General features: G+C 38.9%; 3 protein-coding genes, 1 non-coding gene and 1 pseudogene across 7 annotated transcripts; 4 read left to right on the top strand and 1 right to left on the bottom strand.

Annotated features, from left to right (window-relative positions):
* Positions 1-352667: 352667 nt before the first annotated feature.
* Positions 352668-979420, top strand: LSAMP (limbic system associated membrane protein). Of its 4 annotated transcripts, XM_070406237.1 has the most exons (9): positions 352668-353287; positions 676707-676939; positions 749410-749535; positions 929447-929581; positions 938688-938808; positions 939294-939442; positions 946547-946582; positions 965809-965841; positions 971488-979420. In XM_070406237.1, exons 1-9 carry the CDS (start codon positions 353133-353135, stop codon positions 971583-971585), a joined length of 1086 nt encoding a protein of 361 aa, XP_070262338.1. In that variant the 5' UTR covers positions 352668-353132; the 3' UTR covers positions 971586-979420. The 4 variants fall into 4 exon arrangements, with proteins under 4 accessions (XP_070262338.1, XP_070262339.1, XP_070262341.1 ...); XM_070406238.1 differs by lacking the exon at positions 965809-965841; XM_070406240.1 differs by lacking the exons at positions 965809-965841; positions 971488-979420 and adding an exon at positions 952311-952765.
* Positions 560140-560647, top strand: LOC139002164 (selenoprotein K-like; annotated as a pseudogene).
* LOC139004683 (small nucleolar RNA SNORA41) lies at positions 961329-961465 on the top strand. The gene has a single exon (XR_011470530.1). It is a non-coding gene; the product is annotated as a small nucleolar RNA SNORA41 (small nucleolar RNA).
* A 47448-nt stretch (positions 979421-1026868) lies between the features above and the next one.
* LOC139002163 (large ribosomal subunit protein eL21-like) lies at positions 1026869-1027446 on the top strand. The gene has a single exon (XM_070403560.1). The coding sequence runs from the start codon at positions 1026892-1026894 to the stop codon at positions 1027372-1027374; it is 483 nt and encodes a 160-aa protein (XP_070259661.1). The 5' UTR covers positions 1026869-1026891; the 3' UTR covers positions 1027375-1027446.
* Positions 1027447-1055495: 28049 nt separating this feature from the next.
* On the bottom strand, positions 1055496-1152109 carry GAP43 (growth associated protein 43). Its single transcript, XM_070406236.1, has 3 exons — positions 1151900-1152109; positions 1094436-1095045; positions 1055496-1056115 (listed from the first exon to the last, which is right to left on the bottom strand). The coding sequence occupies exons 1-3, from the start codon at positions 1151927-1151929 to the stop codon at positions 1056030-1056032; spliced, it is 726 nt and encodes a 241-aa protein (XP_070262337.1). The 5' UTR covers positions 1151930-1152109; the 3' UTR covers positions 1055496-1056029.
* Between the last annotated feature and the right edge of the window lie 1324 nt (positions 1152110-1153433).

Here is a 1153433-nt window from a genome sequence, read left to right as displayed (position 1 = left end):
ATCTTTTTAAAAAACATTCTCTTTAAATCTTCTCCTAGCAGTAACAATACAAATAAGAAAAGAGATTTTTACTTTTATTGCTAATATAGATTTAGAGGAACAATATAACAAGGGAAATGGTATTATGTGCTTAAAGGAATCATAGTTTGGTATTACCTTAGGGAATTTACTACTTTTAATAATATGGCCACGAGTCCATCAGATTCAGAAACATGATCTCCCAGGAGATGTCTCACATTAATCAAATTCAGAAGAGAATGAAATAGACAGCCAGGATGCTCGTTTACTGTTTATCTCTGAGAAATGTAGCTGTGTCATAGGAATTAAAATATTAAAATACTCATGTAATCTGTCTGTAAGGAGAGCAATGTAGATAAACAAATCACAACCAGATTATAACAATTAGAGGATTTTTTATACACAGGGAAATCTTGTCCCTGGGAAGAATCTCCTGGAAGTTTGTGGAGTAACTCCCCCCCGTACCCTCGCACCCAGTTATTTTTACATAGGGATGTCCTTAGTTGATGCAGTGGACTTTTAACTAGAGACTAGAGCAGTCATGTAGGTAGCTGATTCTGGACCCAGACTGCCTGGGTTTGAGTCCAGCTCTGTCATTTACTAGCTGTGTGACTTTGGAAAAGCTAGTTAACCTACGTGTGTCCCAGTTATAATTACCTCACTTATAAAATTAGGATAATAATAAACCTATATCATAGGATTATTATAAGTATTAGATGAATTAATACTTTTCTGGAAAAGGCTAGAACAGAACCTATAAACATTTTGTGTTTATTAAATACTAGTAGCCTGGTGCACGAAATTCATGCACATTAAAAGGGAATTAATTGCCCTAACTGGTTTGGCTCAGTGGATAGAGCATTGGCCTGTGGACTCAAGGGTCCCAGGTTCAATTCTGGTAAAGGGCATGTACCTTGGTTGCAGGCACATCCCCAGCGGGGAGGGTGCAGGAGGCAGCTGATCAATGTTTCTTTCTCATCGATGTTTCTAACTCTCTATCCCTTTCCCTTCCTCTCTATAAAAAATCAATAAAACATATTTTTTAAAAGGGAATTAATTAGCAGAGATATTTTAATATTGCTATTTGTCCTTTATAATAGAGGTGTGGGAGATGAAAGGAAATTAGTAAAATGTATATGAAAATAATATATAAATTTATTAATAAATAAACAGTAACAAAAGGATATAACAGCAACAGAGGCATGATATAAAAATGACAAAAACATGATATTAAAACAACAAAAACATGATATAAAAACAGTGATGCAAACAATGACTGATAAAGTGATTAAACTTACTCTAATATCTCCCTGTACACCACATTAAGAGTGAAAACACTTTCAGAGTGCTTGACTAATTTCCCTTGTGATGAAGTACTTAGAACTTTAACTGTAACATCACATGCTCTTCAAACTCGAGAGAAAGCAACATATAACTGACCATGTGCAAAAACAGGTTTAGGTAGGAACATGCCTACTCTGTCTAGAGTTTGTCCTTGTGATTTATTAATAGTCTTCACAAATGCTGGCATCACGGGAAACCTTCGTCGAATCAATTTAAATGGGAGGCCAGTGTCAGATGGGGACAAATTAATTCTTGGAATCAGAACAGCCTCTCCCTCTGCAGATCCTGTTAATACTTCAGCTTCGATAATGTTAGGTTGTAATCTTTTGATAAGGAATCTGGTACCATTACAAAGACCCCATTTACTATTGAGATTTCTCAATAGCATGATGATTACACCCACTTTCAATTTTAATTTATGACATGGAATTCCTGAAGGAGTAATACTATTCTGAAATTCGATGGGGAAATTTTCCTTTGTTTCTTTGTTATGGGGTGGGGCCACAACATTAGTAACAAAGAAACAGAATTAAAACTTTATTGTGGGGAGCCGCTACAGTGTTTTGGACAGGTTCAAGCTTTGGACTGATGAGAGGGCACAGTCCTCTCATTGCCACGTGCAAGTCCCAGCTTGCAGGGCAGGGCCCTCCCAGCACAATTATAGCCAACAGCTGTAGTTGAAAGCTTGAACCTATGGTCCTAACATCTGGCCCCATGTGCCTGAGTGATGTAGGCTTGATAGAGTTCAGGTGCATGTAGTTGAGTAGGATTGAAACCCAGGAGAATGTTTGTAAACATCTTGGTCATGCCCTTACTTTGCCTCAAAGCATCTACTATCTAATAAAGGCACGGCTGTGGGTGTGGTTGCTGTCTTTCAGAGAAGCAGCGTCCCACCAAGATCTGGCTTTCATTCTCTTGTCTGTCTATTCTAAACCTTTCAGCAACCCCAATCAGGTTCACCCGCTGGCGCAGCACATTTTAGAAAGATCTGCCTCCATGTTCCCAGGGTGGGTTCCTGCCTCAAATTCTTCCCTTATAGGAAATAGCTCCGGGAAATAGCTCAGGGGAGGGCACAGCCATTGCCAAGACAACCCCTATAGGACTGACTTTCTTCTGCTGGGTCGAGGCTGTTTGTCTGTATGTGATGAACACCACCCATGGTTTTGAGGCCTGATGCATGAAATTCGTGCAAGAGTAGGCCTTCCTTTCTCTGGCTGCTGGCACTGGCTTCCCTCTGGCCACCAGCAGGCACCTGGGACCCAGGCTTCCCTCATAGCCCTGGCTTCGTCTGGAAGGTTGTCCAGAAGGACGTCCAGAAGGACATCTGGTCTAATTAGCACATTACTCTTTTATTATTATAGATATTATATGTTATATGTGTATATGTATGATACATATATATGTATATATCATATATATATATATATATATATTTATATATTCAATGACTGTAACACCAAGCAGCAGCTGTACTGATGAATACATATATATATATATATATATATAGCCTACATTCAACATTAAAACTGCTCCAGCATTTAATTGGACCAGACTTTGGAGAGGACTATCTCCTTAAACTAGTTTTCACATCTCTAAATGAGAATATGTGCAAGAGTATCAATCTCAGAGGGCTATTGTGTAGATTAAATGACCTATGCATGGGGAGCACTAGAAAGTGTTTGCCACATAGATGTTTAATTAATATAAGTAATTAGTTTTCTCCCCTGGACTATAAATAGAAATAATATATATTTTTTCTTTTCTAGTTCTAAGTTTTTAGACTGCCCACCAATTACATCAAAATCTTTTGCTCTTTCAATAGATATGTTATTGACCTTGAATATGCTTGCACTTCAGATTTTCCTCTCTTTTATAGTTTATTCACATGTTTAGTTGCTTACATTTCTACAGCTTTGTCAACATATATACATGCCACTGTATCAAAGTTTCAACCTCCATCATCTCATCTCATCAGTACACATCTCTATAATACAAGTACTTCCTCATACCTCCTGAACTGATGAATAATTTAAGGTTTAGAGGAGATACATTATTTGACCAAACTCTACCAGTTAGAATTCAAGCCCAAATCTTTCAGACCCAAATGGTCTGCATTTTTTTGACATCTTATTTTATTTTTTTTCAATTACAGTTTACATTCAATATTATTTTGTATTAGTTTCAGCTATACAATGGTCTCTTTTTTATCTACCACACAATGGTAAGAAGCCTCACAGGCTCTTCCATGTACTGATGATGGTAACATAACAGTAAAAATTACTCCAAATGCTGAAGAATTAGAGACCATAGTATACCTGAAACTAATGAATCAAGAATTGCATATAAAATAAATATCAAGTTAAAGCAAGGTGAAGTTCGAGTAAGCATAAAGTTCAGATTGAAAAAAATAATTTAGAATTGCAGTCATATTACTTTCTAGCATTATAAATGTTTCAAAGACATAAACTGTCACAGAGCATCAAAATATGGGAAGTTCATGAAGGTCTTATGAAGGATCTCATAGTCCAGCTGGAAAGAAAGACAGACAGTGGAATGCCATAGGGCTGTGCCTACAACAGAGGCATGCTCACAGGACAGTGGAAACAGATGGCTCGAGCCCAACCTCTGTGGGATGATACCAAGTTGTTCCTTTTAGTTGTCGCTATGCCTTCCGTGCCTAGTACTGTGCTTTCCCATGATATGTGGGAAACATTTTATCTCCATGAGGTTTTCTCTACTTTTTTAAACTAATGTTAGAGAGCCAAGAATAAATTTTCTTCTATGGGCTTAGATCTTGTTGGAAAATTATTTAAAGCCCTGAAAAAAAATGGTTGGGTTCTGTATAGCCTGAGCACATCCTCCAGCTGTACTGATGACTATAGTTGATTCCAAATGGAATGATTGCCATTCTTGTAAGAATGGCACTGGAAAAGTTGTCAAAGTAAAAGGACTTTATTAGCATCCAAATATGTGGCTATTAGCTCCACAATTAAGAACTAGAAATTAAAACTTGGCATGTTTTTCCTCCTGTTTAGGGAAATGTCAAACCCATCCTAGAATAACATTTTATAAGCAGAGAAATTATAATGCTTCCTCTCATTTGCAACAATATCAGTACTCTTGTCCAGTTGTCATTTCACTGAGAGAACCTGTAAAGCAGGGCTGAACATTTATTTCACTAATACCTATTTGTTTTTCTAGCTGGAGGCAAAATTATTTTTAACTTTCAACAAGAGAGATAATAATCATACTCTCACCTGCTGGGGGAAGCCTGCTAAGTGAAGTACCAGTTAGGCCTCTCAGTTTTAGAAGGAATGGAACCCCTACACAGCAGCCAGGCTTTCCCCATTTCAATCAGCATCAGCTGAGGCCCCGCAGTGCACGTGTGCTTACCATAGTCCCAGCTAATCTCATGATTCTCCCATTGGCTGCACTTGGCCAGATGCAAGAACAATTTCATTCTCACTTGCTTAAGAACAGGGTTTTGAAAATTACTAGTCACTGCTACAATCAGCCGTCATGCCATATTTTATTCCTATTCAGCTCTAAATTCTACTCAACCCTCACAGAATTTACAGAAGGTGGGCAGAAGTAAAGAGGAAATTGACAGAAACTAAATAGAAGAAGCAAAAGGCCTGAATCCTGCAGCTACCCCTGTTAGGGGGATAACCAAAGATAGCAAGTTCTTTAAAAACCAGGCAATGGGGCTAATGGCTTAACGCTATGAACCCTCAGCCCATGGAGGAGGATCAAGCTGACTCATAAAATGCATTCTGTTCAGTTTGCTGTCCTGCTGTTTCTCAAATGGGCTTCCCTGTCAAGAACCAAGGCTGGGAAGGGAAGCCACATGTAAACACTGGGCGGGGCCAACCCAATAAGCCTGCATGTGAGCAGCTGCAAACAATCCATTTTAATTCCAAGTCAGTGTTTAAGGACCCCGCGTGTTATAGTTAGGGAGGTGGAAGAGGAGGTTGAAATAAAAGTGGAATTGGATTTGGCAGGCATGCATTTTCCTACGGACTGTGCTCAATTCTTCTAATCATAGTTATTATGAATGTTTCTCTCCAATTTATTCCTCGTGTCACTTTGTGCTTTCATGCTCTCCCCACCATCTGTTAGTCAAAGAAATGGAGAGTAGTTTTTGAGCCTACAAATACTAAGGTAGAAAGGTGATTACATTTCAGCCATATGTCCACGTGCACACAAATCTCCCTGGCTCCTGCCCTACTGGGCTAAACAATTGTGGACATTTGATAAAGGTTAGAATTACCTGAAGCGTGTAAGGACCTTAGTCATAATCATGTAATTTGCCAAATAGGAATGTATCTATGAGTGCATGGTGGAATTATCTAATCTACTAGGGGCCCAGTGCACAAATCTGTGCACCTTGAAAGGAACTGTGGGCCGTGAGGCTGTGGTGGGCACATGGGGCAGGTCTCGGCCTATCCTTCACGCCCCTGCTTGGCCCCTTCTGACATGGCACCTGGTTCCCTGTCTGCTGGCAGCCCCACTCCCATCGCAGCTTCCACCTGCTGACAGCACCGGCCCCACTTGCACCCGCTGATGGCGGGAAGCGATTGGGGCCGGTGCTAGCAGCAGGTGTGAGTGGGGCTGGCGCCCTCAGCAGGTGCAAGTGGCAGACGCTGGTCCCAATCACCCTGAGGACTTCTCCATCCCCCCCCCTGCTCCTGAGGGGTGATGGGGAAACAGCCTGGCACTGGCAGCAAGTGCGAGCATCGGCTCCTGCACAGGCTGCAGGTGTGAGGAGGGCCTGTGCCAACAGCAGGTGTGAGCGGGGCTGGCGCCAGCAGCAGGTGTGAGCACCGGGCGGGACCGCAGCTCACAGGAGCAAAGAATTTTCAGTAATCACGAGGCTCACCCCGATAACAGTGACCAGTGCCCCACCAGCACCCCTGCTCACCTGCTCCACCATCCTGCCGCAACCAATGACCATCATGTTCCACGCTCTGCCACCTGCTGCCGATGCACGCCATGTTCTGTGTGTGCCCCCTTATGGTCAGTGCACATCATAGCAACAGGTTGTTTGGTTGTTCGGTTCAGTTTTTCTGATGTTCTGTCTATTTACATTTTATTATATAGGATGTGTGACCTTGGGAACATGCCTCCATTCTCCAGGCCTTAGTTTCCCCTTCAGCAAACCAGGAATAATTTCCAAGGTCCTTTCCAAATATGTCATTATTATTTTCATAGTTAACTTGATAGCAGACCATCTTTACAATAATGTTTGAAATGGTTATGAAGTACAGGATTGGAAAACAAAAGGATATTTGATTAGTTTAATTCATTATCAACCATTTTCCTGCAACTTCTAAACTTCTATCCTAGTAATTCTAGGCTTCTTTTCTTGTTCTATCTTTTAAAATAACTGCCCATAGTCTAATCTTTCTGATCCCTCCCATATTTTTTTTTTTTTTTTTTTTTTTTAGTCCTCACCCAAGGATATTGTTCCATTGATTTTTAGTGAGAGTATAAGGAGGGAGGGGGGAGAGAGAGACAGAGACAGAAGAGAGATATAAACATAAATGTGAGAGAGAGACATTTATTGGTTATCTTCTGCACACACCCTGACCCCTGCTGGGGATCAATCTTACATCCAAGGTACATGCCCTTGATGGGGAATCGAACCTGAGAACCTTCTGTTCATGGACCAATGCTCTAACCACTTAAAAATTCTGGCTAGGGCTGATCCCTCCAATTCTTAATCACTGTAAGCACGTGTGTTTTTTATTGGGGTATGATTAGACCATAAATAAAACTGCTGTGCTGATGGAGAGCATTTCTATTTGTCTATTATTCTCTGAAAACTCAGTTTTTGCTGAGATATTAAGGTACAATTCTAATATAGCTTTAGAAAAAGTTTTCCCATTGTGAAGGGTATTAGCTCTGATATCCTGGCCAAAGTCCAAGTGAATAATTACTTTTCTCCCTGTAAATCTTTCCTGTAGTTTTAATTGGAGATGACATTCTTTATTTCTTTTTACCTCAACTGGGGTCTATTGTTCCTGAGCATCTGTTAAAACTTTGCTGCATTTTACCTCAATGGAGAATTCTTTGCAGTAGTTATCCTGGTATTAAATGGCCTCTTTAAATATACCCTATTTGTAGCTATGTGTGGGTGTGAGCAGGTGTGAGTAGAGACTTAAATACGATGATTTATAAAGTGCATTTGGATCCTGCATGGAAAAGGCAATTTAGACCTGGGTTATCAGCATTATGTGAAAAACATGCTTCTGTAAACCAGTTACTAATTACACAATTACTTTCTGTGGCACAAGTAAAAAATGATGTGATGCTTTTCAGCAAATTCTAGTTTTAAATAAATAACTCTTGACAACAGACAAATGATTAACTGTATTAAGTACTCTTTACTAGATACGATTTAGAGTAAGTAGTTTTCTTTAAAAAATGTAACAATTTGATAAAGTAATTGTAATCTGCAATAAATTTGTCTCCCTAGAAAGAATGTTATACAGGACAAAGCAAAATACTTTATTATTTTGGCATGACAAAAACCAATCTGTAACTTCAGTTTTGAGATTCTAAGTTTATACAGAGCTGTCCCAACTGAGAAATCTTCAAATTAGTTCTTATTGTGTCCAAACTGTCCTGCGGAAACAGGGACACAGTAGACACCATGGGGGATGCAGGTGACTCTGCTAATGTGGGGGACTTGAGGTTGAGACCTTTTGTCTAGTTTTGATTAATAAGTAATACATAAGTAATACATGAAAATCAAATCACTAGCTTCCTCTCTCCAATAGGCAATGAATACTAGTGCTTATTTTCTTGTACCAAAGAAGCAGTAGTATGTTAAGATGGGAAACATTTACTCTTGATTTAGGAAGATGTATGTATATCCTGCAAGATCATAGTTTCATGGAAGAATGAGGTATCTGCATAGCTTAGTGAGCCTGAGTGATAATTAGACAATCTGATGAAGTAAATCCAAAAATCATTTATTCTGGGGAGATTGTCATATTCATAGTTTATGTAGACCAACAGGGAGCCTGTGGACCTGCCTACTTTTAAAAAATGAATGATGTCTCTCTAACCTTACCAATCAATACATATCATAAAATGATGAATTGGGCTATAGCCACCAGAATTGATTGTGGAAATAAGTGAAATTAATGAATTATCTATATACCACAGTCCAGTGTGCTCTTCAAGAGAGGGTTTAATATAGTGTCCAGAACAATACCTCATAATATTGTTTTATAACTAAAATTGAAAATTTGAGCAGCCAGTGGGGTGGGTCAATAGAGAATGTCCCTGGTAGAATTAGCTGCACACTTTCTTGGCACCTGGTGAAAATAAATCAGATTCAACTATCCAAGATTCAAAGTGTTGAAAGCCCAAGCTAAATGGCCTATAGCACAAACAACATTTTCAAATTTGCATAATATTTTCAGAAATGCTCAACTCATCCTGAACCTAAAGGGATAAGGATGTTCTCTGAATATTTTATGTTGCTTTCATTTTTCTACAAAGACTTTGTCTAAATCGCAAGATGGAAATGGATGTGCACTAGAGGTTGCCATGTACAGTTAGCAGGTCTTTCTGTGATGAATAAAGTAGGAAAATCCCAAATGTAACTTGTTTTATTTGAGGTATAGTGACCTTGAAAACTATCAATGACTGTGTTGAAGAAGGAATTTTCTTTTCCTTATTTGTGTTCCTTCTGGACCATTTGACTTCTTCTTTATAATTATAACTAATTGCATTTAAATAGACTCTTCATTCACATTTTGTAGATAGGTTTATTCCATATGTTTTTAGACTTAAGCTGACAATTAGTAGCTTAAATCATATTAAGTTTTAAGTTTCTCCCTTGGTCTGTTTAACTTCCAGTTGCCCTCTTATTACTGATCTATCTGTTTATTTGTATAGCAAACATTCATTCTTTGCCTAATAAGTGCCAGGAACTAAAATAAGGAATAATCCTTATTCTTAATTGCATTTCTGTTCACATCCTGCTTGGTATTAGTACTTTGGAAGGTCATTTTTCAAGAAGCAAACAAACAAACAAACAAACAAACAATCAGTTTTTCTATGAGATGTTTAAGTAATTCAATTAAAGATGGCTTTTTGTAAATTATTTCTGAACAAGGGCTCACATATAGTATTAAGGGACAATTCAAGGTACTTTTTCTTCAAATTAATTGAAAAGTCAAGGAAATCGTTTATGGCCATTTAAAATTTAATGATATTTGGCTTTGAAATGTTAATCTACCAATCCCCATTGGGAAATTTTATCCCACTCTTCTACATTTCCTTGCAGATTCAATTTATTAGGTCACTTTCAGTTTCTACTCTTCCCTGTTGTACAGAGTTGCTCTTGCTGTCTGTTACACAACAATCATAATGTACTCACAGTGTACACATTTCAGTTACCAATAAAGGGACCCTAGTACACAGAACTCAAAAAGTGCTCCTCAGTACCTTTGGGGTATCTGGTGGTGTATTAAATATGATAAATTGAAGGCACAATTATATGCTTATATAATAGATTCAGTATAGTTTATTCTCCTCTGATGTCAGAAATAAAATATGAGATTTATGTAACAAGTCCTCAAACACTGACATCGTTACCCCAGTTTCCTACATAGGCCACCAATTCCAGAACAATGAGATCCCTCAAGCTAGCAGTCAAGACACTTACTCATAGTTTCTCTTAATCCTGTGTATTTCTTGTGATAATTAGTGTGGCCTCTGCCCTTCACAATACTTTATCCATTTATATATTTAGCCTGAATGCTTTCTTTAAATTTTTCTGTCAATTTAATTTCTATATTTTGGTAAGATCCACCTCAAATCTCACCTATTCTAGGAAGTCTTTCCTTAATTATCTGATGCCACAGAGATTCTTTCCTTGTAATTAATTCTATTAGTAGTCTAATCACACCAGCATAATAGACAAACACACACACACACACACACACACACACACACACACACACACACAAACGAAACACCTCTTAGACCTGGAGCATTGGAACTACTCTCTAGTTGCTTTATATTTTATCAACATCTGTCCATCTGTCCATCCATCCATCCATCCATCCATCCATCCATCCATCCATCCATCTTCCACTGAATGCCCCTAGCATGCTCCAGACTTGCTGCTAGGTTTATAAGAAATCAGGAGGGGAAAAAAGCCTATATAGTCTAATGGGGGCCCAGAGGAAGTAAATATTCCCTGCCTCAGCCCTCACCTCACCCAAGGGATAGAAAACAATTTTTTCAGCATCACTGGCTTTCTGTGATTATCCTCAGGGACAATAATAGTGGCCATGGTGGCAGCAATGGTGATGTGGTGCTGCAGATTTTAGTTTAAGTTGTGAGGCTTAGAAAGGAACTGCAGATTATATCCTCTCTTGCCCCATAGTACCAAACATCAGGAGTTATAGAATAACTAGAGGCCCGGTGCACAAAAATTTGTGCACTCGTGGGGGAGGGGAGTCCCTCAGCCCGGCCTGTGCCCTCTCACAGTCTGGGACCCCTCAAGGGATGACCACCTGCTGGCTTAGGCCTGTTCCCCGGGGGATTGGGCCTAAGATGGCAATCAGACATCCCTCTGGCAGCCCAGCAGCCCTTGGGGGATGTTCACCTGCCAGCAGGGAGCAGGCCTAAACTGCAGTCGGACATCCTTAGCGCTGCTGAGGAGGCAGGAGAGGCTCCCACCACCACCGCTGTACTTGCAGCCATCAGCCTGGCTTGTGGCTGAGCAGAGCTCCTCCCATGTGAGAGCACCCTGACCACCAGAGTGCAGCTCCTGCATTGATTGTCTGCCCCTTGGTGGTCAGTGTGTGTCATAGTGACCAGTCATTCCCAGTCCTTCTGCTGTTAGGGTCAGTTTGCATATTACCCTTTTACTATATAGGATAGAGGCCTGGTGCACAGGTGGGAGCCAGCTGGTTTGCCCTGAAGGGTGTCCCAGATCAGGGTGGGGGTCCCGCTTGGGTGCCTGGCCAGCCTGGATGAGGGGATGATGGCTGTTTGCAGCTGGTCACACCCCCTTCAGGGTGGGGGTCCCCACTGGGGTGCCTGGCCAGTCTGGGTGAGGGGCTGAGGGCTGTTTTCAGGCTGGCGGGTGACTGAAGCTCCAAACCTCTCCTTTTTTTCTTTTTCTTTTTTATTCTGGGATTTATTTACCTCCGATGGCTGTCACTGGAACTAAAAGCCAGCTTTAGCTCTGAGGCTCAACTCCAGCTCTGAGGCCTTGGCTGCTGAAAGCAGGTATCTGGGTTTGTTTGGCTTCTATAATTGAAACACTGTTGCAGCTCCAGCTCTGGGGCCCGGCTGGCTGAAAGCAGGTTTCTGGGGATTGTTGAGCTTCTATAATTGCAACATTGTTTCTTAGAATGCAGCTCAGAGGCTGGCAGGGGCAGGTGGGGAACCTTGGCTTCCTCCATCACTGGAGCAAGCAAGCCTCCTGTTCACTTCAGCTGCCTGGCTGCCGGCCGCCATCTTGGTTGGCAGTTAATTTGCAAATTGCCCTGGTTAGCCAATGGGAAGCTTGTCAGAGGTACAGTTAATTACCATGTTTGTCTATTATTAAATAGGATAGGGAAGTAACTGAGAGTTTGTTACTCTGGGGTATTGGGGGCACAGGTGTGGCTTAAACTAGCTCTCTACATTATTCTAGTTCAGTGGTTCTCGACCTTGGCTGCACTTAGAATCACCTGGGAATCTTTTTAAAATCCTATTTCTGGGCCTCATCCTCTGGAATGCTGTTTCTTTGTTACTAATGTTGTGGCCCTACCCCATAACAAAGAAACAGGATTTCTGGAGGATGAGGCCCAGAAATCAGGATTTAAAAAAGATTCCCAGGTGATTCTAATGTGCACCCAAGGTTGAGAACCACTGTTCTAGTTGGATGTGAAGATTAGATGGGCTTGTTACTAAAAAAAGGGACATACATAAAATAAGGTACATATTATTAGAGTTACACATGATTTTCTTTTTATCTGCATTGCAACAAAAGAAAAATGATATGAGATATTCTTGGAATACTTTGGAAATATAAAGATCCAGCTCATCTGGGGGAGTGACTTGACTTGATATTATGGAAGAGTGATCATTTGAGTTGACTTCCGTTGAATGAACATGAGTTCATCAAGTAGATGAGAGGAAGAGAGAATATTTCAGGGGAAGCCATTGCAGGCAGAAGTATTATCATTAATATAAACTTAATTGTTGATGTATAAAAGGGCTGCAAATCTTTGCTTTTGTTGTGAGAACAGGATTCAAGTTAAAAACTGACAAAAGAGCCAATTAAGCAACAATTATGAAAGGCATAAATGTTATGCAAAGAATTTGGGGTATTATTTAGAACAAGCATTTCAAACTTGTGGCCCATGGACCGCATGCAGCCCACACAATATAACGGTGTGAGCAGTTATTTATAATTATGAAAGGAAATAAGTCTCCTGTCAGATCCAGAATTACTGGCATTCACCTTGGGTCAGTTTTGAAAGTAATCACTGTGAACAAGATTTCCCCTGAAGTAGGAAAAGTAGTATCAGAGAAGAGATGCCAAGTGTCAGGAAGAAAACAATAATTTTATCATTGCTCTTGTTCTTTTATTTTAATACTATAATTTTCAAAATAAACCTACGTTTCTATGAAAATTGAAGCTTTTGCTATTTTGCAGCCCACATAAACTTAAACCTTGTTTATTTGGCCCATGTTAGCCTCTGAGTTTGACATGCTTGGTTTAGAAAGTCATTAAAGAACTCTAAGCATGGGTTTTGCCAAGATTGTTTTGGTAGCAGAAATAGAGCATGGGTTAAGGTGAGAGCAGAGAAACCAGTGATATATTCTTATAGCTATCCCATTCTTTCCAAGCCTGCTGAACTAAGAATGAAGTCTTGGAAGAGGGAAAAGAGAGTGGATTTGAAAGATAACTGGTGCTTGGTGACTTATGGGACATGCGCATGACGGGAGAAAGGAGTCTGGAAAAATTTTTAGCTTTTCCTCTTGGTCCTCAGAGGTCTGTGAATGGTGCCATTAAGCAAGATAAGTAATTCATGAATCTGAGCCTGTTTGGGTGGTTTGGGGCATGTATTATTTCCACAACTAGAATTTCATATTCTCAAGGTCAGGGACCTTTTCTCATTGGTTTTATTTAGCCATTGTGTGAAACCCACAAGTTATAGTAGCAATTAATTGCTGAATACAATAAGAAAGATGAGCCATTAGCATTTTACTAAGGGGCACAGTGAAGCATAGGAAATAGTTAGGAGGACTACATGTATATATGCATTAAATATGCATAGCATTTGCATATAATTTGAGTAAATCTGTCAAAATAAGTTTCATTTTTTATGTGCATTTTAATTATTCAAAGTCTATTATCGATGTCTTTTAAAGGAGCCACTATCCATATTAGACAAATGTCATTAGAAGACTAAGGACAAGAAGCAAACCTATTACCTTCTATCCAGATCTTCCAATGGGATAGTCACTCCTCTTCCTAATGGCTGTTTTTTATACTTGTGATTAACACAACATTGGGTACACTTCAGCAAAATTACCTCTCTCTTGCCTCAATTGAATAGAGTAGTTTTGGTGGCAGCCCCAGGACTGGAAGTGGAAGCCCAGAGCGCAGGGAGCACCATGAATGCTGGGAATCATAGTTCTGGTGGTAGACAGATCTCCTAGACACTAGAGCAAAGTGAGCTTGGAGCAAGTTACTATTGTGGTGCGGGATGGAGGGAAAGCAAGGGTGAGAGACATAAGTAAAATTAGAGTGTTTAGGAAAAATTAAAGGAAAGATATCCTAAAACTTCCAGGAAATCTTCATCAGTGAAGCAAAGAAAAAAAAAGCCTCTATTATTCTGTGAGCAACAAACCAAACTGAGTTGGGGTCTCAGACAATTTTCTCATATGATTGCAAAGACAAACAGAAACTCCCATATTGGAGATGGTGCAGGTTGGGCTGAGGGACCCCCACAACCCCCCGTGCATGAATGTCAGGCACTGGGCCTCTAGTGTCTGTATATTTATTATGCACAGAGCCTCTGGGAATCAGAGATGGGTCATCCTAGATTCCAGAAACTCTCATCTGATCATGGTAACAATAGTTAGAAATCTTGAATTTGTTGAGCCAAGCTTGGGCCTTATCTTTAACCCTCACACTATACCAGTATACAAAATGCTTATATTTGTCTAATTGTATTTGAGCTCTTTTTACATCACTGCCAAATATATCTTTAATTTCTTTCCTTTTTATCATTCCTTCCTCCTTTTATCTCTTCCTCTTATCCTTTCCCTTCTTCTACCAAAAGAAAATTCAGAGAGCTCCACTTGATATGAATAGTTTATTGAGCTAGAAACAAATTATGCAAGAACACAGAGACTTCCAATTAAAAGTGTTAAGAATATGGACTCTCAGCAGTTACAGCTCAGTTTATAAAGCATGAATGAGTAAATAGATTTTTTATTGTGATTGATTACTAAGACTTACATTCTTTTTCAGTGAACATGGTTACTCATTTATAGTGTTTATTTAGGAAACTGTTAGTTCACACCAACAAAGATAAAGCTTAAGTTTTGTTTAAGTTAAGAGTCAGCATTTTGGGGAAATCAGGGCAGCTTTAAGTTTAATTACCTGACTATGAGTGCTTGGTCTAGGGGTATACTCACACTGTAGCTTTGTGGTTTTTTTTTTTTTTTTTTTTTTTGTGTGTGTGTGTGTGTGTGTGTGTTTAAGACTTCTTTAACAATGGGAACAGAATATTGAATTAAACATATAACTCATGTTGTTGCCCACTTTCAACCTTGACCTGAGCATGATCTCTCTTATTTTTTTCCCTTCATGCATTTCCCTTATTCCTACCCAGACATAATCACCCATACTAATATGTTAACTGTGTACTGGTATTCTTTGCTTTTTTGTGTGTCATGTTTCATAAATGGCATTATGTTAAAAAGTCTCCCTTATTTTTTCCCCTGAGTACAGTATTATTAATCTATTTATTCCAATGTATTTACATTTAACTTATTTTTTTTCTAATAACTGCACAGCATTCTATGGATTACTGCAATGCATTTTTTCATATTGATGAACAGATACATAGACTTCAATTTTATACTAACATAAACGATATTGATATAAACATTCTTGTTCAAATCCCTTCCTAGATTTGTGAAAAGTTTCTCCAAACATATATCTAGGACAGTGATGGTGAACCTTTTGAGCTCAGTGTGTCAGCATTTTGAAAAACCCTAACTTAACTCTGGTGCCATGTCACATATAGACATTTTTTGATATTTGCAACCATAGTAAAACAAAGACTTATATTTTTGATATTTATTCTATATATTTAAATGCCATTTAACAAAGAAAAATCAACCAAAAAAATGAGTTCGTGTGTCACCTCTGACACGCATGTCATTGGTTCGCCATCACTGATCTAGGACTTATGGTATCAGGAACTTTATGTTTAATTGCTCTAGGTATTGCCAAGTTGTTCTCCATTACTAATAGTTTAGATTCCCCCCAGCAATGCTTGAGATTCCCTATTTATCACTTCCTGTGCAACACTTGGAATCATTCAAATTTAAATGTTGCCAATTTTATAAGTGTCAAATGATGGCTCAAAGTTTCAGTTTTTATTTTTCTCATTGCTATAGTTTAAAACTGCCTTCAAATGGATATAACCATTTAGGGTTTATTCCCTATCCATTTGTCTTATGGGCTTTCTGTCTTTCTCTTTGTTGACTTTAAAGGACTCCTTGGGTACCCAAAATATTAATGCTATATCGTTTTATATAGAACTACTATCTCCTCCCACACTTTCCTCTGTTAATTGTATCAAAGGTATTCTTTGTTAAATGAAAGTTTAAAAAATTTTGTTGTACTCAAAATCATTTTTTATCTTATTGTTTTACTTGTTGGATCTTATTTAGGAAGTTTTCCTCCATTCTGAAAACACAAGATACTCCTCTCCATTTTCTTCTTGTAGCTTTATATTTTTACCTTTTATATTTAGGATTTTAACTAATTTTGGGTCCTATTTCAATATGATATGGAGAAGGGATCCCTGTTTTTTTTTTCTCCATAATTGTAAAGACTTTTTAAAATACCATCTAGTCTGGCCAGCATGGCTCAGTGGTTGAGTGTCAACCTGTGAACTAGGAGGTCACGGTTCCATTCCTGGTCAGGGCACATGTCCGGGGTGTGGGCTCGATCCGCAGTGAGGGGCATGCAGGAGGCACCCAATCAATGATTCTCTCTTATCATTGATGTTTCTATCTCTCTCTCCCTCTCCCTTCCTGTCTGAAATCAATAAAAATATATAATTTAAAAAATCTAAAATACCATCTACTAAAAATTAGTCATTTTCCAGTGACATATATCTTATAATACTTAAAAATTCCCATGATTCTGAACTTTCATTTTTGTTCCAGAGACATCTATCTCTGTTTCTTCATGAGTACAGTACTGTCTTCTTTTTGTTTAAAGTATATGTCTCCTTTTACCCCAATTGAATCCCTGCCCCCCCTCCAGGCACTCCAACCCCCCTGGACAAGCCCCCACCACCCCAGTGTCTATGTCTATCGGTTATGCTAATATGCATGCATACAAGTCCTTTGGTTGATTTCTATCCTGCCCCCTACCTTCTCTCTGAGGTTAGATGGTCTGTTCAGTGTTACCTTGTCTCTGGATATATTTTTGTTCATCAGTTTATGTTGTTCATAATATCCCACATATGAGTGAGATCATGTGATATATATATATATATATATATATATATATATATATATATATATATATTTCTCTGACTGGCTTATTTCGCTTAGCATAATGCTCTCCAGGTCTATCTATGCTGTTGCAAATGGTAAAAGTTCCTTCATTTTATAGCAGCATAGTATTCCATTGTGTAGATGTACCACCGTTTTTTAATCCCCTCATCTGCTGATGGGCACTTAGGTTTTTCCAAATCTTAGCTATTGTAAATTGTGTTGCTATGAATATAGGGGTGCATTTATCATTTCTGATTGGTGTTTCTGGTTCCTTAGGATATATTCATAGAAATGGGATCAATGGGACCAATGGGAGTTCCATTTTTAACTTTTTGAGGAAACTCCATAATGTTCTCCACAGTGGCTTCACCAGTCTGCATTCCCACCAGCAGTGCACGAGGGTTCCTTTTTCTCCACATCCTGGCCAGCACTTGTCATTTGTTGATATGTTGATGATAGCCATTCTGACAGATGTGAGATGATACCACATTGTTGTTTTGATTTGCATCTCTCTGATGATCAGTGACTTTGAGCATGTTTTCATATGTCTCTTGGCCTTGCGTATGCCCTCTTTCGAAAAGTGTCTATTTAGATCCTTTGCCCATTTTTGATTGGGTTGTTTATCTTCCTCTTGTTATGTTGTATGAATTCCCTGTAAATTTTGGAGATTAAACCCTTACCTGATATAGCATTAGCAAATAAGTTCTCCCATGCAGTGGGCTTTCTTATTGTTTTGTTGATGGTTTCTTTTGCTGTGCAGAACTTCAGGCTGCCTTTCTGGGCACAGCCTTCCTTGGCTGTGGACTTAGATCTAGAGTCCCTGGCTGCCAGAAGCCCCGTGGACCCCCGTCCACAGTCGATGTTATGTGTGTCCCCAAGGTGCAGTTTTCTTCTGACTTCTAGTCCCTATTGCATGCCTCTCTCTTTCCAGCCCAGATCCCCGATCCTACCATTCTCCAGGCATCCTGTCCTTTCTGGCCACAGATTGTCTCACCAGCTGTGTTTAATTCACCAATTCTGGGTGGATGTTATTCGATCAGCTGTTTCTTCTGACTGCTCCCTAAGAAGGAGCAGGACAGGTCTGTCTATTCTGCCACCATTTTTTCTCCCCCTCCCGGCCACTCCCTCCCCACTCACCCAAACTTTTTAGGAGCCCATGGCTGGGAGGCTGGAGTCTCAGTGTTCGTGGGTTGGCAGCCGAGGCATCAGGTCCCTGGCTGGTGTGGCTTTAGTGTCCCAGGTAGTGTCCTAGGTCTCCCCCAGTGGAGGTGAGGCTGGGCTTCCATTCACAGCCGCTCTCCCCTTTAAGATGGCATGGTCTCTGCAGCAGAGCTGGCCACTCTGGGAGAGGTTGCAGCAGTAGCAGAGGCTGCCCCACTAGGGGAGCCTGGTCCGCCAGCCCCCAACAGTCTGCAGAATATAACTGACACACACACACACACACACACACACACACACACACGCCCTACATGTGCATGCACTCCCCTTTCGCTCTCTCACTCACTCACACTTCCTCACTGCAATCTAGTCGGCTGCCCAGTACTGTCTTTATTTTTTTTAGTATGTTTCATTACCTGATGGAAAAATTTATCTTCTTGCTCTGTCAAAATTGTCCTTACTAATTTCATTGTTTATTTTTCACTCTGTGTATGTGTGTATCTGAATGTTTGCTAGATTTTGAAAAATACAGTGTTAAATTTATGTTGGGATTTCATTTAATGTATAGGCCAAAGTTAGGGGGAACACTTTTTTAATAGAAATCCATGTTATTTTTTTGCATAATATAATTCTTTAATTAATTTAGTTATTTATGTTCAAGAGAGATGTAAAATGAAATAAGTAAAGATCTTATGTTCTTAGTATGTTTCTATGTTTTTTGTATTCAGCATAAAGTTTTTACAATACAATGTTCTTTATGCTAACTTTTCTATTCCCTTTATCTAATTTTTAACTTAGATTTAAGATTACAGTTCTAATTTGAACATAGTTTTTTATCATCTGTTGAGATATCTATGTGATTTTTTTCCTTTTACACTGCTACATCTTTAATTTGGGGGATAAATACTGTCTGATCTAATTAAATATTTGAATATAGTCATGAATTTGATTAGCTAATAGTTTATTTAAGATTTTCTTATATGTTCTAAATTTAAATGGGCCTATAATTTTCATTTCTTGTACTATTTTTACTTGGTTCTTTAAATTTGAAGAAGACAAGTAACCTTTTCTCCATTTTGTAAAGTAATGTGCAAAATATAAGCATTTTTTATTTATTGAAATGTTAGCTGAATTCTTCTGTAAAATCACTTAGACCTAAGGTTTTTTGTTTTATTTTGTTTTAATTTTCTTTCAATTACAGCTGACACGTAATATTATATTAGTTTCAGGTGTGTTGTATAGTGGTTAGACATTTATATAATATACAGAGTGTTCCCCCGATAAGTCTAGTACTCCCCAACACCATGCATAGTTATTAAAATGTTATTGACTATATATCCCATGTTGCATACACATCCCCATAAATATTTTGTAACTGTCAATTTGTACTTATTAATCCCTTCGCCACTTGGTACAAGATGGATGGAGTTAGAGGTTATTATATTAAGTGAAATAAGTCAGACAGAGAAAGACAAATACCATATGATTTCATTTTTATGTGGAATAAAAAAACACACACCAATAAATGAGCATACAAAACAGAAACAAACTCATGGATACCAAGAACAAACCGATAATTGCCAGGTGGCAGGGGTGTTGGGGGGCTGGGTGGAAAAGGCTAGTGGTTTGTTTTGTTTTAGGGAAGAAAATCTTCATAATATATAATTAATTATCTACTTTTTTCTACTTTCTCTTGTTCTAATTTAGACATTTTCTACTTTTATCAAATAATTTTGTTTAGATTTAGAAATTTATTGTCATATAGTTGTTTTTATAGACATTTTATTTTTACTTCTTTCTCTTTTGTGTCTCTCACTTTCTATTGGTAGCATTTTTCTCTTTCTCTCTCTGTCTATTTGTGAAGTTTTTCTATTTTAATGATTTTCTCAGAACACCAGTTTTCTATTTTTATTAATTATATATATTTATTTCAATAATTGCTGACCTTATCTTTATTATTTCTTCACTTTGTGTTTTTAGATGTATTGAATTCTTGAGTTTAAATGTTAAGCTCATTTTTTTCATATATATATAGATATATATATATAGTCTCAGATAAAAGCACTTAAAGCTTGAAGTTATTCTTTATGTTCAAGTTATCTATACACACATATTTTAAAATCCACTTTTTAAAATCTACTTACATTTTTTCTAATTTGTGTTAAGATTTTTTTCTTTAGCCAAAAAAGTACTTTTAAAATAGTGGGTTTTTTTTGTTTTATTGTGTTGTCTTTTTTTAATTATTTTTGTCATTTCCAGACACACTGTGGTACTTAGCTCTCCTTTTATGAAAAAGTTATTATTTTATTATACTTTTGTCAGAGAATATAGCTGAATGATGATGAATCTTTTGAATTTATGCTTTCTCTGTTTGGTTAGTATGTAATCAATTATCATGAATGATCCATATGTGCTTGATTAGAGTACATGTTCAGTGGTTATAAGAGGTAAAGTTCTATATCTGTCTATTAAATAAAACTATTTAAATATATATCATACTCATACCTTTCCTCCTTTTTTGTCTGCTTATTTTGTTGGTTTCTGGGGAGTGTGGTTTAAATTGCTGAATAAATAGTTGATTTATGTGTTTTTCCTCTTGGTTCAGTCACTTTTTTGTTTACATATTTTGAGAATATATGGTTAGGTCCATATATTCTTATGCTTCATTTATCTTTTCAATACATTCTATAAATAATTCTTTCCGTCCTATATTATATTTTTGATAGGCTCTAATATTATTTGCATGAAATCCCTGGGTTTCCAGAGTCAGGATCCTTTATTATCCTTTTGCTCTTTCCCTGCTCTATTGCTATAACAGTTTCATAGCCAGATATTAACAAAGCCAACCAGAAAAGAGCCTTTATGAATAACTTATTTCTAATTTATTTCTTTCTACTGCCCAGTATTTATGTGCTTCCCAAGTCAGGGAGTAAATTATTCATATGTGTATAAAGAAATGGTTGTATAATTGCTAGTGAACACTCCTACATTCTGAGTAGAGTCAAAAATAGAGGTTCCCCAGAAGGAAAATGGAAAGAGATGCCAGCTCCTGGAATGTCCGTTGTTTGAAGGGGGTTGTAGGACATGGGCTGAATGGATATGAAGTATAAACTTAAGCATATGGCACATGTGTGTTACCACACATTTTCTAAAATCGGTGTTACTTTTCTGCATTTTACAAGTAAAGGAGCTGAGGTTCAGAGAAGAAATTGTATTTACACAATGTCACAGAGCCAGTAAGTGATGAAAGTGAAATGGAAACACGTGTCATTCTGATACTGAAGTCCACATTCTTTGAACTGAGTTAAGCTGTCATTCTCCCTTCCCATATCAAGGATATTTTAGGTACAGAAGTCCCTTTGATCTCAGGATGCTCCAGGGGTTGGATGCCAGGGTGACAAGACCGTGGTTTTACACTTTGGTCTGTAGATGGGTAGAATAAAGCTATACAAAGAAATACAAAGGGGATGGGAACTGCTTTTAAAGAAAGCCTGCACTGCTGACTAGCCCAGCACAGCATTACTGAATGTTTTACAAGAGTTTTCTTTAAAAAAAAAAAAAGAAGAAAAAAAAAAAAAACAGAGAAATTCAAATTATTAAAGTTAATTTCATGATAAAATTGCCATTTGTCAATAGCAATGTAATTTGTATTATAAATTACAGGGCTATAGCTTTCAGGCATATTTTATCAATATGTTTCCAATGATTTAATAACAGTATTTTTCAAAAAATAAGCCAAGACACTTTTTTTCCCCTCTTTTTAAGTGAACATGTTCAGAGGGTTTTCATCAGCGTGCTCGCCAGCTCTGCAAAATTTCTAGTAAATAAATTATCACCAGGAGGCTCAAAATCCATTACCATAAAAAAAGCCATTTTTCCCTCCCTAATCGATTGCCCACTGTGCGACTACTAATGGGACCATACACACATGTTGTGCAGAGGGAATTCATTTTCAGGTTCTCTCTCTTTTCTAGAATTTATTTTACAAAGAATTTCTCACTAAACTCATAAATTAGTCAATGCATAAAATGAACACTTCAGCTTCCAGCAGGAGGAACATTAAGGTTGTGCACCTAGAGAATTTTCCAAGCTGGTTCCCTAGGAAATAGGGGTTGCGCTGGGGACTCTGCAACCACCACAGCACCTTCCTGGGAGAGCCAGCCCTCGGCCTGCTCCCAGCACCATGGTTGACCTGCTTATGTATCCTTGTGGGCGCACAAATTTCCTATATGTGCTGAGAGGTATTCCATCTGACAACTGCACTGAACAGTATTGGCCTTTGAATTTAGAAGTTTTAAAGTGATCTTGGGCAACTACATCCATTTTACCATGTCATCTCAGTTCATCTCACATTCCCATCTTCTGCTTCAATCCATCCAGTCTTCTGTCTTTCACAGATGATATTGCATTTGCATAAATCCCAATTCAAAGCCTTTTATAAGCTTTTGTAAGCCCAGAATGTGGCTGCCAAATCAGCCTTGTCCACACAAAAAATAGCCAATCTTAGGGACTAAAATAAAGCTACTGGTATGGGAAAAGGCTCTCCCGCAAATTTTATTCCAACTGAGATCTGTTAAATCTAATATTTTATTTAGAAATTATTTCTCTTGGCCACTCTGGCTGCCTTTTCTCAATAGCTTAGAATCCTGAAGCTAGAAGCAGACTTAAGTTCAATTATGTGACCACCTTCAGTTCACAGATGGCTTGTCTTGATAAAGGTGACACTCTAGTAAGAGGCCAAGTCTGGAATCTGGTCTAAATTTCCTAACTCTTTATTTTTGAATGACATTATCCATATTTGAGGACCAGTTAAGTATTAGTGGAGTTAAGTCAAGGGAATGCCTCTAAATACTGGTGTGAAAAGAGGGTGGATAGGAAAAAGCAGGCCATAGATCAGAGAATCAGGGGCCATTTAAAGGGATTTAGGGACTAGAAAATTATAATGGGAGCATATTGTGAACCTGGGTAATTTATCTATGTATATAGACCTAGCTCTGCCTATCAATAATATGTCATGATTCTTCTAAGAATAAGATGTTTTAAAAATTATCTTATGGTAATCTATTTTTTTTTCTCATTCTCTCCTTAGGTAAGTTGCCATTCCTGCTTTTAAAACACTATTATCCTGGAAAAAGTCATATATGTGGGACAGGTAACTATTCTATTATGGTTTCTCTACTCTCCATCTTCAGGTAACTTCTTCTCTTTGCCTCATTTTTCTTAGCTAGAGACTTAATTCACAGAATTCAGAGTTTTCATTTACTTGAGTCTAAAGGCCTGGGTCTGATAGCATAATCCTTACAATGTTTGTTTGTACATATTATATTTATTATCTAATTTCTTAGGGTGTTGTCTGACAAATTTTGATGACATTTAATAAACTAAATGACACCCACCTTTCTAACACTTAGTTATACAAAATAGTAATATTCAAATGTTGCAGTGGAGCAACACAGGTCATTTCTACCAGTTACTCAACTGTGTCATTGTGGTTTTCATTTTGCAGGATGATGTCTTAGATGCATGTTGAATGATCAGGAATTCTTTGTATGATTATTTTCTGGCACAGATATAAGTGGTACATTTTAGAAATGCCTTCTCTTTATAATTATTAAGTTAAATTATTCTTTCTGATATCCTCCAGTTAATTATTTCACTCCATTGTCATAAACATAAGATTTCATGATGGATGGATGGATAGATGATGAGAGATAGATAGATAGATAGATAGATGAAAGAACACATATTTACTTATATAACTATCAAGGATTAAGACAGTGACCATTATAAAAATACCATAAAGAATGGAAATTACAAATTGTAAAGCTTGATTTTTTTTTTTACCAGTGGAGATTTTTAATGTCCTGTTATTCTGCTCTGATGGTCATACCATAAATAAACTCATATATTTGTTGTACTTTTTATAACTACAGAACACCCAAACATATTTATGTTAGCTGTGTGTGTGTGTGTGTATTGAGACTGAACCCGATCAAATCAGAATGTTAAATAGAGTTAAGGGAACAATTCCTAGATTGCCATAATGGTGAGCCTGAAACAGAGGAAATACAAATGTAAATCACTGAGTCCTGAAAATAGCCATAGATCCTTAACAGTTTGAAAATGAATAGCCATATTGGGATTAATGGTATTAAAGCTTTGGTCTAATTACAAACATTACTTTTCTTTATTAGCATTGTAATAGCAACTCTATAGCTCGAGGGTCTCAGTCAAGTCCCAAATTATAGATCTTTGAAATTATTTTTTCAGTTATTAACACCTTGCATTATTGAATTTTAACATATTTTACATTCCAATAGGCTTTTCATCAACTATTAATTAATTTTTCTTTTTAAAAAGGTTTCAAACTATTCAAAATAGTGAAATTTCTGGATGTTTAGGTTTTTCACTTTGTTCTCTATTTCTCAGATACTACCGCAAGTTTCTTTTGTGCTTAGGCTTTTCACACCACAGGAGGACAAATTTTAAGAATATGTATTTTCACTGATATTTTCAAAGAAAAGAATTATGGCTGCTTTGGGAACTTGAACAGAGAATTTTCTGACTCCAATGTAATTATAATCTTCGTCTTAATGATACATTAGCATATTTTTGCATCTAATTGTATAAACAAATGCAAAACTCTATAATAATGTAGTCTTGAGTGGCAAATCTAAAACTAGAGAAATTAGACAATTTCTAAACATAAGATTCCTTGAGATAAGAATGGAATACATCTATATCTATATACCTGTATTTATCATAACCTATATTCAGTTTTTAAATAAGTTATTTGCATATAGCTTACTTTAAGTAAATATCTTCATTGTCTTATTTTTTTTCATTGTCTTGACTTATCTCACCAAGCTACACCTTATGCTTTCCTCACCAGGTCCCCAAAATATTTGACCAAGTGCTTTGACCTTACAAACACCTAGCCAAGTGGTGGTTAAGAGCAGAAACTCTAAAATTATTCTCCCTATCATTCAGTCTATTTCATCACTACCCAGCAGTGTAACTTTGGACAAGTTTCTTACTATCTTTGTGCTTCAGTTCCTCCATCGATAAAATGGGTATGAAAAATTCAGAGTTGTTTTAAAATTAGAAAACAAATCAGTATATCTAAAAATACAAAAATATGCTTGGCTCATAGAAGATATATAAATGTTTGATATTTTCATTTAAAAAATTATCTTTATTGTTGAAAGTATTACAGATGTCTCCTTTTTTTCTCCGTTAATCTCCTCCACCCCGCACCTGCGCCCCTTCCCCAGGCCTTCTCGGCACTATTGTCTATGTCCATGGGTTATGCATATCTCTCTATCTATCTATCTATCTATCTATCTATCTATCTATCTATCTAAAAGCTCAGCGACCTTTACTGAGGAACAACCCGAACGGCCAGAAAGACCATGTGCTATGACGCACACTGACTACCCGGGGGGAGACACTCAATGCAGAAGCTGCCCTCTGGTGGTTAGTGTGCTCCCACAGTGGGAACATCACTCAGCCAGAAGCCAGGCTTACAGCTGGCAAGTGCAGCAGCGGTGGAGGGAGCCTCTCCCACCCCCGCGGCAACACTAAGGAGCGGTGAGCCAAGCAGTAAGGAGTGAGCAGGCAGGCAGTTAGGAGCAAGGGGTCCCAGGTTGCGAGAGGGCACAGGCCAGGCTGAGGGATCCCCGCCCCCTGTGCACCAATTTCATTAATCAGGCTTCTAGTATGCATGTTAAGTTCTTTGGTTAATCTTTCATCTTTGAATGTTGAAGTATTTGAAAAACAGCTACAGCTTTTGTTTAGATATAGAGTGTCTTTTTCAACATAAAACATAATTAAATAGATATTATAATAATTCCTTGGAATGAGTGAATAAATAAAATTTGTAATATAGTCATCCTTTGGTATTCACAGAGGATAGGTTTCAAAACTTCTGGTGATACCGAAATCTGTAGATGCTCCAGTCCCTTATGTAAAATGGTACATAGAGCAATTCATATAGTCGGCCCTCTACATCCATGGATTCCCAACCATGGATAGAAAATATTGTTTTTGATACATGGTTGGTTGAATCTATGGATGCAAAATCTGAGGATATGGAGAGCTAATTGTATATTTATTGGAAAAATCCATGTATAAGTGGACCTGCACAGTTCAAAATCATGTTTTTTCAAGGGTCAACTGTGTATATCATGTTCTTGCTTTAATAATCCCTGAGCATAGTATGCATATAAAATACTTTATGTAGAATTGAGTCTGAAGCAGTTTTCAAAGAATAAAGCTGAAGCTGTAGAAATCTTAGCTGCTGTATCTTACTCAGTGTGCCTCTGCCTATAGCTCAATGTTTTATTCTTAGCTACTGAGCTGCATATTTATTCTTCTGACCAGAAATTTTACTTGGGATTTATTATCTTTAATTTTCTTCTGATGCCTCTAGTTTATACTTATATTGATGTTCCTAACAAGTAGTCCTGTGTCCTCAGCTTTTTAATATTTCATTTTGCATGGATAACTGAAAAGTGTATTTAGTGATAATAGGCATTGATGTTGTTTTTTTCATTTTTCTCCAGGGATTATGAATCTGTTAAGTCATTGCAAAAAAGGTGATAATAAAATATTACTTTTATGAATTTGATGGTTTCCATTACTTCCTTTGGCTTTTTTAGTGTAGTCTCAGGTTATTAGTTTCAAGGCTAGATTCTCTTCCAGTGATAGATGTTAGGGATTATCTCATCCTTTCCATGCCTTCATACAACAGAAATATGCCTTTGAGTAGTAATAGAAAAACTTTAGCCCTAACAAAGTGTCCTGTTGTACCCATTCATTCTTTGATCCATCCAACAATGATAAAAATCTGGACTCAAATCCCAGCAGTTCCATTTCTCAGCTGTGGGACTTGAAGCAGGTCATGACTTTGAAAACCTGCTTTTTCAAATGTAAAATATGTAAAGTATCACCTACTTTGTGGTGTTGCTGGAGGATTAAATGATATGTCCATGGCTTCTCATCTCAAAAAGCTTGAAATATAGTTAAATTGAGCTAGTTATTTTAAAAATTTTAATATTGGTTCATAGAAGCCAAACCTAGACCCTGGGAGTAGTATTTTCTGTGGCTAACATTTGTCTTCAAACCTAGGCTTGCTCTTTGATTGTTCAACGAAGTCTACTCCAAATATTGTGGAAATCAAATAATATCAGAATTTTAAAAAATATGTCTCGCTTTTAGTCCAACATCTTTATTAGAATAGCTGATAAAACTATAGCCTAAATAAGTGAAGTTGCCTGCCTACAAACACTCGCAAAGTAGTGGATGAGTCAGAAATAGAAATCAGTTCTCTTAATTTCAACACAGAAAAATAAGAGATTACTCTACTTTTATTTTTCCCCAAATCTGTTGATCCCATACCTTGTATTCTCTTACATGGAAACTTTGACGTTAAGGTATCAAAAGCAAAATGCACAGAATAAAAGAAGACGGATCCACCTGACGGTCCTTTGTAGCAGAGTTTATGGAGAAGGATATTCCCTCTTCAAAATCACCCACAGGTCAAAGAAAAGATACAAGATGGAGAAGAGTTTGGTTCTTAAAGAAAGGTCAATATAAATGAATAATTAGAATTATATGACTACCACATATAGGTTTGGAGTAAATTTAAGGATAGGCAAACATGTCGTTTTTAGTTATAGACAGTCATTTCATTGGCTTTAAATTCCTAGGAGTTATGTAATGGTGACTACCATGCTGGTAGATAAGTTACAATAATAGAAAATAGAAGGGTGTCTCCAAAGGAAGTAGCTCATCCTATTTTCCAACTGAACACTAGTTCTATATTTCCAGTTATGTAGGAGGTATTGCCAAGTCTATATAACAAACTTTCACCACCATGCAGAAGTAATAAGTGAATAAGTATTAGCATTGTCATATTTACTTCTAATTGCTTTCATAAATAAAACATTACACATTGGGTAATGCTTTTCTTTTCTATCCCCTTTTTGTAAATAATTTATTTTCTGCCGTATGCTAATTTCTGTAAATCTGATGCTTGTGGTTTCTACTATTTACTGGGCATATAATAGATGCTTAACAAGCTTTCTGATTCTATTTTGAAAGAAAATGTAACTTTTTAGTGCCTTTTGAAGATGTTATGTCATTTCTGATCTTGTTCTTTTGTATATATTATCTAATGTTTAATATCCAGGATTCTATATAATATTGGAAAATTCATAAAATTAAAAGGCACTGAAAGACTTTTTACATATTCTTACTTAAATATCTCCATTTCTCCTCTGTCTTAAATTTTATTATTATAACTATTCCTTACACAACCATTATTGTTGTCGCTGTTTCAGTGAATTTTAGGATGAACTAGGCGAGTTCAAGCTGAATATGAAGCCTGGATTGCTTTGGTGGTGTCTTATCCAAATAGATAACTTCTTAATTCTAAGTTTTTCTGAAGCAAGAAGGACATGACCTTAGAATGAACTGTCTATACTAACCTTAAGGATAATTGAACAGAGAAATAATAGGAGCCATGGCGAACTACGTATGGGACAAACTCCCTTACATATTTTTTTTGTCATCGTTAAAATAGTCAGGCAAGAGTTCTGATTTTTAAGGCAGAAAGGAAATAATACAATGGCTTCTTTCCACCTAAATGTTAAAAGCTAGAAGAGACTCTGATCTCAGTTTGACATGAAATGTAAGCCCAGTTCTTGAATATAGATCGCGTCCCAGTTATCTGCACTCTGTTATAGCCTACTGCCTGTATGACTGTAATGGGTTGGCCTCAGGACATCTTCAAAGGCCAGTAGGAAGCTGGGGAGCCAGAGCAGGAGAGAAGCATTTGGTCTAGTCTGCACTGAAAGGTCAGGCAGCACATGTGTTTACATGAGTTGCTCTCCTGACTCCCAAGGTAGTATACAACTCGAGGTACTGACAGGTCTGAAAAAAGATATTTATGGTTTAAGCATCAATAGCCTGCGAACAACACAAATCACAGACAGCATCCCATGGTTCTATTCTTTCAGTTTTTCTAATTGCTTGGATTCTGTTCCTGCGGGTGCTTTGTTCTCTCTTAACCTAATACGATGGTATTATTAAAACCAAACTAAAAACCAGGCTATAGTGTTACTATTGAACTCTCTGCCTACACACTCAAGTAATGGAATACTTAGTTTTCGGTTACAACATGCTTTTATTAAAGAGCCACAATGTTCTTTACAAATATTAACTCATTAAATTGTTCAGGCATCCCTCTGTGGCTCCTAGCAAGTATTATTTTTCTTATTTTATAAGTGGTGGAAGAGAAACACAGGCACATTTTGGTAAGTTCACACTGAAATGAAGGCAACAGAGAGAAGAAAGGAACAATTAAATACCTCTCTTAACATCTCATCAGACCCCTGGAGCTACAACATTATTTGTTCCTTTGAGCTTGTCACAATCTAAAAAGCTTATATCTCTCACTAATGTGTGATCTCAGGTGAATGATTTTAAGCCTCCAAACCTCAGTTTTCTCATATTTGAAATAGTGGAAATGATGCACTTTATTATGATTGTTGAGGCAACTATAACTATATTAGATTCTATATGAAAGCTGCTCAGTAGAGTTCTCTTCTGGTATTAGTAAGTGTAAAAAAAATGAAAGCATTTCTTAAATTAAATGGTATTGGTATTGAACCACATTTCAATATTTAAAGTGTCTAATAATGGAAGAGCTATTTCATGAAAAAGGGAATTATCACTCCCCCTCCCCCGTCACTGGCTGGGTCTATAACAGAGGCTGATTTCCATTGCTCATTGGAGTATGTTACTAGGTGGTATCGTAGGTCTTCTTAAATTCTATTATTATAAGTAGTACCAGGTGGTGAGGCTTTATATTGGAGAATCATAAAAATCCATGGTACTTGCTTAGCTCTTTATAGTTTAAATGTACTATTATTATGTCTGTGCATTCTCATTTAATCTTCATAATAACCCTATGAGGAAGACAGAGGAGGTATAATTGTCTTCATATTATATATGAGAAAATATTGAGCATCAGAGAAGTTAAATGACTTTCTCAAGGTGAAATATTTAGAAAGCAGGAAATTATTTTTGGAAAGCTGGAACTCACATCCTGTTTTCCTGCCTCTGTGTCTTTGCATTTTGCATGCATAATCATTCATGTTTCTGTTCATGGATGGGTACCATTAAAACACACTTTTAAAGATTTACCTTCATTTTCAGCATTCCCCTTCTGTGTTCTCCACATCTACTCAATTCTTCCTGCATCCACAAAACACAATGTTGGAATGCCCACATGCACTGGTTGGAGACCTAGGGTGAGATTGAACATTGAAGGCACATTGCCACCCCACCCCTAACCTCACTTTCCTCCAAATTTTGCCAATCTCCAGAATAAGATGAATGCCAAGAGTAGGCACCATCCTGTGTTATTCTCCATGTAGCAATGGCATTCTGAAAAGTCATGGTGAGGAGAGGAACATTTCTTGCTGTGAATTACTCTTGAGGTGAAAACTGTTTTTTAACTAAATCTGTGGGTGTGTAGTCATTCAGATGGTGACTAATTGGGTGGTTGTGACTAGGGAGGCAGCAGGAAGCTACTTCTGGGAGGCTGAGACTGGGCTCTCACCTTGTGTAATTTACTGCCATAATGAGAGGAAGGAGAAAAGTGCCACAAATGTTTAACAACTAAGGAGAGTGTCTTCAGACCTGCTTGCTTTTTTTTTTTTTTCTAGACACATATCACTAGAAGAGATATCATCTGCCATTCCATTTGGATCACTCCAGCCAAAGTTTTTCTTTATTTAAGCTTATTTCATGCTGCATTTTCCCATTTACTGCAACAAATACTTTTCCTGCTTTCTTTAAAATGAGATAAACAATATCAGCTAATTGGGTTTGCTCTTCATCACATCCCCCCATGGCAGTAAAACAAAAAAGTAGCTATGGGTGTTATAGTTGAGGCTGAGAGATGCTGAAACTTAATTCCTCTTGGTCCTGATAAGAAGCTGAAGGTTGAACTGAATCCATAGGAAGGTCTAGCTCAGCCCTGTGTTTTGGCCATTCATCCTGTCCCATGGGCTTTCCCTCTTGTTAAACAGTAGGCAGACAGACTGGTTGTGGTAGGAACACATTAACGTTAACTCAGTTTATATGTATTTGGGCAAGTCATAAACATGTCCCAAGTCAGAATGATTTGTGGAGAAGGCAACAGCCAGTGAGTGGAATCGTCAGGAAATCCTGAAAGGAGAGGTCCATTCCTTGTTCACTTTAATTTTTATTCTTTTATTCAATAAACCCTAACCACCATATAATGAATATACAGAGACACTGTAAAACTTTGAGCCCATCTAGTAACTCTCAGCATTTTGGGGAGACATGTAAGTAATAAGACAATGAACTCGGTGTAATAATAGATGGGAATCCAGGTGTTTCAAAGGCAGAGAAGAGGCGACCCAGACTATGTCTGAGGAGTATAGGAAGTTTCTCTGAAGGTGGAGACTCCTGAATAGTGTCTCAAAGAATGAACTTTTGAGGTAGACTCAGGAAAACGAGTCTTTCTAGATAGCAGGATATACAAATTCATGAACTTGTGCGGGAGCATGTCATGTCCAAGGCAAAACAGTTTGATGTGACTAAAGCAGCGTGTATACCTGAGGCCGTGGTAAGAACTGTAGTCAGAGAGCTATGGAGCTGTAACCTTTAAAAGTCATCAGGTGTCTAGTGAAAAGGTTTGGATTCCAGTTGTGAGGAGAAGTGATCTGGATAATTTTTAGTTTGAAAGAATTTTAAAAGCCACAAAGCTCTAGCGTCTGATGGATGTGCATAGCAGTTGGTAAATATTTCTTTCTTCAGCTTGCCTCCTGTTTAAGCTGAGGTTGAGATACCTCATTCTCAGAACCTGGTTGGTATGGATATAATTTATTTGCATATTTGAGCTGAAATGGCAAGGGACACAAAAGGACTTCATAACCTTTAAAGAAATCCTTTTAGGAGCTGAACTAAGGCATCACAGTAGGGCTAGAGAAGGGAGAGGCTGGAGGGAAATGGCGGGAAGGGAAGAGCAGGACTTTGACAATGACTAGAGAACAATTCAGATTCACTGGCAAATGAGTGGATGATTGTTCTGAGAACAGTAACTCGCATACAGGAGAAAGGACATTTTCCACTCTGAAAAAGGAGCAGGTATGAAGAACAACTGTGTTGGAGGGGAAGCAGTGTAGACAGTGGTCAGCAAACAGCGGCTCGCGAGCCACATGCGGCTCTTTGGCCCCTTGAGTCTGGCTATTCCACAAAATACCGACTTCTGCGCATGGGCCATGAAGTTTCAATCACACTGTACATGCACGCTCACACGTGGTATTTGTGGAAGAGCCACACTCAAGGGGCCAAAGAGCTGCACGTGGCTCGGGAGCCGCAGTTTGCTGACCACTGGTGTAGGATCCTACACTCACTGAAATTGATATCTCACACATAGTTTAAAGCATCTAATTGTCCTTAATGTTTCTATAGCAGTGTTCATGGTAGGTTGTGGATGACTGTTACTTTAGTAACATTGGTAAATGTGTCCTAGATAACCCCTAAACTTCCTTAAAATTGCATGCAAGGCAGCCTTGCAGGAACAAGATCAAGGGGGCCTATAAATTTATGCTAGTAATAAAAATAATTCATAAATAAATATCAATGATATAATAAATAATTATAATGAAATATGCTATGCACCAGGTCTGTATTCAGCATATTTCATATATTATTGCATTGAATTCTCACAACCATCGGACAGAGGATGTAGTCTCACAATTACCATTTTATAGAAGAAAAATCTAAGAGCCAGTAAGGTGAAATGGTTTCTCAGGGCCTTAGGCTAGCAAGTGGCCTAAGTAGGACGTAGCCCCAGGCATGATTAAAAAAAGGTGGAGTACAAGTGTGCAAGGCTGACTTTGTCAGTAATAAAGCAAGAGCATTAGTCAGCCTACCACCATGAAGCTCCCAAACAAAAGCCTTTATGTTTTTCTCTTGATTATTTATTTAAGAAGTCTAAACCTATTAGGCCAGTGAGAGTATTCACAATGATAATTCAGTAGATGGAAAGAGTGAGAGAGAGAGAACCAGACATTTTTTTTTCAGTCTCCAAAGATTTCAAAAGCTACCAACAGAGATTATAAGGGGAGTATACATGAATTAGAAGTTCATGCATAGAGCCACCCTGGAAGCAATCTGTATGCAAACAGCTCAGATGATACTGCAGATGCTTCTATTAATGGATGGTGCTTCTATTTGTTTACTGGAGATGTACCTGAAAGTAGTCTCCAGGCTGTTCTGACAGGCCCGGCCACTGACATCCTGGTGCCCAAACAGAAAAACTAGCTTCAGGCTGCTGCATCAGCTTTCCTCGGAAAGGAACACTGTGGATGGTGCCTGCTCACTAGTACAGGACACCACGGACAGTGAAACAGATATGTACTTGAGCTTTCAAGTATGATGTTAAACTCCTCCCTGTCTGCTTCCTCCCAGTAGACCTTTTTCTAAGACTTACGGTGAGGGGAGAAACATGCTCCCATATCTTGGCCTAATTCCAAGCCAGGAAATTCTATTTGGCTTCCAAAATTGATTTCTCCCAACAGTTTCAATTAGGTAAAAAAATTCTTCTTCCTCCTCTACCATAAAAAAGTGTGGGTGCCTGATTTGCTGTCTTCATTTGGATTCACGGAAGCAACAATGCACATTTTGAGAAAATATATGTGACAACCAGGGGGCTGAAAAATTCTGTAGAGAAGTGAGGTTACTGCCGTATTTCTGTGAAAATATATAGCCCAACCTCTGGCCTTTTAGGGGGAAAAAGTGATCTTTTTACAATCAGCATATCCACTGGTACCATTACTTTCCTGCACAAGGAAGTAAACACATAAATAAAATATTAGTGGTGGTTGTAACAGCATGTTCTATTTTTTAAGTCTGTTATCATTATAAGTAGCTCTTGAGAAATGCATTCTGAAATTCACCGAAGGCATTTGTGCACACATCTTTCTGCAGGAAATTTGTACACATCATTCTTGACGCTTAAAAGAAAGCATTTGAAAGTATTTGACTATAAATGTGGAATATCTTCCTTATGTTACATATACAAATTTTTCACGTCTCCTGACTTTCCTACTTCTATCTTCCTCTTCTTTCACCCTTCAACAAGATCTAGTTGTGAAAATGGATGTGTTTTGAGAGAAACTAGAGATAAATGATAATGGAAAGAAAGGATACCTGGGACCTGAGCAGGAAAGATGTGCAATAGGAAAGTAGTGTTGGAGGAGGATTATGAGAAAATTAAACTGATATATTTACAGGAACACCAAATATTTCTTTGCATGCACTTATTTATCTCTTCCCATTACTCTCTTTGAAGAGCAGGAGCCCTGTAATTCCTCTCTTTGTCTTTCTTGTCCTCCACTGAATCTCTAGGACTGCTAAAACAAATCAAATCAAGAATTAACCTTTTAAGCATGAAATATATCTTTTTGCTATGCTATGTGTGTCCTCTATAAATCATTCTGTGGAAGAAGTCTGGGAGATCGGCACTGCTCCAATTCTCAGGTGACTACACGGGAAATGCTAGCACAGCCCCCTCATTTATTGTGATGACTTTTCTTGGCTGAAATATTGTTCTGCTACAGCCTTGGGTGGGAATGAGTGCTGCAAATAATATCCTCATGCGATATACAGAAACACCACAATTATAAAACTAGCAAAGTGGCAAGGTTATAGGCCCAGAGGAAAGAATGGTAAAACATAATTATTTCAGAGTAACAAAGTCATTCCATGGCCAGAAGCTGTGGAGTTATGCTAAGACTAAATCACAAGGGAAAATAGCAAGGGGGAGAGGCAAGTCCGGGTTCATAGCACCTTTTCCCACCTTGCATGACCCAAGGCTACTCCCCCTACAAGACTCGGAGCTGTTGGTTCCTAGCTATCTCATTACCCCTGGCCACAGCACTCATGATTATAACTATGGCAACCATTTACTGCATGCCTATCTTGAGCCAGACACAGGGCACTGCTACCTTTAATCCCTCCCTTAGCCCTGCATTTTCAGTACAATGACAGACAGTGTCACTGTACAGAGACATTAATTAGCATGTCCAAGTTCACACAGCTAGGATGTGGCAGACCCAGGATTCAAATGCAGGTCAGCCTGACATCAATGATTCTGCTCTTGCAAAACTCAAAGGGAGAGTGGAGCCAACCCATAGGTCTATGGTATACTTCTACTCTCTGTAAGGAGCTATTCTCATGCATAACTTTTAAAAAAGGGAGCATCCCAAAAGAAGAGGATATTCCTCTAAGGCAGTGCTTCCCAGTCTTTCCAATATTATCTATCGTACCACCCCATGAGCCTTTTTAAACAATCCTCCCCCGTGAAATTTTAATACAATAACGCACTGTGTATCTTTTATATACTATGGACCACAAATAATTATAACAGCTAGGATGTTTTTTACCCTTTTGGGAATGATACTGGCCCTGTTGAAATGTATGTGTGTTCCAACGTGGCACAGCACATCACTGAAGCTCTCCTTCTATTTGAAACACCCAACAATGACAGCACAGGTCTTCTTCCCCTCCCCCTCATCTGGAGATGAAATACAATGTGAAAGAACTGCACTGGTGAACATCTCCAGTGGATGGATTTAGTGAAGGACAACTAGAGCATGCTGAGCACTCTCAGATGGGCAAATCTGATGTCAGAGACAGCGAAGCCGGCACACCTGCAGCTGTATAATCAAAACCACTGCCGGCCATTAATTATTTTTCTTGTAATTGTTGATTGATTTATACTTTGATTGTAGAATCCCAGCTTTTATACTGAACCTTGGGCTGAACTACCCAATTAAGAATACAGAATCCCAAAGGAATCCAAACACATGGCTGGATTTACTGAGAGATAGAGGTGATGCTTAGCAGAGGGGCTAATTAAAAACTCCTGAAAAGTGGGAAGAGACTTAGATTTAAATTGAATTAACCTTTATTAAGCACCCTCTATACACCAGGCATTGGCATGTTTGTTTGTTTCTACATGATCATATATCTAGATTTCACAGTAACTCCATGAGTCAGATGGAAACACTCACTGGTGAATATCCCCAGTGGATGGATTGAGTGAAGAAGGGCAACTAGAGCATTCTGAGCACTCACAGGAACCTGAAACACAGAGTTATTCCAAACTTACTAGTTCAAGATCATGCAATGGTCAAGCAACAGGGTAAAGAGCCATGGTCAAACACGCTTCCATAAAATCCCGTATTACTCTTTTTGGTTGCTGTTCTTCTCCACTGTAACAAACCTGATACATGAAAATGCACTTTTATACAAAATAAGACATTGTATAAACATAGAGTCACAAATATTGACATAAATACATATTTAAGAATTACATTCAATTTATTTAGAAAATTTGACATTAACTTTTGTTGGCAATTTTAAAATGAAGAACTTTCAAAAGCCATACATTATTTTATTTTATACCATTTGTATTGAAAATCATACATCTTAAAGGTATTTATAAACTGCTGACTGGTAAGGAAAAAATGGTTTTTTATTCTCTCATCCAGCCTCTTCTATTCTCTTAATTTCCTTTTCTTTTATCTGAAACTGTCACAGATCAAAACTCAGAACAAAGGAGCAGAATATAAATTACTGTGCTTGGTTGTGAGATGTAAGCTAATAAGAATCTGTCTTAAATTGGCTATAACATGCAAAATTTGAGAAAAATAATTCTAAGATCTTGGTTTATTGCTCAGTCTGTGACAGCAGTCCACTCTACTTTGTTTTACTTAACTTTTTGTAACTTGACCAAACAACACAAAGAATAGCTATTTAGAAAAGCAGAGATGATTCATTCATTTACCATATCTTATATAATAAAAGCCTAACATGCTAACTGTCTGGTCATCTGGTGACCAGTCAACTTACCAATCAAAGTGTAATATGCTAATGATATACTAAGGCTGCTCAACTTCTCACTATGACATGCACTGACCACCAGGGGTCAGACAGTCAATCAGTTGACCAGTAGCTATGACGTGCATTGACTACCAGGGGGCAGATGCTCAGACCAGGTTAGTTTGCTGCTGGGGTCCGGCCTATCGGGACTGAGCGAGATGGGCCAGACACGCCCTGGAGCCCTCTCGTGGTCCCTTTTTGACCCTGATCATGCACTGGTGGGGTCCCTCCACCTGGCCTGTGCCCTCTCATAATCCAGAAACCCTCGGGGGATGTCGGAGAGCCAGTTTCGGCCTGATCCCATAGGCCACTCCCCTCGGGAGGGCACCAGACACAGGGCTCACGGCTGGCAAACTCTACTGCGGCGGCCCAAGCATCTCCCATTCGGGACTGATTGGGCATGAGCCTGGCAGTTGCAGTACGGCCGGGATGAGCGGGGGCAGCAGGTAAGAGCTTCAGGCTGCGTTGGACTGTGAGTTTTGACCAGATCCCCACAGGCCACCCCAAGGGACACCACCCATGCATGAATTCGTGCACTGGACTTCTAGTACTTAATAAATAACTAAGATATGCCAGGCTTGTACTAGGCACTGGATAAGAAGAAGTACATTAATTAGACAAGAATCCCTACCTTCAAAGAGCTACAGTCTAGGTCAAGTTAAACAAGTTAAGCAAGAAACACATACATGAATATCTACTTACAATGTTGATAGATATTTGAATGAAAAGATCGGGAATTGATAGAGAATAATGGTGGGGCTAGTGTAATCCACTTAAGAAGAGTCAGCATTAGTTCTGAGGAGATGAGACCTGACTCAGAATGAGAACTCGGTCATGAGAAAAGAAGGAAGGTGGGCTGAAGCCTAGAGGAACAAGTAGGCTCTGAAGAAGAAATAGGTGTGGCATAATTGAGGAAAGTAAGGAGGCCAACGTGTGTGGAGTGCTTTGGGCAAGGAGAGAGTGGCCAGAGGTACCCTGGTGACTCTAGCAAGGCAAACACAAGCAGGTCACTGCTGGCCACATTCCAGAGATGGGGTATTATTCTAAGAGCTATGGGGAAACTTTACACAGGGTTAAGCTGGGGAATAGCAAGGTCTGCTTTATATATTTCAAAGGTCACTTTGATCCAAGGCATAGAAGAAGGCCACAGTAGATAGTCTATAGCAGTGTCCAGACACAAAGCACTGGTTGGCTATAGTAGTATGGGAGCCAAGGCAAATAGAATGACTCAAGGCCTGATCATTGATGATTCATGTGTAAGGAAACAATTCCTAACAGCTCTACCTGGTGAGGGAGAATGTATCTAGGACTACTGTGATCACACCAAGGCTAGCCTGGAATTGTGTAGACCCTACCTTTACTAGGACTATTAATGTGTATCTACTGTCATCTCCTTCTCTCTGGCCCAGGTACTCTTTCCCTGAACATTTGGGAAGTCTGCATGCGACTTCCATTCCCCTAAAGGTAATGTTTTGCTTTTTGTTGGTGGTTTGTTTTGCTTTGTTTTGTTTTCTGGGGAAAAACATTTCTATGTAAGTATCAGGAACAAGGTAGGGGGAGAGGAGTATAGATGTTGATTTTTCCTGTGGCTATTTCTTTATAAACACTGTTTCTTTTTTTTTTTTTAATATATTTTATTGATTTTTTACAGAGAGGAAGGGAGAGAGATAGAGAGTTAGAAACATCGATGAGAGAGAAACATCGACCAGCTGCCTCCTGCACATCTCCCACTGGGGATGTGCCCGCAACCCAGGTACATGCCCTTGACCGGAATCGAACCTGGGACCTTTCAGTCCGCAGGCCGACGCTCTATCCACTGAGCCAAACCGGTTTTGGCATAAACACTGTTTCTAAATTATATATAGATCCTTTTTAAAACAAAACAAAGCACTTTATTTCTCTCACCACAGATTCTTAACCTATACAAGAAAAAAGAAAAAAATACTTCCCTATCACTCTAGGAAAAGTAATGGGAGGGATCAATGTGACAGCCTCTCCAACTGCAATATAAATATGGGTATGCTAGATGTGTTTGCTAAAAGGTGCATTTGGCAGAACTATATGGTCAAACAGAATGATGAATCAGATGGCAACTCTTGGGCCAGTATAACTCCTATCAGTCTGGGGTCTCAAACTGGTTTGCACTTTCCAGGCAACAGCCTGAGGTCCAGCCTTCACCTTCATCCGCCTTCGATGTGATAGCCTCTTCAGTGCCCCACTCTGGCTAAGCAGCAATCATGCCAGAAAGCAACCTGAGAAGCCTGCTTTTAAGGCATTAAGGAGTATCTGCAGCCTAAAGTGCGACTCCTGCAGAGATTCTGCATTATGACAGGAGACTCCAAGAGTGAGGATCCTTAGCCTAAGAAATGTCCATTTCCAGTGCTGAGGAAAGAATGCTATTTGGGGCAGTAGTCTTCTTGGCAGCCTTCTAATCAGACTGCAGAATCAAAGGGCTGCTCCATAGGCCTGAGAGGCCAGCCCTGCTGCTCAGGGTTCTAAATGTTTTTGTTTTTTTTTCTCCTCTAACTTCTGTGCTCGTGACAGCTGCCCCTCAATCCTGGAAGCCGGCCAGCCGTCAGTCAACCAGCAAAATTTGATCAAATACCTCAAAGTGTATTGCCCCCTTGAGGCTCAGTCTGGTTGTAGCTTTACTGTTTTGTGAGCCATACATTTCCTGACATAACTTAGCTCAGGGAGACATTTCATTTTGAATGCAAATGTTTAGGGGTCAAAGGCTTATTTAAGTGTCCCCAGGGTCGATTGGGTGGGAGACCAGCATTGCCTTCTTGACACACGTACTCTGTCTTGAGCCAGTTAAAGCCTGGAGAAATAGCTCAAGGAGGCGTGTGGAAACTTAAAAGATAGAAAGCAATCAGTGCAACATTTTCTGAGAATAGTGTTAAAATCATGATTGAGAATAGAAATAAATATGAGTCTCTTTTTTCTTTCATTTTATTGTCAATACAATTTCCTGACTAGCTGGGATGGTTTTGGGGTTGGGTGAATTGTTAATAGTCATATTTTATACTTTTTTCAAATGTTGTGGAATTACTATTCTCACGATGAGTGGATACAGCTGATGCCTGCCATTGGAGTACCCTAGAAATAGGGCAAGCTCAAAATAAAAACTACTGCCTAACAGTCCACGGTGGTACTTGTAGGACATTCCCTCCTGAGTTGCAGGGCCTGTGGATTTAGGACTGATGGCTGGATGTCACAAGTGCATTGACCTTTCTCCCTGCCACTGCTGACAGAAGTGGAGACAAAGGAGACAACACAGTCCATGAGTGAGTTCGTGAATGTGTGTGTGTGTGTGTGTGTGTATGTATGTATGTATGTATGTCATGCATGTGTGGGTGGGAGTGTGAGTTTCATGGTGACTAGAAAGAGTCTGAGTAGAAGTCTAAAAATCCTGCCCAGGCAAAAATGTGCTGGCAAGGATGTCACTCCATTGACTTGATTCCATTTCATTCTCCTTAATATTGAAGTTGCCTACAAAGTATATCTAGGATATATATAAATCAATATCTCTCATACTTACTTTCTCTTCCTTTCAGTCAGGTCCACATATTGAAGAATTTTTTATCTTTACTATCTTCCAGTCCGTTGCCTTCTCCCAGTTCCTGATATTGTAGTTTCTTATCTGTATAATTTTATAACCTTCCAACTGATTTCCTGACCACCAGTGTCACCTGTTTCCACCTTCTCCTTCTTCAACTACCCAAGTGATTATTCTGAAGCCTAGAGATGGTTGAATCACTTTCTGCTTAAAGTCACTGATTAACTCCTATTGGCTGTAGCTAATATCTAATAGTGAGCAACAATGTCCTTTATGTGGTAGACACTATGCTAGACATGGATTTTGCTCCACATGGATTTTGCTCATTGACCCTTCTGCATTTCCTTGTTTTGGGTGCTAAGTCTAATTTGTATTCTTTAATATGAGGAGTGAGTTATAAGATTCAGAACACCAGGAGACAAAAGCAATCAAATGGTGTTCTAGTGTCTTTTTAGTTTCAACCATAAATGATATTAAACAATAAATGGATATTACCCATATAACAAGCTATGACATTTATTAGATATCTGAATATATGGGATAAATTCTTAAGAGAAATATCTTAAAGGGTTTGTATGATTTTACAAGTAAGACACATATTGGCAGATTACCTTCATAGAAGTTATGCAATTTACATTCATACCAGCAATGTATAAGTGTCTTTTCATTCATCTCCTTGTCCACATAAGCTTGTTGATTTTTGCCAGTCTGATAAATGAAAAATACCATCACCTTGTTGTAATTTGTGTTTCTCATTACCTGAGAGAGGTTATATAAAAGAGGAACCTGGTATTAACTGGTTTGGCTCAATGGATAGAGCGTGAGCCCATGACTGAAGGGTCCCAGGTTTCATTCCTGTCAAGGGCAGGTATCTTTCTGTCTCTCCCTCTACCTTTCACTCTCTCTAAAAATCCATGAAAAAATATCCTTGGGTCAGGCTTAGCAAAAAAAAAAAAAGGGGGGAGGGTGGACCTGGCCAATGGTATCCCAGAATAACTGGGAGATAAATGCTATTATTATTCATCCCTTTATGGAAAGTAAACTGACTCTAGACACTCTCTAGCTTAATTCTTAAATCTCCTATCATCGATTAACTTATTCAGTTAGGTATCAATACTCATTGTGTTCAGTCTTGATTCGATGCAGAACCGCATGGGCTTCAATATCTCCCTCATTCGCAAGCTCCCCAAATACACAGTGTCTTCTCTGTCTCCAGTCTTGGCACTCAGCTCTTTTCTTCACATCCTTCAAATCCTTATCCAAGCAGCTCCTTCACCAGGAAGACTTTCCTGATTTGAATTCCTCTTTATGTTCTGAGAACACCCTCTCTGACTTCAAGCCCAGGATGTAGTACCCTGAATGATAGACTTGTTTCAATGTCAGATTCTTGATGGCAAGACAATCTTTTATTTGACTTTATTTCCCAAGTACTTGGCCCAAGGACAGGCACATAATAAGTGCTAACTATATGTTTGTTGAATCAGCTGAAGGAATGAATGATTGAATATAACAAATTAATTGAAAATTCAAAGAAAGTAAAATAAAAAATACATTTTATATATTACAGTTTTCAAAATGATATGGTACTACTTAATTGTTAACATATTTTAACACAATTTTATTTTCTCCAAGGCTTTATACTTTTCAGAAGCTATTAAGGTATTCTGGTTTATTCTTCATTTGAACAGAAGACAGAGAAAAGGTCTTATACTTCAGGGGGTTCAATTGTCTTAGGGGTTTGGGAAGCCCTCTGAGGGGCCTTGAAAGAGATAGTGGGCATGTGGGCTATACGTCCCATCTAGCCTCCACCTTATCTCCTCTTACCTACCCACCTATTTAAGTAAAGCAAGGTGCCATCTATCTTACATCTTGGATTCCTGTTAAGCTTTTTTAATATAAAAACTTCCTTGTTTCTAAAACATTTAATAGTCTTCAGAAGAGGGAGCCCAGGTCTTTAAATCAGGAAACCTGGGTTCTAGTCCTGCCTCCGCCTTGGGCTAGCTTAGTGACCTTACACTAACCATTTACTCATCTAAACCCCAAAATTTAATGTGAGAGGAGTCCTTTGGTCTAGATGAGGCCAAAGTCCCTTGAAGCTCTAGATCAATATTTCTGTTTATATCTAAACTTTCTCTTGTTTTTGAAAACACTATAGTCAATTTTTTTAAATTTTTTATTCACCACTTGCATTATAGAGCCCTGCAACCCTCTCCATCCTTCTAAAAAGACACTTTTAGTTTTCAGTGCTTCATGTAGTAAGAGTAATTTTCATGTCCTCACCTTCAAAACCTCTCATGGGGGACTCTGTACTAACCAGGCCCTTGGTCCTTGTTGTGTACACACCTATTTCATTAGATGCAGTCCATGAAATCAACTCCAACTGACTACTTAAGGGACAATGTTCATTACTTCATTTTTGTGTTACTCATAGATCAAACATCCTATCATGATAGACCTCATTAATATAAAAATGTTTAATGTTAAGATTTATTTTTTGTGGAAAAGTATCTTTATTATGCAGATCATATTGCTCAGAGACTACAATCTCCTTGAGGGTGAATTTGTTTTAACTACTGCATGAAGCGTGAATAAAACACTTATGTGAATGTGAGTATTCATAGTTTTCTGTGAATGTGAGTATTCGTAGCTTTCTGTGTCTATAAGGACTCAGATTTAAACTATAGGGGTTGGAGGTTCCTAGTTAGGAATAAGAGACACTTTGAAAGCAAAATATAATTTAAAAATTATTCTAAAGGCAGGCTTCTTAGTTCTTTTCTATTATATCTCTTTCCCTGTAAAGTAAGAACACACCTGTTATTTTGTGAATATCAATAATGCACTTTCAAAAGAAGGCCCCTTCACATAGTTAAAATATCCTGGAAAAGGAGAAGTAGTTTGTGGAGTAGAAGAAAAACCCACTTCTGTCATTTCCTTTATTCTTCTGTCATTGTCAAAAGCCTGTAAGATGAAAAAAAGAAAATTTGAGAATCTGTGTCTAGGACACTTTTCACTACTTCCTTTCTCTGAATCCTGATCTTTCTGCTACTGCTTGAAAAACACTAGGACCTAAGTTCTGAAACAGATCCAAGTGGCAAAGTCTCTGATGTGACACATCCCTATCAATAAGCCGGATGGCCCCAAGTGGCAGCCTGGTGGTGCCAGCAGACCTGTCCCTCCCCCACCTCCATCTAATGAGCTGACTCCCTTTATCTGGTTCACCTCAAAGGCCTCGCTTCCCCTGGGCCACTGTGGGGAATGGCTTTCTTGTATCATTTTTTCAATGAGGGTGACACCTCTACCTCCTGTGGGGGAAATTGTTCTCTGAGCTGAGTGTTCTGCCAGTGCATATGACTCTGTCTTTGCTTCTCAGAGAGCAGCAGCTGCTCCTTAAACACTGTGTGGCACCACCTCTTACAGAGCGGGGAACCCCTCCCCTTGTCTTAGTACTACTAGTAGGTTAACTTTTCATACTGTAAAATTTCAGTGGCACATCAGGTGTGAGTAGGCTAGACAATGTAGTCTAGCAATGTAGTGAGAAGAAACTTTTTCCGTAGGAAACTGCCCTCTTTAATAATTTTTAAAAGCCTATATTAATCCTCAGAGTTTCATTCCAACACAAAATGACCTAGCAGACTAAATAAACTCCCAAAGCCCTGTAAACATATGTATGTCATCCTTCTAATCTCCCTGGCTTCAGGTCTTCTGCCCTAAAGTCCTCTTGTCTTGGCATCCTAATGCAGATGGAGCCATAGGAGGCAGAGTGTCATTAGCCCTCGCTCCCTTCAACTCCATCCTTACTCCCTTAATCTGAGGGAATGGAGCCCTGTGATTTTGCAGATTAATTTATTCTACAAGTTTATTTTCACTGGTAAATCAGAAAAGGCAACAGCATTCCACACACATGTTCTAAATCACAATGTTAACTGAGACAGATGCAGAATGCCATTATACTAGTCTGCAGAATTCTGATTACAAAGATGGTGTAAGTGTGGGGGTGGGGTAGGGGGAGGAGGTGAGGGGGAGGCAGAAGAGGAGGGGGAATGGATGGAGTGGGAGGAGGGGGTGAAGGTGGAAGAAGAGGAGGAGAGACAGAGACAGAAATGCATGCATACTCATACAGAGACCTGTCTCACCAATTTCTAGTTCCCTGGACTTGTAAAAAGTCTAGAGTATGGAGACAGAAATATTAGTGGGGAATGATTTGGATTTTGATACTGTCACTTTGTTGAAATTTGTTCACACAGGGACAAAAAAGGTAAGGCAGGGAAAAGATAAAATTAGCTTTTATAATTTTTAACTTGCCTGATGGGAGATTGAGCAATATTACAGACAGGGATTGCAGTTTTATTTTGTTTTGTTTACTTTCTTTTTCTCTGTGTCCCTTGAGCTTTGAAAGGAATTTACCTTGCTTCTGCTTCAAAAAGCCTTCAAACGGTAGGCAGTGTGTGGGCTGTAGGGTTTAGGCCTGCCCCCTTCTCCTTACTACTTGCCATGCTGTAATTTGCTCAAAGGCTGATCAGGGTAAAATGTTTTCATATGTGTGATGCAGAGCCAGGTTGAATTGGTCTCTGGCTACTGCATTTAATCACATGGGGAATATGTTTACATCCATTTATATTTGTTCTGTACAAAACACAGCCTCCGGGATGATGATTGTTGCCTGCAAGGAAAGATTGAAAGGTGTTGCTTGCCCTGGCCAGGTGGCTCAGTTGGTTGGGCGTCATCCTGTGCAGCAACAGGTTGCCAGTTTGATTCCTGGTCAGGGGACGTGTGGGTTGTGGGCTTGATCCCTGGTAGGGTGTGTACAAAAGGTAGCCGTTGTTTCTTTCTCTCCCTCTCCCTTTCTCTCTCTCTAAAAATCAATTTAAAAAGCTAAAAAAAAATGTTTCTTCAATAGTCATTGTGATACTGAAGGTTCGGCCTGGCCTGTGTGTGATAAATTTGTAAGATAATAAGGCTATTTTACCTTCTAGGCAGTGATGTATCAAAGCTTTGTTGTGAGTGTGTGTTTTTAATCAGAAAACTCCCAGAGGCTTCTTCTTACTAATATTTGGTTGAGGTTATAAGATATTAAATATAAACAAAGGCTCACATAAATCATGATGTGGGCCTCCATGCCAGTCCAATCATAACAGCAACATTTTAATTCTTCATGCTCAAAACACTCAGATGGAGGTCATCAAGTCACTCTCTACACAGTCCTTTCTACCTCCAAATAATTGTGAACTATAACAGCAAACATATATAGGATTGAGGGCAAATAAAATTGGAGCACTTATCATTTGAGTTAATATTCAAAATTACATGCACCATGCAGTTGGTTCTCATTATTCACATCAGTTATGCTCCATAAAATTGGCCTGAACACTAAATTAGCGAACACTGAAGCATGGCTCCTAGGGTGAATACTGGATAAGGATCCTGCCAGGCTCTGGTCACAACCTTGTTTTATGTGTTTCTGTTTAAAGGCACCTTATTGAATATATTGTTGGTTCATTAACATTGAACTTACACCAACATCTCTATAACTTATGCATGAATGAAGCTTATCTGATTCACTTTCCGCAAGGCCTGTCACAGCCATCTTGAACTTAGGACCAATAGACAGCCCTTTAGCACTACACTTTGAGACATTTTAAACAGCAAAATTACCACCAGTATCAACAATAAAAAAAAAACACACACAAATGTGAAAGATGTGGCACTAAGTAAGTAAAGAAAAAGGGGGACTGGTTTCTAGTGTGGGAACTGATCAAGGAGGCAGCTGGGCTGGAACATGCATGTATGTTGGGCATTTCACATTGCATGCTGTTCTGTGCATGTCCATGAATGACCTGAAGGTATAGCAAGTATGGATTTGGAGATTACAAATAAATTCTAGCAAGTGGACAGATTTGCAAATAATAGAATCCCCAATAATGAGGATCAATTATAACTTGTAATTTAAACTGAAGGGCCAGACAATGCAGGCTCCCAGAGAAAAGATAATTTCCACCCCATAGACCTGAATGGTCTGATCAATCTCTTTTATCATCAGAAAAACCTTCAAAGGGCAGGGGCTTCTCCAAATAGCTCAGGGTAATAAAGAAAGTTCATCAAACACTGCAGAGCACGAATGGTGGATATCTGTGATTTAACCTTAATCTTGTAGAAGTAACGTTCACCTTTTAGCTGTCTAAAATTCCTGTTTCATAACTAAATGCCTAAAATTTTATTTATCATTGCAATTAAGAATTTTCCTATGGCTATCTTAAAACTTGCTTTTCTTTCCTATTGTAAATAACCAATAACCACCCCATCTTTTGTGGCTCTCTAGAAGATTGCCCTCCCTAGTCCTATACCCTTGGCACAGGTTCAAACTTCCTTGGAGCATTTTAAAGTGGGAAATCCTTTAAAGTACACAAGAATATGTACTTTATAATTATCCTATATAATAAAAGAGAATTATGCAAATTAACCATTCCTCTGCCATGTTCAAGCCACACCCACAAGCCACGCCCACTGGCCAATCAGGAGTGAGTATGCAAATTAACCCAACTAAGTTGGCGGCGGCCACAGAGCTGGAGCGAACAGGAGGCTTGGGTTGCCCCTGACGATGGAGGAAGCCAAGCTTTCCGCCTGCCCTGGCCAGCCCTCGGCTCCACTCGAGGCCACAAAGTTTCAATTATAGAAGATAAATAAATCCTGGAAAAAAAAAATAAAAAAAGGAGAGGCTGGGAGTTTGGGTTGCTGGAGGGCATGGCCAGCCTGAAAACGGCCATCAGCCCCTCACCCAGGCTGGCCAGGCACCCCAGAGGGACTCTCCCACCCTGAAGGGGCTGTGGGAAGCCTGAAAATGGCCCTCAGCCCCTCACCCAGGCTGGCCACACCCCCATGGGGTGAGGGTCCCCGCTGGGGGGCTTGGCCAGTCTGCAAACAGTCATCAGCCCCCAACCCAGGCTGGCCAGGTACCCCAGCAGGACCCCCACCCTGATCTGGGACACTCTTCAGGGCAAACCAGGTGGCCCCCACCCATGCATCAGGCCTCTATCCTATATAATAAAAAGGTAATATGCAAATTGACCCTAACAGCAGAATGACTGGGAATGACTGGTCACTATGACACACACTGACCACCAGGGGGCAGATGCTCAATGCAAGAGCTGCCCCCTGGTGGTCAGTGTGCTCCCACAGGGGGAGCTCTGCTCAGCCATAAGCCAGGCTGATGGCTGCCAGCACAGCGGTAGTGGTGGGAGCCTCTCCCGCCTCCTCAGCAGCGCTAAGGATGTCTGACCACAGCTTAGGCCTGCTCCCCGCTGACAAGTGGACATCACCCGAGGGCTCCCGGCCTGAGAGAGGGCACAGGCTGGGCTGAGGGACCCCCCCAAGTGCACAAATTTGTGTGCACTGGGCCTCTAGTATATAATAAAGAGGGTAGTTGTATTTTCAATAAATAGCAGGTAGTGTCATGAAGTTCTTTCTCCTCATGTGAGTAGTTCAAGTTGAAGAAAAAAAGTTAAGTATACTAAATGATGATGTGCTAGAAGTTCTACCCCATAGTTTTAGGTAAAATGCAGAGTTCTTCATGCATTTTCAACTCCAGAGGAAGTAGAGAGAATACAGAATAAGAGAAGAGACATTAGATATCTTATCAAAACTTCTTTTAAAGGAGTGACTTGTTTTTCTCAAAAGATGGAATTGTTTCGTTATACTTGTCTGTATGTCTCAAGAGAACTTTTATAAAGATTTCAGACTTCCTAATAAAAATTATTTTCAGACTTTCAGCCTCTGCTAATATTTGTTCTGAGTGACCTGCACAAAATAAACATCAATTTTCTGATGCCACTGGTCTTATTAAAATCCATCTGTGACTTTCTGTTTCTAATACATCTAATGCAATTCTACTGCTTGGAATTTAGGTCTTATGCCATTTGGTCAGGGTTTTTTTTGCTCCTTCCCTGTAATACAGCAGTTCTCAAACTTTAACAAGTATCAGAATCACCTGGAAGGCTGTTCAAACACAGATTCCTGGGCCCCAGTCCCCGAATTGCCAGTTCAGTAGGTCTGGGGTGGGCCCTGGGAATATGCATTCATGACAAGTTCCCAGGTCATTGTGCTGATGCTGCCTGCCCAGGGACACCACACTTTAAGAACCTCTAATCCCAACAAAACCCATTTACTACATGTTTTAGTACAATGTCTGCAACATTGTAAATACTCAATAAATGCCTATATAATATCAGTTTAATTTCCTTACTATCGAATAAAAATGCCATTTTCAACCATGTCCTTGCTTCGTTGCCCACAGTTTATAAATAGGCTATTTTTACCCAATCTTTGCCTACTAGGAACCATCTTGTCTTAGGTAAAACTCCAATCATTTTCTTAAAAACTTTTAAGTCATCAATAACTCTTCCTTTTCTGAATGCACATTGATCCATGCCATTTTTTCATTATATATTGGAATAAAGGTGTGCTAATTTGTTTTCTTAGTAAAATTGTTCCTCCATCTAAATGAGGAGAGCAGAAGCTATATCTTGCACATCTACTGTACCCATCACAATGTCCAAAATAACTATTGAATGGGGTAAAATGGATTATTTGCTTTTAGGTACTCGAATAGGCATCTATTTTGAAGATTGTAGAAAAACTCACAAAACTATATATTTGTTTAACAGGAGGGTAGAGGATGTGAGTAAATACTGATTCAATTTATCTTAAAGTACTAAAGGATGACTTGAAAACAACTTTAAAACTCAACTTAATTGCCAAATTAAAATTTATGTTTTAAATTGTTTCTTTTTGTAAAGTTAGAGTGTTTTGAATCTCAAATCCTACTGAACCTCTTCTCTTTAAAAAACACATATTTTAATTGATTTCAGAGGGGAAGCGAGAGGGAGAAAGAGATAGAAACATCAATGATGGGAGAGAATCATTGATCAGCTGCCTCCTGCATGCCCCACAATGGGGATTGAGCCTGCAACTCAGGCATGTGCCCTGATTAGGAATCTAAACATGACCTACTGGTTCATAGATCAATGCTCAACCACTGAGCCATGCCAGCTGGGCTGAACCTCTTCTCTTTATTATAAATATTTATAGTACATATATTATGTAACATTATAGAGGCTCGATTTGCTTCCTAAGCACAAGACTTGGAGAAAGGCGTTTACAAGTAGACAATTTTGCTGATTCTATGATTGAGAACTGAAACATTGGGCACTGAGAAGTTTTTCATTAAACACTTACCCATTGGATTAAGCAACTTCTTTTCAGCAAGGTGTTAAGTCTTTGGAGTTTAGATGGTTGACTTGCAGTTAATTTTGTACAGAAGATAATTACTTGAACACCACTAACTTTTTCAGACACCTCTCTAGAAGTAACTTCGGTTTAGCAGAAACTGTGAATTAACTTGTTTGTTAAGTCATCCAGTGGACATATATTGAATGCCTACATGTTCTGGGAATTGTAGGAAGTATTTCAGAGAATAAAGAAATGCATCTGATATAAATTCTCCTTTCCATCATGTATGGCTGGTAGAACATGTGTGTCCATAAAGACCTATGTCTTGAGATAGAAAGAATTAAGTGTCATCAAGAGAGGCTACCCTGAGAAACAGTACAGACTCTAGAGGACATTAGGGGAAACTTACAGCAGAAGCTTTAGGTTGGGTCAGCAAGGGTGCATACAGGTGTGTGCAGGGGGGAAGATAAACAGCTTTTACAAAACCTGGTCACTCTTCACTCCAGTTGAATTCTAGAGAAAGGGACTGAGTCAGGGGTCAGGGTGGAGGAATGTGAATGTGGAAACCCTTTAGTTCTGTTGGACTGGAGTTCCAGGGGCAGTAGGAAGAAGGTTGGAAGAGCTGGCTGGTGCCAGTTCAAGGAGTGCTGTCAACATCAGGCCAAGGCGTACGGGTTTTATGCTGTGCATAACAGGATGGGAAGTAAAATGAATCAATCTGGGCTTCAACAAGATTAGTTTGGCAATAGAATATAAATTGAATTGTCTATAGTCTTACTTCTGGCCTCTCGTCTATAATTTTGATGAATTGGTATCTTTATGGACTTTTACCCCTCCTGAACATTGAGCCTTGCAGAGATTTCTTGGGCAGTATTGCTTTCCTCAATGAAAGAGGGGCCTAGGGTCTATGACCAACTTGGTGAAAGGGCTTGTCTAGAGGGTTACCAAGTCAATCAAACAGATAATACTCTTCTAAGAAAAACTAAGGCCCAGTTATATGTGTAGTTCATGATTCAACAGGTATAACATGGACTTTCAAAATGTACTGAAACAAAAATTCATAGGTGTCAGAACTCTATAAAAAGATGTAGTATCCAGCAGCAGAGGGGTTTTTTTTATCAGGCCAAATTGCTTGAGATTGTCTTTGGGAGCTGATCTGAGAATGGTGGAGGCCATGTATATACTAGGCAAATATTGGCATCCTGCAAGTAACCTTACCTCTCCTACAGGAATGGAGACACCCAGTAGATATTTTAGACAGCTTACATTATGCAATTATCTGGTGAAATATGGAGAGTTGCTTTTTAGCTTTATATTAATGAATTATGAATACATCCAAAGTGAGAGAAAATATGTACTCCCAGAACACACTAGAATTTTCCCTTCATATTATTTTGAATCTAAATAAAGATGAGAAGTTATCAAACCAATATATCTTCTATCAATGTACTTACTCAGCTGAGAATTGCAAAGTCAGCCTTCTACTAGTAATTTTTTTATTTTTTTAAATTGATGTGGATATGTGGTCGTTAGGTAGGTGTTAAAAAATTACAGAAAATAAATGTTTATTAAACCTGCCCACACACTTTAACAAAACCAAAAAATCACACTATTTGCTGTAAACCTAATACATTTCATCACACAAAAGCTGTTGAGTTTTACGAGTATGTATGAAATATTATTTTGTTCATACTTCTCAAAACTGTTTGGGGCTGCTCTGTGTTGCAGCTTTTAGATTTCCCTGCCCATTTCCCCTCGCCTCCCAGCCCCTTTTTTTATCTGTGTGTCCGCTTTCTGCAGATGACTAGATGACTTAGTGTCATTTAGTTACCAAATGGGATGTTTGTGCAAAAGCAGAGCAATTGCGCCCTCAGCTGGCCAGAGAAGTGGTGACAGCGTGAAATTCTCTGAGTTTGAGGCATAGCAGACAGGAGAGAATCTGTTTTGATATGTGAAGATGTATTTTCTTGTGTATTCTAAAGTTTAGCAATTTCCCAAGGCACACTCATTTCTTTAGATATTATGACCCCTCCCATTGTACTCTGGAATTATCAAAGAAGAGAAGAAAGGTACATGCTGAGCTCCTCAAGGAATACCACTTATCACTGTACTTTTGCCAGATAGCTAAAGGGAGTCAACAGAGGTCTAAGTTCTTAATAGGCATGTTGCAGGCCCATGATAAAAATCTCTGAATGACTCATAACTGTTTTTCATTCGTCTCTCTAACTCATCTGTCTGCTTTTTAGGAGGAAATCAGCATTAAACTGATTTAGTACTTCTCAGTCTAAAGTTGGAAATACGCATTTTTTATTCTCCTGACATCCCCAGACTGAATGGGAAGAAAGAAAATACTTTTCACTCTTCAGAAAGAATACTGTACTCACTGACTATGTATAAGGAGGGTAGGGGTCCTCCCTGAAGCCTGAGGGACCCCAAGCAACCAACTCAGTCCCTTTCACTGAAGAAAAAATAAAGCAGCATTATTTCCAAGAGGACTCAGAATGTACAATAACAGTGGCAACAGCCTGGAGCCTCAGGCTTCTTTGGAAAGGGAACCATAGGCCATTTCTTTATGAGCTAATTGGGTGTAACAGGACTTTCATTAACAGCAGCCAGATATTCAGAGTCTTAGGTGCTCACATCAAGAAATCAATCAATAGCTTTTTTTAAAATATGTTTGTTTTTTTTTAATTGATGTTAGAGAGAGAGAGGAAGGGAGAGGGACAGAGAGGTAGAAACATCAATGAGAGATAAATATCCATTGGCTGCCTCTTTCATGGCCCCTACTGGGGTCAAGCCTTCAAACCCGGTATGTGTCATAATTTTATCTTTTAAATGTTGCACGTATACCCTAATTCATGCATTAATTTGGGCTTGCAATGTTTTCCACTAATTTAGTGACCCAGGGGAGAATTGTGGTGGTAGATGTGAGGGGGGGATAGATCCCCAGTTAGAGATGTTTCCCTAGCAAGACAACTGCTTATGTTGCACCATGTAATTGGTCCTGAGCTGTGACAACAACCATAAATCTCTGAATTACTGTAATCAGCCCTGAGCTAGACCTAAACTCGCAGCCTCCAACAGGATTGCTTTTTTTTTTACCTGAAATTCAGCACTTTGGAAATCAAAATGGCTTTATCATTTTCCTGGTAAATTCACTCCTCTCCTGACTTGTCTTTTCTGTCATCGTATTTTCAGTAACAGATTGATTGCTGACTACTCTTTCTTTCTTGCATCTATTATCCAAAAAGCTCTCTATGCTACATTAATATTCTCAAATTTTCTTCCTTTCCTCATTCTTCCATTCACACCACCTCCACTGTAATTGTGTCCCGATCCCTAACCGGGCTAAGTGGCAGCACTGTAACTCAATTGCCCGCTCTGGGCTCTGTGTTCTATAGTTCACTCTCACTGGATGTTCACCACGTAGAGAATGAAAGTGTCTTCCCAAGGTGGCTTTCAGTGTGTCTTAGGGTCTGGCTCTCGTCTTTGCCTCTGAAGCTCCTATGCTACGATCTTGTATGTGAGCTTGTCCCTCATGTTCCTGTGTTAGCTGGATTTTAGACTTCTGCCCTGCAGTTCTCTCTACCAACATGCCTTCTCCTCCCCTTTCACTTACTGAAACTATACCCATCCTGCAAGGACATATTCACACCCTTCCTTCTTTCCAATAACTTCTTTGAATGCCTTGCCAAGAAGGAGATCTCGTACTCCCCTCATCCATCCTACTATACAAAGTAGGAGTACCATTGGCCAGCCATATGTATGCTATATTATATCCTGTGTCTCTCTCATTTATTTTCTAAGTTGTATGTATTTGAGGCCAGAGACAAGGGCTCATTCATCCTGACATTTTATCAAGCAACCAAACATTCAGTGCTCTGCACATCTGAAATAACTGCTTATGTTGTTAATTTGAATGTACATGTATAAGCATATTTTCCCTTAAATATGCTTATAAATAAACTATGTATACTTTAATTTATCCTTCTTATAAATCAGGAGTTTCAACTAAATACCTTGCTGAAAGATATACTAGCATCTTATACAGAAATAGGTTTTAAGAGTGCTCTAAGGTAATTCTTTAGGGGAATTGCTTTAATGAACAGGTTCAAAGCAAATATAGTTAATATATTAATCACTTATAAATAAATAGGTACTTTGAAAAATAACAATTATATTTTTTCTTGGTTGTTTTAAAACTTACATCCTGAAACATAACAGGAGCAGGTAAACTTAGCAAATCCTTTATAAACACTCTATCCAATCCACATCCAAACATATATTTTGAAATATTGGAGATCAAATTTTAAAAATTCTTTTGCACTCCTTATCTCACCTGAACTGTGGTCTCCTTGATACATCTGACAAGGAAGGTGGTGAGATACTTGTCATTTAATAAATATTTACTGAGCAACCAATGTGTTGGGTACCAGGGAACCCACAGTTAGCCAAATTGATAAGGTCCTTGTGCTCCTTTCAAAGCTTTATGCTGGGAATATGCCTTTTTCTATTTTATCTTCTGCCAGGAATACCAATTTTGGAAGCTGAATAATTGTTTTAAGATGAATTGAGGAATATAAGCTGGTTAGCTACATTTCCCTCTTCTGCTAACTTCCTTCAAACTTAAAAAATTTCAGAGAAGAATTTAATGAAAATTTATTTTTAGTTTTGTTTCACAGCAGGAAAAAGTAACTGAAAAGAAAGCTTATTATCAGTGTTACCAGAGGACATTACTGGGTGTGTTCTGGTTAAGTACATGTAATTTAAACTTTCTTCTTCTCCCTTTCTCTTTAAATCATGTAACACACAAATAAGGTACATCTTGGAGAGATGGAGAAACTAAACAGAACACTTCATAAAAACTGGAATTTAGAGTTCAAAGTGCCTCTAAGAGCATACAATTCAACTACCTCATTTTTCCATAAAGGGAAAGAAAACTCAGAAAGGAAATGACTTTCTCAAGGGTTTGTAGTGAATTAGCCAATCCCGGACCCAAAAAAGTCTTCAGACAACCTGTTCAGTTCCTTTTTCTCTAAACTGTATTGTTCCTGACAGCTACTTTCTTCATTTAGAAATTGCCCACAAAATAGTTTTTCATTTTTAGTATGTCTAGCATACTTTTGCCGTCACTGTAGATAAAGTAACAAAAATACCACTCATACTATCAAGAACCTCACAGCCTGGAGAGGGAGACTGCTTTTTATAGGGCATTTTGATAAATGTTATAATAGGAGATTGCATAGCTTTATAGAAGAGCAAAGAAGGAGAGCATCTAACACACAGCGGAGGGCTAGAGAAGGCTCCCGGAAAGAAATGAAACCCACTGGGCATCCTAGAAAAAGTACGTTCTTTTTAAAAATTACTAATCACTATTGAGAATAAGGCATAGGGTGATATTCTAGACAGAGGGAAGACGTGTGCAAAGGCTCAGAGTGTGAGATTGCATAGCGAAGTGCATAGAACAGGTGTCTGAGGGTGAAGATGAGACTCAAAAGGTAGGTGAGGTCTAGGGCATCGCAGATCTTGGATACTTTCAAAGGAGTTTTTGGCTTTTTCCCTAATGCTGATAAATAACTTTTGGAAAACTTTCAGCAGGGAGTGATGGGTATGTGTATGTGTCAAATAATTAAATCTTCATTGTCAAGAGTGTAGCAGTGTAGAGGATAGAGGTGGGTGGCACTACAGACAGCGAGGCCAAGTAAGATGTTATTCTGATAATTCAAACAAGCGCTGATGAAAACTCAACCTAAACCTCACCCTTATTACTCATGTTGACCCAAAGAAAATAAGGGCATGAGGCACACCATGCACAATGGACGCCCACAGATCCTCGTCTAGAAATGAGCGTCAGGAATGCATAACCTCCTGCAAGTGAAAGCACACTGGCGACCTGTAGGAATGTGCAGCTTACAGAGAAGGTAGGTGCAGTTTATTCTCAAAGGGAATGGTCCCTCCAGTTTTTTTAAAGCTACTGCGCCAGACACCTGACAGAGTTTTTCTGGTGCCTCACTCTCTCCCAAGGAGAAGCTGATCTTCCTGGGTTAGGGTTTTACATGGAAGAGAAATGATTTTTTTGGATCATGTATCTTTTGGCTGAAATCGATGTAGTAGGTTGGTAACTCTGGAGAAGCCATGGTCATTATCATGGCCTCTCAGCAGAACCGGAGCCACAATTCATACAGTTTCAGAGAGAGTGTCTGTCAGTGGCGGGGAGGGGGAAGCATGGAAAATTCACATTTGGGTGGCACCACGTGGTATGATCAGCAGTTGCTGAATCTCTGCAGTGCAGCATAGCCGCAGAGTCCTGTCTATCTTAACTCCTGAGTGGATTATTGGTCTATGTCCTATACTGCTATAACTGCTTAATTCTGAGAAACCAGATGCTATGTGTTTAATTTTTTTCTATAATAAAAGTGTACATATGTATCACATTAATAAAATAATGGCATCTTGTTTTCATCTTTTGTACATTGTAGCTTTTTCATAACTTACATGGCCTTTTCTCTTTGAGCATCAGTATAAACCCCGAGTTGCTCACACTTTCAGTGTGTCCAAAAAGTATTCAAGGAATCACTGATTAGACAGTAGGATACCTGGAAGCCGACTCCTATTCTTTTCTTTCAGTATCATCTCTGCTATATTCAAGGTGTGTGTGTGTGTGTGTGTGTGTGTGTGTGTGTGTGTGTGTTTGGTTTCTGACAACCAGATATTCCAGGCACATTTTGATTCCTCCTATCACAAGAAGTGTAATCAGCTACCTTACATGGAGCCCAGGTTCCTTTCAGTACAGATTAGTATCAAAGTAAGGTCTGGAAAACTTTATTTCTAAAGTCATTGCTTATATTATTCTTTTCTAATTTACATCTTGCTAGTAGCCTCTACTCTTACAATATATGATTCTATCAACCAATAACATTTTCCTTTATTTATACCTTTTAACGTTTTATATACTTCATAGGACAGTGTCTGGCATACATGTAACAGGTGCTTAGCAATGTCGCATAAACTACAGAATCAATGAATCAAGCGCTTGAAGAGCAAAGGGACCTGTGTGAAATGAGGCACCTCAATCTCCCATTTATTTGGTTTCTGACTACAGTCAATGTGAGAAAAAATAATGCCCTCAGCCAGCTGCCCAGAGCTGGGGAAACCTTCCAGCACCGCAGGCGGTGATTGGGGTCTGTTGTCGAAGGAGGTCTCTGTCCTCTTGACCCCATACTCTTTCCACTCTTATGGCTAGAGTTTACTATCTTCTGGATATAAATACTATGAATCCTTTGATATTAGGTTTTGAATTTAAATCCCAATGAAAGATCTGAACAGGGCCTCCAGTTACCTTTTCAGTAAGGCACAACCCTGTGGGGCAGGCAGCATTCTTAAGCCACACCCCTGGAAGGCTGCATGGCAGTCTAAGGATGGCTGGCTGCCTTTGGCTGGGTAGCCATTCCTCATTCACTCAGCTTTGGTAGAAATGAGGTACTAAGTTTAGTGGCCCCTGGGCTGGGGCATGCACATGTGGCTACTGTCAACCTAGACCTCCCAGCTCCAGAATTGCATATCTAGATTGGAAATGGCTGGTCAGAATGGGAAATATACGCAATCAGAATGCTGTGTCTTAGAAAACAGCTTCAAAACAGTAGAATGCCTCTACCCTGGAGGATGTACTATTGCTGCATAAATGGTTTATAAAATAAACTGGCAGGAGTATTCTATTTCAACAACTAAATTGCCTGATCCTTCATCAGAGAATCAATGAAATGTGTGTTTCTTTGGTATGGTTATGTGGTACTAAGTATTGCATGTTGGGTACTGCAGACGTGTAGGAAAAGGTGCCAGCCTGGTGATACAAAATGCACAGTGCGACACAAATGCTACTTTCTAAACGCAAGATGCTCACTGATGGCTTCCACTGCAGTAAGTCCTCCATTACTGAGAATTGTGCCTACAGTATTTTAACATACCTTGTGTTCATATTTTAGAGAAATAACAACTATTAATGCTGAGATTTTACTTTTATTTTGCTTAAATAATTTATGGATACATACACATTTATGTTTATTCATATATATATATATATATATATATATTCTATTAAATTACAAAGCAATATTTTTATTTTATTTTATTTTTTAAAATTTTTTTATTGCTTAAAGTATTACAAAGGGTATTACATATGTGTCCTTTTTTTTCCCCCACCCTTGACAATCCCCTGGCCTCCCCTAACCCCCAGTGGGTAAGAGATCAACCGAAGGACAAAGCAATATTTTTATAATGAATAATCAACTCAAGACCTGGAATATTGCCCAAATTTACATCTATCAATATGCTGCCTTCCGATTTCATTCTCTTTCCTTTCCTCAGAGACAACCATTTTCTGAAATTTTATATTTACTATTCACTTGATTTTTGATAAAATACTTATTCTATAAGTATATATATGCACATATATACACATATGTGTACATACATATATCATATGCATGTATGTATGCATGTATATATTGAAATAATAAATTTGTTTGTTTTACTTGTCCTTAAGCTTTGTAAAATAATATGAAATATATGAAGTTTTATAGTACCTTTTTCATGTAGCATCATACTTATTTGTTTCTCATCAATGTATATTTATCACAAAGTGGATATTCCGCAATCTGTATATCCACATTTTTGCCAGTGGGCATTTGAATTCTACTGTTTCCAGTATCAATGTTACAAAAATGTCTTCATTGCATTTTTGTAGACAATTTGTTATTCTCATTTTCTTTGGAAAATGACAGTGTCTAGATTCTGAATCTACTTTTTTTCCAGGTATAGATACTGACTCTGTCTCAGAACTGGTCCTAGGTTTTGACCTGTTATTTTCCTCCCTGGAAATATACCTCCTATCAGCTCACTTTTGGGCCAGTCACTTATTTTCATGGTTGCACAGTAAAGAAAGAGCAGATGCAGTGCATCCTTGGTGGTATATAGGGCAGCCTTTCTAGAGAATAATGTATTAGATCAAAGACTGAAGCATATTTTTTTAAGACGTGCGTTTGTCACCTGGAAGTAAATCCTTTCTCTTTATGGGTCGTGGCAGCAGTAGTCCTTTGTCAGCAGCTTGGAGATGTTTTTGCCTGTGTATCTGCAGAGTACATGGAGGGGCTTCAGCTCCCTCCTCTGCCTCCTTTGCTTGGAGCTCGTGGATTGGCTGTGTAAGAGAGTGCCTCTCAGTATACTGGTCATTTTTAGTAGAATGTTTTGGAAACAAGTGTTTACGCTGAGCTTATATCATTTATATAGTCATCCCTGGCAGTAGCATCTCCACCATCATCACTATTGCCTCCTTCACCAGAATTATCCATAAGCATGATTCCTGGGTAGTTTTTCTATTTTTGACCTGATCCTAATGTTGACCTTTTTTTAAGTTTTAATGTTTTTTTATTCTAATATATTTTTATATGTGCCTTTTTTATGATATCTTATTGATAAAACCAAGAAGCATGTGTCCCTATTCTTCATCTCCATTCCTACTGTTTTTTTTTTCTTTTATACTAGAGGCCCAGTGCATGGATTCATGGAAGGGGGGAGTGGGTCTCTCATCTTGGTCTACACCCTCTCACAATCCAGGACCCCTCAGGGGATGTCCGACTGCCGGTTTAGGCCTGATCCCTGGAGGCTGGCCTGGGAGCCTACAGATATCGGGCCTAAAACGGCAGTCGGACATCCCTCAAAGGATGTAGCAGAGCACCAAGCAGCAGGCGGCCAAGGAGGAGCCTGAGCTGCACCGCTTGTGCTCATCCCGGCCTGCTGCCCCTGCCGCTGCCACTCGCTAGCGCTGCCAAGGAGTCGGGAGAGGCTCCCACCACCACAGCTGCACTCGCCAGCTGTGAGCCCGGCTTCTGGCTGAGTGGCGCACCTTCTTTGGAGCTCCTGGCTAAGTGGCGCTCCTGCATTGAGCATCTGCCCCTGGTTGTCAGTGCATGTCATAGTGACTGGTTGACTGGTCATTCTGGTCATCGGTTGTAATGGTCACTTAGGCTTTTATATATATAGATAGTGGCCTATCTGCAGTTTTCTGAGAACATCAAATAATTGAACATCTAGAGGCCTCTCCCGCACAGGCAGATGTTCAATGGTAAGGAGGGAGGTGCTTGAACAGTTCTCTGTCCAGTTGCTTACAATAAAAAATAATTACTTTTGAGGTTAAAAAAAGTTTAATTTTAAATATAATTCTAGGCATTAAGTAACACTCAAAGTTGAATAATAATACCATAATTTTTACATTATGAAATGTTATTTATAAGACTATTGGATGTTTTGAATAACAATTTGATCCTCTGATAAATATAAGTAGATGATATCATCAAATATAGTATAAAAACATTAACAGTGATTAACTTTGGTTCTACATTATAAGCATTATAAGCAATAGCATGACCTTGTCCTTTTGAGTAAATTGATGGTAATCACAAGTTTAGAAAAATTGAACACACTGAAAAAACAGTCTTTGTCCATCTATGAATACACTCTATAAGTAGAAATTATTACATTATGATTACAGTTTTCAGGTTCTGAATTTGTGTTTGCTGACATACCAGCACATGATTAAAAAATACAAACATGCCAGATGTGTGGGGGGTGAGGGGGTAAGAGATCAACCAAAGGACTTGCATGCATACATATGAGCATAACCAATGGACAGAGATAGTAGGGGGGTGAGGGCATGTATTGGGGGGTGGGAGCGACCAGGGAGAGGTAAATGGGAGGGGGGGAAGGAGACTCATGTAATACTTTATACAATAAAGAATTTAAATTAAAAAATACATACACGCACATGCACACATACTGCATGCTATTATTTTTCTTAAACCAAGGGACAGTGTGGTTAACTGTCACCTACTCGAATAACCACTGAAGGAGACACTGACAACCACTGAAGGAGACACTGACAACCACTGAAGGAGACACTGACATGGTGCTGGAAAACTGTTCAGGGTGGGACTAGGCTCAAAAATAAATATTCTGAAAAGCTCAGAAAACTGTCCCGCCATGTAGCTGCTAAATATTCCCTAATATCTAAAGTAATAAAAGAGTAACATGCTAATTAGACTGGACGTCTTCCGGATGTTATTCCAGATGTCCTTCCTGATGAAGCCAGGGCTGGAGGGAAGCCAGCTGGGGTCCCAGGTGCCTGTGGGTGGCCGGAGGGAAGCCAGCCCAGTTTCTGGGTGCTGGAGGGAAGCCGGTGTCAGGAGCCCGGGGAAGGAAGGCCTACTCTTGCACGAATTTTTGTGCATCAAGCCTCTAGTCTATTATATTTTCCTTTTTAGCATTTGATCGCATGCTAAGACCAAAATTTTTTAAGTAGACACCTAGAATTTCCATTAAGTTTATTTGGCTTATCTGCATGGCATTATAACCTATATTAGGTATTGGAGTTATTGGTATGTTCTTTTTATGGGGGGAAAAAAACAAAAAAAAAAACAGTGCTTTTCCATGCAGCTTTCTCCTTAAGCTACTGGCAAAGTTTTGTTTTATTATTAGTTTAAATTTGAATTATGAATTCTTTTCTCCCTCCCATTCTTTGTCCCTCTCCAACTTGGCATATACTCACCACACTGCATGGATGTGGTTCTTTCTAAATTCACCAGTGGCCAACATCTTGCAAAATTCAAGAAACACTTTTCAAATCCTGGCTTTATTTCACCTGTCAGCACTTCTAGCACAGCTGCTTTGCCTCTATTTTTGCAACATTGTCTTCACTTGGCTTCCATGGTGCCCTGTTCCCAAGATTTCATTTCCATTTTTCTGCCTGCTTCTCAGTTGCCTTTGCTGGCTCCTTTGTCTCCTCCCAACTTCTAGATGTTCGAGTGCCTCAGACCTCAATTCAGAATCCTTTTCCTTTTCATATCACATTGTCTTATTAGGCTACCTAACCCACTCATCTGGTTTTTATAGACCATGTGTAAGACAAAACATTGCCTTTCTCCCGCCAGCTTTCTTATGAGCTCAAGATTTATAATTCAAGCTTTTATGTGATATGCTCACTGGGATACAGGGACTCCCCTGTAGATTAGAGGTAAAACCCCTTTAATATCAACCTCCATCATCGACCACGTAAACTACATGAGTTTCAATGCTCAGAATTATTTGGATAATTGAAGAGTTCCATTGCAGGTATTTGGCTAGAAGCACCATATAATTCTGAGAATAAATTATAATGACTCTGAAAATACAGGGAGAATGTTGGTTTTTTTGTGTTGTGTTTTTTTTTCCTCAGTGCAACTCTACCATTTTCCTTTGCACATTAGTCAGCTATAATGCTGATGGGATTTTCCCCAGTTAATGAACCGACCAATAATGGTGTCTCTCTGGTATGTCCATACCTTTTCTTTTCTAATTAACAGAGGTTGTTCCCCACAAATTCTTCTGGTTATTTTTTATTCCTGGCTATCCTGGGCATTCGAATGTCTCTCAAGGGAGGTACTAGCATCTACCCCTGTCAGCCTGAAGCAGAGATTGGCATGACATTTTCAGCAATGATTGCTGCATGATGAAGACTATATTGGGAAAGTTGAGAATAAATGCTTCCCCCACAAAACTCAGGCACACGGAGACAGATACACACAGATACAAACACATGAGAGGTGAGGGAAGGGGAGAGAGGAAGGCATAAAATAAATAAATTGTATAAAGTTGGGAGGCCAAAAATAGAGAAGGAAAGAGAGCACATCCGTGGAAAGATCAATAGAATATCAGTGTGAGTCAAAAATGGATGTGAGATGCTGTCCATCCTCTTAATTCTGTTCTCTGTGGCCCTACTTAGGTCTGTTTAAACTCGGTGCTAGGTGGAGGGCTCTGCGTCCTGCCTCTTGAAGTACCAACCCTGGGTCTTGCCCTGCCTCTTAGACTGGCTTCAGGCCATGTCAGCAATGCCCTTCATCCTGCCCAGACATTTGAATTTATTCACAACATCTCATGGCAGATATCCCTGTGGGGAGCCTGGCCTCTTCCCTGATTCCCTGGTTCCAAATCTTATCCTTGTTAAGGTAAGGAGGAGATAAAAAAGATGCTTTGTGATTTCTGTGCAGTGATAAAATTTCAGAAATAGAGTAGTTTACGGCCAAGCAAGGTGACTAAGGAGATACATCAGAACAGACACATAGTCAATCTGGAGAATGAATAGCTCAATGAACACTTAGATGGGCATCAAGAATGGCTGTGGGCTCGAATGTCTCCTCTTCATCGGGACCATATATAAAGCACGTCTTTGCTGAAATTCTAAATGTGGCAGCAGATTATCTGGCTCAATTGTTCACATGTGCCTAAGAGAAACAAATGTAAAAACTCAAAGGGCTGCAAGGAGAAAGATATCAAGGAGTAAATGACAGGAAATCATCACAATAGCATATTCTTTTCATCACTCCCTACCATGCAAGACACCATTTTTAAACCAAACCTTAGTGACTTTTATAGATTCAAATGAGCTGGAAGGCTAGGGGCTTCTACTGGTTTATTTCAAAATCTTGCTTTTAACACAATCACATAATTGTACCTGGATTAAAAAAAGATAGTTTAAGGAAAGATGCTCAGTTTAGTTCAATTGAATTTAACAGACATGGAGTGTGTGCCTACTGTGGATTAGGCATTGTAATAACTACTAAGGAAGCCTCAGAGATGGACACTAACACCATTCCTGCCCGCGTGAAGCTCAAAGTCCGTCCGATCTGCAAGATAGCATTTAAGATGGAATTTCCAGAGAGATTTATGTTAGCAAGGGAGAAAATTCAGCTCAAGTGATATGAGCTATCAAACAAAAGTGGCACTGGGATTTGTTAAATTAGTAACTATTATATATTTTGTCCTCTTCTGGAGAGCCATACTTCATCTTATTACATTTGAAGAAGCTCTAAGGAGAGAAGAAACTCTTAGTCCATTCTGGATGCTATAACAAAAATATCATAGTCTGGGTGGCTGGAGCAGCAAACATTTATTTTTCACAGTCCAGGAGGCTGGGAAGTCCAAGTTCAAGGAGCCAGCCAATTCAGTGTCTGTGAGAGCTCACTTCCTGATTCATAAGGCTGTTTCCTTGCTACGGCCTCCCCTATGGAAAGGGGCTGGAGAACTCTCTGGGATACCTTTTTAAAATTTAAATGTTATTTTTCAATTACAGTTTACATTTAATATTATTTTGTATTAGTTTCAGGTGTATGCATAGTGGTTAGACCACTATATACTTTTCAAAGTGTTCCCCCTACTATTTTCAGTACCCACTTAGTACCATACATAGTTATTATATTGTTATTCACTTCATTTCCCATGCTGTACTTTACATCCCCCTGACTATTTTGTGACTACCAGTTTGTACTTCTTAATCCCTTCACCTTTTCTCCCAGTGCCCCAACCTCTCTCCCTTCTCTCAACCCTCAGTCTGTTCTCTGTATCTATTAGTCTGTTTCTGTTTAGTTTTGTCCATTTATTTTGTTCTTTAGATTCCACATGGAAGTTAAATCATATGGTATGTGTCTTTCTAGGTCTGACGTATTTCACTTTGCATAATACCCTGTAGGTCCACTTATGCTGTTGCAAATGGTCTAAGATGCCATTCTTTTTTATGGCTGAGTGATATTCCACTGTATATAAGTACCACAGCTTTTTTTATCCACTCATATACTGATGGGCACTTGGGCTGCTTCCATATCTTTACTATTATAAACAATGCAGCAATGAACATAGGGGTGCATCTATTCTTTCACGTCAGTGTTTTGGGTTTCTTTGGATATATTCCCAGAAGTGGAATCACCAGCCCATAGGCAGTTCCATTTTTAATTTTTTTGAAGAAACGCCATACTGTTTTCCACAGTGCCTGCACCAATTTGCATTCCCACCAGCAGTGCACGAGGGTTCCCTTTTCTCCACATCCTTGCCAAGACTTGTTGTTTGTTGATTTATTGATGACAGCCATTCTGAAACGTGTGAGGTGATATCTCATTGTGGTTTTAATTTGCATCTTCTCTGATGATTAGTGACAGTGAGCATCTTTTCATATGTCTATTGGCCATCTGTATGTCCTCTCTGGAGAAGTATCTGTTCAGGTCCTCTGCCTAGTTATGTCATAAGGACACTGATCCCATTCATAAGAGTTCCACACTCATTAACTAATCAGATAAATTCTACTCTTACTGTTTTATTTACTTTATGTCACATGTTTCTAATTAAATCTATTGACCTCGCCGCAAGAGGTCAGTGAATGAACCTGAAATTAACATTTATTAACTAGATGATCAGGCCTACTGTGCAGAAAAAAAGTATTCATATATTGCTATATGTTTTACTTTTAATTTTAACAAACCGAAGAAAGTCTATTATTCTCTTTATGTCCCAGCATCAAGAAACTAAAGCTGGTTTCCAAGGTAATACAAGTAGTTGGTGAAAAGAAACCACACTTTCAAAAAAAATACGTAGAAAATTGTAATTTGAACTTGGGTCAGCATGACATGAAAACTGAACTCTTAAATGTTACAGTCTAGTTACAGAAATAAGAAAAAAAAAAAGAATACTAGACATCTAGATGAACAAGCACAACGAAGATAGAGATTAAATAATGCTAAATTATTTATAATAGATTGTCACATTCTAGAATTTTGGAGAATAATGGTGTGTGTGTATGTTAATTAGACATTATCGTAGGTGCTCACTTCATTAGTCTTAATCATACACTAGTTACAAGGAATTAGCAATCAAAGCAAGTTAGAACTCACACTTGCAACTAACCATATGTCCAGAAGAGGGAGCCTCCATCTCACAATTGAGCCTCTTATCACAGAAAGTGCAAAATTCTGTTTTCAAAGGGAGCCCTGAAAAGTCAGGAAAAACAAATTCTCTTCAACTGTATTGGGGGGAAGAATGACGTCTATTTTGAATCATTTCACTGCCTTGATGCAAAGAGGAATGCATAAAATTACTTGCTCATGACCTAAATTAAAGTTACAAAAACCCAATGGGACCTTAGATGTTGCCTCTGATTCATTGTACCTTTTAAGGGCTAGAAATGGTCAGTGTTGTCCTGGCTGTTTCCCCAGGCTGTGTTTTGACATCTCTTGGCTTCATTAATATAGTGATAAAAAATACCAACTAACCTTCAATAGGTCTCCTCCTCCCATATTCTCATTTCTTCTGGCTCTTGAAGGGAGAGTGGGTTAGATCTGGAAATAAGAAAATATAGAGTCAATATGTACACTTACATAGTTATATCCCTATTTTGTGAAAATGTGGCACTAAAGAAATATTCTAAGTTCTGGTAGGTAAAGCAAAACTTAGTTTTGTTTGTTTGTTCATTTTAGTTGCATTTTTTTTTTCTAATAAATCCTCTGATAAGTGACAGGAGGGAAGAGGGGGATGGCACATATTTTTCTCCTTTAGTCTACATTCTAAGAGACTATGCTGTTGCTGATAATTTAATTGTTCTCATAGAATCTATTTCTTTGTGCCATGCATTTATTTTTTCCCTGCTGTTTTTATGTTTTGTTTTCTCTTCATTCTTCTACCCCATTTTCCTCTTTTCCATCCCCCCCCCTCCTCTTTGAGACCCATTATTTCTTCTTTCCCTAACTGCTTCACGTTCTCCAGGTTGTTCTTCCATTTCACACACAAATATACTTAGTCAGCTTTTGTACACGAGCTGTCAGTCATCTGAAAATACCCCCACTGTACTGCCCCTGTCCCATATGATTTGAAATAGTGGGAGGAAGGACCTAGCCAATCCCACTGCTCACTCCAGAGGAGAAGATAATGTATCAGAGGGCGTGGTAGCTTTTGAGCTCAGGGGATACAGGGATGGCTATGTCACTGTCTTGCCTCTGCCTGGGCACAGTAGGAAGTAGACACAATGTTGCCGGGATTTGATATATATGAACCAGGACAGGAAGAGAAACTGAAATAAAGAAAAATGTAGGTATCAGGTATTTAGTGAAAAATAATGCTGGTGGTAGGGTTAAAGCTAGTCTAAGAGTGCTATCTCTTTGACTAGCTGTATTACGGTGGTTTGGTGTCTTACATTCTCTAAGCCTCAGTTTCCTTATCTGTATAATGAAAATAAAAATCTCCATCCCCAAAAAGGTTTGCCATGAGGGTAAAATGCACAAAGCATATAAAATGTTCACAAAGGAACTTGGATGTAACTCAGAATGTGGTTTTGGAAGGTGGTGTGATGCTGGGATCAGAGGTTCTAGTCCCTGCTGCCCTGCTTTCTCCACTATTCACCTGTGGCAGCACGTAGGCAGGTGCCAAGGTTTCCAACCCAAGGTCTGCCTCTGACCTGTGACTATGTGCTCATGGATGAGCCACATAAACGTTGGACTTTCTATTTCTGTAAATGGAAGATGAACATAACCACTCTGCTCTGCACCTGAAACTAATGCAAAATCATATGGAATGTAAACTGCAATTGGAAAATAAACTTTTAAAAAGTAAAGAGTACCCCCTTCAAAGTTGAGAGGCTGGACTGTGATGATCTATGTGGGACATGGCTTCTGTCACCAGGCAGGCTGCAAGTTACCTCTTTCATGCTCCAGCGCCCCCAACCCTTTCCACCCTTTCTTTAAGGGTCTCAATTACTTCAACCGGTCATACAGCCCGCTCTTTGTTGAGCTTTCCAGAATCTAGTCTATGTTCTAGTCTCTGTTCTTGTTGACCGTTCCTTCACTGACTTTCTGCTGTGCGCAGTGTGCCCATGCCCAAACGTGGAACACAATCACCTGTCATGGTGGCTCCCCTGGGTCTGGATCCCAGTGAGTCCTGGAATGAAATGTGAATACCTCTGTGCTCCTGGCTCACCACAAAGTCATTCTGACCCTGCTGTCACCAATGAGGCACCCTTACTTTAGCTCTATCAGATGTCTAGAACCTTCACTCAAAGGCTACTGCAGAGCTTTATTCTCAATATTCCAGTAAGCACCAATTTTAACTGATTCAGGTTCCTGCCTCACTGAAATGACGGAAACCATTTGGTTGACCTCTTCTTTCTAAAAATGTGTGCCTTTGATTTATATACCTTTCTGTTTTCAACCTAATATCTGACCATTTCTTCTCCTTTTTCTTAATCTATGTCCTTTATTTTTCCATAGCTGAAATGTGGACACACATAAAGACTTAGTCATAAGTGCTTCTATTCTCCCAACTTTACTCAAACATTTTAGTAAGCACATTCGTTTTTGTAGAAGCAAAGGTTGCTTTTGTCTAGATGACAGTCTTATGGGCTCCAGTGTTTTTATGTCCTGCTGCCCTCTGGGCATTTCAAGATTATTGTATGTTGGTTACAATATGGTATAGAAAAATAAGAAGTGTATCATCCTGTTTTTAGAGAGTGCATTATTTTCCCATTGCTGCTGCAACACACTTAGCACTGTAAAGCAACACAAATTTATTCCCTCAGTTCTGTAGGTAAGAATTCCAGCACAGCATGGCTGGATCATTTGCTCAGATTCTTAACAGATGATAATCAAGAAAACTGCTGGGCTGTGATTCTCATGTGGGGCTCATGGGCATCTTCCAAGGACACTGATTGTGGAAGGTTTCATTTCCTTTTTTGCTTTCCTATGGCCTCCTTCTTTATACTCAAACTAGCAATAGTGGGTAGAGTCCTTCTCATGCTTCCAATCTCTCTGACTTCCTTTACTGTTTTTAAAGGTTCTTGTGACTATACTAGGCCCAACTGGATAATTCAGAATAGTTCCCATATTTTAAGGTCTATATGTTAGTAACATTAATTCCAGTTTCAAAGTAGCTTTTGCTATGTATGTAATATATTCGCAATCCTGAGGATTAGAAGGTTGATTTTGTTGTTGTTGTTGTTGCGCCAGCAAGAGCTTTTTTAAAATTTTTCTTTATTGATTAAGTATTACATATGGGTCCTTATCTCCCCAATTGCTCCCCCCCCCCCCCCCCCCCCCCCCCGTCTACTGCTCATGTCCTCAACCCGCTGGTGTCTGTGTCCATTGGCTAGGCTTATATGCATGCATACAAGTACTTTGGTTGATCTCTCCCCCTTACCCTCATCCTCCCCTATCTTCCCTCTGAGGTTTGACAATCTGATCAATGCTTCTCTGTCTCTGGATCTGTTTTCATTCATCAGTTTATGTTGTTCATTATATTCCACAAATGAGTGAGATCATGTGATATTTATCTTTCTCTGACTGGCTTTCTTCGCTTAGCATAATGCTCTTCAGTTCCACCCATGCAGTTGCAAATGGTAAGAATTCCTTCTTTTTCACAGCAGCAAAGTATTCCATTTTGTAGATGTACCACAATGTTTTAATCCACTCATCTGCTGATGGACACTTAGGCTGTTTTCAAATCTTAGCTATTGTAAATTGCGCTGCCATGAACATAGGGATGCATATATACTTTCTGATTGGTGTTTCTAATTTCTTGGGATATATTCCTAGCAGTGGGATCACTGGGTCAAATGGGAGTTCCATGTTTAATTTTTTGAGGAAACTTCATACTGTTCTCCACAGTGGCTGCAGCAGTCTGCATTCCCACCAGTAGTGCACAAGGGTTCCTTTTTCTCTGAATCCTCTCCAGTATGTGTCATTTGCTGATGATAGCCATTCTTACAGGTGTGAGATGGTACCTCACTGTTTTTTTGATTTGCATCTCTCTGATGATTAGTGACTTTGAGCATGTTTTCATATGTCTCTTGGCCTTCTGTATGTCCTCTTTCAAAAAGTATCTACTTAGGTCTGTTGCCCATTTTTTGTTTGGGTCGTTTAATCTTCCTTTTGTTAAGTTGTATGAGTTCCTGGAAATGTTGGAAATTGAACCCTTATCAGAGATATCATTGGCAAATATGTTCTCCCATGCAGTGGACTTTCTTGTTGTTTTGTTGATGGTTTCTTTTGCTATGCAGAAGCTCTTTATTTTGAACTAGACAACCTAGAGAAAATGGACATATTCCTAGAAAAATACAACCTTCCAAAAACTCAATCAGGAAGAATCTGAAAATCTCAATAGGCCAATAACTCTGGAGGAAATTAAAGCAGTCATCAAAAAGCTTCCAGCAAACAAAAACCCGGGGCCAGACGGCTTCACAGGGGAGTTTTACCAAACATTCAAAGAAGAACTAAAATCTATCCTCCTCAAACTATTCCAAAAAATTCAAGAGGAAGGAACACTTCCAAGCTCATCCTATGAAGTCAGCATTACCCTAATTCCAAAACCCTATAAAGACAACCACAAGAAGGAGAATTACAGGACAACATCCCTCATGAACATAGATGCCAAAATCCTCAATAAAATTCTAGCAAATCACAACCAGCATTACATCAGAAAGATTGTACCTCATGACCAAGTAGGATTTATCCCGGGGATGAAAGGATGGTACAATATCTGCAAATCAATAAACGTGATACAGCACATAAACAAATTGAAAGATAAAAATCACATAGTCATATCAATTGATGCAGAAAAATCATTTGACAAAATCCAACACCCTTTCTTGATAAAAACCCTCAGCAAAGTGGGAATAGAGGGATCATACCTCAACATAATAAAAGCCGTATATGACAAACCTACAGCCAACCTCATACTCAATGGGCAAAAACTAAAACCATTTCCCTAAGACCAGAAACAAGACAGGGATGCCCACTTTCACCACTTCTGTGCAACATAGTACTGGAAGTGCAGGTCATAACAATTGGACAAGAAGAGGAAATAAAATGTATCCAAATTGGAAGACGCAAAACTGTCATTATTCACAGATGACATATACTGTACATAGAAAACGCTAAAGACCCCATCAAAAATTATTAGACTTAATAAATGAATTCATCAATGTAGCAGGATACCAAATTAAGGCCCAGAAATCTATGGAATTTTTATACACCAATAGTGAACTTACAGAAAGATTAAAAAAAACAACAACCCCATTTACCATTCCACCAAAAAATTTAGGATAGCTAGGAATAACTTAACTAAGGAGGTAAAAACCTGTACTCAGAAAACTACAGGACACTGAAAAAAAAGAGATAGAGGAAGAAATATATCTCAAGAAATTAGAAATACCAATCAGAAAGGATATATGTATCCCTATGTTCATAGCAGCACAATTTACAATAGCTAAGATTTGAAAACAGCAGATGAGTGGATTAAAAAACCTTTGGTACATCTACACAATGGAATACTTTGCTGCTGTGAAAAAGAAGAAATTCTTACCATTTGCAACAGCATGGATGGAACTGGAGAGCATTATGCTAAGTGAAGTAAGCCAGTCAGAGAAAGATAAATATCACATGATCTCACTCATTTGTGTAATATAATGAACAACATAAACCAATGAACAAAAACAGATCCAGAGACAGAGAAGCATTGATCAGACTGTCAAACCTCAGAGGGAAGGTAGGAGAGAGTGTAGGTAAAGGGGAAAGATCAACCAAAGGACTTGTATGCATGTATATAAGCCTGACCAATAGACACGGACACCAGCTGGATGAGGGCATGAGTGTGTGTGTGGGGTGTGGGGGGGGCAATCGGGGAATAACGAAACATATGAAATACCTTAATCAATAAAGAAAAAATAAAATAAAGAGATAGAGGAAGACATAAACAGATGGAAGAACATACCGTGTTCCTAGATTGGTAGAATCAACATCATTAAAATGTCCATACTACCCAAAGCAATCTATAGATTCAATGCACTTCCCATTAAAATACTAATGGCATATTTCAAAGACCTAGAACAAACTCTCCAAAAATTAATCTTGAATCAAAAGTCCCCGAATAGCTGCAGCAGTCCTGAGAAAGAAGAACAAAATAGAAGGGATCTTAATGCCAGATATCAAGCTCTATTAAAAAGCCACTGTTCTCAAAACTGCCTGGTACTGGCATAAGAACAGACATATAGACCAATGGAATAGAATAGAGAACCCAGAAATCAACCCAAACCATTATGCTCAATTAATATTTGACAAAGGAGGCAAGAGCATACAATGGAGTCAAGACAGTCTTTTTAATAAATGGTGTTGGGAAAATTGGACAGATACATGCAAAAAAATGAAAATAGACCACCAACTTACACCATACACAAAAATAAACTCAAAATAGATAAAAGGACCTAAACATAAGATGGGAAACCATAAAAATCTTAGAGGAATCCACTGGCAGCAAAATCTCAGACATATGCCAAAGCAATGTCTTCACCCATACAGCTCCTAGGGCAATGGGAACTAAAAAGAAAAAGAAGGTTGATTCTTATTTAAGGCCTTTTAATTTTCCTATGGAAAACATTGCCAAAGACATATCTACCACCTTTTACATAAATTAGACTTGAAAAGAATACTAGGAACCACTTGGTCTAGACCAGTGGTTCTCAATCTTCCTAATGCCATGACCCTTTAATACAGTTCCTCATGTTGTGGTGACCCCCAACCATAAAATTATTTTCGTTGCTACTTCATAACTGTAATTTTGCTACTGTTATGAATCGTAATGTAAATATCTGATATGCAGGATGTATTTTCATTGTTAAAAATTGAACATAATTAAAGCATAGTGATTAATCACAAAAACAATATGTAATTACATATGTGTTTTCTGATGGTCTTAGGCGATCCCTGTGAAAGGGTCGTTCGACCCCCAAACAGTCATGACCCACAGGTTGAGAACCGCTGGTCTAGACTCTTTATTTTCCAGGTATGGAAAGTTGAGTTTCAGGTCCCATATAGACCTGCCAAGGTTACACACTGTTCAGTGACATCCCAGTGCTCTTTCTACTATGACCCAAATGCAATACTTCCATCTGTTTCCATTAATTTCATCTCTTAAAGTCGTTGCCCTTTTTTTTATCCTGTTGAAATTATATTTGATCATGTGTCTCCTAGCAATTATAACAACTATTCATCTCAGCTTTGAGTTTTTTATTGAATGGAACTATTAATAAAAATATTAACAAAAGACTTTTTGAACAGATTCATGGAGACCTGAATGAAGCAACTAGAGATAAGTCATAATGCAAACTGCAAACAGTAGTATGTAGTGGATACACATGGTTAAACACACACACTAGTAGAAAGTAAGAGTGAGTCACAAAAGTGTCCCCGGAGATGGGCTTTGGAGGACAATGAAAACATATTGGCAGAAGGGGACGAGGGGTTGTTAAGAAGGAAGAAGGCACAGATGTGTGAGTGGGTAAGTCAAGAGCATCAAGCAGATTGGATTTTGTTTCCTGAAATGGAAGTACTGTTTGAAGAATAAGACAGGGATGATTCTGGATAGATAAGGAGATATTTACTAGGAAGCATTGGCTTTGAGTTCACAGGAAGGCATGCAGTTTGGTTTTTGGAAAAGCAAGTTGAACAATGTTTTCCAGCTGGCCATCTGTCATCCCTGGGAGATGGAGTTAGATCCTCCAGAGAACAAACCAGGAAATGGTTGCAGAAATCCAGATGTGCATTATGAAATGAAACAACTGAACAAATCAGGGAAACATGGGGACAACAGGAAAGGACTCGTTGACTAAAAGGATGTAGTGCACATAGAAAGAAAAGATTTCTGGATAATAGATACCACCAGAGATGGGAAAATAAGAATGATGGCTTGTTTTCTTTTAGTATATGTGGGGCCTCATTCCAAGGCTATCATACGTAAACATGAAATACATTAATCAGCATAGGCAGTTTTACAAGTATATTTTTTATTCTCTTTTTCTCACTTTGTTTCCCACAATAAGACCAACCATTTAAGCTGACATAAAAATAACTATGAAAAGGTAAGGTTTCTTATATATGAAGTTAGTGTATGGAAAACTTTACAGAAAAGTGAAAAATATTTTTTAAAGCAGACACTAAGGTTTGACATTCTAGATGTATCACCCAATTTTGATTTGTAGAATTTTCTTGTAAATTGTTTTCTCATTGCTGCCCTGTAACTCTCACATCCCCACTACAAGCAATGCCTATGCCTTCCTCATTAACTGCATAACTGCATTTCCATAGTATTGGCTAGTGTATCTAGTCAGGTTCTCCAGAGAAACAGAACCAATATTGACTTACCTATCTGTTATATATATATATATATATATATATATATATATATATATATATAATCTATCTATCTATCTATCTATCTATCTATCTATCATCTATCTATCTATCTATCTATCTATCTATCATCATCTATCTATCTATTATCTATTTCTGTCTGTATTTATTTATCATTGAGAATTAGCTCATGCATTTATGAAGCCTCATGATCTGCTATCTGCAAGCTGGAAACCCAGGAAAACTAGTGGTATAATTCAGTTCTAAATCCTAAAAGCCAGTGGAGCCAATCAGTGATTTAAATCCTCATGCAAGGGCAGGAGAAGATGAGATGAGATGTTCCAGCTCAGTCTTCCTCTGTCTTTTGTTCTAATCAGGCCCTCAATGGCTTGGATGGTACCAATCCAAATTGGGGAGGACAATCTACCTTACTGATTCAAATCATAATTTCATCTGGAATTACCCTCAGACACCCCACAAAGAATGTCTAATCTGGACATCCCATGGGTAGTCAAGCTGGCATAAAAATAACTATTACAGCCAGTAAATTGGGATAAGCTGACTTCATCCATTTGTTTATTTGTTTGTTTTTGCTAATTCTCACCTGAGGGATGTTTTTTCCATTGAGTTTTAGAGAAAGTGGAAGGGAGAGAGAGAGAGAGAGAGACAGAGAGAGAGAGAGAGAGAGAGAGAGAGAGAGAGATTGATGTGAGATAGACATCCATTGGTTGCCTTGAGTATGTGCCTAACCAGGGCCAGGATTGAATCTGCAACCCAGGTACATGCCTTTGACCGGAAATTGAACCCGAGACCCTCTGGTGTGCAAGCCAAAGCTCTAACCATTGAACATACAGGCCAGGGCTTATCCATTACTTATACTTTTATTTATTTTTTAATAGTTTATTGATTTTTAGAAAGAAGAAGAGAGAAAAGAGAAGTGTTGATGTGAGAGATCACTGATTGATTGGCTACGTTCTGCATGGGCCCTACAGGGCATATGCCTTGACTGGGAATGGAACTGGCAACCTTTCAGTGCCCAGGCCAATACCTAACCAACTAAGCCACATTGGCTGGGGCTCATCCATCATTTTTAATAATCTGATAAAAGCTGCAAAAAATGTGAATGACTGGAGACAAAAATAGGTTTAAAATTTGGGGAAAATCTTATTTGCATTCCATTCCTTCTTGCTCATTTTTTATGATAAACTAATTTCCTCACCTCTGGTCTCTACCTGCTCCAACCTTTAAATGGATTTTCCTAAGATCTCACTTCAATAATATCACTTTGTTAAAAAATCAAACAAACAACTTTTTTTTTTTTTTTTTTTTTAAATATATTTTATTGATTTTTTACAGAGAGGAAGGGAGAGAGATAGAGAGTTAGAAACATCGATCAGCTGCCTCCTGCACATCTCCCACTGGGGATGTGCCCGCAACCCAGGTACATGCCCCTGACCGGAATCGAACCTGGGACCCTTCAGTCCGCAGGCCGACGCTCTATCCACTGAGCCAAACCGGTTTCGGCGAACAAACAACTTTTTAATTTTTCCTCATTGCCTAAAATGCCTAACTCCAATTCTCAATGTAGCCAATTTTCTGAGATATAATTTTCTTCTCCCAGTATGTCCTCACCATTCCATTTCTTGTTTCAAGCAAGTAGCCAGGCTCTGTACTCCTTGGTCTCAGGGGAGGTTTGTGGCAGTGAGGTCAGGAGTTGCCATCAAGGTATGTATTTCCCTGTTTTGTTTTGTTTTTTTTTCCCCAACAGCAAATACAATTTAACTTTAATGTATCTATTTTTTATTTTTCAATTACAGTTGACATCCAATTTTACATTAGTTTCAGGTGAACAGCATAATGGTTAGATATTTCTACAACTTACAAAGTGATCCTCCTGGAATCATGCATAGTTATCCTAATATGTAAAAACCCTGGGTCCATCACATCCACAACAACCAGAGACTAGACCTAATGCTCAGGCTGTGCATGCAGCAGGCTATGGTGGGTGGGGCTTGTGGCAGAGGAGATGGGGATGGGGGAGGCGGGGCGGCACTCACACTCACTCAAAACTGCACACATGCACAGACCACACACAGAGCCCACCAGCTCACAGCCTTTTCTCCCTTTCTTTCCCTTTCTCCCAGCTCGATCTCGAAGCCTCTCTCAGATGAGGAAACAAAACAGACTGGGCCTGAAGAGGCCTAGATGGAAGGGAGGGCCAGCAGAGGGTGGAGCACCTCCCACTGGTTCCGCCCCCTCCTAGCCTGGAAATAGGCAGAGGGACACAGGGAGGCAGGGAGGCCTGGAGGAATGCTGAGAAAAACAAAGAGACACAAAGACTGGGCGAGATCAGGCTGGCAGGGAAGGGCAGTTGTGGGGGGGGGGGGTTAAGTAGGCAGAGGCAGTTGGGGGTGAGATCAGGCCGCCAGGGGAGAGCAGTTAGGGGTGATCAGGCAGGAGGCAGAGGCAGTTAGGGGTGATCAGGTAGCCAGGAAGAGAGGTTGGGGCAATCAGGCAGCAGGCAGGGGAGTGGTTAGGAGCCAGCAGTCCCAGATTGCACGAGGGGTGTCCTACTGCCAGTTTAGGCCCAATCCTTGTGGGGTCCCTGATTGGAGAGGGTGCAGGCTGAGCTGAGGGAATCACTGCCCCAGTGTATGAATTTCATGCACTGGGCCACTAGCTACAGTATAATTGAGTATATTCTATATGTTGTACTTTATTTTTTATATATTTTTATTGATTTCAGAGAAGAAGGGAGAGGGAGAAAGACAATCATTGATCAGCTGCCTCCTGCACTCCTCACACATGATTTGAGCTCACAATCTGGGCATATGCCCTGAAAGGGAATCTAACCATGAACTCCTGGTTCATAGGTCAACCCTCAACCACTAAGTCAGGCCAGCTGGACCATATGTTGTACTTTACATCCCCATGACTATTTTGTAACTGCCAATTTATACTTTTTAATCCATTCAACTTTTTTACCCAGCTGGCTTTGTTTTCTAAAAGTCATAGAAATTTATAATAGACATCCTGGAGGGATGAAAGTCTTAAAAATACCAGGTATGGATAACATTGACAGATTTTAATTGATGTTGAGATCAGTTGAAGTTGGGCTTATGATGGAGTAAGTACATTTATTCTTATAGAGTCAAAAAACTCTTCTGTGCAGATGGCAGGTCAATATCTCCAGCTTTGTTTGCTTTCATAAGCTTCAGTTCTTCATCTCTAACTGCCCACTGGACATTTTTCTCTTTTAGATATCATTGAACAAGTTTCAGAAGTAACTTTCTAGTCCTAACTTGCTAAAATTTTTAGTTATGGGATATTTCATTTCATCCTAATGCTTTTTCTATGTTTATTGAGATAATTATATATTTGTTGTTCTTTTATCTGTGAAAGGAGTTAATTATATATTTACAAATTTTCTAATAATGAATTACCCTTTGGTGCCTGAGATAAAAATTAACTAGAATATGGTATATTATCTTTTTTCACACACTTCTGACTTTTTTATTAGTATTATATTTAGGATTTTACATCTAAGTTGGTAATTGAAATTGGTGTATATTATACTTTCTAGTATGATCCTTGTTTGCTTTTGTTATCAATAATATCCTAGCTTCATTAAATCAGGCAATTTTGCTCTTTTTTCTATTCACTAGGAAAAAAATAGTAAGGTTAGAATGACCTCTTTCTTTACCTTTTAGGAAGATTTTTAATTGTTCACTCTGTATTTTAATAATTGATTATAAGACTATTCAAACTCTCTAGTTATTCTTGAAACAGTCTTTATATATTGTATAGAATATGTCCCATTTTCTTAAATTTTCAAAGTTACTGGAATAAAAGTGTCCACATACTTTGTTTTTATAATTTTAATACTTGTATGTCTATTTTCCTCCATCAGTTCTGACAAAGTTTTGTCTATTACTTAGTCTTTACATAGGGATACCTTTTGCCTTTATTTAATATCTACATTTTATCACTTCCCTATTTTATAAATTTATTATATATTTCAGAATCTTTTTATCTATTTTGGTTTATTTTGATAATTTTTTATGCTTCCAACTAGACAGTTAGCTCACACTTTTAAAAGGTACCCTGTAATTTATCTGGAATATAATGGTATTGTAGATAAGGCTTTCAAAGTGTCTGCTTTGCCATACTGTCCCAAGAGGAAGTCCTTGAAGTATAATTTCTTGAGCAATGGAGGCAAGATAATAACTCTATTTCAGCTACTCTGACCACACCTGAAGTATGATATTCAGTTCTCTTTATATAATTAAAAAAACCTAACAATTATTGGATAAAAGTAAATAAGGTAGTAGGATGTCTGAAACTCATAATGAGGAAATACTAAAATAACTATTGCTTAGTTAAGCTAGATATTAGAATGGGGAGGGGAATGAGAAAGTCTTCAAATTTTTGAAGTGCTATAGTATGAAAGAGAGACTGATTTAAAAAAAAATCCTAAACGACAAAAATTAGTCTACAAATAAAATTCAGTAAGTTGATTTTTGTTCAAGAAATAAACATTACTAATAAGCTACCTGGTGGTAGAAATCCATCAACACAGGCATTGTCCAGAGGCTGTTCATACAACATAACTAAATGTTATGAAGAGATATCATAAATGATTTAGAGAGTTCGATGTGATAACCTCTAAGGTCCTTTGAGATTTGGGGATTTTAATCTCAGTGGTTATTGAAAACAGATCCTGTAACACGTACTGCTTTTGTTTTCACTAAAACTCCTAACTGAGCTTTATGAATACCAAAAATAAATAAATTTATAAATAAATGAATGATTGAATGACTAAAGCAGTCATAATAGCAGTAAAAATAATTTGAGTGGTCTTTTGCTACCTTTCCCATAGTTAATACAACTATAAACTTAAAAAGTCGTGTGTGTGTGTGTGTGTGTGTGTGTATCAAGTGGGAGAAGAAAATCTATTAAAATTCAAGCACTGGAAGTGATTTCTTATTCAGGGTGAGTAAAACCCTCCAATGCTTCAATTCACTGACACCCTCAGAATGTTTTATGGATCAGGTTTCATCACCTGTTAGCAGTAGGGGTGAAAGGCTGAGCTACTTTTGATGGATGGCCCTTCAGAGTCTTGTCTTAAAAACAGTACCCTGGGCCTCACCCCTTCCTAACTACTCCCTTTGTGAAGTATTCTGATAATCATCCTTCTGTTGCCTCCTGAGTCAGTGTAAGGCATCCGCTTTCTCCAGTAAACTTTTGTCTGCCTTCCTACCTGGACTGTAAATTACTTACAGGGCTTATATTTCTGCCCATCTTTCAGGTTTGGGAGGGAATTTTATCATACACACTCTAATTTCAGTCATCACTCTCTCATCCCTGGATTACTATAGCGGCTTCCCAACTAGGCTGCCTGCTTCCGGTTTTGCCCCCTCTCTCCTCCAATTTGATTCCTACTCTGCATGCAGCTGATCTCTCAATAACAAAAATGTTGATGCTGCAACTTACTTATTTATCTCTGTGCAATGCTCCTGCATTACCTGATAAACCCCAAAGCTTTGGCATAGCCTAAGAGGCTGCAAAATATGTAACCTGCTTACCACTCCTGTGTCTTTTCTCAACGATACCTCCCTACACAGGCCATCTTTGGTTCTTGGATATCAACTATTCTCTCTGTCTCTTATCTAGGTCTTTACACAAGTTGTTGCCTTTGCCTGGAACCCTCACTAGTAATGCCACATGAGTTTGATTTGGTAAAGAAAATTTAAATGTTGGAGACATGTATAGAAAGAGTAAATCTTAATCTTGTTATACAAAAGATGATCACTTTTTTTAAATATTAAATGAACTTAATCTCAACTCCAGGGCCACCATCTTGCCACCTTGGTTAGAATTCTATCAGCACCTTGGTCATTTTGCTAGCTGGTTTCTCATCTCTTTATACTGCAGAATGATTCTTTTTATTTCTACAAAAACACTTTTTCTAAAAAAAAAAAAAAGAACACTCTTTCTGAGTTTCAGATATAGTTATGACATTTTCATGTTTCAGATTCTTCAATAACTCTCTGTAGTCATTAGGATAAACTATGCTGTAGACTGCCAATTGTGCTCTCCATATCCAACTTTCCCTTGTTCCTGGAACACTGACTACTTAACTACAGACTACATTTTCCAGCATTCTTTAAGCTACATCTGGCCCTTTGACTAAGATCAAGGCACTGGGATAATGAATTAAAGAGATATCTACAAGTCAAGGTCATCTCCATGTGCCAATAATTACTCCGTTTGCTCTCTATTCTCATATCTTTCTGAAACTTTACACTCTGATAATATCAAACAACCGTGGTTCCCATTGTTGTGTGTTATTGCATGCTTTTGATTTTGCTCCTTCTGTTCACCAGGTATGATATCCTTTGTGCCTTTCATCATCTTTAACATTTAGAACTTTATCTTCTCTAATAAGTCTTCTTTGTCTTTCTCTCTGAAATCTATTCTGATCTGGGATAGATGCTACCCCTGTGAGCTTCTACTATAACAGGTATATGGAAATTTCTCATTTTTCAATTAGGATAAAGTCCCTCAAGATAGCTGCTACATTGTATCCATGTCTATAGCCTTAATGCCTAGCATGTGCTTGGCACTTAGCTGATGCTTAACTGAACTGCTTCTTCTATTGACCCTGATTTTACAAAAATGCAGGTGGCAGAAGGCACTGAAACATCATGACTGGGTGGATGCACATGGTAAGGAGCTGGGAAGAATAACACTCTCCGAGGGGCCCCCAGTGTCTACTTAACTTGGAGATCTAGGAGAAATCATTTTCCATCTTTAGGGAAAAGAATCTTTGATTATGCATTGGATAGCCCCAGATGCATTCTGCCACTCATTTTCCTAGTTTCTCTCTTGATCTTTGGCCATGTCTTTCTTATTCGGCCTTTTTCATAGCATGTTGTGCTCACACTTCAAACGTGGCTACCTAAGAAATGCTTTGTTATCACTATTTCACAAAGTCTCACAGTTGCTTTGGGGCAGAGAAAGCAATATAATTCTAATGTTTTGTTTGCCTCAAGTACACAGGAATGACAGGATTGGTGTGGGAAAGTATAATTGGGTATAGGGAAGAAAAATATTGGGGGGAAAGATTCCTTTTACGGCACAATGTTATAATGTCATGTCACAACTGTCGCAGGACAGTTGTAATTTGCTTTTTTATTTTGTTTTATTGCTTAAAATATTACAAATAGTAGTACATATGTCTCCTTTTTTTCCCCCCTTGACCTCCCCCGGCCTCCTCTAACCCCTGGTGTCTTGTCAGATGTGTACGAATCATAATTCCTGGATGACTGTGTGATTTAGATTGTTCATTATCTGTCAACCCCTCTGCTCACTGAGTTAAGATTAGAGTTCAAAAACTGTCCTCCATGTTCCCTTTTAGAGGCAAGGGGAGTTTTAATTTCTACCTTAGTTTGGCCAATATTTCTATTGGTTGTTATGACAGACTCCTCCAGTGGTTTGGCCATCAGAGGCATTTCTGCTTCATCTTCACACATGTCTTTCTCCCCACATGCATTCTATCACAGAGGCTGCACAAAGCTCATTTTCCTCTATGCAGATTTTCCTGTGACGGCTATTCATTCATGCAAAATATATTCATGGAGCACCTTCCAAACCTGTGCTTGATTGATGTCTTAAATTCTTACCTTTCTTTCTCCTCCTTTTCCATGTTTGTTTGGTTTTGTTTTTACATTCGTGTTTGAGGCTTACACTTAGTCCATGAATTTTCCAGCCTTCCTCAGAGTCCCTGCTAAATTAGGTGGAGCTCTTTCCTTTCACTCATAATGTGGGTGCGTGTCTTGGTTTTGACTTCTACTGCAGCTCTCACTTACTGCCAAGATGCTCCCCTAGCCAGGCTTCAGGGTATGCCCTTGTCTTAGTGGAGGTTACAGAGGCTTATTCCTTCCATTCAAGGTTTGAGTTAACATGTAGGGTTTGAGTTATCCTTTCAAAGACAGGAAGGCTAACAGGGCCTCCACGGCGACCAGGATCTGAGCCTATGGAGAACATTTCCCTCTTTCCTGTGTGCCTGGAGATAAAATGCCCTTCTGTCCTTTTATTCCACTGCCTTCCCTCTTGTGTGGATCTGTAATGATTGCTGGAGTCCTGGGAATTCATGCTAATAATGAGTTCTCAAGAGCGACTTTTCCTTTTTTCTTCTTCTTCTTCTTTTTTTTTCTCTAGTGGTTATCTCTGAAAAGAATAATTTATCAAATAATTTTTATTCAACTTTGGAGGAAGAAGAAAGAGGGAAGGGGGAGCAGAAACCCTTTTTGTGGTTTTAATTGCTTTGCAGCATCTGGGGGAGGCTCTGCTCAGCTTATCAAAGCTCACACAGCCAGGCCCTGAGCTCATGGAGGGGTTGGGCTCTGCTGATGGACGAGATAGGGTCTCCGCTATCTGATGGCTTCAGTGCTTAGGAAGTTAATTCAAGTGATGAGTTGAAAATTTGGTTAGAGTGGGAGGAAAGGGAGAGGGGCTTTTTTCAGGATTTTTTAAAATTAAGACTTAAAAAGTTGAAGTTTTATTTCTCCCTCCTGCATTTCAGGACTTGATAAATTTGTATATGTAAGGAGAAAAGTAATTTCTTCTTTAGTACTGAGGTCATAATATGAATTAGAGTTCTTTGCTTTAATTACCATGATCTTTTTCTAATACTCACAACATCTCTGAACAATAAGACTCATTGAGGAAGCAAAATATCTCTGGGGGTGTTTACACTTGCAGAAGAGAAGACTGAGGCTTAACGAAGTATTCCAATTAAGGTAATGGATTGTTTTACAATATACAAATCTTATAACACAGAAACCCACACCTGAAACCTATATGTTTCTGTTGACCAATGTCACCCCAATACATTTCATAACAAAAGGAGATCACAATCTCTAGGAAGGCAGACTAAAACTAATAGTCAATTCAGTGTGAGAGAAATAGATGAGCTTTATAATAGATGAGATTTATGAAAGCAAGTGTTTATAAAAGTGGTTTGGGAGCAGGTTATGGAATCACTTTCAACAGAAGGACTTAAAAACTGATAGTTTAAAAATTGTTCTTTATATGTGGGAATGGTGGTCAGAATTACCTTGTGATTTCTTTATTTCTTCAAGATCCTATGTTACCTTGAGGAGGTAGAACCGCTTGTGGGCAGGTGTATATGACTGACCAAGGACACACAGAGAAAGGACATACACTTGTTCAAGTTCACTCCCTTATCTATACTTAACCATACCCTTGCCTTCTTCCATGGTGGTTAAGAGCACCAACTTTGAAAAGCCACACAACCTCGTTCACACTTAATAGCTGTGGGTATGTGCCCATGTTTTGTGGATAGTAAGCACATACCCTCTACGTGCCTCAGAGTTCTAATCTGTAAAATCAGAATTATTATAATCACTACACCATAGTGTTTTCATGACAATTAGATGAGTTAATATTCTAAAATGCTTGCAGTGGTGCCTGGCACATAGTAAACCCTCTGTGATGCAAGCTGTGCTTATGCTATGACAATCCATTTTCATGATACAAAATAGACTCATTTATCTTCAGTCCAACTCTACTGAGGTACAGGTATTCAGACCCCAGAGTTTCTTGAATAGAAATGCCATGGCCAATTCACCACTATCTGTGTTAACTAAGGCTTTTACAAATTATGATGATGAAGGTCATCATTACTATTATCTCTCCTTAGTGGGTATAGATATTGTAATAGAAAGTGCATGGATTTGGGGATCTCTTAGGTCTTGTTATGTTCAATCTCAGCTTTTTTTTCTCTGACTATGAGTGATTTACTTAACCTTTGTAAACCCAAGTTTCTTCAATGTAGAAAAATGATTTTCAGGAGGATGGTGATTCAAAATGCAGTCACAGCCGTAGCAGACTCCCTTATAAAGGGAAATCAGAAAATGCCTGCCTATTATTGTAGATTAGGGTAATATAGGTAGCCATCAGGGAAAAGGATACTGTGCAAAAGATTTTTAAAATAGCCTGCTTAAATATCGTTTAAATAAGATAATTTATAGGCATGCCAGTCAACCCAGTTAATATATATTTCACATTTAAAAAAATTAAGAACCCTTTAACTACTATTTCTATTAAATTGCTTAATTGGAGGCAGAATGCAGGGTTATTGCTTGTCAATTATATCTGATAAAGAACCTGTGTTCTCTGGTTAATTCAATTTAAAATAAATCCCATCACTTTAAATATATTAGGAGAAGGGGGAAAAGGCCTTTCTCTCTCCAAAGCAACAATGAAGCGATCTATTATTAAATGTAGAAAATGATGCTAATGCAACCTGATGACTGAGATCTCACAACACACACACACACAAAATTCAAGAGTTCTGTTACCCACAGTAACTACACTCTCTTCCCCTTGAGCATGTGTAACGTTTCATATTACCAAATATGCATTTAGCTCTAAATGATTATAGATGCATAATCGGGCTGGGCTGTAGTCACCATGGGCACCAGAAACGTGAAGTTCCTGACATTTGTATATTTGAGAATATAACTTCCAGTGGTGCTTTTCATTTTTCTTCTTTTTATTTCTATTTTAGTTTAGTTTAGCCTTCTTTTAAAGTACTGTCACTACCTCCAAGCCTCAAGCTTTCATTTATGATGCAATAGATATATTAGAAAGGCTACAATAATCAGGTCCCTCTATGCATGAATTGGGGACTTACTATGCACAAAACCAATTCTGTGCTCTTTAATTGAAAATGTGTGTTTAATGCTCAGGTTCTTCTGTTTGCAACTTCCTACTTGGCCCTACAAACCATCTATTAACATTGACTAAGTTCAACACTACAGTCAATAGTTTTTTGTTTGAAAGTGGTATTTGGAAGAACTCACACTGGGGTTTGATGTCATTAATATCCACAATCTATGTACTTATTTGATTAAGAATGACACAACTAGCCATTTTACCACTAAATTACTTTAGGATATAATTTCACCCACTCTTTTCTCTCTTCACTCCATGTTGATTAAAATAAAAAACATAACAAAACAAAAACCATAATAAACAGTGTTAACACTAGAAATAAGCCAGTCAGAGAAAGACAAGTACCACATGATCTCACTTATATGTGGAATCTAATGAACAAAATAAAACGATGAAGAAAATAGATCCAGAGACATGGAAGCATGAAACAGATTGATAAATCTCAGAGGGAAAAGTGTGTGTGTGTGTGTGTGTGAGGGGGGGGGGGGTGTGTGCAGGGGGGGAGGGGCAGGAAGAGATCAATTATGTAATTCAAGTTTTTAGTGATATTATTCCAAATTAGTTCTTTTGTAGTAGAACAATGACCTGGAGGGAAAGGCAGTTTCTAAAATAGGAACTTTGCTAAAATATTAGGGGGCATTGCATTAGAATTTCTGCTTCATAGAATTTCCCAAAGCATCTAAATAGACAAGAGCACCAGATAGATGTGCAGAAACAAGCACCATAGCATAGATTGTAATGTTAAAAATAATGTAGATGAACAAAATAGCCTTTGATAAGGACTGGTTAACTAAATATTGATACAACACTATAATAAGCAGCATTTAACAATGATAATATATATTAAAGAGTCAGGGTTCTAACGACCATTAGGACTGAAGGCTCGACCAGACTGGAAGTCAGTGCTGGGTTGCTGTGGGTACCCAGCACTGACTGGGGCACTGTGGGTGTCCAGACCCAGCACTGACTGCCTAAGGGGCTGCAGATCAGGCCCAGAGAGAGGCCTGCAGAGAGAGAGAGAGAGGCAGGTCTGATCCATAGCCTCTGTGGCAGCCTTTGATAGAACTTGACTCTCTTTCCCAACAGCCTCGCCTCCATTTCTCTCCAGGCCTCCACCTGGGCTGCTGATCAGCCCTGCCTTCCTGATCAGGCCCCGTTGATAGGCCCAGAGATGCTGACTGGCATAAAAACTGACCAATCAGAACCAAATCTGGGTGAATGTAAGGAGCCAGTGGCTGCCTAGGAGGCAGAGCTTTTGATGCTGACTGGCATAGAAACTGACCAATCAGAACCAAATCTGGGTGAAGTGTGAGGAGCCAATGCCTGCCTAGGAGATGGAGCTTTTGAAACTGACTGGCATAGAAACTGACCAATCAGAACCAAATTGGCCTAGCAGAGGAGGGCAGTTGGGGGAAAGATCAGGCCTGCAGGGGAGGGCCGTTGAGGGCGAGATCAGTAAGGCAGGGAAGGGCAATTAGGGATGATCAGGCAGGCAGAGGCAGTTGGGGGTGAGATCAAGCTAGTATGGGAGAGCAGTTGGGGGCTAGATCAGGCCGACAATGGAGGGCAGTTAGGGGCAATCAGGCAGGCAGGCAGAGATAGTTAGGGGCGATCAAGCAGGCAGGCAGGTGAGTGGTTAGGAGCCAGCCGTCCCAGGTTGTGAGGGCGGTTGGACATCCCCCGAGGGGTCCCTGATTGGAGTGGGTGCAGACTTGGCTGAGGGAACCCCCCACTCCATGCACGAATTTTGTGCACTGGGCCTCTAGTACGTATATATTTATCATTTATCATGAAAGAGTTTCATAATACATTGTTAATTAAGAATTATAAATATAAAAATTTGAATACACAACCTGATCTAATTTGGAAGTTTGAATATATGTATAATTATATGTATATGTACATAGTTGTACAGAACTTGAAAAAATATCTGAAAAACTGTCTATCAAATATTGAAAATGATTATTTCTGGATGGTAGAATTTCAAATAATATTTATTTTTCTCATGATTTATCTGTATAGTTTTAATTTTCCCAATAACTATTTATCACTTCCATATCAGAAAAGTCCATTAAATCACTTTTAAAACAACTATATATTTGTATATGTGTATACAAAAATATGTATACATAGACATATGTGACTAATTTGTTGCCTTTCACTATACTAGAACTAATACAGTGCAACCACAGACTCTGACATGGTAAAAGCTCACACACTTCACCACGTGAACCTTTGATTTCTGACTAGGTCATGACAATTAATTGGCCTCAAGTGAAAAATAAAAGTCACTTAGATAGGGATCCAGGGCTCATAGATTTAAGGTCCAAATTTTCAACATGTTATATTATTAGAAGAGGCTGAGTAAAGAAGTACCTGGGCCCAGCCAGCATGACTCAGTGGTTGAGCATCAACCTATGAACCAGAAGGTCACTGTTCAATTCCCGGTGAGGGCACATGCCCAGGTTGCAGGCTTGATCCCCAGTGTGGGACATGCAGGAGGCAGCCAATCAATGATTCTCTCTCATCATTGATATTTCTGTATCTCTCTGCCTCTCACTTCCTCTCTGAAATCAATAAAAAATATATATATTTTTTAAAAAAAGCAAAGAAGTACCTGGACGAGCCTGGCCATTTATTCACAACTTGAATAAAAGGGTGCTGAGAGCATGTGAGTGTGGGAGAATGAGTAGTGGATGCTGATGGCAAAGCAGATATTAGTGGATGAAATAGAAATGAGCTGAGGGAAGCATTTTAGAGGGACTTGGATATAGCAGAAGATAAATATAGATCTTAAGGATACGATTTAGATTGATTAGCAGGAAGACTGGTTGTCAAAAGCATAGACTTAGAATATAGTTCAGTCAGGATTTATTGAGTGCTTATTTACCAAAATGCCAGCCAAGCACTGAAGCAGAGATACAGCAATCAAGAGTGAGAAAAGGAAGACATCCTGATGAAATGAAGAGATCGTGTGTAACGAATGAGCACTGAACTCATGCCTAGAACATTAAGAAGACAAGACTGAGCCACCTCGGCAGAAACTCATCCATTGAAATTTTGCACACTTTCTTCCTTTCTTTCCTTCATACTGTCATTATCCTAATCTGGGCTATTATTTTTCTTTTTAACTCAACTCATGCACAATTTTTGTGTATCTGTTATTTGTCAGACTTGTGAACAGGAACTCTTCAAGCACTTTAAACCTAATGAATGGAGAGATCTGATAGGAGTGATTAATTCATGCTGGTAGATTGGGATAAGTTTTTGTTTGTTTGTTTGTTTGTTTTTTCTATCTTATTTCCGGATTCCTTCAGTGGCTTCCTAATTGTTAGACTTGGTCTTCATTCCACCTGAAGGATCTTAATGCTTATAATAGATTCAAATGTTCTAAAAAAATTTTAATCTTGTTACTTCCTTGTTCATGAACTTACAATGACTCTATAACAGTTAAACTCCTTCCACATTCTCTGTGTTTCATACTTCTACCCAAACTCATAGTTCTTCATTAATTTATTTATTTAGCTAAGGTATTTGTGCCACCACCACCACCATTATGAGGATCACTGAGGTTGCAAAGATGAGTAAGATATGGTCCTTATTCTCTAAGTGCGTATGGTCTAGTAATACAAAGTAGAAATATATAAAAATGAGTAAAAAGACTGTATAATGCTATGGTAGAGTGTATATAGGACTCAGTATAAAGGAAAGAGTTGTGAAGTTTCTCTGAGTAAAGGAGAATAAAACTAATAGAGAGGCAGAGCTTAAGCTAAATCTTGAAAAAACGAGTTGTAGCTTGCAAACTGAAGAACAGCTTTCTTTGCTAAAGGATGAACATGAATAAGAGCATGGATAAATAAAGCAACCTGTGAATTGGAAGAGAGGTTGACATTGAAATTGAGCTCAAAATACATGAAGAATTAGGCTATGGAGATGAATAGAGGCTAAACCATGGCAGAGTCTCTTTATCATACTAATTAGTTTGTATTCACAAACTCCCATGGAATACTTCTAAGGGAGAGAGTGACATGATCAGATTTGCATTTGGGGCAAATATAGCTTATTGAAGGGTGAGACCAAAAAAAAACCACACAGAATGACCAATTAAGAGCCTATTGTATTTATTTGGACAAGGGTACCTCAACAAGAGTACTAAGACAGTCTGGTGAAGATGGGAAACTGATACAAGAGCAGGTAAGTATCCAACAGCAATAATTTATGGATTAATTTCAAGATTTTTCACTTGGTGCCTAGAGTGATGATTGATATTCATCACATAAAAAAATTCTTTAGGATTATAAGCAGTAGAGGGGATAATGGGAAGATATGAAGAGACAAGAAATTCAGTCTTGGGTGAGTTGAGTTTGTGATGTTTGGGGTGATTAAAACAGACAGTTGAATATATGGATTTTAAGCCTAAGGAAGAGTCCTAGACTAAAGAACCACATTTTCCAACCACATAAAAATTGCAATTGAAATCATGGAACATATCTATTTATTTAAAAAATACTTAATGGAAGCCAGTTATAGTACATAGAGTTGTCTAGATGCTGAGGATTTAGAGTGACCAAAATAACAAAACACTTCCAGTCTTTTTATGCAACTTTCATTTTTTGCATGGGAGTCAGGCAATAAGTAAAAAATAAAAATGTATAATATATCAACCGGTCATAAATAGAGCATGGCAGAGGGACATGGAGTTCAAGGGTGGTAATCATAGAAAGAGTCGCAATTTTTGAAAGGGCAGCCAAAGAGGGCCCCATTGAGGGGATGGTGTTTAAGTAACAATAAAAAGAGAGGCAATAGCTACTACATTCATGGATAGACAGTGTAAGGTTGAAACTATGATAGAAGAAAAACTGATGATATAAATTTTCAAAACACTTTTGAACTTAAAAAAAGTTAAAAAATTTTAATGTAGTTGCAATATTTGGTAGTATTTTTATGTGTAAAATGGAAACGTCATAAAACATTTTTATGCTTTAAGTTTAAAATATAGATTAATTGCTGAAATAATGTAAATTATCAGAAATTTGGGAGGTTTACTTAAACATTGAGAAATGATACTTGAAGTGTTTTGGAAAATTCTTCCAGAATGTACTTTCTCTCTGTATATCTAAATACGTGTCTTTCTGTCTATACACATTGTCAAATAGCTTTGGCTCATGTCTTTAAGTTTATACTCTCTATCGCTAAGCAAGTCTACCATAACCCTTCACCAGGGCCAGGCTGTAATATTATAGGATTCTATACTCCACAAGGGTTGATATGGAAAGATCATGGAAGAGATGCTTAGGACCTTTTAAACATTCTATCCCCAACACCTTATTATAAAGCTCACTTTTAAATTTACTAAAAATTGTGCAGATGTAATTTAATCTTTTCTTCCTGGTAACAACAAAAAAGCAAAATATATGATAATTTGTGATAATTTCATAGAGCTCCAGGAAAGTGTTAACATTTTCTATTTACATACATATTTCTTTAGCATGTGTCTAATGAAAACAATGAAATTATGAAGGCCATGCCTGGAGTAATTTTAATATGCCCAGATACTATATCTCCTGTGCTAACCAGACAGATCAGATTAAATTTCTTGATATAAGAGAAGTTTTTCCAGATATCTTCATCTTTCTTTTTTCTTTTTTTTTTAAATATATTTTATTGATTTTTTACAGAGAGGAAGGGAGAGAGATAGAGAGTTAGAAACATCGATGAGAGAGAAACATCAATCAGCTGCCTCCTGCACATCTCCCACTGGGGATGTGCCCGCAACCAAGGTACATGCCCTTGACCGGAATCGAACCTGGGACCTTTCAGTCCGCAGGCCGACGCTCTATCCACTGAGCCAAACCGGTTTCGGCATCTTCATATTTCTTGCATGAAATCATTCAGTATATGTTGTTTATTTCTGTGAATTGCATTCTTTTTCTACCAGTGTGTAAATATTTATTATTATTTAATTGGGAACTCATAATTTCCTCAAAATATTTGAGGTACTCAATGCACAATTTTTGAATATGAACACAATTGTGAATCTCATGTATTCCCATATATAGAAAAGATTAGCTGTCCATGGTCTTTGTCACTCCCAGAGACAGTACCAAATGTTAAGATGCACTAGGCCAACTGTGCTCCCGAAAGCATAGCGTTTTACTACCCACTTATGCTCTTTACCTATAGAGATGATATTGTTATGGAAATCTACAAATTTCAAGATTGCCGTTTACTATCCTATGTAAATCTCTTATCTGTTTCTTTCTTTCTCTTAACTGGTTTATTTGTGTGTGGGTCTCAGTTATTAAAAACAAGAACAATAACAACTCTCAAATACTCAACTGAAGCTGTCTTATGTTTAATCTAATCTTCCTTTTGCTTTCTCTTTCTCTCTGGGGCAGCACTTATCCTTTGCTCTCTACTCAGTGGAAATGGACAACTGGACACAATTATATAGCAGTCAGTTTCACAGGCATGAATAAAAATCTATTCATTATAGCTCTAAGATAAAGGAAAAAGTTAGATTTTTTTTTTTAAAAAAACTGTTTTATTCTTCCCTGTCAGCTTTTCACTTCAGCTCAACATTGCATTATTATCTATGTAAGGCTATATATTGTTTCCAGTATACACTTGACAGAGTTTCTTGCTACTCAGCTGTATGAGGTGTATTCTCCTTGAATCCACATGACGAGCCCAGTGTGGGCCATGACTTTAATAATTAATCTGCACATAGTTTTTGAGTTAATACATTGTTAACCACACAAATGCTACCTGTCAATGGTGTGGAAAATACAGTGTTAACTGTATTTGCTTTATAATATTTTAATAAATCTCTCCACATTCTCACTTCTCAAGTTGTGTAGAGTGCTTCATCTGCCAAGGTAACCATGGATTTACCCTTTATTAACGACTTCTTGAGTTTAGGTATAAGGGAGCCATGCCTTGATGGCAGTCTGCAAGCTCAGGATAAACTACACCATGAATGCACAGCAGATATCTCACAGAGATACCGTAATTACACAACAAATACCTCTTTGCTAAGCAATGAATTATAGAGCCCAATATACTGTAATTACAAACCATTTATATATCTGTTTAAATTAGTGTGGATGCCACTTAGCATAATCACTTTGGTGATTAATCAAACATTATGTGCAGTATGGAATGTTTCAGAGTTCACAGGTGTGCATATTTTTCAAATGCTTGCCCCAAAGTATCAAACTGTAAAGTTGCTAGCATTTTATTTTCCCCATTTTTTGAAAAAAAAAAAAAAGTTCTATTTTGAACTACCATGGCTTATGTATGCTTTGGAGACATTTAGGAATATACCATCCAGGTTTTAATGGTTAAAAGGCCTTGTCTTAATAGCTACGGTTTTCTGAGCCTTACCATGCACATACTTAGGGGGGTAAACCAGAAATAAACTCATCTTGCCAAGTATTCATTTTGGAGTGAAGCTGTAGAGGTGCATTCTGCTCCTGTTCTCTTGAGTGAGACCTTCAATGGAATAGTCAGGGAGCATTCAAGGAATTGGGCCAAGTGCTTACCAAGGTGTTCCTTGGACAGGGTACAGATCTGCCCTAAGGCCATGAATGGCAGGGATTAGTCCAGGACCAGTGGCCTGAGGTTTTGGCTGCCAAAAACTTTAGCTTAATCTTCCTGGCAACAGTAAGTAAGGGTCAAATCGGATTAGTCTAAACCAATATGAGAATAATTCGAGAACAATAGCTGGCTAGGGAGAGGATGTCATGCAACTAAATTAGAGTAAATTATACAGAGTCTTGCCTTGGAAGGAATAATTTGATCACAAGACCTGCAAGTAACAATTATTCCTGATTGCAGCAGGCCCTTCTTAGCAGCTCAGAGGGAAGCCTCCTTAGGCAATAAGCAACCTGATCTCCTCAGTGTTTGCACATGATCCAAGTATGTGGATCTGCCAATGTTTCTATGATATAGGAACAGTAGCTAACAATTGCCGTGTGGCAGGCACTATCCTGTGTTTTACTTATACGACTCAGTTGATCGTCACAATAACTTATTGAGATACTTACTATCATTGCCCCATTTCATAGGTGTGGAAACTGAGACTGATCTTTCAAGTAACTGGCTCTTGTCTACTAAGAGGCAGAGCTGGCTTTTCAACCCAAGCAGCTTGGCTTCTAAGTCTGTTCTTATAAACACTGCGCTATAGAAGCCTCTTCTTAAAGTCTAAAATGAGCCCTGCTTCCAGTTATATTATGTTGCATCTCAACGGCATTTATTCTCAGAAGTCACAGTCTTCCTGCCAATGCTATTGCACTGCTCTCATTTGTGCAACTGCAGGAGTGTCATAGAGCCCCTAAAATGTACTATGTAGTGGTTCGTACCAACTAACATCGCTGTGTGCTGTGGCAGAACAGATCAAGGATAAATAATGAGCAGGGAACTCATTGATAATTTAGTGTCCAGGCTATCAGATAATTTACTAGCTATATGACTCTGTGCTGCTAACTCTATCGATTGCTTACTTCCTCTTTTTGTCTTCTCCTTTAACTTTTTTTTTTGTAAATAAAGTAAAAAGCATTGTCCTTAGACTATAAACACTAGAAAGTTGAATTCTAGACACCAGGAATTTCTTTCCCCAGCCTTAAAAAGGCAGGAATCTAAAACTGAAAAGCAACAAACTATTGGAAAAGACTTGAAAATGTATTTGATATGGAAACATCACAGAAATCTTGAAACATCAACTAATGGTGAAAAGGAAGGTAAACTGTGGGAATGGAGGCACTAGAAAGAAATGTAAAAAAAAACCCAACAAAATATTAATCAGAATAGAAAATAAAAACATTCTTCTTCCTAATGAATCTTTTCTTGCAAGCCTGCTTTTGACAAGTGTAATAATAAAGCACACTTAATCATAGGATCATAAGTATATTCACTAGGTCATGGTAGACTGACTTATTGAAGGCTGAGGAGACAAGGCCAGTACAGAGCTATCCTCAGAGGGCAAACACAGAAAGAAAAATTTAAAAAGTAGTAGTTATTTAAAAGCAGAAAGTTCATAAGCATGGGGCATTTAGAAAAATACATTTTATTATTATTGAGAAAGCAAAAGAGGAAGAAATTAACTGCCAACAAGCAGGTAGGTTGAAAATGTCTTAGAGTGAAGCCTCTTAAGGGACTTTTTCAGGTCAGGCAGGTCCTAGAAAATAGACTTAATTAATTGATTAAAAGGTTTGCTGAGAAACTCTCAACACCAATTTTAAGTTTGAAGTATACAGATAAAGCAATCCTATTCATTCATTCATTCATTCATTCACTCAAAACAAATTCATTGAGAATTGATACCACATAAAATGCTATGCTGAGCATAGCCTCTACCCTCCAAAGACCAGAATTCAGTGAAGGTGGGGCTTTATTAGAATTAATAACAAAATTGCTATGTTAGAACACACACAGGCACACCAAATGCCAAGGAAATATTGCAGAGGGACAGGTAAAAGATGGTTGGGAAAGACTTAATGATAGAGGTAACATTGAATGGGCCTAGGTAGCTATAATTTTTCAGGGAGAAAGGAGGGTCTAATGCAAGCTGTTGAGACCAGTGGATATGTGCAGGGTCAACAGGGTCTAGTACTACTTCTCTTCTGTTAATAAACATGAAGTAAGTCAAGATATTTTATTTTATGTTCGGTAGTGAAATAGGCTTTGTGTAGGCCACTCAGGACACCAAGAAGATACTGTCTCTGTTTTGAGCATAGTTGTGGTGGAATATGAGACCAATAAACAGATCAATTTATGATACAACCAGATTTGACTGAGAAAAGCAGCCAGAGCATTAGGCAGGAAAACTCTGCCTAGAGGTGACATTCGAACAAGGCTTGAATTGATGAGGGGGGATTTGACAAGTGAAAGAAAACAGTCCAGGGTGAGAAAACAGAACATACAGAGGTCTGGAGTTTTGCTTTAAACCATAATTAGATGTGGATCCCTCATCCCACACCCAACTTCTCTTGTTGGTTTTCCTTGCATGGGCTGGGTTCAAACCTTAAAGGTCTCTGAGGTGAAAATTATTCCCACTCCTCTTACCTTCCGTTGATTCCTTTAGCTCTGCACTATAAAGTGGTATCCCATCTAGAAGGTCAATGATCAGAATTTCCATCTTTTAGCACAATTGCATTCTATTGTACTTTCATTGAACTGTAATTTTACAACATTTAAGACAATAACTTTGAAGTCAACACATGGTATTCTATGTCATAGACTCCATCTATTTAGCTCTATCTTGAACTTTGATTTTGCTTTATTTCTTTGAGGTCAATGGCTGTTATCTTATTGTGTGGGTGCACATGTGTTAGTGTGCATGTGTGTACAGAAAATTCTACGGGTGTGGATAGATCAATAAATAATCAGTTTGAATCAAGTTTTAAATCATGTCAATTTCTGTTGCAATTAATTAATAATATCTCTTTAGTCCTTTTAATCAATAGAATGGATCAGCAGGGAATAGCCCATGAAACAAAGACACTTTATGACCTGCTTTTGCAAACTAAAGTCTTCATTATTTTACATCTTTTCTTTTCATTTTTATTGATTCCAGCGAGGAAGTTAGAGGGAGAGACAAAAACATCAATGATGAGAAAAGATCATAGATTGCCTGCCTCCTACACTCCCCCTACTGGGGATAGAGCCTGAAATCTGGGCTTGTGCCCTGCCTGACCAGGAATTGAATCATGACCTCCTGGTTCATAGGTTGGTGTTCAGCTACTGAGCCACACCAGTAGGACAGTTTACATGTTTTATATGACTGCTTTCATGATACAACTTCAGTCTTGAGTAGCTGGGACCAGAATTGTATTGTGTATAAAGCTAAAAATATTCACTATCTTTCCTTGGACAGAAAAAGTTTGCTGATTCCTAATCGGTGGTTCCCGTCAAATCATTTTCATTTCATTGGGAAAAAAAATTATTCAGAATAAGTCTCATACATGCTTTGACTACCAAGCCTTGCTAAAGAAATGTTCATCCCCCGAAAAAAATATCTTTCTACAAATTACAAACTCTTTGGGAGGGATGTAGAAGAGAAGCAGACATAGGAGACAGCTTGGCTCAGGCTTTGCAAAGTGGAAGTAATTTGCAAAGATTAGTACCTTGGGTCCCCAACATTATACATACTTGGCTTTGTCACCGTAGTCAAAGATGATCAAGTTTTGGGGACTAACTCCTACCTTCCTAACTCAGCTTCTTGTCAGCATAATCATTTGCAGCAACATTGATAAGATTTAATTGGAATTCAGATGTGTAGCTAGCAATGCTCTAAATACTTCACATGAATTAATTAGCTTATATCTCTATTACACACTCTCTGCTATTAATTCCACTTTATAGATGTGGAACTAATGCACAAACAAGTTAATAGAAGTCCCAGGCTGACCAAAAAATCAAATCATCTTGCCATTGTATTCTCTCCTCTGTTAGAAAATCTACATGAGTGGTCAGCTATTTTAATCAGAAGGTTATTTGGGGAGCATTACATAAGAGTAATGCAACTTAGGTAGATTTTCTTAGTGATAAAGTACCTCAAGATGTAATGGGAAAAGTCCACACTCCATTTCATAAATAGACATGAATGTGCCCACCAGAGATTCATGTTTGTTCTTCAAAGAACTCTTTGGCCTGGATTTTGTTAAAGACACATTGACATCATTGACTTTCTCCATGGCTTTCTTTATGAACCCATGAAAATCACTGTTCTCTTTTTCTTCAGGTCAATTAAAATAACATGTTTGGTTTTCATCTTTCATTTTTCAGTTCTTTTTCGTAAAGCTTTTGATCAAGTCATCGTACTTTAACTCAGGTGTTTTCAAATCTGCTTTGTTTCCCATTTTATAAACTATATTTGGCATGTCAGCAGATGACTAATCTTCTACTTTGTGTTGCTTATTGATAATTGCACTGTCAATAAGTAAACTAATTTCCATATTCTTGGAGGCACTTTACATTACCCCTGTCTGCTCAGTAAACTCTTGAGAGGATTAACTCTGCCAGAAGGATTTTTACAGATACTGTATTTAACTTCTGAGTCCATAATAGCACACACCAGCATAATCAGAATTGGCCCTTTATTATCTACTGCAGAAGCAACCACAATAATTACTTCAAAAGTTCATGGATGCTCTTTAGTCTCAGTGCTAAATTTCTAATACAGGACTGATCAAAGATGCAGAAAGACGACTTGCACTGCCAGTGTTGGTATGAGGCTTAGCAAGGACAATTTCTGCCTCCGTGCCTATCAGGTCTCTCTGTTTTTACCAGGAGTAACTAAGAGTAAAAACCAAGAGACTGCAGTGGCACCACGTGGCCACCCAGACAGCCATGAACAACACTTGGTAGTCATTGCCACTTCTCTATTTTACCCCTCTCTTGGCATGCAATGGGAATATGTGAGGGGAATTCAAAAGGTGGGTTTAGAAATTCAGCCTCATGGTAGGGCAAAAGAGTTTAGAATAATAAAAAAAGAAAACAATTATAATTAAATGGAGTCATCATTACCTAAAAACCCAAGAAGTATTTTGGGAAGTGTGAAGTTATATGCTGTGATGTGAAGCAAAGTGGCATCTCCCTACTCAGTTGCTACCCCTAGATATAGTGTCTTACTGTCTTGTGAAAATAATGCCTAGGGTATCATGAAAAAGGATCCATGTTCCATGTTTAAGCCTCCATGGGACAGAGAGACATGAAGAATCAAAGGAAGCAAGATGAGCATGAGACTGAGAGGGCAGGACATAAGGGTGAGAGGGTTCTGATCATGAAAAAGAAGGTCTATGGATTAATAGGAATCTTGGAGAACATCAGTGAAATGTTTCAAACATATTAGGATAGGTTCTGGGCCAATGTTATTTGGATTGCAAATTCCGAAATGGACTATATGAACAATAAAATATGAAAATTAGACAGTGAGGTTTACCAAAATTAGAGAGAGGACTTTATTAGCATATCTAAAATAATAATCTATTTTGGTCCAGTGTGGCCTCTTCTGATACCTTCCTCTATATTCCATATTATTGTGGACTCCTGTCTTTGTGTACTGGGATAGACTGATCCCACTTATGGTGGATCTTTTAATGATTTGAAGAGAATTCTTAACCATTGTGTCTTTAAATGTTGAAAGTTCACTTTAAGTAGAATTGCTTTCTATTGATTCTTATGGATGCTTTCATCTTCCCATATTCTGCAAAATGTTGGCTGTCTGCATTACTTTATAGCCTAAGAATACCTTGTTTTTGCTTACCTTTTCCTTTAAGTTCTGTAGCAACAATTGTCATGCTTCTACCTTGCTACCAAACAAAAACAAACAGAACAACCCCTCATTTCAGAGTGCAAAATAAATGTCCCTTCTGAGTTACCCCCACAGAGTAGAAATGTGGAGGGAGGCTATGATACTTCCTATGTCCAAACGTTAAGTGTCAATCTTCTTTCAGGGTGAGAGATTTATAATTTCATGCTCAATTTTGAGTTTTTATTTTCACTTTTACTACTAGGTATTTGGTGCTTTTGAGAACTGCTTTGTATTAGGGGGAGAAGATGATCACAGCTTTTATTTATTTTTAAAATGTTCTTACCCGTTTATTATATAGCTGTCAGATGCTATAATAAAACTCCTATTTTCACAGTTGCAACAGAAATGACCACTTCCTTTTAGTAGGACTATTTTTAACCATATAAGGTGGGTGGATTCTATGTCTTGTAATGGGCAGCTTTGAACACACAATTTCTCTGAAGGCATGACTACAGGAGACAAATGCTTAGATTTTTTGTATATCAGGATGAGTTGGCAGGCTATAAAGGTACAGCAGATCATAGAGTTCTATGGAGATTTCTATATTATGTTTTCTTCTAGTGGAGAGCTGGAGAAAATGAAACTGTTGCCTGTTGCCTTAACGACCAGCATTACTTGTGACCTTCATTGATGGCTGCATTTTTTAGCAACATTGCTGAGTAGGAGAAAGGCATGGATTGGGGAAGCATATTCTTGGAGACTATTGTGCTCAGCCTAAATAACCATCATAATGCATAAGTGTAAAAAAACACAAAGCTTCCTAATTGTAAGACTTGAGTTGAAAGAGAAATCTGGTGGCTTCAACTGGGGCCTTTGGCTTTAGGGTTGTTGAAAAGGTTTTGCATAGGAAGCACTGATTGGCATGATTATGGGTCCAGAAACCAAGTTGCCAGCTGTGGCTGTGGATGCACAGTGTTTCCGCCATCTTACCTGGGCTCTCAGAGAGGGGACCAAATGGATGCTAGGGACTGGGAAGCAGATTCAGTTTCATAAAGATTGAAACAGCGTGGGAAAATGTCTAGTTCAAAACACAGTGGCTGAAGCACTGCACAACTGTAGCTTCCTAGACTCCTGCTGCTTCACCTCTCCAAGTCATATAGCACTGAAATGACTGATGAACCATCTCCATCCCCATATATAAATGGACTTAGTCTGACCCTGCCCAATGGCATATGGAAGAACAGTTATCATTTCATCCTTTCTCTCTCTCTTCCATTCAGCAGTGCTCCGGCCTCTGCAAGAATGACATGCAAGAGTGATTTCTAAGCTAAACCAGAGAATCTTGTGACTAGAAATAATGGAATTGAACACAACAGGCAGAATTCTCCTATGGTTTTCCTCACCCATGCAGTGAAAACTTAACATATTTCTTGTAAAATTACAACAAAATTATTACAAAAGATGACCCCCATCTATATTACTCACTCTAAGCCTAGGTGCTTGACTACTAGTATTTTAAGAGACTTTTCTTAAAGACACAATTATGATGTGCACAAAAACATGATTTCATTTACACAGTGCTCAGGAACATACACAAGAAATCTATGGAGTTGGAGGGCATAATAAAGGAAGTAATAATTCACAGAGACCTCAGTCTTGAAGAGCAGGGAGTATGACATTGGCAGAAGAACTGAAAAATCAGGCAGATGGGATGTTAGATGCTAGAGAGTTGAGTTTAAACATCATTTAATCTGTTTGTTTAGGGACGTGAGATGGTGAAAAAACTTTAAGTAATGACATCCAGGAAGAAATCACAGAATCCCCCTCAATATTATATAAGAATGTTTCATCTCTTTTATTCCATTCTAGAGAGAATTTGCTCACTGTATATACTTAGAAGTATTAATTTAACTTAATCTTCATAGAAATCACATTCTAGAATAAATTCTAAAAAAATGTAACTTTGCAGTGGAGAGGTTATTTCATATGTTACAAATCAACTGCATTCATGAATGCTCAATTATGTTTTTGCACTGATTATTTAAAGGGAAATAATCTGGGAATAAGAATGAGGTTATCTTGGAACAATTGCATGCATTTATCAAACCAGCTTAAATATACTCCTGATGACAAATAATGGATCAAGTGTCATTTGTCCTATGTATATCTTTTCCATCTGTATTTCCCATGAGTCTATTAAATTAATAATATAATGGGAGACATCTTGTCCACTAAGAAAAATAAACTGAGAATGGAATCTACCACCTGAATCTACACTATGTGTTTATTGTTTAAAATGTTTTATACAGTTCAACACGAAAATAGATTAAGAACTTGATTTCCATTGCTGAGGTCTGAGCATCTCTATCACACAACCATTGGGAAGTTCTGTACCTACATCAGAGTAAATAACAACCTGAAAGTTCTATTTGTAAACTTTAAGTGATTTTAATGCATTTGGTCTCATATCCTTGCCACCTTTAATCACTGATGGTCAAGTCTTTATGTCACTGCTGTGCCCATACTTTCATTCCTATTCTGATGATCTAATTCCTCTCACCTCATCTTCTTTGATTATCCTCAGCTTTTCCTCTATGTATTCTGTAGTGTCTGACCAATAATAATTTAACTCTCAGACATCCACAACCCCCTCCCTGTGCCACTGGCCTTAATTGAAGTCTGATTCACTTCCAAGGATACTGCTTACCTAGGAAACCCCTTAAGTAGAGAATGATCATTTTGTCAATTGATTCATTTGATCTCTCTCGTTAATTCTCAACCAATTGGTTATTCTCAAGCCATATCCTCTGACCTCATTAAAAAAAAATAAAAACAAAACATAAACAGATGTTCTTGCAAGTCTCATGCCATCTATATATTTCTACCAGTTTTGGTTGCTATCCTCCCAGCTAGTTTCTTTCTCATTGTTCCACTCAAATCCTATTATCATCCTATGTTTATTTCAGGTTTCATGTGGCTGACCAGCACAACATTCTGCTTTCCAAATACTTTGGCTTCTTTGATGAATTTCAAATTTCATTTACTTCAGTTCTCAATAGTCACAATATTAATGATTTAACTCTGTCATCTCTTAAAATGTTCGTTTCTTATGTTAAATTTCAAAATTCCATTTTCTAACCACAACCACAATTAAAATATTTTAACTTTCTCATTCCCTTACTCTGACTATATTATCTTTTATCTCATTTTAAATATAGACTCTGGTTCCTTAATTTACTCAAGTATCCCTATAGTTCTCTCCTATTTTTAGAGATGGTGGATTAGGGGAGTTTTCTTTCCTCCCTTCCTGCTTCCCTCCCTCTTTTCCCTCTACCCTTCTTTTCTCTTTCCTTCCTTCCTTCCTTCCTTCCTTCCTTCCTTCCTTCCTTCCTTCCTTCTTTCCTTCCTTCCTTTTTAAAGATGAAAGATACTGAGTATGTTTGAATATAAATATTTTGGATATTCATATGGGAATGGTCTAATGATAACAGAAAGATTTATCAAGCAGTTAAAAAACACACAAAGGGACCAGCCAGTGTGGCTCTATGGTTGAGCATCAACCCATGAACCAGGAGATCACAGTTCAATTCCCAGTCAGGGCACATGCCCAGATTGCAGGCTGGATCCCTAGGAGGGGGTGTGCAGGAGGTAGTTGATCAATGATTTTTCTCTCATCATTGATGCTTCAATCTCTCTCTCCCTCTCCCTTCCCCTCTCTGAGAATCAATAAAAACATATTAATTAAAATAAATAAAAGAGAAAAGTTCTTGAGAAATTGCATGAGGATGGAACTCAGTATTCAGGTGTGGGGATTTTCCCTTTTCTGAGAGAATGAATGTTTTTACACTGAATTAGGTGAGCCAAGATGCAAATTGGTTTTTCCAATTTGTTACTGAGAGTATAAAAATCCCCTGTAATAGTTTGTTTTATTAACAATATATAAAGCAGATCATCAACTTAGAGTGAGGAGGGGAGTGGGGATGAGAGATTTCAGACAAGAATTATGAAATAAATATATTCAGAGAGGGGAGAAGCATATTTATTGAAGAAAGTAATAGAATTTGGCACTGATCAGGGTCCAAATGAGTTTATAGTCATAAATTAAAATGAAACTAGTCAGGCTGACTTTATGTTTTTATTTCCCCCTCCTTCCCTGGCACAATTTAGGTATTCCTTCATAGGCAAAGCAAGGGAGAAGATGGGCTCAGCAAGGGGGTGGGGAAGGTTGAGTAAAGCAAGTAAGATGGATAGGAAAAGGAGTCAGGGAATTGAGGTTGATCATAATGATGACCCATAAAATTCAAGACAGATTATTAAACAGAGCCAAATATAAAATTCCTCCTCTTGATCTAATATTCTTGTTATTTGCATTTTTAGCCTACCATTGTCTTTTACTATTTCAGAATTTTTTGTGTGATTTTAAGACTTACTTATTTAATACAACAGTCTTCTTGAAGAAAGATACCACATTCTATTTTACTTTTCTTTCATCATAAGAACAGGAATACTGTAGGTGCTCAATAAAGTATACTGAGTCATTGAATTGAAGATAAGGATGGGGGCTGAACTCCTTCAAAAGTTTTACATTCAAATTATGTGCCAGAAACTTATCCTGAGAAATATTTGTTTAGTGTGGATATTTACAGATACAGTACAGCAATTTTAGTGAAATTTTAATTTAGGCTTCATGTAGTATTCCCAATCCATCTGTTAATTGCACTGATTACATCCTCTGGCTGATTACACTGAAAATTGCTATCCATGCCTCAGGTCAGGCAATGAGAAAGTTGTGGGTTGAGTTGTGAGTGAGGATAAATCGGTGTGAATTGAAGTAACAAGCAACTGAAAATAAAGGCAGGGGATGTTTGTAGAGAGTATGCTGATTAGATACCACACAGCATTTAGCCTTCAACAAAATCTATCTCTGCTGATTTACTGCAAGACCACATCGTCCTTGAAATGCAGCTACTAACACCCTAAATTTTATTTTATTTTATTCTTAGTTTAAGAAACACACCTCTATATCTACCATGAGGAGTGCTTCCAATTGCAATAGCTGTTCTCACATCATTGTTTAAATTCCCAAAGTGCAAGTCACTGAACTCTCTAATCTGATCTATTTGAATGTCCAGTGGAATCCTCTGGGTTCTGGGAAAGAGGTATAGTGTACTCTCTAAGACTTACTGAAGCAGACTCATAGGTACAGAGGACAAACTGATGGTTGCCAGAGAGGGTGGTGGATTGGAGGATTTAGAAGTACAGAGTGGAAATTACAAAACAGACACAGAGATATAGTTGAGCATGGGGAATATAGTCAATAATATTGTACTAAACTATGTATGGTGCCAGGTGGGTACTGGAAATATCAGGGAGGAACATTTTGTAAAGTATATGATTATCTAACCATTATGCTATACACCTAAAACTAACACAAATTAATATTGAATGCAAACTCTAATTGAAAAAAAAAAGAAAAGACATGGAGTTTAGAGCAAGGGCTACTTAGACTTGAGTCTTATCTCTAGTATTATCTTGAGTCTTGAGTATTATCGTATCCCTAGGAAGGAAGAAAGGGTGAGAACCCAATAGTCAAAGTGAGGATTCTTTTAGGTCTGATGTGTTTCCCAAATGCAAGTCTTGCTTAAGGCCCATAAATGAAAGTGGAAAAGGAGAGAAAATGGAGCATTTATGAAAATCTGTATTTGGCTGATAAAATATACTGACAGTGTCTCCAAACCCACATTATTTCTGCTCTGGGCCTTCTTCCACTTGGTATTTTCAGCAGTGACCAGGATAACAAAATAGAGGGCCTGTTTATCAAATTTTCAGAAGTCTAATTTGTGAGGGATATCTAATATTCTGAATAACAAAATAAAAATTCAAAAGACTGTCAGCTTAAATAGTGAGCTAAAGCTAACAAGCTGAAAATCAATGGAATACGTGTGAAGTCCCACACTTAGATTAAAGCTTCCACAAGGCAGGTTGGAACATAACTTAATATCAGTTTATGTAAAAACAGACATTAATTGTCTGCACAGTTTATGACACAGAGCAGAGTGATCTTACACTGAGCTAATAGATATATAGCCTCCAGACTGTGGGAGGTAAAATTCCAAACTTACTCTGCATTGGTTAGGTTATGCTTAGCCCATGTGTTTTACAGGAGCCATTGAAAAATGGCTGGTAATCAGATGCTGGTAATCAGATGGCAAAAAAAGAGAAAAAAATCTGTATACTACCCTATGAGATGTTAAACTGGAAGAAGGGATATTTTATGGGGACATGATAACCATCCTTTTATTTGAAGAGTTCCTGCGTGTAAGTGAAGTTGACTTGTTTTCCAAATGCCAAAACTTTCTCCTTAAATTTTGGCTCCATATTAAGGATGTATTTTCTAACGATTAAAGCTGTTCGGGAAGATAGCGGGCACCCTGCTAGAACCAAGCCTGGAAGGCAGGCTGGGAGGATGGCATAAAGGGCGTGCTGAATTCTGTGGGGGTCTGGCCTGGATGTGGATGACCTCCAATGTCCCTGTGGTTTCAGGAGAAGGGATTGACTTTGCAAATGAAATCTTGATAGTGAAAGTGTGCATTTGGTATTAGCCATCCAGGCTGTTGAATTGCACATAGGCACTGTTTGCTGTTTGATTAGCTCATCCTTGTCTGATGGACAGGTGTTGTTCCCTAGGAAGCAGGCTCAGCTCTCTTTGTTTTGGTTACTTTGAAGCAGGGAGACTAATCCCCTCTGGAGATATTTGCTTGTTTTTGCTGTCAGAGCAGTCACACTTTTCCCTTTTTTGTCTCTTGGCTTGTTTTTTGAAGTTTAGCTTCACAGAAAAATAGACCTCACGTTTCCTTGGTGATTTACTGCATTTGGACAGCCCCTCCTCCACCCTCCAAAGCAGCCACTCATGGGTCCTTCATCCTGGTTTTCATTTTAGCCTCTAGGAGGACGGATGGAAGAACACTTTTTGGGCCAAACCTTAAAAATTCCTTGCAAAATATATATCTCAGAGGTCAAGACAGGCCAGAGCCACTTTCTTTTCTTTTTATTTTCTTTTTTATTTTTTTGAGTTGCTTTCTATATGAAAAAAGGAAGAAAGCTAAACGTTGTCACTTTGCATTTTAGAAATTCATGCTTTTATCAGAAATAAACATGGCAACTCTATATTAACCCTGTGTGGGTAAAAGCACACATGGTCTACATTGAAGGTCTTTGCCATTGAAGGTCATGGCAAGTTGACCTTTCTGGCTATTCTTCTATAGGGCCCTTTTCCAAAAGAAGATTAGCATAAGGGCATGCACTTAAAAAAGATTCATAAAAAATGAACTTTAATTCGAAGAAGGAAACTGTACTGAAAATATTAATGTAAATAAAACTATAAATATATCAATCTACCTTATTACCTGAGTGCATTTATGAATGCCATATGAAATAGGGAATTTAATGTAAATTTTCCCTGAAATGTATATGGCTAGCTCATACCCATTTTTCATTGCTATGTCATACAATCAGAATGAAAGTGTTATTCAAATGTAGTCTGTGGACCAGCAGCATCAACATCATCATCTGGAATTTCTTACTGATCCAGAATCTCATGCCCAACCCAGACTTATTATATCAAAACCTGCACTTAAATAAAATCCCCCAGTAATTAATATCTACACTAATAAAAGAGAAACATGGTAATTAACGTACAACTGCTACCCTTCCCATTGGCTAATCAGCATATCCTTATGCAAATTAACTGTCAGCCAAGATGGGGGCCGGCAGCCAGGCAGCTGGAAGCTAACAGGAGGCTTGCTTGCTGTGGACTCCAATGTTCCCCACCGGCCTCTGAGCTTCAGTTGGAAACATAGTAACATTTATAGAAGATAAACAAAACTCCAGAAACCTCCTGTCAGTCAGCCGGGATCTCAGAGCTGGAGTCGCAACATTGTTTCGAATACAGAAAACAAAGGCCAGAAACCTGCTTTCAGCAGCCGAGCCTCAGAGAGAAAGCCGGCTCTCAGCTCCAGTGACAGCCATAGAAGGTAAATAAATGCCAGAATAAAAAAAAAGAAAAAAAGGAGAGGTTTGGAGCTTCAGTCGCCCGCCAGCCTGAAAACGGCCCTCAGCCCCTCACCCAGACTGGCCAGGCACCCCAGTGGGGACCCCCACCCTGAAGCAACAAGATGGCGGCTAATTTGCATACTGAAGGCAGGTGGCAGCAGGCAAGGCTGTCTGTGGTCTGGGACCCGGATCTGTGACCCTGCCGGGCGGGATCAGCGGAGCCTCGAGGCCTCCCGGCACCGGGATCAGCGTGACAAGGGGCAACGCCCAAACGCCCTGATTGCCCTGCGGCTCTGTGTGTGACAGGGGGCAGTGCCCCAACCCCCTGATCAGCCCTGCTCTGTGGGTGATAGAGGGCGGCGCCCCAACCCCCCCATGGGCCCTGCTCTATGTGAGACGGAGTAGAGCCATACCTCCCCATCGGCCCTGCCCTGAGTGTGACAGGGTGTGGCACCTCAACTACCCTCCCGCCCCCCCACCCCCGGGCCCTGCTCTGTATGTGACAGGGGGCGGTGCCCCAGCTCCCCTATTGGCCCTACTCTGTGCGTGACAGGGGGGAGCTCCTCAACCCCCTGATCGGCCCTGCTCTGTGCATGACAGGGGGGAGCTCCCAAAACCCCTGATTAACCCTGCTCTGTGCATGACAAGGGGGAGCTCCCCAAACCCCTGATGGGCCCTGCTCTGTGTGTGACAGGGGGCAGCGCCCCAACCCCCTGATCGGCCCTGCTCTGTGCATGGCAGGGGGCAGCGCCCCAACCCCCTGATCGGCCCTGCTCTGTGCGTGGCAGGGGGTGGCGCCGCAACTTCCCTATCGACCCTGCCTTGAGTGTGACAGAGGGCGGTGCCCCAACCCCCCAATCGGCCCTACCCTGAGCGTGACTAGGGGTGGCATCGCAACCTCCCCATATGCCCTGCTCTGTGCATGACAGGGGGCGGCGCCCCAACTCCCCAATCGGCCCTGCTCTGAGCCCGACCAGGGGCTGCACCTAGGGATTGGGCCTGCCCTCTGCCACCCGGGAGCAGGCCTAAGCCAGCAGGTCGTTATCTCCTGAGGGGTCCCAGACTGCGAGAGGGCACAGGCAGGGCTGAGGGACCCCCTCTCCCCCCCGAGTGCAGAAATTTTTGTGCACTGGGCCTCTAGTCTATATAATAATAGAGGAATATGCAAATTGTCCGGGACACTGTAACATCATGACCACTCAGCAGGAGGCATGCACAGCAGGAGCGGATGGGTGAGGACTGCCATTACCAGGAGGGCCTGCACGTGGCCTGGGCCAGGGCGGCCCCCAGCAGAGGAAGCCCCCGGTGGAGATGGCCCCCAGCGGAGGTGGCCCCCGGCGGAGGCGGCCCCTGGCGGAGGCGCGCTCAGGCCTGCCCAGCGCTAACGTGACACTGCCTGTGTGCATCCCCGCCCAGCGCTGACGTGACACTGCCTGCCTGTGTCCCTGACCTGAGATGTGGTGCTGCCTGCATGCGTCCCCACCCAGCACTGACATGACACTGCCTGTGTGTGTCCCCGCCCAGCGCTGATGTGACACTACCTGCATGCATCCCTGGCCAGGGACGTGACACTGCCTGCCTGTGTCCCTGACCTGGGATGTGGTGCAGCCTGTATGCGTCCCCACCCAGCACTGACATGACACTGCCTGTGTGTGTCCCTGGTTTGTTGTTGTTATATCATTTTTTTATTGTTTATTTATTAATAAATTTATATATTATTTTCATATACATTTTACTAATTTCATTTCAACTCTGACACTTCTATTATAGAGAAAGGGCAAATAGCAATATTAAAATATTTCCTCTAATTAATTCCCCTTTAATGTGCATGCATTTTGTGCACCGGGCCACTAGTATATAATAAAGCTGAAGATGTACTGCTCTAGAAAATAGCTGCTCAAAAAATTACAGCCAGTAGGATCTAAAGGGCAGAGTTGGTTATAAGTAGATGTGACTATTTTAGTGATACCATTACAGAATGGCTCTCATGCCAAAACCTTCCCTTTCTAAACTTTTCTTTGCATTTAGAATAAGTCCTGCCATTTTCAAAGTGAAGGTGCAATACTTCCATATTCCCAACTTTCTTATACTGCCTCAGATCAAGTTTTTACATATTCTAGATCAAGGAAACAAATTTTGTGCAAAAGTCCACAAATTCTAGGCTGAAGAGCAAAATTTCTAAAGATCCTGATTATGCAAAGAAGACTCTACTAATTTGGGGGAATTATTTTATCCTAAGGGTATTTACATTTTGATCAATTCTTTCACTTCCTCATAGTTATTATGGAGTTTCATAATGGGTAAGAAATATGTCCTCTCCTTTCCAGCAGTAACAGAGAAAGGTAACAGGAAATCACTGTGTGGACCAGGGAAAAGGAAGCATGAAACAGAGAATATAGTTCACACTCTTTTCTATGCAAAATATGTCTTCCTAGCTTTTATATATATTCTAGGCCAGTTCATCAATGTTAAAACCTCCAGTGGTTTGGACCCACAGCTCTAGTTACAAATAATAGTGTTTATATCTGGTTATTCTCCATGTATATCTCCACTGGAGACCAAGCATGTGGTAGGTAGTTGAAAAAATTCAAGACCTAAAACCTGGCAACAAAATGCAAGTGACATCTCTTAACACAATTGAGCTCCAGGTCCTTAAGAATTTGATTTTGGTTATATAATAAATAGTCTTACAAGGGATGGGGTATCATATGAAGTGGATCTCAACACTTTGCATTAATGAATTATCTGAGTGCTGCAATTAGCAGAATTAGGGAGTGAAGACATGTGAGAACTCATCACCCAAGTGGAAAGGGTAACCAGACAACTAAAGCAGGAATCATTTTCATACTGGGTCCTCTATAACATTAGAAGATTACTCAGCACAAAGCTTCGCTCTGGTAGTACTTCATATTTAATCTACCCCAGGAGAGAGCAGCAAGAGAACAGGCAGAATGAGGACAGAATGTTGCTTAAAATATAACCTGAAAGTAACTTTATCTACATTGTGTGTGAGCATAGTTTGAATTTCACTATCTTGAATTAGATTGTGTTGTGGGAGTCAATGGTTTATCAACACAGGGTTAAAGACGTTTTACTTGTGTTTTTCCTGTTTGTCTCAATACTTATGCAAAATAAACTGCAGCTTTTTCTTATTTTAGATGAATTAATAATGTCATAAGTTCATTGTGATAATTTGATGAGATAAGGCATGTGAAAGCACTTGGTAAACTGAAAGCTACAGCACAAATGTTGTATGAACATATATAAGCAGATACTATTTACTCTCTCACTTGACATTTTCTCAGTATAGGTGAACCCTGATTGTAGGTAAAAGCACGTGATGCAGGCCCTTCTCTTTAGACTTCACATTGTCATTTATCAAATCTGCAATTGCTGAGCACCTCCAACTTTTCACATCTCTCCCATTTTTCAATTCTGTCCTACTTCTCTGCTTTTCCCCTAGACTATTCTAAAAAGTTCCCCCTCTTCTCTTGGCATTTACATTCTCCAAATGCTTATAAACAGTTATCATAAGCCACCTAAGTTATTGCTTTGCCAACTTATTCAGATTTCATCCTTTCATCTTTCCTCATCAGTTATATGCCTCTATCTTTTAATCATTTTTCTGGCTGTTCTCTGAATACCATCCAATTTGTTCATACCTTTTGAGTATGAGTTGCCAAGAATGGAGTGTGCAGTGTGATTAAGGAGCCACATCCATCACTTCTCGGCCAGATGGGATGACTGATACTTCAGAGGACATGTTGAATGTATAGAAGGGCCTGAGATAAAGGGAGAGAAAACAGTAACTCTTGAGAAAATAATTCTACAATTCATTATCCCTAGGGAAAAAAATAAACATTTAATTAAAAGCTGTGTTTCTAGTTTCGTGACTAGCAGATGCTATTTGGGTGAGAAAGGCAGAAAAGGGCATCATTTAATAAGAAGCAATAGCACAATGCCATAAATTAGACTCTTTCTCACATTTGGGGAAATAATGGCAAACTATGAGTAATGCTATCTTGAGATATGTGTTTTGTTATTGTACTCAATATAAAAGCAGAAGGGAAATTTGGATCAAGTAATTTAAAATATTTAACATATTCCTTATACCATGCTAATGGAGAGAATACCCAATTCATAAAATGTGCCCCCATAAATGAGATAAATTCTGTGAATTTATATTTATACTAGAGGCCTGGTGCATGAATTCATGCATGGGTGGGGTCCGGCCGGCCTGCCCTGATTGGGCCAGGTCAGCCGGGGGGAAGGGACATGGGAGGTTGGCCAGCCGGCCCCGCCCCTGGGCAAACTAAGGTCGAACTCCTGGTCCAGAGGACAATTTGCATATTACCTTGCATATTTTATTATATAGGATAGAGTTCCCATTAATAGTGTTTAGGTTAGATTTTACAAGTTAGGTGTAGATTCACTTGCAGGATGAATGAAAGATTAAAGCATGAATATTTGTTGTATAGAATGCCCACGGTTAATATTCTACAGCCAGTATTTTCCAGACTGAAGCTGAGTATAGATATTTCAGCCAGATGCTTTATTGAAGCTGAGTTTCATTGCAGCCCTAATTTATCTTTAGTGTTTTGCTTCATGCTTATGTTTAAACTTTTACTGTACTCATTGAACTGTGCTTGATCATTAATAACAGCAGCTATGTTTAATGAGATTCATGTCACCCTCTAGCAGGTGGTATGGTCTAATAGTCTGAGCATAGAATGATGAGTCAGAAAGGAAATACTTCTTATCTCTGGGACTATTTTGTAAAATAGGAAAAATACAAGCATCTTAAAAATGAAATAACATTTGAAATGCGAGAATGGAAAAAACAGGTTTTCCTGAATAATAATTATGTCCTTTTAGTCCCTAAAAATAGAAATCATAATTCATATACTGCTATTGTGAAATCTAGTAGATTATTGGTCAATAAAATGGTGACATTTTTAGTTGAGATAGCCTATCTATTTCTTTGTGCTATAAGGAAGAGGTAGAGAGATGTACATTGTCTAGCATTAAGCTGCCAGAGACAATACAGGTCCTTACTTCTTAGAATCCTGAGCATATTTCTGAGGTTTTGTTGGCCTACACACTACCTACATGTACACTGATTGTGATTCTCAAATATGGGCCTAGTCAAAGTGTTAGATTTATGCTAAAATGAGGGTTTGAGAGATGAGAATGCAAAGTCAACATTAATAAGCAAATTCACAAGGCCCCAAAGTTGAATTCATAGGGATCAAAGTTTGGGTTCAGTTTACCCAGCAATATGACCTTGGAAAATGCCTTTGAGTTTGTAAATGGAGAAATTGCCCAGGCTCTCTTTAACTCCTAGGGCAATTGGGGTATCCAAGGTGGCAGTAGCATGGGATAACAGTAAGGGGAGTGGTATACAGAAAAGCACAATGCCTTATCATTGTTTTGCACTGTGTGGTAAAGGTTAAGCATATCTCCTTACATTCCTTTCATCTTCACTTCAAGGTTTATTCCTAAAATATGTTAATTTAGAATAAGGATTCAACTCGGCAAATAGATCAATTTTGCTAGTAAGTTTCAGAGTAGAGAATGGGAAAATAAGTTGCACTGCATAAAAAGTAGTACTTATAATTAGAATTTTCTTTCATAATATATTTCATATCTGGATTTTTACAAATTTTGTAGCAAAATAAGAGAGAAAATTACTCTAGCCCTCGCTGGGGCTCTGTTATCTTATTGTATGGTTGTAACCCAAGTGTAAGGTTACCATCCCTTTCTGATCTCTACTTACCACCTTGTCTCCCACTTCATTTCCATTATCCCCTCTGAGTAGTCTTTCCTCTCTTTAGTCATACTTTATTGTGCCATGGCCCACTGCACACTTGTTGCCAGTGTGTCTGAGAGGTCATGGGTGGCAACCCCATGTGTGACTAAAGCTGACAACCTCAAAGTGGTCTCCCCAAGTGAGAAGAATTAAGGGTAGGTCTTACTAACTAATTTTCCTCACAATCATGCGAAACAATTATATGAACATATATATCAGATTATTGAAACATTGTAAAACTATCTTAATATAAAAAATGTGTAGAGAATTTTACCTTGCATGCTAAATAGAATGATTTTTGAAGATAAATGTGCATAAGACGTGAATGCAGACTGATTTATAAAATCACTTCCTTATTCCTTGACCTCCTTACCTTTAGAAGAGGCCTTTATTGTTTAAACCAATGTCAAACTTATCTCTACCCATACTTCACAGGACACTTTGTCCTCTACTCACCATTGCTGTTTTGTTTTTTGTTTGTTTGTTTTTGTTTTTACCATAGCTACATAGTACAGAAAAAAGAGCTCTTCTAGGGAGACGGCTTAAGTTCTGGCTCTGCTTACCGCTTAACTTTAAGATCATGATCAGGAAATTTAATCTTTCTGAATCTTTATATCACCACAATGATGATAATGTTACTCAGATTGGTGAATTGCTTTTTATTCATTGAACAAGTGCATATTAACTTTCTACTGTGTGCCAGAAATTCTTGGTGCTAGCAGAGGACCAGAAAACACAGGGGGGGAAATAGGTGTAAGGATTAAATAAGTATCTGCAATGGTTCCTGGCACAGACAGCATATCATTCCCTACCTATTCTTTTCCAAAACCAATCTCCAAAATCAAGAGAATCTTTGCTCCCAGGTTTCAGTATAGATTGAGAAAAGACAATCATATAAACTGCCAAGAACAAGACTTTGTGAATTTTTTACTAACCAGCCAAAATTCTAAATATTTTTTTTCTTATGTGTCCATCTTGAATGAGGTAAATTATATAAAACAATAAGGGTACATGTATGTGTAAGAACCTCTCACTACACACTTTCCTACAACAATGTATGCAATCTCTTCCTTATAAAATATAGAAGCAACCACAATGTTACTTGTACTTCAGAATTTTCCTATGGCTCTTGAAGGAAAACTACAGATATTTTCCTTTGTTATTGTTTCTTCACGTAAAGATTGGAAGGCAGAGAAAGGGTCTTATGACTCTGATTTTTTACACACTAGGAGTAAGGTTGGGGTAGGTGATTAATCAAAAAAATGTAATATTTTGTTGATCATCATCTCTGAAAAACAGAAAAGGGTTTAAGCAAAATAAGACTATGGGGAGGAGATATTAAAGGCATTCAGGAAAACTAACCAAAGAATTACTTAATTTTTTTTTTATCCCCAAAGAGAATGATCTGTTGCTATTTGGGGGCAGGGAATGAGAATCAATACTTTGCTAGGCCTCTTAAATGTGTTATTTTATTTGTTTATTTCTCACAACACGCAATTCAATATATGTATATATCTGACCCCTTTTCCTAGATAACTGCCCTCCCTCCTCCCCTCCTCTCTCCTCTCTCTGGTATAATATGCAATTAGCAAAAACACACAGTGTAAGTATAATTTTGGATTATGCATGTTTTGCCCTTGTTTGACCAGGAAGTCCATACTTTTTTCCTTCATCGTGAAATTCATCATATCCCATTAGCCTTTGTCCTACGAGTCTTAAAGTGTTTGCCTGGGTTCTTTCTTCAATATTGCATAGAGATCTTTGATGTGGTGACACCTCCCTGAGATAACATTATGGGGTGATGTAGAGGATATTGGGTGAAATGTCATCAAATCTCTATTTCAGGCTTGTCACTAACTAGCTGCAAGGCATGGGATGGGCATGTCACTTGATCTTGTTTCCAGTATTATTTCAGAATACTGGAAATACTTTAAATTATCACCACAGTTCTGTCTCCTCAGAGATGCTTACTATTAATTCTAAAATCCTCCCATACACACCTGTCATTGGCACCTGCTCCTGGCAAGAGGATGGAAAAGGAAACCGGAAACAGGTGCCACAGCTCCACATCTCTTCTTCAAAAACCCTGGATCCAGAATTATGAGAATGCTGCCTGTTCCCCAGTATCTCCTCTCTCTGTCCTTCTCTCCTCTTCATTGCTGATTTAACCTTCTCACAGCTACCTGATGGCTAAACCAAGCTAAAAATTTTCTGAAAAATGTGGCATTATACTCTACATTCCTATAGTGTAATAGTAGAAATCAAGGACTAACTTCCCATTGCAATTCCAAGCTGTAGTGGAAATGAGGGATACTGTGGAGGTAATTTCAGGGAATCCCAGCTTTCTGAGGAGCCCATTTCCTGTGGATGAGGGAAACAAACATTAGTGATTTCACAGATGTAAAGTCCCAACAGAATGCCTGGCACATAGTAGGAGTAAATGTTCTTATTCTCAATATGTAAATCAATTTTGCATTTTACATAATTTATTCATGTTCCTGGAAAGCCTGTCCTCTTTTAAAATGCCCTTGAAGTCTTTGAAACCTGGAATAATGTTTTAGAGATTAATCTAATGTATTAGAACGATCTTTCTCTGGCACTTTCTTTTATCTTTCTCTGGCTCTTGCTAATCCCTTATTTTAGTCCCCATTTCTGTATTTTCCCTCATTCCTTCTTTTGAATGTGTACCTTCTACATTTACAGAATTGCCATCCCCTAGTATTCCTATTATCCAGGCCCCCTTGCTTGTGGCCATAGGGTGAAGTATATTCTCTGGCTCGGGAGAAAGTCTGGTAATGTGTAGAAATGCCTTACCTGAGGCCAGGGGAGCATTTGATACATTTTTTAATCTCTTCACCCTCACCCTCACCTTGTATCTGAGTACTGAGAGTGAGGCAGTCTTTTTGTCCCCCGGTTCCTTTTCTCTGACTTTGTTTTATTTTTATTTGTTTTCTGTCAGCTTGTGGAAGACTGAGAACAGGGCTGTATGATGAGATAGCCTGATAATATTAAGGCAAGGGAACAGCATGGGGAGTCTGCTGCTGCATTCATGCGGACAACCAGCGTTCCCTGCCTAAACAAAATGGATTAATTTACTTTTATTTAAAATTGAATTCAACTGCCTGTGCTTTTATTGTCCCTCTTCCCAGGTCTTGGTCTCTCTTATGCCTCCTGCTCATTTCCTGCTCAGCTTTTTCTTACATCCGCCCTCTTTTCCTAGACAACTGCCCTCCCTCTCCTCTCTCTGGTACTTCTCTCCAGGACAGCATCACTCCTCATCATTTCCTAAAAGACAGGCTAATTATGAGCAATAATGAAACAGAAAATGTGTATGCCTTCACTGAATAAGATTATTTTTATTTTCACATTTATCTAACTCTTGAAATAACCTTGTAAAGTACATATTACTGTCATTCCCATTTTACAGGTAAAATAACCAGATCCAGGCTCTGTATTGAATGGAGCAACTAGGTATTCTGACTCCTGTTAGTATGTCCTTTGCGCAAAATTTTGCTCTTTCCATTTACACCTGTATTGATCTTTCCCTTCTCTGATTTATTGTGGTACTTATACATGACTGTATAATTTAACATTTAATTATATACTGTTTAGGGCTATTATAGAATTTCTTAATAAATAACTATATAACTATATCACTATGTAACTATATAACTGTATAACTATAACTAATTATATATTTAGTTTAGTCTGTCTAACAAGATTGTTGGCCACACAAAAATGGGTATTCTGTTTGTTTTGTTTCTGGAGAACCTGATTCAGTATCAGAGTCATATATGCTTTATAAATATTTTGATTGAGTCAAAAATATTTATCCTATTTTAAAAAGTTATGTATCTTCTTAAAAGTCTAAAAGAATGGATAGATAGTAGTGGTGATGATGGTGGAGATAATACTTTAACTTCCTGTTCATAAACTTCATCATCTTAATTCCCCCTTGAGAACTCTGAATGCTTTTCCTGGTAGGATTCCCATTTCACAGATGCTGCCTATGAAGCAGACAGTAAAACCAAAACAAAATAAAACAAAACAAAAACCAATTCTGCCTGTGCCATCCTTGCCAAAATGAAGACTGCCACCCTTTGGAATGCTTGTCATGCCATATTTTGTAAGGGTGAAGCGGTCATGCAAGCCACAGCAATATTAACCTAAGAGCAAATGCGATTTTCCTAACCAAAGTCAAATGTTCAGAACATCACTTTACAAGTCTGGGTAAGCTGAATTCTATTGTGTTATACTACTTTTGCCTTCTGCAAATATGACATTTACTTAATTCTTTCACTTTTTTCTGCTGTAAATGGTGTAAGGGGAAAGAGCTGGCTTGGATGTGTCTCTAGTAGGAAGAGTACCTCTTAAAGGAGGAAACAGGTGTTGAAGTGCCTCTTCTCTTCCTTACCTATGTCCTACTCCTCATGTTTCCTCCTGTCTTCCTAGTTGGCAAGAGAGGCTGGCTTTTATGCATAAGATTCACAGGAAATGTTTCTTCCTCAGCTGAAGAAATATTTAGACATCTGTAGAGAGAGAGTGAAACTCCCACCCATGGCAGACTTGGTCCAATCCAGTCTTTCACACGGGAGAACTAAAGCAGGAGGGTGTTTTTGAAGAGTTTTATTAAAATTATTTTTAGTAATCACAGTCCTCTCTTCCTTGGAGGCTGGCAGTCTTGTATTTTCTCTCCACTAACTAGAGGGCTGTAGAATACTGTCACTTACTCTTCCTTTTCTCTTTTTCAAGAGCAGATAGGAAGTACCATTCTAGGTTATCATGCAGGTGTTTATAAAGCAGACACTGGTGGAAAAATTCAACGCCTGCTTCATAGTCTAACTGGGAAGCAGTGGCAAAGGAAGGGATGCTTTTAGGACAGTGAGTTTATTCTTTGTCCAACAACCAGGTTAGCATGTAATGGAACAGACATAATAAGGACCACAAAAAACACACACAAAAGAGAAAGAGAACTATATCCCATAAAGGAGAATGAAGGATAAATGAGGGTGGGGGCGCATATGTGATGAAGGCATTATTTTGAAGGTTGGAGACTTTTTGGACACAGAAAAGTGCTACTCTTTGTATTCAGAGTGAGGTCCTGGGATAAGCAGCATCACCCTTGAACGTGTTAGAAATGTAGAGCCTTCAGTCCCACTTCAGATCTTCAGAATCAGAACCTGCATTTGACAAAAATGCCAGGTAAGTCTTGGGCACCACTGGAGGCTTTTATTGATACTTATCTTCCTTTCTGACCATTGCTGCCTTTTTGTGACTGGCCCCTTTGCTTTTACTGTCCATTTATTTCAGCATCTCCTTTCTGAGGATTCTCATCTGACTTCTTGACTGCTGGATCAAGCAGCCCATTTGTAATAAATTGCATAATGCTGTAGAGAGGATCAGTATTTAGCTATCAGACAAAATTCTGATGTCAGGCTAACTCTCTCTGGGGGTGCTGCTTGTGTATGCTGCTGGGTGTTCTGTGGTTAATACATAATTTCACTCTTGGAAGACCAAAATTAGATCAATGTTTCTTCATTTCCTTGAGTTTAGGAGTAACACTCTCCAGGATTAATAGGTCTCAATTTTTTTTTCAAAATATTAAAATTTGTTCTATGTTGTCAGAACAATAAATCATTTATTCCCTGAGTCCTTCATGCTCAAGGAATAGTGAAGTAATTACTGATTCTGGTCACAAGATTAAACCTTTGAAATGATATTTGCTGATGCATTCTTAGCCAGGAAATATCATCATTTTCTTTGCCAGTTACTGTGGATTAATAATGAACTCCTACAACCTGAGCTATTGTTTGTTATTGCTTTATGGCAAGGAAACACAATGAAGGCATCAGGGATATTCTCACCAGCTGTTCTACCCATGGGCTGTGACACCAGGTTTGTTCTGCACAGCCCCATATAATTAAGGCTCATAGCTGCTTTGGTCCCTAAATGTGTTGCTGTGTTGCTGTGGTACTGAGGTCTTCAAGCACATTATTCTCAATATTTAGTTACTAGAGGCCCAGTGCATGAAAATTCATGCACTGGGGGGGGGGGGGGGGGAATTCAGCCTGGCCTGCTCCCTCTCACAGTCCGGGAGCCCTCAGGGGTGGGAGGTGACCTGGCAATCAGGGGAAGGCGATGCCCAATTACACCTCTGCTGCTGCCACTGCCGGCAGTGCAAGCCTCGGCTGGCCCTGGTTACCTGAGCCTTGAGGGGCCCTAGGCAGCTGGTAAGCCACCATCCAAGGCTTCCCAGCCTTGGGCAGCTGGGGGGCTGAAGAGACTGGAGGTCTCTGGAGACAGGCATATGGAGTGGCTGGGCACACCTGGGATTGGACCCAACCTTGCCTCGTGCCTGCCACCCCTGCAGGACTGAGGGGACTGGATGCCGCCATTTTGTGTCTGTGGGCTCTGCCATCTTTGAGGGCAGGGAAATCAATTAGCATATTCCCTCCTTATTGGCTGTGGGTGCCACCATCTTTGAGTGTGGGGCAGTCAATTAGCATATTCCCTTCTTATTGGTTGTGTGTGCCACCATCTTTTTTGACAGTGTGAGGGTCAATTAGCATATTCCCTCTTTATTAGATAGGATAGGGGCTTGTTTGTTGAAGGTCTTACTCCCATTTGAAAATTAGAATAGAAAAACCTTAGGATGCTTTTTCTTCCACATTTGACTACAGAGTTCATATATTAACTGGTGATTTTGGGTAGTGTCTGATTCAAATTAAAATAAAAATTCATTTTGGCTGAGTAGACTCAACTCTGGGGAAATCAAACTTTCTTCTACTCTGTCATGTCTACCACTGTGACTGAATTATCTGTGGTGTCCCTAATTTAGTATTTTTAACTTTTAGTCATTAATTGTACAGCAGAGAATTTGATCAACCTTGCAGAAATTTGAATTGGTTTTTAATAGAATAAAAAATGCCTCTTTCTTTGTGTTAGGGGAACTTCATGAACTCAGTAGGTTCCTCAACATACTTGTTCTATTTCTTAGATTATCAATAAAGATATTGAAATTTCACCCTGTACAGTATTTATGCCTAAAATCAAAGAAACAGAATACAAGGGGAATTGTTTCTTTTCCTTAATATTGTCGATAATGTATTATGCTAAAAGAAAAATTCTAACATCAATAGTTCTTTAATCCATTTCTAAGAGACATGCCTTTGCCTACAGCTATGTTGATTGACCTTCAGGCTAATTTCAAATCCCAAGCCTCACATCTGAATTGAAATCAAAACACTCCTCTTTCTTGCTGAGTACAATATTCTTTTCAATTCAGCAAGAATTTATCATGCACCAGCATTATGGTAGGCAAGGGAAATGTTAAAGCTAGAAAATGTGGTTCCTTCTCTCTCTATGACATATACCAGTATATTATTTCATGAAATAATTAGAATCTCAAAGAATACATAAAATGGATACTTGAGGATATAGATTAAATCATTATCTGTTTGCACCAAGCTGGTTCTTTCCTGCAGGTCCTCTCTTAAAAAGCTGTACACTATCTTTCCAAACCTCAATTGCAGATTTCACCCAAAACCTCTCCCTTTCTCTTCCCACTATATCCCACCAATCCTCAAGTTCAGTTGATTCTACCTCCCTAATATTTCTTGATTCAATATCCTTCCCTCCATCTTTTATGCTGCTGCTTTAAATTGGTCTGCTTTATCTTTGGCTCAGACCAATACTCAGACCTTTGTAAATTTCATCTGTTCTCTGACTCCAGCTTTTCACTTAATCCAGTGGTTCTCAACCTTCTGGCCCTTTAAATACAGTTCCTCATGTTGTAACCCAACCATAAAATTATTTTCGTTGCTACTTCATAACTGTAATGTTGCTACTGTTATGGATCATAATGTAAATATCTGATATGCAGGATGGTCTTAGGCGACCCCTGTGAAAGGGTTGTTCAACTGCCAAAGGGGTCGCGACCCACAGGTTGGGAACCACTGACTTAAGCAGTTTCTTAAAACATAGAACTCAAATTGATGCTCCTTTTTATTAATATTCTCCACCACTCTTCTCTGTTCTAAACTTAGGCCTCCAGTTTTGTCTCTATCAGCAGAGATACTACATTCCCACCAGAACATGCCCAGTTGTTTCAGCATCTGGAGTTCTTTGTTTGTTTTCATTCTATTCCCTGCTAGAATGATCTTTCTTCTCATCTTTTCATCTTTTCTCCACTTGAATATATATATATATATTCAAATTTCCATTTTAAAAAGTATCTTCCAGTTTCCTAAGCAGAACTGACCTTCCTGTCCTTTGGGCCCTGCACTTCCATCCTTATTCCGACTATATCTACTCTCATTTGAATGCTCTTAATGACAGGATCCAGGTATTTGTTTTGCCAGCTCCTAAGAAGAGTCAATAGAATCAAATGAGAAAATGAATGACAAACAAGTGATAAGGAAATGAATGGTCAAAATGTGGTACTCCTGCCCTAGCCAGTTTGGCTCAGTAGATAGAGCATCGGCCCATAGAGTGAAGGGTCCCAGGTTCAAGTCTAGTCAAGGGCAAATATTTTCTGCTCCGTTATCAGGTCAAGGCTTTCCATAAAGATCCCTGGACTCCATATTGTCCTTGGGCTTTTTCTTAAAAGACTTTCTAAAGATGAATCTTAGCTTAATTTCATGAGTTATGGTGCCCAGTTGAAGCTGATTTGCCTCAGCTGCCTCCCATCTAAAAAGGGCTCAGGTTGATGAGCATTCTTTTTCTGCGAGCTCACTTCAGTCTTTTTGAGATGGCAAAGGACATTCTAATCTGTGCTGTTCAATTGCACCTTCAGAAATTGGTTGGAACATGTAAGGTAAAAATAGTTATATCTTTGGTTTGAGGTGGTTGTGATTTTCTAAAGAGTTATTTGCTTCGTTATTTCTTTGACAAGCCTCAGGAAAATTGTCATATTGAGTCTAAGCATCCTCATGGCCTGAAACTTAATTTGCCCAATGATATATTCTTACCTTAAGATTCTTCATCTCTCCTCTAAGGTCACAAGTTTTTGGACTTAGCTTTAAATACAGTTTTTGTTTGTGGATGATTGAAAACTTATTCAAAGATATTACACACCTACATCTCCTTAGTTGAGATAATAGTTAATCAGTCAGACACTGGTTTAAATTTTCTGTTTCTTTTCCCTTGAGACCTAATGGCCCTTATTGTCCCTATTCATCAGCCCTTTCTACACTTTCATTCTAAAATCTCTGAATGTGTTTGTGCACACTCATGTGTGTGTATATTGGTATACTGAGAGTCAAATATGTTTTCTTTCCCCACTTAGTAACTGGATTCAGAATGTAATGAGACTAGGTCCTGAAATATCAGCACTAATCCTCTTGCCCTGAAGGAAATGGTGTTTGAAATCTTGAAAGTCCCTTATCAGACAAAACTATATTTCTCTATAGATAGAAACCACCTTATGTCATAGATATTTATTATTCAAGTGTCAACTGACAAGATAATGCCTTATTAATCATAAAATTTCCAAGATATGCAGATGTTTCCTTATATTATGTTTGCATTATCATTTGTGTATAGTGTCAAAAAAAAGTTGGAAACATAAAAGAGAGAATCTTACCAGGTCACTTCCCACATATACTTGAAAAGTCAAAGGTATGTTCTCACCAGTTTTAAGAAACAGATTGTTATTCATACAAAATCAGACCATGTTATTAGATACTGTATTATGGGGAATTGATGTGAGAGGCAAAAGTGACATGAGATAACTTTCTGGCCAACTCAAGTTCTGAAGTGTTGGCTGAATTTGATTTTTGTAGAATGGCTAACAACCCAAGGGCATTTTCCAGAACTGCCAGTTACATATCAAGGAGTTCTCTGAATTTGACTAAGCTTATTAGGGATAGCATTATCATTTATAAGAAAATCCCAGGAGGTTTTTTAAGTACATGGAGTCCTCAAGCAATATGAAAAACACACACAGTGAACTATGAGATAGGCAGAGCTCAGTCTCAGGAGAATGACAGGTTGTCTTGACCCAGGCTGGATTTGAAGCTCAGGTTTGAGATAGTGCAGGGCTGAGTGTTAGAACACTAAGTAATCCCCTCTGGCTCATCTTCTCTGCTTAGTCTGTGTCAATTTTTTCTTTAAGTACCTGAATTACATTTTTATGTTGTTCTATAAATAAGTGATTGTGACATTTTTAATGCATTTACAGTTCCTGTAAGTCACTGCTCCTTTCATTTAACTGAAAGGTGGGTTGGATTGTTCAAATTTTGTAACATGCTATCAAATGGAGTTAAAATCCAACTCAGACATAAACAAGCTCCTTAACATTTAAGTAAAATGAAGCATTAAGGCTGTTCAAAACTTAATTCAACACCATCTCTATTTAAGGAACCTAAATTATTATATAAACTATTAGAGAAATCCACAACCAAATATAATGAATTGTTGGGTCTTTGAAGTTAGTCACCCATTTTGTTTTTCTTTGTTATTCAGGAGCTTAGCCAATTATTGGGTATACATTTAATTATTCATTCAACAGACATTAATTTATGCCTGTTCTATACCAGGAGTATTTGTGAGTCTGTAGCTATAAGAAAGAAAATCATAGGTCTCTCTCTTACAAAGAGAGATGTAGAAAGAGTTGTGGGACAATGTAGGACAGTTACTTTGCCTATCCTGGGGAATGACAAAAGATGATTCCTGAACTTTGAAAGCTAGGAGGAGGTAGGCAGACCAAAGGCAGTGAGTTAGGGGATGCCATTTTGGGAAGTGGGAAAGCTGAACAGGAAAAGAGTATTCAGTGTAAGGAATGGGAGTGACAAGAGATAGTTTTTAAGAGATAGCAAAGAGACCATTATGAAAATCCTGGTATAACATACTGATAGTTTGGATTCTAACCTAAAATGCATGGATCGATGTTAGAGATTTTCTAGAAGTAGCAAAATATAATGTGATTTGGGTTTTAGAAAATTGACTCTGATGATGTTGTGGAAAATAGATGGGTATTGGGGAATAAATTGTGAAAAACTGTGAGAATGGAGCCCAATAAGAGATGTTTTATAATCCAGAAGATGACATTCCGACCTAGAGAAGGAGAGGTGGGAATGTCGAATGCAAAGTAAAGGGAAGAGTTAAGGATAACTCTTTTTTTAAAAATTTTTATTGTTGAAAGTATTAAAGGTATCCCTTTTTTCCCCATTGACCCTTCTAGCCCCTCGCTGCCACTCCCTAGGCTTTCATCACAGTATTGTATGTGTCCCTGGGTTATGGATTTATACATACAAGTTTTTTGGTTAATCTGTTCCCGCCCACCCACCCACCCCACCTACCCACCCCACCTTTCCTCTGAGATTTGACAGTCTGTTCTGTGCTTCTGTGTATCTGGATCTATTTTGTTCACAGTTTATTTTGTTCTTTATATTCCACATATAAGTGAGATAATGTGGAATTATCTCACTTATATGTGGGATAAGTTTTTGGAAGGCTTATCAAGGATTTTTTCTGTAAGGCTTATCAAGGATAATTGTTATCTCTTGCTTGGACATCAGGGTGGATGGCAATGGTGTTTGCCAAATAGGAAACAGTGGATGAGAAGTAGTCCTTGAGGAGGAAAAGAAGTAAGAGAAGAATGATGTTGAGGTTAGTTGGATGGCACACAATGATAACATTATAAATAAAATATTCTTGAATACCATTGCATTACCTTTTTATTTTAGCAGCCCATAACTTTAAATTCTTTCTAACTATGCTTTGACTGTACCATATTAACATTATCAACCTCCATTACTTCTTTTTGTTATATCTCATTTCATTCAAGTTCTTATCACATTTCCCCCCTTCTTTGTAATGTCCACACTTTTACTTTCCTTTATGGTATAACTTTGACATACCACTTACCTCTCATGTCTTCGTATCTCTGTCCATGTTACAAGGCTAAATATTAGCATTAGAAATTCATTTATAGTCTCTTCCAATTCAACCTATTATTTAATAATTTGGAGATTTTTAAGACAGCTTACCCATATCAGACCTTCTCTTTGTGAATGATTTGATATGCCTTAGTCAGTATCAATTTGACTATAGGAAGGGTCCAACATGGCATCATCTAAGCCTGAACAAATTGCCGAAGGCTAATAACTAACCACCAATTCTGCCTATATATTTCCTTTAAAAAGATTAAGAGATGTAATTCAATGAGCCACGGGACAGAAAGAGCAGCCAGTGTTCAGACTCACCATCTGTTTGTGTATCATAAAAAATTTGAGCACTTGAATTATGTTAAAACACATGGTTTTCTAATAATTATGCAACAAACCCCTTGAGGATTACACTGTAGAACCAATCCCATGACATATCTATCTAAATATTTACATTTCATCATTATAAAAAAAAGAAGCAATAAAGTAAATTATCCAGAAATAAAAGTGGAAAACTACAAATTTGAGGAGAGAATGTGAACTTCCAAAGTACAACTTGAGCTCTTTTTAAAGATTATGTTGCCCCTCAGTCAAAAAGCCCTATCATAAGTAACACAGCATGCATGATGTACATATATATATATATATTTGACTTCAGAGAGGGAGGGAGAGATAGAAGTATCTATGATGAGAGAGAATCACTTATCAGCTGCCTCCTGAACATTCTGCTATGGGAATCAGACCCACAATCTGGAATCAAACTGTGACCTCCTGGTTCATAGGTCGATGCTCAACCATTGAGTCATGACAGTCAGGCAACCATGTTCTTTTTAAGTAAATAAGTAAACCTGATGGGACATGGTATCTGAGGCTCTTCTCACTGCATTTACTTAGATAACATCTTCCTAGTGAGGTTTTCCTGGCCATTTTATTTAAAATAGCCCCACTAACCTACTCAACCCTCCCCATTTTCTTTCCTTGCTTCATTTTACTCCATAACACTCAAATTCATTTAACAAACTACATGTTTAACTGTTTGAATTTTGTTTTATGTCCATCTTTACCTGCCCAACCAGAAGGTAAACTCCTTGAGGCATGAGTATGGGTCTCTTTTCTTTTACAGCTATATTTGTAGCCCCCAGAACAGCACTTGACACATGGTAGACATCCAATAAATATTTGATGAGTAAGTGGTGTGTGTTTTTTAGAAATATTTACATATCAAGATTTTTTCCTAAGAAATTTATTTTCATTATTTTTCCTTACATATAAAAAATAATACTAAAATTATTTTCTAACCATGAAATTGTGAACAGAAGGGCTATTGTAAGAAAGATGAAAAAGACCTAAAATAGTTGATCTTAGGGAATCTCCACTGAATTTCTCATTTGAATTGTTCGGATAATAGTCTCACAGTTGTTCCCCCACTGTCTATTAGATTTAGAGCTTTTGGAGGAGGCCCAGAAAAAAGTGAATGAGTAGGCAGAGTGCTAACTGATTGCATATATAAGCAGAATAATGTCAATCTATAAATTTCTGGTTCATGCCAGCTTTTTAAGGGGGTGAAGAGTAAAAGCATGCTGTGACCAGGATAGGCTGGTTAAGTAGGCAGGAGAGGCTCTGTGACCTCCCCAATTCAGGCGTGCTGTGTCTTGTTCAACCTGAGAATTCACACAGACTTTATTTTATCATTAACTTCAAAACCATAAGGTTGATGGAGGAGAGAAGAGAGGATACAGAGAGAAAGAGGATTGGGCTTTAGTCAAAGACTAGCTTTGACTTCTTCACAAATTGAAAATTCGTAGACGTTTTTAACTTTGATATGTTCTTGTGTTCATTTATTCAACACATAGTTTTTAATTGCTTTCTCTGCATTAGGCACTGTGCTCTATCTAGATAATATAGGGATCATTCATTTTTTAAAATATAAGTTTTGAGCCCCTACTAGTGTCAGGCCCTGTTTCAAGCACTAATGATGGAGAAGTGAATACATCAAAGTTGCTGCTTCCACTGAGCTCACATAACATGAACAAAAATGGCAATAAACAAATGAACTAGAGCAAAAACACAAATATCACCAGGAGCTGACAAATACTACAATGGGAAATAAGACCAGGTAAATGGAATGAAGCAAGGCATGAGGGAGATGAGTCTGAGATGAAGCAAATATAAATATTATTTTTAGGGGTGGTTTTGTGCTTGAGAAAGGCAGCTCTGATGACAAATGTGAGAGCCAGTTTGGATTGTGATGAGATGGGGGTTGCTATTTAGGTATCATTATAATTGTACAGTGCAGATATGGCAATGGCTGTGCTAAGAGTGTGGTAGTGAGGTAGAGAAGAGTATAAGCAAATCAATAGACCTATAAATGTATATTTATCTATCTTGTATGTGTAGATCAATATATCTTATACATTGAGAGAGAGAGAGAGATAAAGAAGGTATAAGAAATATAAGCCATGTTAAAATATAGACTAGACAGGACTCAGTCATTCCTTACATCTTGTACAGCTGCTTAATTCAAGCGGTGTGGTAGCCACTCAGACACACAGTATATGTGTGTGTATAGCTGCATGATATTTTACATAGGAAGGTGTGTTATATAGGAAAAAATATGGACTGTGTCTGCCGCAGAGAATATTTAGCTGTACCCATCACGTTTAATGTGTCTTCTCAACAAAGATAATTACTTTCAAGTGTATATTAGCAAATGGAAATGTATTTTTATTTTGGAGTCATGTTTGTATTACATAAGCACGTCTTTTCCCTCAAGACACAGAGCCTGGTCAGTTCTACTTTACTAAAGGTAACAATAAAGCCATCAGATTTCAGTAAGGAAACAATTTCCTGGAGGATGAGGAATTGTTAGATTAGATATACTACAATAAATTTACTGATTTTTTCACCCACCCTACACCTTTAAGAAGTTAGCCACCAATTATTTATACATGTGCATACACATGCACACACCATAAGAAGTAATTTTTAAAAAGGGTTCTCTAGTAGAAAATGCTTTCTTTTCCCATTAGCTTGATTACTGTGTTGGAGAGTGGAGGGTTTGTCCCTCTCTGACCAGGACACTGATGAGCCTCATGAATTAAAATTTATGTCTTCCAATGTTACTGATGTTCTACCTGGCTCTTTTGAATTATCACAGCCACCAAATGAATTTTATAGTCCATTGAGGGCTGTCCATGCTTGCTAAGGTGATATTTCCATCTCTGGCATAGCATGGAATCTCATCTCCTCCTTGGTAAATAATCACAGTACTGAATCCCCATTCATTATCTTTTGCTTCCTGAAATGGCCTCTATGTTATATATCTCTTACTTCTCAGAAAGTCAGTGCAAAGATAGCATTATGATCAAACCCTAATGGCCCTGTTAATTATCTTTATTGTATATCTTCTTCCCACTACTGGTTTTGTAACATATATTCCTTAGATGGTTTGTTCTATTTCCATCTAGATTTTCCCCATTTCTATTCCCCTTTTTCTAGTTTCTATTATATTCTATTTCTCTTTCTTCCCTATTCTATTAAGATCATTCTGCAAGATTTACTTACATTATTGCATTTAATTCTTTCAAGACTCTCTAAGTAGGTATTTCTATTCCTACATAACAAATGCAAGAAGATTGCCCAAGGTCATGCAGGTAATAGGAAAAAAAGGCCAGAATTCAACTTGAGATTACAGGATTCCAAAGGCTATGCTTTTAAAAATCCAATACTGTTCCTTGAAAAAGCCATTTCCCCCTCATTCTTCTAAACCTCTCTATAGCATTCTCAGTATCTTACAGCAAACTCTCCTGGGAGAAGAAAACAGCACTGCAATATCCACTCTAGTGCCTTTCCAGCAGATTTCTTCTAAGTCATGAAAGCAATAGGAGAAGATAAAGAACATAAAATTTGGGCTTAGGAAATATGGTTTTGAGTGTAGTTCTGATATTAGCTAGTCAGGTGATCTGGGTAAGTTCCTCTCAAGTATAAAATGACATAATGGCCCGGCCAGCGTGGCTCAGTGGTTGAGCATCGACCTATGAACCAGGAGTTATGGTTCGATTCCCAGTCAGGGCACTTGCCTGGGTTACGGGCTCCATCCCCAGTGTGGGGCATGCAGGAGGCAGCCAATCCATGATTCTCTCTCATCATTGATGTTTCTCTCTCCCTCTCCCTTATTCTCTGAAATCAATAAAAATATATTTTAAAAAAATGACATAATGATACTCATAAGATCTTGGGCTCATAGAAAGATAAATCAGACTAACTAGAGGTGTCCATGACAATCTGATTAACTCAAAGGTATAAAATGGATGAAGATCAATTGCTTGAACAGCAGGGCCCAATGAGCTCTCCCAGAGTTTCTGTGAATCAGATCCTAAAGAATGTCTGGGTCCCTATCTTCCTAAAGCCATGTTTGTGCAAACCACTCAATATATTGTTCTAAACTTGTTTTGTTTTCCTAAGGTGTAGCAAAGTCAAGTTTTGCTGTTTACAACACAAGGAATCTGACTAATATCATATCTAATTTACAATTCCTAAGGAGCTTGATTCCCAGGGAATCTCAGTGGGACAGGATTAAAGGTAGATGCTACCCTGGGCCCAAAATGGCTAAATTGAGTAGATTAGGGTAGTTTGCTCATGAGACCATATGTTTGTCTCATTTAGTAAGGGCTTAGGTCAGTGATGGTGAACCTATGACACAGGTGTCAGAGGTGACACACGAACTCATTTTTTTGGTTGATTTTTCTTTGTTAAATGGCATTTAAATATATAAAATAAATATCAAAAATATAAATCTTTGTTTTACTATGGTTGCAAATATCAAAAAATTTCTATATGTGACACGGCACCAGAGTTAAGTTAGGGTTTTCAAAATGCTGACACGCCGAGCTCAAAAAGTTCACTATCACTGACTTAGGTCCTGGGGGTATTCTCATATTCCCCCGTTTTTGGCCTGGTATTCCTAGGTTGGCCATAAAGCTGCATATTCACTAGAGCAGCAGTTCTCAACCTGTGGGTCGCGACCCCTTTGGAGGTCGAACGACCCTTTCACAGGGGTCACCTAAGACCATCGGAAAACACATATAAATTACATATTGTTTTTGTGATTTATCACTATGCTTTAATTATGTTCAATTTGTAACAATGAAATTGGGTGTCGCCACAACATGAGGAACTGTACTAAAGGGTTGTGGCATTAGGAAGGTTGAGAACCACTGCACTAGAGGGTATCCCAGGGCTAGAGGTAACTCAGACCTGAAGTAGATTCTGAGGGACAGTTCTAAATGATAAGGATTCCTTGAGCTGTTCTAGCTCTACTGGATGCCTGCACTCAAGAACCTTGGAATGACATAAAATATGATTTGGATTGCTATTGAAAACAACATGATTCTCAGCAGGGCTGCCCATATTGATAAGGACTAGGTGTGAGGCTAGGCTGTGCTGGCAGAGGGAAAGTATGCCTCATTGCAATACAAGAGCTAATGCAGATTTTTGACTCAGTCTCTAAGTCTCTACCCTTGAAGATCATCAAGTTCAGAAAAGAGATACATTCTAGGAATTTGCTTTTTCTATCATAATTTGTCTCATGAGAAATTCTTTAAAATGTGTGCAATAAGTATTGTTTTCTTAAGGTAAACTTCAAATTTTTACTGGTTTGGTTTTGGAAGAAGTTGAGGGGTGTGTGTGTGTGTGTGTGTGTGTGTGTGTGTGTGATGCTTTGGTCCTGATTTGTACTTACAATAAATTGAAACATTGGAGAATATCTGATTTTCCAGCAATCAGTACCATTACTAAACTGTTTTCTGAATGAATCTCTTTTTTAGTGTTTACCCAACATAAGCAATACAATTGAGACTGTACCATATGTGAAGAAATTAATATTCCCTTCATTTACAGGGATATTTGGCCTACTAGGGGTGGAATGATATTTTGGGTAATACATAAAGTCAAGATCCAGATGGCTTGCCAATATTAAAGATCTATTTTAGGCATATAATTTTCAGGTTTTAACTCATGGCCCCTTAGCTAAATCCAAATGAAAGTTAATTATTATGTTTCTCTAAATTCCCTCAAACAATTTTACTCTTCCCTGTGCTGGGTGGTGGTTCTGTTGCTGCTATTAAACATCTGCTAGGGCCTACCTGAGGGGTGAGTAAATAGATCCTTATCATTACTCACTTACATCATCAGTTAAATGAGACTTAGGTAATTCATATTTTGAAAAAAGTAAAATGAAAGATATTTCAGTCCCTTAATTGAAACCTGGTATAAAATTCTAGCATTTCATAATTTCCATGAAGAAAAAATGTTAGCCTTTACATAGAATGAAGTTAAAGGGGGAGGGGATGTATTACACTTATGTCCATGGACCACATGGCTTTCATCAATGGCTGCACATTAGAATCACCTATAATGCTTCAAAAAAGACCAATACCCTGGTGACAACCTAGACCAGGGGTGGGCAAACTTTTTGACTCAAGGGCCACAATGGGTTCTTAAACTGGACCAGAGGGCTGGAACAAAAGCATGGATGGAGTGTTTGTGTGAACTAATATAAATTCAAAGTAAACATTATTACATAAAAGGGTACGGTTTTTTTTTTTTTAGTTTTATTCATTTCAAATGGGCCGGATCCAGCCCGCGGGCCGTAGTTTGCCCACGGCTGACCTAGACCATTTAAATCAGAATATCTGGAGGTAGGGCCAGAGAATTGATATTTTAAAATAGCCTCTTGTGATTCTAGTCCATAGTCAGGACTGAGTACATTCATAAAATTCCTCTCTCAAGTGACTCAAGGTTGAGTATCACTGTCTACATCTGGTTTTACAATATTAGCCATAGACAAGACAAAATAATCCTATCTAATAAAAGAGTAATATGCAAATTGACCATTACTCCAACACACAAGATGGCCACCCCCCCTGTGGTCATAGATGGCCGCCCCCATGTGGACACAAGTGTGGGAAATCAGGCCAGCAGGGGAGGGCAGTTGGGAGGGACCAGTCCTGCAGGGGAGGGGAGCTGGGAGGGGGCCAGCCCTGCAGGGGAGGGCAGTTGGGAGGAACCAGGCCTGCAGGGGAGAGCAGTTGGGGGCAACCAGGCTGGCAGGGGGGGGCAGTTAGGGGTGACCAGGCCAGCAGGGGAGGAAATTTGGGGACAACCAGGCCTGCAGGGAGGACAGTTAGGGGCAACCAGGCTGTCAGGGGAGGGCAGTTAGGGGCAATCGGCCAGCAGGGGAGCAGTTAGGTGTTGATCATGATGGCAGGGGAGTGGTTAGGGGCAATCAGGCAGGCAGGCAGGCGACCGATTTGGACCCAGCAGTCCTGGATTGGGCCTAAACAGGCAGACGGACATCCCTCAAGGGGTCCCAGATTGGAGAGGGTGCAGGCTGGGCTGAGGGACACACACACCCATGCACAAATTTCGTGCACCAGGCCTCTAGTACCTTAGAAGAAGATAATGCCTTAAATTGAACATGCAAACTGTGTAATTAAACCTAATCTCAAAATTCGTAACCATGCAACCATGCTGTTTTCTCCAAGATATTCTTACCTTCCTTTCATACATTCAGTAATCAATACTCTTTCTTAGGTTGTTTCTATGCTGCATTTCCTTTCATATGTAAGAACTACTATAATTCCAAGCTACTTTTAATCTTGTCATAGCAGTTAATTCTACTTTAGGTTCTTTCAAATGACTAAACAGCCCCCTGGGGGGAAAAAGAAACAAAAGACAAAAAACAACAACAACAACATATTAATTGATGAGACAAACCAGAATTAAAAATGTATTTTCAGTTAGGAGCTTCTGAAGACTGAAAAAGATCAAATGCATGTGAACAGTTATTAGGAGACAATGCCAGGCCAGTTCTGCCATATGCTAGTGGCAGCCACATCTGTGCTTTACCAAGCAAGCCTCTTCTCATCAGATCTTCACTGTAAGTCTGTGAAGCAGGATGGAATTGTTATACCCATTTCACTGATGAGGAAACTGAACTTTAAAGCTAGTTAATGGCTTTCCAAGCAAAATGTTACTGCATTGGTATCTGCAACACAATGCTTCTCTCAATGAGATTTTCCCCTTCATACTTATACTGGCATTGGCTTGTATGTAGAAAAGCTATTGGTTTTTATATGCTAACTTTGCATTCAGACTCCTCCCAAACTTCTCTTATTGGTCTAATGCTTTTTTAGTGTTTTTTGTTTGTTTGTTTGTTTTGTTTTGTTTTGTTTTCCCTCTGCTTTTGCTGGCACATGAACATTGAATCTCTAAATAATGACAATATTGTTTGAACTTTACTATCAGGCACACACCTTATTTATTTATCTTGTCTATTTATAATAATCACTGCTTACAGAAAATGCTAAGTACTGGATAGTCTTCTTGGTACTAATAGGGAATACACAAAAATGTCTCACACCCAAATGCGACAGTGGATTTTAGTTTGCGAGAAAGAAATCTCTATGTATGTGTGTGTGTGTTTATTATATATTTGCTTATGATTTATGCATATATAAACTGCAATATGAGCAAAAATCTAACATTGACAACTAAGTTTATAATACAACTTACAACAAAAATCAACAACTAAAAGACAAACCACCCAATTAAAACAATGGGCAAAAGATTTGAATAAGCATTTCTCCAAAGAAGATATACAATGGCCAATATGCACATGAAAAGATGCACAACATTATTTGTCATTGGGGAAATGCTGTCAAAACCTTAAAGAGATACTACTTCATACACACTAGGATGGTTGTAAGTTTTTATTGGAAAATGAGAATGCTGGTGAGGACATGGAGAAATTGTAACATTCATACATTGCTGTTGGGAATGTAAAATGGTGCAGCCACTGTGGAAAGCAGCTTGGTAGATCCTAAAATTTTAAACATAGAATTATCATATGCCCCAGAAATTTCTCAATGTAAAGATGTAATGGACTGAATTATCCCTCTCCTTGATTCATGTGTTGAAGTTCTAACCCAAATGTATCTAAGTTTGGAGAAAAAAACTTTAAAAAGTTAATTAAGCTTAAATAAGGTTATAAGGGTTTGGCCCCAATTCAACATGTCTGGTATACTTTTAAGGAGAGAGAGATACAAGGGGCATATGTCCACATAGAAAAGGCCATGTGAGAAGACATATTAAAACCAATGAGAGAGAACCCAGGAAAAACCAAGCCTCCTGGCACCTTGATCTTGGTTTTCCAGTCTCCAGAACTCTGAGAAAATAAATTTCTGTTATTCATGCCATCCACTCTACTAGTATAGTATTTTTGTCAAAGCAGTCTTAGCAGACTAATACAGATATTTAAATAAAAAATTCATTTTCTCTTTTTCTTTTTTTTAATTTTTAAATTATTTTAAAATATATTTTTATTGATTTCAGAGAGGAAGAGAGAGATAGAAACATCACTGTTGAGAGAGTATCATTGATCAGTTGCCTCCTACATGCCCCACACTGGGGATGGAGCCCGCAACCTGGGCATATGGCTTGACCAGGAATTGAACTGCGACCTCCTGGTTCATGGGTTGATGCTCAACCACTGAGCCACACTGGCCAGGCAAGGTTCTGCCTTCTTAATCATCAGGAGCTGCACAGGCTCCCAATTCACTTGGCAAATGCACATCCTACTGTGTGGTGGTTCAGTATTTATCCATCTGTGTTTTCTTGCCTCTTATCCATCTTTTTTTTGCCCACACCCCACACTGGAACTATCTTACCTGCCTTTAGAAGAGATTGTGTATATCAACCACCTGAGAGGTGTCTACCTGCTTCTCAATTTCTTCATCCCCAAAGAAGAGACCCAGTATGCTCCCGTGACCCACCTGTGAGGACTTCCAATGAGAGATTGTTTTTGATCTATGCATCTATGAAACAGACTTCATAAGTTTCGGGTTGAAACTGTTGCTATTTGCTAGTTTCACTTCTCCACTCTTCAATTGTCTTTCAGTTTTCAGTTAACTCTGTAGAAAGAAGAAAGTAATCTCTATCCTGCCATCTTCATCTCTGTAGTGAATTGCTTTTATCAGAAAACACAAACCTAATTATTTTAAATATACTTTTAAATTGATTTCAGAGAGGAAGGGAGAGGGAGAGAGAGATAGAAACATCAATGATGAAAGAGAATCATGGATCGGCTACCTCCCACATGTCCCACACTGGGATCAAGCCCACAACCTTGGCAAATGTTCTGACCAGGAATCGAAACATGCCCTCCTGGTTCATAGGTCTATGCTTTTTGGGCCTTAATTATTTTAAACTAGAGGCCCAGTACACAAAATTCATGCATGGGAGGGGAGGGGATGTCCCTCAGCCCGGCAGCCTGCACCCTCTCCAATCTGAGATCCCTTTCAAAATCTGGGACCACTGGCTCCTAACCACTCGCCTGCCTGCCTGCCTTATTGCCCCCAACTGCCCTCCCCTGCCTGCCTGATTGCCCCTAACTGCTTTCTCCCCCACCAGCCTGATCACCCCTAACTGCCTCTGCCCCCTGCCACCATGACTTTGATCAGAAGGAAGTTGGACACCTGAAAGATGTCTGGTTGATCTGGTCTAATTAGCATATTACCCTTTTATTAGTATAGATGAGTGGTTTTAAAAGGTATTTTCTGTTTCTACCTTTTATATTATCATTTAACTAGAGGCATGGTGCATAAAATTTGTGCATGGGTAGGGACCCTTGGGCTGGCCAGCGATCAGGGCCAATCTGTGGTGTGACTGGCGGGGCAATCTGGGGGCCCTGCTGGCACCCTCCTTGGCTGGCTTGGGGCTTGTAGGCTGGGGGCAGCTCCTGCATTGGGTGTATGCCCCCTGGTGGTCAGTACATGTCATAGCAACCAGTCATTCCAGGATCTTTCTGCAGTTTGGTCAATTTGCATATTAGGCTTTTATTATATAGGATGAGGTGATCTCTCCCTTTCTCCCTTGCTCTCTCCCTCCCTCCTAGTAAAGCAAAGGAAAACAGTACCACTTAAATACATTGAGAGCACTCAACTCTAACTTAACCCCATTTATTTAAATTTTCTCCAAATTACATAACACATGCCTGGTTCTTATAACAATTCCTTTTTTTTTTTTTTTTAATCCTAACCCAAGGATATTTTTCCATTGATTTTAGGGAGAGTGAAAGAGAGAGGGAAAGACAGAGAAAAACATCAGTGTGAGAGAAACACATCAATCAGTTGCCTCCTGGAGCCCTAACCAAGTCTGGGGCCAAGGAGGAGCCTATAACCCAGGTACATGCCCTTGACCAGAATCGACCCTTGGACCCTTTGGTCCACAGGCTGACACTCTATCCACTGAGCCAAACCAGCTAGGGCAAACAATTCCTTGTTGACACTCTAACTAAGACAGCCGCAGTTCCTAATAGCTTTATTACTTTGTTGCAATGAATTTATAAACCTAAGCTTTGTTAAGTTTAGATGTTTCTGGTGGTTTTTAGAATAAGACAATGACAAGTAATATATTTCTCTCTAATTCATAAATCTATTCAGGACTATTTATTGAACACATTATGTGTTTGATATAAAATAAATATAATCGCTAATATTGTTATATATTACATATACTTGATAGTAAGAGTTAATTAAACTAACATGTGAGGTTTATAGAATTGTTTTACATATGATTTAATCTTCAATTACTCTTTTTTTTTTTAAATCTTTACTGTTCAGATTATTACATTTTTTCCTCTTTTTTCCCCCCATAACTCCCCTCCTTCCAGCTCCCACCCCACCCTCCACCCTCACTCCCCACCCACTGAGTTCATCCATAGGTGCATGATTTTTGTCCAGTCACTTCCCGCATCTCCCACACCCCTTTTCCCCCAAGAATAGTCAGTCCATTCCCTTTCTATGTCCCTGATTCATTATAGTCACCAGTTCATTCTGTACATCAGGTTATTTATTCACTTGATTCTTAGATTCATTTGTTGATAGATGCATATTTGTTGTTCATAATTTGTATCTTTACCTTTTTCTTCTTCTTCCTCTTCTTAAAGGATACCTTTCAGCATTTCATATAATACTGGTTTGGCGGTGATGAACTCCTTTAGCTTTTCCTTATCTGTGAAGCTCTTTATCTGACCTTCAGTTCTGAATGATAGCTTTGCTGGATAAAGTAATCTTGGTTGTAGGTTCTTGGTATTCATCACTTTGAATATTTCTTGCCATTCCCTTCTGGCCTGCAAAGTTTCTGTTGAGAAATCAGCTGACAGTCGTATGGGTATTCCCTTGTAGGTAATTGAGCCTCTTTCTCTTGCTGCTTTTAAGATTTTCTCTTTGTCTTTTGCTCTTGGCATTTTAATGATGATGTGTCTTGGTGTGGTCCTCTTTGGATTCCTTTTGTTTGGGGTTCTCTGCGCTTCTTGGACCTGTAAGTCCATTTCTTTCTCCAGGTGGGGGAAGTTTTCTGCCATTATTTCTTGAAATAGGTTTTCAATATCTTGCTGTCTCTCATCTTCTGGCACTCCAATGACTCTGATATTAGTCCGCTTAAAGCTGTCCCAGAGGCTCCTTACACTATCTTCACACTTTCGGATTCTTTTTTCATTTTGCTTTTCCAATTGGGTGTTTTTTGTCGAATCTTTGGTTTGATTCTTGTGCTCCTCTGGTCTGCTATTGGGTATAATATTCTTTATTTCAGTCCGTGTATGCTTACTTTCTAATTTCTTTATCGTAGCATCGAGGGTCTCATTAGTTTTCGTGAGGCTCTGCACAAATTTATGGCAAGCCCTCAAAATTGCGATTCTTAGCTCCATATCCTCCATTTCTGTCATGTTTTTTTGTCTCCGCATCTTTATGCTTTCTTGGTGCACCCCCTTGTGGTCTCTGTGCGCAGTCTTGTTCTAGCCAAGCCTTAATTGTTGTAGTTAACACTAGAGGGATTTGACCACCAGGCCGACTGGCTGTGGAAATCAGCTGTGGGAAAACTTCAGTCCTCAGGGGAGGCGCTAGTCCAGCCCTTGCCTGAGGTGATCGGCAAATGGCTGTGCGCAGGGTTTGGGCGGGGCGGGCTCAACAGGGCAGGGGGGAGGGAGCAGCTATGGCTGCTCTCAGTCCGTCTCCAGGGGCTCTGCCTCTCTGTCCCAGCAATCGCTGCAAACCTCGGAGGGGCCGTAGCCAGACAGTCCCGCTTCTCCCGTTTGAGTCTGGGTCCCTAGAGACTCGCCCGGATCTGTAGCCCAGAGTCAGAGACTCGCTCCTGATTGAAAACGACAATCGCGCCCTCAGCCGCCAGCCCGCTTTGCGCGCGCACCCTCACCACCACACCGCCGTACCTTTAAATTTTCCACACTGCGCCTCCGCTGAGCATCAGAATGCTGTTGTTTTTGCTTCTAGTTGAAGAGACTCTCCTCAGCCAGCCTTCCCGTGGTTCTGGTTGATGTCCGCTCCGACTTTTAGTTGTATTTTTGAAGTGGTTGTCCACGGCGGCAGTCTCCGGTGTTTACCTATGCCGCCATCTTCGATTCTCCTCTTCAATTACTCTTTAAAATGAAATTATTTAAATACAAAATTTAAAGCTCAGCAATATTAATTGGAAGCCATCATGTTAAAGCATTGATCTATAAACTTTATTCTTTGAAATAGATACTATTAAGATAGTTATTAATCATTGTAAGTAACTGATGAGAAAACTGAGGTTCAGAAATGCCTGGAACATTTCTAAAGGTCATATAGTTAGCGGGAGGGCACATCTCTAAATCTCATTTCCCCCAGCTTTATTGAGATATAATTTACAGATAAGTTTAAGGTGTACAAACTGTTGATTTGATACATTTATATGTTTCAAAATAATTACCTTCATACCTTTAGCTAACACCTTGTCATATGATGTACTTTTGGCGGGAGTGAGATCTTTTAGAATTTACCCTCTTAGTAAATTTCAAGTATATAGTACAGTATTATTAATTCAAATCACTATGTTGTATGTTAGATAACAGGATCTTATTCATCTTGTAACTGGAAGTTTGTACTCTTTGACCAACATTCCCCTTTTCCTCCGCTACTCAACACCCAGTATCCACCATTCTAGTTTCTGTTTCTATGAGTTTGGCTTTTTTAGATTCCAAATGTAGGTAATATCATGCAATATTCATCTTTCTCTGTCTGATTTATTTCACTTAGCACAGTGCCCTCAAGTCCCAGCCATGTTGTCACAAATGGCAGGATGTTCTCCTTTCTCATGGTTGAATAATATTCCATTGTGTGTATATACCACATATATTCCATCCATTTACCTATTGACAGACACTTAGGTTGTGTCCATACCTTGGCTATTGTGATTAATGTTATAATGAACATGAGAGTGCAGATATGTTTTTAGGATCCTATTTTCATTTTTTATAATATATACCCAAAAGTGAAATCACTGAATCATATGATAATTTGTTGTGCCCTGAGGGATCCCTGGAAAGGGAAGTTACAAGTTACCCTGACATTCCACTGGTATGTTAGCTACAAAAAGACAATAGGATCAGTAAAGATCAAAGTTGATCTTGTCAGGGAAGATACTGGCCTAGGACATGACTACCCAGTATAAACTTCTCTTTAACTAAAATGTTTTAATTTCAGACCATTCTTTGTGGTTACGTTAAGTCTCTTGAGTTTGCAAGACAGGCCTTCTAACACAGGCCTTCCCTGAGTTAGTCAGATTAGCATGTGACTCCTTTACATCCACAGTTATCACTTGTCCTTTTTATGATAGCCGTTCTGGCAAGTATTAGGTAATAGCATCCCAATATGTTTTTTACTTTTTTCCCTCATGATGAGTGATGTTGAGCATCTTTTCATGTAGCTGTGGTCATTTGTATGTCTTCTTTGGATAAACCTCCCATTTTGAATGCTATGGTAATATTTAGATGCTGAGAGAGGGAAAATAACCCAAGAAAAAACAGGGAGACTAGATGGTGTTCTTTGAAGATATGCAGTGCATTTATTATTGCTTGAGTGAATGGTTAGTGAGAAAGAAATTAGAGATGGCGCTGGAGAAGCGAGCTGGACAATGGCGTGTGTGTGTGTGCGTGCGTGTGTGTGTGTGTAAGGGAGGGGTTGGATTATGTTTGAAATAAATTGAAAAGACATAAAGAAGAATGCCATGTAAAACTGTGTGTTTTTGAAATACTGCTCTGACAGCAAAGTAGAAAATAGATTTAAGGAGAGTAACAGCAGTGATAAGGAGACCAATCAGGAGGGTATTTTAGTGCTCTGGGAGAAATATGAAGTTGTCTTAAATGACAGTGGTGACAGTAAAAATGGAGAAAAATAAAAAGATTGAGAGATTGATGGGCTGGATTCCATGGGACTCTCTTATTGATTGGATTGAGAGGATGACAGAGTGATTGGAGTCAGGGATAACAAGTAAATATCAGACTTGAATAATTACTGGGATGGTAATAAGTAGAAGTAAATTTGTTGGGGTAGAGAATTTTAGCTTTGACATGCTGATCTTCAGAAGTGTCTGTGTGAAAGCACTTAATTATGCAGTTAGATATTTATGCCTGGAGCTCAGGAGATATCTGGTGTGTGTGTGTGTGTGTGTGTGTGTGTGTGTGTGTGTGTGTGTGTTAGGCATCTGCTTATATTTGGCAATTAATGCCATGAGACTAGAAAAAAAACTGTCCTGTAATGTTTCTAAGAGTGAGAGAAACAGAAGAGCCAAGATTAAACACCAATATTAAAGAGTAAGTACAGGAAACAGAGCATGCATGGGAGATTAAGAAAGAACAGCCAGAAAAGGTGATGAAATGAAAGCCAGTAAGTCGGAGGTCAAGCTAAGACATGGAGCCAGCCAAGAATGCAAGTGACAGTGGATTCAGTAGAGAGACCTAAGGATGTTGAAAAATCTTCCTTTCCTTTTTAAAAAAATTTTTCCATTGAGTAAAAAAGCATCTACAGTGTCCTCTCAGATCACACTTTTTTTTAATACTTCTTCATGTTTCCCTTGGTCATTTGTTTTTATCCCAGTTCTACCAATGGTGCTGACTTCATCCAAGAAAGCACACCCCAGAGTGTTTGTGGTCCTCAAATTGCCCTGGAGGGGGCATTGAATCTTTATTGTGCACCTTCATTAGGTATTTCTGAAAGATCAAATCCTCAGACCAGTGCATTTGTGGACAAATACACTTTTCTCTTGATAATATTTGTTAACTGACATTGCATTATTTTTGCAAGTTATTATGTGAAAGAAAATGCCTGGTTCCTACTTTGTCTTACCAAAGACACCTTCTTGAGGAGTGAAGAAAGAAGGACAAAAGGAAACAAAGAGAAAAGAAAATTATTTCTTATTACTCTGAACACATATGGAGAGATTGTAGAAGAAATGGACATTGTGGTTAGAAGTGCTCATTCTACTAGTTATTCATAGATGATGGAGCTCACAGACATTATCATCCCCTGACCACCCCCATCCCTGCACCTCTTGGGTAATCACATTGCATTTCCAGATACCTACTTGAAATTATACATTTAAATAAATATTTTTGTTATACTTTAAATGAAATAAAATATATAATAACAACAATAATAATTGGACATTTTTGCTCTGAAAATGCAGATTAAAGCCAGTTCTATGTTATTGTCTAACCTCTAGTTTAACGTATAGGCACTCCAATATAACAATAAACATTTTGCACAATGATGATTTTAACTTAAGAAACAGACATGCTGATATTGTTCTCTTATTTCATATCTATACAGTGCCCACCCTTTTTGCTTCATCTAACCTTATGTTCCTTGACCATCCTGACAGTTTGCATATATGCAGAAGGAGGTGGAGGTGACTGGTACTGCTACTTTTTCCTTCTCTGGGTACTGATCACTTCTCATTTTATTTTTTGCCTTCATTTCCATGGCTTTCCTCCTCCTACTCAGTTTCAAAAATGAAAAATAAAAATAGGGAGAGCTTTTTAATATGCTTTTAAAAAACCTTTTGAAACGATACCGTCTCTGTCACTTCACTCTCACTTTTTAAATTATAAACTAAAATAAAAATTGGCATATTGATAAAAGCTTCTAAGGCTGCTGCCTGCTGCTTTCTGGTGATTAGGTATGAGAAGGTGGCCTTTCTCAATTCAGATAAAAAATATGCAAATGATGATATTTAAACTAAAATGACAGTGTAGTAGAAGAGGGAAGGGCGCAATTATTCTTTTTTTTTGTCTCCACCATTTCTTTTTTGTATGGCTATGTAGGCAACAACTTAAAACTTCATTGAGGAGTTGAAGATTAAGAAAAACTTCACACACAACTGTGAACCAGTTCTCCATCTTGGAAAGAAAGCATTTCTGATCTGGTTCAAATATTCTAAATTCTCTCTTCTTTATTCAGATGTTGCCTTAGGCTTGTGGATTTTCCACATGGACAGGAATCTGGCAAATTTTTAGCTCTTGTTTTGGGCCAACCTTTATGCTGAGCTTTTAAATATAGCTTTTCATTTACTCCCTACATAATCCTTTAAAGTAGACATTGCTATCCTTATTTTCAAAGTGATGAAACTACAATATACTGATACCACACAGTCAACATTAACATATCCAAGATCACTCAGTAGAAAGTGAGAGATGAGAACTATGTCTGTTTGGTTTTAAATTAAGTACTATTTTCATGTGGCAGAATTTACCTGGCGACCTGAAAAAACACACAAGAAGTACTCAGAGGTTCAGGAAAAACCCATTTATTTTTAGATGTACTAGTACAGTGACTCAGGGGAGTCTGTTTCTCCAAAGCCTGAGTGATGAAATGGAGGAACTTTCCCTTTTTACCCTTTGGTTTCTTTGTCTCCCAAATATGGCAGACTTCTGAACCTTTCGTGGGCTTTGCGAAAAGCCCCGTGTGTTGGGGTGGGGGACGTGAGATTATACCCAAAGGCCTGGCCTGGCACCAGCGCGCTGTTAACCTCCTCTGGGGGTTGTGTATGGTTCATAGTTTATGGCCTCTGTACAAGCATTACAGATAAGAGGGATGGGGTTTAATTATACTAGCAAGAATGTGTGGCAGAATACTAGTTCCTGGCACAGATTCAGATTCCTAGTGCCCCCGTCCAACATGTCTTATATTCCCCTTCATTCACCCATCACACAAGGAAAGAGGTAGATAAGTCCAGGGTGGAAACTAATGCGTGGCCAGTGTCTCAGTGCATGAGCTGGTGTCTGAGCACACCTGAAGACTTAAAATATGTGTCATGTTTATTTCAATGACCCCCAACCAACACTGTGGATGCAATCCAGAAGACCATACACAAATATTGTACACAGACTGGAGGGAGCATAGATATAACTTCTTACAGGTATGCGTAGAGACTCTGGCCACTCCGTAGAACCTGAATCTGAGATTTCAAAGTCCATCATCTGCTCTGACATATTTATAGTCACAGTCAATGTAATATGTCACCCAACAAATTGATGCAATCGTGAGTTATAATAAGTATACAGGCCAGGAATTGGGGTTTTCTAGTGAAAACAGGAATCTGTGACTTCATCGATGCTGTGGATGTTTTAAAATTTTATGTGTAAAATAATAGAGTGTGAATATAGTTTACCACAGACATTGGCTAGAAATGATGTGTGAATATTTATGCATGTATTTAGACATGTGATTTTCTGCACAAAATGAAACGAAATGAAGAACTGGAAAACTGGGGTGGGTGAGCTTTTTCAAACAATAGCTACATATATTGAGTGAAAGGCAGCCAGACTGCTCAAATTCTAAATTCCCATTTGTAGGACGCATTAAGCCTTAAAGCAGCACTAACTATGATTCCAAGGACAGTTCAGCCTTCAGGATAGAAGCACTCTCCTGCTGAAGCACTGAGTCACTGTGGTTCTTGCTGGATCTAGAAGCAGCCATGGGACTCATTTTCTCACTTGGAAAGCTAATACCAGCTGACTTCGGATTGAATTTCTCAAGCTCCTGATATCACTTAAAGATTACATATTTCATTAAAACTTTAGGGGAAGGGAGAAAGAAAGAGTATGGTGTCGCCTACAGATCTGGTGGTGTGTGCTCCTTCGGGTAAATGGCCAAATGACTACAGCACGGATACTTCTGATGATGTTTAAAGGGCCACATGTCCCATTCATACTTCATGGCCTCATTATTCAGCAGCTTCTAACGAAACTGCCTTTTTGTAATTTCTTTTCCCACAAAGTACAGTCCTTCAGACAGAGGGAGGTAGCAGTCTATCTCTGTACTTGAAAAGAAAAATTGAGTAGAATTGGACATCTGTGCCTTTCATGTCAGCCATGTGGAAGAGACAAAACAAGGAGGAGACAGGAGATATGGGTAGCTGGTGCTTTGCCTATTGTGAAGACCATGGGAACCCCAGTAGCCTCCTCCAGAGACAACACATCTCTTTATTCTTTTATCAAAGAGAACTCATTGTGTTGAAAGTCTAAACTCCTTTAGCAAGAGGGAGACCTAATGGTGCTTTTTTTTGTCTCTCATCTCTCACTGCTGTTTGAAATATACAAGCCTTTTGAGAGGGAGGTAGCATGAGACCAGAAACCTAATACCATGTCTACTTCTCCACTTGTTCTTCTTTCTCTTCCTTTACCCAAACGCTATGGGAAGAATGAGAATGAAGCCTTGTGAATTTTGACTGTGATTCAGCAAGTTTTATATGCAAGAGAAAAATGGAAGTAGTCATCAGTTATCAAGGATAGCTTCATGTTACAGACTTTAATAGTCTGTGAGATACAAATGACATGTTGTATTGGACAAGATTGACCCAGAATGCTTATACTAACAACAAATTATCTTTTTTGAGGACTCTAAGGGCAATAAGGATGCAAAGCTGCCAAGGTACTCTTTTTCCTTAAAATTCACTTTAGGTCAGGAAAACCACCAGATTTATCAGTAGTTATGCCCTTAACCCAAAAGTCTTGGGATTTACCAGTTTTATATCAATCATGCCCCCCCTTTAAGCCTATGTGCTAAAAGTTAAATGAAAGAAGGTCCTCCCCTCCTTTTGGCATTAGTTACCTCTGACCTTGTTCAAGCAAATATTGTTAACTCTGACAACAGCAGGTATATTCCAGTTCAATTCTGCCACTAAACACTCAGAGTTAGTGTCAAACTTCACAACTTTAAGGCTATGGTCCCCAACAGGACTGCCCTTACTTCAGATGCCAGGTATACGTGGGGAGTTTCCAAAGCACTCACTCTCTGACTGACCGGCCACAGTGCCGGGGTTCCAATGACCCCCTTTGGCTCAATAATTTCCTATGATAACACAAAGAACTCAGGAAAGTGCTATACTTATATTTGGAGTTTCATTATAAGGGATATAAATCAGGACTAGCCAAATAAGGAGACACATAGGGCAAGGTTTGGGAGGGTCTAAAACAGAACTTCAGTTCTTTCTTCATGACGTCAGGGTGTGTCAACCTCCTGGCACATGAATGTGAATACTAACTAGGAAGCTCCATTGAGCTTCTGTGGCTAGAGGCTATATTGGGGTTCCTTTACAAAGACACAATTAACTGTATTATTAGCCTCATGATTAAACTCAATCTCCAGCTTCCTTCCCCTCCCCCAGAGGTAAGATTACCTCAAATTTCCAGCGCTATAATCATAAGGTTTGTTTTCCTAGTGACCAGGTCCCATCCTACAGCAATTTAGGGGCTCACCATGAGTCTCATTAGTGTAATCTTAAGTCTGATGCAAAGGGCTCATGAATAACAAAGACACTTCTATCACTGGGAACATTCCAAGGGCTTCATAAGCACTGTGCTAAGACCTAGGACAAAAAGCAAACACATTTTAAAAAAATATATTCTATTGATTTTTTTACAGAGAGGAAGGGAGAGGGATAGAGAGTTGGAAACATTGATGAGAGAGAAACATCAATCAGCTGCCTCCTGCACACCTCCTACTGGGGATGTGCCCGCAACCAAGGTACATGCCGTTGACTGGAATCGAACCTGGGGCTTTTCAGTCCGCAGGCTGACGCTCTATCCACTGAGCCAAACCAGTTAGGGCAGCAAACACATTTTTAAAAATAAAACAATATTAGATCTAGATGGATCTTAAATATGATCTCTTATATAAAAGGCCCATGGCCATCACGTGGTAACTCTGTCATGACCAAATGAGCAGCAGCTCTCGCAGCGGGCAGGGCCCGGCGCAAGCTACTAGCAGCGGAGAGCTATGAGTGGCGGAGGGCGGGGAGGCCAGCTGAGCTACTCGCGCACAAAATTGTGCATGCTGGGCCTCTAGTGCAGTTATAAGAGTGTTAGCTCACCCTTGATCACAAAACCTGTGAGAGAGAAATAGAATGACTACTATGACTTAGGCCCTGTGGCTGCCTTTCTTGTCCTAGGCTGCCCATGTCTCTCATTTCATTAGCTTACAGTAAAATGCGCTCCTGGGCTTATCTATGTTTTATACGTATTTTGGTATTTTGAAATGTCTTATTTGAAATTAAACACAAGTTCAACATGGAATGGGCTTTCTCTCTTTCTCTCCCTTCCTATTTAACATCCAGAAGGCCCTTTACTTTGTCAAAATGAAGGGATGGCATCTTAAATGTAAACGTTTTGAGGGAAGTAGAGCTATTGAAGCATATTTAAAGCATGTTTTTTTGAAAAGAGTAGTCCAACTTTCAACTGAGGAAAGTTTTTGAATGACCCTTCACAGTTTCTGTCATTTGCCATTATGTGCTGTTCTTATTCAAACCAGCAATCCCTGTGTACAATCCTACATAATGGCTTGATTTTCAAGAGGATAAAGGGAAAATGGCTTGTCCTCAATGGTGCACTGCTCAGAGCCATTTCATCATTCCCTTCATTCTTCTAAAGAGAAAGACCAATACTTTCCAATTTCTGAGAATCCAACAATCTAGTCCAAATGGCTATATGAAAATGGCACTTGGCTTGCCCTTTTGGGATCATCTCTCTAGTCCTAAATGAGAAAAAAAACTGCTTGCTCTCTGTGCTGATTCAACTACAGGAGACACTGAGTAGCAAGCCTTGGTATTTGCTTTCACAAACACATGAAGCCATATTTACACATTAACAGGATTATGAGGTTCCTAGAGATCATTTGTGCTTGAAGATAATTGTGGCTTACTTTTAAGGCCAATTTTGGCTTGATTTCAATTCTTTCTACTTGCCTGCCCTCATTCAGATGCTAAGCCTTCTTGTTTCTCTTCATTACCTTTTTTTTTTTTTTTTTTACTTTATGTCATCCCAGATATTTAAAGTATAGTGAGAGATTTTTAACATTTAATATTATTAAAACCTTAAAAGTGTCACTCTTATCTTACCTAATAATAGACAAACATGGTAATTGATCATACCTTCGCTATGCCTCCCATTGGCTAATCAGCAAGATATGCAAATTAACCGTCAACCAAGATGGCGGCCAGCAGCCACGGAGCTGCAGCGAGCAGGAGGCTTGCTTGCTCCAGTGATGGAGAAAGCCAAGGTTCCCCGCCTGCCATGGCCTGCTCTAAGCTACACTGATAGCAACAAATTTTCAATTATAGAAGGTAAATAAACCCCAGATACCTGCTTTCAGCTGGCCGTGGCAATGGAGCTGGAGCCTTGGGCTGCCCCTGTCAATGGAGGAAGCCAAGCCCTGGCCAGCTCTGAGCTCCACTCCAGGTTACAAAGTTTCAATTATAGAAGGTAAATAAATCCCAGAAAAAAAAAAGAAAAAAAGGAGAGGCTGGAAGCTTCCATTGTCAGGGAGGCTTGGCCAGCCTGAAAACAGCCCTCAGGCCCTCACCCAGACTGGCCAGGCACCCCAGTGGCACCCCAGTGGGGACCCCCACCCTGAAAGGCAAACCAGCCAGCCCCCACCCATGCACCAGGCCTCTATCCTATATAATAAAAGGGTAATATGCAAACTGACCCTAATAGCAGAAAGACTGGGAATGACTGGTGATTATGACACACACTGACCACCAGGGGGCAGATGCTCAATGCAGGAGCTGCCCCCTGGTGGTCAGTACACTCCCACAGGGAGAGCTCTGCTCAGCCACAAGCCAGGCTGATGGCTGCCAGTACAGTGGTGGTGGTAGGAGCCTCTCCCGCCTCCTCAGCAGCACTAAGGTTGTCAGACTGCAGCTTAGGCCTGCACCCCGCTGGCAAGTGGACATCCCCCGAGGGCTCCCGGGCTGCCAGAGGGATGTCTGATTGCTAGCTTAAGCCCAATCCTCCGGGGAGTGGGCCTAAGCCAGCAGGTGGTCATCCCCCGAGGGGTCCCAGACTGCAAGAGGGCACAGGCCAGGCTGAGGAACCCCCCCCCCCCCCCCGCCCAGTGCACAAATTTTTGTGCACTGGGCCTCTAGTCCTACATAATACTGCCACTTATTTTTTTTTCATAAACATCACCAATCATGTAATTTGTTCTCAAAAATATTTTATGATCTTTTGTTACCCTTCATTAACTTTTAAATGAAGTACAAATTTAACCTGGTATTCAAAGTTTTTCATAACAAAATTTATCTGTAATCTTATTTTATTCTATTCCATCTATGTATACTTGATCTGCTTCCCAGCCTGCCTATAAAGTGTTTCCTGGGTCCCAATCAATGTTTTTGATTGCTTTTGTGATTTCAACTGCCTAAAAGACTTTTTCTCAACCGGTAAAATTTCATCTTTCAAGATCCAGCTCTAAAGCCATATCTGCCAGACAACCATTTCTTCTGTCCCTTCTTTTCTTTTTTCCATGAACAATACACTTTTATTGATGAAGTGCTGTTATGTTAGGTACAGCATTAGTTGCTAGAAATACAATGGTGAGTAATTTAGCAATAGGAGCTTTGTGCCTTCAGGATTTTTAAGCCCAAGAAGAGGTGAATGAGTAGCAAAATAATATGCAAAAGGTGCTGTAATGGAGAAACATTAAGGTTCTATGGGGACACATAAAAAGGAACTTAGCCCAGTTTTAAGCAATGTTAGAAGGATTCTAAGAAAAAGTAACATATATGCCAAGGCAGAAGTAAGAATCCAACACATGTCAGGATGATGACTTGGAAGAGGAAAGAAGTTTCCATGCACATGGAAAACTTGTATCAAAGGTGAGAAAAGGCAAATGATATTTGAGGAGTACACAGAATTTACAAATAATCTTAGCATAGAACAAGTCAAAGAAATGATGAAAGCTGACATTGAGAGGAAAGTAGGTGCTTATAATAGTTGTTATCAAATTATAATAGGAGGCTTATCCAGAAAGAAAACAGATTTACAAAAAAAGAAAGCAAGGAGGTATAGTTTGTAAATTTAGATTTGAGAATCTTCAGTATACTGATGGAGTGTGATATCACACAAGATGAGTATGTAGACATGAGAACCTAAAACATAACCCTGAAGAATACCAATATTTAAAGTACAAGTAGTCTAAGCAGAAATAGCTGGAGAAGTGGAAGAAAAACCAGAAGAATATGCTAGCACATCAGCCAGCAAGAAATAAAGCAAAGCTGATCAATTGAGTTGAATGTTTCTAAGAAGCTATGTAAGATAAGGAATGAGAAGTGCCCATTGAATTTAGCCAATAGGCAATCTCTGGGAACTCTGGCAAAGCATTTTCAATGGACTCTTAGGGGCAGAACAAGACTGTTTTGGGTTAAAATGTGAGTGTGAGATGGGGTGGTAAAATGTTGATTCCACAACTGAGATCTATTACAAGATTGGCTTTGAAGGAGTAAAAAAGGACATTGGTAGCTAAAGGTAAATATCGGCTCAAAAAAGGATGTTTTAAATTATGAAAGAGAAAATATGTTTCCATAGTACAGAGAAAGGTCAAAATTAAAAATACAGAACAGAGAAAACTCTTGTTAAGTAAGTTCCTGAGAAGAAGATAAGGTATAGTAAAGCATTAGCCTCAGACAGGAAGCTAATTAAGTTTTTGTAGCAACAGGAAAGAAAGAAGGTTAGATGCATATTCCTAGTATGTGATGTACAGGTTTGGGGGCAGGGAGTTAGGGGAACTTCCTACACAATGGCTTATACTCTCCAGATTTGCATAATATTTCACTTTTGACCTTCTTTAGCACTTGCCCCCTCATCTCATAGGTTTTTGGTTTACTTATTCTATCTCAGCCAGATTATTGGTCGGTGCTATTTAATAAAAATATAATGTGAAACACATATATAATTTAAAATTTTCTAGTAGCCACATTAATAAATGTTTAGGAGATTAAAAATGGCAGCAGAGTAAATGGATGCTCCCAGGAACAAACTGGAATTATAAGTAAAATACAGAAAAACATCCTGAATAATCAACAGGAAACTTGCAGGAGAGAACCCTGATATCCGAGGACTGAAAGTGGAGACCACATAGAGACTGATTCATTTTGTATATTGTAAAAAATAAAATAAAATAATAAAAAAATAAATGTTTAAAAAGAGGAAATTAATATTAATAATATATTTTATTACATCAAATGTATCTAAAATATAATTCAACATATAATCTACATAAAATTAATGGCATATTCACATCCTATTTTTTGTACTGATATTTAAAATCTGATGTATATTTACCATTATATTAAATCTAACACAGACCAGCCAAATTTTAAGTGTTCAGTAGTCACATTTGGCTAGTGACTATTGTATTGGACAGTAAGGACATAGATGTTAAGTACCATGAAAGAAGATACTCCCCTCCAACTGCAATATCTTGCTCAATCAATGGTTGTTGAATTAGAACTCTGTAAAATAAAAACATCTATTAAAGTCATCATAGGACATCCAAGAATTTCCTAAAGAATATTTCATTGATACAATAAGTAAAACTCAGCAGTGCTTATAAGGCTGGAAAAGCCATGTTTTTCTCCTCAAAAGCCTTTGGGACACTGAGCTAATCTTTTTTTGTTTATTTGTTTTAATCTTTACTGTTGAGATTATTACAAATGTCCCTCTTTTTTCCCCTCAAAGCTTCTCTCCACCCAGTTACAGCCCCACCCTAGGCCTTTGCCACCCTAATGTCTGTATCTATAGGTAATGCATATATGTATATAAGATCTTTGTTTAATCTCTTCCTGCCCCCCTTCCCTCTGAGATTTGTCAGTCTGTTCCAGTTCCATGGCTCTGATTCTATTTTATTCAACAGTTTATTATGGTTATTAGATTTCTATTTATTTGATTCTTAGATTCAATTGTTGAAAGATATGTATTTGTTGCCCCTTTGTTGTTCAGATTTTTTATCTTTTTTATTTTTCTTCCTTTTCTTCTTAAAGAATACCCTTCAGCATTTCATATAATACTGGTTTGGTGGTGATCAACTCCTTTAGATTTTTTGTGTCTGTGAAGCCCTTTATCTGACCTTCAATTCTAAATGATAGCTTTGCTGGGTAGAGTAATCTTCGTGGTAGGTCCTTGCTATTCATCACTTTGAATATTTCTTGCCACTCCCTTCTGGCCTGCATAGTCTCTATTAAGAAATAAGCTGACAGTCATATGGGCACTTCCTTGTAGGTAACTAACTGCTTTTCTCTTGATGCTTTTAAGATTCTCTGTCTCTAGCCCCTGACATTTTAATTATGATGTGTCTTGGTGTGGTTCTCTTTGAGTTTCTCTTGTTTTGGACTCTCTGTGCTTACTAGATTTGTAATCTATTTCTTTCACCAGGTAGGGGAAGTTTTCTGTCATTATTTCTTCAAATAGGTTTTCAATGTATTGCTATCTCTCTTCTGCTGGTACCCCCATAATTTGAATGTTGGTACATTTGAAGTTGTCCCAGAGGCTCCTTACACTATCTTGATATTTTGGATTCGTTTTACTTTTTGCTCTTCTGGTTGGGTGTTTTTTGCTTCCTCATATTTCAAATCAGTGATTTCATTCTCAGGATTCTCTAGTCTACTGTTGAATCCCTGTATATTATGCTTTATTTCAGTCAGTGTATGCTTAATTTCTGATTGGTCCTTTTCCATGTGTTTGGCCTTCTCACTAAGATCCTTGAAAGTCTCACTAAGTCCCTTAGAGGTTTCTAGAAGATTCTTGAATAACCTTATAACTGTGGTTTTGAACTCTATATCCAGTAGTTTTCTTTCTTCCACTTCTTTCATTTGTGACATGTTTCTTTGTCTCCACATTTTGGCTGCTTCTCTGTGTTTGTTTCTATGTAATGGGTAGCTGCTAAGTCTCCTTGAGTTGATAGAGTGGCCTTGTGTGGTAGGTGTCCTATAGGCCTCAGTGGCTCAGCCTTCCCAGTCACCTGAGGTGGACACTCTTGGTGCACCCCTATGTTGGAAGTGTGCACAGTCTTATTGTAGTTAAGCCTTGACTGCTCTTGGTATCACTGGGATGAATTGACCTCAAGGCCAATTGGCTGTGAGGACCAGCTGTGTCTACAATGGAAGACCTGCTGTTCAGGAGACACCCTTATGAGGCAGGATTTGCTTCAGTGGGGCTTTGGTGCTCACTGAGTCTGCCTCTTGAGTGTGTCACTTACGGATGTGAAAAGTTGTAATCTGGTATGGTCTCACACTGACCACTGGGTACACTGACTCTTGGGTCTCCAGGGAGGTGGAAAGTCAGCCACTGCCTGGGGCTACCCAGCAGGAGCTACAGAGAGATCTGCAGGTTCCTCCTCTTTGTATAGGGTTTGGAAATGCCCAGACAAGTCCCAGCTGTGAAGCAAGGCAGGCTGGTTCTGGTGCCAGGTCTTGGGCCTTTTATTGATAGATTTGTGGCTCCCTGACCAGCTTCAGCTTGTTTGACAGGTTTTAGCCTGAGCAAGGACAGGCTATTCATATGAAAAAGTTGCTGCAGGCAGCTTGGGTAGGGTTGTAAATTGGATGAGGTGGGGTCTCAGGGAATCACTGGGGCGGAGCAAACAGAAATGGCTGCCAGCAAGCCCTCCTAGCATAGGAACAATGACCACTGAGAGCACCTCTGTCTTGGATAAAGCCACCCCCGAGTTCCAGCCATGATGCCAGACAGTCCAGTTTCTCCTTGTATGTGTCTGCATCCCCCAGAGCCTCGCCTGGCACTGGAGCTCAGAGGAAGCGGGAACTTGTAAGTTGAGTTGGTGAGGCCAGCCTTTTATGAGGAATAGCTGGGTCTCCAGAAGCCTATGTGTCATTGAACCCCAATCCACACTGGTTTTTACAGCCTGTAGTTCTTACTTCCTGTAGGGACTTCTTTTCCCAGCTCTGGGACTCCGGGCTGGGGGTTTGGTTTGGGGCTGGGACCTGTTATTCCTCCAGATGGCCTCTCCAGAGATAATCTCTCTCCAAATCAGAAAAACAGTCTACGTGGGTGCTGGACCAGTCACTTTTGAGCCTCCACATCTCCTACCAGTCTCAGTGTGCTTTCCTCTTTACTTCTCTAGTTGTAGTACTTCCATTCAACCAGCTTTCTGGCAGTTCAGGATGATGATTGTTCTGTATTTTAATTGTAATTTTTATGTGGTTGGTGGGAGGCAGCCCGTATAGGTGTTTGCCTATGCTGCCATCTTGGTTCTCTGAGCTAATCTTTTAGTAAAGAAAATGCTATTTTAATTTGAGCAATTTAGATGGGATTAGGCAACATTGTGCCCATTTCAGATTGTGGAGAGCAGCTACAGTGTTTGGACAGGTTCAAGCCTCAGACTAATGAGAGGGCACAGTCCTCTCATGGCCACGTGCAAGTCCCAGCTTGGAGGGCAGAGCCCTCCCAGCACTATTATAGCCAACAGCTATAGTTGTAAGCTTGAACCTATGGTCCGAACATGTGGCCCCACGTGCCTGAGTGATGTGGGCTTGATAGAGTTCAGGTGCATGTAATTGAGTAGGATAGAAACCCATGAGAAATTTGTAAACCTCTTGACCATGCCCTAACTTTGCCTCATGGAATCTGGCTATAAAATAAAGACACAGCTTGTAGTCCATGGCACTGTCTCTCTTCATCAGAGAGAGCAGCGTCCCATCGAGACCCAGCTTTCATTCTCTTGTCTGTTTTTTCTCAATCCTTCACTGCCTCCACTCAGGCTCACCGAACCTGGCTGAGCTGGCACAGCACATAGGGTGCCCAATGTGGGGCTGAATATGTCATGGCCATGCCAGCTCACCACATCAGATAAGTTGCTATCTTTCTGCTTTTCCAGAAGAGATTCTGATTCCATGAGTATAAATTAATACAGGATTCTCCTGATTTGGAATTAGAGCAATGACCTTTACCATCTTCCAGACAGGTGGTTGATCTGGATTCATGGAGGGACTGAAGAACTGAGGGCTTCTCACTATAGTCTAGCCACATGCAGAAAGTAAATAATCATCAAAGAGTTTCTTTCCTCTACAAAGTCCTTGTGCAGATGGAAATCTACTTTTTCTTAGAGATACAGCTCCTGATAGTGCCAAATGTGCTACACAAATAAATGAGTCATATAATCATAGAATTTAGAATTGGAAGGAAACTTAAAAATCATCTTATTCACAGTTCTACACCCTTCTGTACCAAGTTCTTATTTTACAAGTGAGGAAGTTGTCATAACAGTGCATTTCTACTGATACTGGAAGCAAAATTGAGCTCTTGTATTAAGATTTTCCCTAGGGGCACTAGAAGATGGCCATCAATGAAGTAGGAAGCAGGCTGTCACCAAACACCAAATCTTCTGATGCTTAATCTTGGACTTCCCAGCACCCAGAACTGTGAGAAATAATTTTTAGCTGTTTAAACAAACAAATAAAAAGAAAAGTTTTTCCCTAGAAACACATTTTCTGTAAAAATGTGATCAGACACTTCAGCATAATTCTTGGACATGTGGCTTTTGTATAGACCTCTGATTTTTTTTAAAACATCACTCTTCAAAGACTATCTTCCTCTAAATACCTCTAAATAGTTAAATTTTATGTATCCTTGAAGTATTGAATGTGTCCCTTTAAATGGGTTCTCCCATTTATTTTAAATTTCCTAAAATAAAAAAGATCCCTGCTATGTATTGGCTTCTTTGTCAGTTCCTGCCACTGTACTCCCAGCTGTGGCTACCGAAGAGCTCCCAACAGATTTCTCAGCTTTGCCTAATTCCTAAATCATTAAGATTCAGGCCTGGTGGTATATTAGAAACTAATTCTCTACCAGCAGGAATGAGAAAATTAGTCTGTAGCCCTATGCCAGGTGTCCCTTTTTCCCAAGGACTGCATCAGCACCATGCTGAGCTTTCTTTCTCTCATCATCTCTCCTCCCTTTCCTCGGCATTTCCATTGCATTCTACTGAGCCACCTGCCCCTCTGGGTCCCTAGCAATAAACCCCAAGCCCAAACCCAGTTGTCTAGGGCTCTGAGTTTCCTTCTAGCTCCTGCAGGTCTCATCCTCCAGGCTCTAATTCCTGTTCCCAGCATTGTCGTTCACTGGCTGCTTTCCTGCTTAATTTCCAGTGGAACTCCCTGACATCACGAGGCTCAGTTCCCTCACCTACTTCCAGGTGTCAAGCCAATCCTTGTCTTAAACTCCCTTGTTGCTCTTCCTTTAAATCAGACCTTTTGGAAAGCTGGCCAAAACCTAGAGGATTACCTGTATTACTCTGCATCTAACAATTTGGACTTTAGACTCTCTTCTCTCAGAGTTATCACATCTCCCCTAGGATTGTGCCTCTGAGCCTAAATTACCTTGTTACCAGATAGCTTCCTCTTCCCCACTCCTCCACCATAAGGCATGGTATGCTTCGGGCTAACGTTATGTAGACTATCAAATTCTGGCTAATTTTAAGAAACAGAATAATAAATATATATTTGTGTTATACTATCTCATTTCAGTGGGTACGAGCAGTCTTTCTGCGGGGTTTTTATATTTTTAGTGTCTTTGATGGCTATCTTACTAAGAAAATTAATCATCTATCAATTTCAAACATTTAATTTACAAGGCACTGTCAAAACTTTGGCTGTGGTATAGCATCTCATAAAGATGAGAAAAGAGATTCTAATGCTGTCAGTTCTGCTTATGTGGAAAACCACAGATACTCAGGTGGTTGAGTAAGAATGGAAACATGTCATATAGTACTGTTAACTGTTTCTTTTGATTTTACTGTTGTTGTTTTTTTCTGCTTTTGAGATGCTAAGAAGAAATCCATAGTAGGAAGTCAAGACAGAATTTTTAGGCATGGGCAATCTCTATTACCAGGACTGTGTACACAAGATATATTAGCCTGTGGAGACTTTATCATATATTAGGTTGCAGGGGGAAATGTGTTTATATAGCCATCTTGAAAATTATCAGACTATATATCACTTGAAAGCTATCATATAAAATAAAACATTAAGAAGAAAAGGTATGTATGGGGTTTTGTGCTGTCCTAGCATTACAACTCCAACCAATCCTTCTGCAGCATGTGCCCCTCCCTCTTTCCTTTCTGTCTGTGTAAAAGTTGTACAGCCTGATAGTTGGTTAGAACTTGGAAAGTCACAGGCTGATGCAGTGGTTCTCAACCTTCTGGCCCTTTAAATACAGTTCCTCATGCTGTGACCCAACCATAAAATTATTTTCGTTGCTACTTCATAACTGTAATGTTGCTGCTGTTATGAATCGTAATGTAAATATCTGATATGCAGGATGGTCTTAGGTGACCCCTGTGAAAGGGTAGTTTGACTGCCAAAGGGGTCGCAACCCACAGGTTGAGAACCGCTGGCCTGATGGAACACTGATTTGGAGAGTGTGGATGAAACTGTCATCCTACAGGCTGCTGCTCCTTAGCCTGTGAGCACCAAACTACTTGCATGAAATTAAAACTAGTTTGTTATAAGAAAACTAGGGATCTCCTCAGCCCAGCCTGCACCCTCTCCAATCTGGGACCCCTTGGGGGCTGTCGAACATCTCTTTCACAATCCAGGACCACTGGCTTCTAACTGCTCACCTGCCTGCCTGCCTGATCGCCCCCAACTGCCCCCCACTGGCCTGGTCACCCCTCACTGCCTCCCCTCTGATGGCCTGGTCGCCCCCAACTGCCCCCCCCTGCAGGCCTGGTTGCCCCATGTAGCCTGCTGCTCAGTTGTTTGGTCGCCCCTCACTAACCCCCCTGCTGGCCTAGTCGCCCCACGCAGCTTGTTTGGTCGTCCATTAGGTTGCAACGGTCGCTTAGGCTTTTATTATTATTGATGGCTGCATATTAATAAAAAAATCCAAAATAGCACTAGAAAACTGCAAATTAAAAAGACATGGACCAGTACCAATTATGACATTGAGTAGTTAACTACATCACCCTAGCAGTGGGTTTAAGAAGTGCTTGCTGTTAAGTAGGTAAAGAGTTTATCTAGCAGCTCTGAAGCTCTCCTGCCCTTTCTGGAGATTTCTAGGTCTGTGTTGGTTCCTGAGTCGGGCTCCATATTGCCCACAGTGAGTGGCAAGAAGTCTAAGCAAAAGTCAGCAACTTTTATTCTGATAGCCACCACATTTAAGGTGAAAATGAAATAGTGAATATTTCCAGATGCAATCTCTAACATTCCACCCATGTGGGCAACATTATTGACTTAGAATTCAAAAGCCCCTCTTTATGTTTTAAGTTTTGCTTTGGCTATACTGTAAGGTTGCTGCTGGGTACTCAGTCAGCCAGAGATGCTAATATATTCACAACTTAGAAGGAAATGGATTTGGGTTTTGAGTAACATTAATATTTAGACCAGAGCTTTCACAGTGGGACCCCTGGCTGACACGACAGGCAGATGTGCAGGGCAGCTAGGAATTCAGGAGGGGAGGAGGCATTTTGTCTCTGTATATTAAGCTTTGGGAAAAAAATGGGAAGTACCTTAGGCTTTTATTTTCTTATTCATCTCCCATTTGTAGTTGTTCATTTATACAGAGATGAGAATGGATGTCCTCCTCTTGTTTGAAAATCTCACATCTTCTCATCAAGGTAGCTAAAATAGCAGGTGCAATATGCAAAAATGCTCCCACAAGATCAAAAGAAAGAGATTAGCACCTTATATCTTACTCTATCTTATAAGACACAAAAATAACTAGCATTTTTCTGTGATGTGGTGGATGAACATTGTGAAATCCAAGCTACAGATTTGTAATTAGGACATATTATAACTAATCTCTAATGCAGTGCTGTGAGCATGATCCATATTGTCATGATCCTGCATGAAAATTGTGTATGTATTTCTAATTGCTAATTAATATGCTTACTTCCTGAATTAAAACACATTTCTTGAATTTCAAATTTTCTCTAATTAAGATTACTTCTTTTTTTAAAAAAAATGTGCCTTGTATTTCAAACCAACTTCCTTTGATCAAATTGTAAATTTAGCTAAGTGTAGAGTAATATCCAATTCATCAATATTTATCTTAATACATGAATTGTCAAACAAAATTTGCATATGCAATGTAAAACTGTTCAAATTATATGAGTTTACACGCATTTACAAATTTAGGACCTTTCCACCTAGGAGCCAAATTTGTGATCTCAGAGAAGTTCTTTTACTTTTTCAGTTGGCATGTTTGTAAAATAAAGATCTGATAATAGAATGCTGTTACTCTCAAATTATTATAGAAAATTCTGTAAAGAACTTGACTAAATTATTGTGTCATAACAGTATTATCCTCATGAACTCTGTGAAGGCAAGTGCAATGGCTATAAATTTCTTAAACCTTATGTAGTGATTGGCATATACTAGTAGTAGATGCTTAATAATGATTCTTGAATTAACCATTGAAAGTTCCTTGGCTTTGGAGGTATACAGACCTAAGTTCAAAAAACAGGTTATGCCATGTATGATTTGTAACCTTGAGTGAATTACTTAAATTAATTGTTTTGGTTTTAACACCTGAAAAAAATGAGAAACGGAAGACAGCTACTTCTTAGGGTAATTTTAGACTTTAAATGAAAAGAATTTACATTAATGAGCTGGCACATTTTCAGAGCTCAAAACATATACCTTCTTTCTCCCCTCCCTTCCTCTACATTGATGTGGTAATAATTGGAGTTCAAATCTAAGTAAGAGAAACTTGCTAAAATGTGGCTTTCCAATCTTTACAGCAAAATCTTTCTTTACTTTGATGTGAAGGTATAAAGAGAATTCACCTTAGGCAGAGAATGAAGAATGTAAAGGGGAGAAAGAAGGAAAAATATTAACTTGGCCTTTGGAAATTTGATGGACTGTGGGGCATGCTTGCTTTAATGCCAATAGTATGCACTGTGGATGTCAGGCAAAGCTGTGAAACAGCTGATATGTGTCCCTGCACTCCTTTGCTTCTTCACGGTTGAATCATTTTTTAAATTGAGGCATAATTAACATACCTTTTTTAAGTTTCAGGTGTACAATGTAATGATTCAATATGTGTAGAGATAGCAAAATAATCACACAATAAGTTCCATGAATGTATATGCATCACCATACATGGTTATAAATTTAAATTTTTTTTTCTTCATGGTTGAAATTTGATAGTGGTTGGTGTAAGCTGTTTTAGGCTTAGCTGTTCGGGTCTTTGAGGAGCTACACACTCTAAGGAGGGTACTCTTTCACACTCAAAAATGGAAATAGTTTTATCCACATTTGTTCATCATCAAAGCAATCCATACACATATTGTACCAGTATAGATTACATACAGAAAAAAATCTACACTAATAAAAGAGAAAAATGGTAATTGGCGTACGACCGCTACCCTTCCCATTGGCTAATTAGCAAGATATGCAAATTAATCACCAGCCAAGATGGTGGTTAACTGTCAACAAAGATGGCGGTTAATTTGCATATGTAGGCACAATGCAGGAAGGCAAAAGGGAAAGCACAGAAGAAGCCCCCTGGCACTGACAGTGATCGGAAACCCAGGGGGGAGCTAAGAGCTGGGGGACAGGGCAAAGGTGGCCCCCAGGGCCGCCTTTGCCCTGCCCCCCAGCCATGATCGGAGAATCCTGGCCTTTGCTGCACTGGCCAGTGATAGTGGGAAGTAGGGGTGGAGCCAGCGATGGGAGCTGGGCAGGGGCGGAGCCCGCGATCCTGGGGTGGCTGCAGCTGTCAGTCTCCGCTGCCCGGAGCCCACTATCAGGGAGCAGTTGAGCTGGGTGGGGGGGGGGCGGCTGCAGCTGGGGGTCCCCGCTGCCCGGGCCTAACGCCTCGGCCAGAGGCCTTAGGCCCGGGCAGGGGCGGAGCGCACGATCGGGGTCGGCTGCAGCCTGGCAGGGGCAGAGCCCACGATTGGAGCGGCTGCACCTGGGGGTCCCCGCTGCCTGGGCCTAACGCCTGGCCAAAGGCATTAGGCCTGGGCAGGGGCGGAGCCCACGATTGGGGGAGGCTGCAGCTGCGGGCTGAGGCTGCATGGGCAGCGTGGGCGATCGTAGGGAGCTGGGGGTCCCCTGCCCACCCTGATCTGGGACACCCTTCAGGGCAAGCCAGTTGGCTCCCACCCGTGCACCAGGCTTCTATCCTATATAATAAAAGGGTAATATGCACATGCAATTTTTTTTCCCAAATATATTTTATTGATTTTTTACAGAGAGGAAGGGAGAGGGATAGAGAGTTAGAAACATCGATGAGAGAGAAACATCGATCAGCTGCCTCCTGCACACCCCCTACTGGGGATGTGTACGCAACCAGAGTACATGCCCTTGACGAGAATCGAACCTGGGACCCTTCAGTCCGCAGGCCAATGCTCTATCCACTGAGGCAAACCCGTTAGGGCGGTAATGTGCAAATTGACCCTAACAGCAGAACGACTGGGAATGACTGGTCACTATGATACACACTGACCGCCAGGGGGCAGATGCTCAATGCAGGAGCTGCCCCCTGGTAGTCAGTGCACTCCCACAGGGGGAGCTCTGCTCAGCCACAAGCCAGGCTGAAGGCATCACATTGGCAATGGTGGGAGCCTCTCCTGCCTCCTCAGCAGCTCTGTGGATGTTCACCTGCAGCTTCGGCCCGCTAGCAAGTGGACATCCCCCAAGGGATGTATCACTGCCAGCTTAGGCACAATCCCCCAGGGAGCAGGCCTAAGCCAGCAGGTGGACATCCCCTGAGGGGTCCCAGACTGCGAGAGGGCACAGGCTGGGCTGAGGGACCCCTGAGTGCACAAATTTTTGTGCACTGGGCCTCTAGTCTAATATAAAAAGTTTATCCAAATACATCAACTATTAACATTTTGGATTATAAATAGTTTTAATATTTTTCTTTGCTTATATTGAGAAAGCTGGATTATGTGACATAATATACTTTATTTCCTCCTTTTTCAGTAACTATATTTTGGATAAATTTCTATATAAAGAAAGATAGACCTACATAACCATTTTTTAATGGCTGCATAGATTTGTAGTGCATGTTAGTATCATTATTTGTTTGCTCACTTCCTTATTAATGAGCATTTTGATTATGTCAAGTTTTATGTTCTTGTAACTAACAAGCATCAATCTTTTAAAAAATACAACTTTAGCCCTAGTTGGTTTGGCTCAGTGGATAGAGCGTTGGCCTGTGGACTAAAGGGTCCCAGGTTTGATTCCGGTCATGGGCACATGCCCAGGTTGTGGGCTGGATCCCCAGTAGGGGGCCAATCAATGTTTTTGTTTTTGTTTTTTTCTCATCGTTGATGTTTCTATCTCTCTCTCTCCCTTCCTCTTTGAAATCAATAAAAAATATTTTTAAAAAATAAAAATACAACTTTAACATTAATCTAATTATATGCTGATTATATTTTTAGTTGAATCACTGGGTCTAAGAGGATACATATTTAGAATTATGATTTATTTTTTAAGAATGTTTTGTGTTTGAGCCATTTTTCCTTTCCACTAAAAGGGTACTTAACATATCCAGAAGCTGACATATGTATAGGGTATAATGAAACTCACTTTGGTGTTTGTAAAATGCTTTCACATTCATTGAGTCATTTGACTCTTACCCTGTGAAGTAGGCAGGGCAGCTACACTATATAGTTGCATAAAGTGAGGCAAGCAAGTACCTGTACTTTCTTGATGGTCCGAGGAGTACTGCTTGCAGTTTTCCTTTTATTATTATCTCTTTTTGGAGTTAGGTTTAGTATATTTATAGTTCAGATCTATTCAAAACTCTGTGACCTCTATTAAAAGAAGATAGCAGGTGGCAACTGGCCTTTCATTTGCATATCGTTTGCATCTAGTTCATTGGATGGCATTGTGTATAGAAATTTTCTTAGTCCTTATTAGAGAAAGTCATCTTTTGGGGTAAAAGTAACACTCACATCTTTGAGTCTGGTGCTATTGGGATAGTTTAGCATTGAGAAAGAGGAGCTCAAGCATGCAATGCCACTTTGCCTCTGAGGGCCAACTCCCTATGGACTCCCTTACTAATAATACTGTCATTTTCAAAAATGCCCATAAGACTTTATTTCTCTTTTAATACCATGGTTATAGTCTGAATAAATAACTCTTCATTTAATATCCATACCTCAGCTGAGACAAGTCTGAAATATTTAAGAAATACACTATTAAAGGAAAATCAACAGAGGGCACATGTCATTATTGTGCTGCCCAAAAATTTTGAGAATATAATGTAAATCATGGATTTTCTTACTGATTAAATTACACATAAACAGTAAAACATTTGTATATTAAATAATGAAATTCATGGATTCTCTGGATTCCATACATGGGCCACAAATAATAATCTTAGAATCTTTGCTAGAAATAATCTGATCTGAAAAAATGTATTTTACCTTCTTGGGTCACTGCTGATTTCTTCAAAAACAGTTTGTTGTTTCTTGAGTCTTTCTTTATCTTAGTAGCCAGCAGCCAACACTTCATCCCATATACACCTAGACTTTCTATAGTTCAGAGGCCAATATGTATTAGTAACTAAAATCAGCCCCACCACCAATAGTTGGATGTTTCTTCCCTGACTTCACCTATCAATCAATGCCCTGGTTCTACACAGACATCAGAAGAAGAGGCCTGTTCTATATAACACAGCCATCATCACACACATGCAGCAAAGAGATAAATCCACACAAAGCTTAGGTGGGGAAGACCTCCATCCCTACTCTTGTTTACTGTTTCCCTCAACCTCTTTCCAGTGTTTGATGTACTTTTCTTTTTATTTGCTGAAAGAAAATTTAAAATTCTATATTATTTTGTGTTCTAAAGAATTCTGTGACTTAAAAAACAAAACTATCTCTCAGTATCTAAAACAGTTGCTAGGAAACACTTGCCAAACATCGATAAATCAATAAGCCTGTGGTCTTATGTTCCCTGGAAGTAGAGGGATAGCATGTCCTTGTGCATCAGAGAATATACTAGAGAGAGCTGAGCAAACTACTCACAGACAAGATCTCCTGGTCCTTAGCAGAGGATGAGAGAGAACAGAATAACAAAGATGATTTTCTGAAGCAGGAACTTCTGAGATGAGATATAAAATGGGCATTTGATGCAGAACTTAAGAGGAGAGTTGGTATTAAAACAAAGAAATGGCTTTCTGCAAAGTCGTGTAAAAGTTACACAAGTGAGGTTTTCTGTGTAGGGCATCTTAATAAGATGTTTTACAGTGCAAAGTGTGGTGCTGTGAAGGGAAGAATGCCTCTGGCTCACTTGGTAATTTAGTTGAGCAGCTTTCTTCAGTTTCCCTATGTCTTACAGCTAATGAAGTTTGTTCATCTTCCACCCTTCAAAAAATAAACCAGTTGTTCACTGGGGCTTGGAGTGTGGGTACCTTTTTTAATGTTCCATTGTTTTAGGACTAAACTAGAGCTTTATCTTTATTGTGTGATTTGAGGACCAATAAAAGGATTATAATTGCTTCTCTTTTTTTGTGTGTTCCCTCATTGCCTGTATGACTGAATTTCCTCAATTATAGATTCATTCCCTTTCCTATAAAAAGACTGTGACATGTTAGCCTGGCTGTCGAGGCTCAGTGGTTGTGCATCAAACAATATATCTTCTACCTAATGTCACCCACTTCCAAAAGAGCCATATAAAAATACTCTTTGAGTCTGGCTTTTTGGCTTAGTGGTCCAGCATCAACCTATGAGCCAGGAGATTGTGGTTCGACTCTAGTCCTGGCATATGCCTGGGTTGTGAGCTTGATCACCAGTGGGGGATGTGCAGGAGGAAGCCGATCAATGATTCTCATCATTGATGTTTCTCTCTCTCTCTCTCTCTCTCTCTCTCTCTCTCTCTCCCCCCCCCCCTTCATTCTGAAATCAATAAATAGACTTAAAAAAAAGATGGTAACATGTTAAACACACACAATTGGGAAGGAAGAAGGAAGGAAGGAAGGAAGGAAGGAAGGAAGGAAGGAAGGAAGGAAGGAAGGAAGGAAGGGAGAGAGGGAGGAAGGGAGGGAGGGAGGGAGGGAGAAAGGAAGGACCTGGGTAAAAGGTAATACTTCTGTTTTATCAGCAAATACCTTAGAGAAATTAGTTGCTACAGTCTGAGCAGGAGCCTCAGCAATGTGGATGTTTGGATGAGGGTCGAGACCCTGAGTGGAAAATAGGTTACTTACTTCAGCAATTTTGCCAGAGGTCAATCAGGCCAGACCTCTAAGGATCAAAGAAACTCTGAGAGGCCAAATAAGAAATTTAAATGTCGGGCTTGGAAAGCCAGTTTTGGCTGATCACTTACTCTGGTGCAGTTAGTGTTCTGTAGCTCTCGTCTCTACAGGCGCATTCTACCTCAGTGACCCCAGGTTACTAATGTTATTTAAACTCTACGCTTTTTCAGTAGTTTAGGTTCTTGAATAGAATCTCTTCCAAAACTACTCCACAGAAAACCCCATTACTGTATGGATAGTAATGACCAGAGCATTTTTCAGTAATTATGATACAAAGAAGGACTATTTTGTCTTTCATGCACTTTCAATGTCAGTTCGTAGAAGCCTGTCTGGGCTTGTTGACTTCCACTAACCTCAGCACCAGGACTTACTTGACCCTCAACTACAGGACATCTGCATACTGTTCTCCAGAATATAGCCTTGGGAGAGAGTTGGATTTTAGCTGTGCTGTACTGTCTAACATTGTTACTTTGGCAGGTCACTCCCCACTACCCCCATACAGGACTAAGTTCTGCATTTGTACAAGGAGGATTCATTCACTCTTATCAAGCAGTAGCTCACTAAGAACCCACCTGTGTCAGACCTGTTCCAGACACTGTTCATCTAGACCAGGGGTGGGCAAACTTTTTGACTCGAGGGCCACAATGGATTCTTAAACTGGACCGGAGGGCCGGAACAAAAGCATGGATGGAGTGTTTGTGTGAACTAATATAAATTCAAAGTAAACATCATTACATAAAAGGGTACGGTTTTTTTTTTTTAGTTTTATTCATTTCAAACGGGCCGGATCCGGCCCGCGGGCCGTAGTTTGCCCACGGCTGATCTAGACAGTCCTTAACTCCCTTTATGATCTATGGCAGGGCTCATCACTGAGTCCATTTCGCTGCTGATGATCATGAGATTGTCTCTGAATCCAGTCAAATGATTCCTTATTTCCCAGTGAGTATTAAAAGTTCCACATCTAGCTCTCAAAGACTGGGTGTCCCCATCCCCACCCCTATCATGATCATTACTACTGTGCTCCTACCTCCTAACCCTGTCCTATGAGCTGCTATTGAAAACTCTTTCCTTGCTGTGTTTTTTTCTGCCTAAAAAGACAAGGTAGCTTCTGTGTCAGTGTTCTTGAGATTTGCCTCCTGCTTTCTCTGTAGGTTGGTCAGAGTCTTGATCTCTGCATGATCCACCCAGCCTTGCTTCCAGGCCACAGGATAGGCTCCACTGGGCACACTTGCTGCTGGCTTTCCCTCAACAGAATGATTCCGCCACATTCTTATCCCAGTTCTGACAGAACTCTGATTAAATACACCAACCAAAAAACAGAAAATGCTTAGGGCAAATCTTCAGGCAAATACAGCATACTTGGGTTGAATTGTTTTTGCTGCTTATCTAAATAGAAATGCCAAACAGCAAGAACTTTGTATTCTAGCTGGTAACAAACCAAAAAGGAGCTAACTGCTACATTTCTGTTGTCTCATCTTCTGCTTTTCCTTTATTTCTGATTGTGTCAAATATATGTCTGTGCATAGCTTCCTCGCCCCCTAAGCGTTGACTCTCATTAAAGCTCTGGTTTGAGAAACATGCACACATACATAGGCAATTAAATGCAGGCTTTGACTTTTCGCCTGGGAAACGGGAAGGATAAGGTGAGCTAAGCTTTTAATTACAAGTACCCATTCTGGGAGGCAGGGAGTTTGAGCTTCCAACAGCTACCGCTGCTCAGCCTAATCCCCTCTTTCAAGAAAGAAAAAGAAAAGCCCACATGTATCTATCTACAGAAATGTTGACTTAATATAGTCGACATTTTTTTCACTATTTGCTATTGTAAACTCTGCTGGAAAACCAGAGAAAAAAATATTGTTGTTAAGTGAAGGCTTAATGTATGAATGGGACTTTGATTCCTTTTAGATTCTTGCATTGTTCTTTTTCTGTTTTGCTTAAGGTTGTCTCAAGATATACAGAAATGTGAGTTGTCTGCAATTTTATAACTGCTTTCATCCAAAATCCCAAATCTCTTTACAAATACTAATTATTGTGATCGAATGTCACTGGAAACTGTTAAATATGCTCCAAAGAGGTTAGACATTTTAAATCCCAATTTACAAATTAAAAACTAGAACTTGGAAAAGCTAAGCTGCACTGGGGATTTAAAAAGGTTTTGGTTGAAACAACTGGAAATGACAGCTGTCAAACTAATCCCCTAGTCCAGTGGTTGGCAAACTGTGGCTCGAGAGCCACATGCGGCTCTTTGGGCCCTTGAGTGTGGCTCTTCCACAAAATACCGACTTCTGCACATGGGCTGCGAAGTTTCAATCGCACTGTACGTGCGCCCGCACATGGTATTTTGTGGAAAAGGCACACTCAAGGGCCAAAGAGCCACATGTGGCTTGTGAGCCGCAGTTTTCTGACCACGGCCCTAGTCCATGAACTCAATTGACACCCTCCATTTCTTGAATTATTATACATGTAGGAAGATGGGTTGCCATTGTGAATTCAGGCACTAAAGATCTCTTTTCCTCCAAATAATATATAACACCTAAAAATATCATTGTAGAGTGGTGGCCTCTCTCCAGGTCAAACTCTAAAATATTTCTTTCTGATGAACATCATTAAAACAAACAAACAAACAAACAACAACAAAAAACCAACAGGGATTGTAATCAGTGATTATTTCTTCCCTTTTTGGCAAATTCTAGATATCTACCAACTAGATTCAGTTTTGTGAGTTAAAAAAGAAGAGATACACACAATATAAGTATAGGTATGTGTATATGTTTAAGTATGCATATGTGCTTGCATATATCATATACTAGAGGCCTGGTGCACGAATTCATGCATGGGTGGGTTCCCTCGGCCTGGCTGGTGATTGAAGCCTATGGAGGGTGGGGTCAGATGGCCAAGGGGAGGGGCCACAGAGCGCACTAACCACCAGGGGACAGCTCCTGCGTTGAACGTCTGCCCCCTGATGGTCAGTGTGCATCATAGTGACTGGTCGACTGATAGTTCTGGTTGTTCAGTCGAAATGGTCCCTTAGGCTTTTATATATAGACATATGCATATGTATCTTATAAATATCTATACACATAAAATAAGACACAAAAATTACTCCCATTTAAGACTTTGATATGAAGAACAACTAAAATGAAAGTCTTTGTTTTTAAATAAATTTTTGTTGATATTTTAGAGAAGAAGGGAGAGCAATAGCGAGATAGAGACATTGATGAAATGAGAGAGAAACATCACCTTTTGGCTGCATCCTGCATGCCTCCTACTGGGGATAGAGCCTGCAACCATGGCATGTGCCCAGACCTGGAATCGAACCCATGATCTCTTGGTTCCTGAGTCAACACTCAACCGCTGAGCCACACAGGCCGGCCTAAACCTGAGAATCCTTTATATACTCATGTGTTAACACATTTCTACCACTGCCTTCTTATTTCTAGGGGCTTGTCTGTGTTTAGAGTTTTGGTGAAGCAGGAGGACATAACAGCTGATAGTCTAATTCATCTCAGTATTGCCTTAATATATTTTCCTCTCAAAGACTATTGAGCAAGAGGCGCTTCAGAGACCAAATTTTAAGTAAGTATACACAGCCTAGAAATTGTGTCTAAAGAATAAGGCTGAATTTAAAATAGGTTATAGACGGCAAGAATTTTACTAGGACTTTCATAGGCATGAAGTAAATACATGTGGCATTAGGAGATAGAGTAGATAGAGAATAAGAATGGAAACATGTTCTATAGTGTATAGATAGGGAAATTAAAGGACTGCCATTGGCACAAATGGATTTTTATTAAGATTGCAAAGTAACTTGCTAATGCTACAAGCAAGTGTTACCTCATTTCCTCCTGAACTGAATCCTATAGTATTAGACATTTTGTGTCTGAATCCAAGGAACATGTTTTCCTACCTGGATGTGAATCAAAGAGTATTTAAATTTTTTTAAAAATATACTTTGATTGATTTCAGAGATGAAGGGAGAGGGGGAGAAAGAGAGAGAAACATCAGTAATGAGAGAGAAACACTGATCTGCTGCCTCCTGTACACCCACTACCAGACTTCAAGCCCGCAACCTAGGCATGTGCCCTGACTGGGAATCTAACCACAATCTCCTGGTTCATAGATCAATGTCAAACCACTGAGCAGCACTGGATGGGCTCAAAGAGTATTTTTAGATGGCTCTTTTGGAAGTGGGTGACATTAGGTACAAGCGATATTGTTTGGTGAATGGGTGAGAGGCTAATTAAACATTTCATTTAGTTGGCAGGGCACTTTTTTGAGCCTGTCAAATAATTGAAACAATTTATTTCCTTTTCATAAACATCCATTTATTAGATTTACTTTTATTAATTTTTAAGTCCTCCCAAGGACCCTTCCAGCATAAAGTGATAATTGTAACCTAATATTTCTCTACCAACAATTTTCCTCAAAATATAATTTTGGTTAAAAGATGATCTTGGTTTTTATGTTCTCAAATTCTATATGTGGAACGCCATTCTCTAAATTGATTTGGTTCCTGCCCTAGCCCAATGTTAGGAAAATCCTAAAGGGTTTGCTACAATTCTAGGTTTTGGCACATGATTACAGGCATATATATCCCCATACCTGGAACCTGGGGACTCCTGGGTTCAGGTTTCCTGGATCCTGTCTGATAATTGGATGATTTGGGCAAAGGTTATATGTGAGAATAAATGTTTTTAATCTATTATGATTTATGTCTATATTTATATATCCACATCTGTATATATTTATCTTTATTATGTGAGTTAACAGATGTAAAGCATGAAAAAGTTCCTGGCCCATTGTTAAAAAAACTGTTACCTGTCACTGCTGCTATTGTTACTGTTGTTTCATTTGTTATTTTTGGTGCTTGTTATATGACATAATAACCTTCCCAGGGGAGGGTGAACCTTGATTTGAAGGGAACTTGCATGATTAGCAACTCTTAGATTGGCTCATCTCACAGCAGACACCCTAACTAACTTTCCATCAGGCAGAGTGCTTCATTTCATTTCCAGGGTTGGTTTCTTCCACTCTATAAGGTTCCTCCATGATTGGCACTCTATTTCTCTTGCTGTCTCCTGGGAAGGAGTTGCAAGACCTTCAGAATGGGGGTCAATATGTATGACCTTGTAGTGATCTTTGAAACAAGCACTCTCCATGAAGAGGAGTTTTCAGTCTGGCTGAGTATTAGCAAGATTCAGAGAGTAGGCTACTAGATGTCCTGGGGAAGCTCACCTGGAGCTTTTCCTTTGGTTGATCAGGCCCAAAGGACCTTCAAATCTGGCCCTGGAGGTTCCAGTACTGCCTCATAGATGCAGATCCACATGAGACTGGGCTCATGTCTCCAGTTAACCACTATTCTGACTGAGAAAGTGAAATTATATCTGGTTTGGAACTAAGCTTTGTGCTGGAATCAACTCTGAGTCATACTCCATAAGCCCAGGGTTATTATCTATTATCACACATGGAATAACCTCTCCATCTTGTCACTGCCTACGCAGCATCTTCTCTAATTTTTCTCATCCCTGCAGTTCATCTCTTCAGTCTCCAGGCGAGGCAGCGTATCCTGCCTACTCCCAACATCATCTATCCTAAGAGTGTGTTTTGTTAACAGTGAGATTACATCTGCCAGAATTCCTCAAATCTCCACAAATTAATAGAATAGCATGGCTGTTCAAATCACAGTCTTTGGAATCAGTTCAACTCGAATTTGTATTGCTTCTCTAACTGGCTGGTTGACCTTGGGCAGGTTATTTAACCTCTATGAGTCTTCCTTTTATTGCCCGTAAAATGGTGATATCAATAGCCACAATTTATGGAGTTTCTGTGAGGTCTGAAAACAGTGGATATATATATATATATATATATATATATATATATATATATACACACACTGAGTGGCCAGATTATTATGACTACCTGACGTTTGTAGGTAAATTAACTATAATTTCCTACTGAAGTTTCTAGAGGGCCAGATCACTATAAACATCTGAATAGCACAACATACCTAAGTATCATTGCTGATCAAGTTCATCCTATCATGTTGATGGCATATCTCAATGGAGATGGCTTCTTCCAACAAGACAGTATGCCATGCTACGGTGCTGGTATTGTGCAGGAGTGGTTTCAAGAACATGAGGGAGACTTTACCTTGCTTAGGTGGCCCCCACAATCACCAGATCTCAATCCAATTGAGCATTTGTGGGACGAAGTTAAAAGAGCCATCGGGCAGCTGGTTCCACAACCATCAAATCTCACAGAACTGGACAGTGCAATTCATCAGGCATGGTGTCAGATTCCTTGCATCGCCTTTCAACATCTCATGGAGTCAATGCCAAGAAGAATCGCGCCAGTATTGAAAGCAAAAGGTGGCCCAAAGAAGTACTGATGAGGTGGTCATAATAATCTTCCCACTCAGTATATACAAATATAGTGCTTGGGACTAGCCAGCATTGTTTAATTAAATGAGATGGATATGCAAAATACTTAATACAATATTTTGGTATCGATGAGCACTCAATATATCTTAGCTATTATTAGTATTAGCCCTTTCCCCTCAGTCTCTTCTTAAACCTCTCCCTCCCTCTTCTAGGCTTTTTGGGGTAGAACAATAGAATAATGGATCATCTCTGTCCTTCAGCTTCTGAGTGGGGAAAGGTGTCAAGAGTAGGTAGAAGAGAAGTATAAGAAAATTACTATGGGAATTCTGAATAGGGGGAAATTGATTCCGATTAACGCCGAAGGAGGTGTCAAAGGCTTCACACAGCAGGCAACATTTGAGCTGACACTTGATGGACTAAAACTGATAGCTTAATGATGAAGAATAAAGGAAAGAGAGAAAGACATGGAAAGTGATGGCAGCCAAATACATTTGACCTGCCATAACTTGCCAGGCAGTAAGAGTGAGGTCAGCAAGCCGGCAGCTGTGTGCTGAGAGCCTGGGTATAAGACAAATACCTGTTCAGAGCAGTTTGGTTAAATATTCATTTACTGTTTCTCATTCTGTAAGAGACTTCAAAGTGAGCAAGCAGAAGGCTAACAGTTACATTCTTATTTTTGTTGTTATTTTAAGACCTTTATAAAATCCGTAATGAAATAGATTTTTTTTTCTCGGAAGCACATTTTTCTGAATCAGAGATAAGATGGTTTGCAGTCTTATTTTGGAGGCAGCCTGCTCCAATCCCCCAGCACACAAACACATCTATCCATATCTAATACATTTGTTGAATCATAAATAAAAATAACAATGAAAGTATAAACATTCCTCTTTACAAATATTAATCATGACTAACCAAAAGTTGTTTTGTTTTTTTAAAGCCATAAGAGAAACTTCCGCTTCAAAAATACAGTTGCCTGTGTTTATACATATATCATTTCAAAGAGCATTGCAGGAGCTGGCGCAGCTGGTGAGAGACTGGGAGGAGAGACTAGCAGGACTCCATTCCAGAAGAATCCTTATGGTGATCACGTGTCATTACATGTAAATCCCACTGGTCTTCTTGCCTCAGTTTCACCTTAGACTTGAGTTTCAGTTGAGAAATCACTCTTTATCTTCTTCTTCTCTTCTAGAATTTGCTTAATTCATCTGACTGGCTGCCTGTTTACCATGACTATTACCCACCTTCAGGCTCTTTTTCTCTAAAGCCAGAAGAAATAAATTTTGTATATGTATATAAAATATAAATAGCACATATGCTGTTGTGTTGAACAAGATACCACATATCATGCAAACCAACAAAAGGTACTTGGGACAGCCCAAAGTGAGTAAAATGTCATTGACTCACTCCAGACTATTTAGAAATTCTATAGTCAACCTTTGCAAAAATCCATTCTCCCGAAAATTTGTACTTGGACTTTGAAATAATAACTCTAACCCATATATTGTCTTAAGAGACAGATATTGTCCTTTTCTTTTTTTAATACTTTCTAACTCCATTCTATTTATATGTTTAAAATATAAGTATCCTCTGATATTCTAAAAATGATTCCTTTCTTTTCTATCATTTACTGGCTCATTTCCTATGTGACTAAATAGGTTTACCTCACCCCCTGCATACATTTATTCCTTAATGAAACTTGGCTTTTAAATTAGCACTAGGAGAAAAATCTCAAATTCAGCACTAAGCCCAGTGTTGGACATAAATTTCAGCACCAAGCCCAGTGTTGATCTCAATGTCAATTCATTGAATAAATGAATGAATGAAAATAGCCAGAGATGCTGGGACCTATTACAGAGTAGAGGTACTGTATATTCTCTACTCCTGTTACTTTATGTATACTACTGTGAATCAATAATATTTTTGGAGGGAGGCATGAGTGTCTGTGAAAAAAAACTGCAGAAAGTATTTTGACAAGTACATTAATAAGTTTGCCAATACAACATAAGAAAAAACCTGTAATTTCAGGCCAAAAGTTATTATACTACCATTGTCTTTATCACTCTAAAAGATGTTATATTCCTTTGAGATGCACCCCTAGCTCTCTAGGTATCCTCTTTGAAAAAGATCATATTTTTTTCATAAGGTTCTGCAATAAAAAGTTTCCTGCACTAGTTTGTCACAGATAGTTATCATTCCATCTTTCAGTTAATGAATTACCCCCTGATCAAAATATTAAGAAGAGGGGAACTCACTTCCATTATCAGATCTTAACAGCTTAGCATGGATCTTTTCAGCATAACCTGAGATTTCCTTTCTACCAAAGGAAGCAGGAGACAAATGTCAGTGGATTGATATGTGAAAAGATAGAATTAGGAGTTATGTATATGAGTACAAATGGACCAGAGTTTAAGACTTAAAGGCAGGCCTAGATGTGGAAGTGCAAAATCAGGGTTGGTTAGAATAGGGGATGTGTGGGTTTGGTGACCTGAAAAGTGAAGAAGGCATGAAAAGTGGTTCAAACAGAGAAAGCTATGAAAACCCCTATTTGTCTAGGGCTGAACATAAACACTTCAGTAAAGTGAATTACACTTAGACTGTACATATTAATAAGATAAATATGTTATCACCTACAAATGATAGCTTGTTGAAGTGAATAATATCTTCTTCTAGGCAGTAATTTCTACTGACTTACTATTAAGACAGCATTTCTGAGTAAGCATGATTTGTATCCTACATGACAGATAATCTTTCCTTTCTGTCACAAATAATATACATGACACTCCTTTCACAGATAGAGGCAAGTAGAGCAGGTTTGATTCTGAAATCTTTGAGTTTTCTGCTGATGTGCAATGCTTCCCTAATTGGAATAAACTTTGCACTTTTTCAATTCACATTGTTTCTTAACATTTTCTACCCACCTGAAATAAAGAAGACTATTAAACTATGTGAGTAAGAACAATTTTACTGTATTATGTAACTTTTGCCATAACCTAGATGTTAAAAAAAAAATGGGTATTTATTGAGCATTGAGTGTATACCTAGGCATTGGCAAAACCATAAGACTATAATTTGAAGGCAAAAAAGTGAAGACCAGTAACTAGTCTATTTTATAGCACTTAATTATAGGGTAACTACAGAGGAGAATAGCTCTTATATGCAATTCCTCTTTAAAGTACCGATGATGGCCCTTTGTAATTGTGCTAAATATTCTTACATGTAGGTCACTTAATGTTTTTGGATTCTGCCATCACGTTCCACTTTTGCCCTAATAAGTCCCCTTATCTTTTTCAGTATCCTGAATGTACACCCTGCTTTCAACACAATCAGACCTTTGCTGCTTGTTCATGCTCCCCTGCCCTTAGCCAGCCCTCATCCTCCACTCACAGGCACTTTATTTCCTCTGAGCCCAAACACATCTTTTCTCCTGGAACCTATTTAGGTCTTTCTGATCTAATCACCCCAGGGCTCTATCATTTGACTAATGACATAAATTTGAGACTAAGAAGTTTGTAAGGTTGGATGTCTCTGTTTCAAATATTTCCCCATCCTGTGTTTTCAGATTGAGCTGTGCTTTTTTTTTTTTTTTTTCATTTACTCTAAATTAAACTTCTTTTCAGGCATAAATTTACATTTTTTTCTGTTTTCTAAACCCCTAAATTTGCCTTCTTTGCCAAATTCTTAAACCAAGCTCTACTTGTCTGTTCATTCATTCTGACTTGAGAGAAGGGAAAAGAAAAGCCACCCACCAGACACTTACTTGTTCTACTCTCTCACTTTGTGGAGAAAAAGAGACTTCCTGGGTTAGATTTATTTATTTTATTTTTTTTCAGTAAAACTGTTCCTAGGGAAGAAAGCTTATAATGAATGTGAACTTATAAGGAGTAGGCCACACCAGAAGATGCCATTAGTGCATTTTTTTGAGGTGCTTAAAATATACTAGAGGCCCGATGCACGAAATCCGTGCAAGGGGCTCGGCCCTCGCAGCCGTGGTGGCATGCCTCGGCCCTGGCAGCACCAGCTTCATCCAGGTCATCCAGAAGGATGTCCGGAAGGTCATTTGGCTGTCCAGCCTAATTAGCATATTATGCTTTTATTATTATAGATAGATGTCCTAGAATGTTTTCTCGTCACAATTCACAATGAAAATAATGTGGTATTAGTTATGATATCAAATGCCACTTAGAGAAACATGGTCTTACCTACTGGGAAGTTCTATGGCCAGGATCTCAGGGATAGCTGTAGGTTTATCATTATATAATAATCACATTATAAATGAGATAGTGCAAGCAAGGGTGAGAACAGTGCTGGACACATAGTGAAAACACTCAGGAAATGTTAGCTTCCCTTCCCGTCTTGGTATCTGTGGCTTTTCTACATCTTTAGTTCTCTCTCTCCATCTCTCTCTCTCTCTTTCTCTCTCTCTGTATGCATATATCTTTGAATGTACCTAAATATTTTTATTTAAGGTACCACAATTATTTTCTTTGGAATCTGAGGATATTTAATGACCTGCATAGAACCTATGATATGGTTTCATGTATGTCAAACTCAGGGGTGATGATCAGCACATGGTGAGCTAAATTGCATGATGAAATATGTGATGGGGAGCAGTAAGTGTCATGCATCTGGGTCCTATCATGCATAACAATTTCCAGTAACAATTCTGACTTAGAAGCTAGTAGACAAAGACCTTTGCCCTACATGCTTTTTGATTTTAAAATCAAGGACAGACACAGAAAAAACTTAATATTAGTATAACATTGGTAGGTCAACTAGCTCAGACCTCTTTTCAATAACCTTCCTTCTAATTTTAAACTGATCAAAATTGTGTGTTTCAGTGACTACTTCTTGCCTCCTGCTATGTATATTGAGTTTCTAACTCATTCCTTTCAATTTCTAGGCTAGCTGTTATTTTTAGTTGTTGAATAAACTAGAAGGATGTGTAATAATTACTTTTGCTTAGATGTTTTCACAGCATTTCTATAAAGTGTTTTCATGATATACCTACTTTCTCAAATTACATTTTCATGTCTTTATCTTTAATATCTATCATCTTCCTAAGGAACTTTTTAAAAACGTAGTCTCTGTTTTGCTTTGCCCAATTGTCTTGCCCAGGATGAAACTGTGGTGAAAGGAGCACACTTCTTGCTAAACTCTTAAAGATAAAGATGGATTAGCTACACTCTAACAAGTCATAATTTAATTTATACAATTAAAATAATTATTTATAAAGTGAAGCTCTAAGTAGGTTTAAAAGTACTTTCTATTCAGATCCAAATACTTTAGTTCACTAAAATTAGCATTATTATATTACTATTAGAGGCCCGGTGCACAAAATTCATGCACTGGGAGGGGGGTGTCCCTCAGCCCAGCCTGCACCCTCTCCAATCTGGGACCCTTTGGGGGATGTCCGACTGCCAGTTTAGGTTCAATCCCACAGGACCTAAACCGGCAGTCTAGGCCTGATCTCTGTGGGATCAGACCTAAACCGGCAGTCGGACATCCCTCTCACAATCTGGGATTTCTGGCTCCCAACTGCTTGCCTGCCTGCCTGCCTGATTGCCTCTAACTGCTTCTGCCTGCCAGCCTGATCACCCCCTAACCATTCCCCTGCCAGCCTGATCGATGCCTAACTATTCCCCTGCCGACCCAATTGTCCTCAACTGCCCTCCCCTGCTGGTGCAATCGCCCTTAACTGCTCTCCCCTGCAGAGCTGGTCGCCCCCAACTGCCCTTCCCTGCTGGCCTGGTCACCCCTAACTGCCCTCCCCTGCCAGCCATCTTGTGGTTGTGGACGCCACCATCTTTGAGGGTGGGAGAATCAATTAGCATATTCCCTTCTTATTGTCTGTGGGCACTGCCATCTTTGCAATGGCATGAGGGGCAATAGCATATTCCCTCTTTATTAGATAGGATTTTATGAACATGAATAAATCTTGAATGAACTAAAAAACAAAATATATTTTCTCAGTAGCCCCACAAGCTTTACTGGCACAATTAATAGGTATTTTAAGAACATTGAATATAATCACATGCAAGGCTATAATGAAGTAATATGATTCTTTAACTAGAAGTGTTGTAAATATGCATAAGGTTAGGTTATTCACACTTTTAGACTGTGACCACTGCCTGACTAACATGCATCTATAAAACTCTAGCTGTTCCATTATTAATTCCACATTTATGTAGTTACTTATATTTTCATTTATCCATTCTTTTCCTTGGCCATGCAGTCTATTACTTTTCAGATTACATAACTTATTTAAGATTTTAAAAAGTCATTTACATTGAAGTAATAATTACTCAACCTATGTTTACCAAGAGCTTATTATATACAGCACTATTCTAGATACTGGAAATGAAGAAATGTAATTGCAAAGTCCCTACCATAATAAGTACTCATTCTACTTAGGGGAGATAATTGTTGAAAGCTAAGTATCTAAATTTTATAGTAAGTAGGGTGGTGTTGAGTGCTGCAGAAAAATAATAAAACCATTAAGAGGGATGGAGATTCCTATTCTTATGGAGGTAGTGTTGTGTAGGTGTGTAGGTGTGTGTATGTGCATGTGTGTGTGTGTGTTTGTGCATGTGAAATTATTTCTAATAAGGTTGGCAGGAAAGATTTGATAATAATATGTCATTCGGGCAGACACTAAAGGAAGGAGTAGAAGAAATTATGAAGCTCCGGAGAAAGGCTTTCCAAAAGGAAACAGCAGGTACCAAGAAACTAAATGTTGACTTTGCCTGCTATGTTCAAGGAACAACAGGAAAGTGGAGTGGCTGGAACAGAAAGAAGGAAGGGAGAGTGATATGAGATAAGGTCTGAAAGTAATAAGGGCGGGCCAAGGGAAAGAAGTTCATATTCAGACTCCTAAGGCCTTTGTAAAAATGTTGACTTTTTAACAGGAGTACACAATCTGCCATGTGTCTTTTTATTTTTATTTTGTTTTATTTATTAAAGTATAATTTACTAACAATAACGTACAATGGTCTTAAATGTTCAGTTCTAATGATCTTGACAATTACACATTTGTATATATCCATGCAACTACCAACCAGAATAAGATACAGGCCATTTTTATCACACCAGAAAATCCCTGCAGGCCTTTTTTTCCTTTCAATGCTCCCCTCATTCTGTTCTTGAACTTTATATAAATGGAACCATTTATTATGTACTCTTTTGTATTTGGTATCTCTTGCTAAATGTAATGTCTCTGTGATTCATTCCTGTTGTTATATCAATTTCTTTTTATTGCTGTGTAGTATTCTAATGTTTATTACCCATTTTCCTGCTGATGGATATTTGGGCTGTTTCTAGTTTACATTATTATAAATAAGGCTGCTATGATGTCTTTTTGAGAACATGTATTTATTTTGGTTATACACCTATCTTTGAAACTGGGTCATGGGGTAGAGGTATGTTCAGCTTTATAGTGAACTGCCAAACAGTTCTCCAAAGTGGCTGTATACTTTTATACTCCCACCATCATTTTAAGGGTTGCTCTCCACTGGTATCACGAATATGTTTTAAATTTACTCGTATAAGTGGGTGTGAAATGGTCTTTGTTGTTCTGGTTTGCATTTCTCTTTGGCTCATGATGATGATGAGCACTTTTGCTTTTCTTGCTCCTTTATCTTCCTTTGTGAACTGCTTTTTCAGGTATTGTGTCTATTTTGACAATGAGTGGCTTGGTTTTGTATTGTTTATTTGTGGAAGGTTTTTATGTGTTTTTCTCAAAAAGTGCTGTTTTCACATATATATATTGCAAACATTTTTCCCAGTGTGTATTTTGCTTATTTCATTTCCTTAATGGAATCTTTTGATGAGCATAAATTTTTACTTTTGATGAAATCCAATTAATCATTTTCTTTTCAGATCAGTCCTTTGTGTCCTGCTTAATACATTTTGCAAAGCTATTCTCTATTTTCTTCTAGAAGTTTTACAATATTGGTTTTTACATTTAGGTTTATGATGTATCTCTAATTATTTTTTATATATAAAATGAAGCAGGGATGGAATAGTTTGTCTTTTTCATGTAGCGATTCATATGTTACAGAGACTTTTCTTCCTCAATTGTACTGGTTCAGTGGCTTAATTGAATATCAATTGACCGTATATGCCTTAAATTTTAAAAAGATTACTGGTTCCTATGTTGATAACATACCATGGAAGGTGCTAAAATGGAGGAAGCAGAGTAAACTGTTAAAAGACTGTTGAAATCGTTCAACTGATGGGCTTGGACAACATTAGCAGCAGATCTAATTTTGGACATGTTTTGACAGTAAACAAGGAAGATTTGTTACTAGATTAGATGTGGTTTATAAGGGAAGAGGAGACATCAGGCATGGCTCCAAATTGTCTGGCTTGAATGACTAGTAGAAAGATGGAGAGATAGAATTTCTCTTTACTAAGATGAGAAATACTGTGAAAATAGCTTTGCATGACAAAGTCTGCAGATATACAGACATGCCTATCGATCGCCAAATGGAGATGTTCACAGATGTGAACAATTGTCATTAATTTTATTTTTTAGAAGCCATTTGTGATTTCTCAGGGGTATTTATGGGAATCTAAATCCCTATATCCAACTGCCTACTAGACATTTTTACCTGTGATGCACTCAAGACCTCTATCTTTAAAATTACATTTAACAACTCACCCTACCCTTGCTTTCTACAATTTTTTTAATGGCTGGATGATGTTCAAATTAAACAAAAACTCTGGAGTCCTTCCAGATGCTTCCCCCTCACATTATATCTAAGTCTTATCATTTGCCAAGTCCTAGCAACCTGTATATTAAAAATATACACAAAAGGTGACCTTTCATTTATATCTTCTTTATAGGTGTTGTATAAACACTTTTGAGACCATATTGATAAATATTCTCACTAATTTCAACCCCCTTGTTTTTGCTTACTAAGAAAATCTGGCTCCACTGAAGAATGGTAAATGTAGCACATGTTGGTTAGAAGTTTTGTTCTATCTCTTTCCACCTGTATTGCTTTAGACAAATGAGGAATCATCTCTGTAAAATGAAGATAACATTGGCAATAACCTCAAAAAATTGTTGGGTAGATTAAATTTGTTAAAAAGTATAAAGTGCTTAGTTCTTGGAATAGGGCACTCAGAGTATGTTAGCTGTTAAGCTCATATTTTATTATTTCTAATCATGAAACATCACCCTAACCCCCACAACACCTCCACCCGCTTAAGCTCAGCCATATCATTTCCCACTTGGAATACCTATTGCATTGTCTGCCTGTTTTCCCTGCAACCAAGTGGCAACTATGTCAGTGATCATTTTTCTCTAAAATGGGAACCTGTTCAATTTATCTACAACATAAAAATTATGCAATAACTCAAAATTTTCCTACATAATAAATTTAAATACACAGTGTATACCATTTATAATATTATCTTGCTATCCTTCTCTCTCCCCAGTCCCCAATTTATCCCATTCTAGTCTTGACTCAAGAAAACATTTATTGATTTTCATACATTTGTTTATGCACGAGCCTGTTTAGCCACTGGACAGCCCTCTCACTAAGGACAGATGAAGTATCTTTCCATCAATGGCACAGCAACATGAAGCACAGTTTCTGACACATGATAGATGAGCCATGATACTTTTCAGTAAATAAAAGCTTATATAGATTGTCTGTAATTTTCAAGAGGCTGAAATGCAAGGCTAAAACATATTCTAGTTTTTCTTCCAAAATCTTCTTTGAATACAACTTTTCCCATATTCTTAGACTAAGCAAACTTAGCCCGCAGAAATAATTTGCCCATAATGATAATTCATCCAAGACTGAAATAATTTGTTTTAAGGCAGATCAGAAATATAATTTTACTTCTCTATAAAATAATTCTTTTTAGCCCAATTATCTCATGTCTAAACAATAGAGAAGGGTGGCATTTTAAGTGTCAGAAAAGAAAGCTGTCTTCCTCAGTGATCTTTGTAAGCTTGCTAAGAATTCAAAATCTAGCAGGAAGATAGACATATAAACAAATGATCATCTTATATAATAAAAGCCTAATATGCTAAGTGTCCGGTCGTCTGGTCATCCATTAAACCAGTGGTTCTCAACCTTCCTAATGCCACGACCCTTTAATACAGTTCCTCATGTTGTGGTGACACCCAGTTTCATTGTTACAAATTGAACATAATTAAAGCATAGTGATTAATCACAAAAACAACATGTAATTATATATGTGTTTTCCAATGGTCTTAGGCGACCCCTGTGAAAGGGTCATTCGACTCCCAAAGGGGTCATGACCCACAGGTTGAGAACCGCTGCATTAAACCAATAAAGCATAATATGCTAATGATATGCTAAGGCCACTCAACCTCTCGCTATGATGTGCACTGACCACCAGGGGACAGAAGCTCTGACCAGAAGGCTAGCTTGCTGCTGGGGTCGGTCTGATCAGAATTGACCAAGAGGGACCAGCCATGCCCTGGAGCCCTCCCACAGTCCTTCCCCAGCTGGCCAACCTCCTGCACCTCTCCCTGGTCCAATCATGCACCAGCGGGGTCCCTTGGCCTGGCCTGCACCCTCTCTCAATCCAGGACCCTTTGGGGGATGTCAGAGAGCTGGTTTCAGCTTGATCCCGCAGGCCAGGTCAAGGGACTGCACTGGTGCACGAATTCATGTACTGGGCCTCTAGTCATACAATAAGAAAGAGAACAGACAATGTCATTAGGTTCTCATTGCCTAAAATAGTGCCTGGTTGAGAATAGGTATTTGCTAGGTGAATGTAAAGGAGGCTGATATAAACCTGACAATAATGAAGTTTAATAAATGGCCACTTTCACTTTCTCCTAATGTGTGAGAATTCAATGTGTATAAGCTCTGTGTGTGTGTGTGTGTGTGTGTGTGTGTGTGTGTGTGTGTGTGTGTATCATTAGGACTTCTACCAGGTCTTTCATAAAGGACCTTACTATGTTTATTGAGGGATTAGGGGATCTTCATGTTATACTAGTAATGTTTTGCTGAGTCTCTGTCTGGATTTGGGGGACAAAAGACTATGAAGAGAAAAAAAACTTTCTTTCATTGGTTTTGTTTTATTATTCTCATAGATAACCACTACCTACTGTCCAAACTACACCAGCTTTAACTCCTAGACTCCATCTTATGGCCTTTAATTCCATCTGTTTCACCTTCATGAAATTACTTTCCCTGCTCCTCATCTGCCAAAATCATACTTGCCTCTTAATATCCAACACAAAAGCTCCTTCTACCATGAAGCCTAGTAGATCTCACCCTCCTTCAACATCAACAGCACTGTCTTTTTGGTTCCATTCATAGCACTTGATACCAACTGTTTTAAATTCCATAGTTTGAACACATATCCTATCTATTCCAATGTGGAGAACTCTCAGTAGTGCAAGAGGCATGCACTTTGAATCATGCAGATTGTTGGCCCCAGTCTTGGTTTGGGGAAGCTTATATAATTTACTTGAAACTCATTTTGGTCATCTGTCAAGTGGAGAGAATAACATACAGGAATAAATCAAATAGTATCTATAACGATAACATTAAGATGCTCAATAACCCACACTATTATACCATAGTTTTTTTGTATGACTGTAAACTTCTTGATTCTTCTTTTTCTTAAAGTCTAGAACAGTACATAACAAAGTATTTGTATAACATTCTTTAATAAACTTATTTTTAGATTTACAGAAAAACTGTGAAGATAGCCCATAAAGTTCCCATTTGCCTTGCACTAAATTTCCCATTTTGATTTCACTATACCTATGTAGTGGTTTGAGAATTGTTAACCTGTACACCCAAGGGAAGCAACTTTATCAACTTTCAAAATTATGTAGATCAACACCTTTCCCTCCACCCTCTTCAGTGAGGTTGTTTCATACATTTGTTATACAGTTAGAAGTGTCTTTTCACATTCTTGATTCCATCTGGGAGCCTCAACCTCATAAATGATTTTTTAAAATATGCATACATAACGTTCACTTTTTTTTGCTTTAAAGTTCTATGAGTTTTAACAAATTCATAGTATTATGTATCCACTGAACCACACAGAGTAAGTTCACTACCCTAAAAAAAAGTTGTTTCATCTAATCACCACCCTCCATTCCTGAATCCATGGAAACCACTGACCTTTTTACTGTCTCTATAGTTTTGCCTTTTTCAGAATGTTATATAATTGGTATCAGACAAGCTTCTTTCACTTAGCAATATGCATTTAAGATTCACTCAGGTCTTTTCATTGTTTGATCACATTTCTTTATACTGCTAGATACTATCCCCTTGTGTGGCTATACCACAGTTAATTTATTCACTTACTGAACTAGCCTCTTGCTGCTTCTAGTTTTTGGCACATTCATTTTTGATCAGTATAAGAATGGAGTATGGGATTGAATGAACAAAATAAGTCTTTAGCCTTAAAGATTTAGAAAAGGGAAAGAACCTAACCTATTTCTTTCATTTTAACCTCAGATTCTCTGATACCTCTTCCTACTTTACCAATTTCATGCTCGCTTAATTGAGAATGTATTTCCAATTGCTTGTCACTGGGGAGTGTAGCTTTTGAAGAAAAAAAAGAAGAATATGCAGAATTATTATAGACTAGAGGCCCGGTGCATGAATTCGTGCACCAGTGGGGTCCCTCGGCCTGTCCTGTGGGATCATGCCAAAACTGGCTCTCCGACATCCCCCGAGGGGTCCCAGATTGCGAGAGGGTGCAGGCCAGGCTGAGGGACCCTACTGGTGCATGATGGGGGCCAGGGAGGAACGCAGGAGGTTGGCCACCCGGGGAGGGACCACTGGAGGGCTCCGGGGCGTGTCTGGCCCATCTCGCTCAGTCCATATTGGCTGGATCCCAGCAGCAAGCTAACATACTAGTCAGAGCTTCTTCCCCCTGGTAATCAGTACACATCATAGTGAACGGTTGAGCTGCCTTAGCATATCATTAGCATATTACACTTTGGTTGAACGGCCAATCTGATGATTGGACACTTAGCATATTAGGCTTTTATTATATAGGATAGCCTGAAACTAATCAGAAATCCAAGAACAAAGGAGGCTGCATTATCATGGTCTTTGCCTTGAAGAATGTATGGATAAAGACATAAAGTAAAAATAAGCCAAACATGTAGCCATCACAAATAATTGCAAAATGATTTCAACTATTATATTCTTATTTAGGTGATATATAGTTCCCCATTTATGGGCCAAGACTTTAAGGTATAGAAGTTGATAGGTACAGAGAAGACAAAATACCTAGAGATGATAATTAGATGTAAGCATTTGTTTTTAACAGCAGGTTGATGGAAACTACATATGCTATACTATTTTTTTTAAATAGAATATGTACTCAGGGAGCCTCAAAACCTCTCTAGATTGAAATGCAACATCCCTTACATCTTAGAAGCAGAATTTGTATTGGGGCACCATTTCAGAAGCAGGAAAGAAAACACGCCATCCTCACTGAAGCATGCCAATTCGAAGGCTGATTCACATTCCAAATTGAGTTGTTTTGCCTTTCTTAGCTTTCCCTTGAATCTGTTTCCAAGCTATAATCTGTACACAACTGTTCGCCCACATACCTGTGGTTAGGGCATTGTGAGACAGCTTTGCCTTTATTCTATATTCAATGTAAAAATTACTTTAATGCAGCACTGAGCTAAAAATGCTGTAGGCACTCCAGAAAATAAAAGCAGAAACTTCCAACTTAATGGTCCCGTAGAAGAAAGATCTCAGCTTCATTGTGTATCCTATGCACATCACAATGCACAGTTGACGTGAAGCTGAAAGATAAATAAGATAAACCACTTTCATCCCAACACTTATTAGGAAGGATTAGAAAAATATATCAAGGGCAAGCCAGTTCTTACTTTTCCCCCTGTTTTGCTCTTGTGTGTCTCTCTGAGTAGGGCGTTCTTAAGTCATATTTCTGAGTTGAGCACAGAAGTAGGGCAGAGAAGATAATCATGATCAAATGTACAACTTAGTTGAATGTGTCTTTTCAGTCATAGAAACTACCAATATAATTTTGCACCGAAATAGTTTAATATTTTTGTGTTTCTTTTAATTGTAGAAGGGTGTTTATTTAATCAATAATTATTTCTCAAAAGTCCACTTTGGCCATGGAATGCTGATAAATTTTGAACAGACTCCAAAATTTCAAGGAGGTAGGTCAGATTTATTACCTACTTGGAGAAAATAGACTTCAACTCATAAGATATGAATAATGAAGCGGGATATGATTAAGTACCTGATAAGTGGTACAGACCAGTTGTTACCACAAAAGAAATACTTGTGGAATCGCATGAGAAAATTCTGGTATCTCCTGGGGCTATCGGCACAGTCAGAGTTCTATAAGCACTCAGAAAAAAAGAGAGAGAACATCATGGAACCAGAGTATTTAAGAAAGACATTTCTTAAAAAAAGCAACAAAACTAAGGTATTGATTAGTTTTTTTTCTGCATAACAAACCATGCCAACTTAATGATTTAAAACAACTAATTTATTTAGTTCATGATTTTGTGGATGCCTGGATAGTTTTAGTACAGGCTTCCTGCTTCTGCTCATTTTCATGGGGTTTCTGGGCAGCTGTTGGTTTGGCTGATGGCTGGTAATTAAGGATGGCCTCATTCCATGCCTGGTGATTTTCCAATGTCAGCTAGAGTGGTCCTCCATCATGCTAGTTTAGGGTCATTAACACGTTGTTCTCAAAGTTCCAAGTGCAGTAAGTGTAGGCAAGTTCTAGTGCAAAACCATTTTTTTTATTTGCCAAAAGAGTTTTTATTCTGTATTTGTAACTTTATTTTTATTGTTGATACTATTACAAATGTCTCCATCCCTCCAAGCCCCTTTGTCCACCTCTCCAAGCCCTACCCCTCTTCCCTCTGTTGTCTGTGTCTATGGGATATGGGTTAACCCCTAGAGTACCTGGGAGCGCGATCGCACTCCTCCTGCAGTGTCACTATTAGATGCTAGTAGTTCACTTTTTATTGACAGATGGCACCTAAGTGCAGATTACTTCTGATGCCAAATGTTTGTTGTTCTAAAATTGACCACTGGCATTTATCTGCCTCATTTTTAACAGGTACTATGATTTTATGAGGTTTACTCAGATTTTGTAGCCCTAAAGCTTCTAAATGGCGTCCAGTTCTAAGTCTGCTTTTATTAGTGATGATGATATTGCTAAATTTGTCAATTTTTGCTGTGAAGATGACGATTTTGTGGAAGATATTGGAGAAGGGTGTCCCTCTATTTTAACATTATATATTTTGTTCAATTTTTTTTTCTACTAGTATTTTATAATACAATCAGCAAACAATATATGTCAAAGATGAAAACAAATGTAGTAAAGGTTTCCTTAAGTTTTTGAATATGTAACTTCATTTACTTGTGATTCATAATTTTTTTTCCTAAACTGCTGTAAAATCAGCAAAAATGCCTTGGCAATTTTAGCATAGTTCCTAGGATATTGGTTGGCACTCAAAGGGTTAATCATGTGTGTTCTTTGGCAAATCCCTTCACCTTCTCTCATCCAGTCCCCGCCCCCCCCCCCCCCCCCGCCGCCACACACACACGCACACACACACACACACACAGCCATCAGTCTGTTCCATGTATCCATGATTATTTTGCTCATTGTTTTATTTGTTCATTAAATTCCACATGTAAGTGAGATCATATAGTACTTGTCTTTATCTGACTGGCTTATTTCACTTAGCATAATAATCTCCAGGTCCATCTATGCTATCACAAAAGGTTGAGATTTCATTCTTTTTTTATGTCTGTATAGCATTCCATTTTGTAAATGTACCACAGCTTTATTATCCACTTATCTATTGATGGGTACTTGGTCTGTATCCAGACCTTGGCTATTATAATGCTACAGTGAATATAGGGGTGCATATATTCTTTCAAATTAGTGTTTTGGGTTTCTTTGGATAAATTCCTAGAAGTGGAATTGTTGGCAGTTCCATTTTTAATTTTTTGAGGAAACTCCATACTGTTTTCCACAGTGACTGCACCAGTCTGCATTCCCAACAACAGTACACAAGGGTTCCTTTTTCTCCACATTCTCACCAAGACTTGTTGTTTGTTGATTTATTGGTGGTAGCCATTCTGACAGGTATGAGGTGATATCTCATTATGGTTTTAATTTGAATCTCTCTGATGATTAGTGACATTGAGCATTTTTTCATATGTCTCTTGACCATCTGTATGTCCTCTTTGAAAAAGTATGTACACAGGTCCTTTGACCATTTCTTAATTAGATTGTTTGTCTTCCTGGTGTTAAGTTGTATAAGTTCTTTACATATTTTGGAAATTATCCCCATATCAGATGTATCATTGGCAAATATGCTCATTTTTATTTTTAGTAACTTTATTGGGGTGACATCAGTTAATAAGAATATATAGGTTTCAAGTATAGACTTCTATGGTATATGATCTGTATATTGCATTGTGTGCCAAGCACCAAAAATCAAATAATTTTCTATCATCATATATTTGGCTCCCTTTACCCTTTACTGCACCTCACCTTCCTTCTCTCTGGTAACCACTATACTGTTGTCTGTGTTTATGAGTTTCAATTTGATAACACACATATGAGTAAAATAATCTGGTTTTTAGCTTTTCATAAGTTATTTTGCTAAATATAATATTCTAAAGGTCCATCCATATTGTCCCATATATTTTCTTATGGCTGGGTAGTATTCCATATTATATATGTACCACAACTCCGTTATTCAATTATCTGTCAAAGGACAGTTTGTCTATATGTCTTGACCACCATGGATAATGCTGCAGTGCACGTAGGGATGCATATATCTTTGCAAATCAATGTTTTCAAGTTTTTTGAATAAATACCCAAAAGAGGGATTGCTGGGTCATATGGTGACTCTATTGTTAATTATTTGAGGACCTGCCATACTGTTTTCCATAGTGGCTGTACCAGTATACATTCCTACCAGCAGTGAATGAGAGTTCATTTTTTTCCACAACTTCTCCAATATTTGTTATTACTTGTCTTGTTGATAATAGCCATTCTAACAGGTGGTATCTCATTATTGCTTTCATTTGCATTTCCCTAATAGCTAGTAAAATTGAGCAACTTTTCATATATCTGTTTGCCATTTGCAAAACCACTTTTAAAGTCTCTGCTTGTCATATTGCCAAAGCCAGTCACAAGACAAAGTGAAGAAATGGATGCCACATTTTGACTGTAGAATGTACAAATTCACATCACAAGGTAGTATTTATGTGAGGATTGAAAAAGTATGGCCATTTTATTAATATATTACAGAATATGAAGCAATAAACAAAGATGTAGTTTTGGTGGAATAGAGTTCATGTTGAAATGAAATGAAAAAATATTGTTGGATGACCTCAAATGAACCACTGGAGGAATTTTGCCAATAGAAAGAAGAGATTATTAAATTATCATCTTGAGGACAGTTTGGAAGAGAGAATCTAGAGAAACATTCATGTTTGTGAAAGCAGCTAGCAATATTTGGTACCTAACAGGTGCTCACTATATGATTTCTATACCTTAATCAAAATCCAGATCTGAATTAATAGGACATACACTGTGGTAAGCTATGAATGCGAAAGAGTGGCATATCTGAGATGTAATTTTGAATGAATTATTAGTATGCCTTGATTACTGATGGGTTTGGGGGTTAGGGGATATAAGTAGAGGAAATAAAAAAGATAGCTTCAAGGTTTCAGTCCTTGGTGAGAGGAAGACTGGTAATGCCTTAACAGATACAAAGAAGGAAGGAAGAATTAACTGAAGTAAGGTTTTGTTTGAACACATTAAACTTTCATGGATGGCAACATATCTCATTGATTATGATCAGTGGAGCATTGGAAATATGGGTGTGAAGCTTGAATAAGGGTCAGGAATCTACACTAATAAAAGACAAACATGTAAATTGACCATACCTTTGCTACGCCTTAAGCCAAGCCCACCAGCCAATCAGAGTGACTATATGCAAATTAACCTAACCAAGATGGGGGCCGGCAGCCACAGAGCTGAAGTGAGCAGGAGGCTTGGTTGCTCCAGTGATGGAGGAAGCCAAGCTTCCCAGCCAGCTCTGAGCTCCACTCAAAGCAACAAAGTTTCAATTATAGAAGGTAAATAAACCCCAGATACCTGATTTCAGCCAGCCCAGGCCACAGAGCTGGAGCGAGCAGAAGGCCTGTCCTGGCCAGCTCTGAGCTCCACTCCAGGCTACAAAGTTTCAATTATAGAAGGTAAATAAATCCCAGAATAAAAAAAAAGGAGAGGCTGGGAGCTTCTGTCACTGTGGGGGCTTGGCCAGCCTGAAAATGGCCCTCAGCCCCTCACCCAGACTGGCCAGGCACCCCAGTGGGGACCCCCCACCCTAAAGGGGGTGTGGCCAGCCTGCAAACAGCCAACAGCCCCTCACCCAGGCTGGCCAGGCACCCCAGCAGGACCCCCACCATGATCCGGGACACACTTCAGGGCAAACAAGCTGGCCCCCACCCATGGACAAGGCCTCTATCCTATATAATAAAAGGGTAATATGCAAACTGACCCTAACAGCAGAATGACTGGGAATGACTGGTCACTATGACACACACTGACCACCAGGGGGCAGATGCTCAATGCAGGAGATGCCCCCTGGTGGTCAGTGCACTCCCACAGGGGGAGCTCTGCTCAGCCACAAGCCAGGCTGATGGCTGCCAGTACAGTGGTGGTGGTGGGAGCCTCTCCTGCCTCCTCAGCAGCGCTAAGGATGTCTGACTGCAGCTTAGGCCTCCTCCCCGCTCGCAAGTGGACATCCCCCGAGGGCTCCCTGGATGCCAGAGGGATGTCTGACTGCCAGCTTAGGCCCAATCCCCAGGGGAGTGGGCCTAAGCCAGCAGGTGGTTATTCCCCGAAGGGTCCCAGACTGTGAGAGGGCACAGGCCAGGCTGAGGGACCCTTCCCCCACCCCAAGTGCACAAATTTTTGTGCATTGGGCCTCTAGTCTTACATAATAAAAGGCTAATATGCAAATTGTACCCATGGGTGGGAGTTCAACTGACCAGGAGTTATATGTGTGCTGACCACCAGGGGGCAGCATGGAACATGGCGAGCATCTGCAATGCAGCCCTGGCAGCGGGTGGGAGTGGAGGTGCTGCCAGCCCCGATGGGCCCTGAGGAGAGCGGGACCACAGTGGGATGGTGGAGCAAGTGAGTGGGCAGTACCAGGTGAAGGCAGGTTAGAAGGGAGGCCCCGGCCTGCAGCCAGCAGCCATTAGAGACCCTACCCTTGCATGAATATGTGCAATGGGCCTCTAGTGTATAATTAAATAGAAATTATTGTCTGTCTTCCACATAGAGATAATCTGGAAATATGATAATTGGATGAATTGTCTGAGACAGGGGTAGACAGATAGACATATACGGACATTAAAGAATGATCACTAGAGAATGAAACCAGAAAACAATAAAAAAAAAAAAAAAAGAGCAGAGGAGAGATTGATCAAAAGACTGGGGAGTGGGAGGTGGGGAATAGGAAAGGTTTTTAAAACAATTCTCTGAGTTTTTATCAGGAATATTAGAAAAGAGAAATTAGATGTTGTTTCATAGAAACAATAACAAACAAAAGAAGTTAGCATAAGGCTGACAGCAATGCAGAAGAGCAGTCTATAAAGATAACTGAGGTGCAACTCCCAGTTGCAAATACCTCCCCTGGATAAATGGGAAGATCTAATCTCTAAACTTTTTGGGTTTGGGTTCATCAGCTGCTAGACTCACTATTAGAAACAGAGCAGTTGGACAATGAAGGTAAGAAAATTCTCTGACCTGGGCAGATACATGGGCAGAGTCAATATTTTTTTTCATTCATTTTGTGCTTCTCATTTCTGCTTTTGAAAATGATGCAAAGTTTGTTATTTCCCACTGTTGGATGTTTGTCCAGTGTTTGCTCAGCCACTCACTGATTATGAGATACAAAGTTGGTGGAAATAGACACCTCACCAGAGATCACTGTTTACTTTGTGGTCATTATTCTTAGGATCCCCTAGAGTTGTGTAGCATAAAATGTCTGTGACCATTTGTGACAGCTTAGGGTGAAAGGGAATCACCTTTGCATGCTTTACACTCTCATGTGGAGGAAGACATAAAGAAAAAAACACTGCAATTGGAAAATCCCAAAATATTTCATAGAAAGACCAAAGGAATCAGTGACCAGAGAGAACTGTGCAGGGGATTCTGAGACATTTTTGTTCGGAGGACAGTGATTAGACAAGATCCTCTGAAATAGAGTCCTTGTTGGAGATAAGTAGATGACAATGGCAGAAAGCCAAAAATTCCGGAGTGTGTAGTTTGGATATTATCCCTATGTTGTATAGAAATTTGAGGGATAGGAACGTGTTCAGAAGAATTCAGAGTGAAAGGAGGCAGTTAGGGGATTCTTTCAGGTAGAATAATTCCTTTTGCTTTTTATCTTAAGAATTATGTATATGTTAAACAACATAAACTCCTTTGATCTGCTTGGCTAAGGTAAATATTCTGGGATAAAGAAAATCTATGTGATACTCCTTTCACATTTGTTTTACAATTTATTTCTGGATTCCTAGGGACATTGCAAATTGAATACTTTTCACTTGAATCCTGATTTTTCAATTCTTGTAATATAAGAAAACTTACATATGTACATTGAATAAAACTCAACAGTTATTGAAAATGAATTTACAGACATCAATGCCAAGCATGTTGTCCTAGTATATTATTTTTCTTATTCTTCTCTTTAAATTAAATGATGTAACTTAAGACTGTCATAATCTTGTTGACTTGTTTAATTTGATAAGGAGAATTGTCAAATTGATATGAAGGAATCAATGGCTAATCAGTTTAATAGCAATCATTACTGAACATATTTATGGGAATCTAATTACTATACAGTAATGTCATGTCAAGTGTGAAAAAGCATTAAAATATACTAGGATGTGTCAACAAGCAATGTCAGAAAGTGCAATGGACTATAAACCCATTAAACTTTTATATTTTTAAACACTTTACTTGGACAAATCATGAAACCTCAGTGATAACTTGCAAAATATGCAAATTAGTAATATTGCACATCCAAGCAAGCCACGACACATTCTTGGCCTGTTTGTACAACGTACCACTGGGATGTTGTTATTGAGTTCAGATTTTAGCTTTTTTTCTGAAATTCCGGTGATGATCTTAGGCAGGTGGTGAAAACTACATTGTCTGTTTAAGCAATTCCATATAGATCGCGTGTATTTCCTCACTATATTTTGTACTTTATAATTCTGCTTATTTTAGTGGATATGCTTGCCTTAGAAAGCGGGAACATGATGTATGAGACAATGGAAAGCCAAATATTAATGTTGGTTCAGAGCTCTGTGGCGTGACTAGCATGGTCAGGAAAGATTGGGTCTGAGTTAGGAGTTGAAATGGGGGCTTTGTGAGCAATGAGGGGAAGGAGAAAGTGCCTAAAAAATGTGAGAGGCATATAAAGAGAATTATGCTTATTTCAGAGTTCTAAAATCATTTTAGAATCAGAGAAAACAAACAAATTGATGATAGGAAGTTAACACTTAATAACAGATGTTTTTACAGCTGTCAATTATATCCATCTTTCTCACTACATCTCAGACATAGACACATACACCTGACAGGAAATGAAAAAAAAAAATTCTTCCACCCTTCTAGATTCTTCTCGCTGGTTTAAGAATTAAATTGACATAAGACAGATTAACAGGAGAAAATCAAATTTAATTTTGTACCAATGGTGGTCTCATAGATATGGATCCTGAAGAAATGACAAAGCAGGTAGATTTCATAATTTTTAGACAAAGAAAGAATAACTTTGTTAGGCTTGGATACTAATTAGTAAATAATCTAAGCAGAGTTTATTTACACAACCTGTCAGCCCTGAATTTCCTATGTCAGGTAATCAGGATGACACTTTACGTCCTGGTGCAGCAAGGCTCTCTTTCACAGGGGAGAAGTATGTCCCACTTTCAGGAAGACAGAGAGGAAGGTCAGAGAGTCCTTCTTGCACAGCCAGTTTCTCAAGTACCTTTAATTCAAACTAATCAATATGCTGAAGTGGCATATTTTAGGATGGCAAATTTTGCTTCCCTTCAATCCAACCTTTGAAACTTCCCCAAGAAGTTGAGATGGTAGATTGTGACATCTCACTGAACCAGTCTCTTAGTCTGGATGATAGGTAAGTTCAGGTAAAGGGTTGTGTCTCACTTCAGAAGATGACAATGCTGGAGGGGTCACAAAGCTAGACCTCTGATGCAAGCAATTGGGTATAAGCCATTTCCAGGAACACAAAAGAAAATCAATGATTAATGATTTTGATTTGAGCAAATTACAAGCCAGTTTCTGAGTTCTGAGGGTAGCCTGTGGAAAAGAGTTATAGATGTCAGGATCAAAGCATCCTCTGCACTTGGTCCCAGATGATGTTATCTGTGTTCAGAAAAACTCTGAGAGGCCCACACAAGAGACCCAAATTGTCTACACATGGAATGTTGATGTGATTTCTCTAAAGTTTATAGTAAGTCATCTAGCTTCAGTTTGCAGAGTGTCAGGAAAAAGGTCTGTTTTAGTTCTCAAAGATTTCAGATCAGAAGCGGGGGGAGAAAAATTGGAAATATTAATTTGGAGAGTTGTATATGCACATGTACTTTCCATGCAAAGGCTTGGCAATAAAACCAGTGCTTCCAATTGGGTCCTGTTACAAGAGAACATATTCTCATTGAACTTCTGTAAATAGTGACAATATTGCCATGGAAATAAGAATACTAAGTTCCTAAATTCTGGAAGGATTAGGAAGGGAGAACAAAATAGATAAATGTCTCCATTCTGCTTACACATGTATAATTTACCAAATAGTTATAATCATAGTTAGCTTAAGAGGAAAGACTTTCTTATATCTGGAAATAAACAAAATTTAAAGAACCAGCAATATTTCAAATAAAAATTTATAAAGTTATAATCATCTTGATCAGTTCATTCAATCCTATGGTTTTAATTTTTATTAATCTTGATCTCTTTGATAGTGGTTTATGAATCTAGTTTTCTCTTGAGTTATGTAAATTCTTAACCAGTCAGTGAAATGATCTGAAAGTTATCAGAAACCTGTATTTCTCAGAAGCATTTTTTGAATCTCCTTGAAGATGAAGTACTTTTACATGAACATTTTTTTTGCAAAGCTTCATATTAAAACAATAAATCTTTCAATGACAAAAGACTTTAAAATACCCATTGTTAAAGATCTGATGAGAGTTCATTATAATGCAAATAACAGAAATTTTATTCTTTTTGGGATATACAACATTATGAAAATTAACTGGAACTTTGGTAATATTACACGTCAGATTTTTAGAAATTGCATACAATTTCTGGATCACTATGTTAATAACATGCATGTATACAAATATAATGCAATTATTATTCCTCATTTAACAATGCTTTTCATTAATTTTAACATATCAAGGAATCCCAATTAGTTTAACATCTCCTTTTATAAGGAGAGAGAGCAAATCTTTGAGATACTTAGGGGCACTCTGAAAAAGGTCAAAGTTAGTTTGAGGTTTAAAAGACTATGTAGGGTTTGATTTGGGGAAGTTTGTCAAAATATTAAAAGGTTTTAAAACACTTGGTCAGGTAGGATCATAGGTGATTGTGAAACAATACTTATTTATTTAATCGAGGTGACTACTAGAAACTTCACAGGCAAATATTGAAGGATACATAGTTATTTAAAAAAACAATCAAAGACCTGATGAAAGACAAAATTATTTTGGTAAAACACAAAATCTTTGCTTTCTCGGCAAACTATCCAAATGGCAAGGAAAACCATTCATAATTTTATTAATAGTCCAAGATATCTTTGTCTTTTAATGGAGAGAGAAAACCAAATTCTAATTTTGCAGCAACTTACTCTTGATATTGAAATTCATTCACTCAATTCAATTCATTCCAATCTTAGCCAGCTTGACTACACATTAAAGGTTTTTTCAAAGTTCCCTTTTTTTCAAAACTGTTACAAGTCTCTTTTTACATTCAGGTATTGTCATGTTTTTTTCTCTGTCCTATTCTGCCTCTCTTCTGGATAAAATCACTTTGTTTTTCCTCAACAAAATGTATTTATATTTCTTATACCCTCTTTTATTGAAAACTCACATCCTACTTATCTTGCATTCTTTATTTCTGGTAGCTTTAATCACATATATTAGTTAGAATTCTTAACCCTTAGAAACTTTCATTTCTAGTGGAAACTCAGAAGTACTAGTATGCAATTGTGAACTGTCTGTTATATCAGTGTCCTTTAGATGAACATATTTATGAATACATATAATTACTAAACCGTATGCTTCCTCTTGGTATCATTTTTCAGTGTTGCACAAGACAAGTTTATTGACACACCCAAGTTTATTAACACATCCTCTCTAGTAAGAGGTCAAAAGTAAAAATAATGCTTTTCTAGCAATTAGTGTTTTAGTGTTTTATCTTATTTGGAAATGATCCAGACATTTAATGAATTCCCATCATTTAATTTAACTGAATAAAATGTTAAGGGAGGAAGTTACCCAAGAGGTTTGGAAAGTTATTTTTAAGTAGACATATTGTTGAAACAATCATTACTGAGAACTTTATTTAAAACTTTTTTGTCCCAACTACATCTATTAATTAACTTGTTCCCAACAGCCAGTTCTAGATGAAATGCAAAGATTTCAATAGACATTAGACAACATCAGCCATCATCTTCAGTTATTTTTTGGACTGACAGATTTTGCAACAGAGACAAATGAACTTATTTGACTAATACGCCCAGGTAGAATAAAAGTTATTTATCTGCATTATATTTCATTCGATTACTCTGAAGACATGCCTACAAACAAGCTACAGTTGATTTTTGGAATTACATGAGGGTTAGGGACACCAACCACCTGCACAGATGAAAATCCATATATAACTTCAATTGACCCTCCACAAATAGGGATTCCCAACCACAGTTTGAAAATACGGCTGACCCTTGAACAATGCGGGTTTAAACTGTGTGGGTCCACTTAAACACAGTTTTAAAAAATCTACACATAGCCCTGACCTGTTTGGCTCAGTGGATAGAGCATCGGCCTGCAGACTCAGGGGTCCCGGGTTCGATTCCGGTCAAGGGCATGTACCTTGGTTGCGGGCACATCCCCAGTGGGGGGTGTGCAGGAGGCAGCTGATGTTTCTCTCTCATCAATGTTTCTAACTCTCTATCCCTCTCCCTTCCTCTCTGTAAAAAAAAAAATCAATAAAATATATTTTAAAAAATCTACATATAAGCAGAAATTCAAAAATCAATCCTGCATTGTTCAAGGGTCAACTGTAGTTTTTCTTCACTGAAAATTATCCTAGATAACATGAACTTGAAAATATTCCATTCATAAGTGCTTATTTTAAGCCAATTAAAGATCAGTAACAAATTAATTTTTATAATATCATCTGGAGTTAGAAAAGTGACATATCTGCAATGTATCTACATAGACATACGTATGGACAAACACAGAAATCTTATTTCTATTTTAAAACAATATAAAATTCACTGATTTATAAATAACAGTAGAAATAAATTAAGTTTATTCAAATGGCTACAGCTTTTACTATTTATTGAAAAGACTTTTTAAGATTTGTATTTGTCCCTGGAAGTAATCTTAAGGAGGTCTACCATTTGGGCAAGGCATCCCTTTTAGCAGTTTGTATATTAAAAGAACCTCTTTCCATTTTTTCTTTCAGTCTCAGGCAATTGTGAGCTAGGGTGTTTGTATTTCAAAGACATGGAAAGATTTATATTTTCTCAGTGTTTTGGGGTGCATCAGAAGAAGTCCAGTGTAATTATTATTTCAATTTTTCTTTTTTTTAAGTTCAGGACAACTATACCTCCAATGTTTTGATTTGTATAATATCTGCAAATGTCTGAAGGCACATAGGAAGTGGTCTGAGTAATTTTTACTTTCAGAATCATGCTTTTATTTTTCTAAAGATTCAAGTTGCTAATCAAGAATTGTTGACTCTAACTCTTTTTTCTTTCGGCATTCCTGCAAGCTAGCTTCAAAAAATTGGGTAGCTGCAAAGTCCATTGCATAGGAAGGCCTGAAGCTGGCAAAGCCTGCTTAGACAGCCTAGCAAATCGAGCCTTATTGCTCGTCCCTGGTGCTTTTGCTGAATTTATTTTCCGGCTTTTAGCATTTCCATGCGTAACTTTGAGCCTAGAGATTAGGCTGGAGTGGTTTGTGTAAATCTTAGAGGGAAAGAGGAGTTACAGCAGGCACCTGGGTGTTTAAGGGATTTCCTAGGAAAGGTGGAGGAATTTCAGGGTTTAAGAGAATTGGCTGAGGAGATGGAGCTGGGTTTTGACAGGGACGGGGGTTAGACCAGGGGCCCAGTGATCCTAAAGATCTGCTATAGAGTAAGGGGCACTGAGTTGGGGATAAAGGGGTGTCCAAAAGGGAGGCGAAGAGAGATTTACATTAAATGTGAACTTTAATTTTGTTTGAAGTTTAATTACTGAAAATTTAGGAAGATTCCTAAGAGACTCCCTAAAAGCTAGCTGTTATATTTCTTTGTATCCTTTTTAAAAATGGGTCTTTCTATGGGTAAAAAAAATGAATTATTTAGGATGAGAGCTCTCAAAAACTTTTTTTTTCAATTTAGAAGTTTTCCCAATTCAAAGAAACTATCCTCTGGCCATTGATGAATAGGATTGCCTTAATAGTCACTAAAGCCAACAAGTGTTTTTATGGCTTTAAGCATGGACACAAGAGGGATCCACAAAGTGAAACAACAACAAAAAGAGAGAAACCCTTAAAAGATCCAAAAGATTCACTCCCAACGTTAGTCTAAGAAAGCAAAGGCTTTCCTTGCACAGGTGGTGAGGGTGGTGTAGTAGAAATGGTGTCTCCAGTTCCTCATGGGAAAGTGGGATGCCTCCAGCCACAAACCTGCTGATCTGTGACACTGGGCAGTCAATACAGACATGGGGCATTGCCAGAACTAACAGAGCAGTGAAGGCTGAGATGACAAAGGCTCCTTAGGGACTAGATCCTTATGACAAAGTTCCCTAGGGCTATCACAGCTGGACAGAGTACTACATGACTGTGTGTCTCAAACCCCAGACTAAATATTTGACTGGCTACCAAGCTCCACCCCTGTAAGTGCATCTTCCAGATGGAGGAGACAAGAGAGAATATTCTCACTGGTCACAAAGCCAAGATCTCAGAACACAGAACAAAACAAAAGGAAAAACCTCATCTACTTTTTTATTATTATTATTATTATTATTAGAGGTCCGGCGCATGAAATTCACGCATGGGTATGATCCCTAGGCCTGGCCTGCAATCAGGGCCATCTTCCCCTGGTGCCCACAGCCAGCCCTGTCCCTGCCGCCACCCACCCCCGGTTTCTCCTTTGCCATCAGATGATTGGTGCCTGATGGCAGGAGGAAGGGACCAAGAGGTTGGTCATTCTCACTCGCTCGCCACGGGTTTCCCTCTGTGTGTGGGGTGACCAGTAGGCCAGGGGACTTGGCCTGGCCCTGCCCGCATACCCCGCCACCCACCCCCGGTTCCCTGTTCGCCATCGGATGATCAGAGCCTGCTGACCAGGGAAAGGGACCGAGAGGTGGTTAGTGTACCTCGTAGTGACTGGTGACTGGTCAAGCGGTCGTTCTGGTCATTTCACTCTTAGGGTCAATTTGCATATTACCCTTTTATTATATAGGATAGAGGCCAGGTGCACGAGTGGGGGCCGGCCAGCCTGCCCTGATAGGGGCCCCAGATTAGGGTGGGGGTCCCCGCTGGGGATAGGGCCATTCTGGGCAAGGGGCCATGGGCGGTTTGCAGGCCAACCTTGCCCCCAATCAGGGTGGGGGTCCCCGCTTGGGGCTGGGTCTGGCCAGGGCGAAGGGCCATGGTCATTCTGGTCTCTGGTCATTCTGGTTGTTCTGCCGTTTCGGTCATTGGGCTTTTATTATATAGGATTGTTTAAAGTATTACATATGTCTCCTTTTTCCCCCATTGACCCCTCCCTGGACAAGCCCCCACCACCCCAGTGTCCCTGTCCATGTGTCATGCTAATATACATGCATACCAGTCCTTTGGTTGATCTCTTACACTTCTCCCCCGTGCCTTCCCTCTGAGGTTTAACAGTCTTTTTGGTGTTTCTCTATCTCTGGATCTATTTTTGTTCATCAGTTTATGTTGTTCATTATATTCCACAAATATAATGTGGTAATATCATGTGGTATTTGTCTTTCTCTGACTGGCTTATTTCGCTTAGCTTAATGCTCTCCAGGTCCATCCATGCTGTTGCAATTGGTAAAAGTTCCTTCTTTTTATAGCAGCATAGTATTCCATTCTGTAGCTGTATCACTGTTTTTCAATCCACTCACCTGCTGATGGGCACTTAGGCTTCCAAATCTTAGCTATTGTAAATTGTGCTGCTAAGCACATATCATCTACTTTTTACATAAGGGATCTACAGCCAAGTTTGTCTAAACCAGTGGTTCTCAACCTTGGCTGCACATTAGAATCACCTGGGAATCTTTTTAAAATCCCGATTTCTGGACCTCATCCTCCGGAAATTCTGTTTCTTTGTTATGGGGTGGGGCCACAACATTAGTAACAAAGAAACAGAATTTCCAGAGGATGAGGCCCAGAAATCAGGATTTTAAAAAGATTCCCAGTTGATTCTAATGTGCAGCCAAGGTTGAGAACCACTGGTCTAAACAGAGGTAGATCTAGTGAGAATCATTAACCCATCAGCTTGTGAGGCCAAATCGAGGAGCAGGCTATGCCTGCTTTCTTACTCTGTGATTTTTCTCCTATGAATAGTAATTCAACACAGAGAGAAAGAAAAACAGTGCCTATCTCTAGGAGAAAAACATATCTGCAAAAACTGGAAGTTCTCATTTACCAAGTTTACCAGTTGCTATGCCCAAGGAACTAGTTCCACAAATATTTTGTGCAGTTAATCTAAGTTTAGAAAGATATAAAAAAGGACTTTTACCACTTTCACTTCCTCTGGACCCACATACGGAAATCAGGGATGCAGATGTCATAATAATTCTTACCTTCTGCCAGCGTGTGTGTGTGTGTGAGTGTGTGTGTGTGTGTGTGCGTGTGTGTCTGAGATCCCAGGACCTCTTTCTCTGCAGCAGCCCCAACAGCAAGCAGTTTCAAGCCAGCAAAGATCTAGCTGACTATACTAACTGCCAAGAGGAAAACAAATCTTTATTTAGCACTTCTAGGTTCTTCTTACTGGTTTAAAAAGTAAATTGACATGAGACAGACTAACAGGAAAAAGTCAAGTTTCATTTCATACGTATGGAGGTCCCATAAATATGGGACTTAAAGAATGACCAAAGCAATAGCTTTTATACTTTTTAGACAAAGAAATAATAACTTTGTTAGGCTCAGGCAGTAATTAGTTAAAAATCCAAGCTTAGTTTGTTCACACAGCCTTCTGGGCCCTGAATTTCCTGTCTCTGGCAATAAGGATGACTCTCTAACTCCTGGTGAGCAAGGATTCCTTTTACAGGGAGATTTATGTCCTGCTTTCAGGAAGACAGAGAGGAGGGTCAGAGTGTCCTCTCGCACAGGCTGTTTCTCAAGCAACTTCAATTTAAAATAATCAATATGCCAAAATGGAAAATTTGGGGATTGCAAATTTTGTTTCCATACACACCCCACATGCTGTGAGCATGTTCACACTCAAAGACACACACACTCACAGATACACACACATCCTCTTTTATTTCGTGGAGAGAGACAATAAAATAAACATTATTGCTACCCTTATCTCTTCACTACTTCTTTCCCTGAATGCTTCTGCTGAGCTTTTATTAAAAACTCCATTCCAAAAGCCAGGTCATCAGTTAGAAGAAAAAATAGTATTCTGCTGTTAAATGAAATCCTTTGTCTCCAATTTGGAATCAAAGGTGAAATAGGAAATAAAAGCAATCTGGGTTGGCTTTTTTTTTTTCATTATTTTTTTCCCCTGACAGTCTCTGAAACTTATAGACAAGAGCTCTTGCATCTTGTGGACTTCTATTTCACATCTATTTGTTATTGGTTGGGTATCCTCTGTGTCCCCACATGTTGGTGGAGGTGGGATTCTTGGGGTGCCGTGGGAATATGAATTTCCTGAGGCCCCCAGGTATCGTGGAAAGTTTTATTGGTGATGTAACATTAAGGGAGTTCCCCTCCTAGGTCCCATCTCCCTCTGATCCGCCATGGAAAAAGTCCTATCTTGTCTTCAGCAGGACCCAGTTCCCACTCCATAGCAAAGTTCAGTCTGGTCCAGCATCTGGCTAGCTTAGCTTGTGTTCCCAGCTGCAGTATATGAGGTCCGCATGACCCATGGCCACATGGCAGGCTAGCAAAGGTCATGGAGCAAGTGAGGGCAAGAAAGCAAGAGCAAAGCAAGAGGACCAAGAGAGCAAGAGTTTCTTTTAACAAGGAGCTCATCCAATGAATCCTTCAGGACTTTGCACATTTGCAGTGGCTCCACCTCCGCTAGTCCATTATCCTTTTCCCAGGTTAGACTGATAGACAAGCACTTTCTCTATGTCACCCCAACTTCACGGTGCATGCATTCATTTCCTACTTTGTTGGACCCCACTCCACAATGATCTTTTGGTGATTCCCTGTGGGGTGTGTGAAACTGCAGCTACCAGATGAAGATGCCTAGATGACCATACCTATAATATCTGGCCTCCCCTTTACTTTCTTCCCATTATTAGTGTTAATAACTAGCTAGTTATAATGGTAACATATTCTTTCCATAGTTTCTATAATAGATATGATATTTCTGTATTTTCTCACCTTAATTAAAACAGTCCTTAGAAACTGGGAGGAGGAGTAAGGGAAAGGTAAACGAGTTAATTTTAGTCAGAGAATAAATTTAAAAAGAGAGACCAAGACTTGGCAAGGGAGGCAAAAATCAGAATGCCTGGGGCTGGGAAAGCCAGAAGGAAATAAATTACAAAGGTTTATAAGCCTTAGGCAAAAAGTACAGGAAATCTCTGATACAGGTTTTCTGGTTTCACGTCTTGGCTGCTCGAGAACAACCTCTTGATGGATTGATTGTTGTGACAATTGCACCCATAATACAAAGCTCTTCTTTCCCCAATGTGAGCATGCTAGGGCCACGGGTTCACAAATGCTGGGGATTGCTGGCTCACAGTCAAAGTTAAATTCCCTTTTGCTCCTGAAGAATGAAAATGTACACCATCCTAGCCTGTATACCCCTTTTGTTATTTTTTTTGTTTGTTTTGGGAAAAAATATACAATTGTGTATCTATGTGCTCACCTGGACTATCACCTAAGAGCTTAGCTTAGCATGTATTCCCTCAATGCTGAAACATTTCCAGATTTAGGCTTACTGTAGGGATGAGGACATATTTTTCAATTCTACTAAACTACTTGAAAAAAGAAGAAGTCATACACAAAACAAATAAGGAAGAAAAAAAACACAAGGAAGGAGTAGTGAGAGAGCAATCACACCAAGTTGGAAGTGGGTGGTGTCTTGACATTTACAGTTACTGGACAAACACAAAAGTGAAAATTTTTTATATCTACAGAATTTTCTTACATCAAATATCTGCAATGGTATCCAAATTACTATTACTGCTAAAATATGGGATCAGATAGATAAAGAGAAAAGAAAAGAATTCTGCTAAGTACAAAGAAAATGTGTTCTGGAGACTGAAGGATATTCTAAGTAATATTTTTCCCACTATTTTATACATACAAAATGAAGAGCTAAAGCAGCTGGATATTGAAAGTAGTTGATGAAAAAAAGCTCTGAATCATCCATGCTAACTCTGTAATAAACCAGATTCTCTAGAAAATCATTCTTTTCTTCCTTCTACTTTACCCTACAGATGATCTGATTCTTGTGTTTTGTCCATTTAATAAGATAAGCAGCTCATCCAAGGGAAACAAGCTGACCTTAAAATTTCAGGCTTGTTGAAAACAATCTCCGCTGAGAGGAGCTACTGCTATCTCTCAGACCAAAAGTAGAACACGAAATCCATACGGCTCATTAAAATCCTAGACTTCTCTAGCCCCATCTATAATGATGATAAGTAGTAATCAATGTAATTGCAATGTATACTTAATGACTTCATATATCAATGCATGCACACATGTTGTTTAGTTTGGAAAGGTTGGAAATATTTCAAGATTTCAAGACTGTGCAGATGTCTAAAGATTTCAGAGTGTATCGTGGTTTCTGTTACACAATGTAATTGAAATGGGTGATGATCTTGATAAGAGAGGAAGAGCTGCTATTGGAACTTTTCCCCCCATTGTGGGCTTTTTGGGTTTCAGCAGCCCAACACCATCAGTCCCCAATGTGATACCCAAAGATAGTGAACACAAGCCAGACCACTATCTAGTGTTAACGCCCAGAGATGATACAACCAGCAAATGTTTCCTTCTGGGAGGCCTCTGAGAATCTCAATTACTCTTAATCAAGAGAGAAGTCAGTCAGGCTTGAAGTAAGGGGCTTGCATTTAAAATCAGCAGAGAGGGGAAAGGTGATGAACAGATGAAGTTTCTTGGCTTGTCAGGCCTGCTGAAAACTATTATTGTCAAACCTACCACTTCTCCTCCACCCCCCCTTCTCCTTTATGGTATTGCTAAGAATTACAATCAGATCCATTTTTCTTCATCTTCCTGCAAGAGCATGAGGTTCCTTATTTATTTTCTTTAATGTTAATCCAATTAGTTATTTTTTAGGACAGAATTATGGAGAAACTCCTGTATCTCTCCGCATTCAGAATCAAAACCCTGGGGTTGCTTCATGGGGAGAAGAAAAGAAGGAATATCTACAGCTCTGTCTGCTGCCAAATAACTTAATGAGAAATTGCAGGCAACCACCTTTAATTGAGTTTCAGCTTGTTTCACATATAGAGGAGTCTAGTGGCCACAAGGGAATTATATACAGACACATTGTCCTTCATGGCTACGGAGGCCAGGGAAGTGGAGAAGAGAAGAGTATTCACAGAGATTTTTCCATGCCTCCTTAGAAGGGGTCAGAAACACTGGAGCAGGGAAACACTGGAGCTGTGTTACCAGGATGCATTTGACAGTCCAGCTAGCCAAATGCTACTCATTCTTTAAACATAGCTCCCCTAGTGGTTGTAGTAAGAAAGTGTATAAACATTCTGAGTAAATAATTGCTCCCTTAGCTTCAAAGACCAGCTGTCCAGCTTCAACATATTCAGATATTTTTGGCCAAGTAGAGTTATTATAGATTATGTTATGGGATCTTAAAAATATTTTATATTAACTATGGTAAATACACATAACATAGAATTAACCATTTTGAAGTATACAGTTCAGTATGTTAAATATGTTCACACTGGTGTGCAACAGCTCTCCAGAACTTCTTAATCTTCAAAACCCTGGATCTGCTGAACAACACCCGCCCCCCCATTCCACCCCCTCTCTCACACCCCTGACAGCCACCACTCTATTTTCTGTTTCTATGAATTGGACTACATTAGCTACCTCATAAAAGTGAAATCAAACAATATTTGTCTATGTTTTGTGGTTTTATTTAAGTAGTTGATAGGTTGTTAATACTAGATGAACATTAATTCCACAAAAAGGATTTATTCTGTTCTAGCAAATATAGGAAGCCCTAAGAAATAAGTTTTCACCATGGTGAAACATAAAATATAGTGGCAGAAACTGATATTTGAACAGTGACTACAGTGCTATGTAATATACACATAGCAAAAATATGTGCATATAGTAATATTTCTTCAATTAATAATCTTGTTTTGCCAAAATATTTTCACCATGTTTACAGATCAGAAATTTTCTTCTTGCATTTCTGTGTTCTCACTATAGGTCTTATTCCCTGAAAACTAAAAAAAATTTTAAATCCTTCTATTAAATGTCCAAGATTGCTTTTTTTATATTTTCCACACTTTGTGTATTGAATAATAGGATCTTAAGTCATAAGTATTGTTTGTTACTTTTAAAAATATATATATTTATTGATTTCAGAGAGGAAGGGAGAGGGAGAGATAGAAACATCAATGTTGAGAGAGTATCATTGATCATCTGCCTCCTGCACATCCCCTACTGGGGATCAAGCCCGCAACCCTGGCATGTACCCTTGACCAGGATTGAACCTGACCCCTCAGTCTGCAGGTTGATGCTCTATCCACCGAGCCAAATCACCTAGGGCTGTTTGTTACTTTTTATTCCCTCCTTTCTCTATGAACTCTGTAGTTCTCTATTATTTCTGATATTGTATGAGAAGTTTCCTTCATCTTTTTAAGATTTAATGCATTTTGCCAAGCAAAAGAAATTCTTCCCTACTCTGTGAGACGTAGTGTATACTTTCTAGAAATCCACATTGTTGGTGTTAAAAGCTGCTATTTTTTTCTTTGAAACACCCATAATGTAATATTCAGTTTGACTATCTACATTCAAAAATATCTGCCAAAATAATAATTTTAAAATGTAGAAAAATATCTACTTACATCAATAATTGCTACTCAAGTTTTGAAAGCATAGAATTGAGGATCTTGAAGGTACCCTAAATATCATTGGCATCAATGCTCTCATTTTGAAAATAGGGAAAATAAGTCCTGGAAATAGAAAATGACTTGTCCAAGGTCAAAGTTGCTAAAGATACATTCCAGGTGTCTCTGACTCAACCATTTGTTCCAACATGAATTAACAGAGTGGGTAGCAAATGGATTTGATGAGTCTTGGGAGACACAGTATCACTCTTAGATGAGTGCTCTGGGAAAATAATAAAACTCTCACTGAGTCTTTTCAATCCATATAAGGGCACTTCTACACATGACAGTGCTCATATCTTCCTCCTAATGTCTGCAATAAGAAACCTTTAATTTATTAGTGCCTATAAATATTCCTTAATGTGATGTGGCTCATGGGAAGTAGCTGCTTCTTCAATTGCTATAGAAAGAGACATATAATGTCTTTATTTTAAGTAATACAGATTTTTTTTACCCCTATTGTCTAATGTCCTTTTTCTAAAACACTATGAATCTCCTTTACTCATTCATTAAATCATTAATTCATTCATTCTACAAAAGATCATTTTGCTCCTAATGCTTCCAAGCCATTTTGTTTTGCACTGGGCATAAAATAGTAAGATAGACTTGGTTTCTGCCTTTATGTCTCTGCCTTCAGAACCGTCTAGCAAGATTATTATTTGTTGTTTTTTTTCCACTTGTATTGTTTTTTCTAGGAGACCTTAGGAATACTTTGTTTTTAAATAAATATGGTGGTAGATGAATATACCTCAGGCTTTTCTCCTATTCCCATGCATAATTCGGACACCTCATGCAAGAAAACTAATGATAGAGACTCTAAATGACACTGAAATGATGAATTCCTTGCCCATTCCCTGAGATTTTACATTGAAGCAAAGTTTTCTATCCTTAAAACTACAAGGGTGAATTTTGAGGGTCAACTGTTTGTTGTTGTTTTGTTTTTTCTCCTTGTTCACTAGTGGAGTGCTTATTCATTCAATAATCCATAAACTAGTGCACAGTCTGTAGATAGTAACATGTCTGTGTAATTAAATATTATGTATCCATAACACCTAAAATAGTGCCTAGAACATAGTAAATGTCTTTTAAAATATTGTAGAATAAGTGAAAAGAAAAAGGAATGAATGAGCTTCAGGGAACTACTAATTGTGCAGTGGCTGATCATTTTTCTTCCTTATTTGTAGACCTGCCATTAACCTGAAAAGGATTAGTAATTAGCTCTAATTTGCATGAATCTAGCCACAGTTATATATAGCCTTGGTAAGGAACAAAAACGGTTTTATGGAGTCTTTCCTACAATATCCAGTTATGTTTTACCTACATCCTTTACTCAGCCTCTATTTTGGAGGTGGTTGCCATCTAGAAGTCCTGACATGCGCCCCACCTGATGAAGTCCACCTGGCTGCATCTCAGCAACCTGATTTGGGGCTAAGGCAAGAATTAGCAAGGGGAGCTTTTCGAATATAGCTACTCCCCTCAGTCTAGTACATGCACCCAGTTTGTGCTTCATTTCTCTGCCTGGCTGATGAACTATTTTAGAAAAGATATGAGGCAGTGAATTAAAAAATGCATTAGATTTTTTTCATTTAGTAATTACTGCACTGGAGTAAACAGAGCTGGGTCTGAGTGAATGCTGACATCTAATTTTCAGGTTTTGAATTGCTCGGAGAAAAGCAGATCTCTCTGTTTTCGTCTACTAACTTTTCACTGAGGTAATTACGCAGAACAGAGCATGGTCCTGGGCAATGTTTAACTCAGGCAGGTCAGAACTAGACAGAAAATGGATCCTTGGTTCCAGGATAATTAAAGACCCATGATTTTGGAGAAGCAGTGACTGTGATGTCATTGAACAGACACACTCTTGCAGGGCATTGCATGCTTGAAAGTCGTGTGTTTTTTACTATTTCCGATCATTTACAAACTGTCATCACAATTTAGAAGCAAAGTATCTTTTCTCTGCCTCTTTGTCCCATTGTTGGGGTTGCAATTCTATCTCCATGAGCAAGATTGTGCTTTATGGACATTCTGTTGATTTTGTTTATTTGCAAATGGATGTATGTATGCATGTATTACAATAGCTTGTATTCCTTGGGTTCCAAATGAACCAAGAAATTGGGGAAATGGAAATCTAAATGGAAAGTAGCATGGGATCATGAAATCAAAATTTTAGGAGTATAAAGAACTTCGAAGATCATATTTTAAAGCATTTTCATACACAGAAAAGAGGTGAACTGAGAGTTTGAGGGAACAGTCGCCATGATACTGCCATCAATAGAGACATTGGCCACCCCATTCAAGGGCCTGCAGGGTCATTCTCATTTCAGATCAGCTGGTGACAATTTCAGGGATTCCTATGGCCAGCCTCAAGTTTGATAATTTGCCAGAATGATTCTCAGAACTCAGGAAAGTGTTATACTGATGATTGCAGTTTTTTGTTTGTTTGGTAGCAAAATAATATAAACTAGAACCGCCCAAAGAAAGAGATGCATAGGGATAAATATGGGAGGTTTCAAAATGTGAGGTTTCCATTATCCTCAGGGACATGTTATTCTCTTAGCATCAATACACAGCAATGCATGGAGTATTGTCAACCAGGGAAGTTCACCCAAGCTCTGGTGTCTAAACTTTACTGAGTTTTAAAAACATAGGAATGAATATCGCCTATATAGTTGAACAGTCTTCAGTCGCCCACCCTGACACTTTGAGCACCAACACTTTAATCACATGATTGGTCTTTCTGGAGTGGCTAACCCTTATCTTGGTCATCTTGCTAGCTTTAGCATGAATTTTCTAGGGACCCACTATGAGTCACCTTGTTAGCATAAATTATCAGGTGTGGTTGAAGGGCCTACCATAAATAACAAAGACACACTTATTACTCAAGAAATTCCACGTGTTTAGATATCAGGAAAATATTCCCTAGTTCCTTGTTCAGGATTATTTTTTTCCACTAGCCAAAAGGCTTACAAAAACATGAAATCTACTGTATAGCAGCTGTCATAGTAAAAATATCTTGAAAAATACCAAATTTATAAGGCAATGTAAGGGTGACTATTGATTTTAGACCTGAAGGCTTACTTTGCTTATATGATCTTCTCCAGGTGAGGGTGGGAGCCTAATAAATCAGAACAAATCTGTTACTAAAGAGAAAGGGGTTAAGGATGGAGAAAGAGAAGGTTCTATAGAAAGTAGAGGGGCTTTCTTCTTAGGGACTCAAGAGGAACAACCCAGCATTATTGTTTGGATGGAGGTTAAACAAAAAGAGAGTGGTGGGGAAAATTAGAGAAAGCTATTGCTTTAATTACACTACGAAGATATTGAGCACGTGTAGTTGACCATGAAACTAAAAAGTAGCATATAGTCTGCTTATCTAATTATTAAGAAAATAATCTACAAATATATTAGAGCTGAATAACTGGACAAAGATTTCAGAATTTAAAAATAGGTCACTAAGAACTTTCTTCATCTTGCGCTTTTATCTATGTAATGTAGGCAATAGGTACTCACAAAAATGCTTGCATAATACCAGGATATCTTTTGTCTTATTCACAAGTAGGTTATTATAGAAGCTTACATATTACATGCTAAATTTTATGTAATAAATAAAGGTAAATAAGAAAATATGCATTCATCTGCTTACTTTTACAAGAGAAATGTAGTAGTAAATCAAATAACTAAATAAATTTTTTATATCTACAAAGCAAGGGAAAATGTTTATATATACAAGGGGAGAATGTGATACTGCTCTAACTATAAGTTTTTGTACAGTTTTGACTTTTGGAGTTTGTTAATGTTCTACAAATTCAAAAATAAAAATTAAATCAATAAAAGTAGGAACGAAATAACTGATAACTGGCTACAGCCAGAAACAAACTACCCCAGCCATCTTTTAAATGAAGAACATAATCACACTTAAAGGAAAAAACAAAGAACTAAACAAAATATTTTAATATAAGTATACTTATTAAAATATAATTGATATTCAATAAAATTCATCAGCTTTAATGTCTACACTATCTTTTTTATCTTTATTGCTGAAAGTATTACAGATGTCTCCTCTTCTTTTCCATTGACCCTCTCTCCATCCCCCTCCTACCCCATCTCCACCCCACCAGGCCTTCACTGCACTATTGTCTGTGCCCATGGGTTATACATATATATCCTATCTAATAAAAGCATAATATGCTAATTAGACCAGACAAGTGAATGACCTTCCGGACGTCATTCTGGACATCCTTCCAGATGAAGCCACTGCAGCCGGAGCGAGGCAGAGGCGGTTAGGGGCAATCAGTCAGGCAGGCGAGTGGTTAGGGGTGATCAGGCAGGTAGGCAGAGTGGTTAGGGGTGATCTGGAAGGCAGGCAGGCAGGCGATTGGTTAGGAGCCAGCAGTCCCGGATTGCAAGAGGAGTGTCTGACTGCCAGTTTAAACTGGCAGTCGAACATCCCCCATGGGGTCCTGGATTGAGAGAGGGTGCAGGCCTGGCTGAGAGACACCCCTTCTCCCATCCACAAATTTCGTGCACTGGGCCTCTAGTATGTATATAAGTTCTTTGGGATAATCTACAGTTATCTTTTAAACACAGTTCCTTGAGGCAAAACTGTAAACAAATATTGAACTTTGTTTGTTTGGTTTTTGTTTTTAGTAGAGGTGTGAGGTAACAATTCTGAAAGTACTTTGTGTTCATTACAGGGCTGAACAAATGAGTAAATTCAGTCATGTTGGAGGAAGCCAAGGTTTTCACTGTGATAAAAGGGAATGTGGAAGAGGGAAGGCAAAGAAGAAATGTATGAGGTTAGGCTGGAGTTGGAGATACCAGTAGGAACACATATTTCCTATGTCCATTAAAAGTGTAAGAAGTAATGACACTGCAGGAATAATGAGCATATTTTAAACCTAGATATTGGTTTCTAAACTGAACCAGGACTAATTGAAGATATTACCGAATCCAGGGCTGAAGTAGGAAGGTATAAAATGAACCCAGAACATCTTACTGTTTTGAAATTACTAAAAAAAGGAGGGGGGTTATATTAAAAGGACAGAGGAGCCAGCTTGAAGGAACTCTTATTTTATGTATCTGGGACAATTTCAGCACCCAAAATTAAGAAGCATAATGGATTAGAACAGAGTGAATAAAATAAGAATTTATGAATGGATACTGATATGTAATAGATAAACAAACAATTGAATACATGGAAAATAAAGGAAAGCCCTTCTAACATGCCAACTGATAAATGTGGAGAAAATAGGGAATTTGGAAAAACACTGTCTTCAAACACGACAGAACAAATTGTTTTAGGCAAGAATCACCAATAGATAGTAAATGTAGGGAGAAAGTTTGGTGATAAACAGAATATTTGCATATTCCAAATTGTTTTCTCACAGATTGCTTATTCCTTTCAAAAGGAAAATAGTTACTATACACTGGAAAAATTAGATAGCAATTTGACAAAATTAACATCAAATGAGGGCAGATGGAAACAGTGCCTTTAGATATGACGCCCTAAGAAAGACACATCACTTATGTAGTACTGCATGAGGCATCTATTACCTGAATGGAATTTAGAGAAAATATAAGATGTAACAACAAAATTCAATAAATAACTGTGAACTTCTAGTTCTTATACTGCTGGGGAAAATACTATAAAAGGTATAATTGGGCCATTAAAAATGGAATATAGACTGTAGATTAAATAAACATTGAATTATTGTTATATTCTATGAATTTGAGATATATATGTAAATTTAATATACATATGACATATATTAATACTACATTACGGTTGACCCTTGGACAACACAGGGAGAAGATAACTCACCCCTCCCCTGTGTAGTCAAAAATTTGCCTGTAACTTTTGACTCCTCTAAAGCTTATCTACAGTAGTCCCTGATAGCTGTGGGATCCATTCCAGGATCACCCAGATCCCAAAATGTGTGCCTATGCAAGTCCCTTAAATGAAATATTGTAGAACAAAGCCTAGAGTTGGCCTCTACATATGTGTATTCCGAACCACAAATCAAAAATACTATTTTTCTTTTGTGGTGCTTGAATTTCTGGATGTGAATCTGGGTATAGGAAGGGCCAGCTGTACATTTATGGAAAAAAAAAATCCACGTATAAGTGAACCTGCACAGTTTAAACCCATGGTTTTCAAGCATCAACTGTAATTAAATAGAGAGAAAAAAGATGGCAAAGTAGTGAAAATTGGTAAAACTGGGAAAGGGTATACAGAAGTTATCTATATTAATTTTTCAAACAGTTTTAAATTATTTTAAAATAACACTTTTAAAGAATAAAAGGGCTAAATTTGCAAGGAATGAATCCCTAAATTCTTGACTATGGGATGGTAGAAAAGGAGTTTCTTATTTCATTATCTCAAAGATCCCTTTTTACATAAACCCCTTAAACATATTTCCTTTTTGGCATATAAACCAAGGGAGAGCACAAGTGGTCTTGTGTACAAATTCTTCACAGGCCTGGGCAGATTCCTAGATCATTTCTTCTTCCAGAGGCCCTTTCCTCTTTCAGTTCCAAGTTTTCACTCCATGTAAGCAACTAGATGGCTCTCCCAGCCTCCAAGTGCCCCCCCCCCCCCCCCCATGTAATAGGAACGCACTTTATATCGTGTATAGCTGTTGAGGATTAACAAACCTAACCCACCTCACATACATGATGCCACCAGCAGCTAAGAGAACTTTAGTGAAATCCTTTGACTCTCCCACAATCTTTGAGAGGTAGATAAGGGGCAAATGTCACCTACCTCATCAAACAAAAGAACGGATGTTTGATGTATCATATAAACCCAGGAAAGCCTTCTCTTCAGCAAAAAACAAAAACGAAACATTTCCCCTATTTGACAACAACGTTTTGCTTTGAAATAACATGGTGCAGTTATACGATAAAATAAAATTTGAAGTAAATAATTAAACATATAATTATTAAGCACCCATCTTAGGTCACCATCAATTGAATGCCCTATGGCACCTTTCAGAGACTTTGTATGACCATATGACCTCTAGGTGTATGATGCTTGTGTGTGTGTGTATTTTAATTTCCCTGCTAATTTAAGAAAGATGATGAGATTATCAACTAGATCATTTTTGCTTTGGATTTTGCAGGTTAGATGTTTCTAAATGCTGCATAAAAATAGAGCCAAGAGGAACTTGAGACATTGCCACATTGAATAGGTTTTATTCCAACAGGATGTTTTCCACATGAAGATTACAATCTTCCTTATTATTATTCTAGAGATATAAGAAGCAGTGGGAACATGATAAAGGAAGGCAGTCATCACCAATTTCAATTGCTATATTCAGTAATATCAAACTTCATTTTTTTCCAATATATCTCACTATAGGTCTCAAGCATTGTTTACTCGAGTGTTTTGATTCTTCATTTTGTTCATAATTTCTTAATAATGTTGACTTTTTTTGTCCTCTTTAAATGTCTTTTTATACCCTTTCTTTAGCCTGATTCAGCAGCCACACACTGCTTTCTTCTCAAATGCTTAGTGAATTCTTTGAGCCTCTGTATCTTCCTTTACTTTCCTGTGCATTTGCCTTTCCTCCTTCAAATTAAAGACTGAATCTTTACATTGGACCCTAAGGTCTAGTCTTTCTTCCTCAACCAACAGTTACCAGGTACAACAAAAATTCTGTGATGGTGAAGTAACTTCAAGGTCTTTATTTCAAAAGTTGTTAAGAGTAGTTATCTTTTTAAAATATATTTTATTGATTTTTTACAGAGAGGAAGGGAAAAGGAGAGTGAAAGGGAGAGGGAGTTAGAAACATTAATGAGAGAGAAACATCGATCAACTGCTTCCTGCACAATCCCTACTAGGGATGTGCCCACAACCAAAGTACATGCCCTTGACCAGAATCAAACCTGGGACACATCAGTCTGCAGGCTGTTGCTCTATCCACTGAGCCAAACCAGTTAGGGCAAGAATAGTTATCTTAACACGGCATTAATATTATAGTCCTTAAACATTTTCCTCCATTTTATTGTAAATTCATTTATTTTGTGGCCAAAATTTTTATATTGAGATTTATTAAAGATGAGACTATGGAAGTCATTTAATGGTGCTCAATTTTTAATTTCCTTTTTAAAAATATATTTTTATTCATTTCAGAGAGGAAGGGAGAGTGAGAGAGAGATGGAAACATCATTGATGAGAGAGGCTCATTGACTGACTGCCTCCTGCATGCCCCCAACTGGGGATCAAGTCCACAACCCTGGCATGTGCCCTGACTGGGAATCAAACTGTGATCTCTTGGCTCATAGGTCGAAGCTCAACCCCTGGGCCACACCAGCAGGGTGCTAATATCTCTTTAATGAAATGCACTGCTACCTAATTTGCGAGACACATTCACATACGAGATGCCATTGGGTGATTACAGTTATTCTGTGAGCCAATAATACTTGCTCAAGTTCATTCAGCTTTAAATGGTCAAAGCTGATTTTAAAATAAATCCCTGAGCCTAAAGAGTAGGCACTTATTAGGAGGAAGGAGACACGGGAAAACAGAAATAATGACCTAGAGGCCAATTAAGTGGTAAGGGAATTCAGTCTAGGGTTACCATTTTGTATAGATAATCTATAAAATAATGTCTCAAGCATGAGTAAAAAAGTGGTCAATCCATTTTGTATATTAATTAAAATGTCATTAATGTAATACCTTACATTCTGTTCGAAAAACCATGACAAAGATTCATAGTCAAATTGTGTTCCAAATTAGACTCACACACCACTCATTCAGTGATGCAGAGAATCTGCTATGTTCCATTTTAGACTTACTAGTCTGACATGCATCCAGTCCTAGGGGACAACATGGGCCCTCTTTAACAGATACACAACTGCATAAATACTTCACACAGGGATGGAAGAAGGATCTACTGCCCACTTCAAATGGCATGGAGATCTGGGGTGGCATCAGCAGCATAAATGTATAATGAATGTGTTTCTGTGTAGTGCATGGAGTACTCTTAATAAGCCCTATAAGTTGTTAATCATTCAAGCTGGGATTTGGCTCATGCTCTGGAACACTCCTTCTCCAGCACATCTGTGTTCTCTCTCAGTATAGGAATAGGGCCAAGTGGACCAGAAGTGGCACTAAATAGACTGATGGAAGAAATGTCTGCAACAGAGATATTTTCCTGCATATTGCACCTATGTTTTCTTCATTCTTATCACCCACCTTCAGACAGTATCTCTTTTATTCAAGACATGTGACTCTATATGACAGATACTATCCTTGACTGCCTCCTATGCCTTCAGGTCAATGCTGGACACAAAGGTTACTGACTTACAGAGGAAAGCCTATATTTTGCTCTGCCTCAGACTAAATACAGAGCTGGAATGGCTCCTTGAGCTGCCTTTGTGTTTTTCTTAACCCGAGTTAATCTGAGGCACTGTACAATTGTTGAAGTCTGAAGTCAATCTTTGCTTTCTGCCTCTCTATTTCCTGTTTCCCTCGTTTAGCCTTTCTACTATTATTTAGGATCTACACTGTGCAAGGCACGGTGAAGTAGGTTAAAGAAGACACTGAGAGTTATAAGACACTGTCCTTCTCTAAAGTAACTTCCATCACTGAAATAGCTAATGGGACTATTACTTCTGACATAAAAGTACCTAAGGAGGGCCAATTTACGATGGGGGGGATTCTCCAAATTATATATAGCTGAGGGCCAGCAAGCCTGCCTAGGAGAGATATGAGCACACTCTAAATAAGGAAATGGCCATAATGCATGGCCTCTGGTGGTTTGTCTTTGCAAGAGCCACTGGGTGGACACATCATACTGACTAGCCTTAGAGCATCGCTCACTGTCTCTGGGGAAAGTACAGGTACTCTAAATTAAGAATCATGACTTAACCCTAGCTTACAACAATTGCTCTCTAATATCTGTTGATAATTTGGATCACAAATGCTAGAAAATTCTAACAATAATGTGCTGTACCTCAGTTTGATTTATTTAAACATTTATGCATCCTGGCTCTCTAAACTGCTTCCCAGAATTCAATAATGTAGTTAACTTCTCCAATAACAAATAATGGCCCCAAAGTAAAGAAACTGAGAAATAGGGAGCATGTTTTTCAGCACAGGTTATAAATGAGATGGACAGTCAATAGTGTTTTCTGTATTGCTCCAGTGAGCAGGGGTTCACATACAGAATAGGTCACAGTGTTGAAAAGTAAGAGCATAAAACCACCAAGACTCATAGAGGGTAAACTCCCAGGGCTCTAAATGAGAAGCTTGTTCTCCACCTGTTATACATGAACACACCCGTGCATCCCTACCTAGATTTCAACCCTCTTATTGCAGGCTATCTTATATGCAACTTACATCTTACATTACCTAAAGGTTTAGAGCAGGCAAAATTCTCCACTGCTAGCATTGAATTCTGGGCTACATTCTCATTGACTTTCCTCTTTGACCCAGGTGCAGTGTATTATAAAAACAAAACAAAACAAAACAAAACAAAAACAAAAACTTCCTCTGGAATCAGAAAACTTGAGCTTTAGCCTTGACTTAGCTATTTCTTGTTAGCTCTGTGTCATTTAAAACATTACTTCTCCTCTCTGGTCCTTAGTTTTCTTTATTAAAAAAAAAAGAAGTTAACGATAGCTTGCAAATCCTATATATTAAAGGGCTAATATGCAAATTGTCCCCACGGGCCGGAGTTCAACTGACTGGGAGTTAGATGTGTGCTGACTACCAGGGGATGGCGAAGAACATGGCAGGCACTGGCAATGTGGCACTGGCAGCAGGCAGCTGTAGAGGCACTGCCAGCCCCGATGAGAGCAGGACTGTGGCGGGATGGTGGAGCAGGTGAGCGGGCAGCACCAGGCCAAGGTGGGTGCGAGTGGGGGCCTCGATCGCTCCACTGGTCACCCCACAGATCCGCCCTGATCACTGGCCAGGCCTAGGGACCCTACCTGTGTAAGGACTTCATGCACTGGGCCTCTAGTATTAAATAAACAATTTTTAAGAGTACAGTGCATATCTGAAAACTACAACTCAAATGTTCATGTAATTTGGAATGTGTTTAAGTTGAATGGAATTTAGAGGCTGTTTTTCTGACTATGTTGGCTAGTGTGGAAGCTTTCACATAGTGATTAGAGACTTGAGTGGTGCCCATAAAAGGTAAGATAGGAAGAGAAGCCCATGTATCAGTTCCATGTGTTTAGCTGCAAGTAACAAAAAATTGTGTAATGATTTTTAAAATAAGGATTTGCTCTACTCATAATCAAGAAGGTAAGATGTTGGAGACTATGGCTCTTAGTTTAGTATCTATCTCATTGTTGCCAAGGCTAAAGTATCTGTAATGTTCTTAGGATTTTTTTTTTATGGTTGTAGGCTGATGGCCTCAATTTCTGATATTGGGTTCTATTCAAGTCAGAAAGAAGAGTGGGAATATAACAGCCAGAAATATTCTCTTTCATCAATAAAGCAAAAGCTTTCCCAGGCACCACCAGCAAATAGTCACTTCCGTGTCATTGGCTAGAAGGAAGGTGTTTTAGCTACTTCTTAGTGCAAAGGGATGGAAAGAGTAAGGTTTACCTAAGCACAATGACACTCTGAACCCAACTGGGGTCTTTTAGCAAGAAAGGGAGAGAGAAATAAAGTTGGACAGATGACTCACAAAATCTGTCAAAATTTAAACCTCAATGAAATAATTTAAAATTGAATTATTTTTCCCAATCAGGCACCAATATTTTCTTTACATTGAGACTTCAATCAACAACATCCGGTGTGTGTGTGTGAAACATTTATATTTATCCAAATATGCCACTTCTCAAATATAATGACTACATTTGGTGTTAAATTGACTTTTCTAATTAGTTACTCTAATTGGGGAACATTTAGTTTCTTGGAACAGAAACCATCCTAACCATGTTTTTTCCTGATATGTTTGTAATCACAGAAATAAGCAAATAGGAAGAGCCAGATCAGCAAGACATTGACTTGTGCACAGATCTAAGTTTACCAATAGCAGCTAATTAGTCGTTGTATCTAGATAAATTATAAATGGTGATAACATGGCAAATTAGCAACTGTGACTTCCATGCAGGCAGTTGATCTTAGTTTCATCTGTAAATATGGCAAGAAACAGTATTGTGTTTCTTACACGTTTGAAGAGAAAGATCCTTGCTAATTTGTATACATAAAAATGTTCTGCACATTTGACGATGGTAATAAAGTTATGCCTTTTACATCTCAGTGCATTTACCCATGAGTTTGACAGTTTCTATGTGTATTCATAGAGGTAAATGCAATAGTATCCATGTGGTAGGTATACATGCAATGCTTGTGTGATAAGGATTCTGCTTTATTTATATTTCTTAAAAAATGATTTTGGGGAAGAGCTTGTATTCAAAGGAGAGGACAGCTGGGATGGTGGTGGGAGTGTAGAGAGACATTTGGAACAGGAAAACCAACTACCTATATTTTCCAAAGATCTAGTCTGTAGTCCTTCAGTTCCATTCTTCATCAGTCTTCTACATAGGTACAGAATGATAGGAGTAACACCGAATGCAGCTTGAGCTTTGGAATTACAAAGAAGTTAGACTATGATATGCATACTTTTAGAGTTCTTGATGAGGAACATAGATATGCATGGCCCTACCCAAAATATTTAGGTATTCATCTTTGAATACCTAAATACTATATGAAAATGGAGGTATCTCTTAGCAATTTCATTCTTTTTTTTAAAAAAAGGAAACAAGTCAAAATTTTATCAAAGCTGAAGGTATCTAACATTATAGCAACTTTAATTTTTCATCTAAATCATCAACACCAAAGCACCATCTGACTTGACTTGGCCTAATATATTGTGATTGAAATCATGTCATCTATTGGATTCTGTGGAGAGCTCTTATTAGATTCCTTATAGACTTCTATAGAACATCATCAATCAGAAACCCATGGAATAACAGAATGGTTACTTTACAGTTTACTCTATGACTTTTTCCATAAATTCAAATTGTAGGAAAGTAGAAGTACTAATTCACTTCTAAAAATCCAGAGACCTTTAGAAGATCTGGAAAACTACAGCTCTCCTATAAGCTTAGTTGTCCCAAGAATCTGGCCAAGGCTACTTGATGGGTTTCTGTTCAGCACTGTTGATGCCCAGCCTGAATTGTCCCCATAATCAGCAAAGTGGAGCACTGACACAATAGACTCATTAGCATGCTAGTACTTACACCACTGCACTGCAAGCCACCAGAAGCTTGGAGGACAACACCAGACACATTCCCTGGGCAGCTGGAAAACTTTCAGCTCAATAAGATTATGAAGAGCATTATAAACTCTGGAGAATTTTCACCAGGGGAGTCTGTAAACAAAAGACCTCTTTGGTAGTGTCCATGTTCCCTAACATGAAAACAAGCAAACTGCTTCAATGCAAAACTGAAGAAAATGGAGGTTGTACACTAATCTTCTGTATTAATAAAAGGCCTGTGGCCATGATGCCATAACACGGGACGACCAAACAACTGGTCACCAGGTGGTCCAGAGACCAGAACACCGTGGCCCCAGCAGGGACATGCACCCTGATCGGGGGCATGTCTGGCCTGCAAACCACCAGTTCCTCAAGCCCAGGCAGTCCTCATCCCCCAGTGGAATCAGCTCTAGGGGAATTGGTCATTGGTCAGCTTGCTGTCAGCAGTCTGACAGCCAGGAATCCTATTCACCCACACCCAGGACCCAGACAGGTTGTTATTGTTTATTTATTAATAAATGTATATATTACTATCATATACATTTTTCTAATTTTCTTTAATCTCTGACACTTCTATTATAGAGGAAGGGCAAATAGTGATATTAAAAGATTTCTTCTAATTAATTCCCTTTCAATGTGCACAAATTCATGCACTGGGCCACTAGTCTATATATATAAAAGCCTAAGCAGCCTTTACAACCAAACGACTGGAATGACTGGTCGACCAGTCTCTATGACGAGCACTGACCACCAGGGGGCAGGTGCTCAATGCAGGACCTGCCCCCTGGTGGTCAGTGTGCTCCCACAGCCAACCTCCTGTGGCCCCTCCCCCTGGCTGGCCAGCCAGCCAACTTCCACAGTCCTTCTCTCAGCTGGCTGGCCAACCTCATGTTACCCCTCCCTCACCTAGCCAGCCAGCCAAATTCCTGCAGTTCCTCCCCATGGGCCCTAATGGGGGTCTGGCCGGCCAACCTTCTGGGGTTTTTCAACTTGGCCAGCTGGCCCCCCGATAGGCCTCGATCGCCAGCCAGGCTGAGGGACCCCACCCATGCACAAATTCGTGCACCAGGTCTCTAGTCTAATATAGGACATTATTTCAATATAGGACATGCCTAAGAGAAAACAGATACAAAGTATAGTTTCTATTTGAAATATGAAACCAGGATGAATGCTGGACAGTGATAAACTGATTGACCGCGGCCAGTAAAATAAAATGCAATTTTTTTGCCTGTCAACCATCTCTTTCTTTGAGGAATAATCATGTTTAATTTTCTTATAACTCAAATTAGCCTTATAGACCCAGCAGAAGGTATCTGGCTCAGAACTCTCCAATTAGCACATCTTACCCCTATGCTGACCACAATGATTGTTTCAGGAGTGGCCATGTGATCCTACCTGATGACTCAGAGTCCTCACATTGCCATTTATAGACTATGGGGGTGAAAATCCTTCCCAGAACTTCATGTAACAAACTTTTTCTCTCTGTGGAAAGAAAATGTGTTTGAGAATGAAATCTGTGAAGAAAAAAAACAAAGCTGAGAGATGGAGGGAGGGAAAGAGGAATAAAAGGAAGTGGAGCTGCTGAGGGAGAGAGAGAGAGAGAGAGAGAGAGATCATTGGAGGAGATGGACTCAGCTGTAGTTGATCCTAGATCTATCTTTAGACTTTTATTGCCAATACTTTTTTTTTTTTTTTTATTGATTTCAGGGAGGAAGGGAGAGGAAGAGAGAGCTAGAAACATCAATGATGAGAGGGAATCATTGATTGGCTGCCTCCTGCATGCCCCCTACTGGGGACCAAGCCCGCAACCTAGGCATGTGCCCTTGACCGGAATCGAACCCGGGACCCCTCAGTCCGCAGGCCGACGCTATATCCACTAAGCCAAACCGGCCAGGGCTTTTTTTCTTTTTCTTAAGCTAGTTTGAGTTGGGATTCTCTCATTTGAAGTTTTGAGTATATAGTCAAATACACAAATTTAAATTATAATGAATTCCAGAAACTAGATTTCTTTTAAAAGGTTTTTAGAATACAGCCCAAATGTGATCATACAGCAAAACAAACCAGAAGCTGGTTTAGCTGTGGCCTGGCTGTGTTATCAGTGGGTTACGGAGTGTGGACCTCCTAATACCATCCCACCTAGCTCTTTAAGTGATCTCATCACTATTATTCCAAGTCAGGTCTGCATCAGTCTTTACATCAGTAGCACCATGCTCTAAGAAACCGACAGGAAAACACTTTTCACGATGATTTGAACTCAGAGCGTAGGATACTGGTATCACAGACTGAGGAATACTCAGCAGGATTGAGTAGCACTATGTTTGTAGCTAGAGGGTGGAATTAATTTTACTAGAAATACTAAAAGTTGAAGTTACTATTATAAAAAAAAATCAATGAGCATGAGTTCAGTGCTCACAATATATATGCTGCATTAACATTTTGCAGTGTCTCTTGGTCTAAGGCAGGAAATGGTCCTGTGTTTATCTAAGAACTACAGTTTGTGGGGAGTAGAGTTTTGCTTAGGGGCCTAAAGTTTAATCTTACACCATTGCTTCTCTACCCACAACCATTTAACCATAAGCAATACTGGGTGTAATGACTTATGTATAAACAGCATGAGATAAATGGGAACCCTGGATTGTGAATATAAAACAAAGCCTAAGGAAAAACAAAAGGAACTACTTAGTTGAAGAAAAGATGACTAGCAGTGATTATCTGTCAAAGCTTTTAACTAAAAAGCCCCAAGGCAAAAAGGAAAGGGACATTGCAGACCAGAGGATAAAATTGACTCCAGATCAGGTCGTTTTGCACCTAGCCAGTTCACATATAATAGTCCACTGTTGTTTTCTTTTTTTTTCCTCTTAATAAGCATGTTGTGGGTATCATCTGGAGACCAGAGTCTTGTACACATTGGCTTTTTAACAGCTCCATGAGGGAATTGATCACAGATACTCTCTGGTTGTAACCTCAGAGCATGGGGTGGGCTTAGTTAAGTGCACTCGCTGTCAATATTTCCCCTCCATACATAATGCAGAGCATACGCTCCAAGTGCTAACTGGGTAATTTGGAGTTCAATATTTAGGAGAGTGAGAGAAGGAAAATCTCACGTTATGCTTTATAACTGTTGTTGTTTAACACTTAGATCAAGAGCTTTACAGCAATCACACCTTTGGTGCATTTTACTTTTGCAGGAGTGGCTGGAGGTGATTTATTTCTATTAAAGCTTATTCTCCATGGAAAAGGTAGTAGATGTCAATGGCTAATGCATTAAAAAGTGTCATACTCTGCATGGTTGTTGTGAAGTTAGTGCTGATGGGAATGGAGAGTGCCTGTAGGTCTGTAAGCAGATCATATTGTCACTTTTTTTTTTTTAATTTTAATCACTAGAGATCTGGTGCACAAAATTCATGCATAGGCAGGGTCCCTAGGCCTGGTCGGTGATCAGGGCCGATCTGTGGGGTGACTGGCAGGGTGATCAGGGGGTCCCTGCTGGCACCCGCCTTAGCTGCCCTGGGGCCTGCAGGCTGGGGGCAGCTCCTGCATTCAGTGTCTGCCTCTTGGTGGTCAGTGCGCATCATAGCAACTGGTCATTCCACCATTTGTTTCTGCTATTCGGTCTATTTACATATTAGGCTGTTATTACCTAGATAATTTATAAACACATATATTCTTTGCATGTATAGCAGAAAGGACTTAGAGTTTAGCAGGCTAGTTTGATAGCTATAATATATTCAACACTTCTAAGGAAATTGGGGGCTCGATTAGAAGATTATAACTCAAGTGGTCCTTTACCTGAAGTGAGTTTCATGAGTTAGGACATCACCTTATTGGTTCCCAGAGTCATTAAAACTTTGTCTGCCATAGTTTTGAGGGTTCTCTCCAAAGGGAAGCTGGTGGTGCTATTGGTGAACCAGCATCATACTTAGGGTGGCCCATTTGTACTCCAGGGGCCCTTGTCTCTAGGGCAGCTCCCAGGAACCAGAAAGCCAGGGATTCAGGAGCAATAGGGTTATCTCAGCACAAAGCCCCAGAGGTGTGGAGAGGACTCAATCTTCGTTTAGAATAAATGCTAATTTGACCTCTGCAGGACCTCTTCCAGGACTTTATTTTGCCTAGTAATGCTCAATTAGTTTGAAATCTGACATTTAAAACAGCAGTTGGGCTGGCTGGAGTGGCACAGTTGGTTGGGGTTTGCCCTATGCATTGAAAGGTTGCTGGTTTAATTCCCAGTCAGGGCACATACTTACATACTTGCATTGTGGGTTAGATCCCCGTTCAGGGCACCTTTGGAAGGCAACAGATAGATAAATTTTTTCTCTCACCTCTCTCTCTCTCTCTCTCTCTCTCTCTCTCTCTATCTCTCTCTCTCTCCCTCTCCCTCGGCCTATCCTCAGGTGAGGATTTAAAAAAAAACAACACAGCAGTTGGATAGTCCCAAACATTTGGGTGTTTTGCAAACTCTATGAGTCAAGAATTATTCTGACATATTTCAGGCAATCTACTATTCTAGTTTCACAGAGCCTTTGTCAAATAAGCCAAGTATAATTGTAAATTCACTATTTAAAGCAGCTATGAAGTATTCATTTCTCCATCTCCAACTTGTCCTTTTGAGGAGAGAGAGCATAGAGGAAAGAGTCTGGATGTGGGATTAGGAGTCAGAAACACTGAATTCAGTCCCTGTGAGTTCAGTCATTGGGTATAACGACCCACCACTTAGTTTTCTGAGTCTTAGTTCCCCTTTCTAATGAAAAATAAGAAAAGTTTGCATTTGATCTCATACTAAGTGTCAGACACTCCAACGGTGAAATCTTCTGGGTTCATCTTATTTTGTCACAGCTTGTGAGGTAGGCATTGTCATTGTTCCTGCATTAATGAGGGGACAGAGACACAGAGGTCATATTTGCTGTGTGAAATCACAAAGGTAGAAAGTGGTGCCACCAGGATTTAAACCCGGGAAAATTTGGCTCTAGAGACGTTTCTGTTAATCATTACACTCTAGTGCTGACACTATTAATTTCTTTACTAGGGTGGCCATCAGCATACAATTAAAAGTGTACCTGAAAGCATATTGTAAACTGGAAGGTGATTCATAAATATGCTAATATACCTTTGAAGTCAAATGTAAAAGTCTCATGCTTCCCACTCCTCATTGGTCTGTGTTTCCCAGCGTGCCTGATCTCCTATTGCAGTGACTCACTCCAGATGTTTCTGCCTGCCCATTAATTCATTCCTGTCCCAGTCTCTGAGTTCTACTCCTGGTTGAAGCCAGCAAAGTGTTTTCTATGTTTAGTATATTAAAAGTCCATGATATATTATATGTATTATATTTCAGGTTAATATGAACTCCTATTTTTATAATGTCTGATAGCATCTCTCCAATACCTAAAAACAGTGTATTTTTAAAATTATATAACATGAAAAGCTTAAGCGGGGAGCTTCCCATGGAGAAGTCAATTCTGTGAGTCAGGACATCTCTGGGCCTGGCCAACAGACCACTTGCATCTAAATTATCCAGATGTGCGATCAAAATTCAAACTCCCAAGCCCCACTTAGAGATTCTGATTCAGTTGCTTCAACAGAACCTTAGTTGAATCATGAATACGTTCTAGCCTGAGGCCCTTTGCTCTGGACTTAATTATAGATCCCATTCTGTAAACTCTTACAGATAGTTTTATATACTAGTAGGTATTTCACATGAGCAGTGTCAGGGCCAGTTTGCTCAGAAGAGTGTTGGCTATGAAGGATGAGTGTAATAACATCAACTGGAGAAATGTTGTTTGCATCTTTCCTGAAGGAGTAGATTTGTGAAACATATAGAATGATCTGCTCATTAAAAAGCGTCTTTCCTCATGGAGAGACAAAGGACATTTTCTTGTCTTGGTTTACATAACACCTTCCCTGGAATCAACTGGCAATGCAAACAAAGCCAGCTGCTCACTTAGCTGCAATTTTGTGGACTTTTTTTTTTTTTTGGATGTCTAGTTGATTCACTTGCAACTTTGTTTCAAATTATTTTTCTTTTCCCTGGAAAAATTTTCATAAATATGCAGATATTTATTTTTAAAAGTCTGCTTTTCCCTTGTCCCTCCTGTGACCATATGAGAGACAAGAGATGAAAGAAGCCTTCTTCTAGATCTGACCAAATTTCAAATGAGCAGGAGGAAAGGGCTCATTGGAGCAGTATGTCTCTGACATGGTACTGACTTGTAACACAGGAGCTTTTCCTGTGACGGAAAGGACAGGGGGAAAAAATCAACCATCCTAGGAACATTGGGGTCTACATAACCATGTACTCTAAGCAGCCAGAAAAATCTCAAGTCTTTCATTTCAAAGGTGTTGGAAAACTTTCAAGTGCAAATGCCAGAAAGCTTGGGACCCCAGTTGAAAGAGAGAAGTATGTTTTGTTTGTTTGTTTGTTTGTTTGTTTCCCAAAGGAGAAGAGTGTCTTCTGGAATCAACACTTGTTCTTTTTTTTTTTTTTTTGAGTTTGGGGGGGGGGGTGGTTTCAATTTAGGAGTATCTGAAGCCAAGACAGAATATATGAAGTTGACTGTGACACGGGAAAGCACTCTCATTCCCCAGGGTCTGTCAGTCATCATATTCCATGCCCATTCTCTCCTGGCTGTAGAAATTGGCCCCAGGGTGTAGTATTTGACACAAAAAGCTTCAGTCTCAGAATATTCCTCTCAATCCAATTTTCCTTAAAATTGGTCTGGCTATTAAGTTAGAAGACAGCAAATATAACCTTAGTGAGGGTGATACATTCACAGGAACATCTGCCACTCAAAGCAGCCGTGTTTCCATAGGCAAGTCTGTCGTCCATAAAGTGCTAAAATGTTTGCATCTACAGAAGAGCACAGGAAACAGCAACTTTTTGGGACTGTTTGGAGATGAGGTCATGAAATTCTTTGTACATTCGTTTGTTTGAACAAATTGGGCACTGCTCCCTGGGGACCCCATTCATAGAATTTTAAAGTTTTCACTGTTACAAGAAAAGGGAATGATCTTGTGGTTCAGTGGCTACATTAGTAAATCATTTATTTACAGAGGCTTACTACAAAAAAAAAAACACCTTTAAAGACATAAAATATAAATAGCGTGAAATGTTTCTCACCTTTTGGAAATTTGTGTGTAGACTTGATCCTCTGCTAATGGATGCATTTGGGCAGCTTTGGGGTTTTAGCAGCTCTTCCTCCTTCTTGCACACACACACACACACACACACACACACACACACACAGGAGGGACTGCTCTCCAGCGTGGCCAGTGTTCTGAGTGAAATCAGGAAATCTTCAGGAACACATTGCCAATAGAAATCAGTTAGTAAAATGTAAATGTTCGCCAAATTTCTGAGAGTGACCTTAGGAATGGATCTGGGGAAAACAATTTTCCATGATCTGACAGAGGCCCTAGTCTTCCAAGTTCACCATTTAATTACTAGTATGTTATTAGGATGTTTGATATCTACTTTTTCTCCATTTGGGTTGCAGAGGTATTTAAGATTGTATTACTTCAACATATGCCGATGATATTTCATTGCATGGTTAGTGGGTTGTTTCCAAATTTTCCGCATGTAGGACCTGGTGTCTCTCTGTTAACCATCCCTTAATACCGGGGATAGGGTGGCAGGGCTCATATCTAAATGAGATTTCAGAGAGAACTTTTCATTCAACTAAGATTTAGGGGATATCTAAAGTATGTCAAGCATACTTCTAGACCCAAATCAACAAAACTCCTCTTCTCATGGTGCTTGCATTCTAGCTGAAGGAGAAAGAAAATAATCAATTAAACTAACAAATGTTCAGTGTACCACAGGGTGATGTGGAGGAAAAATATATTGGGCAGGAGAAGTAATGATGTGGAAGAGAGCGAGTAGGGCCATATTACTGTATTTCATCAAACCAAAGACATGAGCAATTGCAAATGTGCCCCTATATTTATCTAACTAAAAGGAAAACAAAAGCTTCCAGTTATAATAGTAAGATGTCATCAACTGTAAGATGCATCCAGTTCTTAGAGATGTTAAAAATTTTAAAAGGGGGAATTTTAAATCAAAGCAATTGTTGGCATTATGGGTTGTCAGGAAATGCTTTGCTAAGAAATTGGTGTTTAAACAGAGACCCAAGGGAACAGAGGGTTCGAGATGTGTGGCTATTGGAGGAAGAGCATTTAAACAGAAAACCAGCAGGGGCAAAGGTCCTTTGAATGCACATGTTTAGGGAGCAAGTAGACTGTTGTGGGAGGGGTACAGGAAAGGAGTAGACCTGTTGGGCCTTCTAGGCCAACGTAAGAAATTTAGATTTTTACTCTGAGTGAGAAGGGTGCCAGAGGAGGTTTTGAGCAGAGGAGAGATTCAATATGATTTAGGATGTCAAAGCATTACTCTGGCGGCTCTTCAATTGGTGGGGAACTAACCATAGAGAAGAAATGGTGAGAGCAGGTCACCAGTAGGAAGCTATTAAAATTATCCACACAAGAGAGGATGGTGGCTTTGACCAATGGGTGGAGTACTGTAGTGAAGATGAGAAGTGGTCAGCTTCTTGCTGTATTTCAAAGTGATAGTTCTTGGAAGCAAGAAGCTGTATATAACCCAATTTTTTAAAGACTATACTATTCTCTGGGGGTGCTAATTATGTTTGTAATACAGTCGATCTGGTATCTAAGGGCATTTCTTAGATAAAAAAGAAAAAAAAATGATGGCAAGTGTTAGGAAGGAGTGGAATTTATAAGCCAGAAGTTGTTTATATCCAAGCCCTTTGGTGGAGGAGCTCAGAGGGATTGCCCATCTGGTCATAGATGCTAGCGTAAAAGAATGGATTAAGAGCAGAATTTCTCTGCAGAGTGAGAACAGCCCTTTTGCCTAAGTAGTGAATGTACTGCAGAAACAAGAAAACAGTTGAAATTGAATGAGGAAAAGTCCTGGGAATCTCTGAACCAACATTTTTATCCAGCCAATTTGAATATCCCAGTCCACACTGTTTTATGGATTCTGTACATGGCAAATGAATCTTTTTATCTATTTTATGATGTATTTAAAGAGAGTGTTGGTTAGTAGAATTTAAGCTTTTATTACTGAAAAGTAAGGGGTAATGGAATTTAAGTGAACAGATGTAATTTTGGGGTTTATGTACCTGGGCTTGAATGTCAGGCTGCGACCTCTTGTTTAGCTGGACTTGGGAAATTATTTAACTTCTTTGAATTCACAGTGCCAACAACTGAAAAATTAGTCTAATAATAGTAATAATAATAATAATAATAATAATGCCTTCCTCATAAAATTGTTGAGAGGATTAAAGGAGATTACATAGTTTTGGCATCTAGCACAATTAGTGGCACATAGTAAGTTTTCAATAAATATCTATCGTCATTATTTGTACCATAAAGGTATACGAATACAAAGAACGTAATGTCCTGGAGACCAACGTGGTGGCAGCAGTCATCCTCATGGTTGGAGAACCAAAGGCAATATTCTAACTCCAAAGGGACCAGATGATGATGAGCTCCCACGATGGTTCTTTCCCTGCTTGGGTTTTCTTCCTCTTATCATACAATGACTTACTGGCTCTCCTTAACCTGGGGATCTCCCTTGAGTTCTGAAGCTCATTAGGATCTCAGTGTTAGCTGCTAAGAGTCACGGAATTAATTAGGTAAGCAAGTGGTAACCTAGAGAAATAATAGAATACCCGCTACTGAGCAGCCCTGTGGGGACTTCTGTGCTGGTCACCTAGGGATCATCCTTTGTTATAATTGTGCATAGTTGTTGGACACTTCAGAGCAGTCCTGCTGAATTAAGCTGTGGTGAATTTGTTGAACGAAAGTCTTTGAAGTCAGTGGTGTCCCTCCTGTTCTGCCTTTGACTCCCTTTCTCCTTCTGTTTCCTGCCTGAAGCATCATCTTCTAGTTCCTCTCTTGCCTCTCTCCCTTTCATTCCCCATCTGTCTGTCTCTCACTTTTCCCCATATTACTTTGTCTCCTACCCTTCCTGTGGCACCTTTCACCAGAGATCCTCAGAGCTCAGCACAGTTGTTACTTAGTAGGCTTTGTAGAGCATTCTATCATTGTTTTCGTCAAAGCACCAATTAGCTCCCCGCTGCCCTTCACCAACCTGTAGCAAGCACCATGCTGTTTCTGGTTAGTTTAAGGCAGTGGGGAGCTAATTGTTCCTCTAGTCAGTATAGTGGTAAACCCTCTTTGTGATGCTTACAGGTTCACACCCTGCTCTTGAAAGAACCTATTTTTACTAACGTCCTGGCTGATTACCACCCTGCCTGTAATCCACTCTCATGGCAGGAAAGGTGCTGTCAAGGCAGCTTCAGGCAGAGCGGGATAATACAGCGCTTTTGACACATTCAGTGTGAGCTCTGGCTTCCTTAAGTAATGGAGACAGTCTGCATCATTATTTTTAAGGAGAAAGATGTCACTGTGTGGCTGAGTTTGTGTTCACTAATGTGTAGATTTGGGAGGCCATCATTTTCTATTTTCCTCACATGCATTGTCAAGAGATGGATGGAGCAGAGCGGGCCCTGCCTCGCACTCATGCTACAGGGCCTTGAAAAATGTAGGCATTTTACCAAGGCTACAATTTACAAACAGTGTGCTCGTACTCACCTAGGCGGTAGTTAACACTGCACGCATTGTGAATGAGTGTTAGAAATATGAGAAATGCGAAGTACAGGCACCACATAGTTCAAAAAAATCTCTGCAATACCTGTGGGGGAAAAAAAACTGCATGTTCTTGACATTATGGAAGCAAGTATGCACAGTAAAAATGTTATCTTGTTCCACAAAGCCCAATTATTGATTAGCGCCTGTACAGCTGGTTCTACCTGTACAGCAAACACCCTATGATACTGCTGGCAATAAAAAAGAGAGATTTGCGTAACAGTACACAGTATACTGTGGATGTGCAATAAATATTAAGCTACTATTACCTCAGTAATTGAGAGATAAAAGAAAATACGGTAGAATTGATTTACTGACACTATTTATGAGTATGATGATTCTTTTAGATGAACCACAACACGCATGTACAATTCTTTTCCTTTTATACCTGGCTCTCCTTTTCTTCTACCTCCTTATTCCCTTTACCCTCCTTCTAGCCAACCTTCACCTCTTTTTCTAACAGCTGTCTTTTCCCTTGGTCCTTTAATATTTCTTGCATATTAAGTTATTTCAAATAGCAACTTCAGAATTGTCTTAATTATTTCTATTCAATTGCTTCAATTCTCTATCTCTCTCACATATATCTCCATCTCTAATTCTCAGCCTTTACTTTAATGTAAGGTTTCATTTACTTTCACTCGTTGACCTCAGACTCTCCTATGTACATTCATTCTTAATACAGCTTCCACACAATCTTTTCTTTCCCTCCCTATACCCACACTCCAGCATGCTTCCTGGATGCCTAATGAGTCACACTTTAGCTCCAAGCCCAGAATTGAACACTCCCTGTCATCTGCCCACACCATTTTTTCCCACTGGCATCACTTGGTACCCTTGCTTTTGGCCTACTCCTATTCCTGTTGCCTCACACCCCTCAGAGTGTGGCCTCAGTTCCTTCCGGTTGCTTTGGAAGTATTACATATGTCTCATTTTCCCCCTATCGATCCCTCTCCAGCCATTTGGAACACTTGCAGGTTGTCCTGCCAGCACCCCACCAATGCTTGGGCTTCCCTTCCTTATGAGGGCTCAAAGCTCTCGCCTTCCTGGAGGTGTTTCTGGAGATTGTCATATATCTTCATATGTGTTCCTCTACTTTGCATCATTTTACTTTACTTATGTATCACCATTGATGGCAGCCAGCTTCCATTTGTTGCTTTTACCAGCAGTATTTCTTAAGGAGTTTCATGCATGCATTTCTTTGTTCCTATTAAAGTATAAACTAGAGCCCTGGCTGGTGTGGCTCAGTTAGTTGAACATCATCCTGTGCACCCAAAAGTCTCCAGTTTGATTTCCAGTCAGGGTACATGCCAGGTTGTGGGCTCCATCCCCAATAGGGGGCATGTAGAAGGCAGCCCATAGATGTTTCTCTTTCACTTTGATGTTTCTTTCTCTCTCTAACTCTCACTTCCTCTCTCTCTAAAATCAATTGAAAAACACATTTCAAAAATTAAAGTATAAACTAAAGCTTATCACTTACCACATTTACAAAATAGTTTATATTTTGTTATGCCTGGTATAGAATTATATACAAAATGGCCACCAGATGAATGCTTCATAAGTAATTTTTTTATTGTTTCAAGTATTACATATATCTCATTTTCCCCCTATCGACCCCTCTCCGGCCATTCCCACCCTCAGGACAAATGCCCACTGTCCCAGTGTCTGTGTCCATTGGTTATACTCATATGCATGCATACTAGTCCTTTGGTTGATCTATTACCACCCCCAACCCTCCTCTCCTTCCCTCTGAGGTTTGATGATTCCCTGTTTCTCTGTCTCTGGATCTATTTTGGTTCCTCAGTTTATGTTGTTCATTATATTCCACAAATGAGTGAGATCATTTATCTTTCTCTCACTGGCTTATTTTGCTTAGCACAGTGGTTCCCAAACTTATTTGGCCTACCGCCCCCTTTCCAGAAAAAATATTACTCAGCACCCCCTGGAAATTAATTTTTTTTAAATTTTAATAGCAATTAAACAGAAAGATATATGTATTAATGTTTCTACCTTTTTCGTAAAATATAGTAAAGAAAGGTGTAAATTAGAAACGTTGAAGTTTGAAATTATGAAACTATTTATTGAACTCAGAATAGAAAGGTAATACAAAAAAAGTTAAAACAAATGCACCTGTGGCCATCACCGCCCCTCTGGATCGCTGCAGCGCCCACCAGGGGGCGGTAGCGCCCACTTTGGGAATCACTGGCTTAGCATAATGCTCTCCAGGTCCATTCATGCTGTTGCAAATGGTAAAAGTTCCTTCTTTTTTTGTAGCAGCATAGTAGTATTCTATTGTGTAGATGTACCAACATTTTTTAATCCACTCATCGGCTGATGGGCACTTAGGCTGTTTCCAAATCTTAGCTATTATAAATTGTGCTGCTATGAACATAGGGGCACATATATCCTTTCTGATTAGAGTTTCTGTTTTCTTGGGATATATTCCTAGAAGGGGGCTTACTGGGTCAAATGGGAGTTCCAATCTTAACTTTTTGAGGAAACTCCATACTGTTCTCCACAGTGACTACACCAGTCTGCATTCCCACCAGCAGTGCACCAGGGTTCCTTTTTTTCCCACAGACTCACCAGTACTTGTCATTTGTTGATTTGTTGATGATAGCCATTCTGACAGGTGTGAGATGGTACCTCATTGTTGTTTTGATTCGCATCTCTCGGATGATTAGTGACTTTGAGCATGTTTTCATGTGTCTCTTGGCCTTCTATATGTCCTCTTTCAAAAAGTGTCTATTTAGGTCCTTTGCCCATTTTTTTTTTAAATTGGATTGTTTATCTTCCTTTTGTTAAGTTGTATGAGTTCCCTATAAATTTTGGAGATTAAACCCTTATTGGAGGTAACTTTGGTACGTATGTTCTCCCATGTAGTGTGCTTTCTTGTTGTTTTGTTGATGGTTTCTTTTGCTATTTTCTCACTTTCTAATTCTATATTTCTTGTGTTGCTGTTCCTTTTCAAGTACATGTAAAAAAAATCTCCCAACCTAGATTATAAACCCACTAAAATTATAGCTTTTAACTCTTTGTAAAATGCTGCAGTCAATGAGTAATCGAAATGATTTTTTAAAAAAAATATATTTTATTAATTTTTTACAGAGAGGAAGGGCGAGAGATAGAGAGTTAGAAACATTGATGAGAGAGAAACATCAATCAGCTGCCTCCTGCACATCTCCCACTGGAGATGTGCCCGCAACCCAGGTACATGCCCTTGACCAGAATCGAACCTGGGACCTTTCAGTCCGCAGGCCGACGCTCTATCCACTGAGCCAAACTGGTTTTGGCTCAAAATGATCTTGACATACTTTCATAATGGAAAATTTAATTATTTTAAAAAATTATTTATTTAAAAAAGTTTATCCCTTTTTTGCTACTGCTACTGTAATTCATCTTGCTGTACGTCCCAATTTTTTAGCTATTAATGTTATCTTAAAGGAAAGTCACAAGCTCCTTGGGGTAGGGTTTATTTCTATTTCTGTGTCTTTATAGTGCACAAAACTGAAAAAGTTGAGCTGAAAACGTAGTAGGTTCTAAGTCATAATTTGCTAATTGACCTTAAAAGAGACGAGACTCATGTAAAACAATTATTAGAGTAAAATCCTGGTGTGCAATAATTGCTAAAGGGTATTTGCTATTATATTTTGCCCTTAAGCACTATCATCCAGTCTCGTAGTTTTCAACTTAGCTCTAATCTTTGATGACTAGAATAATCAGATTCCACTTTGAAGCTTTTTTAATGAATGCATATTATAAAAATATAACAGTACTAACAGTGTCTCATGCTTCCTTTTTTATACTCAGGTATTACTGATAGAGCCTGTTAATATAAACAGGTCCAGAATACTAGTTTATAAGATAACAAAAACGAGTAACAAGGTCAAATAAGTTATTCAGAGAATACACAGAATCTACACCTATAAAGTGCAACTGTAGCTAGTGTTTAAATTGTCACTGCAGTATTCCGAGCTCTTGACAAGAGGGTGTGTATAAATGGTCATTGGCATTTTTGAGGTGATAGTTTTGGAGAGAGGTGCTTTGTTAGAGTTATTTTTGGAAAATTATAACTTGAACTTATGCACTCATGACAATCTGCCCTCAGCCAGAATCCCTTCCTCCTCTCATAACCATCTCAAGCCTCCAACCTAGGCAAACTCTTATATTTCAAAACTCAACTCAGGTGATGTTTTCTAATTCTCTGTTCATCCACTTTTACTTCTACCTCCATAAAATTAATCAGTTCTCAACGCTCCTTTCACACTCATGTTCCTACCGTTGTATTTACTACCTGTGTTCCAATATATTCGTTTGCATGCCCGTCTTCTTTGGGCTCCGTTACTTTATGAATTGGGCTTTGATAAGCATCTATCCCAGATTCCAAGCCGAGTTCTAGCACACTTTAATCATCCGAACATTTCCTGTTTGTTTGTTTAAGTTTGTTCACTGATTTTACCAAATTTAAAGTCATTAAAATGTTTTAGAGTTGTTCAGTGAGAAATTAAATAAAGAGTGCCAAGATCATAAATTCAATATTGATCATGAAAACTCATAATAAATTAAAAAAGAAAATGAAAACATATAAAGCAAAGATCCTTAAATCAAGCATGTCTTCTGGAAGAGACATGTAGAACTTTCTAGTAATGAGCAGTGATGGTCTTTGCAAAGACTTGATGCAAAACAGAAAAATCTTCAGCTCTGTTTTCTCACAGAAAACTAGAAACTTAAAAGCAGAAGTCACAGAGAGCTGAACTAGCAGAGAGTGTCTGGGCAGGGAGCAGGAAAGAATATACTTTAGGATCAGGCGGACTTGGTTTCTAATTCCAGCCCAGCAACTTGTCATGTGATTTTACGCAATTAATATAGCCTTTCTTAGCCTCAGTTTCCTTTTGTGGAAAATGAAACCACCCTGTGAGGGCTGCTATGAGGCTATAATACCCCAGGTTTAAATGCTTGGCCCAAGTTACTGCTGAATAAATGTTAGCTATCACCATCATTAGAGTAAGTAAGATTCAGGTTTATTAGTGGAAGCAATGCAGTAACATGACCATTATCTTAGCCATTCAATTTAGCAAAATTCTTGAGGACTAAATCCATTGAACTTTGTTAAAAGATAATCACAGAGAAGGTGCTACAAGAAATGTTAGTACCATATATTCCTATGCACACTTGATATTCATATACTTATGTACTTCATTTTCTCACTGTGTGCCAATTTATTGTGTGCAATTTGTACTTTTAGAAACATAGTATTTTTAGTACAGAAAAATAATTGTCATGCACAGTCACTCAATAGTACGAATAATAATGAACTGTTTTTTAAAAAACAATATAGAAATGAAATGTTTTCAGTGTTGAGTTTTAAATAATCAAGTATTTCATAAGGTTTTAGATTCATAGTTTATTAAATATATTAAAAATATTAAATTTAAGCAATACCAACTTTTCATTTCCAATGGATAAGCATAAAGAACTACTTCTATATGAACAGATACATAACTCGATCCAGTTCTGTATATGTGATTAAAATTTGAACCCTCTGTCAAGATTTTGACCACTTTGAATGCCCCCTCTTTAAGTTGATAAGACTCCTGAATTGTGACCACAGCTTTAGAAAACATTAAACTTAAGATTTGTTTTCATTCTTCCCTGTCCTTAACCTGTCTCCTAGAAAACCTATCTATATAAAAGCCTAAGCGACTGTCGCAACCAAAACAACTGAACAGGCTGCGTGGGGTGATGAGGCTGGCAGGGGGGCTAGTGAGGGATGACCAAATGACTAGGCAGCAGGCTGTGTGGGGCAACCAGGATGACAAGGGGAGCAGTGAGGGACGACCAAATGACTGAACAGCAGGCTGCATGGGGCAACCAGGCTGGCGGTGGTGGTGGGGGGGGGGCAGTTGGGGGTGATCAGGCCAGCAGGGGGGGGCAGTTGGGGGTGATCAGGCAGGCAGGCAGGTGAGCAGTTAGGAGCCAGGGTCCAGGATTGTGAGAGGGATATCCCCAGGATCGGGCCTAAACCAGTAGTCGGACATCCCCCGTGGGGTCCCGGATAGGAGAGGGTGCAGGCTGGGCTGAGGGGACCCCCTGGCCCATGCACAAATTTTGTGTGCTAGACCTATAGTAAAGATATAAGAATGGTGCTTTTAAAGTCCAAGAGTTTTAGCATATTGGGAAAATTGAATTTCCATTTTAACTTTTCATAACAAGGTTATTTTTAAGGCAGATACATGCAAAACAAAATGAAAGACCACCAACTTACACCATACACAAACATAAACTCAAAATGAATAAAGGACTTAAACATAAGATGGCAAACCATAAGAATCCTAGAAGAAGCCATAGGCAGCAAAATAGCAGACATTTTTCGTACCAATACAGCTTGTAGGGTAATGGAAAATAAGGATAGAAAAAATGGGACTACATCAAAATAAAAAGCTTCTGCACAGAGAAAGAAGCTATCAACAAAACAATAAGAAAGCCCACTGCATGGGAGAACATATTTGCCAATGCTATCTCTGATAAGAGTTTAATCTCCAAAATTTATAGGGAACTCATACAACTTAACAAAAGGAAAGTAAGCAATCCAATAAAAAAATGGGCAACAGACCTAAATAGACACTTTTTGAAAGAGGACATACAGAAGGCAAGGAGACACATAATCAACAGACAAGTGCTGACGAGGATGCGGAGAAAAAAGGAAGCCTGCTGCACTGCTGGTGGGAATGCAGACTGGTGCAGCCATTGTGGAAAACAGTATTTAAATTTTTTCTCAAAAAATTAAAAATAGAACTCCCATTTGACCCAGTAATCCCACTTCTAGAAATATATCCCAAAAAACCAGAAACACCAATCAGGAAGAATATTCGCACCTCTTTGTTCATAGCAGCACAATTTACAATAGCTGAGATTTGGAAAAAGCCTAAGTGCCCATCAGTAGATGAGTGGATTGGAAAACCGTGGTACATCTACACAATGGAATACTACACTGATGTAAAAAAAAGAAGGAATTCTTGCCATTTGCAACAGTATGGATGGAACTGGAAAGCATTCTGCTAAGCGAAATAAGCCAGTCAGAGAAAGATAAATACCACATGATCTCACTCATTTGTGGATTATAATCACCAACATAAACTGAGGAACCAAAATAGAACCAGAGTCATAGAAGCATTGAACAGACTGTCAAACCTATGAGGTAAGGCAGGGGATGAGGAGGTAAGAGATCAACCAAAGGACTTGTATGCATGCATATGAGCAAAACCAATGGACACAGACAGGGGGAGTGAGGGCATGTATTTGGGGTGGCGGGGTGGCAGGAGAGAGGTCAATGGGGAAAAAAGGAGACATATGTAATACTTTAAAATGGTATTGTAAAGTGGCTTCATTAGCAATCTTATCAATAAGGTCAAGGAATTAGCAACCTAACAAAAGCAAATGCAAAATTCTTGCATCTTTCTTCATTTTACATTTCCACTAGAGCAAGAAGGTTGAACACTCCAAGCCTTATGTATGGAGATCTTCCTCCACACATGTGAGAATGAAATCTTACACTGTTCTCACTTTAGCCAGGCAATATTCTTTTGACATAAGATTATTGCATGGGTGTTTCTTCATAGCAACCTTCTATTAAGGATTTTCCATTTTCAGAAAAATCAGAATGTAGCGTTTTAGTAACTTTCTCAAACTCATGGGAGAGCCACAGGAAGTTTCAGAAAGTAAATTGATACATTGTAAGTTTTCCAGTAGTTAGATGAGAGGTAAGTTTTAAAAGGTAAAGGAAATCTGTGCCCACATGTAGTATAAGGATTAGGAAATATTTGAGAACTTAACCCACCCCCCTTAATAATGTACTTCTTTGTGGACACATGCATTTGTAGAGCCATTCATTTCCTTTCTTCATCCTCCCCCACCCTTTCTCTATTACAAAGGGTCTCCAAACAAAGTTTCCCCATAAAAACATGGCCTTGTCCCTCACACTATTCCCCTGCTTGTACACACACTGCCTTAGTTTGACAGCTAAATCAATTAATCATTACCAGGCTCCTCCTGGCACTGACACAGAAGCCCTTTCAGTTGGCAGAAGACAAAAAATACATAAAAAAGGGGAAAAATGTTTTACTAGATTAAATACTTCACTTGTCTCCGTTTATTAATAGAATAAACTAAGATTTCCAACTAACTAAAATTTTCCACTAGCGTAAAAACTATAAAACTTTCTTAAAATATTCAATGCAGTACTGCCTTCTATTTCTATCTAATATAGTGCCCATGTTGAAAGAGTCCAAAGCAATTTAATGATATAAACAATAAACATTAACTATTCCTCATCCATCCTTTTCTATATAATCTTCGTTACATATGACAGACTCTGTTGGGATTCAGAAATAGAAACAGCTCCTATGTTTCCTATTCTAGTTTTCTTAAGATCAATGCTGCTTCATGCCTCACTTTGAAGCTCACCAGAGACAATGTCCCTTTCTTAGGAGCAAAAAATAAATCCTCCCATGAGAAGTTATGAAGAACATCTACTAAGGTTCCAACTTTCTCCAATACCTAGGTGGATCTTGGAAGCCCCAAATAGTTATAGGTACTGGGTAGTTTTGAGATGGATTTAATCTGCCAGAAATTTCCTGAAGTAAAGGCCATGATGACAGACTGCCTTCATGATAGAAGAAGTTATAAATGGACAGATTTCTTTCAGCGTGGGATTTGGGTGGGCCACCGGGTTCAATATGAACTGCTCTCAGATCCAGCAAGTAGTACATAGAAACTTTGATATTTCCCCCTAAATCAACACTTAATGTGCATTTCTATATCCTTAATGAACCAAAATAAATACCAGCATTCTTATGATATATATATTAGAGTTTTCATACTGTCTTTACTTCTGAGGTAGCAGAGATTTTAGGGATGAGGAAAAAACTGGGGCACTGCTTGCCTCATTTGATACTATTCCTGAATGCCATCACCATGGAAGCCCTTCTGATATTCTTACAGTTTGGAACTCCTGGGACTGAAGCTTTGTATTTCTCTCCTTTGTCCTGAAGCAAAAAGAGTCATATTTCATACAACTTTAGAGCGAAAATGCCCCTAACAAACAAAGTTTGCAATTGCATAGTTTGTATGTGTGTGATTTATTTTCCAAATTAGTTTAGAGGTGTCTCTAACAGTATGGAAAAGAAAGGTAGATAAAGATGCAATAGAAGTTAATTTAGAAGGTTAATTAGACCTTCACTTAGGTCTAATGCTCATTTGGATGCTCTATTTATGGTTAGTTTCTAGTTTTAAAGTATTTTGTTTTATCGAAGAACATAGAATGTAGTGCAAATATTACCTAAATCTCTGAATACTCAAAGTACAACAGTTAGAAAATCAGGCAACTTTTATTTATTGAAAAATGAAGATTTTGTTTTATCAGTTTGAATTCAGAACAAGAAAAACATTGATATTTTATGCTTACACTCACAAAGTGAACACTTGGATTATAAACCTTAATTAAAGAATTTCACGTGATCATAAGATTCTGCCTCAGGAAATGTTGAAGTTATCAATTCTGTCCTTTATGGGAAGAAAAACTAAAATAGTCTCCTAAGGAGCTGCAATAGGGAAAAGTTCATTCCTCCACCCCCCTGTCAGGTAATCCAGTGAAGCTGAGATTGCACCTGCTTAGTCCTTAATTGCACCAGGATACTGGCTAAAATTGTGCTCTCCACTGTGAGGCTTTCCAAACCATCTCTAAATTCTGCTCCTTCTCTTTCCTTGAAACCCACCTCCTGCCCTTTCTTTTGACTTCTCAAATAATGCGTGTTGATGAATACAAAGGAAATGCCTATGTAAGAATGAAGGGAAGGTGGTGAATGTCCCCAAAGACTAAGCTTTTTAATTCAATTTCTAATTTTTAAAAATGTTTTTGGTGTGTCCTGGCTGGTTTTGCTTAGTGGTTAGAGTGTTAGCCCATAGACCAAAAGGTTGCAGGTTAGATTCCCGGTCAAACAAGGCCACTTACCTTATACCTCATTTGCAGATTTGATCCCATGACCCTGGTCAGGTGCCTATGGGAGGCAAAAGATGGATGTCTCTCTCTTTCTCTTTCTCTCTCTTTCTCTCTCTCTCTCTCCCCCTCCTCCCTCCCATCCACTCTCTATAAAAATCAATGGAAAAAATATCCTCAGGTGAAAATTTAAAAAGATATATTTTTGGTGCAAACTCTTCCTTAACCACATCTACAGAGCTCTAGTGGATTTGAGCACGAGGTTTCTATACATCACTGAAGCTCTCTACCAAAGTGTACAGGAAAAATGGTCCCAGACACTCTCTGACCACTCCGGAAAAGTTACAAACTCTCAGGAATGCCATAGTATTTTCTGAAAATCCCCAAAATTTGAAAAGGAAAAATAAAATCCATTAAAGAATTGCTGGGAGATTTTGACATTATTCTAGATAGATCTGTAGATACATATGTGACATGTTTGAGAATTTAGTTCACTGAAGTCATTATTTGCCTTATGTCTTAGAGAAATGTACATGATTTATGTATTTGAGACATAAAGAACAAAACATCTCTCTTGTTTTGCCTCATAATTTTAATCTGGTTTGCACCCTACCTTTCCTCCTTTGGGTTTTTGTGCATTTCAGATATAAATATGCATTTCAAATATAAATAGCAGAGAGATGCTTTTAAAAACTAATTTATTTCATATCATTAGTTCATGAAACACTTCTGCAGTAGTCCTATCTCTTTGATAACTTGTGATTAATTTTGTTCTACTCTTCAATAATTTCAAAATATCCACAATACCACTCTCAAAAAATATTATTTAATTTGAGTTGTTTTGACTTAGTTTTTTACCCACTATGTCTAATCCACCCACAAATGCTGCCACTTCCCTGCCTATTTCATTCTTTTCATTTCTGTGTCCATAAAGCTGGTCCTCACTATCAGAGTGCTGAATTCTTGCAATGGCCCCCAACCCCTTGTCTCTCTTTTCTATGTGGCTTCAGTCTAGCCTGCTCCCCACAGTTAAATGACATTTAAAAAACACGTTTCAATGATAATTCACCCATTCTTTAAGCTTTTCAGTAGATCCTTGTTTTGGTAGAATGCTTGGACCTGATATGTAAGGCCCAAATTTATCTGACCACAGACTATTTTCCCAGTTGTTTATTCTGTTATTTTCTCACATGAGTCCTCCTTTCTTGACAGAGCACTTTACAAACCGTCTACTGAACATTCAGTCCTCACCTCCTGCCTTTTGGAGTCTGCTCATGGTGTGCTCAGGGTTTGAATTCCTTGTCTCTTCCCCTTTCCTTGTAAATATGTGAGCCCCTCTTCCTCTTCCATGAAGCCCGCTCTACCAGACTTCTCAAAGTCCCATAAACTCATGCCTTTATCATCCATACTGTCATTTAATTATTTTCTCTCTTGGATTATTATATATTTACCCTATGTACCATCTAAACTGAAAACTCCTCATCATCTCCATTTCCTTTGAATTCCCAAATCAACTAGCATAATTATGGGGGGGGGCAACGGAGAGAATGCATAGATGAAAAGAGATTATTAGAAAAGATTTAGTAATGAGATACTGATATTTACATTAAAACTGCATTTAAAGCTCAAAAAACTACATTTATTGTTTAGATGTAAAATATTAAAAACAATACAGCAGCAGCATTAAAGGTAAGCATTTTGATCATTTGTACCTGAAGGATAAATAAGTTTATAATGGTTTATATCTGTACATTTTTGTTAAATATGACAATATTTAATAAATTGTAATACTATGTTTAAACTCTCCAAAGTCATACTCCAATAACTGCTATCTATCATTTCTTTACTTTTTCCATTTCTGGACCATTTCAAGTATAGTGGTAGTAAATTACTTTGGTCTGATTACTTTATGCCCTCCCATCCTTGGACTACTTTAGCCCTAATTCCCATTCTATTCTATTATACAGATTGCAAGTCCTAGATCCTCTCTTGGTCTCCAAACCTATGTGAAGGTAAATATTTTTCTTGCCAGAGAAGACCAGAATGCTTAAAAGCCACTTGTGCATTAATGTCTAGATTGGAAAAGAGAAAGGCTGGTATTTTAATCCTACCTGCACAGATATGATTAAAGACTAATTTTCCAGTTTTACAATGGAGCATATGGTAGGAATGTATAATGGTACTGCCACAGTAGAATATGATTAAACATAGAATTACATATGGCTCAGTAATTCCAACCCTGGGATTATAACCAAAATAATTGAAAATAAATATTCAAAAAAAGTATACATGAATGCTTATAGCAGCACTATTTTCAATATCCATCAATGGATGAATATATAAACAAGATGTCTTCTATTTATCCATACAATGAATATTATCCTATATAATAAGAGAGGGGTATGTTAATTAGCCTGGATATGCTAATTAGTCATGGTCAGTATGCAAATTGACCGTCACTCCAACACACAAGATGGCTGCCCTCATGTGGTCAAAGATGGCCACCCCCATGTGGCCACAAGATGGTTGTCAGGGGAGGGCAGTTGGGTGGGACCAGGCCTGCAGAAAAGGGCAGTTGGGGGCAACTGGGCCAGCAGGGGAGGGCCGTTGTCAGGGACCAGGCCTGCAGGGGAGGGCACTTGGGGGCAACCAGACTGGCAGGGAAGGGCAGTTAGGGGTGATCAGGCCAGCAGTGGAACAGTTAGGTGTCGATCAGGCTGGCAGGGGAGCGGTTAGGGGGTGATCAGGCTGGCAGGCATAAGTGGTTAGGGGCAATCAGGTAGGCAGGCAGGCGAGCAGTTGGGAGTCAGCAGTCCTGGATTGTGAAAGGGATGTCCGACTGCCCGTGTAGGCCCTGATGGGATCGGGCCTAAACGAGCAGCCGGACATCCCTAGAGGGCTCCCAGATTGGAGAGGGTGCAGGCTGGGCTGAGGGACACTCCCCACTCCAGTGCACAAATTTCGTGCACTGGGCCTCTAGTTAGTACATAAAAAACAATGAAATGCTGATTGACACATTCTACAACATAAATGACCCTTGCAAACATGCAAAATGAGAAAAGCCAGGCACAAAATAACATGTTATGTAATTCAATTTGTATGGAATATCAAGAATAGTCAGTACTATAGAGACAACAATTTGATTAGTGATTGTTTAATGGTGGGGCCAGTGCTACATAAGGGCACAGGGATTATCTCAAAAATGTTCTAAGATTGGTGATGATTGCATGCATTTATGCATATACTAAAACCACTGAATTGTATATTTTAGCTGGAAGGATTGTGTGATATATATTGTATGTTATATGTATAGAACAATTTAAAAATTGAAGTTAGAACAAATTATTTTCTGTTTATATAAATGACTATTTACATTGAGACATTTACTCATCAATAATGGAGGTGTAAATTAAAAGACACACACACACACACACACACACACACACACACAAAAGCAAGTTTCAATACTGCCTCCTGACATCCTCATCCCATTGAAAAGGAAGTGGAGGAGCCCTCACCTTAACTGACATTAGGGTTATAGTTCCTATCTAGTCCAGGGCAGCACATGCTAATATTAAGAAAGCCAAGAATCCTCAGAGAGAAATCTTTGGTTTTCAAGTCAGAGGAAAGACAGGAAGTCTGTAAGGTTGCAGGCAGGTAGAGTAGCATTAGCATGGTCCAGGTGTGCATCTGTTCACCTCAGATTTTACTGGAGAGAAACCATCAGATCTACCCATTGTTATAGGGTTAGCAGTGTATAGTCTGATTTTGATTGCCAGGGGACAGCACTTGACTCTTAAACAACCTAGTCACTTGGAGGTTGACTAGACGTTTAGAGGTGCTGCATGCTCAGGACTCTGAAGATTATGACACCCTAAGTAAAAAACGCTCTAACCCTTTAAAAACACATAGCTTTAGTGCCTAAATTTGAATTAGTGCATTGCTTTTTATTCCAGCTGAAACTTCACTAGCTAGATTGATATCTAGCATTTACAGCTTTTATTTCACAGAATGACCTAGTGATCAACTAAGAAAGTTACATTACACATTGTGTTTACTTAAGAAGATAAGGCCCCAGATTGGGCCAGTTTCAGGGCCTATTGACCAAAGCATTAAAATATTGCCCCACACTTCTGGTTTCTGCCCCTGAATGATCACATTTCACCAGGATGGTGTTCTACAAGTGTATTTCAGATGACCAGAAAAGATGCCATCAGTGATATCTGGGGATGCAACTGTTGCCTGATCCTTTTTTCTTTTGATTCCATTCCCAGACATGAAAAATAAGGAAATTATAAATGTAAACACCACATGTCATTTGTGGCAAATCATTCCCACCCACCACAAGAGACGTTCCTCAAAAACACAAGTTTTCCACATTATGCTATTTTTTTAATTAAAGGATTTAGCAATGGATAATACTAAAGAGTTCTAGATGCTGATTTATTTTGTTTTTCTACTATTGTTTAATAAATAGAAGGGTTAATAAAAAAGCCAATTAAGCTTGACTTTAGTAAAATATAGCCCACAAGTGACATGACTTCTCTTCTCCTTTCACCCACCCAAATCAGAGTAAAAATATTAGCACACTACAGGAGGCTTTCTGGGTTAATACAAGAATCCCATCTACCCTTTCCAATGTTAAAAGTAAATATTTTAATAATGCAACCAAAATATGTCATGTGAGTTTTATACTAATGCTATATTATTTGTGATTATGATAGCATCTATATATGTCTACATCTTCCAGATGAAATATAGAGGCAAATATATACACAGCATAGTTGGTACCAACCACTGCCTTGCTCAAAAATAGTTTGCATTAGTAAATTTTAAAAACCAAATACACATATATGGTATAATTTTAAAAATCTTTCTCACCTCTAAGATTCCATGACTCTCTTCACTCTTGATATATTTAATATAATGTTGATGTACTAGTATAAATGCAAATGCAGAGCTGGTAGATGCTTGTGATTAGCCACAGTTTCCCATATATACCCCTCCTGATACTTCTACATATTACACTATAGAATATTGTGTGTGTGTGTGTGTGTGTGTGTGCATGTTTCTTGGCAGTCATAGCATATGGCAGTGCAAAAAGTGCTGATCTGACAAATGCCTTTATATTTCTCTTGGGAAATATTAAAAATAAAAGCAGATATGTGCCCACATTCATGCTCCTTCTATTTTCTGTCTCCTTCTCCACACTCTGTGCACTATTGAGTGGTGTCTTTGATTAGAGTACATGAACCAGAAAAGAATAATGGGCTCTTGCTGAAGAGAGGAATAGCTCATTGATAACTCTTGGGTTGTTTGCTCACTTACCTGGAAATGGCTCAAAGTATCTCAGTATTAAAAGGAATGTTGGAATTTTTTCTTGTGCTTCCCAAGCTAGGAGTTAGAGAATATTAGGTTTCTATAATCATCATAAGTAAAACTGTTGGAGCTTGCCCAATGTTGATGTTGAGATTAAATCAGGTCCCAGCATAATTATCCATGGTCAGCTCACTGAGAAATAGGCCACTGGGATGAGAGTTATATTGGATCTTTTATCATTTTACCCTTTTCTCATTGTTAGGTTTGGACATTTATATATCAGCCCATTCACTGCTGACTTCTTTCAGGAGTAAGTAAACTCTTAGTGGTCTCTTATAAGAGAAATTTGTTATTCATTTTATCTTATCAAAGATCCCCCCCACACAAATCTCAAAGAGTGAATTAATTCTTCATTTCTATTCAATGTGAAAGGCAATATAATATTAAGCTGTGTTTTCACAAGAGAATAAAATCATTCTCTATGGGGGCAGTAGTAGGGCACTGTGCATCATTTTGTCCTATAAAAAGGAGTATGCTGGGCTCAGAAAAGGACATAAACAGTTATGAATGGACAACACTACCAGATTGGTCATGTAAACTAAGTCTTTATCATAAATAGAGTATTTTTCTAGGGTGAGGGGAATTATATAAATACTTGAAGTGTATGTTTTTAATTTTCTGAACTTGGATGTGAGAATTAAGCCTAGAAAATATCGGTGTAGATTATACTTGATATTTACAAAATAAATATGCATGATTTTATATTGTGGGCAGTTCACCCAACACTTCTTTTTTAAATTTCTTTATTAAGTTATTACATATGTGTCCTTACCCCCACATTACCCCCCACCCCCCCCACTCATGCCCTCACCCCTCACCCCGGTAGTCTGTGTCCATTGGTTAGGGTTATATGCATGCATACAAGTCCTTTGGTTGATCTCTCCCCTTTACACCCACCCTCCCCTACCTTCCCTCTAAGGTTTGATGATCTGATCGATGCTTCTCTGTCTCTGTTTTTGTTCATCAGTTTATGTTGTTCATTATATTCCATAAATGAGTGTGATCATGTGATATTTATCTTCCTCTGACTGGCTTATTTCACTTAGCATAATGCTCTCCAGTTCCATCCATGATGTTGCAAATGGTAAGAACTCCTTCTTTACCACAGCATAGTATTCCATTGTGTAGATGTACCACGGTTTTTTAATCCACTCATACTTACCTGGCAGGGGAGATACCATGATCACCCAACACTTCTTTCCCTCTCTGCCACACCTTCTATCAATAGTAGTGGACACAGTCCAGCCATTGTAGCTCAGTTGGTTGAGCATTGACTATGAAACTGGAGGCCATGGTTTGATTCTGGTCAGGACACATGCCTGGGTTGCAGGCTTGATCCCCAGTGTGGGGCGTGCAGGAGGCAGCCAATCAATGATTCTCTCTCATCATTGATGTTTCTATTTCCCTCTTTCTTCCTCTCTGAAATCAATAAAAATATACTTTAAAAAATAATGGACACAATAGAATGCTTAGATTATTAGTGTGCATTCTTGGATTGCAGACATTAATTTGGTGTCATTGACTCTGGGATCTAAATACCTTTGAGGTCAGAACCATAGATGTCCACTAAGTGGCCAACTCTTGGAGAGCAGGGAGCCTTCTTTGCCTTCCTATCATGCAGAACACAAATGAATTTATTGAATTTAAATTGATTTAATGAAATTTAAGGGAATTTATGAGTTCTTTCATTTTCCTTCTTATACCTCCTTTTTCTTTCACCTCAGGGTGAAATTCAAATGTCATTTTGTGATGTAAATGTAACTGGATTATTATGTAAACTTCCATGGGTCACTTAGCTGGGAAGATGAAGTGAGTGTCAGCCATGTACACATTAGCTCAAAATAGCGGGTTATATTTCTAATAAGAAAGCCCCTAAAGCAGTGGTTCTCAACCTTCCTAATGCCGCGACCCTTTAATACAGTTCCTCATGTTGTGGTGACCCCAACCATAAAATTATTTTCGTTGCTACTTCATAGCTGTAATTTTGCTACTGTTATGAATCGTAATGTAAATATCTGATATGCAGGATGTATTTTCATTGTTACAAATTGAACATAATTAAAGCATAGTGATTAATCACAAAAACAATATGTAATTATATATGTGTTTTCCGATGGTCTTAGACGACCCCTGTGAAAGGGTCATTTGACCCCCAAAGGGGTCGCGACCCACAGGTTGAGAACCGTTGCCCTAAAGAGTAGAGCAAAAAGATAATGATCTTAGGCTACTGCAGTGATGACTGAAGCAGCTTTCAGGCAAAGGGAATGGAGAGAGAAAGGGAAAATATGAAGGCGTTGGATGCACATTGATATAAAGCCTGGCTGCAAAGGGCACAGGGAAAACAGATGTGACCTACTTTTTAATTATTCTTTAGGTGGGCATTCTTGGACTTAGTTTTGGGAATATAGAAACTGGAATCTTTTATTATCAAGTTTTTTTATGGTGAATATTGGGGTAAAAACAAAGAAAAACTATTTTATAGATGTATATATACACATGCATATATAGAGAACATACACATGTAATATATAGAATTTATACATAAATGCATAGGTAATGAGTGGTTCAAAAGATTTTTCTTTGAATAGGTAAGAATTTGACTAAAATGAATAATAATGTGAAAAGAAACAATTCTTGATTAGACAATGATTTTCTATATAGAAACAAAGTAACTCACAATCAAAATCAGCCATTTAAAGCCAGACACTCCATAAGCATAGCTCAATAAGCAAATCAATCAGTTAAACATTTTTTATTCTTGGACTTTGGGGTTCTCAATAGACCTTGAGACTTTCACAGGAAAAAAAAGTCTTAGTTTTTAGTTTTGTTGCCAATTACTTGCCATTCTCACCTCAGAAGAAGAGCCCAAGCTTATTTCCACATTTTCATTTGAATCATATGTGGGAATATATCTGTTACATAAACATTTATTAAGTGCCTACTATGGGCAGGGAACTAAATGCTACACATAAGTTGCATACATTTTCTGCCCTCCAAAACCTCATAGTATTGGGAAGTAGATGTGTAAACACATATATAAAATAAGTAATAACAGTAAGCATATATGCCATGCTTGCTGTATGCCAGACCCTGTTCTATGCACTATCTATCTATCCTCATTTAATCCTCAGAGAAGAGTTATGGGAAAAGGCAGATCATTATCTCATTTCACAGAAATGAAATTTAGGCATAGATTAAGTTAATCTTTCCAAGGTCACATAACTATCAAATGGCAGTCAAAATTTGCATCTAGGCAGTTTAGCTCCTGAGTTTGTTACTTTAACCACAGTTCTACAATAGATAACACATTGATATAATGGGGATATAAATGAAGGAAGTTGTTGGGGGTAAGAAAAGGTGTCATAAAGAGAGCTTAATCAGAATTGATTCTTTAAAAATATGTAAGAACTAGAGGCCTGGTGCACAAAAATTTGTGCACTCAGGGGCGGGTGTCCCTCAGTCTGGCCTGCACCCTCTCACAGTCCAGAACCCCTTGGGGGATGTCCACCTGCCAGCTTAGGCCTGCTCCCTGGGGGAGCAGGCCTAAGCTGGCAGTCAGACATCCCTCTGGCAGCCCAGGAGCCCTCAGGGGATGTCCAACTGATGGCTTAGGCCTGGCCTGTGGCTGAGTGGAGGTCCTTCTGTGGGAGCGCACTGATCACCAGGAGGCAGCTCCTGCATTGAGCATCTGCCCCCTGGTGGTCAGTGCGCATCATAGCAACCGGTCATTCCCAGTCATTCTGCCACCATTAGGGTCAATTTGCATATTACCCTTTTATTATATAAGACTAGGGGCCCGGTGCACGAAATTCGTGCACGGGGAAGGAGGGGTCCCTCAGCCCGATCTGCACCCTCTCCAATCTGGGAGCCCTCAGGGGATGTCCTACTGACGGCTTAGACCTGCTCTGCTCTCTGCGGACCTGCCTGCTTGACGCCACCGTAGGCCTGGTGTCTGCTCTCTGTAGGGGCCTGCCTGTCCTTCGCCGCTGGGGTCAGGGGCAAGCAGCGCCCTGCTGTCTTCTCTCTGGCTCGCCACTGCAGGGGCAAGCAGGACCCTGGTGTCTGCTCTCTGTGGGGGCCCTGCAAGGGACTGCTTGCCCCTCGCTGCCATGGCCAGTGGCCAGCAGGGCCCTGCTGTCTGCTCACTTGCTGCAGGGGACATTCCCACCCCCTTCCTGGCCGCTTGGGTGTGCGCCAGCTTGGAGTGCCTGGGTCCTAGGGATGTTCCCACCCCAACCCCAGCCGCTTGGCACCTGCAAGCTTAGGCCGGACATTCCGGACTTCGGCCGCTCAGGGCCTATGCACAGGCCTACAGGCTCAGAGCGGCCTGGCTCCAGAGGACGCCGTTCCCTGTGAAAGGGCTGTGGCCAGTTTCCCCTCCCCCTCCCCGCCGCTCAGGCGGGTTTCCCTCCCGCTCCCGGGCGCCATGGCGGGTTTCCCTCCCGCTCCCAGGCGCCCTGGCGGGTTTCCCTCCCGCTCCCGGGCACTCAGGCGGGTTTCCCCTCCCGCTCCCCGCCGCTAAGGCGGGTTTCCCCTCCCGCTCCTGGGCGCTCAGGCGGGTTTCCCTCCCGCTCCCGGGTGCCCTGGTGGGTTTCCCTCCCGCTCCCGGGCGCCCTGGCGGGTTTCCCTCCCGCTCCCCGCCACTCAGGCGGGTTTCCCTCCCGCTCCCGGGCGCCCTGGCGGGTTTCCCTCCCGCTCCCCGCCGCTCAGGCGAGTTTCCCGCTCCCCGGCGCTCAGGCGGGCTTCCCCTCCCGCTCCCGGGCGCTCAGGCGGGCTTCCCCTCCCGCTCCCGGGCGCTCAGGCAGGTTTCCCCTCCCGCTCCCAGGCACTGCCCATTCCCCTCTGAGCCACTGCCCCTCCTTGCAGCCGCTGTGGCTGGGCTTGCCCTCCCACCTACCACCTCCCACCTCCCACCTCCCACCTCTGCAGCCTTGGGTCCATTTCTGTCCTCGAGGCCTCTACTTAGCTTTCTTCTGTACCTCTTGGCCTCCATGTTGTCCTCAGTCTTCCCTCGCAACTGGTATATGCAAATTAACCGCCATTTTTAGCTTCTATAATTGAAACATTGTATCTTTTGGAGCTGTTGCTTCAGGAGCTCAGAGCCAGGCGGCAGCAGGGAACCTTGGCTTCCTCCGTCACTGGAGCAAGCAAGCCTTATGTTCCGCTTCAAGCTGCCTGGCTGCCGGCCGCCATCTTGGCTGACAGTTAATTTGCATAGGATATGCTGATTAGCCAATGGGAAGGGTAGCGGTCGTACGCCAATTACCATGTTTCTCTTTTATTAGTGTAGATGAGTGTGGGGCATGGAGGACAAGAGTCAGGGATTTACTTTCATGGTAGACTCATTTTTGTTAATGACTTCTTGTGTTACTAAACAAGGTTTCTGTACAACAGATTTGGCTACTTCCATTCAATCAACTACTTCAATTAAGAATAGGGGAAAAAATTGGTTTTCCTATTACACCACACTTCAATAAATTGAATAGTGTGATGAAGTGAGGAAATAGATAACCTGGTTGTTCAATTGCATAAGATGGGGAGAGGTAGGGCATCATTGATTTGATGTACTATAGAAGTGATAAAAAAAATCTACTTGATCTAGAATATTTCAACTACCAGCCCACTTATGCATTGGTGTTATAGTATTTAAGGCAGTGGATGTTATCTGGAAGGAATAAGCCCTTTTATGGCTATGAACACCACATTACCTTTACTAGTTTCCTAGCAGAGAGCAAGAAGGCTGAATTCTAGGCAAGTGAAGCAGACAGAAGACAAATAGGTTATGACTGGGAGAATGTGGAGAGATGAAGAAAACTAGGAAGAATGGCCCATGTCTTAGGGGCTGTATCAGTCTGAGATAGGCAATGGTGCCCAGGGCAGAGGGGACATGGTCAAGGGCAATACTGAAAGCTCATCTGTATAACCAAAGGTGGCACTCTAACACCAGGAATATTTACCTTGGAAACACAGTTCCAGGGAGAAAGGAGTAACTTTTCCTTTCCTGTGAATGGGGAGCTGGGACATTCATCTACGTCCTGAAGAGGTGGAATGGGGTGGAAACAAATAAATCCTTGGGAACAAATTTCATATTGAATGATTATATGTATAGTACAGAGGTAAGAGACTGTTAGAGCTTAGAGATAATCTGATTTTATCAGTGGCAGGTTTGAAATCCAGGATTATTCTTGTAAATTCAGTCATTCCTCCCAATTATGGCATAACTGGCACACCTTTGCTGTACTTGATGCAGGCATTATCCTGAAAATTCTGATAATCTTCCCAAGAACACAGTGCACCATATAGGTGTCAACCTAAAAAAAGGAGGTAAACTGAGGAAAGCTCAAAATACCAGAATCAAATATTGAGTTTATTCTGTAATAGCAGAGGGATTGAAATTTGGGAAATGTATGCTATAGTGAGCTGCAGGTGAGTCTATTGTGGGTTTGGGTGGGCTGGGGAAAGTTCTGCCAGAGTCCAAGTGGTAAGCTCATTGACTTGAGGATGGGGAGAGATTCTTAGTGGATGCTCATTGGTCAGGAGATACCTTGTGTTCTGTAAATAAGGCATTTAATGGGTTTCTTGGTTCTTAAATTCCATTCTTCTGAGGTGCTTGCATGAGATTCTTTATTTCCTGTCCTCCATTTCCATTTTAAATTGAAATTCACACAGGAACATGCTGACACTGGTTAAGATAGGTGCCTCAATACTCTCTCCTCTTTTCTATGAAGAATGATTTTTTCCTTTCATTGCTTTGCTTCTTCTCAAAGATATGCAGCTGGATCTAGAGGAGATATATGGCAAGGGTGTCAGGCTTTCCAAATAAAAATAGAGGATGTCCAGTTAAATTTGAATCTTGGATAATGATACACATTTTTGTAGAAGTACTAGGTGTACCGTTTAATAATGAGGATTTCGTAATCAAAGAAAACATGATAATTTCATGTGAAACATCAAAAATGCTTTATTCAAAATAATATCTGTCGCTAGCTACACATTTCCCCATCTTTCAGGTAATTTGTGGATACCGTCCCAATAAAACTTTTCTTGTTTTGAGGCAAACCATTTAGAGACCCAATTTTTCACTTCTTCATACATTTTGAAGTGCTGCTCAGAAAGTGCGTGTGCCATCAGTCAGAACAAGTGATAATCTGAAGGAGTAAGGTCTGTGAATACAGTGAGTGGGTTAATACTTCCCAGGAAAGATCTTTTAATGTATCTTTAACTGATTTTGAAGTGTGTGATGGTGCATTATTTTGAAGGAAAATTACTTTGTCGTGTGTTCTGGCACATTCTGGTCGTTTCACGATCAAAGCCAAATTTGATCATGGTTCAAATTGATTATTTGTTGTCGGTAGTGATCAGGGTCTGTGTCTCTTTGTCTCTGTTTATTTCTCTTTCTCTCTTACACACACACACACACACACACACACACACACACACACACAAACACTCACCTGTCTTTGCCTGGAAAAAAGAGCCCATTTGTCCATCTCAAAGAGAATAGGGTAGGTGTTCTAGAGATTTTTAAAAAATGTATTTTCTATTTAGAGAGGAAGAAGGAGTAAGAGAGATAACCCCCAAGAAAGTCAAACTATCTATTTATTTAGTTATGTGTTTGGGGTTGCGTTTTGCATTAATCGCCACCACACACAGGAGCTCTGCAATTTATTATTGGTGATAAGTGTGGACAGTAGCTATTATTTTCTCGCCCTGTTCTAAAATGTGGCATAGTGGGACATTTAGATTTATGGAACATGCATTATTCAAAACTCTAGGTCTGGGATGGCTCAGCAGGAAGAATCCAACTATTTCCATAAGCTTTTCTCAAAATTCTTCCTCACTTGCATTCCTCGTTTCCATACCAGAGTATTAGAAATTACTCAAAATGTAGACCTAGGAGAATTCATCATGGAAATTTGTCAGTACAGTATCTTTCACAAACAGGAATAAATAGGAAGCCCCTATTCTACAAAATCTACTGAAAAGCCCTTGAGGAACAATAGATTTTCATTGCAGTAATGAGATGAGCACCTAATTCTCTAAAATTCCTAGAGGTGTTAAAAGATCCAAATTTGAGTGTCCCAGGAACTAGTAATTGTTTGTCACCAATCTTTCTTTTCACTCAATATTCTAGGGTTTCAAACATTCTTGAAATGAAGAAAAGCAAATTAGCAATCTGAGTGGAATACACAATAAAAAAATATTGGATAAAAATATTTAGAAGATAAGTGCATGTATAGTATCCTGTATATATTAACACTAATATATATAATGTGAATGAATTTGCAAATATAAACCATTTGGAATTGTCCCAGTGCAATAGTGGTAATCATCATTGTATGTGTATAATTTTGTGAGAGGCCCTATATATGTGAACTATGTATAATTAAAGATATTCAACTTATTGGGAATAAGAAATCTATCTGTAAACAACTCTGTACTAATAGGTGTAAGCTCTCACAATGATGAGTTGGGAATCCCACCAATGGGAGAAGTCTGAAAATGGCATTTGATGCCATGGTAATCCACAAAGAATCAATAAGGTAATGTAATTCTTGGCTATAAACAATACAGAAAAATGGGAGATAGTATAGAGATATGGTTAGTAACCTAAGCTCAAGATAGCTGCTCTATAGTACTGAGCCTATTTGACAAGTATTCCTCTAGCTTTCAAAAGGTTCGCTCTCTGCTTGACTTTCTTCAGATTTGTGAGACTATGAATTTCTTAAGGTCAGGAACCATATTTTACATTCTATGGCTCCTAAATACTTAATTTGTGCTAGCAGTCATGCTCATTATGTATGACAAATAACCATTCACAGACACCTAGTATTATGTCAGCCACCAAGCTATATCTGCCTATCTAATGCTTATCTGTCTATTATCTATCTATCTATCTATCTTTTTCTTTCACCAAGATCTTAGTGAATTCTTATAACACCTTGAAAAAGTTTTCTATTAATATCCCCACTTTTACAGATACTGAAAGTGTGGGGAAAAGCTTGGTTGCTGAATTCCTAATTAATTTCTCAATATTGAGGTAAGAGTGAATGAGGCTTTGGTCCTCTGAAACCAGTAATTACCTGTGAGTTAATGCATGTTTTGTTACAATTCTTTCTGGGCCCAACCCAGCAGTGAAAGTACTACCTAATGGGTTCAGGCTGGATCCAAGTTCTGCCATGTGAACTGGACCCCTTCAGGCCGACTGCATAGTATTTAAAACCTGGGAACTAGATGGCTTGGGATTGAGATCCAGTTATTCCATTCACTAGAATATGACTTTGAGCAAGTTACTCAGATGGGAGTAGTGATGGTATGTATCTGAGTCATGGGTTTGCTGGAAGGATAGTTAATAGCTATGTAGTACTTAAAGCAGTGCCTGACTCACAGTGAGTTCTGTGTGTTAACTGTTTTAATACTTCAAAAATATATTCTCCACCCTGGCCAGTTTTTCCCAGTAGTTAGAGCATTGGCCCGAGGACCAAAGGGTTGCAGGTTTGATTGCCAACCAACTGCACATACCTCAGTTGCAAGTTAAATCCCTGGCCCTGGTCTGGGCACAAGCAGGAGGCAACCAATCGATGTGTCTCTCTTTACCCTCTTCCTTCCTTTCCATCTCTCTACAAAATCAATGGGAATAACATCCTGGGGAGAGGATATATATATATATATATATATATATATATTCCATGAGGAATAAGTAGGAACCTTTACACAAGTGCAGGGGGGCACCCAGGGCTTGTAAATTGGGATGGACAGGTAAAATATAACCTTGCTTTTCCACTCCAGGTCAGTTCACAATTATCTAGGGAAACAGGAATGACAATTCAGGCCATTTGAATATCTTGTGATTCTAATTGGGGAGAATGAGGACATGCTATCAGTTAGTTATAAAACAGAATCCAAGGTGACCTCTAAAGTGACAATCTTCTGAAAAGAGCCTCTTCAGAGAGGTAATTTTGTCCTTTCTCAGCTTATCATATCGAAGAATATTCTGCTAACCAAAGTGAGAAACAGCTTTAAAATAGAACCCCTTTCTTTTTGTTCTTGTTTACTTGATTGGTGTGTATGGTTGGGTGGTTTGGGATAAGATAGGATTGATACAACTAAGATATGGTACACTACAGTAGTCAGCCCTTATCCTGGGAGGATACATTCCAAGACCCCCAGTGGATGCCTGAAACCAAGGATGGTATTGAACTCTATGGTTTTTTCTATACATACATACCTGTGACAAAATTTAATTATAAATTAGGTGCAGCAAGAGATTAACTAATAATAAAATAGAACAAGTATAATAATATACTATAATAATAGTTATGTAAATGTTGTCACGCTCACTCAAAACACTATTGTACTATACTCATCCTTCTGCTGCTGATGATGTGAGATAACACAATGTCACATGATAAGGCGAAGTGAGATGAATGACATAGGCATTGTGGCCCAGTGTTAGGCTCCTATAAGAGTTACTTGAACACAAGCTCTACAATGCCACAAGAGTTGACCTGACAATCAAGATAACTCTTAAGTGACTAATGAACAGATAGCATACATGGTGTGAATATGTTGGCCAAAGGGATGACTCACATACTGGGCAGGACAGAATTGGATGATATGATATTTCATCATGCTACTTAGAATGGCACACAATTTAAAATATGTATTGTTTATTTCTGGAATTTCCCATTTACTATTTTCTAGTGATGGTTGATCACAAGTAACTGGAACTGTGGAAAGTGAAAGTGTGGATAAGGGAGGGCCACTGTATCTTTTCCACTCAAATGCGTAGTGATTGGTTTATTTTCTATATGTATTTTATTTACACTCACCTTTTTGCATCATTATTTCATTGTTTTATTATTGTTTGTTAACAACCTTCAGTTTACTAACAATTATTATGAGGCTTTAATAAAATCTATAAAAATAATTGCTGCTGCTTTCTATTTAATCATGATTATTTACCTTCTTTTGAAAACCATAGCTAATTAATGACCACATGCTTTCAATAGTTTTTATTTATTTTGTGAACCTATATTTGAGACATGTCTTTAGTTCTCTCTCATTATTTCTCTCTTTTCAATTAAAACGAGAAGGGGTATTTTAGAATGAAGAGTTGTAATACAACCCCTAGCAAGGTAAATAATTTAGAGAAATAATAATAACAACAACAGCTAGCATCTATTGTGTGTTTCCAATATGTCTGTTATTTAGCTTGTTTTCTAAGCACTTTAAATATATCAAATCATTTAATACTCTCAACAACCTTTACTGAAGCCCAGAAAGGCTAAGTAACTTGCTCCAGGTCTTTCAGCTAGTTACTGATAGAGTTGGGATTCAAATCCAGAGAGTCTGAATTTAGAGCCTGGGTTTTTAACCATTTGCAGACCCTAGCACTCAATTTATTTTTGTATGATGGAATTGAGAGTATATTCTTCATATAGCTATCTTAGAGTAATATGAGAAAAACTATTATTTTTTCCACTGTGGAGAAGTGGATCACTCTACACTATTCTAACTGTGTTGATAGATTGTTGAGTCCCAGAGAAATGTTTCTATGATAAATTTTAAGGGCTCTATTTATAATCATGTCATAATTATAATAATTTTTCCATAATTGATTTTTTTTCAATGAATAACACATGGTAAAGCCAAAATACTTGAACATTAATATAATTTTTATTATGGCTTCTCTTGGGTCTATGTAATTGTTAATCTTGGATTTTTTTTTTACTCCAATTCAGAAATGCCTATCAGGGTTTTTTGTATAAAGTAGGTACTCAAGAGTATTTTCAGGAATGAGTAAATTGCATAAATGACAGATAAATTATTGAATGTTTCCTGTGAATATATACAGGTTTATAGACTTATACCCTCTGCTCCTTCAGATATTACAACTGTTGTTGCAACATTAATTTGATCATGTGTATACATTTAATTTAGCAAAATTAAAAAATTCTTTGTAATTGATAGATGTAGATTCAAAGCCCATGGGTGCCAACTGGGTAACTGTGGATTATCAATCTCCACGAGACTCAGTTTTCTCATCTCCCCTTCATGAATGGTCACTGTAATTACTCTAAGGGATTGCTGTAAGAATTAAGCAAAATAGCCCATGTAAACTTCTCAATACATTACCCACACATAGTTGGCATGACATTAAGACTACTTAAACTATTCGTGAGCAATCCTATCTAATAAAAGAGAAACATGGTAATTAGCCGTACATCCGCTACCCTTCCAATTGGCTAATCAGGACGATATGCAAATTAACTGCCAGCCAAGATGGCGGCCAGCAGCCATGCACTGAAGCGAACAGGGAGGCTTGCTTGCTCCAGTGACAGTGGACTCCAACGTTCCCCACCTGACTTGCCGGCCTCTCAGCTGCAACTCTAAGCAACTATGTTGCAAATATAGAAGCTAAACAAAACCCCAGAAACCTGCTTTATTCAGCTGGGCTTCAGCCAGCCGGACTGCAACATTGTATCAAATACAGAAGGTAAACAAAGGCCAGAAACCTGCTTTCAGCAGCCAGCAGCCGAGGCCTCAGAGCTAAAGCTGGCCCAGAATAAAAAAAAAAAAAAGAAAAAAAGGAGCGGTTGGGAGCTTCAGTCACCCGCCTGCCTGAAAATGGCCCTTAGCTCCTCACCCAGACTGGCCAGGCCCCCCAGTGGGGACCCCCACCCTGATCCAGGACACCCTTCAGGGCAAACCAGCCGGCCCCCACCCGTGCAAGAGGCCTCTATTCTACATAGTAAAAGGGTAATATGCCTCCCAGCACCAGGATCAGCGGAGCCTCGAGGCCTCCAGGCACCGGGATCAGCGTGACAGGGGGCAGCGCCCAAACCCCCTAATCACCCTGCTGCTCTGTGTGTGACAGGGGGCGAGGCCACAACCTCCCTATCCGCCCTGCTCTGTGTGTGACAAGGGGTGGTGCCCCAACTCCCCTATCGGCCCTACTCTGTGTGTGACAGGGTGAGGCGCTCCAACTCCCTGATCGGCCCTGCTCTGTGCATGACAGGGGCAGCGCCCCAACCCCCTGATCCACCCTGCTCTGTGTGTGACAGGGGGCAGTGCCCCAACTCCCCTATTGACCCTACTCTGTGAGTGACAGGGGGCAGCTCCTCAACCCCCTGATTGGCCCTGCTCTGTGCATGACAGGGGGGAACTCCTCAACCCCCTGATCGGCCCTGCTGTGTGTGTGACAGGGTACGGAGCCCCAACCCCCCTGATGGGCCCTGCTCTGTGAGTGACAGGGGGCAGTGCCCCAACCCCCTGATCGGCCTTGCTCTGTGCATGACGGGGTGGTGCCGCAACCTCCCCATCGACCCTGCCTTGAGTGTGACAGGGGGCGGTGCCCCAACTCCCCAATCGGTCGTACCCTGAGCGTGACTAGGGGTGGCATCGCAACCTCCCGATCCGCCCTGCTCTGTGCATGATAGGGGGCAGTGCCCCAACTCCCCCATCAGCCCTGCTCTGAGCCCGACCAGGGGCTGCACCTAGGGATTGGGCCTGCCCTCTGCCACCCGGGACTGGGCCTAAGCCAGCAGGTCATTATCTCCCGAGGGGTCCCAGACTGCGAGAGGGCACAGACTGGGCTGAGGGACCCCCTCTCCCCCACGAGTGCACAAATTTTTGTGCACCGGGCCTCTAGTAGTAGTAATAACTGCTTTCAGATACTGTTGCTTAATCTTTTCCCTCATAGTAAATATACTCTTTTTTTTTTTAATTGAAAACGAAACTTTTAATACGTTCTTGAAAGTGGGTGTCCATTGGTACAGGCACACCTGAATTAGCTGGCATAGGCAATATTTAGCCTTTGCATGAGAGTCCCTCCTCCAGTTCCTCATTGGCTTAGTACTATTGAGTTTACATTTTAACCCATACGTCACCTAGGTCTTATTGTCTCCTATTGGGTTATTAAAAAAAATGGTCTGAGACCTTTTCTAGTTGTCTCCACCTCCCTTTGTCTAGGGGAATCTTCCTGGGTAAATATACTCTAAAAAATAGATTTCTGTTAACTATATTTGCCCAATGTTAACCTTAAGTATTTTCTCTGATATGGCCTTCTGTTCATATATGCATCAGTTCATTGATCATAAGCTTCTTGTAGAAAATGCAGTTCTAAGTGCCATTAGGTTTATAATGTATGTGTTTATATTTTCTGATTAAGAGCTGAAAAATGGTAGAACACATATGCTATGTGGGAATATGTTTTCCTTGTTCCTATGGATCCCCATGAAATATCTGGTGCCATGAAGCATCTGTTCCCATTGAGCCCATGCTGTTTTTGTGAACCCCAGCCTTGCTCCTTTGAGGCTGAAGGGCTGACAGCCTCCTTCTAATACTTGCATAGTGACACATAATGCATGCCCAATCTGCCAGTCTGAATGTGCAGAGCTGACATTCTGGAATCTTCATGTGTGTATTCCAGCCAGTCCTCTAAATCCTGCAGGCACCTCTCAGCACAGCTATTTAGTAATCTGTGAAGAACTATGAGTCAGAATTAGGTGGGCAAAAGCAAAAGGGGTATGGGGCAAAGGAGCAATCACTGGGGTCTTATTTCTGATATTTAGGCTTCAGATTTCAGGAAACTATGAGACACACCTGGGCTCCGATGATGATTTGCCATTCCCAAATATATCACTAATATTTGAGTCAAAATAATCATAAAGATATGGAAACAGTGTTTGCAATGAATGGAGTGGAAGCAAGAATAGAACATATGTTGGACTCCTATAATGGTCTGGATAATAAGCAAGGCATCTGTATATGCATTATCTCATTTAAATCTCACAACAGTACTGCAAGGCAGGTAGCGTTTAATGCATTTAGGATATGAGGATTCTGGCCCAAAGTTCATGTAGTTGAAATCCCCCGCTCCCCAATACTTCCAATGCTAAAACCCACAAGTGTTTTAATGGAGAGCACTGCTTCCACAGGACTTGTGTGGATAAGGATGTGTACCAACATTTAAGGACTTAATTTCTCTTTTGGGAAGACCTAGTAAGAAACTATACATTTCTATTATATAGATGGTTCTAAGATCTCAGTAGAATGAGGTTACCATTACACTCTTCCACTGCAGTCCTCAAGAAAAAGGGATTGATCTCTGAGTCATGATGAAAGAGAAAGGAAATGGTTGAGCAGTGGATGGGGAAGAAATTTGGTCCACTTGACCATGTATTGAAAATTCTCACCTTGAAGTTGTCCCAAGTCTGCCTGAATAACGGGGACTGTCATGAAGGAGACTGATAAAGACTGAATGTCTGACACTGACAACAGTAACATTTCATCATTGGTAAAAATGTTCCACAAGGGGCTGATAATACACCCAGGGATCATGCATGACTTATTCACATAATGGCAGTGGCTCCCACTCAGAATAGCTTCAGAAGACAATGGAATGTGGGCTGGCAAAGCGTTTCTGCTCCATCAGTAAAGGCATCTTTGTCCAGCAGAGAAGCTAATGAAATAGCACTACTTGAACCCTGTCTTTTTTGTGTGTCAGAAAGGTGGAAAGATGAAAGGTTAAGTCAAGATTTAATGGCCCCAGGTACTTTTATGTGAAATATGGAATTTAGTGGTTCTTCTATATATTGGTACATGAAATAGACTTTTTAAAAAGGCAAGAAGATAAAGGTCATTTGGTGTTCTGGAACTGATTGTACAGTGGGGATCCACTTACATCTCAGGCCACGTGTAGTATCCTTTGAACATTAGCATAACCACCCGTGGATTTCGTAGTGTTCAAGTATGCAATGTGATCGACATTTTACCAGAAGAGTTTGATTTACTTTAAACATTGTGTAAAAGTCACAAAGGAAGACAGTGGCTTAGCTTTATTTAATTTCTGAGTGCACCTAAATAATCAGACAGTGATTGGTTGGAAATGAAAATTGGTACAATCATTTTGAAAACCAGTTAAATATACTTATTAAAATTTAAAATGTGGTTTCTTTGGTTCAGCAATTCCTACTATACAACATATACACAGGAATAGTCATACAAGTACCCAAAGACATACCTAAAGGTAGTCATTCCAGCATTCATCACAATATCAAAAATTTGTAAACCATCTCAATTAATAAGAGATGAATTAGATAAATTTTGGAAGATGCATATGTTAAACTATTAAACATTGGATAAAGAGTAAGATAGATCTGTGTTCAGGTAAAGACACATCTCTAAAACACTATCATGTAAACTATATACATGTAAAAATAGATATGTATTTATTTTATAATAAAAATATATATGTATTTATGGAACACTAAAAAGTAAACAAGGGAAAAAGAGCAAAAACCCAGGCCTGGGGAAGCTTTTAAAGCTACTGGTTGTGGCAGAAGTACATGGGCCATACTGCGAAGGTCTCCAGTGTGTACTAAAGAAAACACCATAAAACTCAAACCACAGGTCAAAAATACCTACAATTTAGAGTTACTTGATATTTCCTAGTTCTCCCTAAATAATTCTGAGTGTCTTCATATTTCTCTGTCATTTTCCTATGTTTCTTACTGACTGGTGTTCATAACTGGCTCTAAACGGACAGAGAACAAGCAGAAAAAGTTCCTATACAAATAGAGTAAAACTCAAAGTTACCAGAGGTTTTGATGTCTGCAGCCCAGAAGTTGAGGGAGGAAAGGGTTGATGTCACTTCACATTTATAGATAAATTAAGAAGAATCATGTTCTCAGTAATGTCTACTTATGAGCTGAGGGATGGCCAAGGTTGTTGAAAGAAATTTTAAGAATTAGTGAGAAGGCCCCTGGCTGGTGGCTTAGGTGGTTGGAGTGTCAGCCAGCATACCAAAAGGCAGCAGGTTTGATTGCGGGTGAGACCACATACCTAGGTTGTGGGTTCCATCCCAAATTGGGGAGCATAGAGGAGGCAACTGATGGATGTTTCTCTTTCACATCGATGTTTCCCTCTCTCTTTCTTCCTCTCTTTCCAACATTAATAAAAAACATATCTTTGGGTGGGGAATAAAAAAAAGAATTAGAAGAAATAAATATTTTGATTATTATTATTTTTAAGAGGTTAACTATAAAGAATTATCTGCTTGGAAACAAATTTGCTTGCATTTTTTATCATAAAAAATATATTTGGTTTCTAAAAATGAAAATAATGCCAGACAATTTTGGGAGAGTTTTTGCATAGATTATTTCTTGAGAGTATTGAACTTATTTAGAAAATTGTGAGTATATTTTAACTTAGCAGAAATTAATAAAGAAAGATAATATTGATTCTGAATTCATATGGACAACTTGAGCTATAATTTATTTTTTATTTATGTTTTAATATATTTTATTGATTTTTACAGAAAGGAAGGGAGAGGGATTGAGAGTTAGAAACATCCATGAGAGAGAAACATCAATCAGCTGTCTCCTGCATGCCCGCTATTGGGGATCGAGCCCACAGCCAAGGTGCATGCCCTTGACCAGAATCAAACCCAGGACCCTTCAGTCCACAGGCCGACACTCTATCCACTGAGCCAAATTGGTTAGGGCTACATAATTTATTTTTAATAAGTTGTACATATTTAATATTTACAATTTCTTGGTTTGGGGCATATGTATACACTCACAAAACTATCACTAAAATCAAGATAAATGACATGTCTATTTGAAATGCATTCCTCTCTTCACCCTCATCTTTAGGCAACCACTGATCTTCCTTCTACCAATATATATTAATTTGCATTTTTTATTTTATTTTTTTATTTTATTATCTTATTTTTTTAATATATTTTATTGATTTTTTACAGAGAGGAAGGGAGAGAGATAGAGAGTTAGAAACATCGATGAGAGAGAAACATCGATCAGCTGCCTCCTGCACATCCCCCACTGGGGATGTGCCCGCAACCCAGGTACATGCCCTTGACCGGAATCGAACCTGGGACCTTTCAGTCCGCAGGCCAATGCTCTATCCCCTGAGCCAAACCGGTTTCGGCTAATTTGTATTTTTTAGAATCTTATCTGAATGGAGACACCCAACATGTAGTATTCCTTTTTGTCCAATGAACATAATGATTTTGAGATTCATTCATGTTTTTGTGTATATCAATAACTTCTTTGTTTTTATTGCTGAGTGGTATGTCATGTACAGATATAATCTGTTTATTCGGTCACCAATTGGTGGAAACTTGGGTTGATTCCAGTTTTAAGCTATTACAAACATAGCTGCTATGAACATTTCTGTATAAGGCTTTATGTGGGCATATTTTTTCATTTCTTTGGGGTAAAATACCTATGTGTTGAATGGAAGGATCATATGGCAAGCAGATGTTTAACTTTTTTTTAAATATGTTTTATTGATTTTTTTACAGAGAGGAAGGGAGAAGGATAGAGAGTCAGAAACATCGATGAGAGAGAAACATCGATTAGCTGCCTCCTGCACAGCCCCTATTGGGGATGTGCCCGCAACCAAGGTACATGCCCTTGACTGGAATCAAACCCGGGACCCTTCAGTCCCCAGGCCGACACTCTATCCACTGAGCCAAACCGATCAGGGCCGATGTTTAACTTTTTAAGAAACTATTAGGGCATTATTCAAAATGGTTGTAGCATTTTACATTTCTACCACCAGCATATGAAAATCCCAGTTGCTCTACAACCAATCCAATAGTTGTGGAGTGGTATCTCATTGTGGTTTTAATTTGCATTTCTCTGATTACTAATGATGTTAAGCAAAATTTTAGGTTTTTAATGGACATGTTCAAACCTTTTGTCTACTATTTTGTGTATCTATCTTATTATTAATGAATTGTAAAATTGTTTCATATATTCTATAAACTAGTTATTTGCATGATATATTTTCTCCAAAATTCTGCAGTTTGCATTTTCTTTCTTTTAATGGGATTTTTTAAAGGCTATAAGTTTCTAATTTCAATGAAGTCCAATTTAACAAAATTTATTTTATGTCTTGTGCTTTTTGTGTCCTATGTAAGATACATTTAATTACTCCAACGTTATAAAGCTTATTGCTTTTGTTTCCATATAAAGGATTGATTGTTTTAGGTTTTACATTTAGGGTTATGATTCATTTCAAGTTAATTTTTATAGATGGTGTGAAGTAAGAATTAATGTGTTTTTTTTATATAGATAGTCATTCCATAACCATTTGTTGAAAAAATGTTTTTTTTTTCCCTATTGAGTTTCTTTGGCATCTTTGTGAAAAATCATTTTATCTTATATACATATCAGCCTACTTCGAGTTAATATTGCACTACTTCATATAAAACAAAGAAATTTCATCACCATAAAGAATAAATGTCCATCTCTCACCCTTGCTGTCTTTTATTTTATAGTAGTTATATCTTTTATATCTATATACATTGAAAACACTACCAATGTTATGATTTTTGTTTTGAGCAGTCATATGTATTTTAAATAACATAAATTAAATATAATATTTTACTTCTTGTCACATACTTACCATTTCTGATGCTCTTCATTTGTTCCTCTCACATCATTTGCCTTCAGTTTGAAAAACTTTCGTTAGCATTTAAGTATTTTCATTGTACAAAATTTCGAAACGTTAAATTGACAGGTTTAAAAAATATTTTTTCAATATATTAATAAAGTTTTGTCTTCTAGCTTCTATTTGTTAAAAGTTTATTTGGCCCTGGCCAGTGTGGTTCAGTTGATTGGGCACCATCCCTTGTACCAAAAGGTTTCCGGTTAGATTCTTGTCAGGGCACATGCCTGGGTCGTGGGTTCAATCCCTGACAGGAGGCATGCATGAAGCAACAGATTAATGTTTCTGTCTCAAATCAATATTTTTCTTTCTTTCACTCTTTCTTCCTCTCTCTCTAAAAATTAATTTTTAAATACATCAATTTTGTTTATGTGGTGTACCCTGTTAATTGATTTGCAGATATTGTACCAACCTTGCATTCCAGGACTAAATCCCCCTTGATCATGGTGTATGATCTTTTTAATGTATTGCTGTATCCAATTTGCTAATATTTCAGTGAAAATTTTAGCATTTATGTTCATCAGGGATATTGGCCTATAATTTTATTTTATTTTTGTAATGTCTTTATCTGGGTTTGGAATTAGCTTCATAAAATGAGCTTGGGAGTTTTCCCTCCTCTTAAATGTTGTGGAAGAGTTTTAGAAGGATATGTGTTAGTTTATTTTTGAATGTTTGGTAAAATTCTCCTGTGAAACCATCAGTACAGGACTTTTGTTTGTTGGAAGTTTGGTATTACTGCTTCAATTTTATTAGTTGTAATCAGTCTTTTAGATTTTCTGTTTCTTCTTGATTCAGTTTTGGGAGATTGTAGTTTGTAGGAATTTATCCATTTCTTTCAGATTATCCAATTTGTTGGGATATAGTTGTTCATAATATAAGTCAGTCAGAGAAAAATGAATGCCATATGATTTCATTTACATGTAGAATCTAAAGAGCAATATGAACAAACCAAAACACAGAAACAAACTCAGAGATACAGAGAGCGAAATGATGGCTGCCAGAGGAGAGGGAGGTTAGGGGACTGGGTGAAAAAGTAAAGGAACTGAGAAATACAGATTTATAGTTACAACATAGTTATATAGATATAAAATACAGCATAGGAAATATATTCAATAATATAATACCTATGTATGGTGTCAGGTAAATACTGGAACTATCAAGGGGAAATCTTTGCAAAGTATATGATTGTCTAATCACTATGATCTTTACCAGAAACTAATACAAAATAATATTAAATGTAAACTGTAATTGATTTTTTAAATTAATAAAATAAAAATTAAAAAAAAAACATTAAATCTGTGGTTACTAGAAATATTGTGCCCCTATACATAATATGCAAATTGTCTTTAGTTACTTTTAAGATATTATTAGCTTCAATTTTCATCAGTTTAATTATGATGTGCCTAGACATGATTTTCTTTGATTTATCTTATGTGGGGTTAATGAGCTACCTGAACTTACAAATTTATGGCTTTCACAAGTTGGGAAGGCTTGGGCCATTATTAATTTAAAAAATACAATTGTACCCCAATTTCTTTGTACTCTTCTGACTCCAATTACATTTTTGACCTTTTGATAGTGTCCTACCAAGTTTTAAATCTCTGTTCATTGTTTAAAGCTATTTATCTTTCTGCCTTTATATTAATTTCTATTGATCTATGTTTAACTTCACTGACACCTCTTTTGACTGACACTCCTCTTGAGAATGTCAGATTTTTCTAGTTATTTACAATTTGAGTAATTTTTAATGTGGTGTGTAAAGTTGAATCTTCTAATCTTCTAGAGAATGTTGAAGTTTTTGTTTTTGCAGCAATTTAAATGAAGACTATAAACTTGGTTTTATTTTCAGTGAGATGCTGTTCATATTTCAGTTTAGTTATCTCAGTCTTTTCTATGTTGTATCATGTTCCACCCATGTGTGGTTCATGGTCTAGCCAGCCGTGGGCAAACTACGGCCCGCGGGCCGGATCCAGCCCATTTGAAATGAATAAAACTAAAAAAAAAAAAGACCGTAACCTTTTATGTAATGATGTTTACTTTGAATTTATATTAGTTCACACAAACACTCCATCCATGCTTTTGTTCCGGCCCTCTGGTCCAGTTTAAGAACCCATTGTGGCCCTCGAGTCAAAAAGTTTGCCCACCCCTGGCTAGGCTAAGATTTGTATGGGTTTCTGTACAGTATTTGAGGGTCCCCTTTTGCTATTCTAATCCTTCCAGTATTTTCCCTTTATCTCCAGCTGCTCAGGTTCCATGCTGTGGTTTCTCTGGCACTTCTGGTTCCTTATCACACTGTTAATCATGCCCCTCCCCATATGAGACCTGTTCTTGAGGCAGTGCTACTGGGAAAAACACCAAAAAAGAACGGAAAACTCATCCCATGCAGGTGCCTTTCAAAAGTTTGTTTCCTGTTCACTTTCTGGCTGCTTTTGTGTAGTTTTTTTTTTTTTTTTTTTTTTACTTCTAAGATAGATGGGGTTATTTTATTTTGTTTTATCAAAAGTTTTTAGTTGTGATGACTGGGATCATGCATACCATCGTTAAATCTGTTTTACAATTCATTAGTTTGTGATATTGAGTATATTGCCTAACCTTTGCAACCCTTGATTTTATCACTTGTAAAATGGAGATAACAAATTCATCCTTTATGAGGATTAAAATAGACAGTATTTATAACTACCTCACAGAGTTTGGCACATCATTTTCTTATCCTTCCCCTTGAATATTAGGTCTATAAACGGCTATTTCCTTGGGTTAAACTGAAATTCCTAATTGAATCTCTGGAGAGAGCTGCACTGCTTAGATCCCTTCCCTATTAGCCTTCACCTTTCTAAGTCAGGACTGGCATGGACTTTCTGAGGAAAACTGTTCTCTTCTGCACGAACATCCTTAATCTTGATTTTGCTATATTTGTACTGAAAATCAGCAAGAAACAAAAAACAAATTAGACTTGCAAAGCATGTAAAGAATCATTTAGTTCAGTCCTCATAGAGGGGATTTTTAACTTGGTCAAAGTCACAAATTGATAGGTAGCTGTAGAGCTTAATTTATCCGTCCAACTCCAACTCCTTTGCCCTTTTTGAAAACTGGTATTTATATACCATTTTGATATCTCAAAAGGAGGCCACTATTTTTACTCTAGGTCTAAAAATGTTAAGAGCTCTTTCTTAAATTTTATCCAGGGATCCCAGAAGCCAAACAAAAGTGTCAAACTCAGGGTAAGTGTTCTGCTCAATGTGCATACACAAAAATTTAGCCAAAAAAATCCTGAAAGTATGCCTAAAAACTGCTGTTTTAAAGTGTGTTGATTTCAGAATGTGTATTTTACTTCTGGAGACACAGTGAACACTCCTTGTATGGGGAGGACGTGGTTCTTTCCTACATGCCCGGAAGTAATACTGGTGAGTTCTACCAGCATAGCTCAGTGGTTGAGCATTGACCTATGAACCAAGAAGTCACAGTTCAATTCCCAGTCAGGGCAAATGTCCAGGTTGTGGGCTGGATCTGGTCCCCAGTGTGGGGCATGCAGGAGGTAGCTGATTAATGACTCTCTCATCATTGATGTTTCCATCTCTCCCTTCCTCTCTCTTCCTCTCTGAAATCAATAAATATCCTATATAATAAAAAGCTAATATGAAAATCGACCTAACGGCAGAACAACTGGTCACTATGACGTGCACTGACCACCAGGGAGCAGATGCTCAATGCAGGAGCTGTCCCCTGGTGGTCAGTGCACTCCCATAGGGGAGCACCACTCAGCCAGAAGCCCTGAGCCGGGCTCAGGGCTGGTGAGTGCAGCAGTGGTGGTAGGACCCTTTTCCACCTCCACAGCAGCGCTAAGGATCCCTCTGGGGATGTCCACTTGCCAGACAGTCCCTGAGGGCGCAGGCTGGGCTGAGGGACACCCCTCCTTCCCCCAGTTCACGAATGTCATGCACTGGGCCTCTAGTATATTATATTTTTTTAAAAAGTGACACTGGTGAGACAGAGTTACTTTATTACAGTGCTGCACCATGGGCTGTACCATGGTTTGAGTTCTTGACATTACCAATCTTGGATCTCAGCAAAGACTCTAAATAAAGATTCTAAATGTAATTTTAACTGAATGTATAATAGAGAGGTTTTTCCAAGTGTCACGTGAGAGACTTGTTAGGGAGAATGATTTGTGGTAAGGCTGAGGGATTTCTGGTAGCTGTGAATTCATTTTTGTTCAGACAGGGTGGAGACAATTCTTATATGTGTACCAGCCACATAGAAGTTGAAAGGGGGTTATCTATTAGTATTGTGACAGGACCATATCTTTTTGAACACTCACGGGTAGCCTGGTTCAACCATAGGTAGTAAATATTCCTGCTTTAAATAATGCCTTTCCAAATTTTGGGCTGACAAAAATAACATCTGATGCTGTATAAATAACAATGCAGGTCACATACCATTTTTCTAAAAATTCTAGGTCTGGCGCTACTCTTGTTATTCTTGTGTCTTTGCTTGTCATTCTCCCAGATAGTTTGTAAGCTACTTGAAGGTAGAAATCCTGAATTGTTCATCTTTGTATCCTCAGAGTATAATTTAATGCCTGGCAAAATCTAAGCTCTCATGTTTTTTTGAATGAATCTAAAGACTACAACTTATGACAAAATTAGCCAGCACTCCCTAGAGTAAAACTGGACTGTGGATATTTAATTTATTATTCATGTTTAAAATATCTACATAATTTTATATACTATCTGGTTACAAATATCAAGAAGGAAATAAAAGTAATGCAACTTTTAGTAGTCTCCTTCTTGGAAGATATTGAAAAGATTATACAGGTCTTTTATAGATTTTATTTGATTGAATTATATCACTTCCTCTAGTCTCTTTGGAAGATAAAGTAGTTACTATTTTTGTATTTTGCCAACCACTGTATCTGAGTGACAGTAATGTTGCCTGACACTTAGTAGGTATTTAATATATAATTATTTAATTAATCACTGAGCTTCTTTTGTTGGTTTATACCCAGCCTCATTCTAAAACTTAGACTGTGGACAGAGGATAATGTATAAACCAACATATTTGGTGACTTTGATCAGGTAATATCTGTCACCTATGATCATGATGGCTTCTCCCAATTACATTTGAGGGTGGAAAAGAACATTCTTTAGTCCAGGTGCAGAAAGCTGAAAGCAAAGCTCCCTCCTGTTTATTCTGGATTCTCCATAATTTAGGATTAGGATTATTCCATCTTTGGTCACTTAACTATCATTGCATTTTCAACTCAGTCCTCACCCACCTTTATCACTTTGGTTTTACTCCTCAGAGGTAGGCTGCTCATCAGCTACTGGGTTACAGTTTTGGATGGCATGCTGCTTCCAAGTCTCTTCATACATTTGGTGTTACATATTTTCCTTGTAAATTTATCTTTTAGGATACAATTTGTTAGCATAACCCCTGTCAAGGTAAGCAGGCTTTCCTTTGTTTTCTCCTGGAGAAAGAAAAGAAATAACAAAAAGGATGACATGCTGACACATTGAATACTTAAGCCAGACACATCATTAATGAACCTGGACATTTTTGATCAGGAGTCTGATGGATTGTGCTAGAGCCTTGTGTGTTTGCTGCCTTTGGACACAACTAGTTGTCACATCTCTTAAGTATCTTCTATACATTTCTGGCAAGTAATTATGCTAACTTTTTATATACCACTGTTTCTTTGGCCATCCACTAATTATTCAGTAAAAATGAAAAACAAAATTCCAGAAAAATAAGAGTTAACAAAGAATTGAATGAAGTTAAATGTTCAGGCAATGCTTAGACAACTGAAAATAAGCATATTGTGCCATAGTTGGTCTAGTTATTTAAATTATTTGACAGTTTGTTAAGGGAACCATAGTCTAGCTGTGATTAATTGTTGGGTTATCACTTGTTAATATGTCATGATAAAAAATAAAAATAATTATGCTACCACAAATTAGTTATGTCATATAGTCATAGCAAAAACTTGCATTTGTAGGCTCAAAATGAAATATATTGCTGAATAAGGGTGACTAATCAGTAAAAACCATCTGTGTGGAAAACTCAGCATTTCTCCACACCTCCCTCCCTCTCAACTCTCCCTTTCCTATCAACCCTCCTTTTAACATATCTGAATGTGTGCTATCTTTGGTAGATACTAAAGCTGTCAGTTTCTTTTGAATGATAAATACTATAGCTAAATGATAATGAAGAAACAACAGTTGCCTCTAATTTAGGTAAGGCAATATCATTATGGATCTTACAAAAGGGTAAATTTAAAGAACATAGGTCACAGTTGGAGAGTAGGTGGACTATTAGAGAGGATTTTATTAATAACTAGAGGCCCGGTGCACAAAAATTTGTGCACTCGGGGGGGGGGGGGGGAGGGTCCCCCAGCCGGGCCTGTGCCCTCTCACAGTCTGGGATCCCTTGGGAGATAATGACCTGCTGGCTTAGGCCTGCTCCTGGGTGGCAGAAGGCAGGCCCAATCCCTAAGTGCAGCCCCTGGTCAGGCTCAGAGCAGGGCTGATAGGGGAGTTGGGGCACCGCACCCTGTCACACACAGAGCAGGGCCGATCAGGGGGTTGGTGCGCTGCACCCTGTCACACACAGAGCCGCAGGGCAATCGGGGGATTGGGGAGCTCCCCCCCTATCAGGCACAGAGCAGGGCTGATCAGGGGGTTTGGGCGCTGCCCCCTGTCATGCTGATCCCGGTGCCGGGAGCCTCGCTGCTCCGCTGATCCCAGTGCTGGGAGCCTCATTGCTCCGCTGATCCCAGTGCTGGGAGGCATATTACCCTTTTACTATATAGAATAGAGGCCTGGTGCACAGGTAGGGGCCGGCTGGTTTGCCCTGAAGGGTGTCCTGGATCAGGGTGGGAGTCCCCACTGGGGTGCCTGGCCAGGCTGGCTGAGGGGCTGAGGGCTGTTTTCCTGCTGGCAGTTGACTAAAACCTCCCAACCGCTCCTTGTTTTCTTTCTTTTTTTTATTCTGGGCCAGCTTTAGCTCTGAGGCCTCGCTGCTGAAAACATGGATACAATGTTGCGGTCCGGGGCTGACTGAAAGCCGGTTTTGTTTAGCTTCTTATTTGCAACATAGTAATAGTTGCTTAGAGTTGCAGTTGAGAGTCCGGCAAGTGAGGCGGGGAACGTTGGAGTCTGCAGTTCCTGGAGGAAGCAAACCTCCCTGCTCGCTTCAGTGCATGGCTGCCGGCCGCCATCTTAGCTGACAGTTAATTTGCATAAGGATACGCTGATTAGCCAATGGGAAGGGTAGCGGTCGTACGCCAATTACCATGTTTCTCTTTTATTAGTGTAGATAAGCAGTCACTGAAAACTCATTTAGTGCTAAACTCATTAATAGCCCTCTTTATACCATTTTTCTTTAATACTTACAATAATTTTGACATGAGAACTATAATTATGTATTCTTTACAAATGAGGCAATTGAGGCAGAGTGATTAGTTGCCACAGAATAAATGGTATAGTTAGAATTTTTACTCAGGCACTATATTCCAAACCAACAGTCTCAAAGACCCCTAATACACAGGTAGCCAGGTGAATGTGGCTCAGTACAAAATGAGAGAGGAGCAAGAACAAACTAAAATGCTTCAGAAACTGAGTATATGGATAGAAAGATGTTGGGGTCCAACACTTTCAGAATTTCCAACATTATCAAAGAAAGAATTTCCCAGGAACCCAAAGACCATGAATATTGGATCAGGAATGGCTTGACTCTAGGCATCTAAGTCAGATATTCAAGAAAACCTTATAAACCAACTAAATAAAAAAATAATACTTGTACCATCTTGGTTAGTGTCTTATGAATGATTTCCTAGATGTCATTAGCAATTTAATAATAGTTTCTTTATTGAGACGAGGCCTGTTAATTGCTCAACACTGGCTTGTTTCTGAGTTGCAGACTCACTTCTAGTTTTGTTTAGTAAGAAAACTAGGAATCAGCCAAAACCGGTTTGGCTCAGTGGATAGAGCGTCGGCCTGCGGACTGAAAGGTCCCAGGTTTGATTCCGGTCAAGGGCATGTACCTGGGTTGCGGGCACATCCATAGTAGGAGATGTGCAGGAGGCAGCTGATCGATGTTTCTCTCTCATCGATGTTTCTAACTCTCTATCTCTCTCCTTTCCTCTGTAAAAAATCAATAAGATATATTAAAAAAAAAAAAAAAAAAAAAAAGAAAACTAGGAATCAGAGCTAGCCATCCTAACCATGCGTACTGAACATGGAGCAGCATGCCTGTTGCTTTTCATGTGGTTTTTCATTAAATTTGCTCCAAAGACTGTTTCTATCTCAACTTTAATTTGTTCATATTGGTAAGAAAAGAACAACAACAACAAAAAGTTTTCTTTTGCTACATAACCCAGGAAGCTGTAGAGATAAGGAAGAACATGATTTGTAGTTTGTTGTTGTTGTTGTTGTTGTTGTTTTTAAATATATTTTATTGATTTTTTACAGAGAGGAAGGGAGAGGGAGAGAGAGATAGAAACATCGATGGGAGAGAAACATCGATCAGCTGCCTCCTGCACACCTCCTACTTGGATGTGCCAGCAACCAAGGTACATGCCCTTGACCAGAATTGAACCAGAGACCCCTCAGTCCACAGGCCAATGCTCTATCCACCGAGCCAAACCAGTTAGGGCATGATTTGTGTTTTTGAATAGAAAAGTATTGATCAATGAGCAGAAACTATTTTCATAAATCAATGGATGGGAAAAATAGGTTAATTTATGTGTTGTGACTTTTACAAATGTTTTATAGGAAAAAGAAAAGATTGAGAATTGCTAAATGTGCTTTTCTGGCGGGATATTTGTAATGCATATCTGCCTATATAAAACCCTAATATGCAAATCAACCAAACAGTGGAACGACCAGCAGAACAACTGGTTGCTATGACACACACTGACCACCAGGGGACAGATGCTCAAAGCAAGAGTTGCCCCCAGCCCACAGGCCCTGACCTGCGGCAGCAGCAAGGGGTGGGGCTGGTGAGCAGGCGATGCCAGGCCAGCCAAGATGGGTGCAAGCAGAGGCCCCGATCACCCCACTGGCCACCCAACAAATTGGCCCTGATCACCGGCCAGGCCTAGGGACCCTACCCATGCATGAATTTCATGCACCAGACCTCTAGTTTACATATAAACATTCTTAGAACTCCTTCAGTAAAGAAATCCTATTAATGTTGTTTAACCCTCTGTTTCCCAACCATATTTGACCCATAGAACCTATTTTTTTTAGAGAATACCTTTTAATATCTAATTGGTGAAATATTTCTATGGTTAATAACATCATTTTAGAGATGAAGAAAGTAAGAGGTAATTTATTTTATCTTTTAATATTTATTGTTGAGAGTAGTAAGAGGTAATGATATAGATATAGATAGATATGGATGATAAAGGTATAGAAATAGAAATTTAGATATATAGATATAGATTATATAGATAGATATAGATATAAACATAAATGTAAATAAAATATTTATTGAATCGTCACCATGTACAGGCAGTTTTCTAGGTCCTTGGTAGTGACAAGGACCACAGCCATTATAGAGGCTGACATTTTGGGGTTTTTTTTTTGCCAGTATTGGCAAAACAGAACAACTTTATTGATAATCAAATAACTTAAGTCTGTGGCTTTCAGAGTCTTCCCAAGAATCAAACTGATATTTCAAAGTGATGAAAAACTGAAGGGAACATATGATATCTTTCAAATCCAAGACTAAAGATTTAATGAAGGCTATATCAGAATGAGATATGATTCAGATACCAAATTACATCTGTTGAGTCCAGCACAGCCTAATATATCACAGCCACATTTAATAAATATTTATCTTATTTTAATCGCCCTCTAGTGTGTTCAGTGTTTTCAGCTCTCTAAATGTTTCACTTCAATGTTTATTAGATAAGACTTCCATTTCTAAAGTAATCTATACATGCTTGTTTTATTTTTATAATTTGAATTTACTTTGCTCACTTCTGTAAGATTTAATTAAGGTTAACTTTAATCTCTAATTTTAAAATATAAATTCTTACATTTTCACAATTAAATCATTATACATAATTTTGATATTGATATTCATTATTGCAATAACAAATTGCAGACATGGCATTTATTATTGCTAGATTCAGAAGTTCTTAAAGATGAAGTGATTTTGTGGTAATTATGTCTCCCAATTAAAAAAAAATATATATATATATATATATATAATTTAGAAAAATATAATCAAGAGTAATATTTTCTTTATGCATTTGACATAATTCTCAGATTTTAATTAGTAAATTGCAAATGAAAACACTACACAATTTCAAGGAATGTCATCTATCTAGGAATCTAAGTAAAGAGCATATTAAAGTTTGGGTTCCTAGGCACTTTTGAAATGTAATCTGGTTGAGGATTTTATTGTTACTATGTTGTAATAAAATGTGCTGGGTTTTCTTTATTTCTGGAGCACTGATTTGTGTTGGGAATATCTAGGAAATAAGTAGCTATTGTGAAGTGAAACCAGAGTACTGCAAATCATAGCCCAGAACAAATTCTGAATCAACTTCATATTCTCCCAGAGCGAGGCAGTTTCAAATAAGACTCAATAAATATGTGTTAAATAAGTGAATGGATGAATTGTTTAGCCAATGAATGTAGTAGAGAACCCTGGCACCTTTAATAACATTCTCCAGTCTTCCAGAATTGTGTTTATAAAGTTCAGAATTACAAATTTAGGATATGGGATTCATTTGTTACTTGAACTGCTTGGTTCAGAGAAAAGTAGCTAATGATTTTGAGAGACACTTTGTTGTAACTACAGCCCAGAAAACATGCATTTCCATTCCAGAAGTAATGCCTGAGAAGATCTTACAAATGCCATTTCATCCGTTCAAGCATTGTTCTAAGTGCTGTGGATACAACAAACAAACAAATTCCTGCCTTAAAGAGTTTATGGACTTTAAATAAAAATGTCATGCAGTACAAAAGTTCTATGAATAAAAATAAAGTGGGATAAAGGGATAAGATGGAGAAGGGGCAGCATATCTAAAGTAAGATGTTCAGGAAAGGTCTTTTTGATAAGTTATATGAGTTACGATTTGAAGAAAGTAAAGAAGCAAACCATTTAAGATACCAGGAAAGTTTTCTAGAAGGGAAAATGATGGGACAAATTACTTTGAGACAGTAGGCAAAGACTAGCAAAGAGATCAATGTGTCTGGGAGATAGTAAGTGAAGGAAAATTAATAGGGATGAGGTCAGAGAGAGGTAGTAAGAGGTGGATAATGTGGGACTTCATCTGAAATGGGAAATCATTGGGTTGTTTTAAACACAATGTGAAGACCTGACATATTTTAAAAATATTATTCTCTTTGTTGAGTAGAGAACAGATCCTGGACTAATGACTCTGTTGTGAGAGGAGAGATGCCAGTTGGGATCATTACAACAATCCAGAAAAATAAGATAATGTATGGTATTTGTAAGACATGGTCAGTTTTGGGGATATATTTTAAGAGAAAAGACAACATGATCTATTAATGGGTTGAATGTAGGGTATAAAAGAAAGATGGTGACAGTAGAATTACTCCATAGGTTTTAACATAAGCAACTAGAACAATGGAGTATTGTTTACTGAAAAAGAAAAAAATAAGAAGATTCAAGTTGAGTGGTGGCAGGGTTTGAAAAAAGAGTTCTGTTTGAGATATAGTCCCTTTCAAATGCCGGTTAGACAACCATGTAGAAATATCAGATTATGGATAAAGAAAAAGGTGTCTTGTAGTGATGTATATTTTAGATGTACTAGATAGCACTTAAAGCCTGAAGATCGATGAGATTGCCTGAGAATTAAAATACAAGAACATAAATACAGAGAATAGGCTGATGGTTGCCAGAGGGGAGAGGGGCTGGGGGACTAGCTGAAAAATGTGAAGGGATTAGAAGTACAGATTAGTAGTTACCAAATAGTCATGGGGATAAAAAGTGCAGCCTAGGAAATATAGTCAATAATATTGTAGTAACTATGTATGGCACCAGGTGGGTACTGAAAATATCAGGGGGATACTTTGTAAAATATATTATTGTCTAACCACAATGCAGTACACCTGAAGCTAATCCTATATAATAAAGAGCTAATATGCTAATTAGACCGTAGAGCCAAACGACCTTCCAGATGACCTTCTGTGCATCAGGCCTCTAGTACAAAATAATATTGAATGTAAACTCTAATTGAAAAATAATAATAAAAATCAAAGAGAGAAGTACTTCAAGACTAGGTCTTAGGTCATGAAGTAATTAGTATATCTTATATAATAAAAAGCTAATATGCAAATTGTCCCCTCAACTGGGAGTTTGACTGGGAGCTCAACCAGGAGTTCCACCAGGGGGCGGGGCTAGCCAGTCAACTGATAGGAGGTGGGGCTGGGTGGCCAACAACATGTGGCCCCTCCCCCTTGCCAGCCAGGCTAGATCAGGACCCTGATCAGGGCAGGCTGGCTGGATCCCACCTGTGCACGAATTCATGCACCAGGCCTCTAGTCTACACTAATAAAAGAGAAACATGGTAATTGGCGTACGACCGCTACCCTTCCCATTGGCTAATCAGTGTATCCTTATGCAAATTAACTGTCAGCCAAGATGGCGGCCGGCAGCCAGGCAGCTGGAAGCTAACAGGAGGCTTGCTTGCTGTGGACTCCAACGTTCCCCGCTGGCCTCTGAGCTTCAGTTGGAAACATAGTAACATTTATAGAAGATAAACAAAACTCCAGAAACCTCCTGTCAGTCAGCCGGGATCTCAGAGCTGGAGTCGCAACATTGTTTCGAATACAGAAAACAAAGGCCAGAAACCTGCTTTCAGCCGAGCCTCAGAGAGAAAGCCGGCTCTCAGCTCCAGTGACAGCCATAGAAGGTAAATAAATGCCAGAATAAAAAAAAAAGAAAAAAAGGAGAGGTTTGGAGCTTCAGTCGCCCACCAGCCTGAAATCAGCCCTCAGCCCCTCACCCAGACTGGCCAGGCACCCCAGTGGGGACCCCCACCCTGAAGCAACAAGATGGCGGCTAATTTGCATACTGAAGGCAGGCAGCAGCAGGCAAGGCTGTCTGCGGTCTGGGACCCGGATCTGTGACCCTGCTGGGAGGGATCAGCGGAGCCTCGAGGCTTCCTGGCACCAGGATCAGCGTGACAAGGGGCAGCGCCCCAACCCCCTGATCGGCCCTGCTCTGTGGGTGATAGAGGGCGGTGCCCCAACCCCAATTGCCCTGCGGCTCTGTGTGTGACAGTGGCGGCGCCCCAACCCCCCCACAGGCCCTGATCTATGTGAGACGGGGTAGAGCCATACCTCCCCATCGGCCCTGCCCTGAGTGTGACAGGGTGTGGCGCCTCAACTACCCACCCCCCACGGGCCCTGCTCTGTATGTGACAGGGGGCGGTGCCCCAACTCCCCTATTGGCCCTACTCTGTGTGTGACAGAGGGGAGCTCCTCAACCCCCTGATTGGCCCTGCTCTGTGTGTGACAGGGGGCAGCTCCCCAACCCCCTGATCAGCCCTGCTCTGTGCATGACAAGGGGGAGCTCCCCAAACCCCTGATGGGCCCTGCTCTGTGTGTGACAGGGGGTGGCACCCCAACCCCCTGATCGGCCCTGCTCTGTGCATGGCAGGGGGCAGCGCCCCAACCCCCTGATCGGCCCTGCTCTGTGCGTGGCAGGGGGTGGCGCCGCAACTTCCCTATCGACCCTGCCTTGAGTGTGACAGAGGGCGGTGCCCCAACCCCCAATCGGCCCTACCCTGAGCGTGACTAGGGGTGGCATCACAACCTCCTGATCCGCCCTGCTCTGTGCATGACGGGGCGGCGCCCCAACTCCCCAATCGGCCCTGCTCTGAGCCCGACCAGGGGCTGCACCTAGGGATTGGGCCTGCCCTCTGCCACCCAGGAGCAGGCCTAAGCCAGCAGGTCATTATCTCCTGAGGGGTCCCAGACTGGGAGAGGGCACAGGATGGGCTGAGGGACCCCCTCTCCCCCCTGAGTGCACAAATTTTTGTGCACCGGGCCTCTAGTATATAATAATGAAATTTAATTAACATGAAATAATTAGAACTATAACAAAAACAATGAACACTAGAGAAACAAAATATAAACTTTTTATTTTGAGAACCAAATCACAATCAATCCAGTGATATAATATTTTTTTTTTTTTTCCCCAAAGGAAGGCATTGGAATTAACTATCACCTTTCAAGGCCCGACTGAGCCAATTCGTCTATTACCTCTGTTTCCTTGGAACTTCTACCTATACAAGATCCTTCTAAATTTTTCCTTGCATTTGCATTCCAAGAAGTGTTAAGAACTGGAGAACAGTGGATCCAAAATTAAATGTGAGGTAGCCCTTCACACAGCCGATCAGTCCTAGTTAAGACTGAGGAACAGGGCCCTTGATTGAGCCTCCTCTTGAGTAGGTAAGAGTCTTGACTGCTGCAGAGTCAAGGCTCCACAGCATCTTCTTCACAAGCAGTGAAAGCCTTCCTTTGGGTACTTAAAAGGGAGAAACAAGTATTTGACTTTTCTCCTCTGCTCCTGCAGGATAGGAGACTATGGAAATCACATAGAGCCCAAGGTATTAGTTCTAACTATACCTTGGCTTTACTAAAAAAGAACACATGAAAAGTAAGCTGTCAGAATTGAGTTGACCATAGGGAAGACTGACTTGACAAGGGCTGTTACCAAGCTGAAGTACATCATCATTTTCTAAAAATGTTAACAATTTAAGGGGTTGTAAGCCTCCTTTTTTTTTTTCTTTCCTACAAGGCTTTCAAAAATCACAAGTAATTCTATTCTAGCAGTGTTTTCGGTATAATTTGGATGGAAGGGAAGTGGCCATTCTAAATTAATATCTTCCAAGGTCTCATCTACTACATGATTTTATTATTTTGTTTCCTTGAGCAGTTTAACCTCATTTACCTTCGATGTGGCAGAAGCTTTTTCCCCTTTCATCATATTTTCCAGATGAATGCGCAACCATTAGAGAGATGCATGGTGTATAAGGAATAAGAATAAGGAGGGGAAAGCACAGCCAAGAAAGTACACAAGAGAATAAACCAGGCTAAACAAATAGATTTTGTTTTATGTTATGAAAATCGAACAGCTCTCTCTTTATCATAGTAGGTGAGGAGAATAGGGATCTCAGTGGTAAATTACATGTCCCCTTCTAAATCAAGACAGAATTAGCTATACTCACTTTTTACAGTATAAAAGGAAAATAAAGTTACAATTGCTAAGGTACTTAGGACCAAACTATACAAATGTTACACATTAAAACCTTGGAAGTATATTTAGAATGTAGTAGAATGTCTCACAGTGCATTATTGATGAGACAGCATGCTGCTCTATTTGATTGTGAGTCATAAAAGAATATCGTAGTCAAAAACATATGTATTGTTGAGAAAATATTTCATTATGTGAGATGAATGGAAATGGCTAAACAAGTATTATTTTCCAGGAATTCAGATAGTTTGCACCTAAAATTTATGATATTTAGTGGCAAAAACACTTCACTGAGGCAGATTCCCATTGTTGCTCACCCTGGCAGTTTATGGTTTTATTAGTTAAAAATAAAGAGCTAGTTTAACCCTCTGTTCTTTTCTTCCTTTAAAGAAGATTCTTTTTGTCAGACTCTCTAAGAAGGTTTCTCTGCCCATTATTCATTGCATTCATATTCCTCTAAGAACTTACAAATGACATATAAAAAAATCTTATGTGTGTTACACCCATTCAATGTTATTGATAGATCATCCTAATGTACAATTGCCAATACCAACATTTTAGAATTTATAAAATGTACCAAGGGATTATATTCCTGTCCTACAACTCATAATTAACGTTAACTGACACAACATACTATCCTTTATCTTTTTTCTCTGTGTATCTAAAACATAGCCAGAAAGGATTCTGAACATAGAGTGGGGTTGTTTAAAGTCTTCAAAACAGATTAACTTTCTAGTTTCATCTTCATAGTTTTTCATAAGCCCTGAACAATGAAATTTGAAACAGTAGCCTCTTGGAATCATAAAAGAATCATCATGTAGAGCAGGGGTAGGCAATGCTTGGCTTGCAGGACATATAAGGCCCTAGAAATCATTTGGTCTGGCCCTGTCAAGGCTTTGGGGATGAGTTCATTAAATGCTTGACCAAATATAGTAGGCTAATTTTTAACTTGATAATTTTGTATGTCCCATGAATGATGTTATAAATATTCAAATGGCCCTTGGCAGAAAAAGGGTTCCTTACCCCTGATGTAGAGGCTGATTTTTGGACAACATTATGGGTGGAAGAGGTATAGTTTCAAAAAAGAAAAAGTTTTACCAGCCTCTTCCACCTTCCCTATTTTCTACCTAGCATCATCTAGCTAGCTAGCTATCTCTAGGTATCATCTATTTATATATCTAGCTATCATCTACCTATATGTAAAATGTAGTATGTACATAAGTTTGGAAAACCCCAAAATAGGCATTATATTTGGTACCAGGTACCAGGTCTCTAGCTGCAGGGGAACTGAATTCCTGCAAATTCAATCACAGGGAGGAGAGAAAAGGAGAGAGAGAGAGAGAGAGAGAGAGAGAGAGAGAGAGAGAGAGAAGAGAGAGAGGAAGAGAAGAGAAGAGAAGAGAAGAGAAGAGAAGAGAAGAGAAGAGAAGAGAAGAGAAGGGAGAATGTTAGGTAAAGAGATTATTTTAGTTTTTCTTCAGCATCCTTAGTCCTTGGTAGGCCTCTGATACTAATATCAAAAATATGTCACATAACTCAGAGATGTAAAGCTCCTTAGAAGTCATGAAGAGGTTACATTTTACAGATGAAGAATCTACGGCCTGGACAGTTTAGGTGCTACCATCCATTAATGGCAGAGCCTGCACCTTTTACTCACCTTTCCTGATCTTCAATCAATCACAATCCTTTCCCTCTACCCTTGCTTAATTCTAAAAGTTATTCCTCTATTAAGAGAAAGATAAGTCAAATGTAAATGACTATAAAATACAGAAATATTAACAGGGAGGGAAATTGAAGGGCAAGTACAAATACAGTTTAAAAGTTATCAAGTTTTGATTATTTTTTCTATATTTAATATTTTAACTCTTTTATGAAGAAAAGCAAGATGAAAAAAGCAAGTTTGGTATAATTAATAAATTGAACTTATTTATCAACAGTTATAAGATATATTGCCTATCACAGAATATTTTGAAAACAAGTTGAAATTCCTTTGAAAAGTAGTAGAAAAAACTACTTAGTAAGCTAAGGTTAATGCAGTAATACCTATGACTTCATGATTACCATCAGTGTGGGAGTCCTTCAACAACCACAAGAAGATGGGGTAGTCTTCCCTTAGTATTGAATACATGCTATTTACATTAATTTGCACCAAACAGAAAGTTTCCTGATCCCATGTAATGAAAGAATTGTTACCAGTTTTTTCATCTACTAAAATCACCTTGTAGCCAAGGTTGAAATGCCTTCTGAAGTTCCCAACACAGTAATTGACATTTAGCCAGTTTTAAAGTCATGACTATGGAATGATTTGACTTTTTTTATATATATAAAATAATGAGAATTTTCCTCCCCAACTCCCATACAGTATTAGCATAGGAACCTCCAAAGAGCCAAACCCCTGTCTGCCTGTGGTTTCTTGTGGAGCAAATTCTTTCATAGCATTGTATACATCCTAATCAGGGATGGAACCTGCAATCTAGGTGTGTGCCCTGATCAGAAATCGAACCCACAACTTTTGATGTATGAAATGACACTCCAATTAATTTAGCCACCCAGCCAGGACAGTACAATCACTTTCTTTCTTAATGTCACACTTGGTTTTCCCTGATACAGTTTTGCATAATTAATTCTTTTTTTTGTTGTTCTTGTTTTGTTTTGCTTAATAACTCAAGACATTTATCAACGGAGAAATGATGTCCTAAAATATACTACATAAAAGAGAGGTAGAATATTCCTCCCATGTGTCTTATTTTCACTTCTTAATTCCATTTGAGTAGTAGACTGTTAGGATACAGTCCCACAGTTCTCATGGACTTTAGAAAAATGTTTCTCTTAATTGGTCTCTGGAGCTTTAACTTTCATTAACTATTAAATAAACTTTTTTTTAATTGGAAAGAGACCTAGAAACAAAGTGCAATATTGGCCCCTTCAATAATCTTAATCATGTTAACATCAAGCCAGTTCCAACTGGACCAGTCACTGGATAATCAGACACCAATAATGAGCTAAGGAATGATGTAGGTAAGTAGGGAAAAAAAAACACCTACATTAAATGTCTTGATGAATCTGGTACATGGTAAATGAAGTAGCAAAATCCATAGCAATAACTTGGGAGACACACTTACAAATATCCCAAAGAGAGGATCATAAGCTCCTTGCGGGCATTAAGTTATTGATATTCTTTCTGATTCTTTTTGTAATGAACTAAGTTCACTTACTCAGTAAGAATGCAATAACTGCTAAGAGGGGACTGATGGGAATCCTGTAGGATTAAGTCTTTCTCAGTAGATGAACAATGAAAATTAAAATCATTATTTCAAGTCCTATGTAAACGTTGTTGAACACTTCACCTATTCCCTTTCCATGACTTTGATTGTCTTGCCTGTGTAATTGTAAGAGAAAGTAAATAATCACTAGCTTTTCTAGTCTTTAATGATTCAAAGTTGGGTAAATTGAGCAATTTTAAATTTGCCTTCATGTAGAATATGCCCTCTTGGGTATCCATAACAAGACAAGAAAAATATAACATAAAGGATGAGAATATGAAATATATTTAAAATCATAATATACATCTACTAAAAAGTAAAAAGATAAAGTTATATTAGTCACTGGTCTAACCTATTTTATTGTACTATCAGATGAGTTACATTATATACATTTCATTGACATCCACAGTTAGCAGCTCAGTAGAGTTTTAGTCACCCCATAGAAACATTCATTTTAAGGCATCTGCTCCCAAAGTTGTTGCTTTTATCATCGAGAAATGAACACAGATTTTTATTTTCTGGAGAGTCCCTCACTCAGTTTACTCCCAACTTTTACTTGAATTCTTAACAACTACCAGGTGTCAGACACTATGTCTTAGCCACAATTGGGAATTACAAAGATCTGTTCATTCATCAATAAATATTTAAGTATCTCTCATGTGTAATTTGCCAGGGTCAAATATGAGAAATGAAAGTCACTACTGTCAAGTAGCTTCTAAATCAAGTTGAAGAAAAACAAATGCACTTAGAAATGTGGCACACGGCAACATGGGACAAACATTATTCAAATGTTATAATCAACAAATCTCAAAAAAACCTGAGAGAGCAATCACCTCTAGCTGAAGGGAGTCCTAAAGGAAATGGCACTTAAGCTGTGTTTTAAAGAAAGTGAACAAATTGAACTGATATGGATGTGGGAAACAGAAATTGTCATCCAGGTTGAGGGGATGGTATGAGCAAAGAGATGGACGTGTAGAATGTAAGTGTGTATTAATAGAGCTGAATGCATTAAGAAAATGTGGCAAAGATGAAAGTGTATTAATGAGTCAGTCTGTATGTAGGAAAAGGGTAAGAGAGAAACTGAGAGAAGAATAAGGTAGGGCCAGATCACAGAGGACCTGGGATAGCAGGCTTAAGTGTGTGACCATCCAGGGGCAATGAAAGCTAATGGAAGATTTTTTGAGCAAGGGATTTAATTTCCTAGATTCATTTGGCAGCATTTGTTACCAGAGAAAGTAAGGGGGAGTGAGATGCTGTGCAGAGGACTGGCTGACACGCTAAATAGTAACAAGCAAAGCTAAAAACCTCAGCAGCACAGAGGAGACAATTAGAGACAGTTGCGAAATTAGAGACAATATCAAAATAGAAGTTGGTTCAGGTGAGTGATCCCAAGAACCCTTATTTTATTCATTTTATATTTATTTATTTGTGCTAGCAAATGTGAGGAGAGGTAGAGAAAATGTGGCAACAGAGCTCGTGAGATAAGAAAAAATGTATCCAATGATTGCAGGAAATTTTATACCTAGTTAAAAAATGTATCACCAAAAATATTCAATTTTCTAATTTTTAAAATTCTTTTTGATATAATGTTTGCTGGATTTAATGTTGCCAGTTATATGCATATTTGTATATATATAGATGCATATATATTTTAGAGGCCTGGTGCACAAATTCATGCACCAGTGGGGTCACTCGGCCTGGTCTGTGCGATCGGGCCAAAACTGGCTTTCCAACATCCCCCAAGAGGTCCCGGATTGTGAGAGGGTGCAGGCCAGGCTGAGGGGCCCCACTGGTGTGCAATCGGGGCCAGGGAGGACACAGGAGGTTGGCCAGCCAGGGAAGGACTGTGGGAGTGTTCCAGGGCATGTCTGGCCCATCTTGCTCAGTCCTGATTGGCCAGACCCCAGGAGCAAGATAACCTACCAGTCAGAGCATCTGCCCCCTGGTGGTGAGTGCACGTCATAGCAACTGGCCGACTAGTCAACAGTCTGCTCCCTGGTGGTCAGTGCACATAGTAGTGAGTACTTGAGCAGCCTTAGCATATCATTAACATATTACGCCTTGATTGACCCGATGACTGGACACTTTGCATATTAGACTTTTATTATATAGGACTAGAGGCCCCGTGCACAAAAATTTGTGCACTCGGGGGGAAGAGGGGGTCCCTCAGCCCGGCCTGTGCCATCTCGCAGTCTGGGACCCCTCAGGAGATAACGACCTGCTGGCTTAGGCCTGCTCCTGGGTGGCAGAGGGCAGGCCCAATCCCTAGGTGCAGCCCCTGGTCGAGCTCAGAGCAGGGCCGATTGGGGAGTTGGGGCGCCGCCCCCTGTCATGCACAGCGCAGGGCGGATCAGGAGGTTGTGATGCCACCCCTAGTCACGCTCAGGGTAGGGCCAATTGGGGGGTTGGGGCACCACCCCCTCTCACACTCAAGGCAGGGTCGATAGGGAAGTTGCGGCGCCACCCCCTGCCACGCACAGAGCAGGGCCCATCAGGGGGTTGGGACTCCGTACCCTGTCACACACAGAGCAGGGCCCATCAGGGGGTTGGGGCGCTGCCCCCTGTCACGCTGATCCCGGTGCCAGGAGGCCTCGTGGCTCCGCTGATCCCGCCCGGCAGGGTCACAGATCCGGGTCCCAGACCGCAGACAGCCTTGCCTGCTGCCGCCTGCCTTCAGTATGCAAATTAGCCGCCATCTTGTTGCTTCAGGGTGGGGGTCCCCACTGGGGTGCCTGGCCAGTCTGGGTGAGGGGCTGAGGGCCGTTTTCAGGCTGGCGGGCGACTGAAGCTCCAAACCTCTCCTTTTTTTATTTTTTTTTTATTCTGGCATTTATTTACCTTCTATGGCTGTCACTGGAGCTGAGAGCCAGCTTTCTCTCTGAGGCTCGGCTGAAAGCAGGTTTCTGGCCTTTGTTTTCTGTATTCGAAACAATGTTGCGACTCCAGCTCTGAGATCCTGGCTGACTGACAGGAGGTTTCTGGGGTTTTGTTTATCTTCTATAAATGTTACAATGTTTCCAACTGAAGCTCAGAGGCCGGCAAGGCAGGCGGGGAACTTTGGAGCCCTCTGTCACTGAAGGAAGCAAGCCTCCCTGTTCGCATCAGCTGCCTGGCTGCCGGCCACCATCTTGGCTGACAGTTAATTTGCATATACTCACTGATTAGCCAATGGGAAGGGTAGCGGTTGTATGCTAATTACCATGTTTCTCTTTTATTAGTGTAGGTGATATATACAGGATATATATCCTATATAATAAAGAGGTAATATGCAAATTGCCATCACACCCTCGCACATGATGCTGCACCATGTAGTCACAAGATGGCCACACCCATGTCATCACAAGATGGCCACCCTCATGTCACCACAAGATGGTCGCCACAAGATGGCAAGCAGAGGAGGGTAATTATGGACAATCAGGCCATCAGGGGAGGGCAGTTAGGGGTGACCAGTCCAGCAGGGGAGGGCAGTTGGGGGAGACTGGGCTGGCAGGGGAGGGCAGTTAGGGGAGAATGGGCTGGCAGGGGATGGCAGTTGGGGGCGATTGGGCCAGCAGGGGAGGGCTGTTGGGGGCAATCAGGCTGGCAGGGGAGCAGTTAGGTGTTGATCAGGCTGGCAGGGGAGTAGTTAGGGGGTGATCAGGCTGGCAGGCAGGCGAGCGTTGGGAGCCAGCAGTTCTGGATTGTGAGAGGGATGTCCAGCAGTCGGACATCCTCCAAGGGGTTCCAAATTGGAGAGGGTATAGACTGGGCTGAGGGATCCCCCCATGTATGAATTTTGTGCACTGGGCCTCTAATATATATATAGTTTATATGCACATATATGTACTAGAGGCCTGACACATGAAATTCATGCAAGAGTAGGCCTTCCTTCTCCCGGCTGCCGGCACCAGCTTCCCTCTAGCACCCAAGACCCAGGCTTTCCTGTGGCTACCAGTAGGCACCTGGGATCTGGGCTTCCCTCCAGCCCTGGCTTCATCCAGAAGGATGTCCAGAATGATGTCTGGCCTAATTAGCATATTACCCTTTTATTATTATAGATATGCACACATACTTTGGACTCTAATGAATTTGCTCATGCTACTAAAATTTTTCTGTTTCTAAGTGTCTTTGTCAGTCTAGGCTGCTATAACAAAACAACATAGTCTAGGTGGCATATGAAAAGAGAAATTTATTTCTCACAGTTCTGGAGGCTGGAGGTCCTCAATAAGGGTGCCGGAATGGGTGGGTTCTGGTGAAGGCTCCTTGGTTGCAGACTGCTAACTTCTCCTTGTGTCCTCACATGACAGAAAGAGTTTCCTTGGACCCTTTTTATAAGGATATTAATCTCATTCATGAGGTCTGCACCCTCAAAACCTAATTACCTCCAAAGGCCCCATAGCAGATTGTGCTTTCATCATATACATTTGAGGGAGATATGAGTCTATAAAAGTGTTGAAGGGGGGAAAAGTCTTTATTCTTGTGAACAACTGTGTTAATTCTATTGCATTTTATGATCTTAGGGATTTGATTGTTGATTTAAATAGTGATGATTGAAAGTGTATAGCTAGATCTGTGTTTGTTACAGGAGTGTTAGACTTCATTAAGTAGCACCTAAATCAAGCATGTCAAACTCACAGCCCCTGGCCTGCATGTCTTGTTTATTTGGCCTGTGTTAGCCTTTTAGTTTGACATACTTGACCTAAATCAACCTCAATTGTTTGTGATACATTAGTTCTTCAATGAAACTGGTACAGTTCTAGTTGAAGATTGTCTATAAATCACCAACTGTATAGTCTTAATCAGTCTCTCCATCTTCAAGACTTATCCCTCTTTCTCCTCTCTTCTTAAACACAATCAGTTCACCTATTATAGAGAGAAAGTGTCAGTTTATGGTACCCAGGCTTTAACGGTGGAAAAGTGGGGATTGCTTCTTCTTTCCAGGGATTTGCGTTCAGCAATGTCTTCTTTATCCATGACTCTTCACTCTCTTTCAGAAGACTTTTCATTGTTTTCAGTAAGTTTTAGAGATATTCAGACACCTGTTTTCCTTGATTCTTTGGGTACTTTCTGCCCAGATTAAATGTCCCTCCTTCTCATGGATAATACTATGCCTGACTTTTGATCCCTATGTGTAGCCTAAATACTTTTTCTTCTACTTAGAACCAAGGCTCCTTTGTCATTTTATGCTATTTTAAATGGACTAACTTCCTTTTTTGAGGGTAAGTCTGCCTCATATCATTTTACTTTATTCTCAACCCCATTCCAGTTACTAAGTTCCTAGCCAATCTAAGAATTTGACTCTTAAGAACTCTAGGCCCTCCAAAGAACTGAAGAGCCAGAACCACATTCTAAAATGTGGCAAGTGGAGTAATAACTAATCTCAATATTAAAGTTAATTGATTTGATATGCCTTTGTGATGAGGTAGCAGGGGGTGATTGCTCTTCTTCTTTGTTGATTTACCTAACCTGCTGGTGGTGCTGGTCCTACTCTATTGGGTAGCCAGGGGAATGTATCTCTGATTCTTTTATAAGAGCCCTGTGATCTTCATGATGGATCAACTTCTTTTCTTGAGGTTACATGTGCTTCACATCATCTTCCTTTATTCCCACTCCCTCCCCCGCTCCCAATACCGATTTTCTATACAGTGCAATTTATTAAAGCCACATGCATAACTAATGTGTGGTGCCTGCCCTCAAGATGCTTATAATCTAGTTGGAGGAATCACTGTATATTTACTATTATTGGTTTAATATCTTTCTGACGATCATGTTTCAATGTACTACTGAATAGCCTTTATATTCTTCTTCATTTGCAGAGAAGAAATGATTGACATCCTTTGTCTAACTAATCATTAGCTCTTTCTTGGCTCAGGTTACCAGCTCCTAATACTTCTCATTCTCTTTGCTGAATCTGCCCTTAATTAGCCCTAGAAGTATGACTATCTAGCATCCTATAAACATATATACAATTTCAAAATTATTTTATACCTAAACTCTAGGTCCTTGAGAAATAACAACAGCAATTTTTTTTTTCATGTAAAGAAAAGAAAGGTCATAAACCAAAGAATCCTGGCATTACCAACCAAACTTTAATATGCTTATATTTTAAAGTAAACACTAGTCACCTTTGAAGGAAGAGAGAACAAATGTAATAACATGAAGTTGAACCAATAATAAAAAGGCATTGATATTCCTAATAGTTTTAAAATATTGTTCCTTTTCTACTATAGTCAAAATGTTCAGCCCTAGCTGGTTTGGCTCAGAGGATAGAGCGTCGGCCTTCAGACTGAAGGGTCCCAGGGAGGTCAAGGGCACATGCCCGAGCTGTGGGCTCGGTCTCAAGTGGGGGGTGTGTAGGAGGCAGCCAATCGATAATTTTCTCTCATCATTGATGTTTCTATCTCTCTCTCCCTTTCCTTTCCTCTCTGAAATCAATAAAAATTATATATATATATATATATATATATATATATATATGTATATATATATATATATATATATATATATGCTTTCACTTATTGCCCATCAAACAGCCTTAAAAATATTAAAAGTTTTATTTTTCATTTGTCATTTCTAACCCAGAGTTAAAAGTCCTTTGTTCTATCCTTTCAAGGACTGCTTTTATTTTCTGTTTTAATTTCAATGTTGTATTTCCTTTCTAAACATATTATGAGAGGCCATAAGGCACCAACATCTTTTATGCAAATCAAGTAAAAATGTACAAAGTGTCTGTGTTTGGTTAGGTTTTATTTTCAAAAGTTTATTCATATGTGCTCCCAGCTGCGAACAGTCTACACATGCAGATGCTTAAAACATAGTTCTTTGGCCCTGGCATTCCCACTCTAGTAGGCATGTCTGTTCCCTTAGAATGCAGAGGCCAAGTGTCTCTATTTATGTTTAACAATAAGTTACCACAAGGTGGCATTCTCTCAGAACACAATATTGCTCCTACATTTTGGCAACTGCATTTTGAAGATTTGATATGTCTTAAGTTACAGTAAGGAATCGATGCAAACATTTGTTGTTTTTGTCACTTTGGACATCTTACTGATTTTTTTCACTTAAGTTCTTAGTATGCAGATACTTTAGTATGAGCATTTTACTATTATTTATAGTTCACTTATTGGATTTAAAATTTTATAGACAAGCCCCTACCCCGTACCCCACCCACAACTAATGTTTCTCTATGCTTAAAGTATTTTAAAGCTCTATTTTTGATCCCAGCACCTATAAAATAACTCAGATAATTTATCCACAAAATACACAATAAAGTATGGTGGTTAAGATCATGGTTTTGGTAAACAGGCAGATTGAAGGGGAAGCTCACCACTACCCTCTATAACATATGTGACCTTAAGCAATTCATTTGACCTCTTGGTATTCTTCCTGGATAACATTGCCTCACATGTTTACTATTTATATTAATATAGATAATGCTTGTAAAACACTTAGTACAGGGCCTGCTACATGTTAGGTGCTCAATACATAATAACTATACTTATTAATTGCAGCCAGCATCATAATCCCAAAACATGCTCCCCACAGCCCTACTTACTACTTGAAATCTTTCCTTTATAATAACTCTTAGGCTTAACACATTGCCTGTAGAAAAGCATTGAATACAATATCACTTAATTAGCATGGTTTAATTTGCCAGAAGAGCTGATTTTACCTTACTTTCTAGCATGGCCACAAAGAAATGAAAAGCAGAGAAACATTTTGATAAAATGATGAGGTTGAAAGGATGTAGAAAGTCTACATCCTGGAGTGAGAATAGAACAGGACTTGGAGGCAGCATAGCAATTGAATTCTGGAAACCCAGCAAGACCAGGGTGACCCGGAGTGTAGACTTACTTTTCTTCCTATTTTCTACACCCTTTCATTCTCCTGAAATCCAAATAGTAGTGCCTAATCCAAACTACTTTCATTTGAAACATAGGTTACCTGATATTTCTAACTTACAGTAACATTTACTCAATGTATTGATGACAATAATCACTTTGAATACATGTAAATATGTATACATTACTATGTTAATGTAAATATATATTATTTTCATTTTATAGATAAGTAAAGTTAGGGGATTACCTACCAAGTTCCCATAAGTAGTAAAATTTGTTTAACTAGGTCTTAAAATTAGAAATACTTAATTCAAATTCCAGCTCAGCCACGTACCTGCAATATAATCCGGGGACAGTGAAGGTGAGCTTCACTGGCCTTTCACTGTAAAAAGTCGATTGCATATTTTCTCCCTTGCAGGGTTTTTATGAAACTGTGCATATGAAAGTATAAGATTGCATGTAGAAATATGTAACACAGTGCATGACATATTGTGCTTGTTCAACCAATGCCAGATTCCATCTGTCTGATGCTAAATGCCATGTTCTTCTTGCTACCCCATGGGAAGATGCACCATTATTGCATCATTTGTACTTTTAAGCTGAGAAAACAGTTGGTCCTCTTGCATCCTCACCCAAATGCTAGTTAGCCTTTCCCTCTGTGGACCCATCCATCATCCTACTCTCATTTATTACTTTGCTTGTTACCAAACTGGATTACATTTTTTTCCTTCAGTGGTTTTTTTCCCCCCAGTAAAAATACTTAGCATTTTTGCCCAGCCAGCATGGCTCAGTGGTTGAGTGTCAACCTATGAAGCAGGAAGTCCTAGTTTGAGCAGATGCATAAATTGTGGGCTCAAACCCCAGAGTGGGGCATGCAGAAGGCAGGATTCTCTCTCATCATTGATATTTCTAACCCTCTCTCCCTCTTCCTCTCCTTGAAATCACTACAAATATATGAGCATGAAAAGATTCTGACTTTCGAAGTCTTGGTCTTCTAATCACTACCAGAATGTTTGGCTACTACTATGCACTCTCTATACAAAGCTTGCCCTTCTTGCAAATGTCAGAAGAAATAGACAACCCACCAATGAATGTGATGCTTTCTACATTTGTTAAGAAATATCACCCAACTAAAGGGGTGTATGTAATAGGTATGGCATGTTACTTCACTAGCAGGTGCATAATTTCAATAGTTTAACACAATAGACATGCCTGGATGGGTATTAGGCTGAGCAGAAAAAAATCTACCCTAAGTGGTCATGAAGGGACCAGGTCCTTCCATATTGCTCCACTATCCCACAGAGCCTTCTCATAATAGATATCCAGCCATATAAATAGTAAAAAGCAATCATGTAGGAGACACACCCCATTTTATAATAGCCTTGGTTTGTCAGTGACCCACATAACATTTGCTTATATCAATTGGCAAGACATAGAGAACTAGTTACAGACACACCTAGCTATAAGGGGAGGTTCCTAGTTACAATCCTATTACTAGAGGAGAAAACAAAAGAATTCAGTGGACAGTGAACGATCACTGTTGCCATGGTCTTTTCAATTGTATTTTTCTTTACTCTAAAACAATAACTTTCTACTCCATTGATACTTATCTCATTCGCTTGAAGAATACCTCAAGTGATAGTAATTTAAATGCTGTCTGTTTCTAAATGGATAACCTACTATTTGGGAGTGTATATGGAATTAGTTGTAGAAGGGGCAGGGGGTGATCTTTCTTAATGTAGTTTTAAATAACATACCCAATATAGTGCATACCAGCAAAGTAGTCAATTAAAATCAAATTATTAAAATAAAAATTAATGTTCTGTTGCTGAACTACTTGCCTGAATGCACCAATTAAAAGTTTTCTTATCCCCCGACCCCCTCTCAAATCTTTTTGGGAGAAACATGTACACACAAACAACTTTCAGACTAAATAACTTGAGTCTAAAGATGAATTTTGTCCCTGAAATAATAAAATCTTACAATTGCCTATAGCATTTGAGTCATGTGTAACATAAAAATAAAATTAAAAACCACATAATACAATTATTTTATTAAAACAAGCATAGCCTATATCTTTTTGAACTTTGAAATTTGAAAGTTTATTTAACGATATCTTCCTTCTCTTCCTCTCTGCTTTTTAAAATGATTGGAGAAGTCATAGGAACAGATGGAAATTAGGTGTGTGTGGGGGGGGGGAGGGGACGGTCAGGATAATGACCATGGAAAACCTTAGCTTTAGCAAGGTGTAGCTTCTGAGTTAAATACGTCAGTTGTTTGTTTGTTTGTTCTCCTTCAAGTCTCCCATAGATCAGGAAAGACATCATCCTGGGCCCTAGTGACAAATACAAGACTTCCATGCTAGACGTGCTAGATAAAACTTCCATGCTCTGTTCAACAACTATGAAACCATTTCTTTTCTCCATTAGCCCCTTATTAAAAGTCATGCTCCTATAAAAATAAATATGGGCCCTGGCCGGTTTGGCTCAGTGTCGGTCTGCAGATGGAAGGGTCCCAGGTTCGATTCTGGTCAAGGGCACATGCCGGGGTTGCAGGCTCGATACCCAGTACTGGGGGTGCAGGAGGCAGCTGATCAATCATTCTCTTATCATTGATGTTTCTATCTCTCTACCTTCCTCTCTGAAATATATATATACACACACAGACACACATACATATGTGGACTTAGGTGAAAAAATCAGTGTATCCAAGACTACAAACACAGCACATAAAGTGGTATACGCATCCCAGTGTCGGCGCTGGAGACAAAGAGCATAGGCCAGGGGATTGTCAAGGGCGGGGGGAAAAAAAGGACACATATGTAATACCCTTTGTAATACTTTAAGCAATAAAAAATAAATAAATAAAAATAAATAAAACCTCCTGGCTCAAGGCGGCGGGTGCAAAGGCTCTGGGCTGCACGGTGGCCTCCAGCACTGTGCAGGCAGCCTGCCTCCTCCTGTGGCCTGGGGGCAGTACCAGATCCCCAGGCCAGGGCACCCCCCAGAAGCCCTGGCCTTAATGGGTCTTTTATAAAGATTTCTATCAGAATGACCGACCCTGTGAGTCTGGATGGGGCGGTGCAGTGCTTCCAGGGGGCAGAAGGCGATGTCCACCTCGCCCCTGCCACCCCCTGCATTCGGAACCAATCTGGAGGTGGCAGTCAGGGCTGCGAAGGGACCGAAGAGTGGCTGAGTGTCGCTGCTGCCTGACTTCCTAGTCCGACTGGAACCTGAGAAGGGGCAGCACCTCCACACACCAGTTGAAAAGCTTGCCCCCAGGTGGTCAGAGTTCCTGCTGCGGAGGAAGAACCTCTCAGGACTCTGCAGCCAGGAGAGGTGGAAGCAGATGAAGTTCCTCCGCAGCGCGCAGGCCCACGTGGGGCCTGAGGAAATCCCCGCGCAGCAAGGCCTGCTGGGGGCAGGGCTCGACTTCTGAGCATCCTCTCGCCGATGCCTGCGGGTTCACGCGCTCCTGCGGCTCCACATTGCCTGCTTCTCATAGTCCGTGTCCTTCATTTCTGGATCTTGCCCACCAGCCTGAGTGAGTGCCCACATTCTGGAAGAGGGGCAGCTTGAAGCGGATCCGCAGATGGGCCTTGTGTGCGTCCCAGAGCTTCATGTCCTTCGGGGTCTCAGACCTTCACCCACAGAATAAGGGCCAGCAGCCTGTTCATGGGCTTGTCCCTGCGTGTAGAGCATGGGAATGAACCCCACAGTCAGGCTCAGGCCCGGCGACTTGAACATCTACCCAATGAAGCCCAGCGGGGAGAACTCCAGGACCATCAGGGCCTCTGAGGGCTGCTGGGAAGCGAAGTTTTTCCTAGAACTCGGCATTGGCGCAAGTGCTGGCCTCCAGCTGCAGGTAATAGATGCCTTTGGGCTGCACATACATCCCGAGGAAGCAGTAATCAAGGCTCCTTTGTCCTTTCCTCCTATTTTAAATCTTTCTTTCCACTTTGTTTTACAGGATATTTCATATCTAGGGTCCCTTGAGGTCACATATATAAATGTGCTCTATCAGTCCCCATTCACCTCTTGAGAACGCTGTTACAGTGGGTGTGATTTAGCATTCATTCATCTTAAGGCGGTTTGTTTCTCCAAGAAATATAGGACCTTGTGTATTATGCTGTGTGAAAAAGCCAATCAAAGAAAGACAAATATCATACGATTTCACTCATGTGTGGAATCTAAAGAACAAAATAAAACAAAATTGAAACAGACTTATATAGAACAGCCTGGTGGTTGCCAGAGGGGAGAGGGGTTGTGAGGCTGGGTAAAAAAGATGAAGGGATTAAGAAGTACAAATTGGTAGTCACAAAAATAGTCACAGGGATGTAAAATACAGCATAGGGAAGACAGTGTAGAGACAATGATATTGTAAGAACTGTGTACAGTGCCAGATGGCACTGGAAATATCAGGGCGGGAGACCACTTTGTAAGTATATAATTGTCAAACCACTATGCTGTACACCTGAAACTAATACAAAAAGTATTAATGTAAATTCACTCAGTGGTTCTCAACTTTGGCTGCCCATTAGAAGCACCTGGGAATCTTTTTAAATTCCTGATTTCTGGGCCTCATCCTCCAGAAAGTCTGTTTCTTTGTTATGGGGTGGGGCCACAACATTAGTAACAAAGAAACAATTTCCGGAGGATGAGGCCCAGAAATCAGGATTTTAAAAAGATTCCCAGGTGATTCTAATGTGCAGCCAAGGTTGAGAACCACTGCTCTAACAGGAAAAAAGAAAGAAATATAGGATCTTGTGAAGCAACAAGTTTTCCAGTTTAATCCAGTTTACATATCCCTATCTTCCTTGAACCATTTATCTTTCAGTGTTAGCCTTTCATTCTAATGGAAAATTCTTCCAATTTTATCTGCACAGCTTTGGATTCAGGTGAACATTGATTGTACCTCCACTATTGTATAGCAGTGGGAATAACTATAGAGTTGCAAACTAGCCCTCACGTGTGTGCATTTTCGCATGCTTGTGAACTGCACCTAAATTAAATCTCTCTTGTTTTAAGGGAATCTAGGCCCTCCAAAAACACAAATGGCCAGAATGATAACTGAACTGTTTTTAAAATGTGGCAAGCTGAGTCATAAGTAATCTCAATTTCTAAATTAATCCCAATTGATTTAATTTTGTGATAGGGTAGCAGGGGTTAAAAAAGTACTTACTGATCTTTTTTTTAATGGCATATTCAGACAGCTAACAGGAATGGGCTTTTGTCATATCAGGGTTTAGGAAAAAAGCAGTACCCTTGTAGGAAATTTTGTCTGGAAAGAGCCAATGTCATTATTCACAAACACAGGTGAAACATATACATGCACACCATGCATACAAATACACACATGAACACAAATACACCTGCATACAAAGGCACACCAGACATCCATACACTCCAATGAAAAAGAAAATGGAAAAGAAAATTAAACACAAGAAGAGGGATCTTGAGGCCATCGTCTGAGCTACTTCAGTCTTCTAAACTTTTAGAATCGGGCAAATATCTGTTGAATGGTGGTTTTCAGTGAGGCTACCGTCCCTCATTCTAAGAAACGTATGCATTTGTTGCAGAAGTGGTAAGCTCAAGAGCCATAAAGACTTGCATGGGTTTATGACTTGAAATGCTTGCAAGACACCTAATTTAGGGAAAGAGTTCTTTGTCTTCAGAAACCCTACTCGTGGTCCCATGGTTAACCACTCATCTCACATGAAGACACACTCTCTGTCATCTCTGAAAAAGTAACATGCATCAGATCCTAATGAGTCTCAATTCATGTTCTCTGTATCTGTTTCTTGATATGCTTATCAAGAGCAGGTTCCTTGACACTGGAAGGCACTTTGTGATGAAGTCCCCATCCAGCCATTTCAAGGAGCAACCTTCTTTGTTACAGGAAGCCACTAGGCCACTAGAAGCCAGGAATGCTTTCTGGCCAGACTCCCTATACCACAGGACGCTGCTCAGTCCCTAAGCAAACTCACCCATTCCAGATGACTGTCACCAATAACATTCAGTTTCTCCATTTGACCATTTGTGAATAGTTACATGATGCCTTTCTCAGGGGGTGACTCAATTATTTAACTCAAAAATAATTAAATCACCTTGCGTTAACACAACTTATCCTTTCTAGTTGATGGACTTTAAAAAGAAAAAAATCCAAGCGAGGCTTTATTTTTTAATGTGGTTCCTACTGTAGATGAACAATAATTGTTTTTTTTTAAAGGCTGTATAAACAGATTGCCCTCCCAGTGGAAATGAACTCCAAATATCAGGGAGAGAGATGACCTAGAATCTTGAAAAGCTGAAACATTCCCAAGAGGAGGCAGCCTCTTCGGTGTTTTTCTTCCCATCTTTGCATAGCTTCTCATCCCTGAGAAGTGCACAGTATTGAAATAGGTCAGCATGTGGAGAGATATTAAAGAGGTGTTATCTGCCCTCTGAGTCATGTCACTCAGTGCTTTATGTTCCCCTAGATTCTAGGGCCTAGAAAGTGAGGAAATGCAAGTGAGGAAATGCAAGTGAGGAAATGCAAGACTTCATTAGAGCAAATGAGAGCCAAATTTACAAGCATGTTTTGACTCTCTTGTGATGGATTCTGCCTGGAGCTCAGATTCAGCTTGAGAGAATGACAGAGGATGGGGCTGGGGAACGGCAAGGGGGAATCAGCATGCACCCTCTCTTTCAGATTGTTTGTTATTTACCTGTGCCTCAGATGTCTGTTTCTTCATTATACATAATAGTTGGGTAAGTGTTGCCTGGGATAAAAATCAAGCCTGAGTTATACAGGTACTGCTTTTGAAGAGTTGACAGGAAGGTACAAGGAGAAATGTTAATGTCCACATTTAATTTGAAACACCACACACACACACACACACACACACACACACAAAAGAACGGATGCTAGTTGTGGATATATCTGAGCTTCTGGCATTTTTACAAGGGCTTACTGTATCAGGCACTGTTCATGAATCATCTTATGTAATTCTCACAAAAATCCAGTAAGATAAGTATATGCTTGGTTCCATTTTGCAGATGAGGAAGCTGGAGTTAATGAGCTCAATCAAGGCTGCATACTTTCAGCATCCAGTCTCTTCAGACTTTTAGGTGTTTTGCACACAGTTGCCAGAGAATTTTCTTAATACTGCTTTGATCTGTATGTAACTCCTCACTGACTTTTGACAATGATCTCCACTATGTACATAATAGAGCTCAGCGATGGATTTAAGACCCTAAAGTCAGAGCCCCACTCTGCTGTTTTATTGGCCTCTCCTCTTTTATAGGAACCAGCAGCTTTTGCTTTCTTCTCTTGCTACTTGACTTAAACATTTCAGCCTTTATTACCATTTTTCGAACTCCTTGATTTCTGTAATTCTTCCTGCCACAGGGAAGAAAGGTCACTCAGTGTGTCTGAGTCTCTGCCATGGCACCTGCCATTGGTTTGGATATTTTTTTACCAGGCTGTCTTTCTCCTTTGACATCTGTATCTGTACCAGCTATCTAGAAGGCATCTTCTCAACCTGGCTGCCTATGTTAGTTTGCCAGGGCCACTGTAACAAAGTACCACAAACTGAGTGGCTTAAACAACAAAAATATGTTGTCTTGCAGTTCTAGAGGATAGAAGGTCTGAGACAAGATATCAGCAGTGTTGGTTCCTTCTAATGGCTGTGAGGAAGAATCTGCCCCATGCCTCTCCTCTAGCATCTGGTATTTTGCTGCTAATCTTAAGCATGAATTCACTGTAGAAGCTTCACCTGGACCACTGCCTTCATCTTCACCAGGTGTTCTCCCTGTGTGCATGTCTGTTCTAAATCCCCCCTTTTATAAGGACGTCCATCATATTGAATTAGGGCCCACCCTAGTGACTTCATCTTAACTAATTACATCTGTAGTGACCCTATTCACAAATGAGGTCACATCAGAGATACTGGGGTTTAGGACTTCAATATATGAATTTCAGGGATCACATTTCCACCCATAATACTGCCTACTATGGTGTCCTCTATTTATTTGCAGCCACTGAGTCCTACAGTCTTTTTTATCTCTATTTATTGATTTTAGAGAGAAAGGGAGAAAAAGAATTTGTTGTTCCACTTATTTAGGCATTCATTGGTTGATTCTTGTATGTGCCCTGACCAGAGATCAAACCTGCAACCTTGATGTATTGGGATATATGCCAGATGCTCTAACCAACTGAGCTACCTGGCCAGGCAGCTTACATTCTCTTACCTTTGTTTTTGTAGGCAGCATCTGGTAACTTCTGAATCATAGTAGGAATTGGGGAAATAAAAGCAGTTAGAAAAGATCCTAGGGTTAGTAAATCTGATAGTCCTCATGCAAGAAACTGCTTTATAGCTCAGGACCTATCAAGAAACAGAGAGAGAATTCCTAGTCATAATTATTTGGAAAGGGGTATTTCAAAAAAAAAATTTTAATGATGAACTTGACCCATGAAGCACTATGGCTATGTCTGCAAAGGCACAGTGTAATCATATAGAATGAAGTATGGCTGACTAGTAGAGCTGGAGCCAAGGAAAATGTCATTAAGTCCTTCCAAATGTCATTAAGACTGTTTTTTTGGAACAAATCAGGTGGATTAAATGTTTCCTTCCGGCATCTGGAACAAAAGTGCAAAATAAAGCTTATTAGTGTCTCTTTGAGTTACCATGTAATTCTACAAACACATTGCTTTACCCACATAACCCATCATAGGGCATTTACAATAACATTAGGACTTCATATGGCTACAAGTTCGGCCTGCTAGAACAATAAGATATTTTTAGCTTTTATCAGATGTCATTGTGACTGTGTTTTAAGAATAACCTTGTCCTTTTACATTTCAAACCACTTTTAAAGGTTAAAAAGAGAAAAACCTATTTTTGAACCAAGATTTAAAAAAAAACAACATTTTAAAAGATTGTTTTGTAGTTTTATAGCTAAGTTGTACAAATCTGCTGTAATCCCTATTCCAAAAGGAAATTTATTCAGTATTTACTAGTAAGTAAAAAGAAAGAGAGTGGATATTTTAAAATGCCAAAGGAATAAAAAATGGAGGAGAAAATGAGAGCTTGTCTCCAAGGATTGGAAAGTAAAAGTCAGTTTGTAGGTAATTGGTAGAGAATGAGGACTTAGACTTTTAACTACTTTTAAAATTTTAACCTTTTCTATTTTATGTCTTACCTCTATTGTTTGCTATGGAACTACAACAATACCTAACATTTTTAGGAGAGCTGACTAAAGCCCATCCTCCATATACCTGTAGACAGACACTAAAATTGTTGTTCAGAAAACTAGGAATAATTAACTTGTTTTGAACTTGATATGCAAAGTCAAGTCTATATTTTGAGATAGCCAGTCAATACCAATTATTTAGACCCCACCAACACTATTAATTGCCACAAATACCAGTTGTTTTAATCAGAGTTGCCCAATACTTTATTACATTAAGCTGAAGATGGCCCACAGTGCAGTTTGGGAGATTTTGACATTTGCTGTCAGAGATTTAAGGTGTCATTAATGACAGGGACATGAAAAGTTGGCAGCACAGACAGAAATAACCAGTGGCTTCTAAGCTTTTGTGTCAAAAGAAATCAGGTTAATAATATTGGAAAAAAATAATGGGTATAAGAAGAGGATTAGGAGAAAAGGGCACATAGCATAAGTAGGTAAGGACAGCATGGGACAATAACAAAGGGCAGAGGGAATCTCCACAGGATGACACAGGAAAACTGACAAAGAGCACAGGGAATCTCCATGTCATGACAGGACAGATGTCTCAGAATGGTAGTGTGAGGCTTTATGGAAAATTTTCAGAAATTGTTATGATTTTTAAACTTTGTATACATTCAATTAATGATGAGAAGATTAAAGGACTGTTTATAATTACATTAAAGTAACTAAATGGTTATTTTTTTAAGAAAAAAAATTAGTGCAATGTGTTGTATTTTTCCCAAGAGGCAAGGGGGCTCTTTACAGTTTAAAATGTGTATTTGAACCCTTCTTAATAGAATACAGCAGCTATTAAAAAACATTTCAATATCAGAAGAGGAGGAAAAAAAGAAGGAGAAATTCACAATTGGTAAAATGCCAAGAGGAAGATGAAGACAAGGAGATAAAAATTATCCAAAGCCAGGATTTAGTCAGGAAAGAAAGCCTTGTCCTTAAACAGTTTTTCATAACATCTTGCTACAACTTATTATTTAAAAATAATTGCCAATTTTTAAAAGTTGTTTGGGGCAGGTTTAATATGTTTTCTAACAAATGTCTTGTGTGATATTTTCTACTAAGTACTTAATAAATCAAGTTTTTTAACCTATATTTTCCTTAAGTTTTTCATCTATAAAAGGTAGGTGATAGTAGTAATAAACTCTTGGAGTAGGTTGATGAAATGAATTATTATCATAAGGGAGCTTCAAATGTAATAAATACTCCTTTAAAAACAGGTTTAGCGGTTACTATTTGTAACAATAATATAATCATGTCTTATATGATTTAAATAAGCTAAAAATATTGTCACCTTCTTCTAAATGGGATTATTGTGTGTATGTGTGTGTTATCATTATTCATATATTGTATTTTTGGAAGATTCAGTGAAAACATTTTAAATCTGTGTTTTAAAAATTTCATGTAATATCTTGTCTGAAAATTGTTTTCTGTAATCTTTTTTTTTTAATTTTAAAGGCTCCTTTAGAATATAGTTCATATTAAAGATAGTTTAAAAAGGCCTCTGTAGAAATATGATACTAAGAGTAATGTAAGGTATATACACCTATGTATGTACCTTATTTGAACACAAATGTACACACACACACACACACACACACACAATTCTACCAAATACTATTTAGTAGAATACATCAAAACAAAAAATATAGGGTATTTCTAACCTTTAAATCTTTTTTAATCTATACTTTTTAACTTTTTTTAAAAACATTCTCACCCAAGGATATGTTTTTCATTGATTTTAGAGAGAGTGAGAGAGAAACATTGATGTGTGAGAAAGATCAATTGTTTGCCACCGCACATACTACCACCAGGGATTGAACCTGCAGCCTGGGTTTGTGTTTCAATCAGAATCAAACCTGCAAACTTTTTGGTGTATTGGAAATTGCTCCCACCAACCAAGCCAAAGGGCCAGGGTTTAATCTTTTTTAAAAACTTCTCTTTGAGCCCTGCCGGTGGGGCTCACTTGGTTGAGTGACATCCTGAGCACTGCAGCAAGGTTTCCAGTTAGATTCCTGGGCAGAGCACATGCTTGAGTTTCGAGTTTCAACCCTGGTCGGGGTGCATGCAGGAGGCAGCCAACTGATGTTTCTCTCTCACATTGATGTTTCTCTCTCTGTCTCTCCCTCTTCCTTCCTCTCTCTAAAATCAGTAAAATATATTAAAAATAACCTATTTAACAGTGTAGGGGGATATCCACTCTTTTGATTAGCAAAATCTGTTATTTTTGTTGTGCCAAAACAATTTTGAGATAGTATTTTTGAGTCTGAGCCTCTCCAAGACAAGATATATGTGTTACTCATCCAGTATAGTCCCTGGATCATAGTATAGCATTAAATATATATGATTAAATAATAAATAAATAAATCAATAAATGAATGCATGAATGAGAGAATGAAAGACAACATGTTAGAAACAGATCAAAAGAAATAGAATAATGACCATACCTGTCCTTCCTTCCCCGCCAGGTTTTTTTGTTTTGTTTTATTTTTTTGTTACTTAGGGAGATGAATTTTTAGAATACTGAGAAACTATCTTAAGCAAGAAAGATGTTAAACAGAATACTGAAGTGGTAGCTTAAAGTTAGGCAGAAAGTAGGAGTACTTTGATACCTGAATCCAAGGCTCACTGTATAGCAAATCTAAGCACACACAGGCCAAACTGAAAAGGTTGTAAGAGGACTTGATAAAGAACAATTTTAAAAATGTTTCTTATGCACGGCACTCTTCACTGCTGTATCTCAGCACCTAGACAGCATCTTGGATATATTATTTTAGCTTCAGTAAGTTTTTGTGTAATGAGTCCATGAATAAAATAATGATATTGGAAAAGTATTAAGAATGATGCATAAGGTTAAGAGGTTATGGGTATAGGCTGATGGAGAACAGGATTGATACAACTAAGTTGAAGACTGCACAGAAAGGAAGGAAATTTATTGGATGGATATGCAGGAAGACTGAAAAGCAGAGATGACAGATTCCAAGATAAAATGAGAAGTATGGGATCTTTGTGTAAAGATTTGGTAATGTTGAGTTTGGGTTTATTTTCTCTAATCAAAAAGTGTTTAAGTAATTTGGGAGAAAGGCAAAACTCAAAAATCACAACAAAAGTAAGTTATGTATTATGTTTCTCTGCAGACCTCATAAAAGAGCAATTTACTCTTGTATGTTCTCTAAATATTTACAAGAGAAAATGTTTTATGGGCATACAGATTTTAGATTCCTTCTCTGAATCTTAACTAATTCACATAAAAAAAAAAAATAAGTTTCTACACCTAACTAAGAAGACCTTTCTACAGCTGAATCTTTTGATTTGAAGATTTGAGTTCTGGGTTGGCCACTCTTTATCAAAATTAACATAATTGAAAAAAACTATTAAAGTTAAAATAAAGATAAGACTAGTCAGGTCTCAGTTACTCCAAAATCCAAAATTCCTGTCCAACCCTTAGCTTAATCTGAAAGAATTGGCTCAGTGGAAGTACCATAAAATGGCCAGTAATGGCAGTATATTATGGGCAAGAAATTGGTGCTGTCTTCTTTCATGATAAACAATTTGCCACCAAATTTGTAGCTTTATAGTAAATAGATGATATCATTCTTAGCATATGTAATAAGAATAAATTCCAAGAATGATGTAGGGCTTAAAAGGATGTTGGATAGATACATCCTTTTGTTTTGCAGATAAGTGTATTAAGGATAAATGGGTTACTCAAGGTCACAAAGCTATTTAAGGACAGACGTGAATAAAACTCAGACTCCTCATTTCTTATGTCGCACATTTTAAATATATTATGTACTGAGAAAAAAATAGTTGATTATGTTGACAGTAATGAGGTCTAAGTCTTTGAAGAGCCAAAAAAGGTCATTTAGTGGATATCCTAATTTTATGAGGGCAGAGTTCACTATATCTCTAGTGAGGTGCACAGAACCTGGCACTTGGTAGGTGGTGTGAGTATATTTACATACAAAAAAAAGTCCACAGGTCTTAAGCATTCAATTTGGTGAATTGTGCAATTGGTACACATATAACCATGTACAGAATACAAATATTCTGTATAGGTGTTCTTTGCTGGATACATGCATTAGGAAAGCTTTCTCAGTGTGTGGTTTGCCTATTCTTTTTCTTAATGATGTCATATACACTATCCCAGAAAATTCCCTCGTGCCACTTATGGTCAATCTTCCCTTCACTCTGCCTACCCATGGAGGTGACTGTGGAGAGCGGCTACAGTGTTTGGACAGGTTCAAGCCTCGGACTAATGAGAGGGCACAGTCCTCTCATGGAAAAGCCACATGCAAGTCCCAGCTTGGAGGGCAAAGCCCTCCCAGCACAATTGTAGCCAAAGGCTATAGATGTAAGCTTGAACCTACAGTCCAAACACATGGTCCCACGTGTCTGAGTGATGTGGGCTTGATAGAGTTCAGGCGCATGTAATTGAGTAGATTAGAACATTGTTAACATCTTGACCACACCCTTACTTTACCTCATGGAATTTGGCTATGAAATAAAGACTTGGCTTGCGGGCACTGTCGCTATCTCTCCATCAGAGAAGCAGTGTCCCGCTGAGACCCAGCTTTCATTCTCTTGTCTGTCTTTTCTAAATCCTTCACTGCGTCCCCCTCAGGTTCACCCTTGGCCGTGCTGGCGCAGCACAGGTGACCACTCTTTGATATCTATCACCCATAGGTTAGTTTGTCTATTCTTAGAAGTTATATATATAAAATAATTAAGTGAATGAATTTTTGTGTCTGGTTTCTTTTACTTACAATGTTTTTGAAATTTATTTATCTTGTTACCTAATATATATGAGTAGTTTTTCTTTTTATGTTATGGAGTAGTATTTTAGTACTTGACTATAACATATTTTATTTATTCATTCTCCCATTGATGGACATTTTTGTAATTAGGAATATGAAAGTTGCTATGAACATTCTTTTACAACATTTTAGACATATTTAGCACATTTTTATGAACTTATTGGCTACTTGCATTTCTACTTTGTGAAGTATCTGTTCAAGTTAGTACCCATTTTATAATTGGGTTGTTTGCTTTTTTGTTAATGTTTTATAGAAGTTCTCTATATAGTCTGGATATGAGTTTTTTGTCAAATATATGTATTATGAAAACTTTTATTCAATCTGTTTTTGCCTATTAATATTCTTACTAATATGTATTTTAATGAGATGTACATTTAATATTGATGAAGTTCTATTTTTTAAAGTTACTGATTTATAAAATCAGTTGAAAACATCTGTTTTTAAAATGGCTTAAAACACCTTTGATTATTTCTAAAGTTACAAATATATTATTTTGCTGTGCTTTACAAATTTAAGTCTAAGATTCATCTCTATTTAATATTTTATTTATGGAGTATAAGGGTTGAGGTACTCTAGCGCCATTTGTCAAAGTGACTTTTCTTTCTTCCAATGAATAAAGTTGGTGCCTTATCTTAAAGAGAGCTTTCAGAAAACTCCCTCCTTTGTGTCTTCCCCCTATCTTCTCATCAATCTATGTAATCTCAGATTCTGTCTTGCTTTTGGAATTGTGTTGTGTAGGGAAGTGTCAACAAAGTGACCATAATCTCCTAAATCCTCAGCCTTCTTCATCAACCTCGCCTGCCTTCCATAGACTCTCCATTTCCTTCCAACCTTTCCTTCTGGACATGACTTAAAATCATCTCATGATTTAAAACACATATTCTATTTTACTTACCCATGTGATTTTCCTCCCCAAAGACAAATCATAGATGTATGGCAGGAATTTTTCAGTTCAGAACACATGTCTGTTTTTCTCGGAAGAGAAAGTAAAAAAATTACCAGCTTAAATAACGTGGATGTTGTGCGTGCATCATTTTCAGTAACTATGGCACCACAGTCCCTGCTCCCTAATTAGGCCAACAACTAGCACTCTATTTGGGAGCTAATTTCTTTTCTTTCTCATGTTATAAAAAATAAAAGTCCAACAACAGCTCCTTTTGAACTAAAAATTATTGTGCTTTAGTTTTAAGCCAATGAAAATTTTATTTTGGAAAGTTTGCATCAAATTTTCTGAGTTACTCATGAAGGAAAGGCCATGAAAATGAAATATTTCTGACTTAGGTCTAAAAAAAAAATCAACCTTTGGAATTCCCTTCATTCAAAAATCACTTTAAAAAGAACAACCCAAATTTTTTATGCCCTTGGATTCCCATAACAAACTAGTCATAAACTGTACTTGAAAGAATGTTAAAGTACATGAATAAACTTGCTGGTTGTGTACTAGTGAATTCATAATACTAATTAGCCATCTCTTAGTTCTGCATATTATTAGCTAGGGATACACATAATATAAATACTGGGCAATTCCACAGTAATGTTTATTTACTATCTGAGTATCTTACATTCTGGAAATCTATAATTCTTCAAATAAATAACAGAGCCACATAATAAAATTGAACTCCATGATGCATTTCATCCTTTTTCAAATTTTCTGTTGAGAATAACTTAATAAATTTTATTTTAAAAGTTGAAAAAAAATCAATTGACTTTAAATTTTTATTGATTGATTTTAGAGAGGGGGGAGAGAGAAGAGAAAGAGAGAGAGAGACATGCACTTGTTGCTCCACTATTTATGTATACATTGGTTGATTCTTGTATGTGCCATGACTGGGGATCCAACCCACAGCTTTGATGTATTGGGACAACTCTAACCAATTGAGCTACCCAGCCAGAGCAATATCAATTGACTTTATATTTGTGGGTCTATTTATGGACTCTGTTCTTTTCCATTGATCTGTGTATTATATCTTTAAGTCAATTATACTATGTTGCTTACTATCACTGTATAGTAAATATTTTTTTTTTTTTTTTTTTTACAATTGAGGCTGAATTGCCTGGCATTTTCTTTTTTTTTTTCTTTTTTTTTTTTTCGCTTAAAGTATTACAAAGGGTATTACATAAGTGTCCTTTTTTCCCCCCCACCCTTGACAAACCCCTACCCTCCCTTACCCCCCAGTGTCTTATGTCCATTAGTTATGCTTATATGCATGCATACAAGTCCTTCGGTTGATCTCTTACTCCCCTCCCTCCTGCCCCGCAACTCTCTCTGGCCTTCCCACTGCAGTTTGACAATCAGTTTGAGGCAGCTCTGCCTCTGTATCTATTATTGTTCAAAAGTTTGTAATGGTCTTTATTATCCATGAATGAGTGAGATCATGTGGTATTTTTCCTTCATTGACTGGCTTGTTTCACTTAGCATAATGCTCTCCAGTTCCATCCATGATGTTGTAAATGGTAGGAGTTCCTTCTTTTTAACAGCAGCATAGTATTCCATCGTGTAGATGTACCACAGTTTTCTAATCCATTCATCTACTGATGGGCACTTAGGCTGTTTCCAGATCTTAGCTATGGTGAATTGTGCTGCTATGAACATCTGGTTACATATATCCTTTCTGATAGGTGTTTCTGGTTTCTTGGGATATATTCCTAGTAGTGGGATCACAGGGTCAAATGGGAGTTCCATTTCCAATTTTTTGAGGAACCTCCATACTGCCTTCCATAGTGGCTGCACCAGTCTGCATTCCCACCAGCAGTGCACAAGTGTTCCTTTTTCTCCACATCCTCTCCAGCACTTGTCGTTTGTTGATTTGTTGATGATGGCCATTCTGACAGGTGTGAGATGGTACCTCATTGTTGTTTTGATTTGCATCTCTCGGATGATTAGTGACTTTGAGCATGTTTTCATATGTCTCTTGGCTTTCTGAATGTCCTCTTTTGAAAGGTGTCTATTTAGATCCTTGGCCCATTTTTTGATTGGATTGTTTATCTTCTTTTTGTTAAGTTGTATGAGTTCCCTATAAATTTTGGAGATTAAGCCCTTATCAGATATGACGTTGGCAAATATGTTTTCCCAAGAGGTGGGTTTTCTTGTTGTTTTGTTGATGGTTTCTTTTGCTGTGCAGAAGCTTTTTATTTTGATGTAGTCCCATTTGTTCAGTTTCTCTTTAGTTTCAACTGCCCTAGGAGCTGTATCAGTGAAGAAATTGTTTTGGCATAAGTCTGAGATTTTGTTGCCTTTGTATTCTTCTAGAATTTTTATGGTTTCCTGTCGTACATTTAAGTCCTTTATCCATTTTGAGTTTATTCTTGTGTATGGTGTAAGTTGGTGGTCTAGTTTCATTTTCTTGCATATATCTGTCCAATTTTCCCAACACCATTTATTGAAGAGACTATCTTGGCTCCATTGTATGTTCATGCCTCCTTTGTCAAAAATTAATTGAGCATATTGTTTCGGGCTAATTTCTGGACTCTCTATTCTATTCCACTGGTCTATATGTCTGTTCTTGTGCCAGTACCAGGCAGTTTTGAGAACAGTGGCTTTGTAATACAGTTTGATATCTGGCATTGAGATCCCACCTACTTTGTTCTTTCTCAGGATCGCTGCAGCTATTCGGGGTCTTTTTTTATTCCAGATGAATTTTTGGAGAGTTCGTTCTAGATCTTTGAAGAAGGCCATTGGTATTTTAATGGGAAGTGCGTTGAATGTATAGATTGCTTTGGGTAGTATGGACATTTTAATGATGTTGATTCTACCAATCCAAGAACATGGTATGTTCTTCCATCTGTTTATGTCTTCCTCTATCTCTTTTTTCAACGTCCTGTAGTTTTCTGAGTAGAGGTCTTTAACCTCTTTAGTTAAGTTTATTCCTAGGTATCTTAATTTTTTTGGTGCGATGGTAAATGGGATTGTTTTTCTCATCTCTCTTTCTGAAAGTTCACTATTGGTGTATAGAAATGCCTCAGATTTCTTGGGGTTAATTTTGTATCCTGCTACATTGCCAAATTCATGTATTAAGTCTAGTAGCTTTTTGATGGAGTCTCTAGGGTTTTGTATGTATAATATCATGTCATCTGCAAATAAGGACAGTTTTACTTCCTCTTTTCCAATTTGGATGCCTTTTATTTCTTCTTCTTGCCTAATTGCAATGGCTAATACTTCCAGTACTATGTTGAACAGGAGTGGTGAGAGTGGGCATCCCTGTCTTGTTCCTGTTCTTAGGGGAAATGGTGTTAGTTTTTGACCATTGAGTATGATGTTGGCTGTGGGCCTGTCATATATGGCTTTTATTATGTTGAGGTATGATCCTTCTATTCCCACCTTTCTGAGAGTTTTTATCAAAAATGGGTGTTGGATTTTGTCGAATGCTTTTTCTGCATCAATTGATATGACCATGTGGTTTTTTTCTTTCAATTTGTTTATGTGATGTATCACATTTATTGATTTACGGATGTTGTACCATCCTTGCATCTCTGGGATAAATCCTACTTGATCATGGTGTATGATCCTTCTGATGTACTGCTGGATCCGATTTGCTAAGATTTTGTTGAGGATTTTGGCATCTATGTTCATGAGGGATATTGGCCTGTAATTTTCTTTCATTGTGATGTCTTTACCTGGTTTTGGTATTAGGGTGATGCTGGCTTCATAGAATGAGCTTGGAAGCGTTCCTTCCTCTTGAATTTTTTGTAGTAGTCTGAGGGTAGGTTTTAGTTCTTCCTTGAATGTTTGGTAGAACTCCCCTGTGAAGCCGTCTGGCCCTGGGCTTTTGTTTGCTGGAAGCTTTCTGATGACTGCTTCAATTTCTTCCATAGTTATTGGCCTATTGAGGTTTTTAGATTCTTCCTGATTGAGTTTTGGAATGTTGTATTTTTCTAGGAATTTGTCCATTTCCTCCAGGTTGTCTAGTTTGTTGGAGTAGAGTTGCCCGTAGTATTCTTTAACAATCATTTGTATTTCTGTGGGGTCTGTTGTTATTTCGCCTCTATCATTTCTGATTTGGTTTATTTGGGACCTTTCTCTTTGCTTCTTGGTGAGCCTGGCGAGGGGTTTGTCAATCTTGTTTATCCTTTCAAAGAACCAGCTCTTGGTTTCATTGATTTTCTGTATTGTTTTTTTTGGTCTCTATGTCATTGATTTCTGCTCTAATCTTTATTATCTCCTTCCTTCTGCTCACTCTGGGGTTTTCTTGTTGCTCTCTTTCTAATTCTTTGAGTTGTAGAGTTAGATGATTAACTACCATTTTTTCTTGTTTTTTGAGATAGGCCTGTAGAGCTATAAACTTCCCTCTCAGGACTGCTTTCATTGTGTCCCAGAGGTTTTGGATTGTTGTGTTTTCATTGTCATTAGTGTCCAGGATGTTTTTAATTTCTTCTTTGATGTCATCGGTAACCCAATCAATATTTAATAACATGCTATTCAGCTTCCAAGTGTTTGAGTATTTTGGGTTGTTTTTATTGTAGTTTATTTCTAACATTATGCCATCGTGGTCTGAGAAGATGCTTTTTATGATCTCAATCTTCTTGAATTAGTGGAGACTTTGCTTGTGACCCAATATGTGTTCTATTTTTGAATATGTCCCATGAGCACCTGAGAGGAATGTATATTCCGCAGCTGTGGGGTGTAGTGTTCTGAAGATGTCAATTAAGTCCATCTGATCTAGTGAGTCATTTAGGATTGCTGTTTCTTTGCTGATTGTTTGTCTAGCGGATTTATCCAGTGATGTCAGTGGTGTATTAAAGTCCCCTACTATGATTGTGTTATTGTCGATATCTCCCCTGATATCTTCCAGAAGTTTTCTTATGTATGTGGGTGCTCCTGCATTGGGTGCATATATGTTTACCAGGGTTATATCTTCTTGTTGTATTGATCCCTTTAGTATTATGAAGTGGCCTTCCTTATCTCTGGTTATGGCCTTCACTTTGAGATGTATTTTGTCAGATATAAGTATTGCTACCCCAGCTTTCTTTTCCTTTCCATTTGCGTGAAAGATATTTTTCCATCCCTTCACTTTCAGTCTGTGTGAGTCCTTTCCAATGAGGTGGGTCTCTTGTAGACAGCAGATGTATGGGTCATGTTTTTTTATCCATTCAGCCACTCGATGTCTTTTATTTGGAGCATTTAGTCCATTTACATTTAAAGTTATTATTGAAAGGTACTTGTTTGTAGCCATTTCTTTTTTGTGTGTGTGTGTGGCTGTTTTCTTTCTGAGCTTGATATTTCTTCTTTTACACCAGTCCCTTTAGCATTTCTTGCATGGCTGGCTTGGTGGTGATAAACTCCCTTAGCCCTTTTTTGTCTGTGAAGCTTCTTATTTCCCCTTCAATTTTGAATGATAGCCTTGCTGGATAGAGTATTCTTGGATTCAGTCCTTTGCTTTGCATCACTTTGTAGATGTCCGTCCATTCTTTTCTGGCCTGATGTGTTTCTGTTGAGAAATCATTTGATAATCTAATGGGAGATCCCTTGTATGTTACTTTCCGCCTCTTTCTTGCAGCCTATAAGATTCTCTCTTTATCCTGAACATTTGCCATGGTAATTATGATGTGTCTTGGTGTGGGTCTTTTCGGGTTCACCTTGTTTGGGACTCTCTGGGCTTGTGTGACTTTTTTCTTCCCCACCTCAGGGAAGTTTTCTGATATTATTTCTTCGAATAGGTTTTCTAATCCATGTTCATCTTTCTGTTGTTCTGGCACCCCTATTATTCGTATGTTGCTTCATTTCATGTTGTCCCAAAGTTCCCTTAGGCTCTCCTCCTGTCTTTTAATTTTTTTCTCCATTTGCAGTACAGTTTGAGTGTGTTTTGCTTCCTTGTCTTCTAATTCACTGATTCGGTCCTCCGCTTCTCCCAGTCTACTGTTGATACTTTCAATGGTGTTTTTTATTGCAGCTATGTCGCTCTTCATTTCTTCTTGGGACTTACTTAAGTTGTTGATTTTTTCATCTGTTTCTTCTAGCTTCTTGCATACGTAGTTGAGTTTTTCATCTGTTTCTTCTTGCTTCTTGAACATCTGGTGCATGTACTCTAGGAACCTTATTCTGAATTCTTTTTCCGTCATGTTGCATATCTCTGTCTCACTTAGCTGCTTTTCTGGCGAGTCCTCCTTTTCTTTCCTTTGGGGGTTTCTTTGTCTACCCATGTTTGATCTCACTGACATTACTAGTTGTTGAATCGTTCAGTGGCTGGACCCTGGGTGGCAGTGGCTGCTCCCTGGGTGACAGTGGCTCCTCGGGCTGCGGTTGCTCCTTGGGCGGTTGTGGTAGCAGCGGCTCCTCTGTTGATAGCAGGGCCTCTGATGGGTGCTGTTCACAGTTGTGGTGGCTCTTCTGGCTGGTGGAGGGAGGCTTCAGACGCAGCAACTGTTCCCCAGGCAGAGCGTGTGGTGATCAGGAGGCCGCTGTTGCTTGAATCTTTCCGTGGAGGGGTGCAGGTCTCCCCTTGGCTCTTGCAGTCGCGCTGTTTGCGAATCGTTGCCTCCGGGTTAGTAGCCGATCTCTGGATGCCGGTAAACGCTGCCTGAGATGGCACGGTCTCGCCGCTGCGCTGGCACCCAGAGGGAGGTTTCAGCCTCAATCTCTAACCATCCGCATTTTTTAGGAGTTTTCTGTCTTTCCTGGCTGCAGACTGTCTCTCAGCTGAACCTCCCCAGCTTGATCAGGCTGATCGTTACCCGTTTCAGCTGCTCGCCCCTATCTGGTCCGGGACAAAGCACCAACACGTCCGTCTAAGCCTCCGCCATTTTTTTGTCTTCTGTATAGTAAATATTGAAGTAGATAGAGTTACTCTTTTTTTTTTATTGTTGACAGTATTACAAATGTTCCCCAAGATTATTTTGGCTATTCTAGATTCTTCTCATTTCTACCCAAATTTTTGAATAACCTAGCCAATATCTTGAATATGGCCTGTTGGAAATTTAATAGGTATTGTATTAAATCTGTAGGTCAATTTAGGGGAAAAATATTTCTTAAAATATTATTTTGTTGGTGAACATAGCTATAGCTCTCCATTTATTTGAGTACTCAAAAATGTTTTGCAGTTTCATTGTGTAAATCTTGCATATATTAGATTTTTTCTCCATATTTAATATTTTTGATTATATTGTAATTTTATTTTATTTTATGTTTAATTGCATATATATATATATACATATATATATATATATGTATATAAAACTTTCTTGATTTTTGTGAATTGACTTTGAATCTTGCAGTCTCACTAAGTTTACTTGGTAGTTCTGGTCTCTTTTTGTAGATTCCATGAGCATTTTTTTACATATGCAATTATTTTTCTCAGCAAATAACACAGTTTTAAGTCTCTCCTTTAGATCTTTAAGCTTTTATTTCTTTTTTCTGCCTTATTGCACAGGATGAAAACTCTAGAAAAATAGGAAATAGAAATGATGAGAAAGGGTGTTCTTCACTCTCTGGGAAAGTAAGAGAAAAGCATCCAAAATTTCACAATTAAGGATGATGTTAGCAGTGGAAATTTTGTAGGTAATCTTTTATCAGGTTCAAATTTCTTTCTATTCCTATTTTGCTGAGTTTTTATTCAATTTTGTCAAATGTAGTTTTCTTCATAAATTTAGATGTGGCTTTTTTTTATTTATACTGTTAGTATGGTGAATTATATTAATGTATTTTTGTAATGTTGAACCACTTTACATACCTGAGATAAAATCCTCTGTTCATGATGCATCATCAGTCTGTATGTGTGTGTGTGTGTGTGTATGTGTTTGTATGCAATTTGTTTCTATATTTTTAAAGGATTTTACATATGTGTTCATAAAAAATATTGGTTTGTATTTTTTTTCTTATAATATCTTTGGCAACTTATGATATCAAATTATATTGGTTGAATAGCTTCAATTTTTCCTTCATTTTTTTAAAGAATTTATGTAGAATTGGTCTTATTTCTTACTTAAATATTTCATACAATTTTAGTGAAGCCATCTGAGCTGGGTGGGATTACCTTTGTAGGTAATTTTTTATTATGAACTCAATTTGTTTTCTAGTCACAGGACTACTTAGATTGACCATTTCTTAGTTTAGATAACTATATTGCTCAAGGAATTTGCCCATTTCATCTAACTTGTAGAATGTATTGGCATAAAATTGTTTATTTATCCTTTTAAGATCTATAAAATCTCTAGTGATGCCCTCTTTTTCTCCCTGATGTTGGTAATTTGCATTTTCTCTCTTTTGATAAATCTCACTAGAATTTGTCAAGTTTGTTAATCTTTGTAATGATTTTATATTTTGTTGATTGATGTTCATCTTGATTTTTTCTTCTATTTACTTTGGGCTTCAGTTACTCCATTTTGTTTACTTTCTAAAATATGATTTTCATCATTCTTCTTTTTTACAAACATTTGAACTATAAATGTATAGCTTTAGCTGAGTAATAAATATTTTTATATACTGTATTTTAAAAAATATTTTTTATTGATGTCAGAGAGGGAGAGGGAGAGAGAAAGAGAAACATCAGTGATGAGAGATAATCATTGATCTGCTTCCTCCTGCACACTACCTACCTGTGATGGAGCCTACAACCCGGGTATATGCCTTGACCAGGAATTGAACCATGACTTCCTGGTTTATAGGTCACTGTTCCACACTGAGAGACACCAGCCAGACTGATATACTATCTTTTTATGATAATATATTTTGTAGTATTGTCTAATTTTCCTTGTGACTTCTTCTTTGATCCATGGGTTATTTACAAGTGGATTGTTAAATCAAAAATATTTTAGGATTTCTCTATCTAGCTTTTTAAAAAATTAATTTCTAATTAGATACCATTGTGTTCAGAGACTATACATTATATGATTTAAATTCTTTAGTATTTTAAGACATTTTTATGGCCTATTATGTAGTCTCTTTGGGTGAATGATTTAGGTGCATATAGAGATACTATACGGTTTTGTTGGGGTGGGATTACATACAGATGGTTGTTGGGTAATCTATCTATATAAAAGCCTAAGCAACCATTGCAACTGAACGGACGGCCAAAAAGGCTATGTGGGGCAATGAGGCTGGCAGGGTAGTTAGTGAGGGACAACCAAATGACCGAGCAGCAGGCTGCAAGGGGTGACCAGGCCGGCATATGGGGGGCAGTTGGGGGTGATCAGGCTGGCAGGCAGATGTGGTTAGGGGTGATCAGGCTAGCTGGGGGGCAGTTAGGGGCGATCAGGCAGGCAAGCAGGTGAGCAGTTAGGAGCCAGCAGTCCAGGATTGTGAGAGGGATGTCCGACTGCCGGTTTAGGCCTGATCCCTAGAGGGGTAGCTAAACCAGCAGTCGGACATCCCCCAAGGGGTCTTGGATTGGAGAGGGTGCAGGCTGGGCTAAGGGGACCCTCCACCCCCCATGCACGAATTTCGTACACCGGGCCTCTAGTGCATATATAAAATCTCTGGCCACATATATGGATTTGTTTACTTCTCCACTTAGTTTGTTAAATTTTAGCTCCTGTATATTGAAATTCTGTTATTGGGTGCATACACATTTAGAATTATGACTTCCTGATACTCAACCCGTTTTTAATTATGAAATGCTTCTCTATTTATCTAGTAATATTTATTCCCTTGAAGTCAACCTAGTCTGATATTGAGATAGCTTTCCAATTTTCTAAACTTAGTATGTAAATGTTACATTTAACATAGCTAATTTTAAAATTAAAATTTCTTTATCTTAATGTTTAAGTGGTACATTTTTTTATGCATTTACTTTCAACTTCTCTGTCATTAAACATAAAATCTCTAGAATTGTGTCTTTTTTCTATAACCTTTTATTTTTGACTTTTATGTGGAATGCTTAGTTTATTAACATTTAATATAATTGTTTATATAATTCTGTTTAAATATCCTGTCTTCGTATTTGGTTTTTATTTCAGTTTTATTTGTCTGTTTTTCTTTTCTTTCTTTTTTTTTTGATATAAATTATATATTTTTGCATTTCATTTACTTTTATTTTTTTTAATATTTACTAGGTGTACTGGTTAGTAATGTTGTTTTTGTAATCAAAGAAAACATGATAATTTCAAGAGAAACATCAAAAATGCTTTATTCAAAGTAATGTCCATCGCTAGCTACACATTTCCCCCATCTTTCAGGTCATTTGTGGATAACGTTCCAATAGAACTTTTCTTGTTTTGAGGAAAACCATTCAGAGTCCCAATTTTCCACGTCCTCATATGTATTGAAGTGCTGCTCAGGAAGTGTGTGTCCCATCGATCGGAACAAGTGGTAATCTGAAGAAGCAAGGTCTAGTGAATACTGCGGGTGGGTTAATAATTCCCAGGCAAGATCTTTTAACGTGTCTTGAACTGGTTTTGAAGTGTGTGATGGTGTGTTATCATGAAGCAAAATTACTTTGCTGTGTCTTCTAACCCATTCTGGTAGTTTTACAATCAAAGCGCTGTTCAAATTGACCTGGGCATTCTTTGTCTTTCACATCTAAATCATCACTTTTAAAGCGTTTAAACCAGCGTTCACAAGTATCTTGAGATGGAGCATGTTCACCATAAACTTCCCGAAGTATACATAACTTTCAGCAACACTTTTCTTCAAAATAGTAATGAATTAAAACTTCCCACAAATGCTCTTTTTTTGGCACGAAATTCGACATTTTTAAGCATAAAAGTATCTATGATGTTAACACCTTCATAAAATTTGACATATGAAGTTTTGAAGCTTGTTGTCAATACAACAAAATAGCATACATATCAAATCGCATATATATCAACATATGTGTAACTCCATTTATTGAAAAAAATCCTCGTTATTAATCGGTACACCTAATCTATCTATCTATATATATAATGTTTTTGTGTCATTATTTTAGTTGTTTATCTAGATCAATGTTGTCTAATATAACTTTCTTCATTAATGGGATTATTATATACCTGTTTAATCTATTATTGTAGTCGTAGACATGTGTAGAATTTGATATGTGGCTAGAAAAACTAAAGAATTGAATCTTTAATTTTATTTATTAATTATTTCTACCTAAATTTAAATACCAACATTTAGCTCATGACTGCCTATTGGGCAGTAGAGATTTAGAGATTACAATATGAATCATAGATTTATTACAACCTACCTTCAAATAATATTATGCTATCTCAAAAACAGTATACTTTTTTAGTCCTCTTCCTTCCTTTTAGGCATATTATTTTTTACATTTTAGTTTTACATATTCTATAACCCCCTCAATACATTCAACATATTGTTATTATTTTTATTTTAAATGTTCTATAGTTTTTTTTAAAGAAATGACAGATAAATATAAATGTAGATATAGTATGAAAAATAATTTATAGTTTTCCAGATATTTACTCATTTTATGGCTTTTATTCATTTCTGCAAATCTGGGGTTTTATTTGTATTATTTGTATTTATTTTATTCATTTCTGAAGATCTGGGGTTTTATTGGTATTCTTTCTCTTCAGCCTGAAGAACTTTTAACATGTACAGGGGTGCTGGAGGCAAATTCCTGTTTTTGGTACAGGACAGCCCCTGAATTTGAGAGGTGAAGGCTTTTCCCTTCTTCATTCTTGTGAGTCTCATAAGAAATATTTCAGATGAGTGACACGAAGCAGTATTGTAGCAAAGCAAGTGAATTTATTAAGAAAGCAAGGCAAGCAAATTTATTAAGAATACACTTGTCATAAAACACACTAATCTGAAGACCCCATCTGGTAGAGATTTAGGAGTTTTATTGAAGATTCTGGAATCTTCAATAGATTTTGTTTATATAATAATCATGCCTCTGCTAAAATTCCCCATCTCTTCATTCATGTTGAATATTTTCTCTCCTAGATCCTTTAGATATTTTATTACATGCATTTCATTTAAAGTTTCTCACTGATAATTATTTCTAACATTTGGACTTTTCTGTCTACAGGTTTCACGACTCCTCTACAGGATGTCTTGGGCAATAGAGTATATTTCAAGGTCCCCTTTTACTTTGTTGTGGCTTTCTCCAGAATCTCTGAGAACTTTTGGCAATTTTTATCTTGGCAAGTCCCAAGACTGCTGACTATTTTGTTTACTGGATGAGATAAACCTCCCCTTTTTCCTCCTGTCCCCTTTCCTGTCTTAGCGTCCCCAAAGTGATATTTGTCCTTGGGTTTGGCTGGGGTCTTTGTTCTCTGTTTTCCCAGGCCCGGGTGTTCTAAATTATGTATTCTCTGATTAGGGAGGAGAGGTATTAACCATTTTCTCTGGAGTGTCCTTGGTTGGGGAAGATAAGATCTTGAGACTCACAAGCTGGCTGCAAGCTGCCCAAACTCTTTGGCCTTGTTTAATTTTCTTGTCTCAGTTTCTCCTTCCACTTGCCCAGGAATTTTCCTAGCTTCTAACTTATCCTGCCACATTTTTATTCTCTGAAATGATTGTATATGCCCTCCCTTTTTAAAGGAGAGATGGGTAGCTAGCTTGTTAGATAAATAGTGGGCTATTTTTAGCACTATATTATTGCTGTTTCCAAAAATATAGTGTCCAATTATTTTAGTTGGAAATCAGCCATTATGCATATAGTTGTTCCATTGCAGATAATATGGCTATGGCTATGTTTACTGACTACTTTAAAATATTTTATTTAAATTTGGTTTTCAGATATTTGACAATGAAAAAATTAGGTGTTTTTAGCTTGGTAGTACTCTGCAGGGTCTATATAATATCTTTTTTATTATTTTATATTTTTTTATTGTCTAAAGTTTTACATATGTCTCCTTTTTCCCCAATTGACACCCCCCCCCAACCATTCCCACCCCGGGCAAGCCCCCACTACCCCATTGTCTGTGTCAAGTGGTTATGCTAATATGTATTCATACAAGTCCTTTTGTTGCTCTCTAATCCCCATCCCCTACCAGTTGTCTCTGGATCTATTCTTGTTCATCAGTTTATGTTGATCATTATATCCCACATATGAGTGAGATCATGTGATATTTATCTTTCTCCAACTGGCTTTTTTGCTTAGCATAATGTTTTCCAGTTCCATCCATGCAGTTGCAAATGGTAAAAGTTCCTTCTTTTTAATAGCAGCATAGTATTCCATTGTGTATATGCACCACAGTTTTTTAATCCACTCATAGGCTATATCCAAATCTTAGCTATTGTAAATTGTGCTGCTATGAATATAGGGGTGCATATATCCTTTCTGATTGGTGTTTCTAATTTCTTGGGATATATTCCTAGCAGCAGGATCACTGGTCAAATGGGAGTCCCATTTTGAATTTTTTGAGGAAACTCCATACTGTCTTCCACAGTGGTTGTACCAGTTTGCATTCCCACCAGCAGTGCACAAGGGTTCCTTTTTCTCCACAACCTCGCCAGCATTGTCGTTTGTTGATTTGTTGATGATAGCCATTCTGACAGGTGTGAGATGGTACATCATTGTTGTTTTGATTTGCATCTCTTGGATGATTAGTAACTTTGACCATGTTTTCACATGTGTTTCGGCCTTCTGTATGTCCTCTTTCAAAAAGTGTCTATTTAGATCCTTTGCCCATTTTTTAATTGGATTGTTTATCTTCCTTTTGTTAAGTTGTATGAGTTCCCTATAAATTTTGGAGATTAAACCCTTATTTGAAATAGTGTTGGCAAATATGTCCTCCCATGAAGTGGGCCTTCTTGATGTTTTTTTGATGGTTTCTTTTGCTGTGCAGAGCTTTTTATTTTGATGTAGTCCCATTTGTTTATTTTCTCCTTGGTCTCCATTGCCCTAGGACCTGTGTCTGTAAAGATATTACTATGACATATGCCTGCTATTTTGCTGCCTATGGAGTCTTGAAGAATTTTTATGGTTTACCATCTTACATTTAAGTCCTTTATCCATTTTGAGTTTGTTTTTGTGTATGGTGTAAGTTGGTGATCTAGTTTCTTTTTCTTTTTTTTTTTTTTTGCATGTATCTGACCAAATTTCCCAGCACCATTTATTGAAGAGACTGTCTTAACTCCATTGTATGCTCTTGCCTTCTTTGTCAAATATTAATTGAGCATAATGGCTTGGGTCAATTTCTGGGTTCTCTATTCTGGTCCATTAGTCTACTAGTATATGTCTGTTACTGTGCCAGTACCAGGCAGTTTTGAGAACAGTGGCTTGGTAATATAGCTTGATATCTGGTATTGTGATCCCTCCAATTTTGTTCTTCTTTCTCAGGATTGCTGTGGCTATTCAGGGTCTTTTTTTTTTTTAATTCCAGATGAATTTTTGGAGAGTTTGTTCTAGATCTTTGAAATATGCTGTTGGTATTTTAATAGGGAGTGCATTGAATCTGTAGATTGCTTTGGGTAATAAGGACATTTTAATGATGTTGATTCCACCAATCCATGAACATGGTATGTTCTTCCATTTGTTTATGTCTTCCTCTATCTCTTTTTTCAATGTCCTGTAGTTTTCTGATTAACAGGTCTTTTATGTCCTTACTTAAGTTTATTCCTAGGTATCTTAATTTTTTTGGTGCAATGGTAAATGGGATTGGTTTTTTTTGTTTGTTTGTTTGTTTCTCTTTCTGTGAGTTCATTATTGGTGTATAAAAAGGCCATAGATTTCTGGGTGTTAATTTCGTATCCTGCTACATTGCCAAATTCATTTATTAGGTCTAGTAGCTATTTGATGGAGTCTTTGGGGTTTTCTATGTATAATATCATGTCATCTGCAAATAAGGACAGTTTTACTTCTTTTTTTCCAATTTGGATGTCTTTTATTTCTTCTTCTTGTCTGATCGCTATGGCTAAAACTTCCAGTACTATATCAAACAGGAGTGGTGCAAGTGGGCATCCACATCCTGTTCCTGTTCTTAGGGGAAATAAGTTTAGTTTTTGCCCATTGAGTATGATGTTGGCTGTAGGTTTGTCATATAAGGTTTTTATTATGTTGAGGTATGATCCCTCTATTCCAACTTTGCTGAGAGTTTTTCTCAAGAAAGGGTGTTGGATTTTGTAAATGCTTTTTCTGCATCGATTGATATGATTATGTGATTTTTGTCTCTGTTTGTTTATGTGATATATCACATTCATTGATTTTCAGATATTGTACCATCCTTGCATCCCGGAATAAACCCCACTTGGTCATGGTGTATGATTTTTCTAATGTAATGCTGGATCCAGTTTGCTAGAATTTTGGTGAGGATTTTAGCATCTATGTTCATCAAGGATATTGGCCTGTAGTTCCCTTTTTTTCTGTGGTGTCTTTATCTGGTTTTGGGATCAGTGTAATGCTGGCTTCATAGAAAGAGCTTGAAAGTGTTGCTTCCTCTTGAATTTTTTGAAATAGTCTGTTGAGGATAGGTTTTGTTTCTTTGAATGCTTGGTAGAACTCCCCTGTAAAGCTCTCCAGACTAGGCCTTTTGTTTGCTGGAAGATTTTTTTATCACTGCTTCAATTTCATCGGTAGTTATTGGCCTAGTCAGGTTTTTTTTATTCTTCCTCGTTGAGTTGTGGGAGCTTTTATTTTTCTAAGATGTCCATTTTGTCTAGGTTGTCCATTTTGTTGGAATAGAGTTGTTCACAGTATTTTTCATAATCCTTTGTATTTCTGTGGAATTGGTTGTTACTTCACCTCTCTCATTTCTGATTTTGTTTATTTGGGTCCTCTCTTTTTGATTCTTGGTGAGCCTGGCTAGAGGTTCATCAATCTTGTTTATCCTTTTAAAGAACCAACTTTTGGTTTTGTTAATCTTTTGTATTGGTTTTTTTTGTCTCTATTGTTTATCTCCGCTCTGATCTTTATTTTTTCCTTCCTTCTGCTTATGCTGGGCTTTCCTTGTTGCTCTTTTTCTAACTCTTTGAGTTGTAGGATTAGATAATTTACTACCATTTTTTCCTGTTTTTTGAGGTAGGCCTGTGGACTTATGAACTTTCCTGTCAAGACTGCTTTCACTGTGTCCCATAGATTTTGGATTGTTGTGTTTTCATTGTCATTTGTTGCCATGATGCTATTTATTTCTTCTTTGATCTCTTTGGTAACCCAATCATTATTTAATGGCATGCTGTTTAGCCTCCAGATGTTTGACTTTTTTTTTATTGCTTTTATTGTAGTTGATTTCTAGTTTTATGCCATTGTGATCTGAGAAGATGCTTGATATGACTTCTATCTTCTTCAATTTGAAGAGACTTTGCCTGTGTCCCAATATTTGGTCTATCTTTGAAAATGACCTCTATGCCTCAAACTGATTGTCAAACTGCAGCGGGAAGGCCAGGGAGGGTTGGGGGGCAGGAGGGAGGGGGGTAAGAGATCAACTGAAGGACTTGTATGCATGCATGTAAGCATAACTAATGGACATAAGACACTGGGGGTTAAGGGAGGCCAGGGGATTGTCAAGGGCGGGGGGCGGGGGGGGGGAGGACACATATGTAATACCCTTTGTAATACTTTTAGCAATAAAAAAAAAGAAAAGAAAATGACCTCTATGCACTTGAGAAGAATTTATATTCTGTGGCTTTGGGGTGAAATGTTCTGAAGATATCAATTAATTCCATCTGATCTAGTGAGTCATTTAGGATTGATGTTTCTGTGCTGATTTTTTGTTTAGAGGGTTTTTCCAGTGGTGTTAGTGGGGTATTAAAGTTCCCTACTATGACTGTATTGCTGTCAATCTCTTCCTTGATATTCTCCAGAAGATTTTTTGTGTACTTGGATGCTCCTGTGTTGGGTGCATATATGTTTACCAGAGTTATATCTTCTTGTTGAATTGCTCCCTTTAGTATTATGAATTGGCCTTCCTTAGCTCTTTTTATGGCATTCACTTTGAGGTCTAATTTTTCAGATATAAGTATTGCTATTCCAGCTTTATTTTTCATTTCCATTTGCCCGAAAAACCTTTTCCATCCCTTCACCATCAGTCCGTGTGAGTCCTTTGTTGTGAGGTCAGTTTCCTGTAGATAGGAGATATATGGGTCATGTTTTCTTATCCACTCATCTACCCTATGTCTTATGATTGGGGCATTTAATCCATTTACATTTAAAGTTATTATTGATAGGTACCTGTTTGTCACCATTTTTATTATTTATGCCTGTGTTCCTTCTTCCCTCCCTATTTCTTCTTTTTACAGCAGACCCTTTAGCATTTCTTTCATTGCTGGTTTGGTGGTAATAAACTCCCTTAGTCCTTTTTTGTCTGTCAAGCTCTTAATTTCACCTTCAGTTTTGATTGATAGCCTTGCTGGGTACAGTATTCTTGGATTCAGACCATTGCTTTGCATGACTTTGTATATTTCATTCCATTCCCTTCTGGCCTGATGTGTTTCTGTTGAAAAATCAGTCTATAGTCTGATGGGAGATTCTTTGCATGTAACTGTCTGTCTCTTTCTGGCAGCCTTTAAGATTCTTACTTTTTCGTTGGTGTTTGCCAATTTAATTATAATGTGTCTTGGTGTTGGTCTTTTGGAGTTTATCTTGTTTGGGACTCTGTGAGCTTCTTGGACTGGTGTGATTTTTTTTCTTCCCAAATCAGGGAAGTTTTCTGTCAATATTTCTTGAAACAGGTTTTCTATTCCTTGCTCAGTTTCCTCTCCTTCTGGGACCCCTATTATGTGGATGTTGTTTTGTTTTGTGTTGTCCCAAAGTTCCTTTAGGCTCTTCTCCTGTTTTTAATTTTTTTTTTTTTTTTAGACGCTTCTCTGCTTGGGGATTTTTTTTCCTACCTTGTCTTCTAGCTCACTGATGCAGTCCTCTGCTTCTTCTAGTCTACTGTTGATGCTTTGTATTGAGTTATTTATTGCAGTGATATCATTTTTTTTTCATTTCCTCTTGATTCTTACACATATTGTTAAATTTGTGTTCTAACCTTTTCAGAGTCCTTATTACCATTGCTCTGAATTCTTTTTCTGACATATTGCTTGCCTCCATTTCATTTACTTCCTTTTCTGGTGATTTCTCCTTTTCTTTTCTTATGTGGGTTGTTTCTTTGTCGCCCCATGATCGCTCCTCTCAGCATGTCTGGTTATGTAGCTCTCTCTCTCCTGCATTGACTTTCTGTAGGTGATATCTGACCTTCCCATCCACAGATTGCCTCACTAGCTGTGTTTACTTTGCCAATTTCGAGTGGGTGTTGTTTGATTAGGTGTTCCTTCTATCTGCTCTGTGAGAAGGCACAAGGCCCGTCTGCATATTCAGCGCTGCTTTGTCTCCCCCTGGACAGACTTTTAAGGCACTCGTGGTCAGGGAAGCTGGATTCCTGGTGCTCATGGGTTTGCAGATAAGGCAGCTGGTCCCTGGGCGTTGTGGTTGTAGGGTCCCGGAAAGTATCCGAGGTCTCCCAGGTTGAAGGTAAGGCTGGGCTTCTGATCAAAGCTGGTCTCCTCTTCAAGATGGCATGGTCTCTGCACCAGAGCTGGCTGCTCCAAGAGAGATTTCAGTAGCAATTTAGGCAGCCCAGCCAGGGGAGCCTAGTCCACCAATCCCCAATAGTCCTGTGGAATATAGCTGTCCCTCACTCACAAATACAGACACTCCCCACACGTCCATGCACTCTCCTTTCATTCTCTCACTCACACACTATCTTGCAGCCTGCCGTCCCATCTGTAGCCAACTTGGCTCTCTCTATATATAATATCTTGAACATATGTGTTAATGACTTTTAGTTATTTAGAATCATTTTCCACCATATTTCTTTTGAATTTTGCCATATTTATTTAAATATTTTTTCTACCCTATATTTTTTTTCTTTCTATACTCATGGTGGAGTTGATATTGGCCCACAGATCTCAAACACTTCACTATTATTTTTTCACTTTTTTTTTTTTTGCTTCACTTTAGATGTCTTCTATTGACTTATCATTGAAGAAGATACTTATTCATTTTTGATTCCAACTTACTGTTAAATCTATCTAATGGACTCTGTATTTATGATACTGCATTTTTTTCTGGAATCTTCAATAGATTTTGTTTAATATAATATTCATGCCTCTGCTAAAATTCCCCATCTCTTCATTCATGTTGAATATTTTTTCTACTACATCCTTTAGATATTTTATTACATGTATTTCATTTAAAGTTTCTCACTGATAATTAATTTTAGCATCTGGGCTCTTTTGGTGTCTGCTGCTTTTCATATCTCTCTTGCCCATCATTTACATTTTCTTGTCTCTTTGTCATGTAAATCTTATGAAACTAATTTGCATAAGAAAACAGAAGAAATGGGTGTAAATAGTTTTTATTTTAAGAAAAGATCTAGAGTAGAGAGCTAAATAAATCTGATGTCTATATGAGATGTGTTTGGACTTTGTTGCAACATTGGGCTTGGGGTATGAGCATTAGTGAGATCTAAAGATCTCTGTGCTTCTCAGCCCAAGTAAGCACTAGGTTGTGGTGTTTTCTTTGTTTGTTTTAAAGATGTTTTCATTGATTTGAGAGGGAGCGAGCGAGAGAGAGAAGGAGAGGGAGAGAGAAACATCAATTGGGTGCCTTTAGCATGCACCCCAACCAGGGATTGAACTCAAGAGGAAACCTAGGTATGTGCTCTGAGAACTGGGACTTCTGGGTGCACAGGATGACACCCTATCAATTGAGCCACACCAGCCAGGGCCATACTAGCTTTTTAAAACATGAAGATTTCTCTGCTTATACAGCCTGGCTTCCACCTCTTTTTGTTTCTGGGGAGTTTTCTTTGCTCTTCTTCAGTCTCACCCAGGCTTTTAAGCCTAGGAAGATCTCTCTTTTCCCAGAATGCCTTAGCACACACTTTCTCAAAACTCCTATCTGTCCTCAACTCTTAGAAGCTGAAATCCTGAGGTGAAATTGATCCCTCTCAGCATTTCTCTCCTGCCTTCAAGCATTTAGAAAACGGCCCATAAAAGGACCCAGGCAATAGAATTGGTGAGTGAATGCAGATTTACTCTGTGACTGCAGGCTCAGAATTCAAATCTTTCATGACAGCCTACACACAGGCCTTACAATTTTGTTCAAGATTCTGATGATTTTCTGTCTATGGGGATATTTTTATTTCCTGCTAGTCAGCCAGGGAGGAGAGCAGCTTTGTATATCTTTTCTCCTATGAAGTGTTCATCACTGGGGTTTAGTTTATTTAAAGATTCTTTGCTGGGTCATAAGGCAGTTCCATTTTTAATTTTTTTGAGGAAATTCCATATTGCTTTTCACAGTGGCTCCACCAATTTGCATTCCCACCACAGTGCACAAGGGTTCTCTTTTCTTCACATCCTCACCAACCATCTGTTGTTTGTTGATTTATTGATGATAGCCATTCTGAAAGGTATGAGGTGATACCTCATTGTGGTTTTAATTTTTATTTTTCTAATGATAAGTGATGTTCAGCATCTTTTCATATGTCTGTTGGCCATCTGCATGTCCTCTTTGGAGAAGTGTCTATTCAGGTCTTTGCCCATTTATGAATTGGATTGTTTGGTGTTTTGGACACTAATTTGAAAGAATACATGCAGCCCTATGTTCATTGTAGCAATGATTACAATAGCCAAGATTTGGAAGCAGCACAAGTGCCCATCAGTAGGTGAGTGGATAAAAATGATGTGATGCATTTACCCAATGGAATACTAGTTGGGCATAAAAATGAAGAAAATCTTACCTTTAGTGACAGCATGAATGGACCTAGAAAGTATTATGCTAAGTTAAATAAGCCAGTCAGAGAAAGAGAACTACCTTATGATTTCATTTATATGTGAAATCTAATGAACAAAATTAACTAACTAACAAAGTGGAGACAGACTCACGGATACAGAGAATAGACTGACAGCTGTCAGTTCCCAACCTGTATGAGAGGGGTGAAGGGATTAAACAAAGAACAAAAAAAGAAAGACTCATGGACACAGACAACAGTATGGTGATTGACAGAAGGAAGGGGAAGCAGAGGGAGGAAAAGAAGGTAAAGAGGAGATAAATGATGATTGAAGGAAAGTTGACATGGGGTGGTAAACACACAATACAATATACAGATAATGTATTATAAAACTATACCTTAAACCTGTATAATTTTAATTTTGTCGTTATTGTTAATCCTCACCCAAGGATATTTTTCTATTGATTTTTTTTTTAGAGAGAGCGGAAGGGAGGGCAAGAGAAGAGAGAGAGAGAGAAAGAGGAGGGTGAGAGGGAAGATAGAAACATCGATGAGAGAGAGACACATTGGTTGGTTGTCTCCCACATGCACCCTGATCGGGACCTGGGATTGAACCTGCAACCAGGTATGTGCCCTTGACTGGGAATGGAACCCAAAACCCTTCCTTGCTCAAGCCAATGCTGTAACCAATAAGTGACACCCGCTGGGGCAAAACCTGTATAATTTTATAGGAAAATGTCACCCAATAAATTCAATAAATAATTTTTAAAAGGTTCTTTGCAATGTAATTGCTTTGATGGATTTGCTTGAAATGAGAGAGTTACACTCTTTTGCAACTTCCTACTTCATAACCAAAGGTGGGAGGATCACTACATTTGTTGAAGGAGTGGAAAGAAGCAGGAAGGCATTCTCTCCCGTGTTACGTTTTCAAATTCCAGGTGTGTTCCTAATTTGCTTCTTGCTATAATCTTGAAAAAGGTGTTGTTTTCTTTTAACATCTCTGTTTCCTCAAATGTAAAAGGGGAACAAAAATAATGTCTAAGTTTTAAATTTTTTGTGAGGATTAAATGAGTTATAATATGTAAAGCACTTAGAATGGTGCCTAAAACATAGTTACAATTACGAATGCTTATTTTCATTTTTTATTTGGAATAGTTTTCTTCAGAAAGCATAGAGTTGTTAAAAAGTCTCAGCAAGATAGAGAGAGGATCAAAATAATTACCCCAGACATTGTAGAGGGTAGAATTAAAAACCACTATCAACTATTAAAAGAAAAAACTATTTCCATAAATAGAATTAATCAACCTGAATAACTACTTTCAAGTTGTTGGTGAGTTTGGTCCTTCATCAGTGGAATTAGGTACTTAGTTGAGTGGGGGAGAAAATATACTGTGCTGTAAATGAAATAATTGAAAGGGTAATCAGCCCCTTTGGCTTTGAGATATACACTATCATTACTGGTCTGTACATTTCCTGGAGTTGATGGCATTCCCTAATAAGGGGAATGCACAGCTGATACTGTTAATTTTCCTTTTTTTAAAAAACATCCTGTACATATTTATTGAACACCTTTTACACATACTATAGTGTGAGGATTACAGATTTAGTGTAAGACATTGCCCCAATCTCAGTGAGTTTGTACTTTTAGCTTTTTTATTGAATTTATTGGGGTGAAATTGGTTAATACAATTATATAGGTTTCAGGTGTACAATTTTATAATACATCATCTGTATACTGTATTGTGTGTTCACTACTCCAAGTCAAGTCTTCTCCATCACTATTAACCCTCTCTCTTTACCCTCTCCTACTGTCCCCCACTCTCCTTTCCCTCTGGTATATCACCATATAGTTGTCTGTGTCTATGATGGATTTTTTTTCTTAATATTTTTCACCCAGCCCTCCAACTCCCCTCCCCTCTGATAGCTGTCAGTCTATTCTCTGTATCTATGAGTCTCTTTCTATTTTGTCTGTTAGTTTATTTTGTTCATTAGATTCCATATATAAGTGAAATCATATGGTAATTGTCTTTCTCTGACTGGCTTATTTATGACACCCCAAACTGGCTGACTGTGCCTGGTTCTAGGCTTCTAAGATTTTCTATAAACAATAGAAATAACTTCAGAAGCCAGATGGAACATTATTATAGCCTCTAGTTTTCCCCCTTTTAAAGTCTCTGTCTCTCAAAGTCTTTTCTTCTCTAAAGTCTTTTTATTTCCAAAGACTTTCTTCTTACTTGTTAATACTACTGTGACATCTTTCAAGTATCTTCCCATTTTCCCTCTCCTTCCTTGTCATATACCTCAAGCAAAAATAAATTAAATCATCATCAATCTTCATCATCATCAATATAGTGTTTAAAGAGATGAATGTTTGATATTCTTCAGTTAGTATATTTTCTTAGTAATAATTATTCAGGACTCCAAAACTATAGAAAAATATTAGATATTGAAAAGGGTCTTTAAAAATTATAGAAAAAACAAAAAAGTTTCAGGTGTACAATTTTATAATATATCATCTAAGTCAGGCCGAGCCTGTCAAAATTGCAATCTGGAAAAACTGTGGCTCTGATCCAGGAATCCTTACAATCTGTGACATTTTCAGCTGTTTCTTAGGTCTCCCCGGGCTGTCTTGCATCTTTTTAACAATATGATCAACAGCAAGGTTAGTGCGTTAACCATTGTTGGGAATATTGAACCACCCCATTTTTTCTCTCTCAGGCTCATTCTTCTCTAACACCCCCAAACACATTTTATTCAGTCACACTCCTCACCACACCACTCCCACACTCACAGCTGAAAATAATGCAGTATTTCTATTCTGATGCCTTTTCAGGTTCTGTGATTGCTGGTTCAGGGAGGTATTTCTAGGTAAGGGGCTCTTCCAATATAAATAACATATCTCTAAGTCTGGCTTTGTTCCTAATGAGGGTGCCAAGAAACAAGTGCTTTAAGATACAGTGTGTACATTTTATGAAGGAACAACTGAAAGTGGGGCAATCTTTACTCCTTCCCTTCTGTCCCTCTGTACTTTGCTAGGCCAGGGACAGTCATCGGTCACACAGTCTGATCCACCCACCCACTGATGGATTGTTTCTTTTTGGCCTTGTTTTCCAGGTTGATAGTCTCTGAGATAGACAGGCAGGCAGCTGCAGAGGTCAGGAGCACAGCTCTCAAATCCTTAGATAATTGCCAAAGGCAGCTGAGTTCAGGAGCCACACCTGTTAACGAGCTGCCAATTATTTATATACTTATAAATCACCTTTTAAACACTAACAAGCACTAATAAGCCTTGGCTGCTGGTTACCATGGTAACTAACCAGACCCCAAAGGGGAAGGCTACTGCTGACATATGGACTCTGGGTCAGTGGTCCAGTATCTCCTGGGACTGACATTTTTATTCCTGCACATGAAACTGTTCTGTCCAAGTACAACCTCAAATCACATGATAAAGGAGGCATAGGACATGATGAAATGCCTGCTTTTCCGGCTACAGCTCAGATTGTCTAAAGGGAATAGAATTGTGCCCAACTCCCCACATGCCAGGGAACAAGCTACCCTAACTTGTTAAGTGGCAGTTCCTATGTACAGCCACGCAGCTGGTCTAGTGAGGCCACCTGCTATCATATATTTTATTCCTCAGAGCTTCCTGGGTCTCTAGGCTCACCAGCCTGAAGAGGTTTTCCTTATACATTCGGTTTGGTGTTACAGATAGATAAGAAGATAAGCTACTTGTGGGATGCTCAGTAATATGTAGTGAGATGCAAGGAATAGTTTCAGATGAAAAAGAACATATTTTTGCTCCCAGCAAACTGAAGGCATTTTCTCTCTTCTCTTAAAAGCACAGTGAGAAGGCAACCACCCGTGACCCAAACTCTTTTTATAGTAGAGAGAGAAAAACCACCTTCTGTCTTCAGCTGGTTTTCCAGACTAGATATAAGGAAGCTCTCACCACAAGTGGTATCGGGTATGAGATGATAGCTCAAAGAAGCTGATGGTTACAGGGCATTAGTGAGCTTAGACCTAATCAAACAATAGAGAAATGTGATTGTAATCATTTTGTCATGACTGACCCAGAAATGGCTTTACAATGACTTCTAAAAGATACTAGTTTTCAATAGAAAATTGAATTGGTGATACCACAAAGAGGCTCCTTACCCTTCAGCAGGTGTTCAAATTGATATTGTTAACCTCCCAACTGCCTACTACAGGGAAGAGCATGAGCTTTAGTTCAGGATTCATTAGTATCATTACCATTTATGTGTCTCCTCTCCAGTGGAGAATCAAGGAAATGGATGCAGCTCTTGGCAGATCTTCAGATTTTGATGACAGTTTCCAGTGGTGGGGTATATAGCACCTACTACTTTGTGGTCTTTTCTGGTCTCTACATCCATTAGATTATGAAAGGGGTAGATATCCAAAGGCTGCATCAGATTGATTATATATATCTATACTAGAGGCCCGGTGCACAAAAAATTTGTGCCCTTGGTGGGGGAGGGGGGTCCCCCAGCCCAGCCTGTGCCCTCTCGCAGTCTGGAACCCCTCGAGAGATAACGACCTGCTGGCTTAGGCCTGCTCCTGGGTGGCAGAGGGCACACCCAATCCCTCGGTGCAGCCCCTGGTCGGGCTCAGAGCAGGGCTGATTGGGGAGTTGGGGCACCGCCCCCTGTCATGCACAGAGCAGGGCGGATCAGGAGGTTGTGATGCCACCCCCAGTCACACTCAGGGTAGGGCCCATCAGGGGGGTTGGGGCTCCATACCCTGTCACACACAGAGCAGGGTCGATCAGGGGGTTGGGGAGCTCCCCCCTCTCACACACAGAGCAGGACCGATCAGGGGGTTGAGGAGCTCCCCCCCGTCACACACAGAGCAGGGCGGATCAGGGGGTTGGGGCGCTGCACCCTGTCACACTCAGGGCAGGGCCCGTGGAGGGGGTTTGGGGCTCTACCCTGTCACACACAGAGCAAGGCCCGTGGAGGGGGTTTGGGGCGCCACCCTCTATCACCCACAGAGCAGGGCCGATCAGGGGGTTGGGGCGCCGCCACTGTCACACTCAGGGCAGGGCCTACGGAGAGGTTATGGCTCTACCCCGTCACACACAGAGCAGGGCCCGTGGGGGGAGGGGGTTGGGGCGCCGCACCCTGTCACACACAGAGCAGGGCCAATCAGGGGGTTGGTGCGCCGCACCCTGTCAAACACAGAGCCGCAGGGCGATCAGGGTATTGGGGAGCTCCCCCCTATCAGGCACAGAGCAGGGCTGATCAGGGGGTTGGGGCGCCTTCCCTTGTCAGGAACAGAGCAGGGCAGATAGGAAGGTTGTGGCCCCGCCCCCTGTCACTCACAGAGCCTCAAGGCGATCAGGGGGTTTGGGCACTGCCCCCTGTCAAGCTGATCCCGGTGCTGGAAGGCATATTACCCTTTTACTATATAGGATAGAGGCCTGGTGCACAGGTGGGGGGCGGCTGGTTTGCCCTGAAGGGTGTCCTGGATCAGGGTGGGGGTCCCCACTGGGGTGCCTGGCCAGTCTGGCTCAGGGGCTGAGGGCCGTTTTCCGACTGGCGGGTGACTAAAGCTCCCAACCGCTCCTTTTTTTCTTTTTCTTTTTTTTTTTATTCTGGGCCAGCTTTAGCTCTGAGGCCTCGCTGCTGAAAACAGGTTTCTGGCCTTTACCTTCTGTATTTGATACAAGGTTGCGGTCCGGCTGGCTGAAGCCTGGCTGACTAACGCAGGTTTCTGGGGTTTTGTTTAGCTTCTATATTTGCAACATAGTTGCTTAGAGTTGCAGCTGAGAGGCCGGCAAGTGAGGCGGGGAACGTTGGAGTCCACCATCACTGGAGCAAGCAAGCCTCCCTGTTCGCTTCAGTGCATGGCTGCCTGCCACCATCTTGGCTGACAGTTAATTTGCATAAGGATATGCTGATTAGCCAATGGGAAGGGTAGCAGTCGTACACTAATTACCATGTTTCTCTTTTATTAGTGTAGATTCCCATCTTTTATTTATTTTTAATCCTCACCTGAGTTTATGTGTTTTTTTTAAATTGATTTTTTAAAGAGAGAGGAAGGAAGAGAGAGAGGGAGAGAGAGAGAGAGAGAGAGAGAGGAGAGAGAGAGAGAGCACATTAATATAAGAGAGAAACATTGATACATTGATATAAGGGAGAAGCATTGATTGGTTGCCCCCCCACCCGCCCAGTACACACCCCAGCCAAGGATCGAACCCAAAACCTTTTGGTGTATGGGACAATGCTCCAACTAACTGAGCTGCCCGACCAAGGCTTCTGTCTTTTATATACCTAACGTTGGAGTTATGCATATGCCATTGCTAGGGAACTTGCTTTTTTTTGATACTGTTATTTTCAATAGAGAGTGTCTACTTCATGTTTGGCTTCTACTAGTCCTTCTTCCTGTCTCCTGTGCTTGCTAGACTGAATAATTCAGATAGGCATGTAGAGTCTCCACAAAGGGACAAAGATATGGTCAAATCTTGGATAGTATGTTACAGAGGGGTATTCCCAAAATGAAATATAGTGGCATGAGTAGGGTGACTGTGTGAAAAAAAATCAGTTTGAGGGAAAATGTAGTACTGATGAGGTCAAAAGAGGATCAGTTGTGTTGAAAACATTGTCAAAATTTAAAGGCTGCAAAGAATGTCTAGAATGATAGGGCAATCAACTATGTGGATAGTGGTAAAAAGTATATGAAGGAATGTGTAACCTTTTGGTCTTGCTCCAGCCAGTTAGTAGTGAGGTTGGTAAGGTGAAGGACTAATTTGTAAGTGTTTGCATGACTTATTTAATATGGAACTAAGTCATTAGAAATGTCAAGAGAAAGCACAATAATCTCCCATGCAGGTGGGAATTTAATACATTTCACCATCCAGTCCTTCTCTTCATTTGTAGTGGTCAAATGGGAAGAGCAAAGACTGTGAAACAGAACTCCAGTCCACTGGTGCTTCTAAATAGTTCTAAACCATTGCCAAGTCATTTCTCATTTCAGGGTCTTTGTTTTCATACTCCTATATTGCATTTTACTAGTATAAGGATAGATCAGTTTATACCAATATAATGTATGTGTAAATCTGTGAAAACGAAACGTCTTTAAATAAAATATTGTCAGTGTAGAAGATGATAATATGATAATAATAATAATAATCCCTCATGCTTTTTGGCAATGGACTATTATTTTCAGAATTGATGAGAAAAGGATATTTAATAAAATGCATACAGAAAACTAAAACAAGGCCCCTCTACACACATATATAAAATGCTGGAAGAAGAAAAGAAAATGGGTAGATTTTTTAAAGGAAATAAGTAGATGCCAACAGGATGGAAAGAGGAATTAGAAGATTTGGGTGTAGAAAAGATACTTAGCAGATGAAGACTCTGGAGACCTGGTTCTAATCCTGGCTCTGTCACTAGCTGAGTGATCTGAAAGAGGTTACTGAATCTCTCTCAGACTGGAATTTCTCATCCACTAACAGAAAGATCTTTTATCAAATGAAATTGAAAGTGGGAGTTCAGTATATAAAAGTAGCTTAAAGTTTTGCTTTTGTTAAAATCTTTCTTCGCATTCTGTTTCCTCCCACTCTGCACTGTGGCCTTGGACACCTGTTTAAAATTCCCAAGTTGGAGGATCATAGTTTGAAAACCAGGAACTGGATGGAATGTAATGGCCTTTCTAACAGTATCATTCTCATTTTTGAGATTCAAAAACTAGAGTAACTTCAGTTCTCTTGAGAAGGGAATTAAAATAGATGTTAAATATCGAGTCAAATGGAAAGGGTAGCTAGCTGAATGTTGACTGAGCTTATTCTGACAGACCAAAAATAAATATCTAGAAACAATAATAAAAGAAAGATGAACTCATGGGGAAGCAATGTTCCCCGAATCAATGTGATTCTAAGAAACATTTATATAAGTAGAGTAGAAAAAGGAACCATGAAAATGCTCCAGGAAAATAACTTGGATCAGAAAACTGAACTCTCTACAATTCCTTGATATCCAATGTAGTCTGATCAAGTTTGCAACTCGGAGGAGCAAAATGCCTCAATACATTCCAGCAAAAGGTTGTCAGGGACGTAATCAAAACAAATTTTTGTTCATTCAGGCTCCTTTGTTCCATTATTTTCCTTTTTGACCAATAATTCAGTGAAATTTCTTAGGTAAGGAAATGTCAATGCAGTGGTCCACTCCTAACAAGAAGCATCTGGGCAGTCCAGGTTCATTCAGTGTTTTGCAACCAAGAGTAAAGGAGGATTTGGGAAGTAGGTAGGGGGAGCCACCTGTCTTACTAATGAAGTCATCACTCTCTAGAGAAGATTTCTGCAAAATGCTAATATTAGCAGTGCTTTATACAAAAAAGTTTCCACAACCCTTTCCTCAGTTTCAAAATAGGATTGCTGTTGTTTGGGGTTTTGATGCTTTTGGTAAATCCTAAACATTTTCATCTTTTCTTTAAGGCTGAAAATTCCATTTCCAATTTGAAATCTTACAGTGGTGTGTACATGCACTGCCAGATGGTCTATGGAGTTGAGAGAGGAAATGCAGAAATGGAACTGTGGGTGGGAAAACAGTTATACCATAGTCCTCTGACAGCACTTGTCTGAATATTGTTGATGTAGTAACAAGCCCTTGAGACTTTATATTAAAATAAATGTTTTATCTCAAAAGGAATTTTAAATATTCTGAATTTGAAAGTCTGTTGATACAAATATTTCAATGTTATAACAGCCACTTTTGTTGGTTTTCAGATTAGATGCTCTCACTATGATTTATAAATCAGACATTTGGCTGAAATTTCACTTGATATGCCTAATGATCTTGGAAATTCAGCTTATTTAATGGCTAATATCTGAAGGGTCAAGTGATAAGTAAGAGGAAATAGCATTCTAAAAGTTTTGATGCCTTTTTATCTAAGCCAGTGGTTCTCAACCTTCCTAATGCTGCAACCCTTTAATACAGTTCCTCATGTTGTGGTGACCCCCAACCATAAAATTATTTTTGTTGCCACTTCATAACTGTAATTTTGCTACTGTTATGAATTGTAATGTAAATATCTGATATGCAGGATGTATTTAGGCAACCCCTGTGAAAGGGTCATTCGACCCTCAAAGGGGTCGAAACTCACAGATTGAGAACCACTGATAAGCAGTTGAAGATTTCATTTCTAGTCTCTTCCCACTTTTTCTGTCCTCCTTTTTTTTTTTTGGTCTCCCTTTGTGTTCCCTAAAAGTCCCTGTTAGTTTAAGTGGTGTGTGTGTGTGTGTGTGTGTGTGTGTGTGTGTGTGTGTTATGAAGAGGTGCATGTGAAGAAAATAATAGATACTGCCCTGGCCTATGTGGCTTAGTTGGTTGACTGTCCTCCTGATCAATGTTTCTCTTTCACATCAATGTCTCTCTTTCTCTCTGTCTCTCTCTCTGTCTCTCTTCCTCTTCTTCCTTCCCATTCCCTTCCTCTCTAAAATAAATAATAATAATAATAATAAATTTTAAAAAATAATAGGTACTAGGCTTAGAGGTTTTGGGAGAATATATGAGGAAGCATTTAAATAATATTTTCCATCATTTTAAATTATTTTTATGCCCAGAACTGAGCCAGACCCTGAGGTGAGTATTTAATTTGGATAAATATGTGATATTACACCTTAAATATAGAAAGAAAATGAGGTGTGTAGCACATATGGAGTGTGTGTGGTAAGTCTATGTATAGGTGCAGAGGAATTGTGGCCCCATGATCATATATGCTGTCCTCTAACATCATTACTCCATTCCTAGTTGGTTGCTGGTAAGAGTTAGTGCAAGCCCTCTGTGATCCAACTACTGTGTGTTTCTCTAGATCTCCAGCTCATAGCCTTCTTCTAGACATACTAAACAGCTCGCAGTATCAGTTGAATAGAACAATGTATGACTTCTAACTTTTCCTTTTAAATTATTAAAAATAATTTACCTCCAGCATTCCTTTGAACATAAACCTTTTAAAAATATATATATATATTATTGATTTTTTACAGAGAGAAAGGGAGAGAGACAGTAAGAAACATCGATGAGAGAGAAACATTGATCAGCCGCCTCCTGCACACTTCCCACTGGGGATGTGCCCGCAACTAAGGTACATGCCCTTGACCGAAATCGAACCCGGGACCTTTCAATCCGCAGGCCGACGCTCTATCCAGCCACGGCCATAAAGCTTTTCTTGAAATCACTTACCCTGTTAAGAAATTTTGAGAACATGTAATTCATCTCACCTTTGTGCCTTCACTCTTCTTGCAAATGTCTTATCCCATCATCTCATTCTCTAGTGTGCTAATGTGTTAGTTTGGATGATATTTCCTGTTCTTCTAAACTATGAGATGGTTCAAGAATATAGCAAGCCTGAACTTCTAGAAGGGGGCTGGCAGAGGATTAAGCTGCCTGGGGCTAAGTTAGTGTCAACAAAATGAATTTGTGGTGACATTCAAGGCTTAAAAACTATAACTTTACAGAACTATTTTGCTAAGACCTTTGGGCAGATTTTAATTTGATCCAGCAACAATATCTGCTTGGCTCCAAACTGATGGGCATCTGCTAATTTTTCTAACTGCTTTAATCATGTTGGGGGCTCTGCTTTAGAATCTCTCCAAATCTCCTCTTCTCACTAACGCCTAAAGTCTTCAAATTATATGCCAATTTTCAGAAAGGTCTTGAGGGATCACCTTATGGTCTCAGTTTAGCATTCCTATGTAATATTCCACCCTTTGTCTCACTTAATATATTTAAATACATAGGGGGAATTCTAGACTTTCCAGGAGTCAGTGACTTACAGAAACAATATTTGAAAATTCAATCTAAGGTCACATAAGCAAAAAGCAACTTGTGCATGTGTCTGCCTTATCCACTAGAGTGTGATATTCTTGAGAACAAGGACTTTATCTATTTCAAAAAATTTTCCCAGTTCTTAGCATAATATTTGCCTCCTTCTTTTGTTCTTTTTGTCAAAAGTAAATATTTACTGTTTTAATCTTCAAACACTCCTAATCAAGTATTCTTGGTAACTGGAAACTAAATCAGAAATTAATGGAAAAAAATACAGAAGCAAATGTTAGGGTCACTGAAGGAGGAACGCAAAATGCAAAGTGGTAAGGAATTATGAATTTATTAGGTCATCTGGATATCCAATGTGCTGAGCTCCAAAATGGCACCAGCACTCAGAGATGGGAGTCAGAGTTTTTTAATGGATGCTAGGCGGGCTTTTTCTGGGCAGAGAATTCTCTGTGCAGGTCCAGATCCTGGGAAGGTCCAGAGGGGAGAGACAATGGTTTTAGCAAGTGGAATGTGGTCTAAGAGAAAGGGAATGTTCATTGTGAAGTGGCCTAAAGGTGAGTTCCCAGGGGAGGGGTATAGATTCAATTATTTGATCAAACCTAGCAGTCTTCAGTATTCATATTAGATAATTTTAAAACTTTCAACTCCTTTTTTATGGTCCAGTGTGAAAAGTGAGGATGAAGAGGAAAAATGAGATAGTCTTAAAAAGAGATTAAGGGGTGCAAATAATGTAAATTTTAGGAATGGATCCTAACTGAATATGAATCAGGACAGTAGGGAAGGTGGGAGGAAAAGTGGAAACAGAGAAAGAGGGAAAATACAGAGATGTTACATGTTAAAAAATAAAATAAAAAGGCAAACCCTATGGGAATGACCCCCGCCCAAACTTCCCCACCAAACAAAATATGTCATAGTTTAGACTGCAAGGTTTGGACATATAGCATAGGTTAAATGACCTTCCGCAATCTTTCATGAAAGACATAGCTGAACTCGATGGCTAGCCCTTCTTTGTCCTGTCCTCAAAGCTCTTATTCACATATTCCAAAATTGGAGCCTTCTCTGAATAATCAATGTATGTTCTTACAGAAAGAGATATGATAGTTCATATATTCCCCAGTGGCAAATCTTAAGGCAAGTGAACAGATCATTAACTGAAGCATCACCCACTTAAGAAATTTCAGATCATCTCTGATGACTTTAACAAAATAGCTCTAAATAGATGAGAAATGTTATCTTTACACAGGAAGACAGCAGAAGGTTACTATAGGTCCTAAGAAGTTATTACTGTTTTTTGTTTGTTTCAGAATAAGACTTAATGGGGGATGTAGGTGCCAGTGCTGTTTTGTCTTTCAAGGAAGTAGTTCATTTCATCTAGGTTATTGAATTTGTGTCCATAGGCTGGTGTTGCTTCTGAAAAATAATACCTGGCCCACCCCCGCTATCTTACAAAGAACTTATTAAAGTAAGGTCCTTATGTACTTTGTAAACATTCCAGATGAATTAAAACAAAGGCAGGATGAAGCATAGAGTAAAGGTAAAATTCTTAGTTCCACTATATACTCTGAGGGGTACGGTTTCACTCAACTGATTTAAATGAAATTGAGTCATTTCTGCAAACCCCTGTGAGCACTCATCACCATTAAGCACTGCACTAGGCACCATGCTTTCAAAGGCAAATAGGCTATGGTTCCTATCCTTAAGAACTTCGTGATGTAGTGATAATAGTTCATTACCAGCTCAGAGAAGTAGAAGTATTTGCAAAGAACTCTGATATGTTTGACAATTGTGCTACCCAAATGACTCAAGTGCTCACAAGGAGGATAAAGCAGTGAGTATTGCCTGAAATGGGCCAGGGAGAAGGAAGCCATGGTATTTGAACTGGGTCTTGATTAAAGAGTAAGAATTTGCTGCATAAAGAAAAGTTGGAGGCAGGAAGGATGGGAAGAAGGTATGGTTAATTTCTCCGGAAATAGACTAAGCAAAAGTATACACATACACATACCTGTGCACATAGCATATATGGTATGTTCCCCTATGCCTGTCTGTCAGAGTAGTTCAGAGTTCTGAACTGAGAATAAGAAGTGCTTTTTCATCCTGGCATTGCTAGGATTTATTGTGTGATCTTGAGCAAGACCTCTAAAAAATCTCTGGATCTCAGTTATTCCATTGATACAATTAAGAAGCTAGACTGTATGATAGCTAGGTCTCCATCCAATGGGGGCTGAGGGGAATGAGAGACACAGTTAAGCCTGTTTGATCTAAAACTCATGATTTAGGGAATAAAATAATAGTTTATGAGATGTGATCTAAGCTAGCATATTTTTTATTTAATAAAGGAAAACATTTTAGACTCATTAATAGGAAAATAATTGCAAATTATGTATTTCTTTGCCATTTGCTAACAGAATTGTTAGGGTATAAATTTGACATTTTTCTTTAAAAATTAATGACACCTTTCTTTTTCTAAATTTCAGATAAGAAAAGGCACTGCTAAAAGCACATTGACATATAGTACACTAAAATACTCTGTCTGTCTGGCTCTGCCTAGGGAAGTAGAGATGATAAAGAATAAGTGTCGTACACAGCCCCAAGTTCCAAGTGACAGCGAGATTTAATGACGGGAAATATGATGGAGATGTACCAAATCTTCCGTTCATATCTGAATATCTGTAGGATTTGCACTTGTCAAGTATGAACACTTGAGCTCACAAACTACTTATAATACCAAAGATAGCACCAGGCACATTATCCTTCCTTTTGCAAACATCTCTCATAGCGTTGGAGCTCAAGTTTTCAATCTGCAGTTCTCTGGTACCTCATTTGCCCCACAAACAAAATTAAGAAGCAAACTTGAAATTTAAACTCTGCCAATTACATAGTTAAGTTTTAATTGAATTAATGAGTTATTGTATTAATTACTAACTGGTTAATAATAAGTCTTAATAAGTCACCAACTGTCCAGTTGTTGGTATATTTGTGGTAGACATATTTTTTGCACGTGTGTCTCTATGTGTTTGTATGGGGGTTGATAGTCTATATCTTTTCAAATTGCATTTAAATGTTTCTTGGTTTTTAGTACTGAATAATATTCCAATATCTGGATATATCACAGTTTATCAAGCCACCTGCTCAAGGACAATTTAGGTTGTTCTAATTTTTGACAATTATGAATAAAACTGCTACAAACATAAACAAAATAAATGTTTCTTGGTAAATGATAATTTAGTGCTGGTTATCAAAAGTGATTTTTTTTTCACTTGTAAAATGCTTGCATGATATCAGAATTTCAAACCATATTCGCAAATTGGAGTAACTACTGTAAAGTGGCATTTTAGGAAACAGATTCCATTTCAGTTGTGTACTAGAAAAAAACAAACACATCAAACATGTATTTAAATCATTCCCTTCATAAAGGTCCATCATCTGCTAATGATGAAGTTAGTGCCTGTGATGTTAGAATTTCTCTTGGGAACATGGAAGTCCCATTATACATGTAGCAATCATCTCTCTATTCATCTGTTGATGAATCTCTGGAATCATCTGTTGAATTAGTGGCAGGCCTAATGGGACTTCGGATAAGATGTGGGGTGCATTTGGAGAGGAGACCACCCCCTTTTCCTCAGGGTGTTTATCATCTCATTGCATACATAAGGATGTCCTTTGTTTACCCTGAGTCCTAATTATTCTTTGATATTGATCAAAACCACTTAGTGATGAATATAGGCAGCGCTCTTCCTTCTATTTAAAGGTCTTGAATGTCTATTATTGTTTTTATGTTTATTATCTTAATACCTGACATTTATAACATCTTTCTTCCAAAGAGCTTTCAGGAGTGCAATAGGGTGTCAAATAAAGACAAATGAATATGAAAGCACTTTGTGTTCTACAGATGAAAGGAGATTCATACTGGGCCTGCTGCTTTCCAGGAACACACTCCTTGATTCTTCCTTGTTTTCTTGTTCCAACATGGCAAACTCTACCCAAAGTGCAGTTCTTAGGCTCTGCTCAATCTCTCAGACACACCCACACGCATATCTACTTTTCAACTCTCACCTTGACCCTGATAACTCCACAAATTTTATTTTACTACAGGTCCATATTTATAACTATCTTGTGTACATTTCTTCTTTAATATTTAAACAAATCTAACATTCCCAACATAAAGCTCATTATTTATTTATCAATAGAAAAACTATTTTATAACTTTATTTAATATTCAAAATGCATTTTGAAATGTACAGATTTTTTTTTAAATGGCCTGGCCCCAGTTAGGAATAGATTAGCATAAAGAAAGGTATAAGAAGCTCAAGGGCAGAGGATTATGATGAATAATCAAATATAGTGAACATAGCCTGAATATTTTGGACTCTGAGAGTTTGAGGGTGAGATCTAGTGAGAACTAGGAAAAGCTAGTTAAGGGTTATATTAAGCAGAAATTTAGGGCAATCAAACTTTAGTAAGTAAAGTCCACTTCACCTCAGGTGTTGTGTTTATTATGTAACAAAGTGTGTATCACATTTTTAGAGAGTGGACATTACCGAATAATTAATGCTAATTTATTAATGAGTAATTAAAATATAAGCATCAATACTGAAAAGATCAGATGGTTTCTTTTTGAAATTTTAACTTTCTTAATTATGCACATCTGGGAAATTCATACAGATTGTGCTAATGCAGCCAAATTCATCAACAAACAATCTCTCCAGTAGCAGTAGCTAACCAAATGGCAAGCCGGATGCTTAGGAAGGATTAGTTACTCCCTCTCCCATTTCCCCAAACACTCTGCTCTGCTTTTTAAATTCTCTAATCTCTATCAGTAATTATCCACTCCTCAGAAACCCAAGGGGGATCACAAGACTCATCTTGCATATCTTTCTTTTATTCATTTCATATATTCAATCATCAATTGCATTTGACTCTCCCTTTGTATTTCTTATATATTTCTTTATCCTCACTGTGAGCTCATTATCTTTGAAGCCTGAGTTACTGAGACAATATCCTCACTCCATTTTATAAAGTGCCACACCGAATGTCACTTTCAAGAACTTGCACAAGAAAATAAAACACTCTTGTTTACTAGTGCATCAAATTTAGATATCCCTTTTTGGTATTTTAAAATGCTTTATAATCCATGTCCATACTCTTCATCTACATAAGTTTTCTACTACTACCCAGCATGTACCCTTTTGGTTTGGGGGCACTTTCTTCCCTGCCCAAGATGTTGCATACTAAGTCAGCATTCATCTCTCTTGTTGACCAGTATGAACTTTACACTCATTCCCAGCTGTTAATATCCCAGATATCTTTAAGGTCTCCATCCCCAAGGCCTCTCCTCTCAGATGAATTCTCTTTTAAGTCACAGCTCAGCTACCATGTGGGTACTTGCACAGTTCATACTCATTGTCATTGCCCAACCATTTGCATCTCTTTCAAGGCTGTGCATTCTTTGTGAGCAGGGGTCTTTCCCTGGGCTCCTCTGTGACCTCAGTGCCTAGTGTCCTGACACATAGAAGATTAAAGTGATCTCCACATGCTTGCATTTCTCTGCATTTAAAGCTCTTTTCTCAAAATTTCAGACTTAATTGCATACTGGTTTTGAGTCATTCACTAATTTATTGATTTTCTTTTCCTAACAAGATTAAAATTCCTTATTACAGAGGAATCTTTTTATAGAGACCATACTGAATGGTTCCCACAGATCTTTCAGAGTAAGTACCCTCTTCCAAAGCAACTGATCAGTAAATTTTTGTTATTTAATTAAATTAACAATTATTATTGCTAATAATATCACAAACCCAAAATAATATAAATCAAATTGGTAGGAGTGGAAAAAACATTACAAATCATCACTTATTGCTGTTCCTTAATAGCAAGGTGGACACTTTTGTCTTGAGAAAAATCATCTTGCTCAGTCGCCGTATGAATTGAAATGGGCACCAGCATTAAATGGTCTCACATCAGCTGATGAATAAAAATGTCCTATTTTAGGAAATAATTGATCACATTTCAAGTTGTCCTTTGCTTCCTTATTTTTTTTTCTCTTATTGCCTACTAGAGGTCTGGTGTACAAAATTTGTGCACTTGTGGGGGAGGGGGAATCTCTCAGCCTGGCCTATGCTCTCTTGCAGTCAGGGAGCCCTTGGGGGATGTCTGACTGATGGCTCAGGGCTTCTGGCTGAGCGGCACTCCTCCTGTGGGAGCACACTGAACACCAGGGGGCAGCTCCTGCATTGAGCATCTACCCCCTGGTGGTCAGTGTGCATCATAACGACTGGTTGTTCTGCTGTTCAGTGTATTTGCATATTAGCCTTTTATTATATAGGACTAGAGGCCCAATGCATAAAATTCATGCAAGGGGCTCAGCCCTCGCAGCTGCGGCTGCCTGCCTCGGCAGCTGCCTCAGCCCTTACAGCCCTGGCTTTGTCCAGAAGGTTGTCTTGAAGGATGTCCGGAAGGTCATTCAGATGTCTGGTCTAATTAGCACATTACGCTTTTATTATTATAGATGTTGGCTCACACTTCCCTTGTTCACTTAGTGCTGTCATAATCCAAATCTTTGCACCTGGTTCTCATGTTCTCTATCCTTCTACCTCCACAAACTGACCTTATATCCAAGCTAGATATTTCCTAGATCAAAGCTCTACCTATAACCTATTTTTCCTGAAACAGTGAATAGTCCTCATATCTGGTCATTTTCATTGCTTTCAAACATCACAAAAAAGCTTCTAAAGTACTGATTCTATCCTAAAATCAATACTCTGTCATGCTTTTTGCAAGAGAAAAAGAGAACACCATTGAAGAAAAAAACTCCAATTTTGATTTTGCTATTGAAAATAATAACTGAAAGTTTTAACTGATAAATTATTGTTGGGAATATTTGCTAAGTGTATTGGACATTGTCTATATTTTGAGTTGTTAATTGTCTATATTTGTTTAGGTGTGCATATATGTATTGTATAATATTTCACTATATTCTTATTTTTTACTGACCAATATGTATTTCCTGTACAAAAAGTTTTTCAGTAGGCACAATGCATTGAGTTGATGGTCTAAGTTGAGTTTTCTTGTGTATGTGTGTCGGGGGGGGGGGGGGGAAGGGAAGAGGTATGATTTAATGGGTTAAAATCATGTAGATTATTGTTTTTTTTTATTTTAATTTTAGAAATCTTAAAGTACTTTCAAAAATTTTGGCCCAAAGGCCTTTATCTCATGTCAGTAAGAAATAAAAGTTGCAAAAGGACTCTTCCATTTAAAAATATCATTTTTACATATTTTCCCTATTAGAAAATTACTGGGTTTAGGAACCTCTTTTTGTATAATGTTCATTATCTCTTCAGAGGTTGGTATTTACAAGTCACTCCCACATAACTATAAATTATTTCAATCAGCTTTGTTTTTTTCTGCTAAAAGAGAATGGGACTATCCATCATGAATGGAGATAACTGGAGAGTAGTATGTCAGGTGACTAGCCAGAGAGTTGTAGTAGACTATCTAAGGAGGCCATTAAGGAAGAAGAAAAGAGAGTGCCAGGCAGTCAGGAGGTGAGGAATTCTACTCCAGTTTTGCTGACACAATGTATAATACTCTGGCATCCCTGAAAATCATATCAAACCTTGCCTATGATTCTAGAGCTTCAGGTGATATAAGACCACAGCTATATTCAAACAGGAAATTGGGTGGTCTTTGCCTTATTATCTGTTTGTCCAACTGATGTTTGTTTGTTTATGTATTTATGTATTTATTTATTTATTTCTTACTTGCTTAAAAATTTAAACATAGCTATGGATTGTTTTGAAGCAATGTAGATTAGCCTTAGAGAAATAGGCATTTATTATTGGATATTTCTATTTGTACTATTACTCTGGCTTAAAAAGATCCATGATACCTCATTGTGCAACCACCAGAGGGAGACAAGATCAGATTATATTTCTTCTTAGAACATAGTAGAATCAGTTAATTGCTATGTGCACATATATTTTTAAAAACAAAGTGAGGTTTGTATTATTGACTAATATGTCACTTGATCAATGCTATATTTATATATTGAAGTTTCAAAGAGATATGAGAGAAAGCAAAAGAAAACAGAAGGAAAAGTATGGGAGAAAAATCTTGATTCTGGGGCTTAGTTTATTGCAGAATTCAGAGAGAACATCCTCTGAAGATTGTCATATTCCTGTGACAGCTTCCTGAGCATGTCCATCTGGAGGTACAGGCTATTCGGGTACCAATTTAGGAACCAACCCAGAATTCTAAAAGTAGAATTTTCAAATTTTCTTTGAAACTAGCTTTTTAACTTCGCTTTTCCATTCTATCAGCCTGGTCTTTGAGGAAAAAAAATGCATAGAGGACTGTTGTGCCCTTCCTGCTTCTTCAACTTTTATACCCAGTTAATTGACAAGTCCCATCAGTCCCCCTGTGAAATTCCTCTAAGTCTTTGCCTCTTTTCTCTTCCCACTGTCATTGCCCTGTTGCCTGCTTTTGTCATCTCTTGCCTGTTCTATTTCAGAAGCATTGTAACTGGTCTTCCCTGACTTTGACTTGCCCCAGTTCATCTCCACTCCACTGCCAGTTAGTTATCGTCTTTAAAACACAGGCCTGATTATGTCACTGGCTTACTGAAAACTTGTCAAAGCTCCCTTTTGCATTCAAAATAAAGCCAAACTCATTAATATGCTTGTCAAAACCCTCACTGCCCCCAACTTACAAAAAAAACAGCCATTTTCCATTCTAACTTTTCCCCAGTTCTACCCCCACATCCTTTTCCACAACTTACCTCCACTGCTAATATAACGTCCCCAGGAAGGAATTCATTTCTCATCATTATTAGAAAGCAGTGGTATACATAATCAACGATCTTTATCCCTTTCTCATTAGGTCACCAACTTTGTTAATCTTCTAATTAGTTTTGTTTTTCTTCAGTTTTCTTCTAACCTCCGATTTTTCATTGCCAAAAATAATCTACCTAAGATGTCAGTATCTCACTTCACTATCTGAGGTACCCTCTGTGAGATGATCAGTGTGATTCTTCATGCAGGAATTTAGGATTCTGAATTATGCAGTCTCTCCTCCAACCTTCTCTCTCTCCAACCCACTGCTAGTCAGGTAAGTCTTCCTCTAGTTCCATTGTTTCAAGCTGGGTCTCATGGTTATGCTTTGCATCCTTTGCATAAGATGTTGCCTTTCTCCATTGTCCTTTTACATATCTTCTATTGGCTTCAAGAAATCTCTTTTTTAATTACCTTTTCTAAACTACCTTTATGTTTTGGTTCTGCTTCTTTCTAATTTAGTCCTCAGTCACTCACTAACCCATCGTATTACCTGTCTCATGTGCGTTCATCTTATGCCTCCATCTTGTTTGTCAGCTCCTGTGTTCCTAAGAACAAGTACTCTGGATTTTATTATTTTGTAGTACTGCTCAGCAGCAGAGAGGTTTGGGCATATGTGTTGATTAATTTTGGTTCTGGTCTGTAATGAAGAGCAGGTTTGAAATTCCTGCCTCATAATTGTTCAAAGATGATGTTTGGTCCCTCTTGAAGAGGGGCTTTGATTGACATACTCCTCATGAGATTTCATGAGGTCAGGGTATCAATTTTGTACCTTATTGTTTCCCCAGAGCTTAGTACATGCCTGTCATATAATAGGACTCAAAACTATTGATTATTTGAATGAATTGTTTTATATATGGCAACATGAGACACATTTTTAATCCTCTTTCTTTTATGTAGAGTAGACAATGCTCCTACATTCATGACTAAAAGAAAAGAGGGCTGAAAATAGGAAAGGGAGATACTTTTAAGCAGGCAAACTTCTGGGACCCTTTAAGTAATACCAGGTGTACCAGTTAATAATGTGGATTTTTTAATAGATAGTTACATATACTAATATACTGATATGTATGCCATTTGATATGTATGCTATTTTGTTGTATTGACAGCAAGCTTCAAAACTTCCTATCTCAAATTTTCTGAAGGTGTTAACATCATAGATATTTTTATGCTTAAAATGTAAAATTTCATGCCAAAAAAAAGAGCATTTGTGGGAAGTTTTAATTCATTACTTTATTTTGAAGAAAAGTGCTGCTGAAAGTTATCGAATACTTCAGGAAGCTTATGGTGAACATGCTCCATCTCAAGATACTTGTGAACTCTGGTTTAAACACTTTAAAAGTGATGATTTCGATGTGAAAGACAACGTCCAGGTCAACCAAAAAAGTTTGAAGACCAAACTTACAAGCATTATTAGATGAAGATGCATGTCAAACTCAAAAACAACTTGCAGAAAGATTAAACCTTGCTTGCTCAGCAAACAATTTTCGATCATTTACAAGCAATGGGAAAGATTTTAAAGGAAGGAAAAGGGGTGCCACATCAACTGAACAAAAGACAAATGGAAAACTGAAAAGTCATCAGTAAAATGTTGCTTCAACGGTACAAAAGAAAGACTTTTTTGCATTGAATTGTGACTAGCGATTAAAAGCGGATTTATTTTGAGAATCCCAAATGCACAAAATCATGGGTTGATCCAGGTCACCATCAACATGGACTGTAAGTCCAAATTGCTTCAGAAAGAAGACAATACTCTGCCTTTGGTGGGATCAGGAAGGTGTGGTGTATTATGAGCTTCTAAAACCAGGTGAAACCTTTAATACTGATTGCTACAGCTACTGACAACAAATAATCAATTTGAACCATGCTTTGATCGTAAGACATGGCAAAGTAATTTTGCGTCATGATAACGCACCATTCACACTCTTCAAAACCAGTTGAAGACACGTTAAAAGATCTTGTTTGGAAAGTATTAACCTACCCACCATATTTACCAGACCTTGCTCCTTCAGATTACCACTTGTTATGATCGATGGCACATGCACTTTCTGAGCAGCACTTCAAAATGTATGAAGAAGTGGAAAATTGAGTCTCTGAATGGTTTGCCTCAAAACAAGAAAAGTTCTATTGGGATGGTATCCACAAATTACCTGAAAGATGGGGAAAATGTGTAGCTAGTAATGGACATTACTTTGAATAAAGCATTTTGATGTTTCTCTTGAAATTATTGTGTTTTCTTTGGTTACAAAATCCACATTATTAACCGGTACACCTGGTATGATGAGCTAACAATAGATTTGTCCTGAAACTCAATATTGTCAGTAAACTCTTGAGAAAACATATTAGTGTTATTTACATGATTTATAGCCTCAAGATATGTAAGTAGGCATTCTATTTAGATTTACCAGGGTAGCTACTGCCTGCTAAATAAATATGTAAAAAAATATTTGGTAAATTCTAGCAATTAGTGTCTGCTCATCTTGTGAGACACTTCTTAATATGTAACAAAGCACTTTCTCATAATTACATTTAATTAACATGTAATAAACATATTAAAGGATAAGTGAAGTTATATTTGAAGGACACATTATTTTTTTCTGACTATATGGTATAAATGGTGTTCTACTTGGCATTCTGTCAGCTTTTATTTGATGAGGGTTGACTTTCTACAAGGGAACACCAGTATTGAACTAATACAGTAAGAGAGAATGCTGGTATGTGGAAAACGCTGATCACTTGTGAGAGAGCATGGGTCTTTCCGTCATAAACAAGTCTAGTTAACTCAATCATCTCTCCATTTCCATTGTTGCCTCCCCATCTCCCAATCCAAGCCTGTTACTATTGAATGACTAACATTTTCTTCTATTTGTCTTCTTGTTTCTACTATCATTCTACAATCTATTCTTCATGTGCTATTCAGAGCAATCTTTCTAAAATGTAAATCAGGTTATGCCAATTCCTTGATTAAAGTATTTTACGTACCATTCAAGTCACTAGAATAAACTCTAAATTCCTTACTTCAGAATCTCTTCATTATGACCCCTCCACAATTTCTAATTTCTCTGCTTTTTCCAACTACCTCCCACAACATACACACAAACTCCGTTTTAGGGGTATTATTCTTGTTTAGATCCCTAGTGTGTGACTTACCTATTCCTGCTTCAAGGCTTTTGCACATGCTATTTCTTTGATCTGGAAAGGTCTTTTTACAGATATTTGCATGGCTTCCTTCTTAGATTTCAGGACGTATGTTTTCCTCACCACACTTCCAGGCCATTTTCTCTGTATCATATACATTTTTGTCTATAACCTTTACTTTCCAAAGTAATCTTAATATTTATGTACTTGTTTCATGTCTATTTCTGCCTCAAGAATGTAAGTTCTAGCCTGGCCAGGGTGGCTCAGTGGTTGAGCGTCAACCTATGAACCAGGAAGTCACAAGTGGATTCCTGGTCAGGGCACATCCCCGAGTGATGGACTCGATCCCCAGTGGGGGTCCTGTAGGAGGCAGCCGATCAATGATTATCTCTCATCCTTGATATTTCTATCTCTGCCTCTCCCTTCCTCTCTAAGATGAAAAAAAAAAAAGCCACAAAAACCTGTGTTTTTTTTTTTTTTTTTAAGAATGTACAGTGTCTTGATTCACTAACATATCAATTAAAGTATATTGAGTGATCAACCTACCTGGACATGTCAGTGTATGGAATTGTTCACTCGCCTCCACTATTCCTCATTTCTCTTTGGCTATTTTTTTTCATGGTAGGAATTCAAGTCACTACAGCAACCATAAATAGAGGATATAGATATAATGACCTGGTCACTTGCTTGTATTAACATCTTGCTATAATGAAGATGCTATACCTCCATCTTTCCAGATTTTGCAATATTCTACCCATGTGTGAGGATTATAAAGCACAACAGCAATGTAGATGCAGCATTAGTTAGCAATGGCCATCTTCTTATACATGGTGGCAAAATGGGCAGTCTATAAGAGAGGAAGGTACAAGGGCTAATGAGAATGATGTGTAAGAAATAATAAGGTGTATATATGAGAATAAGTCTTCAGCAGCTCAAGAATTAAAGAGCTTTTGAAAACTTGGACAGATCTAAGCACTGATACCTACCAAAACAGAATGAGTGAACAAAGAAGCAGTAGACCAATATGATAACAATGAATCACAAAAGCATGAACTAAAAAACAAACCATAAGAGAGCAATTTTAATTGTGCAGAGCATGGATTGAGTGTTTTGCATTGCTGAGGGTTCTACAGTAAGGATTTGAACAATATTTAATTGACTTGTAGCTGATAGATTTTGTTAGGCAGTGGGACACATGTGAATGAAGCTACTGTATTCAAAGGAGCCAAATTCCAAAGGAAATTTACGCAAAATAGTGCCATGCTTATGCGCATAAACTGAGATACTTGAACATTGTTAAATTAGGATGAAATCATCGAGAATGTCATAGCAGGAATCCTAAGGAGAAGTATTAACAATTCTGTATTTCTGGTTCATATGGAAATGCTAATACCACTTATGAAAGTAAAGTACAGGCATGGCATTATTATGATTAAGACCTTACAACTGTAGAGATGTAGAGGGGTATATTAATAATATTATAGACAAGTTTAACATAAAATGTAAGCTGTGTAGCTAAATTAGCTGTATATTCCAGGCTGCATCTGGATTTCTTGTGAGCCTATTACCTTACAAAGCTAACAGGAGAATAAACCTTCCATGCTTCTTAGGGTGCTGAGACATTAGCCAGTCTTTGTTTTTTCCTGCAGCATTTGTCCCTGGAGAGTGCCCAAATCTTCTAAAGCCTCTTTTAGAATGGCAGTATGTTATTTTAAAGTAGTAGTTAAGATCATCTTACTTGGGCGATGATGTCTGTTTCCCATGGCTAACAGCCATACTTGCCTCACAAATAACCTGAAAGTATGTTCATTTTTGCCAGCCCTCTTGGAAGAATGTCTATAGTGGTTTAAAGAAAAATAGCTTATATAAATTTCAATAACTCACCTACTTGTTTCTTTCTCGATGTTTCGTAGGGAAGCAAACAGAGGAGTCAATATTGGAGTGGTTTTGGGGGATGACCATTAGGATGAGATAAGTTACTCCATTTATAGTGACTATTTAATTCACTAGAATTTATTAGATTCTATTAGAGGAGAGAAAACTAGGAAGGTTTCTTAAGGGACTGCAAAGGGGAAGGGTTCTGGGAGGCATAAAGTTGAAGTGGAAGTCGCTATTACACACACAAATAGATTTATTATTTTGGAAATGATGAGATAGCCATGTGAGTCGCTTGAGCAATCAATCATTTCTCTATTCTTATATATATTATAGAGTGTCCCCTCTGTGCCAAGGGTTGGGTTTAAAAGTTATACATGAAGTGCCACCTGGACGTAAATGATAAATATTAAATAATTAACTTACATAATAAACTTCATGATTTTGAAATTGTTCAGAAATCCAGTCTGAATTATGGAACAGTCTAAATTAGAGCATTTTAAAAATGTAGTCTTTTTTTGTGTGTCTTCCAGAGCACACAGTAAGTCAATTTAGTTTAATAAAAGTTGGCAGGAATTGGACTTTATTTATTGAAAGTATTAAAAAACTTTAATTACATTATTTGATTTTTTTAGACAATATGTACTTATGATTTTATCCTCTTAAGAATGTTAGGCATGTCTACTACAATTCTGATTATAATCCTGATTAACTTAATACATCCTTTTCTCAGGATGATTGTACAGACAAGCTCCAGATCTCATTGCTTTGCTATACATTCCACATTCCCATTACTTTAGTATGAATTATTTTGTACCCTAGTATGTTAAACTTTATGCTTCATCCTAGGACCAGACAAGTCCTCCTGGAGACTTGAGATTACTGGTATAAGCATTAGTCAACTACCATGCACAAATATCTCCTACAAATATTATGTTACCACCCCACCACACTTCCTCCTTGCCTGAAAAAACATCTTTCTCTCTCATTCAAAGCATAGTCCTCTGATATAAGAGGATACTCTTATTCTTGATATATCTGATCCATCCCTTCAGAGTCTCTATCATTGGGGGTAGAAGGTCATACCATTCATCTAGCATCATTAATGGAAATATATGTTCTAGTAGCCCCAGTCCTTTGTGTCTTTCTTTTCTTCCTCCTGACATTGGTGAAACACCAACCTCCCAAAGAAGGTATTACATCTAAGCCTTTGTCTAAGCCAACCCTTCATCTCTAAACCTCAGAAGAAACCTATGGGTATTTTTCAAGCCTGTTGGCAGTGGTGGGTGGAGGTGGGTGCTTTTTTCCCTGCAATCTTGGCAGAGACTTATATAATTTGCATCTCCACTTGGAAGCTAATTTTCCCACTGATATTGGGAACTACAGAATTTTTTTTTTAAATTCAGCTAACCACATAACCATTTTTTTTCTGTGGAAAAATCCATTCCAAGTTTTGACCATCTGAGTTAAAATTAATGGTGAGATACCATTGGCATATTATCAGCCCCAATATAGAATAGCTCAATTTATATAAATGTAATGTGTAGTACAGAGAAAAATGAGCTCCATCAATCTTGAATTTTTGACAATTCTGTTCCTGATCCTTCAAATTCTTTAAAAAAAAAAACAGTATGTTTTCCTTTTCCCCCCTCTCATAATCTAAAATAGTGTATCTGCCTTTTAAATTGATAAAATGTAGTAGATAAATACTTTGAATATTCTGTGGAGACAAGGCAGGTGTCAGCGTAGTAAGTGCCTGCATATGTCTTGTATTCTGGAGGGCTTGAGAAGAATTCCTAAACATTTCAGATATCCTTGGCTAATCATTTGTGTGAGTGGTGTGTGTGTGTGTGTGTGTGTGTGTGCGCGCGCGCGCGCTTGTATGTAATTCAATATTTAGGGAAAGATGTATAAGAAACTAGATATATTTGTTGCTTCCAAACTGGAGAAATGGGTTGCCTAAAACAGTCATAGAAAAGTTAATTACAGTTCACTCTATAGCATTCTGTACCACTTCATATTTTTGTAGCATATTGATGTCTTAACTATTCAAATAAAATTTAAAAACAAAACTAGAGGTCATTGGCTGGTCCATTTTGTACCCTCAGTGTCAATTCTGAGGGGGGTGTCTAATAAACACTTTGAGGCTCTCACAAGAGTGACTAATAGCTTTAGCCCCTGTGGCCTTATCACTTGGCTTGACTCTTGGAGTAGAAGGAATAACAAATGATGGGAAACTGCCATTTACTGGAGTGCCGTATGCAGCCTTAATGTCACCCTGTAAATGACAAGCCTTCTGATACAAATTGCCTTCCTCACTTATGAACATTTCAAGAAGAAAGTGCCAGTAGATACTTGGGTAGCCACAGCAGCATGAAGTTGAAACAATCATCCTTAATACTGTCCTTCCTGTGTGGGACTGCATGAAGGTTTCCTGGAGAGTGAGGTTGATTTAGGGATCAGGGATCAGCTGCTGAGGCTGGCCCGTGGAAAAGACAAACCAAGCATTCACACCCCAGACCACTCAATACCAGCATTGTCTCTAATCCATCTTTCATAAGGGGGCTCCAAGAGGGGGAGGGGATAAGGGGAGAAGAGAAAATAAACCTTTTTAATCCTGTAAGTGAAAAGGCAGGAGAGAGGCAAGGAGGAACAAGCTATGAGCATGAAAAGTCAGTTGCCAGGAATGTTTAACTTTGAAATCAACTTTGGCTTTTAATTTTAGCCTCCCTTGTCAAGTTTATTCTCTGTTTTGCATGCCTCATCCCATCTTTCAGCACAGGTCCCCCTCGACCCCCCATGCTTTCCTGCCCTTCTCTGTTTCACTCCCTTCCTCTGTCAAGCTTTGCCTTCTCTTCTTCTCATCTCCTTTTCCTCCTTTTCTCCCTCTCCCTCTCCTTTCCTGGACTCTTGCTCCCATTCTTTTATAGCCTGAGTCTCTCTCCTTGTCCTTTTCTCTTGCACAGTATCTCCAAGCACCATTCCCTCTTCTTAAGGAAATCAGCCAGACCGCGAATGGAGCTGTTGTCCTGACAACCTAAAGGTGCATCAGGCTTTCATTGAGGCTGGCGCTGCTGAAGGGGGCAGTTGTGCGAAGCGAGGGGCCACGCCAAGGGGCGGGCGGTGGGAGTGACGTGGAGGGGCTGTTGAAATCGGCGGGGGCAGGGGGAGGTGCTGAGCCGAGAGAGGGAGGGACTGGAGAGAGAAACAGGAAAGGGAGGAGGGGGGAGAGAGGCTCTGGGCTGCTGCCGCTGCTGTGTGGGTTTCTTTACACTCCCTGCTGCCACCCGCCAGCCCGGGAAAGTGGGTTACAGAGGGAAGGAGCTCAACTCAGACAGACACTGGCAAAGGAGCATCCAGCCCCGAATAGACTGGAGAACACCCTCCGTTGGCAGCCTTCTCTTCATCTTTTTCTAGAGGGTTTTATATTTGTACTCTCTCTCTCTCTTTTGAAATTGTGTTCCTTTGACTTTCACCCCCTTTGCTTGGGTTTCATGAGTGCTTTGTTAAGTCTTAGAGGGAAAAGAGACTGAGCGAGGGAGAGGGACAGAGAGAGGCAAAGTGGAAAGGACCACAAACTGCCTGAGCCGTTCTGCCTTTGCTGTTGATGAAAGCCCTCCGTTGGTGAAGCCCCCTCGGCTCAGCAGCGCGCACACCCTCCAGAGTCCAGGACCCTCACCTCGCGTGGCCACCATGGTCGGCAGAGTTCAGCCTGATCGGAAACAGTTGCCGCTGGTCCTACTGAGATTGCTCTGCCTTCTTCCCACAGGACTGCCTGTTCGCAGCGTGGATTTTAATCGAGGCACGGACAACATCACCGTGAGGCAGGGGGACACGGCCATCCTCAGGTAGGGCTCTCGGGCAACTTTTCTACTGTGTGTGCGTGTGTGGTGTGTGTATGTGTATGTTGTGTGCGTGCCCCTGTCTGTGTGATCTCCTTGAACTCCAGCTCCTCATGCTGCAGGCGTGTGTGTGTGTGTGTGTGTGTGTGTGTGTGTCTTTCACTGCCTGGCCGAGGTATCTGCCAACATATTTCAAGGGAATTCCTCGGTCCCTACCAAGGACCAGCAGGGTTGGTTAAATGTTGTGTGGTTCTGAGGACCTTGTTTCTCTCACCAAGAAAAGGCTGGCTTCCCCTCTGGTGTTAATGACTTCTGGACAGTATTCTTGCTTTTGCAATTGCAGATGCTTTGCGCTTCAGAGTTTTGTTGGGGTTCCTTAATTGGAAAGAAGAGTTGTTAAATTATGGCTCTGAGAGAGTGGTACACAGTGCTGCATTCTCCATGGTGTGTGTGTGTGTGTGTGTGTGTGTGTGTGTGTGTGTGAGAGAGAGAGAGAGAGAGAGAGAGAGAGAGAGAGAGAGAGAGAGAATAAGCACATCAGGACTCCCCTCTGCCCAGCAGGAGTCCAATAGGAGACTTGATGTAAGCATCTTCTAATTGACATTGAGGCAATAAATCAATCTTAGAACTTTGGTTAATTACTGAGCCTTTTCTGGAATGTGGATAGAAATCAACAAAAGAATAAAGAGAAGAACAAGAAGAAAATAATAGAACATGCCAAATTGCAGATATTTAAGAATAGGAGTGTTAAGCACAGAGGTTAGGGGAGAATTAACCTGGCATGAAATTGATATTTCAAGTTGGTTACTGACCTCCAAGTCTTATCTCTGTGCAGCTCTACCAAACTCTGAAATATAACTTGGGATTGAAATTTGGAAAAGAAGAGTCCCAAGTCCTTAACAGTTTGACCCCTGTAAGGCACAGTGAGCTAGAGAAACTCAAATAGAACCTAACCATAATTCTAGTTCTAAAAAGCTTCAAGCTTCTTTTCCTGTATTTCTCTTCTTTCTAACCCCCTATACCTCCTGTACATACCCCTTGTCCTTTTTCCTAGCTTTCCTTGAATTTCCATCAGATTCTAACAAAAATTTTAGAAAAAGAAGAAAAAGAATGAAAAAAACTGTTCTCCTTAGAGAGCCTTTAAAATCTCATTTCCTCCAAATAAAATGACCCAGTGTCAGTTTGTCTATCTAGCTAATGTTGCTTGTTGTGGCAATAAAAACCCCAGTATACAATAGCAAATAAACCTCTAATCTGTGTGCAAGGAGCTGATAGTGCATAAACCCTGGGGCATCAGGGAGCAGTTCTGTAGCAGAGCTGCCTACAGCAGCAAAGTTTTCTTTCCTTTTCTCAGAAATAAATTTGGTTGGCTGTCACAGTGTCCTGCTTTGGGATCTCTATCCTTGTTAGAGAGGAGTGTGTGTGTGTGTGTGTGTGTGTGTGTGTGTGTGTGTGTTGCTGCAGATGTAAAAACTCAGGAAATCCTAATGTGTAAGTACTCCTTCATTTCCTGAGCATTGGATGATTATGAATCCCAAAGATCCTACTCTCCAAAGCAGATTTTCTCTTCCAGCTCTCCAGCCTTGTAAACCTGCCTGCATGATTTATCCACATGGAGTAATAAGATTTATAGAGTAATTTATCTGTTTGCAGAGGGATTTGGACATGATGCAGATAATGTTTTTCCAAACACATAAGCATGCTGTCTTCACGCTAGCTTTACACTCCCTGACATCATTAACCCTTTGCTAATAAAGCAGTGTATAGAAATGTGTGCCATCCTAGAAATATTTTTTCACTGATTTTAAGATTGAGTATGGGAGAAGTGAATACCCTGGATGTCTAAGTTTTTATTTAAATGTCCATGAACTTTGTGAGTTCTTCCTACATCAGCAACACCTATATCCTGAGCTATTGATAGCAAAGAGTTAGATAAGCCTTGAAATGTTAATTCAGAAAGAAAAAAGAATTCTTATACTATATGCATAGAAGTCTGTATCTATGAGAGCCAGTCTCACTACATACATATCTATATATAATATACACATTGCTTTTGTGTGTCTACAGCTCAAAAGAAATGGAGGTTTTAAGCTGTACACTTTAGTAGACATTACAGTGTGAACTGGGGGAAGTGAGAAAAGAGAATAAATATAGAAGCAGTTATTCCCGAGAAAAGGGAAGATAGACTCACAGAGCATGCAAAGTAGGCACCTGTGAGAGTCCCTTGCTTCCCCAGACCTCTCACCTCATGTGCCCTCCTTTTTATTTCCCTTGCCTTGGACAAGGCTTTATTTCTGGGTTGGTGGAGCTTGATCAGAAGTAACGAGAGAGAGAGAGTTCCCTTTGTTTTTTCAGCTGACCTTCTTCTCAATCTCTTTAACTGAATCCAGTAAGCTTTGTGGGTCAGTTTCCTGGTGAAGAATGGTGCTCTTGCTTTCTGTTTACAAGTACAGCCTGGGAAAGGCTTGCTTCTACTTTATTTGTGACATTTTACTGAGAGCATGCGCTTCCAGGGGAGGAGAGGAAGCAGAAATTGATTCATTGGAAGCCACAGTGGATGTTTGGCACTGTGAAAGTGAAGGGGGGGAATCCTCCCTCAGTGAGTGTGTGGCCCTGAATAATCTGAAATGACATCAAGAAACCAGGGTGGTTGGTCATTCTGGTGGCCCAATGACAGAAGGTTGGCCAACCGTGTCCCTAAAACATTTAGCTTTACTACCTTATGTCCATGAAACGAATGTGTGTGTTTTTTTGGTGTGTGTGTGTGTGTGTGTGTGTGTGTGTGTGTGTGTGTGTGGATTGATGCTCATTTTTGTATAATTATGATATTTGATGTAAATATCCATCTTGCTAGGAAAATGCACACTAGTCTTGGGGTCTTGTTCTGTACCTTCTATCTTTTGGAGGGAAAACAAAAGAGTATAGAATGAAGGTAACAACACCAGATGGAAAGAGAGATACTCTCATGTATGTAAATCTAACCTTGTTGTTTCCCAGAGAAGATTGTAGAACTTTATTGGGTCCTTTATGAGATTATTTAAGAGCTGAAGGAAACCACAACACCATCCTTCATCTCAAAGGCAAAGAATCAAAGCAGTAGCACCTGGGGATACTTCCAAGGCCTTCTGAACCAGCATTTGTGTTTATATTTGTATGAGCAGTGAAGTATGTAATGCACTTATTCACAGGACTTCATTGGTGGGGAGTCTCGGCTATATTTTTCAGAACAAAGCCCTCCTGCCTCACTGCCACCCCCTATCAGTATAGGAGTCCATCAGTTACTGGATGAGATTCTACCACTAATCTTTCCAACCCTCTCTCCTTGCTCGCAGGCACCCATACAGATTCAGCTCCTGGTTTATCTTGGCAGGTTGAAACTATGTAGCTCTCTTGATAAGGGAAAAGTAGAAACAGATAATGCTCCAATCGAATCTTTAAAATCTAATTTTCAACAATCTCACAGAGTATATTTTCAGTATCAACAGCATATATCTTTAAGATAATTATAAAATACTTGATCTCAATGAATTTGTTTTTAAGGTAACTTAGTCAAAATTCTAAATGCATGTATATCTGAATATATAGCATAAGTACATATATGGTAAAATGCAGGTGTTTCACACTATTGTGACATTCAATATTTTGAATTTGAGGTATGGAAATTTTATTTATTTCACAATTCTGACTCAAGTTGATGTTTGTGGGATATTATAATACTTCCTATGGTGATGACACTTTTCTCATTTAAATGTAAATGTACCTAATAAGTGTTAGCTGTAAGAAACTTAATATCTAAGTTTATGATACTTAAATTTTTTAAGTTTTCAAAAATTCAGGTATTTTCCCCCTGCATCTTTCTAGGGGCAAAAGAAGAATCAACACAAAAGATGTGATTAATTGACCATAAAATGTAAACGTTTTATGCACATTTCAAGGGGAAAAAAGTGGTTTCCCTTCTATAAGGCTTCTGGAATGCCTACATTCACTAAGAAAGTGTCAACACTCAAACTCCTGACGCGATATGTGGTTTTCTGTAACTTATAATTCTCTATGTGAAAACGAACTTTGTGCGCATGGGTCTATAGAGAGAACTTGGAACAATCATAAGGGTTTTTGTTTTTGTAACTACATCATTAAAGGTAATCAAAATATATTGGTTATTACTGGTATTTCAAGAACCATTCATTGTCCATAAAATATTTTATTAAATATATTTGGTAAATAATGGAATATAGCATACTGTGTATTATCTAGGAATATGGCATATTATGTACATGTTTTTAAAGGATGTTTAGGATGTTTATGTTCCTGTGAGTTACATCATTTGTTGTCACTTATAGCCTGAGGAACAAATGCAGATTGTGATAATTTGTTTTTCTGTAAGTACAAAACACCTAAATACTAACACACACACACACACACACACACACACACAATCACATATTAAGATGATTTCTCTGTTTTATGTAATTTGACTTTGAATGAATTATTTGTAGAATTGTGGTGCAAACTATGAAAAGTGACGGACTCATCCACAAAATCAGTTGGTGAGGTTTAAACATTGTGTTTCTTTAATCTGGTTCTATATAATAGCAAACTCAGGCAAAAAAGGATTAGTGCATTTTGCTGTGGTCTCTCAGAGCTCCACGTAAAAATGTCTGTGACTCATCTGATAGGAGGTTGCCCAAATGTGTGCTGGTCCCCTCACTGTCATTACCTGAGCCTTAGAGAGCTCTTCCCTTCAGACCATTACTGAAGGCTTACGACCATTTGCCCTGTTCTTTTCTGAATGCCCTGCCTGTTCATTTGTAAGACTCAGAAGATGTGGACTCCATTTTGGATCTATCCTTGCATGCAACATGACTTTGAGCAAATTCCTTAAAAGTTTTGAGCTTTTTAGTTTCTTTTATAAAGCACCTAAACTATCTATTTTAGTTACTCTATGGGGTTGTTTAAGGAGGCTCATAAGAAGTAAAGTAGGAAAGTTTAAGTATTAGTGGTTTTCCAACCATATGCAGCCAGTTGTTCAGACCTTAGGCGCTTTTTTTTTTTTTTAAATCAGTGTTCTTAGTTTTGAAGGTGTACCAAAGTTATATGGAGTGCTTGTTAAAACAAATGTGACTTGGCTCCTATTTTCAGAGTTTCTGATTCTGTAGGTCTCTGGTAGGGTCTGAGGTTTGCATTTCTAAGAAATCCTTAGATGCTGCTGATGCTGCAGGACTGCGCCTCACAACTTGGGAACCTCTGACCCTGCTACTATGAGTATGTTCTGCAGATGGGCATCTGAAGTATCTCATAGTCGCCTATTAAAATCCAAAACCTTGAGGTCTATCCAAGACCTAATAAATCAGAATCTACATTTAACAAGATCCCCAAATGAATCATAAGTACATTAAAGTTGGAGAAGTACGGCTTTAGACAGTTCACAACTATGTACATTACAATCATCTGGGGACCTTAAAAACACTGAAGCCACACATTTTCTACTCTCAGGAATTCTGATTTAATTAGGTTCGAGCAGGGCCTAGGCATAGGCTTTTACAAAAATGATTCTGAGATGAACACAATGTTGAGAACCACTGTGTTCTCATTGTTTGAGGAATAACATTCCTTTGTGGGCCAGAATTTAATAGCCATGTAGTAAAAGATTGGAGTCGTGTTATATGGCTTGAAATAGGTCAATAGCAAAGATGTAAAAATTCAGTTGGGAGAGAGAAAAGAGATTGTCATAGATCTATTTCTTTACCACATGATCTCCTAACTACTTGTCATGGAAAATGGGGTGACATTTTAATACTAGTGGCCTGGTGCACGGATTCGTGCACATTGAAAGGAAATTAGTTAGAAGAAAGATTTGTTCGGTCATTAAATTACTGCAGAAAATTACATATCAAAATAGTATATATAATATAGTATTATAAAATTAAAATACAAAATATTTTAATATCGCAATTTGCCCTTTCTCTATAATAGAAGTGTCAGAGATGAAAGAAAATGAGTAAAATATATATGAAAATAATATATAAATTGATTCATAAATAAACAATATTCTGTTGACGACATTGCTTTCTTTTGGCTTCAGAGGTATGTTGTGCCAATAGTTGGTCTTCAGATACATTCTGGTGTCGTGTGCAATCGGCACCAGTGAGAGCTTTATGTATATTGTGCATGCACGAGTCAACGTTTATTTTTAAATTGCCAGTGTGCGTCATATGTACTGGCCAGCCGGTTGGTAGGTCGGTTGGTTGGACGGATGAACAGGTGGTTACTTAGCCTTTTATATACATAGATGGATCCAATGTAAGTAATATCTATTGAAATAACATTACATTTAATTTTTTCTCAAGTTGATTGTCTTGTGTTCTGTCTTTCATTTATATTAAGCAAGACACAAAACAGTTCTAGGTATTTTTAATGTGATCACAAGAAAACTATCTTCATTATTAACTTATGCAAACAGGCTTAATTGTGTGTACTTCTGTTTTCATATATAATTTATAAGATAATAAATATTATAAACTATAATAACTAATATGTTTGTAGAATTCATCTCAACTTTTACATGGTGATCAGTCTGTCACTGAAACTTAAAGACAAGTCTGTGTCATAGGTAAAAACTTTCACCAGCAGTACAGTATTTTCAGATGCTCAATAAATACACTGAAGACCAAGATCTAAATAACTTGAAATAATATGATCTATTAAATGAAGATAACTGGCAATTACTTGGCCTACTAATTAACCTACTTTATGATTAAATGAGATACTATATATCCAAGTATTTTGTAAACTGTGAAATGCTATAAAATGTTAGCTCTTAATTAGATTATCATTATATTAGTAGTAGGGAATAACTTTTAGAAAATTAGAAATCTTTAAATAAAATGAGCTTTTAAATTTTATATCTAGGGTCAAGATTGGTCACTAGATGTTTATATCATTTAATTTCAAAACCTTGAAAGTCATACCTATCTTAGAATAGAGTTGAATTTTTTATCAGGAATACAGGGCAAGTGAAACCTTTTTTTGGTAGGTAGTCACCTGTAATCAAAACATAATCTCAAGTTAATGAATGATTAACCTTCACACATACGCACAAAAAAAAAAATATATGGGCTTCAGATTTTGTTACTTACTCTGGGACAAACTTGAAGAAATTTATAGTAAGGAAAGACCTTGGGTATTACACAGTTCACCATTTCATTTGAAAGTGATGTAACTGAGAAGAGAAAAATGTAGTTGGTTGTCCAAGGTTTTGGGTGACCATCTGAGAACTAGAATTAATACCTCCAAATTACCATTATGAACTCTGATATGATCTTCCTGGTTTTCATGCTATCCCATGATGAGCTGTTTTTAACCCAAAATGATACTAAAAATTTCTCTCCCTCTCTTCTCTTCCTTATTTTCCCCTCCCTACTTATTCCTCCCCATGATTTCCCTCCCCTTCTCTCATCTCCTCTCTGTTCTCTTTTCCTTTATCTCCCCTTCTCTTCCTCCTCCACCCTTCTTCCCACCCCCTCTCTTATCTCTTGCCTTCTCTCTCTCTTCTCTTTCTCATCCCAACAAATCAAAGCTGCACTTAACCTGTGGAGGACCATGTAGCTAGTGCAAGTCAAGAAGGAATTTTGCAGGAAATGCTTCACATTTCACATATTTTCTATCTATATTAACTAAGTGGATTTTCTTTCCTTTACTTGCAGGCCCCATGTTATCATATTCTCAAAGCCATTCTTGGCAGAATCTATGCAACTTTGTCTTAAATTTTCTTTTTGCTTCTGGTATTCTGCCTTTTTATCTGAATTCTTAGCTTTCCCCCACCCCGCCAGTACTTCATTTGTGTTCCTAAATCTTACTGTCATCCTATTGTTACTTATGGCCTTCTGCCTGGTTAAGTCTCCTGCTACTTGTTCTTCTTACAGACCCTGATTTGGATGGCTGCAGTGAGATTGTAGTTCAGGTCTCTGACTTCAGTTGCAGACTAGTCTTTGCACAATCTCAGGGGTTACTCTACACCTGGTGGTCATTGTAGGTTATAGTGAAAATCCTTTGAGAAAGGTAGATTCTTTCCCCCTAATTTGCACAGAATTCACTTTGGGCTAACGTAGTCTTGTGGCGTTAAACTGGAAGGAACTGGACAGTGATCTAGACCCCTTTCCTGGGATGGTGGAGAGACTTTGTGATAAACCCTTCTGTAGGTACCTGGGGTTTTCTGGTGTGGCATGCAGAACAAGGTCTCATGAAACCTTCTTAGCAGTTGAACGGTGGAGCCAAGGGAGATCCAATATGTTACAGCAAGAAAAGGACAGAGCACAGTAAGGGAAACAGCAGGTCAGCAACTTTCAGTGAACCCCACGGGAGGCCTGTCAGATCTCAGTAGAGACACAGGCACGAGGCTGAGGATTAGAGAAGGAGGAGAGTCCTTGGGACAAGGGCTGGCTTAACCAGGGCAGAACCTTCAGGAATAAGGGACTCATACCCCAGACATATTCTTAAAATAGGTAACTTAGTGAAATATAAAGTGAATCTCTGTATCAAAACTATTGCCAACAAAGGGTGACATAGATATGAATCTCAGAGTACTAAGCTCCATCTTTTAAAACACTTGCTATGTAAGTTCAGGATCCTAAAACCTGGTCTAGCTAGGTGGGGAAAAGGTGGAGGCAAAGGTCCAAAATGAAATGAGAATTTGGCACTACCTGCTTCTCCCTGCTTTAGGTGCTTTACTGGATTACATATTTAGCCTACTGAGAACTTCCAAGATTCCATATAGTTAGCAGAACCATGGACCTAACTATCTCAGGCCTTTTGTGTTCCAATATTGATCTAGAAATGAGACCAGATCCTTTAAAGCTTCCCATCATCCACAACATAAAATCAAAGCTCCTTCTACAGGCTAATTCTTCATGACATGCTACCTCATTGTGTTCACTAATTCAGGTCCACTTACAGTTTCTGCTCATGAACATGTGAATGTGTGTACACAGTAGTGCTGGTTCTTACCTTTGTTCACGTTGTTCTCCCTGTCTGAAGCCTCCTTTCCTCCCTCACGAAATCCCCGCCAGTATACTTCTTTACTAGGTACCTCCTTGCTGTTCCTTCCAGGTTCAAAGCTAGTTCTGGTAGTTCTAATGCTATTTCATCTAGGAAATCTTTTCTAATTCTCCCATACTGGGCTAAGTACTCTGTATATTATTGCTGATTATATATACACTAGAGGCCCGGTACATAAAAATTTGTGCACTGGGGGGGGGGGGGGGGAGGGGTCCCTCAGCCCAGCCTGTGCCCTCTCGCAGTCTGGGACCCCTCAGGAGATAATGACCTGCTGGCTTAGGCCTGCTCCCGGGTGGCAGAGGGCAGGCCCAATCCCTAGGTGCAGCCCTTGGTCGGGCTCAGAGCAGGGCCGATTGGGGGGTTTGGGCACCGCCCCCTGTCACACTCAAGGCAGGGTCGATGGGAAGGTTGTGGCGCCACCCCCGTCACTCACAGAGCAGGGCCAATCAGGGGGTTGGGGCTCCGTACCCTGTCACGCACAGATCAGGGTCAATCAGGGGGTTGGGGAGCTCCCCTCTGTCACGCACAGAGCAGGGCCCAGCAGGGGTTTGAGGATCTCCCCCCTGTCACTCACAGAGTAGGGCCGATAGGGGAGTTGGGGCACCGCCCCCCTGTCACACACAGAGCAGGGCAGAACAGGGGGTTGGGGCATCGCACCCTGTCACACTCAGGGCAGGGCCAATGGGGAGGTTATGGTAGGGCCCGTGGGGGGAGGGTATTGGGGCGCCGCCCTCTATCACCCACAGAGCAGGGCCGATCAGAGGGTTGGGGTGCCGCCCCCTGTCACACACAGAGCTGCAGGGCGATCAGGGGGTTGGGGAGCTCCCCCCTATCAGGCACAGAGCAGGGCTGATCAGGGGGTTTGGGCGCCTTCCCCTGTCACAAACAGAGCAGGGCGGATAGGGAGGTTGTGGCCCCACCCCCTGTCACACACAGAGCCGCAGGGCGATCAGGGGGTTTGGTCGCTGCCCCCTGTCACGCTAATCCCGGTGCCAGGAGGCCTCACGGCTCCTCTGATCCCGGTGCTGGGAGGCATATTACCCTTTTACTATATAGGATAGAGGCCTGGTGCACGGGTGGGGCCAGCTGGTTTGCCCTGAAGGGTGTCCTGGATTGGGTGGGGGTCCCTCTTGGGTGCCTGGCCAGCCTGGGTGAGGGGCTGATGGCTGTTTGCAGCTGGTCACACCCCCTTCAGGGTCGGGGTCCCCACTGGGGTGCCTGGCCAGTCTGGGTGAGGGGCTGAGGGGCTGTTTTCAGGCTGGCAGGTGACTGAAGCTCCCAACCGCTCCTTTTTTTCTTTTTCTTTTTTTTATTCTGGGCCAGCTTTAGCTCTGAGGCTTGGATCCAGCTCTGAGATCCCGGCTGGCTGAAAGGAGGTTTCTGGGGTTTTGTTTAGCTTCTATATTTGTAACAATGTTTCAAACTGCAAGCTCAGAGGCCGGCAGTGGCAGGCGGGGAACATTGGCTTCCTCTGTCACTGAAGCAAGCAAGCCTCCTGTTTGCTTCAAGCTGCCTGGCTGCCAGCCACCATCTTGGCTGGCAGTTAATTTGCATATCACCCTGATTAGCCAATTGGAAGGGTAGCGGAGGTATGGTTAATTACCATGTTTCTCTATTATTAGATAGGATACTATTTGCCTGGTGCACAAAATTTGTGCATGCAGCAGGGGTTCCCCCAGCCCAGCCTGCATCCTCTCCAATTGGGGACCAGTTGGAGGATGACCGAGTGCCGGAAGATGTCTAAACTGGCAGCCAGACATCCCTCTGGCAATCTGAGACCAATGGCTCCTAACTGCTCCACTGCCTGCCTGTTTCCCCTAACTGCCTCTGTCTGCCTGCCTGATTATCCCTAATTACCCTCCACTGTCGGCCTGATCTCGCCCCAAACTGCCCTCCCCTGCTGGCCTGGTTGCCCCAACTGCCCTCCTCTGCCGGCCAGATCTTGTCCCCAGCTTCCCTCCCCTGCTGGCCTGATCTCACCCCCAACTGTCCTACCCTACTGGCCTGATCACTTCTAACTGCTTCTGTCTCAGCCCCCATCACCATGGCTTTGTCTGAAAGGAAGTTGGATATCCGGAAGATGGCTGGTAGATACAGTCTAATTAGCATATTACCCTTTTATTAAAATAGATAGATTATATAGGATAGGATTGCTTAAATGGTGGGGGAGGGGAGCCTTTTTCAACAGGAGGAGATGCTCGTGGCAGACAAAAATATATAATTCCTATATCTGGACTGATAGCCAGCCATATGCACTATACTGCCAAACTGTTCATTAAAAAAAAATGAATCACTTTCTTACACCTTACACCAAACAGCTGTTGCCCTTAAAACCCCTTCTCAACCCTCACCTTAGGTTCTGCCTTTGCACTTCACCCAGATTTGGTTCTGATTGGTCAGTTTCAATGCCAGTCAGCATGAAAAGCTCTGCTTCTTAGGCAGCCATTGGCTCCTCACAGTTCACCCAGATTTGGTTCTGATTGGTCGGTTTCTATGCCAGTCAGTGTCTCTGGGCCTATTTTCAGGCCTGATCAGAGAGGTGGGGCTGATCAGCAGCCCCGGTGGGGACCCGAAGAGAAAGAGAGAGGCAAGGGCTGATCAATAGCTGCCATGGAGGCTATGGATCAGACCCTGCTTCTTTCTCCAGGCCTCTCTCTGGGCTTCATCCACAGCCCCCTCAGCAGTCAGTGCTGGGTCGCCATGGCAACCCAGTACTGACTGCAAGACTGACTTCTGGTAGGTTGAGCCTTTGGTCATTTTGGACGTTACAAACCCTGGGTTTTTATATATTAGAACTAGAGGCCCAGTGCACAAAAATTTGTGCACTCGGGGGGAAGGGGGGGTGTCCCTCAGCCTGGCCTGTGCCCTCTCGCAGTCTGGGACCCCTCGGGAGATAACGACTTGCTGGCTTAGGCCTGCTCCCGGGTGGCAGAGGGCAGGCCCAATCCCTAGGTGCAGCCCCTGGTCGGGCTCAGAGCAGGGCTGATTGGGGAGTTGGGGCGCTTCTCCCTGTCATGCACAGAGCAGGGCGGATTGGGATGTTGTGATGCCACCCTCAGTCACGCTCAGGGTAGGGCCAATTGGGGGGTTTGGGCACCGCCCCCTGTCACACTCAAGGCAGGGTCAATGGGGAGGTTGTGGCGCCACCCCCTGTCATGCACAGAGCAGGGCCCATAGGGGGGTTGGGGCTCCGTACCCTGTCACGCACAGAGCAGGGCCAATCAGGGGGTTGGGCGCTGCCCCCTGTCATGCACAGAGCAGGGCCCATCAGGGGGTTGGGGAGCTCCCCTCTGTCACGCACAGAGCAGGGCCCATCAGGGGGTTGAGGAGCTCCCCCCTGTCACTCATAGAGTAGGGCCGATAGGGGAGTTAGGGCACCGCCCCCTGTCACACACAGAGCAGGGCGGATCAGGGGGTTGGGGCTCCACCCTCTATCACCCGCAGAGCAGGGTCGATCAGGGGGTTGGGGTGCCGCACCCTGTCACAGAGCAGGGTGATCAGGGGGTTTGGGCGCTGCCCCCTGTCACGCTGATCCGGTGCCAGGAGGACTCAAGGCTCCACTGATCCCGGTGCTGGGAGGCATATTACCCTTTTACTATATAGGATAGAGGATTGGGGGCTGACTGTTTTGCCCTGAAGGGTGTTCTGGATCAGGGTGGGGGTCCCCACTGGGGTGCCTGGCCAGCCTGGGTGAGGGGATGATGGTTGTTTGCAGCTGGTCACATACCCTTCAGGGTGGGGGTCCCCACTGGGGTGCCTGGCCAGTCTGAGTGAGGGGCTGAGGGATGCTTTCAGGCTGGTGGTTGTTGACTGAAGCTCCCAACCACTCCTTTTTTTTTTCTCTTTTTTTTATTTTATTCTGGGCCAGCTTTAGCTCTGGCTCTAGCTCTGAGGCTTCCGCTGGTTTGTTTGCATTCTATAATCGAAACAATGTATAGCTCCAGCTCTGAGATCCCGGGGTTTTGTTTAGCTTCTATATTTGTTACAAAGTTTCTTAGAGTTACAGCTCAGAGGCGGGCAGCACATGCGGGGAACGTTGAAGTCCTCCTTCACTGCATCAAGCAAGCCTCATGTTCGCTTCCAGCTGCCTGGCTGCCGGCCGCCATCTTGGCTGACAGTTAATTTGCATATACTCACTGATTAGCCAATGAAAAGGGTAGCAGTCATACGCTAATTACCATGTTTCTCTTTTATTAGTGTAGATAGTGAAAATAGTGAAATGATTATATAGAGAGAGGTTTTACATATATCCTATATAATAAAGAGCTAATATGCAAATGGACATCATGCCCCCGTGCCTTGCACCCTTGTGCCAGAACTGCTCAGGCACTGAACACCCAGGACAGAGGAATGGGGACTAGCCAGGCCCAAATGAGCTCACAGGAGAGGAATGAGGACCAGCCAGGCTGCAGCCCGGGAGAGGGACAAGCCACCCGCCCCACAGTCCTGGGCACCAGCAACTGCGCCTGTGCCTGTGGCCTGGGAGAGGGACAAGCCACCTGCCCCATGGTCACGGGTGCCTGTGGTTTTAGTCCAGGTGAAGCCGCCCACCCTCAGTCCCCTGCGGCTGCGGCCAGCCTGGGCAAAGCTGGCCCGGGTCCTGGGTTCCTGCTGCCAGCCAGAGAGAGAGAAGTCTGGGTCCCAGGTGCCTACAACTGGTGGGAGGAAAGAATCCTGGGTCCTGGGTGCGGGCTGAGGTGGAGGCAGTTAGGGGCGATCAAGCCAGCAGGGGAGAGTGGTTTGGGGTGATCAGCAGGCAGGCAGAGGTGGTTAGGGGCGATCAGGCATGCAGACAGAGGGTTTAGGGACAATTAGGCTGGCAGGCAGGCGAGTGGTTAGGAGCCAGTAGTCCCAGATTTCGAGAAGCAGTCAGACATCCCCCAAGGCATCCTGGATTGGAGAGGGTGCAGGCCGGGCTGAGGGATGGCCCCCCCCCCTCCCCCGTGCATGAATTTCATGCATTGGGCCTCTAATTTTATATATATATAGTGTAGTGAAAATATTGCTACAATCAAGTTAATTAACACATCCATCACCTCAGATAGCTGCTTTTTTTTTTTGTAAGTGGGTGAGAACACCCAAGATTCACTGTCCTAGCAAACTTCAACTATACAACACAACATAATTAACCATAGTCACCATGCTGTTCATTAGATCTCCAGAATTAGTCATTGTATAACTGAAAGTTTATATGCTATGACCACCATCTTCCCATTTCCACCCCCTTCAGTTCCTGGCAACTACCATTCTACTCTTTGTTTCTATGACTTCGACTTTTTTAGATTTCACATATGAGATCATCAGTATTTCTTTCACTATTTAGCTTTTTTTTTCTCTTTTGGCATAATGCCTTCCAGGTTCATCCACATTGCTACAAATGACAGGGGTTTTTTTTATTTTTTTTATAGCTAAATATTACTCCATTGTGTTTCTGTGTAGGTAGGTAGATAGATAGATAGATAGATAGATAGATATAAATAAATATAGCTTACATTTTCTTTATCCATATGTCCATCAGTGAATACTTGAGTTGTTTTCATATCTTGGCTATTGTGAATAATGCTACAATGAACAGGAAATGCAGCTATCTCTTTGTGACACTGATTTTGTTTCCTTCAGATATATACCCTGAATTGGGAGAGGTGGATCATATACATACCTCAATTGAGTTTTTATTATACTTAAAAAATTATATCCATGCTTATCTTACCTTAAATATACTATCAGTTCTTCAAAGGCAAGCAAGCATCTCATCTACTTTACCTTTTCATCCCAGAATTTAGCTTAGTATTATAGGTGCTCAGATAAATGTTTGCTCACTGAATTGAACAGAGAGAGATAGTCATACATAAATGAAGCAGACCAGACATTGGCTTATAAAAGAGGAAACAAATTTGAAGACACAAGGACGAAGCAAGATATGTTAGTGGTGAAATCAGCCAGCACTGAAGTAATTATGGGTGTGTGGTTGAAGAAGGCAAAGTGGTAAAATCATAGATTGATTTTTTTTTCTGACCACTGGTGGTGGAGGGGGCTAGACCCACTGTCAACATTTTCATTTCAGCTATTCGTTACAAGCACGGATTTCCAGAGAATGAGAAAGGCAAGTGAAGGAATCTGAAAGTTTTTGTCATAGGTGCCCAAACAAAGTGTGCTCCATTCTCTGATTAGCTTTTGACAAAACTAGGAGTGACCCAGGGCACCTGAAGTGGGGCATGGCCAATGTCTGTGAGGCTCAGCATCCCAGGTAGCTCAGCTGTGAGGGAAGGAAAGCACCTTTTAGGCTTTCTCCCTCTAGTGGTGGCTGTGAATTTCCAGGGGCTAAGTTAGGGATTTGGGAGTTCTGTCAAGTGTGGGGATTGTTGCGCAACAAGTATATTTACTTACTAATCTGTTCTACTTTCTTGTGAAATAAGTCAAGGTGCAGATTGCTTTAACTCATTTAACTCAAAATTATTATTTGTACTGACCAATGGAGCCTACCTGGGTTTTGTGATATAGCACACATGACCCACTCCTGGAGAAATTCAAACTTGAATGTACAATGGACTTTGTAAATTAACTCCCTAATCCCCTTCTGTATATCTTGCCATAATGCATAGGGCATTATTTATATGAGGTGATAGAAAAATCTTGTAACTGAAGAAAAATGCAACCAGCTTCTCATACAATCATGCGTGACTTTTTATTCCATTGTAATTTTTTGATGATGCTTTTCTATATTGAATTTTAATACTTTGAAGTTATCTACAGTTAACAATATGCTTTCTAAAGTTGTGCTTTAATCATGCTACTATTTGCCACACTGTTGGGGACACAAGCTAAACATGAAAGTGATGCAGTTTCACATTAAGTCATGCATAGCCAAATGTCTACATGGGAAAACATTGAGAAAATTAATTGGTTTTCTGATTTCTGATTTTTGTGTTGCTTCAGTTACAGCCCATTCTAGCACCTACATCAAGCTGATTTATTTTATTGGGTTTGAGTCACATATGGCTACCAATTTGTAGCTGATCTTTATCGTGAGATAACAAAGGTTGCTGTAATCTTATGCATGTTCATAATGTAATTGTAAGAACATATCTTAAGATCAGCATTTTACATTGCTGAATCATTAACTTAGCAGAAAAAATGGATTTTTCTTTGACTTCATGACCTCTATTCTTCTATATTTTTAGACTGTAATATGATAAACTAATATCTAGTATCATCACCATGACAAGGAACTTCCTAAAGTCTCTATGATATCACTAGAGTAGATAAGTTTCCACATTGAACATCAAGGGTTTTAGGCATTGGTTCCACCAAAACTATTAATGGAGTAAAACTTGGAATTATCTTCTACTCTTTCAACTCCAAAATGGGTATAATTCCTATTTACCTTTTAAACAAAGAGATGTTGGTCTGATGAAATGACATTTTTGTGTACAGTTGTGTACATCAAAAGAAATGCATGAAGTTATAAGTGGAATGATGATATGCTCTAATTGAAAAAAAAAAACACTCCTACATTATCTTACAAGGGTCAAGGTATAGAAACTTTTAAAATATTTTTTTGCATTGATGTTTTGAACCTTGTATAGCAGTAAAATAGAACTTAAAATCCAGTTCTTCAAAAAATAAGACTAGGTACTTATGTACAATCTGCTATATGTAAACAATTTATGTCATGAATATACATAATCTATATTGTATGGATGTGCTTGAACACAATATTTTTTTAAAATACATTTTATTGATTTTTTACAGAGAGGAAGGGAGAGAGACAGAGAGTTAGAAACATCGATGAGAGAGAAACATTGATCAGCTGCCTCCTGCACATCTCCCACTGGGGAAGTGCCCGCAACCCAGGTACATGCCCTTGACCGGAATCGAACCCGGGACCCCTCAGTCCGCAGGCCAACGCTCTATCCACTGAGCCAAACCAGTTTCGGCTTGAACACAATATTTTAATATTAATTTCTTCTCCACATATTTATAATTATGTATCAAAGTGAAAGCATGTATGTCTGTTTTGTACATAAAAGTACATACATAAAATATGAATATCAATATAATTGTGAACTTGGGTTACAGCACACTTTATAGGAACCTAATTAATTTGATGCATCAATGATAGGAATGTTTATTGCAGAGAACCAAATTTTCGAGGTAACTAAGGATGTGGACAGATACAATATATAAAAAGCATCATACAATGGCTTTCTTCATATGTCTTGATTAATATGTTTTATTTTTAATTAATCATTGTTGAAGTGCTAAAATAATTTTGTAAGACAGGTCAGACAGTGTTTCTTGTTTCTATTACATCTTGGCTCCAATAGAGCCCCTAAAGAGCAAAATAAAATCTTATAGCTTTTTTCATTTATTTGTAGTTTAGAATACACACTAATGCTATCTCATCTAAATCAGAAATATTTTTAAGCAGAGTAAACTTTTTGTATTTGCTTCTCAATTCTAGGCTGAATTTCTATTTTCTTTCATCCTCAGACACCATGGGACCTAGTGCTTGTTAACGGGCATATTTAATCAAGATGAGAGATGGGCCACTGAAAGAGAAAAATATGAATTTTAATTAAATTTCAATTTGTTTATCAAATAAAATGATCATAATTGTGCTTTTATACCTTTTTCAATACTTACGATCTAAGGCATGTGAAGAAATTATTAGAGTAATAAGAACAGGTTCAGCTGTAAGATTCTTATCTATCATCCCCAGGATACTGAAACTATTTGATAGCATGATCTTAGAGATACTGTTGCTGACATTTGAAACCTTATAGAAGACAGAGGCATTTCACAGTATTAGTGGCATACAATATCATCCTAGTTATAAACAAAAGGGGCAAACTAATACTTTATCAACAACAAGAGCAAAAGCCTAAGTACTAGAACCTTTTGAAAAGTAAGGGATGATCACTAGGAGCCAACATGGGTTCTCTGGGAACAAATATAACATGGTAAATAGATTTCTTCAAAACAACCAAAATTTCACACTGGTACATCAGGGAAATTTCATGTACCCTGAGTATCTGTAGTTTGACTAGTTTCCCTTGATATACTTATTAACAGATTTTGGCTCCATAATGAGCTAGATTTTGTATTTACTTGGTTGGATAATCAGGCCAAAGAAATAATGCTTGATAGTGGTGAAGCACTCTCTTAGTCTGTGTTTGGCCATGGTTACTATTTGTATAAAAACTCAGGAGGCACAATTCCTACCATGTATGTGACACAGAGAAAAGAGGATTCTGTTTGTTGATAGAATTATAGGGTAAAAATGGATGAATCTATAGGGGCACAAATTGTAGCTCTATATAAAAAAGAAGAAAAAGAATGGTCTTTGTACTTCATAAGTATGTGTGTTTATGCCACATCTCATTAAAAAGAAGGAAGAAAAAAGAGAGAAAGCAAGCAAAAGCAAAGTAAACCAAAGAATATGGAGTGATTTATAATTTAAAGAGGACATGATTTAAATAAGCAAATCAGATTGAATTATTTTGAAAATGAACATTTAAATAGCATTATGGCATAATGGAAATAACAGGGCTTCTGAGCCAGGAGTCAGGGCTCAGAATACCACCTTTACCAATTAACAGCTTTGTGAAAATGGGCCAATCACTTATCCCTGCTGGGCCTCAGATCCTTTATTTACGAAATGAATATGATGATAATAATATTTACCTTCTCACCTCAGGAGGTTATAATAAAATAAGAATATGTGTGTGTGTGTGTGTGTGTGTGTGTATTTTATAAATATCATTGATATTCTGTGAGGTGGAATAGGTTTCCTTGCAAAGAAGTACATTTTTAGTCATTTTAGTAACCACTATTAAGAAATATTAATTTAAAAACAACCTTTATGTAGTAGAAGGTTGAAATAAGTTTTCATATCTTTTCTACTAATAATAATCTATCATTCTCTGATATTCCAAATTTTCAATGTAGTTTACTTTTTGTTATGTATATTTAAATTTTTGCTGACATCCTATTATAAGTTTGTTATGAAGAATGTCATTCAGAAAGATGTTCTCTAATTATTTTTTAGTGGGTGTTAATATTCATACCTCTATACTTTCTTTCCACTGGGGAATTTGCAAACATGTACAGAGATAGGGACCGTGTTTCTTAAAATGGTCTGTTTAGGCCTTTCATCTTTCTATGCAGAACAATATAAAGACAAATCTGTCCTCAGAAGGATACTTTTATATTTACTCACCTTCATAGAAATAGATAACATTGATTAGAGCAAATGGTGATCTCATCTCATATCTCTAACTACTACCTCTATTACTTCAGCACACATGTTAATATAATTTTGCCTGAAATCTACCTTACAGTTCCAGGTCCCACTGATGTTCATCTCTAACTGACATCTTGTTGCTATCTGAATTTGAAATTTATGAAAACAAGATTTCTTATGTTAACCCTTAACTATTCACCTTATCTCAACCTCTTTGCAAATGGCTCAAATTGTTACCTTACTTACTGTCTGAAATGAGTAAATCATGATGCTACCTCCAAATCATGCTTTCTGTTGTCTGCTTTTCTCCTCTGAGGCCTAGAACCTAGGCCTTACACCTTTCTGGCCCTGGCTCCCTTGGAGCCCTGACAGGACTCAGTCAACTCCCCTGCTATTTGATGTAAGAACCTTCCCTCTGTTTGCTCCCACAGATTCATCAGAGATGATCTCCAGTAGAATGGGAGTGGTTAGCAGTGGCCTTGGACTTTGTCTGTAAATCTGTATTCCTAAATTGAGGAATGCTTTATTTATATAATTTGCTTACTTTTTATCTCACATGTCTTCTCCAGAAATAATGAAGCAAAAGAATTTGAATGTCTGATTTTCTATTCTTACAATTTAGGGAACCTCTGCTGTCACTAAATATGAGGTCAGCAACATATGGCATCTATCAATGAATCTAGGCAAACCGTATTTCCACCTCCTGCTGAAACTGATCTCTTTCACCAACTTCAGCATTTTTGCTTTCTTATTTTTTTATGCATCTTTACTTATTTTATCTCTTTTTGTGAAATGATTTTAATTTACTTAAAAGTTCAACTGTTAAAATTTATAAAGAGCACAATTATCAGAGTATAAAACCAGTCTCTTTCCTGATGAGCTGACAGGTACTTAGCCTATTACCTTGTCATTGCCTTAGCAGTATTTATGGTGAAAAAAGCATTGTTGCACAGCTTTGTCTGTGGAACCAGGTGACTTACATACATAATGTGGCATTTTGGGTAATAGTTTTGAAAGAGCTCAAAAAGATCAAGCAAACAAAAGTGGGGATTTAAAGGGAGAAGTGAAAAGACAGAGACAGATTAGGAACAAACAGATAGGGAAGGCTTGGTTGTCAGGCTTGGAGTAAAACACAGATAGCTCCATTCCAAAGTGAGTTATCTATGTGTAAAGCTGATAATATTCCCAAGAATGTTACAAATTCCTAATGGAAATCTGTGGATGTTAAAATTACAATGGAACTTGTTAAAAGATAATGATGAGGGATCCTAAGAATTATCTAACAAAGTCCTAAATATGTCAGAGTTAATTCCATGTGGATAAAGTCTCCTTTTTCTTCAATCTTAGTCCCAAGAGACAAGGTTTAGGTAACCAGTCCCCAATTCTTTGTCTCTTGGGCAGCTACAAAATTATTACAAAAGTTCCAAACTTCTATGTGTACCTTAAGCATTATGTGTATACATTATATATCTCAAACATAAATGAATTACTCTTTTATAAATATGTGTAGACTATTAAAATGAAAAATACATTAATTTTCTCTGAATTTATGTTAGTTTTTTAGTGCTATTTTATCTTTTTTAATAAAGACTTACTCAATTATGAGGAGGTACGAAAATTTAATAATAAAAGAATTCTCTCATTTAGAAAGTTTGCAGGCCATTCTAGATCAGGTAAGGGTAGGTCCAATTAAAATATAGGTAGGAAATGGTGATAAGAAGGCCAGAAGGGTAATAGACTGAGAGAGCCCTAAGTAAGTAAGTTAGACTATGATTGGAAATACAGATGGGGAAAGATAGGGAACAAATATGAAAGGATATATGGAATAAAATAGACTTTTCAAAGTAACATTAATTTAGTTGGTTAAATTGAGTTTGCAGGGCCATCAAGTGTTCAGATAGAGTTGCCTATTGACATGTGAATTGGAGGACCTGGTATTCAGAAAAAGATCTGAGTTACTTAACAAACAACAACAACAAAAAATCTGAGTTACTTAGGATCATTACCTGCTTTCCTAGTAGGGGATAGTTTAAGTTAGTTTACATAAAATTGCTAAGGGAAAGAGTGTAACATGGATAGTGAGTATGTTTGACCCTGTGCTGGACACTCTATGGGGATGAAATAAATGTCCAAAAGAAGTAGATTTATAGTGAAACTTACACTTTGGGGCTCTTTACTCACATGGGTTACCCACTCCAAAGCTTTGTCTCTAATTTTTAATGTATCACTTTGCACTTTTTTTTAAAGTAAGAATCCACACTGTGGAAATTTCAGCCCCCCACCCCAAAGAGATATCATACTTTTTCTAGTTCCTTAAGGAGCTTGTATAAATGAAAAAGTAAGTAACAGTAAAAACAGTGATGATGATTAAGACAGCTTTTTAAAAATTGCTGAGGGCTGATGTGCTGCTATGGATATTTTAAACGAAAGAGCTGAGTCTGAAGGGTTGTGGTGAAACTTGAATAGGAAAAGAGAGGAAAAAAATAGAAAGGCAGGCATTTCAGTAAAGAAGTGAGGGCACAATAAATAGAGTAAACTAATCTTAGGTTGTGTGCTACCAGAAAACCCCCAAGAGATCTTTGTTTTCAGACTTCCTGGCACACTTCTTTACCTCAAGGCAGATTAGCAATTATATTTACACCCCATGGCTCTGTAGACTACTTTGGCTCATCATTCTTAACCACCAGATACAGCCTTACTATGCTGTTGACAGCTCTATGTTGCTTCAAAGTTAGGAAATACGGTGATGAAGGCTCCAGGGCTCAGTGTGATAAGAGAAGACACAGGGAGATCACAGAACATATGTTCACATTTCAGATTTTCTTTCTCAATTGTACGACAGTGCTGTTACAATTATCATCATCATCATCATCATCATCATCATCTTGTTTTTCTTTTTCTTTATACTTGGTAAATTTAATGAGCTGTCTCTAGGTAATGGGACTTTATTCCCATTTCAATCACTCTATTCCAAATCCTTATAAGTGCATGACTGACTTCAGTCTTTCCATGTATTGGGTTCTTACTTTATGCTATGCACTGGATTGAGCACTGAGTGAACACTGAATAATATGGGGCTTACTGTCTAACCATCCATATTTCACCACTGTTTGGAAGCACAGCTTTCATCAGTTCCTTTCCTTGCTCAATAAACTCAAGGCTATGTGTCATCAGCCTCAATTTCAAAGCACCATCAGGCTCTACTGTATCTCTCTGTGATGCTTCTCCTGTCTTTTTGTCAGGAATATTTCCTGATACCTCAATGAACATATTTCCCTTTTTTATATTAGCTAGAGGCCTGGTGCATGAAATTTGTGCATGGGCGGGGGATGTCCCTCAGCCCAGCCTGTACCTTCTCCAATCTGGGACCCCTCGAGGGATGTCTGACTGCCTAAACGAGCAGTTGGACATCCCTCTCACAATCCAGGACTGCTGGCTTCCAACCACTCACCTACCTGCCTGCCTGATTGTCCCTAACCGCTTCTGCCTGCCAGCCTGATCACCCCCAAACCATTCCCCTGCCAGGCTGATCGACACCTAACTGCTCCCCTGCTGGCCCGATTGCCCCTAACTGCCTTCCCCTGGCAGCCTGGTCACCCATAACTGCCCTTCCTTGCCAGCCTAGTCACCCCTAATTGTCCTCCCCTGCAGGCCTGGTCACCCTCAACTGCCCTCACCTGCAGGCCTGGTCCCACCAACTACCCTCCCCTACAGGCCTGGGTCTCCCCCAACTGCCCTCCCCTGCAGGCCTGATCACCCCCAACTGCCCTTCCTTGTAGGCCTGGTCCCTCCCAACAGCCCTCCCCTGCTGGCCATCTTGTGTCCACATGTGGTGGCCATCTTGTGTGTTGGAGTGATGGTCAATTTGCATATCACCTCTTTATTATATAGAATGTTTTATTTTCCATTAGTATGTGTGGTTTACCCCCCACCCCCATCTACCTACATTTTACTTAAGTCCTTCATCCTGTAAGAAATTATTAATTGTTCCATCCTCAGTTTATTATTTTCTTTATTTAGTTGTTTATTTTGAGATTTATACAAAATACCAAATAGAAGAGACAAGTTTAGTGCTTGTCTGCTAATGGTTTTGTGAATTTTAGCTTTGCATCCTCAGTTAGAATGCAAGCTGCCTAAATCATAGAATTAAGAAAGTTTGGAGACCACATGAGTTTATTGGTCTGAGTTACCTCTACATCATTAAATATACTGAGATATTTATTCAAGTATACTGTATTCTCTGCATTTTGAAGAAGAGGAAATAAAGCTCTAGGAAAAAAATAAATGAGTTTCCAGTGGTGAAACAAGTAGTTATTAGGAGATGCTGGTCTAGTCACTGCTACTTCCACAAAACTTTGTCTTCTGTGCCCCACATGTTGCGTAGAACAGAGCTGGGCTACTAGCAGGTGCTCAATAGTTTCTTTTATGGGTAGGTACAGAGTGGGGTGTATTTGTTGCTGTGTTCCATTTGATGGATTATATATGGCCAAAGGTGTGGAGTGACAGTAGAACATCTGTTTTCTCCTTGTCATAAGTGAATAGGGATGGTGAAACCTGTAGGGTCAATGAAAATACCAAATGTGAGCAATTCTTTTGAAATTGTTTTCATGCCATTTGGGGGTGACAGTTGCATTACCAGAGTTGATGATTTGGCAAAGCTTTTTTACTTAGACATGTAGTGTCACCACCATATCGAAGTGCACAGCCCCCACAGTAGGCAATTTATGTGGCTTGGAAAACTCCACTCTGTTTTTCATTAGTGAGGTTGGCCTCTTGGGAATGGCATTTTCCAGAGTAATGCAAATAGCTCCTTTCCTACCAATAAAGCTGTGATTTACAGTATTTAATCTAGTTGAAAGGCAAAAAAAAAAAAAAAAAAAAATAGAAGTCTGCATACAGGAGAAACGAAATTAGAATAAAATGGCATACTCCCCAAAGTTTTCTTAATATGTAGAGTATTAACCTGGCACCCAGCCTTATTTGGTGCATACAGAGCTCCACCAATCAGAAGAATGGAACACTTGGCTTTCCAAGACTCTTATAGGGCATTTGACGCACTAGGTTCTGTGATTTTGTTGGGCAAATAACATATTTAATCCACAGTATCTCCTCTTTTGCCCTGTGTAAGACTGAGTCTCTAAGACTTAGACATATTCCTTATAATTTTTGCTCTGTCCTTTTCCAAGTTCCACTTTTACCCATATACCGCTACACTCTATATCATTATGTGACCCCTACTTGATTATAAAACATTCAGCTTTCATTAGTAAGCGATATCTCTCCCCTCTCCCCAGATAACTGCCCCTTGGAGAAAGTGGGGCTGTGGAAAATTATTAGTGTTTTGTCACTAGGTTAGAAATGCTGGAATGAAATTGAAATCTTTCCCCAATGAACTATAAACTTCTCTCTCTTGCTCAGCTTCAGAACTCGAGTGTGATTTAATGTTTATTCAGCACCAACAATGTACAGCCACTTCCCAAAAGCATTCTGTTTATCTAGCTCTCCAAAGTTCTAAAGACATGTCAGATACTTTGCCTAATTAGTTCTCCCCAGACCCTAGTGAAGAAGGAAAGGAGGGCATACGGATTACCCTCACCACATACCCTGGAAATAAAGCTCAGACTTTTAAACAAGGTAATTAAAGTCAGTGGCCACAGGACATGGATAGAACATGGCTCCCTGATTTGTTCTGAACTATCCAATATACAACAGTACTTTTTTCCCCCCTCTACTTTCCCTTTGAAATCATCTATTTCTACCATCTGATTTAGACCCTACTTTATTCTCATCTTAAGTTTTTGAGAACACTGATTCTTTTTTATCTTGCTGTGTTCTCCCCTTCTTGCAGTAGTATTGTTATCAGTCCATTCCCCTTTCCCTTTCTTCTTTCACTCACAATTGTGGAAGACATCACAAGAGGGAAATATGGTGAAGACATTAAGATGTGCTCCCTCCTTCCCTCCTAACTCCCTCCCTTCGTCCCTCCCTCCCATCATTTCTGCTGCTGTGTTGTTCAGCGCAGGCTCTCTGCTGTCACTGAGGCTGTAGCTTCTTTGCTGAATCACTGCTTTGTATTCAGCCAGGGACCATGAAGTATCCCCAGTGTGTTTATTTTTTCTTGGTTCCTGAGCAGAATGCTGGGTGCTTTTTTGTCCTGGTTCCTTCTGCAAAGGAGTTCAGGAGGTGGGAGACCGAGGGGGAGGAAAGGGGGGAGGGGGAGGACTGCCAATAAAGCTTTCTCTATCCCCCAGAGGAATGTGCTCAAGCATCTTTAACGTGGCTTCACCCAGTGTTCTCCTCTCTGCTGCCCTTGCTCTTAATTGGATCTAGACTCATATCACTTTGTTAATGGGATTGTTAAAGAAAAAGAGAGGTGGAAGTTGGCTGTGCTCTGTTCTGGCAACTAGTCCTTTTGGGAATAAAAGTCTCAGATGCCTGATCTAGCGCAGGGATTCTGCTTTCCTGATCATGGGGAAGGAGCACTTCCCTTCTGCTGCCTTTTGTTTTCTTCTCAAAATGGAAGATTATTCTCCTAAAAAACACGTAAAACTAATTTGTTTAGAAAATATGGGTCCCACATGTATTCAGCTATTTATTGATTCATATATTTGACAAATGACTGTTAAAAATGTCTTTGTGCTGGGTACTGTGCTAAGTTATGGGAATAAAAGGGTAAATGAGAAAAATAAAGCACTGCCTACGTGGGGCTCACATTCCAGTTGAGAAGGAGGACATGAAATGAGTGTTTCAATACGTAAATGAGAGTTACAGCTTGTGGTAGTGCTACAATTGAAAACCAGCAGGATATCCTAACAGAACTATGAGTGGGGTACTTTAGGTAAAGTTTCCAGATAAGGACCCTCTGAAGAAGTGATATTGAAGCTGGAACATAAAAGCTGCTTATGCAAGTTTATCAGCACTACTTATTTATCTTTAGCAGTTTTAATGAGGTATAAGATGTAAAAATTAACCCATGTAAAATATCCAGAGTTCAAGGATTATTAGTAAATGTACAGAGTTGTGCAACCCTCAACACAATCTAGTTTTAGATCATCTCCATCATTCCCAAACAATCCCTCAGCTTCATTTTAGTCAATTCCAGTTCCCACCCCAGACTCTGAGCAATCACCACTCTACTTTCTGTCTCTGTCTATTTGCTTTTCCTGGACATTTCATATAAATGGAATTATTCAATACGTGGTCTTTTTACATCTGGCTTCTTTCACTTAGCAGCATGTTTCGAGGTTTATCTATATTGTAGCATATGTTAGTAGTTTGTTCTTTTTTATGACAGAATAGTATTTCATTATATGGATATAATAAATATTATGTTTAATCATTCAACATTTAATGGACACTTTGGGGCTATTATCAGTGATGTTGCTATAAATATTTGTGAACCATTCATTGTTGTAACATACATTTTTATTTATCTTCTGTAGGTACGCACCTAGGATTGGAATTTTTAGATTATATGAAAAATTTATATTTAACTTGTAAATAATGCCACACTGTTTTTCAATGTAACCATACCATTTTATATTCTCACCAGCAATATATGATAGTTTCACTTTCCAATACTCTTGCCAACATTTATTGATGTTTGTCTTTTTCCTATAACAAAACATTTATTTACATTTATCTTTTTGGGTATCCAGTAGTATCTTATTGTGGATTTAATTTGTACTTACCTAATACATAATGTTGAATATCTTCAAGTGTTTATCTGCCATTTGTATATATTTTAATAACATGTTATTTATATACTAGAGGCCCGGTGCACAAAATTCGTGCATTGGGGGGTGGGGGGGTCCCTCAGCCCAGCCTGCCCCGTCTCACAGTCTAGGAGCCCTCAGTGGATGTCCTACTGATGGCTTAGCCACAGTCTGGCAGCAGAGGCTCAGAACAGGTGCCATGTGTGTGTGAGTGTGTGTGTGTCCCCATTGGTGGCTGCCCCCAGCCATGCCACAGAGCCTTGAAGCAGGCACCCCGGTGTGTGTGTGTGTGTGTGTGTGTGTGTGTGTGTGTCCCTGCTGGGGGCCTGCCCCCAGCCATGTTGGAGGCTCAGAGCAGGCACCCCGTGTGTGTGTGTGTGTGTGTGTGTGTGTGTGTCCACTGGGGGCCTGCCCCCAACCACACCATGGAGGCTTGGAGCAGGCGCCCACTGTGTTGATCTCTCAGGCGCCTGGCCATGCCTTGGTGTTGTTCTCTCCCTTGAGCGGTGGCCAGGGCAGGCTGGAAGCTGGCTTCCTCCATCACTGGGGTCAACCCAAGCCTCCAGCTCCGTGGCCACTGCCATCTCTGTTGGGTTAATTTGCATACTTGCCCTGATTGGCTGGTAGGTGTAACAGAGTAACATCAATTTGCATGTTTCTCTTTTATTAGTGTAGCTTTGGCCCCATTTTTAATTGGAATGTCCATCTTATCATTGAATTGTAATAACTTTTTATATATTATGGATACAAGTCTTTTACCATATATATGAACTTATAAATATTTTAATATAATTGATTGTTCATATTTTTATTCTGAGATATAAAAGTTTTTTTTATTTTAATAAAGTTCAATTTATAAAGTTTGTCTCTTGAATTGTGCTTTTGGTTTTAAATCTAAGAACTTTTAGCCTAGCCTAAAGTTAAAAGGATTTGTTTCAAGTTATTTTTCTAAAATGTTTATAGGTTTAGCTCTTATATTTAGGTCTGAGATTCACTTTTCATTCATTTCTGTGTGTGGTGTGAGGTGAATTCTAAATTAATTTTTTAATGTGGATATATAATTGGTTCAGAACTATTGATTGAAAATAGTATCCTATCCCTATAGAATTGACTTGGTACCTTTGCCAATCTATTTATTTTAAACTAGAGGCCCAGTGCACAAAATATGTGCACTGGTAGGGACCTTAGCGGCTGGCAGTGGCTGGCCATGGTTGGCCAAGTACTCCCTTCCTTCTCCCGGCCCCCTGCCTCAGGCCAGGGCCTCCTTCCCTTCCCCTGTCCAGCCCCACCCCCTGATAGAACTCCTGGAAGGACTCCCAGTCGAGGGGACAGTTTGCATACTATACTTTTATTATATGGCATTATTTTTTTCAGGGAGGAATAATGGCTCAGGAAACTGAAATCTGCTGGTTTGTTATTAGATAAGTCATTGCCATAGGATACCTGAAATTTGTAGTCCTCCATCCCTGTTACAACCTATTTTTCTAAAGGATACACAAGATATGGTTATTTAATTGAATATGTATTGTATTAGGCACAGAGAGACACAAGGACTTTTTCTTTCTCTTGAAAAGTTTTCAATGTAGGGGTGATATATATGCCTTCCCATACATATTAACAAGAGTAGGTACAGTGTCACTTTTAGATGTTATAAAGAGCAAAATGAAACTGTTAGAATGTCAAGTCAAAATTTTATGGCTGGTACATGAAAATAATTTTTGTAAAAGTCACTATGCTTGTTGTTTAGTAAAAGGTACTGTGGTTGTTTTAGTAGAAGGCATTATGATTATTTAATTGTAATCCAAATTCTAATATTTTAAATGACCAATACAAGTAGCTGAGCATTAAGAGTTATATTTATCTCCATGTTGGACAATAAGCAATGTGCCCTACCTTTTCTAGTCTAAATTGGCTCATTTTGTCTTTATATTGTTTGCCTTCACCCTGTTCATTTATGTTCCCTTGTTTCCACTAGTCTGCCTTGCTCCTAGTGATGCCTGTTTTGGATTGCTTAATGATGAATGTTTTCTTTATAAATAAATACCTTTGATATCTTACTTGTCTTCATACTTTGAATCTTGACCTAGCCTGCCCTACTTCACTCCTCTCCTATTTTCCTAGTACCATTGTCTAGACCTAAAACCCAGATCACCCTTTTTTTTAAATTGTTTTATTGCTTAAAGTCTTACAAAGGGTATTACATATGTCTCGTTTTCCCCCCCGCCCTTGACAATCCCTTGGCCTCCCCTACCCCCCAGTGTCTTATGTCCATTGGTTATGCTTATATGCATGCATACAAGTCCTTCGGTTGATCTCTTACCCCCCTCCTGCCCCCGCCCGCCACCCTCCCCGGCCTTCCCGCTGTAGTTTGACAGTCTGTTCGAAGCAGCTCTGCCTCTGTCAGATCACCATTTTTTTAGAAAATAAATTTAAATACTAAAACCAATACTACTTAAGACCTCATTAACTTATTCCCCAAACCTTCCAGAAGCACAATAAACAATCCAATTTTTATAAGCTCCAAATAAAAGCAATAAATGATCTTTGGAATAAGCATTTAGGGAATTTAAAAAGAGGAATCATTTGTATCTTGTATGGTCAAAGAAAGAATCAAAGATATATGACAAGTGAAGATCCTTGAAGGATCATGAGATAAACTCTGTAGAGAGGTAGGGAGAATAGAAAGGTAGGCAATTCCAAAAGTATAGTTTCATTTATTTATACATTTATTCATTCATTCATCACTAGATATAATGTAGAGAAAAAGAATGTATAGGGTGCTTTCAGAGAATATTTATGCGTCATCTACACAGATTGGGAGATAAGTGGACATTGCTAGGAAAATGACATCAATATTGAATATTTTACCTTTAAGTAAGAGTTAACCAATAATGGTTAGAAGGAGAAAGGATATTTTTCAGGATAAGGAAATAATGTGTACAATGGCATAGACATTTAAAGGTGTATGGAGAATTCAGATAATTGAGAGTGGATTGGCATGGATAAAGCACAATATGAATGTGAGCATGAGCAAATGGGTACCTTTGGGAGAGCTCCAGGTAATTTTAGAAAACGGTGAATGTCTGTTGGGCAGGTATAAAGATTGCAAAGGTAATCAAGATAGATATATCTGGAAATATAGAATGGATCAGTTGTGAGTCACCTGGAATACAAGGTTTAGAAATCTGAGTTTAACTTTAAGTCTTTCAGGCAAGGGAAATGATTTGGTAACTCACGTTGTGATAGTTGTGGTCTATGAGCTACTTTGATCATGAGGAAAGGCTGGCAAAAGGGCCATCATCTAGAACCATCTTGCAGTACTATGTGTTTACTAGCAAAGTGATAAGCTTGAATAGTGAGTGAAGTACTGAAATAAAAAAAAGACAAGGAATATATTGAAGAAATTACCAACAAGCATCTGTGACTGGTTGACTTAACATGTCATGGGTGAGTGAGGAGTCAAAGATATCATTGAAATTTCAAGTCTTCAAAACGAAATTTAACAAAGGGAGTATTTTGGTGACGAAAAGGTACTGAACTGGGTTTTTAGATTTGCAGAGTTTGAGAGACATTCAAATGCCTATGGAACATTTCTGCTAGCTCACCGAGATAAAGGACTAAATTTCATGAGTGAGATCAAGGGTGAACTTTGGATTGGGAAGGTTTACATTGTAGTCAAAGAAATAGTAGTACTTTAAAATAAACATAAATGGCATAAAATGCATCTACTTTACTGTGGTCGTACAGGAAAAGGACCATGTGGAAATTCAGGTATTGGTGAGAGAGAATAAACACATTTATAAAACAAATGCTTCAAAGGTGGCACTTTTCAAGATTACATCAGTGATATATCAAGAGAGTTTAGATTATTGAAACCATTGTGATTAGTCCCAAATGTGTTAACTCTGTCTCTGGGATTTAATATTTTCCTCTACAATGTACAAAAGTGCCACGGGTCATTTCTGTGACCCCCTCCAGCAGAAAACCCACAAGATCTACAGGACTTGGAAATCCACAAGACCTACAGGACCTGGGTCCTGTTCCTTAGAGACAAAGAGCAACACTTTGGTACTAATGGAATCTGAAAGAAATACAAAAGAACTGTACTGCCCTCTTGTCATCATTTTACTTATCATAATCAGGCCTGACAAGTGAAACAAAGAGACTCTTTCTCATAAAGCAATAGGAAACCAAGCCAGTTGATTAAAAATAAAACCAAACTCCAAAAGGCCAGGATATAAGCTAAACTCTTTTTTTCCTTCCTTTCTCATCCTCTGGTCCTATTTCTGATTTGTGTTTTCTTGTCAGCATTTTCTCCAACGGATCGATTCCTCTTCAGCTAGCCCCAGTGATTTTAAGCAGAGAGAAGCATACTCTTTTCAGGTGAGAGATAATCAAATTGAATATTACACAGCCCCTGAAGTGCAGGCAGCTGATAACAAGAGCCAAACTCAATATCCTGACAGATGTTGTCTAGGATTGATTAATTTCTGCTCTCACTCTGGTGTAGCCATCCTCCAGCATGGACAGCACAGCCCCTTGGCCCCATCCCAGATGCGTTTCCACGTGGCTGGGACTGGTTCAGAGGAACAACCCTGCTAAGAGCACAATAAAATCCCTTCCTTTTGAGGAGGAGGAAATTAAACCTTAGCTTGCCTACCTCTGTTTTGCTGTTTTGAAATCCACTGTAGTGGAAGGCCAGATTCTGGGCTTTGTTTATGGAACTCAGAGTAAAAGAATAAAGATATTTCTCCTCTGAGTTTTTTTGCTTAGCCAAATAATAATAATAATAATAATAATAATAATAATAATGGACCTTTGCCTCTTGAACTTCAAGAATTGAGGGATGTACATTTTTGTGGTAGAAAAAAAATATGGGGGGGATTAGAACAAATAGGATTTTAAAAGTAAAAATAGAAAAGCAAATAATTATAAGAGTGGTTCCAAATTTAAGTAAGGGAAGAAAAAAGAGGTTGTTTCATTCTTTCACGTTTTGCCTTTTTTCCCTTCCCACTCTCTTCTGTCCTTTCTGGCTGCCGCTTCTCCCTTCCTTCTAAATCTTCTTTGATTCTGTTTAACAACATGCATTATTTATTTTTAAGATACTCTCTAAATGCTAAGGACGAAAAAGTCTCTATCATCAAGGGCATGCCTTAAATTAAGCAGGGGACCCAGGAGGTAAATAAATCACAAAACAGCAATGTGAAAAACCCATAACTGAGTAGCATGCGGTATGGGAGCTGGAAGAAACCAGGGGCGCTTCATGTAAGAGCAGGCTTGTCTTGAGCTTTGAAGGGTGGCTACTTATTCAACATAAGGGTAAGGACAGGAACATTCCAAAGAGAAGAAAGCATGTTTGGGAAGAACATGGTGTACTAGTAATTGAGGTAGTGTGTCAACTCTGTTCCAGCCCCACTACGTATCAAAGTCAGCATGCTCTGAAGCATGGTAGCAACCATGCATGCGTAAAAATTGCTGTTTAATATTTTAACCCTGCTGACTTGGCTTCTGTAATCACTTGCTTGCTAAAATAATAGAAAAGTTATTTTCATTTTCTGAACTTATATAAGTTATCCCATTCGATCAAATACTCCATTGATTGTGGTTTGAATACCCCCATTGATAGTGATCTTACTGGTCTCTCGAAACACATTCCTCTGCACCTGGAGACCATGACAGCACGATTACTCTAAATGGCCTCAGTGGCTCCAGATAATGTGTTTCCGTTGACTCAGTGGTCCCAGGACCTGAAACTATAATTAATCTTTGTAACTAACTTGCTCCATCTAAGCTTCTGTAACAAACTGCTTTTTGCAAACCAGGTTCCTCATTCCAAACCTCGAGATGTAATCAATATTTTGTGATATTTGCCTATATAAATGTGATGTTTCGGCCAAAAAGGCACTACAAGATTTGGAGAGCAAATTGCCCCCTCGTAGTCCCGGATTTGAAATAAATGTGGCTCCTTAATTCGACTTCTTGAGGCGTCCTTGTGTGATTCGTGGGGTACAGTCCAACAACTCTCCACCTTAAAAACTGCAGCAGGTTCACTGCCACATGACTTGATACATTTAGTCTCTTAACTCCACAGTGTTCTTGTCCCCGGTTTGATTCCATACCTTATTCTCTCTCCAAATGTAACATCCCAAACTGGTGATTTAGTGTGCAGGATCCTCCAGCTCTGATCTGGGTGCTTCCCTAAAACCTCCGGCTTAGCAGTTACATTGCACTACAACTAAGTAAAAATATTACTCCTTTCCTAGTCCTGGGACAAAACATGTGTAGGCTCCTACTTAGGGAGGGGCTCTGCATGGTTTAGAGAGAAAATGGTTAGGTGTAGTCCCTGGAGGAGTACAGGGAAGTGAGTTTGGAAACATAGTGAGGGCTAGCCCAGGATAGATGTTAAGAAGAGCTCAGAAATCTGTGGGGACTTGGTGTAGAGTGCTTTGTGTAGAGGAGTTAAACAGAATAACCACGATTATGAGCTCCTTGAGACCTTGTCTGGTCAGGCTTGGGGATCCCAGCCTCAGCACAGTTCCTGGCACTGAGAAGTGCTCAATTAGTGTTCGTTGACTCAATTTATTTCAATAATTCTGACTTCAGGCAAATGGCCCAGAATCATTTCCCATACTACATTGGTTTTTACGGATCAAAGTAAAGTTTTAATCTATGGAAATAAAACCCAAGTATTCTAACGGTTTCTTTGAATTTATGTATGATTCCTGTGCTTAGAATTGCAAGAATATACAGTGAAACCTTTGTGAATGTCATTGCTTTAAGGAAAGTGTCTGAATTGGAATAAACATTTTATGTTAAAATTTACAAAAGTTGCAGAATACATTTGCCCCAGCCCTGCTCCTTTGCCTCCATCCCCCACTAGACCACCTGTCTCCCCTCTAGCTATTTTTCACTCTATCCTTTACCCAAAGCCTTGTTGTCATATTCCAGAGTCTTTCATTTGCATTCTTTGGAAGGGCCTATGTTAATTTGACATCAGCAGCATTACAATGCAGCATGAAGGGTAAGGCACTCTCAGTATTTATTATGATGCTTTGAGTTTACACTTCACCTGTGGGAAGTTTCAAATGCCCTCATCATGCCAGTCTTCAATAATCATCTGTACACATAATTTGAGGGCATATCAGCTCTTTTTCCAAGATAGAAGAAGAACTCAAGACAACCTGGGCAATTCTTCCTGCCACAGTTCCAAAGAGAACAGTTCCCTGCCTTGATCATTTTGATATGTATATTGAAAAGCACCAAAAAACCTATTTGGATTACTTGTATTTATTATAGCAGATTTAACTCTGTCCTGTGGCCCCTGTCAGGTTGGGCTGGTGTATCTATAGCTGTCCACCAGCAATATTGTGAAACAGGAAATACTTTACTCTGTCCAGCAACCATTTTGGGGCACACCTTTCTGTAAGTCTTTATCATTTATGACCTCAGATGATCATTAGATGACCTTATGCCACATCTGTGAATCTCAGTTTCTTCATTTGTAAAGTGGTTTTAATAACTACTGTCAAATAAAAATGCATTTGGAATTAGATAGGGAGAGATTTTAATTAGAAAACAAGATTTTTTAAGAGAGAGAACACTCTGATCTCAGAAATCTGCGAGTGTCTCAAAATCAAACAGAAAAAGGTTTTCTTTTATAGGGTCCTTTATGGGGACCAGAGAGAAGCAGAATCTTTGGAGGGAAAGCTGGACAAGCAAGGGGACATGACCATGAGGGTCTGGCAGGAAAGTATCTCTTTGGTCAGCAATTTCCAGGAGACACTGATCAGGAGGTATGGCTTATGTTTTTTGTTTGTTTATTTGTTTTTGGTATTTGCTTAGTCTTGGGGGTAAACTTGCTTCAGGGGCCTATACCAAGGTGAGAAGCTTGACTAAAGTTTGATCAGAAAAAGACAAAGCAGAGGGTAAGCATTGGGCAGCTGAGAACGCTTGGTCACTACTATTGAGGATTATTTTTTTGGAATTAAATGGCAGTGCCTATGGTAAGAGTTGAGCCTAGTAATGGCAGCAGACCACAGAATGGAACTCACTGAAGTTCCAGGAGCCAATAGGAAGAGTGAGTATTGAACAATGCTCACTTCATTTCTTTCTAGCATCTAAAGGCACTGTAAAGAGTCTAATCAGGCTTTACTGGGAATTAGATGAGTTTTAGCTGAAATATAATTTCCACTGAGATAAGAAGGACCCCAGGTTGAATGATTGCTCCGTCTGCTCCAAATAGTTATAAGATCTTTGAGGGTAGGCCCTTGCTTTTGATACATGTCTGATGAATGAATGCATGCATGCATTAATTAATTAATGAACTGGCTGAAAGGTGCAGGCCAGGCAGCATTGTGATATGCTGAAGGAAGTGTGCAGTAAACCACAGGGGATTGAAATCCACTGTTCTGCCAGGTAGGTCATTTTGCTACTGAATGAGTAGGGGGTATTATAGGGAAAGATAAAAATTCTATGGGCTTTTTTCTGTAATGAATACTTCTGCTACTTTTGCTTTCATTGTGCCTGTATCTGACAGTGATAGCAGTCCCCAGATGACCTATAAAATCCACCCTCCCAAAAACATACATTCCACAAAATGAAAATTGGCAAGATCATCTGACAATGTATAATAGTTTATTATTATTTTTTTAAAATTCCCTTTATTTTATTTCATTTTTTCCAACAGCATTTTTTCTCTAAAAATATAATGTACATTCCTTTATTGGACATTTTTTTTTACCCCAACCCCCTTCCCTACCGCCTTCCTTTACCATCTCCTTAAAATTGATTCTCAGAGACATGCATGTACTATAAAGGAACAAAAACACTAATTTCCAAAACCAGTTTCCTCGGGCTTTTTATTTTATTTTTTATTTTTTGTGAGATTAGCAAGTGACTTTTCAATTTCCTGTCCTTCCTACAGGCTGACTGGATCCATGGGTTTCTTAGTGAGGCCTTTTCTTCTTTCATTGGACTTTCTTTCTCTTGAATTTTCCTCTGTGTTCACTTACCCAGGATGCCCTGAACCACAGTTGATGTCTAAGAGTTTTTCTGTGGGTACTTGGTACCAGTAGTCCTTGGTGCAAAGTGGCCCCTCTGCTTGCTACATGAACATGGGAAGCAGGGGAGGGGAAAGTGCAAAATATTGGGTCTGATCCAATTCAAAGCACAATGACCTTTCTCATGGGGACTGAATTATTTGCTTCGATGAAGGTCTAGTTTATGAACAACCATATTAAACCTCTGCATCTTTCATGACAAACAAGAGAGGAGGCACATCAACACATAGGTAGATCATTTGAATGTCTGGTATACATATTTTAAGGATTATATAGAATATCTGTAAATAATCGGACACTGACTGATGCAGAGTAAATGAGGAAGTGTTATTTTATTAAGCATCAGTTTTCAGGATTTCCAAGAAAGTAATTTATTCTTTGGAAGTACCTAATCCTATATAATAAAAGGCTAATAGGTAAATCGATCTAATGGTGGAATGACCAGTTGCTATGACACACACTGACCACTAGGGGGCAGACCCTCAATGCAGGGCTGCCTCCTGGTGGTCAGTATACTTCCACAGGCGGAGCACCGCTCAGCCAGAAGCCGGCCTCATGGCTGGTGAGCGCAGCAGTGGAGGTGGGAACCTCTCCCGCCTCCGTGGCAGTTGGACATCCCCCAAGGGCTCCTGGACTGCGAGAGGGCGTGGACTTAGGGACCCTACCCCCAAGTGCACGAATTTTGTGCACCGGGCCTCTAGTGTATTATAAATGAAATGGGGAAATACGAATTTATGTATCGCTAACACTATACGATATATTTGTGTGTGAGTGTGTGTATGAGACCAAAAGTATATTTTTATCTTTACAAAAAGCATGATTAATTTGAGATCATTGTAATTTTTTTTTGAATTAATAGCAATTGTGAGATAGTCCTAGTGTCACCAAAATCACTATCTCAAAATCACTATCTCATCTTTTTTTTCCACTGTTGCATAGTATTCCATTGCATAAATGTACCTCACAACTCTTTTACCATTCATCTACTGATGGGCACTTGAGCTGTTTCCAGATCTTAGCTATTGTAAATTGTGCTGCTATGGACATAGGGGTGCACACATTCTTTCTGATTGGTGTTTCAGGTTTCTTAGGATATATACTTAGAACTGGGAAAACTGGGTCAAATGGCAGTCCAATTTTTAATGAAAACTTCATCCTGTTTCCCATGTTGGCTGCACCAGTCTGCATTCCCACCAGCAGTGTACTAGGGTTCTCTTTCCCCACATCCTCGCCAGCACTTGTCATTTATTGATTTGTTGATGGTAGTTATTGTGACTGGTGTGAGGTGATCCCTCATTTTTATTTTAATTTACATCTCTCTGATGATCAGTGACTTAGAGCATTTTTTCATGTCTCTTGGCCATCTGTATGTCCACTTTGGAGAATTGTCTATTTAGGTTCTTTGCCCATTTTTAAATTGGATTATTTATCTTCCTTGTGTTAAGTTGTATGATTTCCTTACATATTTTGGATATTAACCCCTTATCAGATGTGTCATTGGCAGTTATGTTCTCCCATACAATGGGCTCCCTTTTCATTTTGTAGATGGTTTATTTTGCTGTGCAGAAGCTTTTTATTTTGATGTAGTCTCATTTGTTTATTTTCTTTGTTTCCCTTGTGTTAGATGTATCAGCAAACATATTGCTATGAGAGATGTCTGAGGTTTTGCTGCTTGTGTTTTCTTCTAGGATTTTTATGTTTTCATGATTTATATTTAAGTCTTTTATCCATTTTGAGTTTATCCTTGCGTATGGTGTAAGTTGGTGGTCTAGTTTCATTTGTTTGCATGTACCTGCCCAATTTTCCCAACACCATTTATTTATTGCATAAATATTATACAGAAAGAATGGAAATTGCATTTGTGTTTTTATTCCTGTTAAATACTGTTTTTTTATATATATGACAGGTTAAGAAATACTATAATACCACTATCTTTCATATGTAGCCTTTATAAATCAGCTCCATGGATTATATGTATAAGGTGAGGAGAAATAAAAGTAGAATTATGTTAAATTGTATGGCCTCTAAATAGATTACAAAAATTTTGAGTAATTAGTGATTTCTATAGATGCTACTAAACTAGGAACTTGCTGTCAGTGTTTGTTTAATTCTTGCTCAGTAGTAGATTATATTCTCATTAAAAACATGTTTCTCATTGAGACAGGTTCTTGGTTTCTCAAAACATTTCCTATTAAGGGGGAAGAGAGTTCAGCAAACTACCAGAGATGTAGAAACAGTCACTAGTAAAGCAAGTATTTGCAATGCCTTTGATGTGGGAGCCTGCAGTATTAGAATGGCATGTCCCGAGAGAGTTCCAGGTAAGCAGAGCCAAGAGATTCCTCTGTGACTTTTTGTCTAGAGAGTGGATCTCTTTAACATAATACAATCTACTGTCTTGCCTCCTTGTTCATTTCATGTTTTCATCTCCATTCTGGCTGCTGGGTAGTGTAATCATATGAAAAATTGGGACTTCCAGCTATGTCCATCCAAGTCCTTCCGTAGAAATAGCTCCAGGAGAAAAGAGGTAGTGGTAATAAGAGTTTCAGTGATATAACCTTACAGATAGCCACCTATGACCCAGACAGATGGAGCCGCTGTAGGAAAAGGGGGACCAAGAAGGAAGGCCCTGTAATATAGAGAAAGTCATAATAAAACATTTGCCGCACATGCATGGAAGCACAAGTCAGACCACAGAAGGAAAGGCTTGAGAAAACCCCATCTCTCCTGGCAGGGTTACCCCACTTGTGGGGTGGGGAGTGAAGTGAGGAGAGCTGACCTGGATAGGGAGTCGGCACAGCATTCCCCTGATGGACCAGATGACAGCCATTGTGCACTTGTCTGGTCACGTGCCATTTTGCTGTGACCTGAATTTTGCTCTGAACAGTTTTGGTCTGCAAAGCAGTGAAGGGGGGTTGTTTCAAAATAGGAGTTAGAAATAGAAAAAAGCAATGGATATTTGCACCAAAATCAGAACAAAAGTGACTAATTTGGTAAGTCTACAAAGATTTTACAAACCAACAGATACTTTTCGAGGTGAATTCCACCAGGTGATGGAGGAAGGTTGAACGAGCTCTGTAACACTAATCCTTCTGCTCTGCAGTGTCCTTCATCTTTGCCCAAGTCCATGGGAACATCATGGATTATATGTATGGAGACTGGAGGTCTTCGTATGACACCCCCTTATATGAGCTCCTCTCCGCACTGCAACATTTTACTAAGCCTCCCTTGGTGGGGGCCAGGAGTCAAGGGTCTCACATAAACAATTGTGTTTCCTGTTTAATATAACTGTCTATTAAGAGTGCTAGCAATCCTATTACTTAGAGTTCTGTGGTTACTTTAGGTGCCGTGTGGAGATTGAGCAACAGAAGCCAAAGAAATTGCCTTAATGTAATGAAAATCGTGTCCTAATCATGAAAACTCAGGAACGAGTGGAAAGTGAGATTTGCCTGAGTTCCACTAAAGAGACTGCTTTTGAAAGAGACCATTAAAAGAATCCAGGAGTCTTTCCCCTGGCACCAGGCACAGTGAGAAACTCCCTGGCCGAGAAGGGAGAGTTAGTAATCTGAGCAGATACCTACTGGGAGAGCTGGCTTTAAACGCACCAATAACTATTACATTTAGTATAGTCTGTAAATAAAGTGTCTTTCTCCTTCTATTCAGCTCCTCCAAAGAATTTACAGCTCCTTAATTAGACATATGTCTGCTGTTTATTACCTTTTAAAAGGTCAAGCAGTTAATGTCCCACTGTTGAAAATTCCTAGTAATTAATAATTAACATAATAAGCACAGCTCCTCTACCTACCCCATCTTTGGTTGTCTCCCTGTATTTATACATTAGCGTGGAGTCATTAAATCCTGGCAGGAGAAGTGCTTCAGAGCTCTCCAATGGCATCGAATAACAATGGACCTATCTCTCACCCTTCCAGTCTTTATTAGCGCTGTTTCTAAAGGATAGAATGGAAGGGGCTGATTCCACCTGTTGTCTTTACTTCTTAAGGTTACAAGGGCAGTTTCCTGTAGGTGTACATTGGAGCAGATGACTTTAACTTTCATTTTTAAAAGGGAGATGTGATGCGTGAAAACTACAGTCTCCTGCATACAAATCGTAGCATTGATTAAAAAAAAAAATCTACATAAAGAGATGTTTCATGTCTTTGAGATGTTCCTCATCACTAAAGAGGAAGATCATTGAGGGCACTTTAAAGTGTCTTTGCACCATATTTAGCCTGAAAAACTATGCTTTGTCCACACCGGTCTTACATTGTGCCTGAGGTGTCCAGAGGGAACGTGCTTAAGCAAACAGCTGGTGGTTATGCTCATACTGCTCATACTGTGTCTGGTAACAATGCCAATGCTAATCTAAAGCTTTGTACTTAAAAGCCTCTGTCATCTAAGAAACTTGAAGAGCTTTGTACATGATAACTCATTAGCTCCCACCATCCCTCCTAGGTAACTACGGAGCAAACATGATCTTGGCTATACAGATGGGGAGACTGATATGGAGGGAGGGCAAAATGCTTTTATCTATTTTTCACAATGACTCAGCAGCAGTCCTGGGAATAGAAAGTATGTCTCCTGACTACAGTTCCTCTGGGTAGGCACTGGACCACATACTTAATGAGGAATTATTCGTGAGAAACACTCCATTTACAACCAAAGCAAAGAAGGATTTACACTCTTATAGTCCTCGTGTCTGAGAATCAGTAAGCTAACTCACTTTTAACCTGCCAGTTGTTATGCTTTTCTGCAGTTATTATGCTCATGATGTGGTGGAAAGACCACTGACTTGGGAGTCAGATTCAGCCACTTAACTAGCTGGGAGACTTGATGCAATCTCTCTAACCTCTCTGAGCTCATAACTTGGAGAAAATGATATCTATCACACATAGTGGTTATGAGGATTACACACCTATTTTTACTGTGCCCATAGTCAAGATAATATGTTTCTCAATGTGGTGAACATAAATGTAAAGTTGGTACCAGTCAGTCAGGTGTGATTAAATTCCTCGGCAGGAAAACTCAATTTAATACTGCTTCTATATAAAATGCCACGTATGGAAGGATGCTCAATATCCTTTCCCATTCAGCTTTCATTTTTGGAAGTTACACACTGTAGGTTTGTCCATTTCAAATACATTCTCTAGTTTAGTGAATTTCTCCCGAAGAAGAAAGCAAACATTCTTCCAGCACTTGAAGAAAAAACAAATAGTATTGATAAATGTCTCAATCATCCACTTATTAAGTTACACTAACATTTTTTTTACCACTTTACATGTATAATACCTTTATAAATTGCATTTTCCAATTATAAATAATATATACTTACTAGAGGCCCAGTGCACAAAAATTTGTGCACTAGGGGGTTGGGAAGTGGGGGGCCCTCAGCCCGGCCTGTGCCCTCTTGCAGTCTGGGACACCTCGGGAGATAACGACCTGCTGGCTTAGGCCTGCTCCTGGGTGGCAGAGGGCAGGCCCAATCCCTAGGTGCAGCCCCTGGTCGGGCTCAGAGCAGGGCCGACTGGGGAGTTGGGGCACCGCTCCCTGGCATGCACAGAGCAGGGCGGATTGGGAGGTAGCGATGCCACCCTCAGTCACGCTCAGGGTAGGGCCGATTGGGGGGTTGAGGCACCGCCCCCTGTCACACTCAAGGCAGGGTCGATGGGGAGGTTGCGGCGCCACCCCCTGTCACGCACAGAGCAGGGCCCATCAGGGGGTTGGGGCTCTGTACCCTGTCATGCACAGAGCAGGGCCAATCAGGGGGTTGGGTGCTGCCCCCTGTCATGCACAGAGCAGGGCCGATCAGGGGGTTGAGGAGCTCCCCCCTGTCACTCACAGGGCAGGGCCAATGGGGAGGTTATGGCTCTACCCTGTCACACACAGAGCAGGGCCCGTGGGGGTGGGGGTGGGGCGCCGCCCTCTATCACCCACAGAGCAGGGCCAATCAGGGTGTTGGGGCGCAGCCACTGTCACACACAGAGCAGGGCTGATCAGGGGGTTGGGGCTCCTTCCCCTATCAGGCACAGAGCAGGGCGGATAGGGAGGTTGTGGCCCCGCCCCCTGTCACACACAGAGCTGCAGGGCGATCAGGGGGTTTGGGCGCTGCCCCCTGTCACGCTGATCCAGTGCCAGGAGGCCTCGGGGCTCCGCTGATCCTGGTGCTGGGAGGCATATTACCCTTTTACTATATAGGATAGAGGCCTGGGGGCTGGCTGGTTTGCCCTGAAGGGTGTCCTGGATCAGGGTGGGGGTCCCCACTGGGGTGCCTGGCCAGCCTGGGTGAGGGGCTGAGGGCTGCTTTCAGGCTGGCGGTTGTTGATTGAAGCTCCCAACCGCTCCTTTTTTTTTATTTTATTCTGGGCCAGCTTTAGCTCTGGCTCTAGCTCTGAGGGTTCCTCTGCTGATTGCGTTCTATAATCGAAACAATGTATAACTCCAGCTCTGAGATCCTGGCCGGCTATATTTGTTAGAATGTTTCCCGGGAAACGTTGGAGTCTGCAGTCACTGGAGCAAGCAAGCCTCATGTTTGCTTCCAGCTGCCTGGCTGCCGGCCGCCATCTTGGCTGACAGTTAATTTGCATAAGGATATGCTGATTAGCCAATGGGAAGGGTAGCGGTCGTACGCCAATTACCATGTTTCTCTTTTATTAGTGTAGATTATATGAAATGTAAATGACACAGATATGTGTAAAAAAGGACGACATTAATCATATTTGGTGTGTGTTTCTTTAAGATTTCTTCCAAGAAACATATTTCTTAAAGGGCCCATGCTTTGTCTCTAGTTAGTTTATAAGAAGTGTTATAACAAGAAGTTTGTGTGATGGTTACTGTTAAGGTCACCAAAGGAGGAATGCACGAGACCAAAAGGGTAAAGAATTATGAATTTATTAGGTCATCTGGATACCAGATGGGCTGAGCGCCAAAATGATGCCAGCACCCAGAGATGGGATTCAGGTTTTTAAAGGACTCTAGGCCAGCTTTTTCTGGGCGGAGAATTCTCTGTGCAGGCCTGGATTCTGGGAAAGTCCAGAGGGGAGAGATAATTGTCTTAGCAAGTGGAATGTGGTCTAAGCAAGTGGACTGTCCATTGTGAAGTGACCTAAGGGTCAGTTCCCAGGGGAGGGGGTATTGATTAAATTAACAGTTTCCTCAAAGGTTACTCCTCAGTAAATTTACACCCGGCTCTGATGTTTACCTTTTTATCCACCATAGTTGATATACTAGTATATTTTAATACTACACAAAATATAACAAAACTTGTTTAGGGTTTAATTGTGTTCTTAGATTCTCATGACTCTGCAGAGTGTCACTGGAATAGGTCCCCCTGCCTAATGATAGTCAGACCTGGCGTTAGAACACGTGCCATCAGTGGCCACCAGGAAAGTTGGGTTTAGTAGGCACTGGCCTGTGAATTGCTTCTGTCATGCTCAATTTACAGATCCTATCCCGCTGGCGTTCTCAGTGGTTAAGTGTCGACCCATGAACCAAGAGGTCACAAGATTGCTGCTTCCCGGTCCGGGCACATACATGCCTGGGTTGCAGGCTTGATCCCCAGTGGGGTGTGTGGAGGGGGCAGCTGATTGACGTTTCTCTCTCTCATTGATGTTTCTATCTTTTTATTCCTCTTCCTTCCTCTCTAAAATCACTAAAAAACATATTAAAAAAAATTACAGATCCTAGCATGAAGATTCATCATTTTACTTGACAGAGCAAATCAGGAATACAAATCATGCACCACAGTCATGAAGAGTGTTATCTGAACAATTAACAATATTCTGTGGTTGAACAAGCCCAGGGTTGCCTTCATAAGTCACCACTGGCTTTTGTGCAGATCCTCTGGCTAAACTCACATCTTTCTCATAACTTAGGCATCCATTGCAAAAGCATGAAGATAGAGAATATAATCTTGTTGTATCCTTCCTGAAAATCAAAACACAACAACAAAACTAAGTGGCATTGAGTTCCTGAAAGGTGGATAATACCATGGAGAATAATCGTATTTAAGATTTAAAACAATCAGAATTGAGATTTCACTAAGGTTTACCAGTTGCTGCACAGGTCTTTTAAATTTAACTTTAATTTCAATTTGTTTATATGTATGCATCAAATAGCAAATCTATTTCTGCTTTGTTCCAAATGATCTTCCCTCAGTATCTGCCTCACATAGGTATTTGATAGATGCATGGCTGGAAAGTCACATGCATAAATAATACACTGGTAGAGACAAGTAGATGGAAGATGAACAGAGAGAGGGATACATGAATGGATGATGAACTGATGAGAATGTACTGTGTGTTCCCTTCACAGATATGCTGGGCTATTTTTTATCAGCCTTCCTAAAGAACTTGAAATTTGAATTTTAAAAATCTAATTACTGAAGGTAGAAAATTAAATTTCCTTTATACTCTCACAAATGCTTTGAGAATCAAAGACAGGTGGCTTCAGTATTACTAAACAGAGCCATCACATGTCTGTTTCACTGTATTCTTTTCCCCCAATCATTTCTTCTACCTTTGTGTCCTCATTTTTTACCTCTTGCTAGCCCTCATCTTTCTTTTTTTACATTTATATATTCAGTTGCTCATTTTACTAATATTTACTCTCAATCTCCCTGTTTCTCTCTTTGTTTCCCCTGTTATCAGTCAGAGTATGACCAAACACTTATTTGAGTTTTGTTTTTTTACCATGGGAGTGCAGAGTGGAAAGAGAACAGGAGGAGTAGGCCTTTAGAGAAGAGATATGAGTGCTTTTCCAATTTCCCATTTTTCCTCTCTCTTGCAGTAATGAGCATTTTCTACCCAATTCCTAAAAGAAGAATGAGAAGAAGATGCATGGAAATGGGAAGTTAAAGTGGAATTATTTGATTTAAATATCAATACAAATTAGGAAAGGCAGGAAGCAAATGTATGTGAGCAGAGTAATAGAGTAGGTTCAGTGAGGCATAATCAAGAAAGAAATTGCCAAAAAGAGGATTCAAAACGATACCATTTCTCCTGAAAGAGAGCTATGCCTCCAAGAATTTACAACTAATAACTCTTTGATGCCATTTTTTGATTCAAGATTATACTTTATATTTTAACCTTATATTTAGAGTGTGATTTCCAAGGCAAAGAAAGAGTTGGCTTTTTGGATACATCTCTGTATGTTAATTTATTCCACATTGGTATTTGTGGCCTGTATTGCTTAATGCAGTACATCCCCAGAGTCCTCCAAACCTCAAATAAATGATTATTCCAAGTAGGAAAGGATTTTGGATACTATGTTGTTTGTTGACCTTTCATTTTTTAGGCAGATGTACACTTCCAGATTTTAGCCGGGACTAAAAAAGAAATAGAAATTTAACTGCCATGAGAAAATTATGCCATTTGAATTTGCAGCAAAATGAACATAATGAAAACGCAGAAATCTTATAACGTTTTTGCTTGAGAGTCCAGATAATTTTCTAGGCTGAGACACCAACAATAAGCTCAGCTTTAATTGTTTTTAGTTTATGCAACTTCATGTATTTTTTTCTTTGCTCCTCACTGTGGTTCACATAGGCAACCTTACCAAGACATAAGAGCCATGGGTTCTACTCCTTCATGTTTGATTACTAACTGCATGATCTTGTGCACTTTTCAGCATCTGTGGATTCAGTATCTCCAGTGCAGGGGAGAAAAGGATTAACCTGTACTACCTCTAATGAGCCTTATAGATCTAAATATTTGAGACTCACTTTAAAATTATTTTATACTTAGCACTTTGTTGATTACAAAGCATGCTCATTTGAATGGAGTTATTGACTTGTTCATTTGAAGTCAAGGTGCAGCACCACCTCTCCAATTATTTATCATATTGGGAACATTTCACATTGCTGATGTGTTCGTTAATATCAGTTTGTCACTCAACTAGAACATCTCAGAGAGCGGCATTTTTTACAACCCAGACAGGGGAGTCCCCACCACTGTCTGTCTTCCAGACAGTCCCCACCTATCTCCCACCCATATCAGGAAGATAAGTAAATGGCTCATCTTCCCCATACAAATAATTTAGTAGCTTGTCTGTCTAGAAGGTAATGGCATAGCATCTGCAATTTCTGCAGTTTTGATAGTGTAATATAATAGGATATAAGACACCCCCAAGCTGAGACCCAGACAGCTCTGTTGTTAAGAGTGGTAAATTATTCTGACCTCCTACTCACAGAAATATTGTGGTCAGCACCACTCATCTATACTGGTTCTTTGAATTTTTTTGCTTTGCCTACATCTAGGAAGTAAATATCTTATTATTTTTATTATGTAGCCCATAGATATTTCAATTTGAAAAAATACTCTTTGCCTCTGAATGCAATGACTTGGGGCTCTTCATATTGCCATTTCCTATTGATTCATGTCTTTTCAATAAATTCCTGTTTGTTTTGCACAATGCTAACAAACCTGAAATACTGAGTTGCATTATGACACCAATCTCAGATACTAGAACATTTAAAGGGAGATAAACAGAATTGCCATTAGTTTGAAAGTGTATAAAGGAGAAGAAGGAAATTTCTAGGAAAATATATGATTTATATTTCTTCTATAAATACTGAGCATGGCTTATGATATTTAACCCAACAAAGAAAATGTTCTCCCCTTCCTTGTAATCATATGATCTGTCCAAGGATGTCTGATAAGAAAGAAAAAAAGTATATTTTATTCAAATAGAGTATTTTGTGAGCTATAGAAATACAAAATAGTTGTGTTCACCATCATTATTATCAGCAGCATTGTAATAATAATAAGACCATGCCTTCTTTTTAACATACAACTTATTTGCATTCATCCACCCATTACCCATGTATCCATCCATTAATTTTGCATATGTTCTCTGTCCATGCACCCTGTAAAACACAATGCAAGGAACAAAGAACTGATTTACAATGATTATCTATTAAGCTAATTAGGTATAGTAATAGTTTGGCATATTTTTACTGTATTAGAAACTCCAACAGAGCAGGCATACATTAGTATTGTCTATAACATTAAAAACAGAGGGAATTCCAGCTTTCACCATTAGATAGACACTTACATTTAATTTTGTAAGACCCAAGTTAAAACTTGCAATCAATATAATCATGGAATAAATAGACTATTCATACCCATTCTTGCTATTAAAAATCCACAGGAACATTTCAAATGTTTCCATATATTTATTTTTTTATTTATTTAAATGTGAATTAAAATTTTGGAGAAAAATATTTTCCTCTTATATCTCTTATCTTTAACATGTAAATTATTCTAAGCCAAACTTAATTTATGAAACTTTTCATGTGGTTTATCAATCATGTTTGACAGACATTCACTGCATCAATCTGGAGAAAATGTGTAAAACAACAAATTCATATGTATTCAATCCATAAAGTTTTGAGAGCATGCAGAATAATTTCAATTAGACTTTTAGCTGAATTTTATTAATGTGGACTTGGTTAATGCATGCTCTCCAAGTTGTAGATTGATTAGATTTGTACCAGGAGATCTTTTTTAATAGCCTTTGAAAAGAAACAGAATATTTCCCAGATTAATCTAACATCAGTTGTGGATATATGTGTTCAATAAACATGAATTGTAAAAGCAAACTCAAGGGTGCCTATCTGGGTGTCTAAATGCATTGATAGTGATTTTATGAAAGTAGAAATCCATTGTTCATTAATTTCAGTTCTGCAGAGTATTCTTTACCCACCCCCACTCCCAGGAGCACTGCCCACTGGCTCTGAGTGGCTGTCCTGACTCTGCTTTTGGTTTAGACTTCCTTTTTAAAAGAAAAGTTTGACTCCCCTTGTTAACTCAGCTGACTGCTCCTATTGTTATTGTTCATGCAATGATAGTTCTCTAGTCCTTATTTCTAGCTTTCCTGACAGCAGTTATTGAGATAAAAATGGTGTCTATCCTCATGGAGATTTCTTATTAGATATTTTATGTTTCTAAAACCTTCCTAGGTTCCCATTCCTTAGATTAAATATCTCTCATCTCCCAAAGGAGCATCTTTACCTCTAGGAGACTAGATGTTCCTCTTATAATTTCATAATTATTCACATATGCACATAGTTAATACTTGTATGAATATTTGGAAGTAATAAAATTTTGTAATGAAAATTTATCCATTGGTGTACATGTAAACAAATTATCAGTTACTTCTCATTTTTGTCTTACAAAGGAAACTCATTAGAGGCAGACCATGAAGTGCTGAATTTTATTAATTTATCTGTTATTAATTATAGAAGTATTTATTATATTTTCATTGGGTAAGGGACATAGGAGTTACATAAAAAAGTTTTTTTTAAAGGAGACACAATTTTCTCTTAGAATAATGAGTATATTTATGATATGAAAGAATAAAATCATAATTTGTAGTAATATGGAAAAGATGTTACATATATTAGGATAAGTGGAAGAAAAATAGACACATGACTTATTTGCCAACTTGGAAATATTTCCCGTCCTTGGATAAGCAATTTAACCTGCATGGCTGCAGTCTAATTATGTATAAAGTAAGGTATTTGAGCTACAATTCCTCTTGTATGCAACATTTTGCAGGTAATAGTAATCCAACTCTTAGTAGCTTAAGAAAAAAAAAATAATTGTCTCGAGGGATGTGAATGAAATGGTCTCAGGACACAATGGAATCTAAGGGTTTCTAACTTGTAAACACTCTCTGTTATTTTCTTTCTTTCCACTTGTTATTTCCACTTCTCTTGTTTTCTGGCTTCTTTCTTCAGTGCTGCTCATTGGCTTTTTCCACATATCAGAACACTTCAGGGTTGCTGGCAGCATGGGGATATACCCATAATTAAAGTTACAACCATAAAGGAACGGACATTTCCCATGCCAACACCATCTAGAAAATCTCTGGGAAGAAGGTTACCATTGATTACTGTTTATTGTCCAGAACACTGTCTGCAAGCCTCTTGTCCCAGCTAACTATTAAGAACACTCTTTTACTCTCAGAAGTCCAGTTAAGGCAATAAATTATTCAGTCACTCTACCTTAAAGGAGACTGACTGACTTGGTTTAGAATTTACTCCCCCCTTTGCAATAATCTCTGTGGAGTAATCAGAGGAATGAGATATAGTGATTGGTCATATCCGGATTATATCCTACTTATATCTTAAAACTTACAGCCAGAAACTTGGGCAATGTGATTGGCATTTTCTACTTGAAACACAGGTGGATGACAAAGGAGCAGTCCCTGAGGGCAAGAGTGGTTTTCATCAGGGGAAAGTGTAAAGATTTACTGACTATGTAGGTGAAACACCAATATGGCTACTATTTCATGGCAGAGTGCAAGGTGAATGAAGAGAATGTTGAATAGTGGAATGATCAGCATTAGATGGTGTTTTATAGCAACTAGTATTGTATAGTAGATTTATCTTTTAAAACTGCAGGTAATTATAGTGCACACTCTAAATAAATTAACTCAGTTATATAGGGAGTTTTATTTGGGTATAGACACATATATACTTATACATGTACATTGCAACCTTAATTTGGTTTAATGTCCATGAATAGTAATCTATTACAAAACTAATTTAGGATCATGATTATGTTTCTATTTCTATAAGCTACTAAAAATGACTTTTTTGTTTAAACAAAGACATTAGGGGCTTTTTGGTTTGTATTTAAATATTTTATACTTCTAGTGATGGGGATATCAAGATAAGCTATTTTTAAGTTGAAGTGGTGTAAGTGGTACAGAGGTGTCAGTGCACACATTTTGCTTTTCCTAGCAGGCCTTTCCTCAGTCAGCAGTTCCAGAGGATGACAGTTTGCAGGAAGAGTCAAGATTTTTCGTAAATGAAAAGTGATTATTCATCAGAATAGAACTGCAAATAGTACATTAATGAGTGGATATGCTAATGTCTATTTGCTATTTAGACATACTAGCCAAAATTTGGTTTTTAGCCCTAATAGGTGAAATCACAAATAAAAAACATAATTATCACTTTAAAATAACATCATATAAGATGTTTTCATAGTATATTTGGGCTATGAGTCACTGAATGTTCTCTATGATGAGGGAGTGAAGTGTATTATTGAAAAATGTCAGTGGTTGAATTTTAAATTTTAGTTTTCTATATTGGGCAGTAGAAACATGAAAAAAGATCCCTCATTGAGTAGCAAGTGGTTTAATTCCTTTCATTAAAAAATGTTAACTCCTTAAAACATGCCAGGTGTAGTACTAGGCAGGGAGGACATAAAAATAACACTAAGTCTCTGATCTCAAGGTCACAGTCTGCAGAGTGAACAGACTTGTACAACTTAATAAATGTGCAATAATATATCTATCCAATATTATATGGCAGAACATATGGAACCTTGATTTGGTCTGTTACCATGAATAGTGAATGAATAATTAGTATGAGCTACTGTGGGAATAGAGGAAGAGAAAACTAATTTTGCACAAAGGAAGAGTCAGGAGCTGGTTAGTTATGATTTGCAAAAGAAGATTACACATGAGCCCTAAAGGATTAGAAGAGATAATCAAGTTAGCAAAGAGGAGGGGGTTACAGGTTGTTATAAAGAAATCATTCCAGATGTAGAGTACAGTACAATAAGCTTTTACCTAATCAATATTTTCTGGATATTATATGGAAACTCTTATGTGTCAAAGTACAGAGAATACTAAGTGACCACTGATTTTTTTAAGCCAGTCCTTATGTTGCTCATGTCCCAGATGTCCTCCTGAAGGCCATGGTGGGCTCAGGAAAACATTAAGGACAATGCCAAATATTGACACATCTCCCGTGATGAACTAAGGCTACAGCAGAACTACAAACCTAGTGGTGGTGGCCTTCTCTTGGGTATCTATACTGAAATAGTTCTAAAGGGAGAGGGCACATGGGACACTATTGGCTTGTAGGTCTATCCCATGCACTTTGTACCTTTGCACTTAGGTGACTACACCTGTAGGATCAAACCATTGTAGAGATTTAAAGAAAAGCAAGTAAATTATTTAAAAAGGAGTAAAAAATGGATTTGCAAAACATATGTACTAGGCAGGGAAAAAATGGTGTCTAATAGGAACAAGTTCAGAAGAGGCTGAGAGCGATGCTGATGTTGGCAAGCCAGGCATGGAAGAGCACCTGACTTTTGGAACGTTTAAGGATGATGACAAATGTTGACACATCTCCAGTGGTAAACTAAGGCTGTTAGAGGAAAGGGAATTCTCATCAGAAGACTATATGCCAGCAATGCAAAGTAGGAACAACATAAATTAACCATCTCTATAATATATGAGGGAAACACGGAAATTCAAAAGCTCTTCTGCAATTTGTAAAAGTATTAGCCTTACCTTAATCTTTAGCCTACAGATTTTCCTGAGTAGTTCAGAAAAAATGAAGCATAGAAAAAATGGTTTAAGCCAGAATTCAGCCCTAATACTTTAATTATGCACCTTTTCATTGCTATTTCATATCCTTTCTTCACTCCAGCCATCAAGGAACACATACACCTGCCACTCTAAATGCACAGTTTCTGCTCTATCTTGCCAGTGCTTTCTACATGCTAGTAAATGAGGCTGCGACAGAGTCTGGACATGAAATGCAATGAGGCAGAATTGTTTCTCTCCATGATGCCACAGAGCATATGACTTCAACCTGCAGAGTCAAAAGGGAAGACCCAACCTCTGCAGATCCATCTCATCACTAGAAAACAGACAAAACCTGTTCTCTTACCAGTCCTCAACTGGAGTTTCACTGGATTGCCCATTATTAGTGCTGCTCATCTAAGTCTGATTCTAACCACTCTGCCTCATGACCTTTTCTATCTTTTTCAGTGTTTTATACAGTGAGTTCCTGCCAATTTCATTTTTTTAACATCTTTTAAATCCATCCTCCTTCCTCTATCATCACATACTCACGCCTATGCTATTTTTGGTTTGTACCCTTGAAAGAGCCTTCAACTATTTTCTATTCTCCACACTGCCCTCCAATCTATTATACATACTGTAGATAGGTCTGACTGAATGTGGATCCTACTTTAATTACATCTCATTGCTTTTCTTACATGATTTTAGTTGCTCACCACTATTCTTAGAATAAAATTGAAATTTCTTCTGAAGGCAAACAAACCTTTTGTAATTCAATCTACTTGAAATTCAACTACAATGACCTTCGTATGTGTCTTTCAATGTGCCATTTTCTTTTCCACAGTTCTTTTTCCAACCCTTTTTCTGTTTAACCTCAACTCTTCTTTCAGTCTTTATCTAAGTTTGCATTTTCTGTGGGAATCCTTTTCTGACCCACCAGTAGGCTTGCGTAGGTAACCCTTGTATACTCAGCATTGTCTGCTGGATTTATTTATTTCATTATGAGTCTCCTTCCGAAGATTGCCACCTCTTTGAGAACAGTGACATTTCATTCATCTCCAGCTTCTAGTGCAGAGACTGGCACATAAAGTACTTAAAACCTGAATAGTCCTTTTATACTGAGATAATATTAAAGATGTTTAACTTCTAAACTGAAGACCTTTTCTATTACTCTAGCAATTACCAATTATTCTTCACTCTCCTTAAATATACATTTTAAAATGTCCTCCAAATGCATTAATTCTTTGAGTGATTTTCCCATGTAATCTAAGGATTACATAGTCCAAGGACCATCTTTTTTTTTTCCTTCATTAAAATAAACAAAAATTCTTAAAACACTGTATCCTTCATGGAGTTTTATGAGATAAAGAGTCAATTCAGTAAAAGAGACAATGTCCATGGGCATCTTACAGCATCTTTCCTCTCATCCTCTCTTCCCTCCTCAATGAGCATGCACTCTCAACAGTAAGTCATTTTGTTACTTTTTTAAATTATATTTTTGCTCAGTGAACATCTATGGAGCAGATACTATGAACTAGGCAGTGTTATATTGATGATATAATTGTCAAACTTAGGATTATAATGTAGTGTTATAAAGGCTAATTATATCTTTGTGTTTTAAATTTATGGTTCACAGTTTCTTATTTGTTTTTCTGCATCAAGTTGTGAATTTTGGGATGACAGGTGTTATTTATTTACCAATCCTGTGTCTTCAAGTCCACTACTGGATATACAATGCTATGTGAAAGAGATAGCCAACTCTGTTAGAAGTTAACTAGTCATAGAGAAGACAGCATGAGAAAAAAATCACCAAATAGTGGATAAAGCACACAGGTTAATTAAAGGGCTCATAACAAATTTATAATGTGTGCCTCAGACCAGAAGAGCTTCAGGCCTTTCCTAGTGTTTAGTAGGTAACCAGTAGCTAAATTTGGCCTGCAGCTTACCACTCCTAGCCATGGTAGAACACATACAACTCTTCACGCCAGAGGAGAGATGTGCTTTTTTTGAGTAATGCCTTCTCTGAGATATTTTCCAAGAAATTTCTATTTATTTTAAACTGTCCTCATTTAATAAGAACTTAAGCATTTAACAGGAATATATTTCTGCCTGTTTATTCATTCATTCATGTATTCATCAAAATAATTATTGAGCATTCACTGCTTGACTGGTGATATTCTAGCAGCTGGCAATAGAGCAGTGAAAAAAAAAATGCGTACAGAACTGTCTACGTGTAGGAAGGTTATGTTCCATTGAGGGAAGACAGACAACAACAACAACAAAAATAAGTAAACATCTCAGCATGTTAACTGGTTATCTGCACTATAGAGAACAAAATTTAAGTGGAGGGGAGTATCCAAAGGTGTATATGGTGCAATTTACATAGAGAAAAGCACTCCAGGCTAAAGGAAGAGCAAGTGAAAAGGCTCTGGGGCAGTAACTCACCTGGCATATTCCAGGAATAGTAAGGAGGCCAGTGTGCTGGAGTAGATGGAGTGGTGGAAAGATAAGGAGATGCGGTCAAAGAGATAACAGAATGCCAGGTCTAAAAGGCTTTCTAGGTCATTGTTAAAACTTAAACATTTACCCTGTTAAAATTTTGACACTAACTATGAAAGGTAAGGCCATTTGGGAAGATAAATGACATGATCTGACTTATGTTTTCAAAGTACCTCCTGGCTCCTATTTTGAGAATGGGTTGCAGGTTGTAGGATGAAATCAAAGAGACCAATTTGTATTTTGTAATAGCATTGTAATAGGACAGAGATGATGATGGCTTGACAAAAGTGATAGCAATTGAAGTAGAAGTGATGGTATTTTGGATGTATTTTGAAGATAGAAGTGAGATGATTCCGTGATGGATGAGACAGGGAGTGTGACAGAAAGATGAATCCAAGGTGTTTTGGCATGAACAACTGGAAGGATGGAGCTTCCAAAAATTGAGATAGAAAAGCAATGTGATGAACAGATTTTAGTGGGTAAAGATAGAGAAGTTTTTTTTTTACTATAATAAGTTTGATACTCCTATTAGACTCCCAAAGGGAGATGTTGAGTAAACAGATGTATAAATAAACATAGGATCCAGGGAGTGGTCCAAGATGGAGATCTGTTTTATATGATGGAGATATATGAGATATAATATACTAGCTGCACATGTTAGACACATGAAAGTAATTAACAGACAACGCAAAGCAGTAGTTATAGTATGTTTGCAAAGTCTATAAGTACCAAAATGAATGCTGGAGAAAATATGAACAGTAACACCCCAGAGAAGAAAGGGTCCTGAGAGAAGACAGGGTTTAAAGTGGTGCAGAGACATGTGTTGAATTTCAGTAATTTCAAAGGAGAGAGGTGTTCCAGACCCAGAATGGAAGGAGTGAGAACACCACGAACCTTTCAGACGCAGAGGAGATCTTCCCAACGGTCTAGGATGCATGTATGAAAGTCACAGATTAGATGATAAAGGATAGAGTTGTGTAAAAACTGACATAAAGTTGATGTGGTGAAGAGTATTTCTAGAAATTTTTGAGTTAGTGAATAGCATAAATAATGCATTGCTTTTGGTAAATGAATCTGATGGCCACATTGAATATATTTAATTTTGCAAATCTAGCTTTAGTATTTTCTGCAAGATATTGCCCATCAAAGCCCTGGAGACTAATAAATAAAGAAAAATATCTAATTCCATAGCTTTGAAGTGCTTTGAAATAGACCTAACAAAGATATATAAATACTATTTATATGAAATTATGATCATGTTCCCATGTTCATACTTATGACCATTATGTTCCCATGTTCATACTTATGACCATTATCAATCAGACATATTAGTGCTATGAATTTGGATAGTCTGAAACAGTATGATCTATTTGCTCTAGGCAGACTATCTTTCAACCCTGTAAGAAAATAGGCAAGTTTCCCCTGACTAATAAAAAACTACCCTACAGAAGGGAAAGGTAACAATAGGAACTAAAGAGGTTGAAATACGTTAAAACTCAAAACGTGTTCGCCTTCCATGAAGTGGCTGTGCTTGCCCTGTTTGAGTCACACCTTAGTTTTCTAAGCAGACTGTACAATCTGAGTCTTTCTCTGGAGATAACACAGGGTGCAAGCCCCTTCAAAGAAGGGATTTGTGCTTGCTGGCAGCTCCCAGAGCTCTGTTCTGTCGGGTTGTTAAGATCTCTAGAGTGGCTTATGGGCTTTGTGTAATTTCTATCTGCACCCTGACAGCTGGACTTCGTTTCATTTTATTTGCATTTAATAATAAGCTGCCTTTCCTTAGCTGTTAAATTGTGAATTATCAAACACTATCAAATGCTCCTTCCCATATTCCAACTACACTTACTTTGAAACAGACCCATCGGTAACATGCTGGTTCCAGAGAAAAGCTGGGCTTCATGCCCATGTATTTCAGGGTGGGAAATACTCTATTTCTTTTGGGGCCAAAATATGCCATTTCAGATCTAATGTGAACACTGGGAATAGCAGAGCAAGCTTTGTCATGGATTCATCTTTAATTATTAAAACAGGCGAGATCATTCATGATGCTATGAAGTTCTTATTTTATTTTCAGGAAAGTAAATGAACGTACAAGTCACTAATATATGAAGGAGGGTAGATACTGAAGGCAAAAGAACAAAAAGCAAAATAATGACGGAAGGAATAGAACTTAGTAATTGCAAAGGGGAAAGGAATTGTGGAAATGAGAACAAAGCACAGAGATGGCCTGCCTGGTAGGAAGCTGGCACATAGCTCTCAATAATATTTGGAAGTAAGTGGATTTGAGATATTTTTGCTAAGTCATTTTCAGTTAATATAAATGCAACTGGGTGTTGGCAGCCACTGGGCTATGAGAGCTAATGATGAAGGAAGACATGAGGAGTGAGTGGGAAATATTTTACATATTAAAACTTGCTGAGGGATTATGTCTTCTTGCAATGGATTTAGGAGGAAAAGCACATTATTTCAAAAAATTGGGGTAGCTGAAATGGTGTGAGGAGTTGTGAGGAAGAAAGAGTCACAACTAGAATAAAAAGTATCAAGGATAGAAGATCTCAATGTGTGTGTGTGTGTGTGTGTGTGTGTGTGTGTTTCTGCCTAAAATTGTCCAGTTCTGGTATTAGAAAGTGAGCCTAATGAGGGGCTGGACTTAGTCATGCTTTAGTGAGTCATAATTACAGCAGGCTGGCATTGCTTACACCAGCCTGTGTGTGTGTGTGTGTGTGTGTGTGTGCTCGCGTGCTCACGCAGTACGGGGAGAGAGCAGGTGTGAGTTTTCCGGGGAGACTATTACTAAAGCTCCAGTTTATTGACAGAATTTGTCATGGGCCTAGGCCAGAAGGAGCAGACAGAGCACAGGATTTAGGTGCATGAATGGACTATGATTGTCATTCTCAATGCTATTATTATAATCATGGATGATGTGACATATGTAAATTCTAATTATCATTCAGTTGTCTTTCATGCTTTGAGAAGTCTGAACCTTTTCTGGTGAAATAACCATAAGATAAAGAGTGAGAAAAAAAAAAAAAACAGTGAGTAGGAAACCCTGGCCAGTGTGGCTTAGTTGGTTGGAGCATCGTCCTGTGCACCAAAAGGGTGTGGGTCTGGATATAGCAGTCATAATCAGCTGTGGGAGTGCTTGCTGCTTGGGGCTAAAACCTCCATACTCTTCCCTTAGTAACTAAAGTGTTTATGTACCTAAAACCCTCTTTTTAATTCTTTTAAATAACATTTTCACAGGATTAATAATAATTGTATTGACAGTCAATGCTTTCTAGGTTGAGAAGTCCACAGAGAATATCAACACAGATGATATGTTCACATCATATTAAAAGCTGGCACTATCATACCACTGGACATTTCATGGACATTCACCCTTGCTTGTCTGTTTCCCCCCTGATTATGTCATGAGAAGGACCTCCCTTGCTGAGTCTTTTCCTGTGACTCTAACATGTACTTGTAAAGCAAATGATCAAGCTTTAGCAGTACATTTGCTGGCTTTCGAATAGTGAAATGTGAAGAGAAGTTAAAATAAATAATAAATAAATTGTTATCATCAGAGGGACAAAGAATGTAGAATCTGGATAAGATACAGGCCTGTTTTAGAGACAGAAATCATGGTATTAAACAGGTATAAGTGATATGAAAGTGATTACAATGTGAATTTATCCAGCATCTCTGTAACCAAAGCAGGCCCTTTTTGCCTCTCATTCTTTACTGTGGGAATGTATCTTTTCTGCTCTTTACACAACTCTCCATCACCCATTAGGACCTTTATCATCCCTTGCTTATCCTCCCACAGCTAGAAGTTGGCTAGCTTTTGGAATAGACACTAGAGAGCCTGTGTTTGCATTTTTTCCTGTATGCCATCTGTTCACAGAATGAATTACAGTTGCCTCCAGTTAAAAAGCAGATTGTCTTGGCCCAAGGTCAGAAGATAAGTCTCAGCATCCTGTTTGACTATTGAAAACCTCTTCCCCATGCCTTCAAGATGGAATGTAACATCTGCAATTAGAACGTGGGTCCCTTGACTGGTTCCTCTGGCTATTGCTTCATAATCCTCTATTGGAAGTTCACAAAAGCACCTCTTCTTTTTCTGGTCTTGTCTTCTATTTCTTCATCTCAATTTGTATTCTATTAGACTAATCTTAAAAAACAAACAAACAAACAAACAAACAAATAAAAACAAGCCTGCTGTCAGGATTGATTTACCTTTAAATGTGCCATGCTCAGAACTTTCAGAACTGTGGTCCCAATGAACATAGGGCTGGAGAAAAGAATATCCTAATATATAAAAACCCTGGGTCACAAGGACCAGTAATGCCCAAGGTTCCACCAACCAGAAGTCAGTCTTGCAGTCAGCGCTGGGTTGTTAACTGCTTCTGCTGCAGGTGTGGTGCCCCAACACTGACTGCTGAGGGGGCTGCAAATCAGGGCTAGAGAGAGGCCTGAAGAGAGAAGCAGGGACTAATCTGTTGCCTCTGTGGCAGCTTTTGATCAGCACTTGCCTCTCTCTTTCTCTCCCAGTCTGGCCAGCAAAGCAGCCAGGCCTCCATTTCTCTCTAGGCCTCCACCTGGGCTGCTGATCAGTCCCGCCTTTCTGATCAGGCCCCTTTGATAGGCCCAAAGACACTGACGGTATAGAAACTGACCAATCAGAACCAAATCTGGGTGAATGTAAGGAGCCAATGGCTGCCTAGGAGGCAGAGCTTTTGATGCTGACTGGCGTAGAAACCAACCAATCAGAACCAAATTGGCCAGCAAAGGAGGGTAGTTGGGGGGAGATCAGGCCAGCAGGGGAGGGCAGTTAGGGGCATTCAGGCAGGCAGGCAGGTGAGCAGTTAGGAGCCAGCGGTCCCAGATAGCGAGAGGTATGTCCGACTGCCAGTTTAGGCCTGATCCCTGTGGCAGTCAAAAATCCCCCAAGGGGTCCCATATTGGAGAGGGTGCAAGTTGGGCTGAGGGACAGCCCCCCGAGTGCACAAATTTTGTGCCCTGGGCCACTAGTATATACATAAAACCCTAAGCAACCAGTCAACCGGTCGACTGTTTGACCGGTTGCTATGACATGCACTGACCACCAGGGGGCAGACACTCAATGCAGGAGCTGTGAGCGCAGCTGCAGCAGTGTAAGCCTCTCCCATCTCTGGCAGCACTACCGAGCAGCAGCAGCAGATGCAGCGAGGCTGGGATGAGCAGGAGCAGTGCCTGGCCTGGGCTCGGGCTCCTCCCTAGCCGCCTGCCACTTCACGCACTACTATATCCCTCAGGGAATGTCGGACTGCCAGTTTTGGCCCTTTGGCCCAACATTCCCAAGGGGTCCTGGATTGTGAGAGGGCGCAGGGCAGGCTGAGGGACTCCACCAGTGCACGAATCCATGCATAAAAATTCGTGCAATAGTAGGCCTTTCTTCCCCCAGATGCCGGCACTGACTTCCCTCCAGCACCCCCGACCCAGCCTGGTTTCCCTTGGGCTGCTTGCAGGCACTGGGGTCCTGGGCTGGCTTCCCTCCAGCCGCCTGCAGGCACCCGGGACCCAGGCTGGCTTCCCTCTGGCCTGACTTCATCAGGAAGGATGTCCGGTCTAATTAGCATATTACCCTTTTAAATATATATATATTCTATCTGATACTCTTCTCCAGAGCTTTCTTTTGGCATCTAGTAACATAATTTTCCATGTTTCAGAGCCCTTATTTTATTTTTAAAGATTTATAAAAGTAGAAACGTCCTATTGTTAGATCCAAACATTTATAGAATTATATGCTTTATGGGCAATAGGGATAGATGTAAAATGTCCAGAGATGTGAAATGACAAGAGTAGGTGATTTTCAAAAGCCAAATGAAGAAAATATTCAGTATCAATTCCTTCACTTTTACCTTCAGGTGAATGCCCTGGGAATACTGTAGAGGGCTAGTGGACATTCAGACGGGCAGCACAGATTATAACCAGATGGTGGGTTAGGGTTACTGGAATGTCTGTCTAGTATAGTTTAATTTAGGAGGTAGGAAATGTATTCTCATGAAGATTTTTCAAAATCAGAACAGAACTCTCTGACTGAGTATAAGACCTAGTGGAGAAAAGCCTGTCAGATACTTCTTTTACTCCAAGGCCTATCTTAGCCACTGTACAATACCCACTCTGTTATTAGCATTTACTATGCACTAGGGCTTGAGGATGTTCTAACAGATCTGAATTATAAACCTGCCTCTACCGCTTTACTAATCATGTTACCCTGACCTCTCTGAGTTACTTTTCTTTTCTATCAAATGAGGAAAATAGTAAGAATTTAATAAAGTTATGTAAAGGATTAAATTAAGATAAATGGTAGATAGATAGATAGATAGATGATAGATAGATAGATAGATAGATAGATAGATAGATAGATGATAGATGATGATAGATAGATAGATAGATAGATAGATAGATAGATAGATAGATAATTATAATTGCTACAGTTTCCAGTCTGGCTTAGAACTCAGTAATTGGTATCTATTTGTAGTAGTATTAGTATTAATATCAATTATTATAACATCAATGACTATAACTATTCCTTGCTTGTTTTCTTTAATTCACATTTCAAAAAGATTACTGTATAAGTACTTACTAAAATGATCCATCACTAAGACTCTCTTATTATACAAAACACTTCCTATCATGGGCAAAACTGCGCCCCAAAGAAAACTCCTATATTGGTGTCCTAATCAGTGTGACCTTATTTGAAATGAGGGTTATTGTTTTTTTAAAGATATAATAAAGTTAAAGTGTAGTCATAAGGGCAGATACTAATCTAATATGGGTGTTATACGCAGAGGAAATTTGGTTACAGATATGTACAGAGGGAAGATGATGTGAAGACCCAGGGAGCAGATGGCTGTCTACAGGCCTAGGAGAGGGACCTAGAACAGACCCTTTCCTCATAGCCCTCAGAGGAACCAGCCCTGCAGGTACCTTGATCTCAGATTTGGAGCCTCCAGTACTGGGAGAAAATAAATTTCTGTTGTTTAAGGCAACCAATCAGTAGTACATTGTTACAGCAGCTGTAACAAACAAATGTACTCTCCCAGTTTCCAAGGTATCTGTTATTGTTTAAATAAGGTGTTCCATTCAGTGCCCCAAAATAATAACTAGACAGGGTAGATATTTAAAAAATAGGCAGTCTACCATATTAAGTAAAGGCATCCCTATAACACACAGGAAGATTGAGAGTCTCTTAACAGTCTTGAGAGACACAGCCTGAGATCCTTGTGAGTCCTTAAATGTATAAAGACAGTAGTGAATGGAATGCCCCACTGACGCAGCCTCTTGGACTTGGATACTCACCTTTTCTTGCACCTTTGAGAGTGCTCTAAAGGAGTGGGAACTATAAACAAATCCTTGAATGCTGAAGATCTACCTTACATTACTGAAGCCAGTTTAGGTGTATCCTACTATTGGGGACAAAGAAGTTATCTCATAGAATCACCATGCTTTACTCCTTGCTAAGTATTAAAAGAGGATTTTAATCAACTTTCTCATGTAACAAATATGAAAACTGAATCCAGAAGATGGGGAATATTTTGACTGAAGTTTCACAGCTAATTTCAATTCTCCCTAATTTCAGTCTTCCTTTTTAGATGAGAGAGAGAGAGAGAGAGAGAGAGAGAGACAGAGAGAGAGAGAGAGAGAGAGAGAGAGAGAGAGTCATATTAACACAGTATTTCCCCCTCCATTCTTTCTCTTTGGCTTTGTCTATTATTATTCCTTCTTCTTTAGTTTCCCGTAGAAATAAAAAGAGATAGATTCTGACCCTGCCACTGAGTGGAGCCCAATCCAACCAGTCTTGGACATTGCTCAACTCCTAGCATCTCAATAATTAATTTCACATATTCTGGATAGTGTTGTTTTGACACACAGCTTTTGAAAGTAGAGGGAAGGAAAGGGAGGGTTAAGGGAATTCTTCACATGCTGGACTTCTTTGAATTAGGAAAACATGATACTCATAAAATGGTGTGAGGTAAGTGTACTAGTACCTCCTAAAATATATGACTCAAAATTGAATGTGTTTTCTGTGTGGGTGGACAGGTGGTGATATGCAGGAAAAGGGGAAAAATCACAAAACACCCCCTCAATGTTACCTTTTTTCTGCTTAGGATTTTTAGATTCTTCACATGTACAGAGAACAATGTGCCATCTGTCATCAATATTGGTAATAATACAACTGATTTGTTAACTTCATTACTCTATTTATCCCACATCACCTGGGACTTCAGGTTAATGTACCTAAATATATATTTGAAATGCAGTAACTTCCAGCCCTCACTATGAATCATTCTCATCTCTGAGTTTAACACAAATAAACCAACACAGATGCCGAGCTACCACTTCTGGAAATTCTGAGTCATTTAGGCTGGAATGTGGACCATACATAAATATTTCTTTGAAATCTTACCAGGTGGTTCTAATGTACAGACTAGGGAGAGCAGCTTAACTGATTTCATAAGCCAAGGCAACTAGTGACTGATATGGATGAAATATGCCAGTAAGACTATTCCTCAGAATAAAGACAATGAAATGGGAAGCAACCTCTTCTTGAGTGGAAACCTCAGATAGAATCAGCCTAGGAAATACTCAGAGAAAGTCTGGAAAATGTCTGAAGCTGCTGTGGTTTTATGTTCTTCCAAAAATGTATGACAAACCATTTTAATCTGAGGAAGCTGGTAGATTACTGTTATTGGTGAGAAGAGATGGGCCAAATAATTCTCTAGCTCAATTTAATAAATTTCTTCCTAAGCAAGTGAAATGGATTTGTACTTCTGTAATTTAATGAAGTCCCTTTACATGGCTTGGTCTGGGGTTACTAGGTTTAGATCTCAGATGAAGGGAGGAAGTGCTAGTTAGAGTGCAGCTATTAGACACCAATGCACTAATGAGCCAACTATGGCATGTAATCAATATGTGAGAAATGGGCAATTCTCACTAATGTTCTCATAATGATTTGTCAAAGTACTAGAGTAATTATCGTCATGTAATTTGGCCCAAGTTCACTGGAATAATCCTGGCATTGGTGAATAAAAACATGCATTGCCAGTTTGTCACCAACTTTGGCTATATTTTTTTCACATAGAAATCCATTAGGTCATTTTCTATATACTTACATACTCTATTTTTCTTTCATTTTCTTGTTGTTGTTGTTTTTTCTAAGTTCCGTGTTTCATCTTTTCTCCCTACTTTATTTATTTTTCTCTTTTTATTACAAAAAAATAATGGATGGGAACTCAAGAGCCATATGATCTAATCCTGGTTCTACTATAAAGGCAAGTCATTTCATCTCTCTGAGTCTGTTTCTGTGAGTATTGGAATAAAGGAACTAGAAAAAGCATAATGTCCTTTCTGCTTTAAAAGATAGAATTCCAGATATCCCTTATAGGCCTGCTTTATGTTTTTGTCCATGGCATTATTTTTATCAAGTTTATTTATCACCATGATGACTCATTTTTGAGCCATGGTATCTACAAGCCATGGGGCATACATGGGTGCCTACTCATAATCCATGGCACAAGAGGTGTAGTTCACCTGCTATAGAAACTTAGAGAATGGAGGAGAAGATAGAGCTTTTAGATATGAAAACATACTTCCAAGCACAAAGCAAGGTGACACTGCCACCTTCAAACTTTCTCCTAGGGTAGTTATTCTAATGGAAGAATTTTTCATTAGTAATCTCTTAAATAATAAATTATCATAGCAATGCATTGGATCAGTATAGGATGCAGTAAAGAGCTTGATCTCTTCTCAGTTCAGTTTACAATATCCCTGTGAGATAGTTTGGGCAGATAATAATTATTTCTTCTTTGTTGATGGAAAGCAAGCAAGGGGGATTTAGTAGCATTTATAGACAGAGCAAATTTGCATTATGCATTTTCTTTCTTAAGCCACCTTTCCTACAAGATGTGTGTGTGTGTGTGTGTGTGTGTGTGCATTTACATTTAGCAAATGCAACTCAGCGTAGTAAGGCACCTTGCCTTTTCAACCTTGGAGTCAAATTGAGAAAGAGTACACCTTTTACTCTCAGAATAGACAAAAGCCAGAACAAATAAATTTGGAAATTTTAGATTTTTTAGTTGCAAATTCTTTTTTTTTCTTTATTGCAACACTTTACAAATATAAAAAAGATTATCTTTCTTGAAGGTATACAAAAACAGGCCATGGGTCAGATTTCGCCCTTGGGCCATAGTTTGCCAACCTCTCCCTGCCTCAGAGTCATGTCCATGCTGTATGATGCTAAGCCACTTGGCCAGCAGGAACACTGATGTTCACATGCAGGTGCTCAAAACAAGGAACATTAACATATCATGATGCAATAAATTGACATGTGAGAGCCATTCTCTATGCTAGTCAACTTGATGACCATTGTAAACAAGACTCATTTTTTGGCAGGGAAACACTCTCCAATAAGCAACATGGAATCTTGGATAGCAGATTTTCAAATTCTGTCAAAATTTCATCAGGGTTCCAGATAAAGATTATTGCCCAGATTATCTCTAGCTTATACAACTGATGTGATTTTGAAAAGCAATGCTGAAATTGAAAATTTGTGGACTGAATCTTTTTCCCCTTTATTTTCCCTCTCATATAACCAGTGATCAATGTTTTTCCCCTGGATAATACTGGTATTCCATTGTGTAAATGTACCACAGCTTTTTTAATCTACTCATCTACTGATGGGCACTTGGGCTGTTTCCAGATCTTAGCTATCTATAATAATAAAAGCATAATATGCTAATTAGACCAGATGTCCTTCTGGATGACCTTCCGGACGAAGACGGGGCTGTGAGGGAAGCCCAGGTCCCGGGTGCCTGCTGGTGGTGGGAGGGAAGCCAGGGTCTTGGGTGCCAGAGGGAAGCTGGTGCTGGAACCCAGGGAAGGAAGACCTACTCTTTCATGAATTTCGTGCATCGGGCCTCTAGTTGTAAATAACACTGCTATGAAAATAGGGGTACATATATTCTTTCTGATTGCTATTTCGGTATTTTTAGGATATATTCCTACTTTGGTCTAAGCTCAAAGTCCTTGTTCTCTCCAAAGTGTTGTTATCACACAAAGATAGTCCCCTGTAAAGACTCCAAGTGTACAGAGTTTTACACATAGGAAAACCAGTGATTATAGAATGCTGAATCAGAAATTCTGAACATAGAAGGAATCTGCATGAGAACCACAGTTTATGACAATGTCTAACCTTCTGACCCGCATTCCCACATTTCGACGCAAGTAGCTGTCTTCCATTGTGATATTGCATCAAGTTATCCATATTTGACTATTGTCCTTACTTATAACGATATATATAGTCCCTTGTTAACCTGTTGACTACAAATATTTTTTTACTATTCTGATTGCTATGGCTTCTTCCTCTGTCCAGAGATTTTTTCTTCTGTACCCTCTGACTTTCTATTAAGGACTATTCTTAAATATCATTTCCAGTTGGAACACTGTTATTTCCATTCCACATGTTGACTTGATTCCAAGAGACTTTGATCTGAACAATCTTCTAAAAATCTAAGTCAAATCAGGTCTTTTCTGATTAAGACTTTTCAGTCTTCCCAAAACTTTTCAAATAAAACTCAGTTTTCAGCTTCATCCAACAAAGGCCACACATGATCTGTCCTTTTATAATTTCCAATGACATATACTCTCCTCTCCATGACTGAGATTAGCTGTACACTTTTGTTGCAATGCAAGCCCTGAACCTCTGAGTCTGGGTTCTTATTTTTCTCACTTTCCCAGAGAGGTTACTTGGGCCACCTAATCACTTTCTAAACCAGTAGACTGCTTTAATTTTCAGCAAAACACTGAGAACATATACAGATGTATTCTTGGTTAAATCAATTAAAATGATTGTCTTTATTTATAATTACAATTACATTAAAATTTATAATCAATAATACAATTAAATTGTTCACTGATGGTGCTGTTATGTCTTTAAAATGTACGTTAAGTAATAACAGCATTCAGAATGTCTGCAGACAACTGCTCTTTGCAAAAATAATTAGCTTGTTTACATCATGATAGAGCTCACTATTTTTTGGTCTAACGATTACAGATAGTAAAAACGATAGACAGACCGTAAGTTCTGTTACATGAGTTACTTCTACCACATATCCACTATGGGACCTTGGCTAAAGTCAGTTTAATTTATCAATTTCAATTCATTCCCCTATAAACTTAAATTGTTGCTATTTATCTTATAGCCATATATACCATACAGCCTGTGGACAGGAAGCCACAGTCAGGAGAGAATATGGAGATACAGAATGGTTTCCTCTAGGCAATGGTGCCAGACAGGGGTGCATTTTATCTCCATTTAATCTCTATGTGGGACATATATACAAAAAACTAGGCTAGACTACTTCAGGGAAGGAGGAATGAAAATTGGTGGAAGAAATACCAACTTAAGCTAGGCAGATGACACCATCTTACTAGTACAAAGTAGCAATGATTTGAAATGACTTCAGATAAAAGTGAATGAAGAAAGTGCTAAAGCTGGACTGCATTTAAATATGAAGCAGACAAAAATCATGACTACACAGACAATGAAGACATCAAAATTGTAAAAGATTTTGCTTACCTTGGTTCACTCATCAATTCAAATGGACACTATAGCTAAGAAATCAAAAGAAGGCTAAGACTTAGCAGCAGTGGAAAAATTAGGAAAGGTGTTCAAGAGCAAAGACGTGTCATTAGAGATTAAGGCTAAGATCATTTATACCCTCGTATCCCCAATTACCATGTGCCAATGTGAAAGTCAGAAAGTGAAGGAGGCTGATAGGAAGCAAAATGATTCATTTAAAATATGGTGTTGGAGGAAAGCTCCATAGACACCCTGAACCACCAGAAAGACAAGCAAATGAGCCCTAGAGCAAATTAAGCCTAAAACATTATTGAAGGCAAAAATGACAAAACTGAAGCTGTCCTATTTGGGGCATATCATGAGAAGGGAGGGTTCTTTGGAATAAACAATAATGCTGGAAAAAATAGAAGGCAGCAGGAAAAGAGGAAGACCAAGTATGAGATGGTTTGATTCCATAAAGGAAGCCATATAGTCAAGAGTCTACAGGAGCAGAGTAGAGATATGAAGACAGGATATCGCAGACATCTCTCATTCATAGGGTCACCAGGAGTCAGAGGTGACTCAAGGACATTTAACACACACACCATATGGAATAGGGGAGCTGGTTTTCTATTGAAGGGATAGGGAGTTCTGGTGTCAACCTTAGTGCAATTTTTATAATTATAACTGATATTAATTTTGTAATTAGCTTAATTTCTGTTTACACCACTAGACTGTAGGTCTCTTGACCTCAGGAATAGTATTTATCTTGTAAGACTATGAGTCCTCAGCATGCAATGCAGTGTCCAAAACAAAAGACCATTAATAAAAATATATTGAATTCAAAAATTGCTTATGTTCTTATGAAGATCAAATAAGATATGTGGGATAGCTTTTTATGAATTCTAAAATAAATTACAATGTACAGTATTAAATTATTCTTTCCACTACTGTAAACTCTTCTCATTCTTTTTCATATCCACAGAAGAAAGGCCGTAACTAGGGTTAGTGAGCTTTGGGAAAGTACTTTTCTGTGGAGGCTTCTATCTATGTGAATTTTAAAAGTCCTCCCCAAATTAGTGTGTCAACACCATTCTGGTAGCCTAAGCTCTTATGATCCCTTAAAGACATACTTAATCAGCCACCAGGAGCAATCAACGACCAGGCCACCCACCTGCAACTAGGCCTGGCCATGTTATCAAGTTTACTTCATAGTCATGAGCCTTGGAGCTCTCATTAAGGCATTTGGTTGATCCCACACAGAGTAGAGGGTCTAAGGTACTGTGAAGGTTTACTGTGGCTGGTGTTAGAGAGAGTGACATAGACATTTTGAGAAAGTACCCCAAAGTTTAGGCCCCTCTAAGGGAACATGGATCAGGTCACAGCTCTGCTTTCTAAGGTTTGGGCTGGAAGAGCCATACTGACACCTGCAGCATGTTATACTAGGAAATGTGCTAAACTGTGTTCCTGGCTTTAATTCTGCCTTCCAATTAACTGGTTATTTTCAAGTAGAGTATATTCTCTGTTTCTGTATTGGTTAAAGGGGACAGGTGGTGTTTTTCTAGTCTATCAGTAGTATGTGTGTGTGTGTGTGTGTGTCTGTGAGATAGACATACATATTCTTTGTGAAGAAAAAAGAGTTCTGTGGAATTTAAATATTATTAGCATACATGAATAAAGTTAAAATAAAATAAGTGAATGGGCTATATCTTTAAAGAAAATGTGGGATATTGTCCATACATTTAATAGTGAGGTTTTGTGTGGTAGATGAAATAGTATTTGAACTGGTGGGGTGAAGAAATAAGATATAAAGTAAAGGTTTGAAATTGTCTTAGAAATAATACAAATACAGAAGACAGATTCTGTTGATGGCTGTCTTAAAAGATGGCATTGAAGAGTTAAGTTTTATTTAATATCTATGGGAGATTATAGGCTATGGAAATGATGGACAATGATTGATTTGGCATTAAGTAATGGATTATATAAATATTTATAGGTTCTATTGACCCCATGGGGGGTATCTTTGAAATGTGTTGTTCTTCAGCTTCCTTTGTTTTGGCATTTGTAATAATACTTAATATGGAAATATCCAGATATAAAAATTGAAATACTGGTGTTAGTTAAATGTAAAAACTAAGGCATTTGGAGCTCTCATTAAGGCATTTGCTCAGTGGTTCTCAACCTGTGGGTCGTGATCTCTTTAGTGGTCGAACGACCCTTTCACAGGGGTCACCTAAGACCATCCTGCATATCAGGTATTTACATTACGATTCACAACAGTAGCAACATTACAGTTATGAAGTAGCAACGAAAATAATTTTATGGTTGGGTCACAACGTGAGGAACTCTATTTAAAGGGCCATAAGGGACCTGACCAGCTTGGCCCAGCGGCGAGCGTCGGCCTGTGGACTGAAGAGTCCCAGGTTCGATTTGGGTCAAGGGCATGTACCTTGGTTGCATGTGCAGGGGATGTGCAGGAGGCAGCTAATTGATGTTTCTCTCTCATGGATGTTTCTAACTCTCCCTCTCCCTTCCTCTCTGTAAAAAAATCAATAAAATATATTTAAAGATAAATAAATAAATAAAGGTTGAGAACCACTGCTTTGGTTGATCCCACACAGAGTAGAGGGTCTAAGGTACTGTGAAGGTTTACTGTGGCTGGTGTTAGAGAGAGACAGACATTTTGAGAAAGTACCCCAAAGTTTGTCTTAGTTTTACTTAGTAAAAACTAAGTAAAACAAGCTTAAATACAGATTGACTGATAATACAGAAATGTCCTTTTTGGATCCACCCAAAGAACCATTACCAACAAAAATTAAACTACTATAGCTTTCATCAAGTATTTTTGAAATAAATAAAACCCCAATCCCACTATAATTTCCTGATGTAATAAGAACTGCTGTTGTTCATGTTGTCTTTTATTTTTGAAACATCAGGTCAAGCTCTGGTGTACCCTGTGAAATTAAAATATTCTGTTATTGTAATGAGAAGGAACTTCTTTTTCATCACACATTTTATTCGAAATGAGAGACACAAGGTTCTTGTATTTGAGAAATAGTAATTAGATGCAAGAATATCTCATCATCAGTGTTTAAAATTTATCCATCCAGTGCATGTTTTACCTTATTATGATTACATTTATCAGAATTCAAATAGTATTCCTTATAAGGAAGTATAAGCCACACAACATTTAATTGCAACAGCTTTCTGAGTGAAGGAGTGTGCTCCAAAGTTTGTTGGCAAGCATTATTCTAATTATTTTAAAGTTCTGAAGACTAAATCCTGCTATATTAGCAGCAAAACTCCCTGAATATTAATGAACTTAGTATATTGTTGAGTCAAATAAAAATTATAAAAAGTAAATTTTATTCATAGTAAAAATATACACAATAGTTATCCTACAAAGAAAGTAGTCTGAGATGATAAGAAGCTCACATAAATGTCAACAGTTTGAAATATTTTTACTCAAAATGAGTCTTTAGTGTATAGAAAAGTGTATTGCAATTTTAATCTTGAAAATGTTAGAGGATTCAGTGACTAAAGTAATATTCTGGAATGCTCTCAGAGTAAATTTGGTGATTATATTCATTTTCTTTCAACACTTAATTTGAGGATGATCTTATGATCTTCAACTATAAAAGTTAAGACAAAGCCTCATAGAGAAGATATTGCCAATGAACGCCACCATTAAGCATTGTTGTTTTTATAAATAATAAAAAGACATGTGTAAAAATAATGAAGATAAAAAGGAAAGATGCAACATTTATGTATATTATAATAGTCACAGTATAAAATACAAATCAAATTCATTCATAGAAAACAAATCCTCGTTAGTAGTAATTATCATGAGATAGTGGGACTAAGGGTTTTTATTTTCACTACTTTTATTTCTAGGTGTTTTGTGAATTTCCTAAAATTAATGAATTTATTTTCTTTAAAAAACATTAAATTTTTTAATAATGAAATTTATTTTTTAAAAATTTTCAAATACTGTCCCAATAATAAAGAGCAGCTCAAAATTGTTCAGTATAGAATGCAATTTAGAATCCTCTTTCCCAACATTGACTGAAATAGTGGTGCTTTCTTCTCTCAGTAACAATATAATGATCACTAGGGGCCCGGTGCACAAAAATTTGTGCACTGGGGAGGGGGTTCCCTCAGTCCAGCTTGCCCCCTATCACATACTGGGAGCCCTAGGGGATGTCCTACTATCTGCTCCCTGCTCCCCTTGGGGAGCGGGCCTAAGCCACAGTCTGGCCTCCCTTTGTGGGAGGCGACCAGGCTGAGCAGGGGAAGGCACCAGCCCCATCACCGCACTGTTGCAGCCACTGCCAGTCACCGCAGCCACCAAGGTGTTTTCATCAACACGGACTCCAGTCCCTTTACCATGAAAAAATGACAACTTTCTTTAGGCATTTTCAAGAAGTGTCTTTCATAGGATATGACATTTCTTTCTTTCTTTATCCTCACCTGGGGATATGTTTCCATTGATTTTTAGAGAATGTGGAAGAGAAAGGGAAAGACAGAGAGAAACATCAAAGTGAGAGGAACACTTTGATTGGTTGCCTCCTGCATGAGCCCTGACCTGGGCCGGAGCCAGGGAGGAACCTGCAACCTAGGTACATGCCCTTGGTCAGAATTGAACCCAGAATCTGCGTTGGACAGGCTGAGGCATTATCCACTGAGCCAAACCAGCTAGGACAGGATATGACATTTCTTAACCTTCCAGCAGCAGACCTTCCTTTTTTTCTCCAGGAGTGTGGTAAAAAAAACCCTAGATCACTTTTTGGACTCTTATTACCCGTGTTACTAAGAATATTACCAGTGGCATACAGGGAACTTAACCAATCAGCAGTCAGAAAAGGTGTTTCCTCTGTAGTTCAAATCAATTGCTGGTTTGGCCCCTGCCCAGGCCTAACGCCTCTGGCGAGGCATTAGTCCTGGGCCAGGACACCCCCAGCTCCCAGCCACCATGGCCATCAAGGATCGCTGGCTGGCTGCGCCCCGGTTCCAGCCGCCACCACCATCAAGGATCACTGGCTGGCTCCTCCCCGGCCCAAGCCTAAAGCCTCTGGCTGAGGCCTTAGGCCTGGGCCAGGGCACCCCCAGGTCCCCGCCACCGCAGCCATCAATGATCCCTGGCTGGCTCCTCCCCGACCCAGGCCTAAAGCTTCAGGCCGAGGTTTTAGGCCTAGGCCGGGGCACCCCCAGCTCCCCGCCTCTGCCGCCGCTGCTGCCATTGACAATCACTGGCTGGCTCCTCCCTGGCCCAAGCCTAAAGCCTCTGGCCCAGGCGTTAGGCCTGGGTCGGGGCACCCCCAGCTCCCTGCCGCTGCCGACATCAAGGATCGCTGGCTGGCTCCACCCCGGTTCCCCTGCCATCGCCACCATCAACCATCGCTGGCTCAATGATCACTGGCTGGTTCCTCCCTTACCCAGGCCTAAAGCCTCAGTCCCTGGCTTGGAGCCGACATATGCAAATTAGCCGCCATCTTGGCTGGCGATTAATTTGCATATCTTGCTGATTAGCCAATGGGAATGGTAGCAGTCGTATGGCTAATTACCATGTTTCTCTTTTATTAAATAGGATAATAGAGATGACAGACAAAGAAGACAAAGTAACATGTATTTGAAAAGCATAACATACATTTCTATGTGAAAAATAATTTTCACATAGATATCTATTTCTCATGATATGAACTCTGTGAAGTAGATTACTTATTTAACAAAAAGAATCAGTACCTTTTTTTTTTTTAGCTGGGCCCAATGCAGGAGGATTATAGGAGCTAGTCAGCTGGTTGGGGAGGTATCTTGCATCTTGCATGAATATATTCATGACCATTTCCTCATTTTCAGAAGCTCCATTGGTAGCAATTTATACTCTGGGGTTCTAGAAGAGCTCAACTTTTGATATTTTATTTTCTGAGTCTAGAGTCAATTGCATAGCCCAGAGAGAAATTGGTAGGCTGATTGGCGCCAAAAACTCATCTGTAAATATACTTGTTGTCTTTAATGTGATTGCCAAGAATTTTATGATCATCCTCTGTTTTTTATTTGTTTTTCTTGCTGAAATTCTGTACAATTCAGTTTAAAGAGTAAAATACAACCAGAAATCTAGTCGCTAAGGTGAAGATGAACAGAGTTTGGCTATTATCTCTATAGCTGACTTGTTTGATGGCATGGGTTCAAACACTTAACCTCTTTGTACCTCAGTTCATCTCTAGCAAAATGAATTTAATGTTGTAATAATACCTGTCCAGCTTATTAAACCTCTTGGAAGGCCAGTGCTAAGTGTCAACTGGCATTATACCCACACATGACAAATGCCTACCAGTTTACTCAAAGTTTTTCATGAAAATCACATATCTTCAATATAAAACCAGCCTCTTATTTTATTTTATTACAACTTAATGTGGTTTTATTTTAAATGACTAGGGAACCATTGCTATCCTTAACAGAATAAAGAATTTTTATTGTGATTTTAAATGAATTCCATAGTTCAATTTCTATACTGCTGAACTGCCTCACCATATAATTTGAGCACTATATAGATGACACTTTCTTTCATATAACACATTAATGATGGAACATTGAACTAGACATTAAATGTAGGTACCTGAAGAGGTCACTGTATAACATGTGAAAGTTCTCACTTGCTTTGTCTCACCGAACTATGGGTTTTGTAAGAGGTTTGCAGATACTGTCTTTGATCATATTGGTCTACTCAACCTTGAATATTCTTCTTTTATTTTTGTTTTGAGATTTTATTATTTACTTATTTATTTTATTGTTTAAAGTGTTACAGATAGTAGTACATATGTCTCCTTCCCTCCCCCCCATTGACCTTCCCCCGGCTTCCCCTATGCCCCAGCACTTGCCCTCACCCCTGCCCCTCCAGTGTCTTATGTCCATTGGTTATGCTTATATGTATGCATACAAGTCCTTTGGTTGATCTCTTACCCCCTCAACCCTCCCCTGCCTTTCCACTGTAGTTTGACAGTCTATTTGATGATTCTTTGCCTCTGTATCTATTTTTTATAAAGAATTTTATTGTATTCCAGACTTTTTAATGAAAGGATTGTTTGTAAAATGTCTTTGCCCATTAAATATTTTATCATTTTTCCATTAACTAACATATGGCTCTATACACTGAAATTTCTGAAAATAGGGAAAAAAATCCCTTGCATCAAATAGTACTTGTTCTTGTTCAAATATAATGATTAATTTCTCTTTTTTTATTGTCTAAAGTTGTACATATGTCTCCTTTTTTCCCCAATTGACCCTCTCCCCTATCCCTTCCCAGCTAGGCAAGCCCCCACTGCCCCAGTGTCTGTGTCCATTGGTTATGCTAATATGCATGCATATAAGCCTCTGTATCTATTTTGTTCGACATTTTATAATGTTCTTTATTGAATATTATTATCATTTTAATACATAAGAAACCAACCCAAAGTCAAGTACTTGATGAGACCTCAGTATTGACTATAGAATCTCACTTTAGAATCCTATATAATAAAAGCCTAATATGCTAAGTGTCCAATTGTCTGATCATCCGCTCAACCAGTCAAAGTGCAATATGCTAATGATATTCTTAAGGCCACTCAACTTCTCACTATGATGTGCACTGACCACCAGGGGGCAGACACTCAACACAGGAGCTGCACATGTTGGTCAGTACACTCCCACAGGGGGAGCACCGCTCAGCCAGAAGCCAGGCTTAGGGCTGGCAGAGCACAGCATTGGTGGCAGGAGCTTCTCCTGCCTCCGTGGCAGTAGGACATTCCCCCGAGGGCTCCCGGACTGCAAGAAGGTGCAGGCTGGGCTGAGGGACCCCCCACTAGTGCAATGGGCTTCTAGTATATGATAATTCAGATGCAGCCTATTTATCCAGACTATTGGTATCTTTTTTTAAATTATTATTAACTATGTAAAATTGTTCACAATTCTATTTAATAGAAGAAGTTGAGAAGTCTCAGAAGTTGTCTTCAATGTTTCTGAAAATATCTAGTGTGTTATTGGGGAGGTATAGGGGAAGTTGGTGTGGTTATATACTTCTGATAACTTATTTTTCCAATTTTTAATTGTGGTAATATACTTGACATGAAATTTACCAACTTAACCATTTTTATATTTACAGTTGAGTGTATTCATATTGCTGTACAACTATCACTGTCCATCTCCAGAACTCCTTTTATCTTGTAAAATTGAAAATGTATTATAATTAAATAATAACTCCCCATCCTTCATTTCCCCAGCTCATGACAACCACTATTCTTTATCCTGTCTCTATGATTTTGACTACTCTAAGTACTTGATATGAGTGGAATTATAGAATATTTGTCCTTTTGTGATGGGCTTATTTCATTTAGCATAATGTCCTCAAGTTTCATCCATGTCTTAGGATATGTCTTTCCTTTTTAAGGCTGAATAATATTACGTTACATGTATGCATCACATTTTGCTTATTCATTCATTTGTCAGTGGATACGTAGGTTGCTTCCACATTTTAGCTATTATTATTAATGCTGCTATGAACATGAGTATGCAATATCTCTTCAGGACCCTGTTTTCAATTTTGGGGGTATATACCCAGAAGTGGAATTGTTGAATCATATGGTAATTCTATTTATTAATTATTTTATTAAGTGCCATACCGTTTCTAAAGCACCTATACCATTTTATATTCCATCAACACTGTGCAAGGGTTCCAATTTCTCCACATACTTTCCAACTCTTACTATTTTATGTTCTTTTGTTAGTAGTCATTCTTTTTTTTTTTTTTTTTTAAATATATTTTATTGATTTTTTACAGAGAGGAAGGGAGAGAGATAGAGAGTTAGAAACATCGATGAGAGAGAAACATCGACCAGCTGCCTCCTGCACATCTCCCACTGGAGATGTGCCCGAAACCCAGGTACATGCCCTTGGCCGGAATCGAACCTGGGACCTTTCAGTCCGCAGGCCGACGCTCTATCCACTGAGCCAAACCGGTTTTGGCTGTTAGTAGTCATTCTAATGAGCATGAGGTGGTACCTAATTGTAGTTTTAATTTGCATTTCCATAATGGTTAGTGATCTTGAGTGTATTTCCATGTGCTTATCGGTCATTTGTATGTCTTCTTTGGAGAAATATCTATTCAAGCCCTTTGCCCATTTTTGAATTGGGTGGTTTATTCTGTTATTGTTGTTGAGTTTTAGGAGTTCTCTACATATTCTGGATATGAATCCCTTAACAGATATTTGATTTGTAAATATTTTATCCCATTCTTTGGATTTCCCCCCCAAGCCTTGTTGAAATAAGTCTATCAAAAATTTGATTGCCTCCACAAAAGAAAAAATGGGGGGCGGGGGAGAGAGAGAGAGAGAGAGAGAGAGAGAGAGAGAGAGGAGATTTTGGATTGTTTTATTTCCCTGTTGGTGCCTTTTGATGTATAATTTTTTAAAAAATTTTTCATGAAGTCAGTATGTCTGCTTTTTTGTTTGTTTTCCACATATGCTTGATGAATTGATGCTATTGAAGAATTTACTTTGAAAACAATTTACTCTTATTTTCCTAGTCATTATTTCACTTATCTCTATTTATTACTTACTTCTGATATTTTGGGTTTAGTTGGTTCTTCTTCTTAGTTAGGTTGTTGATTTGAGATTTTTTAAAAAAAATATATTTTATTGATTTTTTTACAGAGAGGAAGGGAGAGAGATAGAGAGTCAGAAACATTGATGAGAGAGAAACATCGATCAGCTGCCTCCTGCACATCTCCTACTGGGGATGTGCCCGCAACCCAGGTACATGCCCTTGACCGGAATCTAACCTGGGCCCTTTCAGTCCGCAGGCCGACGCTCTATCCACTGAGCCAAACTGGTTTCGTCGAGATTTTTTTTAATGTAAGCTTTTTATTAGATTTAAATTTACTCCTTAGTGTTGTTTTCGCTGTGTCTTACAAATTTTGTTATGTTTTGTTTTTATTTTCATTCATCTGTAAGTATTTTCTAACATTTCTTCTGATTTTTCTTTGAACCATTGACTCTTTTGACTGTTTAAGAGTGTGTTCTTTAATTTCCACAAATTTGTGAATTTACCAGTTTTCCTTCTGTTATCCATTTCTAACTTATCCCTGGTTCCCTGTCCAGAGTAGACACTTGTTTGATATCTATCTATTGAAACTTATTTTGCGGCCTAACATGTAGTCTTTCCTGAAAAAATCCCCTGTGTATTTGAAAAGAATGTGTATTTTCTTGTTGATAAGTAAAGTGTTCCATTTATGATTGATATATCTAGTTTATAGGTTGTGTTGTTCAAGTTCTCTACTTCCTCACTTATCTTCTTCCTGGTTTTTGTACACACTATTGACAGAAAAGTATTACAATCTCCAACTAATATTACAGAACTATCTATTTCCCCCTTTAATTCTTTCCATTTTTGCTTTATACATTTTGGTGGTCTGTTATTAGGCATATACATGTTTATAATTATTACATCATCTTGCTGTATTGAGTTTTTTATTAATATATAATGCCCTTCCCTTTGTTTTGTAACTTTTTAATTGAAAATCAACTGGCTGATATTAGTATAGCCACCTGCTCTCCTTTAGTTATAATTTGCATGAATATTCCTTTCTGTTCTTTTACTTTCAACCTATTTGTGTCTTTTGACCTAAAGCGAGTCTCTTGGAGACAGTATATAGGTGGATTATATTTTAACATATTCCACCAATCTCTATCTTTTTATTAGATGGTATTTATAATTGTTGTATACAGTTTCTGTGCTAAGGATGCACTTGAGGGCTAAACTTAAGTTGCCTTTAGGTCTTTTCTGAACCTACTTATTTCTGTGGGCAGGTGCAATGATTCTCTAAATTCCCCCGTATATGATGTTGTTTTAAATATCTTAATTTCAATGCCTAGCTCCCAAAAGAGGAAAAAAACAAAAAGGAAGGTGCCAACCCTTTAAATCCACTGGCATTTACTTTAGACAAAGGGGAAGGAGCTTAAAATAATGGGAGGAGATGCAAGAACAATGACCACCACGTCTTTCTCTTAACGTCTGTGATTAGAAGCAGAGGTCAGAGCACACATCTTCACTATTTGGAGGACAAGAGCCTTTTTGTTTACCCTGGCTCCTGCAAGCTATGTGCAAGCTACTCCGGGGACCTGTTACACAGCTGCTTGTCTTAGGGTTGAGATGTTGAGGATGGGGAGCTACTACTGTGTTAAGAGCTAAAGTTGACTAAATTTAAGTGTCTCACCTAGCCTCTGGAAAGGCTTCGGCAGACACCAGAGTTCCAAATACGTACATGAGATAGATTCTGCCAGGGTGATTGTTGCCTAGCTGGGGGAAGACAGATTTCTGATGCTTCCTACTCCATCATCTTCCCAGAATTCTCCTAGTCTTCTGACAACTTTTACAACAAATATCTTCTCTTATTGAAACCTTAATTTTATAATTCTAGACTCCCCCCATTACTGCTGATGTCTTCTCTTGTGTTTCTTCAAAAACCTTTTCTATTCCCCAAAACACCACAACCACAAAATTATGTGAATAGAGTTTTTTAAAGACTTGATGACAATGAAGGGACACTTAACATTACATTTTCCCCACTTTAATATACTTTTTTCATCTTGACTTCAATAGTTCTATGTATTAGTTTGCTAGGTCTACTGTAACGAAATAACGTAGCTAGGTGGATTAATCAACTGAAAATTCTTTTCTCCCAGATCTGGAGGCTGGAAGTCTGTGAGATCAAGATGCTAGCAGGGTTGGGTTCTTCTGAGGCCTCTCTCCTTGGCTTACACATGGCTGCCTTCTTGCTGCCTCTCCCCATCATTGTCCCTCTGGGTGCACATGCCCTGGTGTTTCTTCCTTATCTTATATAAGGACGGCAGTCATATTGGCGTATGGACCCAATCTAAAAGCTTTAATATAATCACCTCTTTAAAACTTTATTCCAAAAGCTACACATATGAAAACATGCTTAAAGTCACTAATCATCCGAGAGATGCAAATCAAAACGATAATGAGGTACCATCTCACACCTGTCAGAATGGCTATTATCAACAAATCAACAAATGGCAGGTGCTGGCGAGGATGTGGAGAAAAAGGAACCCTCATGCACTGCTGGTGGCAATGCAGACTGGTGCAGCCACTGTGGAAAGTGGTATGGAGTTTCCTCTAAAATTAAAAATGGAACTCCCATTTGACCCAGTGATCCCACTTCTAGGAATATATCCCAAGAAGCCAGAAACACCAATCAGAAAGGATATATGCATCCCTATGTTCATAGCAGCGCAATTTACAATAGCTAAGATTTGTAAATAGCCTAAGTGCCCACCAGCAGATGAGTGGATTAAAAAACAGTGGTACATCTACACAATGGAATACTATGCTGCTGTAAAAAAGAAAGAACTCTCACTATTTGCAACAGCATGGGTGGACCTGGAGAGCATTATGCTAAGCAAAATAAGCCAGTTTGAGGAGAAAGATAAATATCACATGATCTTACTCATTTGTGGAATATAATGAACAACATAAACTGATGAACAAAAATAGATCCAGAGACATAGAAGCATCGAACAGACTGTCCAACCTCAGAGGTAAGGCGGGTGGTGGTGGTGGTGGTGGTTATGAGAACAACCAAAGGACTTGTATGCATGCAAATAAGCATAACCCATGGACACAGACAGCATGGGGTGAGGGCGTGTGCTGGGGGGTGGGAATAGCCAGGGAAAGGTCAATGGGGGGAAAAGGAGACATATGTAATAGTTTAAACAATAAATAATTTAAATTAATAAAAATAAAAGAGTAAAAAAACCCAAAAAACAAAAGCAGTTAGATTCTGAGGTACTGGCAGTTGGGACTCCAATCTATGGATTTAGGGTGTACACGATTCAACCTATGGATTTGGGGTGGACACAATTCAACCCATAATGATCTGTTTCCCCGTGACCCCAGACTAACTTTATGTTCCTTATCTGGCCCTTTTCCTCCTCCTCTTTGCCAATTCTGTGTGCCACTTTATAAAACACCATTTCATTCTAGAGCTGCTAGAGGGCAAGCCCACATTCTTATATTTTATTACTTCTTGGTCTCCCTCCCCTTGGGTAGACCTGCCAGGGAATACTGCCAGAAAGTTCCAGAAAGATGTCTCCCAGAATGTAAGAGCAATTCTCTCCTTGGAAAGAATGCTTCTATCAAATTGCAGCCAGGGTTGTAAATAACATTTTCCTCTGACTGCATCGTGTACATCACATTCAGCCTTTTATTAAAACGATTTGCTGCATCTGTCTGCCCCAACCTGAGGGCTGCGAGGTCTTTGTAGGCAGAAGCTATGGCTTGTTTATTGCTGTATTCCTCCCGCCCCTACCTGAAAACCTTCATCTCATAGGACCTGCCTCTTAACCTGCTCTCTTCTTTGTGCTCATGGAAAAGCTGCGAATTCCCTTACGCAGCTAGTAAAATATTCTTCTTTAAAACTTCAGATAAACTTTAATACTTAAGCCTAAGCTTTGTTATTGACTTTGTTTTTAAACCCTACCTATGTGCTTCCAATTGCACAAATTTCCTGGTACTTGTTCTAGGATGTTAATATCATAGCTACCTAGGTTTTAAAAAATATAAGCATTTTTTTTCTGATGTGCTAAATTTCTAGCTTATTGGCTATGAATTTATGTTTTATCTTATAAAATGCCGTCTCTTTTTGAAATGTATGTAGGGAAGATTTACAGCCAACACTAATGGATTTTTTCATTTAAATGATATGTATACACATCTACAAACACACGCATATACATGTTTATACTTATATTTGTATGTATGTATACACAAATGTATATATACATATGTATATACAATTATACACACATAAATATATTTTCCAGAAATAATTGCAATTCTTACATTCTGACTTTTGTCTGTGATGATGGAGGCATTAATCAATCCTCTGAAAATGAAACCCCTCATTAATAGAAGTACTGACTTTTCATACATTCTGTCTTGGTGAAGCATTCAGTCACTAATTTTTCCTTCGCCATGCCATACTCATAGCATATTCTATCAAAGGTGCCCAATAAAATCGTAAATATTGTTTTTCCTTTTGGTTTGAAGGAGCCTACTTGGCTAGCACCAGCTTTCTTCAAACTAGTTATCTTTTAGAGGAAGCTTAAAAGTAGAGATTTAGAATGAGGCTTCTCCAAATACTATTCAGCTAACCTGGGCGTGTTTGTTTTTTTAAACAAATCTTAATTTTATTTTTCTTTCAATTGATCTCTTATCTAGTATCTGGATAATCACTGTCAGTTGTGGAGATTTGTCATAATTTCCCCACTCAATCTTTTCCTGTATTTTACATATACATGTTCTGAGATAAAGGTGGGCTGCAGCAGTATTAACAAAAGTGTTAAAGTGGGGCTTACAGTCGAGTCAGCATGACTCCTGCCCCGCCCCACTTTTGACAATCACCTCTTTTGGAGTTATAAGTGCTAGGTTGCCTTGGGTCCCATTCCACTGTATATTAGCATGGTATTAACCTGTTAGGGCACATTCTCCATCCCTCTCTGTACACCACTCCAGAAGAACACTGTGCCATCCCTCTGAGTCTTACCAGTGCCCTTCTCTAACTTTTAATTAAATGAGAAATATTATTACAGCATTTAAAAGAACCTATCAGGCAGCTAACATTCTCTGCCCACCTGCATTCATCAGAAGCAATTTTGCTCTCACTCGCTCACCTGCCATTCATGTCCTTAGGTTAAGAGAATTTTCATTTGTGCTTGCAGACCAGCACATTCTGAGATGACATACATTCACAGTCCTTAGGCCTGGAAGGAATGTGTGGGGAAGCAGAGATAAGAGAAACAGTGAATAATTACTCTTGCTTATAAGCAGTAGATTTCATATGAAGTGAAAGGAAAGGCAAGGAAATGAATAAATGTAAGAAAGAGAAAGAAATACCTTGTTCAGAGATGAAAAAAATGTAGGTCAGAAAGAAGTACATTTGATAGGAAATGAGGAAATAAAAGGGATTCAAAAACATACAATATATTCAAGTTCGTATGTCTTTGTAATGGATGGCTGCCTGATTTCTCATTTCACATTTTATGAAGTATTTAGCACACTCATACTCCATGCCCTGCTCAAGAAATGGATCCATGACACTATTTTGAAGATGCTAGGGGTTGTGATTTATCTATTTTAAGGATTCAGGTACACACATCACATTAAAAAAAAGAGAGAGGATCTTATTGGGCTATGTCCATATCTTTTACTCTTCTAAGGAAAGGATTCAATTATCTTAACATTAATCTGATCAATCGCTATTTAACAGGTTGTTAATGTCTAATGTGCCGATTAGAAGTATTTAGGTAAGACATAGAGGAGTAATTGTTTCAGGTATAAGATATTACATCTGCCTTATTCCCAAAACTTAGTTAATTAAATCAATCCTCCCCTCTCCCTCTCCATTTATATTTTGTGAAGGGCTAGGCAATGCTGATGACTGAAAATTGACTCAAGAATACAAGGTGCTGTGTGTGTGTGTGTGTGTGTGTGTGTGTGTGTGTGAGAGAGAGAGAGAGAGAGAGAGAGAGAGAGAGAGAGAGAGAGACTATTCAAAAAATATTATGATATGGCAAAATAAAGTGGTTTTTGATTGGTACCTACAACCATACCCTAATCTCAGCCATCATAATTAAGGATAAGCAGAGAGGATAACCCTTAAGAGCACAGAAATGATTTACCATTTCCGAATTCCCAGCCTTTAACACCAGTAGCTGCTCAGAAAGTGATTTGCTAAATAAATAAATGAACACATGCATTGCTTCTTAGGCACTTCCTTCATGCCTTCTCCGGGACCATGTGTCTGGAATTCTTTGATACTGTGAAGCTTTCTTCCATTTTCCTTGAAAATTTTTATTCACTTATGTAAAAATATGTGTGGGGAGGATTCTGAATGACAGTTATGTTTGCAGACAAATAGGAATGGCCACTTAAAGACATAAACAGTGATAAATAGTCTGAGTAGTCAGTGCCAAAAACTATCACTATGGGTAGAAAAATACACTGTTTCTCATCGCCTATCAATCCTGGTTATCACCTTCATGAAAAGTTGATGAGTCTTAGGAAGAGATGCTGTTGATAGAAGTAAGATACTGGCCTCAAGGAAATCTAGTCTCTCCAGACCTACTACACTAGAAAGCCAAACAGAAAAAAGTTTACTTCAAGTAAAACTGGAGTTTATTGTGCAGGATATTGTCTTGAAACTCTATCTTACGGATTAAACTGAAGGAGATTCTTCAGCTGTCTTCCCTGGTGTTTTACTTTCCTATGGCCTGACTCTTCACAGTTCCACACAAAAATAACCTTTTTAGGGGCATAGATTATGCAACATGTACACAGTGTATATACTTGGAGGCAGGTCAACCTCTTACACCTATTCTTTGTTACCAGTATAATGTGATTGATTTAGTACAGAGTGATTCTACAGTGCTATGTTGAAGCGAGGCCAAGTCTATGTCTTTATTATTCTTGCCATTTGATGAGCTTCAGCATCTTGATCCTATTTGTTTGTATCACACCAAAAATTATATTCTTTCGCCACTTGATTCAAGGAGAAATCTTTACATATTGATGGATGGGTTAATTAATTGAAATATATTATACATATAGTATAATTATACCTCAGCTTAGAAAAGAGCTAAATTCAAAAGTAATACATATCATAGTTTCTGTTCTCAATAAGTTTAAAATATAATTTGGAATATAATATTTTAAAATAACCACAATGAAAAGGCTCACATAAGTCTAATTTTCTTTCAGAGAACTTAGGATTTTCTTTGTTTAGCTTCGTATGGCTAAAGAGATTTTGTACATGTTGAAGATATCAAAGGAAGATAGGCAGATACTTAAATAAAACCCAAAGTTTTTAACTTGACTATTTATTTATGTCCTATATAAAATCCAAATGCTCTTTGGTGGAGAAGGATAATTGCTAAATACATTATTCAAATCCATATTTGTTCTATTAACCATTCTTAGAATTTTATTTGTACCTATTACTATTTTTGCAAATGTTATTAAAACCAGTGGCACTTATCATTAAAATAAAATGTTTGAACATCTCACATTTTTATTTCATAGTACAGACTTTGACTCAGTAAACATTTTTTTTTTTTGTATAGAAACAGGTGTGCATAAAGACAGAATGTTTTTCCTGTAATACATCATTCATATCAAACTTTTTTTAAAAAAAACATTCCAACTGGTGAATTTATTATTGTATTCTAATAATGAGCATATGTAATGGTTGTCTTTTTTTTTAATTCTATGAGATGTCATTTGGCATAACAAAGCTTTTCTTCCTTGCAATGTGGGGAGGATCATAGGCTTCTGTTCCATACCCTCTTGTGTGCCCTTGCAATTGTGGTTAGTGCCTTGTTCCTAAGATATCTAGACTGTTGTCGCCCAACAACTCTCCTTATTCCTATATGCTCACACATTAGCTCACTAATGAAGTCCAGGGAATGCCTACATTGAATGAAAGGGTTTGGCCTGGCAAAATCCATTTTCCTTCATTCCTATAAAAACAAGTAGCATTTCCTTTGGGAAACTGCCACTCCTGCATTTCACCTGGTGCTAGTTGGACTGTCAGCCAAGAAGGCTTCTCCACCTCGATTACTGGGACTAGACTAACAGCTCTTCTCATCAGTTTGAATGTGGGGCACACTCATGTCAGGATGGAAGCACAGGAGAATCTCCAGGAATTCCTACCTCCAAGCTTGCTGAAACTCTCCAGTATTTTATTTTCTTAAGTCTGGCTTGTTCAACTCTTTCTTTGATTCTTTGTCTTACTTTATGAAGCCAATCACTCCATTATTTTTCCCCCTCTGATGTTAGCCCCAGATGGAAATTTTCTGTTGCTTTCAATGAAGGGTATGAACTGATATAAATTTGTTTTTGACTCTGTTTTCAGAATTTATTTATTATTTATTTATGTTATTAGCTTTGGAACAAGATAATTGGGCCCAATGGTTGTAAACCTTACCTAAAATCCATGCCTCATATGCATAAATTAGGCTTAAAACAAATCTTTCAGTTTGCAAACTTCACCATCTCTTTGAAAATTGTACACTCTATGTAAACTATTATGTTTATTATCTTGTAATGTACTCAGTGAATAATGATTTCAAATCTCCTAGACCAGGGCTTCTGTGAATGATTTAGTTACCACTGTACATGGTTTTGGATTATCTACTTTAACTACACCCATTGTCAATATTTGGGGTAATCTCAGCAAGATACTCGTTCTTTTTGAACTTGAAAAGGCTTTGATTCTATAAATTTTCAGGTGATTTCACAAAATATTCATATTTGTTAAAGAGATTCTGGTAATTTACTTTTTATTTAATTTCTTTATTGATTAAGTTATTACATATGTGTCCTTATTCCCACATTACCCTCCATCCCCCCCACTCATGCCCTCACCCCCCTGTATTCTGTGTCCATTGGTTAGGCCTATATGCTTGCATATAAGTCCTTTGGTTGATATCTCCACCTACCTTCTTACTTTTCAGGGAAAATGTTGAAAATTATTACATTTAAGAAGCTATAATAATTTTTTTCATTTTATTACATAGAGACAAATGAGTGAAATTTGCTTTATTTGCTTCTAAAGTTATAGTTTCAACACTGATTCTAAAAGTTAATATTGAGGTAGTCAGACCTAGTGATCTCGTTTGGCAATTTGATGGAATTAAAAAATGTGGAGTATATTTTTATTGATTTTTAGAGAGAGAGGAAGTGAGAGGGAGAGAGAAACATTAATGTTAGAGTGCAACATAACTTGGCTGCCTCCTGTAGGCCCCCTACCAGGCATCAAGCCTACACCTCAGGCATGTGTGCTGACCAGGGATCAAACCTGCAACCTTTTTGTGCATAGGAAATGCCCAACCAACTAAGCCATACCAACCAGGTCCAATTTGATGATCCTGATCTAAGATTAAATAAGGTCCATCATTGTAAGAAACTGATTTCCTAAGAAAAACAATTTAAAAAGACCTTTTCAAATAGTATTTCATAGTCATCAGGAATGCTCATTTAAAAATTATCTTAATATGCAGAACAGACTATATGAATTATCTTGTTTTTCCTTTATTGCAGATATTATTCATATCTTAAAAGTCAGAATATATGTGCACATATAAAGGTGGAAAACATATATGTGTTGAACACAAGTTATCTTTATGTAGTGGATTTCATTTTATAGAATCAATAGCTAGTAAAGTCAGCTAATTCTTTGAAAGTATAAAAGACAATTACATATTATATAGAAGCAAATAACATCTATAGAGTAAGGCTGGATAATTAATTAGTCATGCCATTTGGATGTAAATGTTGTGTGACTTTATACATTCAGTGTTCTCAATCTTTTCTTTCCTCAAGGAAATATCACACACACACACACACACACACACACGCACACCACTTTTTCTGCAACCATAGACATCCTTGATGGCTCTCTCCATCTTCCCTATTGGAATTATAAAAGCACTGATGATGCCCACAGTGTTTAACTAGACCTATTTCCTTTGAGAATACATAGGTATCAGACATATGTTTTGTGTCTCCTTTTGCAGATTCTAGGGCAACCTACCATAAAATACTGCATTTACATACAACATCCAATTTAGCTTTAAACTTGAGGAATCTCTTCAATCCCTCTGACCTCTAAATTTTTTTTATGATTCTGTGATTCTAGGTATAGGGAAATATTTAAGCTTTCTCGTTTCCAAGGGAAAGCCACTGGAACTATGATTCTACAAATTCAACAAAGACTGATTCACAGGAAAACTTTTGGTAATTGGCAGAGCCATGATTCAAATCATTGTGGAAACATTCAAGCCTGAGACAGCTAAGCCTGGTGGTAAAGGTGTTTTTAAGAAGGTGGTATAAATAGGATCAGCATCAGGAAAATCTGCAGTTTGCATGGAAGTATCTAATCCTGGGAATGTCTGCTTTGGATTTTGATCCAAGGAGAGTTTTAAAAAGAATCGGAGATTTATGGCTGGAAGAGATAGGACAGTTACTGAAGTTCAGGATATGGGTGTGGAGATAGAACAAGACTATTCTGTTAGCTTAGATCCCTTTAAATCCTCCTTGATCAGTGTTAAATTTAAATACTGATATTTGAAGAATTCCAACTTCAAAGGTTAAAATAAAAGGTTGAAATGGTTCTAGCAGGGCCTGATAATAATCTTTTCAGCCAGATTCTATGAGTGATATTGTAGCTGTTATGTTCAGAAAAAATAAATCATTGAATGGATATTCAGTTGAGGCATTTTAGAAACTCCTTTACAATAATTTTCATGAACTCTCTTTTTATTAGATTCAACTGATTATTTCCTGAAGTGGTGCTAATAATGTATAATCCAATGTTTGTGTGAATGTGCTCATATCTATGAACTTTCAGGGGAATTACATAAATATGGACTATATGACTTTGTTACATAATATCCTGATACCTACACTTACACACCTTTCCTCTTCTCCCATTTTTGTATTGTAACTGGGCTAGATAATAGCAGGAGATTTATATAATCTTAATTTTAGTCTAATTTTAAAGATTCATATATAACAACTCAATTAGAATTATGGGGTGTCCTGTACATGCAGTGGGTTATCTGGGGGGCTGTGGAGGAACCCAAATTAGATGGAAAGACATTCTCCCTGCCCTCAACTAAACTACAGTCCTGGTAAGGAAGTAAAATGTGTGATCATGAAGCAATTAAATAGCAAAATCAAGACAATTTATAATAAAGTGCTAAATTAAATATCAAGAACCATAATTATATGATTCAAACTGTAATTCTAATGGGAAGAACTAGCCAGAGTTAATTTATCATTTTGAATAATTCAGCAAGAATAGAGGAATATAATTTATCTTTGTCTGAATTTTCTCAGTTAGGTTACCCAATCCTTGTTATGACTGAGTCACATTCCCAGGAGTGTGGCATTATTAACCCTCACTCCCTTGTGGTTTGTCTACATCTCTGTTTCATGATCCTCATGTTTTTGCTTAGGTGTGATATCCAGATCAACCAGAGGTAGAGCTAATCACTGCCATTTAGATGTATTTTGAAGATAAGAACAAGAAGAGAAAAATAAAGGTACAGAGTTGAGTTGAATGAGTTTTAGAAGGTGAACTATACTTTTATCTTTACCAGATAGGATATAAAATTCCAAATCCTATAAAAAAGAAACAGGCATTTCTTTGTACAAGGCAACTAATGACAATGGGATGAAACTAAGTGGCTATAAACTTATGATGAGGTTTGAGTCATGCCACATTGGATCAAATAACCTATGTACATACTCTAAGACAGTGGTCGGCAAACTCATTAGTCAACAGAGCCAAATATCAACAGTACTTCTTCAAAATAGACTCTCCCAGGCTGAAAACCGACTTCTGCACATGGGCCATGAAGTCTCAATCGCACTGTACGTGGAAGAGCCACACTCAAGGGGCCAAAGAGCCTCATGTGGCTTGCGAGCCACAGTTTGCCAACCATGGCTCTAAGAGATCCCAAGAAAGTTGTTTTACTGTGATATACAGCACAGTAAAACAATTGATGCTTGTTAGAAATGGAATTTATATGAATTAAAGAAAATAAGTAATTGATATGTTTTATAATTAGTTACAAGAAAAAATTTTAAAATGAAAGCATGTTTTAGAGATTAAAGAGATAACTTTCAGTGATTTGAATGTTTTACTTGGAGGCGAACCACATTCTCTGGAGAGGGAGGTAAGGGAATTATTACTGCATCTTTTATCTAGCAGAATATTTTCATATTACAGATCAAAACTTCAAAGGCAGATTATTTAACGAGCCACCATTTTTCTCAGAGCTGTCTCTGGCTGATACTGTAAACAGGGCCCATTGGGTCTCTCCCCACTCCTGTCTGCACTCATGACTTCTGGGATGCCCCTCAGTTTCTCTCTGCACTGCTCTCTGTGTGAGGCCCTTACTTTCCCACAGAAATGCTCCCATTCTAGTTGGCCCTGACTGGAAATCCCATGCTCTGGATCTGTCTTACCTTCTCCTTTCCCATCCCAGCCTTGTCATCATATACATCCCAGAACTCTATTCTCTTTAGACGCCTTGATAACCGACTCCACTCTGATGTTAAGTGCATATGAATGGAGGGATATGTTTTATTAAAGGATCCCTTCTATTGACAACCTTAATTGTGGAAATGTCAGAGAAGTCAAGGTATTTTTAAGACAGGTGGAACTATCTCTTTCAATTCCTGGAGTAGGTGTCTGCCTTTCCTATTTGTACACATGGCCAAGTATGATTAAGCTTTTAGCTGGATTATAGAGCTAATGAAAAATCATGTCGCAATGAATGAAGAGTTTAGCTAAAATGACCTCTGACATTGTCACTGATATTTTTACACTCTGATACCTGAAAGAAGATGATATTTAGTTGTTGCTGGTATTGGTATATTTAAATAAGGAACTTACTGGTGTTTGTCCCTGAGAGGAAGTGAGATAATGTTTTTTGTTTGGCTTCTATTTAACACTATTTTTGAACAATTTTAAGAATTCCAAATTCTTTGTGAGGCAGAGCAGTCCTTTTGAAGGAAATGGCACAGGATAGCAATAACAGCTTTTACATCTTCAGCAGCAATCCAGATAAGCAGATAACAGGGGGACTATGCTTTTATTTATTTAATTAGTACATCACTGCCATTTATTCACATGTACTTTCCAATGGTAATGAGTAGAATATTCTTCTACTCATTGAATTCTGTTTAGTCCAAGCTGAGGAGCTCTGACTCTAGTCAGTTGAGAAAGGACAGAGGTACATGTAATGTGAGAGGATGGATAGCTTACATATGTGCATATGCTGCTGACTCTGGACAATTCTTCAGGATGCTTTCCCGGCACAGCAAGACACCCTCTGTGCAATCCCTGATGAGGTGCGGAAGCCACTCTCCCTTTCTCAGTGATGCTGCTGAGGTGTCATTCTATTTCTTCTCCCTTCACATGTTGAGCTTTTGATCATTTTCTTGTTTCATGGCACTTCCCCCAGAGGGTAGGTTCTAGGGAAGAAACAAAGGCAAAATTCAAACAAATCAATTGCATGGTGTGTAGGACCCAGCAGGTGTGCTGCCTTCACTGGAAATATTGCAGGTTTTTCTTACATTCTCCTCCCCCAAAACCACACTCCCAAATCCCTCCTTCATTTGTGTGAACTGTTTCAACAGATGCTCAGGCAGTCTTCTGGGCCACAACAGGAGCCTTCTTTACAAAAAAGTATTGAGGGTGTTCTATAGGTACATCCACTGGAGATAAATTGGTATAGACTACAAAGTTGTGTGTCCTTAACCTCTATAGGCCTCAGTTACTTTATATGGCAAATCCTGGAGAATTGAGTGGTATGATACATTTATATTTCTGCTCCACCAGTAATTATTGAGTACCTACCATGGGCTGTTCTAAGGAAATTGATTAATCTGATTTTGGACTATTTTGCATTCACCCATTTAATTTTTATTTTCTCTGATTTTCTTAATTGTTTTTATATCAAAAGTAACTTTTATACCAATAAAAATGTAGGAAGAAGACATAAATAACCTCCCCTTCTTATAACTATGCCTTTTGAAATATTTAAATTTAATACCTTTATATATTCTCTATTATATATTTCTTCATGTTTATACAAAATATATAAACATATGCACATGAAAACACATCTTTCCAAGCAAGCTGAAATATATGGTCATCTACACATCTTAGACTTTCCTTTTCTACTTCTTTCACATAAATACTTCAGAGTCTACTTGAAAAAAGTCTCAAATAAGTGACGGACAGCAATATTTTCCATCTTGTTTACTTCTTTATATCTATCACTCTCTGTCTCTCTTCTCTAATTTGTTTCATTTCCCTACATTGCCACATTCCTGCATCCTCAAAATACAATATTTCTGTTTCTACATGTCAAATTATAAATAGGAGAAAAAAGGTTACCTGAAATCCACTGTGAGTTGCTTGGGTTCTAGTATGGATGGGCCATGGAGCAATGGTCCTGTCCTCTTGGTTTTGACATTACTTGTCCTTTTAGTACTGCACCATTTTTGTTCTTAAAGATGATTGTATACATTGTTTTTAAAATAGAAATTGTTGCAATCCATGAATAAAAATAAACCTAAATATTTTACAGGGAGAGAGAGAGAAAGAGAGAGAGAGAGAGAGAGAGAGAGAAGGAAGAAAGGATGGCAGGGCTATCCTGTTATAAGTGATCAAATCCTTCATCCAGGGTTAGTGTCCTTTTTAAAGATAGGCATCGTTACTGCCTGACCATGCTAACCTGCCTAGAAGTCTAAGTAGAGCCAGTATTTGTTTTCAGAAGCAATTATTTGATTGACCTACCAACTGTGAAAATGCTTCTTCAAGCTAGGGAAGAGGCGAGTTCTGTATACAACATCAAAAATGTGACCTTCGCTATCAAAGCTCATTTCATGGAGACTGAATAGAAGGAAAGATTGTTATTACTATAACTGTTCTATGTTGTATGCATAGCTCTAAGCAAGATTAGAAAGTGCACTTGTCCTGTATTCTTCCAGCAATACTCTGGATATTTCTTGCCATTTTAGAAAGTTGATTTTCTGTGTTAATGTTTCATCATAAATAAGAGCATTACTTGGGTGTACAGTTTTTAAACTGTACATAAACAAGTTATTTTAATTAGTTTACTTATTAACTCAAGGAAATGATTTTAGGGGCAGAGGGATTTGTTGTATAATTTAATGTTACTCTAGTGAGTAAATGAATATACATAGTTAAAGGTATTGGGAGAGAGAAAGAGACACTTGAGGATATGTCAAGAGATCACTGTTTAGGATATATGTAGAACCCAAACCAACACATAATAGGTACTTAAGGAGTATTTGTTGAATGAAATAGTAATTCCCAGGCTGATTTAAATACCTATGTGACATATGGCAACACATATAGTCTCTCTGGTCCTCGGTATCTTCTACAAAAAGAAGGTGTCAAGCAATGTTCTGTATGGATCGTTTTATCTCTAAAATTCTGCAAGTCATAATGATAATTAATAACAATGAAAATAACAATATGAATTAGCTCCAGAGTCCCAGAAACACTCAGGCAAACTATAGATAGTTTTAAAACTCTAATAAGATTCAACTAATCCTTTAAAAATAAATAATCTATTCTGGTTTTAGGGGAGAAAACTCTTTGGGCATACATCTGCACATAAATTCAAAACTCTCAATAATAGTACATCTAACAATGCAAAGTAGCACCCATCTCCATGAAATGCTTATCTGTGGTCATATGGTATTTTTGTAATTAACAGATAATTTTCTTTTTTCAGACGTTTTAACTGAGGTTCCAGAGTCTAACCCTTTTAGGATGTGTATTACTTTGAATAATTTACACTCAGACTTTTTGATTTGTAGAATACCTTCTAGTTTCTTTTTTTCCTATTCTTTTTAATTTATTTTTTAATTTTTTTATTGATTAAATTATTACATATGTGTCCTTATTCCCACATTACCCCCATCCCCACACTCATGCCCTCACCCCCCCTGTTGTCTGTGTTTATTGGTTTCTTCCTTCCTCTCATTTCAAAATGATTCTCCCTTTATATTATATGTGTGGCATACTATATTAATTTATACACTAGCTATGACATTCATAGTAAAGGAATAATCTATAGGAAACAATCATTAGTTATTACTATCCCCATTCTGTTTTCTGCTTCTCTGTTTGTTTGTTTGTTTGTTTGTTTGTTTTGTCACATAATTATACCATTTCCTCTGGGCTTAGTACCTGGACCAGCAGCTGACAGTACCATGATGAATTTCAGGTAACAATTTCTGGGTTTCCTAGGCTAGGTATCTAAGTATTAACAAAACATTTTTTTTCTTTCTCAGATTAGTCAAAGGTAAAACAAACAAACAAACAAACAAACACAAAAGAACAAAACACAAAAAACAGAAGTTCTAAAAAGTAACATTATGTGGAAATTAGGGGAAAAATAAAATATAAAATCTGAAATTATGGAAATTAATGAGATTGTGAACACAGTCTTACTACTAAATATAACTAAATATTTATCCCAGTTTGCCTGCTCCCTAGAGTCACTGGACATATCCCATTTTAATGATTGTAATTCAAATAAGGCAGTTATTTCTCTGTTCATTTACAGGAAAGGGGAAAATGGTGTACCCCAAGACCTAACCCTTGGGATGGGTACCTAGTTCCTCTCATTTCTCCAGGTGACCCCCTGCCCTGAGGGTCCACAGCCATGCAGAATTACAATTTCTCCAATTTTACAATAATAAAATTACTTTATGACTATAACCATGATGATAATCACAGCAATAGTATAAAAAGGTTGATCTTGAGCATGTGGTTGATCTCTTACATAGCTCCATATTTTCCTTTACAAACCAGTGGAATCAACCTTCTCCATGTTTTAAAGCACTTTTTACTATTTGGTTTTAAATAACTTCCCCTCATCAAGCAGAGCAGGCGGATAGGTGGTAATCTCCATGAGAGCAGAAACCATGGCTATTACTTCATTCATAGTACTTGGCACAATGCCTAGCACAGAATTTTGTGTCTGGTAGATATTTGTTAAACAAATAAAATATGTACATGCATGCATATGCACACATATACACAGTTATTGCAATCTATTCACTCACAATCTGAAGGAAACTAAAGCAACTTTTAAGAAATATTTGCAGTGAATGCTATGGAAATCAGAGTGGGGTCTAAATGAATTTAAGGAAACCAATGGATCTCTTTTTCATTGTTTCTCTGCTAGAAACTTTAGAATTAGCCAGGCCTGTCTTTGAACCTTGTGTGCTAAACGAACTGTGTAAGTACATATCCTCTTAGTTTCTTCTTGTTTAACATCTGAATAATAGCACACACCTTGTATGATTGTTGTACGGATTAGATATAGTTCTGAGGTCCTGACATATTTTGTGTCTAGATAAATAGTCATCATTTAATTGTTATGAAGTTGGCATGAGAATTATAGTTGGGGTATTCTGGGGTGGATTTTCTAGATGTTAGCATTAGTTGTGTTCAGATATGACAATTATAGGAGATGGAATGGAAGGCAGAGATTTTTTTAGTAAGTATGATGTAGTTAATGTAGGTTTATGGTTAGAATTAAATCATCTCTGTTGAAGATTTTCATGAATTTGATTGCAAGTCCTCAATGAGCTACAGTGTAGTATCCTATCAACCCCCACTCCACTTTGGCTATCGGTCAGTCATTCTTCTTTGTCTTTAGATTTCTTGTCCCACAAGTCATAAATGCATAGAGAAATTCTGGGTAATTTACTTTTTCTTTTACAATTTCAGTCTTTCTTTCACTCAAATATTTATGAATGTCTGCTGTCTGTATATATGAAATCACAGCTGAGTCACACTAAAAGCACAAGTACAGTACTATGATCTAATACTTGGAGCCAATCCACATGGTACAACTACCTGGCATTGAGTGAGGCATGGTGGTACCACTACTCAAATGTGATCATAGGAGCCTGATAATGTTTGCTTGTTTAGGGTACCTACATGATGAGCTTGTCACTCTATAATTCAAATCTTTATATATTTTAAAATATTGCTTTTTGCAAAAGTGTTACCTTAAAATTATGGGAAAGAAAGAGTATGTAGCTTCCCTCTGACTCATAACAACTGTTACTCTCACAGTGTCTATACAGTGATGCTGTAATTGAAACTAGCCAGGATTGTTTGAAGAAATCAGGTGACTGAGGAATCCCTACCTAGATGTGTTTGAAACCAAAACAGACTCTGCAGGTTGGTTCATCCTACCTCTCTGTGCAGCTCATTCTGCATTTGGCTTTGGCTGTGTTGACCAGGCTGTGCCTCTTGAAAGCTGGAGAAATTTATGAGACGTGGTTAAAATAGTTCTTATGTTTGGCTACTAATAATGAACACAGAGAGTCTTGCTATCAGTAAATGCGAGTGACCTGAATTTATCATAAAGACTGCCTGTGGGCAGAAGTACAGGCCATTTTATATCCAGCAAGGTGCATTTTACTGACCATGTTTGGTTAAACTGGCTGCCTCGGGTGACTATCTTGTTTCCATTACAGCACTTGTATGAGGAAATTACCTGAAACTTAAGAAGCTACTTTCTTTACTATTAGAATATCAATAACAAGTGGACCCTGGTGATTATTATATTGTTTTCACATCCCCATCCATCCCTTCAGGCCAGTCAGTGGCAAATTGAGGGTGGGTGTTTACTCTGCCTGCATTGCCTACTTTCAGGGTCACAAACCTGCTTCTCTCTCTAACTGAGGAGCTCTTTAGTGACCCATGTTTCACTGTGTTTGCTCTACAGCAGATGTCTGACTCTTAAAGTTTCCCCTGAGCAAGATTTCCTGTCTTTCCAAATAGATCACAAGTAGGTGCAGGAAATTCACATTTTCTTCCCTTCCACTCCAGGGATCAGTGACGGATGGTTGCGGCAGTTTGGTTTGACTTTTTTTTTTAGATTTCCCCTTTTTGTTTGCTAACCTTACATACTTCATCACTCACTTTGTTCCCAAATTGTGTCTCCCTGGCATTGTAAATACTTGACACATAATGGAACAACTTCTCATCTCTCACTTTCTCACATTTTCACTTTGGAAAGAATCCATCAATATTGACTCTTGAATCATGAAAATGATCCTACAGTCACTGAATTATAGAGTCTTAGAATGTTAGCCCTGGAAGGGAGCTAGATTATATTTCTCTTGCATCTATGTTTCCAACAGTGCATGCCCTGGCTCCTTGTAACGGCATGGAAATTTCCCCACACAGCTTCACGTTATAAAGCATGTTACATGCTCTTGTTTTTTGTTTTTTTACTGTAAAATTAAATAGACCCCATTCAATCTCTAAGACTATGTTGTATCTATTTTAGCTGCTCAGAATGGTATATGGGGCACTTTCAAATATTTGCACTTGACACTTGAAAGCTTGGAGAATATTATTTGAAGGACACAGGGATGATCCATATCAAAACATGCTTCCCACCTACTGGACAGAGAGACTTCTTTGCGGGGGAAAAAGATATCATCTCTTATGCATGAGAACTATATTGAACTGTTATCTTACAGAGAAGCATTTGGGTATAAATTGGTCCAAATCCTCCATTTTTTCCTCTGCTGTTTCACTTAAAGGGAGAAAAGTTCCTAGAGATGGATGATCAAAAACAAGATTTGATGTGAGTTCTGGAAACAAGGGTGAGGAAACTAAATTATGACTGAAGAGCAGGGTAATAGTGATCAGTGTTAAGAAAGGCACTGATGCTACACAAAATTTAATTGTTCCCACTAACACCTCTCAACTGTTCAAGGTCCTCTACGCTGAGATTTAAGAAGAGTATCTGTCCAATATCTCCAATAACAACATGGCAAACTGAGAGGACTGCTGTTAGGATAGCTGATGTCAGGAAGTGAGCCCCACCACTAAGTATATACTAAGGCTACACCATTCAGAGCCTCTTAGATGTTTTCTTTTTAATGGTGTTTTTATATTATTGACATTTATATAGCCCTTTCCCCTGAGGAAAATGAGACCTTTCAAATGCTGACTTATAGTGCTGCCCCAGCTCTGTCATTGCTTATCCAGCCAATACATATTTTGCTTCTTTCATCTTTTCCCAGAAACACATCATTCCATTTCTTTAATCATCTGTGTTATTCTTTGTGCTCACTCCAATTTCTCAACACATTTTGAATGTCGAGAGGCCTTATGCTATAGCTTAGCCATACCAGAGTCAAGGAAGTCATTTCTCTCTATTTTGCTCTCCCCTAACCTAATGGATCATTGTGCTCAGTTCAAAATAGCATTAGCCCCTTTGGCCATCATATCACACTGCAAACTGATATCTAATTTGTCCTCCATTATCAGCATCAGATCTCCTTTAGTGTTACTTTTCCCCAGGTTTCTCCTGTTCATTGGATGATCTTACTCAAGATGTATTTGTTTTCATATTTCTAAGATGAATCACATTTTGTTATTTTTTACTCATATCACTGCCATCTTTGGGTTCATGTATATATCTTAGAGCTTCCATGGTACCTGCCATACCACTTATGACCTGCAAGTTTTGTTAATGAGCTATTTCCACTCTTTCCTTACTCAGGAGATTATTAACACAACAAAAATAATCATTTTCCAGGTCATTTTTAAAGAGATTTATTAAGCTCTAAGCTAAGAATACCCCAACAAGAAAAATACTCATTAGCACTATTTTTATACATAATAAAAATATTCATTCTGCTCTTTTCCATGTTGAATTGTGTGAATTAATTGGGATAGTGTTCTTAACAAAAACTTTGAGAGTTTAATAATACATATTTTCATAGAGATAACATTTTACCTATGTATGATTTGAATAGTTAAAACAAAAATTGCTGTTGAAAGTGCTTAAATGTCATTATCTCAGTTACTTGAAGGCCATCTGGATCCCTAAAAGGATCATTTAGCTTCTCTTTCCTCCATATGCCACACAAGTAATCACATCAGTTTCTCCTCTTACAGGAGGACTGATAATGAGGTGTACAAAGCTTATCAGAAATATTTTCTTTCTATTAAGTGGAAAGAGTAAAAAAAAACTTACAAATCATATTCCTAACTGTGTATGGATATGTAGTATCACTTTTGGAGAGTCTAGACATGGAGAATTGAAAAGGGATGTTGACTTGTCATAAGAATACCTAGGTTCTGGGGTTTACTGATCAATAAGGACATTATTTTAATAGAGCCTTCGATCTGTATTTGCAGAGTCTTGTCTGTCTGCTGTGTGACAGATAAACATTGCTATTTTTAATATGCATATACAAGCTATGGTTAGTCACAAAATATTTTTCTTACATGAATACTACTATCATATGAGTTTCCATAGTTGTTTATACATAAAAAAGTCCTCACATTGGAAAATGATGGGCTCCTTGACTTGAAAGAAATATTTCAAAAGTATCTCAATGGTACAAGAAGTTTGTTAGGAAGGACCGATTTTGTAATCCTCTTTCCCACCATGAGATTTATTGCCATGACTCAGATGCATTCTGCTGATTTCCCTCAATCATAATGGGTAATATTTTTTTATCTCCACTGAGACATCTATGGATTTTTGATATTTAGTTACAACATGTCAATGATGACAACAACAAAGGTAATAACAACAATTATTGTATTCTCACTGTATTACAGGCACTGTGCCAGGCACATTCCTGCACATCCCTCTTTTAATCTTTACCACAATCCTGATACATACCTTTCTATTCATTTTATATATTAGAAATCTGATCTTTTGGGAGCATGAGTAAATTATGTGGATTCACACAGGTTTTAATTGAATGACAGGAATAATTGAATGACAAAGCCAGGGCTATTAGATTCTACACCAGCCGTGGGCAAACTACAGCCCAAGGGCCGGATCCGGCCCATTTGAAATGAATAAAACTAAAAAAAAAAAAAAAAAGACCGTAACCCTTTTATGTAATGATGTTTACTTTGAATTTATATTAGTTCACACAAACACTCCATCCATGCTTTTGTTCCGGCCCTCCGGTCCAGTTTAAGAACCCATTGTGGCCCTCGAGTCAAAAAGTTTGCCCACCCCTGTTCTACACTGAGTGGCCAGATTATTATGACCACCTGACGTTTCTAGGCAAATTAACTATAATTTCGCGCTGAAGTTGCTAGAGGGCCAGACCGTTATAAATAGGGAAGCAGGTTGTTTACCACGACAGTAGAAGTGATTTTTTTCTGAAGATATGGGTAAACAACGCGATTTAACAGCCTTTGAACATGGGATATATATATATATATATATATATATATATATATATATATATTTTTTTTTTTTTTTGAGTGGCCAGATTATTACCACCTGATGTTTGTAGGCAAATTAGCCGTACACTGCATCGTATGGGATATGGAAGCCGAAGGCCTGTTCGAACACCTTTGCTGTCTGCAGTTACCAAGATAAAACATCTCCAATTTGCACAGGAACACAAGGATTGGACAGTCGAGCATTGGAAAAAAGTCATGTGGTCTGATGAATCACGTTTCCAGTGGCATCATGCAGATGGCAGAGTGAGAATTTGGCGGAAACAGTATGAAAGCATGCACCACACATGCATGAGTACAACCCTTCAAGCTGGTGGGGGCAGTGTTATGGTTTGGGGTATGTTTTCCTGGCATGATTTGAGTCCTTTAAATTCGTGTGGAACAACGTCTGACTAGCACAACATGCTTAAGAATAGTTGCTGATCAAGTTCATCCTATCATGTTGATGGCGTATCCCAAAGGAGATGGCTTTTTCCAACAAGACAATGCGCCATGCCACGGTGCTCATATTGTGCAGGAGTGGTTTCAAGAACACGAGGGAGACTTTACCTTACTTAGGTGGCCCCCATAATCACCAGATCTCAATCCAATTGAGCATTTGTGGGATGAAGTTAAAAGAGCCATCAGGCAGCTGGTTCCACAACCATCAAATCTCACAGAACTGGACAGTGCTATTCATCAGGCATGGTGTCAGATTCCTCGCATCGCCTTTCAACATCTCGTGGAGTCAATGCCAAGAAGAATCGCCACAGTATTGAAGACAAAAGGTGGCCCAACGAAGTGCTGATGGGGTGGTCATAATAATCTGGCCACTCAGTGTATATTCCTTGCTTCTCCCATAATGCCTTGCATGATTTCTGGCCATGCTGCATATTCTACCCCACAACTTGGTCCTGTAAAACAACCCTGTCACTGTGCTCAAAACTATGGGTCAGTAATGTGGGCAAGGCCTGGTGAGAAGAGCTTGTTTCTGCTTCACGGTAACTGAGACTTCAACTGGAAAGACCCAAAGCTGAGGTGACTCAGTAGCTTGGAGTGACTCAGCAATAATGATAGTCATATCTGGAGGCAGCTTCATGCATTTATATGGCCACTGATGCTGCTGTTGGCTGGTTTCTCAGCTACAGAAATCAGCCAAATCACCTACAGTGATGCCTTCTTGGGAAACGTGGCAGCCAGAGACTTTCACTTGGTGGATCAAGGCTCTGAAGGCAAGTGTCTTAAGAAAATCAGGCAGCTGTAGCTGGAGTGGCTCAATTTTTTTAGAGCATTGTCCTGTACTCTGAAAGGTCAGAGGTTCAATTTCCATTCAGGGAACATACCAGGTTGTGAGTTCTGTCCTGGTTGGGGTGTGTACAAGAGGCAACCAACTGCTCAATGTTTCTTTCTCACATTGATGTCTCTCTCTCTCTCTCTCTCTCTCTCTCTCTCTCTCTTTTCCTTTCTCTCTAAAATCAATTTAAAAAATTAAAAAAACATATCCTCAGGTGAATATTTAAAAAAGAAAACCAGGCAGAAGCTGTGTCCTTTTTTAGTGTCACCTTCTCTGTCCTCTGTTGGCCAGTTTTTCAAGAGGAGATATACACCCCACTTCTCCATGGAAAAGTGCCCATTTTTAGACATGTTTAAAACCTTTGTAATTCAGGTTTTGATATGTGTTCTTGAAGAACTCTGTCTTATGAACTTAATATGTGTTCTAGAAAAACGCGTTCTCATGGCTTTGGTCTATTTGCTATGTTTCTCAACCATGGAAGCAAATCACCATCATTGGGAAGCATGATAAACCTTTGAAGTTTCTCCACTCTGAAACAAAATCTCAGCGGGATGGGGAGGGTGGGGCTTGGTAATCTGTAGTATTCTCAAACTGCTCGTGATTCTTAGGCAGCCAGCCTAAACTAAGCACAAGTTTCCTTACACTGCTTCTGTAGGTAGAGATGGTCTCAGAAGCTTACAGCCAGGTCCACTCTTGGTAGGGCTGTCATAGCCTGGTAAAATCCTTGTCATCCCCACCTTTTCTCCATGAAGCTTTCAAAAATTTCACCTCTACATTTGCAAAAGGAATCCTGGAAGCTCCCTTCCCCACCTCATCAAGGATGGGTGACAAGACTTTAAGCAAAACCTCTGCTGAAGCTATCACAGCAGGGGGCATACCAGTTTAGAGCTGTCAGTTGATAATTACTATGCTGTGAATGGCTGGGCTAGTAGCACCCAATTATTTGATTTGCATATTTATAACTTGATATGTGCACAGAAGTGCCACTTTGGGGTGCCACTCTAGCAGCTTCACACCAGTGAAAACATCTTCAAAGAGCCTCCACAGCTTCCTTCAGCATTTGTCTGAAGTTTAGAACCAGAGGAGGGTGGCAGTCCACACATCCGGAGAAATGTCTGATACAATCTCTTGACTCTTTCTCCCCTTAGACACTGCATCTCTCAGCTGCATCAGCAACCAGGCCCCTCAGTGAGAATTCTTTCTCTTAAATAAAAGAGAAAGAATACTTCTATTTTATTGCTTGGTTTCCAGTCTTCTGATTATCAGGAGTTTCACAATCCTAATTTCCATGCATGCCGTGGCAGAGAAGGACCAGCTGGGGAGGATGAAGAGCACTGAGGAAAGAGTGCTTGGAGGAAGAACTTTCTGTAGCTTTGAGGCTGGAATGCACTGGGTAGTTTTCTTGAGCAAGGGACAGGAAACTAAGGATATTGTCCTGGGATTGAACTAGAGAGAATATGATGAGAACATTGCTACATTTATCCACTGGGAAGGAAAGTCAAACTCAGCTTGCTAAGCTTACGGAGGACAGTCTTAAGTCTCAGTCACTTCCTCACAACTTCATCTGAAGAAAGCTAAAGAGATGATGATCAGTAAGGACCATGTTCCCCAAATCCTCCATAAAGGTCAGAGTCTTTGGAAAAAGTAAATAAAACTAGCAAAAGCCAATAAACGTTATATCATATGTTTTGTAGGATTGGGATAAGGTTGTGGAGGGCAGGAAGCAAATAAGCAACATGTTCAGTCCTCTTTTGTGATTTCAGACTGAGTCCAGTTATTTGTATTTTCAAAAGTGTATTTCTTTTTTTTAATATATTTTATTGATTTTTTACAGAGAGGAAGGGAGAGAGATAGAGAGTTAGAAATATCGATGAGAGAGAAACATCGATCAGCTGCCTCCTGCACATCTCCCACTGGGGATGTGCCCGCAACCCAGGTACATGCCCTTGACCGGAATCGAACCCAGGACCCTTGAGTCCACAGGCCGACGCTCTATCCACTGAGCCAAACGGTTTCGGCAAAAGTGTATTTCTTAAACAGACTGTATCCCTTAGGGGTTTTATGAAAAATTATGTGTCTAGGACTGACCTTAGATCTACCGAATCAGCAACTTGGGGGATGGGACCTGGAAATCAGAATTCATAACAAGTTGCCCAGTGACTCAGATGCATACTCAAGTAAAAGAGGCCTTAACCATGATCTTGCCAATGCCAGTACTGGGGAAGCCAGGAAAAATGTTGCTGAAGTTCTCTATCAACATGCTCCAGTTCTTTCTTTCTCCTTATCTGTCAAGGGGATACATGGGCACTAGGAGAGTCTTTTGAAGTTTGATAGTGTTAAGTGGTTGACCTCTATGAAATGAAGTTTTATTTAACATTAATTAGTCATTAGGTCAGCAAACATTCTGAAAAAAATAAAAAAGGCTACCTGCGATGCAGAATATAGTAAAAATGCCTCTATAGCTTTGAATAAAACTTACAGATTATTTTTCTATATTGAATCCAGTAAAATTGTTTGTCCAAGTGTCTACTAAGTTTTCCCAGCAATGGAAGAGCCAGTAGAGGCTGTGTAAAATTCTAATCAATATAAAGATTAACTTTGTGATGTGTTTAATAAGTAAATAGCATACAAAGATCATGTGAGCTAATTGCCCCTTTGAACACATTTCTTGGAAGAGCGATGTAGAAAAATGAAATAGAAAGCAGTAATTTTTCATCACCCGATCTGTGCCAATCACTGTTAGATCATTGGCATTCAAAATTTATTTGTTTTAATGCAAGTAGTAAACTTTATATTTATATGCAAAAGTATTATTTTAAATAAGTTTTAACCAGATTGTTATTGCTTATTTATTATGGATGACACTATTTGTTGCTTCACACACACTGAAAATAAATCACAGAAAATAAAATAGAAGCGACTGGAAAACCATGTTTTAGATATAATGGCATTTAACATTTAAAGTGAAATTAAGTGGTACATTTGTTCTGGCCCAATCTTTACCATTATATCATAAAGTCCACCTCCATAATATTCAGGAAATGTATGAGCACCTGGTGTTGGCAGAATTACTGTTGAATGTTGAAAATTTGGACACTATTTCATTTGTGATTTTTTTTATAAATAAGGATTTGCATATATAGCATCACTGAATTTTAGATTTGGCTAAAATATTTACAGTTTAGATGAAGAAGCCAAAGTCCAAAAATCATATGTATTAAAATAATACTTTTCCTGCTAACAATTTTTAGTCTTAGTCTTAATAGAATAATCAAAGAATCAAAGAATTTCATAAAGCCAGAACAAACAACTATAGTTTTTTCTTGGTTTAACAATTTTCATAGAAAGAAAAAAAACTAGCCCTGGCCAGTTTGGCTCAGTGGATAGAGCGTCGGCCTGAGGACTCAAGGGTCCAAGGTTCAATTCCGGTCAAGGGCATGTGCCTTGGTTGCGGGCACATACCTAGTGGGGAGTGTGCAGGAGGCAGCTGATCGATGTTTCTCTCTCATCGATATTTCTAACTCTCTATCCCTCTCCCTTCCTCTCTGTAAAAAATCAATAAAATGTATTAAAAAAAACTAAACTAAATGTTAAAAGATATGTGTGGTGATTTTTCCACATATAGCTGATATATCTTAGGTGACTATACTTTAGTTTCTTTAACCCTAAAATGGGGATCAAATCGGGATAAAGTTCATTGGGCTGTTGTAAGAACCAAACTAGAAAATGGACATTCAATGCTTAGCATAGAGCTTATTAAAGTTGGATACATTCTATTCTTACTGAAAACTGTTTTATAACTCATACTTTTTAGTAAGTCCAAAGTGCCTTACCCTGCACTACTCTATATTGGGTGACATTTTACTTTATTTATAATTATGGAACCATTTGATGACAATGAAATGTTGCATTATAAAGATATGGAAATTTTAACTTATTTGCATTTATTTCTACACTAGAGGCCTGATGCACAAAATCTGTGCACTCAGGGGAGGGGGGGGTCCCTCAGCTTGGCCTGTGCCCTCTCACAGTGTGGGAGCCCCATGATTAATCACCCCAAAGAGGTAGGCCCTGCCCACCCATCTGGGGCTCCTTGATGGATTGCCACAAAGAGGTAGGGTGGAGCCGCAGGATGCCTGGCCTTGCCGCACGGAGCCAAGGGACCTACCTTTGCACCACGCACGCAGCGTCAAGCCCTCACCCACCTGCGTGTGCACACAGCCCTGCCCACACGCACACGCCCACTGTGCACGCTGCCTCCTGGTGATTGCTCATTGTGGCGTGAGGGCATCACGGCTTGAGGGTGTGATGACCACATAGGCTTTTATTAATAGGATATGTTAAGCTGTTGTCCTATACTGTAGAGCAAAGGAAGTTTACATTTCCATCTTAAATATTAATAATAGTATACTCTTAATTTTCTACAATAAGCATGTAAAATATATTAGTTTTTAAAAATATATCTTAATCAGATAAAAACAGACCATCTTTGAAAAATTATAATGAGCTTATATTTATTGGCCATGTAAAATAGTATCATCCCTTTTCCATTTTGCTTTGGTATGTAAGTGTACAGATGGGTCTTTTTGTTGACAAGGTGGTAATGATGAAGACCCTGTCTCTCTTTAGCTCTTCTCATTTGCTTTTAACCACCTTCATTTATTACTCCTGATTCCCTCATGTTCAGTATATTAAATGCAAATAGATGGTTCTGATTTTACATGATAATTCTAATAATTAATGATTATAGAAGCCAAAATATATTACCCTTAATGTTAATCTCTGATGTGAGTTTTTCTATACATTTGGAATACAATGTGCTATTTACTGGTCACAGTAGGAACACAAATTCACCTCTTTACCTCTTCTCAATTGTATGCCTGTTAATTTAAGTCAGTGAAGAATTCTAAATCTAATTTTTCTTTAGCACTGTCAGACTTGCAGGAAACGTTTCTTAGGCCCAAAGAAGAGTAGTTGAAATTCATAATGGAAAGGGAGAGAAGGTGATGAAGGGAAATATTCTCGGCCTGGTACCTCTTTAGTGCCCAAGTGACTGCGGGAGATCACTTCCTTTGCATGATGCATCACCACTCTTCCCTCTCTCCAGCTTTGGGAAGGAGGGTGAGCGCAGAGGAGCAGGCCTGGGCCCTTAGGTTCTCAGCTAATGAGCATCAAGAGCACCATATTCAAAGCATTGGGAAGGAAAATGCAAGAGGAAGGGAGGTGAGGGAACTAGCACCTCAGAAATAAGGAACAGAACTGAGTAGCTTATAGAGCTTGGTGGCACAGCTATTCCTCACGTGTCCAGACCTTTGTGATATTTCAGCACAAACAGGGTGAGTGCTGAACGGATATCTTCAATGATATTACATAGATTTCAGCCTAATTCACTCTGCCTCTTAAATTTAAAAAAAAAAATCATTTTCAGCACTTTTTTTTCTTTAACCGCTGCCACAGTCACACTCATTGCTAACTGGGTGTTATGGAGTAACCAGAGCATAATAAGCTGTTATTAGGGACTGACATTCTACCTGATCCTCAACTGCCTGATCAGTCAGGTGTGGGTCTAAATTTCAGTATGCTCTTTATACACTACTTAGTTGAACAAATATTTACAAAGTGCTCTAGTATGCATTTCAAAGAATGCTAAAAGCTGAGGATATAGAAAATCAAATGGAGTTCTTGTCCTGAATAACTTCAGCGTCTAGTGGGAAGAAATAGCCACATAACTTAAGCCTTGGTATAAAGATATTGTAGAACAGAGAATAGAGGAGCAACTAAGGCTGGAGCTTTACAAAATAGAATCCTAGAGAAGGTAGTCTTTGGCATATGTCTAAAAGAGATGTTAAAAGAATATTCCTCATTTAGGATGAGCTAAAGTATAGAGTTAGAAACTGCTTGGGTGTTCCTGAAAAACAATGTTTTGTTCTTACTAGAAGGTAAAGTGCAGGAGCACAGGTAGGACATGTGGTGGGGAAGATAGGCAACAGAACGTGGAAGGACATGTAGGACCTTGTTACTCAGTGTTATCTACAGTTATCTACTGACCTTGGCTGGAGCTGGTTGGAAATGTAACTCCTCTGGCCAGACCTACCCCATCAAAATCTGGGTTTTACAAGATCCCCAGGTGATTTGTTTGCACAATAAATCTCAGAAAGCACTGGTGTTGTAGATATGAGCAGATGGAGGAAGACACAACTTGAAGCTGAAAGACCAGAAGTTTTTCTCAGCCAGTATCTCTACTTTTTTTTATTTTCCTCCCTCTACAATAATGGGCTCCTCAGACTAGCTTCAATTTGGGCCTTAAACTTCTGATTTCTGCTGCTTCATTTCAGTGACACCTATCCCCCTTCCCGCCCCCACACCATTGCAAAACTGGGCGTGGAAAGCTTTGGGTATGTGAGGGTAAAAGGAAGGTGGGGAGGATGCTATGGAAAATCTTGAAGGCTAATGTTAACAACTAATATTCTCTCACTGCATAATAGTTGTCAGTTTTTCACATACATGTTCTTCACATGAGCCATGTGAGATCATAATTAACTTCTTCATTTTGCAGTTGAAAATATTTGAGACAGCTGATGTCAATTGTTGAAAGTCACATGACTGAGGAAGAAGCAAAATACAGACTAAATCAACTTTTCTGATGTGAATGAAGTGCAATGCTGCTTTCTCTTCTCTAAGTTGCCCTCTTAGCTCATGAAGCCCTGGCCTGGCTCATCCCTGTTTTTTTTGTTGTTGTTGTTGTTTTGTTTGTTTTTTTCTGCATTGTGTTCTAGCATCATATTGGAATAGAGGCCCCAAGGACACTGAGAGTCAGGAGAGGCTCTGACCAGAGTTCCACTAGAGCAATGGTTCTCAACCTTCCTAATGCCGTGACCCTTCAATACAGTTCCTCATGTTGTGGTGACCCCCAATTTCATTGTTACAAATTGAACATAATTAAAGCATAGTGATTAATCACAAAAACAATATGTAATTATATATGTGTTTTCCGATGGTCTTAGGCGACCCCTGTGAAAGGGTCATTCAACCCCCAAAGGGGTCGCGACCCACAGGTTGAGAACCGCTGCACTAGAGGATGGCTGTGCTCACCTGTTCAAAGGAATTGGACTTCAGTGAAATGTTAAAACAAATGTGATTCTTTCTACCCATATGCAGGACAGAGCCAGAAAAAAATATTTAAATTAACTTTAAATTAATTCTACTTGAGAATAGGGATCAAATCCTGATTAAAGTAGCCTTACTTTTTTTTCTCACTACTCAAGAGTACAAAAGACCATGGCTTTAGGATAAAACCACTCCATTGAATCATGGCCAGTTTAAGGTTTAGAACTCATTTAAATGACTGAATTGAAATGTCTACATAGATGATTTGATTAAATTGAGATCCATCATTATATATATAGTGAAATTGGAAATACAGATTCTACTGAGAAGTGTCTGAATGTTCAAATGTAGATAGAGTAAAATTCCCCATTCCTCAACTATTCAAGGCTTTGATCATACATTGAAAATGAGGAAAAGGGACCTGTGGGAAAAAATCATGAATGTCTTTGGATATGCTTATGTTCTCTTTATTCTATTTTCTCTGAGGGCTTGGGGTCTTAAACCTCTCTTTGGTTAGTAGAGAGAAAGCAGAAAATTTTTATCATCATAATAGAAGTGCTGCTCTGCTGTGGCAGTCCTCAAATAATACTTTGATCATTGAGGGCTCAAAATAGCTCTATATTCAGTTCTTTGGTACCTTCATCTCAGAGGCAAATAGTGTTGCTTAAACCCTAAAACTCTGCCTCTCATCTGCATGTGAAGAGACTATAACTGATATAAACTTAGAGAGCAGACATCACAGAGAGGAAGGATAATATTGGAGAGTTGAGGTTAAGAAAGTAGAAATATGATGGTTAGAACTTCTGTTTGTTCCTATTGTATATTTGATTTTGTTTTTCAGTTTTGGAAATTCTCCTATTTGAAATAAAATCTTGATTTATCTCAAGATTTGAGGGGACTCTATGCCTTCGATGAGACCAAGGGCATTTGATTTTAAGGGAAATATGTGACCTTCCTTGCTTTCCCTGTCATTTATTTCATAAGCACAGGAACACTAGTAAGACAAGGAATAAGGGCGTAACTAAAATAAGACTGGGTTAGAGCAGAAGGCAGCTGGAAGAGAAAAGTGGTGATTCCTTGTTAATATATATTTAAACTGGTTGGATTCTATGTTAACAGAGTCATCTGGGTTCAGATCTTTTAGAGATGGCCAAGAAACATTTTTAAAAAGTTACCATCTTGGACTATGACAGCAAGATAGGGGTTTATCAACACCTTGCTAGCAGGAAAGGTTATGAAGGAGTGCAATAGAAGGGGTGTAGGGGCCTTGGGGCCCGATCCAACCCTGGAAGGACTAAAATAAACTTATAATGAGTATGGCCTATGAAGAAGAAGAGGCACTTAAGAGGGAATGTAATTGACTATAAAATCTTAAATGCTGTAGGTAATGCCAAGGCACACTGGTTATCATGGGCCAGCTTAGAGAAGACAAGCTGCAGGAGGGAAACATGATTTCTCTCACCTCAAGTGAAAATACTATTCAGGGGCTATGAGTATCGGACATAACTTGTAGCAAAAAGATGAATTCAAGGAAACCAAGAAAAGAACATCCAGGGGAAAACAAAGCCTTGTTTGTTGTAGTTCAGATGCCTAAGAGCTCAGAATGACTAGACTGACATTAGTGTTATTAATTTAAAAAATAAGTTTTATTTATCATATACTATATAGATCTTGCTACATAATCTAAAATTATCAAATTTGGGAGGTCTGAATCTTAAGTTAAAACTTAGGTGAATAATGTGTGGACTACCTCTGTCTGCTTAATTTCAATGGCAAAACATATAGCTTAGAAAGACTTTTTATAGCCCAAATATTACGAGAGAATTAAACAGGACAAGCTGCTTCAGCTCGGAGCTGAGAGAGTGGTGGTGAGAACCCCCTTGTCACAAGTTTATTTTTTAAATATATTTTATTGATTTTTTACAGAGAGGAAGGGAGAAGGAGAGGGATAGAGAGTGAGAAACATCGATGAGAGAGAAAGATCGATTCAGCTGCTTCCTGCACACTCCCTACTGGGGATGTGCCCACAACCAAGGTTCATGCCCTTGACTGGAATCGAACCTGGGACCATTCAGTCTGCAGGACAACACTCTATCCACTAAGCCAAACCAGTCAGGGCACAACTTTAGCAAATAAACTCAATAAATCAGTTGAATCCTACACTTTGACTTTTGTGTATAACAATTACAAAAATAGGGAAAGCCCTGGAATATCAGTTGTAGTATCACATTTTTAATTACTCTTGTTTATTCATTCATTTCTTCACTCATCAGTCATTCATATGTTTACTCATCTTATAAATAATAATTGTATGCCTACTGAAGGATCAGGGACTGTTTCTGATACTATTGTCACTACATAGACTCCATCCTTGCACTCATAGAGCTTATAGGCTGTAGAGAAAGACAGATGATTCGAAATGATAAAATTACTATGAAGGAAGAGAAGAAGATGGCATTACGGAGATTCATTCCTTAGATAAGGAGGATAGACTGTGTCATTGGGTGGTCTGGGAAGGCCTCTATGGGGTGTCATTTAAGTTGAGACCCATGATTAGAAGAAGCCAGGCTACATCAGCATTATACATTCACATAGCAGGGTATAAAGACTGTGTAACATTTCAGAATATGCATTTAAGGAACTAAAAAATAATTTTCTAATATGGTAAAGTTTTTAAATTTTTTAAGTTGGAGAAAATCTCTATCTATCTATCTACCTATCATTTATCTATTTACCTAGCTCTAGCTCTCTCAGAAGTGGAAATTTGAAACTCTTTCATATGGGTCTATGAAGGTCATATGTCTGTATCTTCTGGAGTTGAGATATTTCTTAAGCACAACAAGAGGCATGTCTAGACTCCTAGTCAGTCCCATAGGAGTTGAAAGAATTGTCTTTAATTTTAATGCAGTGCTATGTGCATGGTTAGTTCCTCAATAAAAACTAGCTAATGTAAGGAATGGAATTTTGTTTAGTGATGGTAGTTGTTAAATATACACTTGTTGGTTAAAGAATGAAATTGAGTTTAATGAGGTCATATACTGGTTTAATGACTATTTTTCAGGCTCCAACATTCTTTGTTACACATTCCACGAGTAATTGCCATTCAGTTGCCTAAATCAGGTGTTAGGACATTGATGCTAAAGTGTAACCTTCAGTGGTGAGTGGTTCAAAGATGAGATTTGACTTAAAGTGACACCTCTGTCCCTATTCAAATGACACTTCCTATCTAATAATAGATTGATATGCAAATTGACCATCACTCCAACACACAAGATGGCCGCCCCCATGGACATAAGGTGGCCACCACAAGATGGCCTGCAGGGAGGGCAGTTGTGGTCGATCAGGCCAACAGGGGAGGGCAGTTGGGAGGGACCCAGGCCTGCAGGGGAGGACAGTTAGGGGTGACCAGGCTGGCAGGGGAAGGCAGTTATGGGCAATCAGGCCAGCAGGGGAGCAGTTAGGCATCAATCAGGCTGGCAGGGGAGTAGTTAGGGGGTGATCTGTCTGGCAGGCAGAAGCGGTTAGGGACAATCAGGCAGGCAGGCAGGTGAGTGGTTGGAAGCCAGCAGTCCTGGATTGTGAGAGAGATGTCTGATTGGAGAGGGTGCAGGCTGGGCTGAAGGACACAGCCCCTCCTCCAACCCCCCCATGCATGAATTTCATGCACCAGGCCTCTAGTAGGTAAATAAAAATATTAGGGAGAACGAACTTTTTATATAGGTTATTTTTTTTTCAATTAGATTGTAAATACATGAAGATTCAAGCCATTTATTTATGCCTCTTTAGAACTCTAGTTTTTATGACGTTAACAAATGATAGATGCTAACTAATCTTGTGCAGTGACCTGAAAAAAGGGTGGGCTTTAAAGCCAGAAAGGCTGGTTTGAATCCTGGCTTTGCAACTTGCCAGCTCTATGGGCCTGATCTGATTGATATGTTAACTGAGGCTCAGTTTTTCACCTATGGAATAAAGATCCTACTTTCAAGATGGACTTGGAGATTAGTGTGTATATATATATATATATATATATATATATATATATATTTTTTTTTTTTTTAAAAAAGAAACAACTATAGGAAAGCTACTAATATTTAAAAACAAGAAGAAAAATAGGCAGACTGTGCCATTAAGTTCTGTGAGGGGAAGGAAGTCTGATGAAGTTGAGATAATGTTCCAATTGAGGCAGTTAAGTGGTCTCCATGCTCAGAAAGCACGATAGTATATCCTAAGACTTTCTGAGGGCCACAATCAGTCTGCAGGTGAGTCTACATACCTGTTGGAAGAGTTAGCATCAAACTAAAAAGATGGTGGAATTGGACCTTAGGTGGGAAATGATTCTGCTTGTCCAGGGACCTACAAATCTGAGACAAACAGCTCTGCCCTTTACTTATGGTATAAATGGGGAAAGTTACCAAGGAGGAAAATAATTCATCTAGGTACAGAAGTATCTAGGTCAGATGATCTGCAGATGGTGGAAAAAATAATGCTTTCTCTTCAGAGTTGGTTTATAATATTTCAATTAGGAATTTCCACCATGATGCCTACAATGAGCACAGGCCCCTCTGAAGGAAATTTTTTCATCCTGGCCTCTGCTGAGAAACTATCTAATCACCAGATTTTGCCCTCCTGTCTCCTCCTCCTCATGCTATTCTCAATTTAACTCAACCACCATTCGTGGACTAAAGTGGGCATCTGCTAACTACGAAAATTATATATATATATATATATATATATATATATACACACACACACACACACACACACACACACACTCACACTGGCCTAAGGTATAGCCAATGTAAAGTGATAAAGTGGGCTTAAGAAATTTGCTCTGGACTATGAATTGGGGGAGTTACTACAAAATGGCTTAGTTAACAAAGGAAATTGAAATGAAATCACACAGAGAGCCCATGAGTTAAGGTCATAAGAAGATGGAGTTGTAAGAAAACAAAACCTACAAAGTTGAAAAAAAGGTGTGTGAAAATAAGGGAAAAGAATTCACAGTCCAGTTGGCATTAGGAAGAGAGGTGGAGATTTATAGAGAATAGCTGAGTCATATTTATGGTAGATAGGTATTTACCAGTTTGTACTCTCTACAGCCTTGCTTTGTTATAATTCCTATTCTTACTGAGTTTTAAGGTTTCAGTCTTTTCTGGTTCACTGGAAAGAATATCTTTTCAGTATGACCCTATTATTTGTGATAAAAGTACTCTATCAAAGTATCCAGTTAAAAACCTATGTGAAGACTAAGCAGCAAATTTTCCTTGGCACATTCTCAATTTTAGATAACCTGTCCCACTGTTCATGTACAACTAATAAAGTTGATTCTATTTGAGGTTTGAAAAATATGAATAGTGTACTCTTAGCTGGCCTAATCCAGTTTTCAGAGAAGAGGAGAGGGGAGAAAGAAGGGGAAAAAAAAGAAGGTAAGGAAGCAGAGAATGAGGGGACAAAAGTGGGAGGGAGAAAATAAAAGAAAAGAGACTGGAAGATGAAAAGATTGAAATATTTGGATGGGAAAAAATATAATCCAGTAAGTAGTTAGCATATTTTCCTAAGTGAGTTTTCAGTATAAGAAAGCTCATTCATCTATAATATAATAAGCCTTTAAAGTTATCTGTCATCTAGCAAAAGAAATAAGATAGTCGATTTCAAAAATTTTTGCATGTGCAAATATTTAAGTCATACATATTCTGGATAAGCAATATGCCTTCTAATATAATGTAACAAAAATAAACATGCTCAAATTGTGTTAAGATGGGATGATATTTACATGTAACTCATATGCCAAAAATCTATCTACTATTAATATGTAATTTATATACCAAAAATCTACCTACTACTAATATGAAACTTATATACCAAAAACCTGTCTACTACTGAGTCTTCTTACAGAGCCCTAAAACATATTCATGTAAAATGTCTGGATGTCCCTGGTGGAGTTTGTATAAAGGAGGCAAGCATATTTCCATATAACAACTCAATGGAATGGTTATAGCCACTTCAATAATATAAAACAATAAAATTTATTTTTATATTCAGTCATAAAATTACAATACCAGAAGTGGCCAACAGTTTATCAGTTCTCAAAATGGCTAGTGTAGGATGCTAATGAGGAAGGTATAAAATCCCTGAAATGTGTCTAATTACCTGAAATCATACTGCCCAAGAGAAATACTCTCTTGACCCTTTCTGTTGATCAGTTTATGTTATAAACATATGGGTTGATAACACAACATTTTTTTGCTTCAGCAAATATTGTAACTGCAGATCTCTTTTATTGTCCTATAAATAGTATATCTTCCCTTGAAATAGTATTGCATTTGCCATGTGTCTTCCTCAAATTATTTTCTACTGTCATTATTTTACATATTAATTGCACATCACTAAACCCTACATAGAATGAATGGATTTTGGAAAACAACTATAAAAATTACCTAGGAATCAAAGCAGGTTAGCTTGTTAAAAATAACTGGGACCAAATTCCAATTCCAAATTTTGTCTCACCGCCGGCCCATCTTGTCCCAACTGGTTGGTTTTGAAGAAGGAAAAATTTAGAAGCCATTTATTCTTTTCCCTTGAGGAGCTAAGAATGAGTGTGTGTGTGAAAGAGAGAGAGAGAGAGAGAGAGAGAGAGAGAGAGAGAGAGAGAGAGAGAGAGAGAGAAAGAGAGGAGAGATATCTAAAACATCATTAAAACCACCGTAAAAGAAAGTCAGAGTAGACTTAAATTTGAACCCATGTTCCATCTCTTATTTGCTGTGCCATTGTAGCTAATAATCTTTCAATTCAGTGCCCTTGGCAGTAAAACACCAATAATTCATAGAGTTGTGTGAGTGGAAAGAGCCCCGGAAATCCCCCACATGGTACTTGGCACATAGTAACCACCTAGTAAAGCTGAATTGCTAGTAATGATCATGGCTGTTCTTTATGTAGTTACAGTGATTAAAACTGCTCCTGTAAATAGAAGACTTCCTTTTTTAATGACTCCTTTGGAAAGAAAACCTCACAAGGAAATCATTGAGAGAAGGAAGGGACAGGTTTGGGCCACGAAGCTCTGGCGTGAAAGCAAGTTGGAAGAAAAATGCACAACCCAGATGCCCTCACAATGATCCTGAAGGCAGGAGGAGAAAACATTGAAGGCAGATGGAGGAAAAAAATATTGAGAGTATGTTTATCCGAGTGTGGGATTCAGTTCCCTCTTTGCATATGATATGCCACTTGTGTGCTGGTACTGCCATTGTAATGAGGGCTGGGCATGGGGTGGCAAATGGGGAGAGGGAGAGAAATCCATCTGTTTTAAATTGAGATATAATTGACATATAAAATTGTATTACTTTTAGACATACAACATAATATTTTGATATATGTATATATTACCCAGTGATAACCATAGTAATTTTAGTTAGTATTCAGTATCAAGAGGACAGTGGACAAATGAAGTAGAAAACAGGGTAGAGAGAGGCAGGTGAGAGTGAGGATAAAAGGCATTTAAGCTTTGTCTTAATATTTGATTCCTGACCTGTTCTGGGCATGATTTCTGAGCAACACACCCAGCTAGATGCCACTGCAGCCTCAGTGAACCTAGTATTTCTGGCTTGTGTCAACTGACAGGTGTACTAACCTACCTATAGGGAGGGGGGAAAGATTAACTGAAAGTACAGATTAATGCCTCACTTATGCTATGGATTATTGCTATTGTTTCCAAGGGCTGTGATATTGGAAACACAATGGAAGTTTTCTTGTACCTTTATATGAAAGGCTGGTGTGTGACATCATTTGGGAGAACTAGAGGTTGTAGGTTGCAAATATAACATATTGTTTTGCCGACATATGCAAATGTTTGGAGAGTCTTTCAAATTTAAAGGAGAACAACAACAACAACAAAACCCCACATAAATTGTAGCCAAAGAATAAAACAAACCGTTGTTTGGTTTTCCATCTTCCTTAGGGAGCAGCTGCTGATTTCACTTTAATTTGAGCTGCTATTGCTTTGAGCTAAACTTTCCATTTTTATTAAAAAAAAAACCCAACTTTGAGTCTTGTGGATTACAAGCTTCTGTGCTTTTGATTTTTAATAAAAAGCAAGCATTTACCTCTGAACAGTAGCAGCAAGAAAGGGAATTAAACCTGAGGCTAGTGAACTGACCTTTCGAGGGGTGCCGATCCAGGAGGAGACGAGGAGATTAACACACATGCCATTCCTTTCTTATGTACACACTTTCCAGCTAATACTCTTTAAAATATATATATATTTATTTAAATGGGGAAATTATTTTTTTAAATCTTTTTTTCATTAATGTTTGTGTTTCATGAATTGGCTAGATGGAGGCAGGTTCTTCTGAGTGCTATGCTGGCTTTCTGTACATAATACAAATGGTGATGGTGTCAATTTAAGGTATAGAATAGAAAGCGAAATTACATATCCATCTCTATACAGTCCTCTACTGAATGGGGAATCTGGGGTGATGCCTGACATAATGAAAATAATCACTCCAACACAGCTGACAAAATATTACTTGCAACTGGGAATATGTATACCCAAATAGCAGGGAAATCTCATTCTTTAATCTGTTCACTTATTTATAGAGGAAAGAAAGTAAAGTAAATGTAGTCTAATTTGCTCATGACTTTTCTGTAAAACAAGTTTGTGCCTGTGGCGTTAAATGAAGACCACAGCTTAAAGAAAAATGGTCTGTGATTCACCAATTCAGTTTAAAAATTACCATTTGCATTATTCCCCAAACCTTCCCCCACTGCCAGTGCTTTATAACACTACTAGAGGCCTGGTGTGTGGGGAGTGGGTCTAAGCCTTCAGTCGGACATCTTAGTGCAGCCGCGGAGGCAGGAGAGGCTACCACCACTTCAGCTGCGCTCTCCAGCCGTGAGCCTGGCTTCTGGCTGAGCAGTGTTCCCCTATGTGGGAGTCCACTGACCACAAGGGGGCAGCTCCTGCATCGAGCGTCTGCCCCCTGGTGGTCAGTGTGCATCATAGCAACCGGTCATTCCACTATTTGGTCTATTTTCATATTAGCCTTTTATGACTGTGGGATCGGGCCAAACAGGCTCTCCAACATCCCCAGAGGAGTCCTGGATAGTGAGAGGGTGCAGGCCAGGTAGAGGAACCCCACTGGTGCACGATCAGGGCCAGAGAGGGACATGGGAGGTTGGCCAGCTGGGCAACTGGCGGGAGGGCTCCAGGGCATGTCCAGCCCATCTTGCTCAGTCCAGATCATCTGGACCCCAGCAGCAAGCTAACATACCAGTTGGAGTATCTTCCCCTGGTGGTCAGTGCACATTATAGCAAGCAGTTGAGTGGCCTTAACATATCATTAGCATATTACGCTTTGATTGGTTGAATGGATGACCGGACACTTAGCATATAAGATTTTGTGTCAGTAAAGGAACTCACCTATGTCTAGTTTAGGATTAAAATTTGAGCCAGGAGCTCAGCCTTTCACTCCGTTTGATTTTTTCATTCTTCATTCTTCCTATTTCTTGTGGAAAGAGTGTCATCCTGATAGAATAAGGTTTGGAGTTCACATTTTTATTAGAAATTATTCATGGCTTTAATTCTTTCTGTCACATAGATCACTAGTCTTACAGCATTAAATTAACTGTATCATCCCCAAATGCTCTGTTCTCAGAGGAAATTTTTAAAGAAGTCTTTGTTAGAGTATCCAAATATAATGTACCTTATATTGAGTTTTATTTTCATGACTTTTACCCTCATCTGGGTATTGGCATTAATTAGATGTATACATTGGATGCTAATTGCATTATGTTTAATTATTTTTGTTATTTAACTTTTATTATAATTTTTAGTTAATTAAAATTATAACCATGGGATAATAGAAACCCCTCTCGGATCTAATTAGACAACTAAGCATTTGTGAAGGTCAGGCTAGCAGTTGGCTTGGGAAAAGCAGGAGGCTTACTGGGTAAAGAATGTCAGTGATGAGACAGAGCCTATGTAGAGTAAGAGAGTGTCAGACTGGAAGAGCTTCTGAAATGGTCATGCCCAATCCCTTCCTTCTCCTGATGGGAAGACTAAGTGGATATTAGATTCTATGTGTACCTGTGAATTTTTATGAAATATTTAGATGGATAATTTAATTTCTTAATATCTGGTTCATAAATCTATTATAAAAACCGCAACATTTCATTAGCATCATGTAAGTTGTCTGTATTAGGGACGCAAAGGGTTTGATGTAACTTTGCTGCCATCAGAGGTAAGAGTGAGTGTTTTATTATCAAGCTCAAAGAAGACATTTGCATTAACAGGTTAAAGGAAGAGACTTCTATCTTCTTAAAATAAATGGATTCTTGATCCAATTGTTCACTTTCAAACCTCTATCCTTCTGCTAATTGAAAACAAAATTGTGGACTCTATCTGCTGTCTTTATGCTGTCCTTTAACATCATGCAGACTAGACTGGGTTCTTTCTATTAGAACAGTACTCTTGAAATCACTCAAAACCCCTCTAGCCAAGTTGAAATGACCTTGTCCCAACTTTCATCTTCATTGTGGTGTTAATTCTTATACTAACTACCTCATTTTTAAAGTATGCTTTTTTTTTTTTTTTTTTTGCCTGTCCATACTGCCCTGTCCAATTTTCTTTCAGCTCTCTTTTTATACTTTCATTCAACAACCACTTATGCTCATTTGCCAGGGATTTTGCTAGACATGGAGGCTACAACCTAAAAACCATAATAAAGACAGAATCTTGTAACAAATATAAATTATGTGATACAGTATACAATCCTACTCACAAGTAATTTAAAATGATCAGTGGTTTTAATCCAGCATCCTCTTGCTTCTCTAGGACTTACGATGGCTCTATGTTACTTGAGTTATCACATCTCAACTTTTTTTAAAAAAAATATATTTTATTGATTTTTCAAAGAGAGGAAGGGCGAGGGATAGAGAGTTAGAAACATCAATGAGAGAGAAATATCGATCAGCCGCCTCCTGCACACACCCTACTGGGGATGTGCCTGCAACCAAGGTACATGCCCTTGACCAGAATCGAACCTAGGACCCTTCAGTCTGCAGGCCAACGCTCTATCCCCTGAGCCAAACCGGTTAGGGCACATCTCAACTCTTTTTAACTTATGTTCAAGGCCCTGTATCGAGTCTACTTATTTTCACCTATTGGTCCTTATTTGTCACTGGATCTCACCACATAAACCATGGTTACTCTGGTCTCAGTGATTTTATTGAAGTTTCCCCCTCTATCTCAAATATCACACTAGATCTTCTCTATGCAGGCAGTATTTTCTGTTTTAATTCCCCTCTCTCTAAACACTTGGGTTCCTACTTGAATACACTGATTCCCCCACCCCTGAATGCTATTTTCAGTTTCTTAACATGTAGTTGGAATTTCAAAATTTAGCTACTTATCATGCACCAAAGACAGTACATCAAGGACATAAATTCTGGAGTCAGCATTCATCATTTACCAATTTAGTGATGGCTCCATGCTTCTAGTTTCTCCTTGGTAAAAGGAGATACTAATACTCACCTCCTAGAGTTATGGAGATGATCAAATGAAGATATATATAGGTAGGTAGAATGATGATAGATAGATACTGAAACATAGTAAACATTCAGCAAAATAGTAGATAGCATTACTTACTTTTGTAGATATATTTACTTTGGTAAGTAACTGTTATCTTAATATAGGTTTCATTTCTTTAAGCATACATTTTGAAAAGGTAGAGTTACTATATTTTATCTCTTCTGTAGCCAATGGAGAACTATCCATGGTGCTTGTCATATAATGGATACTAAATGGAAGCATAGCTTTTCTCCCTTTGCACTCTATCTACACCCCTATAGATTTCTTTCCTCTACTTATTAAAAATGTATGCCACATGCAGTTTAAAAGACTACCTAGAAATAGTATACCCATAACTAGTACGAACCATGGGGCTTTGGACAAAAACAATGTAGATGAGACTGGGTCCCTTTACATTGGGAGAAATATCTGATTCTTTGAAGAGGCTTCAGGAAGGAGTAGGCATGAGAGTGGGTCTTGGAGGCTTGGTAAGTAGAATTTAGAGGTGGAGATTAGGACATAGGTAAGATCAATCCAGATGGAGGGGCTGGAATGAGCAAAGTCTGGGGGCCAGAATGCCTGAAGACCTATTTAGGGAACTTTCAAATAATTCTGTGTAGCTGATGTAGCACAGTATCGGTGTGAAAATTGGGGTGAAATACTAAAATCAAGAGTCATTCTATCGAAGGGTGAATAATATTTTCATCTGATTTATATTGCTTAAATATAATTGTTTATTAGGTTAAACAAAAAATTAGAAATTGATATTACTTTCTGTTTTCTGGGAATTGTGAGATTTTTTTAAATGGAAAATTATTCATTCTTAGACTATATATATATATATATATATATATATATATGTTTAAATAAGATGAGTTTCGCTTTTTATAAATGTTGACAGCTCTCAAAACAGCAGTACTAATAATGGTCAAGCTAAGTTCTCAATACAGCAGCCCCAGAGGGCTTCCAGAAGCAGGCGGGGGAGCTCTGAGTAAGAAATGGCCCCTGGGCCTACCTTATCTGTTTTTGCCAGTTAAACCCAGAACTATTTTCTGGCATAGCCGGTTTCCGTAGACACCATTATGAGTTTTGTTTTCCTTTTATTAAGGGAGGCTCGTTTCACATTTTACAGGATGGAAGGTGCTGGGCGGGAATTCTCTGAGGTCCCACAGCATTTTCTTTTTACCTTTATTTTAGCATTTGTCATACTGTAATATAAGTAACTGTTTATGCATCCGTCTTCCTCTCCAGCCTATGAGTTCTATAGGAGTTTCTTGAAGTATTGCCATGTTTCAGGCATTGTTCTAAATGTTTTACATGAATAATTTATTCATTTTTATAACAATTCTCTGAGATAGATACTATTATTAATTCAACTTTACAAATAGGGAACTTATGTATATAGAGAAGTGATTTTCAACTGGGTGCCATGGCACACTGGTGTGCCACAAGAATTTTTAAAACATGCAATATTTGACTATTTAGCCAGGGGTACTGACCTCTTTTCCCTTTGATTGTCAAATAAAAAAATGACAACAACCCGTCTGGTGTGAATGAATAGAAATTATACTTGTGTTTATTTTTTGTATATCAGCAATATATATATATTGAAGTGCTGCAGAATTTTAGTAATTAGTTCATGGGAGCCATGAGAGGAACAAAGGTTGAAAATCACTTATATAGAGCGTTAGAAAATTACTCATGTATAATTAGTAGATGTTGGAATCAATCTAATTCCAGCATCTGAACTCTTAAATATCACATCATATGAATATCTGTTGATTGAATATATGAATAAATGGAACAATGTATTATGCACATTTTGATAGAAAGAACATTGGATAAGGAACTAGTTTCAGGTCTGCTTCAAACTAGCTGGTGACCTTGGGTGATTATCTTAACTTCTCTGAGCCTCAGTTTTTCACTGGGTTATTGTGAGAATTAAGGTATGTGTTGTGTGTGAACAGGCTTAGCACAAGGTCTGATACATTCTAAGTTTTTATAAATGCTAGTTTGTCTTTATTACCCTGCTTTGCCCTAAGAGACCTGTGAACCAACCTTGACTTTCTAAGGCACATGACATTCTGTCTCAATCTGCGACCAACCCCCACGGCCAGAAGGTGCTGGCCTCACTTGAACAAGGGAGAACATGGTCAGTGCCAGATGATTATTGAGAGGGCAGAACTGGGTGAGGTTATTGCAGCTGCACTTCAGTGACCCCGTGTGCAGGCACCGTGTGGTGATGCTGGGCGCAGCAGTCTCAAGTCGCCCTGGATCTCTAATGTGAGTAACACATGCAATTATCTGGGCAGCAGGCTGAAATATCTCCACAGACAGCAAAGTTTCATCAGCAGAAAGGCACATTGTGTTTCATGTGACTTCAGCAGAGCACTGCCAAGTGTTATAAAGTTGTGGTGATTAATTGGAGGAAAAATGAGAAAGTCATGAGATAACATGTTGTCCCCATGATCTGGCCTCAGTGGGTTCAGCAACACTGGAGGTTAGGTGTGTACCCGAGACTGTCAGAAAAACAAAGCAAAACAAAAAAAAACAACAAACACAATGTCAGTTTAACAACAGAGTCCTCACTAGAATATCTTTTTCTTCCAAAGAGTTCAGAATCTGTACTTTTGTTACTGAGTCCCTGATGTTGACCAAGACTATCCTCACTGCAAAGTAAGGTGGGGAATCACATTTTGGAGACAATTTTTTTTGGTAACAATAACATGAGTGAAATGCATGTATTCTGTGAGTTAGGTGTGTGCCTACAGATCAAAAGACACACACACACACACACACACACACACACACACACATATGCTTGCAAAGACACACATTGGGTTCTCTTTTTAGATCACTTATCTAAAAAATTTTATTTTTCATTTATTATGGTATCATTGTGGTTTCTTTTATCTCTCCAACTGACCTCAGGTAGCTGAAAGGAATCCACTGGTATGTTTGAGCCCAGAGACCCATCCCTCTCTTTGTGAGGATTATAAGTAACTGCTAAGCCTTGTCTGCTCTGGGGTGCGCAAGAATGCTTGTGAGAATTGGAGATAGGTTCAATGGTGTAGCAAATGAAAGAAAAATGCAAAAAAGGAAAAACAAAATGAATTATGAAAAAAATGCAATGAGGAGAGAGAGGGAGCAAATAAAGGACTATGAGTAGAAAAGAAGGAAAGAGAAGGAGGTGAGAATTGTCAGGAGGCTTGTAAAGGCCACCAGCAGTCATTTTTGGTGCTATAGAATAGCTGACTGGATCTTAGAAATTAATGCTTGGATTTTATGTCATATCCTCTAGAGAGGTCAAATGAAAGTCCAGAGACCATAAGGGTTGCTGACCCAACAATTCAAAAAACTTTTTCAAAAAACTCTTCTCTCTTTACTGCCATCTGTACCCAACCCCTATGTAGACACATCCTTCAAGATCTGGTGCTTTTTTTTTTTTTTTAATTTTTTGCCTTTTTTGGAGGGGGGTTGGTGATGAGAGAGAAATGGGAATGTAGAGGGTGATTTAGTGTGATGAAGCAAAAGGGTTGTAAATGCACAAACCTAGATCACTTTTTATCTGCTTATTGATGGTAATGCCAAATGGAACTGAATCAAAAACATTATTGATTGATAGATTACATCTGTTGCTTCCCCTTTTCTGCATGGCTTGCTACTCTATCTGAGATGAAAATTAAATGACTTGGCACCATTTACTCCTCACATAGGCATTAGTTGTTGTTCAGAGCCTTATTTCTTCCAGATTATTGAAATAGATTGTTTCTTTTTTAGTTAAAAATCAAAGGTGTTTTTTAAGCAGTACTATTAATACTACTACTACTATTGCTGTTACTGCTAATACCACTATCTCTACTAGCACAACTACTAGTAATAGGTACCATATATAAAAACCCATATTGTCATGGTTTGCCTGCTTGGCACATCACCTTATTTGTATTTTATAACAAATCTTTGATGTATGTACAGTTACACAAGCAACTGGGGCTCACAGAAGTTTTGCAATTTGTTCAAGGTCATATAGTTACTGGTGGCAGAGCTGGAATTCAAACTGAGAAATCTCTGGTTCTAAGTCATTTTACAGATCATTATGCGAGGAATAGGGTTGAGGCCAGGCACCCTACCCCCACCCCCAAAAGGAATATAATTAAGCCTGTTCTTTACTTTAAAATTTAGTGGATGAAAAGTCTATCAATGTAACTGGCATTGAATATTCCAAATAGTAATTCTGAACTGATGTACCTGAATCACTTGGGGAATTTATTAAAAATATAGATTCCAAACTGCAACCAAGAAACTTTGGGTTATAACCAAGGAATCTATAATTTTAAATGAAAAACAACAACAACAACAACAACAACAACACACACACACACACACACACACACACACACACACACAATTGAAAATCTTCATTGATTCCAAAGCCCAGCTAACTTTGAGAACAACTACTGTGTTATCCTCAATAGCCATGTAATATATGTATCCCTTCTATGAGAAGGGTAACATAGATCCTATCTGAGAGAGTGGAAACTGGGGAAGGATGTTTGAGGTTGTTTAGCTGACTTTGCAATTTCCACGGTTATCTAAGTCTTAGATATCACATCAAATTTCTAGAAAACAGTTGTTAGTAGCTTTAGATTTGCATGTACTAATTCTATAAATGATTATCCTTAACCCTTAATAGGTTGAATAGATCTTAGGTTTTAAAGGGCACTTGTACTGAGTACTTCACTACAATGATTTGATCTTCTAACCTTCCAGTTTACTGACTCTAGTAATCTAGTTATCATATGATTGAAAATAAAAAATAATAATAATAATCATGTTAAGTTATATTTTTCAACATTTTTGCTTAGACACTATTTGTATGTTTTTGGTCAAGTTACTTTATCTCTCTGGTCCCAAATTTCCCATGTAATGAGGGAGTTGGACTAAGTAAACTCAAAGTTGTGAAAATCCATGAAATTAAGATCTTGGGCCATCATCATCAATACTCAATTATCTTGAGACATTTTTTTTTATTTCCAATTGGGAAACTTCTTTATAATTCAGTAAGTATAGAATCTCCACTTCAAAGGCCAGCTCTTGAATAAGTAGAATCTTGCTGGGCAGATTTCAAGCTTGTGTCTGAAAAGCTGTATGTACAGGAAGCCTAGAGGATTGACATAGTTCAGAGAATTTCTCGACTGGACAGCTGATGAGTGGGCAAAGGTTGTCTCTGCCTCTCTCCGTCAGCTTGTCACTTTAATGAATATCAGAATCACCCACATACCAAATTGGGACTCCAAGGACCTCATCTTGGCTAAGAGTGATTCCCTCCCAGAACCTGGATGAGTTCTGAGAGAGCAGTTACAGTAGCTAAAAGTTTCACTCCCACTGCTGTTGCGAGGACTTGCATTGCTGGAATTTTGTGATCTCTCTTGTCCTTGATTATAATATTGGTGAAAAACTGCCTAGAAAAGATAAAGATATTTTACATGATTTATAGTCTGACCTTAAGATGCTCTTGACAGTATGTCTGAAGGAAAAGAAGGAATGGCTGTTCCCAGACAGGTTGAGATCTTTCCTTATCAGAAGGGTTAAAATAAATATTTCCCCCCTCTGTGCCTTCCAAGTTTTCTCTGGCGGATAAAAGGGAAGATCTGTGTGTTGTACTGAGAGTTATGGGGAAGCACAGCCAGAGACTTTTCTCTCTGTCAGTGTATAAGAAGTGTGTTTGGAGAAAAAGAGAAAGGAAGGACTTGTCAATCAGAAAGGGGGTTGGCCACAGAAAGGAGAGACACCAAAGCAAGGGGAGCCATGCCTGTCCAAACAGTATCCAAGGAAAGTTTTGGCTGGTGGACTCAGTATTCTAGCAATAAGGTCAGTTTTTCCTGTTGTCCACGTTATTATAACCAAATGCCAGTAAACATTTGTTTTGATTCTGTGCCTCCTAAACCAATTTTGGATCACAATGTTCATCTAATGGAAAAAAGACGTTGCTCACACTGACAGTGCGTGGGAGTTTTCTCTCACATTATAAAATAATAAATTGTCATTCTTTTTTAAGTGTTCATTTGCCTAATGAGCAAGTCGTCAGGCTAAATACAGTGACTGGTTAAGACTATGCTATTTAATATAGTAAGTAGCCACTATTCAGAAATAGCTATTTAAAGTTAATTAAAATTAAGTTAAATTAAAATTAAGTTCCTTAGTCATACAGAGCACATTTCAAATAATAAAAAGCCACATATGGTGAGTGGCTGCCATACTGAAGCAGTGCAGATTTTCAAGCAGTGCTATGATCCCAGGCAATTTTATTGGGCAGATCTGGCTTAGAAAGGAATTCTCAATTCCTTTGCCAGACCATCGTTGCTAAATCTGTAATAATACCTTCAGACCTAGCTGTGCCTAATTTTGTCAACCAAATAGGAATCATGTTGGCATTTTAATGTAATTTTTAATTCATGCTTTGTAAACAGAACAAGGAAGAATGTTTGTATATTTAAATATTAATGTGAATTACAGTCCTCATTTTCAGTGTGTTCCATAGGAACTCTATTTAACATTTTTAATCTTCTCCATCTTTTCAACAACTTCTCTGTACAAATGAGGCAAAAGGAATATTGAAAGGTTGTCCTTAATCTTGTCAAAGAATTATAGGCTCTTGCAAATTTGTAAAATATCTGATATTAAATGTCAACTTCTGAATGAGTAAAGCTTCACCAGCAAAGTAACTAATGATGATATCTTATATTTGTATGCTGCCTTTCTGAAATGCTCTCACATGCATTCTCTGTTACTTAAAATAACCTTTCAAAGTGGATGGAGACAGGATGCATATTATCATCTGTATTTTACGTGTTCAAAGTGGTTAACTTATGTGTTCAAAGTCATATGGTTTGAGTGTCAGCAATAGAAACTGGGCTTTTAGTTCCTAAATTTATTTTTGATTCTGTTTTACCACCCTGTTCAATTCTCAGGACAAGTGTTTATTAGGAAAGGCAACAATAGCAGGAGAATAGAAATGTTGAGGATTTGGAGTCATGAATGATGGCAAATATTCCTTATTTTTCCTCCAGTTGAAAGAAGTACACCTGAGCCTTTGGAAATCACAGGGAAAGAAACTGCTGTCTTGTCTTTTCTTCCTCTCTGCTTCACTCATGGAAAGCAGCATTCATGTATTCATTCATTTGTTCATTTATTCATCCAACATGGACTTAGCACTTCTCATATGCCAAGCACTTCGTAGGAGGTGGGGGTACAGAAAGAGCAAGACCTGTTCCTAATCTTGAGAGGCCCTCATTCTCATGGGGAAAGAGACACACTGATTGCCATCCTGTGGTACAGATGCTATGATAGTTTATTATAAAGTGTTCTGACAGTGAAAAGGCAGAGGTGGTTAATTCTGTCATGAGAAAAAGCTTCATACTCTATGGAGGTTACCTGTGAGCTGGGCGTCAGAGGGAAAGTGGGAGCTAAGTAGAATAAAGAGCTTGAGCAAAGATATGTTGATTTAAAACAAATATAAATAGGATTATTTATTGTACTTGCTATGTTCCAGGCATTTTTATAAATACATTAAACATATCTTAATCCTATAACAACACAATGAGATAGGTAGTATTATCTGTACTTTACAAATAAAGGGACTGAGACTCAGATAAGTAAAATAATGTACTGTAGGTCCAATATCTAATCAGGGTACTCTAAGGACGCCAATGTATACAGCCACATTCTTGCAATTGTGCTCTTAACCACATAGTGGTGATAATACTAAATAGTTAATTTTATAACCTGATTTTTCTTCCCTTTTATGGTATATCATAAGCAGTTTCCCAAGTCATTAAAATTCTCTATAAATGCTCTTTTAATAGTACAAGAACCCATCTTATTGATGTATTACAATTTGTTTAACTAGTCCTTTATTGTTGGACATTAAGTTGCCTCCAAGTTTTTACTGTTTTGAATAACAATGCATGACCTGTTTTGTGAGTCAGGATTTTCTTCTCAGGCCTAGCCTAAGGAAAAAAGGCCCCTGAGATTTTCTTGGTACTGTCGCCAAGAGTAAGAGCAGTCCTTGAAGGCTAGAGCACATACTAAATGCACTCTATTTTGGATTATTTATTCCCTTTGGGAATTATCCCTCAGGTATTGCACAAACCAGTTGGTTGCTTCTGAAGGCCTGGGTATTTCTAGGCCTCTGCTTCCCAGTTAGTATATTCTAAAGGATTACAGATTAGAATTAATATTAACCTAAGAAAAAATATAATTAAGAAAGTAAATCAGCTTAAAATACAATTACAAACCCAAATAGAGGTAATCTTTGGATTATCTGCTCTTCCATATTATTTATTACATCACTCTGTCCACTTAAATGAGTGCTGGCAGTTTTTTTATTGCTTTGCCCTAAGTCATACTTAGCAGAGAGAAATGTGCAATGTAATAATTTTTTTTTTCATCTTTAGGTAAAGATGTGCGAATTCCCCCCTCTCCCCTAAATGAGTGCAGTTTAAGTTATTAAGCTTCACTAGACTATACTGATTATACATCTCTTTTTCTGTTTGGTGATGGCATCCATCTTTAGGAAGAAACCCAGAAATGCTGAGCAAAGAACACACCTCCTTCATTTCCAAAAAGGTTCATTTCCCACTTCTGCTTCAGATTGTCAATGAGCTTTCATTCAAAGGCTGCCCTGCAGGGAAGCTCATATACCCTATAATTTAAAGGGCCTCCGACGCCTCATGGGAAACTTGGTAAAACATTCTATTTAGAGACATGCCTGCTGATAAGACATATATTTTTATAGTTATATCTCTTTATTGCTGGTACATAAAACCTGTTTTTACTCAAAATGTGCCTACTTTCAGAAAATGGTGCAAGAGAGTTGCAGAAAATAATGCTCTTGCTATTGTACATTATAAGTTTTGTTTTATAGTTCTCTTCTCCAACTCATTTCATTTCCCTGCAGTTATGAGGTTTTGACAGAAGAATCTTCTGGACATTTCTTCCACAAAGCCTAGGCTATATACCCAGAAATATCGACTTTGAAAGATACCTCTGCAGCCCTCACTAACTTTTTACCAGTCAGGATGTCTTAAGTCCAAATGCAACAGAATCATTCTTTCAATCCTTCATTTCTCTATTCCCATGGAAATAACTATACAATATACATTTCAGGAGTACTAGGTATGTGATAACTATTGTGCTACATGTTGCCAACAACACACACATGAATAAAAGGTCCTGACCATGGCCTCCCCAACTCTCAGAAAATGACTTTCCTCGTAGATTTTTGTATCTGGGAACATTCTTCACTTCCAAACTTTAAACATTCTAATCTGACTATACCTTGATTCATCCCTCCAGTTGCAAAAGAGGGAGAAGGAAAGGTGTGGTGTGCCACCTTTGGTCTAAGGATAATGCCTTCACTTCCATCCTTCCCCTCTGGGTCAGGTTTCAAAGGCTGGAGGGCAAGGACTAAACCTACATTCACATACCATTGTTTCTTCAGGATCTGGCATAATTCTTGGTACATGATAGTCTTTCAATAAATGCTGGTTGAATGGAATGGAATGAATGAATGAATGAATGAATAAATAAATAAGTAAATAAATAAATAAATAAATTTTATTCAAAAGGAGCTAATGGCCTAATATGGAAGCTTACTCATGTGCTGGGCACAAAATGCAAACTCAAAATATTGACTGAAAAGCCCTGGCTGGTTTGGCTCAGTCGATAGACAGAAGGGTCCTGGGTTCAATTCCAGTCAAGGGCATATGCTTGGGTTGTGGGCTTGATCCCCAGTAGGGGGCATGCAGGAGGCAACTGATCAATGATTCTCTTATCATTGATGGTTCTATCTCTCTCTCTTCCTCTCCCTTCCTTTCTGAAATCAATAAAAATCTATAAACAACAACAACAGAAAATATTCCTTCAGGTTGAAATAATGTATGGACCAGTTCCCAGAAGAAAAAAAATGGAGAAGAAGAAGGGTTGGGAGAGAAAAAGATAACATTGATATGAAAGTGCAGATGTCAAAACCCAATGAAACAAATGCCTCTTAATTTCACAAAAAATAATTATATGACTTATATTCATCACAGTTCTGTATATATTCTAAAAGTGCCCTTATAAGACCCACTTTGTAATAGGGTACTAAAAAATGAAATTATCTCACCTGGTAAATGCAACAGAAAAAAGTAGCTTTCTAGGAGAAAGTAGGTATAGTTTGAAGTAAAAACAAATAAAAAAAATTATCTCATCTCTCAGCTTGAGGGAAACTGAACTTTTTCTTAGCAATATTATCTCTCTGTCTCTCATATTGAACTTATTTCTTTAGTATTTTAAAATAACATATTCTTTTTTTTCCTTTAGTCAATATTTTCTGTTGTTGTTGTGTATTTATAGACCCACATTTAATTCTTTGGTGTCGAGTTGGCCAGTTCTTTCAAAGTCTGCTTCTTAATTATTTTTAACTCGAAATAAGCAATACAGTGCATGACTTCCATTTATTTTCCAAACTTTAATGACATACGGCAATATTCTCAAAATCTCTATTTCTCCTAATTATGTTCTCCAGAAGGCATGACTTCTATAGTGTGCTTAATTCAAGTCAGATACAACTTAGCATTTCAGTTAGTATGTACCCTCTTTCAAGAAACCAGGCATTTGCAGGAGATTGAGGAGGCTTCTCTAGTTGTTTCCTTTCTCAGTGTTCATGGGCACACATTAATTCCAGAGTTCATGAAAGCAAAAGTAAAAATACACTCAGGATATATGTAATTTAGAACTTAGGACCACAGACAGCAACCAAATTTTAAAGTAGTTTAGAATTCTAGACTCTCTGAGAAAAATCGTGTATTTATTGGGTATACTGACAAATATATGAATGACTCTCTTGTAGACTAGCCCTTCCCATCTTGTATATCTTTCCTAATGGAAACAGTGGAGACAGCTACTGCTGAACTGTCAGATTTCTCCCTGCAGTGATATCAGCTGTCCATCCAAACATTTATTTATCAAAATCTTTTTAAAAACTAGTTATTGATCATCTGTTTTTTATGCACAAAAGGCATGGAATTGCCTTAAAAACAAACCAGACCTGTAAGTTTGAGTGACCATTATGCTATATCAAAGCAGACACGTGGGAAAACATGAGATCCTTTCAGACTTATGCATCTAATACTATTTATATTTTTAGTGAAGGTTATTTATTCAATAGTCCACAAAAAGCTATAGCATACTTCCTGTGTATTGGGAACTACATTAAGCATTAACATTCTGTCCTTCATGTTTTAGAAAGTTAGCAGAATGGAGGTGGTCTTTACCTAAATTGTGTATGCGAGGATTTTATAGAGGTGACTGCTATTATAAATAACTGTTGGAAAAAGTTATTTTAGGGGTTTAGAAAGATAAAGGCTTGGCACTAATGGAAGGAGGAGCAGATAAAATGAATGTACTTACAAAGGGATTGTGAATTATAGGGGAAAAAAGTTACTTACATACAATTTTCCTAAGGCTGTTCCAGGCCTGCCTAATTGGGAATGTGCTACAATGAACAAACTGAACACATTATCTAGACTGCCACTGGAGATTTCCATAACAAGTGGACCCTTTCTACTGCATTATTGGGTCACAATTGTCAGTGCCTTCATTTCAGAACACTTTCTTCCTTTTTGACAGATTGCCTTGTCAAGAAGCCCTTGAACACAGCCTGTTACAAAAAATAGACCTGAGCTGAAGAATCTACCTATCCTTGCCCAGCAGAGCTGCTCTGAGGAGTGGAAATGTGGGTGCATTTTTACCCTGTCCCCACAGCCACAATCAACCATTTTTCTTTAGGAGGGTTTTGCACCGGGGAGGAGAGAACTACCAATTAAGATCAAATTGCCAGCTCTATCATGACGCCTTTGTGTCAAGGAAATTCTTGCTTGCTATCTTTATAATTTCTAAAATTATATTTTTTTACTTTTATTCAATTTTTAAAGATTTACTTTATAAAGCCTTAATTTTATGGTTTGGCAGGATAATTTTTTTTACTATGAATATATGTATGAGGAATGAGGCCCAGTCATATCTCCAGTGACTCATCCAATGAAATGCATAAACCTCAGGACATTATTGGAAGTACCTTTCAATCCCTTCAGGGTGGGCAGCTTTCTCAAGAAACCATTTTGAGAAAGAAGGATAGTCTTGGAAATCAACAGATGATTTACTTCTCTCTAGGATGAGAGAAGATTAAAAACAGTCCTCTATTCTGTTCCCATATCTGCATCACTAGATCATAAATGTTTATTGACATCTCCCTCATTGGTTTTATTTTATTACTTTTTGTTTGTTTGTTTTTTGACCTCAGATACAGAGGTTGAGTTAATTTTCTCCTGAGTTCAATGCCATTTGTCACTAATGATCAGTTTGGTTATCAGAGAGTCACTTTCAGCTGCAACCTACAAGTAACTTTAGGGTTTATCCTTCAGCCTGGGCAAAATACTTTTAAGTCTCAAGCATATGGGTGTGGCTTTTCTTTGTTATATCCTCACTGATGAAATGTTCATTGATTTTGGAGAGAGAGAGAGAGAGAGAGAGAGAGAGAGAGAGAGAGAGAGAAAGAGAGAGACTTCCATATGAGAGAGAAACATCGATTGGTTGCCTTTTGTATTCACCCCAACCATGGGATTGAACCCACAACTTTTTTGGTGTGAGGGATGATGCTCCAACCAATTGAGCCACCTGGCTGGGGCGGGTATGGCTTTTAATAACATAGTTCCATTCCTGAATTTTCTTTTTCCCTTTAATTTCCAAATGTTAAAATACTGATATAATTTCTTAAATATTTTGAAAGTATGCTCAGTATATTAACTTTTGTCATTTCTGATTGAAATCATATTCTGAGACCTTAGGGTTAGTATTCAGGTATTAAAATATTATTATTATTATTATTATTATTATTATTATTTGTTTGTTTTAGTTAGGACAAACACAGATGACCTGAAAGTGTTCAGTCATTTCCCCAAAATGAGAATCTTATTTCCAGGGGTTAGATGGGTCTTTCATCTTAATGAAAAGTACATGTAACCTATGTGATGAAATAAAAAGTAATGTCTCCACTTATAGACATGGCTTACCATTGCTACAAATTTAAATGATTCTATGCATGATACAGATCAAGTCAATGGGAGAGCAGAGAATAAATTCCAAGACCCCCAAACTTGCCCAGAGCGTCCTCCCTGGGATTATATGATTTCCCATGTCCTATGAGCTCTAGGTTCAAACCTTTGGGAACTGTGGCTGAGCTGTCTCCACGATGGCTTTGTCTGAGCAAGGGAATGGATGACTGAGAGCTTCTGCATAGCTGGCCTGCCTTCTCTCTTCACCTCTCTGCTAAATGGATGTGATCAAAATGTGCCAGGCATGGGAGCCTAAATAATGGGGCTGCATTTCCTTGTGAAGCTCAGTAATATTTACTGAGACCAACAGCTTCATTTTCCTCAGTCCCTGTTGCATTAATGGCTGGCTTTAGGCTGGGAGGTGAGAAGGGAGGGAGTGAAGAATTGCTGAGAGGGACTCAGGTGACATGGTTAACAGATGGCCTTATTAGAGACACTTTCCCTAGGCCTAAGTGAAGCTTTTTTGTCTGAGTCGGCAAGAAGTGGGTCATTTTCCCGAGCTGTCAGGCTCGGCGCTTACTTGACTTGTGGCTGTAGTAGTGGAAAGCTGTGGGTTTCGCCGCTGGCTCTAGGTTTGCTGAGATATGTGAAGGGCCCTGACTCTCTAGCCTTCCCAGAACAGGCCAAGGCTTTCTATAGCCATGGTCTGCTTCAAAACTCTGCATGCCTCATGCACAACAAGCCACAGTTGGGGATCTCTGAGTTGCTACCCCCAAAGCTGGGTCAAATTCTGAGCTGGCACAATGGTCCAGTGGTTCGAGATACCTGGAGGGCCAGGAAAATATTAAAGAGTCTCAAAACCATATGCACTCCAAGAAACATCTATACATAGAATTGAGAGTGAGCCCAACTCATATTTTTATTGCCATCCTTTCTAATGTAGACATGTTATGGTGGGTAAGTTTTAAATTTACTTATAATATTTATAAATTTGTAGGAATCATAAATATTATAAATTTAAAGAATTATAAATAAATTCACCATGCACTTTCTCAATCAAATGGATATTAAAGGCATGACAATGGTCCTGTGTGGTTCTGCACAGTCCTTTTATACTGCTTCCATAATATTTCCTAAGAATTTGCTTTCCGTCAGTACTGTTTCTAGTATGTGACATGCTATCCGCTGTAGGGTCTATCTGTCACAGATTGTACATGTGACCTTTTAGCATGTCACTAATAATCCTTCCCCACTCACAACTGCTGTTTTGGAAGAATTCAGTCATTGTGTTTCCACTTCTCCTACTCCACCAGTTCAAGACCTCATGGGTGGCCATTCCTTACAGATGTTGAAGGGGTAGAATACTTGGGTGGTCAAAATAAAAGGCAATCTCCAGTCTGTTACTTGGCAAGACTTTGTGTTCTGAGTCATTTGCATAAGGCTGAATTACCCTTTTACTTCTGCCAGTTAATTTTTTTTTAAGTTTTGTTCCATTCTCTCCCCACTTCTGATATACCTTTTTTCCAAAGACTCTAAGTGATTGGCAGGTATGCACCACATGTAAGGGTAGACACTGCTCAGATTTGAAAACCTTTATGAAGGTAGGTTGTATTGTTTTGATCCTTGTACCAAGAGTTTGTGTGGCACAGGATGGGAAACTCTAAATATACCAGGAAATAAATCAGTATCACTAGATAAGCTCCTGTGGATTCAAAAATTGCAAATGCTTAATTAAGCCTGACTTAAAAAATAATTTTATCTCCAGCATGAAGAATAGAAAATAAAGTGAAACTGTACCTTGAAATTAATTCTTATAACATATATAACATACTTTAATTGATAAGGAAATTATTTTATGGAGCTATTATTTTCCCCAAAGCCACAGATTCATGACCACATCTTTACAGATTGAGAAGAGAGCACTTACATACATTTTCCACTGAACAATCCTGCTGAGATTTCTTTGTGCCTTTCTGCTTTCCCTCACCCCACCCCCTCTCGATAGCAAACTCCAGAAATCAGAGAAGAGCCTCCTAGCTCCCAGGTTGTTTCACTGTGAGCACATATGTCTCTCAAACATATGCAGATGTGTTGCAGCCAGCAGATACAAAGTTGATGATTTTAACTCCATGGTTTACTTGCTAAAACTGGGCATGATTTGGGGCCAAAAATTAGAGAGGATAACAGAAGGAGGGCCTCTCCCTTCTGTCCATGGATCTGCAGGGATTTCTATTGGAACCAGAAGAGAAGAATCAGACAGACGGCTTCTTCAATTTCCAAGAGATGTGAGTCAATTGTTGCATTATATTTTAGGTATTTGTGCCTGCAACAAACACATAATGGATAGCTAGCTGGATTTATAGATAGATACCTAGATGGATGATAAATAGAAATGGAACATACATTGAGGAATTGTATCACAGGATGCCTTTTGGGAGATTATTTGCCTGCCAGAGATGCCACACATAAAGAAGATAAAGGAGATAGAGCAATAACCAGTAAATCTATTAAGACTACAAAGTTGGATTCTGGAAGAAGAGAAAGGGTGGTAGTGGGAGGTATCACTGGAGAAGAACAATGAAGATAAAATTTGCAAACTTGAGCAAAACTGAAATACTATGCTTTTTCCCCCACCCATGAGCTCAAAGGCTAAACACTTTTTCTGAAAAGATAATATTCAGCCATTTTATTGGTATTATATATCAAGATATCAATCTACAGAAAAGTTAGTTGGCTTTTATCAGTTTGGTTAATGTGTCTTACAATAATCCTGTGGTTTTTATTCTTAATCTATTCAGAAAGACATTTCCCAGCATAGCACTGAAAAGAATATGGCAAAGGGATTAAAATGTACATGCTATATGACAAAACCAAACTTAGCATTAAATGTATCATCACTTAGACAAGTAAAAGTTTTATTTTTTGGACCTCAAGAAATAACATTAAGGATTCATATATCAAATAGAGTTTTCTAAAAATTTATTAAACAGTATTTGCTTTAGCAGACATAATATTATTATCAAACTAGTAGCCCAGTGCACAAAATTTGTGCACATTAAAAGGGAATTAATTGCCCTAACCAGTTTGGCTCAGTGGATAGAGCATCGGCCTGTGAACTCAAGGGTCCCAGGTTCAATTCTGGTCAAGGGCATGTACCTTGGTTGGGGGCACATCCCCAGTGGGGAGTGTGCAGAAGGCAGCTGATAGATGTTTCTCTCTCATCCATCTTTCTAACTCTCTATCCCTCTCCCTTCCTTCTGTAAAAAATCAATAAAATATATTTTTTAAAGGGAATTAATTAGCAGAGATATTTTAATATTGCTATTTGCCCTTTCTCTATAATAGAAGTGTGAGAGATGAAAGGAAATTAGTAAAATGTATATGAAAATAATATATAAATTTAGTAATAAACAGTAACAAAAGGATATAACAACAGAGGCATGATATAAAAACGACAAAAACATGATATGAAAACAACAAAAACATGATATGAAAACAACAGTGATGCAGACAATGACTGATAAAGTGATTAAACTTATTCTAATATCTCCCTGTACACCACACTAAGAGTGAAAACACTTTCAGAGTGCTTGAATAATTTCCCTTGTGATGAAGTACTTAGAACTGTAAATATAACATCACATGCTCTTCAAACTCGAGAGAAAGCAACATATAACTGACCATGTGCAAAAATGGGTTCAGGTAGGAATATGCCTACTTTGTCTAGAGTTTGTCCTTGTGATTTATTAATAGTCATCACAAATGCTGGCATCACGGGAAACCGTCGTCAAATCAATTTAAATGGGAGGCCTATGTCAGATGGGGACAAATTAATTCTTGGAATCAGAACAACCTCTCCCTCTGCATATCCTGTTAATACTTCAGCTTTGATAATGTTAGGTTGTAATCTTTTGATAATAAATCTGTTACCATTACAAAGACCCCATTTACTATTGAGATTTCTCAATAGCATGATTGCACCCACTTTCAATTTTAATTTATGACAGGGCATTCCCGAAGGAGTAATACTATTAAGAAATTCGATGGGAAAATTTTCCTTTTCAGCATCATCTGTGGAATCAATGGAATCATCACTCAAATATGTGTGAAAATCTCCATTGAGTATATCCAAATTTTCTTCATTTAATTTTTTAACATGCTCATTTTTTGGACAAAAAATTGCACGTTTAGATATATTTTTAATATTATTTATAGCAGTGGTTCTCAACCTTGGCTGTACATTAGAATCACCTGAGAATCTTTTTAAAATCCTGATTCCTGGGCCTCATCCTCCAGAAATAGTTTCTTTGTTATGGGGCGGGGCCACAACATTAGCAACAAAGAAACAGAATTAAAACTTTATTGTGGGGAGCCACTACAGTGTTTTGGACAGTTTCAAGCCTTGGACTGATGAGAGGGCACAGTCCTCTCATTGCCACGTGCAAGTCCAAGCTTGGAGGGCAGGTCCCTCCCAGCACAATTATAGCCAACAGCTGCAGTTGTAAGCTTGAACCTATGGTCTGAACACGTGGCCTCACATGCCTGAGTGATGTAGGCTTGGTAGAGTTCAGGTGCATGTAGTTGAGTAGGATTGAAACCCAGGAGAATGTTGTAAACATCTTGGTCATGCCCTTACTTTGCCTCATAGCTTCTGCTATAAAATAAAGGCATGGCTGTGGGCATGGTAGCTGTCTCTCAGAGAAGCAGTGTCCCACAGAGACCCAGCTTTCATTCTCTTGTCTGTCTTTTCTAAGCCTTTCAGCCGCCCCCACTCAGGTTCACCCTTGGCTGTGCTGGCACGACACACTTCATAAAGAGATGCCTCCATGCTCCCAGGGCAGGTTCCTGCCTCAAACCCCACCCTTACAGGAAATAGCTCCGGGAAACAGCTCAGGGGAGGGTGCAGCCATTGCCAGGACAACCCCTGCAGGACTGACTTCCGCTTGGTCGCGGTTCTGGTGGTCATGATGAACACCACCCATGGTTTTTATATAAGTAGATCATAATGAAACTAGGGGTTTCATTAGCCTTTATACCCAGGGCAAATTTCTTTGACAACAATTATGCTGAATCATAGGCAAGTTCAGTGGTATCTCTGAGATTGTAATGATTCTAATTAGAAGAGTATTAACAATTGCTGCTTACCATCATAAGTTGAAAATACTGTAAGTCAAAAATGCATTAATGCACCTAACCTTTTACACATCACAGCTTACCTAGCCTACCTTACATGTGCTCAGAACACTTACATTATTGAGTTGTAACTCCATCATAAGTCAAGGAGCATCTGTAATTGACTTCTTCATCTTCTTCTCACCAGAGGCAGGAGGCACAGATGGGGGTTTTGTAGATATCATGGGATGCTAAAACTCAAAACACAATATCTGAAAAATGCTGGTACGCCAGTATACTGTAGAGTGGAGATTTTTCAACCCTTTTTATCTCATGGAACACCTAAACTAATTACTAAAATTCTGCTGCCACCAAAAAAAAAATAGTTATAATATTGATTCATTCACATTAAATGGTTATTGTTGTGTTGGCTGTTGTCATTTTTTTAAAATTTGACAATCTAAGGGAAAGGAGGTCAATACCTCTGACTGAATAGTCAGGTATTGCATGTTTTAAAATTTCGTGCAGCACATGGGTTGAAAATCGCTGCTGTAGAGTATACATTGTTTACCCCCATGATCACATGCCTGACTGGGAGCTGTGGGTCACTGCTGGTGCCCAGCATCACTAGAGATTATAGTACCATACATCCAGCTAGTACTGGAAATGATCAAAATTCAAACTTTGAAGTACAGTTTCTATGAAAGATGTATCACTTTTGTACCATCCTTGTAAAGTTGCAAAACCTTAATTGAACCATCATAAGTCAGGGTCTGCCTGTAGTGTTCTTTGCCTCTGAGTTTTCTATCTATGTATCTCATCTCTCATTTGCTCACTTCCAATTTGGATACAAGAATTCAGTCTCTTCACTGGGATCCACAAGAAACCCAGTCATAGCATTTTGTTTTGTTTGTAGACTTTGCAGAAAATTGGGAAAGAGCATACTACATGGTGCTCAGGATCCTGTTATCTGTGTTGCTGTACTTTTTATCCCCACAGAACCAACAGATATGAGGGGAAAAATATATGAGAGTGTTCAGTTCAAGCCTGTTCCTTCTGGTTGTATAATCTGGGGCTTGTCATTTAAATTCTCTGGACTATTGTCATTTGAGTTTCTTATCTGTAAAATGAGGACCTTGTACTATTTTTCCAGGTTCTTTCATGGTGATAGATTTCAAGGGCCTCCAAAGCATAAGGACTATGTCTTCACCTTCTTTGAATCCCCCGGGACACAAAGTCTAATGTAGAATCTGTGGGAATAGATTCTTAGAAGGCGTTTAAAGATTTATAAAAAACAATCCTTATTTTGATGTAAGCCTAACGCCTAAAAAACTCTCTGGATGTGAAACGACCTCTCTTAGAGAAAGCAAACACTGCTGTTGTCAACACTGTAGTTCTGGGTATTCTCATCAAATCCCTTTTAGTGTGGGGTGTTTGTGAGATATTTTTTACAGTAAAGTAGAGCCTTTATGGTTTATATAATTCATAAAATGTAGCAGATTGCCTTATTTAACACTTAAGAAGAACATCTTCTTTACATGCGAAGTTCAGTAGAGTATTAACTAAGGGAGTAGAGAGCAGCTGCAATATGTGTTCACTTCAGGATCCTTAGCAATTGATTAGCATGTGATTTGGCTAAAATAACCATGCTCAAACTCATACTCACTCGGATTCATTGCTTTATGTGGCCAGAATGGTTCAGTGCATCCAGCAGACATGTGCAGATATGAACCTTGTAAACTCGGTGGGAATCAGTTATTTATTCTGAACTAGCTTTTAATGTTCCATACAAATTTATGTGAACAAGTACATAGGTTTCCCAGCGTGCTGTTCTAAAGGCACATACACACAAAAATGCTCTGGTTTGCATATTAACCAAAGTTTGAAACTTTAGCAGTGTATTCTGTTTCTTCCCATATTGTCTCATTAATGCATCTATTTTCATAGCAAAATACTCCTAGGATTTTCTTTTTGGGGGCTTGGGGGTAGCAATATGTAATACCGCTTTGTTGCCCTTCTGAGTTCTAATCTAGTTAAGAATTAAAGCACAGAAAACAAGTATTTATTCTGATCTGATGAGATGGTGACTTTGTTACTACTGATAATGGCAAGTGGAGAATAAAGCTATAGAACTCTGATTAAGAGGACATGATAACACTTTGTGTCCACTCTCTCTCCAACCTACTTCATCCCTGGTGTTTAGAAAGTTTAACTCTACAGAATAGTCACACTTACCTAGAATGATAGCTTTATGCTTTTCAAGATGGAGAAAGAATCCCTATAACCTGCAACTTTTAATAAAGATTAGCTCCATCTGTTCAAGAAATGTGACCCTATGGATGTCACCTGGTTTCAATTAACTCAATCTTGGAGAGTCAGTAGGCCAAGGTACAGTGGGGCCTTGACTTACGTGTGTCCTGACTAACGAGTTTTTCGAGATACGAGCCGTCTCTCGGCCGATTTTTGCTTTGAGTTGCGAGCTAAGATTTGGGTTACAAGCCAGCTTCAGATACTCCACTGCTAGTTGGCACAGCCAACATCACAGTGAATGCCACAACATCAGCCCAGCATCACGTGTCTCACTCGTTCACAATTGATTTGACATACAAGTAATTTGAGTTACAAGCTCTGTCACGGAACGAATTAAACTCGTAAGTCAAGGCTCCACTGTATTACTGTAGTAGAAGTCTTTATATGTCCAAAACAGAAACCAAGGAAAAGAGGGTCCCCTCAGCAATACTTTTATTCAGAATAAAAAAAGAATTCCCTAAGATTGGTTCAATAGCTTCAAATCAATTAATTTGTTACACTGTATAAACAAAAAGATAAAAACCATATGATTATATCAATAGATTCAGAGAAAAGCATCTGACAGAATAAAAAATTCCTTTCTTGTTGGCCAGACTTATGACTCCTTGAAAGACAGACAATTGTGTGATGTCAATTCTGGCCACTTTTTATTTTTCCCTCAACTATAAAAATATTATTTTATGTCCTTTTTTTTATCATCGTCTTTCCTCTAGTATTCCATCATTTTTTGTGTGTTCTGCACAGGGGCATTCTTATACTCCCCTATGTCCTGGAGATAAAATCTGTCCTCTTAGTTTCTTGTTTTCTATACCCTTGCCAATAAGTTTCAATTGAGCTTTGGGAAAAGATTGCTGAAAAATTATGCAACAGCTACAGCTCCTCTGATCTGGCTGTTATCAGTATAAATGCTGAAAGTTCTATTGATGACAAATTGAATTCTACATCCTTTGTTCCCCTCACACATGACTCCTCATGTTCAATCACTGCAAGCTTGAAAGTTAAGTGCTGGTTACTTATGCTATTTGATGTTAATAATGAAATGGCTGCCCCTATAATATTCCACATCGGGTATTATCCACAGAACATATAAATTAACCTTTGATTCATAACAGTTATTAATATTTAAATTTAAATGGCAATCTAAGCTTGTAACACTGTTGCTTTTAATACCTGAAGCACAATAGAAAACACAGATTACTATAATGCTGAATCTATATGAATAGTATTTAAAAATCACTACCGCTATGGTAACAAAAAAAAAAATCCTTATTCTTTATTTAAAGAGTCTGTTAAAGATTTTCCTTTTACTTCAGATTGATTTCCACACACTTTTATTAATTTCATGTGAAGTGACTTTTCTGAAATAGAAGTGATTATTTTGCTCATTATTTCTGAATGCGAGAATATTCAAATGCTTTTGTAGATTGTAGTAAGACTCAGCAATCAACATTTGAAATAATTATAGTAAAATCAGGATTCAAAATTGCATAGAAATATTGTTCCCTATAATATTGTACTTCTGGTTTATTTTATAAAATTCAACCAGTAACAGTTGATCATCATCATGTGAACAATCCACTATTCAGCGGTTCTCAACCTGTGGGTCGTGACCCCTTTAGCGGTCAAACAACTCTTTCACAGGGGTCGCATAAGACCATCCTGCATATCAGATATTTACATTACAATTCATAACAGTAGCAACATTACAGTTATGAAGTAGCAACGAAAATAATTTTATGGTTGGGTCACAACATGAGGAACTGTATTTAAAGGGCCAGAAGGTTGAGAACCGGACTACATGGACTGAGTTTAGCCAGCCAGTGTTCACTGTCAAGTGTTTGTGCTTCTGCTGGATTCTTACACAATAGCCTTAGTAGGGATGTGTGCAGGAAGTGTAGATTCAAGATAATATGAATATGTGATGATGATTCATTCTATTGTGTAGTCAATTATTCATTCATTCAACCCTTGAACTAGACAACTAAACAACCAATGAAGTAACCAACAAATATCTACTGATGACATTGTGCTTAGCACTAGTTTTATATTGTTTATCACCTAGGAGGAGAAAAAGTGAGTTTTTATGCATGTGTGTGTTCAAAATAGCACATGCATATAGCCAAAAACATTAAACTGCTGAACAGTCTTCTTCTTTAGCCCTCAAATCCCACTCTCCATTTTTCTGTTTTAATTATGTTGATTAGTTTCATCTATCCCATATAATGCTTATAATTATGCTAATAGATTTATCAATTTTAGATAATATCTATTGACTTCATGCTATAGTAGATAATCATATTGCCATTCAACCATCCCCTAATTTTTCCAATCCAATATGATTATAAATGTGTTCATAATTCTCTTATGAACACTTCTGTATGAATTGTTTGTAGCCAGTTTTAAACATCCATTTTCACCCCAAGAACCATAGACAATATTTCTTAACCCTTATAAGTTGAGAACATTTGAATTTATGCCTGTCCCTCTAGGTTGCTTCTCATCTTAAAAAAAAAAAGTATTTTAATGGAAATAGTAAATTATCACATATTTATATAGCCCTTCATAGTTGCAAAATGTTCAGGTTTGGAGGGTAATCTTCAAGACTACTGATAGCCTCTATTGAGTCATCTGAAAGAGAAATCACCTTGGTGGCAGAACCAGTAACAAAGGACATCCAGAAGAGGAGTGTGAGCCTTATAAGAAAAAAGCAAAAATATATAAAATGAACTCTCTTTGAAGAAAATGATGGTGAGTATAAGAGAGTGAGGGTGTAACAAATGAGGCCTTTGTGTGGATAGTCATTTTTGACAAATAAATAAATAAATGGAGAAATAGTGTTTGTTTGTTTTTTGTAAAGGTTGACAAGAGGGCTGGAGGGGTAACCCTTCCATAGGATATAGACTTAAAAAGTTTATTGTGAGACTTTGGGTTATCAAACATTACATAATTCTGAGCTGTACCCTTACATGCACTTAGGTTCACAGTCTTGTAAACGGACACTTTCTAGACAACAGAGAAACTATGTGAGCAAACTATTTAACCTTGTGAGCTTCAGTTATCTTCTCTGGAAAATGAAGGTGAGAAACAAGGTCATTTGTGAAGTCATTTTTTGGTGCTGGAATTTATGTTGTGGATCAAAAGTCAGGAGGTACACCTAGATGCACTGAGGTTGAGGAAAAGATCTAATAATAATATCTTACATTTGTAAACACACTACAAATTATAAACTCAAATGTCCCCCTTAACTTACTGATTTTTCAGGGAACCCTGGGAAATGCACTAGGTGCATTTGACCAAGATCTTTCACTTAAATAATGACTGAGGGGAGATTAGTAACCTGATTTCCTCTTTCCTAGTAGAATTTTTTTCTCATTTACTCTGAGGTAGACAACACATAGACACACAAGGTCTTTAATCAATATTCATGATTTATTTCTATCACATAACACATTTTGTGTTCTGTAATCATCATTGGAGAAGTTATGGTTGATCTGATCTTCTTTTCATCCTTACATGCTGCTTTCACATAGTGAGACTCAGGATTAAAGGTGAGTTGAATTGATGAGCCGACTATTAATATCTTGGAGAGATTAGGAGCTTTGTTGGTGTGATATTATTTCCTACTTACATTTAATTATAAAATGTACATTCCATCTAAACTGCAGACGTTAAATAAATAAAAGAAGTAGAGGAGATTATCAAAGATAAGTTTTAAATTAACTCAATGCTCTGCAGGTCAGGAAAGAAAATACCTTCTTCTGTACATCTTTTGTGAGGGTTGTCATTTTACATCGATGGTGTTTTCAGAGAGGGTATGCTTCAAAAGATGACAAAACTATAAGTCTTTCCAGGGTTTATTTATCCTTTTTCTTTACTTTTTAACCAGAATCTCTGTTACACAATTTACTTTGAAAAAGATGGTTGAGTGGTGACCTTAGTGTTGGGGAGATCGGTAAAGAGAGATGAAGAGAAAAAATCCGAAAAGTTGTTGCCTAGCAGATTGCTTCATAACAATGGGAGCTCTGCTAGGCACTTTCATGTGTGAGTCAAGGATGATTTTTCTCAGAAAAACTGTAGATAATGTGACTTCTGAAGTCTGTCTGGTCCCCAAGTAGTTGCGTCTATTTCACAACTAGGGAATTCTGCCTAAGGTTCAGGTAGCTAGACTGTCTGAATCATGGTGAGACCAGGAAGTTGCAGTGGGGCATGAGAAATAATTGGGCTTTGGGGGAGGCAAGAAGCAATGAAAGCTTGATTGTAGATTTATCCAAATGTGCCTTTGGATAAATCTCTATCCCCCAGTTCTAACCTATGCCATTTCCCAAGCTACTGTTAGTTGTGGCAAACCAGTGAAGCCAACTGGTATGGCAAAGAAGACATCCATCATGGCATCATAAAATATGAGGAACTGAAAATGCTCCAGGTATCAGCTAAGCCAAAGCACTTATTTTACACATGAAGATACTGAGACCCATGGAGGTTAAGTGTTTCACCCAGAGTTAAATAGCTTGTTAGTACCATATCTGGGATTAGAGCCCAGCTCTAATGACTCCTAGGCCAGTGCTTTTGGTCAAACACAATATAGTCTGTCCATATGGCCAAGCCATATGGCATAGCCTCAATGACCTACTTCTGTCCCCAGAAACTCTAAACTAATCATTTTTCTTTTTAATTCAGTTTTCAATTCTCCTACCCATGTATGTTAACCCTGATTAGTAAGGCACAGGCTTATAATTTAGAGCATCTATGCACATAAGAGTAGGCAGGTTAGATTAAAGTGGCAAAGAGAAATATGCCCAGCAAGGAGAATGACCTGAGAAAAGACATAAACATGAGAATTTGGCTGGTGTCCTTAGCAACTAGGGCAAAGACTAACAGTTTCCTTTACACTGAAGGGGCACATATGTTTAGAGACATAGTTCAGGATATGTAGAGTCTTCAGTAAAATGTCAGAATTTGGAAGGCATCCTGTGTACTAGGAGAGATACTGGAGATTTTCTAAGAGAACAGTTGTTTGTCCTAACCATTATTAATTAGTATAATTCAATAGCAGAAAGTAGGATTGATTATGTTAGGGAGAATTTAGAGGCATAAAGACCAAATAGGAAAATATTTTTTGGTTTAAATTATTTTACATATATCTTGGGAAAGATGGGAGGAAACTCTTCAATGTACAGATTCCAATGTTTAATGTCCACTTATTCTTGATTGTGGTACAGCACAAATGGTGACATTTGATATTTCCCCCACATTGGTTTACTAAAAGGCAGTATACAGGGACATGCCATTTAAGAAACCTTCATATGCAATGTCTAAACCAAAATGTCACTAATCCAGTTATTTAGCTTAAAAGTCGCTATAGGCTGCCTATACAGAAGTATTTTTTTTTTTTTTACTGAAAGAGGGCGTTGTTTATCCAACCCCAAAGGTGCCATTCTAGAGTCCACGACATCAGTTGATACAAATTAACTCCATACAAGAGGAGTTCTATCTGTACTTCGTACAATCGGAGTAGTTGCCTCTGGTGTTTGTCCTAGGAAGTATGAGGGATGAACCAGGAGATAATGAAAAGAGAAGGTTGAAGAAATCCAAAGAGAGAGAAAAATGGGGCAAGTAATTAGTTCACACAGCTGCCTTGTACTATGATAGATTTCTAGTCTAGGTTTAGCTTCAGGCTACACATCTTTACAATAAATCTTTCCTTAAGGTAGCCTGAGTGAGTCTCTGTTCTTTGCAGCCAACCCATAAGCATATTGATCTAACTTTTAATATTGTCAAGTTGATCACTTAAAACTTAATAACTGAGGTTTTGTTGGAGACAGTGGACTAAGATTTTTACTAGAATGTGCTACCAAGTAAGTACCAGTTGGTGAATTTGACTTACCATACAGGAAATTATCATTGAGCTACTTTGGATCCAACAAAGTCAAATAGATCCATTTTTGGATTTGCAGTTGGAAATGGCATATATAAAAGTAACAGAGTAAAAAAAAAGTTAGCGAAATTGATTGCAGTAGCCTTTGCTGCATCATTTGGCTATAGATTTAACTGAGCATTTCCCTGAGTGAGGTGTGACAAGCTAAGGTAACCTATATTATTGGGTAACCCATTTTCCTGAAAAAAAAGTTTATTTTAAGTTAAATACAGGTAGGTAACCCTATTTAAACAGATTAATCAAGTTAAACATGTTTTGGGAAAGTCAGACTTTTCAGAGCATTTTTATATGTTATTATGCATTTTAAATATCTAAAAAAGATACATTGTGCAGTGGTTTTCATATGTTTGATAATGAAAGCCCCTACTCACAGTTTTTTTAGAACTGTTTATTTACATCTCAGGGGGAATACCAGTCTTGGTTTGTTCCTTTCTTTTATAAATTGACAAGTGTTCTTTTGTGTTAGGCCTTCTCTGATCACTTTGGATGCTATTGATTGCCTCTTTTATGCAATTTTATGAAACAGATAAACAAGTAGAAACTTGGGATTTTAATGAGTTTAATTTCATCTCTAAGTGTGCACTGTATTTTATAGTAAATAATTTCAAGCCAACCTAATAAGCCCATGGGATGTAAGACTGGAAAAGCACAGGTCTCTTGACTATGTGTGAACTGGCTTAAGCATTTATAGAAAATTGAATTTAATTCCACTTCATTTATTCTCAAATGAATTAGTCTTATGTTTGTTCATTTGTTTGTTTCTTCTTAGTCTTGATAGGTCTTAAATACTAGGGCAGTTAATTCAAGACCCTAGTTCTTGTTTGAGGCCCCCTTATGAAAAATATTCTACCGGGTGATTTGGGAACAAAAGAAATTTCTCATTGCCTTATGCCAGGAAAATGAATAGTGCTGTGCTGAAGACCCAAGAGACCAGAGTGGATTGGAAAAAAAAAATCAGCTAGTGCATGTTATGGCGAAGTTAGCAAATTGAAACTTCCAGTATTTTTAGGGCCTCATCACAAAAACCTTCAGACTTTGTGAGAGAGAGAACAACAAAATATAATGAAGTTTTCAATTGGCTATTTAAGGTTTAAAGAGTTAGAAATTACACAAGATTCACTCTACAGATCCCCAGTAAAGAATCAACAATGTGAAAGTAATCATAGGTACACCAGCATACAAACATTTTAATCCACTGCCTGTAATGGTCCCAGTGATGGGGGGCGGGGGGGGGGGGGGGACACAGGCTAAATGGCAGTCTTGCCATTTCTCCAACAGCCATACTGTGTTGCCCATGTTTAAATGCCTCCTTTAACCTGTCTTTTCTTTGAGGAATCCATGCAGAGAGGAAAGCAGAAACAACAGAAGATGGGAAAGGGTAGAAAAAATACAAATGGTGCTCAATAGTAGTTTTCATCCAATCCCAGAGGGCATTGTGTATCACCTCCCCACATGCCTTTGTTTGCATTTTTTTTCTTGTTCTTTTTTCCCATTCCCTCCACCTCATATAGACAGCACCAAAGCCTACCTTCTTCTCCTAAAATGAATATATCCTGTCCTATTTTACTTGGTCATGGTATCCTACATCATTTTCTCCTGCCTCTCCTCTGGGGAGGTAGCAGTGTCTGTTCCCGTTCAAGGTTAAAGTTATTAGAAATGAAGAGGAAATGTCACGCGTCCTGAATCTAAGCCAGCTGGTTTGGAATTGCATGAAGTCTGAGGCTCATGCAGTGTTCTTAGCCAGGGAGACTGCCCATTCACACACATAGTTAAAGGCAAACGAGGAGCTGTATAAGAGTTGGCAGAGAAATATGCATTGCAAGGGTTAGTGATTGGAGCATGAAATGATCAGACTGGATGTGGGACTTTGGGACATGCTGGTGATATGAATGATCAAGTTAGATAAATGGCCATTGCTTTTGGCTTCCATCTTTTTCATCTGATAAGGAAGGAACATTTTAAAGTGCCTCACCTTTCCAACATTCATTTTGCCAGGTTTATTTTTCTAATGGATTTTGCTTTCAAAGTCCTCAGTATTTTAAATCTTTACTTTTTTGTCTTTGGAACATGTTCCATGAATCAAGCTGCAGTAAGTGACAGAGCCAGGTGCAATGCACACAAAAAGGAATAAGCACCTCTCGGGCAGCCCCTCTGCACAACGTGCACCAGCGCACAGGTACCATGTGAGAGCCTGCCGATTGTTCCCACCGCCCACTTTGGCAGAGGGGTTTGTGTGGATTGTAAAATTAAGACTTCATGCTTGGGAATGCATCTTCTCATATTACAGGGTCACCTTGTGAGAGCTATACTAGTAAGTGAAAAAGTCAGAGAGCAGGGCTCAGCTGTTCTGACCTCACCTGCATAATGCCCACAACACCACACCAATATTTTATCTGCAAAGATGAATTTGGGGCTCTCTGACTGTGATAACATCCCCACTCTCTACTCGCATACATACACACTCGCAGGCATGCACACATATCACCACGCCAAAAACAGTTAACGTATTTAAAATAAAATCTCTGAAATAGTATAAACTTCAACCAGTTCTGATTATATCTATAAGTGGCTATTATGAGGCAAGCAATGAGAGATGAGGGAATATTCCATCTTAAATTAGATGGCCATAGACAGAAAGGAAGGACATAGTCACAGCTGGTGGTGATTGTATCTTTTTTATAGATCTTTTAGGTCCTAGTTCCCTTTTGTTTTTGAACTTTAGGGATAAATAGACACGGGATAAAAGTAGGAAATGCTGAACAGGGGAGAGTCTCTAACATTCATACTGAACATTAACTTCTTGTGCTGATCAAAACTGCTAGATGCTAAACACATTTTTTTTAAAAATCCCTGATCCCTGGGATTTTGCATGGTACAGATGATTTATGTAATTTTTGGTCTAAATTGTTTAAAAGTACTAGCCCTTATTGAAAAAATATGATACCAATTCCTCTGCTAATCAAGGGAAATGAGCCATAGTTGGATGAAAAGACAGACCAAAAATGGAAAGGAAAAAAGTTAAGGGGGGAGGGGGAGGTAATAATGTTAGAGGAAGATTAAAACCACAGAAGCCTCATCGGAGGACACAAGCCTGAGAAAACAGCATCGCTCTGAGCCTGAATCACTCTGAGAGCTGTGTCATGCCGTCATTTTTAATGCGATGTTATTAAAGACAAATCTGGAGTAGTGAACCCTTCAGTGCTTTCTTTTAATTTATTTATATCTGCAGAAAGAAACCCTGTTAACCCCCGCAGATAATGTATTCAACAGCGTGTAGCTGTGGCAAGGTTGTTTTCTCAAAATTTTATGGGATAAATTTAGTTCAACATTTGCACATATTTACACATGAGGTCTCCATTTCAAGGTCTTTGGCTTAAGTAAGAAAGTCATTCCCAAAGCAGGATGTCTGCCAGGGCTGCAGAGTACATTCCATATGCATTGCAAAGCTCCTCTGGTCCCTAGGACTAGAAGAGGACACTGCGTCAGGTGCCCTCTTCTCTTGGAATTTCATAGCATAGTCTACGACTGCTGCAAACTGTAGGATGCTTTCTACAGTTTAGCCCACTGGGTCACGTCTCAGACCTAGGCAGCCTCCTCTGAGTCTTCGTCCTTCTTTTTGGAAGTCCTGGAGATGAACCCTGCTTCCCTTTCCTCTTTTAAAGAGCTCTGCCTCTTCTAGTTCTTTTCCCCAAAGGAACTTCCTTATCTCCCAAGTTCCCACTGATAGACTCACACAACTGCCTTTTTCTCTTCTAAGGGTTTTCTCGCTAATATTTATAGGAAGAGAGTGAACATTTGCATTTACCTTTCATTGACATCTAATTAGCACCTATTATGCACCTGGCCTTGTTCTAGACATAAGAGATGCCATGGTGTGGAAGCAAAATTGCTGCTTTATGATTCTTACATTCTAGTGAGACAAGACAATACATACCATCATTTGATTTTTATATAAATTTTGGGAAGAAACTGAAGGAATGGGGGATATTTGGAAAGTGATTCTATCTTTAAATATACAATCATCTCAGGAGCAGTTAATTACTGTAGAGCAGATACCTAGAAGAAGAGGGAATGAGCCATGCAAAAGTCTGGAGGCAAAGCATTTCAGGGAGAGGGCGAGAATGGCATTGGACTGATGTGCTCAGCTGCCCTATGTGACTGACAGGATTGCCAGTGTATCTAGAGGAGGAAGAACAAAGCAAGGGCTGGTTTCGGGTGGGGATCACCTCCTGTAGAGCCATAGGTCAATAAGGAGTGGGATTTTATTCCCTGTGTAATGGGAAGGCATTACAGGAGAATGACATAAGATGACTGACATTTTAAAAGGTCACTTGGTACAACTAAAGGTCAGGAAATTGAAGGGAGGTCCCCAAACCACTCAGACATTTGGGGCTAAGCCAGGGGTCCTGAAACTTTTTAAACAGGGGGCCAGTTCACTGTCCCTCAGACCATTGGAAGGCCGGACTATAGTTTAAAACAAAACTATGAACAAATTCCTATGCACACTGCACATATCTTATTTTGAAGTAAAAAACAAAACGGGAACAAATACAATATTTGTATTTGCATGTGGCCCGCAGGCTGTAGTTTGAGGACCCCTAGGCTAAGCCAACCCAAAAGCTCAAACATCAAACCAGCCCTACACAGCAATCCAGGATTTCTGTCTCAACTTTGAGATCAAGACCTTTACTCTCATTGTTCCTTCTGGTATTTGTTCTTAAAAATAGCTAGATCATTCAGTTATTTGCTAAGCAAAGATACTTTACCATAGAGTGAGATATCTTGGGATATATACTTGTCCCTGTTTATTATATTATTATAGTTGTATCATGTTTACTTTCCTTGAATAGGATTGATGAGCAGAAAATATGAAATTCTAGATGGACTTGATTATTTTAGAAATAAAATATTTTAATATTAGATGGAATTGGCCATTTATGGGGATTTTGAAGTGTGCATAATGTCCTCTGCATCCTTTGGATTGGGCATCCATGAGATGGGAGTGCTTTTATACAGCAGGGTGATAGCCTTGAGGGAATTCAGTCGGTGGTTTTCCTTCCTTCAGTACTAAAGTAGCAATGCACTGTGCTGAAGTCAAGAATGGAATACAAAAAAAGATTTCACCTGATGGTAAGAAATAAGATAAGCTGAATTCCTCAGAAATGGTCCACAGCTTCTGTGATATATTAGCCTTGGAGAAGATACAATTTAATTTTAAATTATTGAACCAGGAACATGCAAATGCATTATTAGCAAATTGCATGCCTTCTAGGTCCTCTTGAATCCTAAGGAATATATATGTTCTCTTCTAAGAAAAAGTTCTTTAAAAAATAAAAGAATATTAAAACTATACTGCTAGCTTTACAAGATTAATACATTTTACAATAACCCATGTGGGGGGGAGGGGGTGGGCACAGAACTCTTAATTATAGGACCCAGATAGTGAAATACTTCACATGAGGAAATGTGATAATAGAGAAGCAATTTCAGGAATGAAGAAGTAAAATCACCTTTACAGTGATGGAGCTCTAAAGTCAGACTTCCAATCACCTTTTCCACCTTTATTTTTGGAAGGCATAAATAATGATAATGGTTTCTACATGCTTTTCTCATTCTTTTAATCTTCTCTCCTGAGCACATGTAAAATCACAAATGTGTGTGTGTGTGTGTGCATATGCATAACTGTCTTGCATAAGTTTGGGCTATTCTAATGAGAAACAAAATAGAAACTAGGCAGGATTGAGGAGGGATGTATGGTTTTCCATAGGGTAGACTCCTCATACCATTACAACCTCTATCTGAACCTTGAGAAAACCAGGCTCATGGGTTTCATTATAAACCATCTTTATTTTTTGATTCTAAGTATCTCTTTAAAATGTATTCACTGGGATATTTCCCCCCTGCCCTTGACCAGATAATACAAAGCCCTAAGGTTACTTTAAGTACGAAGTCTAGACTTGATTAAAAAGTAAACTGATAAACTCAGATATTCAATAATTTTATCTGTATTTGAAGGGAGAAAAGGGTACCTACCAGTGCTTCTTTTCTTTTTTTCTTCCCTCTCAGTAACTATTTGATTCTTCTTGTTGTTTTGTCTGGGACAGGGTCTTTGTGGGGAGAGAAGGGGTGAGAAAAACAGGAAACATGTCACCCTATCAGTACTATTATAAAACAATTTTACCTTCTCTAATCCTAGAAAATGGTTAAGCTCTTTCTCTAAAGTATTACCTTCAAGGATTCTTAGGAGACCCCATCCATCTCTGGAAAGTGCTCACCTGCAGTTCTTTGGTCACACTAAATGAATCCCTTCTCCCAACGACGATGGGCTCCTTCTAAAGCCCTATTAATCAAATTATGTAACTTCAATTGATCTTTGCTTAATCCTGCTTTCCTCTACAGATTGCTCTATTGTAAAGGATCTACAAGGACTTAGCCTGGCTCTCTGCCATGTGGGGCATATGTCTAGTACACAGGAACCATCTTTGGGAATACTAGGGAGTGAAGAGGATATAATAAACAACTTCATCTTAGCTCTACTTTCAGCCTATCTTTTGCCCTTCTACATGTTCAGGTATAAGTCAGAGACAAGTCCACTGTGACCCTTAACTGCCTATAAAGCTCTCAGAGTCTTGTTGGAGCTCTCTTGAGGTGATTGGGGAGCCATCAATCAATTGGGAAGAGGGCTATTGCACAGCTTTTAAAAAAAAGAATCTCTTTTCATATCCCTTAGCTTTCAAGCCTTTTATGTGTGTATTTAATGTTTGTGAGAGTTTTAAAACTCTTCTAGCCTATTGTTTTTTTCTACCATGAATCTCACGACTCCCTTTGGTATTTGATGGCTCTCTCCACCAAACGTTACATTGTAACATTCTAATGATCACATGTAGCATGTAGCAGATAGGAAATCGTCCTTATTAATGATTCATTTATTGAGGATCCTTCCATATGTCCTTCCATATGTTTAAGTTTTATCAAAGTCTATAATTTGAAAATATTAATTTTATTTCACCCAACCTACCTAGATAGATAACCTGAATGTCCCTGGCTTTATCCACAGGCAGTTTGTCTCTGTCATAATGTAATAGCTCAAAAGACCTTTATGCCTTGTAATAACTGTCTTCCTGCATCCCACCTCTACTGATAACTAAGGTCTTTGAATGTCCAGCATAAGCGAGAATGTGTTGTGAATTAGAGTCAGAAAACCTGAGCTTGAACCATTTGCATTTCTCCACCCAACACCTATATGATTTTGTTGCCAGTAGTGCAAGATATCACTTCTCTGAATGTGGTTTGTCATATTGATTAAATAATATGTTGACATTTAAGGACAATACAAGCTTAAAGTGTCCATCAAATGTAAATTCTTATAACCACTACTGCTACTGTTATTACCACACTTACTACTACTACACTTTAAGTATGAGAGAGATAGCAGAGAGATGCACCCAGAAGTGGACAGGTGTCTGGGAAGGGCAGATTATTATGGAATATTGACAGGATCCTGGGGAGCCAAAAGCAGGATGAGGGCAACGAGCAGCTTCTTGGAAGAGAGGAAGTAGAAGAGAGTGTAAGAAGCATTGAAAAGGAAACAGGCAAGGAGTCCAAACAAAACATTTCCATGAGCTTGCTTTAGGTTTGTCTTACCTGGAAGAAATACATTGGCTTCAGTTGAGCTCTCAATGTCAACAGTAAAGTGGGTAGCAAATGTATGCTTCTCATATTTCCCTCACAGGGATGTCATTGTGATTCCTGAGTTAATGAGAAATCTGATATAACATCCTTGCTTAGTAGCATTCCAGAGTATGTTTGTTGTTCAGTGTTGTTTGCTTAGCATATAGTTAAAACCCACATGCCAGGAAAGGCAAGTTTCAGGAGACTGGAGGCATAATAGCCATGCACAGATTAAGGAAAATGGGCTGATGCTACAGTTATGTATGATAGATGTAAGACATAACCCTATTCCTGCTATACAGCAGCCCATTACAGTAGTTATACTATGATTTCTTATTTCATAAAGAGATACTCATAAGGAAAGAACATATTAAGAGAAAAAAAGAATATTACAGAGATGGACTGATGCTGAATAAATTACTTTTATGAAAACCTTATTTACTACTGGCTAAAAGAACAGACTTTTTCCCCCAGATTCCCAAACTATGGGTTGTTTCCAGCAGGTGACTCTCCAAGATGTATTTTGGATATGACAAGGCATTCTTGCCCTTGTAAAACTGGGGATGGAAGAAACCAGAGGCAACTAGCTTTGACCCTCACCTCTTGCCCCTTCCATCTGCATCTTATCTTCTGTCCTAGTTATATCAAACCAAATTGTTACGATTTCAATTTGGCCCTGCCCAATACAAGCTCAGTCAATGGTCTAAGCACAGAAATCTATCAAAATTATCTTCACTTTTAGTAAAGAGTGAAGACATTTTTAAAAGAGCATCTTGATTTTCTTATAGAAGATAAGCAAAGCAAGGGCATACACATAACCACTTAAATAGCATCCCTTTTCTTAACAGTGACCCTTCCTATTGGCAGTGTCAGGAGGTTAATTAGGAAGTCTGTTAATGTGAAAAGGATGTTTTTATTTCAGACACTTCTCATAACATAAGCATAGCTAACATTTATTGATTAGTACTGAAAGATGACTTGCACAATGTGGAGATTACCCAGTAGCCACAGGAAATTCAGTTAAATGCTGGAGAGAAATATGTGCTAGACAGTGGTGAGACTCTCAATGAAATCATCTTCCTTTCAAAAGACATAACTAGTGTCTTTCAATTTAACAGAACTTCTGTTCAACATGAAGATATAGGCCCTTGGATTGCATTCATGCTAAAGATAATAATAATAGCATTTTGTTATTTGTGTAGCACCTTTTATTTTAGGAAATGGCTTCTTAGTCAAATTTATTTCTCCCAAGTGTCTCCTAAGGTAGTGCTATTATACATGTTTTTCAGATGGTGGTTTAATGTAATCACTAACTGCCATGTATGACTCTGGCCATCGTCGAGATAAAGTATGGCTCTTCTATATTTATCAGTTAGGATGGCTGACATTCTAGCCATCCTGTCATTCTTCCTCATCTAATTACAAAATAGGTAATTGTTATGAACACTAAGGAAATGGACTGACTCAGCAACTAATAAGCGCGTTTCTTGGCGAACGGTAAGATGTCAGCTCATGTGAAGCTTGAAAAATAGATTGTAAGTTTCCAAAGCTGTATAAACTGCCCTTCCATGACTCTCTTTTACTCCACTTCTGTGCATCTTCAATGTCCTTCTTTTTTCCTTCTTTGAACCTCCTCAAAAATTTCCCCCACAGCCCTAACTGGTTTGGCTCAGTGGATAGAGCATTGGCCTACAGACTGTTGGATCCCAGGTTCAATTGCGGTCAAGGGCATGTACCTTGGTTGTGGGCACATCCCCAGTAGGGGGTGTGCAAGAGGCAGCTGATCTATGTTTCTCTCTCATCGATGTTTATAACTCTCTATCCCTCTCCCTTCCTCTCTGTAAAAAATCAATAAAATATTTTTAAAAATTCCCCCACAAAGCCTATTCAGTCTACCTTCCTGAACCTCTTTTCCTCCCTTGTCTCAGGGATCCTATAAATCTCAGGCCTGTATGGTTTTAGAGCTTGTGACTGCTGGATTTTCTTTCATATTTATTCCACCATCTGCATTTTTCCCCTCCCCTCCCCTCCCCTCCCCTCCCCTCCCCTCCCCTCCCCTCCTCTTCCCTCCCCTTTCCTTCTTTTCCCTTTTCCAGTCATTATCATTTGTGTGTTCAATGTCTTCCAATTTCTTGACCATGGAATCATTTCTTTAAGTATTAGATGAGTATTTTGTTAGGAAAATAAAAGTCACGCCTCCCTGTGGGAAAGAGAGTTGCTGCAGGACACAGGCAGTCACCTAGAAAATGCTGCCAGTTAACCCCCTCCTGTAAGTGCTCACATTCTCAAAAGATGTTTATTTCCAAATCTATACAAGTTTGGTTAGAAACCCCAGTCCCTAAACATCATCCAACAGCATAGCATTTTAAAACTTCCTGGCCCACACCACGGCACTGGGTGCCAATCCTGGGTCTCATTTTTAGTCGACTGAATCCTGACTCACAGCCAAGCTACTGTAGGAAAGGAGAACAATATGGCACGAATAAATTGAAACGTCCAGTCACTGTGTCCTTGAAAATGCCCCTGTTTTTCCAATTCAGCGCTTGAAAAAAGCAGAGGACTGGGGCTTCGGAAACTGGTCTAGGTCCCTCTAGGTCACCCATTGGTCATGTGACCCTGAGATGCTTCACTTCTCAGAGCCTCTATATCTTTAGCTCTAGAGTGAAAAAAAAATCTGTTATGCTTTCCTCACCCAGTTGTTATGGCAGAGAACTTATATGATTTAGCTAAAATATGAGAAAGTTAAAAAGTTGCCTCATGTTGATTGAATACTATTCTGATTTTTTATTCTTTTGTCTTCCATGGTATGTGTTTCTGGTCACATTCCACATTCTCTTTTGTGTTAAGTAACAACAACAAAATAGGTTTACAAGGATTATCAGTAATTGAAGCCACCTGTGTTTAGATTTTTAAAATATAAAGATTCCTTTATAAATGCCTGTAATGCAGGCTCCATATTTGGCCCAAATTCAGATTTCTGAATTATTGTTTTTCTAACCAGGATGGGTCATAAATAATGGTAAATGTTTGGGATGTATTCCTGACATTTACCAGAACAGATGATATTGGATAAAAAGAGTAAATGCAGCTACTCTATCATAGATTATGCAAAACTCATTTACAGCAGAGTTCAATAATCATCAACTGGTGGAATTTGGGGAAACGAGTCTCTAGAAATGCTTACCATTTAGATGAAATTTTCATGTACTATATATAACAAATTTCCAAAATTCAATGCAGATAATATATACTCAGAAGTCAGCAATATACAAGTAGTAATAGTATTATTGAATGTAGTTATATTTCTTCAATAATTACAAGCAATAAAATACAATAACCAGAAATATATTTTCTCTAGATATGCACATAATTCTTTTACTAATATGAAAAAGAATATTATTTCTAAATGTGGAGCCTAGCACAAGCAGAAATCAGCACATGACACAAACACAATTACCAATGGGCTTCCTGCTCTTCCACACCTGGTTTTAGTCAGAGAACAGAGTTAAGCTAAAGAGGAGATATTGATAGAGGGAGAGAAGTATATTCTGGGCAGCAAAGAAAGCTGGCATCAGGGTGTCAGCATTTTGGAAACACTGGGCTGGAATCAGGCTTTTTTGTGAGAAAGAAACCATCTGGCTTTAGACAGTGCTCATGTGTGGTTCTTTCTCATCTGGAAGGCAGACACCTTGTGACCCCTAATTTACAAAGGGGTGGCATGTGTGTTTTTAAGGGCAACACAGGAGGCTCTCCCACTTGCTTAGGGTTTTCTCTGTACTTCCATTCCATAGGGACACATAAAATGTAATGTAACTGTGAAATATAGGACACAATAATGGTGAGTGCATTCCTATGGCAAATTTTGTTCAAGTAGCAAGGACCAGCAAAAAGAATCTTAATTAAAACTCTCCTACAATAAAAGCAAAAACCAGGTACAAAGACTTGCTGACAGTTTTAGAATGAAGGCTCATACATTCTCTGAAGCACAGGCTGAATTGGGGTTTCCTTAGCTGTCCCTGGATGGTGAACGAAAGTGAGAAGAGCTGCCCATCTTGTTAATTAATACAAAAGTATTAACAGGTGTAGCTGGCATGGCTCACTGGTTAGAACATTGGCCTGCACACCTCAGGGTCATGGGGTTCCATCCTTGGTCAAGGGCACGTCAATTGGGTTGCAGATTCTATCCTTGGTGCCCATAGGGACTCAAGCCAGAGGCAACCAATCAATGTTTCTCTCTCTCTCTCTCCTCTCTCTCTCTCTCTCTCCCCCCCCTCTTCTTCACCCCTTCTACCTACCACCTTCTTCCCTTCCATTCTCTAAAACACAATAGAAAAAACATCCTTGGGTGAGGATTAACAAAACAACAACAATAGCAAATGGATTAATAAAGCATTCAATTTGGCAGATATATATTCTAATTCAATAAAGTTTACTCTAATTCAATAAAGATTACTTATCAAAATTTATTCAACTAAAATCAATTGAGCAACAGCCATGTGCTAGGCTTAGTGTTAGATGTTAAGTTAACTTGATGCACATCAAACATGGACATTGTCATTCGAGAGCTAATTTTGATAGATATTTGTCCAACAACAACAAAACAACAACAACAAACCAATTGGTATAGCTACTATGGAAAACAGTATGGAGGTTCCTCAACAAAAAATAAGAATAGAGTTACCATATGACCCAGCAACCCCTCTTCTGGTTGTCTACCCCAAAATTTTGAAAACAGTTAGTCATGCTTTTGTTCAGTAGTATTATTCATAGTGACCAAGACATGGAAGCTGCTGAAATATCCCTAGATAAATGATTGGATAAAGAAGATATGGCACATATATACAATGAAATGCTATTCAGCCATAAGAAAACATAAAATACTGTCATTTGTGACAACATGGATGGATCTTGAGACTATCATGCTAAGCAAAATAAGTCATACAGAAAAAGTCAAGAGCTATATGATTTAAGTCATATATGGGGTATAAAACTGAAAGCAACAAGTGAACAAACAATATAAACAAACAAAAACTCATAGGCACAGGCAACAGTATGGTGATTATTAGAAGGAAAGGGAGGTGCGGGGGGAGGGAAGTACTTAGGGGTAAAGGGGGTCAAGTATATGGTGACAGAATATTTGACTTTGGGTAGGAGGCATACAATGCAATATGCAGATGATATATCAAGGAATTGTACACTTGAAACATATATAATTTTATTAACCAATGTCACCTCAATAAAATTAATTTAAAAAGGAATCTTCTTTACTTTATTCATGGCCATAATTATGTCACAATAGAAGCAACTCTTAGTTACCTGAAACCCAGGTACAGTTAAATCAGTAATTTAGAAGTGACAAGAAACATATGCATGTTCATGTCTCCCCAGAGACACTTTTCTTCATCGCTCCCTCTGCCTTATACACCCCTCCATTCCTCTTGTTTATTTCCCCAGCTGAATTCATGTTCCTGTTTAATTGCTTTGCAGATGACTATGATATCATGAATTGAGGATAATAACTTCAGGTGGAGAATAAGCAGTAAGAAAATCAGCTAATAGTTTCATTTAAATGTCCTCAGTAGTAAAGAGCAGGAAGAGGAACCCTAGACAATATATAATCTAGGAGCTGAATTATTTTCAAATGTGATAATTTTCAGAACTCCACAGAGTGACAATAGCTCTTAAATCACATGAAAGGAAAAGCTTATTTCAGTGTATGTATGACTTTTTTGCTCCCCAAAGCTAGAATTGCTCTGGTAATCAGTACGCAGAAGGGTTGTCCTGCTGGGACTAAATTATAAATAAGAGAAACATTCAGTGACCTCAAAGGATTTTACCTGTGGTAATAGGGCTTTCCATCTTTAATACACTACACTTTTATTATAGGATTATTGCTTTCAGCCCCTCTTCTAAATGTGTGGTTTTGTCAGCACAATATCTCATGGAGATAAATAACATTAAATAGGGTTACAGTGATTATTAAACATTGCAGTGATTTCTTATACATTTGCAGTACCAATATCAAATATTTGTCCAGAAGATAGGGGAAGTATCTTATATTAAGCAACAAACATGATATTTTTTTGGTATGATGAACATGAGAATAGTCTGAGTCCATAAATGACTTTAAATAGTTGGTATATTTATCCCGGGACATTTAGAAACCCTATACCAGGTGACTATTACAGCTCTGACAGAAGTAGACATGAGCAAGTACATATGATTACATTCTTTTTACAAGTATATAAAAATTGGCACAATGAGAACAAGTGGATTACTATATTCAAAGCAAATGTTGACCAAGTATCAGAACAAAATGACCCTGGAATGTCTTGTATCTAGAGTGATACTGCATACTTACAAAGTTCAGTATATTATCTGAATCAATGAGTATTGGCTAATAATAGGCTACAGAAATATTAACCACACAAAATTTCCTACTGGAGTATCATCATTCAACTTTGTTTACAGATCAAATATTGTTTGATCTCTCCCTTATCAGAGGCCATGTTCTCTTGCATGCCCTTTGGTGATCAGTCAAGTGTACAGGCATGAATGATAAAGCAGGCTAAGTGCACAAAACTGCAAGCCCTACCGTCGCAACTGCCTTTTCTTTTTTCTTCTTTTTTAAATCTTTATGATTGAAAGTATTATATATGTCCCCCTTTTTCCCCCATTGACCTCTTCTAGTCCACCCCTGGTCCCCACCCTAAGCCTTCACCACCCTATTGTCAGTGTCCATGGGTTATACATACATGCATACAAGTTACTTGGTTGATCTCTGCATTTCCTTTCAATTCATCTAGCTCTATGTCGTCTGTTCCATGTGTGCTACCTTGTGGGTGGACAGCATCTGCCGCAACCATGACTGTGAACAGATGGAGAACATGAGGGAACTGAAGTCCTGTTCATTTCAAAGTCCCTCCTTGGTGACCATGGTGATTTGCCCATTCAATTACAAACACTCTTCTTGGCTGTCTCTCTCAGCAGGTTGTCTAGGTTGTTCTCAGCAAAAATTGCTCCATAGGGGCCAGCTCCATGTGTTTGGACTCATATTCAGTTCCTCGTGAAATTTCTTTATGGAGTTCAGTCTTTAAGCCTTATATTGGGCCACAAAGACCATCTCTTAATAAAACTTTGTATAGGTGTTGCCCATGAAACTTTTTAACTCTTTATTAAACTACATTTACTTTCATCCTAACTCATAATCCTTAAGTTCTTTGTTGACTAACAATGCATAAAGTAACTTTTTTAAAATTTCAAGTATAAATCTTTTTGAGGACTTTAAAAGGCGTATCCAACAATAACAAAAGAGAAAAAGGTGAATGCATGAACTTTCTTTCTAATCCAAGTATTTACTAGTTATAAATAATGTGCTCTTCACACCACCTTCTCTCAAGATTACGTCCCAAACTATAGATCAGTTAGTACATATAAAAAGAAATATTTCCCTGGAGATATCCATCCTTTATACTTCTAAGTAAAAGCTTCTTGAAGACATCAAATCAATTATCTCTAATATTAAAACTCAGCACCTTCTACATCTGATTGCCTTTAAAATATATAGTCTTCGGAGTGTCTTTTATCTCTTTATGTATGCACTTGTATATAGTTCAAGTACTTAAAGTTTACATAATTTCAACTTTGTGCCTTTTCTCAATTTAGTTTTATTCAGTTGTGTTGAATGATCCTGCCATTATTATAGCTTTCTCCTGTTTGTTCCTTACCGGAATAACATTAATTGGCATATAGATTCCAGATTGTAAGAATGAAGGTAGGAGTAAAAGATGTAAATATAGGGGGGGAGAGGGGGAAGAGTTGACTTGCTCATTATTGCTAGTTTTGTTTTAAACCTCTTAAGATTCAGACTTTGACATTTTATCCACAATCTCTTTCAGAAGTCTGGAAAAACTATTTTTTTACCTGGATGATATTTCTGCATTAGTCTAAAAGTTTTTTTTAAAAAATGAGTTTTTTAAAAAAAAATAGAAAATGCTATGACATCCTGTATGATTTTTTTTCTATTGTTCTGCTTAATAAATAAATAACATTCATTTAACTTATAGACTCCCACCATTCACCTACAGACACACATTGGATTTTTCCAACCACAAAAAATAAGGTGTGTCAACATAGTTTCTTCAGGCTTGGATGGTACTACTTGATGCTATTCCTTATAAATTATGGAAATAGACCTTATATGATCATCTTGGTAACTGATGAATTAACTGAATTTTGCACATTTAATTTGTTAATACTGAGAAAAAAATATTGCAACATGCAAATAAATTTCATCTTTCTCTGCAAAAAGCTTTTGATTGGAAAATGATAAAAATAAATAAACAAAAAACCAACAAGCAAAAAAACAAAAACTTTACCATTTTTTGTTTCACTGCTTCTTCAGTTTTTAACTTCCTAGAAGCTATGGTTTTAAGTAGCTTGACAGATGAGGAAAGCCTATTAGTTCAGTATCTAGTAAATACTCAGTAAATGTGTTTTAAATTAATTACTAAAATTAAAGCACATAGATTGAGAATGTTTATTGCATGTAGATCAATATTTTAAGCATAAAAAGCATATTAATTTCCAGTTCTTATCGGTTCCTGATAAATATATTTTTTTCTATTAGCTAAATTCTAGTAATAGGAGCCCCAAGAGGATAATGGGGGGAAAAAAACCACACACTCAGAAATTACACAATGCTAACATATTCCTATACAAACTACCTGTCTCCCAAATTCTAACACATGGACTAAGCATGGAACCTCTTGAAAAGGAAGTTTAAAGAGAGAAAATGCAAATTTAGAAAATAGTATACTAAATGTGAGACAGACCAGGCTGGAAGACTCTTCTGATGTGATTCATAGTGAAGAGGTGAAGTTTAGTGAGAAACAAAGAAAGTAGATAGAAAAAACAAAAAACAAAAAAACAACAAAAACAAACAAACAACAACAACAAAAAAAAAACAAATAGGAGCCAGAGGAGAATCTTAAACTTGGAAGGAATCTTAGTGGTCATCTGGGGCTACTCTTCTAGCCCATGATCAAAAACGTTTACAAACCCTGATAGGTTGTCATCTAGACTCTTCTGGAGAGAGACTGAAACAGAAAGAATGCATTGCACGTATATGTAATGCAAAAGAAGAAGGTCATAACTCCAAATTCTGAAATAGATTTCTACAAGAGAGCCATAATTCATTTCTATCTGAGACTGAAATGGAAAACCCAAAAGTACTTTTGGAGTTAATATTTTCTATTTTATAGACAAAAGTGCCCAGTATCTGTGCTCAAATACATTTTAGATGAATATTCTACTTCTTTCACTTTCCTTTTTATATTAAGACTAGAGGCCCGGTGCACGAATTTGTGCATGGGTGGGGTCCCTTGGCCTGGCTGGTGATTGGGACTAATCAGGGCTGATCGAGACTGGCCAGCTGCGGGGAAGGACTGCGGGAGGTTGAATGGCCAGGGGGAGGGACTGCTGGAGGTCGGCTGGCTGCCCCAATCAGGGCTGATCAGGGCCAGCTGGCTGCGGGGAGGGATTGCAGGAGGTAGGCCGGTGCACTGACCACCAAGGGGCAGCTCCTGTGTTGAGTGTCTGCCCCTGGTGGTCAGTGCATCGGCATAGTGACTGTCGACTGGTGGTTCAGTTGACCAGTTGTAATGGTCGCTTAGGCTTTTATATATAGAGATGGGGTGGGTTTCTGTCTGTGACTGGTCAGAGGTTACCTAGCAGATTAATTTAGAAGCCAGGATGAGAATGTGAAATCACAAGAGCCCTTGTCCAGTGCTGTGTCAGTCGATGATAGAGTGAGATAGAGATGGGAGTGATAGGGACAGCAGTTCCCCTTGTGTAGCAGGTCACACATGAATTCCCATTTGATATGCTAGTATAGATAAGGTCTTTGGTCCTGCTTATCTTTTTCTGAAATTGTTAAGTGTTTTGATGACCTTTTGAGGAACAGTGAACAATTCTAAGTAGTGTTCAAACAATGAAGGACGATACTTATTAACATCAGAAGGACTCAGGAAATCCAAGGGAACCCATTAGCATGTCATAAAGCTCTAGAAATAATTTACTTGATTCTGAGAGGTAATTTATACTTAAAGCACTGCTTCCATGAATAAGTAAAGAAATTAAACAATAAAAAGTACTTTTTATAACTAAGACTTTTAAGTCAAATAGCAAGCCAACATTTCTGAATTTTTTTCATGTCAATAGACTTTTCTACCACCTATTTAGAGCAGATATCTGTACACAGAGGATGGCTTTTTTTGTATGTGCCCTGCAGATGTGGAGGCCACAGTCATGCAGAAAATGATGGATTAGCCAGGAGATGAATACTTTTTCTTGTTGTCTTTGAATCAAAACAAAGAAAAAACAAAAACAAAAAAATACCATGGCCAATAGAAACATAAAACTTCAATGCAGTTCAAGGTCTTTGCTTCAAAATATAAAAACTCAAGACAAATTACATTAATTCTTCATCTAGAAAATTCATCTCCTCATTAGGCAGTTGGCCATCATATGACAAATTTGAGGAGGTGTAGTGAACTGCTACTTCCATAGCCATTATTAAACTTTTAGCTTGGGAATAATCATTCAATGAGTGCAATTAGACTATTCCAGATGGTCTTTGTATTAAACAATAAGACTTACCTTTCCCAAAGAATTTAAATTCAAAGTCTTGGAGCTGTAGATTTTAGTTTTTCTTTTCTAGTGTTATTTTTGCCTTTCTCTAAATAATCAATGCCTTCAGTTGTATGCTATAAGGGGACTCATGATAAGTCTGTGTATGCACAAATACAATGCTAGACAGAAAGATTATTGAGACACATATGGTTCCTGTATTTGTTTTTTGTTTTGCGCATGTTTGTTTGTGGTTCTATAATTCATAATGCATGTACATGAATAAGTAGTCAGTGCTGTCAAAGAAAGAGAATGAAAGGGCTTCAATGACTCCTTTCATCCTTACAATCATTTCCTTTTTCATTCTGCTTCCTTTTCTGAAATCCAAACTCTCTTTCATCACTTTTTTAATTATTTATTTTTTTCACAACTGCATCCCATCCATGGTTTTTTGTTTGTTTGTTTGTTTTTGGTTGGTTTTTTTTTTGTTTTTTTGTTTGTTTGTTTGTTTGTTTTTTGCCTTTCCAATGCTCAATTCAGATAGAATGTGTAGGAAAATACTCCCAGATACTTTCTTCTCAGTTTCTAGCTGCCCTTCTCTGTACCAGAAAAGAGCCCAAGAATGAGTGCATATTACTGAATTACTCCTCCCACAAAACAGCAATAAAAGTCCAGCTTCTTTTTTTTAGACTAAATGCAGCTTAGCTCATTATCCCTCAACAAAGTGTATTCTATGTTCTGTCCACAGGGCAGATTATACTTCTATGGTATAAAGTGGGAGGTCTAAGTACAAATGTTTCCATTTGTTTCCTACTGTTAGTAAATTAGACTGTTCCTTAGTAATAATTCTAGAACACCTTGCTCTAATTCTTTTCTAATATAATCCAGTTTTTGTTTCTTTTTGTTTGTTCTATCTGAAGAAATCTAAAATATGAAACTAACTGGGAGTAAGCAAATCTAGAGTATTTCAAGTTCTGGCAAACTTGGGAAAGATTTAACTTCTCCGAATCTGTTTTCTCTTCTGTAAAATAAGGAGTACAATTAAGTTAGGTATTACAGAGTAATTTGTAAACTGAAAAACATTATGGTAGTAATTGCATATCTTGTTTGCATGCTATATCCTATCTGAAGGGCTAAATTCTGTTTTTCTTGACTTAGTCTTGAGTTAATTTCCTTCTTAGCCATCAACTCTTTAGCTGGAACCATGGAACATCATTACATCATCCTATAACATTGTAGGTTTCTATCTATTTAAGGCTTTGAGGAATCACTCCTAAAATGGTAGTTATGAAAGGAGTCTCTAGTATATATGACTTAACTCTCTAATTTTACATATGAAGTAACTGAAGTCTGTAGAAGTAAATAGGCTTTGTCACATTCTCAGAGCTAGTGACTAAAACAGCCTGGACTGCACTTTAAAATTTCCTGACTTTAAGTTACAGTATTGTCACTGCTTATTATACATAACTCTTCAAGTGGGTTGTTTTGATACGTAAGGTAGGGCTGGGTTTAGCATGTGAAGATGTTACTTAACATCCTCTGTAAAGTGATGTTCTGTGTTCATAGCTCAAACAGAATAAACAGGGAGCCCTCATAAAAGGCACAGCTGAAAGGTTTTGTGTAACCCTCCAGCACATGTCAAACATTAAAGCACCCTCAGTGAGTCAAAGTTATACTGGGTCCAGCAATTACAGTGTCCATGTGCTTCCTGGAATATATTACTGTACACCTAATTGAGAGCAATGTAACCAATATTATATTTCACTAGAGGCCTGGTGCGTGAAATTTGTGCACTGGAGGGGGTTATCCCTCAGCTCAGCCTGCACCCTCTCCAATCTGGGACCCCTCTGGGGATGTCCAACTGCCCAGTTTAGGCCCAATCTCTGTGGGCCATCTTGTGATCACATTGGGCCTAAACCAGGCAGTTGGACATCCCTCTCACAATCTGAGACTGCTGGCTCCCAACCGCTCGCCTGCCTGCCTGCCTGCCTGATTGCCCCTAACCACTTCTGCCTGTCAGACTGATCACCCCGTAACCACACCCCTATCAGCCTGATTGATGCCTAACTGCTCCCCTGCCAGCCCAAGTGCCCCTAACTGCCCTCCCCTGCAGGCCTGATTGCCCACAACTGCCCTCTCCTGCTGGCCATCTTGAGGCTGCCATCTTGTGACCACATGGGGGCGAGCATCTTGTGCGAGGGCATGATGGTAAATTTGCATATTAACTCTTTATTATATAGGATGCTTAGTACTTGTTGGCTGCTAAAGAGTGAATGCTGCTGTTGATGGCACCAGACCCATCTCTGGTATTCCCAAAGTCATTCTGACAAGCTAAACTGCTAAGACAATTGCAATCTGGATCTCAAATGCAATAAAGAAGCTTTAGGAGTTCATCTCACCCTGAAAACTCAACCACAGACTACCTTGCTTGAGTTGTATGGAGCAAAAGGATATTAATTCTGTGGCCATCGAGGAAAATGGGGTGCTAACGTAAAAGGGAATTGCCCTCACACTTAGTGACAGTCCTCTACTGTTCTATCACCCCCATTAAGGTGACAATTTTTATCACATCAAAGGCCTTGTATGACTAAAAGTGTCCTAGGTGACTAACTGACCAATAGCGTGTTATTAGGACATTTCATACAAGACTCTGGCTGGAGGTGGGTCTTGATTTGTAAAACTCAATATAAAATTTTTAAAAAGAATATAATTTAAAAGCAAATAAATTAGATATCAGGTTTTGTGGTGGGATGGTTGATTATTCAAATTTTAGAACTTATTGCTTTGAAAATGGTTCAATACTGAGATTCTTTAGAGTGTCCCCATGGGAATGTATATGTACTTTCATTTATTAAAAATCTACTGAACACAGTTGATCAGGAAGCAATCCATTGTGCAGAGTAAGGCATATGTGTACAATGTTGGGCAGTTTTCTTGGCTTAAACATTGAGAGAGGCAAACCTGTGCATACTTTCACAATTACAAATTCATTTGTGATCCTGACCAAGGGATCAAGCAAAGAACAATGCACTTAAAAAAAAAGAAAAAAAAAGACACAAAAAACAGTTTATACCACTTGTCCTATAGTAATTATTAATAGTGCCTCCCTTCATTCTCAAAAGTGTCCTGGTTTGGATGATAAATTGTATAGTCATTTTATCAATAGGGTTACTGCACAATGTAGTGAGCTCAATATTAGCTTCAATATAAAATGGAATTACACAAATAAGATTTAGCTAGGACTCAGAGCCTTGCCATTAGGACATTCATTCATTAGTTCATTATGTATTATCCAAACTTTAGCATATATTTATTGAGCACTGTGTGTCAGTAAATAGTTTTGAGCAATTTACTGAGCATTGTATGTAGGGTGCCAGAAATTCAAATGAGAGTTATAGATGGGCAAAGAATATGATATGTGTGTTGTATATATCATTTAGTATGTAATAAGAGAGGTTGCATTTCACATAGTATAAATGAGGAAAATGGTTTGCAGAGGTTATTCTTGCTTATTCTTACACAACTCATATGTGGAAAGTTGAAATGTATGGACAGTCATTATTAAATTTTTTCACTTGTTGCTTCATCATTTTACCTATTTGGCTGAACTGAGAGATGCATTGAAGAACCTTGTGCTTGGGATATAGGAGGGAATAGATAGTGGTGATGATGAGAGAGGCAGAACACTCCTAAACATAGTAGCTTTCTGAGCTGCTAGGACCATTCATTGGGAGAGCTTGTCTAGGCCTTCCATGGAAATTGTGACCCATGTGGATACACCAATAGGGACAGCACAGTTATCATGTCCACTGAATGATCTGATATTACATAGATTCTTCCATTTTCTTGGACTGCCATTTGATTTACTGTTGTCTTCTTGCTCCTCGCTGATATCAATGCTTATTCCATTTGTAATGTTTTTCTTACAATCAGACAAAAGTGATTATGTGTACTTATTCTTGCCATTTTCCCTCTGTCCTAGAATCCTCCTCCTTTCCTCTCTATATACTTCCGTGCTTGCCTCTGACCTCGCCTCTTCATGAAGGGCCAGTCGTATTAGGCTGTCTTGGGAGACTTCTGGACTAATATAATAAAAACTGACAGAGGGCATACATACAAGTAGCTGATCAATAGTTAACTTCCAATGTGCTCATCTTCAATTATCGGGTCCACTAGCAATAATAATGAAAGTTTTCTATTTATTGAACACCTTCTTCCATGTGCTCTGCAATGTGCAAACACATTCCATAGTTTTCTATAAATAAAATCTTCAGATGTCTTTGACTTGTAGTTTCAGCTCAGGTGTTGTTTTCTCTGAGTGATTTTGTTGCCTGACCTTTCTGCCCTCTCCCAAAGTAAGCAGCATAATAAATTCCAGTCTCATCATCATTAACTGTCAACTGGAAATCCAGGGCTAGGTGAAAGGTAGACTAGGAAACCATGTCTTATCATGAAAGCATGCTGGATCTCTAATAGCTCATTAGCATACCATATACAAGCATCGTGCTTTTAATGAGTTATGTGGTATGATGATTAAGTAGTATTTCTTTGCAGTTTCCCCTTATGTGGGAAAAAGGGGGAACAGTATAGGTTGACTAATGATGGAAAAGGGGTGTTAATGCTTAAGTACAAAGTTTTAAGTAATTATCATTCTGGAGACAAAACAGCTAGCAAACTCTCAAGGGAAGAAAATAAAATACTTCCCTTATGTTAAAAAAAATCAAGAGAAAATAACCTCCTTCTCCCGATTCTTGTTGATAGTTATTTGAAAGAAAAACTTTCTACACATTTAAACCAAAAATAAAAACATATGTTGTCTTTGATTTTGGTGCGAGAACACAGCTTATGTTATAATACTAACCCAGTTCACAGGAAGAGGAGGACAAGTGCCAAAGTCATAAGCTGCCTGGGGAAACCTAGTGGTGCTGGATTGTTTAGCACAGAAACATTTTGGAAGCCTCTATGGGAGCCCTAAAGAATGACCAAGATAGCTGCCTTGTTGAATATAATGCTTTCCTCTCACCTCTGTGAAAATGGTGCACCATTGGACTGTCTTTGGGCAGTTGTCATGTGAGGCAGAGCCCTGTGGGGAGAAATTTCTCCTCCTAAGAACTTGATCATCCTGGAACAATTATGTAGATTCCTGTGGCCAGAGCAGCAGGATATATAAACCAAAGCCATATTCTGGTAGAAGATAAACTAGAGTTTCTTATAGGGAAACAGATGGTGGGGCTATGAACGCTCTATATGTGAATTATCATATCATCAAAAGGACAGTTGTAAACCTGTTATGATATAAAGCACCAAATGCAATTCCACATTGAACCTTAATAGAAATGCATTCCTGTAATCTTTTGGAAATTCTATGTGCCTCAGTCAAGTGCCAAACTCCCAATTGAAAATAATTTCCAACATGAACTTTAGCCTTTCTCTAGGTGACCCTTCCTTAGGAAGGAAAATTTGACAGCTCTGGTGCTCTTTAGCATATACTTTTTCATGCCAAAGATGATTTTCAGTCAAATGTGTGCAATATTATAAGTCTGTTTAAAATGAGAGACTGATCTCTAACCAACCTCCTTCAACTGAAAATCAATACATAGGAAAGCATCATTACACATGCAGTACAAAGACATTAGAAAACAGAAGTCAAATTACTAAGGATATTATCAAAGCCAAATATGACTCTAAAATGGAGACTTAGCCCTAACCGGTTTGGCTTAGCAGATAGAGCTTTGGCCTGTGGACTGAAGGGTCCCAGGTTCGATTCTGGTCAAGAGCATGTACCTTGGTTGCCAGCACATCCCCAGTAGGGGGTGTGCAGGAGGCAGCTGATCGATGTTTCTCTCTCATTGATGTTTCTAACTCTCTATCCCTCTCCCTTCCTCTCTGTAAAAAAAAATCAATAAAATATATTTTAAAAAATAAAAATAAAATAAAATGGAGACTTAGAAAATAAGTGCATTTGAAATAGAATAAATGATAAATTTAATACTATTTACCACCATCTTTTCTTCTCTAACTCTTCTTATCCCTCCCCTCTCTTGTTCTCTTGTTATTTTCAGCAAAACAAAAACATTGAACAATCTTCCTTTGAGCCTCCCAGTGAATCTGACCTGAGAAGCGGGGCTGTGCCATCATTCAGCTAGGCTGCACAAAAGCCAGGATTGGGTGAATGCCACCCCCTTCCAGTACATGGGAGATATCCCAAAGCCATTTCATTGCCCAAACTTGGAAGGCAGCCAATTCTAGATCACTCTCTACCTTGATCCAAAGTTAAGTCCAGATTAAAATGTAATCTGAAAGAAGAGCAGATGAAAAACTTTCTTATCTCTTCATCCCAGCAGAGTGAATTTTGGGGGTTATATCGTGTAAAAAGGAAGAGACCAGGAAGGTAGTAGAATATATTGAGAATCTTCCACTTTAATTTACTAAGCAAATATACCTAACTGGTATTCAGTATAATTAGCAGATGACTTAATAGTAAAAGGTGTTTTTTCCCTTTAATGAGACAGGCACATGGTAACAACTAAGTGCAAGCTAACATGCAGGCATTTCTCTTTTTAAATGTTTTTATTTCACCTATTCTGTAGATGTTACATGCACCAAAGAGTGCCTGCCATCTATCCGAAGCCCATAGTGCACACCAGAGTTAGAAAGTAACTAGGCTCAAAAGTCTAGACTCCTAGGCAGGACCTTGAACATTTTGTTGAGTCAGAGATGCTTTTATGGGAGGATGCAAGGCGACTTGGATACAGAGTTAGGGAGGAAATTTATCAGTATTTGTATCAGTTTATTCCCTAAAACCTAGGAGCCTAAGAAGACAGAAATCTTCTCTTCACACCACAAATGTTGTATGTATACCAGTAGTTTATGATTTCTACTTCCCTGATAGTTAAAATCAAATTTGAGATTCAATCTCACTAAGTCAAAGGCACAAAAATGGGTGGTAACTATTGATTCTGCTTGCATAGCCAAAGGAAGAAATGCTGGAAGGTCTACACTTTAAGCAAAACAATCCTTACACTTTGGTGAGACACACCTAAAATCTAAATGACAAATACAATACGAGCATTTATATCTCCTTTGGGTGAGAAAAATAGTGAGATGATAGTAAGGAAGAAGATCCATTCGACTCATTAGGGAAGTGATTTAGTATTTATTACATTTCAAATTATTCTTCTCTTTTATACCAGTACATCAGCCACATAAGGTATTAAAGTGTTTGCTCAATCCTCTCTTAGTTTATTTAGGGAAAAGATGTGAATGCAGATATACATACTCAGATGGAGACTAGCAACACATTCTAGTGGCAAAGAGACTGAACAAAATCAGAGCTTTTTGGAGAGGAAATTTTCAAGATCAGTACATTCTGGGAATGTGCTCACAGTTGGCTAAGAATTTTCTGAAGGACCTAGTCTTCAAAAAGACTGGGTATAGGACACCATGCTAATTTCCTATATAGGAAATTGTTTTCTAACCAGGAAACGGTACAAACCACAGATCACTTCAAGCAAAGCAAAACTGGGGGGTGAGAGGTGGGGAGATGAAACTCAAAGCTCCCAGAAAGATTGAGCTAAAGTACAGGTATGCCATGAATAAGAGGGAATCAGATGACAGCTTTCTAAATAGCAGGATGATATGCTAATAATTCAATGTAAGGGGAAGATAATAAAAATGCAGAAGAGCACTGGCTTCATAAACAGACACAGGCTATCACAGTAGTGGAAAGCTATAGCCTATAGCTCCTATTTATAAGGTAAGGTTGGACTCTATCAGGCAATCCCCTCTAAATCTGAGAGTCCAGGATGAGAAAGATACTGATAACTGGAAATGAAAGAAGAAATCAGCAGCAATGATGATTAAAGAACTGTATGACATATGAAGACAGATTAGAATAAAATAGATCTAGTTTCACTCTGATAACTGGGAAGGAATATGCATGATCACTATCTATAAGTGCTGTATCAGAAAATTGTAAGCACTAAGGAAAAAAAAAGATAGTTTACAATATTGCGATAATAAGGTGTATGTGGCTAAGGGTAATAGGATAGAATTACACTACACAAAACATAATTTGGAAGCTCTGGAAAATGCTTCAGAAAAGTTAATTGTGCACAAACTCTTTCACATGCCCTGAATGTTCATCAGCTGCATCCTCCCCCAGGTGATGCTCTATCTCTGCCTACACTTCTGCCCGCATCCACAAACACTCCACAAGAAGCACTTTACTGAAGGCTGAATCTCCCGCAGGAAATGCCGCCTTGGACTTCGGGCCTGGGGCCCAGGTTCTCCCTCCTCAAGGCACAGATGCACACTAATTGGCTCCCATTTCTCTAAGCCTCACAAATGTTGATTTGGCTCAGGCCAGAGAAAATGAGAATCCAAGAGTTATGCTACTGTAGCAATACAAATGTTCCGCTCCACCCACCCCCACGCTGGAGCCCCCCAGGTGTCTAAATGCGATTACTAATGACCTGGCAGATCATGCACTTCTCAAAATGGGACCCATGACTTAAGCACTGAGAAATATTAGAAATTCTAATTTTTAATCCCATTCATTTTTATATAGTTTATAACATATTAAAGTGATTTATATTAGTAAAGCAGTTCATGGATACTATTTGAATATAAGTATGCATATTTGAGATCATGTGCTTTAAATAATTTTTCAAAAATCTGTATATTACTGGATAGGAGGGAGACTTCTAGAGGGTAAAGAGTCCTACCTATAACTAGAGGTCTCAGTAATATCAAATGAAATAAAGTCTGTTTTTTAAGCCCTTCAGGAAGTTAAAGATGCTATACAAATGTAAAAAAGAGGCGGGTGGGGGGGAAGGTCTTTGTTAAAAGGATTTGAAGGAAGGAAATTTTAGCATCTCTTTCTTTGGAGAAAAACAATCAATCACCTGAGCACTTCTTCTTAAATACAAATTGAGGATTTGACCCTACTTGTGAGGCAAATACTTAAACCTGGAAATGTATCCTTTCAAGCCAACAACCCATAGCTGGGAAATTGCTGATGGAAACTAAGGAGAAAAACTATAGAAAAATGAAATTATTTTGAACTGAAGCGAGAGGAGAGAGCAAGTAGCAATGATATTGGAGAGGCTAAGGCTAGTTGTGATGGTGGCAGGGAGCAAAGAAGTATAAGAATCAAACACCCTTTTATATCTGAGGGTGTTTGTTGCCAACACGATTCTTCAGTCATTTACACACTCAAACAAAACAGATAAACTTATTATTGCAAGTAAATTGACCACAGCATTATAATTTACCAATGCCACCAGCACCAAACTACACCTAATTTTGTAGGGCTTTCTGAATTAAAAAGTTGTTTCATGCATAACAGTATCAGGGTATCAGATTGGCCTCTAGTTGTGAAAGATACGAAAGTAACCTATCAAAGTGGTATAAGCCTTAACACACATATAATTATGAGAAACAATGAACATAAGAAAAACCTTTTGCGACATTTTTCAATTTTAGTTTATATTGTAGACTGTCAGGACTGAAAATGATCCAGTCTAAATTCTTTATTTTACATAAGCAGAATATAGCCATTGGATGCTATATAGTACCTATGGAGCAATATTAGAACATACAAACCATATTTTTATTTGAGTATTTTTAACTGCTATCTGTGGCCCAATGTGTCATGAATAAGCTAAAATAAATGCTTTTGAGTAAACGCAATTGATTGAGTCATATGCATTGTTAGTAAGATAGCATTGGCATTTTAAGATTGACATGTTATTGAATAGCTAAATGTATGTTGTGAAAATTTATCAGCTAAATGCATAGAAACTGAACAATTTTGGAGAATTTTGAATTTCTGTTGTACCAATTACTAAAATGTTGACAGCATTAGTGCACCAATAAACTGATATGCTTTAGAAAAACAACAACAACAACACAATCCTTGTGAAGGGTCAAGCCAAATTCAAACATCTACAGAATCAATGAAATAAGGACAGAATGACTATAATGTCAAGTTTTTTAAAAAGCAAAATTTTTATTGATGCAAAATATCATTTCAATAGTTTTCAAGGGTGTTACATATAACCATATTTGCTAAGAAAGTACAAATTTATGCATAAATGTCACTCTCTCTTTTCTATTGAGTAGACCTTTTGCATTATTATATACACAAAAATAGATCATTCCAGAAGAATATGCTCACCTGAAAATAGTAACTCTGTTTTACTGTTAGGCAATTGTGCTCACCTTCAGGAAGCAGAGCTAAGATATGATATTTTCTTATCATTTTCCTATTGGCCATTTTTGCTTCCTTAATACAAACTGTGGGCCTAGTTGTTACTTAGAATATAAAAAAGAAATTTATAAAAAAGATTTCCATCACCTAATTATAGTACAATGTTTTCAAAATGGTTATTTTTTCAAAAATTCTGTTAAGTTTTATTGAAAAAGAACAACTTGGAAAAAATTTGTTCCTGAACCTCTGTTTAGTACTTTCAAGATTAAGTTTCTCAAATATACTATTTTATTTTTTAATGGAAAGGATCCTTACTCATTTTTTTAAATGGAATGCAGTAAAGTTTCCATATTTAAGTAAGTTATTGTTAATTCTCAGAAAAAAAGACATTTTAAAAGCTATTGAAAATTCAAAGGAAACTGATACAAATGGTAAGAAAGATGATAATGAGGGTTGGAAAACAATTTGGAGGAAGATAGATTTCATCCTTAGATTTACTCATTAATTTTATAGAAAGGCAACCCTGTTAAATTTAGTTCAGAAGGCCACAGGACTGCACATCCTTTATTCTTTTATGAGAATGAGATAAAGGACAGTAAAACAAGATGGAATAAAATAATTAGTTAAAAGCAAGTGGGTGACAAGTTAGGATCAATGAGCATCAGTTTTAATTCCTCCCATTTTACCTGATAACTGTCAGCTTATTAATTTTATAGTGCTAATTAATATTACTCATACTAAATGAGGCACTGCAAAATTCTGAGCTATTAAGGAAAGTCAAAGTATGTTTCTATGTTTACTGAGAAAATAAAGAAATACTTTTAAAAGTTTTCAATAGAATAGCTGAATCAAGAAACAGATACAAATAATCATATTTACTATTCATTGATTTAGCTAATATTTATGGAGTACCAACTATGAATCAGAAACTCTAACTGATGAGGTTACAGTACTAAGACTAAAAATTTATCTGGAGCTTAAATTCAAATAATCAGAGCATTTATATTGTGACACTTAATTCTCAAGCAGATATGTAAGCTGATTCTATGTTCTCTTTTGTTGTTATTGTTGTTTATTTCATAATTGGCAGAAAATATTTAGAATAAATCTATAACTTTATACAGGAAAGTACACTGACACCATGTTTCATATAATTCAAATGTGTTATATAAAATAGTCAGACAGTACTATTTTTGCTTACAAATTGAATACTACATGATTACTCAAGAAATTATCCAAAGACTGTTGCAAAGCAGAAAAGATAGAAGAGAATGAAAGGAAAGGAAGTGTACTCAGAAAACAAAAGAAAATAGTGAGCATTTGTTAGGGATGGAATATTTTGTATCCCCCAAATTTATATGTTGTGATCCTAATGCTAGATGTGATGGTGTTAGGAGATGGGGCATTTGGGAGGTAATTAGATATGAGGATGAAGCCCTCATGAATGGGATAGGTGCCCTTATAAAAGAGACCTTGGAGGGCTCTCTCACCCCTTCTACCATGGAAGGACACAGCAAGAAGGTGGCAGTCTATAACCCAGGAAGCAGGCTCTCACTAGAAAATGAATCTTCTGGGGCTTTGATCTTACACTTCCCAGCTTGAGAACTGTGTGAAATAAATGTTTGTTGTTTAAACCACCAGTATGTGGTATTTTTGTGGTAGCAGCCCATATTAAGACAGCATCCTAGGGACTCTCTCCTCCTCCCCATGTGGGAGTCTGTGCTTGTTTCTCAATAAATTTCCATCTTTTACTAAAAAAAAAAAAAAAAGACAGCATCCCTGGTAGAGAAAGAATGCTTTTCATATTGTGTGTTTGAGGCTTACCACTTATTCTTTCTTCTCCCGGTTTTCTAAATGATGGAGGATATACCCGTAGCTTGGGTATACTCTGTTTGTAAATGTGTACCAGTTTTATTAGTCTGTCAGCATTATCTACACTAATAAAAGAGAAACATGCAAATTGGTGTCACTCTGCTACACCCACCAGCCAATCAGATGAGTATGCAAAATAACCCAACAAAGATGGCAGTTAATTTGGATATGCAGGCACGGAGCAAAGACTGAAGACAATGTAGAAGGAAGCCAAGCACTGCAGAAGGGAGCGAAGCTGCGGAGAAGCAAGCGGGGAGGCGGATACAGGAGTGAAGCCCGCCTCTGTGGGTTTCACTCCCTTCTCTGCTTCGCTCCGGCCGCAGGAAGCCCTATTCTTGCAGGAATCTTACTGAAACGGGCCTCTAGTTTACTATAACTCCAATGCTGGGCTGTCTGCTTTCAGCAGTTACAGCACGGGGCATGACTCTGAGGCTGAAGGGCCAACCTCTGACCTCCCTGTCTAAATTTTGTGCCTTGTTTGAGGAGCACATACTATGGAAACCACACCTGGGCCTTGCCCATAAGTGCCCCCAATGTGGGACTTGGAAGCAGATGGCCCAAATCATAGTTTCCCAGATGTGAAGGACCAGGCAAGAAGTGTTGGCTGTGCCTGAGTACAGCTGTTGAAAAAAGATAACATGGGGCTTGTTTGCTGCTGCTGAGGCCCAGTAACTTGTGCCACGCATAGAAAAATGACTCGATCATGTCAGGGTCTGACCCACCATATTCATCCTTTCTCTCCTTCCTCTTCCCTTGGAGTGAAGAAAAAGAGTGGTAGGAATGGATCAAATTATTCTACTTTAAGAGAAAGTGAGGTGATGAGGCACAGAAGAAAAATTAAAAGGGTACGGATCATGGGAGAAGTGGACAAATTATATTGGAGATTCAGAGAGGATCTGATTTTTTGAGTAGGCTTTCTACTCTTTACTTTTGACCTGGGTATGTGGTATGTAATTTTAGGTGAAGCCATATTATATATTAATCATGCCATTATTGCACTGTCCTATTGCTCCCTCCAACCAATTCTTCAACTTTACTCAAGCTGCAAATCACACTATCAAAAATTAAAGATGGAAAACACCTGTGAGGTCACAGCTTGCCCCTCTTCCTGAGCAGTGTGGGGGAAACCAGTCTTTTCCTCCCTATTTTGTGAAAGTGATTTTCTATCTTCCCACACTGGTATGCACAAAGGTCTGCCCAAATGCTCCTGCCTTGCTGCTTGGTTTTGCAGAGACAGATTTTAAACGCATCAGGGGAAGCAGCTTTTGCTAAATGTTTTATAACGTGTCAGGAAGCCTTTATCGAACATTTAATCCAAAACCTGGCTTTGAACCAGGGAGGCATACCATTCCGTAATTAATTTTTTTTTTTTACCTTCTTTTGCTAATCGCTGATAAAAAGCTTAATTCTATTAACAACTTGACTTGACAAATTGCACCGCTCAACAGAAGCGTTTAGAAATTAATTATGCATTTTATTGCATTAGATGGGATAAACAGGCAAGCGCCAGCAAGAAAAAGGAAAGTCAGGAAAGAAGGAAAATGGTCACAATATAAACAACCCACTGGTGTCTAACTATTTTCATTATGACTCAATGTGTCACCTAAAAAAATAAATAAACACACATAAACCTCTCAAACAGCACCTCCTATTTCAGTATGGATTTGCCTCTAGGCTGTGTTAGAAATACAAATTTTTTATTTTTCTCATGGAAGCATGCATTTCCCCCCCTAAAGCCCAAGCTGATTTAGATTCCTAGAGAGACTTCTTGTCTAATTGTCATGTAAGCTCAATCCTTTTCCTTCTTATATCTTCCAGCTTCTAGTTTTAGGAATCTCAGAGCATGGCCTTCAGGGATTTGACTAAGTAGCAAATTGTAATAGTTGGTGTAATATTGTGCTACCGGAGTATTAAAAAAAGGGGGCGGGGGGTAGAAAAAAGATTAAATTGTCTTCTACTTCACTTCTCTAGTTAAAGTTAAATGCTCAAGCGGTCAGAAGACCATATGCAATTTTTATGGTTCTCTGTCTATAAATATACATGTTTCAAAGTGACTGGTAAAAAGAGACTTCTGACTCCTAATCAGGCCGTCTAGCATGTGGTCTTCTACACTGTGTCTGCTCTAACCAAAGATCTTACCCTGTCGCAAACTCATTGATAAATTTACATGTCAGGCATCACACTTTCTCTCTCTAATACTCTTGCACCTCTCTGGACAAGCTTCCTTTTCTTAACTGATGTGCTGAAATACAATTACAATTTTAGATTTTCTTTGAAAATCTAGTGTTCTCAATTGTCCAGTTTTTTTCATTGCAGTTCCATATTTGTCATATAAGTACAGAAGCATGTTATTGAAATACACATTACCACCAGTGATGATGGGTGGATCAAGAAGAGGAGTGCCATGGACATAATTGCCTACAATAATGAAAACCTATAGAAATTTTTTTAATTTTTCATTTTCCCCTTAGGCATACATAGTCTTTTCCTCCCAGGCAGATCATTCTGAGTGTGCAAGTGTGTGCACACATGTTACAAAGACAACTACCATGTTAATATTTATTCAATTTGAAAAAAAAAAAAAAAAAAAGAGGAGTGCCTTGCCCCTAGCCAGTTTGGCTCAGTGGATAGAGCATTGGCCCACAAACTGAAGGGTCCCCAGTTTGATCCACTGTTAAGGGCACATACAGTGGTTGCAGGCTCACTCTAGGCCCTGGTCTAGTCTGGTCCGGTCATGGCACTGGTGGGAGGCAGCCAATTGATGTGTGTCTCTCACATCGATGTATCTCTCTTTCTGTCTCTCCTGCCTCCCTTTCACCCTTCTATTCTCTCTAAAAATCAATGGGAAAATATCCTCAGATAAGGATTAACAAAAAAAAAGAAAGGAAGGAGAAGGAGAAGGAGAAGGAGAAGGAGAAGGAGAAGGAGAAGGAGAAGGAGAAGAAGAAGAAAAGGAAGAGGAAGAGGAAGAGGAGGAGCAGGAGGAGGAGAAGGAGGAGGAGGAGGAGGAGGAGGAGGAGGAGGAGCGGGACTATAAGAATCAAGACTAGAGCTATTTTGAAAAATGAAATGAAAATATAGAGAAAAATGTATTTTCACACAGAAGTACTGTGTAAGGAAAGACACATTAAGATCAAAGAAGAAAGGAGAAAGGTGCTTTCTCAATGTCCAGCCTCAATAACTGAAGAGAGAGCCCCCATCCAGTCTGAAGAAATCTGAGAGTATATATCCTCTTAGAAATCTCTCTAGGGAAACAGAAAGGGGAAGTCTGTGAGATTGGAAAATAACCAGAGAAAAAAAGCGCATATCCTTGGCAAAAATATGAGTTTTTATTGAGGGAAGTTTGTAAAAAGATATATTATAGGGAAATTTGGGGATTCTGGGAAATAGTGCCAACCATTGGTTTCTTCCAAAAAGATTGAAACTAACAAGTCAAACCATAAGAAATTGTAGCCAAAGGTTTATATACAGACACAGGTTGGCTTTTTTTCTAGTCCTGCTGAAGTCAGTTTGAGTCCCAGAAAAATCAGGCTATGACATTACAGAAAGAAGGGGTTAATAGAGGCACTGGTTTTGTTAATCCATGAGAAGAAAAATGGAGGAAACCACTCTCACAGCTGCTTTACCATGACATATTGGGCTTCCTTCTCTTAATCTCTCTCTCTGTCTTTAGTAATCTATTTCCTTCTCATTTTTGCTCTGGCCACATTATGCCATTGTCCTTTTCTGAAAAGCAAGTAGGCAGTGGTGAGAGAAATTCTATATTAATCTATTTGTTGCGTGAATAAATACAAGAACTGTCAAATCCAGAATTTAGTTATGGACAGACTATTGATTGTAGAATGGATACAGAAACTTTTATCATCGACAGATAGGTTTTGGTTTTTGTTTTTGTTTTTTTCTTTACCTCCTTTGTGTTTGGATAATACAGAGTTTGGGGATACTGAGAGATATACTATGGACCTCATCTTTAGGGAATATTTCATGTATATCCAGGGTATATTAAAAGAGAAACTACTCTACAGGTTATCATAATAAATGTCCCCCATGAAAGATGTGTAGTCAGTATTACTTGACTTTAGAGAATGGAGGACCAGTGTGAAACTGTAGGGAAAGGAAGTGATGGAAAAGAAGCACATGGTATTTAGATTGGAAAGAACTAGGTGGTCTGGAAAGGAATATGCACTTCATAAAATGTTATGATGATTGGGGAATGAGAATGATCTTACCAGGCTCTCTTGAGAGAGAAGAGCTCTCACTTTGACCTTTACAGCATTGCCTCACACCACTCCACTCGGTTTTGCTGGCACTGCCCTCCACTCTTAAACTCAAACTTTGTTGGTTTTCTTTATGTTTCTTCCTTGCTATTTTAAAACTTCTGAGTCTATTGAAGTGCAGCACCTGCCCATGTCCAATGTAAAAGAAGAAGTCAGAAGTGTTCATACTTGCGAAAGAAATCTACACAGGTCCTCCTTTAGACTAGCTTCAGCTTTGTGAATAAGCAAGACAGAATTATTAAGGTTTATTACACTTAAGGTTATGGAGGGCTCCTTTCCCCCCTCACCTCTGCAGTTTTATTTTGGATTACTATGAATAGTCATCTGCAAAGATATGTAAAAGATAAAAGACAGATACTATAGTAATAAAAGCATGTTATATGTATGACACATATGCAATGATCTAGAAAAAGTTGTTTCTTCAGGGAGTTGTGCTGATCTTTTAGAGTAGACCACAACAGAAACTCTTTGGGGATTGAATGTCACTAATAGAAAATACCACTTTCCATTTTCTGTGTTTACATGAATGACATCTTATTACTGCAAATCATGTTTATATGGCTGGTCCGTATGTGCAGATGGTGAAGGGTGTTTTATTTATGTATTTATTTAATTTACAAAAGGTATCCATTTCTTAGACCTCTTTGCAATAGTAATACTTTATCAAGTACATTCCTAGCTCTCTCTGGAGGGAGAAAGAGGATGGAAATGGTGAGGCCATGTGCTGTGCTCTGTAGCTCTGATAATCCTTCAAATCTACAACAGCTCTGGAACTGCTGGTGGAGCTCAAGATAATAGTGATCAAAAACTCTAAAGAGGGATAGACTTATTCAGTATTTAGGTGTTGTTGTTTTTTTTAATATGGTCAGGGCATTGTAGACCAAATAGGCCTTTCTCTTTGTTGACCAGGACTTGTGTCTCCAGTTCACTCAAGGCATCCCTTAATTCTTAATGCTGGGTGTCATGCACTTGGTCTTCCTGGAGGCTGTTATAAAGCAGCAAAAAATCCCTAAGGCTAACTTTATGGTAACATTTGTGAAGATAGCTGAAATCATGCTAATTACAGACATGGTAGTGTTGAATGCCCATTAAGGAGACATTTATTACAGTAAAAATTTCCTTGAATTTTTCACATTCATAATGCTAAAATATTTTCTTCTTAGAGGAAATTTCCATTATTTATAAACATGTTTAGCTACTTAGAAACAGAGCAACTCATGATTACAAGTGCCTGGAAAGATTTTCCAAATGAGCCACCTACCACCCCCACAGTGCCTTCAGATTCCCCCCACAAACTATTGAGGGAAGCGACATGGGAAAGAAAGCAACAATGATAAAATGCCTTCATGACTGCAAAGGGTGGGTAAAGGTCTTCATCTCAGAGGTCAAAGGCTACCCAAAGCCAGTTCTCTTATGCCTAACTTTAAATGGATGACTTGAAAAGTCTCATTTTAGCTGTATCAATTTCAGGAGGGTTTCTTCTTGCTGTGAGATTACTGGTTTCTTTCTCTAGCACATCGGAATTGTCCCCAGTGGTGGCAGAACACACTGCTAACTGCCCTGCCCTCCTAAGTGTATACCATCCGTGTGGCCCTCACATATTGCCTCTGTGCTTGTAGACTGGGTGGGCATTTGTAGACACTTGGCACAGGGTTGGCTGTGTTCTCTGAGGCCCCCAAAGCCCCCATGTGTTTAAGGACAATGCATGTTAATGTTCCAAGCCAGCAGCGGGAGGAGCAGGGATGCTACTAACAAGAGCTGACACAAGGAAAAATACTGGCTTTTTGTCTTCCTTGTATGTTAAACAATTCATGAGGTTTGGGGTTGAGTGAGACATTTAATAAACATTGGCCTCTTGGGCTGCCTCCAGCTGGTGATTTGTCACTATTGGTCAAATGTATGAAAAGCACAATGAGTTTTTCAGCTTTGAGGACTTAAAGCTTAACAAATAATGCAATGCTGTTTACCAACCATTTACATTTAAAGGTACAACATGACTTAAGTGATAAGCACGGAATTTTGGTATGTCTAAATGAAGTAAGGCTCCCGTAGGATGAGCTTAAGGTATTTGCAAACTGAAATATTTTATGGAATCTTAACACTGGAATTATTCTCAGATGTCATTCAGCCTAAGCTCCTGCCCCTTACAGGAATGCCTCCTGAGGAATGGATCAGCTATCTAGTCTTGTTTAAACAGTTCCCTTAAAGGTGCTGTCCTCTACAGTCTTGAGATAAAAGCAGAGACCTACCAGACTTGAACTGCCTTATCTCACCTGCCTCTATCTGTATTTGTGACCTCTCCTATGCTAATGAAACCACCTGCTTTCACTGAAATGAACCTTATGAGTAAACCATTTTCTGGGTGGCTTTGGCCTCCATGATAGACTCCTGTTGAAAAGGTGTTGTTGGTATCAGGTGTTTGATGCCTCTGTCCCATCTCTGCCTTTTATACTACCAATGCCCTCAAAAAATTAGCACTAAACTTTGTTGCTGAATTAGTAATTTTAGATTCTAGAGTCTATGAAATTTGAATGATTTCATTAGAGAAAATTTATAAGTCAAATTGATGCTCAAGTCAGATGTTTTAACCATAAATTAATAATTTGTTCCAGTATTTTATTGTTTCAGCTGATCTGTGCAAATGGCAGGATCATGTTTTATAAAAAGGAAAACTGTTGCCCAGGGACACATGTCCTCCCAAGGTGGTCATGTCTTGGCAAAGAAGGGTCTGAACTTATGCCAACAAGATGAAGGTAGGCACATGTACAGCTAATCTCCTGTCCCTTGAGTGAATCCCACCTAAAGAATAAGCTGGTCATTCCTTCTTTGCTTGAATACTTCATCACAGCTTTAATACCGACACATGGACACCAATGAGTTTACTTCCCCTTTTCTCATATGAGGTTATTTCTTTTTCTTTTTTTCATCTCAACTCTGATCATATGAGGGAGTTTTGTTTTTTTTTAAAAGAAGCTGTTACAGTGTTGGTAATAATTTATGTTTAATTTCTATACAGCTATAGTTATTTTTTGAATATTTTATTCAGATCCATGACTTGAAAACAATTGGAAGTCAATGTGAAGGAGGAGAAAGGAAGCTCTCTAACAAGGGAAGAGCTACCAAGTGTGTAGTCAATAACAGGCTGCGTACTTTTAGAGTAGATAGAATATACCGGGAACTCCTGGTACTCTGTACTTAACATTGTGTTTCAGGCAGCAAAGATTTAATCTCACTTGGAACAAGTATTTATAGGGAAATAATACAATGATATCTCTGTTTAAATGAGATAGGGAGGAAATACCCATGCCTTTTATTGTCAAGCATGCTATTACTCATTTTATTGAATTTGATTCTGTATGGCACAAGTCATCATTTGGGGGCAATAAAAGGCATAGGACTTGGAAGGAGATCTGGATTTTTCTATGGCACTGCTATCAAATAGCTGAGTGGTCCTGGGAAAGTCAGTTATTTCTCTAGATCCCAGGCTCTTTGTTTATAAAACAGGGTTCATACTAATGTTCATCTTAGAGTCTGTGGGAGACTTAAATGAGATAATGCTCTTGGAAGCACTTTGTAAATTATGAATGTTCATTTTAACGGCAGGGGTTATTGACAATATGATGTTGTTGGTAAAACTATAATAAGAATTATAACAATAAATTTATGCCAAAGAGTAGTACTGCTCCATAACTTTGTGAAGTGTGATCTACAGGAGATTCTTCGAGCAATGTTTTCTAAGACCACCCCCCCGGGGAGGATGTAGTGCCCAGAAGAGTAGATATTAAAGGATCTTCTACTAATTTCATCTAGAATTAGATGAAACACATGAGAATTCCCAGGGTTAGACAGAAAAGTGCTTTGTCATCCAGGCACCAAGGCAAAATATCAGCTAAAGGGACTAGATGATTTCTTAATCTTGAAACCAAGGGATATTATTTAGACATACCTTAGATTCATGCATTCCCTGATTCTGTTAATATTAAAAGTGTTAGTAAACTTTAGTCCATTTTTAAATACTCTTCTGATGGGAGTTGAACAAATGCCAGCCTTTCAAACATAAGTCTATACAAACATCTGGATGTGCTCATGTCTACATACATACACAAGGATCTTTGGCCTAACTTCTTGTTCATGACATTCCTATGAGGCATGAGCAGGGCAGGGCAGAGGAGAGCTAGTGGCAAAAAGTACCCAATGTGATTGACCTGAACATAGAAGATAGCCCTGTCTCCTTTGCTTGAGTTTTTCCCAAGGCAAGGTAATGTTTAGCAGCGGTTCTCAACCTGTGGGTCGTGACCCGTTTGGCGGTTGAACGACCCTTTCACAGGGGTCACCTAAGACCATCCTGCATATCAGATATTTACATTATGATTCATAACAATAGCAACATTATAGTTATGAAGTAGCAATGAAAATAATTTTATGGTTGGGTCACAACATGAAGAACTGTATTTAAAGGGCCAGAAGGTTGAGAACCACTGGTTTACAGAATGGAGGATATGGGCTAAATGGCTTACTCTGCTGCAGAGTTCTTGTCCACATATCACAGCTGGTTAGAATGTCCCTTTCTCCACTTCTAGCTGTTAAAATCCCACTTATTCTTCAAGGCCCTGAAGGCTAAAATTCTATTGTCTTTCTGAAGCCATTTCTAACTTTTCCCAGAAGTTGGGCCCTCCTTCCAAGTGAATTACTTGGTTGTGCATCAATCTCTCCTTCTAATGTTTGAGCTTCTAGAGGTAGGACATCTGTCTGTTTTAAGTTTGTATCTCTAGAACTTAGTCCATTACCTGACACAAAGTTTGGTAACTGTCACTACTCAGGTGATTAATGGTTTCACTTTCAAAGAGAATGTCTTCCAGAGTCACCATCCTTTTTGTTATTCTCCTTGATTACTATACTGTGGGACTCAAACTCACCATGATCTGTAGGTCTCTGGGTGCACACATGCCATTTCACTATAATTTAGGAAAGATAAGTAATTCATATCAAACACTCTCAAATAAGTCCATTTGGCCTGAGAAAGATTCCCATTTGTTAGTTTTTATTATCATTGCATGTTTATATAATGCATCTGTGCTTTATGTAGTCAAAAATCAGAGGCAGACCTTAGTTACTAGAGTTCTGCTTTCTAGATTCCATACTTGTTTCCAGGCTAAAATGCAGCTTGATATTCTTTCACGATTCTACCCACAGAAACATTTCTTCCCTGAGTGCACTTGTAAGCTTACCCTCGTCCCCAAACTTCTTTCTTTCCACACTAAGAGTAAACACTTTGTTCTAACAATTTATTAACAATTATTTCCAATTATTTCTATAATTTTATTTTTCTATGTCATATTTGTAGGATTTTCATTCTCTTTTTAAAATGTATATATAAATTTAATATAGATAGATATAGATATAGATATAGATAGATATAGATAGATTTCAGAGAGAAAGGGAGAGGGAGAGAGATGGAAACATCAGTGATGAGAGAGAATCATTGATTGGCTGCCTCCTGCACACCCCCTACTTGGGATCTAGCCCACAATCCTGGCATGTGCAACTTGACCAGAATCAAAACTGAGACCCTTCAGTCCGCAAGCTGACACTCTATCTATCCATTGCATCAAACCAGCCAGGACTTTATTTTTTTTTAACCCTCACCTTAGGATATTTTCCATAGATTTTTAGAGAGAGTAGAAGAGATAGGGAAAGACAGAGAGAAATGTTGATGTGAGACAAACACATCAATAGGGCATATTTTCATTCTCAAATCAGCAGAATAGCTTTTCATATGTTAACTTTCTTAAATATTTCTTCAACCTACTTATTAGTGTCTTAGAGCTTATAGAGGTAGGACATTAATGCCAAATGACAATTTGCTTTATTCCCAAACCAAGAAACTGTGACATACATATCAAAAAAGACCTGGAAAGTATGGAATACATATAAAAAGGTCATGGTCTGATAGAAAAAGGTAATGAGTTTCCTGTCACTGATTGTGAACAAACAGAAGCCAGCTCAACAGAGAGGTAGGGAAATTATGGAAGCATTTAAATATTAGATAATGCTGACTCCCAGACTTATCATTCTCTCAATTTTAACAGCACTTAGTCAAGATCAGAGTTCCCTGACCTCACTTCTGTGTCTTACCTGAAAATGATATGTAAGCCCTGCATGAATTGTTAATACCACATAGTTCTATATGGTTTTTCCACCTTATTTTCTAATATCTTTATCAGTGAGACAATGGCCACAGTCACACACAAAATTGAAATGAGGCTTTCTGATTTTAAAATGTTCTGAAATGAGCATCACCCCCATCCCCACTCCCGTCTCTTCTACCAGGACAATTACAAAATAAGCAAGAATATTTCTGTCCTGTGGCTGCTTTTATTAGTTCTAGGTCTGCCTTCCCATTCCTGGCTCAAGTGTACACTTACTGCCTCTCCCTTTTTCTGTACTACCATAATGCATCCCTTTGGATGTGACATAGGGGGACCACATACCCTCCCTTCACCTGCCCTGAGGTGCTTGTGGGGCTGAGAGAATGGCGTACAGTTGGGCTGTTTATCACCGTGCTGAAAAATGGAAGGATGGCATCGCTACAGGAGCAGATGGCACTGCATACTTGGCATAATTTTCTCAGACAAACTAGGACTAGGGCTGAGAATACTGGCATTTGCCTTCTATAGTTATTCACATCAAAACATAACAATGAAAATAAGGTACTTTTGCAGAAAAAGTATGGAGGTTTTAAATTACATGCATGTCAGTTTCATAAGCTTTCATGGTTTTCATAAAACATGGTAGCACTCATAACACTTATTATGAAGCAAAATTTTGTATTTTTTTGTACTTATCTTTCTATGTAGTTCTATAAATGAACGAGGGCAGTGATATATCAGAAAAATAAGTTTAAGAGAGTAGAGTGTATTTGAAAAAATTAAAACAAAAATTATGTTATAAAGAATAAGAATGTGTTTTAAACTCTGGAAACTAACAATGTCTGAGAGAAAATATGTGTGATGAAAGTGTCATTTATCTTTATTTTAGAAAATGAATTAAGATACTACTACTTATTAACTGGGTGATTTTAGTCAAACTTTTTTTTTCCATTGGAAAAGTGAAGAGTTTGGATGGGGTTACTGTAAAGAAACAACATTGCAGAACACCTACCTTTTGGCCTACTTGTGTGGGGTCTTTTGTTTGTTTGTTTGTTTTTATTTTGTTTTGTTTACTTTAAAGATCCATGGAGTGAAAGTAAAAAGAACATAATGAAATGGCTGCAGGATTTAGTATGTATTTTATTTCTGAAGTACATTCCACTTTTTCTTCCTTCTTTTCTTTCTCTCTTCCCTTAGAATCAGTACTTCTGTGCTTCCATTTTGATTTTATTTGAGAAGATAGACAACTCCCAAGAAAATGGCTATGTCTCTCATGTGTTTGAATTGACATATTTATGTATTCATTCACTCAGCAAACTCTGCAGCAGGCAGGTGCTAGGTTATAGGGATACAGTGATGGTCAGGAAATATGCCCCATAGGAATTACAGCCCAGAGGAGGCATGTTGCCTCCATGTATATGTTGTGAGATGTAGTACGTGCTAAAATAAAACACAGGGAATGGAACCAATTTTACTAAGACGATATAGAGAAAAATACCACAAAAGAGGTGATATTGGGATTGAGTTTTAGAAGAAGTGTTATAATTTTCCAATGAAGAAAGGAAAAACACTTTATATAGAGATAACTATATGTACTAGAACAAAGGGTCATGAAAAGGTCTGACATGTTTGGAGAAAAGAGATAAAGTGTATATCACTTGAATATAGATTATAGATAAAAATGGTAGGAATTAAAAGCTAAAAGAAAAATATGGATCAGATTGAGAAGTCTTTGTATTCCTAGCTAAGACATTTGGATATTACCTTTTAAGCAATAAAAAAGTAGAGATTTTTATGTGCAAAACCAAGTATCATGAGCACATTATTTGTTTTGTAATAGTTAGGATTTTGACAGTAATTTAGAGGATGTTTAGATAGAAACTGCAGGCTTAGCCATTTAGAAGTAGTCCAGGAAAAATAAGGCTAATAATCTTAACTAAAAGAGGCAGGGGAAAATATTTCTGAGGTAGGATCAACAAGATTTGGTTATCAATTGAATAGCTAATGGAATCAGGAAATCATTATTCATTTAATAGATATTTATTGAACACCTAGTATGTATCAGCAATAATAAAAAAAAGACTGAGTCCTTGTTTTCTTGGAGCTTATTTTCTAATGGGAGTGGATAGACAATACATGCATAAACAAATGAATAATATTATCCAAAGATGTAAATGCTCTGCAGATCATTAACATAGAATGTTGTGTCGGAGCAACAGGGCAGCTCTTTTAAGTTTGTTTTGATTAGTGAAGTCTCACTGAGGCAAAGAGGGGAATGACAGTAAAGATCCAGACACACAGGGATTAAGAGGAAGATATTCCAGGCATAGGGATGGATTCCTATTTTGGAATTTAAATTGATGAGAATAAAGGAAGCAGAGCATGTTTGGAAGGGCACATGACTTCATCGAGAACATGTTAGGTGTGACAACATGGATTTGCCTGGTAGGCAGCTGGAAATATATCTAGCTACACAATACAAGATTAGATCCATGTGCATTCATCTGGGAATAACCAAATTGTAGAGGAAAATTGAAGTTATGATTGTGGTAAAGAAAGAGATAAAGTAAAACATTTAGAAGAAAAACACTAACTGATAGAAGTAGTTGCCAGTTGTTGAGAGGACAGACCTAAGTAAGGCCCAAGGTCACATGGACTCCAGGGAGATGGGACAGAGTGCTTCTCTTGTGACAGGGATTTAGTAAAGATGAATAAACCTATAGGTGTTAAAGGAGTAGGAGGGGAAACTGAGGAAAATGTCACCTAGAGAAGTTTATTCTGAATGTGTTTAGGAGATGGATGCTAAAGCAGAGTGGAAAACTTTAGGAACTCTACTATAGGATTGCATAATTGAACTGCCCGGGGACAAGTAAAGGATTTGCCAAGCAACATAATGTTCCACTGAAATTAGACAACCTGATTCTGCTGTTTCTGCTATTCACTAGATTTATAATTTAGAAATATACATTTCATAATTGTGAGTCTGCAGATTATACATTTCATAATTGTGAGTCTGCAGATAACTTATAATAGATAAAGTCTGGCCTTTAAATAAAAAATGCATGTCATAAATTTTATTTTTATCAACTTCTCCATATCTCTTTATTATATCCCTCTACGCATTTATTTTTGTAGCAGCATATGATTTCTGAAATAAATGAAGTTTGCAGCTGTACAGATATCCTATCTTTTCCTTGCCCTGATGTTCCCCAATTTGTATGGATGGATACAGTGGGGAAATTATGTCTATAAGCATATGAGTTTCTGAACCCTTAGTTTCCAAGATAGCTAGTTCAAAGCTAGAGCATGCATTGAGTAATTAAGACTTAGGGGACTTAGAAGCTTTCAAATATTTCAGGTTTGGGTTCTCTTATAAATATTTAAATACTGTTTTGACACAGGCATTGATTATTTGCTAACATACAGGAGATAAAAAATTAAAAAAAAAACACAACACACATGCATAATAATCCATTTCCTAGATAGAGCTGGAGTATGCTAGCCTCAGGGTGATTGCTCTTCATATCCAGGCCTTGCACTGTTCTTCTCCCACTTTGTAGCAGGAGGCTAACCTCCACAGGCTTTGTTTCCAAGGCTTCCCTGCTAAGCTGGGCTCTTGCTGGGCTCAGTCAGAGGAAGTTCTGGTGGAAAACGGGAGGGCAGGAGAAAGGAAACAGCTAGAGTATTTCTCTCTCTTCTCCATCTGGTAACTTGGACAGCCCCTGCATTTCTTCTGTGACTCCAGATCCCCAGGACAGGCCTGCATAATTCCCATTATTGCTCCTAAGTCTAAGTGCTAGCTTTTCCCCTGTCTGTACTACCAGAGGGAAGGAGTAGCTTTCTGGTTTCTAATCTCCTTAGGGCCTAGTGTTCCTTGGTTGACTTCTCATCCTCTTCCATCATCTATTTGTCAAGTCCCTACATTAATTTCCTCTTTTTGTTAAATACTTATAGAGGATTGTGTGTTTTGCTTATGCCTTGACTAACACAACAAATTTAGAAGCTTACTTTAGGGTAAGAGATCCTGGTATTTTAATTCATATTATAATTTCATTTAATAACTATTTGGAGGTTTTCTTCTCTAACTATGATACAAAAGAGAGTGAAAGTGCTGGAAATATTCCTTAGAAGCCAAATCTTAATAGGATTTTTTTCATATTAAAATTCAAGTTAGATAGGTTGAGCATGTTTGGGTACAAAGATCAGTACACAAGGAAAGTGTATTTATAGCAGGAATGTGGAAGCAAAGCCTTGTAGTGACAAAAGAAGGAAGAGAAAAGTTATTTGGGAAAACATGTTAGAAATGATAATGGGCCAGCCAAGAAAAAAAAAATCTAAAAGGAAGAGGAAAAGTGGGAAACCAGGAGACCTAGGAAAGAACACAGTCTTTATAGAAGAAAAGAGATGAAGCTGACACAGATGCCCACCCTGACGCTGCCCCCCTTCCTTAGGATCACTGAGGATCACTGGGCATGCCTAGAGTATCCCAAAGCTTTTTAATTTCAGTTCCTGACCAGCCCTTTCCTTCCCCTACCATCAGCCTACTAATACTTTTGTAATAATTACCATTTTTGAAACTCTTTTGGCAGTTAAAAATGTTCCTTTTAATAAGCTGATGAAAAGAGGCTGCTTATTAGCATAAGCTCTTTGCTGTTCAGCCCTCTTTCTAATTAAAAGCACTCATCTGTGGAAACCTCGATTTTTCCCTCCTCTCTGTGACGCAATTTTGGATATTTTTCCTTGGCAATTTGTTTTATTTTACTCTTATTTCTTTTGGTAGTTTTCTTCTCTTGTATTCCATAGACGTAGAAGCTATTGAGGAAAACAGCATGTGGAAGGGAATGTGCAGTCTGAGTAATTGAGAGAGAAATGAAACACACATCCATGTGGTTAAGTTGGGTCTAAAGAGAAAGTTCTACTTTTATGGTAGTTGTGTCAGATTACTAGGATTACACATTACCAAAAATGACATGTAAAGGTGAAAGGTAATGAATCCAAATCTGTTGTTCTTTACAAAGGATCAGAACTCCAACATCAATAGATATGCCCTTGGGCATGTCCCTTTTCTAGTAGTGATAGTACTAAGAACACATATATGGGAGCTTCCCCATGATCCTTCTAGAACATGGGGATATTCAGTGGATGACATTCACTGATCATAGATGCACCCATCCCTCAGGAAGGGGCCTTAAATATGTGACTAGAGATTAGAAAAACAATTAGACCCCAAATGGTGTGATTTGTGTCATATTTTTATGGGCAGATTTATAGAATAAAGAAAATTGTACATTAATAAATTGTCCCACTGTATGGGAGAATATATTTGGCAATGTACATCTGATAAAGGGTTAATATACAAAATATATAAGGAAAAATCATACAACTTAACATTAGGAAGACAATCCAATTAAAAAATGGGCAAAGGACCTAAATAGACACTTCTCCAAAATGGACATAGAGAAGGCCAAAAGACATATGAAAAAAATGCTCAAAGTCACTGATCACCAGAGAGATGCAAATTAAAATGACAATGAGGTATCACTTCACACCTGTCAGAATGGCTACCATCAACAAATCAACAAATTAGTGCTGGTGAGGATGTGGAGTAAAGGGAACCCTAGTCCACTGCTGGTGGGTTTGCTGACTGATGCAGCCATTATGGAAAACAATATGAAGTTTCCTCAAAAAAATTAAAAATGGAATTGCCATTTGAACCAGTGATCCCACTACTAGGAATATATCATAAGAAATCAGAAATACCTATCAGAAAGAATATATGCACCCCTATGTTCACAGCAGCACAATTACAATAGCTAAGATTTGAGAACAGCCCAAGTACCCATCATCAGATGAATGGTACATTTATACAATGGAATACTAAGCAGTTGTAAAAAAGAAAGAACTTCTACCATTTGCAGCTTTTACCATTTGCAACAACAGGACGTGGAGAGTATTATGCTAAGCAAAATAAGCCAGTCAGAGAAAGACAAGTATTATATGATCTCACTCATATGTGGAATCTAGTGAACAAAATAAATCCAGAGACATAGAAGCATGGAACAGACTTTGGCATCTCAGAGGGGAGGAGGGGATGGGTGGGTGGGTTGGTGGGAAGGGATAAATTTGGCAAGTTAATATGGATGTGTATAAGCCCCAAAGAACTTGTATGCATGTATGCATAAACCTGGACACAGACAACAGTGTGATGGATGCCTGGGGCAGGGGGCAGGGGACAGCTATAAGAGGTCAAAGGGAGAAAAAGAGGATATATGTGATGCTTTCAACAATTAAGATTAAAAAATAAAAATAAATTGCATAAAGAGTATATTAACAGAAAGGGTGGTTTGTATGAAGCCAAGAAAGTGAAAAATATGTGTGTCTGAAATTTGTTTCAGGAAAAGCAATTTCTATATGGATGACATAAGATTTCCTGTTCACTTGGCATGGCATATTATTTAATGCTTAACATTGTTTGTATTGTGGACCCTCTTGAGGATCTGATGTAACTGTTGCCTTTTCACTCCTCAACATTAAACATGTGCATATAAACACACTTTTTTCCCTCACAATGTCTTGGGTATCACAGATGCCTTAAAGCCCAAGAGCTCATGGACATCTGTTCAGAATACTTGATATAACCTATGTAACTGGTGTTGCTAGCTATATAGGTCATGTTTCATTTGACTTTAATATCTTGCTCCTCAAATGAACTTGTAAGTTCAATTATCTATAGTGTTTTCTATAGGGGAGAGATTGTGCCAACCAGATCTAGCATAAATGTTTTGCTTTACTTGGCATATTTCTCAAAGAAAATTAATAATACAGCATTCTTACTTACTATACTTTTTTATTCAATCTTGCTACTCTGGATTGTCTCCGTGAGTCTTTTAACTCTAGGCTAAGTTGCAAGGTTTTGCACTGATACTCAAAAACAGCAGATCCAGATTCAGTGATGTGATCTTCTCCTTAAGATTTTAAGAAAGGCTTATGGAATCATATGGCTCTTATAGGTCTATGGGAACTCTAAGAGACTCAGCCTCTGCATATCTTATAAATGACAGTCATGAGACATATCATTTGTTTAATCAAGCTATTAATTTAATTATATAATTTGAGAATATTGTCTACATTATGAATTTTTTTAAAAACATGAAAAAATAATTTCAGCAAGTTAATATGGATGTGTATAAAATGATTCCAAAATTTATATGAAGAGGCAAAAAGAACGCAACAGAATAGACAAGACATTATTGAAGGAGAAGAACAGATTTGGAGAACTGACACTGCTCAACTGCAAGACTTACTATAAAATGATAGTAATCAAGACAGTATGATAGTGGCAAAATAATAGACAAATAGATCAGTGGGATAGAATAGAGAGCCCAGAAATAGACTAACATAAATACAGTCAATTGATCTTTGACTAAGGAGTAGAAACAATACAATGGAACAAAAATTATCCCTTCAACAAATGGTGCTGGAATAATTAGACATTCATATGCAAAATAATGAATCTATACATAGACCTTATACTCTACACAAAAATTAACTCAAAGTGGTTCATAGATCTAGAAGTCCAATGTGCTATCCATTGTGCCACAGAGCCTAAAATGGATCATAGATTTAAATGTAAAGTGCAAACTATAAAACCCCTAGACAGTAACAGAGGAGAAAACTTGGGGTATGGTGATGTCTTTTTACACCAAAGAAACAATCTATAATAGAAATAATTGATAAGCTGGTCTTTATTAAAATTAAAATCTTCTGCTCTACAAAAGGTAATACCAAGAGAATTAGAAGTCACAGATGGGGAGAAAAAGTTTACAAAAACCACATCTGGTAAATGATTCTTATTTTTATATACAGATAACTTTTAAAACTCTACAGTAAGAAAACAAACAACCTGATTTTAAAAATGGGCCAAAAACTTTAACAGGTACTTCACCAAAGCAGGTATAGAAATGGCAAATAAACACTAAAAGAAGTGTTGTCATATGTCATCAAGAATATTCAAATTAAATTAACAATGAGATACCACTACTCACCTATTAGAATGGTCAAAATTTAGATCCCTAACAACACCAAATGCTACCAAGAATGTAGAGCAATAGGAACTATTTTTATACATTGCTGTAGGAATGAAAAATAGTATAGCCATTTTGGAAGAGGGTTTAGTAGTTTCTTACAGAATAAACATATGATTCAGTTATTATGCTCCTTGGTATTTACCCAAAGGAGATGAAAACTCATGTCTACACAAAAACCTGCACACAGCTTTCTTCATAATTGTCAAAACTTGAGAGCAACCAAGATATCCTTTAGTAGGTGAATGGATGAATAGAGTGCTGTACATACAGACAATAAAGTATTCCATTGAGCTATCAAGCCATGAAAAGACATGAAATAACTTTAATGCATATTTCTAAGCCAATCTACCAGTAAAAAGGTGCATACTGTATGATTCCAACTCTATGACATTCTAGAAAAGGCAAAAATATCGAGATAGTAAAAAGATCAGTAGTTGTTAGAAGGGGATAGGGAGATGACTAGAGCACAGAGAATGTTTAGAGCAATGAAAACAGTCTGTGCAATATTATAATGATGAATATATGTAATTATACATTTGGACAAATGCATAGAAAGAATGATAAACATGAGCCATAAGGTAAACTATGGGCTTTGGGTAATTATGATGTTTCAATGTAAGTTTATCCCTGGGGGAAAATGTGCCATTCTGGTGAGTGATATTAATAGTGGAGGAGGCTGTGTACGTGTGGGGTAGGGGGAGTATATGGGAAATATCTGTACTTTCCTCTCAATTTTTGTTGTAAACCTAAAACTGCTCTTAAAAATAAAGTTAAAAATGAAGAAATATACATGATGCAATGCTCAGTGGCTTCTACATAAGTAACTCTATATATTGTAATCACAAAAATGAAAAAAAAGGGAAAGAGCAATAGCAGCAGCTACAGTATGTTCAACTGAGGGACTCCAAATGTCAGGGTTTGTAGATCACAAGCTTGTTAATGCAAGGAAGCATGGGCTGTAACCTAACTGATTAAATCTAACCTAGAGAAGGGAGACCACACGTGGCTCTCCAAATGTATGAAAGACGGGCATAAGAAAGAAAGAGTATGCTAATCCTGCATTGGTCCAATGGTCAGAACTAGAGTTAGTGAGTATAAGATATATATGTGTGTGTGTGTGTGTGTGTGTGTGTGTGTGTGTGTGTGTAGAAAGATATTAGATTAATATCAGTATGACTTAAAGCAAGTAGATCACCTAGCTGAAGAATATTGAATCTTAAATGGTAAGCTTTCTATCGCTGAACGAGTTTAAGCAGAGATTAGATGACCATTAGACAAGAAGCCTGTTAAATGCATTCTAATAAGTATATTTTTAAGTAAATTTAAATCTGTCCAGCCAGGTGGCTCAGTTGATTGGAGCATCGTCCTGTATACCAAAAAAGTTACAGGTTCAATTCTTGGCCAGAGCACATACCTAAATTGCAGATTCAATCCCCAGTCAGGGCATGTATGGGAGGTAATTGATTGATGTTTCTCTCTCACACCAATGTCTGTCTGTCTGTCTGTCTGTCTGTCTGTCTCTCTCTCTCTCTCTCTTTCTTCTTCTCCTTCTTCTTCTTCTTCCTCCTCCTCTCTCACTAAAACCAATAAACATATCCTTGGGTGAGGATTAAAGTTTTTTTAAAGTTTAAATCTAAAGTGTATGATGCTTTTATGTAACTGTTATATACCTTATATTCCACCACTAATGGTAAGGTCTATTTTTTAATATTCTGATACCTATTGATTGCTTTGCAAATTAATTTATGTTCTCTGCTTCAATAATATAAAAATTTTAAATCATTTGTTTAAGGTTACTGTCAATTTATTCAATGAATCAAACAGCACATTCCTTAATATAGTATCTTATATTAAATTTAATTAGGGATTTAAGAATAGGATTCCTGGCTTACAATAGATCTAGATTTCACCAATCTTTATCTTTTGTTTTTATAAGCATACATTCTGGATTACATATTCTGGGATGTGTGGATATCAAGCTATCATTCTAAAACATAGGGAGCTAGGTAGTCACTTCTGTTTTCTGTAGTTTAGTAAGTGCCCTTTATCAAGACAGAGACATACAGCTGTGTGTGTGCATGTGTGTTCCCACTTGGGCATTCATTCAGCAGCATATCATGATTTGAACCCCAAGCCATCCATTTCCCTCTCCCGATTGGGGACTATACATATATTTCATAGTCCTGTGGTGAGGTCAGCAACCCTCACAGAAGAATATCTGGAATAGATTCCCTTTATTCTAGACTCAGACTATCACAGATGACATGACACAAATGCAAGTCTACTACTCATAGTTTCTAAAGCATAGCTATACCTAGCCACATGGGGAGAACTAAGCTGAATTCACTCTCACCTTGTGAATCATCAAAACCTTGTCAGTTGAGTTATGGTCATAGGATATAGTGTTGATGCATGGAGTGAGGGAGAAAAATAAAAGCACAAAACTCCATCTGTTTTTAAGACTGCAGGTAGTGCAGGTAGAGTGGTTTAGCATTGCTACTTCAAAAAAAAAAAAAAAAAAGATACCCATGTCATCATTTCATTTTTATATTGAGTACATTTTCTGCTGAAGTCAGCAAATACCAGACTAAATTTAGTATTTGGGATGCCTTGCTATCAGGTTTGCATTTCCTTAGCTAATTTTAGAGCGGAGGCAGGTAGACTAGAATCTCTTGGGCTGATTTTATTTGCCACAGGGAAGAGAGATTAGAAAACGGACATGACAATTTAGGGAAGGGACTCTAGTGCCATCCATTAAATGGATTTTGTATAAAGGCATTAGACACAGGTACCTTCTTTCTCTTCTTTGTGTCCTTCCTTCCTGTATATCTTGTACCTGAGTTGGGGCCATGGAGCAAGTATTCCAGACAAGTGGACACAGAAAATGCAGTCTTGTTAGCCATGGTAGCATATACTAGTAACCCTCTGCAGAAGTCAGGACAGATATTTAAGCAGATCACCATTATACAGGCATAGTTAAAATATCAGAGTTTTTTTCCCAAAATTTCAGCTATTTTATGTTTCTGTTCTAAGATCTTAACAATTTTTCAGAAATGTCAGGCAAGATAAAAATAATGCTCCAATGACTAAAAGGGCTTGATTAGCTTAGTGAAAGCCAAAAGGATCATGTTGTTTAGTGAATCTTTGAGGGAGCCAGTCCCTTGGTAGGAGAGAACCAGGGAGATCCAAGCCCCAGAAGGCTTGTGATAAATATTGGGACCCTTGCAGGGTTGATTACTCAGGTGGTATGGTAAAGGCATCATTCCTAGACAGAACTTCTTAACCTTGGGTGATTTTGTTCCCCAGAAACAGTTGGCCATGTGGTTTTGGCTGTCACATCTTGATGGGGGAAGGTGTAGACACTAATTGCATCTAGTTAATAGAAGCCAGAGATCGTGTTCAGCATCCTACAATGCTTAAGGCTGTCCATCACAATACCATTTTGGTATTGTTCATCCCAAAATGTCAGCAGTGCCAAGGCTGAGAAACCCCGATCAGAGCATTTATTTGAACTGGCCTTTAAATGTCAGCCTCCTGATTCTCTATGCCCCCACCAACTTTAAGACACACAGGAGAGCTTGGTTTAATGTGTGGTCGAACTAAGCAGTGATGAAAGCATGTTTTCAGAGTTACATAGCTTGAGTTTGAGTCCCAGGCAGTGTGTTGTGTGACCTCTGGCCACTCACAATTCTCTCTGAACCTCAGCTTGTTTATATTTAAAATAGGGCTAGCAGCGTCTCTAAGGTTTCTTATGAGAATTAAATGCTCGTGTGAGAGTTTAGTAAATGATGGTGAAGATAATTGATGGGGATGGGAGTAGATATTCTGTAATTACAATACCTCCACACTAATTGGGTCAAGAGACATGTATGAAGCCCGTGAACCTGGCTGTGTGGTAGATGTTTCATTCCATACTTCATTACCTTGTATATAATGGGGAAATTTCCTGCGCTCCTTTTTTTCCTGCTCTGCTCATTTATCAACAATCATTAGCATTGTCACTGTAGAGTCTAAGCAAAACAAGAACAAAAACAAAGGTTGAAATATATTAAATTGTTACTGATTTTAATTTTGCACTCTTCAACACACTGAACAGAATTGCACAATTAAGATAAAAGGATACTGTTTATAGGATTTATATGTTATCCCTGATACTGATCTTAGATTCACCTTTGCTTTGTTTGAGGAATGGTGTTCAGTGGTCAGCAAACTCATTAGTCAACAGAGCCAAATATCAACAGTACAATGATTGAAATTTCTTTTGAGAGCCAAATTTTTTAAACTTAAACTTTATAGGTAGGTACATTGTTATTAACTTAATTAGGGTACTCCTAAGGCTTAGGAAGAGCCACACTCAAGGGGCCAAAGAGCCGCATGTGGCTCGCGAGCCATAGTTTGCCAACCACGGGTATAGACAGTAGAGAGTGGATTTTAATAACATGTTACATTAGGACGAGGCCTGCATTCCAAATTAATTATACTCATACAGGCATGTTTTTGAGAAGGTAATCTTAGTGTCTTCAGTTTTATATTTCAGATTTTGAAATGGCTTATTTCAAAAGGCAAATGTTATTTTTGAAATAATATATATTGTGTATATTGTAGAGGCATAGCATTTTGGGAGTAGAAAATGACCTTAAAATGGTGCTTTTTGCAATTATTCTGGTAACTTTATGAAATAGCATATATAATGTACCTTTTAAAAGTGAGTGGCACACAGTATATATTCAAATGTAATTTTCTTTTCTTTTCCTGATATACAACACTACTTTCACTATTACATATAAAAAAACAAATATTTGGAGATTAAATTATTAAGGCTTAGGGCAAAACCAATCTCTCTATCTCTGTCTCTCTCTTTCTCCTCTCTAATTCCATCCCCAGCTTCCTTCCTTTCTCCTTTCATCTTTTCCTCTGTGAATCCATGAATGTGTATGTGTAAATTTTTAAAAGTTAATATAGGCACACTTTATTAGAAAAACCAGAAAGTGAATATCAGCCTTCTTGAGTATCAGTCCATTTTCTTTGCACTATATTAGCATTTCCCAAATCATATCTTTTAGAATATTTGTTCTGCAGAAAAATAATTGTATTACATTTATTTTTTTCAATTACAGTTGACATTCTATATTAGTTTACATTAGTTTCCAGCATACAGCATAATGGTTAGACATCTATATAATTTATGAAGTATTCCCCTGATCATTCAAGTACCCACCTGGCACTATACATAGTTGTTACAATATTATTGACTGTATTCCCTATGCTGTTTCTTTTTACATCCCAATGACTATTTTGTTACTGTCAATTTGTACTTATTAATCCCTTAATTGTACTACATTTAAAAATATATGTTTATGTTCAAACAGTTTGGTGGATATGGATTTAAAGCCTTTAATATGTTTATATGGATTGTGAAATTTAAAAGAGCATATTATTATATAAAATATCTGAAACATGTCCCAAGGATCTAAAACATGTCCCACATACTCCATGAAGCATAATTCCAGGATGTGCATTACACTTCGGAATTGAAAGTGATGGAAAAAGGTCTTATAATAAATAGGAGTTTCCATTTTCAATATCAAGAAATTCAAGTACTCATGCCCTCCAGTCAAGAGCAGAGAATTAAAAATTGGAATGTGGAAGAAAAAATACATTCCATTTTTCAGAAGAGGACTTGTTTTTGTTATAAGTTAACACATTTAGAAAAAAATGTCTTCCTTTTCTAATAATCTACACTAAAAAGCAGTCAGCTCTGATGCTAATTTTATGGTTGAGTTTTAAACAATAAGTCATTTTCCTTTGGTGAAATGGATTTCTTATTTGAATGAATGAATGAATGAATGAAGTTTTGAAGCCTCAAAGCTGACTACAATGTCTTTCACCATGTATGTCCTTTTATTTTATTTCTTATCCTCACCCGAGGTTATTTTTCCATTGATTTTTAGAGAGAGTGAAAGAAAGAGGGAAAGACAGAGAGAAATATCAATGTGAGAGAAACACATTGATTGGCTGCCTCCTGCATGTGGTCTGACCAGGGCCCGGGTGGGGGAGGAGCCGAGGTATGTGCCCTTGACCAGAATCAAACCCAAGGCCCTTTGGTCCACAGGCCCACACTTTATCTATTGAACCAAACTGGCTAGCGCCACCATGTATGTCTTTTGCTAAATTTCACCTTTTTTATCATCAGGCAGGATTTGGTCATCTCAAATTATTCTCTGTGTATGCCCTTTCATTCTTTCTTATTTCTCCCAATATTCTTATCCCAAAAGAAGTTAAAATGAAAAATTGAAAGTGATGGAAAAAGGTCTTATAATAAGTAGGAATTTATTTATTCCCCAATCCATGGGATCTATGATTAGACCATAAAAGACTAAGAAAAGCCCCTATCCATCATGCAAAACAGAAGAAAACTGAACTATCACAGAAAGAGTGTGCACAGAGATAGTCTGTGTCCTGTGCAGCCAACTCCAAGATCCGTGATCTCACTGCATTTGTTTCTAACAGCCAAGCCCTAAAGTATTGGAGCCAATAGTTGTGCACATGCCAGCTGCCAGTCAGCAGTTCTTTGCTCGAACCAGATTGTAAGTTCAGCACTTCAAGTGGAGAGTCTACGAACCATTCAGCAGGAGAATTCTCTGCTGTTCACAGAGCATGTTGCTATGCCTTCTGGAACTAGGAAGGGAGACTCAAATAAACCATGTGACCGTTACACATTGAACTGCAAAGTGAAATTCATAGAGGTCACAGAATATCAATAACTCACCTTAAACTAGTAGTAATTTACTATCATTTCTACTCTGGCCCATTTTCTTCACGCCGCTTCATTAGTTCAAGGTCCATTTTTTCTTGTGTCATCATATAATCTAGTCTATCATTTCTTAATTAAAATGTGGCTGCACATTTTTTTTCTTGCAAACCCCCATATATTTTAAAGGGCAGTTTCCTTTTCTACAAGATTCTAAGGAATGATGAAGGGAAACTGGAAAAATAATCAACTGTGTACTTTAGCTTTGTCAATGCCACACAACTTAACAGCTCATTGTCAGGCATAAAGGCAGGCAGGGGGTAGGGAGGGAAAAATAAATTTCCCTTGCTTACTAATTTCTTACTCCTGTAGTAAAAGGATGCTTCTAGTTGGTACTGGCCTCTCCCTAGTTTGAGTAGTTCAGCAGCTGCTCAGAAGCCCATCTGACATCCATCAAAGCCCAGCTAGGTTCATTTAACCTAATAGCTCTACTTTCTTTGTGTTTAAGCCTGTGCTCATCTGAGATTCAGGACCTTCCTTGCCTCAGGCAGCAAATGTACCCTGTTGCTTAACAACAACAACAAAAAAAATGCTTCTCAAACAGTCCCCTTTCTCAGGCTGAACTACTGGGAGCTAGGAGTGATTTTCTTCCCTTGGAACTTGAGATGCTCTGCAGCCAAGCCAAAGCCTTTACAATGCATCTGGGAAGCTTCTGTGGGGCTCCACAGACTGTCAGCAGGCTTTCCATCTAGACATTGAATGGACCAAGTGAACCTTTTTCTCTAAACATCTTTGGTTGAAAGGACTTTTGCAAGTTTCCTTTGCACAAGTACAGATGACTCACTAAGAGAATATCAACTCTGTTCTTTAATCTAAGGAATCTAATTTTATATTCCGTAATGTCTGAGAACAGACATTAGAGAAGTCGTATGGTCGCATTTACTACCGTCTTCTTGAAAAGCTGTTACCTGGCAATGATAGCGAAGTGGAGCGAAACATGGATGACTGTGGAATTTGGAGGACTTTATTTAGAATTTCCAGGACATCATTTGATGGCTCCCCAGCATCTCCTCTGGTACTAATTTCAAAACCCATGTGGAGAACTGTTGGTTCAATGTGTGTTTCTCTAAATGTGCTTAGTTCGTACACCATGACCAGGGTCTTAACTTTGAGAGATGAACCATATGATGATCCCCATCTATAAACTGTGGGGATGTGTTTCTGGCTGAAAATGTAGCAAAGGCATCTCACAGATTCAAGGCCTTAAGGGGTGGAATGTCCAAGGTGTGACATTGTTAGAGTACAAAAGAAGCCGCCTAGGGTGCTAGATAAATTCCACAACTATTTACCTGCTGATTTTTCCCCCACTCTTGGATGATGACCAAGATGATGAAAATTATGTGTTCTGAGCTGTGTTGAAAATCCTTTCATCAACTGTGTCCTTTTTTCTGCTCCTTTCTTTTGATTCATTCTCTCCATGAAGTCCTTACTCACTTCCATCTCAATGTGCCTTCCCTTAACATAGACTCTCATTTCACTCTGAGCGTCAGAGCCATTAGCCTTCAATTGTCCACTTATAACTGTTTTGTATAACTTAGCTTTCTTTCTTCTAGTGAATGTATTAATTCTTTGACATCAAGGGTTTTTCACTGTGTTTATAGCCCTTGAAGCCCTTGACATAATCCTAAGGTTCACACTTGGATTTCATTAAGCACATGTTTATTGATTAATTGATTGCTATTCCTTCATGAAGTGTAGGGCACTGTTGCATGACACTAATGAAAAAGAAGCTGTGCCCTCGACTTACGGGGGATCCCTTTGTAGCTTATATACATGTCTGACTACTATGTTGTACACCTGAAACTAATATAATACTGAATGTCAAGTGCAATTGGAAAAAAAAATTAAAATGGAAAAAAAAAACAGAAGAATCTGTGACCCTCTGATAGAAATGGGAGGCTAAACTTAGAAAAATGAGTGGAAGATGAAGAACTTGGCTCTCACCAGGCTTGTGCTTTGGGGTGGGGAGAAGTCAGATTTTCTCACTCAAACACTGTTCTGATCAGTGATTGAATTTGACAGGACTTTGACAAATAAAAAGAATCAGACTTTTTTACTGAATCAAGTGTTAAAAAAATCAGGCCTCAGATCTAATTAATAATTACATAAGAGCCAATTTCACAGCTCATTACTTCAAACAGGCCAATAGGAGGAATTTGAAAGGGGGGCTTAAACAAACATGGGTGTTCACGTTTGTAGTCCTCATGGCGACCCATAGCTAACTGGAAGAAACGTGAAACATTTTTGTGTTTCCTCACCAACTGATAGTTTTTGGCTCCATTAGCCCAGACTGTGACACAAAAGAAAAAGGATCAGGAGAAAATGTAAAGCCCAACCCCCTTGGTTTGCTTCACTAATAAGGCTACAAACTTTTAGTCAGTTTCCTCCTCCTCTCACCCCTCCCTTTCTCCTTTCATTTTGTTTAACTGAAGGCAATTCATCTCGTTTTAATTAATTTTTACTTGCAGCATTATCATTCTGAGCATAAAGGCAAAAAGTTTTTCTTTTTAATTACAAAGCTAACAGCATTAATTACCAGTACAGTGAATGCATTGGCGCCTGCAAGCTGAGTGGGTTCCAAGGAGCTGAGGCAGCAATTGGTGAACTTCTCAACAGCTGGAAAAGGCTTAGTCACAAAGGAGAGACCTTTCAATGGCAAAAATCCGAAGGCTGTCTTCATGCTGATTGAGCCACTGTTTAATTGAAAGTGACAGAGCCTATGGACTAGGGGAAATGCTATTTTATTACAAGGAAACGTTATTCATGGTGTCTCTCTGGACTTTTTGCTGGGTCTACTGTCAAATGGGAACCTAAAAATCAAACAAATTTTGAAATAAATGAAAATAACCACAATGGCATAACACTACAGTATGGATGAATATAATATCAAATGCCCTTTTTATACCACCCATGTACTTTTTGCTACAAATTAAGAAACAGTCTCATGATGTGCTAAAATGCCAAAACCCAATACCTAGTACATGGCTGGACAGCACTGGCCAACATTTGCATATTAACCTGCTAAAGATAAACAAAAGTGTTCTTTCCACAAGCTTGAAAGTCTCAATAAGTACACCACAACAGAGCCTTCCAAGTGTTTACCCTCTCGCCACTTATGGGCATTCTCATTTGCCAAACAAAATGTTAGAAAGAAATATCCCTACCACTCTATGGATGGCTCATAGAACCTATTTCTGCCCCAACATTTTCTTAACCTGCTGCCAAAGGATTATGAACAATCCTACACCTCTATCATTATCTGCATACAGTTCAATAATTTCCTCCCAGATGATCTCCTACATTTCTAGACATTTCTACATGCTTATTAAAAACCTTCTTTCCTTGGACAAAAACTAACACCATTTCCCCTAAGAACAGGAACAAGACAGGGATGCCCACTCTCACCACTCCTGTTCAACATAGTACTGGAAGTATTAGCCATTGCAATTAGGCAAGAAGAAGAAATAAAAGGCATCCAAATTGGAAAAGAGGAAGTAAAACTGTCCTTATTTGCAGATGACATGATATTATACATACAAAACCCTAGAGACTCCATCAAAAAGCTACTAGACTTAATACATGAATTTGGCAATGTAGCAGGATACAAAATTAACCCCAAGAAATCTGAGGCATTTCTATACACCAATAGTGAACTTTCAGAAAGGGAGATCAGAAAAACAATCACATTTACCATCGCACCAAAAAAATTAAGATACCTAGGAATAAACTTAACTAAAGAGGTTAAAGACCTCTACTCAGAAAACTACAGGACGTTGAAAAAAGAGATAGAGGAAGACATAAACAGATGGAAGAACATACCATGTTCTTGGATTGGTAGAATCAACATCATTAAAATGTCCATACTACCCAAAGCAATCTATACATTCAACGCACTTCCCATTAAAATACCAATGGCCTTCTTCAAAGATCTAGAACGAACTCTCCAAAAATTCATCTGGAATAAAAAAAGACCCCGAATAGCTGCAACGATCCTGAGAAAGAACAAAGTAGGTGGGATCTCAATGCCAGATATCAAGCTGTATTACAAAGCCACTGTTCTCAAAACTGCCTGGTACTGGCACAAGAACAGACATATAGACCAGTGGAATAGAATAGAGAGTCCAGAAATTAGCCCGAACCAATATGCTCAATTAATTTTTGACAAAGGAGGCATGAACATACAATGGAGCCAAGATAGTCTCTTCAATAAATGGTGTTGGGAAAATTGGACAGACATATGCAAGAAAATGAAACTAGAGCACCAACTTACACCATACACAAGAATAAACTCAAAATGGATAAAGGACTTAAATGTACGACAGGAAACCATAAAAATTCTAGAAGAATACAAAGGCAACAAAATCTCAGACATATGCCAAAACAATTTCTTCACTGATACAGCTCCTAGGGCAGTTGAAACTAAAGAGAAACTGAACAAATGGGACTACATCAAAATAAAAAGCTTCTGCACAGCAAAAGAAACCATCAACAAAACAACAAGAAAACCCACCTCTTGGGAAAACATATTTGCCAACGTCATATCTGATAAGGGCTTAATCTCCAAAATTTATAGGGAACTCATACAACTTAACAAAAAGAAGATAAACAATCCAATCAAAAAATGGGCAAAGGATCTAAATAGACACCTTTCAAAAGAGGACATTCAGAAAACCAAGAGACATATGAAAACATGCTCAAAGTCACTAATCATCCGAGAGATGCAAATCAAAACAACAATGAGGTACCATCTCACACCTGTCAGAATGGCCATCATCAACAAATCAACAAACGACAAGTGCTGGAGAGGATGTGGAGAAAAAGGAACACTTGTGCACTGCTGGTGGGAATGCAGACTGGTGCAGCCACTATGGAAGGCAGTATGGAGGTTCCTCAAAAAATTGGAAATGGAACTCCCATTTGACCCTGTGATCCCACTTCTAGGAATATATCCCAAGAAACCAGAAACACCAATCAGAAAGGATATATGCACCCAGATGTTCATAGCAGCACAATTCACCATAGCTAAGATCTGGAAACAGCCTAAGTGCCCATCAGTAGATGAATGGATTAGAAAACTGTGGTACATCTACACGATGGAATACTATGCTGCTGTTAAAAAGAAGGAACTCCTACCATTTGCAACATCATGGATGGAACTGGAGAGCATTATGCTAAGTGAAACAAGCCAGTCAATGAAGGAAAAATACCACATGATCTCACTCATTCATGGATAATAAAGACCATTACAAACTTTTGAACAATAATAGATACAGAGGCAGAGCTGCCTCAAACTGATTGTCAAACTGCAGTGGGAAGGCCAGAGAGAGTTGGGGGGCAGGAGGGAGGGGAGTAAGAGATCAACCGAAGGACTTGTATGCATGCATATAAGCATAACTAATGGACATAAGACACTGGGGGGTAAGGGAGGGTAGGGGTTTGTCAAGGGTGGGGGGGAAAAAAGGACACTTATGTAATACCCTTTGTAATACTTTAAGCGAAAAATAAAAAATAAATAAATAAATAAATAAATAAAACCTTCTTTCCTCTTATAACTCCATTTCCTTGTAATTCAGTAACCTCCTTTTTATCTCTCTATTATATTTTTTTAGTCAATAACTGATCATTGAAAACCTACCTGTACCACCTGTAAGATCTGAAATTATTTAGGGAAAAAGAGAATCAGGCCTAATAACTACTGAAGGCCTTATAGATCCCCTTATACCTTCTTCAGAAACTACTAGAGACATAAACTCTCTTCTCTTTTGAGTTTTGCCATCCTTTTATCCAATGCATAAAATTTCAAATAAATATAAAATAATACATTTTATTGCCATTTATAATTTTATTATTGAAAGAGTAAAAATTAATTTCCTTCTATAGATATAAAATGTTTCATAATGATTTTATGTAGAAGTAGCATTTGTGGCCTTATGTATGAACTTAACCACAAATTATGAAAGACTTTCTATGGAGAAAGTGTGTTGTCAGTTCCAAATGACTGAATTATAAATGGAATTTTGGAATGTTTCCTTTGTATATTGGAAATTACCTGTAATTATTGGTATCTAGGAGTGCAATTCAGTGCTATCCAACTAGCAAATTTATCTCTAGCCTATCAAAATTTTATTATTTATTTTTTTAAATACAATGTGATTTATTTATAAATTAGAACAAATTAACAATGAACACTTTCAGAAGTTGAAAAAGGACACCAACAGTACTAAATACATAGCCTTTTAATTTTCTTCAAATTCGGAGTTTTAATTATACAAAGATGAGTAGTCAATTAGGTAACCTAAAAATATTTACTTATTAAACTATATTAATACTTTCAATTTGCCTGGGAAAAGGGGAACAAGGATCAAGATGGTCTACATCGAGAACAGACAAGTGTTGGACAGCAGGAGTCAGTCCTCATAGAGATTATCTTTGATAACAGATTTCTTCTGGGGAATAGCTGAGTTCGTGGTTTTGTTTTTCAAAACTCTGCTTCAGAAAGATATGAAAAAGGGAAGAGGCTATGGAAACTCATCTGATTCCAGATATGATGATGGAAGAGGGCTCCCAGGAAACCCTCCCAGAAGAATGGGTGGAATTGATCATCTGCATGGGCTCAGTCCTCCTCCAATGGCTGGCGGATGAGGAAGGTAAATGTCTGCTCTAAGAAGCAGACAACTGGACATGCACATTCATAGTGGAAGGAAACCATCAAGCAGTGGAGGGCTGACCAGGATGGACAAGTAAATGAATGTGTATGTCTAAACAAGAATTACTCTGTGTCCTCACAGACGAATGAGGTCGTGTTGGGAATTCCCTCACAGGGATCTGGCATGACTGACATGCAATTCTATAAATGCACATGTTTGTCTCATTATCTTTTTGTATAGTTTATTCAAAATTTTAAATAAGCATGAATTTCCAGTTAATTTTAGCTCTTTGGTATTAACATTGATTTGAATTTAAATTTCATTTGTAAATCCTCTCAGGATATATTATAACTTCTAGATTTTCTTTTGTTTTTCTTAAATAAGTAAATGAATTGTGTAAAATCTTGAGAATGTGAAAGGCAAATGTTTCTATTCATTTTTTCTCTCAGTATTTTCATTTGGTAGAAAAAGACTATAATCCCCCCAAGAAAACATTTTTAAAAGGAGTTCTGGTGTCTTTTGATTGTGAAATTTCTATGAGCTTACAAACCGTAATGGAAAAAAATTTAGAGAAAATTAAGTGCTGGATTTATTCAACTTCTTATAAAACATGACAGTTATTTGGATTTGAATTTGTCAAATATTTTACTACTTATTAAATTCCACTTAATGTCTTGAACCCTAGAGCAAGGTGATAGAGCTGATATTTCCCAAGCAGTACCTCAGGTTATCATTTGAAAGAGCCTGTAGGAAATACTAGATGAGATAGTGAATAGGCTACCTGCTTATCCTAAAGACCCTAGCTTCCTTCATGGATTAATGCTAATCTTCTTTGGAAAATCTGTGCTAGTTTTCTTATTGTACCCACATTTGCTTTACTTGACATGTTTTCTATATTGATAGCACTTAAAATTGACCTCCCTTATTTTGGCAAATTATTTTCACATTTAACAGGAAAAAGTAATGCAACTGATACCACAATAACATAGTAATGGAGATGAAAATCACAATAATAGTAATAGCTATCATTTAATTGAGTACTTTCTGTATTAATAATTAATTTATTATCTTTATTTTACAAATAAAAAGGTGAGGTTCAGAGAGTTCAATGTTTTGACCAAAGTGACATGATTAGTAGTGAAATCTGAACTAAAACCTAAGTCTATGTAATTCAAGAGCCTGAGCTGTAAATATTCTAGGGGAACTAGTGATGAAGTTGTACATTTAAGTGTGCCTCTTACACACTTGATATACTTTAAGAATTGTTAATGGCCCAGCTGGCATGGCTCAGTGATGGGGGTTCAACCCATGAACCAGGAGGTCATGGTTCGATTCCTAGTCAAGGCACATACCCAGGTTTCAGGCTTGGGTATGCCAGAGGCAGCTCACCAGTGGTTCTCTCTCATCACTAATGTTTTTATCTCTCTCTTCCTCTCTCTAAAATCAATTTTAAAAAAACACCTAAAACAAATGATAGTTAATGCATCACTTAGCCTTGACAACATTGATTTCTCATCAATACTATCACAGGAGGCTCTATGAAAGGATGTTTTCTATAATACTGTGCCATCTCTTCAAGAATTTAGATGAGTATTGGAAAGACTGGAGCCTGCATACAATAAGGAGGATTTGAAAAAAAAAAACACATTAAATTTGTAGAAACAGACAGGAATGATGTTCTCTCCCATTTGAAGGCAGGCTCTACTAATTCACACATCTCATATTTTGTCTCTATGGCCTGGCTTACATTACTTTTTTCCAAGATTGTACTTTTTATGTACAAATATATATCAATGTGTTTAGATAGCTATGTGACTAATATGAATTAGTAGAATGTTGAATGCTCTATCATTATTCTCCTCTGAACCAATACCAACATGACTGAATTTTGGTAAGACTTAAAATCACAGCTGTTGCCAAGCTAAGCAAAATCATATGATTGAAAGTTATAATCTTTAAAAAATGTGAACCAACTATCATTTCTGTTGTTTATATGTGAGATGTCACCCATAAATTTCATAAAAAGGGTAGCAGAGAAGAGAGAAGAAAAGAGGAAAGAAGGGGCAAGATGATAATAAGAGATATAAGAAAGATAGGAAAGATGAAGCAAAAATAGAGAAGAACAGAAGGGATAATTCTATTTTAAGAGGAAAATAGTTTAGAAATAAATAAAAAAAATCAGTTAAGCAGGGTAAACCTGGACTTTGAATGCATGTTATACTACGACAGTTAACAAATATTTATTAACCATTTGATATGTACCTGGTGTATGGAATCAGGTAAAAGAAGTGAGTTTTAACCCATAAATATTATGTAAATACATATTCTGACTAATTCTATGATGAAAACATGCATAGGAGATATTCCTTAGAATGGGTGGTTAGGTAAGATGACTGGTTAAATTGAAACCAGAAAGATAAGAAGGATCTACCTATGTGAAGAGAAGTTCAAGAGATACTTTATAGATATAATTGACAAGCGTGGCATAGATTATACTGGGACATGTTCACAATATAGTAGTCATTTCATGACTCCTAAGCAAGTGACTGATTATTTAGATACCTCACTATGAAGGGGTGGGTGTAGAGGAACTTGAAGCAGAATGGCAAACCCAAGGTTCACTCTCTAGAAGAACCCCTTAAATTCCTTGATGCTAATGAAATAAATAATTAGGATAAAACACTAATGCATATTTTGGGAGGGGGGTATATAAATTTGTTACAGAGTGGAGGGAGAAGAAAGTAAGGGCTACAAAATACTATTCAGTGCTGGTGTGTGGGGCATAAAGTAAAAGGGAAATTTGAGGGGCCTGGTTTCTCAGATTCTTCTTCAGGAGAGGTTAAAAGAGCTAGTCTTCCTATAATAATGCCAGATATGTACTTTATAAAGCCCATCTGTGATATGTCTACATTGCACACACACACACACACACACACACACACACACACACACAAAGAACAACAACCCTGGAAGGGATTAAAACTTCTAACATATACTTTTGCAAGAATGTGGGCTATAAAAGGATGGCCCAGTGATCAAAAGCTAAGATCTATAGGCCAGAGGATCTTATCACTGTGCGACTGTTATGAGAACAGCTTCTGATGATAAAACAGAGTAAATGGACTGCTCTGTTCCTCCAGCAATGGTCAGCAATAGGATAAGAGAGAACCAAGGAGTACCAAAAGAACATGTAATATGCTGGGATCACCTTCTAGTAGAAGTGAACTAAATGGCAATTTATCAAACTTCGGTGTTATCTCTCTGGGATAGACGAACAACTATTTTCAGAAGCTGGGGAGACAGGCTCTTCTCTGAGGAGGGGACTTGACTATAAACCATGAGTGATTCTGAGCCAGGTGCCTAACATTCAGGAGAGTGAGATAAGGGTGTGTAGAGATTCGTGGTTGTCGTTCCTTAGAGCAGCTTATGAAGTTTGGGAGGAGAATTAGAAAAACCTATCAATTGTTTACTGGTCAATTCACATATAAGTGAAATCATATGACATTTTTCTTTCTCTGTCTGACTTATTTCACTGAGTGTAATGCCTTCTAGGTCCATCCATGTTGCAAATGGTAAGATTTTATTCTTTTCTTATGGCTGAGTAATATTCTATTGCACATATGTACATTTTCTTTATCCATTCACCTATTGATGGGGACTTAGTTTGCTTCCATATCTTGGCTGTTGCAAATAATGCTGTCATGAACATAGGGGAGTATCTTATATAATAAAGCAGTAGTATGCAAATTGACCATCACTCCAACACACAAGATGGCTGCCCCCTTGTGGTCAAAGGTGGCCACCCCCATGTGGACACAATATGGCCACCACAAGATGGCCAGCAGGGGAGGGTAGTTGTGGGTGATCAGGCCTGCAGGGAAGTACAGTTGGGGGGGACCGAGGTCCGCAGGGGAGGGCAGTTGGGGGTGACCAGGCAAGAAGGGGAGGGCAGTTAGGGGCAATCGGGCTGGCAGGGGTGCAGTTAGGTGTTGATCAGGCTGGCAAGGGAGTGGTTAGGGGGTGATCAGGCTGGCAAGGAGAAGTGGTTAGGAGCAATCAGGCAGGCGAGCGGTTGGGAGCCAGCAGTCCTGGATTGTGAGAAGGATGTCTGACTGCCCCTTTAGGCCTGATCCTGGCTAAAGGGGAGTCAGATATCCCTCGAGGGGTCCCAGATTGGAGAGGGTGCAGGCTGGTCTGAGGGACACACACATCCCCTGTGCACTGGGCCTCTAAAATCATATATATATATATATATATTTGTGGGGGGTTTTTAATTAGTGTTTTGGATTTCTACAGATAAATACCCAGAAGTGGAATTGCTGAGTCATATGGTAGTTTTATTTTTAATATTTTAAAGAAACTTCATAATGTTTTTCATAGTGGCTGCACCATTTTTCAATTGGGGGTCAATTGTATCCATTAAATAGTCCATATTCAAATTTTCCCTAAATGATTTCTAACATACCCTTTACAGCTGATTGGTTCAAATTACTATTAAAGTCCATTCATTGAGCTAAGTATTTAATCTGTAAGCTGAGAAAATCTGTTTCTGATCAATAAATCAAAAGTACTATAGATTTAGTCATTTAACAAATATGAATTAATACTAAGCACTTCCTAGAGGCCAGACCTACTGTCCTAGTTGCTTGGTATATATGGTGAACACAATACCCAGGGACTAACTTGGAAGGTCATTCTAGGGCTGGCCAAACTATCACAGGGCAACATGGTCTCACAAGTGTTGCTTTAAGCTGAATGGCTAGAGGACAGTGTCTATAGTGATGGATCAAAGGCTGACTTTTCTTTTGTGCTTTGACTTCTGTAAGGTGGACAGGCTTTTGCTTCCTTAGTTACATGTTTACAGGCACTTTATAGACCAGAATGATTAATGAGGAGCTAGAAATTGAACAGGCTCTTCAGATGATAAGGAACATTTTGAGCCCAGAAAAATATATCCTTTTTATCTGTTTGCCTTTTGTTTTTTAAACCAAATGTCTATTGTGTTATCTAGTTCTGGATTCTCTATCTTTTGTCATATTCCGTTGGAATCTGTGAGTGAGTTGAAAAGTTATTAAAAGAAGAAAAGAAAGAAACTGAGAATGAGTGTATACCATTTTTGTATTTTTAAGATATTTTTTAAGGAGGGCCTAAGAAGTATGCTTTCTAATATTGCTCACCTGTTTCTTAGATGTATTATGCAAATGACTGAGTGCAGAAATCTTCACTAAAATGCTTAGCAATCCTTGGGTGAAGGGTCTAATTAAGGGAGCATTACTATTTTTATTATTTTCTGGGAATGGCTTAAAATAATTATGGTTGGATAATATGAATAGTGGTTCCTTGAAAGAGCTAACCCGGCAGCCTGGTAGGGAGGTTATGATCTTGGAGTCGTAAGCCTCATTGAGTCATTAAGTAACAGAAAGCACAATCTAATTAAATTTGACATCCTCACAAGGGGGATCATACCCACAGGTAGTACTACAGCATGACACTTCAGGAAGAATTTTTATTTTTTAAAGAAAGTTCATTAAAAAGAGACTGAGGGGAAAAGTTTGAAAAAGAAAATTTATGAAATCAGCAAAGGAGCCACTTTAAAATATCCCCCTGGAGAAAGAATTAGACCTGTGAAAGCATCAGCAGTTTCCAAAGGGTTGTACAATCATCCGTGCAGTTGGTATGCTGGCAGGGTCAGACCTCAGGCAGCCGCATTGTGGGACTGGCATCACCGTGCACCTGAAGCAGTCTTGGTAGCTAAATGCTATCACATGCACACCGTATCATTAGGGAATGCAGCCCTTTTCTTAATGTTAAACAAAAGTGCTGTAATATTTACATTAAATACCAAATCTTCCAAAGGATAATGTACAATAGCACCACTTTCATAAACCTTTAATTTGTACTTTTTCCTGTTTCTTTCAAACCTCTGTTCATATGAACATGTGTTTTACATGGTTGAGATACTAGTGCGCAAACCCATTTTGTAGTTTGCTGTTTTATGTAACATGATAGTCTAACCATTTTCAGTAACTTTCAATTCTTATATATTTCAGTGTTAAGTGGCTTCATAATATTTGACTGAATTTATATGCCACACTAGAAAATTCTATTTTTGGACATTTAGATTGGTTCCAAGTTTTCACTACTATAAATAAATTTCAATTAATTTTTTGACCCATTTGAACAGTTCAGGTCTAATGTAAGTACTTAATAAATATTTGGTGAAGGGATGAATACAATTATGTTTGTCCTTTCTAGGCTAGTATTACCAGAAATGTCATTCTGTTTTTGGAATTTCTATTACTTATCCAACAAGTTGTATAATTTACAATGTCACCAAATTGTATGAATACCTTTTACTCTCAACCTCTCCAGTAGTTGTTATTTGTTAAACATTAAAAACAAATCTAGGCTAATAGTTTCTTAGTTTGCATGCATTGCATTGTGTCTATTACACAAGAGAGCATTTTACCATTTATGCAGTTTATGTATTTTGAATAGGGGATTTCTGTGGAAGAACCACAAAAGTCCATTCAAAAATGGGTGAGAAGATAAAAGATGAGACAAAAAAAGAGCAGTAGAGGTAAGGAAGATGTTAAATCCCTTCACATAGCCCACCCCTGGCTTCTGTGAAATAATCTTTACTTCCTTTCCCCATGCCCCAGTAGACACTGTTCACAGCACAAAACTCAAATATATTCCTGACACACAACTTCACATCCACACTGAAAGTCCAACCAACATAATCAGAAAGGAAAATAATGAGGTTAATCCTTTTCCCATCTCACATTTAAATAGCTTGATATATAAATGTGTTTATGCCCTAAAGGGGATACTTAAAAATTTTAAAACAAACTCCAAATAAATAGTTATTAAAAAGTAACTTCATCCATGGCAGGCAACTGTCAGTCCATGGGATGCAGCGCTATGGATATAAAAAAGTATCTAATTGTATTTTTGAAGTTATAAAATAGGCATAACATCAGATGCTGTGAGAGCTGGGAGAGGTCTTAGAGATTACACTCATTTTATGAATGAGGAACCACATCCAGAGAGAGACAAGGTTCCCAAATCACACAGCTTAGTGTTGGAGCCAGAGCTAGAAACGGAGAGTTGTACAACCCCATCATTACAGATCTTTCTTCCAGAAAAAGAAGCAGCTGCCAATTCCAGTGGTGGTGAGCCCATGGAGGTGAGACTGTCTCCTCAGACACAGCGCATAATAGATGCTTAATCATTATCTTTTGAATGAATTTTCACATTGTGAAACTGACCAATCAGATTTTTGAGGAAGAGCAACAGAAAAAGGTGAAGTCTGCCTGGCTCATGTGACCCAGTGGTTGAGTGTTGACCTATGAACCAGGAGATCACAATTGGATTCCTGGTCAGGCACATGTTCAGGTTTGAGGCAGCCTATCAATGTTTCTCTCTCTTCATTGATGGTTCCATCTCTCTCTCCCTCTCCCTGCCTCTCTCTGAAATCAATAAAAAACATTTTAAAAAAAGAAAAAAGCGTCAAATGTGCTTACTGCACCCCACCTACACAAACATACAAGGTGGGGCACAATAGGTTTGCAATGGTGAATACCCGAAACAAAATGTTTATTCTTGTATTATTATTGATTATTTTATTACTAGAGGCCTGGCTCACGAAATTTGTGCACGGGTAGGGTCCCTAGGCCTGGCCTGCAATCAGGGCCTATCTTCCCTGGCTGCTGGCAGCCAACCCTGCCTCCCGCTGCCACTGCCACAGGTTGCATTCTGTGTGTGGGACCACTGGCGAGGTAATTGGGGCCCGGCGCTACCCATGTCCGCCACCACCCACCCGAGTTCCCAGTTCCCGATAGGGCAATCGGAGCCTGTGGTCTGGGGGCAGCTCCTGTGTTGAGTGTCTGCCCCCTTGTGGTCATAGCCGACCAGTTGTTTTGCTGTCCGGTCGATTTGCATTATATATATATATATATATATATATATATATATATATATATATTTATATATATTTTTTTTTTCCTTTTGAATAACTGTAAACCTACTTTTACCCCACTTTGTATAGTTGTTCACCAAATGTTACACAGATGTTTTCAGATTGCTCTCTGCAAAGTTATGTGTCTCTTGGCATCTCTTCAGGGTCACAGTGGGGATGGAGGGAATGAGATAACAGGGCCTTTATCAGTGCCTCAGTCAGCATAGCTCTGCTGGTATCTGTTACATACAGCAAAAATCTGTGCAAGATGTTGTGATCCTGAAGGTTCTGCCTCTCTCTCTCTCTCAAATGCATATAGCCCCCACCCCCACCCCATACACTTGCAAACAACTGATCTATGTGAGCTATCTCATTATACAGGCAAATGAGAGGTTCAGACAGGTGGAATGGTTGAGTGGCTTCCCTAGCTGGTTAGAAGGTGAGGTGGGAGACTAGAGAGCGCTGTAATTTGGAATCCTGAGATTCTTGATCTCAAACCTGCCTCCATTAGTTTATCAGATTTGTTAAGTTGGGCAAGTTAATTAACTTGCTGAATGTCAATATCCTTGTTTATAAAATAGGGTCATCAAAACTCTTATACATGCTGTTTTAAGATAAAAGGAATTACTATATGTAAATAAGTAGTTTCAGTATTTTAAACAAATGTTTGTAGTATTTTTGTTTCCCCTTTTCTTTAGTCTCAGGGTCAAAACTGAAACTATGCTTCCTGAATCCCATTTAGTACTCCTTTGATCACAGAATGGCTGCTCATCCTGCTCATGTCAGAGTTGTTCTCCATCCTACTTGATTGCAGCAGTGGATAAGTGACCCCCAAATCCCTTATCTCATTCCTTGGTTCTAGTTTGATAAATACAAATCCTGAAACTCTTAAAGGTCTAATGCCAGAAAAGCCATAATGGCTGTTCATAACCAAGCAAATCCCAATGCCTGATAGAACAAAGATGGTGGTATCTCAAACTATCTACTTTCTTTTTTGTGAGGCAGCATAAAGTGTCTCTAATTCTCTCCTTTCCAATGACTGATAAATTATTCTCTATTACACATTTCCCCACATTGAGCTTCTGTTCCAACTGAGCCCCTTCTATTGTTATTGTCCCTCTTCCTTTGGTACTTTGTTCCTTTTAGAATGATCTTATGTATGTATTTGTATATGTGTGTGCATATATATTACACATAAAAAATATATAGTATATGTCTGGCAGGGTGGCTCAGTTGGTTGGAGCATCATGTCATTCACCAAAAGTTTGTGGGTTCAATTCTTGGTCAGGGAAAATACCTCATTTGTGGGTTCTATCCCCAGTCAGGGTGCAACAGAAGGCAACCAATAGATGTTGTACATTGATGTTTCTCTCTCTCCCTTTCCACCCTCTTCTATTTTCATTAGAATAAATGAAAATATCCCCAGCTGAGGATTTAAAAAAAAGTATATAGTATATGCATATATATGTAGAGATACACACACACACACACACACACACACACACATATATGCAAATAACAGGGAAAATGGGAAAACTTTATTAAAAGGTAATTCCTTTACTACTAGGGTTGGAGGGCAGAAGCATAAACTGTTACTGGTAGAAATTTGAACCCACTCAAATTAAAGTTAAAAAGCTGAAGACTAATTACATGGTTTTAAAAATGAAAGTGGAAGGGAGAGAGATGCAACCCATTTAGGAGAGAGGTGCCTGGTGGTGGGAGGTTATCAGTGAAATCCATGCAGTACTGCTGGGTACAGAGACCTCCGTACTGCTGCTGTAAACACCTGAAGCAAATTTTCCAAATCTGTATCAAGACTGTTGGCAAATAGGGGATGATGATGGGAGAAGGGAGATGCAGTGGTGGCAAGGAGAGTTTTAATTTAAACAGTACAATTGTGAGTGTATTTTCGTAACAGATAACCAACAAAACCCCACTGTTGCTGTACCTTCTAAAACAGCTCATCAGATAAAGCCTGTTATCATCTGTTGCACTCCAGAGGTAATAGGTTGACATTTGATCCATATTGTGTCCTTCTGGGATCAATTACATAGTTGGTCTGCATCTTCTTTCTCCTGAATCTATGACATGTTGGAAAAGTTGGACTTCCCAACATCTATGGGCTCTACTGCTCTTGGAAGGTGACTTCATGGAAGGAAGTGTTTCCATTCCTCTTCTTCCTTACCTCCCCAATTCCCCACATGTACCTCCCACTCCTGAGTACCCAGACCATACGATCCACATGCCTTGGTCTTTCATACATTATCAGATTGCTCAGTAGCATCTTCAAATGCTGGAAGAGTTTCAAACTAGACATGCTTTGCACTAGTTTTCAAATGTGCTGTCCTTTCACCTGAACCTCTCTGGGAATAAACCCTATGAACTAAATGTCACTATTCCCTGTCCTATGGCCTAGGAATGGAGCCCCCCCATGGTTCTCAAAGTCCCCTCCAAACCCCCACCCCAGCACATAGGCAGATGTAAGCAGTGTGTTGCAGAGGCTGTATACAAAAACACAGAATTAGAAATTACCTGATTTCAAAAGGTAACCTAAACAAATTATTTAAACTTTTTAATCATGTTTTTTCATTTGTAATTGAAGATACTATTTTCATAAAGCTGTTATACAAAATAAATAAGCAAATATTATGTGAAACTAGAGGCCCAGTGCACGAAATTTGTGCACGGGGGGGGGGGGGGGGCGCGCATCTTTCAGCCCTGCACCCTTTTACAGTCTGGGAGCCCTTGGGGGATATCCGACTGATGGCTTAGGCCTGCTCCCCCCACCCCCTGGACCTAAGCCAGCAGTCCGAAATCCTTAGCGCTGCTGTGGAGGCAGGAGAAGCTACTGCCACCGCTGCTGTGCTCGCCAGCCATGAGCCCGGCTTCTGGCTGAGCGGCACTCCCCCTGTGGGAGCGCACTGACCACCAGGGGGAAGCCCCTGCATTGAGCATCTGCCCCCTGGTGGTCAGTGCCCATCATAGCAACCAGTCATTCCTCTGTTTGGTTGATTTGCATATTAACCTTTTATTATATAGGTTGTTTAGTACAGTACTTGGCACATGGTAGCTCTTTTGAAACAAGAGAATAGAAAACTATAATCTATGGCTTCTTCCCACTAGAATGTAAACTCCTTAGAGCAGACACTGTGTCTTTATATCTATGCAGAAGATAGTAGACAATGAATTTGGAAGTAATGAATGAAGAATGTTGCGTTTATGAACAAATCATAAAACAGGAGCTCAGAAGATTTAAAGAACTTGCCCAAAGTTACCCATTGTTAGAAGGGCTGGAATTTGAGGCCAGATACATATTATTGTATGTTGCCAGGCAGTCTTCTGAAACATAAATGCTTTTTTCAAGTTTCTTTACTTTGTGAGGCTTAGATCTTACTTTTTCAAGCATAATTTGTTGAGCTCTACAGGCTTGGTGGCGAAAACAACCATAAATCCTTGGGACTTGATAGTAAAGTGTTTTGGCTCAATTACCCGCAGGAATTTATCTGTTTGGTGAAGGTGTGAGCTCATACCCCAACAGCCACCAGCAGTGAGGATTAATCTCCCGAGTCTTAATTAAAAGTCTTTGGGGGAATACAACTGCCTCAGGAAGTGCCAGAAATCACATTTGAAAACTTCCTGATTGTGATATTTCCAATGTCATATTGCAGATTCAAGAAAATTGGGTGTTTGAAATAAGCTTAGGATAAGAACAGCCTCACTTTAAGTGCTTATCTTAACCACCCAACCATCTGTTCTGCTCCCATCACGGTTCTGAACAGTACATAAGAACAAGCATTCTCCTCTCCCTGTCCCATTTTGCATCTGATCATGATCTATTTCCAAAGTAGTTTATTTCTCTCCTCTCCCCGTCAGGTAAAGCAGAAACTAGCTGCGAACGTTTCAACAGAATTGAATCTTCATCTCTTCCTAATACCTACTCCCTAAATATCTTCTGTTTTAAACTCATAGTTATTTCAGTGACTTTTTTTTTCAAATATTCACATCCAATTCATAACTATGCCAACTGATTCTTTTTCACTGAACAGTTCCTTGTATCTCTTCCTTCCTCTTTAGCTCATGCATTAGATTATTATAAAAATGTTACTTTCTGTTTCCCTGCTTTTAGGTTCCCTCATGCCCGTGCCATCTCAGACAAGACGTAAAAGTAATGAGTTTTAGATAATAAAGCAGGGCTACCAGGAAAACAAAACAAAAACCAAGAAGCTAATTTGATCCTCTGCTTTATTACAAGATGTGCATTTCCCAGAACAAGGACAGTGAATGTCCGCATCAGAGCATACCTAGGGTGGTACATTCCGTTCCAGACACATTTAAATAGCATGAGCACACTAGTGGAGACACATTACACTCTGATCCAGATGGCAGTGGGCCTAGAAGTCATGGGGGGTAAGGGACAAGTTAAAAGCCCTGAGGAAGTGTATTTGAAAATAGAGAGGCTAAAGGAGACATGAGAAACTATGACTTCAAGGTGTGTTACATAGTACCAGGATTAAATTTACTTGCAAGGAGAAAACGTGAACCACTGATTGGAAACTAAGGATAAGTGGATTTCAGACCCACCTCAGGAAGAGTTTTCTAATGTTTTATCCATGTAAACAGGGATGATGCTGTGTGAGGTAGTGGCTTTCCTATATCAGAAGCTGTTGCATGGCTACTTATTCCAGATTTTGCAGCATATTTTCATGGTAGAGAAGGAAGGTTGAACACATAACCTCCTGGACTGTCTGAAATGCTTAATGACCTTGATTCTTCAATCATTTGAACCTTGTTATTCACCGTTTTTGTTTGTTTGTTTGTTTTCTTTTTTAAAACAGCTTTATTGAGGTGTGCTTTACATATAAAATCACCCAATTTAAGTGAACATTGGAAGTTTTCAGGACTTTATTCTTTTATAGAAGTTTTACGTTCACAGGAAAATTGACGGGAAAGCAAGGAGATTTCCCAGCTACCTTCTGCCCCAATTCATGCAAGCCTTCTTCCCCCTTTATCAACACCCCCCTCTCCCCCATCAGAATGGTACCATTGTTATAACTGATGATCCTACACTGACACATCGTAAACACCTGAAGTCTGTAGTCTACCTTAGGATTCACCCCTGTTTTTGTACTTTATGTGCATTGGACAAATGTATAGTGACATCTATCATCATCATTATAGTATCATACAGAGTATTTTCTCTGCCTTAAAAATCCTTTGTGTTCTGTCTGCCCCTCCTACCCCACTAACTGCTGATCTTTTTTATTGTCTCCATAGTTTTGTATTTTCCAGAATATTATATCGTTGGATTCATACAGTGTATGGCTTTTTCACATTGATTTATTTCACTGTGTAATGCTCATTTAAGGTCCCTCCATGTTTTTTCATGACTTGATAGCTCATTTCTTTTTAGCATTGAATAATATTCCACTGTCTAGACATACCCCGGTTTATATATCCATTCACCTACTGAAGGACAACTTGGTTATTTATCAATGTCTTAGTGAACACCTTTTGCTTTAGTCAACCAAGTTATTCTCAGCTACCATGGTTTATCCTGATCATAGACCATTGCATATAAATACACTCTCCTGAACAATCTATGCCCACCATCTCCCTCAAAGTCAACTCAAGGAGTTTTATCTAATTAATCTCACCTTTCTAATTGCTTGGCAGTTGAATTAGTGAGGGGTCAGACTGAGAGTCTATAAAAAATATACTGGGGTGGGAGGGAAACAGTAGCACAAATATATTAGAAGATCATTTCTCTCTCAGGTAACGGCTCAGAAATAGGTGGTCTTGATCAGGGTGCCTTCACATCTTCAGTAAGTGCCCTCCATCTCTCTGACCCAGGCAGTTTTCCTCCTTCTCACCTTCTTGCAGCAGCAGGGTCCTGGATATGTGCCAAGGCATTTCATGCTCAATAATTTAAAGAGCAAACTTGGAAGTGGCAAATATCACCTTCACTCACATTGCATTCACCAGAATTTTGTCTCATGGTTGCATCCAACTCTAAGGAAGACTGAGTAATAGGGTCTCCCTTGAATGATCAGGGATGAGCTAAAACTCAAGTACAGATGAAAGGGAGAATGAATGTTGGAAACATCTCATAGTTGACTAGAGCAATCCATCAGCAGTTACTTGTTTGTTTTCTGCTTTATTTATTTTTTTATGACAGTAAATTTTCCTTTTTTCAAAAACAAAACAACTTGCCCTAGCTGGCTTGGCTCAGTGGATAGAGCGTCAGCCTGCGGACTGAAGGGTCCCAGGTTCAATTCTGGCCAAGGGCTCATGCCTGGGTTGCAGGCTCGATCCTCAGTAGTGGGCATGGAGGAGGCAGCTGATCAATGATTCTCTCTCATCATTGATGTTTCTCTCTCTCTCTCCTTCTCCCTTCCTCTCTGAAATCAATAAAAAATATTTTTTTTAAAAAAAAACAACCTTATTTTGATGAATTCATATGCTTAAAATTTGTTCTAGCAATAATTTTAGCATTTTCTTTTTGAGTATGCAATCTCTATACTTTAATGCAAATGCCCCACAATGCTTTTTTTTAAATAGATTTTTATTGATTTCAGAGAGGAAGGGAGAGGGAGAGATAGAAACATAAATGATGAAAGAAAATCATTGATCGACTGTCTCCTGCACACCCTGTACTGGGGATTAAGCCTGAAACCCCAGGCATATGCCCTGACTGGGAATTGAACTGTCACTTCCTGATTCATAAGTCAATGCTTAACCACTGTGCTACACCAGCCAGGCTTCTAAAAGGGATAGACAGTGAAGCTTCAGAATTGTTGAACGTAGTTTAAAAATAAACAAATTACAAAGTGATCCACTAAAAATATTCATATTGCTAAAACTCTCACTGATGAGACTTATATTAAAATCTTTACATTCCCACACAGGTTATACCATTAGTGCAGTAAAGCAGCGGAACTTGGTGCTTAGAGATACAAATAAGTCAGGTTGCCTGCTACATGCTGCTTCCTTTCCAGTGTATGCACACAGAGTGACACTCACCCAGCTGATGAAGCGGGCAGCATGCTGTAAGGAAATAGTACTTACATGAACTTGCAACTCCAAAACCTGTTTTTATGATTTTTATAAGCTTTATATATTAGTTAGATGGTCATTAAATGCTTAAATAAGAATTTATAATATCAAATCAACTTGGAAGGGTGTCTTTGAAGTTAATTTTCCTTCTGCGGGTACTTTGAAGTTTCATTTTGTCTCTAAACAAAATTCTCTAAATTAAATATCTGCCTTAATAGAGCAAATGGCAAAAGTGAAATTGCATGGTGAGTATGCTCAGAAGAATATCATTCTATATGGAGTATCATTCTCAATTACTTGCCTCTCTATAATCTTTAAAATTGGATTTTCCTTTTATTTTGATCTTTATCAGGAAACATTATAGCATTGCCATAAATGAAAAGAAACTTTCACCTTTAGCATCTTTAAAATTTAACTTTCTCATCACTCCTGAATTACTTTGCACCTAGAACTGAATGCTGTGCATCTTTCCAATTGGCTGATCATAAGCATTCTCTCAATTCTAACTTCCATTTACTTGATATCACAGCACACATGGTTCATTATTTTCCAGAAGTACTAGACTGTGAATTTCCTCATGGCTGCTCAACAAATTTTGTCAAGCAATAAAATCCTGTGTCACTGGATTGGATGAGAGCCTTCTTTCTTAGCATTCTTTTCAGTCTTTATCACAATCAGAATCAAATTGTAACTTGACTTCTCTCGTCTATTACATGTGAGGAAGCACAATCGGAATACTGACACGGGCTTTAACCCATAAAACCAAGGTGTCCTGCTGTGATCTCTCTCCTGTTTATTTCTCACATTTGGTTTATGTCTGAAAATAAGGGCTGGTAGATAGCAGAATCCTCATTAATTAAGAAGTGATATGGGCCTCTTTTTTCAAGATAAATTCTAGCCCCAAATTAATTGTCATTGTTTTGCCAGATTGACTCATTCTTTTATGTCTAGGGCCCACATCTGGGACATCTAATAAGAACATAATATCAGCATATTGTTGCCCACTACCAGATTTAAGCTGTGACTAATGGATCAGTTATCTTATCCTCTATTTATAAGAGGATAAGATATTTAAAATGCTTTTGTTTATTTCAGAGAGAAGGAAGGAAGAGGGAGAGAGAGATAGAAACATCAATGATGCGAGAGCTTCATTGATCGGCTGCCTCCTGCACACTTCCCAGTGGGGATTGAGCCCACAGCCGGGGCATGTGGCATGACTGGGAATCAAATTGAGACCTCCTGTTCAAAGGTCAATGCTCAACCACTGAGCAACACAGGCCGGGCACCTTATCCTCTTAGATTCCCAGGTTTATTTAAAATACCCTAGAAGCCCTTGGCTTTCTCATATTTCTGTGTTAGCCAACTATAAAGTCAGTCTGCTTAGTGCAACCTTGGTTATTGCTTCTTGATCATCTGTCTCTGACTTTTCATTCAGTCATTCACTATTAGAAGCATTTTCTACTGCTGGTCTATACTATGTATTTATGTTTCCAAATCATCATCATCATCATAAATAAAACATGGGACACTAAAGCCAGGTACATATTATTTATTTCTAAACAGATTCCTATTAACTGAAGAGTCAAAAAATAAGATTTCAAAATCTATTTGTTCTGTTTGAGACTCTAGATTGAGGACTAAATACTAGCTCACTACTTTCACTACTTTCCTTTGGGTTTCAGCTTAATTTTTTTAGTTTACCCAAATCAGAGCCTCTCCCCCCCCCCCCCCACAAAAAATAAGAATATATACAAATATTGAAACCACAGTGTATGCAAAAGACACCTCAGTTTGAAACTTACTGGCTTAAATAATCACACATGAATGAAAAAATTTAGAAAACTATATGCATGGGGTGAAAAGTATAAATACACATCTAATAATAGAGTAGAATTTGGGGAGGACATTTCTATAAAATTGAGGAAAAAATTATAAACTCTTATGTACATTTATAATAAAAACATTTTCCAAATTGGGATTAAAGGAACTTTTTTACCTTATAAAAGAACTCTACTAAAAATATAGCTAAATGATTAATGGTAAAATTATGTATTGCCTTGAAAATCAGTAATGATACAAAAATGCTCTGTATCACAATATCACATGGGAAGCTTCAGAGCCAAGTCAGCAAGACAAGAAAGAGAATAAAAGGCATGATGATTGGAGAGTGGAAGGCTATTATTATTTGTAGAAAATATGATTGCCTACATAAAACAAGCAGATTTATATACTATTAGAACTATGAAATAGTTTAGGAAAGTGGTTGGATATAAAATCAATATACAAAAATCAATTGTGTTTGTATACTTCAGCAACAAAAACACATGTCTATGTTTCTCCTCCTCGATAATATTAGTGGTGCCTGTGTACAATGATTGGGGCTTGGATGCTTAACTTGCAAAGAGATGAGACTTCCAAGGCAAAAGGCAAAAGTTGCAGCATCCCATGGGAGTTTATTTTGGAGTAGGGAATGTTTTGTAAAGCAGGAGTTACTGAAGCAAGTATTCAGGATGGTAGAAATGAGGCAAGGAAAGGAGAGGGTGGGAGCAGGTTAGTGTTGGCTGATATGATATGTAATAAAGAGATTGAAGCTGGGGCAAAAACAGAATTGCAAGTGTCAGAGAATTAATCAAAGACTCTGGGGGAGAAGGTGAGTTTATTAACTTGCCAGGCAGCACCAATGAGGTCATTCACTGTGTAATTCACTGAGGGGAAATGTGAGGGGTTTCTAAGTAATGGAAGGTGAGAATGCATGGCGTTTATGCTAATTGACCATGAAAAGCTAGCACCCTGGGGAGGATAGAATGAGTCCATTGGTCTCTACACAGTGGGCTAAGGAAAGAGACTTCAGGTTTGGTCCAGTAAAGGTCTGGGGATTGGGGGAAGGAGTCCTTCTGAGTTCATGCACTTCATCTGCTTCAGCTGGTTAGAGGAAGTGCAGTGAACTAGAATGCAGTTTATCTCCTGGGCAAGTGCCTTAGTAAACAGAACATTTTCCTTTTACAGAAGTAATGTGGGGTGACTGGATCAGGATTAGAAGCCATTCTAAGGGGTTCGTTAACCTGTAGGCAACAGGATGTCACTGAAGTGCTCCAAGAACAGAATGGCACAGACTTCTTCTGCCCTGATGCTGGCAGTCATGCCAAGGGTCTTATGGGAATCACAGAGAGGAGTTGCCTACCTGACTCTTCCAAAAAAAAATCAATTTTGTTTTTGGGAGAAAAAACAAAAGACTGAAGTACAAAGATGGGGGAGGCACGGTCCCTGCCTTTCCTAGAAGTGTTAGCGTTTTGAATGTTTGGGTGAGTAGTGTAGAGGCAAGGCTGTTTTAAATCAGTGCAGGCTGGAGCTTCCTGAGCTGGAGCCTCCTGAGCTTTCCCGGGCCTGGAGCGGGCTCTGCTGGGAATGCCAATTAACAGTCTGGGCACATGCGAGGAGCCAATGTATGCAAATGAAAAACAAACCTGAAGGTGGGGTGGAGAGGCCCAGGGAGGGACAGAGAGCAGTTGAAACAACAAACCCACCCATCCAATGAATTCTTCTCTGCTCACGTTTTTAAACTGCACAGGCTTGGCTGAGCGTGCACCTCACTTGTTAATCTCCTTTTTGCATCCCCGTTTTCGTGGCTGTCAGAACTCCACATTATGCAAATTTTGTGTAAGCAATTAAGGCAATAATGTTTCCCTTGAAGAATTTGACAAGGTGGTGGGAGCTTGGGCTGAATTTTGCAGATGGGAGCTTGGGTGTTTACCTACAAATAGAAGAGGAACAAGAAAAGGGAAAACACTGCAACACCAGGCTTACCTGAGCTGCCCTGCTGGCTTTCTTGCTTTCCCTTGGTTGCTTCACAGGAAAACAAAAGGTCACTCATGGCAGGATTCAGTGGTAAATTTAGAACAAATGAACGCTTTTCACACGGTGTCGATTTAACCTGTTGAATTCACCTCCTCAGAAAGTCAAGGAATCAAACCTTTTGCAGGATTTTAAAGGGGACTGTGTGATTTCATGACTAAGAATATTTAAAGCCACTGGGGCTGAGTCTCCTTTTGGGGGTCATGACTGATTATCTTGCAGCTTGAGAGAAACAAGGCCAGAAAGCTGGCCTCTGTCTTCAGTGAGTCAAATTGCGCAGTAGATGAGACTGTCACAGTTACCTTCCTCTGGAAAAGCTGCTGTCATTGGGAAACCAGATATGATGCATCATATTTAATTAGAAATGGCACATTCCACCTTTTTATACTTAGGGGAACAATACCCAGATGATGCTGTCCTCAACTTGAGCATGTGGTCAAAAACCCCCTCCTACAGCTTGCCAGAAATGGTTTTAAAAATATTCTTTATTCTTAAAGTCCCATTACATTACTGTGAATATTTTCCTCCTCCCAATAAAGTGTTTGAAGCTTCCTGAAATGTCAGTTGTAAATGGAGCCCTCTCTCCTGCCTGGCATTTAGTATTAACTGTTGAACCTCTCAGTTGATCAACAAGTGGTTAGAAAATACATGCTATGCATTTAGCAGTGTGTGTGTGTGTGAGTGTGTGTGTGTGTGTGTGTGTGTGTGTGTGTGTGTGTAAAAGAGAGAAACAGAGACACAGAGTGGAAGAAGATAGAGATGGAGAGTGAGATTGAACAACTGTAAAAATGTAAGGTATCTTCCATACTATTCTTGATTATTACCATATCCTTCTTGGTTCCTTATACATGCTTTTTCAGTTTCACTCACATGCAAATCTTTGTCGTTTTGTCAAGATTCCTCTTTCCAAAAAATATATAATCCTTGTCATTCAACATTAACATCTGTCTTTTACTTTCCCTTAATTCTCTAAATTTTTCTGAGTATAGTCACTGGTGGCTGGAACCATTTCCTTCTTTCCATATATCATAAAAGAATTGAATTCTGACCTCTGCTACCTGGAAACAAATTCTTAAAAAAATATATAACCCCAAGCATTCAATTAAATATTATTTGCCTAAGCTAATCAAGTCCTTCTAATCTCATTCCATGTGATTGCTGTATAGCCTTTCACACTGTTAGCCTTCTTGAAACTTTGACTTACCTTCAACCTAGCTTTCTGGTAATTTTCTGTGTCACTGTTCTTCATTCTATTTATTCATTCATTCACTCCTCCCCCCATTTATTCTAGTAGACATAAATTAAACTTCTGCCCTGTACTAAGTACTCTGATGTGTTCTGGGACTACAAAATTGTGAAGACACAGTCCCAGCTTTAAGGAAACTTTATATCAATGCGGATAAAATAGTGCAAAATGAGTTAACATCTAGCAAGTTAAGTGTAATGCTAGTGCAAGTGTGCTATGACTGGAGGCAGAGAGAAAAACTCGGGTATCTGCTCAGGCTGAGCATCAGGAAAGAAAGGCATCCTCAAAGAAGGGACCAGTGAGCTGAGTTTTCCATTTTTAAGAACAAACTAACCATGCATTTTGTAAAAGTAGATGCTGCCCAAGCTTCCCTGCTCTGCTTACTTTCCACTCAGCTCCAGACTTTCTATAGCTTCAACCCTGGAAAAATACCAAAGATTCTACTAGCATGCATCTCAACACTAATTGTTATATTGAGCTTTGATTTTCTTACAGAAATTTCCACCAGGACTTCTAACTCCCTCATGGAAACTTGTATAAATTTTATTCTCTGAAGCATGAATCAGTTTATAGTAAAGCTGGTCATTCATGTCTGCCCAGTGGACTACATCACCTTGGGGAAAAGGACTGGGTCTTATACTCGTGCTTGGTAGATGCCTACCAGCCCATATGTAGAATGACACTATGGTTTCCCTAACTCTCAGTTTCCTAGTGTTCTTCTTAGGAACTAGAATTCTCATTATTAAGAATAATCTAAAATAGATGGCTTGATGTTGGAGTAGAGGAATTAAGATTGTACTATGAGGAAAAGAGTACAATCCCCATGATTGGGTTACAGAATCTGCTGCCCTGCTCAGCCGTGAAATAGGGAAGGCTCTGAAGAGTTGGCACAGTGCTGGCAATCTTAATATGCTGAGTCCATGGAGTTGTAACTTATTCAATCTCGCTGAGTAAGGTGAGTTTGTATACTTCATACTAGATTGTGAACCATGATTGCCTGTCTCTGTAGTTAGAATAAAAATGATGTCTGCATCTTGAAGCAGCTGGCTCTATGTGAATATTTGGAGGTGAGATGCTTAGAAGGATAAGTGTCAAGAACAAAGTTATAAATTCCATGCCTACTGTCTGCATTCATGCAGCCCTTTTGCATTTCTCCCAAACCAATACTCGTCTTTTCCAGGATGGAGAGATGAGGGTAGCATTGAGAGGTGGTTGGTGGACCCCAGAGAGAGAGGAGGGTAGGAGGTAACCTTTTGTTTGAGAGTTGGCCAGAGGACCCTATTATCAGAGACTGCTGCTTAAAAGTGCTTAGTATTTGAAAGAGAGAGATTTTGAATGGTCTAGAGCAGTGATGGCGAACCTTTTGAGCTCGGCGTGTCAGCATTTTGAAAAATCCTAACTTAACTCTGGTGTCGTGTCACATATAGAAATTTTTTTTTATATTTGCAGCCATAGTAAAACAAAGACTTATATTTTTGATATTTATTTTATATATTTAAATGCCATTTAACAAAGAAAAATCAACCAAAAAAATGAGTTCGCATGTCACCTCTGACACACGTATCATAGGTTCGCCATCACTGGTCTAGAGTCTAGACCAGTGGTTCTCAACTTTCTGGCCCTTTAAATACAGTTCCTCATGTTGTGACCCAACCATAAAATTATTTTCGTTGCTACTTCATACCTGTAATGTTGCTACTGTTATGAATCGTAATGTAAATATCTGATATGCAGGATGGTCTTAGGCGACCCCTGTGAAAGGGTCATTCGACCGCCAAAGGGGTCGCGACCCATAGGTTGAGAACCACTTGTCTAGACTCTCCCCTTAATTTAATGTATCTCTTAGGAGGTACAGGCAGCTTGGTCCCCAGGTAAAGAGAGTAACAGAATTAGAGACAATGGCAGTGAAAACCCAGACAGTAGAATGCATTCAGAAGTTAATCAGTGTGTTATAGCAGGGATATTGGCCAGAAAGGGTGTGGTAGTCCAAGAAGGAGGTGAGATCCCAACTGAGAGAATGACGAGAGAGGATGATCTAAAGGAGAAGATTGCTGGGAAGGCGGAATGAGAGAAGGGACAGAAAAGTGAGATTGTAAAATAAAAAAGTGAAGGCATTAAGAAATACAAATTGGTAGTTACAAAACAGTCATGAGATGTAAAGCACAGCATAGGGAATATAGTCAATGACATTGTAATAGCCATATATGGTGCCAGGTGGGTACTAGACTTATACGGGGGATCACTTAATAAATTATATAAGTGTTTAAACACTCTGCTCTACACCTGAAACTCATGTAAAATAATATTGAATATCAACTGTAATTGAAAAAACATTTTAAATCTAAAAAAAAGTAAGAAAGAAAGTGCAATTCCCCCCCTTTAAAATTTTACCCAAGATAGGCACTGGCTTTGTATTTAAACTACACATGATAAGACAGATTTCTAAAAAGGCAAAATTCTTGCTATTTTTTATAAAATTCTACCCCACTCCCAATGTGATTTTCATAGATAATTGAAATTTTATCCTGACAATAACAGCTAAAATAAAGATCCCTGATAATGAACATAATGGCTTAGGTGGTATATTAGGAAAAATAAAACCAATACTATTACTAACTATGACCTATTTGAGACACAACTGAAATGTTTCCATCTGCCTCCTGGTAAATTTGCATGGAATAAGTGGACTTAGTGGAATTATTGTCATTTCCATTCTTGTAAACAAATACTTATTGATAGTTGGACACTGCATTAGGTTCTGTGGATGAGGAGATAAGACAGTATCATAATCAAATATTTACAGAGGACTTGCCAGAGCCAGAAATTATTCTAGTTGCTATAATAATATGGAGTCTACCACCACCATAACTGTGGATGAAATGTTGTCCCCTGGAATACCTCCTAGTAGTCTTAGTCAAAGTATATCAAAATTTAACTAAAGAACTCTGGATATTAAAAGTCAGCTGAAGATCACTTGTAGTTCTAGGAAGAATGAGGAGAAGATGGGGTAAAGGGTATGGACCATTATGTTTATGTCTGTTATTAAAAAAAGAAATGCCTTTACATTTTTGAAATGTGGACTTTGCTTCAACTATCTATTTGTGATTAGATCAATCATTTCTAATCACTAATAATGTTCTATTTTCCTTTTGAGAGCAGTGGCTCTCAAAATTTAATGTACATAAAAATTGCTAAGTGTTTTGTTTCTTTTAAAAGAGATTTCTGGATCCCAACCACTAAATATGTTCAGTATATCTAGAGAGGGACTAGGAATAATCTAGCATTAGCAAGCAGCCTGAATGATTCTAATATAATTGGTCTATGAAGAATAATTTTTAAAAGACTACTTACAGAGAAAGATCTTTATTTGTAAAATTGTCTCCATTTTTTACTAAAATACCTTTCTCCTGGAACACAGTTTAAAAAATGTATTCATTTATTTTGGGGCTTCCATCTTTACCAAAAATGAGTAAGTGCCATTAGATGGTACACTATTGCAACTTCCTCCCTGCTATTTTGTTCTTTGTTTATGCTCCAGACAATAGTGATTACAAAAGGTTGCCCTCAGATGTTGATTCATTATCATGCCAATTTAGGAGAGCATTTAGCAAAACTGTTTAGAGATATAGTTGCATTGTATATACCTATTTAATTTCATTATATTTTTGCCCTATTAATTAATGCTAATATGATAAATAACTTAATAAATTGGAAATATTAAAACAAATTTTAGTACTAGAAAGTCTGATAAAAGGTGGTTGAATCAGTGAAAGAATAGCCAGAGAAACATAGATCACTCCTAGTTTTCAAATAAAGGAAATAAAATGCAAAAAATGTGTTACATGGGTGATGACACTGTGAGAAGCCAATCAGCAGTCATTAAAGCAACCCAGAGATTAGCATCAATTACAGAGACAATGGGAAGGATTAGGATAAAGAGAGCCCAGGATTGATCTCTGAGGAGATATAGGTAGATGATGAGGGAGGCAGAGAAAAGGGGGGAGAAATGCCCTGCCTCCTGCCATGCCCCTATTTCTACTTTTCGGCCAGCCATTCTTACCTATTGAGTGGACTCAGTTGACAGGGGAGCCTGGGAAATGTGTGTAACAATCATCCCCACAGTGACCCAGAAGAGAAGGGGAATGATTGTTAAAAGATAAAGTGAGACATATTAAAATTTTAAGAATTTATTTGAGCAAAAATCTATTGGACTAGAGCAGGGGCAAGGTAGAAGTATTTAGAAGTGCTCTAACAGCTGGGGGAAAACTTTTATAGAGAAGGGGTAGAAGTGAAGTAAGGGAATTGTTGATTGGCTATAGCTTAAAACCTAGTTGACTGTGATTGGTTGTCCTTAGGTTTTGGTTTCATAACCTGAGATATTTATAGGCTCAGATTTGGGTTTGCCACCAAACCAAACTGTAATGAAATGGCTTTAGAGCCATCTTACTCTAAGAGCCTCCTTGTTTAACTAATTTAGCAGAGTAGTAGAGCCAAGAACCAGCAGAGAGGGGCATATTTCCCAAATTTATTCTAATGATTCCCCTAAATTTACTTTAATGCCAGGAACTTTTCTTTGGCCCTGTCAGCATGGTTCCGTGGTTGAGTGTCGATCTATGAAGTCATGGTTCGATTCCCAGGTAGGGCAAATGCCCGGATTGTGGGCTCAATCCCCAATTGGTGGCCTGCAGGAGGCAGCCGATCAATGAGTCTCTCTTATTGATGTTTCTATCTCTCTTTCCTTCTCCCTTCCTATCTGAAATCAACAAGAATATATTAAAAACATAATTTTGTCTTAGATCGTCTTTATAAGCCCCTTTTTATATTGTACCAAACCTGAATCTTAAATGTGATTCAATTGAACTTAAGCCAGGGTGGAAAGGTGTGAGGGGGGGGGTCATTTAAGAATGCCCCACTTCAGCACTGCAGTTTGATTCCTGGGAGTGTGGTTCTTGAGATGCACAGAAGTTGAAAAAGAAAGGGGCATGTGCCTTCCACTGCAGACAGTGTTCTTAGACTGCTCTGTGCACTTCTTGTAAGAGTCTCACATGGTGGCCATGTGCATTTGGCCATCTTCAGCTTGATGTATCCTGATTTAGGCAAAATATCTTGCATCCATTTCTGAATGGCTACCATCACTTCTCACCCCTTACCTCTCTCACTTCTCCTACTTCTTCCTAGTGTAATGTGTCTTTTACTGGACTTCGTTCTTTCCTGTGGCAGGGGCTTGCTTTAATGGGTAAACTTTAGGAGTGGCCGGTTCTAATTGCAACTTGCATGAAGCTACAACAGGTTTTCAGCCCTCTGTCTGAAACTCAGCATGACCATGCTGTGAAAAAAACAAAAAAACAAAAAACAAAAAAACTGTGCTCCACTAAAACAGTGGACTGGGGTCAGCAAAGAGATGACTGTGGAGCCAGTGATAGTGTGGCACTTAATTCCACTCCTGGAGTATTGCACTGATTATTTTGTTGTTTTAGCCAGGGTTTTAATGTTTTGCTTTCATGGCTTTATTCTTCATTTCACCTTAGTGTTTTATTTAGCTGGATGATATGGGCCAAAAGATAGGAAGGTTTAGGCGTACTTTTCTATGTTCTGGTGGCCAGGCTTTCGGGTCTTCTCCAGTTGTTTTTTCATATGAATTTGAGCAAGTTCCAATCCCAAAATGAAGTATATTGTTGCCAAATGGGATCAGCCTTTATGTAGCACAGTGTTTGGCTTGCAATAAGCATTTTCTTTCTTTTATTTTTTTTATAATATACCTGTTTTTACAAGGTTCATCAAGTCTTTGAAATGAGGGGCATTCATTGATATCTGAGAAATCATCACATTATAATACAAATTATACCCAGCTTTTCCAAAAACAAATGCCTTAATGAACTGCATCTCCGCCAGAAATGAATGATTCCAACCATCATGAGTCACCTCTGTTGTGATAACTAACTCCATAGATGGATACTTTGAGGAAGAGACCATCTGAGTTCAAATCATCTAATTACCTGTACAACAAAGAAAAATTGAGATGATCAGGAATCAATTCACCTTCTTTTATGGGAGATAGAAGACTGCCTTATAGTTCCTGGTCAACCTCTAACAAATCAAACGATTGTAAGCTCAGCACTTTGTACAATGTGGACATAGTGCCTATAGTTCATTATTTTAGTGAGGACTTCGTGATGCATGTGTGTGAAAGTGCTTTAGAAACACTAAAGCATTATAAAAATAAAGGATATTAACATCCTCCTCACTTCTAATTGCACAGACACTACTTATCTACTGTGGACTTGTTCTATGTTCAATGGTTAGCATATCACTACAAAAAGTATCTAATTAAGTGGTAGTGGAAGCACCTCTGGTACCAGTGTAATCCAATTACATTTGCCAGGTAAGAGATTAGACTGGACATATAATCTCTGCCTTGGAAAGCCCTCTGTTCATGAGCCAGCCTTTCAGAGCTGAAAAGGTTCTAGTGATCATCTATTCCAATGTCTTAATTGCTTCATAAGAAAAACCACTGAAAAACAGAGGAGAATAGCATTACACTAACCATGACCAAAGTTGTAGCAGAAATGATGGGTAGGATGCAGAAACTTGATCCATTTGTCTGTATTTGCTGACTCTCCCACTTCTCTAATTTTCTGCCTTGCCAGGTGCCCTTTATTGATAATATTTTCATATGCCTTCATATTTCTCCAACTCATTCTCTCTCATTCCATTTCCCCAGCATACTGGGAAATAAAGGAAAAGAGACTGAAATTTGGAAAGCAAAAGACTTAGGCAGAGAGAAGGAAAAGGAAGGGAAGGTGAACTGGAGAAATTTAGGCAGCAGTGGAATGCAAAAAAAGATGAGGAGGATGACTGGGCATAGGGGCAAGTGATTAAAAAGAAGCTGGAGTGCTAGGATTTAGAACTGATTTCTTATATGTCCTCATGTACTTGCTTTTATTTCATTTTCTTCCAACTCATGTTTACTCCCATGTCACCACCATAGTAAATGGGGCTTCTCAAGCCACCTCTCACTGATAGGAACAATCAGAAACTCTGTTAAAGGCTTTGTTTGGCTCATGAATTATTATATTAATATCCAGTACAGTGGCATCTGTTCACATGGAAATTGTCACTGGCTAATTACAGGAATGTCATGCAAGAATGCTGGGACAATGACACAGCCTAGAAAACAGATTCAGACCAGAGTAGCTAAACCAAAAAACAAGACTAACAGAGGAAATGAATCCCATTTCTCGAGCCAAGCTGCCGGGTTGACCCTGGGACTTGGTGAAGCTATTTGGGATCCAAAAGTTGAGTGGAATTCACAGGTTGCTCAAAATCATGTCTTCCCAAGGTTCTTAAGCTTCTTTAGACTGGGGACCCATGTAGGAATTTCAAGAAAAATGTGTAGTCATAAGAACTCACATGACTATCTCATTCAATATCAGGCATTCAAAGATTTCCTAAACCTGACTGTTGATTGTGTTTCTCAGAGTAGTCCCGTTGGACCACTTTATCAGAATCTGTTAGGGTGCTTGCTCATTAAAATTTAGATTCTTGATTCTCATCCCAAATACATGTAAACATTCTCTGTGTATGGTGGCTAGGAATTTGCATTGTTAAAAAGCTGTACAACTGATTCTTATGCAATCTAAAATTTGAGAACCTATGTTTTAAGTACATTGAAGCCAGATAAAAAGCACCCACCTTAGAAAAATAAACTTGAGATAGCTCCACAAACTCAGCCATCCTGTTTCAACTTTCAACCGTGGTGCTATGTTGCCCATATATATTGAAGCTAGGAAGAACACTGCCCCTAGTAAGGGAAGAAGTTCTTGGTTCTTTCTTTTTTCTGCATTGAAGGTGCCAAAGATAGGAGGGCATCTAACTTAGCATGAGCCTCAGAAGGCATATAAGTGTGCTTCCCCATTTCCTAGCACCGTATAAGAGTAATCTAAGCTGTTAATTTCTGTTTACAAAATGTTATTATCCAATTTATACTAAAGCTCCACCCATAATGTTACCCTCCTTGTAACTTACCATTGTCCATGACACAAGCACTTTTCACTGTATCCTTCCAGCTGAGAAATATGAAGCCAGTGTAGTAAAAAAAGTGAATGAGCCGGTCCTGTTTATTCCCATTAAAATGCAGGTACACGGTGTTTGTTTATCTCCCTCTGGGAACAAGCTGAGAAACTGTTAGTGTTGGGGAAAATAATAATAAAGAAAAGGTCTTAAGTGTTGACTCCACATTTTCAGGGCTTGATAAGTCCTTCTGAGGATAGCACTCCATCACTTTTCTCAGCAGGGTATAATTACTCATAACTTGAAGGTTTTATCTCAGGGCTGCCTATAATAAAAAGAGGGGGGGGAGGTAAAGTTTTCACTCACTGGAAGTATAGATATTTAATTAAGTATCACATATAATTATTTCAGTCTCTTATTTGACAATTGCACAGTCTTGGACTTTGGGGTGGGGGGGGTAGGGAGATCATCTAGTGGATTTATGAGGATTTATAAAGTAGGGATTTCTTAATATATTTTGTGTGTGTGTGTGTGTGTGTGTGTGTTGTGTGTGTGTGCTTCTACTACTGCACCTGAGGCTCATTCTGGTGTCTGGCTTTTGAATATCACATTACTTGATACTCATTTATATTCTCTTTAAGAACCCTTCTTAGTAATTTTATTTTTCAATTACAGTTGACATACAATATTATATTAGTTTCTGGTGTACCATATACAGATTAGACATTTATATAACTTACAGATTGATCACCCTGATATGTCTAGTACCCATATGACACCATGCAGTTATTACTACATTGATAGCATTCCCTATGCTATAGTTTACATCCCGGTGACTGTTTTTATAATTGGCAATTTGTACTTTATAATCCCTTCACCTCTTTCATCTAGTCCCCTACACCCACTCCCACCCAGCAACCGTCTATTCCTTCTCAGTATTTTTAAACTATGAAATAATTATTGTATCCTCTGTTCAGCTTCTTTATATTTTCTCTCCTATATAGGCCAATGTCTCTTATATTTAGTATTCATATGTGGTGTATCCTATATAATAAAATCCTAATATGCTAATTGTTCAGTTGTCTGTTCAGCCAATCAAAGCATAATATGCAAATGATATGCTAAGGCTGCTCAATTGCTCACTATGACATTCACTGACTACCAGGGGGCAGACACTTGACCGGTTGACCTGTCACTATGATGTGCACTGACCACCAGGGGGCAGATGCTCCAACCGATACTCCAACTGATAGGTTAGCTTGCTGCTGGGGTCTGGTCAATCAGGACTGAGATAGATGGGCTGGACATGCCCTGGAGCCCTCCTGTGGGTCCTCCCTGGCTGGCCAACTTTCTGCATCCCTCCTGGGGCCCCAATTGTGCACCGGTGGGGTCCCTCAGTCTGGCTGGCACCCTCTTGCACAATCCGGGACCCCTCAGGGTGTGTCAGAGAGCCGGTTTTGGCCTGATGGTGGAATGACCAGTAATTATGACACATACTGGCCACCAGGGGGCAGACGCTCAATGCAGGAGTTGCCCCCTCATGGTCAGTGCACTCCCACAGGGCGGGTGCCACTCAGCCAGAAGCTGGGCTCACAGCTGAAGAGTGCAGCAGTGGTTGTGGGAGCCTCTCCCACCTCCAAAGCAGCACTAAGGATGTCTAACTGCCAGCTTAGTCCCATACTCTATGGGGAACGGGCCTAAGCCATCAGTCAGACATCCCCCAAGGGCTCCCAGACTGTGAGAGGGTGCAGGCCGGGCTGAGGGGCCTCTCCGAGTGCACGAATTTTGTGCACTGGGCCTCTAGTCTAATATAACTACCATGGACAAAATGTAGAAAAGGGAAACTGGGGCTCTGCATTGATAAAACAAAAGTTGGGGGAATCACAGCTCTATCCAAGCTAATACAGGCCACTTAGAAACCTATACCAAATTATGAGGACTTTATTTGTCCCTTCTGGCCTGGACTCCAGCAGCTTTAGAAGTGTCCAGCACTGTAGTGACAGGGATGAAGCCCTGAGACTGTACAATCTCTGCCAGAGATCTTTTCAGGAACAAAGATGTTTTGGAGTCTGAGAAGTAGGCTTTTTCTCTGGATTAGTGGCATTACCCAGACACCGATTTGTAGTGTTTGCTAATTTCCATGCTTCAATGCTCTCATCATGGTGAATTGAGAGGTTCTGCTGTGTCTGTTATGATATTCTTCATGATCCTCAAACTGTCATGGTCATTGTCACCTCAGGAATTGCACTGTTGTTTCTTCTGACACTAGGGGAACTCTTCCCTTAGTTCATCATCTAGCTCTCTCTACTTCATTTTATGTTTCTTCTCTAATGTCACTTCCTCAGAGACGACTTCCCTGACTACACATTAATTTGTATCCACTTTTTCTTCATAGCACATATCATGACTTGAAACTGTAAGTATGTATGTTTATTAATGGTTTCCTTCATTAGACTATAAACTAGAAAATTAGTTGTTTTTCTTCATTATTATGTCTCCAGGACCCAGAATAAATCTGACATGTAGTAGATACTTAGAAATGTTTTGGATTAATAAATAAATACATACATACATACATACATAAGTACATAAATAATTATTCAATAGCCATGAGATGAATACTGCAGCAACCTTTTACAATTCTGGAATATTTTTAACTTTAAATATAACAAGAACTGTTTGTTCTACTGTGCCATCTGCACTTATTCTGTAAAAGTATCTATTGAGTATATGTGAGTTCTGTCTGTTAAACTGGGTGCTTCTTGGAGGAAGGCATCAGTTTGCATTTACTCTTGATTTCCCCATGCCTGGAATAGAAATGAAGTTCAATATATAAATGTAGATGGACAGTATGAACTCACCACACTCTCTGTTTTGCTTATTCCCCATCTCTCAGCAATGATTAGCAATAAATATGTTAGAATGAAAAGGGTCTTTTTGCATCTGGCAGGGCCAACAAGAACTTGAGAGCCAATAAAGGGACTATAGTTTGCTCCACCAACATGCTGGAAGGAGACTACAAAGTCAGGAGATGGAGTGAATTTGGGCAGCTGCCCACATAAAGCAGCTGAAATCCCTGGGGTCTCAAGGCAAAGGGGAAACAGCCCTGTGGCTGAACAGATTAATGGCACCCATGGGAGCCCCAAGAAACTTGCAAATGCCAGGCATTTCTAAATATATTTTAAGATGTCATATTAGATCCCTAATCAATTTAGCCTCCAACGATAGTCTCAAAGCTAACTGTTCCTGGGGAGTCTGCCAGAAAAAGTCACGAGCCTACAGGAGGCCTTATTGAAGCAATGGATTGTCCACATCTGCCTTGTACATAGCTAGACCACTACATGAGACAAAGGACTCTACTAACAAGTATTCAGGATAGGGAGGGTGTTGAAAGACATGTAGCTATGATGTTGACAGCAAGGATCTACAACAGACTTGTAAAGAGCCTATTGTTTTTATGTGTTAGGATGGTTTGTTTAGAAAAATATGTACATAGATAAGAGTATGCTTTATCTAACTATGAAAAAAATTCCAGGTGTGATATACCTTTGGTGTGGATGAGGGGGGATTAAGGAGAAGCTGTGTGATTAGAAAGAAGGATGCTGAAAAAGTCAGAGGACGTTTCGTAGCTTGATAACTTACTGTGTAATTACTACGGAGGAAGAGAATTCCTCTCAAGAGGGAAAGGAATGGGAAAAATACAAAGCTTTCATGTTCTGCTGAGTTCTTGATACTTTGAAAAATGCACAGCTGACATTTTGAGGCAATAGAAATATCACAGTAATTGAAAAAGAGTGGGGGGTAGGGACCAGGCAAAGAAGGAAGGAAATGCTTTTTTTTTTTCTTTCTGGTTCTTAGAGAGTTAGTACTGAAAAGCACATTAAAAGTCAGAAATATAACCTCAACATTTTACTTCAACTTTCTGAGCCGGGTCTCCCATCTGTAATTTGCTCAAAGCTACAGGGATAGATAGATATTGGTAGTTAGGGCTTGGATCCAGGAGGTCTTTGGTTTCCCCTTAAGCCAGTCCACTTTTGCACTATACTTCCCTAGTATCCAGCTAAACTAATGTGATACAACCTACATACCAAGTGCAATATGGAAAAAGTGTGAAGTAGGCCAAGGAATTGTTGTAGATTTAGAAGATGGGAGGGTTGAAGACATTTATAAGAACTATGGAAACCAGAAAGGTCAGGATAAGGGCATGATGCACCCTCTGTGGTACCTTTTATTATCCCATAGAACCTGATTGCTCTTACTTAAACCTGACATCCAAAGTTGCCCTTCTCTCCTGCCCCCACCAAAAATACTCTCATAAAGAGTGGGGCCTTTCTGCTATGCTAACCCGGCTTTGTTCAAAGCCACAGATTTTAATACCCTCAGAGACATATTCAGCTGATGCAAATCCTGCTGGTCACATAGTTTTTCCAGACAATGGAATGGAGTCAAATACCAAGAAAGAGAAAGCAGGAGTAGAGATGGCAAATGAGGTCTTCTGAAAGTAAAAAGAGAGATGGGATGGTATAAGAAGCAAGAATGTGGAGAAAATGGATTGCAGTTCTGGAATTTCATTGGACTAATTGTGAGTCCTTGAAGCTCAATTTCCTCTTTATAAAATGAGGGGATTTGTCCTGTGTCCTAATGGTGTCAATGTGATATAATTAAGTCTATTCAAGAAATAATCCTTATCTTGATTAGGTAAATAGGACTTGATTAATTTCACTCTGAATAACCACTGCTTCTGAAAATGTCTTAGAGGCTTCCACTGATTTGCCCAGCAATTCACCATTTTCTCCTAGCAGAAATGAAAATGTTCTAGTATCCCTCAAGATAGAGATCAAGTCAAGATCCAAATGCTTTGAAACATAAACCACTTCTATAGATGGTTATGGTTTGCCTTGCAAGAGGGATGCCATTGGTGGGACAAGATGATGAGGGGGAAAGGAGAAGGGAGAGTATAAAGGAGAGGTTCCTTTAAAACATCAATAAGACTTTATACATCTTTTCTGCCCTTTCATAAAAACTTCATCTGGCAGCCAGATTGCCTTAATGGTCTGCCTACAAAGGCCCACCCTGGCCTGACATAGCCAGCCACACACTCTCCATCTTTGCTTTGCTCCTTTGATGTTGTCACATGTCCTTCATTTTCTACATTTTATTCATTCTCTGCCTTTAAGCTACAAGGATAAAAGTGCCTGGCATTAAAAAAAATCAGCTTACATTTTTAAAGGGACAGACATTCCATGCAGCCTTTGATTCCCTTCTAGAAGAAAATCATTACTTTTCTTTAAAGAAGAAACTAGAGAGATTTTTCAGCTTCCTTTTTCTTCTTCCCACTCTTCACCCCAACTTTCCCATTTTTAGCAGTAAGAAATAACACCAGGTGTAGTGCAGGGAAGGCATTGTCTCCTAGGAAGCACTTATGCCACTATAGTGAATAAAAAACCCCGAACATTCATTTACTGCTAAACAATGACAAAAGATAATTAGAATGTTTCAAAGCACTGCACTATATTCAACATCTGTTAAACAATGGTTAAGACAGCTGTTTTTAAAACTAGGTGGTGTTGAGGAGGAAAGGTAACCAATTGAATATAATGCTTTTGCCTTTGGAATCTATAATAAGGGTATGTAAGAGAGGTCTAAAGCAGAAATAGAGTAAAAATCCCATAGTACAAAGGAAACACTGTGTGATAGAGTTCCTATATGTGAAAATACTCACTTAAATAACAAAATGTAGCCATAAGGATACACTTTTGACTTTCTCTCCAAAGTAATGAGCATGACCTTAAAATATGGAGGGACACAGAGAATCTATAAGAAGGATAAGTAGTAATACTAAGGGATAAGAGTCAGTCAGATATGGAATGTTGAATACATACATTGAGGGAAAAAGAAAATGATAAGTTTCCCAGATAGGATACATGACTACTTCTACAACAGGTGTTTAGAATTCAAATGAAAAGGAAATGTCTAGAGATACTCCTTAGACTTGAACAAGAACTGATGCAGGAGATGTGTCAATATATTACACATCACACACACACACACACACACAAATTCTGGAGGGAGAGGAAAACATTAAAGAAATCTATCATCCAGCTAATAAACCCCAGGAGATGCAATGGTGCCAAAATATGGGAATTTGAAAAAAAATGTAAAAGGAAACTGCAAAGTTAAATAAACCACAAGAAACCTGGAAAAGTTTAAAATACCTCATAGGGAATTCAGAATAAATGTATTCTGAGGTTCAAAAAGACTAAGGGCTGGTAAAAGTAAAACAAAACTGCCCGATAAACCAGCAAAGTCTCTTGTTGGAAGGAACCAAAAAAAAAGCATCTTTGGGTGGGAGAAAGGCAATTAAGAAGAACTGAAAAATCAACCAACCAGAGCAAGCCCCAAGCATGCAAGAAATCAACATAGGAGGATCCCATGAGAGGCACACAAAATGTAATACTAAAGGTGTCTTTCAATCAGGTAGCTAAGTCTTTGTTAGGAACCTGCTTAAAGCTCAAGTAGTCCTGTCTTCCAAGGGACTGAATCCTTTAGGAAATTTGAATCATCATTTGGTGGTCAGTGTATGAATAATGGGCCTGTGAGAAAAAGGGAAAATCTGAGAAACTCACTGAAATATTCACTCCCTGTATTTTATTGATATTTGTTTGTCAATAAAGCTCCAAACAGTGTTAATGTTCCATTCAGAATAATTAAATAAAATAATGACAAAATCACTGCCTCTTTTATTTCTATATTAGTCTTACTGGTAGCATGCATAATGGAAATAAGACTCAATAAATGCTTACAAACCCTCCTTTGTTGAGAGAAAGGTACCGCATCTTCTATAAGTGGTAATAATGTATAACAAAACTATTAGGACTCCTCTAAATTTATCACATTTTAAAATAACTTTTAATAGTATTGATATTAGGAAAGTATTTTGTTCTTTTAATATAGAGCAAGATCTTAAAAATAGAAAATCCAACATAAAGATAACATACAAAAAAAAATGGCTCAAGACTTCCAGGCAAGATGGTGGTATAGATAAATGCTATACTCTCTTTGTCCACAACCATATCAAAATTATATATAAACTACAAAAAAAAATCATTCAGGACTGCCTGAAATCTGACTGAATGGAAAGTCCTGCGACTGGGGAATTAAAAGAGAAGCCACATTAAGACTAGTTAGGAGGCATGGAGATGAGGAATGGGCTGGTCCCACAACCACATGTGGCAGATAAAAATTGGTAGGAAAATCTCATTTGCAGATGATCCCCTGAGGAGTGAGTGGTTCCAGCACCACACCAGGACCTCCATTCTAGGGTTGCAATGACAGAAAGAGAAGACCCCATAACTTCTGGCTAAAAAAGCCAGCGAGGGAGATGGAGGGCTTCTGGAGTCTCAGACAGTTCCTCTTAAGTGGCCCACACATGACTTACTCAGCTTCATTCTGTCTGAGCTCCAGCACTGGGGCAGCAACTTGAAAGGCACCAGAGACATATGGGGGTGAACTGAACTGTCTGACATCAACATGAGAGCTGGAGGGGCAGCTGTTTCCCAGACAGAAGTGCTGGCAGAGGCCATTGTTCCTTTTCTGGGCCCTCCCCCTACAGAACTGGCATATGGGGAAGCCATATCAACCTGGCTCATGCTGTTTGCCTGCCCTGGTGATTCCCTGAGGCCCAGCCCCTCCGAAATTTCAAGCCCACCCAAGCTGTTTCAAGCCTGGGGGTAAGTCCATCCCATTAAAGTGCTAAGAGGAACCAAGGCTCAATTATGTACACAGCCCATAAGAGGGGACCACCTAAAGTGTCCAGCCTGGGTTATCAGGAAGGCTGTGCCACTGGACCCTACAGGACACCTACTACATTGGGCCATGCTGCCAAACCTGGGAGACATAGCAGCTCTGCCTAATATATAAAAACAAACACAGGGAGGCTGTCAAAATGAGGAGACAAAGAAAAATGTTTCAAATGGAAAAAAAAAACAAAACACAGAACAAAACTCAAAAAATAAAAAAAGAACCAAAAAAAATATGGAGAACAGCAATCTACCAGTTGCAGAGTTCAAAACACTGGTTATAAGGATGATCAATGAACTTTGCAACCTCAACACCATAGAGAAAAAAACCCAGTCAGAAATTAAAGATACACTAACTGAAATGAAAAATAATTCACAGGGAATCGACAGTAGAATAGATGATGCCAATAATCAAATCAGTGATATGGAATATAAAAAATAAAAAAATACCCAATCAGAACAGCAAAAAGACAATTTTAGTCTAAATTTTCAAATTTATTCCTAAGGAAAGTAGATGCATAGACAGAACCTCACAGTCTTGGGTCACTGTGGCAAGAAGGCTGACAGTCTAGTGTTTGAACAATGGCTGTCAGCCTTAGGAAATTGTGATGAGTAATAAAAATAATTTTTTTGGCAAATGCTTTGTGAAAATAAGGGGACAGAAAAATGCCAAGTATCTAGAAGTACGTTAATGTTTTTACTTTGCATCAGTCATACAGATGTCATTATACAATATGTGCAAGGGTTTTGATACTGTGAACCATGGGTATGAATAGGGAATGAGGTGAATTTGGGGTTTCCTAAGTCATTGCAGACATAAACTTTCTCTGTAGATATGAAATCAAATATTTTTTACAATTTGTCAGTTGGAAACTCGTTAGCAGTGTCCTTCTCAACAGTGTCCTGTTTTATTTGAGGCTGACAACTGATGAACTATATATTGAATAGCATCTTTCACTTTGGATTAGAAATCTGTCCTCTACAACTCTAGTGAAGGGAAGAACCAAAGAAGGTTAAAAATAGTGACTCAAATAAGGGTGCTTGACTTATTGGACAGTGTTCTAATTTTTACAGATAAATTATAATTGGATGAAGTAGGCTGACTAGGAAACATCTATATAAATGGCAGACTAAAGGTCTGAATAATTATTTGAAGTACAAAACACTCTGAAAATTATCTTGGACTGTCCTCAGCTGATTTTCAGCAGCACTTATGTCTGTCTTTTATTTGCGCAGACCTCTCAATATTCTGGAAATCATAACCATGGCATCACTTCACTCATCTTCATTGTGCAGCCACCTTTGGGGTAATAGCTGTTTAACAAACCACAAAACACCACATTGATACATTATTCTCTCTTCAAATCTTTAAGGGGATTTATAGCAATAGCAATCATAGTAGCTATGCATTTTATTATGCTCTTGCTTTGACCTACTTATAGACCAGAGGCATGATTCAGTAATGAAAACATGATCATTTCCAAGTACCAAAAAAATTTGCCCAAAAAATGATTGTTCATCAAACCCAGTCACATCTCATCTTTGCTCCTTCTCCACTTCTTCAGCCATGAGGTCAAGTAATTTATTACATCCTAAGGGAATTTTGTGACTATTTCCCTTGTATATTAGTCAAACACAGCCTCATGTTACGCTCCCAAAGTTCTTCACCCTCCTAGAAATATTCCCTATGGTGCAGTTTTTTTTTCCTTAGCTCTGGAAGATATTTAACTAGTTTAGTATCATCTCTAATGCTTTCACTTTTAAGAGAAAATATTATAAAACAGAATTCTAGGACAACAAATCAAAATCTTCAGATCTCCAAATTCTGGTAATACACTCTCATGGCATCTTGTATTTTGCCTGTCTTTCTCTTATCATACTTGTAATCATGTGTTCATTTGAGCAGTTATTTGCATAAAGTCTGCTGCCCACCCTAAGCGCAGTCTGAGTTCCATGAGGGCAGCAACTATGCCCATCTAATCCAGGGATTCGTCTCCAATACAACTCATGGTACCTGACACGTTCATTGTATATATTCTCTCTGAGGTCCTGGGAAATAAACATATGGGTATAATCTTAACAAATATTTGTCATGAAAAAATAAAGGAATGACTGAAATGAACAAACACCTTGAGATCTGAGCCCCAGCTGTTTGTTCTAATGCTATTATAATTATGTAACATGTACTTAGAACAAATGCTACTTCTTTGGTCCATTAAAACATTTCCACCAAGAGCCTGGGAGCTCAAAAGCATTTTATTCTAGCAGCCATTGGTTAGATACTATTTTATTACATTTTTCTGACAGTAATGTCTTTGGGGACTATCAAGCATGTTCTCTGATCAATTGTCCCCTCTCTATCTACTGAAATTTATCTGCCAATGTTCTGATATCAAGCATAGACAGGGTTTTCCCACAGGAGGTGTTTGAGGACAGAAGTTATGCACCTCAGTGCTCTGTTTGCTGAACTGCGGAATTATGCGAGGAAGTGCCTGTATATGAAACTGCTTCCCCGAGATGTCAGCAAAGGGATTTGTGGTTTGTGGGAACTGAGGTTGCAGCATGAAGCAGCAGGAGCAGCAGGAAGGGCCTTGCTCTGTAAGCTCTTATTTTCAACCCGCTTGACTATATTCTTGGAGAAATTTAAACTACGATGCAATCATGGGGGTCATTATTCAGGAAATGGGAGGAAGCCAGTGCTGTCAAGAGGCATTTTTTTAAAGTTGGATAGCTGAGACCCTTAGAAAGGCACTGGATGCAACATCTCTTCATGGATTGTAAAATGATTAAAACTCAATTTGATGGAATCCCAAGGATCCAGACCATTTCAGGAGAGGGAGGGTGGGAAAAAGACAAAAAAAGACAGTGAGGCCAGAGAGCACTTAAGGGAGCTTCAGACAGAAGGCTATTATTAAGAAAGAACTCATAAATTTGTCCAAAAATGCCCCTTTAATAACTTTTATTTGTTTAACTTTTATACTTACTTATCTATTTTATTATCTATATTGGAGACTAAAATAGACAGTCAGGTGAGAAATGGGTTTGGGTCCTCTTGGGCTCCCAAGTGACAGGAATTTGTTTCTTTTTCATTGAGAGCCTTCCTTAGGGGAGCAGAATTTCTATTACCTGCTCCTTCTTAGTATTCATAGTATGCGTCCCCTAATCCACCCTGCCATTTCGGCTCTACCACTTCCCTGGTTTAGGTAATAATGCCTACATTTGTAATCGCCTTCTAACTGAACTGCCTGCTTTAAGTAGTTTCTTTTTGCATCCATGTGCAAGTGTGCATGCCCACTCACACACACATCCACATATGCACAGGATTATCAGAATAACTGCCCAGAAAAACAGGTATTATTATGTATTCACCCTGCTTTCAGTGTTTTCTCATTTAAACCTAAACTGCACTCTCCTACTTTCAAGACTTACACTAATTTCACTCCAGTATCTCTGATAAAATGTAGCAGGATGTGCCATATATCTGCAAGCCATGCTATGTAAGCATTGTCCTCTCCATCTAATTTATAAATTCCCATAAGTCAGAGACAACATTTCTTTAACTTCCTCTTCCCTATAATACTTAGGGTACAATTTTCACATAGCAGGGGCTCAATAGATACTTGCTGAATGAATGGGTGACTGCTTTCAATAATTTTAAGGGTTATCTCATCTAGGTCATGAGACAAGTCAGATGAAAGTATCCCCCCCCTTTTTTTTTCTCCCTCTGAAATGAATTTTTATAGAAACACTCAAGAAGATATATTACACTTGTCATCCCTGGATAATTCTGAGAGAACTGTTTTTTGTTTTGTTTGGTTTTTTTACCTTTTAATTAATGTTTTATTTACACTCACTCCTGATCTTGTTCACACCATGGCATTTCACATTGTAAAAATGCACATAAAACCCTTTGGCTACACTGTGAAAACATCCGGACCTGTTTTACATTTATTCAGTCTCAAGGGGGCTATCTCACGCCTCCCTGGTGCAAGATTTCTTATGCAAAGTGTTCATACCCTCAGTAGTACATGAATTCCTATTAACTTCAATCAGAGTGAAGTGTCTCTCCTTTGAATCTGCTCTAGCTTCTCTTGCAGGATCCAAACACTCCCTATCCTAAATCTCTGAGACATAGTGCAATTCCGAAATGCCAGCCTTGGGAACTACTGTTCCTTCCTATCATCAGTGTTATATACAAAGCAACACAACTGCACAAACACTGCACTTCTTGAATCTTTCAGGGCAGTGGTTTTCCAACTGCTGCCCAATGATTTCTAGCCTTCATAAAAGAGTTCTCAAGATGTTTCCTCTGAGAACAGCTTCAGTGTTTGCCAACTTTGCTTTTATCTATTTTGTATAACTCGGATTCCAAGTAAGACTTTACTTTGGAAAACAGCATTCACCACAACAAAATTTCCAAAGCTTAGAAAAGGGTGAACTTAACTACATTAGGGGATAAATACAAAGCTATGAAACCTGATACTAACTTCAAATGATTCTTCAAATATTAGAAGCTTTTTAACACCCTTTCTCATCTTTCTTAATGCCTATCCCATCTAAAAGTCATTTATGGAGGCAAAATTTTATTGCTTTCTTTCATACCCACTTACCTCTCATAATATAGTTCAAGATTCTGTGTACTGAGTCCCTCCATGTGCCAGATATTAGATATGTTGCTAGTTATAACTAATTCAAACAAACAAACAAAAATTAGATATGGTTCCTACTATAGTCTGAATTTTTGTGTCCCTCCAAAATTCATATGTTGAAATCCTAATTCACAAAGATACGGTATTACTAGGTGGGGCCTTTGGGCGTAATTAGGTTATGAGGACAGAATCCTCATGGATGGGATCAGTGGCTTATAAAAGAGCCCCCAGACAGATCTCCTGTTTCTTCTGCAATGTGAGGATACATGGCAAAGACCTAGAAGAGGGCCTCCACCTGACCGTGGTGGCACCTGATCTAAGACCTTCCACCTCCTAAACTGTGAGAACAAAATTCTGTTTATAAATTACCCAGTCCCTGGTATTTTGATATAGCAGCCTGAATCTGAACAGATTAAAAGAGTTGCCAACCACATGTATCTTATTCTCTATTGGGCATAACATTTTTGAAGTTTATCATTTCTGATACTAAGGAAGAGCCTTGGGTTGATGGGTTAATTGCTTGTTGGTCGCATGATTCATCCTTTCATTAATTTGACAAGTAAGATCATGGCAGTGGTTACTTTGAGAGTGGGTGAGATCATGACATGTGCTCATTGTTCTTAGGTGTTAAAGTGTTTGTCAATGATGCATTGCCTTCCAGTTGTAAACATAGACTGGTGGCTTCTATATTCATCCCATATTTAGCATTTCTCTTTCATTTTTCTCTTGCATATTTTTTCTGCACACTTATTATTGTGCCTTCCTACCTTTTTTGAGGACAGAGATTATTTTTCATCCTTCTGTGAATTGCTCCATTTCCTACTGTTTCTAGTGCAATTACTTTCACATATAGGGCACTTAATAATATGTCTGAAAATACCATTTATTATATTTCTGCACTTCTGACTATACTGGTGAGGAAAATGATTGAAATATTGCAAGGTTCTTTTGAGCTGCATGCCATGTGCTATCAGGTGGAAAACTATTTTAGGGAGGGATAGTATGTCAATAATTTAAGCATTAACTAAAGGGTTAAACTGGGTGACCTCAAAACTCCTTCCACCTTTTTTGATTTTGTGTTATTGCACAAGGGTGCAATTTTATAAGCAGAAAAAAATAAGTTTGCCTTTAGGTGTTAGGCTTTCACATCCTTCAATTTGAGTTTTCATTGGATTTACTATAACCATTAGCACAATGGTCTTTGCTTTGTATTAAAGTACTAAGAAGCTTGGCTCTGATTCTTAGCACAAAAATGCCTTCTGCATGAGCCATTTTGCAAAGATATCTGCTTATACCTATAGGATACCCACTTTGAAATTGTCTTTTTTTGTCAGAAAAAAAAGTTCTAAAATGTATCCAAATGTGATTCTGTTTGAGTATGCTCGTGATGCTACAGATGTGTTTTGTCTTCCTATTCCTTGGGCATATACCTCTCACACATTCATTTAATGAATATTTCTTGAGTACTTCGTGACTTCTAGCGCTGCTCTAGATGCTTTGGGAGAGTCAAAGAAATAAGATGGTACGTATTTTGCCTTGCAAAGCATAATCTAATTGGAGAGACCTAAAGACAAACAAACAAAAACAAAACAAAACCCCACACAAATAAAAAAAAACAAAACCTAATGAATGATCATCTCATATATCTTAGGACAAGTTTGATATACTGTGAGAATGGATTTCCACCGAGGCTAAAAGATAGTTCAAGTGATAAATTTCCTTAATAAGCAAACATTCTTTGTTCTGGATATGTCCTTAGATTGATGGAGAGGATATATTTGAAGGTGGGCAGTAGAGGGGTAGCATAAGTCAATTCAGAAAGGTGAGGTACAAAAGAATAAGGTCAGGTGATGGGAAATGGGTTGAAGCAAAGGCTAACACACATGGTCAAGTTCAAAGACAAGATTGGAGAAGAGAGTGGTGAATGGACAAGATAATGGATGATTCTGAAAGGATATTGGTAGAGTTTGCATGTGATGTGATAGCTAGCAGGGAGCCAATCTACATAATTTGGATTAACTGAATATTGTATTTGAGATAGACTTAGCTCTATATAGAGGAAAAACAGAAAGATAAGAAAAAGGTTGGGCACAAAAATCTCCCCTATGATGTAATAAGGTATTCTGTATCACAGTTGTGGATATGAGATATGACTGGATTTGATGATCCATAATTTTATAGGCTAATTATTTGGGGCTTTTTAGTGAAGTTATCATGTTATCTTTACTGAATAATGCCTCTGGTCTATGAATAGGGCAAATGAGTGAGCATAGTAAAAGGCATAGATTTTATGATTGCTATTATTATAAAATGCCTTGAAGATCAAAGAGAGAATAATAATCTTAATGTGGTATTTTGTGGCCCAGTGCTAAGTTAGACAGCTATTACTTTTTACCCTAAGGTATCTGCATACTGGAGATGGGTGAAGTGATACCCAAGAATATGGTTTATAGAATATTTAGGAATTAGCTCTAATAAAAGGCACTGTATAAATGCAAGGTGTCATCACCAGTAGTCATAGCAGTGTTGGTTGTTATTGTTGTCTTGGGAAGTTTATAAGAACTAATTGCAGTGGTAACTCATACCTGAGCCATAAAGTATGACATACTCTCTTTAGTGATAATATTAACTGTGTCTAAAGGCAGCTAAACAGTCCTTGGAAATAAATGAGACTGCTTTGATTTTTACCTGTGACAATGCACAAATCTGGCATTTTCTGATTTGGAAAAGTTCTGAGTCTGGAAATTAAAATGTCAGAGTTGAAAAGTATGAGAATGTAAGGACCACAAACTGTTTAATCAAAGTGCTAGATACTTTTCAAAAGGGATAGGAAATAGATTGTTCAATAACAATGTAACTGTGTGAGATGCATCTTTGGAACAAGGAAAGATAGAAGAGGATGAAGGCAAGAGAAACTAGAGATTACTTTTCCAGTGGTTAAAAAAGAGAAAATGTTTCTCCCTCTTTCTCTTTTCCATCTATTATGTCAGACAGACATCAGCTGTTAAATAAACTCTGTTTTTACCTTCTATCAAAAATAAAAACACTTACCTTCAAAATTATGTTATAAACTAAATTTCTGTGTTTTTAACATATTGGATGAAATATCAAAAACATATTATACATATCATACAAATTGATGGAAAGGGAGAGGGAAGAAAGGAGAGATATAGAGATAGAGGGAATTTTCCATGTTTAAGTTTAAACTGTTTCTATAATGAAAGTGGCAACAGAAGGTGATAGCAAATAGTTTACACATCTTTGAACTGCTCAATTATTAGTGGACATTTGGCACTGGACTATAAACTCTAGAGTTAATATTAATGTTTTTCTAATGGGTCTTTGTTATCTATAAGTCGATCCGTGTTTATCCATTTAATTAACAACCCAAAAAGGCTCCAGTATATATATCATGATTTGTTAATCCAAGGTTTGGGAGAAGCAAATTAAACAAATGCAGTGGGATTTACCCAAATATGGGCTTCCTCTGCTTAACTAGTTCAGGGCAGCTAACCTGGCCTCTTTTAATGAACATAAAATTATGCACATTGTAATAATTAAATGTTGAGATTTTTGAGAATTTAATAGATAGCACTATTGACAATTTACTTGACTCTTTGTGTGTTATTTGAAAAGGTATTGCTCTTTTCTCTCCTTTCAATAATTTATTTTCCAATAGTCATTGTAGGAGTAGAGACTTTGTTCTGTTTCATATCATGAAGGGTATGGAGGGAGCAACACTTCACTCAGCAATGCCAATAGAAGTAAACTGATCCTCATTTTTAGATTATTGAACAAAGCTTGAATCATGACACACAACATCAATAACACTAATGATTCTGGAAGCAGGCATTCTTGAGAGATTTTGAGAGCAGGTAAGTATTTACATTTCTATCCCATATCCTCTCTACACTATTGCTACCATCTTCCATGGGAGTTTACAAATGCTCTTAAACCTGGGTTTGAAGTTGCCTTTTATCCTCACTGCATTTTCTGCTCTTTATCACACAATTAAGAAAAAAGTATCAGCTGTTTGGAAAGCCCCAGTAACAAATTACAGATGTATCTGGTTCTGAACTCTAGCAGAAGTGTATTCTTACCTCTAGCCGAAGTCAGAGATACTGATAGTTAGGTTAAAAGAACTTAAGAGCTTTCAATAAAATTTGAAAGTAAAACCTTAAAACAATGAAATTTCTAAGTATACAGTTTTATGTTTCACCTACTCTTCCTGGTGAAATGTTAACCCTTTAACCCTTTTTGCATCAAATTATGGAAGACTGTGAACGAACAAACAGCCAGTTACAATTTCTGCCTTGTCTGAGGTCAGATCTTCTTTATTCACCAACCTATATAGCTAGACACAGTTGACCCTTGAACAGTGTAGGGGATAGCAGTACTGACCAATGCCCAGTTGAAAATCCACGTATAACTTTTGACTTCTCCAAAATTTATCTCTAGTTGTTCATTTCTATCTGCTAGTAACTGGTTTTATCACCCCCACCCACATGAATACCAAAATTTAATGCTGATCAATTGTCTTGTATAAAATGGAGTAGAACAATGCATACAACTGGCACTCTGCATCCACAGATTCCCAACCATGGGTGGAAATTACTGTTTTCCATCCTCATTTGAATCCACAGATTCAAAACCTGGGAATACAGAGGGCTGACTATATATTTACTTTTAAATAACTGTGTACAAGTAGTTTCAACCCTTGCTGTTCAAGGGTCAACTGTATTTGCCCAGTACCTGACAAGATGTAGAAAATTAATTAATACTTATTGAATAAATTTTGGTGGTTACATGACTATGTGTATTTTTTCAAAATTAATGGAACTGAACACAAAATGAATGTATTTTCTTCTATGCAAATGTTTTGAATGGAAATATGCTCATTTTATAAAGGATCTATGCATATCCATTCATTCTCTCTTCTTTCTCCAACTGCTCCATGTACTCCTACCTCCCATAGTTCCCTTTTGTTGTCTCCTTACCTTACTAAGGCCCATGGTTTGCGGTTACTTAGAGGACAGGGGGGTTGAGAGGTCCTGGAAGGATTTGGATCCTTTGGGTTCAGAGATACTAGAACAGACTTATAATAACTCAAGACTAGTTTGAAGTCCTGTTTCAGTGATATCATGGGTGACACGTAGTTATACAAATATATTTTTAACAAAATAGTTGCTAAAAATGTTCCACCCGGCCAGCATGGCTTGATGGCTGAGCGTCAACCTATTAACCAGAGGTCACAGTTTGATTCCAGGTCAGGGCACATGCCCACATTGCAGGCTCTTTCCCCATGCTCCGGGGCATTCAGGAAGCAGCCGATCAATGATTCTCTGTCATCATTAATGATTCTATCTCTCTCTCTCCCTCTCCCTTACTCTCTGAAATCAATAAAAATATATATTTTTTAAATGTTTCATGTTCAAAATAATAGGTAAAAAATAAAACCATCAGGTAGGGCACACCTGTATTTCAGTCAATATATTTTTATTTGGGGAGAAAGGTAATGTGGCGATGTTACTAAAAGAGTAGAAGGAGTAGTAAGAGTATTAGTGCATTGAGTGTGGGGGTCAGACTTAGTTGCCTACTTAATATAACTCAATTTTCTTAAAGTTTTTGTTCTCCCACATGATTAAAAAAGTGACTTTCAAGCTAATAAAATCTGACTATTCTAAACCAATACTAGTTTTTAATTTCTATTCTCATTGATTGATTTAGAATTAAAAATAGCAAACACTCATTAAACATTTATTATATATCATGCACTATTCTAAGTGTTTGCTTTGTATTAGCCCATGTACTCATCAAAACAATTCAGTGAGGAAGGTAGTATTGGCATCCTCGTTTTATAGATAAGGAATCTGTGGTACAGAAAGACAAAGCAACTGCCCAGCTTTGGGACTGAGTCATAGCTATCTACCTCTTCAACTCAAGCCACATTATACCAGTTCTCATGTTTTTATTTTGAACACAACCCAATTCTGGCCCATTTGGAAGAGAAGCAGGCTCTGCAAGCTTAATATGTGATAAAAATTTGTTGGAAATTTCTTGCACCTGGGAATTGAACCAAATAGAGGGAGGAAGGACTTATAGGAAGCAAAGTTAGCAATTTGACATACCACCTTAGAGCCTGCCCCACATGCACTTCTAGTTATGTGAGAAAATAAACATCCTCATAGTCTAAACCCTATCTCAGGAGTGTCTCTTTTTTATAGCCCAAAGCATCAAAGTAGTTATTAATGTACTGAATGCTAATCCCATTTCTTGCCACATAGCAAGTGTGTTACATATATTATCTTATGTAACCCTCACAATCTAAAATAGGTTTTATTATACTCCTATCCAGACTGAGGGTTAAAGAGATTTTTTTTCCCCACTATCATTTAGCAAGTCAATGGCAGAGGCCAATATACTGGACGCCAAAGCCATGTTCTTAACACCCTACACCACTGTCTTCCCCAGTCGTAAATATTATTTCACAATAAAATCTTATTATCTAATGCATGTTGTACAAAGCAGATTTTACCTTTTACAATGGGAAAGTACCTATATTCATATCTATATATCTATAACTCTATCTATATGTAAATTCTGTTAAATTAGTCAAAGAGCATTCACATAGCAAGTACATTATACTGTCTTTTGCCACTAAGAAATTAGATTTCATTTTAAATACTGGTCACCTCTGATTGCTTATACAACAAGTTAGGGCAATTCATATATAAAATTTTGACATTTTTCTTGGTTTTAAATCAGGTTGAAAAAAATTCCAAATTGAATTTTACTTAATTATGTTTATTCACATGACTTGTTTTAAATATATACATGCTTGTAATTGTGTTAACTTATTGAAGAGGAACTTGAACAAATTTTAGGCATCTTAAAAATCTAAAAATTATGGTAAAGCACACAGACAAACACAAGAAATAGGTTAAAGATGATCAGAAGAGCTGGCCATACCTATGACCTTCATTTCTCATAGATGAACTTTAAGCCCATCAATTATCCGTAGCTGTGGGCTTTGGCTAAGAAAATTGCCAGTGCCTACCCTTGGTGTTTACAGCCTGTAACAAAAGATGCAAGCTTTACCCAAACACACACCTATTTATTTTAAAAATGTACTAAATGGCAGGCGTTAAAAATAGATGAGTCTAGTTTCACCAGATCCACTGACAGTTATCAACAGCACGAGTGGGAGGAAAATAAATTAGATTTTTAAGACCTTTTCAGCTGAGATCATCAAAGAATGAAACGAATTTAAAGAAATACAGTTATCATTCAGGGGATGTGCTTTTAAAATGAACAACACGTTTATAACAATAAGTTTAACATCTCTAGGGCCTTCCTCCTAAGCAGTGATGACTTTCTCTGCAGGGAGTGGAGAGTGTTCTGTTGGCATTGCTGGGCCCAGACTTCCTGCAAGCACTCAGGACTGTGTTGCTCACTGTGACATCTTTCCTAAGGGAGGCAGACCAAGAGGGTGTCAGTTGGAAGAGAAGCAGGCTCTGTAAGCTTAATTATGGGAAACGCTCAGCCCCTGTGGTCAGCCCTGCCTAAGCCTCTCTCTCTCTCTCTCTCTCTCTCTCTCTCTCTCTCTCTCTCCATATATATATAATTTGATTGGGATATAAACTGGAAAATAGCAAAGGGTCTTAAAGAACTACTATTCTATTACTAGATTCACTATAGAGAGATTAGAGAGAAAAGCAATTTATATTTGGGATTTCTTGCCCTTTTTTGTTTTTCTATAAGCCTTTCCCCAACTTGTTAAGTGTAGAGAGTAAAACTATTTGATCCACAAATTGTTTTTAAATATATTTTATTGATTTTTTTTTTTTTTTTTTTACAGAGAGGAAGGGAGAGGGATAGAGAGTTAGAAATATCAATGAGAGAGAAACATCGATCTGCTGCCTCCTACACACCCCCTACTGGGGATGTGCCCACAACCAAGGTACATGCCCTTGACTGGAATAGAACCTGTGACCCTTCAGTCTGCAGGCATATTCTCTATCCACTGAGCCAAACCGGTTGGGGCCACAAATCGTGGTTACAGCACCATCTCCCATTTATTTATTAAAAGAAAAAAGTTCTGTCATTTTGATGTATGTACATATGTGCTTTATGTGTTTTATTATTTATTTACCACAAGTAAAGTTCAGAAATTGTTATCTTTCTTTTAAAGTTTTTTTACTGTTTCGCTTCATTACTGCTGTGTATGTGTTCCCTGTGAGTGACATAGGTGCTTATGTAGGTGGGTTCTGACTTACGGCGAAAATCGAGTTATATCGCGCTGGAGGAATGGATCTCCGACGTAACCCGAGGAGGACCTACTGTATAACGAATTATACTGTGCTTTTTGCTAATTAAGAAACTGAACTTACAAATATCTTATGTAATCCATAATGGCTCCTTGTTTTCCCCTAAGCATTAACCACTAAGGCTGAAATCTTAGGCATCAGTGGGGGAGATGCGCAGGCCATGGAGGCCGTGCTGCCCCTTCAGCTCACACTGCAGGGCTGCAGGGCAGGCGGGCACAACCTGCATAGCCAGGGGTTCCAGTCAATCTTGTCAGCACTCACTAAGTTAAATGCTCAGAAATCAGATATATGCAGAGGAGAAGCAGAAGAAAATGCCTCCCTCCACATTACTTGCGGGGGACATTCTTCGAGCTTGTAAACATCAATATAATCTCATTACATTTTTATATCCTATTTCTAGGATGAATTTTTATCAAAGGTCTGCTTGGCAGTCACAGTGAAATGGTGGATTGATTAGAACAGAACTGACAATAAAATGAGGTGTGATTTTTTTTTCTCTTATTTCAAAAGGTAGATTAATGTTCTTTGATATTTGGCAGATGCAGCCATATTTCTGCCACCCATCATGGCACACAGAGAGCTCCACTCCAGGAATGTGCTCTCCTGTAACCTGCCAGACCCCTTCAGTCAATAAAAAAATAGAAGTTCTCAGGGTGTCATCCCTCAAACAAACATAGTAGTGATGGGCTGGTGGAGTCTGTTGTATTCCACAGAAAAAGTAACACCTTAAACAAGTTCTTTATATCCAGAAATATATCTTAAAACACTTTAATTTCAGAATAGGAAGAGAGAGGTAGAGAGAGATAGAAACCAGTGATAAGAGAGAAGCATTGATTGGCTGCCTCTTGCACATCTCCCACTGGGGATAGAGTCCACAACCCAGGCATGTGCCCTGACCAGGAGTCAAACTGTGACCTCCTGGTTCATAGGTCAATGCTCAACCACTGAGTCAGGCTGGTCGGGCTATCTTAAAACACTTTTACAAATACTTTAAGATGAGCCATCACTGCACTTGTCCTAGGTACATGGGATCAACCTTCTGAGTTTCATGGAATAAAATTGTCATTCCTTCTTTGATCTGTCCCTTCCTTAGGTCCCCTTACTTTTTTAAATATATGTTTTATTGATTTCAGAGAGGAAGAGAGAGATGGAAACATCAATGATATGAGCCCGTAACCCAGGCATGTGCTCTTGACCGGAATCGAACCTGGGACCCTTTGGTCCACAGACTGACACTCTATCCACTGAGCCAAACCAACTAGGGCAGGTCCCCTTACTTTTATCTCCTGTTTTGTAATTGCTCATTTCCTCTCACCACTCCTTGCCCCATTACCCAGAGTTCCTTCTTCTTCTGATGGCTATGCCTCTGTTTCTATTCTGCCTTTAGTCTTCACACAATAGCTCTGTATATGGGATGAGGGTCTAGGACTGTTGAGAACAATGTATCTCTGAGGGTGCAGGAGCAGGGACAGTATCTGCCTTGGCTATTGCTTATATCTCCTGCTTAAATCACTTGCACAGTGAGGAGCTCATAGCAGGCATTGGATGGATAGATGGATGGCTGAATAGAAGGATAGATGGGTGGATGCATGGAAAGTTGGATGGATGGACAGACATAAAGACCAGGGATAAAAGCTATATATGCTTCATGACATCCTGAGGTCTTTCTTTCTCATTTCAATTCATCTGTATATTTCAATTCACACACACACACACACACACACACACACACACACACACACATTTGGCCTTTTGGTGTTATTATTGTTTAATTGTGCTGAGTTCTTATAGTTACTTATGATAAGGAACTTGGCATTTTTGCAGCATAGAAGCAAGGGTGAGGGGTGATAGCAAATGAGATTTATGGAGTTGAATAGAGCCAGCCTATTCTGTGTATGTTGCTCTCATAGTTAAAAATAACCTACCTGGACTACCCTTAAATTGACAAGGCATAGATAGAGTCCCAGTTTTCCTGAATTATCAATTATCATCTCCTGTTTAGTGGATTTCTGGAAAAATAATTTTATCATGTGATGTCATCACAAGATGTCTACCACAAGATGGCTGCCACAAGATGGCCACATGCACAGTGGAGGCAGGGCCCGGTGGATGCTCCATGTGGTGAGGCCTGGGGGTCCCATGTCTCTGTGCAGTGTAGGGGAGGCTGGTCCCGGCATCTCCGCCACCTCGCGTGGAGGAGGCGGGTCCCGGGAGAGGAGGCGGATCGTGGCAAAGGAGGGCAGTTGTGGGTGATCAGGCCAGCAGGGGAGGGCAGTTGGGGGCGATCAGGCTGTCAGGGGAGGGCAGTTGAGGGCGATCAGGCCAGTAGGGGAGGGCACTTGGGGGCGATCAGGCCGGCAGGGGAGCAGTTAGGTGTCAGTCAGGCTGGCAGGGGAGTGGTTAGGGGGCGATCAGGCTGACAAGCAGAAGCGGTTAGGGCTAATCAGGCAGGCAGGCAAGCAGGCGAGTTGTTAGGATCCAGTGATCCCGGATTGTGAGAGGGATGTCTGACTGCCAGTTTAGGCCCGATACCAGCAGTTCCCCGAGGGGTCCCATATTGGAGAGGGTGCAGGCCAGGCTGAGAGACACCCCCCCTCCCCATGCAAGAATTTGGTACACCAGGCCTCTAATTATATATATATATATATATATATATATTTATGCACACACACAACACACAATCTTTGGTTGAGTTTTTGATTAATCCAGTTTTAATCTATCTACCTGCTTTGCTTTTTTTCTCTTTTTTATCCTTCAATTGCTTCATTTGGCAGGGGGTCTGGAGGGCAAGCATATTCATTATGTTGCCAGCAAACAAAATAGGAATTGCACTGCAGGGGATAAAATTAAATTTACAGCATTCCCTTGTACATGTAATAAACTATTGATTTAACACAAGAGGAAAAAGCTACAATGATGGGGCACAACTGCAGTGTGAGCTGGGCTCTGGCTGAGGAGAGGTCACTACTGGGGACTGCAGATAAGCCAGGTCTAGGCCTCTGAGACCAGCTCCTATCCCCAGACAAAGGGCAAAGGGAGGTAGACATGATCTATAAGATGAGTGTACAGAATCTCAACTGAGGACCATCCCTGCTCAGATGTACTAACTTTATGTCTGGACAAAGTAGTTGATATTGGGAGGGTAGATTCAGTGAATGTTTACATCTACTATTCCTAGTACATTAGAGTACATGAGTCTTTTTAAACGTTACAAATGAGGAGTTGGGCTCAGAGAGGCATAGTTGATGAAGGCCACCCATTCATAAGTGTTAGTCAGAATTAGTTCCCTTTGCTGACACCTCAGTACTAGTTAGGGGCAGCTGCTTCAAGTTCCCCTACAGCCATATGCCTGGCAGTTATACTGTTCCCTGGCATCATCCATCCTTCTCCCTATTTTCTGGCCAGATTCAGTTTCTAGGGAAGGTTCTCCCAAGAACCAGGCAACCTCAATAAGCTGCACAGGTCATGGCATATTGTCAACACCAACCCATAAACAAGACATGTGCACTGCCAATCACAGAATTTCTAAAAACAGTTGTCAAAGACCAATTACCAGCCACATGGAGATGTCTAAGATTTTGGTTAGGAGAGCAGTAATTAGTCATAGACTAACATTAGAATTCATTTTTACATGCCAAAATGCTAATGTAAATGTGCAGAAAGAACCTTTGTCTATAGGGGTAAAGGAGGCAAAGCCATTAATGTGTGTGTTTTTTGTTTTGTTTTGTGTTTTGGGGGTTTTTTTTGGTTTTTGTCAGCCCTATTTTAGTTTTATTTTATTTTCTGTTGGGGATGCATAATTTTGACACAATTATGCACTCTCATTCCAGCATCCAAATCCACTATGCCCCCATCTATTTAGTTTGTGCATGTATTTGTGTGTGTGCAGTTGTTAGCTTTTCTATCTAAATGCTTCTCAGCACAGGTCAATAAAGATAAGGTTTCACATCCCTGCTAAGCCTGGCATAGGAATCCAACTAATTTTTGAAGGAGAATCCACTGTATCATCTCTGTTTGATGCATGAATATTATACCCTGATGCTCATTGATTTAGAATATTTATTGGCACTAATCCCATTCATGAAATAGCTTGTTTCTCAATTTCTTCTATTATGATTTTCTTGGCAGTCAGCATTCTTACTGTTTGCTTAACAAGGAGAGGTCTATGGATTTGGTGAGCTTCTTAAGCCCATAGTGTAGCCATTTTTAACACCTAATCAAGGCTTATGGCCTTACCTAATCAGCCACAAGCAAAATTGTCATGAAGGAAACTGGTGGAATTGCCTCATGGTCCAACAACATACCTACTGTATGCTCTTCAGTCATTTTAAGTGCAAATAAATGCAGATAACCACAGATGGTTCATTTAGTTCACCCGATGAATATGGCATTACTTGCTATTTACAGACTGGGATAGGAATAAAAATGTTGGCTCTGGTAATACTGATAATGTAAAGTCACACTGTTATATGCACTCATGGGTTGAATGGAAACATCCTGCAGAAAATGTTATTTCATGCCATTCTTATTGAGATATAGACAGTCTTGCTTCCTCATAGTGCAAAAGAAAACTGCACACTCCTTGTCTCAAAACAAAATACTAGTATATTATAAAGCTGAACTCTCTGAGATGGCAGTATCTAGCCACATGTGCCTATTTAATTTTGAAATAATTAAAATGAAGTAAAATTTGGTTCCTTATCTACACTACCTACTCTTTAAGGATTTAACAACCACATATGTCTAATGACTACCTCATTGAATAGCTCATATAGAATATTTCTATCATTTCAGAAAGTTCTATTGGAGAACTCTGTAAAATATTATTTTCTCTAAATATGGTCTTTCCAATTGTTCCTTCTTATTAAAAACTCAAATTTTGGGCCCCACTCAAGACCTTCTCAATCAGAATCATTGAGATATGACCCTCAAATCTGCATGTTAACACACTTCTCAAATGTTTTCTATCTGTGGTGAAGTTTCAGAATGCTTCATCATACATACATCAATTACACATTCACATACTAATCACCCAAATGTTGCCAAATATATTTTATTTAAAATAGTCTCCCTTGCCTGTTTCTATTCTATCTTTACTCTTTCTTTCTTTTTTAATTGAGATATGTTCTTCCAATGTATTTTTGGGTCATAAAGTAATTTCCATCAGGAGAGTAATTACTAAATGGTTTGGTTGAAGTGACTAGCCAGAATATTTATCTCTTCTCTTTGTCAATGACTGCATTAACAAACAGAACTGGAGAATAAAGTACAGAACATAGGAGCACCTGAAGAAACTAAAAGGTCTCATTGAAAATCTCATAAATCAAAGCTCTTCAAATCTTCAATGATGGCTTCCTCCTTTTATAAGTTTTGTTTATTATCACAAGAGATTATAAAGAAGAATAGGGCTCTTAGGGATGAAGGGACTCTTAGAAATCACCATCCTCATCCTGCTTAAATTATGTCTATATCACATAATGACCACCTAGCCCTGGGATCCTACACTTTTCCTCATCATAAGAATCACTCGTCTTGGGTCTTGGGTAGCTTAGTAAGTTCTCCAAGTGATTTTGAGAATCTGGCAGGTTTGGAAACCAGTAATCTGGGCTATGATTAATCCCCTCCAGTGGTCCATGTTCACCCTCCTTCTTGAGCCTGCTACCCATCATCACAGAGTCCTTAGGTTACCCTTTCTTAGACAGAGTTGAACTTGTCTTTGAAGAATCTACCCACTGACCCCAGTGCTACTTTTAAAGTCTATAGAGGATGTGCCTAATTCTACACCTAATACTCCTTTCACAAAATACACTTTTCCACTTGATGCTACCAATCACATAATTTTGGAGCTTTCTTTTCTTCTGGTTACATCCTGATAACTTTTTGTAATCATTCTATTTTAACTATTAGTATTGTGTCACCTCATCATAGTGGTCTCTCTCTTCCAAAAGATTTCCAGTTTGCTATCCTTTTGAAATGTAACCATCCAAACTATTTTTTCTATAAGTAAAAGCTGACTTAATTTATAATATTTATAGCCATGTCCCCATCATATCATACTTCCTGCCTACTGAAACCCTGGCATGCTTTATGGGCACTGCTGTTCATCTGGTCACTTCTCCCAAACCTCAAACATGTGTTTTGCTAATCTCAGCACTGGTTTATATGCACACACACACACACACACACACACATACAGATAAATACACTCAAATATATATATATATATAAATACCCTATCTAATAAAAGAGAAACATGCAAATTGACCATAACCCCGACACCCTTCCCATTGGCTAATCAGCAGGATATGCAAATTAACTGCCAACCAAGATGGCTGCTGGCCGCCAGGCAGCTGAAGTGAACAGGAGGCTTGCTTGCTCCAGTGACGGAGGAAGCCAAGGTTCCCAGCCTGCAGCAGCCCAGCTCTGAGTTCCGGATGCAACAAAGTTGCAATTATAGAACCTAAACAAGCTCCATATAGCTGCTTTCAGCAGCTGAGGCCTCAAGCTGGAGCCGGCCTCAGAGCTAAAGCCGGCTCTCAGCTCCAGTGACAGCCATAAAAAGTAAATAAATCCCAGAATAAAAAAAAAAGAAAAAAAAGGAGAGGCTGGGAGCTTCAGTCACCCGCCAGCCTGAAAACAGCCCTCAGCCCCTCACCCAGACTGGCCAGACACCCCAGTGGGGACCCCCACCCTGAAGGGGGTGCAGGCAGCCTAAAAACAGCCATCAGCCCATCATCCAGGCTGGCCAGACACCCAAGCGGGACCCCCACCCTGATCAGGGACACCCTTCAGGGCAAACCAGCCGGCCCCCACCCGTGCGCCAGGCCTCTATACTATACTACAGGCAGGGCAGGACAGCGCGAGCTGCCATCCGGGCCCCATGTGCAGCCCTGGGCAGCAGGGCATAAGCCCCGCCCCCAGCCGGTACCCTATGACTATTGGACAGCAGGAAAGTGCCGCTGGGCCCTGGGTCGCTGTGGTGATCCGGCCATCTGTAAGTAGAAAAGTGCAGCCTGTAGGCAGCCCCCAGCTGTGCCTGATCCGGGAGCAGGAAAGCAAGCCCAGCCTGTGGGCAGCCCACAGCTGCGCCTTCTCCCTGGTCGTCATGAGGATCTGGAAGCAGGAAAGCAAGCCTGGCCTGAGGGCAGCCCCCAGCTGGGCCTGATCAGGGAGCAGGAAAGCCTGGCCTGAGGGCAGCCCCCACCTCGGCTTGCTCCCCAGTCGCCATGGGGATCCAGGAGGAGGAGAGCAAGTCTGGCCTGCAGGCAGCTCCAAGCTGGGCCTGCTCCCTGGTTGCCATGGAGACCTGGAAGCGGGAAATCCTGGCCTGTGGGCAGCCCCCAGCTGGGCCTGCTCCCCTGTCGCCATGGCGATCCTGGAGCAGGAAAGCCCGACTTGCAAGCAGCACCCCCATCCTGGCCATAGCTCAAGGGAGAGTACAACATGCAGTGGAGGCCAGGATCCTGAGAGATCAACACAGAGGGGCTCCTGCTCCAAGCCTGCATGGTGTGGCTGGGGACAGGCCTCCAGCAGACACACACACACACACACACACACACACACACACACACAGTGCCTGCTCTGAGCCTCCAATGTGGCTGGGGGCAGACCCCCAGTGGGGACACACATACACACACACACACACACACACACACACGTCAACTGCTTCGAGCCTACGTGTTGCGGCTGGGGGCAGGCCCCAGCAGACACACACACACACACACACACACACACACACACACACACACACGGGACGCCTGCTCTGAGCCTCTGCTGCCAGACTGTGGCCATCAGTAGGACATCCACTGAGGGCTCCTGGACTGTGAGAGGGGCAGGCTGGGCTAAGGGAACCCCCACCCCCCAGTGCACGAATTTCATGCACCGGACCTCTAGTATATGTATGTATGTATATATATATATATATATATATATATAGAGAGAGAGAGAGAGAGAGAGAGAGAGAGAGATGTCAATAATCAATATCAAATATATTAATACATTTTCAGATAAGGATATCCAACATTCCTTTCTCCAACCTCAACTCAAATCACCAGGGCCTTTTGTGACATAGTTCATTCTTTTATTCAACTTTTAGGATTTCAGCAATAATATCTGTTCCTTCCTGTGATTGTTAGTACAAACTGATCTGATCAGTTCTAATACAAGTTGGTCCTAAAGGCCTCTTTTCCATTCTTTCATTTTCTTTCCTGCAGTGTTGGATTATAGGTTTGCCAACCTCTGCCTGGGAACTCGGAGTGAGACCTAAAGAAAACTGGAATTTTCACCCAGATCCTAAATCACCATTATTAAGTCCAAAGAGCACATCCTGTACAGGAAAATCGCAGCAGCATATGGGCAGCCCTCTGCACTTCATGTGTTATCCATCGCATTACAGAGCCCTGCCACATGTTCCTGAAGCAGCCAGGGAAGAACTTGGCTCAGTGCTGGCTGAGGAGGGCCTCTTAATCTGTTTTACAGCAAACAGTTTTGCAATTACTGTGGGCATCACGGACCCAGCTGATATTTCAGCTTTGTTCTGACAAGCCTATAGCAAATAAATATATGACACAAATATAGTCCACTGAAATTAATGGGAAAAGAAACTAGAAAAATGGAGAAAGGGTTTATTGGTTGTTGGTTACAAACAGAGAAGAAAAACATTTCAGCTCTCCCCCTTTGAAGAGCTTTTCTTTGGGCCAATGTATATATGTACACCTATATGTTTGTATGTTTCAAATGCATACTATATGTTTCAAATGTATATACATTTTAGTTTCACACACAGGCACCCCTATGCTCATCAAATATTTATCAAGTACTTCCTGTAAGTCGGGCAACATGCTATGCATTATGAAGGAAAAGGGTGATTAAAAATAGACCTCAGTGCCTGGTCTCATGAGAGAATCCATTGAATGAGAACAGACATTAATCAAACAGTCTCGGAGCTAAATGTACAATTATAACTACCATAATGCTTCATAGAAGTGTGCTGTGTAATGAGTCTCCAGGGGGAGTTTTTGTCTTAGTCGATTGATAAAGGAAGGCATTCCTGATGAGGTGACAGTTGAGCTGAAATCTGAGGCAGTGGCCTGCAAACATTTTTCATACAATATATTTCAAATATGCATTTATTATGTGTAAATAACCTGTCTATATTCCTGCCTACAGTTATTTTAACCTTTTTAAAACATACTTTACCTTTACTTTTAGGTAAAAATAAATAAATGATATTTATTATTATTTTTATTCCCAGTTCCCAAAGGACAGTCTTTCATTCTTCATAGGGTATATGCATCCTACTGTGGAGACCTCTTTGAGGATATTGATAAGCCGACTAAGCAAAATGAGTAGGAATGGGGGAAGAGTATGTATCAAGGCCCTGAAAAAGAAGGGAATAAGATATGTTTGAAGAGCTGAAAGGAACCCAGTATGAATAGAAGAGAGAGGGTACAGTTAGGAGACACTCAAAAAGATCTTTGGTTCCAGACCAGGCAGTGCATTGTGAAACCAAGTCTTAGATCATTAACCTATGACCAATGGGAAGATTAATTGGCAGGTGAGAAGATTCCAGTTGAGTTTTAAAAAGACCATTTTAACTAATTGTGGAGAATGGATTTTATCAGAGCATATTAAACCTTGGGCAACTGATTTTGTCAGTAAATGTGTTGCTTAAGATAAATCAGAGTTTATGAGAATACTCTTTGTGATCTGAGCTTTGTTATTAAAAATGCCTTTCTAAATTAGTCAAGGTACATAACGTACAAAGTGGCATAACAAATATAATTGAATCTTTGGCCTTTCAGTTCCTCAAGGTGGACCAATGATATATTTGTGACTGATAATTATGACAGTGTTCATAATTATCATTCTGAATCAGATTTCTTTTGGCATATTGTTTTAGTGTCTGAAAATATATAATAGAACAGCAAATTAGTGCTTTCCTTGCAATAACTATTAATCCTAACAACCACACTATGAGGTACATAGGCCCAAGAAAACCATTAGGCTGCTTACGTTATAGATTATTATTACGAGTGATACCATAATACGTGAGCTAATTTGGGAGACTTGTCGTTTTTTTAATAAGTGAAAACAAATTTAGAATGCTTCATTTGCTAGAGCTCTGTATGATTTTGATGCTCTAAAGACAAAGATTTGACAACACAAAAGTATAAAATTTATTTTGGTTTTTCTTTTACTTACAGAGCAGTCTATCAGATCTTGTTAGCTTAGGTAATAAATGAATAGTTGCTAACTACTGTAAATGTGATTACTTAGACTAGGTTGTAGTTAAAGGCAGAGTGTTAAAACTACTCGTAAAGAAATCTCACAGGATTTAAATAAGAGATTTCTAGGTCAAGTGCCCCTTTGCCTCAGGAACTGGGTCTGAGCCCCAGGCAAGAGCTGAGTGATAGAAAATCTAATTATGCCATGCCAATTCTCCTCTTAATAATATGAGAGCTTACTCATAGCTTTTATGAATTTGTAACCACATTATGGTTACCAGCCTATACAACTCCCTATTATACTGAATTAAATTCACTATTAGTTTTATGTACCATCATCATTCTATGGAAAAATAAAAATATATATATACACACTGCTTTTGTCATTGAATTTTTGCTACACCTGAAGTTGTATAAATGGACTGTAGTCCATTTAGTAAAATGGCACAATTTGAGTGTTTCAAAATGATCTTATTCTTTCCCTTTAATCAATAGAATTATGGTTGGAAAATGTGTGTGGCCTCTTCAGTACCAAAGCTATTTTTTTCATCCTTGTTGAGTTCTCCTGCCTAGTCAATTACTGAAGAGATGGCCAAGTTTGATGTCATCTTTTCTTAGGAAAACACTAGCCCTCCAGATCTGAGCCGCTAAATATGGAATTACTCTCATTTTCCTAGAGTCCGGATGAGTCATTAGCTAAGTAATTTAGGTATAGTCTGAGAAACTCCTTGGAATTATCAGGTGGTCTGGGGAGGCCAAAAGTTAGCAGGTGCTTCAACTTTGGAGGAATTTGAGCAAAGCATGAAATCAAACTTAAAAGAACTTCACAAAGGTACATATAATTGTTCTAAACATTCAAAACTTTTGAGAGGAGAATATATTTTTTCACTTTAAACTTTTTTTCTGAATATTTGTGTATACTTAACATAGGTCTTTTTAAAAATATAACTTTTAAAAATATCTGTAATATCATGGAAAGGTAAACACTGATAATATTTTGGCAAATTTACTTCTAATCATTTTTTAAGCATTGATTTATTTACAGAGCTAAGACCATGCTCAGAGGCTCATGCTTCTAAGCATATAAGTGACAAAAATGAGTGAGATGGACTACAGAGACTAGGTTTTAGTCCACACTCTTCTAATAATATCCTTATAACTTTAAATAACTTGTGTGTGTGCATATTTATAATGAATTTTATTTCAGGTCTTATTTTCCTATTTTTCTAAATAAGTAAATTAGACTTGATGATCTCTGGATCTCCTGCAGGTTCCACCTCACATAATCTTCTGTAATTTCAGTTACCACCATTAGAATTTAATCTACATCAGGATATTGACCACATGATTTCTCCCCCTGTGTATCCAGATGCCTACAACAGTGAGCCTAGCATATAGATGTTGCTTGTTCAATATTTACTGATTGATGAATTATTATAATAAAGGACCTAAGTGGGGGTGAAATCAATAGCCTAAGTTATACAAGCTCCATTTAGTACAACTGAGGCACAGTTGAACAAAGTGGTTGCCCCAGTGCAATGTGATGGTTAAGAGGGCAGACTCTGAAGGTGGCTTGCATGGATGTGTACACCAGTCCCTCTGTTAACCAGCTATGACCTTCTTTGCATTCTTTAGCTTAAAGCTATTGGTTAAATCTTAGAATCTGGGTAACAACTGCAGATAAATTTTAGAGTGATTATAGGAATCAATGAATTTATACATGGACAGAACTTAGAAGGTTGTTTGGCACATGGTAAGCCCTCAATAAGTGTTTGCTACTGGTCATAGAGTGTATCACAATGAGGTAAGCCCAAAGAATGTCCTGGCATTTAAAAATTTTGCAACATAACTTTTGCACCAAGAACTTGTGTCAGACCTGATCTAGGGCAGGAACCAAACAAGTTTGGTGAGAAAGAACTAAGTCCAAGGATTTTCTTAGAATAGAGCTAAAAGATAATTAAGTAGGCCAGTGGTCAGGGGCAGAGAGGTCAGAAAAAGGAAAGAGACAAACACTGAACAGAATTATAAGTAAATTTTTATTTCTTTGTCCCCCAATTAGTTGCTGATCTTATTATGGCTAGTGTCATTTATGGATGCTTCACTTAAAAAGGAACAATTTTCTCCATAGGTCTAGCAACAAAAGATTAGCAGAGTGTGTGGAGTGGAAAAGTAGGTGAAGGGAATCCTGTAGACTGAATTATAATGAAGAAATGAAGATAATTCAGGGACTTGCTCCTTTTCAGTAGAGCTGACCAAGTTCCTAGTGTTGGGGCTCCTTGAGCAAGTCCTGGGATATGCCTGATAGTTTGTCCACTCTGAAGTTCAATATTAAAGGCATATTTTCCTGTCACTTCCCTATCACCATGCTCCCTCAACTTTAAGTATCTTAAGGGAAGAGACCAAACTGATACACAGAAGAAGAAGAATAGATATTTTGTGAAAATAAGAAAGTATTCAAAGAGGGAGAGAAAAACTGGCTTCCTTACTGAGTTACTAGAGGCCTGGTGCACGAAATTTGTGCACTCAGGGGAGTGGGGGTTCCTCAGCCCGAATTGCGAGAGGGCACAGGCCAATCCAAGGGTCCCCACTGGTACATGATAGGAGCCAGGGAGGGATGCGAGAGGTTGGCCAGCCAGAGAAGGACTGCGGGAGGACTCCAGGGCATGTCTGGCCCATCTCGCTCAGTCCCAATTGGCCAGACCCCAGCAGCAAGCTAACCTACCAGTCACAGCCTCTGCCCCCTGGTGGTCAGTGCATGTCATAGTGCCTGGTCGACTGGTCGACTGCCCCCTGGTGGTCAGTGCACATCATAGAGCGGGTGAGTGGCTTTAGCATATCATTAGCATATTACGCTTTGATTGGTTGAATGGACAACTGGACGACCGGACTTAGCATATTAGGCTTTTATTATATAGGATAGTGAATTTTATGTGCTTCCTAATCACACCAGTTTCCCTCAGGTCTCTAGGCCTCTGAATAAATTGTTATCTTTGCTTGCAATACCGATTTCTACTACTTTTACTGGGTTAAATCCTACACATCCTTAAAACTCAGTTGACATATGACTATTCCCAGGAAATCCCTTCTCATGTCCTCTCCACCTCAGCTCAGGCTCAGATAAATAAATGTCCTCCTTTGTAACCCAGTAGCACTGTATGCATAGTTTTGTCTATTGCAACATTAGTAAATTCCACTGTTATTTTTTGTCTTTTTAATTAAATTGTAAAATGTTTGATGCCAATGACTTTGCATTTTGGCTTGGTATCCTCAAGCCTGAACTTTACTCAATGTAAAAAAGGATTTTGAAATCATAGAGTTTAAAATGGGCTGTGTAATAGGTAAGCACTAGTTAAGGGTGGAAAATAGTCTGTGCTGATGTTCCCTCCCCCATCTGAGACTTTGTGGAATGACTCATCCAAACCCCTCAAGTGGATCTAGTAGGACACTACCTGGAAATACGTTATTATATAAATGGCAATTCTTTTATATATTTTGCAATTTAAATTTTTACTTATTCAGCGGGCTTCTCTTCATTCCAAATTAGTAGTTTTTATTATATCATAACATCCCCAAATTTTCCCTTTATCTTAAAACTTGCTTCTAACACTTTGGGTCAAATAAAAACTGCTTGTTCCCTCTGTTAGTGCATTTCCAGCCCTTTAGGTAGATAGCTATATGTCTCATTTCAGCACGTCCTTAATAATTCTGGCTTCTATTAACTATGCATCTCTTAACATCAAACTCCTTGCTTGGCCCTTAGCCCCATGCAGTCTTCAGCCTTTTTTCTCCATTTCTAGCTTTTCTTTAGACAGTCTTTTTTATTGATAATAGAAACACCATTTTCCTTTTTCTTTCTGCTACCATGCAGTTGGTATTTAAATTATTTCACCTAAAGCCCCCATTTACAGTAAAAAAAGATATCACAACCATCCTGCTAAAAAGTAGTTCCATATGCTTGAGACTTTTAAATGCTTCTTTAAACCAAATGTCTAAGTATATTTAAATCAACAAGTGCAGACATTAGACTCAATTATCTAACAATAGCTAGAGTCCAGTATAGGAGAGAAGAATTTGCTACTTTATGAATTAGAGATCTATTTATATGTTTGGAATTTATAAAATAATTTGTTGACTTAAACTCTAGGTCTTGACTTCTTGTATTACTTTAATTATAAGTGCTGGTTAAACTTAGGGCCCTGCTGTGTAAAGCATGTGTGTGAAATTCTAACACACTCATGAGGTCAGAGAATTGTAATCTTCTCATTAAAACACACCAAATGGCTTTAATGAAATCCTTATACTTTCAAATCAGCTGTGCACATTCAGTTCAACATTTTCAGTCATCTGATAATTGAACATGTGAATCACAATCAAATTTATGAATGTAGCCCAGCCAGCGTGGCTCAGTGGTTGAGCGTTGACCTATGAACCAGGAGGTTGCGGTTATATTTCTGATCAGGGCACATGCCCAGATTGCAGGCTCAATCCCCAGTGTGGGGTGTGCTGGAGGCAGTCAATCAATGATTCTCTTTCATCATTGATGTTTCTATCTCTCTCTACCTCTCCCTTCCTCTCTGAAATAAATAAAAATATATTTTTAAAAATTTATGAACATAGTTATTACGTTTTCATACATACCCTGAGTAATATTCAGTGCTCTAGATACTTGCTGTTTCAACAATATATATGTTTTTGGTAGCGTTGTGGATAAACAAGGGGTTTTCATATATACATCAGCTGCTGATGTCAGTATGTATATAAGAAATACTTCCAGTCACTAAGAGAGCTCTCCTTTTTAAAAAACGATATTTAAGAGCTCCATCAAAAAAAAAAAAAAAAAAAAGAAGTGCATCACCATCTCAACAAAGGCTCCTTTCCTGAGATCTTGCAGAGTAACAGCACATATTCCGATAAACGGACCATTGAATGCTGTGTGTAATAGCAACAGCTGGCACCTCTCAGATAATGCTGAGCTGCCCAGCCCCCACAGATGAGAAAATGGGCAACGACTAAGTCGAATTTTCATAGATACGAAGTCTGCTGAATACCCATCGAAAGAGAGCAAAATGTGCATTAGACCTTGCTGACAAATGCTCAAGGTTCAATCTCTCAAACAGTTTTGCAGACCAACAAAAACAGGAGTGAAAGGGATTATCTCCATCCTCAAATTTTCAACATGGTCAAAGGGACTGTAAAATCCTTCTGGTGAGCAAGCCAGGTTTAATGGTCGGGAACAAATGCGTCTTTAGTCACAGGCCAAGCCTTTAGGATTTGCTGTAATTTCCTGTTAGGTACAGCAAAGGCAGTACACAACCTCCTCTCCTACCCTACCCTGCTTTCCAGCCTCTTTGCCATACTGTTTTCTCTCCCTCTTTTCTTTCTCTTTCTTCCAGCACAAATCTAACTGTGCTGCAGGGTTTCCCGGAGTCTGTACTTTGAAGGTACGAGAGCCATATTGTGATCCATTCACCACAATTCTACACATGTACCCACTCTCCAGCGAAGTAACTATGTACAAGAACTGCTAATTGTAAACATAATTGATGACTAGGGGTAGGTTTTGAACAGAGTGCTAGCTACAGCTCATTAGGGGCTGAATAGATTATCTTATTCAATCACTTGCTCTGTGTCTGTGCCTCAGCATAGCAGTGGGCCTCCTATTATTACTAGTCTTTTCATAGCCTGTGACATTTTCAATGTTTGCATCTGTGATTGCAAATAACAGAGAGTAGGTGCTATTGTCCAAAATCAGTTGTTTGTTATATATATACACTACTATAAGCAAACTACTAACATTCTTTTGAAACATACCTGGGACTATTATCCAATATCAATTTCACATTTATTCTGAGTCTGGAATAGGCCTCTTTTTGTTTACCAATCGCATGCTAATTACTCTGACAGATGCATCTTAGAAGGCAAGTACATTTAGTCTCTGAGATTACATGGAACAAAGATGTTGGATGGCTTATTATTATCTCCTGGTGTGGTTAACTCACTAGGACTTTTATATCCATGAATTTCTATATCCATAAATTTCTCACATGGCTAGAAACTGCCTTGAACTCATTAGAGGTTCACTATCTACTTCTTGAACACTGGTTTGTGCCCCCAAACAACTCAATTTATTTGCAATTGGGTATGACTATAAAGGTAACATGACCAATATTTTTTTTATGTTGCAGTAATATATAAGGGTTTTGCTTCAAAATATAGTGAGACAAAGTAAATTTATTGCATTGCTTCTCGCTGTACTGACTTGAGCTCTTTATAATAATCATAATCCAGAGAAGGTGAGCAAGGAACACGTGTGTGACATTATGTAAGTATTAATCCAGGTCTGCAAAGTGATTCCCTGTTCCATTTAAAAGGACATTGGCTAAATGCTGGATTTGTGTAAATAAATACTGAATCAAACACAATTCCTTATTCTTTGTTGTTGTTGCTGCTGTTTTTAACTAGCTCTGAGGGTATAAATGCAAATTGGACACCATCCCTCATGAGTAGAAGCAGCATTTTTTTTTGTATAAAAAATATCAAGGATTAGTACATGATGAAGAAGAAGAAAAAAACACCAAAAGAAAAAAATGCCACAAATATCTAAGAAGAGTGTTTGAAACTCTTAAAATTAGAACTAGGGAAACTAGGGAAATGCCTACAGATAAAAAGTTACATATTCATTTCATTCAAAATAAGGGAAAGAATAAATAACAGGTAGGTTCAGACAAAGAGGAAAGAATGGAACCACTTTTTTCCTATTTTGAAATTGTCATTTGTGTAATGGAGAAAGATTTCAAACTAAAAAAGATAAGCTCAAAACACATAGAAATAATGAGAGCATTTAACTAACTTTAGTTCAGTTGTCCTTGGCCAGATGAAATATACTTCAGTGACTGCTAATAAAATTATGAAACTGATTTGAGATTTTTGAAAAATCAAAGATAATGCACCAGAAGGCTAGAGATGAGAAAACTGGGCCCCAATTAAAAAAACAAAACAAAACAAAACAAAACAAACAAACAAAAAAAAACAGAAAAGGAGATCCCAAACCATATACTATAGGGCTTATTACCAATTCTTAAAGACTATTATAGGCAAATTATTAGCTTAATTGTAAGAACAGAAGGTGGGGTGGCATAGGTAGATACAAGCTAGGATAGGGTCACTAAAAACCAGGTTATGTCAAACTGAACTTGTGTTTTTCTGACCATCTTGCAAAACTGTTGATTAGAAGAATGAGTACATGTAGCATAAGTGAATGATACCAAAACACTGGCAAATATATACCATGATACCACTGGTGACAGAATGGAGAGAAAATAATAAAATCTTAATAAACCTGAATTCACCTAGTGGGAATTTCTTAATGTATGTTGTAAGGATCAATGTTTCTGTCAATGAATCATATAAGGATATAAATCACAGAGATTGGGTGTGGCACAAGAATGTAGACAAACATAGACAATGTGCTGTAGAGTAAACCTGAAGTTTTTAAAGTTTTCAGGAATCTACACCAATAAAAGACAAATATGCTAATTGACCATACCTTTGCTATGCCCTAAGCCACGCCCACCAGCCAGAGTGACTATATGCAAATTAACCCAACCAAGATGGCGGCCGGCAGCCATGGAGCTGGAGCAAGCAGGAGGCTTGGTTGCCCGGGTCATGGAGGAAGCCAAGCGCCCTGCCTGCCTTGAGCCAGCTGTGGCCTCCACTCATGGCAACAAAGTTTCAATTATAGAAGAAAAATAAATCTCAGATACCTGCTTCCAGCCAGACTCCACTGGGAGCTTGGGTGGCTGGGGGTTGTGGCCAGCCTGCAAACAGCCATCAGCCACTCACCCAGGCTGGCCAGGCACCCCATTGAGGACCCCCACCTTGAAGGTGCTGTGGCCAGCTTGCAAACAGCCATCAGCCACTCACCCAGGCTGGCCACACCCTCATGGGGTGAGGGTCCCTGCTGGGGGGCTTGGTCAGCCTGAAAACAGCCATCAGCCCCTCACCCAAGCTGGCCAGGCACCCCAGTGGGGACCCCCACCCTGAAGGGGCTGTGGCCAGCCTGCAAACAGCCATCAGCCCCTCACCCAGGCTGGCCAGGCACCCCATTGAGGACCCCCACCTTGAAGGGGCTGTGGCCAGCCTGCAAACAGCCATCAGCCACTCACCCAGGCTGGCCACACCCTCATGGGGTGAGGGTCCCTGCTGGGGGGCTTGGTCAGCCTGAAAGCAGCCATCAGCCCCTCACCCAGGCTGGCCAGGCACCCCAGTGGGGACCCCCACCCTGAAGGGGCTGTGGCCAGCCTGCAAACAGCCATCAGCTCCTTACCCAGGCTGGCCAGGCACCCCAGGGCAGACCCCCACCCTGAAGGGGCTGTGGCCAGCCTGAAAACAGCTATCAGCCACTCACCCAGACTGGGCAGGCACCACAGCAGGAACCCCCCCGCCCCCGAAGGGGGTGTGGCCAGCCTGAAAATGGCCCTCAGCCCCTCACCCAGACTGGCCAGGCACCCCAGTGTGGACCCCCAAACTGAAGGTGCTGTGGCCAGCCTGCAAACAGCCATCAGCCCCTCACCCAGGCTGGCCAGGCACTCCTATATAATAAAAGGGTGATATGAAAATTGACCCTAACAGCAGAACCACTGGGAATGACTGGTCACTATGACACACACTGACCACCAGGGGGCAGATGCTCAATGCAGGAGCTGCCTCCTGGTGGTCAGTGCGCTCCCACAGGGGGAGCTCTGCTCAGCCACAAGCCAGGCTGACGGCTGCCAGTACAGCGGTGGTGGTGGGAGCCTCTCCCGCCCCCTCAGCAGCACTAAGAATGTCCAACTGCAGCTTAGGCCTGCTCCCCGCTGGCAAGTGGACATCCCCCGAGGGCTCCCGGGCTGCCAGAGGGATGTCTGACTGCCAACTTAGGCCCAATCCCCCCAGGGAGCGGGCCTAAGCCAGCAAGTGGAAATCCCCCAAGGGGTCCCAGACTGCAAGAGGGCACAGGCCGGGCTGAGAGACCTCCCTCCCCCTAGTGCACAAATTTTTGTGCACCAGGCCTCTAGTTTAAAATAATGATACAAATCTCAAAAAAAAAATAATGCTCTAATAATATATATCAAATGTAATATTTGGGTATCTGTAAAAACTTTGGCCATCAAAACATCACTGCAATTTCAATTCAAATCAATAGTGTGAGAAAGCTATATAAAAATAAAGGGGAATACAGGTGACATTAGAATTATATGTACATGTCTTGACCAGGAAACATACCAGAATCTTCAGTTTGGTAATACCCTGAACAGTCATCTTGCTCAACAATGTTTATGGTTCATATAAATTCCTTCAACAACACTTCTAATAATAGGGCATCATAATAGGGCATTTTTTTCTTATGTAGTTAAAACTGTCATAAATGTGTTCTTTTGGGCACAAATTGATTTGCCTGTAACTTTTACCAAGTAGATATCATTCTCTTCACTTGAATTGCACAAAAAAGTCCTCATCCATCTTGTTTCCGACAGCTCTTTAGGTAACTAAAAATCCCTTTGTTTTTGCTTTTTTCCCTTCCTGTATAATATATATCATGTCAACATCTCCTCTTTTGTTAATATTGCCATCTACGTATACAACACATCATTACTGTTCCAATTGATGTGCTAGTATTGGTAATAGAAAGAAAAATAAGTCTTTTCTCTGCACTCAAAGAGGCATGTTGTTTAAAAGAGAACAACATATTATTGACTCACTGGAATTTTGTCAACTAAGAGCTCTATGGCCCCTTTTGTTTCTGTAAATAATAGCAGCTGTTGAGCGATGTCTCACCTGTTCTATTCATGCAAATACTAGTTTAGTTTCAAGCCCACTGAAAATGAGATGCTTCATGATCTAGTAATATTAAAGCTTCTTATAGTTTATAAATTCAAAGCAACCAGGACCAGATACAACTCCTACTTTTAAGGTCGCAAGTCTAGTGGTAGATGAAGGTTTATAAAACAAGAATCACATTACAAAGTTATATGCTTTGAAGCATATATGTTGTGAATGGTACAGGAACACAAAAGAAAGATCAGAAAATAATTTGCTGTTTACCATTTCAGTGAAAAAGATTTACTGAAAATTGCCCATGTGGCACTTGAGACTTCTGTTTTGAAGACAGTTGGCATATGAGATTTTATTTTTGAAGAACTGGAGCTATTTCCTGGAGGAGACTTGAAGCAGATATGAAAGCTATCTTTTAGATAATTGAAGGGCCAGTGGATGCACACCCACATGCACATATTTGGTTGTGGTTTTCTGAAGAACCCTAAATAATATAAAGTGACAATTCTAAAATAGATCTAATAGGAGTTTCAGAAAAAGAGAGTATATAAAATGGGAAGAAGAAATATTCAAGGGATAATGGATAAGAAAGACTTAAGGATTTAAAAGCAAAAGACCCAAGTAAAATAAATAAAAGTGAATTTGCACAAAGCTACCTTGTAGTGGACCCAAGGAACACCAACAGAAACCAATCTTAAAAGCAACCAAACGAAATAAGACAGAATAGAAAAAAAAAAGTCAGTTTAGTTCAGCAGACTTTATCTCATTAAAAACAGAATACATAAGAAGGCAATGGAATAAAAAAAAAAGAAAGGCAATGCAGTATTTTCTTCAATGTAGCAAAAGAAAATGATTATTTTTCTACAATTCTATACCCAATTATACTATCATATATAAAATTAATTAAATTGGGTATGTATATTTGTGTGTGCATATATAAGTGCATAAATATATATTTTTAAAAAACCGTGAACACATATAGAAAGATTGAAAACAAATAATAAGGGGAAAAGGCAAATTCAAATGTTTAAAAAGAAGTATGATGTAGTAATAGTAATATATTACAAAATCTTTTTTTACCAACAGAATAAAATAAACTGGTCTATTATGTGGCCAAATAAAAGTTTTAAATTATATTTAGATAACGTTGGCCAAATTACCCCAAAACATTAACAAATATAAACAGAGTGGGGAAGTTAATATACCCTCATTCAAACCTGTAGATGAAAAAGACCAATAAAATAAAAGTGATGGTATGATGGTATAGAGAATTTGAAAAACACAATTAAGGAGCTTAAATATGAGAATTTATAGAGTCCTGTACAGAGCAATTGGAGAATATATATTCTTTTCAAGCATGAATGAGTCATTTTTAAAACTGCCCACATAAGAAATCACAAAAAGAACTCTGATTACAATACAATAACTTCCCCCACTTTCCAACCTGCTATGCTGAGACACTAAAAAACACACTTTAAAAAACATGTGTAAGAAACTTTTATTCGAAGCACAGAAATCATCAGACTATCACAATACTGCCTAGATAGTGGTGTACAAGTTCCCTGACACTTAGTGCCTTCTTCCCAACTAAAACCCCTGTTGTCAAGTCGTCACATAGAAAATGGTGGAGGAATTACTTCTTCACTAAGACTGTAAAAATGGCCAGACCCATCCCGGTGCCTGCCAGCCCAGCAGCAGCCACTCACTCTCTCAGTAGTCCTGCAGGTCCAATCACTGGAGAACGGGCCAGGCACTGAAGGACCAGCACTACTGGCACAATCCTGACAGCGCCCCGGCCTCCTGGAAGTTGGCCTCAGCACCAAGGCCGCTTCCTCTCCAAGCTCTGCAAGGAAGAAAGGATATAAAAGTAGCTGCCAAGCAGCTTCAGACAACCGGTGCGAACATCAGCAGGAAGGATCTGGATCCCTGGCCTGCAAGGGCGTCCCACCCCCGCACCCGACTCCTGCACAAATTTGTGTACGGGGCCTCTAGTTTTACTATATTCCCTTTATGTTATTTCCCAAAGATGAAAATTTAGAATGTAAGGATTACTAGAAGGAAATAGGAGGTAAATTACCTCATAGAATATATCCTGATCAGTACTTATTTTATCAGACAAAACACTAAATTAATTCACTTTAAAAATTATAACCACACCATTTGCTTAAGTAAAATAGTCAATACATTTTTACATGCTACATTACATGTATATAAGAAAAAAATGACTTGTTTTCAATCCTTGCACCTCCAGTAAGAAAAAAAAAATGTTATATTAATGGAAATTTGAAAAATAATTTTCATGATAAAACTAGAAATTTAACTTTATAGAGATAAAAATAATTTCTTAATACTCAAAATAGCCATTTTAAATAAAAAAGACATTGCTAAATTTTTAAAATTACTTTTCAAAAACAAAGACAATATATTTGTAAGGAATTCATAGCTGGAAACATTGTTCATTAAAAAAACAAAAACATGGTTACCCTAAGAACTCTTAATATTGCCAGTACTTTCAGTAGCCTCCAACAATCCATGACAGAGAAACTTTTAGGCTCTAGCCTTTTACAGTTACCTAAATTAAAAAGTTTTGATCTAAACATTATTTTGGATTTCTCTAATATACTGGTAACAGGTCACAACCAAGACATCTGATCTGAATGTGATGGACTATAAGCAAATGTTGCATGAGTAAAAAACACATGTCTAAATAAGGAAATGTATCAGAGCAGAAAATATAGTGGAAAGTCCTGAATATTTAGAACTCCATGACAATAAAGACATTATATACTAAATGTGTTAAGATGCAGCTAAAATAAGCTTAGATGGAAATTTTGGTATATATCATAAATAAATATAATTTAAAGAAGTAAGATTGAAAATTAATGAGCTAAATATTTGGTTATAAAAGTAAGAAAGGAGGAACTAACTTAACCCAAAGCAAATGGAGGGAAATATGTAAAGGACAAGGCAACAAACTTATGAATTTATAGGGAAATCGTAGAGAAGGTGAACAAATTCAAAAGCTTATTCTTTTGACAAGGCTAATAAAATCTATTCACTGCTTGATAAAGTATAAAAGACAAGGCAGAAAAATCAGTGATGGGTGTAAAAGGGGACAATTAAAATATAGTTGAAAGTATAAAATAATAAGAGCAAATAACTTTATGTTAACACGTTTGAAGACTTAGATAAAATGGACATTTTTAGAAAAAAAAATATGACAAAACTAATTCAATAGGAAATGAAAAATTAGTTTCTTACAACTTTTTTCACCATTGTATTCAGTGTGGTGATGAGGACTATATTATTTCCCAGGAGAATAGCTAAAATGATGAGGGGACTTTAAATCATATCATAAAGGTCATGAGCTGTCTTCAAATATTTGAAGAGATAACATGCAAAAGAAGAGTTAAATATTTGTATTCTGCTCCACAAAGTAGGAACAGAGACCAAAATATGAAAATCATAGATGAACAGATAGTCTCTATGTTAAATTAAAATTTCTATTAATTGGATCCGTCAGAACATGGAATGGGTTATTGCTGGTGATTATGCCTCTTTGTATTTGGAGGATACACAAGAAGACTGGGTGGTCACTTAGTGAGAATGTGGCAGAGGGGACAAAAGCATCATATGAGAGGCTGGGCAAGATGCACTTTTAGGTTTAATTTCATGGACTTAAAAACTGTGTCTACTTTCCAGATTCGTGGAACATGCTGAGGAAATTGTGCTCATTTGTGATTTGTACTAGGCAAAAGTAAAATAAACATCTAGCACCTTCTGAAATTAACTTTATTTAAATGTTTGGAATGAATGTACTAAATTCCTCTAGTCATTACTGTCCATGTTAGGAGTATTAAAATCCCAAAGAATTCCTTTAGTTGTAACCAACCAACTCACCTGCTACTGTAATAGTGAGAGAGATTTGCCTTGCAGAGGGAATCCAAGTATTAGTAGTGGATGGTGCGGTGCAAGAACAAGGAAACCATTCTCTAGCTGCTGCAAATTTTAGTGGCTTATGATTCTTATCTGATTCCCTCCCCTGGAATTACATTCAAGGGAAGACAGCTACTTTCCCAAGTCCCACCTTCTCCCAGCACACAGTCCCAGTTCAATGACTGGTTGATAAGGAGCATTAAGATCCCCTTCCCTGAGGCTATACAACTCTGAAAGGCCACTGCAGTTCCAGAGCTTCTGCAAAGGATTTTTTTCCTAGGAATTTGACTTAAAATACAAGGTTATTCCTTAGGTCTTCAGTGTCCCTTTTTATGCAATGTAGAGTAGGCCGACCTATAAGACCACATGAGGACTCCTATGTGATACCTGTGTTGCTACAGGCATTCAGCAGTGTTAAGGAGTCATTCTTTTTCCTGACTTGTTCTATATTTTAACTTGGGACTTAACTTTGGGGAAGTAGTAATGAGAAAAAGAGGTTGTAGAAGTAATAATGAGAATAGGAGGGTATAATGAAAACAAAGGAGAGGAATGGGAAGGTGAACTAGAATGCTGAGTGTGCTACTTCTTCCAGCTATAATTATAATTGCACTTTTACAAAAATAATTCACACCTTTCTGAAGTATCCTGATCTCCATTTCTTTTCACCCTTCTCCCAATCCCCTTCTATGCAACTCTTTTAAAATCTTTAAAAAATTAAAAATTTTATGTATTGGGGTGACATTGGTTAATAAAAGTATATAGGTTTCAAGTGTACAATTCTATAATATATAATCTGTAATTAAATTATGTGTCCACGACCCAAATCAAGTCTCTTTCCGGCACCATTTCCCTTTTACCCTCCTCTACCTTCCTCCACCCCGCTTCCCGTTTGGTAGCCACCATACTGTTGTCTGAGTCTATGAGGTCTTTTGGGGATTTTTTGCTTAGTCCATTCACCTTTTTCAACCAGCCCCCGAAAACCCCTCCCCTCTGACAGCTTTCAGTCTGTTTTCTGTCTCTATGAGTCTATTCTATTTTGTGATTTCATATCAGTGAAATCATGTGGTACTTGTCTTTCTCTGACTGGCTTATTTCACTTAGCATAATACTGTCCAGGTCCATCCATGCTGTCTCAAAAGGTATCTTTTATGGCTGAGTAATATTCCATTGTGTAAATGTACCACAGCTTTTTTTATCTACTCATCTACTGGTGGGCACTTGGGCTGCTATTCATCTCTTCAACCTTCCTAAAAATAGAGATAGTAGACAGCACTTGAATGGTGTGTAATGGGGAGAACACGGTTTATAATCAGAGGTTTTAAATATATATTACAGCTCTGCCACTTACTTCAAATAAATTTTAATATCAAATATATAGTTTTAAATAAACTATAGATAGAATTTCAGTCACTTTGTCAGATAATGTATTTGAGAAATTTTAGTAGAAATGAATGGAACGGAAGCTATCAACTCTAACCGCTTGGTCAATAGCATGCTCTTTAGTGGTTCTCAACCTTCTGGCCCTTTAAATACAGTTCCTCATGTTGTGACATAACCATAAAATTATTTTCATTGCTACTTCATAACTGTAATGTTGCTACTGTTTTGAATTGTAATGTAAATATCTGATATGCAGGATGGTCTTAGGCGACCCCTGTGAAAGGGTCATTCGACCGCCAAAGGGGTCGCGACCCACAGGTTGAGAACTGCTGCTCTAGATACTAGGGAGAGCTTATTGCTTGAGGTAGATTCCCTTGGTTTTATTTTTATGACTCTTCCATTCATGCTAACATAAATCCTTTTAGTTATTAAATACCAAGCCTATGGAGAAAACCACTGATCATTTTCCCTTCTCCTTCTTATTTTTTCCTACTCCCCAGTAATCTGACTTTCCCACTTTATTTGGGTTAGTTTAAACATTCCCCTTCTATAGTTTCACTTTTTACAAAAAATTATGACCATTTCAGCAAATGAATCCCAAATACTCATGTTATCTCTATTAGTCAATATAAGCCCTTGAGCAGATATCTTTTGAAAAAAATTATATGAATGTTTATTTTGATGTGATCAATTACTACCTATTGCCTTAAAGTCTCAATGCTGTTGTGTTGTGTTGCCATCTTATGACAAATATGAATTCTATTTACTACCCTCTCTAATTCAATTTAGCTGACCCTGATCTTCAGAGGGGTTGCTGAAAATCAGCTTTTAAAACTGCTTATGCACATTTCTTTCCTAACATGGCCTAGCCATTCTGGCCTATTCAGCACAGATTAACCCCACCACTGTCACTTGGGTGTGTGATCTCCTCACATTTAATTAATTGTAATTAAGAAAAGAAATTCAGTTGTGTTTGACTTATGTTTAAAATAACCATGTGGTCTGGCTGCAGTCGCTCAGTTGATTTAGCATTGTTACGTGCACAGAAAGGTTCCTGGTTCAATACCCAGTCAGGGCACATGCCCAGGTTGTGTGTTCGATCCTCAGATAAAGCATATACGAAAGGCAACCCATCAATGTTCTCTCTCTCTCTCTCTCTCTCTCTCTCTCTCTCTCCCCTGAAGATTCAAAAAACAAAACACACACACACACACACACACAAGGTTATTAACATAAGTTGAGACTTCATTATCCAAGGCTATTAGTCTTTAGCACATCTCTTTAGCAATGGATGGTATTAAATTAAATAAAAAGATTTTATACATTTACTTACTGATTACTTTTTATAGCTAGACAGTGGGATTACAGAGGAGAACAAGCTGGGAAAATCTCTGTTCATGGATTTCATAATCTAGATGGGGGGAAGTTGGACTGAAGGTACCAGCCCCGCTTGCACCCACTGCTGGTGCTGGCCCCAATTGCTCCATGCCATCAGTAGGTGTGAGTGGGGCCAGCAGTGGCAGCGGGAGCTGGGCTGTCGGCAGACAGGAGAGGGGCCAGGTGGGGGCACAGAGGATGGACTGAGACCCGCCCCTGTGCCCACCACAGCCTGGCAGCCCACAGTTCCTTTCAAGGTGCACAAATTTGTGCACTGGGACCCTAGTAATTGATAGTGTATACACATTCATACATATATACATATATTATACATTTAATACATACACACATTTATATTATATATATATATATATATACACATATTCATATATGTGTAATGCTCAATAGATATTTTTAATTGGCAGTACAAACATCTAGACCACTGTCATGATGACTAATCTCTGATGGATTCTCATTCAATCTGACTCACAATCATAAAAAATTTGCCTTGGTTGCTACCTGCCTATGAACTCCCTGATCTTAACTAACCAAGCCAACATGAAAATAAAAGGTAATTAACATAAGTTGAGACTTCATTATCCAAGGCTATTAGTCTTTAGCACATCTCTTTAGCAATGGATGGTATTAAATTAAATAAAAAATAAGAACCTATCAATTTTTTAATAGGCCGGGAGCAGGTCTGCCTAAGGCTGGCCTGTAATGTGTGGGTTCTTGACTTTGTGCAGGAAACATTTCACAATATGAGCCACGATGAATTTGAGAGTACATTTATTAAAGCTGGGGACAATGAAATAAAAGAAGGACATAGGTGCAGGAAGTAATAGGAGAGAGCCTAGGCGGTGCTCAGCTTTGGCTTCATAGAAATGTGATAGGAAAGCAGTGAGTCAAGTTAGGGCTGCTGTTAGCTCACTGGGAAATCAGAAGATAGAAGAAGCAACAGGAAAGAGTGGGGCTGCTACTGCTCTGTAGAACTGTTATAGGAAAGAAATAAGCCTAGGTGGGGCTGCTTTAGCTTGCTGGAAAGTTAGAGAAAAGGGAGCCTTGGAGACAGCTTCAGGGGCTTACTTAGCCTTGGATGAGTTGCCACTGCCTATTGCTTCCCTGGTTGCAAAACCCTTAGAGTTTAGGGAATGCACACCTGAGAGTGAAGAATGGCATGGACATGCTCCCAGGAGAGAGAGTGGGCCCTGGGTCCTTCATCTTGATGGTTTTAAATGCTGGGAGTTTAGGGGAGGTCTTATGGGAAGATCTCAATAGAATATTCACCAGCTTTATGCTGACACCCCAAAATAAGATTTATTCCCTTAACTTCCATCTATTCTGGGGTGTGGTTGGTACAAATGGCACTAATTGAATTTCTGCTAGCTATCTCCCTGAGTAGAGTGATTTAAGCTATGAGAAATGTAAACCATTTACTTTAAGTGTCCTTGGTTAAGAAAGATAGGGTTTTACAATTTACTAGTTAGCTGTAAACTGCTTGGCCTTTTAACTATCTTTCTTAGTTTCCCTATTCCACTTGTCCTGGCTTACTAGCCTAAACTTGACTTATGATATCTCGAATACACAAAAAGATGAATGAATAACCTTTACTCTCTAATCGACAATCATGGTTTAACCCCAGAGGCTTCTTTGACATCATTAGAGTTATAAAATTTTGTTCTGTTATACTGAGTTGGCCTCTGTGAGTGAGTGTGTGTGTGTGTGTGTGTGTGTGTGACTAAGGTGGGTTTTGAAAGCCCACTCTTCCCTTCTAGCAAGTGTCTGCTGCATTCTTATATAACCCAAGTGTGGGTAGGGCAATAATCATCGGTCTGGTTGAATGAATACTTGTGTCATTTGTTTTACACCTGCTCCAATCCTTTGCCAAAGCTGAATGATCCAGCAAGGTATTAAAAGTATTGATATATTAGGTGTGCTTTTTTTAATAGTTTGCTCCGTGTCACTAATGTGGGTCTTGCCACCTTGTAGCCTCACAAATCAATATTCAAATTCAATGACAAACTTTTTCAAAAACATAACTCAATAAGCTTTAGTGCTGCTTAAGACAAGGACCTTGCCTGTGTAAGGCAATCAAGCACTGATATTGACTCTCTAGGACATTTTTAAGGCTATTTATATCACAATAAATGCGCTTTATTAACCTCATCAATCAGGAGTGCAAATTCCACCCTGGAATCAGCTCTGCCTGATCCTGTGGAAGAGGGAAGGGTGAGAAATTATGGGCTGCATTATCTTCAATCTTATTTGAAACTCTCTAATTAAAACAATGGACGAGCACTGTTTATTGCTTATAAAATAAATGAAGGAGGCACCGCTAACGTAATAATGAAAGTTTAAGCTTCTGGTTGTTTTTCCCCTACTTGACAGAGAGTTGGTGGTCAGCCAGCCAGGCGCTTCCTGGTTTCCACAGTTAGAGACACAATGCATCTGTCATTTGACCAAGATGAATGTACTGACCATGCAGTAGGGCTGCACCCAGCTTGTACCACAGGCCTAGACTAGTGGTTTCTATCATCTGTGATTTGGCAAGCCATACTGCCTGTCACTGGGTCAGGGAAATGCTATCCTATAGTAGCAAACAGTTCAGGCTCAGGAGTCAGACAAGATTGGGTTCAACTTTCATCTGACATACTGGAGCTGAATTTTTCTCTACTGAGAAATAAGGGATGTTGTGAATTAACATAGGTAATGCCCTGTGCATAGTAAACATTCAGTAAATGCTCTCTATTAACAATATTAGTTTTGACAGGTTCTCACTTCTAGTTGGGTATCTAGCACTCATAGGAAAATATACAGTTGCAGCTGGTATGGTTCAGTGGTTGAGCATTGACCCATAAACCAGGAGGTCATGGTTCCATTTCTGGTCAGGGCACATGGCTGGGTTGCAGGTTTGATCCCCAATAGGGGGCATGCAGGAGGCAGCAGATCAATGGTTCTCTCTCATCATTAATGTTTCTCTCTCCCTCTCTCTGAAAATCAATAAGAACATATTTTTACAAAAAATAAAAGTTTTTTTTAAAGTATGGTGGATGGTGATGTTTGTGAGATTAAGACCAACAATTTTAGTGTCAGACAGAGTTAGATTTGAACTCAGGTTCTGCTACTTATGAGCTGTGAGTTCTTGTGTAGTAAATGTACTGTCTCTGAATTTTCATTCCTTAAGCTGTAAATGGTTATGAACACAGTAATGCCAAACCCTCAAAGTCATTGGGAAGACCAATGGAAAATACATATTGGTAATATATGTTGAATGGTTTCTACATGTCTATAGTGCCTCACACACCATAAATATTATATCAATAACATTTTATGTGATTAATGAGAGCCTGAGAAATTTTTAGAAAGAACTATTTATGTGCATGCTGAGAGAATTATTAATTTCATAGATTCTATACATTTACTTACTGATTACTTTTTATAGCTAGACAGTGGGATTACAGAGGAGAACAAGCTGGGAAAATCTCTGTTCATGGAATTCATAATCGAGATGGGGGGAAGTTGGACTCATACCTTATAAAGTAGCTAACACACAGGGTGATATAAAAGAGAGTGATTTGGGTTAAAGTAGATTATTGGTCAGCACAGATCCTTCTGAAATGATACAATTTAAACTAGGAAAGAATACAAATATGGGAAGGGAGGATGAACACTTTTTAAGTAGCACTAAAGCTTATTGAGTTATGTTTTTGAAAAAGTTTGTCATTGAATTTGAATATTGATTTGTGAGGCTATAAGGTGGCAAGACCCACATTAGTGACATAAAACAAACTATTAAAAAAAAGAGAACTGCAAGTTCAAGAGCTCTGAGGCAGGAATAAACTGATCAGAAAGGCGAGCTGTCTGGAGTACGCTTAGCAGGGTGTGGATTATCAGAGTATGAGGTCGAGAGTTAGAGACAAGATCGTGTAAAGGCTTTGTAGATGATGGAGTTTTGTATGGTAAGTGTTCTAAAAAGGCACCAGACAATATTTAGAGCTGGTGAGAATGGTCTGCTTTCCCTTTTTAAAGGTAATCTGCCTGCTGGGAAGACAGATGGTGGTAGCTTATCCTAGCATTACAGAAATGTGAAGTAGGGGGGAGGCAGTGGAGATGAAAGGAAGGAAAATATATATATGGAGTATATTTGGGGAGTAGGATTGTTGATGAATTTCATGAAGGAGATTTTTTTTTAAAAAAAGGAATCAAGGGTGTCTTGAAAAGAGTTTGTTCTAGAAAAATGTGTGTCATTTTTTAAAATCCCATCTTTTAATCAGCTTGGACCAAATCTACCCCAGTATTTTATTCAAGGGAGAGTTCTAGATTATTCAAGTCATATTTTGGCTCATTCTAAAGTGTGATGCTTCCTACCTAACTTTTCCAAAAACCTTAAAGAGACTAAGGAAATTTTAACAGAAAAAAAAAGAAGTAGAAATGCCCTAATTGGAAAAGAGAGCTCACCTTGGATACCATGTGTTGAATTTTACTGTGTGCTAGACTCTGTACCCTGGATTTATTTAAATTATATAATTTATTTTATTCAACAATAAACTAAATAGTCTTAAGTGAACTATAAACTGAATTACAATAGAATTTTGAGTATTTTAATCAAAGTATATTATGAGCCCCTAGAATAATGCTAAGCCAGATGCTAAATAACTGCGTTAAATTAGGTAGGTATGACTATTCTCGATTTAAATGTGGAAACTGAGACCCACTGAGGTTAGCCAGATGCTGAAATTCTCATAGGTTGTGCAACTGAGCCAGAGTTTGAATTCATTAAGCATTTGACTGCAGTTCACTGAACAAGAAGGCAAGTGCTAATCTTTAAAAGCTCCATTCTGAGGATTCCTGTTATGAAAATGTCTGGGCCTCATTCAAACCCAGAAAAGTTTGGCTATGTCAGGACACTTTGGTCTAGTGATCTGAGGAATGATTATGATCAGGATCTCATTCTCTTTGTAAAACTCTGCTCTATACTCTACTTATACCAACATGGAGGTGGTGGAGGAGGTACTGAGAAGAAACAGAAGTAGACTGATAGAATGAGGAGCAGGTTCTCTTAGGTAAACATTACGGGATAATAAAAGACACTGTATTTGAGGAGATATATATCCTAAAGTTAAAATGAACTACAAAATAATTCATTGAATTATACCAAGTCATTAGTTATTAATTGATCGAAATGTTTTTGTTATTGTTTCAGTTAAAGGGAAATAAAAGTACTAAGCTATTGTAAGAGATAGGGGAAGAAATAAGGGGAGAATGGAGAAATGAAGAAAAGGGGACATGGGTAGAAAAACAAAATGAGAGAATAATGCCTGAGGATATTTTTCTTTTAAAATTTTGGGGACTTTTCTGTCATTAGTTCATGAGAAACACTAGTACTAGAAAATTATGCTCTTCATTTTTATCCGAGTCCTTACAGCCTCTATTTTACAAAGGAAATGCGAACAACTGTGTGCCATTACAAGTAATCCATCAGGTGTGAAGAGCAAATTGGAGGCAGCCTGACATTTCACATTCTCTTCAACCCCATTCGTATTGCCAAGTGGTGCGGGTTGAGGCTTATCTCAACTGCTGAGTGTTCTGTGGGGAACGATATGTGCTACCAGGTTAAAGAGGTTTGTCTTTCAAGGACCTAAGGGACATTAATTCTAAGGCATTTGTACTATTTTCTTCATTGGATTGCTCTATCAGTAACTTGCTGTTTAGCTGCAAAGGATTAGAACAGTGGTTCATGATGGAGGAGCAACTGTTGTTCAAGGGGATCCTTGGACTTGAAAATTTGAGAGCTATTGGTTTAGGGCTGTTTTTGTCTACCTGTTCCACATTGTTATTTATAGGCTAGGTTTATCATTCAAGACTCCTTTGATTAAAAAAAAAAAAAACAGAATACCTGACTTAAACTCGCTAAGCGTTGAGGGAATTTATTGATTCTCATAAGTAAGGAACACAGTGGGAGCTAGCTGCAAGTGTCAGTTGACCAACCTCTCTGTGCTTTGCTTTATTGCTTCCTTGTTTACCTTATTCCTGGACAGGCTGTCTTTTCAGGGTAGGAGGATGGCCATTGCAACTCTAGACCTTGTATCCTCTGGGTTTTAAATACCCTGGAATGAGCAAGCCTCTTTCTCCCAAAAGCCAATAAAAATCTCAAACCACTTTATTCCATTTTACTGGCTGTGATTGGGTCACATCTCTGTCTCTTGACCAATAATAGATACATTGCTTGTCTCAGCCCTGGGCACTATCTCTGCAGTCATCAAGTGGGTATCAATCAACTTACAAAGGTGGAGAGATGAAAGTAGGTGTCCCTCAAAGGATCCTTAGTAAAGTGAATGAAGCCTGAGTGGTTAAAGAGCAATATGTGTTCATTTAGAGCAAGAATGAGTGAAAGAAGTGGAAAGATTTGGTGAGGAAAGATAAGAATGATGGAGAAGAGGAAAGAAGGGGGAAAGAAGGTATCTACACAGATATGACCTGTACTTAGATATATGTTTAGAATTCCTAAATAGATAGGAATTTTTTCTTTATATGGAAGAACCTGTGACTTTATATAAAAAAACTATACTTTCTATATTTTCTTTAAAAACTTATAGTAACAAAATGCTTAAAAAGTGGGACAGTGAGAAGAAGAATCAATTATTTTTTTAGTTTCATCATCATTAAAAGATGCTCCTATTCAAATTATATTTCCAACATGGTCAATGACATATAGAAAAAAAAAAATACAAGAATCTCTTGTTCCAACTCTGAGGCCTTATCTGTAAAATGGCACCATTTGTAGTCCATGTGTTAGTATTGAATAATCATTTTTTTTCCAGTCAGGCATCAGATGACTGAGCTACATTTTAAAGAACAAAGCAGCTCATGTAAGAATTTTTGCTACCTATATTTATACCTACATAGTTGAGATTAGTCAACTCTAGCTTTCTAACATTAGGCTGATAACCTTGGTTTTTACATATAAAATCACCTACCAGATCATAGGAATGTTGATCAGCCAAATTACCTGCCAAGGAATTTTCTGGAATACAAACCAACAGTTATGTACGTAAAGGATACGGGTAATAAGCGGGCAAGAACAGTGGCAGATATATGAAGTAAAAGGAAAGAGAAAGCCAGCTAGACAGGGCAGCCATGAGGTGGGCTAAAAAGCTTGTGGGTTTTTTTGTTTGTTTGTTTGTTTGTTTGTTTGTTTGTTTGTTTTTGGCACAATTACTCAAAATGTTTTTCTCTTTATAATATTGTCCTTGAAACTACTGGGAGTGTTCCCTGGGAGCTTTGCCACAAGCTGTTGTGTATGCTTGGGAAAGTTTGTCATCTTTATGTTTGGACTCTGAGATAAAAGAATATTTGGGCTGCTATTTTTGGAGTTGGTGTCCAGAATACTGTGGATATTGAAAGTAAGATTGGAAACCCAATTGCTTTAATCGCCCTCCAGATAAACACACAGACTATAGAGTCTGGTGCATCTCTGAGGTTTCACTTTCCACTGGGCTGACCTCCAGAAAGATACAGCACATCCCAGCAGGGCTGGATGTGTCCCCCAAGGCTTTGCAGCCAGAACAAGTAGAATTTCCATGGAAACCTTGCATATGCTCATGTGTGCACATCCCCACCTGGCATCCATCCTCCCTGTGACCAAGCCAAATGAGGCAATTTGTGCTATGGCCACTGGAAGCGGGGCTTGCTTCATTAACCCCACACCATGCTAGCAGGATTATAGGGAAAGGGTGTTGGTTATCTTTAGGGAATGCGATTTTTTTTGTTGGGCCCTTGCCAAAGGTCACACTGACAATGTTTTGAGACAAGCTGGGCCATATCCTCCACATAACTTTTATGTGTTTTGTGGCCAGAGTTCCTTTTGGTAAATAAAATCTAATATAGCAAAGACCTACTTACCTTGGGAGAGGAGGATGCTATTTACCCAATGTAGGAAATTGGCAGTGTATTATCAGAGGGTATTTTCTGAACAAATGTTTAGTCAGAACCTCTCCTATTTGTCTTTTTCGGCCTGAGCATATTCTGTGGAGCGCAATGCAGTTCCACTCTTATGTTCATGATTTACCCAGAGCTTTGCCACAAGCTGTTGTGTATGCAAAAGGAAGTTCATCATTTCTAATTATACTGTGTACCTAGTCTATTATTTGACACTCCTCTGTGCTGGCAGATCAATTTTATCACCATTCCCTATTGCCAAATATCAAGGTCCTGTGGATTCTCATTTTGTTAAGTTTTTTTAAGGGATATCATGGAGGCAATATAAATATAGTGACATAGTATTACACATTCTCACTTTACCATGTCCATCTATGAACCTACCACATCCAATCTATTTGTGATTTTATACTTTTCAGTAGCCTGAATCTTTGTTTTTGACAAATACCCAGGAATGTTGTCACATTGCTGAAAGGATTTTAGTCAGCTTAGGTGACATATGAAAGGCATTGCACAAAAATTTTAGTGACATGTTGTTTTAATGTTCTTTTTCTCTGCAGGAAAGTGAGAATTAAAAATTGTCCTTTTTTCTGCATTGTATTCTTATTCTAATTCTTAATCTTAGTTGAAGAATCACATTGTCTGGATGCTTTCTCTAAGATTTCTAACTAAACAGTGCAGGGATATCTCTTGCTATTATGGTGATGGACCAACCTCCCATGTAGTAACAATGGTCACTTAAGTGATATTGATCCTTGACATACTGAAATAGTTTTCCAATGTGCAGTCCGAATAGGTGGCAGCACAGCTGTGTCCTCGGCTGTGTCCACTATATCCATGACATAGACCACGATGCAATTATGAAAGCAAAGGATGTGAAATTCAAGGGTCCATAACATGAACAAATCCAGTTAACCTTTCACCCATGGACATGATGGGAATGTATGTGCTCATCAAAGCATCGAGGGGAGAACTGCTCTACCTGTTTCCAAGAACATCATTTTGTGGAGAAGTGTTTGGCTTTTGGAGTCAGAAACTCAGGTACTTACTTAGTCCAAGTTTTCTGACTATCTTTGTTGTTTTCTTAGGAGAAATAAGTGAAGAGATGTTTATAAAAAGGGTCTGATTGATCATAGTTGTTCAGTATATGATTCTCCTTACACTTTTCTGTGATCTGGTTAGGGCAACAATTATATCTTCATCCCTGGAATCCCCCAAACTTAGGACATTGCTTGAAACAGAAAACATTTTATAAATGTTTATTAAGTAAATGAATTAATGTATGAATGTTAAAAATGTGAAATGCACACCTGGCCAGTGTGGCTCAGTGGTGAGCATCAACTATGAACCAGGATGTCACAGTTCAATTCCCAGTCAGGGCACATGCCCAGGTTGCTGGCTCAATCCCCAGTATGGGGCATGCAGGAGGCAGCCAATGAATGATTCTCTCTCATCATTGATGTTTCTATCTCTCTCTTCCTCTCCTTTCCTCTCTGAAATAAATAATACATATATAAAATTGTGAATTACAGACAATCACTCCAGAGATTCAAATTAAAAAATTGCAGCAAGCCAATAAAAGTATTCCAAGGGCTTGGACCATTTTGTTTGATCCAATTATGAGAATAAAGATAGGACTGAGTTTTGAGGAACTTATTGAACAATTGACAGTGATGCTTTGAAAGCTTCTGTTAGAGATGCTAAACAGTGTGGTGTATGAAGTTGATCTTTAAAAATAGTTGTTTTAAAGGAAATGTATGTTGCTTAAAATTAATATTCCTAATGAATAGAAAGCAGAAATATAGAACTGTCTCATTTTTAGTATGTCTCCATGATAAACTCAAAGGGTTTCACTGCTATTTGCCTCATGAGCCAATGTCTGTACAAGAAACATCCACAAACACTGAAAAGAAAACATTTGCCTACTCCACTTTTAGCCTTTCTTGCGACACCAATTCCCACATCAAGAGAAGGTATATTAAAAGGAACTTTCTCAACTTTTATTTTTAAGTGTGAGTATTTTTGTACTTGTGGATTTACACATCTTCTGAAAATGACAAGACTTGCAAATGTACTCTGCTGGTATTAATCTGAACATGTGTTTCTCTTCTTTTTCTGCCTTTTCTTCCACCTGTTACCCCCTTTTCTTTCATTTCACTCAAAGTGCTTGTGCTGCAATAAAAAAAAAGAACATAGTTGCATACTACTATTTCTACATGACTAAGGTGGAATCTAGGGGTGCAAAAGGAATGGAAAGGATATATCTGCACCTTTGTCCAAGACATATATGTGCCACTTGGATATGATTACCGATATCAACAGAAAATTATTCAAACTGACCAGCCACTATATAATTTAACATATAAACCAAACTCATTTGTTATCCTAATTAATTAAACTTTTATTTGGAAAATTAAATAATAAAAGCCTATGTATTTTGCATTTTATTACTAGACAATTCCTAGCAAATCCTGGAGATACCTACTATGTTTTAGTTATTCTCTGTAGATAAATCACATTAACTGAATCCAGACATCTGAGAAATTTATAAAATGATTAAGATCTAAACCAGCAGTTTTCATTCTAGCTAGATTTCTATTTCACAGAATGCTTTAAATTTCCCCAGAACAAGAAAGAGGTAGGAGCTAGACAAATCTCATGTGTAAGTAGTAGAATTTATTGGCACACTTTCCCAATCTCCCCAGCTAGATTCTTAACCCCTTAAGAAATAGATAAAAATTCTATTTGTATCTTCAAATACCCAGCCTAGTGCTCTAACTCTGGGCTTTGATGTTTAACAAACATAATGAAGAACATATCCATGCTATTATATTCTATCATTTATTAGATCTTGAATACACCCTGAAATTTGGCAGAGGGATTGGTATCCTTTGGATGTGTCCCATTGATAATGCTCTTGAGAGGGACTTGTCCTCTGGATTTCTGCCTCTACCCACAAACTTCACCACTTACATTGAGGCAGCTAGGGTGAGTCATAACTCATACCAATTCAACTGACATTCAAGTTGAGTTTACACATTGTCAAACAAAATGCAGTCAGACGTCCAGGTGTGTTAGCTGCATTTTTGAGCTTCCCTGTTTTTGTCATGATTTTTCTTTTCACATGGACAAAAGCTTAGAAGTTTTGAGTTGATATATTTGAAGTCTAAAGTCATAGTTATCTCAATTTCCCAATTTTCTCACCCCCCCAAAACAAAAACTTCTTCTTTTTATCCTTGGTGTCTGTAGAAGAATCCTGCCTGCAATTGGATATGAAATGCTGTCGCATGGAGGAAAGATTCAGAGTCCAGATGCTATTCTCCACATTTTCCCCACAGCTATATATTTTGAAGTGTTTGAAGGAATACTATTTACCACTAGAGGCCCAGTGCATAAAATTTGAGCACTGGTAGGGTCCCTAGCAGCTGCCAGCCAGGTACTTCCTCCCTTCCCCCTGTGGGCCCCACCCCCTGGTTGAACTCCTGGACAAATTCCCGGTTGAGAGGACAATTTGCATACTGTGCTTTTATTATATAGGATGAAAGAGCAATGAGCCCAGGCACAACCACAGCTCCTAATCTCTAACCTTTAGTGTCTTTTCTCTTTTTGTTACTAATTTTCAATAATTGGCAGTTGTCATTCTTGCCAGAAGAAATACCAGCAAGATTTTTTTGTTTTCATTTTTCTTCATTATTTGTTGAACTGTGCTAGTTTATAAAGCCCATTATGAGTAGTGGTTTTAAGGAGAGTTCAGAAAAATCTCCTAGGAGCTACTGTACAAAATGCTGTTCCATTTCATTGTTTTTCCAACTGAAATAGAGCAGCAAATAAATGCAATCAATCTGTGGGGAACCAATTCCTTTTGAGGGCAGGACAATCGAGTGGAGGAAAGTTAAAGAAGAAGGTTGTGGAGGGTGTTGGAAAAGCAGATAAGAGGGTCAAGGCAGTGAAGGAGGATGAATGAAGGAGAGAATGCCACTATATACCACCAGGAAAGAAGAATATTAAAAAAGGAACATAGACACCAAGGAAAGCTAAAGGAACAGAGGGAAAAAATAGGAGGCAAAAAATCAACAACAACACTGTGATGAATCATTAACAACTTTGAAATGGAGAGAAGTAGAAAAAGGAAAAGTGAACAGAATATTCCAAAAGGTGGTATCTCCTGGTTATTGTTGGAGGGAAATAGACACAGAAACAGATGAAGTCTTCTTTTGTTCTCTTAAGAATGTCATTGTATGATATTTCAGAGCTGGCTTTAGATATGGAAATGAGTTTGTCATTGTCTTGCTTCCTATAACAGAGACCATTCTCTGCCTTCAAGTGGGAAAGACATAGCAGAGTAGATTGGACACTATACACAATGGGCGCACTCCAGGCTAAGCAAGAGGTCCCTGGAAAATAAATGACTTTGAAGTGCTTCAGGGATCATTTTCTTTTTCTAAAGTCTCCCTTTAAAACCCCAAATCTCTGGATCCTTCCATACCCTGCTATCTAATTTGCTCCCCACCCCTCAGATTAACAAATGCCAGCCCGTTTTGTTTTTGTTTGTTTGTTTTGGTGTGCAATATTTGGAGTAGAGTTTTCAAATGAAAACAATAACCCATTTCATATGTACAATGAATATTTTTGTAAAACTTTCAAGTATTTATGACTCAAATTGAATTACCTTCCTTCAGTATGTCTGTGACCATCTCCATGCCTACAGCAGTGTGTAAGTGCTATAAACAAGTTCACTTCTTTAAATAGCTCCTTAACTCCACAGTCTGCAATTTTAAAGTTGAATGGAAGGAATTTACTCTCTTCTTTTTTTCCTCGCAGTTTAACATTTTCATTTTATGTTTTTAAATCTCTCTTGGCCAGAAACTTGTTCACAACTATAATTATAAATATGGTTGGTGGTGAATCAGTCCCTAAAATGTTTTCAAAGTTATTTACATTTTAATTGCCTTAAAATGCTTAAATGCTAAGTATATATATTTAGATTTAATTTTTCCCAAATGATTTAATTCAAGTAAACTTTTCAAGATTTGAGACAAAGACCTCACCCTGAATGACTTCACAAAGACTGAATTGGTTTAAGACAAGAACGTTTGGTATAACTTTGTAGAAACTCAGAAGGCCTCAGGGCCCACAGATAAGTTTTTATGAGTGAGACACAATGATGTCTTTGGTTTTCTAGGGTATGGGAGTGGTAGGTCTTCTATTCAAACTGAAAAGTTGCAGTAAATAAAGATTTACAATTGTCATGGGCCTGTCTCCATTCGAGTGGCTCAGCTACTTCTCATCTTTATTGCACACCAATGGACAGTGCTGAGTGGTCCCATTGTTCTTTCTCAATGAGTTCTTCTTTCACCAAACACATGAAAATAATTTCACATTTTTTGCTTTTGTGCCTAGCATTTTAGTGATATAAGGTGATAAGGGAGTGTTTGCTCCAAACTTGTATTCTTATCGTTCCTGAGTACATAGGTCTTTTTCTCCAAATCACAAATTGGTGGTAAGGAAGGTGTGTGGCCTTGTTTCAGAGTTACAGTACTACAATTCCTTGGTGAACAGAGATTTTCTCTAAATATAACTTATATTTTCTGGAACTCAATTACTTAGGTAGGGCATCTCAAAATTTATGGAATTTTCATACAGCATCATACCCCAAAGATGGGTTGGGTAAGCCTGACTAATGTCTGTTATGCTAACAGTCTCAGGGCAGATACTGATTTTTTTCTTTGGTTTAGTATTCTGGATACACATTTGTTTAAGATAAAAACATCATTGAAGAGAGCACTTTTGATTCACAATAGTTATAATGAAAGAGGTAAAGGAAAGAGTGTAGCAATTAAAGCAGAATGACTTTTGTTCTTCAAGTGTCATGATAGATCAATAATTGTTATTAATTTTCAACTTTCTTCCACATCAAAATATTTCCCATGTGGTATAGCTTTGCCTATTGTTAGCATGTCATCAAAGTTGAAAAGCCTAGACTCTCTTTGCTATTTCTTCCCACATGAGTTGCCAGAAATAGAAATTTTTTGTTTGTTTTTAATTTCTTTATTGATTAAGTTATTATATATGTGTCCTCATCCCCACATTACCCCCATCCCTCCCACTCATGCCCTCACCCCCCTGTTGTCTATGCCCATTGGTTAGGCCTATATGCTTGCATATAGGTCCTTTGGTTGATCTCTCCCCCTTACCCCCACTCTCCCCTACCTTCCTTCTGAGGTTTGACAGTTTGATTGATGCTTCTCTGTCTATGGAGAGAAATAGAAGTTATGTATAGAATATATGCAGAGGATAAACTTGAACTCTGAGGAAAAACTGCTTTGGTTGTGGCTTATCACTGGAGGTGCCAGGGGCCATTTTCCTAAAGTTCCTATTAAACACAAACACCGGTATCCAAATGAGAAGAGAACTCACACTACCTTTAGTTATATCTATTTATACTTGGGCAGAAGAGACCTCATCAAACACTTCTAATTTACTGTTCTTTTCCTGTTGGTTTTACCTTGAGAATTGCTTGGGAAAAAAAAAAAAAAAAAAAAAAAAAAATATATATATATATATATATATATATATATATATATAAATTTTAAAAAGCTATTTTGATTTCTCCAGTTTGGAAAGTAATTCAGGAAAAGTTAATCTTTCCTCTGGGTCTCTATAGTTTATATTATCACTTAGGCGTCTTTTATCAAAATAGAGTTATTTGTTCAGAAGTCTCAAACCCACTAGATGTAACCTAAGGGACAGGGGCATCTCCTCCATGCCTTCAATGGTTACCATAGTTCAGTGACTATCCAGTTACATGTGATACTAGAAGTGAATGTGGGATGGGTGAAGGGAAAGAATCTATGAACTTTCTTCAATTAAATTTGAGGTTGAGGTGAATGTGTTAAATTGTAGATATGTAATTCATTCATTTGTCATTTGTTCACTCATTTGTTCAGTGCATAGTTACAGAGCACCCACACAACTTTCTAAATCATGGAAATATACAAAGAAGTGGTCGTGTAGGCTGTGTATAGTAGAGATGAAAGAAAAGTAAAAACCTACATAAAAATTAACAACAAACGATAATAAATATTGAAGTGTGATAAGTATGACATAGTATTTATCATATAGAGATATGAAGAGTGCACCTGGATGTCTACCTCGGACCAGGGGGTCAAGAAAGACCTCTCTGAAAAGGAAACATTTAGAATAAATTCTAAAAAAACAAAATAAGAGACAGCTCCATAAAAATCAGAAGATCATTCTTGAGAAAATAAATGAAAACTGCCTATTTACCCACCACTATGGAATTGATCATAATTAACATTTTGATATATATATATATATATATATATATATATATATTCTGCATTTGTGTGTGAGTTTCTTTTTCTGCATATGTGTGTATGTATAAATGAGCTTTACTATAGAGTATGTTTGCTTTATTCATTCAGCAGTATATTGTGAATATTTTACCATCCCACTACATTTATTTCTATAATCTACATTTTAATGACAGTGTGGAATTCAACTAAATTCAACTAATATTATTTAATCAGCTTCTCCTATTATTTCCACACTTATCTTTTCTCCAATGTTTGGATACCTTGATTTTTATTTTTGTACAGTGAGGTCTCTGAGATGGGAGTATCAATAATGAAATAATGAATAATTCAGGCACAGCAGCCAGCCTGCCTGAGTTTTGACTGGCTGTGCCATTTATGAGGATGCCATATTTCAGTTGTTAATTTAGGCAAATAGCTTATCCTATCAGTTTTGTCATCTCTAAAATGGGCTTAGTAATAATACTCACATTACAGTGTTGCTGGTAGGTTTCGTTGAGATAATACTTATAATGTGTACAGAGAAAGGGTTGACACCACCTGAGCATCTCACTACATATGAGCAACCATTTTTGGTTCTATAGAATTTTCTGGGAAGGAAATATATGTGCCAACCATTGTCTGTTATTATTCTAACTGTGGGAGAAGTTTGTGATTTATTTTTAAAATTTTGTAAGAAAGTTTAGATAAAGTCAAAATTGTGTGTCCAGATACCTCCCCAGAACTGACTCAACAATAGACAAGTTTCCATGACCTATGAAGTCTGTGGCTGTGTTTATTGGGAAGGTTAGAAAAGTTGCAAACTTATTGATAGGCTCAATATTTGTAGGTAGATAAAGTATTTATCTTTTACTCACTGAGGTCTCAATGCTAAGCAAGAATACATTTCAGCTTTTAGGTTAAGGTCTTACTGTGGGCAACTATTACTAGGTGATAAGGTCTGCCCAAAGGCCAGGTAATAAGAAAAGGACACACAAATGAAATGTGATTAGGATTAAAATAATTGAAGATGTTGTAACCTTCATGACTTTAGGTCATCACATTGCCCCTGGCCTGAGTGTTCTTAACCTAAGGTTCCCATAATGGGTTTCATGGTGTGTGACATCCATCTGAAATTGTTGATTTTCTGTAATAAGAAGGTCACTTGATGAGCATAGAATTAATGTAAAGCGAGTTAGCAGGAATAACTGAATGAAGAGAACCTGATGATTCCATCAAATTTTATTTATTTGTTTGTTTATTCATTTGTTTGTTTTTTACTCAGGGCCTGAGAAAAACTTAAAATGGTCTGTGATATTCTTAAAACCCAGAATCCAAACCAAAACTTTGCATGAATCAATATTTGGAATTTTTCTAAGTAGAAGTTAAATAGGCTTAAGTGTGTGTGTGTGTGTGTGTGTGTGTGTGTATTTTCATTCTACCAGGAACTTTATTCCAACAGATAGCCATAAGATTGTTATCTGTGAAGAAATGGTTGGGGCTAATATTATACAATACCTTATATCTTATACCAAACTGATTTAAGATGACTTAACTATGCATGCAAGTAATATTTATTAAAAGAGGCAAAGAAATGAAGGCAAGGGGAAAATGACAAAAAAAGATGAATACAGCAAATGTTGAGGTTAGTACATAAAATACGCACAAAAATTATATGACAGGGTTATCATAAATATGGCTCTGGCAGTTAGCTCCAAATGGAGATGATAGATAGATAGATAGATAGATAGATAGATAGATAGATAGATAGATAAATAGATAGATAGATATAGATATAGCTTGCACTCTCACATTACATCCTACATTTTTACTCAACTGGTAGGTTGACTTGAGCTCCTAGTTCTTTTTTTCCCCAGCACAACTCAACTTGTTGCTATCTAAATTCTGGTTTTGACAAAAATTGTTATGCAAATAGTACCTCTACAATAGAAATAAGATGTGAAATCACATTTTAAAATTTTATCTAAAATATTTTTTATTGATTTTTAGATAGAGAGAAAGGGAAACAGTGAGAGAGAAACCTCAATGTGAGAGTGTAACACCCATCAGCTGCCACCTGCATAACCCCCAATGGTGATTGAGCCCACAACCCTGGGAATTGAACCAGCAACCCCTCAGTCCACAGGATGATGTGAAATGGCATTTTTAATGCCAGAATATGTAGTGGTATATATCCATCAGTAAGCATTCTGGCTATTCAAGTGTGTGGTCCTTCGACCAGCAGAGACTCAGACTTGCTGAATCAGATCTGCATTCTAAAAGATCCCCAGCATACTTGTATACACATTGAAGTTTGAAAAGCAAGATCTTATGATCAAAAATTCCATTTTAAATATTGACAATAACAAAGTTCATAAGTGATGAGGAGTGGGGTTTTAGTGTAATAAAAAAAAAATTAACTTGGATTTAGATTTGTATTTGAGTCCTGACTCTGCTTCCTATTTTCATTTATTCAAGAATCAATTAGTATTTACCTCCTCCTCTTCATCAGGCATGTGTGTAGGTGATGGGGACACAAAGATAAGTAAGACAGAGCCTCTGTGAATCTGAGTGAATCTGCGAAAAGATGATAGATTGAGCACATCCAATTTTGTTCTCCCCCAAAATCTACTAAACATGCTCTACAGGGATTTTTTCCCCTCTAAAGACAAATGTACTAGGGAAGAAGGGGAGAACAAGACAGGAGAGCACAGCCAAAGCAATTATGCAAGCTGTAAAGCAGTGGGATGAGTGAAACTGTTTAAGCAAACCTGAAAATGCTGACACCTAAGCCAATAACGAGGAGGGCTGAGAACCGAACCAATTCTTCCCACTAAATCCCCAAAGCATCCAGGAATTGGCAGCACCATATACCACTGGAAATAGGGGGAAGATCAAGGTGGAGATGGAGGGGCAACTAAAATAAGCAAAATTATTTGAATGATATTTAAATATGAGTTAAATCCCTAGATCTCTTTCTTTGTTCATGTCCCTGGCTGACTCTCCTTCACTAAACTAAGCAAAATAATTTAGATTCATTCTCTGGAGAAAGTAAAACAGGGTCTCTGGACTGGGGAAAACCAGATACAGTTGAAGGTTGGGTACATGATATTTTTGTATTAAATATGAAACCCAGTCCTAATTTTCCACTGAGACTGCAGATTTTACCTTCTGTGCAGAATATTGTAACTAACTCAAAAGGAAAGATCTAAAAAAAAAAAAAAAAAAAAAAGCCATCACACAAAAAATCTTAATCCATAATGATATAAATAAATGATTGATTGAGTAAAGAAATGTGGGAAGAAACAAATCTTCTATGCAGAAGTGTTCCAAATAATCTAGGTAGATATTGTTCCTTCTGGGAGGTAGAGGTGGAGCATAATTATCCACTCCTTGAGTGTGGGCTGCTCATAGTGTTTTCCTTCCAAAGAGGATAATATGCAAAGGAAGAAATAAAAAAATAAAAAAAGAATACAGTGGAGAAACCTGCCAAACTCTGCCTGAGCCAGGTGATCAAGGTTAATGTGGTTAAGTCAAGATCAAGAGTGACAAGTCATGTTGACAGCATGTAGTCTTCCTAATCTGAGGTAATAAAAATGGTACTATACCCCTGTGGTGTCCTCCCCAAAACGCATAAACCCCATCTAATTATGAGAAGAATACCAGACAAATTCTTATAGCGGGACCTTCAACAAAATGTCTCAATACTGTCAAAATAATCAAAAGCAAAATCAAGATAGAGAAATGTCACAGCCAAGAGGAGCCTGAAGAGACATGCCAATCAATGTGGTATCCTGGATATGGACCCAGAGGAGAAGAAAGACAGGCAAAAACTACGGGAATGTGATCCTGGAAGAGAATATGGACATTAGGCAAAAACTAAAGCAGTTTAATTTAGTTAATAACAATGTATCAATATTAGACTGTTAATTATGACAAATGTACCATACTAATGTAATATTTTAATAATAAAGGGGAGTTGGTGTGGATTTTATAAGAAGTTCATTCTGACTTTGCAATGGTTCTATACATTTAAAATTGTTCTAAAAAATAAAACTTATTTTAAAAATAATAACACCCCTGTGACTATTTTATAACTACTAATTTGGACTTCTTAATCACTTCACCTTTTTTCACCCAGTCTCCCAACCCCCTCTCCTCTGGCAACCAAGTAACTAATACAAAATAGTTTTGAATGTAAATTATAATTGAAAAATAAAATAATAAATAGTGGGGAAGGGATAGGCTGTGTTGTTCCTCTAAGAAAACTTATAGTAAAGCTTCCAGTCAAGGAATCCCACCCAGACCATCAGAATATCTCATCACCATCTTTAAACTCATTATACCAGTTGCATTTATTTAACTTACCAGTATTTTAGACATCACCTTCCCGGCGATGTACTGTTTTGATTATACATTGCTAAATAAAAAATAAAAAAAATTACCCAAATCTTAGTGGCTTAAAATAACAACCACTTTGTTATATTTCAACATCCAGGAATTTGAACAGGGATTGAGGAGGTGATTCTTCTTTTCTATGCGGTGTTGACTGGGGTTGCTTTATGCAATTCTGCCCAAAATTGGATTGCAGGGTCCAGGTGGGTTTCACTCACTTTCTGGCACCTTTAAAGGATGACTGGAAGGCTGGACTTGGCTAGATATGTAGGCCAGGTACCTGCATGTACATGGACTACCCAGCATGGAAGCCTCATGATAGTCAAACTTTTAACATGGCTGGAGAGTCTTCCAAGACTCACTTATATTTCTTTTAAATATAAAGTATAAAATGTGGTACTACTGCTTTCTTGAGTGTCTAATTTTATTACATCTTAGGGTTATATTATATTCAGAGATCTCTGGTTTTCTAATAGTGGTCACTAAGCCAGTAGAAAAAAAGTGCATTCCTGGAATTCATATATTTTGTGAAATAAGGAATAATATAATGAGCAGCCTCACAACCAAATAGAAATAAAGCCTTCCTTTCTAACCTCGCCTGCCATCCTGTGCACTGTCCGGGATTGCTCTGGGCACTGCTCCCAGCACACGTTTCTAAAGGGTAACCCAGCTCAGAGAACCCTGTGACACATGTGAAAGACGAAGGCCCCAGACTGTTACAGAAATATTATTTGCAGTATTGCAATAAGAAGAAGGAAGAGAGCCATGGTTTGACAGGACAGAGAGTCATCCTGGCCTAATGGAAGTCATGCAGAAGAATAGAGATGAATCTGACCTCATGTTCTATCAGAGCATCGGGGCCTTTGCAGTTAGCCATTTCCTGGAACACAAAATCAGGAGGAGGGGATGGGGGCAGGTGGTATTAATCAGTCTTGCTTCCCAGGAATGCAGAGCTTATTCCATGTGGTCTTCTATTATTATTTTTCTTCCCATTTAGAAAGTCAACTCAGCAAATTACACCTCAGTTGCTGTTTTTGTCCAAGTGGACATTCCTGAGATCTTCCTCATTATTCCTTGTGTCTTGCAATCATTGACCTACTTGATTCAGAAAAGAATATGTCTCACATCCCATCCTTCCTCATTCTATTTTGTGACTAGTAAATATAATGGCAATAACAGTGATAACAACAATGACAGTATCAACAATAATTTGTAACAGTTACAAATTATTTCTCATGTGCCAGACACTATTCTAAGGGCTTTTGCATGTAATGATTTACCAAGTCTAAAAACAATCCAATAGAGGAGATATGGAGACTTAAGGGATGTGAAGTAATTTCCGAAGTTACTATAGCTGATGTGTTGTAGAGCTGAGATTTTTGACCTCCTCAGACGACTTTTGCTCATTATACTACACTGACTTTGGAATTTCACATCACACAGTAACACATACACTGGGGAGGCACACACAGTCCAGTGTCATTAGGGAGGCCTAGGACTCAGTTACAATCCTGAGAGTGGTAGTGAGGTGAGTAGCTGCTGGCCTAGGGAAATCACTCCCCCACCTAAGTTTAACTTTACTGAGCAGAGTGAGTTAACATCATGCTACCCTCATGCATGTTGTACTACAGATGCAAGAGTGCGGTTGTCCCAGGAGTTCTATTTTAAGGGAACACCTTCAAGAGCTAATTGGTAAATAGGTAAGAGAGAAGTTATATTATTCAATGATTAACATGTACTATTTGTCTAATGCAATCATTTTTAAGCCTCACCGGAGAATATGTTTTATTGACTAGTGAGAGAGAAAGAGAGAGAGAGAGAGAGAGAGAGAGAGAGAGAGAGAGAGAAACATCCATGTGAGAGAGAAAGTGATTGATTGCCTCCCATAACCATCCTGATCAGGGATTAAACCCGCAAACTAGGTATGGGCCCTGACAGGGAATTGAACCCACAACTTTTTGGTGTACAAGATATGCTCTAACCCTGTGGTCAGCAAACTGCAGCTCACGAGCCACATGCAGCTCTTTGGCCACTTCAGTGTGGCTCTTCCACAAAATACCATGTGCGGGAGCGCACGTACAGTGCGATTGAAAATTTGTGGCCCATGCGCAGAAGTCAGTATTTTGTGGAAGAGCAGATATTTTGTGGAAGAGCCACACTCAAGGGGCCAAAGAGCTGCATATAGCTCGCGAGCTGCGGTTTGCTGAACTGCAGTTTGCCGACCACTGCTCTAACCAATTGAGTCACCTGGCCTGGCTAGGGCTACAATCATTTTTAAAAGTAGAGTGCAACATTATATACATCTGTATAAGTGTATAAATATATAAATCATAAGCCCAATATGATTCTGATTAAACATAACTGTGACTGAAACACTTTAAATATAAATCACTAGATATAAGCCTTATCCATATTCTGATTGATTTTATTTCATCTATACTTTTCTATGTTATCTAAAGTTTTGGTGCAAAACAGGTGTTATTTGTTAATCAGAAAACCCACAATGAAAATGTTTCTGAATTTCTAAACTTCTCTACCCTACATCCCTTACTGTTCCTTCAAGTTTGCTATTTTACAGGGGGTGGGAGGCGGTGGATTTGAATGACCAGAGAGAGAGCATGACTTAACTTGTCTGAACACAAAAACTCTTGTTGCTTTCTTCTATATCTCCTACTTAAAACAAGTCATATCGCCTTGGGGATTTGATTTGGCATTTCATATACACTCCTTTATCTGTTCTGTAATAGCTGCTCTGTATCAGCTCGTTCTTTCTCTCTGCTCTTTCTCACTCTGTTTCTCACATTCTCTGACATTGAGTTTGTGTCCCTTCTTTCTCTCTACTTCACACACTCTCTCTCATGTTTATTGTTGTAGATACATTTCTGGTTTCCTTCCTCTACCTGAATACATTTTTTAAAAAAGCATCTGAACACTGGAATCTCAGAACCTTTAACTCACTAGTACTTAGAAAAATATTTCAGAATCTTTGCAGAGAGTCCAAGAATTATCAGGGGTATGAATATGCACTGAAACTAAAATTTAAATTGTCAAAGGCTAAAGTCATGTGAGTAAAAGGTAAAAATAAATTACTTGAATCAATTATTAGTAAATCTAGTAGATTTAAAATTTTTGTTATTAAAATGGCCTCGTGTTGGGTAAAAGGGAAATATAAACAAACATATTGGCAAAGATATTGTGGGGTGGGTTGGCCCAGGCCTTTGAAAGAAGATTCCCTGGAGAGAGCATGGCTAACTTCCCTGATGGTTTTCATTTCAAACTCTCTCCTGCCTTCCTTCTCTAACTACTAACAATTCCCAGGACTCCCTCCCCCACCCCCCCAGACCTGCCTTACAAATTCCACCAGATCCAGTCTTTCTAATTGCAAACTTCCTAGGCTAGTTACAATGTTTCTAAAAACCTTAAAGATCATGAGCTCTATGGGTCAAAAATTCCATCTATGAAAATACTAAAGGGTTGAGCAGGGGTTGTAACATTTAATTGTTAAATGGATGACTGTTTTTCAGATTGTGAATCATTCTAACTCCTAGATGTTGTATTACTTTTCTTATCACAGTTAGTTGGAAACTTACTCCTCTGGGTTCCAAAGAAAGATGTACTAGCTGGTTTAGGACAGCTTAGTCAAGCTGAATTCTGTTCTCTCCCACCTGCCCTTCATCACACACTTGAGCCTTCTGTTAAGGTACATATCTTTGCATACGCTCTAGCACTAAAAGAGAGATTGGTTTTGATGAGTTGTGGTCCCAGGATCCACATTTCTAAAGGGAATCCTGGACTTGAGCTCCCTTGTGAAAGCATCTGTGGAGCTTCAATTTCTCTGTCACTCAGCATTCCAGTTGGAATGCAGCTTTCTGTTTTGTTATCCAGCTAGGAACACTTATCCCTGCAGGAAAGCAGGCCTCACCACAGCACATGGCTTCCGTCCAAGTGAATCCCACTGAGTAATGATCTTTCACACACTGGAGGAGAAGCTGTCTTCTGTTATCTAAACCCTTCTATTCATCTCCCTAACTCTGCCTCTGAAAATTTAGTGCTAGTTAGCAGAAGCAGAGTGCCTTTCACATGCTGCCAACTTGTTGCTGGAGTCCTCTCGATTTTGCACCAACATCCATTACAGCCGCCTCTACCTCTCTGAAAGCACATTTTAAAACAGCCAGCCAATATATCTCTTCTATTAGAAAACTCTTATCAGGAGAGTAGTGAAAAGACAGTGAATGCCATTACCCAAATAATTGACAAATTAGCAGAAATAATGAAACAGAGTAGAAACAAATAGGCTTGCAAATCTGTGCAAACAAAATACTAAACAAATTTTCATAACCTATGGATAAAAATTAGTTTTAAAGGAGGGACAAGGAAGGAAAATCAAAACAACAGACTACTAAGATCATAAGCTGTATGACTATGAAAATCTACTTTTACATAGGGGATTGTAGGCCCAAGCTTCAAAGTGGAAAGATTTTGAAATAATTTACCACGTGATTCTAAATAAACTCTTTGAACACTCTAATTGCATTGATAATGTTATGCCCAGACTTCAAGATTCCCAAGAAACCACATCAGGGAGCCAGCCAATCCGATGCAAAAGCATAAGAATCTGTATTTCAAGCTAGCTTGAGCTCTCCATCCACCAGACTCACCGACACATCGGCTAGCCAAGTGGCCAAGAGAGAGAACCCCGCCTAGAGACCGGTTATATAGGGGGGGTTGGAGTAAGGGGAGGAGAAAGGACTGTGCTCTGCCGATTGGCCAGGTGCAAGTCGATGTCTTGTTCCTGGGTGTGGCTAGCAGAGTCTTAGACTTCCGGGAAGAAGCTCCTTGCCAAACACGTGGCCAAGGTAAGATGGAGGACGTAGCCCTTACCCTGGGGCAAGATGGCCCTTACCTTGGGGGAAGGTGGAGGGCCTAGCCCTTGCCCTTTCAGATAAAAATAAAGAATTAACTCCTATCAGTACAAATTCATGAACCCACAAGTATCAGGAGTTGCCTTCTGTTAGACACCAACCAGAGGAAATAAAACTTCTTATTGATCAAAGGAAGACATTTACTACCTGTGCTACCATTTCTCAATGTCAGTGCCTGCTTAGCTGTGTAGCCATCCACAGCCAACTGTACTACCGCCTGTCCAGAACTGTTTCTATTCAGAGGGATGTGCCTGGCAGTAGTGGGCTGCACGGGAAGCTGGGAGGTCTTTGTGGCAGTTTAGTTCTATCAGATTATGCTTTTATTGTCATTGGCACAGTCTCAAATGATTGGCCAACCACACTTGTTTCTTTATCCCATTCCGTGTATCATTAGCTGTGACAAAACATTTTTCCTAGGCAAATTGAAAAATACCTTTTCCTTTAGCCAAAAGCCCTAGAAATGTCTTCAGTCGGCTGTTTCACACCTAGTCAAACTTTCAAAAGCCTTTTAGTGAGTAGTCGGCTCTTCTAAGTTTGTGCCTGCTGATGCTCAGGCACATTTCCTGCCCTAGTTCTAACTGTGGAGTCTGCTGAGAAAGCACCTGGAACCAGGTAACACAAACACATGGCTCTTCTAATGCTATGCTTCCGCTATGGCTGTGTTTCCCAAGGATGGAAAGTAAAAGTGCTTTTGTTAAGTCAAGAATGATTCTGGCCCTGGCTTGTTTGGCTCAGCAGATAGAGCATCGGCCTGTGGACTGAAGGGTCCCAGGTTCGATTCCGGTAAGGGGCGTGTACCTTGGTTGCGGGCACATCCTTAGTGGGAGGTGTGCAGTAGGCGGCTGATAGATGTCTCTCTCTCATCGATGTTTCTGACTCTCTATCCCACTCCCTTCCTCTCTGTAAAAAATCAATAAAATATATTTAAAAAAAAAAAAGAATGATTCTGGTCCATAATATATTCTTATTAGCTTTTCATCTCACATCAAGAAGAAGTGGGATAGCTATAAGGTCTTTTGTGGAGATTGTGGTGTGATCTCACACCTGGAACCTCCTGCTGGCAAGGTAGGATGAACAGGTTTAGTACTTCAGAGTGACAAAGAGTTAATTGCATTTTCCTACTTTAGAGAAATTTGCAGTAGTTCACCTGTGGATGGTCTGCTGAGGATCACACTGTAGCAAACATTATTTTTCTACAATATCTTTGTCCTGTGCAACCTCATATCTGACCTATGCTGTTTAAAAATGAAGGATTTTAGCAACAGCAATAAAGAAAGGGTTAATAGCTTATGTAAGGTTGTTAATCTCTTCTAATCTTCCTTGTAAAATAATATTACATTTCCCACATGATGGACCAGTGAGCTTTGTGGAAGAACAAAAGATACAGACCTGGTTAGCTTTTGTTGTTGGGTTGTTAATTTTTGCTAGCATTGCCTGAGGCAGATTTGCCTCTAACAACAGCCTCTCAGAAACTCACTTTGGAAAATGTTTTCTACTTATTTGTTGCCTGAGGCTAACAGGCTGAGCTGTTTTGCATTGAATATGTATCTTTTGATCTTGCTTTATTTTTCTCCTGCCATTTTTATTGCTGCTAAGGACTAATGATTAGGGGAAATCTGTAAGTGAAAACTGCCAAAGGGTTTTGAAATGATCAGATTGGAGTCACTGGCTGTGCGCACACTGAGTTCTCTTGGGGCCACAGATGCCCTGTGTAGATCTCAGTGAGTAGGAACAAAATCAGTGTAGGCTCACTTAGCGAAAGCATCTATGTCATAAACCATACATCCTTTGCCCTCTTGTGATTTGATTCTGTTCTCTATGGACAGATTTTCTCAAGTTCCTATTTGGTTTACCTCAGTCTCAGTAATCTTTGAGCCAGGTGTTATATAGAGGTAGAGTGGTCCATAGAAAGTGTACATTTATAGTTAATTTCATTGTTAGGTAAATATTTTATTGAATATCCGCAGGATTTTCACGCACTTAGATCATTTCTGCACTGATATACTTAAAACAGAGAAATTAGGGACTCTCACTTAATTTTATAGTCTAGCAGAAGTATACTTATAATGAAAAGCATCATGTCACATGACACAAGGTCTTATCCAGATAGGAGAATGTAGAAATTAAGAGATTCACATTACATGAGAGTAAAAGGAAAAGACATATAAATTAGTGGTTCTAAATACAGACTGTGAAAAAAAAAGAGATGGAATGAGAAGTGACACAGAAATATGAATAAAAGTATGATTTATACCATGTCTATTAGATCACAATATTCTAGTCTCAAGACAGAATAAATGTAGTGATTGATACAGTAAAGAAATGAAATATTCTGCTTCTGAATAAGGCCATCTACATCATTATTCTTGATGTTCGAATATAAGAATATACTATTAAGAAATAAAATTCAGCCCGGTCGATGTGTCTCAGTGGTTGTGCATTGAACCATGTACCAAGAGATTGCTAGTTCAGTTCTTGGTCAGGGTACATGCTGGGGTTGCAGGCTTGATCCTCAATAGGGGGCAGCTGATCAATGATGTCTCTCATTGATGCTTCTATTTCTCTATCCCTCTCCCTTCCTCTCACTCTAAAAAAAAAATCAATAAAAAAGAAACAAAATTCAACTGATTAAATAGAAAGATCAAATTTTCTTTATTCAACTACTCATGAGTTGGGCAGCATCCCATCAAGTACGATGTCTAGAAACTTTACAAAATGAAAAGTTTTTTATAGGCCAACAAGGACAAGGGCAAATAAATTACAGATTGCCTCATCTTTTTGGGGTGTTGGAAGAGGTCTATCAAGTAGATTACTTCACTATTACTGATCAGGGAATTCCAGATTGACTGGGTTTAGGTTATATTCCTGGGAGAGATGGCACCCCAATTAGGTTAGGAATTAAGTAGGGGTTTGGTGACATGGAATTAGCACAAGTGACTCCATTTTAGGCCTATTTTGTTAACAATACCATGATGAACTATAATAGTTACTTCATTTAGCAAAGTTCTTTTAGAGAACACTGTGACTGAAGGTAGCAATAGGAACTTTAGAAAACCTAGTCAAAGAGGGGAAAAAAGAACAAGACATATACCCTAACCGGTTTGGCTCAGTGGATATAGAGTGTCGGCCTGCGGACTGAAAGGTCCCAGGTTCGATTCCAGTCAAGGGCATGTACCTTGGTTGCGGGCACATCCCCAGTGGGAGGTGTGCAGGAGGCAGCTGATCAATGTTTCTCTCTCATCAATGTTTCTAACTCTCTATCCTTCTCCCTTCATCTCTGTAAAAAATCAATAAAATATATTTTTTAAAAAGAATAAGACATAAGAAGCAACAATGTTATTATCCATCTGACAGAGATAAGCTCAACTGTAAATATTAAAAATATTTTCTTTCATGCTTACTCTTCCCTCATTCTGTATTTTTGGGAAGTTTTGCTTTGTCATGATTAGTGATTTGGACACTGTCATTCAGAATGAGGAAATTGCATCTTATAATATTAGAGAAAAGAAATGTGGAACAAACTTACCAGTAGTAAAGACTGAACAAGTCTTATTTAAATAACCATAGTGACCATATTGATTAGGATGTTTAGTGAGGAAATTGGTTATTACTTAGTCATAGACCCTCCATTAACTCATAGACATTAGGGTATGTTGTTGAAGGTGGTTAGTCCTCATTGTGAAACCACTGGGAATTGTGAGATTCTTCCACCTTCACTATTATATTAGAAAAGTGACATATTTAAGAATGTGAAATGAGAAATATCTTAGTATGTTCATTCATCTATCAAACAATTATTGAGTGTTTTTATGTGTCAGGTTCTTTGTGAGGCAATAGAGATGCAAATATTGAGAAGACATGGCTGTACTTCATTCTTAAATAATGATGAGAGGCAGAAAAACAAAGAATTAAAATCTAACACAAGCAGGGAACAACTTGGGAAATTGGAGAATGTGCTTCACAAGGGAGGGCACATCTGAGATTGGTTTTGTATAGTAGCTTGCCAAAGCAAAAGGTTGCAAAAGATACTTTGGGTAACAGGAAAACAAGAATGAGATAGATTAGAATCTGAATAAAAGAATAAGATTCATGGCAGAGAATCTTATTAAAGGTCTTAGTTTTAAGGTCTTAACTGTAAGAGGACTTGACCTCTTACAATGAAGGCAAACTAGATCTAAAGCCCTTTTAATTAATTAATTAATTAATTTATTTATTTATTTATTATTTTTCAAAATATATTTTTATTGATTTCAGAGAGAAAGGGAGAGGGAGAGAGATAGAAGCATCAGTGATGAGACAGAATCTATGATTGGCTATCTCCTGCACACCCCCTACTGAGGATCTAGCTCACAATCTGGGCATGTTCCCTGACTGGGAATCCAACCATGACCTCCTGGTTCATAGGTCAATGCTCAACCACTGAGCCACACAAGCTGGGCCTGAGCCCTTTTGAAAGCTAGCCCTAGTAGACAGTTTTATTACCTATTATTTACTCACTAAGCAATTCAGAGAAATAGGGGAACAAGCTCAAAATAATGCTTTATTAATCTCTTCTTAGAGTTAGCTCGTCCCCTATCTCTGCTTATTTAATTCATTTAACAGCCATAATTTGAGGTGTTTAGAGAGTATATGCCTCTCCTGGAATACAATCTCAAAGTTAGAGTGCCTCAGGAAACACAGAAGGTGGTGAAGTGGAGTACAAATATTCTTAGACTAAAGAGATGGTACATTTGAATCATAGGGGACTTCTTAGAACTGAGTATGACCTTCACCTTAAAGCATATGCAACTCCCTTTTTAACTCAACCTGGCTGTGAAATTTCAGAGTTAAATTACGTAGTAGATGTAGTAGTACAAGAGGTGATGATGGCCTTTGACTTTCTCTCCCAAGTCCTGACACCAGTTACTCCTTGTCACCTCCATTGTCTCCCCCCACCCCCCACAGGGTCTGTGCTTTATGTAAATTATGGATTATATCTAAGGTGTCATTTCCAGTTTGAGTATGGGAGTTCCTTACAAGAGCGCACCCAGATGGGCTCTCTCTTCAAACTCATCAGCTCTTGAGGCATTCACGCCCATTCTCTCAGTAACTTCCGAAGCTCCATTTTATCATCTGATTCCAAGTCCTATTCATGACCTGATTGTTGATCTGTTCAAGAACCATAGTCTTCAAAGAAATGTTTATATGAGGAAATAAAGTGATCGGGAGAAAATGAAGGGAAAAAACACAACACTAGGTTGTCACATATGGGTGAAGGCCCCTTACACCAATGCCCTTTGGGAGAAAGCAGTGGAGGAAAAGATAACTTTGAGTATAAGAAACATAGGAGGTGAGGAAAGGTAGAAAGTGAGTAATGAAAAAGCAAACATGGACATCATAAAAATTACTATGATTATAATTCTTCATGTGAGAAGTGTCCTTGTGATTCATAAGCATTTTTCAGTGATCTATTGGTTTCTTGTCAGCTGGAGGAAGGGACTACTACATTTCCTTTGCCTAAGATAGATCTGTTTGATATGTGCTCCTTCAATTTGCAGCTACCAGAGTCCCCTATTTCACATTTGTCTCTACAAAGTACATTAAAAATTGAAGACTTTTTTACTCTTTATATTTATCCGCCTGTATTTCTTTTACCTCTGCCTCTTGCTGTGAAGGCAAACTAGACTGCAGAGCTCTTTTCTAAATGTAGTCCTGATAGACAATCTGATTACCTATTATTTACTTTGTTACTATATATTAACTCTGTTGTTTCATACATGCTATATCTATTAATTGTCATGTATAGAGGGCATAATTTGATCCAAATTGTATCTAAATGCTCCAATGATAACAATTTACATAATGCTGTTTATGATAAGACTAATAAGTAAGGGGTTGGGTTTTCAAGTGAAACTTATAGAAAGAACCCTGACTTTATAGCCATGCCTCATACAACAGAATGCTTATCCTAAGTGCATTATAATTGATTTCTCCTTACTTCTGGAATAAGATAAAGAGTAAACCCTACATGATATAGAGCATGTGTTCTTTCCTTCTAGGACTTAGCATATTTTTATATTTACTTTGTAATGACTCAGAAGGTAACAGCATTTTCTTTAAATAGCTATGGAGTTGTTTTTTTTTATTGCAAAGGAAGTGAAATGTTTAAATAGAAATTTAAGGCATGATTCCAAGATTATTTTTACTTTTTCAAAGGTAAAACTCAAGGAAGTTTCCCCGCCCCCATTGTAAATGAAAGAGATTTTTCACACAGAACAGTGACTCATAACAAGAATAATAATTAAAAAAGGCAAGATTTAAAATTCTTTCTCATCCTCCTCCAATGAGTGGGGAGTAAGGAGAGAACCCAAAGTTCAAAGGAGAGGGAAGGGTTATAGTTTCTTGCTACTACAGAGAGAGTGTAATTGCCTCTCACACATTGAGAAGGAGAAGGAATAAACATATTCTTGCAACATGAAGGTCCCCAAAGCATAGAGCATGCCTCATTTAATCAGGAAGGAACCCCAATTCTGCCAAGCATATCTCAGCAGATCCCAAAATACAGCATGGACCAGCTGTTGTCCTCTGTTTGGGCTGCCCTGAAGAGAAATCCTTATGTGTGTTCTAACTGGATCTGATTAAAAGTGGTGAGGCATTTAAGGTCTGGGCTGCCTATGCACAGGTATGCCAAAGTCCTTTAAGAATGTTCCAGAGATGGCATCAGAGCCTCAATTTACATGGCTGCACTAACATCACACTGCATCATTCTGCTTTTAATGTAATGTTCATGGGCTTTAGGGGACCAGTTGCTGACCAGATGCAATAAAACATAGGGCCCTAAATGGAGGTTTCACTGGAGGTGCCTACTAATAAGAGAGGAATTGGAATAAACAACAAAATCTAGAGATTGCTGGATTTAGCCACCAAAATGGGATTTCTACAGAATGATTATCCATGACTCAAATTATTGAAAGTGACCAGCACAAAAATTTATTAGACTCTTTGAAGCTCACTGGGTGCTCTATATTTAACCCATTTAATAATCAAAATCATAAAATAAGGTAATTGTTATTCCTGTTTTACTGAGGAAAAACAGGGAAGCTCTTTAGTAATAGTGGACACATTTATGGCTAGGCGCTGCTCTATATGTTTAAATTTAACCCACTTAGACATTACAACATTGAAGTAGATACTGTTGTAGTCTTTATTTTACAGATGAGGAAACCTTGGAACAGAGGTCAATCAAAGGTCCCAAGATCATAAAATGATCTTGTGATGGAGGTAGAAAGCAGAGCCCCAAACTGTCTCAGCCTGAACCCTTTACCACCCCACCATGCTGCCTTCTTTGCTAGGTAACTTGCCCAAAGCTAAAAAACCATGGAGCCTGTAATTTTCCCACCTCATCACTGACAAGAAAATGGGGATCTTGAGTTATGGTGTAATTTAAAAGATGCTGATTTATTTTTCTAAAGTGAACAAGACTCTTGGAAAGACCTCAGGAAAGCTATTTCCAAGCATTTGTAAATGTTCCTGGGATTGATCCTAACTCTAGCTATGACTGAGATAGAAATCAAGTTTTCCCTGGATCTCAGCCTCAACTCTGCACTCTTTTTTATAATTTCTGTCTTCCTTTTTTTCATTTATTTCTTCTATGTAAATGTAGATATGATACAGTTGATGTGATGACAAGTGAAGCATAGAGTGTCCTAGAATTGACAGTTTGTCCAGGCATGTTCAACTCTTAAATTTGGTGGTTCTGTTCCTCCTATTCTTACCATTCTCCTCACCTATACCATCTGCATGGAATATATATTTATGCTTCTGCAAGAAATTGAACCTGAAAATACAGCAATGTATATATCATATATCTATATATGTAAAAATGCATATATGATTGGGCATGGGACTACCTGGTGATATTAAGAAACAAAAAGCATATTTAGGGAGGCCTTTCCATTGTTCCAGGGCTCACACAGCCTGACTTGGCTTTACTGTTTACCACTATGGATTCTTTCTTGCTCTTATAGGTGATCCACTATTCTCATATGTAGTACCCAATCACAGAGAAGGTGTTTTGTCAATATGGCATGCACAAATAACTAATTTAAGGAAATATATAATTGATCAGAAGTCTGGGTAATAATACATTCAGTAGGTGTCATTAAACTCTCTAAAGAGATAAACTTTTAGAATGATTAGAGAAATCACTATTTCTTTTATAATCATTTCTGTATATGAATATTTTCTTCTTGTCTATAATACTCTACCAGAAGAGAATTTGAGTATAAGCATATATACTTGTTTTACATCTTGTGAAATGTTTCCATGCACATCACCTCCTTTTATTAATAGAACTACAATAAAAGTGGTTGGGGAAAGTATCATTAGCCTCATTTTACTGGTGAAAAAACTAAGATACAGAATGGTTAAATGAATTACCTGTGTTTCGCTAGGAAATATACTGAAAGCCAGAACCAAAATAATCTTCAGGTACTAAACAGTGTGTCTTTTACCATAATACTCCATCAGCAGTGTTCAGATTCCTGAATCATTGTGGCCACTGATAGAGTCATTCACATCTGGTTCCTGTGCTTCATTACCTCCATATTCTAACCCTCTCTTGAACTTCCATCACTACTTCATGTGTGTGTATAAACACATGTGCATGCAGGCTCTTGTACATGAATGTGTGCAAAGCAGATAGAGTGAGAGGATATGATCCTACCATATACTAGTACAGTGATGGCGAACCTTTTGAGCTTGGCGTGTCAGCATTTTGAAAAACCCTAACTTAACTCTGGTGCCCTGTCACATATAGAAAATTTTTGATATTTGAAACCGTAGTAAAACAAAGACATATTTTTGATATTTATTTTATGTATTTAAATGCCATTTAACAAAGAAAAATCAACCAAAACAATGAGTTTGCATGTCACCTCTGACACGCATGTCATAGGTTCGTCATCACTGTTAACTAGTAGATACTATCATGGTGTTAATTGGACCAAAATTCAGAATCTAGAAAAATACACCATCATCAAACTAAGATCTGTTTCTGGTTCAAGAGGATTAAGATTAAGAGAGACGTCATTCACAAGAATAAGAGGATGAGACAAAGAGAGCAGGCAGGGTTCAAAGCCAGAAGTCAAGTGTGGAAAGAGGAAGAGACAGGAGCAAGGCAGATAGAGAGCCAAAGCTTTTTATTGCAGACAAGGCTTCACAGGTGGCCTGAGGTCAAGTAGAGAATCCCCACAATTCTTTTATTTTCTATTGAGTTTAATCTTAGAACATGGTAACAAAGCAGAGATGAATTCAAAATTCCTTAAATTTGGTTTTTAACTGATTTGTTATTTTTTAAAAACTATGTTTGCATATGTGTTGTTGGAATTCATTTTACTTAAAATAATGTGATAAAGTCAGACTATAGACTTCTGACTCAGGAGAATCTGGGATATTTCCATGATGCTTTATTTCATCCTCTGCTTAGAACTTTTTCTGATTCCATACTTTAATGCTGGGAATTGCTTCCCAGAACAAGTATATTTCCTTCTAGAGTAATGAATTGATTTACTAGGGTGTTCGTACCTTAAAGTTACAAAGCAAACAATATAAAAATAAATGGCCAACACATTCTTGAAGACTTTCTTCCCATCTACATCTTGAATTATTCCACATCTTATAAAAGAGGGAGAATCACAAATGTGAAAAAAATAAACTTATAACCAGAACATCACTATGTCATGAACTTATATATTCAGGGGGTTTGGTGGCAATTTAGTTCTCTGTAAATTAAGAAGCATGTGCCTATGAGAAAAGACTGTGCTCTGTAGTTGTTTGTCCCATGTTTCTGGACATTTAAACAAAGAGTTCAAAGTCTAACTCAGGATTTTTCAGCTTTGACCCTGTCAGCATTTTAGATGGAATATGTCTTTGTTGTGTATGGGGAGGGCGAAAAGGGAGGTTGTCCTTTACATTGTAGGATGTTTAGCAGCATCCTTGGTCTCTACCCACTAGATGCTAGTAGCAACCTCCCCCCTCCAGTTGTCACAACCCAATAATGTCTCCAGTATTGTCAGATATCATCTGGAAGCACAAATTGCCCCCACTTGATAGCCATTCATCTAACTGTTCTTTCTTAATTTAAGAAACAAATCTCACTCTCACCAGTTTGGCTCAATGGATAGAGCATCGGGCTACAAACCAAAGGGTCCCAGGTTCAATTCTGGCCAAGGGCACATACCCAGATTGCAGGCTAGATTTCCAGTGCGGGGAGTGCAGGGGCAGCTGATCAATGATTCTCTCTCATCATTGATGTTTCTATCTCTCTCTCCCTCTCCCTTCCTCTCTGAAATCAATAAAAATATATTTTTAAAAAAGAAACAAATCTCCCTATCCAGCCAGTTCCACTTTCCTCAGTCCTTACATTTAAAAAATTATGAGGGCAGATAACTATTGAGAGCTTAAATAAAATGTAATTTATTTGTTATCAATGTTATTATGTACTCTTGAGAAATAGTAGAAAGTTTAAGTTTAGATAAATTCTAAATTGATATGTTCTTGGTAACCAATAATGCTTGTTAAAAAATGAAGATGTTTTTAGTAGCAATGAACAGGCTTAATATCTAGTAGACCTGTATCACTTACATCATGGATATACTGTCAGTAAATATGCTATTGAGCAATCAATAATTGGTACAAGTGGAATTTAGCATTTCATTTCTGCTTTCAATTAGATTCATTGTTTTGGAAACATAATCCCCAGACTTATACAGTAAAAGTGGAATTATTAGTGTACCTGTTTGTATAAGGTGCATAATATACTTGGTGTAAAATGTTCACAGAGATCCAATGCTTGAGATTTTTATCGGTGTATTGATATTTTGTGACAGTTTTATGAATTTAGATATACTGAACAGGGAAGATAGAAGTTTGTTTGCTTGCCTTTCTGGTTATTTTTTAAGATGGTTTTTATAATATTATTGATTCATAGTTATGATAAGTAACCCACCTGATATTTTTGCTTTCAAGGTTAAAATGGGTCATCCACTAAATGTTCATCTAGTGCTTTATGCTTCTTTTTGTTGTTTTTCACATACAATATAGATTATTTAATTCCCAGGGGTGATATTCTATCATATTGGAGTCAGTGCATTTTTTCTCTTTTGCTTTAATTTTAATACCACACTCAATAATTCTCTTTAAATGCCCCCTTTGTATCTGATCATTTTATTTCTTAAGAAAACTTAAAATAGTTATCCATCTATTCTGTGCCTATTATATAATCCTATATAATAAAGAGGCGATATGCAAATTAACCCTTACACCCTCACAAGATGGCTGCCTACGACCAGGCCAGCAGGGGGGTTAGTGAAAGACGACCAAAGACTGAACAGCAGGCTGTGTGGGGTGACCAGGCCAGCAGGGGGGTTAGTGAGGGACAACCAAACGACTGAAGAGCAGGCTGCATGGGGCAACCAGGCCAGTGGGGGGGCCATGAGGGGCAACCAGGCCAGCAGGGGGTCAGTTGGGAGTGACCAAGTCAGCAGGGGGGTGCAGTTAGGGGTGACCAGGCTGGCAGAGGGGGGCAGTTGGGGGCAACTAGGCCGGCAGGAGGGGCAGTAAGGGGTGACCAGGCCAGTGGTGGGGCAGTTAGGAGCGATCAGGCCAGCAGGAAGGGGGCAGTTGGGGGCGACCTGGCTGGCAGTGGGGGGTTGTTAGGGGTGACCACGCCAGCGGGGGAGCAGTTAGGGGCGATCAGGCAGGCAGGCAGGTGATCGATTAGGAGCCAGCAGTCCAGGATTGTGAGAGGGATGTCTGACTGTCAGTTTAGGCCCCATCCCTAGGATCGGCCTAAACCTGCAGTCGGACATCCCCCGAGGGGTCCTGGATTGGAGAGGGTGAAGGCTGGGCTGAGGGGACCCCGCCCCCCTGCACAAATTTTGTGTACTGGGCCTCTAGTTAACAAATATTTGAAAATTGACTTAATAGCAATTTATTTATTAAATTCAGTTTATTTATTCCACATTTCAGTGAGTACCTACTGTGTACATCAAGCATGTCAAACTCAAAGGCTAACATGGGCCAAATAAACAAGGCATGCGACCTGCAGGCTGCAAGTTTGACATGTTTAGTGTACATGATGGGTTTATGCTGCTAGGCACTGTTAGGGCTACATAGGTGAATTCCAAGAGGCTCACTGTCATTAATAATTTCATAAGGAAAGATTAGTACAAATAAGCCTAATGTAATGTGGATTATAATGAGGTCATAAGAAAAAGCCAAGTAAAAGGATGGGATCCTGGTGAGAGAAGATTTCCTGGAGAGGTGCCACTCTGTGCTATGCCCATGTCTTCAGCCGCCTGCCAGAACTCCCACCTAGAGTGGAGGGATGGCCTTTGTCCCTCTCTTCTTGGCAGCAATACCTGCTCTCTTTAGGGTGCCATCCTTTCTAAATCCTGGAATGAGTTGCAACATTTTGAGCTTCTGGAAGAAACATTCTGTTAAATCCAAACAGCATATAGCATTGACATATTTTTAAAATATATCTCTACACTTTTCCTGATTTAGTGAAGGATGATTTTGAAGATAAAGTCATTAGGTACTCAGTTGTTGTTTTTCTGTTGTTGTTGTTTTTGTTTTTAAAATATATTTTTATTGATTTCAGAGAGGAAGGGAGAGGGAGAGAGAGATAGAACATCAATGATGAGAGAAAATCATTGTTCAGCTGCCTCCTGCATGACCCTTCCTAGGGATCCAGCCCACAACCCAGGCATGTGCCCTGACCAGGAATCGAACCATGACCTCCTGGCTTATAGGTTGATGCTCAACCACTGAGCTACACAAGCCGGGCTAGGTACCCAGTTTTGAAGTAGATTGTCTGGCATTAGAGCAGCATCAAGTGCAGGATAATACATTATTACCGTATCATGATGGCATAGCATGAGAATTTTCATTTGCTCTACAGGTATGCCAAATGCACAGTTGAGCCAACTCATCTCCTTGATGCAAGCTCATGATGCTTATCAGCCAGTCAATGCATGCTGGGAACCTGGGTCTTCATTAATCAGTACTTTCTCATTTCTGAATAGCCATGCATTCTGTGCCTACCCTGCATTACTGGTTATTTTTATTTAACAAACAAATTCTACAAACTGAGACTATAATATTGACTCTTACCATATTTTTTCTTACATCCACTTCTTATGGTTTAAAAAAGTTGCTACCTTATATCAAGATTCTAAAATTAATTAGTTCTGAAATTGAAATAAGCATGTTCATTTGCTTATTTTTCAGTATGAAAGTTTAAGTCAATTATAGAAAGATGATTTTCTAGTTTATAGTCAATGCATTTACTTTGGAACTATTGATTACTAAAAAAAAACAAAAAACCTTAAATATTTGGAAAAATGGTTTTCTTTTAAGAAATACTGCATTGTGCTCTGGTGCTTGGAGATGGCTATTTATACTTAGTAAAAAGAGTGAATATATGTATAAATGTTTGAATTCTAATACATCTTTCACTTATTTCAATGTAAAAGATAAATTAAAAAATTAAATAAGAATGAAACACAATGTAAAAATAAGATGTTATGTAGATTGTCATAGCAAAATTTCCATATAATATGTTGTTTCAAGAAGATGCATTTTTATGGGTCTGGCAATTTTGCTGAAATAGTCAATTACTCCTTTAGATAAGATAGATCTGTCTCCTCTCAGAGAATGATTTGGAGTAATTATATGTATGGTAATTTTAACTTTTCCATGGACAAAAATTGCTAAAATATCAAAAGTACCCTAAAGACCTGATTTAGATACTCTATCTTGTGCTGATCAGAAAATTCACCCAATTCATTTGTGGATGCTATAGAGCTCAGGCTGGGGTCAGGGTGTGGTGGAATATATAGGGTGGGGCAAAAGTAAGTTTACGGTTGTTTGTCTGGAAAATAATTAAATAATTAATAAGTAATAATGAAGAATAAACTCTGTGTTTCTGGTACTCACAACGGTAAACCTATTTTTGTACCAATAGATCTTGTGTCTACATTGTGATATTGTTAATTCACATGACAGGCATTTGCCAAATTTTACTGTTTTACACCAGATTAGTTTTGGGACATACCTTAATGAATTAGGCAAAATCTCAGTCTTTATTTGACTGATGGGCCAATTTTGTGTATAATGCATTATATGGTGTCTTTTTATCCAAAATGAACATATTAGGACCATGTGCTGGCCTAAACAGCATTCAAAGTCCATATCTATGATATCTGCTTGCTTCTGTGTTGAGCTGTGTAGATGAGAAAGGTAAGAGAAATATGATAGAAAATTTAAAACACATTTATAGAGGTACATTTCCATTCTTCTCAGTCAAAAGTAAAAACACAGTAACTCTGCATGAACAACTTCATTTATGATCTAGAAGATAGCAAACAGCTTGTTAATTAATTAAAAAATGATTCTAAGTTGAGACGTGCCCCAAACATCAACAAGGACAGAGAAATGATGCCATAAAAGGACAGAAGAGAAAAAGTAAAATTGAGTCTGGAAAGAAGCAGCAAGTATCCATGAAGTTAGCTCTGCACTCCCTCTTGCTGAAGTGTTAATTATCAAATGTATCTAATTAATCCCAGTAATATCTGTATGGTAGAGAAACACATATTGAGTAATGGAGATACTAAATGATACCTTCATTTGCCTGTCTTTAGGAAAATAAATAGATTGAGAAGAAAAGAAAGACCTGCATATCAAGGCACCCAACTAATTAAATAAGATAATCATGCTAAATAAAATACATAATTCAACAAAAATTAATGGGGAAAGTAGATCTTCTGCACAATAGGAATTTTTAAAAGACTCAGCCTTTCTCCTTATGAAAGATACAAATCAGCCTCTGTATCCCTAATGTGGACAGCCTGTGGGTAGGACATCAATTTCCTGTCTATGCATGGGTGTGGAATCTCTATGCCTGGTTGTTATGACCTGAGAGGAAACCTGGGTTTGACATAGTTTGGAAAATATAAGGGAATATGGTGTTTTGGTTGTTTTGCTGTCATATTCCTGGCTCCTTCTGTCCATCCCTCAAGCCCCAGAGTGCTGAGCAGCTGGCTCTGCAGCTGTAAGAAAGTCTGGGACAATCTTCCTATGGGGTACACATAAATCTTGCCAAAGTGAAACAGAGAAAACTTTTTGCTTATTTGTGTGTGTGTGTTTTTTTTTTTCATTTCCAGGTTCTTGATATAATTGAAAAACTGTATCATGTAAAGTATTTTCCCCTTCTTCAGTGGTCTGTGTTCTTTGCCCTTTTCTTTCAAGTTTCAGGGAGAGACTTTTAGGTTTCTAAAATAATAATTTAAATAAACATTTTTCTTTCATCATCCTTGCAATAGAAACTGTAAAATTGGTTTCTTCATCTCCCACAAAAGATTGAATTCATACTAATGGGCTCAGAAAGGCTGGTGGCAAGCTGTTTTGCCAGCTACAACCTGCTGCCCTCAGCAGCTGGAACCACACTTAGGCAAGATGATGCTAGTTAACTCTGATGACCTTGACCCAACACCTATCTACCTACTTGGACTTGCTCACACATGCCTCACTCCTGGGAGTAGGCATTCCAAACTCATACAGATCAGATGCAAACTCTGAAATCTGATCTAATTCCTACCGTGGTGGGGCATAACTTAAATATACCATCACACAAGAAAATAGCTATGAAAGAATAAGTACAATTCAACACTGGGGAAATGTGCCACATTATCAATCATCTGATTCTCAAAATTACTTAAACAGATGGAGTTCTGTGTGAATGACCTTTTCCTAGACAAGAAGATAATCCAGTGGGAAATCAATACCCATTTAACTTTGCCTACATTACTCATACTCGGATTGTTTATTGCTGAATTGAGTCTAATGTAATGATATCTACCCATTGAATGGTAATTAGATCTTCAAGAAGAACTAGTGATGATATTTAAGACTCTAAGAAAGAACATGGCAATGGTTCATCCTGCATTAAATATTTTTCTTGACTGGTCTTTTTGAGTCTAATCATGTGAAGAATGAATGCAGATGCAGGCATGGCTAAAGCTCTAATGTTGTTATTCTGCTCTGCCAGGTGCATTGTAGAAGACAAGAACTCAAAAGTGGCCTGGCTGAACCGTTCTGGCATCATTTTTGCTGGGCATGACAAGTGGTCTCTGGACCCCCGGGTGGAGCTGGAGAAACGCCATTCTCTGGAATACAGTCTTCGAATCCAGAAGGTGGATGTCTATGATGAGGGTTCCTACACTTGCTCGGTTCAGACACAGCATGAGCCCAAGACCTCCCAAGTTTACTTGATCGTGCAAGGTAAGAAAATGATAGGATAGGTGAGGTGGGGGGGCACTGAATAATCATGATGTACAAAATACTTGCATAATACTTTCTAAAAATAAAAAAGGAAGACTTTTTTAAATGTATTATGGCACTTAAGTATCTGTTTTTTCTCTAAAAGGATAGACTTATAATGAGAAGACTAAGGAGAATATAGAGTTGAGTCTTGCCACTGTGAGCCAGTACCCTCGGTGAGAATCTTTTCTCTTAGCCCTCAGTGTGAAAATACATAGCAAAGGCTACAGCCATTGGAATAAGATGAAACAGGAACACAAGAACACACACATGCTTAGAACCATGTGAAGTCCACTTTCTCATGCTGTTAAGCACTGCATACTTTGCTGAAGGTTTGATTTTTACCTGTCCCCAGCCTAAATCATATCACTAACTATCTATTTTCATGATAGCAAATGTTGTTTGGAAAAATAAAAGTTTCCAGAGACCTTGGCATCCTCTCTGCTGGCCAGCTTTCTATATAGTTTGTGTCTCCATCTAATGGCAAGTTATTTGTGAGCAAATCCAGTGACAAGGATCTGCAAAGTCATTGGGGAAAATCTGCTTCTAGATTGGGGTTTCCAAGGACACATCTGAGTCATGGTTTTATAGGATGAAAACCCTAAATGGCATACACATGCTCCCAAACTATAGCTCTCTAGGGTCCTGTTCCCCATAACTGCAGAATGAGAACAAAGCTGATCAGCTGCACAATTTTATTGCAAGTGAAGTCAAACCACCAGCAATTTCAATCTATCTAACAAGATCTAAACACTAACAAATATTAGGGCTGTGTTCATGTATTCTTGATTTACAATTTTATGTAAATTTAATGCAAATTAGGCATGGCCCTCAGGGCTCCTGTCAAGATTCCAATGCAGTCAGTGGTGTGGCAAAGTTTGACTGTAGCTTCTATTAATGTGTATGGAATTGATTACTGCAGCATTTAAATTATTGCTCTTCCAACTACTCTGATTAATAGGTTGAAACTGGAGTAAAATACATCAGAGGCTGCCTTTTTCAGGGGTGGTTTAGTCATGTGACCTCCATCTTGGTCCATTTGCAATGGCTGACAGCTTCATTTTATTGCTTTTAAAAGGCATGTCTACTGACTTGCAAAGTTCCTTTCACAATCAAAGCAGAGAATACTTTCCATTTAGTTTGATAGAAAGTACTTGAGGTACAATAATAAGAGACACCAGGGCTTGGATCTCAGGCAGCCCATTAAAAATTTTTAAATATAACTAGAGAATTGTAAATATGTAAATTTACCATTTCCCTCATAAACACACTCTCTCTCTATGACACATGCACACAGACACACACACACACACACACACACACATATGCATGCACGCATGCACATGCATACCTCAAACCAAAGTTCTACCGCATTGAATAGTAGACAAAGGGGAGGTAACTAGTTTATTTAAGGTCCATTATAAGACTAGATGCCTGGTGCATGAAATTCGTGCATGCGGGTGGTCCCCTCAGCCCAGCCTGCACCCTCTCCAATCTGGGACCCCTCGGGGGATGTCCGACTGCTGGTTTAGGCCTGGTCCTGGGGATCGGGCCTAAACCAGAAGTTGGACATCCCTCTCACAATCCGGGACCACTGGCTCCTAATTGCTCACCTGCCTGCCAGCCTGGTCGCCCCCAACTGCCCACCCCTGCCGACTTGGTCACCCCTCACTGCCCCCCTCTGCCAGCCTGGTAACCCCCAAATGACCCCCTACTGGCCTGGTCACCCCCAACTGCCCCCCCCGCTGGCCTGGTCGTCCCTCACTGCCCCCCTCTGGTGGCTTGGTTGCCCCTCACTGCCCCCCCTGCTGGCCTGGTCACCCCACACAGCCTGCTGTTCAGTCATTTGGTCGTCCCTTCCTAACCTACCTGCCAGCCTGCTCGCCCCACGCAGCCTGCTGTTCGGTTGTTACTATGAGTGCATCCTAACCAATTTGCATGTTACCCTTTTATTAGTATAGGTTGCTACACAATCAATATCAATACCTTTACAGGTATGAATATCTGTACTTTTAATGTCATTGGAAAGCCACTAGAGGCCACACTAGAAATTTTATATTGCCTTATACTGAATAAAATTGGACAATCTAATTATATCCCTTGGTTTGTAAATAAGGAAACAGAAGTTCATTAAATGTAGGTTACTTGTTCAAGATCACACAGAGAATTCAGGAGTAGTTTGGAGCCAAACCAACCTAGAATCAAATCTGAAGCACTTTCTACTAAATATATATTTTTAAAATTTATTTCAGAGAGGAAGGGAGAGGGAAAGAGAGATAGAAACATCAATGATGAGAGAGAATCATTGACCAGCTGCCTCCTGCACACCCCTCCTCCCCTGGAGATTGAGCCTTCAACCTGGCATGTGCTCTTGACCAGAATTGAACCCGGGACCCTTCAGTGCACAGGCCAATGCTCTATTCACTGAGAAAAACCAGCTAGGGCTGAAGCACTTTCTACTAGAATGAAAATTTTTATTATGCTAAGTGAAATAACTCAGAGTTTGATAAACAAAATAGACCCAGAGACATAGAAGCATGAAATAGACTGTTGAATCTCAGAGGGAAGGCAGGGGTGAGTGGGTGGGAAGAGATCAACCAAAGAACTTGTATGCATATATGCATAACCCATGGACACAAACAATAGGGCGGGGTGTGGGGAGGGGTAGAAGAGATCAATAGGGGGGAAAGGGGGATATATGTAATACTTTAAACAATAAAGATTTAAAAAAAAGAAAAGAAAAATTTGGAACCCAAAACTAAAAAGAGAAATTTTATATTATTACTTCTAGAACTACCACATTTATATTTAAGTCTGAGCTCTTAGTGCCAAATGTTCAATGCTCTTTCCTTTATTTCTGATTCAACTATTCACTTTTTAACCCAGAGGGTTAGAGCTAGAACTAGATTAGATTATAGTGCACACACCTCCATGCCATGTCAGCACATGTGAAATTAACTTAAATTTAACTTAATATTAAAGGAAGGAGATGAACCTACTAAGTGCCAAGTACCATAAATTCCTTGTTTCACTTAATTATAATATTACTAGAGACCCGGTGCATAAAAATTTGTGCACTCAGTGCAGAGGTGGGTGGAGGGGGTCCCTCAGCCCAGCCTGTGCCCTCTCACACTCTGGGATCCCTGGAGGGATATCCACCTGCCAGCTTAGGCCTGCTCCCCTGGGGATGGGGCTTAAGATGGCAGTCAGACATCCCTCTGGCAGTCTGGGAGCCCTCGGGGGATGTCCGTGGGGAGCAGGCATAAGCTTATAGTCAGACATCCTTAGGGCCACCACGGAGGCAGGAGAGGCTCCTGCCACCACAGCTGCGTTGGCCAGCTATGAGCTGGCTTCTGGCTGAGCAGCGCTCCCCCTGTGGAAGTGCACTGACCACCAGGAGGCAGCTCCTGCGTTGAGAATCTGCTCCCTGGTGGTCAGTGCACATCATAGTAACCAGTTGTTTCTGGTAGTTCCGCCATTAGGGTCAATTTGCATTTTACCCTTTTATTATATAGGATTATAACTTTATTATAAACTAGAAGCCTGTTGCACGAAGATTCCTGGAATAGGCCTTCCTTCCCCTGGCTGCTGGCACTGGTTTTCCTTCGGCACCCAGGACCCAGGCCTTTGGTCCAGCCACAGTGGAGAAGCCGAGCCTCTTCAGTCTTCAGTCTTCAGTCTTCAGTCTTCACTCTGGCTAGAGCCTTCAGTCTTTGCTCCAGGCCTGCATATGCAAATTAACCACCATCTTTGTTGGGTTAATTTGTATAGTCGCTCTGATTAGCTAGTGGGCGTAGCAGAGTGACACCAATTTGCATGTTTTTCTTTTATTAGTGTAGATATGCAAAAACTTAAAGTTCAGGGATAATTAGGAGTTTGCTAAAGTCTCCCTGTTGGCTGAGAACAGGGTTTTAAACCCATATCTGACTCAACATGTTATTGAATTTTAGTCTTAACCATATTTCTTTGAAAGAGAAAATTATCAGCAAAGCCTGTACTTATAAGGGAGATGAAGAAAGGATTGTCTCTTCCTTGAGCCTGAGTCATGAAAGGTGATTTTTTTGGACATTTATATGGCTGTTGATCTTTAGCACAAGATGACTGAACCTCTTCCCCCTAGGACACTCAACTTTGTGATTATGTGAGGTATTCCATCCCTGCACACTATTCATGCTGCTTCCTACTCCCTGCTTCAACTTTACATGTTTCTACCACTTCAAATATTCTGCTCCTAGGTCTGGCTGACCTGTCTTTCCTCCAATTCCACAGCACCCTCTTTCAGAATATGTTTCTTTTTAGTTTTTCAAACTTGCTTACCTTCAAGTTAACTGATTATTAAGTAAACTAGAGGCCTAGTGCATAAAATATACACACTCGGTGGGGTCCCTCAGCCCAGCCTGAGCCCTCTTGCAGTCTGGGAGCCCTCAGGAGATGTCCAACTGACAGCTTAGGCCCACTCCCCACAATCAGACTTCCTTAGGGCTGACACGGAGGCAGGAGAGGCTCCCACCATCACCACTGTGCTCTCCAGCCATGACTCTGGCTTCTGGCTGAGCGACACTCCCCTTGTGGGAGTGCACTGACCATCAGGGGGGAGCTCCTGCATTGAGTGTCTGCCCCCTGGTGGTCAGTGAATGCCATAGTGACTGATCATTCTGCCGGTTGGTTGATTTGCATATTAGCTTTTTATTATATAGGCTACTGTATTATTTTTCTCTGCCAACCCTTTGAGGACACCCATGATGCTATGAGATATCACTAAAGAATAGCAGTTTAAAAGTAGGCTTTTCATTCATGCTGCCTAGTTTGAATCTCAACTTTCCTTCTTGCTACTTAAATAAATATGGGGGTAAACCATTTAATTTCTCTAAGGCTTAGTTTTGTCATAAGTAAAATACAGGTAATGTTAAAATTTTAAATCCTCTGAATTTATTGTAAGGATTAAATTGGATGATCTATGTAAGTCCCTAGCTCAGTGTCTGGAGCTCATGTGTTCTCAGCCAATAGATGATGATGATGATGATGATGATGATGATGATGGATGATGACAACTATGATGCTGTTGTTGCTGCTGCTACAGTACCTCTCATAAGGCTCACTTTGGCCCTGGGGATGCTGCCCACTGTCTAAGCTGCTGCCCTTGCCTGTTACCCTTAGGGTAGGCTCTTTCAGCTTTTATATTGCATCACTCCAGTCTTTTTTCTTTATTTGTCCTTTTTCTTAGCATCCAGTCTTTAGCTTTACTTCTTTAGGATTCTAGAGACTTATTAGACAAGCATAACTTCTAAGTTCTTAGCTACATTTATTAAGGATGTTTGAGGAGAAAATGTTATCTTTTTTTCCTTTTTTATTATATTTATTGGGGTAACATTGGTTAATAAAATTACATAGGTTTCAGGTGTACAATTCTATCATACATTGTCATATATTGTAGTGTGTGTTCACCACATCAAGTCAAGTTTCCTTCCATCACCATTTATTCCCCATTTACACTATCCTACCTCTCCTCAGCTCCCTTCTCCCTGGTAATCACCATATTGGTGTCTTTTAGATTGGTGGGACCTCTTTGGAGGTGATGCTTGAGAATTAATATTTCTAATTAGTTCCCAGGTGATGCCATGCTATTGGTACAGGGATCACACTTTGAGATTCAGTGCTTTAAAAGAATTGTGCACCTTTAAAACATCTGGAAAATAATCCTGCATAATTTCATTTGGTTTTAGACAGTGCTACACCCAAAAATACTTCTAAAATGAATCTTTTGGGGCATGGGTCAGAAAACAGGTAGATGGATAACTACTTTATTTTTCTTACATCTTAAGGCTTCCAAGTCTGCTTACTTACCTAGCCTAGTCCTGTGGAAAGAAAATCTCCTCTCTTTCCAAACGGTTCATTTTCAAGTATCAAAGCTGTAAAAAAAATTTTTTTAATGGTTGAGACATAACAACTGCTCTAGACTTCAACATCTTCATAAATTTTTAAGTGGTATTTGTAATCCCTCAGATTTCTCCTGCATTCTATTTCCCCTGGTGCATTCTTTTTTTCCCTTTTCTATGTATTCCCACAATGTTAGTGACTATTCAACATCTCCAATATTTTATCTCTTATTTCAGTGATTAATTTTCACAAATAAATTAAATTTTATCAGTTCATGAGGGTCATTACATGTAAAAATATGCTGTATTGAAATAAATACCTGCATGGTCTGCTAAACTTAATCTTTAGCTACATGACATCTCCACACATCTTCTTCATATGAAAATATACATATCAATAATGACTTTGGGATCACTTGTGATCATTGGTATTAAATGTTGCATCAGTGGAAGCCAAGACTTTTCAAATATTTTACATTTGAGATAGTAAATTGTGAGACCCATTTATAAAGCCATATATTTGGGCTCCTATGTAATCTTCTTTATAGATTCTAAGATCAAAGATTAAGAAAACATCACCATTAACTTCAATAAATAAAAAAGTACACTGGTATCATTCCATTAATAATGCCAATTTCTTACCCTGCTATGATTTCCTGGTTTTTCTGATTCCACAGTGGCTGCACCAATCTTAAATCCTACCAATGGTGCAAAAGTGTTACCTTTTCTCCACATCCTCAGCAGCACTTGTTGTTTGTTGATTTATTTTTTAACATAATTTTATTGATTTCAGAGAGGAAGGGAGAGGTAGAGATAGATAGAAACATCAATGAAGTATAGTGATAAAACAACCCAACCTGTGCCAGGACCCCTCAGGGGGGTTTCTGAGTGAGATGTGGCCACTACGGGGCACAGGGTTCATAAAAAAAGGGCATCTAATGGGAGAGGCAGTCATGAAGGTTAACACATTTGGCTACATTTAAGGTAATTGAGAGAGATAGTAAATATATTGAGGGTAATGATAACCAGTTTCTTACTGTTAGATAAGTATAAATATGGAAAGGGAGTAAGCTAAAATGAACCCTGTGTTGTTCACTAGTGTATTGAAATTGAAGTTATTGGTGTTTATTCATGAATTTTAATAGAAGATAGATATATAGATATATAGGTAGGTGGATAGATGTAAGTATGTGTCTATATTTTCTAATCATTCCCATTGAGAGGGGCTTGGAATACTTACACCTTAGTAGCAATGAGCATACCTAGCATCCAGATGTTGATTTAAAATGTTTTTGTTGATTAATTTTATTTTATTATTTTTAAACATATTTTTATTGATTTCAGAGAGGAAAGGAGAGGGAGAGAGAGATAGAAACATCAATGATTAAAGAGTATCACTGATCAGCTGCCTCCTGCATGCCCCCCACTGGGGATCAAACCTGCAACCCAGGCATGTGCCCTTGACCGGAATCAAACCCGTGACCCTTCAGTCCGCAGGCCGACGCTCTATCCACCTCCACCGAGCCAAGCCGGTTAGGGATTGCTGATTAATTTTATAGAAAGAGATAGACAGACAGGCATCAATTTGTTGTTCCACTTATTTATTCATTCATTAGTTAACTCTTGTATGTGCCCTGACCAAGGATTGAACCCACAACCTTGGCATATCAGGACAATGCTCTAACCAACTGAGCTACCCATCCAGGGCCTGATGTTGCTATTAAAATATCACTCTTCACTAAAAGGAACAAGCCTAACTCAGAGAAACAGATGATTCCAGGGCTGGGCAAGGAAGAAACAACATGAGTTTGGAGCATCTGTTGTATCAGAAAGTAAAGAAGTCCTCAAAGAAAAATAAGTCATTCTAAAAGTATACAGAAGCCAGCTTGAAAGGGATTTCTACTGTCCAATTCTTGGACAGTAGTGTATAAAAATATGTAAAAGCAATGTAGTACAACACTGGGATAATTTAAGCAATAATAATTAAAAATGAGAGTGTAACTCTTTTTCATAGTAGAATGCCAGCTAATCAAAGTAGAAGTAATGATGGAATGTGAAAATTATCATCTAGCAACCATTGCAGAAATAATTAATTAAGGCAAGAAAAATAAATGGATTATAAAACTAGTTTGGTAAAAGTAAAATAAGGACTGAATTTTTTACATAATCTCAAAGTAGCTCTCTACAAACTATATATTAAGTAGCAAGGGAAAAAATTTAAAAAGTACAAAAGTGAAGAAATCTAGCTGACACAACTCAAAGTTATCACTGCAAGTAATGGGAAAATTGGCCTCATGTGCCAAATGATAGGATGCAATGAGCAGAATACAGCATCACTTCTGTAATATGTTTATCGACACCTGAGTCTAATCATAAGAAGACATTGGATACATCAAAATGGTGGGACATTCTATAGGAAAACTGGCCTGTTAATCTTCATAAAAGTCAAGGTCATGAAAGTCAGGAGAGACTGAGGAGCTGCCTCAGATTGAAGGAGACTAGGAAACTTGGTAACTGGGTAAAGTATGTAATCATACATTGGGCCATTTTCTAGAACATACATTATTGGGACAATTGACAAAATTTGAATGAAGTCTCAGGTAAAGAATATATGGGAGTTCTTATATTATTCTTGCTTTTTTTTCTGTGAATCTGAAATAATTTCAGAACAAAAATAAAACATCTACACTAATAAAAGAGAAACATGCAAATTGATGTTACTCCGCTACGCCCACCAGCCAATCAGAGTGACTATGCAAATTAACCCAACAAAGATGGCAGATAATATGCATACGTAGGCATGGAGCGAAGACTGAAGGCTCTGGCCAGAGTGAAGACTGAAGACTGAAGACTGAAGAGGCTTGGCTTCTCCACTGCGGCCGGACCAAAGGCCTGGGTCCCGGGTGCCGGAGGAAAACCAGTGCCGGCAGCCAGGGGAAGAAAGGCCTATTGTGCAAATCTTCATGCACTGGGCTTCTAGTATATAATAATACTTAAAGTAGATATTAGGGTTAAGTACTAGTGTGAATCAAATACAAAATTATATTAAATATTAAATAAAGCATGATCAAACAAGATATTTCAAGCATAATCAATTAAAAAGAAATGTATGAATAAAACATATTACATCAAAAAGTTAAAGGGGAAAAATAATAAATCCCTATAACCAACAAAAATACATATGATATCATTAAACCAACCTCTATTTTTATTTATTACTCATCAATTTAGTGAACTAAATATAGAGGATATCTTTCTTAACATTAAAAAAATGTGGATAATTTCAACAGAAGTACAGCAAAATAGGAATAGGCACAGATCTAACAATATTTTTTTCTTATATAACATTATTCTGGAAGTTTTAATCAATTAATAGGACAATAAAAAGAGAAGAAAATCAATACAGAAAACAGGAATAAAATTTTTCAAAGTGCCTATTGCCAATTTACAAAATGAACCATAGAAATAGCAGACATCGCCCTAACTGGTTTGGCTCAGTGGATAGAGCGTCAGCCTGTGGACTGAAAGGTCCCAGATTCGATTCCAGTCAAGGGCATGTACCTTGGTTGCGGGCACATCCCCAGTGGGAGGTGTGCAGGAGGCAGCTGATCGATGTTTCTCTCCCATCGATGTTTCTTAACTCTCTATCCTTCTCCCTTCCTCTCTGTAAAAAATCAATAAAATATATTTTTTTAAAAAAGAAAAAAAAGTAATAGCAGACATATGGAAAACTATTAAAATCGTACTAATAATCAAGGAAAGGCAAAGTAAAACAGCACTAAATTGTTATTTTTAAAACCAATAATACTGGGAAAGGGTTAACAAAATGTGGCTAGCCCAAATTGTCACGTCAGTAGGAAAACTAACACTTTCATATCTCCCTGTGGAGAGTGTAAATTAGTGAAAACTTTGTTATGGTCATATAGGGATGTCTATCAAAGTTTTAAAATAGATTTGTATCATTTGACCCAGTAATTCCACTTCCATGAATGTGTAGAAAGAAAATCCTTTGAAATGCAAATAGTTTTTTGTATTAAGTGGTTATCACAGAATTATGTATAAAGAAAACTATGAAAAACACCCTAAATATGTAGAATAAGGAATGAAGAATTAAACTAATTTCATAAGAAGAAATACCATTATGATGGACATTTGATTGGCTGTCCAGCATTCAAACCTCTTCCCTATGTTGAGGAACTTCTCCCCTTTTACGATTGTTGGGTTGTAGACATTACCAAACAGTGTCAAAGCTGAAATAAAATTCAGACACCCTCCAAGTTAGAAATTGGACATGAGATGCAGGCCTTGAAACCTGCACCTGCTGCAAACTCAGGATTATTAATAGACATCTGATACAAGAAACTTGGGACTAACAAGAATCTGTTCACATACTGGTGGCACCAGTAACAGTGAGTTTATAGGGAAGGGCTTATATCACTGATGTTTCACCTGTCAAAGTTTGTTCACATACCAATGACATTAAAACTTGTTTACACAGTTTGTTTTTAAATCACTTTACCAGTTCTCTTTATTTTATACACTTATATGTGTATAGTCAAATTTATTCATTTTTCTTTATGCTTTTTAAACTAATTTTTATGTTAAGAAAGCCTTCCTCACTTTGTTGAGGTTCATATTTATTGACAGTTCTAGCCATTTCCTTTGCTTTCTACTTCTAAATCTCTTAGAGAGCTGGTATTAATTTTAATGAGTGGCTGTTCAGTAAAAATATAATTTTATTTTTTTTAATTAATTATTTATAACCATCTGTTGAATAATTATACTTTTTCATAAAAGAAAATAAAGCAAAATGGATATAGTTGTGGCAAAAGAGGAAATAAACTTAAAATGTCCAGCTCAAATAATTACTAACCTTAAAAAGCTCTTATATATTAATAACTAGAGGCCCAGTGCACAAAAGTCCTGCACGGGTAGGATCCCTAGGTCTGGCCGGTGATCACAGCCAATTGGGGCCTTCTGGCTGCCAGCCAGGGCCTCCCTTCATTCCATGCCACTTGCTGGTGGTCAGCGTCATAGCAAGCAATCTAACTCTTGGTCAAACTCCCAAGGGAACACTTTGCAAATTAGCCTTTTATATATATACTAGAGGCCCAGTGCACAAAAATTTGTGCACTCAGGGGGGAGGGGGTGTCCCTCAGCCCGGCTGTGCCCTCTCACAGTCTCTGACCCCTCATGGGATGAGCACCTGCTGGCTTAGGCCAGCTCCCCTGGGGATTGGGCCTAAGATGGCAATCAGACATCCCTCTGGCAGCTGGGCAGCCCTCGGGGGATGTCCACTTGCCAGCGGGGAGCAGGCCTAAACTGCAGTCGGACATCCTTAGCGCTGCTGAGGAGGCAGGAGAGGCTCCCACCACCACCGCTGTACTGGCAGCCATCAGACTGGCTTGTGGCTAAGCAGAGCTCCTCCCATGTGAGAGTGCCCTGACCACCAGAGGGCAGCTCCTGCATTGAGCGCCTGCCCTCTGGTGGTCAGTGTGTGTCATAGTGACCAGTCATTCCCAGTCCTTCTGCTTTTAGGGTCAGTTTGCATATTACCCTTTTACTATATAGGATAGAGGCCTGGTGCATGGGTGGGGGCCAGCTGGTTTGCCTTGAAGGGTGTCCCGGATCAGGGTGAGGGTCCCACTTGGGTGCCTAGCCAGCCTGGATGAGGGGATGATGGCTGTTTGCAGCTGGTCACACCCCCTTCAGGGTGGGGGTTCCCACTGGGGTGCCTGGCCAGTTTGGGTGAGGGACTGAGGGCCGTTTTCAGGCTGGCGGGTGAATGAAGCTCCCAACCTCTCCTTTTTTTCTTTTTTCTTTTTATTCTGGGATTTATTTACCTTCTATGGCTGTCACTGGAACTGAGGGCTGGCTTTAGCTCTGAGGCTTGGCTCCAGCTCTTAGACCTCGGCAGCTGAAAGCAGGTATCTGGGTTTGTTTGGCTTCTATAATTGAAACACTGTTGTAGCTCCAGCTCTGAGACCCGGCTGGCTGAAAGCAGGTTTCTGGGGTATGTTTAGCTTCTATAATTGCAACATTGTTTCTTAGAGTGCAGCTCAGAGGCCGGCAGCAGCAGGTGGGGAACCTTGGCTTCCTCTGTCATTGGAGCAAGCAAGCCTCCTGTTCGCTTCAGCTGCCTGGCTGCCAACCGCCATCTTGGTTGGCAGTTAATCTGCATATAGCCCTGATTAGCCAATGGGAAGCATGTCGGAGGTACATTTAATTTCCATGTTTGTCTATTATTAGATAGGATAAGTAGATGAGAGAAATATGAGCACTAATAAAGTTTGGTAAGTTCTCCAGTATAAGTTCTGAAGAAATATATAAAATCAATAGTTTATAATAAACACATAAGATATACTATAAAATGGCCATTCATAAAACTTCAAAAATATAAACTCAATTAAGAATGATTTAAATAAGCAATATGGAGAACCTGAGTGAATAAGTTGATAGCACTTTACATGGGAGAAAAAAATAAAAGGTTTTTGTTGTTTTGTAAGTTTGGTGGTCTTTATTGTTTTAATAGAATGGGGATATTTAATTCTTGAATGACAACACAAATAATGTAAAATAAAAATTTTCCCAAAGTGCACAGAATTTTTGGTATGTCTCTAAAACTTATTAATGCTTGGACCCAGGGCCATGTTGGTGGTGGTGAAAGCTGTGCCATCTTCTGTTGAGATTCACCAGCACTCATGCCCCTTCATATGATGTTTGACATGATTCTGGTTTTGTAGAGTTCCCAGAGATGTGAGTGGCAGTAAGTTCTTTTTCTACACAAGGCAGCCAGAGATGTTTTTTTGTTTCTTCTAACTAAAAACTCTAAGTTATACAACTAAGAAACTATTAACTATCATGCTTTATAAAACATTTTATTACACGATAAAAATATTCACACTATATAGTTAAGTGAAGTGGCAGCTTACAAAACAGTATAATCTATAACCTAAATTTTGTAAACTATTACAAATAGGCACTCAAATCATATGCACTCATGGTAAAAAAAGATAGAATGAAGTAGATCAAAATAGTTTTTCAATAGTTTTGTGAATATCGTTTTATAGATTTTTTTAAAAAGTCATTTTGTAGGTTAAAGTGTGTGTGTGTGTGTGTGTGTGTGTGTGTGTGTGTAATGACTGGACAAAAGCTTTAAAAAAGTTAAAATAATAAACATATGGTTATTGAGAGGACAGAGCCAGAAATATTTTTAGAGAGCAAATATGGGGCCTTCTACCTCCATTTTATTTATTTTTCCTTGTCAACCCTTGATCATTCCCACACCCATTTGTTTTTCTATGTATTTTTTATCATGGTGGAAGCAAATTTATAAAATAATTTATTATTAAAATGATAAAGCCTTAATTTCATATACTATGCAAGTATATATTCTTTCTAAAAGAAATATAAGTTAATGCTACACACACACACACTACAAAGTTTAGGGAGGAGGAACAAAGACATTTTCTGTAAGTAGGACCTTGTCAATCTCAAATCAATTAAAACTATAGAATAAACAATTTTCTGCATAAGATTTCTAAGTCTCATACTGATTTCAAAACAACGACAAGATAAAACAACAACAAAAACAACTCTTCTGTTATTTCTTAGATGCTGCTATGAACACATACTGTATTTATTTGTCTATCTACCCAAGCTGGAGCCCCTAGTCTGACATTTTAGTGGCCTCCTTACTGGCACCCTAAATCCAAGTCCATCTGATCTTATCTTGTATGGCCCTAGTCCCTAGCCATGAACAACTTTGATAATTATTTTTCTCCTCTTATCTTAAGGTTTATAGGAAATGGGATATCATAACATGTTATTGAGTACCCTACAAAGTCTTGCTAGCCTCAGCTGAGTCCTCATGTTTTCTGGAAATCTCTCCATTCATAATTGGCTGATTTTCAACCCAATTGCCTAAACTAGCTTTCCCTAGCCTTTTCTTTATTCTGTGTTTACAACCTTCCATTGTCCCTCCCTTTCTAAAGAGCCAGTCTTTTCATTCCAATCTCTTTGATTTCTCTTTAGTCACACTACTAGTAATTCCCTTTTTTTTTTCATAAAACCCCTTTCTTTCTTATTTCCTGAAATTATGCTGCATCTTGTTCTTTCTGTTCTTTCATATTTCCTGAAATTATGCCCCATCTTAGTGTTCTTTCTGCCTCTCAGACTATGTCAACTTTGAATCCTTTGGTTGTATGATCTTACTTCTGTATGTTTTGCCAGAGCTGCCCTTGCTTCTTCCTTTTCATGTTTTGTCTACCAATTATCTCATCTTTAATATTACTTCTATGTAGTTTGATTCCAAGTCTACATTGCCAGTTTTGTCTTTTATTATTTTAGTGAGGGCAGGGGTAGGGAAGAATCCTAGTCCAGAAATACCTTGCAAGCGTTTCTTTCTATACACCAGGCACTTTACGTTTAATATGCTCAAGTCAAAATTACTCATTTCCTCTAAAGTATCTCCTCCTCTCCCTTCTGATATCTTTATTTCTGAAAATGGTGTAGTTGATCTTTCTGAAAACAGGATTATTTCTAACGTCTCCATCCCCAGCTACCTCTGCCATTCAATCAGTCACACATTTTTGTGAATAATACTTTCTTATATTCTCTAATTTAGGCCCTTGCTATCTCTTTCTCATATTTTCCCTTGCTTCCACATTTCTATATTCTACTAAACTGTCCTGAATATCACTTGCAGATATTTGTAAAATATGGCTCTGATATTAACATTTTCTGTCTCAAAAACTGTCAAGTTCTGTGTTTTATTTTTTCCAGCATAATGCTCCAAACTAACTTTTCCATATGTGCATACCCTATCCTGGCTAATCAAATTCTTCCACCAAATTATGAAGGTAGAGCTAGCCAGGCATTGAATGTGAGAAAGAGGATTTCAGACAGAATTAGGGGAAGGGGGTGGCCAATAAGCTGGAACATGGTTAGCCAGGAATGATGGGAAGCAAGAGGATGCTGCAAAGGGACCCAGAGCCTTGTAGGTATGTTAGGATTTTATTTTGCCTCGCTTTTGGGGAGATGCATTTGAGTATTCCATGTGTCACTGGAATCAGTTGAAGGTTTTAAGCAGGGGAGGAACAAGTCCCCATTGAGGTTTTTAAAAAATCACCCTGCACACTCTATGTAGAGTGGTTTTTCTCTCTGATGGCTTGTTTGATCTTACTATCCACAAGCAAGCTCTCTCTCCTCTAACTGGCAGCATTTTGTGTCTTTCTGAGCACATATCACCTTTCACTTTATAACCTGTCCATTGAATACACTTCTTCTCTTCTCCACCCATAAAAGCTCCCAGCATGCACAGACTGTGCCTTGTTTCTCTTGGACACTACACACAACTTCCGAAAATAGAAAGCTCAGAAAACACTTGATAATGGATTAATAGCCTTAACTTTCTAACAGTAACATCTAGGTTTACAGTAGAAGGTGGAGTCATATAAAAAATGTTGACAGTTGATGAAAATCTTAGTCTTTTTCATTGTGGTTCCTTACCACCCCACCTTGGCATGGAAGGAACAGATCTTTGTAATTATCTGTACCCTTTGAAACATCAATAAATCTCATCAACTACTTTATTAGGATGTAATGAACATCATCCAAAAAATAATTATTGAGTACTTTTAATTTTCCAAAGAACCATGTCAGTTTTCTCATATGGTACTTGCTACAATGAGAAACCATGAAAGCTGATAATAAACTTATGATTTTCTACCAAATATCCAGTCAATAGAACTGTACAGCTCTTACAATAAAAATAAGAGCACTTTAGATGGTTGCAAGGCTGAAAAGGAGCAGTAGATATAACTTTCCTGAATGCTGATTGGTTGCTGAGCAGATAATGATTTATGGTACATTTTAAGTTACTCTTTGAGATGAAATAGTTTATGGAGGGGGAAATGGGATTATTCTTTAATATCCTGAAGCATCTGAAAACCTATGCAACTTTCATTGATCTGCTTTCTGCTGGATAAAACTGCTATTTAAAATCAATGACATATTTACTTCTCTCAGAATGCCTCTATGGTTATAAACCATTCTTTGTTGTTTGTTGAGAAGTAAATTTCTTATTCACTCTCCCATTAAACTGGAGTTTCCATAGATTTTGGGGGTATCATTGGTTTGTCAATATTCACTCTTATCTTTCATCCTTCTCCTCATCTGACTTCCATTTCATAATCACTTGGGATAACTTGAGGGTCTAGAATTTTCTGGGCTCATATATTTCAATAATCTTCAGAAAAAGAAAAAGAGTCAATGAACCAACTACCAAACTGCACATTGCCCATCACCCATATCCCAGTAGAATATCCCCTAATAGTTTTTTAATAAAGATAAACAAAAATGTCAGCTGATGTTTTTATTTTGTTTGATTTGGTGGGGGATGAAGAGGGCTGCAATTTTTTTTAAATGGAAAGGTACAGAAAAGTATATGTCCAGAGGATAATAAACTCCTTATCCAACTAACTCAGGTAAAAAATTATACTAGGCTATTTCATAGCCCTAAAAAGAAGAGTTCTTTAACTGAGTTAAAAGAGGGAGAAAACCTGTTCAAGAATGCAGCCTGGCCAAATGGCCCATGATTGATGGGGCAGCAACAACCAGGGGGTATTTACTGATTCACCAATGCCAAGTCCTTGGAGTGATTTTGCTGCCTGTGACAGCTGGCATTCTCTATTGGAAGGCTGTATCTGTATACATCTGTGATTTGCATATTTATATATCTCGGCTGCTGTCTGAGGTCTGAATTTCACAACAGTGTGTATAAGCTATGCAGTCTTAATGCTTGAGTGCCAGTGGCATGAGATTGTAGAATTGGTTTGGGTAAAATTATAATTTTAGGATTATGTTTTGCAGGTTAGCCGGTAATAGCACATTTTTTGTTCATCTTCCTCTTCATCAGCTCCAGTAATTTTTTGAAGTATCTCTCTGCATGGGCTACCATTTAAAGCAGACATATTATGTGCTCTCTAGGAGGCTACAAACTCAGATATTAAGGCATCATATATAGATAGAAAGGAAGATATTAAAGGAATATATTTAGTCAACTTGAAGCCCAAAGAGGGAATTATGAGATTCGAACATTGGAGGGGTTTACTGATGCTTTTCCCTAAGTTGGAGAGGACTTAAGCAGGTAAGAAGTGCTCAACAGGGCAGATACATGAACTCATCTAAGGTTTTTCTTTCTAAACAGTAAACTCACAGGGTTCTTGGAATAGGTGGCATTTCCACAGGTCTTTGAAAGATCAGATATAGAATGCTTGCTGAGCAGGAAAACAATGGAGGGGAGGGCTTTTGAGAAAAAAATTACAAAGGCTTGAAGGAAACAGGAGTTAGATAAAACATGCCATGGATATGTGAAAATGAATGATCTCAGGGACACAGAGAGGGATAGGTGATTAGGAGACATATTAGGGTAGGAATCTGTAGTAATAAAAGCATAATATGCTAATTAGACCAGACAGCCGAACAGCAGAACAACCGACCATCCAACCGACCTTCCAGACGATCTTCTGGCAGCCAAAAGGAAGCTCAGGTCCCGGGTACCAGAGGAAAGCCAGTGCCAGCAGCAGGGGAAAGGAAGGCTTACTCTTGCACGAATTTTGTGCATTGGACCTCTAGTGTCATATAAAACATTTTAAGGTAGTTGATGAGAATTTTAGTCTTTGCTCCATGTGAGACTGAAATTTCTTAAGGTCATAGAAACAATATTAAGAGAAATATATGGTTTGCTTTACAATTAAAAAAATAAGAAAGTTTCTTAAGGTCAAAAGGTGTTAACTTGGTAAAAATGATGAGCAGCATCTTCAGTGTGAGCAAAGATAATGAGAAGTAGGATGCTTTGAAGGTAGTTTCTGGAAAACAGTACTAGTGTCAGGAAGGGGGTATTTAGAATTCAATTCTAATGGAAGGAGATAGGAAAATTTTTTTAACGAATGAAGACTGTACAGCCCAGCTGGTGTTGCTCAGTGGTTTAGCATCAACCTGTGAGCCAGGAGGTCATGGTTTGATTCCCAGTCAGGTTGCTGGCTCGATCCCCAGTGTGGGGTATGAAGGAGGCAGCTTATCAATGATTCACTCTCATTATTGATGTTTCTATCTCTTCCTCTCCTTTCCTCTCTGAAATCAATAAAAATATTTTTTTAAAAACTGTAAATATCTGGCATAAATATTCAAATTTTATCATAAAAACAATTAAGAGTTTAAAAGTGAACCTGTTTTCTTCTATCATATTTCCACCAGAGCATCATGGAATGTTGTGGTAATGCGATAAGTCCCACTTTGAAGAACCCACTCTATGTACCAGACACTTAAATTCACTATCTATAATCTCTCAAAGCCTCTAGAGCAGCGGTTCTAAACCTGTGGGTCGTGACCCCTTTGGGGGTCGAACATTCCTTTCACAGGGGTCGCCTAAATACATCCTGCATATCAGATATTTACATTACGATTCATAGCAGTAGCAAAATTACAGTTATGAAGTAGCAATGAAAATAATTTTATGGTTGGGGGTCACCACAACATGAGGAACTATATTAAAAAGTCCTGGCATTAGGAAGGTTGAGAACCACTGCTCTAGAGTGAATATTTTGACTCCTCTTACAAACAAGATAATGAAAACAGAAAAAATTAAGTAACTCACCCAATTTCACACAACTAATATGTAGTAGTGTCATAATCCAAACTCTGGTCAGTCTGATTTCAAAAGTCATTTTTGTTTGTGTGTTTGCTTATTTTTCTAACACACTGCTTCCTTGAGCACAGAGAAGGCATATAAAGAAAAAATAGCAATCCATTCTCTTGGGAGTATTTAATTTGAGTTGGCAAGGAAATAGCCATCTGGAGATGTTGCTTAGATAAAGTACTTGCTCTGATGGTTTTTTGCATACCTGTGAAATGTGTGGTATTAGGTACTACAGTCTCATGGAAGGAATGGAGTGGATGAATAATTTGATTATGATAAAAATAGTTCATGCTAACAGTGATGAAAGTAAGGGTGAGCCACATGGCTAGTCTGTATTTACTCCCAGTATTACCTACGAGTACAGTACAGGTCATTGGAACTGAATTTTGATGGCCTAGATAGTGATAGCAAGTAACAATTTTCACAAATATTGACTAAATATAGGAAAAAAACTGAATATGTAATTCTGAAAAAAACTAAAGATGCAATGTCTTTGACATGTTACTATCTTGTGAAATAGATATCATAAGTGCTATATAAATCTCCTTGTTTTGAATCATCATTAACTATCTTCTTACTTGACTTCACATGGACATAATTTGAACCTACTTTCTGCATGCTAGTCATATAGTCCAAGTGAACAGCTATTCGCAGAATGCTTTGAAAACTTACTCAGGAACTCCAAAGTGAATACTATCCACCTGTCTACAGGGTTCATTTCTTTTTATTGGAAATTTCATTTTAAAAATAACTAGAGGCTTGGTGCATGAAATTCGTGCATGGGTGCAGTCCCTAGGCCTGGCCGGCCATCGAAGTGCAAGCATCTGGCATGGAAGGGCAGGTCCCAGCTGACCTCTGGGCCCTGGGCAGCACCTGGGCTCCTGGGCTCCCATATAGCCTCCTCTGCCTGAGTCATGGCACCTGAGTCCCCACATGGAGATGCAGTGATCATCGCCAGACACCGCAGGCTGGGGCACAGCATTGGCCTCTGGGCCGCCCAGTGGTATCGCATAGAAGCCAGGCAGGCAGCACCGTCTCTCCCAGCAGGCCTCACAGACCGGCTCCTGCAGGAACCCACGGAGAGCCCAATCAGTCCCTGCGGCTGTGGCCCAGCTCACCCAGAAGCCCATTGTGGCCGGCAGTACCTTCACTGCCGCCCGCTGCCAGCACCTCGTCGCCGACACCCACCATGTTCTGCGCCGCCCCCTGGTGGTCAGCACACATCATAATGAGCAGTCAGACTCATGGTCAAACTCCCAGTCAAGGGGACAATTTGCATGTGAGACTTTTATTATATAGTATATCTGAAAAAAAGGCTGCTACTGAATCCTGTTCTTTCTTATACATCAGATAAATGTTTATCTGAAAACCAGTTCATACATGGGCAAAATTTTAAATATTTTATATCATTATTACTACTACTATATTGAAACTGACATTTAGAATATTTGGCTAAGGACCTCCAAAATCCCAGGCTTAGCCATAAAGATTTAGTACATAGTGGCTTAAGAGCACTTGTTTTAAGGTAACAATATATGAATTATATTTGTCTGACTCATTTACTAACTGTGTGATTAGAATGCATATTACATTATCTTTTGTGCTTTAGTTTACTTTTTGTGTAAAAAGAGAATGTAATATTAACACTTTTATACATGTTTGTGTATGAGTGTGTGCATTTGTAGACATTAGGAGAAATTGTAATCCGAAGCCTTTACCACATTACCTGACTAATAATAGGTGCTCAATTAATATTATACATTACTAGTTATTTCTATTTTTTATCTCCTTTAAAAGCATGTTAGCCACACTGGGCTATTATTTATACTTTTTTCACATTAAAATTATTTAAATAAATCATCAGCTTAGATTTCCATCAGAAAAAAATGGTACAAATTTATTTTTTGTGTTTCTGAATGTTTTACGTTTCTTTTGTATGGGAAATGCCAAATGCTTATGACATTGAAGGAAAGGTTATCCTTCTAAATTATTAATGATGTTTGTAAATTACCAAATTACTGATTTTTTCATTAGAACCCTGTTCTTCTAAGACCAAACCCTAAAAAAAGGAAATATGACTATAATTTATTGATTTACTGCTCTACATCAGCATTTATTTGTCATGTTACTTAGAATTTGGCCAAAGATACAGTGTAAAGCAAAGAAAATAATAATAGATTAAAGGATGCTTCAAAATATGCGGGAACAATTCAGAAGTTTTGAGGGGAAAATGGCTTACAAGAACCAATAGTTTTGATAAAATGCTAGGCCTTCTAAAGAAAAAATGTTTGTTTTTTCGTTTTTTTTGTTTTGTTTCTTTTTTTTTGGCATTAAGCACCTAGGGAAAGTCTATATCAAAATTTATCTTCATTATTTTTTTTCATAAACTGACACAATTTAAAACGTTTCATCTCCTAATAGATCTTTGATTTTGCATTCATGTTTTTAATGTAATATTGGGCTTTCATGGAGCAGGATACACAATTATTCTATCTTTCCCACAGGATTGATGAGTCAGTTCTTTAGAAACATGTTCTAAATTGAGTTGCCTTTGACAATGGGAAGAATAATCTCATTTTCTCATTTAAAAAAAAAGTGGCTTAGGCTGGGTTTTGTGTATTTTGCTTCTTCAGTGAGTTCCAACAGCATAATCGGTAAAGAATCACAAGAATTTGTACTGCGTGCAATTCAGAAAGAATACTAGAAACTGTGTGGCAATTTCAATTGTAAAATGCTTAATTAAGTTTGTCAAGTCCAAAGATCAGGACACAATAAACTAATATCCTGATTTGGTGTTTAAATTAGACAAACTTATTTTGAGCCCACAGTAGTTATGTGTACACACACACACGCATACACAAGCATGTACAGATAAGGAGTAATAATAAATAACTGAATTAATTTATAAATAACTAGAGGCCCAGTGCATGACATTCGTGCACTGGGGGTGGGGGGAGGTCCTCTCACCCTAACCTGTGCCCTCTTGCAGTCCAGGACCCCTCGGGGGTGTCCACCTGCTGTGGGGGTGGTGGGAGAGCCTCCGCCACCACTGCTGTGCTCACTGTGAGCTTGGCTTCTGGCTGAGCAGTGCTCCCTCATGGGAGTGCACTGACCACCAGGGGGCAGCTCCTGCATTGAGTGTCTGCCCTCGGGGAGTCAGTGAGTGTCATAGCAAAGGGATCATTCAGCCATTTGGTCAATTTGCATATTACTCTTTTATTATATCGGATAAGAATTGGTTATAAATTCAAATAAATTTTATCCTTCAAAATAATCCACACTCTATTTAAATGTTTTACTTTTCTATTCTTTAAATACTGTACTGTTTTTGCCCTTTTAGAGAACTTTTTATTTACTGATATGTTTATGAACAATAGGAAAATAATTTTTACTACTGTATGAATATTTGTTTTATTTTGTTTCTTTACAGAACACAGTACTATATTACCCAGTTCAATTATTTATATTACACACTTTCATTATTAATATTGGGATTCAGTCTTGGTGAATAAATATTTCTTGGCTTACTACCAAGATACCAACATCTTAGAAGTGAATTTCAAAAATAATTTTTCAAAATAATTAGAACAATAATTACATTATCAAAGTAAGCATAAATATTTTTCTAAATAAATTTTCTGCAATTTTTATAACTGTTATACTTTTATTTACTTTAAAATAAACACAGTTTTGTTAACATAAACATACTAGATATGTCTGTATAATCTCAAACACACATATACATTAATTATACCCACATATCATGATAGAATAAATTCCATTTTGTGCACTTTGTATTTAAAAAAACATAATATTAGTTATGCTGTTCTAGTATCCTATTCAATTAGACAAGAGAAATGAAAATAGTGGCTGTCAATTGAACAATAAGACTAATCCTGATTATGTACACTCTGACCTCTTCATATCTCTTCTTAGGCTAAATAGAAAAATAATAGGGGTGTTTTTGTTGCTTGAGAATTCTTCTCTACCAGTGGCACAAAGTAAACAAATATGTCTAAGATGGGATTTTTCAATTTAATTCAAACCATTCATCAGGAAAGGATATGTTTGAGAGACATAACTAATAGAGTAATCTACAGATGCCAAAGGTTAAGGGATAAATGAAAGTTAAAAGTAGAAGCCTTCAGTAGTAGCAGAACTGGTTGTGTTACATGTCAAGACTTTAATGTAAAAGTGGGAATTGTAACTAACATGAGATACCCTATGCAGAGTGGAGTTGCTGGAACTGGTCTCTATATTAAAAGCTAGGAGCCAAGAAAAAGCTGTTACTATGAGATGTGGGTCTGTAATCCCACCTCTCTGTCCAAGGACCCAGAATAGAACAACTCTTCATAACACCCAGTTCTGAGGTGAGAAGTCTAATACCTTCACAATTCTTTCTTTATTTCTAGAAATAATTAAAAATGAATAGATATTGGGCTTAGAATTGCCTCATTTTATACATTGTTCACTCCAGTGTACATACAAGAATACGTTTATGACCAATGATTATCATATATACTTAGAAAAAACATTTATGAGAATACCCCATAAGGGTACATCTTCAACTTAGGGCTTCTTAATTCAGGTGATAATTCCATTTAATATTAATTTACAGATTTAAAATGTACAAAGCTTAAGAGAATATTTGACGCTATAAAACATAGTGTAGAAGTCCAATATATCTGTGGCCATCTATAAGGGAAGGACAGTAGAGTTGAGGTCCATCCCTCCATTCCAAGGGAAAGAAATACAAGTTCTGCCTAAGCATAGCAGAGAAGAACTGAAAAAAGCCCTCTTCACTCCAGGTTTTATATTCAGATGAATGCATGCAGTGTAATAAAATACTGTGAGGCAATATAAGCAAGAAAATAGAATTTATCATTAAGAGATAATATAGTTCATAGAAACAAAAGCAGAGATGACCCAAATAATGGAAATATAAAAAAAAAATACTTCATTACTTTATAAAGTAATTTATTATTTAATTACGTTATAAATATGTGAAAGCATTCAGTGAGAAAGATAAAAAACATAACTGAAGAGAATAAGAATTTCAACAGAGAAATGAAACCTATTTTATAAAATGACCCAAAGAGAAATATAAGAGATGGAAAACACATCAGGGCAAATAATTATTTTGATGACCTTATCAGCAGACTGGATATAAGAGAGGAAGAGATTAGTTAACAATAACAATGACCATATGAATTATCTAAAATGAACATGCACAGCAAATAAAGAGTTGAAAAACATGAACAAAGCATCTTAGTTCTGTGTGACTATGAAATGGTAAAATCCCAGAATAGAAAGAAAGAGAGAAGAAGGTAGAAGCAATATTGGAAGTGAGGATAAAGAAGAATTTTTTGAAATCAGTGACACACAAAAACCTTGGATCCAAGAAATCTAAAATTATTTAGAGATAAGATAGGTAGATAGATGTAGATACAAACACATACAAATATATCTGTATATATTCTATCTAATAAAAGAGTAATATGCAAATTAACCATCACTCTGTGACAAAGATGGTGGCACCCATAGCCAATAAGGAGGGAATATGCAAATTGAGGGTTACTCTGCGACAAAGATGGCGGAGGACCTGTGGGCAGTGCTCAGGCTCAGAGGTGCAGAGTGGCCAGGGTGGGACGGGACTGCCTTCGTCGCAAACCGGTGGGCAGCGCGCGGAATTGGGGGAGGGTGAACTTTCGAGGTGGAACACTATTTGTGTTTCAGTGGCTCCCTGTGGATAGATTTCCAGGGACTCTTGCAGGCACCCCAGTAGTTGGCTCACAAGCCTTTTCCTACCAACACCCAAGACTGATGCTCCGGGCCTGTGGGCAGCACCCGCTGAGAGCCACTGGGCCGCGGAGAGCCTCTGGGCAGGGGAGGTGGGCCTGTGGAAGATGGCCTGTACTCCTCACATGGCGGCAGTGGCATCCGGGAGCACGCCAAGTGGAGCCTGCAGGCCATCAGCAATGAGGAGTGGCTGTGCAAGTCCCGCCTCCTGGCTCAGAAGGTGCTCAATCGCGGGGACAGCCACCTTGGTGGGCCAGACTGAAGTCCTCCTGGCCATGTCACGGGGGTTTGCGAATCTGTGCAGCCGCAGGCCTCCAGTGTGTGCATCCTCTCCTCCCCTACTGGTGTGTGAACATCCCCCAGCACATTGTCACCCACGCATGCCTGCAATAGTCTCGGACCATGATGTGCACAAATTCCCCTCCACCCCTGTGCCGCACTTCCATCAACCCAGCATGCCTACGTCCCCCACAGGATATGCGCACGTCCCCTCCAGCATGTTCACATCCTTTGGAGAGTGTCTGGGTGTTCTGGGTGCTGGGGGTGAGCGCCTGTGAGATGACAGTGAGAGGGCGGAGTGGTGATGCCCTGTTCCCGAGGAGGCCAGTGCAGCGACGAGATCACCTCTGGGGAGTTAATGCAGGTGCTGAGGCAGGAGCAGGTGCAGACAGACACACCTGGTGGGCGCGGGCAGCCCTCGCTGAGGTGCCTTCGGTCAGCATTCAAGATTGGGAACCCAGAGGAGGCGAGGAGTTCTGTACTCTCAGTGAAACGGTGGGATAGTCGGGCGACTTCAGAGGAGGAATGTGCACTTTGGGTGCCGGCACCCATGAGCAAAGGCTGCCCTGACTGAGCCTCGCTCGCTTGGGGCCTAGTGTACTCCTGCTGGGTAGCAGGTGACAGGACATGCTTTTCCGAGTTAATGAGAGAAAATATTGATCCTCCTGCTGCCCGTGAAGGTGGAAAGTGGAGTGGGGAGACATGCGGGGAGTGAGCAAGGTTCCCTGTCTGGGGGTTCCAAATCCACCGTTGTTTCCTCTCACTGCTGGCTAGAGATATAGAGGGTGTCCCCTCAAAATGTATACACACTTTGAAAACCTACTAATTCCAATGGGTTTAAGCATGAAAAGAAAGAAATAACAATGGAGCTGTTATCTGTTAAAAGTGCAGGCACAAACGGGCAGTCGGACATTCCCCAAGGGGTCCCATATTGGAGAGGGTGCAGGCCGGGCTGAGGACTCCCCTCCCCCACTCCTGTGCATGAATTTCGTGCAACTCTATATATACTAGAGGACAGGTGCACGAAATTAATGCAAGGGGCTTGGCCCCCGCCCACCACAACCCCCGCCTGCAATGGCTTCATCCAGAAGAAAGGATGTCTGGAAGGACGTCTGGTCTAATTAGCATATTACACTTTTATTATTATAGATAATTTGCCTGATATGGTGTATACATTAAAGAGTCAGCTATTAGTATTATCACTATTACTTGTTTTTATTGCTCTCTGAAAGAGAAAAGTAGAAACATGAGGATTTCCCTATATCTTGGCCATAGAAAAACAAATGAGATTGAATCATTTGAATTTTGGGGAAGAATTATAAATGTATTAATAGAATGTTATATCTCAACAAATCCCTTATCTCAACATTTCTTGCTCTTATATTTCTAATTCTAACATAGTTTTGTGGTTCACACACTACTCTTGTTATTGTCTGAATAATCTTTTATTCATTAGTTCATTAAGTGGCATCATATGCAAAGCATGTTGGAAGCTTTTATGAAAATTTTAATAGGGAAAACAGGTGTAATGAAGATGATTTTATTTTATCGCAGTATTTTTGCATATTTTCTTTGTAATTTTGTAAGTTCATGAATATATTTTTCTTATAAAATTTTTAAACAAAACACATAAACTAGCAGCTCCTTTCACCACAATTGCCAGTCTTTCTCCTCAGAAGGAAGTAATGTCATCAATTTTGGGGCAGTGTTCTTATTTCACAGAGTTACATTACATATAGAGAGGAATAAATAAAATAGGTTATGAAAAGAGGAATAACACCCTTGAACTCTTTTTGCTATACATACATATTGCCTAAAGATTAGTAAGGGTTAATATTTTCAATAAGCATTTGTTTAGCATCTTCTATGTGCCCTCTAAATGCTGGATATAGAATAGTGAATGTAAATGATTAAAAAAATCAAACTCTCCTCTCATGGTACTTAGATTCCAGAAAAGGAAATGGTCAATCATATGCGAAGAAAGAAAAAGGACAGTGTGTCTGATGGTGAGAATGCTGCAGAGAAAAATAATGCAAGACGATAAGGGGTGTAGGAGGTGTGTGTTGGGAGGGTGTTTGCGATTTTCAGTAGTGTGACCTCTCAGTGATATTTGAGCTGCTTAAGGTGATATTTGAGCAAAGATCTGAAGGAAATGAAGGAATAATGAAGTGCTTACCACCACCACACAGCTCTGCCTGTCACCACTTAGATTGGGCTGCATCATACAAGTACCATGTCCACACGTGGAGGAAAATTTAAGACCTGGCCACCGCAGGTTGTTCCCTCAACCACCTGAGGAAAAGAGACTTAAGTGGTTTATTATAGTTAACTGTAGCATTTTCATTTTAAATCATATTCTATTTAGTAAATTATGCACAGTTATCTTTCCTATGTGACATGCTCGGAAGAGCATGGGCTTTCGAGCAAAAAGACCTGTCTTCAAGCCCTGACTCTGCTCATTGCTAGCTATGTACTTAATGCAGCAGAGCTTCTGTGTATTCATTTTCAAAGTAGAAATATTAATATTAAAACATTTTGGCAGAACATAATAAGTATTAAGTGAAATATGATAAAGTATGTTAAGTGTCTGGGGCCTCTCCTTGTCCCTGACTCTATTCTCTATAGTTCTATTTCTTTACAGCTTGAGACTGAATGGCCTCATGTCTTCTATGTACAGTAGTTTCCCATTATTGGTGGGGAATGAGTTCCATGATCTCCAGTGAATGCCTTAAACCTCAAATTGTACCCAACCCTGTATGTGCTATTTTTGTTTACTATACATACATACATATACTTTATGGTGTCCCTTTGGTATATCCAAATTGCCAGCATTACTACTCTTGCACTTTGGGGTAATTGTTAAGTAAAATAAGGGTTACTCGAACACAAGCACTTTGTTATTGCAACAGTGGAGCTAATAAACAAGGTGACTACTGAGTGACTAACAAGCAGGTGACATATACAGTGGATGCACTGGACAGAGGGATGATTCACATCTGGGTGGGAGGGAATGGGATGGCACAAGATTTTATAATCCTACCCAGAATGTCACACAATTTAAAACTAATCAATTTGAAATTTTCTATTTAATATTTTCAAATTGCAGTTGACTGTGGGTAACTGAAACTGCAGGGGGAAAAAAGCCATGGATGGGGGAGGAGGGTGCAATTGTATTCCTGTCTACTAGAAAGTCAAATATTATATGATTGATATTTATTATTTTTTATTTTTTCATATAGTCTAGTGCTTTGGATATTAAAGGCATTAATTTTTTTGTGAAATTAATAGTTTAAAAGAAATTTCTACTTTTCAGAGATCACATCTCTCAGATTTTGAAACAACCTATTCATTAGTGCCTGAGTTTTCTTAGCTATTAAAACTTCACTGAGTATTTGCATTATTCTCTTTAAAGAAGATTTGATGTATTTGTGTGTTTTTTTAACTTTGTACTTCTATTTGAGAGTGAGAAAAAGAGAAGAATTCAGAATCCACATTTATTTTTCTGCCTTCAAATTCTGCTAGTAAAGAAGTATATTGCTAGAAGGCTTTGGCAAGAGAGAAGTGCAGTTGGAAAAGGAGGGGAAGTGTTGAAAGCAGAGGGGAGGGCCCAGAGGCTGGTGTTGCTCAGTGGTTGAGTGTCTACCTATGAACCAGGAAGTCATAGTTTGATTATAGTCAGGGCACAAGCTAGGTTGTAGGTTCAATCCCCAGTAGGGGACCTACAGGAGGAAGACAATCAATCAATGATTTTCATCATTGATGTTTCTCTCTCCCTCTCCCTGCCTCTCTGAAATCAATAAAAAAGGAAGGCAGGCAAGAAGGAAGGAAGGAAGGAAGGAAGGAAGGAAGGAAGGAAGGAAGGAAGGAAGGAAGGGGCCCTAACTGGTTTGGCTCAGTGGATAGAGCGTCGGCCTGTGGACTGAAAGATCCCAGGTTTGATTCTGGTCAAGTGCATGTACCTTGATTGCGGGCACATCCCCAGCAGGAGGTGTGCAGGAGGCAGCTGATTGATGTTTCTAACTCTCTGTCCCTCTCCCTTCCTCTCTGTAAAAAAAATCAATAAAAATATATTTTTTTTAAAAAAAAGAAAGGAAGGAAGGAAGCTACTAAGTGGAGGGAAGGATAAAAGAGAAGGGAAGAGAAAAGAGACAGAGAACAACCCAAGAAAGCCTTTGTATTTTCCAAGTCCCCCATAGCAAGTAATTACTGGCAGCATTTTCTGCCTTAAGCCATTGCTATGTAACATAAACATGTGCTCAGCCAGGAATGGGGGACTGAGGGAGAACTCCAAGTAGTTGTGACAACCCAGCCATTTCTCCAGCAGGAGGCCTGCATACTCAGTTGGATCAGTGAGGGCTCCTTACTACCCTCCCTGGTGATTCACAAAAGCCCTCATATGCCAGAGCAAGAGGCACTCATCAGAGAGGGTTCCTGTGATTTTCCATCCTCTAAAACTGAGATGCAGCCAAGTCCATCAGTGGAAATCCAGTCACCTAATTAAGAAACCTCATTTACGTCTGTCTGTTTGACTACTTGTGTGCACATAACCTCTAGGTTATCACAGCTGAGATTTGAATGAAAACTCCTTTGTTAGAAGACACCAGCTTGGCCTATTGATTCCTCTGGTGGAACTGTGCTGTGCCTTTCCCCAGGTGAACTATGAGGTTTGATGTAGGAAACACTGGAGAAAGAAATGAGAAAGGAGAATAAAGGTGATAATTATTTCATCGCCAAAATTCTCAGGCGCTAGATGTCTTTTCTCACAACACTTCTACGTAGGTAAACAAAATGCTAAGGGGGATCTAAAGTAAACAGAGTTAAAGGAACACATATTTTCCTAGTTGGGTTCTGCTGTTGTTGTTTTGATATCTTTTTTTAGTCCCTTCAAAAATGAGTGACTGGAAAGGGTTGGGTAAGGCAAAAGGCTAGTACTTATTCTGACACCTTATTCTACAGGACATTAAACATTCTTTAATAAAAATAATTTACCACTCTATCTCACCAGAGAAGTAAAATAAGTTTTTAGGATGAAACCTAAATCATTTGAAACTTCAACTAGCCAGGTGCTAAATGAGATATGTTCTTGTTCAGACAGAAAATTTAATCTCTGCACACCATTTGGAGCTTTGCAACTGTAGTTATATTTAAGCTCATATCTGTACTTAGCTAGATGGGGAACATGTCATAGCCCTTCATATAATACAGGCATCTGTCATTCTGTCCAGGACAGTGTGGACAGAATGACAGTATTTGTTGGTAATGATAGAAATAAAACAGATAAACAAAAGGCCTCTTACTAGTTTTTGAACATCATCCATCCTGTTTAGTTCCTTTCCTCATGGCTAAGAGGCTGAAGACTTGTATGTGTCTTAGAAACATGTAAATCATTAATCTTTATTGTCACAGTGATATAAATTGAGTTTGTCCTTTCTCTATTCCTTAAAAATGTCCTGAATCTGAATATCTAAAATACTAATTTGAATTCTCAGACTAAGTTATCTTTTATAACTTTTAAATGCCATACTTCACAAAAGTAAAGGTTGTGAGTATTCAAATATGACCCACAGGCTTGGATTAAGTAAAAGCAATTATAGAAGATGGTTACTTACTATGAGTAGGGTACTGCATTTCTGATAGAAAAATTAATTTGGAGATTAACTTCAAACAGTGTGTAAAAGCAATAGGGATTTAGGGATCACCAAGCCCAATGGTTTTTAACTTTTTCCCTCTGGATTTTAACCACAGAAAGCAGTTGAAAGCATATATTCAAGCTTAGTAGATAAAAGATAATGTTTAGAGCTCCTCTGGGTAACAGATCAGGGTGAAAGAGTATGGGACCCCTACTTTGTTGCCCTTTCCTGCATTCTACCTTCAGTGTGTTCCATAAAACATCCTGGGACCATCAGGGTCTAATATGAAAGCCACTGCTCCACCCCCCTTATTTTATAAGGAAGGAAACTAATGAAAGAGCTAGCTTATGGCAGAATTGAAACTAGAACCTAGACCTACCTAATTCACTTCCAAAATGGAGCTGCCTTTATTCCTTTTTTTATTTTAAAAGTAAAACCTATTCACTATAGATAATTTAGCTAAGTTTGTCCCTTCTAATTCCCAATAGTATGTGTTTTCCACTATACCATGCCACCCCGTTATAGCTTCCCTAGAATGCCATTCATTTTCAAATGCCTATGTTAACATGTGACACAGAAGGCATAGGTTTATCACATACATACAGTACGCCATTTTCCCCAAAACATATTTATTTTGCCAAATCAATTCTGTTTTATTTAATTTAGCTCATGTCTGTGTATATACATATATTTGTTCTATATACTGGTATAGGTATGTGTTTATATGTGTGTGTACATGTTCAAAACACAGCCATAGTCTTTTAATTTTTGAGAGTGAATAAATCAGTGGCAAAATCTCATATTATAATAAGTTAAGTGGAAAGGAGACAGTATGGATCATGTAACTGGAAAACATAGGGGTGGCTTAATTTCAGGCATGGTTGGATTCAGAAGTTAAAATGATGTCATTTATCTCTGTGCCTCTTGGCTATGAATCTTCTACCTTAACCCTATTTTCAGTTAGGGTTTTTACTTACAATGGGAAAGGTGACCCTGAAGGAAAATAAGTCAATCTTTCTGAATCTCTCTCTGTCTTTATCTCTAGTTCTTTCTTTCTCTCTTTTTCTCTCTCTATCTCCCCCATCCTTCCCTCTCTTTCTCCAGCCATTTCAGCCTATGAAAAGAAAGACTGTGGTTGGCACTATTTCAGTCACATGCTCAGTCATTAACCAACCACTCTTTCTAAAGGAGAACAAGTCCTCTGATTGGCTAGCTTGGGTTAGATGACCAGTGCCTATATCAGTGGAACTTGAGTGAGAGGACTGGTGCTGTAGCAGATGTATGACAGCCCCACAGGCGACTACAAATTCTTTAAAGGAAAGATGCTACGCAAGTAAAAAGTAAAAGACAACTCTACTTGAAAATCAAGCACATTTGCATTTATAGCTAAAAATTCCAAAATATGCTTTTGCAGGCTGAAGTTGTTTCTCCTATTATCTAGTAACTGGTTGACTGATTTGACTTTCTTACCTGTTTCATGTTTGCTTTATTGCTAAAAAGTGCCAATGAGCAAAGCCATGTCCAAAGTGAAGTTTGCTAGTGGTTATGCAGCATTCACAATAAAACAATCAGCCTGTCAATGGATCTTGACATTCAGCGAGAAATCTGTGCAGAAGAGGTCTCAGCAGGGGTTGCAGCTAGAGTCAGGCTTTGGTATGAATGATATGTGCTAACTTTATAAAGGTTGCACCTAGAATTCTGTGTGGCTCAATGTAATTATGCATTCATTTGCATTGCACATCAGGCTATCTCTCTAGCATTCACTTCATAAATGTTGTATTTGGCATATTGCTCAGTACATAGTAGGTACACACAAAATATTTGTTTAGTGAATCCTCAAATTAGTGACTAAAAGTTTTTCAGGGGATGGTGAATCTAGATCCCTAACGCATTGGTGGGGATTTGTTTCTCAGTTACCTTTCCTCCCACAACAGAAAAGAAAGGTCTGTTGTAAGCATGTGGGCTCTCTGGCAGATGAGGAGACATTGACAGGGCAAAGAAAATATAGAAAGTAGAGGCAATGGGAACTGGAATCACTTTTTGAGAGTTGCCTCTTTGAACTTGAAGATAACTTTGTGTTAAAAAAAATAAATTTATGCCCAGAAAGTTAATTAAACTAGTCTTCCTCTAAGACTATTTGTGTCTGAGTAATATTATTATATAGTATGTTATACTCTCTACCTTCTATTAATAAGTACAATTATCATATATCTGGGTTATATATATATATTGTAATTGTACTTATTATTAGTTATGTCAGTTTAGTGTTGGAATTATATTTTTAGTTAAGGGTTATATTTCTACCTGAACTGGTTAGCTCTGTACCATACTGTTGTTACATAAAAATCCCATTCTCTAGTTTAAACTCTTTCTTATGAAAGAATGCATGCCAGAGATGAAAATAAGTAAATAAAATCAGTATCCAAATGAGGATTGAAAGTTTAGTATTTTTCTTTATAATTATGGAATTAGGAATATTATTTTATATAAGGCAAGTTTGTAGGCTTAATGCAGTTGCTGTCCCAATAGCCTGATTAAATCAAAATAGCTGGGGAGCGGTGGGGGGTGGGGGGGGGTGGGAGAAGGCTCTTTTCCATCTTTTGTTTACTTATAACCTTATACTCCAACTGCAGACTCTTTGAAAATAGTGATGATATAAGAACAGGCATAATTCCAGAACCTACATGGAATTTGCAACCTTAGCTAAAAAAAAAAAAAAAAAAAATCCTCTCTTGTCATGTAGACTAAGCAGATTTGCTGTATAAGTGATTTTAAAAGGAAGCATATGGAATTCTCTGACATTTTTGTCCAATAACTCTCTACTCCCTTCACACACATTCGAAGAATGGCAAGTATGACTGATCCTGGAATAGGTCCCAGGGTGAGCCAGTGCTGAGAAACATGGTCTGCAGTGAGCTCCAGAGAGTGCCACCCTTTGCATAAGGTTACGTGTGAAGACACTGCCAAATACAGACATTTTCATACTTTTGTGTGAGGTAGATCAGTATTTATGAAAGGCTGGGGAGACCTTACCCTTCAATTTTGACTTCTAGAGAATGCTTGTCATCATCATTCTAAATAGACTCCTCAAATCATCATGTTTATCTCTGACCATTCAACTAGCAAACAAGGTAAGTGAACACAGTTTCTAAACCTCTCTTATGGCCCTAATCACAAGTCACTGTACTTATTTCCAGGTTATGCTTGTCCATTATTATATTTAGGCCACTTGTTATCATCTCTGTATCCCCTGTATAGTATGGTGCATGACAATTAGCAGATGCTCATTGAATGATAGTAACCTACATTAGTTTTGAACTTCATTGAAAACGACTTTCAGGTATATTATCTCTTTTCACCCTACAGCATCTCCATAGTATATCTAGAGCCAATATTTTTTTAATACTTGAGTAACACAGGAAACTTTAATACTTGAGTAACAGGAAACTTTAAACATGTTAATGTTCATTGGTTTTGTCCTGATCTTACAGCAAATCAGGGACAATTATGGTGTTTCCCTGAATCCCAGGCAAGGAATCTTTGTACTAAATTATTACATCATCTATTCTCATATTCCATAATATATTTTCATATACCTGGAGCATGGGAACTTTAATAGAGAACTGGGGGAAAATCCTAAACTTTTGAAGCCTCGAGCCCTCGAAAGGAGCAGCCCAAACACAGGACACTTGTTCTGTGATTTTGCAACAGGACAGGGTCACATGATAGTCAATGTGAATATAAATGTCAGACTCTTTGTTGCTGAATTTTCAGGCAGAGACAGAAGAATGATCTGTTTTCCAAATGTTCAATTCACTATTTCACTGAAAATTAATTTTCTATTTTTTCTTGACACTAAGTGAATGTAATCTTTTGTATTCTTGTTAAATCTTTATTCAGTGTCACTCAGAAGTATCAATTCAAAGGATTTTAAATAAGTAGGTGGGGTGGCAGAGTTCTAACTGAAGTGCTTTCCTCCAGGGCTATTTTCATGCACCTATAAGAAACTGACTAAAATCTAGGACATGTCTTTAGAAGCCAGTGCTTAGAGCATCATGCTCCACCCTCTCCTTTTATGCTTTGTACTCAGAGCTAAGTGTTCCTATGAAGGCAGAAAAATGCCTCCACTCCAGAGATGCTCACATCCTAATCCTGGAACCTGTGATATGTTATCTTAGGTAGAAAAAAGGACTTTGTGATGAGATTAAGTTAAGGATTTTGACATTAGATTATCCTGGATTACCCAAATCAGCCTAAAGTAATCACAAGAGTCCTATATGGGTCAGAGGAGGAGACCTGATGTTGAAAGCAGAGTATAAGAGTCAGAGAGAGATTTTACTATGCTAAGATGCCAGCATTGAAGATGGAGGAGGGGCCAGGGGCCCAGAATTGGGCAGCTTCTAGGATTGAGAAAAGGCAAGGAACATATTTTACCCCTGAGCTTCCAGAAGGACCACAACCTTGCCACTGCCTTGATTTTAGCTCTAAAGACCCATTTTGGACTTCTAACCTTTAAAACTATAATATTAATATATAAAGAGCCAGGGTCCATCATAACCTAAATAGCCAGACGGATGACCGAACAGCAGAGTAGGGTCCCGGCCGGTGCAGCGGGAGTCAGTCCTGGGTCCCAGCCGCCCACGGTGTGGCGGCAAGAGGGAGCTGTGGGAACAGAGCCATGCTGCCATTGGACTGGCCTCTGGGTCCCTACACCTGGCCCACACACTCCAGGAATCAGAGCCATGCTGCGATCAGACTGGCCTCTTGCCCCCCCCCCCCCCCCCCCCCAGCGCCCAGGCCCACAGGCCCGGGGAACCAGAGCCATGCTGTGATGGGACTGGACCCTACCTGAGGGGTCCCAGATTGTGAGAGCATGCAGGATGGGCTGAGAGACCCCCCGAGTGCATGAATTTTTGTGCACCAGGCCTCTAGTACAGTATACTTATGCTGCTTTAAGCTGCCAATTCTGTGGTAATTTGTTATAGCAGCGATAGAAAACTAGTGCAGTGTTAAAAAATGAAGCATGAAGTGTATAGGACTGAAAGATGAGCAAATTTACCAATTGTCTCTAATCTAAAACCCTCCAATCCACCTCCTTATTCCAGCTGCCTTTCAAAAACACAGTAGGAGAGGGTTGGGGGGAGAGGGTAAGAGATCAACTAAAGGACTTTTATTTATGCATATAAGTAAAACCAATGGACACAGACACTAGGGGGGGTGAGGGCATGTGCTGCGGGGTGGGGGAGGGGAGGCCGGGGGGATGTCAATAGGGGGAAAAGGAGACATATGTACTACTATTTTTAATACTTTAAACAATAAAAAAGAGAGAAAAGAAACAAAAAGCAATAAACAAACAAAAAACTAAAACAAAAATAAAAAAACACTAGAGCCTGCTACTCTTCTATGCAAAACACTTGAATGACCTGCTGAATAAAGTACCACACTTTAGCCTGGCATTCATGTTTCTCATGAATTTCTAATAACCTTGCATTCCAACCATGTCTCTTGTTACATTTACTTACATTCCCACTTTCAGTCATATATAAAAACCCCTTAATCCCCGAAAAACATAAACTTCACCACCTTTGAACCTTTCACACAAAGTGTTCCCCAACCTAGAATTTCCTCTTCACCCCTTCAGTATCATATTTCTATTCATCTTGAATGCTATGTCCTTAAAGAGACTTTTCCAGCATCTGTAAATGATCTCTCCTTCCTCAAAATGCTTTTAGTTTGGTTTTATTTCACAGTGTCATCCATTTCATTGTGCTATGTTTGTCTGTATGCCTGTCTCCTCTGAATTGTAAAAACACTGAGGATAGAGGGGGAAAAAATCATGAGTAAATTGCCTATTTTTCCCCAAAAATGCCTTGAGCTAGGAGCTCATAACTATGACCCAATTGAATTGAACATCTGGCCTTTCCAGTCAAGGCTACAGAGCTAGGACTGAGATTGATAGTTCTCATAGATAATATAGATATTGGCACTTGAACTTGTGAATTAGAAATGTTTACTTCTGGCCACAGAGCAGCAGATAATGGGCAGTGCCACAAGCTTCAGGGTAAATGCCCCCCTTTTCCCTCTACTAATTCAGAGTCAGGCTGACTTGTGAATAGAGATACTTTCCCCTGACCTTATTTCCAGACTTTTCACTCTGTGTTCCACTCTGCTTCCTGTAATGACACCAAGTTTTGCTTCAGAACTGGTTGATTCCCCAGGTTAGAGAGACCAAAGAGCATGGACAATCCAATCCCATCCAGCTAAGCAATGAGATGTGAAATAGGTTCAGGAAGCACACGAGCACCTTGAATGACATCACACAGACTTGTTTGTGACCAGGATTCATGAGCATGGGCCCTCTCTGAAAGCAGTGTCCTGGGTAATGGAGCCCAAGTGCCTGGGAACTACTAGCTAGCAAGCAGGTGCGTAATTCCTTTTTTTATGGGAGGTTAAACATTATAGCTCTTCTGCAAAATGTCTTGTCGTGTTGCTCTGTCATCCTTTAACATTGGACTGTTTTGGCCTCACTGGTACAGTGTCCACCTGCAAGGAACCTAGAGGCATAAAGCTAGCCAGGACTTTTCTGTACAAGATATTGGGAAGAAGCAATCTATACTAATAAAAGGGTAATATGCTAATTAGACCGGGAGACCTTCCAGACAAAGCCATGGTGGTGGGGCCGAGGCAGAGGCAGTTAGGGGCAATCAGACCATGAGGGGAGGGCAGTTTGGGGTGATCAGGCTGGCAAGGGGGGCAGTTGGGGACAAGCAGGCTGGCAGGCAGAGTGATTAGGGGCAATCAAGCAGGCAGGCAGGTGAGCGGTTAGGAGCCAGCGGTCCTGGATTGTGAGAGGGATGTCTGACTGCTGGTTCCTAAATCAGCAGTCAGACATCCCTCAAGGGGTCCCAGATTGGAGAGGGTGCAGGCTTGGCTGAGTGACATACCCCTCCCCCCCCGCACGAATTTTGTGCACAGGGCCACTAGTTCTTATAATAAATTTATATAGAAAATTTAAATGCCATATGGTTCTTCACATGATTTATTGTGAAAGCTACAACTCAAGTTTTGTGGAACAAGAGGGAAATAAAACAAAAGCCACATGTAATGTTTCTCTATTTTCCTCTAACTTTTTAATTAGGATGTGTGTGTGTGTTCTCTCAATCTCTCTCTCTCTCTCTCTCTCTCTCGCTCTCGCTCTCGCTCTCGCTCTCGCTCTATCTCTTCTCTCCCCCCTTCCCTCCTCTTCTTTGTCTTCTTGCTTTTGCATCCTTCTTCCTTTCCTTTTTCTTCATTGCTGGCTTTATGCACAGAGGATTTTGTCCACTATCATAAGCTATCAATGAAGGAATTCTGTGAAGCATCCATTGTCAACCCAGTCCACCGTCCTGAAGTACTTGGCTCACTAACCAGTCTGGAGTGTCAATTCTTGAGTTCTTGAGTTCATGGCCTTCCTCCTTACCACTCCCCTTTCTTCTCTTAAACCCCTATTTCCTCTATTTTCTTTATTTCACTTTACATCCCAGCGCTTCTCATGGTTTTTCTGTGCTTTGAGTAAATAGGTGCAAGGCAGTTCTGAAGCAGTTGGTGGTAGGATGACAGCTGTTTCTCTTGTACTCCCCGGGGAGCAATTTGACTCCATTGGGAGAGGAAAATTGAATGCCCCTCTTCCCAGCCCCCTGCACCATTTCAGCGACTTGCTTCTGCTGGCAGCTCTGACATGGATGGGGCCTCCATCACATTCTGCGCGGGCACCCAGACTAGAAGTGACATCCCCATGACTCTGCTGGCAGTCAGAGCTGGTCATGAAGTCTTTGCTCACCTCTCTCTGAAGAGGCTGAGATTCTTTGCTGAAGGCCAGTGGGAAAGAAAGCAAGGATAGTGGCTTTGGGGAGAGATTGTCCTTTGAATTTTCATTTCTTCCTCCAAGTAAAGATTGTTGGAGTTGGAAGGTGATCCTCATTTGGGGCGGGGGGTGGGGGGGGAGAAAAAAGATTCTCAAGCAAAATTTAATCATTGGAAGGGGAGAATGCTACTGCCTGTCCCAGCAAGTTCTGCGTTTCAAAGGGAGATTTGTGCTGCAAGAAGCAGCTTTTGGAAGTCATCTCAGGAGAACATCCTCTTTTTTTGCCTCACTAATCATCCCCTTTGTGCTGTCTGGGTCCAGTGACAAGTCACATGGAACCTCCAGGAAAGCTATTTTAAACCCTCGTTTTTCGTGCCAAATGTATAGGAGGCTAAAACCTGACAGGGGAGGTCACCAGCATTCACCTTGTTGCCCCTGGGCCGGCCTTAATGATTCACAGCCTTTAGCTGTGCCAGGTTCCTGAAGCCCTTTCACTTTTTGTTGTTATTGTTGTTGTTGTAGATTCCATACCTCTGGAGGGGAAAATTAGGCTCCCAAATATGTCCCTCACTGCCACTTCCACACCACCACCAGATTTATACTGGAGGCAGTCCTGGAAGAAGATTCCATTATACAACCATTGCAAATAGTTTGTGCTACTTGATTACTTAACTGGTCTCTGGAACTTCCAGAAGTCTTGTCTGGAGACATGTTGTAATTCTGGACTCCAGTGTGCCTGCACTGTGGCCTCCTAAGGCACTGATTCCATTGCTGATACAAATGAATTTTATGGCTGGTGGAAAGAAAGTAGGCATTTCCTAGCAACTCATATTTTGGGTCTTTTCCACAAGAAATAATTTAGGAGTAACTGGGACATATTCCCTTGGCCTAGGGAGAACAGAGCTGACTCCAAAGCTTTTATTTTGTTATTGAGACCTTGGCCGGGAAGCATGCTTCAGTGGGTGAATGTGAGTCACATTATAATGGCCAGTATCTGGCATGGGAAATTCATCTGGTTTCCTGGTACTTTTTTTCTTTCTTTCTTTCTTTTTTTCTTTTTTCTTTTTTTTTTACTAAACTGCCCATTTTGACCCTGTACCTGTAACTTAGTAGAAGCTCCTCTTTCCCCCAATTTCCCCAAGCACCATACTCAGGTTTCAGAATAAAGGTAAATCTGAGTAATTAGGCTTTATCAGTCAGGGTCCCTGTGGGAAACAGATGGCACACTCAAATTGGATAATTTCAAAGGAGTTTAATAGGGAATATATTTTTAATGGTTGGGCAAGAGGCAGGGGTAAGAAAATCACAAGGGATAGTGTAGTTCCCGGGGTCTGAAGAGAATGGGGTAATAAGAGGGAGCAGTTGCTAGAAGCCAGAAAATGAGAGCCTCTAACAAGAGTGGGGAGGCAGAGTGGGAGACTGCAGTGCCTGAGCCAAACAATAAACCAATAAACGCCTATTCCACATTCTACCTGTCCTTCAAATCTCAGCAATGTTCCTCATTGGTCCATTCCAACTGGAAGCCAGAGGCAAGAATGCCATTGACATAATTCATGTGGTCAGCCTTCCAGGACACAGAGCAGAGGGAAGCTGGGATGGAAGGTAATGTGTAAATTGAATATTTCCAGCAAAAAGAATAATTCCTGAGCTACATGGACCCCTTTCTTTTCTTTAAAGAGACACAGTCTTGCAGGCCAGCATGGCTCAGTGGTTGAGCATCAGCCTATGAACTAGGAGGTCATGGTTCGATTCCCAGTCAGGGCACATGCTCAGGTTGCGGGCTTGATCCCCAGTGAGGGGCGTGTAGGAGGTAGCACATCAATTATTCTCTCTCATCATTGATATTTCTGTCTCTCTCTCTCTCTCCCTTTCTCTCTGAAATCAATAAAAATATATTTAAAAAAATAAAATAAATAGACCCCTGTGTATTATTAGTTAACTCTACCTTGCCATCTGTTTTGACTCAGCATTAGATATTGACTAAAATATACATGCAATATAATTTAAAGTGAAAACACTGGCATTTTTATCTAGTTTCTGAAGGCCCATTATTGGTATTAAAAATATATTTATGCATCCAGAATTATCCTTCTTCAGAAAAAAATGATTAATTGATCCAAGAAGATACAATTTGGTTAAGTATGAGGCAGCTAGAGGCCCCTTATATGCAATCAACAAAAGGGGGGAAATGGAGGCTTTATGAGTAGTCATTGAAGGTGGTTATGTAAGTAATCACCTTTTTATGACCTCTACTGCAAATACTCCACAGCTACAGAACTAAAGACAGAGTTCAAAGGTATATACCTTTTACTTGGGAGAGGGTAGAAAAGAGAGGTGGCAGATGCCACCAACACCTTGCTATAAATTACTGGAATGTTTCAAATACTTTCTTTCCTGGCTAATAGTTGGGGGAAGAATGGAACACGGAAGGATGTAGAGAAGATGAACTGCCTACTCCCTGGTTTTGCTACAGGCTGGCCCTGAATCGAGCTTCACTGTCCATAAATTCTACTAACAGCCATTTATGTAGCCAAAAACTGCTCCCAAATTACTAACAATGATGCCTTCTGATTCTGTTTGGCAGAAAGCAGAGATAGCCAAGCCTGATCAATCCCATTAAAGCTAGGACAGATGGACAGCCCTGGTTTCAAGCTCCAGCAGGGCATTGCGGTCCTCTATAATGCAGACACTGTATTTATCGTCTCTTAATCACTGTCTGAGAGTGAACCAAGAGAAGGTTCTGTGCTCCACGGAATTTCTATAGTATCAGCTCCCATAGACTTACAGCAGTGAAACTCACCCATCCATTTCTGCACTGCCTTTTACCTCTTTTTTCAGCTGTGTCCGGCCCTCTTTATTTTGAACTCCTGTGTCTTCCTCGCATTATGCTTTATTTTGTCTCACATCATAATGGAGAAAAGAAACAGAAAATCATTGCATAGTAAGAGGAGTCCTGGCCTTGAAACCAGAACATATGTTTGATTTGGGGATTGCAGCTGTGGATCTGTGACTTGGATGAGTGATATCATTTCATTAAATCTCATTCCTCACCTTTTAAATGGGGATGATTATCCCTTATCTAAAGTAACATGAAAGGACTTGACATAGTGCCCAATCTACACTAATAAAAGAGAAAAATGGTAATTGGCGTACGACCGCTACCCTTCCCATTGGCTAATCAGCGTATCCTTATGCAAATTAACTGTCAGCCAAGATGGCGGCCGGCAGCCAGGCAGCTGGAAGCGAACATGAGGCTTGCTTGCTCCCGTGACTGCAGACTGCAACATTCCCCGCCTGCCTTGCAGGCCTCTGAGCTGGCAGTTTGAAACATTCTAACAAATATAGAAGGCCGGGATCTCAGAGCTGAAGTTATACATTGTTTCGATTATAGAACCGAAACAAACCAGCAGCGGAAGCCTCAGAGCTAGAGCCAGAGCTAAAGCTGGCCCAGAAGAAAAAAGAAAAAAGAAAAAAAGGAGCAGTTGGGGGCTTCAATCAATCACAAGCCTTAAGGCAGCCCTCAGCCCCTCATCCAGGCTGGCCAGGCACCCCAGTGGGGACCCCCACCCTGATCCAGGACACCCTTCAGGGCAAACCAGCCGGCCCCCAGGCCTCTATCCTATATAGTAAAAGGGTAATATGCCTCCCAGCACCGGGATCAGCGGAGCCGAGAGGTCTCCTGGCACCAGATCAGCATGACAGGGTGTAGCGCCCAAACCCCCTGATCACCCTGCGGCTCTATGTGTGACAGGGTGCGGCGTCCCAACCCTCTGATTGGCCCTGCTCTGTGGGTGATAGAGGGCGGCACCCCAACCCCCCCACCACGGGCCCTGCTCTGTGTGTGACAGGGTAGAGCCATAACCTCCCCATCGGCCCTGCCCTGAGTGTGACAGTGGTGGCGCCCAAACCCCCTGATCCGCCCTGCTCTGTGTGTGACAGGGAGCGGTGCCCTAACTCCCCTATCGGCCCTGCTCTGTCCGTGACGGGGGAGCTCCCCAACCCCCTGATTGGCCCTGCTCTGTGAGTGACAGGGGGCAGCGCCCCAACCCCCTGATTGGCCCTGCTCTGTGCATCACAGGGGGTGGTGCCGCAACCTCCCCATTGACCCTGCCTTGAGTGTGATAGGGGGCGGTGCCCCAACCCCCCAATCGGCCCTACCCTGAGCGTGACTGAGGGTGGCATTGCAACCTCCCGATCCGCCCTGCTCTGTGCATGACAGGGGGTGGCGCCCCAACTCCCCAATCAGCCCTGCTCTGAGCCTGACCAGGGGCTGCACCTAGGGATTGGGCCTGCCCTCTGCCACCCAGGAGAAGGCCTAAGCCAGCAGGTCGTTATCTCCCGAGGGGTCCCAGACTGAGAGAGGGCACAGGCTGGGCTGAGGGACCCCCCCTTCCCCCTGAGTGCACAAATTTTTGTGCACCGGGCCTCTAGTATATAACAAGTGCTAAATAAATACTTTCATTTTATTCTCCCCTCTCCTATTATTCAAATAGTGTGGAAGTAAAAGAAGCTCACAGGAAAGACTATCCTATATAATAAAGAGGTAATAAGCAAATTAACCCTCACACTCTCACAAGATGGCTGCCTATGACCAGGCCAGCAGGGGGGTAGTGAGGGACGACCAAACGGCTGAACAGCAATCTGTGTGGGACGATGAGTCCAACGGGGGAAAGAGGAAAGTTGGGGGCGACCAGGCCGGCGGGGGGGGCAGTTAGGGGCTACCAGGCAGTCAGGCAGGTAAGCGATTAGGAGCCAGCAGTCCAGGATTGTGAGAGGGATGTCCAACTGCTGGTTTAGGCCCGATCCCCGCCGGCAGTCAGACATCCCCCAAGGGGTCCTTGGTTGGAGAGGATGCAGGCTGGGCTGAGGGGACCCTCCCCATGCATGAATTTAGTGCACTGGGCCTCTAGTATAGTATATAAAAGGCTAATATGCTAAGTGTCCCTCCTACCAGTCGCTATGACATACACTGACCAACAGGGGGCAGACGCTCAATGCAGGAGCTGCTGTGATGCACACTGGACATTTACAAAGAAATGACACTGAAGACCTGGCGCTGACAAAGCAACACTCGGCTTCCCCCAAGTGGGACACAGGCCCTGCCACCACCCAGAGCGACAGCCCACCAAATTTCAGCTGACAGCTGCCTGAGACCCCATGGCGCAAAATGCAGCCCACAGCCAAGCCCAGCCCAGCAATGGTGGCTGTGGGCACTAGGTAATGATGTCACGTAGCGATGCCCATCTTCCTCTCCCTAGCAACTAGCCTCCTTGGAGTTTCTTCAGCCCAGGAACACGACTTGCTTTATAGCCAGGTGGAAACATTTTACACTTTAACCAAATGTCTGTGAAGCGTTTTCCCTTGCCTCATCTCATTTGATCCTCACAGAAGTCCTGGAGTAGGTAGATAGGAGACTCAGTAGAATCCTATTTTCTTTTCATTAGCCGGAAAATGGAGATTTAGCAAGTTTAGAAAATTGACCCAACTGAAAAGAAGTAAGAAATGGTGGGCCTTGAAAATTACTTCAGGTTTTCTCACTGCACAGAATATAGTCAAAAACTGCTGCAGTTAAATATTTTACCCTTTGTTCTCCCTGTGTGATCTACAATAATAATCTGCTCCATGTTGCTATTTACTCCTGTGTTGCTGACAATTACCTGAAAGAGAGGTTGGGGTGCTTCACTGGGCTGGAAAAAAGTTTAGCTAAATCAGAAAGCAGGTCTAATTAAGCTAGTTTATCTATATATATAAAGCTCTTGCTGGCACCAATCGCACGCATGTTTCCATCTGTCATTGTTGATCATGAATTTGGTTGACACTTCTATTATAAAGAAAGGGTGAATAGCAATATTAAAATATTTCTTCTATTTATTTTCCTTTCAATGTGCACAAATTCGTGCACCAGGCCTCTAGTTGTATTTATATTTGTTTGATCTATTTGATCTACTCACAATATACGTCATGTGACTCTGTTTATTGATTAATTCCTCTGATGAACAGTCCATAGCTGAGTCATAATATTCAGAGACATGCTCTTATGGGCACTTTATTCATTACTCTTTGTTACTCCACTTTAATGTATTATGTTCCAAGGTCTCAGATATGCTTCACCATAACTGAGTCCTCAGAACTGTTACTGAACAAAATACTTCTTCCTTGGTAGACTGGTGACAATCCAGGACATTATGTTTGGTGACTTCTTATTTCCTGTCTTATATAAGTTATGTAAGTGTGTACACATGACAATGTTTTTCAAGATGGATACACTTGCCAGTTTTACCAAGTAAAATATACCTGGCCATTCAGAAGTCCCATCATCAATACTCTTCTCTAACAATGAATCATGGCACCATCTGCTACTGAGACAGTTATATGTAGTGGTGAAGTTGATTCATAAATTCATCCCTTTGACAGGTATTTATTAAGGGCCTGCCATATACCAAGCACTGTGCCAGATTTTGGAAATTCAAAGGTGACTCATACTGTAGCCCTCCCATCAAGAGCTACATACATGTGAATTCCAAGTAGAGCAGTTGAGGAGAAGGAAGACTAGAAATGCAAACATAAACTGTAATGGGTGATAAAATGTATGAAAACATGAGCAAGGTCCAGTTGGCACACAGGAAAGACTCTTTCCCTAGAATCTGAGAGAGGTTTCACTGTGGAGAGGATGTGGGGCAGAGCTTTGAAGGACCTGTCAGAGTATCAGGTAGTCAAGAATAACGAAAGAGACGCAGGTGTGGAATTGGCTGGGGCATTTAGGAAATAGCAAAGAGTCTGTTTTAAAATAGAGTAAGGGAGCCCTAACCGGTTTGGCTCAGTGGATAGAGCGTCAGCCTGCGGACTGAAAAGTCCCAGGTTCGATTTTGGTCAAGGGCATGTACCTTGGTTGTGGGCACATCCCCAGTAGGCAGTTGATCGATGTTTCTCTTTCATCGATGTTTCTAACTCTCTATTGTTCTCCCTTTCTCTCTGTAAAAAATCAATAAAATAGAGTAAGGGAGAACATAGAGAGGAATCTGGGGAAGTGAATGATCAGTTGACACCAAAAATATGATGGGTTTTGGACACTTTGCAGACTAGGTAAGTAAGGATTTTCAAAGTGGAGTGAAGTGATGAGAACATATGTTGTAAAGGATGCTGTGAGCAGTGAGGGAAAGATTGAATCTGTATCACCAATGGAGATATTTGCCTGTATGTAGAATTTTTCAGTTTTGGCCTGAGATGCAGTCTTTTCTACCTTCAGCTTATTTGCAATGCATAGTGTGCTGCTTCTGAAAAAGGATCACAAATTTTTAAATGTATTCACTGGGAGAGTAGTAGGAAGTATAGACCAGCTCATAGAGGATTTCCTTGAGGGCATCAGATTTTTTTGACTTGCTCAACTGCAAAACATGTCCCAAAGGATAGGAATTGCATTCTGGCATCAGTTAAGTATCTGAAAACAGCTGCATAAAAGAGAATAAATAAAACAGGACTTATCTCCCAGCCCTTTGCAGTGGGAGATGATTTGGACACCTCTGACCTCACCAGCATTTTATCACCTGCCTGACTGCTGTGTGCTTGAGCCTTGGAATCCTCCCTGCATGCTAATGTCTGAAATACAGAAACAAATGAAACAGAAGGGGCATGGGCAGTGCATGTCTTTTTTCCTTGTGTGTTTTGGCTTCTGTTGATATCTGGATCACCTTTTTTGCCCTTGGAAGTTCCAAAAACACATTATCTGGGGAAACACAAGAAAGGATGAGACTATTATGCATGACTGCCATGGCTTTCCAGCCATTACCATTTCCTTTCAGGGCTGCTGCAGCAGAAGTATCTGACATTGCTGGGGTGCTGGCAAACTATCTGTTGTCATTCCTCCGTCTGCTCCAGTCTCCTAAACCAGGGCCTTTGAGCTCTGCTCCCCATCTAATCTGTGCCTCCCTACCTAACGACATCCACTAATGTGTGCTAACAGATGTCTGAGGGAAAATTAGCTGTGGTGTCCAAATCAATTAGACCGGAGCTGCTGTGCAGGAACAATTGCTCTCTAGGCTGTGCGAGCTGTATTTTTTTTCCTTTTCTTTTTTTCAAAGGTGAAGTCCTGTAGCCCAAGCTGGGCTTCCCTGTTCCATATTCCCCACTTCCAGGAAGTCTATCCCAGTGCTTAATGGGTTCTGATGGGACCACCAGATGGCGATGCCTCTACCAGGTGTAGGCTCCCAGCAACCAAGTTAAGAACAGGAGTGCTGCATCCACTGCAAAGGCAATGCAGCCCAAAATAAGAGTCATGTTAGCTTCAAAATTAGAGTCTTGTTGTGTCTTTTAAATTCTAAGAAATGTCATGTTAATGGAGTCACCTTATATGAGTCTCTAGGTCTACACAAAGACTGAAAACTCTATGAACGGAAATTGCTTAAATAGCAAAACACACCTACTTTAGCCTATCCAAAGGGATTTTCCATATCCTAATACAAGAGTCAAATCATCAAAAGCATGAGAGCTTCTCATCTGAAGTGAGGCCAGCCTAGAGCTGGTAGGCTGTGGGACTTTGGAGAGCCCTAAACTTGAGCCTGGGTTTTTACCTGTGAGAGTGAAGTCATTTACTTTTCAGCATGGTTTATCTCTCTGAGCTTAGGTTAACTATGTGTAAAGTAGGTATAATATCTACATATCAAGAAGAATCTGCTAATTAAGTGAAATGCATTTAGAACAAGGCTTGCTATTATAGTATCTGCTCAGTAAATGATAGCCATGTAATCAATCTTTCCATTCTGCTTTTCAGAAACACTTGGGCATCCAACTTGTGAAAAATGCCAATCATTTATTTCTTTTTATCACCACCACAAATAAGCTTTTTGATCTGTTTGTGGTTTTATACATTTTTTTACCCTATTATCGTCTTCTCTCAGATTTGCCATCTCTTCCCAAAATATGGTCACTGAACCACTACCACTACTCCCTTTACTTCCTACTTGTTTCCTGCCAATGTCCTCTTCAATGACAGTCACTGTGATTGTTTGGGAACTTTTGTGTTAATAAAGTGGACCTTTGTTCCCAAAATGTGATCAAAGTTCATAAAAAAATTAATACAGATTGGTGTCAGATGAGTGCTGGACTGATAGGGGTGATCACTAGGTAACTTATATAAATGTCTGCTTACTATGTTTTACACCTGACACTAGTGTAATATTGTATGTCAACTCTAATTGAAAAATAAACAAATAAATATTTTTTTTAAAAATTTATAAATATTAAGACTGAAATACTAAAGGAAATAAAGGGCGAAATTTGGAGGCAGTTGTAGAAAGAACTTAAATTTTCTCTCTTTTATTTATGTGACCACATTTGGAGTTGCACCTTGATTAGGCTAGAATATTCTCTAGCAAAATTAATAACAGTTTTTTCAGTTTCTTATAAGCCTTTAATGCCACACCACTTATTTATGTATCCTATTATAAAGCTAACGACCTTGGTGAGGCCCTTCTCCAGCAAGCCATGTATATGGAATGAGCCCATTTCCAAGAACTGCTGACATTTACTATAAAGCTTTTTCAGAAATGGCAGCCTGTTTTATTGTTTGTTTGTGTGTTTTCCCTCCCGTCCTAGAAATGTAATTACTACGTACCCCCATAGGCACCTACCTTTCAGGGGCAACTCCTACCGCTAGGGGGCAACAGAGAGCAATGCAGCCTGAGCCCCAGACTCACCTCTTCTCCTGCAGGCACAGTTTATGTTCTCATTACCCTCCCTCAGGGCTTTCTGGGTCTTGCCAGCCAGGGCTGTGAGAGATGAGGGTTCTCAGGGGTGAGTAACCTCCTGAGCAGACAGTGTTGGGGTTTGCTTTAGCTTCACATGAATTGCTTGCTTTGTTTTTGGATTAGGTTCTTACATTTTTTAAAAAAGTACCATTATATTTCTACTTTAGATTGCTAGCTGTGGCTTGGAAATAGAGACCATCAGACTCCCCATTTCAGCCCGTCCCCATCTTGTTCATGAAGCAGTTCCCCATGAACACACAAACATCACACTTAGCTCTGTCAGATCGGCTTCACGGCCACATTTATCAAACTTATCCCAGAGTCCCTTGCAGAAGCGAATATTAATAGGGTTCATTTAAAACCAAGAGTGTTACTAATGCTTTTTTCTATGTGCTAAATGGGAGGAAACAAGAATTACACAAACAAAAAAAATGGTAGGGTTGTTAGAATAGTTAATAAGGCGAGGTGAAGTCTTTGGGCAAGGGGAAATAATGCTGAGCTTTCAGAATCTTGATACATCAATTTACATATTATTATTCCCATTGCTTTGCATCCGGAAAGCAGAGCAGCATTTCGCACTACACAACACACTGCCAGGTAATCAACCCTGAGCATTTCCCCCGAGTACATTCTGCCTGTCCATGTATCTAAAGCATTCTTACTTGGTCATACCTGAATTAAAAGAGGCATAAAGTTACCTCTGCCAGAACTTGGTAAGAGAGGTAAAGTAGAGGAACCTTTGAAACCATAAGTGCAAAGACATTAAGAATGGATGCTTTCCATTTCCTCTCCAAGTGTACAGAGCCATTTGCACACAGGCCAGGTGTTTTTGGCAGGTCTGTTTTGCATAGCAGCAAGCTAACATAGTAGTGTTCTTGGTAAGTTTTGTTGGATAGCGTTTCACACTGTGATGCTGCTTCAGTGCCCAGAAATACCATTTTGTTGCCTTGTGCTGAGGTGACATCTGCTCTGAGTTAGGTAGGTAGCGGCACCACTCATCCCTCAAGCAGAGTAGATAATCAGAAGCAACCTTTTCACGTCTATCGGCATGAAAATGACGTTAATGATTGTGTGTTAGTCTGCCAAATTCCTCATGGTTCATATGCTACATGGAAAAAGGTAAACAGAATGTTTGCCTTAGAACCTACTGCAAGCACCTACATAGAAGGTTTTTAATTAATAGGGTTGGGGTTATTTTTTAAAAGGATGCAGTAACCACAGATGAGTGTTTAAAAAGTAAAACATAATAGCAATAGATGAAAGCACCCTTTATTACTTTTTAATTAATTGAAGCAGCATCTTAAGATATGAAATGATATGTTTTATGGAGCTGTTTAAGAACCTGATTCCATTGTTAATTTTACTCTTAGACCAGAGACACAAGAGTATTTTGATTTTTGGGTCAGGCCCTCTCTTGTGGGAACTGACCTTGTCTTTGAGAAAGACGGGTCATGCCATCTTCATTTACTAGTAGCCTAGTCGTTCATCCCCTTCCCTACTCTATCCAGCACAACCCTCTGGACCAGAGATTCTCAACCAGGGCTGGCTGTGCCCTCAGGGACATTTGGCAATGTCTGAAGACATTTTTGGTTGTCATAACTGACAGGGAAGCATGGAGGGTAAGGATGGGAAGCTACTCATATATAATGGATAGTGGCCAGGGGTGTTGTTTGACATGCTTTAAATACAAGGACAACACACACACACACACACACACACATACACACACACACAGAGTTATTCAGATCATAATGTCAGTAGTGCCAAAGCTGAGAAACCCTGTGCTAGTAAGATGTGTAGAAAAAATGTAAAATTTACAAACAGATCAAGGATTATCTGAGAAAAAGAAACATTGGATCATCACCCTCCTGGAGCTTCCAGCAGGGGAACATAAGCTACTTTTACAACTCTATGTAGCACAGTTTCCTCATCCCTAAAATAGAAATATTAATGATATCTATCTTCCAGAGTAGTTAAGAGGGTTCAATAAGTTCTTATGTGTAAAACACTTGGCAAGCATTAGGTATTGTCATTGTATCCCTTCACATCTTCTCAGAATGGGAACACGAGTATGTATAGTTAATCCTAAACTTGATAGTTACACATTTTTCAGAACAGTGGGTGAATTTTCAGACAGTGAAAGTCCTGTTTATCATGTAACATTGCCCATAAACTTAATGTGCAATCAATGTCAATCAATCTAAGTAAATTGTGGACATATGTACATATGTTGGTTCTATGGTAGCAGTGGGCGGAGGCCTATGGCAAGGAAACACAAATAATATAGTGTACTTCAAGCATAAATTAATGCTTCAAGTATATTCAAGTATCCTATCTAATAATAGACAAAGATTTAAATTGACTGTACCTTTGCTACGCCTCTCATTGGCTAATCAGTGAGATATGCAAATTAACTGCCAACAAAGATGGCGGTTAATTTGCATACATAGACGCAAAGTGGCGGAGCGAAGACTGAAGGCGGCTCCGGCCGGAGTGGCACTGGTTTTCCTCCGGCACTTGGGACCCAGACCTATTGCACAAATCTTTTCATGCAACAGACCTCTAGTAATAACCATAAAAAATGATCCTATGTTAAAAAAGTTTTCAAAACAGGTTGCTGTATGGAATGATGTTGTACTGCATTTGGAAGTCAAGGTTAACTTTTGTATACTTTTGTTTACTTTTGTGGCACTCAAAACATATGCATGCCTTTGTTTCCTTCTTACTGAATTAAAGTGATATCTAATATTAGAGGCCCGATGCATGAAATTCTTGCAAGAGTAGGCCTTCCTTCCCTCTGGTCGGCACCAGCTTCCCTCTGGCATGGGGGACCGGGGCTTCCCTCACAGCCTGACTCTGTCCAGAAGATCCTCAGGTCTAATTAGCATATTATGCTTTTATTATTATAGATGATATTAAAATAAAATGATATCTCAGGAGCAGTATCTATTGAGAGTGTCAAGAAGTTGTTTGCTTTTTGTTGGTATCATGCATTAGCTTCTACTGCCATTTCTCCTGCTTCCTTCTTTATGGTACATATCTCTATGGCATGATCAAGGCCATTTGAAAAGTGAAACATCAAAGGTTGTCCCTCAACCTCCACAATAGGAAGAGGCAGAAGAAAGCACACCCTGGGAGACACTCATTATTTAGTCATTCATTTGCAAATGAACTGAATGTTGAATAGGAATCCTGTTCTCTTGCCTAAACTCAGAGGCCTTTTATTTCACAGAGTGGAGAGACAGATTTGAGACAGAAGTGTTTAATGGATTTTCTGTTAAACCTGGGACAACCATATTTAATAAATTGATATTCATTGCCAGACAACTGTGTAATTCAGAAGTCAGTTATTTGCTATATGCTCTTCTTTTAATTGTTGCCCAGGGTCTATATGCCATCTTGTTGACCAGAATAGGCCTTAAAATCATGTAACCTAGTTTACTCCATAATCTTCTCTAAAACGACATTCTCTCTCATGGAAGATGAAAATGATCTTCTCATGGAAGATCATGCTGTGCGTGATCTCATCCATTTCCACCAAAGGTGTTCAAAAGAGGAATTAGTAAGAAATGTAATCATGATGGCAACATAGAGGTGAAAAAACAACCAATATAATAGGAATGGTGGGTATAAAACTAAACAAGGGTTAATGTGTGTCATGTACATTACAGCATTACTTTGCTTTTATGTAACGAGGAAATTATTTTTTTGTCCAGATGAGCTGTACCCAAAAAGCAGTAATTTCTCCTTGCTTACCTGAGGTGGGGAGTTGGAAATTGTCATTTCCCTCTTATCTTTATTCAGTGAAGACGGATTGCTTTCATCAGCTTCTCTATTCTAAATTCTTCTCCTCTAACCTGTGTCTCTTAAGTCCCATCCTGGAAGTAGAAAGAAAGGCTTTGACTTCTCTGCTATCTGTTGAAATGCTGGAGTGAGGTCAGAGTCACAGTATTTTTCCAGAGCCCTCCTCCCCTCAGTTTGTGTTTATCCAGGTAGGACAAAACCATCCTTACACAACACACATTTGCTTTCTCTTTGGGTGTGTTATCCCACTGTGCAAGTTTTCCATTTTCTTCTTTTTAATTCCACTCCCATTAAGCAGAGAAGAGATCAGGACATTTTTTTTCCCAAAGAAGAACCAGGATGAAGAGTGTCTGTTACCTGGAGCCTAGGGACTGGAGATGAGGCAGAGCTTTGGCAATACTATAAGTTGAGGGCAAAAGGGAGAACTTTGAAAGGTGAACCTTAGAGACGCAAGCTGGTCATTGAAAACTAAATTGCCAACTTGCCTCCAGTGAACAAATGCACCTGCCATTCGTATTGAAGCCAATTTGCTGTTTCTACTTTTATCTCTCTCATGCAGCAGGCTCCAAACTCTCAAAGGTTTCCCTGTGCCTCTTTTTGTAATGCCCCAAACAGCCGGACTGTTAGATAGAGGCTTCTGAGTATGCATTTAATTCCCACTTTCTCTCCCACTCATTGCATTAAAATAAATTGAGACAATAATATTCATAAGAAAAGTAAAGTTCTAAGGAGCAACAGCTCTTCCTTCAAACCCTAATGGTACTGGAAAGTGTCCAGCTTTTCAGGTTGGGCATAGCATGTACATAAAATACATGCACTGGATCCTCGCCACCAAGGGAAAGACGCTCTGTGCTGTGAAGACATGTGTAGGTATGAAGCAATGCTTTTATTCCCATTCCAATAGGGAATAATAGCTTCTGCAGAAAGACTTCCTTTGAGGGATGACATTTTTTGCAAGCAAGGTCTCAGCCCCAGAACATTTTTTACTGTGTGCAGAATTATGTTTGATAATGAATGATCTTCAGATGACTATTTTTAATTACCTAAACAGGAGGGAGAAACACCATCTTTCCATAAAAAATTCAGAATGACAAATGTAGATTTGCTTATTTGAAAACATCCAGTTCAATCATTTCCAAAAGATTTAATTATTTCAACATGTATTGTTGAGCATACACAATAGCTTACATTTCTCAACCCCAAAAGATGCTTCCAGTTACAGACTTCCAATTCTCTATGCCTGTGGTTCTCCAAAGACACCTCTATACATTTAAATATAGGCTATTTCAAACCCTGGCAGGAAAGAAAGAAAGAACTTGGACTGCATCAAATGATTTTTCCCTCTCATAAAAACCTCAAGTAAGTGTTATGCAAAATATTCTAATGCTGCCTTAAGGGTAGTATTTTAATTGCATAAAAGAGAAATTATTCAATTGTGGTTTCCCAATCAACTGTAACTCTTACCTGATATAAGGAAAAATTTCAGTCATTTATTTGTGATATAGAGAAAATGACAAGCATTTAGGCAACATTTCTATTCTGGTGCCCTCTCTTGACTTTCTGACTCTCACTTCTATCTTACTTTAAACTTACCAAATGAATTGCCTTCAAGTAAAAGTGGTGTACATCTCAGAAGAGTAGCTAAGCTTGGACTCCTCTGAAAGCAAAGACATTAGAAATAGACAGAAAGCATTCAGTGTATCACACCGTTGAAGAAATAAATATTATGTAGATGTAGATGTTTTAGCCTGCTCTTCAGAGACATCACAGAATAAAGTAAATAGAAGTTACTGGTCAGTGTTAGCTCCCAAAGGATATTTTCAGAGAATTTTTCTGTGCTTTATTCAGTCAATCAGTCAGTCCCTCTGTATTTAAAATATGTATATTTTAATCTACCATCCCGAACATTCCAATCAGGTGGCATTAACATATTCTGAAATAAACAACATTTATTATAAGCATTTACTGTATACCAGGTATCAGGTTAAGTTTTTCACATGCATTAGTTATCTCATTTTATACTTAAAAATCCTATGAGATAGGGTACATTTCTCATTCTGAGGATGAGAAAACTGAGTCAAAGAAAGACTAAACACTTTCCTGAGATTTAGCAGCTAGTGAGTTGAGGAACCATTATTAGAACCTTACCTGGCCTTAGAGCCAAGTGTCTAGCCACTAAATTATACTCTACAAATATATATTAAAAGAGATGGTCCTACCCTTGTATGTCTTCAGACATTTCTGAGTTTTTCCTTTGGTCAGCACTTAGGTTATCACACTCACGTCTTTGACATTAGACTTTTGACCTCTTACATTCATAGGCACAGGAACATATTAATCATAGTAGAGAGAAGCATTGGCCCACTTAAGGAGCAGTCCTTTTGATTGACTTCTAAAGCCATCTTAATAAATAAGCTTATAACATTGAGGTTGGATAGAACCTTTTAATATAGGCTATTGTTGACATATACACAAATTATAAAGGTTAATCTCTTAGTTCCTAATTAGTATTTATAACATGTGGTAAGCCAAGTATAATTACAAAGTCATGGGATATATTCTGCAGCCCACATAAAAGTCAGTCATGCTAGCATACAATCCTGACTTAATCTTATCTTTTTCTTACTGCTTTCTGAAAAGATATTACTTAAAGTATTTCAGCATGTATACCCAATATATTTTCCCTAAATTATTTAGTTAATCCTTGTATCCATCCTGGAATTTTAAAAATTGGTATTTTAAAAAAAATTATTATATTTAGAGATGACTACACTGAGGTATAAAGAGATTTTTGTGGTCTGAAGGAGCCCTACTGGGAGTGAGAGGAAGTGTGGGGCTCAAAATCTAGGTCTTCTTGAAGCCTTATATTTAGTGAGTGGGGCTGCTCTTAGATAACTCTGTTTACTTATGTGGGTCAGATCCTATTTTCTATTCAGAGTCACACATATTTAGTATGTGTCTCTCACTAGTATCATGATATTCTCCTTGGCTGGCCATAAAAATCATTCTGTATTAGAAATACATTCAGTGAAATTCTTTTATGGTTTTCTTATGAAGAACTAATTGTGTAGTAATAAAGCCTGCAGACTGCCAACTATAGAATCATTTCACTATGGGAAAGCTGAGGACATACTCAACCCATGTTAGAAACCTTCCTTGTTCCAATAAAGTATGATTTTGTATTTAGTAAGGAAAGCTAATACAGAGGTCTCTGAGTCCTTGCATTGATTATATAACACAGCTCCTGAGGCATTGTCCTCCTTCTCTAGCTGGCAGAAGAAAAAAACAAAACAAAACCCTGCAGGTACAAAAGATACCAAGACAGAGGGAAAGCCAAAAATATAACCCAGGACTCAAGCAGTTCCAGGCAATGTGCTACTTACTAGCAAGCATATGCAAATGGAGAGAAATTTGGTTCTAGTTTCTGGAGGTCAAAATAATCATTTTTAGTACAATATTTTCTCAGGCGATTTCTAGAAATATATGCTACTATTTCATTATTTCTGTTGTTGTGAATAGAGGTTGTGACTCTTGTGCTCAAGGATGCCATTTTGCTAATTCAAATACTATTTATTCCTTTGCACTATCTTTGCTTAGATTTTATACAAAAATTGTTTTCACACTAGGTCTCTTATAGAGAATTGTGAAATTCAAACTTGAGAATGGCAAATTTCTAGGATATATAGAGGTCAGGGATCCAGAAGCAGGCTCTTCTAGGTTCTTAACACCAGAGATTTATAATCTGAGGTAGGTGAGCAGATAGGTGGCACAGACAAAAGCAAGGCACAGCATTAGGCAGAGATATCCATTTCTGCCTGTGCACTGTGGCTTCGATACTACAGAGTGGATAGGTTCCTACACTTCTTACAGGCGATGACCAAAGCAAGGCAGGAAACTACAATTGGTCAGAAAATAGAAAAGAAATGGATGAGTAGACTAGAAGATTAATTGTGTAGTCATGAGCAATGGCCAATCAAGGCTTTATTGAATGAAGGAAAAGAGGGTTTTCATTCAAAGGTCATAATTATGAAAGATGAAGGAACTTGAGAGAACATCGTATCTATTTTCCAACTTTAAGTCGGTACACTTCTAAATAAAAGTTGTATAGTTTGCTCTTCTTAATGATGTGTTTTGATCAGAGTAATTAGGTTAGCTGCCACAGTAGATCTTATGGAACCCTCATGGCTTGTTTTTTTTTTGCTTATGAAGTTCAATCCAGGTCAGGCAGCCCCCTGCTACATAGCAGCTAGGCCAACTGGATGACATATCCCCATAGTGTCCGTGACACAGTAGGAAAGAGCTGGAGTGACATACTGGCCTTTTCTTAAGGGCCAGGCCTGGATATGGCTTATCTCACTTTCCCAACATTTTATTGGCCAGAGCTCTATAACATAGTCCGAACTAACCACAGGAGGTTGGGGAATGTAGTGAAGCTCCTAAGTCCCTGGTGAGTACTAACAGCCTCCCCTTCCCCCCAAAGGACATCATAGACAATGAATTGGGAATAGGGTTCTAAAGAGCTTTGACCCTCACAGACACACACATCCATCCCTGGAAGAAGCAAACAGACTAGAGATGAGGTCCATGGTGCCCTGACAGCATACAGACACAGCTGATATAAGAAATGTCTGGGCAGACAGCTCGTTTGGAAGCGAAGGATTAAATGTGAATGTGTTTGTCTTTGGCTTTTCATTGTGATGTGGGGAATGTGCAGCATTTGAAATATTTTAATGAAGGATATTAAGAAGAAGAGGATAACACTGCATGGGGAAATACACACACCCATGTAAAATGTCTCTCATTTTCCTATTGCCTTTTCCTTTCCTTGACTAATTGACTACTGAAGAGATTTGAAGTTCCCTTCATTATAGTGTAAGTGAAATTTCCTACTACTCCCATTAGGACCTATAAATGAAGGTGTACCTTGAGTGGAACAGTTTAGCATCTGATTGAATAAAAGAGAAATGTGATAAAGTTTTTAATGTTTTAATGTGCAGATGCTAGATTTAGGTATCAGACATAACCAGAGCATATAACATTTACACACATGAATGTCCTAATCCCAAATGATGCTATCAACTAGCAGCATAGTGGATTTCTGTTTGCTTGATAATTTTTCTTTTTTACAGTGTTTTAAGACACCTCTAAAAACATTTATAATAATTTACTCCACTTTGTAATTAGATTTAGTGATCAGAATCTTGCTCACTTGTATAGCTGTTTTCCTTTAAATGAATGGCACCAGCTGGCTTATAGCTGAAACCTGATCTGACTCCCAAAGCTATTGGAGGGGCCAGCATAAGGCAAAACCTAATGCATTGTGGAGCTTCCTGGTGTTTTACATTCTTTTCTATTTCTTTGGGAAATATATACATTGGAGAAATTTTTCTTTTAAACTTAAAACTTAGCTACTCTGTGCATATATATAATTTACAAGACATGAAAAGAGGCTGGTGTTACCTTCTCTCATAGTCTCTGATCATTAGAGGGAAGACAAATAGCTAAAAATTTGCAGTTTGGAATCCTTCGGGCTATTTTACCATCAAGAGATATGCAATGGCTGTATAATTAATGGAAGAAAGTATTTAGCAAAGGCTAAGAGAGCAAAGTAATCACAAGTGGCCCTGAGTATTCATTGTTTCCATGTAATTTTACACATGGTATTGAAGATTCAATTAAGTTATTTTTTCACTGCCTTAACATGGAGTTAATGAGAAGCCACAGCAGGCTGGGCACTGTGCTTTCCTGCTGGTGTGACTCATGGAAATCAAAGATCCTCAATGGCTTGTCTCTCAGGGCAGGTCATTTTCCAGATAAGTTAAAGAGACTTGTCCAAGGCCAGAGGGAGGTGGATGGAGTCATTGACAAAAGGCATGCTAACCCTTTCCCAGTGGATTGAAATGGAGAGATTGGGCTGAGAGTCAAGAATACTTCTGGTGGCCAACAGGCCTGTTTCTCAGTCCATCTGGAGCTCTTTGGAACAGATAAAAACACACGAATCCTCTCACTGTTACAGTGCGCGTCTCTGTCTTGTGTGGTCTGCAGCTCATTTGAAACAAAGCAGCCATCACATCAACTGCTTTCAGTCAGTTGAATGCTGGTAGATGAGAGGACTAACTGGCCAATGTGCGTCCAATTTCATGACCACCTCTTCCCCATTTCTGCTCCATAACCTACCTGTGTACTTGCAAAGGACATAGAATAGACAGAGATGATGGGAGATTCTTGTTTTCCTTCTCTAATGCTCATACTTTCCATATAGAATCTCAAATGCATATCCATAGTCTTCTGGCCTAGGCCCTGTGGACAAGCTACTACGCTGCTGGCTAACAGAGCAATAATTACCAAATACAGAGCTGATGCAGAGCCCAGCACAAATCCTGCCTGGTCCTCTAGTGCAGTGGTTCTCAACCTTCCTAAAGCCGTGACCCTTTAATACAGTTCCTCATGTTGTGGTGACCCCCAATTTCATTGTTACAAATTGAACGTAATTAAAGCATAGTGATTAATCTCAAAAACAATATGTAATTATATATATGTTTTCCGATGGTCTTAGGCGACCCCTGTGAACCCCACACCGTTTCATTTTCTCGATATGATCCCAGAGTTCCACTGGTACTTAAAACCATCCCTTGTTGGAAGGCTGGGTCAGTGGACACATCATGCTGTATAAACATAAGCACTGTGAGATGGAGACACAGTCACAGAGGGTCATGCTGCCTCAGAAATCATTCGCCCGAGTGCTCTGGCCTCACAGCATGTTACCAGGAGACTGCCTTCTCTGAGACTTGATCAGCTCTCCTAAACACAGGTGTTGTGCATGTTTATGTGTGAGACAGGGAGCCATGTGGGGGAGTTTTTGATAGGCAGTGTTTGTTTCCTAAGGACATAGAGGTTTGAATAAAACATCACGGCAGGGTGCAGAAGCAAGAGAAGAGAAATCTGACATTTTCTCCATAACATGCCCACGGCTCTGAACAAACAGGTGGGACCGAGGTGCCTTCATGTCTAACTTCACATTTAGCTCAAGATTAATGAGAGATTCGCCTCATTCCGGTTTCATTTGTGGAAGCAAGGAAAGCAGAACGGAACATTCCTTCTCACCACCATCACCATGCCCCCCTTTTTCAGTTTTAAAAAGAGGGGAGAGAAAGAGAGAGAAGAGAAATTTCATTTTGAGTTGGCCAAACTGAGGAAGAGAAAACATGATACAGGCAGTACATAAGGCCTGTGAGGATGGCTCTAGTTTCCACTGTAAAATTATTCAATATTTTCAAGTTACAGATGTAAATATTATCAACATTATTTAAAAATTCCTTCAAAACCAGAAAGCCAAACACTTAGCCATACAATATTAATTGAACTGAATAAAGCAGTAAATGAAATTTCTAGAGCTTCTACACAATCAGTGGTATTTCCATCATTATATGACAACTACCCACCTACACTTTCATATTTCTCATTGCACCCTGATTATCTTGGTAGCCATTCAATTCGACCAACAAGGTAGCATCCCACATCTTAGTGGTAGATAATCTAGTCTGTGAAGTAGCAAGGCCTTCCTGGATCTTTTTGACACAACGAAAAGAGCTAGTCACTTTCCAGGTTTGTTACATCATTATTGTGCTTTGGTTATCCAAGCAACCATTGATGGGAGATGGTGGTAATAATACTTGTCCAAGCCATCACACAAGAATAGGGTATGGATTAAATAAAACAGGGAATATAACAGTGTTTTGTAAATTGTATAATGTTATACTACCTAAAATATTACTAATTATATTTATTATTTTTCTTATTTCTCATTTTCTAATTGCTTGTGTCTTCTTTCATCCTATATAATAAAAGCCTAATATGCTAAGTGTTCAGTTGTCCAGTCGGCCATTCAACCAATCAAAGCATAATATGCTAATGATATGTTAAGGCTGCTCAATTGCTTGCTATGATTTGCACTGACCACCAGGGAGCAGGCACTCCAACCAGTAGGTTAGCTTGCTGCTGGGGTCCGGCTGATCCAGACTGAGCAAGACAGGCCAGACACACCCTGGAGCCCTCCCTCGGTCCTTCCCCGGCTGGCCAACCTCCTGTGTCCCTCCTCTGCCCTGATTGTGCACCAGTGGGATCCCTCAGCCTGGCCTGCACCCTTGCAATCTGGGACCCCTAGGGGGATGTCAGAGAGCCAGTTTCAGCCCGATCCCACAGACCAGACCGAGGGACCCCACTGGTGCACAAATTTGTGCATCAGGCCTCTAGTTATATAATATTCATTTGCCCCTCCAACAGAGGTCAAGCAAAAATAAAATGGAGATATAACCCATATTTATCAACTCTAGCTTTTGTTTTTTTATGCTTTCCCTTCTCCCACCCCCCCAACCCCCCACACACATGCTGCCCACCTATTTACCTCTCTGGAAATTTCAAATCTACTTAAAATTGCAGAAAGTATTCTATTCTTCTGTGACATTTAATACTTGCAACAATTACTGTGTGCTCTATTGTATATAATTTTTGAAAAATTGTAATTTGCACAAATGTATTAATTAATTCACAATGGTGACTCTATTTGTTTAGAGGGAAATAATGTGAATGTTCCACATTCTGTTTGTAATGGTCATGGGTAGGCTTTGAAAGGGGGCAATGCAAAAGAGAAATTCTAAAAACCTCCTGTCGATCCTATTCTTTGTCTGAATATTCTATCTTCTGGACCCTTGAGCGATGACAGGAAACAACTTCTATTATTTTCATTGTATTCTAGGCATGCTTTAGTTCACCCTGGTTGGTTTCTATTAGAATCTACCTCCTTCCCTACATGTAAAGAACACTATATGCCTTCAGCAACTAAAAAAAAAGAAATCAAATTTAGGCTAGTAATGTGGGCATGAAATCATTAAGTTTAAGGAATTCTTACAAGCACCTTAGTTATCTGTACATATTTCTGATTCCAAAAATGCAATGAAGAAATGAGATGAGCAGTAAGCCATTTTGAAAATGTTAGAATAAGTATTCTTATTATATTCATGATAACCTCTTACTGGCACTTGTGCTGAAAGAATAAAAACTGGCTGATCTAGGTCATAATTGTCATTGTTTTATCCCCACCTAACCTGTAACTATGCCTAGCACAGAGCCTTTTCTTGTTATAAGTGCTTAGCAAATGTGGTCAGATTGTATTATTCTTAAGCATAATAGACAACAGATTGATTTCTGAAACTTTTATACTTCTATTTTCTACTTACAGCCCCTCTTTCCTCTGATTTAAAATCCTCTCTGCTTTTGATATAGGGAGTTGTTTATAAGATTTTCTTATATATATATATGCCTAAGTGACCATTACGACTGAATGACAAGAACGACCAAATGACCGGTCAACCGATTGCTATGTTGCACACTGACCACCAGGGGGCTGGCGCTCAATGCAGGAGCTGCCCCCTAGTGGTCAGTGCACTCCCACAGCCAACCTCCCGCGGCCCTTGCCCCGGGCCCTGATGGCGGGGGGGGGGGGGGGGGGGCGGGGAGCGGCGAGCCGCAGGCCAACCTCCCACAGTTCCTCCCCCTGGCTGGCCAGCCCCCAGGTTAGGCCTTGATTGCCAGCCAGGCCAAGGGACCCCACAGTGCATGAACTTGTACACTGGGCCTCTAGTCTATAATAATAAAAGCGTAATGTGCTAATTAGACCAACAGCCAAATGACCTTCCAGACGTCCTTCTGGATGACCTTCTGGACAAAGCCGGGGCTGCGAGGGCTGAGCCCCTTGCATGAATTTTGTGCATCGGACCTCTAGTAGCTAAATAATTCATTAAGGGGGTACAAGCAATGTTTACCCCACATTTAATTATTTTTTTTTAAGAAAGCTAATGGAACACAGAAAAAAAAAAATACCTTGGTTGCCCATAAAGCATTTTAAGAATATGTCCTGGTTTGGGGCTAAATCTACAGGCTGTTCATGGAATAGGAGTGAGGTTTTAGTCGATGCCAGCAACATAGCCTAAGTTTTCATCTGTTCTGAGAATTATACCAAACAATTGTCTATAACATGGAAAAGTGTCTTTTTCAGTACAAAGGGGAAAAGATACACTCATCTGTTCTCTGATAAACTCTCAGGGTGCCACTTCTCAGACTTTGGAATCCACCCAGGTGCTCTTTGCCACCTACCCTAGGTAGCCTGATAATTTTGAGCCTCCCTCTGCTCCATACCCCCATTTCTGCCAAATAATAAAACCATCTGCTCTGCTTACACTGTATCTAAAGGCTATTCTGTGAGGACCAGAAATGAGGAAGCTATTTTGCCTAGGAAAAGGGAAGATAGCAGATTCATTCCTTTCACCTATTGATTAGGTCAGCTTCTGGATGCTCTCCCAGATTAGCAAAAATAAATATCCAAGCAGCTGGAATAAGGGTCTGGGAATATGAGATTCTGGAGAAGCTGCTGACTTGCTGAGTAACTGCAGCCTCAGTGAGCAGAGTCAGGATAGTTCCATTTGCTCTTATTTAGCAAAGCAATGACCCGTGCATGGGAACAGCCATTTGATTTCCCGCAGAGTAGACTTATTGCTGAAGCAGCAATAATGGACGCTTTTAGCTGGTCATGAATGCAAATGTCTGAATAACTTGTCCCTTTTCTAAACCAGCCCATGCACTTGGATTCCAGGGTAATTTTGAACATTTAACAAATAAAGAAAAATTCTAATTTAAAATACTTTCTTTGTAGATAGTTCACAGGACTCAACCAGATGCAGATATCCGTGGCACACCTACTAGTATATCACCACATGTATGCATCCACCACTGGGTGGTGTATAAATGAGCTCATAGCCCCTTTGTCCCATAGCTACTGTACTTGAGTTATTTAGTCTGACCCAAATTAACTTTCCCTTTTGATGGTGGCTACTCTGGATGCATCTCTAGGGTTAGTTTTGGTGTAAATATGACGTCCTAGGACAGTGCTAGGAACTCATGACAACTTGGGAATATGATAATGTAAGGCTCAAAGGCTAAGAAGAGTATGTCTTACCCATCTAATCCCTTTGGACAATGCAGTAAAATGTCAGCTACCTCTCAGAGGACTATGGTGATTGAGGCTTCAGGCGCTACCTTAGTTACATGTACCGTTTACCAACTGCTCCTGTTGAGTAAAAGAAGACGGCTTTTTTTTAACTGCACATTGTTTTAACATATCATTTTCATGAACTCCATCGATCTAATTTCTCTGACATTACCACTCATATGGCATTGCTTTCCTTCATACATGCATTTTATCTTTTCCTCTAAATTGTTAACATATTATTCCTCTTTCCTTGTGTTACTTTTTTTCATCATTTAATGCATGCATAAATGCAGCATCTCTAACCACTCCTGACAGAGAAATTGTGTAACTGGTACTTATAATGAGTTTCTCCCACCCTCAGTTTCATCTGACACTTAAAGGATCTATAGTTTCCATACTTTCCCTACTCGCCCATAAAATTTGTGGCTGTAGGGAATCATGTTCCTGCAGGGTACTCCTTTCCAAATACCTACTTCAGAGGCAGGTGGTTCTTGCTTTGTAAAAGGATCCTAATAGGAGTGGAAACTAGTGCTAGTGGAACAGAAATCATCACTGCTGGTTGTGTCCTTCTACTGCAATATCTAAGGCTTCAGAGATTCAAATTACAGACACAAAACACCTGGAAACATCTGTTATCTACAAGAACAACTAAAAGGGACCTCCTTTGACTGAGACTTACATTTCACATTATGTAATGGTGACAGAATTTCATTTGGAGAGCTTTTTCTTGGGATCCCAAGAGTTAAGCTTCTAAAATTTTTTGATGAAACTTATCGTTGTACACACACATCTTTGTGTCACTTTTATTATAGGTATAAAATGTCTAGACATTGACTAAAGGGCTGAACATATTGGCATAGCTCTGCCCATTAGCAGATAAAAACTCAGTATATAACTTTGGGATGATTTATTGTTAATGCCACTGTTAAGGATTAATTATGAATTATAATAATTACCTACACTTTTTGGCAGTAACAATGTCCTTAAAAATATAACTAGAATGCCATTTTCCATAGAAATGCTTGAACTATTTTATCATGTTATTCTAGGAGGGGTTAAGCCAACACTGTTTTTAGCATGTAATAAATAATACACTTGTAGAATTTATAGTTTACAGAATAAGTTCACATGCATTACCTTACTTGGCCCAAATAATAATCCTGTAATATTGCCTAAGAATCAACTTTGCACATTATTTCCAATTACCAGATGAGGAAATTAAGGCTCAAAGATATTGAAATAATTTGTCATTAATTTATTCATTTATTCACTCAAAATTTGCTAAGCAGCTACAAAGTGTCTGATGGTGTGGGTTCAAAAGCAAATATTAGAGAATATGTGGTTCCATTGTGAGCTAGTGGTAAGGTGGGATCAAAGCCCCTGGCTCTCAGTCTAGCACACTGTGTTACATTTTCTAATCCTGTCACTCACTGGGGAAACTACCGCAAAATGCAGCACAACATGTTTCCTTGGCATTTTCAAAAGCAAAATGCCAGGCTGGATGGATGTTTGATGTTTCACAAGATAGAATTTATGTGTTACAGTATATTTTTTTGTTCTTATTGTTGAATTCTTGGATCATGCTTATTAAAGCCAAGTGCTGCTCAAGAAACACCCTGTAGATTTCTGAACCCAACTCTTATATAGACTCACCATACTGTTCCGTACAATCTACTACATATGCAACAGGATAGGGCTTAAGCTTCTCTACCAAGACCAAAGAAAGGTTAGCGATTAGGAAGTTGATAGTGTTGTGCTTTGAACAACCCCACCATAAACATATACAAAGGAATATATTTGCCTTGTCCCAACTTTAAATGAACAAGGAAGGCCAATTTGTTGCTAATTTATACCATTGGGAATGGCATTTTGAAGTAAATGCAAGTAATAACAGCTAATTATTTAACGTTAGGGAAAAAAGCCAGCTGACTCCTTTTCTCCCCTACTCTGGAGCTAATATTTTTCTTCTGTAGGCTGGTTAGTTAGGAGCCAAGGATGAAGGCATTAAAACAATCACAGCTAGAATTAGACAGTCTGCAAAACTACGATTATTTTTAAAGCAATGTGTACTAACAGATAAGAACCAAAGCTAAACATAAAACTAGGTTGGTTTTGTGAAAACCCAAAGCAGCTACAGGAGTTAAGTAAGGGGAGATGAAAAAAATTACCTCTATGAAAGGCCCCTTTTCAAATTTTTCCCTTATGAGTGCTTTCCAACTTGCAACAATTAGGATTCCTTGGTTTAAACAACAGATATTGGGTATTTTGATGTATAAAGGGAATAACATGGAATAGCTGATTTGAAGAATATGGAGCAGCTCACAGAATCCAAAGAAAAGCAGAAAAATCTTGCCTTGGAAAGCCCGGAAGTCATGCATCTCTATGAATGCAGGTTGCAGACACTAGTGAAAACTAATGGTTCTTTTATTGCTGCTCTTTTATGATCCATATTAGCTAACCATTGCTGCTGAAGAAACCACTCCAAAAGTAAGAGGCATAAACAATAGTTATTCTTTATTCCTCACAAACATGCAGGTCAGCAGAGCCAGGTTGGACTTCACTGCAGGTGACTCTTGCTGGGGTTGTCAGATATGTCGAATGAAAAATAGGATGCCAGTTAAAAGTGAATTTTAGATAACAAATATTTTAGTATAAATATACCCCATGCAATATTTGGAACTTGTACTAATGAAAAGCATTTGTTGTTGATCTGAAATTCATATTTAACTAGGTACTCTGTATTTTATCTGGCAATACTACTTGCCATCTTCCATCCTTTTTCTCCTGGAACCAACAGGCTCAGTTGGGCATGTTCTTCTCATGGTGATGGCAGAGGCACAAGATAAAGTGAGTTCAATTGTGCCAACTCTTTTCAACACCCTTCTTGTATTCCCTATGCTGATATCCTTGTCCAGAACATGGCACAGGGGTAGAAAACTGTGTGCCACCCACTATAGGAAGGCATGGGCATGACAAAGGTTGTGGATACAGGGAAGAGTCGGAAATTGGGGCCATTGATACAGTCTACCACAGGTTGAATCAGTGTTAAGATCTCTTGAGCCATTCCTTATAAAAAGCAAGGTCAAGGGAGGGAGAGGTTGAATGGTCCAGTTTATGTCATACTCCCAATCCTTGGCCTAGGGAAAACAGGTCGCTTGATTGACAGTCCCAACAAACCAATGGCAGTAGGTGAGAGGTGGTTTCCACAAAGGAAAAATAGGGTGTCTTACCAGAAGAATGTGTGGATTTGGGCAGGTAAAAAATTCCACTCATATCTCTGACTTTGCCTTCAATTCCACTTTTGGTCATGCATAAGAGATGCTAGTCTTATATAAGAGAAAAAGGAATGATTGAAACCTAGAGAACTATCAAAAGAGGTACAGGCACCTCTGGGTCTGCAAATGCCATGACAGATCCTGGAAATTTGGTATAGATAGAGGGTATGGATATTACAACAACAAAAAAGTGAGGAGGGACAATAAAATCATGGGTAGCAGAGCTAGATTATGTCATAATCCTACTTAATGCTGGTTCATTTATGTGTCCAAGTACACCTAGATGTTAGCATTATTTTTGAAACTGCCATTCCACTTGTACTGAATAGAAAAAGCATGCATTTCTTTAACACATAACTTATGTGTATTTCAATAGGTGTGTATTTCACACAGTAGGTGTGTGTTTCAGCAGGTGAAAGAATATCACCTATTAGTTCAGAGTTTGAACTATTAGGTGTGGCATTTTCATTTTACAATGTTTTTAACAATGGGAAAACCTGAGAATATCCTGGAATAATGAATTTTGCTAGTGTTCTGAAAGATGGATATCTAAATGATGTCTTTTACTCAACATTTTAGGAGGTGTTCATCTAATAAACAATTAAATTTGGAACTGGCAATACATACTAATAATGTGGTGTCCAAAATATTAGTGACATACTTTTAAATAATTTGATAAAATTAATTTGCATGGTAAGTAAGGTTTACCTTTGCATGTTTCCCAAAAATATTGCCCTGGTCAATTTGGTAGCACTATATAGGGTATTTCTGAAAACCAAAATGATGTATATATTTTATAATATTTCACATTTGGTATTGGGGAAATTGACTAAAAATAATTGGAGTGGAAAACTTGGCTGTAGCTCACACCATAAATAAATCCTAGATTGTTTAAAGAGTTCAGTATAAAAAATGAAACAAACCATTAAAAGAAAAGAAGAAATAGATGTAAATATTTAACTGATCTTATGTTAGGAAAGAAACTAATATGCACAAAAGCAATAGAAAAAATCATAAAAAAAAAGATTAACAAAGTAATAGAAAACTTCTGCAAAAGAAAAATCATTGTGAAGTTAAGAATTAGGAATACGTTGTGGAGATTGCAAATACCATGACAGCAGAAGGTCAATTCCTTATGACATAAGGAACTCTTATTAATCCAAACAAATTAAGGAGATTACTGAAACTGAATAGGTTGTAAAAGATGAAGTAAATGGTCCATGGCTATACATTTAGGAAAAAGTGATCAGTCACACTAGTATCCTGTGAATAAAAAGTGTTAGGCAATATTCCAGAAATTAAAACAAAAACAACAACCAAAACCAAACAAACATAAAAAAACAGAGTTCTGTGATAACCCACGAATTAAGAATTGAACATACATAAATCAGTATTGCAGTGATTTTGATAAATGACTTATATTTGCTGGTACAAATAAGATTAGCATATTGAACACTATTTTCTAAGTGGTCATTCTTATTGAGCATTAAAATAAAGCAAAATATACTATTTGGAACCACTTTTGCAAGATTTTGACCTACAGTTAAGTTTAGGAAATCTATAAACCTGTTGTAGTACTGGCTTTGGCATTTCTTAGCTATGTGATTTTTACTCATTTTGCCCCCTGTGTCTACATCTATAAAATGGCAGTAATAATAACAATACCTTTCACTTCCCAGAGTCTGTGTAAAGATTTTACTAGGTAATAGAATAAAACCTCTGAATTGCTACTTTAGTGTTATATTATCAGTGATGGTGTAAATGTAAACTCCATGAATTACTTCAGGCAACTAGAAAGGAACTATGAAACCATTTAACTAAAAATGTTTATGTCTGACTCCTCATAGGAAAAAAAAAACAAAAAACAAAACCCTGAAAAATCTGTAATTGAGGAAACTGGACACCAAGTTTGTCTTGCTTTGTATGTTCCTAAAATCCAAACATTTCTCTGCCCCATGGTTAATTGTTAGTGAAATACATTTATAGTGAAATACATAACTAAAAGGTAGCTAAAGAAATATTTATAAAAACTGTCAGTGTTTTATTGGTTCAAAATAAAACCTTTCTCTTTTCTGACAAAAATTCAGTGAGATGACTTCCTTTAGCTCAGAAAAGATTTTGGAGGAAAACTTTATTGTGTGTGTGTGTTGTTGTTGTGTAGTGTTTTTGGTGTGTTTGTGTGTGTTCCCCCCCCCCCCCCCCCCCACATACTGTACCATGATCCAAGTACTCTGTAAGATTCAGTGGTCAAGAAAACAAAGGCCCTCCTGTCTGCCTGTTTCAGTTTAGTGACAAGCACAGGTAAATAATCCAGCGATTAAGATTCAGTACTGTGGTGGAGAAAAAACAGGGCACAGTGTTGAGAACCAGGAGGGGTACTTCAATGTGGAGTCAGAAGGGGATGGAGGAGGTGGGAATGACAGGACAATCTTCCTGGAAAAGTGAGCAAATAAACTGACAAGCTGAAACCTGAAGGAGGAAAGGGGCTAAGCACATGAAGAGTTGAAAGAAGGATATTCCATGTAGAAAAAAAAAAGAATGTTGCATGCCTGGAAGAAAATGATTATAGTATAGGAACCAAAGTTTGATCTGACTGGATGATGCAATGCGAAGTGATTAGGAAGTAAGGCTGGAGAGAGAAGCAGGGGCCAATAGTGAATGACCTATTAAGATATATTAAGAAATTTGGATTTTCTCTTCAGGGCAATAAGATTAATCAGGGGATACTATACTCACATTTGCAATTTAGGAAAAAAATTCTGATTGTTGTGTGGTACATGAATGACAATGAGCTTGAGGAGATGAAGGCTAGAGGCAAAGAAACTAGTTATAATGCTCTTGCAGAAATTCAGGGAAGAAATGTTGATGGCTGGAAAAAGCTAGTGGAAATAGGGAGAGAAAGTAATGAATGAATCTGAAAATCCATTAGTCACAGAACTGGGGATCCATTTTATATGGGACAGTAAAGGAGAGAGAGCTGTCAAGAGAGAGAAGCTCCTCTTTTTGCTTGGGCAACTGTTTGCAGGATGACACCATTTAATGAGAGAGTAAACACAAGATAACAAGTGGGAAGGAAGATGATGAGTACTATGTTGAGTCTTGGGTATCTGTGAGGCATATATGGAGATGCAGAAGAGTCAAAGAGAAAACTAGGTATAAAGTTCATGAGAAAAATCTGGGCTGCGAATACTGATTTAGGAATCATCAACAACATGGCTTACACTTCTGAAGCTAGAGAGTAGATGAGATCACTCACAGTGAATGATAGCAAGAAAGAAGACAGTGAACAAACCCTCAGGAATATAGATATTTAAGGAACAGGACAAGATAAGCCCCAGAGTTAAACTGGCAGGACTGGCCAGAGGGCTAAGTGGAAAAGCAGCTGAGTTTGGTGACCTAGAAACTAAGAAAAGTAAAGAATGGAAGAAAGAAGTTGTGGTCAACAAAGTAATATACTTTAGAGAAAAATAGGATAATGACAAATATTGTTCACTGGACCTAGAAACAATATGGTTTGAACAAATTGGTGAGCTTCCTGAAAGCAGTTTCTTTGGAGGTCAGTGAGGGAATCCAGATTGCACTGAAGATTGGAAATAAACAGGAGATGAAGATGTTGTATAGAACAATTCCTTCAAGAAACTTGGAGAAAGAGAGAGGTTTAAAGTTGGTAGGAGGGCAACATGGGATTTGCAGAGGGACTTTTTCTAGAGAAAAAGAACTACATCGATTATAAATATTATGGGAAGAAGCTGGTACAAAGTACAGTAAAGTAGGAAGATAAATAATGGAGTGAAACCCATTGATAGTGACCCCGTGGAAGATGTGATACAATGTCAACATGATTATATTTCTAACTATTCAACACAATCACTTTTTGTACCTTCAGTATCTGAGATCTGGGACTTGAGTATATTGTCCTTAACTAAAAGAAATAATATAGTTTGGTGGCCAAAACATAGCACTGCAGTCAGTTGTTATAGATTTTATTCCTGATTTTGTTACTACTTGTCTATGTACCATTGAACATATCTCAACTTGCATACCATGTAAAATTAAAGTTATTGGTATATATTCCTCTCATAAAAGAGAGGTAATGTAAGTAAATTGCATCATAGTCATTAACTCTGTGAGAGCTTGATCACTGAAGATTTTTTCTGTTTTATAAATTTGAGTGTTTTTACATTAGGGATATATAGCCTCCCCCTCCTCAACTCCACTTTTTTAAATATCAGAACACAGTTTTATTTCCTTTATGCTGTGTCCCTTGTAATTCAAAATTAGCTACAAACTGACTGATATGAGCACTTGTAATTACTGTATAGATTCCTATTATTGAGAAAGGCACCTAGAATGATTAAGTTCTGCTCTATCATAGCTTTATATTTTATTGGTGTTTTTTGTTTGTTTGTTTGTTTGCTTGCTTTTGGAGAGGTTCTGAAACCTGGCTTACTCAGTTGGGAATTAGAAAATTCCAATATTAATTGGCAGAACAGTTGGACATTCAGGAGCTATGAGTTCTAAGCCCAGCCATAGTTCTCGATGGGATCACTCTCAACAAGCCATTATTCCTCTCTTGTGTCCTATTCTGTTCTTTTCTATAAAAAACATATAACCTTTCAGGTCCTCATTATAAAAGTGTGGAAGAATATATTGCAAGTCAACATGTGAATCTAAGAAAACATCCCCTAACCCCAATAGATAAAAGGGTAACTGGAAAGTTATAAATAGAAATTACTAAATAATGAGAATCAACTACATTCTATTTCTGTCATTGGGTTTGGTTTGGAAACTGGTTTCTACCCAGAAGCCATATAGGATGTCACTGTGTGAGGAGTGTTACAGTGAGAGCTCTCTACCCAGTTCCTCCTTGTGACACTCTGATCTGGTCAGTTGCCCAAGTCCCATCAGTGTCTCCTCACAGGAATCTGTGGTGATTATATGTTTGCCAGGCAGCTGCCTCTACAAGCAGAAAGTGTTCCTGTTTTATTTGTCACCACACAGAGTTCCTAATAGACAGGAAAAGAGAGAAAAAGTAAGATTCTTGAACTCCCCCCTGCTGTTCTCAACACATACTTTCTCAGGGACAGCATAAGCCACTAAGAGTAAAAAAAGGAAAATCACAGTCAAACCATAAACTCTGCTATTTGTAATCAGTGTATAACCTCTGTGAAGAAATTTGGGAGTAATTCACTTTCCACTCTAGCCTACCAATGTGAGATCTAATGTGGCTGCCCTGAACACTAATGAAGGAGTCAGACGGCAGTACCACTAGCCCTTGGGGACTCATTTCTCACATCACCAAAAAGTAATTGTCGTCATTTGCTGCCATCTGGTAGCCTGGATTGTGAAGATGAAGTTTCATTCAAGTAGTGCTTAAAAGTGTGGGCCCTGGAGTCTGCCTAGAGTCAAATCAGTTTTCTGCTTCTCACCTAGCCCCCTCTATACCTCACTTTCTCACCTATAAATAAAATTCTGTGTATAGTAAGTAATGCAAGTTAGCTGTTATTAAATTGTTAGTAGTAGTGGTGATGATAGTTTTTAGGAGTAATAGTATTTTTTTTGGGTAATATCTACCTATCTGTGACATAGGCCTTATTAATTCAATTTTAATTATCCGGCAGGCACACACCAAGATGCTATTTAGAGACTTTCTATTGTAGCCAGTTGTTTCCTTATGGGGCTAGATTATAAGTATCCAGGTTTTACTATACAGTGGGGCCTTGACTTACGAGTTTAATTCGTTCCGTGACAGAGCTCGTAACTCAAATTACTCGTATGTCAAATCAAAAAGTGAACGAGTGAGACACGTGATGCTGGGCTGATGTGGTGTTCACTGTGACGTTCGCTGCGCCAAATAGTGGTGGGGTATCTGAAGCTGGCTCATAACCTGAATTTTAGCTCGCAACTCAAAGCAAAAAATCGGCCAAAAGACGGCTCGTATTTCGAAAGACTCGTTAGTCGGGACACTCATAAGTCAAGGCCCCACTGTATCTTAATAACACAACTATGAAATCTTAAACTAAATAATACCTTTTTTCCTGACATTTCAAGAGATTAGATTATATTCCTTTTTATAGATAGAAAATGTAAGTAACAGTAATAAGAAAATTTATTCTTAATATGTATACATGTCCACAATCTCTAATAGCCAAAAAAGTAATTCTAATCAGAAAAAAGCTGAGTCATTTTCATTGTACTTCCTATAGCACTTGGCCATAGTGGAAAGAATCTCACCTTATCGTAAGACTCATGCTTCTTATTTGCTCATTAAGTCTCTAGGAGGTCCTAAAACACCCTGGCTTCCTAACCCCCAAATTTCGAGGCCTAAAGTTATAAGAGTACTTAGCTCATATTTGCCACTTCCAGTTGCAAGGACCAATGCTGCAAACCTGCTTTTACTGACATAGTTACACATTCCATTTGCTTTTGTCTTTACAGTTCCACCAAAGATCTCCAACATCTCCTCGGATGTCACTGTGAATGAGGGCAGCAATGTGACCCTGGTCTGCATGGCCAATGGCCGTCCTGAACCTGTTATCACCTGGAGACACCTTACACCAACTGGTAAGCAACCCTCCAGTCTCCAAAATGCCACACACTATTTAAGAGAGCCCCCCACTTCTGAGATTCCAGTGGATCTGAAAGGCAAGCATGTATCTTGTTATTATGACACTAATAGAATTGTGACATAGAAGTTATTTAAGGTCCTCCCTGGTCTTTGCTAATGGGTCCATCTCTATAAAGTCTTCAACCATGGTACAAATGTATATATTTTATTTTATTTTCAATAGAACACTCCCCCAAGGCAACAAATATAGAAGCATTAAATGTCTTAAATTACTTCATATTATATTTAAAATGTATCCCAGTTTGGTGTTTGCGTGTCTTGGGGCAAATGTGTTGTATGGATTACATTTACATACTTCTTTCTATAAAGGTAGGGATCAATTAGTCTTATGAAATGTCATTTCTTTTTTTTTTTTTTTTAAATATATTTTATTGATTTTCCACAGAGAGGAAGGGAGAGAGATAGAGAGTTAGAAACATCGATGAGAGAGAAACATCGATCAGCTGCTTCCTGCACACCCCCCACTGGCGATGTGTCCGCAACCCAGGTACATGCCCTTGACCGGAATCGAACCTGGGACCTTTCAGTCCGCAAGCCGATGCTCTATCCACTGAGCCAAACCGGTTTCGGCAAAATGTCATTTCTTTTAGTAGATAGCTCCCAACTATTAACTGACTTATATCTGATATTGTCTTAAAGTTTCTTTATAAAATTATCTAGAGATTAATTTAAAACAATTTTTATTTTGGAATGAACACCATAAAAAAGTTGTTGTGCAAAGCTAGACATACAAGGAAAGATATCCTGAGATATTTTAAAAGGCCAGGATAGTATTTGATTATAGCGTCTTAAAAACACACACACACACACACACACAAAACACTGTATTTTGTAGTGTGCGAATATTGGCCTCCATTTTATGTTAGCCCTCAAATTAATGTATCAAGTGAAGTTTGAACCAATCTATGGAACAGTCTTTTATTTAAGCAGCTATTCTTACTAGAGGCTTCTACTTTCTTGAGAAAAATGTTACTCAGCACCCATCCTCATTGTTAATGGATGCAGCTTGTCATTTATTTATAATATATAAGAACAATAAATGAGATACTTATTTGGTAGATCAAGCTCATTTTCTCTCAGACCCATTTTATATCCTCACATGGGAAAAATACATATGGAGGGTAATTTGAAGTGTGAACCTCTGAGTATCATACACCTTTCCCCTGGATTAAATTAAACCACCAAAGCACATTCTACTTGGATAGAATTATATCATCCCCCAACCTTACACCACCTACCGCTATCCCAAGTAGAACTGCTTTTACTGAATGACAATTTGCTATAAAAGCTATTGGCCCCCATTTAAAGATGTCATAAAAGATCTCCTCTAAATTGTGGCTTTTGTTGTAAAGTTTTTGAGAGATTGTTAATTTTATTACATAGTTTCCATTTCAAGGACCCTTTAAGGAAATTTCTATTTATTTTCATTATTTCAAGTGTTATTTTTCTAATCAATGGCTTGTTCTTCTATAAATGAACCCAGTGAATTTTAATAAATGATCATGAATCCTTCATTGTATTGACTATTACCAAAGGTAGAGCCAAATTTATGGCCCATTTATAAAAGAATATAGGAAATTCTATGTAAAGTACAAGTTAACAATATGGATTTTAAGCAAACTATATGAGATTTTATGGCATCAAATCCTTGCTTTCTTCTTGTTTTCTTACCATTATTTTAATATTGTCTCACCTATAACTAATTTAAATGTATATATACTATATTCTTTATAATCTCTTAATTTCTGTGAAAAAAAGTTGTAAAGAAAAGAAGGAAGATAGATTATATTCAATTTATAATCAAGAAATGAACTACATTAATAAAACTATTTTATTTCTTTAGGTGCACTATTGCCTAGTAAATATTTTTTTTCTCTGGCAAAAAAATGCTATTGGTGACCTGAATCTAAAGATGTATTCTTTTTTAACCCTTGTTTTCAGAAAAATGGTTAGCTAGAGCCAGAGTTTCAAGGCTTGGTCTAGGAGTTTAGATTTTCATGGATAACTCTGGTAAACTTTAAAAAAAAAAAAAAATATATATATATATATATATATATATATATATATATATATACATATACACACACACACACAATATATATACCTATAGATAGATAGATATACACATCTATCTATCTATCTATAGATATATATATTGATTTTTTAGAAAGAGAGAGAGTGGGATAGAGAGATAGAAACATGGATGAGAGAGAAACATCAATTAGCTGCCTTCTGAATGCCCCCACTGGGGATTGAGCCTACAACCCAGACATGTGCCCTGACCCAGAATGGAACCATGACCTCTTGGTTTGTGGGTTGAAGCTCAACCACTGAGTCACACTGGCTAGGGTCTAGTAAACTTTTTAATGATAATGAACATGTGATTTGAACTCTGAATAACCTGGTTATCCATGGTGTTTCAAGTCAACAAAGGCCATAGGTAGACCAGATATTCCACAGTAAAGGCAGCATCTATACACTCAGAGAACCCTCAAAATCAGCTAGAAAAACAGATGTCTTCACAGGGGTTTCCAATAGGCAGACCAGGGGGCAGCAAACTACATCTCGTGGGCCCAATTCAGCCTGCTCCACTTTTGTATAGCCTGCAAGCTAAGAATGGTTTTTAAATGGTTAGGAAACATTTCAAAAGAAGAATTTTATTTTTGTTGTGGAAAAATATATGACATTCACATTTCAGTGCCCATGAATAAAGTTTTTTGGAAACACAGCCATGCTCACTCATTTATATATTGTCTATGACTGCCTTTGCTCTAAAATAGCAGAGTTGAATAGTTGAAACAAAGGTGGCTTAGCCCTAAAACCTAAAATGTTCTCTATCTGACCTTTTATAGTATGGTTTACAGACAGACTCCTGTTCAAGGCTATGTCTTAGAGGATAGGATGAGGATTTCTTCACTCATCCTTAATGCTATAGGGCTTTGGAGATATCATCCATTTACTTCCTAAGGACATCTCAAGGGAAAGAACTTTATTCTTCCATAATACTCTATCTAGGTCCTCTCTGTGGGTCAAATTCTATTCTGGCGCATGCAAAACTAACTCCTACTGCATTCACAGACTCAAGGGCAAACTCCAGTTCTCCCTTACAATGGTATTAATTCCTCAGCCCACGCTTTCATCTTTCACATCTGACCTAAATAAGCATCTATCTGATCATAATCATATTCCTGGTGACAGGAGAGAGAATTTGCCTTTACTGTCCTATAAAGGAAACTAAGATTTATTTTTTCATCTTTGTTTTTTGTGGGTTATTTTCCTTTTTCTTTTTCAAAAATTGAAAATGGGATGATCCTTTTCAGCCTATATTGCAAAAGCCTTTCTTGTAGACACCCAAAGAAGAGGCTGTGCTCCCTGTGTGACAGCAAAGCTACCTGCAACCCGTGGCCTTGTGAGAAAAAAACCCCAGCTAGCTTTGTTCAATTATTAATTGTGCCTTCAACAGTACAGAGTGTGACTGCCTGGCAGAGGAAACGTACCTGTAATTAGCTCGACCCCACAGGGACACTGAGCCCTGAAAGGGGGAAGATTCCATGCAGGGTTCACAAGGACCTGATTACCTGTCATTTGATGACATGGGGGGCAGGAAGGGAAGAGAGTGCAAGGTCTATTTTCATGAGTAGAAGGATATTCTTACCTCTCACTTCAGATTTATTTAATTTTAATTTTAGATTGGGCCATTTTATTTCTCATTCTTTTGACACCTGAAATTTCTCTTTCAAGTATACTGCTAATGGTTTTAAAGCAGGATATTAGAAGAATTGTGAATCTTTCATACATATAAAATCAAAACATATACCTGACTGAGATGGAGCAAAAGAGATTGATGCATTCTGTGGTTGTCTTTCCTGTATTTCTGATGTCTTCATTTTTTCTCCTCTTATTCTGTATAGTCAAAATGATATGCCATGTATGTGGTGGTTAAATGTGACCTATTTTCTCCCTTAATTAAGTTAGGCTTTCATAATCCTGTAACTCCTTTAGGGCAATTGCACTGTAACATGTATTTTCTATAGAGCGTTTGATCTCCCTTCTGTGAGCCATGCTACTCTCATCTCTCTTAACTTTGTTTCTAAATCTTTCTTCTCACACTCCAGAGGAAGTCTCTTTCTCAAGTGTGCCTCGTGTGGTGTCAAGATTGTTCAGGGTTACAGGAAGTTTTTATACATTTCATTTCTATAAAGGTTTTTACAACCTCAGTAGCTTTCTATACCTGAAGAAGGAAAAAAACAAACAAACAAAAACACACATTGACCATTCAGGCTGAGAACAACTTAATCAGTGCTATACAATTCTCTGTCCAAGCCAAAAGCCAGACATATTTTGTATTTTGGTGGAATGGGTGGGAAAACATTGTGCTGGGAGGAGCCCAGGGGACTCTGGAGAATCTGAAATCCCATTTTCTCATTGGATGTTGGGTTTTAATCATTTGGCTGGACATTTCCTCTTAATTCATTTCTAAGTTTGAATCCTGACAGTACTCTTAAACTCCATTAATGCTCTAACTCCATCTGTCTTATTTCTAATTTTTTAACTCACCCAATTATTATTATTTCCAGCCTAGACTCTGTCCTCAAGGCTTAGGAAAAATATATAATGTTAAACTATGCTCATTTATCTAAATTCCAGAAGTATATGTTATAAGTAACTATCATGCGTTCTTTTTAGTTAGCATATTATAATAGACAAGACTTCACACTTCACACAGAGAGTATATGTTCTACCAATTTAAGTTTCAGGAAATTCTTTCTCTGAGATTTTTTCTTATATGGACCTTCCAGAAGGTTCTGTGGGTCAATCTTAGTAGTATAAGGATGTGGAAGAATCAAACCTGGGCACTTTGCAGGTAAAGGCTCTTGACTACGTGGTAAAAATATAAATGAGAGTAATGGTGCAACTTGTTCTATTCATTGTTTTAATTTATTTCTTGCATTTTTATTTTTAATATTCCATTTTTCTTTACAAACAGCAGAAAAAAAAATGCTGCTTTCTTTTCATTGTCTTACTTGTATATTGTTTCTTAAATAGCTCATCTGCCAATACAGAATTATATCCAAATTAGCCTTGATCTCTATTTCATAATTTGTTCTTTGGGCAAGAAATATTTATGGAATGCTCACTCTGTAAAAGGACAAAATGAAGAGCATGACAGACATGGTCCCTGCACAAATGGAGCTTATAGTTCAATGAGAAGGCAGAACATTAAACTAATAATTGCATGAATAACCCTTTAATTAGATTTATATAGTATAAAGGAAAATTATAGCATTCAATAAAGCCATAAAACAGGGCCATATAGTAAAATCTGCAAGGCCAGCAAAGCTCCCTTGAGAGGAACTTATGCTGAGACCTCAAGGGTGAATGGACCTGGCCAAGAAAATAGAAAGATAAGAGTGTCCCAGGCAGAAAAAACAACAACAACAACAACAAAAAAAAACATATAATATTGCATTTAAGAATCTAGGGAGCATCTTTATGTGAAACCATGATGTCAATGTTTAATTATGCTACCTTTGTTAATGTTTAAATCTCTTTTTAGCATACATTATTTTTATTTTACTTTTTAATATTCCTGTTTTCTTTTCAAAGAAAAATAAAACTCTTGCTATACATTTTTTCAGTATCTTACTTATATACTGGTTATAAATATACAGTGCTGAATATACCAGTATATACACTTTACCAGTATAGCAGGCATATAGACAGTTGTTTGTGTGTATGAATATATTAAGTTTAGGTCAGAAACCTATTCTTTCCCCACACAGATGATTTCAAAATAGCCTAATAACGTCAACACAAACTCTTTTTCAGCAACCTTATCATGAAAACAAATGGGTAACTTAGAAAACAAAGACTACAGAATTTAACCACATGATTACTGGCATCCAAACCTTAAAAACCCTGGAAAAGACTCCCAATAACTAGCACTGTCAACCTGTAAGCCATGGGAGGATCTCCACAACCAGCTCTGCTGGCCATTCTGAGGAGTATTGAACAAATGTCCTAGCACCACGTCAACACCTCATTTTTACCCTACCCACATCTCTCATCAAACCTCCAGAATACTCTTTCAAAGAGAAATTAATCACCCTAGACATGGCCTTGGGTGCTCCAGGACATTGTGGAAGCTTGGGTAGGGGAGGGAGAATAGTTTAATCATAAACTTTGTACATGATCTAATCGAGCATAAAAGTCCACATCTCTCAGTATCTCACTACTTCAAATATTTTTTTATTGATTAAGTTATTACATATGTGTACCTATCCCCATGTTACCTCCTATCCCCCCAACTCATGCCCTCACCCCCCTGTTTTCTGTGTCCATTGGTTAGGCCTGTATGCTTACATATAAGTCCTTTGGTTGATCTCTCCCCCTTACCCCCACCCTCCCCTACCTTCCCTCTGAGGTTTGATACTTCAAATATTTTTGCCATTATTCCAAATAGTATGTATTTTCTCATTTGAAATAGGTCTAAACATAGAATTTTTATCGAAGGTTATCATGAGAATGAAAAGAGAATATATAAGCAAAGTTCTTAGTTCAGTATTAGATATTATTGCTCTTCTTATTTTATTATTTATTTAATTACATTTACTCATACATTAGCTTCCTATAATGATAATTTGGGGGAAGACTAATAATTAGATTGAAAACAACCTCAATGCCATCTTTATCCAGGTCTATCCTCCATTTCAATACAACAACCTGGGAGATTTTTTAAATGTTCTTATCAAGATAACATTTACCATTTTATGTCTTACATTGCATCACATCTCAACAAACCCACTGGAGGTGTACCTTTTTTAAAAAGGGCATGACAACAGTGTCGTGTTAGAGAGAGATTTTCTAAAGTAGCTCATTCATGTATCCGAGCTTCTCCTAGGGGACAGTTTATAATGAGTCTGGCTATGTAACAGCAAATATCTATTAATTGTAGGTATATAGAACCTACAGGTTGTAAATCACAGCACCTTGTTTTAAAAACAAAATTGATGTTTCAACACCAGAAGAATGACCGACGATTTTCACGATTGAGCCATTGAACAGTAACAGTGGGGTGACACAATAAAAACAAAACAAAAAGAAAGCAGTAAGTATAGTTTTTTTGGAGATGCATATTAAAAAGATCAAGTGATTGTGAAATTATTGCAATGGGCAGATATTAACACAATGCAAGTCATTAAGATAAGTGCAGGTTGATTTATTTAGGAGTCAAACAAACCACTGTAGAAGAAGAGACAGTAGGACTCACAGTGTATTGATTTGGCTTACTCATACAAGAAAAAGCTAGGATAGGTTACCTTATGGACCACCTACAGTGGGATCTTGACTGTGAATGTCAGCTTAGTCTATCCTAAGAATCCTCATGAGAAGTCAGCATAGATCTGACTGAGGTTCCTGATAAAGGGAGAAATCCTAGCTCCCACGAATCAAGACATTAACTGAGGGTGTTTGGGAGCAAAGGGACTAGAGGGTAAACTCCAAGAGATGCTCAGAGGACAAAATAAAAATTGTCTAAGCTAGAAAATTGAGAGTGAGACTGGACTCTTTTCTTCCTTTTTTTCTCCAAGAATGATTCATTTGACTTATTGTCTTGATTCTACCTCCCTAATAGTTACCAATTCATTCTCTTTTCCAAAAATTGCCATTGTCAAAATGAAGATAAACCAACATTTTCTCTCACCTGTATTTCAACAGTTATTCAATTGGACCCTTGCTATTAGATATTTTCCCCTACTACAAAAGCACTATTTCTAAATATTAAAATGGTCAAGTTGATTTTTCTGTTAATTTTCCAACTCCTTAATGCTTTTAGGATAAAGTTCCAACTACTGAGCATTAAAGCCCTTCATTCAACTTATTCTACTAAACCCCTAATCATTCAACTTTATGCAGTCGATAGATTATAGTAATTATATTTCAAAATTATGCATTGTCCACTTTCTTTTTAGCCTTTACACATTTGAGATATGTTTTCTTATTCTTCTATGTCATCATTTTACCAGTATAACTTTCTCTTGCAAGACTTTTGACACTTCCTCCAGGAAGCCATATCATAGAACTAATAAAATTGCATTTTAATTATGTGTAACATAGATTATAGGCTCTATAAAAAAGCTGATAAGGTTTTGCAAATTTCAAAAAGTTCTCTGTCTAATCAGGGGTGGGCAAACTTTTTGACTCGAGGGCCACAATGGGTTCTTAAACTGGACCGGAGGGCCGGAACAAAAGCATGGATGGAGTGTTTGTGTGAACTAATGTAAATTCAAAGTAAACATCATTACATAAAAGGGTACAGTCTTTTTTTTTTTTAGTTTTATTCATTTCAAACGGGCCGGATCCGGCCCGCGGACCGTAGTTTGCCCACGGCTGGTCTAGGTCCTGTTAAAATCTTTCACTTGTGTTGTACTGATGTGCTGAGTCACTTCTGACTTGCATCATCCATTAGGCTATAGAGCAGCGGGTCTCAACCTGTGGGTCGCGACCCCTTTGGCGGTCGAATGACCCTTTCACAGGGGTCGCCTAAGACCATCCTGCATATCAGATATTTACATTACAATTCATAACAGTAGCAACAATACAGTTATGAAATAGCAACGAAAATAATTTAATGGCTGGGTCACAACATGAGGAACTGTAGTTAAAGGGCCAGAAGGTTGAGAACCACTGCTATAGAGAATACTCTGAAATCCTCAGTCTTGACTCAGATTCTCTGTAGGAGTAAAGCCTCCCAATGAGTCAAATGACCAGTCAGGTGAGCAGAATGGTGACTATGTAAGCACAGGAGGGCAAGCAGCTTTAAAGGCGTGATTTTCAACTGTATTGTGCTGGAAAGTCATCTGGAATCTTGTTAAAATGCAAATTCTGTACCCTATTTTGCCCATGTCCAGAAGCCAGGCTCACGCTGGCAAGTGCGGTGGTGGTGGCGGGAGCCTCTCCTGCCTCCGTGGCAGTGCTAAGGATGTCCGACTGCTATTTTTACCAAGCACAAAGATGGGAGCACTTGAGATTCTTTCTGTGTAATAATAAGTCAATAGGGATTTTTTTGATGACCTGCTGAGAGAGAGAGAGAGAGGGGTGGGAGGGAGAGAGAGAGAGATGCTTAAAACAATTTGATATATAAATGCACTATCACATTTCTATGGTTAGACTTTCTGTCACTTTAGATGAAGAGGTTTAGAAGTAACAACTGCACAGAAATTTCCACTTTGTCTTTTTTCATCTACAGTCTAATAATGTTGGAAGCTAACATATCACTTAAAATGTGCAAACATTTCTGAAATCTTTATCCTTCTCTAGACATATTCATTTTCAAGTCTCCCAGTAGACGGAGGCTGCAATTAATTCTAATAAAATGGAGCAACCTCAATAGGTAACTCAACTGGGGTCACACTGCCCACAAAAGACATGCCTATTAAATTGCCCCATGTCACTTAAACATTAGTGAGAAGCAAGATACTTTGCAAAAAGTACCTTGCCATTTCTTTTATGTGTCATCACCTGCCTTCATTTTATGAATCAAATCAGGTGTTTTTCTCAAGTTGGTCAACAACTCAGAATCCCAGAAGAAATGTGAAGTTAGATGACTCTTCAATGTGTCTGCGTTGACTAATATGTTAAAATCTGATGAATGGAAGAAAAAAGAAAGAGAAAACTTTAATAATTCACTTGGCAAATATCAATGCAAATCAGATCTAATTCTTCAAGGTATTCTAGTAATAAAAACTGAAATGTCAGTCTCTGAATGATATCAGTCTTTTTTATTTATTTTTACTTTTTGGCCTGGTCACTGAGGCTTTATGCTATTCTGGTTGCGGAAAGACAGAGCCAGCTCAGGGAGTAAGGGATTTGAAAGGTGGACAGGAAAATGTTACTGAAAGTTAGCCTTTATGTGGAAATCCAGGAGATATTTTGCATCTTGAAAAATTCCTGCCACCCCAAAAGTAACTAAATAAAGCATGGCAAAGTTGCTTCAAATTGCAACAAAATATAAATTACAGAATTTCACCTTAAAAGGAAAGTCATTCAGAATAGAACATGTGACATTGAGGATTTGGATGTCTGTAGGTTATGGTCAATTAGTCTGGAAACAAAGGTGGGCAATTCTCTGGATAACTCTGGAATTTGGACAGCTCAGATTAGGAGCCATCTGGGAGAAGGCAGGTGGATTCCCCTTGTTCCCTGAAGAAAGAAGAGGTAGACACTTTTATATTTTAGCAAAGTAATTAATTGTGATAACTCTGCTGGCTAAACTTGCAATGACTTCTATAAGCCTGAATATTTACTAATAATTAAATCAGCCCACTTTTTAAAAACCTGTCCCTGTAGTATAGTGGTCAGTTTGGGCTGCCATATCAAACTACCATGGACTGGGGGCTTAAACAACAGACATTTATTTTCTCACAACTCTGCATGCTAGAAGTCCATCATATGGACGTGGCATGGTCAGGTTCTGGTGAGGACTTTCTTCCTGGCTTGTATCTCACTCTGTGCTCGCCTGAACTCTTCTTTGTTTGCACAGAGAGGGAAAGCAAACAAACTCCCTGGGCTTTCTCCTTACAAGGCACTAGTCCAGTGGTCGGCAAACTGAGGCTCGCGAGCCACATGCGGCTCTTTGGCCCCTTGAGTGTGGCTCTTCCACAAAATACCACGTGTGGGCGCACACGTCCAGTGCGATTGAAACTTTGTGGCCCATGCGCAGAAGTCGGTTTTTGGCCTGGGCGAGTCTATTTTGAAGAAGTGGCATTAGAAGAAGTGGGGGGTGTCAGTCGGGCGACGGAAGACGCGGCGCAGGCGGGCCACAGGATACGCAGCGCGGGGGAGGTACATTGTTTTGAGGTACATTCGCTGAGGTCAACCCCTTCCAACTCTCCCATCCACACTCGTCTATCTGAAACAAGTATACAAGACGAGTGTGGATGGGAGAGTTGGAAGGGGTCGACCTCAGTGAACGTACCTCAATCAGATTGAGGACATTTTTAGCAAAGGCCAGCTTAGGAGTACCCTAATTAAGTTAATAACAATGTACCTACCTATATAGTTTAAGTTTAAAAAATTTGGCTCTCAAAAGAAATTTCAATCGTTGTACTGTTGATATTTGGCTCTGTTGACTAAAGAGTTTGCCGACCATGGCACTAGTCCCACCATGAATATTGTGCCCTCATGACCTCATCTAAAACTAATTACCTCCCAAAGGCCTGTCTCCACATACCAACACATTGAGAGTTAAGACTGGAACATAGAAATCTCAGGAGTGGGGGGCACAATTCAGTCCATAGCCTATAGTATCTGGTCTCAAGACTCCCAGCTCATCAGTCTTGTGAGTTCCTGGGTCACAGACCTGCAATAGCTCTGTTCTCACACTTCTTTAGGATTAGATACATCCTGCAGAGAAATCCTCTTTTAAGGTCAGCCATAGTCCAGAGGCCAAATGGGAACAGCATCGCCACGCTATTGCTTGCTCCGCTCCCTGAGTCTGAATGTGCACTCCATAGGGGAAACCTTAGGCATCCTCTCCATAATGCCAAAGGACCAGTAGGAGACCCAAAGCATGTCCCATTCTGTTAGTCCAGGTCGAAGGAATAATTGGTTTTAAGTGTGTGTGTGTAGCGATAACTGTCTGCCCTTGAAAGTTCTGTTACTGGTAGTTGCTGGAGGAGACAATTCCCAGGAACATTTAAGTACTCCGAGGTCTCCACAGCGGGCTGACTCAGCTGCTGGGTGTCAGAGTACATCAGAGCCTCTGCTGAGGCTAGTGTGCAATGTTGCTAAGCCTTTAAGGTGGAAAGGTCTGTTTCTTGTGGTTCTGCCAAGGAAGTGTCTGGCAGCAGCAGGAACCCATCATCTCATTCCATCGTGCTGCATAAGGGTGGTGGTTGACTGGAGGAGGTATAAAGGCTGCTACCATGGACAGCCTGTAAGCACCCCATCATGCTTGCAGTCCTAAATGGAGCTAGGCTAAGAGTTGTTTTAGCAGATCCAGAACATCCATTTTTTATCTTAGCTACTCAAGGTGGTATCCTTTTGGGTTCAAATAGATCTTAGTATCCACTAAAATATCAAGATAGTTAGCTGGTGTCCTTTCTTCTGGGGCTTCTATCTTATATGAGAGAGTTCCATGAGATTTAGACAACAAAAATTATTATTCAGGTCTTTTCTCCCCACTTGTATGTTACGGTTACTATTACTACTGCTGCCGTCACTAGTAACAAATTCACTAGCATCAACTACTGTTGTTGATGAAATACCTACTCCATGCCAGTCATGTCCAAGGCATTTGGCATTTGTAATTGCCAATTTTTTAAATATATTTTATTGATTTTTACAGAGAGGAAGGGAGAGGGGTAGAGAGTTAGAAACATCGATGAGAGAGAAACATCGATCAGCCACTTCCTGCACTGGTGGTGTGCCCGCAACCAAGGTACATGCCCCTGACCGGAATCAAACCCAGGACCCTTCAGTCCTCAGGCTGATGCTCTATCCACTGAGTCAAACTGGTCAGGGCTATAATTGCCAACTTTTGTAAGAGCTGTTAGCCAATCATCAATGAACAGTTCCATGAATTTTCAGAATTCCTTCCCAGCCCAAACCCAGAGCTCTATGGGAAATCACTTCTGAATTAAGAACTGGGTTTTAGACCATTACCCAGGGGTATTTCTGGCTTTAACTGGGGACAGCAGAATCTACCTGGTATTAATAGGGTTTCTGTATAAATTTATCTCCTTGTTGGCCTTTCAAAGGAAACCAATTAAACATAAAAAAGCAATATAAAGATTATATGTGTATATTGACACGTAAATCTCAGAAACTAAGGTACAACACTGCATTTCTGAGACCCACTAATAGTCACAAGTCACACAGTTCTTTTTAGTAATGTTTGTCAAACTTTCTTGGAATATGTACCATCAAAATATATCTATGTATTAGTTTTCTACCTTATTGTAATAAACCACAGCAAATTATCACAAGCACAGTGGCTTAAAACAACAGAAATTTATTTTCTCACTGTTCTGGAGGCCAGAGATCTAAAACTGAGGTGTCAGCAGGGTCGCATCCCTCCAAAGGCTTTAGGGTAGGATCTTTTCCTTGCCTCTTCCAGCATCTGGTGTCTCCAGGTATTTCTTGGTCTGTGACTGCATAACTCCAATCCCTGCTGGGGTCCTCACATGGCCTTCTTCTGTGTCTCTGTTTCTGGGTGTCTCAAATCTGTTTTCTTTATCTTAACAAGTTAACAGTCATTGGATTTAGATTTCTCTCTAAATCCAGGATGATCTCATCTCAAGATCCTTAAGTTAAATACTCTGAAAAGATCATTTTCCCAAATAAGGTCACATTCACTGGTTCTGGGGTTAAGATTTGGACATATTATTTTTGGGGTAACCACTATTCAACACACTCCAATCTGCTTTACAGGGGGAAAAATAGAAAGTAATGAAATTTGAGTGGAACAACCCAAATGACTTTTGAAAGGCAAACTTGGAAAGCTGCAAGTATTATCATATTCAAATCAAATGTAGATCTTACCTTTATTACCTATTAAGTAATCTGAGAAGAGATTTTATATACTTCACAATTCCCTGAATTTACCTATACAGACAAATATCTTTATAGAAAAAAAAAAAAAAAACACAGACCAAATAAGCATTGTTGCTGAGAGGATAAAATTAGGAAATAGGCTAACCTAGATTTGAATTTTAGATATGATTTGCTAACTATGACTATGGCAAAATGACTTTGTTCAGCCATATAATGACCTACAAAATGGGGCAATTATGTGACTTTCTCATTATTGTTGTGGGAATCAATGAGATAATGTTCATGAGACTCTTCCCACAGTACCTGACCTATTAAGCTCTCAATAAACATAATTGCTGTTGCTGTTGTTCCATTAAAATTTCTAATGAGAAAAGGTGTTGTCTATGTGCAATGCACCAATCCGCAAGTGGCCATGCCCATACAAAAAGAAAACACAAAAGCAAAACAAAATAAACAACAGCTAACAATGATACTTTTTCATCTTTCCTTCACCCTGGTGCTTTGCAGTAAGGGAGTTTTTCTATGTCTTAACTGGGCTTGAACACAGAGAAATGATAGATCTTGTTTCTTCAAAAGTTGCTTGTAATAAATGTGTTAGGTGTCCTATTTAAAACCTAATGGTTTTGCAAACGACAGGGCTTATGAAACACTAAAGTTTCAGATTAAAAAGAAATATCCAACATAACTCAGAGGCAAGCAGCCAACGTGAGTTTTGGCAACAGGGTAGCAGAGAGGATGTTTGTCCATAGCTGGAAAGCAGAAGACGAGTCTGGCACAACCTTTGTGGACTTTCTTCCTGTCTGAACATTTCGTCCACACAGCTGTAACCTCCCGTGACCCTTGGCTAGTGTCTCCCATAACCTTATTCTCCGGGTGCACTGAGATGTTTTTTTTTTTTTTCTCCAAGGGATGCTTTCCTGTTCTGCTTTCAATGCACAGAGGAATGTAGGATGCATGGTGCAGCTGGGCAGGCAGCCAAACTGCACATTCAAAAGGCCTGTCACATGGCATCCAAAGTTTCTTTCAGCCTGGCTTTCTGCCCCCTCGTTTCTCTTTCTTAATCTCCTCTTGTGTTCTCCACTGTCTGGCACCAGGAAAATAGTCTCCATCATTTTCTTTCTTCCTTGTAAGCTCCAGCTCCAAGTTGTTCTAATCTCTAAGTCAAAGCTTCAAGACACAGAAATCTAAGCAGCTCTCTTCTTTGGGGCATCAGTGCCAGTGGGTCACACATAGTGCAGAGGGCAGTTTCCAGCTTTGCTCCTTTGTTGCTAAATTTGACTCCTTAGTCAAATATTAGTAGAGGTTCTGTTTGAACTTGCTTCCTTCAATATTATGAACTTCGGTAATTTTCACTTCAGAATCACCCTACCCGTAAATATGGAAAGGCGCTATTGCTTCCAAAACTTTGAAGCCAAAGAGAAAAGACAGAGAAGAACATTGTAATGAATGAGTTATTGGTAAGGGGTGGGGGTGTAACATAAAGATAGAGGAGGGGACAACAAGCCAAGGCCTACAGTCAGCTTTTAGAAGTTAGACATGGCATTAAACCTCCAGAAGGAACACTACTCTGCTGGCACTTTGATTTTAAGCCCCATGAGACCATTTGGGACTTCTCACCCCAGAACTGTAAGTGGCTCATTGTAAGCCACTAGGTTTGTGGCAATTGGTTATAGCAGTAACAGGAAATGAATGTAAGGGGTGACATAGCCAGATATTCAGTTATGTAAACTTGGCTTGAATTTTTTGGTGGGGAAATAGATACTGAACATATGTCTGTCCAAAATAACTTGTTTGGGCATAATGGGGAATTAAGGTGGTCTGATCAATGATTTCATCACATATTTTATTACTGACAATTGGTATTCAAAGAACTGTTGGAGTACAGAAACCCCCACTAGTAGTAACATTTAGATCATTTACTATGATATAGTGTCTAGATTATGTCTGTTAAACCACAACTTTTGGGATGCTGCATAACTGTTTCAGAATTAAAATTTACTCATTTTGGGTATTTGCCTTGAAATTTCCTACAGAATGATAGAATGAGAGACAAAATGAAATCGCATGGCTACTATTAAGTACAACATTTAAAATTCTGATACAAAAAAAATGTTAATACCAGACCTCGCTGTCATTGATCTCTGCTAGAAATGACAGCGACCTCTGCTAGTTAAGCAGTGGTTTGGTTTTAGCCTCATTTGGTGAGCATGTGGGATGTCCTAGATATCTGGTGGTATGAACCTACTATACAGATACATTACATTTTTTCCCAGTACTTAATAAAATGTAAGTTACTTGAAGGAAGAACCCATAGCTACTTTTCTTACTCCCCTTCTCCACATTATAACTAATTATACTTTGTAGAGGAAGACTATTTGTGCAGCATGAATAAATAAGTTAATGCTGAATTCCTTAAGTAGCAGTAGCTGACATTGATACAGCACTCAGCACACACTGTGCTTCTCACCGGTGCTCAGTTGACCTCTCAGTCACAGGGGGAAGTGACTCTTGGTTGCACAGCCTGGGGTGGAATCCTGGCTCTACCACCCCCATCTGGGGGCTGTGGAGGAAATTTTCTTATCCTCCTCCAACCTCAGTTCCCTTACTTGTCTCATCAGGTCATTGTGAAGATTAAGTGAGGTGGTACCTACAATGTGCTCTCCCATGCGGCCTGGCACTTACTAAGGAGTCTATAAAGCATAGGTTGCTGCTATTCTCCATTGGTGGGGGATGAGGGAGGGTGAAGTCTAGTGGCATAAAATGACTTACCCAAAGTCTTTAATGGCAAATAGAAAAACTAGCTCAAATCCTGCTCTTTTCCATCTATACTGTGTAAATCTCTCTTCTTTGTGTTCTCTTCCCAGCACACACGTACACACACACACACACACACATACACATACACACACACACACACACACACCCCTGCATCACTGCCCAGCTTCAGTTGCTGAGGAGAAGCACGGGGAACTCCACATGTCCCTATTGGGAACATGCTAATGGCAGATGACAGCTGTGCAATGACAGAAGCTGTGTGCTTCTGGGGCCAGTCCCCTGCAGAGAGGAGCAGCTTCACATTCAGCCCTAAAAGGTGCTCAGCTTTGTCCTTCCCATGTGAGCCTGTGGCCATCTCCCTGCCACCAGTCACTGTGCTCATACAGCTGGTTTATCTGTCCTTTATAAACCCACTAACTCCAGGAAATCAGAAACCCTCCCTTGGTAGAGGAGATTTCACCAAATCACTTCCAAGCTTGAAGGAGGCAGGGCTGCGCTCACACTCCCAAGGCACAGAGCTAGAGATCAGTTTCTTGTCAAATAAAAGGCAGCCTTGAGGATTCGAATCACTTTTCTCACCCTTCTTTCCCCTGCAGCTCATTCTGCAAAGCAGGCTCTCTAATTTATGATATGATGGGGCCCACATATTGGGATAAGCACAGCATATTAGCTCGGCAGGAGCTGCCAAAAAGGACAGTAGCTTTTTTGTGCTTTAGGTTTTGAGCAGAAGAGAATTTGACAAATGGTCTATTTCCCCAGGGGATGAGAAAGAGGCAAGTCTGGCTAGTCAGAGAGAAGGATGATAAAGACAAGGGGAACACAGACTGATACTCAGTTTTCCAAAATCTCTCTTTACATGAAGGGAAAAGAAACGTGGTTCAAGTTGCAAATCCTGCTGCTTGCGATCCGGAATATTCTTGTCACTGAATATACAGCCTCACAGCTCCCTGAGCAGAGGCTGATCTCAAAGCCTCCTTGTCATTGCCCACACCCCAGTCCTGGCATCACTTTTCAAGGGATTTGTTTTGTATTTGCAGTGTTAACACTCTGAGCAGGGAAAAGATGCCAGCCCTGTGAGCAGAAGCAACACAGTTTGGTAATTGGTTTTTAAACGCTTTTTTGCTTTAAATTGATACCGTAGGTCTTGCGTTCTTCCCTGGAGGAATTTCAATCTTATTTTTTTGAAGAGTGACTTTTCTTTGTCCTATGAGAATTAAGAGACAAACTTTCAGTTTCTGGCTAAGGAAGGACTCCTATAGGAGAGACATATTATTCCACCAAGCAGGCTGCTAGAGAGGACCTGGAACCAGGGAGGGAGATCAGAGAATTGGGTTCCATTTCTGGTGGCCCTTGACTGTCTTTGTGACCTTGACAGACCACTCTTTTTCTTGAACCATATCTTTTTATTTATAAATAAAATTATAATCTAGCCTAGAGCTAGTTTCTCAAGTGTTTACACACACAGTAATGACCTAGGGGACCTTATGAAAATGCAGATTATGTTTGGCATGTCTGGGGTAGGGCCATGGAATGAATGATACCTCTACACTCACAGGTGAAGACCATGTAGCTGGTCCATGGCTCCCATTTTGAGTAGCAAGGGTCAATAATATTGTTTTTCTGCCCTAACTGGTTTGGCTCTGGATAGAGAGTTGGCCTGTAGACTGAAGGGTCCCAGATTCGATTCTGGTCAAGGGCATGTACCTTGGTTGTGGGCACATCCCCAGTGGGGGGTGTGCAGTAGGAGGCAGCTGATAGATGTTTCTCTCTCTTTGATGTTTCTAACTCTCTATCCCTCTCCCTTCCTCTCTGTAAAAAAATCAATAAAATATATTTGAAAGAATATTGTTTTTCCAAGTCTGGTTTACTGACCACCCAAAGTCTTGCCAGGGCTCCTTATAATACACTGTCTGAATCCAAAGTCTTCTCACCATCTTTGCTGCTAACCACTATTTCAATCCCATCATCTCTGCTGAACTACGTCTGAAGTCCCAACTTCCCTTTCCTACCCTCTCTATTCCCCACCCAGACATCAGACTGCCCTTTTAGAAACATAAGCCAGATCTTACCAGTCCCCTGACCCCAATTAATACCCTCCAGTGACTTCAGAGTCTTTTGGAATAAGACCCAGGGATTATTATGGCCCTTTGTGATTTAGCCACTTTACTTGATCACTCCCATCTCCTACCATTCTCCATCCCCCACTAGCTTTACCTTAGTAGTTCTCAATTAGGGTTATTTTTTTTATCCCCCAAGAGACATTTGGCAATGGCTGGAGACATTTTTGGTTGTCACAAGTAGGTGAATATAACTAGCTGGTGGGCAGAGGTCAGGGATACTATTAAAATCCTATAGTGCACAAGAAAGTCATAAAGAATAAAAATGTATTTAGCCCAAAATATTAATGGTTCTACTGTTAAGAAACCCTCCTCTAGCTCCTGGGACCTGCTTTCTTTTATTCAAGATCAACAAGCTTCTTCTGACCCTAGGGCCTTTGCAGTTGTTTTACATCCTGTGACTCAGGTATGTACACACACACACATACACACACACACACACACACACACACTTCTTTTCATCAATGAAGCCTTAGTTCAAATACTAGTGAAAGATGTTCCCAATCCTAAGGAAAGCTGTTTCCAATCACCTTAACTCAAATAGCACACACTCTGCTACATTTTACCATTGTGCTATTTTATTTTCTTGCCCCACTGTCATTGTTTGAAAGTTTATTATGTGCTTATTTATAAGATAGTTTTATCTGTGTTACCACAGTAGAATATAAGTCCCATGACAGTGCTCACTTTATCTTATTCAGTGCCGGATCATTGGTGATACTCCTGTACCCTAGATGGATGTCCAGGACATATTTATTACTCAAAACTCTATGTTGAATGAATTAACAAATGAATGAGCACACAACAGACTATACTTGGGTATTTATTTTTTAAATATAGAATTCTAAGCTCCACTCCAGATTTAACACAACACAATCTCTTGGGTTTGGGGTCCAGGAATCTACACTCTACACACTGTAGAGGATGAGTTCTCCTGGGCTAGATAGTAACAACTCACTGACTCCTATGATTCATATGAGGCCCTCAATATCCAGCCTGCACATGGATTTTGCCAGCAGACCTACTTCTCTTCTGTCCTGCTGGGAAAAGACCAGGGATCCTGTCTTTAGTTTTATTTCTGCGGGGGCGGGGGGGGGGGGGGGGGGGGGAAGGGATGGGGAGGAAGATCCAGACTATGGATCTGACCAGAAACCCAATGTATTTTACCTTAAAGTTGAATAGACCTGGTTTATTTCCCTTTGAAAGTTGGAGGGAGCCAGAGGGGAAATTTCCTGAGAAAATTTTAATAAAGGATAAGCAAAAACAATATGAATTTAACCTTATTATTAATAAATAATAATTAGTTATTATTATTAAACTAATAATGAGTTTCATGAAAACTTTAAAAAATTGGTGGGACATTTTTGCCCACAGCTATACCAGTGACTGTGAGATCACAGTCAACCAAAAATCTTATGAGTGATTTCGCACACAAGCCTAATGAGCCATCTATATCCTAGCTTGAATTTACATTGTTTTTTTAATGTGAGAGAAAGACTTTATATTTATCCTGTTATATGCAATCTTAGTAGGTTTGTTTTATTGTTGAGGTATTATAATAGGCAATGATCTTGAAATTCTTGTTACAAAAATCTAAACAAAACATCAATTTCCTGAATATCTCCCTTGAAATAAAAGATTATGGGGAATCATCTGCATAAGTCAGTTCAGAAGTATACTCTTGTAGACTATTCTATCAACAAATTATTTCTAACATGTAGTAAAGTCAACGTTTGATCATTATTATTACTGTTACTCTGTGTTGTAGCTATTTTAATCAGTTTAAGTGGTTATAATCAGTAAATTTTGATTATCTTGTTCTTTTCTGGATCTCTCAAATTGACATCAGTCCTTTAATTAATTCTTTGGGAAAAGTTTTTAATCAATTATGAAACCATTTTACCATAACCCAGTTCACATATCCCATGTTGCTTACAAAAATAGGTTCTGACAGATTCTTTGCTTAAATGTTATTATATTCTGCTGCATTCCTTTAGTTGGTTGTTTGGTAAATCATAATCAGTGGAACTCAGATATTTATTCAGTCTAGAGTTCTGATTATGTCTCAAACTAAGCTTTCTCTGATGATAACTCATATGTCCCCAGAGACAAATTACTGATGCTTCCTGGAAAATGTATAATTTACAGGTTTCCTACTAGATCCTAATAAATGCCAATTCATTTTATGGGAAAATTAGATCTTGAGAATAAGTCATTGATGATCAACTGTAAAGTTTATTGATTTGCATTGAATGACTCTTCTGCCCTATTAGTAATATGTAAGGTCAAGGGAACTACAATATATATCTTTCTACTTTATTACTTTCTTCTTACCACCATAAACCTAATACAACTTTGGTCATTAAATAGATGATTGGAAAAATAGTCTGAATCTCTTCCTAAAACTAACCACCTTCTGAACATTCCCTGGAATGTATGTAGTTCCTTTAATTCACTAACAACAAAAACATAAAACCAATAATTAAGTAATTTGGTATTTCTTAATCAGAGAAGTCCCTAATGGTCTGCAATCTACACTAATAATAGACAAACATGCAAATTGACCGTACCTTTGCTATGCCTTAAGCCACACCCACCAGCCAATCAGAGCGACTATATGCAAATTAACCCAACCAAGATGGCGGCCAGCATCCATGAAGCTGGAGCAAGCAGGAGGCTTGCTGCCCCAATGATGGAGGAAGCCAAGCTGCCACGGTGGCTCTGAGCTCCACTCAAAGCAACAAACTTTCAATTATAGAAGGTAAATAAACCCCAGATACCTGCTTTCAGCCGACTGTGGCCACGGAGCTGGAGCAAGCAAGAGGCTTCTCTCCCGCCCGCCCTGGCCAGCTCTGACCTCCACTCAAAGCAACAAAGTTTCAGATATAGAAGGTAAATAAATCCCAGAATAAAAAAAAAAGAAGAAAAGGAGAGGCTGGGAGCTTCTGTCACTGGAGGGGCTTGGCCAGCCTGAAAACAGTCCTCAGCCCCTCACCCAGACTGGCCAGGCACCCCAGTGGGGACCCCCCACCCTAAAGGGGGTGTGGCCAGCCTGAAAACAGCCATCAGCCCCTCACCCAGGCTGGCCAAACCTCCATGGGGTGAGGGTCCCCACTCGGGGGGGGGGGTGTTTGACCAGCCTGCAAACAGCCATCAGCCCCTCACCCGGGCTGTCCAGGCACCCCAATGGGACCCCCACCCTCATCCGGGACACCCTTCAGGACAAACCAGCCGGTCCCCACCTGTGCACCAGGCCTCTATCCCATATAATAAAAGGGTAATATGCAAATTGACCCTAACAGCAGAATGACTGGGAATGACTGGTCACTCTGACACACACTGACCACCAGGGGGCAGATGCTCAATGCAGGAGCTGTCCCCTGGTCGTCAGTGCACTCCCACAGGGGGAGCTCTGCTCAGCCACAAGCCAGGCTGACAGCTGACAGCTGACAGCACAGAGGTGGTGGCGGGAGCCTCTCTTGACTCCTCAGCAGCACTAAGGATGTCCGACTGCAGCTTAGGTCTGCTCCCTGCTGGTAAGTGGACATCCCACGAGGGCTGCCAGGCTTCCAGAGAGATGTCTGACTTCCAGCTTGGGCCCAATCCCCCAGGGAGCAGGCCTAATCCAGCAGGTGGACATCCTTTGAGGGGTCCCAGACTGCAAGAGGGCATAGGCCGGGCTGAGGGACCCCCCTGAGTGCACAAATTTTTGTGCACCGGGCCTCTAGTATGAAAAAATTATCATTATCATCAACAACAAATATTACATGAGTAGCCTGTATTATGTGCCATTCAGTCAGCTAGGTTCTGAGTGCTATGGAGAGGAAGGTACTAAATTAAATGAAAGAAACAAGGGTCCCCTTGTCTGGGATCAGCACTAGCCTCCACCATGAATGGGCCCTTTTAGGTGAAGATATAACAAGCTCTGGAAGAGACAAGCTATTGATCATGTGTACACTTAATTATCTGGCTATAGACAGAAATAATGGTGGCATCACACAGGCTTCTTTCCTTATTTTAAAAAGAATTTATGGAAAAGCCTTTTAATGAATTATATATGAGAAAAGTTGAGAAGCTTAAACCAGCAAGAACAATGATGGTAGGTATGCAAGAAAAGTCACTAGGAATGCTTTGTATAAACCTTTATGAATATTATGCAATGCATAGGCATCTACATTCTCACTTATATCTGCATCACACTTGGTATATCTTTTTCAGAGAGAGATGAGGGGAATGATTTTTCTAGTAGCTCTACTCAGTGGTATAACCTGATTTGCAAAGATTTAATAGCTAAAGTTGACTAATTCCCTTTGGGACTACAGATTTAAGCAAAAGGAAGTGTGGGGACACCTCTGTTCAAAATTTATTTTAAATTATTGTATAACACTTCAACAGCAAAATTCAGTCTTAATGACTACATTGACGTGTTTTCTCTTATCCATAGAAATCCCAATACTTTCCACTACCAGTATGTAGGGATCACTTACTCTGTGCTTAAATAAAGATGCTTTTCAGCAGTTAAACATGGCCATGCTAATGATTAGCCAACAGCAAAACACATCAGTTACAGACAAGAACTAAAAAAAAATATATGAAAAGAAAGTAAGCCTTTGGAAAAAGTCACAGAATTCTGACATTTTATAATATGACCCACTTCCCAAGTTGGGTTATCAAATAAAGTTGCATTTTGGGTAGTAGGGCTGTTTTGATCATGACTAGAGCTCTCTTCTTGCCTATAGTGAGTGAGATAATCTTTTCTCATCTTTAGACTCACTCCTCACAAATCTTCAGACAGTAAACACAGATAATGCCATCCTGGTTCCTCCCTTTTGCCCTGAAACTGACTGCTTGTTTTCTGAATATGCCACCATGAAGAGCAGGAGTTCTGGGAAGCTGATGTCACTTTGACATCCAGGAAGTCATTCTCCTGATTGCTCTAGGCACTGCTGCAGTGTTGAGTTGCCACTGGTCATTTCCAAAGGCCAGACTCAAATCACAGAGGTGCAAAGGGTGGGGATGGCAGGGGGCAGGGAGAGACAGCCAAAGTTTATTTGTCCCAACTCCCACCATATGGAAGCTCAATGATTTGAATTACTAATTTTTAGACTTTTAAAGTATAGCTCAACCTGGAAAAATTCTCTGCATTGTTTCTAAGAGAATGCACTTCTAGAACCCATCAACACCATCCTTTTCATGTATGAATTGCCTTTGTTGAGACAAATCAACATTCACATCTTGATTAATTTATTTTTAGCAATAAAAATATTGCATGCCAATAAGAAAAGGGAAAGGGAGAGGGGCAATATGATTATTTTACATTTTGCCTCATTTTTTATATTCATTTTTTTTTTTTTACATACCACCATTGCAGAAGTGTCACAATTTTTAGGGCAAAAGAAAGAAAATGTACATTCATCTCTATAATTAAAGTTTGTTTCTTTAAGAACACAGGAAAAAGAATCATGAAAATAAAAAGATCAAATTATCATAAAGTGTCATGAATTGGAAAACTTTCAAGAGACAAGTTATTAACAAATTTTAAAAGAGGAATAGTTTACATATTCATTACATGTAGATGAGATTATTGAACCTGTGTAATATAGTCAGAAATTTAGAGGAATTGATTCCTTTATGGAATACTAAATTCCTTATGTCTTCTAGATGCACTACACATCAAAAGAAAACATGCCCATAGGTAGCACAGCAGTTGGAATGAAAAACAAATAATGAATTTTTCCTAACATTGTCAAACGTATCAAAGGATGTGTTGGATTTTATAGTGGAGCTGAGTTCAGGCTTATGTCTTTGTTTATAACCTTGTCTCATAAATCTCTGTGTTTTATAAACATTGACTTAAAATAGGAAGAATATAATCCTATGTGGTATGTAGGAGAAATGTAAAATTATATCCTGCTTACAGGGTGAAATGGTGAGGTAAGTATAACCTTTGAAGCCAGATATCTGCATGCTTATCATGCTTAGAAACCTGAAAACAGGGGCTGGAGAAATTTCCACCATTCATACAACCAGTATCACCAAGTTCTCAATCTCTGTGACTGAAGAGGCAGAGCACCCTGAGGGAGGGTGATCATTGTTATTTTCACACACAGCATTAATTTGGACAGCAGATAAATGTATGATGAGTCATATCAAAGCAACTTCCTCATTGTTCATCTCAAGACAGCTTTGATTTCTTCTAAATTTATTTGCATCTATTCCCTTGTTACCCTTTAGTCATCTCTATAACTATGCCAATATCACATGATAGACCTTCACAAAGGAAGAAAACAAATGCATTTTTTGAAAAATTTTCTATGAAGAAACATTTTCCAAAATATAATTTTAATATGTATTTGCATTAGATGAGAAGACTCTTCTCTGAAGTTTCAAATGAGCAGATCTACTCAGTGGTATAACCTGATTTGCATGCTGACTTTAACCCTGATATTAGAGGAAGGAGGGTGACTTTGCTGGGAGGCCAAATATGTATCTTCAAAAGTATAAAGCAGAAAGACCAGCAGCCACTGCAGCAAAAGAGGAAGAAGAAAATATTTTTTACCTAGAGAGAGTTACAATTCTGTGAGTCATCACTACATCACCCTCACCCACCTTCTGACCCTCATTATCTACATGCCATTGCAAATGTGGGCTCAGGCAGCCATTTTGATTGGTTCACACTAGGCTGATGCTGGTGCAAAGTTGGATCTGGGAGCTAAAGATATCTAACCTGGGAAAAACAACCCCAAGTATCATTCTTCAGCTAACATACTTCATAAAGAAGTCCTAACAAAATTGTACGCGCTGCACATTTTCTCCTCAAATTATCCTGATGGCAAATAAAATCACTTAGTTCCTGCAGCCATGCTATCCACCCATCCCCTTTAAGAAGAAGAAACTGGACTACTTGTGTTTAAAAAAAACAAAATCTAGTACCATATGCAAGAGCAAATATGGGTCAGGAAAAAAAGAGAGTTCTAGATCATCTGTCTCACCCTACAGCATGGCACTACCTTATTCCTGCCATCCAAGCTTACAATGATATTGCTGGGCATGGGCCAACATTAGCATGTTTAGTTACCTACAGTGCAATCCTATGACACACCTTTCAGAGTTTCAGCCTGTTTTTAAATGGCACTTTCTTTCTGTTTAGTTACTACTTTTACTTTACCCATAAAGGAAGACTGGGTTAGACATTGGCTAGAAGCCACATTTTTCCTATTCCCAGATAGATAAAGATATTTGAGGATGTTAACATTTCTCTAGTTCCTTGATGATTACAATGAAGACATAAGATTATTCTGGGTCAAAGATATAGATATAGATATAGATATAGATATAGATATAGATATAGATATAGATATAGATTGGAGTTCTATAAGTTATTACTGTTCCCATTTTACAGATGAGAATACAGAAGATTAGAGCATTAAAAATAATTAAGATCTAGTCAATGACATAGATGGTACTTGAACCCACATTTTATGCTCAAACCACTATTTGGTGAATTATAATCTTGGCAAAGCTTTACAAACTAAAATCTCCCTTCATTTGTATAGTCATGCTATGCAAACACAAAAGACTGTATTTTTTTACCTTCTTTTTTATGAAGGAAGTAAATGTACTCAAATATTTATTTTCAAAATACTTGAGGAAATGGAGGCATAGGCAGAAGAAAAAAAATAAAAGGAAAACCATTTTACAAATGCATTTAGATAAAATGCTGAGATGTCTTTACCTATAATATGTAATCTACTGGTAATTTGCCTTATACAACTTCCCTCAAAATGTGATCCAAGGCTACTTATGTCAAAATCCCCAGGGTGCTTGTTAAATGGAGTTTCCTGGGGCCACCCAAGACAATAAATAAGACCCTCTGCAGACAAGCTCCAGGAATCTACATTTACAGCATCCTCTCCTGGCGGTCCTTCTGCCCACTACAGATGGAGCACAAATGCCCTAAGATCTTGTGTTGTTTCTCATCATGTTAGTATGGCAAGTAATTGACGAATGCCGCTGATTATAGGAAAATGGTAAGTTCGAGGTGCACACAGCTTGTGAATTTCCCAGTATTAGTCAATGACAGTGACATAACTTGTTTTGGAAGGTCTGGTGCATTATGAGCAGCCAATTAGAATTACAGTATACTTGGAATTCCTGAGGATGTAAAAGCTGATTGGTGTATTCAGACTGTTATAATGGATGACTAGGAAGAGAATAAACATCTTGGGGGAAACTTTTCTCAGACGGTGACCTTGTTTGCAAGCCAGCATGCCTACTACTAGGTCATAGAGTTTATTTAAAATAAATGAGCATTTTACCAAAGGTTTTGCAACGTGTGCTAATCAGAAGCTGTCTGTCAAGTTGAAGTAGCATCAGGAGGCTCAGCATAAGGGCTCTTGGGCCTTAAATGGTTTCTACCAAATACCAAACCTATTATCATGATTAGCTGTTATAGTCCTCTAAACAGCAACGTGATTAAATTGGTCATTATGAAACCCTAAAGATGCATACTTATGACAAATAAGACTCAAGTGCAAGGAGATTTCTATTTCACTGACTGGATTACATCTCATGGAGGAATCAATGTAGGAATGTTTTTAAAACCACTGTCAGCTGTGGGGAAGCTGTTTAGAAATTGGAGTCTCTTGATCTTTATGCATTTATTTTTTCTTTTTTTAAATACATTTTTATTGATTTTAGAGAAGAAGGGAGAGGGAGAGAGAGATAGAAACATCAGTGATGAGAGAATCATTGATCACCTGCCTTCTGCATGCCCCCCTACTGGGGATCAAGCCTGCAACTCGAGCATGTGCCCTAACCAGGAATTGAACTGTGACCTCCTGGTTAATAGGTCAACACTCAACCACTGAAGTCTACCAGCTGGGTCACGCAAAATTCTTTTCGGCATCATCTCAACACACTTGATTTAAAAGCCTCTCCAAATTTTAATGCTGATCCTAAATGTCCATTATTTGCAACAACTTCTCTCCATTTACATTAAAGCCATAAATTACACATGGAATACTCTTCTTGGTCACTTTGTTAAATATCAGATATCCCTAACAGAATCTTGGATTTATTCTGAGTCACTCTTACAAGCTCCAAGCCAAGTCCTCAGCTTAGATTTGATCAAATTATCATTTTAATAATAATAATCATGACTAAAAGCCAGAACAACAAAATAAATTGACTCTATCTAATCTATTCTACATTTAAGAATTAAGGGAAATAACTTGTGAAAAAATACATTGCCAAAATGAGGTTCCCTCCTAGAAATAGGCATATTATAAAGGACCAATATGCCTGGGCCACTGACAATAAAGATATACCAGGCTGCATCCAGAAATTCCAGCACACAGTCAAAGGTGTTTTTTTTTTTTTAGCACCATGGAGATGACAGATCATATATGAATTTAATTACTGATATAATACTTTTCAATAATACTATTATAGTGTCCAGTATCAAGCTTTGTCATTACTACAAACTAAAAATACTACTTACTGAATAGTGATATTTATCACATTTCCAATAACTTTTTGGAAAGAAGCTCCCTCTAGGATGTTGTATGAGGCATGATGCAAACTATAATTGAGATGGTTGATGTTGCTTTGAAACAGGAAATCACCAGGAATTTAGCCAGAATTTATTTTCTCTATTTATATTGTACACAAAATAAACTATTTACTCTTTTCCTTTTTTTCCTTTTCTTCTCTCCCTATGATTTTTTGTTTTACTTTCTTCAGTTCTATTGACCACATAACAAACTGTACTCTCATTCTCAGAACAACTCATTTAGTGTGAAAATTGAATGCTTAGTGAATTGTCAGTGTTTGATATCACTGTGCCCCTCTCATTGAAAGAAATAGTATGGCTTTATTGGAGAGAAGGGAAACCATTAAGAGAAAGGGAATCAAGCTTCCTGAAGGGTGAAACAGTTCTAATTGTTCTTAAATACATTTTTAAATTGTCACAACAACATAGAAAAAAGAACAAAATAGATGATGTTGATGAAAATAAGCAAGAGCATCTGGATGACATTTTTAGTAACTCAACTATAAGAACCTTTATCAACTCAGAGCTTACAAAATATTAGCTATCTTGATAATCAAAAGTATTGTTTTTTCCAGTATCAATGAAGAAAATTTAAAAAATGTATAAAAAGGTCAATGTGTTTAAATGTGTAGTTCTCTAATTTTTAACATCATGCCCTTTGTAAAAGGTTCATGCTAAATCTACCCACAATTAATTATTATCAAGAATGCCTTACCCTAGGCCCATTTTATTCTGTTTTGATAGCCAGTGTTTAACTTGTCCCAGAAACAAGCTTGGAAATTCACTCATTGTTTGTTGCCTTGCTATTACCTTTTTAGCTCTGCTTCTTGTTTCCATGAGCATGTGGAATCAAATTAAATGCTCTATAGAGAGAAGTAACCAGGGAGTACTTCCGTTCCTTTTCCGTTCCCATCTTCTCACCCCACAGGCATGAATCTCCTAATCTCTATGGGACAGAGACTTGCAACCAGGGGAGCAATGGGCAGCAGCAGCTAATCTCTTGCTAACCCCCTGAAATCTGTCCCTAAGGCCCCCTTTTCTCTGACTCTCCAGGGAACTGACAGTAGCCCCACCTTAGCTCACTTCTTTAACATATCATTTCTAGAGAGACAAAGCTTCCCCACCTAGGCTCTCTCCTGTTGCTTCTTCTATTCTAGACCCTTCCGTGTTTCACTGTTTCCAGCTTTAAAAAACATACTCTGAAAATTTTAAAAAGAAAGAGAATTAACTACATCATTTTAAGTGAAATATAAACACGGAATGAAAACAAGTAATTCATATAATGTGTGGGAGCACTTGAAGAAAAAATTTTATGTGGTTTTGTTATTAAAATGAAGGTATAAAGAAGTTACCCGTTGAAGCAGTTTATATATATCTGCTTTCCTTCTAGATATAAAGCTTTTGGATAAGATAGATATTCTCATATTTGTTGAGGAGAAGGGAGGATGTAGGCATTATCAAAATAGAAAGTCTTGCAGTTAGAGAGTGATTAGAGAGGATATAGGTATTTGGCTTTAGAAAAATCACAGACATACAATATCATATTGCCTTTATATACACCAAAGCTTAGGAGGAAGGTAGAGGTTCTGGCCTGTGGGAAGTATTAAGTTTGAAGATTTTTATGTATTCAGTGATAGGGGAGCCATTCCATTCAATTATTTATATAAAAAGAAGTTTCGTATTCAAGCATTTTCTTCTGGTTGCAAAATATACATGTATTAAAGGTCTCATATACAAAGAATTATTTTTAGGTGTGGAGCAGAACTCATTATATAGATACATAAAATAGTTCTTGAGACATAGTAGTATGAAAGCATAAACATGAATTCACAAATCATTCAAGAAACCTTTCTGTAAATGAAATATTATGAAACTATATTCTATCTGATGAATGTTTTCCAAACTTTGAAGATATTTATCTTAATAATATTACTTATTTAGTAGATGTTTTTATTATTCTTATGTGGGCTAGAGAAGAAAAAGGAAGGGAATCTAAATGTCAGGATAATTAATCCTAGCTGACACTCTATTTCCTGAAACCTTAGTGGTTTAACACAATAAAACTATATTCCTTTATCACATTACAGTCCAATGGCATTATTCTTCTCTACTGTTTAGCTCTGACACCTAAAAGCATGGCCTCTATGTTATTTTGAAGGGGGGGGAGTGGAAGAGGATAGGGAAACCACTAACTCATAATGACCTCAACACAAAAGACAGACACTTCCCTTCCACTCAATTCATTGGCCAAAACTCATTATTGTGACCCTCCCTAACAACCGAAGGCTCAGAAATATGGTGTTGACCTTTAACAAATAGCCAAATATTTCTCCAGAAAAATGGGTTTATTTGGGAACAACAAAAATGTTCAATTTGTGACATGTGCTCTAGTAGCAAACCATGCTCAAGTCAAGAGAAACAAAGTAGAGGAATGCTCTTTTACGGGGTTGGGCAGGGCTGTTGTAAACATAGTCTACTGGAGCAAACAAAGTTCAAAGTCTAGTGAATTTTCATTGGCTGAGTTATTGCAGTCTTCATTGGCTGAGCTGTTACTGGGCAAGAAGGAATCTTTTCTTGAGATAGTAGCAAAGTATTACTCCCTATGGGAGACACAAGGAACATCTCTGCCTGTTGGGGTCAGTAGTGTGCTTTGAGTGAAATGTGTGGGAGAGTTTTTTCTTCTAGCCACTCCGTTTTAAATGAGGTTTCTATTTATTAATTTTTTATACTGCTCTCATTTATGCCCAGAAAGTAGAAATGAAATGAGGTACAGTAAACACAAACATTTTCTCTGTTGTAATTGGTCCTTCCAGTTTTCACATATACTTCTATTTTCACACAAACACCATCACCCCCTCCCAGACTCTGCATGCACCTCAAATTTCACAGACTTACCCATGAGGTCCAGATAGTGGACCTCCCAGTCCAACAAATGAGAAAATAGAAAGATAAGTCGTCTGTCGTCTCACCTTTCTCATCACACATACACCTAATATTCAATCTGCTTACTCTGTAAGCATATAGTTTACCTCATAAGTTAACATAGTTAAGGTGACAGTATTACCAGATATTTTACTGCTTCGTTTAATAGAGCATAAGTCTAGTCCTTAACTGGCCACCAAAATTTCAGTTAGCTCACCAATTAACCACTAAGCCAATATCACATCTTACTATATTTTTTGTTACAGCAACACTGCTCCTGTTGCAGATGTTTTTAATTAACTATGATACTCAAATAACAGCTACTACTACTACTACTACACAACACACACACCAAAAAACAAAAAAACAACAACAACAAAAAAAAAAACACCTCACACCCTAAATTACCCTGAATGTTTCTTATTTTCAGGCTCTCTTATAACCAATCTATTCTCCTACAGTGACCAGAATTTCCTCTGCAAAATACATGTTTGAGCATGTTAGTGAAACCTCTTTGGCTCCAGTGCCTTCAGAACAAAGTGAATTTCCTTACTGTTGCTAACAAGACCCTTTATATTCCAACCTTAGTCTATATCTCTACCTTCATCTCCAACTACTCTCCACACATACTTGGTACTCTAATCACATGACTGCTTACTATCTATAAATATAATAAGAACTTTTACTCCTCTGTGCATTGTATATGCCAATCATTTTACCTAAGATTATCTGCCTTTCCCTACAACCTGAATAGATCCTAGTTTCTCCTTCATGTTTGTGCTATCATTGCAATGTATGTGAACCTATACTGTAGCATGCTTTGCAATGGTTTATCTCCTTGTCTCCTGAACTTCAGTATTTCATCCTCAAAGGAACTGCACTGGAAATTACTTCCATTATTATTGAGGCTTTATCAATCTTACTTATTAACATACTGGAGTCCAAGTAGTAATCATATAATAAATATTTATTGATTGCATAAGTGAATATATGAATGAATTGGCAGGGATAATTCTGACTTTTTTATCCTTACTATCAAGCTAAACTCCCTAATCTCCTTGTACCAATAGTAAACCCCAGTAAATGTTTAACAATTCTAAAATGAATGACAATAACTGATTCTTCTAATTGTACCTGTTCTCCCTGGATGATCCAATTTATTTACATCTCCATTAATACTCTACGCCTTCCAAAAATGTAACTGTAGTCCAGACCCCCTACCCTGAGTTTTATTTCCATATACCAAACTCTTTGATAAAAGTCTCCATTTATCATTTCCAAAATAAAATTGAATTCAAAACTAAATCATGTTTCCCACTCATAATCATTTTTACTCTTGAATTCCTTTTCTTTGTGAGTGGCACCACCATTCACCCAAGCCAGAAGCCTGAGTGTCATCCCAGGCTCTTCCTATTTTCCTGTGCTGCATACCCAATTTGTCACTAAATTTGTGACTTAAATAGCTCTGGAATCATTTTTATTTCTCTACCTATTTTCTAGCTTTTTATCATGCCCGTGTAGGATACCACAAAAGCCCCCTAACTGGTTTCTCTCCCTACTGTCTGACATGCCTACCTCCCTACTACTATAAAATAATTATTCTGTAACATAAATTAGCCACATGCCATTTCTGTGTGAACACTGTCAGTAGTTCCCCATTGCTGTCATGTTAATATTACCACTATTGTCCTGCACAGAGATTGCTCTGTGGTTCACCCTTGCCTATCTGGAGACACATCCCTTGCCTGCCCTCCTTTCTGTATGACCCAAACATGGGGAGCCATACCTAACTAACCTAATAACTTACAGTCCCTAGAAGATACCATCCTCTTGTGTATTCTGCTCTTCCCTCCACATGGCTTTCTCTGATTAAATGTTAACTACTTATCCTGGAAAACCCTCCTTATACACAGCCCTCTCTGTCAATATGTGTTGACTCAGTGCATGTTATCAGAAATCCTAACACTGAAGAGCACAAAACCTAAAACCAGAAAGCAGTTTGTAATTTAGTCATTAATTAATGTATGTTGCTAAATGTCATCTTAGATGTAGGGATCCTCCATAATGTTCAAGATGAGCCATCCATTTTCTTTTTTGTGTCTCAGAAAGTCAGGTTTTTATTTTGGGTTTGGGGTTGTTGTTTTTTTTTGTTTGTTTGTTTTTTTGGTTTTTTTTGCTTGTATTTGGGTTTTGGCAGGGCTGGCAGTAAGAAAAGGATATTGAAAAGTTTGGTTTTTCATAGCTTCATTTTTAAATAGAATCTCCAGTGACCTCTCTTACAAACTATTCATACTTTGCCTTACGCTAGATATTTTAAAAAAATGCCTTCGTGGGCAGTGATTGGTTAAGACAGAGAAAAGAGATAAGGATTCACCCACGGGAGGAGGCTGAAACAGGCAAAGACAGTGACAGGCAGATAAACAGAAAAGGAGGAAGCGGTTAAAAATAAAATATCTCAGGTACCTGACAAGCCCGGGCTGAGACAGTGAAGGAGATAAAAAGAGAAAGAGGGAAAATACAGTCTGAACTTCTGGTAATTGGAGAGGCCGGAGGAATGGGGGCTGGAGGCTCAGAGAGGGAAAGAAGAGCACAGAGAAAATGTACAATCCTGGGGAAGAGGAACTTAGGGAGAGGCTGAGAAAACTGAGAAATAACTCAGAGTATAGACAATGGGAACTTGAGACACTAAGAACCTCTTCGGTCTCACTTCTCAGTTGTCTTATTAACTTCTATACCAGAAAAATCATGGGTAATTTAGAGAATTTTTCCTCCTTTCATTTAAAATAAACAAACACTTAAATAAGGAACCCTCTGTCTTATAAGACAAAATTCAGAATCAGGGTGAATGTGCCATAGGCATCCAGATTATTTGGAAGCTCAGTTCCTAAAATAGGAAGTTAGAGAATTTGGCAAATGTCTCTCCTGAATAAGAATCATATGTCATTGTCATACTGTCTGCATTTCCTGCAATTGCTTCTCATCCCTGCCTTTCTGTCTATAATGTTTTCTTCTTTATTCACAGTTCATCCTAGTACATCCACCAGGTGAATAAGGTTGTTATTGCATCTCATTCACCAATGACCATTGATGAAAGTTTTAGAATGTCTCAGTTCTATCCATTCTCAATCTGCAGAATGGATTCACAGTTGTAGCTGCTTTATTCTATAGCCTCTCTCTCTCCTTCAAAGATGAATAAAATGTGAATGTATTATGTTTCTAAATTGCTTTTTCCAAAGGAAAAAATATTTACCAAGAGCTTACAAGTGGTTGAGATGGTACACTTTGGACCTCCAATTCACACTTTTCTATCATTAGTGACATTTTCGTATTAGACATCCAATCACATGTAGATGGGCATCTTTAGATATCTCTGTGAAGTTATACTTGTATGACTGACTGTTCAAATAAAAGTGCCATAAAAAAGAACAATGTAATTTTCATAACTGTAGTTTTACTTTGGAGATTGAGAGAAAACAAGGACTCTTGGTTAGAATTCCAATGTGCAGATGTGGAGGACTTTTGTTAAATAATGCTCTCAGAAATCAAGTCTGCATGAGAACATGGGACAATATTGACTAAAGTACAAAACAGTTCAGCAAGTGACCTTCATGCTTCTGAGTAACTACTAGCCAATCAGAATTCATGACAAGAGGATACCGTCCAATCAGTATTCATTTCATGTGATTAATGGCCAGCTGATGTCAGAAAATGGATGGCCCAGCCAGCATGGCTGAGTTGTTGAGCATTGACCTATGAGCCAGAAGATCACAGGTTTGATTCTCAGTCGGGGCACATGCCCAAGTTTCAGGCTTGATCCCTAGTGTGGGACTTTCAGAAGGGAGCTGATCAATGATTCTCTCTCATCATTGATGTTCCTATCTCTCTCTGCCTCTCCCTTTCTCTCTGAAATCAATAAAAACATATATTTTAAAAGAAAAGAAAAAGGATGGAAGTCAGCATTGTAAAATAATGGATAAGAGTTCAATTCTACAAAGCTGCAGGGTTAACAGGCTTGGAAAATGGTTTTTGCAGCTTTAGAAAAGATACAGGTTTTTTGTTTGTTAGTTTTGTTTTTAGGAGATATTACTATCAACAGTAGGAAAGAATATAAACCCAAAACAAATGAATAGAAAAGAATTTATAGCACAATGCCTGTTGCTTCCTATTTATTGCAAAAGGCTCAGCTTTAGATAAATGTCTAATGACTTATGAGAAAGAATGTTGCTAGAAAGCTGTAGCATGTGTTAAGTTCCAAATATATTTCTAAGAACTTAGAACAGAATATTTTAGTCCTATACTAATTTTCCTTCTGGTTGATCAGAAGCTCAATTCCTTTTTTTTTCCAAATGTTTTCTATGATGAAGCAATTTTTTATGGAACAAGTTTCATTTCACACCAGGAATACCATGCCATTTTTGGGATATAGTTTATAGAGTTCAAATGGGAAGAGAACTCAGCCTGGGACACTGGCATTATGACCCAAGGTTAAAAAACACACACACAAAAAAACACGACAAAACACTAGGAGGTACTCCCCAAAGCTCTGGTTACCACCAGTGAAATAACAATTCACTTCTGTTTTCTTCTACTGAAACTGACATTGTAAGTAACAAAATGTAGTGAGGTTTCAAAGAAAGGAAAATGACCTTTAAATTTTCTGAAGCATAAAGGCCACTTCATGCAATAAAGAGCAGCAAGAGATACATGGCCTTAGAGGTGAGTGAGATGATTCAGATTAAGGGATAAAAGGAGAACACAGCTGGGACCTTGGGGCTTCTCCTTTCTGAAGTCATAAGGACCAAGGTCTCCTTTAGATGGAAGACACAGGTGGATGAACCTCAAAAGACTCGGTACAGATAATCACCAAAGGCCTCCATAATTATTCAAAGTAGTCTAAGAGTTTTAAAATGGGTCAGCCAACATGCTGTATTCCAGTATTTTTCCTTATGCTTTTATAAAACCAGGATTGAAGGGAATATATGTGAAAATTAATGTGGAAATGTTTCCTACAGTATAATACTCTCAAAGTAAAAATTAAGACGTTTTTTCTACACAGAAACACAAACTTCCATCTGAGAGATTACTATAAGGCTTATTTTTCTTTGATATAGGAAAAAAGAACTTGAGAAAGTGCAAAGAATTCTCTATTCAGAAGTTCAGAGAACTGTGAAAATTTTCCAAATTATAAAACAATTTCTGCAACTAAATTCAATAGGAGAAAATAGTTACAATCTATTTTTTTAGTACTATTATGCGATTCCAAATGATAATGAATTTATAGTTTAAATGAAATGGCCATTTCTTAAGGGGGAAATTAATTGGCAAAGGAGTAATAGTCTGAAAACTTAAGAATATTTTTCTACATATCAAATCCTCTCCCAATTCTAGAATAAACTCTAGGAGTAAACAGGGTGTCATATATTTTGTATGACAAATTTATCTTAAATTAAGGGTCAGTGTATTGCAGGTACTAAATATTACTGAAGTTAAAATACAAGTTGGTTTTAGAACCAATGAATACGTTAATTTAACATAATAAAATATGTAAGAAAAATAGTAAACAAAGATGCTAATGATGAAAGGGTATCTTTAAACAGAAAAATCAGAAGCCTCACTAAAGGCACTTGAATCTCTTCAAAGCCTATTTGTACTTAGAATTATTTATCAAAAAGATAGTAAATACCTGTTGTATGGAGAGATTAACCTTTGAACTAATTGAGAATACACCATGGTTAGAAGGAATAATCTCAGTCCCTTCTTTATCTATGTAGAGGTGAGAAATCTGTTGTACTGTGATCAAAATTATTATTCATGGAATCACAGTACTTAAGGAAACTTTATTGTTTATGCTATTGGATATTTTAGGAATAGAGATCTGTTAATCTCCTTTGGAAGCTCATTCCAAGATTATATCAAAAAACAATATTCTAAACCTCCAATCAGGATAATAGCCACTATCTAATTTCTGTTCATATTCCCAGGCCCAAAGGTATTTATAAAGAAAATCATAGAGCCACCAATTCCATGCTTTCTAAAATCAACTGACTCCTTGCTGCTACTAGGAATGCTTATATCTAATTCTTTCTGCATATCTCATATACATTCCATAATGGATATAACAAGAGCTTTTCATTCTTTTCAAGTTTATAAATTCTACAATATTCCTGGCTTCTTCTCACTTCCTTCTGCTAGATTTCATCTAGCATTTTCATTTTTTTTCCTTCTTCAAATTATCCCTTCTAAAACAAATACTAGTACAAGGTAAACATTTTCTAGGATTGATGGATGAGGTCCAATATGACCAACTACCCAACTATTTTATTTTTTCTCTGTCCATCTGTGTGCTCTTTTTTCCTGTCTCCTAAATAGTCTGTTTCTTTAACCTTGGTGTATCGATCTTATTTTGCCTTTTCAGTATCTCTCTATGCATTCTTAACTCTCTGCCTTAGATGCATGGCTCAGTATTAACTTTTTTTTTTCTATTTTACAGTGTCACCCTCTCTACCAATAAACAAATTTCTTCTTTTGGGCCATTTTTATAAAACAGTATCCTTTTTTTCCTTAGTCACATTATTTTTTACTTTCAGTTGAATTTGGCAATCACCAGTTTCTAACTAATTGCAAAATCAAATGTCTTGGCATGATCTCAATTCTCTTTGTTTCATGATAGCCTTCTAAAGGCCACTCGTAGGCTCTATTTCTTTTCTTGCTTTTCTTCTTATCCTTCTTTTTCTTTCTTTTTCCTTTCTGATGACTCCTCTTTTTTCTTCACTGACTCTTTTTCATCTATGAAATGGGTTGAGATTTGGGTTTTTTTTGTTGTTGTTTTGTTTTACCTTGTATGAGTACTTCAAAGGATAGAATTTATTTACCTAGTAGAAATCCTATGTAATAAAAGGCTAATATGCAAATTTACTGAATGGCAGAATGACCGGTCGCTGTGACTTGCACTGACCACCAGGGGCAGATGCTCAACACAGAGGCTGCCCCCTGGTGGTCAGTTCGCTCCCACAAGGGGAGCACCACTCGACCAGAAGCCAGGCTCACGGCCAGAAGTCCTGTGGGGAGCGAGCCTACACTGGCAGTCAGACATCCCCTGAGGGCTCCTGGACTGCAAGAGGGTGCAGGCCCGGCTGAGGGGACCCCCCCCCCCCAGTGCATGAATTTTGTGCACCGGGCCTCTAGTACTATTAATAATATTCCAGTGTGGTTCAGTGATTGTGCATCAACCTGATTCCTAGTCAGGGCACATGCCGAAGTTGCGGACTCAATCACTAGTAGGAGGCGTGCACGAGGCAGCTGATCAATGATTCTCTCTCATCATTGATGTTTCTATCTCTCTCTCCCTCTCCCTTCCTCTCTGAAATCAAGGAAAATATATAAAATAATGATAATAATAATGGATTTTGAGTTTATTTCCTCACAATTTGTTATTATAATAAAAGGAATAAAATGTCTTGCTTAGCACCATTGCTTTTCAAAATTTCATAATAAACTATTGCTAAGTCATTTTTTTTTCATATGATGGGAATATTACTGGATTAGACGTTGGTGATTTAGCCTCACTGACTGTGAGTTTCCTTATGTGCAAATGAGGATTAAAATCACTGCCTCCTTCATTGTTGTGATAATCAAATGACAGATTGTACATAAAAGCACCTTGTAAATGTGAAAACACTGTTTTGATCCATCCTATATTCTTACTGAGAGCCAATGTTAAATATATCCACATATTATCCAAGTGGTATTTTACTTTTTTCATTTATAGGAGGCATAGTTTTTGCCTCTGCTATGGGGAAAAAAAAATTACTGTAACTTTTTTGCCTTAAGACAGAAGATTGTGTCTCTTCAAATTCCTTCCAACCCCCAGAGCTTTGTCCTTGGGGATTTCACCTTCCATGACTACTCAAAAATAATAGCTATTGAGTGTGTCATAACATCTACCAATTTCTTAAATAACCTAGGGTGAATTTAATTCATTCTGCTTCTCAAGGATATGAAAACATCTTTTATTTTAGTTTGTCACACATTCCTTCATTTATAACTGGAACTTGTTCCAGTCAACTATTCATATTGAAGCTTGAAAGAGATATAGATGAAGGGAGAGAGGGAGGAGGAGAGTGAAAAAAAAGAGGGGGGAAGAGAAAGAGGGAGAGGGAGAGAGACAAAAGAAACTACAGAACTTATTAATGATAACATGAAAGAGAGTGGAAAATTAAAGTTTCTTTTAAGGTTTCAAACTGTAGTGACTGGGTTTATTAATTAGGATTCTCCAGAAAAACAAAAACAAGGAACTGGGTCCATATAAGGGTTTTGCTCCCACAGTTATGGAAGCTGAGAAATATCATGTACTTCTAGCCTGAATCGAAAGGCCTGAGAACCAAGAAAGCTGATGGTGTAAATTTCCATCTCAGTAAAGGAGAAGGGTGATGTCCCACCTTAGGCAGGCCAAATTCCCTCTTACTCCACCTTTCTCTTCTACTGAGGTCTTCAATTAATAGGATGAGGCCTATCTACATTAGGGAGGATGACCTCCTTCACTAGGTCTACCAATTCAAATGTTAATCTCATCCAGAAACATCCTTATGGATACACCCAGAATAATGTTTGACCAAAAGTCTGGCACCCCTATTTCCTAGTCAAGTTGACACATATAATTAACCATCACACTGAGAGAAATGGTGAAATAAAGAACCCAGAAGAAAAGTTGCTTTGGAAAGAAGGGACTATTGGTACCTGCTGTTTGAGTTTCATGTAGACAGACATGTGAAGAAGGCTATATAGATGGTAGGCTAGGACTCAGAAAAAAAGATAAGGATTAGAAATGTAGACTTGTGATTAATTTACATAAAAGGCATTAGTCAAGAACTTTTAAGAAATCAATAACATAGTCTGGATGATGACCAAGAAAAAGTCAACAGTCTGGTGTTTACACATCTCTATGGTTAGAAAAGTTGGAGGATAACTTGGTAGAGACAGAAGCACAGAGACCAAGAGAATGGTTTTTATTCTTGAGTAAGGCATCTTTATTCACTGTCTCTATATCATCACTTCCTATCTCTCTTACTTTCTTGAAGTTTCATTAATCAAATTCCTCATTTCATAGATTGACTGAAGTTGGTTTCTCAGAAAATATCATATTCTTTGTCCCTTTGCTTTCTCCTTTTGTCTTCTAAATGCAATAATCCCCAAAGCTCTCTCTTCAGTCCTCTGCTTTAATCATCTTTGTAAATCAGAAAAATGAAAAAGTATATAGTAACCTCTTTCAAAACCTATATTTACAATAAACTGGCCAAAAAGCTCACCTGGATGTCTCTCATGTTTATATCCCAAGCACAAAGTATCCTAAACAGAACCCACAGTCTTCCAATAAAATATTTCTAATGACTTAGGAATAATCCAAGATGCCCAGGTTGTAAATCTTGAAAACAACATTGATTTGTTTCTCTATCCAGTCCTTTACTGTCCCCCATTTCCAACATCAAATCCTATCAATTCTACCTACAGAACATCCTCCAAATTGTTGATGTAAGAACATCCATATCTGTAGAGAAATTTTATAAGAGTTGATTACCCTGTGAGGTTACTTTCTATAGAACCTCCTTTTTTCATTAATAAATGTCATACCTTTTGTATTATTACTGTCACCAACACCATTCTAATTCAATACCTCTTTGTTACTTAAGAATGGTATTAACCTTTCACATTTTTGCCTCTAATCTGTCCTTGCTCCAAATTAATCTTTTTAAAGTACAATTTAAAGCATGTCATTTCACTACTCCAAAATGTTTAATTGCTTTTTATTACCCATTGAATGAAATTCAAACTCCTTAAAATAATATTTTATACCATCCACCATCTGGTGATATTTCAAATTTCTAGACTTAGCTTCCATTTCTCCCTTTCAGAGATTCATGGGTGCATTCAAACTATATGTTCTTTGCCTGTATCTTTCAGCCTCTTTGTTCATTCTATTCTTGCCAGTAATATCCATCCTACTCACCCTTCTCTGTGAAGCTTTTGTTGATTGCTCCAGTAGAAAGTAATGTATAATACAAAATGTTTTGGGCTTTATGGTACGTAGATTATATACATTATCATGCAAATTCTCCCAATAACTCTATCACATATTTACTGTTTTCTAAATTTACCAATGAATAAGCTGGTGTTTATGTGGATTATAAAAATTAGCTCAAAATAACATAACATAACTCAGCATTCCATATTTGACTGACCTTAAAGTCAGTGCTTTTAACCTCAATCCAAATATTTTTAGAAGCCATAATAATAGGTGAAATGTTTTAATAATGACATATTAAATGCTTATACTGTATATTCTTAGTCTGGTTTATCAAAGTATAATTTACATATAATATTCACCCTTTTTAGTGTATAGTTCTATTAATTTGGCATTTTTACCTTTATTTTTCCAAAGTTCTCTTTTAGAATCAAGTGATTTACTTTTGCAGTTTTCCTTAGTAGTTTAATTTCATTTCAACATCTTTTGGCTTTCCTCTTACCCTATAATTATTTGGAAATGATGAATGTTGTCCACATTGTTCCTAGTAACTTTCCAAACTGGTTTTTATGAACTAGAAGAATTTGATCATAGAATGAGAAGCTAAGTATATAATTATAACCAGAAATCATAGTTGTTGGATGTTTTCTTTTCCCATTAGAGCTTACTTATTAGGGTCCTAAACCTAAAGAAATGTATATTCTTGAAAATAATTTTCTTCATCTTTATCTAATGAATGTACAGAATTGGTAGGATTTATATTATTATATAGCCACAACAAACTAAGAAAATTTGCCATCTCAAATGATAAGACAGTGCAATTCAGATTGAAATCATAGGGGGAAATGTAAGTATGAAATTCATTTTTTTCAAATGCTGCATTTCTGCTAAACTTGTACAAATAATTGATCTATTTATTAATTCAATAAGGATTTATTGATAACCTTCTATGTGAAACATTATAAAGCTTTATCTTATGCAGGCTACCATATAATAGGTATTCTAATTGCCTAATTTATATGTAGTATGCAAAGGAAATCCCCAGGATGATAATGACTTTGACAAAAGTTAATGGCTAAATTAAAGTGTTGGAGTCACCAAAAGAGAATTTTTGAAAATTTTCATTTTTTATTAACTTTTAGAAAAAGCTAAGAAGAGAATATCTTGCATGTTATTCATGATCAGCAGCAATTAAATAATAATTAGGAAAACATGAGTTGATGCTGAGAATGATTTTAAAGCTTAAGTAGTATTAGGTCAGTCAGTGAATTAGAAATAAGAGGACCAGATTTCATATGAAAGCAACAGTCCTTTTACTAATGTGAAGGAAAATGAGCAAGTATTCCCCTTTAGGGCCTTTGAAGATAAGATAAAGCCCTTTTAAAGAGCTTTATTATGGAGTGACATCAGAAGAATGGTGGTGTGAGAGATCCCCTTCAAGTCTGAACAATTTGAACAGCTATAATTCAACAAAGGATTCCCTGCTCAATGCACAAACACGTCTGAGAGATCCACTTATTGAAACATCTAAAGGTGGACAAGCTGGAGCAAACAGGGGAGGCAAGTAGGGAGAAGAGCTCAAAGAAGCCAGAAACACAGTGCTACAGCCTGGAGCTCACTGCAGGGCTCAGCCCAGAAAGGGGAGGAATCGGCTTGTCACTAAGATTCCCTTCAGCTGGGAAGAGCAAAGGGGTTTAGTAAGCACTCCTGCAGGAGTGGGCAGTAAAAGCTGAGGCTGAGCCCAGTGACCTGGGCAAGGACGATGCACAGAGGTGTGGCATGGTTGTCTGGCAATCATTACAGACAAAGAAACAAAGCTATGGAACCTGGCTGCCTCCACTTACCCTTTGTGTCTGCTTGCTGAGCATATTATCCTCAAACCTGAGAACTGGCACTACAGAAACATTTTTTCCCTGAGTGAAGGGCACACACTGTGACTGAACCCAGGGTTGGGTGGAGGCACAGGAGGCATTCTGCAGAGATCTTCTGGTTGCTATTGTAGGGAGGACAAAGCAACAAAGGAAGTGGCAAGGTTCCCCAGTTCACTCCACATCCACAAATCAAGGTTATAGGACTGTTGGTGCCTGGGATTTGGAGCCGCATCACCCACTGTGTTCCCTGTGGGATTAGTCCCTTGGGACTGGAACAACCAGATCACAGGGGTGGTGCCCACCTTCCCAGGGAACACAGACCATTTTCTACCACCACAAGAAGATCTGAAAAGCCAGAAAAGTGCAAGAGAGCTTAAAGAAAACTTGTGATTTAGCGCCAACTACTGGGAAACAATAGAAACACTTCTCATCAATCTACTAGAAAAGTGCCACTCACAACGTTAGATGCCTAGACAGAAGAATCCATCAAATACCAAGAATAACCAAGGTAACAAGGCAGCTTAGAAAGAAAATGAAAAGTAAACTAAAACTAAAAGACATAGAAATATAAGACTTAAATGACAGAGAATTCAAGATTGCAGCACTAAATAAAATCAATAAGGTGCAAGAAAACACTGGCAGTTTAATGAACTCAGAACTCAAATCAATGAACAAAATGAGTACTTTACCAAAAATATTGAAACCTTTAAAAATGAACAAATAGAAATTCTTGAGATGAAGAACTCAAGGGAAGAGATCAACAATTAATTATCAAGCATAGGAAATAGAGCTGACCAGAAGGAGGAAAGAATTAGTGATATTGAAGATATAAATCTGAAAAATTTGCAGAAGGGAGAAGAGAGAGATTTGAGCATATTTTTTTAAAAATGAAAGAACTCTTTGAGAACTATCTACCTCCATCAGAAAGAGCAATATAAGGATAGTAGGCATACCAAAAGAAGAAGAGGGGGAGAAAGGAATTAAGAGTCTCTTCAAACAAATAGTTGACAAGAACTTTCCTAATCTATGGAAAGAGCTAGATCCTTGAATCCAAGAAGCAAACAGGATATCTAACTACCTCAATCCAAAAAGGCCTTCTCCAAGGCACATTATATTAAAACTGTCAAAAATTTCCTGGCAGGAGTGGCTCAGTGGTTGAACATCAACCTATGAACCAAAAGATCACTGGTTCAACTCCCAGATAGAACAATCCCAGGAGGAGGCATGTAGGAGACAACGGATCAATGTTTCTATCTCTCTATCCGTCTCCCTTCCCCTCTTTCTAAAATCAATAAAAACATTTTTTTTAAAAAAAGAGATTCATATTTAACACTAAGGAGAATAAAACCTTTAAATAAACAGTCAAAATTAATGACAAAGAAAGAATTCTGAAGGCAAACAGGGAAAGAAAGAAAGTAACCTATAAAGGAAAGCCCATTTGGTTATCAGCAGACTTCTCAGCAGAAACTCAACAAACCAGAAGAGAGTGGAACCAAATATTCAAACTATTGAAAGAGAGAAATTACCAGCCAAGAATAATATATCCAGAAAAGTTATCCTTTAGAAATGAAGGAAAAATAAAGACCTTTTCAGACATACAGAAGCTGGGGAAATTTATCACCAAAAGACCTTATTGCAGGATATACTCAAGAGGTTATTCTACCTGAAACAAAGAACAAATGGTCACAAAACTACAAGTAAGATCACCAACAAACTTGTAGCATAAATGGGGATAACTTGTGACAACAAAATCCAAGAGATAGGGGATAAGGGTTTGAATTTGCAGAGGAGGATGGAGATCAGACCCATTCAAAAGAAAAAGGACTACTGTATATATGAAACTTTCTTTTTCATAAACTTAATGCTAACACACACACAAAAAAACACCAAAAAACTGAGACACATAACGTACAAAAAGAGAGAAAATGTATGGAATACCACCAAACAAAAACAATAGACAGAAACACAAAGGAAAAGAACCAGTGGAGGCACAGAACTACCAGAAAACAAGATAAAATGTTTATAGGACATCCTTATAGCATCAATAATTACCCTAGATGTGAATGGACTGAATTCACCAATGAAAAGGCATAGAGTAGCAGATTGGGTGAAATATAAAACTTAACTGTACACTGCCTTCAGGAGACATAGTTAAGTTGCAAAGACAAAGTTAGTCTCAAAGTGAAAGGGTGGGAAATGATTCTCCAAGCAAATAGCTTCCACAGAAAAGCAGGTGTAGCTATACTTATATCTAACAAAATAGATTTCAAGATACCAAAGGTAACAAGAGACAAAGATGGACATTTTAAAATGATAACTGGGACACTACATCAAGAAGACATAACACCTCTCAATGTACATGCACCCAATCCCAATCAGGGAACACTGAACTATGTAAAGCAACTACCAATAGAACTATGGGGAGAAACTGACAAAAACACAATCATAGTAGGGAGTCCACTCCATTGACAGCTCAAGATAGATCATCCAAACAGAAAATCAATAAAGAAATATTGGCCTTAAATGACACATTAGGCCAAATGGACATAATTGACATTTACAGTCTTTCATCCCAGGCCATCAGATTATACATTTTTCTCCAGTGCACATGGAACATTTTCAAGGATAGTCCATATGTTGGGTCACAAAACTAGTACCAACAAATTTAAGAAGATTGAAATCATACCAAGCATATTCTCTGATTATAATGCTTTAAATTAGAAATCAACTACTAAAAGAAAGTTTAAAAAAACACACAAATATGTGGAAACTAAACAACATACTACTAAAAAATGACTGCGTCAAAGAAGAAATAAAAGATGAGATGAAAATATATAGAGACAAATAAGGATGGCAATACAACATATCAAAACTTCTAGGATGCAGTGAAAGTCATTATAAGTTTATATAATTACAGGCCTATCTCAAGAAACAAGAAAATTTTCAAATAAACAACCTGATATTACATCTTAAGAACTTGAAAAATAAGTATAAATGAAGCCCAAAGTCAGCAGAATAGAGGAAATAAAAATTAGAACAGATTGAATAAAATAGAGAACAAAAAGACTATATAAAAAATAATACAACAAAGAGCTGGTTCCTTGAAAAGGATAATAAAATTGACAAACCCCTGGCTAGACACACTAAGGGGAAAAAAGGAAGACTCTTATAAATAAAATAGAAGTTACCACAGAAATCATAGAAATACAAAGGATTGTACTATAATACCATGAAACACTATATGCCACCAAATTCAATAACCTAGAAAAATAGATAAGCTCCTAGAAATGTATAACCTTTCTAGACTGAGTCATGAAGAATTGGAAAAATCTAAATAGACTGATAAACAGTGAGGAAGTTGAATCAAACATCAAAAACCTCTTACAAATAAAAGTCCAGGACCAGATGGCTTCACTAGTGAATTCTACCAAACATTCAAAGGAGATTTACTACCTATGCTTCTCAAACTCTCCAAGAAAAATTGAAGAAGAGGCAGTACTTTCTAACACATTTTATGAAGTCAACATGCCCCTGATACCAAAACCAGGCAAGTATAACACAATAAAAGAAAACCAAAGACCAATATCTCTGATGAATACAGATGCAAAAGATCCTAAACAAAATACTAGCAAATAGAATACAACAATACATTAAGAAAATAATACATCACAATTAAGTGAGTTTCATTCTAGGGGCACAAAAATGGTTCAACATATGCAATTCAATCTTGTAAATTTGACATAAATAAGTAACCTATTACTGTCCACAGGATTAACACTGCTGTAAATTATTTTGCTGATCAGTTTTTGAAAATTTGATGTTTCTTGCCTGCCTTCTTAAGAAAATGTGATATGTAAACAAATATATAAATATATAATTTCCAAGGAAACACATACAACTTGATCAATGTAATACACCACATTAATAAAACACAGGATAAAAATCATATGATCTTATCAATAGGTACAGAAAAAGCATTTGATAATATACATTATCAATTTATGATTAAAACAATCAATAAAATAGGTATAGAAGAGAAGTACCTCAACATAATAAAGGCCCTCCGCTAATGTCATACTCAAAAGGTGAAACACTGAAAGATTTTTCTTTAAAATTGGGAGCAAGACAAGGATGTCCACTCTTACCACTCTTATTCAACATAGTACTGGGAGTCCTAGCCAGAGCAATCAGGCAAAAGAAAGAAATAAAAAGCATCCAAATTGGGAATGAAGTAAAAGTGTCACTTTTTGCAGATGACATGATACTTTATATAGAAAACCTTAAAGACTCCACCAAAAAACTATTAGGAACAATAAAAAATACAGTGAAGTTGCAGGATACAAAATTAATGTACAAAAATCCACTGCATTCCTATATACTAACAATGAAATTTCAGAAAAAATAAATGAAAACTAAAAAACAAACAAAAAATTAATTTTGCAATTGCAACACAAATACTAAAATACCTAAGAATAAACTTAACAAAAGAAGTGAAGGACCTATATACTGAAAACTACAATTCATTATTAAAAGAGATTGAAAAAGACACAATGAATTGGGAACATATTTCATGTTCTTGGATTGGAAGAATCGACATAGTTAAAATGGCTGTATTACCCAAAGAAATATAAAGATTTAATGTAATCCCCATCAAAATATCAATGACATTTTTAAATAGGACTAAAAAATCATCAAATTTGTATGGAGAACTACAAAGGACCCCAAATAGCCAAAGTTATTCTCAGAAAAAAAGAATGAAGCTGGAGGCATCACACTACCTGACTTTAAATTATACTACAGAGTAATGATAATCAAAAAAGAATGGGATTGGCAGGAAAACAGACACACAGACAAATGGAACAGAATTGAGAGCCCAGAAATAAATCACATGTGTATGCGCAAATACTTTTTAAGATTGATTTTAAAGAGAGATAAAGGGAAAGAGAGCGAGAGAAACATCAATGTGAGAGAAATACATCGATGGATTGCCTCCCATTCATGCCCCAACCTGGGATTAATTCCACAATTTAGGCAAATGCCATGATTGGGATTCAAACCTGCGACCTTCCAGTGCAAGGGTCAATGCTCTAATCAACGGAGACATAGCAGCCAGGGCTATGGGCAAATAATTTTTGACAAAGGAGCCAAAAACATACAAAGGAGTAAAGAAAATCTCTTCAATAAATGGTGCTGGGAAAATAGGAAAGCCACGTGCAAAAGAATGAAACTAGACTTCGGTTTGTCTTCACATACAAAAATTAATTCAAATGGATCAAAGACCTAAATATAAGATCTGAAAAAATAAGTTACATAGAAGAAAACATAAGTATTAAACTTATTGACCTTGGCTTAGAAAAGATTTTGTGAATTCTACCCCAAAAGCAAGGGAAGTAAAGGCAAAAAGAAATGAATGGGACTATATCAAACTAAGAAGCTTTTGCATAGCAAAAGACTCTGCCAACAAAACAAATAGTCAAGCAACCCAGTGGGAGAAGATATTTGTAAACAACAGCTCCCACAAGGGGTTAATATCCAAAATATATAAAGAACAGATACAACTCAACACAAAATAAACAAACAATCCGGTTAAAAAATGGACATGCCATCTTGGCCACTGACATGCCATCCAGGCTGAGGAAGACCCGGAAACATGGGGGCCATGGCCACATCAGCAAGTACAGTTAAGTGCCTGTGAAGCCAAGGTAATGCTGGTGGCTTGCACATCACAGGATCAACTTCGACAATATCATCCAGGTGACTTTGGGAAAGTTGGTATGAAGCATTACCAATTAAAGAGGAACCAGAGCTTCTACCTAACTGTCAACCTTGGTAAACTGTGGACCTTGGTCAGTGAGCAGATGTGGGTAAATGCTGCCAAAAACAAGACTGGAGCTGCTCCTATCATTCATTCTGGGGAAGGGAAAGCTCCGAAAGCAGCCTGTCATTGTGAAGACCAAGTTCTTCAGCAGAAGATCTGAGGAGAAGATTAAGGGTGTTGGCAGGGCCTGCATCCTGGTAGCTTGAAGCCACATGGAGGGAAGTTCATTAAATATTCATAAGTGATTTTTTTCTTCTGGTCTGATTGTAGATTCCTTGGCACCTCTACCAACCTACCTGTGCCGCACAAACTTGCCTAACAGGTTTTAGGAGTTCAGGGTATCAGGGCTGGGTTCTTCTGCCAACTCCCCTGAGAAAGAAAGTATGCAAGAGATAGCACCAACACTTATAGGCCTTGGTTCATTACCTGACTTGAACTTTTCATTTATAAAGTTAGAATGATACCTGTTGGTGACACATATATGTGTGTACGTATAAATAAAAAAATAGTTGAAAGGCCAAAAAAAAAAAAAATGAGCAGAGGACCCGAACAGACACTTTGCCCAAGAAGACATACAAATGGCCATCAGATATATGAAAAGGTACTCAACTTCACTAGCTATCAGGGAAATGCAAATCAAAACTACAATGAAATACCAGCTCACATCCTTTAGAATGCTATTATCAAGACAAGTAATAACAAATGTTGGAGAGGTTGGTGAGAAAAAGGAACCCTCATTCACAGCTAGTGGGAATGTAAACTGGTATAGCCACTAGCCACTATGGAAAACAGTATGGAGGTTCCTCAAAAAATTAAGAATAGAATTGCCATATGACCCAGCATCCCTCTCCTGGGTATCTACCAGAAAAATTTGAAAACATTTATCCACAAATTTATATGCATCTCTAATTTCATTGCAGCATTATTTATGGTGGTCAAACATGGAGACAACCAAAGGTGACTATAAATATGTGGTACATATATACAATGGAACATTACTCAGCCACAGAAAGAAGGTGAAACATTGTCATTTGTGACAACATGGATGGACTTTAAGAATATTAAGCTAAGAAAAATAAGTCATCAGAAAAAGCTAAGAATCATTTGAGTTCGCTCACATGTAGGATGTAACACTGAAAGTCATAGATACAGACAATAGTATGGTGATTATCAGAGGGGAGGGTTTGGGGAGTAGTAAAGGGTAAAGGGGACCAAATATATGGTGACGAAAGATGCCTTGATTTTGGGTGGTAGACACACAATGCAGTATATTGATTGTGTATCATAGAAATGTACACTTGAAACCGATATAATCTTATTAACAATGTCACCCCAATAAATTTAATTTAGAAGAATAAATTCAGGCTAAGTAGAAAAAATAAAGAACTTTATTATGAAGTTCTAAACAATAGTTTTGCCTGCCATTACAGTCTAAATATGTCATTGTCTTAGTTTAGAAAACCAAATGGGTTTTGACCTCTTGGTTTATTTTGAAATTTTGTATAAAACAAACAAAAACATATAGAGGTATATTCCATCATAATACATTTTTATCAACATTGTATAGGCATAATTTTGAATTTTTAAAATGAAGAGTAAGAAACTTATTCTGCAGCCCTTTCCTGACTTCATGCTCACTGCTCCAGAGCTTCCCCTTCAGGGCATCTACCATAGGATTCATTCTCATGCCTCAGAATTATCTGAGTATACCCTCGGATTTTCTGGCCCTGGCATGCCATGGAGAGGTTGAATGAACTTTCCCCATTATGCCTCCTTCCTCTCTCCCATTTTCAACTCCCATAACATCATTACAATAAAAAGGGGTTAAATGGTGATTGCTATAAAAACCCCATAATATATATAGATAATAGGTCTTATGACAACACATATATCACAGAATTCAGAAGAGGAAGGGTTTTGTCATATACTCCACCTGCTGAAACCAGCAGAACCAAAATTATCTCTTTTAATAAGTAGGTAAATATCCTATTTTTAAAGAATTTTTGCAAGTACCAAGTGTCATATTCCCACCCTAACAATCTGAGTTTTAACACCCCAAATAAGTTTCTATGTATATCTGTGATATATACATTCAAATGCACAGCTAAAGTATTCAAAAATATATAAGTCAAAGCAAGAACTTCTTTGTTCTGATCTAAAAGTACCTCATTAGCGCAGATGTTCAAGATAGCCCCAAATACAATGATGTCCAAGGGCATGAAAGGGCACTTATTTCTTTAGACTAATAAATGGATTCATGCAAATTAGTGTGTGAACTTGAAGATACTTTTACGACAAATTGATTGGTACACACATGCTGCCAAAGGGAAATCACCAGCTAGGCAGTATGTTTTTATTATTATTATTATTATTATTATTATTACTATTTTCATTGCTATAATTATTGCCAAAACCATGAGACCTTAAAACTTTCTGGATGGAAGTCTTGCAAGGGAAAAACAATCTACCCTAGTGTTTGCTCTGTGGACTTGAAATTACTTTTCAACCTTTTCTTCTTATTTATCCAACTCATTTCAAAAGATGAAACACCTATTTCAAGGTGAGACAGAGGCTTTTTGGAGAAAAAAAAAATTATTTAGGATAGTCTTATCATTTTCTGTTCATTCTCCTGATCCTTTCTTTTCTTCTGCCAGTTTCCCTAGTTTAATTTGTCTTACTCATTTCTATCCTTTCACCCTCAATGCTTCTTTTCTCTTGGTGTCTCATCTTCCAAGCTCTCAGAAGAATTGTCAATAATCAGTCACACATTTACTCTTTTATTCCTTTTTGTTACTCCCTTAAAACATACCTATGAAAAATGCTTCAGAGAAGCCATGGTACCCTTTACTGTAACTGAAGGAATGACAGTAAAAACATACAATATTTGAGGGCTTTAGAGAAGCAGTATGATGGTTGAAAGGACACATTTTGGAAACAGATATTTTGTATCTGAACCCAGGCATTGCCATTTACTAGCTATGACAAAGCTAGTTCATTTATTCACTACTCTGAGCCGATCTTACAAAGGAGTAATCATATCTAGCTTACTGGATGATTGAGATAGTGATATAAAGCATCTAATAAAATGTCAAGAATATAAAAGGCTTCATACAAAGCAGAAATATCAAGATAGTGGTGAAGGTGGTAGCAATGGTGGAGACAGTCTTGAGGTTGGTGATTATACATGAGCTTTCAGTCTCTTTGCCAGAAGGGGTAGTCAGCTTCATCCATTTGGACTGCGTGTCCTTGATTATTATTTGTGCATTTAAAAGCAGAGAAAGGAGTGTTCTGCTATAGTGGTTGTACTTAAGCCTAAGTGTTATGGTCAGACTTGAATCTCTTCATGTCCCCAGAGATGGATTTACTTTACTCAGACACCTTTTTGTACATGCTTCCCAATGTACACAAGAATGTGATCCTTCAAACATATATTTAGGAAAATAAATTGCTGAACTGTAGGTCATGCATATCTTTAACCTTATGAGATAATTGAGATAATCCCAAAGCTTTTCCTAATGAGGTTGTATTGGTTAGGATTTGGTTAGGTGTTGTGAGTAATAAAAAATCCAGAATCACAGTGGCTTAAACCCATGCATTTTTAAATTGATTTTGAGAGAGACGAGAGAGAGAGAGAGAGAGAGAGAGAGAGATTGATGTGTTGTTCCACTTATTTATGCATTCATTGGTTGCTTCTTGTATGTGCCCTATCAGGAGATCAAACCCACAGCCTTGGCATATTGGGACAATGCTCTAACCAACTGAACAAACTGGACAGGGCTAAACCCATGCGTTTTTATCTTAAGTTCAAGAACTCTGGAGTTGGCCAGTGCAGACCTGGTAAGGCACTCCACAGTGTCAAAGACCCAGGCTCCTTCAATTGTAGAGGTCACCTCGTATAAATAATTTTTATCCACAAGATCAACCCAGGGTCCAAAATTATTTCTGAAGACCCAATCAGGGTATCCACACTTTGGATGGCAGGAAGAAGACAGCCCCTTTCTCAAGGATGCACTGAGCACTTTTACTTGTATCCCCCTAGTCAGAACTTAAATGGCCATATCTGGCTTCAAGGAAAAATGGGAAATTAAGTCTTTCTCCCAGTTGGCCATGGATCCAGCTAAAAATAGAGTTCCTGTCACTGAGAAAGACAAATATTTGGGGATAACTTGCAGCCTCTACCACAGTGGTTGTACTAATTTACAAGCCACCTGCAGGCTAAGAGAGTTTTTGTTTCTCTACACACCTGTCACAATTAAAATTGTCAGACCTTTTATAGTTGGTAAAAATAGATGTTAACTATTACACCATTTAAAAAATTGTGTCTGAAAACACTAAAGTCTTATCATTTCATATGTCTATTAGTCATTTGAATTTTCTTATCTATGAATTAATTGCCTCTCCGTACCTTTCCCCTTTTGTTTATCTTATTGATTTTATGAGTTTTGTATTTATTCTGAATAATAACCTTTCATCAGTTATATAAATTGCAAAAACAGAAAACTATTGTCAGTGCCTTAGCTTTTTATTTCTTCAAAATGTTTGCTAAAAAGGAAGTTTTTTTAGTTTAGACCCAAACATTTTAGCGGCTTTCAAATTCACCCTCATATTATAATTTGCCACCCCTGAGGGAAAAAAAATGAGTATTTTAAGGCAATTCTCAAAGGAATCTTAAATTTTTAGCAATAGTGGTATCATTAGAACAAGTGTATGGATTCACAAGCGACTGATTTCAAGCAAGCAGCCATTGGATGAATTGTACATCTATGCACCCCCAATCACATTATTTAATAGCTGCACTTAAACATTATTTCTGGACTGCTTGTTTCATGAACCATAGGGATCTATGGCCTCACACACCAAGTTTTTCAAAACTTTTTAAGATGCAAAATAATAATACATTTAAGAAAAAATATTTAAATACATAAATAAACTACACCCTCCTCTCATCATATCACTCAGTAGCAGTTCAGTCCCTGGTTAATGTATTACTTGTAATTTATTTCAAATTTATTAAACCTTAGTAGCTCAGAAACCTCATAGCTTATGGATGATCCTTTAATTAGTGGAATTAAAGGATGATACTGTTTCCTTTGATTAATTGGCACATGTGGAGACTGGATGCCCTCTGAGGCCTTTCATTTGCATATTAAGTTACCACATATCAATGTGCTGAAACGCAAAGGGCCTGGAGCTCCATCTACCCATGTGAACACAATGTCCTGTGGATCTAATTAAAGCACTCGGCTCTTCCCATTTTCACTTTCTACCCACTTTGGCACAGTTTTCCAAGGAGTAACCTAAAAGTTATAAAAAAGGACTAAACCATTCATATACATGCAATTTTCCATTTTAAAATTATTTTTACATATATCATCCCATTTAACTCTCTCAAAAGCCCTCTTGAGGACATACAACTTTATTTCCATTTTATAAATAGATAGTGAGATTGGTAGGCTTCCCGATTTACAAGATAGTAATTGATCAAGCTGGGACTGGCATCTGTATCTTCTTTCTCCAAGGTCAGAGCTATCTTCACTATGCCATGTTGGGTCATTAGAGAATTATCTCAAATTGTATAATAAAAGACACGAAGAAAATGTTACTCTTCTAGTACTGGTCACATTCTGTACAAAATACCATTATACTCATGGCTTTTAGGGAAAAGGAAAGGTTAAATGGAATTAGTAAAAAGGGAGTTTAAGCAAACTAAGGGGGGAATGGTGTTCAATAAGAGCCAGTACGCAGGGAAAATAGCTTCTATATTCTTCACCTTGCTCCTTCATTGCAATGTTAATTCAGATGTCATACATTCGAGCATGTTGTTGGGCAAATGGATCATTTAGGTCTCTTTGATGCTTTTCTGTGGTTTTAAAAAACAAACATAGCACATCATATTACTGGGTCAAAGAAATGTGCAGGCACGTATCAGAGCCTAGACACAAGTAAAGGAGTTATTTTAGACAACAGATGGTTCCAATTGCCAAAAGCTATGCAGCCATCTTCTGGGCACCTGTCACAAAGCATATTATCTTAGCTGGGTAGAAGCAAGCGAGTATATTTGGAAGGATTTTATAAAGGTTTTGAAGGACCCTCTTGGTATAAATGCCTATTGTTGTTGCCAGTGTTATTTAAGAACATCAGGAGGGAGGCATTTCAAAATAGAAGTTCAGCTTCTATTCCCAGAAGCCCTTCTAAACCCAGCACTGCTGTGCTCTTTAAGCAATCTGTGAAACTGGCCTCCAGGAAGGGAGTGAGGGAAAAGGCTGAGCTGCCCCACATGGTATTGTTTGCTAGCTCAGAGAATTGGTTGGAGGGCTGATTCTCTGTTTCCTTGCTTCTCATCTGGTCCTATTGCCAGAGGCGAGGCCCCTTCCTTGGGAGTATGGAGGCAAAGCTAGATCAACTCCCCCAATAGTGATAACACTGTATGAATACGCTTCCAGCCAGACTTGTCTGAGAGGGAAAAAGAAAACTTGTGCTTTTTCTTTTTTTTTTTAATATTTCTCATTGTGAATTCTAAAGGAAGCCCCTAACCTGAAGCTATAGCCCTATCCTGGGAAGAGGTGGGTCTCTAACCACTGAGAGGTGCATGGAGAGAAATTGGCATAGTCTCCAGTTTCTCCATAAGATAAAATTGTGTGAAGGTGGCCAGGCTGCTGCGAGTTACTGCTTCCTCTATCATCTTCCACAGCCTGGTCTGATAGTAGGAGTTTGAAGACAATGCATCTGCATAGAAATGACAATATGAGATCTTAAGAGAAAAACCCTGTTGCTTAATGGCCTATATCTAGCTTTTCTCCACCACTGCTCCTCTCTCAGCTTCCCTCTAAAATAGCACTTGCCTCTTGGTGATGCAGCTCCCTCACCTCGTTAAGCTGCTGCTGCAAAGGAGACCCGGGGATTGATGGCAGACAGGCTTAATGTGGCTCGCACGGAGCAGCCAAGTTTGGCGTGTGGGAGGCTGCTGGGAAAATATTCCCGCAGGCTCAGGCACATCAGCTGATTGAAGTTGCTAGGAACTGACAGCTAATAGGGGTGCTTTCTTTGATAGCTATTTCATTTTGGGTCCAGCTGGATTTTTAAAAAAATTTCTCCATGGGAAAAATTTTTAATGATTTCTTTCTGTTTGTTTGGCTTTTACTAACCTTTGATTCTAGGGTATTCCAGAGGCATTATCTTAGCAGGCATCATATTGTCTGATTAAAACCTCGATTGATGCCTCTTTAGGTCCTTCCTGCAGATAGTGAATATGCCAGGCGCCAGTGTGTAGCTGGAAAGCAATGCCACCCACATGCGTGAGATTTCGTTAAAGTGACTGAAAGCTTGCGGGTGTTGGAGAATACCAGAGGAAAAGCTGGCTGAAATACACCTGCTGAAAAATTAAATGCTGATTTGGGGGGCCTAAAGGATCCCAACATGTAGCATTTTACTTTGGAAAAACAAAGAGTAGAACTGGAATTTCAGGGGAGTACCAGGCCCCAGCCTACTCTCCCTGCATTTGGACCCGTAAAGAAAATTCACCTTTTGGAATTCAGCTAGAATATAAAATGCCAACGTTTGCTAGGCCTGCCATAACGAAGTGCCATGGACTGAGTTTATTGTTTAAATTTCTTTAACAATAGAAGGTTCTTGTCTCACAGTTATGGAGGTTTGCGGTCTCAGATCAAGGTGTCGGCAGGACTAGTTCCTTGAGGGCTGTGAGGGAAGGATAGGTTCCAGGCCTCTCTCCTTGGCTTGCAGACAGCCATCTGCTCTCTGTGTCTTCACACTGTCGTCCCTCTGCATGTTCTGTGTCCAAATATCCTCATTTTAGGACACCAACCATATTGGATTAGTGGCCATCACAATTATTTTAACTTAATTACTTCTTAAAAGACCGAATTTCCAAATATAGTCATATTCTGAGATGCTGGGTGTTAGTACTTCCGCATGAATTTTCTGGAGTGTGGGAGTGGAGGTGGGTAGGATGGAACATGAGACAATTCAGTCTGTAACAGTGAGGGACACAAGTATTCATTTTGCAATTGGGTATGTTCAGCCAATCAGCATGGCATAGACCCTGAAACACCATCCCCATGTAGAATCTCTTTCTATTCCTGTTGCCACCAAAGTGTTTCATGTTCTCTCTTTCCATGAGTGGGGGACTTATCATTCATGGTCAGGTCATTGGAGTCCCATGGCATTCTGCACAAATTCCAAACAAGATTAAGACAATGAATTAAAAGTAGACCTGGCCAGTTTGGTTCAGTGTTTAGAGCATTGGCCTACAGACTGAAGGGTCTTGGGTTCAATTCCCAGTCAAGGGCATGTACCTTGGTTATAGGTTCAATCCTCAGCCGGGGGTCCAGGCACTTGTGGGAGACAGCCAATCAGTGGGTCTCTCTCAAGCTGATGTTCTCTCTCTCACCCTTCCTGTCTCCCTTCCATTCTCTGTAAAAATCAATAGAAAAAAATATCCTCAGGTGAGGATTTAAATAAATAAATAAATAAATAAATAAATATAGCAAAAGTAATAGTAATAGCAATAATAAAATTATAATCACAGTTGCCTTTTAGTTAGTGTTTAATACCAAATGCCTCCATGTATCTCTTTTAGGTACAAAGGTATGAGGCAGACACAATTATTACCCCAATAGAGGCCCAGTGCGCAAAATTCGTACACTTGTGGGGGTTCCTCAGCCCAGCCTGTGCCCTCTCGCAGTCGGGGAGCCCTCGGGGGATGTTCGACTAACAATTTAGGCCCACTCCCCTAAGCCGGCAGTCAAACATCCTTAGTGTTGATGCAGAGGCAGGAGAGGCTCCCGCCACCACCGCTGCACTAGCCAGCTGTGAGCCCAGCTCAGGGCTTCTGGCTGAGCAGCAGTCCCCCTGTGGGAGCACACTGACCACCAGGGGGCAGCTCCTGCATTGAGCATTTTCCCCCTGGTGGTCAGTGTGTCTCATAGCAACGGGTCATTCTGCCATTTGGTCAATTTGCATGTTAGCCTTTTATTATATAAGAATATTTAGATGCAGTAACTAGGGTACAGGGAGGCTAAGCAGCTGGGTCAAGTTCAAAGGTTAGTTAGATGGAAAGCTATATTCTGCCTAAAACCAGTGCCCATGCTCTTAACTACTATACTACATTATATGGAACCAAATATTTCCTAAGTCAGGCTTTTAAGGCTGTCTTTTAATGATAAAATCTTATTTTTCCAACCAATCTCTGATACTGCTCTCTATTATATGGCACCAATATACAAGATATAATTTGAGGAGAGGGATAAAGAACATTACCCAGACTGTAGCCCCATTTCCTCTTTTTGGAGTGTCCACCAGATTGAAAACAACAGCTATGAATCATGCCAATTGTCCCTGCACTTTTGGACTCTCTGCCTTATACCCTGTCTCATCTGTTCTGATTTCCTTCTCCTCCCTACAAGCCTTATATTGCTATTTCCTGCTCAAGAATTTGGGCCTAAAATCCATAATGACTTGCCCAATGAATTGTATGAAGTCCCTGGACTAGTTTATTAGTGGCATTTAGGTATAGTGATAAAGAAAAAGCTAGGCCTATAAAAACATAGACTATTGTAGATTATTGTTAAGGAGAATAGAAACATCTAGATCAGGAGACAATTCTGGAACCTGTGCTTAAATGCAGGATGTGGTTTGCTGACAAAGGAGAGGAAACAACAATTATGAGGCACCCCTCCAGGTATAACACTGAGTGCTCAGTGTGGGCCTTATCATTTATTCACAAACATGGCCTATGGGGAGCCTTACACACCTCCTGGTCTCACTTCCACCAGCTTCCCCTGACAATAGGAATGCCCAGAAATTTATCACATTCAAAGGGAAAAGTTGTATCATTTAGAGACAAAAATAAGAAAAGCTCTTAACGCTTCACTTGCTGAATCCTCTGCAGAAAAACAGCCTTTGCAGCCACCCATCTGCAGGACCACATCCTGCTATGGAATATTATCTTCTCATCCTCTCTGCCATATGTTCAGACAATCTGTGTTTCACGGTCTATATTAATGCACTGAGTCAGAGGCAGTGGGGTTCACTGGGCTAAGCACAGCCTGGAAAATTAAGGGGTGTGAGTTCTAATTCCGTCCTAATTCCCTCCAGCTTGTTGGCTGACCTTCAGGGAAGTTACATCAACCTCATGTTGCCCTCCATTTCCTCCTCACTTATCACACATGACTTACAATAGCTGAGCAAATTGAAGAGAAATACTAACAATGCCAGCATAGAATTTCACAAACATCTTTGAAGCTTTTAAATGCCCACCATTTGAAAATACTGTTCTGAACCTATTACAGATCCTTTAAAAAATGATCTCTACCTTTTAATCATGTGTAATATAATTGGAAAATAAAACATATTTATAAGATTTGTTAAAATCAATATTTAAATACTTAGTCATTTTCCCTCTAAAATTTAAAGTTATATTAAGAAGACATTAAGAAAGACATTGCCACCCTAGCCGGTTTGACTCAGTGGATAGAGCCTGTGAACTGAAGGGTCCCAGGTTCAATTCTTGTCAAAGGCACATGCCTCAGTTGTGGGTTCGATCCCCAGTGGGGAGCCTGCAGGAGGCAGCTGATCAATGATTCTCTCACCATTGATGGGAACCGTGAGGTTTAGGAGGCATGTTTTTGAAAGCTCTCTTGCATAAGAGAGCCACACGTCTCCCAGAAAACGGTACAAATTTGTCTTACTCTAAATACTAAAACTACAAGGATAGTACCAGGTCTTTGAGATGGAAACAAAAAGATCATTAAATTCATTGAAACTATACCACAAAGGCATTTGAGGCGGGCATGGAAAATACAAATTCCTCAGCTCTTTTGTCTGGGCATAAGAACTCACAGTAGTGACATAGTTGTCATATAATGGCAAGAAAACTGGTAAATTATTGTCCCCAATGTCCCTTTAAGGACCAGGTGGTTCCATCCAGTTGCCACAGTGTATTGGGGTTTAGGTCTTCCCAAAGAAGAGATGAAAAGTAAAAAGTACCCGGCTGGTGTTGCTCAATGGTTGTGCATCGACCTATGAACCAGGAGGTCATGGTCTGACTCTGATTTGGGAACATACCCCGGGTTGTGGGCTCGATCTCCAGTAGGGGGCATGCAGGAGGCAGCTGATCAAATGATTCTTTCTCATCAATGATGTAACTCTCTCCCCATCTCCCGTCCTCTCTAAAATAAAAAATACATTAAAAAAAATAAAAAGTAAATATATTGGTGATGGGAACTCAAGATAGTCAGGATTATCTTGGGGCCAGGATAGAATTGGTAAGGTATTGCTGAATGTTAGATTTAGTCTATGCTCAGACAAAGTGCTCGGGGTAAAAGTTTTCTAAACAAATAGGCTCTGTTTTCCAATATAAGCCATGTGTGCAGTGGTTGTAGCCACTGTAGTGAGGAGCCAACTCCTGTGTCTGTCATCAGGAGTTTCCTGCTTATTTGATATGCATACTGACCCCTGATGGGCACTAGATTTCTTAAAATACAAATACCATATTTTTCATATTTATTATGAGTACTCTTAACTTACATGAATTATTCACTTAATGTGAATTAGATTTCTATAAGATATTCACAAAGAGGAACAGAGGTAGCATCAGGGTATGCTCAAACAAAATTGGACAAATGTAATTGTTTAAGGTATTAATTTTGACCATAAATGGTTATTGAGTGTAAATTTGGACTTGGATTCTCAAAAACAAACAAACAAGCAAACAAACAAACAAACAAATCCAATAAAAGTGGACTTCCAAGTTCAAGACTTATGGCATCTGAAAAATTTTGGACTGACTTCTTCAGGAAGAATTCCGGTAAGAGGGAAATTGGGGCTGAAAGGAAGGGTATCTTAAACCTAAGGAACCTTTGAACATCCCTAATGTGCTAGAGTTAAATGTCAACTGATATATTTTATTGGGAAGTAGTTAAAGTATTGTAAAGCTTTTAACTGTAAGTCCCCAACTTTCCCTTTTCCTTGTTGCCTTGTGGATTTCTTCTTTCTTGGAAACAAACTGACAGGAATCTAAATCCAAATCTTCAGTGAATTATTTTCTACATGATAAGTCTCCACTTATCTCCACTTGTCTCCACTTTCAAGAGATATATCTTTAGAACATAAGTATCTTCTACCAAAAAGTAGGTCTCATCTAAGAACAGATGTGGGCAACAAACTGGATGTCATGAGTCAATTGAAAAATGTGGTGCAGATAATAGTAACTTTAATGGGGTAGATATTCAACAGTGTCAATCTGGCAAGCCAAAATATTTCTTCCTTGTGTATTCAGGTTATTTGGAAATGACTACTTGGGCTATAATAGTAGCTTCTCTCTTTCATGATTCTTTTTCCAGAAAGATACAATCCCTGATTCTTAGGTAGGAGGCCTGCTAGATGAGATCTGGCTTGCAGAACTCTGAGCAAATTCAGGCTCCAACACCTGATCTCAGGTACCCCAATACTTTGCCCAGTCTCCTCCTTCAGTCAGATTTTAAATTTTCTACTTTAGCTCTATGGAAATAATAATCATGGAAGAGGTCATAAGCTCTTTCGTAAAGTTGTTACAGAGGGTAGCATGTCTCTAGGTGAGGTTCTAGACATGGAAAGGTATCATGGTAGCCTACATTTGAATTGGGTTTACCCTGGTGACCATGATGACATTTAAGTTTTTCTCCTTGATAGTAGCTTGACTTTTCTAATAAAACTCTGGGTGGGGGAAAGATCTGATACTGGCATAATGAGAGCTGTGGGGTTATTAATGCACAGGACCTCACTCCTTTCACCTATACAAATAGCTAAGTGAGGGGCATCACTGACCTTCCCAGGATCAAAAACATTCATTTTGGAGATCTGTTCTGGAGGTAGCTCCAGAGTCACATAGGTTCCCTTCCCAGCCAAGCAGGTGAGATGCAGGTGTCATAATGCAGCAATCAGGAAGACATTTATTTGCTGATGTTCAAACAAAGTACCTGGCTATTCTGACTTCTGCCTCAGACCTCCACTTAGATAGCATTTCCTCCAAAATGTTTTTATCTAATAATACACACAGACAGAGCTACCTGCTGGCTTAGCACCATTTTTCCCCCCATCAGCAGTTACTACAATGACTTGTTTAAATATCTGTCCTCTATACCCAACTATAAGCTCTCTGGGGGCAAGTATCCTACTGATTTTGTTGACTGTTGTACCCTTAGCACTAAGGACAGTGTCTGGTATGTACTAGATGCTTAATAAATATCTGTAAATGAATGGTTTGAAGGAATGAATGAAGTTTGATACCACCTCTATTTTCATGGGGTGTGAACAAGGTCTGCTGAGATATTTTGTAAAGAAGTTATTAGGACTAAATTAAGAGCATGGGTAAAACAATTATAATTCTGGAGAAACATAAAAAACAGTCAAAGAAATCCTATTTAGGATGCAAGCATGGACCATGAGGTCAATGTACCAAGATATAAGAGAAAATATCAGAAACATTTGGAAGCAAACTGGTTGAAGCAAAGTCAAGAACAAAAGGCCTAGCCTAAGTTACCAAGGATTACACGGACCCACAGGGTCAGGAGCCAGTAGACACCAATCTGGAAACAGGATATGGTGCATTTAGGAGGAAATAATTATCAAGCTACTTTAAAAAATTGATCCAGCGTCTTCCTCTTTGATCAGAGACTATCAAAAAGGTAGCATCTAATAAATGCTGAGCTCTGGAAAGAGAATGCCTTTTCTCTGTCAGCCATCTTAAAATCACATGTTTGGTTAAGAACACATTCCCACCCTAGCCGGTTTGGCTCAGTAGATAGAGCATCAGCCTGCGGAATGAAGGGTCCTGGGTTTGATTCGGGTCAAGGGTACATGCCTGAGTTGTGGTCTGATCCCCAGGGGGCGTGCAGGAGGCAGCCAATCAGTGGTTCTCTCTCATTATTGATGTTTCTATCTCTCTCTTCCTCTCTGAAATCAATAAAAATGTATTTAAAAACACACACACATTGCCCTTTCATTCTAGTCTATATTTGGCCCCAATATTGAAAGAGCTTGGCTTTAGTACTTCTGAGTGTTCTATCTCAGTGCTGTGGCTGATGAATCCAAGAACAATGCATCAGATTCTTGCATTCTTATCAGTCCTCTTTCTCTCTGCATTTGTGAGGTGCTTTCCAACTTCCCTGGCCCCTTACTAAAAAAGTAACTTGGTTACTTTTGCACAAGGATACTACCATGGGAAGGAAGAACTTGTTTTTTTCTTGTTCCCCAGGGTAATTTCCTGTGGTTGTATATCTGGAGGAGCAGACAGGTCAATTTCATCCCATCAATAGGAGCTCACAGAGCTAAGTACATGAAAACCCAAGGGTGGAGAAGTGGAGGCAGGGCACTTCAGGGCACTGTCATTCAATAAAATCTTGTCTATGTACTATGATTTATTACTTAGGAGGATAAGATGAATATATTTAGGAATTCACCTAATTTCAACTCATTTTTATATCATATTGATTTTCTTCTTTATTCTGTTAACATGGTAAATTTCATTGATTAATTTTAAAGTTAAACTAACTTTGTGTTTCTGAGAAAAAAACATCTAGCTTTGTTTGAAATGTTATCTATGATATTATATATGATTTTGATGAGCTAATACTTTATTTCTGCATCTACATTTACAAGATAAAATCGGCTTATTATTTTCCTTTCTTGCAGTTCCTTGTCAGGCTTTGTTATCAAAGTTATAATGACTTTAAAGAAAATTATTTTGGAAATGTTTCCCCCTTTTTTTATTCTCTGAAAGTTTTTACTTTCGTTTTTTCCCCCCCTGCTTAAGTGTTTGAAAGGGTTCATCAATGAAGGGCCTGCAGTTCATTCTGTGGGAAGATTTTAATTATGCATTAATTTCTTCAGTAGCTATTGGGCTATTTAGAATTTTTTATTCTTCTTTTGACAATTCTGGGAAATGGTTTTTCAAGAGATACATTATTTTCATCCAGAGTTTCAAATATATTGGCACTGAGTTGTTTAAATGTTTATTTATATATATATATATATATATATATATATATATATATATATATATATTTAATTTATCTTTATTGTTCAAAGCATTACAAATGCCTCTTCCCTTCCATTGACCCCCCAAATTTCATATTTCTTTAATGTCTACAAATTCTGTAGTATTGTACACCTTTTTGTTCCTGATATTCAGAAGTTTTGGTGGTTTTCTTTTTGATAATACTTTTACATGGGGTTTATCAATTTTATTAGTCTTTTTAAAGAACTTATATTTGGCTATGTTTATTTTCTTTTATTTTTACAAATATTTATTGTTGAAAGTATTACATATGTCCCCTGTTTGTCCCCATTGACCTCTTCTAGCCTGCCCCCACCTTCTGCTTCAGCACTCTATTGTCTGTGTCCATGGGTTATGCATATATGCCTGTAAGTTCTTTGGATGATTTCTTCCCACCTACCCAACCTTCCCTGCCTTCCTTCTGAGATTCTGCAGTCTGTTCTATGCTTCCATGTCTGTGGATCTATTTTGTTCATCAGTTTATTTTATTCATTAGATTTCACATATGAGTGAGATTGTGTGATACTTGTCTTTCTCTGACTGGCTTATTTCACTTAGCATAATATTCTCCAGGTCCCTCTATGCTGTCTCAAAGAATAAGAGATCCTTCTTTTTTACTGCTGCATAGTATTTCATGGTGTAAATGGAATACTATGCAGCAGTATTTTATCTACTCATCTTCTGATGGGCATTTGGGCTGTCTCCAGATCTTAGCCATTGCAAATTGTGCTGCTATGAACATAAGGGTGCATACACTCTTTCTGATTTGGTGTTTCAGGTTTCTTAGAATATATTCCTAAAAGTGGGGTTACTGAGTCAAATGGAAGTTCCATATTTAACAAATCAACAAATGACAAGTGCTGGCGAGGATGTGGAAAAATGGGAAATCTAGTACCTGCTGGTGGGAATGCAGACTGGTCAGCCATTATGGAAAATAACATGGAGTTTCCTCAAAAGTTTACTTTCTTTATATTATACTAGAGGCCCGGTGCAAGACATTCATACACTGGGGTGGGGAGGAATCCCCTCAGCCCGGCCTACACCCTTTTGCAGTCTGGAAGCCCTTGGGGGATGTACAACTGACGACTTAGGCCTGCTTCCCTGAGTGAGCAGGCCTAAGATGCAGTTGGACATCCTTAGCGCTGCCGTGGAGGCAAGCTGCTGCGCTTGCCAGCTGTCAGCCCAGCTTGTGGCTGAGAAGCACTCCCCCTGGTGCACTGACCACCAGGAGGTAGCTCCTGCATTGAGTGTCTGCCCCCTGGTGGTCAGTGCATGTCATAGTGACCGGTCGTTCTGTTTGGTCAATTTGAATATTACCCTTTTATTATATAGGATTTGCCCTTGTTTTACTAATTTTTACCTTTCATTATTTCTTTCCTTTATTTGGGTATTATTTGCCATTCATTTGATAGTTTCTTGAAATAGATTATTATACCATCTGGCCTTTTACATTTTTCAAATATAAATAAATATATAAATGTACTTCAAACTATACCCCTCAAGTTTTGACATGTCTTATTTTTATTGTTATACTGTTTAAAATATTTTAAATTTCCATTGTGATTTTTTTGTAGTAAGGCTTATTTAGAAAGGTGTTGCTTAATTTGAGATATTTGGTTTTTATCTAGTTACATTTTTATGATTGATTCTTAGCTTAATTTCACTGTGGTCAGAAAACATACTCTCTGAAAGATTCCAATCCTTAGAAAGTTATTCAGTCATACTTTATGTCTCAAGATGTGGTAAATTTTGGTAAATGTACCAGGCACAGGAAAAAAAGACACATCTTATGCTGTGGTTGTATGGAGTGTTTTAAATAGATTAGTCAGATTACTATTAAATTAAGCTTTTCAAATATTCCATATACTTATTTATTTTGTCTTTTTATTTTATTAGCTACTGTAAAATATGTGTTGAATATTCTATTTTGTGGATTTTTCTATTTCTCCCTTTGTTTCTGACAATTTTTGCTTTATATATTTTAGACTATGCATTTAGGTGTATTCAAATTTAGGATCATCTATATTCTGCTTATTAGTTATTATTATGAAATATCTCTCTTATCTTCAATAGTACCCCCTGACTTAGTTTTATTTTTTTATTTTTTAATTCTTGTATAGCTACATTAACTTTATTTTATTTAATGTTTGCATAGTATGCTTTTTTTAACTTTCAAAGTTTTTGTGTTTTTATATTTAAGATGTACTTTTTTGATTCCACATATCATTTGATATCTGGTCTGACAACATATCTTTTAATTACAATATTTCATGTATTTATATTTAAGATAATTATTTGACATTTTATACCATTATATTATTAGTTTTCTCTTTGTCTCATCTATTTTTCTCCATTTATATTTTCATTTAAATTCATCATGTATTTTAAAAATTATTCCATATTTGTAAGTTTGTTCATTATATATTTTTTTAAAAAATATATATTTTATTGAGTTTTTACAGAGAGGAAGAGAAGGGGATAGAGAGTTAGAAACATGGATGAGAGAGAAACATCCATCAGCCGCCTCCTGCACAACCACTACTGGGGATGTGCCCGTAACCAAGGTACATGCCCTTGACCGGAATCGAACCTGGGACCTTTCAGTCCGCAGGCTGACGCTCTATCCACTGAGCCAAACTGGTTACGGCTCATTATATACTTTTAAAAATTATTATTTAATGGTTACCATGAAGACTGCAACTTGCATACTTGACTTATTAATTTACTTTAAATTAATACTTTTACCACTTCCAAGATGAAGCAACCCTTCACCTCCATTTATTCACCTCCCACTTTTATTTTATAGCATATTTTAGTGCAACATATATCTTAAAATAGTGTGAGATTCTATTATTGTTTTGAAATGTAGATATTCAGTTTTCCAGACCACATTTTTTTTCTTTAGGGTGCTCTTTATGTATTCTGCATTACTGTGCTCCTATGTGGAATCATTTGCTTTCTGTTTGAAGAACGTGTGTGTGTGTGTGTGTGTGTGTGTGTGTAATATTTAGTCTAGTTTTCCTGCTAATAAATATTCTGTGCAATTTTCATTGCTTAGTATTATGACAATGACAAAATCTCTGCTTAGATGTTTTAGCCTCTTAGCAGCTCTTGTTGTTGTTTTTTACTCATTTCTGTCCTATTGGCATCTTGCCTTGTGCATATACATCTTGAAAGTGGACATATAGGGAAATTTTCTTTCAGATCCCAGGATTGTACCCTTTCACATCCTAGCTGCTTTGGTAGCACTATGTATGTATGTATGTATGTATGTATGTATGACCCCAAGTTCAGAGACTAATGCTTTCTCCTTTCTTTGCCCCATACTTTGAATGAACAAATATTCCAAATCCCCTCCCCCAAAAAATAGCTTCAAATATGTGCCTTACCTTAATTGCTGCCTTCCTTTCTGGGATCCTGTCCCCTCTTCCCTCCAAATCCAGCTGTCTAGATTGCTTTCTGATCATTTGAAAAGTTTTTTTAAAGCCAACATTTATATTTTTTTCTCAACATAAGAGTTAATGTAATTGCAATTACTTTGTCATATCTAGAAATGGGAAGTCTCATGACATTAATTTTTACATTGACAATGATGTTTTGTTCAATCAATATGTATTAAATATATAAGAAGATTTTTCAGAGACTATTCTATTTAAGAGTTTGAGTTTAAAACAGATTCTCCTTCTGACTCTTATTGTATTTAAAACTTCAGAAGAGTACACTGACATTGTCTTAACAAAAAGATTTAACTGAACTGAATAGGTGATGTCAATAACAACTCGAAAGCAAAATTTGCTCTTGATGATCCATCGGTGAATAAATGAGGGGTGTCTACTTCAGCAAAGTTTCTGTGACAGTTAAGACTCATTAAATTGAAACTCTTAAAAAAGTGGTTAAGTAATTTTATTTCTTAAAGCTGAGGTCTGATTTCTTCTGAAGTTCCAGTTACATTGTAAGGAAAAAAGGTCTTGGACTCTAGGACCAGAACAATCGATGGCAAGATATTTGAAAAGCCACCGGTTCTGTTCGTGTCAGCAAGACATAGTAAAAAGAATATTGCACTGGCATGAAAGCAATATGGATCACAGTTCAGTGGTTCTGAAGCTTCAAAGTTGTGTGACATTTGGTAAGTACTTTCTCCTGCCTCTCATCCTGTACCCCTCACAATATCTGAAGCCTGGTAGAGCCTAGAAGTTATATTACAACCTTCAGTCCTCCACATGGAGACAGAGACCCAGGCTCCCATATGTGAATACCTAATAGAATAGGTCCTTAGTCTGAGTTCTGATCCAGGTTAATCCTAGAAATGCTTTTAGAAAATTGCATTTTATAGATATTTATTGAGTACCCACTATATAGTGAATATTTGATTAAGTCTTTTGGGGATATATGAGAGCCAAAATTTGGGAGTTTACAGTTCAATAGCCAAGTACACAAGGAAAAATAAAGTCAGAGCCATAACAGGTATAAGGAAGCTGCTCACAAGTATGCAGAAAAAAGAAAGAAATAAAAAGGAGCCCATATTTGGTTGGAGGGGTGTAGAGAAGAGGAAAAGAAAATAAGGATAGGGTTCATGAAGAAGATGATATTTAAGATCAGCATTGAGGAAATACATAGAATTTTGATAGGTAAATATAGGGGAGGAACATGGATGGACCCAGTATACTAGAGAGAGGCACTATGTTATACATTATAGAGGTTTAAAGGCTCCAGTTATGGAGTCAGAGAGTCTTGGGTTCAAATTCTGAGTCTGCCTCATATAAGATATGTGACCTTGAACAATTCCCTAACTCTGGGTGTCACTTTCCTTATTTGTGAATAATGATATTTTCTTAAGATGTGAATAATGATAGTAACACAAAGAACTATTGCAATTATTAACAAAGATAATTTATAAAGTATTTGCCACATAAGCCTTCCTTAAATGATAGCTAGGATTACTTCAGGATCAGCAGAACAAGGTGCACTGGGGTCCCAGAGCCTTTGAAACCCATCCTATTTATTTCCATCAGGAGTAATTAAAGATGAGAGGGTGGAGTTGCAAGAGCTGAAACTTAGTTGACAAAGTCCTCTTTAAAGTTTCAAATTGACAGTCACCCAGGGGTTCAGAGTGAAACATGGGGCTGAATTTCAAATAGGTGAAACTGCCATGTTATTGATAACAATGCGTGTATACAAAGAGATTGTCTTTAATAGCCCAGGGTCGATATGTCCTTACTTTCAATGAGAGCTAATACCTCACCTTCAGTCCTTCATCTCTTCAGCAGCAGCGCCGACAAGGACATTCCTACTGAGAAGAGTTTAGCACAAACTAAATGCCTCAGCCAGCAGCTCCCTTTCCCGAGGGCCCCTGGCAAGAGTGCACTGTCAGAAATGTATCATTCCCAGCGACCATCATCCTCATTAAGTTCTGCGGGAAAACTTCATTAATGACTGTTTTTAATGCCGCACTGGAAATCTGTGAATTTGTTTATATATCATTTTCCTCTTAAGAAATCCATAGATTTTGAGTCACCAACTTCTGGGAACTTGTTCCTAAATAAGCCTGTTATAAGGAGATGCATTCTCCCTCAGCGGGAGAGAGAAGTAGTTACAGGCAGTTTGGGGATTTCCCCAAAGGCTTATTTGAGGTCTGGTGCAGACATTCCTGGCAAAGTGGGATCCTCTAAGAGTTACCCACAACCCAGATCCTGTGGAAGGCTCAATGGAGGGCAGATGAAGAGCAGGCAGCTCTATATCTCCTTATGCACAGTTCAGTTCCAGTCTTAGATTAGACCTGAGAAGGTCAAATAGCATTGCTCAGGCTGCTTCATCATTTAAGTGAGAACAGCTTAATCGGGGTATGGCAGCTGTCTATTAAGGACAATCTCAGAGGGGGCTGAGGAAGAAAATCCCAGGGAGTTGCAGCAGACAGCTGCCTGTCATGTGCTCAAGCTCTAACTGATTTCAGGGGGTAATAGTCTAACAATAGGAGCAGAACAGCAAGGAGCCAGCATCCAACTTTCTCCTTGTGGGTGGACACCTCAATTAGGGAGAAATGTGGTTCCTTTTCACTTCCTAGTGAAAGAGAGAGGAACAGCCAGCTCCCAACCACCCTCGAAGTGTGTGTGCAGCTGGTCCAGAGGAAGAGTCAATCCAGGTGATGAGAGAGAAGTCAGAGCCTAATCAAGAAAGAATGGGAATAAACCCATAATCTCAGACTTGACCCAGCAGACCTCCCCTCAACTCTTCTTCCCTGTACTCTCTGACATGCTTCCAGCACTCCTGCCTCACTGGCTTACCTGCTGCATCACAGGTGGAACCTTCTTCCAGGTGTTGTTTTTATTTTTCACAACTTGCTCCATTACTGAAATGCATTTCTCCTTCACACAAATGCTCACCTTTCAAATCTCATTTCAAATGAATTCATATCTTGAACCTTACAACTGAAAATGATCTTTTCCTCCTCTGAGCTCTCTTCAACTTACGTTGTTCATCCGTGCAATTCACTGAGTTATTTTTATTGCATTGTATTGTGCATATTTGAGTCTTTACTCATCTCCTTGCACTAGAATATATATCAATCTGTGAAAGCACTAATGTTGACAACTGTATGTGAGGAGACTGTTAAAGCCATGGATGCTAGTATGGTTTTTATTTTCACCTTTAATATAAACCCAAGAGTTCAAGATAGGTCTTTACCCAAAGTTTCCAAATTGTGATCTACAGATCACTTGCATGAAAATTTACTGGAGAGCTTTAAAAATATTCATTCTTAGGCTTCAACACAGACCTACTGAATCAGAATCTCTGTAGAAGGGGGGACCTGGAAATATGCATTTAACAAGTACATCAAGAGCTTGTAGTGTGCACTAAAACTTGAGACCACGGAATCATCATGTTTGGGGTTATAAGATGAAGTAGAAACAAAAGATGTAAGGAAACAAAACATTGCTGTTCAAATTTTGATTAAAAGAGAGTGGGAACTTTTCAGAATGTTGCACTCTCTTAAAGAACATATTCTCTTCTGCATGGTTGATTCTTTAGTAATGTGAGATAATTACCAGTTTATACAGGAGAAACAGACTCAATCAGCATGGCCTAGCTTTGGCTGAGTTTTTATAAGTAGACCTTTTTGCTCCTCACATACCAATAGAATTATGACCCTTTGTGATGGGAAATATTTGCACTTTCATAAGGAAGACAAGTTTTCATATAAAGGAGAAAATAAGAAAGACACACACTTGAAGCCAGACAATATTTATGATGGAACTCAAAAGAGACAGTAAATTTGTTTGCAAAACTATTACTTGTTTTCTTTCCTTAACCTATCCTTCCATTTATGTCTTTGTTTAATATGAATTTACCATTTCTTCCTTTATCAACTAGCCAGATTACTGGCTCTCTTTTGAAATATATTCATTTTAGCAGAATTTATTAAATAAATATCAAGCCATCATATAACTAATAGGGAAAATGTGATAGGAAAACAATTTTTATAAAGAAATAAGACATTATCCTTCAGGGAGCAATCTGGTATCTGAAATGAGCATGATGCCAAATCCAGAAATGAGGCCAATGCCCACTTGTTTTGTTCTATTTTACGTTATATATTTCTCCCCTCAATTTTTTTAAATTGATTAAGGTATTACATATGTGTCCTTATCCCCCATTGCCTCCCCACCCCCACAGCTCATACCCTCACCCCCCTGGTGTCTGTGTCCATTGGTTATGCTTATATGCATGCATACAAGTCCTTTGGTTGATACCCACTCCCTCCCCTACCTTCTCTCTGAGGTCTGATGGTCTGATCAATGCTTTTCTGTCTCTGGATCTGTTTTTGTTCATCAGTTTATGTTGTTTATTATATTCCACAAATTAGTGATATTTATCTTTCTCTGACTGACTTATTTCACTTACCATAATGCTCGCCAGGTCCATACATGCTGCTGCAAATGCTAGGAGTTCCTTCCTTTTTACAGCAGCATAGTATTCCATTATGTAGATGTACCGCAGGTTTTTAATCCACTCATCTGCTGATGGGCACTTAGGCTGTTTCCAAATCTTAACTATTGTAAATTGTGCTGCTATGAGCATAGGGGTTCATATAACCTTTCTGATTGGTGTTTCTAGTTTCTTGGGATATATTCCTAGAAGGGGATCACTGGGTCAAATGGAAGTTCCATTTTTAGTTTTTTGAGGAAACTCCATACTGTTCTCCACAGTGACTGAACCAGTCTGCATTCCCACCAGCAGTACAGGAGGGTTCCTTTTTCTCCACATCCTCTCCAACACTTGTCATTTGTTGATTTGTTGATGATAGCTTTTCTGGCAGGTGTGAAATGGTACCTCATTGTCATTTTGATTTGTATCTCTCAGATGATTAGTGACTTTGAGCATGTTTTCCTATGTCTCTTACCCTAACTTTTTATTTTGTCTTCTTAAGATGGGGAAACTAAGACTGAGGCTTCACTGAAACTTATATCTCAATGTTAAACTTATTTTACTATTTGTGAGAACCCAGCTTTTCATCAATGGGACATCTCTATTCACATACAACAAGCTAATCTTATGACAGATAGTCATTTTGTGACCTCCAAAACTTGTTTGGAAGGTCAAAGGGCATTTCCTTCATTATTTTGCTTCTGTATAGACCAAAAATCATAGGCCCAGAATGTGATACTCAATGCAGCAGCTAGAATAATAATTATCAAGTTCTATCTATAATAATAAAAGTGTAATATGCTAATTAGACTGAACATTCTTCCGGACGTCCTTTCGGATGAAGCCGGGGCTCCAAGGGAAGCTCGGGTCCTGGATGCATGCCGGCTGGAGGGAAGCCTGAGTCCCGGGTGCCAGAGGGAAGCCGGTGCCAGCAGCCGGGGGAAAAGTGGCCCACTCTTGCACGAATTTTGTGCATCGGGCCACTAGTATTGTTATAAGAAATTATTATTTACTTAATACCTGCTGTCTTAGTACTTGGAACTCAAAGAAAAATTAGGCAAAGTTCTGAAATGAATTAATTCAGTGTCTCATAAGGAAGATATTCACAGAAACCAAAAAAATACATTTACATTTGAATGGATTTTTTTACAAATATTTGTTTTGGTAGTCTTATATCACTGCAATTATTCATATACTGAAAATCACTATTAATCCTTCTATATTGCTATTTAAGGAGATGTGTCTAGAGACAATGAAATTTTTGTGTGTTAAATGTCTTCTTTTGTCCCTGCATTTTATATGTTTCCAAAAACTTCTATAATTCAAAACTCACATTATTCAGGACTAAATCTACTAAAGATGGATTGATATTTTGTTTAGCTACAGTGATGCCTCAATGTTATGAGCCTAAACATAATTTATATTTTATTCAACATAATATCTATGATAAAATGTTATGACTTTCTATTAAATATTTTGGGAGATAATTATTACAAAAAGAAACTGATATAATAGAAATTTAAATGGTTAGTTATTGGAAAAGTCCATTCAAACACAGAAATCATAAAAAAATATAATCTATAAACATTTCAATATTTCAATGTACATAAAATCATATTAGCATATCCTTATCTCTTGATTTAGTATTATGGTAATCTTTGTGAATATAGTTCTGCTCAGTAGAGTTCAATGTTTTTTCTCTCAAAAACCACACCCATAGTAAATTGTCTTCAGATTCCTGTATTAGCTTCTTTTAAGTGAAATGAAAACCTAGACCTTTGTGTAGTAATCTGAATGCAGGATTTTTACTGAATGAAAGTTGCTTTCATTCTTTTACAATTGTCTTGCCCACATCCAATTTAGTACTATTTTTTAAGCAACTTTCCTTTAATAACTATTTCCAATGTATTGAATAGAGTTTAAATAAAAACCTTTTCTTTAACATATTTCAGCAGTCTGCACAATATTAAACTAAATTACTAAATAACAGTTACAAGTGTGAGAAACAGGTTTGGTAATAAACATAACTAATGCCTAAGTAAGCATACAGTTTAAATGTGAAGGAAGTAGGTAAACATACAGTATTAGCCAATACCACTCAGCACACCTTGATCATCCCTTTTCACAGAAGAATAGAAGGTTAAGTAAGACAGATGTGGGAAAATAAAGGCTGGTTTAGAAATCAAGCACTGTGTTTTAAAATTTGTATTTAATGCAAGACTTTTTTATGGCACCATAGTTTATTTTTTTCAATTACAATTCACATAAAATTTTATTGCATTAAGCTATATTCCCTATTCACACATTGTTTGCGGGTAGTTTTTATCGCGCGCTAACAGGTGGCGCGGGCCATTTTTGCTCATTTTTTGCGCAAATGGCAACGTTCAGTAAAATTACAATAACTTTAGTTTACGTATTTATACGTTACCCGCATTCTACCGCTAGTCTATAAAAAACGTAGTCCCGCGCTCTACTACACTGGTAGAACGTATAAATACGTAAAACGTATAAATACGTTTCCCGCATACAATGTGTTCATTGGGCCTAAAATTCTAGAAGCCTACACCACATACTGCTGTTACTGATTTGGTAGATAAAGTGGTAGATTCTCCTCAAAGAAAATTTTTTTTTTTTTTTTTTCCTCAAAGAAAATTTTAATAGGAAAAAGTGTAAGAAGGAAGTAGATAGATAAGGTACACAGTTAAATTATGCTTTGTGATCTAAAAATATATTAAAGATGAATATTATTTTAATGGTGTTTTAGTATAATTCATGAGCATATGGAAGAGATACAATGTGGAAAAAGTTAAAATTAATTAAAATGTATGAATATAGTTTATATACTTAACTAAATGACAGTGACTATTAATTTCAGCTTTATCTAAGACTGAGTTTGCTCAGATCTAGTTTGCATATTTCCTTATATTTTCTTCCTAGTGTCAGAAGCCCCTAATTTAAGTAACTTTAGTGTGGCAACTCCACTATATGCTCTGTTCTATGTATTTCTTGCTTCTAAAACCGTGCCCACAATGTTGTAGAACCTTAGTCTCATAATTTTAAATTAATGAATTGAATAAATTAACGTTGGACATGCCTTTTTCCCTGGCTTGCAAATCTCCTCCAGGGTCTCAAAGTCTAGTTTTTTTATATTGCTTCTTTCCCTCATTACCTGGAAGTTTCACTTTTCCTCCCTAACTCTGGAAATAGTGATAAATCTTTGTCAACTCCCTTAAAGGCTAGAATAAAATGACCTTCTATCATCACTTTGAATTCTACATCAAGGCTAAAATCAAAAGGAAGCTATCAAACATATCATCTGTTGTTTTTTGGACCACTGGCCTCCATGAGGAAAATATTGTTTTGGTAATAATATTGTCACTGTTTCAAATAAACTAAACATTTAAAACACATTTGAATAGAGAGAACAAAACCATTTTTTATGCTTAATGATTTCCTTTCAATATATGTAAAGGACATTCCTTAATGACCGATGTTTATGTAAGAGGAAGAGTTGAGTTGATCATCTAATGTGCCAGTTATTCTGTGACACATGATAGAGTTGTCACTGAATTAAGGAACCCAGGTAGGATCAAGTAATTTGTCCAGAGTTCCTCAAGTATCATATGGCTTATCCAGAATTCTCTTTTCATGACCCCTCACTTTTTTTGTGTTTTCAAAATGTATTACTGAATATGGAGCACCCAACTAAGAAAAGCAAGATGTACCCAAATTGAAGGATTCGTTTTGTTCTGATTCTGAAGTGCAGATAGCAGCAACTCAAATCTGTGTCCATGCTGGTCTTAACTTACAGTTTAAATCTATAGAATCTTTGGCAGGACCCACTCTTGTGACTCAAGTGAAGATATGCATGACATCTAGTCTCTTAGGTATCCTAGTTACCAAGGAATACTGATCTCTAAAACAACCCTGAGATATTTAATGTAGCAAAACACTGAAGGACACTGGAAGTGTTGTAAGAAAGTGTGGTCGTTTCAGACTTCCAGTTCAATTTGCTTGTTGAGAGAAGTTCGGATGTGACTTATAGAGAAGGTTATAGACCTTGCCTGGTGAGTGTTCAGTAAATGTTAACTGACCTGAATTGAATTGAGACCCAAGTTCAAATCCAATTTAATACCAAAATAGTGAAGGTTTGTTCAGATCACAAAGTCACAACTGATAACATTGCCTGGGACAGGTATTGTAGCATGTGTGGTGGGAAGAAAAGGAGACTGACAGGACACCTCGAATTACGTTTCAGGTCCTGAAGGAGTGCTATTTACAGCCAAGAAGTGTCATGACACCTTGCTACCTTTTACAGATACTAAAACATGTTGCTGCTTCTTGAACTTGTCATGATGTGAAAAATCCTTGTCTCTTACTTTCCTACTCCCCCAAAGACATCCCCCCAACCTGCCACTCTGAGATGAGAGTCTCTTCTCACTAAAATACAGCAGGTGCACAGCTATATCTCAAAATCAGAAAGAAACAAAGTTGCAACTACCTAACCAACTCCCAGTAAAGCAAGCCTTCTGGAATCATGTCCAAGGAAGTAGAGATGAAGAAATAATTGGGTAGAAAACAGCAAAGCCTTCCGTCTTATTCTGTCTGGACCGCTATAACAAATAACTATAGTCCTGGTGGCTTGTAAACAATAATTATTTCTCACAGTGTAGAGGCCGAGAATTCCAAGATCAAGGCTCTGGTAGATTCAGTGCCTGTTGAAAACCTGCTTCCTACTTTTCACTGCAACCTCCCATGGCAGAAGGGACATTGGAATCCTCTTGGACCTCTTAGATAAGGGTACTAATCACATTAATTAGGGCAGATTCATAACCTAATCACCTCCTAAAGATCCCATCTCCAAATGGGGTTTAGCATGTGAATGAAGGCCAGGGGTGTGAGGGGGAACACAAACATTCAGACCTCAGCACCTCGTATGCCCAGTGGACTTTTATTCTGCCTGAACCAATAGTATGAGAAGTATATCACACACACTGTCCACTGCCTTCCCATAAAGGCAAGATTGCAGTTTGCCATTTATTGTCTGTGGTTCTTTCCACTTGGCTTTCTCAAGAGGCTCTATATCCCACATTATGTTCTCAGAGCCTCTCATGCCTCGAATCACATGCCTTGATTCATCATCCTCGAATCAAGACTTTTCTTTCATCTGAAATTGGGCATGGTACAAAATTGCGTGTTGAATGAGCTTTACTTTCTCTCTCTCTCTCTCTCTCTCTTTCTCTCTCTCTCTCTCTCTCTCTCTCTCTTCCCATTTCCCATGATACAACCAAAGAGACTATCAAGTTTATGGCAAAATGATTATGGCTTAGAAGACTACTATAAATATTCTTATTAATTAAACCAAAAGAAAACCCATATTCACATAAAAATATGTTTCCATATTTTATTTATTAAATTGCCCATTTCTTCTATTTTCTTTTTCTAGATTATATTTAACATTCCAGAAACTGTAATTCTCTTTATTTTTTCCATGGGTGAATTTTCTGTATTTGGTCTCACCCATGTCTTACGTTTATTTCCAAATAATTCAGTGCTCAGTTCATGAAACTTTTTTCTTAAAGTTTGATCAATTTTCTAATCCTACCCATTATGCGTATATAATGTATTCAAACCCTCCCCGAAACACAGCTAGAGCAAGGAAGGGAGGACATAGCACACCTTCTTGTTGGAATCTAAGAGATTACCAAGTACGTAATCTTTATTTTTAGAAAATGGTGTAGAGGCCCATACAAGCCAATTAATTTGCCCCAGGCTGCAGAACAGTTCAGTGACACACCCAGGGTCATTATCTACACAAGTCCTCCATGTATTGAGCCAGAGCCAGGTATAAGTAATCTCTGAAGAAAGAAAACTAAATTGTCTGACTTAATGGCAAAACACATACTCTGTCTACTCAAATCGTTAGTTCATTAGTACTGCTATCTAACAAAATACAGCACCCAATTTCTCATGGTCCAGAGGTTCAAATAAAACATGGTATATTTATATTTTACATAAGACTCTTATTTAGTTCAATAATACTTTAAAAACACAGTAGAAACTATGCATTTAAGGAAATTGTTTTGGTGTACTATTTTTTAGAGTGAATAAATGCAAGCTTTTAAAGTCTAAAGCCATATCCAAAAGACATTGAGAGAATTATGTTTTCCATTTAAAAAATTTCTCTTTAACATATCTAGTCCCTCATGCTGCTACTCCATCTCTCTTCTTTCCTCTCAGTGCCATCATCATGAAAAGAATGTATTACATTTATTGTCTTTGCTTCCTTGGCCATATTAATTCTGTTTGCTGACTTCTGACCCAAACACTCTACTATTTTCTTCCCAGAAAGTTATAAACAACCTCATTAATGGCAGTGCAACTTTTCATATGGTTGACTCTCTTGTACTTGTCTCTGTCCCATAACACTTTATCAGGATTCTACTAACTCTTTAGATGGCTGCTCATTCCCTTATCACCTGAATATGGAGATACTTTTCGTTTCTCTACAATTGATCTTCTTTCTCTACACACTCTTCCAGGGCTGTTCTTATGCCTATATAGACCAGAGGTTAAAAAGCAGGCTATTCTGAGCTTCAGACCTGAATTTCCTTGCCTTCTGATCCTTTTATTTGGATGTCTAATGGATGCCTCAATTTTAACATGGCAAATAAATCTTCCTTTTCATGACAACTAGTTTATCTTAATGCTAATAATTCTTTCTCTACTCATCTGACATTATCTTGAGTCTTTCTCCTTTGTTCCCTGCATTTATTCATTCACAAAGCTTTGTGATCTTCTCTTTGTAACATTTTTCAACCCAATCCATCATTTTCATTTGGTAACTATCATTACCACTTACTGGAGCAAAAGCTATAATGTTCCAACTGGTCTTTTCTACCTTTAGTCTCTTGAACTCCAAACCATTCAAAATTACCTTTTGCAGAGTCAAATTTTCTAACACTCTGCTCCTCTGCTGCTGTTACTACACTATGAACAACCCTCAGTGGTTCCCCTTTGTCATCCTGGTGGAGTCCAAACTAAACTTGGTATGGATAGCCATGACAGAGCCTCCCCATAGTGGTTGAGACTTGGAACACTCCCTTTTGTGATCCTGTGCTCCAGCTCTCCTTGACTGCTAGCTCTCACTTTGTTCACTACCACCCTCCCCCCATTTTTTTAATCTCCCCCCACCCCACCTGGAATCATTATCAGTTAAAGGAATGCTGAAGGACTAGTTCAGTTTTACCTCCTTCTTTTGACAGCCATGTCACTTCTAATTACACATGTTTGCTATTTAGCATAGAAAATCACCTCGTTGTTTGAATAGAATTGTATCTCTTATGTTTAATATGTGCTCCTTAGCCATTACTCTTTTTAATTTAGTGACTTGCATATCATAGTAATCAGAAAACATTTTAATTGGATATCATGACTTTATTTATCTCTTATAAAGATAAGATTTTTTTTTTAAATGACTACCAGGTTAGAAAAGAGTAAGGTTAAAACAGAGTACCTAGAGATGACCTACAGAACCATTTTATGTGTTATGATTTTTTTTTCAAATTGACCACCATGATTTTTCTAATATTTAAGTTGGGCTATATGTTGTACTATAGTTGCAGAACAAGATCTAGGTAATCAGTTTTTAGGCTTTAACTTTAGCAATGAACAGTCTCTTCCCTCTAGCCATAATTGACTAGTGATTCTGAAATCTACCCTGATAGCTTATCACACATCTGAGCTTTTGCACATATTTTTCTCATTGCCTGCAGTCCTTTATCCCCCAAAACTTTTATTGTAAAAAAAATGTATCCATCCAGGCCCAGCTCAAATTACAATCTCTCTATGAAAATTTCCCCTGACAGTCTATTAGAATTGCATAGAATTTTAAGAGTGCAGGTACTGTAGTCGGAAGACCTGGGCTCAAATTCTGTTTCTTCTATTTCATTGGTGATTTAAGGTAGTACAGAGTTTCATTATCTATGATAGTATCTTCCTCATAAGTCGTTGTCAGGTTTAAAATAACACCACAGATTTTATTTATTCTATTTCATTATTGTTTTATACCTTAATGTTACCAAAGCATTTTCTTTGTACCTCTATCATGGTACAGTAATTTTCACATCCTTCCACATATTGTCTTTCTATAACTTAAGTTCACATGTGTCTCAACCATTATATTATAAACTCTTTGAGTCCACAACTTGGTCTGTTTTGCACCCACCACATTGCCCATCTCAGTGCTAAGTATATACTACTTACTGTGTCTTAGGGTTTGAGCTCATAAATTTTGGAGACAAAACTGGTTTAAAAATTCCACTTTGCTACTAATTAGCACTCTAATTGAGGCAAGTTACTCAACATTTTTTGAGACTCAGTTTCTCCTTTGGTAAACTTGGAGTAAAAAATAGTTTCTACCTATTGTGATTACTGTAAGTAAGGTAATGATGACTGATATAGGAATATGTAGGATGAGCTAAGTGCTCAAAAGAATAACTATATGTTAGTCCATTAATCTGTTTTGAAACAATTCAAGTATTTGCATAGGAGAATCTTTTCCACAGTTTTAAAGGGGATCATGGCAAGGCGAAAGGAGAAAGATGGGGGCAGGGAGAGTGCTCTCAACAGGACCTTCTCTGGCCCAAAAGTTCATTTGTACCTGCAGTCTTACCCTGTGCCTCGGAGCATAAGAATCCCTTTGACCTTACCCCCTTGACACTTGATTTTATTCTTCTCTTTATGAAACAATCTCATTAGAGAAATCGTGCTGCTGAGAAAACAGGTCACTCAGCTTGGGGCAGGCAAAGAAAGTCTTGCTTGGCTTAGTCATGACCTCCATGAAAAGTGAAGTGTTCATGAGGGGCCATGGGATTTGCAGTGTGCCATGGCCATGGTTTTCAGCAGCAGCTGCTGGGAGTGTGGGCAGAAGGAAGAGTCATGAAGGGCCAGAGTGAACTGCTGCTGTGGGTGTTAGCATCAGTTCTTCCCTCCTGGTTAGTAATGAGGTCTCTCCCCATCTGGTGGGAAATTCCGGACGGAAGAAGGAAGCAGGGTGCTGCCAAGGGTGATACCAGCAGTGATATATTTAGAATAAGCATCCAACTGGGTTGCTCCTCATCTGCAGTCAACATTGATCTTATCACATTTTTCTCTAAGAACAGAAGTGTTCACTAAAGCACCTAGGACTCACTGATATAAGACTGTTTCTTTTCAACCAATTTATATATTTTTGTCTTGTCTTTATAAAATGTAATAGCAAAAAATAAAAATAAAATTAAGGTTTTCAGGCTCACACCCTCATCCCGTGTATTAGGACATGGAAAACCAGATGACTTCCCCAAACAAGCCAAGAAAAGCCCCACGGTATTAGGATGTTGAGGGGGAGAAACTTCCAAAGGCAGAGGTCACCATCAATCTCCTTTTATCTCTCAAAGTAGAAAATGGAAAGGTCAGCACCTAGGCCACCAATGAGCTATTTTTCTGTACTTTAAAGCCATTCAAACAAAAATATTCACAAAGGTTCATTAGATTGTGGGCTGTTCAATGATACAAAGTTAAGAAGTAAATGTAAGTGCTAGTATCATTTGAGTGGGTTGGAGTGGGTTTTCTTTCTTCCTATCTCTCCTTTTACCTACTGTAGACTGGGTTTCCCACCCTAACTGTCCTACCTAAGCAAACTTTTCTTTTTTCCCTAGTTGCAAATTAGCCACATAATACAGCCTTATTGTTACTCTTTAATCTCCCAGAATTCCTCCTAGAGCAGTGGTTCTCAACCTTGGCTGCACATTAGAATCACCTGGGAATCTTTTTAAAATTCTGATTTCTGGGCTTCATCCTCCAGAAATTCTGTTTCTTTGTTACTAATGTTGTGGCCCCACCCCATAACAAAGAAACAGAATTTCGGAGGATGAAGCCCAGAAATCGGGATTTTAAAAAGATTCCCAGGTGATTCTAATGTGCAGCCAAGGTTGAGAACTACTGTCCTAGAGGAAGTGCTCAAATAAAAAAAGTGAAAACAAAACGTCTAATCCTCTGCCTGATCTGTAATAGGCAGATTATTAGGTGTTAATTATTTTCTTTTCGCTGTAGAGCCACAAGGTTAAAAGGCTATATTTAGACTCTCAAAAATAAATCTATAATTTTGACTGAATGAAGTTTCTTCTTAATTCAACATGCATCAGGCCCAACTGAAAAATGGACACAGCTGGTGTTGGAGTCACACCCGAGGCCACTAATTATGTAATTAACCACATAACTAACCCCTTTCTTCATTTTAAATTCTGTACTCTTAGACCCCAACACTACACTAGACCTATCTATGTCTTATTCAATAAAGGCTCGGGCAACTATATAGATCTGGCATATAACCATTTAATTTATTGTGTCTACCTACTATGTGTCAAGCATTGACCCTTCCAGGAATGCTGGTGTTTTAAAGATGACCACTGAAACAAAACTAACTTAATAAAAAAGACTGAAATTAAAAGTAAATTTCAAGGAACACAGGGGCAGGAGTAGAAGGAATCTTAGTGCTTTCTAGTTATCTTGAAGTTTGCTACTTTTACTGCTGAGTGGTATCTTTGCTACCAAATTGAAGAAAAGAGCCCTATATATCTCAGGAGGGCCATTTTTCTGCTTTCTTGACAGTTTTTTGTAAAACAAATTCAGACTTTCATGGCACTTTTTAGAAGGAAAGGAATATATAATCCACCCAGTCAACAGGTGAAATTTAAGATTATACAGTGGCTGATGGCTAAGCTTCTGCAGAACACTGAATTATTTGACTCCCTGCCAAGATATCTTATAAACTATGCTAGAGGCCTAGAGCATGAATTTGTGCACAGGTGGGATCCTGAGGGGGCAGTACGGGATGCAATCAGCACTCTGGACAGAGGGATACCCTTTGCAGGCCGGGGATCCAGATCCATCCAGCTGACATTTGCTCTGGTTGTCAGGAGCCACCTGGCAGCTGCCTTTATATCCTTTCTTCCTTCCGGAGCGTCTAGGGAGGGGAAGTGGCCATGGTGCCTGAGGCCGACTTCCAGGAGGCCAGTGGTGCTGTGGTGATCATGCCAGCAGTACTGGTCCATCAATGCCTGGCCCATTCTCTGGAGATTGGACCTGCAGGACTACTGAGGGAGGGAGTGGCTGCTGCCAGACTGGTGGGCCACTGGGATGGGTCGCTCAGCTGAACGTCTGCCCCCTGGTGGTCAGTGCCTGTCATAGCGACCATTCGTTCCAGTCCTTCTGGTCATTCAGTCGCTTAGGCTTTTATATATATACTAGAGGTCCAGTGCACAAAAATTTGTGCACTTGGGGGGGGGTCCCTCAGCCCGGCCTGTGCCCTCTCTCAGTCTGGGACCCCTCGGGGGATGACCACCTGCTGGCTGAGGCCTACTCCCTGGGGGATTGGGCCTAAGATGGCAATCAGACATCCCTCTGGCAGCCTGGCAGCCCTCGGGGGATGTCCACTTGCCAGCGGGGAGCAGACCTAAGCTGCAGTCGGACATCCTTAGTGCTGCTGAGAAGGCAGGAGAGGCTCCCACCACCACCGCTGTACTGGCAGCCATCAGCCTGGCTTGTGGCTGAGCAGAGCTCCCCCATGTGGGAACACACTGACCACCAGAGGGCAGCACCTGCATTGAGCATCTGCCCCCTGGTGGTCAGTGTGTGTCATAGTGACCAGTCATTCCCAGTCTCTCTGCTGTTAGGGTCAGTTTGCATATTACCCTTTTACTATATAGGATAGAGGCCTGGTGCATGGGTGGAGGCCGGCTGGTTTGCCCTGAATGGTGTCCCGGATCAGGGTGGGAGTCCCGCTTGGGTGCCTGGCCAGCCTGGGTGAGGGGCTGATGGATGTTTTCAGGCTGACCGCACCCCCTTCAGGGTGGGGGTCCCCACTAGGGTGCCTGGCCAGCCTGGATTAGGGGCTGGGGGCTGTTTTCAGGCAGGCCAAGCCTACAATTGAAGCTCCCAGTCTCTCCTTTTTTTTTTTTATTCTGGGATTTATTTACCTCTGTAATTGAAAGTTTGTTGCGGCTCCAGCTCCAAGGCCGGTTGTCTGAAAGCAGGTATCTAGGGTTTGTTTAGCTCAGGGGTCCTCAAACTTTTTAAACAGGGGGCCAGTTCACTGTCCCTCGGACTGTTGGAGGGCTGGACTATAGTTTAAAAAAAACTATGAACAAATTCCTATGCACACTGAACATATCTTATTTTGAATTAAAAATCAAACGTTTTCAGCGGGCCACATGTGGCCCGCGGGCCGTAGTTTGTGGACCCCTGGTTTAGCTTCTATAATTGCAACATTGTTACTTAGACTGGAGCTCAGAGCCTGGCCAAGGCCGGCGGGGAACCTTGGCTTCCTCCATCACTGGAGCAAGCAAGCCTCATGTTCGCTTCAGCTGCCTGGCTGCCGGCCGCCATCTTTGTTGGCAGTTAATTTGCATATCGCCCTGATTAGCCAATGGGAAGCGTAGTGGAGGTATGGTTAATTACCATGTTTGTCTATTATTAGATAGGATATATATATATATATCTACACTAATAAAAGAGAAACATGGTAATTAGCGTACGACCGCTACCCTTCCCATTGGCTAATCAGCATATCCTTATGCAAATTAACTGTCAGCCAAGATGGCGGCTGGCAGCCATGCACTGAAGCAAACAGGGAGGCTTGCTTGCTCCAGTGACTGGCGAACTCCAACGTTCCCCACCTAACTTGCTGGCCTCTCAGCTGCAACTCTAAGCAACTATGTTGCAAATATAGAAGCTAAACAAAACCCCAGCCAGCCGGACCATAACATTGTATCAAATACAGAAGGTAAAGGCCAGAAACCTGCTTTCAGCAGCGAGGCCTCAGAGCTAAAGCTGGCCCAGAATAGAAAAAAAAGAAAAGAAAAAAAAGAGCAGTTGGGAGCTTTAGTCACCCGCCAGCTGGAAAACGGCCCTCAGCCCCTCAGCCAGCCTGGCCAGGCACTCCAGTGGGGACCCCCACCCCGGGACCCCCACCCTGATCCAGGACACCCTTCAGGGCAAACCAGCCAGCCCCCACCCATGCACCAGGCCTCTATCCTATATAGTAAAAGGGTAATATGCCTCCCAGCACCGGATCAGTGGAGCAGCGAGGATCCCGGCACCGGGATCAGCGTGACAGGGGGCAGCGCCAAACCCCCTGATCGCCCTGCGGCTCTGTGAGTGACAGGGGAAGGCGCCCCAACCCCCTGATCAGCCCTGCTCTGTGCCTGATAGGGGCGAGCTCCCAATACTCTGATCACCCTGCGGCTCTGTGTGTGACAGGGGGCGGTGCACCAACCCCCTGATCACCCTGCGGCTCTGTGTTTGACAGGGTGGGGCGCACCAACCCCCTGATCGGCCCTGCTCTGTGTGTGACAGGGTGCAGCGCCCCAACCCCCCCCCCCCCCATGGGCCTTGCTCTGTGTGTGACAGGGTAGAGCCATAACCTCTCCATCGGCCCTGCCCTGAGTGTGACAGGGTGCAGCGCCCCAACCCCCTGATCGGCCCTGCTCTGTGGGTGATAGAGGGTGGCGCCCCAACTCCCTTATCAGCCCTACTCTGTGAGTGACAGGGGGGAGCTCCTCAACCCCCTGATGGGCCCTGCTCTGTGCATGACAGGGGGGAGCTCCCCAACCCCCTGATCGACCCTGCTCTGTGTGTAACAGGGTACGGAGCCCCAACCCCCCTGATGAGCCCTGCTCTGTGAGTGACAGGGGGCAGCGCCCCAACCCCCTGATTGGTCCTGCTCTGTGCATGACAGGGGGTGGCGCCGCAACCTCCCCATTGACCCTACCTTGAGTGTGACAGGGGGCGGTGTCCCAACCCCCCAATCGACCCTACCCTGAGCATGACTGAGGGTGGCATTGCAACCTCCTGATCCGCCCTACTCTGTGCATGATGGGGGCGGCGCCCCAACTCCCCAATCGGCCCTGCTCTGAGCCCGACCAGGGGCTGCACCTAGGGATTGGGTGTGCCCTCTGCCACCCGGGAGCAGGCCTAAGCCAGCAGGTCATTATCTCCTGAGGGGTTCCAGACTGCGAGAGGGCACAGGCCGGGCTGGGGGACCCCCTCCCCGCCCCCCCCCGAGTGCACAAATTTTTGTGCACCGGGCCTCTAGTATATATATATTAGAGGCCTGTTGCATGATGAGATTCGTGCAATAGGCCTTCCCTTCTCCTGGCTGCCGACACCGGTTTTCCTCCAGCACCCGGGACCCAGGCCTTAGCTCGGGCCGGAGCCGCCTTCCGTCCTCCATCTTCGCGGCCCCGGCCAGAATCGCTTTCCGTCTTCCGTCTTCACAGCTCCGGCTCACCTTCAGTCTTTGCTCCGCCACTTGGAGCCTACCTATGCAAATTAACCGCCATCTTTGTTGGCGGTTAATTTGCATATCACGCTGATTAACCAATGGGAGGCATAGCGAAGGTACGGTCAATTACCCTGTTTGTCTATTATTAGATAGGATATATATAGATGGTATTTCCAGTTCTGTGTGCTTTCCGTACCTGCTCAATAGATCTAGAAATTTTTCTCTTCAGAGCCACCAGCAAGAAACTAATAGAAAGGATTCTTCATATTCTCACCCATTCTACTTCTGTACAGAATATATATACAACTTGAACAAATACCACCTATTTGAGGATTGAGGCCTGAGGTTTGAGATAATATCATAAGTAGAGTCTCATGTGAACCCAGATTTATTGCTTTCACAAATTCTCATAGACCCTTCATGCCTCTCCTCCTGACTTTTCCTCTTTTCCTTTATAGGATTAACTTTTTATTCTGTTTTTTTTTGTTTTTTTTTGTTACAAGTTATATGCCTCATACTCTCCATTTCTGAGTTAATCAATTACTTTTATTTCTCCAATTGGGGCACTAGAAGATTAAGATGCCTTCCTGGTGGGTCTAGGAAAACCTCTTTATCTAGTTATATTCAGGTCCACATTAATCAGTCACAGACTTCCATAGAATATTATCAAAGCTAAGAGATAAACTAACTAGCTTTATTCAACTTCCTATAGTGCACAAACACAGATATCCTAAAACCTGCACAATAAATCATAAGTCAAATAGGGAACATTAGTATCCCAACATTCGTGGAACTAGTCTTCTCCCATATAAATCTTTACTTCTGTATTCCTCTCTCTACCCTTAATATCGCAAATAAAAATTTCTTAATATTCCCATAGGATTCTCATTTTTTCTCCATTTCCTCTTACTGGCTCAAGACCTGAGATCCATGGTTACACAGTGTAATTTCTTCATGCTGGGGTCTAGTTTCCTGAGTAGACTCATGTTATTTTTCTCTCATCCTTCTCATGTATGCTACCTACTCAAGAGCACTCATTTCAATCCCTTTTTCTAACACCAGCCCCCACCCCCCATCAAACATTCAGGTAAACTCTGTCTTTTGAGCCAGGGGTCATCTCACTTGGATATAATTCAATGAATTCTGTAAAACAACTCCAGCAATTCATAATATTCACTAAATATTTTAAAGGCAGCTCCTTATCTTCCCCCAAATCCCTGACTTCCATTAAGCAAGTAAAGCTATTACATTTCTCACATTTACATGTTAGCAAAGGAAATGTGGTGTAAGCCTTTTTCATAGCCTATGATATGTGGACAGGGGACAATGTTCTCAATGTGTTCTCTTCATATCTGTATTGTGAGTTACTTAGGACTGTCTTCTTTTGTTTTTGCCACTTTCAAGAGCTCAGTGAGGTGTTTTATACTGGACGTGTTAAGTAAGGGCTTTTTGAATAAATTAATTATTGAACAAAAGAAGCAAATATGAATGCAAGGTGAAATCTAAAGTCAAAAGGACCAGGGATTCCCAAGTTCTTTCATTGGAATAAGAACTGTTTAGTATCCTTTCCTGGATTTTGTGTAATATATTATTCATGCATTCATTTTGTGAATCAATAAATATTTATTGAGTAGGTAGCACATGCCAGGTACTTTTCTGCTCATGGGGAATACAATTTCAAACAAAACAAAAACTCTTTACTGCCTGCCCTCATAAGCACTCTAGTGTGAAGAGGTGTTGTAGGAAGGCAGATAATCAATTAGACATAATAAATACAATGTTAAAGCATATTATCAAATAATGCGAACATGGAACAATAAAAAACATGGAGCAGGATAATGGTCTCAGGAGTATGTACAGAAGACAAGGTTGCTGTTTTAAACACAGTTGTCAAGTCAGACACACTGAGAAGGTGAGATATGAGCAAAGACTTGAAACAGGGGAGAGAAGGAGGCCAGTGGCCTTCCAGAGGAAGACCTTTTCAGTCAGAGTACAGCCAAAACTCTGGTGTAGGGGTATGCCTGGTGTGTTTGAAGAAAAGCAGGAAGGCCAGTGGCTGAAGTGAAGTAAGCAAGGGCAGGCGTAGCATGGGAGGGAAGAGAGGAGGAGAGGTAGTTAAAGGCCAGAGGAACGAAGATCCCTTTCTTCAGGAATGAAATAATGTATGACCATGGTGAGGTAAGGTGGGGCTAGCCCTCTTGTGGGAAAGAAGACTTCTGGGCTTTCCGGGAGTGGATGGTCCTGCTGCAAGCTGCTGTTTATGAGAGGCAGATAGAAGGAGAAAGGCATAGAAAGCAGGTTGCAAATGTTCACACAGATATCTCAATGCACATCTGTTATTTCAGAATGTGGTGAATATTTCAACAAGTCAGCTGTCGTAGCCAGCTTCTCAGCACGCTGTTTCACTCCAGTACTCTCTAGTTCTTTCTTAGTTCCTCTGCCTTTTATGCCAGCTCTCTCCTCCTCTTCTTCAATATCCCCTGTCTAATCTTTGTAGCTGGGAAGAAACTTCCATATGATGCATGTTTTTCCCCAAAGCACCCTCTAAAACAGTGGTTGGCCAACCTCTGCTTGAACATCTTCTCCATAAAGGGAGGTGCCATTTAATCCAACAATCAAATTGTTAACCAATCAATAATCACTTATCCATACATTTATCAATTCATTAATTTAATAAATATTTGTTGAATATGTGTTGTTACCCAGGCTTTCTTCTAAAAAATGTATGTACAGCAGGGAATAAGACAAAATCACTATCCTTGTGGAACATATATGCCAGTGGCAAAGAGACCAAAAACAGATAGACAGAATTTTAAGTAAGCAGTAAGTACAAAGAAGAGAAAGAAGACAAGGCAATAAGAAGTAATGGGAGATGGGCCTATTTTAGATCTGAGTAAGGGAGCAAAACTTTTAGGAGCCTTAAGAACAATGTCTTAGCTTGCTGGTGTTGATCAATGGTTGCGCAGGTATATGAACCAGGAGGTCACAGTTTGATTCCCTGTCAGGCACATGCCCAGGTTGTGGGCTTGATCCCTAGTTGCGGGTGTGTGAGAGGCAATCAATGCTGTGTTCAGTATTGATGTGTCTATTCCTCTCTCCCTCTTCCTTCCTCTCTATGATATCAATAAAAATATATACTTTTTAAAAGAGAATAATGTCCTAGGCAGAGAGAACAGCAAGTGCTATTCAGAGTCAAGGTCCAGAGTCAAGATATTAATATGGTCTTAGTATGTGCCAGGACTTGTATTTCATAGTAGGATCATGGTTTTTGATTCCTAACATACATCAGCACCCCTATGGAACAGCACTTCAGGACTCCAGAGGAACATACACCTATAAGACCTTCTAAATGCAAATCTCTTAGTATACATATTTTTTCAAAAGGCTCCACTAGATATTCTACCAGGTTTGAGAACCAGCAGTGAACAGAGTGAAAGTTTTCTCTGTCCTCATGGCACTGTGTAGGTGAGCTCTCAATGCTGGAGGCTTGTTTATGTATATGTTCTTTCAAAACCTATTATCCTGTGACTTCCTATTTTTTGACCTTAAGTCCTCTGGGACTACAATGAAGTTCAATTTCACTTGCATATGGCAGTCCTTCAGGTATTTGAAGACAGCACTCTTTATTATTATTATTAAAGATGTGGAAGGGAGTGAGAAAGGGCAGAGATCAAACCTTCAACCCAGGTACATGCCCTTGACCTGGAATGGAACCCATGACCCTTTGGTGCATGGACAATGCTCTAAGCACTGAGACACACTGCTTAAGACACGAAAACAGCGCTTTTTATAATGAGTTCCATTGATCCCTCTGTGTGAGAGATGTCAGACACACTAAGAAGGTGAGATATGAGCAAAATATCTCATAAAGGTGAGATCCTTTACCATCCCAGTCACCCTCATCTAGACATGCTCCAAATGCACACATTCTTTTCTAAGTGCAGTGCCCAGAAGGAACACAGCATTGCTTATGATCACGCAGGCAGCATCTGCTCTTTTCAAGGCACTTGTTTTCCCCATTTCCTCATACACCTCACACAATACCCAACACACTCCCTTGCAAGGTTTTCTTTTTAATGCACTCTAGTATGTATTGTGATTCTTCTCTGTTATTTTTTGTATCCTATGTACTTAATATTTATGTTATTTAGTTCTCTTTCACCTTTTTGCCCTTTAGACGTAAAGTTCTCCTCAAATTGCATGGTTAAAGTATTCTTTTTTGGCTTATAAAATTCCTCCCATTGATTTAGCCTCTTCTCTGCCTGTTTTCCTACACTATGCATATCAGCATCTTCTACCCATTCATAAATAATATTATTCAGAAAAATGCTGATTGACCCAATTAACTGGAATGCTAGATTACACAATCAGTGACATTCCACTTTTAGAATAAAAAGGGAAGTTTTAAATAAAGGAGATAATAATTGAGAGTTTAATTAAGAACTTTCAAGGTTTGTTTCAGGGTCAGTTCATAGTAGCTATAATCCAAAATGTTTTCAGTGTCTTTGATCCATATTGTTGTACAGGTTGCAATTATCAAAACAAATCTAGTATTTTTCATGATCCTTAATACTTACCAAGGCAAGTGGGCCTTTCCCTAATGTTTGTGAGTCCTATAGCAAAAGTGTGAATGGAGGCCCATACCCTAATGTGTGTGTGTGTGTGTGTGTGTGTGTGTGTGTGTGTGTGTTAAACCTACAAATCAAGTTTTCAAAGAAATTCTATCCACTCATTTATAAAATTATTTTGAAATAGCATGATAACCAAGTTTGAATGGAAATTCCTGACTACCTCAGAATAACAGAATTTGGTGGTGTTGAGAGCTGAATCCTACATCCTGGGTCATAGCCCATCCCTCTTCTCTTTTCACACTTGGCTTTGTCTCAGAGCGCATGCAGTTTTCTGAACACGTGTAGTCATCCTTGTCCCTCTGTTCAAGCTTCATAAACTTTCCCCATAAATAGTTATCCCTTGTCAACCCCCTAGGCCTAGGAATATACACACCTGGGCCCACCTCCAAAGAATGGAGTGGAATGCAGAGCCTGAGAGCCAAGTAGGAGCTATTTGCTAGGTGGGCAGAGATTTGGGATTCTCATAAACCTAGGGCATGGTCTAGATGGTTTTGGAGTAGACACTGATTGTGACAGGGCCTGTTCCATTGCTACCATGAATTCTTTTTTCATGGGGTAGATAATGGCAAGAGACAGGTCATAACAGGGCCAGCTTAAGTGTAGGACCTGCATCAAAAGATTCCCTGGCCTGGATCTCAGTGAAGTATAGTATTAACAGGAAAGAAGTAACAAAATAATATTGTCCTACTTCATAAGCCTGGGTAATATTCAGTGAAATAGTCTTTCAAAATCCCCTTCTATCCAAACCTGAAAAGAGCAATGTCTTCACTCTTCCTAAAAGGCTAAGTGACTTTAGATAATTTGCTTCTCCTGTCCAGTAAATGAGAGGTCAATGTTTGGGAAATCTGTATAGTTCCATTTAGCTTCAACATTGTCTCCACCATTCTTATTCATTCAGTTATCTAGGACCATAAGGAACAAGTCCATTGACATTTCATTTTGCCTGACTTTTTAAATCAAGACCAAAAAAATCAAATTAGGAAGAAACAAAACTTTTATTATCTCTTGCTAATGTGAAATTGAATTAGATTCCTAGGTATTCAGAGAAAGCAGCATGGTTACCTTATACAATTCAATGGCTTAACATTTAATAAGCACTCATTTGGGTCACCTTGCTTGGTACTAGACAGAAAAGAGAGAAGACAAGTGTCAGCAATAGAAACACAGATCATTTTAGGTAGTTCCTGAAGAAGTTGGAGATAATGTGGAAACCTATTATAACACAATGTGATATGGGTTCAAATAAAAAGTGGGGAAAAAGTACTATGATTATTTTAGAATAGGAAGGTTTTCTCTGGTGATTCATAATGAACATGGCATTTGGACTTCTAGAAAACTGAGTAGGAGTTCACTGAGTGGAAAAGGAAGGAAAGGCCTTTCAGGTGGAAGAAACAGTATAAGACATGGAAGCATGCTGTGTTCAGGAAATAGTATAAATTTTCACTAAAGTAGAAGAAGATGGCTGGTCTAATACTAACAGCCAATGAGATACATTGACCATATGCTATATAACAAAAAATGTGTCTAGCACTTCACATAGATTATCTCAATTAAAACCTATAGAAGAGTGATATCAGGAAGATATCATTCTTGGAATAAGAAGTCCCAGTCCTTGTTGCTCCACATAAGTAACAGTTTAAAATGATATGTGGACCAAAATACTTCTATGAGAATTCCATAACCCATTTAAGAAGCTTCAGTACCCCATGTGTGCACAAAGCCAAGAGCACTTTCACTTTATCTGTACCAGCCCTTCTCTCAAGCTGATACAGCTTAATACAAGGAGAGAATGCATCACCTCACAACTTCTCTCTTAATGAAATAATAACTAGTGTGTGTATCCAATGTTCCAGCTTTTTGATCAAGGGACTGGTTTCTGGGTTTGTTCCGTTTTTTTTTTTTACATGGAGTGTTGATGGAACAGACATAGTTTTGAAATGACCAAGGGAGGAAAGAACATAATAAATCTTCAGAAATTGTCCCTAAAGAAATGTAAATATATTAATTACCTGGAAAATAATTCAAAATAACAACAATAAAGTTGCTCTATTAGCTCAAGAAAACAATGTGTGGAGTTGATAAGAATATCAACAAAAAGGTAGGAAATATTAAAGTCGGACATCCCTCTCACAATCTGGAACCCCTGGCTCCCAACTGCTCACCTGCCTGCCTGCCTGATCACCCCTAACTCCCTAACTGCTCCCCCTGTCAGCTGATCACCCCTAACCGCCTCTGCCTGCCGGCCTGATCGCCTCTAACTGCCCCCCACCGGCCTGGTCTCCCCTTACTGCCCCCCACTGGCCCGGTTACCCCTTACTGCCCCCCCCCCACCAGCCTGGTCACCCCATGCAGCCTTCTGTTCAGTGATTTGGTCATTCTTTACTAACTCTGCTGCCAGCCTGGTCACCCCACACAGCCTGCTGTTCAGTCGTTTGGTCATCCCTCACTAACCTCCCTGCCGGCCTTGTCACCCCACACACCCTGCTGTTTGGTGGTCAGTCTGGTTGTTTCGGTTGAGACAGCCCCTGGCTTTTTATATATTAGGATATATCAAGGTACATTACAATCAAATTGCCAAAAGAGAGAATTTTGAAAGAAACAAACGAAAAGCAACTGGTCATATACAAGGGTACTAACATAAGATTACAAGCAATTTCTCAACATAAACCTTGCAGGTCAAAGAAGAACAGAATGATGTGTTTAAAGTATTGAAAGAAAAAAAATGTTAATTAAAATACTATGTCTGGAAAAACTACCTTTCAAAAAAAAAAAATTAAGGCGAAATAAAGACTCCCAGAAAAACAAAACCTAATGAAATTCATTACTACTAAACTTACCTTATAATAAATGCTAAAGGGAGTTCTTCAAGTTGAAATGTAAGGATGCAAAACAGGAATATAAAAGTATGTGAAAGTATAAAGTTGGCTGGTAAAGGTAAATATATGGATAAATACAGAATATTGTAAGACTGTCATGGTGATTCATAATTACTTTTACTTCTGGTATAGAAGTTAAAAGGTAAAAGTATAAAAGACAACTATAACTATAAAAAGTTAATGGATATGCAATTCAAAAGATGCAATTTGTGATACAATAATACAAGGTTTTTGTGGAGTAAGAGAAGCAAAAATATAGAGGATTTATTTGTAATTAAAGTTAAGTTGTTATCATCTAAAACAAATTGTTATAACTGCAAGATGTTTTATGTAAGCCCCATGGTAATCACAAAGAAAATACCTAAAGAAGATACACAATAGAAAATGATAAAGGAATTAAAGCATATCACTACCAAAAAAATCAATGATTATCAGAGAATAAGCAATAGACTAAAAGGGGGACAATAAAGCTACAAGACAGATAAAAAGCAATTTAAAAATGGAAAAAGTAAGTTATTTGCTATCAATAATTATTTTAAACATAAATGTATTAAACACTGATCAAAACTCACAGAGTGGCTGAATGTTTAAAAAAGCAACATCCAACTAAATGCTAGCTATTAGAGACTCACTTTAGATTTAAGGATACACATACACTGAAAGTGATAGGATGGAAAGACATATTTTTTTGTAAATGATAACCAAAAGAAAGCAGGGGTAGCTATACTTATATTTAACAAAATAAACTTTAAGTTAGAAGCTGTCAAAAGACAAAGAAGAATATCATATTATGAGAAAAGTTAATTCACCAGGAAGATATCATTATAAGCACATAAGCATCCAACATCAGAGCACCCAAATATATGAAGAAAACAGTGATAGACCTGAATGGAGAAATAGACAGCAGCACAATAAGAGAAGAGGATAACAATCCCCCCTTTCAATAATGGATAAAACATCCAGATAAATGGAGAAACAGAAGAATTGAATGACATTACAGATCAAAAGACCTAATAGACACATAGACACATACAGAACATTTCACCCACAGAAGCAGAATGCACATTCTCATGTGCACAAGGAACATTCTTCAGGATAGATCACATGTTAAATCACAAAACAAAACTTAACAGTTTTTTTAATTGAATTTATTATGGTGACATTGGTTAATCCTATATAATAAAGAGGTAATATGCAAATTAACCCTCACACCCTCACAAGAAGGCTGCCTACAACCAGGCTGTTGTATTTTGTCAAATTCTTTTTCTGCATCGATTGATATGATTATTGATTTTTGTGTCTCAGTTTGTTTATGTGATGTATCACATTTATTGACTTGCGGATATTGTACCATCCTTGCATCCCCGGAATAAATCCCACTTGGTCATGGTGTATGATCTTTATAATGTAATGCTGAATCCAATTTGCTAGAATTTTGTTGAGGATTTTAGCGTCTAAGTTCATCAAGGATATTGGCCTGTAGTTCCCTTTTTTTGTGGTGTCTTTATCTGGTTTTGGGATTAGGGTAATGCTGGCTTCATAAGAAAGAAAGAGCTTGGAAGTGTTGTTTCCTCTTGAATTTTTTGGAATAGTCTGAGCAGGATAGGTTTTAGTTCTTTGAATGCTTGGTAGAACTCCCCTGTAAAGCTGTCTGGACCAGGGCATTTGTTTGCTGGAAGATTTTTTATCACTGCTTCAATTTCTTCAGTAGTTATTGGCCTATTCAGGTTTTGCTTTTTTTTTAATTCTTTCTCATTGAGTTTTGGGAGCTTTTATTTTTCTAAGAAGATGTCCATTTCATCTAGGTTGTCCATTTTGTTGGAATAGAGTTGTTCATAGTATTTTTCATAATCCTTTGTATTTCTGTGGGATTGGTTGTTACTTCACCTCTTTCATTTCTGATTTTGTTTATTTGGGTCCTCTCTCTTTGCTTCTTGGTGAGCCTGACTAGAGGTTCATCAATCTTGTTTATCCTTTCAAAGAACCAACTCTTTTTTTTGTTGATCTTTTGTATTGTTTTTTTGGTCTCTATGTTGTTTATCTCCACTCTGGTCTTTATTATTTCCTTCCTTCTGCTTACAATGGGCTTTTCTAGTTGCTCTCTTTCTAACTCTTTGGGATGTAGGGTTAGATAATTTATTACCATTTTTTCTTGTTTGTTGAGATAGGCCTGTAGAGCTATGAACTTCCCTCTCAAGACTGCTTTCACTGTGTCCCATAGATTTTGGATTGTTGTGTTTTCATTGTCGTTTGTTGCCACAATGCTTTTTATTTCTTCATGGATCTCTTTGGTAACCAAATTATTGTTTAATAGCATGCTATTTAGCTTCCAGTTTTTTTTTTATTTTTTTCATTGTTTTTTATTGTAGTTGATTTCTAATTTTATGCCATTGTGATCTGAGAAGATGCTTGATTTTATTTCTATCCTCTTGAATTTGAAGAGACTTTGCCTGTGTCCTAATATGTGGTCTATCTTTGAAAATGTTCTGTGTGCACTGGAGAAGAATGTATATTCTGTAGCTTTGGTGTGAAATATTCTGAAGATGTCAATTAAGTCCATCTGATCTAGTGAGTCATTTAGGATTGTTGTTTCTTTGCCGATTTTTTGTTTAGAGGATTTATCTAGTGGTGTCAGTGGAGTATTAAAGTCCCCTACTATGACTATATTGCTATTGATCTCTCCCTTGATATCTTCCAGAAGTTGTTTTATGTATTTGGGTGCTCCTGTATTGGGTGCATATATGTTTACCAAAGTTATATCTTCTTGTTGAATTGCTCCCTTTAGTATTATGTAGTGACCTTCCTTATCTTTTGTTATGGCCTTTACTTTGAGGTCTAATTTGTCAGATATAAGTATTGCTACCCCAGCTTATTTTTATTTCCATTCTCCTGAAAAACCTTTTTCCATCCCTTCACCATCAGTCTGTGTGAGTCCTTTGTTCTGAGGTGGGTTTCTGGTAGACAGCAGATATATGGGTTATGTTTTCTTATCCACTCAGCTACCCTATGTCTTTTGATTAGGACATTTAAGCCATTTACATTTACATTTATTATTGATAGGTACTTGCTTGTCGCCATTTTTATTCTTTATGCCTGTATTCTTTCTTCCCTTCCTATTTCTTCTTTTTACAGCAGACCCTTTAGCATTTCTAGCATTGCTGGTTTGGTGGCAATAAACTCCCTTAATTCTTTTATGTCTGTGAAGCTCCTGATTTCACCCTCAATTTCGATTGATAGCCTTGCAGGATACAGTATTCTTGGATTCAGACCCTTCTTTTCATGACTTTGTATATTTCATTCCATTCCCTTCTGGCCTGATGTGTTTCTGTTGATAAATCAGTCTATAGTCTGATGGGAGATCCTTTGTAGGTAACTGTCTGTCTCTTTATGGCAGCCTTTAAGATTCTTACTTTGTCGTTGGTGTTTGCCAATTTAATTATAATGTGTGTTGGTGTTGGTCTTTAGGAGTTAATCTTGTTTGGGACTCTGTGAGATTCTTGGACTGGTGTGATTTTTTCTTCTCGATATCAGGGAAGTTTTCTGTCAACATTTCTTCAAATAGGTTTTGTATGCCTTGCTCAGTTTCCTCTCCTTCTGGTACCCCTATTATGAAGATGTTGTTTCATTTTGTGTTGTCCCAAAGTTCCCTTAGGCTCTCCTCCTGTTTTTAATTTTTTTTTTCTAGATGTTGCTCTGCTTGTGTATTTTTTCCTACTTTGTCTTCTAGCTCATTGATACAGTCCTCTGCTTCTTCTAGTCTACTGTTGATGCTTTCTATTGTGTTCTTTATTGCAGTGATGTCATTTTTTATTTCTTTTTCGTTTCTTCTTGGTTCTTACACATATTGTTGAATTTGTCTTCCATCCTTTTCAGCATCCTTATGACCATTGCTCTGAATTCTTTCTCTGACAAAATGCTTGCCTCCATGTTGTTTACTCCCTTCTCCAGTGATTCCTCCTTTTCTTTCATATGCGGGCTGTTTCTTTTTCTCCCCAGGATCACTTCCCTCAGAGTATCTGGTTATGTAGCTCTCTCTTTCCTGCATTTACTTAAAGGCACAAAATACAACACAACAAGACACAACACACAAGGTACCAAGAACAAATGTATTCATTATACCAGTAACCCCAAATAAAGGTGACCACCAGAGAAAAAAGAATTAGGGTAGAGAAAAGAGTCCAAAAATGATATTGATAAAAGGAAAAAATATAAGAGAGAAAAGAAAGAGAAGAAAAAATAAGGGGGGGGGGGTGGTATGTATATCAGGAGAAAACTCCAAAAAAACCAACAACTAATTCCAAAAATGCAAACAACAAACACCCAGATGAATCTGAGGAGGCAGAGCTTCTCTAGGCCAGTGGTTCTTAACCTTGGCTGCACATTAGAATCACCTGGGAATCTTTTTAAAATTCTGATTTCTGGGCCTCATCCTCTGGAAATTCTGTTTCTTTGTTACTAATGTTGTGGCCCCACCCCATAACAAAGAAACAGAATTTCCGGAGGATGAGGCCCAGAAATCAGGATTTTAAAAAGATTCCCAGGTGATTCTAATGTGCAGCCAAGGTTGAGAACCACTGCTCTAGGAGATCTCTGACCTTTCCGTCCATAGATTGCCTCACCAGCTGTGTTTAATTTGCCAATTCCAGGTGGATGTTATTTGACTCAGCTGTTCCTTCTATCTACTCTGTGAGAAGGCACAGGACCCATCTGCATATTCAGCACCACTTTGTCTCCCCCTGGACAAACATTTTAGGTGCCTGTGGCCAGGGAGTCTGGAGTCTTGGTGTTTGTGGGTTCACAGCTGAGGTAGTTGGTCCCTGGGTGTTATTGTTGTAGGGTCCCGGGAGGTATTTGAGGTCTCCTGGGTTGAAGGTAAGGCTAGGCTTCTGATAACAGCTGCTCTCCCCTTCAAGATGACATGGTCTCTGCCACAGAGCCGGCTGCTCTGGGAGAGATTTCAGCGGTAGTAGAGCCTGGTCCGCCAGTCCCCAACAGTCCTTAGAATATAGCTGTCCCTCACTCACAAATACAGACACTCCTGGCATGTCCACGCACTCTCCTTTAGCTCTCTCACTCACACACTATTTTGCAGCCTGTTGTCTCATCAGCCACTATCTTGGATCTCCTTTCAGGGGGGAAGCTTTGAACACTCTTCTCTGGAGGAAAGAAAATAGACATTAGGTGTCTGTCCCCTGATGTCCTCTTCACATCAATTAAGTGATGTGGAGGACTTCAGGAAAAAGCAGATAGAGCTACTGTCTTGAAGTACTCTATTGCTTATAGAAGCCCAAGCAGAGTTGCTTTGGGACCAATGATGTTAATTTTTCCTATTCATGAACATGGTATATGCTTCCACTTATTTGTATCTTCTTCAATTTTTTCAGTGTCTTATAGCTTTCTGAGTACAGGTCTTTTATATTCTTGGTTAAATTTATTCCTAGGTATTTTATTTTTTGATGCAATTTCTTATTTTTCCTTTCTGGTAGTTCATTGTTAGTGTATAAAAATGCTACTGATTTCTGGATGTGTATTTTGTATGCTGCTACTTACTGAATTCATGTATTAGTTTTCATAGTTTTTTGGTGAAACCTTTACAGCATCATGTCATATGAAATTCTTAACAAATTTAAGAAGTCTGAACTAACTAGCAAAAAAATAATCAAACAAGCCAAAATAATCCAATTAAAAATAGACATATCACCAAAGAAGACATAAAATGGACAAAAGATATATGAAAGATACTCAACATGATTAATTGGCAATGCAATTAAAATCAAAACCACAATGAGGTATCACCTCATAATCTAGGCTGGCTGCTATAAATAAAACAAAACAGAAAATTACAAGTGTTAGAGAGAATATGGAGAAATTAGAATCCTTCTGCACTGTTGGTAGTAATGCAAAATGGTTTAGTCAGTATGGAAAATAGTATGAATGTTTCACAAAAAGTTAAACAAAAATTTACCATATGATCCAGTAATCCTCTTTCTGAGTATTTACCCAAAGGTATTGAAATCAAGGTCTCTAAGAGATATTTGCACTTCTGTGTTCCTTGCAGCAATATTTATAGTAGACAAGAGATATAAACCACCTAAATATTCATTGATGGATGAATGGATAAAAAAATGATATATACATACAATGGAATATTATTTAGCCATAACAAAGAAGGAAATCCTGTTATATGCTATTATGAGAACGTTATGTTAAGTGAAATAAGCCACTCACAGAGTGATAAATACTACATGACTCCACTTATATAAGGCATCTAAAATAGTCAAATCCAGAAACAGAAAGTAGAAAAATTGTTACTAGGGGCTCCATGAAGGAAGAAATAGGGATTAGCTGCTTAATGAGTGTAGAGTTTAGTCATGCAAGATGAAAATGGTCTAGAGATCTGCTATATAACAGTGTCCTTATAGTAAATAGCACGCTATACTTAAAAATTTAAGAATATAGATCTCATATTATATGTTCTTTACCACAATAGGTTAAAAAGTAATTACAATGACTCTACAAATAAATATTACTTCTGAGGCTTAGGCCAAATTTTGCAGACTTCTGAGGCTCAGGCCAAATTTTCAAAGTCTCACAGCTAGCAAGTGATAAAGTTGCAATATGAATGCCTTTAATCTCTAGTATGCTTTAGATCACTATGCTATTCTCTTCTATTTCCCTAAAATGATTTTAAAGAAATATGTTATAAAACATCTCATATATATTTCTAAGAAGTTTGCATTTTTCAAGATGCAAGATTAGATAGATAAAGATAGATAGATAGATAGATAGATAGATAGATAGATAGATAGATATGTTATTGGTAGAAATGGTATTCTTGGGGTGACACTAAGGAAAAGAATTTCCTGAGTCCCCCACAGGAGGATGAGGCTTCATGGAAAACTTTATTGATGATGTAAAATTAAGGGGGTTCTCCTGCAAGATCCTGTTTCTGTCTGTCTCGCCATGAAAGAAGTATAGTCTTGTCTTCAGCAGAGCCAGGTTTAAGGCCACTGCCCAGAGTTTCTGTTCCATATTATAGTTCAGTCCAGTATATCATCTGGCTATCTTAGTTTGTGTTTCTAGCTGTAGTCCATTGTACGTAGGGTTTGCATAGCCATGAGCCATGCAGCTGCTTAAGGCCACATGGCTATGGAGGCGAGTGCAAGGGCAAGTGCAAGCCACAGAGCAAGGGAGCACAAGGAGAGAAGATAACTCTTTGTTTGGGTATTTTAACTTTCCAAATTTTGCATGCTTGCAGTGGCTTCACCCTCCTTGCCAATCTCTGGTTTCTCAGAATAGATGCACAGGTAAGGACCTTTTCTATGTCACCCCAACTTTACTGCACATGTGCCCATCTACCCCTTTGTTCGATTCTTCCCCACAGTGATCTGCAGGGAATGGAGCAATGATTCTCTGGGAGCATGAAGCTGTAGTGTCTTAGTGACCATGTTCATAATGTCTGGTCTCTCCTTTACTCTCTTCCTATTATTAATATTAATTATGACAATAATGAATAGACAGATAACTAGATAGAAAGATAGATAGATAGATAGATAGGTAGATAGATAGATAGACAAGTAGATAGATATAGGTTCCATTATATATTGAATTAGGACACATTGTACATAAATATGTATATGAGACTTCCTTTCAGGAATAAATTATTATAATATGCTTAATTTTTTGTAACTCCAGATTTGACCACTCCAGAAAATCCATCAATGTAAATCTACTAGTATATCAGAGCCTACCTCATGCATTATGGGATTTCTATAGAAATTGATCAACTAGAAAAAAAATAAAATCTATTTTATACCATTTTCAGATCCAGGAAAGAAAGAAGTAAACAAAAAAATGCCAATTATTCACATCTTAGACACCCCATTCACACTTATTCAGAGATAGACACTATATATATCCAACCATATACACACAAAAAAACAAATAATCTCTCTAGGATTCACACACACACACACACACACACACACACTTCACATGCATACATAACCTCTAGAATTTAAGTGGAAAACAGTGTTGGCCAGCAGAACTCTGCCCTGCTATAAGACAGTTATATCCTTCTTTCTCAGCTGGTCTGGTTGAGCTACTTTACATGTATTTTTGAGTCAAGTAAAAACAAGAAAGGTCACCTGCAACTTTTCCCTCAGGGCTAAACAAACCCAGGTGTATAAAACAGGACTCTGAATGGATCATGTTGGCATTTAATTTCTAGATTCAGGAAGCTAAATATAGCATGTCCTATTGACAACCTAGCATCCAGCAGGACAGCGGGGTCTGCAGTGTGGGGAGGGGCAGAGGGGCAGAATTTGCCAAGTGCTGTGTGGTCTGTCCTACAGGGAGTAAGGAAGCATCAACTCTTCTAGAGCAGATAATTCACCTCTCTTCACCTATCCTGCCTGGCAGACAGGGTAGATTGTGTTAAAATGATGAGATTAAATAAGATAATGCATGTAAGGAGTTTAGCACAATGGTTGGCATGTAGAAAGCACCAAATGATTGGTAGTTTTTATCTAATCTGGTCAAATGTAACTCATTCTAAATTCCTTTCAAAGCAGTTAAGGGTACCCCCCATCGCTTTGAGCTATAAGAACCATGGAAATAGGGACAAAATGCTGTCTTTTCAGATCTTGTCCCTAATCTAAAAATGAAGCCATCTGGGGATTTACTCAGCAAAGCAGCCATTGAGAGCAGCAGTTCATCATCACCCAGCCAAAGCCACAGGCAGGGCCAGAATAATTGAGCTGACTGTGGTGCCATTGCTGTCTTTCATCACAGCTGTGCCAGCAGGAGACTGATGTAGATAGGAATTTTGACCAGAGACAAAATTAAAAGCCTCCCCCACCACACCTCAAACCTTAGCAGGCTATCTCAAGAGGTTATCATGATCTTGGAAAGTGTTGTTTAAATGATTAAATCTGGATTTGTTTTTACTGAAGGAACACTTAATGCCATACCAGATAGCATCATTCATTTCTCAGCTTTGGAAAATATCTTTGAGCATTTGATTTCACTGGGTGATTTTTTTTTTTTTTTTTTTTTTTACCATGGTCAGGGAGAATAATCCCTAACCTTTGTATCGCTTGGAATTATGTGATTTTATCCAGGACCTATGCCAGTAATCTTTCTACATGAGAATTCACCAATAAACCTGGGGTCTTAATGGCACCTGAAGAATAAAACCTCTTCTTTGTCCCTTGCTAAGAGTCAATGACCACTGCCCTGAAGGATCAGGGAACTGGAGAGGTCAGCAGATAGAAGTGGTAGTTGACCCTGAATGCTGCCCACAGCCACACCATTGGCCCTGGATGCAGCACTTATTGAACAGTGCTTGCATTTTGAAGGCTGCCTCAAATTGGAGCAGGAGATGCTCTTAGGAAATAATAATGTATAATTAAAAACTCTCTGATGAACAGAGATAATTTTTACATTCAGAGAAGCTGCCGAGGCAGCAGGTTTTCAGTCAGTGTATTTGCAAGGTTAATGTACTGCACTTAATAAAGTAAATAAAGTGTTTTATAACTTTTTAGGAAAATGGTAAAAATGAAAAAAAGTGAAGAAAATTCCATTCCATTTGGAATATTTGAAAGACATCAAATGAACCCTTCTTCCTACTGGGGATACTATTCTTATCCAAGGGAAACTTTCAGACATCTAGTAGTAATGAACTTGAAAAGGTATTCAATAACTTAAAAAAGAACTTGAAAAAAAGATGTGCCAATCACAAAAAGAGAGAGAATTTTATAGAAAGAGGATGAATGGAATAAATGGATGAGAGAATATGAAAAATATACAGTGAGTTTTATGGATTGTGTGACACAAAGAGACACATGGATCATGCAGTTTTTGAGGATGGAAAAGTGTAAAGGGAAATGCGTTTTAGAAGTATCAGGAAGGAAGAGGGGGTGCTAATAAAAATACTTTGGGAGCTACCTCTGAAAAAATGATAAAGAAGAAATCAATGAAAGACTAGTTCTATTGCTGAGAGGTTCTATGATCCCTGGATGGAAGCATTTTATTTCAGAAGGCAGCAATAATACATGAGCAAAGGCAAGTAATAAATAATCAGTTAAAGTGGTAGAACCAAAGGGTTGGCTGCAAGTTAGAAGTATGGAAGCAGGTATCCAGGGATTGCCCAAGGCTATTGAGCATTTTTTAATGTCCTAGTTCAACACTAACCTTAATATTTTATTTTTTCTTTAAGTTTCCCAACCCAGAAAATATCTGAAACCACATCCACAGTAAGTTACTATGCGCCTTGGGAAGCAATCATTTCCTTCTTCCCAGCTGCAAGCCTGAGGCAAGTTTCTGGAAATCATTAGCAGAGGCCCCAGTTCTTCTACTGGGGTTTTTGCAGAACTACCAGTCTCTAAGTTAGAGTTTTTAATAATATACATGTTGGGGATCTCATTCATAGAAAAGTGTAGCTACCCTTTATAAGGAAAATATTACCACTTTGTTTCCAGTCCACTTTTTTCTATCCTTATTCTCCTTAGGTCTCTGAAAATATAAAGGCATACATGTAATGTGACTAGTGCTTTGATGACAGACAGACAGACTTAGCTGTAGTTTCTCACCTTGGGCAAGTGACTTATAATCTCAGGGCTTTAATTTTCTCATCTGCAATATGAAAATCATATTTATTTCATTATATTGTTGTCATGAGAAATAAATGAAATAACATTTATTCATTTTCCCATCCTAGAAATATTTTTAAGCTCTCGCTATCAACTAAAATGCCTGGGAAGTTGGATTTTAAGTGAAAGAATGAATGAAATTAGTGTAAGAGAATGAAAGTTGCTAAGAGAATAGATCTTAAATTTTCTCTCCATAACAAAACAACAAAATGGTAATGATGTGAGGTGAAAGGATGCATTAACTAACTTTATTGTGGTAAACATTTCACATTATATATGTGTATCAAATCATCACAATGCACACGTTAAAGTTATTCAGTGTTGTATGTCAATTATCTCTCCATAAAGTTGGCGGGGAGAAGAACACATGCAAAAAATAATTAATGTAAGAGAAGGTAAAGGAGACTACCGCTCAACACTATAGAGATTTTCCCTAGTCTGATACATCTCATACAATATTATGATTGAATGTCCTTTATGCTCCTGACCTGAGCTGTACAGAACAATTAAGATCTGTTAGGTATTGGGGATTTAGATTTGAGGGGAATGGTGATATTTGACAGACATGTTATAGAAAGTTAAATTTCTCCTTGTGTATTGTATATTTCAGATGTTTTGGCTTTTATATTCCATTGTGTAAACATTTGTTTACTTCATCTCTTGGCTACTGAATTTCATTCTAAACCCCTCATCATGCACACCCTGGCTGATTAAGGAGTGGGCTTTGAAAAGAAGAGGCAAGTGGGAGACAGCCCCTGTGGCCTCCTGTATCTGCTTGCATCTATTTCTTTGTTGGATGATTGGTGTTGGACCTTAAGCTTTAATATTTAACATTTCAGATGTGTGTCACTCATCTATAAAGTAAAATAGAAAAATCTCTTCCATGCACTCTACCAAATGAGAATGACTGAAAACAGGGTAGCCTTTCCAAGACATTTCTGGTGCCTTATATGTTTACCACCCTCCCTACAGTTAGCATAATATTTTAGGGGTTGTATCTAGAAAAAGGTATTATCATCCCCAGATCCCCAAAACCAACATTAAAGACTGCAACAAGATAAACTCAGGAGTGTTATATACAGTGATGGAGAAGAAAAAGCTGGAAGAAACCAACATCAACCACAACTATTAATTAGCTGGGTGATTTAAGTCATCTTGTATCACCTCTCTAAAATTCTTATTCCTTATCTATAAAATAAGGGAATAGTTGACCTAGTTGATCTCAAAGGTCTTTTGCAGCAGGAAAATTCTATAGTCAGCAAAACCTCTTACAAGGAGGCACGCAGACACCGGAGAAACCCTGTCTCATTTTTCCACTTCTAAATTTATCACTTCAGAGTTCAACAAGACCTTGCCAATGCAAGGGAGCTGAGTTAGCCATATTTAATACATGGGAGTTTTCTCAGCCAGGTTAGGAATGCCAAACTTTCACTCAGGTGTTTGGTCACCGTGGAAGAAAACCAAAGGGAATGGAATGGTGTTGCAAATCCTGGGTGTCCCAATTCCAGCTTAATTTATATAACAGCAAGGAGAGGGTAGAGGACATTCCTTTTCAGCCAGTTTCTATATCACAGCAAGATGCCAGCCTCCTGGCTCTCTGGTAAATAAAAGAAATAAACTTCACTCACTTTCCGCATCCCTCCTCCACCCCACCCCTTTCAAGGCAATTGTTCACTCAGCCCCCTTTGGAGTCCAACCCAGGATACAGGCCTTTCAAGTACAAAAATGTACTTTCCAGTTCCAACTTCCCAGCAGTGCAGACAAATCCTAAGAGGTTAGTAAGAATGAAGAAGCTTCTAAAATCTATATGCCTGAGAGTACTTCGTGTCCCATTCTTCCTGGCACCATAGGTCAGTTTTTGTGTGGCGTGCAGCCAAAAAGGACAGATCTCCGGGCAGCTATGAGCAGGTCTGTCCGTAGAGAGATGCTTATCTCTCTGGTTTTTCTAGCTCCTAGAGAAAATAGAAATATAGAGAGAGAAGAAAAGAAGCTGCCTCTCTAGTTTTCCTCCAGATTTAGATTGCGTTAAAGAAAAAATTATCCAGACACTTGATAAAATATTAAGGAGGCCTTTACTCAGAATTACTGTGAGAGATGTAGAGACTATTTCAACAAGGGAGAGAGATCAAGCTCAACTCCTAAGATAAGAAGAACAAGGTGGGATTTATAGCCAAGAACCAGGTTGAGGCAGGGGAAGGTAGGGGATGGTTAGCAGATTTAAATTAAAAGGAGACATCAAGGGTTAAGAGGGATTTTTGCTAATCTAACAAGTTTTTTGCTAAAGACAGGTATCAAGGTTGGGTTAGTGGGGATTAAGGAATTTTATCAGATATTGATGGTAATCAGGGTAGGAGGATTCTCTCTGAATTGACTTAGCAAGATTCTTGCTAACACTGGGATATGCAGTCCCAGAGAGAACAGAGGCCAAGGTTGAAGCCTAGCTGAGAATATGGCTTAGAAGAGTCTGACTAAAGTTTGGACAAAAAGAGAGCAACAATGATTATCTTTTTGACCAAACTGTGCAAGCTCTTCTGAGCTCCTTTTATGAAGAGGCCCCAACTTCTGGAAGACTTCCATGTTCATTTCTGCATTGTCCAATTTTAGCAGGAATCCTACCAAATCAGTTTAGCCAGAATCCCCCACCGTTGATATCTGATCAACTTTGATAGATCAGGCTGCTCATTCTCCTCCATCCCCAGGTGATGTGTGACACCCAGGCCTGTCTTCAATAAGAATCCTGTTAGGTGGGTCTAGCCGGAATCCCCCTTTCCTCTTAGTAATGTTCTATCCACTGATCCCCACCCAGCTCCTTGGCTATAAATTTCTACTTTTCTTGTTGTATTCAGAGTTGTGCACAATCTCTCTCCTTCACTGCAAAACCCCACAGCAGTGGCTGCTACCTCTGTATCGATAGTCTTGAATAAAGTTGACCTGCCTTTCTTTAATAAGTGTAATTAATAATTTTTTTCCTTAAAAAGTCTTCGTCAGTTCTCTGAATCTTCTATGTCTTTGGGGCCCTTCGTGTTTTTTGTTTGTTTGTTTGTTTTGTTTGTTTTAACCACAGTGTTATATTTGTGGAGCTGCCACAGTCACAGTGATCTTATGAAACTTATTGGTTTAAGGGTCTTCTGTCTCTTTACCTTCTTTCTTTTAAAATGTTTAATTATGCTTTTGGATTAGTGGAGTTCAGTTCCCAGCACATTATTTTCTCAAGGCTCACAGGGGGTTTACACTTGATTGTGGCTCAGTGTGACATAGATGGATTTTAGCTTTTACTCTACGCCAGACACAATGCTAGGAGACATAAATGAAGAAGGCACAGGTCCTGCCCTCATGGAAAAACTGATGTTTTGTGACAGAGCTCACATATAGGATGCATTATTCTCCTTTCTCTTCCATTTCCATGTCAAAGAGAGATTCCTCATCAATGAAAAGGGGAGTTTTCTTTTCTTTTTTTTCCCCTTAAGATGATACTCAGATCCAACTTCAAAAGAGCTCTGTTGAAGAAAGGCCTTTCCAGGGCAATTTTTTAAAAACCTAAAACACCTGTGTACCCTTCAACTGTCTGACAGTCCTTGCCTTAGGGAGGCTGAACACCAAAGGACACTGGCTGCTGCCAGAATAAGCACCCAACACAAGTCTCTGTCCCTGGGGGCTTTCAATAAATATTTGTAGACTGACAGAAACCTACAAGTCAGTAAGGTTGTGGATTTGTCATGCAGCTAGGTGAGCTGGGGGTGTCAATACAACCAATTGAGTGGGATAGAAACCAAGTTGCTATAAGTCTAGAGCAGTGTTTCTCAACCTGTGGGTCGCGACCCCTTTGGTGGTCAAATGACCCTTTCATAGGAGTCGCCTAAGACCATCCTGTATATCAGATATTTACATTACGATTCATAATAGTAGCAACATTACAGTTATGAAGTAGCAACGAAAATAATTTTATGTTGGGTCACAACATAAGGAATTGTATTTAAAGGACCAGGAGGTTGAGAACCACTGGTCTAGAGGAATGTGAAGTCAGAGAAACATAAAAATGATATCAATTAAATTTGCTCCCTTAGAGGCCAATAAGTGGGCAGATTACACAACTGATAAATATCAGTTTTTCTTTCTCTCTTTTTTTATAAATATATTTTTATTTATTTCAGAGAGGAAGAGAGAGGGAGAGAGAGAGAGAAACATCAATGATGAGAGAGAATCATCGATCGGCTGCCTCCTGCATGTGCCACATGGGGGATCGAGCCCACAGCCCGGGCATGTGCCCTTGGCCAGAATCAAACCTGGGACCCTTCAGCCCACAGGCCAAAACTCTATCCACTGAGCAAAACCAGTCAGGGCTTTCTTTCTCTTTTTTATCATCAACATAAAATTCCAGTAATTTATTGAAGCATCTGTTTTCCTACAGCCTTGTGCTATGAACTTTGAAGAGCATATTGAAATAATACAGTTTGCCTGCAGTAATAAACATGACGTATTTTCTAGACCATCAGGTTTTACTTAAAAATCAAATTGGGAAACATCCACTTCCAGAAAGATAAGGTAGACATATTTATTTCTATTCTTGCAGGAAAACACAATTACAAAACCCTGCATCTATATATATGAAAGCCTAAGCAACTGAACGACCGAACGACTGAATGACCCGTCGACCAGTCGACCGGTTCCTATGATGCACACTGACCACCAGGGGGCAGATGCTCAACGCAGGAGCTGCCCCCTGGCAATTGGTGCGCTCCTACAGCCAATATCCTGCAGCCGGCCAACCTCCCACAGTTTCTCTCCCCAGCCAATCGGCCCAATCAGGACTGTGCAAGACAGCCCCGATGGTCCCGATCGCAGGTCAGGCCAAGGGACCCCACTTATGCACAAATTTGTGCACCAGGCTTCTAGTATTGCATATAAAACAAACATAGAAGACTGAAAAAGTTGGAGAGAAGAGGCAAACTAGGTCAGGATTTCAGGATGTGAAAAAAACACCATTTTTTGTTTGTTTTCGTTTTTTTCCTCTTTTTTAAAAAAAATATTTATTGTTTAAAGTATTACATAAGTCTCCTTTTTCCCCCATTGACCTCTCCCTGGCTGCTCCCACCCCCCCAGCACATGCCTGGTTTTGTGTTTTGTTTTTTTTGTTTGTTTGTTTGTTTGTTTTATATATCCCAGACTTGATGTTGCAGAAGCTGGCAACCTGGAAATGTAATGGACATAGACAAAAGAAACCCCAACAAAAGTTTGCTCTCTCTAACTAAAAGACCAAGAAAGGGCAGAATAGCAAGACAGAAAACTTTTAGACAATAACTGCTCTACACTCGCCCAATGCCACAGAAAATAACTGGCTCCAATCCTACTTATCCCAGTAGAGGTGAAGTATGGAGCCTAGACTTCACATTTGTGTGGCTCTAATGAGGTGTCACAATGTCTCTGCCAGCATGGTGTCAGAGAAAGCCAAGTAGGGTGCTGAGATTTTCATCTCCAGTGGCCATTAATGAGTCCTCAGCCCATTCCCTGTATGTCAGTGGAGTCCAAATGAAGACTCTGGACTTCCACACCCACCCAGCAGTGATGAGCCCACCCACCTCCACAACCGGGTTGGTCTCAGACAGATGGGACAAAGGGTACTATAGCACTTGGTCATGAACAGGCAAAAAGAAAATCATCAACCTGAGTTTAACACACACATACAAACATTGACTCAATATGGGTCACAGACTTGAATGTAAACTATAAAATTAAAAAAAAAATCTTCATGATTTGGGGGCTAGGCAAAGTGTTCTTAGACTTGGCCCCAAAACCATCATCCATAAAAAGAAAAGAAAAAGAAAAAGAAAAAAATGGACTTGATCAGAATTAAACATTGATACTCTGCAGAAGACCCTGTGAAAAGGATGAAAAGACTTCATAGAAAGTAGGAGGAACTGCTTATTTGATAAAGGACTGGTATCTAGAATATATAAAGGACTCTCAATACTTAACAGCAAAAAACACACAAATAACCAAAAACAAAACCAAAAAAAAAGAAAAGAAAAGAAACTCAATTAGAAAATGGACAAAGAAATGAACAGACATTTCAATAGAGGTTATATAGATGGCAAAAATGCCTGAAAAGAAGGCATTAGGGAAATGCAAATTAAAGCCACAATGAGTTATCGCTTCACAGCTAAAATAAAAAATACTGTGTCACCAAATGATAGAGAGGATGTGGATATACTGAATTGCTCATGTATTGCAGGTGGGAATGTAAAATAGCAGAGCCACTCTGGAAAAAATCTTGGCATTTTCTTAAGTTAAACATACAGGTACTTATATACTCTAGTGATTGTACTCCTGGGCATTTATCTCAAAGAAATAAAAAGTTGTGTTCATACAAAAACCTCTACTCAGATGGTTATAGCAACTTTATTTGTCATAGCACCTAATCAGAAAGAACCCAGATGCCCTTCAATGGGTAAATGAACTGTGGTATATCCATTCCATGGAATATTACTTGGCAATAAAAAGAAATTAATTACTGATACATGCAGCAACCTGGATGATTCTTCAATGACTTACACTGAGTAAAACAAGTCAATACCAAAAGTTATGTATTCTATAATTCCATTTTTACAACATTCTTAGAATAACAAAGTTATAGAAACAAAGAACATATTAGTGGTTTCCAAGGCCAAGGAAGGGGTGGGACAGAAAGGCATATCGTGGCTATAAAAGAGCAATGTGAGGGTTCCTTGTGATGATGGAAATGTTCTATATCTTAAGTGTATCAATGTCAATATTCTCATTGTGATATTGTCCCACAGTTTTACCACTGGGAGAAACTAGAGAGAACATTCACAGGGATTTATGTGTTATTTCTTACAATCACATGTGAATTTATTTGACCTCAAAACCATTTAATTTCAAAAATCAAGAGGGAGGGTGGAAAAGTTACAGGAGGCATTGCTTACATTAAAACACACACACACATAGATAGATAGATAGATAGATAGATAGATAGATAGATAGATAATGGGTAGAATGCAAATTTTACCTGAATTTTTAATAAAATGTGAGATATCAAAGACATTTCACGTTTGTAATGGACTTTGGAAACTATATTGCAGACCTCCTAGGAACAAGAATGTGAACTACTGTGTTGTACTTGGGTAGAAAGCCTTGAGGAGTGCTGAGAGGAAAAAAGGGGGGGTTTAGAGAAATACCTGGATTCTACTTTTTATTAGGCAGGGGATTTTAAATATTTTATGTAGTTTCTCTGAGCTTCTGTCTCCTCCTCTGTAAACTGGAAATAATATATATATATATATATATATATATATATATATATATATTCTTTTTACTTTTTTCCCCAGGGTTATTATAATGATTGAATGAAAGAAAAAATGTATCTGTAACCTAAAAGTATTTTTATTATTAATAGAAACACTGATATGAGCACATTGTATCAAGGATTTAGATATGTCTTACAAAGAAAAAACTAACCTAAACTCCTCATTTAAGTATATATATTTTTATTAGCCTCTTTCTATTTTCCATCCAAAATTGATGAAATGCAGATATCACTTTAGCTATTTAGAACATTTTAAGTTTTATCCTTGTGGCACCATCTTCCAAAATGCAAATAGAGGGAAACTTTCAACCTATTGGACTAATACTGCCCATTCTAAGAAATGATGCATTTCTTGATTTTTTTTAAGTTAGAAAATAAAAATCTAATATTGAGCCAATACCTAAGAATCAGAGATTTTAAGCCAAGGTGTATTTACGGGGGTGGAGTGTGTGTGTGTGTGTGGGGGGGGGGGGGGGTGGATAGGAACCTCATATTGCTGCTAAAGAAATAACAAGTATTAATGGTAAGCTATGTGAATGACTGAACCAAGGGGACAAAAATAAACACCTGCTGAGCATTTGTCACTTGAATCATTCACTTGGAGATCTTTCAACTCAAGCACTTTACTTGACTCTTGACTGAGGGCAGGAGGGAGTTGGTGCCTGGGGCAAGGTTGATCATCTAGGTAGGTTGACAGGAAGACAGAGGAGCTGTAAGTGGAGAAGACTTCAGGATGGAAGCAGGAAAAACTCTGATGGAGATGTAGATTTATTTCCTGCAAATTCCATGTCTAAAATGACTTTAAAATAATGCTCTTTGCACTATACAAGATATCATATTAATAGCAATCAGTAATAATTCTACTTCTTGCCCTTTTACTTTTACATTCTGCATTTGTATATTTATATTGTATAAATTTCAGGAGCTATATATCTGAAAAATCATACTTGCTATGAGCAACTTCAAAATCAGGCTTATGGAGGCTCTGAATAGGAGTCCATCTGGTCATTCACCTTGTTAAATACCACGGTAGGTTCCTGTATTTGGGATTTTGCAAATCTGACCATCTGCTATGTTTTATTTTAAGCCTTAGAGATAGGCAGATTATACCAGAGATTTCATGTTCACAAGATAATAGTAAGTTAAGAGAGGGTAAAGTAAACAACTGAATATGCTTGGTACAGCATAATTTGCAAGGTATGAAGTGAACTAAAAGCACTCAATTGGATGTGTGGTGGTAGGTTTTTGTTTGTTTGCTTTTAATTTTGTTTTATTGCTTAAAATATTACAAGGGGTAGTACATATGCCTCCTTTTTATTTTCCCCCTTGACCTTCCCCTGATGGTAGGTTTTTAATAAGGTGACGTTTTGCCTATAAAAATATAAAGCAAGTTTTTTGTTTGTTTGTTTGTTTTTTATCTTTCCTTTTGATTAAACACCAGGATTTTATATGCTGGTCACAAATCTCCCCATGAGTTAAGTGTAGGTCACTAGCACTCTTTTAACATTCAAAATTCATCTATAGGCAGTTAAGTCAGGAGTGACAGGAGACAAGGCTACGTTGTCTGATTGGAAACTTCCCAGCAAGTGGAGTAATGATCTTCAGGATGAGAAGGCTTTGATCAACCCCCAAGTGGTGTCACATCTTACTTACCTGGTGCACATGCCTTTTATCCCCCAGAAAAATGCTTCAGATATAAATTTATGATTTTGCTTTGATTACAAAGCAAATCATTTCATTGAAAAACGTTTTACCATTGAGTTTACATGATACTCACCACTAGTTCCCAATTCTGTGAGGAATACCTTTTGCTATTTTCTTGTTCCTAATTGAATTTTCTTTCACGTGGAGTCAGACAGATCTGACTGGGGAAGTGTATGTAGACTGCAGTGAGCTTGAGGGAGAGAAGAAAGTCAGAAGATGGATAAGAGGATCAGGAATGAAAACTGAAGCCAATGTCAGAAACTCAACAGGAACTGGATCCAACTTTCTATTTGGAAGCAAGCAAGACTGGAGGGTGACTATCGCCCATAGCATTAGGTGTGTTGGAGTCGTTCAACAGTACAGGACTGAGAGGGGAAACCAACCCACTGGAGCAGTTTTTGAAGAAAAGGGCGTTTGTTTTTCTTTTCAAACTATTCTGAATTGGTTCTAACATTAAATTATTAGGATTATTGTCTACCTCTTTACTTGGGTGGAACCTGACTAAAAATTCCCAAAACCCCAAGAGTTACTTTGCTCATTCTTGGAACTCAAACTAGCAAAGATCTCATTAACCTCTTGTAATTCAGTTTAATTTATGATGCCTCATTATCTCTGAGCTCTCTTGGAAAACCATGTCTAAAATAACAAACAGGACTTAACATGCAATGAGCACCTGCTGTGTGCTCAAACTATGCCAAAGTCTTATACATCGTGATTTATTGAAAGCCTTCAGCAAACAAAACTGTTGGCTTTACTTTACAGGTGAATAAATTAAGGCTTGGACGATAGAGGTAACTTGCCCCTGGATATACAGGTAGAGGAGAGAGAAATGGGATTCCAAAGTGAATGCTTCTGCTCTCTCTGCCCTGCTGCCTCCCTTCTGGATGACAGAGCTGTGAACGGCCTGATCTTTGAAGTTCACTCTGCAGATAGCTGCTTGTTGCAGAGCTATGATAACAATTAATAATAAAGTTGGTCTCACAGCAATACCTACACCCAGACAACATCAGATTCATTTAAGTCATTTGCTCTCCAGAGCAATATGATATTCCCCAAGACTTATATGCAAAAACAATAAAAGAAAACGAAGGGGAAATCAAGTATAATCTCAGAACCATGCTTAATAACTGCTGGTCTCAGGTGAAGTGGAATAAATAAGAGGAACATCACTAAGTTACCTGTGCTCTCCCAAAGACAAAGTGACACGTGTTATAAATGGCAGAACTCCAACACTGAATGCGCTTCTGGCGTAACACTGAAGGAGCGAGGCACAGAACGAAATTCCCCGGGCTGGTGAACTCATCAGCTCTTTCTCCCTTTGACACTGGCAAAGGCCTATAATCTGAATGGGAGCTTTCATTGTTTTCTGAGAGATTCCAGTACTGTTTCCAGGGTCCAGTGGTCAGATGAACAGGCTGAATGCCATGTGTCATGTTTGCTGTTTCCAGTTTTGCCGTCGCCTCATGAGCTGGGAATTCTGGGTCTCACTGTCCTAATCCCACCTCCCAGCTTTGTCTAAGCAGAATGCCAAATATTTTCTCCTCACAAATATTCTACAGGCTTTTGACTCCCTGATACCCTTGAATGGGAGAGGCTGTTGAGGGGCAGCCAGAATGAAACCCCCTCTTGCATTGGGAACTGCCTGTGCAGCTGAGACGAATGCACATGTTGGCATGGGTTCTGCGGGGTTTCTCATGCTGGGCCTCTAACGTATTGTAAATATGTGACTCCTCTCTGTAGGGCTGTATTTCCGTAGCACATGTTCCTAACTATGCCCCATACAGGTGCACAGCCTGTGACTTTAATAACTCTCAAAGCCTTTTCCTGGTTTTATGTTACTGATTCAATAGAAAAAGAACAATTTATATTAAAGGCCAAATATTAAAAATTCTAGGGTGGACTCCTGGGTATCTATTTCAGAATTTAATTGAAATCAGTGTAATGTTGTTCACAGGTGAAGAACTGAGCAGGTATATTTTAGAGGCTGGTGATGATAGCTCTGTATTGTGAAATGAAACCCAGCAGGGAGGAAAGTAAAACATTGATTTTTTTTCAGGATGCCATGTGTCTGTGCACCAAATAATGCTTCCCAATATCATCAGTATCTCATATTAAAGCAACTGTGAGCTTCCTGTTTTTTGAAGTACCCAGGAGAGAATGATGATGCTTTTATTGTCTCTCCATATCACAAACTTTTGAAAAACTTTTCATAGCTAATAGAGACAGATCTCAACCTACAAATGGGTTATGTTCTAAAAGTACATTTCTTGTTGTTCTCTTTCCCTGGAATGCATTTTTCCACGGAAATAAGATTTTACTTGATGATGAAGTTACCAGATAAGCTATCCAAAAAAAACCATGTATCCATCATATGTCCATATTCACCATGTGCCGATCCCTGAAGACCCACAAATAAATTCTTTCAAGGAATTCATATTATCGTGAGAAAGAAAAAATGATGATAGTAAGCAGAGTTCTATATGGCGGGAAGATAAGTTATGTAGAAGTGCTCAGAGGGACCAACTAAATCTAGTTTAGAATGACAAGAATGTGAAGTTAGAGAGTGTATGAGTGTAGCAGCAGAAAAGTGCAAATGCCTGGCATCTTTGGAAAAGTGCAACAGTGACACTTGGGGAGTGGTGAGTGATGAGGTTGGGAAGACAGGCAAGAGATGGGATGAATGAGGAGACAGGATTCAAGAGGAAGGAGCTGTGGTGGTTTATCTTGGTGGCAATGAGGAACCACTGAAAAGAGTGTCCCCAAAAGACTGGCAGGACCAGGTTTGCATTTTAGAAAAATCACATTGGGAGTGAAGGGTAGATCTGAAAGAAGTGAAAGATTAAGACACAGATTAAGAAATACTTTGAGAGTTTTTCTAGTCTAATAAAGTCACTAATAAAGTATTTCCTGTGTTTATATATACATGCAGGAGTAGTATGGTAAATTTGGATTTTTTTTTTTCTTAAATATATTGAGTAGAACTTTCCTTTTGAGCCTGGTGTTTTCTTTGCCACAAGATTTAAAACTACCAGTTAAATTTCTAAAATGTTTTTGAAACCATACATATTTTCTATTTCTTCTTGAATCAAATTTGCTAATTATATTATTTTAGGAATTTTTCTTTTTTTTTTTTCTGGTCTTTCTTTTTTTTTTAAAAAAAAAAATCTTTATTGTTCAGATTATTACATTTGTTCCTCTTTTTTCCCCCCATAACTCCCCTCCTTCCAGCTCCCACCCCACCCTCCACCCTCACTCCCCACCCACTGTGTTCATCCATAGGTGCATGATTTTTGTCCAGTCACTTCCCGCATCTCCCACACCCCTTTTCTCCCCAAGAATAGTTAGTCCATTCCCTTTCTATGTCCCTGATTCTATTATAATCACCAGTTCATTCTGTACATCAGGTTATTTATTCACTTGATTCTTAGATTCATTTGTTGATAGATGCATATTTGTTGTTCATAATTTGTATCTTTACCTTTTTCTTCTTCTTCCTCTTCTTAAAGGATACCTTTCAGCATTTCATATAATACTGGTTTGGCGGTGGTGAACTCCTTTAGCTTTTCCTTATCTGTGAAGCTCTTTATCTGACCTTCAATTCTGAATGATAGCTTTGCTGGATAAAGTAATCTTGGTTGTAGGTTCTTGGTATTCAGCACTTTGAATATTTCTTGCCATTCCCTTCTGGCCTGCAAAGTTTCTGTTGAGAAATCAGCTGACAGTCGTATGGGTACTCCCTTGTAGGTAATTGAGCCTCTTTCTCTTGCTGCTTTTAAGATTTTCTCTTTGTCTTTTGTTCTTGGCATTTTAATGATGATGTGTCTTGGTGTGGTCTTCTTTGGATTCCTTTTGTTTGGGGTTCTCTGCGCTTCTTGAACCTGTAAGTCCATTTCTTTCTCCAGGTGGGGGAAGTTTTCTGCCATTATTTCTTGAAATAGGTTTTCAATATCTTGCTGTCTCTCATCTTCTGGGACTCCAATGACTCTGATATTAGACCGCTTAAAGCTGTCCCAGAGGCTCCTTACACTATCTTCACACTTTCGGATTCTTTTTTCATTTTGCTTTTCCAATTGGGTGTTTTTTGTCGAATCTTTGGTTTGATTCTTGAGCTCCTCTGGTCTGCTATTGGGTATAATATTCTTTATTTCAGTCCGTGTATGCTTACTTTCTAATTTCTTTATCGTAGCATCGAGGGTCTCATTAGTTTTCGTGAGGCTCTGCACAAATTTATGGCAAGCCCTCAAAATTGCGATTCTTAGCTCCATATCCTCCATTTCTGTCATGTTTTTTTGTCTCCACATCTTTTATGTTTTCTTGGTGCACCCCCTTGTGGTCTCTGTGCGCAGTCTTGTTCTAGCCAAGCCTTAATTGTTGTAGTTAACACTAGAGGGATTTGACCACCAGGCCGACTGGCTGTAGGAATCAGCTGTGCGGAAAACGTCTGTCTTCTGGGGAGGCGCTAATCCAGCCTTTGCCTGAGGCGATCGGCAAATGGCTGTGTGCAGGCTTTGGGCGGGGCGGGATCAACAGGGCGGGGGGAGGGAGCTGCTATGGCCGCTCTCAGTCCGTCCCCAGGGGTTCTGCCTCTCTGTCCCAGCAACCGCTGCAAACCTCGGAGGGGCCGTAGCCAGCCAGTCCCGCTTCTCCCGTTTGAGTCTGGGTCCCTAGAGACTCGCCCGGATCTGTAGCCCAGAGTCTGAGACTCACTCCTGATTGAAAACGACAACCGCGCCCTCAGCCCCCAGCCCGCTTTGCGCGCGCACCACCTCACCACCGCACCACCGTACCTTTAAATTTTCCACACTACGCCTCCTCTGAGCGTCGGAATGCTGTTGTTTTTGCTTCTAGTTGAAGAGTCTCTCCTCAGCCAGCCTTCCTGTGGTTCTGGTTGATGTCCGTTCCGACTTTTAGTTGTATTTTTGAAGTGGTTGTTTACGGCGGCAATCTCCGGTGTTTACCTATGCCGCCATCTTCGATCTCTCTATTTTAGGAATTTTTCATCTAATTTTTTTAAAATATATTTTTATTGATTTTTTACAGAGAGAAAGGGATAGAGTTAGAAACATCGATGAGAGAGAAACATCGATCAGCTGCCTCCTGCACACCCCCTACTGGGGATGTGCCTGCAACCAAGGTACATGCCCTTGACCAGAATCGAACCTGGGACTCTTCAGTCCCCAGGCCGATGCTCTATCCAGTGAGCCAAATCATCCAAGGCTCATCTAAATTTTTAAAAACACTTGACATGAATTGTTCTAACTCCCCAGTGAATAGTTTGGAAAACATGTATAATAGTTCATTACCTTTTTAATTTATATTGACAACCAATTTTTGATTAGCATCTGTATTTATATCTACTTTTTAAAAATTGATTTTAGAGAGAGAGAGGAAAGGATAGAAAGAGAGATTTGTTGTTCCACTTATTTATCCATTCATTGGTTGATTCTTATATGTGCCCTGATCTGGGATCAAACCCACAACCTTGATGTATTGAGACCATGCTTTAACTAACTGAGCTACCTGGTCAGAGCTCATATACAGTTTTCTATTTCTAATACTTATTTGATTCTTGACAGAGACTTGATAATTTTTAATCTTTTAAAAGAATAAGCTTTTAGTTTTGTTGATATTTTCTATTGCTTATGTCCTGTTATTTCCTATTGCAGTAATTTTGGCTCTTATCTGTATTTTTCATTTTCTTCCTACTTTCTGTGAGTTTATTATGTTGTTCTTTTTGTAACTTCCAAAACTACATGCTGAGCTCATTAATCTTTAGTGTTTATTTCTTTAGAACATAAACACTTAATGTTATAGGTTACCCTCTAAGGACGGCTTTAACTGAAAACCACAGGGGTTTGTTTGTGATATTTTTATTATTGTTCATTCTTATTTTATTATGACTTGCACTGTTGCCCTTGAGTTATTTAGAATTTTGAGCAGGTTTTTTAAGTTAAATTCTGTTACTGATTTTTTTTTAATTTAATTGCATTTTGACAAGAGATTATGATCTGTAAATAGTGGCCCTGTTTATTGAGATTTGCTCTTTTTATTTCTGAATGTGATCACTGTTTGTAAACGATCCATATGTATTTAAAATTCTTATTCTTCACTTATTAGGAATAATATTGTATTTATGCTCAGGAATTAATTTTAGTTGCCTCTATGAGATAAGGTAATGTGTTGAACTAAGGCCATGGTGATGGAGAAAGGAAGACGATGTATTAGAGGCATATTTATAAGACTTTAATTGGTAATTAATTGGATGGTAATATTATAGAAATTGAAAATCCAGGATAATTCAACAATATTTTGACTTAGACTATTGAATGGATTTAGATGCTATAATTGAGATGGGAAATATAGGAAGCTAAGCTGGTTCATGAGAATGGGATGAAAAGTTGAGTTTGAATGTTGCTTTTGAAATGCTGGTGTGACCTCCAAGTTAATATGTGTAGACGATACTTGGAAATAAGTATCTGTAGTTCAACAGAGAGACCTGACCTTGAAACACTATTTTTGGAGGCATTCATATCAAGGGGGTAATTGCAGCCCAGGTAAAGCAAATAAAATGAGAAGAGAAGGGAGCCAAGGATACACTTTGAAACCTAGAAACATTTATTATTGTACGTATGCCTTCCTCACATGCCTTTCTGTCTAATATTTTGCTGCTTAACTGGCCAGTGTTGCTCTTGGCTGCCATTGCTGACAGTTTAAACCCAGATCTCAGATCCAGAATGTTTCTAATGGCAGAGCCTCCAAAGATTTGTCCAAGCAGCTAACAGCAGTGAATGCATCTGTGAACATGCTCCTGCTGCTTTAGTTTCTCTCACTAAGCTTGTATAGAGGAGTCTGACTCTCATGACTAAGTGAAGTTGAACACAGAGGGATGGTAAGAATATATGTGGCTGGAAGAAATATAAACTTTTGTTAAATTGAGAGGGAAGAAGTAAAAATCTCAGCAAATAAATAAGAAATAGCTGAACATTTTCAACTCTAGGATCTATAGCCATAAACCAAAATCAGCTGTTTTCATCTTGATGTAGAATCCACTGAATTGATGCCATGGTCCCAGGAAGGCACCTCACAAGAGATGAACATTTTTTTTTTTTATTTCATGATTGTTATTTCACTTTCAGCTCTTCCCTTGTTGCTAAAGACAAAGGTCAGGAATCAAATCAATGGGGCAGCCAGCTTCTCTCCATTTGGTTCTAAACATATTCATTTATCCTTCCATCTTATCACCATGCAGAAAATTAGTACAGGTAGATGATCCTCAAATCCCTGGTCTTTGAGCTTTAGGGTCAGAGTCTGTGGGAAATGTTGGCTCTGATACCAAATGACAATTGCAGCTTAGATGAAGCTCTTATTCTTGTCCTGCTTCAGTTTCCTTGTCTGTAGAATATGGACTTAGAAAGTAGCACCTCCAACGTCACAACTCACACTGAAATCCGCTAATCCGTTGAGTTTACAGAATACTGTAATGACACAGATATCCTAAGAGTAAATAGCTCAGTGCAATTCTACCTCCAAATTATTTATTATGCTCAGAGCACCACTGTGAGGGAGTAGAGGATTATAATATATAAAAGTCCTTCATCTGCTTTCTGCCTTTTACATTTTAAGAAAGTAGGCCATTCCTAATGGTCATCAGGAGAACCATATTTTAATTTGGAAACTGGCTCTGTGTCTTTGAAATAAATTAGATGTAAATAAATATAGACTCCACTGCCACTTTTACAGAATTCTGATGTGGATAGTAAGCGCGCAATTTAAAGTGAAGCCAGGTGCCATGTCCCCTTCTCTGGATGTTTAAGATTGTTGCTGACAGTACGAAGTTGATTTTTGGACTATGTATAGAGATAGATACCAAATCAATCTAATCAACAGAATAAAAGAGCATCACATCTAGATTCTATGGCAATTTGACAAACGAGATTTAGTGAATGTGCAGAATTGAGTTATGAAATAGTTCAGTCTACACCTTTTACTGAATACTCATTGTGTTCCAAGGACATGGTTTAAAAATAGGCAGCAGGCAGTTATGCATGCAAGGGAAATCATAGCTCTCCTAATAATGATTTTTTTAAGTACCTTCCTCTTATTTGCCAAGGAAGGTAGACTCGGTGATTTATAGGAACTGTGAGTGCTCTGCTGTGCCTCTTCTTTCCAAAATAAGGCATCCTTCCTTTATGTAAGTCTTTCTGGAGTGTTTCCTAGGAAGACAGAGCTCTTTGAAACAAACAGGTGTTAACGTAAATCTGATGCAAATAAGAACTCCTGCTGTCACAGTGACACATGCTTTGTACCTATATAAATGCATTTCTCAGAAAGCTCTCACTGTTGAGAAAAACTGTTTGAAAGGAAGCCGAGCTCGCTAAAAATGTTATTCTTTTGTACCCTGAATACATCTGCCTCTGCCTCAGATTGGCTGCCTTAGTTATATGTGTGTGTGACATATTTAAATGAGGCTTCTTTTCTTCCTTTCCATGATTTCAGCACAAATCTCTCCCTTGGGTTCTAGATCCTGAAGTAATTTGTCTCTCTACATATGTTAACAGAATTACAGATGTCCCCAATTTTCCCCTTTGCTTCCTCCACCCAGCCCCTGCCTCACCCCAGGCCATGACCACACTATTGTCTGTGTCCATGAACTAAGCACTATATTGTAGTGACATTTGAGATGCTCTTGGATGTGTGCATTGATCATGAGTTCAAATGACCACTACCCAGCAGTACCTTAGCTTCTGCAGCCCACACTCAATGTGCATTCAGTGACCAAAGAGAACATCACATATACTAGTTCCTCTCTTGCTTTGCTCAAGCTTTCTTTATGTCTGTTTGGTGGGGTTGTCACCACTGCAGATTTCCTACCACCATCAAACACAGAGGCATTGTGTTCCCTATGTCTTGATCTTTCTACTAAGTGCGGTCTGCCTTACTCAGGCCCAGCAGAGGAGAATTGACCACTGGATGGTAATTAGGTGGTGAGTCTTAATCTAATTGTATCTTGTTAAGCTCAAGGAACTCTCTTTTGAGTGCCTGAATGGATACATCAACCTGCAGACTGTAAGACACATTTATAGATTTCTATATTGGTAGTGAAGATGTCTGAGATGCAACCTAGGTAGCTTGTTCAGACTTCAATGAAACCCACTTTCTTGGCTCTTCTGGGAATTCAGTTCTCTCCAAAAAAAAATCTTTAAAAGCCCAAGTTAAAAAGAAAAATCCATAGGTGGCCCCAAGAATAGTATTTCCCAAAGTGTGCCTCATGGGGTGACCTGCTCAACACTTTGGAAAACAGCTCCATGGTCAAGTAAATTTGGGGAACACACTAACTTTGTCTTTCAGAAATTCACAACATACATTAGCATATTAAATGTTTTAGGATCTCCTATAGTTAAAAATAATCCGTTCATTTTTTTTTTCTTAACCCAGTGTTTTCTAAACGTATTTTGCCATAGAAACTACTTTTTGCACAGCATTTATCATCATCTCAAATTTGGGGCAATGCTGCCCCAGCATATCCCACGAGCTCACACTCATCCCTGATTCCTGAATGTAAGTCCTTAAGCCGGTGGTCTTTCTTGAGTTTATGGAAACCACTAGGACATATTTGGGAGGCATATGAGGGACCAGAGACTTGGATCTGGAGTGAGAATATAGACCAGAAGGCTGAGATGCTTATAGCTGGACAGTCACAAACTGCTCCTGCATGAAGTGGCACATTGCCTACCAGCATGGCTTCCTGACATTGTTCCTCTTCTAAGCCAAATGTGCTCTTTCAATTTAATTAACCTAAGAAATTGGAGGTGGGAAAACCAGTGATTTTTGCCAATAACAAGTGGGAAAACCACTTCTAAAACTATCCTAGCAGGCAATGAGTCTGTGCTCATTTTTCCACTTTAAAGAAAGTCCAGACGCTCTTTAAGCCTGTTCTATTTTTAACAAAACACTATTAAACTGTCACATATCCTTCTTTCTGCTTTTCTCTCCACTGCTGCTGATGGTGACCACGATATTTCTATGGGAATAAAAGCTGTGTCTTTTATATTCAACTGACATATCTACTTCCCTGATATTATTATTTTGCATTTCTATAGACGTTATCTTTCCAAAAGCCTTTATAGTCATTCATTAGTTATTCCTCACAGCCTCCCTATTAAGTAGAACACTATGATTTACTGCTTTCACCATTTCATTCTTCTCTACTCAGTCCCCCTCCCCTCTTCTCTTCACGGAGGGAAGAGAGAGGTAAATAACTCAAGGCCTACTGTGTGTCAAGCTTTTTTATCCTATAATCACCACAGTCCTCTAAGGGTAATGTGATTTCTGGATAGGACTTAGTAAGATTCATGCTGCTCTGGCCTCCTCCCTCCCAGTTTGCTTAGTAAGATTCATGCTGCTCTGGCCTCCTCCCTCCCAGTTTGCTGTAGAGAAAAGTATATGTGACAATAACACTGGCCAAATGAGAGGGCACATTTTTGACTTTATTAATAGCTGGACAAGCATTTGAGGAATACTCTACACACATGCCTCCCTATCCCAACCCCCATAGACCAACCCTACCCAGTTCAAGGTTTCTCTGGTAAGAGGTACCAGTGGGAAGCTTAGGCTAGGCATGATAAGTGAGGCTTCTTATTCCCTCCCCATCCCAAAAGTCTAAATCTGCATTTACCCAAGCAGTGGCAGAGCAAGGAGTAGGAATAGAAGCAGATGTGGAGGTTCCTGCCCAGTGTTTCTGGGGATGTGATTGCAGGAAGTACAAGAGGTCCCCCGTGCAAGACACAGAAGTGCCAAGTGGAACTTTGAAACTCATTTTCAAGTCATAAAAACTCTACAATTGTAAATCATGATCATAAAGGACAGAGGTTCTGTTCCATCAAATTAGAAAGTCCTTCCATTGAGGCTAATGAGGTGTGGATCACATGGAAAAATAGTGGACGCTGCATCTTATATGACCACTGTAGAAAAATGAGAAGAGCAGCAGAAATATCCCTCACTTTCCCAAAGGTGGTATTAATTGTCAAAACCAAGGCACAGGGTGACTATATGAATAGTACAAGGTCATATAAGCTAGTGAATGGCAGACCAGATGATCTATCCATACACTGTATCTGACAGGGCAAGATGGCCCCATTGCCCACTGTCTCTTGGATTCTGAACCACCTGCATTCCAGCCACTGACCCCATCTTTTTCTACCACCATGATAATTCTTCTCAGGCACCACTGTGTATATCCAGAAGGGATAGAAAAGTGCTCATGTTCTAACCACACCTACCGGGACTAGCTAGCAGTCAGTTTGAATAGAATATCCAAGTGGCAATTATTTTAGCAGCTTATGGTCCTCTTTTAGCTATTAATGCACTTTCTTCATAGAATACCCCATTAGGACCTTAATATGAGGCTCCTTTAAATTCCATGCAGTCCTAATAATAAATTTAATGCGTTGATATCTAATTTTTAAACTTAGGAGATAAGGAGAAACAAATTCAAGGGAGAAAGAATTTAGGAAAAATTAGAAAAGAACAAGAGTAACAGTTAATAATCTGACCAGGAGAAGACATTAAAACAACAAAAGCAGACATGAAAATTTAAAACTCACAGCAGAATAGGGACAGTTAGTTAAAAGGCTAAAAGCCCAGTAGATCCTTCAATGAATTTTAAAGATATAAAATTCTATTACAATAATAGATGTTCATAATTATAATCCTGACTCTTCAGGGAAAGAAGTTGAATTAATAGCAGTGTGTGTTTTCTGTTTAAAATGGCAGAAATATATGTGTGACACATTTAAGAGAGATTTCCATCCAAAGAATTTCAAATGTAAAATGTCTTGCTGCTTAAAGCCAGAACCCCTCAGTTACTAAGAAACAAACAAACAAAAAAATTGGCTTTCCAGAACAAATCCTTTCCAAAGAGTCTTGGATAAATATGGTCTTACAGAAATACTTTTATTCTGCCAGGAATAAATACACTGAAAGGGAATTACAAATTTGTCACATGTCATTATTGTATATCAAACACAGGCACCCCTCCTCATACTACTTCCACCCACCTGCTCCTCCCACATTCCACAGATCCATTCAAAGAAATACATCCCCCTCCTGATGCACTCCAATGAAAGGGGTTTTATATTTTAAAATGATTTCTTGCTTTTCTGAAATTCAAATGTAGCCAAGTGCCCTATATTTTTATTTGCTAAATCTGGAAACTGCACTCAGAAAGTTGATGATCAGCCAATTTGTGTAACCAGTGGGGTTTCTGCTGAGACACTCCCTATACCTGGAACTTGCTAGGAGCCATCTGACTCCATTTCCCTGCCCCCTTGATGGATATTTCGTCTCTCAAAGAAGAGTTCTGACCAACAGCATTGAAATGATACCCCTCTGAAGTTCTTAGGGATGATCCTACCCAGCCTCTAGGACCTTGTAAATCACAGTAAGAGATTGGACAGTTCTGATGCCAAGATCTGTGTCTTGTGAAAGAGAGAAAAAAAACAACAACAACAACACAGAACAATCATCAGGTAGTTCAAGGACAAAAGCCTATGTGTATGCCTGATGATTCTGGTAACTGTCATTGGAAAGGAAGCAATGCACAACATTTGTAAAGGCCAAGAATAAACAGTTCTTCCTCTCTCTTTTTGATACATTTGCCTGAATTTGGCAAGGTATATTAACCCTTAATTTGCCCTCCTTTTCATTTTCTCTTTTTTATTCATCTGCATTTGATTCTCTTGAGAATAATGAAAGGAAATCAAAGCGCCTTTGTGAGTTTTGACAGCCAAATGCAAACAGATTGATTAAAAACATGGTGTTTCTTTTTAAAATTTAAATAGAGGAAAAGCTTGTGGGTAATATGCATAATATGTGTTCACTGGTAACAAGCTAGTCTTGAGAAAAGGGAGAAAATATGGAAGCACTATCAGTGTTGTTCTGCTTTTAAGCACGAGATTGATTTAAAATTTTTCCTGTGTCAGTTTCATTACTGGCAAATGAATCCTTCTTTCAGTAGCTTGAGACTTTTTCCTGAACTCCTCATAGAAAAAAAAATATGTATCAGTAGTTTTCATTTTTTAATGAACAGTGAATTAAATCTGAATGCTGAGTTAGTATTCCTAATGCAGATGGTAGTTCTAAATAAGATGCTCTGCCAAAGAAACCCCTTATTTTTACCTTACTGTGTTCTCTCCCTAATCCCAGCAAGAAAATGTAGGTGGTAAGGAAATTGTATGGGTTTGCTAGATGAATCAGAGATCTGGGCAAGAGTGCCCTCAGTGAAATAGGGGAGTGCATACCAGACCTTTGTCCAATTATGAGAAAGACAGATGTCTAAGTTGTTGGGCTAGGGCTGGTACAATAAAGAGGTATCCATAAATACTTCTTTAATTCAGACTGTGTTGCAGAATGGGGCTGTCCAAATTGAGTAAGAAAGAAAAACAGGACAAAGTGGGAACAGGAAAGCAGAAAAGAAGGCCTGACCTACAGCATAGGAGGAATCAGAATGTGGAAGGGGGTTTGAAGGGATCACAACCTGCCTGGTAGGAGACAGCTGTTTGACTAGAGCACACAGCTGTAGAATACCTATGGGCATCTGGGTCTGTGAGGCCTGAAATATGCATAATGTGTTAGTCCTCTTGAAAAAAAGAATACAATTGGGTATAAAAATCAATTTTTGTTCAAAATAAAAATAGAAGTTGTAATAAATTATAAACTTTAAAATTGGTGCATACCATAAACATAACAAAATCAAGAAAATATAATTTTATGAATTAACTTCCTGATATGCATTTAATAGTTTTATCCCTGCTTTATATATATTTTGATTGTTTTTTTTATAGGAATACAGTTTTGTAATAATTTCTATAGATTACAAAGAAGGATGATTTAATTTTTTCTCTACTATGGGTGATCAAAGTTGGTATTCTAGTATGGATAATTTAAAAAGTTCTTTTGGGTTTCACAACTATTATTGGCAATGTCATTGAAATGTTTAAAGATGTTGTCAATTTGGGGAAAAGGAAATCTCTATTGAGATCCTTTTATGTATGAGCTTTTAAAAAGGGGAATATGTAATACTTTCAACAATAAAAATTTTTAAAATAGAAGGACATTTCAAGTTTTCTTGTTCAATGACTACTCTTAAATATTCTTTGAGTTGACAACAATCTTTAACCAGTGTGTTGTCAGTATTCTCATCCTGGAGGCAAACTAAGAGTTTTATAGTATCCTTGTTGGCTTTAGTGTTTTGTGTAAAGTTGGCAAGAAATTTATATATTTCTTGATTCAGTGATTTTATCTATAATTTCCCATACCTCTGTGCCAAATATTTGCAGAAATGTGACAGATAACTCTACTTCCTTAAAAAAATGCTGATAAATGCCATTTTACACAGTTTACATAAAAATAACATATAATATGTAATTATATATATATATAATATTTAAAATTATATATACTGTATTATTAAATACAGTCCTGAAAGGAAAGCTATTCATCTTGATGGCAGAATCCACTGTTTATAATTTTTCTAATGTTTTATGCAAGTACTAGAGGACCAGTGCATGGATTCGTGCACCAATGGGGTCCCTCGGCCTGGCCTATGGGGATTGGGCCAAAACCAGCTCTCTGACATCCCCTGTGGGGTCCCAGATTGTGAGAGGGCACAGGCCAGGCCTAGGGTCCCCACTGGTACATAACTGGGGCCAGGGAGGGACCACAGGAGGGCTCTAGGGCATGTCTGGCCCGTTTCGCCCAGTCCAGATCAGCCGGACCCCAGCAGCAAGCTAACCTACTGGTCAGAGCATCTGCCCCCTGGCAGTGCACATCATAGCAACTGGTCAAATGGTTGAACGAATGGTTGGACACTTAGCATATTAGGCTTTTATTATATAGGATGTACATACTGAAAAATGCCCATATCGTATTGTATGGCTCACTGAACTTTCATGAATGTACTTCCATTAAATAGGTATTCAGGTCAAGAAATAGAACACTATTTGCACCCCATGAAATCCAGAATTTTTCCTTCTTCCAGTCACAACCTCCTACAATAGTAGTCACTATGTGCCTGCTTTTATACTTTCCATAAATGGAATGACTATATTACCTTTTGTGTATGTATTTGTTTTCTTTCCTTCAGTGGGTTTTTGACATGCCCTTAGCTTAGATAGTTTATTCTTTTTGTGTGTGTTTAAAATACATTTTTATTGATTTCAGAGAAGAATGGAAAGGGAGACAGAGAGAGAAAGATCAATGATGAGAATCTTTGATCAGCTGCCTTCTGCATGCCCCCTATGGGTAATTGAGCCTGAAACCAGGCATGTTCCCTGACTGGGAATCAAACCATGACCTTCTGGATCATAGATTGATGCTCAACCACTGAGCCACACTGGCTGAGCACAATTTAATTATTTTAGATCTGATTTAAAGTATTGACATTTCAAAAATGTATTAAAATAGCTTAAAATGATCAAACTCATATTTCTACAAGCTATACTCATAATTATAACTCTTACTAACAAAGAACATCAAGTTTTCTTTCAGTAAAATGGAACGCTCTTTTAGGTTTTTGAGTTTGTCCAAAAGTCTTGCTGTGCATTTCCCAAATCTTGTTATTAACATATGGACTGGGAAGACTGATAATCCTTAAATTTTTCTTATGTAGGTGCTGGGAGCTTGGTGAGCACATACATTTATATTAAGCAAATGAATGAATAAAGCAAAAGTCTAGTTAATCTACCAAGATTTTTAAAGATCTGGACCTCAGGAGGTCTTTGAATTCTGCTAATGCATTCAGGACACCAAATGTTACCCCATTAGGAGAAATCATTGTCTTTGGTTTTCATAAGGCACATCATTAAGAAATGTCTGATGCTCGAGGTGATAATTAGGCACACATAGTAGATATTTAACAACTCTCACAACAATCCTGAGAGTCGGATGGCCTTTGCCACATGTCGCTGATAGAAAACTTAAGCCCAGAGAGGGCAAAGGAGCTCCTGGGGCTCTTCAGCGAAAGGTGGCTGAGCCTGTGTCCATCCATCTCTGTGTCTCCACCCCATGCTGTCCTAAAGCCTGGGCTCCTTTTGCAGGCTAGGCTATCCCCCTACATTATCATTTTATAAGTCTTCAAGAAGTATCTTGTTATTTGAGTCTCAAAATGTTGGATTTTAGAATAAATGTTTTACCATATCAAAACCAAGGCCCCCCCTGGTGTTATGGGCCCCTGTAGCCTCTTCACAAAACAATGAGGCAGACCTACTATTCCAGGCCCTTCCTTGTGCTTCCATATCCCAGCTGCAGGACGAATCTGTGTGCAGGCTCCCTGTAAACAGAAGAAAACTACCCTTTCATTTGGACAGTGCCTAAGAACTAGTGATTTTTTTGTGATGGGGTTTTTATGATTTTGGTCTGGTGAATGAATAAATTTGAAGGCTTAGAGGATTTGGTTCTTCTTAGGTCTTGTTCTAAATGATAGTTTATTCTTATGCTATAGAGTTTTTCAATTGCATAGAGCACAATTTTTAAAATTTGTTCTAGTATTGATGGACATTGGGCAGTTTTTAATTTGGGACTAGAAATATATATAAACTAGAGGCCCAGTGCACAAAAATTTGTGCACTCCGGGGGGGGGGGGGGTCCCTCAGCCCGGCCTGTGCCCTCTCACAGTCTGGGACCCCTCGGGGGATGACCATCTGCTGGCTGAGGCCTGCTCTCCAGGGGATTGGGCCTAAGCTGGCAATCAGACATTCCTCTGGCAGTCCGGCAGCCCTCGGGGGATGTCCACTTGCCAGTGGGGAGCAGACCTAAGCTGCAGTCGGACATCCTTAGCGCTGCTGAGGAGGCAGGAGAGGCTCCCACCACCACCCCTGTACTGGCAGCCATCAGCCCAGCTTCTGGCTGAGCAGAGCTTCTCCATGTGGGAGCTCACGAACCACCAGCAGGCAGCTCCTTCATTGAGCTTCTGCCTCCTGGTGGTCAGTGTGTGTCATAGTGACCAGTCATTCCCAGTCTTTCTGCTGTTAGGGTCAGTTTGCATATTACCCTTTTACTATAGAGGATAGAGGCCTGGTGCACAGGTGGGGGCCGGCTGGTTTGCCCTGAATGGTGTCCCAGATCAGGGTGGGGGTCCCACTTGGGTGCCTGGCCAGCCTGGGTGAGGGGCTGATGGCTGTTTTCAGGCTGCCCGCACCCCCTTTAGGGTGGGGGTCCCAACTGGGGTGCCTGGCCAGCCTGGATGAAGGGCTGATGGCTGTTTTCAGGCTGCCCGCACCCCCTTCTGGGTGGGGGTCCCCAATGGGGTGCCTGGCCAGCCTGGATGAGGGGCTGATGGCTGTTTTCAGGCAGGCCAAGCCTGCAGCTAAAGCTCCCAGACTCTCCTTTTTTTCTTTTTTTTCTTTTTATTCTGGGATTTATTTACCTTCTGTAATTGAAACTTTGTTGCGGCTCTAGCTCCGGGGCCGGCTGGCTGAAAGCAGGTATCTGGGGTGTGTTTAGCTTCTATAATTGCAACATTGTTGCATCCATAGCTCAGAGCTGGACCTCGCAGGCGGGGAATCTTGGCTTCCTCCATCACCGGGGCAACCAAGCCTCATGTTCGCTTCAGCTTCGTGGCTGCCGGCCGCCATCTTGATTGGCAGTTAATTTGCATATCACCCTGATTAGCCAATGGGAAGCATAGCAGAGGTATGGTTAATTACCATGTTTGTCTATTATTAGATAGGATAGTGCTACTGAGGACATTATCACATAGCATCATTTAATAAGCATATGAGTTCATTTCTGTTGGTTGTGTTTTTAGGAGTGGGGTTACCAGATCCTTGGGTAAGCATATAGTCTACCTTAGTAGATTCTGCCAAATAGTTTTTACAAGTGGCTGAACCACTCTGCTTAAACTTTACAACTCTGATGTTTAGAAGAATTTTTCATTGATTAGCTTCTTCTGGCTTTGAACATTTCAAACTTTATCCTCCACTACTCATGTAATTCTGGCACAGGTGATATATGTTACAACCTTTGTCCCTGCAATACTGAGAGAGAGAAAGCAATGGTATGTAGGTACAATCCTACACTAGGGTGCTAATAATAACCCACCTATTCACCTTTTAACTGTGAAACTAATAAACATATCCCATTCAACTTAACTCTATGCAGCACCAACTCAATTTCTACTTAGCAGGATTCCCAAACTGAAGCCACTACAATGCCACCAAGAACTAAAAGTGTGGTGGAGACGAGGGTGAGAGAGGCAACGGTTGTATCCCATGATGATTAAATGTCTAATTTTTGCAAATTTTACAAAACATCTGACCAAATTGAACAAACAGCAAAAGCTTCTTCCAGGGGATTGGAAAGTGTCCTTGACAAGTGAGGGGTCCTGAAACTTAAACTTTATTAAACTATTCGTTATTTGTTGCTTAATAACAGACAACCACAAAACTCAGGGGCATTCAGCTCATGTGTCAGGGATAGCTGGCTATATGGCTCCGCTGATCTTGGCTGAGATCACTCATATGTTGTGGGGATCAACTGATCTAAGAAAGCTTTGACTGGGATGACTTGTGATGCTTCAGCCCTTCTCATGTCTCTCATTTTCCATCAGGTCAGCGAGGCATAGCTCAGTTTAAACTTCAGTTTATATCATGCTTATTAATATCACAATGCTCAAAGCAAGTCCTATGGCTGAGTCAGAAGTGGGAGAGGCCTATAAAATTCCATAGCAATGAGAGTAGATAAATGTAAGGGGGAAGATTGGGACCAGTCTTACCACCATTCCATGAAAATTATGTATCCAGTAAATCCGCCTCTGGTCCTGGCCTTTCCTCCACACATAACTGGCAGTATCTTTAGAAATATCTTCAGGAGTAATCTAAGGTTGGGTGAGAAAAGTATGCAGAGGGCACACCGGTGGAATAATTTGTATCACAATGGAAACACCTTTCCTCCTCCAAAAAGTCTTCCTTCATTTTAACTGAGTTTCTTACAAACTCTTTGCACATCAAGGCATGCCCGGAAAATGATGACATCTTTAGAGCATACTGGACAGAGCTGCTCATGATGAGGGACAAAATGAGTGGATCCTCTGAGAGCTAAGTGGCTCGATATCTCTACACACACAGAACCAATTCCTGTCACATCTGTGAGACCCAGACCACTAGTTGGGAAGATCCTCATTAGAGGGTGGATGCTTCTCAGGCATTCACCACTAGATACTCATCCCTCTGGTGTGAGACTCTCCATATGGAAGCACCTCTGGGGAGACAACACAAAAACCTCATCAGTCATTTACACCTGAGTACATGAAGGCTCAATCGCCACATGTTTTACTGAGATTTTATGCTTTGTTTTGTTGTTGTTGTTGTTTTGTTTTCTGGGGAAAAGAAATGATAGATGTGAAAGGCTTTCACAGTAAAGAACAGGAGATGTGCCTTGGAAAGAAACAGTGGAAAGGAAGAGAGAGGGCTTAGAAAGCAAAAATGCCCTCATGATTTGGGATCAGTTTATTCTACCTTTTCTACCTCTGACCACGTGTTATCAGTGCCTGGAAGGTGAGGAGTTTCCTCATGCCAAACTAGTAATGTACCCTGGAGGCAACATCTAGCCTGGACTATGAGTGCCATATTGTTTTACAATGCTTAAATATAGTGGGGAAGTAAATAATTCTTTTTTGGATTATCAGGTAGACTTATATGGCTATTAATTTGTAATGTCACTAATAATTTTAGCTGGTTGAAGCTCTAATACCCTCTCTACAAGTTCAGGAAATTATTTACAAAATGTCTCAGAGTGAGCATATATTAACATTTTCTGTGTTGAGCCTGTCTATAGAGATATGGATGCTTTTGAAATTTAGGAATTCAGGTAGAATCTTACTTTAAGCAACTTAAAGAAAATCAAAATTGCTGTATTCAATCCAAGTCTCATTAAAATGGAAATTTACTGCTACAGAGTAGGAAGAGATAGATGTACTGTTTATTGAGTTTTTTATTTGTTTACATAAAACAAGTGTTAGCTATGAACTGTGTCTGTAAACAATAACAAATGGGAGAGATGCAAAGGGGGATGTTCTTCCCAGATCTGAGGGAGTACCTAAAATTATCTCTTCCACTGTAACTACATTTATTTTTATTTTTTTAAAATATATTTTATTGATTTTTTACAGAGAGGAAGGGAGAGGGATAGAGAGTTAGAAACATCGATGAGACAGAAACATCGACCAGCCGCCTCCTGCACACCTCCTACTGGGGATGTGCCCGCAACCAAGGTACATGCCCTTGACCGGAATCGAACCTGGGACCCTTCAGTCCACAGGCCAACACTCTATCCACTGAGCCAAACCGGTTTGGCAATGTAACTACATTTAAATGCAATATAAGATGGTTTTAAAATGATTTGTATGTTTCTCACATTGTTTTAGTAGTCATGGAGGCATGGACGAGTTTTTTATCATAGTGTGCAATTTTCAGGATTATGTCTTAGGCAATAACCAGGAAGAGATACCTAAACAGAATTATTAGTATGATATTGTTTACAGAGAGTTCAGATATAATAAGGAAGTAAATTATTATTATAGCATTATCATATACTTGTAGAATATTACTCTCTAAGGCCAATGCCAGTTTTCAACCTCTTGCTTCACTATCTACAGCCATTTCATTGATACTCTAATGCCATCTCCTTCATTTATGAGTTACACCTAATCAGGGACAAACCAGAGCTGGAAACCAGGCCTTTGAGATTTAATTTAATGATATGTTTGTATTAGAAATATCAGATTTTTTTGTACTTGGATCTATGCCCAGACTATATTGTTTGACTCCCTCCAAAGTTCTAAGACCTTATCAAAATGTAAACCTAGTTTGAACACCAGAATCCAAGTTTCATTTCTCTCTCTCTCTCTCTCTCTCTCTCACACACACACACACACCTACCAGCATGTAGAATTCTGACGTTCTACCAATGCAACATATGGCATTGAGGGTATTTAGATTATACAGATATTCAACCTCAGACTTTACACTTAATTTTAAATGAGTAGTATTTTCATTAAGCAGAAGGACAGCTAACTGCATTTCAGTTTTTAATGCAAACAGCCTTATGCATCCTCATGCTTTGACTTTTAATTCCAGTTTTCTGTACCTGAGAAAACCCAACTAGAATGCCTGTACTGTTAAGAGCACTTTAGAGGGAGGGAGACCATTCAGAGTCTCAACAGAGGACGGTCCTATTTTGTTGCCCTTCTTTTCCCTCTGTGTGTATTCTCTCTGTGTGGTGGAGGGAGAGCTGAGCCCGGAGACATTGGTACTCAGATGGCAGAGATGGGATGGCTTTCTCTTCTTCTGAATTCACTTTTTGCAGTCATAGACTTAGAATAGACAAGATTTCCATTCTAAATTATCTCAACAATTATATTTAGCCACATAATTGACTTTTCCCTTTTCTGAATGAACCAACTTCTGAACAGTCTGAGACAAGGGTAGTCAAGGGGGAAGGGAGTATGGAGAACTAGAAGTCTGTCAACCTATGCATTCTTTTTCTGAATTTCTTAAAACATCAAAAAGAAAAGTTCTGAGCTTCAAGAGAGCAGACAACATGGAAGTCTGGTTCTCAAGGAGAGAGGGTTTCAGTGGAATGGTGGCCCATGGAATGGAAAGGACTACGGTCACTTTGAGTACATTTCCTGCTTCTCTTTAAATGCATTAGCAGGATAGAGTTGACTTGAGAGAGAAAACGGGGAGACTTGGAACTCTGAAAAACAGAGGAATGATTTATACCAAAAGCACTGAGTATGATGTAGGGTCAGATGCTGTGTAGAGTAGCAGAGAGGTGTTAAAGAGGTAATTAACAGCTATAATATAAATAAAAACTGAAATTAAAAACTTTGTAACAGATTAGAAGCTACAAAAAAGGCCTGAGGCTGCAATAGAAAGATAACATGAATGTATTAGGAGAAGCGGAGAAGTAGCTCTTAGTACAGCTAAGTTGATGGCAAGATAATTGGTAATTAAGAGCTTTTACTTCTTTTAAGTCTTGCAATGTACGGTATTTCATGGTTTACAAGAAAAGGTAAAATAATGATTGTTATGTTGCTTTCTAAATCAACAGAATCGTGTGTATAAATAGCCATATGTACATCACCACAAATACATGTATTTTCAGTGAGAATATGAAAGGGCAAAATGTTCCTTTTATTCATCAAACCTCCTGATCTAAATCTAATCAAATGACAAGATAAATGTCACTGTACTGTCCTAAAAAAATGATTATTGTTTAGCCAATGATTGCTTTAGGTCAGTAGTCGGCAAACTCATTAGTCAACAGAGCCAAATATCAACAGTACAACGATTGAAATTTCTTTTGAGAGCCAAATTTTTTAAACTTAAACTATTTAGGTAGGTACATTGTTATTAACTTAATTAGGGTACTCCTAAGGCTTAGGAAGAGCCACACTCAAGGGGCCAAAGAGCCGCATGTGGCTCGCGAGCCAGTTTGCCGACCACGGCTAGGTGTTTCAGACTTAATACAGTACTTATATCAATCAGTTCTTGCCAATATATTGCTGTGTGACAAATCACCTTCACACTGTACTTTCAGAAAGAAACATTCACTCTCGTAGTCATAGATTTTCAAGTTTAGTGTCTTGACCTGTCTAGGCTAGGCTCAGCTGTGTGGCTATGCATCTGTCTACAAGTCAGGTGGGCTCAGCTTCAAATTGCTGTTTGGGTTCATGTTGGTTTTACATGTGCTTTGGGGAGAAGACATGGCAAGTGGAGGAGCCCAGGAGAGGGAGCTGAAATACATGAAGAAACATGAATAAAGGTTCTTGGAGTACTGCACAGTATCAATAACGCAAAGCAAGGACTCTTTATAATTATGTTCTTTATAAGTATCAGTAATAACAATTTGGTACTTACTATTAAATTATTAACAGGATTGACTGTATATTTTCCTATTGACACTTCTCAATCTAAATATAGGAGTATAGTGTTTCTTTGACCTGGCAAACTGATCAATAATCATTGTCTGATTTCTAGTCTGCCATTCTGTTTTTCTCTGAGTTTGGTAAAGTCAGCTTACAAACCATGAGGATTTATGGACCTTCATCTCAGATAAAACTTTTAACAATAATGAAGATCAGTCAGTATCTTTGCCTTACCACATCCCCTTTATCATCAGATGGCTGCAGCTGTAAGCAAAAAGGATACCTGAAGAATTCTGACCCATGGGGCCTTGAGACCTCAGGTTTTCCCCCTTGTAAAGTGAAGACCCTTGAGACATGAGAGATGTGGCTTCCCTTACTGTCCATGAAATAAGTCAAGATGTGAGATTCAGTGGAAAGGGAGTATTACCTGAGAAATATCAATCAACACTTCATTCTGAGGTTTCTGAGCGTGATTAAGTTCACGGAAGCAAGGTGAGGCAGACCCTAGTTCACCTGCAATTCACAAAGCAGAGTGTGATTTACCGATCTCCCTGAAGTCAACTACTCTAAATTTTTACATATTTCCCACCCATTCTCTCCTTTGTTATTTAAAACTAGAGGCCGAATGCACAAAATTTGTGCAAGGGTAGGCCTTCCTTACCCTGGCTGCTGGCACCTGCTTCCCTCTAGCACCTGGGACCTAGGCTTCCCTTGCAGCTCAGGCTTCATCTGGAAGGATGTCCGGAAGGACATTCGGTCTAATAGCATATTACACTTTTATTATTATAGATATTGTGGATATGTATAGATACCAAATGCTGGCTGAATATATAACTCGTTAAATGACATACAAGATGGTCTCAGCTTTTGCCCATGGCATTGAAAAATGCAATAGATTTTATCCCTGCTTCCAAAATCAACTGCAGTTTAGAGAAATGGGTTAAATATATTTGAAATATTTATATTCATACATGAATTAATTTCATGTAATTATCCTACTTAGTGAATAAAAACAAAAGAGCAATATTTGAGTTAAATGAAATTATTAAATGATATTTAACTTGTTAAAACATTTTATTCATTTTATCAAGAACAGTGAAGTGGGTCTTCATAAATGCAGAACTTTTTTGCTATTTATTAAACTAGAATCCATCTTTACTTTGATTTATAGTCTAAAATAAAAGTCAGCAAGCTGTTCTTGTTTCTGATGCTTGTATAAATATATGGATATAATAAAATTATACAAATAATATCTGTAATAGAAAAGAGAAAGGCAGATCTCACATTATCACCCCTCTAATCATAATCATCTCTACCATAAAATATTTAATATTAAAAAGTATTAATAGCCACTTAAAAACTAATGGAATTTGCAGAAAGTTTTACAAAATAATTATTTGGGTTCTTATGAAAGCAATTTCTATTTATGTAGGTTATTACTTTGCCTTGTTTTAAGGTCAAGATGGTTCAAATAAAACCTGTTATCCTAATATCAAGAATGTATAAAAGTCCTTATATGTTAATTATTGCTGACATGGGCATGGAATTTGTGTTAGGCCTCTGTCATGGGAGCCTGGTTTTTAAAAAATGAGTTAAGTTGAGCATGTTTGTCCAAGGAAACATTATTGCTGAACTCTGTTTACATAGGCAGCAATGAAACATTTGAACAAAAAAGTTGACTATCTAAAGATGGTTTCCAATTTCCAAAATACACAAGAAAAGGCAACACATTGTTTACCTATAAATAGCATCCCATCCTCAGAGACAACTGCTTCATTTCACTGTGGGTCACAAGTGAAGTGGGTTTGTGGAGATGAAGCTTTAGCCGATTCAGCCAGCCCCATTTACCTGCTTTGTTTCTGACAGCTACTGAAAAGAGGATTAGAACTAGATTAGCTAGAAACACTAAAGGTCAGAACTGGAAGTAGCATAACAATTTGGTTAGGGAAAATCTAGGAACAGAATGCCACTAGTATTCCAAGCCAGAGGAAAGAAAATGCAGAATTTAGAGTTTAATTTTTTACCTTCATTTACTTGGATATAGCATATTTCTACTCTATAACCATATTTGGCTGTTCTAATTTCAACTGGTGCATGTTGCTATCTATATCGCTGCTTCTCCAGTGTGGCCCATGCACCAGTCCCATTGGGTAAACTATTAACAGTCCACAGTGAGATAAATGTAGAAATTGAGAGTAAATGTTTAGATAGGCACACTTACCTGGTAAAGAAGCAAAACAGTTTACAGACAACATTTTGAATAGTAGTGATGATTAGCATGCAATTTAAGAAAAACTCTATATAGCAATAGATGTGAGAAGATTTAAATTTTAATTGGAACCATTGTCAACTACTCATTTCACCTTTATGGTCTCAGTTACCTCAAATGTAAAATGGGGACTTAAACCTCTAAGGGCTCTTCCATAATTAACATTCTATGATTCTATGAAATATACTTTTGACTTTGAACCTACTTTTATAATGCTTCGCCTTAACTTCCCTTCATTTATCCTTATTAACCTCTAATATTGAAGTCAGTAGGAGATCACAAAATATTATATCATAAACAGCAAATATCTGAATTATCAACATTTTGCCTAGTGTTTGTTGAAATAAGAGTACCCCTCCTTTTATTTAGTGTTATAGGATATACTAGAGGCCTGGTACACAAAATTTGTGCACTTCGGGGGGGTCCCTCAGCCCAGCCTGCACCCTCTCACAGTCCGGGAGCCCTCGGGAAGCAGGCCTAAGCCGTCAGTCGGACATCTTTAGTGCTGCCATGGAGGTGGGAGAGGCTCCCACTACCACCTACCACCGCTGTGTTCACCAGCCGTAAGCCTGGCTTCGGGATGAGCAGTGCTCCCCCTGTGGAAGCACACTGACCACCACGGGGAAGCTCCTGTGTTGATTGTCGTATCATAGTGACTGGTCGACCAGTTGTCCCGGTAGTTCGGTCATAACCGTCACTTAGGCTTTATATATATAAAGAGAGAGAGGGAGAGAGAGAGAGAGAGATTCCATAAAAATAAGGAAGGAAGAGGCATTCACCCTACTATTCACATTCAATAGTAATTTCTTCATACTTTTTAAAATAGTTCCTCTGCTGAGAAACGGCAAAAGGAGAAGACTTAGAATTCATGCTCTCAAAGGAAAAATCTCTGCCAAAGACTGAAAGAAACCAGTCCTTCCTTAAAATGATATTTGGGTGCACGGAGCCCTGTTACAGATGTGAAACTCCAAAGTTCCCCTTGATTGAGTGCTTTAAGAACTCAAGTGCTCAATTTCTAGTGGCTGGGAAACATTATGGGATGGCAGGGCAACCTTGGCTTCAAGCCTTCAGGCATCCTGGTACTGCTACATATTCTGGCAGCTTCCACTTGCACAATCGAGTCATCATTTGAACTTCAGCCTTGCTTTTCTAAATTCTTTCTAATATTCTGTTTGATAAGGAGTATTTAAATGAGATAAAGGAGCATCTTGTATTATGTGACAAATTGTTGCCCCCCCTCCCTAAAGTTTACCTTCTAAACTTGACCTCTGCTGGTTATAGCATGGTTCCTTTATAAATCCAGGCTTGATGGTATCATGGCTATAGCTGTTATTAAATCTCTCTTCTTTAACCCACCCTTAGTCTTTCCTTGGTTGCTACAGCCTTACTCCCCTCTAATCTTCTAGTCCTTGTTACAGAACTGAAAACCATGGGATTGTAATGTATAGAAGGGAACTGAGATCATCTTGCCCAACCACTTTATCTCATAATCATAATGGACCTTGGATCTCTGCTCATTCCACTGTCCTTTCCACTATGCCACATTTACAACTCTTAAAATTGTTGAATAGAAGGCAGGTTCTGTTGTATATAAATCTCTCCCAAAAAAAGAATAAAACACTAGAGAACAGGAATGGACACATGCAAATTCTGCTTTATTTTTTTCAGAACACTGAGTAGGTGTTAAATTTAAGTACTTGCTGAATTGAGTTTGCATCATTCTTACAGCTCCTCCATCTCACTAGTTTTTACCCTTCTCTTCTATAAATATCCTCAATTTTTGTATTTGGCTGATAAATATTTTCAGTTCAACTTAGCATGTTTAATACACTTTCTTTTGTGTGAGTATTGCTTAGTATTTTGCACATACTAGTGTTAAATGGCTTTTCTTTTCTTTCTTTTTTTTTAGAATTTGCCTATCTTATATGTACAGGCACCTCTCTAGCCTTTGAAGAGTGCTTTCTTACCCTCGGCATCTAAAGGAACAACTCTTTTGTTTATATTTGCTGTACTCACAATACACTTGTGTTTCTTATAATCATTCATGCTTGTTCTTTTTTTCGATGTTGCTGATTTCTGGTTTATCTTCTTACTAAATATATGTGTCTGTTAGAAATAAATGCTCCTCTGTTTTAGCATTTATTTTTTCTAAGCTCAATCTTATTTTAGATGCTTTCTGTTCATATTTGTAAATGTGTTGGCATCCTGAGCATTGTTTTCTGTTCTCTGATATTTGCAATATCTTTAAATCTAGTGCCATTTGTAAGTTCTCCATAATCATTCTTATATACAATAATGAACCTTAGAGTACCCCACTAAAGAGATCACTGGAACTAGATCTCTGGTCAGTCATAATAAATCTTTACTCGATGAAAGGCCAATAGCATTACTTACATATTGAATGTGAGTCAAAATAGAATCTTTAATATCCATTTCATATTTATTGAAACTCAACTATATGAGTTGTCCTATGTTGACTTTTATTACTTGCTTATAATTATGTCTACCATAGAGCTATCAAAAATGATGTCCACCATTTGTTCTTCTCAAGATAATATTGCTTACCTGTCATCTTTATGTTTAAGATTGTTTTCTATGAACATCTGTTCCTTTTGAAAAATGCTTCAGTCAGCCTCTAAAATCATTCTTTTTACTTATTATGAAGATTAACTCCACTCACCCATTATTACTACATCTTTTGGATATACATAGAGCTCTCTTTTGTCCTCATACCTTTGCAAAAAATCAAATTCAATCACTGTGATACCCAACTATCAAGTCAGTTGTAGGCATCATATACTCATAGTTGCTGATTTGTTAATATCCAAATTTTCCAACTACTCCATTTTCTGCTTTTAGGAGCTGTTGTTTGGTGTTTTTTGTTGTTGTTGCTGTTGTTTTTGCAGAAACTTAATTATATTTTAATTACACACAGTAATTGTTTTCTTATTAAAATAAAATTTAAGAAATTAGTTGGATCTCTCAGCCATTTCCACTTATCATTAATGTCATGTCCCTCATTTAATTTTTTGCTTGATTCACTCAGTGATGTTCTCCCTCCTCATATACCCTCATGAGGTTTTAAAAATACTTCTTTTGACATTAATTATTTGTGTCAACCATGACTCATTTGTTTGGTAGAATTCTTTTTTTCCCCACTTCTAAGTTATAATACCCTACATTGCTTTATATAAATGGTGGATTAATGATGAAGAAATAGAGCATAGCCAAGGTGACTACCCCTTACTAGATTCAGATCCAGGAACTCTACGGTACAGAGCCTCAGATGTGGGCCTGGTGCTGGTTCAGGGACCGAATCAGCTACATTTGGACCTGATTTTTTTTTTATGTCATTTTTCTTTAATTTGAGGGAAATGTGATAGTTTTTAACTTAAATTCTTTATTGTTTGAAGTATTACATAAGTCTCTTTTTTCCTCCATTGACCTCTCCCCAGCTATTCCCAACATCAGCACATACCCTCCCCCACACCCCCCAAGTGTTTGTATTCATTGGTTATGCTCATATGCATGCATACAAGTCCTTTGGTTGATCTCTTACCCTCCCCTCCCCTGCCTTCCCTCGTAGGTTAAATAGTCTGTTCAACGCTTCTATGATTCTGGCTCTATTTTTGTTCATCAGTTTATGTTGTTCATTATATTCCACAAATTAGTGAGATCATGTGATATTTATCTTACTCTGATTGGCTTATTTCACTTAGCATAATGCTCTCCAGGTCCATCCATGCTGTTGCAAATGATAAAAGTTCCTTCTTTTTTATAGCAGCGTAACATTCCATTGTGTAGATGTACCACAATTTTTTAATCCACTCATCTGCTGATGGGCACTTGGGCTGTTTCCAAATCTTAGCTATTGTAAATTGTGCTGCTATGAACATAGGGGTCCATATATCCTTTCTGATTGGTGTTTCTGATTTCTTGGGATATATTTCTAGAAGTAGGATTACTGGGTCAAATGGGAGTTCCATTTTTAATTTGTTGAGGAAGCTCCATACTGTTTTCCACAGTGGCTGCACCATCTGCATTCCCACCAGCAGTTCATGAGAGTTCCTTTTTCTCCACATCCTCGCCAGTACTTGTCATTTGTTGATTTGTTGATGATAGCCATTCTGACAGATGTGAGATGGTACCTCATTGTCATTTTGATTTGCATCTCTTGGATGATTAGTGACTTTGAGCATGTTTTCATATGTCTCTTGGCCTTCCCTATGTCCTCTTTCGTAAGGGGTCTATTTAGGTACTTTGTCCATTTTTTTTTTTTTTATTGAATTGTTTATCTTCCTTTTGCTAAGTTGTGTGAGTTCCCTGTAAATTTTGGAGATTAAACCCTAATGGGAGATAACATTGGTAAATACGTTCTCTTATGCAGTGGGCTTTCTTGTTTTGTTGATGGTTTCTTTTGCTGTGCAGAAGCTTTTTATTTTATGTAGCCCCATTTGTTTGTTTTCTCTGTAGTTTCCATTGTCCTAGGAGCTGTATCAGTAAAGATATTGCTATGACATATGTCTGCTATTTTGCTGCCTGTAGATTCTTCTAAGATTTTTATGGTTTCCCATCTTACATTTCAGTCCTTTGTCCATTTTGAGTTTATTTTGTGTATGGTGTAAGTTGGTGGTCTAGTTTCATTTTTTTTTTTTTTTTGCATGTATCTGTCCAATTTCCCCAACACAATTTATTGAAGAGACTGACTTGACTCCATTGTATGCTCTTGCCTCCTTTGTCAAATATTAATTGAGCATAATGGCTTGGGTTCATTTCTGGGTTCTCTGTTCTGTTCCATTGGTCTATATGTCTGTTCTTGTGACAGTACCAGGCAGTTTTGAGAACAGTGGTTTTGTAATACAGCTTGATATCTGGTATTGTGATCGCTCCAACTTTGTTGTTCTTTCTCAGGATTGCTGTGGCTACTCAGGGTCTTTTTTATTCCATATGAATTTTTGGAGAGTTTGTTCTAGGTCTGTGAAATATGCCATTGGTATTTTAATGGGAATTGTGTTGAATCTATTGATTGCTTTGGGTAGCATGGACATTTTAATGATGTTAATTCTACCAATTCATGAACACAATATATTCTTACATTTGTTGATGTCTTCCTTTATCTCTTTTTTCAATGTCCTTAGTTTTCCAAGTACAGGTCTTTTACCTCATTAGTTAAGTTTATTCCTAAGTATCTTAAATTTTTTGATGCAACTGTAAATGGGATTATTTTTTTAGTTTCTCTTTCTGTGAGTTCATTATTGGTGTATCAAAAAGCCATAGATTTCTGGATATGAATGATGTATCCTGCTTAATTGCCAGATTCATTTATTAAGTCTAGTAGTTTTATGACGGAGTCTTTAGGGTTTTCTATGTACAATATCTTACAGTTTTACTTAGTGTTTTTTTTTTCAATTTGGATGCCTTTCATTTTTTTATTCTTGTCTGATTGCTATGGCTAGCACTTCCAATACTATGTAAAATAAGAGTGGTGAGAGTGGGCATCCCTGTCTTGTTCCTGTTCTTAGTGGAAATGGTTTTAGTTTTTGCCCATTGAGTATGATGTTGGCTGTAGGTTTGTCATATAAGGCTTTTATTATGTTGAGGTATGATCCCTCTATTCCCACTTTGCTGAAAGTTTTTATCGGGAAAGGGTGTTGGATTTTGTCATATGCTTTTTCTGCATCAATTGATATGATTATGTGATTTTTGTCTCTCAATTTGTTTATGTGATGTATAACATTTATTGATTTGTGGATATTGTACCATCCTTGCATCCCTGGAATAAATCCCATTTGGTATGATCTTTCTAATGTAATGCTGGAACCAATTTGCTAGAATTTTGTTGAGGATGTTGGCATTTATGTTTATCAGGGATATTGGCTTGTAAATCTCTTTCTTTGTAGTGTCTTTATCTGGTTTTGGGATTAGGGTAATGCTAGCTTCATAGAACGAGCTTGGAAGTGTGCCTTCCCTTTTAATTTTTTGGAATAGTCTGAGGAGGATAGGTTTTAGTTCTTCTTTGAATGTTTGGTAAAACTCTCCTGTAAAGCTGTCTGGTCCAGGGCTTTTGTTTGCTGGAAGTTTTTTATTATTATTATTGTTTCAATTTTATCAGTAGTTATTGGCTTACTCAGTTTTTTTTATTCTTCCTGATTGAGTTTTGGAAGCTTGTATTTTTCTAAGAATATGTCCATTTCATCTAGGTTGTTGAGTTTGTTGGAGTAGAGTTCTTTCTAGTATGTTTTTATAATTGTTTGTATTACTGTGGGATCAGTTGTTACTTCACCTCTTTCATTTCTGATTTTGTTTATTTAGGTCCTCTCTCATTGTTTCTTGGTGAGCCTGACTAGTGGTTCACTAATGTTGTTTATCCTTTCAAAGAATCATCTCTTGGTTTTATTGATCTTTTGAATTGTTTTTTGGTCTCTATCTCATTTATTTCTGCTCTGATCTTTATTTTTCCTTCCTTCTGCTTACTCTGGGCCTTTCTTATTGCTCTCTTTCTAATTCTTTAAATTGTAGGGTTAGATAATTTGTTACCATTTTTTCTTGTTTTTTGAGGTAGGCCTGTAGAGCTATGAACTTCCCTCTCAGGCCTGCTTTCACTGTGTCCCATAGATTTTGGATTGTTGTGTTTTCATTGTGCATGAAATTCATGCACTCGGGCTGGAGGGTCCCTCAGCCCTGCCTGCACCCTTCCACAGGGCAGGAGCCCTTGGACATCCTTAGCGCTGCCATGGAGGCAGGAGAGGCTCCTGCTACCGTCACTGCACTCACCAGCCATGAGCCCAGCTTCTGGCTGAGCGGTGCTCCCCCTGTGGGAGTGCACTGACCATCAGGGGGCAGCTCCTGCATTGAGCGTCTGCCCCCTAGTGGTCAGTGTGCATTATAGAGACCGGTTGTTCCACTGTCAGGCTGAAACTGGCCCTCTGACATCCCCCGAGGGGCCCCGGATTGTGAGAGGGTGCAGGCCAGGCCGAGGGACCCCACTGGTGCACAATTGGGGTCGGGAGGTTGGCCAGCCCGGGAGGGACTGGAGGAGGGCTCCAGGGTGTGTCCAGCCCATCTCACTCAGTCCCGATTGGCCAGACCCTAGCATCAAGCTAACCTACTCGCTGGAGCATCTGCCCTCTGGTAGTCAATGCATGTCATAGCAACTGGTCGAACAGTCGACTGTCTACCTCCTCGTGGTCAGTGCATGTCCTAGCAAGCGGTTGAGTAGCCTTTGGCATATCATTAGCATATTACACTTTGATTGGTTGTACAGACAAACAGACACTTAACATATTAGGCTTTTATTATATAGGATTTCCCAGTAAAGCAATACTTTCTTTATATTAATATAATATGTGGGAATTCAAATACCAAAGTAGTGTAATTTTGTGATTTTTATGAAAGGATTAGCAATAATGGTTTTTATGAAAGGATTAGCAATAATGGTTTTTAGAGCATAGTCCCCTATGCCATTTCAAGTATGACTCTATTTACAGAGACTTCATTGCATAACTTTTTAGGAGCATAGCTCTGGAATAAAGTAAGGTATACAAGAATGTATATATTCAGAGAAATAAGAAATTGTTAAAAAGAAAATCATTTACTGGACCAGCAATTATTAAACCAGAATATGTTGGGAGAATTCCAGAAAAGAAATAATCCTGAAGCACTTGCAGGGAAGGGACAATGTCTTATTCAGATTTTTAGCCCTAGCACTTGGCACAAAGAAGACAATTATCTTAGGTCAAGTTTCTCAGACACAGGGCCTGAGGCAGTGATTTAGGGGTATATGATTTATTGAGAAGTATTCCTCAGGAAAAACCTGTAAGCATGAGAGAAGTGGGATAAGAAAGGGAAAAGGGCCAAAAATAATAATGCCTCAAGGATACTCTTGCCTTGTTCTGGTCCCTGGTGAGGCTCTGGATTGTAAATAGCACTGCAGCATTGTCCCACCTTGAGACAGAGGGCTGGGATTTCTAAATCCTGAATCATTCCACCAATAGTTACTTGGGAGCAGCTGAGTTGTAACCCAGAAATTTCTGGGTATCTTATCTTCCATCCACCAAAAATTCTCCAGAGGAAGCCACAAGAATAAGCTGTTAACCATAGTTCTCACAGCAGCTGGGAGAGATGTGCACCCTCTGGAAAGGAAATCTAAACTGGATACTAAAGCATTGCCTGCAGTAATCAATAAATATTTTATTGGGTGAGTGAAAAGATGAGTCTGACCCAATCTAACTCTGAACCACCTTCACGTTTTATAGGATTTGGATATTTCCCAATTGTTCTTTATGGCCATGAATCTTACTCAGCATACTGCACATGTCCCATCTGCTTAATCACTGTCACTTTAGAACCCACATTTAAGTAGCAAATGAATATAAACAACTACCAAGTCCATGAACACAAGCAGTTGAGAAGCAGTAAAAGAATATTTGCTCTTAATATTGGCGGGGTAAAGGCAACCAGATTTATAGGCAGCTGGATGGGGAAACCATAAACAAGGTGAGCAGAAGACATACTAGCAGAACACATTAAAGCAAGGCCCCAGGCAATGCAGAATGCTTCAATAAACCTGGCAAAAAGAATAATTGGAAATGCAGGATAGGCAAGTGACACCCAAATATGGATTGTGCATTCAAAACAGGCCTATTGTAGGACTTCAAACGGTAGAAGGCACAAAGGTGACAACTTAACTTACTGATGCTAGGGAAGTTTTCAAGGCCGACAAAGAGCAATGGTTATGTGTTAATTCTGTACCTGAGCACAGGTTTACAGCCACCGTTAGCAGCGACATCTGTGAATGCAAATGGTAAAACTACTAAAATGTTACTTGTTCAAGTACAACGTTAATAACTTTGGGTGTAAGGATAATACAATCTCCCTGGAAATGGCACATAAAGCACTGTGTACATTATTTTAACACAGAAGATTTCAAATATTTAGGCTTCAATATAACCATGATTTTTAAAATCTGATTTTCTAACTCATTAAAAATAGTCTCCATTTGCTACTAAGTGATTCCATCAATTTTACGCATAATCATTAGATTTTCCCAGTAATTTAGAAGTTTTGGCAAGTAAACAGAATTTCAGTGTGGCCCTTGATTTTGTAGAGACTCTGAGTTTTTCAAGAGGAAAAGTCAGTTATCAAGTATTTATGTCTGTTAATGTCCTTTGGTGGTAAGCAACAAAAACTGACCTGACATAGGGAAAAACAGAATTTACTAGAAATTGGTGGGCATAAATCATATACTTGAAGAATAAGTTGAACAGTGCGCCCTTGGTAAGGCAAAAATAAGGCAACTCTTAAGCGGGTGATGTTTGGGGACTTTCTCTGTAGCATGATGCTTAAGAAACTCCTCTCATTCCGAGACTCTCACATTTCCAGGAGAGAGTTTTATTAGTCCAAATTTAAGTTGTATTTCCCCTTGGGTCAGTCAGCCTGTCCAGAGACTAATGTCACAGAAATAGTCACCAGAGAAATCAATGGTAACCAGGAAGCCATCCCAGTTTATGTTGGCTTAAGTATTAGAGTTTGTCTCTGGAATGCCTGTGGTCGTCAGTATGTTCAAACCCATACATGCTTTTAAATTTGTTTTTATTTGTGTTTATTTAATGGTCTTAATGTTTACACTTAATTAAAATTGTGTTTTAAATGTGGGATTAAATAAATTTAAATTCACAAATACCAAGCTTCTATTTTTTGCTCACATTTTATTTTATTTATTTATTTTATTTTATTTTATTTTATTTTATTTTATTTTTATTGCTAAAAGTATTACAAGGGGTATTACATATGTGTTGGCTCACATTTTAAAGTCAAATTAAGTGTTTTGATCTGTGATACAGGGGTTGCCATAAAAACTTTTTAAATGAAAGATCAGGAAAGAAAGACTGTATTTGTGCCTCATATGCCATTGCTCTTAGTTTTACCCAGGCTTCATTTTTTAAAAGCTGGCCTCTTTCTTAATGAGATGTCATTAGTTCTCATCTACATATTGGCTTAGCTAATCAGCCAGTTTTCAATTGTTCAGTTCTTGCTGTCTAGTCTTAAAATTGTCACTAAAAATGTCAACCCCATGCTGAGGGAAACATGGCATAGGCACCATGACATATTTGTTGAAAGGATGAATGAAGGAATGACTACATCTCCTCTTCCTACCTTCTAATGTCAGCTTTTAAAATTTATTATTAACAATATAAACTAGTGTATACAAGCTCTTAAGAGACATATAAAATCCAGTTTTGTTAGTTTTTTTTCTACCTAATAGTAATGTAATGAGGGTGGAATTTGAAGTTTTTTAAGCAGTATAAAGTTTGAGCTTTATCTTTGAGTTTCATTTACTCATTTGTGATACTCTAAGCATCCAATGGCTTGGGTAATTTGAAATTGACAATTTCCATTAATTTTGTTCAATGTACACATTGTGGACCTATGTCATAGGCAGCAGAAAAGGGTAAAATAGTGCATCTTCACAATAAATCTGAACCTATTTTTCTGCTTGGCTGGACTTGTACTTCTTGGATCATAAAATTTGCCCTCTGTAGGCTCAAGAAATGGTAATAATGATGCAAACTTGACTGAACTTGCAGCTCCAAAAGCATGAGAATGATTATTTAGGGCCTATCATAAATTCACTGTCATGTAATTTTCATCAAAATTTTGAGATATGGGCACTGCAGATTTGGAGTAATGTATTCAACTTGCAGATGGTGCAAATACCAAGGCTTCAGAAGCATCAGTCTCTGCTACTCAATTTGACTCCATAACTCACCAAATGTAATTGGACTCACCAAATCCTTTTTAACTGCCACATATTTACATCAATTCCCAAGTAATTCTCATCGGTGACATGTACCATTATTGTTACTATTATTACACTTCCATTATACACTAGCATGTCCTCAAAGTACCAAGCAAATCTTTTATTGGTTAACTAGAGGCCAGGTGCACAAAATTTATGCAAAGGGCTTAGCCCTCGCAGCCACGGCAGCTTGCCTCAACCCTCGTAGTCCCGGCTTCTTCCAGAAAGTCGTCCAGAAGATCGTTCAGCTGTCTGGTCTAATTAGCATATTATACTTCTATTATTATAGATGATGTCTGATGCATGTGTTCTTTTGACTCTCCCTGGTTTGTCACTCTTTATAACCAGGACAAAAATGCTTCATCATTGTTATATTCAATACAAAATTGGATCCCATGACCAATGGTATTAGGCTTGGTGCAAAGTGTCCTTGGTCACCTTCCCCTTCCCCCTTTCATGCTGAGACACACCACTTTTCTGAGTGGACACTCATGAAGAGTCTTACATAATTGTGAGATTCTTTCTTCTAAGTCATGATTATCTCTCCATGACCATGTGGATGTTGAGAATCATCATTTTAGTACATCAGCATTGGCAGTCATACACCTCATATATGTGTAGTATAACAAGTGTACCTCTAGGTAAGTTTCAGGGGAATGGAGCTCATTGGCCAGATGGTGCATATCCTATCCCATTGAGTTTGTAAGTCTGAACTGTGGTCCAAAAACACCTCTGTTTCAGCACTTATTTATCTACTAGAGGCCCGATGCACAAAATTCATCCAAGGGGCTTGGCCCTCACAGCCGCAGCTTCATCCAGAAGGTCGTCCAGAGGGACGTCCAGCTGTCCGGTCTAATTAGCATATTATGTTTTTATTATTATAGATGTTATTATCATTTGTTTGCTTAGCTATCTCTCCAGTAGCCTGTGATATGCCTAAGAGTGGGAACCAAATTATGTTTACTTTAGCAACCCCTTCCCTCAAATAGCACAATGCCTGGTAATAGTTACTGATGGTTCAACTGACCAAAGGATTCCCTTGCTGAAATGGAATCCTTAGCCACAAAGTCACACATTTGTGCCAGAAAAGTGAAAATAAAACTTCAGAGTGGGAGAAAGGAGAAGGATGTGTTAAAAATTGTCTTCCCTCTGCTGCCAGTTGGAAAGTGATGCCTTTTATGGAACAAAACACTACACTATGCGCTGTGTTCTTGATGAGATCTGCACATAATACTGATAAGATCTTGGCTACATTGTCATTCCTTTCTTATTTTTTGTAGACATTGAATTTATGTATAAATGTTTGAAAAAGAAAAACACTACTCATTTCGAAATGTTATGTCTGTGAATAAAATATGTACATGTATTTGAGGCTCGTTTTGACACTACAACAGTATATTTAAGATAAACTATTTATCTTCCACAAACACATTTCACTGTTTTAACACATCCATTTGTTTCTGGAAGGAAGGCAGGAGCAGGAGGGTAGGAGGCAGGGAGGGAGGGAAGGTGGCAGGAAGGAGCGGGAAGCAGGAAGCTTTGTGTTGTGAAATTTCAGCTTTTCTCTTGATGGCAAAATCCTAACTGGAATATGGTTTTGTTATCCCAGATGTCAGTTCACAAATCATGAATTAAGCAGCTCAAGCCAAGTGGCACCTAGCAATAAAACTGGCATTTCTCAAAATATTGGCAGATCAAGCAAGCAACTGTTGATTTTAAATGTTTAATGAGCAATATGTTACTTATTCCGGTAATATTGTTGTGTTTGCCTAACCTTTCTCAGACTGCCTCCTTGTGCTTTATCCCTGGAAAGTTTCCAAAAAGGAAAGGGTGAGTTAGGGAGGGAAGACAGTGTGGACAGAATGAGAAAGAACTGTAAGAAAAAAGAGCTAATTAAAATTTCTCTGCTGATAACAGGGAGCCATCCATGTCTTCTCAGAATCATAACTCAGGGACTTATAGGGTGTTATGGAATCCCAGCATGTTCTTCACATGTTTATGGTCACAGTGGAGGAAAAAAGAAGAAAGGGATAAAAATAGGTTGGAAGAGAGACAGATAAAGCTGTTAGGGGATGATTGAAATGAGAAACACAGGATAACTAACGGAAGTCGTGGGTGAGATCTTAAGCATAAGATCATGATGACAGAAATGTGGGTGAAGTCAGGCTGCACACCTTTGTTATACAGGATTCTTGGTCCAGAGAATGAATTGTGGCAGGACTGCAACAGGCATCAAATCAGTGGTGCAAAGGGGTAAGACAGAAATCAATAGTAGCTTCAGATTCTGTGGCAGAAAGCACTTGGCTCCTTGGTCTCCTTGGAGTACAACACATGCTCATTTGTTAGCAGTATGGGTATAATATCAGCTGGCGATTAACCAGTGGTTCCCAAACTTATTTGGCCTACCGCCCCCTTTCCAGAAAAAAATATTACTCAGCCCCTGGGAATTATTTTTTTTTTTAATTTTAATAGCAGTTACTCATTGCCCCCAAATGCACCTGTGGCCATCACCGCCCCCCTGGATCGCTGCAGCGCCTACCAGGGGGCGGTAGCGCCCACTTTGGGAATCACTGGATTAAAACTTCATCAAGGTAAAGTTAACAAGCACTACACAAACTCTGGGTATCATTTGTTGCCTCAGAAAACAGTTTGCTTTCTTTTTCAGAACTATTTCTTTTGGTGAAAGTGAGTGAGGAACTAAAGGCATTACTGAGCAATACTGAAGGCATTATCTGCAGATAATTTATGGCTTTGTCCTTCAACCATGCTCTTCAACATGGGTAGTGACCCCTCAAATGAATATTCAATCATACCAGCAATGGCTTGTCAAGGAAAAATTATGTCAGATCCATCATTAAAAAGTCATCATTTATTGAGGATCTACTATGTGACAGGCATAGTGCATATGGATATTTAGGATAATATTATACTAGTAATTATTCTGTACCTTCTGGTAATGGGTTTCTATTTATAGAGACATGACTACAATGCAATTTTGATAACCTATCACACTTGTTAAAATGAAAGACACCAACTGTTTATAAAACCCCTACTCTCATCTCTCACTCAATGAAGTATTTCAGCACAAAAATGAGTAAGGTTATGAAGAACATCTTATTTGGAAAGTGAAGATAAAGAATACAATTGGAACAAATAAATTCAAATGATAGATTAAGGTTACTTGGCTTGCTTCCTCTAGCAGAGAGAAAAAAGATAACATCTCTTCTGAAAGAAAAACATTTGGGAGAGGATCTCTAGAATAATTTGTGATTTGGACTGAAAGTAGACAGTTTGTGTTACATTTCAATCACTAACTTCTAATCTATGTTTTGAAGTTGTGATTAAAAATAAAAGGAGTAATATTCTCTCAGTAGGGGTTGTGAGAATTACCTGAAATAACAAAGATGTGTGTAAAAAGCCTTAAATAAATGATAGTTATTTCTAGTAAAGTTTTCTGTTTCATTTGAGGAGGCTTTTCATTTTTTTTTAATTGTGTGTGTGTGTGTGTGTGTGTGTGTTTTAAGCACTTACTATGTTCTGTGAGCTCCTTACTTGGTAATAAAATGCTTATCCTTTCAATCTCAACTTAAGTGGCTTTTTCTTAGGTGATTTTTCCCAACTATCCTAACCAGGTGAAATCTCTCTTGCATAGGTTTTCTTTCATTCCAGATATCTTGCCTTCTTCACATTGAATAGGGTTCTAACTGAGACTTAATCAAATAAACACACACACACACACACACACACATACATACACACTGGAAACAGTGAGCTTCATGAAAGTGAAAATGAGCTGGTTTTATGCACTTCTATGTGTGTTTTATCCACAAGCACCTAGCACAGTGTCTTGTGTATAGTATGCACTCAATAATATATTTAGTTGAATGTATAAATAAATGTAGAAGTCAATGAATGGGTGTGTGTATACATAGGCCTAGAGAACTAACCTCATGAATGGCATAGTCTACTCGAGGAGGCAGATTTGTACATGTGATGTTAGTGCAACCTGATCTAGGGCACCATAACTGTATGAACACCATTATTTTAAAGTATAAGGAAGCCAAAAAGAAATGGGGATTTGGAATAGGGATATTTCAAGCAGGGATTGAGAGGAGAAGGGGGTGGGAGAAGGGGAGGTTCTGAGAAAGGCTTCAAGGGGCTGTCATTTAGACTGGTTCTTAAAAGTTGAGTAGTAAGGACACATATGTAATAACTTAATCAATAAAGAAATTCAAAAAAAAAAGTTGAGGGGAAAAAGCCCAGGCAGAGAGGAGAGGAAATGTCTTTCTGGAGAAAGAGGGACAGCATGGGTTATTTGCATTAATTTGTACAATGAAATCTAAAAGCTCCAACTCCATTATATCAAACAAAACAAACTAATATTTTATAATATTCAGAGGCAATATTCAAGGCTTGATTGGATTTAAATACACAATGAAACTGGGAAAGATCCCCAGATGGAAGACTAAACCTATAAGATGGCAGAAGCTGAGTATAAACTATTTCCAAGTGTATGGGGGCTCTGATATCCTGCAAATGACTAGTACTCAGCTCTTTGGGGCCTGCACCTTCATGGGCAGTTTCCTGTATGGAAGGTTGAATCCTGGGATGGTCTGCACAGGAGCCAAAGGAGGGATAAGCTGAAGGCTTGCCAGCAGCCTAAGACAAGAGTTCTGTGAAATGTACTTGCATGCATTTACCTACAAATATACAGTGCTTGAATATATTGCCTCTTTTGAGCTTCATAATCATCTTTTAAGGTTATTAAGAAAAGTGGTGCAATATCTATTTTATAGATGAAGAAAGTGAATTTTGGAGATATTTACTTAATTACTTGCCCAAAGTTAATGACAAAACTATAAACTCAGGTTTCCTAAATTCAGTTTTAAGGTTATGTTACACTACATAATCTTGCTTATTTTATAAAACAATAAAATAAAATAAAATAAAATAAAATAAAATAAAATAAAATAAGAGGAATGACCAGAAAAATCAAGTGTCAATGTGAAAATAAATTTTCTGACTCCCTTGTAAGGACAAAGTTTAACCTACTTATCAGTTATCTCATTTTTTAATCTTTATTTTTTCATTTTATTTTCTTTTTCTTAATTTATCTTTATTGTTGAAAGTATTACATATGTCCTCTTTTTCCCCCATTCACCCTCTCCACCCTGCAACTACCCCTTCTATCTCAAGCAATACATCTCTCTTTAGTCTAATACCTTTTCTTTATTTCTGAAATAGAATTTCTGCTCTAGTTTAAAAAGCATGGACTTCAGAACTAGACAGAACTGAATTCAAATTCTGATTCTGCCTCTTATTAGCTTTATAATCTTGAAAAACTAATTCAGATTTCTGCACCTCGCCCACATCTATTAATTTAATGGCATATGTATGATTACATCTCATAATCTCATAATGTCATATTTTTTAAATTAAACAAAGAAATATGTGTGTAATTGCTTAGCACATGTGCCTGATTCACACTCTCAATAAATACTTATTCAGTGAACCAGTATTGGCTCCCAACTCCTTCCCTCTATGAGCTTTAGTTTCCTCATCTGTAAGTATAATAAAACTTATATTACCTAGTTTTCAATAAATTTAAATAATGTAATTCATGTTAGAGTTCTTAACATATAGTTATCACTCAATAAATGCTGTTAACCTTCCTCACTCTTTTCTACTTTCATTCTGTACACAATTGAAACTTTTCTTCCATTCTTCCATCCTCAAGAATCTCAATACTGTTTTCTTTCCCACCTCCTATTATTGTCCTTCCCCGGCACTCATCTCTCCTCTTTCACAGACTCTACTTCCTATTTTCTCCTGCACTCCCCTCTATAGTTTCTCCTTAATGCCCAATGCCTTTCTTCTTCCCCTTGCCAACTTTTCAAGAGCTGGAATAGAAACCAGCCAGAGTGGCTGATGGAAAAAGCCCACCTGTCCTGAGGATTCTTCAGGCACTGAAGTATATTGATATAGATATATTTGATTTTGGAGAATGGAGACAACAAAATGTATTGAACAGTAGAGATCCTCTTGATTCCTCACCTTCTTTATTTGTGTACACACACACACACACACACACAAGAATTAAACATGGGATCACTTCTTCACTCATTCTTATGGAAAGTTTTATCTTTGTATTTCTATTTAATTCTTCTTCACTCATTTCTAATACTTTAGAAATAACAGTATGTAAATCAATAGAAATCTAAGAAGAAATCAACAAAGGACATAAAAAGGGACATACTGAGATATAAATGACAACTAGACATGAACATTTCACTACTTTTAGAGTCAGCATTTCTTCACTATAACACCCAGGATGTACAATTGTTCTAAGCCACTTGTAACTCTCTCTTCTTCCCCACAAGGCCCTCTGCTACGTGGTATAGGGATGTTTCAGAGGCCAGCTGCCAATCACTTTATGTCCTGAGTCAAAAAGATTGATGGTGTCTGCCATACTTTTTCTAGCTTATTTAATGCAGATGCAGATGCTATTCTTGCTCTATACATTCACATAAATGTTTAATTCTTCCTAGTATCTTACAAAGCTTCAACAGTACTCCCAGGAAAGTTGGGCAATAGGGCACCCTCAGGTGAGATATATAGAGAAAAATTTAAGGTAGTAAGAAGTTGGAGACACATTATCTATCTATCTATCTATCTATCTATCATCTATCTGTCTATCTATCTATCTATCTATCTATCTATCTATCTATCATCTTTCTACACCCACAAACATACACACTACCTACCCATTGTTTTTTTGGGGAGGTGAAAGTGTTCTTTGTTAACTGGAGTGATTTCAATAGGGGTACCTGTCTTTTCCCCTTTTTTTTATTTCTGCACTATACTGCTAATATTTTCTCCTTTCCATGTCTCTGCCTTTCCGGAGACCTGCTAGGGCCTTTGGAATCTCCGATTGTATGGCTGATTTCCCAGGCTGCACCTTTCTCAGGATGATTGTTTTCTGATTCCCTGTAGCCATTTTTTCTCTGTCCCTGCTGCATAGACTTAATCTTAGTCTTGAGCCTTGACTCGGGCAAGGAGCACAACTTGAAAAGGGGAAGGGATGAATATCTCTGTGTTTCAGGATCTAAACCATGTGGTCATTTCAGACTGTCAGTCCCTATGAGAATGTCATGCCATTTCTTCTATGGACCATCAATTTAAAGAACTCCCAGGCAGCATAAAATGAGAAAGAGGTTTATTGTGAATTTGGAATAATAGGACTCTCTGAGGGGAAAACTTTTTCAGCTCTTAGTTTCATCATTTGAAAGCTCTGTGACTTTCTCTCCCATCTTGGTTTTTTTGTTTGTTTGTTTGTTTTTGTTTTTGGTGTTTGTGTGTGATTTCAGATCATGGCTTTGCTCGGCTGTGGGAACCAAAATACTGTGCACCTTGCAGGTTTGTGATCACCATCTCTCCAGCAGGCAAAAGAATTACCTGGGGCCTTTTCAGCTTTTTCAGAAAAAAAGCAAGTATAAGGCTGTTGGTCTGATTCTAACTTTTATTGCATTTCTCCTGGGAGCAACACCACTGAAATCTCTTCCCTAGAACGTCTCGGGATCCAGGCTTAAATCGTTCAGTTTATACCCACAGCCAGAGCTTCTAAAGATTTCTTTACACTGTTGCTATTTCGCTGAAGCCAGGGAAAAGGAACCAGTGAGTCAGGCTTTGTGAAGCTTTTGCAGTGAAAATGTGCATCTGAATCCCCACTGGAGTGTTACAATGCAGATTCCCGGGGCTCACAGCAGACCTACTGGACTGGAACTTCTGGAGTTGAGCCTAAGAATATTCCTTTTTACGGAGTTCCCAAGGTGACTTTTCCTAGTTTGGGAATGGCTGCTTTAGAGTGATTTTTAAGGTGACCTAAAACATGCAAGCAGACTCAGAGGCATTGATGCCCCCATTTAAAGAAGGGGAAACACAACAGCCCAATGAAAAATGCATTTCTCCCTAGTTAGTTTGTTTCTTCATACTAGGGATTACCAAACGTCTTCCATAAAGGACCAGATAAATAGTCAATACTTTAAGTTGCAACTGAACTCTGCAGTTCTGGCTGATAGCAGCCTACACATTAAGTAAATACATGGGGAATGGCTGTGTCCCAACTAGACTTTACTTATGGATACTGAAATTTAAATTTATTGTGGTTACTGTGTGTACAAAATATTGCACTTGTTTTATTTTTTTAAATCATTTAAAAATGAGAAAAACAAAACAAAACAAAAACAAGAAAACCTTGGCATCAGGTCAAATTTGGCTTATGGGCCATAGTTTTCCAACTTCCTCTTTGTACCTCTATTGCTTCCAACTTAAATTTGGCAAAGAATAAACCACAGTCTCAGGAACTGTTTAATTTTTTAAATAAAAATTTTGTTTATCAATAAAATTATATAACCCAACAATAAAAAGACTTTTGTTCAGGAAAGTTTTCTGTGCAAAACCTCCAATCTTGCATTTTACAAGTGGTTCACCAGAAGTAGAGCTGGTTATTCAGAGTCTAGGAGGTAAAAACTCTTGCTGACAGTTGTGGCAGAAAGAGAAAGAGGCTAAAATGAAAATCAGATTTAATGAGTGCCTAATGTGGGAACTGTTCATCATATTCAAAAGTAGGGAAATAGAACATCCACAAGTAATGAATATCAATAGTAAAAGCAAATATAAGTCATTATTGATGGATTATTATCAATATAATGGTTTCCTAATAGTTGCATCTCTTTTACTTTTCAATAGTATCTTATTATGCTTTGTTGTATTATGTTGTATACCCCCAGCTTGGTGCTGGACATGTAACAGTTGTCAAAATAAATTATCTACTTTGCTTTCTATTCTCAGCAGCAGGTACTCATCAAGTAGAGATTAATAACGGGACAGCCACCCTGCTTATATTTGTAGACAGTCTCTCTCTCTCTCTCTCTCTCTCTCTCTCTCTCTCTCTCTCCCCCACCCGACCCTCCTCACAAAGTAGAAGCATACAGCTTTATGAAGAACTCAAGGATATCAAACAATTTCCTGATGATATATTTGGCTTTTCAATATGGTTATCAATTCTGGACAATTGGCAGTTGATTTATGCAACAGCCACAGCCACAATCTATACCATCCTTTGACTTTATTTGATTTTAGTTTTCCCTTGAACATAATTACATTGATTTACCCTTTGGAAACTATTTCAGTGGTTTTCAAACTATCTGCCAAGGAACATCTGTGTTCCAGAAACTGACCTTAGTGGTTCTGATGCTAAAATAAAATATTGGCATTCTTTTCATTATCTGTTAGAAAATAAATATTACTAACTAGAATTTTATTGATTGAAGGTTATCCCATAAAAAAGTTCTTAAATTTCTTAGTATCTAAAACTGTTTTCCCTGAATTAAAATATAACAGTCCAATACAGGATAATCACAAGATCATCATGTAATCAAATATTTTGCCTCTTGTATTTAGATTTATTGTTAGACAAAGAGCATTATCATTTTCAGGTGCTCTGCTACCTGAACGATGTTGAGAACCTATGTCTTGGGTTGTAATTTGAAAAGGTTATTAGTGTCTTTTCCAGAAAATAGAGTTTAAGTGTATATGATTTTGTTTAAATTTAATGAAATTACTTTTAAACTTTCTTTACCCTAACTTCATTTTAAATATATGTGTCTCTAGTGAAAAATATATTTTCGCTACTTTAAGAAATAATTCCACATTTCTACTAGCCCAAATTCAGCCACTTACCTTTCTACAAACATAGTTTCTTCTAAATACCTCTTATCCTTCATTCGCTTTAAGAATTCTTATTGATGGAGAAAGGAATAGATTTCTCAAAGGCTAAGGCTTTGATTGGCAAAGGGGTGGTCAAGCATCTGATTGCTTTGGCATTGCATCACTTTTTTTTTATTAATACCATCCAACCAAGCCTAGGTTCAATTAGCCCCACAACAGCCCATGCAGTTTGTGTGTAGCCAGCATCCTCCTTTCCCATGCCAATGCCGATAGCTCTCGTCCATGATAGCACTTGACATCTTTCTAGGTAGATTCTCAATTATAAGAGTTAAACATAGTTGCACAACTTTTTAATTATTCCTGAGAAGAGAATGCCTTTATAACATGGCCAAGCCTAAACCTAGAGCTCTTTTTTTATATATTTTATTGATTTTTTACAGAGAGGAAGGAAGAGAGATAGAGAGTTAGAAACATCGATGAGAGAGAAACACCGATCAGCTGCCTCCTGCACACTCCCCACTGGGGATGTGCCCGCAACCAAGGTACATGCCCTTGACCGGAATCGAACCTGGGACCCTTGAGTCCGCAGGCTAACACTCTATCCACTGAGCCAAACCGGTTAGGGCAAACCTAGAGCTCTTAAACCACCTAAAACTATATCAGGGCTGGGAATATTGGTTTTTAAAAAATCATGTTTTGGACCCTCTGATCTTTTAAAGAAGACTAAAGGTTATCATTTTAATGTCAGGAATGACCACTCCAGACTTTTGTGACTGACACTTTCCTATACCCTTTGCAATCATATGCTTATCTATTCACTTATTCTCAGATATGTAGAATGATAGGTGACCGCTTTTTATCATGGTTATTTTATGTCATATCCAAATGAAGTATTTTTGTGTCTAGGCTTAGTCTCAAGCAACCAAAACAAACCCCTGTCTTCCCTGTTTGCCAACAAGGCTGATTGCCTTGCTAGAGCTACCTATGAGTCTACTCCGGGCTGTTACAGTTCTGGTAGCATTTTATTCCTGCTCTTATTCCTCCCTTTGGTCTGGTTTTCTCGATTTCTTCCCATGATCTCCCTGTGCCCCACTCTGTTACCTTCTTGTTTGCTGCGGGACCTCCCCTTCACACATCTTCCTGTGGTCTCCTCTGACCCTGAACACTGCAGATCAGGCAGTGTTGCATGGAAACCACTGTTAAGTTTGCCTTCAGGTGATACCATCTGTCCAAATGGGGTGATCTGAGTGGCTTAACTCTTTTACCTTGAAATTTCAAGGGTTTTTTTTTTTTAGATGAGGACCTGAGATTGCATCAGCCTATGTTATGTTGAGATATTGATACAATCAGGATTAGTTTTCTGGAAACCAACAATATTTTAGAATAGTACACAAGAAAGGAATAGCTGAGGATATTTAAAAATCTAATAATTTATTGAAGATATTCCAAGACCTCTTGTTCAGAACTTACCCAATTATCTTCTGAAAAACTAGATATTACTGTTCTCATCGAGATATGGATCAACAAGTTTAACTGCCTAGCATGACCTCAAATGGACCCAAAGACTTTTAGTGTGTTTCATACCTATTCCAAGGCAGACTTATTTATATATCACAAGCCATGACCTTTTTCATCTATATCTGTAACTAATTTTACATCAAGACTTAGATATTAGTGAGAATGATTTTCTGTCTCAGTGTTTACTACCTACTTCTCAGTGACCTCAAACATTTAGACACACTAAACCAGAGTTTTGTAAAATGTGCTTTCTGAACTTGTGACCTCCTCTTCTATTCTAATCCTTTCAGCTCCCCAGAACCTATTCCCACAGGTAACTATCCTGATTGTCTGCAGGCTGACAAGTCCTTAGGTGTTCATTGAGAATTGAGACATTAGCTTATAAAAGGTATAACCACTTGCATTAATATTTGCATTGCAAAAGAAGTCTTAATGGGAAAATAATTAAGCTTTAAAGTTTGATATCTTTGAGGCAATTTATTCTGCCTGGAAACCTGTCAAATCTCACTACAGAGGCAGCCCCTGCTTGGCATCACCTTATCTGCCTGCACCTCATGCTGGCCACATGTACTTTCAATGTAACTCTGCAACCAGACTACTGAAGTGTAGGGTCGGATGTTTGGAATCCTATGTAACATGATCCCCCATATTAAATCTTTCATCTGTTTCAAATTAATTTACTTGTAAATGATCTTCCAATATTTGAAAAGGTCAGCAGCCATCCATCTGCCCTTCTCCAAGCTTACAGACAGCTTATCCACTGACCCACGGTGCTTCTGTAACAAAATTCATGCATAGTGGAGGTAGGCAAGGCAATTTGTATTTCCTTGTCCAACTTTGCATGTAAATGATCTATTCTTGGTGATTTTTACAATCTGGAAATCTAACAACCATGCCAGGTAAAACACAGTGAGCTGCGGGAAGAGGAAAGTAAAGAACAGCAGACAGTTGGGACTTGGGATCCAGGCTTTGTGTAGAGGTCTAGGCAGACCAGCAGGCAGTCAGCATTGGCTTTTGTCAGGAACCAACTGTCTAGACTGGGTAGTCAAGATGGAGATCAGTCCCAGGAATAGAGCTAAGATTTTTAAAAATATGGTATAATGGTTTAAAACACTAGAGTCAGACCTATACCTTGGCTTTGCCATTTATCTGTATGATATTGAGAAAGTTCCTTAACTTGGCTACACTTAAGTAGCTTCATTTGTAAAAAGAAAGGAATACACCTATACAGCATATGAAAGCAGTCTGTGACACAAAGGGATACCAACAAATGGAGGCTGAATTGTTAGCTCAGGTATGGGAATCGAGTATGGAGTTCACTGCAGAATGTTGATTCCTATCATGATAATTTAACTTTTCTTCTAATTCTTCCATGACCTAAAAACAGGATTGATCCCCTATCCCAAGCCAATGTTACATCTATCAGCCAGGGTTAATTGAAGTCTTTTGAGAGAAGAAAAGGGATGTGCCTCTGGATCTAAGACTATTTAAGATCAGATGGATGGTTCCCAGATGTAGGTATGCCCAAGCATCACCTGGGAGCTTTCTAAACTCCTGGGACTCACCCCCAGAGGTTCTGACTCAGTAATTTTATGAAAAGGCTCAGTGATCTGCACATGTAATAAGCTCCCAAAGACATCCTTATATAGGTGACACTTTGAGAAACACTGGAATAGATGCTGACAGGAACCTGAGATAAACTGATCACCATATCTGAGCACAATATTTGCCTACTTTTTCTAAAGTGAAAACAAAGAGGGAAATTAATTCACATAGTTGTTGTTTTTTATTTGGGAAAATAATAGTACAAATTTAAATATATCTGAGGAGACTTTATTTTCTGCAAATATCTGAGGCATAGAATTTATTTATGAAGGATATTGAGTAATGTAGTTTGAAGTTTATGAAATACACAAGAGGCCCAGTGCACAAAAATTTGTGCACTCGGGGGGGTGGGGGCAGCCTCAGCCCAGCCTGTGCCCTCTTGCAGTCTGAGACCCCTTGGGGGATGACCACGTGCTGGCTTAGGCCCACACCATGGGGGATGGGGCCTAAGCTGGCAGTCAGACATTCCTCTGGCAGCCCCGGAGCCCTCGGGAGATGTCCACTTGCCAGCAGGGAGCAGGCCTAAGCTGCAGTCAGACATCCTTAGCACTGCTGAGGAGGCAGGAGAGGCTCCCACCACCACCGCTGTACTGGCAGCCATCAGCCTGGCTTGTGGCTGAGCAGAGCTCCCCATGTGGGAGCACACTGACCACCAGGGGGCAGCTCCTGCATTGAGCATCTGCCCCCTGGTGGTCAGTGTGTGTCATAGTGACCAGTGATTCCCAGTCGTTCTACTGTTAGGGTCAATTTGCAAATTGCCCTTTTATTATATAGAAGTGCCTGGCCAGCCTGGGTGAGGGGCTGATGGCTGTTTGCAGGCTGGCCACAGCCCCTTCAGGGTGGGGGTCCCCACTCAGGTGCCTGGCGATCCTGGGTGAGGGGCTGAGGGCCGTTTGCAGGTTGACCACAGCCCCTTCAGGGTGGAGGGTCCTGCTGGGGTGCCTGGCCAGTCTGGGTGAGGGGCTGAGGGCCATTTTCAGGCTGGCTAAGCCCCCCAGTGGGGACCCTTACCCCATGAGGGTGTGGCAAGCCTGGGTGAGTGGCTGATGGCTGTTTGAAGGCTGGCCACAGCCCCCAGCCACCCAAGCTCCCAGTGGAGGCTGGCTGGAAGCAGGTATCTGGGATTTATTTGTCTGCTATAATTGAAACTTTGTTGCCATGAGCGGAGGCTACAGCTGGCTCTCTGCAGGCGGGAAGCTTGGGTTCCTCCATTGACCGGGCAACCAAGCCTCTTGCTTGCTCCAGCTCCGTGGCTGCCAGCCGCCATCTTGGTTGGGTTAATTTGCATATAGTCACTCTGATTGGCTGGTGGGTGTGGCTTGGGGTGTAGCTAGGCATGGTCAATTAGCATCTTTGTCTTTTATTAGTGTAGATAGAAAATTATTAGTGTAGATTAGTGTTCAAAGGGGTAATTTTTGTAGTCTTTATATAAAAGCCTGTGGTCTCACTTCAGCAAAGCCATTTCTAAGACATGCACAAATAATTTATGATCCAAGTGGCTTGCTCTAAATATGTGATCCTTGGATGGACTCCAGAGACTCTTAACCCTTTGCGGTCCAATTTTATTTTTGGAATTCAAACAGTCTGGTCCAAATTAATTGATGGGATTGAATGTTGAACTGGTTTGCGGTGTCGACTTCAGCCTCGATGTTGGACCTGCTCCTAGTGCCTGGTCTGTCGAGTCAGCCTCCACATTGGACCGAAAAGGGTTAAATAAATGGATAGTAGCATACTGAGTAGATATGCTGTCTTAATCAGTTTGGGCTGCTATAACAAAGTCCCATAGACCGGTGACTTAAACAACAAACACTTATTTCTCACAGTTCTGGAAACTGAGAAGTGTGAGGTAAAGGCACCAGCAGATTCCGTGTATGGTGAGAGCCTGCTTCCTGGTTCATAGATGGCCATGTTTCCCCTATGTCCCCACCTGGCAAAAGGGGTGAGAGAGGGCTCTCTGGGGTCTCTTAAATATATTCTTATTGATTTTTAGAGAAAGAGGAAGGGAGAGAGAGAGAGAGAGAGAGAGAACCATCCATCAGCTGCCTCCTGCATGCGCCCTACTGGGGATGGAGGCTGCAACCCAACCATGTGCCCTGACTCAGAATCGAACCAGCGACTTCTCAGTGCATGGGTCGATACTGAACCAACTGAGCCACACCAGCAAGGGCTCTGGGGTCTCTTTTGTAAGGGCACTACTGCCATTCATGAGTGCTCTGCTCTCATGACCTCATCATTTCTCAAAGACCCCATCTTCTAATATTATCACATTGGGGTGGGACAAACATTCAGTTCATAACAACATGCCTTATAATTATCAAATGTCTTAAACAAGCACTTGACAATCCTAGGTTGAAATCCATTAGCAATTGAATCCCTGGACAGTTATTCCATGTGATTGCAGTGAGATCTTTACATGGTAGGTACGGGACATGATGGGGCAGAGTTTGTAGGCAGACTGACCAGCTGCCTAGAACAAGACAAAACAGCTTCAACATAGGGCTGGGGAGTTGTCTGATATAAACAGATGATTGAGTACATTAAAGTGCTTGTTTGAGATACAAAGTTCTGTGCTATACAATGTGGGAGAAATACTGAGCCTGATATTTTTGTATGACAGGTATTAGTTATCACCTGATCTCTCGATATGGACCCTATTACTTGTATACTCTTAGGGAAAAATTTTGTAGTTTTTGCCTGTTAAGCTGTGAGTGGCATAAGCCACTAGCAAACTTAGAAGTTCCCTGTAAGAAAGGAAGATAAGCTGAGTGTTGAATGGGCTGATGGAGTATAACAGGAAAAACAAACTAAGACAGATGATGAATTCTTTCTTTTTTAAAAATATATTTTATTGATTTTTTTACAGAGAGGAAGGGAGAGGGATAGAGAGTTAGAAACATCAATGAGAGAGAAACATCGATCAGCTGCCTCCTGCACACTCCCCACTGGGGATGTGCCCGCAACCAAGGTACATGCTCTTGACTGGAATCGAACCTGGGACCCTTGAGTGCGCAGGCCGACGCTCTATCCACTGAGCCAAACCTGTTAGGGCAGATGATGAATTCTGTCTATGCATATCTCAGGTCTCCTCCTCTTTCCTGGAGGACTCATAGTTCATATCATTAAAGAAACTCAAGTTGGGATCATTTTTAGAATATGCAGATGCAAAGGGCTATGACAATAGTAGGGCACAGATTTCTGGATAATGGTGTGTATCAAGGCTAGTAGACTATTAATCAGTGATAGAAACTCAGCATGGAGACTTCAGCCTTGGAGGAAGGGAGATACTGACAACTGGATGATGAATCAAGTTCATGATGCAGCCCAATTTTAGCTGCATCTGGGGACCAGAGTGCAATCTGAGTGCCAGTGACAAGAACTGAAGAGCATTCAAGAAAACTAGTGCCAAAGGATGGAGAGTCAGAAGAGAAAAGGCAACTGAGTATGCATATAGATACCTCCACCTTCAGGATAAGCACTCTTATGTCCAGACCCCTCTCAACAGGCTCAAGTCTCACTGCTTCAGGGCTGAGTGGGCTGAGCCTGTAGGTCACAATTCTTTAATGGCCACATTTGAACACTACAGGACGTAGGGTAAAAGAGACAATGCCCACATACAGTCATTAAAACTCCATATTATCCAGCCAATTAGAGAATTTTTATGATTTTTATATAATGTCAACTTCCTTGCTACTATACCTCCTGTCATTACATTTTTGGTGTCTTATTTCTCTATTAATTCTTCTTTCCTTATGCCAGAAATAGAAAAATCTCTGAGATTTTCTTATTCATTATGAGAAACCTGCCCTGAGGATACAGCCACAAGGGTGGGTATGTCTTTCCCCTGTACTGAAAGTATTAAATCCAATTTCATTTTTAAAAAACTTCTAATATAAAATATATGATCTGAGTCAAAAATTCAAGCAGTATAGGAAAGTATAAAATGAAGGAAAATTCCCTGACCACGCACTTCTGACACTCTGATTCCATAATTCAGAAGCATGACTGTTACTAATATTGTCCAATATATATCAAGTGTGTTAAAAAGCATAGATACGAATATGTGCCTTTATGTGTGTACACAACTTTCAAACACAAAGGAGATTATAGAATATGTGTATCTATTGTATACACACAAATACACATATTCTATACATAGTATTCTATATATAGTATTCTATAATCAATATATATTTTTATGACTAGTTCTCATTACATTACATGAATTAATTTTTAAGTGAATGCATTTGTATAAAAAGTATGACACATAGTTAACAATTGATAAGTGCTAGGTATAACAAAGCTAAATATTTTAAGACAATCATTTTCTTGCTTGGCTTTATACTTTTTCAACTATCTAGCATTCCTGGAAAATAAAGATTAGTTTTGCTTGTCTATAATTTTCAGATGATGAAATTTATACTTTATCCACATTTAACCCCAGTTTCTTAGCAACTCCATTTATACTTTATTTATTCTGTTTTATTTATTTCACAAACTTTATGTTTAGGAGATTGCCCATGTTGCCACTTTTAGCGGCCACCTATTCATTTACTTTCTTCATGGTGTTCTATGAAATCAATGTGTAACCATTTATTTACCCTGACACAATGTGGGTGTTTCGGATGCTTCTGTGCGCATCACAGCACACATTCTCAGCTTTAGTAGATATTGTCAAACTCTCTCCCAAAATGGTTGGACCAGCCTCCTGACTGAAAAATCAACTGTTTAAGGATTTTGATTATTTTGTCATGTATATTATAAGTACATTTTTCATCTTGTCACTTATGTATTGACTTTGGGGATGAAGATTTTCTACTGTGGAAAAATTTTTACTTTTTATATAATCAAACCAATCTATTTTTTAATGCTCCTATGTTTCATGACTTTCTTAGAAAGATATTCCCTTTTGCAATATTATCAAACTGTTTTATTTTCTTTTAGTACTTTTACAGTTTAAATTTTAATTTGAAATCATTTGATCCATCTAAATTTGTTTTAGTGAATAAAGTAAGGGTTTGATTTAAAAAAAAAAAAAAGGATAGCCCATTATTTCCACACCATTTTAGCTATAATAAGAGAAAAAGATAATTCAATAGGTAGCTAATTAGAGAACTGGCATGCAAAACTATGTTTTTTTCTAAATATGACAAGTTAAATAAATGAGGCATGTGGCCTGCCGGCACCAGTTTGACATGCTTATAAAAGGACCCTATTCATTAAAAATAAGAAAATATAAAATATATTAGAATAAGCTTAATGCGTAATTCTCAGGAATTAGGAAAAAAGATAAACAATTGATGGATGATTAAAGGACACCTAAATGCATTATCTTATTCTTGGATAGAAGGAATCAAGATTATAAAGCTAGATCTCTCTAAATTAATCTCTAAATCCAATGTAAACCTGGTCAAAGGACCAGATATTTGTTTTTGTTTGATTTAGAAGATAATTCTAAAGTTCATCTGGAAAAAAAAATGGAACCAATCAGAAAAATGCTGAAAAATAACTATTCATATCCTTAATTTAAAAATATTAAAAAAGCTAATGTAATTAAAATCATAAGAGACTGGTCCAGGAATAGATAAATGGAATCAAGAAACAAACCAAGTTGTAATAGGATTAGAATTTAAAATCATTGAGGAAATATGATTAATAGTTCTAAATAGAAACTATTAGACAAAGTTCAAGTGTAATTCCCAAGTCCTTTAATCTATTTTGCTCTCACAGGAAAGAAGGCAAGGCCCTCCAGAGCCATTTAACTGCACTTATCCCTGATGAGAATGCAACTTTTATAAGATATAGGAATAATATCTGTTCCTACTCCCTCTGTTTCTTATATTTCCTGTTTAAATTATTGGCTGCCACAAATTGATATTTGTCAAATTACTATTTATAATGGGACTCAGAAGACATGTTCTACTGTTCATATCAGTCGATTTACATGTATATTTTAAGTATTAGGTCTTTTTACATTAAAAAAATTATATATTGAATTATTAATCTTATTTGACATTTGGAGATATCTCAACTCTATGCCCTTTACCCCCTAATTGGCTAATTTCTTCTTCTTGTCTATAATTTCTTCAGTCTATAAAGACCTCAGAAAATAAATGAATAGTTAAGAAAATAAAGAGTAAAAAAAATAAGTAGTTTTATTCTTCATTTATATTCAGTTGTTTAAAAGGAATCTCCACTTGAATGTCTTTGAAGCATTCAAAGTCTACAGATATAAAAACTCATTTTATTACCACCAGCACCACCCCCATAAAAATACCATCCAGCCCACAAATCAGTCAAACCAAGAACTTCGGGGTACCCCTTTCCCTCACTTGCCACTTTAATTCGAGAGGATTTGTGAAAGAAGCCCTCCTCCCCCAATCAGGCTAAGACAGTTTTGTGGGCTTCCTTCATTTTAAACTAAACCTCTGTGGTGGCCCTTTCCCCCTGCCTTTGTTTTTATTTAAAAAGAAGTAGAGGAAACATCCTCATGGGGTGCTTTTTAAATGAAGTGACTTGTCAAGGCAGAGACTGTGGCAGTAATCTGAAAGGCAGTAAATTTAGCGACCCTCACTTGTACTGACAGCCTGTCATGCTCTTGAAACATAAATAGCAGTGGAGACAAATCGCTGCTGTTTTCCTATTAAGCTTTGGCCCACTGGCCTTGCAGCCTTCCAGGGGCCTGCAGCCCAGCCCGGGAGAGGACTGCCTTCTAGAGCAGACATGAGCTCGTTCTGGTCTCTCCCACTCCACCTGGATGTGTACTCCCAACACTGCCGCTGGGACCCTCACTCCCACTGACATCTGTCTGCTTCACAGAAAGCCCAGAACACCCAGGGCCAGGATGGAGGGGGGTGCTGGTACACAGAGGGCTGCCATCCAAACTGAGAGTTGATGGTGGTGATTGATTCATTCATTTGGGTCTAAGAACAAGAAGCAAGTTGTTGGACTCCCTATTACTATATGTGTTGATCCCTGAGCAACAGAAGGCTGCCCACCTTCTCTTAAATGGGAACATTCTAAGACTATCACTTTAGCTCATGCTCAAACCATTTCCTTTTCTGGCCTCCCCTCCGCCTCCCACCTGACTCCCACTTTTCTTTTCATTACTTATTTATTGACTTTAAGCTGGAACAGTTTTCTAAATTGGGTGGAACAGCTCCTTCAGCAGTGAGTCTCGCTGAAGAAGTGAGGCTGGGATTTGGGGGTGAGCCCACATAAGGTCACTGCAGCATCTGGGCCTGGAAGGAAAGGGCTAAGGGCCAGGGGGGGTTATCACCTGCTTTGTTTTAATTACCTTTAAAGGCTACTGTGGCAGCCACAAAACTGTACCCGCCAATCCTTCCACGGTGCAATCGCCCTGCTGAGCTTAACACATTCGCTTACAAAATGTCAATTGATTTATGTGACTTTTGAAAGCAGCAACCGCTGGTCTCATACCCCTTGATATTTAATCCTCAGCCACAGCAGAATGGCTAATGACAGGTGGTGGAATACCCCTACAGTTCTGACAACAATGGTGAAAGATGTGGTTGTTGCTCTCTCAGACTAGTGATTCTTTGTTCTGCCCTACCCCCTTCTTAGGAAATAGTCTAGAAAATAATCAACAGCTGCAGGAGTTTTCACTTCTATTGTATTGCAAAGGAGTCTTCTAGGTATTTCTTTTTACAGTTTTAACTCTTGGCCTCTTCCTCCCCACACCCCTGAGGTAATAAAAATGAAGAGAGACAGTGAGTCCTTGCCCTGTGACATCATGCTACATCACACAAATGTTCTGCAGTCCCTACTACCATGTTTGAATGACCACCAGTGCATATATTAAACAGTTAATCCATATTTAACCCCAGTTTCTTAGCAACTCCATATTTCTGAGTGCCTATCGAATGTGCTCCCCAGGATGTTCTAAGAAAAACTGATACCAACCACATCAAGAGTCAAGCTCATTATCTCCACTCGAAAATAAACACTCCTTTCTAATCGCCTTAGAAGTACCAACAGCATTCAAACCCAGGAAGTCACTAGCTTTCAACCTACACACTGCATTTAGATAGATTTCTGCATACCCAAGAATACTCAAGTGTACTACAGGAGACCCCAGGGCGGTGAGGGTCCTAGTGTGGGGCGCACACTCCCTCTGCTTTCACAGACATTGTGAGTCTTTCCCATTGAGCCCAGGCTCTGCCTCAGAATCCCTCTCAGCATCATGCCCTAGGCAGCCACTGTCCGTTGCTCAAGACTGATGAGGACTATTGGACATCCTTGAAGAACCATCTTCACTTTCACAGCAAGTCACAGGATGGCGTATCACAGTACATGTTAGGTCTCAGTGCCAATAAATTCTCACCCAGAGTCTCTGGTGTTGATACAGAAAGGACTTTAAACAAATAGAATTTCCATGGGATTCCCTGCTTATACATGTTGACTCCAGAAAAGGAAGGCAGGAAGGGAGGGAGGAGAGAGGGAAGGATGTTATACAAAATGTCAATTTTACTCAGTACTTTGTAGATGCTGAAAGGTTTCACTGTACCATTATTGAGATGCAAAGGTACTGAACACAGCAAATTCAGTCTTCACACCACCGCTCCCACCCTAGAGTATGTCCTGCTGTCCCCTCAGTGCTTATCTCTCCTGTGCAGGGAGCTCTATTTCAGGCTGGCATTCCAGCCTGCCACACCCTCTCACAACTAGGCAACTCTGATTCTCTCTCCTGGTGATTTTCAACTTCCTGAAAACTCACTTCTCCCAGGAAGTCTTTGCTAATATAAGTCCACTCTACACTGCTCCTGTAGCTCCTTTGCTGGCTGCTGGCATTTATGTGTATCAATGCTTTATATTGTTGTTTCCCAGGAGTGGCTCTGTAAATAAGTGGGTGGGACTAAACTTTTAAATACCAACTTTTTTCTCGCTTATTGCTTTATTTGATTTTCTCAATAAAGAAATTAAGTGAAGAGTACAAACTTAAAAGCTGATGGCTGTCTATAGCTGAGCTGCTTTGCTTTGGAAATGCCCCAACTGTCCTGTTCTTGACTTCCCGGTATACTCAGAAACAGAAATCGAGCAGATTCTGAGGGCTAAGAGCTCAGCCAACTCTAGTACCTCCTGGCATTCTAATGATGAAAGTCGCCATGCCTCCTTAGGATCATGGGCTTCAAAAGTTCATAGACCTCGTTCAAACCTCGGCTCTCCCTTAGTAACATTATCAATGTGAGCACATTCCTTAAGGGCCTACTTTAAACAGGTTCCTGTGTTTCTTTGTCTTTAAGCAATCTTAACAGTACTGTGAATTAAATAAGGAAATATTCAAGTCACCCAGCACAGTGCCTAGAACATGTTTATTTAAGTGGTAACTCATTCAACAGTCATTCTGCAATATTTATGGAACATACCAGCATCCAACATTGTGCTGCACAATGGGGTACAATGATGAGCAAAACCAGATGTGGCCCCTACAATGGAGTGATAGCTATTATCAATATAATTGCTCTTCAGAGAACCAAACATAAGGGATCCTGTTTTCCAGCCTAGCATTTGGAAGGGCAGAACAGTTTCTAAATACTGAAACCAAGTAAGTGGTAACAGTTAGGTGTTATTACAATAACAAAATGTCATGGCCCACGACTGGAAAGGGTGTGTGGATGGCAGCCTCCAGTGGGTTGCTGAGCTCAAACTATGTCAGCTTGCTGATTTTTGTATGTGGAAGGAAAAATGCAATCATGAATTGAATCTCTGGATGCCAGGAAAATAATGCCAGGGCATCTTTCATTTGGCCCATGTTTATTCGTAGAGCCAAAGCCATTTGTGGATCTTTCCTGGCACTGTGCTTGCCTCAGGTTTCTGGGTACTGACTCCACCCTTTGGGGCTGCAGAAGGCATGGGGCCAGTTTTTACACCCTGCTGTGTCTTACTATTTGATCAGGAAGCAGATCTACAGCAGAGTAACCTACCCCTTCTTTTCCATGTAGCTTGCATATCTTAATAGTCAAATGACTCTTTCTTTAGAGAACTTCCTTTTTTCATTTTTATTCTTCTCTTTCTTAAATTCATCCACATTATGTCACGTCTTTGCCCTCCCTTCCATTCTCTTCATACTTTGCTCTTCTCTGTGTCTCCCAATTTCCTATGACTGCTGCTTTTGGCAATTGTGCCTGTCCTCAACACCTGCCTTCTTTCAATCATGAATCAGTTCACTCTTCATGCCTTCCTTGATGGGTGATGAGAGGTAGCAGTGAAGAGTGGATTCAGCCTTTGGACAGAAACATTATCAAACTCTAAAGCAGTGGTTCCCAACGTGGAGCACACATCCCACAGGGGGGCAATTTGATTTTTAAAGGGAGTAATTTGAGAATGAGTTATTAACAGTGAATTATTTTGCAGTTTTTATGGTTCTAGGGCACCTCAAATATAGCATATAAATATACATTGCGACATATTTATGCATTTCAGTTCTCTATTATACATTTTGAACCTTTATTTGCTATTTTTCGTATCACTTCATATTATTATTAACAATTTCTTAGTGATTTCTTCCTCAGTACTTCAACTGTATTTTTGTTCTTTTATTTTTCTCTTTCATGGATGCCATGTTCTTTGGAAGCTTATTTAGATCAAGTTAATGGCCCTTTGGGTGTCCTCCATGTGAACAGGAGTTCGTTTTTTTTTTAATAAGAAGAACTATATGTCAAAGAGGGGGCATCAGGATTTTAGAGATGCTTAGATGGGGCATGGCCAAAAAAAGGTTGGGAACCACTGCTCTAAAGGATCTCTCAGGTGGGATGTGAAGCTGAGAAACAAAATCTTCAAAGGATTTGCAAAGACATGGCAGGAAATATAAAAACCCATTGCAGGCATTTTTTTTCTAGATTTATTTTCTTTCTCTCTACTGTTGGGGTCCAACCCCAACGGGTCCAGGGATCCCCAAAGGTGTGGACGGAGTCGGCGAAGAATGAATGACATGGAAACTGGTTTCAGTTCATCAGCATAGCGAGGTTCTCCCTCCAGGATCTCCAGCGAAGTTCTGGTCAGGATCTCCAACCAAGTTCTGGTGCCATGTTCTCTCGCTAGGTTCTCCAGCTAGGTTCTCCAGGTTCTCCAGCCAGGTTCAGTCACCAGGTTCTTTAGCCAGGTTCTATCCAGGTTCTTTTGCCATGTTCTGTCTAGGTTCTCCAGTGAAGTTCTGTAGCCAGGTTCTGTCCAGGATCTTTTGCCATGTTCTCTGGCTAGGTTCTGGTTAGGATCTGACGTTTATTGTCTTGTTACATCCGTATTTATACCAGCCGATTTTAATCCTGTCAATTTCTATTACAAAGGTTAGGGCGTTTCTTATCTCCATTCCAGGGAGTAAAGATTATGTAGCTTAACTACCCGCCTGGCACTTAATTAAGGGGTTGTATCCCCTCCCTAACCTCAGGGAAAAATCCCTACCTGGGAAAACAACCTTTCTCGGAGAGGTGACCTTGGTTAAAACACATGGCACCAAGAAGGTGAGCAAACATATTAAGAACAGTATGCCATATATGCCAGGTCCCTTGAAACAGCAAGGATGGACCGGCTCCCGGCACTCTACCTTCATTTTTTTTGTTTTATTTTGCTTTTAGTATGTTTGTGTAGAATGTAAAGTGCAAAAAAAAGAAGAAGAAGAAGAAGAAGTAGGGAAATAATAAAATCAGGAACAGTTGAGTATGTCCTTAGGGGGGAAAACGTGAAATGTACTGTAAGAACAGAAACTTGTTATAGCATTTGAAGTTAGCACAGGCAACTTCAAATGACATAATTGATTCACAATCTTCTTTCCTTTTTAGAGACAGAAGTTTATAGCTTGCTTTTATCCACCCTTTTCACTCCCCTTTCAACCACAGACCCACACAAACACACACATGCACACACACACACAATCTGCAAAACAAGTTCCACTTGTTTGCTTTTCATTAATCTGTATGTGTTTGTGTTTATAACTATTGTGTTTACAGCCACTACTTGTAAATACTCAAATTTAGGTGAGTAAAGGGAACGTCAACCCCATTTCAAGCACACATTTTCCTTTCAGTGAAAAAATGATCTACAGAGATATTATATTTATAAGACTCTTCTCAGAATATTAAAAAAAAGATTCATCAATTTTCTAATATATAACAATCTTTGGGATTCTACCTTTTCAAAGTCATAAAACACTCAAATTTTCTATATGTCATTTGTTGTATCTCAAATAAAAGAAAAGAACAACAAATACCATAATTATTATTGAGGTAGTAAGCTCTTAATTTTTTTAAAAAAAATAGGGGACTGGTTGTCATGTCCTGGGGAATTTTCAAGAATAGGTCTGCTCTATTTAGTGAGGAAATATTTGGGTGATAGTGAATTTGTATGTTGTTTCCTAAAAGATAGAGTGGAAGGTTATATGCAAATAAATAGCTGTGTGTGTGTGTGTGTGTGTGTGTGTGTGTGTGTGTGTGTGTGGAGAGAGAGAGAGAGAGAGAGAGAGAGAGAGAGAGAGAGAGAGAGAGAAGAGAAGAGAGAAGAGAGGAAAGGAGAGGGGAGGGGAAGGGAAGGGAGGGGAGGGGAGGGAAGGGGAGGGGAGGAGAGGAGAGGAGAGGAGAGGAGAGGAGAGGAGAGGAGAGGAGAGGAGAGAGGAGAGGAGAGGAGAGAGGAGAGGAGAGGAGAGGGAAGGGGAGAGGAAGAGAAAGGACAGAGAACAGGAGAAAGTGAGAAAGGGAAGTGCCATGGAATTTCATTTTATTTATTTTTTTTATAGAGAGAGGATGAGAGCTGGAGAGAACATTGATGTGAGATAAAAACATTGATCTACTGCCTCCTGCATGCCCCCCACCAGAAATAGAGCCTACAACCCTGGCATGTGCCCTGACTGGGAATCTAAAAGGCAAACTTTCAGTGCAGGGATAATGCCCAACCAACTGAGCCACACCAGCCAGGGCAAAATGTATTTAGTTGTAAGTAGCTGCTTGACCTTTAAAATCTAAACAAACCAACATTTTGGCTGTGATCTCTACAAGTTTCACCGAAGCAGGGTCAGTACTCTGACGGCACTGGCTTGGAAGGCAGCACCTGGCATACTCTAATTGGAGTATTCCTGGCTGATTTCCTCTGTGTTAGGAAAGCTCAGAAGAGAACAGTTTCCTCTTGCCATTAGCTCTATGACAAAATATTAAAAGAATATGTACAAGTAAACAGTGACTAAAGAGATATGCATGTTATGCACAGGAGTTTAAAAGGTGCGTACACCGAGGGGGACGAGGAGTTATTGAGCCTGGTAACTGCATATTGCCAGGAGACACAAAAGCACATTAAGCAAAGGGGGATTTAAACTAAACACTGATCCCAGAATAAATATAACACTCGGCGATGTGAGCAAGCTTGTGGAAATAGGTTGAGATGTTTAAAACAGCAGAATATTGAAATTTGCATTTCAAGTAAACATTTATACAAGGGCAGAAAATGATAGGAACAAGAGAAGAGCCCAAGTTGTAGCCACAGGGCTTCATTCCACAGAGAACTGAACCACCGGTTAAGGCCTGAGAGCCTTCTTAAGGCTGAGCGAGTGAAAGGAAATGGTGACAGGACACTTGGGTTAAGAGCAGCTGGTCAGAGTGAACTGAAAAAATGCAAGAAAGGTGTTTCCCATACAGGCAGACACTTTTGGAGCAAAGGGTGAGGAACAAGAGAATCTGAGTGCATTTTAGAATTTTGTGACTCAAGACTAACACAACACATTCTATGCCTTGAAACAAGCAATTGCAGTTGCTCAGATGAAAGAAATGGCATTGTTCTGGTTTCACCAGGGGCTCTGTTGTTGTCTCTGCACCTTTTTCTGAAATAATAACTGCACACAGAAGATACATCCTCAGGACATGACCAGAGGTGCCCCGCCCAGCCTTGTAGAGCAGAGTACCAAGCACATCCGTCCTTCCCCAGTAAAAGAGTATTCTTATTAGGATCATTAAAAGGGAGTGAAGGGGGAGGGAAGGGATAGGGAAAAGATTAACCAAAGAATTTATATGCATATATGCATAACCCATGGAAACAGACAATAGTGTGGTGAAGAAGGGTGGGAGGAGTTAGGGGAGGGGGGAAAGAGGGACATCTGTAATACTTTCAACAATAATGATAAGTTAAAGAAATTTAAAAAAATGACAATGGAGGGGGAAAAAGGAAGTGGAATTATACACCAGCTTCTCTTACAGAACTACTTAGCCACTTTTTAATACTTAGCTCTGTTCTCTTAAGCTATAAGATGTCTTGAACCTGACTCTAGTTTTTTGTTTGTGTTTCGGCATGTATGGAGTAACTAATCCTGAGTAATTTACAATGTGGTTCTCTGGCTTTTTAGCAACAGCAAAGCTCCCATTTCCTCTCAAATCACAGTGGATTAATGAGAAATTCTCAAGTGAAATAGGAGAGACAATATGTTGTGGGCAAAGTCCCCTGTGGATCCAAGTGAAAACATCTAGCATGAGGTGCTAGGAAGTACCGTATTTTTCTGTGTATAAGATGCCCCACTTTTCCAACACAAAATTAAGAAATCAATATTTTAAACATTTTGAGTTTTCCTCTTAAGGCATCTTCTTTTTGGCATCTTAAGGAGTTGTTCTTCCTGTTTTCTCCACTGTCTGGTCATACACTCAGTGGGAGGAGGTCCAAATTGTCTTTCTGCAGCTCTATTCCCATGCTCTTTTGCACAGCTGATGACATTCAGTTTGAATTTTGCAGAGTAAGACAATCGCTTACCGGTATTTATCTCTTTATTTTTTGACATCTTTATGGGCTCAGAACACTCCAGTCCCTGTTGCATCTATGCACTCGCCTCTTCCACTTCCACCTCCAATTATGGCATCAGCTGACACCAGTAACAATAAGGCTCATGATTGGAGGAAGCCTGTTTGACAAGGTATGGGCAGCTGTGCAGAGGCACAGCTCCCCCCTCGGCTGACTTCCATGTATAAGATGCCAGTCAATTTTCAATCTAACAATTTTAGGGAAAAAATAGCATATTATACACAAAAAAAATACAGTACAAGAGTCTCATAAAGGCAGAATGACAAGAAGGAAGGCTCAAAGATGTTATTTAATAGTTTACATTTTCATCAGGCTAGTTTCTCTTTCCTGCATTTGAGTTACACTTTGAGACTCCTCACTCTACTGAAACAGCTATGTATGTTGTGTGCTTGTGATGGAGGCAGCCAGAGAGTGGATGAGTTATCACGGGAGAAGCAAAAATGATCTTCCTGCTTTATGGGTGGGGCATTTAAGGGAAAACTCCCCCTTTATCCTCAGATAGGAATGGAGAAAATTATTTTTAGAGATGTGGGTTTGAAAAGCCATCCTGGAAGGATCTGTTTTATTATCTGCTTATCAGGAAGAAATGAAATTATTAATACATTGACATAGAAGAATCCCAGGTCCAAAACCAAATAAATATTGTTTTATTTTCTCTAGTTCACCCTAATGTTTACTCTTATGGTGCGATCTTCCCAAACTGGTAGGGCCTTAGGTGGTACTGCTGCTAAAATTATATTTTTCTCTCCTGGAACTGGTTTATATCAGACATTCAAAATGCAAGTTTGGGACCTATTACTTACCATTTCTAGGTATTTTATAGGAGTTGGGAAGAATTCAGTGTTCTTAGCCATTTCTAAGATGACCATACTTGTTCTCTTTTTCTTTTACTCACATCTGTACCCACTTTGGAATAAGGTTGATGGGTGTAGGAAAGAAATCCTAAAACATTCTGAAACGTATTTAACTATTTTTTATTTACTACATCATTATCCTCAAAATCAATAATCATGTCTTACTGTCAATTTCCCCTCCGCACTACAGTTTTTAATGAGCTTACAACTTTTTGGCCTCAACAGTCAGAGCTGCCATGGGTCTTCAGAGTATTTATGTTTACTTTTATTTTTATTTTTTATAATATATTGATTTCAGAGAGGAAGAGAAAGGGAGATAGAGAAACATCAATGATGAGAGAGAATCATTGATTGGCTGCCTCCTACACACCCTCTACTGGGGATGGATCCTGCAACCCAAGCATGTGACCTGACCTGGAACCTTGACCTCCTAGTCACACTCAGCCACTGAGCCACACCAACTGGGCATTTATGTTTAGCTAGAAAAGTCTTAGTCTCAGCTAGTTGACATGACTCTCAGTCCATAGATACAAAAATCCTGTCCATCTAATCCAATATAGTGGACTATTACCCTTTCAGAGGTTTCTGTTTCCATTTTTACCATATTCCACTTCTGTGACCTATGAAGTCAGGTCTGACTACTTGCTTGAATATGGAGACAAGAAAAGGGGAAACAAACATAAGGGAAGGGGAAAAAAAGCCTTTTATAAATAACTAGAGGCCCAATGCACGAAATTCGCGCAAGGGACTCAGCCCTTGCACCCCAGCTGCCTCACAGCCCCACGGCCCAACCCCTACCCACTGGTCATTCTGGAAGGTCCTTCCAGAAGGTCGTTCTGCCATCCAGTCTAATTACCATATTAGCACTTTATTATATAGGATATGCAGCTATATACTTAAAAACGTATTCTAAATCACTTTTTACTAGAAGTGTGTGCTAGATAATATTTAGGACTTCAGAACCAAATAATTTTATATAACCATTGCCTTTTTTATTAATGGGATTACAAAGTTCCCTCAAAGCTAGTAATAGAGACATTGACAGAAGACTTAAATTTGGAGTGTTCCCAGCAGTTGTGTTATAGACTGTTATCAAAGAGGCTGTGTGTTCTATGGGGAGCCTAGTTAACAGGCTTAGTTGACATATTTAGACAATGGATTTGTCTCTGTGCTGTCTGGTATGTTGATATGACCATCAGGGAATTTCCAGAAAAGGGAAACAGCTTGTGGCATTTGAGCAGAGCTATTAATTGGTACCATTTAGTTTAGGATGACCGGAACGGCAGAACTATGTTCTTTAGCACTCTCCCAGCTGCTCTATTGTAACCCAAGCAGTAGCGGGGTTTTGCAACTTGGGGGTGAGTGGGCTTAATTTAGCTAGATTTGAAGTCCATAGTCCTTTCTGGCCAAGCTCTCCCTGCTCAACCTCTTTTCTACTTTACCTTCTCTGTTCCCTTTTCCTTTTCTTCCCCCTCCACCTCTTCATTATTTATCTCCTCACTTCCTTCATGAAGGAAATTAAACAACCCTGTCAATCCCAACTATTTAAGCCAGTGTTATTGAGAATGCACCATCAGCAGCACATTCTCATGGTTCTGGCCCATGGCCTGGAAGTCTTAGTGACTGATGGAGTTTCACACTGAACAAGGAAGCCATAACTGCAAAATAGGGTTCCGAACATGACCTTTGTGAACAGAATTCTACATACACTGGGGAGAAGAGTGACAGTTTCTCACAAAAAAGCCATGTTTCCTTCTAACACAACCTTGGTTGAAAGAGCTCATTGCAGTGTGGTGTGATCGATGATGTCAGCCCTTTACAACTTGTGTATACCTCCCCCCAACTCCCACTTTGTTCTAAGCCCTTAACCAATGACTGAGGGATGTGAATATATAATACAGCTTCTAGCTTCTTGGTCAGGATGACTTGGAAGTAGGACATGTGCTATCCCCAGAGCTCCCCAAGGGATGGAGCCAGCTGGCCTTCTGTGAACTTGGCATTACACCGTAGCTTGGCTTCTTTCTTTCCAGGTCCCATTTTCCCACTTCCCCACCAGTTTTCCTGAGAAGACTTCCTCTTTAATAACTCCCACATGACTTTTTGTCTTGGAGTCTGCTTCTGTGGAGTTGACCTCAGACAAAGCACATTGTCAGATGACTGAAAAGCCATGTTGATTATTTGCTTCTTTAAAAAAAAAGGCAATCTGCTGCATATGTTAAACCTTAAAAACCAATCATACAAACTTCTGTTTTTCAGGAAGAGAATTTGAAGGAGAAGAAGAATATCTGGAGATCCTTGGCATCACCAGGGAGCAGTCAGGCAAATATGAGTGCAAAGCAGCCAATGAGGTCTCCTCAGCAGATGTCAAACAAGTCAAGGTCACTGTGAACTGTGAGTATGGCAGCAGGCTCTGTGTGCCCAGGGCCCTCCACCTGACATGAGCTCTAAACATCCCATTAGCAAAAGAACATTGCATTTCAAGCAGATGTTCCTCTGGTCAGGGATGCACATTTATACATTCGACACATCCAAGGGCAGGACTTGGCCTTTGAATTTGATAAATCAACTTGACCAACTCTAAATATAACCCATAATACATTTAACAATACACTCTGCCTTTTACTCAGACTATAGAATTAAGAAAACATGATCAGAGAGCACTAGCATTTCTGGCAATCACTATTGGAGTCTTTGTGGCGACCAAGGTCATACCACTTTGGAAAAAAGCAACAATTCATATTGGTTTTAAATGGAACTTTTACCTTAATGCATTGTTTGTCAGAGAAAATAACCCAAGATCATATTTTATCCTCTGCTATTTAACTAATTGGCCTTGGGAACAAATTCAAGCCACTGTGGTCAGAAACCATGTATCCCTGAGGGCTAGGATACATGATAAGTTAATTTTGGTTACCTATTTGTTGCAAAGTAAGAGATTACTTTGGGCATTAGAAAGAAATATTTCTCAAAGATGCATAGGTAAGTGGGCATATTTTGAACTTCTCAGATGAAAGAATCCTTAGATGTAGTTCAAAAGATTGGGGGAGGGGTGGCTCCATATGATATGTGTCACCTAAAAAAATGAATAAAGAGAATTTGTTTACCCTTTTCAGTGAGAAGTGATTTTCCACATCATTCAAATTCATTTTCATATCACACAATTGTGACTGGTGACAGAGACGAAGAGGTGTCCTGACAGTTCTTTCCTTCTCTGTATTTAATACATAGAAATATACACATATTCCCTACATGCACAAAAATATACACATTGGCACATATAACACACAGAGGCACACAGACACAAAGACACAGATACAAACAACCCCTATTTGAAAGTATGCTTTAGACTGATAACTTTTTGTTATCTTAAGTCCTCCATGCCTTTACCTGTGTGCCAGTGAGTCTATATAAATTCCTGGGGAAGGTAGATATAATTTATTCCACTTTAGAGTTTCAGACACTGAAGCCCAAAGACATAAAATGGCCTTTCCTAGGTGACATGAGCAGCAGACAGAAGAGAGGGACACAGACTAAGTCTGATTCTAAAGCTCATGCTCTCAGGAAAAAGGGGAAGAGAAGGAGGAGTTTTCAATTCTTATTACCTACAATGTGTAGCACTGGATGAAGGGATTTCCATTTGTCATTTAATATTCACAGTAAACTCATGAGATAAATATTATCGGTTTGACTTTAAAATTTGGAAACGGAAGCATAGATTGCTGAGGAAACTTGCCTAAGGTGAGCCAGCCACGCCAGGCTGCCCTTTACCCAGGGGCCTTCCTCCAGCCTTGCAGCCTTCTGCACCGCATGCCTAGAAACCAGTAGCTGCAGCTCCACCGGAGACATTGATGGCACTCATTTCCAAGAAGCAAGAGGCTGCATTTGATGAGGTCTGAAGCGCTTTTATCCCTGAGCTGTCTGCAATTTTTTTTTTTAGTAATAGAGTTTTGAAATGTCAGTATTCCTATTCTTTTCCAGCACTGGGTGTGTTACAAAGACACATTAATGACCACAATGTCATAAAATGCTTTAGGACCTTTTTTTTCCACATGAAAGACACTTTCTCTGGGTGTTTATACAAGTTGTAATTAGGTTAGTTAGCTTCTTTTATGTACACACAGCTATTCCATCATCTTCCACCTCTTCTCTGACTTTTGGAGTTAAGATTTTATTTTCTCTTAATTGACCTTCATCTTAATTAGATTTCTGAAAGTCCAATCACGGAGTACATAGAAAATATTTATGCTTCCATTGTGTGGAACATCAAAGTGGTCTGCATTAAAGATGGTTCCCCAGATCAAAGCCAGCCGCCTGGGCCCTTTTATTATTGGTGCAATTAGTCTGACATTGGTCCTTTTTGACTGTCCCCAAAGTATAACTTAGGAGAGAAGAAAATACTGCTAATTTTCAAGAAAAGGCTTTTATGAAAATGTGAGCTTTTGCTAGTGATGAGTGAACCATAGAAGATTATGGACAGAACCTAGAGATTTTAAAAAAATACCTCATAATGGAAATCTAGTATAATGAGCTAAGTCAGACATACAGTAAATGTTTACTGAATGAGTACCTGGAAACTCACAGGTACACTCTGCCCTCTTAACATTTCTCCAAATTTTGCCAATGATGTTAGTTACAAATCAGGAAGTATATTCAAATATCAGTTTCCTTTGGAATCATCTTTTTACCAACATTTCATAAGCTGTATTTAAAAAAGAAGAAACCTTACCCTTTGCAACAGCTTGGATGGACCTGGAGATCATTACACTAAGTGAAATAAGCCAGTCAGAGAAAGACAAATACTATATGATTTCACTCATATGTGGAATCTAATGAACAAAATAAACTAAAAAAAAATAGAAACAGACTCATAGATAGAGAACAGACTGGCTGCTGTCAGAGGGGAGAAGGGTTGCAGGCCTGGGTGAAAAGGGTGAAGAGATTAAGCAAAGAAAAAACCTCATAGACACAGACAACAGTATGGTGACTATCAGAGGGAAAGAGGAGTGAGAGGAGGTAGAAGAGAGTGTAGGGGGTAAAAATAGTGATGGAAGGAGACTTGATTTGGTTGTTGAACACACAATACAATATACAGAGAATTGTATACCTGAAACCTATATAATTTTATTAACCAATGTCAACCCAATAAATTCAATAAAAATTTTTAAAAATAAATGGGAAGAGGGAGGTAGCATTTGTAAGTGTTTATAATACATTATAACAACTAGCCACTGCTCCTCTTGCCCTGCTCACACAACTTGTTCTACTTTAATGTAATCATATTAAAAAGATGAAGTCTCCAATGTTAAATTACATCACCAGGTCTGTCTAACAAAACCTATGGTACAGAGAAATATCTAGTATCAACTTTGTCACTCCATCCAAGCTTGCCTACTATGAAAACTCCCCATTATTTAAACTGACCCCTCTTCCTTTTCAAAACATAGGGTTTTGAATTAGGTCAGAGGATCAGGATGGCTCAGATAATTAATGGCTGAATAGATTATTGTAATGAAACAGATCCTGAGTACCAATATAAAAAAAAAATCCCAGTGCTGGTAATTATCTCCTACCAGCATTTTATTGATTCTTTTACTCAGTGGCTAACAGGCATTTGTTGCAGGGCACTGAGAAGCTAGAGCAGTAAACAGGAGAGACCTAACAGTTTCTCCTGTTTACAATAGCTCACCAGCTGGATTCTGCAATCTCTCCTTCTTCACTTCCCTTGATACTGCTCGTGGTTGGTCTGTGGCACTGCACATAGCCATTTGACACACAAAATCCATTTTCTAAATGGCAGGAGGTCCTGGAGTTTACAGAAGCTAAATTATTGACTTGAAATCTCTTCAACTAAATAAGCCTAGTAAAATTTTGTACAACAGGCAGGACTTCTTGTTTCTTGTATCTTACTTACAGGATAGCCACTAATTTCTTCCAGATACCAGCCCTTGGGACAGCGAGGAGGAATATTTACGTTATCATTGACATTGTTCAGTATTGCTGATAGATGATGATTTTAAAAAAACAACAAAAAACAGACAACTTTTAGTCACTTTTGTTATTGTTTCTAAATTCTCTACAGACAATGTCTGTCTTATTGCCTGCATTCTTTGCCCCCACCCCATTGGCCCGCCTTTGCACACTAACCCTGGGTGATAATCGAATCATCCCCATTGCAGGAGGACAAAACCAAAGCTCAGAATATGTAAGCATTTTCTGCCACAAAACCAAAGAACTTGTGAATGGTAGAGTTGGGAGTGTAACCCAGGTCTAATTCTAAAGTCCTCTTTTCTTCCATGACACCATGTGCTAATGGTAATCAATAAGTGTAATCACTTCAGGCATTAAACATGCTCTCGTATACATACATTTTTTTTTTAACTTTCACATCAAACCTGAAAGATAGGTAGGCAGGTATCACCATCTAAATTAATAGGTCAGGGGCTCCAGGACATCAGCATGTCACCTCTGGGAGGTGACAACCTAAGTGGTACAGGCAGAAATTGAGTCCACGTCTCCTGATTCCTAATGTGAGTTTATATCCATGATGTCACTGCATATTGTACCATTTTTTGTTATCTGTAATAGCAGAATAATATAACATTTGCCCTTTAAGCTACCAGCATGCTCCTCTAAATGGTATTTTTCATTAGCAGGAATTCATTTTCTCTAAAGGAATTCATTCAAACGGAAGCACAGAGAGGTTTAGAGTGTGGGCTTCAGAAAGATGGGTTGAAATATAGACTCACTCAAATGCTGGCTATTTGACAAGTTACTACCCTCTGTAGGTCTGTCTTCTCATTTATAAAATGGGTTAATAATCCTTACCTCCTAATGGCTACTACTTGGATGAAAGAATATAAAGCCTAGCAGAGAACTGACATATGGTAAATAGTTATAAATTGGATTCCTCATTAAGAATTTCATTACATACACTATTATTCCTAATATTAGGAAGAGTAAAGGAAAGCTATTCTGTTTGCTAGGCCACTTTCATTGTTATCCTGTTCATTCTAATTGCAAGAGTCTTGTTATTGGTGATATAAGAAGAAAGCTCTTATTAATATTTTCAGAACCCAGTATTTTGAAGTAATAAAAACTGGAAGAGTCCTTTGACAATTGTAAGCTATTCCAAAGTCATATAACAAATAACAATGGACCTCCATGCAACATTTTTATTAAGTCACATTTTTATTATAACTGTATTTTGAGCAAGGACATCTATTTTTTAACTACAATAGGCATGCCACAATATGATTTGTAACAATTTTTCTTAGCCTCACCTATATAGAATTCATCACAAATGAATTTTGAAATGTTCACTCCAATAAGCCATGAACAAATAGACCTGCAGCATTGTGTCATTTGAGAAATATTGGCAACAATGAGCTCTTCATACATTTGTCTTTACCTGGGAATTTACCCTAGTATGAGAAACTCCCTAGATTTTCAATGAGAGAAGCAAGTGTTTGGCCTTTGTCATTGACTGGTGTCATTCTGTCCCAAGATTAATACGATTAATACTATTCAGCCCCAATTTACTGCCACCTTTCCCATGCTGGCATTTCTGGGGAGTTAATAAATAGCTTACTACTTAACTGTTTTGGTTCTGAACACATTGAGAAATAAGTAAAGAAGTAGTAGGGGAGGCCCGTTGGCCCCCTTTTTTAGAGATCAAGGTTATTAGAGGTAGTAGCTTGTGTGGCTGACTTACCTCCCCCAAAGTATGGTAGGGCTGGACTAGGGCAGGCTTGCCCACATGAGAGTGGAAGGAGAGAGCCCCAGTAAGACTTTAGTGTTGAGAAGCAGAAGAGAACCTGTGATCCCTGCCAGAAGCTTGGTCCCAAAAGGAAGAAGGGGAAGAGCTGAGCCAAATAAATCTACTTTGCTCCTCCCCAAATTTTCAGTCAGAAAAGCCATTTCTTCCCCCAGGGTCTCAGAGCAAGGATGTACACTAAATAAGCCCATGTCACATGGAAGGAAACACCCAAAGCAAAGAAGAATTCTCCCATGAAACTCAGACCTGAGACCTGTATTCCTGGTCTTCTAGTGGAGGGGCCGGAAGGCATCTACCATGGCATTATTATGTTGAGGTGCTACAGCTGTGAGTGCCAAACGTGGAAGTGATGAATGTGTAGTCTGGCCCAGGTTTAGGGCTGTTTGAGCAAAGTGGTAGTTATCATTGAGGATTTGTCAGTTATAACCACGTGGCTCCAGGAACTCACAAACTGGTTAAAACTCATTTCACAATTTGAGCAACTGAACAAGGCAATAGAATCATGAGCAAGATTATTTCTCAAGCGAACATGCTACAGACTGTGGAGTTATTGGCAACTTAAGAACCTAATACAGTTGATCCTTGAACAATGTGGGGGTTAGGGGTGCCAGCCCTTGTACAGTTAAAAATCCATCTATAACTTTTGACTCCTCCAAAACTTAACTACTAATAGCCTACTGTTGACGAGAAGTCTTACTGATAATATAGTCAACATATATTTTGTATGTTGCATGTATTATATAATGTATTCTTACAATACAGGAAGCTAAAGAAAAGAAAATGTTAAACCATTTCTAGTATTTATTTTAAAAAACACACACATATAAGTGGAACCACACTGTTGAAACTTGTGTTGCTCAAGAGTCAACTAACTGTACAGTGAAGAGGTGAGGACAGGAAACTAATATTCATTCAGTGTATTATTGCCGATCATTTATTTCTCTTATGTAGCTTATCTCACTTGCCTGTTACCTGTGTTAACTTTGACACACCTCCTTCTTTCCCTCACCCTTCATATCTAATCTTAGCAATTCTGAAGCTTCCTACTTCTCAATCTCAAATCTGTCCATTTCCTTCCATCCCCGTTATCACAAACCAAGTGCAGGTATTCTTTGGAATCCTTCAGTAATCTCCATTGCCTCTGGTTCCAATATTTCATAGATGAGAAAATTGAAGCAATGTGAGTCTAGAGAAGGTACTAAGCTCTCTAATTAGGAATTACTAGTAAAATGAGGGACAGAGCCTATATTTGAGCTCAGGTTTATCAAACTTTAAATACAAGTTTTTCAACTCTATTGGGTGTCCCATCCCTACAAATACCTCCTCTCCCAACACCACGACCCCCTGTTATCACATTATTCTTTGAGCTAATGTGCTCCAATGAACTATGTAATAAATCATAGAATGAAAAAAATTTAAATGGAACCCATTGGTGCTCATTTTAAACTATCCCTTGTTTTAAACAATAAGAAAGAAATTACTCAAACTGGAGCAGAATCTTGCCCAGGTCACAGGTGTGGTTGAGAGAAGATTCAAAATCAGTCCTTGTGTTTCCATTTCTAACTACTAATCCTGACTCCTGACCCATGGAATGGATAAATGAGCTATAATTTTGAATGTTAGAATTTTAAGGGTTAAATGAGTTTGGGGTATGAAAATACATTTGGGTCATAATGATACAAACTGCCCATTTGTAAAGAATGAGCAGTTTTACTAGATCTGGGGTATTTTTTACTAGCTGGAAGGATGCTATAGATCATTAGAGTGTGGTTCACTCATTACATTGGTAATAAAACCAAGACTCAGAAAGATAAAGTGTGTGAAGCAAGGTGAAATTAAATTCCAGAAATCCTAGTTTCCAACCCAGGGTTCTTTCCACTCATCATGTTGCCTTTTTGTGCCTATACAAAAATGAGCAGATAATTCTAAAGCAACACAAGCAGCAACCATCACCCACTCTGAGACATCCATTACACACAGGCTGATGTGCTTATCCAAACGTGCTCTAACTTCTCGTCTCTGACAATGATTTAAGATATCCAAGCTTATATGAAAATGAAATGGAGAGAAAACTCCAAACTCACTGGATGCTTTTGTACACGTGAATATGAAGAAAAAAAACACAGAAATAAGTGAGCTGAACCAGGCACTGAAGAGATTTAAATGCATTTTATGTACTAGAGATCACTTTACTATTTTCCTTAAATAAGCTTTTTCCTCTGCAAAGTCCAAACAGATAGTTTGGGTCTCTTTGTTCCCTGCACGTGCAGCCAAGTTGCCATTTTTGGGCAAATAGGTTTTGGACAAAAAAAAAGTCATATTTTCCTTAAAGGTCTAGAACCTCCACAAACACAGAATCATCAAGCCAGGAACTCACATCTGCCATTCTAACTTTGCCATGTGGACTTGTAAACACCTGTTCACCCTCTGTAGGATTGTTTGAAAGAATCACTCATAGAGAATGGACTGATGGTTGCCAGAGGGGAGAGGGTTAGGGAACTGAGTGAAAAGGGTGAGGGAATTGAAAAGTGCAGATTAGTAGTTACAAAATAGTCATGGGGATGTAAAGTACAGCATAAAAAATATAGTCAATAATATTGTAATAACTATGTATGATGCCAGGTGGGTACTAGAAATATCAGGGGGGAACATTTTGTGAAGTATATGATTGTCTAACCACTATGCTGTAAACCTGAAACTAATACAAAATAATGATTTTTTAAGTGGTACTGCCCTGGCCAGGTAGCTCAGGTGGTTAGAGTGTCGTACCAATAAGCCAAGGGTTCGGGTTCTATCCCTGGTCAGGACACATGCAAGAATCAACCAATGAATGCATAAATAAGTGGAACAACAAAGTGACTCATTTCTCTCTCTCAAATCACTAAATTTAAAAAAAAATAATTTTTGTAGTAATGGATAAAGGAAAATAAATAAATATATGTTTATTTTTTTAAAAAAGAACTATGGCAAATCAGAATGTCAGATGTGTTTTGTTACAGTTGTGTAGGCCAGTTCTAAGCAGACAGAATCCAGTGCACAGCTGCCAGAGAGAGGAGAAGGTTGACACCAGGATAGACGTCAAATTGCATCTTCCCACATCAAAGAAAAATTTATCTGGGTCATAGCAATAAGGGAAGATAGAAGAGAAAGAGGGTTAAGTAATCATCTAATACTTAACTGTTTGTTTTTCTGAATTCCTGAAAAAATATTAGGCTAAGCTTGGGTTGGGAGAACTTTAGCTCTGTATTATTTTCATCAGACTGCTTACTATCATCGCAAACTGTAACAATCACAATGATGATAATGATGATGGTGAAAACGAAAAATGCTCAAAGTATACATAAAAATCCAAAGTCCTTTAGTATCACCACTTAGTTTATGAAGAGAAAAAAAATAGGTCAATATTACAATCTATGGTTGAAGTAATTGATGGTGTCTTAGGGGAAGGAAAAAGGAATCCTAGATTCTATTTCCATAAAACCCTGTTAAGTGTCCCATTTAAGTAAACCACATCTGTGGCTTCATTAGTCGTCTCTTATTTTCATTTAGTTTTCTAGTGATCAGTCCCATTCAGCTGATCACATAATTCATGTAAATGGCGCTCTAAGACTATTTCTTTCCTGCACCTCTCCAATCAGATTCTCCTTTCTAATTCCTTCTTGCATGGAAATTCTGGAGAGCCCTCCGATCATCATGTAAACTCTGTACCTGTCCTTCCCACAGATCCTCCCACTATCACGGAATCCAAGAGCAACGAAGCCACCACAGGGCGACAAGCTTCACTCAAATGTGAGGCCTCCGCGGTGCCTGCCCCTGACTTTGAGTGGTACCGGGATGACACCAGGTATGTATGTGCCAAACCTACTGTGCCCCGACTGCTCTGATAGGTGGTCCTAAGGGCACCAGAAGCCCTAATGATGAAAACATGCCCAACTGTAATTCCCTAGCCTCTACTCTCAGACTCTTTCTTTTCAAAATCTCTTTATCAAGTGCTTTCAGGACTGTAATTCTTAAGCTGAAGCTGCAAAAGCACTGGGTTATATGCAGAGAGTGAGGCAGGTGGCCAGTGGGTCGTTTCTACCTGCATGTCTTTCTTGCTTATTGCAGAAACCAAGGCCCAGTGAAGCTCATCCATCCTGAGTCTTCTCTGTGGATGGAAATTGATTCAGATAATATGGAATTGCACAATTAAAATGAGGACATGACAGGGAACAAGAACTTTAACCACTTTCCTTCTCTTCTTTACCTCCAATATAGTGATGAAAAAGGAATTACTAAGCTAAATCTTCATTAGTGTTTCTTTTTACTTTTCTGTTTTTGAACTCTTAGGATAAACAGTGCCAATGGCCTTGAGATTAAGAGCACGGAGGGCCAGTCCTCCCTGACAGTGACCAACGTCACTGAGGAGCACTATGGAAACTATACCTGCGTGGCTGCCAACAAGCTGGGGGTCACCAATGCCAGCCTAGTCCTTTTCAGTAAGTATGCCAACACAGGCCAAATCTGGGAGCATCTGGTTGGTTGAATTATCCCATGGGAAGCTTAAAAATCATGTCTTTATCTATAAAGGTACATGTATAAAAAAATCAGACTATAGTTACTGAAACAAAAAAAAGGTTCTCAATACCTCTGCATAAGACAAATTTACAAGTGGAACAACTTCTCGCTCTATTCCCTGGCTTACTTTGGATAGCTGCCTTGTTTTTGTTTGCTTGTTTGTTTGTTGTTTGTTCAGAGAACAAATATATTTTTGGTGATTGTCTCTTTAAAGAGTGGAGGTGATGTAACACCCTAGAAAATAGATGACAGTATAAAAATGGCAGTGATGAAAGTGATTAATTGATTAATATGAAGTGAGGATGAATTAGGTGCTGGAAGAAGAGAGAGGCTGGAAAAAGAAAGTGTATTATTAACAACACAAGGAAAAGTGGAATTAATGATGAAAACAATATAAAATCTAAAGGAAGAAGAATGGTTGCTGACAGGTTTCCATATGACAGCAGGAAACATTGCTTATATGATGTATTTTTAGAAGACAGATGGATTGGTAGGATAGAGGGGCATTTCTGAAAACTTAAGAAGAGCCTAAAGGCAGACTAAGGAGGGATCAGTCATGATACATTAGTGATGTTAGTAGGAGAGCGCACCTTGGGGCTTTGCTCTGTAGCAACACATTACAGTTAGGTATCTGACCCCTGCCCTGTTGGCTGGTGGCTCTGAGCATAGAAGCAAATGCTCCCTGAAAAACAGAAGTATAAAGAGATTATGGAAGATGATAACATTTGGAATCAGGAAATGCTTATCAAAATAAGTAAAACAAACAAAAATATTAGCATATGCTGGTACAGAAAGTTTATTTGGACTAAAGGAGAAAATCTAAATAATTAACTATTATTATTTTGGAATAACAAGCCACTAGAAGATTTTTTTTCTACACAGGTTCTACTGGAAAACTTAGAGATACTATGGCCAGGAGAGATGTCTCCATCTTACTTTATAGAGTTTAGAAGAGACTTGAAGAAGAAGAAAAGAAGGGATTTTTAGGAGAAAATTCAATTTCAGTGAGGGTTCTCTTGAAATGAAGTATTAAAGTCATTTTAAAATGGCTCAAAATCCAACTCATAAGAAAAAACCACTACAAACTATTCTCATTCATAACTTCCATTGATTTCAGTCTGTAAGAGTTGGAGGGATATGTATATGCAAAAGCTGCGTCAATATGAAGTTTAGAATTCATACCCCTGTTTACTTGTCTCCAAAGACCAAACATCGGTGTTCTTCACTTCAGATATAGACATCAATATCTCAAGACACTTGAGAAGACATTTGTTAAGAAATGTAGTTACCTGTTTCATTTCTGACTTTAGGAGTTCCATAAATAGGAGGGAAAACAGCCTCAATGATGAATTCTTGGGTGACCTGCTTAAATAGAATAACATATACTTAACAGATTTAATAGGAATTAGAAAAGAGAAAATTGGATTAGAGAAAGTGAGCTACTATAAATTTGCATTAAAGTATATTTTCTTCCTATCCCACCCAGAAGTGTACTAATGACATATTTCAATTAATAAATGCAATGATAGCTATAGACAAGAGAGGAAAGGAATGGAGGGAGGAAGGATGACATACTTGAGGAGGATGAAGAGAGCATGGAGTGGATCAAAGATAATGGAGATATTGCTAATCTGCTGGTGGTGATGATAAGTAATCTCGAGCCCCATAATAACATCACCCTGTTCACAAAAATTCACTTAATGGACTTTTAAAGTAAGCAAAATTAGGAGCTACCCAGTAAAATGTCAAGAATCCTGCATAATTTCTATTTGTAAACTGAGAGTCAAAAAATTGGACAAGTGTGTCATAATCATATTGTCCTTGATGATTTCATGGCAGTCACCCTCAGTTACCTTTGTGAGAAGCGTACAGTGGTGTTATAAATGATGTACTACCTTCCAGGGGGCCCACACTGCCCGATAGAACAGCCCACACAGGCACAAGCTCTGAATTTAGCAGTACGTAGAGGCAGCGGGGGCATCAGCATTGGGTTTTGCATTGATTTCCCACCTTATGGGAAAGTTAGGAGGTGTAATACAGAATAATAGAATTTAAAAAGGTCATTAGGCTTTAAGGTGAAAAGAAGCTATTGGGTTGCCAAAAATCAGTGATTTCTTGGACCCAAAGCCTAAGTATGAACATTTTAAAGGAGAAGCTCTACTTCTTATGTAACAGGAATGATACTTCTACCATGCCCACCCCACCACCACATAGGAGAGAGAGAGAGAGAGAGAGAGAGAGAGAGAGAGAGAGAGAGGAGGGGAGAGGAGAGGAGAGGAGGGGAGGGGAGGGGAGGGGAGGGGAGAGGAGGGGAGAGAAGGGGAGGAGAGGTACTGGTACCGGGAGGGGAGGGGAGGTGGGAAAGAGGAAGGGAAGAAAAGGGAAAAAGAAAAAGTGCATCTGTGAACAGACTGCCCATCACTTAGATTCAAAGTAGGTAGAGGGGTTTAAGGGGAAGAAGGAAGAAACTGTTGGTGGTCCTTTTCTGCATAACAGGGTCAGGAGGGGAGAGATGCTTGGGAGGGGCAGCTGGGGCTGGGGCTGGGGCTGGCCACCCTGACAGAGAGCACGGTGTGGGCAGTGGGGTGCTCTGCTGACCTAGCAGTCCAGAGCAGATGAGGCAGCTGGTACGCTGTTGCCAGCCAGAGGCAGCAGCAGGTAGAAATCAGAGCCAGAGCCCCTGTAGAGCTCACAATTATCCATCTTCATTGGTGCATCAGCATATTTTCAGTGTCCACCCCAGTGACCTGTACTGACTTTTTACACAGTGTCAATTCGCGGTCACCGATCCACCATAAAATACATATTCTTCTTCACTCTGTATTCAAATATTGCTCTCGAGAGGGGTCAAAATAGTGGAATGATAGGGCAAGGATACATTGCATTCATTGGAACTTTTTCTAAGCCCATGAAGGCATTTCTTTTACATGTGTCTTGTTCTCCACACATTCTAGCTTTCTATTTGTCAAGGAGTCATACTTCCTCAGTCTATAGATCCAAGTAATGCCTTTATATAGTTTTCTTCATCCTGGGCAAAGAATTCCATTATGTAATTTTTCTGAACACATTAATCCATTGGTACAATGTGTATGGGCAAGGATTCAGCTCCTCAGGCTATTTCAGGCGGGGGAATGTGCATCACCTGAATGAAGACTTGGACTTCTGACAACGCCATGAGTAGTTCCATTGTCATCATGTGCAGTGTGATAGATTCCATATTTCCGCAATGATGACTGTGATGCACCCACAAAGGAACCCAATCTTGTTTCATTGCTTACATTAAGTTACTTTCAAAGAAACAGATAGGAAGGAAGAATACTTATTTTAATGTCATTACTGATTATCAAGTGAGTGCTTACAAGGTACTCTGCACATGTGCGAAACACTTAACATACATGATTTCATTTGATCATCAGCATAACCCTATTAGGTACTCATATTTCCCCACTATACAAAGAGGTTAATTAACTAAATACAACCAAGTAAGGCTGCTGGGATTTAAATTCATGAAATCTGTTTCCAGAGTCCAGGCTTAGACCAGAGTTGGGGAACCTTTTTTTCTGCCACAGGCCATTTGGATATTTATAACATCATCGGAGGGCCATACAAAATTATCAACTTAAAAATTAGCCTGCTATATTTGCTCAAACATTTAATTAACTCACCCCTAATGCTTTGGCAGGGCCACACCAAATGATTTCTTGTGCTGGATGTTCCCCACCCCTGCTCTAGACCAACACATAATCTACATATGTGTCTGTGAGGAAATGTTAGGGAGATGTATCTTGTGTTGTTTGGAGGTGAGGAGACTTCTTATTTCTTTCTCCCTTTTTCACTTAACAAGGTCTTTCCACTACTAGTATATTCCTTCCCACCCAGAAGCACTACCTCTGTGACATTCCATTCCCATTAACTCCCACCAGCCTGGATCCATAGGTTACCACTGGCTTTTCTTTGGCACATTGAGATTCCAAACTGATATTTCATAAACCTCATGGTCAGCATTTGACCCTTGAGGGGAACAGTCCCACATATTAAAGGACAGTCACTGATCAATGTGTGGACTGGTGAGGTACTTTACTACAAAGTTTGAGGCTATTGAGTACAAAAGAATAAAAGTACAAAGAAATCTCCACTGGGCCATACCACATCTGTGTGTAGGCGGTTTTTAAATATTCTGTTTAATGTTAAAAGATTATTAACTTGGAAACCTACACTTGATTAAATCTCAAGTACTACCTTAGCAACCCAGCCCTGGAGAAAGCCTTCAAATTGAAGGCCTCCCCCGATTCTTCAGAAATCATTTTAAGTTATTATCCTAGGGGCCCAGAGTTTAAATATACACCATTAGATGATGTTAGTTAAGATGTGGCAAAGCCTCTTAGCCAACTACCCTGGATGCCATGTAATAAAACAGTTTGAGTAGCTATTTGAACAATACTCACATGTCATTTGAAAGACTGGTTGTAAACTACTTAATATGGCTCTCTGTGGATACAATAGAAAATACATGGAAAACTAGTTTTAGTTTCAAAAATAGGCATTGAATATGCTGTCTTCTAGAAAGACCATTGAACATCTGCAATTCCCATTGGAAATTAAAGGAAAATCATATCGGAGTTAATAAATTACTTCTTTCTATATATACGCAACCCTCAACCCCAGGCTTTGTCATTTAGATGCTTTTAATTCAGAGGGTTTTCTTGTGAAGTGAGAGTGCCCATGTAACTGTTTCTCATGGTGCCCCAGTAGAATCAGCCAATAATACCCCACACCTTCATTTAGAAGACAAGAAACTGAAGCTCAGAGTTAAGGGAGTTAATAAGAGTTACACAATATGATACTGGGGTCAAACTTAGAGTTCTGTCCTTAAAGCCTCCCAATCAGTTGCTAAGCTAGGTTGACCTCCTCAAGTACAGGCACACCTCGGAGACATTGTGTGTTCCCTTCCAGTCACTGCAATAAAGCAAGTATTGCAATAAAGCGAGATGTAATCTTTTTGATGGTGGAGGATCTTGCCTTCAGTTTGTGAAAACACACCATCTGTGGAATGCAACAAAGTGAGGTGAAATAAAATGAACTATGCCTGTATCAGCAGCCAAAAAGACAAAGCACATAGCACCAAGGTTCCTGCCCTCCCCTACTTTTGAATAACACAAATTGGAAAAAAAAATTTTCATTTTATAAGTGGCATTTACTTCACTTTACAGGAGTCCACAAACCCTGGAATAAACTATAAAATACAACAGAATGATGGTAGAAACATAAGGATAAAAAGTTGAGATGATACGCGTCTAAGGAATGATAAGTCCATAGGATGAAATTAAGAGAATGAGAATAACTGATGGGCATCATAGGACTAAGATGATTATAAGAGGGTGGAGCTAAGATGAAAGTAACAAGCTGGGAGACAGTTGAAAAGGCTATGAAAGGAGGGTGGGTGAGATGGTTTAGCAATACAAATGGTCTTGTGGGAATGAGGGCAGAGTGCAGCTACCCAGCTGTGAACAGTGTGATGAGAAAATATTAAGCTGAGTTATTTAAACAGTCTGAATAATAACAGTAATAATAAAAATAAAATACAGTAGAGAGAATATAATATGGGACAGTGGTCTCCAACTGCTGCATAAACTGCTGAAAGCAGTTTAGCTATTTATTTTCAAAGCTGGAAACGTAACACCAAATAACCAGTGGAGGTTTAAACCATTTTTCTACTTGACACTTGTGTAACTAAGACACAATTGTTCACTGCACTGTTACTGACCTGCTCCATCTTAATGCACTTAGAAAACTTTGGCATTTAGGCTACAACTTTTAGCTAAGCTAGGAAAAAAAAGCCTACTCTGCAAGGAGACCAGGTTTTCTGCATCCAGATGTACTAAGTGCCAAAATTCCAGGCAAAATCTACTCTTTCTAAGCTCATGGTACAAAGTGGCAGGAAGATCAAATTTGAATATGTGTACATATGTATGGTTTTCTCTCTATGGTTTGGATTTTTGTTGATTTTCATTTATCATTGGTCTTTATTTAACCATGCTGATAGGAGGATTGTAGAAAAGTGTGCGCTGATTATGTTATACTGCAGGGTTTGGGGTAGCAAAGAATGCCTCCTATATTATCCTTAATGCACCATTCTGCCTCCCTGAAAGATCCTCAGAGGAGGATTTAGAGTTAAACCTGGGGTTTTGATGAGATAACTAGAGGATACCTTCCAGCCTGCACTCTGTAGCATCTACAATTTGTGTTCAGTAGCTTAGGGATGGGACTGTGAGGGAAAACATAAGCTAAGACTCAAGTGTTCAAAAGAAAAGCACTTCTTATTACTCAACAGGATATATCATCAATTTTGATTGGTTGATCAAATTTTAGGTGAGATTGTATTACCACAAGAGGATTGGATTAAGGAAAAGACTAAAAATAAAAGTATATCATGCCAAGAAACATATTACCTTGGCATTACTATTGCACTGATATCAGTAATCTGGAAATAAAAACCTGAGGGAGAAGTTGAATTAGTATTTCCCAAAATAAATTTTCCAGATGCTTGGCTAAAGTTGATATGAGCTATAGTGCTCAGGGAGAGGAAAGGCATCCTTAGCCACCATAGTTCCATCTGTTATGAGTTCAAGAAACCAGAACCAGGATCAAAATTCGTAACCTGAACTTGATCACTAGTGATTTAAACACCCTCAACCCTAATTCTCCAAAAAAATCTATAATTTTGGTAGTGGGTTTTTCCAGTGAAGGGTAGGGTCCTGTGTGTAGGGTTATCAGAATGGGATGTTGTGTCCTGCTCTTGCTAACTTTTTTGAAAAGGCTTTGGATTTTAAGTGTTACTAGTAGCTCTCTGATACTTTAGTGTTGGTAGAAAGATTATATCTCCCAAACACTTTATGGGATATATAATCCTACCGGCATGGAAATTCATCTGTTTTATAATTATCTGAGTATCTAAATATGAATAAGATATATAGATATATCTATATATAAACTCTCCATGATGATTACTATTTTTTCCCCTTCAGAGCGTGTTTTACCCACAATCCCCTACCCCATTCAAGGTCAGTATGATTTTTATCACTGTAGCTCTGTCACTGGGTCATTCTCCATCATCTGTAATGTGCAAAAAAAAGGGGGGAGGAAACACATTCACAAAAGTAACATACAATTGAAATTGTTTTTTTAAAATCTACAAAAGAAAGCCAATAAGTTGCCCCCACACCAGTCGATAAACACGCCATAGATTTGTCACCTGACTAAAGTTCAGGCTAGTCAGTAGTTGGGAAAATGATACTAAGCTCAGAAAGCAATCTTTTCTTCAATTATTGGAAATTATAAACTTACATAATTGGAACACAGCCAATTAAATTCTGTAGCTCATAAAAGTATGAATCCTCTAACTGACCACCCTCATATTTAGAGGCTTATAAAATCCGAAACTGGAGTATTACTTGTAAAAATGAATTATCTACTGCCTAAGGTTGAACTCAAATAGATTACAAGAACATTGATTTTTCTTTAAATCTTGGCCTATTTGGGGGCTTTTCCTTTTCAACATAACCATTTTAGAAAACACAAATGAAAAAAAAAAATAAGGTAGTCATTTTGTATTCCTTTTCATAAAAGTCTCTACACACTCAAATTAAATTTTGCCTCCTACATCACATTTAGATGCAAGTTGCAGCCCAACCTTCTAGCTTAAGGCTGTTTAAAGGCAAATTGGCAAATGAAATTAAAACAATACAAAAAAATCTGAAATGAAACCAACCTACCATTGAAATTAAATTCCTGAAAAGTGATTTGCAAATAACACTCAAAGACCTGAGAAAAAAATGGAAAGTAGGCTATGCGGGGGGCTAATGTGGAAAAAATAAATCCAATTAAACAAGACTATCATATACACTAAGGAAATGTGCTCAGAATTAAAGGTAGAAAGCTGCTGTTTTATTAGTTTGAAGACAGATCATGTTTCATTAACACTTGTCCAAACTAAAAAATAGGTCAGAATTGGGTGTAGATATTCAGTGTCAATAATGCATTCATAGATATGTGAACTTAATTATATTTGAAATGAGGATTGCAAGGCTTAAAGGATCAATTAAACAGCTTAGTAAAAGTTATTCTTACACTTTAAGATGTGTTCAAACTATTTTTAGAAGAATGCTGTTGAATAAAATCCTTCCCCAAAACATTAATGAAATCCATTTCTTGTGCCAATTACTAAAAATAAGACTGTTAAAATGTGCCTGTTGTTTAGACTTGACATCAAACTTACAGTGTTCATGGAAAATATCGCATTTTGGATTCCTGACATGCCACAATTATTTTAAGACTTTCATCATTTAGTGTTGCAGACTTTGACACCATTTCATCATGTTGCCATCTTGCAAGTATCTTGACGTGACAAACACACATATACGCATTTGTCCCAATGGATAGCATTTTCAAAGAGGTTCAGCTCCATCCAAGATGAACTTTGCACAGTGTCAATGTGACTCTAGGTGTCCTTTGTGAGAGCAGTTCTGCAGCTATGAACTCAAATATTTTATCTGATCATGTTTTATGATATATGTAACATTGAACAAATAAAGCCAGACACGATTCACAAAGGACAGCTGTTGGATATTGAAAAAAAGTCTGGATTAAGGGTTGAGATTTGGGATTTTATTGAATTTGATATTTCCCTACAAACTGAATTGTTGATTGGAGAATGACCCTAGTTTGATTTTACATTGTAGATAGACTGTAGATAGCTTCTGTAGATCCATTAGTTTTAGAGAATATAGTTTATCTTACTAATACTTTGAGCTTCTGCTGGTGGAAATTGAAAAGCTGTTCATGGAGACTGGGGATAGTTGGTGTGAGAGTTTGGGAAGAAAAGATAGTGCCCTCTTAAGTTCCCTATTCCTTACAAGGACATGATTTTTCTAGAGATCAAATCCTTTTTCTCCTTGTCTTTCCAATCAAGATGGCAACTCATGTGAAATGTAGTTCCCAATGGAAAGAAAAAAACTATTTTAGAGGACCCTTCTTTTTTTATAGTATCATTTAAGTACAGAAATATCTAGGAAAGCATGCCAGTCTTGCTGTGATCATAGTTATGACACTATACACCTTCATTTAATTAAATATGTCATCATCTATGTGGAATCCTACATTTCAGCCCTAAGTGTTAAAAAGTGTATAAGCCATTGGTTAATGCAAATGGCCTGAAGGATTTTGAACCAATTAATTTGCTTAAGGTGTTTTGACAGTAGAGAAAGTCCCAAGGGTCCTTTGCTGTCCTCCCATTATAAGAAAGAGAACTTTTCCTCCTACTTCCTAGCCACAGAAATGCATGTATATGTTCAGGGGCTTCACTGTTCCTATCTCCCAGTGGAGGGTGTCCCCTCCCACTCCCACTCTGTGAGGCTCATCAGGCTGACTGGAGATAAGCAGCAGTCACAGCAGGGATGCAGTCCTAAACCCGTCAAGCTGTGATTAAACAAAAACAAGGCTCAATAAATCAAATGTATGTCCCCTGGGTTTCCTTCATCATATCGCTTGATTTTCTGCAGTGATAATGATAATACTGGAATTACACCAAATGATAATTTGTATTGTCTGTGGCCAATCAGAAATTTTTCAAATGTCCTTTTCTATTCAGCCAAAAACCAAACAAAAAAATCAGGCTGCTTCCCTGCTCCCAATTTACAAGATATATATATATATAAATAAATAAAAGTGCTAAATCCTTGATCTGTTCCTGATAGGTGTTTTTCTCATTAATTTTAATTTAGGTTTATTTATTCTGAAATGAGTTCTGAATGGCATACATTTGCATAACTACTCCGGAATATATCACTGCAGAAACTCCACTGAATAGTCAAATGAGGAAGGAGTCTACTCCAACCCTCCTTGCAGGGAAGGAACTCCTCTCACTTTCTTGGGCTCAAGTCATTTCCCGAGGCTTCTGAATACTTGCCCATCACGATGAAAGTGCACCTAGAGATGCCCTCATATTTAGGAGGACTGCAGGTTCAAAATGAGGTGAGCAACCAGCCTCAGACAGTTAAAGGGACATGAAAGAAAAGGACAAGGACAAACATCATTATCTTATTCTTATTGCCCTCAAGTGAAGGATTCCCTTGAGTGTGGGGCTCTCTGGGCTCAATCAGCCCATCCTTCCCTGTCACTGCAACTTAAGAAATGTAATGACCCTGGAATATCTCACTTGTCTCCCATCTGATTATTTATCCCAAGCGAACAGCCTTTTCATTCACTAACCCCCCCGTGGCAAGCGGGTTTGGGAAATGTTGAGATTATCTTCCAGGTTCAGGCATTGGCACTGGGTTTGTTCACAGCTACTTGCCATTCAGTTCCTGCTTTTCCATTGAAAAAACACATTGCACATGGCTGGGTTTGCATGATTAATACAGCTGTCTAAAGCTTTCTCTGAAAACAAAACAAGCCCCACCCCCCCGCAAAAAAAAAATTGAAGTTTTTAAAAAAATTAAAATCTGATCCATAAACCAGGCTTGCAAATATCTGAAGTCTGCTTCCTCCTGAGAGAGACCCGGGTTGTTATGGGCAGGCCTGGCGTCAGAACAGCCAGATTCCATCTACAAAAGGAGGAGGGGATACTCCTGCCCTCACCTGGCACTCCTGGGAATGGGTTCTCAAAATCAGACTGCGTGGGATGGGAAGACAGCTGGAAGAAAATCCTAAAAATATTCCATGCTGTGAAGATGACTGTATAATTCCTACAGCTTTATTTATATTCTGTAGGATATTATCCTAGGTTATCAAAGAGAACATGCCTCTTTTCAGCTCCTTATATTAATAGCACATTCACCTTGTCTAATAATGGTATTAATTATAGCTAACATAGTGGGCTTCTCATGTGGCAATGGAGTTCTAAGCCTTCTTGCATGTATTAACTCAATTAATGTCCACAATCCTAAGAAACTAACATGCACCTTTTCCCACATTTCTTAAGCATCATAGTATGCCCAAATTCCAGTTTACCCAACACAGCACCCAGGCACATATGTAAATCTGTCGTACATTTTAAATAAACATTATCTTTGCATTTATGTTCATTAAATATATATCTGTCTAATGAATTTAAAAATTTTGTCTAATACTTTATGTATTATAATGTCTCTAATCCACAATACTCAGTTACCTTAGTATCCACACACTTTACAAGTCCATTTCTAAACAGAATGTATCACGCAGAGATTTATATGAAAGCATTCATCTTTAAAAAACATGAGCAGAGCTCTCTGGCATCGGCATATCTAATTTCACACGCTTATTCGGGCTGATTTACATACAAACCTCTATTAATCATAAATAATTACTAGCATTGTTCTCTTTAATTCAGTTTTTCCAACTGTGAAATGGGAAAGAAATTATATTTTCCATGCCTACTAGCTCAAAGCAATGTTTTAAATAATATATTAAAGAGAGCTTTCAAGTTCCTAGAAAGAAAGCATATTGGATTTAAAATAATCATATTCAGATACACACATGTCTCATGACATTTAAAAGGACTGATATTTAGAGATGTACTTATAGCATATTGCCTGAATATTAACCAGATATAAGTTCAGTGTGGCTTCATTATAGTTTGACATGTTACAGATTCTAGGAATATCTGAAATACCCACAGTGCTAACAAGTTTAAATATAGAAGTATCCCAAGGCCAAATAAAAAAATTATTATTATTCATCAATATCATAATACTACACTTAAGCGGACCTGCAAGTTGCACAGTTTCCTGTTGTATGGCACCACAAACACACACACACACACACACACACACACACACACACTTTCATTGGATGTCCATCAGGCACATTACCACCTATTAGACTAATTCAAAGTCATCAATTTAAAGAATCTGCCCTTATTTCTGGTCAAAGATATAAAACATGTTTTAGAAAAGGTTTCAGTTTTTATATATATTACTCCTTTGCCACTAGCTGGTGCAAACATGGGCCTGGTTTTTACTAATAGAACTTTGGCAGCCATGTCAACACAAATTTACAGCAAAATCATGAACCCTGATTAATACACATGAAGGTAATTAAGAGTTAACTTTATTACCCTGACTCTTTTACTGAGAGCAAGTCTGACTTCCTCCTGATTTTTGTTATTGGTCGAGAACCAAGTGGGAGACTCATGCCAATACTTCACCTGAAATCAATACTTCACCAGCCAATCCAGTGATTTAGACCCAACTGTAATAGGCATTTGTCTTTGTTGAATCCATTTCTGTGTCTTTCTCTTCTCACCTCTTTATCCTTCTTTCTGCTTTGTTTCCTAAAGAGTTCTTGTTCTCTCCCTGTTAAAATTTACTAGCAAGAATAAATCTGAAATATACTTACACTATTGTTTCAATGTCCAACAATAGCTTGGAAGTGTTACCTCTCTAAGAACTTACATTAGCTTCAAGCTAAATGGCTAAAAATCGTACAGCATCAATTTAAAAGTAGGAGAATTTTTATGCTTGGAACTCTTTCCTAATGCCTTTCACTATTTCCCTAATCTGGGTCTGCCTTCACCAGTCAGCCTTTCCTAGTGATCTCCCTGTTCTATGGATGGTTGTGCTATTTACATTTCTAGTGCCAACTGGGATTTGAAAATGAATATATTTTTGAAAATCCAAGCTCACACTAAATTTTAATTTGATAGAAATATTTCTCTTCTATGAGCTTTATAGGGGGAAAATCTCTCAAAGTAACAATTACATTTGGGGATTAAGTTTAAGTAATTGACAGTCTTGTCTTTTTAATTAAAAGGAATAATGCTGCCTAAGAAGAGCTCAATGAGATTTGCAGCAGAAAAAATGTTGGCATGCTGCGCCGAAGGGTGAGAAGACCAGGATCTTGAATGGACAGAAAAAGCTGATGCAAGCCCCTCTAGACTTTAGAGTGCAGCCCCATTAGAACTTGCCTTGGTGTTTGCATCAGTAAGCCATTTAGCAGTAGGGCAACAGTCTATTGTGAAGGGCATTGGTGGGTATAGCCAGGAAGGAGGTCCTTTCTGTGAGAGCTTTGCTCTAGGCTCAGAGACACTGTGTGGAGCAGGAGTCCTTAAAGGAAGTGGGACTAGTTGGAGTCAAAAAGAAAAAAAATAGCACATAGTCTTCTAAGAATTATGTCATCAACACAGCCTCAGCCCCTGATAAATGTCATATCATAGCCACCAAAAGTATAAACTTAAATTTTAGTCTTCCCCTTGGTTTTCTTTTTTTTTTTGAAATTCTTATTCCAGGTTTGTATTTCTTGATTTTCTTTTTCTCCACATTGTCCACCATATTCACCTTGCATTTACATGGACACCTTTTCTTTGACATTCTAAAAAAAGCAAAACACAAAAACAAACAAAAAAAAAACAACCAAGGAAAAGTTTTGGTAGTATTAGTATTCACATCTAAACACTGGTTGTCAGTCATGCAGGCACCTCAAAGCCATTATCTCCTTTGTCTGGAGGAAACATCTGCTTCTGAAGAGGCAAGACACAAATTAACCTTAGTAACAACTCGCCTGTGCACTCACTCTGTCCTCACAATTGTCTTTTGTCATCACAAGTCATTTGTCGGTATTAAATTAAAGGAGTCTTTGCATGGGGGAAAATCAGCTTAAGTGGTCCCACCTTACATCTCCCCTATATACCGCTGTGAAGAAACACACCTGCCAGGTAAGAACACAGCAGGACATGTGAGTTTGGAATTCCAATTTAAGGTGCTCATATGGATCCAGATGTATGATGGGAGTAAGCAGACCACTCACTAGGACTCCACTAAGAATTGTCAGCTTACATACACCATAAATCAGTGGGTGCAGGGAGAGACTTTACAAGTCATTTATCATGCTTTCTTTTTTTAAAAAAATATATTTTTATTGATTTTTTACAGAGAGGAAGGGAGAGGGATAGAGAGTTAGAAACATCGATGAGAGAGAAACATCGACCAGCTGCCTCCCGCACACCTCCCACCGGGGATGTGCCCGAAACCAAGGCACATGCCCTTGACCGGAATCGAACCTGGGACCCTTCAGTCCACAGGCCGACGCTCTATCCACCGAGCCAAACCGGTTTTGGCATCATGCTTTCTAATTGGACCATGGAGAGCCAAGCACCGCCATAGTTTACCGTGCCGTTTTGCTTATCACTGTGCTGATTGTCAAAGAAAGCACTTACCCCTTCTCTGTAACACATGTGTATATTTTAACACCACTAACAGGGTATATTTACTGTAAATCATAGCTGTCCATCCTGTCTATCTGTCCTATTCCTCATAGCAGAGATTCTCACTTGACCACTCACCTTCTAAACCTTGCCATTTCAATATGACTTTTTCACCAGCCTAAGAGGACATTGTTTGGGGGCAAACACAGCATCTTGTGGTTTAAAAAACAGCAGCCCTAGCTGGTTTGGCTCAGTGGATAGAGTGCCAGCCTGAGGACTAAAGGGTCCCAGGTTTGATTCTGGCCAAGGGCACATGCCCATGTGGCGGGCTCAATCCCCAGTGTGGGGCGTGCAAGAGGCAACCAATCAATGATTATCTCTCATCATTGATGTTTCTCTCTATCCCTTTCCCTTCCTCTCTAAAGTCAATAAAAAACAAAACAAAACGAACTTTAAAAAAACAGCAGTAGGAGGTAACTGTGCCTTGGCCAAGTGTCCATTCTGTGTGCCATCCCATCCTCTTTGGTCCACACAGCACCAAGCATTCCCAGCCATGTTCTGTGTCGGAAAGTATGCATATGGATTTTGTATGACTTGGGAAGCAGGGGATGTTTGGGGGACAGAAACAGCTTAAACAAAAGAAACCAAGCAGCAGCTTGTACTTCTCTTTGTTGAATAGCAAGATAGAGGGTAACTTGAGAGACTTGCTCTGGAGTTCCAGAACTCAGGTAAGTTCATCATCGGAAGCTGCTCAGTGCTGCAGAGCTGAAAAAGACGGAATAATCTTGGAGGTTGGTCTTCCCTAGAGCAGTGGTCGGCAAACTCATTAGTCAACAGAGCCAAATATCAACAGTACAACGATTGAAATTTCTTTTGAGAGCCAAATTTTTTAAACTTAAACTATATAGGTAGGTACATTGTTATTAACTTAATTAGGGTACTCCTAAGCTGGCCTTTGCTAAAAACGTCCTCAATCTGATTGAGGTACGTTCGCTGAGGTTGACTCCTTTCAACTCTCCCATCCACACTCGTCTTGTATACTTGTTTCATCTATCTCCTTTCCGAAAACCGACTTCTGCGCATGGGTCACGAAGTTTCAATCGCACTATACGTGCGTGCCCGCACATGGTATTTTGTGGAAGAGCCACACTCAAGGGGCCAAAGAGCCGCATGTGGCTCGCGAGCCGAGGTTTGCTGACCACTGCCCTAGAGGATCAACCCTTCTGCTCTAAGTCATTCAACTAATAGCAGGACTTCTTTTCTGCATTAGGTGTACTCTCCACTTGCTTTTGCTTTGTAGAGTTTCTTTTAGAGTTTACATTTTCTTTTCCTTATGACATCTAATCATTAGGAACACAAGAAAGAGCCTTCATTCTTGATGGGCAGTGAAAAACTAGTTTCTGACACAGGTTAAGTTTATTTGATAATGACAATATTTTGATTACACCATTCATTCACTTAAAAACAAACAAATAAGCAAACAAACAAAACCACCAAAACACAAAACTATCCTAGTACTTTCTATGGCAAAGCTGGGTCTTGGAGGACTGTGGTAAATGAGCCAAACACAGCCTCTGTGCTAATAGAACTTACAGGTGGGCAGCAGGTGGTAAACTAAGCAATCACAAAATCCTTGGCTAAATTTACAACACCTGTGCGGTGTTTGGAGAGCACAGAACAGGGGCACCTTAGAGAGCCTAGATGGGTCAGAAGGCTTGCAAGTGAAAGTGAAATTTAAAAGGTAGAAGAAGAGAAGGGAAAGAGGAGCCGAACATTCTAGTACATACAAAGGTCTAAAATCCAAAGGGAGACAAACAATATTAAGTCTAATTAATTTTAGAAATCTGAAAAACAAAACATACTTTTTGCCCTAAGGATTTATTACTTCTCTTCATGTATCTGGCCTGTTTAAAAAAGAAAAAAGAAAAAAGGCAAGCCAAAGGAGTTAAAGGGCATTGGCATTTCCACCCTCTGTTACTCTTAGGACAAGAAAGACCACCCGTACAGACATGTACCAATGCTCACACTGTCTGGCAGGGGGCACTATCCAAGGTAAGTTTTCTGGATACTGAGAGCCCACAATCTGGCAGAATCTCTAGAGAGAACTTCCAGCCTTTCAATATGGAGGCTGAATGGTAGGTTTTTATTTTATTTTATGGGGATGACCCAGTTGTAAGGAGCCTTCAGTGTTTCCCAGGAGCTGCCCCGGAACCTGGCTGTAACATTATGTTTGGAGTCAGAGATAAACCACTGAGGCCCCCTGGCGCTCGATGGGGGTCCACAGCAGACCCGCATTTACCCAGTCTGCACTATAGTGGTTAGTGCCATGTATGCAGGTCCGAGGGTAACTAAGTGCATCCCACCATTTTTAATCCCTTACCTTCTTATTTCCAAGAGCCTTAAAACCCCAGGAAATCTCATAAATTCACTTGTTATCTCTGCATTCAAATTCCATAGGCAGTTACCTTGTTTCATGGTACTTGAATGTTCTTTTATTTTGAAATATACAAAACAAAAATACACTTTAAATGGACTAAAGATAGTCTTGAATCCCTTGGAATGTAAATCTAAAATGTATTTTAAAACCAATTTGAAGATCACATATAAGCTCCTTCCTCAGAGACATAGAAAAAAGAAGAAAACCAGGAAGGTTGAACATCTCTAGAGACCTACCCAAACCTATGCCTTTAATCCTTGTTAGCGAGTAAAATGAATGAAGTCATGAAAGGCTGTAAAATGTATGTTTTTAAACGCGGAAAACATAATCTACATTGCAGCAACAACTGAGAAGACTTGGGGCTGGGAGGTAATTCTTAATCTCATTGAATTTGGAGATGACTGGTCGTCAATTCCAACAAGGGGTAGAAGGCCAGGATAGTACCCACAGATGGAATGGGTATATTCTGGGCACGAGGGCAAAACTTGTTTCTTTAAGACAGAAACTACATATCTGACCCTAATATCTTACCTGACACTTAATTCAAATGAGTTGACTTCTGGAGTTTACCTAACCTTACACAGATTTTAGGTGAAATGGCCCAGGGAAACCACTTTATTAAACTTAGCCTCAAGCACTCTCTAACATTCTAATTCATTGATTATTAAAAATTAAACCTCTAAAGCTAAATGAGAAGCCTGCAGGATCTGAGAAAGCTGACTTGGGTAAGAGACTTGGTGAAGCCCTCTTTTTATGTTGGTGAGACTGTACGTTCTGGGACAGTGCATCTTGCCACTGAGCAAAGCCCAGGCTATTAAAGTCAAACCATGCACCTCTACTTTCTCTACAGAGCACTTGCATTAAGCCTACAGGTAGAAGGACCTCATAAACCCATATGATACATTTTTTATTGCATCCTATTTCATGGTGTTAGGACTATGTTTGTTACAAAAATTAGACCTCACCTACCATAGTTTCTCTTTGGTTTTACTATATGATACCAGCCAACTAAAAAGTTGGGGCGGGGGGTTCGGCAGGGGTGGTGGGGAGAAATTCAGTCTTCTTGTAATGTCCAGCCAAAGCCAAATAATCAGAAACTGATTATTAACTTCCCCCAGACATAGAGGGTATTTTTTAAAAATATATTTTATTGATTTTTTACAGAGAGGAAGGGAGAGGGATAGAGAGTTAGAAACATCAATGAGAGAGAAACATTGATCAGCTGCCTCCTGCACACCCCCCACTGGGGATGTGCCTGCAACCAAGGTACATGCCCTTGACTTGGAATCGAACCTGGGACCCTTCAGTCTGAAGGCCGACGCTCTATCCACTGGGCCAGGCCGGTCAGGGCGAGGGTATTTTTAATGCCTTGATTTGTCTTTATAAATAGTTTTCTATTCTGATAATAAGTGTTATGCATTTCCATTATGGAAGAGCTTGAAAATTTATGAAACTATAAAGAATAAAATAAAGATTATACATAAGCTCTTTCCTCAGAGATAACACTATTGATGTGATATAAACAAATGCTTTGTCTGAATGTGGGAGCTGCCATGTACTATAAAACATTCAAGTGAAAACACCTAAACTGTCCTCTATTCTCTGCCCTCTCTCAGGCCGGGCATGTTTCTGTGACTTGCTCAAGGTCATGGCTGAGGCTGGCGCAGCAGCCGCTCTCCTGCCTGGGCCAGGTCTCCCCCCTCAGTGACAGGCACACTCTCAGCAATTCCAGGTCCTAAATCAATCCTGACTTATTTTTTCAGGAGATTTCTTTAGATTTGCCTTGTGTCACCTGCAGGATTTACAGTTAGAATCCCCCTTTCAGATGTGGGAGCTCCTGCATGCTCTCTCTGAATTGATGTATTAACATTTTTCCTTTTGTAAATTTGTCTTTTTTTAATGAAATGACTTTTTACTTGATTTTTTTCTAATTCTCTTCAATATAGGACATTTGGTTTATAGAGAGTTAGCCCACTAATAATGAGAAGAAGGAGTGAGTCTCAAATATTTTACCTACATTATATAAGGAGAAATTATGTCAGCATTAGTTTTGGTTTGGATTTATTCATTCATTCATTCAACAAGGAGTTATCATTATATGTCCAAGGTGACCAATATCCTGGTCAATCATTTATGTCCCTGACACACCCTAAAATAGCATCAAACATCTGAAGCCAGCTGTAATACAGAAAGCCCGTATAAGTATTTGAAAGTAAAGTGTAACTAGATTTTGACCCAAATCTAGCTAAGGGAGGCCAACTTCATTTCTCAACATTGATGACATGCTAAGGCTTCTTCATTTTCCAAACCAAATTGATAAATTCTCTTAGTAGTTAGGACAATGGTTCATCAATGAACACACACACACGCAGGAATAACCTTAATGTTGAGGTTTAGACCCATTTCTTTATTTTGGCTTTTTCTCCCTGAGCTATACCTAGACTGATTACTGTGATTATTAGAGCACATGACTCTAGAAATATTAGGCATTAGGGTTCATACAACATGAATATCATGCATAGGAGAAAATAAAAAACTGACAATCTAAACAGAAATCAGAGGCATATCCTTTTCTATATCAAAATAAAAATAACCCGAAACCGGTTTGGCTCAGTGGATAGAGCGTTGGTCTGTGGACCAAAAGGTCCCAGGTTCGATTCCGGTCAAGGGCATGTACCTGGGTTGCGGGCACATCCCCAGTGGGAGATGTGCAGGAGGCAGCTGATCGATGTTTCTCTCTCATCGATGTTTCTAACTCTCTATCTCTCTCCCTTCCTCTCTGTAAAAAATCAATAAAATATATTTTAAAAAATAATAATAAAAAATAAAAATAAATAATAATAATACAAGTAAATAAAAACTGCTAATCCCTAATGTCTCTGAGTATAGTGGAGAAACCTTTGAGAAAGAAATTAATAACTTGCAAAGTGTGGCTTTGAAAACTGAATTAATAAAAATGTCCCCGCCCTAGCTGGTTTGGCTCAGTGGATAGGGCATTGGCCTGCAGACTGAAGGGTCCCAGGTTCGATTCCGGTCAAGGGCATGTACCTTGGATGCGGGCACATCCCCAGTGGGGAGTGTTCAGGAGGCAGCTGATTGATGTTTCTCTCTCATCAATGTTTCTAACTCTCTATCCCTCTCCCTTCCTCTCTGTAAAAAAATCAATAAAATATATTTTTTAAAAGTGTCCCCATTTTAACCACTATAATAATAAAGGTGTTTTTTCCCAAACATTGGCAAAAAAAAAAAAAAATGAGTCAGAGCACAAAAACTAAAAATTCCGTGGAGGATCTTCACAAATGTTACGCTTCGGGTCCTCGACAGTGGTGAGGGAGGAGGCAGCAGCAATGGCATCTCCTCCTTTGTTTCTTTGATTGAATTTCATGATTTTAACCCCACCCCTCTCTCACTCTTTCCAGGCAACTGGAGTATACAATCCCTATTGAATGTGAACCTTCCCTCTCCCCTGAACAAGCACTCTTGCTAATTTTTGCCCAGAAAAAAAAAAAGTGCCATTAATTATTTTAGTTCTCTAATATGTCATTTTGAAAGCCTGTTTAGGAGACTGGCCTTCTAGAAAGAGTTGTTCCATACACAGCAGAAGGGAGAATGTTTCCTTGTTCAAATGGCTGTGGGAGGTAAAAAAAAAAAAAATCTGTTTATGTTCAAGTATACACCCTGGAATTAGAAAAACTATGCAAACAATAAGAACCCCCACACTCTGAATATCCTACATGTGGGCAGGATTGAATGCATATAAGCAGAGGACTAGAAGGAAGCTATCAAGAGTCAAAGCACTGAAAAATCAATTATTCTTTTTATGGGATTGTTGTGCCCTCATCTCCTCTCCCAGATAGAATGCAATGCAGGCAAATGCCAAAATTGTTCATAAACATGGATACGAAAATTTTCTCAGGTAATAAGGGAGTTATCAAACTATAAACTCTAAAGTTACTAAGGAAGCATCGCTTATCTTCACAATACTCACTTTCATTGAGAGAGAGAGAGAAGTATTGGAGGGAAGGGAAGGAATAAATCTTCTAGCCTCTGAACAAAAAATAAGCTTGGATTTTTATTTTCTAAGGTTTAGAATTCAGTTAGCCATGAGAATATTCTTAAATAAAGCTCAACCCTCCAGAAAATGTTCTACCTGCCAGGATTTGGAGACTGATGAAAGGGCCTCCTGGCCCCATATGGCTCTTCAAATGGCTGAACCTTAGGATTAAGGCATGGTGGTTCCAAAAGGAGAATAGAATCTTCCCCTGCCTAGAATCAGCTAGGGCAGCATTTGGGGCTTTAATTGATTGATTCATTGATTCATTATTCATTCATGCACTCTGGATATTTATTCAGCAAATCTATTGGACACTTACTCTGTCCAATAGATTGGCTAGAGAAATACTGAGCTGAGGCTACAGTAGTGAACCAGAAGACATCATCTGTGCCCTTGAGAAAGGCTAAATCAGAACTTTTTAATGCTGCAGATTTGTCTAACATGGATGGATGTAGACTCTCCAAAAATCAAAAGTCAAAAAAAGTTAGCATAAATAAATTTGTGAAGGCACTTCCCTTTTCTCATGTTGATTCTTTCCCCATTGCCTCCTTGTACCTTCTCATCACAAGGTAATATCTAGGCACATGCTAATTCCAGAGAATTCTAGAACTTTCTCTGTACTAGACTCCCCCAAAGTTTTATCTATTGTATAGCTACAGTAGATTTATCTTTTTATTTTATTATTTGGACCTGCACTGCCACACTTACTTGTTAAATGTGTTTCCTAAAGCAAGATAGATATGTAGAGAGATGTTTTCCTGAAAGGCATACATATCATATGTTTTAGGTATGGTCTAATGAGTATGTCCAGGGAATGCCTACAGAAATAATATCCCTGGCAAGGCTGTTTTTCTCAAGAACTTTGCACTAGAAAAAGAATAATAATTTTTAGTTGTTAAGGATCAAAAGAAATTTTTTTCTTGTCTATAAGAACAGGAAAGACTCCCTTTTGGAAAGTAACATTTTGGTCCTGCCCTGACTGAAAAAAAGAAATGTTGCTTTTATTTTTCCAACTACTGCCACCTGGTGGACATGGGAGATTCTTTTAGACAGTAGCTAGGACTATGTCTTAGTATTAACACAAGATGGCAGCACACAACCAGATTTTCAAAGAGCTTGACACAAAAAAGAAATCAGTTCCACAGCTACTGGTGTTCAGCTAGCTGTTCTTATGGAGACAGTTAAGGCATTCCTCTGTGAGGAAAAGATTGTTACATGAATAAACACCTCTTTCTTAGCAAAACAGAAAGTGGGCATATGTGTGACAAATAGAAGGAAAAAAAATCAGGATTTTGCTCCTCAAAAGAATAATGTTCTATTCCAACAGAATATGATAAATAGAAAAGAATAGTACCAAATAAGCACTCCACCCTCTTTTCCTAAAGACAAATGGAATTCCAAAGATTAATATCATTAGAATTTCACAAACCAGTTCATTCACTGCAATAAGGAGGACTTCAAAAAATTTAAGTGGTAAGCTAATTTGCTTATTAGAGATTTTCAAGCAAATGCATATTTTGTATGATTGTATAGTATTTTCTTTATATAGTGTAATATTTAGAATACTTTTAAATCCTTCTTTTAATGAGCTCTTTTTAATTGATTAGAGATCAATTAAGGGATCTGTTTAGGCCACAGAGACTCGCACCCAAGCCTGTGCCAGTGAGTGGTTAACCCCCGCACATTTCTGGACAAAATGCTGCCTGACCAGTCTGCTTCCCTATCACTTCAGTGTGTTAGCTTCTCTCAATGTTTTGTTCATCTTCTATACTGTTGCAGTAGATTTTTCAATTTTTTAAATTCTCTTTTTCCACCAAACTTTCACTGATATTTCTCTGTAGAAGGTATTTTACCACAAATCTGACAACTCTCATTTACTGAGCACTTACTGTGTGTCTGGCAGCATTCTGAGTATAATATGATAATTTATATAATTGATAAAACAAATTTAAAAGGAGCATGTTGATTAAACGTATTTTACAGATGATAATACTGAGGCAAAGAGAGGTTAAGTAATTTTTTTTCTAGCTTAAGCAAAGCCATTGGTCTTCCTATCAGCCCAGGTTTCTGAACAATTGCTTGCAATTATTCCATGTGGACCAGGGGAAACCAAGTGTTCTTTACATAAAGATGCTACCATCAGGAATTGGGCTTCTTTGGGTGAAGAGCACCACTCTGTGACCTTGAGAGGTTCTTACAAATTCTAAGGAACAATAAACTAAAAGGCTTACCCCAAGAAAGAAGGGAAGTCGTGCTTTGCATAAGAGCCAAACTCTTCCCAGTCAATTCTGAATCATTTCAATGTGCCAGTCATAACCCTAGAGTTGTTAGGACTATAGATATAGCCTTAATTTCAGAAAAATACCAGGATGTATTGAGGAATAATGGACAGCATCCTGGCTGGAGAACTGGAAACCTTGAATTATAGTCTCACCTCTGCCTCAGGCTGTGTGACATTGGGTAACTGATTCGCCTCTCTGGGCCACATATTGTGATGAGCATATTTTCTATAGTGCCTTTTTAACAATTTTCAAGGCAATATGTGGATTTCAGGAAATGTTGTCAGAGCAGGCATTGTGGAAATAACAACAAGTGGTGGTGTGTTTAATATACAATTGGAACACCAGTGGGAAAATGATCAGTGAGGTCAAAAGGTGGAGATCGGTGTTGCATATCTTGATGGAACCTCGCTCCATGTCTGTGGTGAGAGTGACATCAGTTACAGGCTTCTACTCAGAAAGGAAGAGAATTCTCCCTCCATCCTCTGTATGGGCATTCATGTAGAAGACTTCCAATACTTCTGCAGGTAATGGACTAGCTCTTTGAGGACTAAGGGCAGGTACTGATGATCGAGCAACTTCAGAAGAGCATCTGGAGGTCCACCAGGAATGGTGATACAATGGGGCATTCACACTGGGCCTCCACATCCACCCCGCATCTGACCAGTTTAGGGGAACTGTCCCCGTGTGTAGTCACAGCTTGCTCTTATGAATAGTCTGGCTGATACTAGTTTTGCTAATGCTGAACTACAACCAAACATTTTCAAGACTTCAGACACTAGGACAATTGTGCTCTTCTTATAGCCATGTGACTTTCTTTGGATAAACAAATGAAAAATCCATGAGGGAGAGGATTCATCAATGGCACTGAACCTCAGAAACTCTGCACACCTCCTTCTGAGGACCTGACCCATTTGTGCTAAGTCAGAGAATAAAGACTTCAGCTACTCAGGTTCTCTGTTGTTTTAACAGTCTCAGATCCTCTGTTAGGAAGGTGTTTGGCATATTTATTTTTCTCAGATTTCAGTGATACCAGATCTACTCTTGTCACCCAGTGAGCATTCGGAGTGCCTTCCTGCACTGGCTGTGCTCCAATAGGGAACGTAACAGACACAGCCCCTGCTTCCACAGCACCCACAGTCCCGTAGTGAAGACGAGCGTTAATCAGAACTTCAGACACATGTACTTGAAACTAAAACTGAGATGAGTGTTATGAAGGAGAGCAGAAACATAGGGAGTTTATTTTACCAAGGAGACTACCTTCCCTCTGGAAGTTATACCTGAATTCTGAAGGATGAGTGAAATTTCTAGTAGAAATATTATTGGGCCATTGGCCCTAGGACAGAGAAATTAAGGCAGGCTCGTGGTCTGGATTGCAGAGAAGATGAACAATGATGAGGCTGGAGAGGAGAGGGGGCAGAGGCACAGTTGCCCTGCTAAGAATTTGGGTGTTTATCCTAGAAGTTTCAAACAGGACAATGAGTCCACTAGATGTCCAATTCAAATGCTGTCTTTGTCTTCAGAATCCAATCAATGTACTTCCTTAGAGAAAGTATATTATTCAGGGACACAAGGTGATGCCCTGGTCTTCAAGAAGAAAAAAAATCATATTCTGCAGCCTCGGTTTGGGTTTCTGTATTTGACCAACCATTCAGTTGGTTCTCAGATTCAGAGTGGTATCCTATGGAAAGTTTTCATATTGGCATCTACAGATCTCAAAGTATTGTGGTTTAGTTGATAAAGGCAACTTAAAAGGAAATACAAGTATTTGACCTATTTTAGCTTCAACAATTCTGGGATTTATTTATACATTCAACAAATATGTATTGAATACCTACTTCATGCCAGGCTCTAATTTAGGCACTATGGATACAATGGTTGACAAAATTATATCTAATAAAGAGGGCCTATGCTAATTGACCCTCACACCATCGCAAAGATGGCGGCACCCACAGCCAATAAGGAGGGAATATGCTAATTGACTGCCACACCCTTAAAGACAGCAGCCCCCAGTTCCCTCAGCCCCATTGGGGCGGCAAGCACATGGAAAGGCCGGGCCCGACCCCAGGCTTGTGCTGCCGGCAATGGCAGCAGCAGAGGTCTGATGGGGGCATTGCCTTCCCCTGATCACCAGGTTGCCTCCTGCCCCTGAGGGCTCCCAGACTGTGAGAGGGAGCAGTCCAGGCTTAGGGACCGCCCCCTCCAGTGCATGAATTTTTATGCACCGGGCCTCTAGGGTGTATATACAAAAAAATTCATACACAGTGGGGGGGGGGGGGGGGGCCTTAGCCCAGCCTGCACACTCTTGCAATCCAGGACCGCTGGCTCCTAACCATTCACCTGCCTGATTGCCACTAACCACTCACATGCCCGCCTCATTGCCCCTATTCGCCTCTGCCTTCCTGCCTCATTGCCCCTAACTGCTCACCTGTCTGCCTGATCATCCCTAACCACTCTGCCTGCCTGCCTAATTGCCCCAACCACTTGTTTGCCTGCCTGATCACCCTCTGCCTTGGCCCCTGATGCTGCAGATTCATCCAGAAGGATGTCCAGAATGATGTCCGAAAGGCCATTCGGCTGGTTGGTCTAATTAGCATATTACACTTTCATTATAATAGATGCTATTGTTGCCCTCTAAAGTATCTAAGGGAGGAGATAAACTCTCTATACACAACTAAGTAAATGTATAACATGATGCCGAGTAGTGCTAAGTGCTATTAATATTAATAAGTCAGAGTAAAAGAATAGAAAGTAACAGGGTATCGGTTTTTGATAAAGTGATGGGAGAAGTCCTTCCTGAACTGGTAACTAAAACAGTTTAGCAGAAATCTGAATGAAGTGACTGAGTGAGCCACCCAGAGATCTGGGGAAAGAGCATCTCAAGCAGATGACCCAGCAGGTACGAAAGCTTTAAAGCTGGAACGCATTTAGCATTTTGGGTGAAAAGAAAGAGTGGAGCCAGCCAGGGGCAAAATGGTAGGACAGTGTTGGGATCCAGACACATTCTATCATTTCACTAAATTGCAGTCAAGAGTTCATCTTCATGCCATACTCAGAGTGCTTGCACTTGTCTACACATATACTAACATGTGACATCAGGTATTTGTAGTTACAAATTGATTTTGCCACCTCCAAATGCACAACATTTGTTCCAACCAACCAGTCTCTTTCCACATACCTTTCTTTCCATCTCTATCAATATGTGATTCTACTAGAATGCTTTTCCACCTTTCCTCTCATTCTCCTTTCAGTGGAGAGTACCAGGCTACTTTTGTGCTTATTCTCAATTGGTAAAAAAATTTTACCTGTTTTTGTTTTGCTAAATGTTTCTTTTTTAGAAATTGGCACGACCATGCACTTCAAGCAAAAAGGTATGGTTCTTATTTCTAATTACCTTCTACATGTTAAAATTAAAATTTCACAGCAGTGTGTTAGGGTCTTATATACTGGAATTTATTTCATCTCAACTGTTTGTGAAAATAATTTCCATAACACATTTGCCACTATTTATTCCAAATTTGTAAACTTTCTCTTTCACAAAAAGCCTCTACTACCCATGTCTACTCTATTGCTTTAGTTATTCACTTTTGAATATCTGGAACTGAGCAACTTATCCCCCTCCCACTTTCCTCATTTTAAGTGCCCATGGTTGATTCTTGCAGAGCTGTACTTTTTGGAAATGTTCACTGCCCAGTTACATAGAACTGACTTTACTGTTACTTGATGGCTATTCAAGTGAATATATTTCTAAGGAAAATAGAGTAGGGTCTCCTAAAACAAAGGACTTGAGAATTTAATACTCCCTCCTGCCTCAGCGTTCTCCCAGGTCTTCATCTACCCTCACCCTGCTGAAGTACACCAGGGTTGCTGGGATCTCCTAGGAATTGCCCTCCAACTGCCCCATGTACTTCCGTCAGCCATGTGGCACATAATTCACATAATTTTCCCTACAACAACAATGCACTCAGGTTAAAGCTTCAATAAATAGACCCTAAAATGCAAACAATTACCAATTACCTCTTTACAAGTCCAAAAGAAATCTCCAGACCAGAGCCACAGAGGAATCTTTGTGGCCAGATACCACCCTCCTTAAGTCCTTGTGGCCACCCACTTGGATTAGTAATTGTCTTTTATGAAGATGTCTTCTTCTCTGAACCTCAAAGGAGATGAGACAACCAAGATCATTATCAATAGTGAAAACTATTCTTGTGTGATTTAGACCCCACCAGTGACCAAGAACCACAGAGATTATGGACATGTTGTTGCTTATTCAGGAAAGGGCCAGCATTTTGTTTATATCAGCTCTAGCTAATCCCCATAGAAGGCAGCAGGGAGGAGGCAACCAGAAATATATACATAGAACCAATATCATTTGGGGCAAGAAGATCTAAGCTACTTCCCTCTTCAGCCCTTCTCTCCCCAATGCCATGATTATCAATTATAGTTGAATCTTAAGTAGTGGAACGTAGGATACCTCAGGGCTTTGGTGTGGATATAAAAATAAGGCACAGGGTGTGTGTGTGTGTGTATGTGTGTGTGTGTGTGTGTGTTTCCAGAGACCATTGAGATAAATTCCAACTGTCACCCAAAGGAATTCTAAGTATTGGCCTAAAATTTCAGAATTTTACATGGCAAAATATTTGATGCTGTTTTGATGGAAAAGATGTGATAATTCCAACTTTACTGTGAAACCCTACCCAAAACTCACTTTATAGAGAGGGGAGATAATGCATAAAGAATTATGTAGGAAGAGCCCAAATTTAATTCTAAGACACAGGGCTCAAGGAAAACATCAATGTATCTCTTGTTCTACTCTCAATTTATTCAGCCAGAGGAAGCTGAACTGGCTGAATATGGACAGCAGATGGCGCCAAAGTCAGTCTTTTCAGGCTTCCCTTAATTAAACATGGCTTCCCAGGCCTCTACGTGCCTATCTGGATAATATTTAAGAGAGATTTGAGAGATTATTTTTTTCTCTCACTTAACAAGTGTTAACTATGTTGTTTAAGTTTTTATCTTATTTTAAGTCACTCAGTCAGCCCTTAGTAATTATAAGGAGTAATTCAAACTTAAACTTGTCTGGCCTTCCCTCTTTTCTTGTATGGCTGAACTATGTACAGGAATAAAATTATGATTGACCTCGATGGCTCAGGATGAAAGGCTTGCCCAACAATCACTAAGGGTATGACTAATGATTATATTGAATACATCTAGCCCCCAGTCTTTGAAATGAGCCCTCAATATCCAGGAGATCAACAGAAATATCTTGTCCAAATTTGAATCACAAAGATTCACTAAGAGTGTGCTCTCTAAAGCAGGTGTTGAAAAATCACCTGTCCTTAATTTGGGATTTTACTGAAAGACTGATCAATTGGCTCAGCATCCTGCATCAGGTTTGTAGTATATACACTTTGCCAAAAAATACTCACATTCCTCAATTTCAGGATGCTGTATCATTCTTGCCCTGAGTCACACATTCCCTTTTTAAGCATTATGATGGCAAAGTGTAATCTAGCATTCACCTTGACACAATCTCATTTATCATCCTGTCCTGGGGTTGAGAACCTAGACCTGGTGAGTTGACTCAAGACTTTCAATCTTCCTGCAGCTAAATTTTGCCCCTTTGGGTCAAACATTGAAAGCCTTGACCCAATTCACAAACTAACCCTTGGATTCAGGGGTATTTTGTGCCTTTCTATAATCCGGATAGCTATAGTTAATAGCAATAATGATTCTGCTACCATTTGTTGAATATCTACTAGATACCACACATGTAAGCATGTGCATACACATATACATATGCACATATAGAATGTGACTGAAGATCAAGATATGGTATTTGTCTGTTATGTGGTAAGCATGTAGCAATTTTTGAATTGTGGTTCTATTTGCCCATCTATTCTTAAGGCTAATTCATGTTTGCAGACTCTTGCTTTCATTCTATCTGTCTGTATGGGAAAATACTTGCTAAGCCTGGCCATCTGGTGTGGGAAATAAGTTTTACCATTTGCATTTCCTCAAATAAGCAGAAATTTCATAACTATGAACTAAAACATAATTAATGATTTAGCTGATTATTTTCCTCAAAATGGCCATTAACTGAAGCACTCTCCTACACAGTTATATATACATATCTATAATTGCATGCCCCCTTGTGATGATTCCCCAACTGTCTCCCATTTACCTTTGCATTTTTCAAGCCTATTTACTTACTCTCAAAACCAATTGTGAAAAGAGCAAGTCATATAAGTACATCAAATAGCTATATGAGAGCGCTTAAAAAATAATAATTGACAGATCTACAAAATTCACTTCAACTATGGTATAATTTTATTAAGGATAAAATTAAAGATTATTAATAGTCATATACTTGGATTCCCTATATGTAACATAGAATATCATGTGAAAGTGATAGTTTATTCTCAATTATGTGAATAATACCAGTGTATATCATATGTATATATATGAATATGCAAATAACATATATTCTTCTCTAATACCTATGTATGTACATAATTAGCAAAATGTTATATTAAACATGTTTATCTAGGTTCATATATGTCTATATTTCAGTGATGGAATTTCTGCTTTCTCAAACATTTACTGCCCTTCAAAAAAATGGTAAGACTAGGCTTTTTAGACTTCCCAGGTACCTTCAACTCCAAGATGCCTTATGATAATCTAGTCTATACCAGCACTAAAAATAAAGTTAAGGAAATAGGCAGGATTAGAGTCTTTCTGGAAACCTTCTGTTTCACAGCATCCCTATTTCAAATCTGTTTAACCAGGAATGACATAAGTTTGTGTGTAGTCTTTCTCTGCTTCACTGACACACTAATTCAAACAAATGTGCCACTGAGCTCATACTACCTATAGCATATAGAGGAGCTAAAATGCCCATCAGGCCAGAAGCCTTGGGAGCTGCCATTAAGAAAGCTTAAAGATACCACAGGGCCAAAGGTAGGGAGGAGACAGGTAGAGGGTAAGGCTCAGAACACTTGGATTTTAATCATGATTCCTAATCAGGTGCATCATGCAGGAAACATGATCTTCCTGAACCTTACCTCCTCATGAAAGGTATGAACCTGAAGGTAGCTAAAGTGCCTTTATATTAATATGATCCTATAGCCACTCAGAAAATTAAAAGATTGATTGATTGAATATTTAAAATTTTAATCTGCAGTTTCATATCTTTACATATAATAAAGCTCATTTTATACTATAACTTAGTTGTTCAAAGTTTGTATATATTCATATTTTATAGTAATATTTTTGATGCTTAGAAGATGCCATTCTAGTCTAAATATTCTATTGAAATCATTTTTTTAAAAAAAGATAATGGATGTCTTCATGTTGATTTGTTTGTTCTGGCTATTGTTTTAAGCAAAGACAAATTTCATTTGCCAAATGTTGGCCAAGAGACTCATTGGCACCCCTTCGCTTGATAACTTGTGTAGTAGTGACAGGCAAAGACTGGAGCCAGCTGCCTGGGTAAAAAACCCAGCTTACTAGCTGTGTAAACTTGTGCAATAGGTTTCATCTCTCTCTGCCTCTGTTATCTCACTGTAAAACTGGGCTCATTGAGTACCTGCCTCACAGCATGGTAGTGTGCTTGTATTTGTAAAGCATTTATAACAGTACCTTGCAGTAAGAGCTACCTAATTGTGTACTGGTTTTGTTTGGTTGTTGTTGCTGTTATAATTTACTATATATATATATATATATGAATGTTTTTTATTTCAACACTTTCCCTGTAAATTTACCTCTAATCTGGTATGTTTATTGACAATTTTGACAACATTCACATACCAGAGATGCTTCATTGTACTTGAACCATCATAAGTTTAAACACACACTCACACATACACTCATTCACACAGATTCGTCTGCATGTGTGCCCTCAAAACTTCAAAGTGACCCATAATTATAGTCACACCAATCTCTCTTTTGAATGTCATCATCTAAACATACAGTCTTTAATCCCAAAGTCTTGGTTGTGAAAAATACTAGTATTTTCTTTTTAAAATGATCTTTACAAAAGAACCATACAAAAGGAGAGAGTGGACAAGCAAAGCATAGAAAACAAGCTCTTCAGAGCAACATTTTCTGCCCCAATCCTCCTCATTCTGTCAACACATACAACGCTTCTCCACTTTCCTTTCCAATCCAATCTCCCTCTTGGATCTATAGCCACACTTACACACCCAAATCCTGTCCACCTGGGGAAAACCAGTCACACAGACTGTCACTCCAGGTCGAATTCTGGGCAACTTCAAGCTTAGTCTTGTTTCTGGTTTGGACCTGCCTCTTTAACCTCCCTAAGTCCTGTTTGTTTGTTGTTTTTCTGTTGTTGTTGTCTTTACTTTTGATTTTTAAACTGTCAAAGTTAGAGTTTGGACCAGGTGATCCCCTTCTGCCTCTTAAAATTCTACAATGAGTTGACTTATTTTCCACCTTGGAGCTCAAGTGTCACTAGTCATAAATATTACTTGGAAAGAGTTCTCCTCCCTGTAACCAATAAATAATTACTGCTCCCCCCATGAGAAACAAAAGGGTCACAGATTGGTTCCATGTTTTATTGATGGAGATGCTGTGATAAATCAGCTGGAGGAGCCCGTGTCTTGCTGCAGAAGGACCCTCACCAATAGTTGGAATCTTAATGAGTGCTGGCTTTGGCTGCCATGCCGAGTGGAGCACGCAAGAGGAGGCTGGGTGAGGAGGGGCCTGCCACACCCTCAGACACGTCTGGGACAGCTAGTTTAGGATGTTCTCTGATGAGAGCATTTTGTAATTAGAGGTGTTTGAACCAATGATAATTCCTAAGATACTTATAGTTCAAGAAGAAGGATTAAGGAAGGAATGTGAGACCTTGTTGAGCTGTACATAAGCACACTGACTTGGAGGCACTGGTGCCTACCAAACCTGCCTCACCTCTGACAGGGCAACAGTCAGCTCTAACACAGAGTGGGCCAGATGTAACCATTCTCTTTTTTCTCCCTCTCTCCTTTGCTCTGCAGGACCTGGGTCGGCGAGAGGAATAAATGGATCCATCAGTCTGGCCGTACCACTGTGGCTGCTGGCAGCATCTCTGCTCTGCCTTCTCAGCAAATGTTAATAGAATAAAAATTTTAAAATAATTTTAAAAAAACACACAAAATATGCGTCACACAGGATACAGAGAGAGAGAGTGAGATGGGGGGAGACTGTTTATTTCACAACTTTGTGTGTTTATAAATAAAGGGGGAAGTAAGAAAAAGGAAGAAGATAATACAACATTTAAAACAATTCTCAAGTCCATCAATAACCATTTGAGTATGATTCAGGGTGGGAAAAGTTCTATTAGGCTATGTGTATGTCTAAGCAGATATATGCTGTGTGAAGACCCATCATGCTAAGGACATCCAGGTGTAAAACTAGGACAAGTGAAGAAGTACCAGATGGATATTAACTCCCCCACACACTTGATCCTTCCTTCATCTTTTTTCATCGTGAGGGGAAAAGAAACAAGGTCTTGCCTTTGTGTGTATATTGCCATCAACTTTTTCCTCTCTTTTCATTTGAGCTGACTTGTAACCATTTGAGATTATCAGTGGTATCCAAGCAGAGTCCTGTGTTGAGCCTTTCTCTGGCTTTCTGCCTCCACTATCACCAACTTTTAAGAACATCTCCTCCCGCTCCAGTGTGTTCTATCTCCCCACATTCATCCCAGATACCCCCTTTTTTATCTCCACCCCCCACACACTTCTCTTCACTCCCACCACCCTGAGCACTAGTCATGCCGCAAACGCTAGGAAGTGCCATTTTAATTTTCTCTGCTGTGCGTGCGTGCTCGCGTCTCTCGCTCTCACGTGGGTGTACATGTGTGTGCGTGTGTGTGTCTCTCTCAAGCATGCCAAGGGAATGGTCCATGTGTACATAGACTTCGTGCTGTAGATACTGTCCTGCATTTGTAATTGTGAGACGCAGCTGTGACACATTGCTGGGGGCAGGGTGGGGAAGGAGGCCAGGAGCAGGGCCCTTCCCCATCCATGGCTGTCACCCAACATCGGTGTGTGTTCACACCATGCTATGCCCCTCCTAAGGGCAGAACCTCATCTTTCTCCTAGTCCAATCATCAGAAACCAGTCAGGAGTCACTCAGAATATCACTGTCCATGAAAGTGCCTACTAGTGATGGGGTGAGCAAACAGTAGAGAAAATCGGTGAAGTGGATGAGGAGAGCTAGGAGAAAAGGTTTCTGATTTCACTCTTGTTCCGTGAGTCTGAGGGATTCATAGGTTGGCTGGCTTGTTGCAGGCTGGGTCCTGCTCTGCTGCAGGGTGAGCAGCACGTGCTGAGTAAATCCCCAGATGCAGGAAGGTCTCCCAGTGTTAACTCCCGATGGAAGAGGAGGAGCCATGTGGAGATCTAAGCAACCCTGTTTTGCTCCCTCCCTAATTTTCCAATAACACTGCATTCGCCCATAGATTCCTCTGAGCAGAGATTGCTTCCTGTTTCAGACAGGATATGTGAGAGTGAGTGAAGCAGGAAAAGTGAGCAGGGGCTCAGATCCTTACTCGAATTGTAGAGATGCTGACAGAACTCAATACAATGCATTGACCATGACAAAAAGGAATCAACTCCTGTGCTCCTTTGCAGACTTTTGTCCTGGTTTTCTAGGCTAAGACTTTATTTGGTTGCCCACATTATCTCGTTCCTGTTCCACTGCTGGTGTCTGCAGCAACATTGGTCATAGTAGTCCATCTTTATCCTAGGCCAGGCCACTAGGAATGAAATTATATTCCAATTTCCCTGCTCACTTTTGGCTTCTAGTCTCCTGAAAAAGATGCAGTGAGGAATATGCTGTTTAAGGCCACATAATCAGACAAGCATCATCTTGTCATTAACACTGAAATGAGAGTTAGTGTCTTAACCAAAAGAGTCAGGAAGCTTGTAATAATTTACACAGAAATTGTATGATTAACACAAAGCTTGGCATCATCACAACATCAGAAGGATTTTCTTAGGAAAGGCCTTGCAGAGAGCTGGCTCTATGTGTGTAGATAGCTTTGTCAGGAAACCAACCCTATAGGAGACATTGGAAGTGACTGAGTTTATAAAAGGACAGAGGATTATTATTGAGGTCATAATTGACAATATTTTAGCAGAGCCAGATATGGTACCTCACCAAGTTTTGAAACCTGAAAAATAGCTGCCATGTGATATAAAACAGGAAACTTCAGAACTGCAAATCAATAAAGGAAGTGAGGAAGAAAGGAAAGGAGGGAAGGAGGAAGGAAAGAAGGAAGGGAGGGAGGAAGGAAGGAAGGAAGGAAAGAAGGAAGGAAGGAAGGAAGGAAGGAAGGAAAATTTCTCTTGATAGATTTTATTAATTGAAGGCTTTTTGTGATAAGTCTATGAACATAACAATTGCCTTGATAGGCAGTATTTTTCATCTCTTCTGAGAGATTTTATTCTATTTTAGAAGTTTTTCACCAGCCTTCTTTTATGATTTTGCAGTTTAGACGTGAAATTGAAGAACAAATTTGGCTTAGGAATCTGTGAGAGTGTTTGTGGCAAATCCTGCTGTAGGACAGGTAACTACTAAAATACAGGGGAGGTTGCCATGTTCCTATGCAGCATCAACTTACTGACAATCAGAGGTTTCTCTACAGTTTGGTCTTCTTAGTACAGGATTGAAAGTTTATCATCCTTCATAAATGTTCCCCATATATATGAAGAGCCAGCCATATCCTTAAGTGGAAGCTTCAGAGAAGTACATGCTAATTTAAAGATATAGAAGAAGCGAAGAGTAACAGGACTTAATTCAGTTTAGTGTCAGTTTCAGGAACAGATCCCAGTGGCATGTCACAGATTTTAATCATACACCTAGATTTCTTTTCGTCCCCACCCTATCATAAAGACAAGGTCTTGGTTTTATGGAAGGAGATATTCCATTGAAAGGAATGTCTTTGCCATGTTGGCACCATTTGTTCCTGAGTTTTAATATGAACCATATATTAAACATAATTAAACATATACTGGATATTGTAGTGTTTGCCTATATTTCTGGCTAGAGCTGGGGATTTAAAAAATTCATCCTGGCTCCTGTTTCAGAGCAAACAGTGACCCCAGAAATCTCATAGGTATGAGAATATCTCTAAGCAATGTGAAGAATGCAGAATACAGATTGGAGAAAAATCAGAAAAAAACAGGTAGGAGCCATCAGACTGTCACCATGAAATTGAGTTTGAACATGGGACTTTTGAAATTTAGTTCATCAGCTTATCATATTGCTATATAAATCCCCTCAAGAATCTTGTCCATTAGTAATCAAAGCTTAAACCCTAAACTAAAAATAACCAACTTGTTAGTATCAGTACTCTGAGAGGAGTGAAGTGCATCAATTAATCTGAATGGCTAATAGATTTAATGTTCTTGGTATGCAAAATGCACCTCACCATTCATAAAACAAAATCCTTAGACTTGATTTCCTGTTAAAAAAGTAGAAATACCCTTGATCCAGGGCACTTCTTGAAGAATGAGAATTAATCCTAGGTTTTACAACTGCAGAAATACATCCTCTGGACAATTGTTCATCAAAAGGTTTTTGTCTTACTTGTTTTGCCACATAATATCCCTCTACCCTAAAACAACTGAGGCTGATGGGAAAGTCATTGAGTTTTCTGTTGGAAAGAATCGTCCCATTGACCTTTGCCTTCTCTTCCAAGTCAGACACACTTCACACTTGTCATGGGCATTTTTAAAAACTACATATTCAGACAACTGGGGCTATTCATAGAGACCTTGTAAAAGTACTCGTGATTTTCATGTTCTTGGAGGACAGAAACAAAAGTCTGTTTCTCCTCCAAAAATGGATTTACCTCCTTTGCACACAAAAACTAAACTCCTCAGCATGAAATTGTATCTGAGTTATCACCTACTGAGTTGTTAGCTTATAAACAACTCCAGAGTCACAGTTTCCATCCCCAGATTGGTTGTGGTTTGGCTGTTTCTATTGGCTTGTCTCCCAGAATTTCTATTTTGTTTTTTGCAGGCCTTGAATTATTTGTGGAAAAATAATATATGTGTGTATGTATTGCTTTTAACCTTATCTTTACAAATGCTATATTTACAACTGTATGTGTATTAGAAGACTCTAGAACAATGATTTAAACTTAAAAGGAAGAAAAGTACTGAATTTGGTTAAAAAAAAAAAGAGCTATGATTCATTTAGAAAGACATGGAGCCCCATTTTTTTCAATTTATTATTTTTTGTTTCCAAGCAATTTGCTTACGCGAACCATGTTCCATGGGATTAACCATGGCCTTATTTTTCTCTTCATAACCTTTTAGCTTAGATATAGTCTAGGTTCTTAATAACTATCATTTTTATAGAAATAAAAGTATAATACAATTACCTGACCCATAAAAACTACTATTATTTTGGGACAAATGTTAAATATATCATAAAATAGTGAGATAAGAGCCTAAATTAAGAAATGCAAATCAGTTTAGAAAACCTCCTTCTTTCTTAAGTATTTAGAATATTTCTCCTCCAAAGACTGCTTTTGCCCCAGTGATGTAAATTCTCCACCATGGTTGGCATAATATCTGCAAATGTCTCCCTAAAATGCAAAATGAAGTTTACATTTATGTGCATACTAGTGAAAGAGAGGCAAACCATTCTCATTTGTATGTAGCTCTGCTGTCAAATGTGGCCGACTGAAATTCAAGAAAGAATTTTTCACCCAGCAATGCCTGTTACTTTCCCCCTGGCCGGGAAGCTGATGTTAACATTAGGTTTAGGTTTGATATTACACCAGTGCAAATGTTTGTGGATATTATGGAAAACTTATTTTAAAATCTTGATTTCCTTTCAGCATATTTACATACTGTGTGCTGATTAATAAATTAGGCACCAATCATGTGTAAATCAATGTAAATCACTAGTTTATGTACATAATAAAAACTATGTAAACTTCAGTTTTCAGGCAGGGCTCAAGTTCAGTTAAACCTATGAATCTTAGAAAAGAAAAAAAAAGAAAAAGAAATTAAAACCAAAGCATTTCACAAGTCAGAATGGGAAGGAGTATGACTAATGGCCCAAACTCAAGGTTGCCCCAGCAAAGGAAGCAGACCCACAGGAACTGTTAGGGATTCATATCCTGCTCATGTCACAGGAAGCCACCTCTTTGTTTCTTCAGGACCAAAGTGGAGTTTCTCCCAACTGTTTCCACAGTTTTCTCACCTGACTCCAAAGCAAGGGAAATGATGAGATAGGGAGGAAGGAGTTTTAAGAGCTCATATGTATCTGATGCATCAACTCCCAAATGTTTTCTTGTTACTTCTTACTTACCATCTAAGTAAGACATCTTATTGAAAGAGTTCCAAGGAAGTCACCTACACCTTGATGCAGAAAATATTACTCTGTTTTCATTTTCCATCCATCCAAATGAAAGCTTCTTTGTCATCTTAATCCTAAGAAATTGTGGAATATAAGAAATAGGTTAGAACTTTGAGAAATATCTTGCTAAATCATGCTAGGAAATAACTATTTTTACTTAATCCAGCAGACTTATAGTTCTACATATCTATTCTTAATATTGCAAATGAGGACAAAATCATTTTAATTGGGCGTATCTCTCTCAGACACATTCTCTTGGAGTTTTTTGAAATGTTGGATATGTTTAACAGACATATAGACTTTTTCTAAATTCTAAACAACTGATACATAAAGAGTCATAGGAGAGATGACTTCAAGGACCACATGAGTTTTCTGGAAGGACTGTTATAAAAAGAAATTTAGGTCAAATGAATAAAATGCTTAAAATACACTCCTTGACTCAAGATGCATGGCAACTCTAAAGTGAAGTGGAAAGTATACTGGGTTGGGAGTCAGGAGAATTGAGTTCTAGCCCTGGATCTAACCACAAACAAGCTATGTGATTCTAAGCAAGTCATTTAATCTTCCTGACAATTGGTTTTCTCTTCCTGAAAGTGAGGAATTTTCATGACATCTCTAGAACCTCTGTCAACTCTAAGCTCTCTGATTCTAAATAAGAATGTGATGCTTTTGTTAGTGCTGTGCCCAGTGAATCATTCCAAGCAGCTATTTGTCATCTCTAGTTTGATCTGTGGACTATCTTCTCTTCTCAGAACCATCATTCCAACAGCTCCATTTCTAAAGCCAAATCTTCCTAGAATATAGATAGGATCCCTGGCCTGGTTCTGTAATTCTCCTCTGATCAAAACTTCTTAGCAATGTTGAAAAGGGACATATTCCGACTAAACTGAAGGCACTGAAATAGCTAGAGATGTTTCCTTATTTATCATAACATCTAACTGTTGAATTATATTGTATAACCTTTCATAGGAAGGAAAACAACCAGATTGTGGATTGTGCACGTCACAAGTGAGGAAGTTGTGCATAGGGAAGGAAACATCAGTTTTCTCTCATCCTGGGCCAAGTGCCTCCCTGTGGTCAATGTATGTCCTTGAAAATACTTTGCTTGTGCTGATGACAGTAAGCATGTGGTTCAAAAGGCAGTTCTGTGAGAAACGGGCAAGATAATATATTTTGTTTGGGAAGGAATTTTGTACGGCATAAGTTTCCCTAAACTTGAATTATAGGCTATGAGGTCAAGCAAGTAGATGGAAAGAAAACAAACCTCATTTTCAGAAAGTGCAAGTTGATACCATCTAAAGAAAAGTTAAAAATAAACACTTTTTAGGAGGTTACAGAGCTGAATATTTGAGAGTTGTTGTGAGGGCCAAAAACCAAAAGTGAAGTTAAGTTCTCTGAGAAGAGGGTAAGCAGAAAGGATGGTTTCTTCCGTGGTGAATGAAGAATTATGTACTTGTGCCATGTTCTGGATGGGTTGAGCAAAGACCCACTTGTCTTGACCCCTCAAAGTATAGCTCTACACCATCCTAGAGGCTCAATTCAGCATCTGTCCGATGGAAGCTTTCTATGCATTGCCGAAGAGAACAGAAAGAATCAGTCTTCTGTGCACTGAAGAGGAGGGATTACAGAAAACTTCCAGCATCACTATCACTATATGTAGCTAAGGGAACACCATTACTTAGGTACTTCCAGAGCTCTCCTTGAGTGCGGGGATGGCCTGCCCTCAGGACAGCTCCTCATTGCCATGGGCATTTCAGAGGTGCCTCTCTCTGAGTGGTGCTCCTCCATCTGCTCCTGCAGCTGCATTCTTCTCTGCACAAGCCCTCTCTATGTAAAGCCAGGCACAGTGTTCAAATCTGCTTCTTGCAAATGAAAACACCTGGAACTGCTAGCTTCCTGGCACGCGGAAGTAATTCTAAGCTACCTGGGGCCTTTTTGAACCCACTTCCCCAAGTCTTCGCTCTTCACCAGAGAATATCAGTGGTTCATCCTGGTGAATGATGGCCAAGCTCTGCCACCCAAGTATTTACTGGGAGTGGGGAAAGGTGGAAGGCAGGAAATTACAGGGGGAGAGAAGCATGGGAGAAAACCTCCAACTCCCTCCCGCCACCCCCAGTGCTTCACCCCTTCCTCCTCACTGCTGTACTGAATGGTGTATAAATCCTGCTCTTGGTTAGAATTCTCCTTATTAACAGTGTTATATACATATAAATATATATAAATATATAAATATATTCCTTTTTTCAGCCCTGTAGACATAAACAGATCTTTCCTTGATATAAACACATGGCCATTTTTCTGTTGTTTGTTGTGTTTCTTTTGGTTGTTCAAGGTTTTTAATTTTTGTTTATTGGGTGGGTTTCCCCTCCCCTGGATACTAGCTCTGTGAAGGAACATAAAAAGCGCAGTGTGTGTAAAAAAAAAATTAAAATTAAAAAAAGCTTTTTTCTTTACTTTTTCAATGTATTTAAATTCTGTTTCTCTCTTCTGTTACTTTACATGTATGAATGCTCTGCTCTTCTGTGATCTTAAAACAAAATGAAATAAACATGAAAAGGAGATGTGTCTTCATTGGCCCGAGTCAGTGATCTGTGGTTGACTGCACTGCTTCTTAGAAGTTTTCATGAATAAGACCAGGAGTGGAGCTGAGGATAACGGAAATCATGGGAGCAAAGGGTGGCTGGAATACTGCAGACTCACTCAAAAGCTCTCTATCAGTGTCCCCTCTCTCTCACAGAAGGGAATGTGGTGTTTACAACAGTTGTCTTCATCTAAGCAAAGAGATTATATCAAAGTTTTTCTTTTTCTCCCTTAAAAGATCATAAGAAACAAGCACAAATTACCATAGGGAGGCCACAGATAAAGAATAAAGTTCTTGAACTTTAGAATTTAAGGCATACCAAAAAAACATTAGGGAGCATACTCTTTCTTTAAGTCTCCAATAGAGGTTATCTTTAAGGGTTACTTTACATAGGATTCTACCTGATAGTACTAGCTTCCAAATCCACCTTTTTTTTTTCTACTTATGAAAAAAACAGTTTGTTTTCTATTCTTGCTGAGAGCTATTACCTTCTTCACAAAATGTTTCCAGACTCTGCATAGAATCCCTATAGCACTGTACAAGACAGACAGATGACAAGAGAAGACAAGAAATAAGCAATCTACAATCGTGTATCAGAAGTGATTGAGAGGGTCTAAAGTTTGAATACTAGGAGCCAAACAAGGTCAGAAAGGGAGAGGGTGGGGAAGTGAGCATTCATGACCAGCCCCAGTAATCAACAGTGTCTCAGAAGCAAAACCCCTGGTCTCCTCGGATTTAAAGAGACAGCATTGAGAACCCCCAATCTCCCCAAATTTGAATTTTATATAGAACTCTGAAAATGTTCTTCTTCAATGAGTTTGCCAAACTCAAGGTTAAAGACTAAGTGCTCGCCTTGGCTGGTGTTTTCAGTGGTTAGAGCATCAGCCCAAGCACCAAAGTGCCTCAGGTTCAATTCCAGATCAAGGGCACTGCCTGAGTTATAGGTTCAATCCCAGCCTCGGTTGGGGTGAGTGTGAGAGGCAACCAATTAATCTCTCTCTCTCTCTCTCTCTCTCTCTCTCTCTCTCTCTCTCTCTCTCTCTCTCTCTTCCTCCCTTCCACTTTATTTAAAAATAAATGGCAAAAATATCCTTGGGTAAGGATTTTTTTTTTTTTTTATAAAAGAGACCCAGTGCTCAAACAGGACAGCCCTCACATCAAACACCACTAATTCAGGGTCCTCAAGCGACCCTCATTTATTATTTAATAATTTCTAGAATGACTTGCAAAACTCAGGGAAAGTGTTGTACTTATGATTAAAATTTTACTATAGCAAAAGGATGCAGATCAGAACCAGCCAAAGGGAGAGACACATAGTGCTAAGTCTGAGAATCCCCAATGTGAAGTTTCCACTGCCATCTCCCTGTGGAATTAGGGCACATTACGCTCTCAACAAACTGATGTGTGACAGAATGCAGAATGTCTCCCAGGCTTTGGTGCCTGGAGTTTATATTGGAGTTTCAATACTTAAGGCAAGATTGATTGAATCATTGGTTTCACAGTTGAACTCAATCTTCAGTCTCCTTCCCAAGCCAGGAGTTCAAGCTGGTATCACTATCACATGACTGAAAGCTCCACTACTTTAACCAAGTGGCTGGTCTTTCTGATGTGGCCAGTCTCATACTGAGTCATCTCCTTAACATTTAACTATCTATGGACCCACCACCAGTCACTTCATTAGAATCCACTATCAGCTGTGGCCCAAATGGAACCAACATGAACAACAAAGAAACTCCTACTACAGATGCTCTTCCAGTTATGATGGGGTTACCACTGGATAAACCCATCCCATCATAAATTGAAAATATCGTGAGTCAAAAATGTCTTTTAATACACCTATCCTACCGAACATCATAGCTTAGCCTAGCGGTCGGCACACTGTGGCTCGCAAGCCACATGCGGCTCTTTGGCCCCTTGAGTGTGGCTCTTCCTAAGCCTTAGGAGTACCCTAATCTACACTAATAAAAGAGAAACATGGTAATTATTGTACGACCGCTACCCTTCCATTGGCTAATCAGTGAGTATATGCAAATTAACTGTCAGCCAAGATGGCGGCCAGCAGCCAGGCAGTTGGAAGCGAACATGAGGCTTGCTTGCTGCAGTGAAGGAGGACTCCAATGTTCCCCGCCTGCCTTGCTGGCCTCTGAGCTGGCAGTTTGAAACATTCTAACAAATATAGAAGCTAAACAAAACCCCGGGATCTCAGAGCTGGAGTTATACATTGTTTCGATTATAGAACACAAACAAGCCAGCGGAAGCCTCAGAGCTAGATCCAGAGTTAAAGCTGGCCCAGAATAAAATTTTAAAAAGAGAAAAAAAAGGAGCGGTTGGGAGCTTCAGTCAACAACCACCAGCCTGAAAGCAGCCCTCAGCCCCTCACCCAGACTGGCCAGGCACCCCAGTGGGGACCCCCACCCTAAAGGGTGTGTGACCAGCTGCAAACAGCCATCATCCCCTCATCCAGGCTGGCCAGGCATCCCAGTGGGGACCCACACCCTGATCCAGGACACCCTTCAGGGCAAACCAGCCGGCCCCCAGGCCTCTATCCTATATAGTAAAAGGGTAATATGCCTCCCAGCACCGGGATCAGCGGAGCCTCGAGGCCTCCTGGCACCGGATCAGTGTGACAGGGGGCAGCACTCAAACCCCCTGATCGCCCTGCGACTCTGTGTGTGACAGGGTGCGGCACCCCAAACCCCCTGATCGGCCCTGCTCTGTGTGTGACAGGGGAAGGTGCCCCAACCCCCCACCCTCCCAAAAGCCCTGCTCTGTGTGTGACGGGGTAGAGCCATAACCTCCCCATTGGCCCTGCCCTGAGTGTGACAGTGGCAGCACCCCAACCCCCTGATCCGCCCTGCTCTGTGTGTGACAGGGGGCGGTGCCCTAACTCCCCTATCGGCCCTACCCTGTGAGTGACAGGGGGGAGCTCCTCAACTCCCTGATCGGCCCTGCTCTGTGCATGACGGGGGAGCTCCCCAACCCCCTCATGGGCCCTTCTCTGTGCATGACAGGGGGCAGCGCCCAACCCCCTGATTGGCCCTGCTCTGTGCGTGACAGGGTACGGAGCCCCAACCCCCCTGATGGGCCCTGCTCTGTGCGTTACATGGGGTGGTGCCGCAACCTCCCCATGGACCCTGCCTTGAGTGTGACAGGGTGCGGCGCCCCAACCCCCTGATCCACCCTGCTCTGTGTGTGACAGGGGGCGGTGCCCTAACTCCCCTATCGGCCCTACTCTGTGCGTGACGGGGGGGAGCTCCTCAACCCCCTGATCAGCCTTGCTCTGTGCGTGACGGGGGAGCTCCCCAACCCCTTGATGGGCCCTGCTCTGTGCATGACAGGGGGCAGCGCCCAACCCCCTGATCGGCCCTGCTCTGTGTGTGACAGGGGGTTGTGCCGCAACCTCCCCATGGACCCTGCCTTGAGTGTGACAGGAGGCGGTGCCCCAACCCCCCAATCGGCCCTACCCTGAGCGTGACTGAGGGTGGCATCGCAACCTCCCAATCCACCCTGCTCTGTGCATGACAGGGGGTGGCGCCCCAACTCCCCAATCAGCCCTGCTCTAAGCCCAACTAGGGGCTGCACCTAGGGATTGGGCCTGCCCTCTGCCACCCAGGAGCAGGCCTAAGCCAGCAAGCTGTTATCTCCCGAGGGGTCCCAGACTGCGAGAGGGTACAGGGCGGGCTGAGGGACCCCCCCTTCCCCCCCCGAGTGCACAAATTTTTGTGCACCGGGCCTCTAGTTAAGTTAATAACAATGTACCTACTTATATAGTTTAAGTTTAAAAAATTTGGCTCTCAAAAGAAATTTCAATCGTTGTACTGTTGATATTTGGCTCTGTTGACTAATGAGTTTGCCGACCACTGGCCTAGCCTATGGCAAACATGTAGGAACACTTACATTGGCCTACAGTTGGATGATTATCTTGAGTTTCATCTCGAGAGTAATTGCTTTTCTCTCCTCACCAAAAGCAGGAGACACAGATGGGTGTTTTATAGACAGGATGGGATGCAAAAACACAAAACATAATAACTGAAAAATGCAACACAGTGTACTGTAGAATACCGTTTCTTTTCCCTCATGACCATGTGGCTAAGTGGGAGCTGTGGCTCACTGCCACTGCCCAGAATCACGAGAGAGTACTGTAATGCATGTTTCTAACCCAGGAAAAGATTCCAATTTGAAGTACGGTTTCTACTGAATGCATATCACTTTCTTGAAATCTTAAATTGAACTATCCTAAGTGGGGGAATGGCTGTACTGGAAATTTTCAAGGACCTAGTGGTTACCTACCAGGGACAAAGGTTAGCCAAAGTCTTTATTATATATCCCTTGTTGCCAGTCTTATAAAAAATCACCTGGAGTCTCTAATAGCATTGTCCCCAGCTGGTTTGAGATTTTATTTTCTTTAAGCCACAGAAGCTTCAGGGTTTGAAAGTTGACACCACATTGAGGCTTTGTCATCATTGGTGCCTCAGAAGAAATTCCTCCTAGTATACCCTCCTTTTTTCTATGTCCATCTATTTAAAAGTATGTCCAAAAACAGCATATGAGAGCTGGGAAGAAGGTGAGTCTGTGATTCTAACTTCTAATGGAAAGAGCCAGGTTTTTTCATCCTCGTGATCTTTATAAACATGTTTCCCAGGTCTGGCCAACCTCTCCCAACTTAGCTCTTCCCCAGCCCAGACCAGCTACACTGCCCTGAACAGACTTAGCCAGGCCTGAAGAATTATGTAGCCCTTCCCAGTAAGAAATGAGTCAAGAGGTGGCATGAGTCTTACCCATTAAATACATATGGGTTGTCCCAAGACACAGACATTCCTCTACCCTACCCTCTACCCCACCCTCACTCACCTGGCAGCCACATTCTAAGACCTGGAGACCCTGTCTCAGGGGGTGACTAGTGATACAATATGGAAAGATACAGAACTTGCCCTCTGTATCTGTTCATCCTTTGTTTTACAAACTCTGTCTGCTAGTGAAAAAATTCCAAACCAAGTTTCTTTTTTAAAAAATATGAAATATGGTGTATTATGGAAAAAAGACAATTGTATGAGAAGCCGGGGAAGTAAGGATCTGCAAAGGGAACTGGAAGATCAGCCCTGCTGAAGCACTACTGTCTCAGATGGACAACTAGGAATTTACAGGAGAATATGGGGCTCGAGGCGCATCCAGCTGGAGCAGGGTGGCATGGGAGAGCTGGTGGAGAAATTAACAGAAGGCTCTTGCCTCTGTTCTATTGGTCAACTTGAGGTTGCTGTAGGTTGGTCAGCAAAGCAGACATTGGTAAAAAGAGCTGGACACAGATCAAGGTAAGAGAAGAGCAAGACACAATTGTCTGTCTCTCATGGCATCTAACCATTATGATCCTCAGACAGTATGACTGCTGCTTCACTTCCAATTTCCCAACCTTGTGTAAATTCCATTTTTGGCCAATGTTAACCAGGAACCATACAAGGAAGGACTCTGGAAGACATGGTTCCAGCTTAGCCCATTGATCACAGAACGAAACTACCACAGGCTTTAACCTCCTCTTACACATTGTGTACTTTAATTACAGATTTCTTTTTTATCTGTATGGGCATGCACACATACACACACATAGAATGACCCTGAACTCTATGAGCACAGGGAATTTTATCTGTCTTATACACCTCAATGTCTAGTTCAATGCTCAACATATAGTAATTACAGTGTGGGGCAAAAGTAGGTTTACAGTTGTTTCATGTGAAAAATCCTATATAATAAAAGGTTAAAATGCAAATCGAACAGCGGAATGACTGATCGCTATGTCGCACACTGACCATCAGGGGGCAGACGCTCAATGCAGGAACTGCACCCTGGTGGTCAGTGCGCTCCCACAGCGGGTGTGCTGCACAGCTAGAAGCTGGGCTCACAGCTGGCAAGTGCAGCAGCAGTGGCGGGAATCTCTTCCACCTCCGCAGCAGCGCTAAGGATGTCCGACTGACAGCTTAGGTCCACTCGCCACAGAGAATGGGCCTAAGCCAGCAGTCGGACATCCCCCAAGGGTTGCCGGACTGTGAAAGGGAACAGGCCAGGCTGAGGGACTCCCCCCGCCCCCCCCCCCCCTGAGTGCACAAATTTCGTGTACCGGGCCTCTAACAATAAAATAATAAATAATCATACAAGAATAAACTGTGTTTTGTGTACTTACAACTGTATTCAACAAATAATCATTGGTTGAATTTTTTATTGCTACCCAGGTATGTGCCCCAATTTGCGGTTGTTTTAATTTGCTAAATGTAAATTTCTTATTCCTCTAAAAGTGATTGAATGATAGGCTTCAATATGTGATGCTTTGCAGAGGTAAGGAGATTCTTAGAAACAGATGTGCCTGCAGGATCTTAGGGAATTTCTAATGCTAAACTATAAGGCCACTAGAGAGTCTAATAATAAATATTTTGGAGTAGGACTTATGTCTGTTAAAAGTCAGCCAGCCATGAAGAAAATCTGACTATAGAAACATTTAAGATGAAGAAGTGTGACCCACTTGGACTATAGAAATTGAGGTTTTTACAAGACATTTAACCAAATGAATTCCCACAACCTTAATACCTGATGCTGAAAACATGCATCTTTGCTGGGGTCCAATCCCAGCGGGTCCAGGGGTCCCCAAAGGTGTGGACGGAGTCGGCGAAGAAGGAATGACACGAAGACAGCCTTCAGTTGATCAGCAGCCTAGTCAGGACCTCTAGCCAGGATCTCCAGCCAAAGTTCTGGTCGGAGTTCTGGTTAGGAACTGATCAGGATCTGATGTTTATTGTCTAGTTACATCCGTATTTATACCAGCCGATTTTAATCCTGTCAATTTCTATTACAAAGGTTAGGGCGTTTCTTATCTCCATTCCAGGGAGTAAAGATTATGTAGCTTAACTACCCGCCTGGCACTTAATTAAGGGGTTGTATCCCCTCCCTAACCTCAGGGAAAGATCCCCACCTGGGGAAACAACCTTTCTCGGAGAGGTGACCTTGGTTAAAACACATGGCGCTAAAGAGAGCAAACATATTAAGAACAATATGCTATATATGCCAGGTCCCTTGAAACATATGCTGTGCAGATGTTTCTTTCCTGCAGCGACTGTGTCAAGCAGCAAGGATGGACCGGCTCCCGGCAAATTCCCCCTTTTTTATTTTTTAAATGATAGCGCATGCAAATCAGTGGCCACCTCTCAGATTGGGCTGTTTAAGACTTGGAAGAAGACTGGCAAGCAATGACAATAAGCATAGCTATAAACATAGTGGATGAAGCGCACAAGGAGCCCCGTTCCTTAGGAGGTTGCCAGCCTCTTCAGTCAAGAGATTTCAGCTGTCCTCAAGTTGTTGGTTTGATTGTCTTTGTTGGTCTGGCTAGCGGGTGGCATCACTGGCGACGGGCTTCCCGACGTGTCAGCGAGTTGAAGGGCTGCATCAAAGGGTCCATCAGGGCCGTGCTTGATGGTAGCGTCGGCGTCCAAGGAGGAGCAAGCTGTGTTCTCTGGGTCAGCTGTTATGGAGGATGGAGGGTAGTAGAGAGAAAAAGAAAAGAAAGCAAAAGAACTACAAGGCATGGAAGCGTTCAGAAAAAAGAGGAAGAAGAAAGGGAAGAAGGCAGCATCCTGCTCCAGCCCTTTCTTTCAGCTGCCCCTTTCCCTGTGGTCCAAGGTAGAAATGAGAAACAAGTCCTGTTGCAGTGAAAGGGAAGCTGCTGTCAGCCAGGTCTCTTATCTAGGTACTGATCTCAGCTGGACCAAGTCTCTTTCTGTTCCCGATCTGAGCTGGGCCAAGTCTCTATTCGTTATCTGGGTCCCTATCTGGGCTGGACATGGGAAGCGAGAAGCAGCCATGGGGGAAGGAGACCTTCCTCAGAAGGGGCGAGTGTTCAAGCCCCTGCACCATTGGGGGGGTGAGGATCTGTGCCCCACCTCTGTTGAACCCCAAGTTCTCTCCTGCTGGCCCCTCTGTGACTGTGCCTGTCTTAGGTTGTTCCTCCCTGAGGAATCTTACCCGTCTTTGACTAACCAGCCATGCTCCGGGGCCAAGCAGGGTGATGTGAGGTTCAGTTCTGTCTCCTTGGTAGTCTATGTCCCTCTGGCCTCCATGCCCAGCAACTGCCTTGGGATCCCCTCACCTGCTGGCGGGGTCCCGGCATTGATCACATATCTTGGGGAACCCAGGTTTCTTCTCCAGAGAGAACCCAGCTCACTCCATTGGGCGAGAGACAGATCCATGGTACCAGCAACCGTGACCTCAGCATTAACACAGAACTCAGGCAACAGCTGTGGGCAATTGGATTGTGAGAAGAGGGTCCCTCTTGACACAAGGGCAAGAGGGGCCAATATAGGACAAAGGGGAGTCCCGGGACAGGGCTTTCTCAGCCCAGGATGTCAGGCTCTTGGCACAAGACAACTCCATGTATGGGACATATACCAAACACCCCCAATCATGGCAGGAAAGGGAGGTGCCCTTCCTGGAACAGTAGGGTAGGGAGATTCTAGAAAAGGCTGTGTTCAGGAGAGAAGGAGAAAGGCCAAAGAACCAGCAAACAAGTAGTTAGATTTAAAAAAAAAGGAAAAAGGAAAGGAGATGTGGGGCAAAGCTGGAACATAAGGACAGACAAAAAGGGGGCACATGTGATCCTTCCAATGGACAGGTGGTTCCAGCTCAGGGCTGCACATCTACTGCAGACGGGCACTGGTCAGGTGTGCTAGGTTGAGGCGGAGATGGAGGGCGGTGAGACATAAGGTCGGACTAGACGGTCTGGAATCCACACAGGTGAGTCTGTGTCCTGTGGAAATATACAAGCATATCCTCTCCCCCGGGTTAAAAGTACATCAGGTCCCTTCCAGGCTCCTGTAAGCAAGTCTCTCCATTTGACGAGGACTTTAGGTTTAGTTAGATCAGGGTTCCAATGCCTGTACATCGGGGAATTTCCCTCAGAATCTACATTTAGTATATTAATTACAAATAGAGTATGTTGTAGAACATGATGAGGAGAGGAATATTTAAATGCATTTTCTTGTAATTTTTTGTAACAGGAGTAAATCAAACACCGCTGGGGCTGTATAATAGAACTCCCATTTGAGACAAGATATCTCTTCCCCATAATGTAAAGGGGATAGTCGTAATTACATAGGGACAGAATGTTCCTGAATGTTGATCTTCATCAGCCCAAGTTAAAATCTGAGAACTCTTTTTTACATTAGATGCCTTGCCTAGTCCTACTAGGGAAGTGGAGGTGGTGTGTGTGGGCCACGAAGAGGGCCAATCCTTCCCTGCTATGCAGGAAACATCTGCTCCTGTATCCAATATACCTTCAATTGGTTTTCCCTGAATTTGTAAAATTTTTGTAGGTCTAGTAGCATGGATTTCTTGTATCCAAAATGCTGCATCACTAGATCCAAAGCCTCCGGCCCCTCTGGCTTCCTGGGTAACAGCTGTCCCTATTTTATGTATTGGTAACAGGAGTAATTGGGCAATTCTCTGGTTGGGCTGAATCTGTATAGTTGTGGTGGGTGGGGAAAGTAAAATCTGTATTTCTCCTGTGTAGTCTGCATCAACAACTCCAGGGATGACTAAGATCCCCTGTAATGAGGTGGAGCTCCGCCCTAATATTAATCCTACAGTTCCCTCAGGCAGCGGCCCAGACACTCCTGTAGGAATGGCTGCTACTGGCGAGTCTGGGGTTAGTATTGCGTGGGTGGTTGAATGGAGGTCCAATCCTGCACTGCCTGGGGTTGCTCTGAAGAGGTCACTGACGGATTGAAATTTGCAGCAGAGGGGTTGAGGGTCGATGCCCCTATTATTGCAGGGGCCTGGGGCCGGCCCCTTCTCAAGTTTCCCAATTGAGGTGTTGGGATATAACCTCCTTGGGAGCGATTTGTAGAATTTAAAGGCTGACCATTTTTATGGTATTTCGATCTACATTCCTTTGCCCAATGGAATCCTTTCTGACATCGGGGACAAACGGTTTTTGGAGGATTAATATTATTCCCTGATGTATTTCCAGGCTGTCGAGGAGCTTGCCATCTGGCTTGAGTATTATTATTTCTATTTGGGCATTCTCTGCTAAAGTGCCCAGATAAGCCACAAGAGTAGCAGTTCATATTTCTTTTATTACCTGTATTATTGCTGGCTTGTCCTATGCCCTGTACATATTGAGGGTATGTCTCCCCTTTGAGAGCTGCAGCTATAGCTACACCCTGTATAAATGCTGGACTTACATCAGCACACTGTTTTATAAAATCATTTATAGTTCCTGTTCTGCGAATCGGCCTTAATAAAGCCTGACAGGTATTATTAGCATTTTCAAAAGCCAGTTGTTTGATTAGGATATCGGCAGCCTCTTCATTATTGATTACTCTCTTGACTGCCTGTATGAGGCGAGAAAGGAAATCCTGATATGGTTCCTCGAACTTCTGTTTAATCTCTGTAAGGGAGGTTGTTTTTCCTGCTGTATAAGGTAGGGATTTCCAGGCATTTACTGCACAACTGTTTACTTTAATAAGTGCCTCTTTGGGCATATACATTTGCTCCTGAGCCGTGTTAAAATCACCTTCTCCTAATATCATGTCTAGGGTTACTCCTCCTCTGGATTTTTTGCTAGTGGCTACAGCTTTCTTAGCAAGATCGTCATATTCAGTTTTCCATAATAAGTAATTGCCTCCTGAGAGACAGGATTTACAAACCTGTGACCAATCATAAGGAGTCATCCATTTATTGGCTAGGGTTTCTACCAAGGTTAGTGTGTAAGGAGCTAGAGGTCCATATTCAGAGCAGGCCAATTTTAATTCTTTAAGTATTTTGTAAGGTATAGCCTCCCAGGTGGGGCTTTCGTCCTCATCAAACTCATTCTCATATGCAACTGGGAAGCAGAGTGAGAACTCAAGATCTCCATTAGCTTCAGCTTCTCTTATCGCCCTTTGAAATTTAGACATGGAGCTCCTAGGAGCTGCAGGACCTGGTTTAGGCTTCCTTTCTAATTTAGGGAGCCTGTTTTGAATGGGAGGGCCTCTCTCCTCTCTACTGACTGGAAAGGAACAATGATCATGTTTATGATATTTATTCTCCTTCCGATCAGTAGGCATAGCTAAATTGCTCTTAGATTGAGCTGGAGACAATAATGATGTATCCTCTCTAGGTGGATCCGAGGGACTATTTAAAGTTTGAGAAATTTCAATAATTTCTGTCTCTGGTGCCAAGATGCCACGAATTGAATTCCAGAGGGAAAAGCTATTTGCTGGGACCTTCTCAGATCCATGGTAGCTGTAATAGTTCATTAATTGCTTTCCTACTTTAGTCCAAGTTTCTAAATTAACAGTTCCATCCTCAGGAAGCCATTGACATACATCTTCTATAAAACTTTCTGTCTGACTGGGAGTAACCTTAACTCCTCTGCTAGCAAGCATATGCGTTAAAACATTAATACAGACTCTTTTTTCTTTAGACTCAGTATGACCCATCTTGTCAATCTAAGTTCTGTACTAACTACCCGCTTACCCTACTTATCCTCTATAGGAGGGGTCTGCAGCACCCTACGGTGCAGTCCTATCCGTCCCAAGTACTTCCCAAGTATGGGGGGACTTACCTAGATGCCCCACGTTGGGCGCCAGTTGCTGGGGTCCAATCCCAGCGGGTCCAGGGGTCCCCAAAGGTGTGGACGGAGTCAGCGAAGAAGGAATGACACGAAGACAGCCTTCAGTTGATCAGCAGCCTAGTCAGGACCTCTAGCCAGGATCTCCAGCCAAAGTTCTGGTCGGAGTTCTGGTTAGGAACTGATCAGGATCTGATGTTTATTGTCTAGTTACATCCGTATTTATACCAGCCGATTTTAATCCTGTCAATTTCTATTACAAAGGTTAGGGCGTTTCTTATCTCCATTCCAGGGAGTAAAGATTATGTAGCTTAACTACCCGCCTGGCACTTAATTAAGGGGTTGTATCCCCTCCCTAACCTCAGGGAAAGATCCCCACCTGGGGAAACAACCTTTCTCGGAGAGGTGACCTTGGTTAAAACACATGGCGCTAAAGAGAGCAAACATATTAAGAACAATATGCTATATATGCCAGGTCCCTTGAAACATATGCTGTGCAGATGTTTCTTTCCTGCAGCGACTGTGTCAAGCAGCAAGGATGGACCGGCTCCCGGCACATCTCCACAGATTAATTCTGCTTTCCCATGGGTAAATCTGACAAACTAGTTCATCTACATTAGCCCTTCCTTCTTTTATACTCTGAACTACCTGTAAACTTCCCAGAGCTTATAGACAGAAATAAGACCACTGTTGATATCAGCCTGGACTTCTCAAAGGAGAGTGTCACACTAGCTGGACAGCATCTTATGAACTGGCAAACACTCAGGTCTCCAGTGAAGATGCAGTGACTTGCTCAGTTTCTTGGAATTGTTCACTTCTGGAACCTAGGTTTTGTCGGCCATAAATTAATGATCCTGACCCAAATCAGGCTTCTTGTTATTCTGGAAGGACCCCAATTACCCAATTCTGCTCACATCCTAAAGAAATATTGAGAAGGCACCTGTCATAATGGCTACCATCAACCAATCAACAAATGACAAGTGCTGGTGAGGATGTGGAGAAAAGGCAACCCAGTACACTGCTGGTGGGAATGCAGACTGGTGCAGCCATTATGAAAAACAGTCTGAAGTTTCCTCAAAAAATTAAATATGGTACTGCCATTTGACCAAGTGATCCCACTTTTATGAATATATCCTAAGAAACCCAAAGCACCAATCAGAAATAAGGTATGCACCCCTATGTTCATAGCAGCACAATTTATAACAGCTAAAGATCTGGAAACAACCCAAGTGCCCATCAGTAGATGAGTGAGTAAAAAAGTTCTGGTACATTTATTAGTATACCATAGAGTACTATGCAGCAGTAAAAAAAAGAAGAAGAAGAAGAAGAAGAAGAAGAAGAAGAAGAAGAAGAAGAAGAAGAAGAAGGAGAAGGAGAAGGAGAAGGAGAAGGAGAAGGAGAAGGAGAAGGAGAAGGAGAAGGAGAAGGAGAAGGAGAAGGAGAAGGAGAAGGAGAAGGAGAAGGAGAAGGAGAAGGAGAAGGAGAAGGAGAAGGAGAAGGAGAAGGAGAAGGAGAAGGAGAAGGAGAAGGAGAAGGAGAAGGAGAAGGAGAAGGAGAAGGAGAAGGAGAAGGAGAAGAAGAAGAAGAAGAAGAAGAAGAAGAAGAAGAAGAAGAAGAAGAAGAAGAAGAAGAAGAGGAGGAGGAAGAAGGAGAAGGAGGAGAAGAAGAAGAAGAATCTCTTACTCTTTGAGACAGCATGGAGGAACCTGGAGAGTATTATGCTAAGTGAAATAAGTCAATCAGAGAAAGGTAAGTATCACAGGATCACACTCATATGTGGGATCTAAGTAACAAATAAACTGATGAACAGAGTGGATCCAGAGACATGGAAGCATGGAACAGAGTGTGGAATCTCAGAGGGAAGGTAGATGGGAGGTAATCAACCAAAGACCTTGCTTGTATGCATAACCCATGGACACAGACAATAGGGTACTGAAGGCCTGGAGCCAGGGGGTGGGTGGGGATTGGGGGTAGGCTAGAGAAGGTCAATGGGGGGGAAGGGGGAACATATGTAATACTTTCAACAATAAAAACTTATTTTAAAAAAGGGAAAAATATTGAGAAGGAACAAGAGATGAAAACACAGGAGAGTGAGTTACTTTCCAAGTATAGTGTTAACACAGGCCTGCAGTCCACTATGAACAGAAGTCATATTGGCTTTCCCAGTGAGTCCTTCTTTCTGACTCTTGCCTATACACAACAGACTATAATTGGAAAAAACTGAACTTTATTTTTCCTCTTTAAAGCACCCTAAATAGGCAAAGGCTCCTCACCTTCCCAAAATCCTTTTGAAAATAAGAAGTAATACAGCAGAGATTAAAACAAAAAAATCCTGGTGGATACAGTCACTGTGTTCATTAACATGTTAAGTGGTTATTTTTAATGGTACATTTAACTAAAGCAAACGTATCCATGGGAAAAGAATGTGGCCATTAAAGCTGGCTTCTGTTGAACAAACTGAGGCTCCACATTCAGCGAAGCAGGATCATAACACCAAGAGCATGACGTGCTAACAGCAGACTCATTAGCATTAATTGCTGCATTTAGTCCCACTTAAAACTGCCTGTATATATCACACTTGCAAAATACATTAGCCTTTTTGAAATAAATACACCCTAAAATATGATCACATAAATAACAATGGAACTAAGTCAAGACCGACATGTGTGATGTGATGAGAAAGAAGGAGAGCTAATGATATCAGTAGCTAGGCAATTTGACCATAGAAAACTACTATTAGATGACAGGGTGCAAAACTCCGTCTAAAAGGGGGGCTCATGTTGAAGGGCGTGGCAGCTGCCAATGAAAGGTTACTTGTTGTTTCAAGACAACAATTTGCTCAGCCTGAGTAGTGGGCAAACCTGAGAGGTGTGAATACACAGATGCCAATTACTGTGCTGTGCTATGGGCTCATTCATTTGGTTTGTTCATTCACAAATCTTCCTGAGGAGAGGTAGTGTGGACCAGGCACCAGGCTTAATCATTCACTTGCTCCCTGAGGGCAAGCTCCCATCCTCAGTCCCAGTCCACAGGAGTTTAAGTCTGGCTGCAAAAACAGACATTTTGCAAAGATTTATTTATAAATCAATCCTTTTATGATGCAAGTTAGGTATTTTAATGGCCCTTTCAAGGTCCTGCCATTGGACCAAACTACTATGCAAGCCTACAGCTGGGCCCAGGTGGGACTGAGGTCATTAAAAGATGGGGCTGTGACTAGGCTTTATGAATGAAAGAGGCAGCTTTTCAGAACCCTTTACCATGTAGTATGACCCAATTCCTCCTTTGCCTTTTAAATTTCAGCAAAACCTTGATATAACAGACTAATTCAGGCAAGGGTTATCTGTTAAAACTGAAAGCTCACTCTATAATAAAGTAGGTTTTCCAAATGCATATGTTGAAAAATTGACAAATTAGTTAGTTTACTTATTTTTACTTAAGTAGACACATTTGTGCAATTAAAATTAAGTATGTATGAAAAATGTAATTTCACAGAAAAGTTTTCTGTATGATCACTGTAATTTAAAATTAATACTGAATAGTTCTAGTAAATGTCTTCATTCACCAGGCACCGCCAGGAAACAAATGCACACAGCTGGGGCGTGGCTTATTGCATGTGGGAACATCAACTGGCAAGCGTTAAAACTGCTGCAGAAAGTCATGCCACAGGTCAACAGAACCAATTACCAGGCAACGCTGTGTGATCACGTGCTAATCATTCACCGAACATTGTTTACAAGCAGTGACTCTTGGAATTAAACGTGTAGACTATAGTTGCAGATATGTAATATTTATTTATGTCTGCAAAATTACTAGCGTTTTTTCCAACATATGGCCTATTTGCTAAAATTTGTCAAAAATAGCAAATTACTAATGAGAAAATATAACCTGTTAATTTAGTTATAAGCAAATCTTGGTTGAAAGCATTTTAAAATTAACATGTTATTAATTTTCACATATGACATGTGGACAGGAAATTTAATCCGTTAAATCTGAAGTCCGTTAAATCGAGGTCCGAGACATGGAGGGTTTACTGTACTATATATGGAAACAGCACATATCATTTCACAGAACCATATTACATAGTTACCCTAGGGCACCAGATAGTAATAGTAAATGCAGTACTTATCAGTGGCAAAACACTATCAGTCTGTGTTTCATGGGTATAGTAACTGAGCCCCAGAAAATTAACTGCCTGGCTCACGGCCATACAGCCAACTGGACAGTGGGGCCCCAGCACAGGACCTCTAGGCCTTCTGGGTCTAACAATAGTATGGCTTCCACTACAGCAGTGGTTCTCAACCTTCTGGCCCTTTAAAACAGTTCCTCATGTTGTGACCCCCAACCATAAAATTATTTTCGTTGCTACTTCATAATTGTAATTTTGCTACTGTTATGAATCGTAATGTAAATATCTGATATGCAGGATGGTCTTAGGCGACCGCTGTGAAAGGGTCGTTCAACCACCAAAGGGGTTGCGACCCACAGGTTGACAACCACTGCACTACAGACTCTCTTGCTGGGGTCCAACCCCAGCGGGTCCAGGGGTCCCCAAAGGTGTGGACGGAGTTGGCGAAGAAGGAATGACATGGAAACTGGTTTCAATTCATCAGCATAGCGAGGTTCTCCCTCCAGGATCTCCAACCAAGTTCTGTAGCCAGGTTCTGGTTCTCCAGCCAGGGTTTCCAAATTCTCCAGCCAGGTTCAGTCACCAGGTTCTTTAGCCAGGTTCTATCTAGGTTCTTTTGCCATGTTCTGTCTAGGTTCTCCAGTGAAGTTCTGTAGCCAGGTTCTGTCCAGGATCTTTTGCCATGTTCTCTGGCTAGGTTCTGGTTAGGATCTGATGAGGTTCTGATGACGATCTGATGACGATCTGATGAGGAGCTGATGAGGAGCTGATGAGGAGCTGATGTTTATTGTCTTGTTACATCCGTATTTATACCAGCTGATTTTAATCCTGTCAATTTCTATTACAAAGGTTAGGGCGTTTCTTATCTCCATTCCAGGGAGTAAAGATTATGTAGCTCAAGCATGATTGTTTGTAGTTAAAGTGATTAACTACCCGCCCGGCACTTAGTTAAGGAGCTTTATCCCCTCCCTAACTTCAGGGAAAAATCCCTACCTGGGAAAACAACCTTTCTCGGAGAGGTGACCTTGGTTAAAACACATAGTGCTAAAGGGAGCAAACATATTAAGAACAGTATGCCATATACGCCAGGTCCCTTGAAACATATGCTGTGCAGACATTTCTTCTCTGCAGCGACTGTGTCAAGCAGCAAGGATGGACCGGCTCCCGGCACTCTCTCCCTATGGAATCTGGAAGAGGACTCCCAGTTGCCCGTTTCAGTAGCCCATGTGAATATGCTTGAAGAGGGTTATGGGCTAAATTGTGTCCCCTCAAATTCATAGTTGAAGCTTGAACTCTCCAGTGTGCCTTAGAATTTTACTGTTTGTAGATAAGGACTTTAAAGAGGTAATTAAGGTTAAATGAAGTCATAAGGTCGGGGCCCTAATCCAGTCAGACTCATCTATATGTATAAAATCCTAATGCGCAAATAGTGGAACAACCGAACAATCATACAACTGGTCGCTATGACATGTGCTGACCACCAGGGGTTGCACACAGAACATGGCAGGCTTCAGCAGCAGGCGGCAGAGCATAGAACATGGCAGGTGTCAGCCATGGTGGGATGGTGGAGCAGGTGAGTGGGGGCACCTGACCAAGACAGAGCACTGGTTGCTGTCATCAGGGAGAGCCTCTGGTAGTTATTGAAAATTCTTTTGCTCCCAGGTGCTGCGGTTCCGCCCAGTGCTTGCACCTGCTGCCAGCATTGGCCCCGCGCCTTGTGCTGGCCCCAACTGCTTGGTGCCGTCAGTGGGTTCAAGTGGCGACTACCAACCCTTATTGCCCCTCAGGGCTTCTCCACCTGCCCCTGCTCCTGAGGGGCGATAGGGGCCAGCAGCTGCCTCTCGCACCCACTGCAAATGCCAGCCCCACTGACACCTGCAGCTGGCACTGGAGCCATCGCTCACACCCACTGCTGGCACCCAGTGCCCGTCCCAATCGCCCCTGAGGGCTTCTCCACTCCCCCCTGCTCCTGAGGGGTGATCAGAGCAGCAACCGCTGTTCGCACCCACTGACAGCGTAGGCCCTGCTCACACCCACTGCTGGTGCCAGCCCCAATAGCTTCGTGCCAACAGCGGATGTGAGCAGGGGCTGGTACCATCAGTGTGTGGGAGTGGCGGTGGCAGGAGCAGGGCTGTTGGCAGAGAGGGGACTAGGGGACGCTGCGGGAGGGGTTGGACGGGGGCATGGAGGTTGGGCCCAGACCTGCCCCTGTGCCCACCGCAGCCTCATGGCCCACAGTTCCTTTCAAGGTGCATGAATTCGTGCACTGGGCCCCTAGTATCTTCATAAGAAGAGGAGATACCAGGGATGCATGTAAACAGAGAAGAGGCCATGTGAGGACACAACAAGAAGGTGGCCATCTGCAAGCTCAGGAGAGAGGCCTTGGGAGAAACCAGCCCTACTGGCAGCATGATCTTGGACTTCCAGGTTCCAGAACTTTGAGAAAATAAATTTCTGTTGATTAAGCCACCATGTCTGTAGTATTTTGTTATGGCAGTCTCAGCAGACTAATACAGAGAGCAAGTTCATTGGTCTATTAGAAAGGTTTTGCTAACTGTCCTTGCTATTCAATCCTGAGGTGACAGTTACTATAGAGACATGCATTTTTGTTCTTTTTTTTTTTTTTTTTTTTTTTTTTTTATTTTTTTAAATCTTTATTGTTCAGATTATTACATTTGTTCCTCTTTTTTCCCCCCATAACTCCCCTCCTTCCAGCTCCCACCCCACCCTCCACCCTCACTCCCCACCCACTGAGTTCATCCATAGGTGCATGATTTTTGTCCAGTCACTTCCCGCATCTCCCACACCCCTTTTCCCCCAAGAATAGTCAGTTCATTCCCTTTCTATGTCCCTGATTCATTATAGTCACCAGTTCATTCTGTACATCAGGTTATTTATTCACTTGATTCTTAGATTCATTTGTTGATAGATGCATATTTGTTGTTCATAATTTGTATCTTTACCTTTTTCTTCTTCTTCCTCTTCTTAAAGGATACCTTTCAGCATTTCATATAATACTGGTTTGGCGGTGATGAACTCCTTTAGTTTTTCCTTATCTGTGAAGCTCTTTATCTGACCTTCAATTCTGAATGATAGCTTTGCTGGATAAAGTAATCTTGGTTGTAGGTTCTTGGTATTCATCACTTTGAATATTTCTTGCCACTCCCTTCTGGCCTGCAAAGTTTCTGTTGAGAAATCAGCTGACAGTCGTATGGGTATTCCCTTGTAGGTAATTGAGCCTCTTTCTCTTGCTGCTTTTAAGATTTTCTCTTTGTCTTTTGCTCTTGGCATTTTAATGATGATGTGTCTTGGTGTGGTCCTCTTTGGATTCCTTTTGTTTGGGGTTCTCTGCGCTTCTTGGACCTGTAAGTCCATTTCTTTCTCCAGGTGGGGGAAGTTTTCTGCCATTATTTCTTGAAATAGGTTTTCAATATCTTGCTGTCTCTCATCTTCTGGCACTCCAATGACTCTGATATTAGTCCGCTTAAAGCTGTCCCAGAGGCTCCTTACACTATCTTCACACTTTCGGATTCTTTTTTCATTTTGCTTTTCCAATTGGGTGTTTTTTGTTGAATCTTTGGTTTGATTCTTGTGCTCCTCTGGTCTGCTATTGGGTATAATATTCTTTATTTCAGTCCGTGTATGCTTACTTTCTAATTTCTTTATCGTAGCATCGAGGGTCTCATTAGTTTTCGTGAGGCTCTGCACAAATTTATGGCAAGCCCTCAAAATTGCGATTCTTAGCTCCATATCCTCCATTTCTGTCATGTTTCTTTGTCTCCGCATCTTTTATGCTTTCTTGGTGCACCCCCTTGTGGTCTCTGTGCGCAGTCTTGTTCTAGCCAAGCCTTAATTGTTGTAGTTAACACTAGAGGGATTTGACCACCAGGCCGACTGACTCAGCATTTTTGTTCTTATTCCAAATTGGAAGTCAAACCGCTGAGACCTATAAATGGTAAATCTTGCGTGTGGGGTAAAAAATATTAGTTGTGTGTGTGTGTGTGTGTGTGTGTATGAAAAAATTAGATGTGTTTGTGTGTGTGAGAGAGGGAGTTAATGTATGTACTGTGAGATTTCATACACATATACAAATATATATACATATATGCATAGCACTGAATTTTTATCAATTTCTATCAATAGAAAATATAGTTAGTGTGGTTCCTACCCCCACTCCATCACAGGCAAAGCCACAGATTCATCTGAATTCTTTGTGATGAGCTTTTTAAGGCACAGCAGCTGAGCATGGAGCTGAGTGGCACTCCTTGACCCCTACTGTAGGCCAGCCTTGCCACCACTTCAACCAAAACCAATTAAAGCCTGAGTTCCTTGGCAGATACCTTGATGGAGGAACATGAAAAAAAGGAATAAACAGATTCAACAGCAAGGAATATGAAAGGAGTAAAAAGAAAGCTAAGGAAACAAAATATCAATGTTTGAATGTTAGAGGAATAATTGTGCAATTAATTCATGATTTGAAGCTACCATGTTGACTGGTTCTGAAAAAACCTGTGGCAAACATGTTTTTCCCCCCACAGCATTGTCCTGCCTTAGGTCTGAGGAGCATCAGAAGACTTTGCAAGGTCCACATATATGAACACTTTTGAACTTCATAACAACTTATTGAGACAAGAATAATATAACTCTCTACATTTGACATTAACCATGTTACTGAAAGCTTTTGTAATTTGAGGGCCCAAAGCATTTTTTCCTTCCTAATCCATTAACCACAATGAGAAATGGTTTACTAGTATCACCAAGCTGCATCCCTGGAATATCCCCAGCATGTCCCAGAATAAGGGTCAAGCACCAAGCATGGCCACTCCGCAGAGCGCTCCCTCTGAATGAATGACTCTTGATATTGCATCCCCTTCATTCAATTTGCAATGGGATAGGCAACCACTCCTCATGTGGCAAAATAAGCTGTATTGACGAAACATTTTCATGAAACCATTTGTTGTGGTAAATGAGCTTGGGCATTACTGCCCACACCCATATGCATTGATTTATCTCCTGCCAAAACAATTTTTATCATCCTGTCCAGGCTTTCTAAATATGACCCGCATCCCCCAAATCTGGAACAGGATTGGGGAATGTTGGCAAAATAATAACTGAGACTTGAGAAATGGAAAATCTCTTTCAATCTTTTCGCTGTTTCTATGTACCCAGACATAGCTAGCACAGACCTTGCAAAATCTCGCTCCTTCTTTTGTTCTTGGGAAGATGAAAGGGATTAGATCAGGAGTTTCGGATGTGATTCAAAAGGACCCATTTTTGAGGCTGTTTGTTGCTGTTGGGCTTTGTTTTGTTTGTTGATGAGTGGGTGGCAGAAGTCTTTGTGAGAGTATTTGTTACATACATTTGAATTTTGAGCAGCTACTGGTCTATTTCCCAAAGGACAAGCTAGCCCGTAGAGGTCAGTGGAGAGAGAGCGCCAGTGTACAACCTGGATCAGATAACAAAAGCAGATGTGGCTGATGGCGGCTGGGCAAGGCGGGAGTTAATAAACACACACGCACCCGGGCTCTGTCAGTCACAGGGAATGTATGGCATAATTGTTTCTGCTTCTAATGCTCTAGTGATGTGGGAGACATGAGAATATTAAAATAAGACAGAAAAAATGGAAACTCATTTCTAGCAGCTGCCAAACAAATAGGGTGCAAAACAGGGGAGAGGTATATTAAAATGTTCACAAGGTTCACTTCACCAAAATGAAACTGTACCTCTCATGGATGTCAAACCCTCCCCCTCTCTTTCAAGCACTGGTCCCCTCCCATTTCTCATCAAACTGTTGCTCCCTGCCTTCTTTCCGAATTCTTTGCTGTCACTCTATTCCCTCATCACTGTCTCTTTTCCCCTTTGTTTCTTAATTTTCTTCATGTTCCTATTCCTTTCTCTCCTCTCCATTATCCTGTCACAAACATGTTCTTATAGTGTCTCTCTCTCTCTCTCTCTCTCTCTCTCACACACACACACACACACACACACACACACTCCTTCTCATTTATTATTAATTAACCTGGGAAGCACATTTCCTAAACCCAGCAGTTGACTGGAGCTGTAAACATGCTCCCCTGAAAAACAACCAGAAGTGACGCTGGGAGGGTTGCGGGTGGGCGGTGGGGCGGACGCTGCTGCGATGCTCGCAGCCGCCACGAGGGGGCAGAGGCACGCGCCGGCGGGCGAGCCACACCGTCATGCACACCCTGGAGCGCTTGGGAGGGGGCTGGAAGGCTGCTCACGCGTGTCACCCATCACCGCTGCTGACAGCCGCCTAAGGATTCTGCCCGCGTCCCAGGCTGCACGGCTGGGCGCAGCGAATAAGCAAGCGATTCCTGATGAGTGCGGGAGGGGTGAATTCCGCCTCGGGCTAGTACAGATATTTCTTCCAGAAACAAAGGAGTGATTCATGCTGCCTGTGATTAGGGAAGGGAAAGGGGCAAAGCAGAGCGAGCCCACTGGGTCCCGCAGTCTCGCGTCCCCCAGGGGTTCCGGCTGGCTGCCTCAGCCTTGGCCCCTAGGTCAGCGCGTCCTGGCCCCCCCGCGGGCCCTCCCCCTAATCTCCCTCCCCTGTCGCCAGGTCAGGAGAAATCTAAGGGGCAGCGTTGTTTGGCTTCTCCGGGGACAGTGGAGGAGCCGGCCCGCAGTGCTTGTGTTAGGGGAGAAGATGGATTTGCAGTCCAGAAGGGCGGCCAGTCCAGCCTCCCTCCGCTGCGGGTGCGGCTGTGAGTAGTGACAGTTTGTTGAACTGGGCGGCAGGTGGCAGTAACGCTGTCAGCCTGCAGTCTCCAGGCAGCTGGACTTGGAGCTCTGCCATGTCTATGCCTCAGCCAGGCCCCTGCTCCGCCCCCCAACACACAGGATCTCTATCTCTCTCTCTCTCTCTCTCTCTCTCTCTCTCTCTCTCTCTCTCACACACACACACACACACACACACACACACACACACACATGGTCCTGGTGTCCTGCTGTGATTTTCATCCTTTTAACATATTCCAAAATAGGGTGGAGAGGATCGTAGCATTAACAATAACAATAATGTACATTTACTGAGCCCTATGTGCTAGGTATACAATGTTTTTATTTTAATGGAAAATAATAATAATAACAATATGTCAAAATAATGTTGGTCGAGAAGTTAACAGCATCTAATTTCTTTGGTTTCTGGTTGAGAACATAAAAGGTTTGGGTTTTTGTTTTTTTCCTTCCAAGAAGGTAGCTAGGTTTGGATCTCCCCACTTCCAGAGGAGCAGGAAGCTGTATTCATTTATTTAATTTTAGGAAAGCTGGGGTTGTTTGGCCACCTTTGGGCAGGACTCAGCCTCCAGACTGTTTTTCTCAACAATGTATTATGTTTAATGGGAATTTTCATGTGACTGTCCAGACTTACAGCTTCCCTGGAACAAGTGAAACATCGGGAGACTGGACCTAAATGACACCCATCCTGGGAGCTGAGGAGCTGTTACTGCTGTTCGCAGGGGCAAGTTTGCCACAGTCCCCACCCCAACCTATTGTCTCACACTCAACCTTTTCACCTGCATGGCCTTTGGAGGCATCTGAGCATGGGATTCCTGGTGTATTAGGGACTCATGGAGATGGAGAACCAAACTATCAGAGAGGAAGGAGGCCCCATGGATTGAAAAGGAAGGAAATGGCTGATCCAGCGGTTCTCAACCTGTGGGTCGTGACCCCTTTGGGGGTTGAATGACCCTTTCACAGGAAGGATTGTGCCCAGACAAATGTTATTATTATTACGATTCATAACAGTAGCAAATTACAGTTATGAAGTAGCAACGAAAATAATTTTATGGTTGGGTCACAACATGAGGAACTGAATTTAAAGGGCCAGAAGGTTGAGAACCACTGGGCTGATCTGAGGAAGGAGTTGCATAGAGGAGCCTAGGAAGAACAACCTGATAAAGGCTGTCACCTGGACTCTATTTCCTCACAATGCCCCAGAGGTAGCCGAACCTTGGGAGAGAATAGTGCTGTGATGCCTGGGGCCTCAGGTATAGGAGCTGTGGTCAAGGTCCAATGATCTTTTGTGATGGCAATGGAGTGGGGATCAGGAGCAAAGCTCCCCGCCTTGGATAAGCCATGAGGGCTTGATGAAGGAGACACAGGGATCACCTACCAGAAACCTCTTTAGGAATGCTCTTGGGATATTTGTATGATCCCAAGGGAGGTGGAAGAGACCCCCTAAAGTGATCAAGGTACGTTTCCGGGCCAATCCTGATATGTGAGAGCTGAGCCATCATTCAGTTTGTCCAGAGCAGTGATGGTGAACCTTTTGAGCTCGGTGTGTCAGCATTTTGAAAAATCCTAACTTAACTCTGGTGCTGTGTCACATATAGAAATGTTTTGATATTTGCAACCATAGTAAAACAAAGACTTATATTTTTGATATTTATTTTATATATTTAAATGCCATTTAACAAAGAAAAATCAACCATAAAAATGGGTTCTCGTGTCACCTCTGACACGCGTGTCATAGGTTCGCCATCACTGGTCTAGACGAATAAAGAAATGTAATTTTTTCAGCATCCAAATATTTGTAACACTAACATTTACAGAGGGCATCTTATGCTAAATTCTTCTAATAACCCATTGAAGTGGATATCCTTGTTACCCCTGCTTAAGGCTGAGGAAAATGAGACTAAGAAGCTTAGATAAAATGCTCACAATCATACAAATGGTAGATGGGGCAGCCAAGGCTCAAATGTAAGTGTGTGTTTGTCTCTAGCGAAGGGGTCGGCAAACTCTTCTGGTAAAGGGCCAGATAGTAATTACATTTTAGGCTTTGTGGGCAATGCGTTCTGTTGCAACTACTCAGTTCTGTGTTATTGCACAAAACAGTATATAAATGCATGAACATATCTATGTCCCAATAATTCTTTATTAATGGGCATTGAAATATAAATTTCTTGTAATTTTTTCTTGTCACAAAATGTTACTTTTAATTTTTTTTCAACAGTTAAAAAAGGTAAAAGTCATTCTTAGTTTAACTTGCAAGCTGTGCAAAAACAGACAGAGGTAAGAAGAAACACAAAACACAGAACAGTTGGTGGGCCAGGTTTGGTTTGTGGGCTGCAGTTTGTCAAGTTCTGCTCTGGTATCTACAACAAGCATGTCAAACTCTTGGCCCACAAGCCACGAGTTTGGCATGCTTGATCTGCAATAATCTGTGTACTTGGTAGGCACTCCCTGCCTCTAGACCTAAGCTAGCCAGTCACAGTAGAGAAAAAAGTCAAAGGCATTTTGCCACTCACACTTCAACAAGCATTTAAAAACTGTCCATTCCCTAAAGAAGTAGCTCTTCAACCTCTAGCCACCATTACATCAAGGTCATATTCCATGAGGGAGTGTGATATATTAGAAAGAACAGTGGGCTTGACATTAGAAAAACTGGTTTCAAATTCCAAGCTGTGTGATTTTGAGCAAATGACCTAGGTTGACAGAGGTTCACTGACTTCATTTATCAATCACAATGCTTGCCTCAAAGGTTAACTATGGGCATTAGGTCAGGCCATGGCACATAAAATATATAGCAAGACAGGTAACTTCATAATTTGGGGTGCCTAAACTTCATTCAATTTAGAGGATCCTATTTTAAGAAAAGGAATATAGCATTTTTATTAAAGAACCATTTGCTAAAAATATTTATTTAGAATGAGAAAAAAAAATCTCAACAAATAATAGGAGACTTGGAGGTTCAGGTTGTTTTCTTCTGAGATTTCTTCAACCAACTCACCAAAAATGCTTACATGCAAAATTGTCCTGATTATAATTTGGCTCTCCCTCCTCCCAATCAAGAACATGCTAGAATCCCCAGAAACTCACAGCATTGATAGGGGTCCATGAAAATGGGAGGCCCTAAAGCTTATTGTCACGGTGTGGGTGCTGCAATAGGAAGATAGTAACACATAGGGAGACTGATAAAAAATAACTATATTAAACATAATGGGAGCTAAGTTTCTCATTGTCAGAGAAAGAAGGTGGAAATGTTGAAAACAGAATGAACTCTATAGTGTTGAGATGGAATCTGAGGTATCGGTGTAAACTCATAATGCTCACTATAGGCAAATACAAACAGAGCCGAGAGATGACAGACAAATGATAGATAAATGGAGCTGTAAGTGTATGCACAGAATGTGTGTGTACACACATGTAATCCTAGCCCTATCCTCCACGAGCAGCAACACCCCAAAAGTAAGGAGCTCACTCAGTTTCCAGAACTTGCTTTCTAAGCACCATTCCCCAATACTGGGTCCTTGGAGAAATGGCCGATTCCAGGGTTGGGGAGAAAATGTATACAATTAACCTGGAATGTTTGATTAAGTCAAAAGTTTTTTAAAGAAGGCTCAAATAATGAGAGGGACGTATGAAAAGAATACAAAAGCCAGCTTGAAAGAGATATTGGCCAAATCTGGGATAACTCAAACACTAAAATAAATCATGAGAGCAACAGATTATAAATCATTAAATAAAATAGCTTAGTCCACCTTATATAAATAAATGAATGAATAAGTTGAAAATTTAATGAGGAAGGGAATACATAGTTTTAGAGTAATCCTCACCTCACCACACACACACACAGGGAACACTCATTAATTACAAAGGGAAAAGAGGAACTATGCAGTGGAGAAGTCTGAAAGACACTATGAACAAATGATCAAAGCGAACATCATCAGTAATGGGCCAAATCAAAATCATGGGCCATGTGACAGGAGGCAGTGAAAGGAGCACAGCGTCACTCACTTCTGTAATATGTGTCATCACAAGGAAATGTAGATAAGCTCAAATTGAGGGGCATTCTACAAAAGAGTTGGCCTGTACTCCTCAGAACTGTGGAGGTCAGGAGTCAGGGAAGACTGAGGAACTATTCCAGGTTGAAGGAGACTTAAAGAGACATGACCACTAAAAGCAGCTGTATTCTGAACTAAATCCTGTTGCTATAAAAACCATTGTTGGGATAATTGGTGAAAGTTGAGTGGAATTTGGAAATAAGATGGGAGTGAGGTATCAATGTTAATTCCTGATTTTAATGATTATAGTGTGGTTATGTAGAAGGCATTTAAAAAGATACACAACAGCTTGGCTAGTGTTGCTCAGTGGTTGAGGGTTGACCTATGAACCAGGAGGTCTCGGTTCGATTCCTGGTCTGGGCACATGCAGGGTTGTGGGCTGCATGTGTGGGGCATGCATGCAGGAGGCAGTCAATCAATGATCCTTTCTCACCATTGATGTTTCTATTTCTCTCTCCCTCTCCCTTCCTCTCTGAAATCAATAAATAAAGTATATATTTTTTTAAAAAAGATACACAATAAAGGGCTCATGGATGATGAAGCATTGTGTTGATCACTTAGTCTCAAATGACTCAGTGAAAAAATATCTTTGTACTAAACTCTCAGATTTTCTGAAAACTTATAATTGTTTAAAAATTGAAAATGTATATTAAACATAAAAATAAAAGTAATAGATTCATGAGAGCAGGAGTGGTATTGTGTCTTTCTTTTGAATCCCTCATAGAAATTCATAGATCTGTGCATACTGTAGGAATTTAATAAACACTGTTGAATGGAAACTTATTCAATGAAATAGGCAATGGGACCTTATTTAAAGAGTCAGACTACCACAAAGATTGCCTCAATTATATTTTAAGGATGAAGAAAGCATTCATACAAGTCATACCATCTCTACTATGCATGCACCCATACACAAAAATTTGATATTGAAAGCAAATAAAATGTACAATAAAATTAATGTATGTGTATTTAATAATAAAATATTTTCCTTAGAAATCAGTCTTAGAAATACTAAAAAGTAAAAGGAATATTAAAAAGTATAATTATTTCAATCTGTAAAAAAAAGGAAGCCTAACCATAGAGTGAAAGAGATGAGATCTGATATATAAATCGAAGGTGGTGTAAAAAAATTAATACTCTTATGTACTGTATAGCAACACTAGTTTTGCAACACCGTATTGCTTATTTGTAAGTTACGGTTCCATTGGAGAAGCAGAACCACTGTAGAAAGTACTGACTTAACTATCAGTGCCCTTCTCTTCTTTCCATGCCCTCCAAGCTCTCTACTCTCCATTCCCTACTAACCACTGAGCATCATCCTTGAGTCCTCTTTGATCTTCATCCTCACCCAGTTCAACATTTGATGACAATCTACATCCAGGATGTGGCAAAAGTGGGTTTATAGTTGCTCATATGGGGGAAAATGCACAAATAAATAATAAATGTAAGAATAAACTATGTTTTGTGTACTCACCATGGTAAACCTACTTTTGCCCCACCCTGTATATTGAGCATTGTAATACTTGTGGTGACCTATATGATACATTCCACGGCAGGAGGTATGCATTATCTAATGGAGTCTTTACAAGGAACCCATACCCGCTTTTCTGGTTCCCTGTTCAAAAACTTAACTCTATAAGCTGATGATAAGCATCGGCTAGTGCTCACCCTGTGGTGATTATGGACTTGCTGTGTCAAACTTTCCGGTTCAAAGTTAAACACATAAATAAATTACCATAATCCAGTCTGTCTCCTAGTGTCTCATATCAAATAAATATTTAAATAAAGGGGTGAGTGGTTTGAAAGCTTAATGTGCTGAATAACATAATGGGCTATGGGACCGGGTCCTTATGAGGAAGTTAGAGTCAGAATTGGCCACTGGCCCAAAATGGAAACTGTTCATCTTCCTGTAGGTATAATAACCATAATGCCCATTCATTGAGACCTCAATATCAGCGGGCTCCAAACTGTACATCATGAACACAATCTAGAAAAAAAATAATTTGAGGTTGTGTCCTCACACATTTATATTTATTTCTAAAGTATGCCTTACGTTTCTGTGCTAAGGTGATATGTACAATTAAAAACATACACAAATAATAAATCTTTAAAAAGATGAAATAAAAATATAAAATAGAAATTCTGATGTTGTCATTTTGCACTGTTACATCAGCTCATGTTACACCCACGCCCTAATTTTGAGACCACGGATTATATAAATAGACCAATTTATTTTTAAATATTTTAACAGATAGAAAGGTTGGTTGTACATGTTACAAAATGAGCAAATATATATGCAAATGTTCCTGGGCTTTGGTCTGACCAAGGAAAAGAGAATGAGGGGGGAAAAATAGTGAATGCCATCTTCTCCCAAAACACCCCTATTATCCAACCACTTAATACAGGGAAAAGGTACAGCAAAGAGGTAAGATGAGTGAAGACTGCAACAAATTCCCTCAGATATAAGGCACTCTCTCTTTACATTACTAGACAATGAAAAGGGGGTCCAGATGAACAAATGGGATAAGGACTGAGTTAAGATAAAAATGTGTATTAGTTAGAACTTAGACTACTCCCTCTGCTTTTGGGCTTAAATGAAGCTACTAAGCATGGGATCTGACTTACAGCAAACACCTGGGTAACATGACTTGGCAGTGTGGGGTAACAGGCTCTATGAGGCTAACTTTCACTAAGATGAGACAGATGATGGGAAGGAGCCAGCAGGTAAGTGTCTCTCCTCTTCCCTCCAAGAGACTATTCTGGATTAGTTTGGACCAGCCTGCCCTATCTAGAAGGCATCCTGCATAACCAAGCAATAGGCTGTTTTTTAAGACATGTAGCTAGCTCAGTAACACACACCACATTTGGAGTGATGCTCTGGTCACATTTGGGACCTCCCTCACTTTTACCTTTTATGCTGAAGTGTCATACCTAAGATCTGCATTGTGTCCCCACACCTCTAGCCACACTTTTTGGGCCAAAAGACATAGAGGATTCAAAGGCCATTTAAGAAGAGCTGGGTCAAGTTCCCCTCCTGGGATTTTGGGCTTGGTAAATTCAAGTGAATGATATGGATGTGTTGGTGCTGAGTTGTTCATTCTGAGGGCTGGAGTGGCTGCTTTGGGCCATGATGGCAAAACCTCTCTAGAGAGAAGGAAATAGCAGACACAAAGTGAGAAAGAGGTATAGATGGCAGGGCAGGAGAGAGAGAGAGAGAGAGAGAGAGAGAGAGAGAGAGAGAGAGAGACTGCCTTCCTTTGTTTCTCTGCAGTTCCCAGATATATTTCCAACAAATCCCAGCTCTTCTTTATTTTTCATATTTAAATTATGGGAGTCCTTTCTGTATCCCTACATCCTTACATCCTTTTCTGGTACCAAATGTACATGGTTATCTGTTCCCTCCAACAAACAATCTCCTACTAAAGTATGCTTGCTACCCAGCATCTATCACAAGCTTAGTGAGAGAGCAGGCGGAGCCTGAAGGTTTGCAGTTTCTTCAGATACTGTAAAAATCTGCCTCTGGATTAAATCTAGACAGCAGAGAGCTGCTAACTGGATGGATTTTGTGTTGCCAAAATAAATAAAAAATAGGCCTATTTCTTGCAGAGAAAAACTGCTTTGCCAATATCTTATAGTCTTAGAATTTATATAAATGGATGTTAGAAAGCTTTGAATATGAATGCATTTATGCATTAGTTTTATTTCTGATTCTAATTTAGGTCCTGACCTACTGTTTAACCTTTTTCTTTTTCATTTGCTTCTAATTAATGTTATCTTGATGTATGGCATGTATCCTTGAAACTATCTTAAATCCTTTTTAGAGTAATGCAGATGTAAAATAAGTATCCCCAATACTGATAACTCTGGAAGCAAAAATCGTGTCATTATTTATAATAATGCACTTGAAAAAATTAGAATTGCTAGACTTACACAAATTGTTAACCAGTTTTTAATCTATCTAAGACAAGCGTTCTAAGGTAACAAGTCTAGTGAATTGGTTAAGTTTCAAAATTGTATATTTCTGTATGTGGGAGCTAGCAAAGTCATTACAGAATAAGCTCACAGAGAACATCAAGAATCTACTGACAATCCATCGTAGTTTGTCTTTCATTGATCTGACATTTTAACATCAGTCTGGGACTCTCTTCTAAAGCATAGTGGCATTCAGTGATATAAAGAAAGCAATGTAAAATTATTTTTATCAACATGGTATGTCTACAAAGCTACGTTCACTAATAGAATTGAGTGAATGTAGGAAGCTCTGACCCTTTTATATTTTCCCCCAATGCCTAATGGAGGGAGCAAGATGACCTTTCTGTATGGTCTCTAAATTCACAGCAGAACCAAGCTTTTTCTAGTTCCTGTCAATGGGTTCACACTCCTTCCTGCTTTTCCAATTTTCTTCTGTAAAATTTTCTCCTCTTTTCTGGCTACTACTATCTTCAAATTATTTAAATTCATAGTACAAGGAAACGCTGTTCCTGGTCTCTAGCTTTAGTGCCGCCTACTCGTGGCAGACTGTGCAGTGAAGGGATGCAGTCCTGACAGCTAATCCTGTTATTGTGCATCTGACTAAAGAACAAACCCTGCTGTCCCTTTAACTCAGCCATGTCAAACCTGAGTCTGTCAGTCTTTCTGGTAAACCAACTCCATTCCCTCTCTTCTGTTTTCACCAGAGACAATGTGGGTGTGGGCGTCTGGTTAATAAGCTCTTGGATCCTCATTAGTAGAAGCAGCTCAGATTGTGGGTATGATTTCATGAGAGGAAGAAAGTGGCCTCATGGGATAGATGTTTTTAAAGATTTCTTAATTTTTATTTTTTTACTATAATGATATTAATTATTATTATTATTATTATTAGAGAGAGCAGAAGAAGAGGGAGAGAGAAACATTGATTCAAGAGTAGAACATTGATTGGGTGCCTCCTGAATGCCCCCTATCAGGGATCAAGCTGCAACTGGACATGTGCACTGACCAGGAATCAAACCAGCAACCTTTCAGTGCACAGGACGACACCCAAACAACAGAGCCACACTGGCCAGGGCATGGGATAGGTTTTTGAAAACCACTAAGCTATGACCTTTGAAGTTTTCTATATACAACCACATACCAACTCACAGAATCACAAAGTTCCATGAGTGAGAGGAACTTTAAAGGCTATTTAATGCTCTTTACAGGTAAGAATATAGACTCTAAGAAGGTTGATGCCATACCCTCCTCCCAATCACAATTTGTTGAAAACAGGTATATGAGGCACATGGAAAAAGATCCTGGCCCACATGGTTCAGTGGTTAGAGTGCTCGCCTGCAGATCTGAGGGTTGAGGGTACGATTCTCGGTGAAGGACAGGTTCTGGGGTTGCAGGTTTGATCCCCACCTGGGTTGGGATGCCTGCAGGAGGCAACCATTCAATGTGTTTCTCTCACATCTCTCTCTCCTCTCTCTCTCTCTCTCTCTCTCTCTCACTGTCCCTTACCCCCCTCCCTTCCACTCTCTCTAAAAAGCAATGGAAAAAATAAATATCCTCTTCGGGTAAGGATTAAAAAATAAATCCAAATTCTTCAGTAGAGAATTTAAGGCATGGATGATCTATGCCCTATATCTTTAAAAGCCCCATTTCTCACTTTCTCCCCACATACAGCTTATACATCAGTCTCACCGAAGGCAACATGCTTATTCAGACTTCCAAGCTTTTGCTGATTCTATTTCTTTAGCTAGGAACACTCTTCCCCTTATTTCTGCTTATTAAAATCTAGCTTCTGATTCAGATAAAATGCTTTCTTTTCTACAAATATGTCCTTGGTTCCCAATAAGATTATTCTGATAAGGGAACATATAGAGTGGTAGTTAACAGCAGGTCTTTTGTTGAGAGGAAACAAGATATTTGCATAGTCTCAAAGTATATCACCCAAGATATTTATCAATTACAAAGAAAAAATAGTAATTTTATGGTAGAGATATCTAGCAGACACTACCTTAACCAGTTCACAAAATTAACATCACCAGTGATAAGATACTGACACTAGGTATCCCCTGAAATGATACACTGAGGACACAACATCACTTCTGTGATATTAATGCTCAAAATGCATACACTCCATCTGATTGTGAGAAAACACCAGACAGGTCAAAATTGAGAGGTGTTTTACAAAGCAACTGTGCAGTACTCTTCTCAATGCATCAAGCTCATGAAAGAAGTCCAAAATCTGCAATGATCTGGTATAGATTCGATGAGACTAAGGAGACACAACTAAGAGCAATATGTAATCCTGGATTCAATCCCGGGCTAGAAAAAGGACGTTAGGGTAAAAATTGATGAAATTCTAATAAAATCTGTAGTTCAGTTAATATTGTACCAACAGTTATGTACTGATTTTTTATAAGTGCACTATAGTTATGCAAGATGTTAACATTAGAGTAAGCCAAGTGAAAGGAATATGGGAACTTTGTCCTACTTTTGCATCTTTTCTGTAAGTCTAAAATTATTTATAAATGAAAGATTTTTTAAAACATTTTAAGGGAAAAAATCTCCTCTCCTGGAACCAGTCTGCCTGGATGGATCTAAGTCCTGCTTTACATTTTTTAGTTTTATGACCTTGAGCAAGCAGTATATAGAAGACTCCTATGTTCATTTCTGTGTCTCGATTTCCTCATCCTTAAAACAGGTAAGAATAATTACCTCATTGAATAGTCATGAAGATTAAATGAGTTATAACATCTTAGTGCCTTAAGACAGTGCCTGACACTTCATTAGCTCAGTAAGCATTGGTTAGTTTTATCGTTTTTCCTATATATTTCCGTATTCCTCCTTGCTTCCATAGTACTTCCTGCCTTTAACAGATCATTGAACACACAGGTGTCTTATATAGCAGACTATTCTTATATTTTGGAGACAAGCTTACCCGAGTTCAGATTTGTGCTTTAACATGAGTTTAGGCAAGTGACATATAAAAATGGGTATTAATATAATGTCCATATGGCTTTGTGACAGTAAGTGGTATAATGTATAAAAAGTGTTTAGCAAAGCCCAATGACTCAGATAAATCATTCAATACATGTTAGCTGTGTTTCTATTTTTTCTCTTTCCAGTAAACTGTAGATACATCTTATTCATCTTGGTAAACCCCACTCACTCTAGAATCCTCACTTCCAATACACACACAGAAGCACACCATACACAAATCATATGAATAACTCAGAGAGAGAGCGAGAGAGAGAGAGAGAGAGAGAGAGAGAGAGAGAGAGAGAGAGAGAGAGACTAGCACAACACTAGGCATATAGTACATGCTAAATTAGTGCTCTTATATGAATAGGTATACTAAAAGCTGTATTTACTCCCTAATCCTACACTCAATTTTTTAGGAATGTGGCCCACATATACCATGAAAGAAGCTGAGTTAGGCTGATCAGACAAACTCTTCCAGTAATCTATAATATAGAAACAGATATATTGGATGCAGTAACTCCAGAAGCTAGATCTGGAGTATGCTGTTACTCAGAGATTGGGAACACCTTATTAGAACAGTGATCATAGTCATAAGTGGAACGGAGAAAAGCCAGTCTGCAGGGAATGGAAGACTGCTGTGGAGTGAGAGATTGCATCTCCAAAAAGAAAGGAAAAGGAAGGAGACAGGGAGACAGGGAGGGAGAGAGGGAGAGAGAGAGAGAGAGAGAGAGAGAGAGAGGAAGGGAGAGAGAATAGCTTTTTTGGCCCCTGATGCCTGGCTGCACATCCTGCCTTTGGAAGGACGTAGGGAAATGTAATGAAATCCAATACAATTTCCCCTTTTGCTTAAACGAATTTGAGTGAGCTCCAATCTTTTCTAACATAATATCCCAGACTAAGATAAAAAGCAAGACTAATAGCTTTCCCTATATACCCAACTTTCAGTTTAGTATGAAAATGCATTTATTTATTTCTAGACCTGTTTCACCTTTACTTCATTATAGGAGGATCATAAAGTATTTCAATAAAAATCATATAAGATTGACAAATTCCAATTTTAAAATGTCACAGTAAGTGCTTTTATATCCACATATGCATCAGGGCTCCAAGTAATCCAGTCCTACATAGAGTAGTAATCAAAGGAACCATAAATCTTAATCCACAAACCTTGAAAAATGTAGATTTGCATTGTGGGTTTTCATATAGGGCCCAGCGGAGGGTTTTTATATAAATTGGGATGCTTTTGACAGAAACAAATTTCTCCTTAAAAATATGCTAGGTTAACAGGCAGAAACCAAGACTAACTCAGGCATGCCTAGATATATGGTCATCCTAGTTTTATACCATTCTTCTCAAATATTCTGTTTAGTCATCGTCTCCTTTATCCCAAATTCTAAACTCTCAGCAGTCTCTAAACATGGCTCCCTCTTACCCCAATCCAGTTGTCTGTCCCCATTCTACTCCTTTCATCCTCTTTCTCTGCCCCCTGAACTTTGCTGCCCTTCTCCCTGGGAGAAGTCCTCACAGAGATGTCTACTCTCACCTGTCCCAAGCCAGTCTAGGAGGCGTGGAGGACACAATTATTCCATGCACACTTTTTCTCTTGCTTCTTGAGGAGAAAGGCAGTTGGTACCCTTGATACATTTAGTTTTTCTGGATGATTTATAAAGAAATATATAGTGCATAAAATTCTCGATTTCATTGCATTTACCTCCTACTTAATAGTTACACCTCTCTTCAAAGAGCAGTATCATATTTGTTTGTATCCCCCAAGAGTCTTAAATCAAATGTCATATCTTCAAAGAATCTTTTCTTGACTACACTTTCATTAGCAAATAACCCATTTCATTTACTTCATTGTTTAAAAAGCTATATGAAATTAAAAAGAAAATAATGTTTTACCTGCTCATTCCCTGTCTCTCTCCACTAAAATGTAAGCTCCATGAAGGCAGGTATCTTGCCTACTTTGTTCTCCTCCCAGCACTTAGAGCAGTGCACCATGCCTTCCCTTGTCCTTTATCCCAATCCTTAAAAAAGGAGAAAGGACTTATGCTCTTGGTCTTACCCAGTTTCCACAGAATTCCTTCAGTCCATCAACATGGTTCATGATTGGCCATGGGCACTCAGAGAAAGATCATCTCTCCACCAACAAGGGAAGATCTGAAGAGTGGGTCTGCAATCAAATCTTTTGGTAAGCCTTGTATCCCAGCATCTGGAGTCAAGAGAAATATGAATTGAGACTGTGTTCATGACCCCCTCAGGTCTTCTTCATGGGTGAAGAGCGAGCCTCGGAAACAAGTTCTTCCATACTCCACAAACACAGAGCTTTGTCACCTCTGGGATTAATCTCATCAGGCCCTTTATATTTGTGACAAGAACCTCCCAGACATCTAAGTCACCTCTCATCTCTTGCACACTAATCCATGTAAGGCTCCGTAAACTACATATTCAGTCCCCTCTTCCCCCAATTCCCACCTATATTAGCAAGATTTCTCAAAAGTAATGAGTGAGAGAGAGAATGGCTCATACAATTACGGAGGCTGGCAAGTCCAAAATCTACGGCATAGGCCCAGGCCTATGAACTGATGAAGTCTAAAGGCAATGACACTGATGAAGTCTACAGGCAATCAGCTGGATGATCTCCAATTGTTCAGAAAAGCCAGTCATTTTGTTCTGTTTAGGCCTTCAGCTGATTGGATGACGCCCACTCCTATTATTGAGGGCAGTCAGTTCACTGATTTAAAGTGTTAATATCATCCAAAAACACCCTCCAAATTGACACTGAGTCCTCTAAAATTCATGGTTATTATTAGCAGGAGTTGCCTTATGATCAACCTCTCCTATGAATGTCCCCCTCACCTTTTCCTCTGATGTAAACCTTACTCTCTTAAGGATTCTGCTTCCTCTGTTGCACTTTCAGGTGGGGAATGGTTTTTCTTCTCAAAGCTGGTGCCACTGAGCCTAGGGTTTGCGCAGCTGTTCCCCATTGCCACTCTCACACCGTTCTCCCTTCCTTCTCCCTGAAATTCCCCCAACTTTGAATCTCATGACATTAGGTTATATTCCTCATTACTTTTTAAAAATTTATCTTATTGTTGAAAGTATTACAGATGTCCCTCTTTTTTCCCACATTGACTCCTTCCTTCCCACTCCTGTCCCCTCCCCAGGACTTCACCTGTTATCTGGGTTATGTATATATGCATATAATATCTTTGGTTGATCTCTCCTCCTACCCCCTTCCCTCTGAGAATCCTCATTCTGTTGCAGGCTTCCATGTCTTTGGATCTATTTTGTTAGATTGTTTTGTTCATTAGATTACACATATAAGTGGGATCATGTGATACTTATCTTTCTCTGACTGGCTTATTTCACTTAGCATAATACTCTCCAGGTTCCTCCATTCTGTCTCAAAGGTTAAACAATGGTCGGCAAACTGTGGCTCACGAGCCACATGCGGCTCTTTGGCCCCTCGAGTGTGGCTCTTCTACAAAATACCACGTGCAGGCGTGCACGTACAGTGCGATTGAAACTTCATGGCCCATGCACAGAAGTCGGTTTTCAGAAAGAAGATAGACAAAACAAGTATACAAGATGAGTGCGGATGGGAGAGCTGGAAGGGGTCGACCTCAGTGAATGTACCTCAATCAGATTGAGGACGCTTTTAGCAAAGGCCAGCTTAGGAGTACCCTAATTAAGTTAATAACAATGTACCTACCTACATAGTTTAAGTTTTAAAAATTTGACTCTCAAAAGAAATTTCAATCGTTGTACTGTTGATATTTGGCTCTGTTGACTAATGAGTTTGCCGACCACTGGGTTAAGAGATTCTTCTTTTTTCAGCTGTATAGTATTCCATTCTGTAAATGTGCCACAGCTTTTTTATCCATTCATCTACTAATGGGCACTTGGGCTGTTTGCAGATGTTAAGTATTGTAAATAATTTTGTTATGAACATAGTGGTGCTTATATTCTTTCTGATTGGTGTTTTAGCCTTATTAGAATATATTCCTAGAAGTGGAATCATTGGGTCAAATGGCAGCTCCTTTTTTGTTTTTTGAGGAAACTCCACACTGTTTTCCATAGTGGCTATAACAGTCTGCATTCCCACCAGCAGTGCACTAAGGTTCCTTTTCTCCACATCCTCACAAACACTTATCATTTGTTGATTTGTTGATGGAATCATTCTGACAGGTGTGAGGTGATACCTCATTGTCGTTTTAATTTGAATCTCTCTGATGATTAATGATGTTGAGTATTTTTGTCTCTTGGCCATTTGTATGTCCTTTTGGAGAAGTGTCTATTCAGGTCCTCTGCCAATTTTTTGATTGGATTGTTTGTCTTCCTTTTGAGTTGTATAAGAACTTTACATATTTTGGAAATTGACCGCTTATCAGATATATCATTGGCAAATATGTTCACTCATACAGTAGGTTCCTTTTTCATTTTGATGCTGGTTATCCCCCATAACTTTTTATAACTACCAACACCTAAGCCATTCTTCCTCATTTCTCAATTATTTGTATTTTTGGCTCACTGTGATTCTTTTAAATAATATTATTGCTTTTATTCTTCATAATTTCTATATTCACTTACATGATCCTTCCAATACCTTCATCTCTCAGTTTGTTTAAGCTCCTTCTCTCTCTAGATATCTTGTTCTTCCCCAACCTCAATCACTCACAATCACATTATCTTTCATTATCAATAACTGAAGAGCATTTATTTGCTTCTGATGCTCTAATCATCATTTTCTAAATTTCTGGCTCATTCCTTCTAGTACCCCAATCTATACAATATATTGACTCAAAGACCATCTCCAAACTTTTGCTGTTACTGTTTTCTGCCCCCTTGATATCCTCATTCCTCTTCTTACCTAGCCAAGTTCTTTAGTCAGACATTAAAATCACTGTCTTAACTTTCTGCATTTTTGCTTTCATACATGCTTAGTAGCTAAATTCTATGCTGGAATCTAACTCTTTGCTTACTCCAAACTGCACCTATACCATTGAACATAATATTGGAGGAAAATGCACAACCATACTAACTTCAAATTTATGATCTTGGATCCCAGGTGGGCACTTACTTTTGCAGGCAATCAAATGATTCATTTAACTCTGCCAGTCTCCTGCACAACTATTCAGGTTTTTCCTCTCTAACTTCCAATATCTACTTACCCTTTCTTACTCTCAACTAAAGGCTTGTTTCATACTTTCCTGAGAAAGTAGAAACAATCAGCAGAGAATATCCAACACTCCCACTACATTATCACATACTAGAGGCCCGGTGCATGAAATTCCTGCATGGGTAGGGTCCCTAGGCCTGGCTGGTGATTAGGGCCAATCAGGTTCCCTGCCTCCCCGCCTCCCTGCCTCCTCCTTCCCTTGCTCCCTCAGTGCCCCGCCGCCACCACTGGTTGCCCGCCATGTTCCACACCATCCCCTGGAGGACTGCGCACGTCATAGCGAGTTATCGAACTCCCAGTCTCCCGGTCGAACTCCTGAGGGGAATTTACATATTAGCCTTTTATTATATAGGATAGATATACCCATATACCAGCTTCTGTACCATATACACTACTTCCCTTCCTGTTACAATGGATGGCATTCCCATACTCTTATCCAAAGTCAATTTCTCAATTTGTGGATTAGATTATATTCACAAATATTTGCTCTCTGCTCAATTGTTCCCATAGGCTTATAAACATGATGCTCCTACTCCTGTATCTCTCAGTTCAAATTCCCAGAAGAAAAGGATAAATGGTTGAGCATGGGTTGACTGTCCATCTATGGCAAAGAGAGCAAAAAGAAATCTGGTTTCCAGAACACTAGAGAAAAAAAGTTGTTCAGATGTCACTAACATATGCATTTCATGACTATTTTTCAGAAATAGTTTGGTTATAACAGACATTGAAAGTTTCAGAACAGGGTGATTAGGGGAAAGCAGAAAGGGGAGCTTGGACAAAGAGGAAGGTCTGGCAGGTACCACAAGACTAGAGAGGCAGGTTTCCAAGTTCAGGAAGTCAGAGAGAAGTATTCAGGAATGATATTTCAACTCTAGACCAATCAGCAAGAACAAGTGTTGGAATCATATCAGAAATCTTTAACATGATTATTACAGAACTAGAGGCCTAGTGCACAAAATTTGTGCAGGGGGGGGAGGAGTTTTCCCTCAGCCCAGCCTGCACCCTCTCCAATCTGGGATCCCTCTCACAATTTGGGGCTGCTGCCTCCTAACCATTCGCCTGCCTGCTGCCTGATTGCCCCTAACCGTTTCTGCCTGCCAGCCTGATGGCTCCCTAACTGCTCCCCTGCCAGCCTGTTCAATGCCTAATTGCTCCCCTGCCAGCCAGATTGCCCCCAACTGCCCTCCTCTGCCGGCCATCTTGTGGTGAACATCTTGTGGTGGCCATCTTGTGACGATGTGGGGGTGGCCATCTTGTGATGACGTGAGAGCTCGAGGGCCATATAGGCTTTTATTAGTATAGATTAAAGACTTGTTTGAGAGAGAAAGATAACAATAAAACTTGGATTAACAAATGTATAAGTGATTTAAAAGTAAGTTGTAAATATAGTGAATCTTAGAATCATAATAATTTGATTACATTTGTTTGTAATCAAATGAGACTTCTTCAATTGAGGCCTCTGATGAAGGAGAGATTTCTATAACCATCAGCTTCAAAACTGGTTCTTGTTATACTACAACACTGGCAGGACAAATCAGGGCCACACACTTGAAGTACATAGCTCAGCAGACTTCTCTAACACACAATCTGAGAAAGAAAGAAAGAAAGAAAGAAAGAAAGAAAGAAAGAAAGAAAGAAAGAAAGAAAGAAAGAAAGAATTCTGTAGCACAAAACAAGATTCATAAAAACAGAAGGAAAATGAGTTTCAGCTTGAATCAATACTGACTAAATCATTTGGGGAAAATATCCAAAGCACCATATATTCAATAAGCATAAATACCTGGAACAATAATGATAACAAAAGAGACTATGAGGTGACCATAGGCAGCAAGTTTAGTGTGACTTGATAGTCAAAGTGGTCAGTGTGGGCTACAGTCTACATAACACAAGAGGAGAGGGAACAGTGTGGCCTTTCCCATCGACCCAGGGACACTGTATCTGGGAGACTGTGCTCCACTCCAGAGCCCTAGCACCAATGAGGTCATCGGATTGCACCACTAAAATAATTTAAAAATCAGGTTTCAGTAGAGAGGCAGGGTTAGAGGCAAGGCATTGGCCAAATGGGGACAGGAGATTTAGTTCAATGCCCTCAAACATCTCTTAATTTACTAAATTGGTTTGTCCCTAAATATGAGTGAAAGAAGGTTTTGTTTTTTCTTCTTCTTCTGAAACAAAACAGAAGGTTGTCCTGGTTTTCTCTCCTGAACAATTTATGTAGAGATTCAATAGGTCAGAAGTCAATTCCTGAAATTCTCTTGGCACTTTCAGATGGCAAAATTGCCGAAAGCTGCTTTGTCTTTCAGAGGAGGGAAATTATTAAAGTGGGGATAAAAGAAATGGCATTGGAGTGAATGCTGAAGAATGCAAGAAAATGAAAGTTGAGGGCCTTTCTGGCAGATAGTATGAAAAATGGCAAGATGTACTTTGGCCTTGCAAGAAGGCTGATCAGGCTGTCCCTAAGGGATATTTATTAGTCAGACTATTTAGTTGCAAGAAACAGAAATTTACTCAAATGTAAATGAATGGGGATTTATTCTGAGAATTTGAGTACTTCATGGAACCCAAGGGCAGGCTGACCAGCTAAGCCTCATATTTGTGTAAAACTAAGGGCAGGTATGCCTTCAATAATTAAGGCATTTACTATCCATCTTTCGCTGTCTTTATGAGCCTCTAGTTTTTGCTATTTTCTGGATTTTGGTTCTATTTATCGGTTTCTCTCTTTAGAGTGCTTCTTTTACCCAGCTCTCAGCATTGTAGGTTCCAAACAGCCATGGTGAAATGATAGCCACATACTCTGGCATATTAAACAACCAACTGAGCTATTGAGTCCCAAATCTAAATTCCTTGGACAGAGGATGTGATTGGTCTAACTGGTCAGTTGTCTACCCCTAGACTAGTCATCTGTGAACAAATGGGTGGGCCATAGGGCTACTCAGGAAGATCTGACAAAGTGAATTCTTGAAAGACCTTTTATATAAGGAGGTGGAAAATAATGCACAAAATAAAGGTTTAAAAAAAGGTAACTTTTTCATTGAGGGCTTTAAATGCTGGGTGGAAGGGCTTTTATTTTTATACGGTAAATAATTTAATCCATTTATTTAAGCCCACAATTTAAGCAATTTAAGCAAAAGAGAGCTGAACAAAGGATTGCTATTATAAGATTACTCTAGCAGCAGGAGAAATTGAAGAGTGCAATAATGTAAGACTCACAGCCCAGCATAAAGATGGCAATAACCTTCACTTGGCATAATAAGATTTTAAGCTGGGTGACCACAGTGAGAAGAAAAAAAAATGAAAAGAAGGATTTGAGCGAATCCTGATAGAATTTGTTACTCCCCAGTTGTAGGAATCAAGGTAATGTATGTGAATCAATGTTGAGAACTGAAAAGACTATAAATGTGCCCATAAATGTGTCCAAAAATAAAGAATGAGAAGCATGATGATCATATGTTGACAGTAGACATGCATGTGAAGGAAATCCGAGGGATAAAATCTGACAAACTATTGGAAAAGCAGGTCTCAAGTTGAGGACTATAGGCTGAAGATAAGGATGACTGACAATCCTCCTGGACTTAATCATTGTGAAAGGGAAAGGGGGAGGGCTTCCTATAACAACAGCGGTAGAGAACACAGGAGTGTAACATTGTTTTCACCTATTTATAAAATAGTTATAACAAAGAGACTCATTCTTCTTTCTATTCCAAAAGAGTATAGGATATCTTCCCTGGCCTAATCATAAGAATTCAGTAAAAATCAGTCTTGCAAGCCTTGAAGTGAGTCCTCTCCCACACACAAAAGAAGATGAATGGGCATGACCTCACATAGCTGCTTTTCCTGGTCCTTTGCTAAATTTTTGATTGAGCAATTTCCCTATTGCCAGATGATTATGCATGGCAGACTGATTCAGAGGCCATTGTCTGTTTTGAAATGAACCCCTAGAGTGCACTAATGGGATTTTATGCCGTTAATGCTGAACTGAGTGGGATGAGAAATCACTTTTCTGATCTGTCTGTTCCTTCGTCTCAGGGCTCACTGAAAGTACAAGCGACTATGGAAAGAAAACGAATTCACTGAGATCCTAGCCCTTCCACCATCCTCCTAAGCCCCAGCAGTGAATTAGGATGACCTCCCCTCCCCGATCCTTTCATCTTTCCTGGTTTACTTCAAGACAGCCAGTCATCAGCTCCAACCTGTCAGGGTGGATAAGTCATCTCTTATCCTCTCTATAGCCCACCTCATCCAGAATAAAAAGCCTCGTGCTGTGGGGACATTTTACACCAGGGACAATCACCTTTGAAGATCAGGCCCTATACCCAATTACTTTCCCAAGTCTTTCCTTGGCTGATTTTCCTTGTCTGGTCCTAAGTCCTTGAGAAATCTACTGGTTTTGTGCCCTGTGGGCAAGGAGGAAAGATGGGTTGAGCCACAACTGAGCTGTTTATGCTTCTTTTGCCTTAACTACCAGGTAAATCCCCCCCGCCCCCTCCCCCGCCACCCTCCCCGTCCTTCCCCTCCAGTCCCCCCCCCCAGCTGCCCCCCCCCCACCCGACAAACACACACACATTTTATTCAACAAGAACAAAACCCAGAGAGATTGAAGCTCACAGCTGGGTCTGGATGCCCCTCCTTCCCTGCAGGACAGCTTTTCAGTTATTAATTTCCAACTCAGACCAAAACCTGTTGTTCCCTCTTTCTTGCTAAGAGCCAGTTTGCTTTTAAAGTGTCCACATTAACCAAATTCCTTTGCAACTAAACAATCCCATTGTTCAGCAAGTTTCTTACAAATTGGTTTTATCTCTATCATCTTTCCCTCCTGCTGTGGGAGAGGGAGGAGGGGAGAAGAGTGAGGAGGTGGGTCTGCAATGAAGATAAGTAACCTGTTGGGATCAGAGAGGAGTGGGGAACTGCAATGCCAGAGGGGTCTGACCTGTGAGCTTCTGAAAGTAGCAGCAAAGAGATTCCGGGCAGTGCTAGGACCTGAAAAATCAAGGGCAAATAGAGCAAATCTCTATTACTGTTATTAGTAGACCTCCTGCCCCACTCACACAAGAGCCTTCTCTCTTCCTCAGTTCTCAGTCCCTGCCTCTAACCTCCGGTCCAACCACGCTAAACAAAATGGGTGAGCATTCACTTCACCCTTTCTCCTATGTCTAGAGGAGGTGAGGGTGTAGGGCAAGCATGTCAAACTCAAAGACTAACATGGTGAAAGGGCGAGGACCACGCCTTCCATCTTACCGTGTCCTCCATTTTGGGGAAAACATGTGCTCAGGAAAGCACCTTCTTCCCGGAAGCCCAGGCCTCTGCTGGCCACGCCTAGGATTTCTTTAAACTAACCAATGACAATCCAGGGATGTGTGCGCCATAGAGATGACCACATCCTATGTAACAAGACCTGGCTTGCGCCTGGCCAATCGGCAGGGCCCACAGTCCCCTCACTCCACCCCCTATTAAAACCCTGTTTTTCCTAGGCGGTTTCACTCTGCTTCCGGTCGCTGTGCGGGCCTGGAATGGAGTCGGGCTGGCTAGCTCAATAAAAGGACCTTCTGCTTTTGCATCGAACTGGCTGGCTCCTAGTGTGGTCTTTGGGGATCTTGAGATCTGGGCATAACACATGGGCCAAATAAACAAGGTTTAAGTTTATGTGGGCCACAAAAAAACAAAAGCTTCAGTTTTCATAGAAACATAGGTTTATTTCGATAGAGACATGCTGAATACAAAGGGCTGAAATAAATGAGTAATCATTAACAGAATAATAGAACATTTTAATAAAAATTAATATTTTTTCTTGAACATTAACTTACCAGACACTGAATAACTGCACAAATTAATAAGCATAACACAAATAAATCTATTTTTCTTGTTCTCTGAAAGGGAAATCTTTCCTGTTGCACACACCAAACAAGTCAGTGTAAGACTAATGACGTGGCAATCAGCTGCTAAAATATTCACTGCCAGTATTAGTGGGGAGAAATGGTGTGCCTGCATGCAAGGCACATAAGGGAAATGAATGCAACACGATTATAGTAATCAGTCATTAGTGAATATTGTAGTTATTAATAATTATGTATAACAGGATATTATAAAAATTAAGTTACAAAATTTTTATTAAAATTTTTCTTTCATACTGTTATATTGGCTGGGCCGCAAAAATATTCATTGTGGGCTGCATGTGGCCCACAGGCTGAGAGTTAGGGGAACTCACTTTAGATGTAATATGGCTCCAGCAGCAAAGATGTCTGGGAAACATTGGATTCTCTGTTTAACTCTCCGTAGCCTCAGACTTGACTGACTACCCAGACAACCAGTAACGCTGCCCAAAGATAAAGGTCATGCCCCCAGGAAGGAGGTTAATAAGTGTGGTAGCTCCCTGACATTACCTGTTAATTTAGGAATGCATTGTTTTTTCTGGTGGCCTATGGGACTACCCACTATATGGTTTTATTATGATCCCCTTATAGAAAGGGATCCTGTCTGGGGAGGGGTGTGGATTTTTCCAGGCTGGCCACCACTGGGAGAAGCTGCTTTGCTCTTGTATGTAATTTTCTCCTATTAAAGCTCTGATGAATTTGAATAAAGCTATGTGTCAGTCTTGGGAATGGATCCTGAATTTAGACTTTTGGGGCTTTCCCCCAGCAGAGGGGCTTGGAGCTAACCTCTACAAGGAGTTTCATTTGATCCTAGAAACAGCTGAGATGTAAACATTGTTATTACCAATTCACAGATAAGAAAACTAAAGCTAAAAGAAAGCAACTTGGCCACGGTCACACAAATATGAAAGAAGTTTAAAAATCCAAGCATTGTGTGACTCACCCTTTCTACTATGCTATGATTTCAAGCTTTTGAAATTAACAAAATTTTATATATAAAAGTTGAAAAGCTGTATATAGTTAAGTACTTTTAACCACATAATATAACAAATGCTAATTTATGGAGAGCTTTAATTATAGAATGTATACATGTAGTTTTCTGAATTCTGTAAAATAACTAGAGGCCTGATGCACAAAATTCATGCAAGAGGTTCAGCCCTCCCAGCCCTGGCTTTGTCCAGAAGGATGTCCGGAAAGTCGTTTGGCTGTCTGGTCTAATTCTTATGCTTTTATTATTATAAATAGCACTAATTAAGCACTCAATGTATAGGCAATGATCCATGTTCAGGAGGAATTTGAAATATCACTAATATTAAAACAACTATATTATAGGTAAAAAGTTGGTTGATAAATTGAGATGAGAATTAGAAATACAAATTATCTCCCTCCTTTATATGTTTTACCATAGCCAGAGTATATGGTATAACAGAGGTATTATATTTTGTGCCTAAGGGAAATTGAAATTAGGAATATGCACTGCCATGGAGTGCAAATGAAACCTGGACTCAGAAATAATAGTCTCATAAAACATAAAAGTAAGTATGTGTGCCAAGCACCACCTGGGAGTGGGCCTTTCTGCCTCAGTGGATTAAGGCCCTGCAGCCACACACAGGAGCTTTCTCCTGTCTTCACCAGGAAAGTGCATCTTCCTGCCTGCTTTTCTCTTCCTCTGGATCACTGCTCCCCTGACTTGGCTGTCAGATGGCCCTGTGTCTGTGATAGACAGGCGAATAGAAACAAGACACCTCACTCAGTTCCGTGCCCCTGTAGAAAAATCTGTGGGAGGCATATGAATACCTGGTAATTGAGATGGTTCCGGGCACATTCAGATGGTTCTGTGGCAGCGTGGCGCAATCTGTGAACACTTTGATAAACATTTCACTCTTGGAGAGTGTGTAGGCAGTCGGATGAAAATTTTCTTGCTATGAAAAACTGTGTGAATGTTGTGGCCTCCGCCTCTACCCCATTCAACTGCCTCTCCATCATGCTATGAGAAATGATGGGGAAATTTGTATATATATACTAGTTTATGTATGTATATGTGTATGCATATATGTATAAATACATGTCTCTCTCTATATATAAAATATATAGTTACACTTAAAAAAATAAAGGAAAAAGAAAAAGACTTTTATATTCTAAAATAGACAGAGGCTTTAAAATAAATTTTTCAAATGATGAGTTCTGGACTTGACCTGCAAGCAGAGCAGGCTAACCCACTGGACATGTCTGTAGATTGAAATACTCTGCTTTTTCTGATAAATGTCGGAGGGCAAGTAATTCATTTCAAAAAATTAGGTTGAAACTTTAGTCATCCCATAAAACACCTGTCACCAGCACCATCCCCTCAAATGCTAGACATTGAATCATATTGACCCTAAACCTCAGGAAGGATGACATCTAGGTATATAGCAGGCAGTTTATGCAATAAGACTGTAGCTCAGGAGAGATTGCTAACCTCAAGATACATTTTTTGAACTCATTGGCACACAGGAAGTAGGTGAAGCAAGAGGAGGAGATTGCCTAGGGAGGATGTGCAGGCTGGGAAGAGATGAGAATTGAGGACAAAATCTAGAAACATTAGCATTAAGGAACAGATGAAGGAAAAGAAGCCTTGAAGAAGACTGAAAATGATCTTTTCAGAGATGGAAATCAGGAGAAGCCAAGAAGAGAGGGTGTTTTAAGAGAGTGTACTGGGTAGAGATCAAGGATTTTTTTTTATTCTTCTGAATAATTAATAGAGAAAGCATCTTAGTGAAAATTCCAAGGAAGGTATTAATATTTTTTGAATACCCACTGTGTACCAGGCACTGAGCTAACCATTTTGCATGTGTTGGAACATGAAAATGTTCCTTGCACTTGGGTTTTTATGAATAAATATTCAAGATTTAATACATTTTTAGCCTTTCGGTCAGAACCACCATCTTCCAGTAATTCGCCAAAATGACTAACACAAAGGGAAAGAGGAGAGGCACCCGCTATATGTTCTCTGGGCCTTTTAGAAAACATGGAGTTGTTCCTTTGGCCACATACATGCGAATCTACAAGAAAGGTGATATTGTGGACATCAAGGGAATGGGTACTGTTCAAAAAGGAATGCCCCACAAATGTTACCATGGCAAAACTGGAAGAGTCTACAATGTCACCCAGCATGCAGTGGGCATTATTGTGAACAAGCAAGTTAAGAGCAAGATTCTTGCCAAGAGAATTAATGTGCGCATTGAGCATATTAAGCACTCTAAGAGCCGAGATAGCTTCCTGAAACGTGTGAAGGAAAATGATCAGAAAAAGAAGGAAGCCAAAGAGAAAGGTACCTGGGTTCAACTGAAGCGTCAGCCTGCTCCACCCAGAGAAGCACACTTTGTGAGAACCAATGGAAAGGAGCCTGAGCTGCTGGAACCCATTCCCTATGAATTCATGGCATGATAAGTGGGGAAAAATAAAAAAGACTTCTGTGCTGATAAAAATGTTTCTCTTAATTGAGTAGAAGTGTAGCATCCCTTCTAAAATAAAAAAAAAAGATTTAATACATTTTTAAATATGTGAAGCTTTAAGTACATTTTCTGAGGAATAATAAATTCTAATTTTGTCACTGCCAGAAGCTTGCACAATGACTTGGAACAAATCACTATCTGTCTGGCATTTTGTTTTCTTATCCATAAAATAAAATAGAGGATTTGGAAATATCTCTAAGTTTCTACATTTACTGATTTCTGGTAAATGTCATTACATTGCTACATACAGCAATATGGTCTAGTGGTTAATGAGTCCATCAGCCAAAGATCCAATCCTGACTTCACTGCATTTATTTGCTTATTTGTTGAGGACCATATGGAGATATTTGACTTTTTGTGCTTTAGTTTCTTCATGAATAAACTATAGTTAATAATAATAGCTCTTATCATCCAAAGCCATTATAAGAATTAAATAAGCTAATGTTTACAAAGACCTTGGCATAGGCCTAGGGCACAGTACGTACTCAGCAATTTTGTATTTGTTGGTTATTATATTATCATAATGATCTCAGATAAGATAATTATGAGCATTGACATCTTTAAATTCCTATTACACAACCAGGACTCAGCAGAAGAGCTGTTTCAGACTGTGCTTGGTTGAGTAATTAAAATCATAGTTTTAAAAGCATAAGTAACAGCTAATGAATTGGCAAAAGTTTTAACCATCAACTTTTGTGTCATGTTCTTTCTCCTCTTATCCTTGTTTATGTTGAGAAATTAATCTCAAGTAATAAGGAGAGGGATGGAGTGCATCACACCAACACACTGCATTAGTGATAGTGCTGACAATTTAATCGAGCTATCTATTCATGGTGATGTTTGTAAAGTTGGACCATTGTCAACCTAGATTAAGATCACTCAAGGCCACGGCAGGATCACTCTTTGTTTAATCAAACTAAGATTTGTCATCCAATGTATGCTCCAGTCACAGATATTGACAGTAAGTTTCATATTAAGCACCTGTACTTTGAAAAAAAATTCCCCTAAATAAGTACTTATTTTTAATATTCATTATTTATATTTATATATATTCAGTGCCAAATCATCCAAACTTGTGGATGAATTTGATGCTAGCAATTTAAGAAGGGTAGGGCCAGATTTCGGTCCCATGATTCCTTCCATTCTAAATCAATCCTATATAATAAAAGGATAATATGCAAATTGTCCCCTCGGGAGTTGGACCAGGAGACCGGGAGTTTGATCACTCACTATGATGTGTGCTGACCACCAGGGGGAAGCATGGAACATGGTGGGCAACCAGGGGTGGCAGAGGAGTGCTGCAGGAGCAAGGGAAGGGGGAGGCTGGGAGATGGGAAGGTGGGGATTCTGATCGGCCCTGATCACTGGCCAGGCCTAGGGACCCTACCCTTGCACAGATTTCGTGCACTGGGCCTCTAGTATTAGTATATAGACAGGCTGCTGATAAATTATGTCAACTGAGCCACAAGGCTTCCTGAGGAGTAGGTAATTTGGACCATCACAGGGAATGTCAATGACCATACCACAGACACCTGTTGTTTGATTAATTTTTATTTTTCCTTTCATTTTACTGGAAATGGTGCTGCACAGCAAATTTAGAGCTGTGGTTCTCAAACTTGACTGCACATTAGAACCAGCTAGGGGTGTTTTAAAAATCCCAATGTCAAAGCCATACCATATATCAATTAAACTAGATTTCCTGGGGATTGGACTCAAGTTCAATAGTTCCTAAAGCTCCCCAGTTGATTCCAATTTGCAGTCAAGCTTTAGATTTAGAACCAGGGCCTTGGAACCTTGCCATCCAACCTTGCCAAAATCCGATTCATAAATTTTTATGTTAAAGGTATGTGTTTGTCAAATATTGCAGTTTCATCTGCAAAGTTTTTCCTTCCTAATTTAATGAAAAGATACAGTATTTTTTTCATTTGAAGGTCTATGTTCTATGACCCTAGCTAGCTAGAGATGAGTTTATGCAGTGTGGTGTGTGCTTTGGCTTAGATCATTGGCTCTTATCGATAATTAAGAACTGCCTCAGGAGCTTGTGAAACATGCAAATTCCAGGTCCCTTTACCCATAATTTTTGATTTAAGCCTGAAAAAAGTCCCAGATATGTGCATTTTATAATGTCCCAGCCCAGTTGTGGGGTTGGGACATTATAAAGTTATGGAAATTAGGGCTCCACCCCTGGGTCCTCTGGTCCAGAGAATAGAGGTAAAGTTTAATATATCAGTAAGCTCTCGCTTCATAACAAATCCTCCCAAAACTTAATGACTTGTAACACTTTATTGTTGCTCAGAAGTCTTTGGGTGCTTCTGGTCTCAATTGGCTTTAATCAGTCATCTAGTGTCCTCTAGGTATTGGCTTTGCTGAAGTTGGCTGGGTGCCCTCACATGCTGGGGGCTGGCTGGCTGTTGGCAGTCTGTTGCTTGGTTTAGGACAGCCTTGGTTCTTCCCATGTTTCTCTTACATCCCTCTAGCAGGCTAGTTCAGGCTTATTCATGGCAAAGGAAGTAGAGCAATAGAGAAAGCAAAAGCCCACGAAACACACCATCTCCTCTGCCACACTCTATTGGCCAAAGCAAGTAAAAGTTCAGTCCAGATTGGGAAATAGATTCCACCTCTTAAGGGGAGGAGCTCCAAAGTCATATTACAAAGGACATGGACACAAGAAGAGGTCAAAAACTGCAGCCATTTTTGCAATAGACTGACCACACCCATGCATCTATTTCTTTAACATTTTAGCATGTTTTATTCCCTGTACTTGTCAGGGTAATTGATGCAGTATGTATTGTTAGCCACATTTTAATACTGCAGATATCCCAGAGGATGATAAAACAGTTGCAAATGATGAGTAGGGACACACTTCAGGTATAATTTTCAGATATGTATTTTAACTTACATGAGCAACAGAAGATGAATTCATTATCAGTTTGGCAGTGAGAGTGTATTAAAGTGTAAATGTGCTGATTTTGTGAGATGGAGGTATTTTATGAAAGAAGCTGGCACCCCAATTCTGATTTATTTTATCAGATTCTGACGCAGTGGGGCATATGCCGCTGATGCCTAATGCTTCTGTTCAGCTCCATCTCAGGCCTTCGAGATGGGAAACTGAAGGATTATATTCATTTGACCTTTGGGGAGAAATTGCTTGGTGATCTAGTAATGGAGGTCGCAAGGATGACTATCATACGTTTATCCCTGGTGGAATGATTGTGTAATATCATTTTGTGATTTAAGGCCTCTGTAAGAAAAGTTAACTTTTGTAAAGGGGAAAAAAAATACATAGCCATGAGAAACAGGAACACTGCTTTGGGCCCTGCACCAGCCCCATTTAACCTGCTGTGTCATTTCTCATCTTGCTTTTCTTATCTGTAGGTAAAGCTGGAGTCCTTCCCCTCCTTACAGAACCAAGGGTGAAAGCTCTATTTTCATATGGCCAGGCAGATGTGCCTAGTCAGCATATCAAGGCAAGTGAGCCAAATAGTTTCTCAGATAAAATAAGAGCTCATTTTAGACCTAATGCCAGGTTTTGCTTTTCTACCTGAGGAGGTGTGTTATAGGAGAACGGTGTAAAATACTTTAATGCTCTTTTATACTTATTTGACATCTCTTACACAATTAATTCTGTAGCGATTCAACTTTGGTTTCTTATTGGGGAGTGAATTTACTTTATTTCTGACTTCACTGAGATATCAACAGGGCACTGTATATTTAGGGGGCTTGGGTCAGAGGTCATAGGTGGTAGGCCTGATCCCAGGCTTTATTTCCTACCAGACTGAGAGATCCTTAGGAGAGTACAGCATAAACCTTCATCTTGTAGCTTAGTCAGGTGCCTGAGAGTGAGAAGTATCATAGGATCGTGGATCAAAGATTAGGATCTGAAAACAGATTTCTACACAAGATACATCTGAGTATATGGGGAAAATGTTAGGGGATGTGTCTTTTGTAGTATGGAAATGGACTTTCTGAGTTTCATTTCTGTTTGTGCCATGTGCTGAGTGACCTTGAGCAAGTTACTTAACTGCTCTGTGCCTTTGTGTGCTCACCTATAAATGGGAATAAAAATAATGTCTACTTCTTAATATTGTGAAGATTAAGTGTGGCAAATATATAAAATACTTAGATCAGGGCCTAGAACATAATTAATACTTACTAAATTAGTTATCATTGCTTAATATAAATATATGTTCAGTGAATAGAAAGAGATGTTATATTTATATCATATAATCTGACTATAGATTATGTTAAGTGGAAGAATTTCTAAGGGAAAGGAGGACAATTTTTAGAAATTAAAGAAACAGAATTAATAAATAATCTATTTATTACTAATCTATTTTCTAGACCAGTGATGGTGAACCTTTTGAGCTTGGCGTGTCAGCATTTTGAAAAACTCTAACTTAACTCTGGTGCCATGTCACATATAAAACAAAGATTTATATTTTTGATATTTATTTTACATATTTAAATGCCATTTAACAAAGAAAAATCAATCAAAAAAATGAAAGAGTTCGCATGTCACCTCTGACACGCTTGTCATAGGTTCGCCATCACTGTCCTAGACACTGTTTTCCTATCTTGCCTGTTTATTGTATCTCTTTTATCTAGCTTTTCCTTTGCACACATAAATGCAGTTCCATAGTTCCTTCCCATAGGCATTTCTCCATTTAACATGATTTATAGTCTGATTACATAATATTTATAAAAGCTTACAATGAGCAATTATTATGGTTTTTATTTAATTTATGCTCAATTTATTTTGACCTATTCATTTAATTGGGATTATGCATAGATCCCCCAAGCTTAAAATGAGAGTATTTATATTTTGCCTGAAAAACATTTTTGTTGTTTATTTTTTAAAATTATATTAAGTGTCTGAAGTCTCAAACTGCCATTAGCAAGAGAGGCAGAAAAAGGAAGAAGGCTTGGACTTTGGAATTAGAGAGGGGTTCAAATCTCAGCTCTTCTAAGAGAGGCTTGAAGTTATCTAATTTCCCTGAGCCTCAATCTCCTCGTTAAAAGAGGAGTGTAATTACTGGACAAGATTGTTATGGTGCCTGGCACACAATAGGTACTCTGTGAAGAATAGCTGTTAAAAGAGCTAAACTTGGCTCTGGAAAGGGTTTCATAGTGGGTAGATAGACAGTAGTTGTTAAATGAAGGCACACAATACACACACAATATGTATATGTATATACAGGTGCTCACTCCCAGCTCCAGGAGGGGAAAGAAAGTGCTCATTCCCCCAGGGAGCCAGCCAGCCTTCCCCAGATGTGTGTGTGTGTGTGTGTGTGTGTGTGTGTGTGTGTTTTCCTAGTTTACTCTAGTAAACCAGGATGAAAATCAAGGAGGGCCCCTGCTATACTACTATGTGATTGCATGTTACTCTTTTGATTGAGAAGGGCCAATGGATAACAGTAGAGAAAGAAGCTGGGTGAGTGGGTCTGAAGTGGAGAAGGGGCCCAATGGCAGCAGAAGATGCTCTTTGATAAGAGAGGTCATGTCATGCTTTATTTTATTTGCTGATCCTCCACCAAGCCTTCCACGGAGGGCAATGTCTCATTATTCTTTTGAGCCTTGGTAGACTCTTATCTAGGGGAGAGGGCAGACACAGGGAGAGAAGGGGCATGGCCAAACCCCTTACCCCAGAATGTGACATTTCTACTCTCCCTCCCTTTTAGATCTGGGGAAGACTGCCTGGCTCCCTGGGGGAATGAGCACTTTCTTTCCCCTCCTGGAGCTGGGAGTGAGCACCTGTCACACACCAACACATCTCTTCCTGCACAGCTTCCTCTCCTTCAGCTCCTTCAGGTCTCTCCCCTAATGGAGGAGAAGGTGAGCATAAAAGGAACTGCTAAAGGCCCATGAATATTTCAAATGGAAAAGCCAAGGGACTCCATTAAACCCTGTATAGTCTGCTGTAAATGGAGAAAGAGGCTGAATAATGAAATGCTCAGAGAGACTAAAGTGATATCAGAGCAAACCAAGCAGATTTATTTATTTTTTTTTTTTATTTTTTTTTTTTTCCTCTTAAAGTATTACAAAGGGTATTACATAAGTATCCTTCCCCCCCCCCCCCCGCCCTTGACAAACCACTACCCTCCCTTACCCCCCAGTGTCTTATGTCCATTAGTTATGCTTATATGCATGCATACAAGTCCTTCGGTTGATCTCTTACTCCCCTCCCTCCTGCCCCCCAACTCTCTCTGGCCTTCCCACTGCAGTTTGACAATCAGTTTGAGGCAGCTCTGCCTCTGTATCTATTATTGTTCAAAAGTTTGTAATGGTCTTTATTATCCATGAATGAGTGAGATCATGTGGTATTTTTCCTTCATTGACTGGCTTGTTTCACTTAGCATAATGCTCTCCAGTTCCATCCATGATGTTGCAAATGGTAGGAGTTCCTTCTTTTTAACAGCAGCATAGTATTCCATCGTGTAGATGTACCACAGTTTTCTAATCCATTCATCTACTGATGGGCACTTAGGCTGTTTCCAGATCTTAGCTATGGTGAATTGTGCTGCTATGAACATCTGGGTGCATATATCCTTTCTGATAGGTGTTTCTGGTTTCTTGGGATATATTCCTAGTAGTGGGATCACAGGGTCAAATGGGAGTTCCATTTCCAATTTTTTGAGGAACCTCCATACTGCCTTCCATAGTGGCTGCACCAGTCTGCATTCCCACCAGCAGTGCACAAGTGTTCCTTTTTCTCCACATCCTCTCCAGCACTTGTCGTTTGTTGATTTGTTGATGATGGCCATTCTGACAGGTGTGAGATGGTACCTCATTGTTGTTTTGATTTGCATCTCTCGGATGATTAGTGACTTTGAGCATGTTTTCATATGTCTCTTGGCTTTCTGAATGTCCTCTTTTGAAAGGTGTCTATTTAGATCCTTTGCCCATTTTTTGATTGGATTGTTTATCTTCTTTTTGTTAAGTTGTATGAGTTCCCTATAAATTTTGGAGATTAAGCCCTTATCAGATATGACGTTGGCAAATATGTTTTCCCACGAGGTGGGTTTTCTTGTTGTTTTGTTGATGGTTTCTTTTGCTGTGCAGAAGCTTTTTATTTTGATGTAGTCCCATTTGTTCAGTTTCTCTTTAGTTTCAACTGCCCTAGGAGCTGTATCAGTGAAGAAATTGTTTTGGCATATGTCTGAGATTTTGTTGCCTTTGTATTCTTCTAGAATTTTTATGGTTTCCTGTCGTACATTTAAGTCCTTTATCCATTTTGAGTTTATTCTTGTGTATGGTGTAAGTTGGTGGTCTAGTTTCATTTTCTTGCATATGTCTGTCCAATTTTCCCAACACCATTTATTGAAGAGACTATCTTGGCTCCATTGTATGTTCATGCCTCCTTTGTCAAAAATTAATTGAGCATATTGGTTCGGGCTAATTTCTGGACTCTCTATTCTATTCCACTGATCTATATGTCTGTTCTTGTGCCAGTACCAGGCAGTTTTGAGAACAGTGGCTTTGTAATACAGCTTGATATCTGGCATTGAGATCCCACCTACTTTGTTCTTTCTCAGGATCGCTGCAGCTATTCGGGGTCTTTTTTTATTCCAGATGAATTTTTGGAGAGTTCGTTCTAGATCTTTGAAGAAGGCCATTGGTATTTTAATGGGAAGTGCGTTGAATGCATAGATTGCTTTGGGTAGTATGGACATTTTAATGATGTTGATTCTACCAATCCAAGAACATGGTATGTTCTTCCATCTGTTTATGTCTTCCTCTATCTCTTTTTTCAACGTCCTGTAGTTTTCTGAGTAGAGGTCTTTAACCTCTTTAGTTAAGTTTATTCCTAGGTATCTTAATTTTTTTGGTGCGATGGTAAATGGGATTGTTTTTCTGATCTCCCTTTCTGAAAGTTCACTGTTGGTGTACAGAAATGCCTCAGATTTCTTGGGGTTAATTTTGTATCCTGCTACATTGCCAAATTCATGTATTAAGTCTAGTAGCTTTTTGATGGAGTCTCTAGGGTTTTGTATGTATAATATCATGTCATCTGCAAATAAGGACAGTTTGACTTCCTCTTTTCCAATTTGGATGCCTTTTATTCCTTCTTCTTGCCTAATTGCAATGGCTAATACTTCCAGTACTATGTTGAACAGGAGTGGTGAGAGTGGGCATCCCTGTCTTGTTCCTGTTCTTAGGGGAAATGGTGTTAGTTTTTGTCCATTGAGTATGATGTTGGCTGTGGGCCTGTCATATATGGCTTTTATTATGTTGAGGTATGATCCTTCTATTCCCACCTTTCTGAGAGTTTTTATCAAAAATGGGTGTTGGATTTTGTCGAATGCTTTTTCTGCATCAATTGATATGACCATGTGGTTTTTTTCTTTCAATTTGTTTATGTGATGTATCACATTTATTGATTTACGGATGTTGTACCATCCTTGCATCTCTGGGATGAATCCTACTTGGTCATGATGTATGATCCTTCTGATGTACTGCTGGATCCGATTTGCTAAGATTTTGTTGAGGATTTTGGCATCTATGTTCATGAGGGATATTGGCCTGTAATTCTCTTTCATTGTGATGTCTTTACCTGGTTTTGGTATTAGGGTGATGCTGGCTTCATAGAATGAGCTTGGAAGCGTTCCTTCCTCTTGAATTTTTTGTAGTAGTCTGAGGAGGGTAGGTTTTAGTTCTTCCTTGAATGTTTGGTAGAACTCCCCTGTGAAGCCGTCTGGCCCTGGGCTTTTGTTTGCTGGAAGCTTTCTGATGACTGCTTCAATTTCTTCCATAGTTATTGGCCTATTGAGGTTTTTAGATTCTTCCTGATTGAGTTTTGGAATGTTGTATTTTTCTAGGAATTTGTCCATTTCCTCCAGGTTGTCCAGTTTGTTGGAGTAGAGTTGCTCGTAGTATTGTTTAACAATCATTTGTATTTCTGTGGGGTCTGTTGTTATTTCGCCTCTATCATTTCTGATTTGGTTTATTTGGGACCTCTCTCTTTGCTTCTTGGTGAGCCTGGCTAGGGGTTTGTCAATCTTGTTTATCCTTTCAAAGAACCAGCTCTTGGTTTCATTGATTTTCTGTATTGTTTTTTTGGTCTCTATTTCATTGATTTCTGCTCTAATCTTTATTATCTCCTTCCTTCTGCTCACTCTGGGGTTTTCTTGTTGCTCTCTTTCTAATTCTTTGAGTTGTAGAGTTAGATGATTGACTACCATTTTTTCTTGTTTTTTGAGATAGGCCTGTAGAGCTATAAACTTCCCTCTCAGGACTGCTTTCATTGTGTCCCAGAGGTTTTGGATTGTTGTGTTTTCATTGTCATTAGTGTCCAGGATGTTTTTAATTTCTTCTTTGATGTCATCGGTAACCCAATCAATATTTAATAACATGCTATTCAGCTTCCAAGTGTTTGAGTATTTTGGGTTGTTTTTATTGTAGTTTATTTCTAACATTATGCCATCGTGGTCTGTGAAGAAGCTTTTTATGATTTCAATCTTCTTGAATTTGTGGAGACTTTGCTTGTGACCCAATATGTGGTCTATTTTTGAATATGTCCCATGAGCACCTGAGAGGAATGTATATTCCGCAGCTGTGGGGTGAAGTGTTCTGAAGATGTCAATTAAGTCCATCTGATCTAGTGAGTCATTTAGGATTGCTGTTTCTTTGCTGAGTTTTTGTCTAGCGGATTTATCCAGTGATGTCAGTGGTGTATTAAAGTCCCCTACTATGATTGTATTGTTGTCGATCTCTCCCCTGATTTCTTCCAGAAGTTTTCTTATGTATGTGGGTGCTCCTGCATTGGGTGCATATATGTTTACCAGGGTTATATCTTCTTGTTGTATTGATCCCTTTAGTATTATGAAGTGGCCTTCCTTATCTCTGGTTATGGCCTTCACTTTGAGATGTACTTTGTCAGATATAAGTATTGCTACCCCAGCTTTCTTTTCCTTTCCATTTGCGTGAAAGATATTTTTCCATCCCTTCACTTTCAGTCTGTGTGAGTCCCTTCTAATGAGGTGGGTCTCTTGTAGACAGCAGATGTATGGGTCATGTTTTTTTATCCATTCAGCCACTCGATGTCTTTTGGTTGGAGCATTTAGTCCATTTACATTTAAAGTTATTATTGAAAGGTATTTGTTTGTAGCCATTTCTTTTTGTGTGTGTGTGTGTGGCTGTTTTCTTTCTGAGCTTGATATTTCTTCTTTTTACACCAGTCCCTTTAGCATTTCTTGCATGGCTGGCTTGGTGGTGATAAACTCCCTTAGCCCTTTTTTGTCTGTGAAGCTTCTTATTTCCCCTTCAATTTTGAATGATAGCCTTGCTGGATAGAGTATTCTTGGATTCAGTCCTTTGCTTTGCATCACTTTGTAGATTTCCGTCCATTCTTTTCTGGCCTGATGTGTTTCTGTTGAGAAATCATTTGATAATCTAATGGGAGATCCCTTGTATGTTACTTTCCGTCTCTCTCTTGCAGCCTGTAAGATTCTCTCTTTATCCTGAACATTTGCCATGGTAATTATGATGTGTCTTGGTGTGGGTCTTTTCGGGTTCACCTTATTTGGGACTCTCTGGGCTTGTGTGACTTTTTTCTTCCCCACCTCAGGGAAGTTTTCTGATATTATTTCTTCGAATAGGTTTTCTAATCCATGTTCATCTTTCTGTTGTTCTGGCACCCCTATTATTCGTATGTTGTTTCGTTTCATGTTGTCCCAAAGCTCCCTTAGGCTCTCCTCCTGTCTTTTAATTTTTTTCTCCATTTGCCGTACAGTTTGAGTGTGTTTTGCTTCCTTGTCTTCTAATTCACTAATTCGGTCCTCCGCTTCTCCCAGTCTACTGTTGATACTTTCAATGGAGTTTTTTATTGAAGCTATGTCACTCTTCATTTCTTCTTGGGACTTACTTAAGTTGTTGATTTTTTCATCTGTTTCTTCTAGCTTCTTGCATAAGTAGTTGAGTTTTTCATCTGTTTCTTCTTGCTTCTTGAACATGTGGTGCATGTACTCTAGGAACCTTATTCTGAATTCTTTTTCCGTCATGTTGCATATCTCTGTCTCACTTAGCTGCTTTTCTGGCGAGTCCTCCTTTTCTTTCCTTTGGGGGTTTCTTTGCCTACCCATGTTTGATCTCGCTGACATATGTAGATGTTGAGGTGTTCAGTGGCTGCTCCCTGGGTGGCAGGGGCTCCTTGGGTTGTGGTTGCTGCTCAGACGGTTGCGGTAGCAGCTGCTTTCCAGTTGGCAGCAGCTCCTCTGGTGGGTGTTGTTCACAGCTGTGTTGGCTCTTCTGGCTGGTGGGGGGAGGCTTCACGTACAGTTGCTGTTCCACAGACAGAGGGTGTGGTGATCAGGAGGCTGTGGTGATCAGGAGGCTGCGGTGATCAGGGGGCTGCTGTTGCTTGGATCTGCTGCGTTGATTTAAAGGCACAAAATACAACAGAGCAAGGCACAACGTACCAGGCACTGAACACAAGTATATTCACAATATTAATAACTCCAAATAAAGGTGACCACCCGAATTAAGAGAATTAGGGGATAAGGGAGAAAGAAGAGAAGAAGATAAAAGAGAGAACAGAAAAGAAAAATAAGAAAAAAACAAACAAAAAAGGAGTGCAAAAATAGAATTGGGAAAAAAGAGGGGGGAAAAAAAGAGAGCGAAAAAAGAGAATGAAGTAGAAGTGGGGAAGAGACTCCCCGTATGAGGAGCAAACTCCAATAGAACTGCCACTAATCTCAACAAATTCCAGCAACAGATCCCTGGAGATGAATGCAAACTACAAACCACCAATAATATCCAGAGGGGTAAGGGAAAACAGAAGCACAAAAATAACTGGGGTGGGGTGGGGGAGGGAAGGGAAAAACCAGCAGAAAAAAAAAGAAAAAGAAAAAGAAAAAGAAAAACAACCTCACAACCAGTCCTAAAAAAGAAGAAAAAACACAAAACAAAACAAACAAACAAATTAAAAAAAAAAAAAAAGCCCAATATATTCAACAATCAAGAAAACAATAGAAAGATAAGAGAGAAAAAAAATGGTTGGAAAGTGAAGAAGGATAAAGAATAGGTGTATAAGGATTTAGAGCAGTAGATTGGAAATAGGATATATAAGTAGGGTGGAATTAGACAGGGGGTAAAAAGAGGGAATTGGGAAAGTCTGGAGCAGGAATAGGGTAAGAGAAACAGGACACCAAAAGGGGAAAAGTAAGGAAGAGGGTTTTAGCAAAGAGGTGGAATTGAGATAGGGAAAATTAATGCTAAAGGAACGATGAAAATAGAATGGAGAACACTAATCCCAAAAGAAAATAAAGAGAAAATAAAATGGCACTTTAAAAAATGGTAAAATGGTAGGAGTAATAATACTGGTTAAAAATAAAAATGTGGTAATTGAAAGGGTAAAATCAGGTGATGGAAAAAGAAGAAAAAGAGAAAAAAAAATTGGTTTCTTAGTAAAAAGGTGAAAAAATTAAAAAGAAAAAGAAAAAGAAAAAATTTGCAGTAGTGATGGTCTTTCGGTTCTTCTACTCTTCAGCCTGGTTCGCCTTAGTCCTGCCAGGTATTTAGGAGAGTGTTGAATTTGCCTGCATTACACTGTTCCTCCGTGTTGTAAATCACAGTCCTGATTTTAAAGCAGGCCGTATTTGTGATCCAGTCTGCCTTAATTTGTATTCCCCTAAGAGTCAGTTTGTGGCTCAACCTCTGGGTGGCAGTGTTTTTGGGTTGGCCTCTGAGGCTATACAGCTTCTCTATCCTTTTTTAATCCTTACCCTGCTCTGTGTTGTTGGTGGGACTGAAAATCCCTCTATAGGCCAGACCCTGGTAACTCCCAGGGACTAATCAGCTTGTTTTAGTCCTTTATCTCATACAGGGTGGAATCTGGGTGTGGCTGTGCTCCTTGCCTGGGGGGCTGGGGGGAGGAATTCCACCCTCTGGAGGAATGGCTGCCCCAGTCCTGGGCCCAGGGGCGTCTCAGCACTCAATTCGCTGCCACCTCCTCCGGCTCCCCCTCTTTCCTCAGCCTCTCCCCAGATTCCCCTCGTCTGCACCTTCACCCTCTCTTCAGCACAGGTGAGTGTCTGTATCCGAACTGTCCTATGAGCAGGGTTCAGTGAAAACAAAGAAACAGACAAACGCCGGCCGGCCGCGGAAACGCTCCTCTTACCGGTCTGGGAAACGCTCCTCTTACCAGCACTGCATGGTCTGGGAAACGCTCCTCTCTTATGGGCACTGCATGGTCTGATCAGTTCCTCAGGATGCCCCCTTTAGTCTCAGTTCTCCGCAATCACAAAATCCAAATCTCAAATCTCCTGGCGCCAGCAAACCCGCGGAACTCCTTACCCTGGTCAGGGTCTGTGTCTGTCCCAAGAGACGCGGCTGTCTGCCATGCGGTCTCCCTCCGACCCTTTGGGCTCAGGTCTGGCAAACTTTCCAAGGTCAGAAATCCTTTTTCCAAGAGACTTTCATTACAAATCCTTTTCAGGTTTGTGATATCTGTTGGTATGTGTGTGGGGGGAGCATACTCTAGAAGTCAGGCTTTCCTCCGGCTCTGGCCACTCCCTTGTTCTCAGTTCATCTCAAACCAAGCAGATTTAAAATAAAACGCTTCTCACCAAGACAAAATCCCCATTTCCTCTGTAGTCTGCAATCTTGGCCAATTCTTTGTAGATCTCTGACATCCTTGTGCCTGTCACCACAAAAAAGCAGAGAAGACCACATAACCCAATGGTTAAGAACAAGCCTTTCTAGTCCAAGAATCCTGGTTGGACTCTGGTTTCTCAGATTGACCATGGAAGGGAAGATTTTTGTCTTTTTTAAATGTTTCCACTTTAATAAGCTAAATGAGCCAACTTAATGTGGGGAGAAATGAAAAAAGTATAAGTATAGAATAATAATATGTATTTAGAGGATTCTGGATTTATGCTCTGCTGATTCTCTTAACTATTCGACCTGGTCACACCAATCAGAACATGTTCTATTCTTTCCCCAGGGGTCAGCATTGTAAATGTTATCACTAGCAGAATATCTAGCTATCCTTTATTTTACTTATGATAAAGTATGAAATTAGGATGAAGCAATTAGAAATAATCTGGAAATTTTGTCAGGGACACATAATTCAACTTACTATTACTTTGTGTAACTTGAAAATGCTCTCAGGTAAGGTTTTATCCATGTTAAGGAAGATTTAGCTGGCATGATACCAAAGGCATGGAAGGAGGTGCCATTTTGAAGGTGGCATTATATTTACTGAAGTTTTCTAAGCAATTCTATTTTAAGCGAATATAAAGTAGTTATAATAAACCTAAAAGATGGCCTCTAAATTAGATTGGAAGGTTCTCCAGTATGAGACTGGGGCAAGAACAGCATCAATTCTGAATCTACATAGAAAATGAGATTAAAAAAAAAAAAAGGTCCTTTCTAATACATTAAAAGAAGATTTATGGAGTAACTGATGACCAGGGGCTCCCTGATAGGACAGTGACAATCTGGAAAGTGGACAACTTGGAAATTGGCAAGGACATCTATAATAATAAAAGTGTAATATGCTAATTAGACCAGATGTCCTTCCAGATGACCTTCCAGATGAAATCAAGGCTGTGAGGGAAGGCCAAGTCCCAGATGCCAGAGGGAAGCTGGTGCCAGCAGCTGGGGGAAGGAAGGCCTACTCTTGTATGAATTTCATGCGTTAGGCCTCTAGTATTATATATATCCTAAATTCCTAAAATGTGGATTTTTCATATGTTAATGTTCTAAAATGAGATTTATCATCAACAATATATATACCTAATGTGATAATGTTCCCTTATATAAATATTTTTTTTCCTAAAAGAGGCTATTATTTAGAACCATTTTATTTAGAACTATTTTATTGGTTAACATCTTTTGGCCAGTGTTTAATTGGGTCATTTTTTCTTCTTACTATTGAGTTGTAAAAGTTCTTTGATATATTCTGGATATAACTACTTATTAAATTATATATGTGTATTCAAAATATATTAAAGAATTCTTATAACTCAATAGTAAGAGTATATACCTGCATGTAATATATAACATATTTTCTATCAATCTGTAGCTTATCTATTTATACTGTCCTTAAAAGACCAGAAGTTACCCTGGCTGGTTTGGCTCAGTGGATAGAGCGTTGGCCTGAGGACTCAAGGGTCCCAGGTTTGATTCCGGTCAAGGGCATGTATCTTGGTTGCGGGCACATACCCAGTGGGAGGTGTGCAGGAGGCAGCTGATCTATGTTTCTCTCTCATTGATGTTTCTAGCTCTCTATCCCTCTCCCTTCCTCTCTGTAGAAAATCAATAAAATATATTTTTTTTAAAAAAAGACCAGAAGTTGATGAACCAGGAGGTCACAATTCGATTTCCAGTCAGGGCATATGCCTGGTTGCGGCTCGATCCCCAGTGTGGGGCATGCAGGAGGCAGCTGATCAATGATTCTCTCTCATCATTGATGTTTCTATCTCTCTCTTCCTCTCCCTTCCTCTCAGAAGTAAATAAAAATATATTTTAAAAAACTTACACCCTCTACAAAAAAGATCAGAAATTTTAATGACATCCATTTTATCAATTTTTTATAAAGTATGTTTTTGTGTTCTATATAAGAAATTTTTGCCTATAGCAAGATTATAAAGATTTTCTTCTATATTTTTAGAAGTTTTATAGTTTTAGCTTTTACATTTTAATCTATGATCTAGTTTGAGTTAATTTGGTATATGATTTGATGTAAGAGTTGAGATTTATTTTATTCCTTACAGCTATCCATTGTTCTTACGTTTTTATTGAAACAACTATCTTATCCCCATTGATTACCTTGGCTCTTTATAAAAAATCAGTTGAACATATAACTGTGGGTCTGTTTCCAAACTCTCTATTTTGTTCCTTTGACATATGGCAATGCCATATTGTCTTGATTACTGTAGCTACACAGTAAATTTTAAAATCAGGTAGCAAAACATGTTGCCTATTGGTCTTCTGAATTTTCAAATAAATTTTAAATTCAGCTTGTCAATTTTTCCTAAAAAAATCTGCTTGGGATTTTGATCATTAATCATCATTGAAAGGCAACTTAAAAGCACAAGATGCCTCTGCATACCCATTAAAATGGCTGAAATTATAAAGATTGACAATATCAGGTGTTGGCGAGGGAGGCTTTACAGCAAGTGGAACTCTGCTACTGATTAAAATGAGAAATCGTATAACCACGTTAGACACAGTTAGTGATCTTCTTCAAAAATTAAATATTCACTCACTACATAATCCAGCAATTTTACTCTCAGTTATTTGCCCAAGAGAAATACAAACATATTAACACAAAAACTTGTATATAAATGTGAATAGCAATTTAATTCACAATAACCTTAAACTGGAAACAACCCAAATATCTAATACTCCCTCTATCTCATAATAATAGTAGCAAGTGAATATTTAAACGGGAATTATTGGCGAATGCAGCTGTAAGTTATGTTGTAGCGCAAAATTGCGAAGCCTTCAATCAAAATCAATGTTTCGTGACATCTGTCATTTGTTTTGACACATCTTTCAATTTTTAGCTTAATCTAATTATTACGAATTATAACTATTTTTCTAATTTCATCTGCTGATTGAAATCAATTGTTTTATTTCAGTTGAATATCAACCCATTGTAAAAGTAAGATGAAAAAAAGAGAGTTTTCAAGCAAAGATCGAGTTGCGATTGTCCAGTTCTTGATGCAACAAAAGAAAAAGGAAAAGTTGCAGAAAGGTGCAATTACGTTAGCTACAAAACAATTTAAGTGCAACAGAATGACCATATCAAGAATTTGGAAACATGCTTCGGAAAATAATTGTCAAGGAAAATCTTATGCTAATGTTGATTCTTTGAAAAAACAAATCTGTGGACGTAAATGCAAAGATTATGGAGAAAAACTTGAAAAACTTAGACATATTCCTCTTAGCAGAAGAAGCACCATATTAGCCTTTGATAATATTTCTCCCAAAATACTGGATAATACGTTTCTGTCACTTCAACAAGTTATGCTGGAAGCAATGAAGAACGGCTCCAATAATTTCAAGCTCGCGCATATAGGGAAAGCAAAGCTTCACAGCCAAGGGATCCTACCTACAAGTTTAAAATGCAGTAACGAAATTATTGAAAAATCCAGAAACTATCTGAACACTCAAAATAAAAATTAGGAGTACCATTTTTAATGTATTGTTTAATTTAATCTAGTTTTTTTTATAATAAATGTGGCGTTCTATATTTTCTTTTGCTACTATTATTATGGGACAAATTACATTCATCAACTCCTACTATTATTATGGGACAGAGGGAGTAGCAGTGAGTGAATAAGCAAATTATAGCATATCTAGACAATATAACCATATTCAGCAATAGAAAGGCATGAACCACTAGTATATTAAACAACATGAATGTCTCAAAAATAAACTGCTTGAAAGAAACCACACACGAAAAGGTATATATATACATATATACACAACCCTAAGCAACCAGGTGACCGTTTGACTGGTCTACTGTTTGGTTGCTATGATGCTCACTGACCACGAGGGGGTAGACACAACAGGGCCGGGATGAGCAGGAGCAGCGTGGCACCTGGCTCAAGCTCGGCTCCTGCCTGACTGCCTGCGGCTTTGCGCACTACTACATCCCTCAGGGAATGTTGCATTGCTGGTTTCTGCTGACACCCGCAGCGGAGGGATCAGGCTGAAACCAGCAGTCCAACATCCCCCAAGGGGTCCCAAATTGCAAGAGGGCACAAACCAGGCTGAGGGACCCCATCAGTGCATGAATCCATGCACCAGGCCTCTAGTATATCAAATTATCTGTTTATATGAAAATCTGGAAAAGACAATTAAAATATATAGTGATTGCAGGGAGTCAAGGTAGGTTTGGAAATGGACTGGGAAAGAGCAAAAAAAAAAAAACAACACACAACTTTTTTGGGGAAATGGAAATATTCTATATCTTGATTATGATGAGGGTTACACAGGTGTATAGATTTGACAAAGCTTATTGAACAGTACTGTTAAAAACATATGTGGCAGCGCTAAGGAGCAGCAAGCCCAGTGATAAGGAGCAGCAAGCAGGTGGGTGGTAAAGAGCGAGGGGTCCCAAACTGCAAGAGGGATGTCCACCTGTTGGCAGACATCCCCCGAGGGGTCCTGAACTGCATGAGGGTGCAGGCTGGGCTGAGGGATCCCCCCAACCCCCTGCAGTGCACAAATTTCATGCATTGGGCCTCTAGTATATCAATAAAGTAGATTTTATATTTAATATAATTGACCCCTATTTCTTCCAGGGGAGACCTTTGGTGTTGGCTAATCATCTGTATTTTACATGAAACCCTGGAAAAATTTCTACTTCCTAATTCCTTTGGAAAATATCCAGGATAGACACATGTGACAACTGATTCTGTGGGTATTACAGCTATTTAGGTGAAACTCCAGTGTTTTTGTTTTTATGTTGTTTTCAATTCTTTAATTTTTTAATCTCATTTTCTACTTCTTATCAAAATATTTTATCTCATTTCTACTTCTTATCAAAATATACACATACATGTATTAAATTCATATATATAAGTATATAGTATTTTCTTACTCTAGGCAACAAAGCATTCTAATTTTATTTAAATAAACACCCACTCTATTGTAATATAACAGTAATATACTCAGAGTAAATATTTTTAAATATTTGTTCAACATGGTTTGCTAATAGGAATGGATTCATGTTGATTAAGATGTATAATTACTTTCATACCATATGCTGTTCTGATGTAAAATAAGGTTCAATTTTTGAAGGAGTCACCTAAGATTTTAAGATTAAATCCTATCCACTGTCTTGTTCATCTGAGCATAAGATATGTTTTATGACTTCTACTCAGAGCTTAGGATGGGGGCGGTGTCATCGGCATCATTGAACCTCACTTCCAACCTCAGCTACATATTATCATGCTTTCCTCCTCTGTAGACATAATGGTATTATTTCTCATCATTTTCACTTTGTGCATTAAATCTTGGAAATGTCTGATCAACCTGTGGGGGCAAAATGATATGTTATATATATTGGACAACAAATCACCATGCTTATCACAGATACTCTAAAAATGTCCAGCGTCCAGGAAACTAGGACCAACTGGGTGAAACCATCACCCAAGAGGTTATTTATGTGTAGGGGTTACGAGGGCTGGCACTGCATAGAGGAACTAAAATGTCAGGGATCTTTTAAGTTGTACATGGCAAAATTACAATTTAAATAAGCTTATGCAAAAAAGAAAAAGGGTATTAACACACATCATTGAAAAGTCCAAGAACAGTGCTTGCTTCAGGAATTGTAGAACTAGAAGACCAAACAATGTTATCAGGACTCTATCTCTTTCCATTTCTTGGGCAGGCTCTCTCCACTTGGTAAGAAAACAGCCATTATCTGTGGAAGACTTGCATTCACTTGTCTAGAAATCCTACTAGGAAGAAAATTTTATCCTGTCAGCTTTGGTAGAAAATCCTAGGGGAGGACCTGGCTTTAGTCACATGCCCATGCTTAAGGCAATCACTACAGCCAGAAGATGTGATGGTCTGATTGGCCAGGCCTGGTTCTTATATCCATTCTATGTTGAGCATGAGAGGAAAAGATTCTGAGTCAGCTCCATTCAAACTTAATGGAATAGGTTCAACATAGAAAAGAGGTTGTCTGTTACTAGAGAACTGTAAGAAGATGCTGAATGGGAAAGAACAATGGATGTCTATTGCTAGGTAACGTTACAGAACAGTGACTCATGGATAAATACTATAGTAGAAGGAACCACTTTTAAAAATGAGTGCTAGATTCAAGGAGCAATTAAAAGACTTAAAGTACAATTTGAGTTGTAATTTGGAGAGACATTAATTTGCTATTTTGAGATCATGCTCAATAGTAGGCAATATCTTAAGAGCTAGAGACAGAAGCAAAACAGGGAAAGTTCTTGCCTTTATGAAGCTTATATTCTAGTGATAGAAGACATGCAAATAAAATAATTGAGTAAAGGATATATGGTAGTATTTTAAATAGAGACAAGTCTTATCTCTACTTGAAGTACTTTCACAGGGAAGGGTGATAGGAAATATGGAGTGAGCTGGTCATGGGAGGCTTTGATGAGAAGGTGACATTAATCAAAGAACTGAAAGAGCTGTGTGCATATCTGGAAGGAGAGCATTTCAAGCAGAGAGAACCACGAGACCAAAGGTGGCAACAAAGTCTTAGAGATCCACTTGGGCAAAGTCAGGACTAGGGCAAGCAGGGACTATGAGGAGGCCACTTGATTGGAATCTTTCAGCTGTCATTTAGTGGTTGACTCAAAACTTGTCAGACTCATGTGGATAATTGCTGCCCCAAGTTCACCATCAGGTATATCTAAGCTCTCAGGAAATACTTCTCTTTGTTGAGCATGAGAGGAAAAGATTTGTTGGATGAGTTGTAACTGATGCTGCTGTGGGAAGTGTGCAAAGCCAAAGGAAAGGAAAAGGAGGTAGATACTGATAGGCCAGAATTAAAGTCCATTCATTCATTCTCTCATTCATCCATTCATGCATTCATTTATTTAACATCTGTCTGTTATATTCAGACACCAAGGAAACAGAGTACAAAACGAAGCAGGACAAAAATCTCATGCCTAAGCACTTTGCTGTCTAGCAGGAGTTGTCTGCACAGACAGGATGGGCAACATCCAGGGGAGGAAGGCAGGAGTCATAGGTACAGGCTGGCAGGTGAGAAAGTCATAGGTACAGGCGGCACTGCAGGGCCCTGTTGGTGACCTCCCATGCTGAGGCAAAGGCTGTCTTTCTCTCCCCAGGTGGAGGGGATGCTTAGAGACCTCACTGACTCTTGCGGTTGTAGAACCTGGGACACAGGTGGTGCTCCTCCACATGCCCCATGGCTTAATGAATTCTCCAGGGTCTCCAGGTTCTTCCCTTACTCTATTTGCTAAAGAAAGAAGGGGGAAGGACTATGTAGAGAAACAAAGAAAGACAGACAGAATGTTCCTCCTTTGGTTTCTATGCTGAATCTCTTTTCCCAACATGGTGGAAGAGAAATTTTAAGCAGCATAATTTTTCCTCCCATGCTTTAAAAACATTTCCAAGAGAGAGCAATAAATTCTTTTTACTCAGTGTATAAAATGAAATATCCATCTTCTTAAATACTGTATAAACATAGATTTGCATTTAGGATGAGTTAATAAATGAGCACTCAATTCTCACAACATTTAGTAATAATTACAGTCTATAAGAGGCCCTAGTTGATAAGCTTTGTCAAGAACATGAGTTGTTTTATTTTTTTAACTAGAGGCCTGGTGCATGAAATTCGTGCACTTGTGGGGGGTCCCTCAGCCTGGCCTGCACCCTTTCGCAGTTCGGGAGCCCTCAGGGGATGTCTGACTGCCACAGAGGAGGGAGAGGCTCCCACCACTGCGCTGCACTCGCCAGTTGTGAGCCTGGCTTCTGGCTGAGCAGCACTCCCCCTGTGGGAGCACACTGACCACCAGGGGGAAGCTCCTGCATTGAGCGTCTGCCCCCTGATGTTCAGTGCACGTCATAGCAACCAGTCAGTCTGTGGTTTGGTGGATTTGCATATTAGCCTTTTATTATATAGGATACTAGAGGCCCGGTGCATGAAATTGGTGCACTGGGGGTTGGGGTTCCCTCAGCCCTGCCCCTCTCACAGTCCGGGAGCCCTCAGTGGATGTCCTACTGATGGCCACAGTCTGGCAGCAGAGGCTCGGAGCAGGTGTCCCGTGTGTGTGTGTGTGTGTGTGTGTGTGTGTATGTGTCTGCTGGGGCCTGCCCTCAGCCACACCACGTAGGCTCGGAGCAGTTGCCTTGTGTGTGTGTGTGTGTGTGTGTGTGTGTATGTGTGTGTGTGTGTCTGCTGGGGGCCTGCCCACAGCCACACCGTGGAGGCTTGGAGCAGGCACCCCTCTATGTTGATCTCTCAGGCTCCTGGCCTCCACTGCGTGTTGTTCTCTCCCTTGAGTTGTGGCCAGGGTGGGGTGCTGCCTGCAGGCTGAGCTTTCCTGCTCATGGATCAATGGATCGCCATGGAGAACCAGGGGCAGGTCCTCCTGGGTGCTGCCTGCAGGCTGCACTTTCCTGCTCTGGGATTGCCATGGCAACCCAGGAGCATGTCCACCTGGGTGCTGCCTGCAGGCTGCACTTTCCTGCTATGGGATCACCATGGGGACCCAGGAGCATGCCCACCTTGGGGCTGCCTGCCTGCCGCACTTTCCTGCTCTGGGATTGCCAGGGCGACCCAGGAGCAGGCCTTTCTGGGTGCTGCCTACAGGCCGCACTTTCCTTCTCTGGGATCGCCATGGTGACCCAGGAGCAGGCCCTCCTGGGTGCTGCCTACAAGTCACACTTTCCCTCTCACGGATAGCTGGATCGCCATGGCGACCTGGGGGCAGGCCCTGCTGGGTGTTGCCTGCAGAGGCACTTTCCTGCTCTCAGATCGCCATGGGGTCCTGGCTGGGCTTAGCAAGGCTTAGGCAGCACACAGGGGTCCTGGCTGGGGGTGGAGCTTAGGCGTCAGGGGCTTAGGTGGCTCACAGGGGTCCTGGCCCGGGACGGGCTTAGGCGGCACACTGGGGTTTCAGCTGGGGGCGGGGCCTCACACAGGGCCTGGGTGGTGGCTTGCACTGCCCCACCCTGCCTGCAGTATGCAAATTAGCAGCCATCTTTGTTGGCGGTTAATTTGCATATTGTGCTGATTAGCCAATGGGAGGCATAGCAAAGGTATGGTCAATTACCATCTTTGTCTATTATTAGATAGGAGGATATTTTTATTAATTTCAGAGAGGAAGGGGAAGAGAGAGAGATAGAAACATCAATGATGAGAGAATCATTGATCAGCTGCCTCCTGCACACCCCACATTGGGATCAAGCCCTAAACCCAAACATGTGCCCTGACCTGGAATCAAACTATGACCTCCTGGTTCATAGGTCGATGCTCAACTGCTGAGCCACTCTGTAGGCATGAACATGAGTTTTCAAGTGACGCAAATCAAGTTTTATAAGCATACTCTTCCCAGACAAACCCTGCAGTGGGAGATGGTGAAAGCCTACCAGGCATTGCAAACTGATGATTTGGGCTGGAGCCAGTTTGGCTGGGTGGATGGAGCATCGGCCTGCGGACTGGGGGGTCCCGGGTTCGATTCTGGTCGGGGGCATGTGCCTGGGTTGCGGGCACATCCCCAGTGGGGGATGTGTGGGAGGCAGCTGATCAGTGTTTCTCTCTCATCGATGTTTCTGGCTCTCTGTCTCTCTCCCTTCCTCTCTGTGAAGGATCAATAAAATATATTAAAAAAAAAAACAACTGATGATTTGGTTTGGCAGACCCAGTGGTATTCTTGTTTGTTTTTTAATTTATTTTCAGAGTGTTTAGGTAGGTCATGAATTCTTCAGCTCACCACAAACCTGACCAGCTTGGGACCAGTCCATGTTTTCTATATGCAGCTATTTCATAGTTTATACCTTCTTTAGAAAGCAAGGAAACTTCTTAAATTAATTGTATTAGCTTTCTAGGAATATAAGACATTCAATTCCCCAGTCCTCATGGGCCAACCTATGCTCAAGCCTCACAGTTTCTGGATGATCACTAAGACCTCCTATAATCATTGGAAAATTGTCTAGAAAACAAGGACCCTAGCATTCCCTTTAGGAGTCTCAGGGAAAAAGTAGAGTGAGGCACTAGACTCAAGGGCAAAATTGAAGATCACATCAAAACAGTAGTAATCAAAGTAATATTTCAATGCAATATTTTAGAAATCAAAATTAATGCAAATATATCTTGAATAAGCAAAATATGAAAATGTCAATTAAAGACAGGTTGCTGTTTGCTTGTTTCACCACCCTGCATTATTGCACAATGGTATCTGTTCTTTCCAATCAACCCTCAGTTCCCTGACCTAGCAAGGCAATGAAGCCCAGGTCCCCAGCTGGTAGGTTTATGAAGGTTGACAACAGCATGCCAACAAATTGGGCAACGTGGACCTTTCTATGTAGCCATGCTTTTTATTGTAGAGCTTTTATTAATCTTTCTACTTGATTCAAAAAATTGGATATTTTAGTAAGTGTAGATAGCATTGCATGTTTTTCCTTTTGTCTCAGGCTTTAATAAGGCACCCAGAAGCAATGAGAATCTTGAATTGTACAGTCCTTTGTCTCCATTTTGTCAATCTATTTAAAAATACCTGCAATCTGCAACAGTTTTCAACATCATATATAAAGCATGATCCCATTGATGTCTTAAATATACATATCTATATATGCATATGATTATAGATAATTAGATAGTGGATAACATATCAGAAGAGAGGGAGACAAACAGGCAGACAGACTATGAAAAGCTATATCTCTAAATGTTAAAATGCTCAAATCTGGGTGTAAACTGTGAAATGATCTTATCTTCTTTCTGTCTTATATTTTCTACCTTTCCAATAGTATAATTTGGGTGGTTAAACAATAGAATTATTTTAAGATTCTTATGACAATCCCATGTGCTCTCATAGCCTGATTATGTGTGATGCAGGGTTAACCAGCAACATGTTTTTTGTATGGAGGCATCTCACTTCATCAAAAATGTACTTAGTAAGGTACCATCTGTGATACTAAATATGCTGTAATTACCAACAATGACACATACCTGTAAAGAAAAAAAAAACAGGTAATCAATTTGCTGGAAAATGTGCATTCAAAATGTCCTTGTCACTTTAATAGAATTCTCCAAGAGAATTTAATGACTCATCATTCTCATACCTATAATCTTGTCTTCATTCACAGTGACTGAATTTCTTTCCAGGAAGAAAGAACAAAAGCACAATTATATAGGAGTAAATATGTAACTAAAAGAGGTGGTGGGTGTGGGTGCAGGCCTTGCCTACACAACAGGCAGGCATGAGTTTTAATCTCTTAAGGGAAAAAAAATGAGTTTTGTTTTTTGTTGTTTGTTTTTTGAAATAAAAAAAGCCTACATTTCTATGCTCATTAGCTAACATTTAGCTAGAAGCATCACCAATCATTAAATTAATTTTATAACCAGCTTAGGAGAAGCTGTTTCCATGACAACAGACAATGTATGAGAAGGTCAAAAAAAGTTAATGGAATTTGTAGTGATCTTAATAATGCTTTATGGAAATCATTCATTAATTTGATTTTCCTATTGCTCAGGCTTCCATGACAACTGCAGAACTGGTTGATATTGGGAATAATGCATTTTGAGAGCTCCAAAGTGTTTTTGCCCTAGGGGATTGAGACAGAGATTTGGTAATCCCTCCCCACTCTCCCTTATGAGGTGAATATGGGAAGGGATCACTGTAAAAGACCCTCAGATTACCTCAGACTGACCAAGGAAAGTCAGCCTTCAGAAGGTTTCGTCAGAGCAGCAGGCACAGTGTATCCTTATTTTCTTCTGGAATCCACAACAATAAATTTGCTCATGAATTAAATGTTATGTGAAAAAAAAAGAGGAATCATGCTGCTTCCAAGGTTTCTGAACTAAGCCACAGGGTGGCTGATCATGAAAAAGACTGAAGGATGAGCAATGGGTAAATAGAGTATGGAAATAAAGGATTCTATTTTAGAAATACCTTCATCTTCAAAAAATTCAAATTGTCTTACATCATGATTGAACATTTTAAGCCCAAATAATACAGCTCAGTCAAGAGACGATTTCATGAAGACATGGCCATGGTTTTTTGTCAATTGAATATTGGGTCTGGTACCCAGAGTATGATCTTATTATCATTTGAAAGAACTACTTACCAATGTTGAGGGCTTTTTAAAACTTATTCTCAACCTAGTTTTTATTTTTTTGAAAGTAAATCAGATGTAGATATTTCATAATCAACAAATTGTGTTGCTTTCTGAACAGATTTGGACTCTATTTGTTTTTGTATTTTGAATGACCTGATTTTGTGTGTGTTGTGAACAAGTTTGAATCACATTTCTTAGTGTCAGTGTGAGGGTTGCAATTATACTTGGCATGCCTTTTAAAATTATTATGAGCCTCCCTGAGGTGTCTTCCCCAGCTTTAAAATTTTATTAAAGAGCCAAGACTTTATCAAACAAAGCTATGCATAAGTAAAAAACAACACCCAAACGCTGACAAAATTAGTAAGCACTAAACAATTAATATTAACATAGACTTAAAAATCATATGCTACTGTTTTCAGTATGACTATGGATTCAGTGGAATTTAGAATTAAATTTTGAAGGAGAAATTAAACTGTTCCAAGTCACAGAAATGTTACTTACAAGAATAAATTTGGGGAAGATATTAAATGATTTATGCTACCATAAAAACTTAGAGATAAAATAGAATTCCTAATCCAATATATTGCCAATATGGCTGCACTCCATTGATGACCTTTTCTAAAACCTTATCTCACATCTGATGAGATCCTACTCAGATAACAACTGAGTCCCAGGTACTTGTTTCAAAGTCTTCTTTGGAAATACACCAAGACAGAACAAATTTTAAAATCTTAAATTATTTTGATATATTATTGATGCTTTCTGATTTTTTTTCTTTATGGTTGCTTCTCTCAATGAAAATTCTATTTAATGTCAGTGACAAGGATTGATCCCTTGATCTAGGGAGGACTGATCCTTCAAGTGACACTAGCTTTCTTCAAAGCATTAACCAGACATCAGTTCCACACAGAGCTGAGTAGAGTTACCAAGGTGTAGGTTGTACCTCCTAAGATCACTTATTTACATGATCTTTATTATTTGAAGGTTTTGAAACAATTTTCTCTTCCTTGCTAGAAAATTACATGTGCAGATGAGTGTAGGAAGCTGAAGGGGATCCATTGTCCATGCTTGTCCATGGGAGGGAACTCAGGATCAGACAGTGTATGACTTGTTAGGAATTTGCACCAGGATTCATTTAGGAAATTTAGAGAGAAAAAACAACAGCATCAGATACTTCAAGATTTAGGGACATTGCTGTTTCTCATGGGAACTGTTTACCTTCTAATAGAGGGTACGTAAGAAAACAGGAACTGGAAGGAAATTTGAAGAGTATGGATATGCTAAAAGAACACCATTTCTTTATATACTACCACCACCCACAAGAACAATGACAATAACTAGTCAAGAATCTGACAGTTGCCTTGTGTGGGCATAAGGCCAATAGAAGTTAATTAGCAGGAACTTATAGAATGGCTGTGTCAACACTTGGGTTAAAATAAATCATCTAAACAAACTCTTGGAGGTTTCTAAGAGTAGTGAATGCCTCTATATTTAACTTGTTAAAATCTATAATAACCTGCCATTGGGGACTTCTCCTGAAGGATGAAAACACCCTGTGGTGACTACAGTAAAAGTAAGTCTTAGTAAGGGACCATCTGTGACACTAAATATGCTGTAATTACCAACAATGACACATACCTGTAAATTGACCCTTTCTTCCCAAATTCGTATGTTCAAATCTCTTTCCAAATTCATATGTTGAAATCCTAACTTCTAATACCTCTGAATATGACCTTATTTAGAGGTAGGGTTTTGACAGAGGTAATACAGTTAAGATGAGGTCATTGCAGTGGAACCTAATCATATTTGACTGATTCCTTACAAAAAAATGGTAATTTAGACATAGAAATGGCCATAGAAAATTAACAGAGGTAAAGAGAAGATGGCCATTTATATGCCAAAGACAGAGACCTGGAACAGATCCTACCCTCATGGCCCTCAGAAGGAGCCAACAGTACCAACACCCTGATTTCAGAATTCAACCTTCCAGAACAATGAGAAAATACTCTGTTGCTTAAGCCACTCAGTCTGTGGCACTTTGATACAGCAGCCTAGCAAACTAATACAGCCCCCAACCATCTCATTGAGGACCAAAGCCATTGGTCCTGGCCAGAGCCTTAACTTTAATTGTTTTTTCTTTGTTAGGGTTGCCGGTGTAAGAATGGGAGACTAGAAAGAAGATAAAATGTAAGATCCCAGTTAAAGGGTGTGTCAAGCTAACTAATGATAAGGTGGAACAGAAATACAGAGCCATTGGAGTTTGATTACTCTCATGGTTTATTAATATTCAGATTGAAAAAGGAGCCTTAGAGCCGTAAGTAATGCTAATTGGCACATTTGCTTTATTTATTTATTTTCAAAACAAACTGGGTTTTTAATTTTTTTTCCTTTTGTTCATTCCATCACATTGAAAAGGAAAAGAAAAATGGTTTTGAATTCACTCGATATTTTGGACTCCTCAGATGAACGGAACATTGCACACACACTTGGAACAGAGAGAGATAGAGAGGAAAGTGGACTCCCACAGGGCCACACGCACCAATTCAAAAAACTTGGATACAGTGCAAGAATTTCCCAAAATGATTGGATCATCATTACCAAAAACTCGCCATAACAACACCAAGAAACAAAAAATGTTTAAGCCACACTGTTTGACTTGGGATCTTTCCTGCTTATTTTTTTTTAAATGTTTGCCACATAGAGAGAAAGAGGGCTAGTGGGTGGGAGAGGACGGACTCACAGACGTGAGCAGGACAGGAAGGGCAACTTCAGAGTGGTGCTGAGAAGAGGGTGGGGAGAGACAGGGTCCAGGAGAGGGGAGGGCGGGGACGTGGAAAGCCATTTCTTAAGAGTTCAGGCATGTTCTTGGTCCGCCTCGAGTTCTTCTTTACCCTCATCCTGCCGGGCACTTTCCTTAGGTTTGGTTTCATCTGCAGCTTCTGAGGAAGAAAACCAGATGGGAGGGGTAGGAAGGGGGAGAAGAGTTAGTATTTTTTCTCATCTGTTCACATGATAGTGCAATGCATTTTTTTTCATACCATTTCACAAGCACTTTAAGATGAAAGGAGGTTGCTGTCTTAGTAATATAATTTCCAAGTTCAGGAGAATTACTTCCAGAAGGTTGTTCAGTGACACATATGAAGAGCTCAGGAGCTATGATATTGGGAGCAAGGAGCCCACAGAGAAATTACCATTGTCTTTAATCTCTCAGCCTTACAACCAAAGTATCCATGTATAAGCTCTTAACATTGGGAATCAACAATAATCTTGTATATTTTTTCATTAGTGGCAGACTAATTGTGACAAGTACTTTATGTGGATCATTGAACAGTCATCCCCACTCTCTCATCCCTTATTTCTAGTATTATAAAAGCTGGAAAATGAAATACTTGAATTTCTAGCCCCTTAAAGCTAAAGCTGTCAAAGCACACTTATCTTATGAATAAGTGTATTCAATGGGAATGTTTGGAGTGTTTGTAGAAGACTGTAAGCTATTTCCTAATTGCAGTCATTTTAGTAAGACTATCTACTACTACTCATAAATATTTTTAAAGGCCAAAACTTTCCAAAATGACCATTGTTAACCATTAAAGACACAACATACCAATCATATTTTCCAGCAAAAATTTTTCTATGAGACTAAATTCTAATCATCATAATACTTTATGTATAATCAGCATTCCTCATGGATTACAGAAATGTAGTATGCTAATGAATCATTTAATGTTCTGCCAAAAGAAAGTTTCCAGATTTATTTTAGCGAGGGCCTTCTATAGCAATTTGAAATATTTTTAGAGAATTTAGTTAGCTCCCCAGCCTTGCCCAATGTATTTAGTGCCCTCTTCAAATTACAAAAGAATAGAATATTGATTTGAACTGTTTAGAGGAATTAACTGTAGGAGCAAAATAATACTTCAAAACTCTCTTCCTAAAATAAAATCTTAGGAGCTAGTATGTATGATTTGAGGGAGATTAAACATTCAAAATAAAAGGTGGACATAGGTTGGGTAAGGTGAGAAGAATTATATATTTGTGGAATTAAGGGAACAGAATTCAAAAGAGGAAAACAAAATAAGAAAAATTTAGGTAACCCTGAGAAGCAGTCATACTTTCTATCCCCCATTGGTGGGCAATCAGGTTAAATCCCCCCCAATTTCCCCACTTTCTATTGACATTTTTGCCTGGGCCTAGGGGAAAAGGTGACACTTGACATGCATCTGTTAATTGAAGTCGCTACTATTTTCTATTAAAAGAGCTTCAATATCTACATATTCTCTCCTCAAATGCTTCAAAGTATTTGAAACATAATTATTTATTTATTCAATACATTTGTTTCAAGCACCTGTAATGTGCCAAGCATTTTTATAAGTATTGAGAAGAAGCAGTGAAGAAACAATAAATATCCTTGCTCTTGTTTAAGCCTTTCATAATAAACTTTTAACAAACAATGAAATCTATAATCATAATATGTCAACAGTGAGAAGGACCTTTAAGGTCATCCATCAGTAATTAAACCATAACTCTTCAAGGTCAATAACAATATCTATTTTGCTCAACTTTGAATAACTAGCTCCTAAACCCTGCCTAGAGCAGGGAATGCCCTCAATTAATATTTATTGAATGCAAGAATGAATGGACATCCTTATTTCACAGATGAGGAAACTAAAGTCCAGGAAAAGGAAGAGATTTTCCTTAAACCATAAGATTTTCTGATGACCACGTTTTTTCATTATATCAGGTTGCCATATTCAACCAGAGGGGGTTCAGCTCAAATCCGTTTTATCAAGTCAGCACTGGAAACTAAGTATCTAGGGTTCACGGGTTTTGAGTGACCTACAAAACTTCCATGATTAAAAACAAATTGCTGTTCCAAAATCTATATAATAAAGAGCCAGGGTCGTAACGACTGAAGGCTCGACCAGACCAGAAGTCAGTGCTGGGTTGCCTAGGGGGTCTAAACTGGCAGTCGGACATTCTCCAAGGTTCCCCCAATTGGAGTGGGTGCAGGTTGGGCTGAGGGAACCCCCCCTCCATGCATGAATTTTGTGCACTAGACCTCTAGTGTAAAATAAAAGTCATATAATTAAAACTGATAAAGTTCAGTTAGATGACTACAAAAGGTAACATGTCAGTCAGTTAGCTGGGATTCAAGTCAGCTGAACACACACAATAATATATACATATTTTATATGAGATGAGAGTGATTTTATACTTGTTTGATGTTATTGAATATTAAACAAAGGGTTTATTTTTGTATTAGATTAAGGGACAACTAGTTAGTAAAAATAGAATGTGTCAAATCAGTGGATTCAATGAAATTCTTATAGACCACAGGGAATTATGGGGAGAAGAAAATCTAAAATAACAATGTTTTCTAACCACAAAAGTGAGGTAAGCTAAGAACTCATAGCAATATTTCTTTAAAAAAGTAAACCTACATGCAAATGAAGAAAACAGGCAATCAGATGTGAACCATATGCCTGCTCTAGTTAGAGTCACTTAAATGAGAGATTGTATATGAGTTTGATAAAGGTTTGAACCTCAGACAAAGGGCAATTTATTGAGAACAGAACCTGAGTTATAGATAAACAGGTCCATTTGAGCCTAAATGTCAGCAAGAACTTCTGGAGATTGCTAAATTGCTCTTTCTTTCACTGATGCTGACTCTAGACAAGTCATTGTAGTTAATAAATCATGTTGACCATATGGTTGTATATCTATATTTTCTTACCTGTTCTATTCAGCAGCCTCTCTGCCTAGAAAGAATCATGACTTATGACTTCCCAGACCACTAAAGCACTTAGTTACAGCTAAGATATTTGACCCTGACTCTATGCTCAGAACATTCTACGTATTTCATTCTATTTACTAGTAATTCTCACAGGTACCTTAATCATCCAATTTTATAGGTGGGAAACTGAGGCACAGTAAGATGAAGTAACTTACCTAAGACCACACTGTTTATGAATGGCAGCAAGGAATTCTAACCTAGGACAGAGCCATCTAGGCAGCTTATACTTTAGATTGCTCTTTCTGCCTTTAACTTTTCCCAAGAAGAGTGGGTGTTCACAGAGTGGGAGCTAGAGCAAGGAGTCCACAGGTATGTAAGCCTGGGCCTATAAACTCTAAAAACAGATCTTGGTAAAAGCTGCTCAGAATGGAGGGAAGAATCCTGATTAGTTTTGTCTATCCTATATAATAAAGAGGTCATATGCAAATTGAACATTACTCCAACACACAAGATGGCTGCCCCCATGTGATCAAAGATGGCCACCCCCATGTGGACACAAGATGACCAGCAGGGGAGGGCAGTTGTGGGCAATCAGACCTGCAAGGGAGGGCAGTTGGGAGCGACCAGGCCAGCAGGGGAGAGCAGTTAGGGGTGACCAGGCAGGCAGGGGAGGGCAGTTAGGGGTGACCAGGCAGGCAGGGGAAGGCAGTTAGGGGCAATCAGGCTGGCAGGGGAGCAGTTAGGCATCAATCAAGCTGACAGGCAGAAGTGGTTAGGGGCAATCAGGCAGGCAGGCAGGTGAGTGGTTGGGAGCCAGCAGTCCCAGGTTGTGAGAGGAATGTCCGACTGCCAGTTTAGGCCGGATCCAGGGCTTGAACCGGCAGTCGGACATCCCCCAAGGGGTTCCAGATTGGAGAGGGTGCAGGCTGGGCTGAGGGACACACACCCCCGTGCACGAATTTCATGCACTGGGCCTCTAGTCTATATAGTAAAAGCCTAAGCTACCATTACGGCAGAATGACCAGTCGCTATGATGCGCACTGACCATCAGGGGGCAGACACTCAATGCAGGAGCTGCCCCCTGGTGGTCAGTGTGCTCCCACAGGGATAGCATCACTCAGCCAGAAGACAGGCTCATGACTGGCGAATGCAGAGGTGGCAGGAGTGCTAAGGAGCAGTGAGCCTAGTGGTAAGGAGCAGCAAGCAGGTGGGCAGTAAAGAGTGAGGGGTCCTAGACTGTGAGAGGGCGCAGGCCGGATTGAGGGACACCACCCTCCAGTGCACGAATTTCATGCACCAGGCCTCTAATATAATATAAAATCTTGACTTGGTACTTTCTGGTGTTAATTACATAATTTTTAAATGCTAGAAATTAGTTAATATGTACAGTAATCTTTAGTATTTTGTGCAAAAACTATGATCATCATGATGAGTGTCAAAGATAGATGAATGGCTGAGGCCAGTTGGTCACTCCAATTATCATGATCCAATTAGGTTAATTAATCACATTTCCCATCTAGAGGATCAGCCTCCCACCTAGATAGTCATTGCTTAAGAAGAGGCTGTAGGAGCTAAAAATTACATGACATTTTTAATACCGAGTGACATAGAACAAGCGAGTGAAAGTACAAGGTCTGAAGCTGGCAAATGAGGAAAACCTGCAATTGCTGCTATGACAGCTGAAATCCATCAAGTTCAAGAGTAGAAAACACTTTTTGTTTTTCAGTTTAGCTCTGAATATACTTTTGTTTATATTAAACATAAAAACCTCATGCTAATGAAGTTCAATTAGATGTTTATCTAATAATGATATTGTAATTTTGGTTAAGAGATTACATGAAAAGAGCAAGATTAAATTAATCACAGGATATATCTATCTATCATCTATCTATCATTTATCTATCTATCTATCTATCATCTATCATCTATCTATCATCTATCTATCTACCTACCTACCTATTTATCATCTTAGGTGGCCAGTGAATTTATCCTCTATAAGAGTCATTAATATTCTATCTAGTGATGGCTTCTCTCCACAATTCTTCACCAGGGGAAATCAACCCTCAAATCCAGCTTTATTATGAGAAGGAGTATGTCAAAGAAAAAACAAATGATGATGCATTTTAGTGGTTTGGTCTAAAAGGGGTTAAAAAGTTGTTTTGTTTTGTTTTGCTTTGTTTTTAACAAAATTGACAGTTTTGGTAATGTTTATATTAAATAGTATTTAAATTCTCAAAAATTACAGTCTGTCAGTTTTTACAGACCATGTTAGAATCTGGTAAAGAGCTATAAACTTCTCCAGCCTTGACATTTTAACCCTGACAAAAACATTTTCTAGGTTCAAAGACCTCTTAGAAATCACCATGTTCTCTAGCAGTCTCCATGTATTTGATCATTTTCTGTGTTAACTTCAAAAGAGAGAGTGCACATCATACACAGTAAAGCCATATCTTCTTAATGTCTTGGAGTTGAAGGATGCTTCAAAAGAGAAGAACAGTGTGTAAATTTACTCATTTATTCATTCAGTGGAAGGTTCTGGACCATAGTTACTATGTGCCATGCACTGTTCTAAGCAGTGAAAACACAGCAGAGGTGATACAGCAATGAAAACACCAAGCAATGATCTCGACCTTCTTAGAATTTATATGCTAGTAATTACTGGCATGTGTATTGCTTGTTGGAGAAGGAGGCATAAAAGAAAACATAGTAGCTGATAAGAAGTCAGCTCAAAGAGGCATAGTTTCTCCTGGGATTTGCAAAGTTGAGTATCTTGAATGAATCTCATAAGTTTTGAAATAGGAAAAACCCTAGTAGGTTTCACATTCTGGATTCACAATAACTATTCCTAAAGAAATACCAAGACCACGTTATGATGGCAATAAAGATGGAAGTCATTTCTATGCCCCTTGGAAACTGTGTGGTGGTAACCTTGAAAGAGTCAGGGGATCCATGGAAGCCTTCACAGTGGTCCTGGAAAAATGCACACCAGACTGGCTCTCTGATCCTTGCTGAAATAGATTCTGGAAACTGCTCTTGCCTTTATGCATTCCATTCATTTCCTCGAAAGGGTGAGAATAGCACGTCTGCACATTCTGTTGGTGAACAAATACCAGGAGCATATGCAGCAGCGGCTGCTTGCGCGTCAGCCAGGCAGCCGGCTGCAATGCTGCTGAAGGGATGGCGGTGTTCCCAGCTGCCATCGCCTACACTGAGCTCTAATGGCCCTGTTTACTGGCTCTGGTCCAGGCCCCTCCGCAGCCCTACATTACTGAAATTAGGTTGAGTGGATTTCCGAGTAAAACATTACCTCTTGGGACCTGCCCAGCTCTCCCCAGCCTTGTCAACATTGATTAAATAGAAGCTGCTATCATCTTGGGGCCATGCCCACAATTACTCTACCAGTCACCACTGGGCTGGGGTGTTTGCTCCATTTCCTTTTTTTCATTTTCATCTTTCTTGAGTATTAAGTATCATCATCTCAAAGTCTCAACGGAAAGCGATAAAAAAGCATTTTGCAGCTAACTCACATATGTCCTTCTGATTACTTACGTGGTCTTCCTCTTGAGTTGTGTACCAGATGTCGATCTGGAGCCTGATCATGGCTTTTGGTGGTTACTGGGATCCACATTTTATGCTTTTCATGATCATATTTTACATTTTAAGTTCCTTTGAAAGCACTGAACCAGTGTACACTATTTTGATGTCAACGGAATGGTGCAAATATCACTTATGGCCCCTCCTTGCTCTCTGTGCCTTTGAAAGAGAGTATAACCCTATTGCTTACAATACTATTCACTTTAGGATTTTAAAGAAGAACAAAGCAGAATTTAACCAAGAAGAAGACTAAGAGGCAACATGGCAGGATACCTGAAATGCACTCCTTCTCTCAGAAGTTGAGGCCTAGGATCAAGCTGATTTATGTTCTAGCCTTGACTGCAAAACGGATTAGTCATGTGACCTTTCCTTTCTTTGCCTCAGTTTCCTAATCTATGAAAAAATATGAATAATAATGCCCACCCCACCTTATTGCAGGTTGTTTGGAGGTCAAAAAAAGGTATTTGAAAGGATTTTATAAAATTTAAAGTACAGTATGTAATACGTCAAGATTTTAATCCAACCTGTGGGATTTGGGTAAAAACAAAAAAAAAAAACAAAATAATACCTATCAAGTTTAACATTTCTATCCCAGGAAGAAAATAGTAATCTTGACCCCCAAGCCCCCAAAATCTTCTTTCCCAGATTAATGACTAAGACAATTTCTCCCCTAGAATGTTCCTGTAAAGTCTCTAACTCTAATTAGAAAATAAGAATATAGTGATTTATTAATTAAATAGAGCTGCTCAATTATAGAATCTAGGATTTTTAACTGATAGAACAAAAGTTAGTGTTTTTTTCTGAAAGGAGAAAAGACCCAGAGATTTTAAAAAGTTAAAGCAAAACTTAAAAGAAATACAGTTTGATCTTGAAAACTTCTTAAACATTCTCTATATAAAATGTCTACCAAGCCATCAAAAATTAGGTGTTTGACCTTCTTTCCCCATTAGACAAGAGAGCTGGTTCTAGAGCCAGAATATATGCATTTAAATTCTATCTCTGCAGACTGGTGCAGCCACTGTAGAAAACAGTATGGAGTTCCCTCAAAAAATTAAAAATGGAACTGTCTTTTGATCCGTTGATCTCCTTCTGGCAATATACCCAGAGAAACCTGAACCACTAATTCAAAATAATATATGCACCCTTATGTTCATTGGAGTGTAATTTGCAATAGCCAATATCTGGAAATAGCCCAAGTGCCCATGGATAGATGAGTGGATAAAAAAAGCTGTGGTACATTTGCACAATGGAATACTATGCAGCTGTAACAAAGAAGGATCTCTTACCCTTTGCAACAGCGTGGAAGGTCCTGGAGAGTATTATGCTAAGTGAAATAAGCCAGTCAGAGAAAGATAAGTATCACATGATCTCACTTACATATGGAATCTAATGAACAAAATAAACTGATGAACAGAATAGAAATAGAGGCATGGGTGCATGGAACAGACTGACAGCTGTCTGTTATATACAATACATTTTATATGTATTTATATTTATAAATATAAATTGTATATGTACAGATTTTTATATATATATAAAATGTATAGACACAGACAACAGTATGGTGATAGCCAGAGGGGAAAAGGGTGAGGAGGAGTTGGAGGTGGACAAAGTGGGGAAAAGGAGGACAGAAAGAGACTTTGCTTGAGGTGATGGGTGCACAATGCAGTGTGAAGATGATGTTTTATTGAGTTGTATAATTGTATTGTTTTGCGAACCAATGTTACCCCAATAAATAAAATAAATAAATAAAAATTCTATCTTTGACATTTACCATGATTTTGATTAAGGTATTTAACCTCTTATTGCCTCATTTTCCTTTTCTGTAATTTATCTGTAATTGGTGATAATATTGGTACCTGCCTCCTGGGCTTTCTATGATATTTAAATGTGTTAATTATTTAAAGTACTTAATAATGAACGGTGCATTTCAATAAGTGCTCAATAAGTGTTGACTATTATTACATGACTTAAAGGGAACTAACATTGGTTTAAATTTTACTATGTGCCAATCATTGTTCTAAGGGGTTTCACACATAAGTATTCAATATACATCTTGCCTGCTTCCCCATTTCTTTACCAGTAAAGTGGGAATAATAATATCTATCTCATAGATCTGTGACGAGTGTTAAATGAGAGAATAAAGAACTTAATACAGTGCCACTACTTGCTCACCTATGTGCCTAATGAATGATCTTCTTCCTCTCTCCACATTTATGCTCATTCAATCTTAGCCCACAATCAAGAGGAAAGTTTCTTCAAATATCCAAAGAAAGGGAAAGAAGAGTTTGTGCCTTATGAAATTTTTGCTTGTAGAATGAAAATGAAATTCAAAACTCTAAAAAAAAGCTTTGATGTCAAGGGTCAGGATTCAGAAATGACTGTGAGGGTAAAGATGGGCATTGATCAAACTTGAAGGGCATGATTTTGTGATGCAAGAATCAAGGCTGCTAAACAGTAATGTCTCAAAAGGCAATCACCTATGATATTGCCTCTATTGAGAACAGAACAATTTCTCTATTTCATACCTGGAGAATAGCAGGCCATTGGTTTTAAAAGGAAACAACTTATCCTCAGCCTTAGCTCTATATGAGGATAAATTTTGTAGCAAAAAATTTTGTAGCAAAAATCTACCATACTGAATGAGCAAGAACCAAATTGTCCTCTGTCCCTGGCTATGTAGTAAATTTTGTATCTGGCAGGCAAATTATAGAAGATGACAAATCTCCAGGTTTATGATATATATCTAAAAAAAATTCCCTTACTCAATAATTATCAAATTCAAAACTTGAAAAAGACCTAAAATTTCTTGTCCCTTAACCTTATGGAAAATAATCAAATACAGTGAAAGTTTTCAATTTCATGATGAGAAAGACCTTTTCATTTCCAAAAAGCTTTGCAGTTATCTGGGCACAGGGCATGTGTTGGGGGAGACATTGGCGTTCTGATGGGGTAATTCTTTCTACCTATGCACAACTCTTTCTCTTTTCTGGGCCTTCTGAAGCAAGGAACTACAGCAGATTTTAAAGAATAAAGAGAAAACAGATGGAGTAGGAAGGAACCGTTCTCTTAAAAGAAATCCAGGCACAGAAATACCCAACTTTTGGGGAATCTAATAAAAACATGATCCCTCCCCCACCCCACTCCTAGGATGATCTCTAACTCCTCCCGCTGCATTTAGGAGGAAATTAGTAATTTTTAAAAAAATCAGAACTTAGGTATTTGATGTTAATTATTTAGATCCATACTTAGGAGATGAGGAAAAATAAAACTGTTATCATAATTAGCTAGTTATTAATCTTAATAATAGGAACAGAGCAAAGTGGCGGGGGCGGGGGGAACATTATAAACATGGTCATCTGAGCAGCTTCACCAGGAAGCTACAACTTCACACGCCCCAGGGAACCCTGGGTCCATTCCCAGTGATCTGGGGGAAGGAATCAAACAAAAGGGGAGATGGACACATGGGCAGTGAAGTCTGGGTGAGGTAGGGAAGGTGCTTGTCTGTCAGTCTAGCCTGAGGAAAAGGATCACTGGCTAGGAGGGTGAAGCCACACAAGCATGTGAATTCTTCCAGGGTTAATTGGTTAAGCTCCTGGTTACAATCCCCAAACAAAAAGCTTCCTCTCTCCTAAACAGCTGCATAGACCATGGCCATGCAGACCCCTCACACAATGGACTGCAGCTGGGAACATGAGCTAAGCTAGCCAGATGCTGGACTGGACTGGACTGTGCTTTAATGGGGAACAGAGACTCTTGGCAGTGCCCGTAATTCTATCCCTGCTGAAGCAAGATTGGACTTTTTCCATGGCGGAAGAGACAGAAATGGGACATTGGAAACCCAGGAGTTTAATTTCATGGAAATAAAGATCACTCATCCTCCTGTTCAAGTCTCAGTAAATTCCTTTCCTTATGACATCACAAAAACTCCACTTCCACTGGTAATGGCTGGGGTACAGAGTGCATCCCATCTATAACAAAACAGGCTAATCATGTTTCTTTGTCATTTGTCATTGAATTTATTCTCAGTTTTTATTCCTAGTACCTTTTCACATTTATTGAAACTGGCTGCTTAAGCATCATACCAGCCATCAAACATCATTTGTTTGTTTTTCCTTAGGTATCTCTATTATTCTCATTGTTTTCAATATTGTTTTCAACAATGAGCCACCCTAGATCTTATCTAGTGATCAGTTACAAAAGCATAGTCATTTGTGTCTGTCAGACCTTGAAAAAGTTAATGAACAATCTGGGTTATACTGGTTTACATTTTAAAATTCAACTATTTATAATGTTTTAACATATAATGAATGAGTTAATATGCCTTTTTACAAAGTTTGCATTTTTAATATTTGTCTTTAGAAGCAAAAGCAGATCTAGGTATTTCAAATTCCACAATCTGATATGATGTGATTAAATTACTTCTCTGACTCCAGGGTTAAAATACAGAAATCAAAACTAGACATAATTCTAACTCCATAAGAGTCACTCCAATAGCCATGCAGCTACCTAAAAACTTTTCCTATGTATGAATAACTATTGCTTGGGCAACATTTAAATTTTAAAATAAAAGCACTAAGTCTGTGAGTTATATTCAGCTCAGGCATTGCTATGACTCGCCATGATGTGTTTGATTGTATTTGCAATACACCAGACAATTATTTATCTTTGTTGTTTAATTTTCCCTTATGGCTGTATCTACACAGCACAAAGAAAACTAAAGACTTGGCAGTTGTCTTGCTAATTTTATCAATGCAAATGGATAAACCACACAATTCAGGACAAAAATGTAAAATCTGTATACATTGTCACAGAGTCGGCTTGTAATTGTTCGTAAAATTATAGAATAGTGGATGCTGAGGGGGATCTTAGAGATCATGTGATCTCAGCCCCTCATTCCCTCTGAAGATGGAGAGTTTCTGTGACTTGTCCAAAGTCACACAGCTAATTACAATTCAGCAAATCCTCCCATAATACTATAACATCTCTCACAACTTTGGGGGATGAGTGGATTCTATTCCTTGATTTTAATTTACCTGTCTCTATTCCTCCCCCCTTTTCCTCTTTACTAACCTCCTCCCCTTTTCCCTCTCTCTCACTTCTCTCTACTTCCTTCCTCCCTCCTTCCATTTATTTTCTCTGCTGTGAAAAAGAAGGTAAGTTCAGAATAATTTTGCTATAAGGGCTACACGAAGTAATTTTATTATTTTTAAAAAATTAATTTTGAGAGAGAGAAATATTGATCTGTTGCCTCCTGCACATGGCCTGACTGGAGATCGAACCTGCAACCTGGTTATGTGCCCTGACCAGGAATCGAACCCACCACCCTTTAGTGTACAGGAACCAACTGAGCCACATCGGCCAGGGTCAGAAGTAATGTTAGATAGTCCAGTGGCTTGCAGAACCACGGGGCGGAGGATTATTGTTGTATCAAACTGCAACATATTAAGTACAGTTTGTGAGAAATGAAGTGGATATTTTATGCAGAGAGGAAATGAAATGGGGACTTCTAAAACTGTAATTTAGATGGAATAGTCATCATTGCTTTGGGAACGCTTTATAAACTGAATGACTAAAGAGTTATTAGGTAATGAACGTCCAGAATTATTGATAATTACTACAAATACTGTCATATCTAGGAATCTATAAGAGATCATGATTAGGTTGTGAAGAAGAGGAAATAAAAGTGCATGTCATTCCCCCATCTACCACTCCCTCCACTTCCCAATGAAAGCAGTGTTAAAATACCAACTGAGAAGGTTTAACTCAATTTTGAAATTAATTTTAAAAAACATTATTGTAACAAAAAAGCCCTAGAGAAGGTGTTTGTGCTCTATGCTTGCACGTAGATAAATAAATGCAATCTCCATCTCTTACTGTGAGAATTCATTTTGCACTCATTGTGAGTTTTGGCTTCCTGGGGCCTGTCAAATTGTGGCACTGCCTGTGAGTGAAAAATTGTTTTCAGAATCAATAGCACTTACTGGAATATAACCATAACTATATCAAAAAAATTATGTTTTTATTTGTATTAATTTTTCTCTTTTTAGTCAAAGATGCCAAAGCTCTTTACTTATATTTAGTGGCAAAGAATGTAATAGCTTTGGCTATTTAGGAACATTGGGACAATAAGCAGTTAAAGAATAAAGACTTGCCTGGCTGCTGTGGCTCAGTGGTTGAGCATCGTCTCATGAACTAAGAGGTCACTAGTTTGATTCCTGGTCAGGGCACATGCCTGGGTTTCGGGCTTGATCTCCAGTAGGAGGCATGCAGGAGGCAGCCTACCAAGGATGTTTCTCTCTCATGGATGTTTCTATCTCCCTCTTCCTCTCACTTCCTCTAAACATCAATAAAAACATAGTTTTTTCAAAAAGAATAAAGGCTCATGGTGAGTCTTAGCTTATCTGAGATAGAACTCAGGAATCAAATATGTCTGCCCATCATAAAATATTGAAGAATCATTCCATTCTTTCCTTTCTCCACCCATTTTTGTTTTTGGCATCTTCTTAAAATATTCCTTTTTTCTTAATTTCAGTGATGACTATGTTCTGGATTTTTTTTCTTCTATTTTCTAGCTTTTATTTTTCCATTCTGTTTCTAGATTTTAGTCCCTGTACCCTAACATGTCCACAAATTAAGATTCAATTATAAATTCTCTTTGTAGACTCTGCATCAGAAAACTCATTTTCTCTAGTGACTTAAATATTGAACCCATCATCAGGTAACCAGCAAATTTATATTATCACTGCCATATTGTTAATCCTCATACATCCCTGTAAACATATTACTTCCTTTATCAAAAAACTTTACTGTTTCCTGACTTCATATACATTAAATTCCAATATTTCTCCACATCCTTGACTCTACTCCTGACTCTGATCTTCTATCTCAGTCTGTACTGGACATCACATGATCACTGTCAATGCAAATATCACCAGATTAGCCTTATCATTCTCTCCGTGATCCAAGTTGAAAATTCTCTCTCTATATATGCACTTATCTATATCTTTTGATTCTTCTTTCTCAATGATAGATCTCTACTTGAGGCCATGAGACAGAAAAAAAAAATAACTGTACTGATGAAAATCATGCCAGACTCAAAGGCAATAGAAACTAACCATACTACTACTTTGAAACTGGCAGTAAGCAATGGAAGGAAGTGCAAGTGGGTAAAGATAACACAATACCTGAAGTACAAGTTTAAGGAAAATAGTCAAATAGGAGGTCAACAGCAGGGAAAGACAAGTATTAGAGGCTAGAGGAACATAGAACTAGAAAGAGGCCAATACAGATAGACCATGGACATGTCAGGGAATCTTTCAGCCAGCAATAGGGCCCCCAATCATGGGAGTAAGAACAAGATTCCTATCTCTAAGAGTATGATGATAATAAGGCAGGACCTTAGTCTCAGAGAGACCAGAGTACAAATGAGATGAATGAGACAGGGACTTAGATAAAGCAAACCAAGCAGAAATCTAGTTAGTGGAACTGTTTAAAGTAAAAGACCAATTACTGGTGTTTAGGTAGAAGTAGACTTGATGCTGAGCCAATTGTGTGTAGGGCCCTTTAAATTTCTCCACCCTAGGAATGAGAACGACATCAATTTCAGAATCAAGCATAGAATTCAATCTGAAAGAGGAATTGTGAATGACCTCATCAGTGGTACTTTCAGGGATAGATGGCAATATCAGACTAGAATTTCAGGGGGTGGTGGAGACACTAAAGTCTGAACCAATGCAGTCATATCTTAATAAATCTTTCTGTTTCCAAGGTAGCCCTCTTGAAGACTTCTCTGTCATGGATAGTGGCAGCTAAAATAGTTATTTAAAGCCAGCGGACGATAACGTGAAAAGGGAAAGGAGATGATTGCTGTCCCAAAAAATTATCTGATACCATTGAGTCATTTAAATGAAGTGTACTAAAAACATTTTTTGTCATAATCTCACTATAAATTCCCTTGGACCTGCTTGATGTCAGCTGTCTGTTTGGCCCACACGTCTTTGCCATCACTGCTGACTCAGGTCAGAGAAGTCCAGAAGAGGAGCACAATGGCTTTTAAGCTCTTCCAGGGGCCTAGGCCATCTTGTCTAATTGTTGAGACCAAAAATAAGAAAATACTATAGAAAAAATTAATTAAAAGTTAATTTTGTTTTTTAAGTTAGATTTTCATGAAATCATGGAAGGAGAATTAATTAATTAAAGGAGATGTAGTAATAAATTTGGGGATAAAGATAGTATTGAAAATATTCAGAAGTTGTAGTGGAAAATAAGAAAAAGGTATTTTACTGAAGTTAACTTGAGTATAGATTATAATAGGATGTAAATCTACAAAGTGTCAACACTTTCTAGCCAAAGACTATGAGGAACACACCCGTAGTTGAATACAGTGGTGTTTGTTGACGTGTTGCAGGGAGAACACACACTGTGGGGAACCATAAGGCATCGCAGTGTCAGGGGGTTAGAAAGGACTATTTGGGCATGTGCTAGGAGATTTGGATTCAAGGAGGCAGAGCTTTGCACTGGATTAAATGCTGTCATGAAGCAGGGGTCATTTTATGATTGTAAATCTCAACAGATATTATCTGAAAGGAAGGAGGAATGGGGCAAGTATCATCATCATCCATATTAGGCAGGTTTGGGAAATACTTGGACATTTTATTGTGGAGACCATGGCCATATTTAGGCTGTGCTCAGACATGATTATGGTGGTTTGTTTGTCTTGAACCATCATGCAAAGTCTGATGTTGGTGTTCTGTGAAACTGTTTGTGTTAACAGGAGAACTAAGGCCTATCTGTGAGCACCAGGCCAGCTCCTGGCTGTCAGGGCCTTCTTTTCTCTTTCTCAGGAGAAATAAGGGAGATTCATGTTGACTTTCCATATCTGACGTGCCATCATTGAGACCTGTCATTGCATCTGCCTGTGACCCACTCTGAAGTTTTGCATCTAGTAATAATAATGGACGTGTGATTCCCTTGAGCATCATAAAATAGAAATGACATTGATTTCACAGAGACAGCGAAAAGTTTCCACCTCAACCAGCACCATCAGCTGAAGCTCTATCCTGAAATGCTTTTACTGGCTCTTAAAGATGCTCATGGCTCCCAAGGGACGAGTGGCACTGTTTTCTAATTTAAAATATCTTAATTAAATAAAATCCTTCGTGAGGAAGACAGAGTGGGCCAGATTGGGGTCTGTCACCTCAGTTGTTTTCTCATTTCATTGATATGACAAGACAGCATGTTTGGGCTTTTCTGCCTCTCTCTTCCCCTCCTCCCTTTAATGGCCTGTCAAAAGGAAATTCCATCCTGTGTTGGCATTAATGTCTGCTGTAAATAAAGAGGAAATGGAGGGAAAAAAGGAGGAGGAAAGAGAGGGTGTGTGTGGTAGAAGCTAGCTTTGCAGCTCAATTGTAAGGCATCTCTCAGTGTCTAGACACCAGCTGCCTGGTAACCATGGGAACCCACTAACTTTGGCTGATGGGCTGAGGAGTAATGACTCTCAGGAGATCTGGGTGGGAGTATGGTGGTGGGGGCAGAGGACAAAAGGTTGGGAGAGATGGCACAGGGAGTATTAGAGCAATATGGGGAAGGGCAAAGACAAAACAAAACTCTCTTTGTGAAAGGGAGGCATTAACCTTGTTACCATTTTTTCTCATGCACATTATACACGTGGTGACAAGGTACAGACCTGCTGTACTCTGCAGGTGTCAGGGCACAGGTTGCTGAAGATGAATAGCAGAGCTGCAATGATTATATTCCCATCAACCTCCTGCCAGTGCCAAATAACATCCTCAGTAAACCAAAGCTTTCCACAGTAAACAGACAGGATCAACAATTGTCTGAAGTCTCTGGCATAGGAAATTCCGGTCCCTAAGATTGCTGTCACTTTTACAAGCACTCAACAATGAAGATTAATCACAGCTCTTTATACCTATAGTGTCCTCCCTTCCTGCTGCTCCCATTTTCCCTTGTCAGGCAAGGGTTGGGCTGCTGTTAAATAAAGGAGGATGGTGGTGGGAATGGCGAGGAAATGAGTAAGAAATGAATAGTTACCAGTTCAGGGCCTCAATCATACAAACATATTTTTTCTCTTATTCAAATATAGATTTCTATCATCAGAGGTTTCCAATCCATGGATTTTGCAGTTTGACAGTTGCTTGCGGTCACCCTGTCCCCTTCCCATCACACATTCCTTTTGATTGTGATTTTTAGGTAGCACTGGCACCCCTACCCTACCCCTCTCACCACTAATGGTGTGCCAATTTCTACCCCTACCCACATCTCTCCACCCCATTTCCTTGACTAAGTACCATCACATACAAACATACTCCCATGGACCTCCACGCTCTTTGATAATGTCCAAGTTGGTCTACAGCTATAGAGACTAGATTTATTGTCTGTCTCAATGTTTAACCTTACCCACCACAGTTAGGATCCAATAGAAGACTTGCTGGTTTTACTGGAGTTATCTGGATCATAAAACTGTTTTTCAATTGTGCAAAGCTAACAAATGATACAAACATTAATCCTTGGACTCTGATAAAAGCCAACAGAGCTGCCTGAATATAGATATATACAGAATGGAGCAAAAGTTTGTTTACAGTTGTTTGTATGGAACAAATACAATAATTAATATATAATAACACAAGAATAAACTCTGTGTTTTGTTTATTCACAACTGTAAACCTACTTTTTTATTCTGTTTTATTCAATGGTTCCTCTGAAGAAAATACTCTTATTTGAAAAAGTGTTGCAGTCATACTGAACTAAAATCAACATGTAAGCAAATTCAACATACTAAAAAGGGGCTACTAATAGGTAAATGCTCATTTAACTATAATTTATGAAAAGTGGAACATTTTAACGCACCAGAGACTATTAGACATTAAAGCTTGCATAACTTTGATTTGATGATTTAACATGAAAGAAAGGCAACTTGTTCCTAAGCAAAGGTGTGTTTTTGCCATCTATTTCCAGTCAGTGCAGAATCCCCAGTGGTTTTGAATTGCTGAAATATTCTCTGCTTTAGAAATGAATCTTTTGCATGGGGAGATGAAACCGATTTCCTCCCTATGACCTGGTTCCCTGCAGGGAGTGACTGAGAAGCTCTGAGACTAGGACAAGGATCTGGTCCTCAGGTGTCAGTGACACAGCCCATTTATAGTCACTGTCAAGTTGCCAACATCTTCTGGTCATTAGGAGGCACAGTGTAACTTGTGAGAACTCTATGAGTCACCAAAGAATTTTCAGGGGCAAAGGAAGTTGGGGGAACATCTGTCCAGGTGGCAGAGGGTATGCGGGGTAAGCCAATGAAATGTGGGGGTGATTTGAGGTCACTGTTGCCACCTATGCATTGATCATAAGAATTGACTCAGCTACTTTGACTAAATAGCTATTTTCTTCATCACTTGCTGAATCAACTATATCTATTGAGTATTCACTATCTATTCTATCTATTTGCAGGGAATACAGCAGTGTACAAAACAATAATAAGACTAAGAACAGACTGTTCTTGTGGAGCTTATATTTTACTATAATAAAAAAATTAAAATATATAGCATGTTAGGTGGTGCTAAGAGCTACGAAAACAATATTGGAAAGGAGAATGGAGAGTGCCGGGATGAGGGTATAGTGACAGTATTAAACAGAAAGCCTCCTTGAGAGGGGACATGTGGACAGAGAGCTGAAGGTTAGAGAGGGAACTCTATGAGCATCTAGAGGATAGAGGTTTCTAGGTGGAGGAAACACTAAGTGCAAATGTGAAAGCACTTGATTGTTGGAGTTGTAGCAAGGAAATCAATCTTGCTATCATGGCACTAGAAAGGGACAGTAAAGGAAGATGACATCCGAGTGGTGATCTGGTGGGGAGGATGTTAATCATGGAGGAATCGGACCGTTTTAAGGAACTGGCTTTTATCCAAGTGAAATAGGTGCTGGAGAGAAAGTGATATGTGCTCAGATTTTACATATATTTTGAAGGCGGAGGAAACAAGATTGCCTGACAGATTTAATGTTGTTAAAGAAAAATGAGTCAGGGATAATTCCAAGATATACAGCCTAAGCCTCAGGAGAAGACAGACTTGTCATTTTCTGATATTGCGAAAACTTGAGAAGGAGCAGGTTCAGGGAGCAGAGACAGGAGTCTGGTTTTTAAAATCTTCCATTGGAGGTGTCCATTAGATATACAAGTTGAGGTGTAGAGTAAGCAGCTGTTTAAAATGGGGAAAGAGGTCTGAGCTACAGATGGAAAATTGGGATTTATTAGGTTGTAGACAGTATGTGATGCCATGAACTGGAAGAGATCACCAAGGGAGTAAATGTAAATGGAGAAGAGAGAAGAGGAGCTACAAGATGAAGCCATGTGGGTACTCCAACATAGAAACCAGGAGATGAAGAAGTAAAGCAAAGGAAACTGAAAGAGAATAGCCACTGTATTAGGAGCAAAATCAGGAATAATTAATATTCTAGATGAGCAGTAGCAAAAGTATTTCAAAGGGAAGAGAGTGATCAACAATCCAATGCTATTGGTAGGTCAAAGAAAATGAGGCCTCTGACTTGATCATTGGATTTTAGCAACATGGAGATCACTTCCAGCTTTGGCAAAAGTTATTTTAGTGTAGGGTGGGAGGGTAGGTGTGAGTGTTATGGATTCAAGAGAAAATAGAAATGTTAATTGGAGACAGTGAGCACAGACAACTCTGGTTAAGATTACAAACTCGGTGGCTAAACTGCTTGAGTGTGAATCTGGAGCCCTCCAATTCCCAAATGTGAGATATTGGGCAAGTTATGTAACTTCCCTGTGCCTTGATTTCTCCAACTATAAAATGGGGACATAGTATATACCTCACAGGGTTATTGTAAAGTATGATATTTATAAAATGCTTAAATGATATGCTCAGTGTTAACTAAAACAGTCTTTATTATCACTTCTCTTAATCCTTAAAAAGATAAAGCCTTTGTGAACAAGTTCTATTATCAGTTCTGGAGACGAAAATAACAAAAACTGTTGTTTGAGCAACTATGATGAAAATGCTGCCACCCTTGACCTACTCTCAAATGGCTTTATGACAGATTTGGATTGAACCACCTCAGGGAAGTGTCATGTTTCATTTTCCACATCGTGTGAGGTCCTGGTGTAATAAAAACACAGTCTAGTGATCCAGAGTACTTAATGAATTTAAGGTTTTCCACACACTAATATTCTTTAACTCTGAAAGACCGTCCCCAAAAGATTTTTTTTTCTGATCCCATTAGCTTCAGTGGTGTTCACATAAAGTACTTTGAAATGTATAAATTCAAAGTGTGAAGGCATTGATATTTCTATGCAACAAAACAGTGCATCTGGCATTCTGTCAAACAGACATCTTTGTCAACGAACACTTCTGCAATACAATAAAAATTGACATTTGTGTAATGGTCTTGAAGCATTTTATGATTATGATTACTATACTTCTAATGTTGTGTATATTTTATTACATCCCAATTGGAAATTCAATGATAACATAGATGGCAATAATTAAAACACTTCATTAAAAGAGTAACTAGAATATTCCACTTCCCAATCACATTGGAGAATACAGACTTTACTGTAAATGTGTTGCTCCTCTTTTTATCTTGAGGACATCCAAGTTAAATAATAAGAGAACAATAAAAATAGTTATATAGAGAAAGCAGAAATGAGGTGTGGATATAGTCACACTCACTAGCCATGTGGCCTAAGATAAGTTGTTTAAGTTCTCTTGCTTCTACTTTCTCATCTGTGAAAAAGAGACAATGATACCTCTCGTCACAGGGTCATTGTGAGTTTTAAACAAGAAACTCCATGCGGAGAATTTAGCAGAGAGCCTGGTAGAAGACAAGTAAATGTTATACACATTGTTATCATGGGTATTATTGCTGCTATTGCATTTATTCTATGGTGAGGACCTAATAAGAGAACACTAGACCAAAGACTGAGTAATTCAAAGCTATCAAATATGTATTAGGTTGGCCTCACATGTTAATTAAGGCTTGAGTTAATATAGAAATTTGGATTCACCATTGTCTTTGTGAGGAAGTCTCAATTAATTATAGGAGCTCACTAAACATACATGGCATGTGGCATATTGTTATGGATTTATTCCAGATAGATGGCCTTTGGGGTGGGACTGGAAAAAACAGTCTCCACTTCCATGACTAGGCTCCTGCAACAGCAGCCACAGCCACTATCGGCTTCCAGAGACATTCACACAGCTTCCTAAATGACTGCACCCTCCCCAAGTGACAGGGGGACAAATGGCTGTATAATCTCACCACACCTCTCCCCTTCCCATCTCCTCCACCCTCCCACCAGCCCAGCAGGCACGTGCCTGCAATGAGCTGCCTGCCTCACTGGGATCCTGGGCTCCATTAATAAGCCCTGCAAGGCTGATAATTGGGGATTTGTGGAGCCTGCAGTCTTTCAATAAGCCAGGTTGTTATGGAAACCAGAGGCAGACCTCCATGTCTATAGTATTGATCCTAAAAAAATAAATAAAATAAAATAAAAGTGGGCATTGGAAAGGATCATTTCAATCCATCCTCTCCTCTTCCCCCATCATTTCATTTTAGAAGCTCACTTCCAATTTGCACACATGAGAATTCACAACTCTTCTCTGTCTTGGTTTTCCCACTCAGCACTCGCTTACTCCTTTCTTAATTACAGCTGAATGATTTTTCACATCCAGCAAAGAAAATGAGTTGAGCAGGGCACTATAGGAACACCAGAGTAGACACTCTAAATCTAATTTAATACCATGGCATTAATTCTGATTACTTGTGCCAAGAATTTAGCAATGAATATCAATGTGTTTTCCCCACCATTAAAATAACAATAATGGAACAGGATTGAAAAAAGGCCTCAGAGTCTCTTACCAGCCTCTCAAGAGGTATTGTTCTATAGCAAGATGGCCACCACCCATGATGAGTCACGGTTTCGTGTTCAATGAAAGGAGTGTCCAGCTTTCAAACTGACAGAGTAAAGGGGACAGTTTTCTTGGAATGCTTTAAAAATTTAAGTGACAGCGCAGTCCTTACAATAAAAATCCGATTACTCCATCTGGTTGATAAAGCCAGGCATGATGGCAGAGCATCGCTGGCCTGGAGGCTTGTAAACAGCACTAAATGATTCCAGCCTAGAGGCTGCTGTGGGCCCAGAAACACAGGACTCAGCCCCTGCACTGCAGACCAGGACACCATTGTTTCCTGCAAAACTTCCCATCTCTTTCCAGTAGAGGGCACCAGTGTAATTCCATTCCCAGCTGTGGAGCCTGGGTGGAGGCTAAATCAGGAAGAAATGACTCCAGGCGAGTGATAAGAGTGGTGACAGGGAAGAAACAACCTATTGTGATTGGGTTCTACTTTTAAGCTTTCTTGAAATTAATTTTTATTTTTCAGTTCTTCCAAAATAACTAAAAATTGAGCCACAATACTGTTTATTGAAGCTGCTTTATTGAATAATCTAATACTATTGTTAGTCTTTGAGCTGAATTAGTAAGTGGGGATTATGCTGTGTGTACTCCTTGTAGAGATATCAGAGTCATTCTTAGAGCAAGAATAATGTAAAAAAGTAAGAACTTCAACCTACCTCTATTCACTACTGTACTAAGAGTGAAGTCTCTGATCACGTCAAGGCTTTTAGTAAGAGGATCCAGGATACCCCACCTTCCCCACATTAACACCTGTTACTAGGGCCAGTATTCTCACCAACACTCCAATGTGATGCTCATTGCCTTCCTTTGGACCTTACCCTCCATCTGTCTGAATTCCTTCTCTGCAGTTATAGACTACAGCTGGCAAGTAGGCATGCACTTACATTGTTCCTTACCTGACTGGTCCTGGATTTTTTTTTAAGACCGTTGTTTTTTTTTTCCCTCAACTAGAGTGTAATTTCCAGGACCTCAGATAGTCACTTTCATACTTCTATATCCTTCACAGTGCCTAGTGCAGGATGAAAATGATACATACTAATAAATAAATTAATTGGGTGGCAGTTGTTGGGACATTTGGGTTTTAACTCCTCTACTCTGATAGTAACTCATTGTGCAACTATGGACAGAACATGCAACCTGAACCCCTGAGTATGTCTCATCTTTTCATTAAGACCCACACCTACACAAGCTCTCTTAGAAATTATTCGAGTACAGTGGGGCTTACTCTATTTGTGTCATGATCCCAGTTGAGTATCTGATGAAATACAAGGACATGAGAATGTCATCCATATATACACACAGTATAACACATTGTAAAAGATTTTAGGTACTAAAGGACCCCCCCTGAAGCCCACTCAGTGCCCAGGTCTAGGTGATTTTTAAGTTTTGTTTTAGGCTTGAGACTCTAAGATGGAACCACGATAGGACAGTTGATAGCTGATATCTACCTAGAAAGAGTGTATTAGCTGTCTCCCTTAGGGGACCCCCACATTTTCTACTGAATCCCTAGATCGCAGTTTCTGAGGGACCAATTACCTGGAGCCTAAATTAATCCTACCATCACTACCTGGTAGCCTTGGCTGACTTCCAGACTCAATCATTACTGATCATGTAAGAACTTGGTAATCTTGCTGAACTACAAGGTAAGCCAAATAGAATAGTCTCTATCTCCCAGAAGAGACTGTATATCATTATGTCTTTCTTGATGGCCATAAAGCACATCCTATCTGCACATTAATTTCCTTTATAAAATGTTTCCCAAGAGCTTCAGTTGAAAGGAACAAGAAGCAAGGGTGACTTTCTATTAGGCACTTACTATGTGTTCAATAAAACACAACAGTAGGCACTTTACATGTGACTTAGTTAATCCTAGCCAACCACCACCAAGTTCAGCAAGAAGGATATTATGTTATGACAAAACTGAGAGCATAGAACTGGTTAAGGAGTGGACCTCTGATTCAAACAAAGGCAGGTTCAGTTCCAACACCTGCGATGCTTCCTTGCACTGCAGGCCTCCAAGGAAGAGTGTTAACTAAATCGATGGCTGTTGCAATTCTCTGTCTACGGTTGCAGTATCCATAAGTAATGCACTTTTCTTTTGCAGTACTTTATGCTCTTTGAAATACTTCACTTTGGACCACCAAAATTTTAGAAAAACAAAAAGGTTCTCTTTATTTACTGGATGAAAGATTCTCTTCCACTATTTTACCTATGGCAAAGCGACAGACTGTCCTTCCTTTCACTATCTCTAATTTGAAGATCTGCCCAGAGGATCTCCATATCGGGAGAGGACTACTTACTTCAGGTTATCAGAAGAAAAGTAAAGCAAAATGATGTTCATTGAGAACCTACGCTGTACCTGGTTATTTAAATATGTTACATTATTAAATTCTGACAACAGTTGGTTGAAGGTAGCATTATTATTTCCATATTATGAATGAAGATCTTGGGGGTTCAACAAGAAAGCCACACAGGGAGAAGCCTGACATTGAACTCAAGGACTGTCCAGTTTCAATACTGCTTCTATATGAGGTGTTCTAAGAAAGAAAAAGAAAGCTTCTGAACTGTGCCTTGAATTCATAACGTATCTGCATGAAAACAGACCTACATTTAAACTCCTGGGATAATGAAGCTCAACTTTTCCTTTTCTGCCTGGAAGCAAGCAGAGGCAGTCTCATCTCTTGGTTTGTGGAGGCAGCACTGACTGGGGATTATGCTGCCGAGGGCTCTAACAATAGTGAGCCTGGCGGGGGGGGGGGGGAGGGGGGTCTCTCCTTGGAGAGCTGGGACCCATCTGCCACTTGGACCTGCTCAAAGACAGAAAATCTATTTGCCAGGAGCCCTTTGGAGCCTGCTATTTGTGAAGTCAAGAACAGAGAGTGCTAGAGATGGAAGACACCTAATAAACCATATCCTTTTACCAGAGAGGGAGGTAAATTTGTCCTGCCCATGCCACACAGCCTGTCAGCAGCAGAGCTGCAGGGAACCCACTTGATGCCCAGCTCAGTGCCTTTCCTCTGCTCTGCACTGGTCCCCCAAAGTCCTGCTTCTCCTATGCTTTCTCCTCCAACTCCCTTCTGTCTCTTTTCTACCTTCTTGTCTTTCTCTACTTCCTTCCTTATTCTTTCTGCCTCCTCTAATACTTCCATTTCTGATCCCCTTTTATTTTTCATCTCCCTCTATTTTCTCCCATTTTCTTCCCCATTCTTTTTTCTTTCTACTTCCCCTTTCCTCTTCCTTCACTGAAGAGTCCTCACCCACATCCCGCCTGATTCTCGCTGGGGGCCCAAACTTCTTTTCACTCTCTGTCCAGTTTTCCTTTGGGGCCAAACATCCACATCCAGACTCAGAGTGTCTGGGTGCCAGGATGATGTTTAGAAGCAGGTCCTGGAGAAGAGGTTGCTAATTTGTAAAGCCTAGAAGAGTTAGGCTGTATGCAATAAAAATGAATAGTTGCCTGAAAAATTCTTACCTCCTTTAATGGGCTTTAAATTGAAAAAAAATAAAATGATTCTTTCCCTTTATCAAACTGCTTATGAAGAAAAATCTCTCCATAAGTGAAATTTGTATTATTAGTCAATTAGTAGACATTCACCGAGGTCTATCTGTGTGATGGGCTCCATTCTGAGCACTGTGTATGCTTGCTGTGCTAAAGGATACCAAGCCTCTACTTAAAAAAAAAAAAAAAAAGTTGTTGATTTTTAGAGAGAGAAGAAGGAAGAGAAAGAGAGGGAGAGAGGAAGAGAGAGAGAGAGAGAGAGAAACATTGATGGGTTGCCTTCTGTGTGCGCCCTACTGGGGATCAAGCCTGAAACCTGGGAATGTGCAGCAGGAATCTAACCAGGAACCTCTCAGTGCATGGGATAACATTCAACCAACTGAGCCACACTGGCCAGAGCCCAAGCCCTTGCTTTTAAGGAATGGAAAATCTAGTGAAAAATAAGTAAGTCATTTTAGAGAGATAAATACAGTCATTTTAGGCACTGAGAGTGATATAAATAAAAAAGATGTCAAACTGATAGGGTTGGCGGGGGTGGTGCCATTCTGCGTAAATGGTCAGGGAAATCTTCTGTGAGCAAGTGACATCCAAATGGAGATCTAAGTGCTAAGAGGCAGCTGTGGGAAAATCAAAGGAGAAAGCAAATGCAAAGGCCCTAAGGTAGGAACAAGCTGAGTGTGTTCCAGAGACTTTAAGAAAGAGTATGGCTAGAGAAGAGTAAAGAAGGTCAGAGCAGAAGGACATAGGCTCAGAGAGATAAGCAGAAGTCAGATCAGATGCAGCCTGCGGCCATGGTGATAATTCGGATTTCATTAGTGATAAGAAGTAAGCATTAGGAGGTTTAGTGTAGGGTATTTATTTGGAGAGACATGACTGTGTAGCTTTGTGTGAGTGGTCTTCAGAGTAGTCGATTAGAAATTAAAAGAATTAGTGGCAGCCTCTCAAACCCTAAGCCTAAGATTACAATGAGATTATTGGATCTACTTCTTTTACCCCAGTGGGCTGCTTCACATGATGTTCACCATTCAAGTGACATTTTGGATGCTAATATCTGGAGTTAAGGAAGACCTGGCCCCATTGCCCATGGGTGTTTTCCTTTCAGGCATCCTTTAGACAGGAACAAACAGCTTTCACCCACTGGGGCTGAGGAATGGGAGAAAGGAAGGGCACAGAGTTTTTGGAATACTTGAGACAGATTTTGGGCATTAACTTTCTAAAAGTCTTATTTTTGTGGATATTTCAAAATTACATTGATAGAATTGCTTAAGTGGTATCTCATCAGAGAGAATGTTTTGTTTATTCAATTATGTTGCAAATTGGAGTCGAACTAAACAATATTATAGCATTATTAGTGCTTCTTTTTCCTAATGACTCAGAAGCCATAGATGTAGTAATTTTACTTAGCTTTGATTAGTAACCCCAAATGAGTCACTTAACTTCCATTTACTTATAATTTATACTCTAAGAAAATTCTTTGAATTTGGATAATTCCTATAATATTACTGGGAGGATTATCTGTTTGCAAAGAATAAACAAGTCCAGCTAAGTATACAGTGCACACCTGAATGAAAATATGAGTTCTGAATTATCTTCAGTTAAGTGTTAATCATGCCAAAATTCAAGGACTTTTGAAAATGGCCTTAACTTACTTTTAAAAATTACTTAAGAACAGTAATTTTCAATTATTATTCATTAAAATGTCAAAGTTTTACCAAGATTTAGAAATAGTCATGGAGGGAACAGAAGATTGTGTGAGTGTGGAGGACCGGATCTCAGCCAGCCTGGCTTCTGCAAACAACCCAATACCCATAAGCCACTTCTGAGGCACCTGGAATGCCAGGGCTCCAAGGAACATAATTCAAAATTCACTGACTTGGGGGTTTAAAACAAGGCTTTAGAAAATAAGATTTCCTTAGTATCCTATATAATAAAAGCCTAATATGCAAATCAACTGAATGGCAGAATGACTGGTGAATGACTGGTCACTATAATGTGCACTAACTACCAGGGGACAGATGCTCAATGCAGGAGCTGCCCTCAGCCTTCAGGCCCCAGGCCAGCCAAGGCAGTGCAAGGGGGGCCCTTGATCACCTTGCTGGTTGTCCCACAGATTGGCTCTGATTGCCGGCCAGGCCTAGGGACCCTACTCATGCACAAATTTCGTGCACTGGGCCTCTAGTTATAGTTATAAAATATTTTCATAAAATAAATTTTGCATGGCTTTAATATTGTATGGAACCAAAATACAATAGAACATTGTTTAATGGACCTAACACCATGGTTAGCAGTTACTCAGACCACTATCTGTGACTAAACAACTGGACTTTGATATGGGGAGAGGGGGATCTGTCAACCTTTGAAATGATACCCATAATCTACTTTCATCAATATGACTGCAGTGAATTCTCCGTACTCACTCTGACGACCAGCTGCAGTGAGTGCAAGGGACAGATTTGGACCTGACGGTGAGTATTTGCTGGCCATGTGTAGAAAGTCATTAACACAAAAATTGCTTACATTTTCTTTTCAAACTGTACTTCACAGCCCAGAGTAATTCCATTTAGAGGGAGAGATAGAAACAGAGTAGAGGGAGCTCTGGGCCTCTCTAGTCATCTCCATTTCCCCCTGCCATTCTCAACCAGATCAGCTCTCTTTTGGAGATTAGTATATATACAGGGGTGGGCAAAAGTAGGTTAAATTACCAGCCATCATTACCTAAAAGATAAACCATAAGTAAGGATACAAAATAATAGCAACAATAATGATAAGATAAGTAATACTGTAATTTATAAATAATAATACAAGAATAAACTTTCACATAGTCACTACCGTAAGCCTACTCTTGCCCATCCCTGTTCATATATTTGAAAGTCATTTTTTGAACAAATGTACCCAGGCTGAGAATTATAAAAACTTTTTATCCCACCCTCTCTGAATTCACTGTTTCTTGATGCTCCCCCTAGAATCAAAAGCATCATTCTTGCTAAAAGTAATTAGGATGAAAGAGTCAGCCCTTCCTCTACATTAGAGGTTTAAAAAGTCAGCCATGCTCACAATTCAATCCAACCCTGTATTCATCTCTGAAAAAATAAAAAGGCCTCCTTGAAAAGTTGCAGCTCAGATCACACTTTTAAGTACAATATATTCATCCCTTTAGGGGAAATTATTTTCCTAATTGAATAGCAGGTACAATTCCAAATTTTACCCTTTTCTTTAACTTTTAATAAATGTCCAATGCATAACAGAAATCACTCTACATGTTAAAACTAGTTCTCAAGGTTTCACATGCATATATCTATAAGTGAATGAGTGTAATAAATAGATAGTTTTGTGCTTCTATACTGATATATTGTTTAGGAGCTGATAATTACTGTTCCGGTATTTTAGTTACCAAAAGTAAAGTTCATTAGATTATTACACTATATTGATTTGGGGTATGATGAGCTGGCTCCCATTGGCTACTGAGTGCAAGTTATCTGTGTGTTCAGTGACAACTCACTGGTAGTGTGAAATCAGCCATGGGAATATTTATGCCATAAATATTGACAAACACTATAAATCAGGGCTTTTTGAGTTTTAGGGGTTTTTTTGTGTTTTTTTTTTTTTTTTTTTTTTTGGAGAGCCAATTTACCAACACACCATTACACATAGCTGATAAAACCATCTATACTAATAAAAGGGTAATATGCTAATTAGACTGGATATCTTCTGGACGTCCTTCCAGACAAAGCCACAGTGGAGGGGGCCAAGGCAGAGGTGGTTAGCGGCAATCAGGCTGGCAGGGGAGAGTAGTTAGGGGGTGATCAGGCCAGCAGGGGAGAGCAGTTAGGGAGTGATCAGGCCAGCAGGGTAGCAGTTAGGGGCATCAGGCTGGCAGGCAGAGGCAGTTAGGTAGGCAGGCAGGTGAGCAGTTAGGAGCCAGTGGTCCCGGATTGCGAGAAGGATGTCCGACTGCCAGTTTAGGCCCGATCCTTGTGAGATCGGGCCTAAACTGGCAGTCGGACATCCCCTGAGGGGTTGGACATTCCCTGAGAGATCCCAGATTGGAGAGGGTGCAGGCCAGGCTGAGGGACCCGCTCACCCACAGTGCACGAATTTCATGCACAGGGCCTCTAGTCAATCATAATGGTTTATTTTTTTATATTGTAATATATATCCATGTTCAATCATCATGCACCTCAGTGCAGATGGCCAGACAATTACTAAAATAAGTACAAGAGAGACTAGGGGAGAGAAATATTATTCTATACTACCTAAAATGTGATAAATATTCATTCTAACTCATATTTCAAGCTAACTCTGGGATAGAAACTCCTGATGTGATAAACATGCAACCAGAGTCACAGCCTAAACTTGAACATGAAAAACAATTTCTTCATTTGTTGATTGCTACTCTGCAAAAACTTGTTTCATTGGCATATTCGAAAAATAGAGAAGAGTTTCTCCTCATAGAAGTTCAAAAGCAATATGTAACTTAACAACTGCACCAACCTTGTATCCAGACCATAATCAATGTCCTACAAATACAGTGGTACATCTTTTATTATTATCATTATTTGTTGTTCCACTTATTTATGCAGTCATTGGTTGATTCTTGTATGTGCCTTGACCAGGGATTGAACCTGCAACCCCGGCACATCAGGATGATGCTCCAACCAACCGAGCTACCAGGCCAAGGCTACAGTGGTTCATCTTAACTGTCTGCTTTTCTGCTGGGGTGAAAAGCATAAATGTTAATTAGAAAGTGGCAAGGTTTTGCTTCATTTTTTACTTTCTGTTTTTCCTTTTTTTTAAAAAAAAAAAATATTGGCAAGAAAAGGATACTGACTTGTACCTTCCAATGAAAGCCAGTTTTTCCTATCAAGCTATTATAGTTAAATCATCCATATTAAAGAAGAAGAAGGAAAAAGGGAAACAAAAATCTTTCACTGCTGCTCTTCTTTCTAAAAGGATCTGATTATAACACGGGGGAGAATGCTGTAGCCACATTGCTGAACTCTGGCTTTCTTAGCCCTTACATTGGACTGGAGACAGTTTCACAAAGTGGGGCCCTGTCTATTTTTTTTATCAAATACATGATAAGTTGCTTCAATTTATAGTTTATATGTGGGGAAAAAAACCTGTTCAACCTCCCACCACAATGTCCTCTACGGTCTGTAGTGTGAACGACTCACAAACTGTACACAAATTATGTTTCTACCACCGTGGGAAAGGAGAAGAGGCAACAGAAACAGGAAAGCCTATTTTCTGGTCTCTGTCCCAACACCGTTGGTCTGGAAACATATTAACAATTCATCCTATAGTGGGGCACAGCAGGTTCAGGAGACTCTTACAACCTTGTAAGGATTACTTAAACATGTCAGATGAGGAAAAAGAGCCAAGGAACCTGGCAGATCCTTCCTTCCCTGGGTGTATCTGTCACACACTGGCAAGAGCCACACACACAGGTCATTCATGGAGCTGGAATGAAATTAATCACCTGCTTTCAGAAGGGAGCAGCCTTGGTTTCCTCTAGTTTTCAATATGTTTCTCAACATAATGCAAAATGCTCACATTGGTCTACGAAGCTCTAAGTGGCTGGAAATCTGGCTACCTCAAGCATGACAAATACTCCTGAGCAACCACAACACTTTCCAGTGAGCTTCTGTACTCAGCTTCTGAAATAGCAGAAAGGTGGACAGCAGCAAAATGTTCTGTTTGAGCAAGTGTCTGCCTCACCTCATCACTTAGAATCTGCAATTAAAGGTAAAAGGTGTCATAACATTGGCATTGCTGAGATTCTTTGTCCAGCATGTAACTCAAAGAACTCAAGCGATTTGCCTGTCCAAAGTTTAAAGGCTACAATCTAATCTCTTGGACCTTCTCTACTGTAATAACATTGTTCATTTTTTCTTAACTCATTTATCAGATATTTACTATCTCCAATTTCCGACTCATTTCTATAGGTGTAAGGATTCAACAATAAACAAAATATAGCATGGAGCTAATTTTTTGACTGAGGGTTAATTTTCAATGGCTGCTGCTGAATTGTGATGAATTAAGTTATTTGTATATTAATTTGAATTTTTTTTATTTTAGTAAAAGGTATTCCTGTTCATTAGATACATCTTGTCCTTTAAGTCTCAGTTCAGGTAACCTCTACACCAAAAATTCTTCCTGTACCATTTTCCATTAATTAGCTTAAGAAAGATTTTAATTTTCAGACACTGTAAATTTCATCATAGATAACTTTAGTCTCAACTTCTAATGCTCCCCATCTCACTGTAGATTTACAAACAAAGCTGACCTGAAATCATCATCAGAATCTGAATAAGAGCCCAAGTCTCTTAATTTTAGGTGATGTTTAGTCTTTAATGCTGAAAATACAGAGCATTTGAATTATATGCATCCTATAAGATGTTGGGTCTATTAAAAGCATGATACTATTCATTATCCTTATGAAAACAATTTATGGGAAATTCTTTTTAAGAAGCCCAGAAGTAAATTATTTGCTTACAGAGCCAAGTTTCTTTGCTGTCAGATCAATGACTGGCTAAAGCTTTTTTAAAGAAGGAAGGGATTTAAATTTTCTTGATTATATGAATTGGTTTGAGGTTCAACATCTAATTCAGTCATTTCCTTATGGCACAAAATTTATACATAACTAAGAGAACTAGCAGAACTTACACATCCTTTCAGACCTTCCTCCTATGCATGCTGTAAACCATATAATCTTGGGAGATCTTCAAGGGCTCAGGTCTTGTAGCTTTAAACAGCATCATTGGCTTCCTTCTTTCCTTCCTTTTATGTATGGTTATAGAAAGCTTTTCATTCTTTATTTAATGAAGCTATCATTACCTGAACAAAATAAAAGTGATGACCACTCAATGCTTTTAGTCCATTAGATTGAGTGCTCTGCTTTCTCTCCATGTTTAGCCAAATGGACTGACTGTGTAACACTTGCTACTCTTGATTCTTTCTCCTCCTCCTTTTAATCCTTGAGGGATTGTGTGTGTACGTGTGTGTGGAGTGGAGAGAAAAAAAAATTTGATGAGTATGCATTAGTATCTGAAACATATTCTGCATTTTCAGAAATATTGTTTGATTTTCAGTTCTAAATATAGTTTTCTCACTTTAAAAATGGAGGAGTCACTTACATGTCTTCCTGTCTACTTTCTTCTTTTATAAGATAACTAGAGGCCCAGTGCATAAAATTTGTGCACGGGGTGGGGGGTGGAAGTGTGTGTCCCTCAGCCCAGTCTGCACCCTCTCCAATCTGGGACCCCTCGAAGGATGTCCAATTCACAATCCAGTAATGCTGGCTCCCAACCACTCGCCTGCCTGCCTGCCTGCCTGATTGCCTCTAACCGCTTCTGCCTGCCAGCCTGATCAACCCCTAGCCATTCCCCTACCAGCCATTCGATGCCTAACTGCTCTCCTGCCAGCCCAATCACCCCCAACTGCCCTCCCCTTCCGGCCTGATTGCCCCAACTGACCTCCCTTTAAGACCTGGTCCCTCCCAACTGCCCTCCCCTGCTGGCCTGATCACCCACAACTGCCCTCCCCTGCCAGCCATCTTGTGGCGGCCATCTTTGGCCACATGGGTGCGGCCATCTTGTGTGTTGGGGTGATGGTCAATTTGCATATTACTCTTTCATTAGATAGGATGGTAGTTATTTAATATGAGCTTTGAAAAAAATGGATTAAAGGCCCCATGATATGATTTCTTGACTCTAAAATACATCTCCTCTAAGCTTTTGTCTCCTCAGCATTTCTTAATTTGAGACAGTGATTGCTCTTAATCTGCCCTACTAAGTTCATGATATCATTCTAGTTATAAACATAAAGGTGTCAGGGTCCTTTGCAAATGTACTTGCAAAGAAGGGAGGAGGGATGTGAACAAGAATTTTACAAGATAATAATTTCTTGCCAATCCGGTTTGGCTCAGTGGATAGAGCGTCGGCCTGCGGACTCAAGGGTCCCGGGTTTGATTCCGGTCAAGGGCATGTACCTTGGTTGCGGGCACATCCCCAGTGGGGGTATGCAGGAGGCAGCTGGTCGATGTTTCTCTCTCATCGATGTTTCTAGCTCTCTGTCCCTCTCCCTTCCTCTCTGTGGAAAATCAATAAAATATATTTTTTTAAAAAAGATAGTAATTTCTTTAGCCAAATTTAGGGTAGGTATCACCTCAAATACATAAAATTACTTTCAACCGATTGATACCTAAAAATTTCAATTTATAGTTATCCCAGCATATTTAATGGAGCCAGTAGTACTCTTCTGAAGAACCATGAATTTATACTGATCTCTACAGCTTTCTTAGGCCTAACAAAATAGTACCTGAAGGATTTCCAAACTAAGAACCCATGACTCAGAACTTGTTTAATAGTCCCAATCATTTTGGGGTGATGGGGCTTTGAGGGCATTATGACCAGGAACTATGTTTAGATACTGCAAATGTGAGTCTTTAGTATCCAATTATACATATGAGGGAATGTTCTCAGAACACATGTTGGGGTTATTAGACAACTCTTGTCTTTGCTTCTTCCAGAATAGTACTTGTGGTATCATAATTCAATGATTGCCTCTATACTCAGGCTGTCAAGGTTTAGCTCCTGGTTCAGCTATTGACAATGATTAGAAGCCACCATCTCTCTAAACCTCAGATCCCTCATCTGTGAAAAGTGATGGGGAAATTATAGTACTTATACCATAGAGTGGTTATGATGGTTAAACGTGATAATCCCCACATAGCACTTAGCACAGGGCCTGCCACTTAATAAATGCTCATTAAGGACCACCAATTATAGAAACATTGTATTTTAAACCTTGAAAAAAACTTTAAAATCAAACTATTCTAGTCCCTCTTCTTGAAGATGAGACAACTGAGGACCAGACAGAAGCAGTGACTTACCTAAGATCCCACAGCTGGGTGGAAACATCAAGGTCTCCTTATTCTAGCCCAAGGTTTCTTTCCTCTGCATTATCTTACTGTGCATGCAGGACAGAGAATGCCTGAGGAAAGACCTGATTGATATCTCCCAACAATAATAAAAAATATCACAATTGATAAGATACACTGCAAGAATTGAGATGAAAACACAACACCTTAAAAGAGAGGTGAAGAACTGCAGGGCTGAAGTTAAGGAGAGGATTTGGAGGTCTACCAATTTGACCCTTGTTTTGTTTGACTGTGCTCGTGGGCACAATACCCGTTCCATTTGCCCCTATTCTCAGAATGTAAAAATAGAAAGGAAAATATTATCAAAGGCACTGAATTACTGTCAAGAAAAGCCAATAAAAATGATTACTCTAGCAATATAACAGTGTGCCGTAAAAGCCTAATAATCAACAGTATTTAAGCTCCATGCCACTGAGCATCTGACAGAGTGCCCATGTTTTATAGACAGCATTTATGGACTTTTCACAATCCAAATTTTTGCTCTTTATGAGTGGCTTATAAATTTGGGAAGTGGTTAAAACCACATTTCAAATCAAAACCGCCTATGAGGCACCCTGCCAAAGAAGTGTAAATATCTTTGGGGAAAGCTAATATCTAACACAGAGCTCAGTGGAAGAGGATCTAGCTTTTGGAGAGATAAAAATATTATCGTTGGTTACCTTGGGCCTTAGAAAAACATTATTCTGGGGAACATAAAGAATTTCCCCAAATACAGAAATATGGGCTGAATATTTCACTTTCTTACAAATAATTATCATTCCAGAAACTATACATTTTGCATTCATTCTTTTGGCTATTAATTTAGCTATAGAGACATACATTATGTAGAAATTTTTATAGCATGTATCAAACTGCAAGAAGCACCATCTCATTCCTATTATGTCCCACAGTGCCTTGGCATAAAGAAGCACTCCATACCTATTTGCAGAGTGTAATTGAGTTGAAATTATTATTGTAAACATTTTCAACATCACTCCTTGAACTTTGTCCCAACCCCACTACCAAATGAGAACTCTTTAAGATCAGCCCTGTCTTACTTATCTGTATGACCCCCGAGCCCTAGCACAGTAAAAAGTTAATATACATGGGAGAAAAAAAGGAAGGAAGAAGGGGAGAGAGAAAGAGAAGGAGGAAGGGAAGGAGGAAGGAAGCAAACAAGGTGGGAGAAAGATAGGTAGGAACATTCTAAGTTAATTTTTCTATTCAGATAATGGCAAATACCATTGTAAAACTATGCTCTTCTCCAGATCATTATTAATGATCCCAATTAGAAAGAGGTAATAAAAAAAGAAAGGGGTAAAGAGATCATGAAAATAAAATACAACCAAGATCAACACAGAAAATCTAGGATAACTCAGGTTACACTTCCTACCAATATCAGTCAAGTACCCCCTGGTAGCCACCCAGTCAGCATCTCTGATTTCTGGCCACTGAGATGTGTTATCTTGGTAATACTGAATATGCCACAGCAGAAATTTTAGAATTTTCTACTGGAGAAAGTCAATAGGTTACCATGGGTAGAAGAAACATAACAGAGTTCCTTCGCTGAGAGCCCAATGGGCACACTGCACTGTTCAGGAAACATCAATGACATAATCACCGAAGGAGGCTTGCTGGTTATCTCCTCATGGCTGCAGGAGGGCAGTGTCCCAGAGGTGCCTTGAACACTCCTCCTCCTACTAAGGAATAATCATCAGGAACACACTGAAACCTTATGGTCATAAGCATGTTGAGAAATGGGCAGGCAGAGTGCCAAAGCAAAGAGAGGGAGATATAGTTGAAGGATTAAAAGAAACCCAACTCCAAAGGTCCTAATGTAAATGGCATCTACCTGTAACAAACCCATAAATAATTTTTAAAGGGGGTAAAATAAACTACATATTTACAGTTTACAAAGCATTTCTTAGTATATTAAAGCAGTGATCAGATTTTGTGTAAAAGTTTTGACCAAATTATTGTCTTGAATTCTCTCTTTTGACTTGTTTTGCCCCAACCCCACTCACTTTCTCAGATTATCTCTCTACACCGCTCCAGGCAACCCAAAATAGGCATCCATTTCCAAACAGGGGAGGCCAATTGGAAATGTTGTTATTTTAACCTGAATTGGAAAACAATCCAATGGAAGATAGAAGAAAATGATATGCAGGGCCCCTGGAAATTTGGGTTCGAGATGCTGTGATAGATCTCCTTGTCACCTCTAGTTTCTGTGATTCCATGAAACTCACCACATCTGGGTAATTTGTGCTTGTCACATAGAGCAGGCAAGACTAATAGATACACCAGTCCAAAGAAAACTACAGGCAGCATTTCAGGGTCCAACCCAGAGGACACTACTTAGCTGCAGCTCAGAAACAATAACAAATTTGCCTTTTAATTACCCTCAAGTTGAACTTTACCTACACCTTCAATTACTTTTCAATGCACATAATAAAATCAGACCAACTGAGATATTCTTCAGCCAGAACTTATAAAATTTAGGGCAGAGGATGATTTCTATTTGCTTTTAACTGACCAGACACACTTTTAATCAAATATACGTGTAGATTAAGCAAGGTTGCAGGAAGATTATATGAATGAGTGAACAAATGATCTATAATTTAAGTCTAGTCACTTCTCATTTATTCAATATCTGACATTTATTGAGCATGTACTACATAAAATACTTTATTAATTCATTTGGATTATCACAACTCAAAAAAATAATACATGTAAATGTTCTTAAGATATATTATATTTCAGACTTTTCATTGATCCAAGCAGTCATTCTATTAATTCACATCATGATCATATACCTAAAAATCACATCATGTCTTTCTGTCTATGCTCACAATTTAGAAATCCCTGTATAAAAATATGGTCTGAGCAATGTCAAATATTTTCTATATTTTAAAAGCGTGATTAATGTCTAAAATGTTTGAAAATATGTAATAAGTAGTCTGTCATATGCAAAATGATTTCTAGCCATCATAACTGAAGCTAAAATCTTCAACCTAAAGAAAAGTAGTTAACAGTGGTTTGTTTTTCTGGGTAAACTAAAACCAACACCATATTCTTTACCACATGCCTTTCCTTGTCCAGGAAAAAAAAAATCCTCTTCTTCTTAACCCCAAAGTCTGGCCCCTGGGGCAGGTATGTATTTAGAATAAATATTTAAAATGAATCACTGATAGAAAGAGGCATGCGATATAATAACAATGATAATATAATCTGGCTTCTTCCAGAATTTTGGGGCAAGATAAAAGAGGCAGAACTGAAAATATTTGAATAATCATCTGCGATCTTCCAGTATCTAATTTGGAGGGATGGGAATAAAGGCAAATTTCCAATAATTACTTTTTCAATCTAACGGGCAGATGCCAAACATTTCCCAGAGCATTCTCATGGAGCAGGTCCTTTCCCAAGGGCACAGTGTGGGCCAGTCCAAGTTTGGGTCCTTAGACACATCATGGGTTAAGTCCATGAAGTTCTAAAGGAATAAACCCAATTTTTTAAACTGGTACAGAAACAACTTAACCGTAAGGTCTTTGGGGCTGAAAGGTGTTAATGAGTCATACTTGGCTGGAGAAAGACCATGGAGGCTGTTGGCCTCCTTCAGCACTGTGGGTGGGTGGGGTGAGGAACAGGTCTTAGTCCTCAGGGGTGAAGGTCTGTTAAATTTATCTTGCTTTGGAAATGCTCTATTTCCATTCCGCACAGTCTCTTTGGCAATAATGGTGAAAACACTCCAATACTCAAGTAAGAGCTTCAAACCAAAGCAAATCTAGAACGTGTTTGTAATCACAGTCAACCCTCAATTATTTATGCATATGGCAGAAAGTAGCATCTTCTATAATAAAATGATAATTAATGTTTAACTTCACAACATGTTCTATATTGGGGTTTTTTTTTCTTTTGTTTTTGGCAAGATTAATAGACTTACTTTCCTAATTAGTTTAACCCCGATTACTGTTATAATTAGCATTCTCTGAGCATAGGCACACTACTCATCAATTGATGGTGGGGAGAATGCCCAGTAACATATTGTGGGATAAGGGAAAGGTGGTCTGAGATTATGTTTTTGCTGCCGGCAATTCAGAAACTAGATCATCTGAATGAATAAGGAGTTGGCTGTACTCATAACAGGCACTTCCTAAAGCCAAATAATCACATTAGTTAATTTCTGTCCATAAAATATATGTGGCCTCAGTAATTACTTATTAAACTAAGTCTATCTTGCACATAGAATATATATATATATATTTTTAAAACTAAGATTACCTAGCTTTCCTGTTTATGCCAATCCTATTAATAAGGTAATTGCCACATCTTCCTAGTCCTGGCTGCTACCTGCCAGAGTTCTCCTTCAGGCTTGGAGACATTTGGGAATATAAATGGCCAGAATTAGTTCTTAGTCCTGCCTCTTTGGAGACGTAAGCATAGCTTTCCTTAATTTCTTGAAAACACCTTCTAGACATTCCCCTCTCCCTTGATGGCCCAGGTGGCCTGGCTTTCCGAAAGGCCCCGGTGGGCTACCCACCCATGGCCTCTGACCCTCACAGTAGCTCACCTATCTTGTCCTCGGCTTGGCTGCCCTCCGAAGCCTCCGTGGGAGGCTGGGTTGTTGCCTTGGTGGCAGCATCCTCTGCAGCAGGGGTGGTGGCAGCAGCAGCAGTGACAGCAGCAGGCACATCGGCTTGTTTAGGCTCCTCCTTGGCTGGGGCGTCTTCCGCCTTGGAGGACGGCGAGTTGTCAGTGGAAGCTTTAGTGGCACTTTCTGTCTCAGCAGAGCCGGCCTTCTCCTCTGAGGGGGCTGGAGCCTGGGGGGCTGCCTGCTCTGCTGCAGCATCAGAGACGCCCTCCCCCTTCTTCTCCTCGGAGGGAGCTTCTCCTGCTTTACCGGCCTCCTCGGGCTTGGGGCCAGTGGCCGGGGCCGCTTCAGTGGTAGTGGGACCTTCTCCCTCCTTCTTCTCGGCGCCATCAGCAACAGGGGCGTCATCCTTCTTCTCATTCATTTCGGCCTCAGCAGCTTGAGCATCGCCCTTCTTCTCTCCTTTGAGCTTTTTCCTTGTTATGTGTCCACGGAAGCTAGCCTGAATTTTGGTCGCGGCCTTATGAGCTTTATCTTCTGGTTTGATGCCATCTTGTTCGATCTTTTGCTCCTCATCATTTTTTTCAACCTTTGTGGAGAAAAGGGGAGGGGGGGGAGGAAAGGGAGAGATGAATTAATGCTTTTTCCCTTCAGATCATAGCATTTAACAAATATTTATTGAACGATTTGTACTGTGCCAAGCACAGACATCAACAATACTGTGGAAATTCAAATTAAGCCTCCTCTCTCTTCATGGTGGAGAATTGAGTAGAAAACACATCCTTTTATGGGAAAACACATCCTTTTGGCCTTGCAGAATCACTGGCATGGATTTATATGTCTTTCCTTCCCCAGCTCCATGTCTCTGTATTGCCAAACTTCAACCAGCCATTCCATGGATGTACCTTGGCTACTCAGATCACATCCACTCTAGGTTTTAATCAAAGCGCTCTGATATTGCTTTTTCAGGGTTGCTGAGAGGAACTCTGTGCAAAACTGCACATTTAAAAATATTATGGAAAAGTCTGTGTGTATTGTCCACCCCCCTCCCCAGGATTTCAAGTCTGGTCAAGAAATCAATAGATTCAGGGCAAAGAGTATGGTAGAGGTTTAGACAACAAATTCTATCAGGGTTTTGTACAACTGCAAAGGAGTTCAGGGCTTTGGGGCTTTTGCTTAAAATGTTATAATTCAGAATGCTGCTCACACAATGATGTCTACTTTCCCCTGTGTGTGGTCCAACATTAGTAGTCAACACACTAGATCTTCACAATTTGAAGACAGAAAGTGGCCGTTATTCTTGTTTTTTTTTTAAAAAATAAGAATGAAAAACACCGTTTCCACTTTTGAAAAAGTGGCATATATTCACCAAATCACAATTTCTTATTCCCAAAGCAATTTAAACCTAAAATTAGTTTTATGTTATTACTGATAGAGTCATCCTAGTACTAAAAGCAAGAGACTAAAATACACATTTTTTATCATTTGATGCAACATTTACAGCATAATATGCTGCATATAACTTTTTTCCACAAGGAAATTAAATCAGAGGATAGGCATAGAAGGTATATTCATGGAAAGAAATATACAGTATGGGCGAGTACCCAAATTCCATATAGCTCCATTGCTCACCATGGTGCCCCAATGTGGTTGCTTATAGTCTCCGTGCATTCCTTCCTTTAACTCTGGAGCACTGGGGAAATACAACAGTGAACGATGCAGCAACTTTCCTTACAAAAAACAATAATAGCTCTAGCTGGTTTGGCTCAGTGGATTAAGTGGACCAACAGGTCTCAGGTTTGATTCCAGTCAAGGGCAAATGCCCGGGTTGCAGGTTCGATCCCCAGTGGGAGGGCATGTAGGAAGCAGCTGATCAATGATTCTCTCTCATCATTGATGTTTCTATTTCTCTCTCTCCCTTCCTCTCTGAAATCAATAAAAACACATTTAAAATAATAATAATAGTAAAAGAGTGCTGCCCTAGCCAGTTGCTCAGTGGTTAGAACACCGGCCTACAGACTGAAGGGTCTCAGATTTGATTCTGGTCAAGGGCATGTACCTCAGTTGCAGGCTCAATCCCCAGCCTGGTTGGGGTGGGTGTGGGAGGCAACAAAATGATGTCTTTCTCATATTCATGTTTCTCTCTCTCTATCTCTCCCCTTCCGTTCACTTTCTCTAAAGATCAATGGAAAAAATATCCTTGGGTGTGGATTAACAACAACAAAAAGAGTGCTTATTATGTACTGAGTCCTGTGGTTGGCTTCAATCTTGACTTTGGCCTGACCGTGGCCTTTGCTCCAGTTTAGGAGTAAGCTACAGCAGGCCAACACAGTGGTACGTTTTCCACCTGTCATACCAGCTCTGCCCCAGTGACCTAGATCCAGCTAATCATGATGTAGGCCTGTCTGACATAATTTGGACAAACATATGAGCCTGTTGTTAGGTAAGTTCATCAATGTGCAGTGGATATACAAAAGTATTTTTGAAAATAAGCTATATATGACAGTAAAAGCAGGACTGACAATTTTTCAGTAAAATCCAAGAGAACTTCTTCTTCCTCAGGTAACTGTGTGTATATCCACACAAAGAAAGAAGGACTAAATGAAAAGCACTTTGTACAGGCCCGGCCTGCTCCCTCCTCCAGGGACCATGATGCTGCACTGCTCAGTTCTCTGATGCACTACCGCTTTCCCACTCTCCTGCTGCTCCTGAAGACTCCTACTGGGACACATGGCCCAATCTGGGGCACGGGAGCAGCTGTCCCTGCCAGGCACTCTCTGCTCAGAGATGGAAGCATAACCCTGTTAAATTAACAGTTGTGAATGGAGCATGGAGCCGAGATGGTGTTGATTTATTTTACTCTATCTTGAGTTTTCTGAATGAGGCACCATCTTATATGACAGGACATCTGCACTTGGGCATTGATGCCAAGTGGTTCTTTAATACAAATACTGCTCCTTGGGAAGTACACAAACCAATCATCTCAGAGAGGGCAGGTGTGCAGAAAAGACCCTCTAGTGATTCAAGAAAGCTACAATTTTAGAGCCCCCCCCCCTTTTTTTCAAAACATAAATCGAAGGAGATGAAATTCTTGAAAAGCTGGAAAACAATAAAATAAGAAAGCTGGGAATCTGCATGATATAAAGAAAGAAACTTTATGTGGATAAAGGAAGAGCTTTACTCAATCCTTCTGTTCTCCCCTCAATTTTTCTGATCATCTGCCACTTTACCTTTCCAAATGATTAGTGTTTAAGCTTCTATATACAACCTCTATGTTGAAGTGATTATTTAGAAAGGCACAGAGTAGACTTGGGTGCCAAGATTGTGGGACCAGTTTCACCTGAACAATCCAGGAGTCTAAGAAACACAAGAGATAAGGGGTAGGCAGGAAGGAAGAGAATTATGAAAGATTGAGTTAGAAATGAGAGGTGAAGATTATTCTGTAAAAGGTAGATGCCCAGATGGGTTGATACACCCAAAGAGGTGCTCAAAGTCCTCCATGGGCATGTAGCTCTACCTGGAGGAACAGGCGGGACCATTTGATATCATTAGAGACTTAGGGAAACTGGATTTTAGAGATTGGTTGGAAAAAGACAACTATTACAAATATTTTAGATAGAGGGAGACAGGGATAGAAAGAGAAGGGGGGAGGAAGGGAGGAGAAGGAAAGGAAAAACAAAAGAGGAGAGGAGAGAGGACAGAAGCGGGAGGGAAATGGAGGGAATAAATCAACCTACGAGGTCAGACTTAAGTGATTGAACAGAGGCATCTAGAAACAAAAATATTTTAAATAAAAACTGGGTCATAAGCTAGACAGTGCCAGATTGTGTGTGTGTGTCTTTTTAAAAAATATGTAATTGATTCTATTAATATAGCTTCAACTAGAGGTTATTTTCTGGTTTAATTCATTTCACAGTACTAGAAGTAGTTGGACTGAGAGCGTATTTTGTAGAGAGATGAAAGAAGAAGAGAACCTTCCCTAAAACTAGCTGTGGGGGCAACCCCAAGATGTCAGGCCAAATTGACTTTTCTCAATAAGAAACAGAAACTCTGGCTGGTGTGGCTCAGTTGCCCTGTGCACCAAAATGTTGCTGGTTTGATTCCTGGTCAGGGAACATGCCAGGTTGTGGGCACATGCCGGTAGGGGGCGTGCAGGAGGCAGCTGATAGATGTTTCACTCTCACATTGATGTTTCCCCCTCTCTCTTCTTCCTTCTTCTCTCTCTAAAAAATCAATAAAAACATATTTTTAACAAAAGAAACAGAAGACTGTATCTAAGACAAAGGACTTTTGAGCCCAGGGAAACCAGAGATCAGTCAGTACATTTAGCACAGCCCTTTCAGTTTCTAAAAAAAAAAAAAAAAAATAGCCATCCTGGCCCTGAAAAGTTACCTGCCTCAATTCAAAGTGAGTGAGTGGCTCAACTGGTATTTGAACTCAGGTCCTCTCCTCTCCCACCCAACCCAAGTCCAATTTTATTGCTTCAGTGACTTGGAATAACTTGGTCTTTCTTGTAGCAGATAATCCATAAAGCACCCTTGTAACATTCTCATTTATCTACTTATTTAACAATACTGAGTGCCTATACAAGGCACTATAGACACTCTACTGAGATGAATAGAGTATCTACCCACACAGGACACACAGGATTCTTTTTTAAATGTTATTTGTTAAAATAAGTCCATAGTGCTTTAACAATCAATAATTTACCAGGAATTCACAGCAGACACCTGATCTTCTAACCATCTTGTGGAGTAAGGCATCGAATCAAATAAAAGAGAAACATGCAAATTGACCTAACCTTCGCTACACCCCAAGCCACGCCCACCAGCCAATCAGAGTGACTATATGCAAATTAACCCAACCAAGATGGCGGCCGGCAGCCACAGAGCTGGAGCAAGCAGGAGGCTTTGTTGCCTCAGCAATGGAGGAAGCCAAGCTTCCCGCCTGCCCTGGCTGGCTGTGGCCTCCACTAAAGGCAAGAAAGTTTCAATTATAGAAGACAAATAAATCCCAGATACCTGCTTCCAGCCATCCTCCACTGGGAACTTGGGTGCCTGGGGGCCATGGCCAGCCTGCAAACAGCCATCAGCCCCTCACCCAGACTGGCCAGGCACCCCAGCAGGACCCCCCACCCTGAAGGGGCTGTGGCCAGCCTGAAAACGGCCCTCAGCCCCTCACCCAGGCTGGCCAGGCACCCCAGTGGGGACTCCCACACTGAAGGGGCTTGGCCAGCCTGAAAACAGCCAACAGCCCCTCACCCATGCTGGCCAGGCACCCAAGGGGGGACCCCTAACCTGAAGGGGCTGTGGCCAGCCTGCAAACAGCCATCAGCCACTCACCCAGTAGGGCCCCCCACCACAAAGGGGATGTGGCCAGCCTAAAAACAGCCCTCAGCTCCTCACCCAGGCTGGCCAGGCACCCCAGCGGGACCCCCCACCCACCCTGAAGGGGCTGTGGCCAGCCTGCAAACAGTCATCAGCCCCTCACCAGGTTGGCCAGGCACCCCAGCGGGACCCCCACCCTGATCTGGGACACCCTTCAGGGCAAACCAGCTGGCCCCCACCCATGCACCAGGCCTCTGCCCTATATAATAAAAGGGTAATATGCAAATTGACCCTAACAGCAGAACAGCTGGGAATGACTGGTCACTATGACACACACTGACCACCAGGGGGCAGACGCTCAATGCAGGAGCTGCCCCCTGGTGGTCAGTGCGCTCCCACAGGGGGAGCTCTGCTCAGTCACAGCCAGGCTGATGGCTGCCAGTACAGCAGTGGTGGTGGGAGCCTCTCCTGCCTCCTCAGCAGCGCTAAGGATGTTCGACTGCAGCTTAGGCCTGCTCCCCGCTGGCAAGTGGGCATCCCCCGAGGGCTCCCGGGCTGCCAGAGGGATTTCTGACTGCCAGCTTAGGCCCAATCCCCTGGGGAGCAGGCCTAAGCCAGCAGGTGGTTATCCCCCGAGGTGTCCCAGACTCAAGAGCACACAGGCCAGGCTGCGGGACTCCCCCCCTGCCGAGTGCACAAATTTTTGTGCACCGGGCCTCTAGTCCTATATAATAAAAGCCTCATATGCAAATTATACACCTTATATAATAAAAACCTAATATGCAGGCAGTCATTCGACCCACAGTTCGACTGGGAGACTGGGAGTTTGATCGCTTGCTATGATGTGCACTGACTACCAGGGGACAGCGCAGAACATGGCAGGCAATGTGGTGCCAGCAGTGGGCGGAAGTTGAGGTGCTGCCAGCCCCAATAGGCCCTGATGAGAGCAGAACCATGGTGGGATGGTGGAGCAGGTAAGCAGGAGATGCCAGGCCAAGGTGGGTGCGAGCAGGGGCCTAATGGCCCCGCCGATCGCCCCACAGACAATGACCAGTGGTGGTGGGCAGGGCTGCTGCCTGGCTCCCAGGGGCTGAAGGAGCTGGGTGGGGGGCTCAGCCCTGACCCATCGCCCACAAACAGCAACCAGCAGCGGGCAGACCCTGATCACCCAATCAGGGCCAGACCCCAGGCTGGGACAGGAAACTGAGGGTGGGTAGCAGTGACCAACCTCCTGCGGCACCCAGGTAGGGAGGCTGCGACCTCTCGCCAGCTACCTGGGGGTGGGGGTAATGGGGACGGAGGTGTGGTGAGAATGCGGATATCCACTGAGCTCACTCTCACTCTCCCTGCTACCCTCTCCTGGGATGCCAGGGCTCAAGGGCCTGGAAGCCCCCATGCTCAGGTGCCAGGTGCCCCTGAAGAGCCCACCCTGTACCCACACAGCCTTTTCCAAGTGAGCCAGATCACAGCTGCCAGGACTGCAGGGGCCAGTCGGGCTCCCCATGGCTTCACACAGGAGCCGGTCTGCAAGGCCGGCTGGTAGAGACCGCGCTGCCCGTCTGCTTCCATGTAGCACTGCTGGGTGGCCCAGAGGCCCATGCTGTGCCCCAGCCTGAGGCGTCCAGCCCCCTCACTGCATCTCCATGTGGGAACTTGGGTGCTGTGACTCAGGCGAAGGGGGCGCGTGGGGCCCCGGGGACCCAGGTGCTGCCCAAGGCCCAGAGGTCAGCAGGGACCTGCCCTTCCACGCCAGATGCTCACACTTCGATCCCAGGCCAGGCCTAGGGACTGCATCCATACACGAATTTCATGCACCAGGCCTCTAGTATAGAATAAACATGTGAGTTATAGATGGAGAAGGTCCATAAAAAGAGTATATTGGTATTTAGTGGTTAACGAGTCAGTTCATAAGTCTCATTAAAATAGGTGGGTTTTTTGTTTTGTTTTGTTTTGTTTTTTGTTTGCTTTTTTTTTGTACTCAGGCTTGCTACAAATAAGCTTGTGCTGAGCTCTGATGTCTTCTGAGGGAATTTAAAAATTATTTTGTTTTTACATGGAATTGTTGCTGAATGTGAATTCACTGAGGAGGATATTCCAGTGCAGTGTATTACATGTAGGAAGAGTACCATTATGAGTTGTAATAACTTATTCAGGAATTTTCATTGTTGTAGCTTAGTATTTTTACTGACCAATATATTCGGGAGCTCCGTAATTTTTGCAGTCTTAGAGAAAACCATGATATCTAAAATCTTTACTTTTCAACCAAGACTAAAATCTTGGATGAATGTTGGTCTAAAGAAGATGAAGGGTATCATTACATTCATTTGTTGGGACCTAGTCAAATTTCTACATTCTTTAGATGAAAGGGCAATATTTTCATTAATATTTAAGAATTACATCCCTAACTGGTTTGGCTCAGTGGATAGAGCATTGGCCTGCAGACTGAAAGGTCCCAGGTTCGATTCCAGTCAAGGGCATGTACCTTGGCTGGGGGCACATCCCCAGTAGGGGGTGTGCAGGAGGCAGTTGATCGATGTTTCTCTCTCATCAATGTTTCTAACTCTCTATTCCTCTACCTTCCACTCTGTAAAAAATCAATAAAATATATTAAAAAAATAATTACAGATAAGAAAGCAAAAAATTGTAGCTATTTAATATCCAACATTGTTACTCCAGTTAATAGTTTCTTTTCTCTCTAGGGGAAGGAGAAGGACAATTTAGGATTTATTCTAAGATGTCCAAACATTTGCATTCTTTATGTTACAAAAGAAATTTGGGCAAAAATCCATGAAAGCCTGACTTTTAGAACTAAAATAACATCATCCATTTAACTGGGACACCTCAATTCATTTAACATTTTCCAATTATCATAGGAATGCCTCAACCTTCAGAGCATGAAAAACTTGGCCCTGTATCTACTTCTGCCAGCTATAAATACTACTTTTATAATACCTCAAAGTTTCTCTTAAGCAGGATTGAATTTTAAATGCTTTAGAAAGTCATTGATGTAATACCAATTATTCTAATAATATATTTAGAGAACCAAAATATTTTCAACTTGATTGAACAAAAGATATTTCTGAGAAGCAAAATTGAAGGGACATAAATATTCCAAGCAAAGTTTTCTTTAGCACACTATAGTTTACATGCTTATGAGAATCTTATTAACCCATAGAAAACCAGAATAAAGTGTTGAAGGATATATATAAAATCTGGCAGATATTTACTTATGACTCATTCTATTTTTAATTAATAATTTATTGAGGTGACACACACATAAGAAAATTTCACTCTTTTTTTAAGCTTAGTTGATTTTAAGCATAGTTGATAGCACATACTTTAGGGGAAATATCTAGATATTAAAGAAGTTCACAGTGGAGTTTCTGTGCTTTCTTTGAACCCAGTCAAAGATCAGAAATCCAGTGAAATGCTCTTATGGGGGAGGGAAAGGAGGATGGGCCAGTCTCCTCCAGTTATGCAGATAAATTGCCGGCAGGTTTCTGGGCAGTTATAGGGAAGAAGGTGTTATTTAAAACACCTAAATAACTAGGGTTCCCTCAATAGTCAATCTTGTTGAAATATCTAACTATGGTGTGAGGGGCTGGGGAGCAGGATGCAAATAGAAACAATGAAACTATTGTGATTTTGCCAAGAAATATCATCACTTTTTGAAACCTCTGGTTTTCAGTCTAGTGAAAAGTCTTTTTTTAGTTCCTGGGCAGGTGAGAGCACAAATATATGATAACTAAGCAATTCTCCAGGGGAATGTGAGACATCAAGAGTGATCTTTCAAATCCTAGTGGAGTAGTATTAAGGGAACTTGCTTTTTCCCTTTAATTGAAGGGTGCAGCATACTGCTGCAGCTCCAGAGTTATAATAAGTAGACAATAAATGCCAATTGATTGGCTCACTACATAAGAAAACCAAATATCCTATATTGGACATTGGAATAGTAATGTTACCTTTTCAGATAATAGCTGGTGATCAAGATATAGGTCTTCAGCTCAAGTCCATATATTATTTATTTAACAGGTACAGCCCACCTGCTTCTAAAAGAATATGAAGTGGCGTGTTCAACACAGTATGAGGTAATACTGGAGAACTCAGTGTCCAATCAAAAGAGTTATCTTTTATTTTATTTTGTATATTTGTAATTCTCTTTGTCCCACAAAGACAGATAGAGAAGAGACAAAGGGCACATTAAATTAGTGCCTTCTAACAGACAAGCATACTAAAGACTTTGTCTATTTTGTTTAAAGCCAAATCTCCAGTTTCTAAACTAGCATCTGATACATAGTAGATGCTCATTAATATTTGTTGAATAAATCTAAATTTAAACATCTCAGTGCCACTTCAGAAAGACGATGATAGGCAAAGAAGAGCACCTAAGACAGCCGTGGGCAAACTACGGCCCGCGGGCCGGATCTGGCCCGTTTGAAATGAATAAAACTAAAAAAAAAAAAAAGACGGTACCCTTTTATGTAATGATGTTTACTTTGAATTTATATTAGTTCACACAAACACTCCATCCATGCTTTTTTTCCAGCCCTCCAGTCCAGTTTAAGAACCCATTGTGGCCCTCGAGTCAAAAAGTTTGCCCACCCCTGACCTAAGACAAGTATATTTCCCCAACATGTAACTGAATAACTGACTTCATATGGTGAGGTTGAACACAAAAACCAATTATGAAAATGAATGTGCAAGGGTCAGACAAGGAGAGACGTCACAAAACTATAGAAATGACATTATAATGAAAGTAATTTTAAAAGCTCCTAGAAATGTCAATAAGTCTAAGATAAAAAATTGACATATTCATTTTATCTATGGATTGCCTACTGTCATATCAATCAAATTATTTTTTAAACATATATTTCTGCTTTTCCATTAGTAAAACAGTGAAAATATTCATGGGGGATTATTAGAGATGCTCCCCTTCTCTCTATTTATACTTATCTGTATAATGAGCCTCAGGGCCTAAAGTTGTAGTATGGGATGACTATTCCTTGGTCATTTAAGGAAGGAAGGCCCCATTTCTTAAACTGGGACTGGGAGGAGCCCAGGTTGGAGATGAGGCACATACTTATGTTCGTTGATCTATCAGGGCACATGCTGAACCGAATAATTTGCCTAAACTCTTTGAGAAAAACCCTTGGTATGGCAGACAAAGGTATAAGTAACCTGACTGAATCAAGGTCAAAGTCACTGATGCCCAAGTAAATACCTGCTGAGAGTCAGCTCTGGGAGGAAGGGCTCCACTCTTGAGCAGAGGAGTAGAGCCTTTGATAAGCATTGCCTGTTCACTATCTCTACCAGTGTCCACTACCTCTATCAGTGTTCACTACCTCTACAAGTGTTCACTATCTCTATAAGTGTTCGTTACCTCTACAAGTATTTACTACCTCTACAATTGGCGTGCTCAAAGAAGGGAAAGGTGGGCAGACACTACACCCTGTTCTTGGAGAGAGGTGTCTGTGCCTATAGAGACCACTAACAGACAAGAGTCAGCATACTAAAGACAGCACACCACAGCTAGGAACAAAAAGGGAGGGACTCCCCCAACAAGCCACTGAAAAGGCTGAAATCACACACCAGGACATAAGAGGGACTGTGAGACTTCTGCTAACAACTGGAGAAAAAGGGAGAACAGCAGGCAGCCAATGCATCTGGGAAAAGACAGAAAAGCAGCTTAGTAACAGACAGCCCCTTGAAACACTATCACAGGTGAATTCTTCTCAGATGAGAGTTCACAAGAGTGAAGCACAGCCTGAGCTACTGGAGAAGGTACTGAGAGCCCAGGGAACCTGGCAGAGAACTGTCTTCCTTCCAAGTAAGGCACTGCGAAATGACTCCTGTTAGACACTCAGGAATACAGGACAAGATAAGTACTTATTTAAAAATTACTCTATTCTTCCTACTATACCAAATAGTGATTAATTCATTTTTTAATTAAACTTCTTTCACGAATTACATTCTAAGTCAGTAGTACTTGGTAAGTTTTGTTCTGTGAATAAGTGAATGAGAAAGACCTTTCTCATCCACTCTGATATGTATCTTTCCCCCAAAACGATCTCTTTTGGTCTACTTACCTTGATTTTCCTTCTTTGTGCTTAGAATCACTGACATCTATTTTAATTTCGTTATTAACTGAAACTTGCCTTGGAATATACATTTTCTGAGAGCAGGACCTTGTCAGTTTTGTACAATCTTCAAAGTCTTGGTAGTTGAAGTAGTGTTGGCACATGATTGTTGCTCCAAAATATTTATTTGTAGTTAAGTGACTACAAGTCACACTATGTTAGTGATCAGAGAGCACATCAGTGTACAGCACCTTGCTCACTGGCTGTGTATCTTTGCTTTGCTCTGGGAACTAATGCTTGGGGGTTTCATCAAGCCATTCTTTTGCAGTCAGATTCCTCTACCCTCTACATTTATGACTGTACAGCATATACAGTTAGTATGTCAAATAGTCCGCATCAGAACCATGTGAGGAACACAACACAATTGAGACAGTTGAGCAAACATAAAGGGGTCCAGCTTCTAAATGCCAGAGCCCACTCTCAATCCTATTCCCCATCCAGTGCTTTTTAAAAATGAATGTGGGAAGCCAATATCCCCTGGTGCATAAGAACATGGGCTGCAGAATTATAGGTGTGTAGGCTTGAATCTTGATTCTGCCACATAATTATCAACTCTTGATCTTGGGCAAGTCAGCTTTGGTTTTCTTATGTGTAAGATCGGAAATATAGGGCTACCTCATTGGGTTGTTTTAAGGGTTAAATGAGTTAATGTGTATAAAGTTCTTAACAGAGTCCTTGACATATTGTACATACTCAAAAAGGAGTAGCTGCTACTGTTTTTCTCATCATAATCATTCCCATCATCATAAGTAATTTCATCTCAGAGTAATTTCTACATTATCATGACAATAAGTCAAGGCATGTTAATAAGATACATACCAAAGGAGGTTTGGTTGTGAGATGTATTCATTTCCATGATTGCTGGTATCCCCACCCAGGGAGGACAGAGTCCATTTCCTTAACTCTAAAGTACTAGTAAGCTATCTATCCTCAAAGAAATAAGCAGGAAACAGTCCAAAATTTGCCACAATAATCAATCCAGTTATTTCCTATCCTTGGGAAGGAGGCAGATCTGTTTGCATTGTCCAATCCCACTCCTGTACCTCCTAACAGACACTAATTCTATCTTTATTCATTCCTAAACCTCCATGTGGTTCAGCATCTTGATGATAGAAATACACTTAAACTAGAAGTCTATTCTTTCTCAGAGTATATGCCCCTCACCTGACAACCCCTCATTCCCCCCAAAATCTCATTTAGCTCTTATTTCATATATCTATGCCACTGACCTAGCCGTATCCCTTACAGATCCAGAAAAACAATTGCCTGTGCAGGTTTTGAGATGCAGTCTATTTACTCATGTTTACTAAAAGCTCTGGATGCAGCTGCCAGACATTTCATGGGGGATTAGCTTAGGAGCATCTGGTCCTGAGGAGAGAGGAGCATCATGATTTGGGAGTTCCAACTCTATCCAATGCAGCCCCATTGGATAGTTAGTAAAGCTCTTCTGAATGTCATTGTACCTAATATCTAGTGAGGGTCATAATATGCCAACAGAGGTCATGTCATTATAAAGCCTAGTTGAATGGAAAAGAACTTGGAAATACCATTTGGAAAAAAAAAAAAGACAGCAGCTTGAATTTTTATATTACAGGTTTTAAAGTACTTTCAACTTCATAAAATTTTTCCTCAAGAATTTACAATAAAATAGGCTAAGCATATGGGCTATCCCTTTTATAAAATAAAAAACAGATTGGTGGAAAGCCCCCCAGTGATAGAATGGGCCTTAAACATAGGCCTCCAATCTCCTACATTTTAAAATATCAGAGAATTCAACCTGATAATTCAACACGTAACACTCAGAAAGTGTCATTGAATAAATAACAATGCTAATATCAGCAGTAAGACTATTTGAAGTACTTTTCAGTCAACAGAATTGGTCTACATTTCAGATCTTATGACAGAGGTGGCTCCAGAATTTCTATGTGGGAGGGCCAGGGGCAGGAACACGTTTGGAGGGGGAGCTAGGAGATTTTTCTTGAAGCTGCACTTGCAGAGCAAACATACTGCTCTTTACAGTGTGCTTGTTTATATGATGTAGCGTAGCAGGTGGGATGATTTGCAGGGACACTGCTATCTATCAACGTTAAGTTACACATACCTTAATGTCCTATATCAATCACTAGGTACGTGACTGCCCATTTACAATAGTACTTGAAAAAAATCTTTAAAAAGTACAAGCATGTTTTCTCTGATTCTAGGAGATATGTTGTATTCTTCCATGTGTGAAAAAAAATTGAATTATTTTGTCGTAGGGTAAGGCGGGGTGCTGGGTAAAAGACACAGAGTTTGAGGACAGATTTCCATTTTAACTGGATTCTTATCCCTGAGCCACTAACCATTTTAAGGCAAATACACAAGACACTAGAAAACTCTGTAAATTATAACCGAGTCTAAATTTGCTCATGATGTTATTGTCCTATTCATTCTTCCTTTCTTGCCTCTCCTTTGATTTTGACATCCAGTTTTCTCTTGGTCATCAGTCATTGACACTGACACATGATTACACATTCCCTGGTCTGGCTTTGGGATCAAATGATTTGAGTTCAAATCCTGGCTCAGCTGCTGCTTAAATGTACAATCTGAGGTAAACTACTTAATTTCTTTAGAATTCAGTTTCTTCATCCCTCATATTGTAATACTAATGCCTACTGTGCAGAACTTTCTTGATGATAAAAAATAGTATTGGTAAAGTGCCTCATGTGGGCAGGCGGGGAAAGGTCAAGGGGGGGAAAGGAGACATGGAAGAATTTTGTAGGGCTTACATACTTTATAAAAATAATAAATGCTCTCTCTCCAAAATAAAAAAAAAATCTTTAAAGGTAAATACAATAAAATACATTCAGATCTTTGGAGAAAATAATATTAATAATCTTAAAAAACTATTATTATATAGTAGTATATGCAAATACTCTTCTAAGTACATTATTATGTTATTTTTTAATATAATTTTTATTGATTCAGAGTGGAAAGGAGAGGGAAAGAGAGATAGAAACATCAATGATGAGAGAGAATCATTGAACAGCTGCCTCCTGCACACACACACACACACACACACACACACACCCCCGCGGGAATCGAGCCTGCAACCCGGGCATGTGCCTCTGACCAGAATTGAATACAGGACCCTTCAGTCCGCAGTTAGATGCTTTATCCACTGAGCCAAACCAACCAGGGCAATTATTATATTCTTTATGTATACACACAAGTATATATTTATTAAATATATTACAAATATATATTTTAAAATATATTTTATTGATTTTTTACAGAGAGGAAGGGAGAGGGATAGAGAGTTAGAAACATCGATGAAAGAGAAACATCGATCAGCTGCCTCCTTCACATTCCCTACTGTGCCCGCAACCAAGGTACATGCCCTTGACTGAAATCAAACCTGGGACCCTTCAGTCCCCAGGCCAATGCTCTATCCAGTGAGCCAAACCGGTTAGGGCAATATATTACATATATTAACTAATTTAGTTCTGACAAGGCTGTGCAATGGGTACTGTTTTTAAACTTTAGAATAAGGGACTAATTAATGGCTGGCAAAGGTGGTAGGGGGTGTGCAGGGAACACCTAGACAAAGATTCTCCTTTTACCAAAAGTCTGAAATTCTTCCTTGGAGCATTAATCCTTTATTCTAAAGTTTAAAAACAGACACAATCAATTTAAATCTATTTTCCAGATGAAGGGACTGAGGCACAGGGACATTAAGTAACTTGCTCAAAATCACACAGCTAGTAAGTGGCTGAGCCAGATTTGAACTCAAAATACTTGTACAAGTTGCACATGAGATAAAATCACCCTAGGAAGGGAGGGCCCCTCTACTCCGCAGGTTTCCCCTCAAGGCTCCCAGGCAAGGTGAAAAGTGGACTGGAGAGGGAAAAGTCATGGCCAGTGCCAGCCAATGCTGGGCTAGTTCTGAGTGCCTAAAGGACCAGGCTTCAGACCGGTCACTGAAATTTCATCCTCCCCTTTTCAAAATCTCTGTACAATAGAAAAGTACAAACAAAATTTCAAAGCAAGGGCTGTGGTATCATGACCTCATCCCCCAGGTGATGCCATGACTCATTTTCCTTGTGAAGGTTTTGACAGGGAGGAGTCACACTTCAGATGCTGAGAACAGTTTAGAGACCAGATTTCCTATTAATTCTGAAAGTAGGTGAGAGAAAATACCAGAGAGCAGAGAAAGCAATACTGAAGGAAGTGGGAGGAACGGGTCAGGAATTATGGCTGTTTAATTAAATGGGAAAAGCCAATGAATAAATTAGAGTCACCCTCATCTACATTCTCATCAGAAGGAAGGGATTGAGCAAGTGGTAAAGAGCAGGCTCTGTCATTTATTCCCGTGTCTGAGAGTTTAAATCCAGCCAGAGTTCCTGAAATGCCTTTTCCTTGAACCTACTATTTCTGTTATTTTCCTGACAATTGTAGTGAGGCAGATAGAGAAATCCATTTAGAACTATTCCATGAACATCATACTTCTTGCTCTGCTTATATTCTCAAAAAATGTCATACTACTCATCCACATAGCTCACTGGAGAAACACAGGGACAGTGTTCATCATGGAACAGAGAACCAGCCCACCTCCCACTTTGTGGTTCGGCAGGGAGAAACTGCACCCTCTGTTGCCCTCAAAGAGAAAAACTACCTCTAATCTGTTTTTAAAACTAGGGAGGTAAATTCTACAACTTCTGAATCAGTCTATATAAACCTTCCATCCAATGATTTATTATAACCTAAGTAAGCTTTGAGCTAGAATATTAAGCTGAATTGAGTCTGATTCTGAGGTCCTGAGATCAATGAAAATTACTTTCTTTCTTCTTGATGCATAGACAGCTATGAGTTGTGCCACAGCCCTCTCATCAGTGATGTTGCATGACCCAGAGACACAGAGCACCAGGTCTATGCCCAGCACTGGGAAACTACAGGAAATGAGGATCTTTTGTGTCATCACAGGAAGATTTGAGTTCAAGACTTCCAAGAAGGTAGGGTGACATAACCACTCTTACCACAATTCTGCTTGACTTACCAGAAGTCGATGATGCTCCCTATCCCTGTGTCAGCTCAGGACTAGACCCAAGAATTGGAATAAAAGATTCCCAGGGCAATCCAACAACCATTTTTTCCCCTGCAGTTGGGGTAACTCAACAGCTCCAGGCTAGAAGAATTCCCTAGTTTTAAAAGTCCAATCAAAGCTCAGTGAGCTTAACAAAATGAAATTGCCTGATACCTGTGCAGCCTCTGTGGGTGTACAGCAGTCCAGCTCTGCCATGGTATAGAAGCACCCAGAACACACCACAGAAGATTTAAAGCACTGTGTAGCATCAAGGTAATAATGGGGGTGGCTGGCAATGGTGGTAGCAGGTGTGCAGGGAACACCTAGTCCTAGACAAAGATTCTCCTTTTACCAAAAGTCTGAAATTCCTTCTTAGAACATTAGTCCCTTATTCTAAGGTTTAAAACAGACATTGAACGTGCACACTATAGAACAGGGGTGGGCAAACTTTTTGACTCAAGGGCCACAATGGGTTCTTAAACTGGACCGGAGGGCCGGAACAAAAGCATGGATGGAGTGTTTGTGTGAACTAATATAAATTCAAAGTAAACATCATTACATAAAAGGGTACGGTCTTTTTTTTTTTTTTAGTTTTATTCATTTCAAACGGCCGGATCCGGCCCGCGGGCCGTAGTTTGCCCACGGCTGCTATAGAAGCTCTCTTAATTGGTCTGTCTTCTACTCTATGCTACACATTTTATCAGATTGAGCTAATAGAATTATGGTTTTATAACATGCTTATTCCCAACCACCCCAAACCTGCTCTCCCCAAACCCTTAAAATATTCCCATTGCTTATCAAGCTAAGAAGTTATGACTTATTTTAGCATTTGATCAATTTATGGAATGGTCCCAGTCTGTCCTTCCCACTTCTCTCGTGAACATACTCTTTACTTTAGCCAAGTAAATCCACATGCTGCTCATTGAACATGCTCCTCACTTCCTGAGTTCTCTGACTTCACTTACAATGTGGGCCCCCTCAAACATTTCTCTTTCATACCCTTCACAACTCATCCAATTCTCACCTCCTTGGTTGGAGAGTTTTCTTACATCACCCTAAATGGACAGTCCCCGGGTCAGCAAACTTTTTCTGCAAAGGGCCAGATAGTAAATATTTAGGTTTTCTAAGCCATATACAGGGTGGGCAAAAGTATATTAATAATAATTTAAAAATAATAAGTACAATAAATAAATCATAATACAAGAATAAACTGATTTGTGCACTCACAACTGTAAACCTACTTTTGCCAAACCCCTGTATGTGGTCTGTGTTGCAACTACTCAACTCTGTCATTGCTGTGGGAAATAAGCTATAGATGCTAAATAAATGAATGAGCATGGTTGTGTCCCATAAAACTTTATTTTGGAATACTAAATTTGAATTTTGTATAATTTTAAAGTATCACAAAATAACATTACTCTTGATTTTCTGTCAACCATTTTATGGTTGTAAAAACTCAGCCCACAGCCTATAGTGGGCAGGGGCTACCTTTAGGTTAAAGTCCCACTGCATCTTTGGGGTTTTTTTGTTTTTTGTTTATATTTTTTGCATTGTAGTTATTAGTGTACTTATTCTCCAAACTCTTAATTACTCTGTAAGCTCTTTGAGGACAGAAATATTGTTTTATTAATAGTAAAGTCTGTGCTATTGTTACTTATATTTAAAAAAAATCATATTTGGTCTTTGTCTCCATTTCTGGCATAGAAGTCCCAAAACTCTAGGAATTTCCAGTGTTGAGAACTGTAAAGGTATCTTTTGTTATGTTAATGAGATCACTTTTAGACCCCCACCTAAGGAGAATATACCTGGGCTTAGAGGGTTGGAACTTTCACTTTCACGTTTGACCCCTTGGAAGGAGAGAGGGGCTGGAGGTTGAATCAAATACCGATGGCTAATAATTTAATCAATCACTCCTATGTAATAAAGCCTTCATAAAATCCCAAAAGGACAGGGTTTGAAGAGCTTCCAGCTTGGTGAACACGTGGCCATGCAGGCAGAGTGGCGGGCTCAGAGAGGACATGAAAGCTCCTCCCCCCAATTCCCATGCCTGGCCCTATGCAGCTCTTTCATCTGGCTGTTTCTGATATATATATATATATATATATATATATATATATATATATTTATATATAATATATATAAATATATATATATATTTATAATAAACCAGTAATCTAGTGAGTAAACAGATTTGTTCTGTGAGCCTCTCTAGCAAATTAACTGGACCCAAGAAGTGAGTTGTGGGAACCTCTGATTTACAGCCAGTCAGTCAGAATTATAGGTAACAACCTGTACTTGCAATTGGCGTTGTGAGTTGGAAGGGGTCATGGGAACCTCAAATTTGTGACTGGTTATCAGAAGCAAAGAGACTTGCTGAGCCCCAGCTGAAAGGCCACCCCTATGGACTAAGCAACATGCCAGCTGCATTCCCTGAAGGCGAGAGGCTGCAGCTGTGAGGCCCCTTGTGTGAGAAAGAAAAGAGACTTTTTTTACCATCAGATTTGAGCAAGTTGCTTATGTGTGAAAGGTTTCTGTGGAATCAAGTTAGATGGTGCTAACTCACTAGACAAAAGCTCATACCCTCCAGCTCAAGATACCCATCTCTAGGGACTATTTCTGACAGTCTCAGGTCTGGGTGAGGACAGCCAGTGAAAGACATCCAGATTAGCTGAGGGAGCACAATGACCTGGTAACAGGAGGAAGCAAAAAAAAAAAAAGGCGCTAAATCCCCAGTGAGAAAGGACAGGCAAAGAGGAAAGATGATGCTCACAATTTTTGCTGCTCAGAATATGGAGCAGCAGCATCTGTACAGCCAAGAGCTGGGTGGCAATGCGCTGTAACCTTGCCCCAGATCTACTCACCAGGAGCTGCATTTTAATAAATCTCTTGCACATCACAATGTGAAATGTACTGACCTATAACACCTGTCCTGCTAAGTCCATAGTTCTTCTTGAATGTCTCTCTAAATGAAAATTCAGAGAAATAAGAACCAGCAGGTAAAGCAGCAAAAGCCCTGGGTTAGAAACCAGAGACCAGGGCTGTACATCTGACAGTTTCAACCTGACTACAACCTCATGCAACTCTCTTCACTTCTCTAGGCCTCGGTTACTGTGTCTGCACATTGAGGGAGTTCACTAGGAGATTTAAGATGCAAACATTCAAACTACCAAAGTCCTAATTGTATGCAAATTTCAGTTCTATATGTTTTGTTTTCCAATTTCCCTAAAAAAGAAAGCATCAGAGAAACCACTGTGATCTAATCCTGTTCTGGCATGGACAGCCCCCAACCCCCAACACTTTAGCCTCTGCTGTCACTAATATTCTAAAATTAATTACATACATTGAACATGAGATTCAGATCTTTCTAAAATGTGCCACTCCCCAGAGAAGATCACCAATCTGATCTAGCACAGAATTTGTCACAGAATTTGTCCCAGAATTTGCCCGTCGGCCAGCCTCGGCCTCCCATGTACTCAGAGTCCTGACTGCACAGTGCAGGATGACATCTCTCACATGCTTCTGTGGACTAGCAAATGACCCACCTCATCAGGAAAGAAGACACCACCTTCCTTTAGGCACTTAATTCCAACCCTCTCAGCATGCAGAAACACACCATTCATCAGTCAGCAAAAAGCTGCGCCTTCCCCACCTTCCCCAAAGCCTTCACAGGAGAGAATGAAGCATTCTAAAGGAATGCTGTGCCTCACAATTTTTTAAGCCAAATCGTCAGTCTGTGAGAAAAATCTGAATGAAATCTACTGTCCTAGTTGGAGGGAAAAACCAAGACTGCTAAAAATAAGTAAATAAGATGTGCAAATCACTCATCCTCTGCCACACTTGGTTTCAACCTATTTAAGTAAAAAAAAAAAAAAAAGAGGTCAGAACACAGGGAGAGGAAGCTCAAACTCCCACCAGCTTCCTACCCTCAGCACTTGCCTCTCTGCAGCTCCTTCATTCTCCCAGGTGTCTTGAAGTCACCCCACCCACCCCAGGGCTGGGGACTATTAAGTAGTTCAATGCCTGACACCTGGGCTCTCTCCTTCTCTTCCTTTCAGCTTTCCTCTCACGTGGACCTGAGGTCATTTCAGAGCTGGAAACAAAGTCCATCACAGGGTAAGTGTTCAATACATACTGTTAAAATAAATTTCTAGGCCGCTCCTCCCCAGGGATGCCATGTCAGCAAACCAAAACTTAAATAATTTTTATGTCCTTGTAAGTGCTCCACTTGATCAGAAATCCAGTATAGCCACTCACAGTCCCCAAATGCCAAGCCGACTCTGGGCTCTACACTTACTTCCTTGTTTCTGTGGACAAAAAAAGAAGCCACATACTAAACCTAACAAGCTCCCGTCGGCCTTACAAACACAGAGACTGAGAGTAACATAGGATGGTTTGAACACAAAATTCCTAACTAAAAGCAGCTCTTGATGGTAGTCATGTCCCAGGCCTGTAGCTTCCTTGACAAAGGTCAGTCTTTAAATGAGCCAGCCTATTGTCTTTTTGCATATAAGATAACGTATCCTTGGAATGTCAGAGTAATCTTTTCCAGACCCTTCAGGGCACAAGTTCTGGCACCAGAGCATGAGACCACAGAACCCCTCATCATTATCTATCTCCAGAATATCATCTCTAGGTGCTGTAAATGTCAACTATCCTGTACCCAGCCACGTAAAAGCAGTATGTGTCTCTCCATTTTGCTTTTTAGCCACTCCCGGAGATTTCCCTACTTTGCTTTCTCCTGCCCCCATAATCTACTACTAATGGATTTCACGCAACTCTCCTTACATCTCATCATTTTATTGTAAGGTATAAAATAAGGTGCAAATTTGCCATTCTCTGGAGCATCTTCTCAATCCTTAAAGATTTTGCTTCCTGGCAATTGTTGTCAGTTTGGTTAGAATAAACACATAAAAATATCTTTATAGGTTTGGATGATTCTTTCCTTGACATTTCCTTTTTTTTCTAAATATGTTTTTATTGATTTTTTAGAGAGAGAGAAAGAGAGAGAAGCATTAATTGGCTGCCTCCTGCACACCCCCCTACCTGAGATCAGCCCACAATCCTGGCATGTGCCCAACCAAATAGAATTGACTACCTCTAGGGGTGCAAGGGACCAGGCACAACCAACTGAGCCACACCGGCCAGGGCGGTATTTCCTATTCTTTATCTTATAATAACTTCCTGCCTTTCACCCATTTTGCAGTTCCCTGGACCCTTGGGAATGGAGACGGCCACTCATGAAGTGTTAGATAAAGTTTGTTTGTATCACCTCAGATGTCTCTTCAATCATTTTTTAAAAAAATAATACTACTGAATGAATGAATATGCACTGGTACCATGTGTTTACAGACTAAGAGAAATCTCACACCAAGTCTAAATTTGGCCACGCTTAGATAAAGCATCTCACTTCTTCCCACCTGCTCAATTTACCTACCCCGCCCCCACAAAGAAACTCATTTGCAAAGGTCTCTGGAGCCTGAATGTTATCCTGGGAATGACAAAGCTCACATGAAGAAGACTAGACATTTTTTTCTTTTTTCTAATAATGAAGAATCACTGTCTCAGGGCTCCGACCTTAGTTTTCTCATCTCTGCTCTATTCTAATGACAAGGTATTTCTGTTTACACAGGGAGAGAAAGCTCCAACTCCCATCGACTTCCAATAGGCCCAGCTTCCCCTCCCCTTCTTCCCCCACCCGCTGTGTACCCTTGATGGGAGAGGAGGCCGTCCCAGGAAGCAGGCGGGAGGTGCTGGCCCACCACAGGCCAGCGAGGGGCTGCGGAGGAGCCCGCGTGACCCCTACTGCTTCCACATCAAGACCCGGCCTGGTCACTGAAAGAGGCGATTATCTCCCAAACAAGAGTCTGTGGCGTTTCCTAACGATAATATAAAACTCCGCACTGCTCTGGGGAAGCAAGAGGCACCTCCCGAGATTTGGGGGGCGTTGGAGGAGGAGCTGCGCTAGTGGCTCTCGGAGCTGCAGGCAGAGGCCACGCCCCGCGCTGGGTCCCAGCCACGCCCTGCGGCCCTCGCGGTCCCCCTGGTCCCCAGAGGCCACGCCCCGCCCGACACCCAGCAGCCGGGCCCCAGCCCGGACCTGGGGGCGCAGGGAGCGGCTGGCTGGTGGCAGCGGTGGAGAAACAAAGGGATGAGGTCACCCTGAAGAGAGACCGGAGGGAACGCCTAAAGGAGGCAGAGAAGGAGTGGAGGAGGGAGGCTGTGGGACGGAAACCCGCTCTAAATGCAGGGGGAGGGTGCGGGCAGACAAAGGCTGAGGGAAAACCGGACTCGGGAAGGAGCCCAAGCAGACAGCTGCTGCCTAGGAGAGAAGCAGTGGGCGGAGACACCTGGCTGAACCAGCCCTGCTGAGGAAAAATGAAAGTTCGCTTAAAGCCCCTCCCCTGCTCCCCATCATGTTCCACACACTCCCACCATTTGGGTCGGTACTTTGAATTATACAGTTTTAAAAATAGATATATGCGGTGGCCTAAGGGTGTCCCTGAATCTGAAGCAGTATGTACTGTCTTTCATTGGTATGTATTATGTTTATATATTATTTTCCTATAAATTGTCCATAGCTTTTCTAACGTCAGAGCTGTCCATTACCCCAAACAAGGTTAAATGTTACTAGTCTCTGATATGGTGGGGTGACAAACAATACCACCTAAAATGCATATGATGCCAGAAGTAAGGGTGTAATACCTCTACTTTTTGGTTACTCGTGTTAATACCAGTCATGTAGACAAGATAAACATTTTATAGGTAAGAGGCCATCGACTAGTACATTTTTATTTGAGAGAAGACTGAGGGCAGGATTCTGAAAGACCAAGAAGTAGGGTGCAGAGGCCTGGGAGGTGTGAGCAGGTCCCTGGAGAAAACTACTGGGCCTGTCTTTTGGTTTTGTCCGGGCTGACATTGAGGCAAGTCACCAAAGGAACAAACCTGTACCTCATTACTTAAGAAGGATGTTTACTAGCATATTAGGGCCACTCTTGTGACTGGTTAGCCCTCTGCCCGACTGTAATGTAAGTTCACTGAGGGCAGGAACTTTGTCCCATTGGCCATTTCAACATCAGTTCCTAGCATAGCTCATGGAACATAGTGGGGACTCAATTTAATATTTGTGGAGTAAATGAATGAATTGCCAAGTGATGCATATATTTCCCCCTCTTTCCTATAAACTGACCAGTTCCCAAGAGGCCTTGGGCTAATTTTGCCATCTGGTGGTAACTATGGGTAATTGACAAAATCTCTTATCCAGTGTTCCTTTCTTCTGCCTGGAAGTGGACATATAAACACCCAATTCGTTTTTTTCCTCATGTCTCCTACACTTCCACTTCAACACATCATCTGCCCACATAAACCACTCATTTCCTCTTTAATCCTTTACCTCTCTCCCTGTTTTATCCCTGCCCTGATTTCGAACATCCTTACCCACCCCTCCTTTCCAACTTTTGCCCACTCACCATTGGAAATTTCCTTTTGATCTATTCCTCTTTTCATTTATTCCATTATGACCCAAAGGGACCTAATAAACAGAAGTTTTTCTATAATTTCCATTCTCACTAGAATTGTATGGGGTCAGCATACATAACACCTGATCAGAAAAGGGAAGTTGTGTGCATGCACGTGTGTGTGTGCATGTGTGTGTATGTGTGTGTGCACATGCTTGTGCATGAGTATTTTTTTTTTCAAATGAAGTTAGATATAAAGAGCTGGTTCTATTACTCTCTAATATCCAATAACATTACTGTTTCCTTCTATGTTTCCATTGTAAATGTACAGAAAGTCAGCTATCTGTTGAATCAACCTAAATTTTGTAGATAAGTCCAGAAATCTTAAGACTATTTTACATTATTTCTATGGGGAAAGCATTTTAAGTTTCAAGTGTAGCAACTGTATTTTTGAAACACAGTTCATTTATAACTAGGAAATTGCTTGCTTTTCCCAGAAGCTGTTTTCTAAAAGGCTATTCCACTAACACTGGGAAATGAGGAAGGACACATAAGGTTTCTATTATTACAAAAATGAGGTTTAGAGTAGGTTAAATGATTTTTTTTCCCCCAACAAAATTTTGGACTAGCTGTAAAAGTGCTCTTTCCTCTAGATTAGTAGTTTTCATACCTCAGCACATATATTTACTACCAGGGGTGCTGGTGTAAGTCAGATTCATGGCCTCACCTCCTATGAGACTGACTGCAAGAGTTTGGTGTAGAGCGGTAGAGCACTGAAAATGCACTTTAATAATACTCTAGTGAGCGTGGACCACAATGAGGCTTGAGCCACACCCCTGTTTGGAAATATCTTCCTTGATTTTATTGAAAATGTCTACATCAAACAACAAAATTTTCTATTTCTAGCCCATTGCCTCCTGATTTTAGAGAACTTGGTGCTATCCCACATATATGACCTAAATTTTATATTTCAGCATGCATAGACTCACTGAACAAAGTCATGAGACTTAGAAGAGATCATCAAACCACATCATTTCATAGTCATGGAAAGTGAGGCCTAGACAGTGAGGCAATCAGTGTTAGAATTGGGGTTAGCCTTCATCTCCTCCTGTGTTTGTTTTCCTTTGAGTTCTCTGGCCACAGATAATGGGAGACTGAATCTGGGACAAAGTAGATAGTTGAATTGGACCATTAGCATCAAAAGGCATGCTTTGGCCTAGGGCAATTGGCAGGTTTCTTTATTATCCTTCCATTCTGGCCTGAAAGATCCAGATTAGCAGATTAAATTTTTCTTCTGTTCAATTTCAATCATAGAGATGCGGTGTGGTGATGCTGGGTAGTTTGTTTGGAATCATGAAAGCAGGAGAAGCATAGCCTGAAAAAAGAAGATTATGCTTTTCTGCCCCAGAAGCAAAATTCCCAAGTTAGGCATAATGTCATTGCATATTGTAGTATGCAATGTAAATGCAAATTAACTTCCAATGTTTTATCCCATTTACTAAGTTATAGGATACACATTGGTCTTCTGCACAGTTTGGTGCATGTAAAGGTACAGATAACCCCGATCCAGGAGAAATTGTATCCTGACGGTGCACTGGATCACTGTATAACATTCGCACACACTATTTGACATAGTATAAGAGGACAAGAGAATTCATCCAGAGAGGAGGTAGTGAAGTTTATTGTGATATTCAATTTGTGATAACAGACCTGTCAAGTTATTTGAAGACAATAAGCTTATCTCACTTGGTTAGTGTTGTTTTTGTTTTAATTTAGGGATAATACTGATTTCTGCATATTCACTTAAATATACATCCTGAGGAAAAGCAAGCAATTTTAATACAATAAATGCATTAGTAGAAATGATTTCACCAAATACTTCTAATTATATCCAAGGTAACATATGCTTTTAAAGTAAGGAAACTTTGAATTCTAGTTTTCAGGAAAGGACGTGGAGCTACCTGATCCCTGCCAGACCATGCAGTGGTCAGTTTAGGAATGTCCAGGTATTCATATGTCAAAAGTATGATCACCTTGATACAATCTGGCCTCGCTGAAGTCTTGTTTATGTCTACAATGCACAGACCTCAGAGGTGTATGAAGCACCAGAGGTTTCCTAATTCAATTCTCTACTCAATACATATTCCTTGCCTGGAAAACCTTAAAATCAAAGATTTGTTATTACCTTCTTTGGATATGAAATTTGTCCAGTATCACTTGGAATTTTTAAATACACCAAACTGAATCATTTTCTAGGAGCCCCTGGACTTTCCTGCTAAGTGGCCTGCTGAACTTTCATATTCTTTCAATATGAGCACGTTCAGCTATAGACACAAAAGAGACCTTGGCACAGAATGTTACAGCTGCACCGCACTGTGTACATTTCTGGAAAATGGACTTGGTATTATTTTCCCCCCAAGAAGCCACCAATTTACACATCTGTTCTTTGCAGCAATGGATATAATTACCATGATGCTGTTTGTAGGCACATGACCCTCCGAAGGGGCACTGGTTAAACATCTGTAAACAGGGATAAACATCATATTGTATCTCTTTCGCAAGCAATTTTTTCCTGGATGAAAAAACAAAAACATCTTTTGTCCAGGCAATGTTCAGCAGTATATTCCTTTGTAAGACTGTGACTGTGTGAGATTGCTTTCGCCCCTAGGAAGGCAGATTTTACTGAAGCACTGTTTTGACTCAGGACAGGAGTGTTTAGATAAAATAGGGCTTTTTAAAAAGACTGTGAGAGAGCTGTGCTGAAGTTGTATTGGGTTTGCTCACCATTTCCTCAGATCTTCCTGGGAAGAGCTGGGTCCTTCAGTAAAAAGAGTTTGTATTTCCTAAGTCTCTTTCTCCAGAGAAGAACTTTTCAACTAAATCCTTTGAATTTGCTCTTGTATCCACTATAGGCAGATAATTAGACAAGTATGTGACTAGCTTAAGGTCATACTAAAACCAAATATAATAGTCAATATTTGAATAATTTAGCACTTTGCTCGGAACCACCAATTCTGTTACACACATATAGTGAACAACTATAAATTAAATTGAAAGCAATGGAGTAATTAAAATATAGAATATTTTGCACCAGAGAAGAAAACTTCAAACCAATGAAAGTCAATTGAGCTGATTTCTCAATGGAGTCTGCAATAAGATAATGGCAGAATTATCTTATTGCAGAAGCAGTACTCACATATACAGTTGATTTGAGGTGGAGGAAGGAATGGACAGAAGAGAGATATAGAGTAATATTTCCTTCCTATTATTGTTCCATATATTTTTGAAAATATTCTTTAGGACTAATTTTTACATTTCAAAGATTAAATATCTGAAAAATAAGAAAGATATCCATTTTTCATGGGAAAATCCATTAAACAGGGAAAATATGTTATTTTTAATAAAACAGCAATATTTTCATTTGGATGGAATTACCCAAAGTCTAGGTTAAACAAAGTTGGGGTTTCAGAGATAAGATCTGGAGGAAGCAGGTCACATATCTCAAAACAAGGGGTTTGAAAAATGAAATTGGAATACAGTTTGTCCCCAAGTACAAAAATTAATTCAAAATGGATCAAAGACCTAAATATAAAACATGAAATAATAAGTTACATAGAAGAAAATAGAGGTACCAAACTTACGGACCTTGGTCAGGAGAACATTTCATGAACTTGACCCCAAAGGCAAGGGAAGTAAAGGCAAAAATAAATGAATGAGACTATATCAAACTAAAAAGCTTCTGTACAACCAAAGAAACTGACAACAAAACAAAGAGGCAGCCAACCAGATGGAAGATTATATTTGCAAACGGTAGTTTCAACAAAGGTTTAATTTCCAAAATATATAAAGAACTCATAAAACTCAATAACAAACAAACAAACAACCCAATCAAAAAGTGAGCAGAGGACCTGAAAGTACACCTCTCCCAAGAAGACATACAAACAGCCAATAGATATATGAAAAGATGTTCAACCTCACTGTCAATCAGGGAAATGCAAATCAAAACTACAATGAGATATCATCCCACACCTGTTAGAGTGGCCATTATCAACAAGACAGGCAATAACAAGTGTTGAAGAGGTTGTGGAAAAAAGGGAAATTCACTGCTGTTAGTAATGTAGACTGGTACAACCGCTGTGGAAAGTAGTCTGGCGATTCCTCAAAAAATTAAGAATAGAGCTACCTTACAAATCAGCAATCCCTCTCCTGGGTATATACCCCAAAACTCAAAATCATGTATTCACAAAGATATATGCCCCGCTATGTTCATTGCAGCATTAGTCACAGTGGCCAAGACATGGAAACAAGCAAAGTGTCCTATGATAGATGACTGGATAAAGAAGATGTGGTACATATACACAACAGAAAACTATTCAGCCATAAGAAAGGGTGAAATAGCACCATTTGCAACAACATGGATGGACCTTGAGAATATTATGTTAAGTGAAATAAGTCAGTCAGAAAAAGTCAAGAAACATATGATTTCACTCATATGTGGGATATAAAACTGAAACCCCTGAACATAAACCGCAGTGTGATGGTTGCCAGAGGGAAGGAAGTCGAGGGGGGCGGGGGGACCGAGGAGGAGAAGATTTGATTCTGGGTGGTGGATACATGGTGTAATGTACAGATCTTGTAACATAAAAACCCACACCTGAAACCTATATGTCCATGTTGACTAATGTCACCCCAATCAATTTAATTACAAAACAACAGCAGCAGCAACAACAACAACAACAACAACACACACACACACACACACACAACAAAACAAACAAACAAAAAAACTAAAGGATTTGAATTAGATGGGTAAGTCCCTCCCAGCTCATCAATTCTCAGAATCTGTAAACCTAGTCCTGAGAGAAGCATGTTAGTACAGAAATATAAACTGGAGAGCCATTTATGAAAAGGCCATAGTTGAAACTATGAAGGTGGATAAGATTTCTGATGAAGAAAATGAAGACATGAAAGGTCTTTCTAGAGGATATCTGTATTTAGAAGAAAAAGAAGAAAGTTGATGTAGTGAAATCCAGCTCAGACAAGGAAAGTAAGAATTGAAAGGTCCAAATAGGAGCCCAGAGAAAAAAGAATCATTCCCAAGCAGGGGTGTCCAGCGAAGTCCAATGCAGTCAATATGTTAAGTGAAGACTGAGAAAGTGTCTTTGGAAATGAAAATGAAGAGACCATCAGGGACCTCAGAGGGAACAATTTTAGAACAGGGGAGGGGGAATTAGGGAAGGACAGTTTACATGTTTAAGAAAAGCACAAGCCAGATAAAAATGAAGGAAATTACTATATTATTCTGAGTACATTGGCAAATTGGCAGAAGGAAAATGAGAAACTAAAACCTGCTATTTCTGTGTTGTAAATAAAATGGAATGCAGAGAGAGGAAAGAAAAATATAGAATTTACATATGAAATAAGTTTAGGATATGTTTATTCTTGATGACATGGTCCAATTCAATGTTGTGGCATTTAATGTTGACTCTTTCTCACCCTAGATAAGCGAATTTCAACCTTTTTCATCTCGTGAAATACAAAAACTAATTAATAAAATTCTGCAGCACTCCAAAAAACGTATTATATATTTTTCCCACTCTGACAAAAAAAAAGAAATAATTTTGATTCATTCACATCAGGCAGTTATTGTTGTTTTGGCTGTTGTCATTTTTTTTTTTATTTGACAACCTAAGGGAAAAGAGTTTGGTGCCCCTGACTAAATAGCCAGGGATTTCGTGTTTTAAAAATTCTTGTGGCACACCAGTTGAAAGTTGCTGCCCTAGATGGCTGGTAGTAAATTGTTTTTTTTTTCCAAACAGAATATCTCAATTAACCAACCAAACAAACTAAAACTAATGAGATAATTTTCAAACACCAAGTCAAACTTTCCAAACAAAATAAAACAGTTCTTGTGTCTAGTCAGTGTGTGTGTGTGCGAGAGAGAGAGACCTCCCTTAGCAGGAAACTCAATGCTACAATGCACAGAACTCTAACTCTAGTGCTTCTGCTTCCCTATAGTGGACCTGCTGGCAAATGGGTCCAAAATAACAAAAAATATGCCCATGAGGAAAAGTTGGACTGTATTTTTTTATACATACTTTGTCTTCCCTTTTACTCTTTACGAGAAGTAAAATTAGATTAAGGAACAGGGTTTTTTAATATACAATAATATATCAAAGTTAAGCTAGAGAAGGGGTCAGGGTTAGCAAGTAAGTATATTTTCATCTTCTACACATGCAGCTTTTAACTAAAGCTCTAGGGAACAAATATCTGAAGCTGCTAATGGTGACCCTTTGGGCTAGAATGTGGGCCATGCACAGAACTGTAAATATCTAATGTCACACCTCAAGTCTTTGATGGAACTGGGTCGGGGAGGAGAAAAGACAAAGGGATAGAAATGGGATATGAGGAAAGAGAAAAGTAAAGGGGGCCCAGGAAAGAAGGGGAGTCTCCGATGCCTCTGCCTAAAATAAACTCTTTTTTAAAAATATATTTTATTGATTTTTTACAGAGAGGAAGGGAGAGGGATAGAGAGTTAGAAACATCAATGAGAGAGAAACATCGACCAGCTGCCTCCTGCACACCTCCTACTGGGGATGTGCCCGCAACCAAGGTACATGCCCTTGACCGGAATTGAACCTGGGACCTTTCAGTCCACAGGCCAACGCTCTATCCACTGAGCAAAACCGGTTTGGCACTAAAATAAACTCTTAATGGAGTGAAAGGAAATTCAGTGGGGAAAAAAAATAAATAATCTATAATAGACTCTATATCATCCTCTAAACTTCATGTGTGTACATAATCAGTACTGAGGTTTTCATAAAAATGCTTTCCTGGGTATCCTGTGTCTAACCAAGAGCTCATTACAGTGTTGGCTGGATGAGTTTCATTCTTCCCCATGGAAACACACCTAGGGAAGGGAACACTGAGGGATGTGAGGATTTCAAGGAACACAGGATGAGAGACATCATAGCTTCTTGTTTGTTTCCTAAGTTAGTGTTTCCAAGATGGCTTCACTTTCCAGTAAGGTGCAGGCTTCTGAATTTTCATGCATAAGAATTATCTGAAGAGCTTGTAAATGAAGTCTGTCCTCCAAGAAACCCTCATTTTAAAAAGCTTCTCCAGGTGATATGAAGTCAGGTGACCCATAAACCGCTTGGGGACATATTCCTTAACTCATTCTTCCTGCTTAGTAAACTCCCCTGAAAATTTTCGTTTCCTCTTTTCTACTCTGATCAAAGTGTTAATCATAGTGCTTCAAAGTGAGAGAGAGAAAAAAAGGAGGTGGAGGGGTCGGAATTTTGATGGGATTCCCATCCCAATCTAACAAATCTCTCATCCTCTTCTTTTTCCTTACCATTTCAAAATAATATCATTTATTCACAAGAAATACTCTTGAAATCTAAGATTTTTGAATCCCTTACTTATGTCACATTTATTTCCTCCTTTAGCCTATCAGTCTCCCTTTCTGTGTTCTTCCCTTTGCTTTGACACAGGTCTCTTTCTAGCTTGAAAAGTACATCCTTGTACTTGAATCTCATGTGTCTTTCTCTGTTCAGTGCCAAATTTCTCGAATGTGTGGTCTCTGCCAATTGTGTTTCTTCCACCTCAGTCCCCTTCTATGCCCGTACAATCTGGCTTTCATTCTCACCACTCTGTTAAATTGCCCACTTGGAGACTATCAACGGTCCTCTGTTATTCAATGGTCTATTTCCCATTCTCGTCCTTCTTGATTTAATAGTGTTGTCCATTCTATTTTTGGAGCTTCTCCTTATGGACTTCTCTTATTCTATATGCTGGTTCTTTTGCTCACTCATTCTGTTTCTTTAACGAAGTATCTTCTGCCATTGAAGGGATAGTAAGCCCTTCCCTCAGCTCTTCTCTTTCTAACTCTCTTGAAGATATGAACTTTGAATCACACCTTTGAGTCATTTGCACCTATCTCCTCTTCCTCTACTAATGAATCTTCAATTAGGCATTTGTTTCTGGATGCCTCATTCATACCGACCACACTGCAAATCAAAACCATTGTCTTCCTTATGAAATCAGCTCTTCATTTCAAGTTAATCAGTTCTGCCAATAGTATTCCCACTCTGCTATCTAAACTGAAAATTATATTCTATTTTTCTACTCATCACAGGAAAACTTAGGGGGCCTGGCCTGCCTTATAGGGTTCAGTGGGTTTAAAATGGAGTGACGGAGTTCAATACCATAAATGGTGCCTGAGGGTAGAGAAGAGAGCAGGACTGATAGTCCAGTGGGCAGGGGATCCAAACCTCAGAGCCCAAGAAGAAATGCTTGATAGGGTCCATCTGAAGGGGTCAGAAGAAATAAGGGTGGAAGACAGAGCTAGCAATCCAAGAACTAGAGAGATGAAAATGAAAAGCAAATAGGTCTGCAGAAGGGCAGGGAGTTACTGCTAAAGGACTGCTTCTATGATTTGCCTTGTCATACTGCCTATACTTCTGTCACGTGGGCAGACAAATAGGAAGGGCATAGACCACATGTACTGACAGAGACTTCTTTGTGGCCACAGGCACTGAAAATGGTTCAGTTTTCTCAAAAGTCCTGCAATTAGTTTTAAATTTCAATTCCAAGGGTGGGGAACATTTTTTTCTGCTAAGGGTCATTTGAATATTTATAAATCATTTGCAGGCCATAAAAAATTATCAACTTAAAGATTAGCCTGCTATATTTGGTCAAATATTCAACTAAGTCACACCTAATGCCTTGGTAGGGCCAGACCACATGATTTCTTGGGCCTTATCTAGCCTGCGGGTTGAATGTTCTCCACCCCTTTCTAGTCCAAGGTTTCATTTTTTCATTCAACCGTTTTAAACAACCTCCAATCCCCAGTTTTCCCTATGCGATCCTGCATGTTTATGTACCCTAAATATATATCATATAATACTTTCAACCAAAAGCTGCTAATAGCACAGATTTCTTACCAAAGCAGTCCAAATTATTTGGCTGGGCTTTGTTACACACCTCTTTTCCCCCTAATTTTTATCATCAAACACTTTTCTCTTTTTTTAGGAGAAACAAAGGCTCCACAAGCATCCCACTTAGCTGGAATACCATCTCTTCTCCCTCATTTTGAACATTCTCCTACTTTTTCCACCCTGAAAGCCTTCAGTTTCGCCCGCCTCCTCCAAGGAGCCCTCTCTGATCTCTCACAGGTCCTGTATCCTTTAATTACAGACTCCTTGTTGGTTATTTTTATGAGTGTCATTCCGTTATTCTTCAGTTCGTACATATTTCTTAATCATCAAATCTTCTTTTGCTTCCTGGATGGTGGGGTTTACATTCCCCCACCCTGTCACAATATGTCCTGTAATACCTATCACAGCTCCATACAGAGGTTCAGAAAATACAAGTTGGTTGACTAGTTTTCTGGAAATATATATATATATAGTGAGGAGGTAGTTTCTGACACAATATGGAACCAAATTGCAAATGAGTCTCAATGAAGAGGTGTCATGTGGTTGGGGGTCTCTCCTGATTATATCTTCTCTATAAGAAATGGCCATCTACTAATTTTGGGCACTGCAAGTATTTCTGAAAGCTTATGTTTAATCAAGATACCTGTTGAGCTTTTCTTCCCTTATCTTGAATTATTTCTACTATTTTCTATTTCTTCTGAATAATTTGAGGGTTATCTCTCTCTCTCTCTCTCTCTCTCTCTCTCTCTCTCTCTCTCTCTCTCCCCCCCCCCCCCCTTTCATTGGGGAGATTCCTTTCTGAATCTCCACCTATGGCAACTTGCATCCTTGCTACATCGTCAAGGAACAGTGCGCAAAGCCTGAACACTATAATCTTGAAATCTTCTCCTTTGACTTCTATTCTTGAACAAAAGGCACAGGTAATTAAGCTTTTCTTGGCTCCAAAAAGTAGGAAATAAAGAGGGAAAGAGAAGAAGGAAAGAAGGAAGGAAGGAAGGAAGGAAGGAAGGAAGGAAGGAAGGAAGGAAAAAAGAAAGGAAGAAAGGGAGGAAAGAAGAAAGGAAGGCAAGCCCAGCACAGTAATAATTGGTTGTATAAGCAAAGCAAACCTGGGAGATGACAGCTTTGGAAGTTTCCACTGTGCATATATAAACAGTTGGCATAAGCAGAGATGCTTGCAGGAATAATCTTTATAGGTCACAAATGTTGGACAGATTGGTGGCCTAGGCCAGACAATCTGTTTATCTAAGGCTGACTTACCCTTGGCCCTGAGTTTCTGGACCCTGACAATGAATCTGAGATCATGATTTAAGAATATTCTTATTACGAAGCACAATCTAATATGCTTTGGTTTTAGTTTTTAAATTTTAAAAGCTAGTCCAATGATTAATTTTTAAAACTATTTTTTATGTATTTATAGATTTTAGAGAGGAAAGGAGAGGGGTTTAATTGTTTAAAATTATTATTAAACCGAAGTTCTGATAAATTACAATTGACCAGTATATTAGACCCAAATTATAAATCTGTAAAATCCCATAGTTTGGTTTTACATCTCAAATTATTTTTCATTTTGTGGGAGCTTTTGATGCCTTAATTATTTAGTTACTATGCAATTAATCATTATTTTGTGTATTTTTCCTACATATAAAAAATAAAGTTTTCTGTAAAACAGCATGCCATGTTATGCTGGCAGCAGCCTCATATATCTCCTGTCTATCTTGGCTTTTGATTGCATCATTTTCCCTTGTGCTTGATTTAATCTTATGTTGTTTTGTGCAGTAACATGCTATACAGGCTTGTAGCCTAGGAGCAATAGGCTGTGACACAGTCTAGGTGTGTAGGCTGTACCATCAACATTTATGTAAGTATACTCTACAATGTTCCCACAAGGTCAAAATCGCCTAGCAGCATATTTCTTAGAATGTATCCCCATCATTAAGCAGCACATGATTGTAATACAGAGGCCAGTCTTATGTGTACCTTAAAGATGTGTTTCTCTGGGAAAAGATAAAAAACTAAATAATAGCTTCCTTCTTTAGGTTCCCTCCCTCAACATGACTGTCAGATGGATCCAGATGTCCTGAAGATGCCCTAGGCAGCTCACTTCTTTCTGGAATAAAGACTCTAATGAGGATGGGCTCCAAGAATGCCAGGGGGCAGGTAGACTTTGGTTTGAGATCAGGTTATAACCACAGAATTCAGTGTCTGGTATTGTGCCATTATGCATTCTAATATTCAATTCCCACAAATCAAATTTTCTCTTAGAATGTCTCAGAATGTCTTTAAAAGCTTTATTTAAAAAAAAAAAATCTCTAAGATACTGATGCTGAGAAAAGGCATACACTGAATACCAGTTACAACCACAATCATGCGGAATCATGACGCATTCAGTAACCAGAAGGATTTTTCTTTTTTCTTGCAAGGTAAATCTTTTCTAAAAGATCTTGTTATATTTATCTCAGAATGTTTTTGCCATGTTGACTCTTTGAAGATTAACCTGAAATGCAAATAGGATGCAGGATGGATGGTCTATCTTATTCAGTGTTTAGAATACCTCATGGTGTGTGACTTATTGCTACAGGTTTGTTATTCTTTCTCAACCAGTGTTTGAACTCCTCCCACTCTGACCCATCCATCACCCTGATAGTCCTGTCCAAAGACTATCAGGTAAAATACAACAATCAGTCAAAGCCAGATGGTGCCAGTAGCAAAAGCAAGCGTTTTCCCCTCACAGTGTCTGCAATAAATAAATAAATAATATAGTCACATTTGACAATTTAATGAATGTAAATTTACCACAGCAGGAAATTCCTCCCCAAATATTTAACAATTAAAACATAAAAGGAGAACTAAATAAGCATTCTGTAGTGGTAGGCAGGACCAAACTTCTCTTTTATTTATCTTAGGAAAGCCACTATCTCACCTATCTTAGGCTAATAGAGGTAAGGAGAAATACATGTGATGCTACTGGTCAAAATTAAGGGAAGGAAAGCAAGAATGACATGGAGGAAGGTGGAATGGATGTATTAGCTATAGCACATATTTAGCTTATTGCTCTTATTGTATCTGAGGAGACTTTAAATTCATTCATTCAAGAAATAGTTATTGAGCATCTAACATGTGCAGGCACTTTACTAGGTACTAGGAATTATCAGTAACTGAAAGAGTCAGGAAGCCCTAATGAAGTTTGCATGCTGCTGGTGTGAGCAGTAATTATAATAAATAACTATCTTGGTGGATATAAATAAAGACTAGAGAGAAAGCTGAAAGAGAATAAAAGGGGACAGAAAGGGAGTGTAAGGTGGGGTGCTGCTTTATACAGGGTGATGAGAGAAAGCCTCCTTGATGAAATCTACAGCAGTGAGATTTGAGCAGAGCCCTGAGGAAGTATGGAAACAAGTCCCAAGAACAGGTGCAAACAAAATATTTCAGGCAGAGGATACAGTAAATGCAAAAAGCCCCAAGGCTGTTGCAACAATCCAGATGAAAAACCTCAGCAGCTCAGGCCTGATTTCTTGAGTATGGGGTTCTATCAGTTGGATGCTTAGGTCCAAGAAATGGAAACTGGACTGAATTAGGATAATATCAGAGCTCACATTATTGATGGGAAAGCTGGAGAATGAGGCTCAGAAAATAGGCCAGAACCAAGGAAAGCAAGCTAAACTCAGAAAAAACAGCCACAATGAGACCACTGTCTTATTAGGACATTAGTCTGTGGACACCACAGCCACCAGACCCTAAGATCTCACCACTGCAGATAATTTAAACCATCTTTGCATCATTGCTTGAAGATTCACAGTGACTGAGTCTTGATCATAAGAGGCTCATATTCCAGTTGCCTGGAAGTGATGGGCCTCTCCCCTTCTAAGTATAAGGCAGGCTCAGATTTCTATTCCTATTTTATTGGCCACATTTATAAGATAAGCTAATTATAACTCACATTATACTTCAAGAACCAATATATATTAGCCCTAAGGAGCATTTAATGTTATTAAACCTCAGACATTAAGTGCTTTACTGTATGCCAGGTATAGTTCTAAGTAGTTGACATACACAAACACATTTAATCTTTAAAATTGCTTTGGCATTTGGTACTTAAGTTTTAATACCTACAAATGTTCTCTTATTCACAAAACTTACCCTCTGGTCTTCCAAGACAGGTTGGATAGTCACATCTACATGAATAAAAAGAACACTAATGTATTCCTATAATAGGAAACATCCCTGAAGAATTAGGAAAATACACCTGAGATTGATAAAATTCTCTAGAAATACATTCTAGAATAGATTTCTAAATAGACAAACATGGGTCTACCATACTATACTGTGAGCTACATGAGGGTAGAGAGTGTTCCTTTAAAAATTATTCCTATATTTTCAGTACTTGGCATAATGTCCGACTCAGTAGATGATGAATAAATGTTCATTAAATAAATAAATGACCTTTATATAACATTTACGGAGCATATTGTCTCCAGATGAAAAAGATTAATTGAAGAATGAGTCAAAGGGTGAAAAAGAGAATAATAACTTTTAGTCTTTCTTTGTAAAAGAACCCTGTCCACTGATGAACCACGTAAGTATTCATTTCACAAATTTAGAATACTTAGGGATATGTACATCCAGAAATTGAGTACATGACCTCTTCCACCCCTCTGAAAGACCAGTACAGGAGGATCTAGTTCAACTCTTTCTGGAGGGAAAGATCTTGAGCACAAAACTTCCCAACATTTGTACCATGAAGGACTGGATGTAAGTCGGTGTTTCCAAAACTCTGCTCCCTAGTCTTCATCAAAAGGGCTTTGAGGAAGAGAGGACAGGGCTGGCAGACAGCTGTTTTAACCATACAGCAAATTTTACCTGTTATGTGCATTTGGATTTCGAGAAATATCTGGGACAAAAGTTTCTGTGGCTAAAAAGAAGTCTGAAAAAACTAGGTGATCTCTAAGATGGCCTTAGCTCTACTAATCAATGATAATTATCACCATCAGGCATATGGTAAAAGAGGATGACAACTTTTCCCTGGGAGACTAAATAAAAAGGTAACTTAAACTGTACACTAAGGATGTGCAAGCATTGTATAGTGGTGCCTTGTGACATCTAAAAAAGGGGAACTCAGGAATAAAAATTAAGCAGTGGGTAGGGACTAGAAAATGACAATGCATATAAGTATAAAACATAAAAATGCACACACATACACACAATGTGAGGGAGAAGGAATTACTAGGGAGGTTACTATAGTGATCACAGTATGAATCCAGATGGGGAATGAGAAAAATGTCTGAAATGATTTTGTAAAGAAGGTGATTTTTTCAACAAAATTTTTAAAAATTTTATTGAACTTATTGGGGTGACATTAATAAATATAAATTTCAAGTGTACAGTTCTATAAGACATCACCTGTAGCATATGTTCACCACACCATCAAGTCTCCTTCCACCACTGTTTATCACCCTTTCTCTCTTCTACCTCTCCCTACTCTCCTACCCTTTCCCTCTGGTAATCACCTTACTGTTGTCTGTGTCCATGAGTTTTTTTTCTTTTTTTCTTAATCACTTCACCTTTTTCACCCAGACCCCCATCCCTCCTCCTCCCTGAACAGCTGTCAGTCTGTTCTCTGTATCTAAATCTGTTTCTATTTTGTTCATTAGATTTCATATATAAGTGAAATCATATGGTATTTGTCTTTCTCTGACTGGCTTAGTATAATAACTCTCCAGAACCATCTATGCTGTTGAAAAAAAGGACTTCCTTCTTTTTTATTGCTGAGTAGTATTCCATTGTGTAAATGACCACAGCATTTTTACCTATTCATCCACTGATGGGCACTTGGGTTGCTCCCAAATTTTGACTACCGTAAATAATGATGCATCAATATAATTTTTGAAGGCAGGACATGATTTGGCAGAATGGAAGTAAAAGCGTTTCAGGTGGAGATAATAGCACTTAATATTAGGAGGCAATAAAAGCTAGTATGTATGGAGAGTGCCTAGAACAGTGGTTCTCAACCTTGGCTGCACTTTAGAATCACCTGGGAATCTTTTTAAAATCCTGATTTCTGGGCCTCACTCTCCGGAAATTCTGTTTCTTTGTTATGGGGTGGGGCCACAACATTAGTAACAAAGAAACAGAATTTCCAGAGGATGAGGCCCAGAAATCAGGATTTTAAAAAGATTCCCAGGTGATTCTAATGTGCAGCCAAGGTTGAGAACCACTGGCCTAGAACAGTGGTCGGCAAACTGCGGCCCCTTGAGTGTGGCTCTTCCACAAAATACCACGTGCGGGCGCGCATGTACAGTGTGATTGAAACTTCATGGCCACACTCAAGGGGCCAAAGAGCCGCATGTGGCTTGCAAGCCACAGTTTGCCTACCACTGGCCTAGAAGATTTTGTTATCCCCTAGTCTAGTCTATTCTCTAATCTTCTTGTATCATATAGGCCTGACCTGTTGGACTAGAATACAAAAAAATAAAAAAAAAAGTAAGCTCCCTTCTCAGTTTCAGAGAATATGGCTGAAATTTGGTTTAATCAGGAAAACCCACATTTGTTGGCTATTCCTGGAGTATGATGAGATTAATGGCAACCTAAACTTTGCAGTGACCTGACATTGCAGTGTCTCTGGGTATATACAGTGGGGCCTTGACTTACGAGTTTAATTCGTTCCGAGACCGAGCTCGTGAAGGGGCTCATTAAGGAGCTCATTAACTCAAATTACTCTATCAACTCAATGCAAAAAATCCGAGAGACAGCTGGTATCTCAAAAAACTTGTTAGTCAGGACACTGGTAAGTCAAGGCCCCACTGTATCAACTGAGAAGTCAAGTCTTGGTGTGAAAATAGTTTTCCACTTTTTAAGGGTTCTGTTGAAAAAATAGCCTATAGAGAAGTCTGTGGGAAGTGGAAGCAAAGTAATATATGGCTAGATCAGTGGAAAGAAAAATGATTCCAAATGTTGCAACCATGTCTGGTGGGCTTTTCAAAGTTCCATTATATGCCACCAAACCAACCTCTCCAATGTTGAGTATTTGCTTCTCAGCAACCCAAACTACTCATGCATCTTTTCCACCTCCCACATTACTGAAATAAAAAATGTATAACTGAGAAAAGTGACTCATTTTTCCCCCAGCTGAAGTCTGCTTTATCTTGCCTTCCTTATGGCTCATCCATTCCCTAAACAGGAAAATTGCATTCTTTAGGTGCTTCCCAAATTTGATTTAGAGTGAAAATTACCCCTGCCTATAAATGAGAAGTGTTTCCAAAGTTTTCTTTGCAAGTTAGCAGTTTGAAACTTAGACTACCATTTCCTGAAGAAATAAATCTATAGAAGTGCTTGAGTTTCCCATCCAAACAAACAAACAAAAAGCATATTTAATCTCTATGCTGTTTGGCTTAAGTTCAAAGAGACCTAGCTACCTAATGACCATGAACCATTCTCCTGCCTTCTTGATTCTTATATATATATATATATTTTAAAAAGGAAATAGACTGCTTTGAAGAATAGTTCTCCCTCTTCCGAATTCCAAGGGGGAGCCCCATTCCTTCTCAGCTACATTACTCAGAAAGAGTCATAGTTTTGTGTGTAAGTTAGGTGTTAAGTTATGATTACCTGGCCATTTGTTTCTTCATTCCCCTGTAGGGAAATCTACTAGTATCTTTTTTGTTTGTTTACCATTTGGGAATAGGTACAACAACATCAGACAGATAGATGCTTTCATAGCATGTATACTGGGACCAGGAAAAACAACAACAATTAAACAGCATAGTGTATACATTTTCTAACTAGAAATTAAAGAGTGTGAAAGGAGAGAGAATGTGTGTACATGCAGCTACAAGTCATATCATTGACAAAGAGGTAGGATATGAAGCTTCACCATTATTCCTGTGGGATCAGCACCAGAAGGAAGACACAGCTTTAGATGTTAGGAAAGGGCTAACTGTTTAGCACCAGGCTTAGGAGGCAAATTAATGGTTTAAGAAAACTATAGCTATATATTTTAAACTGCTACTCATTCTTAGTCCAGATCATAAAAAGTTATTTGTGTTAAATATGGCTATGTTTTTGTTCCTGTTAAAGTATCTTTCTATAAAATGGTGACTGTTATTTGTTGAAATAACCAGCTGGCACTACTTGGGTAAAAACCAAGTGTGTGTGGCCTTAGCTCTGTGTGGTGCCCAATTATAGACGGTGCCAGAGTGGGCAGGTTCCATGATTGATCAGTGGGAATTGAGAAACCTTTGCACAAATTTTGCCATCACATACTACTCTGCAGACACTGATATTTGTTCATTTGTTTATGCTCTGTTTACTCAGCTCCTATTTAATGGGATCCTATTATGTGCAAAGCTTTGAACTAGAGCTATACATAAGCAATAAATGAAACTTGATTTCTTTCCTAATGGAGCTCCTAGAATAGCAAAAACAGACAGATGTGTAAATGAATACTTATAATGCAGTCTGTTGAATGTTGTAGTAAAGGCATGTACTAGATAAGGAAGCCACAAAGGAAAGGATGATGGTATCTGACTGGAGGATCAGGGAGTCTCCATAAAGAGGAGAACAACTCAACCACATTGTGGAAATAAATTGAAAATATGTGACTTAGAAAATGAGAGAAAGGAGGACATCCCAGACAAAAGGAACAGTGGTTGGAAAGGGAGAGACGATGAAAAAATATGGGTTATTCCATGAAATTATACAATTTCAATGGTGTGTGTGATGTGAAAGGGATGGATTCTGAAGATTTAAGAGATAGGCAGGGACCAGAAAATTAACAAGTAACATTCTTCTTTAAAAAGTCAGATTGAGAGCAATTCTAAAAGAAAATAAAAGAAGTGGGGTGATGTATTAGATAGTGACTTGGATACCAAACAGATGGATTTGTCACAGAAGGCCTCTCAAAGAATCAGGGAAAAAGCTTTCTGGGTAGAGGAAATAACACATGCAAAATATTTGAAGAAGGAATGTGTATGGTATGTTTTAAAAACTGAAAGGAGGTCAACAAACTTGGTGATCAAGATGAGTATAGTTACAAGAAGCCCAACAAAGAGGCCAGGCTTGAATCATGTAGGATTTTACAGGCCATGCTCTAATGAATTTGGTTTTGGTTTTTAAGTGGGGAAGATACATGATCTGACAGACACTTTAAAAAACATTCTGAATACTGAGAGGAGAATAATTTAAGGAGTGAGGCTAAAAGAAGGCAGATTAGAAGGGAAGGCTATTGCATTAATCTCAATGAGAGACAACTGAGTTAGAGATGGCAATGGAAATGGAGAAAAGCGAACAGAGTGAAGACATAATTGATTGAGGTAGTGAGGGAAAAGAAAGAATGAAAAAAAGTTTTGTTTGTTTTTACTTATAGAAACTAGAAAAAGTAGAATCTCTCTCTCTCTCTCTCTCTCTCTCTCTCTCTCTCTATATATATATATATATATATATATATATGCCTAACCGACAGTTCAACTGTTGGACCGTTTGACCAACCAACCAGTAGCTATGATGCACACTGGCCACCAGAGGGATCAATGCAAGAGCTGCTGAGCTGCAGTGACTTGGCAACTTTGGTTCTCATGTGACATAGCCAGAACCAGAGAGGTGGGAGCCCGATTCTAGGGTGCATCACCCAAGAACTGCCCTCTCGCAATCTGGGACCCCTTAGGGGTTGTCGGAGAGCTGGTTTTGGCTGGATTCCCACAGACCAGGCTTAGGGACCCCACTGGTGCATGACTCCGTGCACTGGGCCTCTAGTCTAATGACAAAAGGAAAATACTGTGGAATGAATCAAGGTTCCTTTTCCATTTGGATGCCTGAATGAGAAAGGGAACGAGATTTGGGAACAAGAGATGATAACTTATTTTTAAGATATGTTGAGGTTGGGGGTCTTGAGGGTCATTAGAAAAAAAAGATTTCCATTAGACAGTTATATATAAAGCTTTAGACCCCAGTAATTATGAAGCCTAGAGAATCTGAGACCCACAGTCCATCTGAGAACATAGATTAGATTATCCATGGAGCTTCTGTAGAGAAAGAACATACAAGAATAAGGACAAAAGCCTGGGTAACAACTTTTCAGAGATTGGTAAAGAAAAAGGAGCCAAGAAGAAAAAACAAACAAACAGATAAGAACAATGTTCAACCAAAGATATAGGAGAGAAAAAACAGCAAAAATAGATGTTTATGGATGCCAAGAAAGTAAAGAGATTCAAGAAAGGAGGCATGTGTCATGGTTTAAGATGTCCCAGAAATGTCATCGCTTTACTTGTCTTTCTAAGAGTTTACAGAGCCTCCTATTTGTCTTGTATACCCCAACAGAGACTAATGCAGAGCTCTCTCAGGGTAGATATCAATCAATCAACATATGTTTCTTGAGTCAAGCACTGAACTCAATACCTTACCTTCAAAGGGTTTGCAAACTAGTTGGGGGAAAATTCGGTACATACAAATACAAAGGATAATCAAGTAAAGCTTTGCTTCGTGAATGCCAAAGAAACTGAACAGGTAATATATGCTACTGAAGAACTAAGAGAAATATGGTAGTCAGGAAAGCATTCACAAAGGAGAGAACTCTTTACTCTTGCCTCAGGGGTTGGATGAGATTGAATGAGGCAGAAAGGGGACTTTCCAAGTAGTGGAAATGACAATGGAGAAAGATACAAGGAAACTAATACTTAAATTTATGCTAAGACTGTCTGGGACAGCTGGCTGGTTTGGCTCAGTGGATAGACCGTCGGCCTGCGGACTGAAGGGTCCCAGGTTCGATTCTGGTCAAGGTCATGTACCTTGGTTGTGGGCACATCCCCAGTAAGGGGTGTGCAGAAGGCAGCTGATCGATGTTTCTCTCTCATCAGTGTTTCTAACTCTCTATCCCTCTCCCTTCCTTTCTGTAAAAAAATCAATAAAATATATTTTTTTAAAAAAGACTGTCTGGGACAGAATGCCACAGTAGAGGAGCTTTGCGATAGAACAGTGGTTCTCAACCTTCCTAATGCCGCGACCCTTTAATAAAGTTCCTCATGTTGTGGTGACCCCCAATTTCATTGTTACAAATTGAACATAATTAAAGCATAGTGATTAATCACAAAAACAATATGTAATTATATATGTGTTTTCCAATGGTCTTAGGCGACCCCTATGAAAGGGTCGTTCGACCTGCAAAGGGGTCGTGACCCACAGGTTGAGAACCGCTGCTATAGAACATGTTATTTTATAAGTTGGAAAGCTTTAGAGCAGGGGTCCTCAAACTATGTCCCACGGGCCACATGCAAATCCAAATATTGTATTTGTTCCCGTTTTGTTTTTTTACTTCAAAATAAGATATGTGTAGTGTGCATAGGAATTTGTTCATAGTTTTTTTTAAACTATAGTCCGGCCCTCCAACGGTCTGAGGGACAGTGAACTGGCCCCCTGTTTAAAAAGTTTGAGGACCCCTGCTTTAGAGAAAACTCAATTCAATTCTTTTGTTTATATAGGTAGGAATGGCAAGCCAGAGTGATTAAATTTGTTTAAATATATAAGCCAAGTCAATGGCAGAGCCAGTAGGAGGTAAGGCAAGAATAGGAAATTGGAATCAGATTCAAAGAAGCCTGGGAAAACAATCATAAATAAATACAATTAACCCTATAAACACCAAAAATCAATTGCAATTTTGAGGAGAAGGGAAGTGCAATGTAAGATTAACCAACAGGCAGTGTGTAAAGGTGATGCCTAAAGCAGGGAATTTGGGTGGCTATCCAGTCTCTTTCTCCTGGGGTTTTTCATCTGACAACAACAGCAAAGATTTGAGTGACTTTTTTCTTCATTTTCACAAGAATGGCATGTATCTAGTAGCAGTCTGGTCTAGATGCAGAGGAAAGAGGTTAATTCATTGGTTTTAGGGCCTTAGGATGTTAGGGCTTGGTTTTCTTCGAAAAGGTTGGTTAAGAAAGGCTGGTAGAAGAAGGAAAGGATGGATGTGAATGACATTGCAAATAGAATTTAGTAACTGATAAGATAGCATGCATGGCTTTCATATAGGAAGGAAGAGTAATCAGTTATTCTAAGTAATGAGCTGGTAACTGGGAATGTGCTGGTATAAAAAAAATATGTGCCCTAACTGGTTTGGCTCAGTGGATAGAGCGTCAGCCTGCGGACTCAAGGGTCCCCGGTTCGATTCAGGTCAAGGGCATGTACCTTGGTTGCCGGCACATCCCCAGTGGAGGGGTGTGCAGGAGGTAGCTGATTGATGTTTCTCTCTCATCAATGTTTCTAACTCTCTATCCCTCTCCCTTCCTCTCTGTAAAAAATCAATAAAATATATTCCAAAATATATATATATATATTGTCAAAAGTACGGGACTCAGAGGTCTAATCTAGGGAGAAAATAATTAGTTTATCATGACACTATCTGAGGTGACATCAAAGAAAAGTAGGAAAAATAATATTTTTAATAGCTGTAAATCTTAAATTATGAGGAAGTTAATTTTTCTATGGGTTTTCCTATGGTTCTTATAGCTTGGTTCTTTATGGATGGAAATTTACAATATACCCAAGTTCGGTAAAAGTAATAATTTTGATAAGATATACTTAATAAATTTTAGTCTGTGCATGAGACAATCAATTTCCATGATACTAGAATGATAATATAGGAGAATTGTAGAGGTCTGGAGGAAAACCCTTAATCACCGAAATATAGTCTAACATAAAATAGAACAATACCTGTGATGACAAAATTGACATTGTTTTTTTAACTAAGAATCACTAGATTTTCCTATTTAAGTGAGGATAAAAACTGGCCCTAAGTATGCTTAAAAGTATAATTTATTACACTAGTTTCCCAATCTTGTTGGATTCTTCCCTGAATACTCTTGTTCTTGGGCTTATCGTACCTTCTAGATCTTTAGAAGTGAAGTCTGAGCCATCTGTGGTCATTAATATTCCCAAGACAATTTTCACTAGAGGATTATGGCCCAATTCCAAATTGAGTAATTCTATTTTATAACTCTTCCTCCCTTTTCAATTATAATCTCCATTTCCTCCTTTGTACTGGCTTTACCCCAAAGATGTCAAGTATGAAGTTGAAGATGGAAGAAAGAATATGTAAGAAACTAGGTCTTGTTGATGTTTTCTATACAGCTCTTTAGTTAACTGTCCATCAATATGGAGTACAAATATGGCTGAGTTATCCAAAGTTATTACCTTGTATCTTTCAATGAAAGGCAATCAAAGACATGAGGAACACTGAATTTAGATTAGCATGAAAGATGTTCAAATGAATACTAAATACCAACCCAATTTCTCCAAAGTACCTTTCTCAGGTGATAGAGAAAACAGAATCATCTTCTCTTTTACTGGAGTAAACAATTGCTAGAGGGCAAGGGCAAGATTCTAAAGATCTTACACGTCAGGAAAAAATATATTTTGAGTAAACCAAACCCTCAAATAAGATTTGACTAAAGAAAGGGCCAATACTTTTTAAATGAGATAATACCATTCTCCTTCCTTTTAAAAATCTCAGAAGTTTTAAGAAAAATTAATCCAATAAAACAGGAAGAAAAACCTCCAAATGCCTGGTCTTCGAAGATGAAGTGAAAGAAGTTTATGATGGATCACTTGTGAAGTATAACTATTCCCTTACATCACTCATTTAAAATACTATTTTTTCATTGATTTAAAGAGAAAGAATTTTTAAATGCAATGTCCACTCCTAATGTACTCAATGCCTCTTTCTCCTCTCCCATTAGAACCCTGAAGAGAGTAAAGAACTAAAGTGGATTATCTTCAATACAACATGTTCTTAGAAATCTAACTGCAAGTTAATTATTTAGAAATTGAGAATTTTCTCTTTAAAGAAATTCTGCCTTGATTTTTTCATTATTATTATTATTATTATTATTATTATTTTGGCAAATAATAGAGACAATTGCCTCTACTAGAGTTTGAGCACAACTGTAGAATGCATCTTTTGGAATAACTGTTAAGGATCTAATCTGATGATTAATTTTACTTCTGAGTCTATCAAGCAGGTAAATTGGTTTAGAATTAAAGCAAGCAGGAGTGAGAAGAGGATTTGCATTCTAATAGCTCCTAGTCTAGTCTAGTTCCTAGGCTAGTTGTGCTAAGAGATTCTGAAGTCATTTAGAAAAGCAGCCAGTTATTGAGTTCGCTTAACCTCTGGAGATAATTTTTTTAACTTTTTATTATTTGCCTCATCTAACTCCTTTATAGATTTATAATGCAAGATATTTAGGTCTTTCAAAAAAATTTTGATTGATTATTGGAACTGGGATTACAGATAATGGATGAAAGGCTAATTACCAAAATTCTATTTGTAGAGCAAACTGGTGGATATAGAGACAACAGCTCAAGATTTTAGAAAGTGCCAATTTGCTAAAAATAGATAAATATCATGATTATTGATGGACTTAATTCAATGACATTCAAAATGAGATGATTAATATCAAAGAGTAGCATTTCTCTGATATAAATCTAAGGGAGATGTTTTACACCTATTATTGCCCAATTCTTTCACAGAAACAGATCCTGCACACTAAAAAATAAGAGTGGAAAGCTCTACTGTGCCAAAGTAGCAAGAATATTTGGTAGCTAATATTTCTCTTAGACAGGTGGTACCTGCCTACCTGCCAGAGGTCAGCCTCTGAAAGACAGTGAAAAACCTGTACCTGTCAACTCTAGATGTGGAGATGTGCCCTAGCCTTTCTTTTTTAGGTATAAAAGCCCATCAGATCAGTAATCTGTGTAGTTACTACTTCTTTTTAGAGAGCCCTACCAATAATAAAATGCAATACAAGCCCAAATGAAAACTACCAAAGGGAAAAATTAGTGGTCTACCACATTTGAGGTAAGTCCATCCTGATCTGGGTAGCTACCCTATTATGGACATATAAGTATATTTTCAGGAGAAACTTTCTCACCCATATTATTCTATCACTAGATTGGGTATAGCCATTCAGAAATTTTGTCTAAACCATGTGACCTGGCCAGAGATGGTTGGTCCATTGGTAACTAGCTGACCTGAAGAATTTGAATGAAGAAACAGAAAAGCTAGGGTTATTAGTAACTGGGTCCTTTAAAGGCAGGGCTCCAGAAAGAAAGTATATGAATTCCTGTTGTTGAGGTTCCCAGTTCTACTCTGGTTCCCCTAAGTTTGGCTATTCAACTTTCTAATTTCTGAGAGATATCTAGTTGTCGTTTTTTTTTTTTTTTTCAGTAGATCCCTTATATATACCATTAAAGTTTGTTTCTGTTATTTGTATTCCATTAAAGACAAATAATAGAAGCATACATGAGTGTGTGTAGAGATGAGACAGAGAGAGATGGCATGAGAGACAGAGAGAGTAAGAGACAGAAACAGATGGCTAGAGTGAAGGATTAAAAGGGATACCATTAGCCAACCATAGACATAATAAAAGAAATAACTATTTCCCTCTAGATACTAGTTTATTTCCAAATTTCTAGGTAACATACCTTTCTGTTAAATTAAATATAAGCTCCCTATATAAAAGTATTTTTCAAAATATGCATGATATTACTTGTTCTATTTTAAACTTTTGGTTTCTAGGAAAAACAAAATCTCTTAGACAAACTTGATCCAATTATTATACTTAAAATATTTTCAAATATTATCCACATACAAGAAATAAGATTCTTTAGTTTGCAATAACTCAATTGCTTATATGAAAATTTGATAAATTTTGTATTATTAAATTGGTCACTTAACCCAATCAACCAAGAATACAGGAGAACTGAAATGTCCTTTGTAGAGATCCTGAGAGCCTCAAAAATTATTTATGGCATTTAGAGTTGAGGTAGAAAAGGTTCAGGATTGTATATCACTTCTGATCAAGATTAATTTCTGATACATTGAGGAACCCTAAAGTTGTATAAAAATGGTGTTCAGGTGATAATCTTTGAACTTCCCTCAACCAGGTTTCATCCCATTTTTAGTCTCCTACCCAGTCCCACAATCCTTCTCAACTCTTCTGCCTGACTGGTCACTCATGTGATGGATGTGAGCACAGCATGCCTGGTAATATTAGTGCTGAGAACCCAATTTAGAAGTGAGGTGGAGAAGCAGCCAACTTAGCAAATGGAGCAGAGAAGTATAGATATGAAGAAAAAGACTAAAACAGAAAAAGTTAAAATAAATATAGTGAATTTTTCTAATTTGAACTGATCCTTGGGGTCTCCCATCCATCTGACTAATATTTACTCTGTAGTTAATAGGAGAGAAGGAGTGAGAATGGAAGATATATATCTCTATATCTATCTATCATCTCTATCTATAATCTATCTATATTCCATACAGGAGTAAGGTTGCTACTTTGCAAAGAAATATGAATACTTTAGGTTTCAATATGTGGAATTCCTCAATTAATAATATTCTATATTTGAAAAATATATTGCTTATAAAACACTTATTTTTATAACTTAATTTGAACCTCAAACCAGTCTAGTAGAAAAGAAAAGTCAGGATTGGAATGTTCTTTTTATGTGTCTAATACATAGATGAATAAACTAGAGCTCAGAAAGATTAAGTTACTTACCCAAGGTCACACGACAAGCAATTGGCATAGCCAGTTCTAGAACCCAGGAAAGGGTTTATTCCACTACAAAGACATGAAACAGGACATTAAACAAACAACATTTAAGAAAATAAGATCTGTAAATAATTAAGGATAGGAAATCTGGAGGGTCAGACTCCCATACTACAATGTAAACTCACAGCAAGTGTACTACTCTCATCTAAGCAGACAGGAGAGGGAAGTGTAAATTTGACCACAACTACCTGTGAGAAGGACTGATAGAGGTGAATGTACATTTACACAAAGTCAGCTCTGAATAGGTACATAAGAATGGTCTTCTGACCCAAACATCTCCCATAATGGTCCATCATGAGTATCTTTTCCTTCCTACTTTTATTTCTTCAGTAAATATTTTTTGTTGAGAAGTTAATATGTGCCAGACACAGCTTAAGATGCCTATTTTGTCTAAAATACCCATTTGGAATGTTGGAAGGGACACACTTTTTCTGAAAGTTTTTCTTTTCATAGCCTTACACATTAAACATTAGTAATCAATAAGGAAAACTGTACTTGGACATGAGAGGAGGAGAAAAAAATAGAAAAACTTCAAGAAAGAGATAGAAAGAGATTGAGAGTAATGGCCCAGATAAAGAATAAGAGTGTGGAGCTACTACTCAACTTTAGCAGTTGAAGACAAATTTTACCTATAAATCATTTTGTCTTATTCTCTTCTCAAGGCCATGACAATTCAGTCAAAGAAAAATATACCTCCTGGAGTCTGGCAGGAAGTATTTTCATGGAAAGTTGTGGTTGCAGTTTGCCTCATATTGGCCACACTATGCCTACTTCAGAATCCAACTCCCTTCAGTCTATTCAAACCTAAGAAAGATAAAGTTGATCTGGTTCTCCCTCCTTTTACATGACTTATGAAGAACCACTTACTATTCAACCCCCCTTTACTCCCATGAAAGGTTTCTCTTTGAGGAATATTATTATGTGGATACTTAAGTGAAAAGGTAAGAAACCCAAATGAAAATAAAATTAATTCTTAAACACAGGTCCTTGAGCACAGATCAACATATTTTGAACTTTATATGATCAATGAAATAAGTCAACTAAGAGTAACAAAAGATTGAGTCAAAGTTTATTTGGAAAAGTTGTGGAGCAAAGCAATAACAGTAAGTACTTAGGGTAAAAAGGAAGGGCATGAAAAGCTTCAAGACTATAGTAAATCATGTGTCTTTCTCGGGACTCTGCTAATCTCAGAGGGCAGGCCTATATGCTGGTTGGTGGGGAGTAGGACATCAATGGGAGGCTTTCAGATAGTACCAGTTAACGGTAATTTGGAGAAACATGGTATTAATGGGCTCATTTTATGCCTGCTTTCATTAAAAAAAATGATGGTTATCATCCTACTGGTCAATATCAAGAATCAATGATATCAGCTCCACTTCAAAATTTGATGTCAATGAATTACAAAAATATACTAGTGATTCCATCCATTTAGATGTGCCACAACTTATGGAAAGTCTATAAACCTGGTTCCATATTCATTTAGCAAACAGATCACCTACAATTAAATCTGATTACTGTATTTGGCAAGTCCTGTGGTAGGCACTGAAGATAGAAAAAAAAAATTAACCTTACACCTTTCCCCTTAAACAACTCATTGTATGGACACCAATGTATAAAAAAAAGAAAAGAAAAAGAAACAAATAAAAATGCTATATAGTGCAACAAGTGACATAATAGTGATATTATAAAATACTAGAGGCTCAGTGCATGAAATTCATGCATGGGGGGTGCCCCTCAGCCCGGTCTGCGCCCTCTTGCAATATGGGACCTCTTGGGTAGGGTCCCTAGGCCTGGCCAGCGATCAGGGCCTATCAGGGCTTTCCTTCCCCCAGCTGTCAGCAGCTGGCCCACCCCCATCACGGCCACTACTTGCCATCTGTGCTGTGCTGCCCCTCTGCTGCCATCAGTCGCCTTCCTCTGCAAGCGACAGGCGTGGGGTGCGATCACTTGGCTGGCCTGGGCCTCCCTCTGTGGGACAATTGTGGAGCGATTGGTTGCTGACCAATTACATCGCACACACCTTGGCTGGCCTGGCACCAGTGTGTGTCATAGCGTGGTCATCCTGAAGGTTGTCTGGACGGTGGTTCTGCTGTTAGTTGTTCAGTCGATTTGTATATTACACTTTTATTATTATAGATAACATAGTCACAAAAAAGGTAGGAAGAAACTTAACTTAGGATGGTCAAGAATGGCTTTAAAGAGCCATTCTTAGAGGGAAAATGTGAATTTTCTAGGTTGAGAAGGAGTGTAATGTGAGCAAAGAGTACAGTATGAGCAAAGACACCAAGGTCTGAAAACTATGTTGCATCATAAGATGAGAGAATAGGGTGTTTAAAGATAGCGTTGGAAAGGTAGGCAAGTCTGGATCATGTCATCCATGCTGAGCAGTTTATATTTTTGCTTCCAGTTAAGCGGGGACATTAGAGAATTTTAAGGAGGAATATTATATGACCAGATTTGTGTTAGGTAAAGATAAGTACAGTGTTATGTGTAAGGAGAATTGAAGGAGAGCAAGATGAAGGTAAGGAGTCTATGTGAGAAGCTATTGCCTTTGTCTACTCTAGAGAAGATAATGAAAATCTGAATCAGGATATTTGTAGTGGAATTGAAAAGCAGAGGATGGATACAAAATTTTATTAACAAGAATCTAAGGATTTAGAAGCTGAATGTGGGAATTTTAAAAAAAAGAACTATGTTCAGGATTACTCCCGGTCCCTAGAGCTTCGAAGCTGGCTAGTGGTGGGCATTTGGAGGAAGGCTAAGTGGAAGACTATGGTTTTGTACATAACAATGTGGTTATCTCTTAAATATTTAAATAGAGATACCTAGTAGATCAGGAGCTTAGGAGAGGTATCCAGTATACAGATTTGAATTCACACAGGTGGTTAAAACTCCGACATGAATGAGATCACCTAGAATTGGTGTGTAAAGTGAGAAGAGAAATGGATCAGGATCATGAACCTGGAGATAATCTATATTTGGGGGAGAAGAGAATGAACAAAGACAGCAAAGCATATGAGATGGACCTATCTGAGAGGGAGGAGAATGAGGAGAGTTGTCATGGGGGTCAAATGAGAAGAGAGTTTCAGGAAGAAGGATAGCCAACAACACAAAATGTCAAAGAGATAGCAAATAAGACATAAACTGAAGTTAGTTGATGTGGTGTCTGTCTTTTTCAGAACATGTTTCAATGGGATTATGGAAACAGAAACCTTATGAAAGTAGATGGAATAGTGAGTGGGGAGTGATGAAGAGGAGAAAGTGAGTGTGAGGAGACTTTTTAGGAACTTTGTTCTAACAGGTGGGTGAGACAGAACACTGTAGAGATGGAACAGGAGAGTCAGGAAACAGTCCTTTAAGACAGAATAAACATGAGGATAGTCATAGGCTGTGGGGAAAGGAGTTGATATAGTACAAGATAAAATCTTAACAGAGAGTAGGACATGATGGAATAAGATTCTGGAGAAAAAATAGGAGGAACAAGAGTACAAGCAGAGAAAGCAACTGTGACCAGAAACAACTCCTAAACAGAAAAAAGCAGCATAGTAGACACTGGACAATCTTGAAAAATTGGCAGTTTTAAGCCAAGGCTCACATTGCAAAACTTGGACAGAAATTTTTGTTTACATTTGTATTGATCATTGTTTTCACATTAATTTTGTGTAATGCTACAAAAGCCCTTTAAGGCAAGCAGAGTGGGATTTTTGCTTGTTTGCTTTGGATTTGTTTTTTTAGTCTCCATCTTACAGGAGGAAACTGAAACCCAAGATTATGTGATTCATTCAGGATCATAGAATCAGTATATTGCATAGACTAAGGACTCTCTACCCAGTGCTCTTCCCAATACCTCAGAGAATGTTATGAAGACTTCACTGCAATGGTGCAGAGGCAATCAGACCACACTTCTGAAGAGAGAATCCCTGCCCACAATCATTTCTTTGATTGACAATAGGCATGCTTGGTTGCCTGAAAGTCTCTATGACAGTTAATAGGGACGTCAATGCTATATCTTCTCTTGAGATGATCTGGGCATGTGCACCCTTTGAAATGTTCCTTTAATATTAGAGGATGATTTTAGATTCTTCTTACTTTATCAGTATGAACAAGGAAAATATTTAGTAAATACACATGTTCTACTATTGCCTGAAAGGACCCCTCCCCCTTTCTTATGGGGCCAAGTAAAACTGAAGTATGTGGAATTATCAGCCCCAGGCATATCACTGACAATTTCATTAGGAACGAGGCAAAAGGGACCCCTTGCCACTCTTCCTCTCAGTGAATAGGAGCACTGCCCTTTAGCATAAAACATGAAAGGAGGTTTCCATAGTTTTGCCAGCTCAGCAAGAGAAAACATTAACCCTGCATATTCTTATCCCAGTTGTCTCAGCATGGATGGGGAGGGAGGGGCCAGAATTACAGACTGTCAGCATGAGAGAGCAGAGCTCATTGTGTATGGGTTAAAAGGAATTAGAGCCACCAGATATGAACACATTAAATTTCTAAGGTTCTCTGCAAGTTCAGATAATTTGGCAGAAAAAGAAATCCCTTTAAATGATTTCTTTTTTCTGTTTATGTTTGGAAATGTGTGGTAGAACTCAGTATTTTCAAAAACAAACAGCTTCAGTTGCATTAAGTAGAATGTCTCCACTTAATTAATTCACTTAGTCCCTGGGTGACACTGGGTGTGGCTCGGCGAGATTTAGGAGAAATCCAATTTATAACTAGGAGGAACCTAATTTATAACTGGGAGGAAGCTTCTGCACCAGGCAGCAAGGCGGCATCCTTCCACACCTTTCCAACACTGCAAGGGGAAGACGAGGTTGGAATTCTAAACTACAGATCACACGCTCTAAGGACTATCTGTTGTATGAGGGAAAAGGCAGATATTGGTGGGGTTGAAGGGGCTACTTGCTTGCATTGGTATTTTTTTACACTTCAATTAAAGTCCTTAGTTTTAAACAAAGGAAACACCTCACAATTTTCTTGCTTTGTGGACTCAGATCCTATCTTGCAAGTTTTTCATCATCTGCAATATGCACGGTAATTAAGCTGTTTAAAGTTAATCCCAAGATATTTGAAAATCATAAACCAATAATATCTCAGGAATTCTTTCCTTTTATCCCTCCATTGCCCACTTCTTTATCATCGTCTCATCCCCATGCCACTGCCATTCTCTTCTTCTTGCTTTAATAATCTATAGTGGTGGGTAATTAATGGCCAATAAAGATCATTTATGCTTTCGTCTCACCCATTGGCAATGTATTACAACTCAGAAATCCAAGACTGCTTTTTATGCTGCTCAAGTGGAAGAGGAAGGAAGTGCAATCTCTCCAGCCCCCTCCCATGTTTCTGCTGGATTTTATGGGTGTGGCAGAGTTTAGACCTTTGCAGATTTTTGCCCTTGTTTTATTCCCTGTTAAGGACCAGGATGACTAGATGCCAGAATGAAGATAAACACAATCAGATCCTGCCATGAGTGATACAGGATCATTACACCCACAAGCAGGAAACCCATGCGAGACAAGTACTCACACATAAATGCCAGTCAGTGTAGTACGGAGCCCACGCCCTAAATACATCATTTCCTTCAGTCTGATTTAATTCTATCCTACATACTGACTTATGTGAATGACACACAACAGTGGTAAACAGGGAACAGGGCCATTTCACAGAGAAGCACACATTTATACAATAGGACAATTTCTATACCTTTTATTTTCTCTCATGCATATAAATTATGCTAAAATGCATTCAGGCATGTGGAAGCTACACAGAGTACATGCATGACTATCGCACATGAAGTGTGCAGATGCTATGCACATTTAGTGCAAATTTCTACAACTCCCAAACACAAAATTTCAGCTTCATTACTTTGCACATCCAGGGAACACTTGGGGTTGTTACTGAGAGAGAACCCTAGGGAAGGCAACTGTCCCCTTTTGGGGAAGGGAATTCCATTAGCCTCAATTCCCTTTCTAAAAATCATGCTTGGTTTCCTTTGTCAAAGGGGGGTGTACATATACTTGTGTGTGTCTACAGAAAGTGGCAAAAAGTTGTAAAGCAACATATTTTCTTTTCAAAATTAAAGCTTTCTTAAGTGAATAGCATTGGCTTCCTTTGGTCTCTGCCTTTCTAAATTTTATTTCCCCAGCTCACCAGTGGGGCAACCTCAGGATGTTTCCTGGACAGTGTGCTTAACCCAGCCACCTGTATCCACTGCATTTATGTGTTAGAATGAACACAAGAAGAAGCGTCCTGATTTGGAAAATAAGCAATAGAAGCACCAGTCTCTAGAACCATAAAACAGTTTGGGGAAGTCCGGCATGTAAGATTCTCATGCTCTTCCCCAAACACCCCTACACAACCCACCAAACCACACACAAAACCCCAGGTGCCGGTTACTTTATGTATGTATGTATGTATGTATGTATGTATGTATGTGTGTATGCTATGCCTCTCCATCCACTGCTCTGATATTCTGCTTCTGTCTCCCTTCCCCTTCCTCTTCCTTCTCCTTCATCCTCACTCCCGCCCCTCCTTTCAGGGCGCTGGCTAAATGTTCTAATCCGGCAGGCTGTTTCTTCTCCCCCCCTCCACCCCCTTCCGATTCAGCGAGTGTATTACAAATTGCCCAGTATCCAATACCTGCACAGGAATAATGCCCAATTCCTATCTCTTGCACTCCACCCCTAAGGCAATCAATCTGCAAAAGGCTTCTTTAACCAAGACTGCCATCCCCTTCCTCCGGGCACGCGCGAACGCGAGCGCGCGCGCGCACAGGCACACCCTCACCCATATCCCACACCCATTTTTCTCCTTAACCTTCGCCAAAATCACTCAAACGTGTTCCAATAAATGTTTGAAAGCTTCATTTGGCGAATGCCAGGGCACTGTCGGTTCCTGCTAAACACCATACTCTTCATTCCTCCCTACCCTCACTCCAAGTTTCTAAAATGTCTTTCAAGAAATAAGTGAGCAATTTGAAATGGAAGAAAAACCTGGGCAGTGGGGGAGGGAGGGCGGGGACTCGGATTCTTGCTAATCTTGTGTGTGTCCCTCTTCCGGATGAAAATGAGTCACCAAATGCTTATTATCCAGAATGTTAGCCTGACTCTGGTCACTGACAACGCCAGGAAAAATGCAAGGGAAAGGGAGAAAAGACCTGATTTCCAACAGGTAATACTGGGCTCATCTTTCCCATCCCCTCGGAGCTCAAAGCTCCTAGGGGCGTGGTCCACCCTCTCCTCGGACAGCTGGCGGGTGCACAATCGCTACGGATTTTCCCCTTCCACGCGGCCAGTTTCTCCCCCAGCCCCAGTTGCCTTCAGATCCTTTTTTTGAAAAAAGAAAAAAAAAAAAAAAGAGCATCTCCCAAATCAGTTTCATTCATTGACAAATAAATAAATAAAACCTTCATATGTTCTTCCATTAATACCTGCGCCCATTTGAGGCTCAGGCATGTAGGAAATAAGGCTTCTCCCGCAGCACATGTGAGAAAATTGTACCACAGAACAAGCTATACTCATTACTAAATATTATTCTTTCAACCTGCTTTTGCAAAGAATATAAAGGGCTGCTTCCCCATCTTATAGGTAAAATCTACATCTTTTTCCCAGTTCCGTTTCTACCTCCACACCCGCAAAACCAGACCTGAAATGCTGAACATTAACTAATAGCCGAATAAATAAATAAATAAATCGTATTTCTAGCCAAACAGGCGTATTTTTCCTATCATCATCTAAATTAGTAGCAGCAACCCCAAACCAGAGCATGAGAAACAGAATAGAATAAAAGCTGGGATGCAACCGTCAGTTACCATAGGCTAAGGAAACGCGAGCACCATGGCCAGAGCAGAAGCAGTTAAAATATTTTCCCTGCCTTTACTCTGGTAATTTCACAACAGCAAGAAGTAAAAATCTTTAGCTCTACCTGTTTGGTTCTTCTCATACAGCACAGCATGGTTGTATCGTCCCTTGCCTTCTTCCTGCCTTCTCTCCTTTCCTCCTCTCTCTTTCTTATTCCCCCCCTCTCCACCTCTTTTCTGCTCGCTTGCTCACTCGCTCTCTCGCGCTAGCGCGCTCTCTCTCCCTCCCTCCCTCTCTCTCCCTCACACACACCAGGGCAGTTAGCAGCAACTGTAAGGTCCACAGCTATTGCTCATCGCACATGCTCTCTCCTCTCTCTCTCTTCTCTCTCTCTCTCTCTCTCTCTCTCTCTCTCTCTCTCTCTTTCTCTCCTTTTTTCTCTCTTCCCCTCCCCACCTACTCTTTCTTTTTCTTTTCTCTCTCCATCTCTTTCTCAGAATTGTTCTCTAGCTTTCAATGACTAATCTCTTCCCCAGCCCCCACTCCCATTCTAGACAGTCACCCCCTCCCAGTCCCCTGCCAGCCTCATGAATATTTAAACATCTCCAATCTGGACCCAATTACCCACCGACTTTCTCGCTGCATTGAGAGAGTGGGTGGGGTGGGGGCAGAGAAGTATATCCCAGCCGGTTCAGGAGATTGGATGGGATGTGTTTTACATGGAAGAGGGGCTTGAGGAATGCTTCTATTTCTTCACTAACTCTGTTCTTTTTCCAATATCATAAAAGCAAAGAACAGCTATTCTGAATGACTAGTCAGACTTATACAACACGTTATATCTGCTGTTTAGGTTTTATGCAGTTAATAATTGTGAGGGTTAAGTTCTCTCAAAAAATAAAATAACATGTAAATATTACACATTGTGTGTATACTGTACTCAGTATTCACATAACCTAAAATAAATGCACACATATAAGCTGAGATATGCACAAACATATCTCATTTTGCTACAATATTCTTGAAAAAAATCCACGAATATATTGCATTTTAAACATTCTAAGCACTTGAGTTTAGAAATAACTAATATTGCCCTAGCTGGTTTGGCTCAGTGGATAGAGCATCAGCCTGTGGACTAAAGGGTCCCCTGTTCAATTCAGATCAGGGGCACATGCCAGGGCTGTGGGCTTTATCCCCAGTGGGGGGCATGTGGGGGGTAGCCGATCAATGATTCTCTCTCATTATTGATGTTTCTATCTCTGTCTCCCACTTCTTTCCTCTCTGAAATCAATAAAAATATTTATTTTTTTAAAAAGTGTAAATATTATAATTTTTAGGTATATAGTACTGTGCAATTTTGGGACTATTACTGAACCTCTCTGCACCTCATTTTCTAATCTCTAAAATAGGGATAATAATGCCAACCTATTATTAGCAAAGAACAAATAACAAATGTATGTATGCAAAGTACAATGAAGCCATTCTTAATACATAGTAGATTTACCTCACAGACTGTACTTTTCTGAAATTTAGGTGACATTTCCAAAGGACTATCTCAAAGAACTTTTCATACTATTTCTTGTTGTTCATTAGTGATGCTAAGCATTCCCAATTAAACAGCTCATATTCTTTCAGCTCCTAGACATGAGCCTAGTTAATAG

The sequence above is a fragment of the Myotis yumanensis genome, unplaced genomic scaffold (genome assembly GCF_028538775.1).
Source record: "Myotis yumanensis isolate MYYU_CA2020_CCGP unplaced genomic scaffold, mMyoYum1.0.hap1 SCAF_2, whole genome shotgun sequence".
In the NCBI taxonomy this organism is placed as follows: domain Eukaryota; kingdom Metazoa; phylum Chordata; class Mammalia; order Chiroptera; family Vespertilionidae; genus Myotis; species Myotis yumanensis.
Note: the sequence above shows the minus strand (reverse complement) of the source record. Positions and strands in the feature narration are given on the sequence as shown.

Coding starts and splice junctions, on each gene's coding strand:
- GAP43 (XM_070406236.1), bottom strand. CDS start 1,151,929: ATGCTGTGCTGTATGAGAAGAACCAAACAG. Junction 1,095,046..1,151,899: donor GTATGAGAAGAACCAAACAG/GTAGAGCTAAAG, acceptor TTCTCCACAAAG/GTTGAAAAAAATGATGAGGA. Junction 1,056,116..1,094,435: donor CCAAGCCGAGGACAAGATAG/GTGAGCTACTGT, acceptor TTTCTTCCTCAG/AAGCTGCAGATGAAACCAAA.
- LSAMP (XM_070406237.1), top strand. CDS start 353,133: ATGGTCGGCAGAGTTCAGCCTGATCGGAAACAGTTGCCGCTGGTCCTA. Junction 938,809..939,293: donor TGGTACCGGGATGACACCAG/GTATGTATGTGC, acceptor TTGAACTCTTAG/GATAAACAGTGCCAATGGCC. Junction 946,583..965,808: donor AATCCCCTACCCCATTCAAG/GTCAGTATGATT, acceptor TTTCTTTTTTAG/AAATTGGCACGACCATGCAC.
- LOC139002163 (XM_070403560.1), top strand. CDS start 1,026,892: ATGACTAACACAAAGGGAAAGAGGAGAGGCACCCGCTATATGTTCTCT.